This window comes from Vanacampus margaritifer, chromosome 15 (assembly GCF_051991255.1).
Source record: "Vanacampus margaritifer isolate UIUO_Vmar chromosome 15, RoL_Vmar_1.0, whole genome shotgun sequence".
NCBI lineage: Eukaryota > Metazoa > Chordata > Actinopteri > Syngnathiformes > Syngnathidae > Vanacampus > Vanacampus margaritifer.
This window is the reverse complement of record NC_135446.1, coordinates 9,500,019-10,580,646: the sequence shown is the minus strand read 5'-3', so window position 1 is coordinate 10,580,646 and position 1,080,628 is coordinate 9,500,019. Positions and strand designations below refer to the sequence as shown.

At 42.0% G+C, this 1,080,628-nt stretch overlaps 100 protein-coding genes, 6 long non-coding RNA genes and 2 other non-coding genes across 231 annotated transcripts in view; 46 read left to right on the top strand and 62 right to left on the bottom strand.

The window, feature by feature from the left end:
• Positions 1–4,549, bottom strand: part of LOC144035080 (N-lysine methyltransferase KMT5A-A-like) — an 11,405-nt gene extending 6,856 nt beyond the window's left edge. For 3 of the 5 annotated variants that reach the window (XR_013288366.1, XR_013288367.1, XM_077544469.1), the window contains exons 1-4: positions 2,058–4,549; positions 1,804–1,966; positions 1,340–1,402; positions 200–258 (exon numbers count right to left, since the gene is read on the bottom strand). Coding sequence is in view for 2 of the 5 variants with exons in the window: in XM_077544469.1 (XP_077400595.1) it covers positions 204–258; positions 1,340–1,402; positions 1,804–1,966; positions 2,058–2,175 (399 nt within the window). In the remaining 3 variants the exon portion in view is untranslated. The remainder of the gene's footprint in view (positions 1–199; positions 259–1,339; positions 1,403–1,803; positions 1,967–2,057) is intronic. The other 2 variants (XR_013288368.1, XM_077544471.1) reach the window with 2 other exon arrangements.
• chst11 (carbohydrate (chondroitin 4) sulfotransferase 11) overlaps positions 1–45,977 on the top strand; it is a 62,157-nt gene extending 16,180 nt beyond the window's left edge. For both annotated transcript variants that reach the window (XM_077544468.1, XM_077544467.1), the window contains exons 2-4: positions 30,338–30,423; positions 40,155–40,384; positions 41,624–45,977. In XM_077544468.1, the coding sequence (XP_077400594.1) occupies positions 30,338–30,423; positions 40,155–40,384; positions 41,624–42,248 (941 nt within the window). In that variant the 3' untranslated portion in view covers positions 42,249–45,977. The remainder of the gene's footprint in view (positions 1–30,337; positions 30,424–40,154; positions 40,385–41,623) is intronic.
• On the bottom strand, positions 45,909–60,890 carry slc41a2b (solute carrier family 41 member 2b). 5 transcript variants are annotated; one of them, XM_077544462.1, is made up of 12 exons: positions 60,741–60,890; positions 60,397–60,528; positions 59,122–59,748; positions 57,320–57,427; positions 56,248–56,319; positions 55,814–55,958; positions 55,219–55,365; positions 52,322–52,469; positions 51,620–51,699; positions 48,118–48,249; positions 47,907–48,055; positions 45,909–46,678 (listed from the first exon to the last, which is right to left on the bottom strand). In XM_077544462.1, exons 3-12 carry the CDS (start codon positions 59,641–59,643, stop codon positions 46,493–46,495), a joined length of 1,689 nt encoding a protein of 562 aa, XP_077400588.1. In that variant the 5' UTR covers positions 59,644–59,748; positions 60,397–60,528; positions 60,741–60,890; the 3' UTR covers positions 45,909–46,492. The 5 variants fall into 5 exon arrangements, with proteins under 5 accessions (XP_077400588.1, XP_077400591.1, XP_077400590.1 ...); XM_077544465.1 differs by having other exon boundaries at positions 60,450–60,528; XM_077544464.1 differs by lacking the exon at positions 60,741–60,890 and adding an exon at positions 60,600–60,736.
• Positions 60,891–61,281: 391 nt separating this feature from the next.
• Positions 61,282–62,979, top strand: nopchap1 (NOP protein chaperone 1). Its single transcript, XM_077544440.1, has 4 exons — positions 61,282–61,443; positions 61,624–61,692; positions 61,784–61,917; positions 61,996–62,979. Exons 1-4 carry the CDS (start codon positions 61,386–61,388, stop codon positions 62,173–62,175), a joined length of 441 nt encoding a protein of 146 aa, XP_077400566.1. The 5' UTR covers positions 61,282–61,385; the 3' UTR covers positions 62,176–62,979.
• Positions 62,521–70,088, bottom strand: rint1 (RAD50 interactor 1). Its single transcript, XM_077544437.1, has 15 exons — positions 69,429–70,088; positions 69,221–69,346; positions 68,667–68,782; positions 68,422–68,595; positions 67,975–68,115; positions 67,722–67,893; positions 67,524–67,634; positions 66,171–66,396; positions 65,972–66,109; positions 65,791–65,885; positions 64,898–65,002; positions 63,702–63,922; positions 63,436–63,616; positions 63,189–63,307; positions 62,521–62,857 (listed from the first exon to the last, which is right to left on the bottom strand). The coding sequence occupies exons 1-15, from the start codon at positions 69,804–69,806 to the stop codon at positions 62,638–62,640; spliced, it is 2,523 nt and encodes an 840-aa protein (XP_077400563.1). The 5' UTR covers positions 69,807–70,088; the 3' UTR covers positions 62,521–62,637.
• A 2,052-nt stretch (positions 70,089–72,140) lies between these two features.
• On the top strand, positions 72,141–73,605 carry prl2 (prolactin 2). Its single transcript, XM_077544439.1, has 5 exons — positions 72,141–72,185; positions 72,256–72,434; positions 72,732–72,839; positions 72,939–73,118; positions 73,202–73,605. The coding sequence occupies exons 1-5, from the start codon at positions 72,164–72,166 to the stop codon at positions 73,394–73,396; spliced, it is 684 nt and encodes a 227-aa protein (XP_077400565.1). The 5' UTR covers positions 72,141–72,163; the 3' UTR covers positions 73,397–73,605.
• Positions 73,606–73,977: 372 nt separating this feature from the next.
• hspa14 (heat shock protein 14) lies at positions 73,978–81,382 on the bottom strand. The gene is made up of 14 exons (XM_077544438.1): positions 81,258–81,382; positions 80,926–81,006; positions 80,219–80,301; positions 79,450–79,498; positions 79,257–79,362; positions 79,100–79,190; positions 78,922–79,026; positions 78,616–78,777; positions 78,365–78,520; positions 76,797–76,899; positions 76,467–76,682; positions 74,438–74,602; positions 74,235–74,302; positions 73,978–74,146 (listed from the first exon to the last, which is right to left on the bottom strand). Exons 1-14 carry the CDS (start codon positions 81,312–81,314, stop codon positions 74,068–74,070), a joined length of 1,521 nt encoding a protein of 506 aa, XP_077400564.1. The 5' UTR covers positions 81,315–81,382; the 3' UTR covers positions 73,978–74,067.
• A 589-nt stretch (positions 81,383–81,971) lies between these two features.
• cdnf (cerebral dopamine neurotrophic factor) lies at positions 81,972–83,084 on the top strand. The gene is made up of 4 exons (XM_077544899.1): positions 81,972–82,108; positions 82,248–82,375; positions 82,634–82,775; positions 82,846–83,084. The coding sequence occupies exons 1-4, from the start codon at positions 82,036–82,038 to the stop codon at positions 83,016–83,018; spliced, it is 516 nt and encodes a 171-aa protein (XP_077401025.1). The 5' UTR covers positions 81,972–82,035; the 3' UTR covers positions 83,019–83,084.
• On the bottom strand, positions 83,054–85,879 carry krr1 (KRR1 small subunit processome component homolog). Its single transcript, XM_077544898.1, has 10 exons — positions 85,761–85,879; positions 85,149–85,324; positions 84,936–85,070; positions 84,724–84,849; positions 84,549–84,632; positions 84,347–84,403; positions 83,953–84,123; positions 83,799–83,876; positions 83,616–83,709; positions 83,054–83,407 (listed from the first exon to the last, which is right to left on the bottom strand). The coding sequence occupies exons 1-10, from the start codon at positions 85,834–85,836 to the stop codon at positions 83,259–83,261; spliced, it is 1,146 nt and encodes a 381-aa protein (XP_077401024.1). The 5' UTR covers positions 85,837–85,879; the 3' UTR covers positions 83,054–83,258.
• A 1,045-nt stretch (positions 85,880–86,924) lies between these two features.
• On the bottom strand, positions 86,925–95,398 carry LOC144035305 (uncharacterized). Its single transcript, XM_077544895.1, has 19 exons — positions 95,305–95,398; positions 95,185–95,240; positions 95,026–95,083; positions 93,462–93,613; positions 93,319–93,383; positions 93,139–93,232; positions 92,628–92,897; positions 92,208–92,501; positions 91,872–92,126; positions 90,342–90,662; positions 90,157–90,266; positions 89,815–90,034; positions 89,589–89,744; positions 89,210–89,400; positions 88,853–89,004; positions 88,046–88,303; positions 87,819–87,972; positions 87,182–87,320; positions 86,925–87,061 (listed from the first exon to the last, which is right to left on the bottom strand). Coding segments are annotated over exons 1-19 (3,069 nt in total). The 5' UTR covers positions 95,307–95,398; the 3' UTR covers positions 86,925–86,939.
• Positions 95,399–95,972: 574 nt separating this feature from the next.
• LOC144035306 (cAMP-regulated D2 protein) lies at positions 95,973–106,821 on the top strand. Its single transcript, XM_077544897.1, has 8 exons — positions 95,973–97,081; positions 97,222–97,423; positions 97,664–97,797; positions 99,819–99,946; positions 100,182–100,300; positions 100,646–100,786; positions 100,899–101,071; positions 105,794–106,821. Exons 1-8 carry the CDS (start codon positions 96,581–96,583, stop codon positions 106,244–106,246), a joined length of 1,851 nt encoding a protein of 616 aa, XP_077401023.1. The 5' UTR covers positions 95,973–96,580; the 3' UTR covers positions 106,247–106,821.
• On the bottom strand, positions 99,697–102,918 carry LOC144035309 (uncharacterized). Its single transcript, XR_013288412.1, has 3 exons — positions 100,582–102,918; positions 100,114–100,278; positions 99,697–99,990 (listed from the first exon to the last, which is right to left on the bottom strand). It is a non-coding gene; the product is annotated as an uncharacterized LOC144035309 (long non-coding RNA).
• Positions 106,822–143,672: 36,851 nt separating the features above from the next.
• On the bottom strand, positions 143,673–150,833 carry LOC144035310 (uncharacterized). Its single transcript, XR_013288413.1, has 4 exons — positions 150,718–150,833; positions 149,935–150,017; positions 149,323–149,414; positions 143,673–143,694 (listed from the first exon to the last, which is right to left on the bottom strand). It is a non-coding gene; the product is annotated as an uncharacterized LOC144035310 (long non-coding RNA).
• A 5,551-nt stretch (positions 150,834–156,384) lies between these two features.
• On the bottom strand, positions 156,385–158,342 carry phlda1 (pleckstrin homology-like domain, family A, member 1). The gene is made up of 2 exons (XM_077543976.1): positions 157,636–158,342; positions 156,385–156,602 (listed from the first exon to the last, which is right to left on the bottom strand). The coding sequence occupies exon 1, from the start codon at positions 158,166–158,168 to the stop codon at positions 157,677–157,679; it is 492 nt and encodes a 163-aa protein (XP_077400102.1). The 5' UTR covers positions 158,169–158,342; the 3' UTR covers positions 156,385–156,602; positions 157,636–157,676.
• A 713-nt stretch (positions 158,343–159,055) lies between these two features.
• On the bottom strand, positions 159,056–172,446 carry nap1l1 (nucleosome assembly protein 1-like 1). Of its 3 annotated transcripts, XM_077543975.1 has the most exons (16): positions 172,298–172,446; positions 168,924–168,962; positions 168,411–168,499; positions 167,207–167,309; positions 166,003–166,144; positions 165,677–165,769; positions 165,378–165,506; positions 165,217–165,288; positions 164,997–165,136; positions 164,763–164,908; positions 164,646–164,665; positions 164,439–164,561; positions 163,945–163,977; positions 163,805–163,855; positions 161,386–161,422; positions 159,056–160,161 (listed from the first exon to the last, which is right to left on the bottom strand). In XM_077543975.1, exons 2-15 carry the CDS (start codon positions 168,938–168,940, stop codon positions 161,417–161,419), a joined length of 1,164 nt encoding a protein of 387 aa, XP_077400101.1. In that variant the 5' UTR covers positions 168,941–168,962; positions 172,298–172,446; the 3' UTR covers positions 159,056–160,161; positions 161,386–161,416. The 3 variants fall into 3 exon arrangements, with proteins under 3 accessions (XP_077400101.1, XP_077400098.1, XP_077400099.1); XM_077543972.1 differs by lacking the exon at positions 161,386–161,422; XM_077543973.1 differs by lacking the exon at positions 161,386–161,422 and having other exon boundaries at positions 165,689–165,769.
• Positions 172,447–183,993: 11,547 nt separating this feature from the next.
• Positions 183,994–236,488, bottom strand: osbpl8 (oxysterol binding protein-like 8). Of its 6 annotated transcripts, XM_077544290.1 has the most exons (26): positions 236,191–236,488; positions 231,997–232,045; positions 228,008–228,108; positions 213,783–213,819; positions 212,413–212,610; positions 206,010–206,303; positions 200,589–200,662; positions 199,030–199,110; positions 198,717–198,818; positions 198,166–198,369; positions 196,717–196,801; positions 195,932–196,097; positions 195,457–195,682; positions 195,077–195,261; positions 194,594–194,675; positions 194,407–194,505; positions 192,780–192,876; positions 192,071–192,169; positions 191,594–191,691; positions 191,261–191,350; positions 190,330–190,466; positions 190,058–190,243; positions 189,608–189,761; positions 188,798–188,900; positions 187,908–188,013; positions 183,994–187,687 (listed from the first exon to the last, which is right to left on the bottom strand). In XM_077544290.1, the coding sequence occupies exons 3-26, from the start codon at positions 228,056–228,058 to the stop codon at positions 187,558–187,560; spliced, it is 3,084 nt and encodes a 1,027-aa protein (XP_077400416.1). In that variant the 5' UTR covers positions 228,059–228,108; positions 231,997–232,045; positions 236,191–236,488; the 3' UTR covers positions 183,994–187,557. The 6 variants fall into 6 exon arrangements, with proteins under 6 accessions (XP_077400416.1, XP_077400417.1, XP_077400415.1 ...); XM_077544291.1 differs by lacking the exon at positions 213,783–213,819; XM_077544289.1 differs by lacking the exons at positions 228,008–228,108; positions 231,997–232,045; positions 236,191–236,488 and adding an exon at positions 221,668–222,243 and having other exon boundaries at positions 189,674–189,761.
• Positions 236,489–237,122: 634 nt separating this feature from the next.
• zdhhc17 (zDHHC palmitoyltransferase 17) lies at positions 237,123–252,810 on the top strand. The gene is made up of 17 exons (XM_077544494.1): positions 237,123–237,224; positions 240,329–240,432; positions 240,515–240,637; positions 240,706–240,783; positions 240,999–241,143; positions 242,188–242,252; positions 242,759–242,921; positions 243,008–243,133; positions 244,086–244,228; positions 245,193–245,295; positions 247,077–247,199; positions 248,485–248,547; positions 248,624–248,717; positions 249,553–249,636; positions 249,909–250,066; positions 250,147–250,241; positions 251,327–252,810. Exons 1-17 carry the CDS (start codon positions 237,162–237,164, stop codon positions 251,463–251,465), a joined length of 1,869 nt encoding a protein of 622 aa, XP_077400620.1. The 5' UTR covers positions 237,123–237,161; the 3' UTR covers positions 251,466–252,810.
• csrp2 (cysteine and glycine-rich protein 2) lies at positions 252,767–261,099 on the bottom strand. 2 transcript variants are annotated; one of them, XM_077544497.1, is made up of 7 exons: positions 260,984–261,066; positions 259,392–259,452; positions 258,087–258,204; positions 257,436–257,604; positions 254,945–255,074; positions 253,813–253,906; positions 252,767–252,984 (listed from the first exon to the last, which is right to left on the bottom strand). In XM_077544497.1, the coding sequence occupies exons 3-7, from the start codon at positions 258,196–258,198 to the stop codon at positions 252,908–252,910; spliced, it is 582 nt and encodes a 193-aa protein (XP_077400623.1). In that variant the 5' UTR covers positions 258,199–258,204; positions 259,392–259,452; positions 260,984–261,066; the 3' UTR covers positions 252,767–252,907. The 2 variants fall into 2 exon arrangements, with proteins under 2 accessions (XP_077400623.1, XP_077400622.1); XM_077544496.1 differs by lacking the exon at positions 259,392–259,452 and having other exon boundaries at positions 260,984–261,099.
• Positions 261,100–261,499: 400 nt separating this feature from the next.
• Positions 261,500–270,144, bottom strand: e2f7 (E2F transcription factor 7). Of its 2 annotated transcripts, none has more exons than XM_077544737.1 (13): positions 269,951–270,144; positions 269,459–269,541; positions 269,045–269,335; positions 268,813–268,972; positions 268,499–268,732; positions 266,696–266,851; positions 266,475–266,609; positions 266,253–266,405; positions 266,099–266,183; positions 264,791–265,091; positions 263,075–263,168; positions 262,686–262,993; positions 261,500–262,605 (listed from the first exon to the last, which is right to left on the bottom strand). In XM_077544737.1, the coding sequence occupies exons 2-13, from the start codon at positions 269,516–269,518 to the stop codon at positions 262,453–262,455; spliced, it is 2,130 nt and encodes a 709-aa protein (XP_077400863.1). In that variant the 5' UTR covers positions 269,519–269,541; positions 269,951–270,144; the 3' UTR covers positions 261,500–262,452. The 2 variants fall into 2 exon arrangements, with proteins under 2 accessions (XP_077400863.1, XP_077400864.1); XM_077544738.1 differs by having other exon boundaries at positions 263,081–263,168.
• A 12,157-nt stretch (positions 270,145–282,301) lies between these two features.
• On the top strand, positions 282,302–536,958 carry nav3 (neuron navigator 3). 20 transcript variants are annotated; one of them, XM_077543326.1, is made up of 42 exons: positions 282,302–282,498; positions 336,395–336,470; positions 343,507–343,915; positions 446,489–446,606; positions 448,616–448,668; positions 460,680–460,752; positions 463,408–463,579; positions 469,888–469,956; positions 471,602–471,744; positions 476,188–477,271; positions 481,267–481,382; positions 487,792–487,900; positions 495,645–496,052; positions 497,018–497,137; positions 508,729–508,852; positions 510,621–510,921; positions 511,420–512,146; positions 513,612–514,040; positions 514,930–514,971; positions 515,691–515,848; positions 516,818–517,012; positions 517,322–517,374; positions 517,780–517,803; positions 518,895–518,918; positions 519,078–519,155; positions 521,636–521,719; positions 521,813–521,924; positions 522,907–523,034; positions 524,635–524,658; positions 525,046–525,212; positions 527,351–527,504; positions 528,778–528,964; positions 529,542–529,639; positions 529,725–529,820; positions 530,706–530,874; positions 530,946–531,193; positions 531,360–531,514; positions 532,730–532,801; positions 532,970–533,166; positions 533,341–533,459; positions 534,305–534,514; positions 534,588–536,958. In XM_077543326.1, exons 3-42 carry the CDS (start codon positions 343,847–343,849, stop codon positions 534,705–534,707), a joined length of 7,029 nt encoding a protein of 2,342 aa, XP_077399452.1. In that variant the 5' UTR covers positions 282,302–282,498; positions 336,395–336,470; positions 343,507–343,846; the 3' UTR covers positions 534,708–536,958. The 20 variants fall into 20 exon arrangements, with proteins under 20 accessions (XP_077399452.1, XP_077399454.1, XP_077399456.1 ...); XM_077543328.1 differs by lacking the exon at positions 282,302–282,498 and adding an exon at positions 335,734–335,755; XM_077543330.1 differs by lacking the exons at positions 282,302–282,498; positions 336,395–336,470 and having other exon boundaries at positions 343,520–343,577; positions 343,668–343,915.
• Positions 481,071–484,685, bottom strand: LOC144034517 (uncharacterized). The gene is made up of 4 exons (XR_013288237.1): positions 483,073–484,685; positions 482,960–482,983; positions 482,525–482,637; positions 481,071–481,366 (listed from the first exon to the last, which is right to left on the bottom strand). It is a non-coding gene; the product is annotated as an uncharacterized LOC144034517 (long non-coding RNA).
• A 280-nt stretch (positions 536,959–537,238) lies between the features above and the next one.
• On the top strand, positions 537,239–542,535 carry hcfc2 (host cell factor C2). Its single transcript, XM_077545141.1, is given in 15 exon segments — positions 537,239–537,444; positions 538,192–538,340; positions 538,415–538,575; positions 538,761–538,963; positions 539,032–539,116; positions 539,249–539,352; positions 539,420–539,644; positions 539,708–539,896; positions 540,976–541,040; positions 541,113–541,206; positions 541,353–541,513; positions 541,594–541,785; positions 541,883–542,180; positions 542,250–542,316; positions 542,391–542,535. Coding segments are annotated over 15 exon segments (2,163 nt in total). The 5' UTR covers positions 537,239–537,284; the 3' UTR covers positions 542,401–542,535.
• A 1,732-nt stretch (positions 542,536–544,267) lies between these two features.
• Positions 544,268–549,541, bottom strand: LOC144035450 (mannose-P-dolichol utilization defect 1 protein-like). 3 transcript variants are annotated; one of them, XM_077545138.1, is made up of 7 exons: positions 549,415–549,541; positions 549,172–549,237; positions 547,383–547,515; positions 547,218–547,303; positions 544,904–545,022; positions 544,691–544,801; positions 544,268–544,405 (listed from the first exon to the last, which is right to left on the bottom strand). In XM_077545138.1, the coding sequence occupies exons 1-7, from the start codon at positions 549,539–549,541 to the stop codon at positions 544,268–544,270; spliced, it is 780 nt and encodes a 259-aa protein (XP_077401264.1). The 3 variants fall into 3 exon arrangements, with proteins under 3 accessions (XP_077401264.1, XP_077401265.1, XP_077401266.1); XM_077545139.1 differs by lacking the exon at positions 549,415–549,541 and having other exon boundaries at positions 548,735–549,213; XM_077545140.1 differs by lacking the exons at positions 549,172–549,237; positions 549,415–549,541 and adding an exon at positions 547,823–548,266.
• A 1,336-nt stretch (positions 549,542–550,877) lies between these two features.
• On the bottom strand, positions 550,878–553,253 carry mpdu1b (mannose-P-dolichol utilization defect 1b). Its single transcript, XM_077545092.1, has 7 exons — positions 553,090–553,253; positions 552,764–552,829; positions 552,483–552,615; positions 552,321–552,406; positions 551,772–551,890; positions 551,277–551,387; positions 550,878–551,167 (listed from the first exon to the last, which is right to left on the bottom strand). Exons 1-7 carry the CDS (start codon positions 553,214–553,216, stop codon positions 551,030–551,032), a joined length of 780 nt encoding a protein of 259 aa, XP_077401218.1. The 5' UTR covers positions 553,217–553,253; the 3' UTR covers positions 550,878–551,029.
• Positions 553,254–553,391: 138 nt separating this feature from the next.
• lto1 (LTO1 maturation factor of ABCE1) lies at positions 553,392–554,489 on the top strand. The gene has a single exon (XM_077545094.1). The coding sequence runs from the start codon at positions 553,392–553,394 to the stop codon at positions 553,971–553,973; it is 582 nt and encodes a 193-aa protein (XP_077401220.1). The 3' UTR covers positions 553,974–554,489.
• On the top strand, positions 554,443–556,909 carry mblac1 (metallo-beta-lactamase domain containing 1). The gene is made up of 2 exons (XM_077545093.1): positions 554,443–554,853; positions 555,068–556,909. Exons 1-2 carry the CDS (start codon positions 554,443–554,445, stop codon positions 555,308–555,310), a joined length of 654 nt encoding a protein of 217 aa, XP_077401219.1. The 3' UTR covers positions 555,311–556,909.
• A 427-nt stretch (positions 556,910–557,336) lies between these two features.
• Positions 557,337–560,679, top strand: tm4sf21b (transmembrane 4 L six family member 21b). The gene is made up of 5 exons (XM_077544837.1): positions 557,337–557,863; positions 558,801–558,866; positions 558,936–559,087; positions 559,219–559,405; positions 560,475–560,679. The coding sequence occupies exons 1-5, from the start codon at positions 557,516–557,518 to the stop codon at positions 560,475–560,477; spliced, it is 756 nt and encodes a 251-aa protein (XP_077400963.1). The 5' UTR covers positions 557,337–557,515; the 3' UTR covers positions 560,478–560,679.
• Positions 560,680–562,151: 1,472 nt separating this feature from the next.
• Positions 562,152–570,620, top strand: gal3st4 (galactose-3-O-sulfotransferase 4). 5 transcript variants are annotated; one of them, XM_077545233.1, is made up of 5 exons: positions 562,152–562,349; positions 565,871–566,050; positions 566,867–566,983; positions 567,164–567,464; positions 567,539–570,620. In XM_077545233.1, the coding sequence occupies exons 2-5, from the start codon at positions 566,028–566,030 to the stop codon at positions 568,613–568,615; spliced, it is 1,518 nt and encodes a 505-aa protein (XP_077401359.1). In that variant the 5' UTR covers positions 562,152–562,349; positions 565,871–566,027; the 3' UTR covers positions 568,616–570,620. The 5 variants fall into 5 exon arrangements, with proteins under 5 accessions (XP_077401359.1, XP_077401363.1, XP_077401361.1 ...); XM_077545237.1 differs by lacking the exon at positions 565,871–566,050 and having other exon boundaries at positions 567,167–567,464; XM_077545235.1 differs by lacking the exon at positions 565,871–566,050.
• Positions 570,621–571,607: 987 nt separating this feature from the next.
• On the top strand, positions 571,608–575,974 carry trappc14 (trafficking protein particle complex subunit 14). Of its 4 annotated transcripts, none has more exons than XR_013288396.1 (11): positions 571,608–572,195; positions 572,410–572,493; positions 572,652–572,781; positions 572,944–573,030; positions 573,106–573,226; positions 573,298–573,445; positions 573,552–573,613; positions 573,685–573,857; positions 573,938–574,071; positions 574,911–575,102; positions 575,215–575,974. XR_013288396.1 is itself a non-coding variant. In XM_077544811.1 (11 exons), exons 1-11 carry the CDS (start codon positions 571,815–571,817, stop codon positions 575,038–575,040), a joined length of 1,602 nt encoding a protein of 533 aa, XP_077400937.1. In that variant the 5' UTR covers positions 571,608–571,814; the 3' UTR covers positions 575,041–575,974. The 4 variants fall into 4 exon arrangements, 3 of the variants coding, with proteins under 3 accessions (XP_077400937.1, XP_077400938.1, XP_077400939.1); XM_077544811.1 differs by adding an exon at positions 574,156–574,307 and having other exon boundaries at positions 574,911–575,974; XM_077544812.1 differs by adding an exon at positions 574,156–574,307 and having other exon boundaries at positions 574,897–575,974.
• On the bottom strand, positions 575,971–616,708 carry zanl (zonadhesin, like). 4 transcript variants are annotated; one of them, XM_077544802.1, is made up of 102 exons: positions 616,563–616,708; positions 615,604–615,759; positions 612,952–612,977; positions 611,727–611,885; positions 611,387–611,652; positions 610,604–610,688; positions 610,377–610,529; positions 610,135–610,299; positions 609,885–609,982; positions 609,730–609,808; positions 609,037–609,329; positions 608,814–608,955; positions 608,421–608,695; positions 608,178–608,326; positions 607,955–608,083; positions 607,698–607,836; positions 607,472–607,613; positions 607,173–607,369; positions 606,943–607,081; positions 606,797–606,847; positions 606,522–606,715; positions 606,299–606,440; positions 605,906–606,180; positions 605,663–605,811; positions 605,440–605,568; positions 605,183–605,321; positions 604,957–605,098; positions 604,658–604,854; positions 604,428–604,566; positions 604,282–604,332; positions 604,007–604,200; positions 603,784–603,925; positions 603,391–603,665; positions 603,148–603,296; positions 602,925–603,053; positions 602,668–602,806; positions 602,442–602,583; positions 602,143–602,339; positions 601,913–602,051; positions 601,767–601,817; positions 601,492–601,685; positions 601,269–601,410; positions 600,876–601,150; positions 600,633–600,781; positions 600,410–600,538; positions 600,153–600,291; positions 599,927–600,068; positions 599,628–599,824; positions 599,398–599,536; positions 599,252–599,302; positions 598,977–599,170; positions 598,754–598,895; positions 598,361–598,635; positions 598,118–598,266; positions 597,895–598,023; positions 597,638–597,776; positions 597,412–597,553; positions 597,113–597,309; positions 596,896–597,034; positions 596,473–596,577; positions 596,189–596,382; positions 595,959–596,100; positions 595,639–595,883; positions 595,389–595,537; positions 595,176–595,304; positions 594,966–595,101; positions 594,749–594,890; positions 594,300–594,496; positions 594,084–594,222; positions 593,855–593,971; positions 593,547–593,671; positions 593,046–593,191; positions 592,724–592,867; positions 591,726–591,833; positions 591,260–591,429; positions 590,839–591,041; positions 590,087–590,228; positions 589,750–590,000; positions 589,407–589,584; positions 588,891–588,999; positions 587,924–588,018; positions 587,630–587,806; positions 586,642–586,995; positions 586,411–586,508; positions 586,191–586,337; positions 585,953–586,117; positions 584,942–585,069; positions 584,194–584,465; positions 583,804–584,012; positions 582,651–582,795; positions 582,200–582,450; positions 580,940–581,069; positions 580,658–580,862; positions 580,169–580,330; positions 579,920–580,050; positions 579,630–579,832; positions 579,264–579,399; positions 577,815–577,952; positions 577,477–577,573; positions 576,785–576,829; positions 576,596–576,639; positions 575,971–576,238 (listed from the first exon to the last, which is right to left on the bottom strand). In XM_077544802.1, the coding sequence occupies exons 5-102, from the start codon at positions 611,618–611,620 to the stop codon at positions 576,183–576,185; spliced, it is 15,306 nt and encodes a 5,101-aa protein (XP_077400928.1). In that variant the 5' UTR covers positions 611,621–611,652; positions 611,727–611,885; positions 612,952–612,977; positions 615,604–615,759; positions 616,563–616,708; the 3' UTR covers positions 575,971–576,182. The 4 variants fall into 4 exon arrangements, with proteins under 4 accessions (XP_077400928.1, XP_077400929.1, XP_077400930.1 ...); XM_077544803.1 differs by having other exon boundaries at positions 615,604–615,785; positions 616,563–616,700; XM_077544804.1 differs by lacking the exon at positions 576,785–576,829.
• Positions 616,709–618,004: 1,296 nt separating this feature from the next.
• trnas-uga (transfer RNA serine (anticodon UGA)) lies at positions 618,005–618,086 on the top strand. Its single transcript has one exon. It is a non-coding gene; the product is annotated as a tRNA-Ser (tRNA).
• A 381-nt stretch (positions 618,087–618,467) lies between these two features.
• On the top strand, positions 618,468–635,338 carry LOC144035254 (solute carrier family 2, facilitated glucose transporter member 4-like). 3 transcript variants are annotated; one of them, XM_077544816.1, is made up of 11 exons: positions 618,468–618,722; positions 629,490–629,585; positions 629,873–630,033; positions 632,365–632,489; positions 632,568–632,683; positions 632,763–632,925; positions 633,116–633,303; positions 633,373–633,477; positions 633,870–633,971; positions 634,054–634,257; positions 634,338–635,338. In XM_077544816.1, the coding sequence occupies exons 1-11, from the start codon at positions 618,720–618,722 to the stop codon at positions 634,554–634,556; spliced, it is 1,482 nt and encodes a 493-aa protein (XP_077400942.1). In that variant the 5' UTR covers positions 618,468–618,719; the 3' UTR covers positions 634,557–635,338. The 3 variants fall into 3 exon arrangements, with proteins under 3 accessions (XP_077400942.1, XP_077400940.1, XP_077400943.1); XM_077544814.1 differs by lacking the exon at positions 618,468–618,722 and adding an exon at positions 628,110–628,284; XM_077544817.1 differs by lacking the exons at positions 618,468–618,722; positions 629,490–629,585; positions 629,873–630,033 and adding an exon at positions 630,562–632,236.
• Positions 619,774–631,706, bottom strand: c15h4orf54 (chromosome 15 C4orf54 homolog). Of its 3 annotated transcripts, XM_077544809.1 has the most exons (6): positions 631,355–631,706; positions 631,143–631,211; positions 630,905–630,966; positions 626,705–626,857; positions 621,356–625,141; positions 619,774–620,371 (listed from the first exon to the last, which is right to left on the bottom strand). In XM_077544809.1, the coding sequence occupies exon 5, from the start codon at positions 625,053–625,055 to the stop codon at positions 621,363–621,365; it is 3,693 nt and encodes a 1,230-aa protein (XP_077400935.1). In that variant the 5' UTR covers positions 625,056–625,141; positions 626,705–626,857; positions 630,905–630,966; positions 631,143–631,211; positions 631,355–631,706; the 3' UTR covers positions 619,774–620,371; positions 621,356–621,362. The 3 variants fall into 3 exon arrangements, with proteins under 3 accessions (XP_077400935.1, XP_077400934.1, XP_077400936.1); XM_077544808.1 differs by having other exon boundaries at positions 631,143–631,706; XM_077544810.1 differs by lacking the exon at positions 631,143–631,211.
• A 14-nt stretch (positions 635,339–635,352) lies between the features above and the next one.
• Positions 635,353–638,183, bottom strand: LOC144035256 (Y-box-binding protein 2-A-like). Of its 4 annotated transcripts, none has more exons than XM_077544822.1 (10): positions 638,007–638,183; positions 637,344–637,407; positions 637,222–637,255; positions 637,070–637,159; positions 636,686–636,907; positions 636,456–636,538; positions 636,219–636,387; positions 636,046–636,147; positions 635,914–635,980; positions 635,353–635,837 (listed from the first exon to the last, which is right to left on the bottom strand). In XM_077544822.1, the coding sequence occupies exons 1-9, from the start codon at positions 638,083–638,085 to the stop codon at positions 635,939–635,941; spliced, it is 885 nt and encodes a 294-aa protein (XP_077400948.1). In that variant the 5' UTR covers positions 638,086–638,183; the 3' UTR covers positions 635,353–635,837; positions 635,914–635,938. The 4 variants fall into 4 exon arrangements, with proteins under 4 accessions (XP_077400948.1, XP_077400947.1, XP_077400946.1 ...); XM_077544821.1 differs by having other exon boundaries at positions 635,353–635,850; positions 638,007–638,182; XM_077544820.1 differs by having other exon boundaries at positions 635,914–635,983; positions 638,007–638,181.
• Positions 638,184–638,853: 670 nt separating this feature from the next.
• serpine1 (serpin peptidase inhibitor, clade E (nexin, plasminogen activator inhibitor type 1), member 1) lies at positions 638,854–642,760 on the bottom strand. The gene is made up of 8 exons (XM_077544818.1): positions 642,532–642,760; positions 641,227–641,471; positions 640,851–641,075; positions 640,519–640,713; positions 640,226–640,424; positions 639,892–639,992; positions 639,577–639,663; positions 638,854–639,172 (listed from the first exon to the last, which is right to left on the bottom strand). The coding sequence occupies exons 2-8, from the start codon at positions 641,468–641,470 to the stop codon at positions 639,048–639,050; spliced, it is 1,176 nt and encodes a 391-aa protein (XP_077400944.1). The 5' UTR covers position 641,471; positions 642,532–642,760; the 3' UTR covers positions 638,854–639,047.
• A 2,852-nt stretch (positions 642,761–645,612) lies between these two features.
• On the top strand, positions 645,613–648,176 carry trmt10a (tRNA methyltransferase 10A). Its single transcript, XM_077545104.1, has 7 exons — positions 645,613–646,009; positions 646,236–646,404; positions 646,464–646,535; positions 646,876–646,950; positions 647,069–647,218; positions 647,324–647,429; positions 647,524–648,176. Exons 1-7 carry the CDS (start codon positions 645,834–645,836, stop codon positions 647,703–647,705), a joined length of 930 nt encoding a protein of 309 aa, XP_077401230.1. The 5' UTR covers positions 645,613–645,833; the 3' UTR covers positions 647,706–648,176.
• Positions 648,177–649,124: 948 nt separating this feature from the next.
• Positions 649,125–659,466, bottom strand: slc1a1 (solute carrier family 1 member 1). Its single transcript, XM_077545103.1, has 12 exons — positions 659,187–659,466; positions 656,267–656,407; positions 656,104–656,196; positions 655,317–655,431; positions 655,163–655,205; positions 654,992–655,087; positions 654,513–654,697; positions 654,077–654,184; positions 653,641–653,763; positions 652,379–652,573; positions 651,132–651,266; positions 649,125–650,831 (listed from the first exon to the last, which is right to left on the bottom strand). The coding sequence occupies exons 1-12, from the start codon at positions 659,284–659,286 to the stop codon at positions 650,591–650,593; spliced, it is 1,575 nt and encodes a 524-aa protein (XP_077401229.1). The 5' UTR covers positions 659,287–659,466; the 3' UTR covers positions 649,125–650,590.
• Positions 659,467–660,242: 776 nt separating this feature from the next.
• rap1gds1 (RAP1, GTP-GDP dissociation stimulator 1) lies at positions 660,243–672,143 on the top strand. Of its 2 annotated transcripts, XM_077545100.1 has the most exons (15): positions 660,243–660,743; positions 661,771–661,878; positions 661,947–662,069; positions 662,237–662,362; positions 663,312–663,458; positions 663,786–663,914; positions 664,319–664,444; positions 664,664–664,807; positions 664,876–665,007; positions 665,104–665,238; positions 666,191–666,316; positions 666,607–666,746; positions 668,663–668,789; positions 668,863–668,991; positions 670,134–672,143. In XM_077545100.1, the coding sequence occupies exons 1-15, from the start codon at positions 660,740–660,742 to the stop codon at positions 670,259–670,261; spliced, it is 1,824 nt and encodes a 607-aa protein (XP_077401226.1). In that variant the 5' UTR covers positions 660,243–660,739; the 3' UTR covers positions 670,262–672,143. The 2 variants fall into 2 exon arrangements, with proteins under 2 accessions (XP_077401226.1, XP_077401228.1); XM_077545102.1 differs by lacking the exon at positions 663,312–663,458 and having other exon boundaries at positions 660,244–660,743.
• Positions 672,144–672,810: 667 nt separating this feature from the next.
• LOC144035430 (tetraspanin-5-like) lies at positions 672,811–679,199 on the bottom strand. Of its 3 annotated transcripts, none has more exons than XM_077545107.1 (10): positions 678,429–678,626; positions 678,295–678,345; positions 677,919–678,065; positions 677,652–677,822; positions 676,129–676,254; positions 675,998–676,045; positions 675,176–675,292; positions 675,035–675,096; positions 674,531–674,630; positions 672,811–673,930 (listed from the first exon to the last, which is right to left on the bottom strand). In XM_077545107.1, the coding sequence occupies exons 2-9, from the start codon at positions 678,334–678,336 to the stop codon at positions 674,558–674,560; spliced, it is 786 nt and encodes a 261-aa protein (XP_077401233.1). In that variant the 5' UTR covers positions 678,337–678,345; positions 678,429–678,626; the 3' UTR covers positions 672,811–673,930; positions 674,531–674,557. The 3 variants fall into 3 exon arrangements, with proteins under 3 accessions (XP_077401233.1, XP_077401231.1, XP_077401232.1); XM_077545105.1 differs by lacking the exon at positions 678,429–678,626 and adding an exon at positions 678,750–679,199 and having other exon boundaries at positions 672,812–673,930; XM_077545106.1 differs by lacking the exons at positions 674,531–674,630; positions 678,429–678,626 and adding an exon at positions 678,750–679,197 and having other exon boundaries at positions 672,815–673,930.
• Positions 679,200–679,309: 110 nt separating this feature from the next.
• On the top strand, positions 679,310–682,727 carry LOC144035431 (eukaryotic translation initiation factor 5A-1). Its single transcript, XM_077545108.1, has 6 exons — positions 679,310–679,757; positions 680,753–680,925; positions 681,005–681,109; positions 681,180–681,311; positions 682,206–682,279; positions 682,385–682,727. Exons 2-5 carry the CDS (start codon positions 680,758–680,760, stop codon positions 682,266–682,268), a joined length of 468 nt encoding a protein of 155 aa, XP_077401234.1. The 5' UTR covers positions 679,310–679,757; positions 680,753–680,757; the 3' UTR covers positions 682,269–682,279; positions 682,385–682,727.
• A 1,019-nt stretch (positions 682,728–683,746) lies between these two features.
• On the bottom strand, positions 683,747–687,205 carry gps2 (G protein pathway suppressor 2). The gene is made up of 11 exons (XM_077545060.1): positions 687,024–687,205; positions 686,176–686,293; positions 685,969–686,078; positions 685,752–685,864; positions 685,615–685,694; positions 685,435–685,514; positions 684,706–684,877; positions 684,538–684,621; positions 684,316–684,392; positions 684,143–684,238; positions 683,747–684,056 (listed from the first exon to the last, which is right to left on the bottom strand). Exons 2-11 carry the CDS (start codon positions 686,267–686,269, stop codon positions 683,964–683,966), a joined length of 999 nt encoding a protein of 332 aa, XP_077401186.1. The 5' UTR covers positions 686,270–686,293; positions 687,024–687,205; the 3' UTR covers positions 683,747–683,963.
• A 183-nt stretch (positions 687,206–687,388) lies between these two features.
• Positions 687,389–689,217, bottom strand: gabarapb (GABA(A) receptor-associated protein b). The gene is made up of 4 exons (XM_077545067.1): positions 688,985–689,217; positions 688,164–688,242; positions 687,913–688,031; positions 687,389–687,829 (listed from the first exon to the last, which is right to left on the bottom strand). The coding sequence occupies exons 1-4, from the start codon at positions 689,072–689,074 to the stop codon at positions 687,749–687,751; spliced, it is 369 nt and encodes a 122-aa protein (XP_077401193.1). The 5' UTR covers positions 689,075–689,217; the 3' UTR covers positions 687,389–687,748.
• A 728-nt stretch (positions 689,218–689,945) lies between these two features.
• Positions 689,946–698,440, bottom strand: LOC144035403 (serrate RNA effector molecule homolog). 4 transcript variants are annotated; one of them, XM_077545051.1, is made up of 18 exons: positions 698,336–698,440; positions 698,156–698,263; positions 697,342–697,464; positions 697,095–697,205; positions 696,879–697,022; positions 696,755–696,815; positions 696,374–696,671; positions 695,844–695,989; positions 695,200–695,490; positions 695,063–695,124; positions 694,906–694,984; positions 694,647–694,811; positions 693,241–693,393; positions 693,026–693,179; positions 691,386–691,498; positions 691,069–691,300; positions 690,809–691,001; positions 689,946–690,714 (listed from the first exon to the last, which is right to left on the bottom strand). In XM_077545051.1, exons 3-18 carry the CDS (start codon positions 697,458–697,460, stop codon positions 690,639–690,641), a joined length of 2,397 nt encoding a protein of 798 aa, XP_077401177.1. In that variant the 5' UTR covers positions 697,461–697,464; positions 698,156–698,263; positions 698,336–698,440; the 3' UTR covers positions 689,946–690,638. The 4 variants fall into 4 exon arrangements, with proteins under 4 accessions (XP_077401177.1, XP_077401180.1, XP_077401178.1 ...); XM_077545054.1 differs by having other exon boundaries at positions 695,200–695,487; positions 698,156–698,403; XM_077545052.1 differs by having other exon boundaries at positions 697,342–697,529; positions 698,156–698,402.
• A 12-nt stretch (positions 698,441–698,452) lies between these two features.
• Positions 698,453–700,875, top strand: ift46 (intraflagellar transport 46 homolog (Chlamydomonas)). Its single transcript, XM_077545061.1, has 6 exons — positions 698,453–698,733; positions 699,001–699,099; positions 699,166–699,470; positions 699,604–699,697; positions 699,771–699,902; positions 700,030–700,875. Exons 2-6 carry the CDS (start codon positions 699,004–699,006, stop codon positions 700,375–700,377), a joined length of 975 nt encoding a protein of 324 aa, XP_077401187.1. The 5' UTR covers positions 698,453–698,733; positions 699,001–699,003; the 3' UTR covers positions 700,378–700,875.
• On the top strand, positions 700,466–708,217 carry LOC144035404 (RPA-related protein RADX). 4 transcript variants are annotated; one of them, XM_077545056.1, is made up of 19 exons: positions 701,364–701,649; positions 702,285–702,387; positions 702,454–702,628; positions 702,769–702,863; positions 702,925–703,035; positions 703,132–703,295; positions 703,371–703,524; positions 703,599–703,710; positions 704,796–704,884; positions 704,954–705,070; positions 705,137–705,232; positions 705,296–705,457; positions 705,562–705,686; positions 705,761–705,879; positions 706,555–706,602; positions 706,685–706,728; positions 706,800–707,063; positions 707,706–707,855; positions 707,931–708,217. In XM_077545056.1, exons 1-19 carry the CDS (start codon positions 701,587–701,589, stop codon positions 708,056–708,058), a joined length of 2,319 nt encoding a protein of 772 aa, XP_077401182.1. In that variant the 5' UTR covers positions 701,364–701,586; the 3' UTR covers positions 708,059–708,217. The 4 variants fall into 4 exon arrangements, with proteins under 4 accessions (XP_077401183.1, XP_077401184.1, XP_077401181.1 ...); XM_077545057.1 differs by lacking the exon at positions 701,364–701,649 and adding an exon at positions 700,466–700,600 and having other exon boundaries at positions 704,796–705,070; XM_077545055.1 differs by having other exon boundaries at positions 701,360–701,649; positions 704,796–705,070.
• Positions 708,089–710,764, bottom strand: asgr1a (asialoglycoprotein receptor 1a). Of its 2 annotated transcripts, none has more exons than XM_077545064.1 (7): positions 710,601–710,764; positions 710,351–710,458; positions 710,162–710,251; positions 709,042–709,107; positions 708,812–708,904; positions 708,476–708,746; positions 708,089–708,393 (listed from the first exon to the last, which is right to left on the bottom strand). In XM_077545064.1, exons 1-7 carry the CDS (start codon positions 710,653–710,655, stop codon positions 708,246–708,248), a joined length of 831 nt encoding a protein of 276 aa, XP_077401190.1. In that variant the 5' UTR covers positions 710,656–710,764; the 3' UTR covers positions 708,089–708,245. The 2 variants fall into 2 exon arrangements, with proteins under 2 accessions (XP_077401190.1, XP_077401189.1); XM_077545063.1 differs by having other exon boundaries at positions 710,592–710,735.
• On the top strand, positions 710,638–719,561 carry plod3 (procollagen-lysine, 2-oxoglutarate 5-dioxygenase 3). The gene is made up of 20 exons (XM_077545059.1): positions 710,638–710,729; positions 712,813–713,008; positions 713,979–714,070; positions 714,144–714,280; positions 714,352–714,515; positions 715,332–715,444; positions 715,522–715,585; positions 715,671–715,768; positions 715,897–715,998; positions 716,090–716,221; positions 717,070–717,191; positions 717,263–717,367; positions 717,453–717,578; positions 717,664–717,805; positions 717,881–717,994; positions 718,082–718,153; positions 718,242–718,346; positions 718,446–718,592; positions 718,698–718,823; positions 718,905–719,561. Exons 2-20 carry the CDS (start codon positions 712,885–712,887, stop codon positions 719,058–719,060), a joined length of 2,241 nt encoding a protein of 746 aa, XP_077401185.1. The 5' UTR covers positions 710,638–710,729; positions 712,813–712,884; the 3' UTR covers positions 719,061–719,561.
• On the bottom strand, positions 710,827–712,823 carry cyb5d1 (cytochrome b5 domain containing 1). 2 transcript variants are annotated; one of them, XM_077545066.1, is made up of 5 exons: positions 712,353–712,823; positions 711,940–712,027; positions 711,574–711,650; positions 711,287–711,505; positions 710,827–711,208 (listed from the first exon to the last, which is right to left on the bottom strand). In XM_077545066.1, the coding sequence occupies exons 2-5, from the start codon at positions 711,953–711,955 to the stop codon at positions 710,978–710,980; spliced, it is 543 nt and encodes a 180-aa protein (XP_077401192.1). In that variant the 5' UTR covers positions 711,956–712,027; positions 712,353–712,823; the 3' UTR covers positions 710,827–710,977. The 2 variants fall into 2 exon arrangements, with proteins under 2 accessions (XP_077401192.1, XP_077401191.1); XM_077545065.1 differs by lacking the exon at positions 712,353–712,823 and having other exon boundaries at positions 711,940–712,343.
• Positions 719,562–720,241: 680 nt separating the features above from the next.
• camta2 (calmodulin binding transcription activator 2) lies at positions 720,242–729,464 on the top strand. 6 transcript variants are annotated; one of them, XM_077543437.1, is made up of 26 exons: positions 720,242–720,296; positions 720,784–720,877; positions 720,955–721,043; positions 721,421–721,488; positions 721,550–721,685; positions 721,765–721,836; positions 721,943–722,090; positions 722,162–722,290; positions 722,369–722,552; positions 723,001–723,739; positions 723,862–724,332; positions 724,517–724,643; positions 724,728–724,862; positions 724,931–725,121; positions 725,185–725,366; positions 726,567–726,645; positions 726,727–726,928; positions 727,005–727,124; positions 727,584–727,720; positions 727,794–727,966; positions 728,070–728,274; positions 728,351–728,422; positions 728,584–728,604; positions 728,862–729,052; positions 729,136–729,210; positions 729,272–729,464. In XM_077543437.1, the coding sequence occupies exons 2-26, from the start codon at positions 720,841–720,843 to the stop codon at positions 729,324–729,326; spliced, it is 4,038 nt and encodes a 1,345-aa protein (XP_077399563.1). In that variant the 5' UTR covers positions 720,242–720,296; positions 720,784–720,840; the 3' UTR covers positions 729,327–729,464. The 6 variants fall into 6 exon arrangements, with proteins under 6 accessions (XP_077399563.1, XP_077399560.1, XP_077399562.1 ...); XM_077543434.1 differs by having other exon boundaries at positions 720,271–720,382; positions 727,584–727,714; XM_077543436.1 differs by having other exon boundaries at positions 720,271–720,382; positions 729,136–729,186.
• A 76-nt stretch (positions 729,465–729,540) lies between these two features.
• Positions 729,541–730,314, bottom strand: LOC144034581 (stress-associated endoplasmic reticulum protein 1). Its single transcript, XM_077543442.1, has 3 exons — positions 730,058–730,314; positions 729,856–729,931; positions 729,541–729,785 (listed from the first exon to the last, which is right to left on the bottom strand). The coding sequence occupies exons 1-3, from the start codon at positions 730,139–730,141 to the stop codon at positions 729,745–729,747; spliced, it is 201 nt and encodes a 66-aa protein (XP_077399568.1). The 5' UTR covers positions 730,142–730,314; the 3' UTR covers positions 729,541–729,744.
• Positions 730,315–730,776: 462 nt separating this feature from the next.
• Positions 730,777–733,445, bottom strand: LOC144034580 (C-type natriuretic peptide 2-like). Its single transcript, XM_077543440.1, has 2 exons — positions 731,520–733,445; positions 730,777–731,120 (listed from the first exon to the last, which is right to left on the bottom strand). Exons 1-2 carry the CDS (start codon positions 731,619–731,621, stop codon positions 730,854–730,856), a joined length of 369 nt encoding a protein of 122 aa, XP_077399566.1. The 5' UTR covers positions 731,622–733,445; the 3' UTR covers positions 730,777–730,853.
• Positions 733,446–733,605: 160 nt separating this feature from the next.
• On the bottom strand, positions 733,606–738,787 carry eno3 (enolase 3, (beta, muscle)). Its single transcript, XM_077543439.1, has 14 exons — positions 738,625–738,787; positions 737,328–737,417; positions 737,158–737,253; positions 737,033–737,091; positions 736,241–736,310; positions 736,035–736,168; positions 735,124–735,240; positions 734,944–735,049; positions 734,517–734,714; positions 734,377–734,453; positions 734,178–734,302; positions 733,989–734,097; positions 733,819–733,877; positions 733,606–733,745 (listed from the first exon to the last, which is right to left on the bottom strand). The coding sequence occupies exons 2-14, from the start codon at positions 737,410–737,412 to the stop codon at positions 733,676–733,678; spliced, it is 1,305 nt and encodes a 434-aa protein (XP_077399565.1). The 5' UTR covers positions 737,413–737,417; positions 738,625–738,787; the 3' UTR covers positions 733,606–733,675.
• Positions 738,788–739,888: 1,101 nt separating this feature from the next.
• slc25a11 (solute carrier family 25 member 11) lies at positions 739,889–742,146 on the bottom strand. Its single transcript, XM_077545629.1, has 9 exons — positions 741,955–742,146; positions 741,350–741,502; positions 741,163–741,280; positions 740,997–741,085; positions 740,811–740,901; positions 740,637–740,727; positions 740,472–740,571; positions 740,360–740,411; positions 739,889–740,257 (listed from the first exon to the last, which is right to left on the bottom strand). Exons 1-9 carry the CDS (start codon positions 742,017–742,019, stop codon positions 740,102–740,104), a joined length of 915 nt encoding a protein of 304 aa, XP_077401755.1. The 5' UTR covers positions 742,020–742,146; the 3' UTR covers positions 739,889–740,101.
• A 697-nt stretch (positions 742,147–742,843) lies between these two features.
• LOC144035692 (voltage-gated potassium channel subunit beta-2-like) lies at positions 742,844–746,675 on the bottom strand. 5 transcript variants are annotated; one of them, XM_077545624.1, is made up of 15 exons: positions 745,857–746,675; positions 745,597–745,710; positions 745,093–745,369; positions 744,842–744,885; positions 744,734–744,771; positions 744,573–744,652; positions 744,468–744,512; positions 744,336–744,380; positions 744,230–744,273; positions 743,881–744,146; positions 743,690–743,810; positions 743,517–743,611; positions 743,326–743,446; positions 743,164–743,252; positions 742,844–743,054 (listed from the first exon to the last, which is right to left on the bottom strand). In XM_077545624.1, exons 3-15 carry the CDS (start codon positions 745,365–745,367, stop codon positions 742,962–742,964), a joined length of 1,356 nt encoding a protein of 451 aa, XP_077401750.1. In that variant the 5' UTR covers positions 745,368–745,369; positions 745,597–745,710; positions 745,857–746,675; the 3' UTR covers positions 742,844–742,961. The 5 variants fall into 5 exon arrangements, with proteins under 5 accessions (XP_077401750.1, XP_077401751.1, XP_077401754.1 ...); XM_077545625.1 differs by having other exon boundaries at positions 745,597–745,691; XM_077545628.1 differs by lacking the exon at positions 745,857–746,675 and having other exon boundaries at positions 743,690–743,786; positions 743,881–743,966; positions 744,060–744,146; positions 745,597–745,777.
• A 182-nt stretch (positions 746,676–746,857) lies between these two features.
• trappc1 (trafficking protein particle complex subunit 1) lies at positions 746,858–748,538 on the top strand. Its single transcript, XM_077545632.1, has 5 exons — positions 746,858–746,936; positions 747,306–747,404; positions 747,913–747,983; positions 748,120–748,258; positions 748,332–748,538. Exons 2-5 carry the CDS (start codon positions 747,306–747,308, stop codon positions 748,458–748,460), a joined length of 438 nt encoding a protein of 145 aa, XP_077401758.1. The 5' UTR covers positions 746,858–746,936; the 3' UTR covers positions 748,461–748,538.
• Positions 748,539–749,022: 484 nt separating this feature from the next.
• On the top strand, positions 749,023–754,026 carry LOC144035690 (7SK snRNA methylphosphate capping enzyme-like). Of its 4 annotated transcripts, XM_077545622.1 has the most exons (10): positions 749,023–749,150; positions 749,364–749,421; positions 749,737–749,771; positions 749,867–750,160; positions 750,370–750,614; positions 750,761–751,031; positions 751,598–752,147; positions 752,226–752,438; positions 752,522–752,630; positions 752,696–754,026. In XM_077545622.1, exons 4-10 carry the CDS (start codon positions 749,886–749,888, stop codon positions 752,731–752,733), a joined length of 1,701 nt encoding a protein of 566 aa, XP_077401748.1. In that variant the 5' UTR covers positions 749,023–749,150; positions 749,364–749,421; positions 749,737–749,771; positions 749,867–749,885; the 3' UTR covers positions 752,734–754,026. The 4 variants fall into 4 exon arrangements, with proteins under 4 accessions (XP_077401748.1, XP_077401747.1, XP_077401746.1 ...); XM_077545621.1 differs by lacking the exon at positions 749,737–749,771; XM_077545620.1 differs by having other exon boundaries at positions 749,041–749,421.
• A 13-nt stretch (positions 754,027–754,039) lies between these two features.
• On the top strand, positions 754,040–764,324 carry dlg4b (discs, large homolog 4b (Drosophila)). 3 transcript variants are annotated; one of them, XM_077545617.1, is made up of 20 exons: positions 754,040–754,193; positions 754,281–754,391; positions 755,615–755,685; positions 756,351–756,467; positions 758,392–758,442; positions 759,171–759,295; positions 759,361–759,530; positions 759,607–759,743; positions 759,823–759,973; positions 760,096–760,364; positions 760,434–760,536; positions 760,625–760,721; positions 760,800–760,976; positions 761,043–761,080; positions 761,145–761,183; positions 761,518–761,619; positions 762,138–762,310; positions 762,400–762,509; positions 762,588–762,679; positions 763,672–764,324. In XM_077545617.1, exons 1-20 carry the CDS (start codon positions 754,175–754,177, stop codon positions 763,776–763,778), a joined length of 2,259 nt encoding a protein of 752 aa, XP_077401743.1. In that variant the 5' UTR covers positions 754,040–754,174; the 3' UTR covers positions 763,779–764,324. The 3 variants fall into 3 exon arrangements, with proteins under 3 accessions (XP_077401743.1, XP_077401742.1, XP_077401744.1); XM_077545616.1 differs by lacking the exons at positions 754,040–754,193; positions 754,281–754,391; positions 755,615–755,685 and adding an exon at positions 755,932–756,089 and having other exon boundaries at positions 763,672–764,323; XM_077545618.1 differs by lacking the exons at positions 754,040–754,193; positions 754,281–754,391; positions 755,615–755,685; positions 756,351–756,467 and adding an exon at positions 756,550–757,061 and having other exon boundaries at positions 763,672–764,323.
• Positions 764,325–764,532: 208 nt separating this feature from the next.
• LOC144035694 (H-2 class II histocompatibility antigen, E-S beta chain-like) lies at positions 764,533–771,192 on the bottom strand. Its single transcript, XM_077545630.1, has 6 exons — positions 770,988–771,192; positions 769,650–769,922; positions 768,274–768,487; positions 767,926–767,993; positions 766,589–766,702; positions 764,533–766,510 (listed from the first exon to the last, which is right to left on the bottom strand). Exons 1-6 carry the CDS (start codon positions 771,040–771,042, stop codon positions 766,485–766,487), a joined length of 750 nt encoding a protein of 249 aa, XP_077401756.1. The 5' UTR covers positions 771,043–771,192; the 3' UTR covers positions 764,533–766,484.
• A 70-nt stretch (positions 771,193–771,262) lies between these two features.
• Positions 771,263–773,854, bottom strand: LOC144035695 (H-2 class II histocompatibility antigen, A-U alpha chain-like). Its single transcript, XM_077545631.1, has 4 exons — positions 773,706–773,854; positions 772,823–773,071; positions 772,402–772,680; positions 771,263–771,681 (listed from the first exon to the last, which is right to left on the bottom strand). Exons 1-4 carry the CDS (start codon positions 773,767–773,769, stop codon positions 771,560–771,562), a joined length of 714 nt encoding a protein of 237 aa, XP_077401757.1. The 5' UTR covers positions 773,770–773,854; the 3' UTR covers positions 771,263–771,559.
• Positions 773,855–773,943: 89 nt separating this feature from the next.
• On the bottom strand, positions 773,944–782,985 carry ctc1 (CTS telomere maintenance complex component 1). 6 transcript variants are annotated; one of them, XM_077545611.1, is made up of 24 exons: positions 782,569–782,985; positions 782,179–782,266; positions 781,820–781,910; positions 781,526–781,748; positions 781,151–781,362; positions 779,699–779,828; positions 779,355–779,627; positions 779,165–779,287; positions 778,845–779,080; positions 778,641–778,782; positions 777,601–777,809; positions 777,089–777,252; positions 776,859–776,973; positions 776,434–776,794; positions 776,261–776,350; positions 776,037–776,185; positions 775,869–775,954; positions 775,643–775,778; positions 775,513–775,581; positions 775,279–775,432; positions 774,655–774,713; positions 774,424–774,580; positions 774,241–774,337; positions 773,944–774,150 (listed from the first exon to the last, which is right to left on the bottom strand). In XM_077545611.1, the coding sequence occupies exons 1-24, from the start codon at positions 782,626–782,628 to the stop codon at positions 774,029–774,031; spliced, it is 3,546 nt and encodes a 1,181-aa protein (XP_077401737.1). In that variant the 5' UTR covers positions 782,629–782,985; the 3' UTR covers positions 773,944–774,028. The 6 variants fall into 6 exon arrangements, with proteins under 6 accessions (XP_077401737.1, XP_077401739.1, XP_077401740.1 ...); XM_077545613.1 differs by having other exon boundaries at positions 775,342–775,432; XM_077545614.1 differs by having other exon boundaries at positions 775,342–775,429.
• On the top strand, positions 778,699–782,032 carry LOC144035697 (uncharacterized). The gene is made up of 4 exons (XR_013288477.1): positions 778,699–779,841; positions 781,185–781,346; positions 781,694–781,890; positions 781,986–782,032. It is a non-coding gene; the product is annotated as an uncharacterized LOC144035697 (long non-coding RNA).
• A 569-nt stretch (positions 782,986–783,554) lies between the features above and the next one.
• On the top strand, positions 783,555–787,508 carry LOC144034757 (high mobility group protein B2-like). The gene is made up of 5 exons (XM_077543778.1): positions 783,555–783,749; positions 785,414–785,572; positions 785,655–785,806; positions 785,919–786,093; positions 786,762–787,508. Exons 2-5 carry the CDS (start codon positions 785,423–785,425, stop codon positions 786,885–786,887), a joined length of 603 nt encoding a protein of 200 aa, XP_077399904.1. The 5' UTR covers positions 783,555–783,749; positions 785,414–785,422; the 3' UTR covers positions 786,888–787,508.
• A 669-nt stretch (positions 787,509–788,177) lies between these two features.
• On the bottom strand, positions 788,178–799,791 carry LOC144034749 (phosphatidylinositol 4,5-bisphosphate 3-kinase catalytic subunit alpha isoform). Its single transcript, XM_077543765.1, has 28 exons — positions 799,540–799,791; positions 798,503–798,612; positions 798,326–798,429; positions 797,863–798,025; positions 797,581–797,790; positions 797,292–797,359; positions 796,302–796,430; positions 796,185–796,238; positions 796,000–796,109; positions 795,791–795,932; positions 795,643–795,728; positions 795,147–795,252; positions 794,902–795,054; positions 794,694–794,825; positions 793,964–794,088; positions 793,803–793,884; positions 793,206–793,370; positions 793,023–793,126; positions 792,855–792,954; positions 792,719–792,790; positions 792,540–792,646; positions 792,332–792,453; positions 792,189–792,267; positions 791,951–792,121; positions 789,952–790,069; positions 789,733–789,884; positions 789,509–789,657; positions 788,178–788,788 (listed from the first exon to the last, which is right to left on the bottom strand). Exons 2-28 carry the CDS (start codon positions 798,585–798,587, stop codon positions 788,664–788,666), a joined length of 3,213 nt encoding a protein of 1,070 aa, XP_077399891.1. The 5' UTR covers positions 798,588–798,612; positions 799,540–799,791; the 3' UTR covers positions 788,178–788,663.
• Positions 794,702–798,642, top strand: LOC144034758 (uncharacterized). The gene is made up of 3 exons (XR_013288281.1): positions 794,702–796,133; positions 796,218–796,459; positions 798,312–798,642. It is a non-coding gene; the product is annotated as an uncharacterized LOC144034758 (long non-coding RNA).
• Positions 799,792–800,226: 435 nt separating the features above from the next.
• Positions 800,227–803,719, bottom strand: tsc22d4 (TSC22 domain family member 4). Of its 2 annotated transcripts, XM_077543776.1 has the most exons (6): positions 803,431–803,719; positions 802,967–803,022; positions 802,197–802,714; positions 801,483–801,604; positions 801,369–801,405; positions 800,227–801,004 (listed from the first exon to the last, which is right to left on the bottom strand). In XM_077543776.1, the coding sequence occupies exons 3-6, from the start codon at positions 802,695–802,697 to the stop codon at positions 800,795–800,797; spliced, it is 870 nt and encodes a 289-aa protein (XP_077399902.1). In that variant the 5' UTR covers positions 802,698–802,714; positions 802,967–803,022; positions 803,431–803,719; the 3' UTR covers positions 800,227–800,794. The 2 variants fall into 2 exon arrangements, with proteins under 2 accessions (XP_077399902.1, XP_077399901.1); XM_077543775.1 differs by lacking the exon at positions 802,967–803,022 and having other exon boundaries at positions 800,233–801,004.
• Positions 803,720–804,424: 705 nt separating this feature from the next.
• mogat3a (monoacylglycerol O-acyltransferase 3a) lies at positions 804,425–808,755 on the bottom strand. Of its 3 annotated transcripts, XM_077543770.1 has the most exons (10): positions 808,608–808,755; positions 807,646–807,890; positions 807,182–807,360; positions 807,048–807,108; positions 806,831–806,974; positions 806,520–806,650; positions 805,970–806,013; positions 805,787–805,877; positions 804,702–804,810; positions 804,425–804,630 (listed from the first exon to the last, which is right to left on the bottom strand). In XM_077543770.1, exons 2-10 carry the CDS (start codon positions 807,737–807,739, stop codon positions 804,476–804,478), a joined length of 1,008 nt encoding a protein of 335 aa, XP_077399896.1. In that variant the 5' UTR covers positions 807,740–807,890; positions 808,608–808,755; the 3' UTR covers positions 804,425–804,475. The 3 variants fall into 3 exon arrangements, with proteins under 3 accessions (XP_077399896.1, XP_077399898.1, XP_077399897.1); XM_077543772.1 differs by lacking the exon at positions 806,831–806,974; XM_077543771.1 differs by lacking the exon at positions 808,608–808,755 and having other exon boundaries at positions 807,646–808,006.
• On the top strand, positions 808,038–813,711 carry LOC144034751 (uncharacterized). Of its 3 annotated transcripts, XM_077543769.1 has the most exons (7): positions 808,038–808,161; positions 808,628–809,046; positions 809,776–810,213; positions 810,287–810,680; positions 810,770–810,874; positions 812,130–812,186; positions 812,270–813,711. In XM_077543769.1, exons 2-7 carry the CDS (start codon positions 808,651–808,653, stop codon positions 813,085–813,087), a joined length of 2,208 nt encoding a protein of 735 aa, XP_077399895.1. In that variant the 5' UTR covers positions 808,038–808,161; positions 808,628–808,650; the 3' UTR covers positions 813,088–813,711. The 3 variants fall into 3 exon arrangements, with proteins under 3 accessions (XP_077399895.1, XP_077399894.1, XP_077399893.1); XM_077543768.1 differs by lacking the exon at positions 808,038–808,161 and having other exon boundaries at positions 808,191–809,046; positions 810,773–810,874; XM_077543767.1 differs by lacking the exon at positions 808,038–808,161 and having other exon boundaries at positions 808,191–809,046.
• A 104-nt stretch (positions 813,712–813,815) lies between these two features.
• atp1b2a (ATPase Na+/K+ transporting subunit beta 2a) lies at positions 813,816–818,858 on the top strand. 2 transcript variants are annotated; one of them, XM_077543773.1, is made up of 9 exons: positions 813,816–814,087; positions 815,593–815,721; positions 815,803–815,907; positions 816,067–816,146; positions 816,213–816,338; positions 816,929–816,988; positions 817,080–817,106; positions 817,333–817,428; positions 817,637–818,858. In XM_077543773.1, the coding sequence occupies exons 1-9, from the start codon at positions 813,982–813,984 to the stop codon at positions 817,799–817,801; spliced, it is 894 nt and encodes a 297-aa protein (XP_077399899.1). In that variant the 5' UTR covers positions 813,816–813,981; the 3' UTR covers positions 817,802–818,858. The 2 variants fall into 2 exon arrangements, with proteins under 2 accessions (XP_077399899.1, XP_077399900.1); XM_077543774.1 differs by lacking the exon at positions 817,080–817,106 and having other exon boundaries at positions 813,820–814,087.
• Positions 818,859–818,914: 56 nt separating this feature from the next.
• eif4e2rs1 (eukaryotic translation initiation factor 4E family member 2 related sequence 1) lies at positions 818,915–822,288 on the top strand. Its single transcript, XM_077543777.1, has 7 exons — positions 818,915–819,198; positions 819,750–819,825; positions 819,895–820,029; positions 820,096–820,200; positions 820,309–820,461; positions 821,247–821,383; positions 822,057–822,288. The coding sequence occupies exons 1-7, from the start codon at positions 819,182–819,184 to the stop codon at positions 822,094–822,096; spliced, it is 663 nt and encodes a 220-aa protein (XP_077399903.1). The 5' UTR covers positions 818,915–819,181; the 3' UTR covers positions 822,097–822,288.
• Positions 822,289–823,978: 1,690 nt separating this feature from the next.
• On the top strand, positions 823,979–836,003 carry LOC144034750 (retinal guanylyl cyclase 2-like). Its single transcript, XM_077543766.1, has 24 exons — positions 823,979–824,127; positions 824,656–824,903; positions 825,009–825,239; positions 825,323–825,478; positions 825,631–825,773; positions 825,950–826,105; positions 826,189–826,338; positions 826,403–826,619; positions 826,711–826,789; positions 828,358–828,442; positions 828,608–828,724; positions 828,968–829,051; positions 829,108–829,284; positions 829,357–829,510; positions 830,693–830,836; positions 830,901–831,049; positions 831,139–831,302; positions 831,373–831,496; positions 832,477–832,545; positions 832,634–832,808; positions 832,979–833,077; positions 833,192–833,277; positions 833,403–833,488; positions 833,607–836,003. The coding sequence occupies exons 2-24, from the start codon at positions 824,657–824,659 to the stop codon at positions 833,692–833,694; spliced, it is 3,180 nt and encodes a 1,059-aa protein (XP_077399892.1). The 5' UTR covers positions 823,979–824,127; position 824,656; the 3' UTR covers positions 833,695–836,003.
• A 46-nt stretch (positions 836,004–836,049) lies between these two features.
• LOC144034748 (uncharacterized) lies at positions 836,050–847,115 on the bottom strand. 4 transcript variants are annotated; one of them, XM_077543762.1, is made up of 33 exons: positions 846,781–847,113; positions 846,629–846,688; positions 845,920–845,985; positions 845,782–845,844; positions 845,671–845,712; positions 845,513–845,539; positions 845,384–845,422; positions 844,418–845,290; positions 844,238–844,339; positions 843,687–843,779; positions 843,539–843,601; positions 843,390–843,449; positions 843,282–843,317; positions 843,114–843,179; positions 842,970–843,014; positions 842,832–842,900; positions 842,674–842,745; positions 842,512–842,598; positions 841,592–841,654; positions 840,976–841,056; positions 840,789–840,899; positions 840,674–840,718; positions 840,551–840,604; positions 840,369–840,461; positions 839,547–839,666; positions 839,356–839,466; positions 839,244–839,285; positions 839,107–839,169; positions 838,640–838,708; positions 838,510–838,549; positions 838,122–838,173; positions 837,705–838,050; positions 836,050–836,749 (listed from the first exon to the last, which is right to left on the bottom strand). In XM_077543762.1, exons 1-33 carry the CDS (start codon positions 846,787–846,789, stop codon positions 836,348–836,350), a joined length of 3,564 nt encoding a protein of 1,187 aa, XP_077399888.1. In that variant the 5' UTR covers positions 846,790–847,113; the 3' UTR covers positions 836,050–836,347. The 4 variants fall into 4 exon arrangements, with proteins under 4 accessions (XP_077399888.1, XP_077399886.1, XP_077399887.1 ...); XM_077543760.1 differs by having other exon boundaries at positions 844,238–844,342; positions 846,781–847,112; XM_077543761.1 differs by having other exon boundaries at positions 839,356–839,463; positions 844,238–844,342; positions 846,781–847,112.
• A 254-nt stretch (positions 847,116–847,369) lies between these two features.
• On the bottom strand, positions 847,370–860,972 carry ndrg2 (NDRG family member 2). Of its 2 annotated transcripts, none has more exons than XM_077544330.1 (17): positions 860,761–860,972; positions 856,987–857,161; positions 854,100–854,185; positions 852,913–852,957; positions 852,729–852,834; positions 852,532–852,652; positions 851,138–851,200; positions 850,998–851,058; positions 850,775–850,861; positions 850,639–850,695; positions 850,464–850,567; positions 850,344–850,382; positions 850,207–850,258; positions 850,088–850,135; positions 849,981–850,016; positions 848,997–849,048; positions 847,370–848,926 (listed from the first exon to the last, which is right to left on the bottom strand). In XM_077544330.1, the coding sequence occupies exons 3-17, from the start codon at positions 854,172–854,174 to the stop codon at positions 848,763–848,765; spliced, it is 1,110 nt and encodes a 369-aa protein (XP_077400456.1). In that variant the 5' UTR covers positions 854,175–854,185; positions 856,987–857,161; positions 860,761–860,972; the 3' UTR covers positions 847,370–848,762. The 2 variants fall into 2 exon arrangements, with proteins under 2 accessions (XP_077400456.1, XP_077400457.1); XM_077544331.1 differs by having other exon boundaries at positions 852,913–852,954; positions 860,761–860,967.
• LOC144035034 (uncharacterized) lies at positions 860,486–863,881 on the top strand. 2 transcript variants are annotated; one of them, XM_077544332.1, is made up of 5 exons: positions 860,486–860,705; positions 862,066–862,131; positions 862,232–862,302; positions 862,387–862,558; positions 862,716–863,881. In XM_077544332.1, the coding sequence occupies exons 1-5, from the start codon at positions 860,703–860,705 to the stop codon at positions 862,896–862,898; spliced, it is 495 nt and encodes a 164-aa protein (XP_077400458.1). In that variant the 5' UTR covers positions 860,486–860,702; the 3' UTR covers positions 862,899–863,881. The 2 variants fall into 2 exon arrangements, with proteins under 2 accessions (XP_077400458.1, XP_077400459.1); XM_077544333.1 differs by lacking the exon at positions 860,486–860,705 and adding an exon at positions 860,725–861,212.
• Positions 863,882–864,765: 884 nt separating this feature from the next.
• On the top strand, positions 864,766–868,086 carry LOC144034828 (kelch-like protein 33). The gene is made up of 4 exons (XM_077543901.1): positions 864,766–865,984; positions 866,054–866,993; positions 867,061–867,228; positions 867,362–868,086. Exons 1-4 carry the CDS (start codon positions 864,817–864,819, stop codon positions 867,885–867,887), a joined length of 2,802 nt encoding a protein of 933 aa, XP_077400027.1. The 5' UTR covers positions 864,766–864,816; the 3' UTR covers positions 867,888–868,086.
• Positions 868,029–871,197, bottom strand: LOC144034487 (kelch-like protein 33). Its single transcript, XM_077543266.1, has 5 exons — positions 870,391–871,197; positions 869,754–870,319; positions 869,277–869,647; positions 869,038–869,208; positions 868,029–868,957 (listed from the first exon to the last, which is right to left on the bottom strand). The coding sequence occupies exons 1-5, from the start codon at positions 871,139–871,141 to the stop codon at positions 868,438–868,440; spliced, it is 2,379 nt and encodes a 792-aa protein (XP_077399392.1). The 5' UTR covers positions 871,142–871,197; the 3' UTR covers positions 868,029–868,437.
• Positions 871,198–871,345: 148 nt separating this feature from the next.
• On the bottom strand, positions 871,346–874,376 carry ltb4r (leukotriene B4 receptor). The gene is made up of 3 exons (XM_077543275.1): positions 872,951–874,376; positions 872,537–872,813; positions 871,346–872,473 (listed from the first exon to the last, which is right to left on the bottom strand). The coding sequence occupies exons 1-3, from the start codon at positions 873,418–873,420 to the stop codon at positions 872,084–872,086; spliced, it is 1,137 nt and encodes a 378-aa protein (XP_077399401.1). The 5' UTR covers positions 873,421–874,376; the 3' UTR covers positions 871,346–872,083.
• Positions 874,377–874,518: 142 nt separating this feature from the next.
• LOC144034491 (leukotriene B4 receptor 1-like) lies at positions 874,519–879,464 on the bottom strand. The gene is made up of 5 exons (XM_077543276.1): positions 879,326–879,464; positions 877,954–878,506; positions 876,307–876,507; positions 876,200–876,240; positions 874,519–875,028 (listed from the first exon to the last, which is right to left on the bottom strand). Exons 2-5 carry the CDS (start codon positions 878,494–878,496, stop codon positions 874,731–874,733), a joined length of 1,083 nt encoding a protein of 360 aa, XP_077399402.1. The 5' UTR covers positions 878,497–878,506; positions 879,326–879,464; the 3' UTR covers positions 874,519–874,730.
• Positions 879,027–880,795, top strand: LOC144034827 (uncharacterized). Its single transcript, XM_077543900.1, has 5 exons — positions 879,027–879,059; positions 879,201–879,296; positions 879,393–879,507; positions 880,023–880,592; positions 880,656–880,795. Exons 1-5 carry the CDS (start codon positions 879,027–879,029, stop codon positions 880,793–880,795), a joined length of 954 nt encoding a protein of 317 aa, XP_077400026.1.
• tec (tec protein tyrosine kinase) lies at positions 880,644–889,683 on the bottom strand. 4 transcript variants are annotated; one of them, XR_013288224.1, is made up of 18 exons: positions 889,458–889,683; positions 887,904–888,105; positions 887,732–887,836; positions 886,811–886,892; positions 886,615–886,743; positions 886,464–886,516; positions 885,092–885,261; positions 884,941–885,006; positions 884,801–884,855; positions 884,329–884,411; positions 884,125–884,258; positions 883,939–884,013; positions 883,239–883,410; positions 882,871–883,152; positions 882,679–882,797; positions 882,443–882,600; positions 882,137–882,363; positions 880,644–880,789 (listed from the first exon to the last, which is right to left on the bottom strand). XR_013288224.1 is itself a non-coding variant. In XM_077543267.1 (17 exons), the coding sequence occupies exons 2-17, from the start codon at positions 888,039–888,041 to the stop codon at positions 882,280–882,282; spliced, it is 1,905 nt and encodes a 634-aa protein (XP_077399393.1). In that variant the 5' UTR covers positions 888,042–888,105; positions 889,458–889,683; the 3' UTR covers positions 881,004–882,279. The 4 variants fall into 4 exon arrangements, 3 of the variants coding, with proteins under 3 accessions (XP_077399393.1, XP_077399394.1, XP_077399395.1); XM_077543267.1 differs by lacking the exon at positions 880,644–880,789 and having other exon boundaries at positions 881,004–882,363; XM_077543268.1 differs by lacking the exons at positions 880,644–880,789; positions 889,458–889,683 and adding an exon at positions 889,313–889,436 and having other exon boundaries at positions 881,004–882,363.
• A 116-nt stretch (positions 889,684–889,799) lies between these two features.
• mrpl48 (mitochondrial ribosomal protein L48) lies at positions 889,800–891,780 on the bottom strand. Of its 4 annotated transcripts, none has more exons than XM_077543280.1 (8): positions 891,500–891,758; positions 891,103–891,131; positions 891,007–891,038; positions 890,840–890,928; positions 890,595–890,764; positions 890,412–890,514; positions 890,030–890,119; positions 889,800–889,950 (listed from the first exon to the last, which is right to left on the bottom strand). In XM_077543280.1, the coding sequence occupies exons 1-8, from the start codon at positions 891,518–891,520 to the stop codon at positions 889,873–889,875; spliced, it is 612 nt and encodes a 203-aa protein (XP_077399406.1). In that variant the 5' UTR covers positions 891,521–891,758; the 3' UTR covers positions 889,800–889,872. The 4 variants fall into 4 exon arrangements, with proteins under 4 accessions (XP_077399406.1, XP_077399405.1, XP_077399404.1 ...); XM_077543279.1 differs by having other exon boundaries at positions 891,103–891,134; positions 891,500–891,711; XM_077543278.1 differs by having other exon boundaries at positions 891,007–891,131; positions 891,500–891,780.
• A 569-nt stretch (positions 891,781–892,349) lies between these two features.
• Positions 892,350–896,816, bottom strand: LOC144034489 (E3 ubiquitin/ISG15 ligase TRIM25). 4 transcript variants are annotated; one of them, XM_077543271.1, is made up of 8 exons: positions 896,700–896,816; positions 894,817–895,437; positions 894,626–894,734; positions 894,325–894,423; positions 894,016–894,249; positions 893,905–893,927; positions 893,340–893,488; positions 892,350–893,267 (listed from the first exon to the last, which is right to left on the bottom strand). In XM_077543271.1, the coding sequence occupies exons 2-8, from the start codon at positions 895,422–895,424 to the stop codon at positions 892,948–892,950; spliced, it is 1,542 nt and encodes a 513-aa protein (XP_077399397.1). In that variant the 5' UTR covers positions 895,425–895,437; positions 896,700–896,816; the 3' UTR covers positions 892,350–892,947. The 4 variants fall into 4 exon arrangements, with proteins under 4 accessions (XP_077399397.1, XP_077399399.1, XP_077399398.1 ...); XM_077543273.1 differs by having other exon boundaries at positions 894,817–895,462; positions 896,700–896,777; XM_077543272.1 differs by lacking the exon at positions 896,700–896,816 and adding an exon at positions 896,095–896,693 and having other exon boundaries at positions 894,817–895,462.
• An 826-nt stretch (positions 896,817–897,642) lies between these two features.
• On the bottom strand, positions 897,643–907,961 carry supt16h (SPT16 homolog, facilitates chromatin remodeling subunit). The gene is made up of 24 exons (XM_077545049.1): positions 907,618–907,961; positions 906,810–906,902; positions 906,565–906,735; positions 906,331–906,483; positions 906,113–906,259; positions 905,895–906,046; positions 905,501–905,673; positions 905,322–905,412; positions 905,188–905,261; positions 904,995–905,107; positions 904,510–904,575; positions 904,338–904,436; positions 903,929–904,044; positions 903,703–903,856; positions 903,502–903,629; positions 901,875–902,137; positions 901,685–901,803; positions 901,366–901,604; positions 901,018–901,093; positions 900,540–900,709; positions 900,343–900,472; positions 900,138–900,264; positions 899,985–900,059; positions 897,643–898,212 (listed from the first exon to the last, which is right to left on the bottom strand). Exons 1-24 carry the CDS (start codon positions 907,681–907,683, stop codon positions 898,112–898,114), a joined length of 3,096 nt encoding a protein of 1,031 aa, XP_077401175.1. The 5' UTR covers positions 907,684–907,961; the 3' UTR covers positions 897,643–898,111.
• Positions 907,962–908,953: 992 nt separating this feature from the next.
• On the bottom strand, positions 908,954–916,653 carry tox4b (TOX high mobility group box family member 4 b). Of its 2 annotated transcripts, none has more exons than XM_077543581.1 (9): positions 916,518–916,653; positions 915,286–915,354; positions 914,929–915,213; positions 914,594–914,854; positions 914,118–914,426; positions 913,957–914,037; positions 913,279–913,881; positions 911,599–911,753; positions 908,954–911,520 (listed from the first exon to the last, which is right to left on the bottom strand). In XM_077543581.1, the coding sequence occupies exons 1-9, from the start codon at positions 916,521–916,523 to the stop codon at positions 911,463–911,465; spliced, it is 1,827 nt and encodes a 608-aa protein (XP_077399707.1). In that variant the 5' UTR covers positions 916,524–916,653; the 3' UTR covers positions 908,954–911,462. The 2 variants fall into 2 exon arrangements, with proteins under 2 accessions (XP_077399707.1, XP_077399706.1); XM_077543580.1 differs by having other exon boundaries at positions 915,469–916,647.
• A 607-nt stretch (positions 916,654–917,260) lies between these two features.
• anapc10 (anaphase promoting complex subunit 10) lies at positions 917,261–918,635 on the top strand. Of its 2 annotated transcripts, none has more exons than XM_077543586.1 (5): positions 917,261–917,468; positions 917,545–917,662; positions 917,887–917,977; positions 918,044–918,164; positions 918,303–918,635. In XM_077543586.1, the coding sequence occupies exons 2-5, from the start codon at positions 917,548–917,550 to the stop codon at positions 918,534–918,536; spliced, it is 561 nt and encodes a 186-aa protein (XP_077399712.1). In that variant the 5' UTR covers positions 917,261–917,468; positions 917,545–917,547; the 3' UTR covers positions 918,537–918,635. The 2 variants fall into 2 exon arrangements, with proteins under 2 accessions (XP_077399712.1, XP_077399711.1); XM_077543585.1 differs by having other exon boundaries at positions 917,265–917,444.
• Positions 918,636–918,741: 106 nt separating this feature from the next.
• Positions 918,742–925,263, bottom strand: LOC144034655 (F-box/WD repeat-containing protein 7-like). Its single transcript, XM_077543584.1, has 13 exons — positions 925,093–925,263; positions 924,261–924,343; positions 924,014–924,149; positions 923,423–923,557; positions 923,234–923,357; positions 922,150–922,265; positions 921,977–922,090; positions 921,705–921,886; positions 921,398–921,623; positions 921,247–921,313; positions 921,036–921,179; positions 920,824–920,973; positions 918,742–919,679 (listed from the first exon to the last, which is right to left on the bottom strand). The coding sequence occupies exons 1-13, from the start codon at positions 925,129–925,131 to the stop codon at positions 919,498–919,500; spliced, it is 1,698 nt and encodes a 565-aa protein (XP_077399710.1). The 5' UTR covers positions 925,132–925,263; the 3' UTR covers positions 918,742–919,497.
• A 353-nt stretch (positions 925,264–925,616) lies between these two features.
• trmt44 (tRNA methyltransferase 44 homolog) lies at positions 925,617–929,876 on the bottom strand. Its single transcript, XM_077543583.1, has 11 exons — positions 929,361–929,876; positions 929,114–929,231; positions 928,644–928,863; positions 928,477–928,545; positions 928,298–928,405; positions 927,336–927,407; positions 927,133–927,239; positions 926,869–927,052; positions 926,504–926,792; positions 926,332–926,448; positions 925,617–926,018 (listed from the first exon to the last, which is right to left on the bottom strand). The coding sequence occupies exons 1-11, from the start codon at positions 929,671–929,673 to the stop codon at positions 925,783–925,785; spliced, it is 1,833 nt and encodes a 610-aa protein (XP_077399709.1). The 5' UTR covers positions 929,674–929,876; the 3' UTR covers positions 925,617–925,782.
• A 1,675-nt stretch (positions 929,877–931,551) lies between these two features.
• tnk1 (tyrosine kinase, non-receptor, 1) lies at positions 931,552–939,472 on the top strand. Of its 2 annotated transcripts, none has more exons than XM_077544840.1 (13): positions 931,552–931,797; positions 932,917–933,123; positions 933,225–933,295; positions 933,364–933,534; positions 934,982–935,134; positions 935,207–935,484; positions 935,559–935,685; positions 935,754–935,995; positions 936,065–936,295; positions 936,379–936,431; positions 937,666–938,084; positions 938,849–938,944; positions 939,173–939,472. In XM_077544840.1, the coding sequence occupies exons 2-13, from the start codon at positions 932,967–932,969 to the stop codon at positions 939,347–939,349; spliced, it is 2,175 nt and encodes a 724-aa protein (XP_077400966.1). In that variant the 5' UTR covers positions 931,552–931,797; positions 932,917–932,966; the 3' UTR covers positions 939,350–939,472. The 2 variants fall into 2 exon arrangements, with proteins under 2 accessions (XP_077400966.1, XP_077400965.1); XM_077544839.1 differs by having other exon boundaries at positions 936,376–936,431.
• A 257-nt stretch (positions 939,473–939,729) lies between these two features.
• LOC144035273 (phospholipid scramblase 1-like) lies at positions 939,730–942,821 on the bottom strand. The gene is made up of 8 exons (XM_077544841.1): positions 942,668–942,821; positions 942,183–942,264; positions 941,765–942,033; positions 941,464–941,506; positions 941,179–941,399; positions 940,564–940,725; positions 940,308–940,469; positions 939,730–940,233 (listed from the first exon to the last, which is right to left on the bottom strand). Exons 2-8 carry the CDS (start codon positions 942,187–942,189, stop codon positions 940,174–940,176), a joined length of 924 nt encoding a protein of 307 aa, XP_077400967.1. The 5' UTR covers positions 942,190–942,264; positions 942,668–942,821; the 3' UTR covers positions 939,730–940,173.
• Positions 942,822–944,773: 1,952 nt separating this feature from the next.
• On the top strand, positions 944,774–946,552 carry LOC144035356 (uncharacterized). The gene is made up of 5 exons (XR_013288427.1): positions 944,774–944,853; positions 945,883–945,966; positions 946,054–946,184; positions 946,369–946,438; positions 946,516–946,552. It is a non-coding gene; the product is annotated as an uncharacterized LOC144035356 (long non-coding RNA).
• A 108-nt stretch (positions 946,553–946,660) lies between these two features.
• Positions 946,661–951,148, bottom strand: phf23b (PHD finger protein 23b). Of its 2 annotated transcripts, none has more exons than XM_077544978.1 (6): positions 950,974–951,148; positions 950,676–950,829; positions 949,375–949,406; positions 949,208–949,300; positions 947,833–948,382; positions 946,661–947,723 (listed from the first exon to the last, which is right to left on the bottom strand). In XM_077544978.1, exons 2-6 carry the CDS (start codon positions 950,701–950,703, stop codon positions 947,530–947,532), a joined length of 897 nt encoding a protein of 298 aa, XP_077401104.1. In that variant the 5' UTR covers positions 950,704–950,829; positions 950,974–951,148; the 3' UTR covers positions 946,661–947,529. The 2 variants fall into 2 exon arrangements, with proteins under 2 accessions (XP_077401104.1, XP_077401103.1); XM_077544977.1 differs by having other exon boundaries at positions 950,676–950,826.
• Positions 951,149–951,167: 19 nt separating this feature from the next.
• On the top strand, positions 951,168–953,299 carry elp5 (elongator acetyltransferase complex subunit 5). The gene is made up of 8 exons (XM_077544979.1): positions 951,168–951,558; positions 951,627–951,687; positions 951,752–951,832; positions 951,917–952,128; positions 952,269–952,438; positions 952,507–952,587; positions 952,923–953,023; positions 953,097–953,299. The coding sequence occupies exons 1-8, from the start codon at positions 951,474–951,476 to the stop codon at positions 953,197–953,199; spliced, it is 894 nt and encodes a 297-aa protein (XP_077401105.1). The 5' UTR covers positions 951,168–951,473; the 3' UTR covers positions 953,200–953,299.
• Positions 953,300–954,087: 788 nt separating this feature from the next.
• LOC144035687 (CTD nuclear envelope phosphatase 1A) lies at positions 954,088–956,965 on the top strand. The gene is made up of 9 exons (XM_077545608.1): positions 954,088–954,462; positions 954,530–954,672; positions 955,104–955,170; positions 955,249–955,367; positions 955,443–955,514; positions 955,581–955,697; positions 955,821–955,932; positions 956,004–956,088; positions 956,168–956,965. Exons 2-9 carry the CDS (start codon positions 954,568–954,570, stop codon positions 956,226–956,228), a joined length of 738 nt encoding a protein of 245 aa, XP_077401734.1. The 5' UTR covers positions 954,088–954,462; positions 954,530–954,567; the 3' UTR covers positions 956,229–956,965.
• A 434-nt stretch (positions 956,966–957,399) lies between these two features.
• On the top strand, positions 957,400–969,874 carry LOC144034913 (kinesin-like protein KIF1C). Of its 2 annotated transcripts, none has more exons than XM_077544091.1 (26): positions 957,400–957,716; positions 958,871–958,986; positions 959,069–959,145; positions 959,212–959,290; positions 959,361–959,461; positions 960,147–960,212; positions 960,285–960,463; positions 960,671–960,782; positions 960,853–960,996; positions 961,078–961,153; positions 961,382–961,460; positions 961,530–961,678; positions 963,008–963,198; positions 963,300–963,379; positions 963,448–963,523; positions 963,887–963,966; positions 964,048–964,142; positions 964,722–964,805; positions 964,870–965,050; positions 965,137–965,209; positions 965,300–965,398; positions 965,474–965,635; positions 965,830–966,096; positions 966,269–966,382; positions 966,462–966,654; positions 967,146–969,874. In XM_077544091.1, exons 2-26 carry the CDS (start codon positions 958,881–958,883, stop codon positions 967,844–967,846), a joined length of 3,564 nt encoding a protein of 1,187 aa, XP_077400217.1. In that variant the 5' UTR covers positions 957,400–957,716; positions 958,871–958,880; the 3' UTR covers positions 967,847–969,874. The 2 variants fall into 2 exon arrangements, with proteins under 2 accessions (XP_077400217.1, XP_077400216.1); XM_077544090.1 differs by having other exon boundaries at positions 961,075–961,153.
• Positions 969,875–970,201: 327 nt separating this feature from the next.
• LOC144034934 (uncharacterized) lies at positions 970,202–974,932 on the top strand. Its single transcript, XM_077544131.1, has 6 exons — positions 970,202–970,360; positions 970,765–970,860; positions 970,927–971,118; positions 971,217–971,312; positions 971,381–971,560; positions 972,182–974,932. Exons 1-6 carry the CDS (start codon positions 970,202–970,204, stop codon positions 973,070–973,072), a joined length of 1,614 nt encoding a protein of 537 aa, XP_077400257.1. The 3' UTR covers positions 973,073–974,932.
• Positions 974,731–981,315, bottom strand: LOC144034937 (sodium/hydrogen exchanger 9B2). Of its 3 annotated transcripts, XM_077544135.1 has the most exons (14): positions 981,176–981,315; positions 981,038–981,089; positions 980,895–980,982; positions 979,793–979,963; positions 979,572–979,714; positions 979,389–979,516; positions 979,245–979,326; positions 979,060–979,153; positions 978,882–978,988; positions 978,661–978,810; positions 976,192–976,300; positions 975,982–976,118; positions 975,709–975,883; positions 974,731–975,465 (listed from the first exon to the last, which is right to left on the bottom strand). In XM_077544135.1, the coding sequence occupies exons 3-14, from the start codon at positions 980,980–980,982 to the stop codon at positions 975,389–975,391; spliced, it is 1,461 nt and encodes a 486-aa protein (XP_077400261.1). In that variant the 5' UTR covers positions 981,038–981,089; positions 981,176–981,315; the 3' UTR covers positions 974,731–975,388. The 3 variants fall into 3 exon arrangements, with proteins under 3 accessions (XP_077400261.1, XP_077400260.1, XP_077400263.1); XM_077544134.1 differs by having other exon boundaries at positions 981,038–981,203; XM_077544137.1 differs by lacking the exon at positions 979,793–979,963 and having other exon boundaries at positions 981,038–981,203.
• A 47-nt stretch (positions 981,316–981,362) lies between these two features.
• Positions 981,363–991,111, bottom strand: corin (corin, serine peptidase). 5 transcript variants are annotated; one of them, XM_077544122.1, is made up of 24 exons: positions 990,962–991,111; positions 989,971–990,118; positions 989,167–989,391; positions 988,939–989,050; positions 988,771–988,875; positions 988,528–988,709; positions 988,198–988,311; positions 988,009–988,116; positions 987,296–987,406; positions 987,047–987,169; positions 986,901–986,972; positions 986,584–986,815; positions 986,349–986,491; positions 986,161–986,268; positions 985,972–986,085; positions 984,579–984,689; positions 984,374–984,497; positions 984,162–984,290; positions 983,989–984,038; positions 983,721–983,907; positions 983,306–983,468; positions 983,114–983,222; positions 982,782–982,915; positions 981,363–982,268 (listed from the first exon to the last, which is right to left on the bottom strand). In XM_077544122.1, the coding sequence occupies exons 1-24, from the start codon at positions 991,004–991,006 to the stop codon at positions 982,083–982,085; spliced, it is 3,135 nt and encodes a 1,044-aa protein (XP_077400248.1). In that variant the 5' UTR covers positions 991,007–991,111; the 3' UTR covers positions 981,363–982,082. The 5 variants fall into 5 exon arrangements, with proteins under 5 accessions (XP_077400248.1, XP_077400250.1, XP_077400245.1 ...); XM_077544124.1 differs by having other exon boundaries at positions 989,971–990,115; positions 990,962–991,107; XM_077544119.1 differs by having other exon boundaries at positions 984,374–984,689.
• Positions 991,112–991,213: 102 nt separating this feature from the next.
• nfxl1 (nuclear transcription factor, X-box binding-like 1) lies at positions 991,214–997,823 on the bottom strand. Of its 2 annotated transcripts, none has more exons than XM_077544125.1 (25): positions 997,710–997,823; positions 997,231–997,433; positions 996,976–997,155; positions 996,623–996,732; positions 996,414–996,544; positions 996,292–996,336; positions 996,096–996,229; positions 995,942–996,027; positions 995,790–995,865; positions 995,616–995,713; positions 995,421–995,535; positions 995,222–995,346; positions 995,033–995,155; positions 994,873–994,963; positions 994,178–994,298; positions 993,794–993,950; positions 993,614–993,705; positions 992,690–992,711; positions 992,494–992,613; positions 992,244–992,398; positions 992,091–992,160; positions 991,881–991,985; positions 991,728–991,808; positions 991,583–991,636; positions 991,214–991,486 (listed from the first exon to the last, which is right to left on the bottom strand). In XM_077544125.1, exons 2-25 carry the CDS (start codon positions 997,391–997,393, stop codon positions 991,283–991,285), a joined length of 2,658 nt encoding a protein of 885 aa, XP_077400251.1. In that variant the 5' UTR covers positions 997,394–997,433; positions 997,710–997,823; the 3' UTR covers positions 991,214–991,282. The 2 variants fall into 2 exon arrangements, with proteins under 2 accessions (XP_077400251.1, XP_077400252.1); XM_077544126.1 differs by having other exon boundaries at positions 997,648–997,710.
• Positions 997,824–997,882: 59 nt separating this feature from the next.
• On the bottom strand, positions 997,883–1,004,298 carry cnga1b (cyclic nucleotide gated channel subunit alpha 1b). The gene is made up of 15 exons (XM_077544130.1): positions 1,003,828–1,004,298; positions 1,003,656–1,003,724; positions 1,003,268–1,003,318; positions 1,003,141–1,003,191; positions 1,002,492–1,002,569; positions 1,002,076–1,002,180; positions 1,001,910–1,002,016; positions 1,001,668–1,001,842; positions 1,001,452–1,001,588; positions 1,001,106–1,001,278; positions 1,000,921–1,001,046; positions 999,529–999,681; positions 999,145–999,376; positions 998,816–998,991; positions 997,883–998,740 (listed from the first exon to the last, which is right to left on the bottom strand). Exons 2-15 carry the CDS (start codon positions 1,003,715–1,003,717, stop codon positions 998,534–998,536), a joined length of 1,833 nt encoding a protein of 610 aa, XP_077400256.1. The 5' UTR covers positions 1,003,718–1,003,724; positions 1,003,828–1,004,298; the 3' UTR covers positions 997,883–998,533.
• Positions 1,004,299–1,004,453: 155 nt separating this feature from the next.
• trnag-ucc (transfer RNA glycine (anticodon UCC)) lies at positions 1,004,454–1,004,525 on the bottom strand. Its single transcript has one exon. It is a non-coding gene; the product is annotated as a tRNA-Gly (tRNA).
• A 567-nt stretch (positions 1,004,526–1,005,092) lies between these two features.
• LOC144034940 (uncharacterized) lies at positions 1,005,093–1,009,770 on the top strand. The gene is made up of 4 exons (XM_077544140.1): positions 1,005,093–1,005,247; positions 1,005,797–1,005,943; positions 1,006,349–1,007,326; positions 1,007,771–1,009,770. Exons 2-4 carry the CDS (start codon positions 1,005,827–1,005,829, stop codon positions 1,007,816–1,007,818), a joined length of 1,143 nt encoding a protein of 380 aa, XP_077400266.1. The 5' UTR covers positions 1,005,093–1,005,247; positions 1,005,797–1,005,826; the 3' UTR covers positions 1,007,819–1,009,770.
• Positions 1,009,671–1,014,198, bottom strand: LOC144034932 (uncharacterized). Of its 3 annotated transcripts, none has more exons than XM_077544127.1 (4): positions 1,013,980–1,014,198; positions 1,011,299–1,013,256; positions 1,011,077–1,011,175; positions 1,009,671–1,010,314 (listed from the first exon to the last, which is right to left on the bottom strand). In XM_077544127.1, the coding sequence occupies exons 2-4, from the start codon at positions 1,013,251–1,013,253 to the stop codon at positions 1,009,933–1,009,935; spliced, it is 2,436 nt and encodes an 811-aa protein (XP_077400253.1). In that variant the 5' UTR covers positions 1,013,254–1,013,256; positions 1,013,980–1,014,198; the 3' UTR covers positions 1,009,671–1,009,932. The 3 variants fall into 3 exon arrangements, with proteins under 3 accessions (XP_077400253.1, XP_077400254.1, XP_077400255.1); XM_077544128.1 differs by having other exon boundaries at positions 1,014,015–1,014,198; XM_077544129.1 differs by lacking the exon at positions 1,013,980–1,014,198 and adding an exon at positions 1,013,538–1,013,922.
• A 1,838-nt stretch (positions 1,014,199–1,016,036) lies between these two features.
• On the bottom strand, positions 1,016,037–1,017,727 carry LOC144034938 (uncharacterized). The gene is made up of 2 exons (XM_077544138.1): positions 1,017,343–1,017,727; positions 1,016,037–1,017,245 (listed from the first exon to the last, which is right to left on the bottom strand). The coding sequence occupies exons 1-2, from the start codon at positions 1,017,704–1,017,706 to the stop codon at positions 1,016,335–1,016,337; spliced, it is 1,275 nt and encodes a 424-aa protein (XP_077400264.1). The 5' UTR covers positions 1,017,707–1,017,727; the 3' UTR covers positions 1,016,037–1,016,334.
• On the top strand, positions 1,016,609–1,020,436 carry cyp17a2 (cytochrome P450, family 17, subfamily A, polypeptide 2). Of its 2 annotated transcripts, none has more exons than XM_077544133.1 (9): positions 1,016,609–1,018,396; positions 1,018,472–1,018,592; positions 1,018,662–1,018,800; positions 1,018,971–1,019,200; positions 1,019,259–1,019,345; positions 1,019,419–1,019,613; positions 1,019,678–1,019,844; positions 1,019,908–1,020,011; positions 1,020,100–1,020,436. In XM_077544133.1, the coding sequence occupies exons 1-9, from the start codon at positions 1,018,197–1,018,199 to the stop codon at positions 1,020,297–1,020,299; spliced, it is 1,443 nt and encodes a 480-aa protein (XP_077400259.1). In that variant the 5' UTR covers positions 1,016,609–1,018,196; the 3' UTR covers positions 1,020,300–1,020,436. The 2 variants fall into 2 exon arrangements, with proteins under 2 accessions (XP_077400259.1, XP_077400258.1); XM_077544132.1 differs by having other exon boundaries at positions 1,020,080–1,020,436.
• On the bottom strand, positions 1,020,427–1,026,393 carry LOC144034939 (uncharacterized). Its single transcript, XM_077544139.1, has 5 exons — positions 1,026,228–1,026,393; positions 1,025,345–1,025,785; positions 1,024,556–1,024,720; positions 1,024,286–1,024,490; positions 1,020,427–1,022,755 (listed from the first exon to the last, which is right to left on the bottom strand). The coding sequence occupies exons 2-5, from the start codon at positions 1,025,487–1,025,489 to the stop codon at positions 1,022,044–1,022,046; spliced, it is 1,227 nt and encodes a 408-aa protein (XP_077400265.1). The 5' UTR covers positions 1,025,490–1,025,785; positions 1,026,228–1,026,393; the 3' UTR covers positions 1,020,427–1,022,043.
• A 686-nt stretch (positions 1,026,394–1,027,079) lies between these two features.
• LOC144034941 (aldo-keto reductase Mvan_2161) lies at positions 1,027,080–1,029,592 on the top strand. The gene is made up of 6 exons (XM_077544141.1): positions 1,027,080–1,027,233; positions 1,027,742–1,028,014; positions 1,028,200–1,028,345; positions 1,028,418–1,028,557; positions 1,028,651–1,028,809; positions 1,029,192–1,029,592. Exons 2-6 carry the CDS (start codon positions 1,027,758–1,027,760, stop codon positions 1,029,369–1,029,371), a joined length of 882 nt encoding a protein of 293 aa, XP_077400267.1. The 5' UTR covers positions 1,027,080–1,027,233; positions 1,027,742–1,027,757; the 3' UTR covers positions 1,029,372–1,029,592.
• A 683-nt stretch (positions 1,029,593–1,030,275) lies between these two features.
• Positions 1,030,276–1,033,280, bottom strand: LOC144034942 (uncharacterized). Of its 2 annotated transcripts, none has more exons than XM_077544142.1 (4): positions 1,033,120–1,033,280; positions 1,032,658–1,032,816; positions 1,031,771–1,031,994; positions 1,030,276–1,031,163 (listed from the first exon to the last, which is right to left on the bottom strand). In XM_077544142.1, the coding sequence occupies exons 2-4, from the start codon at positions 1,032,806–1,032,808 to the stop codon at positions 1,031,026–1,031,028; spliced, it is 513 nt and encodes a 170-aa protein (XP_077400268.1). In that variant the 5' UTR covers positions 1,032,809–1,032,816; positions 1,033,120–1,033,280; the 3' UTR covers positions 1,030,276–1,031,025. The 2 variants fall into 2 exon arrangements, with proteins under 2 accessions (XP_077400268.1, XP_077400269.1); XM_077544143.1 differs by lacking the exon at positions 1,033,120–1,033,280 and adding an exon at positions 1,032,963–1,033,113.
• Positions 1,033,281–1,042,212: 8,932 nt separating this feature from the next.
• On the top strand, positions 1,042,213–1,074,619 carry LOC144035112 (sodium/calcium exchanger 1-like). 2 transcript variants are annotated; one of them, XM_077544539.1, is made up of 17 exons: positions 1,042,213–1,042,340; positions 1,058,015–1,058,217; positions 1,059,100–1,059,239; positions 1,059,321–1,059,473; positions 1,059,761–1,059,988; positions 1,060,228–1,060,620; positions 1,060,747–1,060,857; positions 1,060,935–1,061,087; positions 1,061,170–1,061,266; positions 1,061,339–1,061,530; positions 1,062,511–1,062,703; positions 1,068,316–1,068,422; positions 1,068,545–1,068,669; positions 1,070,722–1,070,757; positions 1,071,062–1,071,161; positions 1,072,099–1,072,371; positions 1,072,457–1,074,619. In XM_077544539.1, exons 2-17 carry the CDS (start codon positions 1,058,076–1,058,078, stop codon positions 1,072,834–1,072,836), a joined length of 2,823 nt encoding a protein of 940 aa, XP_077400665.1. In that variant the 5' UTR covers positions 1,042,213–1,042,340; positions 1,058,015–1,058,075; the 3' UTR covers positions 1,072,837–1,074,619. The 2 variants fall into 2 exon arrangements, with proteins under 2 accessions (XP_077400665.1, XP_077400667.1); XM_077544541.1 differs by lacking the exon at positions 1,070,722–1,070,757.
• A 1,050-nt stretch (positions 1,074,620–1,075,669) lies between these two features.
• Positions 1,075,670–1,077,555, bottom strand: leap2 (liver-expressed antimicrobial peptide 2). The gene is made up of 3 exons (XM_077545575.1): positions 1,077,320–1,077,555; positions 1,077,099–1,077,241; positions 1,075,670–1,076,042 (listed from the first exon to the last, which is right to left on the bottom strand). The coding sequence occupies exons 1-3, from the start codon at positions 1,077,398–1,077,400 to the stop codon at positions 1,075,988–1,075,990; spliced, it is 279 nt and encodes a 92-aa protein (XP_077401701.1). The 5' UTR covers positions 1,077,401–1,077,555; the 3' UTR covers positions 1,075,670–1,075,987.
• Positions 1,077,556–1,080,628: the final 3,073 nt, after the last annotated feature.

Below are 1,080,628 nucleotides of genomic sequence, written 5' to 3'. Positions count from 1 at the left end.
CGATGCGCAATTAAGGCAGTCTCTGATTGGTCAAAGTCAGACTAAAGTATACAATACAATATTCATTTGTTGCATGTCTTTGCAACAGACATATTGCATGAGCCATTCGTGCGACAAGATCTTTTTTTTATATATTGTGCAACGTCTTGCTTCTGAAAAACGTATTTCAACATCAACATTCAAAAAGAAATCTAGTCACCTGGTCAACTTGGTCTGTGACAGCTACTGTATGTCTTCAGGTTGTGCGTCAGTTGAAACCTGGTACACAAAGAGAAAAATACATATAAAATTAAATTCTTAGTAACACGACTGACTGTACCTGTGCATTTACACAGTTACAGTACATACAGAACAATGAATAGGTTAAAGTAATGTGAATGCAAACTCATTTTATTTGCCATTACAAAAATAAATAAATAAATCTGTCTGCACTACAGGTTTGTGTAAATTGGTGACGTCTATTTTTCACAATGACACAAAAATAAGAAAATACACAGTCCTCAGAGTGTCCATACCTGACCAGAGTATGAATTGTGAGGACTGTATGTGTAACTCCAAGCCCTCAAAACGTATTTTAAACTCACAGTGTATAAATACACTGTCCTCAGAGTGTCAGTTATTCACAACTACGACATTGTGAGGACTGTGTATCTTGCGAGGGCTGCACAGTATTGACAAAACATGCGACATGGGTGTTTTATACAGTGATGGAGATTATTTTGACATTAAACATGGACCGAATATATATATCTTCATAATCTAATTAAAGAAATGCACGTACATGCGGAAAAATAATCATGCTCATTTTGATCTAGTTTTATCCAAATAAGGTTTTTTTTGTTAGTAATGCTCCTCGATACAATTCTCTTGTATGGCGATGCGCAATTAAGGTTGTCTCTGATTGGTCAAAATCAGACTCAAGTAGGGCCTGGCAATAAATCAAATTAATTGAATAAATTAAATTCAAATTGAATAGTTGAAAATTTGCTAAATCGTGAAATGTATTTTGTCTTCTGGATTATTAAAAACTGTTATAATGTTCTGTTACATCCAGATGTTATTGTGAGTTGAAATTTTGCACAAGTGGTGGCAGAATGCTGGATGGTTGGTTTAAAAGACTTTTTATTTAATTTTTTGGCCATATCGCTTAGCCTCAGACTAAAGTATACAAACAATCCAATATCCATTTGTTGCACGTCTTTGCAATGCACATATTGCATGAGCCATTCGTGCGCCAAGATATTTTCCACATATTGTGCAGCCCTAGTATCTCCACCCTCCACTAATGTCTTGCTTCTGAAAACTGATTTCAACAACATTCAAAAAGAAATCTAGTCACCTGGTCAACTTTGGCGCAGTCTGTGATAGCGGTGTCTTCATCAGGTTGTGCTTCAGTGGAAACCTGGGGTAGATGAATAGAAAAATACCAATACAATTAAATTCTTACTAAGACTAGACTGCTATACTGTAATTTCATGTAATCATGAATGTGCGACCAGTAATTCTAGTATGTCACATGTATGAAACAATATCCAAATGTCATGATAAGCAATCACGATATGATAATCAACATGATATTGTGAGGTTAGCGATACTCACGATAACTGTAAAAGTAAAATAAAAAAATAAGTCACAATATTGTAAAAAAATGAAATAAAAACAAAAAAAATTATATTGAGAAAAGAATGTACTTTTGCTTTTGAGTTATAATTAATCTTTTATGTTTTGTCAAACCTTGCACGATAACCCCCCCACCCCCAAAAAAAACAAAATTAAGTGTGACAACACACCATATAAACATACCATAGTGTTTTTCCATTGTAGTGAAATTCAAACATGAAAACCTTCTGGGCATCATGATACACTCTCAGCCTGTTTTCACGTTCCTGTTTGCTTATAACTTCTCCTCGATATTCAGTAGGAAAGACTCCCTTCTGAAAGGAGCAGGAACTGAACACTCCTCGACCTTACAAAGAAAAAGGGATACAACAGAAATATTTCATTATAACAGTAATGAAAACTAGGCCCATACTAAAGAATCTTTTACCAATACTCACCTTTGAATGAATTAATATATTTTATGGTGAAGCCATCCTTGTCTTTACCTAAGGATGAAAAATATGCTACCTCTTCTTTGGGTTTAACTTTTGCCCTCTGTGGCCTCATGACTGACATATCTCACTGAAGATAATGATCTAAAGCTATAGAAAAAAATGAGTTTCAATCAGTTTGATAGGTAACTTGGTGCAGATGTTTTGAAGTTGACTTTCTGTGGACCATAATATCCTGTGCAGTGTGCAGTAAATGTGCCAACGAAAATAAAATAGTGGATAGCACAGCTCTGCTAAATATTTGCATAAATTAAATGTAATGAACACTAACAGACTTTACTGAAATATTTCTATTTAAAGAACAAATTTAAGTAAACACAAATGCAGCAATTTACCAATACTTCATTTATACTGTACTGGTAATACTAAACCATTGTATATTTTCACATCACAAACCAGCCTATCAAACCAGCCTGTTATTGCTTTCCTCTTAAAAATTTCAATTAGCATTTATCTTACTCAACAGACGGTTAGCTCTGCTATGCTAACTGAGCTAACCGTCGCTAACAAAAGCGTAGCAATTCTAAATAATTAGCTGCAACCATCATAATCAACAGATGGTTAGGTATGCTAACGTTAGCTTAGCTGCACTTACACTGGACTTGCATTATAAATCATTTTCAGCAATGTACACAAGCGACCAACATTAAAATAAACAAGTTTCTGGAGGAAAAATTCGAGCTTCAAACCTACCTCATTAGCACAGCTACACTGCCATCACGTCTCGTGAAGTAATTAGAGCCGGGGGCGGTTCTCTATCGGGGCTGCTAGATGACGTCACTTCCGTACTCCGGGCAATATAATAAATCACATTTAAATCAACAAATTGGTTCAGTGTTGGATTATGAACTTTGTTGATAAGAGTGGCTATTGTTCTATGATTTACAGTGTCAATTAAAAAAAAAAAATAGATCACATTTAAAATTAACCCGAAAGGCTCATATACTAAATTAATTACCACAGACGAAAACAAAGGATATTATTGCTAGAATTATAGATAATTTTGTAATCGTTTAATGTGATTTCAGTTTGCTTTTTTAAAAAGTTTTTTTTTTTTTTTTCATTAACGAAAATGTTTTTTTGCTTTAGTAAATAAAATAACCTTGCTGCTGTCACACAGTTGCTGTCCGAGGATGTTTTGGTACTATACTTTAGTAATGGACGCATGTGTTTTTTGGCAAAATTGTGAGCGAGCCCAGTAACTTGGCTTAGAAGCAACCCTGCAAATGAATGGTCACATGATGCTTTACTGTTGGCATGAAGCAGGACTGATGGTAGCGCTCATCTTTTCTTCTCCAGACAAGCATTTTTCCGGATGCCCCAAACAGTTGGAAAGGGGGTTAATCAGAGAAAATAACTGTAACTCTTTTTTCCTTATTTTGGTCTGTGTTTATGGAATCCCTTTTTCACTGGTCACACCAGGCCATCCTCCAAAAGTCTTACTCCCTCACCATGAGTGTAGATGGACTCATACCTGCTTACTGCCATTCCTGAGCAAGCTCTACACTGGTGGTGATGTCCTTATCCCTGCAGCTGAATCAACTTTGGGAGATAGTCCTGGCTTTTGCTGGATTTTCTTGGGTGCCCTGAAGCCTTCTTCACTTAAAGTTTGTAAGGTCACTAAAGGAAATTACTTTAATTTTCATGGCAAATAGGGACTTTGCAATTCATCTAATCACTATAACATTCTGGAGTACATGTACATGCAAATTGCCATCATAAAAAAACAATAATAAGTCAGCACTGCAGATTCTTAGAAAATCAATGTCATTCTCAAAACATTTGGCCGCTGGTGTACAGAAAGATGTTATACTGTAAAGGCAGGGTGGGATGTTAAATGATGAATTAATGTACGGCACTGACAGTTTCTCTGTCTCTGCTGTTAACCATTGTACATTTTTAAATAAACAACCACTGAAATAATTAAATACTGAAATATATAATTAAATATCGTAGGGTATTTCATTATTTAATTATTTACTTAGGAAATGGTGGCTGCAAAAAAAAAAAAAAAAGGCTCTGTGTCTACAGACAAACATTCACAATACACAGCATTTTGAGAAAAAACTGAATTATGGAGACGTGCGTAATTGTGAGGACAGGTGATGGTCAGCCAATCAAATGCTGTGAAATATACACTGGTGTGAATTATTCATGAAGTGGTGCATTACAAGGACCTTCCTACAGGGGGCGCCATCAAATACACAAAAATACACAAATTCACGTAATTATGCTTTACAAGGACATTGGCTAAAACTTTGGATTTAAGCCTTCTACAGCCCTAGAAGCACTTCTGCATTGAAATAATTATGAGGACATGGGCTGTGTCCTCATAATTCAAAATGTCCTCGCAGCACGGCATGTATTCAGGTGAAATGTCCTCATAATACACAAAGGCAAACACACACACACACACACACACACACACACACACACACACACACATTGTAATTGGGCCAAAATCACCCCTCAGCCCATCACTCAGCAAAGGCCCAATTATTGGAAGTCTTTAAAAGAGGATCCTGACATACTGCTGTTTTTCTGTATGTGTTGGTAGGTGTGCAGTAGGAGGGGAACGGTTCCGTGCATCACTAGATGCGGCAGTGGGGAGGGGTTAGGGATGAGAATGTAATCACACAGCTCTCATCAATAAATATTGATTTCCTTGTTAGGTCCTCGCCCCAAGAAGTAAGTAAAGGGGTGCGAGTGTCGCCCATTAGCCACATTAGGGCATTAATAACAACCTGGCAGGAGGGTGTGGGCTATTTTTAGCCACTGACGAATGGCGCTAAGGCTCGATCTTACAGTGTTTACCTTTGGAGAGTTTGTGTGTGTGTGTGTGTGCGCGTGTGTGTGTGTGTTATGTGCAGAATTGCTCTGCATGTCTTCAAAGGAGAAGAGTGTACAGTGAAACCTTTACACAAACGCATTGGCCCCGACCGAGGTCATACAGTTTGGAATTCCGTCAACGCTTTTGGGAAAATGACTGCCCCAGTTGAAACGTCGTCACCGGAGATGCACGCTAGCTTGAAAGGAATAATATTGCTCACACGATGAGCTTTTTTTTGTGCGTCAACAAGTACATGCTTAAAGTGATTTGATTCTAATTTACACTGTGCGAAAGAAAGTTTTCCTTTGTGTGTTTTTTTCCCCCTTCTGGGATTTGCTTTATTTTTTCTGAAAAAGTTGTTTTCTATCACAGGGATAATCTTGTACAGAAATAATAGAATAGAAAATATATATTTTTCTTAACTGAATATGTGGAAGTGGAAATATGTCCCTTTTGTCAAATGTACTGTATATAAACATAATCTTTGATGAATTAACATTTTAAATGGATTTTCTCTCATTAAAAATTGTACAGTTGAGCCAAGGTGACCTCTGCAAAATACTTAAAGCACTTACCTGGAGTCAAAAGTTTCCAATATGTCAATATTTTGGGAATTAAACTTGGGGTCGCTTTTTGAAATATAGTCGCTAGAAGTGTTGAGAAAAGTCACTAAAGGCACCAACCAAATCTCTTAACACCATTTGTGAAGTAAACTAGCTCCTTTACTGTATGTTCACAGCCATGTTGTCAGCGGGTTACAATCACCCAGCCTAATATTTTTTTTGGGGGGGGGGGGGGGGGGGTTTACTCCAGTAACAATGGTTAACTTTTTTTTTACGCATTCAATTATGAATATTAAAATGCCACTTAAAAATGGCTGCGTAGTTAATACAGGTTTTATGATGGTGAGGTCGCCCAACAATACTGCAAAGTAGGTTCGACTACTGCTTCCAAAGAGTGCCACTGCAAGTGTTGTGTGTTGACAGCGTGTGTCCTCGGCCGCCAGATGTTGACAGCATGCTGGAAGAGAAGTGAATCATAGCTTTAATTAAGACAACGAGCGCCAGGTCACATCTCATTAAACGTCTGCCAGAGGAGCATTCAAACTACGCTAGCTAGCTAGCTACTGGGAGGTGTAACAGAGCTGGAACCGACTTTCCACTCCTCCTTGTCCCCATTCCTCTCTCTCTCTCTCTTTTTCTCTGTCTCTCACGCTATCTCTCTCTCTTTTTCTCTGTCTCTCACGCTATCTCTCTTTCACGCTGTCTCTCTCTCTCACTCTCTCTCTATCTCTCTCTCGCTCACTCACTCTCTCTCTTTCACGCTATCTCTCTCTCTGGCACAATTTCTCTCTCTCTCACTCACTCACTCTCTCTCACTCTGTCTCTCTCTCACACTATCTTGCTTTCTCTCTCTCTCACACACACTATCTCTCTCTCTCTCTCTCTTTCACGCTCTCTCTCTCTCATGCTACCTCTCTCACTCTCTCTCACTCTCTCTCTCTCTCTCTTTTTCTCTGTCTCTCACGCTATCTCTCTTTTTCTCTTTCTTTCACGCTATCTCTCACTCTCTCTCTCTCTCACTCTCTCTCTATTTCTCTCTCTCTCTCTCTTTCACACTATCTCTCTCTCTCTGGCACTATTTCTCTCTCTCACTCACTCACTCTCACACTGTCTCTCTCTCTCTCTCTCATGCTATCTTGCTTTCTCTCTCTCTCTCTCACACACTATCTCTCTCTCTCTCTTTCACGCTCTCTCTCATGCTATCTCTCTCTCTCTTTCACACTCTCTCTCTCTCATGCTATCGCTCTCTCTGTCACTCACTCTCTCTCTCACACTATCTCTCTCTCTCACTCGCTCACTCTCTCTCTCACACTGTCTCTCTCTCTCTCACACTATCTCTCTTTTTCTCTCTCTCTCTCTTTCACGCTCTCTCTCTCTCATGCTATCTCTCTCTCTCTCACACACACTATCTCTCACACTATCTCTCTCTCTCTCTCTCATTCGCTCGCTCTCTCTCTCTCTCTCTCTCTCACTCTCTGTCTCTGTCTCTGTCTCTGTCTCTTAATGTGGACTTTTTGCAACTAAGACCAACAACTACTAGACCCTTAGATACTCTTTATACAGTAACTGATAAATGCCACCAGGCTTTGGTATTCAAGGCAGTGGAATGCTGAGGGTTTGTGTTTTGCAATTACCTTTTTTTTCTGTCGCAATTTCCACTTCAGTTTACCCACTACGTTTTTGCAACATTCAATGTTAAACGTCATGTGGCAACTTTCACGTATGCAAAAAGTTATGTGACGATATCCTTTTTGCCTGATGTATGCATGCATGATGTAGAAAAAGCTTTCACATGACCTTTTTAAACGACAACAAAACTTAGCAGACTTAGACAAAACTTATACATGTCTGCTATGTTAATGTCAACACACAATGTGCAACGCCACAGACAGGCTAACAAATAGCATAGCGGCATTTTAAGCAATAGATATTTCAACGCAAACAGTGTCGCAACACATGTAGACAGACAATATAACACTACTCACAGGCATCTATTCTTCTGTGTTCTGAGAATATTACTGCAGCTAATGGAGCAGTTGGGAGTGTCTCTTAAATCTGTATGTCTGAACGTACTGCCCCCTGGGGGTCAAGGAGCGCAATATGCAGCTGGAACAAATCAATGGCATTCCCAATTTCACATTCATTTCAATAGGTGAAATGTTCACGGAGTGCTAATGAGTTATGGATCTCATTGGTGGAAACTCCAGCTCACCTGCGACCCTAGTGAGGAAACGTAGTATATTGGCAAACCGTGAAGCATTTCCATCGAGTATAGCTCAACCCCACACACAGGTTTTATGTCTTAAGCCAGACCTGGATGCAAATTTCACAAGCGATGATATTTTCCGTTTTAAGTATCTCATAATGTGACAAATGAGATTTTATTGCGCAATTTAACAACGTTGGAAAATTCTTCTCATGGTTAGCACTCGTGGATTAAATGTCCTCAACCCCAAATACTTAAATAAATCTTCCCCTTTCCTCTTTCTCTATACATGTACCGTTCCTATTATGGCCATCTGTCCAGTGGTTTCTTTTTTTTCCGAGTACGTTTCCAGCGCGGTTGACTGGTTTGGGCGGTGGATCGTCGGGTGCCGCCACTATCCTCCCTGCAGATTCAGTGCCGCAGTCGGGCCCAGCTGGACACTTCAACGTCCTCCAAAAGAGGTCAGAGCGGACATGTTGGCAAGAGACGAGCAGGCAAACTTTTAGGATTGACTCAGCAAGTAGTGGGTACACACTAACACAGTGCTGTACTATAAGGCCCTAATAAAGTGGAGCCATTTACTGTACATTGAATAAATTAGTTGCTTTTAGATGGGATGACAAGATTGGAATTAGGTCCTCATAATATCATTCATAAAATAGTTTGGTGTCCAAAAATAGCCTTTTTAAATGTTCTACTTTAATATTGTATACATGATATGACACCTTGAGAGACACTGATTTTATTTTACTTTTAGCAAAAGGTCTCTGAGGTTTTTCTGTCAAAATAATAATAATAATAATAATAATAAAAGGATGAGACTTCAATTTCTAATTGTCTGGGTGAAATCACTTTTGGGTGGGCGGTTCCGCCTCATGCAAATGCCGAGTAAGACTTTTGTTACCATGACAACTATGACCGAGCTAGGCCAATTTGTCAACTTGACCAAGTCATTATATTTAGTTGGGCTGCGGCTATTGAAAGCATTTGGAATCAAGGATTGTACTGATTGAACAATCAAGTAATCAGATCCAATTGGACTGCATTTATAATGACGTGAATGTGAGGGGCAGCTATTACATTTGTTCACTTGACGTCGCCGTCCTCATGCTTTACCTTAGTATTTGATCATGCATGGCTTTAGAGCTTTAGAGTTGGCTGTCTGTCAAATGGTCAACCCGTTAGGGTGTTGCAACTTGTAACCAGTATGAATGTGCCAACACAAATACCCCCACCCTGACATCAACAGAAGCTCAGGTAAAACTTTTTAACCGATGCTAATCTGTAACAACGCTGCAGCTCTGATTACCTGTTGGTTTGCAGGTGTGTTTCATTTCTCTTTCTTTTTTTTCTTTTCTAAAAGCTCAGCATTGTTCATTGTCATCATCATTGCTCTTTTTAAATTTTAAATTTTACATTTTTTAGATTTTATTTTTTATTTTTATTGTTTATGTGGGTGAATATGTGCATGTGCGTGTGTATGTGTCTATCTGTGTGCGTGCATGTGAGTGCGTACTCATTAGTCCACCTAAAACCTATTAAAAATCCCATGCCGTTCACCTAAACCGAATACTTCAGAATCCAGCTAGAGTCGTGAGGTTGTCAGGAGACCCGAGGAAGGATCAAAGAAAAGAAAGGAAAGTGAAATCCAGCACTGACCAGACATTAATTACCTAGTGTGTTTCCATTACCCTCAGTTTCGCGCAAAAGACAAGCTGGTAATGGAAAAATATGATTTTCTAAAAAAATTGCTAAAACATTTCTACGCTCTCATGAGGTGGTCTATGAGACGTGTCGAAACGTATTCGTATACGTATTCCCTGTTGTTATGTCACCCCCCCCGGTCACGGAGGAAAGGAAGTAGGAAGTACGGGGCCACTCGCTTCCGTGTCGGACCTGTACTTCCTGAGGGGACGAGTCGTTTTAAGCACAAAACGATTTAGCTATACAGCCCAGTCCGCCGTTCCATAAATGTGAAATGGCCGTTCCCCCCGAGCAATGAACAATTGAGCGACATACTACGCACGTCGTCGTTGAAATCTGTCTGCACCATAACAAATGCTCGAACCGCCCGATCACGGCAGAGAGATGTTTTTTTTTACAGATGGGACATTACGAGATGAAACGCTCTTCAAGTCGAAATTGTACTTTATCGAAATACTGTAGTACAATATCGCCTTTATTTTTGCGAAAAACTGTCATGGAAATGCAGCTTAATGATGCTTCCATGTAGTTGCTTGAAAATACCGGAATCTTTGGCCGGTCTAGCTGGGAGAAACTCGTTTGTTATGTAAATTTGCCAAATTGTGATGGGACAATTTGCAAAATTCCGAACGCTTTGTTTACAGACATATGTCGAGAAAGAGGCAGATAACATCAGGTTGACGTTGTTGTGTAATTCCACACTTGACGGGTGGGTAGGCACTCCAAAGACACAACTATTTGTAAAGAACCATAATTAAAAAGTCCATTTTCCTTGACCAATTGATGGACCCAATTGTGAAAGAGGAATGAACAAAATCCTCATTCATCTGTCCTGTCACCTTTTTAAATGTCACAAATATAATACAGTGTATTGCAGTAGCTCTTGAATAATCTAACCGGCCGGCTGATTGCGGCTGTCAGTCTCATCGGTTTGAGACGGTTATTGCTGCCTGTCGCCTGTTACACTTTTGTGCCACGACGAGAACATTGTTTCCTATTCTGCAGTGTCTTTCCTCTTTTCACTGTAGACTGATGAATGCGACGGAAACAATTGCTAGCGGCTCGTAGTCCTCCCACCGTTTGCTGTGCAGATAAAGATTTCTCAGGCTGCTCACACTCGAGGCTGGGTGTCCAAGTGATGTCTATACCATGGGGAAAAAAAAGTGTTTCTGATGTACAAATGTCTTGAAGTGGATATTACATCTTTCCTGTAATCACTCACTTCTTAGCTTTGGCGCCTTAGCCAGGCAGCCCCCCCCCCCAAGAGGGTCTCATCCGTCATTCTCCATCTGAGAGGGCCCATCTGTCTTCTTGTATACTTGCATTTTTATAAACTACACAGGCAGGATGTTCACCTGCTTCTAGAAATATTTATTACAGCTAACGTGGGAGCAAAGGAAGAATTATGGTGTTGGGGGGTGGGGATGGGATACTCGAAGCTTCAACACGTCCCTCCTCCTCCTCGGGCTGTTATCATCTAATTTTTCCTGCTGGGTGGGGTTGCCATGGCGATGGCAGGACAGACTACAATGGGAACAGACGTCCTAGGTGTCAATCTGGTGTCGGGATTGGGAAAGGGCCAATGTTTTCCTTTGTCAATGCCAGTTTCACATTGAGCAGAATTGTGTCTAAGGAAGACATAGTCATAATAATCTATGACTTGGTCTGGACTGTGTGGAATTGTGCACTACTTTGCTGCAACCAACAGGGGCGCTGTTGATTCCGTCTAGTCAGGGCCGTATATAGAGGGAGTCAAGCCAACTGAAACCACGGACTCCATGTTGCTACCCTCGGCGTGCGAATGGATTGACTATAGTAGATGCCATTTTGTCACACATAGATTACTCTGGCGTCAACAGGTTTCCCCACGGTGCGAAAGTGTAGCTGGTGTGTATCGCTCCAATTCAAATACCGCCCTCCTCCAACGCAGCTGTGGCGCCCGCGTGCAAAGCTATCTCCTGCACCATTTTCTACGCATTAAACACATTCCGAATGCTCAAAAGGCGCGTTGCTTTTAATGTGGGAGAAATGGAGCGTCGTCTCAGCGTGAGCGACAAGCCGGCGGTATCAGTTTGAAGTCGCCGTTGACCCACTTACTTCTTTATAGGCCTTCAACTGGCGCTGATTACCTGCTCAACAGCCGCTTGGGGGGGCCTCGTTGGACACGTTTCATTTCCGCCCACTGATCAGTGTTCTGCTTGTTGTCATTATTTCCTTGCGTGTCCTAAGGTGGACACATTTATATAAAGTAGTGCTGGTGGTTCCATTCCATTTGCCGATTGTTGAGCGCAACCCAACACCAACTGCAACTGGTTGTGTTTTCAAAAGGATGGATGGAACTTCTTATTCTCTCCACCTTGCTGCAACCGACCCTCCCTTTGACACTTTTGTTGCCGTAAATAAATCCTATAAATGTGTCTGTCACCATCTAAATTGCGATGACTCGGACACATGTTCGCCGCCTCGGATCGATCACCACACGTTTTCTTGCCAAGTCCTGGTGGTCAGCCGACTGAAAGACAGGAGGCAGCCACTGGGCAGATCCAGAAGCCCCCGTGCTGCCTTTCTTAACATCTACAATCTCGCTCACAAACACTACAGCGCAGGCACTCCAGACCTATAATTTCCACCGCTGTCTATTTTAGGAGGCTGGAAAAAAACACAGACACACTATAATTTAACTGTGCATAAACGTTGAGCTGCAGCAGCCAGCGCGAACGGTATCTGAATGACACAACGACTGACTAGACGGGGAGAAAACTGTGAAATAAATGTCCTTCGTGATATGTTCTGATAAATGTACGAACTAAACCGAAAGTGAAAAGATATGGTGAAAATGACACCATTTACTAGAACAGATGAAAAGGCTCATCAATCACATGGAAGCTTTTATTTCGCCATGCAGTTGTGGTGTGGATGAGATCCCCCCCCCAAAAAACTGAGGGGTGTGTTTAAACTTGTATTCCACTTACATACAAAGCATTACCAAGAAACCGACAGTTAAGCAAATTAAACAAAATCATACTTTTTTTTTTGCGTAGTTGATCATTCATTAGTGTGACATGTATGTCTGTGTGTGTTGCGAACATAATGGGTAAAATTTTATTAAAAAAAAGAAAAGAAAAGTAAAACATAAGAAAATCATGAAACATTTAATTGGGAATGAAAAAGTCAACTCTGAGTAGCTACTTTTAATTCTGCCAAGCCAAAATCGTGTGAGTTGCAGGGTGACTTAAGGGTCAACGCAGCTCTTTTCACAAAGTCTTCCTTCTACAGTTATCGTCCTGCTGTTGCATCATACAGAACCCGAGTTCGTCTTTAGCTGCCGCATGCTACGAATGCAAACCGCTGATCGCTATGCAGAGCAGCAGCATAATTCCAAGTGTAATGAAAGGGGCAACGGGAATGTCAAGTTTAAAAAGGCAATGACTTCTTTCCATTTGCGGCATACGTAATCAGTTTCCCGAAATGTGAAACTGGGAATAATGGAGTTTACAACAGGCACTTAGCACATGAGAGGGAACACTGCCCGATAAGCAACCTATTAAAGGAATTGCCTTCCCGTGTTATAATGTTAACGAACGAACATATTCGCACTATGATGTTTAAATCCAGCAGGAAAACCAATTTACTGCGCAACCCAATTACACTTAAACCCGTGGACGTTATTTTGTTTTGATTAAATTCTTGTCATTTTGTCCAAAATCTGGATTTTCCCTTGAAGTGTGATAACTATTTTTTTTTCACTTCCAACCGCTCAAAATGGTCACTGGCATCAGACCTATCTATACGTATATAGTTTTTATTTTATTTTATTTTTTTAATGCCCCCTATAGACAACAATAGCATTATTATGCTAACAGCAAAATGAACTATGCTGTGTATATATATATATATATATATATATATATATATATATATATATATATATATATTGAATATTTCATATGACATATTTAGAGGCTTGAATAAGTCCATAAGTCATAACAATATAATTTTTTATGCATGCCCAGTTTTTACACAAATGGCAGTTTTCTGAATAGCACGAAATTCTTGTCATTTTGTCCGAAGTCAGGCTTTTCCTTTGAAGTGTGATAACTCAGTCATTTATGAATATTTTTTTTCACTTTAAAGTAAAACGTGTTGACATAGATTACTCTAGAGCCACACGCGCTTTAATGGATACATTTGTTACATCAGGTACAACTTTAACTTACTATACGTTCAATTAAAGACATTATATTTATGTCACTCACCACGCTAATTAGAGTAGTCGGTTTCCTTCTCGCTCCAGAAGTGTGGTTGTTTCCCGCGAGCGTCATATTTGTTGACAACGAGCGGCTTGAGTATTTTCGGTGGGTTACACGCCAGAAGCAAGGGAACATCCAAAGCTTGCAGGACTCCGGCCCTCGGGGATCGAGTTTGCCTACCACTGGCCTATCCCATAACGGCGCACAATGCCGTAAATGCCACATTCACGCTGCGTCCGTCTGCGAAAATACTAAAACAAAAACAACTCGTCCTATGCAGACTGCGGTTTGCGCTAGACATCCAAACCAAAATAGGTCCAATTGTGTTAGTTATCAAAATAAACAAAGTCGCAAATAAATGCGTGCACAATTATCACATCAACTTGCTGACTTGACTTTGGCTATTCATCTTCAAGTGGCTTTCATCCAGTCTAGTCTCTGAGAGGTTATTTGGGATGTAAAAGCTGATTTTTTGTGCTAAAATAAGAACTTTGATCTCGCCGGAGGAGCTCATGCATTTTGCATGAGTTCGGGTTTGTTTATGCAACATTTCCCCATTTGATTCCTACAAAATGGCCTGTGATCACACAGTCACTTACAAGCTGACGAGGCTCCCGCTATATATAGCTCAAACATTGTTATGAGCCCAATATTATAGCAACAGATACAGTGCAAATATTTGTTACGTACAGACTTTCTTTTTCTTTTTTTAGAATAAGCATTATAGGATATTAATGGATGGGAACTTTCAAGTTAATTTTAAGATCTAAGATTGTTTTTAACATTCACCAAACTGTACACTTTGTTTTTTTATGTACACAAAAAAGGGCCCTAATTATATAGCAGAGCTCAAACTAGAACTTTAAAGAGACTATCAAAAAGTTTCAGTTTTATAATAAGGGTGAACTGACCCTTTTAAAGCGGGCAAAATAAAGTTCAGTGTGGATTTGGCCCAGCCGCAGCGGAATGAACCGGCTGCTCGCTGTTGCGTAGCTGTTGCCTTTTCAATTTACCTTGGAAGTGTAGCTTGCGCTTTGGAATCGAACGATGTCTGGTTGACCCTTCGATCACATTCAAGGACTTCTTCTCCATTTGAAGAACGCTTTTTCTTTTTACGGCTGAGTGTGTGTTTCTGTAAAATCAATGGCATTCCTTCGCGTACCCACTGCATTGACATACTGGTATGTCCACAGCTATCTTCTTGGTGGAAGTATTGATACCCCCCCCCCCCCCCCACTCCAAACCCTCCCATTTAATCTACACAAATAATGAAGTATTATTATCTCATTCACTGCCATTGACGCCTATAAACGTCAAAAATTCATTTGAACTATTTCTATTAGTTTAACATTTTTTTCCACTTTTGTTAACAAGAGTATGAAAATCTTTTTTTTTTTTTAAAGAAAATATTATTAAAAATTTGGGGTGTCAGGCGATTACATTTTTTTATAAAAAACAAAACAAAAACGTTTATAGCCGTCAATGGCAGTGAATGAATAAAAAAAAAAGACAAGATTATTAAAAATTTGGGGCGACAGGCAATAATTTTTTTTTTTTATAATTAATCGCATGACTTCACTAGTTAACTCACGATTTATCACAAATTTTATATCTGTTCAAATGTACAATAAAAAAATCTAGGTTTTCATACTCTTGTTAACAAAAGTGGGAAAAAATGTTAAACTAATATAAATAGTTCAAATTAATTTTTGATGTTTATAGCCGTCAATGGCAGTGAATGAATTAAAAAAAAAAACAAGATTATTAAAAATTTGGGGCGACAGGCAATTAATTTTTTTATTGCAATTAATCGCATGACTTAACTAGTTAACTCACGATTAATCACACATTTTATATCTATTCTAAATGTACAATATTTTTTTTCCTAGGTTTTCATACTTTTGTTAACAAATGTGGGAAAAAAATGTTAAACTAATATGAATAGTTCAAATGAATTTTTGACGTCTATAGCCGTCAATGGCAGCGAATGAGTTAAAGGCGATGCTGAGGATAATGTTTCAATTGAAGGGTATTGTTTACCTTGGTTTTTTTTTCTCATGCTGATTTTTTTTTAGATGGACAAAAAGTGTGAAAAGTGGCCGTTTCCACTAATATAAAAGATTGATGGGTTAAATCAGTAGCACAGTAAGTCAAAGCCCGCTGTACTGATCCACAGGGACACATCTTAAAGCTCCCTCCATTTGACTGTGTTGGTAAAAAAAATACTCTGTCTTTATTATATTCTCTGCTGGGTCTCTGTGGACTCTGCCTTTGTGGTTAATCTAAATCAATCTTTTCTACCCTTTCACCACCATGTTTTTTTTTTTTTTGCTGCTGGATTGCAAAGCCCTTTCGCTTTTTTTCCCTCTCCACCTCTAAATGTAGTCCCTGAGGCCAGCTGCGCCTCATGAGGTTTGTCTGAACTCCTCCTCCTCCTGTCAAAGACCCTTTTATCACATGCACGGGCCACACCCCAAAGAATGGTGGGATACAAGCGATAGAAAACAAGTGTGTGTTAAAAAGCCATCTCGTAAACATTACGCAGTTATTACAATTTTTAAAAAAGTATTCTGAAATGTCAGAAAAACTCTAGAAAGATCACTTTTTTTTCCAGAGAGAGGAATAGAAGGGTCTAGATATACTGTATATGGTGCAAGTGCAGTCTAATTGTGTGCATGGGTGGGGTTTTCTTTCTGTTGGTATTTTCGTAGACGGGTGCATCTAGAAAGGGGCAATTGCGACATTGTGTGCCATAATGGGATGGAATATAGCCGAAGCCCAGCCAATTATAGTGCGCTCAATCATGTGACCTAAAATTTCTAAATTTAGTGTCGCGCCATCGCTGTCAAGAAGCACAGCAGGTTTCAATCAAATGAAAATCTGCTTGGTTCGAATTTTCACTTTTTCTTTTTGGGCTGATTTGGCATGGAACGCCACCTGTATCGTTCAACATCTCATCATAGGTGCAAATCTTGTTTGTCATATTGTTTATTAAAATAAAATAAATTCTCGTAAACATGATTAGGCACAATTGTTTCTTAGATTGTACCGTATTACATTTTTAGACTTAAACTCATTTGTTCCCAAAAATGTATAAAAACGTACTATTTTAAATGTTTTAAGTGTCCCAAAGACGTATTTATACGTTTTTGTACCTTTTTTTTTTTTTTTTGAAATTTTTTTTTATGTTAGAGCATGCAGAACTGCAAAGAACGGGTGAAGAAATTGTAGTTATTACACGAACGGCCAGCAGGTGGCAGCAGAGCAAAATATGTCAACCAGGGCCATGTTGAAAAACCCCTCAATTACTCGCAATTCTAAATAGATTTGTGAATAATGATGAAACTTAGCTGATTCCTGAAAAACGGAAACAGATAGAAATATGCTTTTTTTTTCTTATGAAAAAAGAGACTTTAATGTTTCTTTTGCTAGGTTCGATGTTTTCATAGCAATAGAACACAATATTGTCAAATGAGTTAAAAATAGTCCAATCATTTCAGTTTCCTTAAAATAAACATACTTATCTTTATATATATATATATTTTTTTTAAAGAGTGGATTGTAGGTACAGTCCTCAGGTGACATGCCAAGTGTGAGAGACTGTCTGAAATACTGCTGGTTTTGTAGCCTTGCACGGCTCTGACTCACTCGCACACACATGCGCACGTGCACACTCACACACACTCACACACACTCTTACTTTGTCAGAATGTCATCAGATATTTTACACCCTGCCTTTATTCTGCTGACTCGGGCTTTCCACTCCACTCCACTCACTGGGTCACTCACTCGCTCCTCTTGAAAGGCTCAGTGTAGCCAACGCACCGACTGACGTAGATGAAGCACAGGGACGAGGAGATGACGGCAACTGAAACGAGAGCGCGGGAACACACGTGACGCGTGTCGTTTGAACGGACAACAATGATTTGAAACGACATCCGCTCCAAAATGCTTGATGTATACATTATTTAAAAAAAAAAAATTAACTATCAGATGGAAAGGTAATAGTTTGGGGATCGGCCATTTTGTGTGCCCGTGCCTTGGAAAGGACCTTGAGTTTGGTGTGGAATTACGTCAGAGCCTCAAACTCAACTTGCCATCAAACACCGAAGGGAAAACTAGTTTGTAGTTTGAAATACTGTACTGTGTACCTTTTGCCACGGCAGTCCTCAAACATTGCTGACAAACCTCGTATGAGACATTCAGGCTTTTGCGATGCAAATTCAAACCTGCTGACTCTCCTATTGTACTGTAGTTTCTCCTGCATAGTAGACACTTTCGACTGCGTTCAGAGGCCCAAGAGCACCACGGGAGGTCTGGATGAGACCATTCACATCGCCGCAGGACGCGCTATAAAATCAGTGTTTACTCAACTCCTGCACATAAACCATTTGGTGATAGAGAGATGCTGAATGACAGAAATTTAACAAGGGTAATTTAATGAGGGTTTTTGCATATATATGGCCTCCAACATTTTGTACAGTGTCCAATCATCAGCTCTGTTTTTTTTAGAAAGCATTCCTAAAACGTATAAGTGAGAAACAAACTTTTTTTTCTTTTTTTCTTTTTTATAATGCTGTTTGGGGAGGTTGGGCATATTCTATTCACAAGAGTCGTTAAGATAATCACAAGTAAACAAAAATGTCTTGGAAAAAAAAAAATCTGGATTTCTCATGTAAGTACATCATTAAGTCTGATAGTAAGGTTGTTTATCTCTCCTGAGAAAAGAGTCTGCTTGTGTAGTCGCTAAAACTGTGTTGCTGTGTAGGAGGAATGGGGAATTTGATTGTAGTGCGGGGGGGATCGTCTCGTTAAATTATTGCAAACCATTTGGGTTATTACTGAGCTTTGTGTTGGAAAATGTAGCCGTGATTATGAGCGGGAGTCGGCACCAGTCTGGGTATTAAGCTTCATGCTTTTTTAATTATCCTCCAATCACAGTGTCTAATTAGCAAAAATAAAAACCCGATTGGGGCTCAAAGGTCAGTCCGCAGAGGCGCACATTGTGAGACACGTGAGACACATATGATGATTTTGTCAGCTAAATGAAGCTGTTGCTGCTATTTTTATAAATACAACAATACGAGTAATTATAGCGGGCAATTAACAGAGATGGTTCAGTCATGGCTAACATTAATGCAGCAACACTGCGTGACCACCACGTCTGCGGATTTTCATCATTTCATACAGCTTTGAATATAAGTGAGATCCTTTGTTCACAATATTGAACGTGTAAGTCGATGCTAATGAACTTGTGCATCTTTAAGAGGCATTTAATATTTAACTCATTCACCGCCATTGACGGCTATTGCCGTCAAACATTCATTTGAACTATTTCTATTAGTTTAAACATTTTTCCACTTTTGTTAACAAGAGTATGAAAAGCTAGATTTTTTTTTATTGTACATTTAGAACAGATATAAAATTTGTGATTAATCGAGAGTTAACTATTGAAGTCATGTGATTAATTACAATTAAAAATTAGGAGAGGCGGGCGATTAAAATCGTAATTAATTGCATGAATTTACGAGTTAACTCACGATTAATCACACATTTTCTATCTGTTCTAAATGTACAATAAAAAAAAATCTAGGTTTTCATACTCTTGTTAACAACAGTGGAAACAAAGGTTAAACTGATAGAAATAGTTCAAATGAATTTTTGACATTTATAGCCGTCAATGGCAGTGAATGAATTGAAAAAAAAGACAAGATTAATAAAAATTTGGGGCGACAGGCAATTCAATTTTTTTCATTGTAATTAATCGCATGACTTTAACTAGTTTAATCACAAATTTTATATCTGTTCTAGATGTATAATAAAAAAAAATCTAGGTTTTCATACTCTTGTTAACAAGTGGAAAAAATGTTAAACTAATAGAAATAGTTCAAATGAATTTTTGACGTTTATAGCCGTCAATGGCAGTGAATGAATAAAAAAAAAAAAGACAAGATTATTAAAAATTTGGGGTGACAGGCAATTCAATTTTTTGCATTGTAATTAAAATCCACCCCCCAAGTCGTCAAGTGTGAAGTTTCAATCAATCAATCAATCGAGTTAATGGAATGTAATCATCTTTAGAGATATTTCTCCTTTGTGTGCGGGAGGTTGTTATTCCAACAAAGCGATCAGAGGCGTAGCGTAACAAATTGGTAGGGCACCAACCACTTTGGTTGATGAGACACCAAGAAATCTAGTATTCTCTTTCAGGATTATTGGCTTTGCTGGTATCTTTTTTTAAGTCTAGCACCAGCGGCAATGTTATAAATCACTCAGGAAAAGCGATGGATTAGTTACAAAACTTCACGGCTGAACAAAACTGAAAAAGTAGGCCGGTAGTTTTTCCTGTTTTATTTTCATGGTCATGACGCATGTCGCACGTTTGCATTTGTGTGGCCACTTGTTTCTAGGCAGAATTTATAGGGCAGTCATTTGCACCGCGGAGGTCAGGGTTCACCAATCCCGGTCCTCGAGGTCCGCAGGTTTGAGATGTTTCCGCCTACCGACACACCTGATACTAAAGATCAGGATCGTTATCAGATATGCTGTTGAGCTGATTATATGAATCAGGTGTGCTAGTAGGCGGGAACATTTAAAACCTGCCTCGAGTACCCTGCCAATTAAAAAAATGGAAACCACACCCTCTCAAATGGCTAAAGAACTACTGGAGAGGGAGAACTGTCAGAAACTCTTCGGTTTTAAATCTAAAATCTGCTTCTTCCTCTGGTTGTTGAATCGGTGGAGGCTGATGTCTGTGGATCTCACCTTGCTTCATCTATCCTTCCTTCCTTTCCTCAGTCTTTCCTTTGGTCTCTTGAGGTCTCCCTAATTTGTTGGAATTTAGATGTTTCTGGGGTTGGTGAAAGATTCTGGTTGGTAATAGGCGGGTAGTAGGTGATGTCTGGTCGGTGCTGGATTTCAAACTTTCCTTTCTTTTCTTTGATCCTTCCTCGGGTCTCCTGACAGCCTCACGACTCTAGCTGGATTCTGAAGTATTCGGTTTATTTATTTTTTATTTTTTGAGAGCTCAGTATTGTTCATTCGGTTATTTTACCGATTCGACATGTCATCATCATTGCTCTCTTTTTATTTTATTTATTTATTATTTTGTATGTGCATGTGTGTGTGTACGTGTGTGTGCATGTGTGCGTGTGTGTACTCATTAATTCACCTAAAACCTATTAAAAAATCCCATACCGTTCACCTAAACCGAATACTTCCGAATCCAGCTCGAGTCGTGAGATTTTCAGGAGACCCGAGGAAGGATCAAAGAAAAGAAAGGAAAGTGAAATCCAGCACCGACCAGACATTACCTACTGCCCACGTAGTATTCGGTTTAGGTGATCGGTATAGGATATTTAATAGGTTTTAGGTGAATTAATGAGTATACACGCACGCACATGCACATACTCACGTACATACAAAAAAAGAGGAAAAAGAAGAAAAAATATATAAAATCCACATTGCCCTGAAAGCCTTCCAAATGAGAAGTCCGATTTTCATCAGTTCAATTTTAAGAATGATGCTAATGTTTTGGGCTTGTTGGGCTAATACACTTTGGATCTGCACCCCGGTAAAGAATCCTTTTAGCACAGCCAGCTCCCACATGTCCTCATCCCCACTCAATATAGAGACTCCTTCCTTAAAGGAATCTCTGGCCTTAGAACTCATGAATTACTCACAATCACTCTGCAACTGAGAGCGTTTTTATCCCGCTTTAGATGTTTTATGCATAAGGACCCCCCGAGTGCCGACGCAGAGGACCGAGGAGAACTCAGATGATTTTCCTTTGAGTTGAATTAAGTGTTACTGCACTCCTCACACCCGCTCCGCCGTCCTTCTCCTGCGACGGTTTGACTTGTCGGCTCGCAGTCAAGCCACAGGGATGAGATACCGGTTCTTAATTTTTGGCTTGCTCCCGGCTTCTTAACGTCGAAGCACTGAGACATGGAATGTGTATTTATGACTGGGAAGCGGGTTCAATGGGGCACTACCTCTGCTGTACGCATCCTTGGCTCTCTTGAACCCCTGCAGCGTCTGCATCACGCTACCGAATTATTATTTTTTTTGTTCTTCTCCGCCGTCTGCTTCCCTTCCCTGCAGCCAGCCGTCCAGCCGGCGCGTCTCATGTGACCGGGACTCTTCCACGCTTGAGCACCTTCTGACTGAATGGACTCACGCTTGACCGCCTTTCGAACCGCTCCTCTGTTAGCCACAAAGACATATTTGTGCGAGTGGAAGAGTGGCGGGACGTAAGCGTTCGGAAGGCGAACTTCCTGCAATCCATCAAAAATCAACATTCGGTCTCTAAAACCACATCTACGACAACAATTTTTCCCTTAAAAACTTTTCAAAAATAATTTTGCCATGTCCCATGAGGGGACATCTATGTCCACCTATCCATCCATAAGTGGAGCCTATCCCAGCTAACACCTAATTTGTTGGAATTTAGATGTGAAAGATTCTGGTTGGAAACCCGGCGGGTAGTAGGTGATGTCTGGTCGGTGCTCGATTTCACTTTCCTTTCTTTTCTTTGATCCTTCCTCGGGTCTCCTGACAACCTCACGACTCTAGCTGGATTGTGAAGTATTCGGTTTAGGTGAACTGTATGGGATTTTTAATAGGTTGTATGTGAATTCATGGGTACACACTCACATGCACATATTCACGCACATACAAAAAAGAGAAAAAAATAAAATAAAAAATATATATAAAATCCACATTGCCCTGAAAGCCTTCCAAATGAGAAGTCCGATTTTCATTAGTTCAATTTTAAGAATAATGCTAATGTTTTGGGCTTGTTGGGCTAATGCACTTTGGAATTGCACCCCGGTAAAGAATCCTTTTAGCACAGCCAGCTCCCACATGTCCTCATCTTTCTTTTCTTTGATCCTTCCTCGGGTCTCCTGACAACCTCACAACTCTAGTTGGATTCTGAAGTATTCGGTTTAGGTCAACGGTATGGGATTTTTAATAGGTTTTAGGTGAATTAATGAGTACACACTCACACGCACGCACACATGCCCCCCCTACCCACCCACCCCCCCATATGCACATCGCACCTACAAAAAAAAGAAAAAGAGAAGAAGAAAAAAGAGAGAATCAGTAAGATTACCAAATGAACAATACTGAACTCTCTTTAAAAAAAAACAAAAAAAAAAACACTGGTTGCCAGTCAAAAGCAGAGCACACATAGACAAACAGTCATTCATACTCACATTCACACCTACGGACACTTTAGTCTCCAATTAACCTGTCATGGCAACACAAGCAGACCATGCAACCTCCAGCGCAGATTCGAAATTCGATGTCAGGACTGTGAGACAGACGTGCGAACCACTATTCTAATGTGTTGCTGAGTGTAATATCATTCAAATGAGTTCTTACTTTTGGTTTGGAACCTGATGTGCTGGAAATCAAGAAAGACTGGAAGTGTCACAGGAAGACAGAAATCAACATTGTTGGAACTTGTCATGGACGTGTGCTTTTATTCGTTTAGCTTCATTCATCTAGCTTCCTTGACAAGTTTAAATGAAGTTCACCTGCAGAGGATAGAGTGCATTTTACGTTCAACCTAAAACACGACATCCCTAACTTTGAGTGACTTTTTTTTGTGATAGTATCACAAAACAGATTGTGTTTTTTTGTCTGTATATGTGTGTCAAGAAATTGACATACAAGAGCCGTTTCATTGTACTGCTAATATTGGTTTGCAACCGCATGGTAGCACAGTGACGTCAGTGTGATGTTAGTAAAGCCAGACTTCTCCACAAGTGTCAAAAGACGGAGGTTCTATTGTATGCTCGTCATCGCGTCTACTATGTGTACACGTTTTCCAAACATCTGCCGTCCTGCGGTGCTGACTATTGGCTGCAATTCAATGAGTCAGGCTGTGAGTGGGCAGCCATGTCTTTGGAGTCCTGGGAAAACTTGGCGCTGATGTCACGTTCGAGACGAGACGGAGATTTTGAAAAGCGTAGAAAATGAAAAGAACAGATGTTGGATGTGCTGACTCACTCCAGGTTGTACTGATGGTTTAGGCCCAGGTTCTACCTACTAGTAATGGTACGGGTGTTCCTAATTGTAGAGGTGGTCAGAAAGGAGGGAGGAGTCATATCTGTTTAAGATCCTCCGACAACGTTAAATTAAATACAAACAGATGTCTCAACACGCTAGAATGAATATTTTTCTCATGAATCTTTTTCATTACAAAATATTGTTAAACAAGATTTTCTTTATTATCTTAATGTACTCATTAACTCATTGACTGCCATTGACGGCTATAAACGTCAAAAATTCATCTGAACTATTTCTATTAGTTTAACATTTTTCCCACTTTTGTTAACAAGAGTATGAAAACCTAGATTTTTTTATTGTACATTTGTACATCTAGAACAGATATAAAATTTGTAATTAATCCTGAGTTAACTAGTTAAAGTCATGCGATTAATTACAATGAAAAAAATTGAATTGCCTGCCGCCCAAAATTGTTAATAATCTTGTCTTTTTTTTTTATTCATTCACTGCCATTGACAGCTATAAACCTCCAAAATTCATTGGAACTATTTCTATTAGTTTAACATTTTTCCCACTTTTGTTAACGAGTATGAAAACCTAGATTTTTTTATTGTACATTTGAACAGATATAAAATTTGGGATTAATCGTGAGTTAACTAGTGAAGTCATGCGATTAATTACAATTAAAAAAATTAATTGCCTGTCGCCCCAAATTTTTAATAATCTTGTATTTTTTTTTTATTCATTCACTGCCATTGACGGCTATAAACGTCAAAAATTTATTTGAACTATTTCTATTAGTTTAACATTTTTTCCCACTTTTGTTAACATGAGTATGAAAACTTAAGATTTTTTTTATTGTACATTTGAACAGATATAAAATTTGTGATTAATCGTGACTTAACTAGTGAAATCACACGATTAATTACAATTCATAATTTTAATTGCCTGCTTTTATGAATTTATGGCAGTAAATGAGTTCAACATGTTTGTTGAGACGCAAAAAATAACCAACCCCTTGTGTAATCATACCAAATAGTCCTTACAATAAGCTTCGAATAAAAACATTAACATTGTCTCACTGAACTGAGCAATTGAAAATGTGATCACGTGTCCCCTTGAAATGAATGAAAACTCAGGATGCAGCCCAGCTTCTCCGCATCTCTATCTCGGCATAGTGTACGTATTAGCACAAGTGTGCTACAGGATCAGTGCACTTTTCAATAATGGAGTCCCTTCTCATGTGAAATGAATGAAAGCCTGCGGCGGCGCTCGACAGAGGCTGTTTGACTGACTGAACTTTCCTCCCTGCTCGCACATTCCACTTGATCTCCGCTCGCCTCAGATGGCAGATGTGATGTGCTTAACTGGCCTGAAACATCCACTTAAGTCCAGTCAACTACTTGTGCCACAAGATGTACTGGTAACGTTGATGGCCTTTTCTTATGTTTACATGTTCTAGTGGACAACTTTGTCAGATTTGATCTAAAAGTGCGCAGCAGTATCTGATCACGCGGTTAAATTTTTTTCCCCCCTTCTGGCTGTGTACGCAAAGCACAGGTGAGGAGCGCTAAAGCCGAGATTGCTCATCTATTATCGCTGCGGTGGTAATCATCATTAAGGGGATTAGACTCAGCCCAGGAACAGACACATGCTGCCAAACTTCACTGGGGACTTGATTGGTTTTTACACACAAACACAAAGATGACTTCTTCAGATTCCGACGGCTGGCTTTGTTCATTGAAGTGGCGCCAACACCCCCAATCGCTACTTCTTCTTCTGGCGGCTGCCAGTGTTTCGTCCCAATCATGACATGTTCATGTGGCACAGTGCAAAGTGGCTCTCCGCCCTGTCCCACTGTGTAGGTAAGATTACTTCACAAATTAATCTCCCTCCAGAGGCCCATAATCCTCGGCTGATAAATGCCGGCAGATGTGCGTGATTACCGAGCCCTGAATGAGCATGTTTTTTTTTTTTTTTCCTTTTCCACAGAGCTAAGTACTACCCAGCATAAGAGCCGATTGCCCTGAGTCAATACACTAGTTAATGAACGTAGTTTGACTTAATGATTGACGTTTATTTATTTATTTTTGTTAACCTCATGGTAGAAATTTGGAGCGATGAAATGGTCAGTTTTTTTTCTGTACGCAGAATCCCAATCCGGGGGCCCTCACTTTGGAATTATATTGATTTCTTTGTATAATACGGGCTAATAAAATGCTAGGGGAAAGCTTGATATTTGTTTCAATGAAGCATGTAGCGCAATACTACAAGCAAAAAACATATTTGCTTAGCCTTTCATTATTTTCCTCAGCCAGCTCCGTACAAAAATGTTAATTAACCAAATGTATGAAAACAAATCTTAACTCATTCACTGCCATTGACGGCTATAGACGTCAAAAATTCATTTGAACTATTTCGATTAGTTTTACATTTTTTCCCAAACCGAGGTTGTTGTTTTTTTGTATTAGAAAAATGATATAAAATTTGTGATTAATCGTGAGTTAACTAGAAAAAAAAAATTGTAATCGCCCGACGTCCCAAATTTGTTACAATTTTTTTCCCAAAAAAAAACGTTATTAAATTTAATTTTTTATTATATTATTATTATATTATTATTATTTTAATTTAATTTATTACGTTTAAAAATTGCCCCTAATTTTTAATATTTTTTTCATTTTTTTTATTAAAAAATACAAAAAATTAAAAAGAAAAGATTATTAAAAAAATAGGGGCATCAGGTGATTAAAATTTGTAACCCCCCAAAAATCTAGGTTTTTATATTCTCAAAATTGTTAGTTAAAATGAATTTTTGATGTTTATAGCTGTCAATGGCAGTGAACGAATTAATATATCTAAGATTACAAGTGTTGTTTTAATGGCCCTTACGATGGGATGTCGCTGCTTTGTCCTTTTCCCCTTAAAGCCAAGACACACGTGCAGTAAGTTTTATGGTGACGTCTGCCCACCGCTAACCTTGGTAAGGTGCCATGCCCCTCGACGGAAGAGCAGTGTTGTGGGATGCAGCATTAAGTTTTACTAGGACACTGACTTGAGCTTGAAATTGGATGACAAAGTGGAGCTGGAAGCAACCCAGCTTTTTTTTTTTTTTTTTTAAAGCACTAATAAATTGAAAGGAGGAAATGTTTTAGAGCAACCTCAGTGGTGTGATGGCAGGAAAAGCTGTGCGATGGGGAGTCATGTGATGGGGCATCAAAGCTGGCTCTGTTGTGGATTTTTTTTTTGGGGGGGGGGTATGTCTGTGCGGCTTCCAGTCTTCATGGTGTAGCAGTGGGTTGCCAGATTCAGCATCATGCCAGACGGACAAAAGGAGGAGGAGGGTGGAGGATGAAGAGTGGCACAGTTGGAGAGATTCTTTAAAGTTGGAATGCCAAAAAGCAAGCAAAAGTTGACTGTTAACAAGGTTTATACACAGTGGTGCCTTGAGTTTGTCTATGTGTTACTAGATCCTTTTTTTCATTTTCAACTACCTCTTGCTTAACTCATTTGCTTCCAAAAAATGTATAAAAATGTTCTATTTTAAATATTGCCAGGGTCCCCAAAAAATTATAATTTTTTAATGTTGTTGTTTTTATTGTAGAGCATACAGGAGGCTTTGATGCAGCCTCTGACCTGAAGAGGTCGTTTAAAGGAATGGTACAAAAAACGGCCAGCAGGTGGCAGCAGAGTATAAGCGCTCAACCAGGGCCATGTTGCAAAAAAGCTCTTCTCCCCAGTGTTTTAAACAGGTTTGTGAATAATGATGAAACGGAAACAGATTTCGATATACTTTTTTTTTTTCCTGATTAAAAAAAGAGACTCTAATCTTTCTTTTGGTAGGTTCCATGTTTTTTTTTTATAGCAATAGAACACAATATTCTGTGGGCCTTGCAAAATCAGTCAAAACCCAGTAAAACAGCCGGGAGCGAATGGGGTGAAAATGGCTGGGGATGAATGAGTTAAAGGTGAAAAAAAAACCACCTTTTTTGTAGGGCTAATACTGTGTGACAGACACTTTTAGTTAGCCAATCTATGCATTGACTTTCAGCATTAAGGCTAAACCGGCTTTATGAAAGCAAAGCTTTAGGGTTGTTTAGAAAACGCGTAATTATTTGTGATGACCAGATGAAAGCAATTAAAAGCACGGCGGGGCAAACCATCCGGTTTCTATGGTTGCAGGTTAAGCAGCGCCACTCTTTCTTCTGCCGTTGTGTGCGGTATGTGGGCGAGCGGTCGTGTACTTGAAGGCACCATCATGTATTTATGCTAAGCCTTGTGGACATATTTAAGTTGTTTGTTTGCCAGCGTGTGCATGCATGTGCGATTTTGTGTGTAAGCGAGGTCGCTATGCATGCTTTGAGAACAAAGGGATTACCAAGATGAGCGCCCCACAACCCCCCCCCCCTCCCTCCTTCTCCCCTCCTCTCTTCTTAGTCCCCAGTGACATTCACAGGGATACAAACCCAACCAGGAATGAGTTTTGACGGACATATTGGTTAAAAATAACAACGTTGACAACATTAGATATTTTGGATCAATGCAGCCTGAGTTACTTTTTTTTGTATATCCTGATGATTCCAATATTCCATAAAAACACTTTAGACGCTTAAGCTTGTATCTTCACTGGTCATTTTGCATGCCAGTATGGACATGTGTGCATGTGTTGTGCATGCGCAAAAGCATCGCTGCATGTGCCACCCCGTGGTTTTTGTTGGGTCGCACGTTCGAGGCAATTCAGTCCACTCCCCGGGGTTTGAACCAATGGAGTCGGAGTCTCCATTCTATTCTTCCAGATTTCCGAGGCTGTATCGATTGATTCACTGCAGGATAAAAATAGCACAGCATAAAAGCAAAAATGTGGACTTTCACAGACGACGTGGGCACTGGCTGGAAGGCAAAGACGGATTTGCATGTTTGCGGTCAACAGATTTGTAAATTGACAGTTGGAGTGAGCAAATATAGATTCCGAGTGCCTTACACAGCAGATGCGCATATGAATTGAAATCATGTCCTACTTGCTTTAATTGCTTTTTGACGCGAGCCAGCATTTCAAATCGGTTACAGTTCCGAGCATGACATTATTTGTTCCCATTATTTGCGTGCCCTTGTTTACATGTCAGCCTGGTGTAACGTAGAAGCATTGCGATGGATTTTAATGACATTTGTTGCCATCGTAATAAAATGGAGTCATAAACGTCCTGATATTTAGTTCAACCCTATAATCAAGTGGACTGCGAGGACTTTGTGCGTTCCCCATGAGCGGCTTTTCCTTCATCCGCCCACAAACCAAAGGAAAAAGTTTCAAGTTGAAGCCTCCGATGCAAATGCTAAAAAAAAAAAAAGAAGAAAGTGAGGTTAACCTAACCAACAGAGATGTGCTGAATGGAAATCCATCCGCAAATGTGAATCGTTTATTATGCAGGTGTCTTGATGGGAGCAACATATGCTCATCCATGAACATGAGGCCTGTGAGAGAGAAAAAAACAAAAAATCATATTTGGATTCTCATTAGTGGATTATTTTCTTTCCTTCTGCCTGCGTCACCCAGCGGTGTTTTTCCACCGAGAGTAATAGGAGAGGGTTTGTATGAGTAGCAAGCGCTTCCATATCAGGTTGTGTCAAAGAGCTGAGATGAGATCCAGTCAAATGAACCGTGGCTTTGTGCTTGACATACAAGCTCAGTTCTCTTGCATGCTGATGCAAAAAGTCGAGCCTTGTGTTTGAGTTGTTTTTCTTTTTGTTCTTGTTGTTTAAATTGTTCGTTTTCCCTCTTCTCAAACTTTGTTCTGGAGCAGTCAGAAAACTATACGCTTGATCCAATATGTCCAAATGTGTTGCCAAGGTGCTTTTTTTTAAATAAATTTTTTAAAGATAACGGGAAATGACCCAGGTCGTTTTTAAATTGTCTGCTTTCTACCAAAATAGCAACTTGTGGTTTATTTTACACCATGCGTTTTACTTTTAACTCATTCACTGCCATTAACGGCTATAGACGTCATAAATTCATTTGAACTATTTCTATTAGTTTAACATTTTTTTCCAACTTTTGTTAACAAGAGTATGAAAACCTAGAAAAAAATGATTGTACATTTAGAACAGATAGAAAATGTGTGATTAATCGGGAGTTAAGTCATGCAATTAATTATTATTTTATTTGCCTGACGCTCCTAATTTTTAATTGTAATTAATCGCATGACTTCAATAATTAACTCATGATTAATAGTGTTCTAAATGTACAATACATTTTTTTGCTAATTTTCCCAATTTTTAATAATCTTTTTTTAATTTATTTTTTAAGAAAAGTTTATAAAAAAATTGGGGTGTCAGGCGATTACCATTTTTTAATCGTAATTAATTGGATAACTTCACTAGTTAACTCACGATTAATCACACATTTTATATCGGTTGTAATACAATAAAAAAAAATCTAGGTTTTCGTACTCTTGTTAACAAAAGTGGGGGAAATGTTAAACTAATAGAAATAGTTCAAATTAATTTTTGACGTCTATAGCCGTCAATGGCAGTGAATGAGTTAATAAGTCAAACCTGCTTTTCACAGGCTGAATTGTCAAAGAAGGAAACTCCTTAAGAGTTTTCTGAAGTTTTGACTTGAAAAGTCCTTGTTTCTTATTTGGTGTCCCCCTTATGTTTTGCAGTCATGCGCAGGAACCCTTTTGTGGCGGAAGGCTGCTGCGGGAAAGGCTCGCGCAACGCCCTTCAGGAACTCTACAACCCCTCCCAGGTAGGAACGCATCTGCTCTCACCTCGTCGTTCTCGTATTTGTCTGTCCGCCGTGACCTTCGGCTCCCGTTTTGTCCTCGCCATCTGGCAGAGGTGTGACCCAACAAGGCCCCCCCCATGCAGGTTGAGGGTTCTAGAGTAGCATTTTTAGATGGATGCAATTATCCGCTGCCAACCACAGCGGAGACAGACAACTCACACAGATGAGAAAAGCGGTCGTGGTGTCTCCAAAGGGCCAATGATGGCCTTATTCAACTTAAATTGGAGTTAAACGAACATTTTGATCAAGATAGCTATAAACTCGAACCAGCCGCAAAGAGCGAAAATCATGACACCTGTGGTCTGACTGCACTTTACCTCAACATAGTTCCTGAACACAAAGCAGTATTTTATTTATTACTTGACTTTGGCCTGAGTCCATAAACAATAAATAAGGTTGTTGTTTTTTTCCCAGTAGATAATGAAGGTTAGGTTCGCAAATAAATCAGCAAATTGACTGTATAAGGGAGTGACTCGGACGGTAGAGTTTTTGTCCCCTCTTGATGATTGTGTTCGATTCCCACTTGATAAGCAAATCCCCTGACATTGTGTCAACCTTGCCTTTTCTTTTGATTTTTTTGGTGATACCAAACTTAGTGTGCTGCTTAGTAGCAATACAAACAATTGTCTTTAGTTCCAATTAATGACTAGCATGAATATGACCAGAAAAGTTCTTCTTTTTTTTTCTTTTTTCGTTCTTGTTCCTTTTTCATGGTTTCATTCAAATTTCTTCATGTGGAAAAAGGAACCACAAGTCATCTTACTTTTCTTCTACCTCGCTTCTTTTTTTTTTTTTTTTTGTGGAACATGTGTATTTGCCACTTGTGGAAATATGCAATTCCCTCCCTCGTGGTAAAGGAGACCCAGTCGACAATGTCCTTTTCAGCTGTTATCGAATGCTGGGAAATGAGCTAAGTAGTGCTAAGAAAGCAGTAAAAGACACTCATGCAGGAGCTGCTGTCGACCACAGCTCACATGCACACAAACTCACTATTCGGCCTCACTTCTACAATATATGTGTTATTTTATGCTTGCACTTTTATGTGTTCTAATATATTTACAATGTATTAAAAAAATATATTTGAATGAGTTTAACTCATTCACTGCCATTGACGGCAATAGACGTCAAAAATTCATTTGAACTATTTCAATTAGTTTAACATTTTTTTTCACTTTTGTTAACAAGAGTATGAAAACCTAGAATTATTTTTATTGTATATTTAGAGCAGATATAAAATTTGTGATTAATTGTGAGGTAACTATTGAAGTCATGCGATTAATTACAATTTAAATTTTTAATCGCCTGACGTGACTTTATCATTTATTTATTATTAAAAATTCGGGGCATCAGGCGATGACAAATTTTAATCGTAATTAATCGCATGACTTCCCTAATTAACTCACAATTAATCACAAATTTTATATCTGTTCCAAAAATCTAGGTTTTTATACTCTTCTTAACAAAAGTAGAAAAAAATGACAAGATTATTAAAAATTTTGGGCAGCAGGCAATAATTAAAAATTTTTTTTATAATTAATCGCATGACTTCACTAGTTAACTCACGATTAATCACAAATTTTATATCTGTTCAAATATACAATAAAAAAAATCTAGGTTTTCGTGCTCTTGTTAACAAAAGTGGGGAAAATGTTAAGCTAATAGAAATAGTTCAAATGAATTTTTGACGTCTATAGCCGTCAATGGCAGTGAATGAGTCAAATGGGTGTGTGGGAGTGGTACAATTATTTGAACTATGTTTTTATTATGATCTTATGTAATAGCGATTGCGTTATTTTCACACATAATTGAAAGCATTGCTCGTAGAGTGGAAAAATGCTTCATGAAAGTGACAGTTTGAATGAATTTCTACGAGTCATTTTTGCGGCTCGGGCAAGTCATCGCTCATGTCCGACTTTGGAGCTTCCGCTGTAGATCTCTCAGTTGTTCGGTGCGGTGTCTGATGGGCAAACATCCCAAGGTGATGTTATCACACTGATGGATTGGATCCTTCTTTCTTGGCTTGTCACCGTCTGCTTCATTGTCACGTGACGCTGTCCTTTGCCAATAACGCCGCCCCCTCCACAATAGCCATCTTAGTCTGGAGTGGACTTTTTCTCTTGTCCTTTTTTTTTTTTCTTCTCCGCTGGTCATCCATCAAAATGCACCCAGTGTCTTTTTGTGACGAGGTGCGCAGGGGGGCGCTCACTTGGGATTCGTTTTTTTTTTTTAGCATGGGGTGTTTTTCCACACGTCCTTGCTCATGTGAAGTCCCATTGATATGGTTGTGTGTGTGCACAGGGGGGGGGGGGGGGGATTTGGATGCACCCAGAGCAAACTTGAGCCGGCCACTTGAGGTCGGGAAAGGGGTATATCGGTGTGTGTGTGCGTGTGCTCATACATCTTTGTGAGAATCACTTTGACTGGGAGGATGCCAGAGGGAGAACATTTCTCCTCAAGTTGAGGGGAAGATAAAGATTTGATGTACTGTAGAGGCGGACCTGGGGAAATCACGTTGTACAATTTAGGATGGTATACAAGTTTCCAGCCGTTGGGCCGGTTGGGCGTTTAAAAAAATAAAAAATAATAATATTGTTTTCTTTTTTCTTTTGAGCGAGCTCAGTATTGTTCATTCGGTAATTTTACCGATTCGTCATCATTGCTCTCGCTCTTTTTTTATTTTACATTTTTATTTTTTTAAAGATAGATAGGTCATCATCATTGCTCTCTCTTTTTTTTTATTTACTTTTTTTTTTTAAAGATAGATAGGTCGTCATCATTGCTCTCTCTCTTTTTAATTTTACATTTTTATTTTTTTTAAAGATAGATAGGTCGTCATCATTGTTCTCTCTCTTTTTTATTTTTATTTTACATTTTTATTTTTTTAAAGATAGATACGTCATCATCATTGCTCTCTCTCTTTTTTATTTTTATTTTACATTTTTTTAAAGATAGATAGGTCGTCATCATTGCTCTCTCTCTTTTATATTTTACTTTTTTTAAAGATAGGTCGTCATCATTGCTCTCTCTCTTTTTTATTTTTATTTTACATTTTTATTTTTTTTTAAAGATAGATAGGTCGTCATCATTGCGCTCTCTCTCTTTTTATTTTACATTTTTATTTTTTTAAAGATAGATAGGTCATCATCATTGCTCTCTCTCTTTTTATTTTTTATCTTACATTTTTATTTTTTTTAAAGACAGGCCACGTAATTCAAAGGTGAAATAAACCCCCCAAAAAGTTATTTTAATAATATAATAATTCATTGTTTAGTTGATTGTACTTTTTACAATTGTTTAATATCGGTCCACCGCAATTATAAATGCAGTAGGTGGTCCCGAGTTGAAAATTAGAGACCCCATTATCCTTACTATAAGAATGTCATCTCGAAGCTGATCATTTGAATGTGAAGTTATTACAACATTATATCGCGGCTATAAGGACATTATTCCGTTTTTGCGTTACAATAAGGCTAAATGATCCCCAAGGGAACGCGTTTCGTTGATCATAATTAAAATCATAATTAGTTTAGATGCTCAGAGCAAGTGGCCACAAAGGTTATCAGATATGATGTTCGGCGTCGTGTTATTTGTCCCCAAGTGAGCCCACTTCTTTTTTTCGCAATGGGAATCAGTAATCAGCGGCAGACGCCGTTATTACCGAGCCGGGCGATTGGGAGATGACAACGTAGGTCGGAGAAAATAATGTGCAAATGTATATATATATATAGTATACTGGTCTACTATATATAACAAAACAAAAGCTGTTAACACCCAATTTATACCGAGAATTTGCTTTCAGTGAGTGAGCATGCGTTTGCAATACTTAGAAATGTCCCCTTTAATTTGGCGTCGGCGATCCACATTCTGACGTCAGTTTCTACATTCAAGTTGGAATTACAAGCCTGGTTCTGTTTCATTTGACCCCCCCAAAAAAAGACAAAGATGGACCTTCTAATCCATGCAGCTAACAGCTGAGGTGACCCAAGCGAGGCCAAACCAAGACATTATGACTCGACGCCTTTATTTCCATTGATGTGACAGAAACCGGCAGTCATGAATAGCAGGAAATGAAAAGCTTTAAAGTCCTCTCAGGTCATCTTCAAGCGAGCACGTGACAAAAAGCGGCGCAGCGAATGCCAAGGAAGTCTTTAATTCCTCCCGAGAGGTAACCGAGCCTCGCTCCAAAGACAAGCAACACTTTGATACTCCTGCTGTAATTACATCCTCCATTTTCTCGTCTTATGCGGCGCATACAAACTCCCCCGCGCCCGCATCCACAGATGTCGACACAAAACTTTCATCTTTTTCCTGCGACATAAAGTTGACGTGGTCGGACCAAATGTATTTATGTCCTTGTGGTGGCATTTGAACCTGAAGCACGTTTGAAGCAAAAGGTGGAGCGGCCGCCGGGATCCCTCATCTTACCTAACTGCACTTTTGACTCACACGAGCGATCAGGAAATGAAGCTAAATTCGAAGTCCTCTCACTGCGTTAGAGGCTAAATGTCCGTTTACAAGAGTTTGAGTTGATGATCATCGTAGTTGACGTTTCTCGCATTTTGCATCGGTTTCTTTAATCCAGCTGCGAGAATGCAAACATCCCTGATGCCGCATGTCCGCGTGTGTTTGTTTAGCCGTGTTGCAGGAATGCAGCAGGGAGGCAAGCCATACAAATATGCCCATTCACTGTAGACCTCTTATGTAATATATATATATATATATATGTATATATATATTTATTTATATATTTATTTATTTATATATTTAGAGTAGCCCAAACACAAAGATTCTATAGAGTACATACTTTGGGTACATGTACCCGGTATTGTATCTCATTTGGCAAGGCACCAAGACTCGGATCAAAATTCAGAAACGTCCAATATTAACTCATTCACTGCCGTTGACGGCTATAGACGTCAAAAAAATCATTTGAACTATTTCTTTTGTTAAGAGTATGAAAACCTAGAATTTGATATATTTTTTTGGAAATACAGATATAAAATGCTGGATTAATTAAAAATTTTAATCGCCTGACGCGATAAAGATTATGAAAAATTCGGGGCGTCGGGCAATTCATTTTTTTAATCGTAATTAATCGCATGACTTCACTAGTTAACTCACAATTAACCCCAAATTTTATATCTGTACTAAATGTACAATAAAAAATATAGGTTTTCATACTCTTAACAAAAATAGAAAAAATGTTAAATTTTGACGTCTATAGCCGTCAATGGCAGTGAATGAGTTAAGAACCTGATAAGAAAATGGAAAATCTACAACAAAACATGATAAGCACACATTTAGCCATAGATGAATTTATCAGCTATTTTTGGTCTGTTTAAGTCACAACGTGCTTTATAGAAACACGAGAGAGAAAAGTCTCTGGGGGAAATAATGACGGGAGCCGCGCGCATCTGCAATTCCAGGCAAATGAAATTGGATACACTCCAAAATAAAGATGCACTTGGTTAATTGAGACAGTTTAGTGAGGAGGAAAATGTGAATATATGCTTGGCTTTACATTTCACGACTGCCGACCAAAGCAGCCATCAGGTTGAAGTGTAGCATTTTTTTTTTTTAATGTACGCTGCTGTGATTAAAAAAAATAAAAAAATTACATATTGAAATCATAAATGGGTTTCTAAATTGAATGAATTTAGTTCACCACTAGATGGTGCCAAATATTACATACTGTGGCTTTAAAGTGCGCCCTTCTTTCCTTTATTTCTCATTTCCTTGATGCAAACCCCCACACATTCAAAAGCATCTTTTGATGTTAGCTGCATGCTGCTGAAACGTGCGTCCTCCTGAAAGATCCAAATCTTCTCATGTTGGTCCTGTTCAAGCTTTTCATTTCCAGCCTTACCGCCATCTTCCGCATATTCTGCAGATGTAAGACTTTTTTTTTTACAAGTTATCGCGACGCAAGCGTTCCATGCTTATTTTACATTCATAACAGCGCTCAGGGGCAAAAAAAATGGGCTGTAGTGAGGAAATTAAAAAATGGGACATATGGAGCCGCCATCTCTTCAGTCTCAGTTTGGATTTTGGGATATACGATGCTGATAAGCGCAGAATAAATCTACGGTGAACTTTATTGCGGGGTATGCTGTCTCCTCCAGACCCATCCATAATCCATGATATAGACCTTATATATTAAACACACTCAACTTACTATAAAAAAAGGGACACTCAATAACAGAAGAAAACATTGTTGATATGAACAATACAGTTGTGCATTGACATCAGGGTTGGAGAATCCAAGTCCAGAAAGTCAAAACCAATCAAGCGAGAAAAAAAAAAAAAGAAGCACCTGTGGCTAAAGCCAAACTGTTTCAGGGTCTTTTTTTTTTTTTTTTTTTTTGCTGGACCTGGATTCCTGATTGACATCCAGGGTGAATTTGTTTTGTGACCCCACTCTTAACTCAAATCACTCCTATCTCAAATCAGCTCAAACACAATGTCAAGGTGGTCTTTTTTTTCTGGACCTGGATTCCTGATTGACATACAGGTTGAATTTGTTTTGTGACCCCACTCTTAACTCAAATCACTCCTATCTCAAATCAGCTCAAACACAAATGTCAAGGTGGTCTTTTTTTTCTTTTCTGGACCTGGATTCCTGATTGACATACAGGTTGAATTTGTTTTGTGACCCCACTCTTAACTCAAATCACTCCTATCTCAAATCAGCTCAAACACAATATCAAGGTGGTCTTTTTTTTTTCTAGACCTGGATTCCTGATTGACATACAGGTTGAATTAGTTTTGTGACCCCACTCTTAACTCAAATTACTCCTATCTCAAATCAGCTCAAACACAATGTCAAGGTGGTCTTTTTTTTTCTGGACCTGGATTCCTGATTGACATACAGGTTGAATTTGTTTTGTGACCCCACTCTTAACTCAAATCACTCCTATCTCAAATCAGCTCAAACACAATGTCAAGGTGGTCTTTTTTTTTTCTGGACCTGGATTCCTGATTGACATACAGGTTGAATTAGTTTTGTGACCCCACTCTTAACTCAAATCACTCCTATCTCAAATCAGCTCAAACACAATGACAAGGTGGTCTTTTTTTTTTTTCCTAGACCTGGATTCCTGATTGACATACAGGTTGAATTAGTTTTGTGACCCCACTCTTAACTCAAATCACTCCTATCTCAAATCAGCTCAAACACAATGTCAAGGTGGTCTTTTTTTTCTGGACCTGGATTCCTGATTGACATAAAGGTTGAATTTGTTTTGTGGCCCCACTCTTAACTCAAATCACTCCTATCTCAAATCAGCTCAAACACAATGTCAAGGTGGTCTTTTTTTTTCTGGACCTGGATTCCTGATTGACATACAGGTTGAATTTGTTTTGTGACCCCACTCTTAACTCAAATCACTCCTATCTCAAATCAGCTCAAACACAATGTCAAGGTGGTCTTTTTTTTCTTTTCTGGACCTGGATTCCTGATTGACATACAGGTTGAATTTGTTTTGTGACCCCACTCTTAACTCAAATCACTCCTATCTCAAATCAGCTCAAACACAATATCAAGGTGGTCTTTTTTTTTTTTTCTAGACCTGGATTCCTGATTGACATACAGGGTGAATTTGTTTTGTGACCCCACTCTTAACTCAAATCACTCCTATCTCAAATCAGCTCAAACACAATGTCAAGGTGGTCTTTTTTTTTTCTAGACCTGGATTCCTGATTGACATACAGGGTGAATTTGTTTTGTGACCCCACTCTTAACTCAAATCACTCCTATCTCAAATCAGCTCAAACACAATGTCAAGGTGGTCTTTTTTTTCTTCTTTCTGGACCTGGATTCTTGATTGACATACAGGGTGAATTTGTTTTGTGACCCCACTCTTAACTCAAATCACTCCTATCTCAAATCAGCTCAAACACAATGTCAAGGTGGTCTTTTTTTTCTTCTTTCTGGACCTGGATTCCTGATTGACATACAGGTTGAATTAGTTTTGTGACCCCCACTCTTAACTCAAATCACTCCTATCTCAAATCAGCCCAAACACAATGTCAAGAAATAAGCGTATTTTATTAAGTGTAATGATGTTAAGAGTCACGCGCACAATTAGTATTCATTTATTCCGGAGAGAACAAATGCCGTCACGGCATCTAAATCAATCGCGTACAAGAGTTTGATCGCCGCAGGTTTGAGGCTCCTCCGGGAGCAATAGGAGATTAAATGCTATTATGGGATGCTGCTAACTGCCTCCCATCGCTGTATTGTTTTACGACATTGGCCAGTTGTTGCTGAATTAGCGAGCTGGCGTGCAAGCAAATTGCTCCCTAATTATTTTGGCGCTCCCTCGTGAGAACGACTTGACGCGACCGAAGGTCAGCGGCCTCCATCAAGGCTTTTCTCTGCCACTCAATCGACCCGTCACACTCGCACAAGAGGAGAGATAATACTTGCACTATCCTGCCGTCAGGGAGATCACCCCCCCCCCCCTCACCCCCCGTTAATTACACTGTCTGCCCTCCTTCCGGGATTGAGGGCCCGCACCCGCTGCTCCTTTTGTGTGAATTATAGCTTCGTGTGTCTGCAAGAAGGCAGAAAAAAAAGGGAGATTTTCATCTGCACTCTTTTGATACACTGCAGCGGTGTGAAGAGGGAGAAAAACGAGATGTTGGGAATCTATCAGCCCGCACACCCGGCAAAGAGCTTTTAACGGGCTCGTTTGATGTGATATGGCAGGTGAGAAAAAAAAAATGGAGCTGTTTAAATCAGATTTTGTGGGATTTGGACAAGACGTCAGGGCCCAAGAAACATGCGGCAGAGCTTCTGAAGACTTTTTTTTTTTTTCCAAAGGGAGCAAGGACACGTGTGTACACAAGATGTACCCAATCTGTGTTTTGTATCTGACTCATTAATTAGCAAACATGATGCAAACGATTATTACAGCTTGCTAATTGAATTAACATAGGACAAGGCTCTAATGAATGCAAAAACATTCATAGGCTTTCATGCAAGCTGGGTTACAATGTCATTGCTAATTGGATTGATATTGTGCTAGCTAATATCTAACATGAAAATAGTCATTCTAGTTCATGAACATGATCACGTTTCTCATACATTGCCCAAAAAAGGTTGGATTTTCAGAGTTTGTCATTTTGCGGAACTGACCACAAGACGCTCACTCACATGCTGTCATCGGAATTTAAGATGGAAAAGCTTGGTTTGCGATAATGCTGGAAATGAATGGCTGGCTCACAAGCGCGCCATACAAGCACGCTGTTCATGTGCCGGCCGGCCGACGGTGGTCCCCGGCTTGCAGTTATTTCAGGTCTTGGGTGGAAGCAGCTGCGGGCCGGCCGCGGTGGCCGCATTGAAAGGCGGCGTTTGTTGCCAATAGGAAATATGCAGGCGCTGTTACAATCCATTGAAATTCCTCCAGGAGAACCCCGAGGGTAAATAATCACCAGGAAGAAAATTTGTTCTTCTTCTCCGTAGCCTCGCTGGAACACATGGAATGATTGTTGCATAGTCAACACTCAAAATCAGTCATTTGCTTTGGCCCCTCCCACCGGTGGCTCATTCCATTCTAGTGGGAAAGTTGCTTTCAGATACGAATGATGCGAGTTCCGATTTGTGGCTATGGAAAGAATTCGACTATTGAGTGAAGGTGCGACTGCATTTTGAAGACGTTGCCACTGATCTTTTCTCTTTGATTGACCAGCCCGAGCTGTCGGGAGCGGCCATCCTCCACCAGACCAGACGGGACCAGGTAGCGGAGGCGTGTCGGGTCTACAGCGCGTCCAGCCGCAAGCGGCGGGTCCTCACACCCGGAGACCTCAAACACCTGGTGGTGGACGAGGACCACGAGCTCATCTACTGCTACGTCCCCAAGGTGGCCTGTACCAACTGGAAGCGCGTCATGATGGTGCTGACGGGCCGAGGGAAATACAGGTGGGTGCGCAATCACGTCGGGACCAGCTTGGGATTCAAAAGCCAATATCGTTTTGACAACCAAAAAGCAAAAACACATTTTTCAATTGCTTTTTACAAAACAGCCCAATTTTTTGGGACTTATTTTTTAACATTTTGATTTCAATAAACCAAGCAGTTGGGTCTCTTTTTGACCTATTGTGTTGACCCAACTGTGTTTAGAGTGAACTCTAAAAACTACAACCCAATTTTGGGGGGAATTTGGTCACATTGACCCAAGTAATGACTTGCTCCATTTTTGACCAAACTCTGTACGTCGTTCACACAAAACCATTTGAGCCAACTTTTTGTTTGAAATGAATAACTGAAAGATATTATAACATTTTTAATACCTAATTTCATATATCAACTATTGTTACACATTATGAACATTTTAATTCTTTATATTAACCTTGTCGAAATGTTTTGTGTCCTGTGCAGAGCAGATGGTGTTGACTTCGTATAGGCTGACCTTAAGCTGGGACATACTATTTAGTCTAAAAAAGTTCTTTCCCAGCACTTTGTGCGAAAACACATTTGGTCCTTGAGAACCGAATCTGTTTTGAACACCCACACCTGACTCTGTTTTCGCCATCGCTCACGGAAAAGTACCAGAGAGTATGTTTTGTCTACAAATGAAAGAGAGGAGGTCTTTTTAACTATAAGAAACCATTGTGCACGCGGAAGAGCTACATTTGACGCTCTGAATCCCACAATGTTTAAGTGATGATAGAGGCTGTTATTTGTCCAGAGATTCTCTGTTTCTTATTAAATCATTTTTGCAAAGGTGTATTTTGCTTACATTAAATCTATCTTCATTTTTGGAACACGCAAAGAGGACAAAATTCATTATTCCTCTTCATAACCCAAAAATTTGGGTCTGTCCCTTTTTGCTTATTTTTGACCCAGCTGTTTTTAGAGAGTAAGTACCAGGTATCGTTTAGACATTTCCCGATACGGCCTTGTTTCAATGTATTGGGTACTCAGGACAGCAGCTGATACCAGTAGAACTAAATGGCATGTGTGGCTGACAGAACGTTTCTGGAAGTGAATTTTATCCATGTCACTCTCATATGTCCATTAAGGTGCCATTTTTTATAACTCTACATATGCTCTGAAGCTTCATGTTAGAATGGATTATTCGTGTGTTGCTACCAAAATGTGTTCATTGCCAAGTCAGAACTTTCCCAGCTTATGGTTCTCGATGCTTGTCTCCCGCAGCGACCCGATGGAAATCCCGTCCAATGAAGCCCACGTCCCGTCCAACCTCAAGACGCTGAACCAGTACAGCATCGCCGAGATCAACCACCGCTTGAAGAACTACCTGAAGTTCCTGTTTGTGCGCGAGCCCTTCGAGAGGCTGGTGTCCGCCTACCGCAACAAGTTCACCCTCAAGTACAACTCGTCCTTCCACAAGCGCTTCGGCACGCGCATCGTGCGGCGCTACCGCAAGAACGCCACGCAGGACGCTCTGGCCAACGGCGCCGACGTCACATTCAAGGAGTTCGCCGAGTACCTGGCCGACCCGGCCACCCGGCGCGACGGGCCGCTCAACGAGCACTGGCAGACCGTCTACCAGCTGTGCCACCCGTGCCACATCCACTACGACCTGGTGGGCAAGTACGAGACCCTGGAGGAGGACGCCAACTACGTGCTGCGGCTGGCCGGCGTGGCCGACTCCCTGCGCTTCCCCAGCTACGCCAAGTCCACCCGCACCACCGACGCCATGACGGCGCAGTTCTTCAGCAACATCAGCACTCCGCAGCAGGTCCAGCTGTACCAGCTTTACAAGCTGGACTTCCTCATGTTTAACTACTCCACGCCCGGCTACCTCCGGCTGGACTAGCGGCGAGGGACTGACTTGCGGGGGGTGAGCGCAGAGCAAATACATGTGCACTTATTTGCACGCCAGAATGTCAAATCAGCTCCATTTTGGATGGAATGTGGGTGAAGCAGGTCTTCCAGGTGGAAGGAACAAGACTTGAAGAGTCCTTGTGATGCTCCTGGCAGGTTTCAAACAAACGTTTGCTCGCTCCCTCAACCCAATTTGCATCAAATACACATCATGGCTCGCGTCCACCTCATTTCGACTCTCGCCAGCTGCCTCCAGGACAAACGGGATGTTGGCACCTCAAAGTCTCGCCGTCCATCCTTCCGACCGACCGAGTGACACCCAAGACCCTTAACGCTTTGGAGCCGCAGCGCAGCCTTGGACAGGCCGGCCCGTCAACACGAGGCAGGCAGGACGGCAGACTTTAAAGATCACTGGAACTCGTGAAGCTGCCCGCCGACTCACACTAACTTGATTTGTGCTTATTTACTATTTGATTGTCTTTGGAAGCGTTGCTGCGAGACAGCAAGGATTATTTAAACTGCTTTGTCCATTGAAATATTAGAGTATTTAAATGCCCCCCCTCCCCCCTTGGGTTAAGCTATTATGAAAGATTCAGTTGGGAATCACAGATTAGCGCTGCCGAGCGACATCAAGATGAATAACGGCACTCCCCATTGCACTGTGAAGCGCCTGACATGCTCTTAAAGTGAGCAATATTACGCTGGGCCAGCCAGCACATCTTTGGAAATTCCAAACCACTGCAGCTTCAAAGCAAAACAGATATTTGGGGGAGGAAAGTTGTTGCAGTTTTTTTTTTTAAATCACTTTCATTCCAGCAGACATAATTCTTTTCAACAGGCAATTACTGTATGTACAGAGTGCCCTCTCTTGAATTTGAATGGATATGATATGATATGATTATGTTAATTGACTTATCGGACCACCACATTGTGACACAGTAACAGGACAAGCAAAGAATTTTAAGTTTTTGTGCTTTGTAGGCAGTTGATGTCCACAGTCGTGTGTTCAACCGTGCCGAGGAGGGTTCGGGCCGCATTGAATTGTGTACGTTTTTTTTTTTTTTTTCTCAGTCATTTAATCACACTATTCTTATTTTGTTTCAATATCCGTTGTGTTTTCTTGTAATATTATTTAATTGTAATTTATTCACGTCAGGTCCTGACCCCCCCTTTTTTTATTTAGTGTTCATCAAAAACCAGAAGCTGCCATTTCAAACTGTTATGTTCAATTTTTGGAGGGAATTTTTTACAATGTTAAAACTCCCCACCCTCTTGAAAAACTACAACCAATAATACCATTTTACAAAGTAACTTTATGACTTTTTTTTTTCATGTTTAACTTGTGATACATTTCTTTGTTAAACCATTTGTAGGACCAGTCTTTTGTTTGTCTTTCTTTTGTAATTTTAGGGCATTTTCTGAGTTTTATTTTCTTTTTACAAAAAAATCTGCATTTTTATCTTTAAAATTCACATTATTCACTTAATATTATGGTTTGTTTCTTCTAATGACATTTTTCTTGAAAGGCTTTTCAGCATAACTTTTCTTTTTTCCCTTTTAAAAATGCAACTTTTCTTGTGATAGTCCAACTTTTTTCCCCTCTTTGTGTTTCTTTGCAGTGTTGCTATAAACTGCAACGTGCACCCTAGTTACACGAGGCACGCAATGCACACCCCATGTATTAGATAAAGCGCGCAGTGCGCGCCTAGTATATTATGGTGTGCACGTTGCGCACCTCGGGCACACATCCTACACCAGGTATATAGGCTGCACATTGCGTGCCTGCTGTATAGGGCCTGGGGTGCACGTTTCACAGCAAGTATATGGCAAAGATGCCACCGACTTCAGACTTCCGGGTTTCACACATCAGCGCCCGTTTCCGGCCACGTTCCAACACTCGCACCACCACCACCACCGCGCGCTCCCGCTCTCCGAAATGCTTCAGGCAACTGAGACACACTACACACTCGCACCCGTCGACGGGAACGCGCAACCGAGGGGCACAAGGGCGGAAGCGCGAGCACCGAGGACGCGGCTCACACACGTCGCAACCGGAAACAGCGCTGATGTGTGAAACCCAGAAGCTGGAAGTCCCGCCTCCTCCGTGGCATATACGCCATAGGGTGCAACTTTCTTTTATACCGTCTGATCTGATCACTTAATCTTATTGCGTCTTACTTATCTTGTCCTACAAATTGTAGGTTCTCTAGGCCCAGTCATTTCTTCCATGCTTTGATGTGTCTTGTATGCTGCTCGTTAACGGATTGATTGTAGGTGTGTGTGCAGACTGGTAAGCTGCAAATGAATTGCCCTCCCCTTGGAGGACAAATAAAATTGTCTGAATCTGAATCAAATTTCTGCCACTGTAAATAGGTGATTTAAAAAAAAAAAAAAGCTAATCATTAGCCTTGATGCGATCTTTGGGGAAGTAACTGGGTGTGTTTGAATGGGGAGAAAATCCATAAAGATTAAAAATAAATAAATAATTCTCCCTGCACTCTGGAGCTTTTGATCACCAGATTGAAGAACATTGCTTTAATAAGGCTGCACTTCTGCACCTTCAAAGACACGTCAGGGAGGCGCTTTCACATTCCAATGCCCAATTTAATTGTGATGTGAGGCACCCGTCATGTGACCAAGATCTCATGGATTTTAAAAGGTAAAACAGACGATTTTCTCAAAAAGTAGAAGTCACTTTTTAAATAATGTGAACGAGAAAGCCCATCCTACCAGCTCTCCTGCTCGTCCGGGGGAAAACGCCGTACAAATGTCAGGAGCCTGCGAGCTCATCTACCTCTAGCTTGCAACGTTCTGTTTACATTCTCTGCAGCCAGCTTGGGTTTCATAGACTGGCGTCCTCTTGCGACTGTCATCCATTTTCGGTAGCGCTTCAACGAATGGCTCAAATCGAAGCTCACCTGCTACATGCTACCAACACTCGACGTGCACATGCGCAGCTAGGAATGAGCACGCATGACATTATGTCAACTTTTCTCAGGAATGATTGACAGGATGGAGAACCAATTAACCCTGGAGAACCCACGGGGTCAAATTCGGCCCCTATAAATTCTGCTACTCAAATAACAAAGACCTTTTTTTTTCCAGCAGTGATTTTGTCCCTGTGTTCTTGTTTCCATTGGCCAAAGTGTGTTTGTACATTCAAAATCCAGTTCTAAAATGCAATAAATAAAACAAAAAAATGATATTGTTCAATGTAGCTGTGTATTTGATTGATTATTTTCTTAAATTCTAAATAGTTTACTGACAGTTTTTGTTATTCTGATTTTTTCGAAATGATACCCCTAAATCCCAAAAGGGTCAAATTTTGCCCTAATCATAAATTAGGGAATAAAGGGCTAAAGTTGAAAAAAACATATATTTTGGTGCTCAGTGAACTTATAGCAGTCATTTAATGTATAATTCATAATTTTCCAAAGAAGAAAAGGGTTCTTGGGTTCTCCAGGGTTAAGATGATCCACCCGGAAGATGCAAAAAATATATACCTTTAATTGGATGCCACCGTGTGAGTGTATCCTTTTGGCCACACGCACCAGCCAAAAGCTTTTCTAATGGATTGGACACCTGACTGTGGCAGTGGAAATTCAATTTGTAAACGCTTGCAACTTGAGCAAAAATAGGATATCAGATCATATGTTGGAAATACATTTATTTAGAAATTTATTTTAAAAAAAAGTAAAATGGCATACACACTACTGTTACAATGTCAGCCATTTTTTTTTGGGGGGGGGGGCACAACTGACATACACTTAAAACACAAAGTTAGAATAACAGAACAATACCTTGTCAACTAGTCTCAATCTCAACAGGCACATAGGGTACTGGTTTGAAAACTGGTTCCTGTCATACGTACAAGAGACATACTATATGACAGAATGAGACCGTGCTGACGTAGAATATAATATAACGTACGTTACGCATGTAAACGTCCACCAAAGCGTGCTACAAGCAGCCATCTCATACGGCATCCATTTTGAGAGGAGGATGAAAAAAAAAGAAAAAGAAAAGACGCTTAGATTGATTGCACCAACCAATTTGGATGTCGAATTGGAACTCTGCCGCTCCCCACAAGGGTCCCAAAACAAAGTCCGTCCAAGAATGATTCTTGCAAACTAGATCGCCTTTAGTAACAAGCAAGTGCTTTTTGGTGCAAAAAAGTCTCCAGAGTGAGAGCAGCGCAAATGTACGGAAGAGAACGGACCAGTACGTCACCAGGCGTCAGTCGCCCACGTCGCTGTCCTGGTCGCCGATGAGCCACAGGAAGTGGAAGCTGAGCGCCAGCAGGGCGGTGCCCAGCAGGTCGCCCAGGGCCGTCAGGTAGGGGATGGAGAAGCTGTCGGGGTCTTTGCCGCTGCGCCACATGGAGTGCACCATCCAGTCGGCGATGCACAACAGCAGCAACACCTGGCAACGGGCAAACAAGGAGGCTCTCGTGGGCATTTTTTTTCCACGCACCTTTTAGCTCGTTGAAATTATTTCGCTTTTTTGTGAGTGGAAAGAACATTTGGTGCCACTCTGTCATTATTCCTTGCTACTGATGTGAAGAGCATTGATCCGGGACTAAATTTGATCTCATCGCTTCACAGTCTATAGATGGGGAAAAAAAAAAAGACAGACAGCACTCGCCTCGGAAATCGGATCACCATTCCGACAGTTTGCTATGAAGTGCAACATCACTTGCAGGTAATCCATGATGGCATCAAAAGTGACTCACAATGGCGCGGCTGCACAAAACGCTGCCATTTTGGATATTCAGGAGGTGAGCAAAGATGCCAGTATAGCACCTTCTTTTTGCTTTTCACGTTTATTGCTTTTTGTTTGTTTGTATCGTCATTGTTTGTTCTTAATCATTGCAGGGCAGTACTCAAGGGGGAGAGAAAGTAACCACTGCACGTGAACCACTCAAGAAGAAATAGATATTTTGCAACAGAAGATTTCAAGTCGACCATTAAAAGTCGTGTCTTTTCTTGTTGTTGTTGCTCATAACTGAGTATTTACACTCAGTTATTATTAGTAGCTACATTGCGAGAGCTGTAAATAACAAATCTGCAATCACTTTTCGCTATAATAGCGATAGATTTGACAAACAGATAAAAAAAAAAAAAAAATCACTCTGCTTTTCACTTTCGAGTTTTTACAATCAATTTAATTTATGTATTTATTTTTAGATGAGCAGGGTCACACTTGCTCACCCTTGGATTTTCTAATGGGTGAAATTTGGTTTCTTTTCTTTTTTTAACCATGTACATCTAATTTTGCGGGGGGGTGTATATCTTGCTCTCATGTCTCTCAGCTCTTTTTCGTAAAATAACATCTGCATTATTCCAATCACATTCGCACACTGAGACAGTCCATGCGGCACTTACTCAGAATTCAAGGCAATCCCTCTCATGTCAAAACCTGAAATTATAAATAGTCCTTTTGGCGTCCTGCAACCGCCAACCTCTCGAATTGAGATGATGCGCACCCCCCCCGCTACCAAATTTGCCTTTACACTTACATGACCATATGCCAGCGCCAATGGAAGATGACACTTGCTATTTGAATACTTTATAAAGTCACGTGAACAAATGGACGAGCGTGTGTAGAATATAAAGTGTTTTGACGAGTTCAACGGTGAGCGTTTGCATACCTGCAGCAGAGCAGCAGCCAGGTAGACGGACATGAAGATGGGTGTCAGCGTGGTGTGTCCACTCTTCATCAGGTGAATGGTGTAAAGGAATATAAGATGGCCGGGGATGACCAAGAGGAGGAGAACCTGAGCAGATCGGTGATTGGCTCCTGCATGGGTAAAAAGGAGGAGAAGTTATTCCAGCAGGTACACTCACTGGCACGGGACTCACCTGTGCCAAAGAAGGTGCGGCAGGGGTAGTAGCAGCCCTTGGCCTCGTCGGGGACCTCCCCGGGGGCGTGGTGGAAATGCAGGAAAGTGGAAATCCGGCTGGACTGAATGGCCACCAGGTTGCCCCCGATACCTAGACGCCACGAAAGGCATCCATTGATGATTGAACAATTGTATTTTGGGAGCGACATACAAATACTAATTGTGTGAAAAGTGCATTCAATGCCACTAATGTGAGTTATACGATTATGTGAAAGTGGTCCTAAATGTGTCAGCGTTTTTCTATGATGGCAGGAAGTGCAAGCAACAGCAGAAGCTAACGCAATAGCAAGGACAAATGTGCGTGCATGTTACAATTTCTTTTTAAAGAATAATCACGGACTTCATTTTTAATGATCACATTCAAGTCTTTTCAAGGATCCCATAAAAGGAGTCACGTTCACTATTTAAGATTTTAAATTTTTTTTTTGGTCATACTATTGTACTCGTGTCAATATTAGAAGGACGCAAGACGGCTTTGATTTTATTTATAATTTTTATGCAAATTGGGGATTTCAAGGCCCATACAGAATTTGTGAAATAAAATGTTGGGCTGTCTAAACAAATAATTGCTGCTTTTGAATTTGGTGATTTAGCCAGGGGCATAAAATGAGGGGGGGGAGGTTGCTTGGAAGAGGTTTGAGGCAAATGTGTCTTATTCAGGTCACTGGCTTTGTCAGACGCCAAGATGAGGACGGTGAAGTGGTCTGTGTGGAGACACCAGCGGGGGGTCCACGTCTGTCTCAACCCGGTCCGCTCCGCCCGGAGGGATTGCATACACCAATGTGACGCGACGCGCTGACATCAAATATAATGAGCGTCGGTGGGAGTGAGCTATAAAGTCGGCGGTCGTCTTATCTCAAATCAAAGGTGCGCCGAAGCAAACGCGCTGATGATGAGGACGGATTAAAAAACGTCATGTGCATCAGTTAGGAGTCTGCAGGGACGCTCCACAATAAGAACAAAGACACGTTTCACATCACCAGTGAAATGTTGCGGAAATGAGTAATGAGAATGCAATGAATAAATAAATACATTGCAAATAAACAGCCGGTATAATCAGGGAATTTTACCGAGTAGAAATAAGACGGCCAATAATTCGTGCCTTGACATTTTTTCCACATTTTAAAGTGCTATTACATACTTAACTATCAATTAGTATGGAAAATGATGGATGATAACCTAACCCTACTGATGGGACTTCAGGATCTTACTCAAAGACACTCCGACATGGTCACAGGGGTCGGGGATCGAACCGTCAACCTCCGGATTGGCACACTCTACCACCGAGCCATGCCGCACCGTCGATTGGAAATGGAAAACATTTCAATGATCGGACTTCATATTGCAAATAAGCTGATTATAATATTCATCAAAGGCGCATCCATAAGAGCCGGAAAGCCTGTTTGACGTTTGAGTAAGCCGATTCATCTTAATTAGAACCTGACGCACGCTTCAATGTGTCTTCTTGCTAGGGATGGTGCATTTAAATTCATTCTATGGATATTATTTCATTCACCCTTTCACACGTTTGTAACGCTGCTACTTGAAAACATTTGCTGACAATCTGCATCTAGAAGAGTTTCGTGTAAACGTGAAGAGGAAACGAGTGGAATTTCAACGCAGGAGCGAATGCTAAATGAAGGCAACACGGCCATTTTCAAGCTATTTTGTTGCACCAACACAGCTTTTACGTGGCCGTCCTCTTTTGATTTGAGGCGTGAATATCTATTCCGTCGCAGGAGAAATTATAATGCAGCGGGCTATTTCATTTGACCTGTCATTTCTTATCAAGCTCAATGCAGCTTCTTCCTTATCAAATATCCACACATCATCCCTTACACTGGCCCTTGCCGACTTCATTTTTGTGCTGCATTTCAACAAGCCGAGTCGCTACGCATTCATTTTCCGCTGGCCGTTAGTGACCCGGATGACGTCTCTGCGGTAAAAGCAATTTGAGCGAGAATTGCTCACCGTCTTGTTGACTGTCTCTTTATATTAACATTGAATTCAAACCTCATGTCTCAGGTGCCGCGTCGCAATGGACAGTGCAAAGTGGCCCCAAAGAGGTGCCGGGAGAGGAGCGAAAATGACCATAATCAAATATTAAAAGGTTATATTAATTTATGGTGATGAGCCATTTTTTGCCGGGAAATGCTGATGGAGCGGCCTTCTGTTTGTCTGCTTTGACATTCATAAAAGTCGCAGCTGAGAGACAAATACGCTCTCATGGTTTGCTTCGCATAAAAATATGCTGTCTTGGCTGAACTCCGGAAGGCAGGAATTTGCATGCCCATTATAATAACTGAAGGTGAGTCTGCATAAGGTAAGGTAATGTGGGAGTCGAGCAAGTGGACCAACTTCATCTCTATATTTGCTATAGCACTTGTTTTGCTTGAGAGGCAGGGGATTAATGTATGTTGGATAAGATAAAAAAATTCTATATGGCCTCACTATGTTGCAAACTTTTGTGGGTGGGTCTGCATTGCATCCCCTGCGATAAATGGGCCTTCACTGTATTTAATCATTTCTAATCAAAATACCCCCGCATTATCTGTTACTGTGCCACGCATGCTATTTAATTTCAGTCTGGCTCAACCTGATAAGATGCATGAAGCTGAAGGGCCAATGGAAGGAAAGACCCATCACACACACCAGGCGCTGGAATTCCAAGGATTGTGCTCATTTAAGCTGCCGTGGATTTATAAAGTCGTGTTCAAAGTGTATGACACTGTGGACTTTTGGGGTGTAACGTTCATTTTAACAGCTGCCTTGATGTTTTACTGTACGTCAGTAAAACGACTGCCTGGAGGAGGAGGCCTTTGACTTCCTCCTTCTGCACTACAAAAAAGATAATCAGTAAAAGCATCTGGTCTGAATGGCCTTTGCTTTTATTAACTAGAAATGTAATTAACTACTTACATTTTAATCAATTCATTTAATTAAAATATATGGATTGAAGTTATTAACTCTTTGACTGCCAAAAACGTTAAATAACGTTTAGTAAAATCCTATGGAGGAGTGCCAAAGACGTTAAAAGACGTTTTTTTTTCCAAAACAGAGGTGAAACTAACCATTTTCTATAGTTGATTACTGAAAAACGGAATAAGGTAGAAACAAACTTTTTTTTCTGATGAAAGATGAGAGTCCAATCTTTCATTTGGTAGTATGTGTGTTTCCATAGTCCAAACACATAATTTTCTGTGGACCTTGAAAGATCAGTCAAAAATGCTTAAATCGGCTGGCACCCACGGCATCCCTTTTCTGAAAACGTCTGGCAGTCAAAGATTATTGAATGCATTACAAAAAAATAAAAACATCAGTAAATAGTAACTTTAAATGTGATTTTCATTATTAGAATAATTATTAATATAATAATTATATAATTTTACATTAATAATAAACATTTTAAATGAATTATAAATGATTATTTGGCGCCGTCATTGAGTACAAGTGTGACTCACCATTGATGACGGGGGTGTACACCACAATTCCAGCCAGATTGGGGTCAGACACCGTTTTGTCCAGGATGAGCCCTCCGATGCTGCAGTGGTGAAGATAATTGGATCATTTACAAGCGTGTTTGCACCTGGCTGCTGATGAAAAGTAATTGGCAACAACGCTGCGCCACTCCAGCTGAACGCCGCTCAAAGGACGCCGCTCGATCAGCTCGCTGGAGCGCTCACACGTCGATGGTGCCATTGGAGAAAAAGCGAGCAGCTCGCCAATGCCCAGCATTAGCACGACTTTGGTGTTTGGTCACTTGTTCCAATGTAGTATCAATTGCGGGAATATACATTTATTCTAGAATAGAGTTTACCGTTAGTGCACTTCTCTATAAGTGCAGTAAAGGTCACTGGCTTCACAATCTGCTGAAAAGAAAAGAGTTTATAGTTGTTCTCAGCTCATGTTGATACGAATCTATTTGCTCTTCCAGCTCATCTATTAAAGATGGTTCGAACGCCGCACGGGCAAAAAATAAATAAATAAGCACACCGAAGACAAGAGCTGCATTTATAAAGCTTGGGGGACTCTGAGAGCATCGGCGCTCGGGAGCTGCTGCAATTCCTTTCAGGGATGAGTCATCAGACAAACCAGACACAGAGTTACAAAACAGAATAACTGTTTGTCCAAACGTTCCCTTTTCAAGCGCCGCAGACAAATACCTGCTGATGACCATGGCCGTGATGACCGGCTCCCATCCGGAGTAGAGCAGGGTGCGGCTGGCCGGGTGCTTGGAGGAGATGACCATCCACAGAGGCGTCAGACACATGAAGAAGGCACAGACCAGGGAGGAAACGTACGGGTAGGAATCTGGAGGAGGAAGCGGAGATGTGGTCATCCGTCCCGCTTTCAAGTCGCCCGAGCGTGTTACAGAGCCGCAAAGTGTCAGCCCGGAATGAATCACAAAGACGTTTTGTGCTCAAGCACATGTTGAATGTCTCGCATGGTAATTAAGCTGCAGAAACACAAATACGTTTTGGTTCAACCAACAATACGGGTCTTTTTTTTTTCCCAAAAAAAAAAGAGAAAAGAATAATTAGGTTGAACACCTGCTTAAAGCCTGTTTTCCAGGTGGATCAGTTTCACTCCAATACTAAATAACTCCTATAGGCAATCAGGCCAAGATTTATTATCTGCATGGTGTCAACGCAAAAGAGAAGAGAAAGGCCTCTCAGTGTTCCGGCTCACTGACTTTCTCGTTTAATGAGGCACAGAGGTAACGGAACCTTCTGGAGAAAAGACTGCGAGGACACGCTTGGTGATTATTAGCCAATAATGGCTTTCACTGATTTCTCCCCACTTGCAACCCATATCTCCTTATGAGAGGAGAGGATTTCAGTGTCATTTGGCGTCACGCTACCTGCTGAGCTAAGGGTAAAAATATATATTTTTTTTTAAATACATCTGGAATGGTTAATAATAACCCTTCTTAGAAAAGTGGAAGCGGTTATCACTGCAACTCAACAATTCCTTTCTTTTAAAGAGTGATTCGCAAACTTTCACACCAGGTACTACTTCAAAAATACTCGCCAACATTTACATAGTTAAACAAACATAACATATGAACTATACTTAACTATTAATGTGAATGAGACGCCATTGCGACATGTACATTATTATTGTTTAATACAACGTATTAAAATTTGTATAAATGCTGTCCCATTCATTTAAACAAGAACATAACGGTACTTAAACATTAAAGAATGATTCATTATAATGTCTTGTACATAAGAGCAAAAAAAGTACCATGATACATTTTTTTAAACAAAAGATTAAATGCAAATGTTAACTAAAAAGGTCAACACAACTGGACTGCACTTGGGCAGTGATTCTTTCATGTACTCATGCCAGACAGAGAATTGCAGTTTGGCGATTGTCCAAAAAGTGTCATACAATCTCCACTTTAGAGCTGCGCGTCTTAATCTCTGCATCCTCACAGTGTAACACAGACAGAAAATTAACAGAACCAGATGTGACAAACCTTGACATCAATTAGATGTTAATGCTGTCTTGTTTGCATATTGTTTCACTGCACAAGATACACAAAAATAAAAAATAAATTTGAAGGAATATCCAGTTAATGATCCTCAAAATAATTGTGATATGTCAATAAAATAAAAGAGCTTACAGCATTTTACTTTGAAAATCGACAACCCATTTCAAATGCAATCCGTCCACGTCAACATCGACTTCAAATGAACTTCTTCCAAACATTCCCATCTTTTATGACCAAAACGGTTTCAATACAAAAACACTTGAGATTTGTCACAACTCCATTATATTCCTGCATTTATCCCCCCAAGCAAAGCAATGCATCATTCACGGCCATTAAAATGGCTCTATAATTAAAATTGACTGGATGCCAGCGTCTCCTCTTGACTCAGCTGATTTCCCCCAAAATGAAGGGCATTCATGTTTTCCTTTCCCTCAAGGGGAAAAAAAAAGCAAAAAAACAGCCTTTTGTTGCAACTTTTCAGAAAAGTATCAGTGTGCCGGCACTCAAGCACAACACGGACATTGTTGAGGGAAGACAGACGGGCCAGACAGCCTCATTACGCCGTTCTGCAGTGGAAATATGGAATCTGAAGCGTGTTTGCTAAATTGAGCCTCTGTTTACTCTTGGAGGGAACATCTGCGTTTCCGAGGTACAGCTGACGGGGTTAGTTTGAATGTGATGCTATATTCAGCGTTGACTGTATCCTTGTATTACAAGCGGGTTTGGGTGTGACATAAATTAAACATGTGGAATGTGCCGTGAGAAGAGAGGAGGTCTGTTCTGCAAACTGAGGTTGTGCGTTTGTGCTTCAGAGAGAGGCAGGGGGGACCTCTACTGGCTTAATTGGAGAATTACAATTCACAACCAGAGAAACTTCACAAGTATTGAAGGGGGGGGGGGGGCATAGAGTGGAAAATTGACTATTTAATTGCTTGCATGCAAATATTTGGATCTCTGGAGTGTCTGAGCAACCACAAAGGATAAAAGGATTTAACTAAGCAACTCTTTTGTTAGCTGCCTATTTCTGAAAGTCTGTGAGTGACCCTTCAAGATTGTCTCTGCACATGACTTGACATGTGCAATTTGAAAATGTAATCTGTGGTGTGTTTGCAACCAAGCCTAGGTCTACCCCGTGTTTTAACAGTAATGAAACACCAAGTCTGTGATGTTTGTGATTTAGTCTGCAGTTAAAAGCTGAATGAATCTCATCTGGCTTGATATTTATTTCCCTTTAAAAGTTAGAAGATGCTTAATCCCCTGCTCTATATGCTTTTTATAGTCAAACATTAGACAGCTGGTGGCTTGTTGAAATTTACAAGCGCCAGTGTGAAGCGATATTGCACTACCACAGTCTCTCCCAGGGGGCAATAAAGAGTCAGAGGAGCGTGACGACGGAACAGCGGGACTACAAAGCCAAACGGTGCGTACTCTATGTGAATTACAGTGCCTAAAACTAATAATCCACCTCACTCGAGGTATTTTTGTGTCTGACACTGCTTCTCCGTATTGACGTTCAAAATGGAATACGAGTTGAAATGAGTTGCTTGGTGCTCATTCACCTACCGAGGCACTTGTAGAGGCCCTGGCTGATCCAGGCCAGGATGGCCAAAGTGATGAGGTCACCGAAACTGGCAGCGATGGGCGTGGCAACATTGTCCGGGTTGATGCCCGTCTTCTTTGAGCCCACAATCACGCCCACCATGATGAAACCTGGTACAAGAGGATCAAAAAGTGAGTGGAGTTGCTCTTTGTTTGCGGATTTTCATGTCATCCTTGCAAATCCGAATTTAGTGGTCTGTGCAGTTAGCATGTGAAATAAGGTTTGGTTGAACATGTTGATGTTTAAATATACTACGTTTCTTTTGTTTTTATGTGGCAGTTTTAAAGTGCTCTTCTATTAGGAATAACAAATAAATGGCTTAAATCAAGCCGTGAACGATGCTACAAGATACTATAAAATGTGTTTTCATCAGTTTAAGTGTGTCTTAATTTTTAAAACATTTTTATATGGCCTTTATCACGGATTTGTATCCACTGGGGGTGACTGTGGAACAAAAGTGTTCAGTGTGCCGACAAAACAAAATAAACATGATGTATTTTTGTTATCTGAGTGATTTTGGTGTGGCAAGGACACGATGCAAGCCGCCGGCGCGTTTACCCTGCAGCAAGGAGGCGATGAAGGCTGTGGCGACGCTGCTGGAGCACAGCAGCACGGCGTGGCTCATCTGGAACTTCCCCTCGGGGATCCAGCCAAGAATCACGGCCGCCACGGCAGCCAAAAAGCCCACCACAGTGGCCTGAACCTAAACGAAACAAAAAAGTGTTGTTCGTGTGGACACAATTGTGAAACAGTGGGCAAACGGGGATGATACAAACATGTGCGACGACGTGTTGCGCGGGTGTATGATTAACAGAGTCTCCATCGAGCAGATGTCCCTGACATGGTCAAGTCTGAGGCAACACCAACATGGGTTCACCCTCTTCCAACATGTCTTTAGAACAAGTACTCATTACATAAGTCCTTGTGTCCTCTGTGTGTTTACAAAGGAGTAGGGAGGCAAGTGATATGCAAAAATATCGTTATATATTTACCTGCTTGAGTGCCAAGTTGCCTATTATTAGATTCCACTTCTCTATAGGTGAGTCCATCTTGCCCACGTTCACCTGTGTTGGGTGCACACAACAAAAGCAAATAAGAGTGTCTGTTACTGTGATCTTTTGCCACAGAGAATGTTGCTTGTCTATTCCCATGCTATTGTTTTTTTTATTTTTTTTGTGCTTTCACTTCTTGTCCTGTGGTGTGGAATGTTTTGTTCTGCGGCCCAAAGAAGGGCACCGTAATTACTTCCTGTTGTTTTGAATTACTTTTGCATTACAATACCCGGTTCCGTATAGGCAGCTGGGTACAAGTTGTACACAAAAAGCAACAGCACCCACAGATTGAAATCTGGCCCACTTAGACAATGTTGACACAATATGGACTGTCAAAAATCTTTTCCAGCTCACTTGAGCTAAAAGGTAAATCCACTCCACCGTGAGTGTGAGGCCTGTGTGTGGGGAACCGAGGGGGCGGTTGTCCAAAGCAAACAAAAGCCGATTTATTGCTGGCTACTTGTTAGCTCTTTAAGAAGTGAAACATGAGAATGAACTGAAATGTTAAAACTGGTTGAGCAAATCTTTTGGATTTCCATGCTGTGCAGTAATTCTTCCTGCAAAGTAAATATGTTTTCAACTAAAGGGGGCATCCAAGTTGAGGAATGAACACACATTGACAAACTGCCTCAGTATTTCACATACTGTCACTGCTCACTATGATATCTCATGCATGCATTTCACAAAAAGCAAAACTGAGACTCATAATCAAATAATCAATCAATCGGGACGTACACTTTGCTGCTTAATATTTTTTTTAGAGTCTTTTTCTTTGGGACAATTTAATGAAAGTACAGTTCAGAGAAGAACCTTATTTGTGATGAATCTTTCCTGACCAAAGCCTTAACTCCTCCCTTTTGTGCCAACTGTCCAAAAACTTTAGTACATGATGTGTAATGAGTCCATTTCAACTGTATGGCAAGCAAATGTTGGGAGTGCACTAGATGAAAGCCATTTAATGGTAATAAATTAGGCAAACGCCCCGTGTGCGTATGCGCGTGTTTCATCTAACCGCTGTTGAGAGGCGTGAGGCCAGCGTCATCTCCAAGTTGCCCTTGAGGCCGAGCAGAGCGGGAACCAGGATGAAGATTTCGGTCATGTGCTCAAACGCTTCCCAGTGCTGCGTGTGAAAGATAGAGCAAGCAAGGACATTTGATTACACTCACCTTATCCCTAAAGGGGGGACAACTTGTTGCACTTAGAAAGACATGTTGGAGGCAGAGAACAGCATGCCAAGATAGTACTGCCACAATACACATTCATTGACTGTCTTATCGTTCTTTGACAATCTTTTTTTAATTTTTTTTATCTGAACCGCATATTCTCACAAGGGTCACCGGCATGCTGGAGCCTGTCCCAGCTGTCTTCGGGCAGTAGGCGATGTACACCCTGAACTGGTTGCCAGCCATTGGCAAGGGACACAGACTAACAACCAGTCACACCGAGGAACAATTTAGAGTGTTCAATTAACCTACCATGCATGTTTTTGGAATGTGTGAGGAAACCAGAGTGCCCAGAGAAGACCCACGCAGGCACGGGGGAGAATATGCAAACTCCACACAGGAAGACCGGAGCCCGGATTTGACAATCATTCGATACGCAAAATCAAAATCTCCCAAATCATGTAGACGAGAGGAAAACGGATCATTAGCATGTGTACCTGCTGGACAACTTCAAGGAAAATAATTAAAAACAGGATTTTTCTGGCATTACATCAACAGAAGTCATTAAAGCAACAATGTGCACTGACTGCCTTTCAGTTGTCGTTTGTTGAGAAACTTTAGAATGTCCCAGACCTAAATGCAACGAAAATTTGTACAGGTAATAGGTCTTGCCGTTTTATTGCACTAAAGTTCTGAGTTTACTATGATCTAAATCTTTTTTTACGTATATTTTTTTTTTAGTAACTAGTTTCTTTTATATTCTCTTTTCTTGCAAGTTACCACTGCAGAAATTCACTTTTTTTTTTACTTGCCATCTCACTCAAAAACTCTAATTAAAACAAAGACCCTCTCATTTTTGGAGTTAGTTTTTACTCCCTCTGGAAAAAACAAACACACATTTATTTAGTTTTGAATAAAAATTTCCAACATAAATCGACATTTTGTTTTGATTTCTCACTGAATTGAGTATATGAATCTAACATGGAAATTCAAATTGAAAGTCTCTCCCAGTTTGATCATTGTTTTTGTTTTTTTACTGACACCGAAAAATATAATTATTTTTTTGAATAAACATTTTTTAAATATCCAAAAAATACAAGGTAAAAAGTAGGAAACATTTCTGCTGTGCTATTAAGTAAATAAATAACAATTTATTTATTTATTTTAATTATTGAAATCACAAAATTAAGGAGGTATGAAATATGTTTGAAAAACAAAATAAGATTCTATTTTGGCTGAAAATAAAGAATAAAAGAGAAAAAACGTAATCACAAAAATAAGACAAAATAGGGAATATTAAAAATATATATTTTTGTTTTGGCTATAAAGAAAAGAAAAACTTATGTGTTTTTTTTATTTGAGATAAATTTTGTTTTCATGTCACCACCCCCAAAGTATCACTAAGTTTTTCTTTTTCATAAAATAAAAAAAAATTGGGATAAAAGTGCCCTGCCCCAAAAAACAGTATGAAATGTGGTCATGTATAGTTTTCACTCAGGCAACAAAAGGGAAATGCGTGTCCATGGAGGTTCTGATCCAAAAAAGGATTTTGTTGCCTTACAACAGTGTGGCAATTCCAGTTTCTACAAAGATCTGCTTCTTAGAGTTAAGCAAGTACGGAAGAATGTAGTTAAATTGCAGCTCACATTACCTGCACAATGTCTAGCACCATCCCGGCTGATACGGTTCCAAAACCGGCCAACAGGAAAGGCACAAGGATCTGAAAAGCCATGGCCAGAGGCGACTCCTTGGGCAGAATGTGCACACCGGGTAGTGCCTCCTCCTCCACATCTTCATCGTCATCTGCCTCGTCCCTGGACAAACTCCTCTCAGCCAACATGGGCTCCAGTTCCGAGTAGCTTCCATCTCCGGAGTCTGACAGAGTGACAGAGGAGCGAGAGGCGCGGTCCAGCACCCGTCGGCCTTCGAGGTGAGGCGTCTCCTGTCTGTAGCCATTCTGGAGTGAGCCAGACTCTGGTTTGACACTGAGGTCAGCCAAAGACAGACGCTCCTCCTGGAGCTTGGTGTAGCCGGTGGGGACCATTGCTTGGAGGAGGGAGGTGATTCGACTGGCGGAGAGAGCACTCCCGATTCCACCTGCGCCACTCATGCGTACCGTCAGGCTAGAGCCCAGGGAATCCCCGATCGCTCCGCCGAGACTCTGGATGCTCATGATGGGGTCTCGCGCAACAGTGTCTCATCTCCAACCTCCTCGACTGAGAATGGGTTTTAAAATTACACTGGTGAGGCGTCTATTTCAGGGGGTTGGACACTCAGCCTGTAGAGAACAAAAAGGAGAACAAAAATGTATCCATCCAACTTCCATTCTTTGACGCTTATCTTATACCGAGTGGTTGAAGTTGGTGCCTATGTCAGGTGAAAGGCAAATTATTACAGGACTGACTAGATATTCACACGACACATAACCACAAACAACCTCTTCAATAAACCTAAACATGCATGTTTACCTGAGAACTGTGAGGCAAGATGCACTACCACTAAAGCACATTGAGTATGAAATGTGTTGTGTAAATAAAGTTATCTTGCCTATTGCATAGACAGACAGCCTATGGGTAATTTAAAGTATTTAACTAACTCCACACAGTAGTTGCAGTAGTTGAAACCGTCACACTATTTTTTTTTTTACATGAAATTTCGTCATTCCTTCGTGGTAGCTTGAAAATCTATCGCTTGAGAATTTACCTTTTTACTATACGTGTACAGTACATATTTTATTTAAGTGGAAAATTTGATGTCAGCAAAGCTTTAACTGGCTAATTCATTCATGGTACTTGTAATGTATTTAGCACTCACATGAATTGCACATGAACAGTTAAACAGCTGAAGCCATATCCGCATATTTAAAGCATGTGGAAATAAAGCCTTGAAATAAATGTACATGTAAAATTAATACAGGAGGACTTACATTGCCGGCGGGATGCCATTGCGGCGTGTAATAACGCAGCGCTGCGTACTCACTTTCTTACTCGCGGTTGACACTTGAGACAACGCCTCGGTGTAAAAGTTTCACGTCGAATGCGTTTGTTTTGCGAATAGCCTAAAAGGCAGACAAACGTTTAGTACATCTGTGTTAGTGTTGGTTAGCATCGTGCTACATTAGCAACGTACAAATGAGAAATGTTTGGAGGCGCCACCCTCCTTCTCCCGTTCAACGAAAAGCGTAGCAAAAACAGAAGCTAAGGTAAACATTTAGAATATAACCGAATTATGTGGTTGTAATTCACTGTGTGTCTTATTCGGGGAGTTTACCATTGCGAAGCGCAAATATTTCATCCCAAATCGAAGGAGATGCAACTGCAAGCCGATGATGACAGTCACACACACACACACAGCCCGTGTCAGTGAGCTGGCCGAAGATCATCTACGCCAAGATGATGCGCCACTTGTTTTCTGCCCGCCTCTCTTCATTACACGCGTTTGTAGTGCGACGTCGAAGTAAACGTCAGCCGTGCTTTAAATAATTGTCAAAAATGTCAATGAAATGTTCAATCTAAAATATAAATTCCTAAACGTCAGCCGTGCTTTAAATAATTGTCAAAAATGTCAATGAAATGTTCAATCTAACATATAAATTCCTAAACGTCAGCCGTGCTTTAAATAATTGTCGAAATGTCAATGAAATGTTCAACCTAACATATAAGTTACTAAATCAACGTAAATTGGAACCAGGAACTACAAACGCTCTCAAAACGTAATGCATATATGTATGTACAGCACATTTCTTATCTTTCTTTCGCTATTTTTTTTAAACCGAATTCTTCCTGAACGCTAGAGGTCAGGACACACACATTGAGCACACTGAGCAGCAGCGTCTACACTTTTAACCCGGATTTAGTTCTTCTTTCAATTCTGACCAAAACTACGCTCACGTTTAGCAGTCGTGCGGCTTCTGTAATGGATAACAACAATAAAACAAGTTCAAAGGATTTGCTCTCATGTGGTAGCAATGGAGGTAAGCAAAGAACACTTTATTTTGCTCTTAAAAGGGAGATTAAATGGAAGATGGGGTTGCTTTTGCGCGTTTCATTTCGAAAATCCACACGCTACAGAGGGTCCTTCGTTTGCGACTGATTCATTTGTACGTAGTCAAGGCAAAATATTAACTTCGTTCTGTTTCATTTTGACGCCTCAGGTCTCGTTGAGAAGTTGCTCCTTAAACCACCGGCTGGCCTGGCAACAGAAAGAGTTCCACGAAGCAGCGGTGAGATGAACTGTGATCACGGGATTATATTTACCATTGGAATGAAGAATAAATGCATATACAAATAAAATGTTTTTGTGTTATGGAACAGTGATGGAGCGGCTACAAAGTTTCCTCCCACAGATAGCAGAAGCCAATCAAAAGCTAAAGCAGCAGATTGAAGAATCTCCTGCAGGACATTTCAACATAGAGGACGTCGAAGGGGCAGAAAAAGTTATCGAGATGGTGAGCAAGAAGCATTCTCACTGTAGTTTGATGACCCGATTTGTTACAGTTGTCTCAATTCTTTCTTGTGGTTTCCAGGACGTCGCGTTGGTAGAGCTCAGCGGATCTGATAGTAGCGAGTCAGAAGAAGATTCTTCTGACTCTGAGGACGGGGAGGAATCTGAGATTATTTTATGTGAGAGGAGTCTCAGACTACCAGGACACAAAGGGAAGAAGGAGAACATCAACATCCAGGTTGTGGAACAGTCAGAGAAATAGATGTCATCCACATTGGAGATTTGACTTTCTATTGACAAGAAGAGGTTTGACAATACCGCAAAGGACACGGAAGCTCCAATACTGAAATGAAGAGCATCCCCACAGGAACAATTTGCACTTTTTCAGATCGGAGACAGTCATGTGTCTAAAGAGTCATAACAGATCCAGTGACCACGTCATGTTAGTCCAATGGGGATTCTTGTTTTGGGCTTCTTTAAAAAAAAAATATATATATATATATATATATACATAATCATGATTGATTGGTGTTACAGTCTTCATGTACAGCAAGACAGATGGATAAGAATGTATGATATTTGTAATAAAACTAGTCATGACACCAGCTAAAGTTACAGAAAAGGACTGATGGGTTTTATAATGACAACAGACACATCTACAGTATATACATTTAGTACGATACAAATGAAATATTCAGTTGTGGGTAGGTTTGAGACGCAATTGTCACTGTCCAGGCCAGGAGGCTCTGAGGTTAAAGAGAATTAATACGTCACAAGGGGCCAAGTAGTAAACTCCCAACTCATTCAAGGCGGACTGCGGCGAAGGGTCATCCCTTCCCGCCCAATCTCTCGTGTCCTCTGCCGAAGAAGACTCCTTGATAAGGTCTCTCAGCAGGATAGCCGAACCCACGTTGAGGCATAAGATGATGCAGGCTTCCTTCACACTGGGAAGACAGGAAATGTTTTTTTTTTTTTTTTTAAATAGATTGGGATTTTTGGGGGGTAGAATGTTATGTAAAAAAATATACAGTACAACATTTCAAATAAATAATGTTCATCAACACGACTACCGTGTCAGTCAAAATCGAGCAATGCCTTCACGCCGATAACCACGTTCTTCATCGATATGTGTTAGAAATGTCAAGTCTTGTACATACTTGTGCCAGTCACATACTGTATTATAATGGCTGTAAAAATCAGGAAAACTTCAGGAACTTTCTCCCTTTTAGCAGATGAATGTAAATGTGGCCTAGAATACATTTTCTTTGTACTTACTGCTTAAAAAAGTTCTCAGGTCGTTTGCAGTAATGACCAAAGAGAGGGAAAAGATTTCTGGTCATGTCAAACTGAAGCTGAGCTGCTCCTCCATCGCTAAAATGATTGGACAAGACTACCTGAAAAAGTGACAAACATATATGCAAATATAAAGTCACTTTAATTAGGACAACTGGTAATACTTTGAAATTGTGAATAATTTTTTTTTAAAAAAGTGTTATTTAATTTATCCGCTTCAAGTCCTTACTTCCTGGTAGAGAAAGCTGTCCAGTCTCTCTGCAAGGCCCTGCCAAGCCAGCTGGAACAGAGACAGACTTAAAACCTGGTGCAGGTTCAACAGACTGTCCCTGATGCAAAGCATCATGGGACATGCGGAACTGGACAAAGACATGGCGGACAAGTCGTGCTGGGACGGATGAGAAAACCACCTACACGGGGAGGACAACAGAGGCGATGAATGCAAAACTAAAACTTGTGCCTCACCACAATAATAACAATCATAATAATCCTCGCCTATCTTGGCAGTATGCTTTGGCTTTTTCTGTGATGTCCCTCATGATGCCGTCCAGCAAGCGGCCCATCATGTCTCCCCGAAGTCGATCCAGCAGGGCTAGCAGGCCTTCAAACAGCGAGCTCTCCAGAGAGGCCAGCCGACCCATCTCCATCACACCCAGGCCTCCCACCACCGCCTCGTCGCTTAGAGACACGGCCGCCTGCTGCAGCTGCAGGAAAAACTAAACGCGCGCTTTGAGTTGAACTTTGGACTCATGTCAGGAGCTTCACTAGGTTATATGAAGGAGCATGAAATTAATTCATTCACTTTTTTTCCTATTACAAAATTGGTCTCGTCTGTTTTTGTAATTAACCAATGAAAATAAAAAAAATTGTACACATGAATAAACATACAATCTAAAGGACCAAATTTATAGAGTATCAAAATTCACATTTAAAATAAATATTTGTATACATACAAATACAGACGCTCCCCTACTTACGAACATTCGAGTTACAAACAACGGTACATACGAACATTTCTGCGCGTACAGTATGTCGAAAAATGTTCGGAAAGAAATGCTGTAAGTTAGATTTTGTATTGCGCGTAGTGCTTCTTTCCGCCGCTAATACCGACGATTGGCGCTGTGAGAGCTCATTGGAGGCTGAGCAACGTGGCGAGGAGGAGGAGGAAGAAACGCCGGTCCGCATGAAGCAGGAAATAACTTTTGAAGCCGATTCCAGCGACGACGAAGAATCTCTCATGATATAAAATCCTCCTCTTCCTCCTCCTCCATCATCTCCTTAAGCATCGAGTACATCTTCCAAAAGTAAGTTAAAGTTCATTTTATTTATCTTATTACGTACATGTACATACTGTGTGTGTGTCTTTCGCTCTCTCTCTCTAACATACGTAGTACAGTACAGTACTGTACGTATTCTCTCCATTTTATTAAAAGTTTTTTTCAGTACAAACCAATGCAGGTTACTTGTACAAGCCTTAAACATACTTATATAAACCTTCAATATACTTATATAGGCTTTAAACATAAATTATAATACAAAATATAGCACTGAAGCAACTTACGAACAAATTCACCTTACGAACGATCGTCCGGAAAGTAACTCGTTCGTAAGGTGGGGAGCGTCTGTACAATAAAATGTCAAGTGTTAAGCTATTGGTCACAAATTGTCACACAGATGGAACTGGGCCTTACCACATTGTCTCCCCAGTCTGTCAGGATGGTGGAAATGTAGTTGACGGCGTTGAGTATGGCGCAGTAGCGTGGACTGAGTGGGCAGCGCGACGACTCCTTCATCACCTTGGATGAAATGGATTCAAATAAGCAGTCAGTTGAGAGCAGATTTCGGCCCAGGCAAAACAATGACAAAAGTGTCCACCTTCATCGATAGCAACCTCCTGCATACGCAAAAAAAAGTTGGTGTTAAAAGAAATTTACACAGAAACCAGAAAAAAATGTGCACAAAAATGACATAAAACATACTTAATGGATTGTGTCAAAGTTATGTGGAAACAAGTCCATCCAGTTTTTAGGATTTTGTTCCTTTATGCACCACCACAATGTTGTGAAACAACCATGATGTGATTATTGTGCAGGCTTTCTGCTTTAATTTCACATTTTAATTCTTTAACCGTCAAAACATTTGCCATTGAGAAATTACAGCACCCGAATAGTCAATTATCCAAATACTGTACTTATGAGCCCGTGGGAATGGAATAACACTGCATAAAATGGTTGTCAACCCTATTTGGTAGATTTCTTAAAAGAGACATTTCTTTTCCCAACAATTCTAAAGACTTGCAAGGTATCGTGATGAAAGGTCTCTTACATTCTCACAGCACACTGGTTCAAACCATTCAGTATTGGTCGGGCAGTTCTGTATCAATCACATCAAGGCACCACTACTCACTTTGACCACCTGTACACTGCCGAGTGTGAGTTTTGTTACCATGGTAGCCGAGTTAGCGCATTGCGACGAGGCAAGAGGTGACTAAAGCAGCCTAGATTCCGAAGAGAAAATCCAAAACTGTATTCCCACTTACGGAGGCAACCGAAACCCTATGCAAATGTATTGTTGACTTTATTACCTGAGTGAGTCGTATACGGAAGTCATCTACCAAATCTTTCTGCAGCTCCAGAAACTTCAGCTGTGCAGACGGACATGGTAATTCCCGGTAGCGGTCTAAGAAAAAAACACAAATTAGATAAAAAGGCAGATTTTAATACTGTAGTGATGCTCAGTGTTCATCCCGATGGGGTCAGGCTTACCGGTAATGACCTGCAGCAGAGTCATGAAGGTCTCAGCGCAATCCGGGGACTTCAGCTCATCCATGTCTCGTATGTCTTTGTACTGAGAGCTCCACGCTCCCTCAGCCGACAACATGGCGTCCATCTTCTCCACCGCCACTGCGCACACACAACACTGCTAGAGTTGTGCCAGCAGCCGCAGAGAAATGTGTCAACCTACTCTTCTTCTCCACCGTCAGCCATTTCTGGAGGACGGCGTCATCAAGCAGCAGGTGGAGCAGGCCGGGCAGAACCGCCGGGTACGAGTGGTTGCTACGCAGCTCCTTCTCGAACTGCAGCACTTCCTCCACCAGGTGGCAGAAGAGCGTGTCGTCATAGAGGAGGCGGGATGCGTCGCCTGCAACCTTCTCCTGGACTAGAGACAGCAGGCCTCTACACAGCTCCACCTCAAATCAAAGAAGATGGAAGAGTACACTCATTATTTTTTTTGTTTTTTTAAGTAGACCTACAAGGAAGGGAAGGAAGCTGCTCTATGTCACAATTTGCACAGAAATATCTTTACAATAGGCTGATCATTTATGACTGAAACATTTTCTAATTAGTAAATGAACACCTTAGCTGTTCACAATGGGTACTCCTGCAAGCCTCTGGAAAATAGCTTTCAGACTGGATTCGATTCAAATTGCTCGCCCTCTGTCTGCGGATGTGATGTCATGTGCGAAGGGAGCGTGCAGTTTCATTTTTCACCCACAGGTGGCAGTAGCAATTCGAAATTCAATTTTCTGCATTCAGAGGCTTTAACCGAACATTAACACCACACTTACATATAGGAAAATAAAAAGCTGATAAAACTACAAAAATGTACCTAAATAAATGTTTGAAAACAAACCCATTAAGTACTTAAGAGTTAAATACAGCTGAACTGTACTTAATAAATGTACTCTACTATAGATTGTTGCATACCACACTTTGAGACTCGTTTCAAAAACATTGTTCCAATAGTGATTTAACCCATTAACTTCTTTTCATTCATTAAAAAATACATAGAAAAGAAAATGTGATTACTTAAAATGTCGATAACAATTCAAGTTTACTGATGTTTAATGATATAATTCCAAATATAAAGTCAAAGACTAAATACAATTTGAACTCTTACTTATACAATGTGTTTATCTGAATATATTTTTATTACAGTATTTGTCTAAAAATGATTCACCATAAAAAAATATTAAAAAATAAGAAAGTGAAATGTTTTTATATCATGATCAATGAATTTCCTTTTCATTTTTCTTTCTATCAATTTAACTTACAGTATTTTTGAGGATTTTTCATTAATTAATTCAATTATAAATTTCATGAGCTCTGCACTAAAATGTTGCAGTTAGTTAACACCTTGATTTTTTTTTTTAAATAAATAAATTGTAGCAAATCTTTTCAAAATATATTTCTAAAGTATATGTGTCAATATTTTAATACTATTAATTACTAGTCTTCTAATTACTGTGACAGTGGCAATCAATACCGAGGCAGAACTACTTCTATGTCTGCAAAAGGCAAATTTCTTTATACACACCCTGGCATTGATGTTGGCATTAGCTCGGTCCAGGATAGGTTGGATCTTTTCTTCCATGAAGGGTGTGCTGTTCCCTATCCACATAAGCACCTGAGTCAAGTACCACTCTGGCTGCAAATGCACACACAGATGCAGGGTTCACAAACAGAGGGTTACTACTGTGTGCGTGCGTGTGATGAGTGAGGGAGGGAGCGCAACCTTGCTGGGAGTGTTAGTCTGTCGATTGCCGTAGAAGTGATATCGGAACCTCTTGCTGAGTGGCTGCAGCATGGTCTGGATGGGCAGGCAGAGGGGAGGAGCTTGGGGAAAAGCAACTGGCTGGACTTCGGCTTTGGAGGGAGGCGACGTCCTCTGAGAGATGAGGTCATCACTGCACACAGGAAGTTAAAGAATCTTGACGCTCACCAGAGTCACTTCATAGACTTGGCCGGCTGTTTTAAGTGAAGGATACGATGTCTGTAGGGCCAACAGCTGTGTGACCAGCAGCTCCAGCTGACTGGCCAGCTCTTGCCCATTGGCAGTGGGTGTGAGGGACTGGATCGGAGGGGATATGATTGGCCAGTGGAGCTGTGTCAACACCTTCTCCAAGTCCCTGAAAATTGCACAGGATCAAGAAGAGAAGATTTCAATTAACCAACAATATTTGTACTTATCTCAATAGGGATAAAAAAAATAATAATTTACAACATCATTAAAATAATAATAATAATAATAATAATAAATTATATTTAGAGGCGCCTTTCTTGGCCATCAAGTACAGTATTTTGAGAGGACTTCAAAAAAAAAAGTGGGGTGGGGTGGGGTTGTGGAAGTTCAGAATGACATTCAAGTTAACTTAAATAATTTAGGGTACCACTGTATGTCACATTTGCTTCTCAGTGATAAAGTGGGTGTTTACCCAGTCAGCCGATCCTTGATGATCTTGTGCCAGAATTGAAGAGTTTCTCGGAGAAAGTCCCGTAGATGAAAGCATTTGGACTGACTCAGGCCGGCATCCATCACAGCCATGCTCTCCACAGCCCTGATGGCCTCCCACACACTGCTGGTCATCAGACACTGCTGGACGACAGCGCTTTGCGCACACAGTGTGCATTAAATACAAAATTGGCTTAAAAACCACATGTCAGATGTTCGTTTTAGTACCTGAGCTCTTCAATGTGCTGAAGGCAGCGCAGATACTTCATGTGTCTCTCTACCGTCTCCACTTGGCTCAACTTCTGGCCGAAAGTATCCATCCATGGGTGGGAACTCTGGAGGTGCTAAGATAAAGATAAGATCCACTGATTGTCACACCCATCTAAGTGGGGCGAAATTTGTTCTCCGAATTTGACCCATCCCCTGAGGGAGCGGTGAGCAGCAGCAGCGCCGCACTCTGGAATCATGTGGTGATCTAACCTCCCAATTCCAACCCTTAATGCTACAAGAGGGAATAGAGAACTGCTTTATTTGGGAAGGAGTTGGGTCATAATTAATCAAACAATAATGCGTGAAATATATACTATGTTAACTTATACAGTAACAGGCTACAAAGGGGACAAAGTTCTACCCCAAGCGTTAGTATGTGACCATGAAGTTATTTTTAATAATATACTTTATATATATATATGTGTGTGTACAGTGTCTAATGATTATATATATACACACACACGCACACAACTGTAATATGGTTAATAATAATAACAACAACAGCAATTTACCTGTTGCAGTTTTGTGGAGATGACTTTCTCCCGTTTCAAAAGCTCCTCCAAAGAAGATCTGGCATCTTCAGCAGCAGACAGAGCTGCAGACACTTGGGGAGGTACAGAGCTGGACACTGTCAACACCTAAGGGACGTACACGACACATCAATTAAAACCGTTACAACGCCTTGTTGTAAATTCATTTACAAGCTCATTTATTGGTCACCTGTTCTTCGAGTATGCGGTTGTCGTCTTTTAATTTCTCCAGCAAGCTGCCGACATTCTTCAGAGATTTCACGTTGCTGCCCACCTCTGTCTCTATAAACCCCACCACATAGTCACGCAGTTCGTCGGAAAGGTCCGAAAAACACCCGTTGTCAAGAGTATCTGTTAAAACGGGATTTAAAGACTCTTTTGACAGATTTTCAGATGGTCTCTCTTCAGCTGCGTACGCCGCCATCTTGGCTCTGACAGGCAACGAACTTCCTGCCACGAACGTGATACGTGTGAATGGGAAAGCGCTTGTTTTATGGGAAAGCGCTTGTTTTAGAAATAAGCGTCCCCCGCAGGCGGCGAAATGTAGCAAATGAATGTATGTTAACATGACCTCGCACACTCGGGCGTAGAGGTTGACTGAATTTGAGAGACAGCATTGACCTTTTCCGTCATGCCCAAAAAATAAAACAATTAAAAAAAACTTTTTTCGTGGTGGTGTTTTACGAACGTTCAGAAATATAGCATATCCTGCCTACTTTCTATATTTAAAGTAATTTTCATTGTTACTGTGATATTTCATATAAATGTTGAATTTTAGGTTTCCATTGACTGCATCATATGATATAATGAAGTCATGAAATATTTAGTGTATTTAATTCAACTACTGTAATAAATTATATTTTCCATGATAATGTAATTCATTGAGACATACCAGTATTGACAACTCCAACCTTGTTATGTACCTTAAAATGGCAGTCAGCTCGGTGAAAGGAAGCTCTCCGCTCATTGACAAGCATTGTACTTTAGATTATTATTATTTGATTTGTGAGGATTTTGAATTCAAAGTGTGATGAAATGTAGTTTGACAAAACAATATGCCTGTTTTGTATACTAGTCACAGACCAAAGCAATACAATATGCTGTTCGTTTTCACCGCATGTAAAGGAAGCATTTGCATTGAGAAAATATCAGAAATGTTCAGATGTTGGGAATTGTCAATACAAGTATGTTAGAGAGCTGTGTCGGTACTAAACCCGGTTACTGACTAACGGTTGAAAACCCACTTTGACAATGTGTCATATATTTATTGTTTTTCATCATTCATCATTCCGCACTGACGGAATGTCCACCTCTGGTTAATAAACAAAATGCTACATGCCATTGAGATCGAGTTCCCAGGTACCGTTTGCGCCCTGACAAACTGTTTGAAAAAAACACACACCAAAAAACGCTTCTGGCCATGGAGCAGGTCAGTCTGAAGAGGCCACGCAGACAACGTGCCAGTGTAATCCTGTGTTTAGGTGAACGTGCGGGCAGAATCACGTGGCGCCCCCATTCATCACTGCAGCAATCATTGAGGAAACTGTGTCCATCTGCAGGAGGACCCAAAACGACCTGTTTGTTTTACCAAAAGAAACATTTTGGATTATTATATCAACTCCAATTGTGTTGCTTCTACGTTGATATTCAACTCCCAAATAGCCCAATAGAAGGAAGAATGAATCAACCAATTCACAAATGTTAATATATCCCTTCCAGAGATGTGACTCAGTGTTTTGAGAATTATCGTGGTCTTTATCATTGTTCCTAGGATGATCATGAATTTTCCATAAAAAATATACAATTAAAACTAATGGATCCATTTTGGGTCCAACCCCACAGTTTGGGAAACCCTGACCTAGTACGTATGCTGGTGAGTCAGCTGCTTACGACATGAATTCAATACACTATTGCTTGACATTCACCCATCTTCGAACCCAAAGTGACACAATGCTCTCAGTGGCATTGTCAGCTCTCGCAGAAGGTCGCTCGTCGGGTCAGTCTTCTCTTCCTGTTAGTGCCCACAGTGCTTCCAGTGACCTTTTTTGCCATCTGCTTTGCCACATGGCTGAAGAGTAAACTCCAACGTTTGAGAATGTTGGAATGACATCCCCTCCTTTTAATGATGTCATTGCTTTCGTAGAGCGCCCCGGGGTTAGTCGGGTTCGAGCTTGCACAACACATGCACCGGGCCGGGCAGATTTGACATATTTGGAAAGTATACACAGTGTTTGACTTATTCCACATTTTCATATGCTACAACCTTATTAAAAACATGGAATAGGTTGTTTCATGTTTTTATGCAGCAAAAATATTGCATATACAATATGACATATGTTATATTTAGTATGATATTTGACTAAATCAAAACATTTCAAAGCATTTAAATTCATTTTGTAAAATTGTTGGTTCGATTTCTTTAGCGCGATTAATAATTCTTCGCTCATTTCTGTAAATAGGATAAGGATTTGTCTTATATGTATTTCTCCAAAACTCAATGTCATATATAGATGGAGATATTCATTTTACTTTCATACGTCTGTGAAATTATTATAGGACTTTGGGAGTCGGGACTTTAATCTTTTTTTGGGGGGGGGGATTTAAAAACACTGTCACATTCCCATACAAAATCCATCCATCTTCTAATTTGGGTGGTGGGTGAGCTGGAGCTTATCTCAAAAATATTACAAAAAAAAATAAAAAATACTTGCTACGTCCCCATTTGAGATTGCGTGTGTGATCTCAAGCTATGATTCATGATTCACAGGAGTACTATTGTATGTCAAATGGTTGACCCCCTTTTTTTTTTTTAACCTGCCTGCTTCCCCGCCTCCTCGCTCTATGCGGTCACTATTAAAGACGAGAGTCTGAGAGAGACCCTCACACTTCCCACTCGGAGAAAAGAGCTCCTCCTCAGTTTGCAGGATGCCGCGAAACATCACATCAGGTACTTCTATCCGCTTTGTTTAACATCCAACCCCCCCCTCCCCATTTATCTCGTCAATTCCTCCTTCTAGTTTGGGTGTTATTGGCCAGCATAACGTTGGGCAGCAGACCGGCCAACGTGGCCGCCGCACCCATCTGTGCCAACGGCCAGGCCAGGTGCCGCGTCGTCTCGCTGGCCAACCTCTTCGACAGGGTCATCCAGCACTCGGCCAGGATGCACGGCATCTCCAATGACCTTCACTCGGAGTTTGTAAGTAGGCCCCCCCCACCCCCCCAATCCCCATCCTTCCTGTGTCTAGGAAGTCAAAAGTATATTGTTATATTTGCTCAAAGTGTTATTGAAATTGGTTATCTGAAAGCATTTGTCGAATAATTTCCGAGTCTCTGACTGTCTATTAAAACTCAGGATTGCAAATTCCGAAAAGCGCAAACTATCGGATTAAACCTCACATGCATAGGCAGTCGTCGCTGCTTTTACTCTGCCGCCCGTTGACATTTACATGACATCAGACCTTTGATATTTTTCTCTTGGATGCGCACCGAGCAGGAGCAGTACTTTGTGCCCAGTCGGAATCACATCGGAAGGGTTAGCCGCAACTGCCACACCTCCGCCCTCCTCACCCCCAACGGCAAGGAGAACGCTCAGAGAATAGCGGTGAATCTACCGTGCCTGCTATGACGTGTTGACTGTATTTACTGTAGGAAAACGTTTTCCTGACCAAACCCGTTCCCAATTGTCATATTGCGAGCGTAGCGCGAGGAGCTAACCGAGGTGATCCTGAAGCTGTTGCTGGCGTGGAGGGACCCCCTGTGGCACTTCCACCAGATCACGGCCCACCAGCACGACCTGGCCAACTTCAGCTCGGACAAGGCCCTCGAGATGAGCGACATGGTGCACGAGCTGCGCAAAGGCGTGGAGAAAGTGGCCCAGAAGGTACTCGATTTAATACGATACGGACGCCGTTTATGTGTTTCTTGTGTCTGGTATATTGTGTGTGTTTTGCTTCTCTACCTTAGATGCAGACACTGGGGATGATAAGCAACTCCGTCAGCGCGCTGTCATCCCCGGAGGATCTCCTGCCCTCGGAAAGTGGCGAGTGGCGCCTGATGAAAGACCACGAGCTCCTCTACTGCTTTCGCCGCGACTCGGACAAGATCCAGAACTACCTGAAGATCCTCAAGTGTCGCATCGTACCCGAGCACGGCTGCTAAATGGAATAATAAGAGGGAGAATCGTTTGCTTCGACGTCTGGGAATGCAGAGTCTTTCGTTCCAAACTGCACAGATGAAAGTGCTGGTTGTGTCGGAACCCAAAGACTTTGACAACCTTCGGTCTCCATATGATAAGCACAGACAATAATTGATTTTTGCATATTATGAAGTACTCCTGTTTCAATGCATATTATTACCTATAATAAAAATTAAAAAAAAGTTGGAACAAACCTTGTGCTCACCTATTAATAATCCTATAGATGACTGTTTATGTATGTTAAATGTGATTCAACAAAGCAATCATGATTGCATGTCTCAGCCAATGTTCGGATGACAGGCCACACCTTCCAATACGCCTGCCCCATTTTGTATTTGATGTCATTACATTATTGGCCTTCAAAACTTTTTCCATTTGCAGGGGAAATTTCGACAAGGACATACTTTAACATACTACCACGCGCACCACTAAATGACATCATAATGAAGTTGTGGCACGACTAAAAGAATACAGCGACATTATCCCGTGCAGAAGAGCACTTAGCAATTGGCAGCTAAACGGGTATAAAATAAAATAAAATAAATTGGATTTACATGTTTATTGATGGCCGAACATAATGAATGAATAAAAAAAAAAAAGAAAAAAGAAGAAGGTGTGTGGTTGCAATTTAGTTTCAGGATGCAGCTGCTATGTTGACAATCTCGGACCTGCCGCTGTTCTGCTCAACACAGGCAACATGGAGGGAACCATCCCTGGAACACACACGGACAAACAATGGGAGATGCAGACAAATGAAATTGGTAATAGTGATGATTAAAAAAAAAAAAAAGGAGTCCGCACCTTTTCATGGTGACCACAGTGTCAATGCTGTGGGGCTCCACTTGGGGCTCCAGATCCCGCAAAATAATCTGTACCAAAAAAAAAAATCTCAATAAATAACTGGGATAGGTTCCACGGCCTAAATCCGGATAAGCGGTAGATAATGGATGGATGGTTCACAGACAAAAGAGGTGAATTTGGGAATCTGCTGGATCTTACTATACCTTGGCGAGCTTCTCTGGCGGCTCAGATTCAAATCTCTGGTAAATCTCCAGGCAGAGAGAGGAGAGTTGGCCTCCTACGGTCAGGGTGTGATTTCGGCGGGCGGGCAGCGGCAGGCCAGACGGAAGGACTACGGTGAACGCCTCCGCTCCGGATTCATCCACCTCCTGCCACACATTAGAGTTTTAGAAAATATACTCAAGCATGTGATGACGATTCTATGTCCATGTAATGTTTGGTATGAGGAGATTTCCCAGAAGAAAAATATTAAGCAAAAGTTTTCAATAACGTCAATGTAATTTCCTTTTTCTATAAATGAAGGTGGTGGTTCATTTTTTAACTCTTTCACTGCCAGACGTTTTCAGAAACGGACTGATCTTTCAAGGTCCACAGAAAATGTTGTGTTTGGACTATGGAAACACACATACTACCAAATGAAAGATTGGACTCTCATCTTTCATCAGAAAAAAAAGTTTGTTTCTACCTTATTCCGTTCTTCAGTAATCAACAATAAAAAATGGCTAGTTTCACCGAAATGCTCTGTTTTGAAACAAAAAACAGAGAAAAAGAGCTTTTTGTGAAACGATGTTATTTCATGCACTCTAGTGAATTGTACACTTCTTTTTGTCCACGAATGATGCCACAAACACCTAAATAGTGCTTTACTTCTGTAATACACCACCACCAACAATGAAAAAGTGTTTTTGGGTTGCAAAATACGTTTATTTCCATTCAACAGTGTAACAATTTGACAAAACAATTTCGCAAACTATTTACAAATGTGTGCAACTGTGGTACTATTTACAATTATGTGGATGTTTCAAATACAGTTTTTCTTTTTGTAACACTGCCCTGCGTGCAAGGAGAGGGAGCAGGATTTGCACAACAGATACGTTTCACTTCGATTGTCCGTTTCGCGTGCAGACGTTACACTTTCTTGACGGCCTTTTTTTCCGGGGAATAGCAAGTAGCAGACTGTACCCACTACTCCGATGAATATGCATTGGACTCGGGGCACTCTTCGTCGTCCGATTGAACGTCCGCCTGAGCGTGCTCGGTTGTGCTCCGCGTTTTCCGGTGTTAGCATCGCTAGCCCGTGAACCTTTATGATGTCGTCATAGCCGCCGCGTCAGCGGTTCCAACTTCGGCGTCAACCTCGGAGTCACCATCATCATCATCGATGATGATCATCGTCGTCATCAATGTGCTCTTTAGCGTTGGTCGATGCCTTTCGTCTTTGAAAAAAATTCCCAAATGTGAGCTGCTTGCAACCGGTCTTCGTCGTCCGATTGAACGTCCGCCTGAGCGTCCACCTGAGCGTGCTCGGTTGTGCTCCGCGTTTTCCGGTGTTAGCATCGCTAGCCCGTGAACCTTTATGATGTCGTCATAGCCGCCGCGTCAGCGGTTCCAACTTCGGCGTCAACCTCGGAGTCACCATCATCATCATCGATGATGATCATCGTCGTCATCAATGTGCTCTTTAGCGTTGGTCGATGCTTTTCGTCTTTGAAAAAAACTGCTCTAGCGTGAGCTGCTTGCAAACCGGTCGCCATGTTCTCTTCCCTTCCCCAGCCATTGTCCCCTCGAGCTCCGCCTCACGTCTTCTACTGACGCCTACCCAATCTTGTCAAAAGAGAGTCATTGCTGCCATCTAGGGGCCAAAAATAGTCATTAGGCTAACTAGATCTGCTTGAAACTTTCACCACAGCTGGGCAAGGCTTTCCTCCACCCGTTTCAAAAAAAAATTGGATGACGTCTTTTAACGTCATTGGCGGCCCTCCGTAGGTTTTTACTTGACGTCTTTTAACGTCCATGGCAGTGAAAGAGTTAAAATCGGACTATTAGGGTGAGGGACATTTGATACCCTGCATGACTTGGACTTAAAATTGCAATGCATTGTGCAGATATCCTCAAAGTTTGAATCACAATTGGGCACATGTTCAATGACAAAAGCTTCAAGTTAATTAGATATTGAGTAATGGCCGACGAGGAAGTAGTAAGTGATATGAACTTGGTTTCAAGCGGGTGTACCTTGAGTAGGATGTCCGAGGCCGACGCATCCACTTGGACGGATTCTTCATCAGAGACAAGGTGGTCCCTGCCCACCAACAAACCAGCCTGGAGTGCCGCACCCACCGCAATGACCTCGTCGGGAGGCGCGGAGCTCAGGAGCTCCACGTCGGGGAACATGTCGCGAATCATCTGCTGCAGACGAGGGATACGGGCCGAGCCGCCACACAAAACCACCTGCCGCGAGTACAAATCTTCCCTTACAATCAAAGTCGACATACACCCAATAATCGGGTCATCCTAATTGACTGTGCCGCAGTGGGGGGCGTGTCAAAAGGGGGACGTGCGTACCTTGTTGATGTCACGGGTGGAGAGTTTGGTCTCCTCCAGCAGGCGTCTGATTGGCTGGATGCTCTTGTTGAAGAGGGAGGAGCAGAGCAGCTCAAATCGAGCTCTGAGAGGACACGGCGGAGTTGTGTTGGTTTGGTTCAAACAAAAAAAATATTATTAACTAACCATTTTCCAGTTGTTCAATTTCAGCCATTTTCTTATTATGTTTCTCCTTCCATATATGTCATGGGATTTAAACTACTCAAACTTCAAAAGATTAACACAGGGATGTGATTTGACCAAAGTGAAATTATCTGCAAATTTAGCTGGGGGTCTGGGGGCCGCTGGCACCCAGCTAGGTCCAGGGCAGTGCCCTGGTGGGGGGACAAGGGGGGCTTGGGTTTTCCGTGTTTTTAAGTACTTTCAATGCACTCACATGACAAAGAAATAGACAAAACAACAGCATAAATTTTCAATGTATATTGAACTATCCCATATAAAATGGCAGTTTTAGTCAACTCAAAATCAGTCACATTCAAAAACATTGGACTGTCTTCGCTTTTAAAAACTATCACTGAGAATATCATCATATCTAACTAATGTGATTACTAAGTTAACACATAAATAATGTAGAAGAGTTCAAATTTCATTAACAAATAATTGTATCATGACCAAATAAAGTAACTCATATTAGAGCATACCACAAATGTCTTTGTTATAGCAGAAGATGTTATCTGTCGGAGTCATGTGCATACACAATGAACTACTAAAAAAAAAAAAACGGATTTTTTTTTTTTGGGGGGGAGATAAAAAAAAGCGGAATTCCGCGAATTAGCGGAAAAATCACATCCCTGTTAACACAATCTAGGAGGAGTTACTACTTGGAAAGTAAATTGCTCAACATTTTTGGAACCACTTTCCACCCAAAATTGCACACAAAAATCCCAAATTGACCAATTCAAACCATTACAACTTCACTCATTGAGCAGATCACAATTTACATAATGATCCCCCCTTTCCATGTTTCTTAACCAATTCAAACCCTCCAAATTTCAATGCTCTGATTTCAATCACTTTCACAGCATTCATGCACAATACTACAAAAAAAAATAATTCTCTAATTTTAACCCTGGAGAACCCAAGAACCCTTTTCTTTTTTGGAAAATGTTCACTGAACACCAAAATATGTTTTTTTCAATTTTAACTTTTTTTGTGAACTAGCTCAGAGTTGCTAATTTATCAAAATATATATATAAAACATACTCCTAGGCATTCTGCAACATGATATGAAATAGATTAACCAAAAAAAAAACAAAACACAATTTTACCATCTGATGGTTTGCTGAGAAGATGGTTTTGTTTGGATTGATTTCCAGCTCAACAAAACAGCATGTTGCCAGCCATCTTGTCACCACCACTCTGGCTCATGTAAGTGCAATATTCATCCACTAGATGGCCCCATGCAGGGGTCAGAAGTGGCACTCTGGCCTTTTGAAGGCCAAATTTGACCCCGTGGGTTCTCCAGGGTTAAAATAATAGCAGCCTCTTTTACACATACACCGGGTCCCGGCTTCATTTTTCCCACGAACCTGGAGACATTGCAGTCAAAGTCGGTGCCATCGTGCAGGGAGTCCACAAAGCAATTGGCTGATCCCAGCGTAGACAGGGAGTGCTTGGCCATGTCCGCTCCATTCATCAACTTGAGCATTGCGCGCGCATTACTGGTCACATCGTGTTTAAAGGTGCTGCACCACACACACAACCAAAAAGGGCGGAGTTAAACGATGAGTTGTCCGCATAAAGAGTGGACTATACTATTGTGAGGGATTAAGTGGGGTACCGTTTGAACTCGGTGGCGAGATGCTGGGCCAAGGCCTGCGTGAAGCTTTCTCCACCGATGCTGTGATCGGTGTGAGTATTCAGGACGCGGAACATTCCTCCGTTCACCTGCAGCACCGTCACGCTCAGCGATGTGCCACCCAGTTTGTATACCACAACATGGCTGCCGACACAAGAGATACAGCAAGTCATCAACATCTAGCACTAAATGGCTGGCCTCCAAGATGATAAAATATATTATGCTTTTTATATTCTTGTGGACATGACGTAAAAAAAATAAAAAAAAATAAAAAAAATGAAGTGGCACCTCTTTGGAGCAGAACAATCCTGCCCAATGTTATATGCTAGAAGAGCAGCAGCGGGTTCGTGGATCAATCTGAGGACGTTGAACCCCGCGGCTTCAGCTGCCTCCCTGCATGACGCAATCCTGCGATTAGCACAGCAACAACACTAGATGTAATAAATGAGGCAGGGATGTGACCAACCTCAGCGCTTGCTTCTGAGGGTGTCCAAACTCAAACGGGACGGTGATGACGGCATCCGTCACATCAGAGCCGAGAGCTGACTGAGCCGTTTCTGTGAAGAAGAAGAAGAAGGGGGCGTCAGCTCATCACTTGATTTGCATGTATGAATGTGTGTTACCTTTCATCTTCTGAAATATGAGTTTGGCGACATCCTCCGGAGCAAAATACTTGGGTTGTTCTCCTGCTGTAATCTCGTAATACGGCTTCCCAGATCGGTTGACAACCTGCGTAGTGTGTACAACATGGTTGACATTTTAGGCCAACGATACCATTAATGTAAAAAAATAAATAAAAAAATAAAAAAAACTCACCTGACACTTGGTCTGTGACTTATGCGCTTGCGTCTCTGCGTCATCAAATCTGGTCATTGACAAACACCATCATACAATACAGTGTTCAGTAGACAGTAAAAAGATTACCCTAGTGCGAGTATTAGAACCTCATTGAAAAATGGTAAGTTGTGATTTTACAAAAACAAAGTTGAATCCAGACAAAATGATAATTTCAGATACCAGTAGGTCATTTGGTAATTTTTATTTTATTTTTTTTTAAATCTATATTATTGGTCAGTCCACGTGTGGGTTTTAATTTTATTTTTTACAAATTATTGACCGATTTAAAGTGCTGGCAATGGCTAGCTCTTTTTGATACTGCAATGCTAATGGTTGTTATTGGGGTCTCCTAAAAAAACAATCATTTTGGAAGTACAAGTGTCTTAATATGATGCTTTATTTGTCGTAAAATAGCTTGAAGACTGATTGTTAAAAAATATTGAACATACAACATACATATCATATTGGGGGGAAAATATAGAACATTTTTGTAACATCGGGGCCTTTAAATTTAAGAAATACTAAAAAAATTCCATTATCTAACATAAACATCATCACTAAAATATCGAGCAAGATTCTAGCATGAAAAGTAACCATGAAAATATATTTTTCTAAATAAATATATCCAACATTTCATCTAACTTTTGACAGTTTTTTTTCTTTTCATTATGACCTAAATAGTCCTTTGTAAAACCTTTGCCCTTATTTGTCTTAAGCAATCAAAACCGCTAAGAAAATGTGGCATTACCTTCTGCCCAGCACTTGCTTGACTTTGTCAACCGTGTTGGTGGCATTGCGGACCCTCCCTTGCTTTGCTGCAATCCCCACAAGCTGCAGAGGACAAACATTTTAACCTTTCATGGATCTTATTGAGACACCATAGCAAGTCTAGGATTAGAGTTTGTTTTTTTTTCAAGATGATTTACGTTCTTGGAACACTAACAACAGTGCTGCAAACATTTCCAATTTAGCAACTTCTTCGCCCCCTCGTCAGACTATCGAGTCAAAAAAGCGAGTTGCAACAACATCAGTGGAATCCTTCTCACATTCTTTTTTTGTGCAACGCGAAAGGACAAGCAGTGATTTAGTGACTTGATGCAAACTTTTAACCCGAGGTACGTGCACTCCACTGCAAAGGTTTTGCTGAGGTCACCTTGCCTCACCGGTACAACTCTACATGAGAAAAGGGTAGGAAAGAGCTGGCAAAAGGATAAGATGAACAATGCAGTTTGACAGTCCAGTTGTTTAACAATTTAATGGTAATTTATTAAGGATTGTGTTTACGTGTCTTGATAAAAGTACCCATTTTCATATAACTGTTGAGAACTTGAGACACTAATATTGCTATCATTTCTGTGGAAATAAAGACATCGCTCAGGCCTATACGAAAAGTGGAGTTGTTGCAAATAAAAAACAACAAAAATTAATGGAATATTGAACAATTTTGAGTTGTACCTGTTCATTCTCTCTGTAGGCGACCACAGCTGGAGTCACCCTGTCTCCTGCATCGTTGGCGATGACGTCAGCTCGACCGTCCTACACAGACGTAATGACATCATATTCTAAGAGGAAAAAAGCTCAAACATACGCAGTGTACAACTAAGAAATATGGCATTTTTCGTGTGCCTTTCGCTGGCAGTGATACAGCATCCAAGTTAACATGTTAGCATTTGACCAAAAAAGACGCCATTTCTGTCTCAATATAAAATTGAATAACTACTACGGCTACTGACTTAAGCGAGTAATGCAACGATAACGTGAAAATAACATTTCGGGCAAGAACTCACCTTAAAAACCGCCACACACGCGCATGTGTAACCGAAGTGTACGCCGATAGCGGCCATGCTGAAGTTGTAACCGGCATCACGTGGGCTCGACGAGGTAGGCAAACGGTATCCGGCCGGGTTAGGATTTTCAGAGTAAAAGCATAAAGATATGCCTGGTTACAAAAACTCGAGCAAACCTCCACATTCTAAAAACAAAACATGCATGTTAGGTTCATTGGAGAATGGAGACAATAGGCCTAAATTATCCGTGCGAATTTGTCTAACCTAAAGCAGATGTGCCTGTGATTGTCTGGCAAATGGTTTCCCTTTAAGACAAGATTGGCCTCATAATTCAGTTCAACAAAGTTACTACAAATATTCCACCAGACGGCGCCAAAGCATTATTTTTATATTAGACATTGCTTTGGACTGACTTAACACACACACAAACACACGCGCACACTTAAAATGTGACCTTTTTTTAACCCCTAGGCGTTATTGTGACCATTTTTTGGCTTTTTGTTGGTTCTGACCAAGCCATTTCAAAATAAAATACTGCCCATGGGTTTTAAGCAAACAATGCTGCATGGGTTTCTAATAAAATCAAATGGAAAATGTATCAAGAAAAAATAATAAAATAAAGCTAAATGTATCCTTCAGACAAATATCCTGTATTATACAATGAATGTGTAATACATTACTTGTGTGAAGATAATGACATAGGTCCATGTGTCTCCGGGCTAAAGGCAGCAACATTTGGTTTGGTCCATGCTGCTATTAATAACAGCAACACCGAGCCATGTCGCCACTTCTCCTCTGCACTCTGCTGCTTTTAAACAGTGTGTCTTGTTCCAAGGCAGGAAACTGTGAAGGTAAGAAAGCAAGTGGGCTGTGATTTAGAAATCTTTATTTTATGTATCAAACAGCCATTAGGGTGGAAGTGCATGTGAGGCTGAAGGACCAACCATGAATGATTAAGTATGTTTAATGACAATTAATACTGGTCTGCAGTGTGCGTGGGGTTTCTCCACAGACTATACGCAAGTGTGACGTCGACCCACAAAGAGCTGACCCCTGCTCTGGTGGAGAAAGAACTCTTCCAGGCTTGCTCTGCCGCTCAGGGAAAGGAGGCGAGGCTGGTGAGAGCACTCGCACAGAAGAGCTTACAATACAAAAACATATATTTAAATCCTATTAAGTGCCCTAGCACATACAGCAAACATGAGTATATGGTGTATTAGATGTATATTTAATATAGTTTTTAAAAATTATTTTTATTATTATCCAATTATTTCTAGAATGTTTCATACATATACACTGATTTTAAAAATACATTTTAGCATATGTTCTTGACTATCAACTCCATTTGTGGGATAACGGCCTGTATGTGGTGTTAGTGTTACTACCTAGGTGCAAGCAATGACGCAGCTACCCGCGTCACAGCATCCGTGAGTCAGCCTCTGGCCTCGCATGTTCCCGTGGAGAAGATATGCCAGCGCCTCAGCAGCAGGGACATGCAGATATGTGAACTCAAACATGGTAACACGCAGTATGTGCAAGTGTTCGTCCATTTGGGGTCTGTTTTCGAACGTTGATTCTCTACCAAAAGAGCCCGAGATGAGGGACCTGAGCAGCGAAGGCCTGAAAAAAATGCGAGTGCTGGAGCTGAGGAACATATTGGCCTCGTGGGGAGAGGAGTGCCGAGGGTGTTTGGAGAAACACGAGTTTGTCAGCCTCATCCTTGAGAAAGCCGCACTTCAGAATCATAACGCAGAACTGTGAATAATTCATGTTTGAAAAGCAATACAAAAAAAAAAAAAGCTTTATTCTTTATTCAATAAAAGTCACAGAAATAAATCGGTCTAAATGATAAATACTGACCAGAGAAAATCTGTACAACAGAGAATTTAAAGGGTCAGATTGAAAAGCGGTAAGTTCATCACAGAACATTTCACTTTCTCTTTTGAGTCCAACAAATACCACATCACACGGGTTAACATGACACAGTTCTTAGAGTGTTGCTCAGCTTTTGCTCTTAGTTTTCTTCTTTTTATTTGTGGTGCTGGCGACGGGAGGAGCTGGGTTGACTGGTGGAGCTCCCAACTTCTTGGTTTTGGCCTTTCTCACTTTGTCCTTAATAGCGTCGATGTCCAGCTTGCTTTCCACATGTGCTGAAACGGAAGATATGAACATATTAGAAGCGTGTTGTGAGCCAATACGCAGGATTGATCAATTTGCGGATGAGTTTAATTGTTGATGATTGTGTGGATGTGAGAAGCATGTGGCATGATTGGCATCGACATCCAATTACAAATCCATTTTAAGAGTCTTTTTTTTTTTTGCAGTAGTTGAATACATGACTGTAAGACACGAGTTTACCTTTAGTCTTCTTTATTACGGGTTTCTCCTTAGGAGGAATAAAAGCTTTGTTTCTCTGCTCCTGTTTCTTGGTCAGCGCCTGGGCTTGCTTCACCTAAAAAAAAACAGGGAATAAAAATGACCATATTTATCAAATTATGATCTCACGTGACTAAAACGTCATTCACACTGAAGTGCACTTGCCTTGATCTCTGCCATCTTTGCCCTCCTTTTCACACTTTCTCGCAGGAAGAATTCGCCTGTTGCCAATTCCTTGTCAACCTTTAAACAGAATAACAATTTTCAATGATGATTACATGTAAATGACAAAACTCTAATCATTTGCGAGCGTGCTGACCTGGCTGTCTGGCTGTGGTGGCGGGAAGGGAGTGTACTCTTTCTTCACAGTCTTCTTCTTGGGCTCTTTGCGCTTAGTCAAGTTTTTGTGTCGGAACTTGGGCAAGAAGCGCTCCCAATTCTGCACGCGGAGTTCCGGGTCTTTGGACAGTTCGCGCTTGATCATCAGCGTCTGGAGATTCCAGCAGAATCAAAATCAGCTCAATCAAACTTTGCAATGGGACACATCAGGTAGCATCATCTTTTGTGCCCTCAGCCCTGGGTTGAGCCAACCCTGGCAGTCGAACCCAGAGACAGTGATGTCTGTCAGAAGGGTCAGAACAAGGATGAAAACCATCTTCATCAGGAACGTGACAAGGGAGGGAATCAAGGGGAAACTAAATGAGCCGTCGTACCTTGATGTTGTAGATGGGGTGGATGTTTTTCATCGTGTCCATGACAACTTTGCGCACCTGAACATGATCACACGTAACATGATCTTATGAACCTACAGTAATATGATTTGATATATGATATTTCTTGCCTATACAATAATACAAATACAATCAAGAATCCTGTAGATCTGTGGTAATCAGGAAGGGAACGCAAAGTGCTTACCTCCTTTAGGCCATTGAAGGGACCCAAGGCAGACACAGTGTTGCCCTGAACCATAACATAGCAGTTGGTCAGCAGCTCTAAAGCCTGGAAAATACAGCAGCACAATTTAATTGAGAGGTGGGCAATCTAATTAATTGGTCTGAAACGTACTTTGCATATTTTGAAGCGGACTCGCCTTTAAGGTGGAACCTTTTGGGCCAATAAGACGCAGTCTTCGTTTAACAAATCGCTCTCTGTTTCTCACCAAGGTCCCTATTTTGATTATGTCACACGCCACATCGTCCTGTAATATCCGTACAGCCTGGCGGTGAAAAACAAATAAATGCATGTAAGGAAGAGAATTACAGATCCCAATTTTGTTCGCTATCTAGATGCAAGGATAATCACCTGCTCAAATGGAACGCTCCTGGCAAGCAGCTTGATGAGATCCCTGGCTCTGATGATAGCATATGGGTCAAATGTTTTCCGTGTGGTGCAGACAGTCATGCTTCCCTCAATCAGATCCAGGGATGCTTTTATATGCTGAAAAGAAACAGACCAACAATCTCAGGTTTGGGACTAATTTGCTCCTGAGAAATCACAATTTTGTGGCATACCCACCATTTCTCCCAAAGCTTTCTCCACCAGCGGCCAGCAATCTTTAAGATAGGCCTCTCGGTATTTTGGGAAGAGGGTGGCAAAGCTGCTCTCCTCTAACATTCCGCGGGGGTTGTCCTCTTTGGTGAAGGGTGCCTCTTTCCAGCCATCAGGAACGGTCAGCAGCTCAGCTTCATCGTCTACATGACAGAAATTTAATTTATTTATTATAAATGCATTATATGGTTTGATATACGAAATGCATGGGGAGCCAAATGTAGGTAGTCTGTGACCAACTTCACACTGTTGTGGATAAAGTGTCTTGGGCACGATTTAAATTGGGGTGCTTATAGAAACGACAGTAAAAGGCAAAGTATTCATTAAGGAACAAGTAAACCAAAAGGACACCTGTAGAACTCGATTAAAAGGCCAACTAGGACGAAGTACACACTCAGCAGCCAAATATGTCAAACGAGCCAGCATGTTGGTAAGTGTTAGCTTAAGTGCTATTTCTTGCACGCTTACGAGCATCAAGATTAGCACGTTTAGCAGTGATTCCAACTCTTTTTACTAGCGGTGTTACTCTGTCTACCGGAACTATATATGGCAGACTAGTAGACTACACGTGTAACTTACCTGGCTTTTTATCGTTTTTTGACTTTTTCCCAGATTGCGCTTCACTCACGCCATCCATAGAGTTTACAGACGCCATCTTTGAATGGAGGCGGAAGTGACGCGCCGCCTTCCTTCGGGGTTTTGACGTTGCATTCGACAGTGAGAAATTGGATTTTTTCATAATTTATAACAATTCTCAATCTCAGTCATATGAAATGAGGTGTATCACGGCGTAATTTGTACCAAGTAATTTGATAAAGTGGATCCAATGCTTTTAAGATATTCCTTATCTTAAGGAAACTATTAAAGGGTTTGCTTGGGAAAACTTCCGATTTCCAACCCTCATCGAATGCAGCATTACCTCAAGCGTGTTTAGGCTGGCGTGCTACACTGCTGCCACCATCAGGCAATTAATTATGCACATATGCTGAAATACCAAGTATCAATTCGATGAGACCGTTGAATATGAATACAATTCCTCGTCATCTATTATGGCCCTAATTTAAATATTCCAAAAAGAAAAGGCCCACTTGGCCATTTAAAGAGGGGAAAAGTGTTAGATATTAACATTTTAATTCTTTATTTCATATATTAACCATGTTGAAATGTTTTATAGATGTGTAAAGTAGGTGAAATAGTGTTGAACTCAGTATAATTTGACCTTAACCTAAACCATACACTTTGATTAGTCTAAAATTTCTTCTCAGTGTGCGAAAACACATTCTGTTCGTGAGAACAGAATCTGCCTCGAACACACACACACACTCTGTTTGCGCCATCGCTCACGGCCACTCTAAATCTAGTTCAACTTGTTTGTGAGATATTGTTTTGAGAAAAAGTACCCGGAGAGTATATTTTGTCTGGAGATCGGCACAGCTGCAAATCTGTTGTATAACGTGTTTTAAAAGGCGTTTCACTTTCCAAGCTCGAGACTATAAGAAGCCTCTTCCGTAAGGGAGGGGGCACAATGGGCAAAATTCCACCTCCTACGTGATGTTCAGGGTCGTCCCGATGTCCGGAGATCTCTGTTTTAATAAATCATCTTTGCAATGGTGTTTTTTCTTACAAGAAATCTGTCTTCATATTTTTGGAACACGCAAAAGAGGAATAAATTTAACCTCTTCAAAAGGCAGAGCAGGAATCCATACAGCTCTCTTAACATTTAAGAAAACACAGACAAAGGAGACAGTTTGAGCCACTTTATTTCTTTTGCCTAGTGTGAAGAGCCATAACAGTTTTGGTTGCACTCACTGACATTACTGCTAATCCCAAAATGCCCACTAACCCCACCGTAATGGAGATCATTGTCAAACTGTCATTCCCTGCAAAAGAAAAGAAAAAAAGTTCATATTCCATTAATTAATTCAATATTATACATTGTCAAAACATGAGTATAAGAATAGACAAGCTTGTCACAATCTCATAAAAATTGCGTAACTTACAGGAAGACCGTTTGACTCGCGACGCATCCCGACTAACAATGAGAGGTCCAGCAGACACCACAGCTGCTCGTTTTGAGTTTGGTTTTACGTCCATCATGCGGGTGGCCGCTCTCTTGGCGCGTCGAGGGCCTGTGCAGTTCTACGTGTTTAGAGGAATATGGGATTATTGTGAGACGTTAATTAGTGTAAAGAGCAACAACTCCTAGGCCTTAGAACAAACTCACTTAAACAATGCCATAGAATTAGGCCAAGCTGTTGTCTAAAAGGAACTAGTTCTTAAAAGTCTCGAGCAAGTAGCTTCAGAACACAATGCAAGTAAACCTAAGGCAGTGCTAAACCCCAAGATAATGTCCATGAAAATGTTCTTCGCGTTCACCTAATCGCATTTATGCTTATGATTCTAGTATTTTTTTTGTTTTTTTTAATATTAGCTAAAGACAGAAGAAACAAAGCTGAGATATTAATTCTTATAGGCCATTAGCACATCTTTATTGTTCTTTGAACTTATGACAAGACAGTTGATAAGATACATTATTTGTTTTGATCTTAAAACTAATAGCCAACTGGCAAATCTGCAAACGTCTCGCATGTTCGTGGAGGGACACCCACAACAACTACTGTGACCAAGTAGCATTACCTTTGTGCAGCTTTCTTTAAGTCCACATATGCCGGCCAAGCAGTGAAAATAAAGGGGTAGTTCTTCGGGCATGTGGAACATCTGCAAGGCGAATCTGCTTTTCTGAGCCACGCCGTTCACAGACAGCCACCGGAATGTGTAGTCGATAGGACAACTAAAGGGGAACAGATCATTGAAGTGATTGGACACGTCCCATATCCTGGGACTAAAAAGTGCAGTTTCCTCACCCGTTCTCAAGGAAAATGCCCTGAACTTCATTTTGTGGGTCACGGGTCTCTGTGGCCCAGCAGGACTCCACGTGCAGCAGGACGTTGGAGGGAAAAGAGGCGTTGGCATCCAGGGCAACCTGGAAGTACAGCGTGTCCTCTGGGTCCATGCTGGCAAATTCACGGTAACTGCTGCTAAACGACTTGTCGCTGAACAGGTCCATGGTCAGGCCGAGCTGCAGGGAGGTGTTGAACTCCACCAGGGAGTAGGTATTGAACCTACAGCACAAACAGTTAAGTGTGTGTGCTGGTCATCAAACTTCAAGATAGTGTCCTTAAATATCATTCATTTAAAATGTATTGCATAAGTTAAATAGAAATTGTAACTAAAATGATTTTAAAACAAGCGATTCATTTTACTACTAGAAAATAGTGGTCCCTTATCATACCAGGCCATTGATAATAAATAATAGGCAATGATATTTGACCAGTGCTTGCCACACCACATCGGTGACTTGTTGGTGCTTCCTCCATGAGTGAAAATACAATCAAACAAAATACAGCACAACCTGTATGAGTGCATGTGCTATTCATTTACAGTCTAGATGCAGATGGGGGACCATCTTTTTTGATTTGTTACTTATTGCTTTTTCTTCTTGTTTGTAGAGCTGTTACTTCGTAGCATGCACCGGTTGTCATGGCAACAACCCCCCCAATATCATCTTTATGTAGCCCATTTAAGTGAATTTTAAGTAGACCATTTGTAACTTAAATATTAGCCTTCAAGTGACGTGGAGACCGAGCGCTTCAATGTCAAACACGACCCACCATTTCAAATCGACGCTGACATGGGCGTTGCGGATATAATGCAGAGGGTAGACGCACTTCCAGATCACTTTCAGATCCCTCCGGCTGATGGTTTCTTCCTTGGTCAAGGAGACAGCGAGTGTGTTGTGGAACTCAATGTGGGTTTTGTTCACCTGGGAGAACACAAAAGTCACTTTACACAAGGTGTTTTGGAGACAGTCAAATTACATTTATTGCCATAAGGCAGGACTTGCACTGCATGATTCAAATGACAATTTCCCATTTCTTGCTCAGAAGTGGCACATTTGGGATCATTCAAATGTAATGTAGCCTCTTTCGGACTTTGGACCATTTTAAACCCAAAAGAAGTCCACTCACCCGCCTCTTTGTCCCGCATTGCGAGCCATGCCGAGGAGTGCGGAAGTGGAACAACATTTCGCTTTGCTCCACTTGGCACGTGGCGTTGTTCAGCACTACCTCCACCTTCCCGCCAATGTACGCTGTCAGGTAGGGTTTCGCCACGCCACCGGTCATCTCGTTCTCCAGACACTGACTGAAAATGCCTTTCTCTGTCGAGACAAGTGTGACTTTTATAGGTCAGCAGCAGACAAATTACTGGGCTTTAGACAGTTCCCGTCTTTTTTTTTTTTTTTAAAGGTCATATTTAAATTTAAAATCGGGAGGCATGTTTTACATTATTTTTCGCACTCACCAAGCAATACTTGCATTCCACATAGTTAAAAATGACCCCCATTACCGTTGCAGAGCGGGTGGGAGGGCACCGGTGGCTGAAGCACAGCGCTCACGTCATAGTAGCCCGAATTGCACGCACAATGGAATGAGCCCAGAGTGTTGATGCACTGAGAGTTCTGAGGACACAACGTGTGGGCGGACGCCGCACAAAGATCTGGACCTGAAAGAACAAACGAGTCCATCAAATGCAAGCCAATTAACTGATTTGAAGCAATTCTGCCTTCTCCTACCATCCCAGTGAAGAACTCGACCTCGGACAGAGACATTAGCATTGTCCCGGGACTTAATGTAATCCATGTGAAACATAACCGGCAGGGGCATGTCGTCGTCTTTGTGGGACGCGTCGAAAAGCATCAGCTGAACCAATGTTTTGTTCATCGCAGTTGCAGGTTCCATACTGGTGACCTCCGCACGGATTGGAGGACGGACCTTGCTCAACATCTTGAGAAGCTGCAGGACACAAAATGAACGCCCAAATTGGTATAGGACATTTTTTTCCGTTTCATTCAACAAATACTGTGTATTGCTTCAAAATGGCTCGGTGTATGTTAAATATGCAGGAAGCTGCTTACTATATTTTGGACACTCTCCACCATTACAGTTGTTGCCTCAGACATTTCATCATCCACATCATCAGGCAGAGGTCCCGGCACGACCATTCTGAGCACGTGAATTTCTTCAGCTACAGCATAAAACAGAAATGCACCCATCAGTCTAGTTACACAAATGTTACATGGGCTACATTTGGGATTCAGACCTTGGTCTTCGTCGATGTAGTCGAGTGCTACGCCCCTCACAAGGAAGCCATAGGTTGAATTGTCTACTGTGAAGCACAACACTGTAGGTTGCGACTCCCACCCGCCGTCGCACTGCTCCCACAGCTCGAGGACGTAGGTTTTCCCAGCGTCCAGTCCCCGCAGATGCAGCTTGGTCACGGTCAAATTGTCCATCTGGAGGACACTGCCATTCTCCAGGGACAGTTTGTATAAAAATGACAGGGATGAAATGGAGGTGCCAGGAATCCACAACGCTACCGAGCCATTTGTGCGGTATCGCAGTTCAAACACACCACGGGCCCCTAGAAATGCAGACAATGCAACACTGGGATGATCACTTAAAAAAAGAAAAAGAAAAAAAAAAGACATTATTTCTGTAATTACAAATGGAGGCAATGCCCTGCAATTTGCTGGCAACCAGTCCAGGGTGCACCCTGCCCTGAAAATGGATGTCAATCCTGTAATCTCCACCCCTAGGTGCATTGTGGAGTTTGCCACTTTTTTACTCGCGACTGCCACCTCTGGCCTGAAGCGCAACTGCGGCCTCTGTGTCAAGCTTGTGCCTTGGCATCACTCCACCCCTCCCCCAGGTGTTCGCCATGAACACTCCATACTGAAGAGAAGATACAAGCTGATAAAAACAAACAAGTCAGGCCTCTTTGTACTCAACTGGTCATTGGTAGAGAATGCGTGACAACATTTAAATTCGCTTACCGCCAAACGTTATCTAAGAAGAGAACCGCTACAGTGATTTCAAGCCTTTTCACCCATCTTTCAAGGCAAACAGAATATTGTGTGCTATGACTACGTAAACATAGTGGATACCATGATTCTACATTTTGCCATCTTTAGTAATCACCATTTGAAAATAGGTCATTTCAATGACACCAAGCTGTAATGGAAAAAAGAAGGATAAAACGAGCTTTTTGTGAAAATATATATTTTCTGCCCAACAGTGACTTTAACACTAATATTTTTTGTTTAATGACGCTCTGAATTAGACGCTTTTGATCATTCACGTAATCCTGGAAAACGTATTTCCTAACAACCGCCACGTTTTCATGCAATTTGATCCACGGGAGCCCATTGAAAAAGGATACAATGCTGCCATCTGCTGGCTATAGTTAGTTGGTGTTTCTTAAAAAAAAAAAAAAAAAAAAACAACTCATTCATGAAACCAGAGCTGCACAAGACATTGCGCTGCCCACTGACAAAAACAAAACAAAACATAGTTGACGTCAACTAACGTTATTGGCGGTACTCGTTGGGATTTCTGTTAACGTTAAATTAATGTTCTTGGCAGGAAAAGGGTTAACATTGTTATATCGTTTCTCATTAGATGTGACTACTGTGTAATTAAGTTCCCTGCATGTCATTGGCAGGACAAGATTTAAACTCTACATTGTACCTTAAAAAAAAAAAAAACACATCACCCTTGACAATGATCATTTTACTCCAAGGCTCACAAATGTATTGGCATTTTATGCCGCTTTCTACACAATATAAAGTACCTGTGTGTACTTGAAGTGTCTTGGTACTCATGAGCACGCCATCGCCACACATTGCATCCACTCTGGCTTGGTAAAGTTGGCACGGCAGCAGCCCTTCAACCTTGTAGTCAGTAGCATATGTAATGCCGTGCAACGTGTCACCATGGTGGATGTTGAACCTCAAGACGGGTGGTGGCACGTTGCTCACCACCCAGCTCAGCGTGTAGTTGTCGGGGCCGAATGACGTCTGACGCAAGGCCTTGATGCGAGAGTGAGCTAATTTGACACAAGTGGGTTCAAGTCAGGTGTCATTTTCTCTCGTTAGCGTTTAAACGGTGACAAAAATGTTGAACGTACCAGTATTTCCATCAATCTGGATCATTTCACTGTAGTAGAGCTCTATCCCTTTTTGGCAAACCGTCTGTAGGCCAAATCGAACCCTGCTGCAGGGTTGCAGGCCAGACAAGGTAAAAACAAAGTCGCCCCCCTCGATCCAGGTTGGCGCCTCCTCCACAACGTGGTCAGTCCCGTTGAGATAGAAGGACGTGAGGAGGAAGAAGGAGAACCCGAGGTTCTCTGGCAAGTCCCAGGTCAAAGATATGCTGCTGCCGTTCCACGAACTGACCTGAAAGTTTCGGGGATTGTCTGGCTCTGATGGGAAAGATGACAAAACATTTTGCAGTACTTTTTGGTTTTGAAGTCAAGCTTTAAGAATGAGTTTCAGTTTGATTGGTGGAAAGGCGTTCTTTTCCGACTACGCTTTGTTCCAGGGCATACCAGTTGAAGTCGAGATGCAGGTGACAAGGTAATCATCCTCGGAGTCCACGCACACCACATAGAATGTGCAGGAGTTCAGGGAAGTGATGTCATAGTGACTGTCGGTGAATGGATTCCTGCTCAGCATTTGAAATGAGTCCTGGTCATGCTGATACACGGTCACAGTGCGGTTGCTGCCAACAGGAGCTGGTTGGCCGACCCCCGTCCACGACAACCGCAATGCGGCGGGAAACCGGGCCTCCACCTTGGTAGGATGTCGCCCCGAGTGGCCTAGTTTGAAGACAGTCAAACATCAAACCAATGTTTGCTTAACTAGATTATGTTGGAAAACTCAACAAACTTAATGAAACTGGTGTCCTGTCCTGGCATTTGAAAAAAAAAAAAAAGACATGGAGATTTTTGTTGGTTTACTTAGCTAAATTTAACCGGGACATATTTAATAAAGAAAAAAAAAAGTCTACTAATGTTGAATGGTTGCATTTAAAGCCCACAAAGCCATGCTTGTTCTTACCAATAGCAAGAAAGAAGTTATCATCTTGAAAGAAGAACAGCGTGCCATTTTCACAAGGGATCACATCAGTGGAAGGCACGTTTTCCAGGACCTCCTACAAACAGGGGTGATAAGATTATGAAAACAGCTTCATTTAAAAAAAAATTTTTTTTTTCATAATTGTTTAAAATTTTCCAGCACCTGTGCAGTAACATCTTTAACATCGCTGAGTCCTTGATGGCCACTGACTTTGACTTGCTTGGTACCTTAAAAACACCGATGTTTGAGAACATGCTCCTTTTAGATAAATGGCATTAAGAAATAAAGCATCATTGTGTGCTTACCTGGGGAAACTGTTATTGTCCACGATTTAAGATCACCTGCATACTCGAGGGTCACATTGTTTTCTACAGACGGAGGTATAGTCAAGGACACCAATTTGGCTCTTGCAGGGATGTTTTTTAAAGCTGTGCCATTTAGCCATAGGTTGCCAAAGCTGAGAACAAACAATAAGTCTTGATAAGCCACTGAGCTAAGTTGGGCCTTTTTTTTTTCTTTTTTAAAGGACAGATGGGCAACAGGTACTTTAGTTTTTATGTAAATTAGTTCATTTTGATAAAATAACTAATTCCGCTGTTGTACGGGCAATTGTATTTAGAATTTGTAATTTTGCAATGATAAAAAAAAAACCCGTTAAATGCAAATCTAAAATAGTTAGTAATCATTACTTTTAATAAAATAAATTATCTTATCTAAATTATAAAATATAACTGAAAGTACAGCACATAAAATGTTAATATTCAAAGATATCCAGCAGAATTTTTTAACTTTTTAAATTTCCACTAACTGCATTAACCAAGTCAATAAAATAAATTTACCATGCATTAGTTGAATTTTTTTTTTAACCAAATATTTAACATTCCATTAAAAAATGTTAAGTTTTTCTTATTTTGTCAATTCAACATTTATCCCCAATTTTTTTTTTTTTAAACTTAGTTTATGTAAAACTGTTTCACAAATTATGTACTGTAAATGCATTACAATTAGGGATGCACAATAATACATCATGTCGCCATGATGCATCTTCTGCGAACACTAGGTCGTGTGCATTCTGACGTCACAAACATGCGGCACTACCATAGGCGAGGGGAGGGGTTGAGGAGTTGAGCACAACTTGAGTCAAAACCACAACAGATGGACCAACTTGGCAAGTCTATTATTATTGGCGGATTTATTTATCATCTTGTTTATCTGTTTGACGTTAAATTGGTCGATAATTAATCGGCCACCAATATCATCGTGCATCCCTAATTACAATTTCATGAAATAAAACACATTTTAATTCAACAATTTTAGAAGGGGAAAAAATAGCTTATTTAATGCCGCAAATGCTACAGGCCACTATTTTCCCAACATCTGAGCTAGACACAGCAATTCGGCCATTACCGTAAATGATGCAATTTTCTATAGTTTGAATATCATAGGCCAGTAATGCCCAAAGGTACGAGAAACACTAGTGCTATGCAGTCTCCCTCTACTGGTATACAATAATAATGATAATTCTTAGGTAATCCAGTTGTATTTTACTTTTTAGTGTATTTAAAATGGAAGAGCTTTTTGTAAATTTTAATTACGTAGATTTTTAAAAAGGTAAATTTTTTATACGATTTAGGCAGTTTTTATTTTCCTGTAAGGGCAGTTTAATGCTCGGGCCTAACATTACACTACAGAGCTAAGTGCTTTATTTAATACTAAGTGCAAAAAAAAATTGAGAACCACTTCAATTTTGAGTTAATCTACAGCACTGAAAGCAGACCAGGCAATTAGAAAGCAAACTATGTAAATAAATACAATTAAAGTTCTTGATAGTATGAAGTCAGGGAGCAGAAAATGAACAAAAACATTTACATTTCCTCCTTATTAAGGTCGATCCAACAAATAGAGAAAGAAACGTCACCAGTGTGTCCTGTTGAAGAGAGGAAGAAAAAAAACAAACAGAACAAAAACAAAGTTTTGCCTATATAGGACAACACATTAAAAGAAATTCGCAAGCGGCGCCAATCTCACCTAATGATATCCCTTGAGTTAACAGTGTGAAAAGGGCTGGAAACCAAAAGGAATTCCTGGAGATAAATCAATTTGAGTCAATGAGAGAAACATGTCCATTGTTGATTCATGTTTTCTTACATTTTTCTTCGTAATTCCAGCAAGGAAAAGGCGTTTTCGTTCGGTAAAAAGTAGGCTTTGCTGGACAAGGACAGGGCACTAATAAGCGACAGGTGTGTGCGAGATGACGTCATTGCACATCGTTTTAGGAGCCGGAATTTAAGCAGTCATCGTTGCGTAATGAATTGTATACAGGTATTAAACAATGTATGTAAATAAATACATAGCTGTGTAAAAGTATGTTTTATAAATGTTTTGCCGACATACAACGTGTTCTCTTGATGTTTTTGGGTGCCAATTGTAGCGTCTCGTTCAGGGCTTCAAAAGCGACTCCGGCAGTGGCCTGTAGGTGTCACTGTGCACCGAAACCGAAAAGTTAGCCTGGAGTTTGTCGGTCAACGTCTGCAGTGGAAAGCCAAGACGATCAAAATTTACATTTAAGTGTTGAGTTATACTTTAAGGAATAGTAAAAACACATTTAATAATACTACTACCTTATTTTACGAACTAATGGCCTCTGTTATTTATCAAAAGGGTATTTCATAATATTGACTATATATATATATATATATATGTATATATATATATATAATTGTGACTCTCTTGGGCTTCCATATTTTAAAAATCCAATAACAAAACATCAAAATACCCTTCTACTTGGAAAATAGGACACTAAATTGGTAGGAAAATAACAATGGTAATAATAGGTTTGGGACTCGATTCTTTGCTGCAGCCTGCAGCTGTGCTTTTCTGGGTTTTCTCCAGATACTTCAGCTCTATTCTACAAAATAATGTGTTAGGTTCACAGAAGAATTGTGTAAATTGTTCAGAATTGTGAATGTCTATATGTGTCCTGTGACCGTCTGGCAACCTGTTCAGGGTGTAAACCACCCCTAAGTCAGCCGGGAAGCGCTCCAGCTCAGCCGTGACCCTAATGAGGATAAGAAATACAGAAACTGGATGGATCGGCATTCAGCAATAAAACATATTTTTCGTCTTTTGATAACACATTGAATATGAATCTCAAAACAAAAGTGGGTTGGCCGATATAAAGCTTACTGCATACATTGTGCTAGTTTCCATCGCGTGCCAACTAATTACATCAGGCAAAGTAAAGGCGATGTGTCCTCAATCACAGTCCAACATTACAGTGCTTGTAGTCCAGTCACACACAACAACTTTTGTCAGATTCATCTTAACAAGTAATTGGAGTCACAAGCCCGTGGAGAGTTTGAGGCAGCAGTCTTGTAGAGGGATTTGTCTCATCATGATCTGAGCTGTGTGTGTTGGCAAATATATGCGTTATTTGTCAAATATGGAGAGCTGGACGTGCTCGCTGCTGTGGTGCACACTTTGTTTGGTGACGATCACTGGAGAGGCAACAAAAAATGATGAGGTTAACCTTGTCAGCTTCCTGAGAGGAATCTATGCTGGACTCTTGGTGAGGGATGATGATCCGTTTGTTCTCAATACAGATTTTGGGATAAACTCCCTAGCTTGGCAAAGGTCGGAGGTCAACTCATTCACAGGAGAAAGTGAAGACAAACCAGTCAAGAAGGAAAAGAATGGGACTCCTGGACCTGTGGTGTTGACCAAAAACGGGCCAATCAAGGGGATTACAGCGGATAAGGCCCAGATATTTTATGGCATACCATATTCGGACCCCCCAGTTGGGGCTTACCGCTGGAAGCCACCCAGACCTGTGAGTCCTTGGAAGGGGATTTATGATGCCACCTTCCCCAGGGCGCCGTGCATGCAAGGCTGTAGAGGACCAATCGCTGCGGAATGTCCAAGAAATGTAAGAATCAACACATTCAAAAATTCTGCCTCACAGAGATGAAATTCGGTCTTGAATCTTCAGTGTGTATGTTCTGCCCGTGATTTTCTGGCTTTTTTTTATTTTTTTATTTTTTACCTCAATCATATGTCCCACTTTAGGTCAGCGAGGACTGTCTCTACCTCAACATCTTCGTCCCCCGGGATGTGAACTTTAGCGCTCCACTGCGCAGTCCACTTCCTGTGATGGTGTGGATCCACGGCGGGGATTTTATCGCCGGTTCGGCCTCCAAGCCAATGTACGACGGCCGCTTCATGAGCAACTTCACCCACACTATCGTCGTAAGCCTGGAGTACAGACTAGGTGAGGAAGCCTTGTTCTTTTCTCGACATAATGAAACCATTAGAATAACGCTGAATGAGAATACATATTATGCATGCGTGTGAGAGTCATTATTTGAAAATGGCTGTTAGTAATTATACCGTCTGCCTCTGAGGCAGAACACATGAGCAGTGAAATGTGAAGGTAATTTGGCAAATGGCTGCCACGCTGGAGTCAATTAGCCCGACTGTGACGTTGATCATGTGACTGTATGACTGAAAGGTGCGTTTGGGTTCCTGGTGTCTGGCAAAGACCCCAAGACGTCAGCCGTGGGAAATTATGGGATTTTGGACCAGCAGGCAGCACTTCTTTGGGTCCAGCGGAACATTGCGATGTTTGGAGGTGACTCCAGCAAGGCGAGTATCAATCATCCATTTATTAATAGTAGCATACTGCACTGCGCTTATATATAGGGAAATTTAAACAAATACAAATTAAAGTGCTTAAGCATTGTTAACTTATATCTAAATAAATGTAAAAAAAAAAATGTAAAGATGAAATGCCAACAAATTAAAGTTAAATACAACTGAACTGTACATAGTAGTTATTAGTGAGTTCTCAATGTTTTCTAGCAAAAGTTCTCATTTACAGGCAGGACAGCCAATGATAATCCCAGCTGCTCAGGTGAAACATGATTTGACTACACTATGGACTCATCACTGGTCGATCAGAGGACACATAAAGAGAGAGACAACCAACCATTCACGCATAGACAATGAAATAAAAAAAATGAACAACTTGAATTTAGGTACTGTATAAAAAGCTGACTTTCATTTAAAAAAAATGACTTGCTCCCGTTCAAAATGGTAAACTGAAAAAATCCGCATGAAAGTATTTTATGTTCTCTTCTCGTTTGTGTAATTGGAGGTCTAATAAATTTGCTAAACCATGGGAATCTTTCAATTCTGTCTAGCCAACACCTAGCCTTAAATAAACTAAATACAACAAATAACATTTATTTGCAAGGTGTTAAAGCTGCTCTATGTAATAATTTGCCCAAAAATGCCTTTTTATTTGATAATTTATTACTAAAACATCTTCTAATTAGTAGATTAACATTTTAGCTGCTGGCTGCAAGCATCTGGTTTTCAGACTAGATTCAGGTTTGAATTTCACCCCCCCTGTCTGCGAATGTGACGTCATGTGGACATTATAGGAGTATGCATCTTAATTTTTCAGCCACAGGTGGCAGTAGCGATCCAAAATTAAATTTTCTGCCTTACGACTGTCATTTATATCATCCAGTGATGCACCAAAAGCCACTGGAAAGCAAGTGAATGGCATACAATCGGACCATGAACAGAAACCAAAGTCACAGTGAGAGGAGTAATATGTGCTGATTTGTTTTGTTTTTCCAGCCAATCCAATCAGTGCACAGGTCAAATGATTATGTTAAAATGCAGTGCAACTAATGAAAATGAGATTGTTTTAGTTACAATATTAGCAATATTTAGCAGTAATTTCTTACAAGTTAAAAATATGATAAAGAAAAAAATTCCAACACTTCGGGGTACGCTCCAACCGCCTGTTTTAGCTAAAGATATTAACAAGCTTTCTCCGACAACAACAAAAAAACTTTCAAAAATATATAAGTTACTTTCATATACTGATAAAATGTCTTTACCCATCTCGAAATGGGAGACAGACTTGTCTATAGCACCGGAACCTGACTTTTGGATTCAAGTTTGTGAAAACGCATTTAAAATGACAAAACACACAAATTTACAACTTATCCAATATAAAATTATTCACAGAACATACATTACTCAATATATGATGAAGAAAATGGGACTCTCAGACTCCGACATTTGTCTCCAATGCTTACAAAACACTACAGACACTTATGTTCATGCTTTATGGTTATGTACTCCGGTTATGTATTTCTGGACTAAAGTCTTAGAAAAACTTTCCGCTATTTTGGACTGTAGGATACCTTTATCTCCAAACTTGTGTTTGCTAGGTGACCTAACAACAACTGACTTACCACATAAACAATTTCAATCTACACTTGTAGCCCTTACTATCGCTAAAAAAACAATTCTTGTTAACTGGAAAAATAAACAAACTCTGAATATCGACCAAAAAAAAAAAAAGAAAAAACCCCAAACATTTTTATTATTTATTTATTTATTTATTTGTTTTTTAAAAAAAGGAGAGCAATGATGATGTCAAATCGAATGAACAATACTGAGCTCTCCTGGGAAAAAAAAGAAGAAAAAAAAGAAGAAGAAAAAAACCCCCAGTAATTTCTTACATTACCACGCACACAACAGCAAAAAGCAAAACATACTGATTTGAATTTGCAACACTGAGTGTCAAGTACACGATGGCAGTAATTGCAAATGTAAAAAAAATGCTGTATTGTTTTTTGTGTCAGGTGACGATATTCGGCGAGAGTGCCGGTGCTCAGTCTGTGAGTCTTCACCTGATGATCCAAAGCAGCAAGCCTCTGTTCAAACAGGCCGTTCTGCAGAGTTTGCCCTTCTCCATCCCTTTCAAGACCAGGTGAGGAAGTGGCAGCGGTGTACAGTATTCTCATCTCTCACACACTGTCATGGGAAAAAAAAAAGGACTCCATCAATTTTCCTGGCAATAAACCACAGTTACCAACACCTGTTAGAAATGTTGTAGCCACAGTCACTTTTTTAAACCCTTAGAAAAATTGAGTATACCAAAAATTCACATGCAGTTCAACTTGATGATGATCCAGTTTCCACGTTTCATTCACTTTATCTCTCAGACACGACGCCCTGAAGCTCGGAAAGGACTTTGCAAAAAAGACCAACTGCTCCGTTGGCGACATCGTCTGTCTGCTGTCGCTCGCGCCACAGGCCGTCCTGGAAGCGCAGATGAAAACAAGTAGGACGATGCGCATAAGCAGCAGCAGCAGCAGCACCGGCAGCAGCCCACACTTTGCAAACTCTGTTACATAAGCGGCACTAGCCAGTTTATGATGAAAAACACAAGTTTTATCTTGATTTATGGCATCATGTGAAGCAAAATAACTCTTGGGAGGGACCTTGAAAGGAGCAGTTCGTTTTTTTTTAGTGCGATAGTATATCTTGCTGAGGTGTGAGAGCCCTGAAACTCAAAAACAAAAACCAGAAGGTGGTTTATCAAAAGTGTTTTTCGTGTCTGACCTTTTGAAAGTTTGTTGTCAAGTCCCTCGAGGTTTTGAGATAACTGGAAATTCTGTGATCCCAGGTTCTAAGCTGGTGAACCCGTTCAGGTTCCTGGAGGTGTTCGAGACATGGGGTCCCTTTATTGATGGTGAACTGATCAAGGAGCAGGCGGTCGCTGCCTTCCAGAAAGGCCACTGGCACAAGGAGAAGCAGGTGCTGCTGGGTAAGACTCACACACACGATTCATTATTGACGCTAGACTCTGAAATTCCTCTTATCACACATCACAAACAAGTTCATACTCGAGTCTTTGTTTCGTTGTTACTGTCCTGCAGGTACGACCTCAGAGGAAGGCGTGATCTTTGTGTATGGCGTCTTTAACAAGCCCGTGTCCGCGGTGGAATCCATCATGTACGTTACGGCCATCTTCAAACAACACAGCCTACGGATCCTGCACAAGTACCTGCCTCTCTTCAGAGACTCTGATCGAAGAGTTATGCTGGCTCAGGTGAGAACGCAATATACTTTTTTTTCTTTTCTTTTTTTTTTTCGGAGAGCTCAGTATTGTTCATTCGGTAATTTTTCGGCAATATACAGGGTGTCCATAAAGTCTCTTTACCATTTAAAAAAATAATTAAAAAAGCAACTGATATTTTATTTAGATTTGTTCTATTGTATTCAATGTTTAAAAACACACACAGTGTTTATCATTACTGACCTTAAGCAAAGGATTACTGATGCCATTGGCACAATTGATGAGGCTATGCTACAGCGAACATGGCAAGAAATCGAGTATCGTCTTGATGTGCTTCGTGCAACTAATGGTGCCCATGTAGAAGTGTATTAAAAGAGGTAAAAAAAAAAACTTTAAGAAACGCTGAATACAATAGAACAAATCGAAATAAAATATCTAATCAATTGCATTTTTTATAAATTTTTTAAATGGTAAAGAGACTTTATGGACACCCTGTACTTCTGTGCAAACGCAACTACAGCTACAGTTGAAAATGTAAAAGTGGGTCATGTCATTGGAGATGAATACAGAGATATCAATTTAGCCATACGAATAATAATAACCAATTATGTAATGTGACCTAGACCAGGGATAGGGAACCCTAGTCTTCGAGAGCCACTGTCCTGCCTGTTTTCCATGTCTTCCTCTTCCAACACAGCTGACTCAAATCATCAGCTAATCAGCCAGCTCTTTAGAAGCCTGGTAACCATCTCGTTCATGAATCAGGTGTGTTCTCGAGGACCAGGGTTCCCTACTATTCACCTAGACCATTTATCCTCACGATGTGGCGCCCCCTGGAGGCCACATCACTTAGCATTTGTATATGTGACCTAAAGGGCTAGCCGGTGTAACGTAGTGTATAGGACACAACATCAATTAAGCCTTGTTTTTTCTTTTCTGGGTGTATTTCATTAAAAAAGACTGATCAATAATTATATGTAGGCAGATAGTATTGCTAAAACAATTAAACTAATGAGGCCTTAAAGTCTTTTATGATCATATAAAAGAACAAAAGGCCCGTTAAGTGTATACTGTGGCCATCATCGAGGACCCGCACTGGTCCCACGGGAACTCATAATTGTCTCTTAAAAGTAGGCAAGTAAAGCCTCAAAGGGTAGCAGGAGGAATCCTGATCCATTCAGAAGTTTAAAATATTGTATCATGACATTTTGGGAGAGGCATTTAAAAGAAGACGAGATACAGCAATTCTAAATAAAATAGGACCATTTTGCACAAAACAAAATGCAGCTCTCTAACAACCAAGGGGAATTTGGCTGGCTTGTGTTCTTCAATTTAACTTTGAACTCAAGCCTCATTTCCTGCATTTCGCATTATTGTGCAATTATTTGTAATGTAATGTCGGCCTCTGTGCACAAGCGTGGAACTATACGATCACGTGGAAGCCAAATGTGATGTGAGGGAATTACAGAGATTGAGTATAATGGAGGAAGGCATCACATGCTTTCTTTTTTTATTGGCCAAATGTGGGTTTGGGACATAAACATGGACTCTTTGTTTTTATGCTTAGAGAGACACACTGATTACATTGTAACTGTTTGTGGAGACACTTTGGTAGACTTTATTAATAATAGCATTTTTCAAACTTGCACGTTAAGAGTGAAAAGTCAGGCCAAAAGACCACAAAATTAAATACAACGCTACACTTTACCATTCAAAATCAAATAGTTACTTAATGCAGCGAAGCACTTACTGTATACTTTAGTCAAGAACGTCTCTTCCACTCCATCTGGAGTGCAAATACCATATGAAGCAAGCACTTAAACGCACCGGCTGAAAATATGGCTCTAAATACGAGCTATGCAGACATAAAACTTTGACGAGCAAAGTCACTTTAAAGCTCTGCTCCGGGGCGCATTTAATTAAGCAGAAGAGACAATAATGTATGCAAATTTCCTAGCTCATACAAATAGATAGAGAAACCAGGCCTTGCCATTCAGACTGAGGCCAATTCTGTCTAAATACGGGTTTTTATTCCATTTTAACCCTGGAGAACCCAAGAACCCTTTTCTTCTTTGGAAAATTATGAATTGTACATTAAATGACTGCTATAAGTTCACTGAACACCAAAATATATGTTTTTTTTTCAACTTTTTTTAACTAGCTCAGAGTTGCTAATTTATATATATATATATATATATATATATATATATATATAAAACATACTCCTAGGCATTCTGCAACATGATATGAAATAGATTAACAAAAAAAAAAAAGTTTACCATCTGATGGTTTGCTGAGAAGATGGTTTTGTTTGGATTGATTTCCATCTCAACAAAACAGCATGTTGCCAGCCATCTTGTCACCACCACCACTCTGGCTCGTGTAAGTGCAATATTCATCCACTAGATGGCCCCATGCAGGGGTCAGAAGTGGCACTCTGGACTTTTGAAGTTAAATTTGTAAAAAAAAAAAAAAAAGGTCTTTGTTATTTGAGTCGCAGAATTTATAGGGGTCAAATTTGACCCCGTGAGTTCTCCAAAACCAATTTTGGGCCACTAACGGCCGATTGAGTAGAAAGTGGACGAATGCCTTTGTGCACGTGCAGCCCAGGCATCAAGAAGTCGACTGAAGGGAGGTCATGCATGGATCGATTGTGAGCCTCTGAGTGTCTCTTTGGGCTTCACACATTCTAAAAACTCAAATAATGAAGAAAATAATGAAGAAAATAATGAAGAAAATAAGGAGCTGCTACAAAAAGCCGTTTGAGCGTTTTGATATCCATCTTAAGCGTTATGCACTAGTACACTCTGTCCTCACTAGTAAGGCAATTCAGAAAGACTGTCTTAATAATGTGTCCGCCACTTTTGGCCTACTTACTAGAGAATTACCGTGCTGCACAACTAACACTACACACACTAGTAGCCTCCTTATCGAGCATTTCAAATAGATACTCAAGTTTTTAGATTGCACTTTATTTACACAATATGCTGCCCAAAGCATTTTACAAAGCCTTCTATTCTCACACACATTCATACACCAGTGGTTGGCTGCTTCCGGGATGCTTCCAGGTCCACTGGGAGGAAATTAGGGTTGAGTGTCTTGCTCAAGGACACTTCGACATGGTCACCAAGGGGTGAGGATCGAACCCACAATGTTTCGGTTTGGGAGACAACCGCTCTACCACTGAGCTTATTTAACATCAGGAGAAACAAAGATATGCTGGTATTGTAGCTTTTTTTTCTTTTTCTTTTTTTTTGGGAGAGCTCAGTATTGTTCATTCGGCAATTTTACCGATTTGACATGTCATCATCATTGCTCTCTTTTTTTTTTTTTTTTTAATTAAAAAAAAATATATATATATATATACTGTATATATTTTGTATGTGGGTGAGTATGTGTATGTGCGTGTGTGCGTGCGTGTGAGTGTGTGTGTATTCATTAGTTCACCTACAGTAAATGGTATTGTATCTTTAATGGTGTCATCATTTTAGTAAAACTCTCCTGCCCGCACAGGGAGCTAAATCTCCAGCTTCTATAGCAGGCAAATTACACACCTACCCCCCTTCCCATCATTAGTATGGTGCCTGGAAGCATTGAGAGCCAGCTACCTGCATGGCAGTCACGGAGTTTGTCTGTTTGAGATGCAGCCAGACTGCCAGCACCAGGAAGTGACTTGTCTGTCATCAACACCAACAGTGGCAGGCCGTCACCCCAGAATAATTAATGAAGCACAAGGCAGACATATCTGGGTAATGCGGGGACACTGACTGTGATGTTAATTTGAGTGTACACATTTTAGTATAGACATCATCGAAGTGTGGAATTCTGGATACTTAGCGGCATGGGTTTTAGAGTTAGTCACATCCTTCCCAGTTTGCAGCGATACGTTCAGAAAAGTTTATTTTTTATTTTTTTATACAAAGTGATTTCTTCTGGACTTAACAGTTTTACGGCATGCTACAAAAGCACAGATTGTGTCGGATGTTTTTGATGGCTGCTTTTGATCATTTCAATGAATTCAAAATATTCTTGCGTATATGTAAATGACCCATCTTGAACTAAGCAAAAGCACTTTTAATGCCTCAGAGTGCCCCCAGGTATGCAATGCAAACACAAAGCGGACCGGATTCACTTGTATCAGCCCCAGGATAAACCTTCATAGGAACTGTTATAAATATTCACCGACAGTTTTGGGCCACACACACTCACAAATGTGCGCACACTTACATGTCTTCATAAAGGGCACTTCTCGAGAGGATGTGTGTGTGTGTGGGGGGGGTCGGCATAAATGTCAGCCAGTTTGCCATAGAGCTGATGTTGAGAGCTCAGCGTTTCGGCCCCCTCCTCCACCATTTCTGCCTGCAAACATGATGGAATTGGATCAGCAACATTTGGCAAATGCATGTAGGATACATATTGCAAAGCGGCGCAGAAAAACACCGTGTAAAGATATTTACAGAACCACAACCTTTGAGGGCTATGCTACATAACTTCATCCCAAGACTAAAAGTTTTAAACCAGTATCTGCCATTTGGGACAAAAGTAACAACGAATGAAGATAAGTGAATCGTGTGCGAATCTCTGCATACAGCTGTGTGGGTGCAGGTTCCAGTCTCTAAAAGATAGAAAGCATTTTCATTTTTTTGTTGCTTCTTTTTGTTATGTAGCATAAAAAATTATTCTCACTGCACTGCCTCTATTTACTGTTCATTTAAGTGCAGCTAATTTTGTTTTTTTGTCTTCTTCTCACTTAAGATCGTCACCGACTTCGTCTTTCTGTGTCCATCGCGGAGGTCGGCGCGTGCCGGCACAGAAGCAGGAAGCCAAGCATGGATGTACGTATTCGACCACGTGACGTCGGACCCCCGCGTCTGGTCCGGTCTGACCTTTTGCTACCGGCACGTCTGCCACGGCGCCGAGTTGCCATTCGTCTTCGACTCGGCCCCCGTGGCTAACTTCACCCTGACGCCGGCCGAGAAGCTGCTGTCCAATCGGATGCTGTGCTACTGGGGCGCCTTTGCACACACGGGCGACCCGTCCTCACGGGTCCGTCAGACGACCTTCTGCCGGGAGCAACGTCTGCCCGTGTGGCCTCGCTATTCTGACACCAGCGGGTGGCTGGTCATGAACCTGACGGTGCGCTCACATTCCCAAGTGGGGACCAGGAGCCATATGTGTGACTTCTGGGACCATCTGGGTATTTATTAGGGTTGTAAAATGTTGGGAATTTTCAAAGTTGGAAACTTTCAGTGGGAGTTTATAGGAATAAATTGGATAAAACAAGACTTTACAAAATTGAAGGCTAGATTAATAGGGAACATTGAATATAGCTGGAGAAAGTTTTTTTTTTTTCAAGTAAAATGTTTATATTTATGCCTCAATGCTACTATGACATTACCTTATCCTCAATTTTCAGTTAATTCCCATTAAAAGTTTCCAATTTGGAATATTTCCAAAATAATCCATTTGAAATTCCCAAAGAAATTCACTGGACACATTCCGCTATTTCATAAGAAAAAAAATCCATCCCAGCAGTTGCTCGTAGACATTTCCACCAAGCAGCACTTCAACTCAACTGGAAGGGTAAACTTTTGTTGACCAATCGAAAGACTGCAGTGTAGCTCCACACTTTACATATTATAACAGACCAATTCTGTACAACTAAAATGTACTTTCCTTGCTGTAAATGAGGCTTGAGTTAGTAGTCTCACCTATTGCTCATTTCCAAACTAGACATCTGTATTAGAATATTTAAAATAGGGGAATCGTCTCCAAGCAACATTTCTAATAATAAAGTCCTTTTCCAATCAACGCGTAACTGTTTGTTTTTTTCACTCCCAGCCATTTTCACTGAAGCAACCGCCTTCGCTCCTGGCTGTTTTACTGGATTTTGACTAATTTTGCAAATCCCACAGAATATTGTGTTCTGCTGCTATACAAAGAGTCTCTTCTTTCATCAGGAAAAACAGTATATTTCTGTTTCTGTTTTGCAGCAATTAGCATTAGAATATAGCTAAGTTTCATCATTATTTACAAATCAATTTAGTACTGTGGGTAAATGAGCTTGTTTACAACATGGCCCTGGTTGATCTCTTGTACTCTGCCGCCACACGATGGCTGTTTTTGTAATTACTACCATTGCTTCACCCGTTCTGTGCAGTTCAGAGGCTGCATCAAAGCCTTCTGTATAACTTAAAAACATTAAAAAAAAAACAACTTATAAATACGTCTTTGGGACACTTAAAACATTTAAAATAGAACGTTTTTGGGAGCAAATGAGTTAACATGATATTCCCAACAGATCGGGGATTCTCAAAGTGTGGTACAATAAAAACATTAGTGGGACTCAGGCTCTCTCTAGTGGTATGCAAAAGAATAACTGAATTAAAAACAAAATTGACAATAATTAAAAAGTGATATGCAATCAAACAGCTTGTGCCCGTTTAAAGATGATTAATACTTTTCATGTGGAGTGAATCAACATTTCAAGTACAGAAAATCTTTTAAGTGCAGGTCAATTGCATTTGAGTAAAATTTTACGTATGATACATTTGCATGTGGAAAATCAACCTCCACATAATTTAATTTGCGTTCAGGTGCTGCTTTTTTGATCAGCAACAGAATTCTGTTAGGCTCAATTAAGTACAACGGCATTATAACAGCGCGTGACAGTCAAGAAATGAAAAATGGCACAGAGTTGTGATAACATTACAAACTGTGAAACAATGAAGCTATGATTTGAAATAAATTATTTTATAACAGAGTTACCAGTTATTGGAGCGGTACAGCCGATACCATCTTGAATTTGATTCAGAACTGAAAGGAAATCATTGGTTTCCAACTTCACTACTGAATGGACAAATGGACAATCGCAGTCACAGGATGCAAAGCTTTCGAGGTGTTTCTTTGCCTGTAGCGGCAAAGATTACACATTGAAATTCTGCAGCCGCTGTGAGGACTCGCTGATTATCGCACATAAAGAGGAGACGGTCTAATAAACTAACTTTATTTCAAGGTCCATAAAAGCGCCGGCCTGCGGGGCCCGCGCGTGATGAGCAGCGCAGTAACGTTTAAGGTTGGCCAGGTGCACTTTCATCACTGCTTGGTTATCTGGATGAGGGGCCCGGGGCTCAAGAAGAGCTCAATAAATTAACCCCACTATGCCCCATGCATTGATCCCTCAGTGCATCCCCGAGTGGCTACAACTGGATTGCTCTCGCCTCTGAGCTGTGGCGGAATCAGTCACTAATGGTGCTTGTTTTTCAAACGTTATTGTCCTTGCAGAACGTCCATCAAGAAGGGAACGTGAAAGGGACAGACAGGAAATTTGAAGCAAGAATAATGCTGTCCACTACCTAGAAGGCTTTTGAAGTGTATTTGAATTAAAGAGATAGATGAACTTGATTGAGAAGTTCAAAGCCTTCTTGCACCCTATTCAAACGGTCAAATCATAAAGGCAGATGGACAGGTTGTATTCGTTTTTTTCTTTTTAATCTATTTAGCTGGATTACTTTAAGATGGAGCAAAGGGGAAAATATTATATTTTCTACATATACATGTTGTCACAGTCCAACAAAAAGCATCATCTTGAACTATTGAAATGAATGTGAATTGAAATGGATGAAAATGACTTTAAGTCATTCACTCCCAGCCATTTTCAATGAAGCAACCATCTCTATATTGCTATAAAAACATGGAATCAACCAAAATAAAGATTAGAGTATCTTCTTTCATCAGGAAAAAAAAGTACATTTCTATGTGTTTCCGTTTTGCAGCAATTAGCATTAGAATATAGCTAAATTTCATCATTATTCACAAATCTGTTTAAAACAGTGGGGGAAAAGAGCCTTTTTGCAACATGGCCCTGGTTGATCTCATATTCCGCTGCCACCTGCTACCTTTGCTCTAAGCCAGGGGTGGCCAAGTTCAGTCCTCAAAAGCCCCTATCCAGCCTGTTTTCCATGTTTCTCACCACTAAAACACCTGATTCATTATCAGGATTGTTACCAGGCTTCTGCAAAGCTTGCTGGTGAGCTGATCATTAGATTCAGCTGCGCTGAAGGAGGGAGACATTGAAAACAGGCTGGATAGGGGCTCCCGAGGACCGAACTTGGCCACCCTTGCTCTAAGCATTCGCTTCAGGTTTAGAGGCTGCATCAAAGTCTTCTGTATGCTCTAGCATAAAAAAATAAAATAAAATAATTAAAAAACGTATAAATACGTTTTTGGGACTACAGTAATATTTAAAATAGAACGTTTCTATAAGCTTTTGGGAGCAATCTGTTCGCCCCCCACCCCTCACCCGTCATCAGTAAAACTGTACTCAAAAGTGTTGTACTGAATGAGAAAATACAGTGACAACATTTGTTTTCCACAGAACACAGCACATTTTCTTTTCAGGTTTTTTTCCCTCCACCCTTTCATTTATATAGAGCTTTTCCACCTTACAAAGCCCTCTATTTGCTTTACATTTTGATTTCTCATTCACCTTCCGATGATGCAGCATCAGAGGCTTCAATATCTTGCCCAAGGATAATCCAACAGCATCCTGGGATTGAACCCACAACCTCAGAGTTAGAAGATGACCACTCTACCACAGAGCCACAACACCGCTCAGAAGCTAGATCTTTTACAGTGAGTAGGGAATGGGAATTTACACCAGTTGGGGAACAAAATGTCTGCACATGAATATCCGGCATATTTTCACACCTGACTGTAGCCAAATAAATCATTCCAAGCACACTTTGTTTTTCATTTGAAGCAAACTAAAAATAGAAAATTATAGATCTCCCTTTTGAGTTGAGTTGAGTAATATACCGTTCTGGAAAAAGTAAACAGCCTTCTTCTTCTTATTATTTTTTTTCTGAAAAAATGCTTTTAAATGACAATACCGATATTTGGAACTTGGCCGCTACAATATACTATAAGTTTGTAATTTACATTTCATTTTAAATACCAAAGTCAGAAATGGGAGCTCTTGATTTTTTTGTCCACATCAATATATCATTGACATGCGAGCTACGGGTGGGTAAACATATCTGGCCCGCCACGCCTCTTGGTTCCAAAAGTAGTGACTGTGCTGCAGTGCATGTAAGCCTTTTCTTTGGTCTTCAGCCTTGAGCATCTATCACAACATATTACATTGTCCTGCATCAGCACAGTGGCGGCTCGCCTGTGGCGGCTCTTTGAGGCCTGTGATGCCCTGAAACAAGGACCCTCTATCTAACCATTGTGTATGTGATGTCCCAAGGGTGTGTGACGTCAAAGTGCATTTCAAACTCTCCCCTAAATCCAAGACAACATGACGCATTATGGCATTATGGCATTATGGCATTATGGCTGCCGACTGAGACACTAAGTGAACGTGATGTAGCTTCTAATTCGGAGGTACAAAATATGGGCTGGATGGACGGCTCGTGAAATCCACTGGATGGATACTCTTTAGATACGCCCTCCAAATTTAAGGTTCAATAGACTTGCATTGAAAAGTAAAAAAGATAAAATAGAGATTTGATTGATACTATCGGAGCTGTATTAATTTAACCCTGGAGAACCCAAGAACCCTTTTCTTCTTTGGAAAATTATGAATTATACATTAAATGACTGCTATAAGTTCACTGAACACCAAAATGTTTTTTCAATTTTAACCCTTTTTTTTTTAAACTAGCTCAGAGTTGCTAATTTATCAAAATATATATATAAAACATACTCCTAGGCATTCTGCAACATGATATGAAATAGATTTAAAAAAACACACACACACAATTTTACCATCTGATGGTTTGCTGAGAAGATGGTTTTGTTTGCATGGATTTCCAGCTCAACAAAACAGCATGTTGCCAGCCATCTTGTCACCACCACTCTGGCTCATGTAAGTGCAATATTCATCCACTAGATGGCCCCATGCAGGGGTCAGAAGTGGCACTCTGGACTTTTGAAGTTAAATTTGTAAAAAAAAGAAAAAGAAAAAAGAAGGTCTTTCTTATTTGAATAGCAGAATTTATAGGGGCCAAATTTGACCCCGTGGGTTCGCCAGGGTTAAAGAGGGCATTTAATTTCTTGTTTACAAATCAGTTTTTCTGATTGTAGTGATAGAGGACTTCACTGCAATCACAGTCATCAAAAGTGAGCATTAGTATTGTTATTTTGTTTCTCATCAGGTGCGCTTACTATATAATCAAGTTCCCTGCACGTTTGAAGTAACCCCCCCCCCCCCCCCTTCCTCACAACCAATCATCCGTACATCCTACTCACACACCACAGCTACCTGATCTTCCTTTAAAGCGACTCTCAGCCGACTGCATTGATGATTGTAACCAAGGCTTTTTCTTCTGTCATAGAGTTACAGCTCACCCTAACACACTAATGATGTTTTACTCTCATATACCCGCCCTCAAAATGTTTTAGCAGACATGTGATACATTGTGAAGGATTGCCATTTCGGGTAAAAATCACCGGCTTTTCAAAAGCTACCCGCCGCGCCATTTTATGTTGTCATTCAATATGTTCACAGCGCATTCACACACTGCTGGGAGGCGAGACATTATACTGGTGGGAAATATAAGACGGGAACGCAACAATGTCAACCCCCCCGCCCGGTTGAATTTGTTACAGTCATGCATTTAAAAGACAGATCAATCTACTCGAGCAGAAAACCCGCCATCTGCCCGACGTAATGGATTGCAGCACAACAATGTCATGCGCAAAGTCAGGACGCACGGGGAAATATATATACGCATAAAAGTCGCACAACTGTTCCCCGCAATGACAAGTCAGTGTGTCTTATGGTGTATCTTTAGGACCAAAGTGGCAACATTATGACTAAGGAGGCAGTTCAGCGACAAGCTGGCAAAAGATGAACTTTCATAGGGTTGGTAAAGAAAAGGAAAGCAAGGTGTTTGCTATCTATTGGAAGAGAATATGTTCATGTCCCAAAATCACAGCCAGAGAAAAACTATGAAGGAACAAAGGCATAGCTCATAATCCAAAGCATACCACACCATGGACGAGAAGATCAACACTACGGAACCACTTGGGATCCAATGCATACCACATCGTATACACTCCTTGCCCCAGAATGACTGGAAGAACGCTTGATCCAAATAATACCACAACATGTACATGAAGATGAGAACAACTCTTAAACAAAACTATACTACACGGATGCAAAGTGATTTTCAAACACCAGGTTTTTGTGACGTAAAAAATTAGGTTAGAAGTTGAGTAATTAATATTTTTTTTTTTTACCGTGAATATAGCCTACAACCCGTGATGATCAGTCATGAAATCCTTTCGAGTGAGGAAATAAAGACTAAACAAATAATATAATCTGGTTGCAAATGTGTGCACACCCTCGTATGGGTGTTCAGAAATAACCAGTCACACTCAAACTCATACTAAATGGGATTCAGCCCACAGGCCAACATTTGAAGTGTCTCGGATTAACCCGAAATAAAGCTCTGCTGTTCTAGTCGGCTTTTCTGACATTTGTATTTACGTCATACAGCACAGGCCATGGTCCTCCGAGAGCTTCCAGAACATCAAGGATAAGCACAGGAGGATCATTTTTATCTATCATAAAAATCTGGCATTTGAATAGGGGTGTGTGCATTTTTTATAGCCACTGAAGCATATGAAGATGAATAGCATGGAGAAACAAAACAAAACAAACATCCAATCCAACTCTAGTTGGGAACAGAGGTAGGAATGCATTTTGTTGCTTGTGAAGTGCCAAGGCTACGATGCAGTTTGAATAATTAAAAGTGACAGTGTCGCTCATCCTGGCTGGATTCCACATTCCCGCCCAAAAAAAGAATCCACGACTAAAAAAGACGGGGAACAATTGGCAGTAGTTGAGCCACCCTGCTTCCAAGTCACTTCACACCTCATATTGCGTGAAAGCGCAAAGACAGACACACACCTGCGTCCGTCCTCCCTATCTCCACGCTGCCTGCGGATATTGGACTCGGCTCAGAAAGCTGGCGCCCACATTTGCCCCTATGGCTCCCTCTCCTGGGATTGAGTGACGTGTGGGCGTACGGGAAGAAGGGAGTGGAGAGGAGCGGGGGTATACTCCAAAACTATCTCCTATCAAACAGTTTCCATAGCAACGGCCTCGGGAAAGTTTAGCAGGTATAGGGATGGTTCGGCTCAGCCAGGGCCGGTCGAAAAAAAAAAACACTCAACGCTGGCTGACTTTAATGAGATCCGCGTGCAAGTTTTGATGGAGGGCTGTCACGAAACATTAGCGGCCCACAACCCTGGGGGGGCGCGCCAGTGTGTTGGGAGGGTGACAGCGAAAATAAAGAGTGGCCTTGAAAGGCTGTTTGGTGACCTTTTGTGGAGAGTGAGTTCCAGTTGTCATCCATTATGAAGCAATGAGGCAACAGGGACACAATGGAGACGTAATTGCCTACAAGCAAATGCAAAAACAACAGCAAGGAACCTAATAGGGACTAAGAGGGAAAACGTAACATATTGGTTATATTGTGCATTATTACTTATTGTAATTCAAAGTCTGTGGACTGTTATTGACCATTTGCACCGACGTCACGTGATCACGTGACTGCCCTATGACGGACGGCGGAACAAAATGATTGTTGAATGGAAGTGGACATGACCTGGAGCAAAGTGACTTAGCGACTGTTATTTTACAAATTAAAAATTAAAATTATTGCCCATAAAGCTATGGAGGGTCGCCTGTCAGTCGAAGTTGCACATTTAGTCGTGACTTATAGAGCGCGATATTTACTTAAGTTGGAGATCGCTAGTTTGAAAACAGCCCTTTACCTTCTGTTGCCTGCTGTTTTTACCAAGTTAATCAAATCGCCGACTTTGCCGGAATTCACAGCGCACGACCTGTTATCATTATGTAGTCAATGCCGGCTCTCCTCCTTACACCGGGGCTGATTTACATCTTAATGTGATTCGAAACACGCAATTCGACACCTCTGTTACAATCCTTGTTAGAGTGTACGTTTACTAGTAAAATGTATGAACATTTATCTACTAACGTCGCAAAAAAAATGATCGCTACAAATCCGTGAATACTTTGTGGGCTGCCAGTCCTTTCTGTTGATTGCTGCTATCAATCGACGTCATTCGACTTCATTAGTGCGATAAAAAGCAACATTTGGTTTACTCGTTATTCTGTCTGTACAACCGACCGCACCGCAAAATATGACCATTTTATAAGATAATCGATTAGATAAAGGACTTTGCGCTTTACGAGATTCAATGGTTACAATACAGGCAAGTGGCTCTTTTGCCGTCCAGCGTCCCGGAGGGGGCGTTCCCATGAGGGCTGTGACGTCACGTGCAAAAGGTCAATACAGTATCTGCATGTTATACAGTACCTCTATTTGATTTGTGGTTGGATGTTTTGGAAATCTTTACTACACGATATTTACCGTGATGTTTATTTTAATCTTGCCCACTAGAAATGACCCAAAAAATTAAAAAAAGGAAAACTAATTCTAAAAGTAATAAAAACTAAATAAAACAAAGCATTTTTGGGAAATTCTAAAAAGGAAAAAAAAAGAGAGCAATATATCTGTTTAAACAACTTTTATATTTAATTCTGTCGCTATTCGCGGGGGGACAAGGACTGGCCCTGCCCATGAATAGTGAAAACCCACATGTAATTGCCGCCAATGGAGAAAATAAATAAATAAATAAATAAATCATCCGATCAATGACATCATTGATGAATCGAGCAAATTAAGACATTACAGTCTATCACCAATTTTGCATTAAAAAAACTGCTTAAAACCCTGGAGAACCCACGGGGTCAAATTTGGCCCCTATAAATTCTGCTACTCAAATAACAAATACCTTTTTTTTTTTTTTTACAAATTTAACTTCAAAAGTCCTGCGATTGGCTGGCAACCAGTTCAGGGTGTACCCCGCCTACTGCCCGAAGCCAGCTGGGATAGGCTCCAGCACCCCCCCGCGACCCTTGTGAGGAAAAGCGGTTAAGAAAATGGATTGATGGATGGAACTTCAAAAGTCCAGAGTGCCACTTCTGACCCCTGCATGGGGCCATCTAGTAGATGAATATTGCACTTACATGTGCCAGAGTGGTAGTGACAAGATGGCTGGCAACATGCTGTTTTGTTGAGCTGGAAATCAATCCAAACAAAACCATCTTCTCAGCAAACCATCAGATGGTAAAATTGTGTTTTTTTTTGTTAATCTATTTCATATCATGTTGCAGAATGCCTAGGAGTATGTTTTATATATATATTTTGATAAATTAGCAACTCTGAGCTAGTAAAAAAAAAAGGGTTAAAATCAAAAAGACATATATTTTGGTGTTCAGTGAACTTATAGCAGTCATTTAATGTATAATTCATAATTTTCCAAAGAAGAAAAGGGTTCTTGGGTTCTCCAGGGTTAATATTGGCCGATCCCAATCCAGCTGATCAAATTGGTATGAAGTCTAATTCAAACCCTGCTTTGCTGTGGGACAGATGGATGACTTTCAAGGGGCATTCCCCAGTCAACCACAGAGCATTTATAGAGACAGAGACCAACATTAAAATGCACAACACCCTAAACAGGTCGACAGTCAATCGCAGGACACGTTCCAATCCATTTCTGCTCAAGTGAAACATTGTCGGAGTCAGTAATGAACAAGAGACAGGGTGTGCCCCCACATGAAAAATGCATATGTTCATACATAGAATACATTTCCATATATCGCTAATATCTGCCTGAATAACCATCCACAGTACATGCATCAGCACTCTCCAACACGTATGTCACAGTGATAGAGCGTGTATATATTATCGCAGGGGGGGAGTGAATGTGCACGGTGCATACATCACGGACAAAAAGACGCCCCAAACTCCTGACAGGTCCAGTAATTGCATTCGGCGGATCATAAAATTGCACGAGTTGCATCACTCTTGCCCCAGTGGCAGGAGGCGGTGGCGAGGGGACGCCGGCCCCGGGTTTAAATGCACGGTGCGTTCCGATGCGGTGTTAATTAAAAAATAAAAAAAAATAAAAAAGAAAGCGGGGCGACCACATGCATAACAATGTGTCACCTAAGCACCTAGCTCCATGAACAGTTTTGAAGAGTCATTTATTTTTTTTCACCTCATACTCCATAAGCTTTAATCGCCAAGGTGCTCGTCTGTGTAAATACACTGGACACACATGGATGTTTCTCAGTCCATTTAGTAGCAAGTCTATCCTCTGAGTAGCAAATTTGTTTGCAGTGCACGAATGTAGCCAGGAAGCAATTACACCATTTAGAAATACTTGTGTGCTTATTGAGCCTTGTCTTCGCCCTACTGATGGCCATTCCTAAAAATGCATTTCTGGCCAAAAGCCACTGTCAGGATCACAAGTGTGCCATCTACATTTTACAGCACGTCATAAAAGAAGATAGCCAACAGGGACATCTGTGGCCCAGTAAAGACTCTTGTTAAGTAGCTTAAAAGTGTGGTGTATTGTTTTTCCCACATTTTTACACAAAAATACTACTGTGTCTGACTACAATATTAGTTAGGGATTACTTTGCTATCTCTTCTTCTTGCTGTACCACTACACTGAATTTCTTCCAGGAGAACTCAGTGCTGCCTGACTTGTAGTGGCACAACGTGGTACTACACTGGCACACAACTATATAGTTGGAGTTTCTTGCTAATGTAAGAACTCAAGGGAGAAAAAAAAACACTTAAAGTCCCTGTAAAGTGAAAATAAATATATATATATATATATATATATATATATAAATATAAATATAAATAAAATAAATATTTATGGTAAATTTTAAACACCACAGAGATGGGTCAATCAAAAGAGTAGTATAAGTTCTCTGTGTTTACATGGTTTTAGCAATTCTCTTCAAACATACAGTATAAAATGTCTTAGAAACTCATTTCTGAATTCGCTTTACAAGGTGTTTAACGTCTTTTTTTTTTTTTTTTTGCACTGTAAGATACTGCTTAAAACATGCCTGCACAGTGAATAAAGATTGTTCTAACGTCTCTTTACAATTAAAAAAAAAATACTAGGGCAGTTGATGAGATAAATTAACCTCATTTGTTTTCATTTTATTCAGTGTTTGTTAAAGTTTTTATTCACGTTAGAATTTTGTGTTTCAGATACTGTGTTGATGGATTGGAAACTGATGTTGAGGCTATCCTACAGTGGACGTGGCAAGAAATTGAGTACCGTCGCGCAAATAATGGTGCCCTATTAAATGAAGTAAAAAAAACAAAACGTATACATAAAAACTCATTAAATAAAATAAAATAAAAAATCTAGTTAAAACATCTCCATAACTGCCTTTAATTAATCTAATTTATTTTAATTGTAAAGAAATTTAATGGACACCCTGTACATTATGTATAGAAGAAGCCATATAGTCCATAGTTAACAAGCCTTTTAACAACAAAATTAACTCAGACTGCATAATTGGTTGCTTTGTTTCTGCAGTCAACAGGCTTTTCAAAGCCTCCATCACAATGCAGATGACGAGACACATGCAAAGCTGTCAAACAAAGGCAAATTGTCTTTTTTACTTTGTTATATTCACTGAAGACGACAAAAAGAGTTACTGACAGGCACGGACTAACGGCTGAGCATTTAGAGTCTTCAGTCAAAGATAAAAAGAATTGCAGGAGAGAAGCCTCTGAAATAAGTGTTGGAATATTAATGTTATACAGTCTTTAAAGGTAATAAAAGACCAAGGGAAGTAGTCAAAAACCTTGTTCTCAATCGAAACAGTATGTGCATTTTCAAAAATAACCCCCCACTGAATGTTTAGGGGGTGGCTGAGGGGTTGGGGGCGGGATTAAAAAACCTGATGGAAAATTCAGGCTGGACGCCCCCACACATGTTTTGTCATTCTTTGAAGCTATTTCATAAAACAAAGATTTTCCTGGAACCTTGAGAGTGTTGCTATTTCCATGGCAACCGCATGAACGGCAGCCGTGAGCTTTCTGGAAGCGGCCCAGATTACATGGAGGGTCACAGTGGAGTGGAGCTGAGAAGGGCAAACATTAAAAATCATTAAAAAAAAAAATAAGAAGAAGAGCGGAAAAAAGAACTCTGGCTGAATTCTAAAATGCATTGCAGAAAGCAAATTGTAAAAAAAAAAAAAATACTGTTTAAGAATGTTCCTATTCACACAATAGACAATGCAGTATACAGGAAATTTTAACCATAATACAAGATAAAGAAAGTGAAAATGGGGGTAATTTATAAAATGAAATATGACAAACGAAGACTAACTAGCGCCATATGATATAAATGAATTGGCTAGGGCCAATACAAATTAGCCCAACACACACGTTTTTGGATTGTGTGAGCAACCAACACTGACTGAAATGAATGGGGAAAAAAATGTAATTATATATTATATAATATTAACGAGGATCACAAATTGCTTACAATTGACAGGCGACTCACTTAAAATTCGCTTGGATAGCCTCGAGCTGTCCAATAAGCAAAATGAAGGATGGATGGATTCCTCATTTACTGTAGATTGAACACCAATTAATAAATCCTGGATGGATTTTAAATTGCTGTAGACCTGCGATGTCCCCCATGTTACCTTTTAATGAGCCTTCAAGTGATATCTGCAGACAATACAGCTGCCTTGTATCCGAGCAATCGAAACAAAGTTTCCTCTTAATTAACTAAGTGAGAGTCAACCCAAGGCCAAGGAGACAATTTAAAAGCAGAGCAACGACAGACCTGTCGTGTATGGATAAGCTGGAGTAGTCAGATCTTCCGCGAGATGGAGAGGAAATAATTTTCTATTCTCTTTGAGGAAATAGCAGCGAATAACGTGTTTCGTGACTAATGTGAGTCTCTTTCTGAAGTCTTAGCCAAATGCTCTCTGGGAGTATAGAAGTGAAGAAGCCCCCCTTTTCCCCATGTCATTAGTTAAAGTGAATAAACAAACAGCAGCAGATATGTCATTTCACTCGCTTGAATGAACGCATAGTCATTCTGTTTGGTCTTTGGGTTGGCTGTCCAATGGGGAGCGGCATGTATCAAACGTTGACTCCTGCCAACTTGTGCTAAAAAGAGTTGGACTGAAAATCGTCGTGGCGTTCTCAAGGCACAAGCAGTAAATAATACATGTGCGCATTTGTACAAGACACTACACGATGTAAACACATTCACAGGAAGTGACCTCACTAATGTTGGCAATTAAGTGCGGGGGTTAGAGTTAGGATCATTTTGGCAAAGGAGAAGTGCTCACTAACACACATTTTGACACATTTGGGAACAATATGTGAAGGAAAGGCCACAGATCGTTGAGTTTTTGTTCAGTGTATTTAGGGGAACGGAGACATTCATACTGATTATATAAGAGATGTGTCCTATTATTTCCCTGCAGTGCATTGTTGGAAAATTGCAGCCTGCCTGAATGACAAATATCATAATATCTCAATATCTCAATATAATATAAATCACATTTTAATGGAAAAAATATCTGCCTCAAATAAAAACCAAATATCAAAATTTATAGAAACGTGGTGTACGTATATAGAATTTTTTAACCTAATTCTGGTTACTTAATTCTGTCTGTTAGCAAGAGCCACTACATCGTGATAACTTACATTGATGTTTCTGCATTTGGCAATTTATTATTATATTATATTATTAGTATGGGATTTTTTTTTTAATGGGCTTTAGGTGAACTGATGAATACACACACGCACACACGCACGCACATGCACATGTTCACCCACATACAAAAAATATATATATATATATATGTGTGTATATGTATATATATATATGTATATATATTTAAAAAAAAAAAAAGACAGAAAAAAACATTTTTATTATTTTTTTTTTTTAAAAAGGAGAGCAATGATGATGTCAAATCAAATGAACAATACTGAGCTCTCTTGAGAAAAAAAATAAAATAAAAAATGATATCTCAATATATGACATTTGTAACCATCTCTACATTGAGGATTGGTTTAGTTAGAGGTGGTGTTGCCAATTGAAGTGTGCTAAAAGGTCGTTAAATGATGCCATGGACTGATTAGCATAATTGGGATGTCCTTCTCTTTTCACCCATCAGCATAATTAGGGTATTTTTATGCGCTTGCTGCCAGACTACACCAGCCTTGTGCATACAACATCACGGATGTGTGTGTGTGTTTACATACACCTGTGCGTCCTGTGCAATATTTGTGCTAAGGGAAAAAAAAGTGAGATCAAGATAAATCATTTCAAAACTTAGCTTAGGGGAACCCTACTAGATCATATGCTGACTCCCATTTAACATGAGTTTGAATGTGATTGTAAAATCTGAGAGTTGTGAGAGTTTGTGCAGTAGCTCAGTTGTTTATTTTTATTAGTCCTTTCGAAAACTATTTCTTCCACCCAATTGTGCAGGTTAAAGGTCACTTTAATGGTGGAAAATGTTTTTAGATGCTTTATCTTGGTCACATTTTTTTTCATATCAAAAGGAACTTTTAAATGTCTGTATTAGCTAATGGAAATTCAATGTATGCCCTTTTACTTTCTAAATGCATTACATCAGCCACACACATACTCTCGGTTCTAATTTACATATTTGGTCCTCACGGATACAGATCACATTAGATTGTGAAAACGCAATTATCCCAACCTAACACTGGCTGCTCATCTCTAAATAAATTACTCAAGCGGTGACATCACAGCACTGCTGACGTGATTTTATTTTCGCCAAAGTAGTGATTGAAATATCCAAATTCTACATTCCAAACAAAGAGCAGGTATTTGCCTAAGCATTGAATAGGGAAAGTAAAAGCTTGTTACATCACTTGACAGTCTGCTAATTGCCTGCTGCTTTAGCTTCTAATTATTGCCGTGCATGTTAACATCGCCGGTCATTCCATTACATTGTCAGAATGTTTTGACAGGTGCTCGCCTCATGCTGCCGGTGCTGGCACATGAATGGAGTGGAACTATTAACATTGTGTGGGATTTGTACCTGCTTGTTATTTCCCCAGAGGACATTTATAAACAGGCCTGGGCATGCAATGCAACAGTCGTCTCGAAATGTCTTCATTTCTTCATTCTGAGGTTAAATAAACCAACAAAATTTGATTAGCATGATTAGCATGAACAGAACCTGAAGACATTTAACATTTTCTATTCATATTTTTACTGTTTATGAATTTACTTATAGTATATAGATGCCATATAACTGTGATAATGTTTGTGTGAAATATATTGGACATATTAACTGTATTGTAATGAACAACACTTTTCACTCCCTTCCAGCTGGTGAGATAGGAATGTACATGGGAGTCAAGTTCTCAAGTTCTCATGGAGATAACACTGCGGGTCTGAGGGAGTCTAGGTCGCATGGCATTACCTGTCTAATCATATATTTCCGGCTTTGGTAGGAGAACTGGAGTAAACATGTCAGTAAATCACTTGTCTGTCTATTATAATTACTAACCCTTTGTCCAGCCTCAGAGGAGGAGTATGCTTTTTTCATCTATAAAACGACTGTGTGTTTTCATATTGACACACTCGAGGCTTAACATCACCTTTGGAATGTAAGCATTTACTCAAGTGTCTTTAAGAGCTCTTAAAATAAATTCTTTATAAAGAAGGCTTCTTCATCAGATCTCATTTTTCAATTATTTTTGAACACGCAAAGATTACACTTAATATAGTAATCAAATAATCCTTCAAACCTCAAAGATGTCTCAAAGACCAATGAAAAAACACAGGAAGTCTGCCATTTTGCTTTGCAGCAGCCATTTTAGGGTCATTTTCAAAAGTCCATCAGAAACAAACTTGTCCGATTGAACAGACGTTAAATTGTGTGAATTTAATGACTTGGTGCCAATTCGCAACCAATGCGACAAAGTCAAACCAAAGAAGATGAACCCCACATAAGATCAACGTGGAGCTAAAAATCAAAAACGGAGAAAATGTCAAACCTCTCTATCATCACAGAAGTCAAATTAAAAAACAAAAAAAGGTCAAAACTATTTGTCATCTTTTAGAAATAAAATGAGAAAATAGGTCCACCACTCAAATAGGTGAAATGGAAAAAAATTGAAACTGTCCATCCTCTTCTGAATAACATGAGGGAATATACAATATTAGAGCCCACACTCTTTCAATCCCGCTGCCAACGACATTAGCGTAGAGGTCCTGAAAGCTAAGGGCTGCACAGTTAAAGTGTCTGACCTCTTTGCAATGAAGTTTAAAGCCGCCGTCACAACTTAATGTAGTTCCCCCAGCGTAATGAATGTTGTGACTGTCTTGTCTGGGATTAAATGGTGCTTTCATCTAAACTAAAACAACCACTTTATCATGTGTGTGCAGTGTTCACTTGAGAATCTGTCTACTACAGCAATCAAGAATTTTGTTCATGTACTGTCAAAAATGACCTAATGCAGAACGAGGTGGCCAAGTAGTAGCAAAATCTAAAGCTAGGCGAGCTGTTAGCTTACTTCGATTCAAGTCAAGTCAAGTTTATTTATATAGCCCTTAATCAAGGCTGGAGTCTGAAGTTTGTTATCAACGGAATAATAAAAAGCCTTTCATCCTGACTTTGGGCATTTGTACTAATTTTATGTAAAATATTATACAGGATCTTTCATCAAACAAAAGCTGAACGAGGGTGCAACTCAGCCCAAAAGATCATGAAGGTTTCTCAGCGAACGAGGACTTATATGTCATCGTTCCGGCCACTCCAATTGTAATTATACGATTTATACAAATTCATCTCTCTCCACTAATCTAATTTAATCTCCACTAAAAGGACAGAGTCAAACTCTAGGTCAACAGAACCTCATGGCACGTACAAGGAACAGTTGAGATGTGATCATTCAAAGAGTGGCCCTGCCCTTGAAAGACATTGAATTTGCTTGTGTTTGTGTATTGAGAGGGGGGAAAAAAAATACTGTAAGAAATTTCGTTGCATAAAAGAGAAGCAGCCAGGGAAGAAGCGCTGCTTGCCCAGCGATGTCTAACATTGCGAAACATTTGAAGTTTTCCCTTTCATGCAAAGAGAATATTTGATTTGAGAACACTGGCAACGGCAAATGGGGAGGAAAGAGTCTTACTGCTGACAGCAGAGAACTGCTTCTTTTTTTTTTTTTTTACTGCCTTCTCACTAAAACGCTGGTCGCTTGCAATATCACAGTTTCTCAGCAGCGAGTTTCTGTTCGGCCCTGGTGTATTAAGCAGTGAGACAGAAATAGAACGCGCTTCAGCCAACAACAGAAAAAGGATTTGATACAATCAAGCTGACAGATGGCTTTCTCGAGGTAGACTGATGTAAATTGAGCAAATAACACAAGAAGGGAGAGTCGACATATAAAAATATTAGCATTTGAAATAGTTAACAGTCACCAGTGATTGTGATGTTTCAGTTTTGACAAGCAAAGGCAAACTTGTCCATCTTTTCAAAATCTAGTTACCAGTGAAATAAAGAAGATCTAAATCAGTCACGACTGACACCTTTGTCACAAAATGAAATGTTCCATTGTGTTTTTTTGTTTGTTTTTTACTGCCACAAAGCAGAATGTTAATTACGTGCAAAAGTTGCTCTTTTCTTTTCTTTTTTTACTCTTAAAATATATATTTTTTCAAGTATCTAAAAATTGAAAATGAAGAAAAAAATACATAAACTTAGAAAAAAGCATGATGCAAGCTAAAATTTTGAACCAAATGTTGTCTGGATTTGACATAAACACGTAGTTGACACACCCTTTTTGAAATGCAAGTTTTTTTAATGTAAAAAATAAGACGTCATTTCTAAACTTTTTCCCACTATTAAAGTGACCAACATTATAACCTGTTCAAATAAAAGGGAAAACAAATTGAGAAGAATTTTAAGATGAATTATAATGTGGTTGCACAATTGTGCACACCCTCATAACTGCGATGTGGCTGTGTTCAGAATGAACCAGTCACAATCAAACACAATCATGTTTTTTTTTCTTCTTCTTTTTTTTATGGAGAGCTCAGTATTGTTCATTCGATTTGACATGTCATCATTGCTCTCCTTTTTAAAAAAAAAAATTTATTATATTTTTTATATATATATATATATATTTTTGTATGTGGGTGAGTATGTGTATGTGCGTGTGTGTGTGCGTGCGTGCGTGCGTGCGAGTGTGTGTGTATTCATTAGTTCACCTAAAACCCATTAAAAAAAAATTCCATACTAATAATATAATATAATAATAAATTGCCAAATGCAGAAACATCAATGTAAGTTATCACGATGTGGTGGCTCTCGCTAACAGGCAGAATTAAGTAACCAGAATTAGGTTAAAAAATTCTATATACGTAGACCATGTTTCTATAAATTTTGATATTTGGTTTTTATTTGAGGCAGATATTTTTTCCATTAAAATGTGATTTATGAGGAGGTTAGACCATTGGTCGATATTCAGAGTTTGTTTATTTTTCCAGTTGACAAGAATTGTTTTTTTTGCGATAGTAAGGGCTACAAGTGTAGATTGAAATTGTTTATGTGGTAAGTCAGTTGTTGTTAGGTCACCTAGCAAACACAAGTTTGGAGATAAAGGTATCCTACAGTCCAAAATAGCGGAAAGTTTTTCTAAGACTTTAGTCCAGAAATACATAACCGGAGTACATAACCATAAAGCATGAACATAAGTGTCTGTAGTGTTTTGTAAACATTGGAGACAAATGTCGGAGTCTGAGAGTCCCATTTTCTTCATCATATACGATACGATATACTTTTATTTTCCCCGTGGGGAACTTTTTCCTAGACTCCGTCCAGCTGCAGTTTACAGTAAGAGAAAACAACAGAATAGAAAGAGATGAAATTAAAATTAAATAAATAAGAAGTGCAGCATTAAGTAGAAGACTTCTCAGAAGTCTTCACAGGAGTATACATGTGTAGAGAAGTACATTGCACATACCCATATACACACACACATGGGTATGTACACAACATTGCACCATATATATATATCTTATTGCACTGAGTTAATGTCGGTTGTTAAGCATATATTGAGTAATGTATGTTCTGTGAATAATTTTATATTGGATAAGTTGTAAATTTGTGTGTTTTGTCATTTTAAATGCGTTTTCACAAACTTGAATCCAAAAGTCAGATTCCGGTGCTATAGACAAGTCTGTCTCCCATTTCGAGATGGGTAAAGACATTTTTATCAGTATATGAAAGTAACTTAAGTTTTTTTGTTGTTGTCGGAGAAAGCTTGTTAATATCTTTAGCTAAAACAGGCGGTTGGAGCGTACCCCGAAGTGTTGGAATTTTTTTCTTTATCATATTTTTAACTTGTAGATAATGTAAAAAAAATTCTGTTTTTTATTTTGTATTTTTGGAGCAAGGATGTTTATGATATAAACATATTATCTGAGAAGAGATGGTGGAGATGTGTAATTCCTTTCTGCTCCCACACACCTAAATAAAACGGTTGGTTGTTAAGTTGAAAGTCGGGGTTATGCCATAGGGGAGAAAGCCCAATCAAACTCATGTTGAATGGGAGTCTGCAACACTATTTTAAGTACCTCTGATTAACCCCAATAAAATGTCAGATGTTCTAGTATGCTTCCAATGAAATGTTTATGCTTTCTAGCAGACGCCTGAAGGTTTTGTGCGAACACCAACTGTTCAAGCCGCTCATATTTCCCTTCCGTCTTCACTAAGCTCCCAATTCCAGCTGAAGAAAAACAGCCCAAAATATGACAGTGCCACCACCACGCCTCAGTGTAGGTATGATGTTCTTTTCTGTTTTGGTGATGAGCAGCGTTGTGTTTGCGCCAAACATGGACAAAAAAACTCAATCTTGGTTTCATCAGAGCATAATACAATTTCCCACGTGTTTTTTATATCACAAAAACCTGGCCTTTTCACCGGGGTGTGTCGACTTTTTATATCAGGATGAATCTGAGAAATATCAAGATTCCAAGCACTTGGATTATTGGCCTTTTGCTGTGTAATGGTCCACTTAACAAGAGCTGGGTCACCGAATAGAAGTCACATGTAGAGGTGGGCTCATCACGAAAAGCACTCGGCATTCACGTACGGCCTGGACTCATCCACGCGCGTGTGCACACTCGACGTCGCCGGGAGATGAATTAGACAAGATCTAAGTGCAATCCATTATTCATTATGCATCTGAAAGATGTGGCACGGAGGGAAGGAAACCGTGCTGTTTTTAGGTCAGCGTGGCGATAGAAGGGGGGAAAAAACAACTTAACCAGAGAGCAAAACACTGAAATTCCATTTGTCATAAATAAGCGCCGGGCTTGACTTGTATAGACTGCTGTACTCCATGACTGGGCGTTTTTCCAGTTGAGAGATAAGCAGCGGGCATCTTATTGGTATCATAAAACACCATCAGTGTCATATTGATCCACTTTTATCAGAAGCATCTATCAGTCAGGGATGAGAGACTCAAGGGGAAAGTCCTTACCGTCTCCTTTGGCCAAACATAAAAGCACCTCAGTTTAGCTGTGGTTATTTTTCTGCACAAGAAACAAAAGTGACTTTTGGCTCAAAAGGGTCTCATTTATACAAAGTACATCTGATATTCTGTCATAGTATTCATGTTTATTTGTTAGTCCATGTTTTGGAAGTCTGCTAAAAAATATTCCAGAAAAATAGGCCTTAAATGGCACTACATTGAGAATTTTTAAGTGATGGTGTTTTTGTTTTTTTACACAGGCAAATTTGAATTTAAATTCAGTCTAACAAATATTTTTCAACAAAAACAGACTTCCAACAGACTTTTTGTGGTGTTTTCAAGATTTTGGCCCATTGACATGATAGAACTCTCAACCAACTCTTGGTGAACTTTGTTTCACATGCAGGAGCACAGAGTGAAAATGTCGAACCATGCTAACCAGCTAGCTGATAGCATATGCCAGTAAGCCGCCATATGCTGTCGCTTGTGCATCACAAGCGTAGTTAGTAAAGGATTTATGGTATTAGTCTGAATTCAAGTCCGGTGTTGGGAAATATTTTCAAAACAAACTTTCCTAATTTAAAAAATAACGTTGCCGTTTTCAGTTGTTATATTCCACAGGCAGATGATGCAGCTATTAGCACAGAAACCAGCTCGAGGAAACCTTACAAGTAATTGAGGAAATTGCTTTTATCTGCTTGGGATTCACTTCAAAGGGATATTTTTCAAGCGTTTCTGACTTGGAAGTGGGGAAAAATATCAGTTTTTCCTGAATTTATGAATTCTGTTTCTGAAATGACCTCAGGTCTCGTGTTCATTTAACTAAAGTGGCCATTCTAGGAAATAACAGTGAAGGCTCATTAAAATCAATGTAATTGCAGTTATGAAACATCCTCGAAAATGCAATTAGCACATTCATTATGTACTAAGTTTTGTCCAGAAGTGTTGCTGTCAAAAGTTTGATTTAAAAAGAAAAATGGTGGTCGTGAACTTGCATATAAAGTGCATGCCATGGCAACCTAGGGTGCTATAATTTGGAAGACATTTCAACTAATTAGCAACTGTGATGTTTATTTCTAGTCATGTTTAGTTCCTGTCACGTTTAGCTTCTGTTTTCCTTGTGTGTTCCCCTTGTCTTGTCATTTCCTGTTTTAGTTTGAAAGTTGACTCCTGATTGTTTCCACCTGTGTCCCTATTACCCTCATGTGACATCCAATCAGTGCCCTCAGCCAGGTGTGTCTTGTTAAATCATTAGTGTTGGTGTATTTAGTCAGGTGTCTCCCCCCTGTCTGTGTCGGTTCCTTTGTTGCTGTTGTTGTAAGTCTTTCTCCACGCCATGCTGTCCTTTTTTGCCTTGTCAGGAACCATGTCATGCTGTTAGATTTGCCTAAGTTGTTTAGCCATGTTTAGATTCATGTTTTGTTAGTTCAATTTATTTTGTACTTTGAAGATAGCTTTTTGATTAGAAATTAAAACCTTTTTTCTTGGACTACACCTCGGCCTCCTTGCTCTGCCTTCCCGCATCTGGGTCCTAAAGCCCCACCTTATTGACAGCAACCAGCAGAAAGAAATTTCCAGTAATAAAAAATTAGTTAAATACAATTTTTTTTAAAAGAGAGAGCAATGATGATGACATGTCAAATCGGTGAAATTACTGAATGAACAATACTGAGCTCTCCAGAATTTTTATTTTTTTCCAGTAATATAGTAACAAATGATGAAAATATCACAGTTGAGTCACGCTCTCCGTGTTTTTCCACTCACTCCCCCATTTTGCAAGTCAGCCAAGCCCAGCTTTTTAAGGCTCTCAACTGATCATATTGTACAGTATGCACCCATGCAAGCCTTCCATTGCTGACCCTGTCTGTCCCTGACCTTCCTTCTGCCACGTCAACGACGTGCAAGTTGCTCCGTCCTGCTTTGGATTATGGAACAGAGCGTGACCTGGCCCCAAACCTCTTCCTAATCTTTAAAAACACTTTATCAGGACTTTGAAGTTCATGTCCGTGCTTGATTCTCATTACATTGCACACAAATCAGGTATAATTCGATTCAAAAGGTCAACATATGATTGGGTGTAACTAAATTCAAATCACTCATTTATGCATTAACAAGCCAATTGTACAAGACTTTCATACTTAGTAATCTGTGAACATTATAATACCCGTGATTGATTGCATCTATTCCACAGTATGTCCCTTCACAAACTCTAGTAGAGTCTGTAAAAAGCACATTGTCACCACATGTTGGACGTCTGAGGCATACATAGCACAGCAGGGGTCGTGTGTGACTGAAGCTGGCAAAGATTTATGCCAGATGGTCTAACTCTTTGTGCGCCGCCACTGGGTATCCTAATTATTATTTGTGTGAAGTGAGTCTCCCTCTTTGAAAGCAGCCGCGCCGGATGACACGGCCCGAGGCGAGCCCAAGACTGACCTCTAGCACAATGCGGCAATTCTCCGCACTCACATGCATGCCTAAGGAATATTGGCCAAATGTGCACATACGTATACAAACGCATAGTCAAATAAAAATGCTTGTGTGTGTGGATAGGGACACACGCCAATGCCGTGACTGAAATAGCAGCAGTTAATTATATTATGGTGAATGGAACTATTATAGTCTGTAGGTCTTTTTAGGCTGGTTTGCTGATTTCTTTAGCACTTTTGTTCATGTACATGGCATAAATAATTCTATGATTATTTGACACTTTCAAGGCAATTTGTCTATACAGTACATTATTTGGATTCAAGTATCTTTGTTGAAGAGTGACTTTTCTATATCTATTCAAATTGACTCTTCACATTATAAAGCAACAACCTGATTTAGTACAATTGTAGTGACTTGACTTAATTTAATGGCTGTAAATATATCATATCACCAGAGCTAATTAAACGATCTGGTTTCGTTGCTCTTTTTGAACCAATTTGATACTATATAAGTTACTTGTGGCAAAGTGTGCCCATATGTTTCTTAAACTAATTCCCTAATTAATTGAATCCAAGTCATCAGTGAGCAACAAAGGTTCCTTTTGTTCCAGCGGAAGCGACTGTCATCCCTTGCCAAACAGATGGCAAAGCAAAACCGGTTTCCAAACAAAGCATTCTATTTGAAGACCAGTTTTGCTTTAAGGGTGGGTCCTCCTCTGGAATAAATGAGGGATTTTATATGAAAAAAGATATTATTATTATTATTATTATTGTTATTGTTATTGTTATTGTTATTGTTATTGTTATTGTTATTATTATTATTATTAATATTATTATTATGATGATTATTATTATTATTATTGCGATCGCTTAGGCTTTCTTGGGGTCATTTTCCGCCCAAATTCCCAAAACATGAAGGGTAGGTTCATTGAAGTGAAGACTCTTGTCCAAACTGTCCATACGCGAGAATGTGAGTGTGAACAGGATGTACCTTGTGTGTAGCTGTGATAGAGACCAGATTTCCCTACAATATTGATGCTAAATAATTCAGATCATACTCATATAAAAGCAAGAATGAAAGTCATGACAGTGAGAGAAGCACAGACAGTGAAGGGGAAAGGACGGACGTGTCATAAAAGGCGGGCATTAAAATCAGTGCATGGTTATCCATCCAATCAAATTTATAACCTAACTAAGTACATTTGGCAGGCTGGCTCGCAGAAAATTGAAAAATGGTGGAAGTGTGTCCTCTGGCACACGCCTGCTGCCCCTACACACACACGCACACGTAACACACTCTTCAATCAAAGCACAGCCAGGTGTAAGTACCAATTCATGGATGCCATTATGCAAGGGAAATGTCATTAGTGATTTGACAATTTCATGCATCGGCGCTTGCTTCCACATCTCTTGAAGAATGGCAGGGCACGGAAAAAGGTAGCTCTCAAAGACAATGTGTGTATGGAGGAAAGCTAATCCTCGGCAGCAGACTGCCTCAGTTGAGTTATTTTTAAGTTAAGTTCTTTTTAAATTTCATTACCTTGAAGTGGAAAATTTAAGAATTAAAATAATGATATCCATTCATCCTGCTATAATCCACACTTGCTCAGTCCTGAATCACAAATTTTAATGAGCACTGTATCACTTTTTCTGAAGTCACTATCTGAGTGATGAGTGTATTACTTTAATTACATCAAATTTATTTCCCACTTTGTTTGAATGGCATTTCGCAGTGGCGGTGGCAATCAAATATAGACTAGGCAATAGTGTTTATAGAGTTGGTGAAGGGGGAAAAAAAAGGCGGTGATAATAAAGCTAATGTATCATAACAACCTTCAGGCTAGTTTGTAACAAGAGCACACTGAGCCAGAGTGTTCCCATAAGTATCTCTCCCAAAGGGGTGGCGTGCAATGGGTGTGACATCACCGCTCACATGGGCTGAAGCACATTGGATCTCTCGCGGCTTGGGATACATCACCAAAAGGATGGGGCAGACGTAAATGGACGCCCACGGGTGGCAGAGTGACCTTGGTTCCCACTGAAAGGGGAGCTATCAGCGAGCTCCACGCGCTGATGAATTGCTCGCTCGGCAGCTTTTATTCAAGCTTTTGACTATGTCGTATACAGACATGACAGCATGCTATCACTATCTTTCTAAGTGTAACTTGCTAGCGTTAACCTTTTTATCTCGCAAGTGAATGGCACTGCCACTTTGTACGGGATTAGCACAAAGGCAAGCAAAGAACACACAAAATTGTATGTCTTTGGAATCATAATGGAACCACTCATTTGGTCATTATCTTCTATGAACCAAGATGTACTCATCAAACTGACAACTAACAAACCGCCGGGGATATATATTTTGCTATGTATAGCTCTGGCCATCATTAATGGCACCTGCAATCTTTGCCAAAGAGTTTCAGAGTCTTCTTACAAGGCAATACAGTAAATTACACTATTACACACAGACTCGTGTTCATTTGCAGAGGTGGCCATTTTACATATTTTTAATGGTCCGTCAATCGTCGGCGTCGAGCGCCCCATTCACAGCTATTTAAGGAACGACCTCCAAAGTTAGGCATTATGTCATTACTGTGTCAGTCGCTGTAAGTGGACAAAAATAACAACTGATACTCTCCTTCTTCAACTGCTGCCAAGTAAATTAGATGGTGGATAATATATAAATATAATAGCCTTATTTAAGTTTGCACTTATATATATTATATATAGCATAAAATATATTTTTTTAAATACCATATTTGGTCATGTGACCACCAGTCAGGCCATTCTTATTCTATTATTAAAGTGAATAAGAATGTTACCCTTAGCTAGCTGCTATTCACTTCACACAGATTAACATGATATAGACGCACAGCACAAAATTGTATGTATTTCTATGCTGAACACTTTACACACAATAAATATATGAAATATTGTGGAAAACACTTTACACACAAGAAAATACAAAATATTGCGGAAAACTTTATACGCATACGCACACTCACAGACGCGCACACACACATTTTTATCATTTAACCCCTTTTATTTATATTCCCTCTGTTTCTCCTCCTCAAGCTGCCCTTTGTAGCCGGGGTACCCCAAAAAGGCCATGTTCCCCTTGAAGGTGTCGCCGGCTGTTGAGAACATCCCCTCCACGGCAGCAGAGCAAGGAAGCAGGGTGTTATATTTTAGGAGCAGGTTAACCCACGCCTCTCTGTGAGGCCATTTTGAAGACTTCAGAAAGCAGGCAAATTGAGTCATTTAGTTTCAAACTCAAAACAATACAATGACCTGTGACTATTAAAACATAAGCCGGCAATCTCCCCTGCGTCTATAGACCAAGTTAACTAATTTAGCAACTGCGTCTGCATGTCTTCAAATACTACAAAATTAGGTGCGCTATAAAGCAAATTAGCTTTCAACACTTTTTGGGTGGTGTAAGAGGAGTTTTTTTTATAGTGCCTGCCAACAAACAGAAAAATACTTCATGAAAATCATCAAGTTGAAAACGAAGCGAGAGGGGAAAATTCCACTTTAAGTCATATAACATTTTTTAAACAGCCAGAGCGCATTTTTTTTAGAGAAGCTCAAACACACGTTGTGTAACAAAATCACACGAAATGCCGTCAACAGTAAAGGCGGAAAGGAGTCAATTGTCGCATTACACAAACCTAGAAATTATAATTCAAGTAGATTAATTTACATTTCGCAGTTCCTCAGGTAGCCCTTAAGGTCCCTGATGGCCTCGGTGACTTGCGGGTTACCAACACTCTCCTCCGTCCCTGAGTTCTGAGGCTCTTCCAGCACAAAGTTACCGGCATTATCATCAAATGTCATACTGGCGTCAGTTTGGTTTATCTGTATGGACCAAGCTCCTTCGTCTTCTTTAGTCTTCTGTTCTTCTTCTTCGTAGGCATCTTCTTCTTCTTCATTGTCTTCTTCTTCTAGTTTAATGGCTGATTTACAGCTCTTTGATGCATAGACCGCCACCAACTGTACAGGCAGCATAAAGCGCTTCCATATATATTCAACTGCAGTCAATGCAATGGAAGCAAACAAGCAAGCAACCCCGCTGCTAGCTAGCAACCGCCGTACCCGAAGGACTGTCCATCTACGACGATTACACTGACGTATGAAAACCTACTTCTGTCTTTGCTATGTCCGCCATTTTTTTCTTCCCCACGTCATTCATCATTCGCCAGAAAAACTTGGGTCTGTCAGTCATGTCACTTCCGACGGACCACCTACCTCTGGTAATTTGGGTATTTTTCTAACGCTACAGCAGTAAATGCAAAGAGTATTAGACAGACAATTATCTGGCATGTAACAGACTTAATGAGGCCATTGCTTGCCTTAGGACAAATATAGATTAACAAACTCTGCTAAGTCCACTTTTTCTAATGTAGGCCTACCAGAGCATTAGCCATTATTTTCAATCACCTACCCAAACCTTCTACGCTTGGTAATAAATTAATGTTGCTGGGGGGGTTTATAGGAAAAAATGCGTTGTCACAAACAAATACCACATTTTTATTTATTTTCATTCACACCATCCCTAATTAGTCAGCACTGAAAATAATTAAAGTCCTGCTTCTGAGTCTAATGAACCAGTCAGAGGAATTAAATAGGAAGCTGAAGCCCACACATACATTCCAACATCAATCCAATTATCTTGGTGGCCTTGTCATTCTTGTCCCAGTGAGAAGAACAGACCAAAAATAATTGCACACACAACCCTTGAATGACATTAAATAAGTATGAATTTATTCATGGTGGGATGTCCTACAGAACCCACGTGGTGCATCGGTGCTCTTGGCCGGCTTTGACGGGAGTGGGAGAAAAACAGGGAGATTTCCAGTAAGCACACAGACAGAAGCAGAATTTAAAAGCTGCATGACGACCTGCATTTAAATCATGTCCCAGCTCTCCTGTCAGTCCTCTGAGACTCTCACTCAAACATAGCGCATACAGCTAATGTATAGTACCAGTTGTATACACGCTGCTGCTGTGTGTGCATACAAGTTCATGACCAGGGAATGAATAGCATGCTGACAAATATCACACTCTGGTAAAAATATTCCAATGTGTTGATACATTTACCTGTTCGTCACGAGAGATGCTACAAACTTGCCACGTCAGTGTTGAACCAGACCCAGCATTTATTGGTCTTTGCCTATTTCACAGAACCAAGGGAAGTGCCCCAAAGTAACAATATGTTTGAACACAACGGAGCGGTAGTTTGGTTGGTTGGCAAATGCGTAGGTAGGTCAGATGGCCAAACGGTTGGTCGGTATTGAAGTGCATCTTCTGTTTCAATTTAATTATAACTGTTTTGATTTAGTTATAACTATTTAGAATTGGACATAATGGCTTTGATTTACTTAGTATAGTTCTGTGTGAGAATTCAAATGTTGTCAGGAGGTGGCTTTCTCTTTTCACATTCCTGAAATGGTGGGGTCAGAGCGAATGTGTTAATTAGATCCCTTTGTTTTTACTACCGGCTCCACGAGGTCTGTCTCTCTGAAGAACAACTCTCTTATCTGACTTTCTGTGTACCATGTGACTATCTGGGAGGGATTTGGAAGGACAAAATAATATTAGGGACGAGCAGAGGGAGGGGCGTTACAGATGGGAAACAACATGGAGCCGTATGGCTGCATCCTATCTGCCCACAAGCTTGTGATAATAAATCCTTAAGGAAAAGCCTAAATTCACCGATCTCATTATCTGTTTTGATAATCAACATCATGAACACGGGAAAAGTAAGAAATCATCTTACAACAGTATGTAGCTAGGTATGTAGTTCGGTTAACCAGTCAGTTGGTGAATTGTAGGTATGTCGTTGATCTGTAGGAAGGTAGGTAGTAAGGAAGGTCAGTCGGTAGGAAGGTTGGTTGGTTGGCTGGTACGTGGTAGGTAGGGTTTGACGTTGGTTGGTCGGTCAGTCAGGAAATCATAGGTATGTCAGATGGTCTGAAGGTAGTTAGGTCTGCCTGTACATGGGTAGGTAAGTCAGATGGTTTGTACAGGTAAGTAGGCAGGTCAGTTTGCTAACCAGTCGGTAGGCAAGTAGGTTGAGAGCTAGAGTACATCAGTTGGTTTGTTAACTGGTCGATCAATAATCGTAGATAGGGAGGTTGGTTGGTCACTGGTCAGTCATTAACTCAGTCGGTTACTAGGTATGTTAGTTAGTTAGTTAGTTAGTCGATAGGTAGTTGGTTCGATATGTGGAAGGTTGGTAGGTTGGTTGGTCAATAAGTAGATGGGTAGGTAAGATGCTAATTTCTTTACTACTAAAATTAAATGAAGTAATTTGGGCGGTTTTCCAATGGATAGGTTGGACTGTCAGTTAGTATGAAGGTCGGTTGGTCAGTCTGTAGGCAGGTAAGTTGGTTGTATGTGGTAAATAGGTTAGCAGGTGGGTCAATCGGTTGGTCGTTTGATGGACAAGTAGGTTGGTATCTTAGACGGTTGACCAATGCAAATGGTTTCTTATCACACATATTCAGTAGAGCCATAGTACAGGTGCTGCGAGTTTGAATAATTGCTCAAATGTTGACCAAAAACCTGATCCAATTCCAAGCAAACCCCTTTGTAATGCTATTTATTTTATTACAAGACAAATGGATGCATCACAATTGGTGCCTGAGAGGAGATTGATTTGACAGTTGGGCGCAAAGCTGAAACGTTGAGTCGAGGTCACCTTCTAAATCATTCATAACAAAAGATGATCGATGGGAAAGTGAGACTTCAGCAGTGGGAGAACAAAAGAGCAGACCATTGTCATGCGGCTCTAGATCAAAACCAGTAAAACAGCCGGGAGGAAGGCTACATTGTTGTACATATTTGTCAAAGATTCGTTTACATAGTATGGGTGAAAACTGGGGAGTAGGAAGGTCTGTAAAGCAGTTAATCCTACTGTGTGACAAATAGCAACTGTCATCTTGGACTGTTTGTGCATATTTGTTTCTCAGAGTACTGAATATTTATCTCCGTTTACATCCCGGTGCAGGTGTGTGGCCACATCACAACATTAGTATCATCGCAACAAGGTTACGGGGCCTGCAAATGTGTGCATCCACCCTGACAATGTGAATGGAGTATCATCATTACAGCCTCAGAGGTCCCAGCGGATCATTTTAGCCGTGAGCGTTCACCGCTGATGCCGGGGAAATGTTAATTACCTCGTTCAGCATTCTAACAACTACACACATGCGCGCACACGCGTCCGCCGTGTATGCAAGTGTCCTTCTTCCAAAGATGCGTTCGAGACACGTTATTTAGCATGAAAACGACTGTGTGTTAAATGTTAGATTTTCAATAGCTTCAAATGTCGCTTTGCAGGTCAGGAACTGTCAGCGTTGCAATTTGGGAAATGTGCGACATCAGAGGCAGAGGAAACGATTGAACTAATTCAATGAACTATGTCAGTATTCCCTGTGAAATATGCAAATTAAAAATAGTTTTCAAGCGCTACAAATTTGGTTGAGTGTTTGCTTCAATGGCTGCACAGCAAACAGATGGTGTTCATGTGTGCTTGAAAAACACGGTGAGTCAAGTATTATTTTTTGGGAAGACGCACAACAGGAACTGTTACCGTCATTAAACATTTATCAACTGTAGAGGCGGTGTTATAAGCAACATTTTTAATGTACTGTAAGTAAGTCGCACACTAACCACTGAATTGAAAGTCTCACAAGAGGATTTGATCTAAAACTTTGGAGGAATATTTCTAAAATATTGTCTGGGCCTAAAATAGGACCACTGTTGCGGTGTATTAAACCTTTAAACTCTACATTTGGAATTGGTGTCACATGCTAGGCCACGCCAACTGCTAGCTAAAAACATACAGCATGTCCCTCTAATTCTCTGCCTTTTCATTGCCTAGCTATGGCTGTTGAATTTGAATCCCTCCTGTTGTTCGTAACCCCAATGACCCACTGGTTATTCAAGACACAAGGGTAAAACGGGAAGAAAAAAAATATTGAAAACCGAGTGCAGCAGCAACAGAAGCAGCTGTTGCTGCAAGCATAAATTCTGCATCAAAGTTGTGCTGTACACACAATGAGATCTCTTGTTTCCTGCCGTCTTCCGGAGGCAAACATGGAGTAAATAACGTTGTTTTTCCTGCGTGTTTACATGAATAGAGGTCTTTCCAAACACCAATGTTAAAATACAAACAAAATTATCTTATTTTAAAAATGACATTCAGCATATCACGTCACAGAAATCCCAAAATACATCCCAATAAGCAAAACAACTCAATCACAATTACTGACAAAAGAGCAGACAAATGTCCCTTTATTAGCGGATATTGTCCGACGCACAATTCACAGTGCATTTGGCTAAGGGCTAATGTCCAGTTGACAATGCTGACACAGTTTGGCATCTTGGCATGCAAAGAGTACGCACAAAGCCGAGTTTGAGGAGAATGTCATTACAGTATCTTGACTTTGACTTCATAGAAAGGGAAGGGCAGGGAAAACTACCGCACTACACATCACTGCACAACCACAACTAAAAATATAAAATCACACATTTCACAAATATGCATACACGCACTTGCTTTGAGCCACCCAAAAAGAATGTCAAATACATTGCCATAAGTAGGGGTTGAGCGACTAAAGATTTCTTCTTTTTTTTGTTGTTGTTGAGGAAAGTCGATTCGAAGTGGATTGTTCAGTGTCATCAGCGATATTTTTTTCCAGCACGTTTCGGCAGTTCCACGGCTTTGTTGTGCCGTCAAGACATATTTCGATGGACCGTGCAGAAACAAATAAAATCAAATAATTAAAAATACAATTCACAAGCTTAAATACAGTGTGGGTGCTAGCCATGTGGACAATAACATCAAAATATTTTTGACTTGCCTGTTTGATAGTTAAAAACATAGCAGTATTTTGTCATTTGATGTGCATTTGTGAAACAACTTCTTTTGTTTTTACTTAATGTAAGGTTGTAAGCTCAAACCTTCGAAGAGTGTAAGCCAGCCCCGAGGCAGCTGTGGCTATGTACTATATGTAGTTTACCGCCACCAAAATGTGCTTTGAGTGTGCGAAAGCAAAAGAGAAAGCGGCATATATATCTGAGCATTATTATGATTATTGTAATTATTATTATAGTAAAACCTTGTTGAGTTTACATTGGCTAAAACTAGAATAAAAGTATCATATATAGAAATGACAAAAATGTGACTAAAACTAATCAGTATTTTCCTCTAAAACTAAGAAGCCAGCCAAACAACACTGAATATCTGGTACGAATCATAACCGTGATCGGGATGGACAAAGCTAGCAAAGCTAACTGTTGTTCTCATCCATCACGAGCGTTGTACGTACTGTGAACCATGCAGATATTGATTGATGTTGGCCAGACATTTCAACATGTGATTAGCGATTAGTCGACTTCAAGCTTTCAGCATTGACACGCAATATAAAGTCAATTCCTTGATGAGTTCACTAATCGGTTCAACCCCTAGTCATGGGTTTAAACTGAATCATCAGTCCGTGACTATACGATCATTCCCAATCTTGTCTATCCAAATCTACAATCCATTTTGACCCTACTTTCATGTTTTGTGTTAGTTCTACACTCTGAAGTGATTCAAGTTGCTAAGTGCAATATGACCGTAACCACAGCCTGCCCTTCACATTTGTGCACCAGCCATGTGCAACACGGATCACAGCAGACTTTCCACCACTAACACCTCTGACCCCGTCCTTCTGTTGCCTCATGAACCCTGAGCAGGAAACACGTCTCCCCCCGGACCCTCGCCTCTTGACCGACTCCCACCCGGCAGCCAGACAACTGACTGTCTGCTGCATTCAATCAGAAACGGTTAGTGTCGGCAACATGACAAATTTGCCACACGAGTAAAGCTGAAACCACATCCTCCTAAGTTATTGCCTTCCCTGTAATTCAGCTTCAGGGTGGAGAGGAGCGGGGGCTTGAGCGTGGTGGGTGGAGAACGGGGGGGGGGGATTTATTGCAGCCGTGTGTGTGATAAGAAATTAATGAGGGTGATAAAGCAACTGCGGGCCGCCATACTTCCTCTGTGATCAAACAGGGAGCGGGATGACGCCACTGAGTCAGAGGGAGCCTTCATCCAAGCTGTGGAGTCTTGCTTGTTTTGACATGTGCAGCAACGACAAGACGTTTTTATTGTTTACATGATGGATCTAGAGAGGTACATATTTAATTATTTGCTATTGAAGCAGAGTATATAAAAATACTTAATTCTCAAAGTGTTTCTACTACTATTGAGCTACTGTATACGAGGGAGCCAGATTACAAGGTAATTACTGTCTTTGAATAGCGGCCATCCCTTTAATAGACACCGTGCCCCAATTAGTCACCAGGTGCATTATCCACTTAGGTTGTAGAATAATAGCCTCCCTTTTCCTTGTAGGAAACATTTTGTAACTGTAATGATCTCAGATCATAGACACTATTGTTCACACTCAGGCGTTAACTTCTGAGCCAGTTTGAAATCTATTGCTAACCAAAACAGCAGCACTCCTCGACACTGTCGAAACTGTGTGTTATTATCTCTGTAAAGGCGGATTGTTTTCATATACCTCGTGGTGGGTGACAGCGGTCCACCTAATGAAGTGTCTGGTGACCCTTAATCAATGCTGACTGATTCCGATCACGAAACAGTTTGACAAAAGCTTCTATATCAGCCCCACACAGTCACGTTTGCCTCAGCACAGTCAGTGGTGAAATATTGATCGGGGCGAGACCTCAGCAGAACGCTCTGCAGATAACGGTAACTAAATGATGGATCGCTCAATAGGATCCCCGACGAGGCCGTTTAAAACAGATGTCCGCTGTCTGGTGCCCGCCATGGCCTCAGGGATGTTAACCCTTATCTACATGGTATCAAACTGTTTCCGTGAGTGTGAGTGGGGGGGAAAAAGTGCTTTGACGCCTCGGGGTTATTTTCTCAACTGGGATAGAAACGGGTTCCTCACATCTGCCGTCTCGCATCCACCTCACCCTCCTCTGTGCCTGTCAAACACTTTAGGCGCACTCGGCCCATGCAAATGCCTGCTTGGTGTTGATTGATAGAGACAGCTGTTGTCGAAATACAAAACGTTTGGGCCCACACACACACATGCGCACGCACACTCACACACATACACACACAGACTGTCTGTTTATAGAGGGTGCAACCAGAGCCCGGTGGCAGATTAACGACTTTACTTTCCAATTAGCCCACTCAGCAGGAGAGGAAATGGCTCTTACTGGCCTTGTGCTTCCTTTCCTCGTTATGTCTGCGTCTATTCCTATACAGGCGTGCACGTGTCGGCTTTCTCTGATCTAATTCGAACTTCTACAGCACAGCCCACGAGCCAACTGACTTCACTTCCTGTTCGTGTAAAGTGTCGCCCAGCAGGACGTTTGAGGTCTTCCCTGTGACATCCAGCTGCAGGTCGGCGCTTTTAGTTTTGCTCCTTGTTAAGGATAGTATAAAATGGCTTATGTATATAAAGCAATAGCAAAGTTGTTTATAAGAACTTTACTGGAATCGTATTTTTTCTAGCCTCACTATCAAAGATGGATGTTTATCACGCAATTAAGGTTCATGGTGTTCCACAGGGATCCCTCCTTGGTTCCATTAACATGCTGCATTGGCGTGATATTTTTCTTAAAATACAATACAGACGTTGGCTCCATGATATTCATATTTATTTATATTCTTCTTTTGCATCATATTTTGGAAAATATTATACCGATGTTGGGCTGATGACACACGTAGAATATTTCACATTCCGCTAATCATAGCATCATTGCATGGCATAATTATGAAAGACGTTGTCGTCGTCATTTAGCCAAACTTGGTGTTAGAATAAATGTACATAAGTTATCCCATATTTACTCTCAAAGTATAGCAAAGCATGACTCATGCTCTTGCAGGTGCACAACAGGAACTGTGCCCTTATCACAAAATAAGGACTGAAACATTTTGTTGCTGGAACGCCCTGTAGAAATAAAATAAAAAGAGAGGGCTCGGGAGAGTGTGCCTCAGAGCGGGTAGGAGATTGTAATTGAGCACATCTCTGTCAGTTCTCCTCGCGAGCAAAAAATAATTTAAGTCTCTTGTCTTACCTTCCTTGCCTGTTGTTTATTAAACTTTCTAGGTTGATTGAACCTGACACTTGGGAATCAAATAACTTATTTGAGAAATGTTGACATTGCAATTAGCACAGTTTTGAGTGGTGTTAAGAGGTAAAAATGAATTCCTAAACAGAGACTCACATTGCTTTCTCATGCCCACTGTTTCTCCATACACGCACATTACTTAGTCCACTGCCTTCCGCTGGCTCATAATATTGCTGCTGATTCATGGAAACGGCAACCATGCGACCATGTCATTTCAATTCCACACCCAGTCCACTGGCCTCCTGCACAATGCCGCATTCAATACAGCTGTTGCCAAAATGCCCAGTCTGCATGTTTAGAAGATGAAACATGTTGAGGTCTCCAGCTGTTTGTTCATGCGTACAAAGAATTTTGCACTTCCCTTGTATTATGAAACACCCTGGACAACTCACTGAAACAAGCTCTAACTTTATGAAAATAGGTGACCAATTCCGTTTATGGTTCTTTAAATGTAGCGATGAGCCACTGGGACCAATGTATTTGCCGATGACATGAACACGAGCAGGGGATGCTATATATAAATGTCCTTACTAAAATAAGGCGAAACCCGGATGCTGAAAAGGGACTGTGAGTTAATACTGGCAGACTGTGTCCTTCAATGCAATGCAGTGCGCAGGATCTGCATTTCCTTTTATTTATTATTATTTTTTTTTTCTGGAGAGCTCAGTATTGTTATTTTTTTTATTTATTTTTTTGTATGTGGGTGACTATGTGTATGTGCGTGTGTGCGTGCGTGCGAGTGTGTGTGTATTCATTAGTTCACCTAAAACCTATTAAAAAATCCCATACCGTTCACCTAAACCGAACACTTCCAGCCCGAGTCGTGAGGCCGTCAGGAGACCCGAGGAAGGACCAAAGAAAAAAAAGGAAAGTGAAATCCAGCACCGACCAGACACCACCCACCACCCACCGGGCCACCAACCAGAGTCCTTCACCAACCCCAGAGACATCTAAATTCCAACAAATCAGGGAGACCTCAAGAGACCAAAGGAGAGACTGAGGATCTGCATTTCCGTTTGGTGGCCTTCAGTATGTACGCGTGATTTTCTGCTGATAAGGAACACGGAGCATTACCTCACTCATACAGTACAGTCAGAGTTACGGCTGCATGGGTGATGCTATATATATGCCCTGGGGATCAACACATTGCTGGTGTGATTCTGTTTCATGTGCTGATACTAGAAACGTCTGCGCTTGTTTGTTTGCCAGCAGGGTTAGACTAAAATTTGAATAATAGGCCTTAGCAGAGGTCTGCATTTTGGTTCTTTCTAGGGATGGGCAAAAAGTAGCAATACAGCCAATGATGCCGCATACGAGTTGTTGCATTTTATGATGCAGCAGAGTCTCAATAATCTAATCCAAAGTTTCATCCTGTCTTTGCTGCGTGGTCATCTTAGACACACAGTGCGCTTGACAATATTCACTCAAGCCCCAGACTCATTACTTTGCCCCTTGGTTGCTATAGGAACCATTGGTTATGGAAAGCACTAATGAAGCATGCAGGGCCGCTATCATGTCCCCCTTTATAGCTGATAAAAACTCAAATGAAGACAAGAATTGGACTACGTGATGTTTGTTTGTTCTTGCAGGTTTAAGAAAAGGTTGGTTGACACCGCTGCGCCCATCCTTCCTCGCTCGCGATCTAAATTGTCTTAAATTACTGTTTGCGGCTCAGCGACCCCACTGAGGAACAACACTGGACAAGTTTAGGATGCTCTGAATTCCGACAAAATGCACACTGTAGCGTGGACTCTTATTGGAGGCAAACCAAGGCACACGTGCAATAATCATGCTGTTTAGTCAGCAGTGTATACACACACAAACACACACACACACACTTGTACTTATATAATTGTGAGGCCATTCGTAGACATAATGCATTTGCTAGCCCCGCCCACCTAACCCCAACCATCAAAAATGATTGCCTACCCCCATTCCTTACCCTAACCTCAACCATAACCCAATTCAAACCTAAGCTCTAAAACCAAGTCTTGACCCTCAAAAAGAGATCTTGAGTTGTGAGGACTGGCCAAAATGTCCTCAATCTGTTGGTTAAAGAGGTATTTTGGTCCTCACAATGTATTATGTACAAGTACACACACACACACACACACACACACACACACACTGCTTCAGGATTATTTTAGCATGTTTCTCACATTCTTTCGTTGTTTTATCATCTCTATAAATCTCATCTCTTTTGCTATATTAAATTACACAGACAGGCCATGTTTGAAGAGTTATGCATCATAAGAGAAAATAACATATTTATTCATAAGTATAGTGATAGCTGCATTCTCCACGGGTGATGCCAAGTCTGTCTGCTACTCACGCGTCTCAGCTATGATTTATTAAGATTAAGGCAATGTAGCTTAGACAGTGCCATCAATAACATTAGTTTTGTTTAGAGTTTTATGTTTACTGTCATTATATTTCCTGCTGATGTCCTTCTATAATAAAGTGGCAACTCCAAAATTAAACACAACCTTCTCAAATGCTGGTCGACTTGCAAGGTTTTTCTCATTTCCATCCATATTTTTTTCATTGTAAATAATATGAAGGCCGTGTTCATTATTCTTCGCTGTTAGACAAGTAGAAAGAGAAGTTAACCACTCACATTTTGAAGACATACTGGACGTACAATACTGGTCGCCAGTCCATCCTAAGGCACAGAGAGAGAAAATAAATAAATGAAAATATTCAGACATTCAACTCCAGATCCTTTGGACTGTGAGGCAGAATTAACTCAACTCAACTTTATATATATATATATATATATATATATATATATATATATATATATATACACACAGATGCTCCCCTACTTACGAACATTCGAGTTACGAACAACGGTACATACGAACATTTCTGCGCGTACAGTATGTCGAAAAATGTTCGGAAAGAAATGCTGTAAGTTCGATTTTGTATTGCGCGTAGTGCTTCTTTCCGCCGCTAATACCGACGATTGGCGCTGTGAGAGCTCATTGGAGGCTGAGCAACGTGGCGAGGAGGAGGAGGAAGAAAACGCCGGTCCGCATGAAGCAGGAAATAACTTTTGAAGCCGATTCCAGCGATGACGAAGAATCTCTCATGATATAAAATCCTCCTCTTCCTCCTCCTCCATCATCTCCTTAAGCATCGAGTACATCTTCCAAAAGTAAGTTAAACTTCATTTTATTTATCTTATTACGTACATGTACATACTGTGTGTGTGTGTCTCGCTCTCTCTCTCTAACATACGTAGTACAGTACAGTACTGTACGTATTCTCTCCATTTTATTAAGTTTTTTTCAGTACAAACCAATGCAGGTTACTTGTACAAGCCTTAAACATACTTATATAAACCTTCAATATACTTATATAGGCTTTAAACATAAATTATAATACAAAATATAGCACTGAAGCAACTTACGAACAAATTCACCTTACGAACGATCGTCCGGAACGTAACTCGTTCGTAAGGTGGGGAGCGTCTGTATATATATATATATATATATATAGCGCTTTGCCATACCACTTTGCCGGCCTTACGTTAACATCTGCTTTTTGATTTTGATTTGTGTATGCAATTGATACTGGATTGTACTATTGTACTGTTTCTCTGAATCCTCATCACACATTTCCTCTCTGCCGTCACTGGTATCCGCCTCTAAAAAAGGCCAAACACGAAACAATACACATTCAATTTATTCTGTTATATGATCACAGTCCGAGATTACTTTTCGTTTGAGTTTTTGTGGCATTTTTTTCCAGTGTTTTCTTTGTTTGGGGTTGTTTGACATTTAACGCTTCTAAATAAAATACGGACTCGCTCTCTCGATCCCATCGTTAGGAAGGTGTTTACTAAGGTCATAAATTCAAGAATATACAATATGCGTTCCTCCCTTTTATGAAACCTGATAACAAACTGACGGTGGCAGCAGCTCGCAGATTTCGGATTGGTCGAGCCACCACGTGAGTTTATTTAGGTCACGTTTGCAGGCTCATATTTATGAGCATGCGTATTAAGACTAAAACATTTATGATTGCTTTGAATAAGAATTTAAAAAACGTTAAATAAATTAAAGAATGCCTGCTATTAGGTGTATGCATCAATATTAGAGCTCCAGTGTAAGAATATTAGGCTACCACCATAAAATTAACGAACTGGGGCCTCACGTACAAAGGGTTTTACTATGTTTATACTATTGCGGTGTCCATCCAATTTGGGGATTGAACTCACGCCACCACCACATCTCCGGATTGGGAGCGCAAAGCTCTGACCTCAGGCTACTAAAGACTTTCAGCACCTTTATAGAAGGTGTTGACTCCGAAGGACAGCGTGGCAAAAATAACAGCTTTTTTTTTTGCCTACCAGCGTCTCCAGCTCAAATGTTATGATGTTGCTCTCTTCTTAATTGTGACTCAAGGCTTGATAATCGGATTATTTCATCATGCGGAGTGATTGTTCCCAACCACGCACCGGCACCGTTTATACTAATTTGCATATTTACATAGTGGCGTGGAGAGGGAGGAGTCTAGAGCTCTGACATTGACGCATTGATGAGGAGTATGAAAGGAATGTGCTTGGCTTCACGCTTGCAGAGATTCATGCATCTGGATTTTTCTTTTGTGTCTTTCTGGATTTGGTTGTGCCGTGTTTTAATATGAAAGCCACGCAAGACGTTTTGTGATACAATTTTTGGATGCCATTAGAATATGCAGATGAGCTAACAGCTCACCTGGTTGTGAGTGCCCAAGCTTGAGTTTTAACGAGTCCTCAAGTTAACCTACAGAAGGCAGCAAGGCCCTGATCAGTGGATTTTTTTTTTTTTTAATATCGTACATTGTATTCTTCTGGGGTTGCGGTGGCCCGGCCTGTCCCAAAATTAAAATGAGCTCTTCCAAGAGGACGTTCGTGGCAACCCAACCCCAAAAACAACATGATTCTTCCGCCCTACTTGTACTGGTTGCAGAAGCATGAGAATGTCTGCATGAGGCCGGAGTTAATGATTTATTCAGTGGAGTAAATTACGAGACGCCGGGCGCTCAGTGTTTTGCTGAGGAGCTGAATTCAAAAGCTTTTTTTTTTTTTTCATGTGCAGAAGGTTTTTTCAGGAGATGAGGGAGGACACGCTTCTATTTTGCCGCAGCTCTCACTCCACAAATTGATGTTGTTTGGGAAGTGTTCTCGCTGAGAATAATGGGCCTCGAAGCTCAGCTTTTAAATCTTGGCATTTATCAATGTTTTTTTTTTCTTTATCTGGAATCCTAGCTGAGAACAGATGCAACTAATGTCAAGAAAATGGCATCAATCGTATCACTTTCCTTTCTTTTCTTTGGTCCTTCCTCGGGTCTCCTGACGGCCTCACGACTGGCTGGAAGCGTTCGGTTTAGGTGAACGGTATGGGATTTTTTAATAGGTTTTAGGTGAACTAATGAATACACACACACACACGCACTTACTCACCCACATTCAAAAAAAAAGAAAAAAAAGAGAGCAATGATGATGACATGTCAAATCGGTAAAATTACCGAATGAACAATACTGAGCTCTCAAAAAAAAAAAAAAAAAAAAAGGCATCAATCGTATCTCCTAGCTTATCATGTTCACTTATATCAAAAACATAGAAACAGACATAACAAGATAAGGTGAGGAAAATACAACAACATTAGAGTTCATCAAGGTCACTTTTCCCCCACAGGTATTCATTGAAATAGAAATGATCCAGTCGGGGAAAGTGGCCATTACTTGCAGATTTTCATTTTTCACGTCAAGTTTTGGTTCCTATGCAGTACATTGATGTAACTTTATATCACTCAGCAGTTTCTTCACATTTGTGTCTAAGACTATGTGTAATTGTTGCGCATAATTGAAGTGAGGAGCTGACCTTCTCAGCCATTGTCCTCTATGTTCCACTCACCTATGAATTAATCCCTTTCCTTGGGTTTAGCCCAAAGGCTCATTGTTTTAGAGGGGATAAAAGGAAGCAAACCTCATATGAATTTGCCATGTAACCCAACCCAGGTGGTGACAGTCCCCGCGTTTAAATGAACTTCACATAGCCGTTGCGCTTTTGATTCAGGATGAGTCACTGTGCAAGGCTGCGGAACATCCATAAAGCTGACAGTATCGCCACAGAGGGGGAAAAAAAATGGCCTTATACCTGTCTGCGTGACGGGCGTTTGATTATTACGAGGTGGCTATGAAATACAGGCTGGGGCAGAATCACAGGATGACAAGAGGAGAAAGTGATGAAGTGTGTTGGATTCCAGGGTGACATTGAACGAATCCTCGAAATCCTTTTTTTTTTTTTTTTTGTCTCCACCCTCATCACTTCCCAGTTCCCACTCATCATCCGGCACTCCATCGTGTGAAGGTTTCGGACGCCGGGTGGCATCGCACAAGTGCGCGTCCGACACTCTCGCTGGTGAGAGCGTTGCTGAAGGATTTTCAGGGATGGGGGAGGAAATTACAGGAAGACAAGAGATGAGATAAGAGGATCAAGAAGAGGATAAGAGCAAGAATGAAATCAGGGGAAAGAACACAATAGGAGATAAACAGAGGAAGTAAGCAAAGACCTGCAGACCTGTGTCAGGTGAAAACGAATGAAAGCTCCAATGGATTGCCAGTTTTTATACAAATATGTCTGCTGCACAATATTACAATTGCAATAACTCACTGGGCTTGTTTTTCTTGTACTACGCACTCTGACATTTAGTTTACAGGGGCAGTAACTTGTTTGCTCGTTCCCCCGACGGGAACTAACATCGCACGGCAGTTCTGTTCTAACAACACCTTCTCAACATTTATAGCTCAAGGAGACGCTTGCGATTGAACAAATAAACAGCCTTAGACAAAAGGCAAAGGGGCAGAATAAAATGTCCACAAAAGTTTAACATGGTCATTTTTCCCACTGGATCAAATATATAGCGGTGCTTTGAACACACTACGAACTCAAATCACTTGTATATCAAATCGTCTTTCCAACTAGAAATGAATAGAAACGCCATTAATCCATCCCAAAAGACACCCTCACAATTTACATTTTTCGGTACGTGGGCGTCAGTGGGGGAAAAAAACATCCCTGGTTTAGCCTTGACAAAAACACATACGATACATGTGAGCGGGAAATGCCTCAGTTTGCTTAGTAGCATCATATGCTTGCCTAGGCTGACACGGCTTCAGAGGGATGAGGCTAAGAAGCTAACACGAGAGCCTAGACTTTATGTTGACATGTCAGCTGACTACACTTTTGCCATTTAGTTTTTCCAACACGCTCAAGAGCAACACGTGGAATTTAAAAAGTGACATACTTACAATATAAGTATTTGCAGCAGCTATAAAAAGTCTACACACCCTTGATCAAACCCCAAACTTTTTCCACCATTAATGTGATCTATAACCTGTACAATTTGATAGATTTTTTTTGAGAGAGAGAGAGAGGTTATTTTAGAATAATCTAAAATAATGTGGTTGCACAGGTGCGCACACCCTTTTACAGTATGTATAACGTGTGTATGAATGAATAGTATAAGGTGAGGTGGTTGGGTTCAGAATTAACCAATCACATTCAAAATCATGCTAAAGAGAAGTCAGCTCACACATGCCATCATTTAAAATTCCTCTGATTAACCCAAAATTATATTCAGCGGCTCTAGTAGGCTTTTCTTCAGGTGGAACTCGATCCTCAGACAAGGTGGTGAAGACATTTTTAAACACTTCTCAACTCACAAACAGGTGCAGCTGCAACAAAGTGCTTGACAGGACACATGACAAACAAAACATTCACAATAATTCTAAATTCAGTAGCGGTCAGTGTTAGCATAAAAACTTCAGGCTAAAAAAAATAAATAATAATAATAATAATAATAATAATAATAATAATAATAAAATAAAATAAAATAAAATAAAATAAAATAAAATAAAATAAAATAAAATAAAATAAAATAAAAAGTCTACTTGAACAACTGAAATTTATTCAGGGATTATCAGAGGCACTTTAAAAGGTGGCAGGTGTGCTGATGCCCATTTTACATGTCGGAATGTGATTGATTACGTCTGAACACATGCAGTCACAACCCAATTATAAGTGGGTGTGCACCATTGTGAAACCTTATTATCCAAGTTAGTGAATTTTAATTGCAAAATATTTTTTTTTTAAGTCAACATTAAAGGTGAAAAAAAAAAAGCTAATTGTTATACGGTATCCTGGTCTCATTTAGACTTTTATACCCACTGCATATTTATGTATTATTATATGTGTGACATTTCCCATTCATCGCATGCACACACTCATTAAGAGCTTACCTATGCCGCAGCTTGGATACCGACTCTGATACTGACGCTTTATTTCTTGGGTAGTGAAGCAAACATTCTGGAGACATGCAAAGGCACTCAACCTGACGGTAAAAAGCAATAAAGATCAGTTGTCATACGAGAAGACGAATTAGAAAAATGTCAAGTGCGTCGCCACTGCTTCACAATAACAAAAGGTTGCAAATGTCAGGTCAGCTACAATTGCCATTGCCGTGTCATATACCTTGAAAGGACACATGAAAGCACCTAATCCTTTATATACAGTATGTCTTACAGTATGCACATGCATTAGGACTGATTCTAATATAAAGTAGTCACTTACACTTAACAGTAAAATAGTCAAAATCAGTTTGACAGAAATGTGTAAATGCTAAATGGCAGCAACTTGAGCACAGACAAGATTAAGGTTTGTTTGTGTGATATTCTAATTGTAACTCAATAAAGCTTTTCTTCATAATAAAATGATTTACAATGATAAGTTAACAAATTATTTAAAAAATAATAATAATTAAAAAATACTAGTAAAATAATTCTCTAATTATATATATTTTTTAATTAATTTTTTTATGATAAAGATATTTATCATAAAAAAATTGGGCTTACTTGATTGGCTGGCAACCAGTTCAGGGTGTACCTCGCCTATTGCCCGAAGTCAGCTGGGATAGGCTCCAGCGCCCCCCGTGACCCTTGTGAGGAAAAGCGGTTAGGAATATGGATGGATGGATGAAAATGGGCTTACTTCATAAAATGAAACATTTAAACAATGCTATGTTACTTGAATGAATGAGTAGTGTATTACAGCTACTGCACACAGCACAGAAAAACATAAACATCCCTTCAGACAAATCAATTAACCGAAAAAGGTATAGGCAGAAGCTACTTAAATTATTAAATTTTACAATAGATATTCAAACAATTATTTAATTATCTGTACAACTAAAACAAATACAATTAAATTCAACCAATCTTACATGGATGCATCAAGATGTTGTTCGGGGGTTACATTATCAAAGAGTCTCGTAACATTTGAGACATTTATTTATGTATTTTCCACCCGGGAGAAGAAAATGCTCCAATAAAGAACTAAAAGTGTTATAGTTCGGTCATTCATAAAAGTAATGGTATCATAATAATATAAATTGTATGTAATCAGGATGCTAGCTGCTATCTTCCTGGTAAGTTTTTAGTTAATTAGCACATCAAGATAGCATGTATCTTAGTGTAGCTCCCCTTTTCTATTTCCAAAAGGGCTGAAAAATTGGTAAATACACATCTTTGTTTTGACCCGGAAGTGACTAATTCTACTTATCCCCCACTCCCGTTTAAGCTAGCTAGCTAACATACTGAGGTATTTTAGAAGGCAGAAAACCCATAATGAAAACTTACTCATTTCACAGTCCTGGCGAAGCTATTTTGTTTTTGCTGAAACTGCAAATATGTTATTGTTGTTTTTGTCCATCTATGTCGTGTTTGTACAACAGTTCTTGTGTAGGTGTGTGAATGTTTTGTCTCACTCGAGAAACCTACGTAGCCCCACCCCCTTCAAGCTGTAAGCCAATCATCGGTTTTCTGTTGCTACAATATTTATTTATTTTATTTTTGTATTTATTTTTTTAATTAATTATTATAATACAGTATGATAAAATGTTTCTGTGAGTGAATGGATTCATGGAGGACATAAAAATGTTGTACTGTACAACTATATCCACATATACACAAATTGAAATGTTTCATAAATTTTGCATTAAAAACGAGTCTGATAAAAAAGCATTTTGAGTTATATGCCTACCTAGGCAGAATTTTTATTTAAACTATTTGATTGTACAGTATTTGCATTTTAATTAATTAATTTATATGTATTGAAATTAATTCATTTCCTACTTAGATGATAAAATAAAAATAAATAAATAAATAAAAAAGCAAAAGAAACAAACGAAGAGAAGGTCTCTTAGTCACCAATCCATTTGTTTTACACACAAAGCAGCCAGAAGCCAGCCATCCCTATTTGTATTAACTGCTGTTTGGCTCCTGGGAGAAGATAATCCCGCTGTTACAACGCTGTTATCGCGCCCAAAAAGAGGAAGCGAACATTTCACACAAACAAGCGGGTGGGCTGCAACTGGCGAGGAGACAGCTGCGACCTTGAAGGAAGGAAAGGAAAGGCAGGTGGCTTGGGTACGTTTTGACTATGCCAGACTCGTTATCACCGACAGACACTGTGTCACCTGTGGGTGTGCGGGGTCAGTCTGAGTGTTTGTGTGTTTCCTTGTTTGCAGTTGAAACCACCTGCTTATCCATCTGTGTGTACAAAAACACCAGCAAAAATGTCTTTGTGTGAAACAGGAACATGGTACTGTTGTACAAGATTAAATACAGAAGTATTGAAAATAAAAGTTAAATACAACTGATCTATACTAAAATGTACGTAATATGCACAGTTTGAACTATTCATTCAGTGATTCTTTCACTTATAACTAGAGGGCGTCTGCGTACCTTTAGTGTTAAAAGTACCACACTTTGAGAATCGCTGATGTCAAATAAAAGACAACATTTACAAGCATCCAAGCAGATGGCAAAGAAGCACTTCTGCATTTTAATACACCATCCCACCCTATAGCCAGCTTGCTAATGGCTAATTACCTAAAGTATAAGAGCCGAATCGGCGTTTAGAAAGGCAGCGTGATATAAAGTATTATCCACTCCGCGGTGTCATTATCACTTGGCCCCGATTATGATGACCTACAGCTGCATAAAATAACACTACGGAGAAAATAATTTACAGTCGCTAACATGCACCTGCATCCTTATCATGTGTGAACTGTTGAGCCAGATGTCTTACAATATAGTCTCTTGACTTGTTTACATTTTGTGAGGAATCATGTGATGTGCCATAACCGCGATTATAGCAGTGGTGGTGATTTGGCTTTGTTATAATAACGAGTTCTATTCAGGAAATGCTGCCTAATTTATCATCTGTTGTGTTGTGCATCGGTAGGCTTTGCGCGCGTCTCCTGACAGCGTGAAGTAGCAGGTGGCGGCACATTATGAACGCGCTAGATCAAGGAAATTTTTATTTAAAAAAAAAAAAAAAAAGTGAAGACTGGGTGAAATCTCATTAGTCGCTTCTAATTACTTTCTGAGATTGACACGCTCAGTTTTGGAATGAGATAATGGTTCTACTGTATATTGTAGGATTTAGCATGTTTTTTGTGACCTTTTTATATACATTTTGTGGGCCACCCTCCTTTCAAGCTCATTTATTTGTTATGCCACATGTCTCCATAACAGTCCTTTTTTTTTTTTTTTGGGTTAATGTTAGTCCAAAAGTTTCAAGCTTTCCAAGACATCAGTACCAATCGTAAGGTTAATGGATTTATACGTATACACAAACATGTACTGTACTTCAATATGGATCAAAGGTCCCTTGTACTGCCATCGTTATAATGCAGAATCAGATTAAAATGGATCCTTGAGCTGTTATTGATCGAAATGGCTTTATACGCCGGCATGTTACTGGCAAGAAAATCAATGACATAATGTATGACCAAGTCGGTGCATTCTGTTAGTTTCAGTATATGAGTGCATTTCAGTATATTAAGACTGTATTGGAGTATGATTTGTGAAAGGAATTTAAACTGTGTTCGCGAATGGATATCAGATGTGTGTATGAGAGCGTTTCGGAAGCGTCTTTGCGAGGTAATCCTGAATGACATCCCTGATGGGTCCTCTTACCTCACTGGCTCAAATCACAAAGAGTTGGCCATGGCGAGGAATACGTTGGCGGTCAGCGCACATGCCAAGATTCGCAAATCTGTCGACGGCAGCTGATGCCCCGAAGAGTCGATCAAAGGCGAGACTCGGGTGCCTCGTTTTTTTTTTGTTTTTTTTTTTAAATAGGATGTCAACAGCGAAGTGTAACTTAATAATTATGTCCTACGCTCATCTTTTTTGCTTCCTCCAACAACATTTGCGGCAAATGTTAACGCCTTAAACGTCAAAAATTCAATATTAATACTATTTCTATTAGTTCCACATTTTATTCTACTTTTGTTAAGAGCATGAAAACCTAGATTTTTTTTTTATTGTACATTTAGAACAGATATAAAATTTGCGATTAATCGTGAGTTAACTAATGCGATTAATTACAATAAAAAATGTAATCGTCTGATGCTCCTAATTTTTAATAATCTTTTCTTTTTTGAATTAGGGGCATCGGGTGATAATTGTTTTTAAATTGTAATTAATCATATGACTTCACTAGTTAACTCACGATTAATCACAAATTTTATATATGTTCTAAACGTACAATACTTTTTTTTTAGGTTTTCATACTCTTAACAAAAGTGGAAAAAATGTGAAACTAAGAAATAGTTCAAATAAATTTTTGACGTCTATAGGCGTCAAATGCAGTGAATGAGTCAACTTCAATTTGTTAACAATACAGAGAGTAATTTATGAATCTGGTTGGAGATTTCTGGCACTGGTTGGAAAATTTGGCTGTGGAATGCTTTAATAAAGATTTTGCACCATATACGGATTAAAGACAACCAGTGCTAGATAGAGCAAAGCAGCCCCAGAATTTAAAGGGGGGGGGGGGGATGTTTTGCAGTACGTAGAGTATTTCTGTATCTGACCTTGCTGCGTAACCAAAACAGCACTAATAAGCACTTAAAACCCGTGGGCGTTAATTTTATTTATACTAAATTCTTGTGATTTTGTCCTAAATATGGTTTCCTGGTGGATTATGGCTTTTAAGACTCTCAACTCACTTTTTTATTTTTATTTCTACCTTTAGTTGAAGTCACACTGAAGGGATAAATTTGGTAATCATGGGAAATGATTAACACATCAGGTTTACAGTGCAAAATTTTTTTTTTTATTATAATGGGTATCTATATGCCAACATTTTTTTACATTATTACAATCATTTTGTGTGAATAACTTAGAAATTGCAGCATGGTGCAATTTTAAACCTTTACATGTTTTAACAACCCTGGTGAAATGTCAGCTTTTCTTTGATGAAACACAGAAAAACATAAAAATGCTAGAAAATGGACAAATAACACCGACGGAAAACAAATGCATAAGTAGTGATGATTCAAGTCAGGCGTCGAGTATTAGAAGCGACAAGCTCGGCCAGCCAGCAGCCACCGAAGCCTTCGCGTGTCACAAAGGTTGTCGTCACCACGCGCCGCGTTTAATCAAATTAGCTTGGATTCACAAGCCTTTTGACACGACACACTGGTGGCGCTTTATCTGAGCGGCAGCAACTGGCAGAGAAACTCGATCCGCCGTGCTTCTTTTAGACTCGGAAACGAGGTGGGCTGCAAAACATGAAAGCAGAGACCGCGCTGACCCTAATGAACCAGCTCGGAAAAATGAAACATGAGCACAGTTACCTCTTTTTATATATATTTTTTTTTAATGGAATGTATCATTTGGAGGTGTGAAAATTGATTTTGAAGTAAAAGGAAACAAACAGGAGCAAAGAGGCATGTCAGTGGGGGACAGCGAAGGCGAGATAAAGGGCAGAACTGTTACCCCGTGTGAGACGTGTTAATTCGGCTGCCGTACACTCACGAAAAGGGGCTCACACCATCAACATGAGCCACTGGAAAATCAACACATAGCCGCCTTGTGAAGTAAGACCGTTTGAAATCCTCGCCAATCATGACATGCATCCCTAAATAACTTGAATAAGGACTAATACCTTGCAAATGACACATGTGAAGGGTTTAGAAATTGTTTTGAGCTAACTGGCAGTTGAGTTGTGTAGACTGTTGTGCTGTATATTTAAAAAAAAAAAAGCTGTTTAAATCACGAATCTATGAGGACAAATTGTCCTAACTTCAGAAAACAAATCAAGATAGATTTGAAAATGATCCAATGAAAACATTCATCAATTATCATTTCTTTGCAATTTGTGAGTGGAATGGTGAAACATATCAAATAGCGAGGCCACATTTGGTTCGATTGCATTGCTTGGTAATTGTATTTAATGCATCAAGCCACCGTTAAGCCATCTTAAAAAAAGGTGGAGGCTCATAATTGGAAAAAACAAGAGCTTCAGCTCGCAAAATAGTGAGTCAGAGTGCTTCAGCATGGTTTTTAACTATACCTATAGGGTAGTCTCGAAAAGTTTTTTTTTTTTAAACTGCCTTTACATTATTTATAAAAAGTCAAGATGGAGATACTATTTTAGACGGTAAAAACAAAATGTGAATAGGGTACAATTAAAAACATCACCCGTGTTACTGGTGGGGTACATTAGTTGAAAACTTTATCAAGATCTTGACCTTATCAAACAGTGACCCAATATTGTTATTTATAAAGTTTAAAACAAAAGAATTTTTTTTTTTTAGTAATAGTTTAAAATGCCATTAACAATTTATAAACCCTTCATCAAGACACCCAAATTATAAAATCGCACCCATCGTTGTATTTGGCTCACACAAAATCTCCAAAAAGTATTTAGCAAAAACAAAACAAAACAGAAAACCTATATCATATTAGTTTCTTTTAACACATAAAACACAAATTCACCATTGTACCCATTTACGGGGCCATGTTAGCATAATGCTAATGACGGGAAAAGCGCTCGATCAAATGCTGGACATAGAAAAGTGTAGGTTAGCACCAGGCTAATGCTACAAACAAAACAAATAAGACATTGTTAACATATGGAGAGAGTTAACTCACATTTGACTCTTGTGAAGTACCGTTTTGTCAGATGGGCTAACAGGCTAACAGCTAGCATCAGAGCTCAGCCATATTGCATGTGCCGGGCTTATAAATAAAATGGCTGCACCTTCTATCAGATATGACCACTACACCCACCTCCTTTAGTTGTAATACTCACTTTATGTGCTAACATATTTAAGACTTTCATACAGGCTACCGTGGCTAATTATCCCATGTATTAAAACAAGCACAATTGCGTCTGAAAATGAATCTTTGGTTCGATGATGCTGACCTATCTGCTAATAAGACAACGATAGTACAAACAAAGGCTTATTTCCAATAATGGACGTTGAACACAGTCATAGAAAAAAATATATATACACATGTTTAATAAATAACGACACGGTCCAACACACTTTTTTGTTTTCTCACATGCTTTTTCGTTAGTCCATGAGTCTTTAGTGGAGGAAGTCCGTGTGTCAGGAGGAAAAGGGTTCCATGGAAACATGGGTGGGGGAGCTTGTCCTGGAGAATTGGTGCTGATGCGGTAGGGAGGGAAGTCGATATTCATCCTACAGTGTCCAATTAACCTGTGGACAGAATCAATTAGGCAAACTGCTACAAATTTGATTGAAAAGTCACCTATTTGCACTTCATTAACCAGTTAAACTGTATAGAGTAGGCTAAATGGTTCCCAAACTGTGGCCGGTGGGACTTTTTATTTATTTATTTATTTTTTATCGGGCTATTGGTTGTGTGTTCTTATTAGCATTAGCATTAGCACACATTACATGACGCTGCAACCAAATTCCTAGTTTGGCAGTAATTTAACATGGAATAATAATGTCTAAAAAGGGAGATTAATTACATGGCTGTACAGCAGATGATTGATGCGTTATAGCAACACAAAGGTCAATTTGATGAAAACTCCAGCAGAAAAAAAAATCACTTGAAACTAATGTGCACTTGTAAATACAATTGCAAATGACTGATTTAAAAAAAAAAGTGTCATATTAATTACATTCTGAATCTATCAATAGCGTGGTCATCGGATAGATTGATACTCAGAACAATGATATAATCAAATTGTCTAGCTATTAATCTATGCAGTGGTTCTCAAACTTTTACACCAAGTACCACCTTGTAAAAAAAAAAAAGCTTAAATCTCCGACAACCACTAACATTTAAAGTCATAGTAGGCATTAGTGTCGATCATAAACGAATTTGTGTTTTATTCCCCAAGTTGTACACTACAACTTTGAATACACTTCTCCATTCAATAGCTTGAGTATTTCAAATTTTGCATAAGCCACGTTACGACCATTCTGAACATTAACAATGCTCGTAAATATCAGAAAATATCATCTGTACTTAAATGATTCAATTAATAGTGGCAGTATCAAAAAGGAAGCTATTGATCAAGCTATAGCAATACAGTACTAGTCAAGTGTGGTCACTCATCAGATTCGCCAAAACTAATACAGTATTGTGTTTTATGTGGTCAACAGCCAGCGACTGCAACAGAGGCAAAGAAGCGGCCTCATTCACACGGGGATTCCCAGGTCGTCCCCAGAGCCCCCCCCCCCCCCCCCCCCTCCCCCCAGCGTCCGCCCCTCCTCTTACCACAAACCGCGCTCGAATGTCCGCCAGACTCGCCGGGCAGGTCACGCCACGTTCGGCGAGCTCCGCAGCGTCTTGTGGCTCTGTCCAGGCATGTGCACGACGAGCAGCTGCTGCTTCTGCCGGGTAGACTTGACCGCCAGGATGGCCTGGCGGTTCTTGTACTGGACCATCTGCAGGGTGATCTCCGCGTTCCAGCCCTCGTCCTGCGGGCACCTGAAGTCGATCTCCTTCCCCTCGGACATGACCACGGTGAAGTAGACGTACTTGCCTTTGCGCTCCACGCAGTCCACTGTCTTCATGTTGGCGAAGTGGAGCTCCTTGACTTTGCCCGCGTCTTCCCCGCGGTGGTGGTGCTGGTGGTGCTGGTTATGGTGCGGTTGCTGCTGCTGCGGGTTATCGTGCTGCTTGGGCGGCAGCAGCAGTACGCCGTCCTCGGTCAGGACGCACAGCTTCTTCTTCCACAGCTGCAGCAGGCCGTCGCTCCTTTTCTCCAGCACGCCTTCCTTGAACACCTTCCTGCCGTTTTCCAACATGCTCACTCCGAGCCTGCCACTTTCCTTTTTCCTTCCTGGGGAGAGGGCACAGACGCGGAGGTCTTACCCCGGAGAGGGCGAAGGCATAGGGGACGCGCGTCTGGCGAGCAGTGGCACGGTTGTGATGGAAGCGGAGGTTGGGTTGTGTACGCCTGGTTGCCTGAGGGGGGCGGGGGAGGGGTCTGGGAGGTGAACCGCCCACACGAGAGAGCCCCAACCTACTACAAAGTTTAACAAAAATACAACCAGAAATGCACGTGGGTGGGCCACTTGAATAGGTACACTACTGTAATTGTCTAATAGTGTCTTTAATTTATCAACATTCCCATTAAAATAGTTTCATTAATCTCATTAGCATTGAATTTCTTGCTAAAAATGTAAACACATTTATGTACATTTAAGGTAAAAAAAAAAATACTATCAATTATAAATAAAATCACAGAATTATATACAAATTACAGTACTTTAAAAATGTTTCTACCTTAACTCATTTTTGCTTTACCTACAAATGACCTGACTAAATCGATTTCCATATCCAAAACAATGAGAATGTAATACATTTCAACTAGTGTCACTAACTACATGGACTTTACTTATAAATGCATCATTTTCTATTCAAGTATGAAATTAAAAGCCAATCGGTCCCCAAAGCTTATTCTATAAAACATATTATAGAAATATCGCGTTTCTTTTTGCATTATAAACTTGATAATTGATACCATTTTCAATTCATATAGGGCATTGATGTTTTTTTTATGTTTTTCCCCTCATCTAGTCAATTAATGCAGTTTGAAACTTAAAAGGCAACAGCGCCCTCTGTTGACTACAAGAAGAACTTCTACTCCAGCTTCCTGACAAATGCAACAATCCACACTTGTCAACTTGGACATGTTTAATCGATTTATTCATGAACATACACATACAGTAATTGGGTACATTAGTATTTTTTGTAGCATAGTGATTTGCCTAGACAACAGCTGCTGTCCAGGCAAAAACAGCCATTTTAGAAACTTAAATTGTTGCCCTTCTGGTTTTTAATATTGCTCCTGTGTGGCCTTTTAGATGTACACCAAAAAATGTGGATGAAGGATGTTAACGGGTAAAGAGAAGGGTGGTGGGTCATTGGCCACATCAGAGGGGCCTTGTCACACATTCCCTCGTTTTCATTCACAGTGATAAAAATGAGTTCTGTAGCCAGTAACTAGAGATGCAGGAGGCAAGTGAGACGGTGTGCTACAGAGTATCAAACCAGGTGACCCACTAGGTACCATTGGTGGGGAGTGTTGCCGGGGGAGGGGTCATAAAATGGGAGTCTGAAGCACAAAATGGTGGACCCATGTCAGTTTCATACCCTGGTTTTTGTTCAATTCCTTGAGTGTTTCACCAATGGACCCCGATCACATTGTTTCCTGGAATGTTTTGGTGCAGGAGTAAGAACTATATGGCTGAAGTGCTATTTAAATGCCCACCAATGGATGGGAGGGGGGGGGTGCAGGGGTTCAGGGAAGGTGGTGGAATGAGTTTGATCCAGTCTTGATCACAGCTGTTGTCTAAGAGCAAATACCACAAAGACTTCACAAGAACTAGTTTAGCGGTGAAGATCATGCTTTTTTTTGTACTTGTTCCTTTTTTTTTGTCCTTTCTATAGTACAGAGAAGAAAAACAGGTCTAATAAAATACTATATAACGAGCCACATGGCTCAAAGTATTACCGTGTTTTTTTTGTTATTTTTTTTTGTAAATTAAGGTTCTTTTGGTAACGAAAACCTTGAAATCTTCAAATTGTCTACCAAGAAAAATACAAAAACATTATAAGGCGGTAAGTTACTAGTTCTTTTTTGTTTTTTTTGTAATATATATATTTATATATGTACGTTTTCCCCTGTTTGTTTTTTGTTTTTTAAATGAAGTTGTTAACAGTGCAGTTGTATCCTGGAGGCAGCAAGGCCACACTTCACTGAGACTTGCACTCAGCTGGGGAGGCCGCGTCCTTCTGCAAGACACCAAGAGAACACAACATTGAAGAAGCTGATCAAGTACCACAGACAACATCTTAATTATTCCAAACAAAGCTAATAATAAATAAATAAATAAAAAGCTGGTACTATTCTCTTGACAAAATATTGATTGCTTTGGGTTGAATGGAGATGTGAATTCCATTTATTCCAAGTAAATTGCACTTGAGTTATTGCTATTTGTGGGGGGATTAGGGATTGACCCGTTGCCCACCCAAAAATGTTTTTAATTGTCTATCGATGCCACAAGATTGGGGCTAAGCACATTCTTTTATTAGATAAGACGAACTTGAATAAAACTCCTCCCCTCAAATCCATGTGCTTTCTTAGGCACAAAAACACTGAATAGTGTTTTTTTTCACCCCGGCAATTATCATTTTTCAAGAATAACAAAATTAAAGCCCCTTACCAGAAACACCCATTTCTTTTTAGGCATCCATTTGAGGATTTGTTGGTGTGGAGGCCACTATTTGAGGAAATATGTCAATGACAGGCCCGATTTGTAGCTATTTGGTTTGAGTTCACAGGATAACTGACAGTAAATTGAATTTCAGGCTCCCGTACTTGGAGAAACACGGGAGTATGAATAGAACTCAAGGTGTGCAGTTGCAACAGGGTTGCTGAAAAGCGTGCGGCGGCATTAATTAAAGCCTCGGCATTGTGGGAATGGGGCATCCTTCCAGAGGTGATGGCAGCTGCTCAACGGATTTTCACTGGCTGTGTGCCATCCACACTAGAGATACATTGGATTCTGCTCAACTCCCACAGCTTGGCAATTTAGTGCTCGGCGACTATAGTGTTCAATAATCTGTGGCAACCGTGATTTGGTCAGGCTGCACTTCTTTCTGTGGTTTTAAGCGCTTTGCAGCAAATCGGTGAGGAATGAGGACTAAATGGATCAATAATGTTCCAAACACACGCAGCCATAAACAGAAATCAAACCATTCTAGCAACAACAAAAAAAACTGTGGAACACAAATAAAAAAAAGACTAGCTTCAACATACAAACATGAAGCAGGTACAAATGCAGCGCGCACTATGGGTTAAATAAATAACAAATTCAAACCAATGAGTTAGTGAGGAGGGCATGGCAGCAAGTCAGAAGAACATGAAGACAGCAACAAAAAATATATATATTAAAAGGAAAGTGAAGGGTTGGGGTGGTAATGGTAGTAAGCTGACAGTTGACAAGCTGTACCTACCGGGACAGGGTTATTTTTCTACTGTCACCACTTAAACCTAGTGAGGAAAAATTTAAAGAGGAGCTGACAAAATTTGCCAAAAAATGTGACCGATCGGAGATGGCGACATCAATGAGTTAAGACAAAAAAAAAAAAAACAACAACAAAAAAGAGCTAGCATCGTACAGAGTGTCAAAAGCAGCATGCTGATTCACGTGGTGGTAAGTGGAAAGCATACACAAGGCCTAAAGTGGATGTGGCAGTTTTCTGCTTTCAGCAAAAGTAGTGATTAGGACAGCTGTGTTCAGAATAGAGTAGGGGTCAAAACCCAAAAGCAGGTTTTTTGAGGACTGCAGCATGTAGGCACAAATTATAGCATGCTACCTACTGCATGTATGGATACAAGAGCTATAGATTTTTTTATTTTTGCGCCAGAGGTGGGCATTCAGTCACTACTGAGGGACTGTCCGACGGCCTGTCACTGACAGACGCCTGTTTTTGCTGACGAACTGCAAAAGATAAAAGTTTAAAAAAACAACAACTAAGCGCCGAGTCAGTCACTAAGCGGGTCAAGTACCAAAGGGCCTCTCAGTCCATTGCTGACGGAAATGTTTCGCTGACGACTGACTGAAGAAAACACGTACAGTGGCCAAAAATACCCGCAATAAGGTTGAATGAGAATCACTGCTCTACTTCATTGATTTAACTTATTTCAGTGATGTACCCCACCCCCCCCCCCCCCCGTAAAATATTTCAGCCAAGAATCCAATAACCACCCGTCAAAAATCTGTTCGCTTTACATAAAAAAAAAAAAGTAGTATGAACCTAAATTTTTACACAAAATCATGTTATGCCAACATAAATGGCACATAAAAAATGTTACACCTTCATGAATACTGAATTTCATTTTCACTAGACTATTAAACAAAAAACATGCTTTAGCAGCACAATTATTTTCATTTAAATAATTTTAATAGACCGGCAAAAATTTCTATATTGCCCACTTCTGCTGACCAATCTTCTTACAGACTGAAATGATTCATTTCACCAGGACGCAGAAAAAGTTAACTACAACTGTGGCACTTAGCTTATCAAATGCACCATGACAAAACAACATAATATTGCTGGTGTTTTTTTCTAATTAATAAAATGAATTAAATTGGTGAATACAGCAGGAGGCCCTTTCTTTCCACCCCCCACCTAACATAGGAAATGTGGCATGAACTTTCTCTCTCTTTCCTATATGAGATTAAAAAAATAATTAAAGGGGGGGGGGGGGCTACCTTTCTACGGCGACACTTTAATATTGCAGACTTCTTTTACCCCAAAACAGCAAGCCCCTCGTTTTGTTTTGTATAGGCCAAATTGACTCAAGCGGGTCTGTCCCATTTATTATTATTTTTTAAATGACAACTGGTTATTTATGCTCCCAGAGTGTGAGGGATGAAAATGTATTATTTTTTGTTTCCTTTGTATTTACAAGATATCATTTTCATCCAGTACACCAGTGCGATAACACGGTTTGGGCTTGTTTCCTGGTCTATTGCGCAAAAAATGCCCTTTGGAGTCATCAAATATTGCCATCATTTAGATGTCCCTCCTCTTCACCATCTCAGGTTTCATATTCTTCCTTCAAGGAAGAAGAAGAAGGCCTTTATCGCGGAAGTGACTGGAAGACACAGCCAACCTGGCCGTGCAGCGTACAGCAGTGTGCAATCGGTCCTTTTTGGTGCCGTGTATATGAAAACCGTGACTATCATCAAAATTGATGAGTACATGTGCACGCATGCTAATCAGTCTGAAATTTTTAGAACAAAACTCACAGTATTTTTTAAATTATATTTACTTTGTAATGTTGCCTCAAAATATGACATCACTTTATGCCCCCCCCCCCCCCCAAAAGACTGATTGTCACCTAAATTTATGATTACGTGTGAAAATTTGCTAATTATAGTCTGAAAATATTAGCATGAAACACAATATTTTAGATTATATTAACATTGGAAGCGCTGCCACATTCGTATGCACAGTATGGCAGCAAAATTTCGTAAAATGCCCACCTCTGATGTGTGCTAATTCTCTATCCATCGTGTATTTTGACACAAGTGTGTAAGATGCCTTTTAAAGACACTAGAGCTGCTTGCCTCCTGCTACTATTATGAACACAACTAAAAATGTGTAGTGGTTAAAGGGATGGCAGATGAAGAGTTGAAGGGTCTAGGAGTGCCGTTTTAGCTCAAGGGCCAAATTAGGATGACAAGAAATGAGATGCATTAGACGGTATGGATTCTGTTTGTTAAGTAGGTAACAACAGTTCTTGGCTTTCCAAGAGGCTTTCAAGGCACTTGTGATATGAAAGGACGTTCAAACTCATGACCCGGGAAAGGTTTTAAGGGTGCAGATATGGCACGAGCGACAACTGCCATGCAAGGGACCTCACCTTAGGGTCGTAATCTGGGTCGTTCTCCTCGTCGGCTTCCTCCTCGCCTTCCTAAAAGCCACAAACATAACAGCAGTTTTACGTGAGGTGTTGACTTAAACAACGGCAGCCATTTTAATACAAATCCTGTGCAGCCTTACCTCGTCATCAGCCTCCTCTCCCTCTTCATCGTACTACAAGACATACAAGCGCATTGTCAACATTACACTAACAACAAACTAAAAATCAGAGGTGGGCAATGTCAACGACTGGAATTGATGATTGATGGAAGCGCCCACCTTTTGGCGTGTGCATCAGCACTTTCAGCGAATGCTTGATAATGCGAAGCCTCACAAAAATACACAGATTGAGAAGGACCATGTCCACTCATCGCGATCGACAGAAGTAATACTGCTTCACTCGGTGCATTTTTCCAAGACTTCGCATTATCAAGTATTCACTGAAAGTGCTGAAGCACACGCCAAAAGGTGGGCACTTCCATCAATCATCAATTCCGGTCAATGAGGATACTAGAAGTAAAAGGGGTTGAATCAAGGTAGTGGAAAAATGTTATGTGAAATCTATAAAAAAAAAAAAAAAGAAGCAATAAATAAATCATCAAACTATTTAACTATTTTAAAAGAAAGCCACTTACGTCGTCATCGTCATCCTCTATGGCCTCTCCCGTGAAGTACAACACGGCCCGGGGAATGATGCGCTCGCGGATGAAGTGGCCAATCTCGAAGTCTGCCGCCAAGACTGCCTCAGAGTCCTCATCCTGGACAGAGATCAAGTGGGACTTGCGGAATATGGAAGTAAAGAACAGATGTCTTTGGTTTTGGGAAGGTCACGAAACACTTACCAATTCTCCACTTTCAGGGACTGCAGTGGGAAAAACATGAGCATATAAAACAAAAACAGTCAAAAAAAAACAAACAGGATTTGTATTAAGATAGCACTAGTTAGTTCCTAAGCATACCCTCTGGTGGGGTGAAGAAATTGAAAAAGGAGTCGTTGGGGACCGTTTTGGTGACCGTCCTGACTGTACCGCGGCCCTTGTGCTTCTGCTTCTTCTTGATGGTTTTCAACGTGACATTCTTGCCCTTTGTCCATTCAATTGTGGACCTGTGGAGCCAGAGCAACACAACTTCAGGTTTAATCCAATTAACAAAAAATATATTTTATTTTTGGTGCAACATGCTTATATACTCACCCTGTGCATGAAATGATCTCAGGTCCATCAAAAGAGAAAGGGTCGCTCTCGTCGGGCTCTGACCTCATTTTGTAGGTTTTCGTCAACACTGTGTTTGTGAAGAAGTCGTTGGGCTCAAAGTGGAACTCTAACCCGAAGCTCTGCGACGAACATCGAAAAGAACATGATTAACCATCAATATTTAACATAAAAAAACTTGTAATGTGTAGTTATTACTCACCATTGGTTGCCCTGGGTCTGAGAATTTCACTTTGATATCTTGTAAATGTTTGAGGATGGGCTCATCATGTTCCTGAGAGAGCAAAGTGAGCGAGTCATCTTTTGAAGGGGAGACTAACCGGTGTTGGCCAGCAGGGGGAGGCAAACCACAGACGAGCATACCTGCAGCATGTCGCTGAGCAGGTCCACGTTTTTGAACACTGTTAACCAAAACTCCGGGATGCCTTTAGGGTCCTCCTTTTCCTCGTCCTTCTTCTCCTCCTCTAGCTTAGCCTTCTCCTTCATCTCATCCTGCAGCAGGGGTGGACATTTTCCTCATTAGCAACACAGCTTTCCTTACATTGTCCCCACCCCTCCAGGCAGACATAAGAGAGGAATATTAGCAATGGATGTGGAGGAAACAAAACACAGGGGGAAAAAAAGGGAGGAGGAAGACATGCGAGCATAGACGTCACCTGTACCTGCTTACTTACTGTCAGCTCTTCCTCCTCATCTGCTTTCCACTCACATTCCTCATCTGTGGGCTCATACGCTGCTTTGACAATGTCACTTCTCTGCAAGAAACGACAACATTTTATTATTATTATTTAGTCATGACTCATCACTTTTGGATGGATGGCGCATAATGGTAGCATAAAATCAAACATAGCAGGTGGCTGAGAGTAGTACAATAAAACAAATAGTCGTCAACCTGAAATGAAAGCATGTGTACGCGAGTTCTGTTAAGTAACATTAAGTAATCACACACACACAAAAAAAAAAAGTACGGGTGGTGATGGTGACGTACTTTGTCGAAGAGCGGCTGGTAAAGTGCGGCGTACTTTCTCTCCAGCTCGTGGACCTCCTCGTAGAACTTTGCCTCAATGTGGGCGCACTTCACCTGCAAGTTCTTGAGGGCGTTGATGCGTCGCTTCACAACCTTTGGTAAGCTAAGCAGAAAATGGAGCAATGCTGAGGAAATTCCAAAAAGTGAATGATTGAAGTTGCCCGTGTATTATGAAAATAATTTGAGTTTGTTGCGCCAACATTTGTAAGCGTGTTCTGTAGTTCAAAGTGCATCCCCGCTGAAGTTCACTGTTCCCACGGCCAACATGGCTGATAAGTAACAAAGTGGATCTAGTTTACAAAAGCACATGAAGCAGCCAGCAACTTAACTTAATGCTAAAAAGGACATCGCGAGCGGAATCATTTTTATCCTAAGAAAGGAGCCCAGTGTTTTTTCCTTTGCAAAATGGCCAATTTATCCACATGCTGGTCTACTTTTATGGCAGCAGAAGTATGAAAAATTTCCCAAGGCAATATAATGTAACTTGGAGCATCTTACAAACATTTGAGCCAAGGTATGTGCGATCAAGCCGCAAATATTTTGCCGAAGGTTTCCTTGCCTCTACAACTTCACAGGACAATATTAAAAGCATGAGAAGGTAATATTGAAGTGTTAAACGTAACTTTTTAGGCACCAGGTTTACATATATCTTTTGACAACGGGGGCTTTTTGCCAAGTGGAAATATTTATTTTCATACTATCGGTAAAGAAAAACACTATTATTTGTTAACACTGGGGAGAAAAACTCTACTCAAGGAAATGCAAACAATAAGCAAACAAATAAAAAAAACAGCAATATAATAACGTGATTGTCATTTGCTTCATACATAAGCAAGGGGAGGAGGTGCAGGGAATCGACTAAAACCGGAAATTGGGTTTTTACAAGGTATTATTTTACGCCAAGCTGTACTGTAAATCTGATTGGATTGAGCCAAATCCAGTCAGCGCTCCTATCAAAGGACATAGTGCCACTTCTGATGGAGTTTTCGACAAATATCGTTTGCTCCTCCAATCCAAGCAGTGCCCAGGAAATCAAGGCTGTTTTTAAGCCACCCAGACTTAAGTTTCTCTGCGGTGGGGTAAAAATAATACGCCTGCACTCTCCTGGCGCAAGGAATACTTGTTCAAACAAGAGAAAACGCACACAAAAAATAAGTTACCTTACCTCTCGATGTACCCTGATGGTGAACCGTTGAGGCCGTCAAGCCCCTCCTGTAGCGCAGCCAGGATCTGTGGATTCTGCATAAGCTGCTCGGTCAGCTGACGAGCTGCGGACACATACAAATGCCATCAGTAAGCGAACAGGTAGACTAATTAGTTTCTATGGTCGTCTTTGAATAGAAATGAATAGAGTGCAAGCTTGGACTGAATTGGCGCTTGGCTCAAATTAAAATGTTTTTTTTCCCCATTTGTTTAAATCTATTTAATAGTCTGAGCTACAATGCTTTAAAGAGTGTATTTAAAGCAAGTTAAGTAAACATAATTGGGTCGGCAGTTGTGTAACAGCCGTTAAAAGCAACAATATGGAGTCATTTCAACATCATGTTGCTTTGTAACGAGGGGACTAAGTGCTTCTGTCATTGCCATGGTAACCCATGGATCGCCTTCGAAGTGGGCTCAAACAGCCCTCGTGTGTTGTTTTAGCCCCTGTGCTAATATAACTCCAGAGTTTATGTGCAATGCTTACACATGGCTGGACATATGAAAACAAAACAGAAAAAAAACACTGAGTGAGCACACTATTACTTAAACTTACTTTAAAATTACTTAATTAATTAAAGTTTCTCTGACCGTGACTCTGCAGTTGGGCACAGTAAATTTTCAACCAACGGTTTAAGTATTATAATTAATAGCATTATAATGTCATGGGCAAAAGGTAAGCAGAGCTGCGGTTTTACCAGTCCAGGGCAGGCGGGGGGGGGGGGGGGGGGGGGGAATGCTTGGCAATGTGTTCACGACACTATTCTCAAAGTGTGATTCAGTTAAATTGTTGATGAGGTAATGCATTAACGAGTTTAAAATTGATTTTTTTTTTTAACGTTTAAGGATGATAGTTTTTTTGTTTTTTTTAGGGGTGGGGGGATATATGGTTATATTGGCAAGTGGAGCTAATTAACACTAACTGAATGAATGAAATATATTTAGTTTTTTTCCACCGACGCCAAATTTCAACCTTTTTGATTCTTCTACGTTTTACAACCTCCCGCGGTCAAAACACCAGCGATTAGTGAGGCGAAACATTCATTGCGTTTAATTCACACACTTGCTGGCGGCATCACCACAACATCCTGTTTCGGTCGTTTTGTTCCAGTTTTAATTGGCCGAAAAATTTCATTGGCCGAAATTTCAGTGCATCCCTATTAGGATACCTTTGCTTTTCGAATTTTCTACCGTCTCCTCCTCATCCACTTCCTCCACGTCTTCCATATCTGCCGGGTCCATCTCAGCTTGGTCTTTGCTTTTCGGGGGAGGGAGACAGGAAGGGGAAAGGTCAGCCAAATGGGTAAACGTTGAAGTCTTGCTCTTACCTATTCAGCAAACTAACACAAAGGCCAATCAAGAGAGATTGAGGAAATGACGTTAACTGGCACATTTCACATCAGACAAAGAAGCCATGTTTGTTGTTATTGCGAGGACTGAAACATGACACCGTGATAGGGGGATGCACTGCAGGAATATCACCATCTTAAATCGTATCCATTTGCCACTTTGCATGCAAGACTATATTATCAAAAAGGTAAACAACATGGCCATTTATTTGAGGTGTTAAATAGATGACTTGGTATGGATGTGGGCGTGGCTTCAAATTGAAACTTCCTCCCACAGCAGCAAGCAGATGTTCAAACCATAATGGTCAAAGTTTGACAAACACTCATACTCACTTGTCCATGTCTGCCATCTCAGCTGAGTTTCAAGCGATGCTAAAAAAGACGGAAAGAGAAAACAATAAGTAAGTCATACTGGAATGACAAATGGGCTGGCGCCTTGAATTATTCATGACACCCCATCATTGTTGTCCCAAGTCCAATTTGACGATGCATGGTAGGCGAGCTTACCTAAATGTGTTCAACCGTGTTAACATTTACAGTGTGCACATATGAACCTTTACAATCATCATTTGGATTTAGGCCGTCTAAACGTGGCCGGGTATTTTGCAAACGGGAGATATTTCTGCGTTTTACCCCAACATCCACGGGGATTAAGGAAGGTTTCTAAAAACTCTAGCCAAAAAGTGGAGATTTGCAGATTTCTCGTGATCCGTAAGGAGGAGCAGAACTAACTGTCCAAGATTTGAGACTTGAAAACCTTTAAGAATTATAACTGAGTTTTTAGTGGATGTATTTGACAAATTTTTAAATAAAATATTACAGAAACAACTAAGGCTTTTACTATCATCATCTACAACAGTGAGCTCGCAATTTTATGTCTGGCTTCCATTATGACCCGTCTAAATATTTTCAAACTTAATTCAGAACAGAAGACGATTCATTTAACAGTGCATCTCTTGAATTACATTCCTTGCCTAAACAGTAAACGCTCAACTCAGGATGAGAAATTACTTTGCTGTTGTTGGGACTTCAACTTAAGCAGGCAGCATGTCTAAAAAAGGTGCATATAAAAAAAATTAAAATAAAAATAGAGATGCACGATAATGCTATTTTCAACCGATAAACCAATAATTTTGAAAGTGCCGATGCTGATAAGTAAGCCGATAATTGTTTGAAAAATCAACTTGAATACAAATATACTTTTGAATCCTACTATAAGTCTAACATGTACAAATACATTGAAACATTGTGTAAAGCACCATGAAGCTGAATTTTATTGATATCTCTGCTTCAAAGACAACCAGTAACCATTTTGAGTTTGCCAAAACATTCACGTTTTAAAAATACAACAAAAAACTGCGAAGTTAACATTTTAGGGAGCGTTGTGGAATTTTCAGTAGTTAGGCGAGATGAATAAAACAAGTCTTACAGAACAGTCTACCAGAAGTGATCTGTGAGAGTGTGCGCAGTAAATTATCATGGGAAGATTTTTATTCAACCTGGTTGGTTTTTGGTAGGAGAAAGGGAGTGTCAGCTAGACAGGAAAGCACACAGTCTGTTCCGAGCAGGCTTAACAATCAAGGTCAATTCGATATTGCTCCATGTACAAGAAGTGTCCACAATACAGTATAAAACTTCTGTTAATAAGTGTTAAATAGTTATTTTCCATAACGGGACAGTAAAGAAAGAGCGCACTGTCGACTGCAATGTTGCCATGATGCATCTGTGTGTCATAAATATACGACACTGCCATAGGAGAGGGGAGGGGTCGAGGAGTTGGGCACAACTTAAGCCACAAGCACAACAGATGGACCAATGTGGCAATGGCATGTCTATTATTATCGGTGGATTTCTTTATCATCTGGTTCATCTGTATGACGTCAAATTGGTCTATAATAGCCGATAATTATCGGCCACCGATATCGTGCATTCCTACAAAAAACATGTCATTTACCTGCCCGCAAGCTTAGTGCTCAAACCTCTATCAAGACTTAAATGTCCTGTGAACTGAATTTCATGCTTTTAAACAGAAAAAGGGTCATGCACATTTCTAACTTCTGGATCCATTGAAACACAATCCATTCATATGGTTCCATTGAGCAGCAACACAAAGGCTAGACAATGGCAGAAATGCTGCTCTGATAGTAGTGTAACTATACTCCGCCATCCATTGATGGTAAAATGCTTTAAAGGGCTTTTAATACCACAGTGGAGTATTTTCTAATATGGTAATATTGTGCAAAATGAGATTACTAAGGCATTTCTAAATAGGGGTCAATAAATTAGCAAAAATTGTTGCGAAGCGGGGGGACAAGTGGAAGTTTTAACAACTTTGGGGACAATTTCAAATTAAAGAATATCTTAACAATTCATTGAGCATAAACAATGCTAGATTAATTTGATAATCAATTAGTTGTTAATTGTTGCGCCTCTAATGGAAATAATTGATTCGCAGATTTTACTTATCTGCAGTCAGGCATGGTCCCTATCCATCTATCCAGCCATCTTGGCACTTTTGCCTTATAAGTTTTTGACTGGTCAATCGCCGGAGCAATATATTCTTGTACTGGCGTGAATCTACTATTTTACTAGGATTACAGTAGTTCTTTCCCGATTCACAGCAAAATAACCACTGCGTAATTGTTTTTCTAAAGAGTTAAGTGAAAGTGGATTGGGAATGACTGCAAAAATGTGTTATCGGTCTCATACTCGCCCGAGTAATTTGAAATTGGATAACTAAATTTCAACCTGCTTACTAAAAACTGTCTTTTTGCTTTGTCTGTAATGCTCAATCACCCAGGTGATGTAATTCGCACAGGTTGAAACCGGGCAACATCATTCTTGTTTGTTGCATTTTTCTTGTTTTACAAAAACATTCTAAAACCACTTGAGTAATCATTCGATTATAATACTTCAGCAGGAGTGCCCCAAGTCGACTGGTCCTAAAAGTCCTTTCGCTGATCCTGCCAGCGACCACGTGTTGCTCGCTCAATTGGCCTCGGCTGATTTAGAGAGGCCAAAAAAAAATCGGGTTAAAGTGCACATCGAGACCATCAGCCATCGATTGACACCACACCTGCAAACCGGTTTTAGGTGAACGACAACCGGGTGATGTCACACGTAGCTAAACCGCGTTCATCACCCCGAGCTACTAGGAGCTAACTTTAGCCACCGGCCTTGCCTTTCGCCTATTGTCGGGTGTACTTAGCCTGTTAGCTTCGCAGTACAGTGGGAGGCACCGCTACCAAAGCACAGTGTCGACCCTCGTCCCCCCCCACCCCATGCCACCGTGACATATTTTCAACCATTTCCGCCATTACCTACATCATTTTACATCATATGTTTTCCCGCCGTGTTATCGCGTTATTTGACTTCAGACACGATTCTGCCATCCCAAAAAATAAGGTCAACTCTAAATTCTCGTAAAGCCTAAATACGGTGACATTTCGCTATTCCGCCGTTGTTTGAAATGTTTAAACGGTGGTCGCCATTATAGAGTGTGGCAGCGTGACAGTTAATCGTCTATGAACATATGGAGGAGACGATCGGTCTCAATGGCTGCTGCTTTCTCACTTCACTAGCATTAGCCGCCTACCCGCCACCGAGTCGCCGCTTTAAATGTCCCATTGTGGTTAAATGCAGCCTTTTAAACGGTGACTTTAAAATAGGGCGCCGCTGGTAGGACCACCACGCACACAGTGGCTTACCGTAGCTCTGTGGCTGGCGGCGGGTGCTGGTGAGGCGGGCGCTGCGCAGTGAGTCTGTCGCGAGTCCGACGGTGGGAGGAGGGAGAAAAAGACTCCGCGCGGATGGCGGTAAAAGAGGAGCGAGAGCCCGCCGCCTGCGCTCATATACATCGAACGTCATCACGTACACCGGCAGTCGCCACGGCAACACTGCAGGTGGGCGGAGCGACAAAAACAGAAAAGAAACAAAAAAAACAAACAAAACAAAAAAACAAACAAAACAAAACTTGGCTTTTGGAAATTTAAGTTGTTTTAATGCCATTTATTTTCTTTTTCTTATTTTCTTTTGTCATTTAATTTCGTTCTGTTTAAATGCTGCATGGCTCTGTGTATGGAGATGTTTGACTTGGTTTGATTTATCAAATGCCTAGATTGTCTGCAATTGTAGATTTGTTTAATTTAAAAAATAATAATCAGCTTTTAGTTTCTTTTCGGCAGTTTCAACAAAATTGTTTTTGAAAGACTTCATCCACTTCAAAAGAAAAAAAGAAAATAAATACCAGCACTGTACACAGCTTAAAGGTTTTGAAACATTGGATTCTACTTTTCGTTTTATTTTTTATTTTACTTATTTTGTATTATTGAATTGCTGTTTTTTTTCCAACGTATGTAAATATTCCAAGAAGTCCAAAGGATATTTTATCAACTATCCCATTAGAAAATTCACCTTCAAATTCAATGGGTTATCCCGTTTACATATATGACTCATACTGTCGACTCATACAAGCCTGCTCACTTGTGACAACCATTATACGGATACCTACAAACAATAAATATTTTGCTGAGTCATGCCTACCACTTACAGGAATCAACGTCGCGCCAGACAACTGGAGGCGTTTGGTATACTAGGCAAAGCAAGGACAACGTATTGGCATTAAATTTGCTAAGGTATGGTGTGTATGGAAAGACAGTAAGACAGATCTGCTGTTGTGCCACGACTGTGCCAGTATTCATCCCGGCTGCCGTTACAAGAGGAAGTGTCAGTCTTGGGAGGAACAGCTGGCACAGTGACAGAGGCGCACATCCTGTCGCACTCAACCTGCAAATTGCCACGGCAGTGCCTCCGGTCCACACTGCCGAGCCTGCCTAATGGATTGTTTAATGCGGCCATCAATTGCAAATGGGGCCTTCGTTAGCCACCGTTAAGCAGTGGCGTGCAAAGGCGAATATTATTTCCCGCTTCGGAAATGTTCTGTTTTATGACAAACCACTTGGCTTCAGTGTTGTTATACCACCGAAAATATCTCCCGACACACTTGTCATAACCAAGGATTTGCAGCAGCTAATAAATGGCTTACATTCCAAAACACTAAATAAGCTGTTTATTTAGGGTGCCTTAATCATTTATTTAATGTGGGGATAGTCCTAAAATAAATTTCACAACCTGCTTTGATACTTAGCTGTGCAACCTTAAACAGCTGAAATGAAAATTGAGAATGAAATAAATGCATTGCCCAGCAGTTTGAGGGGCGGGGTGAGCAGTGGCTCCGTTGTATGAGAAAGGACCACCCTCTCAAAACAGCCTAATATGACAAGGATCAGCAAGCAATACTTGATTTTGGCAATATTACTTGTTATTGGATGTCAGGCTGCAAGTGCCACATATAGACACATCTGTAGACTGATTGGCATATGGCATTGGTGATGAAGTGCTGCCTCCACACATGAAAATAGAATTTTGTGTGCCTTACAGTTCGCACACCCTTTTTTTTTTTAATTCCCCCAGCTCCACCCATAGTCATCACGGTAACGAAATTCTTACTCTGCATTGTTCCAGCAGTAGAAAGGTGACTGGTGAGTTCTATGAGACAGGATTGCCATCTCAAAATGGGTTCATTATAACAAGGATAAAAACAAAAGGTGTCAAGTACTAATCCTTGGGGAATTTTGACCAAAACAAAAAACAAACAAATAACGAAGTGTGGCATTTGTAGGGTGTGTAGACTTTTTTTATTCACTATGGCTGTATTTATTGCTGGAATGTTTGTCTTAAAGCAACATATCGGCTTTTCTAGCCTTGAAAGTCAACAGACTTCTCGCTCTGACATAACCAGTTATCATTAAATCAACTATTTTTACAGTTTCTTTGAGAGTTTGGATAAAGTTTCATGTTCTCCAAAGGTGATGAATGAGCTAAACCTTGTCACTCACTCTCCTGCATAAAGGAGGAGTGTGACGCGTCTCTCAGGGGGAGTTGTGACGCTGCAATCGGATGAGAGCATTACAGGGACAATATGGGAGCCGGAGCGTCACTCACATGAAGAGAAAATTGTAAAATTTAAGGGATGAGTCAGGAGTGTCCTGGGATGCCCAAGTGAATGTGAGGAAAACTGATCAAGCGTCGAATCGAGACGGTAGCAGGTCAACTAGCAGATGCCGCCTAGCCACCGCTTACACAAGAGGCTTGATAAATACTTAACTAGCCCGTAACACATGGCATAAACCACTATTGCATAACAAACAGGGAATAAGATTTGGGAGGCTGATGGGGCAGTTGGAGGGGGATTGAAGGGGAGGGCTGCTTGTATCCAAGGGTTACAAGCCGAGCCGCCAGCTGTGATCCTTTCGGCATTGTTGGGATGTTGCATCACAAGGAGATGGGCCATCTTCTTACTATTCTCCTTTTCCGAGCGGTATTGAATGTACTCGGGATGGGATAGCTTGAAGGTCGGCGCTAAAGTCGTGCTAATCGATAGTGTTAATCACATGAAATTGAATCAAGTGGGAGATGTCTAGCGGATCCTTGCCACCTGCTTCAGCAACTCCGTTGGAAAAAAAAAATCAGCACATTTTAGTGATTGCATTTGATCAAGTGATTTCTTCCTAGGTATGAATGTAAGTTAATTAATATCAACCATTGCAGGCGTTTTAAAATTGTTAATTGCTATTTAACTCATTTGCTCCCAAAAAGTATAAATACATTCTATTTTAAATATTACCATGCTCCCAAAGATTTATTTATAGTTTTTTTTTTATGTTAGAGCATACAGAAGGCTTTGATGCAGCCTCAGAACTGAAGCGAATGCTTGAAGCAATGGTAGTTATTACAAAAACGGCCAGCAGGTGGCAGCAGAGTATAAGAGATCCACCAGGGCCATGTTGCTACAAGCTCTTTTCCCCAGTGTTTTCAACAAAAATGTGAATAATGATGAAACTTTAGCTATATTCTAATGCTAATTGCTGCGAAACAGAAACAGATACAAATATACTTTTTTTCCTGATCAAAGAAGAGACTCTAATCTTTCTTTTGGTAGGCTTTATGTTTTTATAGCAATAGAACACAATATTCTGTGGGCCTTGCAAAATCAGTCAAAATCCAGTAAAACAGCTGGGAGCGAAGGGGGTTGCTTCGGTGAAAATGGCTGGGAGTGAATGAGTTAAGAATCATGTGGCAATAACTATTAATATAATACATTTTAGAATAAATGGGAATTTAGGGTAATTTAATGGAAGCGTTGCACATTCAATCATAAATATACAAAAAAAATGTCAAAAGGGGTAGAACGAGTAATTATTTTTTGTAGTCAACTATAATGTGATAAAGTAGTAATAAGTATTTCCCATATTTTCTCAGACTGATATAAAACAAATAAACAAACGACTCACCATTACACTGACTTCATCCATTCATTTATCTGAGCTGCTTATCCTCATGAGGGTCGCGGGCTTACTGGAGCCTATTCCAGCTGTTTTCAGGCAGTAGCCAGTGTACACCCTAGGGACGATTCAGAATGTTAAAAAAAAAAAAACTATATGTTGGTCGGAATGTGGGAGAAAACCGGAGTACCCGTAGAAAACCCACGAAAACATGTAGACTTAACCCAGGATGGCCGGAGCGTGATTCAACCTCGCGACCTCTGCACTGGGAGGCAGACGTGCTAACCAGCCCTGCACAGCTATTAAAATATTTTTTGGGTACGTTTTTAATCATTTACAATACCATTATTCAATAAGATACATGAATATAGAAAGTCCCACATATAAAGCATTTTAAGGAGCACACAACTAGTTCAGTGTGCTTGAATAAAGCACTGTGCAGGCCGTTTTTGGTCCCCAGGCTATTGCCTACTATTCCCACCCCTGCTTTAGATGTTCACTGCTCGCTGACATTAAATCATGAAACGCATTTTGAGATTATTTCACACACTGAAATATGGTTCATATCTAAATTGTTAACATCACATGTAATTGATGATCGTCCTCAGGAGGAAATGGGACTATTGGTACATAACAGGCAGCGATTGCTCAGAACGCAGTGGATGAGGATGACAGAAATCCGAATGAGTGATGAAAAACAACAACAAAAAAAACGGACGCTTTTTTTTTTCCATGCGAGGTTAATCGGCCCGCTGTCATTGCTGCAAAAATCCCGCTGGCTCCATCATCGTTAATTAAGGAAAATAATTAAATAAATACCACGCCCCCACAAGTCTCTGCGGGTAGATTTGACAGCGCTTAAAAATAGCCCCAATGTGAAATGAGAAAGGCTCAGCTTTGTGCTGTCAAGCTGCTCTGTAATCCCGTTCACTGGTGTCACTATACACGGCGTCGCCACACAGGCCTGACCAGCCGCTCAAAATCAATGACATTAATCGTTGCTGGCAGGGATTTGGAGTATATTTTTACCCCCCCAAAAATCTATTTAGAAAGTTGCTATGAGAGTTTTGAACTTCACAGCATCTGCCTCGAAAGCAAAATGTCAGCAATGGTACGGTTTGAAGTCTTTTTTGCATTCACCTCCATTTTCTTATTCAAGGGGCGTGGCCTATTTACCGAAGCCACCACTACAACTTCAGCGAATGACGGTAATTGTCAACTAACACACACCGTGCGAAAGACCTCGCCCTTAAAACACTGCCTCAACTTTATTGCCAAACTCCTCACAACGCAGTTACAGTAAAACATGGATGCTGGACATAACAATGATGCACCAGGACCCGTGTCTGACGTTTCCATTGATGTGAGCGTGAATGTATGAGCAACCTTTGTAGGGTACGTATGTGCGGGGGGGCCTCTAAAAAGACAGGCTGACAAGTGGGTTGTAATCCTGAGTTTGAAAAGAAAGTGCCTGGGTCGGCTCGTTGGGCAGCCATTGTCAGCGGCAAAGGCAGAATTGTACTCGGCCAGGGCGCGGCTGGCCGTCAGTGAACGTTCACGCTACATGCAACAACCTATGGTATGTGCTGAGTAGTGAATAGCTGAATACTTCAAGCTGGGGGCCGGATATTGATGAGTCGGTTACAAAAACAAGGGGGAAACTACATTTACAGTATTGATCAATCAATGTACAGACTGGTGTTCTAATTTCCTTCTGATGGGAATGAATCTGTGACTCTACATTGCATTTCATTCTAAACAACTGCTTGTTTTGAAACATTTATCAGATTTTTCAGGAAACACAAAAAAATTGAACCATTTGCTTCATTTTTGCAAAAAAAAATATTTTTGCCCCCCAAAAAACAACTTTGGCAATTATTTTAAGAGGGTGACGATTTGACCTAGGCGCAAAACATTTGTAGTTTTTTCCTCACTACATTTAAGCGCGGTGCTAATGTTGAAATATATAGTATAGTATATAGTATAAATAGCTTACAATAAATATAAGTATACTTTTTAAGAATAAAACCTCATTTTTTTTTTTTCTTTTGAGAGCTCAGTATTGTTCATTCGGTAATTTTACCGATTCGACATGTCATCATCATTGCTCTTTTTTTTTTTTGTATGTGCGTGAGTATGTGCATGTGCGTGAGTGTGCATGCGTGTGAGTGTGTACTCATTAATTCACCTCAAACCTATTAAAAATCCCACACCGTTCACCTAAACCGAACACTTCAGAATCCAGCTAGAGTCGTGAGGTTGTCAGGAGACCCGAGGAAGGATCAAAGAAAAGAAAGGAAAGTGAAATCCAGCACCGACAGAGGCCGACTATGCTACTGAATTTCAATGTTGACCATGATTGTGGTACAGGAAGAGCTACATTTCTTTTTTGGTGTTACTCCATAAAATATGCTGACATCACCGATGACGGTGGTTCGTTTGACTTTTGAAGGACACTTTTCCCCCCAAATTCTTGCTTAAATCCAAATTGTTCAACACTGAAGGTTCCACGTCAGCAGTACGTACAGTAAGATGCATTCAATCCTGCCTTTGCATTCATCATTTTCTTTCCTGGAGTGCCAATCTTCAGCAATTTATGTCCCAAGCTCTTCGCTGGCAGTTCTCAAACAAAAGCAATTGAAAATAGTCTCCTTCATTCCAGATATTGCAGCATCTAGCCGACGAAGAGTGCATGGTCCTCCTTCCCTCCAACTTCATCCACACTCACTGAGTCATCTCTGAATTTGCTCTCTTGGCGACAGTTTGTACAGCTTTTCATCACACGTGTTTATCTGTAGACGCCAGACGCATTCTCCGTCCTTTTTTGCTTTGCTGATGAGAACGTGGGTGATGTTCTGTATAAGCAGACACACGTTCAAGCCTAATTTATCACGTTTTATTTATTCTGGAGCGTGACTGAGCTAATCATAACCCCGCTGTGTGACATGCAATTTAGTCCACTTGAAGCGGAGCTATAAATAGCTGTAACTGCATAATGTTCAATATTTTGGAGAAGCTTGATTTTCTCACCTGCGCAGCACTCATCTTGCCCGCCAGTCTGTATCTCTAAGTCAGGAGGCGGAGAAGATCTGATTCTTTTAACAGCAAAACAAAACATTCATACTCAAAGGAAGCTGAGCACTTAATCAGCATTCTGCCAGACGGTGAGTATTGGTTGCTTTTAGACATCCATTAGCACAATGGAAGACGTGTTCAAGTGTCCTTTTACGACTGTCCAGCCCATAAATAAATGTATTGCACATCATTTTAATAAAAAAAATGTACCTAAACATATCTATTAGACTGATATGTTTTTTTTTCAAGGTCGATACCAATTATTAGTAGTCAAGGAGATCAATAAATGATATTTCAAGCCGATGTTCATTTGTAGTAAAAGAGAAAATATTAGCATTAAAAAAAAAAACTTTTTCTTTTAATTTTAAACATAAAGAACTGACAGCTTTGTTTAAAAATTCAAACAAACATTGCAGGGACGTTCAGCGTTCAGCTAAATTAAAAACTAAGCAAGTAAATAGTTCCCTAAAGTTTTCCAAATCATTTCTTAATTTAATTTTATTTTATTTTTAAATAAAAAGTGTAGGGAGTTACCAGTGTCAGCGTATTTTTTTTTATAAAGTGGAAATTGAAATAAATCCATGTATGAAAAGTTCCCTGTATCTCACTGAGCGATAAATCCATGCGAATGTAGCCAATTTAGGCTTTTCGTCAGGGTTTAAAAGACCTTTGCAGACAGTAAAGAAATGTCTGAATATGTTGGAAATGTCTTTGCGGCAAGTAAAAATTGTCTGTGAACATTTTACAAATCCTGATGAAAACCGTCAATTTAGCTACGTTCGCAAGCATTCACCGCTCAGTGAGATACCAGCTTTATCGGCCTTCGGATTCGTGAAAACGCTGACGCCGATATTTGGCATTTTGACAAATATCGGCCCGGCCGATAATCGGTCCATCCCTAAGTTAAATATAACTCAGCTGTATTGAACGATGTTTTCCATGGATTAGTGAAACGTTTGACTGTAACATTATTACCTGTCACTTTGTTGCTCAGGAAGCTATTAAGTTTTACTTTAATTTAAAACATTGTGAGTAGTCCCTTCCGTCTCTCCGTCGTTGACGGATGCCTACCTATTTGGTGAAGTGACGTTTTTTTGGGGCTTCATGACGCAAAGAATGTCGGAAGGCCCGGTTCCATGGACAAAAAACCTGTTTTGTTGTGTTAACTAATAATGATGTCATTAATGTCAGTCTACTCAAGTATTATAATGCCAGTTATGTCTGCGAGCGTAACAAAGCGATGGCAAACATCTTATAAGGCGGCGAGGAGTCAGCAAATTTTCTGCCACACTAGACGAGGCGGGCTGGCAACCGGAGGAGACAGCGCCTCAGAAATGTCTGAGTCATCGCCTGGCGTCCTTTGATTGCTTAGCAGCCACCCAGCCAACCCGCCTCCTCCTCCTCTGTTGTTTCAGCCATCCATTGCCGGGTGAAAGCCAGCGCTAACCACTCAGACGATTTAAGGGGTCGGACTCAGGACGATTGCAGCGATTGATTAAAAGCTAGGAGATACAAAAGTTGGAAGGCCGACGAGAGACACCCTGGCACGTGGACATCAATACATCAATGCGCTCGGGTTATTTATAGCAGCATGAAGTGCTAATGCAACCTGAGCTTCAAGAGACAAAAAGGAAGATTCCCTCTTCCAACTGGTTTGATCACAGACAATGACGACAAACTAAGAGCAATTTTCAAGAGTACATGTACTTTGAGTACTTGTGGATATTAGACTGTGTTAACTACTGTCTGTCCCGGATATGTTTTAAAGCTGCTTTACGTAAAGGTGTTCCCCCAAATCATCCCTCTCACTAAAAATAGCAGCGCCCTCCTCCCAAAGACGGGAGGACGGAGCATTGCTACGCTTGCAGGGCAGACAGACGGGAGACCCTCCGCTCTCGGTGTCATTTAGGGCAAAACAGAAGAATAACGATAACGCCACACCAGTGGACTTTCCGCTAATCCAGCTGTGAATGAGAGCGGCTCACTGCAGCAATTCTTTTCATGCTCTGTTGACAACACAGAGGTGGGGTGGGTTGGGGATAAACACCATGCTGAGCCAGCGCAACCTCGTCAGCCATGCTGCGCTACCTCACTTATTATCGATTAACCCGTTCAATGCCTGCCGGCATCCTTTCAGCCACCGACGAGCTACCGAGATTATTAATAGCCTCATGAAAGAAAGTCATGCATGGCAAAAAGGACTGTTGAAAATTTAAGAAAAAAAATATAGTAAAATAAGAAAATTATTACTTCAAATAAGCAAAATGATCTGCCAACAGAACAAGAAAATTTTACTTCAATTTACGTGTAAGATTTTGAAAAATAAGAAAATAATACTAGGCCCATATCAACCACCGCGGCCTTGAAAATAGTATTTTCGGACTAAAAACAAGTAATGTCGACTTTTTTCAAGCTGTAATAAATACAACAATTTTCTTAAAATACATGAGCATTTTTTTCTAATGCTTGGATAACTTAGCCTGATTGTCAAGCAGGGAGGTAACAGGTCACAATTTCTTTGTCACCACCTAGCCAGGAATTGAACCCACAACCTTTAAGTCAGAGGGTAGGCACTCTACCACTAGACCACTGAGCTGGTACTGAAAGAAGGAAAAATTAGCTTAGTAAATATAACGAAATGAACCATTTTGCACTCATCTGTTCTCATAGTTGTATTTTTTTTCATTTACCTTATTACTAAATTATGCAAAATCTTAAAATAAGAAAACTCATGAAACCCCAGTTCAGGGCCTTCGATGTTGGTTAGTTGTCATCTTAAAATGTGGGAAATGCTTGTTTTAATCCTCACAGTACTTAAAACTGGCTGTTAACACTCAATGCCAAGACTGCTTGATCAAATAATATAAATAAGTAATAAGTATCTTAAAATAAGCACAATGATTTCATTTTAAGTAAAAAAAAAAAAAGTCAAATCAAAATAAGCAAATTTAGGTAAAATTTAAGAAATTACATCTTACTTAAGATTTTAGTTTTTGCAGTGTGTACGCCTGAGGCACACAAAGTATTTAGTAGTGAAAGATTCTGGTTGGTAACCCGGTGGGTAGTAGGCGATGTCTGGTCGGTGCTGGATCTCACTCTTCTTTCTTTTCTTTGATCCTTCCTCGGGTCTCCTGACAACTTCACTACTCTAGCAGGATTCTGAAGCATTCGGTTTAGGTGAACGGCATGGGATTTTTAATAGGTTTTAGGTGAATTAATGAGCACACCCGCACACGCACAAACACACACAAAATAGAGCAATGATGATGACATGTCGAATCGATAAGATTGCCGAATGAACAACACTGAGCTCTCCCAGGGAGGAAAAAAAAAATATTTAGTGGCCACCATTTTGTTGATATGACAGAGTCATGTAATGAGAAAGAGTGGGTGGGGCTTGTGTTATGGTTACATAACATGAGGTGCTTGCCCTCATCCTTTGCTCTCCATCTTGTCCCGTTTCAGTCTCCATGGTGACCCTAATTCTTACATTTCCCCCTTTCTTTCCAAATATCCTGAAAAACCAGCCTGTCAAACATAGGTGGGGTAATGTGAGATTGGGCATCCACTCGAGTGGGGGGTCCGCCTCTTCTGCCCGCTCCCCCAAATTTCCGTTACATATTTTAAATATAGAGAAATAGCACTATTGTATAAAAACAAAACACCTAATATCACTAATACGCTAGTTTAGTTTTTATATAGTATAATGTACATACTGTAAACTTCACGTGTTACGTGACTCTCATAATGAGGTCAGGAGTTGTGGCTCCTTGCGAGTGTACACATTTTGTATTTGTAACTAAAGAGCTGATTGGCTGGCACTGGAGGTTGTTAAGTAACTTGGGCACAAGGTCAAAGCAACAATAAGACCGTCATTTGAAACTTAGATCAGTGCCACAATAATACTGCTTTAAATAATCTAGAGAACAAGCTTGACATATTATCTGAGTCCTTGTAACATCCACATTTATCATCATTTTAAGCCTGCTATTTTCATGTCTTACCTTCATCAATCGACTCGCTCACAAACACTTGATTTGTGTCTGCCGACATCTAGTGGCCAAAATTGTACAGCAAATCGTCAACACGGTTTATCACAGTAAATATCAAAGTACACATTAGAATCGGGTTCTCCCGTTTAAAGGGCACATTTTGCCCTCGTAGCAAGTGGTGTACCTACAACATAAAATATATCAATCCATTTATATTGTTCTCTACATTTTGTCGTCAACATGTGTATTTCAACACCCTACACTACAAATGTAACGGTCATACTCGCAACATTTAATTTATTTTTTAATTAAATAGTTAAATTATCTTTGAATACAAATTTTGGTGTAACGCTTAAAAGGTTTACTCCTACTCAATTTTCTTTCGACATGCTAGGTGTGTTAGCTCCCATGATTACTGGTCAACAACAAGCTTAGCTAAATAATAAAAGAAAACTAGCATTTTAATGTATTTTTCTTCGGAGTAATAAGGTTGAGTGACACACTCAATTAAGGCTGAAACCATTTTTAAAAATTCAGAAAACAAAAAAAAAACAAAAACAAAGGACTTACCTTAAAAGTTTGCTTATGGTTGGCATTGGCAGTTAGCTTGACATGTCATTTATGCAGTCCTCGAGATGGCTTAAAAAAGTTCGATTTATAAGGTCGAGTGTGAGACTTCATTTACACATAACTGCTCATTTAAATTTGTCATGACAATTGTAATGGCAATTAAATAACAAAGTCCTACCACAAAAACTGATATAACCGTTTTTGCTCTAATATTTGATATGTACAGTATGTTGATTACCAAGAGGGCACCCCCCCCCCAAAAAAAAAGAAAAGAAAAGGCATTTTAACAAAATACAAATGTTTTTATTTTATTTTACCTTTACCACTATTATGATCTTGTCTTTCTTTGTGTGGACAACAATAAGAAATTCACATGTTACATCACCATGCCATTTTATATTTTTCACAAGAAAACACACAGGATGTCATTATTTTTTTATTATTATTATTTTGTGGTATATTACAAGTGACGTGACATGTAGAAGTGCAGGATGTTATCAGTGCCTTGAGGATAAAGTCAGTACACACATTAAGGTACACAGTATGCAGGACAGGAGTGGGTTTAGGTGACAAAGCTACACAAATACAGTGACTAGGTCATGGAAAACAATGGTTTAAAAAAAAAACAGTTCTAAGAAGCAAAACATATCAAAAGAATAAATAAAATACTACGAGAGAGGATGGATGACAAGGAGTGGCGTCACTCAGGGATCAGTATCTGGACTCCTGTGAGTGCGTTACTATGGCAACGCCTTCCAGTTTAGGAAATGCATTATGCAGGGGCAGGCTCGTTACTAAGGCTTTTTATGGCACGCCCGCTCTGCAACACAACAACAACAAATCCCACGCACGGCCTCCTCTATTCTATTCCAACAACACCGCTCTTCCATCTTTATCCCTTTAAAAAAAGGCACTAGTATTCTCCACATTCGAACATCTGGATAACTTTAAGATGAGCGAGTCAATGAAGATCCATGGTAAGACAATGCACGGGTACACACACGGGCAAGCCGGGTTAACTCGCCTCCCTGACAATGCTACCAAAGTCTTCTTTCTCCCCATCTTCGCTAACAGTCTTAACGGGAGGCAACGAGATATGTAAACGTCGACAAAACTACGCACGCGGTCTTCCTGTGGTACCTTCCAGATTACAGATTGAAACCAGGATGAACTAAAACTGGATTTACACTGACAGGTCCAAGAGTGCTCTATTCCAATTGAATGCATATACATTGAACTGTTAGTGACTCAGTGAGCTGCAGTAATATTAGTCGTTTTTTGCAAATGATAAAGAATACATGCTGGTGAGCATTCTCTGTTTGTCTGTTTGTTAGCATTTAGCTCAGCTAGCGCGGCAAAGATATGTGGTTTGTTTTTTGTTTAGTTTGACGGTTAACTTGAGTGGGAGTGGCAATAACAGCTTGAAACCTTTTTTTTTTGAAGACTTCCCTATTTATCAAACTGCTGCTTATTGTGAAGATAGTTGAGTTCATTGCCAGCATACCATGGTTATGATTGAAGTCAAAGCAAAAACTCGGTCCAACATCAGCTTGTATCATTGAAAGCTCGCAAATTGGGTCACTCGGATCGCAAGGCACCACTGTATATGCTTTTTTGACACTTTTGTTTTGATGCATTTTTTTCTTTTTACATTGCAATGACGAATGCCGTAAATCCAGTCTTGTACCTGTCGGTATACTAAATTTTGACACCATTTGGACACATTGTGATGCATACAAAAAGTGGTCTTGTTGCGAGGAATTCCTGTTAGGTTATATACACAAGTGAACAAGACACCAAGCTAATCATCTACACACTGAAACTGGCTGCTACTTACGGATGTTCAGAACGATTTTCTCCATTTGCTAAGGTGATTGTAGTAACTGGTAAAAAGGTTTACTGCCCTCTCACTAATTATTGAAGCGTCTATTCTAGAATTCACTGTGGCACAAAAGCACTGGAAGCGATTAAGAGAGTAAAGAAAAAACTTGCCCTACGTCAGAGGTTTATACTTTTACAAGGAAAATTGACATTTAAAATCAGGAAATTAAGGTTTGTTTCTGTGCAATAATTCACAATGTCAATAAAAAGTCAGATACTAATTATTTTAACGACTAGCTGGTCTCCATGACTGACTCATCGTTTAAATTGAACAGAAAAAGGACAATTTCACCACCCCAAATTTGACTTAATTTACCTAACTAAAAGAAGCTAAGATAAAAGAAGCAATGCTAAGCTAAAATAATTTGAAGTTGCATCAGTACGGCTCATGCTGACGTTACAGATGTAAGAATAGTAACAGTGGGTACATTTTGCAGAAAAAGGAACATGTTTTTGCTAAGCTATGCTAATATGAGCTAAAATGTGAAGTTAAACTAAACTAAACTGAGCTTAAGCTCATACTGACGTTGCAGATTTTGGAATGGTATCGTGTAAATTTTGCAGAAAAAAAATAATATTTCACTCCAGAAAATTACATTTTACTCTTCAAAGTTGAGCCAAATGAAACTAAGCTAAATTGAAACAAGTAAAGGTAAGCTAAATGGAGACAAAAGAAAAGATGACACATCTTATACCGACATAAGAATGCTTTTACTTTAAATTTACCCTAAAATGGAAGTTTAACAAGCTCAGCTAAAGTAAACAAGATAAGTGAAATAAGGGAGGGGTGCGTTTGGAAATTCACGCTGAGGCCCTAACACCATTTTGAGAGTGGGCGTGTTCCTAAAGGCAGAGTGGGCTTTCCTGAATACCCGAGGTCGTTTAAACTCCCCGACAGGCAACAACCCTCGCAACTAGCATGTAGAGTTCCCTCTTTGTCCTGCCTGATGCTCTGGCTGTTCCATATCCCCAGTTTGAGCGGCATCCCAGCACTCTGAGTTTCCGAATAGTCGCAGTGGAGCAGAGTGGTCTTGGACTATATTTCCGAATGCACCCAAGCTAACAGCTGACTGTAAAATATATATATTATATTCTACTAAACAAAAAACAGAGTTTTTACTTGTTTTTAACCCTAGGAAAAAAGTACAAAAAGTACACTAGCTTGTCTCATCTTCCCTGGTATTTTATGTAAACTAAGATGAGCTAAGCTAGGTTAAGGGAGGCAACGCTAAGCTAAAATAAGCAACAGCTCGCTCATATTGTGGAAGGATATTGAATGTAAAATGTAGACAATTAAGGAATGTTTCAAAAGTCTTCAGATTTTAATTCGCTGTTAAATCTGAGAAGGCAGTTTTTTTTTAGATAGAGTCCCAGAATTTTTAGCCTCGCATAATTCACGTCATTTTGCCAGCTTCTCGCTATTAAGAACACTTAAAACTTACATGGTAGATTCAGTCAAAACAAAACAAAACAAAGGGTTAGGCAGTGGTCACTGTAGTTTAAGAACTAATGAACATCAAGTTCTCATCAGTTGATGTTGAAAAATATTGGACGTTTCCAGTGCGCTTGTGCAGAAGACAAAATACTGTACAAAGTTGCAACATGTGCGTACCACACTTTTAAGCAGTACATGTCACATTGTTTTTTTTTAAAGTGTGTATGAACTTTTTTGAGTCAATATCCAGTCGTAAACAACAACAAAAAAAGCAGACAGATTGGACCACTTTGGATGCAACATATTAATAATAAAAAATATATATATTAGCATGAAAGGTCCTTTCATTAGGAGAGTAGTCATGGCTCTGGAGTTGAATATGTCCCGTCTTTTGGAGGATGACATAAATGGAGTAGTTCCAATCCCGTCAAGAGATAAAACGGCTGTGCTCCTTTTCTACAAGAGTCTCTTTGAAATTTGTGAATCTTTACAATATTTCGGAATGGCCTACGAAATAAATAAATACAAGTCTCCCAGTTTGGGGATAATTATCTTCTATTTTAGAAGCTAGAAAAGACAATTGAGGACGATGGCAGAGAGGACAAAAAAAATGAAACCGGTTACCGACACTGGAGCGTGTTTGTGATCAGTCTCTCTGCTATGGCTGACTGCTACTTGAAAATGTAGTTGATGACCACCTGCAGGACGATGAGGGCCATGATGACGACGTAGTCACGCTGCTGCAGAAAGGACGTGCCCTCCGCCCGGCCTACCGTTCGACTCCTCAACATGCTTATGCTCCTAAGAACGCACAAAATATCCGTTTATTTCCACTCTAAAAAATATAGAGAGAGCGGATGGGAAAAGGTCGTTCTTTATCCTTTGTGGATTTTGTATGTCACTAATGTTTTACAAGCTAACTGCATGGTATCAAATTGTGAAAATGAAATGCAGAATATGTCTCCCTTAGTATGATATTCAAGCGTGTGATGTGTGTAAGCTTCTCAGTTCCAACTCTCACCTGTTGATGTCCTGCTGTGTCTGCTTTATGGATTCAATGGCACTTTGAAGTTCACTGAGGTCTGCACCCTTCTTGCGCAGACGGCTGTTGTGTTTGCTCTTGTGTCCTGTAACCGCACAAGTATGTATATTTTGGAAATTACATCTTAACTCATTCACTGCCATCGACGGCTATAGACGTCAAAAATTCATTTTGAACTATTTCTATTAGTTTAACATTTTTTCCCCACTTTTGTTAACAGGAGTATGAAAACCTAGAAAAAAAATAATTGTACATTCAGAACAGATATGAAATTTGTGATTAATCGTGAGTTAACTATTGAAGTCATGCGATTAATTACAATAAAAAAATTTAATCGCCTGACGCCCCTAATTTTTAATAATCTTGTCTTTTTTCTTAAAAAAATAAATAAATAAAAGAAAAGATTATTTAAAAAAATAATAAAATTCCTTTTTTTTTTTTTAAGAAGAAAGAAAAGATTATTAAAAATTAGGGGCGGCAGGCGATTAATTTTTTTTCAGAATTAATCACATGACTTCACTAGTTAACTCACGATTAATCCCAAATGTTCTAAATGTACAATATTTTTTTTTATAGGTTTTCATACAAAATGTTAAACTAATAGAAAAAGTTAACATATATTTTTGACGTCTATAGCCGTCAATGGCAGTGAATGAGTTAAATGTCTCTACAAATCTAGGTTTTCATACTCTTGTTAACAGAAGTGGGAAAAAAGTTAAACTAATAGAAATAGTTCAAATGAATTTTTGACCTTTATAGGCGTCAATGGCAGTAAATGAGTTAAAAGCTGCAATAAGCACTTCATTAGAAACAAAGCAAATGGGTTATACAATTTGGACGGAAAATAAAATCGGTAACAGGAGTCTCACGTTCGCTTCCGGATGAGTCCTGTCGGTCAAGTTCGGGTGAAGAGCAGCCACTTTCTGGGCTTTTGGGCTTGTCGCTCTTGTGTTTCCTCTTTGGCACCGTTACCTACACACACGCACGCACACCATGGACACAATACACGCACGGCGGGCTGAGCAAGTATGTAACATTGGCTAAAAGAGAATAAGTTTGACGTTACAAATGCTGCACACAGATTTAACAACATGACAAGAAAAAAAAGTGACACATGCAAGTCACACAAACATGATGGCTGGTGCAGAGATGTAAGAAGTAAAATGAGCGCGGGGGGGGGGGGAGAGCATCCGGATGGACCAAATGTGCAGAATCTCTATCTGTACCGTTTTTTACATTAAAAAAAAATTAAAAAATGAGCTAAATGACAGTGATCGTAACATGAGAACACATTAGGGACCATCTGCACTGTCATTTGGACTACAATGCAAGAGCAATGCACCTCGTACGTAGATAAAATCAATTAAAAATAAAAATGTTCCTAATGTCGTAGCCAGTGACTGTATGGGAGTACACACACACACACTTTTAGTACCTCAGATTCCAACACACTCAACTACACTATCACTGCTGTTACGGCACATGTTCATGCTCCATCCAGTCAGAGAAAGCAGATGAAGTGACATACTTTCACTTTCCAACAGACACAGGCAGAACAAGGCAAGAAAAAGGGCAAAAACAGTATCATGGAGGCGATGGAAAAAAAAAAGTGTTGAAGACAAAAAAAAAGCTGCTGAGATGGTGGCTGCGGCGGCGAGATGTTTTGGAAAAAAACCTACCTGGCACTTGCAATTGTCCCTCCGCGACCCCTGGTTACTCAGACTAATAAGACTGCCAGAACGTACCATGGGGGTGCGGTGTCGGACCTTGGTCTGGATACAACCGTCTTTTTCGAACTGGATCAGGTCGTTGAGGGGGTCCCACGGCCTTGTGCTGCAGAAGAGGAGGAGAAGAGGGACTGCAATGATGACCGCCAAGATGCAGCCTTTTGAAGATCAAATATAAACTTCACGGTTGTTTTTGTTAATCTGCTGGCTTGCAACGGTTACTTATGCACAATGTGGTGCTTTCTCAAAACAATTTATGTGCAACGTAAATACAAAATGACAGTTACATTTCAGGATTAGGGACACATTGTGGAAAATTGAATAATGAATGAGAGATGAATAATCCATCCCTCCACCCAGCACAGGCGCAGAAATGATGCTAATATCTTGGTTTGGACTCACTCCGCATATTTATAATGCCACTCTCCAGTGACGGGGTCCTGTTCGAACAGAGTGGGGTTCCATTCCTCGCACTTGGCTTTCCTCTCCCGCGCACATTTCCTCTGACTTTCCTCCAGGATGAACTTCTCGTTGGTGGCCTCCGTCTGGTCCTTGTTATTGATGGCCCTCGTTACGTGCTGCCACAGTCTAGAAACCACAGTGGGAGAGAACGACGTCATGGATGCACATTTGTACCACCCAAAAAAACATTTTCTATAGATGCGAAAGGCCACCTTTCTGATTCAAACTCCCCCTGTTCCTCGGGCGGGACGGTGCAGCGTGTAAGTCGGCTCTGCCTCAGGTCTGGTGTCGGGTTCCAGAAAGTGTCCACCGTTCCCGTCTTCTTGTCGTTGATGAAGATCTCGCTGTCCTAATGGAGGACACCATCACAATGACTGTAACTACAAATTACAAAGCTTCTAATAGCAGCCTATGTAATCAGCATACAGTTACAGTTCACTGCCATAAATGTATTTTTTAAAAAGATTATTAAAAATGAGGGGCAAGAGGCGGTTATCTTTCTTTATTGTAATGAATCGCATGACTTCACTAGTTAACTCACGATTAATCACAAATTTTATATCTGTTCTAAATGTACAATAAAAAATTCTAGGTTTTTATACTCTTGTTAACAAAAGTGGAAACAAAATGTTAAACTAATAGAAATAGCTAAAATTAATTTTTGACATTTATAGCCGTCAACGGCAGTGAATGAATTTGAAAAAAAAATGGAAAGAAAAAATTATAAAAAAAATTGGGGCGTCAGGCAATTAAATTTTAATCGTAATTAATCTCATGACTTCACTAGTTATCTCGCGATTAATCACAAATTTCATATCTGTTCTAAATGTACAATACAAAAAATTCTAGGTCTTCATATTCTTAACAAAATTGGATTTAAAAAAAATAGAAATAGTTCAAATTAATTTTTGACGTTTATAGCTGTCATTGGCAGTAAACAAGTTAATAGTCACTTCATATGTTATCTATGAGCAAATGCTAAAATCATTACAATTCATTAGCAATTATTTCACAGCAAGCTCCTGTGTAAAATACTGCTTCCAGCCTCTAGGGGGCCCACTTTTGCACAGTGCCAGGCAATTAATTCCTTGTGTCTGTTTTTTTCCCCCTCCATGCTCCTTCACAGAGTCTAGCGGATCTTACCCAGTGTCCCTCGAGAGTTGCTAGCACCTCCTTCCCGAGCTTAATCTTTCCAGAGATATGGTTGACACTGTCGCTGCTTCCCAGGAATGGCTGCAAGGCCGTGAGTGAGTGGCGGGAGAAGATAATTGACCAAAAAGGGGGATAAAGAAAAATAGTTAAATTAAACAGGGATTGCTCGATGTCCTTTTTGCATATATGTCTGGCAGGTTGGGTGTTTCAGTCCAAATTTAAATGTAAAGAACTGCTGCCTTTTCAAGTGAAATGATTTTACTTTACTTATTTCGAAAAGGAGATAGATACCACTGCAGTGCACCGGCTACTCTGGAGTCTTACCTTAAGTTTGAATTCCAGCTGAGAACTGTAGCCTGTCTTCTCACACGCAATGGTGATCTGACCACCCAGCTCCAGAGTCATGGTGCCGTACAGGATGCCTAGCAGGGCACGAAAAAGACAAAGGTCAATAAGACATGTAAAAAGAACAGACTATGGGAAAATTGACTTTGTAATGGCTTATATACAAATCCATAATTTACATATTCTTTTGCGCATGCACTAGCCAGCAAGATGTCAACAGGCAGCCCGCATTGTCGCAAAGCTCAGGTTCTGCCAGCAGTTGTCATGGTAACAACACTTGACTGCAATTCTTGATCGTTTTATTTTTATTTTTTAATACGTAAGAATGTCACAAAAAGCTGGGAACGGTTTTATATTGTGAAAAAAATGCACATTGCGATTCCATCTGAAATGTATTGGAAGGATGTGCGCAATCAATAATGACGGTATAAATATTTAATATGGGCACACACAGACCTTTACAATGAGCGTAGGGCATGTTCATCACATAGTCCTCTCCCCGGTTGAGGAAAGTGAGTCGAGCCTCACCGTCTAATATAGCCGACAAGGAATTTCCTAAAAAAAAACAAATAAGTATTTGTAGAGACATTTAACTCATTCACTGCCATTGACGGCTATAGACGTCAAAAATTAATTTGAACTTTTTCTATTAGTTTAACATTTTGTATGAAAACCTATAAAAAAAATATTGTACATTTAGAACAGATATAAAATTTGTGATTAATCGTGAGTTAACTAGTGAAGTCATGTGATTAATTACGAAAAAAAATTAATCGCCTGCCGCCCCTAATTTTTATTAATCTTTTTTTCCTCAAAAAAAAAAAGTAATTTTATTATTTTTTTTAAATAATCTTTTCTTTTCTTTTTAAAAAAAGAAACCATTATTTAAAATTAGGGATATCTGGCGATTAATTTTTCCAAATCATAATTAATCGCATGACTTCACTGGTTAACTCACGATTAATCACAAATTTGATATCTGTTCTAAATGTACAATATTTTTCCCCCTAGGTTTTCATACTCTTGTTAACAAAAGTGGGAAAAAATGTTAAACTAATAGAAATAGTTCAAATGAATTTTTGACGTATATAGCCGTCAATGGCAGTGAATGAGTTAATAGGCAACTAGCATACGCTTTAATCGTAAGATTTCTCTATGCGTGTACCATAGAATTTGGATTTGGCAAGGATGCTTCCGCTGAGGCAGAATCCATCCTTCCTGTTGCTGACGTAAAAGGCTGACACAGGGGGATGATGCGATACCTGAATAGAAATTATGTAATGAAAGATTAGACATGAATGAAAAGCTGAGAATTAGTCAGGGCTATGTAAATGAATATGAAAAAAGGCAGATGTTTTAGATCATTACTAGTCTAAATCAATGTTAAGTTCCAATTTTGACATATAGATCTATTATGGCACTTTTTTTTTTAACTTGGGTGCCAGTGCATCTGCATGTTAATACAACTAAATGCTACTCATCATATTTCATGAAATATTGATGCATTTGATGGATGATTAGATTTAGACCACAATCGCACTTACCATTTAATGGCAGTCACAAATGCGAATGAGCTCAAACTAGTTTTCAGTGGCTCAAATATAACACATTTCTTCTACTTTTATAGTGAAAGGTTTAACACAATCTGTTTACCGTCTTTTATTAATGTATTGTTTTTAAAGCAACACCAAGAAGATTTCAGTTTTTGTTGATTATGGCGGCACCATATGGACAAAAGCGGTAGTGTTTTCCCTGTAGGAAGACCACATTTCTCACGAAGAACAGCGCATCTTTTTTTTTTTCATCTTTGACCTCATGGCAACGATTGAAAGCCTGGCCAATGTAGATCCTTGACTATCCTTTTATCCCGGTGGCCTGCCTTTTTCTTTTCTTTTTTTGTCTCCTCAGACAAAACCTTTCGGTGGTTTTGCAGCTTCTTTTTAAAATTGTATTGTGTATTGTGCAAAACTAGTGCAGTGAGTTAAGAGTGGCGACCAGCGGGGCATTTCCCAACCGGGCGGGGGTAGGAGGCGTACCCGCCCACCAAACAGCCACCCACCCCACCACCGGGACACCGGCGGGCATATGGGACCAGCCCGGCGGGGCAATAGGGCTCGCCCCCCAGATACTGGGGCCCGCCCGAGGTGCCAGGAGGCTCACCGGAGCGAGGCAGGCACAAGACATGGATGGAGACCCCGGCCCAGGGGAGGGCGAGGAAGGCGGACAGGGGAGGGGGACGGGACGGGGGGAGAAGACGACTAGAAGGGCAAGGGGCGGTGGCAGGGCAGCAGAGAGAGGGGGGAGGAGGAGGAAGAGTGACGAGAGAGAAGGGACAGGGAGGCGGAGGACGGGCGGGGTGAGGCGAGGAGGCAGATGTGGCAAGGGGGAGGAAAGGGGAGGGGAGAGGGGTTTTGCAGCTTCTGCCATGACAGCCGCAATCGCGCGTACAAGTTCAGATCGGCTTCTGTCTTTGTAATGAAGTGCTGTAAAGCAGTTCACATTGTATTGTTGTTGTTTTTAGTGTGTCCTCAAAATTGCTTAGTGCCAGTAAAAGCGATACAGATCCCCCTCAGACCATGACGAAGATACCACTCGATGAGCTGCAAAATGATGTTTCATTGGAGGAGTTTTAAAAATAATTTTTGAAGGTTGAAAAGTTCCAAAATATTGTTTAACTGTACAACACTTCTGTGCAGCGGTGGCCGTTTTAAAGTGCTATATAAGTTGAGATGAGTTATTGTAAAGTCACTCCAAAATGCAGGGAACTTTGTTGTGTTTTTTGGCGTTGTTACCTGTTCTGCAATGTAGAAGGTCTTGCTGGTGGTTTTTTGGTGGAGCCACATGCAGCGGTAGGTCTCGCCAATAATGGGGTTGTAAGGCTTCTTCAAGCCCTGCCAGTTCAGAAGCACGTTAGCACAAAAACTGTACTGGATTGTAATTATAATCTTATCAGCATGTGAGTGTGCTCACAGTCCACACCTTGGGCTTTTTATAGAATCCAGATATGTACCACTTGACCACTTTCTTCATCCGGTTGTAGGCGTTCTCCTCCACCGCAGCCCTGATTGAGGAAGTAAACACAAAACAGATGAAATACAGTAAAAGGTCTGTTCAGCTCGTATGGATATAAAGCATAAATGGAACTTCATTCGATCTATTAAAACCACTGAGAACTACAGTGGGCTCGTTTGATTTGTCATTTTTAAATGAGCAAAAAATGAGAGAAGAAAATTTATATCATTCAGATGAATCCTGGTCTAAATCAAGTTTTAGGAAGCAGTGGACTATTTTATAATTTTTTCTTAATCCCAGTTTCTTGTCTTTCAAGCAACCTCGATGATACTGGCGAGTTGCGGATTAAAGTGTTCTACTAAGGTAGTGTCAAAGATCAATTTGTACAAGGGGAAATACTTTGAATCAGTTCTGAAATGGCAGCCAGTGCAATGGATTGGAAACTCTTACTCGGACAGGAAGTCAGCATGGTAGTAATAGTCGGAGAGTTTATCCAGGAAGGATCTCGGCTCCAGGATAAACGTGGGCAGGACCACCTTGGACAGATCCATTCCTGGCCGAACTTGCTTCAGGAGAGTCCAGATCAGGGACTTGTTCTCCTCAGACACCGTCTCCGTCTGGGCAGCCTCGCCTGCCTGCAAGACAGTCGAAGGGAATGTGCACCTAATACGAGATTACTTCATTAAAGCATGGAACACTAGAATGCTTTAATTAGCTGAGTGGGTGTTTATAATTAGTGAGCTGTCAAGGTCATAATGCTCCAGAATGACCCAGAGAACATTTATTCCCACAAAAACAATACAATAAAAGTAATCAAACAAACTGGATACCTCGCCCAGTTCTTCGTGAGATTGCTCCAGGTAGGATGTTTCCCGCACGTGCTCATTGGGGTCCATGTCGACGTACGAGTCGTCCTGGCGCTCCGACGTGTCACTGTCGCTCTCCTCGCTCTTCTCCAGGCCTTCCGGGTCCGACTCCTCGTGGTCCGGCTCGCACTCCCGGTCCGACTTGTCGGAGTACAGGTCCGGGTCTTTCAAATGGTCGCTGTCGTTGAACCTGGATAGGAAAATAAAGCACAGACAAAGTAAAGAGCGGCCTTAGATTTTTTTTTTTTAACACATTATAACCTAAGACAAACATGATACATATCAAACATCCGATTCATCTCTCTGTTGTAAAGTTAAATACTAAAGGACAAAGTAATGAATTCATATCTTTATTGGGGCTCTTTTCTTGTCATATGGACAACTTGACTTCAATCGATGAATCCCCCAGCACTAGATTGAGATATAAAATCAGATTTACTGGAATCCGTGCATGTTGTGGGCTCGTAGGAGGCTGTAGAAGTTAAGGGAATGTTCTCCTCCAGATGCCACCGTGCTCATGTCTTCCTTGCCCTCGCGGATCATGGTTCTTTTCAGCAGGCTGGAGCACTTCAGGGCCAGTTCCAGGGCGTCCATCCAACAACGACCTAAAAAAAAAATAAATACAATGGAAAATAAAAAGACAATTCCAACACAACATCATGAACCTTCTTAGAATAAAAGATGAGCATTAATAATTTTACGTTTCGCTATTCGGCATTCACCTTTTAACTTAATTAACTTGAACACAGCCACATCTCCAGATCTAAGAGGGTGTGCACACATGTGCAACCAACATTACTTCGCTTGTGTATTTGTACTTGCCCTCACAAAAAGATTTTGTTTTCCAATTGAGTTTCACAGATTAACACCCGATGCATTGATTTAACAGGGAACCTGGTGTGAAAGCAACCGTTTTCACATGTTTTGGTGCCATGGACAGAGACACTGCAAAGTTGTTGCTTGCATCAGCACCAAGGACAGTTACATAATGTGTGAACTCCCTTTTAGCATCTTGGACAAACATACCGCACGCATCGTTTGGACCAGGAGTCACCAAACTTTTTTGAAAGTGAGATAAATATCACTATAGAACATTTTATTTATATTTAATTTTACAGCGAACATCAAGGGGAAACGCCAATTAATAGCTTCAAGCAAGCACATTTGGTCTCTGACGAGGAGAGAAATGGACATCAAGTGCATGACTGACAGCTTGTGTCTTACCATCAGACTCGGAAGCCGCACGGAAGATGAGGTGGCTGCTGGGTAATGGCTGGGTGATGGACCCCACCGCTTCCCCTTTGGGACCCTGGAAGGACCTTGAATTATTTACACGCACTAATTGGAAAGCCGGTGATGCACATGCTTTGATGGCAGAGAAACTGTCCCACAAATTGAATGGCTCAAGTGTTTGTTTTGGAGGTAGACGGCTGTAATCAATAATCAAGAGGAAGCGCTACAAACACAATCATGGTTGGAGAGGACTGGGTGCTTAATTTTGCACTTGACATTCACATCCTGTTTAATTCATCTATGGGAAACAAAGGATTGTGTTTTTGGCAAAAAAAAACATTTTGCATTTAAACCGCTCACCTTATTCTTATCCTGCCATTATGACCAAGTAATAATCCGGGATGGGTTTATGGCCTCATCCTTTGTCATGTGCCGCATTGTTAAAAGGATCATTTAGGATTTTAGCTGAAAGGTTTAGTCGCAAGGCTTCTACAAAACAACTCAGAGTTCAAATTCCAATTAATGAGTCCACTTTAAAAATAGAAACAGCTACAGTAAAGTTATAATTTATATATATATATATATATATATATATATATATATATATATATATATATATATATTAGGGATGTGAATTGCCTAGTACCTGGCGATTCGATTCGTATCACGATTCTTAGGTCACGATTCGATTCGATACTGATTAATCCCGATACGAATCTTAAAAATGGATTGTTGCGATTTATTTATTTTTTACTCAAATTTAGAAAATACTAATCAGTAAACTTGTACATGTACACTGTAAGATTTGTATGAACAGCACTGACATAAAATATTAAGGCTTAATGTTCCATTAATATAACATTCTTCCATGCTTAATTTGTGAATCCTAACCCTAAGTAAGACGTTTTGTTGAATATTTCCATTAAAAAAAATGTATGTTCAAAAATCGATTCGGCTGCATATCGAATCGATTCGAGAATTGCGCGCTGTAAGATCGCCAAATAGATTTTTTTTAGCACCCCTAATATATATATATATATATATATATATATATATATATATTTTTTTTTAAATATATATATATATATATTTATAAAGCAAATATATTTTTTTAGCTTGGCCTTCAGTTTAAGCAATATAACTGGATACTGCGTAAAGTGTATAAATTATTAAAAATTAAATTAACACAATACAAAATATTACAAAAAATAAGATTAGGAATTTCATCTGTTCGTTTTAAGATATATATCATTACTTGATTAATTAACTTTTTATATTATGTAAAAATGTGAAAATCATACAAAATAATTTTTCTGGTTCTTTAAACATTGATGTATGCAACTGTCATGCGATCCTTCTGTGCGCCAATGGCCGTGTTAGTCTTGATGAGGCCGAATAAAGCTTTCAGGGATTTCTCGCGTTGCATTCGAATATTCTGACCTTGACGGCCCAGATGGACTGCTCGAGGGGGTGAAAGAGCTTGAAGCAGAAGCCGTCCTTCTTGGAGGGACGCTCGATGAGCTCGCAGGCGTTGAGCAGCACCGTGCCCACCCATTGGCCGTTCTTGTGGGTCTTGTAAATAAGCAGGACACCCGGTTTCAGCACACACCACAGCTTGGTCCAGCTCTTCAGGGTTCCGCGGATCTGCAGGCGACCATTACAGGTTTATTTCCCACAATAAAATTATAGTGAAAAAAAATATAACTGAATGTTACTGTATCAAGTCAAAGACAAAATGCTGATTTAACGTAATTACATTTATTCTTTCTTTTCTTTTATTTTTTATCTTTAATTTTGGCGTTGAACCAAGGTTTCATTTACTGTACTTTTATTTCGATTTTTTAAACTTAAAAAAAAACAAACCTAAATGAAGCTTTTCCTGACTTTCTTCCTGTTTTTTTCTTTCTGAAAGCTCTAACAGCTTTAACAATAACACTCACTGCTACTTCAAACTGTTAATAGTAAGAATCCTTAAAATTCGTCTTGTTTACCTTCAGCCAGTCGGCCATAACAATGACAGAAGGATCCGTGATGGTACTGAGCAGCTCTTTTGTCGCCCTTTTCTTCTCTTCCCTGTAGTTCTTCTTTTGGACCTAAAGACAACATCGTCACACTTTCCACAAGCTAAGCAATGTAATTAAATAAAGAGTCATTTCCTCTTATAAATGGGAAACAATTTGTGTTAATGTGTTTCTCCAATGACAGCTTATGACGTAATTTGTTATCAGGGTATACATAACACACTGGCGTCTTAAGTGTGTCCGGATAAACAATGTGTAAGCTGATTTAAAGAGTGGCTTTTACCTTGAGGGACTCCTTCTTGGTGAGCTTGCCTCCAGACGCCGAAACGTCCTTGTCGGAGCCATTGTACAGCTTGGTTTCCGACTGCAAATGCGTCAAATGAAAAGTAAGGAGCTATTTAAAACAAATAAGATGACCCAACATCAAGGATGTGTATTAGTATTACTTTCTTTAATATTCAACTTGATTTAAGTGTCACTGTGTATTTAAATTTGAATGTCCTCGGGATTAACATGTTAATGGGGATAAGTAAAGGGGGTGGGGAGAGAAAATACTTGATGACATAATAATAAAAAAGTAAAATACAGAGTAAAAGAGAGTTAAAAAACTTAAAAAAAAAAAAAGTCAACAAAAAAGTAGGATAATTAAAAAAAATAATAAAAAAATCAAATACAATTACATAGTTAAAACAAGCAATTATATACTGCTAAAATGTTAATTAAAAGTAAAAGTACAAATCAACTTTCATCTGCTAAGCTTTACTCGGAAACACTGGCTTTCACGGCAGCCCAAATTTAGCACACGATGAGCTGAATCAGACCTATAAAAGGCCGGCTGGAGGTGTGGGAATGCGTCCACCGGTTAACTACGCAAGCCAAGCGAAAGTCATTTCGAGCCCAGAGACAGACGCGGATGAGAAGGGATCGTTAAGTCGGGTTAAATAAGGCCCGAAATAAATGCCAGCACAGGAAGGAATGCAGAAAGTTCCAGAATAACAAGAGCAAAACAAAATAATTTTCATATGGCACAATTAAAATGGTAAATGGACTGCTTTTTATATAGCGCATTAGCTACACCATATGGTGCCCACACACACACACACACACACACACACACACACACACACACACACACACACACACACACACAGAGTTAAGAATTCAAGTTGTTTTGTTTGCAATGCTTACTCATGTCTAATTTGGAAACGTATGCTTTCAATTTGAAAGGCCGCGCCGTATTTCCGTTTCCTGTTTTCAGTCCTTCGTTCGTCATTCAGCTCATAGCGTACAGTAGTAAATGACGTAGTGTCCATTCTGATTCGTTCCAATTCAAATTCATGCCGATTCGTTTTTATCTGTGCTTAGTCAAACACAATGAGTGTCAATGTCTCTTATATGCTTGTTTTTTGGCTGATGTTTGCACTTTTGTTTTTAGTAGTTGATAGCTAACTGTTAGTGTGTGGCTGTTAGTAACTTGCAATGTAATCTAATGTAGACTAACGATATAGTTTTCATCCAAAACAGCCTGTAAACATTTATATATTTGAGTTTATTTGCATTAGGGGTGTAATTTGCTTTTGAATGATAGCACTCAGATAGTTCCTTTAAATGTAATTTGTTTTGTTTCTTTTATTTCTCCAGATACTGTAAATCTGCACATGCAAATAAGTCCGCATTTGAGTTGATTAAAAAGTTGAGTTGAGGTCCACTGGGAGCAAATTGGGGTTGTGTCTTGCTGAGGATCCAACCTACGACCACTCTACCACTGAGCCATGCCGCTACATATAGTCTACTGAGATTGACGCCGTTTGCATTGCTGTTATGAGTGTGTTTCAAGTGCACCTTGCTCTTGGATATGGAAAGCGAGTCTTCTTTCAAAGGCAACGATAAAAGGTCCTCCTTCCCTCTTTCGAAACCTACAACGAAATGGCAAAGAAGGAAAAAAATCCATCAATACTGCAGCATTTTTTTCAAACAAGTGCATGCTCGTCTATTACGCCGCTATTTTGACACGGACATCCACAACAACAACAAAAAAGAAAAATGCAGAAATGCACATTAATGCATATTATGCAAAACGGTTTTGTGTCTCCTTATAGAGTCTGTTTTCACACAAGTTAAGTACACGTGTGGTCTTGCCAGACCATCTGCACCCACTTGACGCACATCCCCATGCCAACCTCTTGCGGTAAACACGTCAGTTACAAGTTTTGCACTTTAATACCGCGGCAAACAGCCAGCGAGTCCAACGTATCAATTTGCAATCAAAGTCACGCGCTTCTCGGCCTCAGATGCCTGACTGGCTTTTCTTTTGTTTACTCATATTTGTCCTTTTCAAGGAGACAATGGCGACACCACGGAGGGTTTAGATAAGGTCAGATTCTTGTTATAGATTCCATTGTTGTAAAAAAGGGAGTCAGATGACTGATTTTCAGGTTCAAGACTGTGTTGATCATTGACATTACAGGTTTTTTTTTATGCACCCTTCGCAACAGTAATTTCTAGACATTAAGCCGCTACTTTTTTCACTTGCATTCAACCCTGCGGCTAATACAAAGGATGCGGCTAATCCATCAGATCACATGGGGGCGAACTATAAATAAAGTGCAAGTGTCAGGCAGAGCAAAATACATCAAGTGAGCCCAAATACAGTCGAGTGCGGCTAATATGTGTAACAAACTTGAGTATTCTCCAAATTTAGCTAGCACGGCTTATAGTCAGGTGCGCCTTATAGTCCAGAAATTACTGTACTTATACAGTGCATGCATCATATATAGTCAATGGAGATAGAATGTGCTGAATGTGCGGCTAATACAAAGGATGCGGCTTATCCATCAGATCACAAGGGGGCGCACTATAAATAAAGTGCAAGTGTCAGGCAGAGCAAAATACATCAAGTGAGCCCAAATACAGTCGGGTGCGGCTAATATGTGTAACGAACTTGAGTATTCTCCAAATTTAGCTAGTGCGGCTTATAGTCAGGTGCGCCTTATAGTCCAGAAATTACTGTACTTATACAGTACATGCATCATATATAGTCAATGGCGATAGAATTTGCTGATGTATTCAGCTTCTCAAATATCTGTGATGTCACATGATGGTATCAATAACACCGTGGCATTGGACTACACCAGCTTTCAGTAATGTGGTTCATGCCACAGCAGTCCTCAATTAAATGTAATTTAAATGATAATTTAGAGCTAAAAGTATGATTGCTGAATTTTAAAAGTGACTCTTGTAGAAAAGACAAAAGCCAGGGTTGAAAAATTCAAATTCTGTTTGAAATGTGTTTCTTCTGTTCAAAATGGTAAAAATTAGTGAAATTGAAAGTGTTTGCATTAAAGCACTATGAGCTGGAAGGTCTTTCCATGGTAGGTGGTCTAATACATCATCTTAACACTGTAACGTGGAAAAGACAAACTATAAACTCAAAATGGTAAAACGCAGAGAGCTCACTGAAATTGAAAGAGTCTGAATTAAAGCGCTATGGGCTTGATGGGCTCTTGTATGAGTATGTAAATTTGCAAAACCTTGCACATAGAATACAAACCACCAAATGTTTTATATGGGCTTGTTTAAAACAGAAGAACGAGAGGTCACTGAAATTGAAAGAGTTAGCATTAAAGCGCTTCAAGTTGTAAAGTATCTTTATGACAGGTGGTCTACCACATTTGCCAATGACTATCGATGTAACAGAAAAACAACTACAAAAAAACAAACAAATATGAGAGACAACAGGTGTAAAAACACACAGACACAAAAATAAGCAAAATGCGGGGAAAGACATCATTAAAGGATGATCATTAAAGCATGAGAGCAGGACAATGCACTGAAGACAACAACACATTTTTAGGGAACAGATTGACAGCAATTTGGCTTGTGAGGGATTTTTGCCAACTGCCTCATTATTATTTTGGCAGATGTCTTTGGGGGAGGATGAGTACGCCAGCTCCACTAAAGGGAAAATAAGAACAAACCCACTCTGTGTGTGGGATCCAATGTTAAGTAATCCCAAAAGACAGCTTGGACAGCTTTTTGACTTGCTTTCATTTTTACTGCATTAAAATAGCAATTAAGTACATATTAAGAGATTGTTTTTGTCTGTGATAATACAATACAAAAATGGTGTGCCTGATTCAAATATTTCATTCCATTTTGCATTGTTAGAAAGAATTTTTACAAATTGACTGTTTAAATCTTTGGGATGGGCAGAGTAATTGATAGATGTTTAGAAAACTGCATTGCGCAGATTGTTTATTAATCGATTAATCGTGTCTTGAAAGACAAAACAAAGTGCAGTGCTCTAGTAGTTTGCTGTCTGAAGAAGTCAACGAGACGTCAGCTAAGCAAGCAGCTATCAAGTTTAAAATGAATAAATAAATGAATATATGATAATTGAATATTGTGTCATGGGCAGCACGGTGGATGACTGGTTAGCATGTCTGCCTCCCAGTGCAAAGGACGTGAGGTCGAGCCCGGGCTTCGGCTTTCCTGGGTGGAGTTTGCATGTTCTCCCCGTACCTGGGATAGGCTCCAGCACCCCTGCAACCCTTGTGAGGAATAAGCGGTTAAGAAAATGGATGGATGGAATATTGTGTTATGTGTATTGCCTCATAATGTGACATAGTTCAGCTCAGGCGGAAACAAACTTCAAGAAAGGTTGTATCATATTATCAACCGCAAAGATACATGGAGTCCCCTCATTTTACATGATCAAAAATTGCTTTTTGAGCCTCCAACTCTTGCCAGTTTGAGTGTTGACATAGAATTGGCATATTGGTTTAGGTCAGTGGTGTCCAAACTCGGTCCTCGGGGGCCGGTAGTCCTGCAGGTTTTGGAGGTTTCCCTGCTCCAACGCACCTGTTTCAATCAACAGGATTGTTATCAGGCTTAGTAGAGCTTGCTGATGAGCTTCAGCTGTGTTGGAGGAGAGAAATATCCAAAACCTGCGGGACTACCGGCCCCCGAGGACCGAGTTTGGACACCACTGGTTTAGGTGAACGGTATGGGATTTTTCAACAGGTTTTAGGTGAACTAATGAATACACACTCACACACACGCACATGCACATACACATACTCACCCACATAAAAAATGTAAAATTAAAAAAAAAAAAATTAATTATTATTTTTTTTAATTTAAATTAAAAAAAGAAAAGAAATGATGATGATGACAAATCGGTAAAATTACCGAATGAACAATACTGAGCTCTCCAGAAAAAAAGAAAAAGAAAAAAAAAAGAATTGGCATATTGGCATATTGTATATTAAATTGTAAAATGAAGAAATAAAACCTCAGCCAGCATGAAATAACCGAGGCAATGAATGCGGGCCATTTGACATTATGATGATATTTTATATGTTGTGCATCAAAAGGTTAAACATCCTTCCTAAGTAACAATCAATAGTAAGAGACTATTGATTTTGAGTTGAGCCAGTGCCAGGACAACAAACGCTGTCTGCGTACAAACAACCGTGACTCAGGAACCTCAAACCCTCGGCTGGCTTCTATTCCCCAAAACTGTAATTGCTGCGATGGCGGCGTACAAAAACAATACGGCAAAGCAATAAGAGTGATTCCACTGCACCAGCTGTCGTCTGCCGTTTGTCTTGCAAAAAGAAATGGCGCCTGTTAGCAATCCAAAATCAGAGGATGGAGCTCTGGCTAGGGGATAAACAATGACTCAGACATCTACTGGCTCAAAGTATGTCTGTGGCCGGAGGATATACTAGTTAAAGAGAAGCCGGCCAGCAACCAAAGGGTCACAAGCAACAAATAGAATAATGGTGGCATGTATCAAACTACTCAAATGAGTAAGCCTGATATTAAAATTCCATTTCCTCTCTTTCAGAGCAATACGTATTTTCCCCTCTATACATTGTGCTTTGTCATGCCACTATGCAGATGCTAAACATCTTATCAACAGCTGCCAGCTGATAAAGGAAGGAGTCAGACAAGCGAATCCAAATTTGGACTGCAGGGGACAGGAGTCGTTTTTATCATCCAGCGGGACCAGCTGCGGTGTTAGACATCAACTTTCATCCAACCCAAACGAGACATTGAGAACTTTTTTATTATGGCCCCCCCAGGAAGAGGAAAATAATTTGCACCCCCCACACACAAAAATCTCCACCGTGACTATAAATAGTACCATTTGTTTACAAAAGTGTTTTAAGTACATCTTTGCAGAGGAGCTAATACCCCTGGTGCACTGGTAATGAATGTGCCACTGCCACCTACTGGAGAGGGTGTGCAATTACATTTTATTGTAGTACAGCAAAAAAAAAAAAAAAAAAAAATCCATTGGGTCATATTTTATTAATATTTTTTACTTCATCTAAATTGGCAGTTAATTATATACAATTATGTTTGGTTTAAGTAACAATGTGTAAAAAAAAAAATAGCACACTTAAGTGGTTTGTTGTTTTTTATGTAGAGAAATGCATATACTGTATGTATTCACTTAACTCTTTGACTGCCAGACGTTTTCAGAAAAGGGATGCCGTGGGTGCCAGCCGATGTAAGCATTTTTGACTGATCTTTCAAGGTCCACAGAAAATTATGTGTTTGGACTATGGAAACACACATACTACCAACTGAAAGATTGGACTCTCATCTTTCATCAGAAAAAAAAGTTTGTTTCTACCTTATTCCGTTTTTCAGTAATCAACAATAGAAAATGGTTAGTTTCACCTCTGTTTTGAAAAAAAACGTCTTTTAACGTCTTTGGCACTCCTCCATAGGATTTTACTAAACGTTATTTAACGTTTTTGGCAGTCTTAATAAGGAAATATTTGAACTACAGCGACTGTGTTTTCAGAAATATCTGTTTCTTTTATCAAATTTACAGCCACTTTGGTAAATGTGACACATTAGGACAGTTAGTAAACAATACATGGTCAAACTATTGAGCAATATAGATCATATTAACAAGCAGCAAAGTTAGCAACCATGGCATCAAAGGTGTCCTGGCTGGTCTACCAGCGTTAAGGTAATCCTGGGTTGCTATGGCAATAAACAGACGGTCCTGTTTACTGTCAACATGATCATAAAGTAGTTACTTTACCTCGAGTTGTCCATACCGTTGCTTCAATAGTTTTTATTGACTACAACCAACCAACGAAAGCCACAAATTAAGGACACAAGCCACACCTTCTCTAATGACTCGGCATCACTAACAAACTAATAATACAAACACGAGTCAATCACAAAGCACAACTAAAAAAATGGACTGACTAACCCTACATCCTTTCTGACACCCACCTGACAGCGAAATGGGTGACAGCTCGTTATAGCCCCCGAAGGAGGCATTGCGGATGAGTTTGCGTCCGTCCGGGTGTGGGGGTCGCAGCGAGGCCGTGCCACCGCACGTGGAGAACCGGCGACGCCCCAGCAAGCCCTCCTCCTTCATCATGGGGGCCGGCGGGCGATCCCTCGGCGAGCGGGGGGAGGGAGGGACGGACGGGCGGGTGAGGCGTGACGGTAAGGGGGAGTGCTGCTGGTGGTGGCGGCTGAGGAACCCCCAGGGTAGAGGGTGAAAGGGGGGGTCTCGTGCTCCTACGGCGAGCCAAGTAAGAGAACCAAAGCAAGGGAAGACAGAGCATAAGAGCTCAGAGTGGAGTGCGGTATTTCCTCGATGCTTCTTCCCTCAGCTGACTGCTCCTCCCTCCCTCCCTCTCTCTCTCACTCACTCACTCACTCGATTGTGAGCGACGAGGCGCACAGCACTCTGGAAGTACCTCACAGCCCCTCCTACTCAGCCCCCCCCCCCCCCCCGCCCCGGATGGGGAGGAGAGCTGCATCTAAGTTTGACTGATGTGATGGTACGTCGTGTGATTTCTTTATTATTGCACGCTAAAAACATTTGGGTCAAAAATAATCCAACTATGGGTCAAAAATGAACCGATCCTCTACTTGGGTCGATTTGACCCAACTTTGAGTTAAGAAATGGGTCTTTCAGCGTAAAACAACTCATAAATATTGGTCAGATCCTTTACTTGGGTCATTTTGTATAAAACATCCCAGAAAGTTGGGTCAAATTGACCCATAAAGTGGATCGGTCCATATTTGATCCATAATTGGGTTACTTTTGACTTAACTCTTTTTAGAGTATGTAACACCTTCATACTGTCCAGCAAAAAAAGAAAGTGGTCGGCCAAACATGTGTAGTATGAGTTCACAGGTATAATGGAACGTATGGTGTTCCACAGGGTTCAAATCCGGGGCCTCTGCAGTTTTCATTATATCTGCTGCCCCTGGGTTTCATCTTTGGCTTTTAAAGTGCTCTATAAATACAGAGTTGAGTGATTAAAGTCAAAGTCCTCACTGCATGATTTGTAATGGCAAGTTGAACAATTGTAGTCCAGCACAAATAGCTATCTAGTAAAACATAAATACTACAGAGATGGGGAGTACGACACTTTCTGAATTCTATGTGAAGAGAGCCAGATTCGATGAAAAGGCTACTCTCCCTGTTCATTTTGTTCACCAGTAAACCTTATACCTATGTGCTGAATTAGAAAAAAATATATAATTTTATGTTTCAATAAAGAAGGGTTTGGTGAATGCACATAGAAAACTGGTGAATACCTCCAACAAGGTTAAGAACCACTGTCTTAGGCCTACTAGTTACTGTATTTTATTTGGTCACTACACTCTAAAAACAGTCGGGTGAAAAGTAACTCAAAAATGGACCGATCCACTTTATGGGTCAATTTGACCCAACATTATGGCTTGTTTTATACAAAATGACCCAATTTTTTGACCCAAGTAAAGGATCTGACTAATATTTATAAGTTGTTTTACACTAAAAGACCAATTTATTTTTTTTATTTTTTATTTTTACCCATTTTTGACCTATAGTTGAGTTATTTTTTTACCCAACTGTTTATTTTAGAGCGCATAGTGGTACTTGGAGAGCAGTACAAGTATTTTCTGAGGTGGTGTAAAAAAAAATGAAGACCCGCTGATCTACTGGAAAACAAAGCAGCTTTAAAGGCTCAAAAGTGACCTGGCTTTGACACTGCCACCAAATGGATTACAAGTCAATAACACCATGTGGCTTTAGCAATACAAAGACATAGCAAAACAAGTTGTCACATGCAGGTAACCACGTCCACTTAGATGGAAAAAGCTGCAAAAGCAGACCCTGTAAGCCTCAGGCTTAGCTTTGGAACAAAGAAGCTTTTTGAAAGCCCCCCTTCCCCAGCTACAGTCCAATTGCACTCGAGGAACAGGAAGCGTGACATTGGATGATTAATTATATAGAGTGTACTTCCTCCTACTCAACATTCTCAACCATGAGAGGACACCGACATGACGTCAAGGATAAATCTAAACAACAGATGCCTCTTTATATCACTCCTCGTTTTATATCCATATTGCAAGGTTGGAATCATTTCCAAATTGGCTTACTTTAGATCCACACGGCGTCAGCCCAGAAAAGCCTCTAGCCATCCAAGCATAGCCAAGACCCTGCCGCCGGTGTATTCTCCCATCATAGCGTCAAACTGACTTCCACTAGCTTCTCTGTCACCCCCCGAATCCCTCTTAAGAGCGCTCATTGGATGAGATCGTAGGTAAAAGAAGCAACGCCGCGAAGAGATTGGCCGAGGGCGAGGATAAGGCCGGCCGTCCGATCGAACTACCGCGCTGTTAACAGGCCGTAATCCCAGAAGAAGCTGAACTTAAATCCGCACTGACCCCAGCTGCTCTTCTGATGCCTTTGTCGTCTCGCTGTTTACATCGGCCCTTTCATCAGCTACCCAATCACATTCACAAGCCACGTCAAACAGCCTTTTCAGGTTTTTTTTTTTTGGCTATGGTGAGTCATAATGCAAGTCCGACCAAGGACGCTTTGGTGGTTAGTGATGATAATGCAGCCACTACACTAACCAAACTCTCCTAACCTGGGGGTGGGGGAAAAACATGTTCAGAACAAATGAGTATGAAAAGTAAAGTATGTAGACACAATATAAGATACTCACAGGCTCTTTATCCTCTACAAAGACCAACTACGTGTATTATTATTAGGGCCAGACCAATTAACTCATTCACTGCCATTGACGGCTATAGACGTCAAAAATTCATTTGAACTATTTCTATTAGTTTAAAAAAATTTCCACTTTTAGGAAAAAAATATTGTACATTTAGAACAGATATAAAATGTGTAATTAATCGTGAGTTAACTAGTGAAGTCATGCGATTAATTACTCCAAAAAATTCTACAAAGACCAACCACGTGTATTATTATTTGGGCCAGACCAATTAACTCATTCGCTGCCATTGACGGTTATAGACGTCAAAAATTCATTTGAACTATTTCTATTAGTTTAAATTTTTTTTTCCACTTTTAAGAAAAAAATATTGTACATTTAGAACAGATATAAAATGTGTAATTAATTGTGAGTTAACTAGTGAAGTCATGCGATTAATTACCCCAAAAAATTCTACAAAGACCAACCACGTGTATTATTATTAGGGCCAGACCAATTAACTCATTCGCTGCCATTGACGGCTATAGACGTCAAAAATTCATTTGAACTATTTCTATTAGTTTAAAAAAATTTCCACTTTTAGGAAAAAAATATTGTACATTTAGAACAGATATAAAATGTGTAATTAATCGTGAGTTAACTAGTGAAGTCATGCGATTAATTACCCCAAAAAATTCTACAAAGACCAACCACGTGTATTATTATTAGGGCCAGACCAATTAACTCATTCGCTGCCATTGACGGCTATAGACGTCAAAAATTCATTTGAACTATTTCTATTAGTTTAAATTTTTTTTTCCACTTTTAAGAAAAAAATATTGTACATTTAGAACAGATATAAAATGTGTAATTAATTGTGAGTTAACTAGTGAAGTCATGCGATTAATTACCCCAAAAAATTCTACAAAGACCAACCACGTGTATTATTATTAGGGCCAGACCAATTAACTCATTCGCTGCCATTGACGGCTATAGATGTCAAAAATTCATTTGAACTATTTCTATTAGTTTAAAATTTTTTCCACTTTTGTTAACAAGAGTATGGGAACTTAGAAAAAAAATATTGTACATTTAGAACAGATATAAAATTTGTAATTAATCGGGAGTTAACTAGTGAAGTCATGCGATTAATTACGAAAAAATTTAATCGCCTGAGGCTCCTAATTCTTAATCTTTTAAAAATTTTTTGATAATCATTTTTTTGTTGAAGAAAATATTATTAAAAATAATTGCATAATCATAATTAATTGCATGACTTCACTAGTTAACTCACAATTAATCACAAATTTTATATCTGTTCTAAATGTACAATACATTTTTTTTTAGGTTTTCATATTCTTATTAACAAAAGTGGGGAAAAAATTTAAACTAATAGAAACAGTTAAATTTTTGACGTCTATAGCCGTCAATGGCAGTGAATGAGTTAAAAAGATGGCTGATTATGTCGACTGATAATATGCCTTTTCAAATTTTCAATTGAATAAATAATTGGCCAGAATTTAGCAGATTAAACACTGTTTATAATCCTACTTTCTTATGGAATAGTAAATGGTCTTCAATAGGTGTGGGCAGTAAAGGACATGCGTGCGAAAGGCAAATATTCAAGGCAAAGTGTACTCACACTATTAGAGCACATTCAAATACTAACACACCAAAGCAATAGATAGAAGAGTCAGTAAATGGATTTTCAAGGCCGGAATAATGATTTCAGGGCATCTGGACTTTCTGGCACCAGCATATCAATGCAAGTTATGTGCACACAATTTCGCACACCCACTCGCCACATTCTGTCTCAGGCGCTTGGAAGACATCGTCAGAGGAGCTCATGTACTCACGACAATTCCACTGTCCAATGATAGAATTGTGCAGTCATTTAGATTCCATTATTAATCCAATATATCACTTAACGTGTACTAGAAAGCATTTCACTGTATTTCCTTCAAGTTGGCATTCTCTAAAGAGAAATAACTAGATTGCTTATGTTTGAAATTATTCACACGTAGCATGATTTATTTAGAGACAATCATTTTCACCCTGTGACTAAAAAACATTTTAAATGCAACATTAAATAAAAAAATAAAAAAAAACATTTTAAAAGTATATTTGGAATAATTTACAATAAAAAATTGATTGTAAAATAATAGTACGTGCTTCGGTATATTTTGTTTTTATTAATTTTAAAAATGCACATTTGTGATTAAGTATATCAGCTCTCACTTAATTGTAGATAATTGTATCACATTGATTTATTACAATGATGAAGTTTTAAAATTAAAATAGTTTACATTAATAATTATGAGTTTAATTGTACTTAATATTATATATAAATCTAATATATATGCGTTGTGGGAAAATTTGCAGTTGTCAAAACAAATTACAAATCTCAACCTCCAGACAGCCACTAACAAATGCAATCCACAAGAGGGCGTACTTACACAACAATTGGGCACAGTGGGAAAAGTTGAATTACATTTTTTTTCTTTTTTCAAAATAAAAGTGTCATAAATCATGTTAGGTTTTAAATGGCACCTTATAAGGTAAGGGGGAGCACAATGTAATGAGCAGATGTAATGCTTCAAACCACTTAAGAGGAATGATTCATTGTTTATGGCAAGGTGTAGACAGGGTTAAAAAAAAAAAAAAGAATAGAAAAAAAAAAAGACAACAGCACAGCATAACAGCTGGGCGCCAAAATGAGGTCTGTTTAAGGTTAAGTGCTTCATAAATAAAGCGCAGGCAATGTTGAGATGTCTTTTTGTGGCTTATGCACTGCGGAAGGTGACACGAGAGTCTCTCATGAAAGCGTGCCATATATTGACTTACAAATATACATATGTAGTTTGTATATTAGTACTATTTTGGAAAATAATAGCTAAAAATATACTTTATAAATGTACAATGCATATCCACCAAGGAGGTTGTATTTTATATATTTTTTAATTTAACTGAAGGTTCTCATTTAGTTTTAGTGATTTGGAGGTGATTGATTTCATAAATAGACAATATTAACTACCGGAATAGCTAACTAATAAAAAAAAATTCTTATAGGGTTTCACACACCTACAGATGACAAATATTACCTCATTCACTGCCATATATTCATAAAAAAAAAAGATGATTAAAAATTAGGTTCTATATGTACAATAAAAAATTCTAGGTTTTCATACTCTTGTTAACAAAAGTGAGATTTTTTTTTTAAACTAATAGAAATAGTTAAAATGAATTTTTGACATTTATAGCCGTCAATGGCAGTGAATGAGTTAACGGCATGTAACTACGGTTCAAGTCAAATTCAGGAAGAATTCACAGATTCAAGTCCTAAAAAAAAACTAAATTCCATTCAAAAAAACACCAGTTTTAAAAACTATATCTAAAATCTAAATTCAAATAAAAATCACATAAGTCATGGATTAATTTCATTGCAAAACATTTTTATATTATATTTTATTTTAAAATGGGGGTAATTATTATTGATACAAAGAATATTTTGGGCAAAATTGCAATTTGAGTGACAATTACGGATTAAAAAAAAAATATCTAAAAAATATTTTATAATGAAGAGAAATGTGTAACTAAAATCAATGTTGAGTAAAGCAAAAGAAGAAATAATAGATGATTCATGAGGATTCACACACGTTATTTATAAAGGAAGAGGAAAGTCCCAAGCATACCGTGGCTGTAGCTGACACCCGGGCTGAGTGAAGACGGAGAGGTGATATGTTCGCGGTTGGGTGTTTGGAGGACTGCCTCCTTGTCCTTGTCCTTGTCTTTGTCCTTCTCTTTGTCCTTGTCCCGTTCCTTCACCTGGCGCTGGCTCATCCTGCCTGGCGTCAGAAAGACGGCGTCATCACCGGACACTATGGCTGCTGCTGCAAAGACAGAAATGCACAATCCATTACATTCACTGACGTTCATTGACGGCTATAGACGTCAAAAATTCATTTGAACTATTTCTATTAGTTTAACATTTTTCCCACTTTTGTTAACAAGAGTATGGCAATCTAGACAAAAAATGTTTATTGTACATTTAGAACAGATGTAAAATTTGGGATTGTGAGTTAAGTCATGCGATTGATTACGATTACAAAATGTAATCGACTGACGCCCCTAATTTTTTAATCATCTTTAATTAAAAAAAAAAAAGCGTCAGATGATTAAATTTTTTTTATGATTTCAATAGACTCACGATTAATCACAAATGTAATATCTGTTCTAAATGTACAATAAAAAAATATAGGTTTTCATACTCTTGTAAATAAAAGTGGAAAATATGTTAACCTAATAGTTCAAATAAATTTTTGACGCCTATAGCCATCAAAATGGAACTTCGACGTCCATAACAAGAGTATGAAAACCTAGGATTTTTTTTTTTTTTGTACATTTACAACAGATATAAAATTTGGGATTAATCTTAAATTAACTAGTAAGGTCATGTGATTAATTACAATAAAAAATAAATCACCTAATGCCACTAATTAAAAAAAAAAAATGTTTTTTAATTAGGGGCGTCAGACGATAATATTTTAAAAATTGTAATAATCGCATGACTTCAATAGTTAACTCATGATTAATCACAAATTTTATATCTGTTCTAAATGTACAATAAAAAATTCTAGGTTTTTATACTCTTGTTAACAAAAGTGGAAACAAAATGTTAAACTAATAGAAATAGTTAAAATTAATTTTTGACATTTATAGCCGTCAACGGCAGTGAATGAGTTAAGGTCTTTTCACCCGATGTCCATTAGAGGTCTGGCGTGTATTGACGCAAGCGATTAATTGAGACAGCGTGTCAATTAGGGGTTGACTTTATTTGTACCATTGATTTTTTTTCATAGTGACGACAATTGACACCGCGTTTTTGTCTTATTTTTCTCCAAGCAATTATTTGTGGCGTGGCATCTATTAAAATGATTTGTACTATAATACAAATAAAGTTAAATTAATTGCATGTATAGCATTGCTGTATCTGGTAGATTTTATATTTGAACCTGGCCCCATTAGTCTCATTGCAATATAAAAAAAAAGGTGAGTGGCTTACCAGAGGTGGCATGGAGCTCTCTCAACTCTGCAGGGTGCTAGCAGGTGAAGGAAAAAAAAAAAAAAAAAAAAAGCAAAAGCAGGACGGAAGGAGGCGGAGAAACAGAAGAAGGGGAAATTGGAGCGCGTGAAAGAGAAAGAGATGGATCAAGTGTGGAGGAAAGTAAGACGAAAACAGTGAGGGGAATCCTCAATGCGTTGTCGGCCGGATGACGGCGGCGGCATTTTGCGTGCAGCGGCCATCAACGGCGGGGAGGAGAAACCGCAGCCAACGATTGCAACCAAAAGACACACACAACAAAAAGAAAACAAATGGAAAAACTGACATTAGTTCAACAAAATTATAAACAGAGGACATATAATTTGACATGGCGATGGGACCGTGAAATGAGGAAATGGGGACTAAATAAATAAAATTAGTGGATCTCATACAGCGGACATTAACACATTCACTGCCATTGACGGCTATGGACGTCAAAGTTCTATTTTGACGGGTATAGGCGTCAAAAATTCATTTGAACTATTAGGTTAACATATTTTCCACTTTTATTTACAAGAGTATGAAAACCTAGAATTTTTATATTGTACATTTAGAACAGATTGAGTCTATTGAAGTCATGCGATTAATTACCATAACAAATTTTAATCACCTGACGCAATTATTATTATTTTTTTTAAATTAAAGCTTATTAAAAATTAGGGGCGTCAGGCGATTACATTTTGTAATCGTAATCAATCGCATGACTCACAATCCCAAATTTTATATCTGTTCTAAATGTACAATAACCATTTTTTTCCCTAGGTTTTCATACTCTTGTTAACAAAAGTGGGAAAAAATGTCAAACTGATAGAAATAGTTCAAATTAATTTTTGACGTCTATAGCCGTCAATGGCAGTGAATGAGTTAAGCAGCAGAGTTGATGCATCTCCATCTTCTCTTGAAAAATTTGACTTATTATGTTATATTCTGTGTTAATTAATCATACCCATAAATACACATTTATTTTCTCCCATCTTCAGCGGCGAGCACACCAAATTTTGCTAATTGTTCAAAGTTCAATCGCTAAATGGACTGTTTTCCAACAATCAATGAATGATTACTCTTAAATAACTGCATGAAACTGCACTTTTGACAATTAAGGATCTGCAAAACGGGGACGTCACAATCAGGATTCCAAAACGCTCGATCAGACAGAACAGAAGCACGGCAGCTCTGAATGCCAACGATTCCACTCCGATTCCTCCGTTAATCAGGAAGCAGCCCCCGAGTTGCTACGATATGATTGGACCAAAGTCTTTCGAGCCACTCGCTGAGAGGATCAAGCCACCCTGAGGGGTCTTTAGAGAAGTGTTGTTCCGATGCCGTTATCGGGAGAGGCCCAGCAAGTACTAACAAGTGACATGCCGATACCATTATTTCTGACGGCAATACAGGAATTTGGATGCAGCATCTTGTGTCTTGCTTGCCGAGCCAAGATATCCTATTGGCCCTCGAATGCTCTGAACCAATGACAGGGCAGCTTTTTCATGTTTAAAAAACAACAACAACCTAGGTATCGGTACGGTATCGGGATCGGCCGATACTGCAAAATTGGGTATCGGAATCGGTATCGGGGGCCACAAAACAGTTTCGGAACAACACTAGCTTAGAGAACAATAAATTGAAAGGATTACGATAGAGCTGTCAAAATAAATCGATTGTCAAATTAATCGACAATTATTTTAATAATCGAGTAATAGTTTGGAGCCATTTTTTTTTATTTAAAATGGTCCAAATCCTCTGATTTCAGCATATCAACAGTAACAGTACACTTATTTCAGTAGTCCTTCAGTAAAAGAAGACTGATTATCTTCTGTGTTTAATCAAAATAAGACATTTTCAAACATCTGTTTTTACTTTGGAAAACAATGACCGAATCGGTAACATAAAAAAATATATATATATCACTATATGAATAATACAAAGTACAAAATAAACACCAATTACTGGTTAATAAACAGTAATCAGGGGTAAAATGCTTTTGCAATACACTTTCATGCAAAATTAAAATTAATCCGATTAGTCGATTAATCGATTGAATAATCAATAGATTAATCGATTCTAAAACTATTTGATAGTGACAGCACTAGATTACGGAAACTGTCAGTGACCATCGGAAGATTTGTAGGATGGTAGTCGTTTTTTTCAAAATGGATCATAGCGCAAAATTAGTTTTTTCAATCTCTTTGCCAAATTTGTAGTAGAGGGAGCTTTATTAACTTCAGCGGCATAAGCCCTTCAATTCTTCTTTAGCACATTCTTTTTGCTGTTGATCTTTCAGGCACCGCCTTCTGTATTGACATCAATTGAAGTAAACAAAGAAGTGACAAAAAAAAGTGACAGATTTCGGCACAGCTTCTAATTCAAAAGCAAAGCTTCCTTGTCTACCGCACTCGCTCGAAGATGACGAGTGCTTGCTTGCTATGTATAAAATATCCCGCGTTACGTAATGCGTAAAACATCACCCACAGCTTACAGTCTCTCTGACCTATTTTTTTTCAGTGACAAGGGAACAGGAAGATAGAAACAACCCTTTTAATTTAATTTCTCCTTAAGGACAACTTTTAACATTATAAAAACCTTGCACACAATATCAATGCCTATTCCAGTAAGTGTGCACTATAATAATAAAGTAAGAATAAAAAAAATAATAATAATTTGGTGCAAAGATGTCAGAAAGAACTGGAGACATGTTTGTGGCGATTGAAAATGATGAGTCATCACTGTCATGTTATTTGTTCAGAAAACATTGAAAGAATACATTGATGGCATGTTTCTTGCTTAATAATTAACTCATTCACTGCCATTGACGGCTATAGACGTCAAAAATTCATTTGAGCTATTTCTATTAGTTTAACATTTTTTCTTTTGTTAACAAGAGTATAAGAAACTAGAAAAAAAATATTGTACATTTAGAACAGATATGAAATTTGTGATTAATCGGGAGTTAACTATTGAAGTCATGCAATTAATTACAATAAAAAAATGTAATCGCCTGACGCGATTTAAAAAAAAGATTATCAAAAAATTAGGGGCGTCCGGCAATTACATTTTTTTTATCGTAATTAATCGCATGACTTCACTAGTTAACTCACGATTAATCAAAAATGTTATCTCTGTTCTAAATGTACAATAAAAAAAAAATCTAGGTTTTCATACTCTTGTTAACAAAAGTGGGGAAAAAAATGTTAAACTAATAGAAATAGCCGTTTTTTTTAACAATTTGTGGTGTTGCTGTTCTTTGGTCTACATATTACCCCATTATAGCGTTAAACTCATTCACTGCCATTGACGGCTATAGACGTCAAAAATTCATTTGAACTATTTCTATTAGTTTAACATTTTTTTCCACTTTTGTTAACAAGTGTGAAAACCTAGATTTTTTTTATTGAACATTTAGAACAGATTTAAAATTTGTGATTAATTGTGAGTTAACTAGTGAAGTCATGCGATTAATCCCATTTAAAATTTTAATCCCCTGACGCCCCTAATTTTTAATAATCTTTTCTTTTTTTTTTGAAATTGCGTCATGCGATTATTTTTTTTAAAATTGTAATTAATCACATGACCAATAATTAACTCACAATTAATCAAAAAATCATTTTAACTAGAATTTTTTTACTGTACATTTAGAAGATATAAAACGTAGTGAAGTCATGTTATTAATTACAATTAAAAATTTTAATCACCCGATGCCCCTAATAAAAAATAAAAGATTATTAAAAAATTAGGGGTGTCAGACGATTAAAAATTTTAATTGTAATTAATCACATGACTTCACTAGTTAACTCACGATTAATCACAAATTATATCTCTGTTCTAAATGTACAATTAAAAAAATTCTAGGTTTGCATACTCTAGTTAACAAAAGTGGGGGAAAAAGTGAAACTAATAGAAATAGTTCAAATGAATTTTTGACGTCTATATCCGTCAATGGCAGTAAATGAGTTCCATCCATCCATCCATCCATTTTCTTGGCCGCTTTTCCTCACTAGGGTCGCGGGGGTGCTGGAGCCTATCCCAGCTGGCTTCGGGCAGTAGGCGGGGTACACCCTGAACTGGTTGCCAGCCAATCGCAGGGCACACAGAGACGAACAACCACACTCACATTCACACCTAGGGACAATTTGGAGTGTTCAATTAACCTGCCATGCATGTCTTTGGAATGTGGGAGGAAACCGGAGTACCCGGTGAAACCCACGCAAGCACGGGGAGAACATGCAAACTCCACCCAGGAAGGCCGAAGCCCGGACTCGATCTCACGTCCTCTGCACTGGGAGGCGGACGTGCTAACCAGTCAGCCACCGTGCTGCCTCAGTAAATGAGTTAATAATAAAAATATTAAAAGCAGTATTTATTCAGTTGTGTATCACTGCACTACCACAGGACAGGAGTTATTGTTATTTACAGTTACTAAGTCCACAAACACACTACTGTATTCCTATTTATATATTCAAAAGACTTCCAAAGTCGACTTCCTGCTTGTTCACATCCTCGCCGCTTCCCACTCACTGGGTGTGAAAATAACAGCAGGCGCTGGCTTGATCCATCAAGAGCGAGCACATCTGTCCGCTCTAGTGGGGAGTTCAGCCTCAGTCTGGCAAATTTCGACCTTTCAAGCGTATTCTACCGAACTGTTGTGGACACTACTCAACGGATAACATGATGGAGTTCCTTCCATATCGTGACTGACTGACAGAAAATCCATAAGGAGATACTAAAACATCCTCTCTCAGCATTACTAAGACAAATGACTGGAGGTGTTGCAAAGGACAATTTGACCCACGTAGGCTTCATTTTGCTAGACGATAGCATTTCAGCATGTCCGTCTTCAGTACGGGACAAGCGTGGGGGAGTTCAATTGAAACGGGCGGCCCCACACGCTGCGCGACTTGGTTTCACCCCTGCAAGGGGAGGGAAACTCAGGGACGCTGCCACATGGAGGTGACCTGAAGGGTATTTAGTTGCGACATCGGAGATGTGAAATGGTTTCCACGTAGAAAACACATTGGAGAGGCGACTCAAGGCAATTTTTTTAGGTAGTAATTAGGAGTGGGAATCTTTGAATGTCTCAAGATTCGATTCGATTACGAATTTTGGGTCTGTGATTCGATTCGGAATCGATTTTCGGTTAGGAACAATTTTTGATTCAAAATGATTTGATTGACAATGATTTTTGCTTCAATCTATAGATGTGCAAGGAACTGTAATGGACTACTCCAGTCTGACTCGCTAATGCTAATTAGCGCTATTCGCGGCACTTTTATCACTCAAAAGAACGGCTCCACGCTGAAAAAAAAGCAAAACTTTCATTGGAATAACTTGATCGTGACTTTTTCCTTCTACTCTCTAATGTGGCTACAACTTAACAGTGTATTAGAGCGCGTGGAACCACACTGCCCCTCAGTGGCCAAACCGGGTACAACATGAACAGCGCTCCAAATAAAGGCACACACAGACAAAAGCAAGACAGTATGAAATTATTTAAATAAAATCAATTTTGGGACATTTAAAATCGATTCTGAATCGTACTAAAGGAGAATCGCGATTCTTATCAGAATCGATTTTTTGGCACACCCCTAGTAGTAATAATGCAAACAACACTCGCGGACTTTTTCCTTTGCAGGCTCCTCTAAAAGACGAAAACATTTTAAATATGTAAAACAGCACTGGTCTGTATATTATTTTATAACAACACACATTCATAAACTAACATGAATGTATTATTCAAATTAAATATAACAAAAACAACTATCATTGTGTGGCTCCTCCTGGTGTGTGCGTCTTTGCCACCATAAGGCAGTAAAAAATATACAGTATACGCTACATGAAGATGGGCACAACTACTCTGTACGCTGCAGTAAAATGAATCGTTTAATAGCGTATAAAGAACACATGCCTGTGAGCAACCTTTTATAGAGACCTGGGGAGCTGTTGGAAATTGTGAAAGAAAATACAAAATGTGTCTCCTTTGATTTAATAGCTGCAGTTTAGCTATAAGTGAGCAGATAATGGCAAATCAGATCAAGTACATGACATCATAACAGCCTTGAAAGGCTAACATGCTACTTAGCCTATTCACGAAAAGGCTTTTTTTTTTCCTAACTTGACACAATACAAGAGTGTTTTTGTTTCAGTGAACCCGAAAGCCTCATGAGACTTGAAGAGAGTGCATTAAGGGGGCATGTCACGATTTTATTAGGTCCTCCTGAAAATAAGAAAAGCTTCTAAACCACGGTCTCAAACATCCAACGCGATAAACAAATATTTCACAAAAGTAAAAAAAAAACTGCCTAAATATAGTAACAGGTCTGGGTCCTTTTCAGAGATGCCTTGGTCTGCCTCTTTAACTCATTCACTGCCATTGACGGCTGTAGACTATTTCTATTAGTTTAACATTTTTTCCCACTTATGTCAACAAAAGTATGCAAACCTAGAGTTTGTTGTTGTTGTATTAGAACAGATATAAAATTAGTTATTAATCGTGAGTTAACTAGTGAAGTCATGCGATTAATTACGTTTAAAAATTGTAATTACCGACGCCTCTAATTTTAAATAATTTTTTCTTAAAAAAATGTAAAATATATATTTTTTATTATTTACATTTTTTTAAATCGAGAGTTAACTTGTGAAGTCATGTGATTAATTATGTTTAAAAATTGTAATCGCTCGACGCCCGTAATCAAAAAAAAAAAAATCTTATTAAAAAAATATCAAACATTTTAAAATTATTTTTTTTTCTTTTTTAAAGAAAACATTATTAAAAATGAGGGGCATCATTCGCTAACAATTTTTAATCGTAATTAATCGTATGACTTCACTAGTTAACTCGCGATTAATCACAAATTTTATATCTGTTCCAATACAATTAAAAAAAATTTGGTTTTCATAACTCTTGTTACAAAAGTGGGAAAAAATGTTAAACTAATAGAAATAGATCAAATAATTTTTGGACGTCTATAGCCGTCAATGGCAGTGAATGAGTTAATCTTACAATAAACTTGCTGAGTAGTTTACTTTTTTTAGTTGTATTTAGAGTTCGATTCTTCTCTTCATCTTATGTATGAGTAACCTGTTATGTTTGAAGCAATCTCAAGGGGGAAGTTTGGTTTGAGATTAAACTATTTGGAAGTCAACCGACAATCATATCCCAAGAAATCTTGTCAGAATGTTCTAAACTCCTGTCTGCTTTCTATTGCCCATTTTTCCATGCGTCAGCCAACAATGCCGAACTGGGGCGGAGGCAACAAAAATTGTAAATAAAAAAAAATATATTTATTTATTTATTTATTTATTTATTTATTTATTTATTTTTTCAGGAGAATAATAATAATAATTTTAATTTTTTATTTTTTTTTAATTAGGGGCGTATCTGTTCTAAATGTACAAAATAAATCTAGGTTTTCATACAAAAAAATGTTAAACTATAATAATAAAAATAGTTCAAATGAATTTTTTACGTCTATAGCCGTCAATGGCAGTGAATGAGTTAATATCCGTAACTGGAAAGGGACGGTTCCTTAGCTGTCAAGCGACCTAAGTAACATCCCGTCTGCCAACAACCTTGATGGGGTCAATTTATTGGTCAGGACCTTGCAGCAGCAGGATTACTACACTTATATGCACAGCTGTGTTCACTGCATTACAAAGCTACCAGCAACAAACCAAACATTCGAAGTGAGAGGTCTAAGAACAGCTATAAGGTCTCACAGCAGACTACAATTCTACACGGCACAGCCTTGCATCACTCAAGTGCGCCTAACAGTCTCACACACCCGTCACTCCGTTTCCTGTTTGCTACTTTGTCCAAGGCCCCCTCGCGGAGGCGGATAAGAGAAATGCATACCGTATGGAGGGAGGTGGGCTTGCCGCTGCTGCTGCTGCTGCGTCGGCGGCGGCGTGTTACGACCAAGCTCGGAGCCGTCCTCAACTGAAGGGAGGAGACAAGGCAGGCAGCCTCACTCATTTATTCCCCCTCTCCTTCACTAAACGTCCTTCTGTGTTTGTTTGTTGCCTCACCCCACCTTCGTCTTGCGCTTTTAACACAACCGCCACTGGGCGCTCTGTTGCTGTACTTCTATTAATTGGATTCTTTATGACATCACAAACCAGCCTCTGACTCTCCTTTTTTCGCAAAGGTGGGGGGGGAAACATCATACCGTACAAATCATCAGAGCGCCGCTCGCTCGGCCACAGGAACAAGGAAGTGGGCGTTTTTATACAAGTGGAAGCCACAATCGGGACGCTGTCTTGTGTATAGAGGCGGTTATTGGAGCGCTTATGAGTCTTGAGGGGCAGCCTTCTCGCGCTCGTGTTGACTGAAGCCCTTCTGCGCCAATAAAGCTAAGCGAGCGCATCAGCCCACGTGCACGGCCACCCAGCGGCGGTTATCGTGGAAGCAATAAACGCAAGCTTAAATGCACTCTGCTAGTGTTCGCCGGTCCAAACGTTTTAACGGCATAAAAAAATGTAGCTAAACATTAAATTGTCACAAAATGTTAACTCTTTGTCTGCCAGACGTTTTCAGAAACGGGATGTCGCCAGTGCCAGCCGATTTAAGCATTTTGACTGATCTTTCAAGGTCCACAGAAAATGTTGTGTTTGGACTATGGAAACACACACACTACCAAATGAAAGATTGGACTCTCATCTTTCATCAGAAAAAAAAGTTTGTTTCTACCTTATTCCGTTCTTCAGTAATCAACAATAGAAAATGGTTAGTTTCACCGAAATGCTGTTTTGAAACAAAAAGCGGAGAAAAAGAGCTTTTTGTGAAACGTGAAAAATTTGGATGACGTCTTTTGACGTCATTGGCAGCTCTCCGTAGGTTTTTACTTGACGTCTTTAAACGTCAGTGGCAGTGAAAGAGTTAATGGTGGGTGGGAAAATGTAGTAGCTTTGACACAAAGTATTAGTAAACAGAAGAATGCTGCCTCTGATAAAAAGTTGGAAACATACAGTAGTTGGGGTCAGGCTAGCTTGGCTGTAATATTTTCAGCAGGGTTGTGGGTGTTGATAAACATTTGCTTGCTGTGCTATTTACACAACAGATCGGGTTGCGGCGGTGACACGACATGCGACTTGACGTGAGCCAGCCCAATGATTGCACACGCAGCGGCAAAAAAAAAAAACTGCCGTGGGGTGGAGGACCCAAATGCAGGGAGGAAGGAGAACCACGGCAGAAATGCACAGAATACTGAAAACAATTTATTAACAAAAACACTAACGAATACTCGGTGAAACTCTAAATACAAAAAAAACAAAGTTCTGAAAACACCAAAACTCAAAAGTAACAACAAAACACAAAAGTGGTGACAGCGACAATGATCCAACCAAGACTTAACAAAACCAGGAAACTAAGGCCCCCGTCCAGACGGAAGCAAAGCTGGCTTCGTTCCTCAAACAAATCTCATACACACGGAAGCATTTCAAGACTTGCGTGTGTCCAAAAGAAGACGCTGAGGACGTTTAACGGCTGTAATGTATACGCCAAGTCTGGAGTGGCGCTGTAGCGCAGTCACAGGGAGTTAAAGCGTAGAAGAAGAATCAGAACACTTTTTTTCACTTTCCTTTCTTTTTCTTTGGTCCTTCCTCGGGTCTCCTGACGGCCTCACGGCTCTGGCTGGGTTCTGAAGTGTTCGGTTTAGGTGAACGGTATGGCATTTTTTAAATAGGTTTTAGGTGAACTAATGAATACACACTCACGCACGCACACACCCACATACAAAATAAAATAATAATAAAAAAAATATATTAAAAATTTTTAAAAAAGAGAGCAATGATGATGATGTCAAATCGGTAAAATTACCGAATGAACAATACTGAGCTCTCCAGAAAAAAAATATATATAATAAAATAAATAAATAAAGAACATTTTTTTCTAACTTAATTGCAATTTACAGAACAAACATGTCTTTTCATGTATCAAAACAACATGAAGAAGACGAACGCAAGAGAAGTGACAATGGCGGGTGATTGAAGTACAACGCCGCTTGTTGAACGTGGGAATGAAGAAGCAAAATATTTTGCTGCAAAAGCATAAGCAAGCTAAGGAGACTGCGCAAAACGACTACAACACGGCTATCCGCCATTGTTGTTGAAAGACAGGCGATTTTTGGAGAATTGGAACATACGTCATCAAACTGCGACAATGCGTCGTCATCGAGCTGCGCGACCATTACGTAATCACTGGAGGAGTATTCTGCATATGGTGTTCAGACGGACGCGTACGGGGCAAAATCTTTCTAGCCCGGTTTCAAAAGTGATCGCTTTCAAGCTCCAAAACCGCGCCATTGTGTGGACGAACAGGCTAAACGGTAAGAAACTTGTGAGGATACATTGAAACTGCCTTTTTTGTGTGGAACGGGGCCTAAATTCAAGCCAACTGACGAGACAACAAGAGACACCTGGGCAAGACACAAGTGGCTGGGGGAGATGATTGGATGACGAGTACAGGTGCAAACAAAACCTAACGAGCAAGACAGGCCACAAAGCCAAAACAACAAACCTAAGCATGATATACACAAATCATAACGTGTGCAATCTAATTTCAAAAAAACAAAATGCTATTCATTAGCCTGTCTAGCACATTTATGCATAGTGTTAGCATTGAGCTAGTGGACATTAAACATGATGTAGTTGTTTGTTCTTCCCCTCCTCTTTGGCGTCTGTATGGGTTCAATGTACACATGCACAGTCACTATGTGACAAACATTTTTAAATCTCTAAAATGTGACACGTCCCTGGTAAATGGCAACCTTTATAATGGCTGAAGCCAATTTAAGTGATCAATAATATACAATGCTTACGCAATCAAGGCTCCCACCATGTTTACTTTGTGAATTACCTAAGTCGGCCCCCTGTCTGCTACACAGCGGTAAAGACGGGGGCTTAATGTATTTTTAATTATCCTGACAGCTTCAAATAGGTCTTTCGGTAAAAGTGACGTTTTAATGGCTGCCTTTTTAGTCGGAGCACACATGCATGCCTTTTGCACCAATGACAGAATCTTTGCGCCAATCCTTCTCATGGCGGCGTCAATAAATCCGTGGTGTAATGATTGCTGGTCTCAAGCTCAGCCAGAAACTCAGCACTAAAAGTCTAACACTGTCAGGGAAGGACTGCCAAGGTAGTTAAATTCAAACCCAACCCCACCCGTACTTCAATTCATTTACTTTATTTGAATCAATATTTCCCAACAACCATGGCTGTTATGTTGGCCCTGCAAGCAGCAAAAAGCTGAAGAAACTTTTTTTTTTCTTACTCTCGCCTGGAGCTTATTTTCACCTTTGCCGTTTTTTTTCTTTTTTTTTTCTTCCTTCCAAGGTTAGCTCATTCCTGACAGGCAAGCTGACATTTTTGCTCCTGAGAAGAAAGAGTGTCTGAGCCTCGATCTGGCATTTAGAACTCATTTGTAGTAGTTGAGCTAAAATTAGCGGGAGGGTTTCATTTCAAAGGTGTCTTAGGTGTGTTTACATTATTCACAGTAGAGGCAAGATGGCAAATAATATCAGGGTTCAATGCTCATGCCAATGCTAACCCTAAGACTAATAATGGAAACTAAACTATAGCAAAAATAAAACATCAAGTCTTGATTATTTGCTCATTCCAGTGTTTTCACACACATGACACACAACCCAAATGCTAGCGAGGCTATTGGCACACAAAAGATACTGGGGGTGTGAATTGCCTAGTACCTGGCAATTTGACCTGTATCACGATTTGATACGAGACCGATTTATCTCGATACGAATCTCTACGTTGATTATTGCAAAAATTATGTTTTAAGTGTCCCAAAGACGTATTTATATGTTTTTTGATGCTAGCGCATACATTAGGCTTTGATGCAGCCTCTCAACTGCAAAGAACGGTTGAAGAAATGGTAGTTATGGCACAAACGGCCAGCGGGTGGCAGCAGAGCAAATGAGATCAACCAGGGCCGTGTTGGAAAAAAAGCTAATTTACTCACACTTCTTAATAGATTTATAGCAACAGAACACAATATTCTGTGGCCCTCGCAAAATCAGTCAAAATCCGGTAAAACAGCCGGGAGTGAAGGGGATTTCTTCAGTGACGATGGCTGGGAGTAAATGAGGTAACAAACAGGTTGCAATCTGTTTCATATTTGAACAGCATTGAAATAAAATATTAAGGCTTAATGCTCCACTTAAATAACATTCTTCCATGCTTAAAGTGTGAACCCTAACCCCAAGCAAAACATTTTGTTGAATATTTCCCTAAAAAATGTACGTTTAAACATTGATTCGGCTGCATATTGAATCGATACAAGAATTGCGCGCTGTAATATCGCGATATATTGCTGAATCGATTTTTTTTAACCCCCCCTAAAAGGACACATATCAGTACCTTAACAAAAAAAAAACAATACATTGTACCATATTTCCCCATTTAGTGGCCGTAGAGGCCTTAAATAACTCAACTGCATTCGCATCTAATAGTAATGGTAAGGCATTTATTTATTATGTGGAATTTGTACAAGATGTCTACCACAAAACAGGATGGGCTCTCATCTCTTTTACATACGGCTTCCCTGGGCAATCTGATAAAAAAATTCTCTAAAAGGTTAGCAGTCAAAAGGAACAGTTCATTGCCGATAAGACTTTCACAAGCCTTTAGTCATTAGCGGCTTAATTGTGTGCATACTGAAAGAGGGTCTTTCTTCATGCCACGCTGAGAAACTCAAGGCAAGGGCGAAGGACTTTTGAGACTGCACCCTAATAATCCCACTGTGTATCTTTTTGTGTGATGGTTTGAGAGAGAGAGAGAGAGAGAGAGAGAGAGATGCAGTGATGTTATCTGCAATTATAATTGCACTCCCACTTACTCGCTCACAAAAAAAAGCTACAGGGGATTACGCGGTGGAGGTGAAATGAAAGGACGGAACGGCAAACCTGGGAGCCGAAAGAAAGGAAGTGGCACTTTAATGCGTCGGTGCTGACTGGAGCTCCCATCAGTACATTAAGAGACTTTACGGAAGCGCTTGGAATAGATTGTGAGTTATGTATGCGTGTTCATAAATAACGGTCTGGGAGAAACACGTGATCGAGACGACGGCCGACCCAGTAGTGGCTCAGAATTACCGCAATGTTTGCACAAAAATTGAGATATTTGAACATAAAAGGAAGCATTATTGCGAAAGTGTACACTATTTACATGTTTGTTTGAACCAAGACAAAGGAAATGGATGTGAACACCAAAGACTATGTTTTGAAGGAGCAACCGGAAAAAATAATAATTAAGAAGCACAGTCCTCCGCAGAACTGCGTTTCTTGTAGGGGTGAGAATCTTTGAATGTCTCACGATTCGATTCCGATTTTTGGGTCTGCGGTTCGATTCGGAGTCAATTTTCGATTAAGAAAGATTTTTGTATTGACAATGATTTTTGCTTCAATCTATAGATGTGAAAGGAATCGTAATGATCTACTCCAGTCTGACTCGCTAATGCTAATTAGCGCGCTACTCGCGGCACTTTTATCACTCAAAAGAATGGCTCCACGCTGGAAAAAAAAAAAACTTTTATCGGCATAACTTGATCGTGACTTTTTCCTTCTACTCTCTAATGTGGCTACAACTTAACGGCGTATCAGACCGCGTGGAACCACACTGCCCCTCAGTGGCCAAACCGGGTACAACATGAACAGCGCTCCAAATAAAGGCACACACAGACAAAGGCAAGACAGTATAAAATAATTTCAATAAAATCAATTCTGAATCGTACTGAATGAGAATCGCGATTCTTATGAGAATCGATTTTTTGCCACACCCCTAATTTCTTGCTTTCTCAATATGCTGTGCATGCGGCCATTTTACTGTCTACCAGGCTGACATGGCTGCAAGCACTTTCAAGTAATCATTATGGCTAATCAAATGTACTTCTGGAAACAATGTCTCATCAGTGAAGAACGACAGCAGATACACAACATTTGATTAAAAAAAAAATGGTTGTTGGGGGAAATCTTCACTGTCAACAGGCAGTTCAACAGGCATGTCTACTGTATGAATTAGGTTGGCCATTAAACTTGTGCATTATTATTTCCATCCCCAACTCATCATGCCTACCCTGAATACTTAATGTTCCCGTTCCTATCGCCTCAATCAAATCTTTAAAAGTGTTCTCATTTGTCAAATGCACCGTACATGATAACATGGAACGCGTATCAACTCACCAAAGTGGTCTCGGTCTCCTGTTGGGACTCAGAAGAAGACTTCATGGTCATGTTTAAGCGGAGCTGGGGGGCCTGTCAGCGCGGCTCAGATAAGTGCATATCTGTCAGGAGAGTGAGGCAATACAAAAGGGTTACCGCTGCAGGAAATGATTACAACAGCCACTGTCGACGTGTAGATTTCCCTCACTCAGTCCACCTATAAACAACATTTCTAAGAACTGCCAATCTGTCAGCTGTTAAATTCTGAATTTGCTTTCCATTTGCCTTCAGCTCTTTCCCCTATAGAAGCATTGAGGCATGTCATTGTTTTGAACCCGTGTCTATTATCCGGGGGATGGTTACCTCTGGACGCCACTAAACCCATTCAGTGGACCTGGCGAAGATTTACGCAAGGCAATTTGTGTCAAACGGGCTCACGTTGCGCCTAAAGTTCGACAGACAAAGTTGCGCTCTAATGCATACTTGACTTCTGTACAAGACGTGTGCAGGTCTTGGTCACATGCAGCAATGTGATCCTTTCAAGTTATTCATGATAACCGCCATCTTGCGCAATAGAAATAAACAGAACTGATAATTCCCCGAGTTATTTTCAGAAAACAAAAGGGGGAGGGGGAGACACATTTAGTCCAGTTGCCTCGATTCAACCCTTGTGCATTACCAGGACTTGGATGACTGAGTGAGAATCTACACAGATAATAATATATATATATTTTTTTTTTAAACAACACAATTGGTATTTTGTATTGATATTATGACTAGGGGTGTTAGAAAAAATCGATTCGACAATATATCGCGATATTACAGCGCGCAACTCTCGAATCGATTTTGATATGCGGCCGAATCGATTTTTAAACATCATTTTTTTATGGGAATATTCAACAAAACGTCTTACTTAGGGTTAGGATTCACACATTAAGCATGGAAGAATGTTATATTAATGGAACATTAAGTCTTAGTATTTAATTTCAGTGCTGTTCAAACATGAAACATATTGCAACCTGTTTGCTAAATGCAGTGGCTCAGTCATAAGCCTGAATTTTCAGATAAATAAATACATTTTCATACAAATCTTACAGTGTACATGTACAAGTTTACTGATTAGTATTTTCTAAATTTGAGTAAAAAAAAAAAAAAATAGTAATAATTTATAGTTTCGCATCGGGATTAATCAGTATCGAATCGAATTGTGACCTATGAATCGTGATACGAATCGAATCGCCAGGTACCAGGCAATTCACACCCCTAATTATAACAGTACATTAAAAATGACAAATGAACTACTCTGCTTTTAATGTACACCTTTTGGGGCCGCAGGGATGTGAAAGTGAAATTGGTGTAGACTGTAGAATGAACTGATACTATTTTTGAACACCAGGCTTTTATTATAAAACAAACTCAGATTCAACTGAGTTCTTTTGTCACATTATTCGACATGATTCCACTATTCCAGGGAAATCTTAATTAATGTGGTCAAGCTAATACACAGTGCAATGAAAGCACTGAGAAAATTGTATAAACAAGCACTTGAAATGATAGATAGATACATGTTTGATACATATTCTTTCTCCAAAATATTTATTATGTTGAAAAAACAAGAGAAGCCGGTAACAGGCAATTTACATTGGTTGGTCCAATTAAATCAAGTAAATGCAACAGTCCATGTAGGTCAGGGAAGTTAGAATCCAAAGAGAGAGTCAAAAATTCATTTGAACTATTTCTATTAGTTTAACATTTTTTTCCCCCACTTTTGTTAACAAGAGTATGAAAACCTAGAATTTTTTTTATAATACATTTAGAACAGGTATACAATTTGTGCTTAATTGTGAGTTATGAGTCATTTAATTAATTACGATTAAAAATTGTAATCGCTTGACGCCCCGAATTTTTAATAATCTTTTCTTCTTTCTTTTTTTTTTTTAAATAATCTTTTCTTTTTCTTTTTAAAGAAAAGTTTATTTAAACTTTTTTTTTATTAAAATTTATAAAAAATTATTAAAAATTAGGGGCATCTGGCACCCCTAATTTTTAATAATCTTTTCTCATTTTATTTTTTTTAATCACGTCAGGCGATTACAATTTTTAATTGTAATTAATCGCATGACTTCACAAGTTAACTCAAGATTAATCACAAATTTTATATCTGTTCTAAATGTACAAAAACATTTTTTATAGGTTTTCACACTTTTTCACACAAAAGTGGGAAAAAATGTTATACTAATAGAAATAGTTCAAATTATTTATTTTTTTACGTCTATAGCCGTCAATGGCAGTGAATGAGTTTAATGGCTCCGTGGTAAGGACTTTTGAATGGACAGTACCCTAAAATGTCCGTCATACATGCTGTACAGTAGTTGGGTTTCCATCAACCCATTTTTATTCGAATTTTCGCTAGAAATTCTGGCTAGATTTGTAGTAGTCCCAAATCATTTCGGACGATAAAGTAAGGTATGTTTGGGGGGGACGAAACAGAAATCTTTTTGGAATTAATTAAAGAAGTGAATATTAATGCTATTTTAGATGAAAAACAGCAAAGAAACGCGACGGTTTATCAATAATTACAAAAGTAAACTCATACGACATCGTCGCAGTCACTTCCTGTTCTTCTTCTTCTTCTTTTAAATTATTGGTGGATCACATATCTATGGTGTATACTGCCACCTACAGCGGCGGAGTCCCCTCTCAATAGTCACAAAAAAAGAACAGATGGAAACTGGCATATGTCGCATGTCCGTTTTGCACATTTTCAGTAAATTCGCTTAAAAAATTCGAAACAATTGGATGGAAACCCGACTAGTGACTACGTTACATTAGAAGTGTTCCAATCAGGGTTTTTTATGCTGCCAATTCCGATCATCCGTTAGTGAGATCGGCCGATACAGATTCTAATCACATCGATTAGCTGCGCCTTTTTTTTTTTTTTTTTCAATTTAGAGCTGCTCAGTAACAATTATTTGAATAATCAACTATTCTGGCAATCATTTTTCCGATGAATTACAAATAAATAAATGAGTCCATCCCAATTTCCCGTGCAGCATTAAAGACTGTGTGAGGGGAAGCCACACTGCACACAGGCAAATCTCTAGCACACACTTCAATGTATATATTGTGAGTGATTGTTTTTGTGATCTGCAAAAAAAAAAAAAAGGCATACAGCATGCTGATCACGTACTTTCACACAAAAAAAAATTGCCCAATCATGAAATAACCATAAATCAAATTGTTGGGCAAGTACTACAACAATTGGCCTCACTGTAATATCAATAAACGCAATGTGACAGTTTTTCCCAAATGACTGTGACTCCATTATAACTACGCATCGATAGTTTATGCTCGTCAAAAGAGCGTCACCTTGTGATATCCCAAATCACACAATGCTTAAGAGAGCAACTCTCCAACCATCCGATCCGCCGGCATGACGTGTGGATGGGAATGCTGATGAGCCAAATGACAAGGACCGAAGGAGAGAACCCCGCGAGGTGTCAAGGAGACTGTGATGACCTCAAACGCGTGTTCAAATCCTCTTAGCGGCAAAACAATGCAGCAGCTTTTTTAGCCGTGACTGTGGACATTTAGAGGACAGCAACACAAGCTACTACAAAGACGTGCTGTGAAAATGTGTTGACGCACGCTGCCTGATTTGAATGCTTCAGTGTGTGTGCGCGCGCGCGAGAGGGAGCGATACCTCTTACGTAACGCGAGAAGCGATCGCGAGAGAGAGGAACACAGGTGCCGACAGATGTTGGCACGTGCCACCTTAAGATGTACCCCCTTTATCTTTGAATTGTTAAAAAGGTGAAAAGTGTAAAGGTTTCAGGTGATGTGAGTGTTGGACTCAACAAACTCATTAGCATCTGTTAGCATTAGTGCTAAACAAACTGTGGAGTAACTTCCTTAGAGGGGTTTCTACACAAAACAACTGACAAATTCCATCACATGCCAGAGTACAGTGAACGCAGCCTGCACGTGTGCAAGAGAGTGAGGAAACCTACCTCATGCAGCTTGGGCAGCAGAAGCATCATAGTATTCACAACACAGACCCTGGAAGGCGGAAAAGGAGACAGAAAGAGAGAGAGAGAGATTGAGATGACATCACCATATTTTCGCCCGCCTCCTATAAAATGTAGGCTGGTGCTGCAGGGCTGCCAGCGTCTGCAGGAGACAAGCAGAGAGCGCCCCCCCCCCCAGTATGTGAGTTTGTCTGTGCGTGTGCATGTTCTTGCGTTTACATCTACTGTATTCATGGTTTTATGAATCAATATCAGGCTCGAAAAGGAAAAACGATCCAATATAGATTTTTCAATCCTTTAAACCCAGCCCTAGTAGTAAGTAGTCAAAAAGTGAGAGCAAATAATATGTATCTTGATGAGGATCTTTCCATTACCAACAACAAACCACTGTTAATTAGGGCCCGACCGATTAATCGGCCGCCGATTATAATCGAACGATTATTGCCCTTCAAACATCTGCCAAAACAATTGGCGAATTCGGCCGAATGGCCGATTATTTTCCCCTTAAAACGTTATAATCAAAGAAAACTGGAATTTCCAACGCTTTGAAAGTACCCTGAATGCGCCATTTTGCTTGCGTAGAATTAGCAACTAGTAAGTGTGGTAGTTGTTATTCTGTTTATTCTGCTGTCCCAAAGCGTTCTTTAAGCTGTTTAATGACATCCCAGTTAGTTAACTGTAAAACTAAACACACGACAATAAGAATTACATCCACTGTACATTTAAATACAACACATGCTTCGTTTTTAAAACATCGCTAGCCAAGCGCTAATGGTAAAAGTGAAGGGAGGGTCCCATTCAAATGCTAACGAAAAGTTAGCATCGACTTCAAGAGTGTTTTTCCTTCAAATAACGAATATTCACACACAAATGCTGTGGGAACGCATACCCACAGGTAAGATAACACTACGCAAAGGCACAAATTCTTCCCAATGTATGAAAAACGAGTTATTTTAATAGGAGTCAATTGTAACTTTCTTCTGTACTCAATATATATATTTTTCAAAAATAATCATCAGATTAATTGGTAATCTGTATTTTTTCGGCCAAAAGTCGGTATCAGCTTCGGACTCTAAAAATGCATACAAAACTTCAATTTTCAATGTCAATCACTTGCAGGTGGACTCCAGATCTTGCTCTAAAATGGAGGAGAGATTGCACAGTCACAGGTTGTCAATACTAAAAATACTTAATCCGTAGAGAACTGCAGGTATGCTGTAGTCGGAGGTTGAGTTGTGGGGCGGTTGTTTTAGGGTTAGGGTTAGGAAAATATTTTGGCCATTTTTCATTTCATATAATGCATTCTAGTAAATTTTCAGACTAAAAATGTTGATAACACATTACTCAGTGATACCATATTTTTTGCACTTATTTTGTATTATGTAAATAAGGCTGTCATATCTAACGTATGGTATATCCGGTCGTGCCCCTATTTTTATTTTTATTTTTTTACATATATATATATATATATATATATTTTTATTTTTATTTTTTTTTACATATATATATATATATAGATAGATTTTGTTTTACATATATATTTTTGTTACATTTTCTTGCAAACTTCTTAGGTGGCGGCCAGTTTACTTGGGTGGCCCGCCCAAGTATTAAGATGGTGTGGGAAACACTGAAGCATATAAGTCTCGACCCCCAAACCCCCACCCCACACTCCTTGGTGATGATCTTCCAATCAGGAACATATGCCTATCGTAATGCTTTTGCAGTCACTTTAATTAAAAATATCCAACTATGAGCAAACTCCAATTGTCTGCAGTGCGTGACGCATACTTTCCACAAAGCTAGGTGCGGTCAACTGCTAAACCTGCCGCCACAGCTCCATGCAAAGCCATACTATGCCATGGGAATGAGTTCAACCCCTGACACTTTCTCAGGATTAAGACTGATTTGATGCATGGCCATGCGTCTGGGCAGAGTAAGACTGCTACGTCTCCAATCGGGGCGTGATCGGGTTGAACACTTAAATTAAAGGCCTGGGACAATCGTAAAAAGCCTTTGACGCGGCCACACAAAAAAATCTATTTTAAAAGCAAACCTTAAAAAAAAATACTCCACTGTTATATTATAATATAAACCGTTCAAAATTGTCATGGATCAATATAAGCTTGGCAAATATTGGTCGGTTCTGGTGAACTTTGCCAGCCGATGATCTATTCAACCCGTTTGGATATATAAATACAATTCCCTGATGTTAACTTCCTCAAGTAGAAATACACTGACACGTCAAGACAACGTGACAGTCATCACCTCTGATGACTTAGTGCAGGTTTTGCAATACAGTGAACCTCTGCCTCGAATAGCAAAAATTTGACAACAAAAAAAAAACAGTGAATGATTGACACCCCTCCACCCCCCAAAAAGGGGGTTGCAATTGCGTGTAAATGACAAAGACTGCCCCAAGGCTCATAAAAAACAACATCATGCTTCTTGCATGTACGTCACAATCATGAAATCATGTCTCACAAACGACTTGAACCGCAAATATTCTGTGCCACAGCCACACACAATGGATAGCGTGGCATTATTAACCACAGAAAAAATACATTTTAAAACGATTAGACTGACAGAAAGGAATTACTATCTGCTTGCAGCCTTTTTGTTATTACCAGGCCAAAAGTGCCATTCGAGAAGGGAAGAGAATGGAAGCTCCATTTGCCTAGCAAATGTGTAAGTTGGCTCTCAAGGCTAATTTGGCATGGAAAGTCCGAAATAACCAATCATTAACAATGCAAATGTGGGGGTGAACTGGAAAGAGAGCATGGCGTGTACACAGCCTGGCGCCAAAAGGGTCCTTCCATTGATTTACATAAAGAATAAGGGTATTATTGTAAAACACAGCCACACGGATATGTGCCACTTGAAATTGACATGGAACACGTTCTTGTACCAGCAGTGTTAATCCAGCATTGGAGTTTGCAATTTATGATGCAATATTGGACATTTGGAATGTGGATGAACGCTCTAGTATAATATACTGTACACTGCCACATCTTTTTTTTTTTTTTTTAGGGCTGGCCGATTAATCGATACAATTTATTCATTCCAGTTTTGAGTCATTCTATGAAAACTAGGCATCTATCAGGGATGTACCAGTGGTATATACTGTATGCAGGATTTTGTTAACATTTCAAGGGACATGTGTTAATTGTGAATGGAAGCATTACTCATGTTGGATTAAGTATGCGTATTAATCCCAAAGGGAATCATTTTGTTAGCAATTAAGAATTTTGTTAGTTAGTGATTATTGTCCCACTAGGGTTGTAGCAGCGATACGGGAATGTAGGGAGGGTTGTATGTTTTGCAAAATGTCATTTGCTTTTGCTTTTTATTGAAGGGTGAAAAATCTATTTTAATCGTAAATCGGGTTTTTGTGTGTTAGAGATTCTCACAATATCATATGCGGACTCCCTCTCAGGGGTGCATCAAGAATCATTCAATTAAATGGTCAAACTGTATGAAATTCTCTTAAACCTGAATACAATCTATAGTACATATGCTAATTACAGTTCAGTTGTATTTAACTTTTATAAAGTTGCAGTTAATATTTGTTGTTTTCAAACGTGTATTTAGGTAAATGTGCAATACATTTGAATTGAATATTGTTTATACTGTGCGTAATATTATAGTTGCATGTTTCATGCTTTTTAGGAATGGAACACTTAGTACTAGGCTATTGCATTTGAATGCTGATAATAACGGTAGTACTCACTCAGAGGGCTACGCATTTTTGAGAACCACTGATCTATAATATATCTGGCATTTTCCACTGATTGGTAGGCTTTTATGGTGCACCAGCTGACTTCAATTTCTCGTTTCGACTGAGAGTCATTATGCATCGTTGCATTTGCAGGCTGCCCCAGACAAGTGAAAGTGGTAACATAGCACCAGGGTGCAGTAGGACTAGTGTATTGTGCGTGGGAGGTCAAGTGAATGATGGGAAATGATCTCACAACGAAACGACAAACAAAATATCAACCTTGCAGACAGATTGTTGCAGGGTTTATTTTCCCTAGATTATTACATAATAGTACAGTCTGCTCGTCTTCTGCAGAGGTGACTCCAGCGTAAACATTAGCACAGCTAGCTGCCCTTTTGCGTGACATGACAGCTGCTTGAAAGCCCTGCAACCGTGCATTATTTGACACCTTTGGCACTCACCTGTGGCGAGAATTGGCTCATAGGAAGAAAATGGTTCTTATATCCGCGTCTTCTTCAGATAGGGATTGTCTAACTAGTGCTAACTCTTTAGCCGATGTTTAATATTCACAAGCGAGCGCAGACATGATCACTTACTGTCCATCGCGATCCGATCTGTCCCCATGTTAATAAATATATGGTTAAAAAAATACACACATACAATTGTTTAAGCAACGAATAAGATACATTTAGACAACTTGTAAGCTGCTGTTCTAACGGCTGGGATGTGTTTGATTCCCGAGAGGTGGGCAGTGGCAGTGCCTGCAATAACGGTCAAGGTTATGAGTTCCGATTATTTATCTTCAATATTAAAGCTTCATGACAAAACGAATCTTGAGTTTGGCTTCAACACGCAACTCATTGCACAGAATTTCATAAAGTTAAACATTTTGTTACAAAAGCGGTCATTTTTACAGTTTTCTTACTTAATATTCGGGTTTCCTTAAATTACTTTGTAATTTTACTTTGAAGTTTGACCGCCTTGTATCCGGTATTTGCTTCCGATCACAGAACTTGATCCTCGCTGATGGTTTAAATTACCTGGATATTACCAACACAATGTGTTCATTTTTTAATAAAAAGTACTTAAGGAACACAAAATTCAAATAATATTTGATGTTAATTGTAAATAATGCAACGATTACAGTCGTCAACATGTAATAGTAATCTAGTGAGGAGCCGGCGACATCTAGTGGCATTATCTGTTCATTACATGGCCTGAACTTCCCACAATGTTGACAATATCAGAGAGGTGTTATTTATACAGTAGATGGAAACTATTTTTGCTGTTAAATAGCACCTAATTTTAGATTTAAATGACACGAATGAAACCATTTGTTTATATTTTTGACAGCTCCGCCCTCCTTGAATCCCCATCTGCCCCCTTTGCAGCCTCCCTTTTCCCACAATGCACTGCGGGCATCACCACCAAGATGGCCGATGTCATGGAGGAGTATGAGAAAGAAGCTGGCTGCGTCCCTATTCTCCATCCAGAGGTACGTTTGTACACCCGTCTCTCGGGCTTGTATGCATAAATTCACCATGGACCAAATCTTGGCCATCGGCGTGGATGTTCTTTGTATTTCGTCGTGTTTTTCCCCCCAAGAGTAAATGCCCCCTGCATTACCACTAGCGGGGGGGATGTCAGGCTGCTAACGATGCTAAATGCGCTAACGCCCCCCTCCCCAACACACCCCTCCTGCTGCATTGCTAGTGCTCACAGACACATAGTTGATGTCTTGTGTTATTTTCACGCGAAAATGTTTACCTCGATTTTTGCCAAATGCACGACCGTTATCGTGTTTTCTAAGATGTGCTTTTCCAAGTGTCTTTTTGCGCAAAAAATAAAATAAAAAATAGTCAATCCTCAGTCGAGCGTCATGTAGCTCGGGAGCTACGTTAGCTGGTATAAAATGTGTGTCAATTTTGTCAAACATCAAAAAGGCTACAAAATATGTTAATAACAATGAATTATTAATACTATTGATTACAAGCATGTTGCCGAATAATATACTTGCACATCATTCCCACGGCTATTAGTGTTCATCAATGTCCAATTTGGAATTTGCTACTTGCTGCTCATTTCGATTTAAAAATCATATTTTTCGAGAAGGCTCAGTCATTGTGTGCGTAATTGTTGCTTACTGGTGTGTAGGGAGCTTGTTATTACGTGGCTTTAGTTTGTGCTCAACATGTTAGCGGCCTTTTTGGCTCATCAATTGATCAAACCCCTTTCTTTCTTTTTTAAAAAAAAACAGATAATAAAACAATTAAGACTGGTCTCTTTTTCACTGGTGATCTGGCCAAGAAAGTGGAGCACCATTCACATCATAGCAATATCAATGTATACACAAAATAATGCACTTTGCATAAAAATGTACATAAGAGCACGTGAGATTACAGTACAGATTCAGAAAACGAGGCCACTTTCAATGATGACATGCATTAATGTTATTTGGCCTGCTTACCCATACATAATAAATGAACTGCTGTTTTTTTTTCAGGGATGATATTGATTATTAGTACAGTAGTCAAGAGACCAAAAACTGATATTTGAAGCCGATATTTACTTTCACTAAAAAGGGAAAATATTGGCGTTAAGTTCGTCAACATAAAAAACTAATTCTAACTCTTAACTATGTCAGAATGTTTTAAGCATTTGTTTATGTTACTGAACAACTCAGATTAGCATTTTTTAAATGTTAGACAATTAGGCTATTTTTAAATATTTTTTTTTTATTTTGAACCAAGTTCAGGGAGCTATCATGGTCATCAGCATGTCTTAAAAAGTCAATTGAAAACTTAAACAAGTAAATAGCTCACTTAACCTCCCATATTGTTTTCTACAGTAAATAAAATACTGTATCTAAAATGTAAAAATTTCACTTATCTTAGTTTTAGTTTCAAACAAAAAAGAAGGTGCAGAGAGTTCTCAGGGTCAGCAGCATTAATTATAAAGTTAATTGAAAATTCAAATAAGCAGTTCCCTGAAGTTAACACAGTTTTAAATTGCTCTATTTTCCTCTGTCATCATTTTTTGAAAGGCCGATATTCGTCAAAATGCCGAATGCTGCGATAATCTGCCTGTCTGATGATGATCAATCTATCTCTAGTTTTTAATACAATTCTTTCAGGGATGTTAACAGTTTGACCATATGATGTGCGGCGAAGAGGGTGATTTTGTTGCTATTTCCTCTAATCTTTTTTGTAATGGCACAATAACTTCCTCTTTTCGGGAGGTAGGCCCAGACAAATACAATAGTTTCATTGTTTTACACTTTAATCTAGATTGTGTCTTGTTGGGCCCCAATGCGCTTAGATAGCAAGAGGGACAAGAGCCAGTGCTAAAATGGAGTCAAGGGACAGGAGAATTGAACCGATGCTTCTGTCTGTGTGTTGTTACTCACCAACAGATGAAACAAGTGGCCGTCAGAAAACTGAAGTTGTCTTGTTTACATTCAAACTGAGTTTGTAGCAAACATGCATGATGTAATAGTAAAGAACATTTGATTGTGATCAGGTGAAGAATGAAAAGGCTTATTGCATTTATCACCGCAGTGACAAAAGTTCTGCCCCATTACCGTGGAGACTAATTGAATATGAGAAATAGTGCAGATGCTGCGTCGCACATGTGACACATGATTAGATCTTCCAGCGCGAGGCTGGATTAGCTGTTGTTGTCCTGTTCTACCGCTGCATACGCTGTTAAACAGTTTTTCACTATTTCAGTTTTCCTCATTTGTTTGCAGCTTGACCAAAATGGTGACACGCGACGCACTTTGGAGTCAGCCCTTTCACCACAATATAAGAACATGAGCACCTTTTCGCAACATATGCAGTTAGCTAGCTAGCTGTGCTACACCCTGAAATTGCATCTTCCCTTCGCATAGTCCACTGGCGTGGCTGCTTTAGACGATCCCGCTGGGATATATTACGGCCACTGCAGGCTTTAAGCAGATATATTTTCGTGACTCAAACACGTTATGTTTGTTATGCTAAGTGTAGGCATAAGAACGATGCTTAGATGAAGTAGCATCCATTTTGCCAGTTGACAGTTAAGCGGGGCGTGGTTTCAGTGCATCCAGCGTTACATGCTCACAGCATCTCACAGTTCAACTTGATTTTCATGACTTTGAAGACGCTGGTTTTTTTTTAAATTCAAATTTGCTTGTTAGCACTTTTTTTCTGTTGTGTGTCCCATTTACCAGCTCAGTGGCCTAGTGGTACAGTGTCCGCCCTGAGACTGGGAGGTTGTGGGTTCAATTCCCGGCTGGGTCATGCCAAAGACTGTTAAAATGGGACCCATTGCCGCTCTGCTTGACATTCAGCAATAAGGGTTGGAATTGGGAGGTTAGATCACCATATGATTCCCGAGCGCGGCTGCTACTGCTGCTGCTCACCGCTCCCTCAGGGGATGGGTCAAATGCGCAGAACGAATTTCGCCCCACTTAGGTGGGTGTGACAATCAGTGGATCTTATCTTATCTTATTTAGAAGACATTCATTTTCAATGTACAGAGATTTAAGTGTTTAATTTCCCATTTCCCTCTTGTCTGGAAGGCCCTGGAGAAAACCTGACCTCGGTTTCTCTTTCTCTTTAGGAAATCAAGCCTCAGAGCCACTTCAACCATGGCTACAACGAGAACGTCAGCCGCAAGAACCACGTGGATGACTACAGCACATGGGACATCGTTAAAGCCACACAGTGCGTGCAAATAAAGCTCTTTTTTGGTCTGATTTGAAACTGATTTGCAATTCACCCTAACATGACTTCATCTTCTCCGCAGGTACGGCATCTTCGAGCGATGCAGGGAGCTGGTGGAGGCCGGATTCGACGTTCGGCAGCCAGACAAAGAAAATGTGACACTCCTCCACTGGGCTGCTATTAACAACAGGGTAGATTTGGTCAAGTGAGTCTCCCTCCTCTTTCGGTGTTATTTCTATTAATGTCATAGGTGCTAATAATACTTCACCGCAGGTACTATATATCAAAGGGGGCCATAGTGGACCAGCTCGGAGGAGACCTGAACTCCACACCACTGCACTGGGCCACCAGGTACGTTCTGTAATTGTTTTGTGAAGTGTCTCTTGCTCCTGCATTATTGATAGCCTGCCTCCCACCTTACATTGACCTTTTAAACCCCCCATTGTCATCTTCCTTGTCTCTTATGACTGCAGCAAGTGAAAAATAATCCATCCATCCGAATCGAATCTATTCAAATGTAACGTTTCTGTGACTCCCAACAAAATCTGTTTTATGACTTACTCCAGACAAGGCCACCTATCCATGGTGGTGCAGCTCATGAAATACGGCGCCGACCCCTCCTTGATCGATGGTGAGGGTTGCAGCTGCGTCCACTTGGCTGCCCAGTTTGGCCACACTTCGATTGTTGCCTACCTTATCGCCAAGGGACAGGTCAGATATTGGATAACACTTACTATCCTCCCACATTCCATAAACATGCCTTAGATTCATAACCTCGCCAGCCAGATTGATAATTGGGATTCACTCGAGGGAATTCTTCACATTATCAATCTGGTACTTCACTCGGCAGACCCGTTCGGGAAAGGCGGGGCTTGCCGTACAATACTTCGAGCTGATTGGACGATGCGGCATCTTTGCGCATTTTGTTTTGACCAATCAAGGCAACCAATGAAAATCTTTTCTTCCGTCTCACCCTTACTAGTTAAAAATGCACGAAACTCCTCACGGTGTTCAAATTCAACAAGGAAACGGCGGGTAAATCTGCGAGAACATAATTAATTGCAGCATCCATTCATCTGTTAGGTTTGTTTGTTTCCCCCCCGCCATCGGCGCTTATTGGTTTCATCCTGCTTAAACAACGCCCGATTGGCCCGATCGAAAAAAGATCGGCTGCAAACATCTCAGGTAGAGCGGTACAAGATGTATTCTCCGGAGTTTGTGAACTCACAAATACCGCGAGAATTCATCTGGCTGGCAAGGTTATTAGATTCATTGACAGCCCTAAATCAGTGATTCCCCAAATGTGAGGCTTCCTTTAGTGACACTTTTAAGAATCACTGCCTAAGTACAGTTCAGTTGTATTTAACTTAAATTCAGTACATTTGCATTTGATCTGTTTTTAGAGATTTATTTTGGTGCAATTTATCTTTTATTTGCAATACTTCCAATTTTTCTATAGGTTTGAATGTGAGTGCGAATGATTAACTGTCTATTTAGTATTTATGTGACGCAACTGCCTGGTGACCAGTCCGGGCTGTCTCACCCAATGCCATCTGAGAGGGATAGGCTCCAGCTTCTCACTATTACCCTAATGAGGACAAGTGCTATAGAAAATGCATGTACATTATGGGTGACATTTCAGTTTGGGTTGTGCCTCTGTTCTCCACCTGAGGGAGACATTACATTCATTTTTGCCTTTGTGTCCTCTCATCTAATTTGCTTATTCAGCATTTTCTCGTTTTGCATGCACGATAGGATGTGGACATGATGGACCAGAATGGCATGACTCCACTCATGTGGGCGGCGTACAGGACGCACAGGTGGGGAAACACACGCGATGAGTTATCGGTTTTCTGCTCTGCTGATAATGACGATGCTGCTGAATGTTGCAGACCAGAAACACAGGGGAAATAATCCACCACACAGAAAGCCATGACATGTTATTATGTGGTGAGCTGTTTGCCACAATGTAAAATAAATAACCAGTAACCCAATTTTGTACTGTACCATATACTGTAGTCTCTTATTAACCTACACATATAGCACAACCATAATTACATTTGTAGGTCATTAATGTAAAACAATCAAATTAGAAACAGTAAGTACGGCAGTGACTGAATGCATCTCAAATATGACGGTAGCTTTGTGTGCCGTGTGGCGACGTTTTCTTACAGCGCTGCCCAAATTACTTTTATTGCGTACCCTATCGTAAGCTTGAAAGCGCGTCTTGTCAGGATTGTCGTAAGAACCTTGGATCTTTTTGAAAAAAAGTGTAGTTCAGTTTTAGCACCATAGCACGGCTTTCATTTTTATATCCTTGCTACAGTGTGGACCCGACCCGACTGCTGCTCACCTTCAACGTGTCTGTGAACCTGGGCGACAAGTACCACAAGAACACGGCGCTGCACTGGGCCGTGCTGGCCGGCAACACCACCGTCATCAGCCTGCTGCTGGACGCCAACGCCAACGTCGACGCGCAGAACATCAAGGTACTAAAATCAGCCGGCGCAAGCTCGCTTTCTGCGTCACACTCGCTTTACATTGCGTATGTTTTTTTCTTCTTCTCGCGTTTAAGGGCGAGACGCCACTTGATCTCGCCAAGCAAAGGAAGAACGTGTGGATGATCAATCACTTGCAGGAAGCGCGGCAAGCGAAAGGTTACGACAGCCCATCCTATTTGAAGAGACTCAAGATGGATAAGGTGGGCACAGACATAGACGATTACTGCATGTCGATTACAATTCTCCATATAATCATCCATTAATCATCAGTTACATTTCATGATGTCAGTCTGACAGGAAGTGGCTGTGAAATAATTTTCCAAGCCGATGGTCACAATATGGGAAGACAACAGGAAGCTTAGTCATGTTATTTTATACTTTAAGTGTAATACAACTTCATGGATTCACCAATTAAAGTTCAACTTACCCTGAAAAAAATGGTGTGTTAAATGTACTCAATTTTATTTAATCAAGTGGTTGCACACAATAACATCATCTGGATCCAGAAACATACTTTATGTAGATGTATAGTTTACTTAAAAAAATGTATGTCGATTCAGATGACGATTTCATGCAACTTCTTGACCAAATATGAGTTCCATCTTTGTCAGTGTACTTACTATCAAATCAATTTTCAATATGTTCTGCCAAAAAAAAAAGTGGCAGTGTTGTATAAAAACATAAGGAGAATGTAAAGAAAAATGCATACATTTTAAAGATCATACATAGAGTATTAATGACATTTGTGGCGGTTGTAAGAGTGATCTATACTTGACTTAGTGTGAGCCTTGTCGGTAATAAAATGATTTCAGATAAGTTTTCGACGCATATGCCATAAGAACTAAACAACGTTGAGGGCTTTTTTTGTTTGGTTTACAGCAGCAAACAATAATAATGATATATTCACTACACTGGGCAAAGCAGAATGAGAACAGCTGTGTATGAAGCAATTGTGCATGAATAATTTATACAATGCATGTGGCTGCGAATGGGAAACTATGAATGAACAAAGAATGGTCAGCAGCATGACACATGGAAGTAGTTGAGCATGAAATGAAATACCTGCAATATTATCAGCAGTGGCAGGATAACTACATGAACAAATATGTATAACATAAAACCCTGTTGTCTTGTTTTGTCCTCTGCCTGCAGGAGGTCAGACAAAAGGTGATGCTGGGAACGCCCTTCCTAGTCATCTGGCTGGTGGGTTTCATCGCCGACCTCGACATCGACTCTTGGATTATCAAGGGCCTCATGTACGTTGGCGTTTGGGTGACCGTGCAGTTCCTCTCCAAGTAAGTCTGCGCGGGAGCATGTTTTATGTTTAATGTTGCGAGACTTTATGGTATCTTAAAAGGTCATCTGGGACTGAATGTCTGCAATCTGAAAAAACATTGAAGTAAATCTTTGGCATTGAATGAGTTCAGCATGTCGTTATCGTACTAACAAAGGGAACTTCAATAGTTAAACCCCTTAAAAGCATTATGTCGTCACACATGGTCAAATTAGAAATTGTTATATATGGTTATATATTTCATTATTTAGTGTACCTTTAATTTATTTCAAATAAATAATAAAAATGAAATAGATTGATTATTGAACCTGTCAAATGTACATTAACAAAAAATATTTACAGTATTTATTTATAAATATTTAATTTAATGAATTTATTTATTTACTACATCTAGTATAACTGGTTAAGTGATATTTATTAATTTTTTTTTTTATAAAAACATCACAAATTTGTGATTTATTTATTGATTGACTATAAAATAAATTTTAAGTACAATAATAGAATTTATTATTAAAATTAACTATTTTACCCCTTAAAAGCATTATGTCGTCACACATGGTCAAATTAGAAATTGTTATATATGGTTATATATTTCATTATTTAGTGTACCTTTAATTTATTTCAAATAAATAATAAAAATGAAATAGATTGATTATTGAACCTGTCAAATGTACATTAACAAAAAATATTTACAGTATTTATTTATAAATATTTAATTTAATGAATTTATTTATTTACTACATCTAGTATAACTGGTTAAGTGATATTTATTAATTTTTGTTTTTAAAAAAACATCACAAATTTGTAATTTATTTATTGATTGACTATAAAATAAATTTTAAGTACAATAATAGAATTTATTATTAAAATTAACTATTTTACCCCTTAAAAGCATTATGTCGTCACACATGGTCAAATTAGAACTTGTGTTTTGGAATAACATTAACCCACCTATTTCTTTCCAGGGCTTTCTTTGACCACTCCATGCACAGTGCTCTCCCTCTGGGCATCTACCTGGCCACCAAGTTTTGGATGTACACAACTTGGTTCTATTGGTTCTGGAATGATATCCTTTTGGGATTTGTGCACAGAATACTTTTTACCCTTTGTGTAGAAAACAGGCCCACTCCCCTGTATTATTTTTTGTGGAGTCATATATGTCAAGCACAAACCTGTCAATAGTGACAGATGGCTTCTAATGTCCACCAGACGGCATTTCACTTGCGTGTCGAGCACTGTCTAATTATAGGGGAGGAATTAGGGGGAATGTGGAATTAAAGCTTCTTCGTCCGTTCAGTAAATCGGACATAAACAAGCAGGTTGTAAATGAGACCGATTTTCCCTGCTTTTCCCTCACATTTGTTTTATTTAGACAGAACACAAACAATTCTGAGCTGGCATAGCTGAGGGCTGAGTTTTCAATCTATTTGGCTTAAAAGAGCCAAAACCCGAAACATTAATAGGGATGGATTGCAAAGCGCAGTGTCCAATCATTGCATGTGCAAATGAGCTTGTTAGCCACTTTCCTGTGTTTTTAGATTTATGGACAGAGAGTTGGAGTGGAACAGCTGCTGGGCGGAATCCAGCAGAGACAGAATCTGGCTGCTCATGCATATTTTTTTCTTCTGTTCAATGAAGAATTGCCTTTCTGTGTGCGCGCTGCTAATTGAAGGAGGGGAGGGCACTGAATCATATGCCTCATTGCTGCACTAATAGGGAGGGCGAGTACAGTGCTGAGCTTGATGAAAAGAGGCACATTGGGTGTCTTCATTTCAACACTGTCCACTATGGTTCTGATTTTTGGATTACAGCAGGGTCGGGCAAACTTTTGCATTAAAGCACAGATGGGCCAGGTCTTTTGTAAATTGGAAGGGGGAAAAAAATAATATTGTAACATTAGAATAATTAATGTTATATTTGTGCTATTTATAATTAAACTGGTTATATATATTTCATTATTTAGTGTACCTTTAATTTATTTCAAATAAATAATAAAAATGAAAGGTTAATTATTGAACCTGTCAAATGTACATTTACAAAAAAATATTTGATTGTATTAAATACATTTATTTATTTACTGTATCTAGTACAACTGGTTAATTGATTTTTATACATTTTTGTTTTTAACAAATTTCTTGTAAATAAAGTAAAATTTTAAAAAATTACTTAGAGATTTGTGATTTATTTATTGATTGACTATCAAATTAATTTTAAGTACAATAATATAATTTACGATGAGAATTGTTAATTTATTATTAAAATTAACCATTTTACATAGAGAATTTAGCATTTTCACCCATACTGTTTTACATAAATGTTTGATTATGATGATTTTCTAGGTTTTGACTGCTGGCATGATTTCTCTCGTTTTTGTTTTCCCGCATTGTCATTATTTGTCAGGCAGTAGTTTTTCCTCCCCTAAAAATGAGAGGACATGCTGCTTCACGTGACTGACCTGCAGGTGGAGTAGTTGTTGTTCCTAGCAGCTGCACGTATATAGATGCTGATGTTCTGTGCCGAAAACTGCGGGATTAGAAATTTCTCTGCATAAAATGTGACATCATACATTAATAGTGGGACCTTTGAGACATATTGACTGAAAATGCTCTTGTAAAACGTCACATTTTATCTACTACTTCTACTGGTTCCCGACTTGTAGAGATGCCAACCATTGCTTTGCTTCCATTTTGCTTGTTTATTCTGCTACAAATCAGAAACATTATTTTTGCTGACAGATCCGTAAGTCTTTATTATTCAACAAGTCATAATAACTCTATAAGTCATAATAATGTAGACTTTGAGTATGATACTTGAGTGTTGGCTGTTTTCCTTAACCTCGCCTCGCACATCTCCCCTTCGCCACGGTCCACGTGCCGTTCCTCATCAACACGCTGGCTCTGTTCTACAACTTTGGCAAATCGTGGAAATCAGACCCAGGGATCATCAAAGCCTCAGAGGAGCAGAAGAAAAAGGTCAAATCATCGCGTTTTCAAGCTGTCGCATTCCATTTGGGATCGTTTTGAATACAAAAGAAATGCAACATGGCAGCCTCCTCTCATAGCGGAAGCTCCTGTGTCTTCTCCCTCATTATTGGACTATAAAGCACATTGAAAGGGGCCCGGATCCCCCATCCTGTGATTGATGAACGAGCTAAATATATCCTGCATTGTTGAGGGCTTCAAAGCTTAAGAGGAACCCTTTCCTCCTCTTGATTTCCCCTAAAACAAACCCAGAAGTAAAAGGGTTTTTAATCTTTGTTTAGGATTTTTGTTTTTTGCCTTTTTTTGTACCAGAGTCCAATTTACTTGAGTTTGAGTATCTGCCGATATCAAGTCCCGATACCTTGGCGAGGCATTAAGAAGAAGAAAAAAACATTCCAAATCTTCGTAACTCAATTAAAGATGTCCCAATGTGATACCTTTGTATATGGTTTTAAGTTAAGTTCAGCAGTACTGGTAGTTCAAACCCAGTAAACAAATAGAATCATTTTATTATATATATATATATATATATATATATATATATATATTAGAGCTGCCAAACGATAAAACAATTTTATCAGATAAATCACATCTTGGAATTTTGATTAATCCCGATTAATCACTTAATAAAAAAAAATGTTTCCCGCCAAATTTGAAGAGCACCGGTTATGTGTTAATTCTTTCTACATTTAATGTTATGAGGTCGTCTTCAACATTTTTTTTTCATCCTCCTATTTTTCTAATTACTTGCATAATTTAAAATGGGGGAAAAATGACCCCAATATTTTGACATGAACAAATATTCTAAATGTCATACGCAAATATTCATCAAATACTTTACTTTAAAGCCTGTAATTATGTTTATTGCTCAAACAACCTGTGCTACCTTAAATGTAGCCATCCGCTGTCAACGCTAAAGGATAATCTATGGTCAAAATTAACAGTGCGATTAATCTGCGTTAATTCATGATTAATGCAATATTTTTTTGTGATTAATTAATGCTTTAACTTTGACAGCACTAATATATATATATATATATATATATATATATCACAAAATAATGATTTGAACAAATACACGTAATATCCTGTACTAGATATGAAAAAAAATTCAACAGTGCAGTAACAAAATTAAATTTTAAAAATCTTTTTTTTTTTAAATCCCCCCCAAAATTTAAATGGTCACTGAATTAAATTTGGCCTGATTACGATATTTGTGTAGCTTAAATTGGTTAAGCTAATTATTCATTCAGATCTCCTTTATTCCCTCCTCCAGACTATTGTGGAGCTGGCAGAGACGGGCAGCTTGGACCTCAGCATCTTCTGCAGCACTTGCTTGGTAAAGCCGGTATCACCTTTTTAAGGACCAATATAACTATTGAAGAAACCTATTGCATGACTTTCTCCCTGTGCAGATACGGAAGCCTATCAGATCCAAACACTGCGCCGTGTGCAACCGCTGCATCGCCAAGTTCGACCACCACTGCCCCTGGGTGGGCAACTGCGTGGGTACGTCGCGGAGGCTATTATATTACACCTGAGCTTGATAAATGAGGAGTCATCACGATGATTGGTGACCCTGAGAGAAGAGAAGACAGCGGAGCCTTAACTTAGGAGAAAAATGAGGGGGAAGGGAGGAGTACCAAGGGGCTCGTAGAAGCAGATGGTCCGGATGAAGCTTTTTTGAGCGAGGAAACAGATCACACTCCTGCTGAAGTGTTTCAAAGTTTGTTCAGTCATTAACATTAAATCATCTAGGAGAGCAAGCTGTTGTCAACATTTTAGATTAGTTCATTATTTGTAAAAAAAAAAAATAATAATAATAATAACACCAACACGTGAACTGACTAATAATATCGATTTTTGAAAACATGAAATTGACCAAATTTTGACTTTTGAGGTTTCGGCCCGACGACAGCGATTTAATATTTAACATGCCACATCAGCTGTGTAGATAAAGTGACATCATACCAGACAGGAGAAAAAAATCATTATTGCGCAATGACTTCTGTTGACACCCCCCACCACCCCCACAATGTCTACCGGGGCTCGTGGTTTAGACTGAGGAGTCAACAAAACAAGCTAATTCCTATCATTCTGTGAGTGTGTTGAAGGAGGGGAAGGCACTGAATAATATGCCTCATTGCTGCACTAATAGGGAGGGCGAGTACAGTACTGCGCTTGATGAAAAGAGGCACACTGGGTGTCTTCATTTCAACACTGCCCACTATGGTGTTGTTTTTAAAGCTTTAAGTGTTGCCTCTTGAGATATTTTGGCAAAAGCCAAAAACAGTTCCTTTTCCAAATCAAAGCGGCAAGTGACGTCTGTTGTTTCTGTCCACAGGAAGCGGGAACCACCGCTACTTCATGGGTTACCTGTTCTTCCTGCTGTGCATGATTTGTTGGATGTTGTACGGCTGCATCTCCTGTGAGTGCTTTCACCCGCTTGTTCTGAATGCCTTGGAAAGTTTAGAGAAGGTTGACCTGAAATCTCACCCCAAAATACCAAATTGCTCTTTGTGAGTACAGTGAAGCCCAATTATTTGCGACCAAAATCAATGAGTAATTGGCACTCCTCCTAAAAGGGTTTCACCCATAGAAGCCACAAAATGGCGGCAAAAAAACGGATTGGATTGATGGATTCACTGTGCAGCATGTTTGAGCACGTACGTCACTTCCTCCTTGTTCTGTCCGCCACAGACTGGAAGATCCACTGCGCCACGACTTACGCCAAGGACGGCTTCTGGCTCTACTTGACCCAGATCGCCGCCTGCTCGCCGTGGATGTTCTGGATGTTCCTCAACAGCGTCTTCCACTTTATGTGGGTGGCCGTGCTCATCATGTGTCAGCTCTACCAGGTCGGGACACCTCGCTATATTCCGCTTCGTCTTAACATAAATCCAAACTGGCTGACATTGCGATTTTTCTGGCCCGCCAGATCGCCGCTTTGGGAATCACCACCAATGAGAGGATGAATGCTCGGAGATACAAGCACTTTAAAGTCACGGCCACGTCCATTGAAAGTCCCTTCAAGTAAGTATTGAAGGATCACCATACATTTAGTCTCTCACAGCTGCAACCCTGGGGTTTGTCACTCCTTGTAATTTTAGAAGTATTTCATTTATAACCTGGCCAAGCACTAGAGACAAGGATTGATGTGCGGCGCTGTGATTTTACTATGTCGCTTCGTTGTGGTTGCCCTAAGTGCATGTTCACCCACTTGTAAAGTAAACCACTCAAAATGTCAACGTGTGCAAGCCCAAAATTGCATCAAAGTTTGCCTGTGGGGAAAACCCAATACATTTGGCATTAAATACTGCCACACTGCTGGGGAAAAAAAATAAGATAAACTGCCATTCAAAAAAAGTTGTATTATAATAAAATAAATTTGTAATAGAAACAGTCAAAATGTGATGCCAAATATCATCAGCTTAGCGTTGAGGCCTTAGTAGTCATTTACAAATAAAAGCCATGCAGTGATGTACATCTGCATCATATTGAGAGCTTTTTAATATTTTAGATCCCCTTCATCTGTTTAAATCATTTAGTCCCAGTCATTTTCAGACCCTCCTTTACCCACATGAAACCTGGGATTGAATGCCTGAAATCTTAACTCATTTGCTCCCAAAAATGTATATGTTCTATATTAAATATCACCTTGCTCCCAAAGACGTATTTATATGTTTTTTAATGTTTTATTTATTCTAAAGCATACAGAAGGCTTTAATGCAGCCTCTGAACTAAAGAGGAAGCCTAAAGCAATGGTAATTACTACAAAAAACGGCCAGCAGGTGGCAGCAGAGTGTAAGAGATCAACCAGGGCCATGTTGCAAAAAAAGGTTCTTCTTTTTTTTCCAGTGTTTTAAACAGATTTGTGAATAATGATGTAATTTAGCTATATTCTAATGCTAATTTCTGCAAAATGGAAACTCTTTAAAACAAGCTCCTAATGAAAGAAGAGACTCAGTCAAAATCATTTAAAACAGCCGGGAGCGAAGAGGGTTGCTTAGGGAAAATGGCTGGGAGTGAATGGGTTAAAAGACATAAAATACATCTTTAGGATTAGGATTGAATCAATTGAGTGTTGATTCCTGTCTTGGTCCATCCATGTTTTGCAGCCACGGTTGTGTCCGAAACCTCATCGACTTCTTCGAGGTCCGCTGCTGCGGACTGATGCGGCCCGTGGCGGTAGACTGGACCACGCAGTACACAATAGACTACGACCAGACGTCAGGTTCTGGCTACCAGCTCGTGTAAAAAGAGTGTGAAGACAGAAGGGGCAAGGGGGAGTCTCTGTTTGTTGTGAGAGTTGACACTCCTTTGGACCATCACGCAAAACATCGGACGGGACTAGCATGCTGTTAAGGGGTACACCCCTCACCCCCCCTTTTTTTTTTAAACCACTATTAGAGGGAGATGGACAACAAAACGTCACAAAATCAAAGCACCTCTGGTACTAGTAGAGATGCAGTTGCAGTATCCCCTCCTCGCTTTATTTATGTTCTTTTATTTACAGATAAGGGAATGTGTTTATCAGCACTCTGGACTGGAAAATATCCTAACAAAAAAATCCAATGTGTCACAGGTATATTTATTTAAAACGTATTTATCAATGAGACGCTCCATCATTTCTTTTTCTTTTTTAGCAGAGTAGGCTTTTTTATAATAAGAGTATTACCTGTAGCTGTTGGATGGTGTATTTATTATGACTTGTAGGACAGGAAGGTTCATTCCATGTTATCAAAAAGCTGTAAAGTCTTATGTATGTTTTTTTTTTTGTTGGTCTGCCTACAAACTTGCACTGATTTTTGTTTGTTTTTTGTTGCTGTTACTGAACAAAAGGGCCCAGCAGCACCTTTTCCCCATTGTTGACTTTTCCCGTATGTGAAGTGGCGAGTGTAGAGAATGTGTACATAAATAATTTGGATTTTTTTTTTTTTTTGTCAGCGTAATTTTAAATTTCAATTTGAGGGGGACTATGACAAAGGACATGAAGAAGTTACTGTAGCTTTTAGCGATGTCCTACACTGGTGTCCCACACTTGCATGTCTGATGCCCCCCCCGCCCAGGCCACTGTATATACTCAGTGTTACGTATTGGCAAGTGCATTCTGTTCCATTTGTTTGATCAACTCTCAAATCCAACATCTAGTGAACTCCTCGACTGTGTATTATATTTCATGCTTGTGGACTGTACGCATCCATTTTTTTTAATTATTATTTTTATATGTCATGGGTTTGTTATACCACTGGATGTACAAATTGTAAAGCAAACACTAGACGGTTGTTTTCTTCTTTTCCCCTCCTTTTCTAAAAGCAGAAAAATGTGATCATGCAAGATGGGCCTTGTGTTTTTTTTTTGTTTTGTTTTTTGCCCATCAACACACAAAAAGCAGCCCCGGTTTCACAAGTTCTTCCAATGAAAAAATCAGTTGTATTCCGGATATATACAGTATATATAAATACATACACAGGAAAATAAGACCGTATCATTTCCAGTGCCTCTCTGTGCCCACATCACTTTAAATTCCGCTTCAGATGTAAAACATACGGGCATGGTTCAGTTTTAATGGCTTTAATAATAAAAGACAGTCAAATGTGAACTTTTTTGTGTGTGTGTGGGGGGGGGGGGGGTAGGTTTTATATTTAAGAAGGTATTAAAAGCAACAACAAAAAAAGCGTGTAATGATGATGATGATGTCACTCGGCGTGGACGAGGGCGCCCGCTCCTTGGCCGAAGCCAAATCCTTTCGGGCCGAAGTTCTTGGCATAGCAAGCTGTAGAGACCAATCAGAAGACATTAATCCAAGATGTAAATATGAAGCAAACGCCACACTTTCTGAAACGTTACACAAAATCCAAAAGGTTAGCATGAGCTATCTTAGCTGCTTAGCATGCTTTGAAATTGTTTATGCCTTATGTGGTCATGTGTAAATTTTAAAGAAACAATTCTCAGGGGAAATTTGTTTTAAATCCGCTTGAATCTTTTCTCTCCCCTCCAGAAGACAGCAATTGTTTGAAGCCAATAAGTGACATTCCCACATGTCAGGATTTGAGCAAACAACTTTGTGTGCCTTTCCGGTGTATGTGTGTGTGTCACTTTTTGGGCCTGGTTTCTTGATCTCACTTTGGTGTCAGAAGTTCAAACTGCTTTTTAGGGTGTGAGAAGCACCCAAACAGTTGTAAATAGTTTGCTGTAGCCTACTGAGTCAAAAATTGGTCACTTTATTGGGTTGGCATGGAGATCATCAGAAAATGGGAAAAAAAAATTTGGATTGATTTAAAGACATTCTGCACAAATTACATTTCAAGGTCCGGTGATGTTGGACACATGGTTGTTATATTTATCTACCATGTGTCATGTTAGTGGTGGTCTTTTTTCTTTTCTTTTTTAAATTAGGCCCTAAGTTGCTTTCAGTACTGAACAGTTTAACAACTTTGAAACACATTTATCACAAAAGTCAAAATATGCTTCTACAATTTTAACAGAAGATTGTTAAATTGTTGTAGGCTAATAATAGCAGCACACGAGAGTCAGCTGAACCAATGCGGCTCGTGATGCCTTTCATGATGTCAATAGCCAAGAAAGAAGAGTTTGAGGGCACCTTTGCAGTAGATTTCTCCTTCGTTGTCCGTCTGGGTGGTGGACTCCAGGCTCTTGCCGCACTTGGCACATCGGAAGCAGTTCTTGTGCCACGGCTGTGTGCACAAATTAGCGCCAAAAATTATTTTCAGAGCAGTTAGTTTGAATATGACAACCACAAAAATTCACTTTTTTCATACACAGATACATCATTTTGTACATGATGTGTGTGTCGGGGGTGGGGGGTCAGTGAAGTCTAGTTTAGGCTTTGGCGTCGTCCTATGGTGTGAATGCTGAAATCTGATTGGTTTCCATCAAGGAAGTAAGTACAAAAGAAAAGGGTCTTGAACTTATTCACTGCCATTGACGGCTATAGATGTCAAAAGTTCATTTGAACTATTTTTATTAGTTTAACAATTTTTTCCACTTTTGTTAAGAGTATGAAAACCTACAAAAAAATTAGGGGTGTCAGACGATTACAATTTCTAATCGTAGTTAATCGCATGACTTCACTAGTTAACTCATGATTAATCACAAATGTTATATCTGTTCTAAATGTACAATAAATAAATTCTAGGTTTTCATACTCTTGTTAACAAGTGGGAAAAAAATGTTAAACTAATTTAAAAAATCTATATTAAAAATAAGGGGCATTTAATCGTAATTAATCGCATGATAATTTTATATCTGTTATAAATGTACAATAAAAAAAATACACGTTTTCATAAAAATGAAATGAAATGAAAAAATGTTAAACTTATAGAAATAGTTCAAATAATTTTTTGACGTCTATAGCCGTCAGTGGCAGTGAATGAGTTGAATGATAGCTGGGGTAAAAGACACCACAATCAAGATAAAGGCAAACAAAAAAAAAGCATTACAAACAATATTCCAATTTTTAAAAAGCTGTATTTCTGTTAAATTTTTTTTTTTAATGGAAAAAAGTCTTCTTAGAAATTTCACTTTTGGCGGGAAAATAATTTTCACGACATAAATGTGAAATATTTTGAGAAAAAGTAGCTAAATCAAAGCCCCCACCCCAAATGATTAGTTCAAGAAAAACAAAATACTTTTTTTCACTTGGATTTATCACATAAGAATCTGAACGTGTGTTGCTCAGATTTTTCCTGCTTTCCTGACGCGAGGACATTCACCTTTCCCGCGCCCATAATCTTCTCGGCGGCATACACGGAGTCACCGCAGCGAGCGCATTTTTCAGATCCTGCAAATTTCTGGGCGAATTTGGATGGGTTGGGGTTGGTGGTGGGCTTGTGACACTGCGACCTGTCGGGAGAGAAGCGGGCACAACACAAAAGGCAGATAATGAACGTGACGTGGTCCACCGGGAGGCCCCGGAGCCGCACTCGGTGGAGGGTGACTGCGAGTCGTCCTGAATGAAGCTCTTTGTGGCGCATTGTGAGTCCAGTGTAGGCTCGTTACATAAGAAAACTATTTCATAATAATAAGCGGTAGATGTCTAGGGGTTGGATAAACATGTTGGCTAAGGTGTGTGTTTTTGCTCATTTTCATAATAACATTCTTTGCAGTATTATTGTGCCAACACTTGACTCCTTGAAACCAAAGCATTAGGGGGCTAAAAAACTTTTATTGGTGTGGGAAATATTTGAATGAGGCCTCAAGAACAAAAGTAATTTGATGGATTATTTCTTCAAATAAAAGTGTATTTGGCTTTGGTGTCTACCTACAAAATAAAGGCATAAAAAAAACAAATTTTGTTTTTAAAAAAAGTTCTTAATTTTATGAAGACATTATTTTTCTGGATTTTTTCAAAAGTACAGTTAGAGTTGTAGTATTTTATGAAAAGAGTGTTGTATATTTTAAGAAAATGTATTTATTTACACATTTTATGAAAATCTGATTTTTTAACTCATTCACTGCCATTGACGGCTATAAACGTCAAAAATTCATTTGAACTATTTCTATTAGTTAACATTTTTTTTCCACCTTTGTTAACAAGAGTATGAAAACCTAGAAAAAATAATAATTGTACATTTAGAACAGATATGAAATTTGTGATTAATGTTTATTTGGCTTTGTTGTGTACCTACAAAATAAAGGCATACAAAAAGCTAATTTTGTTTTTAAAAAGTTCTTAATTTTATGAAGACATTATTTTTCTGGATTTTTTCAAAAGTATAGTTAAAGTTGTAGTATTTTATGAAAAGAGTGTTGTATATTTTAAGAAAATGTATTTATTTACACATTTTATGAAAATCAGATTTTTAACTCATTCACTGCCATTGACGGCTATAAACGTCAAAAATTCATTTGAACTATTTCTATTAGTTAACATTTTTTTCCAACTTTGTTAACAAGAGTATGAAAACCTAGAAAAAATAATAATTGTACATTTAGAACAGATATGAAATTTGTGATTAATGTTTATTTGGCTTTGTTGTCTACCTACAAAATAAAGGCATAAAAAAAAACGAATTTTGTTTTTAAAAAGTTCTTATTTTTCTGGATTTTTTCAAAAGTATAGTTAGAGTTGTAGTATTTTATGAAAAGAGTGTTGTATATTTTAAGAAAATGTATTTATTTACAAATTTTATGAAAATCTGATTTTTAACTCATTCACTGCCATTGACGGCTATAAACGTCAAAAATTCATTTGAACTATTTCTATTAGTTTAACATTTTTTCCACTTTTGTTAACAAGAGTATAAAAACCTTTTTATTGTACATTTAGAACAGATATAACGTTTGTGATATAATCATGAGTTAACTAGTGAAGTAATGCGATTAATTACGATAAAAAAATTAATCGCCTGATGCCCTGAATTTTTAATAATAATAATAATAATAATAAAAACTTTTTTTATGGATTTATGGCAGTGAATTATCCATCCATCCATTTTCTTGGCCGCTTTTCCTCACTAGGGTCGCGGGGGTGCTGGAGCCTATCCCAGCTGGCTTCGGGCAGTAGGCGGGGTACACCCTGAACTGGTTGCCAGCCAATCGCAGGGCACACAGAGACGAACAACCACACTCACATTCACACCTAGGGACAATTTGGAGTGTTCAATTAACCTGCCATGCATGTTTTTGGAATGTGGGAGGAAACCGGAGTACCCGGTGAAAACCCACGCAAGCACGAGGAGAACATGCAAACTCCACCCAGGAAGGCCGAAGCCCGGACTCGATCTCACGTCCTCTGCACTGGGAGGCGGACGTGCTAACCAGTCAGCCACCGTGCTGCCCGGCAGTGAATTAGTTAGTTGAAAATGTACACAAGGAAAACTTTTAAATATTAATAATATATTTTAAGGAAATAAATATAATTAATTAGCTTTTTTGTGAACAAAATACAAGAGGGGAAAAAAGTTTTTTTTAAAGAATTTTATGGAAAACTTTCTATTATTTGACCCAAAAAAGTACTGTAAAAATTTGTCGTTTGATAGAGTACATTTTTTATTTATCTTCAAGAAAAATGTCATAATCTTGAGATTGGAGTCAATATTTTAATAAAGGAAAATATTTTTGCAAAAAGTCCTATTTTGTTCAGAAAAAAACCCAAACCGTCTTTCCGTTGATCCCAAATACTGTTTAGCAGGAGCCTGAAAGTGATTCATGTCGAACAAAATATTATTATTGTTCTTATTAACAAGGGAGAGTGTCGCTTACTGCTCGGGTTTGATCCCCAGCCGCTCCCCTCGGTCCATATTGAGCGTGCCGGCGCCCTGTCCGTAGCCGTAGCCTTTTGGACCGTACTTCTTGCCGTAGCACGACTTGCAGTAGATCTCCTGGTCGTGAATTGACACCGTGGTACTGTCCAGACCTTTCCTGCACACCACTGACAAACGCACCCACACAGGCACAAGTTAGTTTATTCAGTGGATATAGAAGGAGGTGCGTGAGTTCAGTTGTTTTTACTTTCTTTGTCTTATTTAGGCTTTTATGAGTAGCTTTGATTTTAATCTTATTAAACTCATTCAATGCCAGTCCAGTTAAAATTGATTGGGGGATTTGTGGCCAGCCATTCTTGATACCAGAAAAAAAGCATAGAGCCAAAGACACAAAGTCCCCTGCACCAATGTGACAAGCCTGTCTTTGTGAGACTTTCTAAGGCAACGTCTCGAACCCTGACCGCCTCCCGGTCGGCCGGTGCCGGCCTGTGCGTGGGGTCTGCGTGTGAGATGGTCGGCACAGAGTCCACACTTTCCCCCCAGCGTGATCTCACTGGAACAAAACAAGCGCCCCCTACACAAAAGAGGCTCGGCCCAGCGCGCCTTTTGTCCGCGGCTGTGCGGCCCGCTTATCTCATCAGGTACTCACTGCAGAGAAAGCAGCCCTTGTGGAAGCTCTTGCCGTCGCACTGCACCTCCTCGGCGTGGTACACTGTGCCGTGGCACGCCGTGCACTTGTTGCCTCCGCCCCAGTTCGGCATTGTTGGCTGACGCATGGAAAAATGGGCAATAGAAAGCAGACAGGAGTTTAGAACATTCTGACAGGATTTCTTGGGATATGATTGTCGGTTGACTTCCAAATAGTTCAATCTCAAACCAAACTTCCCCCTTGAGATTGCTTCAAACATAACAGGTTACTCATACATAAGATGAAGAGAAGAATCGAACTCTAAATACAACTAAAAAAGTAAACTACTCGGCAAGATTAACTCATTCACTGCCATTGACGGCTATAGACGTCAAAAAATGATTTGATCTATTTCTATTAGTTTAACATTTTTTCCCACTTTTGTAACAAGAGTTATGAAAACCCAAATTTTTTTAATTGTATTATTGTAAAATTTGTGATTAATCGCGAGTTAACTAGTGAAGTCATGCGATTAATTACGATTACAAATTTTAATTGCCTGATGCCCCTAATTATTAATCTTTTCTTTAAAAAAAAAAAATATATATATTAAATATATATATATATATATATATATATATATATATAATTAAAATTATTTTATTTTTATTTTAAAAAAAGATTATAAAAATAAATAATTAAAATTATTTTTATTTTTATTTTTTTAAAGAAAAGATTATAAAAAAATGATGGGCCTCAGGCTATTACAATTTGTAATCGCAATTAATCGCATGACTTCACTAGTTAACTCACGATTAATCACAAATTTTATATCTGTTCCAAATGTAAAAAAAAAAAAATTTGGTTTTCATACTCTTGTTAACAAAAGTGGGGGGAAAAATGTTTAACTAATAGAAATTGTTCAAATGAATTTATGACGTCTATAACCGTCAATGGCAGCGAATGAGTTAATTGATATTTGATAATCATGTTGCTTCATTTTGAACTGACACGTTTAGATTTCCTATAGAAATGAGAGCACAGTGTAGTTAGTGACTTTCTTTCTGGGTGGAAAAAGTAATCTCCAATCCTCACAACCTGGGGCTAAAGGACAAAATAAATTCAACTTAATACCCTGAGGAATGCCTATGGGCGATGGGGTGTTGCGGAGAGCTCCACCACAGACCCTCCGTCAGAAACATTACATCACAATAGCTCACTTGATGCCTCCGCGCTTGCGTCTGGCTGTAATTACAGACCCTGGCCTGCCCCGAAATGTGTCCATTTGGGGCCATTTGAAGACATAAATGCAATGACATGACTTACTATGCGATTATCTGGCCAGATGCTGTTGTCTTCCTCACATCTGGATCAACACAATGCCAGGCTGACTCAACGGCATAATAGACAACAGAAAGAGTCAAGAGTTTACCCTGAAACAACTTTGTAAAGTTCACATTAGTGACTTTAGAAAATCCGTCGAAACACATTGTCCTTTTTTATGACTGAAACAATGAAGGATGCGTTTAATGAAGTCAAACCAGTTCGGTTCAATCAGATTGTCAAAATTCCTACAGTGAACATGTCACACAAATAGAGTGGTGGTCAATGGTCATATCTCAAATCATCTTCCTCCATTAAAATGAAAAGAAATGGTATTAATCTGTTCCAGCCCGCCAATAAACACCAATAAAACTTTTGTATAATATCGCAACACTGATTCTCATTGGCCATCTATGGTGTTTTCCACTGAGTGTTAGTATCAAGCTAGTTTTGTTTAGTTCACTGGCGTCCAAAAGTGGGTAGGGTGAAGGGGTTAGCCCCGAACATGTACTTAAGGGTGGCATCAACACCATCCACGAGCAATAGACTGATACCATTTTTTCGACACCGATGCCGTAACTGGTTGTTATTTGGAGCCGAAAGGGAAAATATTGGCGTCAAAATGGAGGGGGGGAAAAAAAACTCCAACTATTATCAATTATTATTGTTGAAATGTCTCGCATATGTTTGTTGAACAACATTTCAGATTTTTTATTATTATTAGACGGTAAACAACTTTGTTTTAAAATTAACAAAAGGTCCTAGGGTTATCTGTTAAAAGTAAATAGCTACCTATTGTTTTCTACAGTGAATATTTTTCAAAATTAAAAAATGTCTGAAATGTTAAACTTTCTCAGGTGGAGAGAGTTGCCAAGGCCAACAACAACACCTCTTGAAAAATTGGCAGAAATTTTAAATAAATAGTTCACTGAAGTTAACAGTAGTAAATTGTTATTATCGGCTGTCAGGTAAAAAAAAACAAAAACAACAACAACAACAAAAAGGCCAATGCTGATATTTGTCAAAATGCTGAATATTGGTAACGATAATACGTCGACAAAATTTTTTAAATGGGCATTAAAATATGTACTGACAGTGAATGGAAAAATCTGACTGCCACTAGATATTGCCATATTTTTTTCGAAATTGTCTGTTTGCACCCCCATCTCCATTTAAATGTAATTAAGGTTTAATACATTTTAATTAAATAATTTGAATATTAATTTATTTTAATTTAATGCTGTTTGAAACTGCAAATTGGTGCACTTGTAGAGTATTTTTGGAGTGGTACCTTGTAAAAAGTTAGAGAACCACTGTGTTATAGCATTTTCTTATTGTTAAAAACAACAATGCTAGCATTTTAATGTATTTCGGCATGTATCACAGGCTATCAAACTTAGGGAACCGGTCCGTTACTTTCACACTGATTACGTCAAATTCTACCAATTGTACCTTTAGTGATAGAGTAAACAATCTTTTTTTTTTTTTTTTAAAGGGGAAAAAAGTAATCCCCGCGTACCTGTGAACGTTCAATAAAATAAAACAACTACATGTTTACTTCGAAGCTGTGTCCAATATACATGTTGTTCAAATACCTTTTGGTAGATGTTACGAAGCAGGCAGTTCCAAATGTTAATTAAGATGGCAAAATTCCAAAGGACGACGCCGTGTCGTGTGCTTCGCAGTAATGTCAGGATGACGTAGCACAGTGCTCGTTTTTACCGACGGCGAGATGGGCGGGGCGTAGGCGCTGAAAACGTAGCCATGCTGCGTTCAGGGGCTGTCCGATTTTTTTCGTGTGCGTAAATATGAGCAAAATTGTGGGCTTTACCGCCGAATTACACAGCTATTGCTAAAAACGCGTCAACATATAAACAATGGTAATACCGACAAATAATGTCTTGTTTAACTAAACAGGTAATAAAAAAATAGCAAAGTGTAATATAAATAAAGATGAGCTGAGTTGGTAAGTATATCACTTTTATTACAGTCATTAGCGGAAAATCAATGGCCCACAGCTACAGTCAGATGGTACTAGACCAATTTAGAAGAGCTCATACTTAAAACTAACAGTGCAATATAACAGTAAAACAAGCATGTCGCAACACAAAAGCGTTTGTATATTTTATACAATGTAAACAACAATAACAACTGTACACGAATGAACACAAATGAGTGTGGGTTGTCTGTGCACGCTTTGGTGTGGCCTCCTGAATGTTTCACAGTGGATTGGTCAGTCAATACATATAGCACCGTTATTTTGGCAGAGAGAGGCCAAGGGGTTACCATGGTAACTTCCATAAACAATCTGAAGAAAAATGTGCCGGGGAAACTGAAAATATAAAACAACAACCCTTAAAAGGCACTTATCTCGCAAATGTATCAGCTCATGTGTTTTTTGTTTTGTTTCGCATTACCGAAAACTCTTCTCTTTACAGTACTCTTACAGTTCTGCAAAATACCTCTATGGTAAAAGTCACAAGAATTCAAGTACTTGAATGCATCAGCAAGTCATGCTGAACTCTGAAACATAACAGTTGCCAATTCACAGAACACACACAGCCACACAAGTATTGGATGAAAACTGGCTTTTTTTCATGACTCTACCTTCACAGTAATGTCTGAAATAAATTGAGCCAATAACACATTCCTGTCCAAAAACATACTTAGTGCTTCAAGTATTCTGTTACAGTCCATGTAGTAAATATATATTAACTAAAAACATAAATAGGAATTATTAAGCATGTGTGATTAGGGGTGAAAGTCATTTGATTTCAAATTTGAGAAAGGAAAAAGAAAAGACTTTAAAACTTGTAGTGGCAAATACCTACCACAGGGTGGCCCTGCTTCACTCAGAACATGGCATATTGTTTGTTTTAACGCCTAATAAATTATTGATCAGTCTATGGAAGATGTATAGAGAAGTAAAAAAGGTTTGACGTGGATTTGTCCTGAGTACAAAACAACTAATGACCAAATTTGCAAATCACTGTAATTTCATTCCCTAACTTTAAATATCACCTGTAAGGCTTTATATTTATAGCTCATTGGTAGTGTCAGATGTCTAACAAGGGGAAGGCTGGCTGATGTCCAGCCTCCTCTGTGCCGATCCCCGCTTTCGGCCTGCGGGTGCTGCGCTGACACCTTCCGCGGTGCCCGGAGTCTGGAAGAAAGCCTTGGAGGCGGGTGCTGGGATCTCCTTTGGAGTGTGCGGAGTCTGTAAAACCACAATCAGATTAGCTAATCCTTTTCGATTTGCGAGCCCGATTTGAATTTTTGTGGGTGGGTGGCCTTTACCAGTGGTCGCGGTTTGGGTGTAGGATGCGCCACCCCTGTGGTACACTGGTTGCCCTGTTCCGGAGTGGAAGGTGATAGAACAGGCGACACCTGGCCAAGCTCTGGCGCCAGGCTGTAAGGCGCCGCCGCCACCATGAAGTGCGCAGGCAGGTTGAAACCCACCTGGCTGTCTGAGCCCTGAAGGGGGTAGTGGGAAATGGCGGTAGACGGCACCAGCACGTAGGGCAGCGCCAGCGGGGGGATGGTACCGGTGGGGAGGTGGGCTGAGGGCTGGCCGGAGGGGAGCAGGAAGTTGAGGCTTTTCAGACCTGCAAAAAAATGCAAAATTCATCTTAGTAATCTGTTTTGTATATTAAAGACATTGTGTGGTCATAATGAGGAGGCTTTACCTTTACCTGTATTGTTTGGCACATAGAGGTAGTGTGACGCCTGCGTGCCATTGGCGTTCTCATCCGACGCTTCTGACATGCTGCTTTGAGTTTGCTGAGAGATAAACAGTGATGGACTCAATTATTCAATGGATGTCAGTCCCTACTAATTGTATGCATAATTGAGCCGCAGAAGGAAAGTAATAGTTCTGATCAATGTATTAGTCAAAATCTTTTTCAATACTATTAATATTGTGTAGTAGGGGCGTGAATTGCCTAGTATCTGGCGATTCGATACCGATTAATCCCTTTTTTTTTAAATTAATTAATCCCGATACGAATCTATAAATTAATTACGATTTTATTTTTCTCTCAAAATTAGAAAATACTACTCAGTAAACTTGTACATGTACACTGTAAGATTTGTATGAAAATGTATTTATTTATCTGAAAATTCAGGCTTATAAGTGAGCCACTGCATTTAACAAACAGGTTGCAGTCTGTTTCATGTTTGAACAGCACTGAAATAAAAATATTAAGGCTTAATATTCTATTAATATAATATTCTTTCATGCTTTATGTGTGAATACTAACCCTAAGTAAGACGTTTTGTTGAATATTCCTATAAAAAATTGATGTTTAACTCTTTGACTGCCAAAAACGTTAAATAACGTTTAGTAAAATCCTACGGAGGAGTGCCAAAGACGTTAAAAGATGTTTGTTTCAAAACAGAGGTGAAACTAACCATTTTCTATTGTTGATAACTGAAAAACGGAATAAGGTAGAAACAAACTTTTTTTTCTGATGAAAGATGAGAGTCCAATCTTTCATTTGATAGTATGTGTGTTTCCAAACAACCTTTTCTGTGGACCTTGAAAGATCAGTCAAAATGCTTAAATCGGCTGGCACTGGCGACAACCCGTTTCTGAAAACGTCTGGCAGTGAAAGAGTTAAAAATCGATTCGGCCGCGTATCGAAATCGATTCGAGAATTGCGCGCTGTAATATCGCGATATATTGCCAAATCGATTTTTTCTAACGCCCCTATTCTGTAGTGTAGCAATGAGAATTATATTAAAAGGTACAATCAGATTGTTGTGGCTGGCCTCAACTGTAGAGAGTATAAAGCATTAAAGAGAGATGAATTATAGAGAAATAAAAAAATTACATATATTTTTTTGTTATTTTAATTATATCCGAACAGTATAGTGTGATAATGTACAAATGTTTATTAGCGGTAAGGCATACATTTCAGAGACCATAAAAAAGATTTAACTAATATATCAAGTTAATTAATTGTTATTATACAGTATAGTTATAATTTCCTTGTATTGCAAAAAGACTTTGTTAACATTGTGTTTGTACAAATGCTTAAGGCATATATTTCAGGTGTCTGTTTAATAAAAAATTTAAAAAAAAAAATGATCCACTATGCTAATGTAGCGTATTAAATTGCATTTGTACTTCTTCTTTTATTTAGATTTATATGGCCTTTTTTCCCCCATTAACCGTTCAACTAAAATGTTTAGTCGGATATGTATTTTATTAAAAAAAAAAAAAATGGTGATGCAAAAATGTGTCAGAATGAATAGATTCACATTTCACAACACTAATAGTCATACTAAAGGTAATTGCAGCCACCTATTGGCAAGCAGGCCATTTCAATATGCTTTATTGGGCTCACACCTGCTGAAAATGAAATAAAATCGGTTTTAGTTTATGCAAGTTTATGGCTCACCTCCTGTCCTCGCTCAAAACCAGATAGACTTTTCTTGACCGCCACAACCTCCTCTTCCTCCACGGATTCTCTCCATCTCTTCTTCCCCTCTGTGGGTTCCTCCCTTGGCGACCCGGGGCCCTCGGCGGCGCCGTTGGCCTTGCTGATCACGTAGGGCTGCTTGTACAACATGACCACGGAGGCCTGGGACAGGCCGGGTTGGTAGGCCAGGCAGGGGGCTGATGAGGACAGAGTAAAGAGCTGCTCCGGGTGCAAGGCCGGGACCAGCAGGGTGGGCTGCGTGGAAGACGAAGCCGGGTTTCTGCGGAGTAACGGGAAGCGTCAAACCAGCAACATGACATTAAGTATTGTGGATTTTATTTGGACACTTTTTATTTCTGCCTTCAGAAACTATGACTAGATAAAATAAAAATAAAAAATCAATTAACCATATTATTGGAATACGACTGTTTATAAATTCCATTTGTATTTATATTTTCATTATATAAATAATTAAAAATTAATAGCCAGGGGGAAAAAACAGAACTTTTGGGGGTATTTTTAACATTTGCATTTGGAATACATATATAAATTATATTATATTATATTATATATAAATATTTGTGTTTGTGAGTCGTGTTGGCAATAAGGTTATAGAATACAACAAAATTGTCCTTTTACTCAAACATACAGAAAATAGCTAATTTATTTATTGCAGTCCCCCCCCCCCAGAACTGTCACCAAATAAATGCCATTATCACACAAATTAAAACTACATTTTTATATAATAATATTTCTTTAAAAATGAATGAAAAACCACCATAAAATCAAATCTTAAAATGCACTGATATAAAAACAAAACATTAAACTCACAGTCTGCTGCTGTTCTCATCATTTGCTGATTAACTCATTCACTGCCATTGACGACTATAGACGTCAAAAATTCATGTGAACTATTTCTATTAGTTTAATTTTTTTTATGAAAACCTATAATTTTTTGTTCATTCATAACAGATATAAAATTATCATTATCATTACGATTAAACGCCCCTTTTTTTTCATATATATTTTTTTAATTAGGCCCGTCAGGCGATTACATTTTTTAATTGTAATTAATCACATGACTTCACTAGTTAACTAACGATTAATCACAAATTTTATATCTGTTTGAAATTTACAATTTTTTTTTTTCTAGGTTTTCATACTCTTGTTAGCAAAAGTGGGGAAAAAAAGTTCAACTAATAGAAATAGTTTAAATGAATTTTTGACGTCTATAGCCGTCAACGGCAGTGAATGAGTTCATGTGTAATTTATAGCTGTAGAACTCACCCATTGTGATTTCCAAACTCCAGTCGACAGACTGCTTCGCCGGCTCCCATCTTGATGGAATAATCCAGCGGCTGAGGCGCAAACCCTGCGTGAGAAAAATTGCGATGAGCTCACCCTCGTTTACAAGACGCGACGCCAAAGAAGCATCGCTCACCGTTCACGTCCGTGCACGGGCTGCTCGGCGCCGAGCAGATCCGCCGCTGGATGGCCACAGACGTGGGGATGAGGTTAAAAGAGGCGTGGCGTGCCATCTTGGCTTTCCTGAGGTCCTGACCTTCAGGCAGGGTGACGCCCACAACAGAACCAGCTGTAGCAGATAAAGAGATAATGTGTTACACAGTAGAAGCTTGACGATCGCTAAGTCCGAGATACGCACCGGAATTGTTAAAATCCACCGGTCCCAACCATCGAAAAGCCGGCTTCCTGCCTCGCTCGTCTCGCACATGCACTTTCTTTATGAGGCCCAGGCTGGTCAGCACATTAGCGATATCGTAGAGACGCCGCACCATGGCTGAAAGACACACGCGTGTTTCATTTATTTATTTATTTTTTTACAAAATAAAGAAACCAAATCAACACAGCAGCGCCGGTGCTCACTTTTGTACTTGCTGTGACTGGACGAGTCCTGACTCTCCTCAATGAGAACTTTCGCCGCTGCTTCCAGAGTGACAGTCTGCGACTTGGACACCAGGAAGAGCATGACGAACTTTTGGCTCATGATGCGCAGGGATTTGTCTTTCCTGTTTCCAGACGCTGCGGACGACATGCGGATAAAATTGTCAAATAGGGAGGAAGGTAGTAGGTACAGTAGTAAGAAGAATTAAGAGTCTTAGATTTTTGAGGCATGTTTGCCATGGAAACCACGCAGCTATGGTGGGTTTTAAGCTTAGAGGAGCTTATTTTAACTTTCTATTAGTTGAACATTTTTTTAGTTGAACATTTTTTTTCCCACTTTTCTTAACAAGAGTATGAAAACTTAGTCAAATCATGCGATTAATTACGATTAAAAATTGTAATCGCCTGATGCCCCTAATTTTTAATAATCTTTTCCTTAAAAAAAAAAAAGATTATTAAAAATAAAAAAATATATTAATAAAAATAAAAAGAAAAGATTATTGAAAATTAGGGGCATCAGGCAATTAAAATTTGTAAAATGGATATCGTTGCTGACATGTGCACCCATTTCGCTGTAAAGCACATAAACAAATATAAAACCTTATTACGGCTTGTAAGTGGCACACTGTTTTATTCATTTATGTAAAGCCGGGTCCTGGCCTTCAGTGCTTATCGTGCGCAGATGCTGCAGCGGCTCTGTTATAAAACACAGAAGGTCATCAGTGTATTATATTTCATATGGCTAAATAGGACTATTACCGGCTTTGCCCATTTGCACACACTACATTTGGGATGAAGATTTTGTTTAACTCGTTCACTGCCATTGACGGCTATAGACGTCAAAAATTCATTTGAACTTTCTATTAGTTTAACATTTTTTTCCCACTTTTCCTAACAACAGTAGGAAAACCTACATTTTTTTATTGTATTAAAACAACAATACTCATACAAGGATGAAGAGAAGAATCTAACTCTAAATACAACTAAAAAAGCAAACTACTCAGCAAGTTTATTATAAGATTAACTCATTCACTGCCATTGACGGCTATAGACGTCAACAATTTATTTGATCTAATTCTATTAGTTTAACATTTTTTTCCCACTTTTGTTAACAAGAGTTATGAAAACCTAGAATTTTTTTATTGTATTAGAACAGATATAAAATCTGTAATTAATCGTGAGTTAACTAGTAAAATCATGCGATTAATTACGATTAAAAAATGTAATCGCCTTATGAAAAAAAAGCTTATTAAAAATAAAACTATGTATTTAAAAAAAAAGAAAAAGAAAAGATATTAAAAATTAGGGGCATCAGGCAATTAAAATTTGTAATCGTAATTAATCGCATGACTTCACTAGTTAACTCACGATTAATCACAAATTTATATCAAATTTTTTCATACTCTTGTTAACAAAAATGGTTAATTTGTTGGAACTTATTACACCTCACTCACCAACATAAGCGTAATAAAGGCAGAGAGGGAGGGTTAATAAGTTCCTCTTGCAAAATCTTTTATCCAGGACACATTCATTCTTTTTTTTTTTTCTGGAGAGCTCAGTATTGTTCATTCGGTAATTTTACCGATTTGACATGTCATTATCATTGCTCTCTTTTTTTTTTGCATGTGGGTGAGTATGTGTATGTGCGTGTGTGTGTGCGAATTCATTAGCTCACCTAAAACCTATTAAAAAATCCCGAACCGTTCACCTAAATCGAACACTTCCAGCCAGAGTCGTGAGGCCGTCAGGAGACCCGAGGAAGGACCAAAGAAAAGAAATTCTTACCGTGGCCGTTGTCGTCCTCCCCGCCGTCGCCCTCCTGGCTCCGCCCGGCCTCCCTGGCGGCGAGCTCCATCTGCCGGTGGTAGCCCTGCTGGCGGCCTCGACGCTGCAGCTCCTGCAGCGTGGTCTCCAGGCGCAGGCGGCCGTGCCACGTGTAGCTGTTCTTAGCCTTGCGGCCGACGATCATGAGGGACTCCAGCACGTTGACGATGTCATAGATGCGCCGCCGCTCCACCCCTGACAGGCATGGCCAGAGCACATTTTGAATTTGAAAAATGTTATAATACACACGCACAAAAACGGGAGGTGGTTCTTACCCAGGCTGTTTGCCACCTCATCCAGGGAGATCGAAATTAGATGGTCGTGTGCCGGATAATCCGGGTAGAGAGCCAGGAACTTTTGGCACAGCAAACCCAAGCTCTTCTGCTTCCTGCTCGGCTTCTTCTCGGCGTCGTCGTCCTCTTCCACTGTTTCAAACTGGAAGAAAATTTTATGTCAGGCTTCAGCTTTAGGTCACGGTTTTGATGACGTTCTACATCAATCTTTCACCTGGTCCTCAGCCACCTCGCCATCGTCTTTGGCTATAGCCGCACTTTCCGATTCGTTTTCTATGGGCCTAAAAAGCACTTTTCTCATCTCGCGGTTTCGGATGTCAGGACTGGCGGCGTTGATCAGCATCTTCAGGTTGGCTGTGGGCGACCAGGGCTCGGCCTCAGTGGCATGTTTGATCGGGGTGACGTGGACCGAGTCCGGGGTGCCGCCTTTCCGCTTCGTCACGGGTACGCATGGCTCGGTAGACTGCGTCGGGGTGGATTTCCTCCAAACTGTGAATATATTTTCCTGTAACAGAGACCATTTTCAAATGTTACTGTTTAAGTGCTGTTAGTGTAGTGTTTTCTCAATTTCCTTATATGGAAGCACTTTTCTAACTTGCCCACTTTAACTTTTATCTGGCAGTCTTACCTTCTGTTCACTTTTCCTTGAACTTGTGAGATCCTTCAGTGCAAGACATTCAACTTCCATTTTCTTCTTTTTGGAGGGGGAATCTGCATTACAGTACAAACAAGACTATCAATAGGTGGTAAAAAAAAAAAAAAACTCCTAAGAGGGCAGCTTAATTTGGCGCTAAGATAACTAGTTACTTGTAGTGGCTTTCTTATCCAAACTTAAACGATCACCATTGTAAATAAGTACTTGGAATTACTCCTTCACAGCATATAAATTGATCTGGCGTGTTTATCAGCACTTTGATCTCACACATTTAAATGTAACATCTACGATCTAGTTGCCATAATGACTCATAAAAACGCCATTTCTACTGCAGCTTCGCATTTAATACATACAAGAAAGTAAGGTAGATAATATCTTTCAATAGTCGATATTGTTGGATAGGTATATAACATTGGCGCCTAGTCCAAACTCAAATCAGGCGTTCAAAGCTGAAAATATGCCCACCTTGCCGCTATTTTAGCTATAAAAGCTAAACGATCCACTTCGACTCGGTCCCGGAAAGTCGGCGTCGTGGATTCCTCTCGTCAAGCCGCCATCGCAGCTAATTTTCCCTCTTTAAAATAAGTGGCCATCCACCCCACTACTTATTCCGGTGGAGGAATTTCTGCACTGTCCTGTGGAGACATCACCCGCTCAAGCTTGCTTTCTGGCGCTCTTCGACATCTGGCGCCGGCCGGCCAATCAGAGTATCGCCTGGGGTGACGTCGCATAAATGTCAGCCAATGAGAGAGGCCGTACTTGCCAGCTCTTCAAGGTTTCTACCAATGGATGCGAACTATCGACCACGCCTCTTGAGAGTTGTGTTGGCGGGGCAACAGGCGCGCTGCCTCAAAGCTTGAGAAGGGAGAAGAGGTCTCATAAGATTGCGTAACATATGGACAACATCCGGACATTTCTGATATTTCCGCAATGCAAATGCTTCCTTTACACGGTGAATACAAACGTATTGCAGATTGTAGTCAAACATTATTTCATCACATTTTCAACTCAAAATAATCCTCACGAATCAAATTACAAGGATCAAAAGAACAATGCTTTTCAATGAGCAAAGAGCATCATTGCACTTTTTCATCATCATTATTATTATTATTATTATTGTCACCTGTTATAGCAAGAGGGAATAAGCTATGGGAATGTCTGCTGGTTTTAGTGTGCATAGTTCGATAGCGCTGACCTGAGGAAGGGAGCCTGAAAAGAGAGGTGGTGACCCAAGTGGAGGGTCCGAGAGAATTTTGCCTGCCTTTGTCGTGATTCTTGCGACGTGCAAGCCCCCAAGAGTGTGGTGAGGGGGTCCCAATGATTTTGTTTTCAGCATTTCCAACTAATATTAGTACTTGCTTCGTTTTTGTGTGTGTGCTTATTCATTATATACTGTGTAGTTCATGGGTGGGCAAACTCGGTCCTCGAGGGCCGGAGTCCTACAGGTTTTGGATGTGTCCCTTCTGATATATGATCAGCTCATCAGCAAGCTCTGATTTAAAAAAAAACAACAACTAAAAATCAGAATCAGCTTGTGTTGGAAGAGGGAAACCTCCAAAACTTGCAGGACTTGAAGACTGAGTTTGCCTACCACTGGTGTAGTATGTGTGTTTTATTTATTTATTTATTATTTTGCTGCTAGAGAAATTTTAAACTCCTTCCCATAAAACCCACTTGCATGTTGTTATTTACGTATTTATATCACTACCATAATGGGCACTCAATGTCTTCAAATATCAATATTGGCTTAATAAGGAAGCAAACGCATCTAGCAAGGTTACATCAAACTTCAGTTCAATATTCCGATATTGCGCAATACTTTGGGAAATGTTTTTACCAGCCGAGCAAACCGTCTGAAGAAGAAACGATCTTTGTTTGACCGTCAACTTCAAATGTAAAGTGGGCTCGTTCTCTCCCGAAGTCATCTCGTCGTCACGCAACAAAAGTGTTATTAGCGTCTTTTAGATTTTAAGCACTGTGGACTTTTGTTTATACCATTGAATCATCGTTTCGACTGCAACAGACAGATGGAAAGGGGAGGAGATGGGCTGCTAGGGGCGTTCTGTGGCGCTAAATGTGGATGGCTCGCAGCGCCAAAATGGATGGTGGGGGGGGGGGGGGGGGGTCCACCCTGTTTGCAAATAAGACTTCCACAGCAACCTCCAATCCACAAATGCGCCGCCAAAAGCGCTTTAACAGGTTCGATGCAGAGGGAGGACGTGATTGCATTGCAATTGCATTGCACTCCCCCACCTTAATCAGGAGCGAAGTTTGAGGTCGCCTGAATAGGTCAAAAGGAAACTTAAGCAACTAGTGAACGCATGAATGAAATGAGACGTATCACTTAAACTTAACTTCATCATGAAAACAATTTGCATGTCAAAACCTCTCAGAGAGTGACCGGTAAAGATGGTCCTTCAGCATCAGCAGTGTGTTAATACCGGTAACAAACTTTAGTCCCTCGTCAATGGCCAAATTGGAATTTTGTCTTACTATAGAATATAAGAATGTGTCATTGCTTTGCTATACTGTATACACAAAGAGCAGGATTTATTCCTATGCAAATCTAAAAGTACATAAAATATGCAGACTCGTGAAAATGTACAAATGTAAATATAGACTATATGTTGGAGCTGAAGGCGGCCATATATCACTTAGGTGGCGTAACAGGTCTGGGTTTTGAAGTGTCTGTTTTGGGGTGTGGTGTTGATTGTCCCGTGGAGTGGCCGCTTGTGTGTCTTTTTGTGTTCATAGCAGCCAGCTGGGCAGGTTGCAACATGTCAGGATTGTCAGGGAAGTCAACTGACGCCGCTTGGGTGTCAAACAGCCACACATGACACTTCTTCCCACCTTCCTATATGAACACTTTTATTTGAATTAATCTCTCAGCATCACTTGTGCAAATGTTGTTCAAGTCACCTAAAAGTGCTTTTGATCTCATTTCATTTTGAAAACGATGCCCTTGCTTCTTTATTGTCTTTAACTCCTTAACCCTTACATAGTTGATATTAAAAAAAAAGTCTACACACCCCTGTTCAAATGCTAGGTTATTGTACAATAAAGAATAAACCCAAGGTAAATAATTTCAAAACGTTTTCCACTATTAACTCATTCACTGCCATTGACGGCTGTAGACGTCAAAAATTCATTTTAACTTTCTATTAGTTTAACATTTTTTTCCCACTTTTCTTAACAAGAGTATGAAAACCTAGATGTTTTTATTGTATTAAAACAGATATAAAATCTGTGATTAATCAAGAGTTAACTAGTGAAATCATGCGATTAATTACGATTAAAAATTGTAATCGCCTGACGCCCCTAATTTTTAACAATCTTTTCACTTTTTCAGACTTCAAAAAATCATTTGAACTATTTTTATTAGTTTAGTATTTTCCATTTTTGTTAACAAGAGTTATGAAAACCTATAATTTTTTTTGTACATTTAGAACAAATATAAAATTTGTGATTAATCGTGAGTTAACTAGTGAAGCCATGCGAATAATTACGATTACAAATTTTAATCGCCTAATTTTTTAATAATCTTTTCTTTTTTTTCCTTCTTTTTAATAATCTTTTTTTAAGAAAAAAATATTAAAAATTAGGGCGTCAGGCAATTAAAATTTGTAATCGAAATTAATCGCATGACTTCACTAGTTAACTCACGATTAATCACAAATTTTATATCTGTTCTAAATGTACAAAAAAATCTAGGTTTTCATACTCTTGTTAACAAAAATGGAAAAAATATGTTATTATATTCTATTAGTTAAAAAAAATCCCACTTTTGCTAACAAGAGTATGAAAACCTAGATTTTTTCATTGTATTAAAACAGATATAAAATCTGTGATTAATCGTGAGTTAACTAGTGAAATCATGCGATCAATTACGATTAAAATTTGTAATCGCCTTATAAAAAAAGATTATTAAAAATAAAAAATATATATTTAAAAAAAAGAAAAAGAAAAGATTATTAAAATGATGGGCATCAGGCAATAAAAATGTGTAATTGTAATTAATCGCATGATTTTACTAGTTAACTCACGATTAATCACACATTTTTATATCGGTTCTTAATGTACCAAAAAAATCTAGGTTTTCATACTCTTGCTAACAAAAATAGAAAAAATATGTTATTATATTCTATTAGTTAAAAAAAATCCCACTTTTGTTAACAAGAGTATGAAAACCTAGTGTTTTTTTATATTGTATTAGAACAGATGTAAATTCGAGATTAATCGTGAGTTAACTAGTGAAGTCATGCGATTAATTACGATTAAAAATAGTACTCACCTGACGCTCCTAATTTTTAACAATCTTTTCTTTTAAAAAAGATTATTAAAAAGAAGAAAAAAAGAAAAGATTATTAAAAAATTAGGCGATTAAAATTTGTCATCGTAATTATTCGCATGACTTCACTAGTTAACTCACGATTAATCACACATTTTATATTTGTTCTAAATGAACAAAAAAAATCGAGGTTTTCATAACTCTTGTTAACAAAAATGGAAAAAACTAAACTAATAGAAATAGTTCAAATGATTTTTTTGACGTCTATAGCTGTCAATGGCAGTGAATGAGTTAATGCGACGCTACAATTTATTTTAGGAAAGCAGGTGACGCACTCGTCAGGACAACATGATGAATCCAGTTGCCGTTCAAGTGAGTGTCAACAACTAGATTTTGTTTAATTTTTCCGCATTCTTCAGCACATTTCGGGTTTAAACTGAGCTTTTTTTTTTTGGATTGCAGGAAAAATGGAATAGATGCTGTTTGGGGCTGAGTGACCACTAGGGAGCTCTCTTTACCCTCTACTGCTGCTTTACTTCAAACTCCACGGAGGCAACAGGTCTTGGTTCAGAATTCTAGTCTGTTTTTACATGCATCCATGCATACACATAAATGCATACATACACGTGATTCTACTGCTTTTGTATGGCTCCTTATAAAAAATAAATAAAAAATAAAGCGTTGCAGCAGCAGCAAGCTGATAGCAGGGGACCACACACAAGGAGTGAGAATTGGAGACTGCATGTGGAAAATATCTGCAGTTGGCACAGATAGGCTTCTGTTGCCGTGATCGATGGCCTCTGACACGAGAGGTTGCGCGAAGTCGTTCGTCTCGTCGCCCGTCGATGAACAATCTGAAGGATATACAGCCAAATCCGCTGCTCTGCTGAGCCTCCAGCCATGTAGGCCCCTCCATCAGAGTGGGGAGTGTGGACCCCCCCCCCCCCCCACACACACACACACCCTCCCATATACAGGAGCGCCTTCATGTGGGGGCTTAGAAGTGGCTCACCTGCGACCCAAGATTGATGAGAAAGGTCGCAGGCGTGTGATTGAAATGCTTGGCAACAGAGTTTCACCTGTTATAAATGATTGCCAAATCTTCTAATCAGATCACACACTAAATCAGCGGAATATTTTACAAACGCATCGACGCCGGTTCAAGTCCTACGTTTGAAACTGGCAATCTATTTTGTCTACATGTATTCTGATGTAGAAGCGTACTGCATCATCCTGAGAGGTGTAATATTGAAATACCTTTTGGTGTGATGCAATATTGACTTACAGTACAGCAAAAAAGAAAAGAAAAGGTGCAGTTGTGGTTCGTACGTGTGCCCCTCAAGTGAGAGGTTCTGGGTTCAAGTCTGTTTTTGGAATGTGGGAGAAAGCCGGAGTAAAATAATATTGTAAACCACTGTAACAATATGCAGTTTGAACTCGCACTCAAATATAGAAAAATTTAATTTTTACTTATATGCACTTAATGATTCAATTAAAATGTACTGCTGATAAAAGTTTGATGTGACCAAAATACATTTTTAAAGATGAAATGCAAATGTATTGAATTTCAAAGTTAAATACAACTGAATTGTACTTTACTTCACATACCACTAGAGGGCGGACATGCATACTAGTGGATCTATTATTCTAGGCCGGCTGAGGTGGGCAAAACCGTCAATACAACGGTCCGTCATTGACGGTACTTCACAGATGGTACTTCTAATCTACAGTATTGTATTGATGGTTTTGCCCACCTTTGATATCAGGTAAGCCTAATAATGCTGACATTGGCCCGAAACCTTGTGCCGTCACTTTTCAAGAGACCCCCAATATAGCATGTTCGTTCAACCATTAAAAACGCATCATCAAAGACAGCAAGCCAGTTGTACAATAGTTGTAATTTCTGTGCTTGGTGGATATACAATATAGCACTAACTAGCATGAACTATTTCTATTAGTTTAACATATTTTTCCATTTTTGTTAACACGATTGTGAAAACCTAGATTTTTTTTCTGTACATTTAGAACAGATATAAAATTTGTGATTAATCGTGAGTTAACTAGTGAAGTCATGCGATTAATTACAATTACAAATTTTAATTGCCTGATGCCCCTAATTTTTAATATCTTTTCTTTTTCTTTTTTTTAAATACATAGTTTTATTTTTAATAATCTTTTTTTTCATAAGGCGATTACATTTTTTAATCGTAATTAATCGCATGATTTTACTAGTTAACTCACGATTAATTACAGATTTTATATCTGTTCTAATACAATAAAAAAATTCTAGGTTTTCATAACTCTTGTTAACAAAAGTGGGAAAAAAATGTTAAACTAATAGAATTAGATCAAATAAATTTTTGACGTCTATAGCCGTCAATGGCAGTGAATGAGTTAATCTTATAATAAACTTGCTGAGTAGTTTACTTTTTTAGTTGTATTTAGAGTTAGATTCTTCTCTTCATCCTTGTATGAGTATTGTTGTTTTAATACAATAAAAAAATGTAGGTTTTCCTACTCTTGTTAGGAAAAGTGGGAAAAAAATGTTAAACTAATAGAAAGTTCAAATGAATTTTTGACGTCTATAGCCGTCAATGGCAGTGAACGAGTTAAACAAAATCTTCATCCCAAATGTAGTGTGTGCAAATGGGCAAAGCCGGTAATAGTCCTATTTAGCCATATGAAATATAATACACTGATGACCTTCTGTGTTTTATAACAGAGCCGCTGCAGCATCTGCGCACGATAAGCACTGAAGGCCAGGACCCGGCTTTACATAAATGAATAAAACAGTGTGCCACTTACAAGCTGTAATAAGGTTTTATATTTGTTTATGTGCTTTACAGCGAAATGGGTGCACATGTCAGCAACGATATCCATTTTGATTGATGGAAAGTAAGTGGAAGCAAACTTGCGTTACTTTTATTTACCTCTTAGCTCATGTTTAAAGAGCTGAGGCTTTTAAATTCACACTGCCTCATCCTTTCACATCCTCCCACTCTGCCTCTCTTGGCACTAGTGCAACACATGGCGCATCAAGAAGACTTCAAGACGTAAATAGTGACACATGCACCCATCTCAGAGTTATTTTAATAATCGTGAACATGCCCTCAAGCTAAAGGCTCTTCGAAAAAAATCTGCTTTTTTCTCGGTTAACAGCTCATCTCTTTCTAACATCTTTCTACACAAGGCATCTTTTTTTTTATAGTAATTCAACAGATTTGCTTTTATAGTGACGATACCATGAATCCCCAAAATATTGTCTCTTGCATTTTTATACTGTAAATCGTATTTTAACTGAGAAAAGTTCATACCTCTAAAGCTGCACAAAATTTTTTCATGAGCATTTTTGGGGACGGTGAAGTGTGAATGAGATTAGAAGAATTTATACCAGAATTATTTATGCAGAATGTTGACTTCTTTTTTAGGGCAGCACGGCGAGTAGTGGTGATAGAAATGGTAGGTATCTAGGATTGAACCTTGGGGGACACCTTGAGAGGAAAGCATGGAAAGATCCATGGTTTCTTTTGGGGAAATTAGGTTTCTTTTAGACAATAATTAACAACTGGCTTGCCGCAGTTTATTGTATTTACCAAGTTTACACTTACAAATTGTCAAAAAGTGAACCGCACAACTGGAACGTTACAATTTTGCCATTCAAGTTGAGACAAAAGGTGAGTGACTGTCATGTTTATTTTCAGTCTTGTTTACTCCCTGTCATGTTTAGCTTCTGTTTTCCCCTTGTCTTGTCATTTCCTGTTTTATTGTGAAAAGTCTGACTCCTCTCGTTTCAGGTCACTTGCCCTTCCTTGTTTGGTGTCTTTGTCAACCCTGATCCCTGATTGTTTCCACCTGTGTCCCCATTATCCCTCATGTGTCATCCAATCAGTGCCCTCAGCCAGGTGTGTCTTGTTATGTCATTAGTGTTGGTGTATTTAGTCAGGTGTCTCCCCCCTGTCTGTGTCGGTTCATTGTTGCAGTTGTTGTTTGTCTTTTCCTCCACATCATGCTGCCCGGTTTTGCCCCTCGTCATTTACCTTGTCATGCTGTTAGTTTTTCCTAAGTTGTTTCGCCATGTTTTGCTTCATGTTTTGTTAGATCAGTTTTATTTTGTACTTTTGAAGATCCTTTTTTTGAATAGAAATTAAATCCTTCTTGTGGACTACACCTCTGCCTCCTCGCTCTGCCTTCCCGCATCTGGGTCCTAAAGCCCCCATCTTACTGACAGTGACTCACCCAATCAAAACTAACCGTACTTCTTTTCACTTTTCAAACTGATTCCATTCTTTAAAAGATTAATATTGTTAACTGAGGGGGAAAAGTGTTCTAAAATTCAGGATATTATAATTTCCCATGACACTTAGATGTTTGGGAATCACTGGCTTAAAGGAGCATTTATTCCAGTCGGCCTCCAAGTCCTTTATCCTTGAACTCTCCACCTTGAGAGACCAGTAGTAGTAGAAGGTCGCGAGCCCTTTGGACACTCTAAAGTCCCCCTCAGGGAGCGAGGACGACAAAGGTGCATAATGCAATGTGAAGCGCCGCGTAGCCCGGGGCACGTGCTCTATAGTCCGTCACCCTCCATCTATGACCGATGATTGTATTCTCACTGTGATGTTCGAGGCCATCCATCACACTGTGGAGCTTTTCAGCTTTCGTACGTATTTAAGCATGTGTAAGGTCGATTCTCTGTTTGGCTCTGACCTTGTTCAAGACTGTGGATTACACATGGGGTCAAAACAGGTTAAGGTCTCACTCTGCTTCGTCTGTCCTTCCTTCCTTTCCTCAGTCTCTCCTTTGGTCTCTTGAGGTCTCCCTGATTTGTTGGAATTTGGATGTTTCTGGGGTTGGTGGCCCGGTGGGTGGTGTCTGGTCGGTGCTGGATTTCACTTTCCTTTCTTTTCTTTGGTCCTTCCTCGGGTCTCCTGACAGCCTCACGGCTCTGGCTGGGTTCTGAAGTGTTCGGTTTAGGTGAACGGTATGGGATTTTTTAATAGGTTTTAGGTGAACTAATGAATACACACTCACACGCACGCACACACACACATGCACATTCACGTACTCACCCATATACAAAATAAAAATTAATTTAAAAAATATATATATATAAAAAAAAAAGAGAGAGCAATGATGATGGCATGTCAAATTGGTAAAATTACCGAATGAACAATACTGAGCTCTCCAGAAGAAGAAGAAAAAAAAAATACGGTTAAGGCATAATGCACTTTGTTTTGTCTTGAAAGGTGACATCTTGCGTTGGAGTGGCCTAAATATGGCAAGAGCGTTGCTTCTGAGTACTAACTGGAACCGCAGCTCCAAATGAAACCACTGCCTAAATATTATTATTATTATTATTTTAATTATTTTTATTATTTTTTTAATTATTATTTTTTAAAATTATTTTTAATTTTATTTATTTATTTTTTAAATTTTAATTTTTTTTTTTTTTTTTCTGGAGAACTCAGTATTGTTCATTCGGTAATTTTTATTTTATTTGACATGCCATCATCATTGCGCTCTCTTTTTTTATTTTTTTTTAAAATATATATTATATATATTTTATATATATTTTTTATACATTTTATCTTGTATGTGGGTGAGTATGTGTATGTGCGTGTGTATTCATTAGTTCACCTAAAACCTATTAAAAAAAACAGCCTTAATATGTCATCAACTCATTTATAGAATGTTTCATATATCTTAAACTTTACAACAGGTCCCAAGTCTCTCTAGATGTTTTGGTGAATTTTGATTGCTAATCTAGACAACATAGAGGCAATGTTATTGTACATAAAGGGCAGAGTAGAGCTTTGAAAACACCAGATGTCACTGCTTCCATTCCATTTTATATTTAATACAAACCAGAATTGATGATGCTGATTTTAATTGGCATACTCCTGGCGTAGAATAGTGGACACATCCCATAATAAGGGGTCTTATTCCGGCACAAACCGCCATGTTGTTGTGTTCTTTCCAGCTCACGATGCAGAGTAATAAAAAAAACAACAAAAAAAAACAGCCAAAGTAAGGCCAACAGCCAGTGGCAGCAAACAGCGCTCGTAGCTCGTATTTGTGATTCAATATTGAGCAAATGGAGCCGTGGGCTGATGATCCGTTTCACTGCCGTGGTGGCGGGCTGAATCCGCCGAGCCGAGCCTCCTGCAGGCTTCCGGCTCTCCTCCATTACAGATTCATCACACGCAAAAAAAAAAAAAAAAAGCCCGCAAGTAGCTGGCTGCCTGGCCGTTCTCCAAATTGCGTCAAATTGTTTTCTTCTGATATTGGTTCATATTATTCTTATTTTTCTGCCCATTTGATGAAATCACATCACATCAGGCAGCTGACGAGAGGACCGAGCATATCCAAACATCTTTATTATACAGCTCCACTATTTACCTGATGAGTCATATTCCCCACATCATCTATTTGTATTCCCGTCTCTGACCAAACTGTCGACTATTGTTCAGGGGAAATTGACTGACAGCTACGGGTGCAGGTCATTAGGAGCTGCGTCAACAATATCCACTTGTCCCATTTCTTCCGTGCTCGAACCAACTGTCAATCAGTGGGTGACTTAGCTGATTTAAACAATGGCTCCACCCTCAAGATGTCCGACAAGGTTCAATTCTGCAAGATGTGACTTATCTGCTCCTTTCTTGCTCTACAGCAAAAAAAGAAAGAAAAAAGAGTCGGCTACTTATCAGAACAAAGGTCAATTAGCAAAGTTTCCTGTAACAAAAGGTAATTAAATCAATGGTTGATGAGACGGGCTAATTACCCATATGCACTGAAAATAACAATTCCCACCACTGAATCACACCCAGTTGTCAAGTGTGTACGAGGGAAAAAAAACCCTGATAGGTGTGTGTGTGTGTTTAAGTGTAGATTGGGGGGGAATCCAATCTTGTCGAAAGCCCCATTCTCAACACTTTGTGTCGATCAAGGCGGTTGCCAAGGAGACCACATCCACTAAAAGACAACCATTGAACGCACCATTTTCTGTCCTAAATGGATATGAAAACAACACTTCTATTAGTGCCAACATGGATCCCAAATGTCACCGCCGTGATGGTTCACTTGTGAGGGCAAAATCCTTTGTTCTGTTTTGTTCTTACCATCTGCCTGTCCAAACTATCATTTGAAACACCAAATAGGCTATATTGTATCGGTAATAAATACAAAACGTTTTACATGCACTCAGACAGAAAATTAGATACAAAAATAATACATATGTTTTGTGATCATTTCGCCTACCTGTTCAATGCATATGTTAGTATTTAAATGATAAAGTAGCCTGTAGTAATATTGAGTATGATAACATGGAATAATAGGTCTACTTTAAAAAAAATAATAAAAATTTTACAAGATTTTACAAGTTTTTCAGTTTTCCAACCATGCTTCTTGCTCTTGTATAAATAAATAAATAAATAAATAAATAAATAAATAAAACTACTGTTCCCACAAGCATATACCTTTCAAAAATTGTAAATACTTTTTATTTGCCAATATAATGAAGAAAATGTCTACTTTTATTTTCTGGAATTCTCAATTTTGACCAATTAATGCGGGATTGCTGCTGTTAGGAACGATAACATGGAATAATAGGCCTACTTTTTTTTAATTAATTTTTTTTTAAACAAGATTTTCAGTTTTCCAACCATGCCTCTTGCTCTTGTATAAATAAATAAATAAACAAAACTACTGTTCCCACAAGCATATACCTTTCAAAATTGTAAATACTTTTTTTTGTGCCAATATAATGAAGACAATGTCTACTTTTATTTTCTGGAATTCTCCATTTTGACCAATTAATGCGGGATTGCTGCTGTTAGGAATGATAACATGGAATAATAATAGGTCTACTTTTTTTTTAAACAAAATTTTCAGTTTTCCAACCATGCCTCTTGCTCTTCTATACATAAATAAATAAATAAATAAAACTACTGTTCCCACAAGCATATACCTTTCAAAAAATGGAAATACTTTTTTTTTTTTGCCAATATAATGAAGAAAATGTCTACTTTTACTCTCTGGAATTCTCCATTTTGACCAATTAATGCGGGATTGCTGCGGTTAGGAATGATAACATGGAATAATAGGTCTACTTTTTATTTAAAAAAAAAAAATAAACAAGATTTTCAGTTTTCCAACCATGCCTCTTGCTCTTGTATAAAATAAATAAATAAATAAAACTACTGCTCCCACAAGCATATATCTTTCAAAAATTGTAAATACTTTTTTTTTTGCCAATATAATGAAGAAAATGTCTACTTTTACTCTCTGGAATTCTCCATTTTGACCAATTAATGCGGGATTGCTGCTGTTAGGAACACGTAAGCATCTATAATATAAATATACTCAACTGTATATAAAAAAAACCCTCTTCCAATGATCTCATTTTTTTTTCAGCTCTCCAGAGCAATTTGATGTTCAACACTCCCACCGTGTGGCCCAAAAGCGCAACTGCCCCATGATGCTGCGAGCGCTCAGACCTCAGACCAGGCTTATCTTGCAGCGAGGACGGCTGCTTCCTGCTATCCCGGAGCTTCGTTTTCCGCGACACCTACCTCACAATCCAACCCCTCAGGCTTTCCGGGAACACATTTTAGACGACTTTCAACTCATTCTCCTGACACAAAATCTGCTGAAGTGTGCTTGGATTAAAAAAAAAAAAAACCCTCAAAGCTGCAAGGGGGGAAAAAAAGACATAGCTGCAGGACAGCAGGTAAGACCATTTTACTATGCAAATGTGGTGTTTTTAGTGGAATTTGCCAGTTTGTGAGATGAAAATTGTGAATGGTCATCCCAGCATAATGCTTTGACTGTGCTTGCGTAAGGTGCGTCCTGGTGACTCAGGAAAGTGATGCTCCACACCAAACTGTTCTTCCGATCCCCCACTAATGAGTCACTTTCCCGCTAAAAGAGACCCTAGTCATAAGTCATCAACTGGGTGATGCTGCACTTTATGAACGCAGTACTCTTCCTCTTAGAACACAAGGATGTTTTCATTGCAGGTTCCATTTTTGTGTTTTGGTATCACTCTCAGCCTCCTTGCACCATTTTCAATAATATATGCCTGATGAGATTCACTATATTTATTCTGCCTGAATGAGGCTATAGAGAGCGATATGGGAAACAAATTTGGGACATGTTTTATGACCATAACAATGGATAGACAGTCGGTATTGATATTTGAGAGAATTTAAAAATAACCTGCTTGCACTCTAATAAGATGCAACAGGTAAGTGTCGGCAACATGTTGAGCTGCTGTTTTGTATTTCTGCATCAAGAATCACAGTTTTAGGGTTAGGCTGAATGCAATCCGATGAAATCCTGATCAAATGCATTTACGTTTGTGGTTGTAACAGGACAAAATGTGGAAAAGTTCAAGGGGTGTGAACACATTCGCAAATCACTGTATATAAACAATTGGAGGATGCCCAGAGGGCTCGATTGTGTTCCACAAAAGCTTCATCGCTCTTAATTGCATGACAAGGCCCGCCGATTATTTCCTTGATTGTGGAACAAGTGAGCTGCTACAGCGTCTGGCGTCCTCTTCCCACAGGAGCAGTGGGAGCCTGCGCAAACGCCCCCCCTCCTCCAAGCCCCCCCCCCCCCCCCCCCAGCCCAGCTTCATTTGTTCAACCAAACGTTCGGACGTGAATACTAATAAACTGCTCCAGTTAGCTTGTTGATTAGCTTCAAAGAAGACATGAGCTCCACTTCTTTGGAAGATCCACCAGGCTAAAATCAGGTTTAGGTTTGATATCTCATAGTGGATGTCATGTTGTCTATCTCCTGTTAGTTGTCAAGACTCCTTTTTGCCGCAATCGCTCTAAGACTTGATCAGTTCCGTACAATAGAGGAAATCCATAATGAACAATCAATGTAATAAATGAATACATACTGTATTACATACTTGATTGAAAACGTACTTGTTGCCACAAGAAACAAGCAAAAAACTTTCCCTGTTAAGCTCCTCCTCACTCCAAAGAAATATTTTTATGTTAGACATTAGGGGTGGGAATCTTTGAATGTGTCACGATTCGATTCAGATTTTTAAGTGTGCGATTCGATTCAGAACGATTTTTTTTTAATCAAAATGATTTGATTGACAATGATTTTTGCCTCAATTTATAGATGTGCAAGGAATCGAAATGATCTACTCTAGTCTGACTCGCTAATGCTAATTAGCGCGCTACTCGCGGCACTTTTCCCACTCAAAAGAACGTCTCCACGCTGAAAAAACCCCAAAAACTTTTATTGGAATAACTTGATCGTGATTTTTCCCTTCTACTCTCTAATGTGGCTACAACTTAACAGTGTATCAGACCGCGTGGAACCACACTGCCCCTCAGTGGCCAAATCGGGTACAACATGAACAGCAACAACACAAAGGGAAGACAGTATAAAATAATTTAAATAAATATATTTTGGGACATTTAAAATAAATTCTGAATCGTACTAAATGAGAATCGCGATTCTTATTAGAATCGATTTTTTTTGGCACACCCCTATTAGACATGGCTTTGGCTAAGACACAAAAACAGAGAATGTGACTTTTTCAGTAGCCGATAGGGGATAGGTTCTTCTAAAAATCGGCAAATAGGGTAATTTATATGTTAATGTTTGTAAGAATTAAAATAAAATAAAAAGTTGAATTTGTGAATGCAAATATCAGTGGTTCAATGGAACACAAACAACACATAGCACTTGACCCTTTTACACCACCACCAAAAAAAACTCGAACAGCGCTCTACAGTGTGCCTTTCTCACTTTCACGTACAGTTTATCCGCAATAACAATAAAATGATCATACACCGAGTTAGCATTGCATTCTCGTCTAGTTGCTACAATATGCAAACAAGCAGAAGAAACCGAATCGAAGGAGTCAGCGACGCTATGGCAAGCGTTTTGCCTTCATAATTCGATTCCTGTCTAAGGGACCCAGAGAGACATGCTCCTTTGCCTCCATCATCACTTTGGCCCCCGCCGGTCCTCCTGATCCATTCTCATCCGTCCCTTTTGAATGGTTTTCATGTCACCATCTTCCCTTCGCAGAACCGCTTCTCGTGCCCCTTCTGCTTCTGCTTACGTTTGACTGCGATCAATGGCGGTTGATGACAGTTCATCCATCCGAGCGTCCGATTAAATTAGCGCCGCAGACGAGGCTTTAAACTGTCTTGGGGGAGGGCAACCATGTGATGGATTGACAACGGAGCAATTTTTAAAAGCGAGTTAACATCGCTGACTCAAAGTGCCGCCTAAAGGAATTTCATCTCCAAATGAATATCTGAACATCGCTTTGTTGTTTGCATGCATTATTCTGACTTGAATACTGGCTAACCCAGAAATCTACTTGTGGGTGCCATTCAAAGGAATTGAAAGTCACCCAACTGTTAGAACGCAGCCAGCCAACCAACAGGGAGAATCTGCAATAATGAGCTGGGAATTATTCGTTCCTACGGCTGCTTGACACTGACGCCGTGTGAAGTTGCTTTTAGAGGAAGCTGAATGAACTTGTCATGACGGGTAGTTTTCCGGCTCCTTTAGCAGCCTGACAGTGTGAGTGAGTGAGTGGCAGCGGGCAAAAATGATGACTTTAAAGCAACACTAAGGAACTTTCAGTTCACTTGGATTATGCCGCCGCCATATGGACAAAGTTGACGTATGCCATAAAGCAGTCAGCACATTTGTAGTTTTTTTGTGTGGGAGTGTTCCTACCATCCTCCTCAAAGTTGCTTAGTGCCAGTAAAAATGATACAGACCCCCTCAAGCCATGGCAAAGGTACCATTCAACTAGTTTAGTTTAGTAGTCGATGTTTCATCAGAAGAGTTATGAAAATATTTTATTCACTCATTCACTGCCATTGACGGCTATAAACGTCAAAAATTCATTTGAACTATTTCTATTAGTTTAGCTCCCCCCCCCACTTTTGTTAACAAGAGTATGAAAACCTAGATTTTTTTATTGTACATTTAGAACAGATATGAAACTTGTGATTAATCGTGAGTTAATTAGTGAAGTAATGCGATTAATTATGATGAAAATTTTTAATCACCTGACACCCCGAATTTTTAATAATCTTTTATTTATTTATTTATTATTATTCATTCACTGCCATTGACGGCTATAAATGTCAAAAATTCATTTGAACTATTTCTATTAGTTCAACATTTTTTTCCACTTTTGTTAATAAGAGTATGAAAACCTAGAATTTTTTTATTGTACATTTAGAACAGACATACAATTTGTGATTAATCGTGAGATAACTAGTGAAGTCATGCGATTAATTACTATTAAAAAAATGTAATCGCCTGACGCCCCGAATTTTTAATAATCTTTTTTTTTAATTATTATTATTCATTCACTGCCATTGACGGCTATACACGTCAAAAATTCCTTTGAACTATTTCTATTAGTTTAGCTTTTTCCCCTACTTTTGTTAACAAGAGAATGAAAACCTAGATTTTTTTTACTATACACTTAGAACAGATATGAAATTTGTGATTCATCGTGAGTTCATTAGTGAAGTCATGAGATTAATTACGATGAAAAACTGTAATCACCTGACGCCCCGAATTTTTAATAATCTTTTTTTTAAATTATTATTATTCATTCACTGCCATTGACGGCTATACACGTCAAAAATTCCTTTGAACTATTTCTATTAGTTTAGCTTTTTCCCCTACTTTTGTTAACAAGAGTATGAAAACCTAGATTTTTTTTACTATACACTTAGAACAGATATGAAATTTGTGATTCATCGTGAGTTAATTAGTGAAGTCATGAGATTAATTACGATGAAAAACTGTAATCACCTGACGCCCCGAATTTTTAATAATCTTTTTTTTTTTAAATTATTATTATTCATTCACTGCCATTGACGGCTATACACGTCAAAAATTCATTTGAACTATTTCTATTAGTTCAACGTTTTTTTCCACTTTTAACAAGAGTATAAAAACCTATAATTTTTTTATTGTACATTTAGAACAGACATAAAATTAGTGATTAATTGTGAGTTAATTTGTGAAGTCATGCGATTAATTACGATCAAAAATTTTAATCGCCTGTTACCCCTAATTTTTAATTATCTTTTTTAAAATTAATGTATGGCAGTGAATAAGTTAAGGTCTAAAAGTTCCTTAGTGCTACTTTAATGTTCAGAATTTTCTGAGATTGTCTTTTATTCTCTGATTTCAATTTCATTTTCATTTATAAAGAGCCTGTTTGTTGTGCTTGGTCAGCTCCTCAAAGAATCTCCATTCTCTCCTAAGGCTTTCGGTCCTGTGACTCCGGTTTTAACTAAAATCAGCAAGGTTTTGATGAACAATCTGCCGACATCAGCCCGTCATGCTGAACAACGCCACTGTTGTGACTGGAGGCTGAAAAGCACCACTGTAATCCTTTCAATTGATGCAAAACGCCTGCCCCGATGGGACTCGCAGACTGAAAGCTTGAAGGACGAGGGGGGGGGGGGGGATACAACGCACACATGAAGTATAATTGCGCATCTTTATGTAATGCGCCACAAGACTGAAAGGCCATCAGTTTGAGCGTGGCAGGATGGCGCGTAAGAAAAAGCGCAATATCCTCAGGCTCCATCCATCGCCTCTCTCATCTTTGACACCCGAGTGTTTTAAAGCGAGTTCCTGCTCCCCTTTAAGAAGCCAGTCAAAGCGAATAAATGCACATGAGGAGTTTCCATATAGACTTCAAAGGCATGATTTGCAAATTCAATAAAGACGGAATGGGATCCCCCTTCTTACCCTTCCTTGCATGCAAAACAACCCTCCCATTGTGACTTTCTCTTTTTTAATTAAGAACCAGCATCACCATTTGGCGTTTTTGCCGAGACTCAGCCCCCCGGGCTTGGTGGAGCAAATTACGCCGCGCCACATCACAAGCCGTCACATGATAGGCGAGAACACCAAGTTCTGTTTTAGTCTCCCTTTGCCGGACAGTTGTGCTCTCAAAGGCTGTGGAAAGTTCACTGGTCTTTTGAAAGCCTTCAGATTCGCTGCAAATCCCAAATTTCTATACAATCCTAGAAAACGAATACATGTAAACAACATAGTATCCAGGGTTGGGAGGGTTACTTTTAAAATGTAATCCATTACAGTTACAAGTTACCTGCTAAAAAATGTAGTTCGTAACATAATCCAAGTACCACAATATCAAAGTAATGTAACTGGATTACTTTTGGATTACTCCAATATTGAGTATGCTCATGAAGAGAAAATAAAAATAAATATCACAACAATATATATTCTATACAATGTTGCCCCTGCTATTTGCGGGTGATAGGGACCCGGGCAGCCTACAAATAGCAAAAATCCTTGTGTAATTAAAAAGCATGTAAGCGATTGATTGATTGAAGGTCATGTGCTGTTTTCGAACTGTCACTGAACGCAACCTCACCTTACAGTTCGATAGATAGATAGATAGATAGATAGATAGATAGATAGATAGATAGATAGATAGATAGATAGATAGATAGACAGATAGATAGAGCTAGCTAGCTAGCTAGTTAAAAGCTACAGCGTAGCATGGAGCTGGACTCTCAGCTCAAACTTTCGCTCCGAGTAAGTTCCAGTAAATACCGGTCGCCATTTCCTACTCCCGTCCGTGAAGCTTTTTCAAACTGCCCGCGTGTGGAGGACACGACTAGTGAGTTCGTTCGTTTGTTCCCACCTCCCCGACATGTAGCAACGGTCCCACTCGCGCAGGCGCACGCACTCTCTCTCGCTCTATCCTTCTCTCTCTCTCTGTCTCTCTCTCTCTCGCCCTCTTTCGCACTCTCTCTCATCGTAGAAATTGTAATACCTCAAAGTAATCCCCATTTTTAATAAATGCACCTGTAATCTGATTACATGTTTTTTCCTGTAACTGTAATGGAATAAAGTTACTTTTTTTTTTGCAATCTGATTACGTAACGGCAGCACATGCATTCCGTTACTCCCCAAGCCTGGTAGTATCATGTAATCAATGACTGGAAATAATGAATCCTCTCGCCACTTGATAATGAAACGTTACCTTGCACAATAGAAATAAACAGAAGGACTGAAAATCATACACAAAGTTACAATAATGCGAACCTCTACCAAGTCGGGCTCAAATCAAATGGCCGATTTTGAATGTGACGGAAAGGAAGAATAGTCTTATTATGGCGCAGGTGCACGTGGAAGATTTCGGGGGCCTCAAACCAGAAAAGTTGCTGACGCCAAGCGAAGACAAAGCTCTTTTCCCTCTTGCAACAACATACGGCAGCAATCGCGCTATCAAAGCGGCGCCGGGTTATTGCGAAGGGGCTTTTCTGCAGGCGAAATGGAACGGGGCTCGCATAAATCGCAAGGTTCGAAAGGTTACGTGAGTTCATTTCACTTCGGGGAGGCCACATGCAGATTTCAATGTGTTGAGTAGAAGATTGCGATGCTTTCCGTTCGCTTGATCAAAGTCACATTACGCTTACAAGCCTTTTTAGTTTGGTTCTCTGTTACAGATTTGTTCCAGAATTTAATGACGTCATTTCTCCCCTCAAAATTCTATAGAGAACACATGACATCAAGCCCCCCTGCCCCTCAAAAAAATCTTAAATCAAGGCACCACTTAACTCATTCACTGCCATTGACGGCTAGAAACGTCAAAAATTCATTTGAATTATTTCTATTAGTTTAACATTTTTTTCCACTTTTAAAACAGATATGAAATTTGTGATTAATCGTGAGTTAACCAGTGAAGTCATGCGATTAATTACGATTAAAAACTTTAATTGCCTGACGCCCCAAATTTTTAATCTTTTCTTTTTTTAAAAAAAATTCTTTCACTGACATTGACGGCTAGAAACGTCAAAAATTCATTTGAATTATTTCTATTAGTTTAACATTTTTTTCCACTTTTAAAACAGATATGAAATTTGTGATTAATCGTGAGTTAACCAGTGAAGTCATGCGATTAATTACGATTAAAAACTTTAATTGCCTGACGCCCCAAATTTTTAATCTTTTCTTTTTTAAAAAAAAATTCTTTCACTAACATTGACGGCTAGAAACGTCAAAAATTTATTTGAACTATTTCTTTTAGTTTAACATTTTTCCCACTTTTGTTAACAAGAGTATGAAAATCTAGAATTTTGTTATTGTACATTTAAACCGATATAAAATTTGTGATTAATCGTGAGTTAAGTCATGAAGTCATGCATACAATAAAAAAATTAATCGGCCTATTGCCCCTAATTTTTAATAATCTTTTTTTTTTTTAATGAATTTATGGCAATGAATGAGTTAATGTGCTTTTTAAAAATGTCCCCCCTTTTATGGTTATATAAAGGTTAATCCGTGTCATATTTCGATGAAAAGGGCTTTACAAAAACTATTGGCTGACAATCAAGACATCTCTTCAGTGGCCGCGTCAGTCGCCTCGAGAGAGCGCTGACTAACTGCTTGAGTCAGCGCCGCGACCGTCAATACTTATGAGCCGGCAAAACAAACATTCGCTCTGGAGCCATTAATCCTTTCTGCACGCTTTAATAGCACCAAAGCTTCAAAAATACATAAAAGTATCTGGATCCCTACATGACACAAAATGGGGGAGGAGGAGAATTAACTCTAAGAAGCCAGTTATAAAGGATTATTTATTTATAATATTAGCACATGTAGCGATGAGGATTGCTCATTTAAACAAATGATTTAGGGAAAAATGTGCCGCAGTGTCCACTTTTAGATATTTGGGACGACTTGTTTGATTTTTTTTTTGCTTGTTGTGCCATTTGTCCAACAGCGCCTTTGTCTTGTACGCCATCAATCAAAAGGCCTCCAGCATTTTGTCCTCCCAAGGTGAAATAAAACATGGAGTCTATGAGTGAGAGGCATATCGGGCACCCGAGCTAGGCTGGTATATAGTTATTGATTATTACGGTAAGCTGTGCTATTATTAATTAAGCCTCAGTGTGACGTTACCTGGCAGGCAGGAGTAAAAACCTGAAAGGCAATTTTTGTCCTTTTTGACCCCGACTTTTGAGTTTTTGGATTTGAGTAGGTTTGCATACACACGGTAATATAAACAATTGCTGGTTGCCAGATATTTTTGATGATTATGTTGAGGAAAAAAACGTTATGGCGCAATTGATGGATGCCTGATTGGATACGCCACAATTGTCTTTTATATGCTAATTTGACATCATATTTTCATATTGGTGCCAGATCGTTTTGTTGAGCAACTTTTATTCTATATTGACAGCATCATAAACAATTTGAGATGTCAAACACTGTGACCATGCATATGACATAGTTATTGGAATCTGATTAATTTGTGAAACAATTTAGATGGAATACACTACAATTGTTTACCCACATGCATTTTATACTGTCTAATTAGTTGATGATGCCAGGATTGTTTTGTTGAATGACTTGTATGGAACTTATAAACTATTGGGAAATGCCTAGTGGGTAAATACAATTATGCATGTTTATAGCTAGCTGGGATTACCTGGTTCAATTTAAAAATCCCCAAATCCAAGATTGGCAGGAAATGTATCACGTGACCCATCAAAACGGTCTCTGCTTCCACCTTCCACCTTCCTGGATTTCCTCACCATGCGCCTTTGTACACCACGTGGTACTGCTTTTACCCCATGCAGGTGGGACGCTTTATTCATTGGTATTGATGTCTATGTTCCCATCGGGGGTCTTTGAAAAAGGTAGGAAGGAATGAACAGCGGGTCAAGCCGCTGAGCCGAAACATGCCGTTTTTTGATCGCCGTCCCCAAAAGGCCTTGTCAAGGACATGGCTCGTTCTCGGAGCTTTTTATTGAAGGCAGTCGAGCAACAACAGGGTGTTTGTGCTCCTTTGATGCATAATGTATTAAAGGTTAGTTGCAGTCTCCTTGTCCACCTTTCATGTACGGTTCAATTTTTCATTGATGGCATTTAACCAGGGGAGATGAGGTAGGCCGGAGGGCTTAATGAGGACATCCCATCATTTGTGACCTTTACATGTAACATATATCCATACGCTTAAATTACACTGCACTTTGTAAGTCTCTGCTCTCATTTTGATGCAAGAGTCATGTTTCCAATTGCTATATTGACGGTTACTACTATAATTCTATACTACTATACAAGTATATACCATACTATTATTAGCAATTGACAGTCACTTTAAAAGACCTTGGCCTGCACCATAAGAAGAAGTTAGTGTAAAAAAAAAAAAAAGTCATAATAACATTCTTTGCAGTATTATTGTGCCAACACTTGACTCCTTGAAACCAAAGCATTAGGGGGCTAAAAAACTTTTATTGGTGTGGGAAATATTTGAATGAGTCCTCAAGAACAGAACAAATTTGATGGATTATTTCTTAAACTAAAAGTGTGTTAGCATTAAGAAGATAAATAATGATACAATTTTTATCTGGCTTTGGTGTCTACCTACAAAATAAAGGCATACAAAAAACAAATTTTGTTTTTAAAAAAAGTTCTTAATTTTATGAAGACATTATTTTTCTGGATTTTTTTCAAAAGTATAGTTAGAGTTGTATTATTTTATGAAAAGCGTGTTGTATATTTTAAGAAAATGTATTTATTTACAAATTTGATGAAAATCTGATTTTTAACTCATTCACTGCCATTGACGGCTATAAACGTCAAAAATTCATTTGAACTGTTTCTATTTTTGTCAACAAGAGTATGAAAACCTAGACATTTAAAAAAAAAAAATCTTTAAAAAAAAGATTATCAAAAATTAGGGGCGTCAGGCGATTACATTTTTAAATTGTAATTAATCGCATGACTTCAATAGTTAACTCACGATTAATCACAAATTTTATATCTGTTCTAAATATACAATCATTTTTTTCTAGGTTTTTATACTCTTGTTAACAAAAGTGGATTTTTTTTAGTAGAAATAGTTCAAATGATTTTCGGACGTCTATAGCCGTGAATGGCAGTGAATGAGTTAAAAATGGATTTGTACAAATACATAAATGTCCTCCCCCTAAAAGATGCCTGGTGCTCTCTGCAGTTGGCCACCATATGATTGAATAATGTTACATCCACATTAGAACGAATTAATTTGAACGACAGACGTCCCACCCACCCAGCCGTTTCGTGTGGCGCATGTTGAAGTCATGGAGAGTGTCAACAAAACTTTCTCTGTTTTTTATCAACTGCTTGCTCTGTTATTGGTTTATTTCCATTTTTTAGGGGTTTTAGATCAACTTTGTTGTAAGCAAACACAACATGCGCCTCTCGCGCGTCTGCTCCCATCATGTCCCTGCTGCGACGCAAGCTTCAAGACTTTGGTGTTCGGTGTTTGCCACATTGCTTTTGCCACTTAAAAGCGAGCCCCTTGAGTATTGACCGGTTCAATGTGTGTTTGCACTTTCGCCCCCCCGTTAAGCGCCTCGGTGCTTTAGGAAATGCTTGTAAAGCTTCCTGAGCTAATGTGTAGCGATTTTCCAATGAAAAAGAAAACGAGTAATGGTGACATCATTACCAGTCAAGGCCAAATGATGGCATGGCTTTCACGGCTCTGTGAGTATCGATTTTTATTTATTTATTTATTTTTTTATGTGAAATTTGGTGGGCACGTCTGTCTTGAATAGACCCACAAAAAAAGCCTGTCTAATGCATGTTTTCCACATTTGCAGGGTTAGCACTCGGGAGAATTCAGATAAACAGGTATATAAGACTCTGATGTTTTGAAACACTCGGCAGACGGTGCGAGCGCCGGCGCAAAGGGTGACATGACAGCCACAGAGCTCGTTAGGCCGTCATGCCGCGAAACATCTCGCGGGATTTCGAAGCAAAGCGAATCATTTAGCAGCGGTGTTGCGTGCCAGCAGAATCCCGCAGCCGGTGTTAATTCCCTGTAATTGCATTGAGGAGCTCTGACGAAAAAGCAGGATTGATTGTTTGTATTGTGTATTTTGCATGATCCGTTGAGGATGTTCTTAATTTGACTGGATAAAGCCCTACAGTTATGATTTACCCCCCATAAAAAGTGTCTTCTAACAATGGAGCAATTTAGCATATTCAAGCATAGGAGCTACGTTGTAAGCTGGTTTGCCTTCTGCAGTTCCATTCACCCTCATTCCGCTCTCTCGCAAGGACATTTCCTTGTCCTTTGTGGCTCTCCACTTAACATATGACTAATGTCTTACGCAGCAGAGGAAGGAGTGTTTGATGCATGGATCGGTCGACGTGCCCGCGCCGAGATTGGAGGCTTTTTGTGTCATCCGCAGACTGCGCCGCAAGGAGCCGAGACACGGAAAATCTAATCCACGGACTCGCCTCACATGTATCTGATTCCAGTGTACATTTTTAGAATCCCGACATCTCTCTTAGATATATCAAATCCCTCTAGTAACATAGATGCTCAGATTTCCACCTAAAAGTGCCGTAGTAACTGAATCAGCCTTTTAGTCGAGTAAAAGTGAGAAGGCAGTGGCACCATAAGTAAACAATACATAATGATATGACCTTAAAATAACAGCTTCAAAATCATTTAATAGCACACTGGCTTGTAAAATGGAGAAAGGCAACCGCTATTAGCTTACTTATAGACGGCTTTAATAAAGAGCTCTTGAAAAAAATTAGAGACCTACTGTTAGAAAGGTTCCAAATATTAACCCTGGAGAACCCAAGAACCCTTTTCTTCTTTGGAAAATTATGAATTATACATTAAATGACTGCTATAAGTTCACTGAACACCAAAATATATGTTTTTTCAATTTTAACCCTTGTTTTTTTTGAACTAGCTCAGAGTTGCTAATTTATCAAAATATATATATAAAACATACTCCTAGGCATTCTGCAACATGATATGAAATAGATGAACAAAAAAAACACAATTTTACCATTTGATGGTTTGCTGAGAAGATGGTTTTGTTTGGATTGATTTCCAGCTCAACAAAACAGCATGTTGTCAGCCCTCTTGTCGCCACCACTCTGGCTCATGTAAGTGCAATATTCATCCACTAGATGGCCCCATGCAGGGGTCAGAAGTGGCACTCTGGACTTTTGAAGTTAAATTTGTAAAAAAAAAGAAAAAAGAAAAGGGTCTTTGTTATTTGAGTAGCATAATTTATAGGGGCCAAATTTGACCCCGTGGGTTCTCCAGGGTTTTAATAGTCATCATTATTATATTTGTCTCTTTTCCATATTCTATGTTAAGAATAGAGTGACATCATCATATTTACCTCTGTGATGCGCGCATTGTATTCTGGGTATATTACTTGTTGCGCAGCGGTTATTGCGCAGTAGGACGCCGCCATGACAGAATGTGATGATCGTGTGCGTCTTTGACCAAAAGTGAGTACACTAAGTAGTGTTTTAGTTGACTTTGTATCGTGTTTATTTGTCGCACTACCGTGTGTCTCGTGTGCCTTATTAAGCTCCGACGCCGATTTGATTGACAGCTCGTTAAGTACCTCGTTGAAGTTCGCTTCGTAACTAATTAAGTGTCTTAAACGCAATTTAACTACATAAATGTGTTCCCTTCTGTGTTAGACATTAATAGAGAAGTGCACTAAAGTTTTGTGTGCTCATTTGCATGTTTTGTCCCACTTTGCATGTAATGTCTGCCGTCAGTTTGGGATCATTATGCTCCCAATGCGCGGCGCCATTACGCGACGTTCACGGCCGTAGTCGGCCACGATAATGTTTAGGGATGTCATTTCGTTACGTGCGTCATACTTTTGAGTAATTAGCTCGTGTTTATAATGTAGTAAAAAAATGCATCCTGACTGTCCAACCACCTTTTTTTCCTTTCTATATCCTCTTTAGAATTCATTGCTAACCACTCGTATGCCTTGCTGACCGAGGGAGCAAAATGTCGGACAGTTTACAAATTGGGTCAATTTGATTTTGAAGTTTTTTTTCTTCAATGAAACCGTTATTGTCCTTTGCTGATGCCAGAGTCACAAGTGTGGGTCACAAGTTCTAACTGCCACTTCCTGCCACTGGCGGCATTGCGCCTCCACATGCTGTCGGAATGCCAAGAGGCCTGAAGGCTGCCCGCTGCTCAAAAACGCCAGCCTGCCACGTGCCCATTTGTGAGCCCATTTGGCCCATCTGTGAGAGCGAATCTTGACGTGATGAAAAAAAACAAAGACTGGTGCATATATGGCATGTGACAGCACGAACAGGTGTACCATGCCTGGGCACGTGCAGGTAGGAAAGGGCAACTCTCCGACGTGTGTTCAAATGCCCACGGCTGTGCCTTTGCACAAGGGCACATCACCTGCCACAGAAGGAGAATCATTCATGTAGCACATGCTGGGCACAGACCGAAAAAAAACAAAAAAAAAAAACAGATGCAGGGATGAACAAGCGCTGACGAGGAAAAAGGCTTGCAGTCATTGTCATTCTGTTTCTGGGAATGAATCTCCAGAGGGGATGTCCTTAAAATGACACACATTTATCCATTTGCATGCGTTATTAGCACTGCCACCAGTTCACTCTGAGACCACGGCCAATTATTTTTTTTTGTGCCAGTCTAGCCCTGTCTGCAACACAGAAATAATCCAGATAAACAGCGAAATATTACAAATTGTGTTCATAATGTGAATGTTGATATGAAGAGGGGGAAAAAAGTGGCTCTGCAAAAATAATTTTGTTGATTTGAGATAATAATCAATGTGTAGAATTTGAATCTTTTATGTGGTGAATGCATTCGACAGACCACGAGAAACATCTTGAATTAGAGCTGTCAAAATGAATCGGCAAGTAATCAATTGTCAAACGAATCGACAAATATTTCAATAATCGAGTAATCTTTTGGAGACATTTTTAATTAAAATAGTCTAAATCCTCTGATTTCAGCATATCAACAGTAATTGTTCACTGATTTCCATAGATCTTCATGAGAGAAGACTGATTATCTTCTGTTTTTAATCAAAATAAGACATTTGCAAACATCTGTTTTCACTTTGGAAAAGAATGACCGAACCCGTAACATAGTACGACATCAGTCCCAGTGTTAATTTTGACAAGAAATTTTAATTTAGTTTTAGTAATAGTCTGACTAAAATTATTTATTTATTTAGATTTAGTCATCTTATTGCATTTTAGTTTTAGTCGACGAAATAGTGATTTTAGTCAACTAAATTGATGATTTAGTCGATGTTTTCAACTTTTAGACGATTCTAAAAATATTCAATAGTGACAGCACTAATCTTGATGTCCAATATTGGAGAATACATGATCTGGATGCTCCTTGTGATGATGATGATTTTTAATTTATTTTTTATGTTGCGAGGTGGTTAAAACACATCATTACTTTGGTTTTGCCCTTATCATTCACACACCCAATCAGAAAAGCTTTAGTTTGCTGTAATAAATGTCAGGGCAGAAAATTAGACTTTGGACTCTAGGCTGTCTGATAGGGAAAAGGTCAAAGCCAGCTTGGCAGGTATAGACAATCCGAATTTCTGCTGAATAATGAGACAAAGTTGAGTAAGTCCTTGAAAGGCAACATGAAAAGTTAGCAAGCGGACCAAGTCTTTGTTTCTCTCCTCCTCCAACGTCAACTGTCGCTCAGTGGCTGTGACACGCGGAGCTCATCGAGCGTTCCCGATGATTTACGCCATGCCGGCATTCCTTTGACGGATAGCCACATTACTGCCAGACGTGTCACACGAGACAAACGACGACGCTGAATGGATGGGCCTTTGGATGTTGTCAAGTGTGCAAATGCGGGAGATTGTCTCCCGGGGATGCAATTCCATGCTTGGGAGTTGCATTTAAGCAAAGGTGTCACAACTGCTAGTGGGAAAAAAAGAAGACGATGGGCTAAATTGCATTTCCTCCACACTGTACACTTTTTAACTCATTCGCTGCCATTGACGGCTACAGACGTCAAAAATTCATTTGAACTATTTCTATTAGTTTCACATTTTTTCCCACTTTTGTTAACAAGAGTATGAAAACCTAGAATTTTTTTATTGTACACTTAGAACAGATATGACATTTGTGATTAATCGTGAGTTAACTATTGGTAAAAAAGATTATAAAAAATTAGGAATGTCAGACGATAAGAATTTGTAATTGTAATTAATCGCATGACTTCAATAGTTAACTCACGATTAATCACACATTTTATATCTATTCTAAATGTACAATAAAAACAATTCTAGGTTTTTATACTCTTGTTACCAAAAGTGGAAAAAATGTGAAACTAATAGAAACAGTTCAAATGAATTTTTGACGTCTATAGCCGTCAATGGCAGTGAATGAGTTAATACCAGAAATTAGATTTCAACATAGTGGGTGTGAAATTGTGTTTGCGTGCAGGCACAATTTGTTGATGATGCAGTCAGTGGAGCGTCGCAACCTGCTTAGATGGTCGCTTTAACCCTCTCCTTGTCATCAAGCGTTTACATCATCAGGACGTCCTCTGCCAAGGACATTTGTAGGACGATGATGTGTGTGCACTCATCAAGAGAATCTGATCACTTCATTTGTAGAGTTTGAAGCTCAAATTGCAGCACAGTAAAAAAAAAAAAAAAAAAAAGTACACATTTTTAAGGTACAGGGTTTGAATCTGAGCTCCAGCTGGGTAACTATAAAGCCGTTGACGATCCAAGCTCATTACTCATGTTCAAGCTACTCAGGGTTTCTTGCTAGATCCGCCGGGCAACACATCCAGGGAGTGTTGAACTCCAACCCCCTAAGAACACCCGCACACGATGCGGGTTGTTCATCTCCAACACGCCCACGAAGTCACCGCTCGCCAGGTCGCAGGTCATTAATCAGCGGGCGCGATGGTCAGCGGGGGACCTCCTGCTGGGAGCAATGCTGGTTTTCCAATTGATCATGCGCTCTCGCATGAGGTCGTGGAGCGTCCGAGTGGAGCGAAGTCGGTTGGCCGATGGAGGAGGCATTTCCAGCATAAACGGACACATTGGCAGAAAAACACAAAGCAAGTGGACACTGTGTCAGCACTGTTTAGTCTCTTCGGCTTTTTGTGCGTGTAAATGCTAAGTGAAGGGTTGTTTGTGACATTGTAACAAATGACCCCGGTTACGTGGTGTCACGTAAAGGTCAAGGATAATGGCGGATCCATACGGTTTGCAGATTAAAGTTACAGATCATCAACCAGTCTTGTCGATGAATGTTAGCCATTGTTTGGAAAATCCAATCCATTGCACAATCCATTCACAAACTGTAAAAACACCAATTACTACTTTCCTATTAGCCATTTCATTATATTTTGACTCGGCACTACCTTGCCTATTCCTGGTTTGGTATTCATGAATTTACCATTTTTTTTCTTTTTTAACTCTTTGACTGCCAAAAACGTTAAATAACGTTTAGTAAAATCCTACGGAGGAGTGCCAAAGATGTTAAAAGACGTTTGTTTCAAAACAGAGGTGAAACTAACCATTTTCTATTGTTGATTACTGAAAAACGGAATAAGGTAGAAACAAACTTTTTTTCTGACGAAAGATGAGAGTCCAATCTTTCATTTGGTAGTATGTGTGTTTCCATAGTCCAAACATAATTTTCTGTGGCCCTTGAAAGATCAGTCAAAATGCTTAAATCGGCTGGCACCCACGGCATCCCTTTTCTGAAAACGTCTGGCAGTCAAAGAGTTAATTCACTTTTTTTTTTTTGTGGACTTTGTCCTCAAGGTCTTAGCTTTGTCGCTTGTACACTTGCACTTCTGGTGCATTTCTTTAATTAATTCTGTTAGCTGTTTATTAGGGGTGTGAATTGCCTAGTACCTGGCGACTCAATTCGTATCACGATTCATAGGTCACGATTCGATTTGATACCGATTAATCCCGATATGGATCTATAAATTGATTATTGCGATTTTTTTAAAAACTCAAATTTAGAAAATACTAATCAGTAAACTTGTACATGTACACTGTATGATTTGTATGATAATTTATTTATTTATCTGAAACTTCAGGCTTCTAACTGAGCCACTGCATGTAACAAACAGGTTGCAGTCTGTTTCATATTTGAACAGCTGTGGTGAAAGTTTCAAGCAGATCTAGTTAGCCTAATTACTATTTTTGGCCCCTAGATGGCAGCAATGATTCTCTTGACAAGATTGGGTAGGCGTCAGTAGAAGACGTGAGGCGGAGCTCAAGAGACAATGGCTGGGGAAGGGAAGAGAACATGGCGACCGGTTGCAAGCAGCTCACGCTGGAGCAGTTTTTTTCAAAGACGAAAAGCATCGACCAACGCTAAAGAGCACATTGATGACGACGATGATCATCATCAATGATGACGATGGTGACTCCGAGGTTGGAAGCATTGACGCGGCAGTAGAAGACGTGAGGCGGAGCTAGATGGCTGAGGGAGCGAACAATGGCGACCGGTTGCAAGCAGCTCACACTTGGGAATTTTTTTCAAAGACGAAAGGCATCGACCAACGCTAAAGAGCACATTGATGATGACGATGATCATCATCAATGATGATGATGGTGACTCCGAGGTTGGAAGCATTGACGCGGCAGTAGAAGACGTGAGGCGGAGCTAGATGGCTGAGGGAGCGAACAATGGCGACCGGTTGCAAGCAGCTCACACTTGGGAATTTTTTTCAAAGACGAAAGGCATCGACCAACGCTAAAGAGCACATTGATGACGACGATGATCATCATCGATGATGATGATGGTGACTCCGAGGTTGACGCTGAAGTTGCAAGCGTTGACGCGGCGGCTATGACGACGTCATAAAGGTTCACCGGCTAGCGATGCTATCACCGGAAAACGCGGAGCACAACCAAGCACGCTCAGACAGACGTTCAATCGGACGACGAAGAGTGCCCCGAGTCCAATGCATATTCATCGGAGGAGTGGGTACTGGGTACTGTGGGTCTGCTACTTGTTATTCCCCGGAAAAAAAGGCCGTCAAGAAAGTGTAACGTCTGCACGCGAAAGGAATCATCGCAAGTGAAACTAATCTGCAAATCCTGCTGCGTCTCCTTGCACGCATGGGAGCGTTACAAAAAGAAAAACTGTATTTGAAACATCCACATAATTGTAAATAGTACCACAGTTGCACACATTTGTAAATAGTTTGCGAAATTGTTTTGTCAAATTGTTACACTGTTGAATGGAAATAAACGTATTTTGCAACCCAAAAACACTTTTTCATTGTTGGTGATAGCGTTTTACAGAAGTAAAACACTATTTAGGTGTTTGTGGCATCATTCATGGACAAAAAGAAGTGTAGAATTCACTAGAGTGCATGAAATAACATAGTTTCACAAAAAGCTCTTTTTCTCCGCTTTTTGTTTCAAAACAGAGCATTTCGGTGAAACTAACCATTTTCTATTGTTGATTACTGAAGAACGGAATAAGGTAGAAACAAACTTTTTTTTCTGATGAAAGATGAGAGTCCAATCTTTCATTTGGTAGTGTGTGTGTTTCCATAGTCCAAACACAACATTTTCTGTGGACCTTGAAAGATCAGTCAAAATGCTTAAATCGGCTGGCACTGGCGACAACCCGTTTCTGAAAACATCTGGTAGTCAAAGAGTTAATGTGTGAATCCTAAACCTAAGTAAGACGTTTTGTTGAATATTCTCATAAAAAATTGATGTTTAAAAATTGATTCTGCCACATATCAAATCGATTCGAGTAATATCGCGATATATTGCCGAATCAATTTTTTCTAACACGCCTACTATTTATTCTTAAAGGTATAATGTAGAGAAATGCTTCGTTGCAATACCCTAGCTCCACCCCCAGTTGCCAGTTGCATTCAAAGCGCAAGAGAAAACCAGCCCTTCCAGAATGAGTGATTTGAACCACATTGTGACAACTGCATATTTAAGATTTCTATAATATTTGTGTATTTTGTCTAAAGAATGGCAGTGACTTTTTACTAAGACATCTTTTAAAATGGTCTTATATCTGTAGTTTGCATAATTAGTGACTAAAACTTAAACTTCATTCTGAATATGAAAAAGTTGTCGTTGCCGCAAAAAATCCTTTGTGTGTGTTTGTACAGTGTGAATCGCAGCCTGTGAGATAAAGCAGTCAAAGCCTTTGTTGGTGGACCGGCTCGTCTCTCGTGTGTGGCGACAGTGCTGGGATGTTGCCAAGCAGCATCAATACCACGCTGGTGTGGTCATAGATCGGTCTCATTGCGCTGGAACTGTCTGGAAAACATCGGGGCAGTGGCTTTGACCCGACACCACCCTCCATTTGTCGATTTTTGTCAGTAGAGAATTGTACTTTTAACCAATGTTTTCAGAATCATGTCTTGGAATGGGGGCTCCCTCTAGAGGTATGTGAGAGAATTGTCAAAAAAATTTAATCGTCTGATGCCCCTAATTTTTAATAATCTTTTCTTCTTTTTTTTATTTAAAAAAAAAAGTCATTTTAATTTCTCTTTAAAAAAAAAAATTAACTTGTCTTTTTTCTCTTAAAAAAAAGATTATTAAAAATTAGGGGCATCAGGCGATTACATTTTTTTGTAATTAATCGCATGACTTCTAAATGTACAGTATTTTTTTTTTTTAGGTTTTCATACTCTTGTTAACAAAAGTGGAAAAAATGTGAAACTAATAGAAATCGTTCAAATGAATTTTTGATGTCTATAGCCGTCAATGGCAGTGAATGAGTTAAAATACCCACAAAAAAGTCAATATAGTGTTCAGCTCATTCCAGGTCATTGTATCATCCCACGTCATTCAATATCATTCCACATGCAATTTCTACAAAAATTACCTTCAATAGTTAATTTTAAAAAAATGCTTGAACCACTGTAACACTATGCACAGTTTGAACATTTAAATCGACAATTCTTTTTAAATTTTTTTAAGTCATTTTAATTTCTCTTTTTTTTTAATAAACTTGTCTTTTTTCTCTTAAAAAAAAGATGATTGAAAATTAGGGGCATCAGGCGATTAATTTTTAATCATAATTAATCGCATGACTTCACTAGTTAACTCACGATTAATCACCAATTTTATATCTGTTCTAAATGAACAATAATTTTTTCCCCCCTAGGTTTTCATACTCTTGTTAACAAAAGTGGGGGAAAATGTTAAACTAATAGAAATAGTTATAATGAATTTTTGACATATATAGCCGTCAATGGCAGTGAATGAGTTAATGGTGAAGATTTGGAATTTGTGAAAAATTGTTCCCAAAGTGAAAGAATGAGCTCACTGTTTTGAATTTCAAATGTTAACAATGTAAAAATGTTTAATGGTGAATTGTTAATGAGAAATATAGTGATTTTTTGAGTATGCTGAAATTTGCGTGAATGCGTGAATTTGTGAAATTTTGGGTGAACATGCAACATTTTTGGTCTGAGATTTTTGGGGGAATGTTGAAAATCCTTCCCAAGGCGAATTAAATAAGCCAAATGTTCTGAATTTCAAACTGGATTGATTGAAATGTGTTCTGTTGAATGTGCTATTGGGAATGAATGGTGATTTTTTTTTTTTTTTGGTAGAAAAATGTTAAAATCTGGGAAAATATTAGATTTTTTTGGACTGAGAAGGCCTCAACCTTCACACAATTACACTTCAGTATTATTTTAACCTTTAAGGACAACGCATTTGTATTTGGTGTTTTAGCTCTGTCTGTTTTAATTTAGAATTTTGTGTTTAGTTTTTCAATTTCTAAAAAAGAGCAGCTTTTGAAAACAAGCTGAATTTCTTGACTAGGTGAGCACTTTTACAATCGATGCTGCACTGACAGGTTTGTTGCCAATGTGGTGCTGAAGGACAGTTGTCGTTTTTGTGAACAAGCACCACAAGCTTTTCTTACTTTGGGTTGTCTTTTGGCACATTTCGTCTCCTTTAACTTTCTATAATCTAAATGTCAAGCTTCTCTTCTTGTACCTTTCTCTGTTAGCTTTGCAGCGCTGCAAACTGTCAAAAACGGGGTGCTAATTGGATTGTCATATTGATCACACAGGGGGACGACACTAGTACGTGTGAGCAAGAAAAGACGCCGCTTCTTTTCAATCCTCTTTCTTAGCCCAGCAAGATTTTACCCGCTGTGCAAACTGGAGCTTAAATTCTTACCTAGCAGATATCTTCGACTTTGTTGTCGTTCTTCCTCATCTTCGCCCCAACATCCGACCACTTTAAGCGATGGCGCCGCCGCCGCCGCCCTTGCATTCGGGGCCGTATGTCATCTTTTACTGCCGCCTGGAGGGCGATGCAATCCCTGCCTCCACCCCTTTTCTGTCTCTCTCTGTCAGTCGGGTCAGCAGAGGGCAAAAAACACAAAGTGGGTGGTTGCTACCAACATTAAATCCCCCCCGGGGACACAGCTGTAAAATGCTCTATTAAAAGGCAGGGGAAGAGTTTGAGCTTGAAAAAGGGGATCAATTGTCAAATTGAAGCCAGAGAATTTAAGTCTCATGGAAAATGCAACTTTAAAAATCTAATGAGCATTATTATCTTTGACTGATTTTGTACATATGGCATCTCATTACATTGGCAGACCATTTGGTCGAATGAGTGGATTGTGGGGCACCCCAACATAGAACATTACGGGGAAAAGATGCTCAGGATGGATCTCATCAGTCGCCATAAAGCAGCCAGGTTCACGCTTGGGGGTGGATGGGGAAGGCTTCTTGGGAAATGAGCGATTACAAGGTGTGGCATGTGGGGGTGACAGTGTGTAATATCTGCTTTCCCACAGGGGGTGTTATCAGATTCTCTTCATATCCTGAGAGATGAAGTTTAGAACGCATGGGCGAGAAAAACGCAGCTTGAGGCGAAACTAATCTCACGAGCTGCAAAGTGTCGATATCAAACCCCCAACATTAATAACAACGCTCTTATGAATGGGATGTTGATTTCTTTTTAAGGGTCGTAATGCATGATATCATCTAGCCTTTATTACCTCAATGGCCCTTTTTTTTTTGTTTGCTGACACATCCTCCTACAACAATTGATCAAAGAACATGGTAAAATGTTCACGTTTTGTAATGATTTATTACCGATACGCTGAACATTTCCTGTCTAAAAAATTTTTTTTCTTCTTTGGCTTTTTAACCCGCCACAGTCTTTTAAAGCAGTTGTATTATTGCCTTTGTTTTTGTTTTTTAATCACCTGCTTTATGTTTTTGCGTGTCCCTGATTGTGCCACCATTTTAACTCATTCACTGCCATTGACGCCTATAGACGTCAAAAATTGATTTTAACCTTCTATTAGCTTAACATTTTTTCCCACTTTTCTTAACAAGAGTATGAAAACCTTGATTTTTTATTAATCTGTGATTAATCGTGAGTTAACTAGTAAAGTCATGCGATTAATTGAGATTAAAAATTGTAATCGCCTGACGCCCTTAATTTTTTAATAATCTTTTCCTTATAATTAAAAAAATAATAATAATAAAAAAATAAAAATTATATATATATATATATATATATATATATATATATATATATATATATATATATGTTTATTTATTTATTTAAAATAAAAGCAAAAGAAAAGATTATTAAAAATTAGAGGCATCAGGCAATTAAAATTTGTAATCGTAATTAATCGCATGACTTCACTAGTTAACTCATGATTAATCACAAATTTGATATCTGTTCTAAATGTACAAAAAAAATCTAGGTTTTCATACTCTTGTTAACAAAAATGGAAAAATATGTTAAACTAATAGAAACAGTTCAAATGAATTTTTGACGTCTATAACCGTCGATGGCAGTGAATGAGTTAAATGGTGCGTTAGCGAAGCTCTCAACTACATTGCATCCTTTCCTGTCCTTTCTAAGATTGATCTTCAAACTCATATGGCACATTTTCTATCCTCAAGGACAAAAACAAAAATGTCAACCATAAAAGATCAAAGTTGCAATGATGCGGTCGCTCCCATAGCCGAACCGCGAGCACAATAGGAGAGACTTCGGGACATGCCAAGATGTTGGAAACGCCAACCATTCCGGGATGTTGGAAGGGAAAAATGACCAATTAGAAGACACGGTTCCTGAGCCAGATAGTAAATCATCCCGAGGACATGGGAGGAAGGAGAGACTTTGATGGGCAGGCGATGATAGCTTGTTTGATATTAGTGAGCCAAGTCCAAAGTTGAGGGAAGATGGACGATTATGCTGTACAATTATTGGATGGAATGCCAATATCTTGTGGTTCGAGGGATGCAAATGGTAATTGAGTGTGGTCCCTTTACAAATCAGTGTAAATGAATCAGTGATGTTTTCATGAAAATTAGCAACTGTCTTATTGACAAATTACCGTATAAGAACTTATTTCTGATTCCGTTTTTGTAATATAATTTACGCCAAGACGTGCATGTATTCTGTAAATTCAACTGACTCGCTTTCATTTTTTACAGGCAACATATTCAATAATAAGAATAATAGTTCCAATAAGAATATGACTATTATCATGTTAAAGCATTCATTCATTATCAGCTACTCAGGCTGGAGGTGGCGAGCAAATAAGGTGCAGGTGGCCGCCTCTGAATTTTGTACACAGGAAAAACCCTGGACAATTGCTCTTTAATTGGAAGCCTGCAAGCCACATACAGACCACAAAAGCTCTTGCCGGCCAAACATCACCCTAATATTCTAAATTATTCACTATAACTAGAGAAGCTCTGTTTCTTTATACTGTATATAAATATTGGAATTGGCGTTGGATTTATTAATTTTTTTAATTAAATAATAATAATAAAAAAATAAATAAAAAAAAAGAGAAAACAATGATGATGACATGTCAACACTACTGAGCTCTCTGGAAAAAAGAAAGAAAGAAAAAAAAAGGAATTGGCGTTGGATAATCCATTTTGGTTTGGCCCAAATGAAAGTAAAACCATGACACACGTAATATTATCAGATGAGAACCATCTTTTGTGTGCAATTATTCCTTTTTCAAAAGGCTTTCACTTGACTTTCAAACCCCATTTCCCTCGATTCATGTCAAGTTTTATACCATGAGCAAACTAGACACACTGCAGTGATCCAACTCATTTAATCTCTCTTTTAGTATGTACAACTTCACCTTGGCTAAGTTGTTTTTTTTTTACCACTGGTAGTGTTTGAAGAGCTGGAGCAGTTGAATTATCCATTAAAATGTTTCCTCATTAAGGAGGAACATAAGAAATAAGGCCAGTCCATCAATTACAGAGAAACCTGGCCTACTTCGCCCATCTTAAAATACACATCACATTTAGTTTTTAACTCTTCTCAGCAGAGAAACAACAATATATATATATTTTTTTTTTTTACCTGCCAGACACTTGTTTTAAAGAGAATACATGCAAACAAGGCGCATGATGAATGACTTTGTCGCACATGTAAGAGTTTCCGCAGCCAAGCTTCTCCATATGGAAATAAAGGGGCAGTAATACACACAGGAGGTGATTAATGGATAACCGTGAACAGGATCTCTCGGCAAATCCTGCAGGTGGGGAGGAAGCTTTAAATATCTCGTCTGGGAACAAACTGCACGCCGAATACCGGCGCTCCCGCTGCGTGAGGATGAATTGCCGGGAAACAACAAATTTTGCATATCTTTGCTGCATTCTGACAATGAGGCGCTGAAAAATACATCAAATATAGATTCATCCCATTTTACTTGGAGTCTCTATTAGTAATGGAAGGCAGATGTAAGATAAATGCAAGGAAGTTCACCGGAGTCGGCAGCATTTTACAATTCACTGTTGCTTTTGGAAGCCGGCGGGAGACGTTACTTAATTTCACTCGACAGGCGTGGAATTGTATACATGAATTTGGGGAGCTTCTATTTTGCAGCCATGCTAACCACGCAGCTCTGGAGATTTTGGGATTGGAACAGCGGTCGAAATTTTCTGTAATAACTCCAAGGTTGGTGATTCCATGACCTTGCGCCGGCGTGAAATTCAGATCCACAAAAAAACTCATGGCCACATGCTCACTAGGCCACACCCCTTAAAAGCGCACATCCAATACACCAATACTACAGTTTATACCAAAAATACACTTTATTTACACTCTGTTTTATGCTTTTAGACTATTTTATGTTTATTGGTGTGTTTTTTTGGAGGGCTAGCATTTTCAATTTGTTTAAATGGAGAAAACATTGACAAGAATATTTCTAAATATTTTACAATAATGGAAGTGCAGTCAACTTTTGGATGTACATGTACTGTCTCTTGGTATCTTCTCTCCATCTTTTTGGCCACCCTTGGCACGATAGTAGATGACCATGGGTCATCATTCGATTTGGGACTACTCCGCTGTAGCAACACCTTGCTCTGTCGGGGGTTCACTAGCCCGTCCTGATGGGTCATTTGTTGTCCAAAGAAAACGTGGCGCCCCCTCCTATGCCGTCTGAAAAATGCATGAGCTATCAGCACCGCGTCGAAGGAGGTGAACGCATGCATTTTGAATACAAATGCTGAAAGAGGAGCACTTAGCAGACCACCCAAGGCTATTAGAGGTGTTCTATACTATAGGACGTGCTGATCATGCTAAGTAGTGCTGGCTGTGATTATGTGTACAAGTACTGATTCAACTCCTTAAGTAAAAGTAAAAAAAAAAAAAAAGTCTCCTAGTATCTATTCCCCCACTCTTGACATTGCTTTTGTTTTACAGACAGAATTTGAGTGTGCCACTGTTTTGTTGACATTGTTTGCCGTTGTTCCCAACAGATGAGAGCACGATTGTCAACTCCTCCAAACAAATTTGCCGACTTGTACGAAATCCCATTAGACTGCCGACACATGAACTAAACTGTTTGCGCCGCTCCTCCCCAGCAATCATGACCATCTCCGCTATACAAATAGCAACGTGCCACCTTGCAAATTTGTTTTTGGGAGCCAAATATTTTGTTATACTGTGATCCACAAATCCAAGAGTGCATGCATGAGTAAAAATGTTAACTCATTCACTGCCATTGACGGCTATAAACGTCAAAAATTCATATTTCTATTAGTTTAACATATTTTTCCATTTTTGTTAACAAGAGTATGAAAACCTAGGTTTTTTTTGTACATTTATAACAGATATCAAATTTGTGATTAATCATGAGTGAACTAGTGAAGTCATGCGATTAATTACGATTACAAATTTTAATTGCCCGATGCCCCTAATTTTTAATAATCTTTTCTTTTGTTTTTATTTTAAATATATATATATATTTTTTTTTATTAAAAAAAAATATATAAGGAAAAGATTATTAAAAATTAGGGGCGTCAGGCGATTACAAATTTTAATGACTTCAATAGTTAACTCACGATTAAGCACACATTTGATATCTGTTCTAAATGTACAATAACTTTTGTTAACAAGAGTACGAAAACCTAGTAAAAAATATTGTACATTTAGAACAGATATAAAATTGGTGATTAATCGTGAGTTAACTAGTGAAGTCATGCGATTAATTACAATTAAAAAAAGTGAATGGCCTGACGCGATGATTATTAAAAATTTGGGGCGTCAGGTGATTAAAATTTTTTACGACTTCAATAGTTAACTCACGATTAAGGACAAATTTGATATCTGTTCTAAATGTACATTAAAAAAAATATAGGTTTTCATACTCTTGTTTAACAAAAGTAAAAAAAAAGTTAAACTAATAGAAATAGTCAAAATGATTTTTTGACGTTTATAACCGTCAATGGCAGTGAATGAGTTAATACATCATCTGTCATCGATCCAATAAGGCCCCCAGTTCTGTGAATGCATCGCCTGCCTGCACCGCTCGCCACGAGGACCTTCCCGGTGCAGAAAAATGACTTTTTGCCACGACGCAGACGCCGTTGTCTGCCCGTGTGTCCTGCAGCATGCGGGCAATTATCTGGCTCTGTAATTACGGCATTGGCAAACATGAGACATGGAAAACCGTGGATTACGCAGAGACAAAAGGCGAGATACAGCCGCCGTGCAGACGCAGACAAAGTTGGATGGGGTTACATAATTAGCTAATTGCCTCCTGCATAGCTAATGTGTGCGCGTCTGCACTATTCCAGGGATTTGTTTTTTCGGAAGATATTTATAGGCGGTGTGCTGATTTGGCGCTAAATCAGTGTTGAGTGTGTTTCCACTGACTAGAAAATTTGTGTGGTATGAAGTGTCAAAAAGGCTAAATTGCTGGTAGCATGAAAGGTAAGCAAAATAGAGGTTCACTTACAAATACTGGAGATAACGTGGCAAAAAAATGTGCATGATATTGATGGACAGACATGGCATATTGAAGAGGAAAAAAATACATTAAATATTTTGTCACTTTGTTACTTTTGCTGCTATTTTGTGGCGAGTTCTCCAAAAAAAAAACTAAGTTAGATGACTGACATTTCAGAAAAATACACGATTTAATTATAAATAAATCTCAACTAGCAACTCAGACTTCCAGATTCATAATATGAATATTAAAAAAAAATAAAACAAAATTAAACCAGTTAAATTTTAATTGTACTCTATACTTTAATTATGTAATTAAATCTCATTATTAGGTATCATATTGTGTAAATTACCTTGCCTTGTGTTATCCTGGTGTCTGAGAACCATGTTGAAATTTGCTGTGGAGCTTCGTTTACAGTAGACAGCAGTACTTCCATCCTGTGGCATCTTAACGCCAAGGAACTACGTTAAAGTAGGTTGAGGAGCTTCTTTTTGACAAAAGTAGTGCTTTTTTGCCATCTTGTGGCATCTTTGTGCCTAGAAACTACTGTATGTTGATGTGAGTTGAGCTTCAATTAGACAAAAGTAGTGCTTTGCCATTATCCTGTGGCAATCTACAGGCAATTATAAATTATATATTTTGTGAGGGTTTATTGTGCTGTACATTTAAATAATGGGCTGTATAGTATTATTTGTTATTTATTCATTGTTGTGATGTCATTTTACTTGGACCAAGCCATGCAAAACAACCTTGAGTAATGAACCACATGCTGCTTCATTACAGCTATATACAAATTCATCTTTGCCTCTCCACAATAGCAACCTGTTCTAGTGAATTTCCATTTCACTCATGCATATTTACTACATCCATTTCTAGTCAACTTGTTTACACTGATGCATTATGTGATGGAGCGAGAGACCTTTTTTTCTGTCTATATTGCCGCAGTTCATTGTTGGCAACTTGCTTACCGCTCCGCTCTATGATCTAATTGGACACGAGGCCTCAAGGGTACCTGTACAGCGAGTGGCACCCAGACAGAAACATGACCCAGAACCTTACAGGGGGGACAGATCACAGACGGACTTTCCTATAGAAAGGTTGCAGTGTCTAGACTTGTTTCTATTTCTAAGGGACTGCACCACCGCTTTATTATTATTTAATACTTGGGGGAGGAGTCTCGGCTGACCCTCACCTTCTCAACAGAACAAGCAGGTGCCCCCCCCCCCCCCACCCCAGGCAGATGTAGGGGTCAAAACAGGAGGCGAATTAGGCTCTCTGATCCTGAGGAAGTATGGAAGTGATATTGTAGCGCAATACAAGTGAGATGAGACAATGTTGCTTCAGGGGAAATTGTAGGTGTCAGCATCACAATCATAGCAGAAAGAAATGCAATTAAGAAGCCTGTTTTATTGGGAAGATTTTTTTATAGTTAACTTCCACTAAATGGCTATATATCGTGTTTAACCCATGATTTCCTCCCTACACTTAGAACCATATATTTAATGGTGGGGGGAATTCAGGTTGAACTGGACAAACTGATATCCATCAAGTCGGCAAACTGGATCCCTCTGTTGAGGTTAGTCGGCGTGTCTGATCTGCGAGTTTACGACAGTGTAGCCAATTCTCTGTCTGCTGCCTCAAGCCTCATGGGGGTCGAACTGCTGTCGGAGCAGCCCGAGCAGCTTGTTATCCTCACAAGTGTATGCACTGTTACTTTAGAACCACGTCAGCATCAGATAAACATCCCCTCGTGAGTCGTTGCCTTGACAACACCGAAAAGTTGATTGGTAAATGTCTTTTTTTTTTTTATACAACAATATGAGCATTTATTGTCAAATTGAGCATTGTTATGCACCGGATTTTGTTTGCGGGGGTATAGTGAAGTATCTCTACTGAGGATGAAGGGGTAATGTAGTTGTTTTTATGGGTGTCTTGTGTAGGAAATGCAAAGCAATAGTGATGAGGTCATCCAGCTTCTCTACTCATGCATGAAAGCTTTTTTTGCCTGCAACTGCAGTGCAACAATTCACCCCACCGCTTCCTCTGCAGTGATCCCAAAGAGCCCAGCACATGCTTTTCTTACTATTACAGTTGGGTAGTTAAAATAAATAAATAAATAAATAAATAAATAAATATTTTTTTTATTTTTTATTATTTTATTTTTTTTAAATTACCAAAAATCACCAACAACAAAAATAAAATAAAAAATACTATATATAATACAATAAAAAATGTATACATTTTATTTAAAAAAAATTAATAATAATAATAATTCCACAGTATTGTACTTTATAACAAAAACAGATGGAATAGTTTGTGCTTCGTGATTAAAAACTAATGAAAAATCCAAAACAATTGTAACCTTGGTGCCTCGTCTGTTTCCCCAGATGTTGGCTGGACATTTGTGACCAATTGAACACTCTCTTTTTCGTGTCCCATCATCTTCCCGTCAGTCTGGATGGAGGAACCGAGCGCTGTCTCATTATCGCCCCCAGCTTCTTTCTGGAGTTCTTCCAAACGAGAGGAGGAAGTCTGTCCTCTGTCACCTCGCTGTTGCGCTGTGTTCAAATTTTTAATTAAATGAATTGCAGATTTCTGCATATTCCCTCATGGAGGATGATTAACTGTTTTAACTAGAAGAGTATGCCATCGTTTAATAATTGACAGTAACTTTCTGCATCATAACTTTATCACTGCACTCTTTCCAACTCTGAAAGTTGGCAGCCATCTTCACAGTCTCACTTTTCATCAGCTCATCCAAAACTTTCCCCCTTCAGTCTCTCACAGTTTTCTATTCTGGTACCGAAAGTCACACTGATAGTTCGGCACACTAAGACCAAAGCACCTCACACCAAGCAGCCAATCTGCCGAGAAGCAAGGAATACAGTAGAAGAGAATTTCTCTCGCATGGTCCAAGCCCCTTTTTTTTTTTGCCGCCTGTGAAGAATAACGATGAGTAAGGTCAGGCACGTCCAAGGATGCCTCTGGACTGAAAATACAATTTTATTTCTAAGAAATCCAGGTCAGGGCCATGAACTAGAATTGTGGTGGTAAACATTCCTAACATGAATTGTGAACATTTGATCACAGTGGAGCCGATTTCCACCGTCTCCCGTACATCCCTGAGTAAAAGGGCTATTTAATCTCACACATCCCGGCTCCATTCAATGCCGAATGTGACCGAAACACCTCTAATTAGAAGAGTGACTCGACTCTTTCGCTTTCTTCGAGGTATTTGAACACCTCATCTCATGCCACCGCCAATTATCGCGACAAACCTGTACAGCGGCCGCATTACTGATAATGCGGCCTAACTCCAGCTTGTGTTCACAGCCTTCCTGGCATTGTCTTTTCCACAAAGATTTTAATTGGACACCTAATTCTGCACTCTGAAAGTAATGTGTTCAAATGTGTTGCGTTTTTGGTGCGATAGTCCCTTAGAACTCTAGTTGTAGCAATTTGCGAACGTCTTGTTTTTGTTGTTGTCGGTTATGCAGATTCAGTGTCACGGTGACCTTTGGTAGTTTTGATAAAAAGTGAGTCTCCTCTTCTCCATTGCTACACACTTCCGGAATCAAGTCTGCACAATTGTACAACAAAAGTGGAATAGTGTATTGCATGAGAAGGTAGAGGAGTACTCGAAACAATCATGGTGGATTAAGCATTTTGATGTGTTTTGAAGCACTTTAATTTAAACTACCCAATAATACAGGGAGTCCTCAAATTACGGCGGAGTTACATTCCTACTCTGGCGATGTAACCCGAATTTCGACTTATGTCGGATTTCCCCGTTAAAGTCGATATTTACATCAAAATACTTTGTACGGTAATTTTAAAAAACATATTTGCACGACCCGGAAGAGCCAGAAGCAATATTTCGTTTTCGTGGCGGACGGCAGAGCGGAGCTATAAACACGGAAATGTGACGCGCCTGTTGGCGAGCCGACCTGCTGACGGACATCCGTTGCTGGAGGTAAAAACGACACAACTTTAAATAACTTTAAAATGGCCTGATTACTTATTAATTAAACAAAAAAAAAAAAGGTGCTACAGACGAGGCATGGGCGCCGTAAAGTGGAAACGACGTAGGTCTCGTACGACGTAACTTGAGGACTTCCTGTACTTGTTTTAAATCAAAGACCACTTAACTAATCCATTTGGGGCCTGTGGAAATCTTGGCCTGATAAAAAAAAAAAAAAAGTCTACCTCTGTTGAAAACATGATCTGTACCATATCCAAATGAAAGATCAAGAACAGGCATTTCCATTATAGCTAATGGTGGCAAAGCTTTGGAATGGATCTCTGTATTTTTTTCACTGTCAAAATCTGTGAATGCTGCCAAAATAGAATCTGCCTTTGTGGTGTTACCAAATTGGACCAATTCAAAGCTTGTCTTTCACGCACAAAAATTCTGGTAATCATCGTTTGTCTACGAAAGACTCTTGCGAATGTTCCTTAAAAGATCAACAAGGAGGAAACATCCCACAGTTTTTTGGTTGGGGCGTTTGAGGTGACTAGACCAGTTGCAATTCCAGCGGGGACAGATTGACAAGTTGACAGACGAGCAGCGGCGGCAGGCGTGTCATCGATTGGCAAGCTCCAACAATAGGCCACAATAAAGTTTTACGTCAAATACCATAGCGGCCCTCTTTGTTTTTTACCCTAACGTCAGACATTTAATTGCATTGCATTTGAGCAGAATGTTAATATGTATCCGCCACATTGTTTCGAGCACTTTGCAGGTGACATAAAACACACCAAGAACAACCCCCTCGGGAGAACTTGTAGTGCTTTTCCTTTGCCTGCTGCTTTGTGATTTGCCGTGTACTTTGTTCCTCCGATAGAAGCTGCAATATTTATCATCCAGTTTCTTAAAATTGTAAAGCGCAATAAAGCATGCCATTGATCGCAGCAGTGCAGTGTTGTGCATGTGTCTGCCGGCCTTACGCTGTCATGAACTGATGAGGACATCATCTGCGTGCGGATCAGTAGCGGGGCCTCAGAGCGGCAATTGATTGTCAATGGACCGCCGCGTGTCGGCTACCGGATGATGATTGTTTGCGGTACAGGATTGCTATAATTAGCAATTATGGAGGGAAAAAAATGACACGCAAATGGCGGTTGCAACTGGCTCATGTTGAATGACGTGAAGAGATTTCTTCTTATTATTTCTATTAGTTCATATGGGATAAATGCTTCTCATTTGGAGGTATTCTGAGGAGTGCTGTTTGTATTCAATATAGACCGAATCTGTCACGGTGTGGTCACGGAGCGGCGTGGTGTCTGTCGGCGTGCGGAGTAGAGGACCCAAAGTGCAGGGAGGCAGGAGAACCACGGCAGGAGTGCGGGTTAGACTGACATACTTTATTGTACAGAAAACCACTAACCAGGGTACTGGTTAGTATTAAATAAACAAGGAACTGAAAAGATACAAAATCAAAGTGACAGACAAGACTCCGGGGGTGACCGTGACAAGCGGCAATGATCCCACACGGACTGATCACCACCCGGGAACTAAATACACCCACACTAATTGGGTAACTAGCCACACCTTGCGCCAGGCACAAGTGGCTGAGGGCCCGGATTGGTCAACCCGCGGAAGGGCGGGAACCCACTCAGGGCCCTCAACCAAAGCCAGATCTTCCCAGACATGACAGAATCTTGATTGGCAGACATAACATTCCATTGTATTTCCAAAATTCCTTTTTCCAATCACTTTCTATCATCACCTTCCTTCTCCACATGGATTTTCACGTAACGTTCTGATGTATCATGAGCGCTGGGTTATGTTGCTCGGAAAGATCTGTATTCATGTCACACGACTGCAATGACCTTGAATGCTGCACAATTCCATTAACATCTCCAAATTACCTGCATGGCAACAAGGCCAGAGTGAATCTTGAACGGAGATGCATAATTGATTTGATCACAGGCTCTTTGACTACAGTCGGCTTAAAATAAAAGTGAATCACTGGCTGCTTTTTTGCTACGTCGGTGTCACATCTTCCTCAAGCTGGCAAGGCACAATAAGAGTCCCATTCATGATTCCTGATCATCAATCTGTTCTGACTCGGAAGATCGGTATGTACCGAGTGGTCACTTACGTCGCTCCCATGTCAAGGTGAACTAAGCGCAAACAAAGCAAACCACTCATTTCTCATTCGGATGCTGTTATTGATCTGTGTACAGATTCAATCAAAATGGATTAGTTAAGAAAATGCAGTGGGAAGGTCGGTCAAAGTTCTTTTGAGAGATTCAAAGACTATTGGAAACCAAAGACTGGAGCTCATTGAACTTCACATAGAAATGTGTCTTTGTGTGGCTTATTTCAAAGGCAGGAACGCTGGCCTGGAATGACCAACTTTTTAGAAGGGTTATTGTGTGTTGGGAGAATGGATGCTATTGAGGTGTGGGGACTAAAAAGTGAAAATCCCTGGACCTTTGTGGTGGAAATACAAACTTTAGGTGTTTGAGCAGCAAAGAACTATTGTCTACAAAAGAAAAACCTGCTCTGGGGTAGCACTTTTGAAAGGTTTCAGCCTTCGGGGACCTTTGGTTTGGGGTCTGAAGAGCTGGTTGGAAGCTTTCATCTCCAGCAACTGCCAAATACCAAAACATGGAACCTACGTGTCTTTAGAGGTATTGTCCAAATTTAATTATGTTGTAATTTATCCGGACCAAAACAAGATTTTATTCCAACAAGAATTACGAGTACTAAGAGTTTTATCATCAAATCCGAGTAAGAATCAGAATAGCTTTGTCATTGTACCGCAAGGTGCACTGAGATGGAATAGACACAACCCATTCAAGAAACAGAGAAAAACAATGACCAACGCAGGGAATACAGAATGGGAGCCCGCTTGTGCCCTATTTTTGGAGATGATGGGGAAAAAAACATGAGGAAGGGGTTTATTAACTCATTCACTGCCGTTGACGACTCTAGACGTCAAAAATTCATGTGAACTATTTCTATTAGTTTATCTTTTTTCATTTCATTTCATTTTTTATGAAAATTTAGAATTTTTTTTATTGTACATTTATAACAGATATGAAATTATCATGCAATTAATTACGATTAAATGCCCCTTATTTTTAATATATCTTTTTTAATTAGGCCCATCAGGCGATTACAATTTTTAATTGTAATTATCACATGACAAATTTTATATCTGTTCTAAATTTACAATATTTTTTTTTCTAGGTTTTCATACTCTTGTTAGCAAAAGTGAAAAAAAAAAAAAAGTTAAACTAATAGAAATAGTTTAAATGAATTTTTGACGTCTATAGCCATCAATGGCAGTGAATGAGTTGAAACAAAACAACAACAACAACAAAACAGTCCCAGTCGTGCAAGGGGAGCGCAGTATGGAGATGGAAAAAAAATATGCATTAACATTGACTACATTTGCCTACTCATAACCTTGGTCAATGAAACTCTCGGATTTATTTCCCGATTATTTCTGCCGCTGTATTTGGTGCACAAAGACCTTGCTAGTATGTAAACGCCACAAAAAAAATCACTAGTTTTGATTGTCCTTTTATGTTCTACATGTTAGATGAATGACACTGGAATAGAGGCAATATTGTCCAACTGTTACCTGCCAACATACTGAAAATGACTGTTAAATGATGGATTGATCAATTATGCCACTTCTATAGGAAGGCGAGCTGTTTTTCAATGCTGTCAAATAGAGAGATGGACATCAAATATGGAGCTTATGGAAGCTGTGGATCAAAAGAAGAACCAATAATTGATAAAAGCCTAAAATTAGTTAACGGAATAATTTAATCGAATTTATAAAGAATTAAAGGAAGCACTTCTTCCATATTGTGCATATAAGCCATTACAATTGTGCAGCGCTGCTATTGACGCTCACATCCATTTAATTGTGTCTTTATCAGCCAATTACAGCCAACGGCATTTATCAGAGTACGCAGGCGCGCACCACTCACTGATTTGTGCCTGTTGGAGTAATTAAAGCCACCCGATTGACTCAGTTCACCTCTTTTTCTGGGGAAGGTCCACTGCATTCTGATGTGGACAGGCATACAAACGGCAACTCCTTGCGTGATCGACACATGAAAAGATTCGGCGGAATGTCACGATTGCAGTTGATGTGTCGTTTTTGTGCACGACTACTCTCCCTTTTTTTTTCCCGTCCTACAAACCGCCTGTGACATCCAATCGACTTGCCTTTTCCTCCTTTTTTGGTGGAATTGGAAGCAGCGCTAAGGCAGTCACGAGGGAGCCAATTACTATTCCCAACGACTGCCTGGTTTTCATCTATTTTTTATACGAGGTACGGCATGAAGGGGCTCTCTCCCACCAAAACGACTGCTTCTCCTTCCGCCGTCCATTCGGAGGCAAGCATCAAGAGCAGTACTTGAATATCTGCGGCGGGTTTCTGGAGGATGACCTCATCATCACCAAAGTGTTGTGCTTTCGAGTGTTAAAACGATGAAAGATGTTCAATTTTTGCGAAGCCTGGTTTGCATGGATGTGCAACTTAAGAGCAATGGCCGACTCGATGCCGGAAGAGGCTCTTGTCAGCAAAATGCTAATGGTCCCCCTTAGTGTAACAACCGCACCATTGGAAAGTGAACATGAACTCGGCAACAAGGCCCATAAGCAGGTTTGAGGTGCCTTGTTACGGGAATGATGTGTTGCCATAGGTCTTCTTTCATTATTTAATGCATTTCCCCCCTCTCTGCTGTAATGGAAGTTTTTTTGATGTGGGTGTAAGGAAAGGCTGCTCCCCCAATATATTGTGTTTTACACTGTACTATTATTCCCGAGAAAGCAGCATGCTATGAAGCTGTCAAACCCAATAGCAAATCACAGCAGACTACTAAAATTGACGCACTGTGCAGACAAGGCTGTTTTGCCATAAAATGATATTATGGTGATAATTAACAGTCAAGTTGAAGATCATGTAAAGATGATATCAACTGCCAATTGACAGGCATGAAATCCAACAAAAGTCAGAACAGGCTCCGTATGATCGGAATAAAGTTAGCGTACAGACGCTCCCCAACTTACGAACAAGTTACGTTCCGAGCGATCGTTCGTAAAGTGAATTTGTTCGTAAGTTGCTTCAGTGCTATATTTTGTATTATAATTTATGTTTAAAGAGAATACGTACAGTACTGTACTACGTATGTTAGAGAGAGAGAGCGAGAGACACACACAGTATGTACATGTACGTAATAAGATAAATAAAATGAAGTTTAACTTACTTTTGGAAGATGTACTCGATGCTTAAGGATTTGATGGAGGAGGAGGAAGAGGAGGATTTTATATCATGAGAGGTTCTTCGTCGTCGCTGGAATGGGCTTCAAAAGTTACTTCCTCCTCCGTAACTTCAATGTAGGAAGAAGTTGAGGGTCGCGGAGAAGAAGATGAGGGTTGATGAGTATCTTCCTTGGAGGATTTACTAGAAACTGGCCGAAAGAAGCGATCTAACTACGATTGCACAGTTTTCTTCTTTTTTCATCATAAATGATGCGGTAGCACTGTATGGCATCATTCAATTGATTTGCAACCTTTGTGCAACGTTCAATATTTGGGTCTTGCTGCTCGAAGAGTGCGATGGCTTTATCTATGAGCGACAGGCGTTTCTTCTTCTTCCTCCTCCTCGACACGTTGCTGAGCCTCCAATGCTGGGTGAGCTCTCACAGCGCCAAGCGTCGGTATTAGCGGCGGAAAGAAGCACTACAGTACTCGGAAAAAGGTGCGCAATACAAAATCGAACTTACAGCATCTCTTTCCGAACATTTTTTGACATGCGCGCATGCGCGCAGACATGTTCGTATGTACCGTTGTTCGTAACACGAATGTTGATAAGTAGGGGAGCGTCTGTATTTGTTTTTGCATTCCATGATTGTTTATGCAAAGCATAATTCATATGTAATGCTGTTAGTGCAAAGTGATTTGGAATGAGTAAGCTGGGGGGTCACAGCTCAAATGTGGTTCATGTTCCTTTTCACCCTTCTGACCAGTCAATATATGTCATGGATCCCCTTCAAGCCTTATTGTTGTCGGCAAGTGTGCAAACACTATTGATTTTTGGAGGATATTTGAGCCATGCTGCAAGTGGTATCTGTGGCTAAATCCCCCAACCCACCCCATCCCCAACTGGTATGTCCCGGGATGTTTTCTAGACATTTCCTCATCTCTGATCTCGACTGCTGGTAGCTTTAGCGAGCGATGGGAAGTGGTCAAGGAGGTCGCGGTTCCCACTTTGACGAGTTAGCAAGCGTAATGTCTCCAAAAAAAAGGTTACAGCCTTATCGGCCCGCACTTAACGCATGTGACGGCGAGTAATTTCAATGTTAATGGGTAGGATAATGATCTGTTATGAGTTGGCTCCCGCCGCCTATCTGCTCAGAGACACCAAAAAGCAAACGCGTTGCTACACGCAGTTAAGAGGATCCCAAGCATATCGTTATGGTGAGAATCCTGGAGAGTTATTACTGTTTGTAGTATACAGCTGACAAAGCTGTGAGGCCTTGGATTTACATTTTCTGGCCAGCGCCGCTCCCGCTGGCAATGTTCTCAATTCCACGCCAAGTTGCGCCTGGATATCCGGGAAAGCGGCGAGAAATGAAGGCTTTCATTCCAAATTGAATGCCTCCATTTTGGGGAAGACAATCAGTTGTTCTGTCACTGAAGGCAAATGTGTTATGCTTGCCTTATTTAACTGCTTTAACTATCGACCAAGCCCAGCCGCGAATTACTGACTCCCTCAAAAGGGGTTTGTAATTACGTATAGATGTCACAAGATGGCGGCAAAGCACTTAAAGCACGGAGGAGCATAAAGCAGCACCATGCTTCTAGCACAGAGGTGGGCATCGAGGGCCGGAGTCCTGCAGGTTTTGCATGTTGCCCTTCTTCAACACAGCTGATATATGATCAGCTCATCAGCAAGCTCTGCATAAGCCTGATAACGATCCTGCTGATTGGAATCAGCTTGTGTTGGAAGTGAGAAACCTCTAAAACCTGCAGGACTCCGGCCCTCGAGGACCGAGATTGCCCACCTCTGTTCTAGCATGTACACAGTCATGAACCCACGTTACATAAACAAGTGGAATCATTAACTCTTTCACTGCCAGACGTTTTCAGAAACGGGTTGTCCCCACTGCCAGCCGATTTAAGCATTTTGAGTGATCTTTCAAGGTCCACAGAAAATGTTGTGTTTGGACTATGGAAACACACATACTACCAAATGAAAGATTGGACTCTCAGCTTTCATCAGAAAAAAAAAGTTTGTTTCTACCTTATTCCGTTCTTCAGTAATCAACAATAGAAAATGGTTACTTTCACCGAAATTCTCTCTTTTGAAACAAAAAACGGAGAAAAAGAGCTTTTTGTGAAACGATGTTATTTCATGCACTCTAGTGAATTGTACACTTCTTTTTGTCCATGAATGATGCCACAAACACCTAAATAGTGCTTTACTTCTGTAAAACGCTTTCACCAACCATGAAAAAGTGTTTTTTGATTGCAAAATACGTTTATTTCCATTCAACAGTGTAACAATTTGACAAAACAATTTCGCAAACTATTTACAAATGTGTGCAACTGTGGTACTATTTACAATTATGTGGATGTTTCAAATACAGTTTTTCCTTTTGAAACGCTCTCCTGCGTGCAAGGAGACGCCAGGACTCGCACAACAGTTTACTTTCACTTTCACATTGGTCCGTTTTGCGTGCAAACGTTACACTTTCTTGACGGCCTTTTTTTCCGGGGAATAAAAAGCAAGTAGCAGACTGTACACACTCCTCCGATGAATATACATTGGACTCGGGGCACTCTCCGTCGTCCGATCGAACGTCCGCCTGTGCGTGCTCGGTTGCGCTCCGCGTTACGACACCGTAATAGCCGCCGCGTCAGCGGTTCCAATTTCGCCGCCAAGCTCGGATTCACCTTCATCATCATCGAGGATAATCACCGTCGTCATCAATGCACTATTTTAGCGTTGGTCGATGCCTTTCGTCTTGTAAGTGTAGAGCTGCTTGCAAACGCTCGCCATTGCCCGTTCCCTCCTCCATCTAGCTCCATCTAACGTCTTCTACTGCCGCGTCAATGCTTTCCAACCACGGAGTCACCCTCATCTTCATCATCTATGATGATCATCGTCAACAATGTGCTTTTTCAGCGATGCTTTTGGTCTTTGAAAAAAACGTCTCGGGTGTGAGCTCCTCGCGACCGGCCGCCATTTTTCCTTTGTCTTCCATTCTTATCTCCTGCTCGACGCTCTAGCTCCGCCTCTACTGACGCCCACCCGATCTTGTCAAAAGAGAGTCATCGCTGCCCTCTAGGGGCCAAAAATAGTCATTAGGCACAACAGACAGACTTGAAACTTTCATCAGACATGCGGAAGGGTTTCCTCTACCCGTTTCAAAAAAAAAAAAAAAATCATTGGATGACGTCTTTTGACGTCATTGGCAGTGAAGCGTAGGTTTTTACTTGACGTCTTTAAACGTCAGTGGCAGTGAAAGAGTTAAATTAGTCAACATGAAAAAAAAAAACACCTTCACTTGAGACTCATCAACGGTATTAGCTAACACACTAGCACAAACTGGTATGACAGCACACATAAGTAGCTGGTAGTTAAATTTTGGAAAGTGACACAATGAAGTGACCAGTCATGGTGTTGCTTCACTGGTCACATTTTGATATGAAGAGGGTCTTCTGCCCAGATTTAGTCATAACTGTTTTAATTTATTTATTTCCTCAGTAGAACTTTTATCTGTGGATGTGTCTTTGTGAGTGATATCGCAATTTCTGCCAAATGTCTGTAATCAATGATGTGTTTAAAATCTTATCGTCATGACTGGGATCTCATGACTGGAATCTCATCAATTCCACAACAATGGGCCATTGTCTGTGGTTGAAGTGTAATCAATGATGTGTTTAAAGTCTGAACTCCAGGTGGGCTGTTTGGAACCGCCCTTCAAAATAGTATAAAAAGGTTGTAAGTGTCTGTAATCGACACACAAGCGAGAGGAACTGCAGCCATTTGTCTGTAAACTTGCTGTGCCCAGAATATTCTGTAAAATAAATCCTTCGAAGGACCTGTTCACCGATTTCCAGTCTGTATACAGAAAATCAACAATCTCTCTACCCGAACGACGAACACGCAGAAGACAAAGAATGTCATTCCAACAGATACCCAATCGTATCAAAGCAGCCACTCTGAATCTGTCATGTTTATTTCTAGTCATGTTTAGTTCCTGTCATGTTTAGCTTCTGTTTTCCTTGTGTGTTCCCCTTGTCTTGTCATTTCCTGTTTTAGTTTGAAAATTGACTCCTCTCGTTTCTGGTCACTTGCCCTTCCTCATGTGGTGTGTGTGTCAACCCTGATCCCTGATTGTTTCCTCATTACCCTCATGTGTCATCCAATCAGTGCCCTCAGCCACTTGTGTCTGGTCCAGGTGTGTCTTGTTGTGTCATTAGTGTTGGTGTATTTAGTCTGCTGTCTCCTCACTGTCTATGTCGGTTCATTGTGGTATGTACGTCTTTACTCATGTCATGCTGCCTGTTATTTGTTCCCTCCATAGTTATAGTTATAGTTATAGTTATAGTTATAGTTATAGTTATAGTTATAGTTATAGTTATAGTTCATGTTTTGTTGTTGTAAGTCTTTCTCCACGTCACGCTGACCTTTTTTGCCTTGTCAGGAACCTTGTCATGCTGTTAGTTTTGCCTAAGTTGTTTAGCCATGTTTAGATTCATGTTTTGTTAGTTCAATTTATTTTGTACTTTGAAGATAGCTTTTTTTGATTAGAAATTAAAACCTTTTTCTTGGACTACACCTCGGCCTCCTTGCTCTGCCTTCCCGCATCTGGGTCCTAAAGCCCCTCAGCTTGACAGAATCAATGATGTTGTTGTGTTAAATGATGCTAAATGTCACAAATGTTAGCAACTTTTAAAGGAAACACATCACTTTTGTGATTTAAAAAAACAAACAAACTTCTTTTTATTGTGGACGGCTTATTTTCACATGCTTTTGCAAAGTCTTTTTTTTTCTGAATGAAATATTCTTTGATACTGTCGAAACATGGCACATTTTTCCTCGAGACCACCGAAGTAACAAAAACAAGGCAGACAAGGAGGAACATTGGCAGCCGCGCATTCTGACTGATCTCATTCTTCTCCGCTCGTACTGGGAACACTGGTACCTCCTTCATCCACAAGATGAGAGAGAACATGCCGCACTGCTCAATTCACAATCCCCCCCCATGTACGCCCCCTCCTCAACCCCCTTTCCTCTTGAGACCACCTCTGCATGACGGCATGCCACTATTTTTACACATGCCGTCATCTAGATCAGGCTCGTGCACGCCAACCCCCCAACACAAACACACACGCGTCACTGGTGTGCACCCCAGCGGCCCCACCCTACATTCTGCAAAACAAGCGCCTTCATAAATATATTTTTAAAAGAAAAAGTGGGGGTTGCCAAGTTGGACGAAAGATAGCTGGAGCAGGTGTGTGATAACAAGCGCTCCACCTGAACGTTGCTCGCCTAAACTGCAAAATCTATAACGTGACCTCGTTGCTATTCCGAGGTGACAGGCAATGAGCTGCTACGACTACAAGCACTCACATGTGTGAAGGGGGGGAGCATGTAGAATACTATGACAACTTGTCATTATTGTCAACAGCCCACTTTAATATTCAAATTAGGCTGCAAGAGGAGATTATTCACTTGTTTAATGCATACATGTCGCACCAGCTTTGTTTATTTTCAAATAATGTTATACGTAAAGAGGGTTTGAATTTACAATTCCAATGCATCTATTCTTTTGTTCTATTTTACTCCTTTTAATTTAAGGGAAAGCTATGTCTTATCACACAATACCTGGTATGTGATAATATTAAAAAATAAAATAAATAATAAAATAATAATGATGATGATAAAGTAATAATCACAATAAAAATTTTGTAACATTCTTCTAATTTCTTCATCTTACCTTTTATTTAATTTTTACTAGAATTTTATTTTATTGATTTGACTAAGCGAAAATGAGTCAATCACACATATATTTGATCAGCTTTCTTATCATTACCTAATTTTACTATATTCTACTTCAAATGTAAAAAAAATGTAGCACTACTCCACTTACTAACAAACCTCACATCTATTATTCTTCTGAAGATTTTATCTTTTAGGAAATATGAAAGAGAAAGTGAAACGTGAGTGAGATCTATGCTACTGCTGGAAACAGGAGGATCCGTAGTTGAGTGAAACGTGAAATATATAATATTAAAACAAAGTGATATATTATGAGAGATTTGCAAATGAAGCAAATGATGCAGCTTTATTGAGCTAGAAAAAAATGCGCAATAAGCAATACTTAAAATGGTGAAAATAAAGTTATTTTTCTATTGGCAGGTAGGAATCTCAATAGATTATTATTCTGTTTTCAGTTTTTTTCCTTTTGTTTCCTTTTATCATGAGTCAGATACCAAAGACTCCCCGGTGGCAGTGACATTCAATTGGAACCTTCATCTTTCCTCTGCCTGAGCCTAATAGTTTCTCCGCCCCTTCTTTGTGACAACAAAAACGTGTGCACTAGTGGCCTTTTCAAACCAATTCATTTGAACCAAACACGTTTAAAAAAACTACTTTTCTTCCTGGCGTTGAAGGCAATTTGATTGCTAGTTTTGTCTTGCTTTTGTGTTGCATCTTCCACAGAATGAATCAGAAAAATAATTAAATATTTGAATGTAAGAAAAAGCTGTCAAGGGAAAAAAAAAAAATCTAACCCTGCATGTGTGTTTGCTCATCTAATTTGTGTCCTCAAACCCGCAGCCACGCGTTTGAAGTCTGCCTGCTCTGGTTGTTTTTATATGGATTAACATAGGGGCAGTAAATTAAGTGGCATGGCCATGCATGGCAATTTAATTAGGCCGCTTTAAAATCAAACGTAAATTCGCCCCTGCGCCAGAATTTAATTTACACCAAACAAGCCCTTCAGCTGTTGATTTTGCATGACAGGCACGCTGACACGCATTAGAAGCGGTTCTGTGTCATGTTGTAGCAGACGTGCACGTGCTGAGTATTATTTGCTGCCACAAATTTGTCATATTTGGTGACGGGCTGAATCGTGGCTGATTTTGTTGTCACTGTCAACAAAGGAATGTTACAAGCTGCTGGGATGTTTGTGAACTCATATAAGTGGCTTCATTTATGCATTTTCCGAGATATTAGCCTTACTTCACAACATGCAACAATTTCTTTTGTTGTTTATTAAAATGGTAACGCACAACGCAAAGTAACAAAGACGGGCTAATGAAAGTAGCATTGTTGTCGTGGTGACCGTTTAAGCATTTGAACACAAACAAGGAAGGGATTCATTTCAATCAAGTCCACACTGTAGATGCTAAAACAGAGTTAATGAAAACATTTTTTTTGCCATATGCAACACATCTGCCTTGTGTCACCATTGTATCCACCCGGGTATTGTTAATGTCACTCACATACTGTTGGGACACTCAAACATGGCAGCTTAAATTAACCCCCCACCCCCAAGTTTCCGAAGCCTGTCTCATTTCCCCACGACCACCCTGTTTGCCGTGACAGGTATCATGCCGCCGGCGTGTAGTGAAGCTGCACATTGTCCACAAGACAAGACAAGTGTCATTGTGTTGATGACAGACGAAATCAAAGGGCATCGGGGTCCTTTCATGTGAGTCAATTTGGGAAGAAATCTTTGCTATGTTGGCGAAATATTCTCCCGGGAAAATAAAGAATACACTCACTGGCCAGAACATTAGGTACCCCGTCTATTCGAAACCCATGCTACATTGCCAAAAAGGATTATCCTTAAAAAAAAGCTAATAATGAAAAAAGTTTGCAAGTGTCTTAACTCTTTGACTGCCAGACGTTTTCAGAAAAGGGATGCCGTCAGTGCCAGCCGATTTAAGCATTTTGACTGATCTTTCAAGGTCCACAGAAAATGTTGTGTTTGGACTATGGAAACCCACATACTACCAAATGAAAGATTGAACGCTCATCTTTCATCAGAAAAAAAAGTTTGTTTCTACCTTATTCCGTTTTTCAATAATCAACAATAGAAAAATGATTAGTTTCACCCAAAATGCTCTGTTTTGAAACAAAAAACGGAGAAATCAAGCTTTTTGTGAAACGATATTTCATGCACTCTAGTGAATTTGACACCTTTTTTTTTTCATGAATGATGCCACAAACACCTAAATAGTGCTTTACTTCTGTAAAACACTACCACCAACATTGAAAAAGTGTTTTTTGATAGCAAAATACGTTTATTTACATTCAACAGTGTAACAATTTGACAAAACAATTTGGCAAACTATTTACAAATGTGTGCAACCGTGGTACTATTTACAATTATGTGGATGTTTCAAATACAGTTTTTCTTTTTGTAACACTCCCCTGCGTGTAAGTGGATGCAGCAGGATTTGCACAACAGATTAGTTTCACTGCGATGCTCCTTCGCGTGCAGACGCTACACTTTCTTGCTGGCTTTTTTTTCCGGGGAATAGCAAGTATATACTGCAGTGTGTGTTTGGCCATGTTGCCATCAAGTCTACTCTCAGGATCATGATACGGTGACGTTACGGTGGTGTAACGTCTGGCTTCCTCATTGTCCTTCAGTTCCTATACCGGGTGGTAAGAGATGTTCTGATCCATCTTATCCGCTCCATTCATGGTGGCATCGTAGTCCATAACCAGTGTCTTCTCCGTGATCAGACTGTACCCACTCCTCCGATGAATATGCATTGGACTCGGGGCACTCGTCGTCGTCCGATTGAACGCCCGCCTGTGCAGAAGTGCTCGGTTGTGCTCCGCGTTTTCCGGCGTTAGCATCGCTAGCCGGTGAGGCTTTATGACGTGATCATAGCCGCCGCGTCAACGCTTCCAACTTCGGCGTCAACCTCGGAGTCACCATCATCATCATCGTCGTCATCAATGTGCTCTTTAGCATTGGTCGATGCTTTTCGTCTTTGAAAAAAATGCTCAAGCGTGAGCTGCTTGCAACTGGTCGCCATTATGGCTTCCTCAGCCATTGTCCCCTCAACACTCTAGCTCCGCCTCACGTCTTCTCCTGACGCCTACCCAATCTTGTCCAAAGAGAGTCATCGCTGCCATCTAGGGGCCAAAAATAGGCATTATACTAACTCGATCTGCTTGATACTTTCAGCACAGCTGGCCAAGGCTTTCCTCCACTCGTTTCCAAAAAAAACTTGGTGAACGTCTTTTAACGTCTTTGGCGCTCCTCTGCAGGATTTTACTAAACGTTATTTAACGTTTTTGGCAGTCAAAGAGTTAATGTCTTTCAAATGCTTTTCGTCACAATTCCAAAGAAAAGAAAAGCACTCACGAAATATCCTCTTGTTGTAGCCTCAATTTAATTAGACCGATTTGAGGGGCGGTCCTATGTGTGCAAAAGCTTTGGTTACCATAGCAACCAAGGTCATAGGGTACTGTTAAAGCAAGTGTAAGCTTTTTGTGTTTTCACTTGTGGATGCAGCACTTCATTGCCAAGCTGCCACATTACATTTGTCAACCAATGGGAGGACCACTTTGTATCTCTGCTTACACCACTGCAATTTGTATTCACAGCAATAAACATAGTTTTACAATAATTATCGTTATTCTTGCATACGCATCCTGCATACTCATAATCATTATCCAAACCATCAACAAAAAGGACTGTTTTCTGCCATCTGTGGCTTTCTACATTGACTGAAATAAAGCAGGCAACCAAGCCAGGGGGGCAATAATAACCCCGCCTTCCTCCATGAGGTATTTAAGTGGCGTCATAAATTATTCATCACGTGGCTAATTTTTTCTATGCAGCTTTTATTGGTTTGTATTTGTTGTTGTTTCCCTTGTGACCCCCACTACAATTAGAAAAAATGTATTGTATTGTTTCTATCCAGCAATTAATTTTTCCAAAATGTTCTGCTTCTTGCTCGTAGGTTTTTTAGACACATGATTTCATTTGGTTAAACAGGCTCGTTAAAAATTTTTTTTTTTAAACTGCCATTACAGTGAGTAACTTTTGCCCATCACTGAGGCCAGTTCTCATTACTGCAAAAAAAACCCCGACGTCTTTAACGCCAAAGACGCTTTCTCATTTCCTCTTCATTAACTAAAGAGAGGGCATAATCCGACTCATAATTGAATGTCTTTACTAATGTTCGACACTGGTATGCAACACAAATACCCGAATTTGCATTACCGTGTTTCTTGCGTTCCACCAAGGGAGCCAATTTAGCTCATGCCTATGCATTTATTCATATGGATTCTTGCCAGTTTCTCCCCCATGCGCATAATGGTGGCACCGTGATCTTTGGAGAGGGAGGGGGGGGGGGGGTGTGAGATGGCGGCCTCTCCGGGAATAGGTCCTCTTGTTGCCTACAGTATGAGCCAATCAAGCTTTTATTATATTCTAGTGGCCCTAACAGCTTCTAAACACCGGCCCATCCCCCGTGAATCTCATAACCTCACATCCGCTTTCATGCAATTGTTGGAATAGAATGCAATAAATCATTCCTTTGCCCCACTGTACAGCGCCACTTGATCATTTCTTTGCTTTCTTCTGCATTACTCATGAATCTTAGTCCAAGGTGGAGGCACACGGTGGGTGTGATGGCTGTCAACTGAGGCTGTTGCACTAGTGCAGGTTTGTTGTTATTTGTACCGTATACTGTATATATTTATGAATCGATTCTGATATTCTTATATTCCATGTCTTTTGCCTGGGTTTTGCCAAATGCTTAAAGGACACAAACATCACTTCTATTTTTGGGCAGTGATTTTCCAACGAGCCTGCCTTTGCTTTTATTATGAATGTTGATTGAATGTAAAAGCTTCAAATCCAAAATGACAGCCTGCAAATTTTCATCTGGAGTCCATTTTGTCAGGCCGTACTCGTTCCCATCAAGAGAGCACGTTGCATACATCCCGATCACATAACCCAACAGTGGACAAGCTGTCTACTTTAATTGCGACCGACGTACTGTGAGGGAACATCTGTAAGGCCACCGCCAGCGTAGGAATGCAGATGGTGAACTTAATTAATCGGCGGTAACCGTAGACACTCGCCATGTAGTCCAGCCTTTGTCTTTCATGAAGTTATTGCCCTGTGCCCGACCTTAAAAGCAAACTTCCAGAAACGCGCTTTCGTTTCTCAATCTGTTGACTGGAAAGAAACCATCTGGAAAATAAATTGTTTGCAAAAGGCCCATCACTTGCACCATGTTAATCAATGCTCATGATTATGAGCAAAAAATTACCAATTTGTCATTCATTCCTAATAAATGGCATCTCTTTCAGTTACAATGATTTTGCAGTTTTGTTTTCAGAAAACCTAAACAAAACTCAACCTTTCAGAGTGGCCTTTTATTGTGGGCAGTCTAAGGCACACCTGTGCACTAATCATGGCGTCTAATCAGCATCTTGATATAGAACACCTGTGAGGTGGGATGGATTATCTCGGAAAAGAGGAAGTGCTCACTATCAAAGATTTAGAGAAAAATGGTGATATTGTGTATGTGGAAGAATTTTTTACATCTTTGAGTTCATCTCATAAAAAATGGGACAGAAGCTTAAACCACGCCCACACTGCTTCCTCAAATACACACGACTCCTCCATTGAAAGGTTAACGTTGCTGCTTCTTGACTAGCAGGGTACTAAGTGAATTAGTAACCTGCTAACCCCCCCTTACTCAGAACCAATGATGCAGAGAGCAATACAGTAATCCATCGTACTCAAGACGCTAATTCCATCAAACGCCCGTGAACCCTGACCCCAGCGTATGCTCACCCGTGTCACCGAGATGGATTGGCAGCAAATGAGATGTAACCACGCGACGGGGCGCCGGTGGGCGATGATGTGAAGTCATTAATCTCGCCCCCCCCCCACCTTCCCTAGCTTGTCGCTCGTGACTCCTATTATCGGGGTGGTTGGCCTTCATCACGTGAGCCGCCTCTACATGATTTGGTTATTAATGCGCTTGGTCATCGCGTCGTTCTTTGTGTCCGTCCACATTGTCCTCTGGCGGCCATCTGCAATTTGGAGATGTTCAAATGATGAAACGAAAAGCACATGCAGTTCAGGCAGTCTGCGTCTTAAGAGTGTGAAGAGCTCCTCCCTGGATGTTGAACAGCTGGGACCCGGGTGAAGCATGTTAATGGTGTTTAATTAACACCAGAGGTTAGTCGTGCTTCCGTTCCAGAAACGATGAATGGATAACTGCTGCGGGTGATGACTTCCTCTGCGGCCCGTGCTCTAATAGCGACAACTCCCAAGAGACCGTTCTGTACTGCCATTATAGTGATGACAAAGACCTTTGTGTTGACTTGTTGCTGGGTGTCGGATGCCGGGGATGGAAATGCACTTGTTTATCGGAGATTGATGAGGTGGCTCTTGATTTGAGGTGGCTTGACTTGCAGTGATTCCAGGAATGAGGACTCATGTTCAAATGTCTGTGGGGATTCATCACAATGGGGATGTGGGAAGATCTTTTTCCGCCCACTCATAAAGTTAAACAAACAAAAACATTTCTTATCTGGTCATTTTTGAAAATGTGTGTGTGAAAACAGTGAAACAGGCCAAAATCCAGATAAGGTTGTGAAAAAAGTCATGCCCATTTAAATTTGGGGTAAAACGGAGAAAATAGTTTGAATTTTGTTGAAGCATGCCTCAAGTACGTACCGCATTCTTAACCCTGGAGAACCCACGGGGTCAAATTTGGCCCCTATAAATTCTGCTACTCAAATAACAAAGACCTTTTTTTTTTTTTTTTTTTTACAAATTTAACTTCAAAAGTCCAGAGTGCCACTTCTGACCCCTGCATGGGGCCATCTAGTGGATGAATATTGCACTTACATGAGCCAGAGTGGTGGTGACAAGATGGCTAAAATGCAACAAATAAAACAAAAAAATTATATTGTTCAATGTAGCTGTGTATTTGATTGATTATTTTTCTTGAATTCTAAATAGTTTACTGACAGTTTTTGTTATTCTGATTTTTCAAAATGATACCCCTAAATCCCAAAGGGTCAAATTTCGCCCTAATCCTAAATTAGGGAATAAATTTAAAAAAAAAACATTGAAATATATATATATTTTGGTGTTCAGTGAGTTTATAGCAGTCATTTAATGTATAATTCATAATTTTCCAAAGAAGAAAAGGGTTCTTGGGTTCTCCAGGGTTAATATTAGATTTGACATGGACATCCTTGTTTTCATATAGCCCTTCTTGTGTCGCAGCCCCTTTATTGGGGAATCTGACATTTCTGCAGTTTTGAATATTTGATCACAAATCTATTCCATGCATGGCATTGTTAATATTCTCCATATAAAAAAATCTGAATACAATTTGATGTGGCAGGCCGTATAAATGAACTCTCCGGGGACCCGGATGCTCTTAAAAGTTGATGGCTCCGAGGCTCCCTGGAGCTTTGTAATATAATGTGTTGAAAAAAGCTAATATTGACGCGTAGGTGGTAGATGATGTCTATGTGTGAGCAGGAAAGAACCCCAGAAGATGTCAATATGTGGTGACAGGACAAGTTCACCCAACGAGAGCGCCAACATTTGGCATGGAACATACTGCGATGAGACCGTGTTTACATGATTTGCTTTTTAAGCATTTCATTCATAATCATGTGCATACATTGTTGATTCATTACATTAAAATATAAATTTCCTCTAATTAGCCTCCCCTTTCATATTACACTCTCTTATATTATCCTGTTTGAACACCAGGACAATAAGTCAGCTTGAATTAAATAGAACATTTCAAACTCATTGTGCGTCACTCAGTTACAAAACAACATTTAAAGGCAAAATAAAGCATTTAAAGGAAAAACAACAAAGTAGAGACCAACGGTGGTTTACTGAGATGACTAGAAGAACATACAGCGCGATGACATAATTTTTTTTGTGAAAAAAAAATCATGATTAAACTGCTTTGAAAGACCTTAATCATAGGTAGGGAGGAAAATAAATAACACTGGATTTAAAATGATTTGCATTTGTGGGTGACTTCTGTTCTGTTGGCATCTTATCCAATTTGCGTGCAGCTTAATGGCGAAATGCTAAAGTTAAATAAGCAATTGTGCATTTAAAACTGTGCTTTAATCGTGTAGTATTTAACCCTGGAGAACCCAAGAACCCTTTTCTTCTTTGGAAAATTATGAATTATACATTAAATGACTGCTATAAGTTCACTGAACACCAAAATATATGTTTTTCCAATTTTAACCCTTTTTTTTTAACTAGGTCAGAGTTGCTAATTTATCAAAATATATATATAAAACATACTCCTAGGCATTCTGCAACATGATATGAAATAGATTAACAAAAAAAACACAATTTTACCATCTGATGGTTTGCTGAGAAGATGGTTTTGTTTGGATTGATTTCCAGCTCAACAAAACAGCATGTTGCCAGCCATCTTGTCACCACCACTCTGGCTCATTTAAGTGCAATATTCATCCACTAGATGGCCCCATGCAGGGGTCAGAAGTGGCACTCTGGACTTTTGAAGTTAAATTTGTAAAAAAAAAAAAAAAAAAAAAGGTCTTTGTTATTTGAGTAGCAGAATTTATAGGGGCCAAATTTGACCCCGTGGGTTCTCCAGGGTTAAAAACAAAACAAAAAAAAAACAGAAAAGTAATCTCATCAGGCTACTGGGGGATTATGTAATGATAAATTTAACGCCAGTATTGTCAGCAGCTCTTATATTAATTTGCTTATAACATTTGTGCTTGTGTAAAATTAAACAGAACCTTGGCACGCTGCAAATATATTCAATTGTGCTGCAGGATAATGAACATTTCTCCTGGCTATGAAACTCGTGCTTCTAACACGCACCTCGGTTATAACCAGATGGCATCTCTCAATGTTCTCATTCATGGCCACAATACCGAAAAGCAGGGAAGGGTAAGCAACCGGTAGCAATAATGGAAGAAAAGGTCACTCGCAGCTTGTTAATTGAGTTTGGCTCCTTCCTACCTCAGCAAACATTGTCCATCAGGGATGTTATCGGTGATGAAAGCTGGCTGGTTGCGTTCCCCTTTATTGTCCTTCTGCATTGGGGAAACCTTTTCCGTACTTTGGCACTGGGCATTTTACAGGTCAGTGAGCTGAAGGAGGTAGCGTGCAGTCATGTTGATAATGTAAGGATGGACAGCATATATTTCTGAAAATGCAGCTGTGCTGTGATGAGTTTGAAAATGAGCTGAATATGCACAGAATATGGTGCAAAGGTTTGTTTACTTACTTAAAAAAAATCAAATGTCATAAATCTCAACATTCCTCTCGCTATATACCGTTAAGTTTGTAAGTATAAAATTGTTTTTTTTAAACGGTGTCAAATGCCATTTTTAGTAGCTATATGCCGTGGACCACTAAAAAATGGATGGCGGGCCGCAATGACACCCGGGGCTATAGTTTGGACACCACTGATATGTTTACAGTTCTTGAAACAAAACACAAGTGATCAGGCAAAGCACATTTGGTATGTTCAATTAGATTCAGATGAAGCTTTAAGGCATTTTGGAATACTGTTAAGCAGTCATCTAACTAAATATAGCAATAAAGAATTTTAGTCATCAGTCGTATTTTCCACAAAAAAAAGGTAGACGTTTCCAAAACCCTGCCAGAGTATGTAAACTTATAATGAGCACTGCTGTATTTATGTTTTAGTACTTTTATTTTAGTTTATTTATAAATGTTCATAGTTGTATATGTATGTATATATATATATATATATATATATATACTGTGTATATACAGTATATATATAAAAATGACTTAGGTAATTACTTTATGGCGTCAATATATATATATATATATATATATATATATATTTATATTAATTACTTTATGGCGTCAATATATATATATATATATATATATATATATATATATATATATATTTATATTAATTACTTTATGGCGTCAATATATATATATATATATATATATATATATATATATATATATATATATATTTATATTAATTACTTTATGGCGTCAATATATATATATATATATATATATATATATATATATATATATATATATATATATATATATATTGACGCCTTAAAATAAAATAATAATAAAATAATTAAGTCATTTTTTTCAGATTTTTCAGGAAACACACAATTTTTTACCAATCATGAGCAGATGATTTAGGCATTAAAAAATGCACACACAAAAAAGACTTAGGCAATAATTTTTTTGAGGGTGACGATGTATAATTGTCATTATACTATTTTTTAACATATTAATTATCATTTTCTTAGTGTTGGTTAATTTATATATATATATTTGAGTTTATTTAATGTATTTAGAGTTGCCATAAATATTTAATGTTACTTCATAAGTTGTATCAGCTTCTGATGGTAGAAAAATGTGCAGCACCTCGCATAATAAAAACATATTTTTGTTGTCAATCGGAAATAACGTGATGGGAATTACATTGTCATCATCGTTGTTGTCGGCCATGCCCAACATATTAAGGCAATTTCTGTGTTTTAAGCAATTCCTCCTGTTAATTTGGATTCCCTTTAGCATGTATCTCAATTTGAGTGTTTCTACTTTGCTGCACTTCCACACTGCAGAGAAGTGAAGCAACTCCGCCGCTGCGCTCCCCATCACGCTGCTTGTACTGGTGCCTTGCCTGCTCTTTGTTCCACTTGACTGGGGTGTGTGCTCAACGTGCGCTGGCGAGGATGCGCCAGGAGAGCGTTTTGAGAACGGGTCGAACATCTACGTTTGCCACGCGTGTCTGTCAGCCGCCGTGTTTGATGTCATTGATTGGATGCCGCACCTGTGTTTCAAATGAAGAAACGAGGCGTGCGTTAGTGAGGCTTGTGACAAGCGTGTGGGCGTACGCTTTGGTGAGTGTGTGTGTGTGTGTGTGTGTGTGGGGGGGGGGGGGGGGGGGACACACACACTCACACACTCTGATGTTGTTCATATAGGTGTGTGCTTGAACAACCCCCTCCCTCCCTTTACGCGCAACTCCGGGGACTAGCATGTTCATTATTCTTCCTAAAAGAACCATTAAAATTTCATCAGTGCAATGCAATCTGTAGCGGGGTGGGGGTGGGGGTGTGTGTGAGAGATAGAGAGAGAGGGAGAGAGAGAGAGAGAGAGAGAGACCCTCAGTGTTGTGAGGGAGGGAGGATGCTGCATCCTCCTCTCAATCACCTCCGCCCGCCTTGCTCGCTCCTCCTTTTTTCCTCAACATCCATTTCTTTGGCTGCCTCAAATCCCGCGCTGAGAACATGCCGATGCGCACATTATGACTTGTCTCATGATACGAGGCGCCGGCATCCCCCCTACTCTGACTCCCCTCCCTCCACATCTCTCTCCCGCCGACCCACCTCTTTCTACTACTACTACTTCTACAACAGCATCACCACTACTCTCTCTCCCTCACCCAGGCAGGGGCGCACGTCTCCTTAGGCAACAGGATGCAAGTGTTTAGCATCTGGAGCAGAGAGGCTAACAAGGTGTGCTTCCACTCCCTCCAGGGTTCGGATATGTGATGTCCGGAGGGGCTGGACGGGTCTGGGAATTTGGACTTTTAAGCAGACCGAAAATGTAATGGTAAGTCTTTTTCTTCTTCTTATTATTATTATTATGCTTATGACTAACTTGTTGATTGCCATGGAAAAATGCTTGTCTCTCTCTTTTGCTGTGATACTGACTGGCAACTCTCTCATTAGTGCCGCACTTTTCCCCACATTGATCGGGGAGGCTGCCATTGATGAATTTCCCGCCTAACTGCTATCATAAGCAGCTTTTTATGGCCACCACGGTCTCCCAGGTAGCGATAATAGCGCTAATTGTCTCCTAATTGGGCTTTGCCTCAGCCACGGAGGCTCATTTTGGTTGCTGAGCCGCTCAAAGCCGCAGATGAAAGAATTAGCGGGATGACGGCTCAGTGTTGAAAGTAGGGTGGAGTGTGTTTGTGTGGAATGAAAGAGAGTAGGGGAGTGTTTGAATGTGTGCGCATGTTATCCACGGGGCCATCTGCGGAGGTCCTGCGTGATGGATGGCGACCAAGGCGGGGTGTGTGATGGAGGAAGAAGAGGATGAGGAGGAGAAGCAGTCGGGTGGAGGGAGGATGGTTTTATGAGGGGAAAGGGAGAAACTATCTTCTCTTGTGTGTGTGTGTGTGCGGAGCTGTACATCACAGAGTGGCTAATGGAATACGGACGACTTGAAGGGTCCTCGCCACCCTCCTACTTCTCGACAACTCACTGCGCCCTTTAAAAAGCATTCTGGGTTGAGTGTGAGTGCGTTCGTATTCATTCAACTGGATGAGGAGCAGGCTAGTCGTGAAGTCGTACTGTGGAATACACATTTCAACCTTTCGTAGTGCTGGGGAAACTTCAAGGAGGATGTTGGAAATATTCAGTCATGCACGCCACTGTATGGCGTAATTAGCGTGGTATGCTCAAAGTGACACTAGTGGGAAGAATCACTGTCTTAAGGGCAGTTTAGTTAACATTCTAGTTGTGAAAATATATATACCGGTATTTAGTCATTTAAAATGTATGAATATTGCTATATTTTCACACTGTATAATTTTTTTTCTTTTTTCTTAGTCTGACTTGAATGCTGTAAATGTATCCAAATGTTGTATCTATTCGTATATCCACTTCCTTTTCAGTCCACACAAAACATTCCCACGCCTGTCCTCAGTTTACCTTTTGATTGCGCAAACTGGACCAATGAGTGTTGGATACAGTGCCACCTGTTTCATGTGGAAAAATGTCTGAACATTTTCCAGTATATATCTCATTAGATGTCCCTTCAAAATACATGTTAATACAATGAATGCTACCATCTGTTATATTTATTATTATTTTAAAATTGTTAATTCACAAAGAAATTATGGTATTTTTATTTTTTTTACTGTATATGTATGTATATATATATATATATATATATATATATATATATATATATATATATATATATATATATATTTCATTTGTCAACTTATTTTAACAATCAATATGTGGAGCTATTTCTAATGGAGTTTTTTTTGTAAAAGAACAGAAATATTATGTGTTTTTACATTTACAGTGTTTTCATGTTATTTTACATTAGACATTTAAGATCAGAGTTTCTTTTTGTAAATTAAATTATATTTTTAAAATACCCCCCCAAAAAACTGTAAACTAAAAAGTGAAATTCTGTTATGTTAGTTTTTTTTACAGTGTGGTTGTACACTAATTAGGATGTAATTAGTAGTTCATAATTATAATTTAGCATTAATCTTTGATAGCATTTAATAATTACAGTGTCAAAAGAAAGTATAAATGTCTCATTTTTTTGCCACATCTAATCCGTAAACAACTACAGTGTAGTTCAGCCTCTATACCTGGTATCGGTACTCGCACATGACTGTGAGTGGTTAATTCTGAACATGGCCACATCCTCAATTATAAGGCATTGAATTGATTTTGTTTTCAATTTGGCTGTACAGGTGAAAGGTCAAATTAATGTTTGAAAATGTTTTGAAATTATTTTTGTCATCACACAAACTTGGCTTTTGTACGGGGGTGTGTAGACTTTTATCTATCCAGTTAAAGGAATCTTCTTTGGCCACCTAATAACGATTTTGTCTGTATCCTTTAATGTTCTTCAGTTTCTCTGTGGCGATAATAATAATAATCATGGCAAACGGTCTCCTAGAGCGATATAGTTCAACTTGATATGATTGATATTTTTTTATATATATTTTTTTACAGTCTTTCTATTCAGCAGGCATATAAAGCCTGCATATGTTACCGTCACACTTGAATGGTTCCAGTACCTCCGCGTGTGTTCAAAGAGATCCAATCTGTCTCACCGTTGTGTGTAATCACCGCTTGCGTTTGGCGTAATCAAGCCGCCACACCGTTTTCACTTGGGTGAAGTGCGCACGCCGGGACCGCCTGTTGAGACGTTCGGCCCACCCGCCCCTCCGTCGCCCACCCGCCCCTGGTGTGACTAGCAAGAGATGATGCATCCCGCAATCAATGCTTGTTGCTGCTGCTCTGTTATCCCTCATTCCTATTGGGGCTCGGCCGTGATTTAGTGAAGGCCCCAGTGGCCTTATAACTTGCATGGTGCACCTCTGGGGGAAGTGTATTTGTGTACGTGTGTGTTAGTAGTGTATACGTGTGCTTCCAGCCTGTTGGGAGCAAGGAGTGTATGCAAGTGATTTAAGAGTGTTTCTACATAAGAGCACCATTTCAATCCCCCATCCAGCCCTTTAGGAATTGGGGTGCATGCCTCACAATGTTATTTAGCCTGACAATCTGTTTTACTTAACGGGGCGAGGCGGCGTTCCCCTCAACATCCCTGTAAATTGGGCTTTTTGCCCGGGCCGGCTTTTTATCACTTTGCCAATTACCTGTCTTTGTGGATCTATTGGTCATAAAAGAGGCTTATAAAGTGTGAGCGTGTCGGACTCAGGTGGCATTTTTCAACGAGGCGTGGCGGGTGGCCTTTGACCCATGTTTGGTACATGCGTCATGTTCAACACAAACAAAATGGACACCGCATTCCAGGATGTTGTAAATCAGCCTCCCAAATGCTTTTATGCCTAATTGAGATTTCACACTCCTGATTTTATCTCTCATCTGTGTATTTCCCTAACTAAAAACTGAAAAGCTCACACGCGTCCCCCCCCCTCCCACACACTTTTCCCATGATCTTCCCCATCCTCCTATCTCCCACGGTTCACCACATAATGAGATTTGACGTTAATCCCGACACAATATCACAAGATTACGCGCTTCTGTAATGCCCCGTGCGAGCGCCGCCGACGGCTTTGGCGCATGGTAGCGGGCTTGGCGGGGTGAAAGCACATTCATGTAATCTACGTGTAATTGGGTGGTATGTAGATGACTGCACGGGCGGGAAGGGCATCCTGTCCCATTCCTCTTTCCACTTCCCAATGCAATCCAATGTAAGGAGCATTTGGCAAGCACCTGATTCATCAGTCCTGATCCATTCCTCTGTCAGCAGCAAGCATCATGTCATGGAAACAATAAACAAGGAGGTGCCAAACTAGAAATTCGTCTGGAAGCTGCAATTCGCCTCGCTCAAGCTAATGAGCTGCCGCCTTCCGTGTCAGACGTCACCTTCACAAAAGTGATTAGCCAAGTATTTGGATTGGCACACGCGTTCCCATCGCCTCCTTCGCTTCTCGGTTGCCGTGACAACAGGAGAAGCCTGGCTTGCGTTGCTCAGCAGCAATTAATGCAGCTCGCCTGATTGATTTGTATGAAGGGAGATAAATGAGCATGGGAACTGCAAGGATATTAACGTCTTAATATGAAAATCAGTTTACGAAAGGAATTTAATGATTCGTTTGCGGTGCTGTTGTCTCCTTTTATGCTTCAGTAGTTAAACGCTTCCGCATTTTTCCACCTCCATCTCGCCTCTCACCTTCCTCTCAAGTCGCTTTTCCCTCCTCGCCTTCAAGGACGTTTTTTTTTCCCTCCTACTTGCCTTTTGTGCAGAAGCAAGATTCAACAAACCTGTTGTAGGTCTCCATATAAAAATGTGTGCCCTCACGTGATACCGGCCGTTTGATTTATGAACCATTCAGAGGCTACAGGACGGGAGGTATTAAACTCTTGTAATATAATCTTTTTTTTATACTCTTACATTCAGTAGTCACCCTTCTTTCACCTTCCTTCATAAAAGTTCTTTTTGAAGTAACATTCACATAGCTGAGTATTCATCTCACTCAGGAAAAAACCTCCCGGGTTTAATGTCTCCTTAGCAATCTTCTAGCTTGATGCTGGAATATCTATTGAATAGCCAGCGTTTATTTCCAAATATAAAGTTGCTCACAGCCTCACTTTGCGTTGCAGCCATTTGAAGCATTTTAACACCTTGCGGCAATTACCATTTGAAGGTCCATAACAATTTGCTTAGTTTACCATATGTTTTGTGTGATATGAAGATGACTATGAATGAAATGCATCTAGAGTCAAACACTTCTCCAAGCATGAACCTTTTGGCATTTGAAAAAAAAATCCAACTTCCAGGATCTGGCTAGAATGTTCTGCAGCATAAAGCTGGTGAATCCACCTAAATTGAATAGTCAGTACATTCTGTTCATCACCGTCAGTCATATTCTGATTGGCTGCAATTGTCACTTAAGCTAAGGGTTTACATTGAAAGAAGCCATTAGGGCCTGATAGTATTTTAATGCCACAGCAAGACGTTTGCCGCGTTTCACCTCTGACCTATCGAGGGAGTAATTTGCGCCGCACCCCGTCCCACCACTTTCCTTCCCTCCCTGTGGAAATCAGGCCGGATCTATGACCGCCATTTACATCTGGGCAAATTAAAGCGGCGGTGTATAGTTATTGCCTCGGGCCTCATGAATCAAACTTTATTGACCAGTTGGAGAGTTGCAGACACCCGTTGAATATCAAGTGCCAGGGAAAGGCCACTGTTTTTTTTGGGTGTGTGGACCATCTGTGGAAGATTCTAGGTGAGATAGATGGGCAACGCTGAGCACCAAAGCAGGGATGAAATTGAAGTCTCTGCTTCTCATAAATATGCTGATCTCCTTTCGGATCGGAGCATTACGGCACATGTTAATGCCATCTTAAACAATAACCGCAGACGTGTATTTGTCAAAGATATCGTGGACATCTTGTCCGATTTTATCGACCATCGTCTCAGGAGAAATGTTGCATTTTACAGTTGTCTAGTCATCACGGGCATCCAATTTAATTTTGTGTTACTTCACATATCCAATCTTGTCATGTGTCGGGCTGTAATGTAATCATGGAAAACACTATATTTAACATGTACTATACTATAGTAGCAATGTTCTATTGTAGCTGGAGTGTTTCGGTTTGATACTTTGTTGCATTGTTTCTCAACATTTATTGAACCAAGTCACCTATTTTACATAAAAATAGTTGTCACTAAACATCACTGGAATAGATAGTTGAAAGATTATACATTATTCACTACATTCTTACCACAATTTTTTTTCCTATGACCGGCAACATTAATTTAGAAAGAAGTTTTTCCATTGCTTCTACGACAGTGTATTGATATTTTGTGGTAGTTGGTCATGGCTATGATTTTCTCTCCCTTTCTTGTTGGTGTGTCCTTGCTTCTTTGATAAGGTCGCGCCGTACCTGCTGTTGCTTGTCAGCAAAGGCAGATGGAGAATGGCCCCTGCACCCCGTGGCCTAAATTTGAAACCATGCTGTCGTTCCGTGGCAGGTAGCCCTTCTTTGTTGCGCACCAAATTAGCAATTCGGTTATGCTGCGACGGCCCCGTTTTTTTAATTTTATTTCGAATGGTTAAAAAAAATGCACTGTTCTCATTCAGTTTAATAAATCCCTATACAATTTCACCGCTAACGTGAGTCTTGGAGCAATACAGCTGTACTTTCAGCCAAGTTAGCACTTCTTGGTGGCAGCCTGCGCCACAAGCAGATTTTTTGCTTAATTTTCATAACTGCAGCAAATATTCCCCCATGCATTATCGCTTTCTATTGGAGACCACATTACTATATACACTGTAAAAAACGGTATCTACTACTTGAAAGGAGAGCCGTGTGCACCCCATTGCCAAGAGCTAACACTCCAAGGCGGAAATCTTAATGGGCCTCCAGCACATGAAGCACACAAGTTTCCTATGAATTAATTCCGTGTTGGTGGCACTTCCTTGATTGCCCTTAGCCGAACATGTTGCAGTTACACGGCGCCCGAGCTGTTGCTAAGAAAGCTGTTAAGATCTGACTGGTGTTGAGAGCGTTGGACGTGTCCTCTAACGGCCTGGTGGTGGTCACCAAGGGAGGCCGCTCCTCTATATCGACTCACCTTGCCGCACGTTGTGCTACTTTGAGGGATTATTGGAGTGTTTGATTGGCTACTGCGACTGGCCTGCTGTAACCAAAATTGATTTCTGACAGAGTAATCATGTGTGTGGAAAGAATAGGACCGTGTATCACATATGCAATTGTTTTTTTCCCCTCTTGCTTTTTGCCATGGGTTTCTAGATTTTCCCACTCCAGCAAATCATCAAACATTCAAATTCGATGCGTAAAATATTTCTAGTATAGGAAACTAAACCAAAATTCTGCTAGCAATTATTGCTCTCAATGGCAAAGACTGGGAGTTGTCAGTGAAATATTACATTCATATTTACCACATGTTCTTCATGCTGGGTAAAGTCAAGCTGGTTTGGCCTTCACTTCGCACAAGTCATTTTGAGTGGCAGTCGCTGTAATCTGCCAGATGCAAGTAACCCAAACACACAAATTTAATCCTCATGGAGTCCAAACAGAGGCCAGCCACCAATCCCGCAGTTCTCTTTCAACTCTTGGAACCTCCGTACACGTTTGCCCAACCTCAAAATGACTCCTCCGAGAACTGTTGGTGGAAAATAAGTTTGGAGACAACAATCGAAATCAATCAGTCACTTTACAACACAAGTTGCAGTAGCTTCTCCCCGTCTCTATCTAAGCACCATGGCAACACTGGTTTTGATATGCAGATACCCTCACATTTGTACAGTGATGCTCCGAAGGGAATATTGACTTTCCCGAGAGCATTTGCATTAATTGTATCAAAGCCGATCATCTCTTTCCTCTTTCCCTAGACTTGGAGGGACTCCTTGTTGGAGCCAGGGATGCGGACTGCACTGTGAGGAAGCTGCTCTGGGATTTGAATGTGAGACTGCACAAGCGGCATCCAGAAAGAACTTGACACAATGACATGTTCTTTGTAAGCACCCCACCCACGACCTCTCGTTCTCCAACGTCCCCGGTGAAACGTTCGATTCAGCTCTATCAACATCCAACTGCCATGGATCGCCTGTGTCCGGTGGAAGGCGCGAGCCGGACGCGGGCCCTCGTCGGCAGACTGTAGCCCCTCCTGATTGTGTTCTGCTCACACCCTGTGATCTTCATCTTGGAATTATTGCCTACTTGTACCCCGGGATGGATGTACCAGAAGCCAGCAAGCATGGCAAGAAGTCAACAGGTCAAAAGCTGGAGGACCAGAAAAAGGTCAGGCAAACATTTTCTTCCTCACGAGCCTGTTTCTTGTATTGCTGTGGAATGAGAGGACTGTTTCTTAGAAGTAGAACCCTTGTTCCTTTTCTCCCAATATGTATTCATAAAGATGAGGGAAGGGAAAGGGGTATGGTGTTATTTCTGTTCACCCTCAGTGCTACGAGTCTTTCATGTGCGCAGGTGAGCAAGGCCTGCTAGGAATATACATTTACTCTTGTTGAAGCCCTTGGGGGGGTTTGGGAAATAACAGTACAAATAGTAGACAAATGGTTTATCTATTTAGGAATCTCATGCGGTGTTTGTGGCCTTAAAGAGATAATGGCGAGCTAGTAGGCTAATGGGGAGCTGGTTTTGTCTCTCAATTCACTCTGACCTCCAAGCAGGTCATCTCGATCCACGGTGAAACTGGCAGCATCGATCCGCACGGATCCCAGCCAAAGTTCACTCATTGTCTTCACAATGTGGGAATTGATGGTAGTGCTTGCGATCTCTGTGGCTTTTATGGCCAATTAAGTCAAACAAAAAGGTTCAGGTCCAGCTGTCAAATACACATGGCCCACATTTATATAAGTGTATAGCAGAGGTGGGCACCGAGGGCCGGAGTCCTGCAGGTTTTGCATGTTGTTTTGTTGTTGATCAGCTCATCAGCAAGCACTGCATAAGCCTGATTATGATCCTGTTGATTGGAATCAGCTTGTTTTTTTTTGTTTTTGTTTTTAGAGCTCAGTATTGTTCATTCGATTTGACATCATCATTACTCTCCTTTAAAAAAAATAATAATAATTTTTTTTTTAAAAAAGAAGTTTTTTTTCTCTTTTTCTTTAAAATATATATATATACATATATATACACATACACATATATATATATATATATATTTTTTTTTGTATGTGGGTGAGCATGTGCATGTGCATGTGCATGTGCGTGCGTGCGTGCGCGTGCGTGCATGCACGTGCGTGCGTGCGTGTATGTATTCATCAGTTCACCTAAAGCCCATTAAAAAAAAAATCCCATACTAATAATATAATATAATAATAAATTGCCAAATGCAGAAACATCAATGTAAGTTATCACGATGTAGTGGCTCTCGCTAACAGACAGAATTAAGTAACCAGAATTAGGTTAAAAAATTCTATATACGTAGACCATGTTTCTATAAATCAGCTTGTGTTGGAAGTGAGAAACCTCCCAAAAAACCTGCAGGACTCCGGCCCTCGAGGACCGAGATTGCCCACCCCCGCAGTAAGTGAAGCACGCAGACATCATTGACCTGATTGCTATAATGAAGTGCTTTTGGTAAGACTGGTGAAGCAAGAGGAAAACGTGCAGTAACGCTTCAGCACTAGCATTTGTAGTACTACCAGGACCTCATACAAACTCCAAATACAAAGAAGGAGTGCATTTTTTTTTTCAACCAAAGGCCACAGGGATACATGTTGCTGCTTTTGTTCCCAGCCAGTAATATTACAGCTCTTTTTTTCGAGGCGGCACATGCAGAACACTGTGTTCCTGGGCTCTCATTTCCGAATCATTCTGACACTCAAGAGCCCAAATGCTCTATAATGCCACACTTAGGAACCTCTTCCGAAAGAAAATTGAGCACCAAATTCACAAACAATTTAACCCCTTTGAGGATAACAATATACACTAGCACATTTGTGCTTTTTAAGATGAGATGATAAGTGAGTGAACAGTGACATCTGCTATGGGTCACTTGGCTCAGTGCAGCTACAATTTTGGTTTTAGTACGCGGTCGGTGCCAACTTGAAAGCTCTCCCTAGTTTCACTGTTGCCTTCGGCTAGGAAGCGAATGCCTCTGCGCAAAAGCAGATTTATTTTATTAATAATACATCTGGCGTTGTTTTGGTGGTGGAACTAGGATGTGGTAACTGCTCAACTTGACAGGTCGAGCCTCTCTAAAATCCAAACCTGAATCCATTCGGCATTTTCCCACACAAGTTAAGCTGTTCTGTTTTAACAGTATTGGGTGCAGCTGAAATGGTGTTGTTGATTCCACTCCTTGAATCTCAAGGGGGTGCTCCACTCGATTGAGTTGCAACTTGTCACGCCGGAGATGGATGATGCCACCACTGAGTACATCATTTTTGCTGTCACAGAAATTATGTCAGATATGCACAGTTTATAATTATCCCTGCAGGGTATAAGACTCTTTGGCGCGTCCGCGTGCCAAATTTCCAAAACTTCGGAATCCCTAAATTGTAAACTAACAGCGCTGACATGACTGTACCCTGCAACCATCTTATTCTGTGCCCGAGAATCTAGTTAATTGCATGTTCCACTCACTGGATAGATCATACTACTCATCTTTAAGCTCTAGGCGGTGCTCACCTGACGCCCCCAGGGAACGCGTTGCACAGCGATTGGCTGCGAATGGACTGACGGGGGGATGTTGCTGTGTTGCTAAGGCGTCTCTAGAAAGTTTTCATTTATCAGTAAGCCATGAGCAGCATGGGCTCCCTGGACTACCTTTTGTATCTTGGCTACTTCTGCCGCTGCTAACCGGCATCTCGCATGCATTCAGGCGGTCTCACCAGGAGTGGCCTATCAGTGAACAAGTGAATGAACAGACTCGCCCCCCATTGATTTGAACATAAAATGCTCTGTCTGAAGCTCCTGGCGGGCAAAGGATGAATGAATAATTGAATGCCGGACCCGGTCGCATTCTCAGGATTGAATGCATACCATCATATTGCTGAGCACATGTTGGAACAAAGGAGGACATCCCTGTTGGTGAGAACACTCGGCATATGTCGTATAAATAATTAACCTGGCACGTTCAAAGGCAGAGTTGCACCTATAGATCCTCCAACGCACAGGCGATTAACATTTAATTGCTAAATAAATCGGACCCATCCTTTTTGTTTCATCAAAGCATGCAATGCTGCTTGAACAAGATAAAATCCTCCTTTTTGTTCTCTTGGTAACAAGAAAAAAAAAACCCTCACAACATAAAACACTCTCTCGGGTACTACTTGTAATGAGTTGTATTAACATTCCTGGGTTGTTTACATCATTTGCTATGAGTGGCCAGGATTTCTCTGACGTGAGGCCATTAACATTTGACAGCTTCTGCTTTTGCAAATTTTGTAAGCATCGCCCATGGCTTGATAATTGACATTGGAACAGTCTTGCAAATTTGCTATTTGACATGATTTTTTTTTCTGTCCCCAACTGCACTTCAGCACCAGATTTAGAAGCTTATTGGCTGTCACACTGTTCCAATGCATTTAATATCAGGTTGTTGATTGACAGAATTTTCAGGTAATCTTTATCACACTCCGAAGCATTCTCTTCAACTCTGGTTGGTGGCCTGGTGGGTGGTGTCTGGCCGGTGCTGGATTTCACTTTCCTTTCTTTTCTTTGGTCCTTCCTCGGGTCTCCTGACGGCCTCACGGCTCTGGCTGGCTTCTGAAGTGTTCGATTTAGGTGAACGTTATGGGATTTTTTAAATAGGTTTTAGGTGAACTAATGAATACACACACACTCACACACACATACACATACTCACCCACATACCAAAAAATAAATAAATAAAAAGAGCAATGATGATGTCAAATCGGTAAAATTACCGAATGAACAATTCTGAGCTCTCCAGAAAAAAAAAGAAAAAAGAAAAAAAGAAGCATTCTACGAATCGAGCTTGAGTTGATCAGTGCGGCCCTCCAACAGACATTCCCTGGCCTTGCACAAATGCCTGCTCTAAGAGTTTGTCGTTTTCATCAGTGGTTGTCAGTAGGCGGTAATGGATAGCTTTTCAAAAAACTTTCCATGGTAAGCGTGATTTGTACTACTTGGAGCAGTGTGACAAGAAAATGAATATGAAAATAAATAAATGTCAAAATGCTTTAGGCCTGTCTGAAAGATACCTGAATCACAAATAGGAAGTGTATAGTGACTTTTGGGACATCCTGTATTGAGGCATAATTACGACCTGACGCTACAGTAATGCTATGCTAAGTGGTTTCATGTGACCACCCGTCCAAACTACTCAGTGGTTGGGCAAAAATAATAGTCGTTTTTTGCTCGATTGAAAAGTCAGCCAACACGTCAGATTTTAAGTCCACGGCCGAGACCCCTTCGCATGAGTACGCAGTCACACTTGGCTCGGGCCGACATGTCAGCAGCTCATTCCGCATCAAATTAGCGGGTTAAGACCGCCAAATGAAGTTGGAGGGAAAACATGTCGTAACGAGACAACTGTGGCATTCGTGGAAACATGCCTGTGTGGCATGTGATGAGAGGGCTACGCATGGGTCAAGTTAAAGCAACGCGGGCTACAAACGGTGGGAGGCAAAGGGAGTGAGAAAAAAATGAATGAGGAAAAATGAATTGGGGAAGAGAAATGAACTGTGTGACACAAGTGTGGAGAAAGCCCATTTGTGCCTGCAAATACTCTTCTACGCTTCCACAGCTTGTTTGCTTCTGTGTCAAACACTCCCACTTGTGTAGAGAAGTCACACAACCTCCTCTGCCTCACTTGATCCTTGGTATTGTATTCCAGAAATCTTGCGATGATTTGTGCCGTGCATCCAAAGTTACAGCTACACTTGAACAAATATTTCGACAGTAGAAAAATGTGCACCGTTTTTTTTTTTATACGGCACTACAAATTGTTAAGCTATGTTTGAGTTGTGTTGACCATAAATTTCCACGCTGGCTTTAGGTTTATTGGACATATCGCATCAACATTTTCTTTATTTTCATCATTTTTACACACACATGTTGAAAAACATAAACTCCCCAACACAGCTGTGTCTAATTCACATTCGGACATTTCGTAGATGTCCCAAAACGAAATACCTCTGCGCGATTTAGATATTAACTGCCAGAATAACGTGCATCATTTTCCAGTGGAAAAGACTAACGCGTGAGTTATGTTGTCACTCTAGTATGTATTAAGGCTTCTTTCTGCTACATTAATGGTTGGGATTCCACGGAAGAAGAATTATTGTGCAGTGCGTACAGTAAATCTGCCACGGAATTGAAGCGTTCGGATTTGAACTTAATATACACAATAAATACTGTTCTGATTATAGTTAAAGGCCACCCAAAAACAAATGCTCTTGTACGGCTATAATACAAGCTTCTTAAATAACATCCAGGGAATTTGCATGTCATTTAAATGCACTCTTAAAATACACATGAAAATGGAACGAGTTAATTTCACTACACAGTACACCACTCTTACCAAGGGCGAAATTCACACTCTTGTTGAAACAAGATCGACCCAATACATTCCTTGCCCTAATTTAGCAGCGCTCTATCTATTAGGACCCGGCCCTAAATCATGCCATTTCCCAGGGTGGCTACAATCAAACGGGCAAATTAGATGGAATAACCTCACCCACGCAGCATGTTCCAGTGTCGTAAAACTACCGCTGAAATCTTTTCTACGCGATGTGAGGTCACTGGCAGACCAATATCCTGAAATATCACGGTGTCATAAAAGGCGGCGAGGTCACAAACAGAGTGAAAGTGGTTTAACGGGAATCTCATTATCCCGAGTACCATCAACCTGTGAATAAGGCACCTGCAGTTCTTTGTAACTGATAGTGTAAACTATAAAAATGGTATTGCTGACTTTAGACATGTGCTGTGGACAAATTATATGCTGGGCTGTTCGTGAAAGTAATAGATTATTAAATGCAATGTGTCAAATAAATACAGTAAATAAATCAAGTTTGCCACATAGTCTTGATTAAGATTGTGCATGATGACTTAAAAATAACCGTTTTATTATTTAATAAAAATGTAAAAAATAAAATATACATAAATATAAAAAACTACTCCTGACAAATAAATAAGAATTAAACATTAACCCCATTCACTGCCATCGACGGCTATGGACGTCAAAAATTTATTTGAACTATTTCTATTAGTTTAACATTTTTCCCACTTTTGTTAACAAGAGTATGAATACCTAGATTTTTTTTTAATTGTATTAGAACAGATATAAAATTTGTGATTAATCGTGAGTTAACTAGTGCAGTCATGTGATTAATTACGATTAAAAATTGTAATAAAAAAAAAGATTATTAAAAAAAAAAAGATTTTAAAGAAAGGATTATTAAAAATTAGGGGCGTCAGGCGATTAAAATTTTTAATCCTAATTAATCGCATGACTGCACTAGTTAACTCACGATTAATCACAAATTTTATATCTGTTCTAAATGTACCCCAAAAAAATTCTAGGCTTTCATACTCTTGTTGAGTTAAGAATTGATCTTGACATATGTTTATAGTTTATTGTTCGGGCTCAATTTTGGGCCGATACTTATGGCCGACTTTTGCATATGCGTGTTGATGCTTGATGTTTTTTATGCATTATGCATGCTCAATTTTAAGCGTGCTGACATGGAGCAGTGTATGCCGGGAGTGTGGAGTTGTATCTCGTGAAGCGGCAAAGCTGCCAGCCATAACAACAGCGGTCCTGAGCGCGAGCGTGTCTGGATTGTATCCAAATGGATTTGCTTAGATGTCATGCGCACACCTGCGAGGGTTAACCTCACGTGCATTATCTGGGCGCGCCAACATTCAACCTGCGTGACACCCCCCCCCCCCCCCCCGCACTTTTAATGGGAGATAACAGGATTATCCCCAACAGCTGGGTTCTTAAGAGGGGCCACAGCCTTCGGGGCTTGAGAGACTCAATAATGTCTGACTTGGAGCAGCTACATGACCAAATGCCAGATAGGTCTCATCTTTATTATTTATTAATTTTGATCCCTTGGGTGCCACTTATAAGTGTGGCCAGCCATGAATCAGAAAGTGACTTAGCGCCTCTGCAGCGGTTTAATCTGCATACAGAGTACTTGGTATTCAGTACCGCATCCATTTTTTTTGTCTCCTTCGTAACTCTTATTAAACACTGTTTGTCTGCATTACATCTAATTCAGTATTTCCTTCCATCTCAGCGGAAATTAACTGAGCTGATGGCACAAACGTGATCTCGCTGACAGATTTCCAATAAGGCGAGAATGACGCATGCTCCCGTGGTCGGAGCGGGGACAGCTTATCTCCGCTGTGTAACTTCCGCATCTGCTCAGCCGAATGGGACTTCATTTCATTTCATCTCATCTCGTCTCACATTCATCTTCACAAGCAGCCAATGTCTTTTTCACTGACAGGGCTGACGGTCGGCCATCATCACTCACTTTTTGGTCGTGCCTTGTTGGTGCCTTGCACACCAACTGTACATATATTATTGTTGTTGGATTATTCATAGTCCCTTCAAACTTAAGTTTCTGACCCACCAAGAGCGGTTGAACAGACTAGTCGACATGTGCAATCACGATTATAGCTTGAAGTGACTTAAAATCAACAGGTCGGTGCATTTCAGTGCAGCAAAATTAGCAGCGCTGTCTCAAGAATGTGGAAATATTTGACTACTATTTTATTACAATCGTGAAGACACTGTGTTGTTCTTTGACCTCAACTCAACTCAAATGTATTTATGAAAACGCTTTAAGACAACCACGGCTGCATACAAAGTGCTGTGCATGGTGTAAAAATGACTTTCCAAATGACAAGTGACGATGTTGAAAACAAAAGAGTCATCCCAAACAAAATCAGTCTTTTACCTCTCTGATAATCACTGATGACTACCTACAGTAGAAATGAAGCTTTTTGTGGGAAGAGCGGCTCCATTTGTCCATTTGCTGTTGTTGGCTGGCAAAATACTTATTTCAGATAGTCAAGAAGAGGCTGGATTAAGACCCAATTGTGTAAAATCCAACCTCACTGTGGTCCCTGTTGGTCACTACCACTTATTTCAGTGGAGAACCGTCAAGGTCAAAACAAATATGCAAGGTCCTGCGTGGCCGCATCACAAGTATTTCCATCGTTCGGCCTTGATGGAAATTCTCTTTGAGATCCATTTCAGAAAAACATGCTTTGTAGTGCCAGGGCACATTGTTGTCTTGTTCATTTAGTTTGACAAAGTGATTGATTGTGCAGGACAAAACAAATGTTGTAATTATCCTTTCATGAAAAAGGTAATAAATCAATATAGAAGAATAATTTCCAAGCTCCACTATTCCTTATGAAGCTACTCTATTCTGTAGATTTGATTGTGCCAAACGGAAACCTTTAGAAATACTGTCACTAGAAAACCAAAAGTTTAGTGTTATTTGTGTGCTTTAGGAAATCTTTTTTTTTTTTAATGCAGCAAAATAGAAACCTGTTGATTAAGGCTGCATTTGCACATTTGTATTCACGATAGTAAAGCGATTTTACATTACACCCCCCCAAAAAAAAATCCTAATAACCTTCTTTTCTGTCATTACTAATACTATGTGAGACCTTAATCTAAGACGCATGCAATGCAAATTTTTAAATTTGACAGAGGGAGACGGGTTTTACAGAGGTCTTGTTTCTGTCATTGTTATTATTATTACATTTATTGCCAGAAGAGAAGGCAAAAAATTCCCGATAACCTTTGAAGAATATGCCCTTGCAGAAGCGAATATCCCATATTGTCATTTTGATCCCACTGCCCCGATTCACAGGAAAGCCACAGCCTCTGTCGTAAGTGTTAATTGGATGTGATTTCCCAATTTAGCCGTTGCCCCGTGATACCGACGTGCCCCGATGCCGTTATTATTTTCCCCGTGTGTGTATGAACTGTGAACTGGCCCCCGTGGCCCAAACCTCAGAAGCACTTAGTGAGGTGGGCGTTTGCCACTTCCGCTATTCTACACATGAATAAATATGAATCACGCCAGTGTTAATTGGTTTGTCCCTGTATTTGCATCTCATCCCTTTTTTTTCATTAGCGGAGAGCAGACACGCGACGTTGTAAAAATAAATAGCATCAGATGCAATTATGAACGGTGAAATGTAGACTTTGAAATGAATCTCAAAAGGAGACTACCAATGTGGATGTTATGTCATTACCAGCTAGCAATTAGAGCATACGTTTCACATAGCCTTGTTCTCACAACTACCCAATAACAAGGGAAAGAAGACATGAGATTATTTATCACAGGGAATCCACTGAGGGACGATTGTCAGTTAATTTACGTTTGAGACAAATATCATGACCAGGAAGGCCTACAAGGAAAGGAAATGACCCGGGTCACTGCGGTCAGGGCCAATAACTGCTTGTTTACTCACCAGTCCACCATCCTCAGCTTTGGTCCATGGCAACAGATGTGTTTGCAGTAATTGCTTTTTGTATTGGAAAACCCTGCAGAATCCTGCTGTTGTGTATTTTTGTTGTCGTTGTTGTTTTGTCCCAAAGTGAGTCACCTCTCTTCATCAGTTCAAGCAAGAATGGCTCCGAATACACTTTTAGCATCCCGGCATATTTAGAACGGCTTCTCCGAGTGATGCGGCATATCCCCATCGAGCTGTCGCGTGGAAAATAGCTGAGCTTGATTTACTTTCTATCCCACCCAGGTCAACAAGGCAGCAAAACCGCAAAGCACGAGAGATCCAATAAAAGAGTATCGCATGAGATTCTAGATGATACTGGCAACTACTGGCTATTGACTTTGTGGAAAACGTTTCCATTTTTAATGCCTCGTTTGAGGGAATTTACAGGCTCGGTTTTCCAGCTTCTCTTGGATTTATGAGCACACGTTGAGCACGAAATGAATTAAACGCGTGTGTTCAATTCTATAGATATCAACACGGATGAACCAAAGAGATGAAAATGAATTTTCAAACCTGTAATATTTCACTTCAGAATACTGTACTGATGATGGAGGAGAATCTCTACTTGTATTTTGTGCCTCTGACCGATTTCTTAAAATAAAAAGTAAAATAGCTGAATGAAAGCAATTCCGCATTGTTCAACTGAGATTGAACATGCTTGTGGCGAATTATTGTCTTTTTCCCACTATTCCATTTGTATGTAAACTAACTGTACAAAAGCATACTTTTTCTATAACAAATGGCACAAATTTCAGTGCTGTAATCAAGCGTGGTGTAGTTATGTCATCATAATGGCGGTGTCGAAGAACAGGAACTGACAGTCTGAATTGGATGAATTTGCTGCACCATTACTGCTGTTTGTTGTTGTTTGGCGGTTTAGTTGCAAGTGGCAACAAAAGTGAGGCAATAACCCATGAAAAGCCCCCCGCGAGACATGATATAACATCACCTCATTGCTTTTATACTAAAAGAAGAAAGGATAAAGCGAGGATGCAGTGCCACCGATGACCTTCTCTTTGCATGATGCTGTGGAAGAAAAGCGAAGCAAGCATTACATCACTACCTGAGCAAGCGCTGCTCCAAAAGCGTAACCTGCTGTTTGTTGATGGCCATCGATTTCTCAGGTAAAAGCGCAGCACCGCTTTGGACCGGGCCCAACTCTTACGCTGATGTTGTTGGAGAGTCATCATCCCTTTTGGACCCCTGTACTTACTACTGGATTGAAGTTGCACACGCTTCTGATGGTTCTGAATATTGATCACCTGGCCCACATTGAATGGGAAAACCTGTACAACTGGAACTTTTCCCGACACAACTTGTTTATTTAGCAGGGTTGTCAGGCGATTACATTTTTTAATTGTAATAAATCACATGACTTCAATAGTTAACTCATGATTGATCGCACATTTTATATCTGTTCTAAATGTACAATAAATTGTTTTTAGTTTCATACTTTTGTTAACATAAAAGTGGGGGAAAACTTTTAAACTAATAGAACTATGGCTGCATCTTTTAGTCATTGATACAGTCATTTCATAATAATTCATTTAATTGAGTTAAAATAAAAATATGAACTGTACTGTAAAAAACAAAAAATGTGATATTGATTTGTGTTGAAGTCATTTTTCTGCCACCAGATGGCATAAGTGCATTTGTAAGACATTTTTCTTTTCATATTATGGCTAATTAATGACACACGGAGAGTGAGAAAGTCCTTTCAATATCTATACTTATTAACATTATTTATTAACTAACCTCAACTTGCACTGCACTGTTTAATGTCTTTGTCTGTTTGGTAGGGGATTGGGGTACACATTGTATTGTAATGCCGCAACAATTTCCCCATGTGTTTACACAAATAGCCTAATTAAGCCATCTTGAATCTTAAAGAGCTATCTAATTAATCTTTAACATGAAGTAACTTGTGAAATTTTGCACATTTTTAAAATTGTAAAATACAACTTGACCCCAGTCTCCATAAATATATGCATTATTATGACATTTATTAGTGCTAAATTTTGACGCGGACGTGTCTGCTGCGTTGCGACTGGAATTCCCCGAGTACAGGCTTTCCAAGTAAGGGGTGGCCATTAATCGTGCGTTAAAAAGATTAGTGGCGTTAAAGGAACTTTAAATTAACTCAAAATTAAGGCACTCATTTTGACACCCCTAATATCCAGCTTTATGCACATAGGTGACTTGAATCCTTGTCTTTTTTTTTTTTTTTGTCTGCTTCGTTCCAGCAGCAAGTCCTGATTAGTTGGCAGAGATTTGGGCAGGCAGGCTTTTTTGCTGTCTCACTGGAATTATTGCAAAGAGGCACAGAGAGCCACTTGACCCGACCACAGGGAAGGTAATCAAGTTAGCAGAAATGATAGAGAAGATCGCAACCTTGAGGAGAAGCTGCATCTATAAATACTGTTTGCTAAGCATGTTGGCTTTTATTCAGTTATCAAAGTTGCACTTCTTCTTGCAAGTCTGCAGAGATGCAATTTCCAACATCACACACACACCACGACCAGTTTTCAGTCCCTTTGAATACTTACTGACATGTTTCCTGCCCTTACCCTTCATTCCTGTTCACCTTCCACATTCAACATTTTTTTTACGACAACCTAATGAATATATTTCATCTTAATTACATTTTAAGAAGGCCACAGAGTCCTTGTGATAAGTCCGGTCACTTTCACGTTCATCCCTGCTGACTTTCCTGTCATCAGCGCCAGTGTGGTTGATGAATGTATTTCGAGTCAAGTCCCTGTTAATGGAATCAGTCCTAGCAAACAGTGAGTGAATTTCTCCCAAGTCAAACAACGATTATCAAAGTGGATTTTTCCGACCGTGGAGAATTGACCCGTTATTTGTTTTGGGATATTTTGTTGCAATCGCATACATTTAAGCACTGTTGTTTGACAGCCCTTCCATCTGTCAGTCAACGTGATCGCCACATCGAGGGAGACGCGGGGGTGGAAACATTTGTTGGGATTTTGCATGTCAAGCTGCTCTTCAACAATGGTTAGTGTGAGGACGAGTGAGGCGCAGCGCTGGCAGCTCGTCAACAGGTTGAAATTTAGACGGAGCGCGGCCTTGACAGCAGGCGTGATCATCGTCCATGCAGGAATCTCTGCCCTGCTCATTTAAAAAAATAAATAAATATGCTGATCCCTCTCCTAAAGAGGAGCTGAAGTTGCTCTCACCCAAGCGTTGGGAGTGGGATCAGGTGTCTTAGTTGAGAGCGAGCGGGATTAAAATGCTAAGAGTGATTTCAAGATGAATACGTGCACTGTCCTTGACCTCGCCAATTGGTTTTGTCTTTCCTGGGTGATAAGGTTTGCATTTCTTTGTGTGTGCTGCAGTTTGTTCTGGCTAGGGAACAGCGGTTTGTTTCCAGAACTTTAGCTGATGTTTTTAAAACCATAGCACAGTCTTTTAAAATGCTATTTTTTTTTAATCCAGCAGAAGTATAACGAGTTGATCAATTTGTACTACTTTTGTTTTCATCCTATGATGTTCTACTTTGCTTGGAGGTCGCAAACAACATTTGGCATATGCGTAGGTAGAATGAGTTTATTTGAATCCAATCACCACTATTAAATTCTCCCTGTTTGTCATCAACCAAACAAAACAATTAGCATTGAGTGACTTTTTTTGGTCTCGCTTGTCGTCTGTGTCTAATTTTGACTGTTGAACAAATGAGCATTTCCTGTGTGGCTCCCGGGCCTCAGATAAGTGCTGTAATGATGTCATTTCAATTTGCCTTAATTCCCTCCCCGTTTGCAATCAATTTTCCACTGTGTCTAAGAGCGGTCTCCGCTTGCCACCCACTCTGCTCTCTCAGTTGATGAATCTGAAAAGAAGTCAAGAGAAGAGGGACTTTTTCTCCACTTTTGCAGCCAAAGACGTGAGAGGAGGCAAATGTTGTGCCCGCCACACACCCAGCCAGCAAATCCGACTATTCACCCTAACCCCCCGTAGGCGATTGCACTCGTAGACTCAACTTGTCACTTTTGTTGCACATTCAAATTATGTCAGTGGACCAGCAGGGTTGGCTTCCATTGTCTCTTCAGTGCTAACCCAAGTTTGGCACAGTAGTCGTCATATTTGGCCATGAGTGACCCTGGTCTACATTGAAGCTGCACTAAGAATGACTCCTTAACAAGAAGACCAAAAAAAAACTTTTCCACACAGCCTGTTTTTCCCACCAGGCTCTAACCAAAGTGAAAAACTCATCAACAGTGCTTCATTTTCACTTATGAACAGCAGTAGTCACATATCCCTAACCTTCTGTAATTAGTACGAGTTCTGCCCTTGTTTTCTTCTCAACAAACTGGTCCCGTCTTGGGGTAATCATCTTTTCCTTCTAAAAATTCCAAATCCTTGTCATTTAATATCAGCTGCTTGGGCTCCAATGCGTCAAAGCAGTTTTGATGGCTTCATTGCCTCATTTGCGAGCCTGTCACAACAAATTACGTAGAGCGGGTTTGTCTGCTGCGTGCGAGTCAAATAGCACTAAACCTGTACCTTGAGTAGGACTGCTGATTATTGCCTCTTAAATACAGCTTTCTCTTTTTAACCCATTCACTCCCAGCCATTTTCACTGAAGCAACCCCCTTTGCTCCCGGCTGTTTTACTGGATTTCAACTGATTTTGCAAGGCCCACAGAATATTGTGTTCAATTGCTATACAAACATGGAACTTACCAAAAGAAAGATTAGAGTATCTTCTTTCATCAGGATAAAAAGTATATTTCTATCTGTTTCCGTTTTGCAGCAATTAGCATTAGAATATAGCTACGTTTCATCATTATTCACAAATCTGTTTAAAACAGTTTTTCAACATGGCCCTGGTTGATCTCTTACACTTTGCTGCCACCTGCTGGCCGTTTTTGTAATGACTACCATTGCTTCTCTTCGGTTCAGAGGCTGCATCAAAGCCTTCTGTATGCTCTGGCAAAAAAAAAAACATAAAAAAACATATAAATATGTCTTTGGAAGCATGGTAAAATTTTAAAAAAAGAACATATTTATTTAGTTTTTGGGAGCAAATGAGTTAAGAACCACTGGATTCCTCTCATCCTAAGGTGCTTATATCAATATTTGTCATTTTAGAATTGCAATGCAGAAGAGGGAAGTGTCAATGATATACAGTGGAACCTCGGAGTTTAAACGTCTCGGAACTCGTACAATTTGGACTTCAACCCAAAAATCGGAGTAAAAAATGCCTCGGAATTTGAACTCATTTTCGGAGTTCCAACGACCAAGCAAAGCAAGCTAAGCCGAACATACCTTGAAAACAAGTAGCCGAGTGAAGCCGAGCAAAGCCGGGCAATGCCGAGCAATGCTCACGTTGCGACGATGAACTGCTAATTTCCAGTCGGATTGTGAATACTCCCGGAGGTGCTCCATACTCGCGAGTGCATTTTGATTTTTCCACGACAACTTTCTTCGCCATGGGCCGAAAGAAAGACAACAGTGCCAGTGGCAGCAAAGAAAAACATACAGTGCTACCAACCACAGTGGAATTTATCGCGCAGTTGTAACTACCGTGACTTCTTCTGTAAATACTGGCACGAGGACCCCCCTTAGCTGTTCAACAACGTGCCTGACATTAAACAACGCACACAAGGACCGCTTAGTAGTCTAACAATATGCCCAATGCAAAATACACAAACTCAGCACTGAACTAAAGCAAGCATTAACATAGCATTTATTATCCATTGATGCCATCACACCACAACAGGTAAGGTAAGGTTTTTTTTTTTTGTTTTTTTTATTGTTTTAATACTGTACTGTACTGTAAATGTAAAAAACATAAATAAATGTTAAAATAGGAATTTTCTGTTTTTGGAGCTTGGAAACGGATTATTTGCATTTACATTATTTCCTATGGGACAAAATGTTTCGGAGGTTGAACAACTCGAACTTTGAACACTTCGCAGGAACAAATTATGTTCAAACTTTGAGGTACCATTGTAGTCATAATATAAGTTCAATAATTTTTTGCATTGGACCTGTCTACTGACCTGTGGATGGTTCCCCCAAATGAATACCGACCGTCTTCTCACTCCTGTAATGAGCTTCACTGTCCTTCATGCAGTTTGTTCACTGAAGCCCATTGTGAGCTCTTCTCCAAATATCGGCACTAATTAAACTCAAGCCGGCTCGGCAGGTGTCTTGAAAGCCCTGCACTCTTGTGATTTGCTCGCATGCGCAATCAGTGCAGATGAGCAATGAAAAGAGCCCATCGAGGAGTTCAGGTGAGAGTAGATGTGGATAAGAAGGCAGTGGCAGACAGTAATTAGACTGAACAAGTGCCAAGAACAGTGGGGGGGGTTCTATAGCAATGACAAACTGACTGATGACCCATTCGCAGGAGGTCCTAGCCTGTCACATAGAGTCACTGCAGAGCTTTTGACTTTCACTCAACGGAGTTAAAAAGTTCCTGAAACTAACAATTAGTTCTGTTACATTAGAGTCAAAAACCTACATTGGATGAAGAGAACTCTACTTCCTTCCTATAGTCATTTCAGTTCTCAATAAGAAAATGTGTTAAACATAAAGCATCTAATCATAGTCATGATAGGCTCCAGCGCCCCCCGCCACCCTTGTGAGGAAAAGCGGTTAAGAAAATGGATGAATGGATGGATAATAGTCATATTGAAATCTGGTCTCCAAATTATAGTATTTGCCTCCTGGTTATACATTTATACACATTTCATTCTGGAGGACAAAGAAGTGTTGGAATGAAGGATTCTTACCATTTGCGTGTTCATGCCGTTGATTAATAAAACATACAATGAGATCAGTGAATTCAGGCTTTTTCTTTACATTTATTCACAAAATCGTGGACAGGAGAGGATGAGCCTCCTCGCGCCATCTTGTCTCTCTCACTGTGAAGTTTTCCGCTCCGCCTGTGGGTAATATTCTCTTTGTTCTACAACGTTACCTCCCAGAGTCACATGACTACGCCCCCATTTGTCACAATGATGACTCAATACAGTTGGTCAACCATGCCCCTCCCATCTGTCCTGTAGGAGAATCAACACCCTTTAAGCATTTGAATTGTCACACAAAACTATACTGAGTAAATCAAAGCAATTTTGTCCAATTCTAAATAGTTATAACTAAATCAAAACAGTTATAATTAAATTGAAACAGAATATTTCCTTCAGGTCTCGGGTCTCCTGACGGCCCCACGACTCTGGCTGGATTCTGAAGTGTTCGGTTTAGGTGAACGGTATGGGATTTTTTACACGCACGCACGCACACACACGCACAAACACACACCCACATACAAAAAAGAAAAGAAAAAGGAGAGCAATGATGATGACATGTCAAATGAACAATACTGAGCTCTCCAGAAGAAAAAAATAAAAATAAAAATAAGAATATTTCCTTCAGAAGCAAGTGTTAACGGTAAAGTGTATTAGATGCCAGGTGTGAACGCAAAGGCTGGATCTCATTGCTGCTTATTAGCTGGATGCAGAAGGCATTTTAGTGCCGATGGAAAACGAGGCTGCTTCAGCAAGTTTTCACAGGTTTCGGATTTTCGTCATTTTGATTTATGAATGTAAAACCAAATAAGAGGCAGCAAGTAATATTAATAGTACAAATTAATTAGTTAATAATAATACAAATTAGTCAAATTATCAACTTTTGGCAATGGAAAAAGTCACAGGCTATTTGATACCGGGACCCCCCCCCCCCCCCAAAAAAAAAATCATTAAATTAAATATCATTTTTCAATAAAGAGGTGTTTGGTGACTACGCACAGGAAACTGGTGAGCTTCATTACCTCCAACAAGGTTCAGAACCACTGATTTAAATATCATTGTTCTTTTTTTCACGACACGTTCATGCAAGAGTAGTTTGAGCATCAGCGGGGTTTAAAACGTTCGTGTGTCAACCAGCTCTTTATCTTGTTCACTTTGGATAAAGTTAAAACGACATACCCGTCTGCGCCGCTTTGTTTGGCCTTTGAAAGGGCATCTGGTGATTAGATCTTGTTGCGGTGTTTGCCCGCATGTGCTCCGTCACTTCATATAGCTTGGCACTGACCTTTCAGAGGTACTTTACAGAGTTTTCGTCTCGGGGCTTGTCGTAGTCACCGCCGGTGTCTGGTCCGCCGCGGCTTGTCATCGCAACCGTGTCTCAACTGTGCTTCCAAAAAAATAATTAAAACTGTTTCAGCTCAGACACCCGTTCAAATGTTATGAATAAATCCCAGTCAGGTTAAGAGGATTACATGGAATTTATGCATCCATTATACCCTATATTAGTAACTTGTTTGACTTCATATTAAATTAAAGCCAAAGCTTAAATATTTTCAAATGATGGGCTTATTTATTTTGACATATTTCTGTTTTAACCGAAATATATTGTTGCTCTCGATTTACCAAAGATTTGGCTCAAACAATAACAATGTTATTTATGCCATGCCAGTTTGATACTATGACGGGGTCAATTCCACATCTGACTGTCGCTGGTCTTTTGCAAAAGTAAAATATAAATATTATTATTGTTGGTACAACCTGCAGGGATCACTGGAACGATTTAACATTAAAACACTCCTTCATGGCCCAATAGGCTCATCTTCATTTTTATGACAGGTGTTCTAATTTGTTCAACACTGTATATTGAATCCAAACTAATAATTTAAGAGTATAATAAACACAATTACGCAGTATGTTATGCATACTGTAGTCATTTAATGGTTCTTTACAAGGTTATATTTGCCCACTAAGTAGCGGCCACTTCGGGACACGGCGCACATTTTGGAAGGCTTCTGTTTCAATCTCCTGTGCCGCTAATAGTGGCTCACAGTTCTTATGAACTCTAACAACCCCCCCGAGACAGTACGTGAGATCATATCTCCCACTCACACAGCTTCCCCCACTTACCTGCATCCCTGTTACATGTAGGACAATCCCGGTGTTGTTTGATGATAGATTGTTTAATAATGCATGACGGTGCCTACTAAGCCGGTTTTAGGCAGCTGCAATGGATGGCGCAGATGTTATGGATGCTGTGTCTAACTTTAGCCTTTACCCAGCTTTGCCCTTGCACTCTTGTTGCACATTTTTTAGCTTACTTACTGCTCACCAATTGTTAGGGCAAACCTGCTTTTGTCACATAAATGTCTAATTCACGTATTTGATGGATCTGGGGTGCGTTCATGAACGTCACTCATGACTGACTGCTACCGTGGTGAGATTACGCTATGTGTTAATCAGATGCTGCTTGGTTGTATGTTTGATTTTAATTGTTGCATAAGAGTCGCCTATCAAATACAACACTCAGTGTCGTTATCTGCTCTCATATGGGCTCATCATCCCCATTCGGAATTTATTTCCAGACAGGTTTTGAAGAAGCACTTAGTTTTATTATCGAGCGTGAGAGATCTGTCTGGGATTTGATTGTTAAAACACAGAAGGGGTGGGGGGTCACTTTAGCTCTCATCCTCAACAAATACTGTGTGGATTTTGACACACTTTTCATTGTTTTCTTGATTTTGCTTCCTCGCGTGTGGGAATTTTACGAGAGGATTATTGATTTTAAGCCTCTGAACCCCCTGCTGCTTTTTGCGATTTCAGAATAGGAAAGGATTCCATTGCCTGGTATTATTCATAAAAATAAAAAAAAAATCCCTTCAGATAAGCTCATTTGAAGAATTGAATGAATCCATGGAGTCATTTTGGATTACACATTTAAATCTGAGGATGTTAGCACGCCACAGGTGATGCAATCGAGCACTGTGAAGTATGTAGAGCATGGCGCACGTCTCCAGGCGTGTCGCTGCTGACCTTCTGCAGGCTGCTGCGTTTCACTTAAGCTTTTAATCTCCAGGTGGGCGCCGGGGGGGACATGTCTAGGGCCCCTCATGCTTGTTCAGTCGCAACCAAGCCTCCTTCGGGGAGCCAGCCTCTGCCACCCCCAAGTTAACCACCCGCAGGATAGATCACAGGCCATGCATGAGAAGATGTGGCAGCAGCTTGCCGTACAGAAAGGTTAACATCACGCCTGTACGGAGGTGTTTTAAATTCATGACGCGAGACGGAAAGGGTAAAATAAAATAAAAAACGCAGGTGGCGTCTGCGCTCCAGGAATGGCTGTGGGGGTGCATGTTGCGCTCAGTTACTGAAATGTTCTAGTGTTTCATTCAAGTCATGCAGAAGGAAGTTGGTGGTTGTAAGTGGGTGATGACGCTTGGGAGGTGCGAGGGTCATGCTAAGCACAGCGCGGAGCCGCGGGCGGGAAAATCAGCCATGTGAGTAATCACGCTGTTCTGTGGAGCTCACCTGGAAAATGGCTCTACTTTGGCAATGGCGAACGATATGACATGCCTCTGGCAGAGCAGTCAAACCCGAGCCAAGTGTAATGACTATTTGATCTTGCATGTAGCACCAATGAAGAAGGCACACCGTAATGCTGTGCATTACATTGAGAGATTGTAATACTCACTTGGCTGAAATCCAAGGCAACGACCAATCACAGCTCATCTCTTTTCTGAAGCTGAGCTGTGATTGGTTGTTACTTGAGACCTGAGCAACTGTGATGACATTTTCACTTGACAGGAAGTGCATGGCAAAAATGGCCGCCTCATGATATTGATCAAAACTGCCGGATTTTGCTGTTTAATTCATATACCACTAACAAAGTAAGAACCAGAATACCGTATTTAGTAGGGGCGTGCCAAAAAATCGATTCTCATAAGAATCGTGATTCTCATTTAGTACGATTCAGAATCGATTTTAAATGTCCCAAAATCGATTTTATTTTAATTATTTTATACCGTCTTGCCTTTGTCTGTGTGTGCCTTTATTTGGAGCGCTGTTCATGTTGTACAAGATTTGGCCACTTAGGGGCAGTGTGGTTCCACACGGTCTAATACACTGTTAAGATCTAGAAGGAAAAAGTCACAATCAAGTTATTCCATCCATCCATCCATCCATTTTCTTGACCGCTTTTCCTCACTAGGGTCGCGGGGGTGCTGGAGCCTATCCCAGCTGGCTTCGGGCAGTAGGCGGGGTACACCCTGAACTGGTTGCCAGCCAATCGCAGGGCACACAGAGACGAACAACCACACTCACAATCACACCTATGGAGAATTTGGAGTGTTCAATTAACCTGCCATGCATGTCTTTGGAATGTGGGAGGAAACCGGAGTACCCGGAGGAAACCCGCGCAAGCACGGGGAGAACATGCAAACTCCACCCAGGAAGGCCGAAGCCCGGACTCGATCTCACGTCCTCTGCACTGGGAGGCGGACGTGCTAACCAGTCATCCACCGTGCTGCCCCAAGTTATTCCAATAAAAGTTTTTTTTTTTTGCAGTGTGGAGCCGTTCTTTTGAGTGATAAAAGTGCCGCCAGTAGCACGCTAATTGGCATTAGCGAGTCAGACTGGAGTAGATCATTACAATTCCTTGCACATCTATAGATTGAAGCAAAAATCATTCTGAAAAGTATTTTAAAAATGTAATTGTCACTCTCTTGAATGGATGACCCTTGGGACTGGTTGCTTCTGTCAGAAGGAATTTATGATGACTTTCCTCGCTTGTCATTTTGACAAAATGCCATTGCCTGGATCCCCCGTGGGTAGCATGAAGGTGAGCCGGCTTGGCATTTCATCGTGGAAAATATAGGGCACGTGCGTTAGGGTGACACAAGCAGGAGAAGTACAAAAAGGACGAAAGTGAAGAAAGTCACTTCCAACAGGTTTCTTTTCTAAATGACACTAGTATAATTGGTTTCATATTTGGGCTGACAAAATGGCTTCATTCATTGTGGCATTTAAAAAGTGTTTGTGTTAAATATGCTTTACTTTTCTTCCGTCCCTTTCACCTTCCTATGATCACTCGGGTCTCAAATTTTGACTTCTATCTTTGAGTCTTTTGTCGGCTTTATTGGCTGTATCACGGTCAGTCTTCCATCGTAACGTGACACAACATCGTCAAGGAAGCACACACACTCTTATACTATTACATTCTCTTGTACCTTCGGTGGGGGTCACCCTGTCTGGCAGCTCCATATTTCATCTAATCTAGCATCAATGGAGCTTTTCACCTCAGTCGTGGGGGGGGGGGGGGGGGGGGCTGTGCAAAGTGCTTCTGCAGGTATGCTTGACAAGCCATAAATAAGACCGCATAGTGTCGGAACAATATCAAATGAAAATATTGTCTTGCCCTTAATAGTGCCTCAGAAGGGAGGGCGGGATAAATCAGAGGGGAGGACGGGACCGAGGTTCAACTCCCACTCACTTAGTTTCGCCCGTTCCTGGCGGAAATGTAGTGTGAAACCATCAGTCACTTCTAATTCTCTGTATCCCTGTCAGTTTTCCTTTTTAGCAAACCTGACTTTAAGATATGAGGGCTTCCACCTGTAGGAGCCAGAATCGAACTACTGATTATCCAGCCGTGCACGGGACATGAAAGGAAATGTTAAAAAGTGAAACGCAAAGAGTGCAGAAATCAAAGCGGCGTTCTCATCAAGGAATACCTGAAACTTCATTTCCAGATCTCCCCGCGGAGGATACTGACGTGTGCTGCGGTTAATTGAATCTAAAGCTAACCAGATTTCGCCTTCTATTTTGTTGCAGCATCACTTCCCCCGAGCGCACCCGCCTGGTGGCTGTGTTGGTGGTGAATACTTTCCAGTAGGGAAAAAAATGAGCTCAATGTGGCTCATACTGGATTTAAATTTGCTTTTGATGCATTATTCACTATTTCTTGAAGACATAAACACAGAATGTAAAGTGGCGTTTAAGAATCTAAATACATTTTGTTCATCATTCATTTTCTTTCAGCATTGAGTATTTTGCTCAGGATATTTTCATAGTGTTTTTGTGCAGGCCACCAACAACTACAGAGTCAACAAAGGCAACCGGCAATCTCCACAATCTTCAGGGGGTGATTCGTCTTATTTAGACTCCCTGCCGCATCGGCTATATATGGACTTGGGAACCTACTGTATTGGAGGAAGCATCCCAAAAATAAGGTTGTAAACGACATCCATCATGCGCTTGACATCTTCTTCTTTTTTTTCCTGGAGAGCTCAGTATTGTTCATTCGGTAATTTTACCGATTTGACATGTCATTATCATTGCTCTCTTTTTTTTCTTTTTCTTTTTTGTACGTGGGTGAGTGTGTGTGCGTGCGTGCGTGCGAGTGTGTGTGTATTCATTAGTTCATCTAAAACCTATTAAAAAAAAATCCCGTACCGTTCACCTAAACCGAACACTTCACACTCGCCGTCAGGAGACCCGAGGAAGCTTGACATCTTCTGATGCACCAACCTGGGACATCACACACAGTGGACATTGCTGTGAATAAAACATTTCTGTGCAGTCCTAATTGACAATTTGTGAATGAAGTCTGGGGAGATCCCACCCCCAAACTTCCGCGAGGTCAACACGAGTCAATGAATCTGAATAAGACAACTGAATGGCGTCCCATCTGTGACTCCTATTGTGGTGGCTATAACCCCCCCCCCCCCCCCTTTCCTTAAGGTGGGTCCCCCGACAGGGCCCAGATTGGCAGCGGCAGCCGGCAAATGATTGCGCCAAGAATCACGTGAGGCTGCAGTCTGCCACTTCTCCCCCTCTGGCAGCATTTGTCAAGGAAAATGGAAGCGTGTCGTTTTTGAGCTTGAGCAGAAGGACTGAAAAAAAAAAAACAATTATTACGATCGCTTTCACTGTAAGTTAATTTCACGAGTATGACTGAAGACAGGAAGGGCGAGGATATGATACTGAAAACAACACCTTGTTGTTTGGATGTATCATGATTAGTTGACCTCAAGCTTTAAACATCAGTAAACCCGGCTTGTCGACTAACCTGCAATGCTATTTTTTTTATTTTCTCTGGAGAGCTCAGTATTGTTCATTCGGTAATTTTATCATCCTTTTTGTCATCATCATTGCTCTCCTTTTTTTTTTTTTTTTTTTCATGTGGGTGAGTATGTGTATGTGCGTGCGTGCGAGTGTGTGTGTATTCATTAGTTCACCTAAAACCTATTAAAAAAATCCCATACCGTTCACCTAAACCGAACACTTCCAGCCAGAGTCGTGAGGCCGTCAGGAGACCCGAGGAAGGACCAAAGAAAAGAAAGGAAAGCTAATGCTAATGCTAATGCTAATGAAGACAAGCAGAATAGAACATTGATGGCTGCAACTCCAAATGGTGATCACCCAGGCTATGGAGGCAAACTGTATGTTGCAAAGTCACCATCATATGCGCAATGTTTAACTTCTGCACAACATTAACGCTGAAAAACAAGCGCTCAGCGAGCACCCACGCACTCCCACGTCCTCCCACATCTGTGTGGCGTCAGTGGCTGTCAATCACCCGCCGTCAGAGACCCTGAGAAGCCCCCCGGGATCACTAATTAACGGTAACTTGTGTTTGGACAGGGGAGAATGCGCGTCTTTCTCGCCGCCGCCGCCGCCGCCGCCGCCGCGCACATACTCGTTCGAAGATACACAAGCAAACTCGGAGCCCCCACACACCCAGTAACACAAACACACCGACGTCTCGGAATAAGCAACCCGAGATGGCGGCGGTCGCCAGGTCCAAAGGAGAGCATCTCCAGGCCTCAGACCTCCCTGCACCACCTCCATCCCAAATAATCACGGGGCCTCCGAAAACCAGAGAAAATAACTTAATTGGTATGCTATTTGAGGTTTTTCCCAATGTCATGGAGCGGCTATAAATTATACACTCTGTGTTTCTTTGAGCAGGCAGCTCTGCAATCTTAATCAAACTGCATTTTTCACTATTTTCAGTCATTTTTTTGGAAGAGAGCTGTTAAAGCTTCATAGTAGTGACAAGTTAAGTATGCGTTTTGTTAGTTCCGCTGAAATAACAACGGCAAAGAAAACTGCCCTGGAGCACGGCTAAAGATTAGGGCCAAAATACGAGCCCGTCAAATTAGAGGCGACTCAAAAAGTCGCTTGTTGGGAAGGCGGGTCACGAACTCGGGATCTGGGACGGAGACCACGGTGTAAATTGTAACCCTGCAAACCAGCACGTTTCCTCTCTCGTCTCCGCCGCCGTCCCAAAGCGCAGGGACGTCCGCAAAACCATTAGAATCGCAACACAGCAGTGTTTGTCCAAACTGTCAGCGGTCATTCGTCTCTCTCTTGCGTCCTTCATATAATCCCGACCGCAGCAGCCAGCGGTGGACCAGTCACAGGTTCACCTCTCTGCTACTCTAACCCTTGTGTCCTTTCCCACTCATGTCTTTTCTTCCTCCTTTTGGAAAAATGTGAATGAGTCATCGTTACGTGCGGAAATTGAGACATGAGTGGGAAGACGTGAGGTCAACTCGAAGACGGGAGTGCAACTGCAGATAGATAGAATGTAAATCTTTGGGATTCTGATCAACCAATCCGAGGACGGAAAAAAAATTGTATGACTTCATTGGTTAAAGAAACAGTCCGATTGCAATTTAATGATATCAGCCAACCCGACTGATTCTTAAGGCAATGGGCAGGTCGGATTAAAATGTCTTGGCATTGACGTTTGAAATCTGATTGGGCCAAAAAATATATATAGAAACTCCACTTGTACTGCCAACAGAAATGCAAAAAATCAAAAGAATAGACAGTTGGTAATAAATTTATATATTTTCATGGAATATGAGAATTTAGGGTGTAAATGTATCCGGATTAGGATTTGCTCTTCCCCAGTGAAATTTTACTATCATCTGCATTTTATATCCCAAGACGCACACACCTGAGACGCGTGCATACACACTTGTAAATCCCAGCCTCGCTATCATAAAATGAAGAAATTAAATAAAAGATGAGCTTTGATCGTGAAATTGTTTTCCAATTGAATGTCAGCAACAAATAAATCCCAACTTTGTCGTCATTTTGACTGAGGAGGTTATTCTGTATGAATTTGCAGATAGAAAGTGTCTTTTAGGCTTTTTCTCACTTTTATATGAAATACAGTGTTAAATTAGGGGGACATTTTTTTTTTTGTGTAAGACATATTGTACTTTTTGTAGCAAGGTTTGTGGTTTTGGCACTGGAAACTGACCATCGAGGAGACCCTATTATACGCATGTTTTATGCTGAGTGGGAATTGTTCTGTGGTTACTGTTGCTTAAGCCAGAATATTTACTAGCATCTTTTCAGTGTGGAGTGAGTGGGTGGGAGGCACTGTTGTTCTCAGTGCAACGGAATGAAATCTGGTCAGGAATTGATTCAAATAGTTTGAACTGGAAGGGTAAATATGCAGAAATACCGCTTCTTGTTTGCTCTCTGCAAGTGGTGTTATTTTAGTCAAGCAAGCTTAGCAAAAGATTTGGATCCTTCAGAAAATACCCTTGAATCGTCACTTTTTTAATATTCTCAGTGCCATTCAGCCGCCTGTGCAAGATAGCTTAATAAGTGGTGGCATCTGCAAATATTTTCTTATTTCCTACTCCCTTTGGATCACAACATCAGTGCACTAGTGTAGTGCTGAGTTCTCCACTTTCCCGAGCCGTCGCCTTCTTCCGTAAGAGCGTCTCTGCCCCCACAGGAGCCCCCGTTTATACAGCCAGAGATGAAATGCTCGACATGCCAGTAAATATATACCGGGGTGGATTTATCCAGGCCACCGTTTCCTCACAGTTGATCGAAGAGAAGTGCTGAGGAGGCAGCTGACCTTTTCCCCGGCATCCGCAATCTGTGGCGCCCTCCTCCACCTCCTCCTCCGTCTGTGTCCTGCTCCTCCTTTTCTCATAGGTCTCTTGTCTCCCCTGCAGCCTCTTTTCATATGTTTTTTTTTTTTTAAAAGCACCAGCTGATTCCTTAACACTTGTCTCACGGGCTAAGAGACACTAAATGGTGGTAATATGGAGAGAAGAGGTTGAGGCCGCAGCCCCGCCCGGTCTGTTGTTCGTCTCCCAAGGTTAGATCCATCAGTGCAGTCGGGATGTTCTCTTTCCCTATGCAGCATCTCAGACTGAACACTGCCATCTGTTGACGGGTGGGCCAATTGCACATCTGGGGTTTTCCCCTCTGCTTTTTCTAGCTCAGGTAAGTAATTAGAAGGAGCAAGAAAAGACTGTGTTCTCACTGGACACTTCATTGGGAAAATCTACAGCTGTGCGGCTAACGTATCACTTTATCATTCCTTTCCATTTACTAATTATGCTTTTATGCACTGACCTCAGGTTAAACTTCTTATTTGATTTGATGCCGGGAAAAAATTCCAATCCTCACTGGGGCGTTCAGTATGATTTTTGGTTGAAATGTACTTTGAGTCAAACCACCAGAATGGTGCTTTTAACATTCACTTTGTTACTGCGCAGCTCATCCATTAATCAAAGAGCGGCGAGTCAGTTGATTTTGTTGCCGGCTGTTGATGCTGGCCCGCGAAAATTCCCTGGAAACGCTACTTTGCTGAAATCGCTCTTCCACAGGCTAATTGGCTGGGAAAGCGTAAACAACGAGTGATCACGGACGTTTTCACACCGAAAGGCTCGTACGAGTGTGTTAAGCATGGGAATAACACAAGGAGTATGTTTTGACACAAAAGTTATAGCTCTTCAGTGACTCGTGTATTTGGTGATACAGTTCAGTACAATTGAAGGAAGTGAGGAAGGGATGTAGCTTTTAGTCATATTTAGAAACTTTTCTCCCTCCCTCACTCCACCTACAAGCAACAATTTCTCTTCTTTTTTTTCTATTTGGGATTTCTTGTCCCCTTTTCCTCGTCTTCCAGGTTCGGAGTTTTTCATGATGAAAACGCGTGTCAGTGTTAAGCCTTTTCATGTAAAACAATAACACTTTTTGGCAGGAGATTAGTGTTTAAATTCCTGTTTGATAAAGTGCTGAGAGCAACTTTTAGTGGTGTCTGTTTCGGTTTGTTGATCCCTGATGATTCATGCTGGTTGCTCCTTGGGTCAGGTAGAGTTTGGGAAGCGTGGCCGGAACAAAGCTCATCAACCTTGTTGAACGCCTGCCTTCTGAACCCCCACACGTGTATATCTATAGAGGTTTGCAATGTGTTGGTGCATCCCCGATCACGAGTGAAAACTTGACCTTCTTGGCAGATGTGAGCATATATAATATCTGTTGGAGCACATAAACAATAATTTCTATATCGTGTTGGCACATGATGATTTCATAATCAGTCCCATCAAATTGCCATCCATGTGCTGATTATCATTCTTACTTTTAAATGAGGCAAGGGACTGTTGTGCTTTGCTGAATAGCGATGGCAATCTGATTTGCTCGGCTTGAACCGCATGAAAAACGATGTCTCATCAAGCCCTATGTTTGTGTTTTCTGATTAAAATCAAATTAGCCACCCAGCACTATTATTCCGTACTTTTGCCTTGGACGTATGCTTCGTTAATTGGATCACACGCTGGACAAAAAGAGGGCTTGTAGAAGTGATAAAAAAAAAAGAGCAAAGATAGGTTGGAAATTAAATTGGAAATTGGGCTTCATTATCTCCGGTGGGAGGGAATGTGCTTTGAATCGCCAGCTAATGCAGTCAGGTGTGCCGGAATGAATTTGCAGAGAGATAAAACTCTGTTTTCACACACGGCACATGAGGCATGGGTGTGTGTTTATGTTTGTGGTGGTTTGGCACAGGTCTCAACCCTAACCGTAATCAGATTCCCCCTCTCTCTCTCTCACCACATGCATATCACTCAATGAGCAGCCATCCGTGCCTCCAATGCATCAATGCACTCAGCGTGATGGATTATCTCCTCACACAGCCTTCATATGCACACCAATATTGTGAAATGGAAATTTGGACACATACAAGACATCACAATGAGGAAATATGTATGTACTACGCGAACCACAGCTAATGAGCTTTTCTTTTTTTCTTTTTTTTTTGGTCATATGCAAAGTGAAATCTTTTGGCCAGCAGCTTTGAATCTTTTGAGCTTTTGAACCCTGTTTGGACACTTCCCTCTTCACCTGCTTGCAGGTAATTTCCTCAACCATTTCCCTTCAGTGAGCAAACACCATCCCTGAGGAATTACCGCAGCTACTTTTTCGATGCTTGTAATGTGGCAGCCAAAGGGGAAGCAACCCAAAAGCTATTTTCTCTCAAAAGCTTAACACTTTTGAATGAATGTTGTGTTGTGTACAATTTTGTCCGGCAATGTTTTTTTATTTGTGTATTTGTGTATTTTTTATTTATTTTTTTAAATTTTTATTTTTTTAAATTTTTATTTTTTTATTTTATTTAAAAAAATATATATATATTTTTTTTTATTAATTTTTTTATTTATTTATTTATTTTAATTTTTTTATTTTATTTTTCTTTACCTGTAAACTCAACAGAGAAGGATTACATGGAATATGACAAATGACTTAGTGGAGCACACGTGTGGGGTTTAAACGTCGCCAGTGACAATGCAATCAGTTAGCTTCAGGACCATTTTACAGTGTTGAACTTCACGTGGTTCTCTGCATATTTAGGTACAGTAATTGTAAACATGGGACGAAGCTAATCCTTCTAATCTGTTTAGCAAATCATCACATGATGCAACAAAAAAATAAGTCAGTCCATCAATGGAATAATTAGGCCAAGACACTAAATGAGTTGCAGGCCTCCCTCCTCCATGCGGCGAGCATGTGACAAAAGTCACAGCTGCATTGTGGAGTAAATATTTAGGTTAGTCGCTGACAAGCAATGGAGATGAACGCGAGCCTTGCTATTAATATTGACTATTAACTTCTTGTGAATGTCTGTAATTAATTTGGATGCAGCATCCCTGTAAATCTTCATACTTTGCTACAAATATGACTTGTAACACGCATGTAGTTACATTTAAAGTTCACATCACGTACGTAAGATAAAACTTTATAATTTGTGTGAATGAGCGCAAATAATACTATTGTATCATTTGCTTGCTTTGTAGTTTTTCAGTTGTTGGTCAGCAGAACAGAAGCTGGCTGGTGCAGTATCTAGGTCAGTGTGTGTGTTTTTTTCCCCCATTCATTCGCCCAAAGAACAATGTGAGTATGCACACACAAAGGAACCCTAACTTAAAAATACTCTCGTCTTGCGTAAGTTGAATTCTGAAACATCATGTTCTCTTCCTACCACTTAGAGTGACCGTGTCAGGATTTGATGTGGTTAGAAAGAACCAGAGCCAGGACGAGTTGCCAAACATTGTACTCCAGTAAGAGTACCGTTACTTTAGAAAAAGGACTCAGGTAAAACATAGTCATTGGGTGGAAAAGGTACTGGGTAACTGTTGAGTAACCCCGGATTTATTTTTTGAATAGTGCAGGGTCTTAAATGAACTTTCTTTAACGCGTTAATTAGGTCTCTCTGCCAAAACTAAATAGATTGCACAACCCCCCCAAAAATGATCTAGAGTTAAAAATCCAACTAAAGCAAGCAGAATCTAGCACAATATAATTTGCAAGTTGCATTTCTTCTAAATCAACAAGTAAAAGTAGTATTAAAAAGACATTTTTATAACAATTTATACCCCCAAAAAAGTAACTTAAGTAATTTGAGTCAACATAGCTTGTTGCTACCCTCTTCTGATTTGAACACACTTTATATTTGCATCTATTGTACTGGATGTGATTTGCATTCTCTAGGAAGGAAAAACAAGCTGAGGCATTGTGTGGTTTGGACATTTTTTTCCCCGTTTTGATGTGGCACTTCATGCACCGCTCTACATTCACTGGTTTCAATACATTTATATGCAATGTGCTGGACTGCATTTGCAAAGTCTTTTATTAGAAAAAAATAAATATTCAGAGTTTACTATCAACTTCAGTTTTCTGCAGCTGGAGAGTCCCACAAGTTCAATTTCATAACCCACTGAACACCGGGAGTGGGTCACAACTCACAGCAGCCATTTTGTTCATCCTTGATTGCAATTGGAATTATTATTTTTTTCCTGAATAAAGCCAATGCCAGTCATTCATTGGCGTCATCCTCTCAAAGGCTTGCAGGTCTGCTTGGAGAGACCACAACAATGTCGCAGACCTCAGACCAGTCAGGCTCATTCTTATTGAAGCCCTCTTGATTGACAGCTCAACTGGAAACAATTGGATCCACAACATATTAGTACATCTGGTGCCAATAACTTAAATACTTTTCTTTACTGTTAAGCATAAGTGTTGTGGATCTCCACATCACTGTTACTGTTTCTCATGTAGTTTAATTCTGACTGTATGAGTAAAAACGATTGAGAAGAATGTTTCAGTCTAGGGCTGTCTGGAAGCATGAAAAGCTTTGACCTTGAGTCTTTGCCATTTTATGTTGGATATCACTCAAAATGAAGCGTGTTCTTCCTTTGATATAGTACAATAATCCCCCAATAGATCGGTTTGAGAACGACGTAGGCAACTGACAAAATCCTCGATGGATGCACAGTCGACACCAAATCCCATCTAGTCCTTTCACTTGGTGGGACTCAAGTACGCTCTCTAAAGCGCTGATGTCACTCGTCTCGATCCACTCATAACATCAAGGCCTCCCATCAAGCAGCACCGGTGAGCATCGTCGTGTCAGGTGGCTAATAACGCCATCAGACGGACCGCTCAAGTGGATTCTTTTTAACGTGCCAGGAGTGACATTTCTTCAAATACATTTGCTTTAACTAAGCGAGAGAATCGCGTGTTGACCAGCCTTGTAGATTTTTAATTCATCAAAGTGCAACCAAATACGCTGAGATCAAATATTCTGGAGTGGTAAGCTCTCGGCGGACGAATGCAAATTCGAGTCCCATCTGTCAGTATGCCCTGTAACAAAACTGTCTCTGAGAAATACTCAGCAGACATTGTTCAACATACATTTCTAATTAACATGCTAATCCAGCCCCACAAAAATCTTGTAAATTAAATTAAAGGGATGGCAGTTGTAAATCCTCATTTAAAAAAAACGAAATCTCACAGTATTTATTATACAGTACATCTCTTGCCAATTTAGACGTATGGAAGCGTTTTAAATAACAAGGGAGCAGAAGAACAAAACGTGATATTTTGACCAGATGTATTGCCAGACGTGTTCGTCCATCTTGACTCTCATTGCAAATCCCAATGTAATACATTTTTGGGCCACTGTCAAGCTGAACGTGGTGTTTCTATCTGTGCGGAGAATATGGAAAAAATGAAATGAGTGGAGCAACGTAATTTGTTTTTTGTATTTATTTTTACATTGTCAGTTTTTCTAATAACGCTTTAAGTACGCAAGTTAACAGCAAGGTGGAGCTAGTTCAAATGTTATGCTACATGTTCCCCAGAGGAAGATTAGACAAAAAGAGGACAAATACACACATGTACACTATAGAAAAGTAACGCAGCCTAATTTGCACAGCAGTTAAACTAAAGCATTTTGTAAACTGGTTTAAAAAAAAAAAAAAACTCTACTGCAGAGAATCATTTTTCCCTTCATCAGCCGTTGTTGCCTGCAGGAAGAACTCTGGCCGGCGCTTTGTTGACATTTTCACGGCCCTTCACTCAGCCGTCCCCGCACAGCGGTTCAGCGAAGGACAGCCGCAAAATGAACGAGTAACAAACCGCAGATAACAACTGCAAGGCCTCTCTTCTCACAATGCCAAGAGCGAGCGCGCCAAAAAAAAACCTTCCCTGACGGTCGACGGTTCCCGAACTTGTGTTGAAAGAAAACTGTAAACATTTAGTCATCCTTTTTCATCTTTGTTTGTGTGGTGCTGAGTATGTTTGCGGAAATCATTTAATGTGTACACTTACCGTTTTTTTTATACCCGGCAGCCTACCTTCCTTCCCCCAATTTACGAAGTGAATGATATAAACAAGACATGATTAAATAAACTGGTATTGACTCACAGGCCACCGCACTTCCCTGAATGCTTTTGGACTCGAACCATTTGACTTCTCTGAATTGAGACGGCATACTTCCTGTTCTTGATGCAATTGAAAGGAATCACATTTGACGGCCGATCAGGTAATTATTCTCAAGACATGCAATGCAATGACAGCTTACTATGACAAAGTGTTCACGACGTCTGACGGAGATTCCTCGTTCCATCAACCTAATTGATCCGTGGTTGCCAACTAATCTGTGGAGAGTGCATTGTGTGCCGCGCTCCCGTCCGATCGGATGACGGCTGCAAAATGCTGTTTGGCAAAACAGTGCTCATAGTTTTGACAGTAAATCTAAGGATGAATTCATGCAAGGTATTGAATGACGTGGGAATCGTGGGAATCGATCGAGGGAGCATTATGTGACCTCATTGTGGCTTAATAGCAGCATTTTCGATGGTGGAATGAGAAAGCACATTGTAGTGACTTAGTGACAGTTATTTAACAATAGTGACCTTATTAAGGGCTTTTATGTACAATCTCCGTTGTACTTGTCCGTTACTCATTAGTTTTCTAAGGACAATGGCAGCTCATCCTTTTGCAGAATTTGCACGATTTCAATTGGAAAAGTACAGGTGGACAGTATGGGATTTTTAATAGATTTTAGGTGAATTAATGAGCACACATTCACGCACATTTAAAAAAAAAAAGATTAAAAGAAAAAAAAGAGAGAGAGCAATGAATATGACATGTTGAATCGGTAAGATTACCGAATGAACAATATTGAGCTCTCTCAGAAAAAAAAAGAGGAAAAGTACAGCTATAGCCAATATATTCAATTATGTCTTGGTTTTCAGGCAGCCGCTGGTTTTTTTTTGTCTCAAATTAATGTGCTATTAATTTTCTGGTATCGTTAACATGTTCATCCGAAACATTTCCTAAGTTGTGTGTTAATTAAGAGTTCAACATAAGTCAGTCATTGTGTATTCCACAATGCAAGCTTTACTGCGCTGCGACATCAACGCATTACAGCCTGGTAAAAGTTGCACCTTCAAAATAAAAGCATGCAGTATAATCCAGTTTTGACTGAGTTTCTTAAGCCACATGGTAGACACTCTCAAAATAGAAACAATCATTTGTGTGACTGATAAATAAGTCACCATGTGTTAAAAAAAAAAAAAGGCTGTTGAAACTTATCATACTTGAGTGCTCTTATTTTGAAGGCCTGACTTTTGACAGGATTTATGTCTATGTAGCCCCAACTTGCCCAAGGGTTGCGCAGCACACTGGGAAACTTGTTAATGCCTTGAGTTGTTAACAAAACAAAAACACCAAAAACTTGTATTGTGGAATTTGCCTTGCCGTTTGTTGAACCCTTGTTACCACAGAAGTTCCAAGAAGGTGAGAAACAATATTGAATTAAAAAAAGAACCCAGAAAATGCATCCCGACTCTCAACCTCCTTCCTGCCATCAATAGTCTTCAATCAAGTTAGAACTTAGAAGTGATGTTAAATTTACTTTTTTTTAGTCATACACATATTTCTATGTGAATTGATCATTCTTTTCTTTAAAATGTATTTTTGTGTTCATATTTGTGGATGCCTGGAACAGACTTATCGGATTTACATTATTTCCTAATGGAGAATATCGCTTTGGTTTTCATAAGGTTTTAGTCTTAATTGCTTTTGTGGAAAAGTGTCTAAATTTGTTGTCAATCATTGATATTTGTCTGATGCAGAGCCCCGCCCACCCTGTTGAGAGCCGGTCCAATTGGTTCTCTGTCAGCTAAAATGCAGAATATAAAAGGCAAACGCACATTGTGGGAACAAAGTGGAAAAAGGAACCACGATTCCTGAGAAACGTCTCCATTGGGATCTGGCACACGGTGCTCGCATGCTTTCCAGACATTGACCTTGCAAATGGCGCTTTAATGACGTTCCAGTCACAAGCCCTAAACTACAGTGCGGGGCCGACAGCTCCAGCCCGCAGCTGGGAAACTTCTGCAACTGCTTCCACCAACGACACCAAAATGCCCCGTTGGACCTCCGCATTCAGCATCTCAAATTTAATACCACCTCAAAGCAAACAAGACGAAAAAGCCAGCCATGTTGCAAAACAACAGATGTTTTTCCAACAGTAGTTACCACACTTGGACAGGTTTCAGTGAGTGGTTTGTCCTTGTTTAGTCTGTGACCTCATGACAGCGGTCTGTCAGACCAGCATCAGCATCCATCTTGGCTCGTAGCGTCTCGGCGCGTTGCTTTTGTTGGGCCGCACTACAGCTGCTCTTGAGTCTCGGCTCTCTAATTAACTGGACTGTTGAAAGAGGCTTTTGTGATCTCTCGATTCTGCGAATACAGTAATAGTACTGACAAGAAAGTTCATGTCATGATTTTTTTTTTTAGTGATCAGTTGAGTGATACGTACTGTATAACACGTTGGAGTTTTAACTCCGGGCTGTTTGTTTATGGCAGCTATATAATGATGGTGTCTGTTTTGAACAGTTGGAAGGATTATGAGCCCTTTATGTTCCTTTTTTTTTTTCTTCTGGAGAGCTCAGTATTGTTCATTCGGTAATTTTACCAATTTGGCATGTCATCATCATTGCTCTCTCTTTTTTTTTAATTAATTTAATTTAATTTTTTTATTTTATTTTAACGTGCGCACGTGCGTGCGAGCGCGTATTCACCAATTTACCCAACACCCTGTATGTTCCTGATGAGCCTTTGTTTGCCTGGGCGCACCACTGACATCACATCTGATTGTTTGCGACCAGCCAGTGGATTAGGATCATTTTTATGATGTTTTTAATCCCCTTTCATTTTTCGATCCCAGCACCAAATGCAGCCTTTTGTTTCATGGTTTCAATAAAAGAGTCCGAGTTAGCTTTGAGGGCCGATTGGCGCGCCCTCACCAAAAGCCACAACAGATGTTGCATTTTTTGTTCTTGATTGATTGATTGGCAATTGCCTGCCATATAAATACCCCAATGGCCTAAAAAGACCCGGGAATCCCTGCCTCCTTGATTAAGTGATCAAAATAGAAAAGAGGATGATTCACCTACAGTAAATTCCTGCCGTGGTTTTTGCTCTGACTGAGGTTTTGGGTGCCCACAAAAATCACTTAAAAATCTATTAACTTTTGGACACACAACCACATGTTTAAAACTATATTGGTGCAAATTTTTCAGTCCGCCAGGCCATTTTGGTTGCCAGAATGAGACTGCTACCAGTAAAACACTCGCAGAGGTTCAAAAGGTTTTTGGGAAACGGTACAAGTTTAGTACAAGTTAAAACTGCAACAACATCATCTTGTCTGTTGCTTCCGGAATGTGGCAAAAAGAATGACTATGATTCATTTGGCTCTGTGTTTAGGAACTGTATGTAATATTTGCAGGCTTGTAATGTCACAGTATTGCAAACTGACTTGTTTCAACTCAACCACTGCAGATGACGCGCAGGAGCATAATAATATGAAAGGGGAAAAAATACACCAGAGTGAATTGACAATTTGCAAGGTTAAAAATGCTTTGAGTGTTCACAACAAAAATTGTAGTGTTTCAAAAGGCATACTCTCGCTCGGGCAATCCGTTACTTCCTTGACAACAGTGTTTCAATGTGAGGCACCGACTGCATTTTTTTGGGGCTCGTCCCGTTGAGTCGCTCGGGTGTGCGATGGGCCTTAAACAGTTGAACTGAACAAGTGAGCATTGTTCAACATTTGAGTGTTTAAGGCCCATCGCACATTCTTCACAACACATTCTTTCAACGCAACAAAAAGCAAACCTGCCAGACGACGTGATTGGTCCTTTACCTTGGCGTGTCAGGAAGCAAGTTGGCAGAGAAACAATGCAGCAGTGTTGTTGTCCTCTGTTGTGACACTTCGCCCCGTTACCGCTGACAACTGTGAGCTCAAATGCTTTTATAGGTTGATATACGCGCCTCCTGCTGAGTGTCTTTGGCAATTGTAATAGAGCCGGCTCGTGTCCTCCACTGGGTTGTTTGTCTTTTAAAAGTCCTGCCAACACACACCAAGTGTCAGTCAACTCTGCCTCGTACTTCCGTGTCGTAAACATCTGGTTGCCTGGATGCCAGCCTGTGTTAGCGCACTTATATGAAAGTCCGTGTTTACTAGAGAATTCTTCTATTTTGATTTGAGGGAAAATTGTGGATGAATTATTCAGGCAGCATGGGGGAGTCATTACTCAAATCTATTCTGGGAGAGTGTTGTGCTCAGCAACCACTTGAGGAGATGAAAGGAACCCCTGTCTTTTTTTGGGTATCGCCTGTAGTTTTGTAACTTTTGTGTATTTAGAGATTGTTGACCGTACATCTTTCATTTGGGTGAGCGCAGTTGACCTTGGGTCAAAAGTAACCCAATTATGGATCAAAAATGAACCAATCCACTTTATGGGTTAATTTGTCCCAACTTTCTGGGTTCTTTTATACAAAATGACACATTTTTTCTTCTGTTTTTTTTTTTCTATAATCCACCAGACAATTGTTATCACTGCTGGGGATGTAACGATAACGCCAATATCATGATATTGCAATATTAAAACTGCCACAATATATCGTCGTCGTCATGTCATGATATTAAAAGCAGCACATCTGTTAAAAAAGTTGGGTTGATTTCCGTTTGTGCAGTTCTAGCACCCTCTGGTGGCAAGTTTTTTTTTTTAGTGCAGTTTAATTTTCACAAGGCATGTTTTGGCCCTTTGTTTAAAATCCATGCTAATGGTTAAATGAGGGGGCACATAATATGCTTGTGAACAGAGTCAATGTGTAGGAACACAATGTGTGCTTGCATTAGCAAGTAAGCGTGTCAATATATATATTATGTTAATATATTTTTGCTACAAAATATTTATAATGTTTTGCATTGCAAAAGCACAATATTTTGTACTCTAAAACCAGTTGGGTCAAAAGTAACCCAATTATGGATAATAAAAAAAAAAAGGACCGATCCACTTTATGGGTCAATTTGACTCAACTTTCTGTGTTCTTTTTTTATACAAAACGATCCAATTTTTTGACCCAGGTAAAGGATCTGACAAATATTTATGAGTTGTTTTATGCTGACAGACCCATTTCTTGACTCAAAGTTGGGTCAAATCAACCCAAGTAGAGGATTGGTCCATTTTTTATCCAACTGTTTTTAGAGAGAGTGTGTGTGTGTTTTTAGTATGAACTCATTTTTTTACAATATTGTGACCAATTTTTGTAACGCCAACCACCCCACAATAACATGATAATTATCGTATCGTATTGTGATGTTTGGATATCATTACTATCCCTAATCACGGCCATCTTGCTGTCGTCCACGTCTTCAAAATGGGTCTTCTTGAGACATCCTTGAGCTTGGGAAAGAGGGGGAAAAAAAATCACACATGTGAGGCGAATAAGAAGGTTGCTCCAGCACGGCAATGTTCTTCTTGGCCAGGAACTGTCCGATGCTTGAGGCCTTGTGAGCTGGTTCGGTGTTGTCACGGTGGAACAGTAGTTTTTTACTTTGGGTTTGAAATGCATATTTTTGACACAATTCTACAAATTGCTTCCTATATGCTTAATTCTGGATACTGCACTAATACCATTTCTTGACTCAAAGTTGGGTCAAATCAACCCAAGTAGAGGATTGGTCCATTTTTCACCCATAGTTGGGTTATTTTTGACCCAACTGTTTTTTAGAGTGTTGGCTAGTTCACTTAGGCTACGTTCATATTGCAGGGCGTGATGCCCAATTCGTATTTTTTGTTGAATCCGATCTTACGAAAACAAATGCGACATCTAATGTGAACGCGACTCGCATGCGCAAAGAGCACGTCGAGTGGCGTACACTCAAAACAAGGACGTCACGTTGCCGACTCACAACGTTTTACCGCCAGCTGAGCCACTGAGGCAAGCGACTGTTATCAGTGTCATATGCAAATTTAGCCGTGCCAACGCACGCTACAGATCGGTGGACTGGTGGACTCGTTTCGCAGACGTGTCCATGTCATGTGTCTTGTCTGCATGCGGCTAATTCTGACCATCTTCACTGCGGTCGTCTTAACGCACGCACGCACATGGCGCAGCGATGCACGAGACGCTCCTTTGTGTGCGTGTCAATTAATGCCAAAAACTCTGGAGAGAATTCAGAAGGGGAGCTCGTTCCCCTCTCCGGATTGCTCTCAGCGATCACCAGCATTTTGCTCCGTAATTGTTTACATGTGTCTCATTCCAACAGAAATATATTACAAAAACATCTCAAGGTCCCGTTGGCCCTTTGGATCTTTTGGCAGCGGATGAGAGGGGCCATCCAAAACTGCGGCCAAGCTTTGCTCCACTGCACCAGCAGTTCTCTCCTCTTCCTCATCAAGGTCACGTTAGATTGGAATGTTCTATCCGAGCGGCCCATTTGCCTGGTCAATATTGTCACGTTTTAAGTGATTTACATTGCAGACGCAAAACATTCAGGGACTGACGCGCAGGGTGTTGCGTTTGTCACGAGGCGATAAAGCAAATTTATTGCGCCATCATTTATTGCCTGTTTCCTCTTAAATGATTGCAACAACGTTTATCAACAAAGATGGACAGATGATGGGAACTTGTTCTGTGGGAAAATAAAATGACTCATCTTTGCTTTGTTTTGGTCAAACACAGAACATCCCATATTTCAAATGATCTTCAAAATGTGAATTGTACCGGAATAGCCAATGAATGTGAGAGAACCAAAAACTAGTGGGAGGCAAAATATGCTGCAAGAATGCCTTTTAACTGGTGTGGTGCACAGAGTGTAGATAGCAGACCTCCTCCAAGGCAAGATGAGACTAATTTGGGTGAAAAATGTTATGTGTTGGATGGGAAGGTCACCACAGTGTCATGGACTGGCCACAGTGCAGGAAGGCCGCAACGGTAAATTGTTCAAATGAAGGGTTTTGCGAAATCAATTTAATAACAGTTCATTTATTTTGAACATTTAAAATGTCAATAAAACAAAAAAGCATAATGTCACAATTGTGTCAAAAACAAATAACAAACAGAGACATTTAAGTTATTCCACAAAACATCAACATCATAATTTTACCTTGGATCATTTGAGCGACAATCGTCTAATAACATATAATCAGACTACAGAATATTTTGGAACACCCTGTGCATTCCTCAAGCGGCACCTTTTATCCGAGATGCGCCAAACTGTTTCTTCCTTGGCCAAATGTACCCAACTCTCAATGTTTGTGTTTAATCTTGCTAACAGTCACAAGACTTTTCAATCAAAACAAGCCCCATGTGCTTTCCGAGCTGATTTGGACGCGAGCGTCTCAGCACTCCAACATGTGTAAGAGCTTTTGAGTGTTTTGTAGTCGTTCTGAATTGCATTGTGGCGTCCCACAGCAGAGCTCCGGTATCAGGCCCCACTTTGGAAAAGCCCCTTTTTCTGTCTTCTGGGAGTTTGCTTTAATGCCTCTCTCTCTCCCACCAAGATGTTTTGGCTAAAATCCTCTTCCAATTTCTGGAGGGTCGCTCCCAGGAGCTGGATAAAAGCGATGAGCGACGCATCTGGGCATCAAAAAGTGAGCAGCAGCAACATGTGAGGGATGTGAGAGCAGGAAAGAATGTGGAGGAGTTCTAAAATGTGCGGCTCCAAACAATCATAAATCCGTTTTTTTTTTTCTTCCTCACTCATTTACTTTTAATCACTGTTGTTTTTATTAGCTAGACATCAGAGGCCATTAACTCATTCATTGCCATTGACGGCTATAGATGTCAAAAATTAATTTGCACTATTTCTATTAGTTTAACATTTTTTCCCACTTCTGTAAACAAGAGTATGAAAATCTAGATTTTTTTTTATTGTATTAGAACAGATATAAAATTTGTGATTAATCGTGAGTTAACTAGTGAAGTCATGCAATTAATTACGATTACAAATTTTAATCACCTGACGCCCCTCATTTTTAATAATCTTTTCCTTATATAATAAAAAGATTATTAAAAAAATATATTTTAAAGAAAAGATTATTAAAAATGAGGGGCGTCAGGTGATTAAAATTTGTAATCGTAATTAATTGCATGACTTCACTAGTTAACTCACGATTAATCACAAATTTTATATCTGTTCTAAATGTACAAAAAAAATTAGAGGTTTTCATACTCTTGTTAAAAAAAGGGAAAAATATGTCAAACTAATAAGAAATAGTTAAAATGAATTTTTGAAGTCTATAGCTGTCAATGGCAGTGAACGAGTTAATAGCAGAATACTAATTATTTTTCACACCATGTGTTGCTTCTGTCTACGCCTGTGTATTTTTTTTTTTTTTTACTACAATCCTGTGTGAAGATCATTCCAATTGGTTCTTCGTACCACCCAAAAATATGTCCCCCACTGTGATTGGGAATATGTCAAACATCTTCGCCCTGAGGCTAGCCAGCGGGCAAAACTGCTACCATTTGATTCACTTGTTGATTATATTTTAATGCCAGTCCGTCGCTAGGAGTAAAGGACACACTGTTCAAACATAAAACCGAGTTTCACCCTGATCTGATCCACATATTGGTTTCGATTTTGAAAGTAACATTCAAGATCCAGTTCCATTTTTTTTTTAACTGATCTGCACTCGAACTGCTTTTGTCTGACAACTTTTGCTTCCTCACCGTTTGACTCACCGCTTTACATCCGTATGGCACACTGAGACCAGAGATTAAGAGATTAATGGCGGCCCCTGTCCCCACCAGTATCACACAGGCACCAGCGGGGGCGAACGCCTGTCCGTCGCATATGCCCATGTCCCCTCACAGTCACAAGGCCGAGCGGAGATGCATTTCCCACTCGGAAAAAGGCGGCTTCCAAGCGGCCATAATTCCAGTCGACCTCTCGCCGAGCCCTTCTGGGAATTATCCGCTTTCAAAGTGGTACAACACTGTGACATTCGGTTTAACAGGGCACTGCCGTCTGCGGGATTGTCATTTCAAGAACTTAAAGCTCTGTGTTGTGGGCCGGGAGCGTGCTTTGCTCATATGGGCTTAAATATAAGTGTATGTTTGACTCTAAGTTTCATGCAATTTGCTGCCACTGCTACTTTTTCTTGTTTCTGTTATACATGTAATTTGGCATGGGAGCTGTTTTGTACGTAGGGATCAGAGGGAACTTGATTGAAACCCAACGTTGCATTCTGTAGAGCATATTAGGTTGTATGAGGGCCCGAAAAGCAGCAGTAAATAAATTGGTGACTTTTTGCCATATTTAGAGACTTTAACAGTTCTTTACACTCCTATTTTGTTTTGGTGTGTATATAGAATTTCATTGGCATGACTTACAGCCAAGCATCTGCCTTTGAACTGGTTATTCAGTGAAATAAAACCACTTTTTGCATCAATAATAATAATAATACTAATGCCAACAGCACTTGGTGCTGCTGCTGATTTTTGGGAATTTTGATGTTTCTGGGGTTGGTGAAGGACTCTGGTTGGTGGCCTGGTGGGTGGTGTCTGGTCGGTGCTGGATTTCACTTTCCTTTCTTTTCTTTGGTCCTTCCTCGGGTCTCCTGACGGCCTCACGACTCTGGCTGGAAGTGTTCGGTTTAGGTCAACGGTATGGGATTTTTTAATAGGTTTTAGGTGAACTAATGAATACACACACACTCACACGCACGCACGCACGCACATACACATTCTCACCCACATACAAAATAAAAAAATAAATAAAATAAAATTTGAAAAAAAGAGAGCAATGATGATGACATGTCAAATCGGTAAAATTACCGAATGAACAATACTGAGCTCTCCAGAAAAAAAAAAAAGAAAAATAAAAAATAAAAAGCACTTGGTGCTGCTCAATATGTTTGGTCACTAGAGGACGGTGTCTTCTTCCCGCTACCTCAATCAAACATGCACACGCTACAATCAAGTGTAACGATGATGCAATCCATCCTTGTGTGACCGTCCATCATCCGTCCCATCAGTGAGTGATGTGCACGACATCCCGGGTACGAAGCACTAACTTTGGATTAATGCCCATCAATCCCTCGGCCTTGTCTGATAGCCACGTGACGCGGCAGGAGCCGTGCGTGTCTGTGGAACGCTCGTATGTACGTCTCAGATAAAGCGATGCGGCGCCATAGCAGTGAAAGTGACAGGGGAAAGTGACAGATGGCAGCAGAGTGATGGAGGGGGAGGAAGGATTGTGTGTCACTAGGCTACAGTGGCAAGTGGGGTGGCGGTATGTGTAGACTTTTCAGATTAGTGTGTATTGTTGCTTGTTGGATCTGTGTCAGCATGTAAGCAGTGCGATGCGGAACGGCGGCGACATGCTCCAGGCGTAGAAACCGCTCGGGAATTTGTCATTTGTTTTGTTTTTGGTCATGAAGTGGCTGTCATCAGTGCGCGCTGCGTTGTTGGGGGGCAGTCGCAGTGCACCTGCCACACCGGTTGGCAGCCCCAACATGCACTCTAAAGAAGACCTGAACACCAAACAGGTAAGATGCAGCGGCAGAACGGGGAAACCTGCGCCCACCACAGCTTCATCTTGGACCACTTTGTGTGCAGTGACATCATTCCCCAGCTCTCTTTCCACTTTGATAGGTACTGCTCACAACTTTATTCAAGCCTGACTTTTTTCACTTTTGATGGCTTACAAAGCTCAACCCAAGTCACGCTTAGGACCGCCCCCCTCATTTGAATAACATCTCGACCTGACAGAGCGTTTGCAGCATGAAATAAATAAATAAATGTGAGCGCAGAGTGTTAATAATTTAATTTAATTCTAATTATATTTGTTTTTGTATTTATTTCCGCATTTATTTTTTATATATATAATTTTTTGGAATCTCGTTTTTATTTTAGCATTTATTTTTACTTGTATTTATTCATTGAGAAAAAATATCTATCTATATATATATATATATATATGTGTGTGTGTGTGTGTATGTTTATAGTTGTTTTTATTTACATTTATTTTTGTATTTAATTTTTGAATTATATCCGTTTTTAATTTCCGCGTTTTTATTCATTTATTTATTTTGTCATTTATTTATTTTTTATTTGGGCAGTTTTTGTCCTCCATAGACATGGAGTAGCGAGGTTGACTAGTCTACAACAAATAATATAATTCCTAATTACTTTTCCTCTCTTGCCATTGTCTCAGTTGCTTTGCTATCGTTCTGTTATATCCAGTTGCAGTTGATTCTAAGAAAAAAACAATCGTAGCGCTTTCCAAACCATTCCAAAAACAAAATGCTCATTTCATGCATCCCTGCTATTTGAATTTGTTGGACTATCCTTCCATTTGAAAAGGAACACAATAAAATTAAATGAAAATTCAACGTATTCATGCCAATCTGTGCAAAATCCCAAGCTCACGTTTGTTTGACTTGGCCCTGCACTATTGTGTGGAACTTGAGCACTATATCCGCACACAATAAAGAAACACACACTTTCATGCAATCCGTGTGTTCTCAAGGTCAACTCATTGGACAGGAAGTACGGCGCAACTTCAGAGGCTTGTGTATGCAGTAGTATTAAGCTATCAACCTGAACTCATGCTGCACTGATCCCACGACTCAGCTCAGCCTACTACTACTAGCCTCTAGGGACTGCTACACACAGACTGCCTTTAGCGATAAAGCCAGCTAATATTCATGGCTAAACACGGCTCCATTCTGAAAGACATGGTGTCGTGTTGTACTCCACAACCCGATGTGTGACCCCCATGCGGGAAAAAAAATAAATACCAGAACTATGTCTAAACGGCTTCTAGATCTCAGCATCCACAAAAATCTCGACTCAGTGGATGCTTCAGAGAGTGATAAAGTTTTACGCGCACGACTTCAGGTCGTTGAGCATCATAATCTTTCAATCAAGTTTTTGTCGATGCTGATGGACTTTCACTGGCTTTTTGCAAATGCCAATTTAGGAGCTCTGCCTTTGATGAGTGGTGAAAGTAGCAGCTTTTCTGCCGCATGGTTTGTCAAAGACAGATCCTGTTTTGAGAAACGTGTCATGGCTAGCTTTTTAACTCTTTGACTGCCAGACGACTGCTCCGATGAATATGCATTGGACTCGGAGGTACTCTTCACCGATTGAACGTCCGCCTGAGCGTGCTCGGTTGTGCTCCGCATTTTCCGGTGTTAGAATGGCTAGCCGGTGAACCTTTATGACGTCGTCATAGCCGCTGCGTCAACGCTTCCAACTTCGGTGTCAACCTCGGAGTCACCATCATCATCATCGATGATGATCATCGTCGTCATCAATGTGCTCTTTAGCGTTGGTCGATGCCTTTCGTCTTTGAAAAAAATTCCCAAGTGTGAGCTGCTTGCAACCGGTCGCCATTGTTCGCTTCCTCAGCCATCTAGCTCCGCCTCACGTCTTCTACTGCCACGTCAATGCTTCCAACCTCGGAGTCACCATCATCATCATCGATGATGATCATCGTCGTCATCAATGTGCTCTTTAGCGTTGGTCGATGCTTTTCGTCTTTGAAAACAACTGCTCGAGCGTGAGCTGCTTGCAACCGGTCACCATGTTCTCTTCCCTTCCCCAGCCATTGTCCCCTCTAGCTCTGCCTCACGTCTTCTCCTGACGCCTACCCAATCTTGTCAAAAGAGATTCATTGCTGCCATCTAGGGGCCAAAAATAGTCATTAGGCTAACTAGATCTGCTTGAAACTTTCACCACAGCTGGCCAAGGCTTTCCTCCACCTGTTTCAAAAAAAAAAAAATTGGATGACGTCTTTTAACGTCATTGGCGGCCCTCCGTAGGTTTTTACTTGACGTCTTTTAACGTCCATGACAGTGAAAGAGTTAAACTGGACTCAACTGCAGTTGGGATCGAAAGTGATATTATAAAAGCTGTGTAGCCAAAGATGTCAAATGCTAATCGTCTCAAGTCTGTCGGAATTATTCCTGAAACGAAATAGAGGAAAAACAAGAGAATAGTGACTGCTGGATCACCCTGTATTTGGAGAAATATGATGCCAAGATAAGCGCAACCCACTAATATATATATTTTTAAAAGCTACTCTACAATGTATATTTAGAAATAGGCAGACGTGTAATTCATTCCTATAATGGCATTACTTCAATGTGTTATACTGCAAATATATCTCGTTACCACTTCTGATAAATGTCTTTAACAAGCTACCCGCTTTGGACTTGGAAAACTGCGCTTCTAATAAAGAACAGAGGCAATACGGCAGTGTAAACTGACACTTTTTAATGAGAATGAAGAATTCACCCATGTGTAATGGCTGTGGGGCTTTCGGGTGGTAGAAAGACATAATGGCAGCTACACAGCACAAGCGGATTTAATGCCCGCAAATGTATTCAAACAATGGAGTGCGGTGATTACATCCTCATCTAGAATCCAGTGTGCGTGTATCCTCCCAGTCTAATAGCAGATAATGGATTCTGGGTAAAATGGAGTCACATCATATTTTCGGCAGGAACGTCTCTCTCCGACTTGATGATTGATGAATGGGTTGTGACCCACTGTTCTGTCTTCTCTCACAAACTGGAGTTCCCAGACCTGTTTCTGAAGGCTCTCCGTCTCTAATATCATTCAACTGCATCAAACAAGATGGAAACTAATTGAAAGCATTCCGATGAAAGTTCTATTCTCGTGCAAAGAAAAATTCAACACTGCGAATGGGAAGAAGGATCAACTTGGCTTTAGGTGAAGCACTCCAGAGAGGGGAAGTGAGGAAACAACAGTTCAACCTTGAGTCGCTCCTTTGATTTTTGTTATCAGGCCACTTGCAGATAAGAAGGAAAGTTCTCCCGACAGCTGTGTGCTGCATAAAAGGGTGGGGTGGGGAGGGGGTTTGGAACTTTTGTGTTTTATCAGAAGAGGAAAATGTGCCACGAATCGCTCGGCGCTGTCAGCTTTTTTCAGTCTCAGGCATCATCCCATCAATGTATAATCGCTCGACTTTATGGGCATAATAATGACATGGCCGGAGGTGTTCATTTAACAATGTTTCTGGTTACATTATGCTGCCAAGTGGTTAAGATTTTTTGTGAAAGAATAACTTTGAGCGGTGTGGAATACAACATGAATTCCTTGTGCATTTTCAGTGTTGATTCTGTTGAAATCAACCCAATATTTTGTCGCTGTGATTCCAGTCCCCTCATAACAAAAGTGTTTCTACTCACCATATTGACTAGAACTTTAAGGGTTTCTATGCCCTGTAGACTGTACATGATCTCGTTTCATCAAGAATGAATCGGACCAATTGCCTCGACTGGTGTGCTTTCTCGCTCTATTGCCACAATGCCCTTTTTATTCTCGCTTCTTTTCATTAGCGCTGGCAGGACTTTGCGTGCGCATGCCAAGTTTAGGAACACTCCTCGCAGCTGCTGATTGCTCGCTCAGCCTCCTCTCAGTGCCTATCAGTGCGGCTTCCTCTGTTGGTCTACTATTGGTGCTTTTCCATTCGCAGAAGCATGTTGTATTTAAGTACTGGGCCAGGTGGGCTTCTAAATGTGTAAACCATTGCTTTTTGCCAGATCCAGCTAAACAGGACTGGTGTCATCAAAGTCATGTTTCAAACTGCAGCGTTTACCCTTCGGTGTAGTCCCCCTGGAGTCTACCACACTTTCCCAAGACTTTGTGCTCTTCTGGGGGGATTTTTCTATAATCACACACCACCGCACAATTGTTATCACTGCTAGGAATGTAACGATAACGCCAATATCATGATATTGCAATATTAAAACTGCCACAATATATCGTCGTCGTCATGTCACGATATTAAAAGCAGCACATCTGTTAAAAAAGTTGGGTTGATTTCCGTTTGTGCAGTTCTAGCACCCTCTGGTGGCTAGTTTTTTGAGTGCAGTTTAATTTTCATAAGGCATGTTTTGGCCCTTCTATGTTTAAAATCCATGCTAATGGTTAGATGAAGGAGCACATAATATGCTTGTGAACAAACGAGTCAATGTGTAGGAACACAATGTGTGCTTGCATTAGCAAGTAAGTGTCAATATATATATATTATATTTATATATTTTTCCTACAAAATATCTATAATGTTTTGCATTGCAAAAGCACTATATTGTGTACTCTAAAACCAGTTGGGTCAAAAGTAACCCAATTATGGATTTAAAAAAAAGGACCGATCCACTTTATGGGTCAATTTGACTCAACTTTCTGTGTTGTTTTATACAAAACGATCCAATTTTTTGACCCAAGTAAAGGATCTGACAAATATTTATGAGTTGTTTTATGCTGACAGACCCATTTCTTGACTCAAAGTTGCGACAAATCAACCCAAGTAGAGGATTGGTCCATTTTTTATCCAACAGAGTGTTGTGTGTTTTTAGTATGAACTCATACAATATTGTGACCTATCTTTGTAACGCCAACCACCCCACAATAACGTGATAATTATCGTATCGTATTGTGATGTTTGGATATCATTACATCCCTAATCACGGCCATCTTGCTGTCGTCCACGTCTTCAAAATGGGTCTTCTTGAGACATCCTTGAGCTTAGGAAAGATGGGGGAAAAAATCACACATGTGGGACGAATAAGAAGGTTGCTCCAGCACGGCAATGTTCTTCTTGGCCAGGAACTGTCAGATGCTTGAGGCCTTGTGAGCTGGTGCGGTGTTGTCACGGTGGAACAGTAGTTTTTTACTTTGGGTTTGAAATACATATTTTTGACACAATTCTACAAATTGTCTGACATGCTTACTATATACTTAATTCTGGATACTGCACTAGTACACTCCACAGTCTCCACTTTGCTGCAGTGGGTCCTTTTTGTGCTGTCTCCTCAGATAAAATATATCTCTTTACTGTAGTCAACAGTGACATGCTAAGAACGTAATAATTGTTTTAGTGCTTTTCACAATTATAATTATTTGTCATATTATAATTATAATTACAATTATTTAATTAAGTGAAAAACCAATCAGCCCAATTAAAAGCCAATACGTTTTGTCTTGCAAAAGTTGCTGCTGTTAACCCTATTTGTAGTTTTTTTGTAAATAAATTCTATTGGAGATGGCGACCAATCAAATTATTTTCCAAGACCCAAAATATATCAAGCTTTTACAGCTACAGCAAACTGTAAAATTTCTGGTTTCGTTCAACGCTCAGATAAGTCTGTGGTCTAACGTTTTCTATTTCTGCCTATCTTCATCAGAGCAAACACTCTGGCCTCAATATGTTCTTCCCAGCTTAGCCAAAAGCAAAAGAAGCAAAATGTGGAAAACAGCGCATCCCATTTTGTGTACTCCTTCAAAAAAAGAAAGAGTGACACGTATTGTGTTGTTTTTGGAAGTGCCGGGGCATAAAAAAATCATCTCAGTGGTGTGTTAATATCACTCTGTGTTCCTGTGAAATGGTGTGTGTGAGAGCTCCTGCACTCGTACTTGACCAGCATTAGCGAGGCTGCGCAAATGAGAGAACTTTATGCAGTTCCACACTTTTGCCGTCTTAATGCTGAATCATATCTCGCTCCTCCACATTCCCTTCTTGTGCTTGCTTTAATGTGCTCCTTGCCTTGAGAAACTTTTCCCCCCTTTTTAAACTTTTTTTTTTTTTAACCTAAGAGTATTTTAGTGGCATGTGAAAGATGGAAAATGTTTTTTACTTTAAATGAATAAATTTAAATTAAAGTGATTAAGTATTTCTTTACATTTGCTTATTTAGACTGGAGTTCTTTATTTCTGCCATTACTTAACTCATTCACTGCCATTGACGGTTATAGACGTCCAGAAATCATTTGAACTATTTCTATTAGTTTAACATTTTTTTTCCACTTTTGTTAACAAGAGTATAAACACCTAGAAAAAAATATTTTACATTTAGAACAGATATAAAATTTGTGATTAACCGTGAGTTAATTATTGAAGTCATGCGATTAATTACAATATGCCCCTATTTTTGATAATCTTTTCTTTTTTTTCAAAAAAAAAAAAGATAATTTAATTTTTTTTTAACAAAAGTGGAAAAAAATGTTAAACTAATAGAAACAGTTCAAATTATTTTTGGACGTTTATAGGCGTCAATGGCAGTGAATGAGTTTTAAGTGTTTCACTGTATATACGCGGGATACATCTGCTAAAATATATCCCCATATGTTAGTATGGTGTAGTAACGTGTAATTATCGCTGTCGGCTGAAAAATGAAATACAAAAATGTACATCAGAAGAAGAGACGGACTGGAGGGAAAAAATATGGAGGAAAAAAAAGAAAAAGGGAGGGGAGGAGTGCATCAGTCATATCTGGGCTTGGAATGCTCAACTTTCTCATGCTGCGTTACTTAACTAGCTCACCGTTATTTAAACTGGGCACGTTCGAGGCTGGCCAGGATAAACAGCAAAACACAGAGCAGCGCCCCAGCGCCATAATCGGTATCATATACAAGTCCGCCAACTGCTTATTATAAGATACTTAGAATGGAGTGTGCTGCCTGAAGCCAAAGAACAAGAAAAATCACTTTGAAAGGCTTGACTTGTGCTCTGACAGATTTGCTGCAGAGCAAAAGTCAACTGTCTGTGACTTAAAAGCACTCTTGACCAGTCCGGAGGCGAAACGGAAGGAAAAAATTATGGCCGATATGATCACCATTATGGGTATACTGTAATCATGATAGGATATCTATACTGTACTCTGAAGCAATCCTGAGTTGTTTTTTTTGTCCATTTACCCATCAACATTCTGTTGTGCTTTTGTTCCATGCGATAGGAAAAACCCCAATAGGTTTTGAATGATGTCCAAGCTGCTATTGATCCCTAAGGGAAGTTGGCCACAGATTGATCAGTTTGAGTTTGACGGTTTTAGTGGTTCTGAACTGATGCTATCAAGTTTTGCTGAGTTCTTCCCACCAAAGTGTGAATTCCAAGTCAGGAATTTGGGGTCAGGGACCTTGCGGGCGCCACAACGCGCACTCCCGCAAAACACTCGGATGCTCCCCTTGCACTCATAATGAGCTTTCTGGTTGCGTGAGAGTTATGTATTTCAAATGAGATAACAGAAAAGCGCGTCATCTTCCCGACGGACAGAAGGAGACGGCATCAGTCTGCCGAAAAGGTCACTTGCCTCATTCCCGCTCAGTCAGCGGTAATTATGTTGCTATGAGTCGGAGAACAAACAACGGCATATTTGTGTTTGCATGTGCTAAAAATGCAAATGAAGGGGAAAATGCGGCAAGGCATTAGAACGACTCCCTAATTTGTTTTGGGCTCATTAGCTCGCATCTTCCCCAACACAGCTGTCCTCACGACTAGATTAGAAAGAAATTGTTTAGCCCTTTAGCCACAATGAATGAAGAGTATAATCACATCTTGACATGCCAGGGGATAAATGACATGTATGATGACTGCTTTTTCATCAGCACAATGCTTTCATATTAATAACTCCAAAAGCCATCCGGTTGCGACTGCAGGATCATCACCAAACTGCCCCCATCTGGAATTAACAGGAAATCACCAACATTCATATTCAATGTAATCCACATTTTTTTATCCACTTGTAATGTCAAATTTAAAATATTATTAATTGATATGCCGTTGTTATACAGGTATTGACGTCTTTTAAGAACATATTTGTTGTTTTATAAAGAGACTTCTGAACATACAATTGCAAGAAAAAATATGCAAACCGCACTAAAATCTTATTAACCAAGGCATTCACAAACGTTGACATAGCACGGCCAATGAAACCTAGCTAAAAAGGAAATTCGAATTGCTTGTGTGGTATTCGTTAAGTCTGTGTCCATTGTTGTGATTATAATTATCATCAATTCATGCAGAAATGCAGTCATTTGATTTGAATCTGATAACGACCCCTTTTCATTGGAATCAGGTGTGTTGGAGCAGGGAAACCTATAATGGTTCGGAAATCTGAGTTGTTTTTTTCCCAGTTCCGACCTGAAAGCGTTGAAGGCGAAAGTAAACAACCAAAATGGTGGACAGTGATACATTGTTTTTTTGTTTAGTCCAAACTCGCCTTCTCACAATTTTGCTACATTTATTTTAATTTTATTTATTTAAAAAAAAAATCTGGAGACATTTATTGTTTTTATCTTATTTCATAAGCGTTCCATACAGTTCAGTAGTTCACCTTATAATTTCATGCAGGGAGATGGCGGCATACTGTCACATACGTTGTGTTACGTGGAGTTATGTCGAATATTTACGAATGAAGAAACCTATCTATTTTTATACTCAAGTCCTATTGTGTTTTACCATTCACGCTCTGTGTTCCGTCAGTAAAGTCAGGGTAGGCCTACTTTTTTTTTTTACCGACTTTGCAAGTGGGATTTTCGAGTTCAAGGTGGCGTTCCCGTACACACGGGAAAAGTATGACTTCCGACCATCCTCGAATGCAGCATTAAACCTGCAGGACTCCGGGAGCCCTCGAAGACCGACTTTGCCTACCCCTGTTGCCACTTTTCTAGTCATTGTTGCACTTTTTGATGACAAAATGCAACATCATAAAATATGCTGTATATCTGTTACCCGCAAATGCTGAAGTGAGAGAACGACTAACGCAGACCGGTGAGCCTTTTCAAACCTCAAAACACAAAACACAGTGTTGGTCACGAATGAAAGCCTCTTTTTCTCTAAATTAAAAAAAAAAACTTTTTGGAGGCTTTTAGTCCCGCTGCTTCGGCGGGTCTGCACTGAAAAAGGTCTTTGGAATGCATTTGATTCGTCTCCACATCCAACAAACTGTGCTACATTAAAAGTCAGACGGGGTGCGCTCAGCCCCCATTAGATGTGGTGCGCTGCCGGTATGGAGTTACTTGACCACAGGGATAGTCAAATTGAGGACTCGGTGTATCGTGTGACTGTTAAATGTTATCATAACGTGAGCCGTCGTACAGAAGTTAAAATGATGTCCTCTGACTCGGTGGTGTTGACAGCAAAAGAATTTCCTTGGACTCATTTAAACAAAAACCTGTAATGCCCTGCGAGAAGGTGGCTTACGGTAGTCCAAGTGGTCGGCGCCTGGCGTTTGAACCCCCCCAAGAGCGGCAGCTCTCACATTTCCGTGACACCCGGGTAGAGAGCGCAGAGACCGGCTAACACGGACCCGTGAGATGTAGACCTTTTCATGTGGGCCCGCAGCTCCGGGAGCGACTGACAGTTATTTCAAGTGTGCTGACATCGGCGACTTTTGAGCGGGCGCCAAAGCGGTCTCCATTTCCTGCACGTGTTAAAAGTTCTGCAGGTTGAGCAACAATTTTGCGATGAAGCGTTACGTGGGAAAAAATGATCAGTTGTTGAAATGTTTTTCTGCTGTAGTCGATGAGTTGATGCTGGCACTGATTTATGGCGTAATAACCACTGAGCTAGCAATTGGACTTCCTTTAGAAATTGCACATAAACAGGGCTGGACTGGCACAAATAATCGTCTCTGACAGTTTGACTTGCCCAACCTGATTCCTGACCACCCATGGCTACCACGGATGTTTATTGGTTCAGTTGGCTCTTGATACTGTACATGGATTAATGGGCTGCTCCTTCTCAATTGTGGGCTGGTCTATTGGGGTAAAATGGAAGAAAATAGTAATTGCATAACACACCACATTGGTCCACCGGGCATCTGCCCTGTATGCCAGAAGGCTAGCCCAGCTAGCACGTAAGCTAGGATAAGAGGCAGTGTAGTGGCTAGTGGTTAGCGCGTTTAAGTGTCAACCCACTGTTTATTGTTTAAACCCTGGAGAACCCACGGGGTCAAATTTGGCCCCTATAAATTCGGCTACACAAATAACAAAGACCTTATTTTTTTTTTTTACAAATTTAACTCTTTGACTGCCAAAAACGTTAAATGACGTTTAGTACAGGCCGCCAAGGACGTTAAAAGACGTTCTCCAATTTATTTTATTTTTATTTTTTTGGAAACGGGTGGAGGAAAGCCTTGCCCAGCTGTGGTGAAAGTTTCAAGCAGATCTAGTTAGCCTAATGACTATTTTTGGCCCCTAGATGGCAGCAATGACTCTCTTTTGACAAGATTGGGTAGGCGTCAGTAGAAGACGTGAGGCGGAGCTAGAGGGGACAATGGCTGGGGAAGGGAAGAGAACATGGCGACCTGTTGCAAGCAGCTCACACTTGGGAATTTTTTTCAAAGACGAAAGGCATCGACCAACGCTAAAGAGCACATTGATGACGACGATGATCATCATCGATGATGATGATGGTGACTCCGAGGTTGACGCCGAAGTTGGAAGCGCTGACGCGGCGGCTATGACGACGTCATAAAGGTTCACGGGCTAGCGATGCTAACACCGGAAAACGCGGAGCACAACCGAGCACGCTCAGGCGGACGTTCAATCGGACGACGAAGAGTGCCCCGAGTCCAATGCATATTCATCGGAGTAGTGGGTACAGTCTGCTACTTGCTATTCCCCGGGAAAAAAGGCCGTCAAGAAAGTGTAACGTCTGCACGCGAAACGGACAATCGAAGTGAAACGTATCTGTTGTGCAAATCCTGCTCCCTCTCCTTGCACGCAACTTCAACTGTATTTGAAACATCCACATAATTGTAAATAGTACCACAGTTGCACACATTTGTAAATAGTTTGCAAAATAGTTTTGTCAAATTGTTACACTGTTGAATGGAAATAAACGTATTTAACAATCCAAAAACACTTTTTCATTGTTGGTGGTGGTGTATTACAGAAGTAAAGCACTATTTAGGTGTTTGTGGCATCATTCATGGACAAAAAGAAGTGTACAAAAAGCTCTTTTTCTCCGCTTTTTGTTTCAAAACAGAGCATTTCGGTGAAACTAACCATTTTCTATTGTTGATTACTGAAGAACGGAATAAGGTAGAAACAAACTTTTTTTTCTGATGAAAGATGAGAGTTCAATCTTTCATTTCGTAGTATGTTTGTTTCCATAGTCCAAACACAACATTTTCTGTGGACCTTGAAAGATCAGCCAAAATGCTTAAATCGGCTGGCACTGGCGACATCCCGTTTCTGAAAACGTCTGGCAGTCAAAGAGTTAACTTCAAAAGTCCAGAGTGCCACTTCTGACCCCTGCATGGGGCCATCTAGTGGATGAATATTGCACTTACACGAGCCACAGTGGTGGTGACAAGATGGCTGCCAACATGCTGTTTTGTTGAGCTGGAAATCAATCCAAACAAAACCATCTTCTCAGCAAACCATCAGATGGTAAAATTGTGTTTTTTTTGTTCATCTATTTCATATCAAGTTGCAGAATGCCTAGGAGTATGTTTTATATATATATTTTGATAAATTAGCAACTCTGAGCTAGTTAAAAAAACAAGGGTTAAAATTGAAAAAACATATATTTTGGTGTTCAGTGAACTTATAGCAGTCATTTAATGTATAATTCATAATTTTCCAAAGAAGAAAAGGGCTCTTGGGTTCTCCATGGTTAAAACTGCATCAAATACTTTGTAGTTATTATATTTAGCAGCAAGGATAGCATTTAACACTTTGGTCCATTTCTTGCTTCATGTTCAATATTTCTCCTGGAAATGATTTGTTTCAGTTGAGAACACCTCAAATGGGAAATGTGTGTGAATGGTTATTTGTTGACAGCAGCTGTTGTGGCCATTATTCTCTATGTGCGGCGGGATAATACTGTTAATGTTTCCGAAAATCATGGCAATGCGCAGATACCATGCAAATGTGCTTTCTCCGGGCTATGAGCAGTCGCCGGATAACGTGATCAGACACCGATTGAGCGAGGCCATGCCACGATATCATTGCCACATTATTGCCTTTCTGCCTGCTGCTGATGTACTCAGTGACCGTCTCCCCGCCCGCCCTGCTGCCATTTCCCCGCAGTAATGTGTCCCTACGTCAGCTTCTAATACTTTGCGGTTACCATAATGAGTAGGTGGGTTAAGGTCCGGGTCCATTGAGGCACACATTTGGTTGCCTAAGACGATCGCTTTAGGCCAGTTTCACTCATTTCTTCCAGCCTCATCAGCATTATTGGTTGGGAATAACAGCAGCCTAACAGTAACCTGGCATCTTTTTTTCTTAACGTAATCCCAAATGGGTTTAAAAATGTCATATATCGCATGTTGATTTGTGATAAATGACAGCCCCTGACTACTACTTTTCAACACATTTCCTAATTGCTCCCATTTTCGTCCTTAAGTGTGTTGTTTTGCAGTAGCTGTGTTGAACTAACGCCTCATTTGCCCCCCCCCCCCCCTGCAGAATCTGGAGGGGAGTTTGTTTATGAAATTAACATTCCTGGCCCACGGTATAGAGGCACACAAGTTTTATTTTTTCTTTCGCTATCATCGTTTGTGGCAATTTCACAGTCCAGCAGTCAAGTGCGGCTCTCGCCAGCTGGTTTGACCGGATATTTATGGCCTTTGCTTCTACTTTTTAAAGTGGGGATGTCATTTTTGATGGGGTTTTGGCCTTTTCTTCCAAGTGGCAAATTCTGCTCTTCTGCTCAGCTTCTGTGACTTAAAACTCTGCTTTTTAAGGAGTCAGAACATTCAATTCAACAATGGTCTGGCTTTTGTTTATGTCTCCCTTAAAAATTGTAATCCGACTGTTTTTCCTTCCTGATTTATGGGAAGAGCTGACTATTTCTCCTTTGTTGATGCTTCACAATTCCTGGTTTCTTTCCATGACAGTGCACGTTGTCATTAGACAGCCATTAAAGGTTATGATCTGGTAAGAAACTTTGTTCATGGTAGCAAGTACGAACAAAACAGTCAGTCAGACTGTAAAAAAAGAGTATGCATATCGATAAGGTGCGGATGTCAAGAATGTCTCTGTAGGCATGAACACACGTGTGAATATTTGTCTTTCGTGTTATTAATTGCGGTCACTAAAGCTACCCGATTTTCATTTGCTGGCAACTAGCGTCCCTTCTGGGAAAGTCTTTGCTTCTCGTCAATCTTCAAGTTCCTGTGATGAATATGAAAAGAAAGTCCAACCGCCAAAAATGTTCATATGGCTCGCTTTTGTGCTGGAGTTCCGTTGCTGGACAGTTTTGGCAGTTCTCCTGCATTTTTTTATTTATTTAATGGAGGAACTTGTATGAACCAAAATGGCAGACATCTTGAATATGCGTGGAGACAAGCATCTATCCAAGGATTGTTATTTACTGTAATGTATCTTTGTTCATATATCTATGCCAGCATGACTGAGAGTGACAGGATGAACAATGAAATGTTCAACGGTACAATTAAACATAGTGCCCACCTGTTCATACAATAGAATAATAGCTTTACAGTATGATTGCATTCATTAAAAAAAAAAAAAAATATATATATATATTATTTTTTTTTTATCTTTTTTTTTCCTGAAGAGCTCAGTATTGTTCATTCGGTAATTTTACCGATTTGACATGTCATCATCATTACTCTCTCTCTTTTTTTTTTTTTATTCTTTTTTTTTATTTTGTATGTGGGTGAGTAAGAGTATGTGCGTGCGTGTGAGTGTGTGTGTATTCATTAGTTCACCTAAAACCTATTAAAAAATCCCATATCGTTCACCTAAACCGAACACTTCCAGCCAGAGTCGTGAGGCCATCAGGAGACCCGAGGAAGGACCAAAGAAAAGAAAGGAAAGTGAAATCCAGCACCGACCAGACACCACCCACCGGGCCACCAACCAGAGTCCTTCACCAACCCCATTCATAAATTCACTCCATTTACATCTAGCTCTCCTTGTCTGTCAGGCATCATGAACATTTTATTAGTTCTCGTATTAGTCCTGCATGTTTTAGATGTTTCCATCTTCCAAAACGTGCAAGATAGAGGCCCTAGAGCACTGGAGTTGGAGATCCACTACTATAAAGTTTAAATTGGGTCCACTGAGGACTACTGTACATCAGGGAGTACGTGACAAGACTATGCTACCAAGCGTGCTCTCTTACTTGCACCACTAAGACATTAAAAGTCGGGAGGTTTCATATTTGTCACAAGAATGTTGTAGCGCTTGCATTCTGGCGGCATTCTGGCCCATGAGCCGTAGCGCAGCAATTTTAGTTATGTGTCATTTACAACGAAGTTATTGTGAGCCGTGCTGCGCAGTGCAATGCCGCTCACATGCCTGCAGTCAGGGGAAAGTGTGTCCACCGCGGTCACACACACTCCTCAGAATGGCAGTTGGTCCAAACACAGTCGTGTGAGGGGTGACGAGGGGCGAGTCGGGGGGGGCTATAACTGATTTCTCCAGGCCTTTTATAGCCCTGTGCCCACGCGCCAGTGCCCACCCACTGTCAATGAAGTGTCAGCAGGCAGCATCCCAAACAATGGCCCCGTCAGGCCCTTGAAAGCCAGATTAACTCCCCTGACCCGACTGTTTGGGACTTGGCAGGCTTGTGGCAGTCTGCCTGGGCACGGCACACGAGCAGAAGACCTTAATTGGACAACGCGCGCGCAGTTCTGCCGGGGGAGAGGCGATGGGGGGGGGTTGGCGGCGGCGGCGGCCGCTCTCAGCCCTGTTTAGTTTTCATCAGAGTGACGTGAGCAGGAGTTACAAGCTTCATGCTCTAAACTCTCTGTTCTTTATAAAAACACAGTGCCGCCAGTAAAGCCCAAACTAATGTTCAATGTTTTTTTTTACTGTTTCTTATTATTTACGTAATTTAAGGTGCTTCCTTCGTAAGATTGGATTTAATCCGGGCAATTTTTTTTCCCCCTTTCAACCTCACATGGTCATTTGTCCATAGACAGCCAGCCAAATAGGAAGTAAAAAGGGATTAGACAATTTTTTGGCAGCTTCGGAATTCGCCCTTTCCTCCTCATTTTGATTCACTTCCTTCAGCTCAAGACCAAAAATAAAGCCTCTGTCACTCAGGGGTATGGCTTTCAAAATGATTGTAACCCTTTAATCACATTGCGGTACCGGTTACAATCATGCAAATACAAGTGGCTGTTGGGTCTGCGTGAGGAAAACTGTCTATACGCTCTTGCTTGTACTTATCCAGATTATTGGGGCATTGGGATGTGAGGTTTTGGACATAAATCAAGTGCTCCGCCGAGTCCACCAAGTTCAGAGCACAATGTCACAACGTTCTTTTGTCTAATTACAGATCCTGCGTTGTCACTAAGAAAGGCCTTCAAGTGGCCGGCTGATTTATGTCTAAAATACCGACAGCCCGTGAGGCCTTTTCTTTGTCTGTCAAAGATGTATAGCCATCGTTTACACCGGACTTCTACTAGTTGGATAGGTGTCTTCACATGCTTGTCTGTGCCAAGTTACTGGCATTTTTCTTGGTGGCATAAATGCAGGAATACTTTGAAAAACAATGTTGTGGTCTTTATAAAGGGGAAATCAACACATATGGAAGAACATCCTGTAAATTTTGGGTTTGTAATATTGTGTTTGTAGCCCCTGTATAAACCATTGTGCATGCAACAGCTGTATTTTACTTTTTTGGGCTTTTTTTTTTTTGCCAAAGGGCAACAATTAATGTCAAAGAGGGAGGTCATAACCTTTGACCTTGAAATGGAAAATACTGTCAGGATGCTCAGTACAATATGAGCTTTGCATGGGTGTAGATGTCGGTGGGGACATGGGGGAGAAATGTCCCACTCTTATTTCTGAAGACGACAATCCATCCCGTCCACTTTGACCACGTAAGGTGACAAAAATGTCAATGGGCTGTATTGCGTATGACGCACTTCATCCCACAGGCTAAAAACATGGTAGATTCATGACCTGGTTAGCATTCGTCCTGGTCGGTTCTGGTATGTGGAGTTGTTTCAAGTCAGGGAATAAGCAGAAGAAAATGTATTGGTAATGTCTCTATTTACTTTTAAAAATATTACTTAAAAAAATATTACGTAAAGCAGTGCCTGAATAGTTAATAATGTTTGACATTAATTCGTATGCATTACAGGGAGTCCTTGAGTTACGTCATACGCGACCTACGTCGTTTTGAATTTTCGGCGCCCGTGCCTCGTCCGTAACACCTTCTTTTTCGTTAATTCCCCACAGCAATCACGCCATTTTAAAGTTATTTAAGGTTGTGTTGTTGTTACCTCCAGCAACGGGCGCCCATCGAGCAGGTCGGCCCGCCATCAGGCGCATCACATTTCCGTGTTTGTTTCCATTAGCTCCGCTTTGCCGTCCGTCAGCAAAGAATGTCCATGCAGAAGCACGAAATATTAGTTTCAGCTTCAGGTTTCCGGCTTCAGCAAATATATATTTTTTAAATTACTGTACAAAGTATTTTGATGTAAATATCGACTTTAACGGTGAAATCCGACTTAAGTCACTGAAGTCGTCCGTAGCTCAAGGATTCTCTGTGTTTATCGTCTTGGCAGCTCTACAACCTTGAATAGATTTTCCATAATAGCTATAATCAGTTTCATAAAGGCACATTACACATTAAAATGTTGCAAACTAACCATATCCTGTGAGCATATTAAATTTACAATTATGTAGTCAAGAGAAACCTGATGAAGACACAGAAGACTACCAAACACACATATTTACTGATGGCCGAAGGGCAGCAGAATGAGCCAAGAAAGAGATTAAACATCACCCTCTGAAAAGAGCTTGACATCTGTGATGCATCTTTTTTATACGAATTGTTGCCTCATCTGCTGCGAGTTTGCTTTGACATGTCAACAGGTGCAGCAGTCTGAAGGAAGGGGGGGGGGGGGGCTTATAGGTCGGGTGCCGCCAGTCAACAGGATGCACAGCCGCCACAGTTTGCGAGAGGACAGGAACTCCCACCGTCCGGCACTGTCTTGTCACGCACACACAATCACAGTCTTTCCTCCACATCCTTGGACCTTTTCAAAAAAGTCCCTGAATAGTTGCTCAATGGGTCACTATGTACAATTAGATGACTGTCAACCCCCCCATCCCCAAAAGCGTGCCTTTCTGCTCCTCCTCCATGTCACATAAATCAAAACATGGCACAGATCCCCTCCAGCTGTGTTGTTTTATTTGCGCCGTAGGACGGTCTATAGCGTTCCGCTTCATGTTTACGGGCAAGCTTAACGAGCAAGCAAACGTTAAAGATAATGAGATGTTGCACAGTGGATGCAGGCAGCTGTATACGTTTGAATGCGTGTCCGCAAAGTGGTGTGCCATCGCCCTCGCATCTGGGCCTGTTGACGCTCTGCCAGCTTCCAGGGCTGAAGGCGCTTTTTTTTTTTTTTTTTTTTTTCTCAGCACGTCCCCTTTAATCAGACGGCGGTGTTAAAAAGCTGACATTGGAAGCGAGGCTCGGCGCTAATGAGGGCGAGTCCGAGGAACCCCAGATGATCGCAATATGTGTTTATCAGATGAACAAACAAACAAGCTGTCCCTATTTTACAGCCCACGAGTTGGAGGTTAAAAGCCATGTGTGCCTTACCACACATTGGAAATTAATGAGGCTTAAGCTACGTAGTTACTCGAGGGACGTGCGACGCTTGTTTGGGAGCCGCTTATGAGGTTCAAACAGGCTCTTGTTGACATTTTACAGGTGTTTACTGTACTCATTGTATAATCATTTTTTTTCCAATGACCTCTAAAGTGCCTTATACATTTTTTTTTTTTTACGTTTTTTTGAGTTTGTGTGTGTGTTTATTTCTCGGGTGGTTTACCGTGGAGAAGCCACAGGTTGAGTGAGGTGCAGGAATTTGTGTGTATGCGTGTCAGTGTGTGTGAATCTTAAACAAGAGGCACGAGTCGATGAAAGTGAAGGGGCCCCGCGTTTTGTGGTGTTTATTTTCGTTTCCATGTTGTCCGACGTGTGGTTAACTGATAGCATTCAGTGTTGACAGGCCCAGGTGGATGTATATCTATCTGCTCTCCCATAGGGGCTGTGTTTAAGCGCGGTGTGTGATTGTGCTTGCTTTTTGTGTGTGCCTATGCATGCTGGGAGGGCAGAAGGTGTTTGACCCCCCCCCCCCCTCCCTCTTATCTCCGGCACCCCGGAGTGTTTGTTTTCACAGTCACGGTGCTGAAGTCACGTGAGCCCGAGCGGTATCTTTCGTTTGGACACCCCCTTCTCTTCTGCACACATTGACTTGTGCAGTATCGCACCCTCGCATGTGGAACAAATAATAAACCTGATATTATTGATTCCAGGAGGTGCTCTTGTTGAATGGAAAACTCCAAATAGGCACGTTTTGTTTTGCTGAACACTAAAAATAACACCAAATACTATTTTGTGAACCACTGCACTTGATTTATTACTACTTAGCTATGATAACAAAATGTGCTCTTCCGCTCATTTTGGCATTTCAACTACGGCACAGCTGACTGTGACATTTTGTCGAAAATGTAGTCGGTCACGACTCTGGCTGGAAGTGTTCGGTTTAGGTGAACGGTACGGGATTTTTTAATAGGTTTTAGGTGAACTAATGAATACACGCACACACGCACATACAGTACACATACAGACGCTCCCCAACTTACGAACGAGTTACGTTCCGAGCGATCGTTCGTAAAGTGAATTTGTTCGTAAGTTGCTTCAGTGCTATATTTTGTATTATAATTTATGTTTAAAGAGAATACGTACAGTACTGTACTACGTATGTTAGAGAGAGAGAGCGAGAGACACACACAGTATGTACATGTACGTAATAAGATAAATAAAATGAAGTTTAACTTACTTTTGGAAGATGTACTCGATGCTTAAGGATTTGATGGAGGAGGAGGAAGAGGAGGATTTTATATCATGAGAGGTTCTTCGTCGTCGCTGGAATGGGCTTCAAAAGTTACTTCCTCCTCCGTAACTTCAATGTAGGAAGAAGTTGAGGGTCGCGGAGAAGAAGATGAGGGTTGATGAGTATCTTCCTTGGAGGATTTACTAGAAACTGGCCGAAAGAAGCGATCTAACTACGATTGCACAGTTTTCTTCTTTTTTCATCATAAATGATGCGGTAGCACTGTATGGCATCATTCAATTGATTTGCAACCTTTGTGCAACGTTCAATATTTGGGTCTTGCTGCTCGAAGAGTGCGATGGCTTTATCTATGAGCGACAGGCGTTTCTTCTTCTTCCTCCTCCTCGACACGTTGCTGAGCCTCCAATGCTGGGTGAGCTCTCACAGCGCCAAGCGTCGGTATTAGCGGCGGAAAGAAGCACTACAGTACTCGGAAAAAGGTGCGCAATAAAAAATCTAACTTACAGCATCTCTTTCCGAACATTTTTTGACATGCGCGCATGCGCGCAGACATGTTCGTATGTACCGTTGTTCGTAACTCGAATGTTCGTAAGTAGGGGAGCGTCTGTACTCACCCACATACAAAAAATTAATAAAAATAAATTAAAAAAGGAGAGCAATGATGATGACATGTCAAATCGGTAAAATTACCGAATGAACAATACTGAGCTCTCCAGAAAAATAATAAAAATAATAATAATAATAATAATAAAGAAAGAAAATGTAGTCGGCCGCAAGCACAAAGGTGCTGACTCGCCCTTCATGGTTTGTGTAGATAGAAGAAAACCTGAGATCTGCTTTGCTAGTGTTTACTTTGGATCTCTTCTGTGTTACTAAATAAGGACAATCGATGTTACCGGGCCCACTTCTTGATCGTGCGAGTCTCTGGCCCCTTCTCAGCAACTGACATCTATTTTGCAGCGTCGGCCATGCATGCGGGTCGTTTTCGGCAGAAACCCGTCTTAGCGACCCACTGAGATGGGAGCTCGTCAAAGGCAGCTTTCCAGACAGTCGCGAGAGGTTGGACGCCGGCCAAGTCGGCCCCGATCCCTGCAGCACTGCAGGCAGCGGCGCACAGAGAGCCAGAGTTGGACGCCTGCCACTCATTTACGTGCCGTCTTGTTGTTTTAGGCCTGTCACGATCGCCCCCGGTGCATGATTGGAAACACGTTGGAGCCGGTGCTACTCTGGGTCCATATTAGGGCCACTGACTTCTCAAAGGTTTCTTGATGGCAATATGAATAGGATGCAGCAGGGCGTAAAGTCGTTATTTCACACTGCGTTGATTCCGAAGTAATGTGAAAGTTGCCTCACAATGTTGTGAGTCCATATGCAGTAAGGTCACGCAATTAATGATGTGTTGGCATTTTCTCATATTTCCTCGTCTTTTACTGTAACTGCAGCACGGTGTTGAAAGGTTTACTTTGCTGTGTCAGCAGGCTTGGGCATCTCCCGCTTCATGTGTGCTCATTGTCAGGTTACGATGACAGCTTGTGATGACAGTAGGGAGTCTGCAAGTTTAAAGAGGGTGACACCACCAAACCAAACCTGTTCCAGTTATTATTGTGCACTTTGATTTGGTTGGTTTTCATGGGAAACATCTTTATGTAACCTGTTCTCATTTTTAATTCAGTAGGATTTCTTTTCAATTAGTAGAAATTTTTAAGGACTCACCCTGTGAGCTAATTGCTTAGAAATATTGGTGTTGTCTTTTTCATGCTTTAGTCCAACCTGCTTTGAACTTTTTATATTATTTCCCACTAATTTGTTGTGAATTTGAAATGAGTATTTGCGATAACGCTTGTCAGAGATGGCGACTTGCAACTTGATACAGACTCGTGAGAGACTTGCTACTTTCCAGACTTGCAACTCGACTTGGACTCATCCACTAGACTGGAGACTTGCTTCAGATTCGGAGTTTGCGACGAGCAATATCCAGTGCTCATGACGTAGAGTAGACAAATGTGACAATAACACACACACAATTAGCAGCATGGCAAACCCGGCACAACAGGCTGCTGCAACGCTTCCATTTGTTATAGACTTTGCTTTTAAATCCAGCAAGTTGGACTCGTGGGTGAGAAACTTGAGACTTGACTTGGATTTTAAAGACGTGGACTTGACTTGGACTTGTGGGTCAAAGACTTGAGACTTGATTTGGACTTGGCTCTGATAGTGGTTTTGATTTTGGTTGATTTTGGGTGAGCCAATTCTAGTGCACAGATGGACAAACAACCGTTCACAGGATGTTTTTTGAGGATGTCGAAATAGAACAACTCCATGCAGGAAGGCCGGAGCTGAGATTCAAACCCTGAACCTTAGAACTGTGAGGTAGACATAAGCAACCACTAGTACATATATCGCCAAGTGTTCCATTTTTTTTCTTGTTTTAATTCTTAATTTAGGCCTCCCTGCAAAGCAAGAGGGACTGCTCCAGATATAGCCGAGTCGAAACTTTGGCTACTTCCAGTATGAGTGAGACAGAATGATGTCCGGTCATGTTCAGGAACAAACACACACACACACGGACAAACCCACTCTGTGAGGTCTCCTTAATCACTGTTTTGTGCTGCTTCTCCCTACGAGGAGTTCGTGTCCCCTTGAACTGCTCTGGCCGACTTTGTGGTGCGCTGCTGACAGTGCGAGTGAGCGAGTGTGTGAGTGAGGGAGAAAGGGACAGAAGAAGGGGAGGGTGGAGAGAGTTGCTTGTGGGAGGAGAAGGAGGAGGGAGTGAATTGGAGGAAGAAGGAGTAGCCTTCTCAGTTTCTGTATGTCCTGCTTGCTCTGGGCTACAGAGTGAGCGCAGTTGCTTTCCTCTCACTCTGAGAGGCAACTGCTCTTTTTTTTTCTTTCTTTTCTTTTTTTTTTCTTTTTACCCATTGTGGTTTCTTGTCTCTCGTGGCACGGGACCCGCATGTCCCACTCTTTTATTATTGTTTTGGAAACGGAGGCAAATATACCATGCCGGTAGTTGGCGTCGCCTCCAAGCTCAGGCAACCCTCCACGGTGAAGCCGGTGCACACCGCGCTCCCCATCCCCAGCGCCGTCCGGGCCGCCGCCGCCTCGCACGGCTACATGGCCCGGCAGCAGGAGCTCAAGGTGAGCGAGGGCGTCCCGGCGCTCTCCTGCCAGCTGTCAGTCAAGTCAGAGTACCAATCTGTGAGGACATCTGATGGAAAGTCCAAGGCTGAAAGTGAGGAGAGCAGGATCTGCAAGGTTGGTTTACATTGAGTATCTCTTTAGTGCTTAGAGTAAATTTCTCCATAGTGAAGATGATTTGAGTTTTCTATGTTGGGTTGAGCAGGTGCATGTGTAGTCTCTGGCATCGGGATGACTCACTGCAGTGCTACTGTTTGCCTTGGTGAGGACGTCATCCTGATGCCCTGTCGGTATCTGTGTTATTTGCAGAAAATAGGTGATGCGTTTAGTAAAGATCATGAGGATCACAGCCAAAGAAGTGAGCGGTAGACTACTGTTTACTTATCTTGATATCCTTCCTACTAACGGGCATGGCCAAAGCTTACTCTTAAGTTACCTTAAAGTGGTACAATAGACCCACAGATAGTTTTCCCTGCTGCACGGATCCTTGCATTGCTTTCTCAGGCTCCGGCAGAAGAGGCGTGGCCACTTTTCAAAAATCCCCGCCAAGTAGTTTCAGCAGCACCTCGTCACAAGCTGTCAGAGCGCAAACCGAAACGTTGCCAAATCCGGCCAGTTTGTCCGTCCTTGGCTTCCTTTTAACGTTTCAAGACGTCCGGTAGCAAACAAAGCCGCAGAAATTCCTCGTGACTGGGAGGAAACGAGGGCCGGAGACATCAAAGCTTGGGTCAGCGCTCCCCGGCCTGCTTCTAAATCCTCACAGCATGGCTGTGACTGACTCTGAGCCTTTCGGGGCCAGGGTAAAGTCTAAAGGGGAGGGCAGTGTTTTATCATTTATCTGCTGTTGAGAGAAAAATCGACTTGCAGCTTGTTCATATGCTCCCTTTAGCTCTTGTTTTTGGTCTCGGAGCATCAGCATGTATTACAGATTGGTTGTAGGTTTGCTGTTTTGGACTGGAGACTGGCTTTAGCTATTATACTGCCGGAACTCCAACAAGATGGGTTCAGTAAATTAGTCCATTCAAGCTTGGAAACTGACAAAAAATATTCCTGCATGCCTGGCCTGTCACTGTGGTTGAGGTATGGAAGGGTAATTAGTCTGCCTAATTGTGTTCTGTCGTACTTTAATAACTTTTAATTCTATTGACATAATTAGTTAACATTTTTCCAACGCACCAGCATTCAACATAATGATAAGCACAGCTGATGAGGAAGGATTTGTTTTTTCATTGGTGTGATGAGGTTTGCAGAGGTCTGTGGCAGGTCTTACGCCGCCTTTCAAAAATCCAAGGAAATGATTTTTAAGATGCGTCTGTGTTGGAATCAAACCCTATCTCCGACTTGTGTTCCAAAATCTGGATTCATGTATTTTACAGATACCGTAAGAAGTTGTAGCAATCTTGTGCCTCAATGTTGGCGTCCGGAGGAAGTGCACCTGAACCATTTGCAGGGAGCCTCTCAACTCGTCTAAGAGGGATGCAATTAAACTGTCAAATGAGATCCATTTTTGGCAGCGTTCAAACGTGAGCTAATGTCAGTGGCATTGCGCATTCCTTGTGTGTTGAGTGACAGCTAAACTTTTACAATTCTATGAGTCTTCAGGAGGGTGTTTATTAAAGGTTGGTGATAGAATAGTAAAAGAGCATATGTGTTTATTTCCTGTTTTGACGTAGGCAGAAAACCAGATGGCCTTGAATTACATAGTAGAAGTGTTTTACTTTTTTTGGGGGGAGTGTTTGTTGCTTTTTTACACTACCCGCATTCTTTGGACGCATCCCTGTTAAATCCTCACATGCCTGTCAAAGGCGCCTGTGTGAAGGAGATGAAAACATGGGCTGACGTAGGCTCCTCCTGGTGGATTCTCTCCTCTGACAGCTCAAATTAGCCTCTTGCCTCCGGCACTGCGCGATGACGAGCTGGAATGAAGAGTGTATTTGAGTTGACTGGGCTTTAATATAGTGTCAGTGCCACCACCCATGATAGCGGATGAACTTGTGGATCAAGGGTTTTTTAAGCTGTCAGAATTCATGTGTAATCAATGTGTGCGACAAGCAAGGTCTTTTCAATTGTATATAAACTTTACCGCTGAGTGCATCTTTAACTGCGAGTGCCAGCTCGTTGCATACGCGAGCCAAAGGTCGCTATTTCCGTTTGGCATTGAATGTTATCCTGGAACGCTGCTTGTAAGCGTTAAGTACAAAAAGTATGTTCAGAAGTGCAAGTGCCAGATGCACTCGCCCACTCACTTCAAAGCTTCCTGTTGCTTATCTCTTGTGCTCCCAAGGGCGAAAAACATATGCAAAGTCTGCTTTATCACTTTTAATACAGTCGATGTGAAATGATTGTGTTGAGTGACTCTGGATTTGCGGTAAGAAGGCAGGCAATATTGTAAACTTGACTGAGTGGGCAACATATAAAAATCCCTGGAGGCCTTTATTTTCTTTCTTCAGTACCCTCCGAAAGTCTAGAGCTTTTTGCACACTGTATAACACTCGTAAAATATGACTTACATGTATGGTAAGCTATAAACCAGACCCACAACGGTATGTATTCTGCAGAGAGCCAATGATTTTGTCACATTTACTCTCAGCAGACAGGCAATTAGATGTTCATATAGACCAAATCATAAATCACAAACTCCAAACCCGATCGCCAAATCAAGTATTTGTTCAAGCAACATCCTTAAAATGAATTCCACCCGTCCGATGTCTATTTATTAGCCCCATCGGAACGCTTTAAGTATATGCATATGCCATTGAGTGTATTCGAGAAGCATTCAATTTATGCACCTTGGTAGTGTGAAGAAATTTTGAACAATAGTTGAAGCGACAGATGGCGTATTAATGTTTAAAGAAAACAACCAGTGATAGATTTATTGAGTCCATCATGCCAACATTCAAAGCATACCCGTACCGTCTCCTCTGGCTCAGCTGGGTCTAGCACTCCTCCCTTCTGTTTTAGTGGTTCTGACACTGCTGAAATAACAGAGGCAGCCAGAGGGGGACCAGCTCGCTCCAGCAGAAGGAGGGGTGGGCAGGATGGGAACTTAATATGTCATGGGTGGTCTGTGTTAGAAGCTGTATCTGGAACACAAATCACAGAGAATGAGCGAGCGACGCTACGGTTGTTCTTCAAGCCGGCGAGATTAGAAAAAGCTCTCAAATGACACACTTTAACACTTCTGTGTTGCGTTGGGCCAATCAAAAGGCGTGTCAACAGAGGAGTCCATCCAGGCACACATGAGTAATTTCTCCTGACCCGTAGGTTAAAAAGTGGAAAGGATTGGACAAAATATTATCCTTTCCCATGCTTTTACTACCAGCTTGAAGAAGGTATTTGATTTCCCTGCCGCATGTGGAGACCTCAGTGTTTAAATCTTGGAGCGAGAACACACAGACTTGTTTACAGTAGAACCACACCGGTTAAAAATACCCTCCCCGCAGACAAATTAAGAGAAAAAGAGACATAAAGCTCGCTGCTTAACACTTTTGTGCCAAACATTTCCAGGGGAAAAAAAAATCCTTGACGGTGCACTTTTGTTTATCGGGGCGATTGATGTGGTTAAAAGCGCCTTCATTAAAGACAATGAGGCAAAAGTTGGATTGCACCACCTTGTCATGTGTTTTCCGTGGCCCGAGGCTCCATAATACAATAAATAACGGAGATTAAAGTGAAGGGGGAGCTCCCGCTGGCCTGTTATTGTCTCGTCATATTGTGAGGTTTTCACTCTGATGTTTGTGGCCTGGGAAAAACTGACACTGATTGGACAGTGGTTGCTGGTTGCTACCGCTGATACACACACAAAGCTTCTGCTAGTTTGAAGGTAGGCTTGTTTAAACAGTCACTATGAGGGTTGTTGTTTTTTTTAATGAATGAATCGATTATTGGTTTCTTATTTTTATCCTATACTGTAAATCTTGAATTAAACAATTCGCATTGGAAGGATTCTGGGTTCCAATTTTGTACGGCACACTGTTTTGAAATCACTGATGGAGGCCTAAATGAATTCCACCTGCAGGCATAAGGTGGAAAACGAAACAAGTACATGAAGAGATTGGAGATTTCCTCATGTCCATCAACATCTTTGTATTGCCTGTTTTCTTAGCATTATTTTCATTCCTTTCTCAATCTCTCCTTTTCACTCTGTCCCACCACCTTTTTTTTTTCCACCCGGTCTCCTGTCACAGATTGCCAGCATTCCTTCCCGTGTTTTTCTTTTTGTCCTCGGCAAACAGCAGCCTCACTTTATCCGACTCCCTCATATTTTCCTTTTGACCTTTACCTGTATGCATTTGTCATCTATTTCATCACTCCTTCCTTCTACCCCCGTCTTTTCCGAGTGCCCTTCTGCTGACAAACTTGTTTCCTTTGTGATCCAGTTCCGATGCGAGTGGCACAGAAGGGGTTAAACACACACCTGGCCCAGTTCTGTCAGTCCAGCTGTCAACTGTTTTCTGCTGAATGAACCAGTCGCCTTTTTCTCTGTCATTGCCCTCTCCGGTTTATCCTGTTTCTAATCTATCGGTGCATTGTGTGGAGTCGTGAAGCGTGCCATAACACATGCTTACATAGTCAGTGTGCGTGTGTGTGTGTGTGTGGTTTTTAGGTATGCATGGAGAATGCCCGCTGATGTTTTGAATTAGGCCAGGGCCGTGGCTGCGGTATTGACTCACTTGCTTTACGCACCGCAGCGGTGGTAGGTCATTCGCCATCGACACAATTACTGCATTCCTTTCACACTTGGGACCGAGTTTCCTGCTCTGACAAAACATTCATTTAGGGGCAACCAACCAGTTTCTCTCGTGAAAGCACTAAATAAGCTTCTGCTCATAAAAAGTGAAGGGAAAATGAAACGGCAGAATAATGTTCACCGCAATGCAGTTAAGAAAAACAACAGCAAAAGTTACTAAGTGGTTGTTTTAGAAGAATTTCCTTCCCATATGAATTAAATGTTGAATCTTAGCCACCACTCTGATCCGGATATCTCACTTTTCACTGTTTCCCCACCAGGCAGTGCTCACGATTGCATGGATTGTAAACATTTGCAATTTGCATAAGAAAAGAGCCTAAAAGCTCCAGGAAGGATTTCATTCGTACACTTGAGCAGATCCTCATCTCTGTCTGTCAGTAAAATATTTACAATTGCAGCTCCCAGGTGTTTGCAGCATTTTCATTTTGCAACTCAGTGTTGCTGTTGCCGATCCTCTGGTTTCTGACCAATAAAAAGAAGGCAAAGCCGCTCTTGCATGCAGATGCTTGGATGTAAAGCTCGCTGTGGTGGCCTAGCGGGTGGCGGTTTGTTTCTGCACCCTCCCTTGGCAGAGGTTTTTATACTGAGCTGAGCCCCCCCCCCCCTTTTTTTTTTCTCCAAATGTGACATTTAGACACATCATTGCCTACAACCAACCAATATGATCTTATTATTTTCCTTTTTTCAATCCAGGGATGACATCTTTTTACATAGTTTTTTTATGCATGTGTTCCTTCTGTCTGGGTTATGTAATTTCCCTCCATTAAATGGCAAGTGAAAGACATTACTCATTTATGTTCTTTGAGAGAGGAGAGGAATATCAATATCGCTGTGTGTTATAAGCATTAGATATCAATAGTGTCAGTATTGGGCACATTGTATACATTTTGTTATTTCTCCCAATATAAAAATTTATGCGATTCTATCCGTGATTGAGCTCACATCACAGCAAGAATGAAGAAATGGCGAGGCGAGGCCCTGTTGCCTGGAATAGCTCAAGTTTGATCAATTCCCATATTGTGTATTGATATTTTGACATACAGTATAGCACAGAGTCACTTGTGTCTTTTAGCCGTATCCTTGTGAGAAGTTGCTGTATATGTGTGTAGATATACACACAACCTTGATTATTTTGCATTTATGGTTTGCCATAGGTTGACCCCTTATCCACTGACCAATTCTGCTCTTTTTTTCTTTTTCTTTATGGCAACCATGGTTTCAGTATGAATCTTAATTTGGAGTCTTTCTATCGAAAATGGATAGTTCCAGTTCAAGTTTGTCTTACTGTCTGAGATCAGAAGAAGTCACGTCAATCTTGGCCCCGTCTCTTCCTGGGTGGTTTAAATCGTGTCCCAGTGTGTGGTTAAGAGTTGTAAGTTTGTGAGTGGAACATTGTGAGTTTAGTCTCTTGAACTGTGGGGACAAGCATTAATCTGGATGGGGGAAGTGGAACCACATGACAGTTTCCAAGCATGAATATAGTGTTTAACTTGCTCCATATTGTATATTTTATCCTAAAAGTCATGTCCAAATGTGTTCACATCTTTCACTGGGGGAAAAAAAAGAGCTTTACATTGAAGAGAGAGAAAAAAAAATGCAATATGGTTATATTGTTTCCTCTGCTCTTCCAGTGCATTAACCCTGCCCATAAAGTGTGTTAACATTAAAAGATGAACTGCCAGCCCTTGACAGTCTCTCTGGAGCTTGGACGGATAAACCTCCTCTCGTTGCCTCCTCACATGGCCAACAAAGTTCTGCTGTTTTGGCCCGAGCGCGCTTTCTCACAGGATCCGTCTCCTGACACACAAACACAAACACACACGTGGAATTTGGCTTTATTAACTGGCTGATGTCGTTGCGCTATTGCCACATAAAAGCACACATTTTCTTTTAGCAGCCGTGTATTTTGTCGACGCGTCCTGTGAGGTATTCTGGAGCCCCTTTTCATTTTCTCTTTTAACCTGTTGGCCTTGTCATTGAAGGCTTTGTACTGTTCCATACGTCCACCCACGTTCATGCCTCGCAGAAGTCTGCAAATCATTTATACCATTTGGGCTATAAATCTCCTCGCCGTCCTGTAAAATATTTCTGGCATATTTAATAAGAGTATCAGTGCTGACGGAGAGATGAATTGACTCTCTTTTGGAGGGTCAGCGCCTTTGTGATGGATTCATCATTTATATTTGTGGTGGTCCAGAAACTTTGGGTAGGTTAGCAAACTTTTCCCCTTTCTGATAAGTTATCGGGAACAGACAAATGTGAAAACACTTGGTACTTGACGACAAGCTCTCCCAGGTTTCAGATGTTGACTGGCCCCTCACCAATAGCTTGTCCAACTCAAGTCAGCTGCCCACAGATGGAAACCAAAGAGGCCTTTGTATCACTTGGTGCAACTTCCCATTGCGGACATTTTCAAAGAAGTACACTGAAATATGAAGCCCTTCGATTTGCCAGAGTATGTTGAACATCTGTTTCTGGTTTTGTTTGATAGTGAGTTAACATACTGTATTTGAAATTTGATTTCAAGACATTTCAACACGATCGAGAGCCTGAACATCTTTTTCTAATCCATCCATCAAGCCATTTACGACTTATCCTGTTCCAGGTCAGCTGGTCTCGCCATGGGTCAATCACATGGTATGTGACCCACTACACCACCAATGGTTCTTCTAATCGAGTCTTCTATTTTTTTTTCTGGAGAGCTCAGTATTGTTCATTTGGTAATTTTACCGATTTGACATCTAATCGAGTCTTCTGTTGTCATGCACGTGGTTGACGAGGCGAAGGAAGATGCGGGCGACTTCCTCAAATGGCGCCTTCCTCTCATGGCCTCGTGTTTGTTCTGCTGTCCTCAACGTAGACAGCGGGCTGTTCCACTCCCGGGGGAAAAGCCTGGGGCACCCTCAAAAGAAGCAAATGGAGTGAAAGTAGTAGCAAGAAAGCTGTTTCTTTAATCATTTAGTCCTTGTGCATTGGTAGGAGTTAACTTGCCGCCGGATTGAAAGCAGATGCAGGCACCTCGTTCAGGTTTAAAGCCGTAATCGCCCTCAGCATCTGGCTGCCTCCTTTTTCGCCTCGTGGTGGGAAACGCTCAATGTAAGCTTGGGGCCGAGGTTAACGGCGGAAGGAAATCAGAAGGGCTGGGAAGGAGAAGTGTGAGTCTCGTGGGAGTGGAGAAATCATAATAGTGGTGTATGCGGCATTCGGTACCGAAATATTTCTCTGCAGGTTACTATTGTAGTCAAAGTGTTAAGTGCATGAGAGCAGAAAGAAAGGAAGTGAACTGAGGGTGGAGTTCTAAAATCATGCCAAGATAGTCCTGTGGAGTTGTGAGCTGGATGCAGTCTGGACCAGGTGATTAATTGGGGAATTCCCAACAACTTTGTGTCATTGACGTATGGAAAGAGCTAACAAATGACTTGCAACACTGCAAAAACTGAAATCTTAAGTAAGATATAATTTCTTAAATTTAACTTAAATTTGCTTGTTTTGATTTGACAAGTTATGTTTTACTTAAAATGAAATCATTTTGCCTATTTTAAGATACTTATTACTTATTTATCTTATTTGATCAAGCAGTCTTGGCATTGAGTATTAACAGACAGTTTTAAGTAGTGATGGGAAAATGAAGCCTCATGAAGCACTTGTGATATTTTTTGACTCCTCTAGATGGCACTATTGGTTTAAAAAGGCAGTGGAAATGTAATACATTTTCATCGCACTAGCCTTTATATTTGAACCAAGAGCACCATCTAGGGGAGTAAAAAAAAAAATAGTAAAAGTGCTTCATGAAGCTTCATGAGGCTTCATTTTCCCATCTCTAGTTTTAAGTACTGTGAGGATTAAAACAAGCATTTCCCACATTTTAAGATGACAACTAACCAACATCAAAGGCCCTGAACTGGGGTTTCAAAGTTTTCTTATTTTAAGATTTTGCATAATTTAGTAATAGAATAAATGGAAAAAAATACAAGTATGAAAACAATCAATGCAATATGGTTCTTTTGGTTATATTTACTGAGCTAATTTTTCCTTGTTTCAGTACCAGCTCAGTGGTCTAGTGGTAGAGTGCCTACCCCAGAGGTGGGAAATCTCGGTCCTCGAGGGCCGGAGTCCTGCAGGTTTTAGAGGTTTCTCACTTCCAACACAAGCTGATTCCAATCAGCAGGATCGTTATCAGGCTTATGCAGAGCTTGCTGATGAGCTGATCATATATTAGCTGTGTTGAAGAAGGGCAACATGCAAAACCTGCAGGACTCTGGCCCTCGATGCCCACCTCTGGCCTACCCTCTGACTTGAAGGTTGTGGGTTCAATTCCTAGCTAGGTCATGGCAAAGCAAATGTGACCTGTTACCTCCCTGCTTGACACTCAAGTTATCCAAGCCTAAAAAAAGTATACTCGTGTATTTTAAGAAAATAGTTCTATTTATTACAGCTTGAAAAAAGTGGACTTTACTTGTTTTTAGTCTGAAAATGCTATTTTCAAGACTGCCGTGGTTGATATGGGCCTAGTATTATTTTCTTATTTTTCAAAATCTTACAGGTAAATTTAAGTAAAATTTTCTGGTTCTACATTTTTTTTAGTTTGTATGTGCGTGAGTATGTGCATATGCGTGTGTATATGTGTCTGTGTGTGTGTGTGTGTGTGTGTATGTGTACTCATTAGTTCACCTAAAACCTATTAAAAATTCCATACCGTTCACCTAAACCGAATACTTCCGAATCCAGCTAGAGTCGTGAGGTTGTCAGGAGACCCGAGGAAGGATCAAAGAAAAGAAAGGAAAGTGAAATCCAGCACCGACCAGACATTACCTACTACCCAAAATTTTCTGGTTCTTTTGGCAGATAATTTTGCTTATTTAAAGTAATAATTTTCTTTATTTTACTATATTTTTTTTCCGGTCATTTTCTAAAGTTCTTTTTGCAGTGAAAGCATTGCAACAAACTTTTCTTGTTGTCTAATAATTAATGTTGAATTTTCTACCTTCCTCTGTACTGCGAGGGCAGCTTGCTCTTCAATAAAATGTCTCTTAATGACTTCCACATCTAAGCTGCAAAGGTAACACGGCAGAGCCCTGGCAATCAAACCTCCCTCCTCACGATATAAACTTGCTCAAGTGCTCCGCTCACCCAGCACATTGTTTCTCTTTTTGGTCAACTTTTTTGAATAAAATGCTTCCATCCCATTGATTCCACCATGTATTTTCATCACTGGACATGTGCGGGTAAATTTACAGAAATACAAAAGCTACGCACCAAACGTTGCCTATTCTTCCCCACACTTGTCCGGAGTTGGAGGCTGACTGATATTCATTTCCGCGAGCTTGACAGAGTCCATTAGTCTTTGGTGGGAGGCTTTGAGTTACAGTGTCTAGGGGGTAAGAATCCTTTGGCACAAGCAGCAATATAGTGCTAGTGTTATACAATCGGCCAGACCACGACGAGGAGGAGCAGGAAGGAGGGAGTTACCATTGGGCTGTGAGTATTAGAAGTGTGGGAAAGATGAAATGCCTCACTTGGACAGTCCGCTTGAATACTGACAGATGCCAAAAGGAAGACACTGACCTGTTTCCAATCATTCCAACCCCATACAGTTATTTATGCATTGCACCTACGTCTGTACAAGCACATTCAGGGTAGGGTGACTCTAAATCGACTGTGGCTGCTGGGTCACACCTACGCCCTGTCCTTCATCAGGCGGTTGGATTTTACCTGGCAACCACTCGCGCTGCTGCTCATGGGACTCGCAAAGTGTCTCCTGGTCAATCTCATAAATCATTTTCAAGGTACACTCTTGAGAGAGGAAGAAAAGGTCGAAAGGTCCATTCCCACAGCCCACAAACCTCCACACGTTGACGGATATCTGGAGAACGCTGGTGGCGGCCACACACCTACCTTGAAAGCTTTCTTTTAGCCTTTCAAAAAGTAGGTTGCTGGAATATCAACTATTGTTAAATGAGTGATTTTGGTTCTGTTAAACAATTGGATTCCAGGCAAATGGTTGCATGAGCAATGACTAAAAATCCTGGTCATGGTCCATGTCTCAGTGCACATGGACGGAAGTACCTCCTTCCTGATTTACCTTATAATCTGACTTTAACCCTGGAGAACCCAAGAACCCTTTTCTTCTTTGGAAAATTATGAATTATACATTAAATGACTGCTATAAGTTCACTGAACACCAAAATATGTTTTTTCAATGTTTTTTTCAATTTATTCCCTAATTTAGGATTAGGGCGAAATTTGACCCTTTGGGATTTAGGGGTATCATTTCGAAAAATCAGAATAACAAAAACTGTCAGTAAACTATTTAGAATTTAAGAAAATAATCAATCAAATACACAGCTGCATTGAACAATATAATTTTTTTGTTTTATTTGTTGCATTTTAGCCATCTTGTCACCACCACTCTGGCTCATGTAAGGGCAATATTCATCCACTAGATGGCCCCATGCAGGGGTCAGAAGTGGCACTCTGGACTTTTGAAGTTAAATTTGTAAAAAAGAAAAAAGGTCTTTGTTATTTGAGTAGCAGAATTTATAGGGGCCAAATTTGACCCCGTGGGTTCTCCAGGGTTAAAAATTAAAATTAAAAACAGCACAATATTTCAATGCTACACAACGCTGTGTACTATGCCGGAGCAAGTCAGCATTTAGTCACAGACATGAAAGAGATGCATGTTGATAAACACTTGTGTGGGTGTGTAAACCTCAGTTTCTCAGGTCTCTTGACTTGGGAAGTACTTTCCATGGAAGCCTTGGCTGCAACATGAGTTGTTGACCTACTGTTTTATGCCAAGCCATGAAACAAAAACGCTTATGCCATTTTCTTTAATAAATCTTTTTAAGTGTTGCTTCCCCCGATTTAACTTTGTTATTCCATCGATGTTTCATGGCTTTAATGGGTAGTTTTACCCGTTATTTAGTGTTAAGCATTGTATAATAGGTCAATGCTAAAAGGAAAAAGGAACATTTTAGCCTCAGTGAGTCACTTGTGTATAAAAGGTGACAGAATAGTGGATATATTTTCCATCACTGTCCTCAATTCTTCCCAGCTGAAGCAGCAGTTATGGCTCATTTACTGCACTCCGTCTGTCCTCAGCACTGGACACTTTGGCCCAATGCTCTGGCCGGGATCATTAGCCACTCATTGTTTTCCTTGGAAGTGGCAACAGGTCCAGCGAGCACTGGCATCCGCGTCAAGTGGTGTGCTAACTTTGTAAAAGTTGGACAGACGAGGTGCCGCAAGACACGTGCGGTTGTTTCAAGTGCCGGGCATGGAGGCCGCATCCCATCTAGAGGCCAGGAGGGCTGTAATTATGGAGAAATCTGTTTAAATATTTGCCTATATTTATTGACGTGGAGTAACGTGCCGAATTACGGCCCTCTTTCGTCAGCGTTGGTGAATTAAATTTAGCCTCCATCTGTCCCTTTTGGGCTAGCAAAGGCAGCTGCGAGCATTCCTGTATTAATCTTCCATGTAAAATGTTTGCTCGCTACTCTTCTTATTGTTTACATCAGTCAGCTGCTTGGAAACTTGGTTCAGCCATGCAAATCCTCCACACGTTGTCTGTCAATGATCGGGACTGTGTTTAGTTTACTAGAAACGCCTCTGCTTTGTGTCTCTGGCTGTGCAGATTCAGGCTGAAGCGCAATGATTTTCAACATCATATTTGATGAATATACAGTTAAACAACGTATCTTCCAAGTGTGCAGTAAAGTTATTATTTAGAGTATAAACACTCAGCTAAATCTGCCCCATAGGTGTTGAATTGGGACCTCATAAACTTACAGGCCAGGATTTTAATTTCCCCCACATGGACTCTACTTTTAGTGGGTCGTTCCGTTGTAGTTTTCATGGTGGGAAGTCCGAACGTCCTACGGTACATTCTGGTCTTAATGATGCATAGAAAAACAAAGCTGCTTGGATGAGATGCAGAGGTTTTTTGGGGGGGGGTGCGTGAAATATTAGGAGCAGTCAATGAAATGTATACAGCGAGGGCAGGCCACAATGTACCACATTGCTGAAAGAATGAGCGACAGAGCATGACCAAATGCAACATTGGAGATCTGGCTTCACTCAGACTCTGTACACTGCATAACGTTCCCAATGTATGTTCTGCAGATGTTGCTAAATCCTCTCTTGTATATATTTGAACACATGCCACGCCAACAAGTGTGTATCGTAAAAAAAATAAAGTCAAAATCTAGTATATGCAGACCAAAGAAATGAATTATTTGAAGAATGCTGCCTATTATCGACATGGAGTCTGTGTTTTAACATTCGAACATACACTGCAGTTATCTGTGTTCTGTTTACACCCAATGCATAGTTCAGTTGTGGATGCAGCAATACTAAAACCAGAGTGGACATGATTACCACGACTGTTTAGTAGGTGTCCCTATTATCAATAAGTAGCCTATACTGCGAAATGTAAGATCCCAGAGCCTAGAGCACATTTTACGCCTACTTTTGTTTCAATGCAGAATAATGAAGAACAGTGCCGTTTCTAGCCAGTTTTTTAGTTGCTTTGTTACATTGTCATGGCAACCCTGCATCAGGACCAGCCTTGACAGAAACAGTCCACCGATTGACAAATTAATATTTGATGCTTTAAATGCAGCGTTGCCCCACTTGTGTTGGAAAAAGTAATCTGATTACTGATTACTCCTTTAAAACGCAACTAAGTTATATTACAAAATTACATTAGGGATACGTTATCTTGAGCACAGCTTAAAGGTGGACACAATAACAAAATATGTGCCCTACTTATTGACGTATAGCGTAGCACTCACTAAGCTAACTTACCACACAACAGAGAGGGACGACATGGATTTAATAATTGGACACACAAAATGGTTAATTTTGGTAATTCGTGAAATAGTGCAAGGTATCTTAAATAACTGCTCTCTCTGAGGACACTCAAAAATAGCATCCACAACGTTTGCCCAAAAAAAAAAAGAACAAACTTGAGTCTTTTGTTGGACGACTCATCCTCACCACAGTAGTAACACACAGTGACTAGGATAAGAAACTTCAATGCACTGAAATTATTGGTTTGGATTGGTTTAAATTACCCGTTACTCAACTGACCTGCGCATTATTTTTGCAAAACACTTAATAATGGCACTCACACATGATCAGCTTCCAACTCCACCAAGTCATTAATCAGTAAAGTCAATGCAGCAGTCCATGTTTATTGATGGGATGTGTTTTTTGGGTGGGTGCAGCGGGTTCAATTTAGCTGCGACCGTCATCATCTCAGTGGTCAGCAGTTAAACTGCCGAGAAGGGCTTATGTTGACTTTACATTGAGAAGAATCATCTTGTTTAACTTGGCTGTCCCGCCAGAACGGATTCACGTCACAGTTCAATTCTGTGGGTTTGCAGATAAGCTTTATTGTAGCTGTAAGTAATGAGCAAAATAACAACGTCTCCAACAACTCTACTTTTCCATCTCATCCTCTACTCATTGGTCAAAATCAAAACCACTCTAGATTAATATCTGGATAAAGTCAATGCTTCTATTGCCGTTTGTCTAAAATAGAAATTGAGGGTGTCGATTCCTGATATGTAAACACCAAACAGGAAGGAAAAACTGGCAAGTGTAGCATAGTTTCCTTTGTGAAACTGAGCAGGAGAAGCTATTATTCGATTCAGTCCAACTTTGCAGTGAGATGTTTTCTTTTGCTCCCGTTTGAAAAGGCCTCGACACCACGGAACAATTAAGATATACTGCGTTGGCAAAATCCAACCTGCGTCTTGATTCTATCTCGCGTCTGGAAGCATGCTGGACACTTTTAGTGGCTTTGGCTCTGCTTCGAGGTCACGAGGGCTCATCTGGACATCTCGACACACAACTAAAACCAGTCTGTTCATTTGTGCTAGGTTGTAAATGCAGATTAGACTAAAAGATAGCGTGCGCTGCAAATTCTGAGCGCACCGAGATAGCTGCCATTGCTTTACTGCTGACGGGCTGCTAACGCTTGCAAAAAAAGGGCCTAGTTGAATTAATAATAATTTTATGTTATTTGATTTTTCCCCATAGTCACATATTAACGCTACTTTTTGCATTAGTCAGTAATGGAAAGAAGTGTGGCTGTGGCTAGAAAAGAGAACAATTTAAGAGGCTGCTGTGTGATTTGTAGTTGTCATCTGTGTGTGTGTGTGTGTGTGGTGTCATGGTGTGTCTGCTGGAACTGTCTGCTTAAAAAAAAAAAAGGCAACTTGAGTTTATGGGCTTCGATTCTCCATCCAGAAGTCTCCGAAGACATTCAGAGTGTTTCCGAGAAGAAGTCTGGAGGTGTATTTCAAAGACATCTGCGGAATGTGTGAGACTCGCATACACCTCCAGGACATCAAGGTGCGCGAAAAGAGATATGCCACCAAGGCAAAAAGCAGAGCTGTTATGATAGATATGAAATATGATCTCCCACAGTGTCACTTAGATACGTCGTGCAGTGTGTGCAGACAAAATAAGATACACCTCAAAGCCGAGCCTGGCGCTTGGAGTCGTTTTTGGCGAGGACGCCATAGAACTGCGTGCAGCCTCAAAGGCAAGCGTACCATTTGTGGTTATCCCGTATGTGCTGAGAAACTGACAATGATGACATTCTCCTCTCAGCCTTCTCCTCTGAAGTTCTCTCAAGTGGACGGCTTGGGTTGCTCGCCGTCCCACCTGCGCTGTCATTACAAAGCCCCCTGTCATAGTATCCAACCCATCAGTAGCTGTCAGGCGGCCTCTTTCGCTTTGATACGCGCGTTGTTGACCGCATCATCATGTGGGCCTTGACGTCACTCGTAAACGTTCCTTCCACTCCACACGGCAACCTAAATAAACAAACAAAAAAAATAGACTGCCTTTGTCAGGGTTGAAGCAATTAAAGAACAATTTCCCCATCTCGGGTCCAGGATGTGGCTTCGGTTCGCCGCATCCGTGGAGGGTTCATTTGAGACCTTCAGGAATCCTGATGATCTGGAATGACATTTGAGCAAAAGTAGAGGTCTTGGTTATATCCAAGATAGCTTCCCTACATGAATTAATACTGTGGTTTCATTTGATCGACTAAACATGCTTATATAGCGCTATAATAAGACAACAGTTTGGCAATTAAGATTGCATTTCACTCTACGCTGCTGCTCTAGTTCCTCGCCAGCTATCCCGAGGTACCGTTGTTATGAATCTTTGAAGACTAGTGGCAGTCAGAAAAGTCGAAGCTAGTGTGGCTAACCACTATTCTCTTTCACCACCAGCTTCGTTTTTACAGTACGCAGAAGTCGAAGCTAGTGTGGCTAACCGCTATTCTCATTCACCACCAGCTTCGTTTTTACAGTACGCAGAAGTCGAAGCTAGTGTGGCTAATCGCTATTCTCATTCACCACCAGCTTCGTTTTTACAGTACGCAGAAGTCGAAGCTAGTGTGGCTAACCGCTATTCTCATTCACCACCAGCTTCGTTTTTACATTACGCAGAAGTCGAAGCTAGTGTGGCTAACCGCTATTCTCATTCACCACCAGCTTCGTTTTTACAGTACGCAGAAGTCGAAGCTAGTGTGGCTAACCGCTATTCTCATTCACCACCAGCTTCGTTTTTACAGTACGCAGAAGTCGAAGCTAGTGTGGCTAACCGCTATTCTCATTCACCACCAGCTTCGTTTTTACAGTACGCAGAAGTCGAAGCTAGTGTGGCTAACCGCTATTCTCATTCACCACCAGCTTCGTTTTTACAGTACGCAGAAGTCGAAGCTAGTGTGGCTAACCGCTATTCTCATTCACCACCAGCTTCGTTTTTACAGTATGCAGAAGTCGAAGCTAGTGTGGCTAACCGCTATTCTCATCCACCACCAGCTTCGTTTTTACAGTACGCAGAAGTCGAAGCTAGTGTGGCTAACCGCTATTCTCATTCACCACCAGCTTCGTTTTTACAGTACGCAGAAGTCGAAGCTAGTGTGGCTAACCGCTATTCTCATTCACCACCAGCTTCGTTTTTACAGTATGCAGAAGTCGAAGCTAGTGTGGCTAACCGCTATTCTCATCCACCACCAGCTTCGTTTTTACAGTACGCAGATGTATGAAGACTTGTCACCTTGTTGGCCAGAAATGCTGTTCCATAGGAGTGTTGAAGTCCGGGGATGGCAACGGATTTGCAAGTTGAAAGTCCTCTTTAAAACATGTAATTAGTGGTTAGTCGACTTCAAACATTAAACGATGATGCGGGGTAATGATTAGTAGTCAACTAAATGGTTCAATCCCTACTTTCTGTTTAGCAGTCAACTATGTGAACCACTACCACAGCAAGGGCCTTGAATAACCATTTAACCATTATCTAAATAATACAAAGTTTGGGATAGATTAAGTGGAATTGTTGTTTTTTAATCCACAAATATCTATTTTGCACATAAACCCTGCTGATTTTGAATTGTATCCCAGCAAGGCAGGGTTATTTGAGGTCAAATGTGTTTTTGTTCAATGCCAGGACTACTGCTGTCCCAGTGTCCCTGCCTTATTCCTCAGAGTGAGGCATTTTGTTGAAAGGTAGCGTGTCTGGAAAGCCGCTCGGGATCTCGATGCTTTCTCGCCAAAATATCCGCAATCCATTAGCAGCCTGCGCAGCGATCGAACGTAAACACAATGCCTATCTCCCCCGGTACGCACACACAGATGCGCGTGCAGTGAGCGCTGCCATTTATCTCTGCGGCTCTGTCCCGTCTCTCGTAGCTAAAAAGCAGGAAGCAAATCATGATTGCCAGACTGGTTTAAAGGAGATAAGATAAAAATCCATAAAACACGCACTAAACAGAGGCAAACATCCTCTCGCTTGGAGTTGCCTGTTGGTTTGGACCAACTGCTCATCAAAATGGATCGCTTCCATTTTTGATTGGCTCTACATCTTAATGCTCAGAACTTGTTTCGACTGAGCATGTGGTAAAATATAGAAAAAAATTTAACTCATGATGTTAGAATTAGGCATCTAACTTGTAAGCTTTTGATATGTGTTAGGCCTACATATCACCTTGAAGAATTCTTTATCTTTTTTTTATCTCGCCTCCAACTACATTCTCAAGATGTGCTTCTTCCAGTCTCTGGCCTGTTGCAATTGTTCTCCTAAACATGAAAAAAAAAGAAAGAAAAGGGAGGAAGAAGAGGAGGAAGATGGCGCTCCAGGGAGAAGAAGCAGTTGACATGCGTTGGAGTTCATGAGAACGGAAAAGCCAGTCGGGGAGAGGATGGGCAGGGATCAGGCAATTAAGCATCCACTGAGTCCTTTTGCGAGTTGCCGCTGCGCCTGACCGTATTAAACCACATATGAAAAATGTGTTCATTTTTCATCATCATATGGTTTGAAATCGCCACCGCAGTAAAAATAATGGTCTTGGATTCGCCATCACATAATCAAATGACAAAGGATGGGAGATACAGAGAGCTTTTTGTGGTTCTCTTCATTTTTCTCTAATTAAAAGTTTCCTGATTTTTGGTCGGATAAAGAGGTCGACAATGGCCCGGTCGTCGTCTTGCACATCTGCTCTCATTTCCTGCTCGACGCGGCCCGAAAGACATGACTGGTCGCTCGGCCTCAGGAAGGAAGCAGGCGCCATCGGGCGGATATTGAGAGAGACAGATGCTGTGCAGAGTTGTTGGGAAGCAACTTCAGACCTCCTCCTCCTCCTCTTCGGGGTTACCTTGGTGACAAACCATGCTAATCCACTGACACGCTCGCTACTAGATTGCTATCGGACTCTGAATTCAATTAGCCGGGTCTGGTTGAGAGGAGATAAATGGCCTTTCGTATGACTCTGATATCCTAATGAGAGGGGGTATGTTTGATTCTGTTTCCGAGTCGTGATACAAGATAAAAGATAGCGTGAGCTTATCAGTGACATTGCCGGGAAGGAGATTAGCCTCCGAACACTGGGGCAAATGTAACATGATACAGCGCTTAATGAAGCGCAACAAATGTGCTTACCCTCGCTACTGCTTTGTTAGATATGCAAAGAAAGGAGAAGAAAATGGGAATCAATACGGTTAAACCTCGTTTTGCCTGAGAGCAGCAGTCGCGGGGTGCCAGCCTGTCAAACACTTGCAGCTCGTTCCTCGCTTTTTAATTCCCTTTGACAATTACACGCCGACATCCCATTCATCTTTTATACACTCATTGTGTTTACAGGCAGCCGTAATCTTGTTTTGGAGCTGCCGCAATTCGCGCGCTGACTCATTTCACAATGTCAAGGCTCCGTTTTGACTGCTGTCATCAAAAACAATACTGCGCGCTATTGGGGTTATTCCCGGTTCATTTAGTATTCACCTGCTCATTCATATTTTGACAATATTTCTTGTTGGTTAACAGGATGTTGAGAGTAACAGAAACGAAGAACTGACTTTGTAAAATGAATGTGACTCGTTTCTCCCTTTTTAATTTAAATTATGGTTGGTGTTAGTTAAGAGACTGTAGTTTTAGTATACTCACCTGTTCATTTTATTATAATACCATTTCACTGTCATTTTACCGTTATGTAACAATTTTTTTGGACTTGTCTGTTTTTGTAGAGTTGTCTGGTTAGTTTCATTCTTTCCAAATACATAAGCCTATAAATAAAAAATAATACAATAAAAAAAACTGAATTGCTTAATTTCTATGAATGCAGACTACTTTCTTTTCTTTTCTTTTTTTTTTTTCCTGGAGAGCTCAGTATTATTCATTCGGTAATTTTACCGATTTGACATGTCATCATCATTGCTCGCTCTTTTTTTTTTTTTTTTTTGTACGTGGGTGAGTATGTGTGTGTGCGTGCGTGCGAGTGTGTGTGTGTAGACTCCTTTCAATGCAAATTGTTAGTTTTAACCTGGAAACTAGTTTAAAAAAAATAATAATTTTATGCAATTGAACTCAAATAAATAATCTGCTCCTAAAATTAATAAATTTGCAAGCACATTATAAAAAATTATATTGGAAACAACAGGGCCCAACTATTGATTGCATAATCAATTGATTAAGAGGTTTCTCCATTCTTAAAAGGATTCTGTGGTGATCTCCTCTCTCCTTTGCTTCTTAATGCCTTAATCGGTACTATTGATTAACTCTCCGCAGGTAGTTATTATGTGTCAGAACCACGTGAAAACACCACAAGAGAAACTATTGGCCAAAGGCAGTAAAATATTGATCAATTTATCGCCGCATATCTTTTTTACACTCTGTTCTTCGTTTGCATTCAACACAGCGATTATCGATCGGCTTTTTGCCATTATCCTCTAAAAGTCTTCCTTCGCAGCATTGTACCGCCCCCGCATTCGGCCCGGGGTCTTTGCAGACCTAATGGTCCGTGTCGTCTTTTGAAGTGTTTTGCTGTTGAGCAACTTTTTCCAACATTCAAACTGTCACATTCCTGCAAGGGGGGAGGGTTGTGGGTGGGGGGAGGGTTGTGAGTAAGGTGAGGCACCTTTTACGTTCTCCCAAATGCATCACTGCTACTTTGTTTAAGAAAAGGGTCGAGGGCAGAAGGTCGAGCCTTGGTGGGTGGACACTTGCACTGACAAGTGAGTTAAGCTGAAGGCCTCGACCTACATTGAAGACGCAGCTCATTTCCGAGTAGTTCGATTTAACTTTTAGGTAACAAATTTTGTATGAGGGTTAGCTCAACTGTAATCAGCTCTAATTAGAAAGTATTGATCAACCCCGCTGCCGAAAGGTTCAATTTAAGGTGTGTTGGTTCCGAGCAAGATCACCTCCAGGGCCTGTGCAGATAATGGCCCAGCCTGTGTTTACTGAAGGTCAGCGAGTGTATTTACCTGACTGGCCGTCAGGTCGCTGTGTCCGTGGGAAACCACGTCCGACGCTAGTTAGACATTGCGGCATGTGGAAGTGACACACATTCCTCACCAAGTCTCAAAAGCAGTAAAAAAAATGTCATTTGCTATGCTGCGATGTGTGTAAGATGATTTAAACATGCTAAATTGTACAGACTAGAAGTGTAAGGGTAATTCGGGATGCACTTTTGAATATAAATCCATGGTTTCGGTTCACATTGGAGTACAGTAAAGACTGTATGATGACCGTAGGGCACTAAAAAGGATGATAGTAGCATACAAAATATATATATATATATATGGAAAAAAAATAGTACTCCTACTACATAAAATATTTGGCCTGTTGAGTTTCTGGATTGTGACTTTTATAGAAAGTTAATTCAAAAATGTCCTCCATCCAAGTGAAACTGCATTTTTCATCAGTTATCTGCACCAAGGCAAGTTTTGGTACCAGAAATACCTGTCTGTTCACATTTGAAATGCCATCTTGTTGCATTAGGGAAGCTGCTGAACTCTGTCTGCGCTCTCTACAACTAGTTGGCCTGGATCGCAGTAATTTATTTCGCTTTGGTTTAGAACCGTTTCTCTGATTTTATGCTTGATTGAAAAGAAAAATTGGCAGAATGTATTTTTGATGTACTCTGCAGTGCAGTGAGCACCTTCGGGTGAAGCACATTCTTTTCACACAGTCAACATTCTACAGCAGCGCTGATCAAGTTCCACTTCAGTCGGAGTCCGTGACCCAGCTGAACAAAAAAAAAAAGTGAAATTAGAACACTCCATAGCGTTGTGTGGCGGTGTGTGTGTTCTTACGAATAAATCCCTACTCGTGCTGCCGGCGCTGAGGTTTTTGACTTCATTTGATTCAAATTTCGCTCGCACTGTCTGTTATCCTGGAAAATCCCCAGTGAAATTAGTCTTGTGGTGAGGAGGGCACTTCTGCTATCATTTATCCCTGTCGGGGGGCGGAATTACCGATACACACCGCAAAAACAAAAGGGCACAGGCTCTAAGGTTTCAAAGATCCCGCATGCCGAAAAGCATCACGTTGAGAGACGGCCCTCAGTGGTATCGTGAGGGTTTCTACTGGTGAAAATGACTCATAGTGTTTGGGTTATTTCGTCTCATTTACAGGAGAAAGTCATCCGAAAGCCATGTGGAGAACTCTGGGATTTAGAAATAATTAGGGGGTTGCCCTAAAACAGAAAAAAAAATTGTATTTTCCCAAAGTGCAGTCATATATTTTATCCCGACGAAGGATGCCACCTCTATTTCTGTTAGGCTGTCAGATGGATGATGGATAGAATGGAAAAGTCCAAGAAAGAAGCAGATGTACAAGGAAAAACCTGCATGTGAAAAGAGCTACCACTAATGGAATTTAGCTGTCGCTCCTCAGATAGTTATTACAGGATTTTTGCTCCCGAGCTAGTCGTGAAATGGGATTATGTTCCAAATCCGAGCCAATATATGTCATTCTTTTAGGTGCGTTAACTATTTGTTAACTATTAATGAAGACTTCCATTAAGCTTGCGGCTATTATTGTACAAGTGCATTCACAAAATATTGTTGCATCATCCAATTGAAGCTCAGAAAGTAGCAAACACTGAAGAATGTATTCTTTTTTTCCTCAAAACTCTTGTGACGCGGACTCTTTTGCTCTTGATCAGTGAGAAAAGGGCTTTTCATTTGGAGAAATCCAAGCCGCCTACTGATTTACTAGGTAAAGGTGGTTTTGAGTACCTCGGCGAACCCCACCCACCATACTGAAAAGCACTTAGGACTTGGAAGGAGCGGCATATGTTTCACTGTATAGTTATACGTTGATTCTGCAGCTGCTGTGCGAGAGAGCTCGGGGGGGTCCCAATCCTGAATCCATCCATGAAATGTACGACTTGCTATCTCTTCCAAAAGCCTTGGCGGGGGCTGTGTTATATTGGCATGGTAAATCCAAAACACACCCCGGCATCTGCCTAGGTGTTAAGTTCTTATTTGCTAGGTCGGGCAGAAGGGATTGGAAACAAATGGTAGATGATAAGATTTCAATGCACAACCCAACAATAAAACCTGATGTCATTGAGACAAAGCACCTGAAACTCTCATCAACTGCCCCCATCTCATGGGCCAGACAGGACTTCTCTTTTTCCTTTCTCTATCCCACCAGGGTTCTTGTCTGGGCGGGAAGGGGGGAGATGAGCAATGAGAGGAAAAGGAGCGATAAAAAGAGTACAATATAACCGTAAGAGGAAGATGAATGGGTGAGGAGATATGATGAGGATTAGAGGAGGAACGGGTGTAAAGAATGAGTGGGATGGGTCGAGCATTAACAGCCCACAGTGGATGTGAAGTGGTCGTGCGGGAGAGCCGGCCGGGGCAGCTCTGGCACGCAATCAAAGCGAAGGGATTTGCAGCTTTTTGCAACTGCCTGCGAAGCTACAAGAGATTTGACCAAAAACACTGCTCATCATCTGGCTTCACGCAGCATGATACCAAGCTATGGAGATCCTTGTAGTAACTAACATACTGAGCGCTTGTTTTTCTTTTCCCACATCTTGGGAAAACATTGATTTTCTGCTGCGATTCATCTATGAGTCTTTACATAAGCTGCGGATTGAATATAGCAAGGCGTGTAGCCCCAGGGGTTAGCATCAAATCTTGCTCTCTTGCTAAACTAATCGACTGAGGCAACCGTGGATGTAGTCACTCTAATCCACCTCAGCTTCAGGTTCGAGGAACTGATGTGGCTGATTAGTACCAAAATGCTCACTTTTGAAACACTTGGCATATTGACCAGCGTCTGTCTGTCTATCTATCTATCTATCTATCTATCTATCTATCTATCTATCTATCTATCTATCTATCTATCTATCTATCTATCTATCTATCCCTCCCCATGCTAAGAGATAGTGAATGGAAACATGCTGTTTCAGGACTCTTTCATAAACCTATTATGTAATTGTCTATTTTTTTTATTTTTGGCCAATTAACCAACACATCCTCTGGGCATTCCTTTCCAGTAAATTTGAACATTTCAAACAAGACCAACGGCAGGGTCATCTTTCACAAGCCACTTGGCAATGCGCTTCTGGTGCGCCACTAATCGAATCATGCTCTCCATGCATGTCCAATGGCTCCTGACCTGCAGTGTTTAACTGACAGCACAGTGTGCCATTCACCCCGGTATCATTAAAGCAAAGCATCAACTTGTATCACATGGCTAACTTTGCTTTGGTGAATAATAAACTTAAGATAATCCGTTTTTTTCTGTTCTCTAATAGCTCTAGCCACAAAACCACAGGCAATGTTATGAGCTAGGTTATTACCAAAGAACAGGAACATTCCCTCTCCCTGCAATAAGCTGCATATGTAAAGGCTGTTTGGTATTCCCGGCAGTTCGCTGCACTTGACTAGATACTTAACACCATCTTGCTATGACCATCGCTGCTGTCCTCTGGGCTAGGAGGAGGAGTGTTTGTTAGAGGACGCATTTCTAGTTCAGGGGTCTGCAACCTGCAGCTCTGGAGACACATGGGGCTCCCTCTGGATATATATATATATTCTTTTAGATAAAATATTCTTTAAAAAAGCATAATATTCAAAAAGAGTCCAAATTTGTAAGCTGAAAGGAAAAAAAAAGGAGACGGAAGGTAGATGGCGAAGTTATTTAAACCTATTGAAAAAGTGACAATGAAATGTAAGAAAGAAAAAAAAAACTTGCAATATACACAAAAATGTTCAATAAGTAACCATAAAACGTCCCAAAGAATAAAGGTAAAAGAAGAAAGGCAGAAAATTACCCTAAAATAGCTAAATAATTGCTAAAAAAATAAATAAATAAATAAAAGGTCAGAAAATTGATAGCAAAAATAGGCGGAAAAAAAATCAAAATATAGCCATGAAATCTCCAAAAAGGAAGGAGGCAGAAAATTACCATCATTTATTCATGAAATTGCCGAAAAATGTCAAAAATTTGACAGAAAAGTCTAAAAATGTATGAAAAACTAAATCTTAAAAATTGCACTAAAAAAAAAATCCAAAAACAGAAGACGAAAGGTAGAAGAAAATGAAGCTCAAAGTTTTGGATGCTGCACATATTCTTATTATAGTGAAGCTCTAATTAGCTCTTGGGCCCTCAGTACACACACTAACACATTGTTTTGTTCATCATAATGATCAAAGGTTTAGCGGCTCCTGACAGATTTTTTATTTGACCTAAAATGGCTCTTTTGACCCTAAAAGTTGCTGACCCCTTGTCTCGTTCATACTTGTTGTTTATAGTTTCTACCTGTATGCAAGTTTTTGCACTTTTAGTACTTTTATCCATTTGTATTGGTTCACTTTTATGTGTTCCTCTTTGGAAAATGTGCATAAATGGCTCAGTTTTGCAAGCTTTTTGCCATAATAGAATCCGATTTTATGTACAACAGCCTGTTTTGTTGGGCTATTCAGTTGATTGACATGTTTTTGCAAACATCTCATGCGTCTATACATCACTTAAAACAAATTTCCACTGACAGCGCAGTCTACAAAAGAAAGCTTTTACATTTGATTAAATTTTTACTCCTGACCTTTTCTCCTGTATCCATCTGACATTCATATTTGCAAACTTTTAGCTCACCTGCAGTGCTTGCTATTGTAGAAGGCATCACTAATGCTTCAACTATTCACTGCGCTAAACATGCTCTCTGTGGATGCTATTCATATGTTGTCCAAGGTCTTGATTCTCCCTCTGAGATCTTGTGTTTATCGAAGCATTGAAGTATAGTGATGTTAAAACGCTCTTTTGACAGATACGAGTCCATAAGTGTGCGTCTGGGTGGAAATGTATCAGATGCAAATTGCGAATGGAACGTTCGGCTGATGTGCGCTGAAAGGTGTAAATGTCATGATTGCGTCTTGTCTGCTGTCCTCTCCAACTCTATATTGGGATCAAAAACGGTGTCATATTGACACAGATGGATTTACATTGAGGTCAGTCTCTCATCTACAGACGTCCCTTGTGGGCTCCTAATTGCTGATTTTGGAGCATTATTATTGGCTAAGAACGCAGCGGTGGTCAACATATTCCAAGTCCACTTCCAAATTTCCAATTTGAAGGCCTAATTTAGCAGAATAGTTACGAGTCACTGGAAGGTACTTTGGGGGGGAGGGGTGACTTTTTCCCCTTACCGCTCAAGTTTAGCATCCTCAACTTCTCCACAGGGCAACCTTTCATCAATATTTTTGGACACGCCTAGTCTACGCACGTCCACATCCAGCCTTTTTATTGGGCTTGTCCCGTTTGTCTCCAGTTCCAGACACAGGGCAAATAGAGTGAGGGGGAAAAAAATGCTTGCTGTCCAGTCCCCGACACGTCTCTCTCAATCACTCTCGCTCCTCAGAGGGAACAAAAAGTTTCCTTCCGCTGTTTTCCTTGACCTGTCGTCCTTCACAGGGGCCCGCGTAGAGGGGGTCACTTCCAAAGCTTTTCACTTACCTTCCTAGCCATGAGCTCTGCCTTTGATTCCTGTAGTGTTGTGAACCTGCTGTCACTCTCAATCCATTAGGAACGGGTCATTAATAATGCTGTCAGCCCGTGGGTTCTTGTAACCTGATATGACTTATTGCTCACCCTGTGCTCCCAAGTGTAGAAACTACACTTGTGTAATTAGGCACGCTAATGGACCCTTCGAACAGGGTGGACGCAGAAGGAAAGAATGCTGTTAACACTTCATTTGAAGGAGACGTATTAGCCATTTTTCACCGTTTAAAATGAGGTACTTAACTCATTCAGTGCCAGGCAATTTCCGACCCTCACATGTGAAAAAACTAAACGACATAAAATACATACCTGAGAAGGAACAAGTGTGTGACATGTTTTTGTAAAAAAAATCAAATAAAATACTCAACCGACACGAATTGGGCACTCCTGCATGCTATTGGACCATTGGGTTGTCCGGATTTCGTTATGTTGTTATGACGACCGAGGGCGGAGTCTGATCTTCTCAACTCATCTCGCTGGCAAGTGTACGCCTAAGTGTATGCAGGTTGGATCTCACCGGCACCTGTGCACATTTTTGACTTATCTCTTCTGAGTCCCTTAGCTGGCTGGCTCTCACTGGCAAGTGTATACATAACAAGCAGGCTCTATCTCACCAGCAAGTGTGCGCATAACTGTGGGCTGCCAGCCAGTGTTTTTATCATCTCCTTTTCCACATTGCTTGGCGAGTTGTTGCTTATCTCCCCAGCAAGTGTACGCATAACAGCGGGTTGGATCTCAACAGCAAGTGTGCGCAGCGGCTGGCTGCTTGCTACACTACTTAACTCTTTGACTGCCAAAAACGTTAAATAACGTTTAGTAAAATCCTATGGAGGAGTGCCAAAGACGTTAAAAGACGTTTGTTTCAAAACAGAGGTGAAACTAATCATTTTCTATTGTTGATTACTGAAAAACGGAATAAGGTAGAAACAAACTTTTTTTTCTGATGAAAGATGAGAGTCCAGTCTTTCATTTGGTATTATGTGTGTTTCCATAGTCCAAACACATAATTTTCTATGGACCTTGAAAGATCAGTCAAAATGCTTAAATCGGCTTGCACCCACGGCATCCCTTTTCTGAAAACGTCTGAAAAATCATTATATATAGTTTTACTTTATTTTTTTCCACACTTAATATCTGTACAGGCCATCCTGGGACCAAACTATTTGTATACAAGCAAATAAAAAGTAAATTTTCCATAACATACCACCTTTAGCAGGAGAAGCCTCAAAGTCCTTAAGTCAAGCATCTCAGGTTACTGAAACGCAGAGCTGTCAGGCACAGCAAGGGTAAATAATGATGCCCCCTCCAAAGATCTTGACAAGCCTCTCTTCAGAAGAGGCGCTTTCTTCCCCTCCCGACATTGAGTTCTCTTCCTGCCCTTGTTTAGTCATTAAAGCCCAACTGGACCTCAGAGAGTTTGGCGCACCCAAGTGCCCCGAAGCTGTACAGCGTTGCTAAACAATAGAAGTCAAGGAGATAAAGAGCAAAAATTCAAAAGGCACTGGAAAATCCGGACAATTTGTCAGAAGGTCAAAAATAGCTGGCCTTGTTTTCTCTTTTGCTCTGGCAGGTTCAATCATTAAAAAAAAATCCAATCTGCCTTCATCTGTTTCCATTTGGTTCTCCCTCATTAACGCTCTTTTAGTCCCACCAATGTTTTAAAAAGCCTGATTAATTGCACACAGCACCTCAGAGAGACATACCAGTGCTATTCCAACGTATATCAATGCATTAATTGCAAGGCAAACGCAATAAAAATACAAGATGGATATCACAAAGGAGTTTTTTATGGTATTTTGACTGTGCATTGGGCCTGCAGTGAACTGCCATCCAGTGCTTGCACTTTTTACTTGCTGCTCTCTGGTTACCTCTTGCCTCATTTTCAGCCCTTGAACACACACACACACTCCTTTTTCCGTTGGATTTGTTTTTGTAGCTGCTGCACTGGGAGCGAAGGGGCTCACGTGGAGCGAGACCCCCCCCCCCCCCCCAACCTCCGTGACTCATTGTGTCACCGTCTATAGCGACCTGGATGTGACAGTGTTGTGTGTTTCCTCTTTCCAGTCCGCATACATCTGTCAAGGCGAAAACATTTGCCACTCAGCCGAGGAAGTCGCTCATTTCTTACAGAAAGGCGGCTAGAGGAAATCCTGACAGAAGGTGCGCTTTAACTTGCGCTGTTGACAGCTGGATATTATGGCCACGGTTCCGCAAAATCCACGATAACAGTCTTCATCGTAATTCATTTTAGTAGCACGTGTGGAGGTAAAGATCCATCAAAAGCACCACTGACACGCGCGGCAAATATGTGTGACTCACAGTCTGCTGGCGAGCGAAAGTGGGGGAAGACATCCAAGCGCGGCTGCGAGGGGAAACCACATTCCCTGGACTCTCCGTGACTCAGCAGTAGTCACACGTGACTCAGCGGCGAGTCAGATGTTTAGCACATCCACACGGACCCCTTTACAGTAAATACCACGGCTGGGAAGGTGGCAGGCGGCCCGCTAAGACCGCAGTGTTATTGAACCTGTTGCTGGGAGTCATTAATGATTGCATAAGATGGATTCTTACTGGAAGTCTTGGGGCATCGTGTGTTTGGGAGGTTGCAAAGCACGGCAGGTATTGTTTTTTTTACCTTGTTAATCTGTGCGTGAGCGCATCATCAAATCAGAATGCGGCGTTGGACACAACTTGGGAAGAAAGGAAAAATGAGGGGAAAAAGCCCTAATCTGTTAGCATTTTAGCATTTATTGTTACAACTTCAGTTTCCTGCTTCTATATTGATTAGCAGATTTAATCAGGTCTACTTTGACTGAATAAGTAAACACACAAGGTGTTTCTTATAGAATACAGTGATGACACAGACACGGCATTTTGGAGATGTGAGCTGTTCAGCAGCAGTTTGGCATATAGTAAACAATTCTTCTTCAAAAAAGAAGGAGGGCAAGTGCTTGCTTGGAGCTGTTTGTTACCACTTCCTGTTGAAGTTTACCTAGAAACTAAACATAAAACAAAGACTATTACAAGTTTATTTAACCAATCCTCATTTTCCCTTCAGAGTTGCCTTCAGCAAGCGAAATGCATGCTCAATTGCCTTCAGGTCAGACGATTGACTTGTCTTAAAAAAAACAACTGTTTTGTTGCTTTCACAATATGCTTTGGGTCATTGTCCATCTGCACTGTGAAGCACTGATTATCAACAGAGGAACACTTTAGAATTCCTCCTGCTGCTCATGTCAGTGGTCAACAATAAATACAAAGAAATGAGTTCCTTTAGTAGCCATACAGGCCCACGCCATGGCACTGCTACCAATATATGGCACAAAATAGAGAGACAGACAACCAATTACATTCACTTTTACACCGTCACTGAACTCAACCTGCACAGATGTCAGATGAGGGAACCACTCCCAAGCACATGTTGTTAAATAAACGCATCTCTGACTTTATCAATCAAATCTGTACAAAAGCGCCACAGATCACGAAAGGTCTGCTGACGCCCTCGAATTGGACGACAGCGCTATTAGTCCTCGCACCACCGAGGGTCACGGCCCCAATTTCCCCTGATTTGCTCACACTCAGCAACATGCACCACCTGCCTAATAAATTAAAGGCTGCGTAGGAGTGGGAGGTTGTGTGTAAGGGTAACACTTTGTCTCTATGAAGCAGTTTCCAGTGATGATGATGATGTAATTAGTATCATCTCTCATGTGACCATAGAGCAGTGAGACAATACCAGATTATTTTGTAATTGACAAGATAAAAAAAAAAAAAAAAAAGTGGCACAAGGTTAGAATTTAAATATATTTTTAGGCTGGATATGTGGCTCATAATGACAAAAGAATAAAGTCTACGTGTGATTTAATAGGCAGCTCAATGGTCCTTGAATAAACTATTGGCTTGTAAATGTTTGAAGGGATTTCAGTTGAATGGCAGCTGGTTCCGTAGTAGGATCAGTGCATTAGAGCCCCCTGGTGGTGCCTCTGCATAATACACAGAGAAATGCAGTGCAAGTGCAAGATCTCTTCATTATTTGAAACCTGAACTAGATTCAAGAGGGTATCCAACCTGTTTGTCTTGAAATGACTTTTGATCAGTTAGATTTTTTTTTATATAACAGTAGAACACTTTTACACACATCATTTCTTACAATGCATTTAAATTTAACTTTGCCCAGGAAAGACTTGAGTACAAAGGTGCATGGTTATTAAATGTATTTGATTAAGACAAAGTAGATCAAGCATTGATTTCGACTATTATCAGCTTTCAGAAGTTTATGAAGATACTTGTTTAATTTGTGGAGGAATTAGATAATTTATTAAGATTGACTTACTTTCCATGTTGTACAGCTTGCATCAAAAGTAAAGCTTCCCACTTGGCTTTTGCTTTTATCGCTATATTTTTTTTTCCTTTGATGCAGTTAGCCAAACTCATGCACTTTTTTTCATTTTTTTTCTTCTTTTTTTTTTAATCCAAGGGCATTTTGACAGCAAAATCAAAATCTTAATCACCATTCAATTTTGCTCCCCAACAAGCTGATGGCAGGCCTAATAGACAAGGAACTAGTTTGTTGAATGCAATGCTTCGATGTGCTCAGTAAGATCTGCCTGACAACAACCCTCACTCCAACAAGTTGCCATGGCTTAGACATTGTTGTCAAGCAGCTACAACTGAATAGTCATGTTGATGTTGCTGACCAGCGAGCCGCTCAATGTAAGCGTGACAAATGCAGCCATGACTCACACAGATCACGTCCTCACAATTTGCATGTTATTCAGCTCGCCGATGTGACACGCACACGCCACTCCGGTTGTTTTTGATGATAATGTTTCACGCGCACATCTGTTGGCTGTGTATTTACGCTGGAGTTTTCTTGCTGCAGCAGGGTTCTAATGACATGGTAGCTGCCTGATTTATTTGTGTTTTTGTTAGTGGGAGGGGCGGGGGCGTCTGGAGGAAGGTTGGTTGCAAAGAGTTGCGAGACATCCGAGAATAGACAAAGCCTTGGGACATTTGTGCAACACTCATGAGTATCTTGAGGCTAAAAAACAAGAAAACGTAGCATATTTATTAGGCCTATACAAACCCCTCAATTTTCATAGGGAATGCAATCATTAAAAAAGAAAGAAGAAATTCACCCCTCCCACATGCTTCCAATACATTTGAACTTATTATACATTGTTTTTTTTGGATTCCTTAACATCTGTTTTGACTCTCGCTGAACAGTTCTTCAAATAAGAGAACATTGCATATTTATTTTTATTTTTTTAATTTTTTAAAAAAAAATTTTTTTTTTTTGGGAGAGCTCAGTATTGATCATTTGACATGTCATCATCATTGTTCTCCCTTTTTTTTTTTAAATTTATTTATTTTTTTGTATGTGGATGTGTGTTTGTGCGTGTGCGTGCGTGCGTGCGTGCGTGCGTGTAAAAAAAAAATCCCATACATTTAGCTGTCCCAACATTGCATATTTAAACTCCAAGTTCAACCGGACTAACAAAAGTCCACTAAATGGTACTATATGATGGGGAAAACCATAGAACAGAAATTAAGATTGATGTTACAATAAATCTAAACTTTCCAACAGCTGATACTTTAAAACTCACATAGCGTACAACAATATGCATCAGCATACTGTATATTCACTATTCAAATTTGCTTGTAGATTGTAAATACCTATTAATAAAAAAAAAGATTGCTTAAAAATCTACAATATTGCGGGGTCTCAAACGATGAGCTGGAATATAGTGGGGTGACACTGTATGACCCTAATTTAAAAAAAAAAAACTAATGCTGATGTTCAAAAATTGCATCTCTGCATCACGGATGCCTCCTTGGCAACCAAAACACAACCAACGAAATACATTTGGACTGATTCCTCATTGCTGAACTTTACATCACCATCACTCCGTGTCTGATATTTAATCCTGCCAGCAAACAACTGTTGGCCTCGTGAGTAAAGCGGCTCTGTGAAGTAACAGCCATCCATCATCATAGGAAGCTCTTAAAGACTAACCTCATAATTCCACGTCTGCTTTCAATTCATGTATATCGAGCCCTGAAATTCAAAAGTTTCTCTTTTTCAGCAGAGTGACATAATATGTAGGATAATGGCTGTTGATTCCTTGCCTATTTATATCAATTTACAAAAAAAAACTGTGCCAATCGATGATGCTTTGGAACCAGTCATCAGATTGTGGATTATGCACATGCATGTCCTTACCTCATGGATTAGCTCCTTTTTCTGTTTTTATTGCCACTTGGAATCACTGTCAGTCCATCAAATTGAACTACAAATGCGCTTACATTCTCCGTTTTCCAGTGGCGGACTTTGTGTTTACATACAATGCAAAAATGCAATATAGCAACATGCAACAATGATTATTGATTTTTATAACAATGACAAAACATTAAAATCATACATCCTACTAAACAGAAATGCTGATTATTAAATTAATGTTTTAATGTGTGTTTATGGTCCAAATTTCCTGGAACTGACCAACCAATCAGAGGACAAAAAAATGCTGACATCATCGAGGGCCAACCCTCTAGCCATGTGATTGCTAATATATACAATTACATATAGCACGACAGATTCTGAAGGCCTTGTGAGAGATTGACATTGCAACATGGACATGGAGGCTGAAATCTGACTAGACAAAAAATATTGAACATCCACATTCTGGAAGAGAAATGCTGTGGATTAAGAGAATAGATGTCATGGAGCAAATATAACAATTTAGGTTGTAATAGGTCAGAGCTTCTGATGGTGTTTCGGCCAGCATAGCCCCCCCCCCCCCACCCCACGCTCCCCCCCCCCCCCTCAGATGCATGTGTTTTATTTCACCGCATCCTGTCTCCCCGCTTCTTTCTGGCCCGCCGCACTTACAAGCGCTCAACATTGACGCTGAGTACATCCAACGTGCATTCTGTCTCCAAAAACATCTCGCAGCCGCATGCAATTATGTCATTTTCGACTCAGCACTCCTGCAAAAGCGACAATGTGGCTTGGCACATGACAAAATGATGACTGAACGTCTTGGCGCCGTCATTTTATTCTATTCTCTGCTCTTTGTAGTGATGTCACACTGGGGGATTAGCATGAAAGCGACGATATGCACGAATTGGCTTAAATAATAACTTGGGCTAGCATACTGCATTGTAAGCATAACAGTACAGAGAGGATTGCCTACTTTTGTGGTCTGGGATTTTTATGGGCCAGCCATGACACTTCATTCAATTTACATTAGCACTTCACTACAATATTTTTAAAGCAGATCCCATCACCTGTATGAGTATGATTCGTAACATCGTGTTTTTAAACTCACTTAATCGGCTCTTAGGTGATTGGTGAGTTTTGGGCTGCGGGTCGAAGACTTTTTCTTGGAGGAAGCAAAAAAAAAAAGCTGCAATTGACGTTTCCTCCATTTCTGCTCCCTCATGCATCAGCAAGATCAGCGATATTTACTCTGTCCACTGATGCATTTAATTGGTGTTTTATCGCTGTGTGCATAACTGATTTATCGGCTTTGTAAATACAGCTGGACAGTCCCCTACTGAATACACTGCCGATTTTTGCCATGATTGACAGCTGGCACGGCATCAAAGACCCCGTTCTCCAGATTGGTGTCCTCCTGCGTCACCGTTGTTTCCTCACATCAAGAAGAAATGTTAAGAATTGCCACTCGGGTGTTTGCTGCGCTGGAAGGCCGCCCGTTGCTATTACGTGCGGCGCGCTTCCCGTAGCAAGGGGTCCTCTGGGAACAAGGTAATGACAGTTTTGGAGGGAATCAAGATGCATCAGACTTGCGGCTCAAAGAGGTCCTTGCGGTCAAAATGGCTTCCAGGTGCGCCGCATCGGAACACAGACAAAAGCCATGTGCGCCGCGAGATTCTGTGGGAAATGTGTTTTCAGCAGCGTGCCGGATGCTTACCGTAAGCCATCACGGCGATCTGGCGGTTCATCTCTTTAAATGACCCTAGAAAATGGCTTCATGCTCGCATTTCCTCCGGAAGACCATGCTTGACTTTCACAAGAGACACTTCCATCCTCAGTCTTTAATATTGCGGTATTTTAAAGTTGACATATTACAGAAAATTGACTTTTGAATAGCCTTTATGCAAATTGTTACGTCTCTGGGGTGTCTGCTAACCCATAAAGTGTGAAATTAACAACCGAGTAAAGATTTTCTTATCTGCTATTTCTGAAAATGTGCCTTTGGGGCAAATTTACTTCATAACTACACCAATATGGAATTCCTCCACCCATGACCTAATCATCTAGGCTGGGTGAAGATCCAAAGCCACTTTCACCTGAGATTACGCAGTCTGAAACACTATCAGGCATAAGCGCCTACAGCCCCCTCAGGTGCAACACCACTCATATGCCAAAGCCAAAGGGTAAGCAGAGCTGCAGTGAGTTTAGTTTGATGCACTGACTAACTTTGACTTCTGATAAGTGGCAAAACTTATTTTCAACGTGGTGGCAGTTGTTTCTTAGTTGGGGATTTATCCACAATATGGTGTATGAAAATCTGAGTGAAAATTATTTTATTGTTTTTAGGGCCACTCGTCATGGAAATAATTTCCATACCTATCCCTGGCCCAGCATTATAAGGTGCAGAGTATACCTAAAAATGGGCTAATTTCAGTGGCACAAGAAATTTGGGGTAAAGTGTGCTGTAGTCCTGGCACAAGCTTTTGTTTGAAATTGTAACTCCTTGTATGCATGGACAGTGAACACCCGCATATTTATTTTTCAGCATTCGCAGATTTTTAAAGGGGAACGTATACGTCGTATTTCACTGAAAACTAACCTATTCGCTGCTGTGCTCATGACAAAGCCATGTCTAATATGGAAATATCAAGGAGCTATGTTGAAATGAGGGAAGGAACTTTATTAATTCATATTTAATATCTAATAGAAGCAAGTTCTTTGCTGCCACCTTGTGGCATCTGTGAGTAGTTAAAACTTTCTGGGTGGGTGTCAATTACTTGAAGAGTAGCATTGTGTCATTTATCACGCCTGTTTATGGTAAAGAACTGAATAATGAACGAACCAGAATAGCTTTTGCCCATTCATAAAGAAGATCAATGTTTTTTCTTGCTACACTATAACTATTTACAGCAATGCATCCATCCTGTCACGTACATCGTTATCCATTCTGCTGTAGGGGCTCATCACTTGTTCTGTGAATGCAGCTTTATGTCGCATTTAATCACCTTGAAGACTCACATGAGAGCAGAACCCGTGCCAAGTTTTCAAGCCGCTGCAGCCATAGTAGGACACTTAGCCCGTTTCGGACAGCCTTACAGCGCTAAACGCCTTCCGAGCGAGCGTACATACGTGCTCGATCCCCCCTCGACTGCCGTTAAGCTTAATTTATTCGGCGGGGTTGGACCGCTGCCATGATTAAAGAGCCCATTCATTCACTGATGCTGCATTGATGCATATGTGAACAGTGATGGGATGCGGTCCTCTCCTCCGGTCTGGCTTCTCACAGGTGACCCCTGCAGGTTGCAGGGTGACATTGCAGCATCTATCAATAACACCTGCGCCGATGTAGTCACTGCATTGTGATTAGGACTGCTGAAGGCGAGGAAAGAACAGCTCTGGATGTCTCACACCGGAGAGTGACTCAACAGCGAAGGTAAACAAGAGGCAGAAAGAGGAGAAATGTGCTTGACTCGTGTGTGTTGAATGCTCGCGTGCGCATTATTTGCTCCGTGATGTCAGCATCTCGGGAGGAGGCATTTGTTGGGTTCAGAAAGAAGGAGCGGGAGAGAGGACCAGGCTGGCTGAACTCTTCTACAGTGTCACTTGAGGAGTCATGAATTGAGTGCGGCGGCGAGGCGGGCTGCGTCTGAGTAGGAAGGATCGCAAAGTCGCATCATTTCCATACTTCAAACGATAAATGAAATCAATCAATAACACTTTGCCCAGCGTCCCACCGGGCTGACAAAAGGGTCTTTAGATACTAGATTTAGATCTGATAAATTTAGATTTGACTTATGTAATGCATTTCTATCTTGATCCAATACAGTAAGATGTTGTATTGATCACTTTTGATTGCCACTTATCCATTTTCCACGGTGCTTGTCCTCATTAGTGTCGCGTTTGCACTGTATTGGTTCTATGCCAGCTGCCGGTCTGTCTGTCTGTGCAAGACGTGGTGGACAATCTGGACTGTTTTTCATCACAGGGCACATGTAAAGAACTAATTATTTGCACCTATAAGCAATTTTTGCCTTCAGTGAAGATAAAATGTATGCGGCAGAAACCCCCTTCACACAGAATGAGCCAGGGATCAAACGCTGTGAGCCAGACATACTAACCACTAGTACGCTGTGCTGCCTCATTGTATTCAATACAAGAAAAAAAAATGCCTTCCAGCAAGGGTAAATAAAAGTGAAAAACTCATAAACTCAACAAAAAAAAAACTCATCAAAGTGACAATAATAATAATGCACACACTTTCACTACAGCTTTAAAAACCCATTGGGAACAAATGATAAAACGCATTTAACACAAAGTTTTATTATTAGTCAACTTATTCACTGTCAAATGCCGCCACTAAGCAGCATAAAGCAAACAAACCCATCCAGGTTGTATCCACGCAGTATGTAACCCTTCAGATGTGTCTTTATTTGTAACTATGTTGTGGCAGTTGGTTATTTTTCCCACCCTGCAAATCGCCCCAGCAGCCGTTGCAGCCTCGACAAGATCGAGATATGGCAAATATTTTAAATAAGACTGTAAACGCGTCTACAACTTGTGGAGGTGTCACTTGTAATGTGTACAGATGTGGAGTCACTTTATAACGCATTTGCTGTCCAGTACTTTCTCACTCACTGTTGGGATGTGGCAATTGCGATGTGTTTTTTTAATGCATCTGTAATTAAGTGTTGACCCTAAAACCGGTACAGTCACACAGCTTGGAAATGCTCATAACATTGTCACATAGTTGCTTTGCAGCATCTCTTTCAATGACTCCACCATATGAAAATGGGGATAGAAAACGGTGAAATGCTTCTTTTTTTTTTTAACAAGTAAAGATGTTGAATTTTCGGGGTGAAATCGGTGTCAAGGAAGCTCAACATCATCCAGTTCAGGTGCTGGTCGCAGTGGAAAGTGTGACGATGGCTTCTATCTTGGAGGTTTGCGGGCCACTCTTTTGCAGCGGACTGGCGGCAGCTGTTGGCTTCGGTCTGTTGTTGGGCCTACAAAGTGTCTCTTATCAGCTACTTTATGGACTCCAGTGAAAGACTGCTAAGAGGCCTGGATGATGATACAACGGATCATACAATGTAGAGCTCCTTTTATAAGCAATATTTTTAATGAATTAGTCTTATAAAGCGAGCGATTTATACAGCCTTGGCATGGGCGTTGATACCAATGTGTTATTTGCATAAAAGCTGACGGAATCACTTTGATTGGATTTCTCTTGTGTTTGCACAACGTGATGCTGTAAAAGCAAGTCTGTGTTTTAACTGTCTTGCCGTCAATAAATGGAAAGGATGTCTTATTCGTTTAAATACAGCACATCGAAACGTTCCTATTTGGACCGGAACGTGAAACAGGAAAGTGTGCTATTAACAAAACATTAATAGCAAATGACTAAATGGTCACAGTTCTTTATCGGGCAGTAATTGAGATGAAAGGAGCAACAGTTGAGTCATTGTGGCGCGCTGGTAACGACTCACTCTGGGGCTGTAAAATATGCAAAAACAGCTTCGCTGCATCGAATACGCGCACCATTCTATTTAATGTATTATGTCACTCCCACTGTGTTTGTTGTTTTGTGTTTTAGTGTGGGTGCACAGTTAGTTTTGATAAAGCGACGAACTGAAATGTTGCACAAACCGTTTTTTTAACGCTCTTGTAATCTTGTGTGTTTACAGATTTACACAGATTGGGCCAATCACTACCTGGCCAAGTCGGGCTGTCCGCGGCTCATCAAGGACCTCAGCCAAGATGTCACTGATGGAGTCCTGCTGGCGCAGATCATCCAGATAATAGGTATACACACACATACACACACACACCATTCATCAACCATATGTATGCTTCTACTTTACCGTTAGAATGCGATTTAATACAGATTCCAGGTAGTGCTTGTAGTCGCCAGCCACACATTGTAAGCGTGCCCAAAGTGCCTCACCAATAAAATCAATATCAACATTTTCATCCAGGCCTAAAGAGCCAGCAAAAACAAAAAGACGATCTTGTGTCGAGTATGTCTCTTCTGATCACAGGGAATTTTGTGCCAAGTGACATTTGTTAAGTTGTGCGATGCAAGATGAAGTCTGACAGTTGATCAGCTGGCTTTAAATTGGCACGGACGACAGCATTTTGGACCGTCTGCTGCCAGCTTTCATTATCACTGCTGCTTAGAATCTTTAGAATCGCCAAATGATGCCACAGTAAATGGAAATGAGATCCCCATTGATTCATTCCTATGCTGTAACTTTTGTCGGATACAGCCCGATGCTTTCTTTAGTCCCGCCCACTGAGCACTTAAATTACATCAAGAGTGGTGTAATGTGTGCAGTAATTTATTACATTAATTTAGCTGTTTTTGCCTTAAAATGTTTTAATCGCAGTGTTTTATTCACTTATCTATTTAATTAATTTGTAGCTAATAAAAAATGGCTAATGCACATATTCTACTAAATGCATACATAAAAAAATGTATTAATTCGAAATATTATTCATTATTATATAATCATTGTACATAAAAGACCACCATGACTACCTTGAATGTCTGCACTTCATTGAAGCAATTAACTATTTTACAAGAAACACATTTTAACTTTTATCAGGGATGTGATTTTTCCACTAATTCGCGGAATTCCGCTTTTTTTATCTCCCCCAAAAAAAAAATTCTGTTTTTTTTTTTTTTTAGTAGTTCATTGTGTATGCACATGACTCCGACAGATAACATCTTCTGCTATAACAAAGACATTTGTGGTATGCTCTAATATAAGTTACTTTTCATTTGGTCATGATACAATTATTTGTTCATGAAATTTGAACTCTTCAACATTATTTATGTGTTAACTTAGTAATCACATTAGTTAGATATGATGATATTCTCAGTGATAGTTTTTAAAAGCAAAGGCAGTCCAATGTTTTTGAATGTGACTGATTTTGAGTTGACTAAAACTGCCATTTTATATGGGATAGTTCAATATACATTGAAAATTTATGCTGTTGTTTTGTCTATTTCTTTGTCATGTGAGTGCATTGAAAGTACTTAAAAACACGGAAAACCCATGAGCTCCGGGGTGCTTCGCCCCCCTTGACCCCCCACCAGGGCACTGCCCTGGACCTAGCTGGGTGCCAGCGGCCCCCAGACCCCCGGCTAAATTTTCAGATAATTTCACTTTGGTCAAATCACATCCCTGTTTTATATAAATGATCTGACATCTATATATACATATAATATGTACTGTTTATTTTCAAGACCAAATGTGGCCTATGAGCACAAAAGTTTTTGCTTTATTTACTCGTCTACCACTTTTTTTTTTGTAATCGTCATGAGTAACAAATGTGTGGGGGGAAAAAAAACTTTCATAACTTTTCTTTGTCTCTCCATTGCTGCTTCTCCTTATTGTCTCCTTGTGCAGACAATTTCTTCTCCATTACCACTCATTGATGCTGTCCATCCTCCTAAAACTGTCATCATACTTCCTTGAACTGACTCACGCACACACATGCTCTCTCTTTTTCTCTCCCTCTCCGTTGAATTGAAACTTTACCCTCCCCGCTTGCCCCGAAACAGACAATGAGGCCACGCTCTGGCCTGTCAGTAATTCTCTGGCAGCAGCTGACGAATTAGGCAGCTTTGCTTCCCAGACGCCTCGTGCGCACACACACGAACGCACGCACACACACCCCTCCTGCGCTCCAACACTTGCACACATGCACTTCACCCAGAGGTTCTGTATCCGCTTGCACCTGAGCTCACCGGAGTGGACTTAGTGGAAGGATAGTAAACAAATCTTTGTGTCCTCTCTGTCCTGCAGCCAATGAGAAGGTGGAGGATATCAATGGCAGCCCTCGGAGTCAGAGCCAAATGGTGAGTCTTGTTTTTTATTCTGACCACTCGCATTACGTTCACATTCTAAGGTCCAGAATGCAAAATGATAAAAAAAAAAAGATGTCTTAGTAGCATAATGTAGCGCTCATCATTGCTAATTACACCTTGGAGCAATGTTTTCCATCCCGTCAAATATATCATTTGAATGCAATACTGTAGTCCTTAATATGCAAAGTACTTTACACTGTTTTAACCTGACAAGCATCCTTAAAGTTTTTTTTTTTTTTTTAAATAACTCCCCCCTGGAGAATTTGAGCCTGTTTATTGTGACCATTGTGCACTTTTGGCTGCCATTCAACACAACGTCGGCCTAATGAGACTTCAGGCTGGCATCACCGCTTACGGTATTTTCATCACAGTGAGATCATTACACCCGCTTTCACTGGTGTTTATGTGATATCGCTTCAGCCGTGGCCAACCGCCGAAAGTGAAAAAGTAAATCCGCTGCTCTTTTAATGAGGCGGCGTGTGTGAGCTTTGACGTCCAGCCTGACAAAATGCAGCATCTTTGCTCTGCTATAGCCATCGTCCCAGTATGTGTTCATATGTTTCCACAGTGCTATTATGTAGGTCGTCCAGACAGGACAAATTGATGGATTTTGATTTAAAGTCTCGGAACATCTGAGGAGAAAATCTGGGATTTGCTCCAAAAGAAGTGCGCCCGTGCAATTGGTTTCACACATTTTGTGGCGATTTTCAGCTGTTTTGACTCGCTCCTCCGCGACGAGTCCAGCTGTGGTGGAAGTCGGCCGGCGCTGAGTTAGGAAATGGCACTAAAGAAACCAGGAAGGAAGAGGGAAGGTGAAACCTGAGAGTTAGAGGTGTCAGATCGAGTTTCCTGGAGATAAACTCCAAAAGTGATTGTGGGCTTAACTCTTGTCTCAGCAAGCAAATGTCCTTTTTGTTTTGTCCTGCCTTGTTTACTGCAGTTTGGGATTCTAAAATGTATTGTACTTTAGCAGCAAATGTTCGCAGTGATTCTTCAAGTTTTGTACAAGTTCACTTGTATTCAACTTTTTATTTCAACACAATCTTTAAAAGCTGCTTGTGCAATTTTTAGTCAAAAGTGTGCGTTATACATTGAGCAAAGATGACAAGTTCAAGGAGTGAATGGTTGATTGCATGTAAGCAACAGTCTAGCCATTTGGCGTCACAATTATATTTGCATACAGTCTTGTTTTCTTTTTCTTTTTTTTTCTTTTTCTTTTTTTTCCCCAGAGCTCAGTATTGTTCATTCGATTTGACATCATCATTGCTCTCCTTTTTAAAAAAAAAAAAATTAATTAATTTAAAAAAATTAATAAATGTTTTTTTTTAAATATATATACATATATATATACATATACACACATATATATATATACATTTTTTTATATGTGGGTGAGTATGTGTATGTGCGTGTGTGTGCGTGTGTGCGTGCGTGCGTGCGTGCGAGCGTGTGTGTATTCATCAGTTCACCTAAAGCCCATTAAAAAAAAAACCATACTAATAATATAATATAATAATAAATTGCCAAATGCAGAAACATCAATGTAAGTTATCACGATGTAGTGGCTCTCGCTAACAGACAGAATTAAGTAACCAGAATTAGGTTAAAAAATTCTATATACGTAGACCATGTTTCTATAAATTTTGATATTTGGTTTTTATTTGAGGCAGATATTTTTTCCATTAAAATGTGATTTATGAGGAGGTTAGACCATTGGTCGATATTCAGAGTTTGTTTATTTTTCCAGTTAACAAGAATTGTTTTTTTAGCGATAGTAAGGGCTACAAGTGTAGATTGAAATTGTTTATGTGGTAAGTCAGTACAGTCTTGTTTTCTTCGCCTCTTGGTCCAACGCATCTTCTACTGCTGATTATTAAAGAACGGAAGCTCGAAACAAACATTTATTTATTTATTTATTTATTATTTATTTTGGTGAGAAAAAAGAAGAAAAAAAAAACATTAAATTTTCTTGCAAAAGAAAAGATTCTGCACTTTATTTTGGTGGTCCTTTTGTTGTTAAGGAGTACAATATTTTGTGGATATTGAAAGATCAGTCAAAATGCTCTAAAATGGCTGGCAATATGGGGAACGTTGAATAATTTAACACTAATATCAAGTATTTGGATGGTAGTATTTTTTTTAGGAGGTGCTTAGTGTCTAAAGTTTGAGAAGTATTTTATAGGTGTTATGGCATTAAATATGTGGTTTAGGTTATCAAATTGTTATGGACTGTATCAGTCGTATCTCCTCGCGTGGTGCTTGTGTGTGTGTGTGCGTGTGTATGCGGCATTACTCTTTTTTTTTTTTGTCTCCAGCCACTTACTAAGCCCACTGATCCCCCCCACCTGCTCCGGGGGAAACAGAGGGTCCAGCCAGCCTGGGAATCTTAACTTTAAGGAAGCATGCTTGCTTCCACAGTGGGCACAAAAGGAAGGAAACAACTGACAAGCACTTGAATACACACAATCTACAATCAACAGAGTAACACTGTTATGTCATATATATGGACATCAAGATTGTGTCCGTTCATCCTGAAGAGCATCCGCAAAACTGTTTGATGGGGTTGAGGTGGAGTCTCTCAAATTTCATCCACACCAAATTCATCCAACTGTGCCCTACATGGTCTTGCTTTATGCACTGGGGCCAACAGAAAATTGCCTTTAACAAACTTTTCCCACTCATTTAGAAGCATTAATTTACTTGTCTTACTGACTTCATGAATAAATTGGATCCTCCCAATGCTTGAGAATATGTCACAGACAGCAAGTTAGCAACTAATTGTTGGGAGTAAATGAGAAATGGCAGTCCCCAAGTCCTGAGCCTTCTTTTCCAAGTGGGAGGTCTCTGCAGGTGTGTCGAGTGGACCGCGGCCAACCGAGCAGCTGCATGGGCAAAGTCTTGCACGGCAGTTTCAATGCAGACATGTCAACTAATCTAGGCTACGTTGGTAGAGCAAATGGTTATTGAAAAGTAACTACGTACAGTATTCCTGTGTAGATGGATGCAAGTTGTACTAAATGAAAACTTATATATTTGATTTCTTATAGCAGCCTATTAGGCCAGCTCAAAATTTGTCATTAGTATTGAAAATGGTCAAACAGAGCCAACTGAAACAGTCCGCATTAAAGCACTGAAGAATCCTTCACGACAGGTGGTTCAATATAATTGCAAAGTGTCTTAAATTCTGAGCTTTCCACTGGATTGCTTGCGTTTTGATAGTAAACCGATAACCGCATCTCACATGCACCTTATTTTAGTTGGAAAGAAAACTTGACATCACGACTATGAACGTTCCAGCTCGTAGCAGCGGATGGCAAAAGAGCCTTATTCAGCATTGGACAGAAAATATGAAAAGTCTCGCAACACTAATCCTCCTCATTATAGACAGACATCGTTAGCAAAGCACGCAGCGCTTGCCCTGGAATACAGATGAGTGTGCACTTTCGTTTTCTCGGGTTTGTGCGCCTTTTGTTTCAAGCCGCCTCAGCAAAGAGTCTCGTGCAAAAAAAAAAACAACACGTCACCTCGTAAATGATGAATACGGTTCTGTGAATGAAGTGACGCGGCATCTGCCTGCAGAAGCGTTTTAAAAGAGATTAGATGTAACAACTCACCACTTTATATTCAAGTCCGGCAGATTTATAGTGTGTCGCGGATCATATTAAAAGAAACCGTCCTGGCCAACCCTTCATACACTTGGCTCATGGGCTCTAAACTTTTTAATAACGCTTAGCGCATGAAACATTTCTGCACTCGTGATTTAATGACTTGGCGGGGGGTGGGGGATGACGGGGGATTTCTTACGTGAATAAACTGATGAAGCCTACTGGGATGAGGGGCGATGAGGGACGTCTTGATTCACTGACCTGAGAATATAATGTCACAGGAACCTTTAGTTGTCTGTACTCATCGTCCCTGGAACTAGTAAGTTCCCATCAGATGCATTTTGCAGACTGCCACCCAAGCAAAGCGTTCTTTTGAATACCAAAATAAATGTAAACATTGTTTACAGTCTAAACTCACATTCTGTCAGTCAATCGATCAAACTTCATTTATATAGCACCTTTCGTACATTAAAATGCAACTGAAGGCGCTAAACAATCAAAACATCTATAATACAATAAAAAGAAAAAAAACATGAGAAACCATGTGAGGAAAGGCACCCAAGAAACACTGGAGCTAAAAACTAAAAGACAATAAAATAAAACAGTTAAAAGCTAAAAGAAAACTGAAAAAACAAAGCTGAAAGAAAAATATGATAAATCAATGTCACGCAAAAGTTCCTGTGGCAGAGCACTAACAATAACCTCAAATTCTGCATTTACAACAAACCTGTGGACGCACCAAACCCAACTTGAACGCAATTTTGGCCAAACAATTTTGAAATTGAACCCATTGCCGTCAGCAAGGCAAGCCCACTATTTAGCCTCAGCAGCAGGTTTGCAGGGCTGCCTTTGTGGTCTAATTGAATTCTAGTGTTTCTTTGAGGCCGCAAAAGCCCACCGGTCTCATCTGGACCCCATCTGTGTGCCGCCTGCACTCCACCACCGACACGAGGACGAATGGCACCGACGTATTCTTCGTCGGCCAGATGCTTCACCATCACCGCTGCTCATTAATAGCCTCCACAACCAATTGATCATGTTCCTAATTTGAAGCCCACGCCAGGCTGGAGTTTTAGCGACCAACTGGCACCGGGTCCTGGAGTTGTTTACAACAGCGTGGCTTGTACCGGAAAGAAAAATGGCAACAAATGGATGATGGCAACTCTGGGCTCAGAGAGCTTCCCCAATGGCGTTTTGAACGCCAGGTGATTGGCAGCCAGCATCCCCGACGAGGCGCAAGGCAGATGGCCAGTTCTCGACTGCTGAAACTAAAGCTGTTCAGGGAGTTCAACCTCTTCGCTTGTAAACCAGAAATCCATAAGTCAATATCGACTTGTCTAGGGGGTAAAAACGTACGAAGCATGTTCATCTCTGCCAGATGTTGAGGTAGCAAATAAAAATAAAACCTTCTGATCCGCTGGTTTAATTTGCTTTCACCACTCATCTAGTTTGTTTCCATATACAACAGCTGGTTCAGCAAGAAGCCCTGAAAACGACATTCTACACCGCAGCACAGGCAAAGTAACCAAGAGCTGCATGTATTCTTATGCCTCAAGGAAGCAACCTGGAAAGATGCAAAAGTTGCAAACAAGTTGTAATATTTCAAGAGTTTGTTTACACTGCCTGTAAGTAGCCCAGAAATAACTCAAGCCTTTTCAAACTTTTACACTCCATATACAGTAATCCTGTAATGTGTATCAATCACCAGCTTGAGGCTTTAAAAAAAAAAAAAAAGCTGCTGCAACTCTCCGGAAGTTGGCAGCTAGTAGCTCCCATGCCACCTCTGCACGCAGCGTGTGTGCTGGCTCTAACTATATATAAACTGGTAGCTGTACAAAATATAAGTGCAGTCAGGAGGGCTAATAACCTACGATATTATGTGTGTTATCGTTTAATTGCTTTCATAGCTCTCAATTCGTCATCGTGCACCACTTGAGGATGCGCCTACAATCATGATTTTCCACTTTAAGAAGGACAATTCTGTCCATTTTGCTGACTGATTAATGTCCCGGGTAAAAAAAAAAAATAATTAAGACTTTGACTATTTGTCAATCCCAAATAGAGCAACCAAAAGACTTGTTATGGGCTCACTAATTGCAAGCTTTTAATCACTCGTTAGAACCGAGTAGCACCGGCAGATGTTCTGCTCTGATCATTTAAGCAATGAAAGATTGGCCCAACCTTTCGATCGGATACAGTTTGACCGCATCGCAACAGCTGCAACCTTCCTCTCATGCATACAGTATAAAGTCAGGAGTAATCCTATAGCGGTCACGGCACTTCCTTGGCCGCTAATGGTCCTGACACTGAATCCGAAACGAAGCCATCGGATTCAATTTAGAAGGCGGGCACGCTTGGCATGTTTTAAGAGGAGGACGAGTCATTCATCCGCCATGTTGAAAATAGTCAAACGAACCCAACTGCTCAGAGCTGAGGAACATTTCGATGTGTTGTCATCTTGTATTGTCACCCTTGCCTTGTGCTTTTGTCCGTTTGAATCCACCATCTATCCTCACCAATGAAAGCGTCCTTGCTCACAGCCAGGCCACCCTGATGTTTGCTTTGCACCCTTTAGTCGACTCTACCTGGCTGCCGCCCCCAAATCCACGTTGGTCTCACTCACCTTCATTACTCACCGCTTTCAACAAAAAGTCGCTTGTCATCCGCAAACGTGCGCTGTGTATTCTGCGAGTCAAAGTTCACAAGTGTGGCCAGCTTAGCTTTTCACACTCCCTCCCAAAAATGCTGTTGAGGCCGCTGGGTGAATTGACGCACGTCGGCCCATCGCTCAATGACCACACAATACTCTTCTTTCTTTCTTTTTTTTTTTACTACAGCCAATTTGATTTTCAAACCAAGACAAAATTGAAAGAGCTTTGTCTGCTTATACTGTAAATTAAGCTTTAATTTTAATTTTAATTTTAATTTTAATTTTAATTTTAATTTTAATTTTAATTTTAATTTTAATTTTAATTTTAATTTTTATTTTTATTTTTATTTATTTATAATATTTATTTATTATTTTTATTTTATTAGTTATTTTCAGTTGTCATCAAATGTGCACATTCAGTTTCTTTAACTTCCTACATTTGTATGCAAGAGATGTACCTGTAAACTTGCACGCGCCACTTCCAGCTTGTAGCGTTGCTTGAATATGTCCTGCAACTGCCACGATTGTCAGTTGCTCCAGTACATCACAAGGTGACATTCAGTGCTCGGCGTTGGTATTTCCACACTTGCATCATTTCTCGGTCAGCGGGTTGCGCAAACGGTTGTCTTAAAATCAGCGGCGAGGCCCTTTTGGGAGTGCGGGGGCCCCCAGACGGCACTGACAGCTCAAATCTGTCGGCCGTCAACAGTAATGCCGTCCGTCATGTTTACCTATGCAGAACAACCCCGAGTGTGCATGAGAAAGTAGGCAGTTGTTCCCTCTGGTGGACCCGTGTGAGCGTTAAGAAGCCATCAAGACACTCTTAATGTCATTCCCACCTCTTTTTATTTTCATCTTCTGCCAAATGTTTTATTGCATACTTACCTATACGAAGGCAATCACTGACATGAAAGACAAGATAAGATTTTATTGTTATGCTCAGTAATATAAAACTAAAACCCTTTTTTCATATCATGGGTCTCTGACGGGCTCCGTTTGGTTTCACTTGATTCCCTCATCATGACTAAAAGTTTGTTTGCTTTGTTGCAAAGGCAATCAAACACACTCCAAAACACCCTTGTGGCACCAGACGCAGACATTTCAAGGATCATAACTCATCAAATAGCAACAGGTGCCATTCTTCTTTAACTCCCATCACAGCACAGGACATAAACGGCGACTTCCGCGTGTTCCCAACGAAGCCTTGAGAGGTAGAATCGATGACAACGCAGGAGCAACTAGGATGTGCAGCTTTGCTTTGAAATATTGAATTAGGCATGGCAGTCCATTAGGTTAAGTCTGAGAATGTTACTTATGGGCTCTCTGAAGGCTTTTGTGTATTTTTCATGGTAAACGTGTAGAACCTGATGAGTGTGGACGTAGAATGAATGCATCAGGTTGAACAATAATAACCTTCTACCGTACCTTGACGAGAATGCCATTTTCTTTAGTTTTTGTCTTGTGGTTATTGCCATTTTGGCTTGTTCCATCGGGAATTGCCAAAGTGATGCACTGGCATGATTTGTTTGGCACCATTTTTTTTTTACATTGAATGCCCTTCCTGTTGTTTTTGTTGTTGTTTTTAACCTCTGCCAAAGAGGTAATGCTGGGCTAAGGACGACGCCGCTAAATTCAGGCGTATTCAGGTGCTGGGAATCCACTGTTTGAAGCTATGTAGTTTGGTCCTGATCCATTTCAGAAGTGTTCAGCTTGGAGTGACAACTGAGTGCTGCTTAGTATTTGGAGGTTAGAATCAATCAACTGGATGCTGATCTGGAATGTTTAGTCTTGGCGGAGTTCGACGCTTATCCATTCCCTTTCCTGTGTCCTACATGCAGTAATGTTATTGGTGTTGCTGTGAAAGAGAGGCAAAATCACAAACACTATCACATGGTGTCAAACTGTTTCAGACCACATCAGTCCCAAGATTTAAAAAAAAAAAAAAAAAAAAGAAGATAAATGGACGTTTGACTGCCTTACACATGTGGACAAAAAGCATGCCTGCGAGGCAGATGCTTACAAAGCCACACGGACAACCTCCAAGTTTTATGGTATAGCAAAACAAGCCAATCTATATAATCAAGACATCCAGTTGCTATGCACATGCTCCGATAATACATCATGCGTCCTTTAAAAGCTGACAGAACTCGAGCATTTCTTTACACAAGCAGGCACGCCACTTGTTAACAACTCACATGACATTACTGCTTGATATATTAGCACAGGATGACACAAAGTTCCTCTGGTGAAAAAAGCATTAGCTATATTTTAATGGGGGTAAAAAAATAAAACTGTTAGCGCCAAGAAAAGCAGTGACTTGCAAACATTGTCTAATTCAAATAAGCTCAGCTCAACAGTGTTGATGAATTAAGTATACTTTGGCTATGAAAAGCAGCACGGTAATGCGTCACTTCAGTGAGAATGACGGGTCGCCTAATTGGCTTGCAAGTGTCAAGAGGAATTATTAGGAACAAGAGGCACTCAGGCATCAGACTAACTTTTGTACAGTGATGCAAGAATGGTTTATTCATCCATCTGATGTGTTTGGCAATGGACTTGATATTTATGCACTGACTAAGGACTTTTAAGGATTTTCCAGTTGATATACGGCATTTTGGTGAAATAAAACCTGTCATTTATTAAACTGTGCCCTCGCGTTGTAAAAATGCTTATGCTCGGTTTTCCTAAAGGAGCTTGTTTTCTGGCAATTGATACGTTTGGCTCACTTTACTTGACAATTTCATCTCAAGCAGAACGCTTTCCAATTCGAGTCAGTGCCAGCCACTTGATGCCCAATGCGACTTTTACAAGTGAGTATGTTAATCGGAGGAATCAGAATATAATCTGAAATTGATTGATTTGTTTCGGGGGGGGGGGGGGGGAGGTTTGTGGGGGGAGGAGGGGGATTCACAACAGCTGTTGGGCATAAGCATTTTTGCTTATACCAGGAGGTCATGTCAAAAGATAATACTCAAACTCCAGTGACTCTCAAAATGGATGGATGGATTGTTTTCCGTTTTTGTTTTTAACTTTCAAGGCAATGCTATTTCTACATCTTGGCGGAATGACTCCCTTTCTACTATATTCAGTTGTACAGATTATTATTTTATTTTTTGTAGTGCTGTTCAAATGTGTTGCAAAGTTATTTCCCTCACTATTCATCTTGAAAAGTAGTGAACAGCCAATTGTCCCTAGAAAAAACAACATTAAATTGTATCCATTTATGCCTTGTGCCAATAAAGAAAAATGGTTTTCTATTTTTCATTTGACTGATGCGTAAAATAAACCGTCCCTGATATAAAAATCCTTGTATACTAATTAGTGGGTGGGGAATTATTCTGATCAAATCCTGCGATTTGGTCTTTCAATGGAGAAGGTCTTGGCTCCATCCTTAATAAAAGTGAAGCTCTTCCCAGAATTGATGCTGACCAAGATCCATCTTATAAAATCACATTAGTGTGTCAGGCAGAAAATGGAGACTCTTGCACCTGTGTCTCTGCCCCATTTCGACACTTAACTTCTCTGTCACTTAGTTAATGGTTAAAGACACAACAACAGGTAGCGTTCGAAAATGCAAAAGTGGGCGAAAGATGTCCTTCTACTTTTTTCTTATTACCTGCATTGACTTCTCAGATCTGTTCCTCCTACCAGGGCCACCAGACAGCAAGTTTCGCGTGACTCTTTTTCCTTTTGGAATTCATTACTGAGAGCCTCATCAAAATGTCCTTTTCCAACTTGCTGATAAAGGCTGTTTGGTGGATGCCACAAAAGCCAAAAGTGCTCACCAAACTAGCAGTTAGACCTTGCCAGAGCGCTGTGGAAAATGAATGCCCGAGCTGTCATCGACACCTTCATCATTATTAAGCTTTTCTGCGTCATTTTAGTGTTTGGGGAGACTGTAAACCAAACATCGGAAAGCCTCAGGATTTCTCTTTGGAGAGAGTCAGTGGCTTTCCCAAAGGAAGGCTGTTTCGTCGTTGTGCCACCTTGTGTTTATGAGTTTCACCCCTTTCTTGTGTTAATGAACTATTAAAACACACACACACGGCCTGTCAAACAGATGCAATGCAGCCTCTGAGCTTTTTTTTTTTTATCATGAAAAACTTTTAAACTTGAAGCAATTTCACCGAAAAATGATCATTAATTTTTTTTCCCCCCATCTGAGTGAATATGGCGTGTTAAAACAAGTGAGCGCACAAAGGACACATATGTTTGCGTGTGTGTGTGCAACATGTGCGGGAAGAATATGGAAGGCCACATGTGAGGGTGTTTTAAGTCGCGTGTTGTGTCGTGCAGATGGAGGAATTGTTTGTCTGACTTGCGGTTGTGCGACAAAACAGAAAGCACTTGAGATGTTATCACCCAAAACCCCAAATATTTGCAATACCATATGGCAGGGATTCCCCCCCAAATGTCACTTTTACTTCAAAAAGAAAAATAATTCAAATGCAAAAAAAAATGTTGCTATGAAAGCTTAGCTTGCGTTAGCTCATTTTGCTAATTATTTTGTCACGTTTTGGTAAAGGTGAGGGTGGTCATGAAGGAAAGGCTGTTCACCGGGATTCTTAAAGGGATAGTTTGACTCATTGAGCCATTTTCAGCAGTAGAAGGTTCATATTTTGTCCAGAATTAATTTGATAACTTCATTATTTTTCATGTACAATTAATACCTTCAAAAACGATTTTTTCCACCTGCTGTTGACTGAAGATGACCTCAACTGTGCTGAGGAAGTAGGTAAGGACCAATCATGGCTCAGCTGTTTTCTGGGTTTGATCAGCAAACTGAGACATGATTGGTCGTGACCTACTTCCTCAGCACAGGGAATGTCGGCTTCAGTTGAAGGCTTTTATTTAAAGATATTAATTGTACGTAAAAAAATAAAGTTACCAAATTAATTCTGGACAAAATATGAACTTTTTACTGCTAAAAATGGCTTTTCAAGTATCCCTTTAAAGTGTGGTTTGTGTGTCACTAATAGAATGTGGGCTCCCTCTAGTGGCACGCGGAAGAATCACTGCCTAAGTACAGTTCAGTTGTATTTAACTTTTAGTTCAATATATTTGCATTAAATCTTTTAGAATAATATGTCACAGCTGCATGATGATTAAGTATTAAATATTAATTACCAATACTTTCTACTATTTACAAATGACACACTTCCCTGATACTGCTTATTAACAAAATGCGTGCAGGCGGAATGGGGGTGGTTTGGCGGTGGGCTTCCAGCTCATGAATCATCATCACTGCACACTGGATGTCTGGCCGAGTGGTCCCGGCCCGCCCCTTGCGTGGCCTCGGCGCACCGCGCTGAAATGCTGGATATTTGAACTTTGAACTCGTCATAAAGGAGGGATGCTGGCAGTTGAGCGTCATGCTAGTGAAGTGAAAAATTCCCCGCATTAAATGCTAAAGTGATAAAAGGGACATTTCTCGGTGAGTGGCGTCTATTAGTGGGTGTTTGCATTTCAGCTGCTGCCTCCATATTTATGCACAAAAAGTTGTCTGTCACTGTATTATGACTTCATGCCGGCCAGCGTAGGTGGCGACACATTGCGGTCAGTATGTCACGCAGTCCGGCCAGAGGGTCATGCGGGCATGGGCCTCATAAGAACACAATGATGTGCTTTATGGCTAATAACACTGATCATCCCCACCCCACCCCCACAAGACATTTCAGCTCATTGAACGTTAAGTATCGTAACTTGCTACGTCTGATTTGTTATACCCTCATTTGTTTTGCCTCCAGATTGAGAATGTGGACGCCTGCCTCAGTTTTCTGGATGCCAGAGGAGTGAATGTCCAAGGACTCTCAGCAGAAGGTAAGATCTGGACTTCTCAAACTGGTTGTGTTACAATGCTCATGCAATGATCCATTTCACTCGCATTTGGTTGCATTGCTGTGTGCTCAGGGGATCTGAGCAATATGATCCCCTATACTCGGCAGCTCCCTTTAGTGCTTTTGTTTTTCTCAAATGATTAGCAAAGCAAATCATCATGATCATGATTAGGGCTGCTCGATTATGAAGAAAATATTCATCACAATTAATTTGGTAATAATTGAAATCACGATAAGGACAATCATTAGTTTTTTTAAAACAAAACAAGAAAATGTTTAGACATATAAAAAATGTTAAGATAAATTAATTAATTTGAAACACTATAATTATACAAGGCCATTTTGGACCAAACAAGGTTTATTCAACTAGTCATTTTAAAAATAAAAAAGGTGCAAATATATAAATTTTAAAAACTAAAAATTTGTGTTAATAATCTTTTATTTTCGTTTACGAAACACTGCGAGAGTTTGACACACTGACCGACATTTCTAAATGCAGTTCAGCCCACCACTAGCAGTCACGTCCTAAAAACAGCTATGTGACTCACTGCATGCCTGGAATTTTCAAAGTCTGTAAATAAATGGGCTATTGGGTTACCTAACAGCAATGGCTTGTTTTTTTCCTATGGCTATTCTGCTTCCAATATTATTTTACAACATAGGTTAAAAATAACATGGCATACTGTATGTTGGTATGATGCTACATACTGTATTGTCTAAACTGGGAGTTCATAAAGGGTGCATAAAGCCCAGTGATATTCATGATGCTTAAATCCATCTAATAGTTGTATCACAATTTCTTTCAATTTTCCTCCTATTTTAATAAACAATTTCACATCATTAACACGTACAAGGTAGTTTTGATGTTGTCTGTTTTCGAATTCCATCAATGATCTTGTTATTTATCAATAACTTACAATAAACGGCTAGTTCAAAACATCTTTGACACATTATACTGCATTGGTGGCTCTTTTCATTTAAGCGTCCCTGCAGCAGAGATCTAAGACAAACGGCCCCCTATAACCTGCCCACCCTGAAAATCTACCTCTTAAGTGGGCACATGTTTTTTTAATAGACACTTTTCTTTGACCAGGATAACACAATATACCAAAGCTCGTTTCGACTGCAGTCCCACAAATGTGGAGCATTGTCTGCCTCGTAAAGTAGCACGAACAAGGTGACAAAAGCAAAGGACAGGAGACGCCGACCTGGCATGTATTGTGCGTGGCTTGAAGCCATCCAGTTGATGAAGTGGGTAAAGGTAGAATTGATGGCGCCCAGGAACTATTTGTCTCCCACATTGAATTACCCGACTGTACTTGAATCTCACGCTCGCCCCCCTCTTTTCCAAGTCTTTTGTAACCCACGGAACAACCTCGCCAAATCACACGAACGACTGAATGGAAGCACGTCAAACCACTTAAAAGACCCTCAGAACCAAAGGCACATTTTCATTGAACGCGGGCCAAGCAGAAACACTTTATTTTCTTCGTCGCGACAGCTAAACAGCCCTCGACTCGCGCTTAATGAAAACACCGTGTGTTACTGACGACCTCTTGTCAATGCCGCATAACAGAAATTTAGTCTTTCTTACATCAACAAGTCACCCCAAACCTGCCTAAAATTCAGTGAAGTTAAACTGTCTTATCTCTGGTGTGTGTGTGTGTGTGTTGCGCTCCTAAAACAGAATGGTGGGCAGATAACACACACTGCAGGAAGTACATTGGACAAGCACTCAGTGATGTCACTGATCGGCTCTTATCTTGTCGTTTCGAAAGCTTACACGACAGAAATCTGAATATTTACTGTTAAGAGGCTGAAATTAGAGGATTAGTTCAAATGTAGCTCAAAACAATGAATCAAATGTCAATGTTTTTTTTAGGAATTTATAATTGATTGGTGCTACATTGTAAGTGACTATATCGTACACAATCCAGTCAGTGGCATGACAAAAACAAACCTAATTGATTACAGTGATTTCATATTGGGATCAAAGGTCACTAGGTCAAAACAGCTGCGTCATTGTATCTGCCAAAAGTAATGAAGCACCTCCACCAGAGTAAATTGACGCCCCTGGGTGTTAGGAAATGGAAAACCCAAGAGATTAATCTTCACTACCCCCCCCCCCCCCCCCCCCCCAAAAAAAAAAAAAACTAGATGGCTGTACGATCTTGAAAATAACTTTAAAAAATATCCTGTATCAGCCTCTGCTCTGCCTGTGCCGACTCTCGCGGAAGGTTTGATATGAGAGCTCCATTTCACAAATGGCTGCGTTAGTCACAGTGATGAAGTCTTCCTTTGCCGGGGCTCATCCAAATTCTATTCCAGCCTGCTGTGGGAGATACATTACTTTGATTTTTCTCAGCGATTAACTCTGAAACTTTATTCGGAGGGTGGACTTTTCCAAGAGGCTTGACAGACTAAATGCAAATATTTTACATTTTGGTTTCGTTATGCATCCTAAGGTTTTTTTTTCATTTGGTTTGTGTGTTATCTGTCATTTATTGTTTCCCCAGTTTTACAGCAATTCCTTTCAGCAGACATGTAACTAACTTTGTTAATGCTTAGTGATCTGCTTACACACACACAAAAAAAAAACGCTTTATTTATTTATTTATTTATTTTGGGGGTTCTGCAGAGATCAGGAATGGCAACTTGAAAAGCATCCTGGGCCTCTTCTTCATCCTGTCCCGCTACAAACAGCAGCAGCAGCAACAGCAGCAGTACTACCAGTCGCTGGTGGAGCTCAGCCAGCAGACCGGCAGCAGCACTGCAACATCTGCCAGCAAGTCGCAAGAGATGCAGTCCAGGTACACTTCCAACAGCATGCGGCAGTACTGTAAACTCATTGCACCCTGTTTCCATCCCTCTACTTTTAAGTGTTTAGTGGTGCGTCACCATGGAAATAATAGCGGTTTGGTGCGATTTAACAAATCGGCTTGATTGGTTCGGAGGATTTTGGCAATTCGTTAAAATATATTTGCAAAAGAGGTCAGACAGTTGGACATTGATGCATTTGCATGTCAAACATCTGGAGAGAGGGTCTCAAAGCTGGATTTTTAGATCTTCAATACAAACGGATTGGTGTAATGTAAAGTCAAGACACCTCAAAATGTCCGCGTCAGGCAGCTAAGCATTATCAAAGCAACCAAAGCAAAGCTAGCTGTGACCCGGTATGTAAATAGACGGCTTTTAGAGACGCATCCAAAAGGCCTGTCATGCCATACATGAGCTACATTCCCTTGCATTAGATCCCGTTACCGCATCGCTGCTCTGCTTGGCCATGAAATGAACGAAGGAGACGGGCCTTCGAAACACGAGAGCTTTTAGCAGTAGTGGATGAGTGTTTTGGTTTGTGTATGCGTGTCATGGTGGAGGTTAGTAGGGGCGCAGCTGCCGGACATTCCCAACCTCCTGCTCTCCCACCCTTGCAACAGGTGGAGAATGCTCTTTGCAAGAATTAACACTTAGATTGAATTAGCTTCGGTTAAAGGAAAGCTAAAAAAAATAATAATAATTAAAACCTAAAGTGTATAGGAGAAGTCATGGTCATTTTGCACCTCATATTAGATATCATGTCATTTATGATCATATCTTTACGTTTTTGATGTTGACAATTGACTGACTGACAACCCGTCTGGTGAATTACAATACGATACGATACGATATACTTTTATTTTCCCCGTGGGGAACTTTTTCCTGGACTCCGTCCAGCTGCAGTTTACAGTAAGAGAAAACAACAGAATAGAAAGAGATGAAATTAAAATTAAATAAATAAGAAGTGCAGCAATAAGTAGAAGACTTCCCAGAAGTCTTCACAGGAGTATACATGTGTAGAGAAGTATATTGCACACACCCGTATACACACACACATATACACACTTCTATATATATATATATATATATATATATATATATATATATACACACACATGGGTATGTACACAACATTGCACCATATATATATATATCTTATTGCACTGAGTTAATGTCGGTTGTTAAGCAGTTTGATGGATGTCGGCAGGAATGAGTTCTTGTAGCGGTTCAGCCTGGTTCTGGGGGCCCTGAATCTCCTGCCGGAAGGCAGTAGCTGGAACTCGTGATGCAGAATGTGAGTCGGGTCATTAACAATTTTCTGTCCCAGTCCGGTGACGGACCGCTCATAAAGCATCTGTAGGGAAGGATGATTCCTGACCCCCATGATCTTCATGGCAGTCCGCACCAGACCGGCAATCTGTGACCTTGACTGCACAGTCAGGTTGCCGTACCAGGCCGCAATGCCGTATCTGATGATACTTTCCAATGCAGCCCGGTAGAACAACAGCATGATCCTCTGCTCCACTCCATAGACCCTAAGTCTGCGTAGGAAGTAAAGACGCTGTTGGAGTTTGGAGCAGAGACTTCCAACATGTACCCTCCAGCTGAGTGTGTTGTCGATGTGGACCCCCAGATACCTGTATGAACCCACCTGGCTGATGTGGTTGCTTTTAATGACGACTGGCCTGTGGTCACCAACAGTTTTTGGATCAAATATCACCTCCTCTGTCTTCCCCACATTGAGCACAAGATGATTCTGGTCACACCACTGGACAAATTTCTCTATTTCTGAGAAATAGTCCAGTGGGCTACCGCCGGCCTGCAGCAAGCTGACGATAGCTGTGTCATCAGAGAACTTAATGATAAAGTTCTCTGGGTGTGATGTCACACAATCATTTGTGTACAACGTGAAGCTGACGCAGCCCTGTGGGGCGCCTGTGCTGATCAATCTGGGTTCCGAGAGGGAGCTGTTGACCCTGACTTGCTGTGTGCGCTGTGTCAGGAAGGAGTGATACCACCTCGAGATGTACGGGTTCACATTCATCTCCTTCAGTTTACCCAAAAGCAGGTGCGGCTGCATTGTGTTGAACGCTGAATTAGATCAAATGCAGATGAGTTGATAGCATAAGTTAGTTAAATGTCTTCAGGTATTTTGGTTGGTTTGCCGTGCCACCCGTTGATTTGACATATATTATTAAAAACATTAAATAGACTTCCATTTGCCTTAACCCTATAAAGCCAAACGTATCATATTAAATATAAGACATTTTGAGCCCCTCTATTTCATGAGTATAATTTTTTTTTTTAATCCATTAAAACCCTGACGTATATGATCTGACACATGCATTGCACGGATAATCCATTAGAGGGCAGTATCACCCAGCTAATGGCTTTTCCAGCGACCTTGCAAGATCGCCCCAATTAAGAAAGGAGAGACACCTATGCTTATTAATAGTGGGAAATGTTCTTTCTGATTTTGGGAAATATTAATATGTTTGATATGTCCGTTTATTATGATATTTTTCACAGTTATAAATGTACATATTCAAAGCTTTGTGACTGGATGTATCAAATATGACACATACGTAAGTCATACGTGGAAGTTGATTTAAAAAAAAAAAAGTTTTGTTTGTTCTAAAGGATCAATAAATACTCTATTTACAAATAATCAGAATTTTCTCTCATATATTTCATGGCTCAGGCTTTTTAATACTTTTTTTTTAATGATGACTACACTATTTGAAGCAACATGCCTACAGTACATCATAAAATATAGTTTCTGCCTGGCGTGATAATGTCGATTACCTCTTTTTGTTTGAGTTTTAATGCCAAAGGCTCCTTTTCACATCCATTTCTAAACGGTGAAATGTAATTACATCTAATCACTGGATATCCCTCTAATTAATTTCCTTAAATGACGATGAATCCCTCCGAGCGTCAGTCGGCCGAGAACATTCAGCATAAGCTAAAGATATAATATGAGGGACATGAGAAATGTGAAAAGATTTTCAACGATCAAATTATGTCTCGCTCATTTAGAGACGCATACACGCTTGCTCTCAGGCGTTCGGTATGCCGCACATCTACAGTTGGGCTGTGGCGCTGCTTTCTATAGACAGCACCTGCTGGTCCTCACTGGTGTCTCTAGGGCGAGGGATGTGATCCGTGGGCTTACACGCGTCCAAACAGGGAAGTCCCCATTCAGACCGAGCACGACAGTCCGGAGCCACGAGGTTTTTCTGCGCTGTAGTTAGGAACAGAAAAAATAAGAATCTAGCCTTTCAACCCAACATGTCCCGGGGAGGACAAATTGACGCCATGATCTTGCGGTCCTCTCGTCTGCCCACCGCTGTGTCTCGTGACAGGAAGAGCCGCTCGCCCTATGGGAAAGCCAACAGCCAGGCCAAGCCCAACTCTTCTCCTCGGTACACTTCGAGTTGTTTGGTTGTTTGAGTACGAGTAGGTAAAAGCTTGACGATTTCTATTGATCCAACGGCGCAGTGGAGTCATGTACTGGTAAAAGATCTTTATCCACTTCTAAGGTTTGTTGGGTGGTAGATTTCCATGGATGGATTACTTTAAGACTATTGGGGCGTTTTTATTTTTGAAGAGATTTGATACTTTGTTTGTTATAAATATGTCCTGTCTGTATTGCATTTTGTATTACCGTATATTTTCCCTGGATGGTTGGACTAATTTTGAACTGTTCATACTTCCTTCCACCTTGCCTAAGTCTTAAAAGAAAAAGAGCCCCAAAGCACGTTGCTGCCTTTGCCGTGCCTCAATGTAGTTATTGGGTTGTTTTGATGATGAGCAGTGTTGTGTTTGGAATTATGGCCAAAAGATTCAACCTCGGTTTTGTCACAGTTTTAGAAGATTTTTTCTTTAACTGCTGAACACTGAACTGAAAAGCCACAACATTTATACATAATTTAAAAAGAGAAATAAACACCTTGGAAACACACGTCACTGTTATTGGGATGTAAGTTTAGCTGTTTTGAATCAGCATTATAGGTGCTGATGTGGTATACAAAATGGTGTCAGCCGGGTTCTGGAAGTACTACTAGGTCCTGCTCAAGCTTATAATGTCTGGCATATGGAGTCAATCTTCCGTGTGTGTCAATTTGACCTCGTGTTCCCAGATGTCTCATCATTTTTGAAAGATCTTAAATGTTGGTCGATGTGGTCATCGTGCAGACCGCCGTTTGATCCGTTTGCTACAACTGCTGCCTCCGCAGAAAGTGCTCCTTGTTGTGAGTGTTCTTTGAGACATCACTTCCACAAATCATCAGTCTTTTAAGCATAAACCAGGAGATCAGTTTTGCTCTGGCTTTGCTTTCGCTGATTGAGGTTGTGCTAAAATCCCTTTCCCATGCTCCGAATCTAATGCCGGTTAATGTTGGTGTAGCCGCGTGTCATCTTCTGCATTATGTAGAGCGGCTAATGGGAATCCACCCTGATCATCACGACAACTTCCGCAGTCCGCTCTGAAGCCCATTTGCACACACACACACACACAAAAACACACCGCATCCTCAAAAGCTGCAAGGTCAATTAGAAAAGGTGTAGACTGGTCATGCACTTTGCAACAAGGTCACGGAGAATGGAGGTTAATTGTCCAACCTCAAGTGTGCGTGAATATACTCGTACATGATAATGAGAAAAGGGGCATTAGTTATGGATTGAATTGAAATTTTGCACAGCATTCTCAAAAGATCCTTCACATCGGACGTGACTAATTGTGTCACACGAGGACAATGTGATCATTTTCAATGGTCCAAAGCGAAAAAGATCATTTGCCTATCGTAGGCATTTCAGGCCTCATTTCCACGCAAAGTCCCTATACTAGACGAAGCAGGGTGACGTGAGGACTGCAGTTTGTCATTCAAGCGTCCAGTACATTTAATTCACTTAAATCTGTCCGTGCCAAACCAACAGCCCACAAAACACAAAACAGAGAACAACTTGTTCCTGGTTGCCAGGGCAGGAGGACATCTTAATGTACTGATGGCGAGGCTACTTCTTTTTTTCCTCCAGCTCTGGACATTGTACAGTATTGGACATTTTCACTCTTGGATTTAAGTAACAGAATAAATCAAAGAGTTAATATGTCCAATAAACTACTGCTCTCAGTACAATATGAAAAAAAAAAACATTGCGTCCATCTGCCAACCTGTTTCTTACTACAAACATTTGGTCTATTATTTCCATTCAGTTCAGAACACTTTATTGTTCCAAACAGAAACTTGCCTTGCAGACAGGATCAGAAGACAGTTATGATAGCCAAGAAAGAGCTTATTGAATATAAAACAGTCAAGACCGTTTAATAGACGGTTGACAGATAAAAACAAAAAACACGCTGGCAAATGCAATTTTATCAACTTTGTGGCAGACTTACTGGTCCTATTTGTCCTAGGGGGATATTTTATTCAAAATTCAGAAACAATTTAGTTTTAAAGGCATAAAAGAACCAGATCGTGTTTAAAACAGAAGTTCTGCTTTGTTGTCTGCGCGCAGAAAACAAAGATGTTTTGTCAGCATTGTTTTGTAACTTGTCACTTATCAAAACCAGTCTCCATGATCCACCATTTTGTGTGAAAGTTATCTTACAGATCTTCATTTTACCCATTTGCCACTGAAGTGCTCTCAACTATTTCATGTGTAAAAAAAAATAAATAAATAAAAAAAGCCCCAAACTGTCTCCGAAAGAATGAAAAAAAGCAACTAAATGGTTTGCGAGTCATCCAGTAAACACGCGACATCACACACATTGTTTGCCTTTTACTCACTGGAATAAACAAGAGCCTCACCACCTGGCTGTCACATTGTACGTAGGACGATGAAAGCAGTGTTTCTCTTCATAAAGCGCCCCGCGTTAACTTTAATGTTTCCTGTCAAACGTGAATGGCGACCCGCGCTGGTTCCCATCGATGCGAATGACTCACCGTCAGCGTCGAGGTCGTAAACTGACGTGACTGCAGCCGCGGGTATTTCCGCCGCCGCCTCTGCTTTTTTTTTTGTGATTTGAGCTTTTTTTTACTTGTTCAAAAGCAAAATGGTTTGTAAACATTCCTGAGATGATCGCGGTCAATGAACACGATTGAATCGGTCACATGCATGTGGCACATGCTACATGATCTGCTTCCTCTTCCTTCACCCGTGTTATCTGTTTTCATTTTTTCTTCAGCCTGAATGCTGCCTCTATGTTGCATTATTGCATTAAGACTTGGATTAAGACCCTGCGCACATTCCTCGTAAAACTCAAGTTAACACTCCCGACTCTGCTTTTTTTCTTCTTCAGTCTCACAGCACGTTATGCAAGTCCTCCGGGCCATACTGGAATAGGGTCGCCACAGAAGAAAAACACAAGGTAAATATGATAACGATTTCGTTCATTTATTTGTTTTTAGGTGGGATGCATACACAGATTTTTAACATATATAGTCAACATATATATATATATATATACATATATAGATTTGCAATCATGAATATTGTTTAATGTTTACAATTGTCAACCCAGCTCAGCTGGGAGGAAAAAACACTCTTAACTCACTCCACGCCACAGCGTAATCACTCAGGATAATCATTTTGAAAAATCCGATAATTAGGCCTTTGCTGACTGTAGTCGGAAGAGAGGAAAGATTAGCTCAATTAGCGATGTGTGTTCCTCGCTGAAGATTTTTTTCAACTGTAAGATGCCAATTGGTGTCTGCTTCCAGTAACTTTTTCAACAAATGTGGATACTTTCAGGCTTTGCAAAATCTAATTTTCAGCATTCAAGTCACACTTTAGTTTTTCCTGGCCTCCTTCATGTCATTTCACGAGTTTGTTGTTTTGTTAAAGTCTGCAATTTACGCTCGTGATTTTCACAAATTGTGTCACACTGCCACCCGTTCCAACAGTCCGCAAATAGGTTTTCATGTGGACTAAAGTATTTGTAAAGTCTTGTAGCCAACACTGGTTTTGTTAAAGGTATCAAGATTATAAAATAAAGTTCAGATGTTCAATTATCGCTTGCTAACTAATGAACAGATAAACAACGCTTTTGATAACAGTGGACATTCTACACGGTTCTCAGCTCACAATACACAGCACAGTACATGTGAACCCTGGTGGCCACCATTACAACAACAGTGGAGCCACAGCAGCACCAGCCTGATGGGCGGTAATCTCTCCCAGCATGGACGAACCCGCCACGGCCCGACTGTCTGGCAGAGATAGCACTTTGTTTGCTGCTAACAGACTAACGCCCTGTGGTAGTCCGTCTCCGTTTATGAGTGCGATTACCACATTAAATGTTTCCTCGGGTTAGAGTGGAAGCTGCGATAGCTGGAAAGGGGAAACTGACCAGGTGCGCTGGCCAGTCCCAACACTTTTTTTTTTAATTTCACACCCTGCCCCCCAAAAAAAATTCATGTTTTGAATGTCGCATGCTTCTATTAGGTTGCCTTAAAACAAAGCCGCCGTTGAGAATTTGCGCCATGTTTCTCTCCCAAGCCGCATCTAGCTGATGCAGTTATCAAACATGAATTTTGGAAGATGAAAGAAGCGGATGATGAAAGGAACTAGCTCTGATTTCCATCTAAATTGTCACTGTTTATCTCTCATTTTCTCTCGTCTGGGTTTTTATTCATCTACCCTTACTTTTGTTTTCCCCCGTCTATTCCATTATCTTCTTTCTTTTTGTTGATTGAGAACTACACACTACTGTTATTACCGTTGAAGTGTTAGCTTTGGGGTTGTTGTTTTTTCTCTCCCTGCAACGACTTGCCTGTCTGGATCAGATTTGTTTGGATTGCTACTGCAGGGAAGAGGAATCTGTCTGGAGCACCCGCAGTTTCAGCCCACTATGATCCTTAAGACAGACCCCGAGACACGTCTGAACATTTCAAAAGATACGAATTGAATACAGCGCAGCATTTTATATTCATGCTCAATGATTCTTAAAAGAAAAAGCGTAACACTAGAAAACATTGTTTTGTCTGACACTTTTTTTTTCTTTTTTTCTCCAGGTTACCAGGACCCTCCAGGGTACCTGCTGCAGGCAGCGGGGCCTCCAGGAGTCCGGGCTCATCCAATCTGAACCGCCGCAGTCAGAGCTTCAACAGCATTGACAAGAGCAAGCCGCTCCAGTACGCCAGCGGCAACGACAGAGGTGAGGATGTGATGTTGTTTGAGTGGAAATGAACATGGTCCATCGCAGGCAGCCACTGGATGGCACCACTGACTCAGATGAGCTTTTTGCAGAAGCCCAGTCACACCCCACTTTAACCGCTCCCTGCTGAATCATCCCCAGGTCGTTATTCTGCGTTACACATAACAAATTCCATTTAGTGTCAGAGTTGACACCTTTTCACAGGCAAAATCGAAGAAGCTCCATGATGAAGATTAACAGCCCTTACAGTGGATCTTCACACTGGCTGAAAAGTCATTTACTTTTCAACAGATAAATAGTGGCTCAGGCTACTGTGAGCATAATTAAAAACACTCCTGACAACATTCCGCTGTTTAAATTCTCACTTATTAATGATGTCGGTGTTGTCAAAGTCAAACCATTTAAAAAACATACCCTTTTCTGCAGCTATGCAAAGACAAAGCACCTCATGTTCGCAACAGGGGAGATAAAACGACGGGTTGCCCCGACGAAAAGAAAAATCAGTTAGTTTGAAATGTCAGCACTGCATCCATCAGCCAAAATAAAATAGCAAAAAAAGAGACTTAAAACACATCACCAGCTGTTGTCATTCAATGTGACATTTACATTTACTTTGGAATTGTCCATCCATTTAGTCCTTTTCTATCGAAGCTGTCCTTATTAGGTCGCGGGTGAATGGACGCCTATCCCAGCGGATTTTTGGAAGATACACATGGACAAATATGGACAATTTACAATCAGAATTAAAAAGCCAGAGTACCTGCTATATACGGTAATAATACCCTAAAATATATATATAAATGTATATTATGTATAATATTTTCAGATACCAACATTTGTGCAAAAATATTCCATGAACCCATATCACGAATGCGCAAAACAGCCGTGATGGCGTGCATATATGGTCGTCCCCTCTGCACAGCTGGCCGGCAACAGCGTGAATCGGGCGTGAATGTCAAATTGTCGCTTTGATAAAGTTACAGGAATTTGGTTAAACACATGCAACCTCCGCTGGCACGGATTTCGGGAGAGATGGGGTGGATGAGAAGCCATCCCGCCATCTGTTCCATGCGGGGAGCGCCTCGACTCCTCAGCCAAGAATAGGGGCCAGTCTTTAAATGAAAGTCATGCTTGGAATTGTGCTCTAAGCTTGAAGAGCACAACAAGCGATGCGCTATTCGTATTCCCGTGCAAATGCCTGATTAACTTATAGGCATCAAAGGACATGTGTTTCTGTGAAGTGTGTAGATGAATTAATGTAAAGCTGGTGATTGCTCTGCTTTACATTAAGACCATTCAGACACAGAGGATGCTGACTCAGTCTAACTGTCCATGTATTTTCTGGAGCACAACATTGTCGGATTAAAAGAACGAAATAAGTCTAAATAAGTTGGCGGTGGGCAAATGAAAATAAGAATTGACAATGAAAAACTCTAACCCAAGCAACATGGATGTTTTCATCTTCGACCAGATCAAGTGGCATTTCATTCCTTGGCCAGGCTGTAAAAAAGAAAAGAAAAAAGAAAAAGCGAAGTCTGTTGCCATGGTAACAGCAAAGTCACTGCACGGCGGTGAAAAGTGGCGGCGCTGTGAAAGAGCCCCGGGGGGGGGGGGGGGGGGGTGACGACAGAAGGGGAGGAGGGGGCTCTCTAAAGACGGGGTTAATTGAGCCAATACTTGAACAACATGCATTAGTTACAAGCACCGTCTTTCACATCCACTCGTCACCTCAAGGAATATCTGACAGGCTTTTGCCACAGTGCCTTCTACATACATGTATGTGAATTTTGATGATGACTGTATCATGTCAGTATCATATCATGTACTGTATTTGAGTCAACTCAACTAGACGACAAGCAGCAGTTAGGCGGATAATGAGCGATTCGTCAAAAACAGAGACTCACTCTGCAACTAAACAAAACAAAGAGTTGCAGCCTCACAGTTTAATGCAAAATGCCATTGACGGGCTAAACATTGGACATTTTTTGGAGCGCAAGAGTAGCCACAACAGGTGTGATAACGTATATTTGAATACAAACCGTGGAGCAACACATCTAGATAACAATACTCACCGGCGTATGTTCTTTATCTTCTGCGAAGAACAGCTGCGGCTTACTGAGGACTTGGTCCATGTATGCCCTCAGGTGGCCAAGGCACACACACACACACACTTGAAGGAGCAACACAATGTCCATTGAATGGATCCTACAGCCACAGGCAGGCGTGTTTGACGTTGAGGAGCTTGTCACGTTTAAGCCTGTTAACGTGCCTCAGTACGAACCAAGCCAAGTCGAACCTTCTCCCCTCTGCCTGGAGGAGCCTTATAATGCGAGGAGGGGAGGCTGACTCATTGCATTGCATCTAACCCTGTTCGCTCTGCTAACTGACAGGCAGACAGACATTCGGTTAAATGGCGCGTAACTTGATGCTGTCAACTGTGTCGCGTTACCCTCAGACAGTTCAACCGATCTGCAACTGTGATTTGTTGAGCATTTTTGACGTTACACTTACTTATGGAGCAATTTGAGAATGCCGACTGTCTTCAATAATAGCTTTAGTCCCAATTAAGGCCTGCAATGATACAAATAACTGTCAAATTTAATTAAATTCTAACTGTGCATGACCTTGTAAATGCAGATAACAATCATAACACAATCTTTGGATCAGAGGCTTCTTCATGTGCTTCAAGTAATTGCTTGCCAAAAGTCAGTTCATTTTTGCAGCCGATCCCGTCACTGATCGTGATAGCCTGAATGAGTTGTAAGAATCTTTTTTTTTTTTTTTTTTACATATTAACACAAGCAGGGGAATCTTTTTTAGTTGTCATGGATACTTAGGAGCCATGTTATCCCCTGCGAACATGCTATGGCAGGCTTCTATGGCAAGCGAGAGAACATTTGATCCTTTAAGGCATCAGTGCATTGTAAAGGAGTCTCTATCCAAAGTTTCGAAAGTATTCTGCTAGCTGGGACCCGACACTTTTTTTCATAACGAACATTTCTAAAGTTGCATCGATGTGTGCGAAACCCCACAGGAGAAGTGCTTCGTGTAACACTGACTTGTGAAAATGAGCAATCTGACTGTAAAAGTTTGCAAAGAACTTAATACTTCAAACTTCTGCTTCTCCTATGTGGATTGTTATGTTTTTGAATACAAAATAAAATCCTCAATGGATTATATGATCCATGATCCCGCCATTTTAAGCCAAATAAATAAAAAATGTGTCTGCAGCAAAACATTTGACTAGCATGATTAGGAAACAGTGTGTTAGTGTTGGTCTAATTAAAGCAGTACCACAAACGACACAAAAAATATAAATTTTTAGACTTTACTGCCTTTCTGTTAAATTTCTGACATTTTTGGCAATTTTATGAACATATTATAGTCATTTTCTGCCTCTCTTCTTCCTTTTTTGAGACATTTTATAGTTTTGTTTTGTTTTGTTTTTTTACATTTTTGCCAGCAAATTTATGACATTTTGGGCAATTTTGTGGACATTTTATTGTAATTTTGGGGATTTCTTATTTTGTTTTTGAATATTTTATACAGTAATTTCTGGACTACAAGGCACACCTGACTATAATAAGCTAGCTAAATTTGGGGAATACTCGAGTTTGTTACACATATAAGCCGCACCCGACTGTAAGCCGCAGGTATTTAAAAGTTACCGCACAGAGTTCCCGCTACTTTCTTTTTCATAATGAGGGCACAAATTGTCTCGCTCTCATTCTGTCTCTCCTACTGTATTTGGGCTCACTTGATGTATTTTGCTCTGCCTGACACTTGCACTTCCTTTATAGTGCGCCCCCTTGTGATCTGATGGATAAGCCGCACCTTTTTATTAGCCGCAGGGTCAAATGCATGTGAAAAAAGTAGCATCTTGTAGTCCAGAAATTACTGTAGTTACTTTTTAAATATTTTCTTTTTTGCTTTTTAAAAAAATACATTTTCTGTCTTTTTTGGTGGGGGGGGGGGGGGGGGGGCAATTTTGTGTTCATTTTATGGTAATTTTCAGGATGTCTTCTTGGACATTTCATAGTTACTTTTCCAATGTATTTTTTATTCAATTCTCTGACATTTTGGGCAATTTCATGGACATTTTATGGTGAACTTCTGCTTTTTCTCTTACTTGGACATTCTAAGGTCATTTTTAAAGAACGTTTTCATCATTTACTCTCAACGTAAAAAAATTACATTTTGCGGGAATATTTAATTATTCTTTTTTGTATCTGAATCGTTAATTCATTTGAAAAATATTTTACCAAACAAAAATACAAATAAATACGTAATAATAATAATAAAAATAATAATAATTGATTTCTAAAAAAAAGAGGATTACAGATCCACCACAGGGTGCCGCAGGAGAGGGACTAAAGAGCCACATGTTGCAGATTCCTGTTTTAGACCCTTAACAGTTGCTTCTTTGTTTGTCTCTTCTTCCAGAGGCAATGAGGAGCATCCCACTAACCGGCGGCCTGAACGGAAGCGGTATAGGTGGGACTGTCCCCACCAGCCTCACTGGGCAGCAGCTGGCCTCTGCCATTCCCTCCTCTGCCACAAGCAAGTCTTGGCGGAGCAAGTCCATGAACCTCAAGCACAGCGCCACTTCCTCCATGTTGGCCAGCCCCACCAACTCACCGTCGCCAACCCCATCACCACACGCCCAGGAAGGCATCCATCCGCATGGCAATGACGGCTCCAAAGTGAGCGCTGCGCCCCATCGCTCTATGCTGGAGAAGTTCCGTATGATTAACCCTCGATCGGCGTCGCGGGTGTCACCGTCCATGGCTGAGATGGCTCTGCAGGAAGAGGATGACATGTCGGAGTATGGCGAGGACGCGCTCACGCCCACGGGCTCAGTATGCAGCAGCAGCAGTAGCAGCGCTACGGCGAAACAGATCCCCTCCAAGACCACCGCATCCTCCTTGAGTGCCACAAACAAGACCCCGTCTTCCTCATCGTATTCCAAGGCTTCTACAAACACCAGTAGGTCCACGTCCAAAGAAAAGGAGGACAAAAGCAAGTCGGCGAGCAAGCAAGTCTACGTTCCACCCAAAGAGGAGCGAGACTCCTTTGCGGACTCAACGAAAAAGACGTCCAAAATCGCCAGCCTGGTGCCCAAGGGAGCAAAGCAAGCAAAGAAAGACACTGCTGGCTCCTCAGGTTCCAGTGGAATCCCCAAGCCAGGACTTAAAACCCCCTCCGCAAGTGTGGCAAAGCCCCAGGCTCAGTCCCAAAGCCAGACGGGCCTGAACAGCAGTGCTAACCTGCGGGGAGGAGAGGGAGAGAGAACCAAGCTGGTCAAAGGTGGACAAGGCGGGAGTTTCTACACGCAGAGATCCATCGGGGGTCCGGAGGGCAAACGAACCAGCATGACCTCCTCCACCAGCACGTCGGCCCTGTCTGCATCCAGCGGGGTCCTGGCAGGGGGAGGGGGAGCACTCGGAGGGAATGGAGTCGTTCAGCTCCCACAGCAGCAACAGCACAACCACCCAAACACTGCAACTGTGGCTCCCTTCATGTACAGGTAAGATGAGTCAGCACAAGTACTCACACTATTGCATCCTTTTTCTTCCGCTCCACAAAGAATTTGTATTTGGTTACTTCCAGCATTGTGATGCATGTTGAGACGCATGGTTAAGCCCCCTCAGACATGCAGAAAGTGTGTAAATCTGCCCACCCCGGCCGATTTTCTGCGACGACAGGAGGATGGGGAAAGAAACCAGAGGAGCTGCCAACGTCTTGGATGCCTTTTGTTCTGAGAGAGAAAGAGAGTTTGCAATCCCATTAAACACGGCTTAATCCCTCACCCCTTTTCCCACTTCGGTCTACCTCCTCCATTGCGTGCAGTCAGCTCTGACTCCTTCCAGCACAACTTCAACCCTAATCTTTTGGGAAGTTCCAACCGCCGCAGCGATCACTCCTGAGATTATAGCCAATAATTGCTGGATGTTCTTTTGAATGGAGTCTCAAAGACATCCAGTTATTATCAAATAGTAGATTCACATCCTGTTTGGTAATAGTCAATTCTATGCTAAAAAGTTAAATTCCTCAATGGGAATGGCTTGGAAACCGTGCTTCCCAAACCTGAAGTGCAGAGATGCTTAGTATAATAAAGTTACATTTATATAACATTTTGGATAGATTGTACTTGTCAAAATAATTTTAATGCAGCATACTTTTTACTTGAGCATTTTTATTCAAAAGAAATGCTACTTTTGCTCCATTACAGCTGATATTGCTCTTGCGCAATTTGGTTTATTTTCTCAGAGAAACTCGTAACCTCACACTGAAACTCAGCAGAGTGATGCGTTTATGAACGCTATCTTGTCATCTCTGCCAGCTAAGGCTATTGTGCTCTTTCATTAGTAACAAACAAACAAATGTCATTTTAGACCATTACACGTGTGTAAATTGGTCTGAATTGATGAACCGCATTATTGTTTTCATTTTGTAATATTGTTGCACGTTCCTCTTTTACATTTTTGTCTCTTTGACATTCATCTGAAGTTACTTACCAGTTACTTACCAGTTACTCAGTACTTGACTAAATACTTCCTCTTAAGTATTTTTGGAGGACTACTTTTGACTTTTACTTCAGCCATAATATTAAGTAACAGTTCTCTTACACAGTTTTTAGCTACTCTGCCCACCTCTGCAGAAATGACTTGCCATCCAATTACGCAATAGATTATGCAATGAAGGACTTGTGACTGGGTGTCCATGTGACTTGACATTCAGCTTTTGAGAACATTACCTTGAAAATATTCCCCTAGTCCGTCCTCCGTTTGCATGCAGCGATATCTGTGCTCCGCCGTGCACTTCTACTCTTGCATAATATTTCTCTCACAGATTAGCAGACTTCTACCTTGAAGCCTTGTCGGCGTTCCGTGCAGGCAACAAATATATATATATATATATATATATATTTTTTTTTTTATTTATTTTTTTTTTATTTTTTATTTTTTTTTTTTCAAGGGCTTTGAAGCAAAAAGACATTTACCGCAGATACCGTATAAATTTAATGCATGAAGGTGAATACTGTTTGTTGTGTGTCACAGACGAATTATGTCTCTGGCTTTTATAAGACCTGCGGGTTGCTGTTTTAAAAGAACAAAAAAAAATGACATTTGACATTTTGAGGTAAAAGAAGCAAGAAGTTGTGCGAGAGTTGAACTCGCAGGGAAGAATTTGCAGGGATTATCCTTTTCAGGCACAGAAATGGAGCGATGGCACATTTCAACTAATCCTCACCTGTGCTGACTTGGGTGAGCTTAATACTGTTGTTGCATCAATCCACTTTCTTCATGCTCATCCGGGCATCGTGCACAGACACCATCAGCCATTTGATGCAATTGTCTCTATTTTCAGTCGAAATTGGAGCAATTTTGTCCCTTTTTACGGTTTTATCCTCTCATCCCCTTTGAAAACCTTAACAGTTGTTGGCCTGTGTGTACGCATGATTAATGTCCCGCCCGCACAGAACTGCAGGCTGGTTGAAATTGACCTCATTCATACAAACAAAATTCTTTTGGCCCGTTTATTTCATGATTTCTATGTTAACTAATTCATCATTCAAAATGGAATCACTCTTAATTTTAAGTAAAAAGTTATCCACCTTTCATTTGACAACAGTTTGTAAAGCATCCCCTCAATTCTCATGAATATGAATGACATACTACTGCTGTGGCTATCTGCATTTGCTAAGCTATTCATTTGGCCTCTAAAGTGTTGTGCATATCAGTGATGGGTAATATCTCTGAATGCACTGGGGTAGGCAAAACCTGATTTCACACGTGAGAAACGCTGCTTGGTTTGGGTGACAGGTTTTATCTGCACCTCCGCAGGTGCTACTTTTCCTCACTTTGTGCTTGTGTGCGTCCATTTTGTCACGTCTGTTTGTGTGTTCATGCGACGCTGTTATCAACAAGCGCACTGGACCCCATCCTTGTTACTGCCGTTGAACCCTGATTGTACACAAACACACACACACTGCACGCGCTGGCACACACACTGCACGCGTTTCACCCGAGACGTCCCCTCTTCCCTTTTGAGGCGTCCATCTGTTGCGACTGGAGACACTCTTTTATCGGTTGCCATCACGCGCACATATCTTGGGGAAGATGCAGTTTCCTTCAAGTCAATTGCGGAGCCCTTCTTCCCACCGTTTTAATGAACCTTATTGTCAATAAATTCCTCTTGATGTTCATCATGAGGATTGTGGTTTGGGGACTACAGACATGATCAATGTATAAGTGTTAGGCGTTGAACGGCAAAGTATTTTTTTTGTAGTTGAATGTAACGATTAATCAATGACGACAGTGGCCCTAACTATTTTCATGTCAATGAATGGTTTCACGTAAAAGCATATTTTGGCAGACCAGACCAGATCATTTCCTCACTTTGTGTTGTTTGCATCACCACCAGTCCCAAGGTACCGCTGGTATGGATATTTTAACCCTGGAGAACCCAAGAGCCCTTTTCTTCTTTGGAAAATTATGAAAAATACATTAAATGACTGCTATAAGTTCACTGAACACCAAAATATATGTTTTTTAAATTTTAACCCTTTTTTTTTAACTAGCTCAGAGTTGCTAATTTATCAAAATATATATATAAAACATACTCCTAGGCATTCTGCAACATGATATGAAATAGATTAACAAAAAAAAACACAATTTTACCATCTGATGGTTTGCTGAGAAGATGGTTTTGTTTGGATTGATTTCCAGCTCAACAAAACACTCTGGCTCATGTAAGTGCAATATTCATCCACTAGATGGCCCCATGCAGGGGTCAGAAGTGGCACTCTGGACTTTTGAAGTTAAATTTGTAAAAAAAATAAAAAATAAAATAAAAAAAGGTCTTTGTTATTTGAGTAGCAGAATTTATAGGGGCCAAATTTGACCCTGTGGGTTCTCCAGGGTTAAGAGTAGCAAATAGTTGACATCAAGAAGTAGTAAAGTCAACTTGTCAACAAATCATTTTGACCTCTAATGGGGTCTGGATAAATGTCTTAATGTATACACCAGGTTTGCGGATATTCCTATTTCTGATTCCCCAAAATTGTGCACTAATGCTGAGATGGTGTTATTGACCATCTCAGATGGTATGCCAGCATTCCTGCTGGTGAATGAGCAAAAGGTTAATGAAAAGAGCAAAGATGAAGATGGTTAAAACGAGCTTATTTTATATTGTGTGTATAAGACTTGAGTAAGACCAGCTACTGGCCAACAAGCTAATCCCAAAGAACATGATAAGAACAGGCACAGTAATGTTAGTGTTACATTCACACAATTACTGCACATTAAAATGTCAGTGTGGCATTCTCCTCCATTTGTAGTCAACATAAGCGTCTCACTCTATTTTCTCATTTGGCTTGTATAGGAGCCATTTTGAAATTCAAATCCAATGCTCTACCAATCAATTTCCCAGTAGTGAAACAAAACAATTTCCAAGACTTCTTGACTCACTTGATTTTCTCCTATTGAGCTTGGGATGATTTATTTTGTGCTCCTGCAGGACGTTCTCGGAGAATGATTGCACCATGGTGGCCCCGGCTGACCCTTGCCTCAGCCCCACCAAGGGGGAGTTGGTCTACAGCAAGACAGCCAAACAGTGCCTGGAGGAGATATCAGGTATGGACACCAACACACACACACACACACACACACACACACACACACACTTTTTGGTCGTATCTCCATGTGTGCAGTGACAATATGCCGCCATGCATTTACACCATTTACACTTGTGCTGTTCAGTGATCTATTATAATAACGCCTAATGCTGTTGTATGGGATTTGCTGTCCTGTACCAGAATTTGTTTGCCTTTGTTGCTCCGCTACTTTTCTATTCAGGTGTTTAGCTTAGATGAAACCAGTTAAATTGCAATATCGATTAGCTGTCCTTTTGAGTAAGCAGGACTAAAGGCTGTGTCGCAGCATTAAATTTAAGGGTCCTCTCAGGAGGGACACTGATGTGACTCCTACAAGGTGCTAATCTTGTCCATACAATATGTGTTTGGAAGGTGACGGGTGTCTTTTATGTCTATTTGGGGACGCCACCCCCCGCCCCCCACGTCCTCCCTCCTGTGCTCGTGTTGTGTCGCGAAGGGAAAAGGTCAGAGCTGACAGTCGGACACAGGGAGCATCTGTGGCTCTTTGTTTACGCCCCCGCGGCTGCCGTCATCTGCGACAATCCCAACGCGGGCGTCATACAAAAGCCATCGTATGACACATGCAGAGCAAACACATCTTCATTTGCCGTCTAATGATAACATCAAACGTTCACTCTTGTTTTTATTTCCTTGAAGATGTCACTTTCGATCTTTTCTTGTCATCAACCATGCTAAATGTCGCAATCACTTGCGTGAGTTTTTATAATCGGACACTGACAATGTCATATTTTTTTGTTAACATTTTTTGATACAAAGACACCTGTCCACCATGTTTAATGAATTAATATGAAACAACACTAACTGTGAGGCATGAGAGCTCTGCGTTAAGCTAGGCTTTTTTTTCCCAGACCTTCCTCTTCGGCCGCGGTTTTTCCCAGCCTTTTCATTTTGAGAGTAAAATTAGACTGCAGCGCCGGCCGTTAACTTTTGTTTGGAGCCTTTTCAGAAACACTTGTTTGTTGTTGTCACATGTCCCGCTGTCTGTTTGCATCGTTTCATTTTCTTTGATTTCTTTGATTGATTGATGTGGCATTGCAGTGTTTTCCAGCCTTTGTTGAACTGAGACATACACACATAGTTTGCATTAGAAAACAATCTCACGTGAAGGACTCTGGTTAGTGGCCTGCTGGGTGGTGTCTGGTCGGTGCTGGATTTCACTCTCCTTTCTTTTCTTTGGTCCTTCCTCGGGTCTCCTGACGGCCTCCCGACTCTGGCTGGAAGTGTTCGGTTTAGGTGAACGGTATGGGATTTTTTAATAGGTTTTAGGTGAACTAATGAATACACACACACTCGCACGAACACACGCACATACACATACTCACCCACATACAAAAAAATAAAAAATAAGAGAGCAATGATGATGACATGTCAAATCGGTAAAATTACCGAATGAACAATACTGAGCTCTCCAGAAAAAGAAAAAAAAGAAAACAACCTCACGGTACGCCACTAACCAGAAAAGGTCACGAGAAATGTACATACTGAAATCATGATAGTCGGTTTTGATTGTGACATGGATGGTAGGGTTAAACGTACCTTTTTGTCTCTAGACCAGGGTATCTAAGAATAACACATATATTAAGTGTAGATTTTAACTTAAGGCAAGGAAATGACTCTCACAAAAAGCTTGGACATATAGAAATACTTACCTTTAGCCCTGTGGGATGAGCTTTTCCTCGAAGGACACGATATCCTGATTTTGACATTTTATGGGTCCCACTGTGCTTTCAGCTATTACAAATTAGACTTGTTCAACATGTGCATGGCAGCTGGGGGGCTAATAAAGCTTCTACTGATTGATGAGTAATATGTGGGTTCCGTGGTCTCATTGTTGATCCGCGATAAGCCGACAGGCTCGCCGTTAAGCGCCTCCAGATAGCATTTAATTAAGTTTGGCAGTCGGCAAGGGACGGCGAGCTTACAGGTGCACTATCTAAACAAGTCGCTGTTGAGATGGAGGGACTGCGAGGGTGGAAGGACAGTTGAGGAAGGAAAGATAAGAGGTTGGAGGAGAAAGTGGGAGAATGCAGGAGGGAAGGCTTATGAGGAAGAGAGGATGCTAAACAGTGAGCTGGGAGAGGGAGCGAGAGAGAGCCGTGCGAGTCCTCTGCTGGCTGTGGCTTTACCAGCCGCTCACTCTCCAACTGCGAGGAGAGACGCACCATCACAGCGCCGGAGCGGGAGGCAGAAGATGCGGAGCGACGAGGTGGTAATTAAGGGCAGAGGAGGAGGAGGGGGCCAAGATACGAGTAAATGAAAAGACTGTCGTTTAATAAGGGAGGAAGATAAAGAGCGTGCGAGGAGGAGGATGTGAGAAAGACGAAGGGAGATGTAGCGACCGGCTCATTCACGCCCCTGACTGTGGTGGTTGAGGACTGGAGGCGTTAAAGCATGAGGACCGGAGAGCAAGCGCCTAAGGAGTTAAATTGTAACGTTTGATGGAGAGCATGGGCTGGCTCCGGGATGGATCTGGACTCTCCCTGTCTACCTGAAGAGGAGTGCTTTCTCTTTCACACTCGGACCACAGTTCGGGAGGCATGGGACCCATGTCTCTCCCTCCTGCATGCTTTGATTCAGTCCTATTTGCAGCAACAGTCAAGCCAGGATGAACTTACTTTTACCCACTGAGTCAAAGAAAGCAACGAGGTAAGCTGGCAAAACAAGGAGGGCTTCTGTGAGAAGACATGAAGAGAGGTGCCGAGTTTTCGGTGTATCAGGGAGGCAGCCCGGCTCGACGGCCTCCCCAGCCCCTTCCTGACAACCTCAACCTGCGGCTCAAGCAGCGTTCCCTTACCAACCTGACGCTGCACGGTGATGGCGAGCACCGGGTTTACGCCTCGGAGCTGGACAAACCTCCGCCTCGCATCCCGCAACGTCAGAGCTCATTGGTGTACCCGTCGTCGTCTTCATCACAGCGGGCAGGGGGCAGCCTTCAAGGCAGCCCCAGGAAGGAGGCGGCCACAAGAAGCTGCAGCCCTCGAGCTCGATCCCTGTCTCTCTCCCTCACCAAGATGCTCTCGCAGTCAGAGCATTCCCTCATCCCCGTGCCTTGGCGGTGCACCGCCGCGGGCGGGAGGCCACAGCGAGCATCCTACGGCGGCCACTCACGGGCCGAGCCTCCTCACAAGCCCAAACAGCAGGCGGACCAAGAAGGGAGCGGCGGGCGTTCGGAAGAGGACCAGGCAGCAGGCACGGGCTGTGGGAAACGAGGAGGCAAGGAGAAGGAGGGCGGCTATTGGGCGGAGGAGGAGGTTTCCGGGGGAGGGCCTCGCGAGGGGACGGCGCAACTGGATAAGGATGTGATCCTCACCATGCTGGGCGACCTGGAGCAGGCGCTGCACACGCAACCTCGCCCTCGTAAGTCGGCACAGTTGCTACATGGATTCCTCAACCACAATTACCATGACAACACTCTCATTTTCTTTTAGGAATTGCAATACATGCTTCATTCAAAGATAAATTCACACCTTTACGCTATCATAGATGAGAGCTACGTCTACAATCTGTTAAATTGGTTGGAAATTTGTAATCCAAGAGTCAAACCCTGACACCTTGTGATACCTATGAAGGTAACACACAAGGTTCGTGAGTCCCAAAAACTGTACCGTGGAAAATTATACAAATACTCCTAAGTGGTCCCAAAAAAATATTTGTACATAATGATAAATAATGAGTCTTTGTCATCGATTTATGACATCAACGTATAAGTGACAAGCAGAACAATGAAATGTCCTTTGGCTAGATGGCAGAAGGTGCAAATGACATATGTATCCACCTGCTACCATACAACAGAATAATAGTTTTGGGTTCAACTAAATAGTCCCAGATTTTACATCAAGTAAATTGAGATGAGATAATGAAGGTATATATAGCACTTTTTTTTGTTTAGTGGCAGTTTTTGTTCAATAAAAATTGGGAAACTCTTGACTAGATGTTGCCTATCAGGTGCTTTGCTCGTTTTTGTGCAGATGTATGATTGTTAATACATTTGTGAGAAGGATCAATCCAGATGGTGTTTGCCTCTCAAAATGGAGAGATGGGCAGATGGACAGCAGACAAGTAGATGACAGCTGGACAGATGTTTGCAACAACGAAAAGCTGCAAAATTTTACATCAACTGTGCAATCAGCGTAGTTTACAAGGCTAATTCTGCACAAATATTGGCCGGCAGCCAGTGTTTAATACAATTAGACGGTACTTTGTTAGTATTCAACAGGAGTGAGTCCCAGCTCGCAGTCTTTCTTGACATGGAGACTGACCTTTTTCTTTTCTTTTTTCTTTTTTCTTGGAGTGTACTTTTGAGCAAGCAAGGCTCAGAGCAGTAAAATCATGAGCTGGTGTCCATATATAGAAATACAGACAGTAGATCGGGGGTGGGGGGCTAATGTGAGTCTTGCATTCAAATTAGGCTGTAGTAAAGATTTATGCAGTGTTTGCCTTATTATTTGACACAAGGTGCAAACATTATTTCTAAATGAATGAGGGTACATTGTAGGTGCTCTCATCTTCTGTCCCCTAAGCAGCCATATATTTGAACATTATTGTATTGGCTTCCGGGGATTAAACTACATGCACGTCTTCTTTGGCTGAGCCAAGAAAACGCTTGGAGGGGCTTGTGTTGAGCAAGGAATGGTCCTTTTAATAGACTTGCAAAATGTGTGCAATGATTGCCCGTGGGGTCGAGCTTGGCTCTTTTTTACCGTGCGCAAGGTGCACATCACACACCAGTCTATAAATGCAATGAATGTCGAATGAGGGCTATGGGCTGTGTCTCAATGTTGTGTCAAGAGTCCATTCCGGATGGAGCCCTCAGAGATGGATCCCCTTGTATCTTGTTTCTTTACTGGTAAAGTAAATGGTGTCTTTTAGTGCAAAAAAAGGCACATTTTCAAATGGGAGCTTCACTAGCATAGCTGATGCAAATCTTTGTGGAACTCCAACAGTCACGTTTTTCCTTTATGGTTGCGGTTGAGCTGATATGAGGTCAGTGGTTTGGCCGGTAAGGCAGCACGTCTGTTTGCTCTGGCCAGTCCAAACATGACCTCAATTATACCCGGCTAGCCCATGGCTTCTCCGAGGTCATCGACAAGGACGGTACAGCGAAATTGAGGGCGAGTGTCAACATATAGAAGATCATCTTTAGGTGCAGGCGTGGAAGTGTTTGCCTTTGGTAATTATGCCTGATTCCCTGACGTCCCTGCATTAATTTTTCGTCTCGTCTTGGTTGTTTCCTTGGCTCGCTGCAATATCGTGTTGCGCCTCATCGATTCAGGACGTTAGGCTTTCCACAATCTGATAAGTGCTGTGTCAGTGCCATCGAGGCCACCACTCATTCATCATACTTGGTCAAGTGTGCAACATCATGCATCTCGCGCCAAAACAAAGAGATTGCTGTCAGCGCATGAGGTTATTTTCAGTGTGTTCGAGTCATTTGTTTCTGCAACGTGCGGGAAAACACCAGAAGAAGAATTCACAGCATTTTCCCTGCAAACTGTGGATTCCTATTCGGGATGTGATCAATCACAAAGTGCCTTTGCAATTGTTTCCAAGTGCCCTAAGTCGACTCTGGAATACAATTTTTATGAATCTATACTTAGGCTGGTGTTTCTTCTCAATGCGGCACATAAACACCTCAATTGTTTTCCCCGCTTCTGGCACTCACTGCAAGTTGCGAGGAAAGCTTGTGAAACTTGAAATCTTTTTCTTTGCTCTGCCTCGCTCTACCCGGGCCCTCTGGATTGGGTTTGATGTCAGGATGTCGGCTCAGCGACTGAACACAGCTTCTTCCCAGTTTGACATCAGCTGGCCCATTCGGAGCTAGTTTATCTTCTGTTCCACTTGCTAATTATTTCAGTTCCTGTGTGTGGTCCCAGCTTGCAGATAGCTTGATGAGGAGGATTAATCAGAGCAGACAAGTAGATACTTTTATATGCCTGCAGCTTTAAGCTCTGAAGCGCCCTTTGCTTATAAGCAACACTCCGACTTGAGTTTGATGCCTGAATGGGGGTAAAAAGGCATTAAAACACACAAATATTTTGTAGCAGGAGCTTTAAATTCTGGCGGCTGGCGTTTTCCACCGGGGGAGTAGAGGATGTCTGACAGTGGGCTTTCTTAGGCACGGATTGATGTCACGACACGTCGTGCTACGTCAGCCCGTGGACCTTTCATCGTGACCATCTGAAATAATGTGTCTAGGCTTCATACAAAAAAATGCTACAGCCGTTATGACTTCCAATGACCATTTATCACTTTGCTCCCCCCAATGGGGCACACTGTGACAAGTGATGAAAAACGGTGTGTCAGAATGTCTTTTCTCTTGAGGGAAGAGAGCCGTGTATGTGTGTCGACTAAATCGAATGTGTCTGCAGGAGAGGACCCGGAGACGAGACGAATGAGGACGGTAAAGAATATTGCTGACCTGCGGCAGAACCTGGAAGAGACCATGTCCAGTCTACGGGGAACGCAGATCAGTCACAGGTAGGCAGAAAGATGCTCGCACCTGTAAATAACCGCATTTGTGTTATTTTGCCATGTGGCCATTGAGAATCCACAGTCATGAGTTGCAAATTATATAAAAGGACCCGTTTTGCGAAATAGTTTCTCCAACTTGGAGCCTTTCTGCTCTTTTGGCCACCTGCTCCCGAGGTTGTTTGTTGATCTATTTCTACTTTTTCTGGCATGCTGTTCGCTGCCTAACTATTATTGCAGTGTTGCCAAGTTTGCAAGCATCCAAGCCTGTGGACCCCCACCTGGCCTGTGCAGCCAAAACCCAACCGGGCACTGGTGCAAAAATAAACCTATTGCTGACAAAGCTGCCAGTGGTTATTTTGAGAAAGCCTTCTGCCACTAATAGTTTGAAATGAAGCCTTGATTGGCGACAACAGCGCAATCTAATGAGATCTAATATCACATTTTATTGTGGTTGTACATTTTAAGTGTTTAGGAATGTAAGATTCAGCTCATTAGAGTACACATCTCGTACCAATCCTTTCAATCCATAAGCAAACAAATCCGTCCTTTAAGTCAATTTACAAAGATTTGAATTATTTTAAATGTCAGGCTGCAGTTTGGAAAGTACAGCTCTTAGCTTTTGTAAATTCCCACTGAAGTGATGTGTGATGTTTGGCTTCTGTTGAATGATCTGAAGCCGGTTCTCATTTTGATGGCGGTCGACAAACAGTGTATCGTGATATCACCTCTAAAAAAGGAGATTAATGTCCACTGTGAACACAGCTTTGTACAATAAATCGTTTTGTTTCCATCTATCCACCCGTATGTCCATTTTCTATGGTACAGCAGAACGTGGGCAAAAGGAAGGACACACCTTGGATGTCGCACTGTGCAGCTGTACATATTGCACGTGACGTACCAGAAATCGCCACCGCCACTTATAGACAAACAAAACAACCATTCAAACTCGCATGCAGATTTATGACCTGGCCAATATTGAGTCTTCAATGGACCTGACACGCATGTTTTGGGTGTGTGAGAGGCCAAGAAGCAACCCAGGTACAGTGGAACCTCGGAGTTTGAGCGTCTCGGAACTCGTACAAATCGGACTTCAACCCCAAAAATCTGAGTAAAAAATTCCTCGTAGTTTGAACTCATTTTCGGAGTTCGAACATCCAAGCAAAGCAAGCTAAGCCGAACGTAACTTGAAAACAAGTAGCCGAGTGAAGCCGAGCGAAGCCGAGCAATGCCGAATGCTCACGTTGCGGTCGTTGAGACGATGAATTGCTAATTTCCAGTCAGATCGTGAATACTCCCGGAGGTGCTCCATACTCGCGAGTGCATTTTGATTTTTCCACGACAATTTTCTTCGCCATGGGCCCAAAGAAAGACAACAAGGCCAGTGGCGGCAAAGAAAAACATACAGTGCTACCAACCACAGTGGAATTAGGAAGGAGATTATCGCGCAGTTGTTACTACTTCTGTAAATACTGGCTCGAGGACCCCCCTTAGCTGTTCAACAACGTGCCTGAGGTTAAACAATGCACGCAAGGACCGCTTAGTAGTCTAACAATATGCCCGATGTAAAATACACAAACTCAGCACTGAACTAAAGCAAGCATTAACATAGCATTTATCATCCACTGATGCCATCACACCACAACAAAAAATGTAAGGTATTTTTTATTGTTTAAAATACTGTACACAGTGTACATGTTTTTTTACTTAAATATAAATTAAAATGGCATTTTTCTGTTTTTGGAGCTTGGGAACAGATTAAGTGCATTTACATTATTTCCTATGGGAAAAAAATGTTTGAACGATTCAGACTTTGAACACTTCGCAGGAACGAATTATGTTCAAACTCCGAGGAACCACTGTATTGCTGTTTTCCCTGAGTCTTTACTGTTTCACAGAACCCCGACCAAAACCCCATCAAACACATGAACTATAAGTTCGCTTCTCAGCTCCGTTGACTCAATACTTTTGCCTGTTCTGATGTTGATGTCCTTGACTCAGTTCAATATCTTCCATATCTCCCTCACACTGATCCCACAGGAAGATATGCCTCAAATTATTAATGATGCTCCCTCTATTACTATCCCCGTCTTCTCCTGCATTTAATTAGGTGGCTGCCTTCACCTGCAAAACATACCTTCATTTGCACGCCACATTGACCCTCTAAGGCTAAGCAGACTCGCGGCGGCAGCTCAGACATCATGGCGATAGCTATCGTCTATATACTTCTCTCTCAGTCTATTATTTTGGCTGTTTTGGCCCATTTAGCAAGGAAGATGGTGCCGACAGCCATGACAGATGGCTTTCTGTGAATGTGTGTGTGCAAGGGTGCGTTTGTTTTCTACTTCTTATTTCTCCCCTTGGAGGCTTCCCAGCCAGCCGGGATCAATACATTGTTTTTACCACAGACACAGGTTTTGGGTGGTCTCTCATTGGCATGCGTGGGACTCGGTGTGGAACTGCGGATCCGGTGCAAGAGGTTACATTTACATGGACAGCAATATCCTGACCGTAGACCTTCTTGCTGCCTAAAACGACAGCCGCTCCAGTCAAATAACAGGAAGCAAAATATGCCAATTTAACAGAGGAACATGTAATGTATGTTTTAATAGTAGGAATGTGATAAGTGCTTCAGGCTGTGCCTGCCAATTGAGTCCATGACAAAAGCCTGGCCAGACCAACCTAATCTCCCTCCTGGATAAGAAATGGCCATAATCACCGCAAAGCAATTAATCAGTGTCACGCTTGCACGGACATGACAGTCATGCTCATCACTCTCTGTCACCACTTTGGGAGCCTTCCTCTCTTTCTGGCTTTTAAATGGTGTGCTGGACGCTTCATTTCTTGTGGATTTGAATACCAACATAACCACAAATAAGGCTGTTATTATTATTATATAAATATCAAATCTGTATTAGATCTCATTACATTGTGCACTTACAATGCGGCGGCCACTTTCTTAATGCATAATTCAAACATTTGCCATGCTTCATTTCCATTCACAATGAGTTTTAAGACACACCTCAGTTGAAATGCTTGTTATTTTGTGTACCAGCTGCACTCAACATCAACAATATCCAGAGGTGTTTTGCTCTCCTCAGACACCTCGCCATCGATCCAAACACACAATTAATTTCCGCTACCCTGGAGTAAGATACGTTCATATTGATTGACATAAGGCGAGAAAGAAGTCGCTGTTTGAAGAAATGTCGTGATCTTCAAGGGCGACTGTCTCCGTGTATTCTCATCTCTTCTTCATCTGAGGATCCCGCCACAATCAGATGACAATCCAAATATAATAGCTACTGCTACTGGTTAGTTTGTGTTGCTTACACTTGGAGCAAACAGACAACAAGAACGTCTAAATTCTTCACAGCTGTCAAAAGCCTACACGATCTTTAAGTTGACGCTTCACAGACAGACTGAATATGAACATGAATGGACCTTTAATTTCTACGTTGTCACAACTTGGAGAGCACATTATTTGTCTTGAATAGGATTTAACAATTTTTTTCATTACCCCTGCGATTGACTGGTGACCATTTTAGTCTACATATATATATATATATATATATATATATATATATATATATATATATATATATATATATATATATATATATATATATATATATATATATATACTGTATATGCTGGTATGGGTTCTAGTTCACTTATGACCCTAATGAAAAAACAGGCCTTTTAGAAAATGGATGAATGGAAATTTTTCCGGTCCATGTCTTGAATTGACAAGCCCATGAAACATAAAAAAAAAAAAAAAGATCATTATGAATTGATTTGTCTACTTTTATTAATACAAAATGACCAATTTCAGCACACCATGATACAAAAAAATATAGTCTTGCCTCTTAAAATGTAGTTTAAAATGATCCTCGGGAAATGTAATGATTTTTCCCCAAAAATGTAAAAATGGTCTTTAACATTCATTAGTATTAAACATTCAAATCAGTTTAATTCTATATCGCTCTAAGGTAAACGTATATTACCCTTTGCAGCATTGCATTTTCCCATCATATCAATTTTCTCTTTGTCAATACCGCCATTAAGCAATTAAGCATAACAGAGCATATTGTTCTTCTGAGCTCTTAGCCAAACACAAAGTGGACTTCTAATCATATCATTCTTTGGTACCAGCCATTAAAAATAAAAAAAATCGAGACATAAGAACAATAACAGCATAAGCGGCTCCTTCACATTTGCACCAAGCACCCGATGCTGAAAGTAGAAGACTTTGAAATTCAGCATACGTCGACTAGACCTGAGAAGCACCAGTCTTTTAAGTAGCTATAAATATGCACCAAGGGGAACCTATAGCTGATTTCCATTTAAAATCCAGTATTTATATGGATTGTTTCTCTATGTTCTAACGAGCTTGCATGTGGTAGGTTTGATGTTTGAACCACCTCAGCATCTTTCCTCTACTTTCCAGCTGTATCCTCAGCATCTTACACGCACATCGTCTCCCTCCATTTGTCAGACCTTCTATTTCTTTTCCCTCTCTCTCTCTCTTTCTGCTTCCTCGAGATAATGATAAGCTGATTTTGCAAGCTGCGTTGTATACAAATGTTCAAAAGATTTCCATTCCTTAGCGCGGCAAATTGCATTTTCATTGTGATACGGTGTCACTTTTGTGTGTGTGTGGGGGGGGGCACTTTTGCAGGGCATTGCCTGTGCGTGCGTTGGTGTGTCTTGACATCATCAGTAGCTGTTGATAGAGATATGATGTGAATATGGCGAGCATCACTGCCCTCAGGTTGCCACTCTGCATCATAGCGGCTTCACTCATTAAATGCATGCAAACATGCACAGCCAATTATTAGTCTTTAATTAGATCTGATCAGATTGTCAGGTGGTCGATCAAATATTTTGGAGTAGCTACTGAATTTCAAATTCACTTGTACAGTACATAGTACAGTCATACATAGTATTGTATGAAATAAAACACTATTGTACATAATATTAGTTGGAGCTAGTGACACAACTCGTATGTTATTTGGTTGTGACATTTCAGGAACTTATTTATGTGAGCATAATTCAGCATTGTTGGCAGGATTTGGATGAAAAAAAGACAATCAATTTACAACATGGATCTTAACAGCAAAATTCACAACAGGTGTTAGAGCAGATGTGAGAAGTACTGAAAAGATTAACGTTCCAAAAAACATGCATGTTAGTTAGCCTCATTAAGACTCTAAAGTGTCCAATGTGCCGCAAGACAGCTAGGACAGTCTCCAGTCCAGTTGTGGTCTTAATGAGGACGAATGCTATAGAAAATGGACATGGAAACATCTGGTTTACTTCCTTTCTCAAAATCCCCCACCAGAGTTAGAATGCAGTGCACTTTTTTCCCAGCAGAGAGCTCCAGTGTGGTTTGGCCGCATGCTTTAGTGTCCTTGTCTAGGGTTCACACATCACTGTCTCCAACTAATTACATTTGGTTCATTTTGTTTGCAAAGCTGTAACCGTGATTTTTTTGTGTCCCTTCTGCCTGCGAGCATCATGGAAGATCATTACGGTATTGAGTCTGTAACAATTTAGATTCATCATGGTGGAAGCTTTGTGTAATTATCATTGGAGGATAGTCCAATTTTACGGTAATTATTGTTTTATGTCGCATCCATTCATTCATTTATTTTTTTTGCACCTGTGCTTATTAAGGCTTGTGGGTGAGCTGAAGCCTATCCCACTAGCCTCGAGGCAGGGTATACAGTATAGACTCACAGGCATTCTCACTCATATTCAGACCTACCTAACATTCACGTTTTTAGAATGTTGGAGAAAGCCAGACTTTACCTGAAGATAGTAGAAGATAGTACAAGTATGACCTTAACCCATGAGAGGCCTTTGACAAGATTTGAAGCTCAGAACTATGTTGCAGATGTGCTAACTAGGGCCCGACTGATATGCATTTTTTTTAGACCGATGCAGATACCGATTTTTGGCAGTAAAAAATGCAGATTACCGATTTATCGGCCGATTATTTTAAAAAATAATAATATAATGCATACAATTATCCCCCATTCCTTTCAATGGATGTCACTTACGCACTAACAAGATTTACTCTGCTTTCAATGACAAGTCCATAGTATGACCTTATCAACAAATTTCATGAAGTATACAAGATTATTGTATAGATTTATGTGTCAATAATAAAACCATTCTTACTTGTTTACAACTGCTGTACTGTATATGGTTAGAGTACATAATTAAGCTAGAAAAATAGCAATCATGATTATTTGATTGAGATTTAAATCATGATTAAAACAATTTGTGATTTCAAAACTTAGTATTTACTCAACTACTAAAGCTGCTCAACTACTTAAAAGTGTCACTGTAGCGTCATGTTCATTCGTCCCTGCATTTTGTTTTTGTCAAGTAGAAATTATGTTGTAAATATTATGTGAAATTCAAGCCTATTGTATGTTTATTGCTATTTTTTTTTATTCTAAGCATGAACTTTTTCTTTTATATATGTTTAGCTTGTGTTATTGTCTTGGGGCTTACCAGGCTAACCTGGGACCTTGAATTTTGAGAAAATGAATTTTTTGAATCCTTGAAATATTAACTTTAATACATAACTTGAAAGGACAATGACAAAATTAAAATAAGAAAGTGAAATAAAATATACTGTACTCAAATAAATACAAATAGCAACTGAAAAAACAATAGGAACAAATACTGACTGTTCCTGTGCGTTTTGACCTCTTGGTGGCAGTGTGGTGCCGTGCATCCATAGTGTACACACTTAAAGTGAGTACAGATGAAAGTTACGATTAAATTCCATTAAAATAACTCGTTTTTGACACATTGGGAAGAATTTGTGCTGTAACGTAGTGTTATCTTGCCTGTGAGTATGTATTCCCACAGCATTTGTATGTGAATGTTCGTTATTTGAGGAAAAAACACTCAAAGTCGAGGCTATCTTCTGGTTAGCATTTGAATGGGCTCCTCCCTTCGCTTTTAGCATTAGCCCTAGGCTAGCGATGTTTTTAAAACGAAGCATGTTTTGCATTGAAGTATATAGTAGATGTAATGCTTAACGTTGTGTGTTTAGTTTTACATTTAACTCCAACTGGGATGTCATTAAACAGCTTAAAGGAAGCTTGAGGGGCTACAGAATAACATACGCTACACACTTGCTAGTTGCTAATGCTCCGTGAGCAAAATGGTGCATACAGGGTACTTACAGAGCGTCGAAAACTTCGTTTACGTTTTTTCGTTTTTACATAAGCATTTGGTCCAATTGGCCGATTGTTTTGGCCGATGTTTGAAGGGCAATAATCGGCTAACCTTTTTTCTAATGTTAATGTAATTTATTTGCTTGAAAAGCATCACATTTAGATTTGATTCCATGTGTCAAATGCAAATTTGCCAAAATTTTCATCTCATGGAAGACTTCTCGTCCTCCATTTTTGGCGTTATCACGCTGGAAGAAGCAGCACTCTCAGAAGGTCACACAGGCACACACAGGCGAATTCCGTTTAAAAAGGGGAGGGGGTTTGAGCGGAGGCTCTGACGCTTGCTGACATGTTTTCACCTGTGAGTTGTGACCTTCACACAGGAGTACACAGCTTGACAGCTTCTTCATCTTGAAAGCGTGATTTCAGGCCATGTGAGGGTCCACAAGAGCTGAAACTAAAATCTTTTTTCACAATTTTGATTTGACTTGATTTTATTTTATTTGTTCACCATTTTAGACACAGTTGCAGTTGTTCCCTTTCTGTATTTGCAGCACACTGGAGACCACCTTTGACACAACAGTGACCACAGAAGTCAACGGGCGGAGTCTCCCCGCCCTCGCCACCCGCTCCTCCCCCATGGCCTGGCGCCTTGGCCAAACGCAAACGCCGCGTCTCCAGGCAGGCGAAGCCCCCTCCATGCCCGGCGGCTACCCCGCGCCCAGGGCAGGTGCGGCGGGCAGCGCCGCTACGGCGGCGGGGCGCTACGGCGGCCACTCTGACCCCTCCAGGTTTGTGTACAGCGCCCCCCTGAGACGATCAGCAGGGGCGCGGGGGGCGGAGCAGGGTGAGAGGGGAGGAGGAGGAGGGCTGGAAGGAGGGAAGCAGATGGATGTGGCGGGGTACATGAGTGATGGGGACGTCCTGGGAAAGAACGGACGGATGGATGAGATCACCAGCGGGTAGGATGAATAGTGCTAATCAAATTAGCACATGCTAACTTTCACTTTGTATGTATGGTAAAATGTTGCTAGTCATAGTTGAACATATCTAAACCTTGCGATGGATGGATGATATGTAAAATGTGCATGTAAAATAATTCACTTTATTAGTAACATTGTATCATTATTAATTCAATAATTATTTAGAGAAATAAATAAATAATATTAGACATGTATGGTTGCTGTCGGGCAGAAAGCTTTGCCCAAACTTGGTTATTTAATTTTTGTCACATATTGATAATTCTGGTCAAGCCCCATGTGGGTCTGTTATTTTTGCAAATAATAAACCAATTTAATTATTTAAAATAGCTTAAGACCTTTAACAATACAATACTTTTCCCACTCCTCATGTGTCAATTGAGAAATAAAGTTTATTTAAATGCATGTCCAACCATTTTATCTAGTTTGTGGCGCAAACAATTTGGTTTGCAAATGGTGGTAGAAATCAACTCCTAGTTTAGAAATGTGCTTTCTGTCCTTGGACCAATTAGCTATGCTATACCACGAAGCCTCGTTTTCGAAGACGCATTAGTGTGTTCAGAAAAGTTCGGTGGGCGTGGAATTGGCATGAAATGAAGGATGATTGATGTCATTTGATTGATGGAATTAAACATCCGTGGAATTTGAGACAAATTGTTTGAGCCCGTCACGACAGAAAAGTGATTTGCCGTTTAATTAGCTCAATTAGCCCATCGGCTAATCATTCCCATGTCCTATCAGGCGCGTCTGATTGCTACCTGCGCTCAAATCTCAACCACATATGCTAATTGCAAACATACTTAGACATTCAATATAAAAAAACATAGAAAAAAATCTGTAGAACTTTAAAGACTGATGAGAGCATCCATTCAGGCTCTGTTCACTCTTTCTTTCTCGCTTGCACTGCAAAAAAAAAAAAAAGTAAGTTCTGACTTCTCTTCTTGCAGATATCTAACAGATGGAGGTCTACATTTGTATGCGCGGAACACAGGCCGAGCAGCTGACACGGCTTCTTCTCGAGAAATCTCGCACAGAGGAAGCAAAGAGATCCAAGGGGACGTGGACAGGTAAGGATGAGATCTGTCAATCGCAGCGGGTTGCTTGTTTTCTATCAACTACCTCCGATGCTGAGCTTTATTGTAGGTATTTGTTGGTAACTGGCAGCTATTTATTTTATTTATTTCTGAATATAGAGAAGGCAGCATAGTGGTCTGTGTTCTGAGGTTCACCTTTCGAATTTCGACTCCAACCTTCCTTGTGTGGAGTGTTGTCTTCCGAATTAGGATAAATAAGCATGATAGAAAATAGATGAATGGAATTATAAGTACAGCGAATAATGAAAACCTGCAAGTAATTGTTGCCTCTAGATGCCACAATATGGTGATTAACCACTTTTTTAAAAATATTATTATTATTTATAATATTATTTATTTATTTATATTGTTATACAGTACATCAAATAGGTGAATTTTAAGCAAATAATGCAGGATCGATTCGCCCCCCCCCCCCAAAAAAATCCACAATTAAGCAAATTTGCAAATGCCAAAACGAATGCCTTGTTGGATATCAGCTGCATTGAGTTGAAAGATTCTATGTCTGAAATAGGCTATTACGTAATCCAAATGTAAGCAGTGTGAAATATACAGCTTGCAGGCTAGCCACGGCTTCGGTGTTTGCTGGCTAATCCAATAGTTTCACAGCTCAGCCGCTGCTGCTGGGCTACACGCTTGCCCTCGCACCATCCCACTAACACAACAGCAAGTCACATCAGTCAGCCAGTCCATCCGTCCGTCAGTCAGTCAGTCAGTCAGTCAGCCAGCCGGGTGATACCTGCGAGCGGCCATGCGTCGAAACACGCGAGACCTGGCGGCAGGTTGAGAATAGCTGATTAACCCGCCCCCGTCAGTTCCAGACTCATCGGCCTGTCACACTTGACACTCAAGCAAGGAGACAGATGGGCCGAGAATAAATATGAACCCTGCCAAGCGTCTCTGTAACCGCGCCTTATCTCCGGAGTTTTGCCTCCTCTCCCTAGCGAGACGTACACGCGGGAAATAGCACTTTTCCCCACAAGGCCCTTGAACATGATGAAGAAATATTGACGTCTGCTTTGCCTTCAGACGCATTCGAGTGATAAAAAAGCCAGATGGGAATTTCATTCCCCTGTCTTCTTTCCTCCCTTTGGCCCATACACACGGGTGAAAATGACTGAAAAGCGTGCGGTTCCTTCAACACACACGGCTTTAAGCAGCCTCAGTGACACGTGTGATTGTCAGAAGCTTGAGCTGACACTTCCCACTGGCGGATGACAACGCTCAGCGGGGAATTCATTTCCCAAGCAATCATTCGCCGGGTTTCACACCGAGGACAGGATGCACCGTCCTTGATTGGGTTTAGAGACTTTGAGGGAACTTTTTTCTCAAAAGTCACACATTCAGTGGCATTCTGAACATATGAGAAGTTAAAGTGGAAGTCAACCTTAAACATTTCTTGACAATAAAATGTTATATGTGACCTCACTAGTCTAAAAATAACATTCTGATTAATATTACATTTGTGGAATATGAGTTATGAAGCAAAATCCAGCTGTTTTCATCCATCTCAAGGGGCGGCCATTTTGCCACTTGCTGTCGACTGAAGATGACATCAATGTTGCTCGGGGCTCAGGTAACAACCAATCAGAGCTCACCTGTTTTCTGAAGCTGTGCTGTGATTGGTTGTTACCTGAAACATTGATGTCATCTTCAATCGACAGCAAGTGGCTTGAGATGGAAAAAAACAGCTGGATTTTGCTGCTTAAGCCACTACCGCAATATTAATCGGTATACCATATTTAGACTAGTGGGGCTGCGTAGCACATATTATTGTAAAAAAAAAAATGGGGGGTTGACTTCCCCTTTAAAGGCGGAATGTAGGTGTGTCTGCATTCTGGGTCATTTGTTCTTGAGGAAAAGTTCATTTCTGCAGACCATTCAAGACACAGCATGGCATCTAGCCGGACTGTTTGGTGCAATAGATGGTACCATTGATCATTTTAGTACCTTTTCTAAGCACTTAGACTCAAAGCATAGCATTTACTGAACAAACACTAAATAAAACATGGGAATTTACTTTTTCTGGAGCACAAATATTTGCTCTGTTTTGATTCTAAAAGGGAACCCTGACTTACTTAGCAGGGGAGTGGAAACAGCACTTAAAGTTCAGACTAAAGTGCAATTGTTTTTCCACTAATACTCATTTGTTCAAAATATTGCTAAATTTCATGAAAATAGGCTAGCAAACTTTTTAAAAAATCAATTCATTTTAGTACCCTTGTTCTCACTTCAAGCCATAGCAATCTGAATCCCACTTTTAAAATGCTAAAAATACTAGGATGGGTGAGTACTGATACCAGGTAGCCGTAACAGCAAGTACCGGGCCGATACCAGCCATTTTATCAAGGTATCGTACTCACAACGGCAGCCGTTTAACAATCAGGAACTATAGAAATGAGAAAAATAGAAAATTTACATTAATTTCATGCAATTTGAAGGAAAACTGCTATATTTGGGATGTATACGTAGGTCTTTCTTTAAAATTACCTGTCATTTTTTTTGTATGTATCAAAAGTACTAGTGGTATCAGTACTTGGTATTGGAGACCACTCAAGAGTTGAGTACTCGTACTGGTATCAGTCTGGGAAAAAAAGTGCTATTTAACATCCCTATTGTAAATGGTTGTTATATATGTTGTCACATATGCGGAAAAAAACATTATTCCATGCAACTGCTAGTAAGTCGTTTTATCACAAGTTTGAGTTGAAAATATCAATTTCAACAGCATTTGTCTCTGATTTAACCCAATTCACATTAAGCCGTTTAAGTATGCTTTTCCTGAATAAATAATAGATAAATCCACATTTGAACAGAAACTTTACCAGAAGAAAGAGCTTTATACCAAATGGTTTGAAATTCACTTAAGAATTTGCTCTTCTACAGCACAAATATGTGCTCTGTTCTGATTACGAGAGAACGCCACATTACTTTGCTGGGCGGGGGGAAAAAACTGTGACTTACGGCAATGCTTTTAAAGTTCAAGCTGCGTTTGAGTGATAGCTTGATATTAAATGCTGCGTAGCGCTAAATATTTGTTTATCCGGCACAATGCTGTAATTCCTGTTTAATCACTAAAAGAAAAAGAATTGCTGAGCATTGAAGTGTTTTCAAAGCTGCTTCCCCACTGTTGTTGTTCCTTGTTTTGTTTTTTTTCTCCATTATGATCAAGAATCATGCAAACACACACACACACACAAATATAAACTCACTCACACGCTGGCAGCAATAGAGTGTGGATAAACTTCGCTCCCTTGAGGCTCATTATGCTTCACACAGTTTTTTTTTTTTATCCTTAAATAACGACTGGTGGCCACGCAGGTGACTAAGACCATCTGTGGCTAAAACATTGCTTGCTGCCTTGCTTCTGTTGTTCATTAGGCTGAAGTGAATCAAATCAGTTTTTTATTTTTATTTTATAACCTTAGCATGAGTCAAATCAGATGTTTTGCCCAGTGTAGTGTGAATGCACAAGTGAACATCCAACAAGATTAAGTTTGGGTCAAATGAATCCTCTAATGCACCTTTTTTTTTAATAAATACTTTTAATAATGTAAATAAAGCCTTGTCTTGTCTTTGAGGTGAACTAAAACAGAGATTGCGATTCACAAACTTGACTTACGTCCCGCATATGCACTTGCAGTTGTTATTACTGGTGTCCTTAAACTGTACAATGCACTCACAAGCATTTTTGCCGCTGACTCCTTGTACTCAGCAGAGATAAATGGAGCATATTTGTGGATTTTTTTTTTTTTAAGCATGGCTGTGTGCACGTGTTACTAAGAAGGATCACGACTGTCACTGTGCAGACCGCTGACAGTCGAGGTGAGACGTAAGCAGGCGAGGAGATTTGGGTGACGAGCCTCTTTCCCTCAACATCGGCGGCTGCGTTTAAGTTCACATGTAGTGCAAGTTCTCTCATGTCGCACCTAAAACAGCAGTTTTTGTTTTTTCTCAAGTTCTGAGTTTCTTTGTTTCTCTTTCTAAACATATTCCACATTTTGCAAATGGTGATGATAATTGGAGGAAGTTGCATCCTCGATTGGAGTCGCCAGCTGTGCCTTGTGTTGATGCAAAGGGGCTCCTGACTGGAGCAGGTGCGTGTACTCTATGACGCAACACTGTCCCATATCAACACTTACTCATTAAGCATCTATTTATTCAGAAAGGCTTGAGATTTCCCCCACTTGTGATTTGTTGGCACTCCACTCCGGAATCGTTTTCATCATTTGCGATAGGGGAAGATGGATGTCTGCACATGCCGCATTAACAGCTGAATGGGCAGTGAACGCAATGTAGAAGTCTATTTGGTATTAAGCCAAAAGCCAATTCTGACTTATGACATACTATATCTCATGGTAGCAGTACCTACTGTAGTATTAAAAATTCAGCAGTCTCTGGTCTGACTCAGTGTGATTTATGGGAAATGTGGTGATGAGTCAAGTTAAAGTGACATAAGATGGTATTAAAACATCCTTAGTCCCCTGAAGTCAATCAGGCATGTGCTTAAGACATGTCTTTATAATGCAGTGGTCATGTCCAGTAGATGTAAGACTTGACGATGGTTGCCATGGTGAAGATGAACCGCAAACTTCTTCCGATTTCCAAGACAGCTGTTAGGATAAATGGATGAAAGTGCTCCCTGCTGCAGCTCCTTCAATTCATTCGATTAGAGATTTGACTCCATTCATCACCCCAAGGACCTTAATAATCACTCTCGGAACATGAGCATCCTGTCCTCACAAATTCACTTTACTGTTCAAGCTAATCTTGTTGAATGATGACGTTTGTGTAATGGTCGCATTTCTGTAGCTGTTTATTGTTTCCTCAATTAAATCAACATTGAGCCGTAGAGTTCTATTTTTATAATCTGTAATCCATAGAGTAAAAGCCTGTAAAAATGTGTGTAGTATAGTAATGAACTGAGTTTACGATACAGATACACGACTTCATGAGACACTAGCATGTCGTTTTCTCCCTTCCAAATAATAATCATGAAAAATTCATACTAAAATACGACGACGATTCTCTTTCCAGGTTTAATATGAGTTCTCATTGCACTTGCGATGCATTCCTGTTCAGATCAGGTAATCATGCGTTATCTCTAACTGTGCATAGACCCCACTTGAAAGGGTCACAACAATGTATTTTAATCCCACTTTCATACGTCCCACTTTTGTGAAGTACTTTGCCTCCAGAGACGGTCCGCTCTAGGCGGCTGCTCATTGGTGATTCAAAGCACACGCCAAGCAAGCTCCCCGGTGGTCAGACTTAAACCTGGCCACCAATGCGGTGCTGCCATTCAGCTAGTCGTAGAGCTCTAATCCCAGAAAGATAAAGGAGTTTGTTTTGTAGGGGAAGGTGCCAAGTGGTCTGCCACAATGAGGGTGGACAGAAGGTTGCCTGACCCTCAAACCCCTGCTACGCCCCGAGCCGTCCCTTCATCTGCACTGCCAAAGTGAGCAGTATTGTGTGGTAGAGACATTTTCGTCATGACATCACACTTTCTTCCAAGTGGCCGATGGCACCTCTAATGAACGTCATTATTTTCATTCGTCATTTGGCCAAAACAGAGAGATTGAGGAGAGGCTGGATGACTTGAATGGTTTTACCTTTCTTCTCTCCCAGTCGCTAGATTTATCAAAAACTGGATTGATTCAGATTTGGGGCATGTAGTTTCTGTCATTGTTTTCAGTTCAGGTCGGCAATAGTCACTCGCGTTCTGCCACCTGGAAGTACCCAGAAAAGTCATATGAAAAGGTCTATTACAGTGGTTCTTAACCTTGTTGGAGGTACTAAACCCTGTCAGTTTCCAATGTGCAATAACAAAGCTTCTTTATTGAAAAATGTATTTATTTATTTTTTTCCAAATTCAAAACATACATATAGGGTTTACTGGTGAAATTTTTTTTAATTTGGCTGTCTTTTCCTTCAATTCAGAAATCGTTGTGTCCTTGTATTCCCAATCTCCATGCATCTTAAGGAAGTGTTCCTTTAGTTTTTCTAGATTGCTAGTTGTGCTGAACTGGAATTGCTTAACTTGGCATTGCAAATCATGCAGTTAGAACGCTGAGTCCCATCACTCAACTAATCTCAACTCTATATTTATAGAGCACTTTAAAACAACCACCACCGTTTTCTTAAGATGGAACCCAGGGGCAGCAGATCCAATGAAAACAGCAGAGGCCCCAGAATTGAACCCTGTGGAACACCATACGTTCTATTATGTGTGATTTGCTCATATTCATCCAAGCACTTTTTTTTTGCTTATCATAGTTACAATTTTTTTTTAAAAGTCACACGATGTACCATCACAGTCACAAGTCAACTACTGAGCCCACCAGATTCCCGGCAGCACAGATAGGCCAAGCAATATATCGTGATCTGCTGCTGCCAAAGATGGCCAAGCGGGGCGTATCATCACGAATGATTTGAGTCGGGTGTGTGTCTTGACCTCCACTGAACCCCTGGGACTGACTCACCTAAGTGGGGTTCAATCGAACCCAGGTTAAGAACCCCTGGTCTATTATGTTGAAGCTGGGTGTTTATGGTATTGTATTTTTGGGTAGAAAGTTGTCATGTCAGTGTTTTTGCATGCTCGCTTGCCATTGGACAGCTCAATATTTTGTTGACGTCTCGGTCTGCATTGCAGCAGAAAGCTTTTAGCCGCCCTGAAAGACAAGGTCACCCTGCTCCTTTATTTGATTGACTCGTTGCTCAGGAGAATTTAATTAGACTGATTATTGATGTCATTTTGGACAGCATATGAAGATATTTGCATGTCCAGATATTGTCATTAACGATCGTTGTTTAGAAAAGAAGCTGCACTGGCACCATTAACCCTCTCAGCGCACCAAAGAGGGGCTCATGAATAATGTCCCAAGATGAATCAGTCGATCCTCACTCATTATGCATCAGATCACTTCCAGTCAGAGGCGTTTGGCAAAGACGACGCACAGTCTTCCTTTGGCTCAATTCCACATCATCACCCTCACTTAATTAACCCGCGCCAACGCGCCGCTGCCAAGCACGTCTGATTGCGCCTCCAAGGGGCTGGCGGGCCCGTCCCGGGTTGGGGAAGGAAGACTGGCGGCGGCGAAGGAGGGAGGGGAGGGGAGGAGTTGCAGGGGGTGAAAGTGGAAGAGTGAGGTAGTCCTTTCTTCTTCTTGTTCCCATTCCCTCCCCGGACTCGCGCTCGATTCACAGCTTGGAGCCTTCTCTGGCGTGACGAGATCAGGACGGGTTCGTCATTAGAGGTGAGTTGACAGCACAGGTAGACCCCACCCCCCTTTCGGGAATCTGTAGACAGCACATTGATGCTCCTTAATGTGTTTGTGTTTTGCCCTTTATCACTTTTGTCAGGGAGCAAGTGGAGTCTAGCTTTGCCGCTTTGGCAGCTGTTAAAAAGGAAGTGTGAAGTCCTTTTGCATCCTTCTTTGGCTTCTCTGAAGAATAATTGCACAGGCTCAGCGGCATTAAATCGGATTACGGTGCGGGCAAATGAGGATGTGAGCTTTCCGTTTATATTAAAGAGTACTGTTTATGTGTGTACATGTGAGTGCATGTGTGTGCGTGTCCAGACTTGAGCTCCAAGTGGCTATAATTAGTGTCTCATTTGTCCTCCGTATTTGAACCAAGCATCCACATGTAATGTTTGTACGCACACCCCAAAAAAATTTGCGGGAAACAAAATTTAAAAAGTCAGTTTTTGCAAGTCTTAGTTCTGCCACATTTTGGCCTAACCAGATCAAAAGTGCTCTCTCTGTTAACCGCAGCCAGCCCACTGTAGCTGATTACCTGAAGCTCTCTGCCAATTTATTCTCCTTTCATTCTTTTCTTTTTTCTTCTTGACGCTTTTATCCGCCTGCCAAGTTGCACCCCAGCTCTATGGGACGTGATTCCTGTCATGTCTGTTGTCAATGTCGCTCCCTTCTGTATCCTGTTGGGAATCCTTGCTGTCCATCTCCCTGTCTGCAATTCTCATGGTAGGACAGGAAGGCCGACAGTGTCAAATTGTTCCTAAAATATTCCTTTGCTGATTTTGGTGTATTACTACACCTTGGAGAGATAATTGAATTCCACCTGTGATTGCAGAAGGAACTGTGGAGTTTTACTGCTATAGACAGCGGTCCACTTCGCTCACATCAAGCCCCAAAAACCTAATCATCCACTTAACATGCGATGCATTTAAATAATTGAAGTGAGCGTGCGCAGACAGCAGGCATGGGCTTATTTAATGTGCTTATACTTTTCCATGAAGTGAAGAAAAGATTGGATTAAAACTAGATTTAACTTTGTCATACCGTACCACCTGTCACAGGTACAAGGCAGAGAAATGCAGATTGCATCTCAACTAAAGAAGTGCATGAGCTGTAAGACAATAAATAAATTGATGTCAAGATGAGTGTATATTTCAAGAGATAATGTCAAGCCTATGAACAGGCTTTGACTTTGAATATGGTTACTGTGATGCTTTTTCATTTGTATTGATAGACAATAGAATCGAATAGAAATTTTCCATTAAAATTGCCATATAAATGCAACATTGGGATATACTGTATGAAAATTGTATGTATGAAAGTTTCTAGTGGTATCGGTACTTAGTATTGGTATTGGGGACTACTCAAGAATTGAGGAGTCATACTCGTATTCCTCTGGGAAAAAAAGTGGTATCTATTCCTTTTAAATACCAACAAGGAGTCTCCGATTGTTTTCTCACTTTTATGTTAATTTGTAGTCTGTTTATTGTAATGTTGCCCCTGAAGATTTTCAGAGCTGAGCAGAAAACGACTTTTGAGGCAGAAGATCAAATAAAACAGTTTTTTGATTCTCCTTTGTTCTTACATGTTCCAAACTGCGTACAATATGGTCATATTTTGTTCTCTCTTCCATTTCAAATATTTATTGAGCTCCTCCTAAAAAACAGAAAACCTCAATTATCTTCATGATCGGGTGTAATCATCACTGTTGGCCTTTGTTTGTGCTGTTAATAGCGTTTTTCTTCATCCCGGGCAAGAATGCCTGCTGTAAGGACCGAACTCAACTGGCTGAATATTGCATGAGATAACATTTGCATGGTTGAGTGGCATCACGGCGAGGCGATGCATTGGCGGGGTGCAGAGAGGTTTATATGCATGCGCCGTGTGGAAATCAAGGCTTTGGAATTGAATCGGCAAATGGACATGCGGGGACTTCATTTATTTTAGTCTTTACCGTGCTGACATGCTCCTAATTGAAGCCTTCACCTTGTTGCACACTGAATAAAAGAAAATTGCACTACGAGGGCCTTGTTTTTCTTCTGATGAAAGTCTTCACATGTGGAATGAACGCACTCTTTGCACACCTGAAGCTAATATCCTCTGCAGCCTTTCCTCTGGATATTGCTAGCTCATAGTTAATTTAAGAGGCAATGACACAGAAGTCTCGCCCTCGCCGGCAGGTTATCGAGTTTGCTTGTGGTGACGTCGCTTCCGAAAAGCGTGCGGGTCTGAAGGGGGAAGGCGCTTGATGAAGCGATGCCATTCTGTCACAACCACCTTAGCTGATCCCGGGAGTTGGACTATGAAATATTCAGCCCGTTTGCTCCACCGGGTGGGCTCTCGGGAGGGTGCCTGACATTGTTTCGTGTGTTTTGTCGGACAGAGAGCAAGGATGTTGTTATTCCTCAGCAGTGTCAGGCTTCTTTTAACACAAATACGTTACAAAAAGAGTCATCTGTATCGCGATCAGTATTTTGATTACAGTCAAATATTGTTCACAAATGTGGTTGTGCAATCGGTTACATAACTGTCTCAAAGAACGAACCCCAATACAAACATTATGCATATATCTGAAAGTTCCAAATATTTATTTGTTTGTTTGTCCCCGCGGTAACAGCAGTTGGCTAATTAACATAAATTAGCTTGCACAATGTGAATTCCAAGAATGTGGAGTGAAAGCCTTTAACTTTGCCTAAATTATGACTGTGAGGGCCATTCACCGTGACTCGTTATGTTAATCAAGCAGCATTTAGCCATGATGTGCTTTTTAATCACATCACCAACTGTGAAAACTACGCTGAAGAAAAAAAATATTTTTGGCTTTCTATGAGCGAGACCACCCATGGAGAGAGAGTCAAACTATTGTTATGTTGGGGGTAAAACGTATATTAACCACTCTGTTCCACTCAACCCTGTCGTCATCATCTCATGGCTTTTATCTTTCCTCGAGGTACTTTTGCGCTTGGCAAAAAGAGCTTGGCAAAAACGATGCTGCATGTTTTGTTGTCTTCTCTTGGCAAACCAAGTCACGTTGGACTGATCCATGTCGAATCGGGGCAGTACATTTGGCCCCATCTGGTCTTTCGTGTCAATCACACTTTGAAGTCACTTCTGAGAGGAGGACGAGTCAGAGTGCACTTCAATATGGCCGTCGCCTCTGTTCTGAGTAAAGGCGTCTTTGCAACTCAAGTGTTGATGAAGGGATGTCTTTAAAAGAGACATAGGCCAGGCAGTGATGAAAGACCCAAAAGCCACTGGTCCCCGCCATTGTCTGTACCAAATTCTCACACACACAAATACAAACACTTTTTTGCTGTGGAACAAATGTTTTATTTTTTATTTTTATTTTTTATCAAATTCCCATCCATCTTACCGACACTTTTTGCCAACAATGGTTTTGAATTAAGGGGAAATGAAACCTCATAATGACAAAATGATAATAAAAAAAAATGGCACTGACATTACAACACTTATAGAAAAATGGATGGCTATTACCATGACCTTCATTTGGGGATTGGCTATGTTTCTACTGCATGTCCATTTTGACTTTTGTTGCCAAATATGGTTCCTTAGCCTATAATTGGCTCCATCATAGACGGTTACGATTCATAAGCCTATGAACTATTTACTGATGTCAACTTGCTATATGCTACATTTGCCATTATTACTTATTTTCAGGTTCTGAATTCACAGATTTATTAAAAGTATGTAGACAATGAATGCTTGACTGTCCAACAATCTTCCTCATTCTCATTCCGCACCCACATTCTCTCCCCTTTAAAAAAAAAGAAGCAATTATTGTCTTATTCTCAGTCTTCCACTTCCATCGTCAGTCTCTGATTAGTTGTAGATGGAAAGCCTGAATTGACTTGTCTGCACTGTGTAATTACTTTTCTGGAAGTTGTTTTCCTTTCTTTGAACTCATTTTTTAATGTCAGGGGGCGTGTTTGACGACAGCCACGCTGAAAATCCCCTAATTTATTGGGAGTTATTTGGAGATCCTTGTAGTAAAGTAAATGTAAGTCTTTGTTAATATCTTTTGGTCATTTTTTGCTTGTATTGTCATTTTTTAGTTTAGTTTGTGTACAACAAGAAATGCTCTGCGCCTGATTATATTTTGGCAATATTTTGGATAGCAAATCCTAGCAGTGCTCTTACAACATTCATAAAGGTTCTGATGTCGTTGCCATGGTAACCATTTGCTTGCGAGAGAGAGAGAGAGAAAAAAAAAGGAAGCTCTCTGGAAGATGTCATCTTATTTAACAATCAGTAAATATTCTCATTCTCTCCTCCTCCTCCCCCCGGCAGCTGGGACGACAGCAGCTCGGTGAGCAGCGGCCTGAGCGACACCTTGGACAACATCAGCACTGACGATCTGAACACGCCCGCCTACTCGGCCGTCGGCTCGTCACGCAAAAGCAAGGGCGCCCAGGTGAGAGCTGACATTTGCGCAACATGCTACCAATATGCACTGCATCCCATTTATAATAATTACCACACGAGATGATGCTAAATGTCATCGCCATGACAAGATGACATGGTGTTATCTGTATATTTATATTTGTGACACATGCATCCAAACTTTTGCTTATCAATCATCCACCCGCAATGATGAAAACCCAACTGACAATAACTAACAAATACAAAAAGTGTTTGTGTGCAGCTGAGGGAATAAGATGCCGCCTTCCTGCTCTCCTCAGAGGATTTTTGTTGTTGTCTTTTTGTTGCTCTATTCTGCCAAGTCTTTCTTACCCCTCATTGAAGAGACTCCGGTGTTGCTAGGGAGACCGCATGGCCATCTGTCAAGGAAAGGCTACTGGTGATCTCACTTGTGTGTTTGTTGGTGTAGGTGTGTTTGTGCACGAGCATCCCAAAGGAGGAGATCTGGTCGGTCCAAAGATAGCTTTGACTTTACACCCCGCTTCTCCTTTGTTTGCTTTGCGTTGCCGACCTACCTGCCTTATGTTTTCGGCATGGTGGATGAATAATTCACAGGAAGAAGTTTGTACTTCATCTAAGAATATGTTGCTTTTACTCACTCGGTATTTGAGTCACACTTCTAATTCCTTTTAGCTATTGAGCCTTAATGTATTACTGTAACAGATGATAATTGAATTATGGTTTGAGTCTTACTACATATACCAAATTGACCATAACCCATGTGTGTGTGTGTATTTATATATATATATATATATATATATATATATATATATATATATATGTATATATATGTATATATATATATATATATATATGTATATATATGTATATATATATATATATATGTATATATATATATATATATATATATATATATATATATATATATATATATAGATTAGGGGTGTGCCAAAAAATTGATTCTCATTTAGTACGATTCAGAATCGATTTTAAATGTCCCAAAATCGATTTTATTTAAATTATTTTATACTGTCTTGCCTTTGTCTGTGTGTGCCTTTATTGGGAGCGCTGTCATGTTGTGTGATTCCACGCAGTCTGATACACTGTTAAGTTGTAGCCACATTAGAGAGTAGAAGGGAAAAGTCCCGATCAAGTTATTCCAATTTAAAAAAAAAAGGGGGGGTTTTCAGCGTGGAGCCGTTCTTTTGAGTGATAAAAGTTCCGCGAGTAGAGCACTAATTAGCATTAGCGAGTCAGACTGGAGTAGATCATTACGATTCCTTGAACATCTATAAATTGAAAGAAAAATCATTGTCAATCAAATCATTTTGAATCAAAAATCTTAATTGAAAATTGATTCTGAATCGAATCACACACCCGAAAATCGGAATTGAATCGAATCGTGAGACATTCAAAGTTTCCAAAGTTATATATATATATATATATATATATATATATATATATATATATATATATATATATATATATATATATATATATATATATATATATATAAAAATATATATATAAATAGATTAATTCATTTAAAATACGTTTTAATAATAATAATAAACTAGCGGAGAAATGGGCAAATGAATGCAGAAAATATCACATGATTGATTGATTGAATCACAAAACCCACACAAATGAGAAGAACTACCAAGCAAATGCCATCACTGGTGCTTTCAAGGACACTTAATAATGTATGTGCACTAGGACATTTTCCACCTCAGCATTTCATGACTTTATTATTTTTTCTGTCAGAGCTTTGTGTTCATTTTTGCACTTCCCTGCTACAGTCCCAGAGATCCAGTAAGTCCAAGGATGCCGATCAGGAGGTGAGCAGCAGCTGGGTCGGAGCTGAGGACCTGAAGAAGGTGGAGGAGGAACTCAACGCCAGCATGGACCCCAACGGCGGCTCCTCCCGCTGGAAGCAGTCCTCGTCGTCCTCGTCTCAAGCCCAGGGCCAGTACGAGGACGCGGGTCAGAAGGCGTTGGCACAGATATCCCAGACTGGCTCACTGAGAAGGGGCATGACGGCCCAGGTTGGCATCACGTCGCCCAGGACGAAAAGTACCACGGCGTCACACAAAACAGCAGGTAAATGACACATTATCATGTGGGATATACTACTTTTCTTTCTATGTAGTTTTATTTGAGAGACAGGAAGCATACTAGAACAGCTGAACTTTATTTGGGGTTAATCAGAGGCACTTTAAATGGAAACAAGTGTTGCCTTACTCGTTTAACATGAGTTTGAGTGTGATTGGTTGACTCTCAATCCACAGCCACATCCCATTATCTCAGTTGAAATTAATATATTTTGCAAAGGTTGAAAAAAGTCCTAAGTGAATCACAATTTATTGGTCTTATTTGTTTCTCAAAAAAATTGAACAGGGGTGTGTAGACTTTTCATATCTGTATATTTGTGTTCAACCTTGGCCCCAGTAGAGTTTTCCATTGCGTGTAAGTTTTGAGTCAATTCAGCAAGTTTTGTATTTTGGCTATTGGCCACAAGTTGACAGAAACAAGTGCCGGCTAAAAATTTGCTGAGGTGTTTTTGGATTTGTGCTAAATACGCTTTATGCAAATTGACAGCCAAGATCGATGATGCCAAGGCTTCGGAGAAAGGCAAGGTGCCCTCCAAGGGTTCTTCCGGCGTCCAGCGCTCTCCCTCTGATGCTGGTAAGAGCAGCGGAGATGAAGGCAAGAAACCCCCGTCTGGTATTGGACGCCCACCGACCACGGGTTCTTTTGGATTCAAGAAGATTCCTGGTCCTAGTGGGACCCTAATCACCTCCAGTGGTGCCACGCTTTCTAGTGGTTCTGCCACTCTGGGCAAGGTACCCAAATCATCGGCCGCCCTCGGCAAAGGCACGGGCATCAGTGGTGTGCGTAAAACCAGCCTGGATGGCTCCCAGCCTCAGGACGACGCCATCTTGCTCAGTTGCGGGGGTTCAAAAATGTCTCTCCAGTACCGCTCACTACCCAGACCGGCCAAATCGTCCAGCGGGGTGGCGGCGGCACGCGGCGGCCACCGCTCCAGCTCCAGCAGCATCGACTCCAACGTCAGCGGCAAGTCCGCCGGCGGAGGGGCGGCCAACCAGGCCGGAGCCAAGCGCAGGGACGCCGGGAAGGTGAGCTCGGACCGCTCCAGTCCCGTCAACATGAACCAGACGGACAAGGAGAAAGTGACGGTGACGGAGCAAGATCCAGGATTGTCCACTTCGCCCAAGTCCAGTCCAACATCCACTTCAACGGGCCAGACAGGTCTCAGGCAGCCGGGCTCCAAATACCCTGATATTGCTTCCCCAACCTTCCGCAGGTCAGCCACTCAAAAACATCCTCACCGCTCTCATTCTGTCTTTATCCATGTTTCCATCAAGCAGTGCAGTTATAAGTTTGCATGTAAGTATACTTACATGTAGACATGGGCTTATTACTGGTTTTAAAAAAATCAAGGTTTCAATAACCGCCAATACTGGCTGTCACTAATAATGAGCTCTTTTCTGTTTTGACGGGACGTCTAACCAGGGCAATATGATTGGCTGCTTACTGCGTTGCCTCTGAAGTTAATTGCCTCCAATTCACATTGTTCTCCTTTTCGGTGAGCAGTGAGGAGAGTGGTGAGCAGTTACGCAGGGGAGAGTTGGAGGGAGGGAGCAAGATGAAAGAGACACTGCAAACATGGATGCTTTTTTGATGATTGACGTGCAATGTCCTAAAAAAAAATTTGAAAATAAATGTGCCAGCGGGTATAAGTTAGCCCCGAGGACAACATGAGTATCCCAAACACTGGGCTGTTCTCAAAATAGCCCACCAGTGATGGGAAGAATTAGGGAAAAAAACAGTTTTTATTTACCCAAATATTTTAAAACAAAAGGATTAAAAAGGATGTAATTTAATACAATGATACCAGGATATTTTTGCCCACATTTATACTGTCAGTATTTAATACGAGCACATGCCTACTTACGTCTTAGGATGCGGTAGTTTCTGGAAGCCCTCCACCAGGACTTGGTGGAAACAAACCTTTCAGAACACAGTTACTTTCCAGTCAATTGAGTGATCAATTCACAGATAAAAGTATCTGCGTTACTGCAGCATGCCTCCAGGTTTGATAAGATTATTTGAGGTGTACAATCTAATATCATTTCAGAACGGCTGGATATAATATTTGAGTCATAAAGACATATCATAAGGCAATCCTATTTGAGTAACTTTACAGGAGGATTTTCTGGCAGAGCGGCCATAAAGGACCGTTAAATCGACCTCTTCTTTACATGCGATCAAATATATTGTTACCTCGAAGATTTTATTCAAGGCAGACGTATCCGGCGAAGCTTCCTTGATGCGAGCAGACAGCAGACAGGACTTTCTCACAACGCCGATCTTCTGCTCATTTCAAACAGGCGCTCGACATGCATGCCTGAACATGTCCGCCCCATCTGATGTGTCAAGCCGGCTTCTTTTTCATCTGCATGTCATTATAAGATGGTCTCAAGGTGGCGTCACCTGTTTATTTGCTGTGATTGCTTTGGCGCATGCTGAGTAGCAGGCTGCGTGAGCATATGAAGACACAGACAGGCCAGATTGGCTTCTTTTAAAGCAAGAACAGACGTGTCATTGTGTGTTAGTTATGTTGAGGAGGTACGACTGTGGGAGTGGGGGGAAGTGTACTTACTAATTCATATGCGCTTGGCATTATAGTAAGATGCCCGCATATGCATTCACATCGCTGACCGTTCATGAGCCTTTCTAAATGACTGCACCCACCTATCTACCCCCAGATTGTTTGGCACCAAAGCCAGCAGCAAGGCCAGCTCCCCGAGCACGCCCGACTCTAGCAAATGCCCCTCAATCCTGGGCAGCCCGCACAGTACTCTGGCCAGGCAGGCCAGTCTGGACTCGCCCTCCTCCGGCACAGGGAGTCTGGGCAGCGCCGGCGGCCTGAGCGGCGGCAGCAGCCCGCTGTACGGCAAAGGCCCTGACCTCCTGTGCGGCGACTCGCCGGCCTCCAGCCCGGCCTCTGGCCTCTCGCTGCCGTCCAACGCTCGCCCCTGGCCTGCCTGTGGCTCGTCCGCTGGCAGCAAGGACACGTTGAGCTGCCAAAGCATGAGCAGTCTGCACACCAGTTCAGAGTCCATTGATCTGCCTTTGGGCCACCACGGGCCCAAGGTTACCAGAACCGGCAGTGTCAAGTCCACCCTGTCCGAGGGGTAAGATTGGGCTGAATCATATGCATTGTTGCACGTGACAACCGCCATCAACAATATGGAAGATATATGCAAATTAACATTGACAAAACCAAAACATATAGGCATGGTTTACACACTTTTAATTAATAATTGACTTCTTTAAGGTGTGTGCATTATTGTTTAGGCTAGTATAGTGATTCCCAACCAGTGCTAGAAATCATCAAGTGTGCCACAGGGAATTTTCCAATTTCATTTAATTGGTCTAAAAATAGGGATAGACCGATTATCGGCGCCGATATTCAGCATTTTGACGAATATTGGCATCGGCCGTATGATTCTTCAAAATGGGGAATGATAATCGGTAGATCCATTTTAAAAAGTGTTTAGGGGAAAAAACATATGCTTAAAAAAAATACGAATTGGAGTTTGTTTTTTGTTTTTATGTCAATATTTTCCCTTTCAGTTAAAATGAATATCGGCTCCATATATCGGTTATCGGCGTCCTTGACTACTAATAATCTGAATTGGTATCGACCCTAAAAGAAAACATCAGTCTATCTAAAAATCTATCTATGCCAACAATTTTGTGACAGTTAGAACAATTTAATGCTCTTTCACTAGATGACAGAATGTACAACTTTGCTGTCGGGCGGAAACCTTGCATGTCCAAATATGAATATTTCAGATTTTTTTTCACAAATCTTCCATCCATTTCTAATGTTAATTGGCTCAGTAAAGGTTGGGAAACACTGCTTCTAAAATGTAGCCCTACAGTCAATATCCATGGTCAACTATAGTGCCTTGATAATTCTTTTTAATGCTTTTCTCATTGATTATTTATGTCTCACGTGGCGTGCGTAACATGTTTTTTTTCTTCCATCTAACGCACTCATCCTCTATGTCTTAACAGCATGCCTCTTGACAGAAACACGCTTCCCAAAAAGAGACTGAGGTATATAAAGTTTGCGGCCAGATATTTACGGAATAATATTGCACGCAGCTGCATGGAAGTACTAATACGCTGTGCTCATGCATGTGACTATGCATAATTCTTTTTAGTTCCTTTTATGCATGCCATTCACGCATGTTTGGCATCTTCTTTTCACGTCAAGATGATTTGATGGTTACATGCAAGCTGCATGTCGTCTGTGTGTCTACATCATTTGCCAATGAAAAAAAAAAGTGTCATAATAATGGTTAGTAATAAGTAGAACATTGTGGAATTCACGTTATGGCAAACCACAGTTGCACACATGCACTGAAGCTTCCAGTGTGACCCTTCAGTTCACAAGGTTCTATTAGAACAGCGGGACATACAGCGAGTGTAGTGGAGCGAGGTCACATGTGACAAGCGTACTAATGAGGACTTTGCAAGGAGAACGCTGCTGAAAAGTGGACGAGCGCAAACTCAATTATTATCCCCCGGGGATTAAATAATGTGGATGTGTGATAAGGTGGCCGTCTGCTGCTCGGCCTCTCGGAGCCTGGAGGGAAGGAACGGCAATGTTTCTGGAAGTGTATGCTGATGCATGCATCTTTATGCCTGGACTGTATGCTCGGTTTTTGCCGTGAATGCCTTTGCACTCATCCCATCACTGATCACATCCTTACCTCGCAAGCATCTCTTTAAAAAGTGACAGCTGCCTGAAGTACTTCCTTTGTGGATTCCAGGTACCCGCCGTCGTCTAGGCAGACATCGCACGAAGAGGGGATGGAGTGGCTGAGGTCACACTCAACTGGGGGGCTTCAGGACTCAGGCAGCCAGTCCCCAATGTCTCCACCTGGGGCCTCCTGCACTACCACTGGAAAATACCACTACTCTAACCTCTGTGAGTCTGTGATGATTCTAATCATTTAATCATTAATCTCTTCTTTTTTTGTTGCATTAATTTTGTTGTGATCTTGAAGCTCTGTGATGTATTAATGCATCAAGTAGCCGCAAAAGAGAAATCCAATTTGTCCAATACAAACTTCAATAAAATTGGACAATTCAACTAAATATTTTAAGTTTTGCTGTTAGCTTACCCAAATTTTACAACAAATAAATTAGTTCACATAAATAAATGTCTCTTGTATTTCCCCCAATTTAAATATAATAAAAGAAAAAAGAAAGTAATTAAAAAAAAATACAATAAAAAGAATAAAATAAGATAATAATAATAAAATTACAAAATAAAGCAAAAATAAAACTCGATATCAACAAATCGTTGCTTGCTTGCTATTTTCAAATTGTTCCAACTTAAATGACTGTTTTGGCCTTTAAAAAAAAATACAAGTTATGTTTTTTTACAGTGTGGAATAACATCCTCCTTTTAAAGGTCAACACAAACATTTTCTATCCAATATATTCTATGTAACACCACTAGTTTAAACACAGCATTATTATTATTATTATTATTATCATCATTATTTATTTATTATTTATTTTATTTAGCCATCTCATGAGGGAAGGGGGGGGGGCATTTTGTCACTTGCTGTCAACTGAAAATGATATCACAGTTGCTCAGAGTTCAGGTAACAACCAATCATGGCTCACCTGTGTTCTGAAGCTGAGTAGTGATTGGATCTTACCTGAGCAATGACAAATCAAGTTTATTTACATAGCCCTTAATCACACAAGAGTCTCAAAGGGCTTCACATGCCCTCAGTTGACAAATATCAACGACATCCCCTATTAACTAGAATAGTGCAAAAGTCCTTTGAAGAAGTTGAAGCCCAGCAAGAAGACGATGCAGGGAAGAGGATTCTCATCCATATATAAAATGTAAATATTCTAAAACTTTTTTCTTTCTTTCTAGTGAGCCCGACTCACATCAGCCAGTACAACCTGCCGGCAGGCAGCAGCGGCATGAGTCGCTCCAACAGCATCCCCGCCCAGGACTCCTTCGACCTGTATGGCGAGGGGCACCCGCTGGGCGGCAGCGCCACGTCCCTGGAGGACCGGCCTCGCGCCATCAGCCGCTCGGGTTCCTTCAGGGACAGCACGGATGAAGGTGGGTCCGAAGTGCAGTCCCTCTACTCATTGACCTCGGCCATTAGAATGAATGTGAAGGTTCTGTCGTTAAGTGCTTTAATAGTGCATTTAATGACCTTTGTGCAAGAAGTGGCTCGTGGGTCGCAATGCTCTCTTTTGCAGCCTGTCATTACAATCCTTATGGAGGGCAGCGTTTTAACAAGCCCGATGGGTTTCCCCCGCTCCACTGCAGCTATTATTCATGATACAATAGAATGAATAACAAAAGGAGAGTCAACGTCAAAATGAGTTTTGTAAATTTCAATGCTGACTTTTTCTGTTCTCGCAGTCCACGGCTCGTCGCTGTCTCTGGTGTCCAGCACGTCTTCACTATACTCCGCAGTAAGTAGCTTTAATTGTACCATCGCTACGGAAACCAGGTTGAATTGAATTGAAGATTTAAATAGTGCCAATGTAAGAGGAGAATACAGCGATTTTCATTATTTGCCGGGCATTCTTCCGAAATGCTTGTGCCGATTAGTTTGATGGGGAAGTATTGATCACGCTCTCAGGCTGTGGCAGAGTGACGTTGATGATGGATGTGTTGCAAAGTTTTCTTCCAGGTGCAAACTCGTTGGGTGGGTGGGTTTTTGTTTTATTTTTTTTTTTCACCCAATCGAGTTTTGAGGCCTGATTTGATCCACAGTCGGGATTTGCTGGCATTTCCTTCACTTGAATGTCACTGTAATTAAAATGTGAGTTTTTCATGCCTAAAATGTCGATTCTTTGTGTTTGCCTTTTGAACAGACAGAGGAGAAGGCACACTCGGAGGTAAGCTAGTTTGCGTTTCTGTCTTTGGATGGTATGCATGTGCTGAAGTTGTGTCGTGAAGGTGCAAAATTGTCTTTTCGTATAATTTCTATAGTTTTTTGTTATTGTTTTTTCTTTCTCATAATATCTTTGAGTAAAAGCATGCCTTTTGATGGCTGATCTATTTATGTGTCTGCGTTCTATGGTCTCTGTGTCTTTTTTTCCATCTATTTGTCCTACCAAGCAAAACAATGATAGTTGCTATACACATACACAAAACAAATGTGATGTTAGATTGCACCATTCACATACACATGATTCCCCTGTTTGACATTCTTCAGGTTGAAAATGTGTTTTTATGTGGACATGTTTTTTTAGATTTTTTTTCCCCCACACAATAATACCGTACATGTCCACATAACCTGACTTTGAAGGAGTTGGTCTGTTGTCAGCGAGCCCTTCCAACTATGCAGTGACGTCGTTGCTGATGATGGATCACTGCAATAGTTTTACAGTTTCATTATCAACAATAACCGTTTTGCGCTCCGTAAATCACACACATCCTTATCTCGCTCCGTCGAATGACAATCATTAATAACTGTAATCCCGCCACTATCATGCACTCTATTTCCATCATTATCTTTCTGTTATTTTCCCATTTCTTGTGTGTCTTCTTATCTGTTCCTGTTGTATTTTTTGCTTCCATTAACATTGGATCAAACAGTAATAGCAAATGCAGCTAAGCCTTTTCACTAAATTGACTGTCTCGGAGGCAAACTGGAAATCAGGGTAAGTTGTGTGACCTTATTCACCCAAACCCAAAAAGCTGCACAGTATGCTATCAAAGCATGCAAATAATGGAGAGAAACATTCCCTGCAGTGATTAGCATTGACCGTGCTGCCGAAGAAGATGAGAATCTTCTGTAAGATGAAATAAATTAGCAATTTGCAAATACTATTTGACCCATTCTTCGGAAGATGTGTTGCTGGCTAACTCGTAACCATGATAAGCGGCACCATGACCTGTAATAACCTCTGTCTCTCTAGCCTCATCCTGTGTGATGAAGGCATGCGACAAAGTGTTAATTTTGACTTTTCTCTTTTCAATCAAGGGCCAAACAGTCCAAAATTCCACGGTAATCCCCCCCACACTTTACGTTTACTTTTTTTTTTTTTTTTCACACAGTGTCAGCATGTAGCTGTATGGTTTTTGCATCCAAGCTATCAAAATAGAGCTGCAGTATTTTCCTCCCCATACTTTCTATTAATAATTCCTCTTTCTGTCTCCAAACCAGCAAATCAGGAAGCTGCGTCGGGAGCTGGACGCTTCTCAAGAGAAGGTCGCGACCCTGACGTCCCAGCTGGATGCCAATGTGAGTTTGTTTACCTCCCGTCACACCAAGGATTTGCATGAGAGCGCGGAAGAGCTTTGCCTGTATATGCTCCACAAGCAACATAAATCTGCCAGACATCCGCGAAAGCCTTTTGAAAATTCCACGCATGCATTGAGCCTTTTTTCCTTGTTTGGTTTCGGTGCCGTTTTTGTGTTTGGAGATTAGATGTTTTCCTCTGCGTACGGAGCGGATTTGTTTAAGGCGACAACTCTGGAAAAGTCAAGCGAGTGGAAAGAATCAGACAGTCGAGAAGAGTGCGAGATGAGGACAAATGAAGTGTGTCACTCATGAAAAATTTGAAACGTGCAACCTGTTGTCGTGTTTAGATTGGAATAGATCAACAATATGACTGGTGAAAGCTCAACGCCAAGCCACTTCTCACTTTGTCTGACTCAGATCACTTAAAAAATGTGCAGAACGACTACATTTATGGAAGAATTGTGTGCAATTTCCTCACCTCCTACTGCAAAATCCAATTACCCTAATTATTTTTGCCAAAATAAAAATAATTAACACTCATGATGATGAATTCCTGCACTGCTGCAAATTACACTCACAATAAATGTATTAAAATGTATTAAACCATTTGAAAAATTTATTATTTTTGTACTAGATCTCATTATAAAGTTGTCCCTTCATTCCTAATAGCAGCTATTCATATGCGCCCCACCAAATATTTTTGTTTCGGAGCACTTATTTGCAAATGTGTGTAAACATTTTTGACTCCTAATTATAAATGTTGTGCTTTGTTTAGTTTTCAAACCATTCATTGGTGTAGCGCATGCCAGGAAGAATCAATTGGACAGGACAAACCCTTAATAAAAACGCTTCACACTTATTTGTAACTTAACTTAACATTAAGTTTTACCATAACTATCTAAGGTGTGTAAATACTCCTGTTGCCACGGTAACCGTTTTTTGGGGGGGGAGTTGTATTAGTGCATTTGGTTAAACATTAAACCCAAGTAATGTTTTAAATAAAAGTATACCTAAATAAATATTTGAACAAACAGTGCTTAGTGATTAAATGTATTGAGCTTTTAAAAGTTAAATACAACTGAACTGTAGGCAGTGATTCTTTTGCAAACCACTGGGCGGAGCCTAACATCTTTCCTCTTTCTGGTATTTTTGAACTTATGGACACTATTAATTCCAGTTTTATTGGGTTTCTATGCTCTTCAGGGTCTTTTTCCTTTCTTGCTGTGGTGTTGGACGCAGCCAATTTATACTGCAGCTGGCTGAGTAGTGCGTCTCAGTCTGATAGATTCCCGTGATATTTCCCCCCACGCCTCTTGCGATGGTGTCTTGGCAGCACTAACGCTGATAACTTCACCTCATTCACTCCACCGCTTCAGCCCTTTATCAACTTCAGCCAACGGCGACACCGGGGGACGGGGTCAAGAAACAAGACAGATGGTTCAGCCATGGGGCAACGCCTCCTCAGGGTAGACACGAGGGGCGGGGGGTTGTTAGGTTGCGAATCACCAGCGAATATATAATGTATGGGGCGAAGGAAAAATAATCTCTTTTTCCTTGCTGTTGCCTTTTATAAGGAGAAAAGCCTTCCTTGAGATTCACTGAGATGAGATGACGTGTCCAGGTTCACCCTGTTGGGAGGGGTAACACTACTTTGGGTAAATGGGGGAAAAATAAAAAGTTTTATTTATGTAGGATGTTTTCAGTTTGGCGCCCATCAGTATTCTTCTCAGTCACCAAGTACAAAGTTGAGATTATTTTTGACTTGACTTCACGTTGCCGCAAGCTGCTGTCATTGCTTGACGTTCGGCAGAGTCACAGAAGCTCTGACGTGTGTCTCCGGGTCGCTATCTAATCACAATCACGCAGTCCCATACCTGAGCAGATTTGGTAGGAAAAATCATCTTTGCACACATCAAACCAGGAAAATCTTTTAGAGGCATCAGACAATCGGTCCTTTGCTGACTTTGAGCAGATGAAGAGTAAAAGAGCAAAAAGCTGAGTTTCCAAGTCCGCAAATTTACGTATATGAGGCGGTTCGCTGTATCAGCAGCTTTCACGAGACGAGCACAAACAACATGCGAGGCACACGCGGGTCGAGGGGAGAAAATGGCGCAATGTCACCTAACTTTCCACCAGCCGTCAGCCTGTCGCCCCGTGAAGTCGGCCTTTCTCTGATCGCTGGACCTCCGAGCCCCCGCCTGTCTCTCAGCTGTCTGAACATCCAACTTCTGAACGTGTTATTGAGCTGTCGAGGTCGAAGTCTTCTAGTGATGTTTCAGGAATTGCAGTCCTGCTCTTAAACATGGCGGTAAAATAAAAAGACAGTTCAGTTCCTCCTTGACTCAAGGGAAGCATTTTAAGAAGCCTCAATAATGTGGGTGAAGGCACTCTTCAAAGCTTCCGTAGCTCATATCCAAAACGAATCGAGTCATCCTTTAAATTGTGCAAAAGCTAACTTGTGTGTCTTTCCGGGTCTGCAGTCTCACCTGGTGGCCGCCTTTGAGAAGAGCCTGAGTAACATGACGTGTCGCCTGCAGTCTCTCACCATGACAGCCGAGCAGAAAGTGCGTGGACGTGACTTCACACTACTCACTTTGAGTTCCAATGAAGAAAAACTGCAGACAGAGGTGCTCATCGTGCTTCGTGCTTCCCCTCAGGAGACTGAGTTGGTCGAGCTGAGGGAGACGATAGAGTCGCTGAAGACCCAGAACACAGACGCCCAGACGGCCATACAGGTGGCGCTAAATGGCCCTGATCACTTCCATAAAGGTCAGAAATGTTTTGTTTTGTTTTGTTTTTATTCTAATTAGTCATATTTAAAGTATTATTTGTATGCATTTTTTTAAATATTATTGTTACATTTTTTTTAAACCTAAAATAATGTAACAGGTGACACTTTTGTAGTTGTTGGATAGCATGCTGGTTTATTTTTGTCTCTTTTAGCATCCCATCAAGTCAATCAACCCCACCCCACTTTTGTTGTGTAATTTAAAATAATAAAATGAAGATAGGCCAGATATTTAAATGTATTTATTTATTTATTAGAGCCTGACCAATCTGAGATTTTTGGGATGAATGCCAATATTTGGGATACTAAAAAAAATAAAAAGCTTATATCCAATGTATTGGCCAATATTTGATATACCATATATGACGTAAGGACACTGATGTACACAGGATATATGTACTGTGCATCAAAACAACTTCTGATTGTACCCAATGTATGATTTAAGACAATGAAGCACAACACTATTAAATTAAAATAAGAAGTTTACTCACTGTTAGCATACTGTAAGTTGTACAAAAGTCTCATATTACAGAATGGTGGACATGGGAGTTCACAGTTGCATAAATGTTTGTCACAGATAAAGCAAAGATAATTTACACACACTTAAAATGACGTATTGGTTATGGTGGATATGGCATATAATAGTGGAATATATTTGTGTTTATTTCACAAAAAAATAAACACAAATAAATTAACTAAATAAAAATATATTAACTTACATGGCAATAAAATTCTGTACTAACTACACATATGTGATTAATGGGGCAGGCTCTAATATAAAATAATATAACCCCCCAGGGGGGAAATTCAACAATGAATTATCTGTACCATTAACAGAATTAGGGGGCCCCAAACTCAAATTTAGATGCATTAGGCCGACTCTGTAGCAACATGTTTGTTAAAAATAAATAAATAAATTACAAAAAAACAACATACCACTAATAATTTATACGCTTTTTCCAGACCTGCGCATCAGACGTCAGCACTCATCCGAAAGCATGTCAAGCATCAACAGTGCGGCCAGCCACTCCAGCATGGGCAGCATGGGAAAGGATGCAGAGGACAAGAACAAGAAGAAGAAGAAGAACTGGGTTGGTGGACCTCACACACATGCACGCTTATTCATGCCTCACACACTTGGTGGTCATATCACAGTTGCTAGGTGACAGTCATCATCAACATGAGGTCAGCCGCTCTGCAATTACTGTTTGGGGACCAGACGGGATTTCATATTAACACCAGCATGAGACTGAGACTGCAAAATGGCCAAAGCCTAATATCAGGGCTATGGATGCTCACTTTTTTCCTTTTCTTTTCTTTTTTTAAACATCCCAACTGAGTGTTAAGTGCTTGTTGACTCTCTGGGGCTAGTTGAGAAGTGCCAAACGCTTTTTGTGACTGAAAGTGCTTTTAGAAGGCTCTTAATTGCATTCATGTACCCAAAGGAAGGCCGAAAGCCCCCAGATACGCACTTATTCTTTTAAAGCATGACTCCAATGTGGACGTTTACTTCTCTGTCACCTCCTTGGTGGCTGTTTTTCCTGCACAGCCAACGTCTCCTTGCAGACTCTGCAGTTGCTAAATTGAGCTCATTAGCACTAAATGCATATTAGCACCTAATTAAATCTGCAATGAATGATTAATTTGTACAAATACTGCCTGGGTGCACGTTGGAAGCTGCAAAAAGGAATGAGGAGAAAATGAGTCGACGGCCTTGCCTGACCTATGAGAGACAAATTGTTTACGATTATAATTCCAATAACACCAAGGCAAGTGATTCTCAACCACGTGTCACGAGAGATGACCAGGTAAAATTATTAGGGGTGTCAAAATGAGTGTGTTAATATGGAGTTAATTTAAAGTATCTTTAACGTCACTAATGTTTTTAACGTGAGATTAATTATTTGGAAAGCAACGCAGCAGACACGTGCAGATCCAAATTTAGCAGTAATAAATTTCATAATAACACATATATTTGTGTAAACTGGGGTCAAGTTGTAGTTTATAATTTTGCAGAATATTACAAGTTACTTCATGTTACTTTAGATTAGATAGCTGTTGAGTCTTAATATGAAAAGAAAAATGCATTGAGGCGTCACCAATGTCTTACAAATGCAATTATGCCATCTAGTGGCAGAAAAATGACCTCAACACAAATCAAGTTCACACTTTTTACAGTACAGTACATCTTTTTCATTTTGACTAAATTTTAGGAATTATTATGAAACTACTGTATAATGACTAAAAGGTGCAGCGATATTTTTTCCACTTTTATGTTAGCAAGAGTATGAAAAATATTTATTTGTACATTTTAGAAAAATTTGCGATAAATTGCCTGACATGCCCAAAAATTCTACAATTTCACTTCATTGGCCTGAAAATCATTATTGACCCTAAATCATGCTGAACAATGAAATGTTCTTTTTCCACTAATCCACTATTTTCAGCATACATACTTTTTGTGACATTTTTGTTTGGTGATATTTTTCTCCAGCCTTAGCTCAATAAGTTGAGAAGGTGCACTGCGATCTACAGACTGCAAACTTTTGCCAAGCATCTCATCCTGGTCGCACCTTCACAAAGCCGCCTCGTGTTTTATGTCTGACTCGTCTTGATAACTCGTTCAGTCATTCCTAATGTGTGTGTGCGTGTTTGTGTGTGGTTAACTCTGCGTGTGTTCTGCATCTTCAGGTGGCTGATTCCATCCCAGCTCAGGTCAGTTGTGTCCTTTGAATGTGTGCAGTGGTCGTTCCCCTCGCCACTCCCTTCCCTGGCCATTCGCTCTCTTCCTCAGTTCTTTTTTGACCCTCTAAAAGCAACCTCTCTTCTATCTTTTCTGGAAACATCAGCATGGATACGGCCGCCCCATCCTTGCCTGTTCATTTTTAGAAAGAAAAAAAAATGCTGAATCACCTCTCCCGCCCCCATTTCATTCTCTACTTACAGCCTTGATATTTGCCTTCCTTTTACCTCCACCAGCAGTGAGCATTGCTTGGAAAACCGGCACGGCGTACCCTCCTGACCTCCGACTGAAATTCTTGACGAGGAGGTTGTCGCGTGGGCGATCCTGACCCCTGCCCTGTTTCTATTTGTGTTGTGCAGCTCCGCAGCTCGTTCAAGCACGCCTTCAGCAAGAAGAAGACCAAGTCGCAGTCGGCCCACGACGAGATGGAGGAGATGAGCGACTCGCTGCCGTCCTCGCCCAAGCTGCAGCACGACAACCGGCAGGGCAGCGTCGCCACGCTGCGCTCATCGCCCTCCACCACCGAGTGAGCTTGCGCGCGCATCCTCGCATGTTTGCTGCACCTCCACAATCCAATGACATTCATGACAAGAGTATCAAAAACAAGGATGAAGATGGATAGGGGGGGGCTGGATTGGCTTGGCCCCAATGCAAGTTGACTGTAGTGAAAAGAGAACAAAGATACAACATTAATAAATTATACAGGAGGTCTCTCTTTAAATTATTATTAGTCAAACTAGAACTGTTGATCTATTACAGGGCTACTTGAGTCATTTAATCATTTTCAACAGTAAGAAGATAATATTTTGTCTATAATGAATGTGATAACTTCATTATTTTTCATGTACAATTAATACCTTTAAAAACTTGATGACATCAAGGAGGCTGAGGAAGTGGGTAACAACCAATCACGGCTCAGATTGTTGTCCAAACACAGAAAACGGGCGAGCCATGATTGGTCGTTAGCTACTTCCTCAGCACAGGGGATATGGTGATATGTCAAATTCATCCCCCCAATTTTATTTTTTGAAATCACAAAAAAAAATCATCTAATTCATTCTGGACAAAATATTAACTTTTTACTGCTGAAAATGGCTCAGTGAGTCAAGTATCACTTTAAATACATTTTTATTGCAGCCTCTTGCACAGACTGTATTTTAGAATTCAATTTTGTTTGGATTTCGAGTAATAATAATAATCAACATAATCTTTTTCTAATGTTGGCGATTCTTAGAAGAATATTTATAGCCATCACAAAAGCACTCACAGTCAATACAAAGCTGCTTACAAACGCAGTATACATCACGATTGCCTTGGCGAAGGTAATTCCAATAATTGTTGATGAAAACCAAGCATTATAATTTCGTAAAGGTAAAATTGTTGATACAGCTCATGTATGGATATCATTCGATTGTGAACCCTCACATAATGGCGGTCCAGCGGTTGAATTTTTTTTCAACCCATCATTCCTAATTATTATTATCATTATTATTTTAATTATTATTATCATTATTATTTTATTTGCTAAGAATCAAGTCCGTTCAGTTTTTGTATTCAGGCCAAAGTAGCAAATGTTTTACTTTGGCGCCATCTGGTGGTTTACTGTTAAGTTTAATTCATTCCTTCCTGTTTTTTTTTCATCCATGTGTGAGATGTCCTGTTTTGTTGGTGGTCAATTTATCATTGTTACTATTAATATTCAGATTAATAAGCTAGTTAATATGCTAACAAGCTATCATGTGAAGGTATTTTTTGTGTTGAATATTTCAACTGTGGAATACAGTAATTTATTGCTGTAACATGGGCTCATAATTGTGTACATGCTAGATGTTGAATTTTGGTGCTTTATTGTCCTTGAAGGTTTAAATGCTTTCCTGACATATATATGCAGTTACAAACCCATTGTGGCGAGGGTGTCACTTAAGTCGCGGATTTACATTATTTGTGGCAATGCTCGGTCCTTAACCTCTGTGAATACGGGGGTTCACTGTATGTCTGCTTTATTTATTTTTCTTCTTCTTCACTTGTCCGTATTTGTTTTTTGTCCAAATGCTCACTTACTATTCTTTCACTTCTCTTCCACCTTCACTTTTCCACATCCTTTTCTCAAACGTTTTTGACACCCCTCTTCCCTTCCTCGCCGTACGTAGCAAGTGCCTATGTGATCGCGAGTCCACCTCCATTTGGACGGCAAAGAAAAAGCTAAACGGTCACGTGGTCTACAAGCACCGATCTCGGTAACCCACCGGGAAAGCTGCGTGCGTGCGTGTGTAGTGATTGTTTAACTCTGCTTTGCCTGAAAGCCTTACAGGAAGTAGAAACAGGCTTGCGGTCACTGCAAACGAAAATCGGTTTACGCATGCAAGTGTGTTCAGAGCACCTCGGTTGCATTTTTCTACGACCGTGCAGTGTGTTTGAGACCAATAACGAAAAGGACGTGACAAGATATAATTATCTAATCAGCTGTAGTATGCATGTCGTTGTGCTCACACACTTTGTAGCAAATGATGACACCCGCCATTGCAAGTTTTTACCAGTAACTCCACACACCTTGATTCCTCTAAAGCCTCCATTGTGTATTTGTGTTGTATTTGCTGTGTCGCCCCCGCCCCGGAAATGACGCCCTCCTCCTTCCTCCACCCCCTTGCGCACCCCCCGTGCTAGGCTGTGCGAGTGCACGGAAGCCGAGGCCGAGATCGTCCTACAACTCAAGAACGAGCTGAGGGAGAAGGAGCTCAAACTGACCGACATCCGGCTGGAGGCGCTGAGTTCAGCCCACCACCTGGACCAGATCCGGGAAGCCATGAATCGCATGCAGGTGAGCTTTCGTGAAATGTGTTGTAGAACCACTTCATAAAATGCTACGGTAGATTTCTAACTATTGCACATAATCGATCAAATAATATCGAAAGAAATGATTCAAAACAAACAGTTCTTCAAGACTAAATGCAAATGTGTTGAACGTCAACGTTAAATACAACTGAACTCTACTTAGTCAGTGATTCTTTCAACTACCACTAGAGGGAGCCTGTGTGCCACTCTTTGCTACTAGCGATGAAGATGCGTTAGGCTTCACTTAAGTGACTGCAATAGAATCCGATAGTCTCACTTGTGATGTGGGGATCATGTAAGGCTTCTTATCGCCAACTTAACCTCCACCACAAAGGGAGCCTTGATGTTCAAAAAGGCGCTTAGGGCCCGTAATTCCGATACAGCGATTTAAAGCTCACAACAGCAGGCAGCTTGGATGCCGCAAAGTAGTCACTTTTATTTGCTCTTTGAAGAGCAGAACTGAGCGGCTTTGAATATCGTTTGTATCAGATTTGATCGATTGCTGCATGGTGCGACTGCAGATTTAGCTAGAGTGTCTTTGTAGTAGTTCTTCTATGCCACTTTAATATTGCTCCAGATGGGGTTACGTCAACTTTACTAGTTGGCCTTAACTTAATGAGATTACAGTATGATTTTTGAGGGCTGACTGCTGATGCAGAAGCAAGAATTCTACTTTGACTTTTTCAGTCTTTTTTTTTTTTTTTTTTTTTGTGTAAACAATTAGTTTCCCAGTTTTCTCACAGTTCTGTCTGTTTGTATTGAAACTTGATCTACATTTTACAGTTGTATACTCTACTTTCATAGTGCATCATTCTGATTCACTTTCGGTTAATTATATGAATGTTCTTTACCGGCATATTCGTGTGTGTGTATATATATATACTGTATATGCAAATAATAATTATTTTTCACAAATTAAAGCAGTTCTTAGGTGTCTTGGAAAAAAGTTTTCCAACATTATTTTGTCAAATTGCACAAAGGCAAAAGAATTACAGCTTACTTAATATCCCCTTGTCACTCAAATCACTCTGCTTTGGGGGGAGATTCTGTCTAATGCGAATGAATGCTGATGAAGCTTTTGTTACCATGACAACCAGGGTGACATTTTTGTATTCAAGAGAATAAATGACCAACAAAGGTGCCACTTTTCTTTTTTTTTTGTGCGACTTCTGGAGACTTCCCGCCGCGTCCAGACTGCAAATGAATGTTGCTGTGCATTTTCCATAATATGCCCCACCCCTGCCTTCCTCAATGTGCAGAACGAGATCGAGACGTTAAAAGCGGAGAACGACCGCCTCAAGTCCAGCGGCAGCGCCACTCCGACCGCCACTCCCGCCAAGACGGCCCGGCCGCCCTCGGAGACCTCCAGCACGTCCTCGTCCTCCTCGCGCCAGTCCCTGGGCCTGTCTCTCAACAACCTCAACATCACCGACACCATCATGTCAGGTCAGCTGAGCGTCAGCGTCGATCGGAAGCGTCAGGCGTGATCAACTTTGGCAGCCTGACATTTGTTCGGAGGTGTGAAAACACGGAAAAAGTCACTTAGGTCGCTGACCTTTCGTCCAAAGAAACCAGGCAGTCTTCAAATGCCAATTAGAATGGATTTTGTGGATTAAATTTGCCATATGCTTTATCTCCTTTTTGAAAAGTCATTGAGTTCTTCCCTCTGGCTTGCGCGCGGTAATTAAAAAAGCCAAGCTCTCCTGCGACGAGCGGCCTTTCTCGTTATTTGATGGTGGGATGAGCGAGAGCAGTGAGGCGTTTGAGGACCAGTGGGCCTGCGGGCCCTTATCGCCTCAGCGCACAGCCCTCGGGTGTAGAGATGCCAAATGAATACTAAGTATGCAGTCCAAAACGATGAACAAAGATTATACAAGAGAATTATTTCAATCTTGCAATGAGAAGTGTGCTGCATTTGTAATGTAAGCATTGTATAATCATGTACAATCAGTTTTGATTGATTACAAACATCATTTGCAGTAAGTACATGGAGGTGATTAACGTCCCTATGTTTGGCCGTCAGATATTCTGCTTGACGACAGCTACGAAGGTAACCTGCGCAAAGAAGGCCGCAGCGTGCGGATTGTGGTCAGCATCAGCAGCGGGCCCAGCACGACCAAGGTCAGCCGTGACAGCCGTGCCTTTAACTCCTATTGGAGAGTTTTATATTTCGGATGCCTTAACGGCTGGATTGTTCTATCAACAGGGAACGCACATGCAGGAGTACCTTATTGGCTCCATTGGTGTGAGTGGGAAAACCAAGTGGGACGTCCTGGATGGGGTGATCAGACGCCTCTTCAAGGTAAACTGCAAGCAGATGCGATACCAAGTAAAAGTATGAAACCAACATGAGGTTATTTGTGTGTGTATATACACTTAAAACTATGAGGAAAGTCCAGCATGCATCATTTATCCAACAATATGAAGTCAAGCCAACATCCATCTGATTTTAGGTGGGCAAAGTATGGCCTGCAGGCCACATGCAGTCCGCTCCGTTCTATAATTTGTGTAGTCATTTAGATGTTTTTTTCTTACGGAATTGGTTAATTAAACAAAATGTATTATTTATGTATTAAATTCGATAATTGGTTGATCTATTGTAATTTATCATACTGTAAATGATAGAACAAGTACAATCAAAATTAGAATGAATTATTTTATTTTAAATGCATACTATTTCAGTGTTTTCCTAAATTTGATTTGATTAAACTTGTCTGACTGGTTGGTTCAATTCTAATTAAATACATAAATAAATAGTGAAATAGCTCAAATAGGTGATGAATAAATGCAAAACAAATAAGATACATATTGAGTAAATCAAATGAATTAAAATGTTCTCATCAATTGGGTAATTTATATAATAAAAAATATAAAATGGTAATACACTGAAAAATGTTAGTAAAATAAAAAATAATAATAATTAGTTAACTAATTAATTATGATAGAATTAAATATAAAATTTGAACTAGTATTTTTTTCTTGAAGTAGTTTTATTTATTTATTTTTAGTGGGTTCTGCCTTTTCTGAAGCTCAAAAACAATTTTATTTTTTATTTTTTTAAATGATGAACTACTTTGTAAGACAAACAAATACAAAAAATAATAATAGAATAAAGCACTTTTAATTCTTTATGATTACAAGTAAAAAGATTGTTTTCTGATTGCAATCCGTCCCTGCCGCGTTGCAGGAGTACGTATTTCGGGTGGACCCGGTGAGCAGTCTGGGCCTGAGCTCGGACAGCATCGTCTGCTACAGGATGGGCGAGGTGGTCCGCGCCCACTCCTCCGAAGTGCCTGAGCTGCTGCCCTGCGGCTACCTGGTGGGCGAAAGCAACATCATCAAGGTCAACCTCAAAGGTACCCACAACGCACTTCCTGTTTGAGGCAGCCAGACGCTGGCACGTGACACTCACTCCCCCTCCTGGCAGGCGTGAGGGACAGCAGCATAGACAGCCTGGTGTTCGACACGCTCATCCCCAAGCCCATCATCCAGCGGTACCTCAACCTATTGATGGAGCATCGGCGCATCATCCTGTCGGGGCCCAGCGGCACCGGCAAGTCCTTCCTGGCCGCCAAGTTGGCCGAGTTCATCATTTCCCAGATGGGCCAGGAGGTGACCGAGCACAACGTGGCCAGCTTCAACGTGGACCAGAACTCTAGCAAGGTGCGCACACCGGTAAACACAGCAAGCATCTTCATGTATGATCTTTAAGTAAAGCGATATTTTCTAATTAATAGACACATTGGAAAAAAATCTGGAAAGGATTAAAAGCATTTTCATTCAGTCCTATGGGGAAAGTTCATTTGAGATACTTCCACATTCTCCCTCTCTCCTCTTGTAGGACCTGCGTCAGTACCTGTCCAACCTGGCGGAGCGCTGTAATTCCGAGGGCACGGACACGAAGCTCCCCACTGTGGTCATCCTGGACAACCTCCACCACATTAGTTCCCTCAGCGACATATTCAACGGCTTCCTCAACTGCAAGTACCACAAATGGTAGGTTGCTGTGTGCTTATTAAAGGGGAATCCAGGTCAAAAATATTCCTTACAATATGTTCTACATGCCCCGCTAGTCCAAACACGGCATTCTGATTAATACTGTATTTGTGGATTTAAGCAAAAAAAAATCCTCAATTTTGCCACATGCTGTCGACTAAAAATGACATCACAGGTGCTCAGCAAGACCAATCGTCTGATCTGTTTTCAGGGTTTGGTCATGTGATAAGATGAGCTGTTGTAAGGTTAAACCACTGATCTGAATATATGACTGGATAGACGCCCGTGCTAGCCGTGGAAGTCACAGGGCGGCCATCTTGCTCCTCCCATCTCGCGAGCAGACTACTGCACGTTATACGTACAGATTGGGCATATACAGCTCGTAGGCAGTTAGTATAGGGTCAGGGGGCGCGGCGCAGTGGGGGGTTTGGGGGGAGGTGGTCACTATTTTTAAACAAGTAAAAAAAAATGTTTTTAAAAAATTAAGAAGTGGTTGGAATGTGCTGCTTTGAAGACCCCCTTTTTCTTTTATTACCAACATTAGATTTTGAAGAGAAAGAGCTTTTGTTGAATTACAGTTATAATCCTTTAATTTAAAAAAAATATTTTATATATGTTTCCTCCTGTAAACATCATTAAGCATATAATTTATTCATGTATTTAAGGCAAGTAAAATGTCTGAAGTCCTCTTGTTTATGTTTATCATGCTGTTTCTACTAAGTACTTTCTCAAACGTTTTCCAATTTGGATACTGTAAATGTGTTGGATCGTATGCTGAGAAACGTTTCTTGGGAGGAGCAATATGGCGACCTCGCGATTTTAAAAGTCTTGGCCTATTTGCTATCCAGTCATATACTCAGATCAGCGGGTTAAAAAAAAAAGCCAAAACAGACACATTTTCTGCCTGAAATGTATATATTTATTGTTGTAAGCATTACAGGACCACAAAACAATTTTGCAATTTTATTATTAATAATTTTAATTTTTTTGCAGATTTTTTTCTGCTGAATATCAGAATTGGCATCAGCCTAAAAAAAAATACATATCGCTCAGGCCCTAGTAAGTACATTTATGAGTAAACTGGGACGAGATCATCACTATTTGCGCGTATATACAGTGTTGTGTGAAATTTTTCAAATGTAAAATTTGGTTGATTAAACACTAGACTAGAGGAAAAAAATTGCATGGCCCTATTGACCTTGTTGTCTGCTTTAGCCCTTATGTGATTGGGACCATGAATCAGGGCGTCTCCTCCTCCCCCAACCTGGAGCTGCATCACAACTTCAGGTTTGTCACCCCAGTTGAGCAACATCTATCTGCCATCACACATATTTGGCCATGACGTATGTCATTTGGCTTTTGTAGATGAAAATAGACAATATGATGCTTCCTTGTTATAGCCATCAGTAAGCATGAGTGCCTTCTAACGAGCGGGTCTCCTCCTCCCGCTCACAGGTGGGTGTTGTGCACCAACCACACGGAGCCCGTCAAGGGCTTCCTGGGCCGCTTCCTGCGACGGAAGCTGATCGAGACGGAGATCCATAAAAACGTGCGCAGCAACGACCTCATTAAGATCATCGACTGGATTCCCAAGACGTGGCAGCATCTCAACGGCTTCCTGGAGGCCCACAGCTCCTCCGATGTCACCATAGGTCCGACACACACAAGCACATACAGTATACACTGTTTATATCACCGCCATCCTTGAGAAAAATGACCCAAATGATTTCCCATAATAATCCACGGTGCCTAATTATGAGGCATAGTATCACAACAATTGAGTGAATTGAAATCAAGTTGACTTGACTTGGTGTGGTCCCCCACAGGTCCTCGTCTCTTCCTGTCCTGTCCCATGGATGTGGAGGGGGCGCGAGTGTGGTTCACCGACCTGTGGAACTACTCGCTGGTGCCCTACCTGCTGGAAGCAGTTCGAGAAGGACTTCAAGTAAGCAGGACGTGATCAGTCGCATCAGTCCACATTTCAAGTACAAAGCAGATTTAAAGGGGAAGTCAACCCCCCAAAAAAGTTTTTTTGTCAATAATCTGTTCTAAGCAGCCCCACTAGTCTAAATATGGTTGCCTTTGTGGAATATGTGTTAAACCGCAAAAGCCAGCTGTTTTTATCCATCTCAAGAGGCGGCCATTTTGCCACTTGCTCTCGAGTGAAGATGGCATCAATGTTGCTCAGGTCTCAGATAACAACCAATCACAGCGCAGCTTCAGAAAACAGGTGAGCTGTGATTGGTCGTTGCCCGAGTGTTGATGGCTGGATTTTGCTTCATAACTCATATTCCACAAATGTAATATTCATCAGAATGTCATGTTTAGACTAGCGAGGTACATATAACATACTATTTTCAGAAATGTTTAAGGTTGACTTCCACTTTAATGTTATTGTAAGCCACTGTTATATTATGCAGAGTGTGAACATTAACACTCTGCTTAATAGGGAGGGAAAAAGTGTTAGTATAGAAATCAAATTAATAATTGATGAAGTATTTGGCATCAATTTAAAAAGAAGTATGTTTTAATTTCTGTCTCTTTATTCAAAAACAGGCCATCATTACAAATTAACAGTGCAGAAAATGCACAAACGTAGATTAATTATCATTCAGTTACTGGTTTGGTAAAGTAAGATATTTTATTTTGAAAGACACAAAGATAATTACTCAGTCTGCTTCCAAGGATTTGGACAACATTAAATTAGACATTAAAGACCATGCAAAAAAAACATGCTTCCTGAAGTGCTACACAAGAGTGTCAAAACAGCACATTTTAATCGCTTGGCAGCTTTACGGCAAGAGGGCAGCGTGGGAAGACCCGTCCAAGTGGGTGAGCGACACGTACCCGTGGCACACCGCCGCCCCTGTGCAGCAGCAGGACGGCCAAACCTTGCTGCAGCTCAGGCCCGAGGACGTGGGCTACGAGGGCTACAGCTCGTCCAAGGAGGGGGCCTCGTCCAAGCAGGTGTCCCAGAGCGACACCGAGGGAGACCCCCTGGTAAGAGACGCGGGACATTTGTCTCAGTGTTGTCCTACCCAACTCCAACGTAATTGTATTTGCACGTTCGCAGATGAACATGCTGCTGAGGCTGCAAGAGGCGGCCAACTACTCCAGCGCGCAGAGCTGCGACAGCGACAGCGCCAGTCACCATGACGACCAGCTGGACTCATCACTGGAGTCTGCGCTTTGAGAGCCGGGCTGACCCCACCCGCTTGTCGTGCAAATACATGACCAGTTGTATGGTTTCATTCAAATTGTCCTGCTTCCTCTGTGATATCAAATGAAATTCTAGAAGGTAACTAATTACTCTTAAATGTCAAAATACTCCCTAAAAGGTAACTAATTACTCTTAAAATCTATGAAATTCTCCCTGAAACTTACCTAAATACACTTAAATTTATAAAACACTCCCTAAAAGTTGCCACAAACCGCACACTTTGAGAATTACTAGTCGGTAAATATCGCAGAAACTATAATCCCAGATATTATGGCCAAATTTATCTGACATTACACTTAAAAATAAATAGCTTTTTTTTATGTGACAAAGTCTATTCCACTAACATTCTAGGCTCTCTATTTAGCACAGTCCAGACATGCAAATTCCTAATCAGGCCTTTGGCGCCCTCTTGTGGCACATGAGGGTTTTAATTCCAATGTCCATCCCAATTTGGCATCCTATGTTAGTTTCCTGCATTTTTACAATACAACTTGTCATGTAAGTGCACAAAGGGTTTTTCGAGTTGCTATCCAAGAAGAAACGGAATGTCAGGCTCGGCCACCATCTTGTTCTTTGTCTTTGGAACTGGAATATTGTTTTTTTTTCTGTGTTCCGCCCCACTTGCATACAGAAGTTTACAACACGAGTAGGGAGATGGGCAGGTACTATTGTTGATGTATTTCTTTGTTTACAGAGGTGCTTCTCACAGTCATTTGGTCTAAGTAGCCTTCCAAAGGGTTGGTCACTCTTCCACCGCAGTGGCCATTTACAGTAGTCCAAATTGGACTGCTCTGTGAGATGTTCTGATGCTCTTTGGTGGCCATAATAGAGGTGGACTAACCCTAACCAGGCACCTCGCTGACCTTGCATGTCAACAACCAATCCGCCACATTAGGCTACTGTGAAGAAAATGGATTAATGTGCCAATGTCTCCCCTCTTTTGTGTTCCTGCGAAATAACGATTTGCTCACTGAGTACGCAGCCGGCGTCCATGACATAACATGCAGTCAGACAAAATACTTTAACAAGGGAACAATGTTATTGGTGCTTACTCGTTGCCTTAAGTGTGCAAGAAGTTTTTTTTTGGGGGGGGGGGGGACTCTCCTGCTTCCATTGACTCAGTGGTTTATATGGATGCTTAACTATGGATGATTTTCTTCCCGTTTCCCTTTTTAACAGGTTTAAAGTGCAAAATAAAAGAGTTCATGTTGTATGTGAATTCTAAACTGACCAATATTGTGAAAAAAAATTATATATATATATATATGTATATATATATATATATGTATATATATATGTATGTGTGTGTGTCATTGGGGAGGAGGTTGTTTTTCCACCCAGTTGAGCTGGGCTCACTTTAACTGACAGGAGCACAACCAAATGTTTTTTTTTTTCTTAGCATGCATTTGAGCTTTTTGACTAATTGACTAATTGAGAAGAGATATTTACCTTTATGTACACATACGCGTATTGGACGGAAGCCATTTTCAATTGTATTTTATTTTGAATGCGTGGGTTGGTTTTGCACACTCGGGCGGGTTGTAAATACTTCAGTCTTCTTGCACAGAAAATCAAAGATGCATTCGCCCGGTTGATGTTACACTAACTTGTAAATTATTGGTAAAAAAAAAAAAAAAGATGCACAAAGTCAAACAGATGTGCGTCTTTGTGATGTGTGTGGACGGAGGAGGCACACGGTGTGTAGATAGAAAAGTGTTCTCACTACAAATCACAAAGCTGCTCTTTTACAATAGGCTCCCACCTTTGCCATGACATCCGTTTGATTGTGTCATTCGAATCTCGCTGGGCTGCAGAGGCGCTGGCGCAAACTCAACACCGTACTGTATAGAAAACATCACAGGTGCTACCGGTCAGCCAACTCCCATCCGAGATAACACAACCTCAGGACAATCCCACCGTCTACAATCCTACCTGTCAGCTTCATGCGCCTCTGCAGCTGGGCCTCTGGATTTGCTGGTCAACGGAACTGCAGTTCTCTTTCAATCCAAACCCATATAGCATTTACTCTGGTTTTGAGATGAGAACACTCTTTTCTTTCTTCTTTTCGGGTGAAACATTTGTCCTAATGTTTTATATTTTGTACATTTGTATGTAACATATCATGTAAATAGACAGAGACAGTGATTTAACTCATCTGGAGGATTTTGTAGTCTTTGTAAAAGCTCTAAAAAAAATAAATGGTATTTGGTGTCACAAGCAAAAACTGGTTGTCTTGATTTTTGATTCACAAAACAAGTCACGAGTTGCGACCAAAATTTCTCAACCATAACACTTTTTAAAGTTACTGAACTAATAGTCTTATTTGCAAAACTGTTTTAAAATACAAATCCATTATTTTGTTTGCAAATATTTTATTATTTATTTAAGAAAATTTCCGGAGTTTGGGAACTCACAAATGCCGCGATAATTCAAGGTTACCGAGGAATGGGCTTTTACTTTGAATTTCAAACTCTTACAGTCACACTTCCGGTTGACCCCTTCGCTTTGAATGATCCACAGCGCCAAACTTGAGCCTCTCCGAGGAGGAAAATGACAACGGAAGAACCACAATGGCGAAAAGTGCATTCGTTTACAGGTGTAATTCCTCGTTCCAGACACGGACACCGGGCGGTAGCCATCCAGGAGCTGATTGTAGTGTTTGGAGGTGGAAACGAAGGGATTGCAGAGGACCTCCATGTTTACAACACTGGTATGCTAACACTAGCGTAGCGGCTATTGTTTTTAGCGTTAGCCCTTGCGGAAAATGTCACAAACGTCGAACTATTGACACGCCCGCGTTATTTAAACTTTATGTTTACTTTATATTTATGGATATTTATGTGGAAATGGTAAGTTTGCTGAAGTATTATGTTTGGATCCAGTCGGTAAGTAAACTTCATACAGTAGTGGTATAAATTACTTATTTACTGTATTTTTAAATACAGTAGATGATTCATTTATCTTTACTTTTTTGTAAGTATTTGTTTTTCTGACACTTTTCACCTAGCTCATGTGAAATTTGGCATAAATAATATTAGGCAGTGGATATTTTGCCGTGCTAGTGCTATTTTACCGTGAACCGCTCTGATTGGTCAATCGCCGGATTGCGTGGCTCCTGCTTGTTTCACCACCTTCTGTGTCTTCATACTGTTTTTATTTTGGTTTGCCACTCAAGACTACATTAGGCATTACCAGCCTAACAATAACATTCAGAGCATATGCTGTTGTCCAAAAATTGTAGTTATAAAAAAAAAAAGAAGAAGAAAAAAACATACTGAGTGGGATTCAAATGCATGGCACGTTCATGGCAAAATAATCATAGGTGGCAAGTTGGCGGTCGCCGGTCACGGCAATATATCTACTTTGATAATATCAACTGTAGCATCATTCATGAGTGCTTACATTATATTTCAGGTTACATCCTTCCTTGGTTATTATATGCTGAAATTTCTTCTAGTCTCAAAGCAGTGGTTTCTGCCTGCGGTGAGAGGAGACATCCCCCCTGGCTGTGCTGCCCATGGCTTAGTCTGTGAGGGCACTCGCGTACTAGTCTTTGGTGGCATGGTGGAATATGGCAAATACTCTAATAATCTCTACGAACTTCAGGTAACGTTTTTCTATTTAGTAATACACCAGTAGTATTTTGTAATACACTGGCCAACATATATTTGATGATCCAGGCTAGTCGGTGGCTTTGGAAGAAGCTGAAGCCCAGAGCGCCCAGAAATGGCCTACCTCCGTGCCCGCGTATCGGTCACAGCTTCACCCTCGTGGGTAGCAGGTGTTATGTGTTTGGGGGGCTGGCCAATGTCAGCGAGGACCCCAACGGCAACGTCCCGCGGTATGTTGAAGGACGGACAGTGATGTGTTACAATGAGGTAGCCCTGGATTATTAAGGCCTTGAAATAAAATTCCTGATTTTAATAATAGAAAAAGGAAAAGACAATGACGTAATGTTTGATCAAGAAAAGAAAAAATCATCTTGACAGTCAGACATTCAAAGTGAACGGCGCTTTGCTATGGCAGATACTTGGATGACCTGTACGAGTTGGAGCTGCAGTCTGTATCGGGGGCGAGAGGCTGGAGCATCCCGGAGACAAAAGGGGGCGGTCCTTCAGCACGGGAGTCGCACACGGCCGTCGCCTACAACGGGCTTGGCTCTCCAAAGCTTTTCGTCTTCGGAGGAATGCAGGGCTGCAGATTAGATGACCTCTGGCAGATTGACCTCAGTAGGACTACTAACGCGTATGCTGGTGTTCCATAGGAAACCAAATCGCAATCTTTGTCTCTCCTTCAGACACAATGGCGTGGTCACAGCTTGAAACGAGGGGTTCCGTGCCCCTACCCAGGAGCCTTCACTCTGCCAGTGTGATTGGAAACAAGTGAGAGATTTTGCTTCAGCTCTGATGAATCGCCAATATAATGAGATTCAGATGTGTATTTATTAAACTATGTATACTTATAGTGAAGGTGCTCTGTCAATAGATGGATTCACGTGTTGCTTTTGCCTGCAGGATGTTCGTTTTCGGCGGGTGGATTCCTGTTCCAGAGTCCCAGAAGCACAATGCCGCAGGGATCAAATGGATTTGCACCAACTCCTTAAGTGTGCTTAACTTCGGTCAGTACTTCTCGGTACATTTTAGTACGAACTGGTGCCGATGATAACATCAAATCTTCTCTCGCAGACACGATGAGCTGGCAGAACTTCGGCCCGGAGTACGACGACATCAGCGGGCAGCTGCAGGGCCGCAACACCCGGAGCGACGATCACGACACCAGCGGGCCCACGGCCAGGGCGGGCCACTGCGCGGCCGCCGTCGGATCCAGGCTCTACATTTGGAGCGGCCGAGATGGTTACCATAAGAACTTCTACCAAGTTTGCTGCAAGGACCTTTGGTACCTGGAGACAAGTGAGAAGCGCACCATTTCAAGTCATACAATTGACGACGTTGAATTTGCGACGTGGATTTCAGATCGACCGGCCTCGGCAGACGCGGTGATGCTCATCAAATCCACCGTCGGCATGCTTCACGTGGCGTGGCAACCCCTGTCGGGAGCAGACTGCTACATCCTCCAGATTCAGCCCACGTGCCCAGCAGGGAGCCACCCTCAAGCCGAACCGGTTGACTCCGCTTCCACAGGCGCAGACAGGAAAGATAAAGGTGCACAGAAATTAGGGATAGACCGATAATTGGCCTGGCTGATTAGCGGTATCGGTTTCCATTTAACGTTTTAAGACGTACTGATAATTTTGGGAGTTCGGAGCTCCCTGAACATTTTGTTAGAAATTTAAAAAGACGTACGTATTGTCTATTGTCTAAGATTTTTTAAAAAAAAAACGACATTTTGAAAAGTCTGAAAAAGTGTTCAATAAACATGCTTTAAGACATTGCAACAATGTGAAGATTGGTATTTATATATATATTTTTAATTCAATGCCAAAAATCCCCCCCCTTTTTTTTAACTCATTCACTGCCATAAATTATTTTCTTTTTTTTTGATTACACATTTGGGTCAAGAGGCGATTAAATTTTTTTAATTGTAATTAATCGCATGACTTTACTAGTTAACTCACAATTAATCAAAAAATTTATATCGGTTCTAAATGTTCAATAAATTCTAGGTTTTCATACTCTTGTTAACAAAAGTGGGGGGAAAATGTTAAACTAATAGAACTAGTTAAAATGATTTTTTTTACGTCAATGGCAGTGAATGAATTAAAAACAAAAAAGAGAGAAAAGATTTAAAATTTGGGGCGTCAGGCGATTAAAGTTTTTAATCGTAATTAATTGCATGACTTCACTAGTTAACTCGCGATTAATCACAAATTTCATATCTGTTCTAATAGTACAATAAAAAAAATTAGGTTTTCATACTCTTGTTAACAAAAGTGAGGGAAAACAATGTTAAACTAGTAGAAATAGTTCAAATGAATTTTTGACGTTTATAGCCATCAATGGCAGTGAATTGGTTAAATTCTGAAAAGGAATATCAGCTCCAAATATTGGTTATCGACTATTAATCAGATCAGCAGCGTCTATCTCTAACAGAAACAAATGTTTCACTTCCTAAGTGTTTGCAACATGTTACTGGTGAAAATGTCGGGATATTCTGCTTTAAAGCTGATGTGTAAAAGTGCTACTGTATTTAAGGGTCATGCTGTAATTTCACCCAAAATCCATTCAGCCCAAACTTTTTGTGAGTAGATCTATATATTTTTCCTTCCTGTAATTTGCCTTAGATTCCCAGTCCTCGCGCTGTGCAAGTGAATGCAACACCGAAGAACGAGGGAACGCATCAGCACAGGTATGCGATAGCCCTCTAGCAAAAGAACCACTTGAGCTATATTTCTGTGCAAGTTGCATATTCTGATTGTAGGATAGTTCAAAGCAGCGCGACAATCAGACAAACCCATCGAGCGGCTCCCAAGAAGGGGGACGGGATTCGTCAGCATTTGCTCACCATCCACGAGGTAAATTTGATGTGAAGTCCTCTAAAAAATGGATTAAAAGCACAATTGATTCCGATTCTCTCTCTTTGCTTCCATTTGCCTCGAAATATAGCTGAGAATCAGGTAAGACATCTTCCTGACCCGTCACCTGTCACTATGTGTGTGAGTCTGAACTACAAGTGTTCATCTCCTGCAGAATGCAGAGGAAGCCATGTGGTTTGATGTTGGTGTGTTCCGAACCCGCTTTTCTGAGGTCCGGCACTATTATCTGCCAGCTGACGACAACCAGCTGTCTATAAACTTCAGCAGGCCTTCTACTACTAAAGAGGTCAATAAGCAGTGATTTGGGGTTCACTAAAAAAAAATTTTTTAAAAAACAGGCCGCTGATGGATTTTCCGTCCTTCCAGTGTCAGTGGACGTTGCCGGGTCCTTACGACTACCAGGACAGAGAGAAGAAGGAGCTGGATCCGGGTCGGAGTTACCGCTTCAGAGTGGCGGGCATCAACTGCTTCGGCCAAGGAGACTTCAGCCAGGTCAGCGAGTTCAAGACGTGCCAGCCCGGCTTCCCCGGAGCGCCGTCGGCGGTCAAGATAACCAAGGTCAAGCATTTATGACACCAAACAGGAAACGATACGAGCTTAGGAAATATTGACAGTATGTCCGTTATCTTGTCTCTTCTTTCATCTTTGAACAAAGGCAAACGATTTAGTCCACATTACATGGGAAGCTCCTCCCTCCCCATCAGGCCGGATCCTGGAATATTCCATGTACATGGCGGTGAAGAAAAGCCGCTCGTCCAGCTCGGAGGGTCCGGGCCAGCTGGCGTTCATCCGAATCTACCGCGGCGTCAAGACGTTCTGCACGGTCAGCTCCAACCACCTGGTCAACGCGCACCTGGACTGCTCCGCCTCCAACCGGCCCGCGCTGGTCTTCCGCATCGCGGCCAAGAACGAGCAAGGCTACGGCCCGGCCACGCAGATCCGCTGGATTCAAGGTCGGCAGTGAAAACGGCCACAGAGGAGCGTATCAACTCGAGCCCAACTCCTGCTTGTCTTCTTTTTAGATGCTTTTAAATTGCGAGGCGGATCCAAGGCAGACGGCGGCGGCGATGACCTTGACGCTGCCGACAGGTGAACGGAAAAAAAACACACGCACGCACTGACTTGTGTTCCATTTTTGTTTATGTTGATTCTCTCTTTTACAGCTCCAGCTGAAACTCAACAACTAATGACTGCACTCTCAATCGCAACCAAGCAATACACACTAGTGCATTTTGTGCATATTTAAAATTCCAGTTTTGATAATGTATTTAAATAATGTTGATATATTTTCTAAAAAGAGACAATTGTATTTGTAAAATACACTAATAGACTACCGTTTCAATATTATCATTATTAATATTATTAGTATTATTAGTCAGCTGTGTAATTGTGTACTACGTTTTTTGCTACCATCCAAGTGTACGATGTCGAAGTGTCCTGGGACAAGACACTGAACCTTCATTTGCTCCCACTGGACCTCCCATTGGTGGATGAACGTGTGCAGGCTTGGGGAGTAACGGAATACATGTGCCGCCGTTGCGTAATCAGATTGCAAAAAAAATGTAACCGTATTGCATTACAGTTACATGAAAAAGTAATCCGATTACAGGTACATTTATTAAAAATGGGGATTACTTCGAGGGAGGGAGAGAGAGAGAGAGGGGCCGTTGCTACATGTGGGGAAGGTGGGAACGAACGAAATGACAGTTTGAAAAAGCTTCACGGACGGAGTAGGAAATGGCGACTGGTATTCACTGGAACTTACTCGGAGCGAAAGTTTGAGCTGAGAGTCCAGCGGCATGCTACGCAGTGTAGCTTCTTGCTAGCTAGCCCGCTAGCCTACAACCATAATGTGAGTTACACCTTCCAAACAAATCTTCCTTCCACCAATTCACTATTTTAAATATCATGCACAACATATACACGGCTAAACTTGTGACTGGGATAAAAGTTAATTTTGCAGTTGATGTCACACATCGTCATCCTCATTGGATGACTATCTATGAGGTGTGGTTGCTTTCAGTGACAGTTCGAAAACAGCATATGACCTTCAATCAATCAATCAATCAATCGCTTACATGCTTTTTAATTACACAAGGATTTTTGCTATTTGTAGGCTGCCCGGGTCTCTATCACCCGCAAGTAGCAGGGGCAACTTTGTATAGAATATATATTGTGGTGATATTATTATTTTGTCTTCATGAGCATACTCAACATTGGAGTAATCCAAAAGTAATCCAGTTACATGACTTTAATATTATGGTACTTGGTTACTAACTACATTTTTTAGCAGGTAAATTGTATGTTAATTACATTTTAAAATTACCCTCCCAACCCTGAACATCTGGGTGGGGCACTATATGGTCACTGTAGACTTTTTTTTTTTTTTTTTTTCAGCTTAATGATTATAAATTTGTTTTTATGTGTGTGCATAGATCAATGTAATGTTTATGATTCCTTGTGCTATCTGGAGACTTGCACTGTATAATTTGCTGTTGTGCACATTGTGTTTCAGCAGTCATTGAAAAAAAAAAAATGCAAACCAGACTGCGGGAAGGTTTAAAAAAAAAAAAAAAAAAGTAGTCCATATGTACACTTAATGGCTCGTCCACGCTGTGAGCCAATGGGAAGAAACGTAGCCACAGGGTGGCCATCTTGGCACAGGGCTGCGCGATAACAAACCATTAGACCTGCCATAAATGGATGTTGTCTAACACACAACGAGACTCGCACGGGACAATCTGTGACTACATTTACATGCATGCAATGATCTTCTGGAGCTCCTCCCTGATAGCGTTAACATCCACCACTCTCTTATTGAGCACACTGCCCACTTATTTTATACAACACACCACTTCCTTCTTGAAGGCTCTCTTCGGGTTCCGGGAGTCCTTTAAGTACCTGTTCATGCCGCCTTGAAGTCCTTGGACCAGGTGTAAGCGCTGTGCGCCGGACCGCAGAAAAGTATGGCCACACAGTTTGCGCAGGTCGTGATTGACAAAGCGAAGGATCCAAGACACCAGATGAGAAATGATGCATATCAAATTGCCTCATCACATGTTGATCGTTGAAGGAACTTTTTGGTGGGTTTCCAGTAATAGAGCACCTGCGCGACGATGAGGCCATTGCAGGCCACTGACACCACGTAGGTGACCACCAGCAGGATGTCGCCCGTTTCCTGAGGACACAAACAAAAGTAACAAATCCTTACAGGGCACAAATAATAGTTTACAGGCTAAGACTGGCACCATAAACCCAAACCACGGAAAAGTCAAAACAACTATAATTGATGTAAAATTATTCAATTTTAATTTGGCTACTTCCCATAGCAAAATGAAACACGTATCTCTGCACATATTAATTGGAAATGAGAAAAAAAAATAGAATGGATTTTTTTAAATGCAAATAGGTATCAAAAGTGAATTGAATTCAATGATCATAAAACCATTTTCGTTTCATGTACCTGTACTGAGGTGAAGATACGAGCGAGTGAGCCGGCAAACAATATGATGACAGTTAGAGCGGACAACTGGCCCGTGTGTCCGTTGCGAAAGTTGGTGGCCGCTTGAATCACCTGCACACGATTAAATGGCCGTCAATTAAAGGAAATAATAATAATAATAAATTAAAAACTACAACGAATGACGTTGACTAATCATCTCAAGGTTTGCCCAACCCTGCTGACGATGATGGCGGGCATGTTGGATGCCTGCATAGCGGTGAGCACGGATGCGGGTGCCAGTGGAGACAGCAGGACCGACAACACGCCAATGTAGAGCAGCACGAACAGCACACCTGCACACAAGATGATGCGTAAATGAGTGGCGGGCTACCCGGCACCATGCCAAGGTGTTAACCTCAATTGGATGATTCCATATTTTGTAGTGCAAAAAATATATAGTTAGCAACAACACATTTGAATCTAAATGAGAAAAGTCATTAAAATTACATCGTATATACGAATATGAACTCATTGGCGGGTATAGACGTCAAAAGTTCATTTGAACTATTTCTATTAGTTTAACATTTTTTTTCACTTTCGTTAACAAGAGTATGAAAACCTATATTTTTTTTATTGTACATTTAGAGCAAATATAAAATTTGTGCTTAATCATGAGTGAGTGAAGTCATGCGATTAATACAATTAAAAATTGTAATCGCCTCACGCCCCTAATTTTTAATATTAATTTATTTATTTTAAATGGCATCGGGCGATTTTTTTTTTTAATTGTAATTAATTATTGCATGACTTCAATAGTTAACTCACAATTAATCACAAATGTTATATCTGTTCTAAATGTACAATAAAAAAAAATCTAGGTTTTCATACTCTTGATAACAAAAGTGTGTGTGTGTGTGTGGGGGGGGGGGTGTTAAGCTAATAAAAATAAACTATAGCCGTCAATGGCAGTGAATAAGTTAACATGACATCACTATCACTGTTGGGGAAAAACATGACAACAAACTGAATTTATTTAATTTTTGGGCAAAAATATTTTTTCATAGATTATAGATTCACAATACAGTAATATCAAAAGGAAAACGAGGGCCACAAGACCCAAAAACAGAGCTAACAGCAAGCATCAAGAAAGCCTGGGCTTCTAAAAATAAACAAATAAAATATTTGAAATCACTTAAATTGTGGTCCCTGAATCTATGAAAGTTTGACTTTTGGAATAGAATTACGAAAATTATTCAACTTTTCAAAGGACGTTCTAATTTTTTGACGAGCACCTGTATATAGATATATTTTTACTGCGTGTTCTTTTTAACAAGCTAGAAACTTATAGCTATAATATATCAACCATACAGTGCACCCCCATTTGATTGAAAATGGTTTGATCCACCTCGACCCCTCCCACCTGTGCTTTTGCTTACAAGCGCAGACGTGACGTCGTCCTCCTGGAGGGTGTCTGTCTGTCTGTCTAGTCGAGTGAAAGTGTTCCTTCCTTTTACCAGGATATGTAAAAAGTTTCTTGCCCTCTACCACTCAACACCGATACATTATTTTCATTACTAGTCTGCTTTTTTTTTTTGCTCCTCAATCATGTTGCTACTTGCTAATGAGGGACTGTTAATATTAATGTCTCTATTGGCTAGCTTACCAACGTGTGTACGTCTGCACAGAAAAAAAGTATCCTCGTGGACATAATGTTGTTTTTCAGCAAATAAAAGCTAAATTTTGAAGTATTTTGCATTAAAGACAATATGTAAAAACTAGGCATACACAAACAGTGCTAAAGTCAATTTGTTTTGTTTATATGTTTTATATGATGGGTTTGCACACTCATACAGACTTGTATTATTATTATTTTAGATTCAAGCGCATTTCTTTTTTATGTGAATGTTTTTTTTCCTTCTTTTTTTTCTTTCTTTTTTTTCTTTCTTATGGAGAGCTCAGTATTGTTCATTCGATTTGACATGTCATCATTGCTCTCCTTTTTTATTTTTTATTTAAAAATAAATAAATATATTTTTTTTTTTGTTTTTTTTTTTTTGTATGTGATTTTGATGTAATTATGTGAATGTTAATACACTGTCCAAGTTCCATTTTTGTTAATTCTCACTGTAAACTGTTGAGAGCTGGTTTTACTAAAGGAACATGCATACTTTCAATGCATATGTTGAGGAGCTGTTGTATTTTAAAAAAAAAATCCCCAAAAAATAAACTTTTCTCCTTTGCATAACTTGTATTAGATTTGGTTTATTCACTGACTGCCCGTGGAATTTTTGGAGCAGGAAAATTCGCGCCTCCCCCCACAAAGCCACCCTGTGCAGCCGCACATAATGCCCATGCCAAAAACCATCATTCGGCAAAGGCAAAAAGTTCTGGGGACGTTGCATTTAAAACCACTCTCAGAAGCAATTTATCTAAGAAAATACTTAAGAAAATGGCATACCACTGTATTGTGATAAAAAGCCAAAGATAATAAACTCACAAGTGGCTCATTCATTTCCAGTGCTGGTCAGGAGAAGCAGCCAAGTCTCACCTCTGCGGGTTCTCCCTCCGTAGTGTTGGATGAGGAAGCCGACGGTGACCGTCTGCAGCATGACGAAGAGCGCCTCACCCCAAGCGCTGCCGTAACACACGCGACCACGAGTGAGCCAATCTGCACCGGGCGCCGTCCCGGGTGCTACGTCAACATTGGACTGACCTGAAGGGGAAGCTGCGGGCCACGCTGTAGGCCAGAGATCCCGTGATGGCGAGCAGCTCACCGAGCAGCGACAGGAAGCTCACGCCCTCGGCGTTCTTGGCGCCCAACAATTTCATGATCTGAGGCAACTTTACTGGGAACGACAATCAATTCAAATCCACAATTTTATGCTTTGAGGTAAATTTTTTAATATCATTCATTAAGGGCACGAGCAGCGATCGCTGCAAGGTCCTTATTGTTTCTGTAGGAATTCTTATTCTCCGCAAAAAAACAAAACAAAAATCTCATTTTTGAGACCCTAAACAATAAACGAAGACTCAAACTTTACACACCGCTTTAAACCTGGACTGGATAAAAATCTTAAAGCATTCCAGGTTCTACGTTTCACCTAAATCTCTGAAAAATGTAAGGCATATGTAAAAGCACAAGACCAAAAATACCTTTTGGAGCCATATGCTAAACATAACAGGAAGTCCGCCATTTTGCATAGAGTTTTCTGTAATTAATTCAAATGAGTTTGATGACGTATGAGTTTGATGAGCCCAGCCCATGTAAAACCAACATTGAACCGAAATTGACCATCCAATCAACCTTGGTCAGTGCATATGGAGGATCAAAATTGCCAAAATTCAAAATAAATGAATGACTAAATAAATAAACAAATTACTAAAAGTGAAAATAAAAACGGATATAAAAAATATAATTCAAAAATGTTATTCAAATGAGGGGGGTGGTCTTAAGTGTGTCTTGGGTGGTAGTCGTCCATCGCTGGAGCTCTCCATGTAAGCCAGCAGACTTCCTTGTTCACCGAAGCCGCTCACTAGACCAATAAAAGGTAGTTTGCGCTTAGGACCGCCCCCTATGGCAGAGCGTCTGCAGCATGAAATAAATAAATGTGAGAGCAGAGCGTTTTTATCTATTCATTGATATTTAATTCTATTTATATATTTATTTTTGTATTTATTTTTTTATCTCGTTTTTTTTACTTTTATTTAGTTATGCATATGTGTATTTTTTTGTTATTTTTATTTCCATTTATATTTATTATTTTATTTAATTTTTGAATTATATTTTTTATATCCGTTTTTATTTTCACTTTTAGTCATTTATTTATTTATTTAGTCTTTTATTTTCAATGTTGGCAGTTTTGTTCCCCCATAAGTGCAGCCCGCCCCCTCAAAGTTCCAGCCTGGCTCAGCAAGACCCTGCTGCTGAGATAGTACTCGGATGTCCCCTAGGGAATTTAATTACCCCGGAAATTGTTGTTGGTTGAGAAACGCGCAAACTGAATTTTACCAAGGTAAATTGAAAAGTTCTCCAAAATGTTCAGCGGTGGAAAAAAAGCCCCTTACGTCTCTCGGCTGTCCCGGGAACACCTCGGGATCCTGCTGGAGGAGCTGGTTGAAGTGACTCGGGAGAGGGAAATCTGGGCTTCCCTTCTAAAGCTGCTGCCCCCCGCGACCCGCCCCGAGCGGGAGTAAATGGATGCATCATGGATGGATGAAAGCCTTTTATGATGTTGCCATGGCGATGCACGGTTTGCGGAGAAAAAATATGCTGTTTTTGAGGGTCTATAAACCTGGGTGAAACATTTAATAAAGTTTTTTTTTTGTCATGTTCCAGCACCTCAATGTGGCCAGCGTTGTGTTGTGAGAGTCCCTTTTAGCTAGTTCCATTATTATAATCAGTCCATTGACTTACAAACAGAAAATGTCAATAGCATGAATTGACATACATAATTTTGCCCGCCACACCCGCTTTAACGGGCAAAAAAATTAAAACCGCATACCCAACATTGATCCCAGGATGATGATGGTGCCCAGGCATTTGCTGAGCAGTATCTTCAGACATGGCCCTGGAAGAGAAAGCCCCACTTATTTTTGCGCTTGAATTTAGGGGTTGGTCTGGGTCGGACAGTGCGGCACGTCAATCATTACACAAACACGTTAGCCTTGCTGATGTTTTGTTTACCGTCTTATGAATGCACCCGAGTGACGTACGAAAGGTTCAGTCAGTAGGAGCACATACTCACCGTACATAAAGTTGAAGCGCAGGAAAAAGGCGTCGGAACATGATTGCGGCAACAAATATTCCAACAAAAGGCCCTCAAAAGGATCCATCAAAGACGTCCCTTTATGCAAAAGGTTTACCTCCGCCATTTCTTTTCTGTTTCAATGATTAAACATTCAAAGTTCAGTTGACTTTATCACTCACGTGCTCATTGGACCTTAAGTCATATTGTAAATAGTCAAAATGCTACTTAAACTGATGGTACTCATTAAAATAAGAAAATTAGCATTGAAATTCTCAATGTGAAAATCAAACTACTTTTTTAAATTATACAATATCTTAGTGATGGGAAAATGAAGCCTCATGAAGCACTTGCGATATTTTTTGACTCCTCTAGATGGCACTGTTGGTTTAAAAAGGCAGTGGAAATGTAATACATTTTCATTGCACTAGCTTTTATATTTGAACCAAGAGCATCATCTAGAGGAGTAAAAAAAATAGTAAAAGTGCTTCATGAAGCTTCATGAGGCTTCATTTTCCTATCTTACTAAAAAATAGAAATAGCCTTGGGATAACAGTTTTGTATATCATTAAAATAACAGTACTATTTATATAAAAACTACAATAATTATATTTGATAACTCATTTGCTCCCAGAAACATAAATACATTCTATTTTAAATATTACCATGCTCCCAAAGACGTCTTTATATGTTTGTATACCTTTTTTTATGCTAGAGCATACACAAGGCTTTTCTGAACAGAAAATAATGGATGAAGCAATGGTAGTTATTACATAAACGGCCAGGAGGTGGCAGCAAAGTATAAGAGCTCAACTAGGGCCATGTTGCAACAAGCTCTTTTCCCTACTGTTTTAAACAGATTTGTGAATAATGATTAAATGTAGCCATATTCTAATGCTAATTGCTGCAAAACAGAAACAGATAGAAATATAATTTTTTTCCTGATGAAAGAAGAGACTCTAATCTTTCTTTTGGTAAGTTCCATGTTTTATAGCAGTAGAACACAATACTTTGTGTGCCTTGCAAAATTTGTTGAAATCCAGTAAAACAGTCGGGAGCAACGGCGGTTGATTCAGCGAAAATGGCTGGGAGTGAATGAGATGGATGGATAATTGTCAGAGGGTAAAAAGATGTTGTTTTTATTTACACAATACACACTGTGAAATCAGGTTATATTATGCTGGATTTCCTTTGCGCTTATGAATTAAAAATTGTGTCCTAATTTTTTTTTTTTATATAATTTCACAGCCTCAAATGATGTCAGTATTTTATGTATTATTTTTATCAAGACGTGTGCTTAAAGTGTGAACTCCACCCTTTCATACACACACACACAAAGATAAGCGATAGGCTAAGCAGGGCCAATGTGCAAGGTACACTAAACACATACGCAGCCGAGGGACACGTGCCACTTCCCAAAATGTTGGAACTCGGTCATAAAAGACAGCAAATCAAAGTCAAGCTTAAGTTTGTACAGGTTTAATCATGAACACAATCAGAATTCTTTTCAAACTGAGGAATGATTTCATCGCTTTTTTTTTTCTGGGCGTGCTGCATTTCTTGTCAAGATTCCCAGATACCTTGCGGTCCAAGAGTTGGAGCAGGCATCCTTCCTCTACTCTCTCTTCTTCCTCTTTTTCTTCTTCTTGCGCTCTGCCGAGCTGTTCCAGTAGTAGAGGACCTGCATGGCCATGATGCCGTTGCAGGCCGAGGAGATGACGTATGTGAGGGCCATCAGCGCGTCGCCAGTTTCCTACCGACACGTGCAACAAGTTCATCAATCGGAAGACAAAAAAAAACAACTAAGAATACTGTTTTGAAGTATGTTAGAATAGTTCTATTCCAAACAAAATGGCTGCTACCTGCAGCGAGGTGAAGATACGCGCCAGCGATCCAGCAAACAACAGGAAGACGGAAATGGCTGACAACTGGCCCGTGTGTCCGTTTCGGAAGTTAGTGGCTACCTGAATCAGCTGGAAAACAAAACAACAACAAAAAGCATAAGCAGAACTTTTACTTCAAATACAGTAATTGTATTTATTCTTATACCATCTTTTTGACATCTTTTAATAGTCCTTGAAAAAGGCTCATGTATTCTCAGAACATAGATTTTAATTTAAGTTTTTGCAAGGGTTATATATCAATTCTCATAACATTGACTTTCTTTTTTCCCCACAAAGCTACAACTTTACCCTCATTGTATCGGCTAACTGCTGACAGCTAACGCTTGCAGATACTCCCGCAACAAAAAAAAAATGCATATGCTACTTTGAGTCTTACCTTAAACTATGAAGAAATGTAAAATACCCCCCCGTATAATATAATTTTCTAGTTGGCTTAGATTTGAGCATGCCTACCCTGCCAATGATGACGGCAGGCATGTTGGAGGCCTGCAAGGTGGTTACCACCGACATGGGGGTGACTGGAGACAGCGCGGCGACCAGCAGACCAAAGTACACAATCAGAAAAAGGAAACCTGCCAAAAACAAGTTGTTATTATAGCTTATTTTTGACACACACACACAAAGTGTTTTCTCTCTGAATATTTTTGAATTTTTCGTGATATACAACTTTTTCTTGGAATTGTAACATTTAAATGTCCAAACATTTTCCTAAAAAAAAATAAAAAGTCAGTACTCATTTAGGATTAAAACTGACTTTTTACTATCTATTTCTTCATGATTTATTTTAATTTCAAAATTATTTGTATTACATTATCAGTTTTTCTTGAAATCCAACAACCCCCCTTTCCCTAAAAAAGTGACTGTGCCACTTTCTACAGAACACACGTCATTTATCTTGTAATAGTTTGACTTGTCACCCCATGTCTTTCTACAGTGTTCAAATATTTTAATACCTCAGTACTTTCATTCATAAAATCTTGATTTGCTCATGTCTAATCTCACCTCTCCCGCTTCTCCCCCCGTAGTGCTGAATGAGGAAGCCGATTGTGACCGTCTGCAGCATGAGAAAGAGCGCCTCACCCCAAGCGCTGCCATGACAGACACAACAACATTTACTTAAACCAGCCATGGCTCTGTGAAGGTGTGGTCTGAACAGGATCCCACCTGAAAGGGAACTTGTTGGTGATGCTGTAGGCCATGGTTCCGGTGAGGGCGAGCAGTTCGAGGAGCACCGACTGGAAGCTCAGACCCTCGCCACTCTTTGCGCCCATCATCTTCAAGATCTGAGGCAGCTTCACTGCAAGTTGATCAAATGGACAGACAACATAGAGTGGACCTCCGCATATTCAAAACTCTTGAGTCACTGCACATTATAATATTGAGCCGTTGTAGTTATTTAAAACTAGTGTTATAATGTGTGTGGAGGTGTATAAAATGTGCTTTACCCATCACTGATCCCAGGATGATGCCGATCCCCAGACCCTTGCTGAGTAAAATCTTTAAACATGGTACTGAAACACAAAATATGGACAAAACATGATACAGTCTTCAGCAAGAAAGGCAGGTGGTGCTACTACTGCTGGGATATCTATAAAAAATGCCAGCAAAATGAATAACAGAATAGAGCATGCAATCCAAAAGACAACATCCCCAAAATGGTGCGCGTGTTTTTTGTTTTTGTTTTAAATCTCCATTATCTCTCTACAGGTCCGATGAAACTAAACTAGCGGCTGTTTAAGAGACGAGAAAAACATTCACACTTGCCACCTACTGTCTAGAAAATTGAAGTTGAGAAAAAGCTCGTCGTAGCACGATTCTGGTATCAAATACGTCAATAAGACGCCTTTAAAAGGGTCCATGAACGAGGAAGCTTTCTCTACAATGACTTTTTCCGCCATTGTTCTGCGGAGACGTCACGTGACAACGCGTGTCACGCCTTAAAACAGTCCGTCAAAAAATAGCAACGGCGCATAAAATTTCCGTGTGGAAATAAATATAAAATTTTGGTATTTATGGAGAATTCTAATACGCATTAACATACGGCTTTGTAGAAAAAATGCTCTGAAACTATGAATGGCTGGCACGACAACTGTGTATGAAACAGTGAGAAACAAATTTCCGTTTTCACATGTTCGCGGAACGACACCGTCGCCTACTGATTACGTCATCCATGAGCCTGACTCCTTTACGAGCAATTTGAAGACGAAAACGACACAATCTGATGTGAAAATGGCCTTCGATGCTGACAACAGCGATATGTTTGATTGTATTCTCATGGCGGAGGAAAAATTCCGTGGGGAGGGCTACCAAGAAGGTTTCCAGAAAGGGACCTACCAAGGTTTGCAGACTGGCCGCAGACACGGAGCCTCTCACGGGGCTAAACTGTCGACGGAGATTTCCTTCTATCACGGATTTGCCGTTACGTGGAAATGTCTTCTTCAGGACGGATCAGACCCCAAACTCAGAAAACGTGTCAAAGCCATTGAGTCGTTTCTGAGTTTGATCCAAAATTCCAGCTGTGATGACCCAAAATCTGCAAAACTGCAGGAGGACATGGAGAAACTTCGATGCAAATTCAAACAGGTCTGCTCCATGCTCAGCATCCATACTGACTTCAAGGATTACACCAGAACGTCTCAAGGAGCTTCTTTTTAATCTTGACAAGACTTGAGTGGCCAACACAAACACGACGGTTGGGTTACACGGAAACACCAGGATGGAGACGCGAAGCTTTTCTTACGTGTATGTTAGTTTTTTATATATAAATGTTTCCGTTTTGTTGTTGTATTCAAAACTATGTACTCTTAAATTTGTAAACTTAGAAAATACTGTATAAATGAGGAAGAGCGACAAATAATTTTGAGTGGCACCTGCATCCAAAATCTCTCCGCTAGATGGTGCCATAGGCAGACAAATTGATGAGTTGTGGTTCAAAACGATCATATGAAGTACAGCAACATACCACAACTCTGATTGACAGAGTGGTTTGTTTGTATTCATTTTGTATCATACACTCTTCTCAAACCAATATTATTTGTTCAATATGTATTCCATAAATTCGCAACTGTACGTTTTAATTATGCGACCGTCATGACGTCATTACCGGCGCGCCCGAGTAAGTTGGATGGCTTCTGTTGCTGACATTAAAAAAATCGCTCTGCGTGAAACACAGCTGGACTTTCCCGGAAAGCCGTACTCTGTTTCTGTCCTGAAGGTGGGCTACTACCACCCGCAGCCGGACGGAACGTTTCGGGCAGATGGAACCGTCACGCTCGTCACGGGGCCCGGCAACAACATCCTCGTGGACACCGGCGGGCCTTGGACCAGAGACTTTCTCGTGGAGAGCCTCCGAAAAAAGGGGCTGGAGCCCGGTGACATCCAATTGGTCGTGGGGACTCACGGACATTCTGACCACGTGGGGAATCTCAATCTTTTCCCGTCCGCTGTCGTCATTGTAGGACATGACGTCAGCCATGGGGACGTGTATCGGCCCAATAAGATGGCACAGGGGCACGCGCACATCGTGGACGAGCACGTAAGCGACGTCCAATGTGTTTTATTAAATTAAAAGGAAATATAGGATGGCAAATGACATATGTCTGCGTGAGTGTCTTGGTGTCAGCTGCGGGCAACAGCAGGTCCTGCGTGATGCTATTCTCACACTGTTTCTATTTGCCACAATTATAACTTCAATTGTATTTAGATTTTCAATACACACCATACACCTCACGTGTGGGTGTGTGTTCCAGGTGTGTGTGATTCCCAGCCCGGGCCACAGCGGACAGGACGTGAGCGTCAAGGTGAAGGGAACATCAGCAGGTACGGTTCTCGTGGCGGGGGACCTCTTCGACTGCTGCGACGACGACGACACTTGGCGGGACTTGAGTTTGAACCCCGCCGTGCAGGAGACGAGCCGCCAAAAGGCGCTCCGCACGGCTGACGTCATCATACCGGGTCACGGCCTCCCGTTTCGGATCCTTCGAAATTCCTGAAACCAGGAAGCAGTTGCTTGCATTGATTGGCATTACACATTGTTATATACAGTAAACATATTCCAATTCACAATAGAAGACCTTTGTTCATACTACTTACTTGTGTGTTTGTCCCACATGGAATTAATCAATAAATTATATTCATAATAAAATATTTTGGTGCCCTCATTACGATGTTCTTAAAAAAATAATAATAATAAATTTTATGAGGATTAAACTGGAATTTTGACAAATCGAAAGGAAATAATTTACAGGACTGATTTATGCGAACACATTTATGAGAAATAAACCATCATTTCCTGGAATTATAATATGCAAACCAGTTTGTAATTTTACAAGATAAAATGATTTGTGAAAATGAAATGGAACTATTGCAGGAATCAATTTGTACATTTACCAGAATTAACTTGTGAGAATTAAATGAAATGTTCACAATGCTACTATAGATTAAATATGTATTTCACAATAAAACATGTTAGATAAAAACTTGTACTTGGTAAGGATTAAGTCATACTTCAAATGGAAGTATTACAGGAATTAATTAGTAATTTTACAAGTAAGACATAATTTGCTGGAATGTAATGAGCATTTCAAACCAAACAGTTTATTTTATCAGAGAAAAAGTTGTAAAACTTACATTTTACCTCTTAAAATGATAAAATACGTAAATGAACAAGAATCAAGTTCTGATTTGCGAGAATGAAATGCAAATGTTACACAAATTGGTTTCAATCTTTCTAAGAAAAAAAGTTGTGAAACTTTAATGCCTTGTGATACTAATCTTACGACTTGTCCTCTTAAAATGAAAAATACAAGTATAATTTTAGCTTGAAACAGTTACGACTTTTTGTAGCTAAGCTACAGCCGTGCTATCGAGTGAAACTTCTTCTCAGGCAACCTGAACAGTCCAGATGCAAATCAATAGATAAAATATAAACATATTATGAGATTTTTTTTTCTTCTAGAACATGACGTCGTCATTCCTGTGATATTTTCCGCTTGACTTCCAACTTATTTTATCTGTCTGTCATTTTGCAAACTGGTTCTTATGACATTATCATATTATTACCCCACCCATCCAACTCTTTCAGCAGAGTGGTGGTGCCAGGCGCTGAGTATTGTTTACATAACCGGGACTAATAACCTCAGCGTGTGAGTGTGTTTCAACTGTCAGGTGTGGTCACCTAGATAGATAGCGCCATAATTCACTGATAAGATCATCAAATTACAACATGCGCGCACACATGTACCCCCACCAATTGATCGAGGCAGTTTCATATTGCGCAATGCCATTAAACGACTCGTTCCAAACCTTTTTGGGAGACGTAGGATTTGTATTTTGATGTGGTAAAAATGGTGGTCTAAAAATGTTTGATTGTATACTTTTTTTTTTTTTTTATGGCATTCAAATTTTATTCTCGTAATAGACTTAAATATTTAAACATAAAATTGCCTTTTCTTTTTATAATTTTGACTTTTATTTATTTATTTATTTATTTTTTAATCTTTTGATATTGCAATTTCATTTATTTGAAAAGTCTGTCTTAATTTTCAAGAATGTTTAAAAAACAAAAAAACTTCTAATAGCCTATTTTTAACTCATTCACTGCCAATGACGGCTATAGACGTCAAAAATTCATTTGAACTATTTCTATTATTTTTTTCCACTTTTGTTAACAAGAGTATGAAAACCTAAAAAAAAATATTGTACAATTAGAACAGATATAAAATTTGTGATTAATCGTGAGTTAACTAGTGAAGTCATGCGATTAATTACGAAAAATTTTAATCGCCTGACGCCACTAACTTTTAATAATCTTTTGTTCTTTTTTTTAAAGTAATTTTATTTTTGTTTTTAGAAAAAAAAGAAAAGATTTGTAAAAATTAGAGGCGTCAGGCGATTAAACTCACAATTAATATTTTTTTTTAAATCTGTTCTAAATGTACAATAAATAAAAAATTCTAGGTTTTCATACCCTTGTTAACAAAAATGGGAAAAAATGTTAAACTAATAGAAATAGTTCAAATGAATTTTTGACGCCCATAGCCGTCAATGGCAGTGAATGAGTTTCTATTCAAATATTTTTCTTCATAATATGTGTTATTGGAAAGGAAAAAGGCGCAAAGCAAACAAAGGAGACTCTTGTGACTGTCATGGTAATACTGGGGATACACACTCCCACAACATAAAGTCCAGGCCATAAAATGTCTAATCATTCTGTGTGTGCGCTTATCACCGATAGTTCCACCTTTTTCCACAACACACCCACCCACCCACACACTGGAGGACAAATCCTATATATAGTAATATACCTGACACAGGAATCCCCTCTGTGTTATTTTGTGCTTTCACCTGCAAACATGTGTACGGGAGCGTGCGCCAAGGTCATTGCTGTGCCCCTCTACGTCCTGGCATTGGTGTCCATCATCTGCAACATCGTGCTCTTCTTCCCTGACCTCAAGACCGAGTATGCAGCCGCAGATCGGGATGGACATCCCAGGATCACTGAGGAGGTTAAATACATGGGAGGAGTGATCGGAGGGGGAATCATGGTGAGCGGCTGGATGCGTGAGAACCAAAATGGCAGACTTCTTTTGTGGTTTCCATAATGGGCGCTTGTGACTTTTTTGGTGGCTCTGCTCATGACTGTGGCTATTAAATTCAATGTTGCCAGGTAAAAGTATAGCTTTGGGAGCTGAATTTGCAAGTGTTTCTTTTTTTTTTCTGCAAAAAAAAAATCTCAAGTGTTTCATTGAATCATTAAGCTCCGCCCACACGCAATGAAAAAAAAAGAAAAATAAAGGTAGAGTTTATAAATTTAAAAATCTTTTTTTGTCTTGAATTGACATGATAAATATTACCTGTGAAAAAAAACCTGTGCCTTCATATGTAAGAAACCACCCCAACTGAGAAAAAACAACAAATCAGAGACAGAAGGCAGGACTTATAATGTCAATAGTGTTGCACATCTGCGGGAACACCGACGCAGCCTTGCAAAGATAAACTTCAAACCGATAACATTTAGTGTTTCGAAAAGCGATTTTACGGGGTCACAATGTAAAAGGTCGGCGTGAAAAACGTCAAATCAAATCAAAAAACATCCCCTTTTTTATTGCCCATCCGTGAAGAATATCTGCATCAAATTTGGTAGGAATCTGACAAAATTCAACTAGTTCACATTTGAGGCACCCCAAGAAAGGGTGAAAACGGCTACTTTCTTACAAAATGGCCGACTCCCTTTGTGTTTTTCTGTGAGGGTTCTAGACTTTTTTGAGAGTATGCTCATGATAGAAACTGGCTCTGACCTAAAGGATGTCCTTGAGGCACCCATGGAAACGGTCAAAATAACTCTAAATGGGCACATGGAATCAAAACAGCAATTTTTCTTTGTGCTTTCCGGTCTCGAGACTGACTCGAAAATTCACAAATGTCATTTTTTTCTTTTTCTTTAAATACCATTTGCCTTCTGTTGCTACTTCTATCTGATAGGTCCTCATTCCCGCCATCCACATTCACCTGACCAGTTCTGGCAAATGCTGTGCCAACCGCTGCGGGGTGAGTGCAAACAAAGCAGCAGTTTTTAACGCAACGAAAAAACTTTTGACACGAGGTCACTCCGTGCAGATGTTCCTGTCCATCGGTTTTGCAGCCGTCGGCGTGGCGGGGGCCGTGTACAGCCTGAGCGCGGCCGCTCTTGGCCTTTCCAATGGGCCGCTGTGCTACTGGAGCAATTCGCAAAATCCCTTTCCAAGATGGGGGATTCCCTTTGCAAACAGGTATCCGTCGGTTCGATGCTTTACATGGAAGGATTTTATAATAGTTGAAAAAAGTTGGACAAAAGATGACATCACACCCGCGTTGAGCGCCAAATGACTGCCAACCATCCCTCTATTGTTTGTCTTTGCAGCAGTGGGAGCTACCTGACAGAAAAGCACATGTGGAATTGGTGCATCATCCCCGAGGGTGTAGTTGAATTCAACGTGGGGCTGTTCTCCACCCTATTGGTGGCGGCCAGCATTGAACTCATCCTCTGCTCCATTCAAATGATCAACGGGCTATTCGGATGCATCTGTGGCACCTGTTCCGGAAAAGAGGTAGGGGCCAGGGCTCCCTTTTGGGCACCCTTTCATACTAAGCATATCACATTTGTGGAGTTTGTTAAATGGTGGCGATAAGGCACATGATTGTACTAATTAGTGGACTAATTGGGGTATTGAAACTCCCGCTAATACTGTATCGCATTAGTTTACCGATGGCATCACGATATAGTGCTTTCATTATTATTAACTCATTTACTGCCATTGACGGCTATAGACGTCAAAAATTCATTTGAACTATTTCTATTAGTTTAACATTTTTTCCCACTTTTGTTAACAAGAGTATGAAAACCTAGGAAAAAAATGTATTGTACATTTAGAACAGATTTAAATTTGTGATTAATTGTGAGTTAACTAGTGAAGTCATGCGATTAACTATGATTCAAAAATTTAATCGCCGGACGCCCCTAATTTTTAATAATCTTTTCTTTAAAAAAAAAAAGAAGAAAAGATTATTTAAAAAAAAAAAAGAAGAAGAAGAAAAGATTATTAAAAATTAGGGGCATCAGGCGATTAAAATTTTCGTAATTAATGACATGACTTCACTAGTTAACTCACGATTAATCATACATTTTATATCTGTTCTAAATGTACAATATTTTTTTTCTTGGTTTTCATACTCAACAAAAAAAACTTAACAAAAGTAGAAAAAATGTTAAACTAATAGAAATAGTTCTAATGAATTTTTGACGTCTACAGCCGTCAATGGCAGTGAATGAGTTAATGTACTGGAAGAAAAACTATGATATATCTATTTGAGGTAAGAATTAACTAGATTACTTCGATTGTGATATCATGGCATTTGGCCAAAGCTGATATGATGACAGAGTAACTTGTAAAATTATATTGTGATATTTTGACAATGATATCTACAATATATCAGTGTCTTAATGATATCACCATATCTAATCAACGGGAACACGATACAGTTATGCAATGTGTGGATATACTTGAAGACAAAAATCAATACATGATGGCATTGTAATACATCGAGAAATGGCGCCGACTGCAATATACAGTATGACGATAATAATCATGAATGATGTCTGCATGTGTCTTTCAACAGTAAACCAGGCGAGACAAAGTCGAAGATGAGATGACCTAAATCGATGCCAGCGAACGTATTGACTTCAAATCTATTTTGCAATTAAAAATAGACAGTTTGGAAAATCGTTATTACACCATGTAGGCCCTATTACTCGATCATGTGATTCCTTTTACGTCTTTCCATGACTGACCTTCTCATAGCTATCATAGCTATGCTACATTACTGTCTGTGTGTGTACCTGTTTGAACATATTTTGTAATAAAGCTCATAATGAACACGACCGCTTCATGTTTGATGCTGAAAATCGTTCAAGAACGTTACTTCAAGGAGCGGGGCGAAATAGGGAGACACTTTTTAACTCATTCATTGCCATTGACGGCTATAGACATCAAAAATTCATTTGAACTATTTCTATTAGTTTAACATTTTTTTTCCACTTTTGTTAACAAGAGTGTGAAAACCTAAATAAAATACCTAAAAACCTAAAAAAATATTTATTTTTTCATTTAGAACAGATATGTGATTAATTGTGAGTTAACTTGTGAAGTCATGCGATTAATGTCATTTAAAATTGTAATCGCCTGACGCCCCTAATTTTTAATAATCTTTTCTTTTTTTTAAATTGCATCAGGTGATTATTTTTTTTAAATTGTAATTAAGCACATAACTTCAATAATTAACTCACAATTAATAAATAATTTTATATCTGTTCTAAATGTAAAATATATATATATTTTTAGGTTTTCATACTCTTATTAACAAAAGTGGAAAAAGTGTTAAACTAATAGAAATAGTTAAAATAAAATTTTGACGTCTATAGCCATCAATGGCAGTGAATGATTTAAATGTCTTATTTAAGGAAGGAAGGAAATGTTCTTATGTTTTTTTATGCTTAAGCACACAGAACGCTTTGATGCAGCCTCTCAACTGCACAGAACAGTTGAAAAAAAATGGTAGCTATTACAAAAACGGCCAGCAGGTGGCAGCAGAGCAAAATCAGGGCCGTGTTGGGGGAAAAAAGCTAATTTACTCACAATTCTAAATAGATTTGTGAATAATGATGAAACTTAGCTATATTCTAACGTTGATTGCTGCAAAACGGAAACAGATAGAAATATACTTTTTTTTTTCCTAATGAAAAAAGAGACTTTCTTTTGGGTTGGTTCCATGTTTTTATAGTAATAGAACACAATATTCTGTGGGCCTTGCAAAAATCAGTTTGCTCAAATTGCTTCAGTGAAAATGGCTGGGAGTAAATGAGTTAAAAAAATTAAGATTAAAAAGTGTGAGCATAAATTTAAAATCTGTCTTATTTTTTCTGATGGATATAATAGAACTGTGAATCCCCCCATCTTTGGTTTGTCATATTTCTTTTTGGGAGAGAATTGTGTGAGAAATTTTCAGTCAAAGTACAAAAGTGCGGTGTTGACGCGGGAAACATCTTGTGTTTATAATAGACACTTCGCAGTCACTAATGCATTACAGTATATCAGAGTGTACATTGCTACACACATCCAATCTTTATAAAGAGTTGTTTGAAAAAATTCTGAATCATTATGAGCATTTGTGATGTGTATTTCCTAACAATTCCTCTAAGGTTTTATTTAGTCCGCCACGGGCTGGATTAAGCAGATGGGAGGGGGTATGTTGTTGGAGTGATGGTGGCGGCGGCGGAGGTGGTTGGGAGTGGGGGAAGCCCGCAGTCAGGTTTCAAGTCTTGCATAGAGACTCCATGGGAAATGAACGTCTATTTAGCCAGTAACAGGACACTGTACAGCCAAATATTTGTTTTGTGCGTTCTGGAGATGAACTTCAACTGGCTGCCATGTGCAGATGAAGAGCAACAGATTTATCTTCACCGCAGTGCACGTCAGCAAAATATTCCAAGAGCAGGTGAGTAACTGCTAAGTGGGGCACGTTTGTGTGTGAAATTTCAAGCAGACTTTTGGTGGGAGGGGTTTTGCCCATTGAAGCTGCAGTGCTAGTGGTCAGGTGAAACTCATGTTGGGTAATGGATGTGACACAACGAGGCTGTTTTTGGACTCAGACGCAGAGGAAGAGGTGGAGGGTAAAGCAGCTTTTAATTAACAAAACAAAAGCTCTTCGATGAGAGGGACAAAATAAAGACTTTACAAACATTAACTGAAAGCGCTCCAAAAGGGAGGAAGTTCAAAACTACATTCAAAAACAAAAAATCACTCTATGACTAAACAAAACTAAGATATACAAAATTACAAACAAAGGTTCTCTCACGAGACAAGGCAATAAAGGCAATAAAGGCAATAAAGGCAACAAGGCAACAAGGCAACAAGGCAACAAGGCAACAAGGCAACAAGGCAACAAGGCAACAAGGCAACAAGGCAACAAGGCAACAGGGTATCAAGGCTGTGGTCTATGGCAGGCTTCAGTGGCTCAAACGAAAACACTTCGGCACAAGACAGGGAAAACTCAGACTATTTAACACATGAGGGTAATGGGGAACAGGTGGAAACAATCAGGGATCAGGGTTGACAGACACCACACGAGGAAGGGCAAGTGACCTGCATACCTGTCAACTTGTACGTTTTATACGTATTTTATACGTTTTTTTACCATTTCAAATCATGTACGCCGTACACCGACTTTTGTACGGGGGAAAAAAAATGCGCTGACATGCGCATGGATGGACAACCAATTCGTCCAGAGACATTTTGGCCTCATGTGTTCAAAATGAAAACTGGTTTGGGGCTGGATCGCTTTCCACTGATGAGAAAGATGTATCTAATTTTACTCAGCCTTCCTCACAGTAATGCTGATAGCGAGCGGGTTTTCAGCCATGTGAGGAAAATTCATACAGAGTACAGAAAGACAATGGGAACAGACACTCTTACTTCTTTATTACAGATGAAATTGAACTGTGACAACTGTTGCTCACAAGTGAGACCCTCATTAGAGCAGATAAAGTCTGCTAAATCATGCACATTGGCTTACAATAGGAAGCACTGAAGGCACAGTTTATTGCATTGTAAACTTTTTAAATTGAATAAAAGACTCTGTATGCAAATTACCTTTGTTATTTCTATTACACTGTCTGGTTACCGCGAGTAAACATGCGTCGTACGGTGTTTGTAAGGTTTTTTTGGGGTTTGTAAGGGGAATCATAATCATTTATAAGGGCAGTTATCGGCAGAGGTTGACAGGTATGGACCTGAAACGAGAGGAGTCAGACTTTTCACAATAAAACAGGAAATGACAAGACACCCTCACCGCGGTGTGACAGGAGGGGACGCTAAAATAGAAATGTGTGAGAAATTTGAAGTCACACTTTTTTTTGGGGGGGGGGGGGGGATCCAATGAGCGATCTTTCTGTCCTAACATTAGTACTTAATAGTTTAAAAAAATAATAATAATTGGGGGGGGGGGGGGGGAGAAATGTCAAGTTTATAGAGCGCAGAGAAAAAAATATGGGAGAAGTTTCTAACAAAGTGACTATAATTTTCAGGATTAATAACAGAGTGAAATTTCATTTTATTTTATTTTTTGTAGGGACATTTATTGGAGAAAGACCATAACATTGTAAATTTGGGCTTAATTAACATATCACCCATCAGTGGAAACTATGTAAGAAATCGCAAGCATTAACTTTTAATAAACTTCGGCTTTTAAGTACTTTGTGTTACACACTTTTTTGGCCGAGTATAGACATGTTGAAATGTGGGGAAAGCCTGAGGCTCCGTGAAGGAAGCGTTGGTCTAGTTCCTTCTTGTCCATACATGTCCAGTTCTAATTCCCCACTTATCAGCTTATGGTTCAGGCATTTGGAGCAACAGTTGGGAGTAATCTTGTTTGGCTGATCCTGTATGAGGAACATAGTCTGAACGGGCGCAGGTTAACACTGCTTTGGTATAGTATACGCTTGCATGTCACCTTAGGTGCACCTTGAATAATAGTTAATCGATTACAAATAAATGAAATGAAAAATAGTATAAGATTATATTGTATTATTATTGCATTTTTAAAAAACATTCACATTAAACCAAATCATTTGAATGTGTGATGTAATAAAGTAAACAATTTTTCATACAGTACAGGCCCAAACGTTTGGACACACACATCTCATTCAATGTGTTTGCATTATTCTCATGACTATTTACATTGTAGATTCACACTGAAGGCATCAAAACTAATAACAAACACATGTGGAGTTGTGTACTTAAGAAAAAAAGGTGAAATAACTGAAAACATGTTTTAGATTCTAGTTTTGTCAAAATAGGCAGCCTTTGCTCTGATTAGTGCTTTGCACACTCTTGTCATTCTCACCTCTGGGAACTCCTTCAATACTGTTGGAAAACCATTTCAAGTGAGTACTACTCTTGAAGCTCATCGAGGGAATGCCAAAAGTGTGCAAAAAAAAAAAATCATCAGAGCAAAGAGTGACTATTGTGAAGAAACTAGAATATAAAACATGTTTTCAGTTATTTCACTTTTTTTAAGTACATAACGTCACCTGTGTTCATTCATAGTTTTGATGCTTTCAGTGAGAATCTACAATGTAAATAGTCATGAAAATAAAGAAAATGCATTGTATGAGAAGGTGTGTCCAAACCTTTGGCCTTTTCTGTATGTTTTCTTTTTTTTTTCTTATCCCACACATTTTTTTATTTTATTATGTAGCTATTTGTTTATGCCGTTTATTCTCCCTTTTAAAAAACGTTATGATGAGGAGATTAGATAATTACACACTGCTAAAAAAATAAAAATAAAATAAAAAACAAGGTTCCCGTAGCCCCTTCAGACCCGCATTTTTTCTGCTGAGAATGTTGTTTTTTGTTGTTGTTGCTGATTTTGTCTCTTTTTCCACATAAGAACATGGATTTATTTTATTTTTTAAATTTTTATTTTATAATTATTTTTATTTTATTTTTATGTCATATTTTTTGTTGTTATAGTAGACGCCAGGATACTTACCAAGCTTATATGCAACATTTTTAACATGAACATCATGCAAATCAACTTGCGATTTTGATTGGTTAGTTAAGATCCAATCATGAACCAGAAGTGTTGACATCATCCAAATTATGCGTTTTATTGATTTAGACACGCGAATATGTCACGTCCACTGCAACCATCTATGGGTCTGAACTCTGAAGGGGTTAATTGTTTAGATTTTTTTTTAGCAGTACATGATATATTCATAGCATATGCACTGCTCAAAACAATTAAGGGAACACTTTGTTCCTTTTTTTTGCAGTATAAATTTATTTAGAGGGGGGGAAATGGAAATGGCTGCTCACTTGGTTGTTTTATTTTGGAAGTGACCGGATATGCTTCCCACCTTGGCCACACTTTTATTTTGCAAGTGAACGGAAGTCATCGGCATCTTTTGTCTCGCTCGCGCGCCGCCAGCTCATCAATCTCTTGTTTGCACAATAAAGCAGCTCGAGGAGATAAAAAGCACAACTACTGCGACGTCATTCGGCCCCGCTCCCTATCCGACTACACCTCATCCCCGCAGCGAGATGTTCCGAGCTCCCGGCGGCTGCACACGAACAACACCGCCGTCGCCGCCGATACCGGTCCGGGGACACAGCGATGCTTTTCAAACGGAAAGCCAGGTAGCTTTCGCATTCTGCAGGAGGGAAGAAAATCGGTGCAGATTGAGAAAAACCGGCGAAATTGTGATGTGGGGATTGTGTAGGGAAATAAACGCAGACGTTGAGGGGGTGGGGTGTGGGGGCGCCCTCCCCCTCCTTCTCACGCAAAGGCCTTTCTTTCTCCGTTTTTCTCCCTTTCTTTTTTTCGCTTTAAAACAGAGGTGGGCAAAGAACGGCCAGCTGTTTTTAAATCCGGCCCAACCGAGCATAAATTTTCAAGATGTGTTGCATCTGTTAAAAAAAAAAAGGGGGGTGGGGGGGGGGGTTGTCTAAGTTGCAAGAAAAAAAGTCGTAATGCTATGAATTGGTTAGGATTTTTTTTTGATATTATTTGGAAAAAGTCTCGATGTTTCAAGAACAAGGTTGCAGTACTGTGTGTGTGTGTGTGTGTGTGTGTGCGTGTGTGTGTGTGTGTGTGTGGGGGGGGGGGGGTTATCAGAAATGAAATGTAGAAAACGTCATTGTAGCAAAAAGCCTAAATGTTGTGAGAATGAGAATGACATTGAAGGGGGGGAGGGGGGGTTCACAATGTTTCAATATTTTTGATGTTTCAATATTGTTTCATAATGCGGGGAAGAAATCATAATGTAATTTGAGAAGTCACAATGCTACAACAATATTGTATTATTGCAGGAAAAAAGTTACAAGCCCAGTGTTAACAAGAAAAAAGTTGTTCATCAATTGAGGTGGAAATTGAGCATAATGAAGACACGATTTTTGCGGTTCTGGCCACAAATGTCACATACACTCATGTGGTTGATTCCGTGTGCCTGGCAGGATGTTGCGAGGGCTGGTGTGTGGCCGATTGGGGCCGCTGTGGGTGTGGAAAGCTCTGCTGCTCTTCGTGGCCATCGCTTTCGCCGGACAACTGCTGGGGATTATCTTCAGCAAGAGGTAAATGGAGTTGTTGGTTTTTTACCTAGCCGTGGTAATATCACAGGGACAGTCATAATATTGAGTTAAAAGTTGAGTCAGATCTGTCGCAGGAACAATTTCTTGAAAACAGCATGTAAAGAAAGTCACATTGCTGCAAGAAATAAACCTTGCAACAACCAAAGTGTTTTCTTTTTCCAGCAGCGTCCAGCCAGCCGCTCGCTCCATCTTCTCATCCCCTGACGCCCAGGGCCCGTCGCTGGGCCCCTGTCGGCCCCACACCCACATCATGTTCCTCAAGACCCACAAGACGGCGAGCAGCACCGTGCTCAACATGCTGTACCGTTTCGGGGAAGAACGCTCCCTGCGCTTCGCGCTGCCGCTGGGCTACCAGCTGGGCTACCCGCTGCCCTTCAGCGCCCACAGGGTCAAGGGCTACCGGGGCCCTCGAGTCGTCGAGTTCCACATCATGGGCAATCACATGAGATTTCAGAAAGCTGAGGTGAGTGCGTGAAAGGATGGGGGAAACTAAATACAGACGTCATTAAAAAAAAAGTCCCTTTTGTGGTCTCCCAGGTGGAGAAGGTGATGCCTGCAGACACCTTCTACTTCTCCATCATCAGGGACCCCGTGGCGCTGGCGGAGTCGTCCTTCGCTTATTACAAAGAAGTGGCGCCCGCCTTCCGGAAAGCCAAAGGCTTGGGCGACTTTGCGGACGATCCCGGCAAGTACTACGACCCCCGTGCCCGCAACAACCACTACGCCCGCAACTTGCTGTGGTTCGACTTCGGCATGGACCACAACGCCAACTTCTCTGCGGTTCTGGCGCGGCACGGCGAGGCCGTGGTGCGCCAGACCTTCAAGCTGGTCTTGGTGTCAGAGTTCTTTGACCAGTCCATGATCCTCCTGCGGCACGCCCTGTGCTGGCCTCTGGACGCCGTGGTGTCGTTCAGCCTCAACGCGCGGCAGCAGAAGCCGGACGGCGGAGGCGGCGGCGCTTTGGCCGACGGCTGGGTGGGCAAAGTCCGAGGCGGGCGCTCGCCAGCCAAAGCGCCGCCCAATCTGGTCCTCACGGAGGAGCAGCGGGAGAAGCTGCGCCAGTGGAACGCTTTGGACTGGCACTTGTATCAAGCCTTCAACCGGACCTTCTGGCGGGACGTGGACGCCTTCGGCGCGGCCCGGATGGAGCGGGAAATGGCTCTCCTGAGGAGCCGGCGCGAAGCCCTCGCAGGGGCTTGCCTGCGAGACGGCGGCAAGCCGGTGGAGGCCCACCGCATCCGGGACAAAACCATCAGGCCCTTTCAGAGCGGCTTGGTGAAGATTCTGGGCTACGAGCTGCAGCCGGGGCTGGACAACAGCACCAGGACGGCCTGCTTGAGGATGATCCGTCCCGAGATCCAGTATAAAGACGCGCTGGACGCCAAACAGTTCCCACGGGCGCAGTCGCTGCAAGCCCCACCGGGGCAGCAGAGCCCCATGTTAGCCTCGGACAGGTCTTTTTTCAAACAAGACCCACCCAGGACAGGGGAGAAGGGACGGGACCCAGCAGGGAGGACAGGGGAAGAAGGGCCACGGGACTGGGACGGAAGTCGCTTACTGAGCCGCAACCGCAACGAGTCCGGAGCGAGGACAAGGAAGCGGCCGGTGGTTTGAACATTGGCGTGCGCTTGAACTAAAAGTTTCCATTTTACTTCCACTTTCCAGCCTTTTGATTGTGGATGCTTCCAGCTGGAAGACTGTTTGTCTTTGTTATCTTCAATGAAAGGACCTACGGACGAGTGCATTAGAGTCACGTGCAAAACGAAATGTTCAATCATGAGCAAAAAGTTACAGCGTTGCAAGAAAAATGATGTCATTTTTACGAGAGGGAAAAAGAAAAGCTACCAGATAAAGTTATGAATTTACCCGAATAAAGTCGCAGTATTACAACAAAAGAGCCGTAAAGTTACTAGAAAAAAGTTTTACAGGAATAACGTCAAGGAAGAAAACAGTAATGTACAAGAAAAAAAGGTCCGGAAGGGAGATACAATTTTTAAAGGCATATAGTTCCAAACTACATTTTGTAATGGTTACAGGAAAAAAGTTGCAATGTCACTTGGAATATGTCGGAATTTTGCAGGGAATAAGGCGTAATGTTACATACAGGAGTAAATGTTTGTGAGAAAAAAGTTTGGAATGTCACAGAAATAAAGTTGGGATATTACGATGATATTGTAATGTTCCCAGAATAAAGCTCTACTGTAGTATTGCGAGAAATGATCTGCAATAATACAAGACAAAATCTGTGAAACGCAAATATTTTTATTTAGTAATCCACACAGTTTCTCTCAAACAATTCCAACTTTTTCTAGTAAATCTGGGGCTGTTTTTCAGTTCAGTGTAAGATAGGGGTGGGAATCTTTGAATGTCTCACGATTCGATTCGATTCCGATTTTTGGGTCTGCTATTCGATTCAGAATCGATTTTCCATTAAGAGCGATTTTTGATTCAAAATGATTTGATTGACAATGATTTTTTCTTTTATCTAAACATGTGCAAGGAATTGTAATGATCTACTCCAGTCTGACTTGCTAATGCTAATTAGCGCTCTACTCGCGGCACTTTTCTCACTCAAAAGAACGGCTCCACACTGCAAAAAAACAACTTTTATTGGAATAATTTGATCGTGACTGTTTCCTTGTACTCTTTAATGTGGCTCAAATTTAACAGTGTATTAGACCGTGTGGAACCACACTGCCCCTAAGTGGCCAAATTGGGTACAACATGAACAGCGCTGCAACTAAAGGCACACACAGTCAAAGGCAAGACGGTATAAAATAATTCAAATAAAATCGATTTTGGGACATTTAAAATTGATTCTGAATCGTACTAAATGAGAATTGCGATTCTTATGAGAATCGATTTTTTGGCACACCCCTCGTGTAAACCAGTACTACTTTTGTTGGACTTAAGAGGTTCCGCTGTGCACCCGTTACTGTCCGCTTGGTGTACTTATACATGCTTGAAACGGTACTATACTTGGAGTATTATTTTGAAAGGTACTTTTTCTGGCTGGAATGAAGTATTTCATGTGTTGCACAACAAGAATGTAGTAGCAGTAAAGCAAGGTGAACAACTGGAACGTTAACATATTATGTGTGATATTTGAAGAACTGTCATGCTTTTATTCACCAAGTTATGATGTTCAATTTCCTACAAAATTCTTGTGAGACGTTTTTAGGAATCTTGTCAAGATGCATACCAAATTTCCTCAAATAGTGGCCCCCTGTTTTTTTTTAAACACTGTGCCTCAATTAATGCCACAAACAAATAAGCAGCGTTTTGATTATTTATTAAAGTAGATATATATTATTTTATTGATGAGTATTTATTTGTACAGTCTGATATTCTAAAAATGCTTTGGTACGAATGAAGGCCTTTTCTCTAATAAACACCCAGTACCCTGCACTGAACATCCTTGGCCACTATTTGAGGAATACAAGCCAGATCATGTGACACTTGTCTTTTTTTTTTCTTTTTCTTTTTTTCACCGCATGGCTTTCCGGACCCAAACAATACGTCCATTGATAATTTGTCACTGGACTCTGGATGTTCCGAGTCGACAATAACTTTAGTGTTCAAGTCCATGAAATAAAAAGTCACACAAACAGACAACCGAGTACCGAGTTAAGTTTTTCGGCTTTACATCGATATGTACACTACGTAAAGTAACAATAAAGAGGCAACAGATGGGAATTTTAGTTCTGATTATGTGAAATTGAAAGATTTGACAGTACGTTAATGAGTACGTAATTATCAATGAATTGTTATTCCAGAAAGTAAGACTTAAGTTACAATAATTATTTGCTGTTTTTCCAAGTCAAAAAAAGTCATAACATTACAAAGAAATTACAATGTTGCAAGAATATACAGTATAGGATAAATTTGTGGAGAGCTCGAGTCGGCAATGCACTTTTAGCCATTTATTGACGTGTCCAACAGTCAATACAAAATGAGAACACTCACAAAAAGCCGCTGTAGGCCACAATCGATGCCTAGACACTCACGCCACACACCAACCCAACTCTAGCTCCTGACATCACACACTAGACCACGCCCCTAAAAGGCAAACATCATTAATGTTACAGGACATACAGTACACTTTGTAATACCAGTTTATTTACATACATCCTCTTTTATTACAATTTAATTTGTATACAGTTAAAGTACAGTGTTATTTTTATTTAAAATGTTTGTACACGTTTCATGAAAAATAAGACTAATATTAAAATAATTTGTTGTTTTTCCAAGATAATAGTAGTAATATGACAATAAAAAATAGTAGCAATGTTATGAGAGAAAAATATGATTAAAAATGTTTCATTAAGACACTTGAGTTGCCAAAATAATTTGTTTAAAAAAAAAAAGTAGTAAAGTCTAAATAACACAATTATTTTTTCTTTTTCAAAAAATATATAAATAATCTTAATATTAAGAGAAAAATGTCAAATGTTATGGGAATAAAGCCAATTGCTAATACTTCAACAATATCTGAAATTTTAGCTAGTAGTTTTGCCCAATTGTTATTCTCCAATAAGAATTCTCTCTCTCTCTCGCTCTCATCGATCGATTACTTTGGTCTGATTAAAAAAAAAATAGAGCCTATCCAAAGCCGCATCGATTAACCACTCTTGTGTTTTATCAGCGAATAACCATCAGATGTGAACTAACTGCGGACTTTTTTGTTTGTTTCTACCCCCTACGATATTTTCGGTACGCGTGCCGTCGTCACTTTTCCGTCTTTGAGTACGTCCGCCTTCCCGTTAGTTTACATGGCAACATATGGTTAGTTAGCGCAACTTTGTTGACAGCCATGGAGTCGCTGTTTGAACACGCTGTGTATTTTCCCGCCGCGGGTGAGGCGGCAGACCCGGCGGACTGCGACTCTCTTCAGCAGAGAACGCACTTTTACCTCGGTGAGACCGTCTATTTTCTTCTGGTGCTGCGTAAAGGTAGTTTGTTAATGACAAAGCAAATGGGCGATTTGTACGCTGTGGCGACCGTTGGTGCCCAACTGGACGACGTTCGGCTCGACTCGAATAACAGCGTAGAAGAAGGAGAAGGGGAGGAGGACCAGGGTGACATTTTTGTTGAGCACCACAGAAGAAGAAGCGACAACTCAACCCTGAAGTTTGTAGAGTGCTGCTTGCTTCTCAACCATAACAATGTTCGTCCTGGGATGGAACCGGTCAAGGTTAGGACTATTTTCTTCCAGTCTTTGGTCACCTGTAGAACTTACAACATGTTAACTATAAGTACTGTAGTCTTTGTGTATGTATATTTAAGGGGCGTGGCCTACGCTTCTGTCCAAATCGATAAACGCTGCCAGTGGCTCCCCTTGCCCACATACGAGGGCATGACAGTAACTTGCTTCTCGGGTGGCATTTTATGCTTTGCTTGTTTTGCAGTCAACGGCATTGTCTGAAGAACAGGTTTACTTCCGTCTCATGGTTACTCTGGACAAGCTTCCAGTCAACACACTCCAAGCCAAGGTTAATTTATTATTTTCATAAAAGGAAAGACATAATTAAAACAAATTGATTAAAAAAAAGTCACAATAACACAAGAAAAACGTTTTAATTTTTGATAATAATAATATGAGAGTGACGTAATATTGCTCCACAGTCACTTTTTGCTGTGATTGAACCAGATTGTGGTGACCGTGTGGGAGTGGGATGAAGACCAGGTGGAGGTGAGAGAACACGGCTACCTCAGTCTCCTGCAGCTCTGCTCACCAGCTCGCACTTTCCGAGAGGACCTCAAAAAATTGAAGGCACAGGGTGCAGTTTGATTTATGTACTGTTAATCAACATAATGCATCTAGCATGTACACAATCATAAACCCATGTTACATTAACAACCGTTTGCAGTAGCAGTTATTCCGACACAAAGTACATTCACGCCACTCATAATTTCTGACCTGTGGCCTCGTCTTCCCCCAGTCAGCACCACTTTGAATGTTCTGCCGCCTCCCAGTGTCGGATGTCAGCAGCTGACAATCTCTGGAAAACACCTGACGTTCCTGAAAGGTCTGGCGCGTCGCCCACCCGCGCGTCGCATGGCAAGGCTTCCGCTTTGACGGCCCCGCCCCCTCTCGCCCTCAGTGTTGAATAACGGCTCTCGGGAGGAGCTTTGCATCACAGACGTGAGGATCCTTCCCAACTACAACTTGTCCTACCTTCCCATGATGCCGGACGGTTCCGTTTTGATCGTAGACGACGTGTGGTAAGCGATTACGCTGGAAAACAGCCGTTTTGTGGTGGGAACACTGAGGTCTCATTCTGGCGTTTCTGAAGCCATCAATCAGCTGAGGTGACTACGGCATCGTTTTGCCGCGTGGACAGCGAGTGGTCGCGTCTGCCGAGCACGCTGTGCACCCTAGAAGAGCACAACTTTCTGTTCAGGCTGCAGCTCCAGGACATAGACGACGACCATTCCAGTGAAGTAAGGTTGAAGCGCCAGCGGCACTCCTTTTGAATTGTGTCATATATAGCGGGCACTCGCTAAAAGGCAAAAATCGGCAGCTTTTTCTCAGTTATTTTGTGTGTAGGGTTTGGAAGTCCCACTGGTTGCTGTGTTAAAATGGCGCCCGTCAACACTCCCGCACACGAGGTGAGCGCTCCATTATCGTGTGCCACCCGTCGCCTGGCTGCATGGCTGACTTTCCTTCATTTTCTCCCCAGACACATTGCCACTTTTTACTCACTGCCCAGCATCCGCTTAAATCGTCCTCGGCTGGTGATGACCGCTTCCTGCCCGAGCGCCGTCAGACCTCGCGAGAGCTTCCGGGTCAAGTACACCCTGATCAACAACCTGCACGACTTCCTGTCTGTCCGACTACGTTGGAATTTTCAGGGTGAGTTCTCCTGGCACGTCGCTTCCCCTCGCCCCGGGGGCCGGCGTCCATTCTGTCCTCCGATCATCCGGCTCACGCAGGAGGAGGCCGCCGGGACCCCGAGGTGGCGGCGGTGGTGTGTCAGTCTCCCTTAAGCAACCTGGGACGCTGCAGGAAGGGCTCCAGCATCTCTTTTACCATCACCTTCCAGATCCTTGGAACGGGACTCTTTGAGGTACAGTGCCAGCAAACCATTCAAAAACTTTTTTCAGTTTTTTTTTTTATTTTTTTTATTTTGCTGCATACCTCACACCTCCAGTTAAGCCAACACATGAAAATGAAGCTGCAATTCACGGCACCGCCCGATGAGGCTCAGACGCCCCAGAGGTGCGCGACACCCTCGGCCGGCAACGTGGGGCGATCCCTGAGTTTTTCCCACCAACCGCTGCCTTTTAGACCACAACACGTCAGGTATGGAGGGACTCGCAAGATGCTGACAGTACTTAGCGGCTAACAAGTGGCCAAGCATTCAGCAGCTACTGCTAACTTTATGACTTTTCTTCATGTGAACATGTGATCAGTTAGCGGCTAGATGGTTGATTGCAACTTAGCTTAGCTTAACTGTCCAACAAGTCAAAAATGAAGTGATACCGACCTTATTTCAATGTATCGGGTATTCATGAAGGTCGCCAATATCAGCCTCCGAAACGTTTGGAGAAAAAAAAACTATTGATATCGACTAAGTCCTCTTTGCCAGTAGTAGCTGCTACATGGTAGCGGTTTGACACATTGGTAATTCATCATCCGAAAGGAAGAACTAGTCGACTGCTAGGTAGTTAGCGGCTATTGCCTATTTTAATTAGTGGCTAACGCTAGTGGCTAACGCTAGTGGCTAACGCTAGTGGCTAACGCTAGTGGCTAATGTGAACATGTTTAAGTGATTCAGTAACAGTACCTTCTGAAAACAAGTGATGATTTGTTTAGCAGCTACCATTTTCTTTTTCTTGAGATGAAGACTAATGCATTTTTCTTAATGGCGGCTGGCTAATTAACGGAACAGATGCTGTTTTTCAGGACAGGCAGCATGATGGAGCGTTCATTCGGCAGTCCCCCCTACGCCCCCCTAGAGCAAAGCCTGGTTTCACCAGACAAGGTTGCTAAAAGACAATGTAAAGTGTTTGTGCTGGAGCACATCAGGATGTAGAGAGAAGAGACTTTGCGAACGTCTCTAATTAAAATGCTTCGACTGCACTGGTGGCCATTTTGGTAAAATATCCATCCATTTTCTCTTGTGTTTGATAAACAACCTGATACATGCAACCTTCCCCTCCGATACATGGTCTAACCCTTGGGCGATTATTGCTTGATTGTTCGCCAGCCAATCTCAGGGCACCCGCTGTGTAGACGAGCAACCATTCAAGATCACATTGACAACGGTGGACCATTTAAAGATGTTTTGTATTATAGAATGGGAGACGTCAACCCAACTGAAGTCTTTACACTGGTTTTATTTGAATTATTTATTTGAATTATCTTTTTTTTTTATATTTATTTTAGTTTGTTCTGCTCATTTCAATGCTTAGTTGATACACTGGATTTTATTATCTTAATATGTTTACATATTTCTCTGTAATTTATGACTTATCTTGAATTCTTAATAATGATAATAATATTTGAAATTATTTTTTATTCCATATTTCCATGTGGAATTTCAGGGGGGTTCACATAATATTCCACCTTATTTTCATATTTACAATATTGTCATCTTCTCTTGAGAATAATCTTAAAAACGATTGGCTTTACACAAAAAAAAAATGATGTCAGTAACTGTCATTAAATGACAGGATTTTGGTCGCAGTTTAACAGTTTATCATTGATGTATGTTTCTAAGTACTTTTCAACAAGTATTTTAGTTGTACACATTTCATTGCTTGGTACAATGTTTTGAAATGTATGCAAAATATTGGAGATTTTTGTTGTATACGATAAATCAACATGTGATCCCACCACCCTCCTTCTGAAACGCATCTCAGCAAATTGTATAATAAAATACATAAGAAACCCAATCATTTTTACTTGATGTTAAATCCCAGCTATGTCTTTCATCTAAATAGTTCAATAAAGAGCTTAAAAATCAACTTTGAGTTGGTATTTAATTCACAAAAAAGTACAGAAAAGCACTTGTCATTGTTTCCGGTTAAAATGTTTTGACTACATAAGTTAACAAAGCAGAAAAAGAGGAGTACATAGAACATTGACCAAAACTTCTTTCCATTTCATTTGTACTGAGGAGTAAACTGTAAATCACACCGTTGCAATAACAGAAAAAGATGATTATCATTAATATCACATATTTGTCATGTTGTTCGTTGTCGTTTCATCCATGTTGTCATAGGGGACACCTACAAAGAGAATTACACCAAAAAATATATCAGCTAATATCTATGTATGTGTTTATTTTATTGAATTTAAAAAAAAAACTGAAAATGGTAGTTAGACCCTAATAAATCATCACGTTTGAATACCTAACTAATTAGATTTTACTTAGATTGGAAATTAATTGAATAATTAGAATCATTATTTTCATACAAATAATGATTACATAATTTAATTGATTTTATTAGATTTAAAAAAACAACTTGAAATTAGGTTAAATGCTAAGAGAAAGTGTTTTCAATCATGTGGTTTTATTAATTTAAAACGTGGTTTATTAATTTAAAACTAATGCAAGCCCTTTAGAGTGAAATAGTGTTACATACTGGTTGATGTCATTCGCAGCTCGTTGTCTTTCCTCCTGTTTTCCCTGTGAACACAATGACAGAGATGACTTGCATTCAACGTGACATTTTACCCATTTGCGTATTAGAATAATCTCCAAGACAAATCAATAAGTTGAGAAAGAGGGGGAGACACTAAACAGTGCTTTCTCCCCATCGCGGTACTCTCACCGGTTGTGAGACGACGGCAGCTTCTGAATTACATAAATGTCTGACCTGGAAATAAGAAAATTCATTACTATTAATATTACAAATTTTGGGGGTTGCCACGGCGAGTCACTTGCACAATTTGGCGCCGCATACTCTTCCTCACATAACCTACCTATTTTATTAAGCCATTTTTCTTTATTTAATTTCAACTGAATTTCATTTTATTTCTTAGTTCTAAAATGCACTTAACCATTTTAACAATTATCAATTAAAAAATTATTAATTTAAATGATATTTACATATGATTACATTATGTAATTTAACAACTAACAATTTAAACAAGATTTTTCAAAAATATTTAAATGAATGATGTATTAATTATTAATTCTCAATTATGAAAGTGATTTGATACTAATCAGTGTAACAAATTCCTTTTAATTAGCAAAAGATTACATTGGGTTTAATTGTATAAAATAATTATAGCAAAAACAATACATTCCGTGTAAGATTATAAATTGTAAACTAATATTACAGTTTTAATTTACATATAACAAAAATAGTGCAGTACATTTTGAGAATTATTTAAAAACTATAAAATACATAACATCCTTTTTATTTTAAGTGACATAAATGGATTCAACTCTTTTTTTCATTGCTAGGGGACAAAAGGAAACACACAAACACACACAAACGACACATGAAACGTGACTCACTTGTTGACGCTTTGGCAAACGCACACAACGGTGATCACGATGACAATGACGACAGCTACTGACACCAGCACCGCAATCAGGATGATCCATTTAGTTTCTGTCAAGACACGTTTCATATTTTTTCAACTCCAAAATTGCCACATACCAAAAAACAACTAGTGTTACCTCTTGTTGGCTTGTAATTTGTTTTCATACAAATAAAATATTCCTCATAATTCTCGTTATATTCCAACATTATCATGACTATCGCATACGTAAATAAATGTGATTAAAATCCAGAATTTTTTGTTGCAATAAGCCGCCAATTCCAATTTCTAAATTATTGAGTTAGTTCTTACCAAATCCTTCGGTGCCCGTAATCTCATCCTGGCAGTTGAAGCCCTCATAGCCTGGGGCACAGGCGCACGAGTAAGTGGCGTTGTTGATGTCGTTACACGTTCCTCCATTCAGACAGGGATTGCTGAGGCACGGACTCGCTGAAATACAACACAACAAGTACAGGACCAGCCGTTATAGTTAAACACAAAAAAAGTTTAGCAATATTTTACATTTTTTAAATTAACTCATTCACTGCCATTGACGGCTATAAACGTCAAAAATGCATTAGAACTATTTCTATTAGTTTCTACTTTTGTTAACAAGAGTATGAAAACCTAGAATTTTTTTTATTGTACATTTAGAACAGAGGTAAAATTTGTGATTAATCGTGAGTTAACTATTGAAGTCATGCAATTAATTACAATAAAAAAATAATAATCGCCTGACGCCCCTAATTTTTAATAATCTTGTCTTTTTTTTTTATCGCGTCAGGCGGTTACATTTTTTAATTGTAATTAATTGCATGCCTTCAATAGGTCAAATCATAAATTTCATATCTGTTATAAATGTACAATTTTTTTTTTTTAGGGTTTTCATACTCTTGTTAACAAAAGTGGAAAAAAATGTTAAACTAATAGAAATAGTTCAAATTAATTTTTGACGTCTATAGCCGTAAATGGCAGTGAATGAGTTAATTTGACCTAAAATTTAAATCTTTCTGTAACATTGTTGAAATTGTTGTAACGTTCCATTTTATTCTCATAATTGTGGAACTTTATCCTCAAATTGTTTTTTTTTCGTCCCACACTTACAATTCTATATTGTAAAAGTGAGAATTTTTGTTCATATGAAATGACAACCCTTTATCCAAATGTGATTTTATCATCATGTTTAAGATCAATTGTTTAAAAGATAAAAATGTTCAACTAAATTTACAAATGTATAATTACAGTAATATGCCCACACTCTTGAAAAACAAACTTTTTTTTCCCTCAAACGTTTACAACCTATCATAGCTATTATTTACATATTTACACACTATTAAATATTCCTACATTATTCTTATTATATCACACTGATATTTTTTGTAAAAACATTCCAACATAAAAGGCTTTATTAGTTTTTTTCTCCAAATACTACAATTTTATTAATAAAAAAAAAATATATATATATATATATATATATATATATATATTCGCATTGTTATGTCAGCTAAAATTATTACATTAATAGTGATATAGCAACTTTAGTATTTAAATTACAATTTTATTTTATTTGATAATTCTGATCAAATTCCAATACTTTTTCTCTAAATATTTTGGTTTCATTCCCCAAAATTTACAACCTAAATCTTGAAAATCACAGGCATTATTCCTATCAAATTCCAACAAAATATTCCAACATTTTCTTAATATTGTGCTTTTTTTCCCTTTATTTTCTTTTTTAAAAATACATTTACACGCACGCACCTCTGTGACAGTCCCGTTTGTAGTCGTAAATGGCGCAGACGTAGCCCTCTTGACAGCTTTTGGCTTGGCACACGGCGCCGGTGGTGGTGCATTCGCAGGCCTGGGCGCAGTCTTCGGTTACAAAGGTCTCCTTCAGCTGCGCGGCAGCCATAGAAAAAAAAGAAAAGACAATGCATATTTGTCACATTCCTGCATCTTACTTCACCTCGTGTCATCATCGGTTAAAAAACATAACAAGCCTATTTTCACGCAATTATGATTGAATTGAAGCAATAATCTCAATCTCATGGCACCACTCGTTTTACATTGAGAGTAAAATGTTCGAAAAGTGAATCCAGAAAAAATGTAAACAGTGTAAGTACCCACCGGGTAATATCTGTTGAGGAAGCTGCAGCCGCACTGCGCGTACGGCACGCAGCCGCCCTCGCTCATGACGAAGCCGGGCGCGCACTGGCATCCCTCCACGCAGGAGGCGGCGGCGCACTCGGACGGCGCCGCCAGATCAGCGCATGAGGCCGGGCACGGAGACATGCACGCCGTGTACGTGCTGTTGCCTTGGCATGACAGAACTGACACACACAAATGAAAACGAAGATTAGAACATTAGTAATATTATATTTGTCATTTTACAACCAAAACAGGTTATTTTATCTTACCACAGCCAAGCTGTTGTCTCCAGGGACCAAGCGTGACTTTGGCCTCCTGGCAGGCGGCGGCGTAAGCGTCGTAGCTGGCACAGCGGAGCTCTTCGCTGCCCCGCTCGGCGCACATGTCGAATATGCAGTCACTGTGTAAAAAAAAAAGAAGAAGAAAAAAGACTTATGGTTTTCAAAAACTCAAGAATGAAGTTGGAATCATACTGAGAATCATGCTATAAACATGTTGGATTGTGGTCGTGAACTCACTCGTGGTAAGTGGCGGGCGGCAGGACGGCGTGGCAGGAGGTGAAAAGCCCGGCGGCATCCGTTAGAGCGCCGCACACGGCGGAACTGTTGTAGTCGGCCAGTTGGGCATCGGAGCAGTCGGACGTCTCGAACCCTGAATCTGGATCCATTTCCACTTTGAGCCTGAACGTCAAACACACAGTCAAATACAACTTTTGTTTTAATAACTGACACTTGATTTCCATAAAACTGTAATATTACCGCTATAACAAAAACTTTTGTGAATTTGCCACTTTTCATCTGGTAATTAATTCCAATTTAGTACTAATTATTATTATGTTTTTCTGTAATATTGCAACTTTCCTTTTAAAATTGCAACTATCATAATTTTTTCATTACAATCCGTCAAGTAAATTCATTACTTTTTCCCTCATAATGTAACAAATAAATTTTGGAAAATGATCAGTTTTTTTTACATCTCTTGTCAAATGTACCAGCCAACGATTGTACCTGTAAAGGTGGCCAGCGCTGGGTGCTATTTGGACGCTCTGGGGAGCATCCGCCAGTCGGTCGCTGACCCTCCAGCTTTCTCCGAAGGCGTTCAAGTCCCTGATGACCTCCCCATCCGGCTTTATGTACTCGTTGCTGCGGATGCCGTCGTAGTTTCCACACAACCCTCTGACTACGTTCTTGTACGTGCTCGGCAGGATGATCTCTGGAGGCGTAAAATGTGGGAATGTGATTAAAAAAACAAAAACAAACAAAAATCGAGCGATGACAGCTCATCTTTACCTCCTCGACTTCTGCCGTCGAAGCGTACTGTGAGTCCGAAGTCGGTGGCTAGCTGAACCTGCCTGGAGTTCATGGTGATGAGTAAACCATCAACTGGATTAAGAGGGGGTGAAACGCTTTCCCCGTTCACCTACGGAACAAAAACACTCAATTTACAAATGTCTTGGAATTCTACCATTTTTTTAAATAAATGTAACTATTAAGTAAATCTGCCAGTTTTTTTTATATTATAAAATTCTATAAAATTCTAACACTACCACAACCCCCCCCATCTAACTTTGCCCGGTGATTCCTCATAATATTCCAAAAAAAATTTGCAAAGCTATCACTTTTTTCAACCGATATGACTTTAATTAGTAAATGCAGAACAGTTGTTGTTTTTTTACATAAAATTAGAACATTATCTAGTAAACCAGTTTTTAAACGGTGAAATTACAATTTATGTAGGAAATTAAAAATTGTATCTTGTAACTGCTTTTTTCTCTTTATGTGTCTTTATCAATGTCATTTACTCGAAACATTGTGACTATTCCCATAAAAATTATGACGTTATCTTGACACTTTATTTGTGACTTTAGTCTTGTAAAAACTTTAACTTGAAGATTTGTCTTTTGTTTTCCATATTATAATTTTATTCTTAGAAGAATTGCAGCTGCTCTGGTAACCTTTTTTTTTTTTGATTTTACTGAATTTATTCTCATAAAACTCAGAATAGTAACTTTACAACCTTTTTCTCCCTGGTATATAGCGACTTTGCTTTTATAAAATTGAAACTTTATCTGATCATTTTACAATGTTTTTTTTCTATTAATATTGTTAGTTTATTGTCGAGAAACATTGTTATAACTTTATAACTTTACTTATTTTTCTCTTTTTAATACTGTGACTTCGGTCTCGTAAAATGTCATTTCTGTTAACTTCATAACCTTCTTTCCCATAAAATTGTGACTTAATTTTTTATTTTTATAAAATTTAAACTTTATCTAGTAATTTTGACGCCCTTTATCCTCTTAGTTTGTGACTTTACTTTTGTAAAATTCTGACAATCCAGTAACTTTGCGACAGTTTTTTTCTGTAATATTGTAACTTATTTATCATAAAAATACAAAATTGCAACATTACCTGTTAAGTTTACAAGTATGACAAATGAATCTGCTAACATTGGCTTTTTTGTCCTCATTGTTTTTTGACTCGCGAAAGCATGACACGAATTAGGAAAAGAAGGAAATACCAAATCTCAATGATACAAAAGCAGCGTACCAGGACTTTCTTCTCCTGCATGAAGCGTACGTTGACGCCATAGACGTCGACTAAGAGCTGGTCTAGTAAGGACACCCTCTTGTTTCCGCCTCGTCGGATGTTCTTCCCCCTGACCCTCAGGGACGGCAGCGAGCTCTGCGGCTGCTGGTAGTCCGCCGTCAGGACGTACGTGTAAGGACCTTGGAAGTGGTGTGCGAAACCGTCGAAAGTTCGGTAGTGAGGATCTCCTGACACGCTGCACGTGTCGAACTCTACAAAAGGGGAAGAAAGTAATTTCATAATTCCGACTGATAACTTGAGTTTTTCTTGTATAATTATAAGTTTCCTCGTGGGCTCGTACTATTGCAATAGTTCAACTAAATTAAGGAGAAGCTCTGTGAAACGAGGCCTTACTGGGAAAATGTTCATTTCAATCATTTGTGGGTTTGGAGGCATGCAAACGTGGACTCACTAGCGGGCTTGCAGTAGACATCTCCGTTTTTATCCAGGTCGCACACGGAGTTGGAATCACAGCTGTGCTCCGCGCATGTGACTTGGCCACCGAGGTTACAGGTACACCGGGAAACGCATTTCGCCGTCAGCCAGGAGTCTCCCACCTACAAAAACATACACAGAAATAGCTTAAATTAAAATGTTTTTCTGTTGTGAATGTGCAATTTCATCATTCAACAGCATGCAGAGGCCATAGAGACATCGGATGGCACCTTACAGCCCGCAGAGGACATGTGGCATCTGTAAAGCTGAACTTATTATATAGGCGATTTTAAAAACTTTATTCTAATAGAATTACAGTATAGCTTTTCTTATAAAATGAAAGTTTCATCTGGTAACTTTATAGTGCATCCACAAAGTATTGGCAGCACTTGACTTCTTTGCCATTTTATGTAATGTTAAAGCATCATTACAAAATAGAATGTGATTTCTTATTGTTTAAAAAAAAAACAACTTGAATACATGTGCAAAACAATCTAAAAAACTTTCTTCACATTGTCATTATTATGAGGTGTTGTGTGTAGAATTTCGAGGAAATTCGAGAAAATCATTTTGGAATGATCCTCTATAAAAAAATGTGAAAAAAGTAAAGCACCAATAATTATTATTATATTATTATTGCTATTTTTTCTCCCTCTCTGAAAACTTTATAACATTGTTCTCATGATATTGCAAATTTTCACTTATAGGTACAAATTTATTTTGTAATTTTATTACATAACATTAATCTCATAGTATTATACTATTTTCTGACTTGTACACATTTTTACCTGATAAAATTCAGATTTAAGCAACCTGTAAAATTACAATTTTCAGATACATTTACTACTTTATTATTAGATAATTTAAAAACACAAAATAAATATTTTTAAAATATTTTAACACTTCAACTTTCTTTATTTTGTAAAATGAATTTCACAATATTGTATCTTTCCCTCGTACAACAATTCCACCATTTTTCCCTGACAAAATTTTGATTTAATCTGGTAGTTGTAAAAAAAATTGTTACATTTTTTCCCATGTACAATATTCCTCATAAAATTTAAATTTTAGCTGCATTAGCATTTTCTAGCAATGTGAATATTGGGTGTCTTAGGCATTTTCAGACTTACATCGTGGTACTCGCCGTCAGAATCCAGACAGCCGCATTTGTCCAGAGACACACACTTGCCGTCGCTGAGGACAAAGCCAGCATCACACTGGCAGCCCTCCACGCAACTGGTGGGCGGCAGGTGACACGAGATGGGGAACAGGTCGGAGCAAGTGGGGGGGCACGGGGCCGTGCAGTCCGAATAGTGGCTGTTCGGGGGGCATGGCAACGCTGTGAAAAAAAAAAAATAAAAATCTTAACTCAGGTCTTAGTATTTATGTATCTGTACTTTTTTTTATCCCGTTATGATGCAATTTTTCCTGTAATATTTGTCCAACAACTTTTTTTCCCCACAATTTCATTTCTGGCAAATGACAACTATTTCCGGCGCGATTTGCGAAAGTGGTCTTACGGCAGAAGGTTTGGTTCCTCCAGCTGATGGTGACCCCGGCGCTGCTGCAGGCCTGAGCGTAGGCCTCCACGTTGTCGCAAAGCGTGGCCTGCATGCCGTCGTACTCGCACATGTCGTACACACAGTTCCCAGTGAAGGCTTCGGGGGGCACCAGAGCGTGACAGGCTCGGAAGTTGTCCGACAGAAGCACACCAGCGCACTGGGACTCGAACGCAGCCTCTTCCTCTGCAGTGCAGTTGGGGTGCACGTCGGGCCGCTTGTCTGGCTGACACCTAGGACCAAAACCAGAGTTTATTTGAACCAAAAATGATTCTGTCATTTATAATTATGTATTCTGTTATTGTGTCTAACTTAATCCAAGCATTTAAGTCTATGTAAAATGTAAAATGTTTTATCATGCAATAAACCAAGTAAAAAAGTTTTTTAAATTGTATAAAATTGCCCATTTTCATAAAAATACTTCCCTTTTTTTTGTTTTGTTTTTTAAATCTCATCATTTCTAATCAGCCAATTATTAGGGGGGGAAAAATCTTAAAATAAGTTAAATTTAATGATACAATAATTCATTCTCTTTTTTAAATTAATCATACGTAATTAACCAATCATTCAAATAAAGTCAGTTAAAAATGTTATTGTGTGCAAAACCAGTTGGTCATTTTATTCCTAATATTTTTTCACTGTAATGCATAAGCAATAATTAGAAATACGTTAAAAGAAAAAAATGTTTTATTTATTTTTATTTGCTGACCCAGGATCGCTGTCTCCCTCGGACTTCCAGCTGTTGCCCAGTTGGATGACGTCCTTGGCGGGTTGCTTGTCGGGCTTTAGGTTGTCGTCAGTCATGTTGTGGTTGTAGTTGCCGCACATGCCACACAGCTGCCAAACAAAGCACAGACAAGCATCTTTCGTGACAACTCTGCTAGATGGTGCTTCATTGTTCATGCCCTCGTTGTGTAAACTTTAAAAAGGATGTTTGAATGTGTTTAAAGTTGAAACCTTTCTTTACAACAATATGTTTCATGCGCACACACTAGTCTAAACACGGCATTCTGATTAATATTGTGCTTGTGAAATTAGATAGTAAAACACATCTGTTTTTATCAGTCTCAGCGGGCGGCCATTTTGCCTTGTACTGCCATTTGCTGTCAACTGAAAATGACATCACAGTGTCAAAGGACTCAGCTTGCCAGCAATCACGTGACCAAACCCATGAAACAGGTGAACCGTGACAGTTGTAACCTAAGCTCTTACTATGACAACATTTGAATTTTTCAGTTGACAGCAAGTGGCAAAATGGCCACCCACTAAAATGGATAAAAAGGGTGGATTTTGCTGCTTAATTCATGTTCCACAGATGCAATATTTTTAAAATGACATGTTTAGACTAATGGGAGCGCAAAGAACATATTGTAAAGACATTTTTGACGTCCCTTTTAAAGCGTATGCAAAGTGGGTAAAACTTTTTCCACGCAACAATTGCTGCTCTTGTAGAAATTAGATTTTTTTTGTCTCAAGATTACAACATAACCTAGAAGCTTTCTGACTCTTTTTTTTTTTTTACTCGCGATATTGCAACTATTCTCATAAAAACTGCAACTCTATTCATGTAAATCAGAATATTTTCTTGTAGACCTAATCTTAGCGGCTTTATTCTTGTCAAATTAACATTTTAGGATTTTTCTTGTAATATACTACAACATTATCGGTAAGCGTATGCCCGAACATGCCCTACATTTTCCAAAGGGCGGTTGATACACACCTTATTAAAGTATTGGCCAGGTACGGTGATCTCCAGATGATGAACACCATCGAATTTAACTTGCAGACCAAAGTTGGTGTCCAGGAGATTGTATGCGCCACTGCTGATCACCTTCGCTCCCACCGCACTCACGGAAATTGGCGTTCGTACCCGCCGACCATTCAGCTGCGAGAAGGAAGTTGCTTGATACTTGGAAGATTGAATACTTGTAACTTGTGACGTGTATGTACAGCCTTACCAAAACTCTGCGGCCCTTCTGCAGCTCAATCTGGGTGTCCTGAGGCAAGTAAACCTTGACGGAGCGGACATAGGAAGCCTCCGGTTGGCCGCGCTCCTCATTTTTTGCCACGATCCGGAACGGCGTCACCATGGAGGTGTTACAAACCTGACAGACGGGAAATGTCACGGTGACTACGTGCGCAGCGTCCATTTTGAGCGGCGCAAAACGGGAGTCGTACCTCAACAAGAGTGTAAGTGCACGTGCCCATGAAGGTGTGCATCACCCCGTCAAAAGTGTAGTAGTGAGGGTCTCCGGCCACATGGCACACTCCTTTACCTGATCAAATCAGCACAGACAAATTGTGATTTTGTCAGAATGTCTTTTCTCATTTTTTGAAAATAAGATCCAGGCCAAATTACGACCTAAGCCACGTAAAATGGCAACTCAAGGTATGAGTGTGAAGGCTTACCCGTTGAGTGGCAGTCCAGCACTCCCTCCAGCACTTTGCACTCCTGCGCGGGGCTGCAGCGCCACGGCTCGCAGGTGACGTTACGGTTGCTGTTACACCTGCAACGCTCCGAGCAGTCAGCTTCCGTGAACCAAGTTCCGCCGACAGGCTTGTACTTTCCGGTCTCGTCGGTGCAGCCGCACTGGCTGAGCGGCACACATTTGTCCCCGCTCAAAATGAGGCCGGCGTCACACACGCATCCCTCCACGCACGGCTGGTCGCAGGTGCCACCCGGGCCCGCTGGATCCTGACAGTTGGGCTGAGGGCAGGCGGACCCGCACGGGGTGTAATGACTTCCAGCGGGACATTTGAGGGCTACGTTGGGAGAAGGGATAGAATGTTACTCGCAAAAAGACGCAAAAAAACAGTTTTTCTTAAAATGTAAAATGACAACATAGCAAGCTAGCTTTGACTTTTTTTCCACACAATATTTTGATTTTATTCTTGTAAGGTTACAATTATCTGGTAACTTTATTCTCACAATCTGACTTCTCACAATTTTGTTGCTATTCTTGCAAAGATACAACTACCTGGTAAATTGACAACTTTGTTTCCCCCTAATATTGTTCATTTATACTTGTAAAATACTATTATCTGGTAACTTTGACTTATTTTTCATAATGGTATGACTATTCTTGTAAAATTGACTTGATTGCCTTTTGTTAATTTATTTCATAAAAAATTACATCCATCTGGGAATTGTATAACTTTATTTCTCATAAAATTCTGATTATTTCTTTAAAATATAGAAATGTTTATGTAAAACTGAAATTCTCCGACTAGATATCTTGTAATTTAATTCTTGTAAACTTACGACTATGAGGTAACTATAATTTTTTCTGGAAACATCATGACTCTTAAAACGTGACTGCTCTCGTAATCTAAAGGTATGCTGTTCATTTTGATAAGTGAATGATTTGTGAATCCAAGGTGATGAACGCCTACTCACGGCAGAAGGTGTTGTTCCTCCACACGATGGCGACCCCCGCCAAGGCGCACATGTCGGCGTAGCTCTCAACCGCCTGGCAGAGGGCGACGGTCTGGCCGCCCGTGGCGCACATGTCGTACACGCAGTTTTCCAAATAAGGCTCGGGGGGGACGACTGAGTGACACAGCTTGAAGATACCTGAGGCGAGAATATGTTTGACGCTACTTCCCACAACTTATTTTTGTAAAAATGCACTAGGGCTAAAAAATAAAAAATAAAAAAAAGGGGAAAAAGAATAAACACTAGCTTTGTTACCATTAGGATCGGCAATCATGCCACAGCTCGTCGGCTTTTGGGCTTCCTCCTCCACTTTGGGGTCGCAGTCCTCCTGGCCACCATCGTTGGTACAACTGAACAACAAGTGGGAATGACATTTAATGTTTTTAATATCACAGTAAAGCCCCGTCAATTCATGATTGGCAAATTTTTCTGCAGAACATAAAATTATTAGTACAGTTTTGAACTTTTTCTGTAACAATGGGTGGTACGTGGGCTCCTAATGGGATGCGAAAGGATCCCTGCCCATGTTCTGTTCAGTTATATTTATCTTTTAAGTTAATTACTTTTGCATTTAATCTTTAAGGTTTGTTTGGTTTTAAACATTTATCAATGCATTATATTCTATTTTTATGTGCAATATTTGCTCCTTCTCCTTTAACTCATTTATTCCCAGCCATTTTCACTGAAGCAACCTGCTTCGCTCCCGGCTGTTTTACTGGGTTTTGACTTGATTTTCTAAGGCCCACAGAATATTGTGTTCTATTGTTATAAAAACATGGAACCTACCAAAAGAAAGATTAGAGTCTCTTCTTTCATCGGGAAAAAAAAGAGTATATTTGTATCTGTTTCCGTTTTGCAGCAACTAGCATTAGAATATAGCCAAGTTTCATCATTAGTCACAAACCTGTTCAAAACACTGGGGAGAAGAGCTTGTAGCAACATGGCCCAGGACTCTTATGCTCAACTGCCACCTGCTGGTCGTTTTTTGTAATAATTACCATTGCCTTAAGCAACCTTCAGGTAAGAGGCTGCATCAAAGCCTTCTCTATGCTCTAGCATAAAAAAAACAACATCAAAAAACGTATAAATGTGTTTTTGGGACGGTGGCAATATTTAAAATAGAATGTTTTTATAAGTTTTTGGGAGCAAATGTGTTAATTACAATAATATCAAATAATAGGCTCCACCACGAATATCAAGTATTCACTTTGTATAAACTTACTCGGGCCTTGGGTCAGGAACCTGCCAGCTGTCTCCCAGTTCATTGGTGGTAGCAGCGGGTGTCTTGTCTGGTTTTAGGGTGTCGTCTTTTGGATTTCCATTGAAATTTCCTGTTGCACAATACAAGCTTGCGTTTTATGTCAATAAAGTACTTTGATTTGGGATAGTCTTACTTTCTTGTAATATTAGCAACTTATTTAATGCACAATTACAACTGTATCTGGTAATGTTACGATTTTTTTTTTCTCACGATACTGCAACTTTCTTGCTAAATTGCCACCTGATCTTAACTTCATCACTTTTCTCAGAATTTTACAACTACACGAGTTTTTTTCTTGAAACAGCTGCAAATTTATTCTTGTAAAATTTAGACCGTTTCCACATAAAATTAGAATGTTTTGTGGTAATTATAGCAATTAGCATTCACAGTTTTTTTGCTGCAATAAACGTTTTAGAAAGAGACCAAGTGCTTGCGTCCAGGTTGTACCACCAATAATGTGTATGCAAATGTTCTTACCACACATTCCACAAAGCTGCCCGTTGTACGAAGTGGGCACGGTGACGTCTGTGTGGTGGCTACCGTCAAATCTCACCCTCAGGTGGAAAGACGTCTCCAGGACGACAAACTTGCCACTCAAGTAGATGTTAAGGCCGCCAATCCACGCAACCGGCGGGACCACCGCCGTCCCGTTAACCTGCAGGCCACACAAACGCTATTACAGACTTGGACAAAAATAGCAAATCTGCTTCAGTCAGGAGCCTTTAGAGCCACACAAAACTGTCATTTTATGTTAATTGAGTTGCGATATTCAATGCAAGAAGAAAGTCTGTTTTTGATTTTGATTTTTTTTAAATTGCACCTGGACAGTTCGGCCCTTGCCGAGGATGACCGTCACACCGTTCACTTGGACCACAACGGCCCTGACGTAGGAAACCTTCTTGTTGCTGCCCCTGCGCTCGTTCTGGGTGTCTACACTGAAATACGGCAAGCCGGAGGACGAGGCATTGCAGGGCTTGGTCAGGGTATACGAGCAGGCTCCCATGTAATGGTGGGTGCGCTTGTCAAAGGTGGTGTAGTGCGGGTCACCGGATACCGAACATATACCATTTCCTGTTCCGTGAAAAATGATATTCAGATTTCTACAATATATTTTTCCTCCCGAAAAAGATGACTTTGTAGCATTGCGAATAACCTACCCAAGGGACGACAGTTGTATTCTCCGTCATGCAGCAGGCAAGTCTCGGTGGCTTTGCAGCTGCTGTTGGAACAGCGGATCACGCCTCCGTCTTGGCACGAGCACATTTGCTTGCAACCCTCCAAGTACCAGCCATCGCCCACCTCGTACACAAAAACATATCCATCATGTACACTACCCAAGTCATACTCAAACATGTATTCATGTGACAGGGTTCAGAAGCTTGTGTGTGTATGTGAAAGTGTTTCAGTAGTATGTAAGAGACCATTTCAGTTGCATGTGAGCGTGAATATTTTCACCAGTGCATGCAAAAGCATTCCAGTTGTGTATGAGTAAAATGTATTCAAGGTGAGTTTTGTGGCTCTCTGACCCTCGTGACTAAAGATACATGGGGATGCAATTGCAGGCATTTTTCTGCCTGCCTGGGATTGCGTTCCATTCTGAGTACAGTAGCATACAGTATGTGAAAGTGTTTCAGTAGTGCATTTCAGGAAAATGTGAGTGTGAGAGAACAAACGCTGCCAGCAGTGAGTCTGATGTGTGAGTGAAACAGAGAATATTTAATTTGTATTTATGTGAGCAAACAAATTCTATTAGGTAAGTGTGAGCGTGTTTGTGTGTCCAACAGCGTTTCAGTCACATGTGCAAGTGCCAAAACATTGCCGGCATTGATTGTGGAAGTGTTTCATTAGTGTATGTGTGTGCATGTGAGAAAGTGTGTGTGTGTGTGAGCGCTAAGCAGACCTGACTTACCGGATGGTACGACCCGGCGGTGTCAACACAGCCGCAGTCTTTGAGCGAGACGCACTTATCGTCACTGAGGATGAAGCCCGGGTTACAGGCGCAACCCTCCACGCACACATCGCCGCACCCGGGCGCTCCTGCTGCCCCGAGGCACGTCTCCGGACACGAGCTCATGCACAAAGAGTACGAGCTGTTGGCAGGGCAGTCCAGGGCTGTGTGGTACAAGTACAAATACTGTTATTATGATGCACAATGGCAGCAATCAGTGGCAGTCCTGGCTGGCTGTCAACATTTGTTTTAAGAAGCTTAAATGTTTCAAAGCGTGTTTTACAGCTGGAATGTAACCTGTGCTTATCTCTTTTTTCATTTGTATACATTTCGAGCACTTGTGGGTTAAATGTTAGCTGTCACAGGCTTGATGACGACTTACGACAGAAGTGGGGACTCCTCCACTGGTGGACTTTGGCTCCGGCACTGTGACAGGCCTCCGTGTAGGCCTGTAGCTGATCACAGAGTACCTGCTGCTGCCCGTTGAACCGGCACATGTCATATACACAGCTCTGGAAGAAGGGGGTGGGGTTCACTACGCCGATGCAGTCCCTGAACGATGCGGGAAAAGTGCAGATAAGGGCCAAACTCCATGACACAATGCAACGGGTGTGTCTGTTTTACTGTAGTCCAGAGTCCGGCATGTAGGACAATAATAATAATGCTAATCTGGTCTGAGAGATATGCTGATGACGTGTTCTAATCTTTATGATGATAACCAAGGTGGCGCTTTCATCTACAGAACCCACCCAAAAAAAAGGCATCTTGACAAAATGATCAATGTAGAAAATCAATGACTACTACGATTAACAAATAGAATGATGACAACAACGCTTCTCGCAACTCACCGGAAGGGTCCAGCAATATCGGTGATTTTTCCACATTGCTCTGGTTTGACCACCTCAGCCTCAAGTTGGGGGTCACACTCTGGGTCAGGCTTGGTGCCTGGGGAACACCTGAGTAACCAAATAAGTACAGTGCTAAATGCATCAGCACGCCATACTGTTTTGAGATTAAAAAAAATTATGTCACAGTGTCATGTGAAGAATTTGTAGGAAAATGAAATCCTACACACACAAAAAAGTAACATGTTTGGTGTGAAGTTATGTAGGAATTACATCATATAATACATGAAAAAAAATGTAAAGGATGAACTACTAGGAAAAAAAAATACCTGAAAATAGACAATAAATGTCCAGAACAAGTTAGAAATTTAATGAGAATAAAGTCCTTATAACCGCTGAGGAAATGTCAGAAAATATTGAAAGACGAGTCGTACAAGAATAAAGTTGTAATGCTACAAGAAGAACTTAATTATGCAAAACAACTTTTTATTGTTATAGTAATTAAGCCGTCTTTTGTGATAATGTGACGAGAATCAGTTAATAACAAAAATAATAATATTAAGGCATAATACCTGAAAAAAGTAGTAATATGTTAAGAATAAAGACGCTTGAGAATAAATGGTACGGGGGGGGGAGTGATGCACGTGTTGGTTTAACTCTTCTACCTTTAAAGCCGGGAGAGCTGTGATTTTGTTTTGTTTTGACCAATTCTTGGTCTCTTAGCTCAGAATATACACAAAGGGGTGACGTGGGCCTTTATGCATTTGTGGGTGACGCAGATTCGTGGGAGTTATGAAATAAATTACGCGATTGACGACGGCGCAGGAAAACCTCATGTTTTCAGGGGTGACTCAAAAGTCACCCATAGGTTTTAGAGGCATGATTTGCCAGCCACTTTCGGCCGTAATGGGTTAATTGGTTATTGGATTTTTTTCTCCATTATTCACATTAATTTGGAAATACTATTATTAACCATCATATTTCCAAACACTAAAACTCACGAGTCGTCCTCGTCTTCTTCCGTCTGCCAACTGTTGCAAAAGTCGTTGACGTTGGCGACAAGGACACCATCTGGCTTGGTGAAGTCATTGTTCGGGTTCCCATCCAAGTCGCCGCATAGACCGCACATCTGGTCGTGGTAGGAGCTGGTGAAAAAAAGCAGGATTAAGCGATGGAAAATTCATCTCGAGGCTAAATCTTGTACAGATGGCCAAGAGTAAATAAGTGCGGAAATGATTTTGAATGATAATCAACCTTATATAAGAGGATGGTAATCGCAAAACCCATTCAAGTTATTCTCTCGTAAAAATCCCACTGACCAACCTGGGTACTGAGATCTGGGCAAAATGGTTCCCGTCCCAGCGCACTTGGAGGCCAAAGGACGTCTGTACCGTGACGTACTGACCGGCACGACTGACCGTCACCACGCGAGACGGGGAGTGAGGTAGTGCCACACGTAGCCCGTTCACCTGTGAGGGTGCGGTGAGGAACATAGCACAATGTCACAATATCACACTTGGCTATATTGCTGAAAGTATACACTTGACTGTCGCGCTTTATAGAGACTTTTAGTATGCATTAGTGTTAAAGTTTGAAGGGTCAAGAAGATGAGGGATTAGTGGGATTATGGCAGGAAATCTGAGGAAGATAATGCACAAATAAATAAGACAAAAGGAAAGAAGCCTTGACTGAGATGCAAGAACACTAAACCAGGATTAGCAATGCAGCTGCCATGAAGAATACAGTTGGAACATTATAAGAGAAAAGCAACGTATAGGCTTTGGTTTGGTATTTGTGTACAGGGCTACAGGTTGTCATACTGACCAAGGTCCTCTTGGCTTTCATCAAAGTCACGGTGATTCCGTCCACAGTGATGTAGAGTTTTCGCAGGTAGGACACTCCTGGCAGCCCTCTTTCCTCATTCTTCCCCTCTACTGAAAACCAAGGCCCTGCGGCAGAGGAACCACAATATCAATAACAAAGTAGTCACGTGTTTTCTTTATAAGTACGGTCCTCAGAGGACTAGAACTGGAAACGGCCCCAGACAGGTGAAAAAGGTCCCATCCCTCCCGTATCGTATTATTTTGTGAAGATTCTACTTGACAGCGACAAAATGTAAATACTGTCCGAACCTGTGTTGTTCCTACAAGTTCTGGCCAGCGTGTAGGTACAGGTGCCCATGAAACTGTAGAACCTTTTGTCAAAAGTATTGTAATGTGGATCTCCAGAGATGATGCAGTCCTGGGAGCCTGAACATTGAAGTGCAAGAACAAGATGGGGGCGGGGGGTACTTGTTACACTGCAAAAGGCAACATCCTGTTTGTTCTTCCCTGCTAGTTGTAGTGTTGAGGGTTAACTCACCTGTGGGATAGCAGCCCAGCTCTCCCTCCAGGAGTTTACATTCATGCATTGGGGGGCATTCAGACGGCTTACAGGTAACGAAGGGTGCATCACACCTACACTTCAGATTACAGTTCTCAGTGTAGAACTCCTCTCCAGGCTGACATAAACACACAGTTAGGTTTCAGGGTGTATTTCAGTGTGCGAGTTAACTGTTGCTTGTCTTTCTCGCAGTACCTGATAATATTGGCCATTGGTGTGTTTGCAGCCACACGAAGAGTTGGAGACACATTTCCCAGCACTCAGGATGTAGCCTGGATCACACACACAGGACTCGGTGCATGGTCCGCTGCAGGAGGGTGGTCTGCCAGAACATGTCTCCTGGCAGGGGTCCGCACAGGGCTCGTAATGGCTGTTGGGAGGGCAGCTCAACGCTGAAAAGACAATCAACAACAGCCGAATAAATGGGAAAGGATTTCCAAGCATTAGTATATCTCAGAATCAAAATGCAAGATTTACCACTAGGCAAACTAAACTGATGTCTTTGCTCTCTGCTCTTTGGTTGACGGACAATCGCACGCCATCGTTCAGTATTTCCCTAACTTTTACTGAGCCAAGGCACATTTTACCACCAAACTAAAATGTTTTAAAAAAAATACATACAGTTCAGTTGTACGTGCACTTACGACAGAAGGTTTCGTTCCTCCAGGGTCCAATGTCGACACCGCGGTCCTGGCACTCATTGACGTAGGATTCAATAGCTTCGCACAGGACAGGCTTGGCACCATCCAGTGCGCAAAGGTCGAAGACACAATCCTGGAAGTAATTCTGAACACACACACGCGTTTGAAACTTCCCACCATAATCCACCACTGTTTAAAGATCTCTGTTGGTGTGACTTACATTGGGGTTGACCTTGGGATGGCACACAGCAAAAGGGCCATTCTTGTCCAGCAGCAAGCCACAATAAGCAGAGCTCTCATAGAGCGTCTCCTCTTCATTGTCACATCCCGGATCAGTGGTGTTTAGTTTCTTACACCTTTTGGAAAAAAAGGCAATGTTTGAGTTTGGCGGGGTGACTACGGTGAACTGTGAACTATTTTCAGCACTCACTCTGGATCAGTGTTCCAACTGTGTCCAAACTCATTGATATCATTGGTCAACAAGCCATTTGGTTGGCGGAAGTCGTCTTTGGGATCTTCGTTGTAATTCCCACACAGTCCACACAGTACATTCTTATAACTGCAGGTGATACGTTACAAGATCCTTCATGCCTCAACTTCGAAAGGTACTATTCAGAATCCACCGTGTCCAGTTTATACTTACTCTCTAATCACTTTGATGTCCATAAAGTGGTTTCCGTCATAGCGCACAACCACACCGAAATCCAAGGACACGGTGTAGTGCTTTCCAGATTTGAACACGGAAACTCCTGGAGCCGGAGTCACAGGCAGGTTTACTTTGGTCCCATTCACCTGAATGCAGAAAAGCAGATGAGAGCAAAAAGTGAGCTAGCAGAGAGAATGTATTTGTTTGAAAACTCAACAAATCAAGAGTGCGACCATTGTTGACTTACAAGCACAGAGTCACCTTTGAGGATTGAGACCTTGACCATGCGTGCGTACACATGTACAGCTTTCACATAGGAGATGGAGGGATTGTTGTAGCGGTTCTCATTATCGGCGTAGACCACAAAGTTTTGTGAAGGTGTCGCACTGCAGACAGCGGACATCAAGTAGCTACAGTTGCCCATGAAGCTGTACTTGCGTTTGTCGAAGGTTGTGTAGTGTGGATCACTCGTGGCAATGCACGTGGATGCGCCTAAGCGGAATTACCAACATTTTAAGACCACCATAGCGAGATAGACATTCTTTTGCGATTTTCTGGATGTGTTACCTTTAGGGTAGCATCCTGGGATGCCGTTAACCTCGCGACATTCCTCAGTGGGATCACAAGAGCTAGCCACACATTCAAAAGTGTAATTTCCTAGACAGCGACATAGCTTGGTGCAGCCGTCCGTATACATGATATGTCCAGGCTAAAGTGACAAAACAGCAATTCACTTTATAAAAGATGCCAGGATATTCTAATAATTTCTTTCTGAACATATTTGTAGGTATACTGACCTCATAATAGTTATTATTGTGATCCAGGCAACCACATTTTTCCAGTGGCACACAGTGTTTGCCCTTGAAGACGAACCCTGATTTGCAAAAGCAGCCGTTGATACAGGGGCCGCTACAGTTGGTAGAGGGTTCCATGCAGGTGGGGAAACAAGCTGGACCACATTCTATGTATTCTGCATTAGGAGGGCACTGAGCTGTATAGGAAAAGAAACAGCAATGGATTGGTAATAAGAAAAAAAGCAATCATAGTTATCATAATGGGCTGTAAAAAAGATGTGCTCTACTTGGTGTTGTCACTCCTGGAGTTGTTGGTTTAGGTGTCGTCCATCCTGGAGTTGTTGCGTTAGGTGTAGGCACTCCTGGAGTTGTTGGTTCAGGTGTACTGGGTCCTGGTTGAAAATGATTCTATTTAAAACCGATAACGAGTAATTTAATGGTGTCTTAGATGTGTGCCTTTAAGCAACAGTAGGTCCTTTTGAGCGGTCTCATTTTGTTTTTGTGATGGCCCGTAACTCCCCAAAAATTTGAAGACTTTGTAAGTGAAAGTATATCATATTTTGATAAAGTGGTCACCACTTCTCTTCAATAATTTTATGGACACAATTTCATGGCACAGAAAAAGGGTGGAGTTACATCACATGACGCTCAGTCACTCGAAAGAGCAGACAAAGAGTAGTATTAGACACAACATATTAGGATGTGTTTACCTATGGGATAGCAGCCCAGCTCTCCTCCCTGGACTTGACACTCGTGCATTGGGGGGCATTGAGATGCATGACATATAACGGACGGTGCGTCACACCTACACGTTAGATTACAGTTCTCAGTGTAGAACTCCTCTCCTGGCTGACAGGAGCACACACGACAGATAGATCCGTTAGGTTTATAGGTGTTTATAAGTGTGGCTTATCCATCTCGCAGTACCTGATAATATTGGCCGTTGGTGTGTTTGCAGCCACATGAAGAGTTGGAGACACATTTCCCAGAACTCAGGATGTAGCCTGGATTGCACACACAGGACTCTGTGCACGGTCCGCTGCAGGTGGGGGGTCTGCCTGAACATGTGTCCGGACAGGGGTCCGCACAGGGCTCATAATGACTGTTGACGGGGCAGTCAAATGCTGTGCGGAAGATGAGATGAATTTGGAATTCAATTAAAAAGAGACATTTAGAGAGAAAGCTACAGGAGAGTCCTATGTCAACAATCTGCACTTTCTACTTACGACAGAAGGTTTCGTTCCTCCAGGGTCCGATGTTGACCCCACGGTCCTGGCACTCATTGACGTAGGCTTCGATGGCTTCACACAGAATGGAATGAGCTCCATCAAGCGCACAAAGGTCAAAGACACAGTCCTTGAAGTAATCCTGGACACAAAACCAGTATGCTACAACCCATCTTCCCAAAGGCAACTCCAAATTGCAGTTTTTGGCCAAATGCTTGCGACTTACATTGGGGTTGACTTTGGCATGACACACGGCAAAGGGACCATTTTTGTCCAGTAGGATGCCACAATATCCAGAGCTTTCATAGAGTTTCTGCTCCTCTGCCTCACATTCGGGATGAGTGGTGTTGGGTTTGTTGTTACACCTTGCGCAAAAGGGAATGTTAGAGTCAACACGAGACTATGTTCAGAATCGGAATCGATCCAACAGAATGAATTAAGACTTGGCAATAATGACATTTAAAAAAAAGAGTTCACACTCACTGTGGATCCATGTTCCAGCTGTTTCCAAACTCCTTAGGATTGCTGGTCAATGACCAATCTGGTTTACGGAAGTCATCCTTAGGATCTCCATTGTAATCCCCGCACAATCCACACAGTGTATTTTTATAGCTGCGGGGGACACGTTACAAGATCCTTAATTCCTGAACTTCTCATGAACTTCTATTCAGATCTAGTTAAGAACATGTGCACAGGTTATGCTCACTCTTTAATCACTTTGACGTCCATAAAGTGGTTTCCATCATAGCGCACAGTCACGCCAAAATCTAAGGACACGGTGTAGTGCTTTCCTGATTTGAACACAGAGATGCCTGGAAACGGATTCACTGGCAGGTTTACTTTAATTCCATTCACCTGGATGTGGAAAAAAGGTGAAAAATGATAAGTGAACAGGCAGGGACGTCCTCATTCTTTGTTCTTTAAGATATGGTAAGGTTTTCCTTCTTACATGCACGGTGCCTCCTTTGAAGATGGAGACCTTATGCATTGCGCTCTCATTGAAGTGTGCCGCTCTATGCAATACATACACGTGAACCGCTTTCACATAGGAGATGGTGGGTGTGTTGTAACGGTTTTCATTGTCAGCGTGGACCTCAAAAAGTGGTAAATCTGATACATTACAGACTCCAGCCATCAAGTAACTGCAGTTGCCCATGAAGTTGTACTTGCGCTTATCAAAGGTCGTGTAGTGTGGATCCCCGGATGCGATGCATGAGGATGAACCTTCAGGGAAAACAATAAGTTATTGCTGTGACACAGGATTAAAGATGACTATTTTCAATACCTGCTGATCAAACTGAGGAGGTGAAAGTAACCAGTAAAATAATTCTTGACATGTTACCTTTCGGATAGCATCCGGCGACTCCGTTAACCTCCCGACACTCCTCAGTGGGATCACAGGTGTTATCCACACATTCCAAAGTGTAGTTTCCTGCACAGCGACACAGCTTGGAGCAGCCGTCTCCAAATATGATCTCACCAGGCTAAAACACAAATGTCAGCAACTTGGTTAGGGCCACTGCCTTTCTTCTGAACTCAAGTGTCGGTATGGTGGCTATTCTAACCTCATAATAGTTGTTATTGTGATCCAGGCAACCACATTTTTCCAGTGGTACACAGTGTTTGCCCTTGAAGACGAACCCTGGTTTACAAAAGCAGCCGGTGATACAGGAGCCGCTACAGTTGGTGGAGGGTTCCATGCAGGTGGGGATACAAGCTGGGCCGCATTCGATGTATTCTGCATTCGGAGGGCACTTAACTGTATGGGAAAAGAAACAGCAGCATTGCATTAACAGCTAGTAAGTAGATACTGTATTAGGCTTTTAAAAAGACACCGTACTTGGCTTTGGTGTTGTCGGTCTTGGAGTTGTTGGTCTGGGTGTTGTTGTTCCTAAGATGTCATTAAAATTCATTTTAAATGAGTATTAGAAAGATTTTTTTCCTATGGTCAAATAAAAGACAAGGGTTGAAATCGTGTCATCTTACCTGTGGGATAGCAGCCCAGCTCTCCTCCCTGGACTTGACACACGTGCATTGGGGGGCATTGAGATGCCTGACAGGTAACGTAGGGTGCATCACACCTACACTTCAGAGTGCAGTTCTCAGTGAAGAACTCCTCTCCAGGCTGACATAAACACACACAACAGATTAATCCGTTAGATTCCTAGGTGTATTTCGTAGTCCGACTGTACTGTTGCTTGTCCATCTCGCAGTACCTGATAATATTGGCCATTGGTGTGTTTGCAGCCACATGAAGAGTTGGAGACACATTTCCCAGAACTCAGGATGTAGCCTGGATTGCACACACAGGACTCTGTGCACGGTCCGCTGCAGGTGGGGGGTCTGCCTGAACATGTGTCCGGACAGGGGTCCGCACAGGGCTCATAATGACTGTTGGCGGGGCAGTCAAACGCTGTGCGGAAGATGAGATGAATTTGGAATTCAATTAAAAAGAGACATTTAGAGAGAAAGCTACAGGAGAGTCCCATGTCAACAATCTGCACTTTCTACTTACGACAGAAGGTTTCGTTCCTCCAGGGTCCGATGTTGACCCCACGGTCCTGGCACTCATTGACGTAGGCTTCGATGGCTTCACACAGAATGGAATGAGCTCCATCAAGCGCACAAAGGTCAAAGACACAGTCCTTGAAGTAATCCTGGACACAAAACCAGTATGCTACAACCCATCTTCCCAAAGGCAACTCCAAATTGCAGTTTTTGGCCAAATGCTTGCGACTTACATTGGGGTTGACTTTGGCATGACACACGGCAAAGGGACCATTTTTGTCCAGTAGGATGCCACAATATCTAGAGCTTTCATAGAGTTTCTGCTCCTCTGCCTCACATTCGGGATGAGTGGTGTTGGGTTTGTTGTTACACCTTGCGCAAAAGGGAATGTTAGAGTCAACACGAGACTATGTTCAGAATCGGAAATGATCCAACAGAATGAATTAAGACTTGGCAATAATGACATTTAAAAAAAAGAGTTCACACTCACTGTGGATCCATGTTCCAGCTGTTTCCAAACTCCTTAGGATTGCTGGTCAATGACCAATCTGGTTTACGGAAGTCATCCTTAGGATCTCCATTGTAATCCCCGCACAATCCACACAGTGTATTTTTATAGCTGCGGGGGACACGTTACAAGATCCTTAATTCCTGAACTTCTCATGAACTTCTATTCAGATCTAGTTAAGAACATGTGCACAGGTTATGCTCACTCTTTAATCACTTTGACATCCATAAAGTGGTTTCCATCATAGCGCACAGTCACGCCAAAGTCTAAGGACACGGTGTAGTGCTTTCCTGATTTGAACACAGAGATGCCTGGAAACGGATTCACTGGCAGGTTTACTTTAATTCCATTCACCTGGATGTGGAAAAAAGGTGAAAAATGATAAGTGAACAGGCAGGGACGTCCTCATTCTTTATTCTTTAAGATATGGTAAGGTTTTCCTTCTTACATGCACGGTGCCTCCTTTGAAGATGGAGACCTTATGCACTGCGCTCTCATTGAAGTGTGCCGCTCTATGCAATACATACACGTGAACCGCTTTCACATAGGAGATGCTGGGTGTGTTGTAACGGTTTTCATTGTCAGCGTGGACCTCAAAAAGTGGTAAATCTGACACATTACAGACTCCAGCCATCAAGTAACTGCAGTTGCCCATGAAGTTGTACTTGCGCTTATCAAAGGTCGTGTAGTGTGGATCCCCGGATGCGATGCATGAGGATGAACCTTCAGGGAAAACAATAAGTTATTGCTGTGACACAGGATTAAAGATGACTATTTTCAATACCTGCTGATCAAACTGAGGAGGTGAAAGTAACCAGTAAAATAATTCTTGACATGTTACCTTTCGGATAGCATCCGGCGACTCCGTTAACCTCCCGACACTCCTCAGTGGGATCACAGGTGTTATCCACACATTCCAAAGTGTAGTTTCCTGCACAGCGACACAGCTTGGAGCAGCCGTCTCCAAATATGATCTCACCAGGCTAAAACACAAATGTCAGCAACTTGGTTAGGGCCACTGCCTTTCTTCTGAACTCAAGTGTCGGTATGGTGGCTATTCTAACCTCATAATAGTTGTTATTGTGATCCAGGCAACCACATTTTTCCAGTGGTACACAGTGTTTGCCCTTGAAGACGAACCCTGGTTTACAAAAGCAGCCGGTGATACAGGAGCCGCTACAGTTGGTGGAGGGTTCCATGCAGGTGGGGATACAAGCTGGGCCGCATTCGATGTATTCTGCATTCGGAGGGCACTTAACTGTATGGGAAAAGAAACAGCAGCATTGCATTAACAGCTAGTAAGTAGATACTGTATTAGGCTTTTAAAAAGACACCGTACTTGGCTTTGGTGTTGTCGGTCTTGGAGTTGTTGGTCTGGGTGTTGTTGTTCCTAAGATGTCATTAAAATTCATTTTAAATGAGTATTAGAAAGATTTTTTTCCTATGGTCAAATAAAAGACAAGGGTTGAAATCGTGTCATCTTACCTGTGGGATAGCAGCCCAGCTCTCCTCCCTGGACTTGACACACGTGCATTGGGGGGCATTGAGATGCCTGACAGGTAACGTAGGGTGCATCACACCTACACTTCAGAGTGCAGTTCTCAGTGAAGAACTCCTCTCCAGGCTGACATAAACACACACAACAGATTAATCCGTTAGATTCCTAGGTGTATTTCGTAGTCCGACTGTACTGTTGCTTGTCCATCTCGCAGTACCTGATAATATTGGCCATTGGTGTGTTTGCAGCCACATGAAGAGTTGGAGACACATTTCCCAGAACTCAGGATGTAGCCTGGATTGCACACACAGGACTCTGTGCACGGTCCGCTGCAGGTGGGGGGTCTGCCTGAACATGTGTCCGGACAGGGGTCCGCACAGGGCTCATAATGACTGTTGGCGGGGCAGTCAAACGCTGTGCGGAAGATGAGATGAATTTGGAATTCAATTAAAAAGAGACATTTAGAGAGAAAGCTACAGGAGAGTCCCATGTCAACAATCTGCACTTTCTACTTACGACAGAAGGTTTCGTTCCTCCAGGGTCCGATGTTGACCCCACGGTCCTGGCACTCATTGACGTAGGCTTCGATGGCTTCACACAGAATGGAATGAGCTCCATCAAGCGCACAAAGGTCAAAGACACAGTCCTTGAAGTAATCCTGGACACAAAACCAGTATGCTACAACCCATCTTCCCAAAGGCAACTCCAAATTGCAGTTTTTGGCCAAATGCTTGCGACTTACATTGGGGTTGACTTTGGCATGACACACGGCAAAGGGACCATTTTTGTCCAGTAGGATGCCACAATATCTAGAGCTTTCATAGAGTTTCTGCTCCTCTGCCTCACATTCGGGATGAGTGGTGTTGGGTTTGTTGTTACACCTTGCGCAAAAGGGAATGTTAGAGTCAACACGAGACTATGTTCAGAATCGGAAATGATCCAACAGAATGAATTAAGACTTGGCAATAATGACATTTAAAAAAAAGAGTTCACACTCACTGTGGATCCATGTTCCAGCTGTTTCCAAACTCCTTAGGATTGCTGGTCAATGACCAATCTGGTTTACGGAAGTCATCCTTAGGATCTCCATTGTAATCCCCGCACAATCCACACAGTGTATTTTTATAGCTGCGGGGGACACGTTACAAGATCCTTAATTCCTGAACTTCTCATGAACTTCTATTCAGATCTAGTTAAGAACATGTGCACAGGTTATGCTCACTCTTTAATCACTTTGACATCCATAAAGTGGTTTCCATCATAGCGCACAGTCACGCCAAAGTCTAAGGACACGGTGTAGTGCTTTCCTGATTTGAACACAGAGATGCCTGGAAACGGATTCACTGGCAGGTTTACTTTAATTCCATTCACCTGGATGTGGAAAAAAGGTGAAAAATGATAAGTGAACAGGCAGGGACGTCCTCATTCTTTATTCTTTAAGATATGGTAAGGTTTTCCTTCTTACATGCACGGTGCCTCCTTTGAAGATGGAGACCTTATGCATTGCGCTCTCATTGAAGTGTGCCGCTCTATGCAATACATACACGTGAACCGCTTTCACATAGGAGATGCTGGGTGTGTTGTAACGGTTTTCATTGTCAGCGTGGACCTCAAAAAGTGGTAAATCTGACACATTACAGACTCCAGCCATCAAGTAACTGCAGTTGCCCATGAAGTTGTACTTGCGCTTATCAAAGGTCGTGTAGTGTGGATCCCCGGATGCGATGCATGAGGATGAACCTTCAGGGAAAACAATAAGTTATTGCTGTGACACAGGATTAAAGATGACTATTTTCAATACCTGCTGATCAAACTGAGGAGGTGAAAGTAACCAGTAAAATAATTCTTGACATGTTACCTTTCGGATAGCATCCGGCGACTCCGTTAACCTCCCGACACTCCTCAGTGGGATCACAGGTGTTATCCACACATTCCAAAGTGTAGTTTCCTGCACAGCGACACAGCTTGGAGCAGCCGTCTCCAAATATGATCTCACCAGGCTAAAACACAAATGTCAGCAACTTGGTTAGGGCCACTGCCTTTCTTCTGAACTCAAGTGTCGGTATGGTGGCTATTCTAACCTCATAATAGTTGTTATTGTGATCCAGGCAACCACATTTTTCCAGTGGTACACAGTGTTTGCCCTTGAAGACGAACCCTGGTTTACAAAAGCAGCCGGTGATACAGGAGCCGCTACAGTTGGTGGAGGGTTCCATGCAGGTGGGGATACAAGCTGGGCCGCATTCGATGTATTCTGCATTCGGAGGGCACTTAACTGTATGGGAAAAGAAACAGCAGCATTGCATTAACAGCTAGTAAGTAGATACTGTATTAGGCTTTTAAAAAGACACCGTACTTGGCTTTGGTGTTGTCGGTCTTGGAGTTGTTGGTCTGGGTGTTGTTGTTCCTAAGATGTCATTAAAATTCATTTTAAATGAGTATTAGAAAGATTTTTTTCCTATGGTCAAATAAAAGACAAGGGTTGAAATCGTGTCATCTTACCTGTGGGATAGCAGCCCAGCTCTCCTCCCTGGACTTGACACACGTGCATTGGGGGGCATTGAGATGCCTGACAGGTAACGTAGGGTGCATCACACCTACACTTCAGAGTGCAGTTCTCAGTGAAGAACTCCTCTCCAGGCTGACATAAACACACACAACAGATTAATCCGTTAGATTCCTAGGTGTATTTCGTAGTCCGACTGTACTGTTGCTTGTCCATCTCGCAGTACCTGATAATATTGGCCATTGGTGTGTTTGCAGCCACATGAAGAGTTGGAGACACATTTCCCAGAACTCAGGATGTAGCCTGGATTGCACACACAGGACTCTGTGCACGGTCCGCTGCAGGTGGGGGGTCTGCCTGAACATGTGTCCGGACAGGGGTCCGCACAGGGCTCATAATGACTGTTGGCGGGGCAGTCAAACGCTGTGCGGAAGATGAGATGAATTTGGAATTCAATTAAAAAGAGACATTTAGAGAGAAAGCTACAGGAGAGTCCCATGTCAACAATCTGCACTTTCTACTTACGACAGAAGGTTTCGTTCCTCCAGGGTCCGATGTTGACCCCACGGTCCTGGCACTCATTGACGTAGGCTTCGATGGCTTCACACAGAATGGAATGAGCTCCATCAAGCGCACAAAGGTCAAAGACACAGTCCTTGAAGTAATCCTGGACACAAAACCAGTATGCTACAACCCATCTTCCCAAAGGCAACTCCAAATTGCAGTTTTTGGCCAAATGCTTGCGACTTACATTGGGGTTGACTTTGGCATGACACACGGCAAAGGGACCATTTTTGTCCAGTAGGATGCCACAATATCTAGAGCTTTCATAGAGTTTCTGCTCCTCTGCCTCACATTCGGGATGAGTGGTGTTGGGTTTGTTGTTACACCTTGCGCAAAAGGGAATGTTAGAGTCAACACGAGACTATGTTCAGAATCGGAAATGATCCAACAGAATGAATTAAGACTTGGCAATAATGACATTTAAAAAAAAGAGTTCACACTCACTGTGGATCCATGTTCCAGCTGTTTCCAAACTCCTTAGGATTGCTGGTCAATGACCAATCTGGTTTACGGAAGTCATCCTTAGGATCTCCATTGTAATCCCCGCACAATCCACACAGTGTATTTTTATAGCTGCGGGGGACACGTTACAAGATCCTTAATTCCTGAACTTCTCATGAACTTCTATTCAGATCTAGTTAAGAACATGTGCACAGGTTATGCTCACTCTTTAATCACTTTGACATCCATAAAGTGGTTTCCATCATAGCGCACAGTCACGCCAAAGTCTAAGGACACGGTGTAGTGCTTTCCTGATTTGAACACAGAGATGCCTGGAAACGGATTCACTGGCAGGTTTACTTTAATTCCATTCACCTGGATGTGGAAAAAAGGTGAAAAATGATAAGTGAACAGGCAGGGACGTCCTCATTCTTTATTCTTTAAGATATGGTAAGGTTTTCCTTCTTACATGCACGGTGCCTCCTTTGAAGATGGAGACCTTATGCATTGCGCTCTCATTGAAGTGTGCCGCTCTATGCAATACATACACGTGAACCGCTTTCACATAGGAGATGCTGGGTGTGTTGTAACGGTTTTCATTGTCAGCGTGGACCTCAAAAAGTGGTAAATCTGACACATTACAGACTCCAGCCATCAAGTAACTGCAGTTGCCCATGAAGTTGTACTTGCGCTTATCAAAGGTCGTGTAGTGTGGATCCCCGGATGCGATGCATGAGGATGAACCTTCAGGGAAAACAATAAGTTATTGCTGTGACACAGGATTAAAGATGACTATTTTCAATACCTGCTGATCAAACTGAGGAGGTGAAAGTAACCAGTAAAATAATTCTTGACATGTTACCTTTCGGATAGCATCCGGCGACTCCGTTAACCTCCCGACACTCCTCAGTGGGATCACAGGTGTTATCCACACATTCCAAAGTGTAGTTTCCTGCACAGCGACACAGCTTGGAGCAGCCGTCTCCAAATATGATCTCACCAGGCTAAAACACAAATGTCAGCAACTTGGTTAGGGCCACTGCCTTTCTTCTGAACTCAAGTGTCGGTATGGTGGCTATTCTAACCTCATAATAGTTGTTATTGTGATCCAGGCAACCACATTTTTCCAGTGGTACACAGTGTTTGCCCTTGAAGACGAACCCTGGTTTACAAAAGCAGCCGGTGATACAGGAGCCGCTACAGTTGGTGGAGGGTTCCATGCAGGTGGGGATACAAGCTGGGCCGCATTCGATGTATTCTGCATTCGGAGGGCACTTAACTGTATGGGAAAAGAAACAGCAGCATTGCATTAACAGCTAGTAAGTAGATACTGTATTAGGCTTTTAAAAAGACACCGTACTTGGCTTTGGTGTTGTCGGTCTTGGAGTTGTTGGTCTGGGTGTTGTTGTTCCTAAGATGTCATTAAAATTCATTTTAAATGAGTATTAGAAAGATTTTTTTCCTATGGTCAAATAAAAGACAAGGGTTGAAATCGTGTCATCTTACCTGTGGGATAGCAGCCCAGCTCTCCTCCCTGGACTTGACACACGTGCATTGGGGGGCATTGAGATGCCTGACAGGTAACGTAGGGTGCATCACACCTACACTTCAGAGTGCAGTTCTCAGTGAAGAACTCCTCTCCAGGCTGACATAAACACACACAACAGATTAATCCGTTAGATTCCTAGGTGTATTTCGTAGTCCGACTGTACTGTTGCTTGTCCATCTCGCAGTACCTGATAATATTGGCCATTGGTGTGTTTGCAGCCACATGAAGAGTTGGAGACACATTTCCCAGAACTCAGGATGTAGCCTGGATTGCACACACAGGACTCTGTGCACGGTCCGCTGCAGGTGGGGGGTCTGCCTGAACATGTGTCCGGACAGGGGTCCGCACAGGGCTCATAATGACTGTTGGCGGGGCAGTCAAACGCTGTGCGGAAGATGAGATGAATTTGGAATTCAATTAAAAAGAGACATTTAGAGAGAAAGCTACAGGAGAGTCCCATGTCAACAATCTGCACTTTCTACTTACGACAGAAGGTTTCGTTCCTCCAGGGTCCGATGTTGACCCCACGGTCCTGGCACTCATTGACGTAGGCTTCGATGGCTTCACACAGAATGGAATGAGCTCCATCAAGCGCACAAAGGTCAAAGACACAGTCCTTGAAGTAATCCTGGACACAAAACCAGTATGCTACAACCCATCTTCCCAAAGGCAACTCCAAATTGCAGTTTTTGGCCAAATGCTTGCGACTTACATTGGGGTTGACTTTGGCATGACACACGGCAAAGGGACCATTTTTGTCCAGTAGGATGCCACAATATCTAGAGCTTTCATAGAGTTTCTGCTCCTCTGCCTCACATTCGGGATGAGTGGTGTTGGGTTTGTTGTTACACCTTGCGCAAAAGGGAATGTTAGAGTCAACACGAGACTATGTTCAGAATCGGAAATGATCCAACAGAATGAATTAAGACTTGGCAATAATGACATTTAAAAAAAAGAGTTCACACTCACTGTGGATCCATGTTCCAGCTGTTTCCAAACTCCTTAGGATTGCTGGTCAATGACCAATCTGGTTTACGGAAGTCATCCTTAGGATCTCCATTGTAATCCCCGCACAATCCACACAGTGTATTTTTATAGCTGCGGGGGACACGTTACAAGATCCTTAATTCCTGAACTTCTCATGAACTTCTATTCAGATCTAGTTAAGAACATGTGCACAGGTTATGCTCACTCTTTAATCACTTTGACATCCATAAAGTGGTTTCCATCATAGCGCACAGTCACGCCAAAGTCTAAGGACACGGTGTAGTGCTTTCCTGATTTGAACACAGAGATGCCTGGAAACGGATTCACTGGCAGGTTTACTTTAATTCCATTCACCTGGATGTGGAAAAAAGGTGAAAAATGATAAGTGAACAGGCAGGGACGTCCTCATTCTTTATTCTTTAAGATATGGTAAGGTTTTCCTTCTTACATGCACGGTGCCTCCTTTGAAGATGGAGACCTTATGCATTGCGCTCTCATTGAAGTGTGCCGCTCTATGCAATACATACACGTGAACCGCTTTCACATAGGAGATGCTGGGTGTGTTGTAACGGTTTTCATTGTCAGCGTGGACCTCAAAAAGTGGTAAATCTGACACATTACAGACTCCAGCCATCAAGTAACTGCAGTTGCCCATGAAGTTGTACTTGCGCTTATCAAAGGTCGTGTAGTGTGGATCCCCGGATGCGATGCATGAGGATGAACCTTCAGGGAAAACAATAAGTTATTGCTGTGACACAGGATTAAAGATGACTATTTTCAATACCTGCTGATCAAACTGAGGAGGTGAAAGTAACCAGTAAAATAATTCTTGACATGTTACCTTTCGGATAGCATCCGGCGACTCCGTTAACCTCCCGACACTCCTCAGTGGGATCACAGGTGTTATCCACACATTCCAAAGTGTAGTTTCCTGCACAGCGACACAGCTTGGAGCAGCCGTCTCCAAATATGATCTCACCAGGCTAAAACACAAATGTCAGCAACTTGGTTAGGGCCACTGCCTTTCTTCTGAACTCAAGTGTCGGTATGGTGGCTATTCTAACCTCATAATAGTTGTTATTGTGATCCAGGCAACCACATTTCTCCAGTGGCACACAGTGTTTGCCCTTAAAGACAAATCCTGGTTTGCAAAAGCAGCCGGTGATACAGGGGCCGGTACAGTTGGTGGAGGGTTCCATGCAGGTGGGGATACAAGCTGGACCACATTCAATGTATTCTGCATTTGGAGGGCATTGAACTGTGGGCGTAGTTGGTCTTGGAGTTGTGGGTTTCGGTGTAGCTGTTCCATTAGTGGGTGTTGGAGTCGACACTGGCGGCTGTGTCGTGGTTAGTTGACCTTTCAGTGAAAGAGTTTCAAAAGTACTGTAGTGAGGATAGACTCCTTGACATGGAGATTCAAAACGAATAATTTCCAGAATAGGCAGCAAACAAGCAAAGACAATTAATCGTCAACAACAAAAAAATCTCCCTTTTAGCTGTCATGATTATTGTCAAAAACTTTACTCTTCTTTCTATTTCATGAAATCTTAGAAGCATGTGCAAAGGCAGTGACGGTAACACTGCTTAATTCTGCCGGCCACCCCGATTTTCTTTTCTCAATCAGGTTCTCAATCATGAGATCAGGGGATGGTGACCTTTTCCACCTTTTATACCAAAGTAATATTTTTCCTTCTTCAGTCCCTTAGTTAACCCTAACCCACTGCAAATATACAAAACATAACTGGCCATTTCCTTACTTTGACAGGCCATCACACACACAGCATCAACAGCAATGTCGGTCTGAGGAGTCTCTCCGTACGTTCCCACAATAACAAACTGAAATTCAATATGAACAAAAAAAATTAGGCTCCATGTATCAGCGCACATACAGTGACAGTAGTTTAGTGTGTACCTGGATGTCAGTGTTGTTGAGGTAACGGACTTCGGCAGGCTTCCAGGCTTGACCCTGGTTTCCCTTGACAGTGAAGAGAGAGGGTCCAAGCAATCCTCCTGAAGTACAGAATGCAAATTCAACCCACAGGAAGTCTAGATTAGTCTTGCTGAGTGGAGTTCAGATTGGATGGAGCTCATCTAAGAATAGGCAAAATCTACTATCTAAATGACACATTTAAACCAAAATGGTGAACTGCTTAACTTCCTACCTGTCAAGGTGTGGACACTGAGCTGCATGGTCTCGCTAGTGCCATACAGATAGTAATAGAACGTAAGCTCTAGGCATCCAGAAGAAGGGTTTAACACAGGACTTATGATTTGCCCCTCTTGTCCAGGTTGAGCATAGGAAGAATCCATCAGCATGAACTGTCCCACTAAGAGAACGTTAAAGAGTAATGAGATGCTTGGCTGGAAACCCTCAGGACAAATTCGGCCCGCTCAAGCTACTTACATCCCGGCTTGGAGAAATCATCATCAGGCCCGGTGCCTTCAGTGTCTGTTGGGCCAGTCCATTGCTCAAAGCCAAATATGTTCTCGTCAGGTGCGTAAAGAGTCCACCCACAGAAGTCATCCATCGTGTCAAAGTCGCAGCCAGAGACGCAAGCTGTGGACCAAACATTAGCCTTTATGTATATTGTCGTTGGCAAACTATTAAGAAAACATTGGGAGTTTACATACTGGGACACGCTCCTTCGAAAATGAGGATGTTGTCTAATGCCGAGTCGCAGTAAGCATTTGAGCCTCGTTGAGCCTCGAAGACAATCTAGAAAACCACAAGTGACATGTTGGTCAAGAATCAGCAAAAGTGTAGTAATTCAAAGTAATAAACCTAACCCCCCCCCCAGTAAAAATCTATCTATTTGTACGTTCTTAGTTCAAAACACTGCAAACCATGCACGTGAGAGCGTTAAATAGTGTTATCAGGTATGTCCTGGGGTGTGGCACAACCTCAGTCTTTCCTATGCACCCATAATTGCTAACACTTACTGCTGTGATTGCTTTATAGGGCTATAAAAGCAATACAAAGGCAAATAATTTAACTGAGACTGAATGAAGTGATAAAGAACTTTTATCTGCACGTGTTGCTCCACTGATTATATCAGTGCATACTTTTTCATTGCCCATAGCAACGCAAACAATAGGCACCCAATTCCACCCGCCGTTCCAACATTTTGGGCCCTTGGAACTATTCCAACAAATGTTTGAATTTAAGTTTAAATGTAGAATTTTTGTTGGAATTTAGACTTGGAACCTGTCACTTGGAACTTTCTATGGCCGGGACCCAAGTCCTATTCATTGTGTATGACAACCCCCTTGCCCTAACCCCATTTTCAACTCTTAAACCTACCCCTAATCCTAGTCACCATGGAAACAACATTTTCGCCTGATTTCAAACCCTCTACATGCTGTAGAAGCAACAATGCACCACTATACGCTCTTTGCTTGAAAGCAAACACTCACAGTGAGGTCCTGATTGCTTGGATTGGCCACGGTGATGGCACCCTTCAGCCAAGATGGACTCTGGAGACCAGTTTTCTTCCACAGCTCTTCCTCACTAATCAGCCTCTTTGCTAGTAGCCTCAGCACATTGGAACTGTCCGAGCCGTACATGTAATATCGGAACTGGACGCAGATCTGTGCAGGTGCCTCTAAGTACGTGGGACTCAGCAGACGAATCTTACGCCCATCTGCCATGTTGTCGCATTCCTGGTAGATATAGAATCCGTCTGGGGAAGAAAATGGATTGGATGTTTTTCACAAGTAATTTTAGTGTTGACCGCCGATGAGATGCAACACTGACTTCCATCGGGGTAATCGCCTGGAGGACCCGTGTTAGACGTCGGGGTTGGACCTTTGTGCCGGGTCCAGTCGGCATCGTCCGCCGAGTCCTGGTAGAAGCTGCAGAATGGCTCGCTATTGTTGTTAAAGTTGCAGTACGTCAACACAAGAGCTGGGGAGACTGAACATGGGAATTAACACACAAAAAAAAAGGCTATAGACCAGGGTTGGGCAAAGAAGGGTACATGGAGACAAACAACCTTGCATGCAGCCATTTTTTACAGCACTGGTCCATTTTTGGGTTAAGTTTCACCTCAAACAACAAACAACCTCCATTGTTTCCCTGCATTGACAACCGGCCTAATCCACACGGGTCAATTTTTCTCAGATTGATACTTTTTGCTTTACTATTTTTGGCCATACATTCATTAACTCATTTGCTCCCAAACACGTACAAAATACGTTCTTTTTTTTAAATGTTTTTAAAGTATCCCAAAGACGTATTCATAAGTTTTTTTAAAAAAAAAATTTTTAATGTTAGAGCATACAGAAGGCTTTGATGCAGGCTCTAAATTGCAAAGAACGGTTGAAAAAATGGAAATTATTACACAAACGGCCAGCAGGTGGCAGCAGAGCAAAAGAGTTTAACCAGGGGTCATGTTCAAAAAAAGCTCCGAAACTTATCTATATTCTAATGCAAATTTCTGCAAAATGGAAACAGATAGAATCATGCTTTTTTTCCTTATGAAATAAGAGACTCGTTTTGGAAGGTTCCAATTTTTTTATAGCAATAAAACACAATATTCTGTGGGCCTTGCAAAATCTGTCAAAATCCATTAAAACCGCCGGGAGTGAAGGAGATTGCTTCAGTGAAAATGGCTGGGAGTGAATGAGTTAATAGTCTTTCAGGTGAGCTCACGTGTATACTTTCTTCCACTATAACACGGTCATTCACACCCTTGCTGAAATACAATTTTTATTGTAGAACTGTCTGTTGAAGAAATCTACAGAACAATGCAAAAATCTGAGGTTCATAACGATCTTTTTTTATGGGTGTTTAAAAGTGTATTTCAATCAATTTAAATGTTGGAGGTGGTAAGCATATTGCAGATTTTACTCTGGAACATCTAAAAATAGTAGTTTTAATGAAATATGTCTGTGTTACTCTGTCGTCATAGGATAGCAACCGTTCGTCACGTGCAAAATTAGCGTGCCGGTGCTAACAAAACTCAAGTTGTTTATCTTACCGTTGTTGGCCGGCACACTCTGGGGGCTAAAAGAGAAGGACATAGATCAATCATTAGTCGTGTCACACCTAAATATGACTCATTTACTCTTTCGCACACCCATATTTAATGAACAAACTTATAAGAAAGAAAGAAAGAAAGAAGGAAAGAAAGAAAGAAAGAAAGAAAGAAAAGATGGTATAAACAAAAACAACAATTGCATGTGGAATGGTAATTTAATATAAAACCAGAATGTGATACTATGTGTATATGATTATTAAAGTGTAATGTACTTTTACAAACATTTTAAAGATGGTCAGACCAATACAAGTTAAGTTTCATACTATTACTGTAACCACAATTCTAACAAAATATACAAGATTAGGTGAGTGAAATTTGATATTCATTTTTAATATTTTTCCCCCCCCCCCAATAAATGCTCATGCCTTGAAAATGTTTCAAAACCTAATATTGATTGCAAGATCACAAAACAGCACGTCCGGGTAGTAACTTTTACAAATACATATGTTTAAAAATATATATATTTTTGGCTATAAAAAAATAATAGTTATGCATTACTGGTTTATCATTACTAAACACTGTAATGTGATCATTTTTAAAACAGATGTGATAACTCTGTAATCATAAATATATATAAATTTAGGGTAATGAAATTAGAATTTCTGACGGATAAGTAATAAATAATGTTACAAGTTTTAAAAACTCTATGTAAAAAAAAAAAATTGCAGTTAATACCGTGTTTGAAAATCTCTTATCTCTTAGGATGATTTTATTTTATTTTCAAAAAGTTATTTCGCCCCGATCCTTCACCATTCAGTTTGGGACTCACCTCTGCTGCTTTGTCAGTGTGCACATCCATAAGAGCAAAATAAGGAATCGCATTGCATCCATGGCTAACTAAATAGTTAGCATAGGGATGAAGGAAGGACACAATGGGGGACTTTATATATATCCATACACAGTACTGTACTGTGAACGGCTATTGGGTGGATACTGTACTGTATACTGTGATTGTTGCAAAATGTGTAAATAAGTAACAGTGCTTGATATGGACAGGGTGTGTTCTGTGTTTGTAGGTGTGTGTCTGCTTTTTTTTGTGGCACTTCACACCATGGGTGTGGATGCTCGACTGAAATCATCTTAAAAAATAATTTCTTCTTCTTCTTCCGTGAGCATAAAGCTAACCTGATTAGTGGACCCATCCCAATTGTCATTTAATAATGAAAGTAAATGCGTAAAAATGTGCCTTGTATTGTGTTGTAAAACAGCTCTAATGATGCACAATCACGAATTAAACCAGTTTTTCAGAAATACGTCTCAAGATTTGTTATATAACGGCCCTGGTGTTGTATGTATAATTCATCATTCAAATCAAAATGTGCCAGAAAAACATGCCTTGTTACTTGTGTTTAAAACAAAGAAAAAGCTGAATACTGGATTATTGTGACTTTGGAGGCAAAACATTTTCACAAAAAACAGCTTTTTTTGGTGTGTGTTTTTTTTTTTTGGGGGGGGGGCAAAAAACACACATTACTCATGTTATTTCATAACTTTTGGGGGATTTTTGATCTAATTAACTCTGAAACACTCACTGAACTGAATTTTTTGTGCTAGTTTAAGGGCAGGGGAAAAAATTCTGAAATCGTATCAGGGAGGTTTCCAATCAAAGTTAGACTAGTCTAGTCATTAATCGAAACTGGGGTCAAAGTTTACTTGAATGTATTCTGAATGTGTGCGTGTGCGTGTGTGTGTTTTATAAGCATTTTTTTAATCTTACACATTGGACAGGAATGTTCTTTTCTTTTGCTTATGATCTTTAGACCTCTCCTTAAAGTTGTCAGTCAGTAAGGCCCACTACCACCACACTCAACCCTTCAAGGGCCTTAATCAATTCTTAAACATCCCAATGTAATGCAAATTCAACAATAAACACAATAACATTGTGTGTCTCCAAGGGAGTGACTGAAAAGTTAATTCCACCCGTTTTCATTCCCGTTTTGCAATGAAAGCGCCTTTATCAACAATGTATGGACTTTCAGCAACAAGTGATAACATCATTGTAAATATGAGTCACACCAAACTCCATCGTAACTAATGCAATAGTGCCACACGTTTATGGCAATGTGGATAATAAGAGTATGAACTCGCTAAAAAAATAAAATGTATGCAGAAATTGTAGGTGGATCATCAAGAGCTCATACAGAATTTAAATACCGGTATGTAGAATTTTAAGAAATTGATAATATGTAATTTAAGTAATATTTAGGAATCCTGTAAAGTGGTAATACTATATATATTTAGTCAGTTGTTTCATAGACGACTAAATGAGCTGGACGTTTTAAATGTGAACTAGCTTGAACCTATGGAGGTAAATATGGTGCAAAACTAACTTGTAAAAAAAAATTGTACCCGTAGAAAAAAGTCTAAATTTGTATCTGTAAAAGTCGTGATTTGTACCTGTAAAAAAAATGTGTACCTGTAAAAAAAAATCGTATCTGTAAAAAAAAAAAACTGTACCTATAAAAAAAATTGTATGTGTAAAAAAAATTTGTATCTGTAAAAAAAAAAAAAAAAAATTGTACCTGTAAAATTCATGATTTGCACCTTTACAAAAAAGTGTACATTTGTATCTGTAAAAGTTGTGATTTGTACCTGTAGAAATGACAACATTCACATCAGCAGAAGATCTGCGAAATAAACGTTTTTTCCTTAATCCGGCTTGATGGAATACCCCCAGATGTCATCTCCTGTCTCTTGGCTGCTTGCTGATGGAGTGGGTCATCCTTTTCACTGATGCTTCAGCAGTGTCTGCAGAGGTTGTCTCCGTCTTTTGACTTGAATTTATGAGATTCTCATTTAATTAAAAATAAATAAACTAACATTTGACCTAGTTACTTTTGTTAAAGTAGCTAGGTGACAGTGGCACTGCTCACATCTTAGTGATACAGATAGACTAGCATTTCAAAAGCAGAATAGCCAATATTTAAATAAGAGTAATGTTATATTGGAAAATTTAACTCAAGTAGAAATTAAAAGTGCAGAAAAAATACTTGCACAAATATTTGAGTACTGTGAGTGATGAGCAAACTAAGAGTGTAAGAGCCTTTTTTTTTAACTGTTTGCAAAGCATACATTGCAAAAATACTGACATTGATCAAGAAATTGTAATATTTAAAATAAAATGATTAAATACAGAGGATAAAGGGTTGAGGTTAAAATACCTGTAGCGGCTTAAAGATCCACTCGCAGTAAAAACGCTTTGTTTTCATTTTATTATGATAGTAAGAGTACAGATACTTGAATATAATGTTAGTCAAATACAAGTAGCTGAGTACTGTCCACTTTTGGTTATAGGTTTAGGTTATCTTGTAAAACATTCAATAGGGTTCTGTAGCTCTATAGTAATTTTCACATCAAAGCACTAAGCAGCAGTTTATTTGTTTTTTGTTTTTTTACAGGTACAAGCTATTGCTCGTATGTTTACACTGGTAGGCTTCAAATCTTGAAATAAAAATCGTGACTTCAATGTGTTCAGTTTTCGTGACAATTAGCAACATGAGATGAGCTAGCTAGCACCGGATTACGAGCTTTGATTGTACAATAAATCTTACCTTCATACTAAAACTTATTTATTTCTGCCCACTTTGACTGCTCTGCATGTCAACCAACGTTTAAGATGTTCCACACGGTGTTTGTATATTGAACCATGTTGAAATTTTTACGCCTGGGACGTCCTCTTCTTCCAAAATAAACTGGTGTGGCTACTCTGTTTGTTTGGAATTTTGGATTTGTGCATATTAATAATAAAAACGTGGCGTCATTTGAGTTCAACCCACTGTCGTTCGCTCAACCAATGAGGTTGAGCTTTAGCCCGCCCAAATCCTCCAGAGCCCGCAGAGTATTTTGTCATTTCTACAGGTACAAATCACAACTTTTACAGATACAAATTTACACTTTTTTTGTACAGGTACAAATCATGACTTTTACAGGTACAATTTTTTTTTTTTACAGATACAAAAAAAAATTACACATAAAAAATTTTTTTTTACAGGTACAGGTTTTTTTTTTACAGATACAACGTTTTTTTTTAACAGATACAAAACATTTTTTTTTACAGGTACACATTTTTTTTACACGTACAAATCACGACTTTTACAGATACAAATTTAGACTTTTTTTCTACGGGTACACATTTTTTTTACAAGTTAGTTTTGCACCACATTTACCTCCATATTGAACCTGTTCAAAAATATTTACTTACTTCTGCATGTTTTGTCCTGAATGCTTGCCGTAGCGTAAAATCTAGTTCTAACATGGGCAATGTACGCATGCGCCCCATTCACAACAACACGATGAACGGTCGTCATATACTATATCTTACCATGTTCCTTTGCCTGAGGACTAGACGTCCTAGCATTGAACTCTACACTGTCCACATTGTGAAGTAGCATTCCGACGTGTTCTTCATCTCCTCTTCAATATAATTCACCAGTTAACACAGAAAGAGGAGAAGTAAAAAGTTTTTCGAAGCTACAGATGCGTCCAAATGCAGCTTGGTTTTATCATATTGTAACCCACTGCACACGTAAAACGTAACTAAATAAACACTTTAAGACTGTAGTAATTGTTCGTTGTTTGTACGTTGCGTGAGCATACTAGTTGAAAGACAGGTGTTGTGCAATTGTACAACACCGGCACCTAAAGGGGCAACACAATGGGTTCTCATTCAGTGACGAACAGTCTACCTACTGTATTTAATGCAATTGATGTTTAATTATGGCATGGTAGTGTTTCTCATGCAAATACTTTCTAAAAATTCTAATTATCCATCTACCAATATGTCTTCACTTTTCGCGTTGTGTGCTGCCAGCTGGTGGACAAAAGGCGACCGTGGATTGATTTATCGTGCTGCTACCTACGAAAAGGCAAAATATGCAATTTACCTTCTTCTACTATACTGTATGTAATCTACTTTTCTTTATAATCTATCGTATTTCCTGTATATAGTCTACTTGCCTTTATAATGTATCAACTATCATGTCGGATTGGAGTAGCTGCGATGGCCGAGTGGTTAAGGCGTTGGACTTGAAATCCAATGGGATCTTCCCGCGCAGGTTCGAACCCTGCTCGCAGCGTTTTTTTACCTTTTTTCTTTTCCTACTTGTGGTAAAATGTAAAGGACAATTGTTGACGCTCTCCAACTTACGAACGAGTTACGTTCCGAGCGATCGTTCGTAAGTTGCTTCAGCTCTATATTTTGCTTCAGCGCTATATTTTGTATTATAATTTATGTTTAAAGCCTATATAAGTATATAGAAGGTTTATATAAGTATGTTTAAGGCTTGTACAAGTAAACTGCATTGGTTTGTACTGAAAAAAACTTTTAATAAAATGGAGAGAATACGTATTGTATACTGTATACTTATACTGTATGTTAGAGAGAGAGAGAGAGAGACTTAATGGAATAACACTTAGGAAGAAGTTGAGGGTCGAGGAGAAGAAGATGAGGGTTGATGAGTATCTTCCTTGGAGGATTCACTAGAAACTGGCCGAAAGAAGTGATCCAACGACGATTGCAATTTCCTTCTTTTTCTCATCATAAATGATGCGGAAGCACTGTATGGCATCATTTAATTGATTCGCCTCGAATTTCTTCACGGGGGCAGGCGTTTCATCTAGCCTTGACTTCCTCAAAGATAGATTTGGCCTTCTCCTGAATGAGCATGAGGCTCAGAAGAATACGCCGCTGCTGCTGATCCTCGAGCCAAATGGTGAGAAGTTTCTCCATCTCTTCTATGATTTTCCCTCTTTTTTTGCTAATGATCGTCGATTGCATCGGCACTGCACCTTTCACGTGTTCCATTATACGATCTTTCTGTTTATAAATGGTACCGACGGTCGAACGATTCAAGTTGTATGCCCGTGCAACGCTCACCATTTTCTCACCCGCATCAAGCTTCATTATTGCCACTTTCGTTTCAAATGAAATGGCTTGCCTCTTCTTTGCACTACCACTCTCACTAGAAGCCTTTCGCTTTTCACCAACCATGTTGAATAATGGATGCACGAGATATTTAATGATAAAAATTAGAGGAAGAGGAAGAGGAAGGTGGATGCTGGGTGAGCTCTCACAGCGCCAAGCGTCGGTATTAGCGGCGGAAAGAAGCACTACACTCGGAAAAAGGCGCGCAATACAAAATCTAATTTACAGCATCTCTTTCCGGACATTTTCCGACACACGCGCAGACATGTTCGTATGTACCGTTGTTCGTATGTTCGAATGTTCGTAAGTAGGGGAGCGTCTGTATTTCAATGTTCATTCATTTTACTCTCTGGGGCACCGCAGTGCGAGTGCTTCAAAATGCCTACATGTTTGTAACTCAGGCCGTTGCATTCTATTAGCTCTCCACTAGATGGCAAACAATTATAGACATTGTCGTTTAAAAATATACAACTTAATAAAAAAAAAAAAATCGACCTCTCCGAGCAAATAAACTAATAAATAATTAAATATTTGATGAAAAATATTAAATAGTAAAATATATTAATACTGATATTTGAATTTAGCATTTTTTGGGGTCATGGGAATTTAATAAACAGTGTAGAAATATTACCAAACTACAACTTTTTGAAAAAAATAAATGCCATATCACCAATAAACAGGACTTCCTGATTACTTATATAATGTTGATATTTTATTTGTTTATCAGTGATGGTACATAAACACATTGTATTTGTTAAGCTGAGCAAAAAAAATGCTGAATTAAAAAAAAAAATTGATAAAAATGAATGCTATAGCCCAAATAAAGATTATTAGCCAAGTACATCCCAAGAGATTTTTATTTAAACATTGTTTAGATATGACGAATAACCCTAATAAAATTACAGTAAGCATAAATGGACGTCATCCAGCAGTTTATTGAGGAAATACATCATGATGTGTTGCAGTAGAAGTAAATCTACATAAATTATACACTGAACCAAGAGAAAAGAGACAAGTGTGCAAAGAACAAAAAAATTATTGAAACACTTCCGCATATGAAAGTAAATCATTTGCTGATGTTCAAATATGAAACGAGAAAACAAAAATATATTTTTTTCCTTCGCATTTTTCCCTTCCACTGCATCTTTACTGCTCTCAAGCAACCCTGCTCACCTTTCCAGCAAAATCACGTGCAGCTCATCTCCCTCTTTCCACTTACATTTCCCTTCCCACCAATTACATATAGAATACATATTATGATGCAGCATATGTACTGTATGTTTGTGGAGTCGCCCTGGAAATAACAATACAACAATACCAGTAATATAAAACATCTATACATCAAACTATACATTCATTTCTATACAGAGAGGAGACATTCAAACTAAAGCAGCTCAGTCCAGATGAGTTACATGGTGGCCACGCACATCTTCCAACCTGTTTGGAAAACACAAGAGAAAACAAGTCTAGCGCTGTAAGAAATATCATTTGCACAAACAAATTGCACCAACCTACCTAATCAACTTACCTACTAAACAACCATCTATACCAAGTAAATACTTGCATAATACTGACCAATTTACATAATTTACCAAGCAATAATTACATATCTATCAAGTACATAATTGCCTGCCTGCCTAATTACCCACCACCAAATTAATGCATATGACCGACTTAAAACCTACTGTATTGCCTACCTACCAACTAACTACTAAGTGTACCTACAAACTAAACACCTGCTTACATACCAACCTACTAATATGTGCCTACTTAGATAGAGTACTTAACCTTTCAACCTTCCTGGCCTTACCAACTTATACATTTTCTAACATACTAAATAAATAATTGCCTACTTCTACACTGTACCGATATAACTACCTAATAGATGTCTCAATATATGTTTGGCCTAAGGAAAAATAACATTTGTACAGTCTGGCCCCTCGGTATGTGGGTCTGACGAGAAAGGGCAGCTACCATGGCGCATGCTGTGTTTATATAATTGGTGTTGATCGGAAGCCGGGAGAATTTGACTTGTCACTTTGGCCATCTCCTATAAAAAGCATGCTGAACCTGCCGCCACCCTCCTAAGCGGCTTCTTGACATTCAGCAGCAGCTGAAGGAGTCTCAGCAAGTCTGAAGCTGCCCTTGGGTCCTCTCGGCTGTCGCAGTCTACCTAGTTATCGAGCTGCCTAACAACATGTTTACCCTCCTACCAACCCAATCTGCTACCACTGTGCCTTTCTGCTTTATTACTAAATAAAATTAAGGATAATAATTTTGGGTTTTCCACTTCTAATCATGACAAGGCTTTACAAAATAGAAAACGGAATACCGGGTTAATAGGAAGTGTACTGTAAATATAACCAACGGGATGTGTTCTTTTTGTGGTCTCTGCTGTATGTAAATAGTGAGATGACTCACCTCTTTTTCACCTGTGCTCAACCACAAAGCTCATGGTTGTCCCGTCAAACAAAGGTGGCGCAATAATCCGCGGCCCCTGCGGCGATGTGATGCTGATGACTGGCTGCTTGCCCCCGGGGACGCCTTGCTGCGGTCTGGCGATGCTGACCACATTCGGGCTCCCCGACGCTGCCTTTCCAGAGGCCATATAGAAGGGGGTCTCCATGTACATGCCCTCGGACTGGTTGGGCAGCGCCTTCTCCCCACTCTCCATCAGCATTTGCGGCTGCACCAGCGTCCGGGTCGAAATCATGGGGGGCGACGTCATGAAACCGGGGTAGATCATGTAGGTGTGTCCATATGAAGCAGAACCCAGGGCCAAAGGGGAAATTGGCATGGGAACGGGGGTCATGGGAGGTTGGGGAATGGGTACCTCGACATAGTGTCCTGTTTCGGGGTCGTAGAGGCGCCGTGTGGAGGGTTGAACTGGTGTGTCTACCAGGTAGTAGCTTCCACTGGTGGGATCCAGGAGCATTTTCCTCTGTGTGGCTTGGAATGGGTCTAGAACAGGTGCAGGGGTGATTGCAGGGGAGAAACAGTACACCTGTGGCTGATTTGCGGACACACCCAACGGCATGGAGTGATAAATGGTCGTGGGGGGGACATCTGATGAATTGGTTGCCATAGAAGTGTTGGAGCTTCTCTGGGACTGCTCCTCTTGAACCTTACTGCCTGATGTAGCAATGGGCAAGGGAAGAGTGGTTGAGTGGGACTGGCTGGTAAACACAAAAGAGCCCTCTTTACTGCCACTGGCATGAGACTTGACCGGAATGGTTAGGTAGCTCTCATTATCAGAGTTTTGCTCCCTGGACTGCATTTCTTTTGACTCGCCACCTGTCTTTGTTGGGTAGACTTTTAAGGACATGGGTAACTTCGGCGACTTGGGGGCAAATGTTTTGGTGTTGTAAGACACAGGTGTGGGATTGTTCAGCTGTGGAGTCTTTGCGGTGATGCCCATGGTGATACCCGTGGATGCCTTGTGGCTGGAATTGACAGGAGCGGCCGACAAACTAGCTTTAAGGCGGTCGTCTGGGTCGCCAGCAGTCCTTAGCCAGTCCTCTGCTGCCACTACTGGTGGTGTTATGTTCAAGCAGGGGTATGAATCCCTTCTTGCCATTTTCTCCACGACAGAGCCTCTCAGTGTTTCTTCCTCACTGTTCTCCTCACTTGCAATCAGTGAGAGTACATGGCTATCCATCAGGGCCTGTGGTTTATTTTTCCTTTTCCATTCATTTTTGTCAAAGACATAAAGCTGTTCCATTGTTTTCACTGCTGCCTGAAGCTTTTCCAAAGCAACCTGATTTGACATTTGTTGCTTATCAGTAACTTCGGGAATTTTTTCTTTATTTGAAGCCAATTTGCTTTCAATTCTCAAACCCACCTCTTCTGGAGGATTATCTATGATCCCCGGGGCCACGTTCTGTGCCACTTTTTGCATTGCTGAACTTCTGGTGCCCTCTGGAGACGGTCTATCTTGAGATAAGTCACATTTGCTGTTGTTTGTATTCACCGACTGGCATTTGATCACAATGGGGGAAACAGATGTAGGATGTCGACAATCTTGGTGGCTGTCAGCGGTGGCAAGATTGGCTTTATGATCCACTGAAACAAAGTGATAGGAGCTTTTAACCAGCTTGCGTACATCTCTAACTTGGTGTATGGGCGTCTGCAGCTTTCCTTTACCCTCTCGAATGTCACGAACCATAAAATGTGGCACTTTATCCCAGGACTCACCCTTCAAAGCTGCAGCCAGGACCCCCTGGCCTTTGGAGTCATCAGTTCTGATCAAACTGGTCGCATTACAGTTCTGGAGATTAATTTTAATTTCCGGGGATCTGGATGTGGCGGCACTCCTGGAGTCTGCTATGTTTAAAATGTGGTCAGATCCAAGCTGGAGGTCCCTCTCCAGCTCCCCACCACTGGCCACACGTTGGATGTTTGGCACAAACAAATGTGACATTTTAGTTAGTTTGCCGCCGCTCGTCGAGTACTGATCCCCCATTCCCTCTTGAGGTGGCGTCTCTTCAGGGATTTTATGGTTTTTATGATCCTGTGGAAACTCTAGCTCCTCATTCCTCCAGCATCTGAAGGCGCTATTTTGGCTGCGAAGCAAAGTCCCTTTGGACGCTTCTATTGCACCCCTTTTAGCATCCATCGCTTTACCCGGCGCCTCCAACTGAGTGTCTTGCACCAGAGAGTCCCTTCTCGAGCCGCAATCCATAATGTCGGCAAAGTCATCCGCGCTGTCGGAGTTACTCTCAGAGAGTTTGGAGTTCTGTCTTTGTAGCCCCTTGCCCCTATGGCAATCACCCTGGTGGTTGGGCTCCCTCACCTCCCCCCTTTCCATCCGGCGCTCCTGCTCGAACTGCATCTTTTTGGAAAGCACATTTTGAATCACACTGGACGCAAAGATGGCTTTTTTGTGGGTGCCCTCCATGGTGTTCGACTTTGCAGTGGCGCCTCTGCCCCTGCCGCCCTGCAAACTGTTAACAGTAATTTCATCCGTGGAACGTGATCCTGCTCCCGTGGGGTTTGGAGCGACGCTAGCGAGCCTTTCTCCAGCAGACATTCCCGATTTTACGTTGCAACGAAAATTCAGGGTCTCTGTGAGCCGTATTACTCCGCTGTGCCCCTGACCAAACTTCCTCATTAGTTCAATTTTCTTAGTAGACGACGCACTGTGAGGCGCTCCATCTCCATTCAGCTGCTCAGCAAAATCACTGCTATTTTCCCCCCTTTCCAGCTCAGCTGTTGGCTTGGAAACAAGACTCTGGCTCACATTGGAGTACTTCAGGTCAACAAACGTGGACCATCTGTTGATACCGCGTTCGGATGTTGAAGACTCACTAGAGGTGCTGAAGTTGATGGCATCCAAGTAAGGATAAGACAGGCTATTGAAGGCTCTGGCCGTTAGGTTGCGCACCTCCTTGTCAGCGTCGTCCAGCTCGCTGGAAGCACAACTGGAATACTCGGCGTTTTCTTTTGTATGCAATTTGCCGCCCGGTGCGGGAATGACACCCTTCGCCCTATCACGCAGCCCCTCAATGTTCCCATCCACTCCCCCCACCGCCGAAGGGCACGTATCTCTGGCGTCTTTGGCATGATAAACAATATTTTCTTGGATAGGGTCATTTATAGCGCGGGAAGTAGCTTTGATTGACAGGTGGACCTGTCCGCCACCCTCGCCACTAGCGCCAAACTGCAAGGACGGATCGCTTTCGTGCAGACTGCTGATTGCCGCGTCCCCCCCCCTCTTCATCATCAGCACTCCATTACAGTCGAACGAGGCGTAATCCACAAAGGAGAACACCTGTTGGCCATCCTCCACGTCCCACGTGGACGAGGAGGAGGAGCCGGCACCCGTGTCCGAGTCTGCGTCGTGGCCATCGGACAGCTCGGAGAGCCGGATGGCGTGCGTGGTGATGTAATGAGACTCATCCTCGGTCAGCACGGTCACATCATCCTCGTCCTCGTACTCATCTGAGTCTGTTTCAATCCCCAAATCAGACATTTGCTGACCCACATCTTCAAGATCCTGCTTCAAATGGTCAAATTCACTCGACTTCCCGTCAGAATCTACAATTTGGAGGAGATCCGTTACCTCCCGGAGAGTCGGAGGCTGTAGTGGAGGAGTCACTGTGTGGCTTTGTTCAGTCTTCATAGCTTCAGAGCAGGGAGTGGGAGCACCCCAGGGTACTGCTGCTGCAGACCGTGTGGCGCGCTATACACCACCCTACCCCATTCCAGCTGACATGGAAGAGTATAAAAAAGGGGCGAGACATTATTAACTCCTGTCTAGGCCACATGATACTCTAAGATGTGAACCAATGAGAGGCCTTCCTCAAATTAACTCATCCGTCCATGTTGTTCTCAAGCACTGCAGGCAAAATGGCACCAAATTAAATCGTATGTGAAGATTGATGTCATAAATGCCTGAGTGCCTCTGCCTTTTCCTGGGATATGTCCGTCATATTCAATGTGACATCTGTCACTTAAACAAGTCTTTACCCTCTGTGAAAAACGACCAATATGCTGCTGCTTACTGAGGCACTAAGTTGTGAAACTCATCTTTGTCTGTATGATTGTATTATACTGCCCCCTGATGGCCAATGCACTGCATTTTTTGGGGGGGCTCTTTCTGTTACAACCGAAGATCCCAAAACATAGCGCCGAAGTCCGAGCTGATGACAGAGTAGAAAATAATGTCATAAAGCGTGTTCAAGTGACACATCATTTTAAGGTCTTTGCATGTTAGGGAGGAGCCTAGCTGGGCTGTTAGTGGACGTTCTGGAGAGTCTTCGTAGGCGTCAATTACTCTTTTTTTTTTTTGCTGTTCACGAAAAGTCCCTATTCCCCACAGCCGTGGTGTACTAAATGTTGAAATCAGACGGACGAGACTATCATTTACATTCTCTGAGGAGGGATGAACGTTTGTATCGTGAATTAAATGTGGAAAAATAAGTGTTCATGTTAGCGAGTCTGATACTTTCAGGATAATGGTAAAAGACAAAAACCTTACATAGGAAAAAATATTTCCACTGTGACATAAAAAGTAATAAAAAAAAAGTTTATTCGTCCGTATTATTGTTTGACGCAAGACGTGATATTAGACGGATGGGACACTACCATATGCATTCTAGGGCGGGGGTCTCTGTTTACACACACGGGCAGTATATTTAGCACACTAATCAAGTGCAACTACAGGACTTGAGAGGATACTGTTACTTCTGGAGACCACATTATGAAACTGTAGCCAAAAATAGATATTAATAAGTAAAACATTATTCATATGTAGTATTTAAATGTTTAAAATTTATTTTTATATATAGCTTTGGCATAAATATTTAGTTTTAAATTGATATTTTAAGGAACAAAAATTATGTTAACATTCTGTATAGTATTCATATACTTCAAGTCTTTACTCATTAAAATGATGCCAGGAAAAAACAAATGTTTACAAGGCCTTCAAATGGCCACACGAGAGGAAGTGAGCTTGCCAGTTCTTGGAATAAATCATCTTGATTTGTTTTACATCTGTCACTTAACATTAGCGCTCGCATCCAATCGTATGAGTGTGTATGTTTGAGGTGGGTGAAGGGGTGATTATCTTCAACGTTGGGACACTATTCCTGACCTTTTTGTGATTTTTGTATAAAGTCACAATGAAAACTGTACCTTTGAGCTCAAATGACCAACTTTGTGCTGTTGCCAAGCCAAAACACTATTAAAGTCCTGAGAAATGGCAAAAATAAGCCTAAAAAGGCCCCTTCAAAATAATCACGTTTTATTGTGAGAGAGCAATGTTCTTACCTTTCTTTTGCCAGCAGTTCCAGTCTATCATTGGTTTTCTTGGGTCTTTCATAAGGAGTACAATGTTCAAATAAATAAAACACAAAGTGCTGTCCACGCTGGAGGCTGGCTTAAGCTTCCTGACAGTGACGAGGGCCAATGCTGGGCTGTTATCTGTAGGTACAACAAATGATTATTATTTATTATATACAATCCTGTAAACATTGGCCCAAATATTTAGATGATAAGAACTATGATACAATTTCAAAAATGACAATGAAGTACATAGAATTAGTTATTTATTCATTTACCAGTCATTACTTTAACCGCAGCTATGAATGTCCTGGCCCATCTGTGTGTTTAATAATCAAGTTTGGCCCTTGAGCACAAAAGTTTACACCTGAACAACAGACCAAATATTGTATTATTCCATTTCATATACTCAACGTACAGGCCTGCGAGCCCCACACAAACTAACTTCTTTGGACGTCGACGCGCAGCACCTGCCGGTGATCCACTCGACTCCATTTAACTGGAGCATGATTTTCAACCAGCTGACCCTCACACACACACCCACGTGCGGGAGGTGTGTCAAGCAAGGGGCCGGATTTGAATGACCAGTATCACACAATCCACAGCGGATATTTTCGGTAAAATGTCTACCCAACGTACACAGATGACCATCATGTGTGACTTACGAACATTACCTGGCCACTGCTGTCAAAAAGAATATTAATATCACCATTTATCAATATCAATACGGTATCAATACAGTGTTTCCCGCACCATGTTAATACTTGGGTGGGCCCCCCAAGTAGATTTCAAGAAAAATTTAATTTAAAAAAAATGTATCGCGGCCAGATATACCCGCATGTAACATTAGTTAAGTTTGCTGAACATCATGAACAACATGAATCTGGGTTTATTGATTATTGCCATTTATCACTTTTGTTCACCATAGGATATTGATACAGCGTGTTGAGATCATGATGCGTACCTTATCAATTAACCAATAGGTCTCAATACCTAAATAAAAGCGCATGCCCAAATTTAGGTTACACCTGTTCTCCTGCGGCTTTGTTGTGTGACTACAACATTAGGGGGCTTGGAGGGGGGGTTCAACCTTTTGGCTTGTACCCCAAAATAGAAATCCATTTATGGGTAGTGGGAAGTACAGACAATGGCAATGGGGTCAGAGATGAGCCCATGTTTCACAGAAGCGCGCTTTTATCGAAATAGCCTGAAAGTCTACTGGACTTTTTGACCTTCTACTTCAAGCTTCAACCAGCATACAACCCTCCAAACACACCCGACCCCCCCCTGCCACTCCCAGCACCAACAACCAAACACTCCCTCACCCCTCTCTTCGGATAGAGGCGTGCACGTGGTTGCGCTTGGTGTCACTTTACAGTCCAGCCGTGGACAGTGGACAGTCTTGCTGAAACGCAGGGCAGGGCCACGTTTGTCTTTTGGATCGGATCGCGTTTTGTCTCCACGCTTGAAGTTCAAGAGGGGAGCTGCCGGGCACGCTCTCTCTCGGGTGGAGCTTGACGGAGCTGCCAAAAGTCATGCCGGCCGGCTTTCAGCAACTAGGAGGAGAGGTCAGTGGCCTTTGGAGGTGTGCCTGAGAGGGTTTTGGCCAAGCAGCCGATCGCCTTCAGGAAGAAAAGTTTGTGGGGTGTTTTGGGTGAAAAAGTCCGGCCTCCAGAAGTAAAACACTTCTGGTTTGGTTTTGTGCTTTGACCTTGAGGCCACCTCCTTTGTCGACTATCTATGCCTCCGCTAGCAAATATTAGTCATGTTTCATTTTTATTTGAAATGATTTATTATAAATATTTATACTTGTTTATATTTATACGATTTTGGTAGAATTATTCTTTTCTTGTAATATTAAAATATTTTAATAAAAAATATATATTTCCCCCATAGAAAACAATAGTAATATATATTTTTAAACATGTAATGACACCTCTGTGGTGAACTGTGTTCTTTTTTTTGCTAATTAATAACAATATAAATGCAATCTGACTAAAAGCTTTTAAATATACATTAATATTCATTCTATTTAGTTACATGTATTTTTTTTTTTTAAAGGTCAAATTATTTTTTATTTTCATAATAAAATGTTACTTTTTTTTATCATTTATTTTGATATTTTTAGATTAAACGATTTTCAATATTTCTATATTTAATATTGATAAAACTATAACTAGTCATTTAAAAAGTATTCTACTGTAAATATATGTATAATTAATGGTACACTTTAAAAACTGTTGGGTCAAAAATAACCCAACTATGGGTCAAAAATGGACCGATCCTCTTCTTGGGTCGATTTGACCCAACTTTGAGTCTGTGGGTCTTTCAGCATAAAACAACTCATTAAATTGGTCAGATCCTTTACTTGGGTCAAAAAATTGGGTCATTTTGTATGAAACAATCCAGAAAGTTGGGTCGAATTGACCCATTAAGTGGATTGGTCTATTTTTTGATCCATAATTGAGTTACATTTGACCCAACTGTTTCCCCCATAGCAATTACTATACTATAAAACATATTTGAAGATTTATTTTTTTTTATGTGCAATGGCAACCAACCAACTGTACGAATATATAAATTACTGTACTTTTAACGCTATTGTTAATATTATATGTTTGACTTTTTGGGAAGTCCCATTTAACTAAAACGTGACATCAGAGACCGGAGGGAAAGTGTTGTGTCTGTCACTGAGGAAACAGGTGCCTGTATTGTAGCCTGATGGGAAAATGGGTTATATTTATATATGTAAATATTAGTGTGCATATTGCAGACGGTGACTGGAACCCTTGCCCTTTCCGTGTTCACTGCTGTGCTGGGTTCACTGGAATTTGGATACAACATCGGCGTCATCAATGCACCTCAGAAGGTAAGAGCAAGAGTGCCAAATTTGGTTTCATTTCATTCCACTCAAATCAATTAAGTTATACAGTACATATAATTACTGTAAAACCCAAATGTCCAGAAATTACATTTAGCCATTCATAAATTGAAGTTAAACCAAGTGGCTGTTACTGGCAAGTCATGTGACCCGTTTCACCTTGAGTGTCACGCAAACACCAGCTGACAACCAAAACCAAAATAGGGGCCGAGATATTTATGTTGAACACAGGCCTTGGCGCACGGTGAGCTTGTGACTTGTTGTTGTGCGCTCAGATCATTGAAAACGACTACAATGCCACATGGGTCCACCGCTACGGACAAGCCATCCCCGCGGGGACCCTCACATCCCTGTGGTCCCTGTCAGTGGCCATCTTCTCCATCGGAGGCATGTTGTCCTCGTTCTGCGTCGGCTTTGTTTCAGAGTGGCTGGGCAGGTAAGGGAGCGCTACTTCAAACTTGACTTGCCGCGACCGTAGTAAATCCTGCGTGGCACAAAATGGCGGACACGGGGGTGGGGGGTTCTTTTAACTGGCCCCCATGAAATGTGATTGGACCCCCTAGGCACTAAATGATTGGCATATCACGGCAATACATCTTGCCAATGCAACCTACCAGCATTGTTATGCCCCTAAACAGTAATGTTATGACCACAAAATGTTGTAATCTACCTCACTAGGAGAAGAATAATCACCTGTTAATAGGAGAAGAATCTCCCATCAAGAGGATTCAGTTTACATGTTTTTGACATTCGATACCAAAAGTCATGTTGGTTTCCCACGTGAGACTTGAGTCAGTTTAAAATCACTCTTATGTTTAGGTACATTGTTTTGGACGGACATCGACTAGCTTCCGTTGATGTGCACAAGCTAAAAATGCATGCTTTGTTATACATACAGTATAATAGCACCCTCCAATGGTCGAAAGTTCAAAAAAGACACTACTTACATCTACAGTGATCTCTATGCCCTAATAATATTAATAACATTATTAAAATTAATAACATTATGTGTGTGTAAATAGCAGTCACTCTAAGGAGAAATAATGTAAGAACATCAGAAGATTGTTTTATTTGTACGTGTTCTTAGTTAGTGTTAATTTGTGCTAAACGGCGTTAGCAATATTAGCTCAGGCCGACGACAACAAGTTCAGCTACAAAATGTCACCTAGCGACTACAACGTGAAACAAAAATTACGGAAGATATCTTCTATGGATTTACCGACATAACGCGACTCATCTACTCTAACATTGAGTTTTATTACTTTAATCATGAAGACTATTAGCGGAGAGCGGAATAAGTGTCTTACCTTGACACATCCACAGCAAGAGTGGCCGAGGGATGGCTCATTGGACCCAGCACGCAGCATGGCTTCACACACACCACCCACATAAGATAAAAGAATATTTAAATTAAAGACAAAAAACGTCAGATAAAAGAAAAAATTGTAATTCTTATAACATAAATTCTTTGGGTGACATTAATATTCTACACTACTGTAACATAACCTGTTACATATCTTTAGATACTGCTTTTGCGGCACTAACCTGCAAAGGTTGTCGGAGACCGGTGTACCATGGAAATAAGTTGCTTGTCAATAGCACTGACCGATGGGTCTGTGCGCATGTTAATTAGTCACCGTGAACTCTTATCCTTATTTATTCAATATTTGACAAATGTGTATGTGTAACAGTTAAAACCCATTTGAATCTGAATTTAAGTCAATTTTATTCCATTCCATTAGTATGCCTCAACCCACCTTAATGCATTGGCCTCGCCTTGACCAACTTGCAGCTTATGCATGCAGTGATCTTTCCGCCTCGCTAAATCTTTGCCCCTCGACCGTACACCGATCTATCAAATTGACCAACACACGCAGCAAGACTTGCGATATGAAATTACAAAGGTTCGCCTTCTACAAAGACAGATTCCGAAGAGTTCAAACGCAAACGCGGACATCTCCATTACAGTATTTGTGAATTGTATCAAATTCGTTTTTGTAAGGTTAACTTCTGATCTGAATATATAACTGAATAGCCCATAGTCCATACACGCCCGTGCAAGCCGTTAAAGTCACAGGGCGGCCATCTTGCTCTTCCCATCTCGCGAGTAGACTACTGTATAAAATATACGCTATACGTACAGATAAGACATAAACAGCTCGTAGGCAGTTAGTAAGGGGGCAGGGTGGTCACTATTTTTTAACATGTAAAAAATTTAAATAAAATTAACAAGTGGATGGTATGTGCTGCTTTGAAGACCCTCTTTTTCTTTTATCACTCGGCTGCTTGGACCACAATATTAGATTTGGTAGAGGCATATTTTGTTGAATTACAGTTAAAAAAATAAAATAATGACAAGTTTCCTTCTGTAAACATCATTGAACATATAATTTATACATGTATTTAAGGCAAGTTGTAAAATGTCTGAAGTCCTCTTGTTTATGTTAAACAAATTAAAACATAAATCCTGCTGTTTCTACTAAGTACTGTCTCAAATGTTCTCCAATTTTGATACTTCTTGGGAGGAGCAATATGGCGGCCTCGCGGCTTCAAAAGTCTTGGTCAATGGTTAACTTACATTTGATTTCATCGTCATCTCATTGCAAAACCAGATTGCATTGAGAACGTCTAGAGAACAGGTGAGTTGTGACTTCACAATGCGAGCCTGAAGAAAGAAAAGGTTTTTGGCTTTTTTGCCTTTAGTGACTATACGATTTTGTAAAAAGAAGTTAACCACTGTTAATACATCTGAAGTGCCTGGTTGCAGGAGAAAAGCCATGCTCATCAACAACCTGTTCGCTTTCGTGGGCGGCAGCCTGATGGGCCTCTCCAAGCTTTGTCACTCTTTCGAAATGATGATCCTTGGACGCTTTGTCATTGGCGCTTACTGTGGTGAGCACCTCACTCCGACATCGCACGACTCTGCCGCCGCCCTGGCGTTTGACGACGCTTCTTCTGGTCCACCCCCAGGGCTGGCGTCAGGCTTGACCCCCATGTACGTGGGTGAGATAGCACCCACCGCTCTGCGCGGGGCGCTGGGCACGCTGCACCAGCTCGCCATCGTCGTGGGGATTCTCCTGGCGCAGGTAAGACGGCTGGTGACCACGTGGTGATTTGAAGGACAGTCATGGAACAGTCACTGATAGTAAGGTGCCTCGATTGTAGATTCTGGGGCTGGAGCAGCTGCTGGGAAGTGAGGAGCTGTGGCCCGTTCTGATGGGGCTGACGGTGCTGCCTACCGTTCTCCAGATGGCGCTGCTGCCTTTCTGCCCCGAGAGCCCGCGCTTTCTCTATATCGTCCGATGTCAGGAGCACCACGCCAAGAGGGGTGAGCCACATCCAAAGACGCACTCCATGTTCTTCTTCCTTCTCCAGTTACACCTTTCTGTTTCTCGTCTTCCTGTTCTTTCACTTCTTCTTCCTCCTTGACCTCCTTTCTTTTCCCAATCTGAGTAAAAAACGAACAAACGTGGTTGACCAGCAGGACTTTAAGCGGCGTTCCCGGGTTTGCACTGCAGGCCTAAGGAGGTTGACGGGCCGCCAGGAGGTGGGCGACCTGCTGGCGGAGATGAAAGAGGAGAAAAGGAGGATGGACATGGAGCGGAAGGTGTCCATCCTGGAGCTGTTCCGCTCGCCGCTGCACCGTCAGCCGATGGTCATTTCCATCCTGCTGCAGCTCTCCCAGCAGCTCTCCGGGATCAACGCGGTAAGCCATCTACAGCACGAGATCAAAATCCTTCAAGTGATGTGTTTTTTTCCCGCCGCCTCCATGCAGATTTTCTACTACTCCACGAATATCTTCACCAAGGCTGGAGTCCAAAGTCCAGTTTACGCCACAATTGGAGCCGGAATAGTGAACTGTGCTTTCACCGTTGTTTCGGTCTGTCTGAAAAATTAATTCACTATTTTGTCATTTTTATGTTACAGCATTATTCCTTTCTTCCATATCTTTCCCCATCAATTTTTGTATACAACACCCAGGAATGAAAATGTGAAGAAAATGTTCGCAAAAAGAGAAAAACATAAATCACATGTAAATTCACCGTTTTTGCTCAATATTTTGGGGTACTTGTGGTAGCATTTAGTCATTTTTTCTAATATGAAGACACTTGGGCTCATCAAGTTAACATTATTTTACATTGTCATTATGGGTGGTTTGTAGAAACGTTCAATCCATTTTGGAGTAAGGCCGTAAGGTACGATATGGAAAAAGTGGAGCAGTGCTGTGAGTACTTTCCAGTTTTGCCAGGAATTAAAAGTGCTTCTTGACAGCTCTTCTTAGTTGAGAGGATGGGCCGAAGAACACTGCACATGCTGGGACTGGGCGGGATGTGCGTCTGCGCTGTGGTCATGACCGTAACTCTCAGTTTATTGGTCAGTATTCAACCCCAGCGTTCCAGTCCGTCTGGATCGGTCTGGGCTATTTCCTGATGCTTGTCCTTCTCGCTCCTCACAGGACAGCGTCCCCGCCATGACCTACGTCAGCATGTTGTCCGTCTTTGGCTTTGTGGCCTTCTTCGAGGTGGGTCCGGGTCCAATCCCTTGGTTTATTGTCGCCGAGCTGTTCTCACAGGGTCCCAGGCCGGCTGCCATGGCGGTGGCGGGATGCTCAAACTGGACCGCTAACTTCGTCATTGGCATGGGCTTCCCCTATGTTGCTGTGAGTACGCCAATGCAGAAAACGGATCATTATCCAAAGCATACCACATCACAATCAACCCATTTATGCCCCACCCCCAGGAGCTGTGCGGCCCATACGTTTTCCTGATCTTCGCCACCCTGCTGCTCTTCTTCCTCATCTTCACCTTCTTCCGTGTGCCTGAGACGCGAGGAAAGACCTTCGATCAGATTTCCGCCAACTTCCACCATGCCTCAGCAGACGTCATGATGGACATGGACTTGGAGCTCAACAAGACCAGCACAGAACTGGACTACTTGGGGGACGAAAGCATTAACTGAGAACTGGACTTTTCCATTACATCCGAGGAGTTTTGTTGTATTTATAATCGGAGTGTGGTGTTTTCACAAAATTATTTTAACACTTTCCAGTGAATACATAATGCACATATTTACTTCCGATTCCACAAACTGGAACTTTTGCACTTTAATGATAGTGGCAATTAAAAAAAATATATAACTAACAGAAACTCAGTTTTCCTAATTAAGCCAACTCGACAGACGCAAAAAATGTGATTATTTTCGTCATAGCGTGTGGGCAAAGTTTGACAACACAAAGCCTGAAAAGGCACAACTGAACTCTTAATTTTTGTCCAATCACTTACGCAATCTTAACATGTGAAGTAGCCTTTTTGCAATAGCGTACAATTTACCTCCAAATCATTTGGCGCAATGGCTGCTCAAATTAACCAGTCAGATGAGTAATGCTACATTATAAAAATGTTGCATATTTTGTCACAGCGCGGTCTCAATTTGAAATCAAACTCCCTCAGCCAGTCAAATATGAACTCACCTTTGACATTTCCTCCGATCTGTTCCAAATTTTAAGCACCAACGAGAGATAGCAAACGCTGAATTGCTAAAATTGAGTTAGCCATAGCTTTCTTATCTTCATTGTCAACATTTCATAGCCAGATGGGCTTTGGTGTCTTTACCTACCAACACAAAATCTATTCCATTAATACCTCTTGTGTAGATATGAATTAGAAATGTTAAAGTGTGATGTTTGTGTACATGTCTGCCCCCATGATGTAAATAAACAGCAATTAAAACAATGAACGGGACTGACGCCTCAGAATTGCAAACATTGTTTTATTCACACATTGCACATAATCCCCTCCATGGAAAAAAAAGAAAAAAAGTAAAACAAAGTCTACCATTAATAACCCACCCTCAAATGAGGATAACAAAGGGAACCTTTAAGAATTGTCAGGTAGTAACTTATACCAGCCCCGTAATGCACCTGCTTTGTTCTCCCCTCTTCAACTAAATTAAAAAGTCAAATAAAAATCAAGGCTTGTTCCTGTAGTAGCTACTTGATGCGATTTAAAGAAAATAGTTTTCTTTTCTTTTAAACAGGGAATTGGAACAAGCATCTTTTGATCCACATCCCTTTTTATGCCCCTTCTAAAGATGAAAATACACACCTGTGTCCTTCCTGCCTATAGAGTAAGGTGGGGGGGTGGCGGGGCAGAGGTGTTCTGAGGGGGGACGCAGGTTTGGGGCAGTGCAAGGAGGGGAGACGTGCGTTCTCAACTAGGGCCAGTCCTTCAACCCATGAACCTATCAAGAAAAACTGTCACGAAAATGTGTTAGATATAATTTGTACAGGCACACACACGGAACGTTTAAGTCCCACCTCCCAAGATTCCCGCTCGGGAGAGTCACTCAGTCTGTGCCGGGTCCGAGACACTTGTGTCGGCAGCCTTCTGAAAGTCAAGCTCAAAAAGTTAACGCCGCCACCCTCAATAACTGGCAATTTGAGTCTTACCTCTGGTGATTTGGATGAGGCCTTGGGAGATTTGGGTTTCACGTCTACATTGGAGGTCTGTGGAGGGGTACCGGATTCCGAGGCAGGCTTCTCGGTACCGTCCTGCGGCAGAGCGACAGCTCAATTCCCATAAAACCCTAACCAAAGACGCAGTTTACTAGCTGCTAGCTCACTTTGGAGACAGAGTTCCTCTGCCAGCGACGTCTGGACTGGCGCGGCTGCTGCTTCTGGCCCTCAGCAGCGTCTGTGTTTTCAGCCGATGCCTCCTCGGGGGCGCTAGCCTGCTGCTGGTTCTGATCTTCATCCTTGGGCTGGGTCGAAGCAGGCCGCGGACTGAACGGTCTGGAACCAGTGAGAGATATATGGAATAAAAATAAAATAAAATCGGCAAAAACAAAATGCAATGTTACCGTCGATATGGCCGCCAGAACCGACGGCGTGGTGGTCTTTGTGATTCATCTCCTTCTGTGGCTTTTGGCTCTCTAATGTCACCCTGAAAAAACAAAACAAATTGTCAGGTACCATTTAAAAAAAAATAAACCCAAATGAAATGCTAACATGGTACTAGCTGATATGATAACATGTAGCACAATAGAAACTGGAAAGAAAGCACTAAGGCAGAAGTTTGCCTGCATGTTACATTTTGTGGTTGTGGGCGCAGTCGGCGAGGCCTTTGGTGTTGCTGCTGGGGTCTGCCGTCCTCAGCATTCCCCTCCTCTTCACCGCTGGGGGGCTGGCCGTCTGCCCGCTTATCGCTGGGCCGCAGGAAAAACCGCCGGCGGAAACGCCGCTTGTTGGGCGCATAGCGGCTGCCCTTGACTGGCACCCCGCCAGGGCCCGTCACATTGGCTGCTTCTGAACCCTGAGGGAGGTACAAGTCATCCTTTTAGTTCACATGAGGTCTCGTTCTCACCCCGCCCCCAGTCAACAGGTAATACATGAAGTCCTGAGTTTAAGTCCTAAAAATACAATTAATATTCTTAAAAAGGCCTAAAAACATCATATTACAAGTCAAAAAGTTTACCTTGACGGCTTCGATCACGTCAAACTCAACCACCTCACCGTCGCCAACACTCCGAAGGAACTTCCTCGGGTTGTTTTTCTTGATTGCGGTCTGATAAAAGACAATAAGCGTCACTGAAAGACATCGTCCGACGCCAAACGGCCTCGCTTTACCTGATGAACAAACACATCCTCCTTGGTATCATTCCTGAGGAAAGCAAAACAAAAATCACTGTGACTTCTGTTTAAGACGATCATATGTACCGAAAGAAATGAAGCGGGTGGGGGGTCAATACCTGTTTATGAAGCCATATCCGTTGCGTACGTTGAACCACTTCACCGTTCCTTGTACCAAGGAGGCTGAAGCAATGTTAGCATTTGATTAAAAGCATAGTCAACAAAATATACATATACAACACTTATAATGGTAATTAGCACAGTAGTAAGGATTTTACTGGGGAACGTCAGTCATTCAAATGTGTGTGTATGAGACAATCATTAACAGTAAGACTTTAAAATTAAGTGCACACTAGGTCACAGGGAAGGGCCACAATGTCATAAAAATGAAAATGTGTTAAGACAGTCGTCTTCATCATGCTGTTCACCGTTTGACAGCTTGAGACCTGACCAGATGACACCTAACAGTCCATCAACAGTACAAGGTTTAAAACAGAAGTGGTCACAGAGCAACAAGTTGCTACAGAGATACTGGCAGGGTCACAGATAGGGATACAAGAGAACATTACACTCCAATTTTAATTTAATTTTAAAAAATCATGTTCGGATGATTGCACCTGAGCATGTATGACTGACTTCCAGTGGACCAAATTAATAACTCAAGATTGCACAGAAAACATTTTCCGTCGAACGCACATGGCAATTAGACTACTAAAATGGCTGCGCAGCTGAGCTCGTTTACGCCGTGATTATCAATCAACACATAAACACAAATGATTCACCTATGACTTTCCTCTCCGCTTGTGGCTTATCTTCCACTGGGGCCGAAGGTGGAGCGCTCTGTGCCTCGGCGTCGGTCATGCTCGCGGTCTGTTTGCTTGCTGCGGCTCCTCAGTCGAACACCGTGGTTCGAGCCCCAACCGAATGTACTGCGGCCTGGCGTCCACTTGCTCAGGTTTTTATCCAGGAGAGGCCCGGGGCCACTGAGCAGAAATCGCTTCCTGATTGGCGGAACGAGCGCAGGGCGGGATTTTGAGCTGAAGGTCATCTGAAGTACAGGTCAGCCCCTCAGTTTTCGTTTTTTTTATTATTATTTTTTTAAATACATTTTAATCTCTTTAAACAACACCCATGTGTCAAAATAAGTCATATACTTTTAAAATTAAAAACTAATAAGATAAATAACTTTAGAAATTCAGTAGCTGTGGTGAATGGGGTAGTCCCATCTTAATCCAAGTAAACTGTTAGCATCGTTATATTTTCTCATTTTCTCGCAAAAAATAAATACATAAATAAAAATAAAATTAATAAAATTATGTCTTTAAAACGCAAATTCAATTTGTTGTGACTTTCATAGCATAAAATTACATTATTCTCATATAACATTTTCGTTTTTTGGTGACATTTCTCTGGTTACTTTTCCACTTTTATGAACGCAAAATAAGAATTTTCTTCTTGTAATGTTAAGACTAATGTAAAAATAATTTATTCTTGTTATGTTACCACTTTTTTTCACAATAGGTGTTAATTTCATCTCATACAATTAGGTTTTTTTGGTGGGGAGGGTGAAAAATTCGCCTTGAAGGCAAAACTTGGACCGAGGATTTTTTTCTCAACATTTTCAAGAAGTTAAGACAGAATATATATATATTTTAATAAATACAAAATAAATACAGTTGTAGCATGGCAACGAGACAATGAATGAAAACGAGTAGAAAGAGGAAGTGCATCAGTGTCATTCATGTCAGCAAAAGTCCTGGTTTTGAAAAGTTGTTTTCTGTTGTCCAGCAGTAGTCGGGCACAGTGAAACTTGTCTTAGCTTCTTAAGCAGGATGATTGAACTGGCCCATGAACAAAATGGCCCCCGTGTATTTGTGTTGGATCAAGAAAAGAAAGGGTCGATCCAAAGTGAGCTCCTCCACTGCCATTCGGGAAAACATCACAGCAGCTAAAAAGGCAAACAAATGCGTTATTGTACAAATGTACAACTTTTTCACTTGAAATTCCATTGTATTTTCATCATGCTCCCATTTTCATAAGTTACAACTTTATTCTCACCATTTACAACTTTTTAGTGTACTTCAATTCTTGTAATGTGACCACGTTTTCCATGTGACATTTCAACTTTATTCTAGTGACGTTAGCATTTTTGTCACGTTATTCCCAGAGTATTATGACTGACATAAAATTACAACATTATTCTGACGTGATTTTTGTCACGTAAAATTAACGACTCAAACTACAGTGTTCAAGTAATATGTGGTTGCCCAGCAATGTTGTGTGCATGTGCATCGGTTTTGAAATGTTTTCAAACAAAGACCTTTCGCATCTGCAGTTGAGGAAATGCCTTACCTGTTGCCGCTGCTCCCTTTGTTCCTTGCTCGTTGACCTCAAGCTTCACTGTCTGTAGGAACTTGGACAGGCAAAGCCTCTCGTCAGCTAAAGGGAGGAATCAGAAATTAAATACATGGTAGTTCCACAAATAGAACGTTCTGCTCAGATAAATGCCATGTCCCATTTAAACTCCTTCACTGCCCAGTTCCAATTGAATCTTTCAATTGTGAGACAAAGGCAGCAAAAACATAGAACGAATAAATATCTATAATAACATGTAAATGTTTTGTTTCTTCAATTTTCTTGTCAAATGTGTTTTGTTGTTTAACTCACTTGTAATGCGGGTGAAATCGGCAGTGGCCAGGTTGAACATGTTCCCCAGGCCCATGCTGGTGAGTGCAGCCTTCAAGTTCACATCCGAGTTCAGAGTAAACCTGGAAACAGCAACAAATGCACCTTAAAGCTATTCTAGGCTAAGAGGCCGAAATAAGAGAGAGCAAATTTATGTGTGTTATATTACGCTGGTAACATTATTAATTCTTCACATAACTGTACAACTTAATTCTTGCAATATTCTGGGATTTTGTCTCCTGACATGAAAAATGGAAACATTCTGATTTCCTTTCTGTAAAATTTATAAAATATTTTATGCAGCGTGATTCCTTACCTGGGAATGGTTAACTGTCTCCGAACGCTCCTTAGCTCGGCTCTCCACTGCCGGATCCGCTGGCTGCTCAGGTCATCACTGAGCACGCTCAGCGGCACGTCGGCTTCGAAGGGCGACACCAGCAGCATGCTCAGTGAGTCGCTCTCATACGGGACCTCCACCACGTCATAGTCCACGCCGTTGGCAGTCACAAACTCTCCTATGGACACAGCAGAAGAATAAATCAATCAATCAAGAAATATTAATACTTGGTTATTGTGCTTGAGTAGATTTTTCAACTATTTTGACGCTACCATAGTTGAAGCGATTGATGAGTGTCATCATGTGAATGGGTACAGTGCTGCCGTTGGCGCAGTGGAACATCCTCTCGTGCGTCAGCTTGGGGTCGAACGGAACCTTCCAAAGTCCCTGGAAATGGAGGGCGTTGAGGAGCACCAGGCGGGTCTCGTCGCTCAGAGATCCTCGGGCCAAGAACTCGGGAATGGCGCCTGCAAAAATCGGTGGCGGTGGTCAAAACAAATTAAGATACTTGACTCTATTATGGACACACTGAAAATGACTGCTACTAATTACTAATATTCCACCTTTTACTGTTTGGTACAGTAAAATTGTGACTTTTCAGTACCTGCGGTGTGGTCCGACACCCAGGCGTTGATGACATCAACCGCCTGGTTGGGCCTGGTGAAGTCCACTTGGTGTGGGTGGCTCCTGAAGGCTTTTGACAGGGCCTGGCGGTATCCCTTCTCCAGGCTCATCTTCCTCTCTACCATGACTCCGCTGGCCATCTCCAAGCCTTCCTCGGCGTGGAGGTCGCGCTGCAGGAGGCGCTGCTGTCGAGACATTCCTCGCTCTGCGGGAGAGATTGTCATCATTTCACACGTCAACCATTTGGAACTGTTACCGTATCTGTACATGTTTTGATCCACTCAAAGCAAAGGAGGAGGTGAGTAGCTGATCACAACTTATACGAGCAAACAAAGATGAATGGTTATGTGCATCACCTTGCAGAGAAAAGCCCATTGCGGCGGCCATGGCTTTGCGAGTGATCCCCGCCGCGCCGAGCTGTGCCATCGCCAGGACGGAGGACACGCCATATGGGGAGAAAAGCACGTTCTGGTCTGCTGAGGTTCTGGTCAAGTGGGCGTACACCTTCAAGCCTAAGTCGCTCTGTTTGTCCTGCAGAGAGCCATAAGCACCTCCGCTCACGGCCACGAACAGCACAACGCTAAAGTATCTGCAAAACATCCTGTGTAGGAAAACATGGACACTTGATTATTGGAATGAACAGCTCTATATACTACCATCTTATATATATATATATCCCTTCCTGTATTCTCAAAGCAATTTCCCAGAATATGATTATATCGTTAAATTTAAATGCTGACGCCGTAGCGGTAAAGTTTCCACAATATGACGTGTTCACACACGTTTGCCATACCAGGCAGCAGACAAGTGCGCTTTTTGGTTGGTGACCTTTCACTCGGGTTGTGTTTGTGTGACGACTCACTGTTAGCGTTGCGCAAACATTGCTGTCAAAATTGCAAAAGTTGACATTTGACCATAATTATTTATTCAAATAAAATGACTTCTTTCCTCTTGTAATATTTGGACTTTTTCCTCGTTTTCTCCCTGTAAAAAGTTAGAACATGTCTTATCTTGTAATGTTAAGATTTTTTTCCCACATCATCATACTTTTTTTTCTTGTAATTTTACAACGTTTTCATATAACATTATGCTTTAGTTTTCAGAACATTAAGGTTTTTTTTCTTATTACTTTTTCTCATAACATAACGACTTTTCTGTCTTGATTTGGTCACGTTGTCACAATATTAAGATTTTTTTCTAATATCATTAAGACCTCATATTTTTTCACAACAATACGACTTTTCTCCTAATATGAATTTTTTCCTGTAATGTTGCAATTTTTCTTGCAACAGTAAAATATTACATGGTAATCATCACAAAAACCAAACTTTTTCAAATATATATTTTTTCAGAACATACCAACTTTTCTACAAAGCTCTTTATTTTAACAGTCACATTTTTCTTGTAACATCACAGCCTTTCCTCACAACAATGTGACAACTTTCCATAGCAAACAATACAATTTTTGTCTTAACACTACAACTTTTTTCCATGCAAATCGACAACTTTTAATTTTCAAATTCTAAATTTCAACTTCATCCTCTTGTTCTCAAATAGACGAGAAAAGCTTCTTTTTGATTGCCCTACTGGACAAGTATTGCAAAAATAATAGACACGCATTGTTAAATGTGGTTTCCAAATAATTAAGAACTAGTTCTTACCTTGTCGCTGGCTTCTACTAGGCTGTGTGGTTTACTGTGGCTACTGCTTGAATGTAAATGACCCGGGGAGTTCCTTTGCTTTTATAGCGTTTGCACACACATACGCAGTAAGTCCCGGCCGGGTCTGAAGCGTTCCTCCCCCCCTCGCCGGCTTGCGCACACAGAGGTTATTTGTGATGATGATGTCATTTGGCACTGTCTGGAAAAACTTCCTTTTCGTACACTGACACATCCGCCCACGTCCGACTCGCTCCTCTGTTTGGTGAGTGGAAAAAGTCACTTCAGTGTTTTCTCTTCGCCACTAACAACATACACACACATCCCTCTGGTATGCGGGAAACTCACTGTTCCAGAGGGGAAAGTGCACCATTCGCTGTGATCAATGTCGTAACAATGAACAAAAATACCTTAAAAAATAGTTCTATGCTTACTAGTACCCGAATTATGGGAATAGGAAAAATATTTATAACAATCATCATTTCAGTCTATCATATTTTGCTAAGAGCCAAATTCATTATTTATGTTGAATGAATTCTAAAAAAAAAAACTTTTAAAAACCCCGATGATTGACACATGAAGCGCCCAATGACTGCATCAGCACTAAAAAGCTGACTAATGATGCTTCAGTCAAACCATACAGAAAGGCGGAATGATACATGCTAAAGCCGACTGTCAGAAAACAAAAACAATTCCACACCGTGTGTTTAATGCAACTTTGCCTTGAGACTGGCTTGTTAGCTTTATGTTAACATGTAATGGAAAATGCCATTGATATGCTAACAGCATCAAAAGTCACAGTTTCAGAACCCTTTAAATCATGATGCCCAAACTGTTTAATACTCATTATTATTATTATTATTATTATTATTATTATTATTATTGGTAACAGAACAAATGAAAACTCGCATCTTAAGGTACTACAATTACCGTGCACAAGTCCGCGTGTATTCTTCTACTTTGCTGGGTGGTTCTTGACTGGACCGTCAATGGCCAGCTTTTTGTAACAACCTACTAACATTAGAGTCAGCATGCATTTTTTTAACCTTCTTCCACGCATATAACTTTTTTTTCCCTGTGATACAATTCCAACGTAATTCTCGTCATATGCTATTTTTTGCATGATGAGGGACAACTATTTATAACCCCCTCAAAGAAATGTGCTATTTATTTTATCTTCAATACAGTTATTCATTTAAACTATCTCTGGAGGGTGACACATGGAAAGAACATATTTTCAAGGGAATACCAGCATTCTTTATCACCCTACTCACTGAGCATCTGGTACAAACGGGAAGTAACACAATTTTTCCATTCTGTGCGGGGGGTCAGACATTTGGCAACCCCCAAAAAGTCCCAATGGGCTCATTTCTTATCTAACTGGAAGGCTTTTAGGCACCCACAACCATAAAAGGAAAGGGAAAATTTGAGACAGACTTGAACAATGGTGTCTAAATAGAAAAAGATGCATCGACATATCTGTTTGCCATTAGCCACTCAACCCTGGGCTTTTTCTCCTTCTTTTTTTTTGAAGCCATAAAGTATGTAGAAAGTTACTCATGGCAAAAGCATCCAAAAGTAAAATTGAGGGTTTTTCTATGCTTACTAAAATGTCCTCAAAAGCAATAGCAATATTGCAAAAAAATGTGTAATATGATGAGATTTGTTTTTGGAACTTGAGCATAAATCTCAACTTTCTGTTTCTGCTAAGGGCGTCTATAACCATGGCAACCATCCAGTACATACATACAAGCCATGACAGGCCGATTGTAAAAGACAAGTGTGACTGCGTTGTGTTCAAGTTGGCCCCCGCCTCACTGACTCAGCAACACTTCATCCTTTCCATTCCTTCTACCGCTCGATGACTTGCCATGTGCTCATTTAGTGACTTTCTAAACACTAACATGGAAATATTAAAATAAAGAAATACTATATTAAATGTTTGCAAACCAGTTGTCCCCAGTTAGATAAAATAACTTTAGATGACTGGGGTTAAAAATAAGTTAAAAAAATATCCTACTTCAATGGCAAATGGACTGCATTCATATACCGCTTTTAACTACACCATATGGTGCCCAAAGCGCTTTACAATTAAGCTTCACATTCACCCATACATACACTCATACACCAGTGGCCGACTGCTCCCATGCAAGGCGCTGCCAGGTCCACTGGGAGCAAATCGGGGCTCAGTGTCTTGCTCAAGGACACTTTGACAAGGTCACCAGGGTTGAGGATTAAACCCACAACCTTACGGATCGGAGACGACCACTCAAACACTGAGCCATGCCGTCTCATAATGAATCAATAATCAATAATGAAAATACTAAAAGGATAGTATAAAAAGAAGGATGCAAGGGAGGATTCAGGATGGATGGAAAGAAGAAATGTGGGAAGGAAGGAAGGATAATGCAAGGGAGGTAGGAAGGAGACATGTATGCAGATTTGAGATGGTGTGAAAGGCTGGAAGTGGGAGGAAAAAGGAAGTATGGATGCAAGAAAGGAAACAAGGATGTAGGAAAGGAAGGAAGGAAACGGTAGTGAGTAGAGAGAAATGATGCAAGTTAGAAAAGGTGGCTAAAAGAAAGGATTGTAGGAAAGAATGGTATATAAAAAGAAAGTAAGCAACTGGAAGCTGGAGGAAGAGTGAAAGTAAGGAAAGAAGAAATAAAGGAAGAAATGATAGACTGCAGGAAGCAAAATAGTAAGGGAAGGAAGGATGAAGGAAAAACGGAATGATGCCACACCTGGACTTTAAACCCTAATACTTACCTTGAATTCCTAATTTGAAACCACCAATGTTTAAATGCCTAACCCTGGTAGCTAACCCCAAACCCTAAGGTCCCAGATCCACGACATCCCCCTTCACGACGCTAAGCCTAAATTGAAATCAATTCAAAACTACATTTTTAGTTAATATCATTTGAATTTTAAAAGTGTAAATGTAACCAAAAGACAAATGTTCAAAGGATATACCTACGTTTGGCCCACTGTATATTAGGAACCGGCGATTAAATGACGCTTATAATGACTGAAATATCGCCGACTCTGTGGTAAACGAAGGCATTTGAACGCACCCGCCGCGCTTAAATGACGTCACAAATACGCGCCGCCATGTGTAAACTCAGCTGGTCTTTGACATGCTTGTTTACGCTGTATTTACACGTAATTTTTAATTCTAATCTCACTTTAGGCTCCCGTTTGTATATAAACACGTCCTTTTCTTTTTGGGGGTGTTAAAATAAGTAATGGTAACGTACTGAGTCTTGTAGTTTGCGCCTTTTGCGGTAGGACGTGAATATTAACAAATGGATGATGACGACAGCGTTAGGACCGATGACAAAAAACTCTTAAATAATAATAATAATACAGTAGATGGTGAAAAAGAAGACGGAGAAGCCACCAAGAAGCAAGTTTTATCTAAAAGGCAAAGGAAGAAGCTTCTAAAGCAGCAGAAATGGGAGGAGGAGAGGGAGCTAAGAAAGTAAGATGACAATTTAATTTATTCTGATATAATACAAATTATATACATTATTATCGTGTGACATATAATGTAATTACCTCCCCCCCAACCCAAATAAATAAATAATCCAGTACTGTACTTAGATTAAGTAGGAAGTGGAAAAATACACAATTTTACAAGAAATTATATTTTTCTTGCATAGAGATCATGGGACTGTCTGATTAACTTGAAATGTGCCATGTTACAGGCAGAAGCGAAAGGACAGGAAGCATCAGCGGCGGCTGCAGAGGCAAAGCAATCATCAGGAGGATGAAGGTGAAGACCGCAGGGCAAGGAAGCGCCCGAGGCGAGAGGCGACACCCACCTCTCTCAGGCTGGTGGTGGACTGCAGTTTTGATAACCTCATGTTAACCAAGGTAAAACAGATCCATTCCAACATCTGCTTCTCAATTATCAGTCGTTCTCCTCTTCTCAGGATGTACACAAGCTTCACAAGCAGATCCAGAGGTGCTACGCTGAAAACAGGCGAGCCTCACATCCAGTCCAGGTTTGTCACTTTGGCACATTTTATTCATGAGGAATAGTGAACAAAAAGGCCAACATGTTTGGCATTACTGTATTTGTTTTTTACTTCACATCAGTACAACTGCAAACGACAAAAAACATGCGTCACTGAGTACATCTGTGGGAAGAATGTACTAATTTTATTCAAGAGGAGAATACGGGCAGAAAAAAAAAATCTAGTGTTGTGGAGGTTAATATGGTCCAGGTGGAAAAGACAACAAAAAACATGTTTTGTTTAACACAGTCGACAGTCGGAAGGACACATTTTATTCAAGGTTAGACTATGGGCAGGAAAAGTCATAAATTGTCTCCCTTTTGTCCAGTTTTATCTGACAAGCCTCGGAGGACAACTCAAACAGAGTATGGATGAAAAAGACCAAGGATGGATCAATTGGAAGGCGAGTACACAATTTCAATAATACGAGAGAAAAAATTGTAAAACAAAAAGTTGTAATTTTGAGAAAAATTAATAATGTAGTTTTGCAAAAAAAAAAATTATTCCATTTATTTTTGCAGGACATTAACATTAAATTAGAGCACTACAGCGAAGTAATGGCCAAGGAGGATGTAGTCTACCTGACATCGGACTCCCCCAACGTACTGACGGAACTGGACCCCAAAAAGGCGTACGTGATTGGCGGGTTGGTGGACCACAATCACCACAAGGTCTGGGCCGCAAATGGCGAAAGCTCCCTCAGAAAATAGCTGCAGTGTTCCTCAAGGCGCGCCTTCCTGCCCACCTTCATTTCTTTGTTTGTGCTGGTTTTTCAGGGGATCACGTTGGAGCGGGCCCAGAAACTGGGAATCTGTCATGCCCAGCTTCCCCTTAACAGCTTCGTCCAGATGAACAGTCGCAAAGTTCTAGCGGTGAACCACGGTACCAAGACGCTTCTCACATTCTCACTTTATTGTTGTCAGGATTACTTTCCTTGGCCTTTTGTTGAGAGTGTGCGGTATTTATTCCCCATCAGTGTTTGAGATCATGCTGGCGTACGTGGAGAAAGGCAGCTGGCAGGAGGCCTTCTTCTCCGTGCTGCCTCCGAGGAAGGGTGCCAAGGCCGTGGTTGCGGATCCAGGAGACGGCGATGGAGATGAAAAGGAGCAACCAGAGGAGCACTCGGACACTGACGCACCCCAACCAACAGACAAGTGAGCCTCTAGCTTGTGTTACAGAATTATTTTGATTATTTATTGAGTGCTTTGACCTTCTTATGGGCTCGTTCCTTAGTTAGATTGTCAACAAAACTTTGCTTTTTATTTTTGTATCGATGAATTTTGCTTTCTGATTGTGCCAAATCATGGATGTGTATGTTGAAATGCTACACACATACTGTATATTAGAAACACACAAATTAAGTCTGCATTTTACGGGTATGATGTTGAAATATTGAGGGGGATTTTTTTTTTAATTCTCATTTCACCATTTATTAAGATCTATGTAATTTTCTCATATTACGACTTCATTCTTTAAAAAATGCTTGGGATGCTACAACTTTATTTTTGAAATATGATTTAGTTTAGTTTTATATCTCATGAAATTTCAACATTACAACTTTAATCTTGTAAAATTGTTTTTTCGTAATAGTACAACTTCATTCTTGTAAATAAACAAAAAATGCTCATATTACGACTTTATTCTTGAAAAATTACAAATTTGTTGTGAAATTACAATTTTTATTTTTCTCTTAATTACATGATTCAATTTCAAATGAATGTCATTTTCCAATTACAACTTTATTACCATGACATCAAGATTTTTTTGGGGGGGGGGTCAAATTATGATTATACACAAATTTTATATATTTTTTCCACATGATTTTGTTAAATGATGATTATATGATTTAATTCTCTTAAAATGTATGATTTTTTTTTGGGGGGGGGGTGCTCATCTTCCGACTTTATAAATTAGGACATTTTTGTTTGTTTTTCCCCCAATAATTTTGCGGCTTCACATTGGGACTAGAGTACATTGGAGTCGATAAGCTCTTGGGGCAGGAACAGGTACAAGCAGTGTGGAGGTGCTTTGATTTTTTTGCGCGGTGCCTGGATAACTGCACACACTGGCATTAAATCAGGGCGAGGCCATTAGTGGCCAACGGCGTAGCGAGCGTCCGGGGCTGTAGATCAGTTGCTACAAGAGGAACATTGGGATCTATTGCACAAGATGTGCTGAAGCGGGCTTCTATTTTCGTCGGCTTTTTTTTTTTCCTCCCCAAACCACCTCGTAAATTTTGGACCGGCTGAATTACCTGCTTGGCAACAATCAATAGTCATTTATGCTTTGGAAGCGACTTGTTTTTATTCATATACTGGACAGCGAATACATGAATCGACAAAATCATCAAGCACTCGAGCCACCTTGTCGATTGCTCCGAAGAACCTTGTCCGCTTTCGATGGCAAAATGTGTTAGAGGGTATTTAGTCGTGTCTTGGAGTACACTTGGAAAGCTGACTGGAGGTAACAAGAGCATAACAGTACAGTACGTTGGTCTCCTCGGTGTGTGTGTGTGTGTGTGTGTGTGTGTGTGTGTGTGTGTGTGTGTGTGTGTGTGTGTGTGTGTGTGTGTGTGTGTGTGTGTGTGTGTGTGTGTGTGTGTGTGTGTGTGTGTGTGTGTGTGTGTGTGTGTGTGTGTGTGTGTGTGTGTGTGTGTGCGTGTTTACAAATTGGGCTGCTTACAACAACAACAAAAACAAAAAAAGTGGTTCTCGTCTAGTTTGTAACAGCCTAAACACAAGACACTACTTAAGAAGCCTGTTCTTGGGAGAATTTAATACTACATTTGACATTAATGCACATTTTGCACATATGTATCATTAGTGTATAGGACAATACGAGCAAAATATTAAATTTTCACAAATATAAATCACCTTGAAATTGTATTTTTGTCTAATAACATTCTCACTTCCTCTTTACATTACATATGAACATTTTAATATTATTATTAAATAGTGCAGTGTAGGACAATATATATTTCTTTAATAAATAAAGTATTTTCTTAAATGCAAATGTTCTAAATATCACCTTGGAAAATTCAGATTCCTATTTGTTTTTTTCTCATGTTACCAATTTTCACATTATGACTTCTTCCACACACTACCAATTTTTCTTGTAATTTTCTGACCTTTATTTTTGATGCCGCATTTTTTTTTCTTTTAACATCACCACTTCACAACATTTTGACTTTTCCCCACAAAATGCTCTCACTTCTTTTCGTAATATTCCTTTCTTAATCTCAAAACATGGCAATATTTTCTCATAACATTGCGATCATTACAATATTAGGATCTTTTTTTGCAACATTAACTTTTTCTGCAATTACAACTTTTACAGCATCACCACTTGTACTTGTAATACTCTGACCTTAATCTCGTAACGTTGCATTTTCTCTCATTACCACTTTTTTGCAACTTTACGACTTTTTATCTTTCCGCAACATTCTGGCTTTTTTGTGTGCAAAATTCCAACTTTTGCGCAACATGTCTTCTCGTCACGACTTCTCATCATATTATACTACCTCATATGACTCCTTCAACAGCATTCATTTTACATATGATATTCCCACCTTAATCTTGTATTATTATTTTTTTCCTCATAATATCGCAATTTCCTGCGGCGTTTTCCGGACTAAATTCTCCCGAGAACAGGGCGCTACATTTATTATGCGGCCAAAGTTCACAGTGTTTCACGACTCGAGCCTTCAAGTCAACTCACCTCTTCACAGGCTTGGCACAGTTGTAACATTCTGTACAAATAGTTAATAGGAGCCGTGCGTTTCTACTCAGAAGCAAATAAAGCTGCATTGTGGAATGTCGCTGCTCGATAAACACGCCTCACATCCATCCATTCATCCACTAAGGACTTTTCCAGGAGTATAAATGTATCATTTTAGTGTAAAAAGGAAGCACTTGAAATCAGTGGTAAATGTCAGTGATGATGAATGGAAGCTGCTATTGCTGATGATAGGTGCTGATAGAAGGTATTATCCCTCAGGGTATATGGCACTTTCTTCAGGCAGGGGCGAGGGCGGCGGCAAGGGGCTAGAACTGCGACGTTTCGGTAAACGAGATGGCGTCCGTCTTGTCGACGGCGAAGCCCCCGTTGACGTAGGATTTCTTGTCACACTCGTCGCCGTCCGGCGTGACCTCCAGGGCGAAGGGGTTGGCCACGTCCACGTCTGAGATTAGGTCCATCCTCTCCAGTTCGCTCTTGGAGAGCTTCTGGACGATGCCGGCGCCGTACGCGTCGCCCAGGACGTTGATCATGGTGCGGAAACGGTCTCTGCGGCAGAACCACATGTATGGCCCGCTTATGGACTGGAATATTAACAGGACTTTCCTTATAATGTTAAACAAATGTGAAGGATAAGCGGGATGGCATTTACAAATTTTCTACGAATATTCTGACGACTTTTATATTAAAACATTCACCTTTAAAAAAAAAAAAAAAAGTTTTCTCTGTCTCTCTAAATTGGCAAAGAGGAATGGTGCAATAAAAGGAACATGTTGCTTTAAAGTGAAAGTGTCTGAAGTGGCGCACAAGATGAAGATGAACAGCTCACACAGGAAACGTATCACTTACAGCAACCAATCCACAGCGACGATGAGCGTGACATCACTGGCAGGTAGTCCAACGGCTGTCAAGACGATCACCATGGTGACCAGGCCGGCGTTCGGTACCCCTGCAGCTCCGATACTTGCCACTGTTGCGGTAATACTACAACAAAGAAGCGATGTGTCAAATGTGGGGCAAGTGATTCAGTGATAAGTGTCGTACAACTACATCTAGTGGTAAGCAAAGGAATCACTATTAACTCATTCACTACCATTGACGGCTATAGACATAAAAAATTCATTTGAACTATTTCTATTAGTTTAACATTTTTTCCTACTTTTGTTAACAAGAGTATGGAAACCTAGATTTTCTTTTAATGTATTAGAACAGATATAACATTTGTGATTAATTGTGAGTTAACTAGTGAAGTCATGCGATTAATTATGATTAAAAAAAATATTGCCGGACGCCCCTAATTTTTAATAATCTTTTCTTTAAAAGAAAAAAAAGTATTAAAATAAAAAAGATTTTTTTATTATTTTTTTAAACATAAGATTATTAAAAATTAGGGGCATAAGGCGATTCAAATTTTGTAATCGTAATTAATCCCATGACTTCACCAGTTAACTCACGATTAATCACAAATTCTATATCTGTTCTAAAAGTACAAAAAAATTCTAGGTTTTCATACTCTTTTAAAATGTTAAAAATTGGGGAAAAAAAGTTAAACTAATAGAAATAGTTCAAATGCATTTTTGACGTCTATAGCTGTCAATGGCATTAAATTAGTTAAATATGTAAAAACATGGTAACCCAAAAATATTGTTTACAGTAATATGTTGTATGTGCCCTCACTCATTGAATTTTGATTAAGATTGCCTTTGAGTGCAAAATCCTCCTGTTTTTCTCCATCTCAGGGGACGGCCATTTTGCCACTTGCCGTCGACTGAAAGTGATGCAACAGTTGCTCAGGTATCAACCAATCACGGCTCAGCTTAGTGTGTGGCAAAAGTGAATATTTTGAGGGAAAGTAAGTGTTATTTTATGAGAAAGTTCTGAATCTTATGAGGTCATAATATTAAGGAAATAAAATGGTAATATTAGGAAGACAAAGTTGCAATGTTATTTCAAAAAAAAAGAGTTATTGCTATGAGAGAAACGGTTATAAAATCTAACAAGGGTAGAATTTTAAACGAAACATTTCAGTCGTCAAAATATTGCATTTTGCACACACACCCCCCCCCCCTCCTCCCATAGGTGAGCGAGCATCATACCTGATGGTCACAATCTGCCCTACGTCCAGGGCGTAGTCATTGAGCTGCGCGATGAATATGGCGGCGACGGCCTCGTAGAGCGCCGTGCCGTCCATGTTAATGGTGGCCCCCACGGGGAGGACGAAGCGGGTGATGCGCTTGTCCACGCAGTTGTTTTCCTCAGCGCAGCGGAAGGTGACGGGCAGGGTGGCAGAGCTGCAACACACCCATCTCATCACAGGAGGTAGGCCAAGGCCAGTCTGCCATTTATAACACGGTTCACCCACTGCAGCACATAACTTTGACAATAAAGTCCACTAGCTTAATGCTAACACATAATGAGAAAAATCATTGTCAGGCTAACACTTAGCATAAGCCAGGGGTGTCAAACTCATATTAGCTCAAGGGCCACATTGAGGAAAATATACCACGCGGGCCAGATAGGTAAAATCATGGTATACTGTATAACTTAAATACAATTGGCGTCAATTATATGCAAATTTTCGCTATTTGTGGGCTAGCTCTACATCACGGGGCTCAACTGTAATTATATTGTTCCAAAAAATAACACAAATGCAAATGGAACACAGCTACACTTTGCCTGTATGAGTTCCGGACGTGTTGTAGCTACCGGTTTTGCATATGTATTGTTCCAAGAATGCATTGTGTGGCACAGTTAATGAAGTTATAAAGACGTTATTCCTTCTCATATGTGTTTATGTTGCCAATAGTTTAATTTGCGTTGTATTTAGCACGTTTATGTCGGTCTATGATTTTGTTTTATTTTATTTTTTTAACGAACCGTAACTTTATGTGGTGTGTAAAATAATGACATCCAGGGCAATTCCATGTACAAGCTCATCTGAGGATTGCTTGTGAAATTATGAATTTTTGTTTTGATTGTGGCCAGCTGATTAATTGGTCCGACTACTAATTATTATTCGTTTTTTACTTTACAAAATCATCTCGCGGGCCGGGTTAAACCCCTTTGTGGGCCTGATCTGGATGTTTGACAGCCCTGGCATAGATAGTCGCGGTGTTGTAACCCTTTAAGCAATAGACTACGCATGCAGACAAACATAATAGGCACAGGCACATATTCTTTATCATCAGTAAAGAGTGACTAATATCACTGCAGTTTACAGGTAAGGAGAGAGCTAAACTTTTTGGGGAATGCTGTTTTGTTTTTCTACAAACAATCAGTTAAAACCAGAAATAGGATTTTTGGATTAAATTAAACCCGGCTGCCCGAGAAGGTGCAGGGCGAATGACGTGAATGGTACCTGGAGGAGATCATGAGCGCTGTCACCAGGGCCTGTGCCATCCCCAGAGTGAACGTGTACGGATTCTTCCTCACAATGATGAAGAAGATGAGCGGCAGGCAGACGATGGCGTGGATGGCGAGTCTGTATGAGAACAAACACGCCATTGGCCATTCAAAGCATGCAGCAAAATGTCACGCATGTTACAGTGAGTGTGTGTTGCCGCCGATGTTGGATAATGGCCTTGGTGTGTATTTGTATCCTTCTTGAGACCTTACCGCAGCGAATGTACTGACCCGTGCTTAGATTTACAGGTGTGAGCTTATAGCTGTTATTACGCTATGTGCAGGTTGAGCAGTTTCGAAATGTCCTTGCCTTATCTGTGACCACTGGACGAGAGAATTGGCCAAAATGTCAAGCATAAATCCCCCCACGCCCCCCTCCCTCCCCGGCTTACCCGCTCAGCACCGTCACCATATAAAGACCCATTTTGCGGAAGATCTCCCAGTCTTCAACTTCGATAATCTTGGCAGCAATTAGGAACAGGATCCCGATTGGCATGTAGCTAAAAAAAACAACAACAGAAAATTAAAGGCATTTAGCGACAACAATTGTCAGCTTTCCACAACCTGATGGGGAAAAAAAATTCACATCAAGCTGTGCAAAATGTATGACATGTTAAACAGACCGAAATGACGACCTGTAAAATTAGTGTATTTTAGGTTCGTGTGTGTGATATTTTGCTGCATGCTTTGAATGGTGTAAATAAGCGCATGTGACTGGGAACGTAAGTAACAGGTGACAAAAAGTAAACTAAAGCCAAATTCTGCCTACATTTATCCATTACAGCCAAAATGGTTTTAAAATGAAAAACTCAATGGCGCATGACCTACCACATAATAATATGCACCAGTTTCATGGTGGCGTCGTTGAGGGCATCGAAAAACTCCAGAAGGATGCGCCCCTTATCACCCATCTTCCCGATGACCAATCCGAACGCCACGCAGAATACGATGAGGCCCAAAACGTTGATTCCGTCGGAGTATGAGCCGCTGATTTTGTAGTCTTTGGTGATATTCTGATGACAGCGAGCACAAGCAGGCCATTCTTTCACATTTCCGTATCTCTTCTAATGAAATGAATAAACAAATAGCAGCTCAAAGAAATTTTGTAGTCATCCACATTTTTTTTTTTTAAACCAACATATTGGCCAGCCCTTATTTAGCACAATTAGGGGTGGGGGAATGAATTACAGGATTTTTGCTAATGTAAATATAAAGTGTCGTATTGTGGCAGACCTGGTATTTGTAAAACTGACATTTGTAATTACATGTCACAAATTCACGATCAACTCTATAACAGAGTAGCCTACCTCCACGGCAGCCATGACAGTTGTCGCAAGAAGAGTAATGTTTGTGACCGCCGGATCCCTCTGAGGGGGCTCCAACTCCTTGCGCTTGGTTTTGTACTAAAGTGAGACACTTGTTGGCGTTAGCTGCACGTGACGTGAGGACCACCCGCTCGCTGGTGTACGTTTGCTTACCTGTTGGAAACAAGCCTGCACCAAGTTTTCCGGAAACATGTTTCTGTTCATCAGAATTGAATAGGATTAGGGAAATGCCGTAACACAAACACAGAGCCGTCATGTTTTTTTTTTATTGTTTTTTTATGTAAAATAAAATACTTAAATGACACACCTGAGGAGGTCCAGCAGCGTGTCAATGGTGGTGACGTTGGGCGTGGTTCCGGCTCTGTCGATATGCTGCGCCGTTTGAGAGACTCCAGGCTTGATGGTCATCACCAAAATAATGCCTGCCGAAAATCCACATGAACGCCTTCAGGTACCTACTTTTATTTGACCAGGAGTCCCCTGGCTAGGGGTGTTAGAAAAAATCGATTCGGCAATATATCGCGATATTACAGCACGCAATTCTCTTTTTTTTTTTTTTCAGGAGAGCTCAGTATTGTTCATTCGATTTGACATCATCATTGCTCTCCTTTTTTTTTAAAAAACAAATAAATTTAAAAAAAAAACAGCACGCAATTCTCAAATCGATTCAATATGCGGCCGAATCGATTTTTAAACATCAAATTGTTATGGAAATATTCAACAAAACGTCTTACTAAGGGTTAGGATTCACACATTAAGCATGTAAGAATGTTATATTAATGGAACATTAAGTCTTAGTAATTTATTTCAGTGCTGTTCAAACATGAAACATATTGCAACCTGTTTGTTTAATGCAGTGGCTCAGTCATAAGCCTGAATTTTCAGGTAAATACATTTTCATACAAATCTTACAGTGTACATGTACAAGTTTACTGATTTGTATTTTTTAAATTTGAGTAAAAAAAATTAAATCGCAATAATCGATTTATAGATTCGTATCGGGATTAATCGAATCGAATCGTACTAGACAATTCACACCCCTACTCCTGACTCTTATATATATATATATTGTTTAATGTGCAAGTTGAACTCACCAAGAATAACAGCAATAATAGTTGTGGAGAAATAGTAGACGACAGCTCGCAGGCCGATCTTGCCTGACACCTCCGAGTCCAGGGCTGCAACACCTTTCCACATGATGCACGTAACATTCAGCACAGGCGTAATAATTCCCACTGGTATGATTTGTGTTTTTACCTGTTATCATGCTGGAAATGATCAGCGGGAGGATAACCAGCTTTAGCATTCGCATGAGAATCTCTCCCGGGAAGCCAAAATACTGCTTGTGGAGATGGGACAAGGAGGCGTACTCCCTTACTGCAACACCCAGACTGATCCCTGCGATATCAACAGAATTGCTTGCTTAATGCAACAACAAGACGCTCTAATGGTATCCACATAGAGTACAAGAGTTGTGTTCCCATTAAAAAAAAAGGCTCAACTCAGCTTTTAGCAATTGATTGTAACAACTGCATATGGCTCTTATAGTGCCAGTTTGATTGAATGCAACCATTACTAATGACAAAAGCACATGAGACTTTAACAAATCTCACGAGACTTTAAAAGACTTTATCCGTAATGTGACAAGAATGAAGTATTATTACAATACAGTAAAACAATAATGCAGGATAAAGTAGTTTTATGAGAGAGAAAAAGGCACGTTAAATGAGTAAAGACAAAGTCATCTTGTGAGAAAATTGTTGTACTCTTATAAGAATAAAATGTAATGTTGCGGAAATACAAAAACAGTCACATTGTTGCGAGAATGAAAAAAAGACTTAATTTTGTGGGGAATAAAGTCGTAATCTTGTATGAATAAAAACTAAATAATATAAAAAGTCCATTTTACGAGAATCAAGTCATAATTTTGTGAGAATAGTCATAATGTTATGAGACTAAGGTCATAATCAGAGATGGGAAAACCAGGTCAAGAAAGTAGAAACCGTGCCAGAGTTGGGCTCCAGCTGCGGGTGTTTCTCGTAATGACCTCATTTACCTAGCGGTTGAATACGAGCACCTGTAGCTAAAACCAAACTGTGACAGGGTTTTCTTTCTGGACCTGGATTTGCCATCTTTGGTCATAATAATACGAGAATAAATTTTACGAAAATAAAGCCGTAGCCTACTCTTGTTAAAATAAAATTGGAATGTTGCAAGAATAAAGATGTAACCTTGTGAGAATAAAATTGTAATTTTACCCAAATAGAGTCTTAATGGTGAGAGAATGAAGTCGCAATTTAAAAAAAAAAAATACCCATAGTGTTACACGATTCGATATGTAATTGTGTCAGAATAAAGTCCTAATGTTATGATAATAAAATTGGGGCATTACAAGAATAACGCATTACTAGAACAAAAAGTTGGAGGTCAGGAGTTGCGTTATGGTGTGAACAAATATATATATATATTAAATCATATTAGAAACAACAATTGAAATGTTAAAAGAATAACAACTGTAATGTTACGAGAATAACATATTGCAACAAAAGTCGTAATGTTTCAACGATAACTTATTGATACAACAATGTAGGCCTACTGGGGACAAAATTCGGCCGGGGAATTTTTGTGGTGGCGGGGGGTGCAAAATGCAGCGATTCCTGTCCGTCGTATGTTGACTGAGGGCAGCAGTGCCTACGACAGCCGACATGCGCAGATTAAGATTTTTTTTTAATTTAACGACGGGCTACCACACCCCTTATTATTACAACAAATATTTGCACTGTTACAATGGTAAAGTCATATTACAACAAAGAGTGAGAATGACGTCATTACTGTAGGCTACAATTGTTTTTTTTATCTTACGAGAATAACACCTCCACCAAAAAGTCAAAACGCCGAGAAAAGAATAGCATATTTTACAGCAAAGGTCATAGTAGGCCTATTACATGAATATTAAGTCCCTATTGTTTAAAGATAGTAATTCTGACTTTATTATTGTGGTCGTATTATTTGCAATCCCAATTGTGAACACACTTTTGATTGTTTGCAAATGCAATTGGTGGCATGCAGTAAAACCTGCACTGTAAAAACAAAACAAAACTGTAATATAACAGAATTTTCTTTTTATTTAATGGAATAAAATGTAAAATTCAACTTTAAAACTCCAAAAAAAAAAAGAATATGTATATATATAGAAAGAGAGAGAGAGAGAGAAATTAACAGTTAAAATTTTTTTTTTACCATAACTTATTTGTGAATTTACTTTTTTTTGTGTGTGTGAAAATAACTACAATTTCTGTAATGTCCTATAGATGGTAGCATTCATTGTATTAACATTTATTTTTGACAGGACAGCTAACAAATATACACTGTAACAAAAAAATAGTTTAAAAAAAATGGTAATTTTAGAGCAGCTGGAGCGCCCTTAAAAATACTGTGAAAAAAAAAACAACCTATCAGCACTACAAGGTCTACATTTCATGAGATGTAAAATACATAAAAACACCAGTGGTAGCGTGGATCAGTGGTAGACTGGCCGTCTGGTATCCCTGAGGTTGTGGGTTCGATTGTTTGAAGTATCCTTGAGCAAAATACTGAACTCCCAATGCTGTGTCAGCAGAAGGTGAGTGACTACTGGTAGTCAAAATGTAAAGTGGTTTGAGTGCTTCGTAAGGGGTAAAAATGCTATACTGTATACATGAATTACCCTAACAGTCAACTGTTGCAATTTTAAATCCAATATCTAGTTGTTATTTTTGAACCGTTATTGGCCATGTTTTGAAAAATGTATCACATTATTTTTGTCATATACTGTTATATTACATACAAGCTTGTTAAAATTACAATTAAAAACTACTTTAATTATGAAAAAAATATTTTTTTACGAGGACTTAATTTCCACAGTATTTTCTGACGCCCCAGCTGCGGAAATTTACCGTTTTTTTTTTTGTTTTTTTTTACAGTGTGAGAGGAACTACACCTTATTAAAACAGTGCACCCAAGTGCTACTCGGACGGTGGCATCCTGATTTTTTTTTTTTCCTCACACATTTTGCATGCTCCCCCAGATGACTCGGTAGAGAAAAGCTCCCCCACCCTTCATAAAGCATCACGTATGCGCTCGGCGTGTACCGCAAAAGAGGCTGAAGGATAAAATGGAGATGGATGCGCATGCATACCGAGCAGCACTGATACCACCGTGGCTATCAGCAACCAGTTCTTCTTCAGCAAGCCTTTGCAACTGACGCGTCGTCGCCCTTTGTCGCCCATCATGTCCATGGTGGTCCACGAAGAAGGTCTTCCCCCCTTCCTCGCTCGGACACAAAGCCGGAATGTCACGAGCAGATGATGCTCTGCTGCGTCGCGTCAGACGCTCCTGATGGCCAGCGACGGAGTGAGCGAAGGAGGAAAAGGAAAGGGGAGGGGAGGGGGGTTGAAACAGGAAAGATGCGGAGAGCCCCCGCGCCCCCACAAGGTGTCCGAGACATTTTCTCCTCGACGACTGGGTGTTAGAATCCAGCACAGTGCTGGAAAATTCGGGGTGGGAACTGGGAACATGCACATGATGAGACGAGGAAAATATATATTTAGTTGACAAGAATATTCTGAGGACGTAAGGTCAGATAAGGTTCAGTATTACAATTTTACAAGATTGTCAGGTGGTGTACAAACGCAGATGGCGGATTCAGGAGAAAACAACCAAGAAGACAGCATTTATTTAAACAAAACGAACACGCAAGCCTGAGAGATATGTAAAGCAGAAGAAAAGCCACATGACAAAAAGTTACTAATGCAGGAGACTCCGCCCACCAACGCTCTCCATGCAGATTGCAACAGCAAGAAAAAAAAGCAGAGCGTCAACCAAGCAGGCATACGACATTAATGTTGTAATTAAATTTTACGAGAAAAAAAGGTCAAACTTACACGAATACATTTGCGGTTTTATACAACATTAAAGTAATATTATGACAAAATGTTCACAATGTAGCTGTCAGTGTGAAATAGTTTTGCAATATGTAAAGTAGTTTGGATTTAAGTTAATTTAGACAAAAAATAATAAGCAATCAGTTTGTATCTATACTCTCAGTTGGTGAAAAGACAAATAAATGTTACAATGTTGTGGCTTTCTCATTAATTTGAAAGCGTCTTTGACTATTTATTTTGAAGGTTCAGCCGGAAGTGTTTACTGACCGACTTGTCGCCGCCTTCACATTGAAGGGCGTGTCTGCGCTTTTTTTCTTCTCTTTTTTTTGAAAGCTCAACCAGACAACTTGTCTTTCCTTGCCGACCTCACTCTCACCAGACTGGTTCTGTACTTTAAAGACCCTCTTACAAAAAACACAGACACACACACACATATATATATATATATATATATACACACATATACACACACACATATTTATTTATACATACTTGTGTGAGGTGGGCAATGACTGGAAGTTATATAGTCGTATAACAACGAGTCGAAGCTCGTCTTTACCTTTTTTGGGAGTTGCTGACTGGCTGAGTGTTAGCTGGTTAGCTCACTCGCCACATCAGCGAAGACGTGTGGATAAGATAAGGGTGGCAAGAAGAAGAAGAAGAAGAAGAAGCAGCAGCAGCAGCAGCAGTAGCAGTGCGTATGTGTGTATCGGGGGGAGCTGGCCTTCATTAGACCCCGCGACGACGAGCTGGAGAGCTTCCACACCCCCCCACGTTCGTCTCTTTCCCGGTGCAGCATCCCATCGAGATGGGTGAGTCGCTAAGCTAACAAGCTAGCCTGTCAATTCAAACCACCATGGCCTGTATATATGTATTTTTAACATATACAGTATATACATAATGACGCTATCACAGTTGCTATGTTATTAACGATGTGTGGGGGGAGCCTTTGCGGGCGGGGTATCTTGTGTGTGGGATTAGGATGCTGCATTGCAACGGCAGTAAATAGTGTCCTGCTTCTCGGGAGGCTTGGGTGTGGGCTCCATCCTCCGAAATGGCACCGCCGGCTGCGCTGTTGATGGTGCAGATGGCACTCCTCCATCTTTTACAGCTGTTACGCAACGCAGTCCGGTTGCATATTACTCCGCTGGAACATTTCCTTCTTCATTTAGGTCAGGGCTCGGCAAAGTAGGGCCACGTATGACCCGCTAGTCAGGACCAGCACAGAACTGCCTGCAGAAACACTTTCACAAGCACTGACCTACGTTTTGAATGTAAATTGTAATATTTGATCCATGCATTAATCACATCTTCCCAATTCCTCATTTCAGAGGGTTTCTCTTGGCTGAACTGCTTCCCGTATGTGGACGTTCGATTTATTTGTCTAATCAGCCTCTATGTCCTGCCGCACACTAAGCAATTTGACTGAACTGGACAAGCAAATTACAGTTGGCGACTCACCCTTGCACATGTATTGTTGGAAAGTGCAATATAAATATGGTATGACTTGGCGGCAGCCGGATGGATCCCTCTTGGTACCCTTGCTTTGGAGTGCTTTTCTGATTAATTTCCAGTCATTTCAACGATAAAAGATGAGTGTGTTGAATTAGATAGGGAACAAAAATCTCGGATCTCAAAACACTACTTTACGTAGTGTATACATTTCAATATCATATGTATTAGGATAAAACTGCCTATACTACAGTATTTTTCATCTAAATTTTCTACATATAATAACATTTTCACATGAGCTTTACAGATGCCCTTTCTGCACTGCAGGCAGTGCGCTATGTGGTAAGAATCGCAGCCAACTCTCAACGGAATATTTTTTGCTTCCAGACAACCTGAGTGACTCCTTGGCGAAGCTAAAACTAGCGTCCACAGACAGCGCCTCGGACAGCGTGGAGAGCTGCCTGGACTGCCTGCTAAAAGCGCTAGTCAACAACAGTATGTACGCTTCTAAATGCGTTCGCCCGAGATCTGGTGATCCTGTTAACTGTGTGTGTTTGGTCCAGACACAGAGGCCAGTGTGAAGATCCAGGAGATGGCCATTCTTCCCCTGCTCTCCACCCTGCTAAGCCCCCAGTCATCCTGCACTCCTAAAGTCGCCAATATCATAGCAGAGGTGGCCAAAAATGGTGAGGGTCCATCTCCAAGGTAAAGGGGCATAGGTAGTCAACCATTTTGTTTTGAAGCAGCCATTTTATAGTTCTTTTGAACCACGTCTAGTCGACAGATTGGGTGACACTCAGTTTAAACCACCCTGGTGTATGACTGCATTCATTGATAGTGCTTTCCTCCCTAGAGTTCATGCGGAGTCCCTGTGTGGAAGCCGGCCTCATCCCTCCGCTCATTCAGCTGTTGAACTCCACCGATCAGGAGCTTCTCCTGCAGACGGGCCGGGCTCTTGGCAACATCTGTTACGACAGCCGTAAGTAGCTCTGCTGTATGAACGCGGACTCATAAAGGGCCTGCCTGATGCTGGTTTTGGATTTCAGGGCCCAACAGGTTGGCAACATTGCGCGCTTTGGAATGTGACATTTGCTGGGGAAAACAGCAGAGCCCTTTAGTAACGCAGTCTTTATGAGTCAATCTGCATCAAAACATTCAAACGTAGTATGTTTCCTGGAAATACAAATGGCGTGCATCGGACAGCATCCTCGATGGTAGCGGATTTTTTTTTTTTTAATTGCCACAGCACAGCCTGTTGTCAAGTTTTAAATACCAGTTGTCGTTTCTGGCGTTTTCCGTGCTGAAAGGCTTGCTCATCTATGGAAATTCAGTGGGAAGTGACGGTTTTTTTTTGGGTGCGGGGGGCTTGATTATGCTGTCAATGGTGGGCGTGTAAAGGAGCATGGCCCTCATTCTTTTGCTGTGTAATGGTGGTGGAGAAAGACAAAATTGCTGAGCCTTAATTCGTTTCTTATATAAGCATTCACATGTCCTATATATTTCTAACATTAGCATTTAAAATCAACAATGGTGCACAATGCACATTTAATCTCAAAAATTTATAACCTGCAGACGTTAGGTCTTTGTTTGTACAAGCCGGGCAAAATGAGCACATCATCTAAGGTGTCCATCCTAAAAATCTTATCAACATTTAAATTGATAAGGATCCGATACGTCCATCCATTTTCTGCGCTGCTTATCGTCACTAGTGATTTAAAAAAAATATATATATATATAAAAAAAAAACGTATTGCCAGGACTTTAAATTAACAAAAGAATGTATTCTTCGACACATTTCTTTAGATTTGTTGTCTACATTTTTGGTTGACTGTATTACGCTGCAGGGATAATGTATAGAACAGTGCTTCTTTTCCTTCTTTTTCTTTTCTTTGTGGTTGATTTGTGTCCCGGCCTCTTTTGTTTTGCAGATGAGGGCAGGAGTGCAGTTGACCTGGCAGGAGGGGCTCAGATAGTAGCTGAACACATTAAAACCCTCTCCCAAAATACAGAGCCGGAAAATGAGAAGCTCTTGACAGTCTTTTGTGGCATGCTGATGAACTATAGCAATGATAATGGTAATGACCGTCAGATCAACTGTCATCTAATACGCCGGTGTTCTCCTGTACGCAAAAAAAAAAAAAAAAAAACTAAAACACGAGGGATTTTTCATTCTTCTCCTTTCTGCCATGCTCTGCTATTTTTCCAGCTTTATCTCTGAAAATTAGAGCGACTTATAAGCTACAGAAACTAACGATAACATACCGCATACTACTCGCGAGCCAATAAAAATGGACCTGCGACAAATTTGGGGCCCTTTGGTGGACACAGTCTCGAATGGCGTGCTTCACCAATGTCTGTCTGATTCTACGTTCCCAACTACACCCGCCCCTCCCCCTCTTTAGATTCTCTACAAGGCCAGCTGATCAGCATGGGTGTGATCCCCACTCTGGTGAAGCTGCTCGGCATCCATTCCCACAACGCTGCCCTGACAGAAATGTGCCTCATCGCCTTTGGGAATTTAGCCGAGCTCGGTGAGTTTAGCTTCTCAGCCCACATGCAATAAAGAAAACCCAAATCCTTTGCAATTTTGTGGCAATCCATCTGTACCGGATATGTAGTTCAAACTTGATTGTATTCAGATAAAACCTCAAGATTGCTTTTGAAGTAACTGGAAGTGGTGAAATTATTATAACCCTAAAATGGCCGCTTTATGGCAAAATGACTGACAGCAGCACCTACTTATAATAACCAAATAAATTAAATTAAATATTAAATATTAAATTAAATAAATTAAATAATAATATAACCTAATAAACAATCTCTCAGACAAATTAAGATGCCAAGCCTTACTGCCTGTTCTAAACTAAGCTGATGTCATGCTACGAGGAGACGACGTCCTTTGCGATTTGTGATGTGATTCCCGTTGTCTCGTCAGAGTCTAGCAAAGAGCAGTTTGCCTCCACCAACATTGCCGAGGAGTTGGTGCGCCTTTTCCAGAAGCAAGTGGAGCATGAAAAGAAAGAAATGATATTTGAGGTTCTGGCTCCCCTTGCAGAGAATGGTAATGTGCCATTTGTGTGTGTTAATTATTTTTTTTATAAATCATACACAATGAAAAAAAGCTTTCCAATTTTACTTGATTGGTCCGAAAATGTTCACTTATTTACTGCATCTATCAATGCCAGTGATGGGGTATCGGCCCAATACTGATACCCGTATCGGTACATGTTGCACATCTCGATACGATTCCTGACTCATCGTTGCCTTCGCTGTCGTCCAGATGTGATAAAGTTGCAGATGGTCGAGGCGGGCTTGGTGGAATGTCTCCTGGAGGTGGTGGGCCAAACCGTGGACGGCAAGCGTGAGGAGGACGTGGCCCAGCTGAAGACGGCCTCCGACCTCATGGTGCTCCTGCTGCTCGGAGGTAAATCGCCACTTTTGCAACCGCATTCCAGCTCCACCCCTGTTAGTAATTCTTGACTGTCCGTGCAGACGAGTCCATGCAGAAGCTGTTTGAGGGAGGGAAGGGCAGTGTCTTCCAGAGGGTCCTTTCCTGGATCCCATCGCACAACCACCAGTTGCAACTGGCTGGTGCGCTTGCCATTGCGAATTTTGCCCGCAATGGTACGACTCAATAAGATGGCGGTTTGTTCAATCATGTTGATAATTCAACCCCCAAATCCATTTTGGATTAAAAAAAAAAATTTTTTTTTTGGACAGATGGCAACTGCATCCACATGGTAGACACTGGTATCGTACAGAAGCTTTTGGAACTGTTGGATCGGCACATTGACGAAGGCAATGTCACAGTTCAACACGCAGCTCTCAGTGCTCTTCGGAACCTGGCCATACCTGGTGGGTGGAGTCTTGATATACAGTATACAGACGCTCCCCAACTTACGAACGAGTTACGTTCCGAGCGATCGTTCGTAAAGTGAATTTGTTCGTAAGTTGCTTCAGTGCTATATTTTGTATTATAATTTATGTTTAAAGAGAATACGTACAGTACTGTACTACGTATGTTAGAGAGAGAGAGCGAGAGACACACACAGTATGTACATGTACGTAATAAGATAAATAAAATGAAGTTTAACTTACTTTTGGAAGATGTACTCGATGCTTAAGGATTTGATGGAGGAGGAGGAAGAGGAGGATTTTATATCATGAGAGGTTCTTCGTCGTCGCTGGAATGGGCTTCAAAAGTTACTTCCTCCTCCGTAACTTCAATGTAGGAAGAAGTTGAGGGTCGAGGAGAAGAAGATGAGGGTTGATGAGTATCTTCCTTGGAGGATTTACTAGAAACTGGCCGAAAGAAGCGATCTAACTACGATTGCACAGTTTTCTTCTTTTTTCATCATAAATGATGCGGTAGCACTGTATGGCATCATTCAATTGATTTGCAACCTTTGTGCAACGTTCAATATTTGGGTCTTGCTGCTCGAAGAGTGCGATGGCTTTATCTATGAGCGACAGGCGTTTCTTCTTCTTCCTCCTCCTCGACACGTTGCTGAGCCTCCAATGCTGGGTGAGCTCTCACAGCGCCAAGCGGCGGTATTAGCGGCGGAAAGAAGCACTACAGTACTCGGAAAAAGGTGCGCAATAAAAAATCGAACTTACAGCATCTCTTTCCGAACATTTTTTGACATGCGCGCATGCGCGCAGACATGTTCGTATGTACCGTTGTTCGTAACTCGAATGTTCGTAAGTAGGGGAGCGTCTGTACTACCAATCAAAAGTTTGGACACACTCTCTGGTGCACTTGAGGGCCAAGATTCCACCGTGATCACATTGTGTCATGTCCTACCAGTTGTGAACAAATCCAAGATGCTGTCAGCTGGAGTGGCAGATGTGGTGTTGAAGTTCTTGCAGTCCGAGATGCCGCCGGTCCAGTTTAAGCTCCTGGGGACTTTACGCATGCTCATCGACACGCAAGGTGAAAGTCTCATGCAATACAGTAAGACCTTGATTATCACCGGGTGATATGTTGCAAACCCTCCCGCAGTTGGTGAAAATCCACCATAAAGACAGACCATGTTTGCTGGTCATTATAATATAAAAAGCTGGGAAAGAATGTAAAAAAAAGAAAGAAGATTGCTGTAAACTGCAGATTTTCAGTAACACGTATAAGATAACGGGTGATATATTGGGGAAACCGTGTTTGGTGTCAAAACAGAATACACGGACGGTCATGCAAACGCACTGAATGTGGCTCATTGGTTTCAGTGGAAGCAGCGGACCAGCTTGGGACCAACGGGAAACTGGTGGAGCGGCTGGTGGAGTGGTGTGAAGCCAAAGATCACGCCGGGGTGATGGGCGAGTCCAACAGGCTGCTTTCTGCTCTCATTCGACACAGCAAGTCCAAGGTCTGACAGCCATTTTGGTGACTCGCTTTGACCGGTCGTTACCAGGGGTGTCAAAATTAGTGTGTTCATTTTGAGTTCATTTAAAGTTCCTTTAACGCCACAATTTTTTTTAACCCCTTACTTGGAAAGCCTGTACTTGCAGCCGACACGTTCACGTCAAAATTTAGCAGTGAAGGAACCCATGTTTAAAAATTATCTCTAGGTTTCACGTGTGTTCATTTTTGTGAAAGAACTACTATTACAACAAATTAATAGCAAGTCAATTTATTTCCAGACAGAGTCGTCGTCTATACATTACAGAGCTCTGGGTCAATATCTACGCCTATTTAGTCTCTAGCAAAGATGACAAAGGGTATCTACTCCTGGACCCTTCTCATACACTTTTTCAAATCAGAAGTGAGGCGTTGTCTTTGTCTGATCGGCCCAGAGCTCCTTCTCGTTGCTGTTCAGATGCAGAAGGTGGGCGAATTCCAGTTGATGATGTCAGACGCTTCCTCTGTTCGCTTGCCAGCCATTTATACACAAACGTTTCATTTTTAACAAATAGGCTTTTAACTTTTTGCACATGAAGTTCAGAACGGCCCGACCTTAGCCTTGATGCTTGCCTCCCTGCCCTTCTCAATCTTCTCACAAGTTACACAAGAATTTTACCATAATAATTATACGCACTCATCTTTATTACAATAAAACATGATTAAATGAGTGCAAGCCAAGCCACTAGCTTGATTATATCTTCTTTTTTTTCTTTCTTTTTTTTAGCTATCTATGATTAAGCAGCATATCCATATCCCCTTGGCAGGAATACGTTTAATAATAATGCATATATTTGTGGAGACTGGGGTCAAGTTGTATTTTACAATTTTAAAAATGTGCAGAATTTAACAAGTTACTTCATGGTATAGATTAGATAGCACTTAGATATGAAAAGAAAAGTGCACTGAGCTGTCACTCTTACAAACGCAATTATACCATCTAGTGGCAGAGAAATGACCAACACAAATCAAGATCACACTTTTTACAGTACAGACGCTCCCCACCTTACGAACGAGTTACGTTCCGGACGATCGTTCGTAAGGTGAATTTGTTCGTAAGTTGCTTCAGTGCTATATTTTGTATTATAATTTATGTTTAAAGCCTATATAAGTATATTGAAGGTTTATATAAGTATGTTTAAGGCTTGTACAAGTAACCTGCATTGGTTTGTACTGAAAAAAACTTAATAAAATGGAGAGAATACGTACAGTACTGTACTGTACTACGTATGTTAGAGAGAGAGAGCGAGACACACACACAGTATGTACATGTACGTAATAAGATAAATAAAATGAAGTTTAACTTACTTTTGGAAGATGTACTCGATGCTTAAGGAGATGATGGAGGAGGAGGAAGAGGAGGATTTTATATCATGAGAGATTCTTCGTCGTCGCTGGAATCGGCTTCAAAAGTTATTTCCTGCTTCATGGGGACCGGCGTTTTCTTCCTCCTCCTCCTCGCCACGTTGCTCAGCCTCCAATGAGCTCTCACAGCGCCAAGCGTCGGTATTAGCGGCGGAAAGAAGCACTACGCGCAATACAAAATCTAACTTACAGCATTTCTTTCCGAACATTTTTCGACATACTGTACGCGCAGAAATGTTCGTATGTACCGTTGTTCGTAACTCGAATGTTCGTAAGTAGGGGAGCGTCTGTACATCTTTTTTTTTTTTTTACTCAATTTTATGAATTATTGTGAAGATGCAGCCATATTTCTATTAGTTTAAAAATGTCCCCCCACTTTTATGTTAACAAGAGTTTGAAAACATTTTATTGTACATTTAGAACAGATATAAATAAATAAAAATAAATAAAAGTCATGCGATTAATTGTGATTAAAAAATGTAAATAAAATATATATATTTTATAAATGTGCTTTTTCAGGAAGTCATCAGGACAGTCATCCAGGGAGGAGGAGTCAAGCACTTGGTCACCATGGCAACCAGTGAGCACATGATCATGCAGAATGAAGCGCTGGTGGCGCTGGGTCTCATTGCGGCGCTAGATTTGGGTGAGAACAATGACCTGCGTGCAATTAGAATCAGTGCCCAAAATGATGAACTGTTCTTATCATCAATTCACAGTTGCAGCAGAGAAGGACTTTGTGGGAGCGAACCTCGTTGCTGTGCTTCACAAGCTCCTGTCGGATGAGAGGAGTGCGCCGGAGATTAAATACAATTCCATGATACTCATCTGTGCCGTCATGGGTTCTGGTGAGACCACACACACACGCATAAGATAGTGGTTTCGTTTTGTTATTTTTGCAGGCCTATATGACGATCAGTATTGCACTTTATTTAAAGAGCAAATGTAGTGCTGATGGTTATTTACACTTGAGAGATGGAAATGAAGTAATGGAATCGGAAGTGTTAGTGGAACAGATCACAGGGAAACGGAAGAATTTGATCGCTCCAATTATTTGGGTGAAGCCAGTAACAGCGCAAAAGCCATATTTTGATGTTTGCGTTTGATTTTTACTGGGCCTACATTGCCATCCTGCATATTTGAAGATGCAAAATCAGACGGCGCAATTCATCACAGGTTTGATAAATCACCTAGCGTGGGCTAAATTTATCTATTAGTCGCTATGGGATGGGATCCTTTTATAATCTCCAAAATCACTACTTTTCAGGAAATGGGAAACGCTACCTTGCTTGTGTTACCAAACATGGCATTTTTCAAGTTGGTATGATACTGTATATAATAATAATAACAATAATATTTGCCATCATATACTGTTAGACACCAACATAAAAACAAAAATACCAACCCAAAATCATGTTAAATCACTTGTTATTGTCAAACAAACATCTTGAGGTGACATAATGCCACACGGCTTCCACAGAATGAAAAAAACCTGAGTTTTACGACACTTCTCAGATATGGATATGTGGGCTTTGTGGAGGCATTATTGACATTAACTCATTCACTCACAGCCATTTTCACAGAAGCAACCCCCTTCACTCCCGGCTGTTTTACTGGATTTTGACTGATTTTGCCAGGCTTACAGAATATTGTGTTCTATTGCTATAAAAACATGGAACCTACCAAAAGAAAGATTAGAGTCTCTTCTTTCATTAGGAAAAATATATGTATTTGTGTCTGTTTCCGTTTTGCAGCAATTAGCATTAGAATATAGCTAAATTTCATCATTATTCACAAACCTGTTTAAAACACTAGGGAAAGAGCTTTTTGCAACATGGCCCTGATTGACCTCTCATACTCTGCTGCCACCTGCTGGCCGTTTTTTGTAATACCTACCATTGCTTTTGGGAGCAAATGAGTTCATACGGATTCATGTCAGTCTTGTGGATTGATTGTGTTTTGAAAAAGAAACTGGTCTCTTCTCTCTCAGAGCCCCTCCACAAAGAAGTCCAGAGCCGGGCGTTCATCGACGTGGTGTCCAAGCTTCGCTCGCACGAAAATAAGACGGTGTCCCACCAGGCGTCGCTCACGGAGCAGCGGCTAACCGCCCAGAGCTAAGCGGCCGGGTTCGCCGTCAACACCCCACCCCCTCCCGGCCTCCACACCCGAATGCCCTGCACCCGATCACCCGATGAATGCGCTGCCCCTTGTACTGTAAGCCCATCGTCATGTGCCAAGGTACCATGTTGCATTAACTGCCAGACAGACATCCCCTTGACTCATACGCTAAGGACAGACTGAATATGGCGTTGACATTTGAGATCACAAAAACGACAACTTTCGATTTTATTGAGATGAGCTAGCAGATTTCAACGCACCAGTCGTTCTTCAGTCCTTTCACTTGTACATGTTAATGTCACGGTACCAAAATTTTGACTTCGATACTGCACCTGCATAAAGTACCTTCATATGGATACTGAAACGACACCACCACTCAAAAATCTAAAATATCAGTAAAAGCAATGGAGTCTTAGATAGCAAAACACATTAATTAAAATTAGTATTTTTTAACAATTCAAAAATATTGGGCACTGTAAGATTATAAGTAATTATTAATATATATGGTGATGTTTCATTTTAACGGTGAGGTATCACTGTACTTTTGTAGTACTTTTATAGTACTGGTATACCGTGCAGCACCCTTACAACCAGCTGCCATGTTAAACACATTTGGCCTGTTTACCCCTGACACAAGTGTGGGGAGCCAGTTTCAGTTTTTTTAATGAATAAAAAAAAAAAATCACACACCCTATATACTATTCATTAAGAGTTAAGGATAATTTGATGTGTGCATTCAAAAGTTTACAGGTCAAATTAAGTACACCAGTTTATCCAGAATTTTCACCTAATATCCCCAATTTTTTGTGAGTAGTATATTCGACCCACGCACAGTAGGTAGATTCCCCAGCCCTGTACTAAATATAGGCTGTTTCTTTAATATGTTGAGGTTTGAGTATTATTTGTATTTTTGTTTTTTTGCCGCATTACCTCATAGATCGGCTATTTATCTACTTAATTGCAATTGAGTATCAGGCGTCTGTGGCGGGGATCCTTTTGCACAGAACCCAGCCAAAAGGCAGGATATTGAAAGTTTTTAGGCATGTCTATCATGAGTTGAACCACCAAACGTTTTAAGAAAGCGCCTGTCTGACAATACACAGGAAGTCAGCCATTTTGGCTTGAAGCAGCCAATTTTAAGGTCTTTTTTGGCCATTTCCAGGATGAACTTGTCCATGAGCTTTTGTCTTGATTGTTAACGCTTAACAGATTAAATTGCGAAACATTTGCATTTTCATCATTACGTGTGGGCGCAGTCAGCTAAAGAAATGAACACTGCAAATTATTTCACACCCTTGTCTGTGTCAGTGCAGTTTCTACTGTAGATGAAATAAATTGTTGACACGATTAACCAGAAACTATGGTGTATGTTCAGGACATAGTAAATACAGATCATGGTTATGTCCCCCCCCGCGCCTGTGTCACTGCTGCATTGTCGAATACCTGTTGAGATATTATGACATCATTCATTGAGAGCACAAAAGCAACAAAAAAAAAAAAACACCTTTTTTAGAAACACTTTTAGCAGTGAATAAAAGCGCAGCTAGCGTCAATAATCAAATGCACATTAGTGAAGAAATGCATGAGCCGCTGCCCCAATGGATCTCTGAAGATTGCTTTATCATGTCACATTGCATATACTGTAAATCTTGGCATGTCCCGACCTATAACAAATGTTACCATATCGTTGTTGGATTTTTTTTTTTGTAAAAAAAAAAAAAAAAAGTATGAATGGTTATTTATCAGATTTGTGCTCTTAATGAGTTGTATCCATAGCAACAGCGTAAAAGTACTATAAACGTAAATGTTTGTTGTAAATGTCGAAAAGATGTACATTTGGAGGATTGTAACAGAAAATAATTAAATGATGATAGCTAGTGGGGGTCAGTGTCTTTGTTTCTTTATTACCAGAACTAAAAAAAATATTATTTTACGATGAAGGATCATGTAGTGATGCAATACAAACCACAAACGGAACATGTTGGTTATAATTTTTTATTTATTAAGTCCCTTAACACAATCTTGGTCAACATTTCAGTCATTTATTTTAAACGCAGCCCCATTTTCAAGGTGATAAGTGAGAACATATCATAAATAATGCTTTTGTGAGAAACACTGATCTAAAACAACCCAAGTTAGAAAGTGATAATTTTTTGAGTAATTCAACATGTTTAGAAAAAAACATGTACAAGATGCTTGTGTCAGGTTTGATTCAAGTGCAGATGCATACCGTATGTCACGGATGGGCGGCAAATATAACATTAAATGAACTAAAACATGCCAGAACCAAAACTACATTTTTAAAACAGTGCATTAAATGACCGGTAATTGAACCCAAAACCCTTCACAACATTGAAGACCTTAAATGTCAGTTGTCAAAATAAATAATACAAAAAAAAAAAAGCCCGTAAAATACTGAACCCTGAAACTAGTGATGGCAAAATGAAGTTTCATGAAGCACTTGTGATTTCTTTTAAGTCCCCTAGATGGTGCTCTTGGTTGGAAGATGCAGTGGAAATTTAATACATTTCCATTGCACTAGCCTTTATATTTAAGCCAAGAGCACCATCTAGGGGACTTAAAAATAATCACAAGTGCTTCATGAAGCTTCATTTTGCCATCACTACCTGAAACAACTAGTGTTACGTGAAACATAGTCAATTAAGAGTGTTTTTGTTTTGATTGTTTTTTCTTGAGGGGGGGGGGGGGTAAATTGCACACCCTCAAATGGTTAATGGTTTGGATCAATCTCAAAACATTGAACAGTGAATAGATTTTTTTTTTCTACAGCTGAAGTTATACTAAAGCTAAATTCTAATGTGGTGGTTCTCAACTGTCACTCCAGACTTTCATGTAAGGTAAGATCCAACTTTTTTTCCTTTTCTTTAATAATAGCCTTTGAAATGGCGCCTGCGAGTCAAAGGCTGAGCTGCACTATGTTTGTTCACAGCATAAACTAGCGACTTAAGCAGAAGTGAGTAACGTTTCCTGTCATTTAGCTAATATGTTCCATGTGGGAACCTGGTACGCCTCCATATTGTAATGAAAAAAAAATACGAATGCGAATGCATTTTTACTAGCTTTCCGTGACCCACCAGTTGAGAACCACTGGGCTCATGGATCATGCGTCACACAAACAAATAATCTAACTACAGTATAGCAGGGCTTTGTTATGAACTTCACGCATTATGGAAAATCCTGAAAGCATTCATCGAAAAGCTCTATTTATCAAAATCAGTTATTTGAATCCCTCAAAAATCAACAGGCACACCTTTTAACTGCTCCCAGGTAAGTTATGTATTAGCCATGTTAGCTCAAAATGCTAACGTTGTGCTACTAACGTGGGACCGAGTTACTACCCGCACTAGCATGCTTAGCCTGGTAAGCTAACAAGGTTAGCTCCTGTTTGTTTTATGTAATCTTATTGCTCTTTTTAATGATTGTAATGGTAAATAGAGAACTAGCCAACTTTATGGTAACAGTGTCTCAACTACAACGGTAATTAAAGACAGGCAGTGCTTTTCTTTTTACAGGTGTACTGTACACATTTTCTTTCATTCAGTAGTAGTGCCTTAAAAAGGTGCTGGCTTGGTGAGTAGTGCAGGCGACTGTCCTTCATTGACGTCCTCATGGAGGCCTCAAATCCTGCAGCTGACTCGTCAAAATCCGCTAGAACAAAATCAGATGGAAAAAAAATCTACTCAGGTTGTTTTGTGAGTGGCAAATACTCAAAACTCCTTTTTTGGGGGGTTGGTTGTCATTGGCAATAATCTGACAAATGGCCATTGCAATGTCGAGTAGAAAGCAAGCTGTCACAACATATTTAAAAGGAGATGGCAACCCAAAAATGTAGCCCAGCAAAATCCAGAAAACAGGTGAGCCATGATTGGTTGTTAGCTTTTAACCATCTCATTTTTTAGTCTACATTAATTGACAAAATGGGACACCAAATCCCAAATTAGAATTCTGCTTTAGACTAGTGGGGTAGCATAGAACATATTCTAAAGAAAAGTTTTGGGTTGACTTTCCCTTTTAAGCCATGTCACAATGAAGACACAAAGCACTGACGCTAGCGCTAACGCATGAAATGTCCTGGTTGTGCTACCAATTGGGTCACCATGACAACAATGAATGTGATTCTTCTTATTACAAGCTAGTGCATAATGACGACATTTGATCTTTTATGAAATTGAGATATGTTTTTGTACAAAACGACTGGTGGTGCTAATTAACGTATAACTATTTCACATCAAACCAACCAACACCCACCGGTTACAAACACACATAGCATGTGCCTCACGAGTAGTACGCCAAAGCGTTCTTGCCCGAATGTGGCGGGGGTCGACGTATGGACAGTTGGGGGGGCACCCTGATGAAGCATGAGGAAGGGGTGGGGTTGGAGGGGAGAAAGAGGGGTGAAGTGATTTCCTGTATTGCCTGCTTGTGGAACCTCTAAAGTCGAATTGGTTCTCAAGCCAACCATAGAACAGGAAAAAAGCAGGTGGAAAATGTTGACATTGAGCCAGATGATCACGACTTTTCATTAAAAAAAAAAAAAAACGGATACCATAACGAGGAAAATATGAAGATGAACAGAAGAAGGAAACTTATCACAAAGATGGAAAGTTCAAACGATGGTATATTCGACTTAAGAGGTTCTACCACATCCTGGTCAGGTAGCAAAACAGAAGCTACAATGTGCCGAGATGACGACGGACGGATTGAAAAAACAAACAAAAAACAGCATCAATGGCGTTCCGATCGATTCCTTACCAGCTTGCGCGCACAGCCTCGATGTCACTCACTAAATTCTGCGCCAAACAAATTCCAAAGATCTGTGGAAGGCGAATTAGCAATTTTTAAAATAAATGGAGGTTAAATTAGAGAACAGTGAAATAAGTTGGCGAGACTGACTTGGAGCAACGCAACACCGATGAATATCCCCGCCACTAAGGTAAGGTTGTCCTGTAGCCACTTCTCAAACTGCGGCACGCAGCCTTTCACATTGATGTAATCCTTCTGCTCAGAGTCCTGTGGAATGCAAACAAATGGTTTATTTGCAGTATCACACTGTTTGTTTGATTAATATGTGATTAATAATGTCAATTAACTCATTCCCTGCCATAAGTTAATTTAAAAAAAAAAATGGATTATTAAAAATTACGGGCGACAGGTGATATATTTTTTTTTATTGTAATTAATCATAAGACTTTACTAGTTATTATTTTTTAAAGAAAAGATTATGAAAAAATTAAGGGCTACAGGCGATTAAAATTTTTAATTGTAATTAATCGCATGACTTTACTAGTTAACTCACGATTAATCACAATTTTTTATATCTGTTCTAAGTGTACAATAAAAAAAAATTCTAGGTTTGCATACACTTGTTAACAAAAGTGAAAAAAAAAGGTTAAACTAATAGAAATAGTTCAAATTAATTTTTGACGTTTATAGCCGTCAATGGCAGTGAATGAGTTAAAAAAAGAAAAGATTATTAAAAATTCGGGGCATCAGGCGATTCAAATTTGTAATCTTAATTAATCGCATGACTTCACGAGTTAACTCATTAATCAGAAATGTTTTTATCTCTTCTAAATGTACAATAAAACAAATTCTAGGTTTTCATACTCTTGTTGACAAAAGTGGAATAAAAGGTTAAACTAAAAGAAATAGTTCAAATTAATTTTTGACGTTTAGAGCCGTCAATGGCAGTGAATGAGTTAATGACACACGTACCGGTTTTGCTCGAACGTCATATCCACACTGAGTGTTTATTACATCCTCCTAAAGAAAAAGAAAAAAAGCACCCATCTTTTTTCAGTATCAATGAAATAGTAATGTGTTGGACTAGGAGACTATTCACATACTGCGGGATCTTTGGTGCAGCAGGAGAAGGGAACGCCGCACTTTTCCCGACTGGGGTTTCCATCAGTGCAATTAAAGTAGATGTTGAGGTTCCAGTCGTCTGCTCCAAAAGCGCCGCAGCACTCCCACTGAAATGTAGTGATGGTAACAAAAAATAAAAAAAGAATACATTATTTACAGTGCCTATTTTAGGCGCACTACAAGCAGATGGATGCGGAAATATTCGGTCAAATGGAGCATTAAAAATAGCACTCTATCACAGGTGTCAAATTCAAGGCCCGGGGGCCAGATCCGACCCGCCACATCATTTTACGTGGCGCACGAAAGCAAACCACGTGTCACCTTCCATGATCCTTGCTTATGTAACATTTTAAATAGTAGTAAATAATATGTTTTTTGTTACCCTTTTTACAGTTACTTGAACAATTCAATAATTTATACAATAACTACAATATAATATTTCTCACTATTTCAGATTTTCAAAACAAGTGAGCCATTCATTTGTGTAATAATACGAGACAATCAAATATTTGATTTCACCTTCACAACAGGCCCAATGAGGTAAGCCGTAACTACAAAGTGGCCCACAACGACAAGGAGTTTGACACAGCTTTTGTATGTCATAAAAACAAACTAATGACATCATTAAACAGGCCGTAAAGAATTTATTGGGGGCAGTGTAACGCAGACAATTGGAGATGGTCACAACTCCTCAGTATGCTGCAGTAATATTAATAATTTTTCATTGGATAAAATTGTGAGTCAGTTAATGTATTGTTTGCTAGCATTAAGCTAAGCAGACTTTCCAAAGGCAATGGATGTGGTTATTAACTAATTTACTGCCATAAATTCTTCTTTTTTTTTAAGATTATTACAAATTAAAGGCAAGAGGCGATTTTTTTTTATTGTAATTAATCGCATGACTCCACTAGTTAACTCACGATTAATCACACATTTTACATCTGTTCTAAATGTACAATAAAAACAATTATAGGTTTTCATACTCTTGTTAACAAAAGTGGAAAAAATTGTAATTAATCGCATGACTTCACTAGTTAACTCACGATTAATCACACATTTTACATCTGTTCTAAATGTACAATAAAAAAAATTATAGGTTTTCATACTCTTGTTAACAAAAGTGGGAAAAAAAATGTTAAACCAATAGAAATGAATTATTGGCGTCTATACGTCAATGGCAGTGAACGAATAAAAAAAATAAAAGATTATTAAAAATTCAGGGCGTCAGGTGATTAAAGTTTTTAATCACATGACTTTGCTAGTTAACTCGCGATTAATCACAAATTTCATATCTGTTCTAAATTTACAATTTAAAAAAATCTAGGTTTCATACAAATGTTAACAAAAGTGGACATTTTTTTAAACTAATAGAAATAGTTCAAATGAATTTTTGACGTTCTTAGCCGTCAATGGCAGTGAATGAGTTGAATACAAAACATGCAAAAACATAAAGATGTTCTTAATTATTTTTTAAATAAAGACTGACTATATGATTTGAGCTTACATATTCTTGAGTGAAATCGATGAGGTTCTGCAGGTCGATGTCGTCCCGGTAAGCTCGGATGTTGTTGTTGATGAACAAGTTCAACTGGTCCTTGATCCAATCCTTGAAGACGAAAGCCAGGATTCCGGTGGTCAGCTCCAGAAAAAAAATGATTCCCAGGAACACTGAGAACTGCGGGAGGAAAAGATTTCAGCCATTCCCGGTCAGTCGACGGTTATCCTTTATGATTGATTCAAGGCGAGCACTCGCTAATTGCGCGCAACATACAAATTTGAGCAGGAAGGTGTTTTCCCGCAGCGCTCCGATGCATCCGGCGAATCCCAGAATAAACATGACGCCACCAACAACCATGAAGAGCCACACCGGGTCCAGACCTCCCAGGTCTGTGATGGATGAAATGTTGGACAGAACCCCCTGGATGAGACACAAAGCAAAGCATTACCTGTCACACAGCAGGAAACTGCAAAAACCCAAACGGCCAACAAGTTGGACTGAGGGGAGAAAAGGGGCTGCTGTAGCAAAAGTGGAGATTGCGCTACACCAGGTGAGAATGAGGTAAGCTAATATTTAAAATCACGATATTGTTTGGTAAGTCATGTGTGTATAAAAATAATCGGCAGTCGCAGCCCTCATTTGTACTCACCTTCTCACTCCATGCCCACAAGCCAATTCCAACTAAGGCCATGCCCAACAGCTGCAAACAAAGCAACAAATTAAATTAGCAAAGGAAAAAAAAGGACTCGATAAAGACTACGTTTTCCATGGGTGGTGAAATACATTTTAGCAGCAGTTGTATGTCCATGAAAAGATGGAGAAGCTGTAAATGTAAGCAAAACATGTAGGGAAATATATAAAATATCAATAATATTGTCGAAAGTGACTTGCAGCAGCTTCCCACAAAACTTGTGCTTGATGTCTTTGCAAGGCTGACAGTGAAGGGCACCAAAAAGCCGATTAGCAGCTGTCACCCATCTTTCGGTACTGCACCAGCAGGGCTCCAATCCGTTATTTTCGGAGCAAAACGCGTCTTTTAACGCTATTTGGATTAATCCCGATTTGAATAGGAACAGGTGTGACGACGAAGGCCTCCTCGCTTACCCAGAAGAGGATGTTGAATCCAAAAATGAAGTATTTGATGCAGCAGCTGACTTCGTGGTCTTTGTAGTGATTCCCTGACATGTTTGCTCATCATCGGCTGGTAGAGCGACAGAAAAAGAAAACAAAGAAATCAAATGTAGCACAATTGAAAACAAAAAAACGGGCGGGCGGGCCTGCTTCACGGTCTTTGTGGAGCGGGTTCAAGAGGCACTCCACGGATACGTCTCATCACCATATCCGCTAGTCGAAATGTCCTCAAAAAGCGTTCCTTGGCCAATTTAATGTCATCATAATGCGGTCTCTTTGTACGTAAGCACAACGCAATCCGAATGGCACGCACGCCTCGTTTCAATTGTCGCTATTTAATCAAATACGTGTTCCTTTGCTTTGGGATAGTGCGCCCGACGGAAGGCGGAATCGCCGAGGCAGGTGCTGTGCTCTGATTGTACGAGGACAACATTGAAGGATGCCACTGCGAGCCAATCAGAACGCAGGATGAAATTACATTTCCGGTGTATCATACATAACTTCCTGTTAAAAACAAATACATTATGATGATGATTGTAATGAATAACTCGAATTAAATCGCCCCACCAAGACACTACGAGGTAGAATAAGTCATTTCTTACTGATAAAACGGCAAGGACGGACTGCTCGAACGTGGCTTTTATTATGGAGGTCCGAACCGGACGTTGAGAATCTTGCTCCTTCACAAGACGGCTGGATGGGGGGCGGACCGGGGCCTCTGACGCCACAACCAAATAACGGGACCGTAGGGCGGGCGTGTTCTCTGTGGTCCGGCGTCGGACTTTTGTCGGTTGAGCCGAGGGGCGTAAAAGACGCAGCAGCGTGTTGAACAAAGACAACAACAACGCCAATCAGGACTGAAATGAAAGACTAATAACGACGAGCTTGCCAGACAAGGGAGAGCAAGTGGACGACGAGGCCACTCCATAGGGCGACTTAAAGTGAAGCCACATAGGAGATTCTTTGTCCAAAAAGGGTGAGGTACGTATCAAAGCATATCATATAGAACATAAGTAATGGTATAGAAAGAACATAAATATTTCATATTAGCACAAGAAATTCATATGAGTCGGCTTTATCCTCCACCGCTGAAGTTCACACACCTGACATTAAGCTAATTAAACATCGAAATCAACAAACCCTTTCCATAATGTGTCATTAATGGCACGTTTTAAATAAACACCAGTGCGTTGACTTGCAAATTTTGAAGAGTCAGCTGGGTGACTTCAAAAACAGAGCGAGATGAAACTAAGTGTAGCATCAAGTAATGGCTTAGTCATGACAGCTGTAGCTTAGCTCGTGCCAGCTCCGTTAGCGGGCCAATAGTCACCTGGAGAATGAAGGAAGGCTTGTGCAAATGGCACATTTGCGTGCGCTCACGTTACGTGTTTGCAGCGTGGACTTTTTTTTTGGGCGGTGACGGGATGATGCTTGGACGGCTGTCACTGACGCGGCGCCGCCGTGGCACGCGCGGACTAGGCCTCATGCATTAATAGTTGCAGTTTTTGTTTTGTTTTTACTTGATTTTGTGGCTCCACATTTAATAGAGAAAAAAAAAGTAAATTGTGTAATTTGTCCTAATTCTGTTAGTTTACTTTATTGACTTAACTACAGAGTAAGGCTTTTATTTTTGCTCTAATGCTTGTGTATGACAGACTTTTTACATTGAGAAAAAGGGTGTTTATTTGAGCTAAGGCATTTCGTCAAGTGGACTCACTTATTATTTGGGGCACGGCATCTAATATTGCAGCATAGGCTACCATTTCAGGGCATGCAGTTCATTGTTATTTGAAGCAACTGCTGCAAAAATGAGTCAAACCACGTGATACAAGATATGTTAAGTCTGACTAAACTACCGAGAGTATTATTTGAAGTAATGCATTTATTTTGGAGGAGACTTGTGTGTGACAGCGACTGATATAACATCAACCCCCCCCCATGTTGTGTTAAAAGCGTTTGTCCTTGTGCCTCTACAGCGGACATGGCAGATGCAGAACTGGACTTCCAGACAGGCGATGCCGGTGCGTCGGCCACTTACCCCATGCAGTGCTCGGCCCTGCGCAAGAACGGCCACGTTGTGCTTAAAGGCCGCCCCTGCAAGATTATGGAGATGTCCACCTCCAAAACGGGCAAGCACGGCCACGCCAAGGTGGGTAACCGCACCCTGCGCCAGGTCTAGCATTCGGCGTTCAAACTTAGCCAAATAGGAGTTTTGCTCGTTTCCGCAGGTCCACCTGGTTGGCATCGACATCTTCTCCGGGAAGAAATACGAAGATATCTGCCCTTCCACCCATAACATGGACGTCCCCAACATCAAGAGGGTGGACTACCAAGTGAGACTTCACAGACACAGCTTGTCGCCGGACCTCAAATTTGCACAAACCTCCCTTTCTTCTCTCCTAGCTGATCGGTATCCAAGATGGGTACCTGTCCCTGCTTCAGGACAGCGGGGAGGTGCGAGAGGACCTGAAGATCCCGGAGGGCGACCTGGGAAAAGAGATAGAGAGCAAAAATGAAGCCGGGGAAGAGATCCTGGTCCGTATTTACCCACTGCAGAAATGATAAACATTTATTATTTGAAGAAAAATAGTAGTCATATGATAGATGTAATCACTGCATCATTGCCTACATTTAAGGAAAGGCTTTTATTTTTGAAGGAGGCCTTTAATTGTGCTTGTATCACTGCCCCTGTTCCCAAGGGGAAAAAAAGCTTACATTTATTTGAAACGAGGCATCTATTTTAACTCATTCACTGCCATTGACGGCTATAGACGTCAAAAATTAATTTGAACTATTTCTATTAGTTTTCCACTTTTTCCACTTTTGTTAATAAGAGTATGAAAAGTTGTACATTTAGAACTGATATAAAATTTTTGATTAATCGTGAGTTAATTATTTAAGTCATGTGATTTGATTACAATTAAAAAATGTAATCACCTGGCGTCATTTAAAAAGAAAAGATTATTAATAATTAGGGGCATCAGGCGATTAAAATTATTAATTGTAATTAATCGCATGACTTCAATAGTTAACTCACGATTAATCACAAATTTTATATGTTCTAAATGTACAATAAAAAAATGCTAGGTTTTCACACTCTTGTTAACAAAGTGGGAAAAAATGTTAAACTAATAGAAATAGTTCAAATGAATTTTTTTTTACGTCTATAGCCATCAATGGCAGTGAATGAGTTAATAAAAGGTATGTAATTGCATTTATTAACTAACCTACAAGAGACTACATCATGTTTAATTGAAGTAGGGCTTTTATTTGAGAGGATCATGAGTTGGTGTTTTTGGGAGGGAAGAACAAGGTATAGGTTTCCCCATTTCGGGCATCGAAAAAAAAAGTAGTGGATGACACCACCTGCTGTTTTGTTTCTCGTGGAGACGTCTAATTTGAGGTGAGGCGTTGACTTTCGTCTTTCAGGTGACCGTTCTCAATGCAATGGATGAAGAGGCTGCCATCGGCATCAAAGCGTTGGGGAAATAAGCGGCAGCAAGGTACATACGTATTAGCAGCGTTTTACATTTTAGTCCTGTTTTTATTCAGGGCGCGGCATCACAAAAACTCTCTTTGCTCTCTTTTCGTCTTGTAATGTGTTACAGGGGCTGCCGGATCTTGGGGGGGGGGGGAAATAGGAGGAAAGGTTGCTATCCTCCGTTCGTTCGTTCTTTTTCATAGCTCACCCTCTCTCTATACTTTAGAGCACGGGTTTCTAATGTTTATTATTATTATTGTATATTATGAGCATGAACATACTCTATTTTTATTTTTACTGTATTTTTTACTTGTTCCCGTTTTGTTGAAGGGCTCCATTGCAAAATTAATGGAGGCTTGTTGTACATTAGGGTTTCCTCATTTTAAGTGTGGCTATATTCAGTTCTTGCTCATATTTATTTTCCAAAGCTTATCACAGGAAGTTCAATTAAAACCGAGGTTACCAACAAATCCAGTTGTTGTAATTGAGTGTTGTTTCAACTCATTTACAAATTTACCAGCTTTTCTCTGCGCTCAATGATCAGATTTTCTGGGTATAGTTAATGTTGTGTATTATCAATAACAATTGAGTTATTGTGGTAGTAAAAAAAAAAAAAAAAGATAAATTGAGAGGCATTTTAGGCAAAGAAAATTAAGCAATCATTGTGTAAAAAAAAAAGGTTAATAGATTTGTTTATCCTAAAAAAACATTAAAATTAATTCAGAAATATTACTCTTATTGTTATTAAGAAACCTAGTGTGAAAATACCACCAATCTTGTGGCCATCATATATATGATCAGGAAATAGAAATTAAAAGAACAGAAAATTTATATTAATTTCAATATTGGGATATATATATATATATTAGAGCTGTCAAACGATTACATTTTTTAATCAGATTAATCACATTTTAGAATTCTGATTAATCACGATTTATCGCCTAAGAAAAAATACTTTTTTATCAACATTTTTCCCCCGCCAAATTTGAAGAGCACGCATTATGTGTTAATTCTTTTGACATTTAATGTTATGAGGACGTCTTCAACATTTTTTTTGATCCACTGCACACGCTCATCCTCCTCTTTTTCTAATCAGTTTACTTGCATAATTTAAAATGGGGAAAAAAATGACCCCGATAGTTTGACATGAACAAATATTCTAAATGTGATACGCAAACATTAAATGCTTTGCTTTAATGCATGAAATTATGTTTATTGCTCAAACACAACCTGTGCTACCTTAAACGTAGCCATCCGCTGTCACACTAAAGGCTAATCGATGGTAAAAATTAATAGTGCAATTAATCTGCGTTAATTCATGATTATTGCAATATTTTTTTGTGATTAATTAATCAATTAACACTACAATACACTCTAAGTACTATAGTGGTATTGGTGGCTACTCAAGAGTTTGAATACATGTACTGCTATAAGACTGAAAAAAATCCCTAGACAAAATGATTAACAGTGAATCAAGGAACTACAAACCTATGGACATGCTCAACATTTTATTTAGCAACATACAGTAAAAGCTCTAAATGGAATTCGCCATAACATAAACTGTACATAAACTTACAATAAAGAAAACATGCGGGGGGGATACAACCCTCCTCCAACTGGCGAAATCACGCGTGAACATGTTCAAAAAACGAGAACAGAAACTAAATGTCAGGATGAGGTGTGGAAAATCCGCGACCTGGAATGAGTCACTTGGCGTGGTGGTAAAACCTCTGTCCGCTCTGGGCGTGGGGCAGGAAGCTGTGGCGCGGTGCAGCCTGCGGCGAGCTCTGGAACGCGGCCTGGGCGACAACAGAAACGGGATGGCTGGATGGAGCGTGTCGTGTCACCAGTAAGTCAAACGGACGACTCGTTCCGGTGGGGTCACCTTAGCCGCGGGAATCTGAACGGCCATGGACGGCGTGGGCAGCAAGCCCTGAGCTGACGGATGCATGGCGGACGGGTGCATGGGCCTCAGGGCGCCCTGCGGGGACAAGCGCAAATGGCGGGTTATTCGGGCCGCCGTTTCTGTGTGTGTGTGGGGGGAGAGCGGGCACGTACCGCGTCTGTAAAGCCCGACTGCTGATTGGCGTGTTCCAGCTGCTTCTGGAGGGGGATTCCGGCACCCGGGATGTAGCCTGACATGCAACAGTAAGTCACATCAACTACTCAGCATATCATACAACTTAATATTTTTTTTGGCGGGGGCAAAAAAGAATGGATGCTTTTGTGTGTTTGACAGTCAAAAATATTTATCGCAAAGCGACATGAGCGGGAACTAACCGGGCTGGGAGGTGAAGTGACTGTGGACAGGGTAGCCAGGCTGCTGGTGGGGCAGATACTGCATGGCCTGAAAGGCGGACGCTCCTGAAGGAGTAAGAAAGGAAATCCACGTTTCCAAATACTGTCACCACATTGCATTTGACACGCGAGCCATCCCCACGGCGCTACCTCTGATCTGCGAGCCGCCGGCAAAGCTGACCGGTACGGACGGTCCGGGAGCATAGGTGGCGGGATGCTGTGCCTGCGCCACCCCGTAGGACTCGTGGACCCCCTGGGCCCCGCTGAACTGGCCGTGCTCCGCCGAACCGGAACTGAACGCAGGCGTCTGATAGTGACGCGTCTATTCAAAGAAAAGGACAAAAGATTCAAAACCCTTTACTACTCACTGTAGTCAATTGGCCATTTTGTAGTACAATTATGGGTTAGCCCTATATAAGGCATCTTAAAATGACCCTCTTAGTTTTGGAAGATGTTTAAAGAAGAAAACATGACTCAGGCATTCATCCGACGCATTTTGTATGTTGTCCTTCAAAATAAAAGAGCATAATAGTTTTGCCACACTTAATAAACAAGCCCGTAATAGTTTGAGTAGACAAACTACTGGCATGCTCTTATTTTGAAGGCCTGACGCTGAAGTTGGCAAGCGGATGGGGAGGCTTCTTATTGTCTTGATTTGTTGTGTAATACGTTGCCATCTGTTGAAACCTTTTACACAACACAACAGAAGGTTCTAGTGGCAGCCATTTGATAAACAAATACAAAAATGACTTTGTAGTGACTAGGGAATGGTGAATGATTTATTCCCTCCTCCCTGATCATGCAAGTGGAGGAGCCAAGTCCTGAATGGTTGCATGTTGGCTGTATGGAATTTTGTAAAAGACACTGGCAGCTACGTACAGGAAGAACAGCGCTCTGGAAAAGCTGCTTGCTCCGATCTCCGAGCAGCGCCCCGGGTCGACTGTGGCTGACGGGACTGCCTGATGGACAAGATGGGCAATTGTAGTAATTTTATACGAGCATTAATATTCACATTTGTTTGTCGTAACGTGTTCCAAAGGTATCCCGAGTGCGACTCACCCTGAATATTGAGGAGGTGCTGGCCCGCGTGCATGGGAAGACTAGCCTGGTAGCTGGCCGACGTCAACGTGGTGATGTCGCTGAAAGGACAGGAAGTGAGCAAACGGCGCGTCAGGTGTCGGGTACGCGGCACTCACCTCTGCTCCTTGCGCCGTCTTTTCTCCTCTTCGTGAAGGACTTTCTTGAGTTGTAAGAAGAGCTGATGTTTCTCCTCTTGGAGCCCCTGAAGCTTCTCACCCATCTTCATCACCTGAACGAGGGTTCCAAAGTCATCCATTATCAAATTCATTGACAAGGAATTCTAATTTTGTACTTTTTCTAATTTGGGTTTGTATAGATTTTCTTGAGCCAAACCTGTTCCTTGGTTTCCTCCAAGGACATCCTTTCCTCGATCTCCTTGGTCCTTTTCCTCTCCTCCTCCTCTTTTAACTTCTGCTCCATCATCTTATCCACTTCCTCCTCCTCTGGAAAGATAACAGTCAGAACGTCACGTCAGGGGTGTGTCTCCCGGAGAAAAGCGGGGAGGGGGCAGCGTGTGGACCGGGGCTGGCGAGGTCTCACCTTGTCGCTTGCGCTCTCGCTCCCTCATGATGTGCTTGTGGAGGGCTCGGGCCATCGCGTTGGAAAGCTTGGGTCTCTCCAGCAGGGCGGGCATGGTGACGGGCAGTGGAGGGGCCAGCTAAGAAGCAACAGCACAATTTCATAGATTTTTTTCTTCTTTTTTAAATTGTATTACAATAAAAATGTAATCAAGAAATGTATACAGAATGCGGGATATTATCATTGTTTCCTAATTTGATAATAAAATGTAAATATAGCAGCAGCTATTTTTTTTTTTGCGCAGTTTGTAGTACTGTGATTTTAGAACAAGGACATTTCAACAAGTAAAAAATAAAGTAAAAAGTTGAAGATTACCTGTCTACACTTACAATGATTTAACAAAGCAAAACAGTTAATTGTATGTGGTTTGGTTACTTTAATCATGTATTGGTTGTAACTGCATTTTATCCTTAGTTTGGTTCTTTTATTCCTGTAAAATAACCTCGAGTAGCATGAAAGGCGCCCAAAATAAAATGTATAATTTATTATTGCTGATAAAAGCTGTAAAACTAGCTAGATTAGCTAAGTTTAGGTAAAGGCCTGCACGTCAGACCATCTAGCTGCTAAGTTAGCCTTGCATTAGTAAGGTAAACTACGGTTGCAAATGCATTTTTATAAAAACGTATTAATGCGCAATAGCGACTGAAATTATGCATTTAAAGCAAGAAAGTGCAGACAGCATTTAAGGTTGCGCCACCTTCCCAAATGCAGCAAAAGGTAAGCAATTAGCTTGACGTAGCTAACAGCTAGCGGTGTATTTTGGCTGGCGCGGAGTCGGAAAAAAAAAGAAAAAAGTCCAAAACGCTTACTTTTGACGTCGTGCCTGTCCTTGAACGTTAAATTAGTTCGAGTTGTTAACTATATGCCACTCTTTCTTTGGATTTTCTACAAAAGACTGCACTAATTTCGCCACTTGACAGCAGCTTAGTGACGAGCAAGACGCAGTTCTGCTGTCAGATGCATCCTGGGAAATGTAGTTTTCTTCAGGAAACGATTTCTCTCGCGATATTGGCTTAATTTATCGTAATGCCTTTTTTTAAATTAATGATTAAATGTCCCCCATGCCTGAAACAGCCACACTTAAAAGGGCTATTTTCAATAACTTTACGATTTAAAATTGTAAGCATTCATAGCAATGGCAATCATTGACAGGTTAGGAATAAAGAGACACAAGTAACTTTTTCATAACATTTTATGCTCACAAGTGGAGAGAAAGCGCCAGTAATGCAGCTCTATTGAGTTCTTTAAAAAAAAAAAATACACTCAGCTTCACAATACAGTAAATAAAGCCATCTAAAATTAACAATAACCGCAATGTCAACATAATAGTTCCGCAGCAGTCGGGAAATAAGAAATGAAGGGGTGATAGATACAACGTGAGGCTGACTAATGGAGGAGATGAAGGGGAGAAGGGCGGTGAAAGTGCATCTGACGCCTTTTGCTCTGTGAACTCCAATGCTGAGCTAGATTAAATATTTCCAATGGATGGATGTACGCGTCACGGGAAGGCGGCGGATAAGCGACGGAGCAGGGATCACATTTCCCTTTGGCTGCTCCCGTACACACTCTCGTCACTGTAGGCGATGTAGAGGAAAAAATCCTCTTCGTGGTGCTCCTAAAGTGACAAAAATTGAAAGCAGGATGTAAATAAACCACAGTGTCGTCTCAAATCGGAAACAGAATGAGTGGTGAGCTCACCTGGTACAACAATCCCATGGTGGCCGATGTGGGTGGAATGACGTTGTTTACAAAGAAGAAGAGCGCATCCTCAGCTCGCAAGTGGATTCGTTTTCGGATGAGGAAATAAAACTGGCCCACTGGTTTTAGAAAAAACAAACAAACATTGTAGTATTTTTAAAAACATTTATTAATTTTCCCTTTTAATATTTTTCATGTAAAATACTGTTTAATTATGTTAATATTGGGTAGAAGCATAAATGTTTAGTCACCTGTTAGGTCGGAGGGGACGAGATACTTCTTCTTGTCCAGATCACCTATTCTGGCTTTGGGAGCTTTCTCCACAATAACCTGGTGAGGAAAAAATGAGGGAAATGGTTCTTTGCACAAAAAAAATATATTTTAAATAAATACTTTTATTTATAACTGAATTAATACTTAAACAAATATTTGCTAAAATCTAAAATTGTCAAAAATATTAAAATGTCTGTTTTAATCATAAAATAACTACAGAAACTAATGTATAATTAATTGACCAAATACCAATTGTTAAAATGTTTACAAAATGTTTATTTAAAAATGAATCTTTTTTTTGTGTACTCAATTTCACTAAGCAAGTATTTCATTAGGTACGAAGCAAAATGTGTTTTTTTTTCAATTATGTAAAATTGTTTACTTTAAATTGTTACATAATTCGTATTTAAAAATATAAATGTTATCCTGTTTAAACCATTGTTTATTTTTTTAATAGTTTCCTTTTTTTCCTTTCACTTTTACAACAAATCAATTATGTAATGACAAGGTAAGTTACCTAAATAAACAAATTTTAATGAAGCCAATTCCTTAAGTAGTGTCACTGCCCAATGCGGAAGCTTATTACTACGACGTTTAAGTGACAGCTAGAGGCCTGTTGCTGCCCACTGAGGCGGCGTTCTCGTCAACACCCCCGCAAATGAGACTAGACAACATTTTCAGCCCATTTTTCTGGAAAGCGCTCATTTAAATCCACACATTCAGCCAACACAGATTCGTGTTCAAATAGCTCAAGGTAAACAGGCTCCTAGTTAGCCGCTAACGTTAGCCGACTACTTACGGGAACCCTGTCGGGGTACTTCTTCCGAATCTTCTCGCCTTCAGACCGCCTTTTCTCAAAGGGGTGCTCTTCTTTGTACTGGAACTTCATCGTTACGAGAGATGACTGACGGCGAGTCGGTCGGTCGCTCGTTCGGGGTTCGGGTTCTGGGGGAAGAAAATCGCTGACAAACGTACACGACAACAACAAACGAAGCTAAAGTGACTAGCTGTGGCGCGCGGATGGATATACAATAACAACGTGACGTAAGGGGGGCGACGTCCACGTACAAGTCACATTGACGTATGATGGTAATTCGGTCGTTATATTACAACAACATGCCCTTTGCTAAATGGCGACATAGCTCAAAGTCGAGTGTGTATGTGTGTGTAATATTTCTGGGGAAAGGTCGGTGGGGGACTACTTTATTTTGATCATATGCTGCGCCTAACCACATGGGAACAGAGTGGTGATTCGACCGCTGCCCTTGTCATATGACACTGCGGTTCGGCCGACTTCCGCTTTAAACTTGATGCGTTACGGCAAAGCGGCGCTTTCAAAATAATAATAAAACAAAATCGGCAGAAATCAGTATGATTTTATGCCATTAATGATTACCCTTCTACAATTCACTAGACACAATAAAGGCCCTTTAAAATCCGTTCGATGTGACTGCTAATTCAGCATTTAAAAAAAGAATCACTGCTTTGATGATAAAGTAAAATCGTATGCAACATTTCAGAAGACCCACCCTTAAAAATCTGTGCATCTGAATCATTAACTGCACATTTAGGGTCATTCAATGTAATTCCCATCACCACTAAGCCATTATTCTTATGCAGTAAATTACACTAGTGTCCCAGGAAGTTGAATGTAAATCTGTGGTATAATTACAGAAGGATGGTCTTTTAGTAATCTAGAAATGTGCCTGTTATCAATTGCAAATTTTGTGACATTTTAAGTAATCCCCATTATTCATTAGTCACATTTACAGATTGAGTTTATTTAATAAAAAAAAAAATCAATCACAGTTAAAGTGAAAACTTACACAGTGATTGACAAAATTGTGAAAATAAATGCATATTTAAAGAGTTTTTCTAAAAATGAAAAGAAAATTGGGGCTGATAGTCATTGATGGTCAGCATTCCTTGGTTATGTAGAAGTTGGTAGGCTTCTGCTGCATTTCATCCCTAGATTCTGGATTTCTCTTGAATCAGTGGGAAAGCATTCTTCCTGATTACCGGCATCGTTGCCATCAATCATTCTCAGTGACAAATAAAAAGCAAAGACACAATAACAATGCATATGAAAAAAGTCAACCATTTGTATAAACACACATTACAGGCTGCCGCCGATGTACGTGACATTGCATCAGTAAGATCAAACTAACCTGTGTCACGACTGACTAAAACCAGTTCACATTCCCTATTAGTGGGTGAACAAGCCGACGCTTGCTTTACAAACATTGTAAAGGCTATTTGTTTTCCAATTTAAAATAAATCAAAGTAGTTCACACTTAAATTTGATGGTGTGGTTATTGTTTTCTTTATTATGACATCATGACTTGCAAAAGTAACCTTGGTCCAGCTGGAAGGAAGGAAGGAACGCACGCACGCACTCAACATACACGCGCGGCAGCACAGAGGAGATCCTTGGAAAAAAGTTTGCCGGTTGTTTAAAAGAAGTCCAGGTCATCCGGAGCGTCCAGGTCTCTGTACTCAATGATAGAGCGCGGGTCTCCTCGCACACCCCTACACACACACACACACACACACACACACACACAGGAAATCACACAAAGTGTACACCCACATGGGTGCCCACAGCTCATCATGTTTCCTTTACCTGTTGTTTGGATGTTTCCCCGGGAATCCTAAGTTGCCCCTAAAGTTGTCATAGTGACCGCGTCCGGCGCCAAACTGGTTGGCGGGGTAAGGAGGAGCGGCGGGGAAGCCGGGCAGCAAAGGTCTGATGCCGGGCGGGTATCCCAGAAGGCTTTGCTGCTGAGGTGACTGAGCGGGGAAGCTGGCGGGGGGAGCTAGAAGCGGGAACGCAAAAGCGGGGGTCAAGCAATTTTCTTTTAAGACTCCTCTTTTCGAGCTTACCTTGAGTTGGCGGCGGCGGGGGTTTGTTCTCAGGCAGCGCCGGTCTCTTGGCGTCTATTAGGTAGTTGTTAAAGTAGTCCACTTCCTGTCTGACGGCATCCACCTTGTCACCGTGTTTGTTGAGTATGTGTTTACGCACAAACTCGGGAGCCTTAAACTTCTTGCCGCTCAGAGGACATAACCACTTGTCTTTGCTGAGCTCCTGAGTGTTGGCCACCAGGAACTTCTCCACCTGCGTGCACCAAAATAAACGCCGTCGATACTCGTACACACACGAGAGCATGCAATAGTGGCGGAATGGCAGCTCAAAGTCTCACCTCCTGTTCCGGGTCTTTCTTTCCCAGGCGCGCGGCATCATCTGCACTCACCACTTCGGGCGGACTCAGTAGAGGAGCCAGACGCTCCTCGCACATCTTCAAGTGTTCACTCACTGGCCGAACACAACAAAGTACATCACAAGCAGGTTCGACTACACAGCTATGTGTATGCAGACACATCGAATATTTTCTCAGTACTTGTAACTTCACAGGTGGACTAGAACGGTCCCTCTAGACTAAAACCTTCCCTCTGGAATACAACCTTCTAGGGGTGTAACAAAAAAAGGATTTGAACCGGAGGGGGCAGGGAATCGCCATATGCAATTTGCATACAGAAATCCCGCAATCCTCGATGCGGCCAGTGACTCACGTGATTGGTTACAGTTCATTCACAACATCGCTCCAAGTCAATGACGCATTGCTTGTATCTGCCGGCGCGGCATGCTACTGCTAGCGAGTATTAGCAAACAAAACGTTCTGTTGCGATCTAAGGAGAGATGAAAACTGGAATATCGTGTCGGTTTCGGCTCCAAAACGTAACTATATCGGGCCCACGTCGCATAAAACTTTGAATTACCCCCTGGGCTTGCTCGAAAGTTGCGGGGGGGGACGAAAGATGACAGGACGTCCAGGACGTCCAGGACGCGAACCCTTGTCAGATCGTAATGGCTTGGCAGCGTCCCCTGGCTTTGACACGACAAGGAATACACAAACTCAGCACTGATTTACGTAACATAATTGTCATTGATTGTCGTATTAATGGTATTACAGTTGCAATCATGGCAAAATGTTATTGTTATTATATGTATTATAATAAAATTGCATGAGAAAAATAAAGGGGTAACTGCCTGTATACAGACACAAAAATAAATAAATAAAATAAAAATGTCGCTGTACCATCATTTGGGCCAGCATCATAATACAATAACATAGTGTTCTTAAAAATGAGGGGGAGGATTTATTCCTAAAATAAACTAGTATTTATTATTGCAGGCCACTGCAACAAACATTAACACGGTGCTTGAATGTAGATAAATAAAAGTGTTATGTGTGATGATTACATTTGAATGTATTGAAAAATATTGTATAAAAATCACACTCAACTAAATGTTCAAAAAAACAACGTTGCCTAAACTTTAAAAAACCTTAAAATAAGGCTGGTATTGGCACCGATACCTGGTTCTCGCCCATCTATACTTACAAGTGTTGCATTTTATTAGCCAGATGCATAGCATTTGAAAAGACTGATACTTTCTCATTTGGTCTGTAACACGTCGGAGCATTACAGATGCAAAAATGTTGATCGCTGTTTTCCAAAATAAAAGCAGATGTTTGCAAATGTGCAAATGATGAGATTTAGATCATTTTAAATTTAACAAGATATTCAAACGATTAACGGAGTATCAAAAACAATTATAAATTAATTTGGCATCTGACTCGTCCAGTAATCAAATAATTGTTGAACCGAATCGTTCCATTTGAAAATCGAACCGTCCTTGTATCGGATCGCACCCCATGTATCGAGATGCGCATCAAATCGTCTTGATTGGAGAGATTTACACCCCTACAACCTTCTTTTGCGACTAAACTCTTGAGATGAGTAAATTCTCTCGAAACTAGTGTGCGTGTGAGGGGTATACCTTCAGTCGCAGTGATCTTGGCTACAGGCAAGGGTCCTCGCACATGAATGAGCCCGCAGCGATGAGGCATGTGGTCCTCGGCGGGATACTGGCAGAAGTTGTAGTAGTCCAGCGAGTGGACCACACGCAAGTAGAGCAGCAGAGTGTCTAGCACCTGCGCACACACAAACATACTTGTGACACCGCGCAAAAAAAAAGAAAGAAGCTGGTCTCACCTTTAACAAGGTCTTATCCATCTCCACCGCAACTTCAGAGGATGTGACGTCTTTGGCGTCGCCCGCCTCGCCGCCTGTCAGCTCCTCCTCTTCGGCGCTCACCTCCTCAATGAGGTAATCGGTGATGTTCTTCAGGACGGGGTTGGTGTCCGTCTGTGGTGGTGCATTCATAACGTGGGTTTAGAGCAGGGGTTAAAGTTCAGGGGTTAAATTTCCGTCATTTTGAAAATGAGACGAGGGTGCGCACCCCATAAACAAGTTCCCATGGGTACTGCACGTTTGTTGTTTATGATCCCATCACTAAACTGACATTGCATTCACACATTGAATTGATTAATTTGGAAATACCACCTTAAAAAATTATTGAAAAAGTATTGAATTTTAATAACTGGGTGAGGTCTTAAATTTTATGCTGTGTGTACCCGCGAGTCCTCCACACACTGCGCGGCCAATTTGAATGTAGGAGGGGAAAGAGGAAGTTTTCATCGCTATCCACCGTTTGGAACTTACTCACTGAAGAAACGGAAAAAGTCTGAACTGTCAGCGTGCTGCGACGTCCTGCAATGGAGGAGCAAGTTGCTAACCCGCTACATGCTAACGTGAGTCAGAGTTCCACCTTCCTTATTTATCACGTACTGATGTACTATTTAAAGACCATATTAACAATAAAAATGTAAAAACTAGTGAAAAAAAAGTTTGTGTAGCGGTTGATACGCATCGTCGTCATTGTCGCAGCGTAATTAGGTCATAATTAAGGCTTGCGTCTTTGTGAGAGATGAAGGCAAGGTTATTTGGGTGTAAATCTGTAAATGTTACCTTCATCTATCCATGCATTTAAATGGGTGTCAATTACACATGGATTTTCGTTATTTGTGGTCCGGCCCGGCCTCTACGCCTGCAAATAGTTGGGGTCCACTGTTACTGTCCAAGTTACATTATTTTAATAGTATGGTGATTGGATTACGTTAATAACTACATTGTTTTAACAGGTAACTAGAAACTGTATCAGAAGAATACCATTTAAAAGCAAGCCTCCCAACCCTCCATATAAAGCATAAGATGACCATGTATAGATGGATATTTTATTATACATTGCTACTGTCTTTTTTTTATCACTCAAAATGCATCAAATTGATGTTTTTAATTATGAAATATATATAAAAAAAAAAATTGCATTCCCAATTACCCTCCTAGAGCGGTCGTATACATTTTTTATCCCCGATTAATGTCTAAATATTATTATTTTAAAAGAATCAGTGTGCGCCCTAGTGCAAAATTTGTGTTAATTCGCTGCAGTCAATTTAAACACACAAAAAAAAAATCTGTCAAAATATATATTTTTTGTTTTAACCCTTGGTTTAGAACCAAACAGGAAGTGACGGGTGGGGAGCACCAGGAAGTCGCACCTGTTCCTGCCACAACTCCGCCCTTTGGTCCAGCGTGTGCACCAGCCTGGCGGCCAGGCGGACGTCGTTCCTGGCCACGGGTTTGTGCTGGGTCAGCCCGTTGACGCTGCGGACGCGCCGGCACAAGTCGCGGTTGACCACCGGGGACAGTTCGCAGTCTCGGAGCTGGCAGGGGGGAAGGGGGGGGGGGGCGCAGAAGATGGGACGAGATGAGACCAGATGGGAGGAGACGGAGTCAAGAGCGCGTGACGACAGTTACCCGAATATTCTGCAGGCTCCAGCAGGTCTCCTTGATGTTGACGCCGCGGTCGAATGTCAGCCAGCACCGTCGGAAGAACCTGACGCACATTTATACTGTGATGCGGTGTCGCTGGTTCGCCACTGCCACATTTTACAATCACATGCTTTCTACTCACCCCCTCTCTGGCTGAGGGTCTGATAGCGCCACCCGCAGGAAGCCCGGGTACCTGCGACACAGCTGCAAACCCCAAAGTGGTCAGTCTACGTTCAAGGGCAAAAGATGCCCGTGGGGGGGACCAAATGCGGCACTCACTGCAGCGATCTCTTCTTTGGAGGCGTCGGGTGGGACGCTCCTGATGAAGAGTGAGTTGGTGAGGTGCAGCGGCCGAGGGACGGCCGGCGACGCGGGTTCTTTCTCGCCGTCAGAGTGCGAGGAATCAGAAGCTGAGCCTTCGCCGCTGTCAGCCGACATGCTGCGCTTCCTCTTTCGGCCTTTCTTGGCCTCCTCTTCTTCCTTCTGCTCTTTGTCCTCATCCTCTTCCTCCTCATCCTCCTCCTCCTCCTCATCCTCGTCTTCCCCATTCTGCTTGCTATCCTCATCCTTCTGAGGAGTAAAATCATCAGCACCATTTATTGGTACAGCAAACATATAATAATAACAATGCTTTGGATTTATATAGTGCTTTTCTAGACACTCAAAGACGCAGGCTGACGGAAGCTTGGCTGCCAGTGTGCGCCTACGGCCCCTCCAACCACCACCAAACATTCGCACCTTCCATACACCAGTGTGAGTAACACTGGAGGCAATGTGTGTGAAGTGCCTTGCCCAAGGACACAATGACACATGACTTGGGGAGAGCGGGGATCAAACAGCCCACCTTCTGGTTACTGAACGATCGTCTCCACACCCTGAGTCACAGCCGCAACGTAAAAAAAATAAAAATAAAAGTATCTCACCTCACTTTGAGTCCCCCCCACCTCGCCGTCAGCCGGCTCCTTGCTGGGACTCGGCACCGAATCGCCTCCAACACCGCTCACGTGCTCACCGCCCGGCTCGAGCACCTTCAGGTCCAAGTCTGTGCCACCCTCCATCTTGATGACGGCTGCAGACGAGAACGCGGGGTATGAGCACTCACCTGCGTGCAACTTCCTGGATCACAGCTGGCCTCCATCAAGGTTATTTTAATGAACAACTAACAAAACAGCTAAAGCTAAAATTGAGAAAGCATTTTTGTTAACAAAATAAAATAAAAACAAAAATCCTATTAAAAAAACAAACAAATTTTACATTTACAAAACTAACAAATTATATCATTATAACATTCTTTGTCTTCATCTTTGGGTTTGACTTGAAATGTACAAACCAAACTAAACTAAAACTAATAAAAAACTAACAACCCATTTAAGTAAAACTAACTCAATTAAAAAAAAAACTCAAATGATAAAATTAACTATTATGAAAATTCCCAAACTATTTTAGCCCTGACCTGCATCCAGCACTTTGATGATGGCAGTGGTGTGCTCCATGTCCAGCGAAATATCCTCCAGCCATTTGTTGTCCCACAGAAAGAGAAACACGCCCAGACGGCGTTTGAGGGCGGCCAGGGACTCCGCCTTCCGGGCCGTGATGTCATCCGGGTGATACTTTGAGCGGAACCACTCCTGATCTTTGTGCTGAACGAAGAAGTCCTGCAGCTGCTGCCGCCGGAAGTCTACTTTGTACTGATTGTATCGCTTGACTGCCTCCGTCTCGTCCACGCTGTCCTCCGTGTTGAGTAGGAAGTCCTGTGCAACACACCCTAGAGCTTAGGCCAAATATTTGTTTCAAGCCTTTTCTTTTTTTATGCCCTCACGGAAGCTTTGCCTACCTTGAAGCTCCTCATGGTTGGGGGTCCAGGGGGCGGCAGGTCAGGATCCACCATGGCCAATCTGAGAAAAGGTAAAGGTGCATCTGTCATCCCGCCGAGCGTGCGAGCGCGCCCGTGTACGCACCTGCTCTGAAGCGGGTGAGCTCCGTGATGCATGGGAAGTTGGGGAATGTCAGGGGGCCAGCCCTGAGGCCCCACTCTTGGGAACAGAGCTGCACCGCCTCCAAAGGGCTGCTCAAAACGGTACGGGTCACCTCGGTGGTCATCCCTAACAAAACCGCGACACTCTGAGCTGTGATGCGTGGAGATCTAGGCGAGGTATACACAGGCGCCCACTCACCAGTCTCTCCTCATGCGCTTATGCTGAGGGCTCATATGTCTTGGCGGCGAAAATCTCTCCCTGCGACCGCGATCATAGTCTCGTCTTCTCTCTCTGCCTCGTTCCCAGTCCCTGAGTGTGCACACTCATCACATGAGCAATCCAGACATTTTACATCCATGCTAGCCACTACTCCACTGTGCTGCCATCACAACGTGACCTCTTAATTAAAATTAAAAAAAGACATAAAAAAAATTATTAGTTCCACCTGTCAGGCCAATCGTCACGTCGCCTCTCTTCTCGCTCTCGGGATCGCTCCATGTCACTCCGTTCTCTTCGGAACTTGTCCCGGCGCCTCCTGTCGAATTCATCGTCGCTGTCCCCCATTGGTCTGCACACAGATACATATATACACTCTTTGGTCTCTTGGGACTCAATAGCCTCCACTCTGCTGCACTGTTAAAAATATGAGAGAGAAAAAGTCCCAGAGCGTTGTATTTTTCAGTCAGCAGCTGGCTACTTCCCGATTCATGGAAGATGTTCCACTAGATAACAGAAAGTAAAGATAACGCCTGTTGCCAATCATGCAATGGAAAGATAGCTTTGTGTTCAACTAAACAGCCTCAGTGTTCACACTGAAACAAAAATACGTTCACACAGTACTGTAAATACACTAAATGAAGTATACATGCATTTAAAATACAGTAGTTCTAATTGTACCGGCTAGTCGAGACAAATGCATACAGATATACTAGCCGCCAGATTAGCAAATAGCAATAACTTGTTTATCGGCGTGGGCGCTTAGTGCTCATTATTTCCAAGCTAAAATATACAACATAATTTTTGAAATGGGCTGTTTCGTGTAACAAAGTACATTGCAGGAATACAGTACTAACTTTCTATTAGTGGCTAACAGCTAGGGCTCGCGCGACGTTAGCCTTCCCATAGCTTAAGCGTGGCTAGTTAGCCCCATTCTCGCTTACTCCGCTTGTTACTAGGACTTTAGAGCGTATCTAACAAAACTCTGTTGACGAGTTTGTACCGTATATATTTTTTGATTTTGTTGCCGTTGCACAATTTACCTGAAAACGTTGCGAACAAAAACAAGAAGAGCAGCTCACACACGACGGTCCCGCCGCCACACCGACCAATCACAACAGCCTACCGGGCCCAAGTTGCCCTCTAGTGCCCTGGAGGTACAAAGAAACCATCTTGAGATGTACCTTTTGTATTCAACAAATTGATAAGGTGCAACTTTTTACTTTTGTGGCTTTTGATGCGTTTTTGGTTCATTTTCTTGTTGAGAGAAAGCTTATTTAACGCGTGTACGCACCAGTCCACCCAGTGGCGGTAGAGCACACTTACGACGAGCTGCTTTCTTTAACGGTAGGAGAGGAAGAACAAACCACGGAGAAGAAGAAAACAACATGACGTCACTGGTTACTAAGTTACAGAAGCGTTCGCTGTTGTGGTTTTGTGGCGTATTTTAACGAGTTTAGACTGGGAATTATACTTCACTACATATTTTTTTCCTAATACACTGTTTTCTACATTTATTTGACAGGAGACGCCGCTAAAGGACAGCAGTGACTGGAAAACAATCTCACTTTAGCCACAAGAAGCCCATTTTTTGCTGATGCTAGGTGGCAAACGTTAGCATGTAAGATATGCTATGCTGACACGTTAAATAGAAATAAGAACAGAAATTCAAATATATGTTATAAATCTAAGTTACTACGGAATCCATGCTATGCTAGCACATGTTAAAATTGAATTCCAATTTAGCACGTCATATATAATATGGTTATTATATGTGAATCGTGTGTTCAGCCTAAAACATTAGTCGTACTTTGGCAAAACTGCGTGTTACCATGTAAGCTGTGATGAAAAACATTCTTGTACCTTATTGAATCATATGTTTGTGTAGTTCATGGAGCGAGCCGACCGTCGACTTGTGAAGAACCAACCTTACGACGAGAGCGTGGAACTGAGTGACTCAGCGGAGGAGGCGAGCATCCGTGGCCAGGTAACAAGGGTCAGCCCGCCCGCATTCTCAGTACCTGGGTGGCGGTCATCATTTGTGCTATTCCAGGTGGAGCGTGGGAGGAACAGGAGGGGGCGCGGCCTGATGTCCGGCAACAGCAGCAGTGACGAGATGGACGAAGATCGCGAGCCTCTGAGGGCCAAAGGGCAGATCAGCAGGCAGCCCGGGGTCAGTCCCAACGAGGAAGACGAGGAGGAAGAGTCTGAAGAATCAGATGATGATGATGATGATGATGACGATGATGATGAAGACGAGGAGACTGGCGAGGCTCCCGAGGGCGCGTACAACGCGGCTGACTATGCCAACTTGCCTGTCAGCTCTGAGATCAAGGAGTTATTCCAGTACATCACACAGTGAGTTTGGAGCACTGTCTGTGTGGCAGGGATGCCACCGCCTGACGCTGACCTACTATACTGATATTTACTCACTTATACTGATGCTAACTGTTGAACTAATGAAAGATTTTGTGTGTGTGATCTCCGCAAGGTACTCTGCTAAGTCCATCATGCTGGAACACAGCCTGAGACCCTTCATCCCGGACTTCATTCCGGCCGTGGGTGACATTGATGCCTTCCTTAAGGTAGGTTCCTAATTGTTGCTGTGTTTGAACCCCAAGTCGATGATCACCAGTCTGTTCCATCTGCGGCTCACAGGTGCCGAGGCCGGACGGCAAACCGGACGGGCTGGGCCTTCTGGTTCTGGACGAGCCCAGCGTCAAGCAGTCGGACCCCACAGTCTTGTCGTTGTGGTTGTCTGAGGAGACCAAGCAGCATGCCACTAGCGAGGTACGAAACCCCAGTCAGCCTACTTCACCTACCAAAATGCGAGTTTAGCTGCTTAGTCAGCATCTCTAGTGAGTATGATGTGTTTTTTTTTTATGAGATAAATATTGATTTCACATGTGTCTCCTAGCTGAAAGTCACCAGTGTGTCCAGTCCTCAGTCCAACCCACGTGCCGTGGACAGCTGGGTGGAGAGCATCGGCGCCCTGCACCGCTCCAAGGCGGCGGCCAGCGTACAGTATGCGCGCGCCATGCCTGACATCGATGCCCTCATGCAGGAGTGGCCGCCGGAGGTGGAGGAAACCCTGGGGCGTGTGAGTCTGCCCCCTGCCCGCCTCTCCTGCAGCCTGCCACAGTACTGCGATATTGTGTGCGCCCTGCTGGACGTCCCCGTGTACTGCAGCCGCATACAAGCGCTGCACCTGCTCTTCAGCCTCTTCCTGGAGTTCAGAGACTCGCAGCACTTTGCGCGCACTTGACGCGCCTTCTACATGCATAATGATATTTTTAATGCCGCCTTTTTGAAAACCACGTTCAAGTGTGCTTCCCTTACCAACTCGGGCTAAACTTGCCGTTGCCCTGAAATATACAGTCTCTGTCAGTCAGAGGTCACAAACATGGACCCAGCAGTCCCCAGAGGACCCCTAAGGACCACATGAGTCCCCTGGAGACATGTTCTGGAAATAGCTCACCAGTGATGGGGTATTGTGATTTCCAATACATTCCAAAACACTTGCTGATATTTATAGAATGTTGCATATTGATTCTTATGTTTCCTACTTTGTTAAATCATAGGGGATAGTTACTGTAAAAATAAATAAATAAATAACACCATCAGTGTCTTAATAAAGATGGAGATTATTAATTATTAATAGTAACTTATTTAGTTAGTGCTTTGGCACCATCTTGTGGCAAATTTAAGATGGGATTCATTGTATTGTTTTTTGCATATGCGAATACATTTATTTATGATTTGATTTTGTGTTTGTTTAAAAGGAGCAGTAAATGCTCCAGTTTAGGAAGATATTAGTTTCTGGCAATTATGTCATAGTTTAAGGCAGGTTCCAAGCAGGGTTACTATAGTTTTGGAATTTTCATTTTAGTTAGTTTTTATTTCGTTTTGAGTTTTGTTATTTCAATTTAGTTAATTTTTAATTAGTTTTCAGGGTGGTTCTGTTTTTATTAGGTTTAGTTTTTTTATGCTTAGGTTTAGTTTCGTTTTAGTCAGTTTTAGTATTAGTTTTCGTTTATGTATTTATTTTTAATGTGTATTACTTGTGCATAGTATTGACACAATGGTAAAATGAAAACATCACTTCAGAGTGACACACTTTCAAATTTATTTATTTCAGTTAAGATTTAAATAAATATACTTAAAAATCACATTTGAAATCATCCCCAAAGGCTCATGTGTTAAATTAATTACCAAAGACTAAACGAATGATATTTTTCCTATAATTTAATGCAGTTTCAGTTAGTGTTCGTTTTTGGCCAAAAGACCTGCATACCACTCCAAAAAGCATTATTGTTTTTATTTTATTTCTTCAACGGAATTGTTTTTTAAATTTTAGTTTTGGTTCCAAGAAATTTGCGTAGTGTGTCGTCGTCTCCTAACGCATTTCGTCTACACTCATTGACGCATGCGCACTCGCAAGGTTGCTTGACAACAATCCCATGGATTTAGCGGCATGGCGGCGCCCGACTGCATTTTACGACGAACACTGGCGCGGTCCAGGGTCGCTACAAACCAGGTTCTTACTTTTGGTGTCGCCTGTGAACTAAATAAAGAGGAAAAAAATAATGCGGAAATGGATGGTGACACTGACACGTTACTAGCGGCTATATGTTGTTGTTTTTCTGTGACCTTTTGTTCCTTTGGCAGTTATTGTTGATTTGTATGAAAAATTGATTGCTGATTGTTGCCACGTTTGTGTGTCTTACTGCTTAATAAAAAAAAACAACGTAAAACGTAAAAAAAAACACACACAAAAAACGTTACTAGTGGCAATCGGTGCTTGAACCATTTTGTTACTGTCGTACACAAAACATGACATTTGTTTTAAGCAACTGCTGTAAAAAGGAGTTGCATATTGCCAGGTACGCGGTCTAGTTTCATGACTAAAACTAGGTTGCAATTTAACGTAAAGTTTTTATGTTTAGGGGGAGACGTTTATTTTTCACTATAATGTTTGATTATGACACCTACATGTATGTTAGAGGAAAGGGGGCATCTTTTCGAGGTGAGGCATTTCTTTAAAATGGCAGATTATTTGAGGAATGGTGTATATTGGAGTGGATAGGCCAGGCTAAAGCACAAGCGTTTTTAAAGAAAATAATCAACCAACTATTAATCAAGTGCCACTTTATCACTAAATTGTGTCTTCAGCGCTCTCAAGTGGTCTGCAGGGAGACACTTTACCTGTTGGATGTGTTGCGATACACCAGAGACCTGGGCTTCGCCGTCTACTTCCCGCACACCATTTTCACTGGTGAGTACGCCGCCCTGTTTGGGGCCCTCTTATTCACCTCTGACCCCGGGTCACTTCCGTTTCCAGGCGACAACCTGTACGACATCACGCTTAGCGACGGTGACTGCCGCCTGCGTGTCACTCTGCATCCCAAACTCAACGGGCTGGTGGAGAAGAACGTGCTGCGGCAGGGGACGGCTGTGCGGAACGTCACCCTGGCCCCCGCCATGACGGGCTTGGCGGACCGTGCAGAGGACGAAAGGTAGCCACTTGGCTTGCGCAGGGGTGGAAGGTTTAGGAAGTTTATATAATCATAAAGCTCTCTGAGAAAGAGAGGGAGTGGAGTGGAGAAGAGGCAATAAAACAGGCCAAAGAGTCACATTTCAACCGTTATCTGTGCAGCTTCATCGTGGACAGCATGGAGGTGAGCGCATTTGAGGGTAGCCAGGATTCGAACCAGGACTCGCTGCCTTGGATCGGCTCGTCCGACGTGTCAGGTTAATGAGCTAAACGGCGCCTTATGCTGGCGTGCTATTGGTTGACGTGCATGTGCTTCAGGTCCACTGCTGGCATATCGTAAAGTCTTTTTGCCGCTGTGGAACAGCAGAGACTATTACGGGCACACCTGGAACAAGACAGCTCCACCCCAGGAGGATCAGGAGGAGATGGGTGGGTGGACTGTGCACACATTCCACAGTACACACCGGATTTAGCTTTCTCCTTTTCTCTCTCATTCTCCTCCCATCTCTCACGTTATGGCCACAGCTCTCCGTCCCACCACGACCATCAAAGGCCTCCGCCAGGCATTCTTGAGCCACGACGTTTGGGTCATGGGCACCATCCTGCGGCGGCTGATCGTGCGCGTCACGGCTAAGTCGCACCTGACGTATTACGGGAGGGCAGACAGGAACTGCGCGTGCCCCTATCAGGTGGGTGAAGGTGAGGGCGTCAAGGGAAGAGAACGCAGCAGCGGTAGCAGCGTTTCATGTACGCCGTGTGCGCAGGCGCTCTTGGAGGCGCACGACCCCTCGGGAAGCGTGTCGCTGGTGTTGTGGAATAGCGTGTGCGTGGATTGGTACCGTGTTCTCAAGCCCGGCGACATCATTAGCTTGAGCCGCTTCCGCGTCAAGCAGCGGTACAACACAGAAGACGACATTGGTACTACCCTCCATCATTATTTCCTTTTGTTCCATTCCTTCCTTTCATCATTTCCTTGCGCCATGTGCCTTCAGAGCTCAGCATAAATAGCCAGAAACCAGCCGCTCATATCGCTCTGCTTCCGGAGGCGTCCGTGGCGCCCGATTGCCTGCCGCAGCCCGCGACCACCTTCAGCTTCTGTAACAGGTATTTCCACGCCCACCGCGGACACAGTGACCTTTTCTCAACTTCACAATGGTTGCTCAAAGAAGACCAAAAAAAAAAAAAAACATTTCCACATAAAGTAGCACTAAGAAACTTTTCAACCTTAATAAAATATTTTAATGTCTCTTCTGATGAAACATCGATTTAAAACTAGTTGAATGGTACCTTTGCCATTTGTCTGTATCATTTTTACTGGCATTAAGCAACTTTCAGGAGGATGGTAGGAACACTGCCGCACAAAAAAACTACAAATGTGATGCTGCTTTATGGCATACGTTATTTCCACCTTTCCCCATTCGCTACAAAGATGGAAGTAATTTTGAATGTTGATGCACGATTACTGTTTTCCTGGCAAAAGCTGCAAAACAACTAAAAAGTTTTGTCTGAGGAGACAAAAAAGAAAAAAGGAAAAGGGAAGCTACCCGATAAAAGGGCAGTCAAGGATCAACATTGGCCAGGCTGGTGTGAGTTAAAAAAACGACGCCATGCGCTTGTCCTCATAGGAAATGTGGTCTTCCTTCAGACAACAATACCGCTTTTGTCCATAAGATGCCGCCATAATCAACATAAACTGAAAGTCCCTTAGTGTTGCATTAATAAACAGGTTTAAATTTTTAGATAATCAACATTTTTGTTTGCTTAAATTTAAACTGTCCTTACTTAGTACCACACTATTTTCCTCTCGAGAAACATTAGTGAAATTTTAGACAAATCTCTCCCTAAAAATTTTGTACAATTTGTCGCCTAAAACAGCATATTTGAATAATTCTGGTTTGTTAAAGTGATCAGGCTGTCCACATTAGTGTATGCAGAATCATTTACGTCTGTTAAACCACATCTGAAAAGTAATCCGACTCTCGCCAGCCAAACGCTGCTATCTGCTAACGTCGCTAGCTGCTAACACTGGAACCGTGACTAAACAGGCACTGTACAATACAATGTCCGCATAATTAAATAGGAAGTCAAACCCCCCCAACTATTATTTTGAACAACTTCAAAATAAAAGCGTACCAAAACATTGACGTACATATTTAGAATTTGGCCTTCTTGTGCTTTTCTTGCCATAGTGAGGAACTTGTGTCTCGCTCTCATGGCGCCCTGTGCGACATCATCGGCTTGCTGACTTTCATGGGGCGCACCGAGCGGACGAGAAAGGGTGAGGGGCATCGCCGTTGCGACGGGATGCTGACTTGTACTCACTCAATATTCAATCGTGTGCGCCCAGAGTCAGAATTGTTGGAGTATCGCTGGCTGCGGTTGCAGGACGGACGCAGCTCTCGGCCAATCTGGATCCAACTTTTCTCCACCTCGCAGCCAAAGATGCACCGCAGGCTCCACCCATGTGAGAAGAAGTAAAGAAAGAATTCAGGAAAGGAAGGTCGGCTAACAAGCATGTGTGTGTGCGCAGTGTCGGTGTTGATGTGTTCGCGTCTGAGGGTGGTCCAGACGGCAGCAGGACTCTTCTACCTGACGAACACGTCGTACACGCAGCTGCACCGCTCAGGTATCAGCTCTATTTGTGACATCGTCTTCGTGGCGTCGTGTTAACGGCGGGCTTGATTGACAGGTCAACGCAACCGTTACGGCCAACTGCCGGAAGTCCAGCGGTTCCTCGACTGGTTCCGGCAACAGGACGAGGATCGCCTCTTGCGCTCGGCTCTGATTGGCGGATACTTCGTATACCCGTCCCCTCCTGTCTCCTTGGAAGCATACATGAAACAAAGGCAAGGTCAGCTGGCCGACATCTCTGTGCTTGCAAAAGAAATTGAGCAGGTCCTCAATGTTTCTGTGTCTGTCTGTCCTTCCTTCCTTCCCTCCTCCTTTTTTTTCAAGGGGAGCCCGGTTTCCTCTCGGGGGCAGAACTTCTGAGGGAGCTAGATCAACTTATTTACAGGGAGCGACGCGCCTTCTGTATCCAGGCGACCGTTACCATGGTTACATATTGCCGCAGAGGAGAGGTACACACACAAACACACACCAATAACTAAATTGATCGATTGTTTCTATGTAATAACAATTAGATGCAAATTAGGAGGAGCGTTGCATCTTTTGGCGAGATGCATCATCTCTGTCTTCGCTCTCCTCGGCTGACTCGTCACCACAGATTTTGCCATTGTCACCTGTCAATCAATCAACGCCCTACAGTGGCAGGTAACAGCATTTCCCCCTTCGGCTTTCGACTAAAAATCACATCACATTTTCTCAGGGTTCATTTAACGACCAATCACGGCTCAACTGTTGTTTGAGTTTGGTCATGTCCTTTTAAAATCATTATCCTATCGATTATTCCATCGAATAATCGCCATTTATCCACTCAGGTTAAACGGTTAGCAATCATGATTAGCATTAACGTGCAAGCAATTACCATTTAAGGTAAACAAACACAAACTACCATTTAATTCACACATGCATTTTTAATGTCAACTTATCCGACTTGGTCGACTTTGTTTCCCAGCCCCACATGTGAGGTTCGCAAGTTGAGCTGTGATTGGTCGTTATTGAGCCCTGAGCAACAGTGATGTCATTTTGAGTTGACAGCAAGTGGCAAAATGGCCACCCCCTAAGATGGATAAAAGCAGCTGTATTTTGCCCCTTAAAGGTATTAGAGAGGATTTTACTACAAATTAAGTTGCCAGATTCACTTTAAAATCGCTTTATCAACCTGTAACAAACTTGTACTTATGGTTAACAAAAACAAATATTCATAAACTGTGGATGTGGCGGTGCTTCGTTGTTGATTGGCTCTGCGTATGTGCCCCGAGTACGTAGCTACTTCCCTTTTCCCGCATGTTCATTCAAGCGTCCTTTCGGGTTTGTGCTCCGCAGGCTGTCTAAAAGGAAGCTGCTGATGCACTCGGACACTCCACAAAAGCGGTGAGACTGAGCCTCGCCACACTAAAAAATGAAGCGTTTTCGATTGGCCTCGAGTGATGATGTTGTCCCTGTGACTCCGCAGTCGTCCTCGTGCGACCGTCCAGCCTGAAGTCAGCAGCATGACAAGTGCGTGTGTGTGTGTGTGCACAACAACATGATGCTAATGTGAGTATGTATTAAGATGTCATCTTGTCCAGCCATTCTTTTCGGGGCCTCCAAGGAGTTTCTCCAAGATACAGACGACGATGACGACGGAGACGAGGAAGAGGAGGACCAGGCCAACTCGTCGTACGCCACCTGCCCCAGCTCGCCGGATTTCCCACATGTCGCCGTGGAGACGCTGGTAATGCGCTATGACCCCGCCCATCAGAAAGAACAGGTGGTTTCCGTGACGATGGGAGGAAGCTTGACCCATGACGCCGTCTTCACCTGCGACCACTACTACACGCTCAGGCTCAAAGGTGTGTGATGTCTGACAGCGGTCCATCTTCCTTCCATTATTCCTTCTTTATTTCTTTCTGTCCTTCCATTCTTCTTTTTTCCATTCTTTCTTCCTTTACTGTTTCCTTCTTTGATTACTTTCCCTTTCTTTCTTCTATCCATCCATTTTCTTTCTTCTTACTTTCCTCCCAGTTGTCCTTCTTTCATTCCTCCTACCCTTTTTCTTCCATCCTTTACTCCTTCCTTCCACTCCTCTTTTTATCCTTTACTTTATTCCTTCCCCCTTTTCTTCTTTCTTTTCTGCCTTTACTACTTTCCTACTTTTATCTTCTTTTATTCATTTCTTCCTTCTTTGCTACTTTCCTTCTTTCCTTCTTTGACTTCTTTCCCTTTCCTTCTTCTTTCCTTTCTTGTTTTATCTATCCTGCCCCATCTTTTCATTAATTCTTTCTTTATTCCGTCTTCAGTTGTTTCTGAAACGTTTTATCCTTCCTTTTTTCCCCTTTAGTTCCATCCATTTCTCTCTTTCTCCCCTTCCTGGCTTTTTTTCTGCCTGTCTTCCTTTTTCTCATTCCATCTTTCCTTCCTTCCTTTCATTCCCTCCTCCCTTCCTTTCTGGAAAACGCACACCGGTACATAACATGTGACATTGACCTCCACAGCTTTGTCGGACGGTGTGTGCATCCCCGCCATCTTTCTCCCTCAGTCGTCCTCTTCCTCCCTCTTGCCACCCTCCCGTTCCCATGACAACACCTGGGCCTCCATTTTGTCCCATGGAGCCTTCTCATCTCACGCGCCCCCGCCTTCGCCAGGTGCGTACGCTCACACGCATTCATCACCCAAACTGACTGTCAAAGGTGACGACTGTTCCTGTCTCATTCCGCCAGGTGACCTCATCGCTACGGCAACACTCCTGGCCAATCAAAGGCTGGTGTGCTTGCTGAATGTGTGTAACCTGGGCGGAGAGTTGGAGTCAGAGGTGGTGCTAAGCCGGGCCTTTTGTTCAAGTTTTTGAAGTTGACAGTTGACAAGTTTCATTGTCCGATTGTTTGCAAAATTGTTTTTATTGACTTTTTGCACTCTTCAGTATGTTTACAGAAAAACTGTAGCACTTTTTTCCTGTGTGATTTTGTTGCACTTTATTGTGTTTTCATTAAAAAGTGTTAGCACAGTCGTTTTTTGGACTTATGTTCCTGTCATGGTCAGGCGTGGCTCTGGCAGAGGAATCTCAGCCTGGTGGAGCAGTGCAGGTCATTGAGGCGTCCGTCTGTGTGTATGTGAGCGCAGTCCTCATCTCCGGGCCCCATGCCGTGGTGTGTCCAGCTGTCGGGCTGCCCTGGCCGCCAGTGCCTGAAACAAACAGCCCCCCGCTATTATAAGCGCTTTACTTCAATCAGCGGATTAGACAAGCGTGTGGACGGATGCGCCGCACCTTCGGTTCATGACATAAGGCGTCTGGTTGACCCACTCCCACGACCCCGTCCTCTCATCGCTCAGGCCCACCCAGAAGAAGTTACCCTGCGCGTGCCGTTGCACTAATTTCCACTCCTCGTCCGTCAGGATGATAGCCAAGTGCGACTCGTGTCCGTTGCACCAATCGCGAGCGTCGTGCCAGGGCAGCAGCGACCGACTTAACAGGTAACAGCTGGAGCCCACCCTTTCCCAGTCCAGAGGACAGCAGCCGCTGCTTTCTGGCGTCGAACCTTCCAACCACAAGCCTTCAACTGCCCGCTCAGTGTGTGTGTTTGTGTGTGTGTGTGTAGTGTACCGTTGTTGACGATGTGTTGGATGGAGCATTGGAGAGTGGCTACCGTCCTGCTGATGGTGTCCAACATGGCGAGCTGCTTCAAGGCCTCAGAGGCTGAAAAGAAAAAAACGTCAAATGGTCATCATGTGATTGTGGTATGATGACACAATATGGCATGATTTGCAACACATGTTGTGGTATGGCAAAATAACAGTGGTTTACACAATAACGCAACTTTTGTCAAGACTCACTTGACCGCAGCTCGTCTTGGTTGCTCGCCACCGCAAACTTGAGTCGCTCCAAATCTTTGGCGGCGTCTGCGACATCAACACACGTGCTCAGGTTAGGGTTAGGGTTAACGACACAACAAAGCATGGTATGGTGCAATATTACATTTTACCAGGGTTATAATAGTTCTGGATTTTTCATTATAGCTAGTTTTATTTTCACTTTTGTTTACCCTTTGTTTAAGTAGTTTTAATTAGTTTTTAGAGCAGGTTTGTTTTTAGTTTTTTAAATGAGTGACGATTCAGGCTTTGTTTTAGTTTAGTTTTTATTCGTTTTAGCATAAGTTTAGTTTAAGTTTAGAGAGAGAGAGAAAAATTATGGAGTCTGTCAAGTGCAAGATTAAAAATGTTGGACCTGCCTTTTGTATGGACGTACAGCAGTACCAAAATAAATATATTTATATGCACCCCAAAAGCTTTTATATGAAATTATGTTTATACTTTTTTTAACTAAAATGTTTTTAATTATTATTTTTTTTGTTTTATTCATATTAAACATAAATACAGAACATTCTTTGACAACACAATAGAATATGTAAGAAAATTAAAAACACTTTGGGACATAGAAAGTTGAAGTAAGCTGATGAGTGAAAAGTAAATATTAAAAGTATCACACCAAACTGTGGGGATCCAGCCAGTTAAAGAGGTGTCACACGATAGGCATCCATCTTCTTTGAAATTCATCAGAACTCATTTGTAACTGCAGTTAAGGCTAACCTCCACCTCCCTAAACTTCTGCTTCCATTGCGCCACCATATGAGGCTGTGGAGTCGTCCATTTCATTCTCACCGTTTTCCTAGCAATCGTCAAGAATATATGTAGCAGGTGTTTTTGATCTCTGGTGTACATATCTTCAAATGGAAGATCAAAAAGGAAGTGTTTTGAAGTGAATAACCAATCAATTCACAGAGATTGTGAGTAGTTACCAACCATTCCACTCTCTCCCTAGCTATATGTTATAGTTGGGTTAAGTACAAATTTGGATACCACAAAGGGGTCCTAAAGAGTTTTTATTTTGTTAATTTTAGTTAACTATGATAAACTGGCGTTGTACAGTCGAACGTATGGCAAAATGGGTGGTTACCTGCAGCGAGCTGCTGAATGCCGCTCAGTGATTGGCTCATGTTGGAAACGCTTTGCTCTGCTGACCACAAGCGATTCGTCATCCTTGAGTCTGTCACACACACACACACACACACACACACATTTATTTTCTGTGCGTGTAACAGAATTGTCGATAGTTGTGTTCTCTGTGTGTATTTTGTGTGCTCACAGCTGGCTCCCAGTGCAATTGTCAGAATCAAGATGGCTGCGACGGTAAGAATGGGAAACAAGCGGCGGGTGAGTCTGGACGCACCTGAGCGAGGGCTGAGAGGAAGATCTGGTACATGGAACAAATGTGAGCTAATACACACATCACATGCGCACGTAGTATATACCTGTAAACGCAAAGCATGAACACACACACCAGACATACTATACGCTGCCATACACAGACACACACACACACACACAATTTATACTTTTGTTCCAAAAGGAGCTGCTGTCGTCGACATCATCGTGATATTCTGTCGTCATGGCAATCAGCTTCTTTGCGTCGTTTTCGTGATGAAGAGGAGCGCACCGACGGATAAAGTCGACATCAGCTGGAGGTGACTGACCGCCGAGCGAACTTTGAACTTGAGCGTTGGCCGTGTGTGTTTGTGTGCATGTGTGTGTGCGCGACCTGGTGGCAAAACATACCACAAATTTCAAATGTACACAGATATGCTTTATTCGCACAACAACAGCATGGCGGGATTTGATACATGGCACAACATGGCTTGGTCTGACGTAGAATTTGAATGACACGGCATGATACAAAATGACAAAAAATGGCACACAAGACACAACACGGCATTCATCCCTCAGTGAGGTCGTCGTTAAAGTGGAGGAGGATGGCGGGCGTGAAAAGATCGCAGTCGAGACGCAGCTTCTGGAGCTTGACGTCGTCGTCTGGGACTTTGTTCTGACTTAGGGTCTTGCTCATGTCCAGGCTGGCGCCATTGTGCTTCCACGTGTAGCTGCACGCGTGCGAGTTGTACGGCAGGTAGCGCTCCAGGATCTCCGCCAGCGTCTCCTCAGAACACACCTGTAGCAGAAAGGGGTGGGAGAGGAACTGTCAGACTAGCTTAGCACGAATGGTGGGAGGCTAGGCTAGGCGGTTGACCTCAAGCCGCTGCTCCTGCGACGTCAGCGTGTTGATGACGCGTATCCACCTGGTCTTGGCGGACAGCCGTCCCACCTCATACCGCCGGTCCTTCCACCAGGCCGGCGCGATGTCGCTGGCCCAGTCGGACCGCGGCCCGGCCGGCGGGATGTGCACAAAGCGACCCCGCGGCGTGTAGTAGCTCACGCAGTCGGTCAGTGGGTGGACGAACGTCAAGACCTGCACACAGGTGCGGGTGAGTGCTAAAAGGAGTTGTGCAATTGGTCGTTGTATATGCGCACACTCACGTCTTCGGTCTCGGGGTCAAACCAGCTGCTGATGTCCTTGCCTGCAAACTCCATGATCGGCAGCAGCAAAACATCACCTGGGTTAAATTATTAACAATATTATAGCGTGAATACTGAAGAGCATTTTCCTGTAATTTACATGACATTTTCAAATAAATTGAGACATTTTCCAATTTACATAATCATTCCACATTTCTCAATCGACTCAAACCATTTCAATGTCAAACGGTTCAGCTCATTTAGGGCATCAATATTACTATTTTTTACATTCAAATTAACATTTCATTATCATTCTAACACTAAAATACCCAAAGCATTCTCTAGTTATAATTATTTTTATAATACTCCGATGGTCATGCTGCTTACCCTCATGCTGCTTCATCAGGGGGGTCAGGTCACACACTTTGCCCAGGAAGGAAACCCACAGGTTGGCCGCTGTGTTGTGAGCTGACACCTGAGCAGGCGTGAAGAAGCGTGGCCTTTTTGGCATCAACTCCACCGAAATTAAGCAATTAAAAAGCGACAAAAAGCTACCTCTATCTTGTTGCTAGGTTACCATGACAACAAGGGACGGGGCTCACAACCTTTTTTTTGGGTGGCAAAAGACAGCTAAGAAGCCAGCCCTCATCCCCGCAGAATAATACAAAGGATATTTATTTTTTAATTAAATCATGAGGTGCCACAGCACCCTGTTGGTTGACAATAAAAACTAATAATGAAAGTGTGTGACGTGGCAAACAAGAACCTTCGGTAGCCCCAGGACACAGAAAAAAAAATACCTTTTATCTTTCTGTGATTGGCTCGTTCGTCGACCCGCCCGATTGGCAAGGAGCTCCCGTCAGTTAAAGCTGTCAAGCTTCTTATTGGCCGCTGCGTCTAAGAGATGGGCGGCCAATCATTCCCCGGTGACGTGGTTACGTAGTGCTGGATTTGTTGTCCGACCAGCAAATACGCATTTTCATAGCGTCATAAGGTGTTTTAAAGTAGTCCCAGCAGTCCTTAATTGGACAATGAGAACGTAAATCGCCAACCCCTGAGACGTGGCAAAGTTTAGGTCCACATTTGGGAAGTTTCTGAAGGCCGAGGACTGGAACGAAATCACATCTGTTTTCTTGTGATTGGCAAGCAGCCCCGTCGATCAAAGCTATCGGTGCTTTTCATTGGCCGCTGTGTCGAGATGGGCGGCTAATCACTTTCCGTTGACGTTTACGTGCCAACTGGGATTGTTGTTCTCGCGAGATTTCACCAGGCTTTCGTCGGAGCTGCGAAAGGGAGAGAGGAGAGGAGTGCAGAGAAGCGGAGTAATTTGAGATGGAACGAAGTCGTTTACATCGACAAATGGCCGCTGCCATGTCTTCTTGGCTTCTCGGCTTGCTAACACTCGGCGTGATACTCCACGCTTCCTCCGGGGTTCAACCGCGGAGCTTCTCGCCAGGTAAGGCCGCTCTGGAGGGTCTCCAGGCGGACCGCCGTGCTCCACTGAAGTCTTTCCACACTTTTCCTGCTTCTTGCCCTCTCCCACTAAACGCTTTCCGCGCATCTTACGTCGCTGTAACTTTACTTCATACTGTCGTTTTCCACTTGCTTCAACTCTTATGAAGTCACTCTTGACTCTCCACCAGGTGGCGCTACAGTGAACCCTTAGCTTGCACATTTGTATAAATCAGGGGTGGCCAAGTTCGGTCCTCGAGAGCCCCCTATCCAGCCTGTTTTCCATGTTTCTCTCCACTAACACATCTGATTCATGATCAAGATCGTTATCAGGCTTCTGCAAAGCTTGCTGATTAGCTGATTAGATTCAGCTGCGCTGAAGGTGGGAGACATGGAAACAGGCTGGATAGGACCGAACTTCGCCACCACTGCAAGATAATTTATCATCTATTATTCGTGAAAAAACATTACAATTCACTGTTTTCATGTTTATACCTAAGCCATGTAGAATATAAATATATATATATATTAATATATATATATATTAATATAATATAATATAATATAAAAATACAGTACTGCCTTTGCACCATCTTGCACCACCACCCAGGAAAAAGTTCCCCACGGGGAAAATAAAAGTATATCGTATCGTATCGTATCGTATCTGGTGGCATATTGTTGCTGAGCAACCACATTGAACTGAGGCGATAAAGGGCCCCACATTGAACTGAGGCGATAAAGGGCCAGCTTCTTTGCCTCTAGAATGCATTATGCAATATATAATTCTCAGGCCCAGGTCTCAAGGGAGTGAGGGAGGCTAGGCTAGCAAAAGACTGTTGTCGTGGGAACGACTGCAACTTGCATTGTTGCATTGTTTTAAACGGCCCTGAGTACTCGTCCTTCCACACTTTTTCCCACCTCAGTGTGGAATTCCTTCTTCTGGAAATTTACAACATGCATGTGTGTGTATGCAGAGAATCTCCTGGTCATCACAGCTGCAACGGAGGAGACAGACGGCTTTGTGCGCTTCATGAAGACGGCCAAAGAGTTCAACTACACTGTGAAGGTAACCCAGTGACGACCACGATGACGATGATCATCCTCATTTGATGGTTAATGATGGTGATGCTGGGGGTCAGGTTCTAGGCCTGGGGGAGGAGTGGAAAGGGGGCGACATTGCCCGTACGGTGGGCGGCGGGCAAAAGGTGCGCTGGCTGAAAAAGGAACTTCTCAAACACTTGCAGCAGGAGGACCTGGTGGTCTTGTTTGTGGACAGGTAACGCTCACCTTGCTGTATCAAGGCACTGGCCCGGTTTTCAAGTGAAACCCCTTTGACTCGTCTTTCAGCTACGATGTAGTATTTGCTTCGGGTCCTGAGGAACTCCTGTACAAGTTCTCGCGGCTGGGACACCGCGTGGTGTTCTCTGCCGAGGGCTTCTGCTGGCCGGACCAGAGGCTGGCTCCCAAGTACCCCGCCGTGCATTCTGGGAAACGCTACCTCAACTCAGGAGGTAGGAGAGCACCACTTGGTCATTGTTGAGAAGCTTTAGGGTCATTTCAGGATTTTTCCTGGCTCTTGTTTTGCTTCTCAGGCTGGAATGGTTTTGTTCTAACCGATCAGAGGACGAAAAAATGCTGACGTTATTCTGAGTCGAATTTTAAATCTGATTGGTTCAAGAAGTAGCCCCAGCGCTTATATAGTCCAAGCTAGGTGTTCTTAACCTTTTGACATTAGAGTCCAACTTTTTCCATTTAACTTATTATTGTCATTAGGAGTGTTAGAAAAAATTAATTTGGCGATATTACAGCGCGCAATTCTCAAATCGATTTCATATGTGCCCGAATAGATTTTTAAACATCAACATTTTTTATGGGAAAATATAACAAAATGTCTTACTTAGTGTTAGGATTCACACATTAAGCATGGAAGAATGTTATATTAATGGAACATTAAGCCTTAATATTAGATTTCAGTGCTGTTCAAACATGAAACAGACTGCAACCTGTTATAAGCCTGATTTTTCAGATAAATAAATACATTTTTATACAAATCTTACAGTGTACATGTATAAGTTTACTGATTAGTATTTTCTAAATTTGAGCAATAATCAATTTATAGATTTGTATCGAATCGTGACCTGTGAATCGTGATACGAATTGAATCGCCAGGTACGAGGCAATTCACACCTCTAATTGTCATATTATGTTGGTTTATGTACCACATGCATTCTAGAATTGTAAATGTGATGTTTTTGATTTTGTGAAGCACATTGTGAACCCTCTCTGCCAGAAGTAACCAAAAATTAACTTCATTGCAAATCCGTCAGGGTTCATCGGCTTCGCACCGGATGTCAGCGCCATAGTCCAGCAGTGGAAGTTAAAAGACAACGACGATGACCAGCTCTTCTACACAAAAATCTACTTGGACCAGAAGCAGCGGGTAAAATAGCGTCCGGTCTTCCACAGTGATGTCATTAGCTCGTTCTATTTTGCCACTGTTGCTTTCCCCACCCTCAGACCAAATTCAACATGTCGCTGGACCACCGCTCCAGAATCTTCCAGAACCTCAACGGCGCCGTTGGTGAGACCTCGCTAACTGTCAGTTGTGTTATAAAGCGAGCTGTTACTCATTACGCTCACTGGATTCTCGATGTCGGTTTTGTCAGATGAAGTCGTCCTCAAGTTTGAGAGGGCCAGGGTCCGCGTGAGGAACGTTGCCTACGACACACTTCCTGTTGTCATTCACGGCAACGGACCCACCAAGGTAGGTTGCTCAACACTTTCACCACCAAAGAAAAATTTCACTGGCATAGATAAATGAACTAAGATGCATCTTGTAAAATCATAATAATTTTGAGACCAATAAACCGTAATGTCACTTGTGCTCTGCAGCTGCAACTCAACTATCTGGCCAACTACGTCCCAACAGCATGGACATACGAGGAGGGTTGTGGCAACTGTGACGACAACCTACTTTTCTTTGATGAAACTGACGTGTGTAAGCCGCCGCTACTGCTGCTTTATCTGTGAAAGGACCATAATCAAGATTTTTTTTGTTTGTTTGTGTGTGTGTGTGTGATTTCAGGACCAGGACATGCCGCTGGTGCACGTGGCTGTGTTCATCCATCACGCCACGCCCTTCATGGAGGACTTCCTAGAGCGGCTGACCACACTCAACTACCCTCTATCACGCCTCCACCTCTTCATCCATAACAATGTGAGTTATATATAGAGAATGTGGTTTTTGTTAAAAAGTGGTTGGCAGTGCTGAAGAGCTAGCTGACATGCTAACGTATAGCAAAAAGGATAAGATGAGCATGGAAAGCAAATGTCCTCAGTGAGCTGAAGCTGCAAGGGTTGAAATTGGTCTAGAAATGCGGAAGAGTAAGGTAAATGTGTAAAATGTCTTGTAATTTGGGAACTTTGATGTGAAAATTTGAAATGTGAAAAATCGAATAAAAGATGTCCTGAAGAGCGGAAAATGTTTTAAGGGATACTTGACTCGTTCAGCCATTTTCAGCAGTAAAAAGTTAATATTTTGTCAAGAATTAATTTGATAACTTTGTTATTTTTCATGTACAATTAATACCTTTAAAAACTAATTGATCTACTTGCTGTCAATTGAAGATGACATCACCTGTGCTGAGGAAATTGCTAATGACCAATCATTGCTCACCTGTTTTCTGGGTTTGCAAACTAAGCCATGATTTGTTGTTACCTACTTCCTCAGCACAGGTGATGTCGTCTTCAGTCGACTGCAAGTGGAAAAATTGTTTTTAAAACTATAATTGTACATGAAAAATAATGAAGTTAACAAATTAATTCTGGACAAAATGTTAACTTTTGTGTTGAAACTGGCTCAATGAGTCAAGTATCCCTTTAAAGTTGTGATGGTTTGAATCTGTGATGTTAATTTTATCGTAAATAAATAAATACAATTGAATGTCCTTGAATAAGTATTCAAATATGGAAGGATGTGTTAAGTTTGAAAAGCGTCTGCATTCACTTCAATAGTATTTATATTTTTCTTGCGCAATTAGCAAAATGTGTTTTCCCCGTTGGCAGGTGGTGCACCACGAGCGCCACATTCACGAGTTCTGGCAGCGTCACCGTTCTCTCTTTCCTGACGCCGTGCTGGTCGGACCCGAGGAGAACCTGAGGGAGGACCAGGCTCGCAAGATGGCTGTGTGAGTGCACGAGCAGTCACGGCGAGCTTGGCTGCTTCCGAAGCTGAGCTTGCCACTGTGCATGTCCGTAGGGAGGCGTGTCGGAAGGATTCCCGTTGCGAATACTACTTCAGCGTCGACTCAGATGTTGTTTTGACCAACCCTGACATCCTGAGGATTCTCATGGAAGAGAACAAGTAAGCGTGAAATGTGCTTGGTTTACTCAGGATATTATTATTATTATTATTATTCCAGTTGAACGAATGCCGGAATGTTTTCCAGGTCTGTCATCGCACCCATGCTATCCAAACCCGGGAAGCTGTGGAGCAACTTCTGGGGCGCGCTGAGCGCTGAAGGCTTCTACTCCAGATCGGAAGACTACATCGAGATCGTTCAAGGGAAGAGGATGTGAGTCTCTGTGACCATCTCGCCCAGTCTCAGCCACCCGACCCACTCGGTCACTTACCCTGCTCGCGCGTGTGTGTGTTGGCAGCGGCCTGTGGAACGTTCCGTACATGTCCCAGGCCTATCTGATCAAAGGCAGCGTGCTGCGATCCAAACTGTCCAAACTCAATCTGTACGAGGACCCCAACTTGGACCCGGACATGGCGTTCTGTCGGAGGGTTCGAGAGCAGGTAGCTGTCATTGCTTGCTGGAAAAAATAAATACAACTGGAAACATAACCCTCCATGTATCCTACCCACCGACAGGGAGTGTTCATGTTCGTGTCCAATCGTGACGACTTTGGCCGTCTGGTGTCATCCAACAACTTCAACACGTCCAGGCTGCACCCGGACATGTGGCAGATCTTTGACAACCCTCTGGTGCCCTTAACAGACACAAACACTTCAACATGCGCCTCAATATTCGCTCGTTTGTATAATTGTCACTAATCGTTTGTCTTATGGCAGGACTGGAGGGCCAAGTACGTCAATGAGAACTACTCCAAGATCTTTGAGGACCCTAAGAGCTTTGTGGAGCAGGTTAATGGCCATTATTTTTTAAATGTATTTATTATTATTATTATTATTATTATTAACTATTCTGTGGACCATTTTTGTGCTGGTACAGCCGTGTCCGGACGTGTACTGGTTCCCGGCCTTTTCGGAAAAAATGTGCGACCACCTAGTGGAGACCATGGAAGACTGCGGCGAATGGTCCGGCGGCAAACACAAGGTAACCCCCACGGCCTCGTCACGAATCCACGCGCCAGACTTGACAAGATGGTCGAAGGTGATATATGGCGCTGGCTCTTTGTGTGCATGTGTCACGCAGGACGAGCGTCTGGCCGGCGGCTACGAGAATGTTCCCACTGTGGACATCCACATGAATCAAATTGGATTTGAGAAAGAATGGCTCAAGTTTCTTAAAGAGTACATAGCGCCCATCACGGAAAAACTCTATCCCGGATACTCGCCTAAGGTACGAGTGACATTGACTCTTTAGAGTCTTAACAAACCTGTTCTGACTCTCATACAAATTATTTAACACTATAAAGATGTCCTTGATTTCTTGTGCCACATGCAGGCTCAAGCTATAATGAATTTCGTGGTGCGCTACCGTCCCGACGAGCAGCCGTCTTTGCGGCCACATCACGACTCGTCCACGTTCACCATCAACATCGCCCTCAACAACAAGAACGTTGACTACCAGGTACTTGTGCTGACCATGTTGGCATCAGCTTAGCTTTGCTCACCTCCAGGCTTGACCAACTGTTTTGTTTGCGTGTGCCAGGGCGGAGGTTGCCGGTTCCTGCGTTACGACTGCAATGTGGAGTCACCCAGGAAGGGCTGGTCCTTCATGCACCCCGGCCGCCTGACGCATTACCACGAGGGTCTGCCCACAACCAGCGGAACCAGGTACATCATGGTGTCCTTTGTGGACCCCTAGACCTGTGAAAGGAGAAACTTAAGGAGCTCGGGGATTTCACTTCTCTAGCATTTTGGAGGGAATTTTCTATTTTTTTATGGGATCATTTTGTCACAGTTGTGCCTTTTTCTTGAAACTCCAACACACTGTGTGTGTGCATGTGACTTTTAAGGCATTTTAGAAAGAGTGAACAAGATTTTAGTGTTGAATTTCCTTTTAACCGTGGTCATGTAAGTGGGGCTCTTCCGTGGACTATTTATATTTGACAAAAAAAGGATCCACCTCCATGCTTGGCTTTGTATAAACTGCTTTAAATTATTTAAAAGTGAATGAATTAACTTTTAAGAATTTTTAGACAAAATGAAAATACTCCAAGCTCTTGTGATTTTATCCCAATTGTATTGGATCAAGAGCACCACTGACCAGTGAGAATGTGAGCCGTGCTGTTGTAACGGTGTAAAGAAAAGTGCTATACAAATAAAGTATAGACTTATAATGTCAACAAATGTATTTGCTGTTTCTTTTTTAGCGAAGCAAACAAACACAATAAAAACCCATACAGGCACATTTTAATGCTCATATTATATGATGTATTTTAACCCTCATCCTCATGCCTTCCTCTGACATTTGTGTCAAATTTGAAGAGCACCGGTTATGTGTTAATTCTTTTGACATTTAATGTTATGAGGACGTTTTCAACATTTGTTGATCCACTGCACATGCTCATCCTCCTCTTTTTCTAATCAATTAATTACTTGCATAATTTAAAATGGCGCCATCCGCTTTCACGCTAAAGGATAATCTATGGTCAAAATTAATAGTACGATTACTCTGCGTTAAGTCATTATTAACGCGACTTTTTTAAAACATATTTATTCACAAAAACTAATTCGGATTTGCTCTAAAACTGACATTAAATATTTTACAAATATTGTAAGTTATGCGGCTGTATTATACTGCCGCCTGGTGGCCAAATTGCGCACACCAGAATTAACTCATCAGGATGTACAAATTGTTCAATTCTTTACATCTTATTTATTCATGGTTTTTTTTTAAAGTGTTATATAACAAAGTGCCATTTCTTTTATTAAATCAAACCAAGCCTCAAGCTTCAAGCCTTCCAGGACCTCTACCGTTGACAAATTTGCCCGCGCATGTTCAGCCGTTATTACGGTAAAACCATTCGCACTGGGCATTACGGTCTCGGCGCAAAGACGTCAGAGGAAAGGAAGATGGCGGCCGGGCTGAAGGCGGAAGGTAAAGTAGTTTGTGGAGGTGTTTGTGTCGAACCGCAGTTTGTGACGATCGTCCCCAGATTAGCGTCAGCACCGCCACAATCGGAGGTAAAGTTCCCCGGAGCTTTTTCCGATGGCGTCAAATCAGTGCTGTTAGCATGGCTAGCACAGCTGGGCTATATGAGCAGCTAAAGATAAATATTATTCCCATTTGGCCACTTTGACACGAAACAACGCCTGTTGGTTTAGTTGAGCTATATTACGTTATATTATGTGACAGATAACACTTACTTAAATAAATAGCAAAATAGTAGTTTGCCTCGGGGAGTGGCACAGCTTGTAGCCGGTAGAGATCCACAGGCAGTCGCGAAAGCAGCAAGGCGAGTGCCCGGTCTAACTTGGGCCTTCACGAGCAGAGGCTCCCTTTTACGGTGGTTGCTAGGCAACAAGGAACTGTGTTTTCCCATAGTTGGCCACTGTGAGTTCAACCTGCATGTGTGTGCGTGTAGTTGGTCAGTGTAGGTGGCTGTGCGTCGTGTGAGACCACCCTGCATGGACTCGTCGCGATGAGCAACAAGGAGATGGTTTCCACATGTCACACTGGTCGGTGTCAGCTCTGTTGCTATGGTAACCCTGTACATGGGAATATCAAGGTTTGATGGATTGGGTGTGTGTGTCAGAGAGTAAAGGACAGAGGAACAAGCTGCTGGAGTGCCTCCCTCGCTCGTCCTGTCTTCCAAACGAGCGCCTGAGATGGAACACTAATGAGGTCAGTGTGTGCTTATTAGAACTAACTAGCACAGTTATTACGCTACTAACAAACATTTGACTTGCAAAAATTTGGATTTACAACCTGACTGTTGTATAAGCCAGTTTCGGGGTGACTATTTGGGGACTTAATCCACCTCTTAATGCCATCATAATTACATCACAATTGTATAAAAATATTGTAAATATTATAAGAGTTTAACTTTGCTTGTTTTGATCAACCAATCACAGGAGGGGAAAATATTGATGTTATAGACTTCTAAAATGCATTTTATTTGTAACTAGGGTCCCTACTGTATTTTTCATGTCGAAGCCTGTGTGTGTGTGTGTGTGTGTGTGTGTGTGTGTGTGTGTGTGTGTGTGTATGTGTGTATGCAGGAGATCGCGTCTTATCTGGTAAGCTTTGATAAGCATGACGAGTGGCTCTCCTGCACCCTGAAAACCAGGTACACACACACACACACACACACAAAGATGGTGCACTCTGCTAACCATGCACCGTTTCAGGCCAAAGAATGGCAGCATCATCCTCTACAACAGAAAGAAGGTTAAGTACAGGAAGGATGGCTACTGTTGGAAGAAACGCAAGGATGGGAAGGACACCCGAGAGGACCACATGAAGTTGAAGGTGCAGGGCATGGAGGTGAGCAGCAGCACTCCCTGTGAAGCTCACTCACGAGTATGGCAATGTCAGTGGAGCATGTCGCTAACTCTGCTTGCAGTGTCTCTACGGTAACTACGTCCATTCCGCCATTGTGCCAACATTCCACCGGCGGTGTTACTGGCTGCTGCAGGTAAACACACAAACGCAAATGTAAACAATGTTTTCCAACATTTATTGAGTCATCGTCTCATTAAGACACACGTAAATATACAGTTGTTCTCTTTGCATTTTAAAAGAACCCAGACATTGTGCTGGTCCATTACCTGAACGTGCCCTCCCTGGAGGATTCTGGCAAATGCAGTCCGCTGTTGTGCGCTGTGACCAGTCGCCACGACAGCGTGAAATGGAGCCGCGACGACTTGCTGAGTCAGCTCAAGCCCATGTGTAAGTGTACACACACACACATTAGAGTAGTACACGACATTAGTGCGTAACTGCGCATGTGTGTGCTTCAGTTCACAGCATGAAATGTTCTGGTGGGAGCGGCGATTTCAGCATCGAGGATTTGGTGCACCTCATCCTGGAGCGCCAGAGAACCAAACCGCAGCCACGCACGCATGCCTGTCTCTGCAACGGCAGCCAGGGTAACACGCTAGACAAGACAAGGAAGTGGAAAATGTGTAAACACAGTCACTCTAACATTGTGTGTGTGTGTGTGTCAGGAGGGAACATTCCCCACAGCTGCAACAGCACCAAGCACCGGATCATCTCTCCCAAGCTGCCCCCGTCATCGTCCTCGCCGCTGTCCTCAGAGACGGGGGAGTTGGGGGGCGGCGGGGGTGACGCCAAACTTCCCCAGCTCCAAGCTCAGGGCAGCCCCGCCTCCTCTCCTGGCCCCGCCTCCACGTAAGTGGGGTTTAATTGAAATATTACACTGAAAGTTGAATTCATTGCGCCCGGTTGAAATGATGTGAAATGCAATATTCCTAACAAAAAAAAATCCTTAATTACAAACTCAACACTATTATAGTGTTGTCATTCCTTGTTCTTCTTTTGTGGTGTTCATTGTCAATTGGCAAACCTCATTTATGGCTCAATACTGCCACCTACTGATATTGTCTTTCTATTAATTTTTTGTCTGTCGGTTTTTATAATTTTTTTTAAATGGCAACTTTTGTTGAGGTTTAATTTTTGTGACCTTTTTTAATCTCGCACCTGACAAATACCCAACACAAAAACAAAAATAAATAAAACTAAATCAACAAAAACTAGAACATCTGCTCTGAAAACAAACAGAAAATGAACAGAATTTGAAAAATAAGCAGTGCTGAATCCCAAACTTGTGCTTCCGCAGCTCGGCCGCGTCCCCCCCACTGACCACCGTGGCGCTGCCGCACAACGCCGTCATCGTCATGGCGACCACCGCCCCCATCTCCAGCGGCGGCGGGGAGGATACCCCCAAAGAGAGCATGGTGCTCACCCGTTCCAGCCAATTACTTCTCTCGCCCCCAATCCCTCCCCATGGGAAGCCCCCCTCACCATGCCCGCCCTCCCCGACAACGCCCTCCCTGCCCGCTCCTGTGCGCCACACCCTCTCCCTCACCCTCCTTCCCTCTCCCGTCATAGGAGGCCTACTCCTTACTCCCTCCTCCTCAGCCTCCCCTCCCTTGTCTTTCTCCTCACCCTCTCTCCCCCCACCTTTCCTCCCACCCGCTTTTGACCCCGACTCATTCCTGAACTCCCCCAAGCAGGGCCAGACATACGGCGGGCCGCTTCCTCCCATCATCTGCTCCTCCTCCTCGCCGCTCTCCCCCTCCTCTCTGGCACTCTCCCCCACGTCCACTCCGCCGTCATCCATCTCCCCTCCCTCGTCGCTCTCGTCGTCCTCCTGCGAGACGGACAGGAAGGACACAACCTCGCTTCCGCCCTCCTTCCTCCTGTCGCCCACTTCCTCGGTGGCGCCGTCCCTCCTGCCACTCTGTCTGGAGCTGGGAGCTGTTGAGGTGCCGGCAGAGACGGTGGGAGATGATCGCGAGGAGAATGAACAGGGACATGACACTCGAATCTTAACGCCTCCCGCAAAGCTGCTGCAGGTGAGGACCAGTTAGTGCTGGGCAACCAATTGGAGTTTAAAAAAAAACTATCACCAGCCTTAAGAGTACAAATTTGAGTCAATTTTGCGTAATCACCATGACAACGTGTCTGTGTGGTGCAGCCCAGCCAGTCGTTAACACCAGGAAGTGGCACCACATCACAGGAGCAGCCCTACGGTCACCTGCCTGCCCCCACGGACACGCCCAACCCCCATGATGTCACCATGGAAACCTCCATCCAGGCGCCGCCCACCCTGCAGGTGAAGCAGGTCAACGGACCGGACCACGATGCCGACCCCCCTCCTATGGACACGCAGCAGGAACCGGAGGAGCTGGAAATCTCTTTCGACAGCCAGTTCCCGGACCTTATCTCGGACCTCATCACGGTGGAGGTCAACCCTGAGTCGGCGCCGCCTCCCTCCGCTCCCGTCGACCCGGCCCCCGGCCCGGCCGTCTTCTCGGCCGGGATTCGCTACATGGTGCCCCCGCAGCCCTCCCCCTCCACATCCTTCCTGCCCTTTCCTCACCCGCTGCCATCTTCGTCGCCACTCGCCTCCATCACGGACTTCTCGCCGGAGTGGTCGTATCCCGAGGTAACACGCAACTACAACCCGCTTTTGTAGAAGCCCAGATACTTTTGTAAAAGTAGAAGTACTAATTTAACTTTCCTCAAGCTTCCAAGGTGTTCAATGTAGAAAGTGTAAGATGTTTGGTAAAAAGAAAAACAAGGAAAATGAATATTCTAGTGAAGTACAAATTTCTGTGTGTATTGTGTAGGGTGGAGTGAAAGTATTGATCACAGGACCGTGGAGTGAGCAGTCTGGTCGATATTCATGCGTGTTTGATCAGAGCGCTGTCCCGGCTTCACTGATCCAGCCTGGTGTGCTGCGCTGCTACTGTCCTGGTACACACACACACACACACACACACACACACTTGAATGTACGCACACAAATCCTTACTGGAACATTTGGTTTTCTCGTCACAGCCCACGAGGCCGGTCTGGTGTGTCTTCAGGTCGTAGAGTCCGGGGGTTCCATGTCGTCGTCGGTTCTATTTGAGTACCGCGCCAGGAATGCCAGCTCGCTGCCCAGCTCTCAGCTCGACTGGCTCTCATTGGACGGTCTGTGTTCCATTATTCTATCTATTTTAATCTAATGGAGTGACCGCTAAACTGTTTTTGTTCTCCAGACAATCAATTCAGGGTGTCCATCCTGGAACGCCTGGAGCAGATGGAGCGCAGGATGGCGGCCATGGCGGCCCGAGACCTAGCGCAACGACAACATCATCATCAGCAACATCAACAACAACGGCAGCAACATGCCAGCCAAATGACCACCACCGCGCCCTCTACTCCGCACACGGCAGAGGACCGCGAGCAGGTGAGAAGGCCCGAGCCGCGGCCGTGACAACTTTGCCGCCGTCTAACTGTGTGCGCGTGCCAGTCATCCCAGTGGTTCGAGAGGAGGATCGTGCGTGTGTGCGAGAGGATGATGAGAGGAGTGCGGTGGAGCGGGGGCGACGACGAGCGGCTTCAGCACTCGCCACGTCACCGCGGGATGACGCTGCTCCATCTGGCCGCCGCACAGGGTTACACGCACCTGATACACACGCTGATCACCTGGAGGTACGTTTACATACTAACGTTCACGCAGGAGTGGGCGAACGTTTGTGCTCAAAGGTCACATTTGATTTTGAAACCGGACCGATGGGCCAGAACAATTGTTGATGAGGTTAAAAGAACAAAGAAAAATGATGTTCATGAAATAATTTGTTTTTATTTTCAAATTTAGAAGCAAAAAATATTCTAATCATTTATTCCATTAAAAATTTTTTTAGTGATTGTAAGACATTTTACCTTCTCGATTTATGTGATAAGTAAGCCTTTTTTATTTTACCTTTTTTATCTTTTCTGTTCTTTTGCATCTTGGTAGGTTTTGTATTTTAAAAAATGAAGGGAATGATACTGTAAATAAACATTGAGAATGATTGAATTGCTTTTGTATATTTTCCCTAATAAAAACAAAATTACACACAAAAAAGTTTAAAAAATTTTTTTTTTATGTATTTAAAATTCAATTATTTTACAAGATAAATTATTTTTAAAAATTTAATGTCTAAGTTTATTTTATTAATAAAATAATGCACCCAGTTTTTAACCTTTTATTACCTATTATTTAACTAAATAAAAACATTATTTTATTTATTTGTAATCAACTAATTATTCAACGTTTAAGATAAAAGGCTAATAGTGAACAAGCATTAATAAATACATTTTAAATAAACCCATTTCAAAAATGTAAAATGCATATTATTTACAATTAATAAATTAACCGATGAAATAAAATAAAAACAAAATACAAAAATTATAAATTGATTAAATATGTACAAGTCAAATTTACTTTCATTATTCATTGTCATTAAAATGGAATTAGTTACCACTTATTAACCAAATATTTCTCCAAATAAATAGCACATTGGTAAAAACATTTTTTTATACAAATATTAAAACGATCAATCAATTTAACAAGATAAATGAATAAAAATAAATAAATGCGTGTATAAATGAAATCATTGGCGTTTTTTATTGTCTTCATGAATAAAGTAAACCAATTACTTATTAAAACAACCAAAGCATTTGTTGATTTTTTGGTTAATAATGATCAACCATTTATTTTATGATTAAATAATAAATACAATTAAGCAAATGCAGTTTTAATTAGGCAATTTTTGGAAAAAAGTGCAGAATTAATGCAATACATTTTCATAGGACTTGTGACAAGCCGCATTAAAAACCCCTACGTGATACCACTGTGGTGTTTTGTAGGCGTATACACAGCGACAGTTTGGACCTGGAACAGGAAGTTGACCCTCTCAATGTGGACCACTTCTCATGCACGCCGCTGGTATTACTTGCTCCGATCATCAGCCAGTTGGTTCAGACTCCTGGTTAAAACGCTGTGTTGCCATGGTTACCTGTGTTTCAGATGTGGGCGTGCGCTCTGGGCCACCGGAGGGCGGCAGAGCTCCTGTACGGCTGGAGCGGTGTCGCTATCGGCATCCCGGACTCGCTGGGCCGCCTCCCGCTGGCCGTGGCGCGTTCGCGAGGACATACCTGTCTGGCCGCCGCTCTGGAGGAACTACACACGCACGCCGCCGCCTCGCCCGTCTCAACGAGCCCGGACACAGGTGACGCGCACGCCTGTCACCGTAGTAACCACCCTTTGGATCTTAACGTGACCTTAACTTGCGCCTCACCCCGCAGGCCTCAGCTCCTCCAGCAGCCTCCCATCGTCCCCCTCCCAATGTTCGGCCGCCCCCATGGACACCTCCCCCTCGCCCCCATCTTCGTCGTCATCCTTGCCTGTGGAGGAGTCGCACGCAGGTAATATTTGATGGACAATACAGCAAAGATGCGGTAAATAATGAGACAAGTCTTTCCATTATAACCCTAATATTTATATACATGCACATTTCCGGTGCCGTTTTCCTTTTTTTAAATCCTCTGTAAGACATTTATTTGTAAGGTTTTTGAATCATAGCTTGAAGTATAAACACAAATGGATCTTACCTAAAAAATAATAAATAAATAAATAGATGTGTTACAGACTTTGGTTTCCAAAAATATGCACCAGAATTCTGTCGCCATTTCGCACCCTATTAACATACTAATTACTACTTTCCTAACCATCATATTTTGTTTTTGACTCAGTGATGCACAGATACATTCATTTTTCAAATAATGCAAATGACTCTTTAGAAAAAATTTCGCAAGTGAAGTGGCGATGGTCTGGTGTAGATGACGTCTTGACTGGCCTGTCGTTCTCACTCGCGCTTCTTGCAGCTTTAACCCTCTCGGAGTGTACGAGCGAAGGCCCTGCGTCGCCCCGCCTCCCCCCCACGCTGGCACAGCAGCTTCTGAGCTACAGCGACAACGTGGAGAATGAGGAAGAGGATGAGGATGAGGAAGAGGAGGTGCTGGTACTGCCACATGCCGCACAAGAGTCTGTTGCCATGGCGACACGTGTTTACTCTCTGGCCTCCCGTTCGATAGGTTGACATGGCGACGCTGGCGGAGCAAATCGTCGAGGCGACGCCGGAGCGAATCAAACACGAGGACTTTGCCAGGGGGGCTGAGTCGTTGCTCCGTGAGAGGCAGGACGTCCAGGACACCTGGCTGACAACTTACCTGGACACGGTGGACGCCCACACGCAGTCCCTGCCCAGGTAGCCCGCTACACTCCGCCACATTCCTGTGATTTCTCTGCAAAATTGGGCTTTAAGTTGGCTGCGTACACCTTGTCCATAAGCGCGATCTCCATCTACGCAGGCGGGTTTGCCCCCCCTCGCCCCTCAGCGCGTTGGCCCTCCAGAGGCTGCGGCCGCCCTCCTCCGCGGCGTGGGCCGAGTTTCTGAACGCGTCGGCCAACGGTCGGATGGAGCGCGACTTCGCCCTGTTGACCTTGACGGATGGTGAGCAGAGGGAGCTGTACGAGGCCGCCAGGATCATCCAGAATGCTTTCCGGAGATACAAAGTGAGCTTTTTACGTTGGCCTGTATTGACCTCTACTGAGCCTCATGCTCATTGCCTGTTTGTTTGCATATGTGCAGGGTCGCAGGTTGAAGGAGCAGCAGGACATGGCTGCGGCCGTCATTCAGCGATGCTATCGCAAATATAAACAGGTATGTGTAATTATGTGCTTTTTTATGGGTTTTCCATCTTTTTAACGCCATAAAATTACTGTTTCTACTTCTGACATATTAAGTCTTGCAAGGACTTCACCCAGCCCTAGTTTGTGCTTCACTAACACTTAACTGCTGTTTCTCTACCTCTTTCTGGCTAGCTAACATGGATAGCTCTCAAGGTAATAAGGTGAACAGTAGATGTGTGTGTGTGTGTGTGTGTGTGTGCGTGTCAGTGTGTGTGCAATTGAGAGAAGCCCATCGTACACTGGACGATGCAACTGAACTATAAAGAACCGGACAATTGAGAATAAACAACCCATTTATGCAGAAAATTGTTTAATCACATAATGCTACTGTGTGCCTGCCTGTTTGTATTTAGGCAGGAAAAAGGTAATACCCTTAACACGTCTCTTCCTCCTTGGCCCCGCCTCCACAGTACGCCCTCTACAAGAAGATGACCCAGGCGGCCATCTTGATCCAGTCCAAGTTTCGCTCATATTACGAGCAGAAGCGCTTCCAGCAGAGTCGGCGCGCGGCTGTGCTCATCCAGCAGTACTACCGCAGCTACAAGGAATACGAGAGGCTCAAACAAGGCCCGGGTGGCGCAGGCCACAACCCCAAACTCAAGTAAATGCTAGTCGCGGGCGCCATTAATCATGTGTGCGAGTCAGCCTACCCTGTGTTGATTGTGAGCTCACTCTGTCTGCCAGGGGGACCTTCCTGACCAAGAAACAGGACCAGGCTGCACGCAAGATCATGAGGTTCCTCAGACGCTGCAGGCACCGGTAACACACTCTCACGTACGCTAATTGACGAGCCAGTGATTTCACACTTGTGTTGGTGCAGGATCAAGGAGCTGAAGCAGAACCGGGAACTTGAGAGAAGAGGCCTGACCACGTAAATCCACCACTCGGCATCCCGACGAATGTAGTTCCCGGGCAGGGAGCACATGGAGGCATATGTCCATCTCTGTTAATATTGACATGTTGATACGCATGTATCTATACATATAATACACGGGACTTTTAAAATACTGTTATTTATGACTGCAAGTGAGTCTTAATGAACTGAACTGTGATCGCCTGTTTTGCATGACGCCATCGACAAAGTAGGCATGTAGAGAAAATATCGGCTTTAATTCAGACACACTTTCAACATCAACAAAGCAAAGCATTGTGGGATGTGTAGTTCACGTGCTTTGTATGTATGTGTAAAAAAACAAAAACAATCATCAATATCTGATCGACAATGAAAACAAACTAAACAATGACTAAACGAGTACAGTGTGTATGTGTCAACAAGGTCCGGGGAACCGCTCATTACATGCCCTGCCTGATACTCTGGATGATTTGGAAGATGGCTGCAAAACACATAAACACACGTTATAGCTGAAAACCGAGTGATGATGTCTGTATGAAGTTTGAACTCACCTGATCCACAAACCACGAAGACGAAGAGCGCCAGAAGCCACGGACCCACCGGAGACTTCTCCTCGTTGACCGGCCTCTGCAAGGCAAAAGTCCCGCAGTCATTTTGTAACGTAAGCAACTCCTCGCCGTAAATGATATTTTCAGCACGGAGATAAAATACAGTAAGCCCAATTAGCTGTGTATCTTAGCTGTCGGTACCAACCGAGGTTTTCTGAACGTGGCCCCGCTGCGTGATAGTCTTGCTGTGTCGCTCGTTCGCCACTTTCATTCGCTGCACCGCCGACATGGTTGTGTGTGAGACCGGGAGGGGAGAGCGACGACGACGCGGATTGCTGCGGAAAATAGAGGCGCTTTTCCTCGCGTTCGATGCTAACGCTTAGCCGTAGCCAGACGGAGCCCAGCTCGTCACGTGACACGCTGGGGTTTCTTCGCGGCACGAACGCCGTTCAAGAGCTTACACCGCCACCTGCTGGACGGCGTTTCAATAACTTGGCAAAGGTGAAAGAATTTACATGATGGATGTTTTCCTTTTTGTTTGATGAAACAGCAGTGCAACCAAATACATTAATCCGACTGTCAAGTGCCTCAAGGTGGAATTTTACTCTTGAGGACAAGCATTAATTGAGGCATGGGTTAGACCATGTGTCAATGTTAGATATAATGGAAATTGGTTTTCAACACTGGTATGCGCCAGTTGGTTTGAGGTGAAAATGTATCCTAATGAGGACAAGGGTTGAAACAAATAAATGGCATCATCAGAATCAACCAATGGGGTCAATTACGACAAAAGTGGAGCTATTAGAAATTGATGAATTGAATGAACAAAGGAGATTTCTTTAATTCAGGTTCACACACAAATACACTTGCATCCAGTTATGGAATGTTGTCATCGTACAACTTGCCAACACACAATTGCACATATTTAACACATGCTTGTCAAGTAACACATACAGTCTTCCAGCAGCCTTTGCCAGGGGTCAGAGGTAGCATGTCAGAGTTCAGCATCCAAGTCGGCTGACGGCCCCGATACGATCCATCTTCAAGCCGAAGCACCCTCGTCCTCCAAGTGACGTCCACTTTCCCCCGCGCCGCCTCATCTTGGCGTGCCGCCGCAGGACATCCACGAGGAACCGTGAGCCCCCCGCCGCCACTGTCGCCTCTTCTTGTCTAGGGGGGACCACCGGGCCTTCTGCTGAACCCTCAGACTGGGGCGGAGGGGCCATGAGGAGAGAGGAGAGCCGCGATCCAAACAGAGCAGTCATGGCCTGAAGACACAAGCAAGCGTACAATTGATAAATTTGCTTACTTGGAATGAATTAGTAATTTTTATTTCATTATTTGTAGCAGTATGGTCTACTGGTAGATCTGACATTGTTAGGCTTGCTCATAGTGATAGAGAAGAGTTCTCAAACTTTGGATTCAGAGACATTTTCCAATGACCTCTAATGTAATGGGAATTCAGTATTTTTCAAGATAGAGATGATCATTTGCTGTATAGGAACCAGCCAATCTGCAGGGAATTGAAATAATTTTATTTATGCAGTTTTGATTGTTTCACTACCATAAAAATAGAGACTTCATTTCCTTGCAAGTGATCATGTCATGACAGGACACTAACAATCTGTATTGGCAGATGATGGAAGACCATTTGGACCTGGACTGACCTTGACATCGCGGCTCTGAGGCGGCGGCCTGGCCTCGGCGGCAAGTGTGAGGATGAAGATGAGGACCAGGAGGGAGCAGAAGGAGGCGGCCGAGACATCCATTTTCAGGTCAGTAACGCTGCGCTGTGATTGGCCGGAATCTACCACTCCGTTGTCGTTTCTTCGCCTGTTCCAAGATCCCGACAGAGATCGTGTCGGTCGTCGTTAGCTAATCGATAGAAAGTCTTCCCCGAGCCCAAAAAAAGTTCCTCCCAGTCGGGACGCGTCTGAGGACCAAGGTCCCGGCCGGCCTTTTATAGCAATTCGGTGGCGTGATGTCACGCATGCTTGGAGCTTGGGTCGCCGTGGTGACTGAGTCTCTCTCTCACGCACACTCACAAACTGAAGGTTTGGAAGTGGTGATTGGGAGTGTTGAAGCGGGATTGATGCTTTGATGGGAAGTCACCTGGACATGATTCCATACATGTTACATCCATCCATCTTCTTCTCCAAGATGGGCCAAATATAAACAAACATCCATTTGTGTTTAATTAGACAATTTAAAGTCTTCAATGAACCTTACATGCATTCCAAAATCATCATTGAAGGACTGCTGGCTAACCATTCGCAAAGTGAGCCGTCCGTCACATCCAGACAAATGATTCTCCTGATTCACACCTGTGGACAATTTCTGTTCACCGTGCCGCCTCCAACCAAGTTCATGTGGGAAAATTCATTGGTTACTACCATCCTTCAACATCATCATCGTCACTTTTTTTCCCCCTACGGTGACCCCCGGACTTCGCATCCCGCCTCCTCATAAAGTGTCGCCGCGGCGACCAGCTCGTCCCGGTGAAATATTTCCTGCGGGTGGGGAGCCTGGAGGCGGCGCTACGGAGGTTCACATGGTGCCGACCCAAAGGTGCGGCTAATGACCTGCCCGCCCCTCTTTTGTCTCGGCCCACAGATTGACGTCATCGCACACACACGCAGTCATGGGCCTTTTTGCATTGTAATTGATGTGCTATTGTGTGTGTTAGGAATATATATAGAGTAGACGCCCACACACACACACACACTCACATATATATACAGTGCATCCGGAAAGTATTCACAGTGGCTCACTTTTTCCTCATTTTGATGTGCAGCCTTATTAAAAAAATCACACATCTTATAATAGCAAACAAAGAAAAAACGGCTGAAATGATTGGGCATGATGAGGAAAGGCACACATCTATCTATATATGTTGACAATGCATGCATTACGTAATATGTATAACATAAACATTCATATTCATGTTAACTCATTCACTGCCATTGGCGGCTATAGATGTCAAAAATTCATTTTAGTTATTTCTATTAGTTTACCATTTTTTGTATGAAAACCTAGAATTTTTTATTGTACATTTAGAACAGATGTAAAAAATAAAAAACATGAAAAATAAATTTACTTAAAAAAAAAAGAAAAGATTATTAAAAATTAGGGGCCTCAGGCGATTAAACTTTTTTGTAATTAATCGCATGACTTCACTAGTTAACTCACTATTAATCACAAATTTTATCTGTTCTAAATGTACAATAATTATTTTCCTAGGTTTTCATACTCTTGTTAACAAAAGTGGAAAAACATTGTTAAACTAATAGAAATAGTTTAAATGAATTATTTACGTCTATAGCCGTCAATGGCAGTGAATGAGTTAATATATTAAAATAAAAACATATATTAATGCATATTTTAAAATACAATATATATAAATTTCCTTTTAATAAAAAAAAAAAAAAGTATTTCATTATGGGTCATTTGTGTAGAATTTTGCGCGAAAAAAAATCTATTTTGGAATAATGCTGGACCATAACAAAATTGATCCTTTCTCCCTTCTCTCTTTTTCCATCTTCCATTCTTTCTTTTCCCCCCTTTTTCTTTCTCCCTCTCCCTCTTTCCACACACACTTCAACACGGACATTGATGGCAATGGTTTTGTCTTTGATGATGTCTTGTTACATGGCCGCCGCCCATCGCCAGGCAACCGGCAGCCTTCGCCCAAACGTCCAAAATGACGTCACGGAGGCGTGTGTGTGTGAGTGTTATTGACTCGGTGCCGTTGGATTGTTGTTTTTCATTGTTTTTATTGTTGTTATTGTTATTTTGTCTTCTGTAGGAAACAGCGACCGGGGCCTCAGTGGATCTTGGGGTGGCGGAAGTCCTTCCCGGCAAACTTGGCCTTGTCGCCCAACTCCTCCTCGATCCTGGGGGGCACACGGCAGAGGAGAAAGGTTGGCGGAAAGAAGTAAACCAGAATGTAAACCAGGAAGTGCTTACCTCATCAGCTGATTGTATTTGGCCAAACGCTCGGACCTGCAGGGGGCGCCGGTCTTGATCTGCAGCACATACACATACAGTAGGTTGCGATGTTACTATATTAGCAAAGTGCAAGATGTGAAGCTCTTATCAATCCTTCTTAGCGCTTTTTGTTTTGTATTGTGTGTGACCTGTCCAGTGCAGAGTCCGACCACCAAGTCAGAGATGAACGTGTCCTCGGTCTCGCCGGAACGATGGCTGACCATCACGCCCCAGCCGCTGCTCTGAGCCAGCTTGCACCTGCCACCCACACACAGGTGAGGTCAGACAGACAGACAGACGGAAAGGCAAACGGCCAGACAGCCAGACAGGTGTCTTACGCGCGAATAGACTCGGTGACGGAGCCGATTTGGTTGACTTTAAGCAGCAGGCAGTTGCAGGCCTTCTTGTCCACCGCCTGTTGGATCCTCTTCGGGTTGGTCACTGTCAGGTCATCTCCGACGATCTGATGGGTCGCACTTTTAGCTCAAGCAGACTGACAGCATATGTTTGCGTGTGATGCGAGACGGCGGCGCTAACCTGGATGTCCGTGGAGGATGTGAATTTGGCCCACTGCTCCCAGTCGTCCTGGTCAAATGGGTCCTCGATGGACTGGACTGGACAGAGAAGGCAGAGGTTAGCCGCCTAGCTGTTAGCCACCTTGCGTTTTTTTAGCCTACCGGGGTAGTTTTTGATGAAGCTGCGGTACAAGTCCCCGAGCTTCTCGCCACTGATATGTCTGGAAGGGTCGTCGGGCGACTTGAAGTCCAGGTCGTACTTCCCGGCGCGGAAGAACTCGGACGCCGCTACATCCATACCGATGATGATCTTGTCCGGATAGCCGGCCTTCTCGATGGCCGTCTTCAACAGCTCCAGAGCTGCGACGCACGATGATGTCATCAACATGTCACGATAACAGGCATCAACTATGTAACGGAATGTACGTACACCATGCCGCCATATTGGATGTGTCAAAGTGAAGTGATGGTTGTTTGGAATTACTTAGTTTCAAGGGCAGATCTGACACATTCAATATGGCCGACGTGCTGACGCATCCCAGCAAGGGCTTGCATGTATTTGACACTGACGTTTGCGCTGGCGTCTCACCTTCGTTGTTCTCCAGAATGTTGGGCGCAAAGCCTCCCTCGTCACCCACATTGGTGGCGTCCTTGCCGTATTTGGCCTTGATGACGTTCTTCAAGTTGTGGTAGACCTGCGAGACAGACGACGGACCGTTAAAGGGCTAGCGCCGTGCCAACCGCTGCCACACGCGGGCGTGAGCCTCACCTCGGCGCCGATCCTCATGGCCTCGTGGAAGTTGGCGGCGCCCACCGGCAGAATCATGAACTCCTGCATGGCCAGTTTGTTCCCGGCGTGACTGCCCCCGTTGATCACGTTGAACGCCTGCGGACGACACGCACACCTCCTGAGACGCTAGGCTAACAGCGCCCTTCTAGCATTTAGTCCCGATCCTACTAGTGCGCTGAATTGTCCCCAACTGTCTTACGAGTGACGGTTTTCCAAAACAGATTTCCACTAATGGTTGACATTTCTGCACGTTAGTAGAGCAACGACGACGCACTACTTGTGAAATATTTGTCAACTAGTAAAACAACCGGGGCACACTAGTAGAACGACTCTCTTACTAGTCACATTTTTACTGAGGCTGTCTGTGTGCTTTAAGTACTACTAGTGACATAAAATTCTACTCGTCAGTATTTGGCGCTAGGGTGTCTTAGTATCTTCTGTACTACTGTGTAGTGGTTCTAATGTAGTGGTTTTTTTACACGGTGTGACATTTCTGCACATTAGCAGAATGGCTAGTAATAGTATACATTACTAGTGTTTCACTAGTGACATTTATTTCCACTTCTGTATGACCTTTCTGTGCACTAGTAGAGCAACTACCTGTTGCACTTGATATCTGCGCACTAGTATTACATGACAGTGACATTATAAAATTCTTCCCGTAGTGCTTCACTAGTAGTACTAGTAACAGCAGTTGCCAGCTAGTGCACAGTTAAGCCTCACTAGTAGAATGTAGTTGTCCTACTACTGTGTCCTAGTCGTTCTACTAGTGTGTTACGTTGTCTTATTAGTGAGGAAAAAAAACATACTACTACTGTATATGGACGGACAATGGTAGCGCACTAGTAGGATATGGACTAAAAGCTCTAAGGCTTGTTCTCAACACTGACGGGAACGGGAAGGATGACGTCCTTGTGTCCGGCCAGGTCGGCGATGTGGCGGTAGAGGGGGACGCCCTTCTCCGCGGCCCCCGCCTTGCAGACGGCCAGTGACACACCCAAGATGGCGTTGGCGCCAAACTTAGCTGCAGAGATAGACAGGCGGGTTAGACGCCGACAGACAAGCCCGAGACAGACAGACGAACGGATGGACTCACATTTGTTGTCTGTGCCGTCCAACTCCAGCATGAAGTTGTCGATCTTCTCCTGCTCGACCACGCTGAAATTCTGGAAAGGGACAGATATATCCGTTTAATGCCTGAGCACCAAACGTGCCAGCAAAAAGACATGTACTACTTTCCTGTTAGACGTGAATAGTAAGATGTGAGTGGGATTACTGTGCAGTGGTGCCTTGAAATATGAGTGTGATTTGTTCCCATAACTCAGAACACTATCTCAAATCATCTTTCCCCACTGAAATGAAGGGAAATGCCATTAATCAGTTCCAAAAAGTTAGTTTTTTTAATAAGGAAAAATATTTATTTTTATATTTTTTATTTATATTTTATAATATATATAATATAATAATATATTTATATTTTATATTTATTTATCTATTATTGTTCTGTATACAAATATATGGATGTACACAATTAAACAGTTTATGCATCAGGATTTAATGCTGCAATTTAATTTAATTCATTGTGCTGCACTTTCTGGTGTGCCCGCCTTGGCCACCAGAAGGCAGTATAATACAGTCATGCAGACTCAAACGAAGAAGAATTGTACTTCTACGTAACACTAAATTAGTGGGCCATCCTAAAGGCAATGTTTTTTTGTTTTTTAAATTCACGTCTTTGGTTAATATTTAGTTTCCGAGTCAATTTCAAGTGGGAGTTGAAGTTTCTTTTTTGATGATAAGCAATCATCCAAATGACAACTCTAATCCCGAAAGACTCATAAGTGGGGTCCGTCATATCTCAAGGCACTACTGCTGTATTACTATTGACCTTGGCAATGAGGCTGGGGGCGATGTCCTTGTTGATGTGCTCCACCGCCTTCAAGGTCCCTAAAAGAAAGCAACAAACAATTGATTGTCTGACTGTCGTGGAAGGGTGGCGACGGAGGGGCGTACCTTTGCCCAGGTAGCGGCTCTTGTCGCCATCTCTCAGCTCTAGGGCCTCGTGGACGCCGGTGGAGGCGCCGCTGGGGACCGCCGCTCTGAAGTGACCTGAAGAGAATGGAGGACACCTGAGTCTTTGTGAACGCTATGCTAGGCTATTCCACGCTAAACCGAATGTTCACCCTTGGCGGTCCACAGGTCCACTTCCACTGTGGGGTTCCCTCTGGAGTCGAGAATCTCCCGAGCATGGATCTTTGTGATGGACATCTTGTCTGAGGACAAGAAAGTAGAGCATGTGAGAATCACTCTAACCCACCCCCCACCCACCCACACCCAGCTAATCTGAATCAGCGTGGGGGTGGCAACACTGTACAGAAATATTTGCGCTATTAATACCTTGACCTTCTCTAATAATTTCAATGAACTAAAGCATTGGCGTCGTGCTAACTTCCCAGCATTTGTACAGGAAATAGCTAAGCTAACTCATGAAGGCTAATGAAAAGTCCTGTAGTATTTTTATTAATTCATTGAGCAGTTCTTCTCCTGAATGTATGTACTGTATTTTTTTATTTACTACATTTATCACATAAATTAACAATTTAATTGACTTAAATGTTTGTAATAAAAAGTAAATAGTTGGTAGATACCTTGTAATACTGAATAGTTAAATTATAATTAGCAATAAAATACAGAAAAACTAAAATTGAATAATTTAACTTTTTTTTAATTGAAACGATAAATTACAAATAAATTATGTATTTTTTCATGTATACTTTAAATTAGCATAAATTATAAAATTATTTTTTTGCATAATACAAAACTGTTAAATTTTTTTAAACTACACAATAAATTTATAGTAAATGAACATATTTTGCCATGTTTTTTTTACCATTGCAAATGTTTAATTATGTTGCATTATTTAGCAACAATGCCATTTTTTACATTATACAAAACTGTTGTTTTTTAAACTACACAATAAATTTATAGTAAATGAACATATTTAGCCATGTTTTTTTTTTACCTTTGCAAATGTTTAATTATGTTGCATTACTTAGCAACAATGCCATTTTTTACATTATACAAAACTTGTTTTTAAAACTACACAATAAATTTATAGTAAATGAACATATTTTGCCATGTTTTTTTTTTCAACCTTAGCAAATATTTAATTATGTTGCATTATTTAGCAACAATGCAATTTAAAATAAGCATGAATTGCTTTTATTATGAAAATAAACAGTTCTATATTCACATTCAAACAGTTTTTTATTTATTTTTTTAATCTAATTTAAGAGTAACCTCTGTTTTCTAAGTTAAATGTGGCTCTTGAACTCAAAGTTTGTCTACCCTTCCGGACTTTGTCCTCACTTTCTGTTTGTCTCAACTTTGACCTTGTTGTGAAGGTCGCTCACAAATGACAAGAAAATAGCACAAGTGGAAGGGCTGGAGGGACGTGCATGGACGGACGTGGGGGCCTACCTCAGCTGTCTTCAGTGGGGGGCTGCTGATGCGGGTGGTTTGTCCGAGCGGAGAGGAATTGTCCCACGGCCACGAGGAAGTGTACCGCAAGGGGGGCTGCAGGCGGATCTTTATGGACCTCAGCTGGTTGGGGGCGGGCCCAGCAGGAGGCCAAGGGAGCGTGTGGAAATTTTTGGCGGCTGTCATCTTCAAGCCTCTGTGTGTTCATGTGTCTGAATGCAACATGTGTCACACTGGAACATCACGTGTGTGTGTGTGTGTGTGTGTGTGTGTGTGTGTGTGTGTGTGTGTGTGTGTGTGAGAGAGACTATGAGGTGTCTTTGTGTGTGTCTGAGACTAAGGATGAAACTTGAAACCAATCAAACTTTTGAATTCAGGTTGTGGTTGGGGCGAGGATGTTAAGTCACTAATTCTCTAAATCCACATTTGTTGCATTCTTTTTACACAAAAATAAAGTGATTTTACAGTGTGTGCGTGTAACAGTCAGACAGTCCCTGGCGTGCACTAGGAGAAGGTCAGAGTTCATCCAAAGGAGAAATGTGACACGCTCAGCCTTCAAGCAAAGGTCAGTCACACAGACACGCACACGCTTTAACCTTTACGTTCACCTTACGCAGTGGGGAGCAGAAATAGAAAAGTCATCTTAAGGACTGGCTGGTGCGAAAGTGGTCGGCACGTCTGCCTCGCACTTGAGAGGCCCAGGGTTCGAATCCAGGCTCCGACCTTGCTGCGTGAACTCTTATCTTGAAGTGCGCTGTGATTGGCTGGCGGCTAGTCCACAGGGTGTAGCATTGCAGATTAGTGTAGTAGGAAAGGGATGATATTCACGACTATGTACAACTACAGTACATCAGCGTGATGATTGTGTAACACTTACAGTCGTAGCCCTTTGAGTGACTTCATCATGTGTTCAGTGGCACATGACTTTAAGCCTCCGTGTGTGCATGTAATACAACATACAAACGGAGACAGCCACACAAGGAGTTGTGTGGCTGTCTCCGTTTGTATGTTTGTCTGTGTCATTCTTAGCAGTTGTGGCTTTATTTTTGTGTGTCTGTGTCCATTAGTGTATCTCTGTAAGTTAGTGTGTCTGCATCTGTTTTGTGTTTGTATATGTGTCTGCATCATTATGTCTTGTGTTTTTGTATCACCATGTGTCTGTGTCCCAGGGTGTGTCATCTCCATGTTTGTGTATCCGTATTACTGTTTGTGTGTTCTTGTTAGTCACAAATGCAACAACATGGCATTGACATGAAGTCCGAGCAACTGTCCCAAAGTTTTTAATAGACCCTCATCGTATTTTGCATCTGTAACCATGGTGACGCTGGTTGTTGTAGTTGGGGTGGTAAACGACTGAAAACTCTAAACCATAACCTAAATCCATATTTGTTCCATTCTTTTTACAAAAAGATTTGAATTATAACACATGTACGTGCGTGTGTGTGTGTGTTTGTGCGTCCGTCTCTGTCCATGTGCGTTAGCGGTCGAGCACGTAGGTCTTGTACAGGCGGTTCATCTGTTCCAGGAAGATGAAGGTGAGCACCGTGTGCGGTCCGAGGCGAGCGTAGTACGGCGTGAAGCCTTTCCACAGTGAGAAGAAGCCCTCCTTGCCTACTACGCGCACCAGCACCTCCTACAGGTCAGAGCACATATGACACCGGCATGTTCACACCAACATTTTGGAAAACTGTTTTGAGTGTTTAGTCATTGTTGATTTCATCCCGCGCAGACTCACCAGGCCGTTCTTGTACTCCGGTTTGCCGTCTATCATCCTCATGCTCTGAATCCTGGAAAAAGACAAGGCGTGAGAGGCGCACACCCCGGTCTGGGGACCGATGGGGTCTCACCTGGTCTTGACGATGTCGACGGGCATGGATGCTGCCGTGGTGACCAGGCCACTGATCATGCTGGCGCAGAAATGACACAGGATGTCGTCACCGAAGTAGCCTAAAGGGCACAAGATGCACGTTAGTCGACACGAGCTGGATGAGTGTGTGTTTGTGTGTGTTTACCGGAGTCTAGCAGTGCCTGTTTGGACTGTGAGTAAGACGCCAGCTGGGCAGCATTGACCACCACCGCCCGCGCCATGGTGGGAATACACCCCTTTAAAAAAACAAAACAAAAAACAGATCAGTGAGCCAAAGCAGGCCAACAAATGTGCGTGTGGCAGACAGGTATGCGCTCACCCTCCACAGCGTAGTGATGCCCTCCTCACGCATGATCCGAGCCAGGGCGTTAAACACGTTGCTGTAACCTCGTCTCTGGTCAACAGGAAGTCTGCATGTATGATGTCATTTAAGAGCATGCCACAATTGCGCGGTGATGCATAGAAGCTGTAGTAGTGGCGTAGGGTATGATGAAGTGACCCTCACCGTCCGTCCGCCGTCATTCGGATGAGTGCCACCTCAGCGGGCGTTCCCACGAACGCCCCCGTTGCACCGGCCGTCATCCCAATCAGCGCCTGCGGGGGGAGCACAGTACAGCGTCAGAGTGGAGCGCCATTTAGTGATGGATGAGGTCGTAGATCATATCAAGCACCTTGAGGAAGAAGTTGGGCGGGCGTCCGTCGTCTGACGTCATCTTCTCGAACAAGATGGTGTAGATGCCGAGACGGGTGGTGGTGTAGGTGGCCTGGCGCAGCAGACCTGCAGATAGACTGAGATAGACACATGCAGCAGACATTCACCACTAGTAGCCAGGAAGGTGAAAGGTCACGGTGACCTACCCAGTGTAGATGCCGCTGATGCCCTCGTTCTTCAAGATGGAGGCAAGCGCGTGGAAGCTGGTTTTGTACTCGCGAGCCTTGGTGCCCTGACCGCTCAGCTGCATGCGGTTCTTTACCAGGTCCAGGGGCTGCACGAACACGGTGGCGCCCATCCTATATGACCCCCGACCCCCACCCACCCAACCACACACACACACACACACACACACACACACACACACACACACACACACACACACACACACACACACACACACACACACACACACACACACACACACACACAGTTAATTATGGTTTGTGCTGTTTTTAAAAAAAAAAAAAAGTTGGCTTTGTCCCAGCATCTATTTTAAAACCGGCTTTAGCATTTGCCAACTGAGATAGACTTGTTTGGATTATTTCAACACTAATATGAGTTCATGTAGATAAGGAAAATAATGAACAGGATGCTCTTTATTGGCCACAAAGACAGAAAAAAAACAACTTGTCAGACACGAAGAGCTCAAAGGTGATCGATAAACTCGGGAATGGCGGCAGCTAGGGGCTAACGAGCTCGGTTGCTATCTGATAGCAAGCTAGTCTAGGCATCTAGCGGTGCCGCTTACCCGGCCAAGCCTCCGAAGAGGAACTTGATGGCCTTCGGAGACGTCTTGCTCTTCTGAGACGTCATGGTTGAGCCGCTCCGAATCCGATCTCGGCTCCCTTCCTGTCTTTGTGCCTGCCTGTGGGCCGGACAGTCCACCTGCAGCAGCCGGGCCAAGGTGACACTGTGAAGAGGCACGGCGGGTCACATGAGGCGACGGGCCTATCAGCAAACGGGGCCGAAGGTTTCCGAACAGTTGTTGGGCAGAGGACCAATCAGCAGCAGCGACCGAATTTTTCCGGACACTCGGTTGCCTTTACTGTAGCTCGGAAATGCGAAAATCAGTCGCTGATAACAACAGGAAATTATACACGAACGCACAGCTAACGTTTAGAACCCACGCTTTATGATTTTAGCAGTAAGAAAGAAACACAAAGCTGGTTCAAATGGTTTGTTTTGAGCTGTTGTGAACATTTTGGCATCTTTTTTCCTTTGACGTAAACGCGAGTCATTTGCAATTTTGCATTCGCAGTCAAGGCTCATTGGTACCAAAGGAGGCGTGGCTAGGTAATGTTTGAGGAAAAATAACAAACCTTTTTTGTGTGTAACAAGCCTAACCCTAAATCGTTAATTGGAAACCGGTTAGTGAAGCCAAACACGATTAATGACAATTTTGAAATAATTTAAGAGCTATTGTTATTCTAAGAGCACACAGTAAAAGAGTGGCACAGTGCGTCAAAGAAAAATTAAAAGGAATAGTGCGGTGACGGTCTGTGCTAAATACAAAATGCCATGCAATGCTACCCTCTGGCGGATAATTATAGTAAATACATCAAAGTGGGAAATTGTATTTATCTCATCATTTACAGCAAGTGACGTTTCTGTGTTGTACATATATTAACTCAACAAAATACAATAACGAAAACGTATCTTTTTATTCGTCAAATTTGTATATTTGTTTTTGTAAGCGTGGTTCATGAACATCTGGGCCACTTTTATCTCTGCCCCCTTAATTTGCATATAGCTGCCTCAGCTTTTTTCCTCCTTCTTGTGCTTCCGGGGCTTGTTGCCTAGCAACGTGTCAATTTCAGCGATGAGGGCCGGAGTGAGCTGTGACAGGACCTGGAAGACAGCAGGAAGCGCTCTGTGTTTACTGCTGTGTGGACTGCTTGGTGCTCAATGAATCAGCTAACATCTGACTGGTTGGTTGGTTGTTTTCGCCGTGGGTTACCTGGATGGAGCTGAGGTTCTCCATTAGCTGCTCTGTGTTGGAGACGCCGAGTAGAACCGAACTGATGCCTTCGCTGCGCAGACACCACGCTGACACACACCAAGTTATACCTTTACTACATTGTACTTGTCTGTTTGTGTATGTCACCATACGTGCGTGTACCAATGGCAAGCTGAGCGGGGGTGCATTCGAGCCTGTCCGCGAGCAGGTGGAGCTCTTTGACTTTACTCAGCTGCTGCTTGCCCTCGTCGCTATAAAGACGCTCCCTCAGCCAACCGTGACCCTGCACATGCAGATGCACGATTGGTCACCATGGCAACAGATGCTGATGATGGTTGTTTTTGCATGTGCACCTTCATGGCCGCTCTGGAGTTTTGCGGGACGCCGCTGTTGTATTTTCCCGTGAGCATTCCACAGGCTAAAGGTGACCACGTCATGGACCCGATACCTGAAATACGTCATATTGACTGGGTGCGTGCGTGTTTCAGTGGGTGGGTGTCGCATTGTGTGATACTGTGTGTGCTACCAATCTTGTGGTAGAGTTCTGGCAAGTGTAGTTCCACTTTGTCTCGCTGAAAGTAGTGATACTCGGCCTGCTCACACACTGGAGGAACCAGATTAAACTGTCGAGCGATGGAGTATGCTTCCTGTCACTCACACACACAAGACACAGTTGTTGTTGTAGCACACTAAAGTTTCAGGCCAGATGGAGTTTACCATGATCTCCACCGCATTCCAGCGTGACGTGCCCCAGTACATGGCCATGCCCTGGTTGATCACAAATGTCATTGCTCGCACCACCTCTGCACACAAACACACGCGCGCAGAGCTGTGTGTTAGCATGCTAATGTTAGCATCGTAGCTTTGGATGTCAACTGTCAAGTGCGTTCCCCAACCCTCCATGGGCGAGTTGACGTCGCTCCTGTTGGCAAAGACGATGTCGACGTAGTCCAGCTTCAGCCTGGCCAGTGAACCGCGAAGCCCTTATACACACACAAACACATTTTTAGTGTCGATTTAAATTCTTCCAAGCTTTAGCATGTTTTTTATGTTTGTCTCTTTGTACCTTCAATGATGTGTTTCCGCGACAGCCCTCGCTCTGTCTCGGCCCTTCAAATCGCAACGCAAAGTCAACATCTGAATTTCATCTTGTGACTGTCAATCATACTCACTGTCCACCCCAGTAGATTTTTGTGGTCACCACATAGCTGGAACGCCTGGTCAACAACAACATCAATCAAAACAACCACAACAATAACAAGCAGGACACATGAGTCCCTTTCTCATTATCATTGTCACTTTACCTCCAGCCTTTCTTCTCTAGGATGTTTCCCAAAATTGTCTCAGCCCTGAAATGCACACATGGTTGCATGATTCCAGCACACACACACACTTGGTGTGTAGTGTACCTGCCAGAGGCGTAGACTTCAGCCGTGTCAAACAAGTTGACGCCGTTGTCGTACGCCAACGTCATCACACTGTCTGCCATCTACGCATACACACACACACACACACACACCGCGTCAAGGACATGTTGTTTGTGAGGTGATTACAAAAAACGCGCACACACCTCATCAGAGATTTGAGAGCCAAACGTCACCCACGTTCCTGTCAAGAGAAAATAAAGCATAGAATTCCGTGTGTTTGTGTGTGGTGTGTGTGTGTGTGTGCTGTTCACCTAGTCCCAAACAGGACACTCTGAGTCCGGTTTTTCCGAGATATCTGAAAAAGACCAAATGATGTCGGTATTGTATCTTTTGGCATCGAGGAAAATAACACAATTCTCAGAAAGGAACAAAAAAGTAAAATGTGCGTAATTGTCATTTGCGTTTTGTTCTTGACGGTGGCCGTTGGGTGGCACAATAGCCAACGGACAGGAAGTGGCGGGCCCATAAAAGGAGGTGCTGTGGGCATATGTGGCTCACTCACCTGTAGGGCATGCAGCTGTCCTCCATGGTGACATCACACTCCCTCATGTAGATTTCCAGCCTCCGCCTCTCCATCACCCTCTTGGCCGCCTCCAGGATGTGAGACGCCAGTACCGATTCTTCTTTCTCCTTTGCATCCTTCCTGCCATCCGCTTTATCCGCTTTCCCGCAATGCCCTCTCATGACCTTTGGCTTCTTGGAGAAACCATACAGCTCTTCCACGGAAAACTTGGCGCCTTTTCCCGTCGGTGGCGCTGGCGCTCGGCTCGCAAACATGGCTGAAAAAGATGCACCACTATTAGTGTCCAATATTAGCTTCAACATTAGTTTTCAAACTTAGCTTAATATGTGTTAGATTCCAAAGTTGGATTTTAACATTTCCTCGAACGTTATCAACCATTGAATCACACTACTATATATAAATGCTAAACTGTTTTTATTTTAGCAATGATGTGAGCTGACAATCTACTAACAATGCTAATGACAAAGTGGTGCGTTTGACTACCTGGTGGTCTGTGGTCTGTCGCCCGTCCGTCCGTTCACCTTTATCCGCCCGTGCGTTCGCATGCTTTTTAAACGAAGCACTTGCAGTAATCCGACCTATCACGGATCGCATATCCTGATTAAAAGTAAGAAACACCAAAATACTAGGGTCTTTATACAGATGTCACGCATGGACGCTTGCCCACTTTTTGATTTGATCGCACCATAATCCACCCCCACTCCCACCCCCCCAACCCCGCTGTCCCCATCATATGTGCTTACAGCTGTGACGTCTGACCCCGGCGAGGCTGGACTTTAGCTCACAATCCATGATGACCTTGAATGGAGGACAGAGGATTTGGTTTCTCCTGGATTGAGAGTCTTTCAGGTGCATTAATAACCTCTGTTGACACATGATCTTCTAACCCATTGGAAAATTGTGCTCAGGCCATCAATCCGTTTGTCCTCAATAGAGTAAATACATTTCCAGCTCAAATGATTAAAAAAAAAAACGGATGCAGATTAGTGTAGAAAAAATAGCCTCTATTATCCCAACTCATGGTTGAATCCACAAATCAGTTTTGCTTGGGACATCTATCCATTTTCTATTGCTTGTCTACATTAGGGCCACGTGAACCTGGAGCCAACTCACTTGACTTCGTGTAAGGGGTTCACCCAGGACTGGTCGTCAGTAAAATTGCAGGCAACCATTTCCACAAACGGGAAATTTTGAGTCTTTAATAATTTCAATCAAAAAGAGGGATTCGAACTCAGAACCTCTCGACTGCCTGCCCTATCCACTCGTTTAGCTTGTCAGGCTGTTTGTCATCTTCGTATTCGGTGGCATGTCCATGACGTCATCATGCTGTCCGTGCGCGCTTGCGTTCCCAAGCAACACGGTCAACGTAATAATCTGCCTCCACCTGGTGGATATTAGTAGAGCAACAGCTCCGACGTACCAATATGAATCTTTATTAGATCTAAGTCTCATAAGTTCACGATGCATGTTTAGTAGCAAATCCTATCGCAGTGACGGCCAAACCCCCCAATGACTTCTTGATGGCCGTGTCTTTAGAGGTTTTTCGCCGCGCCAAGGGTAGCATCATTTTGACACTAACAGGACCCCGGGACTGCTGCCCGTTGCTCCCGCCGTCGTGGAAAAAATTTATGTGTCAAAGTTTTAAAAGTGCACTCATCCACATGATTCATTGGATAATTCAAATAATTATTATTGGATTGTTGTTCAATTTTCTTTATTTTTTTGCGCGCAATTTCGCATATGATTATACGGCGCACATATTGTAATCAGGCATAAGAGCGGGCGTCTTTGTATTGGGGGTCCTACGGGAATGGGAAAACAAGGTAAATGTGGATTTCACTAAAAAAAATCCTCTGTATTTGTTTTTACTTCCGAAGACTTTTGTTATAATACTGCGACGAGTGTGGATCTTATAAGGGACGTGACTGTTTAAATTCCCCGAATTCAAATGTAAAATCTGGGAAGCGGCAGTATTGTGTTTTAGTGGTTTTCACGTCTGCCTCACAGTTAGGTGGTTCGAATCTCACGTTGCATGTTGTCCCAGTGCTTGCGTGGGGGTTCTCCCGCATAGAAACAACACGTCTGAGTCAAATGGGATTGGCTGCAGTTTCTCTACAACCCTTATAAAAATGAAACAGGACATTTTGAAACGTCAAAATGGCATTCCTGATCATCTGTTGTGTGTGTTTCAGATGACAGTTCATAACTTGTACATATTCGACCGAAATGGGAAGTGCCTGTATTACAACGAGTGGAATCGAAAGAAGCAAGCTGGCATCTCAAAGGAGGAAGTACGGTAGAAAGTTGGCCAACTTCACTGGCATTGATGCCGCAGTAGTTGTAAACCTTCGAAAAACTGATATTTGAACAAAAGCGATGCAGAATTTACGTGCAGACAGAGCACATAGTAATCACAGGCATATGTTCTTTATTTGCTGCGCAAAGTAACTTACAGTAGTTTACTTGTACATTATTATGTATTATACTGCCCCCTGTTGGGCCAGGCGTGCACATCAGGAACAGCACAATGTCCATTTAATTTTGCAATTAATCACGATGTAAACTTGTTTAATTATTTACATTTCATTTAATAATGTTATTACTGTATGTTTTTATAGTACTTAAATATGTTCAGAATTTTGGGGGTGGAACAGATCTGTGGCATTTCCATTCATTTCAATGGGGAAAGTTGATTTCAAAACTAATGATTTGAGTTGAACTAATCAATCCTCTTTTCAAGTAGGATAATAAATAAATAAATAAGTGACTATTTTTTTGGGGGGGGGGGTTTGCCTTTAGGAGTACAAGCTGATGTATGGCATGTTGTTCTCCATCCGCTCCTTCGTCAGTAAAATGTCTCCTTTGGACTTGTATCCTTTGTACAACAAGGTTTGTCTGTCAGTCTGTTTGTCCTCGTCAAGCTTAATATCCACCTGAAAAAATGAACAACCTGGACATGAATGTCCGTTTGTCCACACCGCACTTGTGTTCCTTAGCCGTTTTCAGGAAGGAGGGCTTCCAGTCCTTTCAGACCAGTCGCTATCGTCTTCACTACTTCGAGACCCCCAGTGGACTCAAGTTTGTCATGAACACAGATCTATCCGTGAGCAACGCAAGGGACGCACTGCAGCACATCTACAGCAATGTCAGTGAGGCGCCACGTAAATCAACATCATCATCCCCACATGAATGACGTGTGCGGCACGCTTGTGTTTCAGCTGTACGTGGAGAACATCGTCAAGAACCCGACGTGCGTCCTGGGTAACACGTTGGAAAGCGATCTCTTCAGCACACGACTGGACGCTTTTGTCAGAGCTCTGCCGTATTACAGCCCACGCACCACTTGACACGTTTCTCAATTTTAGGGCTCTGATGGAGGTAGCTGTATGTTTGAGTCAAGCATTAAAGTGGTGCGACACTCATGATGTTTGGGTCTTTTATTTCAAAATGTAAAAATGCCAGTTTAAGGCTTTACCTGCTTCCGCAAACTTACTTCCTTTATTTTTCCCTTGACCATTTCATCCATTCTGATTTTCTAATTTGGTATTATGTTTTATTAATGAATCCTTAGTACCACAATTCCTTATTTTCATTATCCTTTCAATTATTTTTCATATCATCCATGTCAGTCCTTCCCCTACCATCTATCTTTCCTCCGTGTCACACATCCTTTTTTCTGGCTTCCTTCCACCCCACCCTTGTTTGCTCCCACCCTTACTTTCATACATGTTTGTTCTTTCCTTATTTCCTAGCTTCCTTAAGTTCATTTTAAAAGTTTGTAGCTACTTTTTGCTCACCCGTGTACAGTATCAACCTCTCGCTTGTTTTTAGTCAGGCGCCGCTAGGGACGTCCCTTATATCTGATTGGTGCTTTTGCGGGAGGCGGACATTTTGTGATTGGTCATTCGTGTCGTCAACCACCCGGGCTGGCGTGTCTTCCTGTCCTGACTGGTGTAAATTAATACAGGCCGTCTCTCCACGACGAGAGACGAAGCCAAACAGCTCGCGGCTAACGCTAGCTATGTCGCCTTGTCGAGGTATGTTTGACACGCGCGTGCACTCTAGACCCTGCAACATTTGTTCTCGTTGGGCTTCGCGGAGGAGTCGAATTAGCACTGTGCTAGCCACTTCCTACAAACTGCTAATGAGAAGCTAACTGTCCGCTGAGCTTGATCTGCGATTGGCGCATTTAGCTTCCGGTAGGCGGGACTAAAAAAGGGCACTTTCTATTTTTGCTGTCACATTTGGAGTGGACGCGAGGGTCGTTTGACAACAACACGCTGGAGAAGACACAAGTCCTTAGAGCAAGTAAGTCCTCCTTAAACCACACAAAAAGTAGACTTTTGTTCTTGTGTATGGTCGCACCCCGGAGCTCAACTAGCTGATATTTTGAGTCTTTGACAGCATGCTGCATACAGAAGGCAAATGTGTAAACGGTGTGTTGAGGCTTCACAACATTTTTTAGTACAGTGGTTTCCACTATTCTCGCTTAGGAGCCGCATTTTTCCAGTTTTACATAAGTTAGGAACAAATAAAAAACAAATTTTAATTTAAAAAAAAGGCTTTAAGTGTACACTGCCCATTAGAATTTAAGACTATTAAAAACTATACATGAAATTTCAGGATGGACCTAAAAAGGACTACAACCATTATTACAGGTGGACTTAATTGAGCTTTTGTAAACTTTCAAATGCACATGGTGAACTGTTCTACATTTCGTTACTTTGTGTACATCTGGCTGTTGTCTTGCAAGGACCTGAAACTGCCGAAAGATGATGTCACTGGACAAGTCAGAAAAAATCACCATCGTCCGTCAGCCTCGACCCCTGCCAAACAACAGCTGCCAGAGCAACCCGGCGGCACCTGCTCAGCACATCCCGAGGAAGCGCTACTCTGTGGGCGTCGCCTTCAAGGGGCCGGCCAAGCGTCGTCGCCGTGTCCGTAGTGAAAGTCAAGTGGAGTCCCTGTTGCCCACAAACTTCCTGTTGGGCGGGAACATCTTCGACCCGCTCAATCTGAACTCTTTGTTGGATGAAGATGTCAACAGGTGAGGAAGATGGCAAGAGCTACACCTCTTAAAGGCACATACATGTACACTAATAAAAGCAGTATATTTCTTTACATTTTGTTATGTTTATTCAAGTACAGTAATGAAGTATTTGTACTTGGTTACTTTCCACCACTGGCTATATCATTCTGTTCTTTGCCTTCCCTGAGTATCTGAGCCGCCGCCATTTTTCTGTTTCTCCTCCTCAGGGCGTCTAATCAGACAACTCCCAAGTCTTCACCCCTGCCGTCCCGCAGCAGGGAACCTGTGGATATCCTGGTTCCCCGAGACATCACGGACCCTTTGAACCTGAAGGGAGAGGGAAGACGAGGCAGTGAGGCGGAAGGTGTTCTGCTGTCCCCACTCAAGTCCAGGAGGAGACACAGGAATCATCATGGCAGCGACAAGGAGGGAGTGACTCGTCCCATCTTTCCCTCCACGGATGGACTGACTGGTGAGACACCCGCTGGCATGCATTCAGTACAATTAACCTTGCTATTTGCGTGGGTTGGGGACCATGACTACAAAAAAAAAATCTTCAAAAAAAATTGATAATAAACCCCCATCAACACCAGTACGTGATATGTTTTGTTGTGACAGTTCCCGTATTGTCCAGAGAGGGCAGTGCTGCAGTGTCTCCTCTTCCTTGTGAACTCAACACGGCCATCACCTGTCGAGAGGACATTGCCCCGCCCCCGATCCTTCCTAGGAGGCACTCGCACCCTCCTCCGGCCACCGCACGCAAATCCGGTGAGCGGCGCCAGAGAGGTCGACGGCGCACCACCTCGGCGAGGTTGACGCACGACATCGCCGACACGGTGGAGACGACCCAATTCCACACACCGTTGGCGGGAGGGCTCGGGCCCGACAGGTGAGCGCTCTGGCTGAATTGCAAACATTGGAATGTGATTGGAGGTAATGCAATGGTCAATTTCTGGGTTAAATTTTCTGGTTAATTTGGGAAGACAAACTGAGCAATTCTGGAATAGGATCATATTCAAGCATAAATATAAAATAAAGATATTCGATACCCCTTTTTACAAGTACCTATAGCACTCGTACTTTTCAAACATAATTCCCCCCCCCCCCAAACAAAAAAACAATGGCAGATAAATTTAAAGAACGTCCTATACAGTGTATCCTAATATAGCATTTTCCTTAAAATTGCAGGAAATGTCAATTTTCTGTTTTTCTAATTTCTATTTCTTGATCGTAAAATGGCTACAAAAAAAACGGCCTCCATCGCATTACAGGTCAATACCTTGCAATAAGACCAGGTATTAGTATTCGCCCATCCTGAATATAAACAGTCAGTTTAGTCAAAATCAGAATTAAATAAAATGTTTTAAAAAACATGACATTTTAGCAGATGCATAAGTAAAGTTTTTGATTTTTTTTTTTTATTGGCTGTCGGTCCACGTGACTGTTGCTCTGAAGGTGCACACGTAAGCCCCCAGAGAAGAAGGACAAACACCGCTACCAATATGGCAACTGTTGCCACTTCTACGGCTACCACGGTTTCTACGGCAACGGGTGGGAGGGGCGTGTGGGGCCAGCGGAGGACACACGCATCTGCTTGCTGCAAGCCGATTGGTTCCGAGACAAGAAGGTGCTGGACGTGGGCTGCGGCGCCGGTCACCTGACGCTCACCGTGGCCCGCACCTTCAACCCCGCGCACATCCTGGGGGTGGAGCTGGATGGACGACTGGTGCATGCTGCCCGGCAAAATATCAGGCACTTCCTGTCACATGACCTGGTGGAGGAGGAGAGGAGGAGGATGTGCTCCCTCATGTCCTGCTCCTCCCCAAGTAGCGAGGGTGCCGAAAAGGAGGAGAAGCAAAAGGAGCTGAAGAAGGGCGATGCCGTGCGTCTCATGGCCTTCCCGCTGTCGATGAGGGTGAGTCGCGGTCCTCTGGCCGCGCCCCCTCTCCTTCTTGCCACTCCCTCGCCCTTGCGCAGATTTCCCAACAACATCTCCTTCATCCAGGTGAGTGTCATGCACTATTTCCTGTTTGTGGCCATCATGACTTGACAAATTTTCATCGTTTTGTGACACCTGTCACAGGGGGACTACGTGTCCAAGCAGGAGGCGTGGCCTGGGAAGGGTCAATATGACATCATTATGTGTCTGTGCGTGACCAAGTGGGTGCAGCTGCAAGCCGGCGATGACGCCGTGGCCCGACTCTTCCGACGAGCCTATCAGAGCTTGTTGCCGGGCGGATTGTTCATCCTTGAACCACAGCCGTGGCGACGCTACAGCCACAGCAAGAAAGCCTCGGTAGTGTACACGCGCATGCGCACACACACACTAATCAAGGTCCACTGTATGACTTGGTTGATGGAACTGGTGTCGTTTCCTAGGCAACCACATACCATCACTACAGGAGTTTACAAATGAGACCAGAGCACTTCACTTCCTACTTGATGGACAATGTCGGCTTCAGCTCCTATAGACTACTCACACACACTGGTATACACACACACTGGTATACACACATGACCACAGACACACACTGATCTGAAGTTTGTTTCCAGGTGAGAAACAGCCCATCTACTTGTTCCACAAGAAGTGAGCCCCATGGTGATGTGAGTTTGTGATTGGATTACACAAACAGGAAGTTTTCCCATCATGCATCTGGTGGGGTTTTGGGATCGTTACACAGAAGTCTGTTTGGCGATGTTCTCGCTTGCCTGTTGCAACACGTGATGGGTTTGGGCAAGTACAGTCATGGACGGTGCTACTGGATAGCCAAGTAGGGAGCAAAAACGGGCTGAATGTCCACATGTACTCACTTTATTGAAAAAAAAAAGTCACGAAAAAGCATACAGTTCTATACATGACCGCTCAGGTCCATTTTCTTCACCGCTTATTCCTAACAAGGGTTGCACTGAAAGGTAAAAGGAAAAAGTGACCCATCAGCATGAGAAAACAAAGAGGCGCCACCATGTGGCGCAGTGCAATGCTATGGATTGTTACACTGTCATGTTTCAGCTGTTGGATTTTGAAAGTCACGCCACCGTTCATCGGTTTTCTGCAACATTTGCCCTGATTATGTTCGAGGGTGAGATGGAGACCGTCCCGGGCTTTGGGCTTGAGATGGGAGAAACACAATCAGAGCTCACCTATGGAGTCTTCTCTGGAGTAAGGCAACTGAACTTAAGGTGACAGGACTTGATGTTTTCAAGGTCAAATTAAATTATAAATTAAGACCTCTGTATTTTATTTTTCGATTTTTACACCGTGGGGTTATAAGTAGGGGTGTGCAAAAAAATCGATTCTCATAAGAATCGTGATTCTCATTTAGTACGATTCAGAATCGATTTTAAATGTCCCAAAATCAGTTTTATTTAAATTATTTTATACTGTCTTGCCTTTGTATGTGCCTTTTATTTGGAGCGCTGTTCATGTTGTACCCTATTTGGCCACTTAGGGGCAGTGTGGTTCCACGCGGTCTAATACATTGTTAAATTGTAGCCACATTAGAGATTACAATTCCTTGCACATCTTTTGATTGAAGCAAAAATCATTGTCAATCAAATAATTTTGAATCGAAAATCGATTCTGAATCGAATCACAGACCCAAAAATCGAAATCGAATTTTGAGACATTCAAAGATTCCCACCCCTAGTTATAACGGCACTAAACAGCATTTACTGTTTCATGAAGAATATATATATAATATATATATTGGCGCCCCCAGATGATATCTGAAGAACTGTGGATTTGAAAAAGTTAGCAAAAAAAATATCCAATGTTGAGGAAGTCTTGCTCCCAAAATGTATGTGGCATAGGGTCCGAAAAAACACAACTCTACCGTGCAGCCTGCACTGCCTGATCATTCAAATAAATCAATACATTTGCTTTACGTTTCATCAATGATGTCAGTGTTTCCTTCATGTATGATTGATTCCTTCATTGGAGCTTGAGTGGAGTCAATCAGCAGACTTCACTACCCAGCATGCAATGCGCCTGTCAAATCCCTAAAGAGGATTTCCGTGGGATCACAGGACAACATGCCGCTGAAGCGAGACGGTGAGATATGACCTTTTTGTCATTTTCAACAAGTGCTTTTTACTGTACTTGTAGTGTCTCGGCTCACCTGCTCCGTGTGTTTTCCAGACACTCAGCGAGCGCTGCAGCTGATGGAGGCCTGCTCTGATGGGGTCAAAGGGAGAGAAGCCGAGAAGCTGCTCAACATCTTCCAGAGTGACCTGTTTCAGGCATTGCTGGGTACTGCAATTTCACTTCACAGGCATTGACATTGTGTATATTATATATGTGCATAAAGTAGATTTAAAAAAAAAAAGAAAAAAAGTCTGCACACCCCTGCTTAAATGCCTGGTTCGTGTGACGAAAATAACACATTTTCACATTCAAATTTGTGCTAAATGGGTGTCAGCTTCCACCTACCACCATTTAAAATGCCCAAGATTCAGATGTTCTTGAAAGCTTTTCCAAACGTTTTACATTGAGCATTGTAAATATATTCTGTTAAACCCTCACCTGGCTGGCATATTTCCTACCACCATGTTTCTCAAATTGGGTATGTGTACCCCTGGGCGTACGTGTAGGCACTCCAAAGGATACGTGAGATTTTAAAATATACTTAAAATCATTAATCATTTAAAATGATTAAATTATGTATTTCAGGAAAATAAGTCTCCCCCATACCAAAAAGGTTTGACCCAACCTGTCATATGCCGCCTTGAACCACCTTCAAATTTCATTTAAAATATTGTTAATAATTTCCTTTTTACGATGCCAAAGCAGGATACTTTTTGCTGGTAATTTTTATGTGCATTAATCTTTATTTACAATTAATTCTGTCTTTGTTTTTTATTTCCAAATAGTGTGAGATACCACTATACAAATAGAGCCCCCAAGTTAAATACTTAGTAGTTAAGTTAGAGTTAATAGATCAGACAATGATGGCATAGCATCCCCCCCCCCGTCCGTCCGTCTCTCACTCTCTCTCAGAACCTCAAAACCAAAAATGCTGGTTGAGCGATACTTGGCTGAGAGAATTTTTCACATGGGGTATATCATTGAAAAAAACGTTTTGATAACCACTGTCCTACCGGGTCATCCCACACCTTGACAACGAGGCGCTCTAAAACTGCCGCCATGCCAGTGCAAAATCCTGGTTCACAATACTGGCTGTCAAGTAAAAAAAAACAAAAACAATTTTACCCACCTTGACTGCATAATGTACACATACTCACGGCTGAAACCAAGGCGCTCTAAAGCTGGCAGGAGGGAAGACGTATTTTTGTGGAGTTTTAACACTTTATCTCCATAATTGTTCTCAGTCTTTTACCCTTTTCAGCAATTATCTTCCAACTTGTATAATATATTTAGAAGCAAATCTCTGAATTCACTTGACAAGAGTTTTAAATGCAGTCATGATGAAATATTTGTACTTCCAAGCACCTAATACGTTAACATGTGCGCAGACATCCAGGAGTTCTACGAGCTGACGGTGTGTGAAAGCCAAGCGGCAAGCCGTCCGCAGACACCTGTCCAGGTACGCTTCCCATCCAACAGCCGGCCGCCGTTCCTTAGCAACAGCTGCATCACACCATGGCAACGAGAGCAGAGCCCCCTCCTCTCTTCTTTCTCCCGCTCTGTCGTCAAGGAGGTGACCCCCCCCCCCCCACCCCTCAGCAGAAAATAACACACTCGTTGCATCGAACCCCCCCTACCCCCGCCCCCGCCCCCACCCCCACGCTCTCCTCCTCCACCTCGTTGGCTCATTGTCGACAGACGGTGGGAAGCGGAGGAGGAGAACGGCGGAGAGGGGGGGGGGGGGCGCAAAGCGCGATCAAATTGTGTGCGTGCGTGTGTGTGTGTGTGTGTGTGTGTGAGAGAAAATGTGTGTGTGACTGTGTGTGTGTGGATATGGACTGCCTCTGCATTGTCACCACCAAGGTAAGAGCAGAACGACACACATCAGCGTGCTCATGTGTGTTTTAACGTAACCTGTCCGTGTTTACACCTGTGTGCGTGCGCGTGCGTGTGTGTTGACTAGAACATACCACTCGTGTGTCTTCCACTTCCTGCTCCTCACTCGGGTCACACAAATGTCGGAAGACGGCGCCGCCGGCTGTTTCCGGGTCACGCTAGTCGCCGAATGCTAAAGCTCGCTTTGTGACTGTGTATGTGTGCCCCCCGTCCCCCCCCCCATCGCAGAAGTATCGTTACCATGACGACGACGACCAGCCAAGCCCTGGAAACGTGACTGACGGACACACCCCCGAGTTCGAGCGTGCACACCTGGACACCCTCATACAGCCTGCTGCGCTCACTGTACGTATCAACACGCACGCACGCACACACACACATGTACACGCCAGCCTGCTTGTCGCCATAGCAATGGGCAAGAAATGGGGGATGGGGGGTAGGGGGGTCTCCATGGCAGCAGTAATTTTCGTGTATATGTGTGTGTGTGACATCACGCAGGGGAGGTGATTCCTGGCATGGGTGGGGGAGGGGTCAGAGAGAGAGAGAGAGAGAGAAGAAACGCAGCAGCTGAGTTGAGCACAGCAAGCGGGGGAGGATGAGGATGAGGATGAGGATGACGAGCGCCGAAGAGCGTCGTCTTCTCATCGCCGGATTTTCTTGTTAGTCTGTTTCTTTTTTTTTTTCTTTTTTTTTTTTCTTCCTGGGATGAGTCGAGTCAATGATCACGGCAAGACCTAACAAGGCCGCTCGATCGTTCATCCGTCACTCCTCCATCTTGATGTAACCCCCCGTCACCCGCCACCCCCCCCTTACTGCGAAGGGGGCAAGACACCACGGAGACAGGAAGTGATGTTCGTTTCGGTGTGGTACGCCAAGAAGATGGGACGACGCTTCATTAACAACGTACGCAGAGCCAAGAGACACAGACAGAGGATGATGGTAACGTTTCAAGTTCACCTTTTGCCCGGCTCAACCAATAAGGGGGTGCGAGGGGGGCGGGGATAACCACCCGGCTTGTCGTGGCGTCCTTGTGTCAGTTGGCATCACGGCGTAGGGGTGCTGCGCGCGCCTGCCTCACAGTTTTGAGATCGGGGTTCGATTCCCTTCCTGTGTGGGGGTTTGCATGTTTGCCGGCATCCTCCCACATTGTGAAAAGCTTCGAGAGCCTCCTCCTCCTCCTCCTCCTCCTCCTCCTCCTCATTGTGAGATAAACGCTCGTTTTTTTACCTCCGCATGCACGCACGCACACGGTGTCATGGGAAACTGAGTGTGAAGTGTAACTAACATCGCTGTTACATAATCACCGACTCCACAACCTCCTCCTCCTCCTCCTCCTTCTCCTGGACATAAAAACGTGTCATCTCTTCATCATTCCACCTGCCCATTCTGCTTCTCCGCTCAAGTCTAAATTTGTTACCTCCGCCAAGCATCAAGCTTCATTGAATCCCTGGGAGTAGCGAAATTCCGCCAGTATTTGACGCTCCTCCTGAAAATGATCAAAATTGCCAGTGTTAATAGTTCAAACTGTAAATATAGCACAAACTGTAATCCCCAAACGCTTACATATTAAGATCATCCATTAAAGCATAAATGTGAGGTGATTGAGGAAAATTGCAATTCAACTTGCATCACAGTGAGCGGCAGTTTGGCAAATAGTCAACAATTCTTAAAGAGAAAAAAAAGACACTTCAAGCTGTTTAGTGACACTCCCAAGCTAGCTTAATGCTAACACTCAATGGAGAGCACCATAGACAGGCTAACGGATAGCATTGATAGTGAGGTGATTAATCCCTTGAGCACAAACACTTTAGCAACACAATATTACAGACGCTGTACTGATTCACAGCACTTTAATTGTGAAACTATTCTTCATCTGTGTCTGCATGGCTGTGTTATACCACGGCAGGTACACCAGAAAGAGCAGCACAATTAAATTGAAGCACGCACAAGCTATATAATTCTTTTACATTCTGTTTCTTTTGGAAAGTACGATACATACGTTTACTATGCTAGCTTCCTGTTGTTTTGCTGCCCCCCCCCCACCACTATTAGTATACACTTGTTGTGCCGTCTCCTGCCTCGTTGCACAACCTGCACGCAGGACGGGCGGAAGTGATGTCATAGCAACAGCCGAGACTTGAGAGCGAGACGCTCGCCACGGCCGCCTGCGCCCTGAAGGCGACTGTTGCCGTGGCAACCGGTCGTCAGAAGTGGGGGGGGGGGGGGGGGGGTGCTTTGAATGCGATTTAACCCTTTGTGTTTTTCACAGATGAACGGATCCGAAGGAGAGCTGGAATATGAGGAGATCACGCTGGAGAGGGTGAGACTGCGCGCACACAACACACACACACACACTTCTCATGTTCGTTACTACCCACAGGGAATGCTTGTATAATTTTTCTGAAAGAAAACTGAGTAAGTTAATCTTAAAATAATAAACACCATAATGGCATATATATATATATATATATATATATATATATATATATATATATATATATATATATATATATATATATATATATATATATATATATATATATATAGGTTTAATTAATTACTCATTTTAAGACATCGGTGTGGATCTTTGATGCTAGATGTGTTTATTTGTTTTAAGAATAGTCAAAACTTCCTGTTTTATTAGCATATAATTTTGCTAAAATTAAATACTACATGTGCCTTAAAGATACGAGTGACACCACTTGGGCATCTTGCGAGTTACAAGCCGCTATTCAGCCTTTTTTTTTTTGTTTACCTTAAAATACGAGCGCACATAATTTGTTTTAAACTGGTTAGCTTAATGCTATCACATAATGGGAAATGCCCTAGATGACCTAACTCATAGACTCTATGTGGCACAAATGATCAATATATGTAACCACTCAGTCATTATTCTTTATCCAGTCCATAAAATGAGCATATTGCAGCAGCTTACTGGGTCACTTACAGTAGTTGTGAAACACTCATTTATTTTAGGAGACAAGAATGCATTAATGACATTTAGGATTCATTTTTGTCGTGCTGCTATATGTAACTGTGCGTGTGCAGGGAAACTCTGGGTTGGGCTTCAGCATCGCGGGAGGAACCGACAACCCTCACATTGGAGATGACCCGTCCATCTTCATCACAAAGATCATCCCCGGAGGAGCCGCCGCACAGGACGGCCGTCTAAGGTACGCACGCGAGCGCGCGCGCACGCAGGCGCACAAACCGACCTTGGGTGTGCGTCCGTCCCCAGGGTGAACGACAGCATCGTGTTCGTCAACGACGTGGATGTGCGTGAGGTCACTCACTCGGTTGCCGTGGAGGCCCTGAAAGAGGCGGGGCCCGTGGTGCGGCTCTACGTTCTGAGGCGACGCCCGCTCAACGAGCACGTCTCCAAAATTAAGCTGATGAAGGGACCCAAAGGTAGGAGCGGAGACGGCCGAGTTTCGCACAACTCCCCCACCCGGAAAGGAGGGACTTTGATGTATTTTGGGGTCAGGTCTGGGCTTCAGCATCGCCGGCGGGATCGGCAACCAGCACGTCCCCGGAGACAACAGCATCTACGTCACCAAGATCATCGAGGGCGGCGCGGCGCAGCGGGACGGGCGACTGCAGATCGGCGACAAGATCTTGGCTGTACGTACGCCGTGTTTCTCCGTCTGTGTGTACTTGTGTCTGTATGTGTGTATTTTTATTCATTTGTTGACCCCTGCAGGTCAACCATTTGTCTCTAGAGGACGTCCTGCACGAAGACGCCGTGTCAGCTCTGAAGAACACGGGAGAGGTGGTCTACTTGAAGGTGGCCACGCCCACCTCGCACTACATCCACCCGGCTGAACGTTTCAGCCCCCCGGACCTCACCAGCTGTATGTCAAAATAACCGTGTTGAAATGAGCTGTGGGGCAAAAGTAGTGCCTTGACGCCAAATAGCATCCTTTGTGTACCTATTTTTCCTTACTATGGACATGTTTCCGTCTCTCCCATGCAGCCTATATGGAGCCGGACTACATGTGCGATTACCCACAAGCCCTCCCGCCGCCGTCCCCGCGTCGCTACTCGCCGCTCCACCGCGGCATGATGGGAGAGGACGACTACGGCCGAGAGCCCCGTCGCGTGTGCGTGCAGCGCGGCGCCAGCGGGCTAGGCTTCAACATCGTGGGCGGCGAGGACGGCGAAGGGATCTTCATCTCCTTCATCCTCGCCGGGGGACCGGCGGACCTCAGCGGAGAACTTCAGAAGGGCGACCAGATTCTCAGCGTGCGTGTCACGCGTACGCGCCATCACCGTCACGTGACTTCTTCAGCAACTGTGTGTTTGTGCGTACAGGTGAATGGTGTGGATCTCAGGTTTGCGACCCACGAGCAGGCCGCAGCAGCGCTCAAGAACGCCGGTCAAACTGTTACTATAGTAACACAGTACAGACCTGAGGGTGAGCGCGCGCACATTCGCGTCATTGTCAGCATGACATCAGTGCGCTTACAAAATCACTGTCTGTGTGTCTTCGTCCGTGTATGTAGAGTATAGTCGCTTTGAAGCCAAGATCCATGACCTGCGTGAGCAGATGATGAACAGTTCGCCAGGAAGTCTGCGAGCCAACCGCAGCTTCTACGTCAGGTAACACACACACACACACACACACAGGAAGTTTGCCACAAGTGTCTTACCGTCAACCCCATCCTGTGTGTGTCGCAGAGCCTTGTTCGACTACGACAAGACGTGGGACTGCGGCGTCCTGTCCCAAGCTCTGGACTTTAACTTCGGGGAGGTGCTTCACGTGATTGACAGCTCCGACGACGAATGGTGGCAGGCCAGACGGGTCAACCAACAGGGGGAGCTGGAAGAGCTGGGATACATCCCGTCCAAACACCGGTGAGGTTCTGCAGCCACACTCGCGTCCACCTTTGCTTCGCGACTGACGCTTTGTGTGTGTTTCAGGGTCGAGAGGAAGGAGTGGTCTCGGATGAAGACTCAAGGTGAGTTGGGTGATGATGAGGCGGCGAAGAGCCAACGTGTGACTGTTGTGGTTTCTTGCTGCAGGGCTAGTCCAGAGCTACGAGGCGGTTGCGCAGACTGAAGGTGAGTTTGAGGGGGGGCAGGGGTGGGGGGCGAAAGGGGTTTGAACTAGGTACAGTTAATCCCCTTGGCGTAATCAAAGATCTTCAGAGACAAAGTATCACTCAACATACATCCTTGACAACAATTACTACGTTCCTATTAGCCAGGGCTTTGACGCTCTCTTCTGATATCACAGAAAGAGCACAAAAACAAATTACATTACTGTAGAGATTACAGCTAAGTATTGAGTGCAATTACATAAACAGTCAAGGAGTGCTAAAACGTTTGCCAGCTATTTTTTCTCGTCAATTGTTCGCAAGCGATCATGGTGAGCCGTTAACTGCTGTCTCCGCAGTGGACTACGCCCGACCAGTCATCGTCCTGGGACCCACCAAAGACCGTGTCAACGATGACCTGCTCACCGACTTCCCGGACAAGTTTGGCTCCTGCGTGCCACGTGAGTGTGAGGGACGCGGGACTCGTTCGGTGAATGCTTCACCTTGCTCGACTTACAACTTTAAGATACAAGCTCGTTCTGCTGCTGTTTGGCAAACAGTGAACAATTCTTGACAAAAAAGGCTACAAATGACAATCCTAATTGAAGTTTGCTGTCAAGCTAAACCTAAAACTTTGAGAATTACACATTGTGCTATTAAAACAAGAAAATATCTTAGACATTAGTCCTCTAGCCCAATGCTAATGCTATAATGGGAAATGTGTAGCAACACATTCAGACATTCAATGTAAGAATATGAGATCAAAATGGAAAATTTTCTTTTTTCCTCCGTGAGGAGCTAAACTATATCTATTTGTCTGTCTTATACTGCCCCCAAGTGGCCAAGTCGGGCAGCCATTCGATTGAAGCAAAATGTGACAAAAGTTATTACATTGAGTGTATTTTCTCATGTCATTACTAAGTTTTTATAAAGTGCAATATTATAGAGTGCTTGCACATGTATGAACTCCTCCCACCAGATACGACTCGTCCGCGCAGGGACTACGAGGTGGACGGGCGGGACTACCACTTTGTGGGATCCCGCGAGCAGATGGAGCGCGACATCCAGTCGCATCACTTCATTGAGGCGGGCCAGTACAACAACCACCTGTACGGCACGTCGGTGCAGAGCGTCCGGCAGGTGGCCCGGCAGGTGAGATGTTGTTGCTCACGTTTAGGTTGCCATGGCGATGCTTGCACGCTTGCTTTTATCAACTCTGCTGTGGGTTGGTGCATGTCTAGGGCAAGCACTGCATCTTGGACGTGTCGGCCAACGCCGTCAGAAGGCTCCAGGCCGCTCAGCTCCACCCCATCGCAATCTTCATTCGACCCCGATCTTTGGAGAATATCCTGTGAGTTCGTCGTGCCACGTGCAGACCGCTTAGGAAATATTCTCATTCTTGTGTGCTTCTGCTTGTGTGTGTGTGTAGCGACTTGAACAAGCGTCTGTCTGAGGATCAGGCAAGGAAAGTTCTGGATCGAGCCATCAAAATGGAACAGGACTTCCTCGAGTGTTTCACTGGTAAATATATACGCTGGATACGTTACACGTTTTGTATCTTAGTAGTTTATTCCTTTTTATATCTAAATTACTGTTATGAAATGAAGGCTAATGCATGATGTTTGCTGTAGACGGAAATGACAAAAATCAATAGCATTTGTAGATATTGTGACATTGAAAACATTAATTTTAATGCAGAATTTTTTTTAAATAATAATGAAATGTCAGAGAACATTAAAATAAAAATTGCAATTATTCTACAAGGCACCTCAACCAATTCCAACAAACGCAAGTCAGAACAACACTAAAATTGCTTTGTGTTTCATTTGAAAGAGCTAAATTGTGTGAATAAAATTACACTGGAACTTAAAGCTACTGAATGCAGAAAAATACATTTCGAATCGCTACTGCCACCTGTGGCTGAAAAATTAAACTGCATTTTCCCTTCTTCACATACACAATGCGCACATGACATCATGTCTGCAGACAGTAAGTGAGAAATTCTGTCTAAAATCTATTGGCCAGAGGCTTGCAGGAGTTCCCATTATGAACACCTAAGGTGTTAATCTACTAATTAAAAAAAATGTTTTAGTCATAAATAGTCAAATAAAAAGGCCATTGTAAAGATATTTTTAATTGTTGCCAAGTGCAGCTTTCAGAATATTAAATCACATCCACTTTTCAAATGTGAAATTGTAAAGACATCTGTCCTAATCCTCATTTATTTTTAAAACTGAAATGATTCCATATATCCATGTAGTTGAATCATCAAAATTCACATCATCCTCATTATTATGAAATATTCAGTTGTTTACTCACTTGTAAAGAAATAACATTTCTTACATATTTTTGGTTGTTTTTTTTTACCGTAGGAGGACTTCATTTCACTAACGTTTATTTTAACGTATATGTCTGTTTTTTAAATTATTATTTTTACATTTGTGGAGGCACTGTCCATTGCTGCTGTGTTTGTGCGTGACTGTCAAGCTCTTCAAATGCATGCGTGTGTGCAGCCATCGTGCACGGGGACACCTTTGAAGAGGTGTACCACCAGGTCAAAGTGGTCATCGAGGAGCAGAGCGGCCCCTACATCTGGGTGGTGACCCGCGACCGGCTCTGATTGGTCAGCAGAGGGCTCTCCCCTCCACCCCCCCAGCCCCTGTGCACATGTTGTATATCCATGGCAACGCCGGAGCAAGCGATGTATGATCGATGTAGAGTGTAGGTAATGTGTTTATATTCTGCTATTTATTTATGGATTGATTGATTGATGGATGTGCTATACACACACCGTGTGCGTGTGTAAATACAATATTGGGGCTCAAACACACAGTCGCGCGCAGATACATCCTCACACAGCGAAATCAGGGCTTTGAGATCACATGATGATTTGCTTTGAGCACAATGGGTCATGTCTGAATCTCGCCCCCCCCCCCAATCCACATGGACTACATTTCCCACAATCCCTTTGTGCAACACTGTGGCCACACCATGGCTCCGCCACCTCAACTGTACAGCACAAAGACTCAGTAAGCTAACGCTAACAGCTAACGACTGTCAATCGGCACTCCCCAATGATTTCCCCCGCTGCTGCGTCAGCGGGACGAAGAGCGCCGAACGAATTCGTGGAAATCTTGGAATAAATTGTTAAGAAAAAAAAAAAAGCCAAGTCTCATGAGTCGTGACTCGGTGCAAACGGAACGCAATTCAGCAACCTGCAAATTGACCTAAGAGGACTCTACTTTATGGCTGTGAACATTTACAGTAATGGAATACCGACCAGCGCATCAGAATAAATCCTCAAACGGCTTTCCTACTGCTTGGCTGCTGGTCAAGAAGTCCAAAACCATCTCACCAACGCACACAAAAAAAGATATGTTACAATCAGTGATGTTTATTCATCAAATGCAAAGCACAGCAGTCTACTCTAATCTACTCCAGACTGTTTCAATCTAATCTCATATGGTCTGATCTCAATTGAATGGTGTAAAATGATAAATGGACTGAATTTATGTACAGTAGCACTTTCTATACCGTTGTGGTGCTTAAAGCGCTTTAGTCAAGGTTTATCTGAGCTGAGCTGATCTGATCCAATATAGTCTGTGCTGGTCGGGTCTGTTTTGGTCCAGTTTGGTCTTTTGTAATCTAGGCTAATATGATTGCCTTCTGGTCTGGACTCACCATTTCTAGTCTGGACAAATGCTGTCCTATTCTGCTGTGAACTCTTCTAGTTTGGTTGACTACAGTCTGTGCTGAGTGGTTGTATTCTAATCTAATGTGGTGCATCTAGATCAGGGTTCACCAATTCCGGTCCTCGAGGTCCGGAGTCCTGCAGGTTTTAGATGCTTCCACCTACCAACCAAGGGTATTTTAGTTAACTAAAACTAACGAAAAAACTAAAAATAAAATTCAAAAAAACAATTTTGTTATTGAAATAAAATAAAAACAAAAATGCTTTTAAAAAAACGTAAACTAACTGAAATTACATTTTATGTTTACAAAACTAACTATAATTATAGCAAAAATGTCCTTCGTTTTAGTGTTTGGTAATCAATTTAATGCATGAGCTTTTGAGGATGATTTATTTGGATATTAACTGGAATAAGGACATTTGAAAGTGTGTCACACAAAAGTGACGTCATTTAGCAGCAGCCAATAGAAAAGCACCTTCAGATGACGTTGCTCCCATGGTGTTTTTTTAAATATTGCGCACAAGTAATACCCACTTAAAAAAAACGAATACTGAAACTAACTAAAACTAAGCATTTATGAAATAACTAAAACTAATGCAAACTAACAGAACCACCATGAAAATTAATTAAAACTAACTAAATTTAAAAAACAAAACTAAAAACTAATCAAAAAAATAACTAAAATGAAAAATTCCCAAACTATAATAACCCTGCTACCAACACACCTGATACTAAAGATCAGGCTCGTTATCAGGCATGCTGATGAGCTGATTATATGAAACAAGTGTGCTAGTCCGCCCTGAGACTGGGAGGTCGTGGGTTCAATTCCCGGCCGGGTCATACCAAAGACTATAAAAATGGGACCGATTGCCACTCTGCTTGACACTCAGCATTAAGGGTTGGAATTGGGAGGTTAGATCACCACATGATTCCCGAGCGCGGCGCTGCTGCTGCTCACCGCTCCCTCAGGGGATGGGTCAAATGCGGAGAACAAATTTCACCCACTTAGATGGGTGTGACAATCAGTGGATCTTATCTTATCTTATCTTAGTGGGTGGAAACGTCTAAAACCTGACCGGAATTGGTGAACCCGGGTCTCGATCGTAGGTGTCAAACTCTGGTCCTTGAGGGCCGCAGTCTTGCATGTCTTAAGACGTTTCCTTTGTCCAACACACCTGATTCAGAGGATCTGCTCATCAGCAAGCTCTACAGAAACCTGATAACGATCCTGATCATTTGATTCAGGTGTGTTGGAGGAGGGAAAACTCTCAAATCTACAGGACTGCAGTCCTCGAAGACCTGACTTTGAGAGCTATGGTCTACTCGATATTGTTTTAGTCTGGTTTGGTTCTGTTGTCGTATGGTATGTACTGTTGTGTTCTAGTCTAGTATGTTAGAATAGAATAGTCCATCTCGACTGTTCTAGTTTAGTCAATTGGGCTACTTTGTTTTAGTTTATCCTGCTGGAGCCTAGTCTGGGTGTACTTACTGATTCCTAGTTTAGCCTAATCTGATTTCTTGCAGTTTGCTCCAATCACTTAGTTATTCTGATGATCACGCGGTGCGAGCAGAAACATCATGATCAAATGAAATGTCAAATGTCAAGGCCCAAGTAGGCTGATCCCGGGGCAGTTTCAGTCTGTTGGAACCAGAATGCGACCTAGTTGAGGAGAAGATGACGACGAGTCAAGAAGAGGCAGAAGGAATCACGTCAGGTGATGTGCTGAGCAAGTCTTACCGTGACACTTCTTGCGATAGTACACGAAGCCCCCCAGGGACAGGACCACACCCAGAGTCAGTCCAGACGCACCAATGGCCAGCTTGTTCTTCTCCGACTCGGGGAGGGACGGATCTGCCCGGAGCGGAGAGAGACACACATATGAACAGGTGAGTGAGAGTGAGACAGGTGAGCGAGAGAAACAGATGAGAGTGACAGAGAAAGAGACAGTTGATTGAGAATGAGACGAGGGACTAACAGCGTGAGGTTCTTTTCTTAAGTAAAGAAAAAAATAAGTATTTTTAAAAGCAAAAGGTTAAAATTATACATTAATAGAGTCATATTACAACAACAACAATATATAAGAATAAAGTGCAACAGTAAAGCTGATGTATCACGAGAGAGAAAAAACTCATCCAGACTAAAATCAGAATTTGACAAGAAATATAGTATTGACAGCAAAGTGTCATGTACGGGAATAATGTCAAAATATTTAAACAAAAACTCGAGACTTTTGCAGAAATAGTTGTCCAGCAAAACGTTATGTGAAAAACCTCAACATTGCGTCAATTCTTTTATGAAAATAAAGTATTCATCTGAGAAAATGATGTAGCTTTACAAGAATAGGGTCAAAATATTACTTTTTTTTTTAATACAAATATTACAAGAAAAAAATACACACAAATAAAAGTTGTAACATTAGGACAAAAAATGTTATTTAGATTAAGTAAAACCCCTGCAACATTATGCGGTTTGAAAATTAGCACTGCGCTCAATATAGCATTTTTTGTGCAATGGTCTAACCTCCTCATAAATCACATTTCAATGGAAAAAATATCTGCCTCAAATAAACACCAAATATCAAAATTTATAGAAACATGGTCTACGTATATAGAATTTTTTAACCTAATTCTGGTTACTTAATTCTGTCTGTCAGCGAGAGCCACTACATCGTGATAACTTACATTGATGTTTCTGCATTTGGCAATTTATTATTACATTATATTATTAGTATGGGATTTTTTTTTTAATAGGCTTTAGGTGAACTGATGAATACACGCACGCACGCACACACACACGCACATACACATACTCACCCACATACAAAATATATATATATATATATATATATATATATATATATATATATATATATATATAAAATTTATTTTATTTTTTTAATTAAAAAAAAAGGAGAGCAATGATGATGTCAAATCGAATGAACAATACTGAGCTCTCCTTAGAAAAAAAAATATATATATATATATAGCATTTTTTGTAACTACTTCAATAGTCGATGAAAAATGTTTTACACAGGAACATGAATAAAAATGAACACAAAAAGTTCAATGCATTACCCCAGTCCACACGCAGAGGTACATCAAGGCTGACGTGTTCCACCACACAGGTGATCTTCTCACCAGACCTTTAGAAACAAACCCCAACCGTCAGTTGATTTTCATCGCCCCCAACTAGTGATGGCAAAATGAAGCTTCATGAAGCACTTGTGATTTTTTTAAGTCCCCTAGATGGTGCTCTTGGTTGGAAGATGCAGTGGAAATTTAATACATTTCCATTGCACTAGCCTTTGCAGTATATTTAAACCAAGAGCACCATCTAGGGGACTTAAAAAAAATCACAAGTGCTTCATGAAGCTTCATTTTGCCATCACTACCCCCAACGTCACGACGCGACGGCGGACTCACTTGGGCGTGTAGACCAGGTGAGAGTGAATCTGGTAGTACCAGTCGCCGTCGCGAAGCTCATCTGTGGAGGTCACGTCCGAGGTGACTTCCTGTCCGTCCCTCAGCCAGGTGACCCGGATGTGCTTGGGGTAGAAGTCGTAGGCGATGCACACCAGTGCGGCGGTGTGGCCGTTGTCGGGAAACCGTTCCGAGTGAATTCTGACGTAGGGCTTGACTGCAACGGATCACGCAAGTAAACGCGCCGGTCTTTCAGATGAATAGCGTTTCACTTTTTTTTTGTTCCAGAGTTTTTTTTGTGACAGCCTTATTCCAAAATGGATTCAGTTCATTTATGCTCCCAATAGATTTAATCGGTCAATATTTGCTCTTTTAATTGTTTTTTTTTCTCCAAAAAATACATATGGCATACCACCACCACCACCACAATCTGCTATTGCTCCCTCTAGTGGTTTGCTAAATTTCTGTTCAGTTCGATTTAAAGTTGAACAATCATTTGCATTTAATCTTCAAGAAAATGTTATTTTTGAATTATGACTACTTCTTTCTTTTTTTTTTTATGGAGAGCTCAGTATTGTTCATTCGATTTGACATGTCATCATTGCTCTCCTTTTTTATTTTTTTATAAATTTTTTTATATATATATATATATTTTTTTTTTTTGTATGTGGCTGAGTAAGTGTATGTGCGTGTGTGTGTGCGTGCGAGCGTGTGTGTATTCATCAGTTCACCTAAAACCTATTAAAAAAAAAATCCCATACTAATAATATAATATAATAATAAATTGCCAAATGCAGAAACATTAATGTAAGTTATCACGATGTGGTGGCTCTCACTAACAGACAGAATTAAGTAACCAGAATTAGGTTAAAAAATTCTATATACGTAGACCATGTTTCTATAAATTTTGATATTTGGTTTTTATTTGAGGCAGATATTTTTTCCATTAAAATGTGATTTTTTTTTTTTTGAATTATGACTTATCTAAATGCCATTTCTATTTAACTTGTATGTGCAATACATTTGACATGCGTATTATTTATTCAGTGTAATGTTCTAACTGCATCATGTTTAAGTGGCTTACGATAATAGTGATGCATGCAACTACTGTTCTAATGTTTGACATGATGGTGGTACTTGGAGAACTAAGTTTTTTTTTTTTTTTAGGTTGTAAGATGTTTGACAACTAGTGTCTCATCTAATGTGGTCTGGTCTTGTATAGTCGTTAGAGTGTCTGATTGCAGACGTTAATTTAATCCATTTTGGGAATCGGCTGTAATATTAGCTGCACATACTCAGACGCCGTGGATGGATTACACACACGCACACGCATGCGTTGTATGTTTTTGCTTTGGTGGCTGATTAACGTGTTTTTGTACCTGACTTGGTGAGCGCAGCTTCATAGTAGATCTTAATGTTGGGTGAACATGTTACTTCCTTCGCGTGTCTCGCTCTGGCAATGATGTCGGGGTCGGCATTAAAGGCTGCGGCCTGCTTGACGCCAAAGTTAGTGTAGCCGATGTACTTATCCAAAGTGCTGCTGAAGCGAAACTGTTCCAGTTTGTTGTAGAAGTACGACTGGATGAACTCGATGTCATTCAGGTCAGTCGAGTTGAACACGCAGAGATAGTCCACGTGCCATAGGTAGCCATCTGCCCAAACAAATAACTTTAAGATTCATACGGTTCACACATGTTGACCCTGAGCCGTGTGTGTGTGTGCGCGCGTGCGTGCCTATTCATGCATTTGTTAAAAGTATATAGGCTATGTAGTAGTTAACTTTATGTATACTGTATGTTATATAATAGCACACATGCTGTTGTATTCAATATTTACTGTATGTAGTCATAATTCTGCAATTATTATACACAATGTGTAGCATATACACAGTGGAACCCCCGTAATATTCATGGTTCGGCATTAGCAAATTCATCAAATGGCGGATTTTTTGTTGTTGTTGTTGAAACTATCCCTCATTATTTGCGGCAACCCATGCTCACTTGCGTGGGATTTTGTTTGCTTTTTACACAATCCCCCAATCATTTGTGTGTGTGTGTGTGTGTGTTTTTTCCCATCAATTCACAAATTGCTGGTATTCACTGCAGAGCCTGGTCGCTATTCCTTGCAAATAGCAGAGGTCCACTGTCAGTATACAGAAATAAATGTTAGGAAAAGCCCAGTAGAACATTTGAACTTTACTTAAATCAGGAGCACTCAAAATGGTGGCAAGTGTGTGCCGCATGCATTTGAATGTGATTGGCTCGTTCTGAACAGCACAGCCACTGAATTATAATAGGGTACTTACTTGTGCAAGGACTTTTTATTTTATTTTATATATTCTAAAATATACTGTATCAATTCAGGTTATAGGTCGCAATAATGGTGGAAAACGTTTTGGAAGGATTTATCTTCTTTGGTGTCTATTTTTATATCACAAAAGCTGAACAATGGTGTGTAGGCTTTTAATATCTAGTCATTGCCTGTTTTTTTACATACTTAGTTGTATGCAGAATATATTTCATTATATACACTACATATTTTGTTTCATACAGTAAACGTGCAGTCGACTGTTTTTATGTAATTGTATGAGGATATTATACCTTAAAGTGTAATACAATTGTACAAAACATATTTAGTAGCATATAGTACATTATGCAGTTGTATACATAGAATTAAATATAAAATATAGCATATAAATAATATATAAATACACGTACCTGCCACACATAAGGTGAGGGAGAGGAGACAGACGACTCGAGCTAATGAATCCATGTCCTCAAGTCCCGAAAAAAGTGAACTTGCATGAGGAAGTGACTCTTTAAAAAAGAAGCAGCTGGTCACATGACCTGCATCACTTGTTGCCAGGCAGACGAGTCAGCCAACCTGAGCACAAACTAGTCAAGTCCTAGGACCCCAGTCTGAATCCAGTAAGAATATTTAGAAGATCGATTGAATTACATGCGACATTTTTAAGAAATGAGCGGTACAAAAATGAGAGGACCATCCTTTTATTTATTGCCATCTTCAAGGAGCTAAAAACTTTGCAAACAAGCAGACGGAATCATTGGAGAAGAGAATGTACAGTGAACCTGCGATAAATAGATTCTTAAGCTATCAATATTTTATGTATTTTCACAGTTAATTAAGTTAGTAGATTTGTGTTATTCCAATGTTTGGCTGTGCATTATGTTTTAAAAATCTATCCATCTTCAACGATAAACAGGAGTTCGCTGTACGTTTATTTGATTAGGCATTAAAGAAAAACAATGATGTCATCAGAACCAGCCAATCAGTTGCAATTGTTTCCTTTGATGAGGAAGAAGGTTCCGATGGCCACGCCCATGAGTCCCACCGTCAGCCCCAGTGCACAGAAGATTGTGGGGCCGATACCCGGCTGGGCCACCTTCACCACTAGAAACAGGAAATTGCGGTTAGCACTAGCATTAGCGCTTATAAAGGTCTGCTACCTTTCCGAGGGAAGTTCAGATGTCAGATTTTAGAAAGGCAGATAAGAGTTCCATTTGTTCCGTGACTGCACTCGTATCTCAAAACACTCATATAATCTTTCCACACTAGAATGAATGGAAATGGAATTAATTTGTTCCAACCACTTGGGGGGAAAAAAACTAAATTTTCAAATTTATTTATTTTTATGTAAACCTCACTTCAGTATTTTACTGTTTGCTCTTCACATAACCTGCAAACAAGGAAAATGCAAGCCCAAAGCACAACTAAAGTACCTTTGAGCCTGCTAGCTGAATGCTAACACTAATTAGCAATAATGTTGTGGTGCTACAAGTCAAGTCTAGTCATCTTCCCTTTAACAAACAGATTGAATACAAATAATGCCACAACACATATCAGATATTATAAGAGTGCCCAGAGTCATATATTCTTTATCATCTATGTAGAATGAATTAATATTAGTGCCGCACTGATAATCTTAGAGAGGAGTTGAGCCGCCACAGTCTTCTACTATCCCCAGGAGGCCAAGGTGGAAAACCAGAAGGTGAAGAACAGTCAAAATGATGTCGTTACAGTTTGTTTTTATAAAGTACAATTTATGTATTACTCGACATTGCTGCTTTCTCATCATCTCCAAGTTGGGCACTTTTGCAACCACTCACTTACCCCAGATGACTGGGAGCGGCTGCTGCAGGGCCGGGTGTTCCACCACGCACGAGTAGATGTCGTCCTGAGCGGGTATGAAGTCCAGTCGGAACGTCTGGTGGAACGAGCCGTTTTTATCGGGGTAGGCGCTGCTGGCTCCGCCCCCTGCCACCCGCTTGCCGTTCTTGGTCCAGTGGACTTTAACGGGCGCCGGAAAGAAGCCGCTCACGTGGCAGACGAGTGTGTTCTTCTCTCCCAGCGCCACCTCGTCTCTCGGGTAGACAATGTGAGAGGGAGGATCTGATAAGACAAACGCGTGTGTTGGCATTGTTTGTGTTTTTGTGTGTGTTTGTGTATCCATGTTTGTTCGCGCCGTCTGTGTCAGCGTGTGTGTGTATGTGTGTGTGTCAGCGTTTGGGCTCCATGGTTTCCATCACTGTACCATATTCTAGTGGCTGATCCTTCATTGCTTGCCGGGCAATGATGAGGTTTCTTTTGCATGCAATTACATTGGCCACCGCTACGGAAAAAGCTTCTTTGCTGTAGCTCATGTGATCCACAAAGTTGGGCTGAGGTTCCACGCCCCTGTTGGCGGTGAAGTTGGCAACCCACATGTCCTCGCCGTCCAGTCCGTAGAAATCTTCTCCCTCCGTGTCAGAGCAGCCGGTTACGCTTATGTCTGTGTGGAAATCTGAGAAGAAGCATCCCATGTAAGATGTTGTCTCCAACTTGCTGAGACTGCAATTCACTCCGTTCAACTTTACACAAATCCATCGCGAGCCCCACCACCAGCCAAAAACGTTAGTTGCCGTTTAGTGGCGAGTGAGATACGACTTGCAGCATTTAAATATATATATTTTTTAAATATAGATACGAGCTGTCTTTTGGCCAATTATTTGCTCTCAATGAAGATACGAGCGGCGTATGGCGACAATGAAACAAATGGAAGATTTCTGCCTTTTCTGTGGTAGTGTTACCGCTAATTTTGTAGATTATGTAAATGAGACACAAGTAATCAGGAAGTTTAATTTTATTTTTCATGAGGGTGCTGGTAGTTCTCTTCTCGGCCGTTTTTTGGCCATGTAACTTCACTTGCTCTTGAGCCAACACACTAAAGGAAAAAAACATGCTTAATGTTTTGAATACTTTTACTTTCAATACTTGTGTATATTTTATATCTGAAAATATATAGCAAATGTCAGACACTTAAAAAAGACTTTTAGTCAAGTTAAACTCTAAAAGTTGACTTTACCGTCTATCAAAGGGATTCACTGTTAAGATACTTGTACTTCTACTCAAGTATTGCTTTCAGGTACAGTACTTACATTTACCACTTGCTGCACCGTCACCGCCATGGAGGAAGAGCACAAGAAAGACGAACACCTTCATCTTGTCGACTTGAAGCTGTTCTGCCTCACTGTGACCTGGACAGGCAGCAAGCTTAGCTCAAGAGGAGTGACTGACCTCTGGCCAATCACAATTCAGAGAATTGCCTGTGTCATCAGTTACCGGGTAAGCCAGTCTCAACATTTCCAAGTTCGCGAGTGAAAAGAAATCAGTGACTTGGTGCTTGTTTCACTTCACTTTATTTCACATTTACAAACATCGTGTGATTTCCTGTTACGTTGGCTGTTGCCATGACAACCGATCATACAAATTGGTATTGTCTGCTCAGTGAATTTGCAGACAGGTGAGCTTGAGGGGAGGCGCCATCCTCGTCAGGAAGTCTCTGTTGCCTCGTCTCAAGCGTTTGACCTCTGAAACAAACCGCTGTGATGATCAATCGAAGAACACATTCAGCCATTTTGTGTGTATCTCTCTGTGTGTCCGGGTGTCCATGTGTCTCTGTGTGTGTCTCACCTTCTTTGGCCTGGCTTTCTATGCTGCAGGTCAGAAACAACGCGTTGACGCCATTCGCGCACAACAACAAAAAGTCAAGTAATCCGTCGTCGCACGCCTGCAAGAAAGAAGCGGGAAGCGTCTTATTGATGAGCCGGCAATCACCTTCATTGACGGAGCGGGCTGGGGGGTTTTCGACGAGACCTGGCTCCGCCCGCGGGGGTACACTTGGATCTGTCCTCTGGCCTTCAGGGCTCTTTGAAGCCCCTCCCACTGGGGACAGTTCAGTCCTAGCAGCTGGCGGACGAGCGCCCCGGCGAAGTGCACGTGAGCTTGGCCTGTGCCGTCCTCCATGACCAACCTGGCGGGCATCATCATCATCATCATCATCATCATCATCAAGGTAAGTAGCCACCAATCACATGGCACACTTACTTAGCGGTGCAGTCAAAGACAGCTGTGGGCGAGAGACACTGATGACCATGGCAAGCTGACTGAGAGGAGGAGGAGGAGGAGGAGGAGGGGGGGAGCAAGAGAGGGAGAAAGCGTGAGTTTGCCAGTAATTAACATTTGGCACCAAAGCAATACTTTTATTTTAGACAAGGCTTTGGCCTGAACACAAATTAGTGAATAGGGGAGGTTTTCCATGAATAACGGACATTTAGACCCCTCTCCCCAAAAAGGGGAGAAAAAATAGAAAGTGGATAAGTGACTGACTCCACTTTAGGGGTGTGTGTGGTTTTATCTTTGCTACATTGTGGGGCCCATACACGCATGTTTTTCCAGGTTTAACTACCATTGTGGGTACCGACTTGAAATTGTGGGTACATTTTGGTGGTCCACACAAGTTCAGACCTCTTTTTGAAGGTCAAGACTTGGTTTTAGAGTTTAGGTTTGAATTGAGTTATGGTTGAGGTAAAGGAATGGTAAGGGGCTAGGAAATGCATTATGTCAATGAGATGTCCCCACGATGATACAAAGACAAGTGTGTGTGTGTGTGTGTGTGTGTGTGTGTGTGTGTGTGTGTGTGTGTGTGTGTGTGTGTCTGCGTGCGTGCACCTGTGCGTACACACTACCACACTCGAAGCAGTTCCACTGCAGCTGCATGAAGAGAAAACACACCACATGTCCCTTGACCCGGCCCACGGTGCGGCTGCGCTTTGTCCACAGGGCCAGGTGCATGATGGGAGCGGGTGGGCGGTCCTCTGACCTGCTAGACAACAAGTCCAGGTGATGTGTGTGTGTGTGTGTGTGTGTGCGAGACAACTCAGAAAATTGGATGCTTGCCGATACCTCTGCTCTCGAACCTGCAACACCGCCACCCAGCTTACTGCTATATTACTGCAATACACACGGCCTGACCTGGAAAACACACACACAAGTAGCAACAGACATCCTGTAAGTGTGTATTTGTGTGTGTTACCTGGATAGCCTCCTCCGAAAAGCAGAGAATAGCAGTGTGTTGCCCGGCAACAGTCCAGGCGGGTATGCGTTAGGGTTGAAGTTCAGGAAGACATGAAGGCTCCTGCCACTTAGGTCACACACTGCAAGACGCACACCTACACACATACACACACTCGGTGAATTGCTTTCTTTTGTCAAATGTGTGTGCGTGTGTGTGTGTGTATGTGTGTGAGAGCAAGACACACCAATGTTGGTGTGTTCAGTGTCACTCATCCTGTCATTCAGATTGATCCGGTCTGAGACGAGACCCTGAAAAGACACTACATCTGCGCTGTACGTACGCACACACACAGAAAGACAAACTTGATTGACACGCCCTGTGACGATGACATCACATAACGAGCGTTGACCACCTGCCATCCAGGACTTGTGACACGGTGGACGGCGTGGGCCGGACGCTCCGTTGGCGAGCGCGTGCAAAGAGTGGCCGCGTCAACGTGTGGAACTTCCAATCGGACCGGACCGGCAGCGAGTCGCCGTCGCCCGCCAGAACGCCGGCATCCTGACGGGACGGCCGACAAATGAGCCGACTGACGCCGCGGTGGTGGTGATGATGTGGTGGGGGTGGCGTACATACGTGCGTGCCGCTAGCCACCAGTCTGTAGAAACGTCCCGGCTGCAGGAGAGGAAACCAGCGAGCCGACGCGCCTGAACACAACACGGTCACCTGCGCACACAACCAACATCATCTTTATGTGTGTGTCTGTATATGTGATTGGCGGAAACCTGAACCATTTATTGACCTCTCACCTTTTTCTCATTGCCTGTCTCAAAGTCTTTCATTCGCGCGTTCTTGGGGTCCCGACCCCAGGTCGCCACCGGCCCAATCACAGCCGCCGTGACAGAGAATGAGACCTCCTCATCCTCCCGCCACATCACGCCGCTCTTCTGCTCCACCTGGAGGACCACTGAGACGCAGGTTGTCACGGTAACGGACGAAGGTGAAGGCCGCGAGGGCTCCGGGTCCTCATCCTTTCGTCTTGACTTCCTCGCCACAGCTTCCGTCTCCTCTTCTTCACCTGACTCCTCCCCTTTGTCACGCTGCTGCATTTCCATGGCAACGGACGGACTCAAAATATGGATGCACTCTTTGGAGAACTGAAGGTAAAGGCTGTTGCACACACAGGATCAGAAACCACACAGGTAGCTGTGTGTGTGTGTGTATGTGTGCACACCTGCAGTGTTTGCGTGTGATGAACTTGTGCTGATCCAGGTGTTGGTAGGAGGGGAAATTTGATTGGAGGAATCTCTCCGTTACCATGGTGAACTGCTGGACACACACGAGACAACCTGCGTACACACACACAGGCGTAAATACAGGTTGTACATGCGGTCAATCAGTGTATCATGTGTGTGTGTGTGTGTGTGTGTGTGTGTGTGTGTGTGTGTCTGTGTGTGTGTGTACCTATCCACGCCGTATTGAAGGTCGCGCCGTGGCCTTCAACCTCTTCCTGGGTGGTTTCCGTGACGATGCAGGCGACGGCCCCCGTGCGATCTCTTAACTGCAGCGAATGGGGAGACGCGCTTGACGGCAGCTCCAGCACGCCCACAAGCAGCAGGGGGCGCTGCCTACGGTGAGAGGCCCACCGGCACACATTTTACGTGACGAAATAACTTTTTTTTTTTTTAAATCCATATTTTATTTTGCAAGTCCCAGCCCCAGATTTGCTACTTTTTCCATATTTTGTAAATGTTTTTTTTATGTATTTAAAATGTTCCAATTCTTGCATATTTTAGCAAATATTTTTATCACATTTATTTAAAAAAATTTATTTTATGCATCATGTGTAATATTTTCCACATTAGCAAATTAATTTCACTTTTTTTGCACCTTTTGTTTTAATTTTGCTTAAAAAAAAAAGTGCATTTTTGTCCCCACAATTGTTATGATACTTTCCCGCAGAGCTGGAGGTGTACCTGAGCGTCTCTCCGAGCTGCAGCCTGGGGTCCGACGTCAATGTTCTGCTCGACCAGGCCAGGGCGCCGTTCATCTGGGCTCGGGTCAGACCAACTCCAGCGGGTGGCAGCAGTGAGCTAAGACGCAAGGAAGCCCAGCAGTCCTCCTGGAGGGACTCTCGGAGCTCTGACAGGCTGACATACTGATGCTGCATCGAGTCACCGTCATACTGGAGGTTCAGAATACAACACAATGGGTGAAAATCTGCAGCATACAAAGTGCATATAAAAACTCATTTTAATAATTTCACCCCTCCCATAAACTTTTTTTTATTTTTATAAAACTTACCATATGTATTTGTGTACAAAAAAAATGCAAGGATAAATACATTGAAAACACTGTACAGTATTTTATTTACATATTGGCCTTTTACTGCATTATGCTACAGTGACAAACTTAAAAATATATATATATATATATATATATATATATATATATATATATCTAGTACAGTACATGTGTTCAATACAGTTTAGATGGATATGATTTTTAAGTACAATTTATTTTCATTTAACGATAGAACTGATAGTTTTCAATCATTTAGGTAAAATTTTTATTTACAGTACTAAATTCTAATTCTAGTACTTTTTTTTTATTCCGATATTTAAGCACAGTGTTGATATTTGACTGTGTTTTAAAGTTGATCATGATGGTGGCACTTGGAGAGATAAGTATGTTTAAGGTGACATTAGAAAAAAAATTACAGCACAGCACAGGTGTCAAACTCAAGGCCCGGGGACTATATTTGGCCCACCAGATCATTTTATGTGGCCCGCAAAGGCAAATCACATCTGCCAACTTAATGTTTCTTCCTAAAATAATAACAGTGAGACATTACAAGCATTTTTGTAACAATCTCCCTTTCAAAGTCAACTGAAAAAAAGTTGGAACAAACTGGCCCTCCGAGGGAAACCATAATTATGATGTGGCCTGTGACAAAAATTCAATAACATTACGGTGTGGGTTGTGTTGTTGCTGTGGCGTGACACGGAGGGTCTACCTGCGTCAATGGACAGGTGTGCGGCTCATCCAACATCTCAGCGTAGATGTCTCTTCTGTGTCGTTGTCCTTGTCCAAACGCGATCTCCATCAGTTTCCACGACAACACGCACGTACACTGTGTTGACGCACTGGGGAGAAGGCTGAGACGGGCACACGAGTTAGCGCACGTAGGCTAACCGAGCCCAAACCTCCCGCCTTTTACCTGTGTCGAAGCTGGGAGCACAGGTGGCACGTCCACAGGAACCGGGACACTTCCGGGTTCCTCTCCACCAGTAATCGCTGCAACACGCCGTCGTCGGGGCAGTTGCGGTCAGGCTCCGAGGCAGAGCTTAGAACGGCGCTAAACTTTGTCACCCTCACAGTTGACCGCAGGCAAGTGCAAAGCATGCTGGGAGGGAAGTCGGTACACGGCCGGAACAGGAAGTGAACGTGATGGAGCTGAATTGTGAGGGCAACATGGATCATTTTGGTTAAAAATTGTGCTAAATTAACAATTAGCCCGCTTAGCTAACAAGATCTCACCACCAGCGCGTCGCCAACTCGCAGTTTCCTCTTCAGCTTGGGCTGATAGGCCAAGCACAGGCCCAACTTCCTGTCCATCACGTACAGACCCGCCCCCGCACTCACAACTTCCGTGACCGTTCCCTAAAACATGAAAGGAACAGCGTCAGGAGAGGCATCCTCGAAGTCACCGCAGCGCTTCTGTTCTCACCTGGTAACTGATGACTCGGGACTGTTTGGTCCTGCCGTCCGATTGGACCTCGCACCTCCCGGGCTGTGACGTTGACGGTGAGGGGGGCGTAGCCGTCAGCGCATCCTTGATCGGCGTGCCCCGCTGATCGTGCGTCTTGTGCATTTCGGAGTGATCGGTCACGCACAGGATGTTCTTACCTCCCCACGGTGGCAGGACACACACACGCAACGCTGTCAAGCGCACACACTCGCCGACAGACACACACTGTGCCCACCACAGTTTGCTGCAGTTCTACACACACACACACACGTCACAAAGTTCAAAACACAATGACGACCTTTCATGTGTGAGTTTGTGGGTACCTTGACCAGGACGGGTAGTGTGTGTGTTTCATCTGACAGCATGAAGAAGAAGAAGGAAGTTCCTAAGATGACCAGCAGGGGGCAGACAGAAACCACCTGACCGAAGATGGACAGCCGCAGTCCTTTTACCCTGACAACAACAGGTCAGATGGAACACTATTCTCTGCAAAACGCATCTATTAGCACATTTTGGTGCTTTTTCTGGAATTTGACAGCTAACAGCAGCTTGATGAAGATCCCAGTAAAGGTCAGGCAGGCAGGCAAGCCTCCTTGTGGGCTACATATAAAGTTGGAATCTATCTTCAGAAGCTAATGTTGATGCCAACAATGAAGCTAACGTCAGCTACGATAAAGTAGATAGTCGTTTGTAATACGTATATCTACTGCTAATAGGAAAGTAGTCATTTGTACTTTAACATGTTGCTACATTTGGAAGCCCGAAAGTGTCAAAATTCAATTAAAAAAAACGTCATCATCAATTACAGGCAATTATGTAATGCGGCTATTAAATTGTAAAATGTGTTAGTATTATTATAAAAAAGTGTTCATGCTATTCTTTAATATGTAACGAATATTTTATTTTGATTAAATATTTCATAATGATTATTTTAACATCATACTTTTTAATAAAAATTACATTTAATTTATTTTCCAAGGTTTTATAAGATAAGAAAAGTTTTTTTTACAAAGTCAGTTTTTATTTCATAATGTCCTTTTCCACAATGGCCTTTCTATTACATATCGGCGTTTTACAGCCGAATGACTTGGTGTTGTCAATCAAAGTCAGCGGGTTGGGCCTCCTGTTTGATCCTCTCCGATCAATTAGTTTTCCTAGACACGGGTCATGACCGTTGTTAGTCGGCAGGCGGCAGCAGAAGGAACGATGGCGGACTTCAGCGGTATTTCTGCAGCTCTGCTGATCAAATGGATCATGATAACTTATCACAAGATGATATTTTATACTCGTTCGAATACTATTTTTGAAATGCTCGGAATGGTAGTTGCTGTTCAGGAAGCTGACATCGATGACAACATTTTTGAAAGTTTGAGAGCAACTGAGCACCAGGTGTATATAGAATATGCACATGTATCGCCAACTTCCAAACTGTGACACAGCCTCATGCTGCAACCCTCTCTCCGGTGAAGGCCTTAAGACGTTATGACCCGATTCCAAATGATTTGCTACTTCTCGGAGTACTTCTGAAAGTGACTTATCTCCCGCAGCCATTCTTTCACAAACCCGAGATTGACGCGGCACATTTTACAATTTAATGGCCACATTACATAATTGCCTGTAATTTATCTAAAGAATATTTATTTCAAAATGACGTTTTTATATATTGTATTTTGACACTTTTGGGCTTCCATAGCTACATACTGTACACAATCATATATAAACTGTACATGTTAACAACAATGTTGAGTTTGGAATGATAGGGAAGTGTGACACACCTGTTGTGCACTAAGGCCGCAGCCTCTTTGACAGAGACAGAACCGGCAGCCAATCCCTGCGCAGGACCAGAACACAGCAGAACAGGAGAGCCAACCAACTCCACGTAGCCACGGGCTTCCGTCTGCGCTTGCCCCAGGGCATCGTGGGGGATGTAGTGCCAGTGTGGGAGGAAGACGAGACGACCCATCCACAGAGGTGAGGGGGAGACAACCTAGAAAGGTAGATGAAATTAACAATACTGAGCTCTCGCTAAGAGAAAAAAAAGACAGATGTCATTTATTGAGCACTATACTCCAAAACATGGATGGATGCACTTCCTCAATTAAATGACACAGAATCATTTTGAATAGCGACTCACTCACTAGCTAACTCACTTCACACCCAACGCTACCATCAGCATCCATCAGTGTCCACTCTCCGTCACTGCCGTGCGTCAAGCGGCCGATCAGCAGGAGGTGCGCCCTGGGTAGAGCCCGCCGCCCCGGCAGCGGCGCCGCCACTTCTTCAGCCAACGCCCGCTCCTGATTGGTGCTCCACGACAGGTTACTGACGCACGCCATTCGCTGGTGAGAGAGAAGCTCAGAGACGCACACCAGCCTGGTGAGCAGACATCCAAAGTCAGGAACGAGTCTCAATGACAGTGGAGGGACGGGGACGATACGTCTTACCTGTAACTGACGGGCAGCGTGTGTGTGCTGGACATCTTCCCACGTATCCTCTTGAGCACACTCGCACTCAGGTGAGACACACTCTCATCAGCTGCAAATCATAGACTGTGGTCAAACATGTATGGCGCATTCATATATATCATTTTGGAGTTCTGTTCTATTGCAGGAGGAGAAACGCCATGCAAACTCCACACAGGGTGGCCAGAGCCCAAATTCAGTATCTAAATGTATATACATACTGTACATGTACATTGAGATATTTTCCACTGTATCACTCCTATTTTCTAACTTCATAGTGTCATGCAACACAGTCTCTTCAAAATAAATTGAAGTGAAAAATAGTAGTCAGAGAGACTCACCTGTCTGGCCGCAGGGGGCGGCATCAGGCATCAGAGGCCACACGTGCTCTCTGACGAAATGAAACAGTCCTTCTAACCATTTGGCCTCCTGCAGACAACATTAGAGAAGGTTTTGCCGCTTTGCAGTTGCAACCCTACCTATGTGAATGGTCTCTTTTACTCAATAGCAAAACAACTATTTCATAGCACACACAGGGCTTTGAGTCGATCGCATGTGGGCTGTTGTGCATCTTAACCACTGTTGTTTTTGCATCCCAAACAAATGATATGGGACGTGCCTCTACAACCGGAACGGTGTCGTTTTGATCGAGTCAATGCTCTGAGAATGAAATAATGTGAATATTCAAAGCGCAAAAAAACACTTTTAATGCTGCGTGCAGTGATACTGACGGCTTCACTCTGCGGATTAAACTGCTCCCGGAACAGCTGCACGGCGTCCATGTCACCCATAAACTGTACATTTGTATTTTTCAAAAAAAAAAGAAAAAAAGTGCGCCGTGAGTCGTCCGTAAACACTGCGCTTCCTGGATGACTACAGCGGCCGTTGAGGTTCAAACATAACGCGTTCGCTGCCTTTGTTTCAACCGAGCGACATTTAGCCGTTTTCCCCTCATTGGATTCTTTGTATCTTTGTAAAAGATAAAACAAATAGTGTCGTTGTAATTGTAATACCTAAAAAATATATATACTCAGCGTTGCATCACCACCATGACCAACAATAATATACATTAACGTAAATGTTAATAAAAAACGATGCAGTTATGCCAAAAACGTAAAATTATCGGTGCATGATGATTGCTTAGCGTTCCCCGCGATTGGCTGGCGTGGCGACCAGTTTAGGGTTTATCCCGCCTCTTGCCCAAAGTGATCTGACGTAAAACCCTGCTCACCCGCGATCCAAGTGGGAATAAACAGCTGAGAAAATGCTATTGATGGATTTATTGCATTTTGTTTACCACGTATGTGCTCTAAGTGTGTAAACCTGGATTCATTTTGATAACTACATTAATGTATGTGTGTTGTTTTGCTTGTTGTTTTACTTTAGCGCATATGCATTTTCTCATTTCCTCCAGTTACTGTTCAGTGAATATAATTGGGTGTTTGCTTACAAATGCAGTGATAATTCCCCAAAAGCAAATATTTCTATCGGCGCCATTTTACCAAACAAAACAACCTAATGTGTCGCCGACGTCATACTTTGATTGACATCGGTTGTAACCAATCGAGCTGCAGTACCAACTCGCCCCGCCTAACAAAAACGAGAATTTCCGCCCCACGTCAACAACACAGCCAATTAAATATGAGTATTGACGCAAGTCTCATCCAGGGCGCCGCCCTCACTCCGCCTTTCTGAGTGAGAAGAAACGACGTGGGGGGCGTGTTCTGGGGGCGGGAGCGGTCCTCAGTTCGACCCAGTTTGAAAGTGAACGGACGATCCAGTCTACGCTTCAGCCACCAGACGTCAACAATAGACCAACTTATCAAAAAAAAAAAGAAAGAAAGAAAAGAAAAACAAAAGCCCCGGTCCCACTCCCGAGTGTGCTTCAGCCTGTCGCCGGCCCTCCTAACGAGTGAGTACAGCCGGCCATCTTGTATGGGACGCGGGTTTGCAAAAACTGGGGTACAGCGCTCCATTCAGCTCGGCCATATAAAGGGCATAAAGTGAACCGCAGCGGGGCTCAAAGCGTGCCTCTGTTACTGCCGGTTTACGTGCGTGGTCTCCGGTGACTATTCAAGCCGCGTTGCGGTGACCAAGAAACGCCCATTTTGAGGCACTATGATCGCCAGGAAATAGTCTACGCCGCCCCGTGCCCCGCACACTCCCCGGAGCATAGCCGTAGCCCCCGAGGTTGAAAATGCGCAGCTGGGTGGCACTAGGGAGCCTATTTCCATTGCAAACACTTAAGTGTCGCTCGGATAAGAATCGGAAAATCGGAGATTGTTTTTCTTTTCCATGCGCCTTTGTGCTCCAAAACGGCCCCGTTGTGACGTCTAGTAGGGGGATGGGAGGCTTGCTCCGCAGAGGGCGGGAAGCAAATGGTGGCTCATTGTTCTGATAGCCAGGCTAAGCTAACCGTTTCTAACTGCGTGCCCCCTCCATACATCCACTCAGCCACCGACGCTTATTCTTTCCACGCGGCTTGTGAGCCGCGGCACCCCATCCCCTCTTTCCCTCGACACAACCCCGGGCCCGTCACGTTGCGCCCCCGAGAACCACGACTGAGAAAAATGGATCCCCATCAGTTCTTTGTTAGTGGCAGGATGATGGGGCCATTTTTGGCCCCAAGTGGAGCGTTAACGTGACGCTTGAAAGTAAAGAGCAAGTCAATCACTATATACATTAAGTAATTTTTTACTATTTGTAGTAATAATAATGATTGTTATTATTATTAGTAATAATAGTAAATTATTATTTTGTATTATGAAAAAATGTCACGTTTGAATTTCTTTTCTAATCAATGTGACCTATGATTGGTCGGCGACCAGTCCAGGGTTCACTCGTCCTTTGGACTTAAGGCCATCAGTGGCATGGGGCTTGGATATGTCAAAAGGTTAGTAAAGAAGAAAAAAATATATATATATAAAAAAAAAATATATATATATATACACATATATATACACATATATATATACATATATATATATATATATATACACATATATATATATATATATACACATATATATATATATATATATATATAAAATATATATATATAGTAACCATAATATAACTGGCAAAATGACATTGAGGAAAATCTCTTGCTTGGAAAACACAAAATGTCAATTGTTAGTACTTTTTTTGTGATGATCACTCTTTGCTTTGTGTAAAGATTTAGCAACAAAATTGAAAGTATCCATAACATAGCTAGCAAAAATAGAATACTTTCTTGAAGTGAAAATAGTTGGAAAACACAAATAAAAATATCAGTTGTCATTAGTCGCCTACCTGACTTTCGTCCAAAGTCAGCTAGGATAGGCCCCAGCTCACCCACACAACCCTAATGATAAGCAGCACCATGCAAAATTAATGTATGGATATTTTTATTGCACATTAATTATCCAGTACTAAACAAAGATTTGTGTGTGAGTGGGTATCAAGTCCACAATTATTATTATTTTTTAAGAATTTCTCGCCATACCATTGGTATTTGCGTGACAGACTTCACATTTATAAAAAAAAAAAAAAAAAAGGATGGTAAAATAGATGTTCAACCCCTGTGTCATGTCTCAGGCCGCCACCATGATGCGAAAGGACGTTAACAAGCCCAAAGGGAAGACGTCTGCGTACGCCTTCTTCGTGCAGACGTGTCGAGAGGAGCATCGCAAGAAGAACCCGGAGCAGTCAGTCAACTTCGCCGAGTTTTCCAAGAAGTGCTCAGAGCGATGGAAGGTGAGATGGGCAATAATTGGGGGAGGCAGAGGTTGGGAGGGGGGGTTCTGTTATTGGAGGTGAACATTTGTCTCTTTGACAGGGTTTGTCTCCAAGTGATAAGAAGTGTTTTGAGGACATGGCCAAGACCGACAAATTGCGCTACAACCGGGAGATGAGAGATTACGTCCCACCCAAAGGCTTCGGAAAGAGAAGCCGCAAGAGGAAAGATCCCAACGCACCCAAGCGGCCCCCGTAAGTCCCAATTCCTCCGAGTGGGGCCTGTTGGTGGAAATTGCCGCCTACCCTCGACCAGAGGGTTGCCACCTTCTTGAGCTGACCAGCGTGCATCTCTCATGTCTCGTAGGTCGGCGTTCTTCGTGTTCTGCAGCGAGTACCGTCCAAGTGTGAAGCAGCAGTACCCCGGCCTCTCCATAGGCGACTGTGCCAAAAAGCTGGGCGAGATGTGGAGCAAGTTGTCGCAGTCCGACAAGCTGCCATACGAGGAGAAGGCGCAGAAACTCCGGGAGAAATATGACCGGGTGAGTAAATGCTCGTCACACATCACATCAACACTTTTTTTGTGAAGCGTATTTACCTGTCTGTCATTTTCAACTTTGTACACTAATATAAATACAGTTCGGGATTAAAATGTATAAATATTGATAATGCAGTAAAAAGTCACCATGTAGTTAAACGGTCTTTTTCTCTTGGGCACTGATTGGTTGCTGGTAACGTCACACGTTGTCGACTAGAGCAGTTTTAGTTTGGTCTTAAGCCCCACAATGGCCCCTGAAGGGTTTTGCTAGTGAGCCTAAGCGCCAGAAGAAGATCCTAACCATTCAGGAGAAGATAAAACTCCTGAATATGCTTCAGGTAGGGCGGAAGGATGCGGCTGTTGTATTGAGAAGGCTTTATTTCCGTTCAATCTCGGGTAGGGAACTCCGTAATTTACTCACTACTGCCATCTAGGGGCGTTCACAGCACATAACACTTTAAAAGACTGAACAATTATCACTATATTTTCTATACATTTTATAGTAGCATTTTTTTGTGTTAAATATGTTTACTGTATGTTTTAATGTGTTTAAAGAATGTGGCATGGGTAAGACTTTACAAATATGTTTATGGAATTTCACCTGTCGCGAGTGGGTCTGTAAGGTTTTCCTGTGCAACAAGCAGTGATTCACTGTACTTTCTGTCTTCCCAGGATATGGTAGCGTATCGGGGTGGCGTCTCATACGCCAGGAACCCCGGTTCATCCGCTCAGGGCGTTGAGGAAGAGGAGGATGACGAAGGCGAGGATGACGATGAAGAGGAGGATGATGATGAGTAGGGACCTGCGGTTGTGTGTGAGTGCGTGCGTTTGAAAGAGAGAGAGCGTGTGTGTGTGTGTGAGGGGGAGAGAAAGAAAGAGAGAGAGAAGGGGTAAAGTCAAACATTCAAATATTTTGCCCTTTTTTTTTTCTTTTTTTTTTTTAAGACAACACGTCTCCGAGCTGCTGATTGGCTTATAAAGTGGCAGGGGCGAAGCTTCACAAGAGGCTCGGTTACAGCCAATCAGAGGCACTTGTGTCGTCGCAGTGACAGACACTACCCCCAATGGGCTGATGCCTTTTTTTTTTGTAATTTCTTGAGTTCTCAAAGCACCTTGCTTCCTGTGTGTTGGGTCCCAGATGTGACATAAACACACTCTCTGGATGACCGTGCGCATGCGTGTGTGTGTGTGTATGTGTGCGCGTGTGTGTAAGGTGAAGTCCGAGGACGTTGATAATAGAGCCCCCCCCCCCCACCACTGTTGCCATGGTTATGCCAACACCAGCCCCCTCCCCTCAGCCATGCTTACCTGTATGTTGCCATGGAGACCCTGGACTCTTCATTGTCATGTATTTTTTGTTTTTTTGTTCACAGTTAACGTAGAAGCAACTTTTATAATAAAAGAAGAGAGGAAAACGCACACAGGTGTGGGTTTTTTTTCTCCCCCCCCCCTCCTTGTTTGACAAATTCTCCGTCATTGTTGCATGTGTCACGTGCTGGGAGACGGAGCGGTGGGTACTCTTGGTGAAAAGTTCCGGTGGTGGTTTTATGCAGTGTTTCCCAACTATATTGAGCCAAAATGTCTTATTCTGATATATGAATGGTAACGGGTTAATCATACCTATTAATTGTCCTGCCCATCACTATACATCACTGGCATGGATGAACTAAAGATACATTATTTGTAGTAAATAAACCATTTTCGGACCAATCAAGTGGCATTGGATAATTTCCTACGGCACACTAAAGTGTTGTGGCATTTGGTTGGGAATCACTAGTTTGATATTGCCTAATTTCTCTTTTATCCTGCGAATGCAAGTTGCACATGTCTGTGTCCTTCATTTTCTAAAAAGAAGAAGACAAACTGCTGTTGCTGCATTTTCTTAAAGTGAAGACAAAAACTATAGGACTTTCTTAAGGCAAGCTTTTGAATTTGTACTTAAAGAAAGGGAGACCAACTATTGGTCAGAACAAATAGCATTCTGTAAGCGGAATAGCAAAAAATAATAATGAAATAAAAGTGGTGCATGGTTTACAGAATGCAGGTTCCTATAGGACAACAATTGAGAATCACTGCTTGAAATATTTTTTTTTCCATTTATTTATTTAGCGAAAGTCACACTTTGTTCTAGCGAAGTACTGTCACACAGTGCAAACATCACTATACACGTAGTGGACCAAATCAATACACAACGATTACATCATAATCATTCCTTGAAGCATATATTCTTTATCATTCACCAATTGTGCTGCTGTAGATGAGCGAATTCAAAAGTTTGACTCCAAATTTCAAAGAGGTATCCCTGCTAGAGGAAGTTTACTAACCACTGTTCATACTTTGCCCCCCCCCCCCCTCCCTCCCCGATTGGCTAAGGCTGATTGTCTTAAAGTTTTATTGCTTTTTTTTTTATGTCACAGCAGCTGGTCATTAAAGTTTGTTTCAAATGTATGCTACAACAAGCAGCTCACTGGCTTAACATTAGCACCAAAGTAGGGGAAGACGCCTTTGGCATTCTTGGACCCGCAACCCTGAGATTGTCGTTGCTGTGACAACGCTGTAGTGCGTGTGCGTTAGTTAGTGCTCATTGGGCATATGTCGGATAGTGTGGAAGATCCAGTCCATCTTGGTACTCCAGCCTCCATGATGAGCGTCATTCATCTGTTTGCTGAAGTACTCCAGCGCTTCCTGCTGGCTTTTCTCTGTGCCCAAAAAATAACTCTTAGATTCCTTTGTAGCAAGCAGTTTGAACTTTGGATATTTTTCATATCCATCTTAACTCATTCACTGCCATTGACGGCTATAGACGTCAAAAATTCATTTGAACTATTTCTATTAGTTTAACATTTTTTCCCCCCACTTTTGCTAACAAGAGTATGAAAACCTAGAAAAAATATTATTGTAAATTTAGAACAGATATGAAATGTGTGCTTAATCGTTAGTTAACTAGTGAAGTCATGTGATTAATTACAATTTAAAAAAAAAATCGCCTGATGGGCCTAATTAAAAAAATAAAAATAAAATAAGGGCCGTTTAATCGTAATTAATCACACGATAATTTTATATGTCTTATAAATGTACAATAAAAAAAATCCTAGGTTTTCATAAAAAAATTAATTAAATAAATAAAAAAAGTTAAACTAATAGAAATAGTTCAAATGAATTTTTGACGTTTATAGCCGTTAATGGCAGTGAATGAGTTAAGGTCAATGTACTGGTATACCCTCTAACGACTTGCCATTTGAGCATTTATTCAATAGCCTACTCGTGTGCCAAATTGTCTTAATACTGAGGAGAAAGAATGTGCTGTTAAACTAGTACATGGTCTTCAAGCTGAAAATCAAGCATATTGAATAAATGCTCAAACCATTTGCTGATGCTTTCGGCTGTTTTTCTTTGTGTGTGCGCGTGCGTGTGTTTACCCAGCGCCAGGGTTTTCCTCAGGTAGGCGATGTCATCGAAGCTCTGCAGTTCAGGCATCCCGCACCCGAGCAGCAGCGAGAACAAGTTGATAAAAAGGCTGGCGTGCTGGCGAATGGCAAGGTAGGCCTTGTAGCACATTTCCTGAAATCTGGCGGTGGGTGAGACGTGGGTGAGAAACGTGCTTGGACACAGACACGCAGGCGACAAAAAACTTTGAGACCACCTGTCAAACTCCTTTGTCTTGGTCGACTCCTGGATTCCTTTGCTGATGACGATCAGGAAGTCCTGCGTGAGGACGAAGGGGACGCGCTCTCGCTTGTAGCCGAATTTCTTTTTCTTGTGGTCTAGGAAGTGACCGAAGTCGATGTGGAAGAGCTGTGGGAAAGCTGGAGGTCAGAGACAGGCTGGGCATAGAAACCTCTAGGGGGGCAGGAGGGCTCACCTGTCCGTTCTCCTTCACCATGATGTTGGAATTATGGCGGTCGCCGATACCCAGAATGAACGTGGCCACGCAGTAACCGGCACACGACCTGGTGAACAAGTCGATGGCACGGTCATACCTGAAAGAGCGAGGTTACACTTAACTCATTCACTGCCATAAATTCATTAAAAAAAAAAAAAGATTATTGCAAATTAGGGGCAAGAGGAGATTACATTTTTTAAATTGTAATTAATCACATGACTTCACTCGTTAACTCACAATCAATCACAAAATCTATATGTTTAAATGTGCAATAAAAAAAATCGAGGTTTTTAGGAATTTAAACTAATGGAAATGGTTCAAATGATTTTTTTATATTTATAGCCGTCAATGGCAGTGAATGAATTAAAAAAAGAAGAAAGAAAATATTATAAAAAAATTGGCACGTCATGCGATTAAAGTTTTTAATGGTAATTAATGGCATGACTTCCACTAGTTAACTCGCAATTATTTTACAAATTTCATGTACAAAACTAAAGGTACAATGAAAAAATTCTAGGTTTTTATACTCTTGTTAACAAAAGTGGAAAAAAATTTAAACTAATGGAAATGGTTCAAATGATTTTTTGACGTTTATAGCCGTCAACGGCAGTGAATGAATTTTAAAAAAAAAAAAAGAAGAAGAAAGAAAATATTATAATAAATTCGGCGCGTCAGGTGATTAAAGTTTTTAATGGCATGACTTCCACTAGTTAACTCGCGATTATTTTGCAAATTTCATGTACAAAACTAAAGGTACAATGAAAAAATTCTAGGTTTTCAACAAAAGTGGAAAAAAATTATAAACTAATAGAAATTGTTAAAATGAATTCTTGATGTTTATAGCCGTCAACGGCAGTGAATGAATTTAAAAAATAAAAAAAAGAAGAAAGAAAATATTATAAAAAATTCGGCGCATCAGGAGATTAAAGTTTTTAATGGTAATTAATCGCATGACTTCCGCTAGTTAACTCGCAATTATTTTAGAAATTTCATGTACAAAACTAAAGGTACAATAAAAAAATTCTAGGTTTTTATACTCTTGTTAACAAAAGTGCAAAAAAATTTAAACTAATGGAAATGGTTCAAATGAATTTTTGACGTTTATAGCCGTCAACGGCAGTGAATGAATTAAAAAAAAAAAAAATAAAAATATTATAAAAAATTTGGCGCGTCAAGCGATTAAAGTTTTTAATGGTAATTAATCGCATGACTTCCACTAGTTAACTCGCGATTATTTTACAAATTTCATGTACAAAACTAAATGTACAACAAAAAAATTCTAGGTTTTTATACTCTTGTTAACAAAAGTGGAAAAAAATTTAAACTAATGGAAATAGTTCAAATTAATTTTTGACGTTTATAGCCGTCAACGGCAGTGAATGAATTAAAAAAAAAAAGAAGAAGAAAATATTATAAAAAATTGGGCGCGTCAGGCGATTAAAGTTTTTAATGGCATGACTTCCACTAGTTAACTAGCGATTATTTTACAAATTTCATGTACAAAACTAAAGGTACAATGAAAAAATTCTAGGTTTTTATACTCTCAAAAGTGCAAAAAAATTTAAACTAATGGAAATGGTTCAAATGAATTTTTGACGTTTGTAGCCGTCAACGGCAGTGAATGAATTAAAAAAAAAATATATATATATATATATATATATATATATATATATATATATTATAAAAAATTCGGCGCGTCAGGCGATTAAAGTTTTTAATGGCATTACTTCCACTAGTTAACTCGCGATTATTTTACAAATTTCGTGTACAAAACTAAAGGTACAATGAAAAAATTCTAGGTTTTCAACAAAAATGGAAAAAAATGATAAACTAATAGAAATTGTTAAAATGAATTTTTGACGTTTGTAGCCGTCAATAACAGTGAATGAGTTAATAACAGCTTGGATCTATCCGCTGCTGGTGCAGAAAGTAATTTACCCCAACAGACAGACACATAGACAGACAGACAGATACTGACGCCTCTCCACGGTTCTTGTCCTTTATCCAGTGGTGCAAAGTGTTGGAGTTGAACTGTAGCGCCCCCTTCAGGCCTCCTTTGCACTGAATCTGCATGATGGTAAAACTGCTCTTCACGACCTCGATGAGACCAACGCAGTCACCGATGGACAGGCATCCATAGGGGAGCATGCTGAAACCAAAATACACCCAAGAGTGAATCGGGTGTCAAGGGTGTCTGTCGTTTTCGCTAGTCTCACCGCAGATCCAGGCCTTGGTTCTGCCAGATGTTTTCCATAATCTTGATGATCTGTAGCGTAAGCATGTCCTGCCGTAGATCTGCAAAACACACGGTGGTTACCCGCAAGCCACGTCACCCGCAATCCTGATTAAAACGTTCTACCGTCTCCATTCTTGAAGATGATCTCATTATTGGTGAAGAGCAGCTCCGACATGATGTCCGGGTTCTCCCAGTTCAACCACAGGGGACGCTTCGCTGAGGACATTATCCTGCACTCCTCCAGCCTGGCCGCACAAAGTCAAGTTTCATAGACTCGCTCACCAGTAGGCGCAAAGTGTCGTTTTTCATAAAGTGGTGGTGGAAGTATCACCTGAGGTGTCCTAGCTGGTGCACAGGGTTCAAAGGAGAGACAAATCCTTGCAGAGCTTCCATGTAATCTGGACGGGACATGTGCTCAACCAGGAACTTCATCTGAGTCTAACAACCAATCACAGCATGGGATTACACGCGGAGTCAGACTGAGGTGCAACGCGTGCTTCCGTCCCTTACTTTCTGCGTCTCGTCCTTCTTTTCCTGTTTCAGCGTATCTGTGAGGTTCACCAGTTTATCCATGGCCTCCACCTGCATGCACAAAAACCCAACGGATCAACCAATCAAGGACAAGATAACAAAAGGGCCTCCTCACCTGTCGATTCAGGTGTTTGAGGTACATGCCGCACGCTCTGCAAAAAGCCTCCAGCAGCAGGCCAAATCGACGCGACACTGTCTTGTTGTGCATCTCTGACCTGCCGACAACAAAATGCCAATATTGGTTTCATGCGTCGGCCTCACAAGTCACCCCCTCCTTGCTCACTTGAGATGCCAGAAGAAGAAGTGTCCAATCCTCTGATTGGTCAGAGCTTTCTTGATAAGGAAACGGGCCAGCGGGTTGTCCAGGTACATCTCGTATTTCAACACCTGGAAGCGCATGACGAAGATACTTCTGCATGTGTTTCACGGATGGTGGCCTAACTTTCCCCGAGGGCGAATAGCGAACCTGCACGAGCTGCAGCAGGTACTGAGACAGCTTGTCGTCCGTCAGACTCTGGACCAGGCAGCGCAGTGCAAATTCTCTCACCATCGGGTCAGGAAAGTTGCAGTCCAGCAACTCCAGGGCTGACTCGGACTCCATCAGAGGCCACTCCTTCAAAAGGCAGTACATCTGGTAGTAAGGGTTGGGGGGGGGAGAGGAAAGCAATGAGTTCAAGTGGACACTCAATTTAATTATCTTTGTTTTTTGTACATTAAATAGTGGATTGCAACAAGGGTTTATTAGAATACACAAGATGTGAATCCAGTCAGTCTGCGCAGGACAATAGCGAAAAGTGGAGGTGTGAAGGCAAACGTGTGCATTTCAACAAGAGGAAGGAACCCTCCTTCCCTTTCAGACCAGTTTGACCACATGCTGCTTCTTTCAACTTCGACTTGCTACTTATGAGACTTGGACTTGAACTTCTGATGTGACTGAGCAAGATTCTATGAAATTTGGAAGTTTAAAACAATTTACTCATCACCCCCCACCCCCCACCCCCCCAACCAAACCCCCCAACCCCCCCCCCCCCCACCTCTGGAAGTCGGTTGTGCATCTTCCTACCTGAGATACTTCATCTCTGGAATTCCATTTGACAGAAAGAAGCAGTTTGGGAAGAGACTCTGGGATATTGACACAGTAATGTCTGCAAAAAGAGAGATGCGCACACACCCAAAAATAGAAACGAGACGCTTGGTTGAACGTGTAGGAAGTTCGGGCCTCACCTGTGTCTCCACAGGAAGTCCTTCTCTTGTTCCGAAAGTTCGTAGAGAGGATCTTTAGAGCAAAGGCATCGGAGTTGCTCAGCGTCTGCTGCTGAAACACTGCTGTCGCATGCCAGGCGACTGTTCTACACAGTGAGACAGGCTCAAACTGTCTGTTGGGTCACTTGTGTATATGTATTAGGGGTGAGAATCTTTGAATGTCTCACGATTCGATTCCGATTTTTAGGCCTGTGATTCGATTCAGAATCGATTTTCGATTAGGAACGATTTTTGATTCAAAATGATTTGATTGACAATGATTTTTGCTTCAATCTATAGATGTGCAAGGAATTGTAATGATCTACTCCCGTCCGACTCGCTAATGCTAATTAGCGCGCTACTCGCGGCACTTTTATCACTCAAAAGATCGGCTCCACACTGCAAAAAAGAACAACTTTTATTGAAATAACTTCATCGTGACTTTTTCCTTCTACTTTCTAATGTGGCTACAACTTAACAGTGTATTAGACCGCGTGGAACCACACTGCCCCTAAGTGGCCAAATCGGGTACAACATGAACAGCGCTCCAAATAAAGGCACATGCAGACAAAGGCAAGACAGTATAAAATAATTTAAATAAAATCGATTTTGGGACATTTAAAATCGATTCTGAATCGTACTAAATGAGAATCGCGATTCTTATGAGAATCCATTTTTTGGCACACCCCTAATATGTATGTGTGTGTGTTACCAGGCCATGTGTGTAGTTGAAGCCCAGCTCCCTGCTGATGGTCCAGTTGGCATGTTCTTCAATTTGCTGCTCGTCTGGAAAAACAACCGGCTGGTTGAACCAGGAAAACTCGAGTTCGACGCAAGGAGATTCCTAGAGATCAGGAACAAACAATTAGGGGAGTTGATTCGGGACGTGAGACCAGGCACAAAATCCCCAGGTGGCCTACCTTGTTAGGATTGGAACCAGCCACCCCGATAGGGTTCAGCAAGTCCTCGAGGCCATGAGGGACGGGCCATAAACTTAGCGCCACTTTCCCGGAAACCAGAATGTCCTTATAGTCGAAAAGGTTCACGTTTCCCCAGGCTAGTGGACAGTGTTCCTGCCAAACAAGTGGACAGAGGGACATCCATTTGGTGGGTTAGCGTCCTCGCTTCTCCAATTTCCTGTTTCCTTTCTTCTCTCCTTTCTTACCTCCTTAGCTCCTTTCCTTCCCTTCACAGAGCAGATAGACAGGCAGAGTCGGGCTGAGCGGGGCAGGTCGGCCAGGTAGATGTCATAGGTCAGCCATTCGTTCCATCTATGTGTCATTCAGGGTGGTAATAGTACTCAAACAGTGTACTTAACTCTTTGACTGCCAAAAACGTTAAATAACGTTTAGTAAAATCCTATGGAGGAGTGCCAAAGACGTTAAAAGACGTTTGTTTCAAAACAGAGGTGAAACTAACCATTTTCTATTGTTGATTACTGAAAAACGGAATAAGGTAGAAACAAACTTTTTTTTCTGATGAAAGATGATTGTCCAATCTTTCATTTGGTAGTATGTGTGTTTCCATAGTCCAAACACATAATTTTCTATGGACCTTGAAAGATCAGTCAAAATGCTTAAAATCGGCTGGCACTGGCGACATCCCTTTTCTGAAAACGTCTGGCAGTCAAAGAGTTAATAAGTTTTATCTCCCATTCTCACCTCGGGTTGGAGCATGGGACTCTTTGCGTGTTGACATTGTCGCACAGTGGCTCTCCTCCATGATAAATCCCCGTTCTCACATAGATCTACACGCATCATCAGACAGAGTCAGACAAAGATCACGAGAGACATCGACCCGCAGACCGACCTTGTCGATGTCTCGGATGTTGACGTTGACATAGGTGGCGCAGAGCAGTCGGACCCTGAGCCGGGTGTTGAAGGCCCACAGCGAGCGCGGCGGAGAGCCGTCAGACCCTCCGGGACAAGGAGATGGCTGCGGCGTCCGGCGGCTGAAACACAAAGCCAAGTTCTCTACCCGGCTCCTGATTGGTTCTCCGTTTGAGCTGCAGAACTTACCTGTAGGAAGGCGTGACGAAGCTGGAGGCGGGAAGCTGACAGTAAAGACTGTCCTTGGAGACCAGCATTAGGTGAGGAAGACGACCTACGATGATGCAGGAGCGGATGTACTGCGGGCAGACAAAAAGTCGCAGGCAGGTTACGATGACCTCAAATGAATTCTCAAACCGGGAAAAAGCTGTTACCTTGTACTGACTGAGTGGATACTTTTCCAACAGGTACTCATCACAGCCACACACCTGAGGAGGTAAAGTATGCGCGTGAGTCACATGGCCAGGGTGAGGGTCGACTTCCGTGCATACCTTCAGGATGTACTGGCCCTGGTACTCCTGTACGCAGAGGCGGAGCTGCTGAGGGGAAAGGTGCATGGATCGGCTCTTCTTCCTGATGGATTCTGCTATCAGCTGTTCAGGAAGACTGTCATGGCTCACCTGCGTACGCCGAGGGAAATATCTTTGAGGTGAGTTATTGAAGTAAAAAAAAAAATGCAAGTTCATCTACCGTGGCACCACCGTATCGCGGAAATCTGCGGTTCATAGTGATTTTTTTTACTACATACTTTTTAGTATTGGAAACATTGTAATAAAATGTCATTTTGTATATAAAGAAATAAACATGAGTTAAAAAGAACAGTTAAGCAGTCTGTAAGCAATTACATGAGTTGTGATCAAATGTATATTTTGGTTTTAAAAAGTTTTAAAAGTTTGCGTTTGATATATATAAAAGTGATTAAAACCCTGGAGAGCCCACGGGGTCAAATTTGGCCCCTATAAATTCTGCTACTCAAATAACAAAGACCTTTTTTTTTTTTTACAAATTTAACTTCAAAAGTCCAGAGTGCCACTTCTGACCCCTGCATGGGGCCATCTAGTGGATGAATATTGCACTTACACGAGCCAGAGTGGTGGTGACAAGATGGCTGCCAACATCTGTTTTGTTGAGCTGGAAATCAATCCAAACAAAACCATCTTCTCAGCAAACCATCAGATGGTAAAATTTAGTTTTTTTTGTTAATCTATTTCATATCATGTTGCAGAATGCCTAGGAGTATGTTATATATATATATATATTTTGATAAATTAGCAACTCTGAGCTAGTTCAAAAAAAAGGTTAAAATTGAAAAGACATATATTTTGGTGTTCAGTGAACTTATAGCAGTCATTTAATGTATAATTCATAATTTTCCAAAGAAGAAAAGGGTTCTTGGGTTCTCCAGGGTTAAAAATGTTTTTGATTTTTTCAAATATGGCCTCTCTTTTATATGCTGTTTTGCTGTATCCATGGTTAGTTACCTTTAACGTATATTTCTGTTTGGAGTTTGTTGGCGACACGATCACCCAGATTGTTACAATCAGTCTGCCTGTAAAGAGATACAAGGAAGGAAGCAAGTCGGTTCTTGACATTTCTTTTATGGGAAGGGTCCGGTACATGGCTGGACAACGTTTGCTTCGTGATGTACCAACAAGTCCCTTCAAGTCATGTCTCTTAAAGTCCCTAAAACTCCTTACAAGTCTCATAATGTCCCTTCATGTCGCGCGCCTGTAAATGAAGTTAGGTCTCATTCAGACATCCAAGTTCTACCTTTGTCCAGCTTGCTGTAGATGTGCTGTGGGAGTTGGGGGCTGGACTCTAGATTTGGGGGGTAAACATAGAGTGCTTGGCTGTGGGCGCCGCCCCCCTCCCGCTCCTCCATGGCTTCCCTGCATACGCCCAGTATGGCTCGACGAAAGTCCTGAACCTCCGGGTCCTTCATCATCTCAAACTCGCAGACCGGCATCCCAATAGCGAATCCTGTACACAGTAAAATCACCAGTGTTAGATTAACACTGAGAGTGTCAAATCTTAACACTAGAAAAACCTTACCGATCTCTCGGTTCAGAATCTTCTCCTCGCGATTTCCCAGAGGCTCAATCACTTTCAGGATGGGGTGGAACAAGCGGAGGTCGCACAGTCGCCTCGTCTCATCGTAAAATTCTTCCCTCTCTGCTTCCTGGGTCACACCCACAAAGATGTAGCTGGACTCCTCCTGTAGTTGGCCAGAGAGCGGAGGGTCCTACATTTCACTTCATGTTCCTACAAGTCACCTCATTTCCCTACAAATCTCAACAAGTCTTTTCATGTCCCTGCAAGGTTCCGCATGTCCTTTTAATGTCCCCAAAAAGTTTCCACAAGTGAGACACACGTTTCTTCATGTCCTTAACTCCTGACTCTCTAAATGCGGACAAATCTCTTCTTGTCCCTACAAGTCTCTTTGTATCTTTTCAAGTCTTTTTGTGCCCCCCCACAAGTCTCTTCGTGTAATGTCCCTACAGTGACGTTACTGTACCTGCAGAAGGTGGTAGAGCGGATACTTCCTGGCCTCTGTGAAGAGCTGCTGCTTGATGCTGATGAGAGGAGTTTCTCGAAGACACTCCAGACTCACCATCATCCCTGCGCACGACACAACACGGACTTTGGAAACCTGTTTCGGATTGGAACGCGAAACGGGGGAGCAAAGCCATACCGTTGGGAAGGCAGCAGTCCACCAGGATGCGCGGCGGCATCAGGTGGAGACCCCATAGTTCCCCTGATGACGGTCGGGGCGCCATGGCAACTGCCTCACCTCCGGAGTGCCTGGTGACAGACAGGCAAGTAAATCTTACTTTCTGCTTCAAGTCTCCTCGTGTCACTTTAAGTACAAGTCTCTTCAATTCCCTCCAAGACATGTCTACAAATCTCATCATGTCCCCAGAAGTCCCGAAAAGACTTATCGTGTTCCCAAAAATCCTTTCAAATTTCACGTCCCTCTCATAATGTAAAATGTACATGGAAAAGTCCCTACAATTCTATTTATGTTCCTTCAAGTCTCATTATGTCCTTCAAAATCCCGAAAAGTCTTTTGCTATCCCTACATAGTCTCATCGTATCATGGCAACCACATTGTGGCCTTTGATCCTTTGATTTTAATCTTCCGGTTTCGTCATGTCCCTAAAGATCCCTACATGTCTCTTCATTTTCCAACAAGTACCTATAAATCTCTATGTCCCTTCAAACCACGTCCTTTCAAGTCTTTGCATGTTTCTGAAAGTCCCTACAAGTCTCTGAGCTCCCCTGACGACGTTCAGGGTGCCATGGCAACCGCCTCACCTCCCGCGCACAGACAGACAGACAGACAGACAGGTGGATGTATTAATGCCTGCTGGCCTTTGGGGAACCTTTTTGATGCAGTCGGCTGTCTTATTTTCTCGGAAATCTCCATTCGTGTCTTCACATCTTTGTGTGTTTTCTATGGGGTCGTCAAACAAAGGCCAAAAAGTAGGACACGTGCGCGCACACGCACATACACATATTTCCTGTTGCTCTGCGCGGAAGAGGATTTGTCACTAAAATGATTTATATCTGCAAGGAAGACCTTGTCTTGGCTTCATCAAAATGAACTAACAACCTCCTCTTCTCTCCTCCTCATGACTTCAGACTATTATATGGTTGCCATGACAACAGGAAAGGTAGCATCAGCCGGTGATTACCCCTTTGTTCAGTGTGTGTGTGTGTGTGTGTCACCTGAGCTTGTTCCCAGTCCGGCGGCGTGTCTTCACTCAGAGCATCCTTGGATCCACCCGGCGTGTCTTTGTGCCCGGTTTGAGTGTCAAGCTCCTAATTGTGCGTCATCAGCGGCGACCAGGCATTCCACCCCACCCTCCAGCGTGGGGCGAGCGTCCACATCCAGCCCAGGCGTCCGTCAGTCTGTCCGTGTGTGTTTGCCGCGGAGGGCGGCGTGCGGAGGAAGCCGCTTCTCGCCGGCAGTGGCAGAACAATGTGCTGGAGGAAGGGGATGGGGGGTGGGGGGGTTCAAGGGGGGGGCTTATCTTGCCCGCTTCCTCTCTTAAAGGGCCAGCATCCTCCGCCAAAGACTCTTAATGGGGAAACAAAGTGCTCTCACTCCGTTATGAAAACAGGAGGCTGAGTTGTCTCAGGATTAATGCAATTGGTTAGCTTCCAACTAGTTTTTGACCCTTTTGGGTAGAAGACACTGAATAACATTTATAAATGTTGACAAAAAAAAACAATGATGGAACACTATTGGGCTCTGCTTGCGTCTCAGAGTGATGCATCTGTCTGTATGTAACATCTCTCAACAAGCAGAGGATCAGTGATGTCACATCAGCTGTTAATGTTACACTCTCTCTCATACACACACACAGTTGTTGTCAACAAAGACAATCTAGGCAAAGATTAGGGGGGCGGGGGATTAACAGAATGTGTTAAGAAAATCATGATGCATATTTTTGGGTGTTTTCTTGATGTCGGTGGTTATAAAAAGCACACGTCCTAAATTAGAACCTTTGAGAAGCAGTCGTTTGTTCACTCTGTGTTGTTTAAAAAACAACTATGTTCTTTTGCATAGGCAATTTATTTTAAGATCACTACATCCGGCACTGATCCCCTACTGTATCAATCACACGGAGACACGCAAAGCGATCAACCATCACGTCAACTCCCTATGATTGTTTGATGGGTGGCACAGTGAAGTAGCGGTTAGCACGTCTCTGCCGCACAGTTCTGAAATTTGGTCTTAAAATCTCGGCTGCAATTGGCTTGCAACCAGTCCAAGGTGTGCCATTGCCACGATATAAAATGGATAGGTGGTTAGATGGCCTACAAAAAATTTATTCATGTATTAGTCCATGTGTCAAGAGGTGGATAATGGAGGTTGTTTTTTCAATGCTGGTAGTCACTGTTTTGCAATTTGAAGTGGAAATTTACAAGCACTATAGAAAATGGACTGAAGTTTATTTGACAAAAACGTCAAAGGTGCTCAGACTCCGCCTTGCGTCAGACTGTTGTCCCGTTGGCTTGTTGGTGCGGCAGCAGGCGAGGGAGGCCTTGGGTCCGAGTGTGCGTGCGCACGCAGGATGCGGTTCTCGGCCTCCAGCTGCTGGTTCCTCTCTTGCAGCTCCTTGATTTGCTCCCTCAGAAGCTCCACTTCTTCCCGTACGGCCAGCATCAGGTGACTCTTCGCCAGGTCCTGAGTGTGGATAGAGGGTAAACTTCAGTTGGGACATCACGAGTACTCGGATCAATCTACTCCACGGTCCCTAAAAGAGTTTTCATGTCCCTTAAAGTCCCTAGGCTCGACAAGTTCTGACAAGTGTCTTCATGTCCCTACAAGTTCAGACAAGCCTCTACAATCAATAAAAGTGTCATGTCTCTTAAAGTCATGTCCCAACAAGTTCTGACACGCGTTCTCAGTCCCTAAGTGTCTTCAAGTCCAGAAAAGGCTCTTCGTGTCCGTCAAAGTCTTCCAATATTGCAGGGAGGTGAACCACAATATCGTGGGGTGAACACCCCATAAAAGTTGTAAAAGTGCATGATGTAAGACGTCAACTCACCATGGCCTGTTCGATCTTGTTGTCAATGGCAACCACACTGCCGACAAACAAAAACACATTTGGTCACAAAGAGTCCCCTCCTGTTGTGTTGTCTCCAAACCCACACAAAACTACCTGATGTCTGACGGCAGCCTGAAGGCAGCGCTATGGTCCAGGTCGAATGCCGCCCGGGTGGGAATGAGGGTCAGAGAGGGAGGGGGAGAGTTTGGCTGAGAGCGAGACAGCCTGAGGATGGACTGACAGAGAAAAAATGGAAATATTTTGTTATGATGATCATGTCGTCTGGAAGTTTACTATTCTGTTTCTAAATCATCAACCCCACTATATTCCTCTTACATGTCCCTTTATGTCTCTAAAAGTCCCTAGAAGTCTTTTCATGTCCCGAAAAATGTTTTCAACTTTCATGTCCCCTCAAGTTCCAACAAACCCCTGCATGTCCCTTCAGATCTCATGTCTCTGCAAGTCCAGAAAAGTCTCTTTTAGCTTTACAACCCCTAGCAAATATTTGATCTTGATGTCCGTGTGTAAGTCGTACACGTTAAACGTCTTTGTGTTTCTACAAATCTCTTCACGTCTCTAAATGTCTTGTCCCTAGAAGTCGCTATGTGTCTTAAAGTCTCATGTCCTTACAAATCTCTTCATGCCCTACAAGTCATGTCCTTCTAAGTCACCCCAGACCCCTACAAGCCATGTCCTTACAAGTCTCTTAAGATTCCTTCAAGTCTTGTCCTTACAAGTGTCTTCAAATGTTGTCCCACTTTGTCTCTTCATGTCCCTACAAGTCCTGCTAAGTTGCTTCATGTCTCTATTGGTGATTCGTGGTCATACCTGTCCCCCGGTATTAGAGACCAAGCGTAACGGAGGGGGTGGAGAAGGCACTAGTCGTCCCACTGTTTCCCCATCTCTGATTGGGCGCTGTAAATGGACTGCTCCTCTAATTGACTCCAGAGACTCCAGTGATTGGGCGTGTCTCATGCTGTCCATTACCCGCTTCAGCCCCGGCCCTTCTGTAAACTCCGTGCACATCCAGCGGCCACGCCCATACGTGTCGCCATGTCCTCGCCCGCCCGTGCTGCCTCCGGCCAAGCGAACCAGTCGGAACCTGGAGGAGGCACCTGCACTCTGTCCTATGGCATCATGGGATATGTGTTTCCTTTTCAGGGAGGGTGTCGTGGGCTGGGAGGAGCTGCCCCGGGGACTATGAGAGGCAGCCGACGATTGGACGACTGTCAGGATCACGCCGGGAGCTGATTGGCCGGCCCAGGTTTGACTGAAGTCTGACGTCACGCTGGTGATCTGGAAGCCACTGCGCTTTTTTTCACAAGTCATCACCAAGCATACACTCCCTGAAAACACACACACACACACACAAATAGGCCTTGAAAATGAACGAATGGATGACCTAAGCAAAATTGACGAATGTGGTTAGACTATGTTCAAGAGAAATTTCTTGTTTTCCAACAATGAAATACACCAGTTTTTTTTTTTAATTGCGGTGGAAATGTTCCCAAATAAGGACAGGAATTATAACATATTAATGGATGGCTGTTTGTATGTGCCCTGTGATTGGTCGGCGACCAGCCCAGGTTGTAGCTTACCTCTCGCTCAGACAGACACCTAGAAATCTGGGATAGGCTTCAGCTCACCTGTATCCCTAATGAGGTCAAGCACAAGAGAACATTTCTGGATGGCTGTTTGTCCATTTTGGCCCTGTGATTGGCTGCGACCAATCCAATGTGCCGCGCCTCTTTCTCTTAAATTAGCTGTGATAGGTCCCTGGTGTAAACCAAATGAGGACATGCAAAGACTGCGGAACTGCTAGTTTTACCAGATCCTTCCAACTTCCAACTACAACTCAAATAACATGTCAAAATATTTACACAGAGGGAGGAGCATTTTCCACTTCATAGTGCACTAATACTGGGAATTGTATGAGGATGAAGTAAATCCTTATTTTTTAATCTAAGCACAGTCTATTTTAGAGCAGACTCTTCCTGCACAATGGTAATGTTGTGTAATGTCTGCCAGCACTTAATATTTTCTCTAATAAGTATTGCCTCACCTGCTTTTTTGCGTCTTTGGAACTTGTCAAACTTCCTGTTTCTCTCCTCCACTTCTCTTCTTCGCTCGTCCTATCAGCTACCGCCTACGTTACTGCGCGTGCGTCAAGAGGATTCTCTTGCGAAGGGCGAAAAAAAGCAAGAATAAAATAATTCCGAGCTCTTGCACGACGAGTTACAATTGATTTGTCCTCGTTCACTTTCGCAACAATGCAGTTAAGTGGCATTTTTCGGTACGCGTGACGTCACGGGACTCGAGTAGAACAGTCGGTGTAAACAGCTCCTCCTCCGTCTTGCGATGACATCACAATGGAGCTATTCTTTCTTTCTTTTTTTCTTCTTCTTCCCATCAGTCGGAAGGACATACCAGCTCAATGCACATGCGTGTTTTACGACACTGGAGAAATCAGGTTTATTATTATGTTAGGGTTGTGAACATTTAGCGGAAGTTATATACTTTTATTTGTTCATATTCAATGTTAATGTATTTGTTTGATTCGGATGGTTGTACAAACTTTTGTGCTCAAGTCACATTTTTTTCCCCTCGATGTGCCAGGTAATTTGTAGCGTAACATGTTCAAATGTTTAAAAAAAAAAGTTTATTTTGCTAACTATTAATGTAATAATTGAACAATTACTCAATGAATTCAAAGTGCAAAAAATACATATTAAAATCATTTTGCACATTTTCCCTCTTATTCTTAAAATGATTTAGAATAACTATTTAAGAAAATAAATCATTTTTAAATTGCATTATTTTATTTGATCATATTATTTATTCATAAGTAAATAATTACTAATATATACTTTATTTACAATAAATAAACAACTATTTAATGACAAAAATATACTTTTTAGGAGGAAAAACGGCTAGATTAATGTGACAAAAGCAGTGCTGTATTACAGGACATTTGGTCATGTAAATGCTTGGTGGGCCAGATTAAAGAATATTGTGCCTGCCAATTTTTTTTTGATTCATATTATGTCAATCATGCATTTGTTCCTATGATTTTTATTGGACAGAGAGAGAGAACAAGTGCAATAAGGTCAGGTGAAGGTCAGATGTTGGTGCTCCTGCAGACCACATTCGTGTTTGTGCCGCTCGAACAGCTCGCTCAGATGCTCCAGGTAAACTTTATGAAGAGTGTCGATATCCTCGCTGCTCGGACTCGCAATGGTTGCGACCTGGATTGGCTTCCCGACTGCAAATAGACACACTGCTGAGTGGCGTGGAGAAACAGACACAGAGTTGGCATGTCTGGATGGATCGTACCAACTGTGAGTATGGCTTTTCTGTGCGGCATCAGCCCAAAGCTGTACTGGAAGACTCCTCTGCCATTGATCAAAGGCAGTGATATTCCCATAATACTTTGCAGCCGGTCCTGTCACAGAACAAGAGACTTCATATCCCTACCTGTCGGTTCTTTTCATGTCTTGTCATGTCCTTACAACTAGTCAAGATCATACAGGTCTACAAATGTCTTAATGTCCCTACATGTCAATTTTACACTTGGAAGAGAGTAAAATAAAGAATTGAAAACATTTTATAAATAAAAGTTACTCAAAGGTTGAGGAACAAACTCACGACCTTCAGCTTGGGAGACTGCTGATCTACTCCCTGAGCCACGCATCTCCTGCTGAGTGTTAGTATATTAGCTGGAATCTTCGTAACCTCCAAGAAACCAAAAACACTGTTTTTGGTCTCCTCTTGGAGATAATTAAACAGTAGGATGGGCATTAGCCTAGAAATCCAGACTCACTCACGGCTTTGCCGGAGAGTGAGTCTGGCCAACCGCCCTATCAGTCGCATTTCTGAGGCGGGGCAAACCTGAGCTAACAGACAGTGGAATGAACCAATGAGCGAAGAGAGGACGTGACGTCAGAAAAGCGACTCGTTAAAGTCTTCTTTTTTTTTTTACGGAGATGGAGTCGAATTGCTGTCTATGGATGCCTGTCCAGAACCACTTTTTTTCAAGAAAGTGGGTGTGGCTTGCCAGGCTAGATGGGCATAGCTCAGTTGGTACTAGTGGCAGTCTCCCAAGCTGAAGGTTGTGAGTTTGTTCCTCCACTCTTGAGTGACTTACATTAATTAACTTTTTCAATTTTTTATTTTACTCTCTTCCAAGTTTAAAATTGTAAATATTAGCCTACTCTAAAACTGAGTCTATTTAGTCAAAGAGTGAAATGTACTCTAGTCAAATTTACTCTACAGAATTTACTGTGCAGACTCGTGTTCTTACAAGTTCCTACAAACTCTTCATGTCTATACAAGTCATATCCTAAAGTTGTATTCACCTCTTTCAGTGCAATAGCACTCACGCATTCAACTCGTGTTATTACTATGTCAACTAAACTGACCTGCACTGTCCTAAGACGAGAGCCGGTTGGGTTCTGAATCTGCTCAAACAGCTCATTTTCTCCGAATGAGAAGACGGGTACCAGTTGAGCACTGCGCACACACATATGGGCACAAGACGCAAGCATGTTGATGTGCTTTGCTAGCCTCCACCTCCTCCCGACCATCATGTTTAAGTCACACACCCGTGTCTAAGTGCCAGTTTGATGAAGCCCTTCCTTTGTCGTAACTGTAAGAAGAATACACATTATTAACACAGACAAACACACATTTTAGTTCAATGTCCCCACGTCTTCGATTTCCTAAAAGTCTCTACAAGTCTTAATGTCCCTACAAGTCTAATCCCTCGGAGTTTCTTGTCATGTCCTTACAAGTTCCTACAAGTCTCTTAATTTTCCTCCAAGTCACATCCCTACAAGTTCCCACAAGTCTCTTTAAAAGACGTGTCACTACAAGTTTCTACAGGTCTCTTCATGTGTCTCATGTCATGTCTCTACACCTTCCAAACATCCCAACAAGTCTCTCCATGAACCTACAAGTTCCTACAAGTTATTTCAAGCCCTACATTGCCTACAAGTTCCCACAAGTCTCTAAATTCCCTAAAAGACGTGTCACTACAAGATTCTACCGGTTTCTTCATGAGCCATGTCATGTCTACGCATTCCGACAAGTCTCTCCATGAACCTACAAATTTTCAATGACACAAATGACAAATTTTAAATGACATGTTCTAACCTGTAGTGTCAAAGCTCCTGGGCGAGCATCCAGCGCCTCTCGAGCTGCGCCCACTGCAATGACGGCGACGTTTCCTCCTTGAGGACGGCTCATCAGATAGGAAAGGCTGGACTTGGAGCTTGATACCAGACCTGAGAGACACGCGGGTGCCACATTGTGCTCATTGTTAGTTTCTTAACATCCCAACAAGTCCCTTGATGTCACTAAATGTCCCCACGAGACTTGTGTCCCTACAATTTGGATCCGTACAACATACAATTCTCTAAACATCTTCGGGTCTCAGCATCTCTTTGAGGCAAACAGGTGTTTACCGACACACATGATGTAATCTCTGAAAAATGGCACTCGGAACCAGAAGGGCAGCATCAGTAGATGAGACTTGAGACCAGGAAAGAGACTGGAGAAACCCGTGGACTCAGTGCAGAAGTTACAGAACGCCCCGGTGACCAGCACGCCTGGTGAACGACACGGGGCGATTGAGACGGGCGAGACAGACAGACAGGTGGACAAAACAGGCGTGCGTCTGACCATGTGGATGGAAGCCAAATATGTAGTTTTTGTCAGGGTCCAGGTCGACCGTTTTCACCAGCTGAAGATAGACGAGACTCGTCAAGTGCACGTCGTGTGACATACTCGTGGCTTCGTCATGCAACTGAAAACACCTTTATAGGAAAGTAGTCGCGGAAATGTTCCCACACGCTCCAGCGCCGGATCCACTGGCACCTGCGACCTCCACAAATGGGTGTGTCCCAGTCCAGCCATAACCAGCCGGCATAGAGCAGCGCCACAATCCACCAGGAGGAGAGAGACAGGAGGATGAAGGCGGCCAGACAGCACTGGGCTGAGGGACAGATGTGTAGGATGGTAGGAAGACATGTCCAGACCAGTATCATCATTATTGATCATTGTTTTCTTGCTCAGCTACAATAAAAATGAATTCAAAACATCATGTTACTATGGGAATATAAAGACATTTGCATAGTCAGTGTTCTTTCATATACTAGTGTATGTTTAATGCGTTTTAAGCCTTCCTTTATTCACTCATATTGATATTCTTCCAATACATATTGATTAGCGCATCGTTGAAGAAATCTCGCGAGAATACATTATAGTAAGTTCCCTTTACCTAAACCCAGGAAGGAGAAGATCCACTGCAGCACGGCGGCTGTCTGCAATCTTCGCCTCAGCGGGACGTTGAGTGGGGCAAAGCGGACCATCATGGGGATGACCTCTGGGGGAGTCTCGCAGCCTCAAACTCGTCGAAAGTCCGGCGGATATTCTTGCAGAAACTTTTCACACAGCCAAACTTTGTAAACACGCCTTCTCGCTCCCGAGGGCGCGCATGTGCAGTGTTCGTGGGCGGTACCGGCTCTGGCCAATCACAGACATTTTTAGACTAACGCTGTATTTATCTGTTGTTGTTGTTCATTCAGCCTTCTTCTTTTTCCCCCCGTTTATTATCCACCGGTTGAATATATGTCGTGTACTGTAATTAAATGGTATAATAAAAATTTGAAATATAAGTTGGTAAACAAAAGTGACGTTTCACTCGTAGTTCATATCCTGAACACCAGGTGGCGAGCGAGGTAGTATGACGGCGAGGAAGAAGGAAGGCAAGGGCGGAACGAGTTTGCTGTTACTGGTTCGTGTTTGCTTTTTTTTTTTTTTTTTTTTTTAAACCAACATTCATTCAGTGTCTTTAAATCACATAGCTTTTTAATGTTCCAAAGCTACTTTATAGTCTTCTCACGTAAACAACATTAAGCTCGGATTTTGTTTCACCAGCTATCGATGTTGTAGTTTTTGCCTCCATTGTTGAACGATTGCTGTCTCATGTAACAATGGGCATTGCTTTGGGAAATTTAATATTAATCATTGCTTTTTGTTTCCTTCTTTCTCTTATTTTGTTTTCCACTGAGTGTGGCGCGTGGATACAAGAGTAATGTCATCATTTGGCAACACAATTACGCAAAAAAAGAAACTTGACAACGGAACCAGAGAGAAAGCATCCCAACTTTCGACTTGATCTCATTTTGAACTTTTTACTGTACTGTATATTTGAAGTGGCTACCCTCTGATTAGAATTACCTTTGTTTCCATGGCGACAGCTGAGCACAACGCCAAGATTGCCATGGCTGACTGCAACGTCTGTCCCAGTAAAGAAATCCCAAAGCCAGATGGTCCTGATCCCCGTCAACGAGCTGCTTCTGCGGGTAGGCGAGGCCAGAAAATGAAGCGCTGCAGTCTGAAGGAAAAGAGACGACTTCAGAAGGGCAAGAGACTGGTCCAAGAGGTGAAGCCGGGTGTGACGGTGAAGAACACAAGTGGCGGAAAGCGGCAGTGGGATAAGAAACATTACTGCGTGTTCTGTTGTCTGCCGCAAGTGAAGATTGGTCGCCACCTGCTTAGGAAACATAGTGATGAAGAGGAAGTTTTGGCAGCCAGCGTACTTCCTGCAGGCTCCAAGGAGCGTCACCTGCTGCTGGAACAGTTGCGCTGCAGAGGCAACTACCAGCACAATATCGAGGTTTGTTGAAGCAGCAGCACAATGTTTATAATGATTAATATCTTTAACACCAAAAAATACGTGTGCATTGCTGTTGATGAACTTGATGCCATTTGATAAATGTCTTCCAATAATAAAAAGTTATCACACAAAAAATGTGTGTGCAGTAGAGCTGCACGATATTGGAAAACCATGTGATATAGTTGCTGAATATAGCGATATCAATATTGCAATGTTTAACATGTACTTAATGAAATGACATTTTTATTATCTATCAAATAATTAAATGTTTTCATGCAGCAAAATAAGCAAACTCAATGTATTCAGATAAAATCATAAAATTCCATTTGAAACTTAGTGCATGTATTTGCGATATGCATATTACATGGGCCAATATTGCGATATTGATATTTTTTCGATATATTGTGCAGCCCTAGTGTGCAGGTACCACAGTACTACTCACAAAAATAGTGTGCTTTTGGGTTAAATATCAGGATGAGGCTAAAATTATAAATTTAAGGAATGTGAATCTAATTTCACCTTCTCAAAGATTTTGATGTTGACTTAAATAAAATTACACAGATGGCGATTGAAAATAAAAAAAACTCTACGGATTGCATTTGTTTCTTGCAGTGAATTCAGAATAATCTGTAAGGTGTGTAAGTAGCAAACTGCAATTTGCGAATTTTCAGTTCTGTCTCACTTTTGCATGTATACTTCTCGCAGCGTGTTGATAGTTCTATCTATCAGGTGATCACACAGGGCAGCGGCGAGATTGTCCCTTGCCGACGGCCTTCTCAGGAAGTAGATGCCATGAATTACCTTCCGTGCCCACGCTGCCTTGGCTTCTTCGTGCGTGCTGACCTCTGGAAGCACCAGGCCTCTTGTCGTAGGAAAATGGCCTGCGACCCCTCCACAGATTCAAGTCACCCTACAGCTGACCCATCAAATGCTTCTTCCTCTGACCCAATGAGCAACTGCAGCGATGATTCGCCAGAAGACGCAACTCACCATCTTTCAGATGAGACGTCAAGATCTGACCAGCTCGGGGCTTGTGAGCCGCAACCTCCCAAGAAGCGTTTCAGGGTCCAGGTCGCTGCGTCCCGCCTACTGCCCATTTCCAGTGGAGCCTCTGAGAGCTGCAGCAAAATTCTACACCGCATGAACCAGGACCACATTTCACACCAGGTCAGCTCACATCTCTTTACCCATCAGCCCCCTGTTGTGCTCTCTGTGTCAACCAGTCTCCTCTTCCCTCCAGGTGAAATCGGATTGGTTGATCTGTAAGTATGGGAACACACTGATGGGGAACCAAGACAAAAGCCAAAAGAAGTATGACTACGTAAGTCAGAAGCTGAGGAAACTTGGCAAGTTCCTCCTGGCTGCTAAATCTATGGACCCCAGCATTCAGAACCTCCAGGACCTCTTGGCTCCAGGATGCCTCAGCCTGTCACTGGCTGCTGCCAGGAAAGCATCCGATCATCGGTCGAGCAGTCTCCCACTGTCCGTGAAGAACATGCTGAAGGCTGTGTGTGAGATTGCCATAGAGGAGAGCCTTGAAAATGGCGATGGGGAGACTGCAGCCAGGACCAACGACTTTTATCACCTCCTGGGGAGGGACTGGGACAACCTGAGGCTGCCGACCACAAAGCCAGGTAGCGCCTTGAAATGTTGTGGTTGCTGACCAAATCCAGATCTTCTTGCTCGCCAGCAAATTACAGTTTTTAAAATTGTGATGTGTCAGCAGCAGAGGAGGAAAACCTCGGGGAGCAATCGGCCCAATCAATAGGTGGAAAAAAGTCCCAAGATGAAGGCCTTGGTGATGAGAACTCTGACCATCGACAACTGAGTAAGTCCTGTCCATGAACACAAATTTGTTTGATCCTGATGCCAACACTGACAGCCAAAAATTGGCAAAAGCACTGTACTTAAATACTGTAGAAGCACAGACACATCACTTGCATAAAAAATTACTCTGGTAGAAATACTGATTCTTATGGAATTGTATTACATTCACTTGCAGAAAGAAAAAAAAACTACTAACGACAATTTTTTTTAGCTTTGTTTTTTTTTTGAGTATTTTATTTTAATGTTCTGTTTTTCTGAATATTCTTTTCTGTTTTACTGATTTTTTTCAGTCAAAAAATATTCCGAAAAACAGGCTGAAAAATGTTATTTGAAAAAAAATATTCAAAAAAACAGGAGGGAAAATTATTCCGAAAAACAGAGCTGGTGTAAGCGTATTGCATTTACATGGGGGAGAAAAAGTCCTGTTTTTCTGACTAATTTTTGGAGGGAGCTTTGTTTTTTTGAGTTTTTTTTTTTCAGTTTTATTGAATATTTTTTCCCAGTTTTTTTTTTTGTAGTTTTTTTTTTCAGTTTTATTGAATATTTTTTCCCAGTTTTTTTTTTTTTTGTAGTTTTTTTTTTCAGTTTTTAAATTATTATTTTTTCTGTTTTTCTGAATAATGTTTTTTCTGTTTGGGAGTAATTTTTCCCTGTTTTTTTAAAAAAAAATTAAATTATTTTTCAGTTTTTCTGAATATTTTTTTAAAGGAGTTTTCCCTCAGTTTTCCCACAATACAGTATGCACATTCATTCCTTTATTGAGAGCCAGTAAGTAAACATGACCATCTTATTGCATATGGAGGTATGCAGGAAAGTGTCCGTTTCCGCTATAAGCGAGTCTGCAACAAGTCACTTGGAGTTCAGAGGTAAAAAAAATAATAATAATACTCAGAAAAACAGAACACAGCTCTGTTTTTCGGAATCATTTTTTTCTGTTTTTTGAATTGTTTTTTTTTTCTGTTTTTTTAAATATTTTCCCCCCTGTTTTTAAAATATTTTTTTCAGCCCGTTTTAAAAATATTTAGTTAAAATAGTCAAAAATTTTCAGAAAAATACTCAAAAAAACAAAGCTCCACAAAAAAAAACAAGAGGTTTTTTTTCCCCAAGTGAATGCAATACGCTTTCGTAGGTTCTACTCCTTTGCCTCAAAGAAAAGTACAGACTATGAAAATAGCAAGCACAGATATGTTTTCAAATGTGGAGAGTAAAAGTGAAAAGTTGTCAGGAAGGGTAATGTATGTAATGCATGTTTGTAGTCCTGTCGAAGAGCTCAAGCACAACGATGGCGTCTACACTGCAACTTCCTCTGACAGGTAGGTGCTTTAAATTGCCGTTAGCCTAATGTCTTCTCATAGGTCTGTTTTTATCTTTGTCTCATCAACATTCTCTCTGTTAGTCCGCTCCGCGCCAAAGAAGGTCCATCGTCGTCCATGGTCGTCTGCAGAAAAAGAGGCCATCTGTAGACAACTGAGAATCTATGTTGTGGGGCAGACTGTGCCAGGCAAGGAGGTCTGTGAGAAATGTCTGGCCCTGGAGCCTGTCCTCAAGGGACGGCACTGGAAAGACATCAAAAACCAGGTTCATAACCAGATCCAGAGCCAAAAGAAGCAGCAGTTCCATAATCAGATGGAGCTTCTGGAGAACCAGGGTCAACAAGATCTGGTCCAAAACCCAAAGAAGCAACAGCAGAGTCATGTGAACCGACAGCCCAAAGACCTCACCCAAAGCACAAAGAAACAACAGCGCCCTTCACAACTGGATTCGGTGGAACAAACTCTTAATCCTGTCAAACACAAATGCCAGGGCCAAGTGGACAGACAAGACCAGGACCACATTAAAAATAAACCTCAGTTCCAGGGTCAAATGGACAACCCAGACCACATTCAGTTTCACAAAAAGCACCTTTACCACATAGACCAGCAGAACCAAGGACTGCAGACGAGCCTGAACAGGGACACTTACACACTCGGTGACACCCACTTCAGAATTGGGACAGCTCTTGCCCCAGGACAGTTGGTGGACAGGGACTCTACCATCAGTCCTTTTGAGCTTGGAAGAACATCTGGGCCTCACATGGACATGTTGTCGGGAACCACATGGACAGAGGATTGTCTGAGCCAGAACTACCACATCAACAGGCCACTGGCCAGAAACCTCCTACAGGAGGCAGATTCCGGAACAACTAATCCACATTCTGGACATATCGGCTATTGACTCTATTCCTGGCTTGTTGAGCTTGGGTTCCACTTCTAAAGACCCTTAACCCAACATTGTCCTGGTTACATGGTCATGAAGACTACTCCTGTCATTTTTTCTGCTACTGGAACCAACAACTGACATGAATAGTGAAAATTTGGGAGTACACACACTTAAACATAATTTCAAACTAATTTTACTGAAGAATAAATGTTATTTGTACTGGGGTTTATGTTGCCATGTATACCAATTATTCCTTCCCTATTAGCCATAAGCGACCTTGCCAGCGAACGAGCCTCGAAAGTGCTGGCTATATAAGAAGAATCGAGGAGTGGAATCTTCAGGTAAGCAAAAAAAATAAATCCTAAGAATTGAATTACAGTGAACTGTTTCTCAAAAGCAATCTGTTTTTGATTTCCATCGCTACCTTTCACTATTCACATGCTCAACATTTGAATTATCATCCTACCTTTACATTTCAAAGCTTTCTTCAGTCTACCTTAAGCCACGTTTTCTACCCGTCAGCCCTTTTTCTTTTTGGATGTTGTAAATGATGTTTGTGAGGTCTGTTGTAATAACATGTCCGAAAGGAAAAATAAAGAGAAACAAACAAACACAAAAAAATATATATACATACATATATATATTGTGTCATTGAAGTGCGTTTTCTGACACCCCCCTCCTCCCGCGTTAAACACGTGCGTGACGTAGCATTGGGCGCACGCGCAGAGAGCGTCGTGTGTGACGTCAGGCGGGGAGGTGCGCTGCAAGTGACGTCATCTCGTCCCTTCCACTGTCGTTCTCGGTCCGTCTCCTTCCTCGCCATCGCCATCTTCATCGTCGTTCGACTCTCGTCTGTCCTTTCGCCAGGCCTTCATCCTCCATCTCCTCCTCTTCATCACCGTCCTCATCATGTCCGCTGCCAAGCCGGAGGACCGCAAGGGTTCGGGCGAGTGGCGGGAGCTCTTCTGGAACCCGCGCACGCACGAGCTGCTGGGTCGAACCGCGGCCAGCTGGGGTGAGTACGCGCACGCGCAAACTAGATGCGTGCCAACAAACAAAAAGTGATGCTTGACTAGTAAATTGCATTTTATGCATATATTTTTGACGTGTTTGGCGAAAGTTTGTCTTTTTTTTTTCGTTTTTTTTTCATCTGTTACCTGAACCTGAATCTGTGGTTCTGGATGCTCTATGTAGATTATTTGTGTGCGCGTGTGTTTGTGTGTGTGTGTGCGTGTATGTCCGACGATGTGGAAGGTGCCCCCTGGTGGCTCACGTGTTACCTTGTCTTTTGCAACATACAAAAACACACACACACGCGCGCGCACACAAACATAAGGACATCCACTCTTTGCATAACCCCCGTGATGATGTCATACATCCCAGCATGCACCAATGCAGTGGCGTTTTGGCCTTGATGGAAGCTGAAGGACACACACACACACACACACACACACACACACACAGATGAACAAATGCATCTAACGGAGGAGGAAAATCTGTGTGTGTGCTTTAATCAGGATTATTTGCCTGGACGCAGTTGAGTGGATTGTAATCTGTTGAAACATTTTCCATACCGCCGAGGACCAGCTCTCTTGAAGTGGTTCTGTCACATAACAGCTATGCGTACTCTTAAATAGATGCTCATGGCTTTTTTAATAGAAAGGAACTTAAATTCAATTGATTGTAATTGTAATTTAATATTTACCTATCATAAAGCTCACAATCAGACACTCAAGTGCCATCCCACCAGGTCCCGCCTCTTAAAGGCACGTAGTGTACAACACCTAACACAGACACAAAAATATTTACAGTGTTTAATTTCTATACATTTCATGGTTGTCATTTTGCAAGTTCAAATCTGTTTACAAAGTGTTTCCCTTGAATATATATGTGTTAAAAATGTTGCATATGGATACGTTTTTGATGTCTATACCGTGAATTTTCACCTATTACCGGTGGGTCTTGGTTTACTGAATTCTATTATTAGAATGCAGGTAATGAAAGTGGAAATAAAAGCCTTTTACTTGTCGGACCTGGACCCGGTCCAGTTTTGTCATGTGAGATCAGCGCAAGGATCGCGACAATCCTGTTAGTCCAAACACGTTAATCTTCCGCAGACAGCAACACTTTTAACGACTTTAAGTCTGCACGAGACCTGCGAGTCTGGAGCCACGTGGGCGCCCACGGGGCTCCTTTTGAAGACCCTTTCCCGATTACTTCGGTGGTCCTGGAGTGAAAGGCTAGAGAAGGTGCAGGGGCGGGAAAGTACAGGAGGTCATTCGACGTTGGATTTCTGTGATAAGAGGATTTTAGGACTCGGTCTGTTGCTGGCTCAAAAGTGTCAATAAGTGGGAAAAAAAACACTGGTGGAACCCTCCCCCTCCATTCATTCTGAATTGGGTCATCGGCGGGAGGCGGGGCTTAACAACACAAGAGGATTATGGATATTGAGAGCATGACGGGGGAGGGGAGACAGCACCCCTGGACCCAAATAATGAGTGTCGCCCACCCCATCCCTAGGTCTGATCCTGCTTTTCTACCTGGTCTTCTACCTGTTCTTGGCCGGGATGTTTACTCTCACCATGTACATCATGCTGCTGACGCTGGACGACTACAAACCCACTTGGCAGGACCGCCTCACCACCCCAGGTAGCGGAGGGGAGGGAATTGTGATTGGTTCATAAAAGTCAGCCTGTGATTGGCTGAATTTATGTCATCGCCGTCCTACAGGGATGATGATTCGTCCCAGGGGCAATCAGCTGGAGCTCACCTACTCCTTGTCTGAGACAAATAGCTGGGAAGGCTTCGTGCAGAATCTCGACTCGTTTTTGACCCGTAAGAAGCCTCTTAATTCATAATGCCTAATGATCCTATTGTATATGACTCAAGTCAGTTAAGTGGCCAGGCACTAGCAATGACACCTTATACGGCTCCACGTGATGCACATGCCAAAAATCGCCACTGCATGCGAATACTTTTTCCGTCTGTCCGCAGCGTACGACGACACCCAACAGGTTCAGATGAACGACGACTGCCCTGCAGATCAGTACTTCATCCAGGAGGACAGTGGAGAGGTAAGTCCGTCTGTCTCTCACCCAGCTGCCTGTAGCCGTCTCACCTGTCTGTCTGTCTGTCTACAGGTTAGGAATAATCCCAAACGCTCCTGTCAGTTCAATCGATCAATGTTGGAAGAATGCTCAGGGTTTCCCGATCGTTTCTATGGTTACAGCCGAGGGCAGCCCTGTGTGCTGATCAAACTCAACCGGGTATGGTGAAACCTAGTTGTCTGTTGTTTGCCTGTCATTTCTTTATCTGCAAAACACAAGCAAGCCACCAGGGGGCACTCTAGGGCTTCCTCTGTTAGTGTACACATACAGTATTGTGGTTGATAGGTAGAAGAATCCTTACATCTCTGAAACCCGTATTTTTGGAAATTGAAATAAAAGCATATTTTGTAAATTCTTTAACCTTGTAGCATTAAAAACAGAAAACTATTTTCTACTCTTTGGTTTGGTTAATAATTTGTTTTAAAAAAATAAAATAAAAAAAGATAGACCCACGTAGGAGTGGACCTACATAAAAGCATTTAATTTTTCTTAAAAATATATTTATTTATAATAACTTGCTTTTGAAATTGTATAACTCGTTATGAGTGGGTTAGTCAAATTTCTCTGTTCTACAGGCAGATAGTTTAATTTAAATTGAGTAGTATTCCTTATTTAATTGACTTATTTTTGTTGAAGCTCAGTTTTTGCAGTGTCTTATGCAAATGAGAGACAGCCTAGCTCGCCCTTTTGTCGGCGGGGTGGTTTATTTTGGTGCTGAAAATGACAAGGTCCTGTCTGTCTGCCTGCAGGTGATCGGAATGTTTCCAGGAAAGGATGGCCAGTCTCCTTTTGTCACCTGTGCAGCCAAAGTAGGCCTGTCTGTCTGCCCATCTGTCTGTCTGCCCATCTGTCTGTCGGTCTCTTTGTGTACACGGCGTGTCTCCCTCCTCTCTTCCTCAGTTGCACAAAGTGGGAGAAGATGAGTTGGTAAGACGAGTAGAACCTCGCCGTGCTCACTCGAACGCGTCATGTAGCCTTTCGTTAGAAATCTGTTCTTGAATGGAACGCTCGCTCATAGAGAAGAAGCAGCTTTTAGGCACGACAACACTCTCAGAAACACCTAAAATGTTTAACGGAGGATTTACAAATTGTTATTTTTCCATTTAACCAATCAAATGGCATTCATCATGTGTGCATGTGTGTGTATGTGCAGAGGGAGGACAGCGATAAGATGGGACCTCTGGCTTATTATCCTCCAAATGGAACCTTCAACCTCATGTATTACCCTTATTACGGCAAGAAAGCTCAGGTGACACAAATCTACACGTCATTCCACCATTACGTTCTTGTCATATTAAATAAATGTTCATTTTTGAACTGCTTTTGCATACTGTTATGTTGCGATTTTATATAGCGTTGATGGTTAGTATAATTGTGTTGTCATTAAGAGGTGGATCAAGTCAGCTACGTCCCCAATGTTAGAAGTCGATGTTCATGCTGTGCTTTGTGTGTGTCAGGTGAACTACACTCAGCCACTGGTGGCCGTCAAGTTCCTGAACGCCTCTCTCAACACCGACATCGACGTCGAGTGCAAAATCACTTCCAACACGCTCGCCGCCGGCAGTGAGCGGGACAAATTCGCCGGCCGCGTGTCCTTCAAGCTACGGATCGACAACAAGTAGACGCACAGCACAGGCGCGCAAGGTCGCGAACGTCAACGCACTGCAATCATGACTATGACCACTCCCAGTTTTGCCCCACTTCACACGCTAACTCGCTGACCAATCACAGGCCCCGCGCAGTTTGACGTCAGTCAGTCCACCAGAATCTCAGTCTACCTTACCTAACCTCATTCAAGCCCTTTATTTATTTATATATTTATTTATGTATTTATTTATTTTGCACACTCACTGTCACCATATCTTGGCTGGAACTTTGGCTTGAATTTCTGTCATTTATTTCGGTGGTTTTCAAACTGGGGTTCTCACGCTCAGTGCACAAGCCGTAACTTGAAAGTTCGCAGAAGGATTTGCAATAAAATATTTCATATCATTTTTAATGTAAGTGCATACCTACATATGAGGAAAGATGCGCCAATAAAACAAACAAGCCAATTATGCCTTGCTACCTTAGCTTTGGGCCAAGTAAGAGCTCTGATCAGATTATTTATCAAGTAAATTTGACGTGAAAGAATAAAATCCCAGTTATTTATATTTATTAATTTATTTATTTATTGAGTAGAATAAGCTTGTCTTCTACAGTAAAAGGTTTAATACTAAGTAGGTAAAGTTGCACCGGACCTCCTTCAAATTTTGATTTACATAACATGTCTTGAAAAAATAGGAATTTATAAAAAAAAAAAATTATTATGAATAAAGAATACAACATTTACTGAACAAATGCGACTTAATTCTCATAAGATTGTGGGTTTTTTTCTTTTAAAAATGAACAGGTTGTAACAAAAGCACAAACTGCAGGTCTAATATTGGACTAGTTGGCAGCCAATCACTCCGGTGCCACAGTGGTATTTTTCCTATTCAATTAAGTACTGTAATTAGTTTCTTACTTCACAAATAGATTAACGGTTTGTTTTATGGATTTCTTGTGTATTTTCCTCACGCGTCTTTTCTCTTCCAATCACTTTAGTTCGTGTGCAGCCAATCAAGATGTTGTATGATGTCATGTGACTTGGGTTGTCTCGTTCAACGTAACCACGTGATTAAAAACACTACGATTTTGTCCCTTCTTTTGTCTTATTTGAACGCCTTTTCACCCTTATTCTGTCCCACCTCAACTATTTATTGAACTGCTTACGTGTTATAGTCGTCTTGTTTATCGATATTGTGGATTAATCTGTGGGTTTCTTCATTGCGATGAAATCTCGCGTAGTTTTTACGAGCCTCGTCGTGTTCCGCTGTCATTGCGCATGCGCATTCTTCGACCAGTACAGGTAGCGATCTGTGAAGGAGGGATGAATCACGAGTGAAAATTAAAGTTTTAAAAGCGACAGAAAAGGACGTAGCTAAACTCCGAGGCGTTGCAGAGGAGCCGTCAGAAAAGCAATGGAGCCGCTGGAGTGGTGAGACAAACGAAATTGAGAAATAGACGAAGAAAAGCACCTGAAAAGTTGGCTGCTGTTAGCATACTGAAAACTGACAGTTGAATAGTTTTAGACTACACGGACCTTGACAGGACATGTAAAAGCAAAAACAACATTAACCTTATAGGTTTTATAGTAGTACTCTTAAAGGAAAGACTTAATATAAAAAACACGTTTTATTCTTGTAGACCCGAAATAAAATTGTGCTGTTGAACCCTACACAAACGAAACAAAGATTGTAATAACAATAGTAATGTTTCATAATTGATGCAATATCTCCGTAAATATCCGTGCATTAAAAAAAAACTTCCTTATACAAAATAATACAAAAAATACTGTCAATCCAATGTTCTAAAACGTTCTTTTCCCCTATTCTTGCTATTATTGGTTTTTAAACGTGAATTGTCATTTTATAGACAAATTATTGAAATTCTATTAATGCAAACCTTTAGGTTGTGAAAGGGTTAGAGAGAACTGAGGCAAATGACGTCCATATAACAGTGAGTTACATTCTGCATTTGCATTTGCAGCCAAAGTGCAGATGTGGAAGAGACCAGATGTCGTCATGAGAACAGCAAAGTCGCCAACAACAACAGTTGCACCAAGGTGATGTCACTGCTGCGTCATACCTGTCGTCCGTCTATCTGTGTCTGTTTGTCACGTGTCTGTGTACAGATGGTGAGTCCAGCCGCGGGAGAACATCCTCTCCAGTACAACTACACATTCTGGTACAGCCGAAGAACGCAGAGTCGTCCTGCGAGCACGCAGAATTACGAACAAAACATCCGACGAATTGGCACTGTGGCATCGGTGCGCACACACGCAAACATACTCACTTCTCTGGATTGCGAGTGTTCAAACATTTTGTATGTCCAGGTGGAGCAGTTCTGGAAGTTCTACAGTCATCTAGTGCGTCCAGGAGATCTTAGTGGACCCAGCGACTTCCACCTGTTTAAGGAGGGCATCAAACCTATGTGGGAGGTAAGGAGACCATGACGTCACACATACTTTCCGGATGGTAAAAATTCGGATAGTCAGCTCGCAGGCTGTCGGTCATGAAGCACAGTGTCGTCTTTGTCCTCCTTTCAGGACGATTGCAACCGCAGCGGGGGCAAGTGGATCATCCGGCTTCGTAAAGGGCTAGCAAGCCGATTCTGGGAGAACATCATTCTCGCCATGGTGGGGGAACAATTCATGGTGGGGGAGGAAATTTGCGGCGCCGTCGTATCGATACGCTTCCAGGTATGAGAATACGATTGTGATTCTGCCAACAACAGTAGTTTACGCAGATGCAATAAGAGTTGCAAATTCCTGCAATTTGGAAACATAAACAAACAAAAGTTGGAAACATTCCTTTGGAATTAACGGAACAGAATGTTCAAAATGAATGGGAATCTTGAATGTTATTGCAACAACTAATTGATTATCAAATGAATCCACAATTACTTTACAGTTAATCGGTTAGTAACCTCGTTTAAACTATTAAGTTTTATCTTCACAACATTAACATTTCTTAGATTTATGTAGTCCCCTGTGAAAGAAAACGGTTTATCTTTGTGTTTAATCAAACATAAGGCATTTGAAAACATCTGCTTCTACAGCGATCAACAATTTTTGCCTTTGGTCAATGTGACGCAAGCAACAAGTGAAAACAAGTGGAGTTCATGTTTTATAGAATCAGTGGTACTTTGACTTACTTAGCTAAAGTTAGCCACAATTTCACACACAGTAAATCTGTGACTCAAATGAGACTATTATATATTGTGACATTTTTCTTTTGGTGGTGTGCCATGATATGTTTTTCAACATCAGTATTGGTTGGCCACCACTGCCATTTTAGATAAAATCTGTTATTATTGACAGTCGATAAAATTACCGGCATTTTGACCCCAGATTAAACAAAGTAGACTGGAAGAATACCTGTTCCAGATCAGGACCTGATCTCTGGTCTCTGGTTAATACACAGCCTACAGAAGTGCCCGTCTAAGTAACTGTCATACGTGAAATGAAACTTTTGTGTGTGTCAGGAGGACTTCCTTTCAATATGGAACAGGACGTCCAGCGATCAAACCACAACATCCAGAATCAGAGACACTTTGAGACGGGTTCTCAACCTTCCTGCCAGCACCATCATGGAGTACAAGACCCACAATGACAGCCTCAGGTATGAATGCCTTAATATTGAACCATATTTACAATTTCATATGGACCACCTTGGATGAAATATTGAGATCTTGATTTCACGACCGGCTCGCGACGCTATTTCCGAATGGGGAGCTCAGCCTCATTCATTTAACTGCGACTCGAGCTCTCATTCAAGTGAATGGGAACACACGACCAGGCGGGCGGTGTGCGCTGGTGATTTTTTTTTAAACCACAATCATTACAAATCCATCCACAAGTACCTTTTAAATTGTAAATATAGGTCAGCGTTTTTGTAAAACATTATATTTATTGTATATATTGTATTTTTATGACTTTGGCGAAGACCGGCGGGCGCCTCTTGCCTCGCTTGCGCAAAATAAGAAAACGGGCATGTGCCACGGTGTTGCTTGCTGCGTCGATGTCAGCCAATCAGATGACAGTGACGACTGGCGCTGCAGAACCACCTCTGAGATGGTTCTAAAAAAGTGAAAATTTCACACGGAAACACTAACTTCCATTTTTTTGTGTCAGGTTTTTTTTTTTTTGTAGAGCAGCATATTTGAAGTTATTTTTGGTTATTAACCCGCAACCTATAGTGTGCTTTAAGTTTTTCCCCATGTATGATTTGAGTTTGACGCTAGAGTCGTTTATATCGTACTCTTAAATGAATTTCACAATCTGTTCTGTTTTAGAGACAACTCAAGCTTCAGAAACATGAAGATTTCCTACTGACAGTTGTCCTTGCTGGCTGTCCTGTCCATCCGTGGAACGGAATGTCCCTCCCTCATCATGCCCTTGTCTTGCGTTGTTAGAGGTTACGTTACAGCAGATTGTGTGTGTGTGTGTGTGTGTGTGCGCGTGTGTGTGTGTGTGTGTGTGTGTGTTCGCACAGTGAACCGATTAAACCCAGTGGAAGTCATTTAACTTCTCGTTTTCTTTTCTTTCTTTTTTTGCCTTTCATGTTTGACTCTGAAAATGAGAACAGTACTTATCTTGCTCTTCCAGACCTCACCCGGCTGGGCTAATCCCATCTCTATTCCTGGCTGCAGACCAGCTGGGACAGTAGAACTAATCCAGATCTGGATTATTAGATTGGCCCTCAATGGCGAAGCATTGCAGCCAGTGAAAGTCGAGTGCCGATCTGAACTAAGCTGGAGTTGTCTTCACATACACTGTATCAGAGATCCCAACCCCTGTGCATCAACCATCAGGTGTGACTTGGGAAATTGTACAGTTTCACTTAATTGCTCTTTTTAGTTAATACAAGCGATTTATCTTTGGTCATTGATCTATGTCTGTGATGTAAAGTGACAAGCAAGGTTATTTTAGATAACTAAAACTAACGAAAAAACGAAAACAAAAATTTAAAAAACGAAAATGCTTTTTAAAAAACGAAAACTAACTGAAACTACATTTTATGTTTACAAAACTAACTATAATTATAGCAAAAATGTCCTTAGTTTTAGTCTTTGGTAATAAATTTAATATGAGCCTTTGGGGATGATTTATTTTGATATTAACCAGAAGGACATTTGAAAGTGTGTCACACAAAAGTGACGTCATCTAGCAGCAGCCAATAGAAAAACACCTTCAGATGACCTTGCTCCCATGGTGTTTTTTAAATATTGCGCACAAATAATACACTTTTTTTTAAAACTAATACTGAAACTAACTTAAATTAAGCATTTATGAAATAACTAATACTAATAACCACCTTGAAAAGAAATTAAAACTAACTACATTTAAATACCAAAACGAAATAAAAACTAAATAAAATGAAAAAATCCAAAACTCTAATAAGTGGAACAATTGAATACTATTTCACTAGATGGCAGAAAATACCGGTACATAACTCAAAACAAAAGTATACAATCTGGTTCAATTTGAGTGAAAAGTCAAGAAGTAAAAACTGAAATGTACTTAAGTATAAAACTAAAACTTCCCTGCACACAAAATGGTTTCCGTCTTAATAAATTGCATGTCGATCATATTAAGAAGAAGAAAATCATGTTACATTTTGCATGTTAAGAGCTAGCTTGCGTTCCCATAGCTTTGCTAACATTGTCAAATAAGTAACAAAAAAATGCTAAGTTAGCTAATACTAACAACTTTTTTTTATTTTTTAAACACACCTTATTTGTATAGTTAGTATCTTCTGGTTTTACCGAAAAATATTCTTGTGGCCGACATCATCTAACTTTTTGCTTCAATAATGTTAATGCTTCATAGTTTATGTCACTGAAGCGGGTGTCCCTGGTTTTCCCAACTTGAAAGTCCCCATGATGTCCACTGTGGTTGACCTTAGGCCGCTCCATTTGTCTTTTTCAATGTCCTGCTGTCATATGTGCAAGTTGAAGAAGTAAGGCGTGAAGGTATGTTGTTGTTTTTGTTTAGTTTTTTTTTCAAATGTAAGGATTTAAAAGGAAAACATTGCCAGAAACAGATACTTGAAAAAAATCGACTTTGTGCACAGTAACTTTGTAAATAAAGTAACAAATGATCTGTACTTTGTTGCCTACTCTCCATGACTGCTAAGATGATGCGTTGAATGTCTTCATGGCTGATTGGAAAGTGTGGGCTCTGTTTCGCCAGCTCGCCTTGCACTCGTGCACACACGCAGCCATCAAGCCTCTCATTAGATGTCACCTGAAGTTAAACAAGATTAAAGTCAAAGCCTCTTTCTGGCGCTCGCAAGGCTTCTTCTGCCTGACTCAGCGTCAGTTTGCTGGCTTTCCTGTGGACAAATGAAGCTCCAAGACAAAGGTAAATAAATGCTTGCTACCAGGTCTTCATTTACTTATTCCTTTAATGGGCCTTTTTTTTTTTATCAAAAATTTTCTCATAAAATGTCAAGTGCATTTGTTCGATGGAGGACATTTCTTTTGGAGGAGGTTAAAGTAGGGAAATCTGATGTTGAATATTAAGGCCTTGGTAAAGTATGTATTTTGTATTCACTGGAATCCAACAGGTAACAGACTGGACTGTGATAAGAACTAGTTGAGTTGTCTAAAATGTTGCTGTTTATCAATTTTTGGGGCTTTTAATAAGGAGTTAGTCGAGTCATATTGTGGTAGTTCAGGAATTTGTATGGATCTACTTTTTGCAACAACAGATTGACGGTCACAAGCGTTGAGTGTGACATTTGCTGCTTGCTTGCTTGACTCCTCTGGTGAGGTGTTTAATCCTGTAAAGCTGTAAAAATATCCCTGGCACCTGGATTACACGCACACACACCGTTTTTTTTTCTTCCCCCAATTGGATGTTTTGCATTGTTTCTCTTTTGCCTCCCAGAATGACGATGCCGCTGCCCAGGTGGTTGCTGGGGGTGATTTTGTGGTGGCTGAGTGTTGCAGAGGTTTGGAGTGCTACCTTCAAGTTGGCTCTCATTGGTCCCTGGTCATGCGATCCGATGTTCTCCAGGGCAATGCCAACGGCGGCGGCCAACTTGGCACTCTCAAGGTTACGGGTTGACGGCAGCCTGAGCCGAGGCTATTGGTATGATGTCAAACTGCTGGATGAGGAATGTTCCACTTCCAAAGGTGTGTATCTGTACTGTATTTAATTGAATGTAATACCCTCCGATATGGGAAAGGGGAGCAACAGTCACCAGTGCACCAGCTGAACTGCTCGCTGTGATTTTGAAGCGTTAACAGAACTTGCTGACATGGAGGGTTACGGCCACGCTTACGTGGGACCCTTTAATCCCGCCCTCTGCCACGCTGCTTCTTTATTGGCTCAACACTGGGAGGCGGGGCTGGCGTCGCCCGGCTGCCTGGATGCCGATTGGCCGAACCTGTCGCCCATCCCTCGCCCCAGCAAAGTCCTGTTCGCCGTTCTCCGGTTCTTTCACTGGGCGCACGTTGGCGTCATCTCCGGTCAGGAACGTGACGAGCTCAAATTTAGTCGAGAGGGTTGAAAGCCCGCTTACCGACTTGAGTTGTCTTCCGTCCCAACTCAGCTCCGGTTGATATTTGGAGGAGCACCGGAGAGGAAGTGGCTTCCGCCCTCAGGGCCCTCGGTTTGCCGGTCGGTCCCGTCGTTACCATGGAAACAAGGACCAAGGACGGCCCTCGGGCTGCACTTCAAGCTATCAGAGATGTGGACAAGGTCAAAGGTAAGCACTGTTTTCACAACTTTGGCAGTGCTCACTTTTTTCCTCACATCAACCTCAACTTTATTGACTTTGTTGGCGGACATCTGAAACTACTGTGTGTGTTTTTTTTGTTTGTTTTTTTACAGTGTTTTTTTGTTTTGTTTTTTTTACAGTGGTGATCTTGTGCATGACTTCTGTCCTCATTGGTGGGGAGGATCAGCGAAAGCTCCTATTGGCCGCTCTGGACATGGGCATGGTGTCTGCGGGCTACGTCTTTATTCCATATGACGCCCTGCTGTACGCGCTGCCCTACCAGGTAACTGATGAGTGAAATTGAGTTTTGTTATTATGATTACCCAAAACATGGAGCTCATCCAAAGCTTTACATAATGATGATCTTGTTTTATATTAGTCCACAACTGTTTGTGTAGTATTTACATTTAGCAAACAATGAGCAACGACTAAAACCGTTTTTCCCCGTCCTTGTGGAAGAACACAGTGTTTCCCCAGCTGACCAACAGCACCCAACTTCGTCACGCCTACGGCTCTGTTCTGACTGTCACCATGGCGTCGGATCAGAATTTCTACGAAGCTTTCCGTCAGGCCCAAATGAAGCGGGAGATCCGATCGGCCGTGGCAGCAACAGAGGTACGAAACTGAACGGCACAATCACGGCGATATCGCTCGAAAAATGTTATGACAAAGTGTCCTGGTGAATATCTTTCCAACAGGTGTCTCCGCTTTTTGGGACCATCTTCAACATGATTTATTTCGTCGCTAAGGCCGTGGAGGAGCGTCGTCAGGCGGGCGGCGGGCGATGGGTGACCGGTGGTCAATTGGTCCAGTCGGACGGAGGCTTTGACTACCAGGGATTCAACCAGGTTGGTTCTTGTTCCAAATCCGTGTCATGCTCGGTTAATAACCCGCCGCTGTGGCTGCCACCAGGTGTTGTACGGCGGCAGAGATGGCCACGGGATGCAGGCCGGCTATGTGGTGCTGGACTGCGACGGTGACAAACTTGTGCCCACGCACACTCTCGCTCCAACGCACACCATCGGGCCGGTTGGAAGTTTGAAGCCTCTCAGGCACTCCTTCAACTTCCCGGGAGGGAAACCTCCGAGCGCCAGCTTCTGTTGGTTCAATGCCGACGAGGCTTGCAAAGGTGCTGTATGATCGGTTTAAAGTCAAATGTGGGCACGATATGATGAAAGTGCAACATCGATAGGTCATGCCATTTTATTTTTGCCTTGTAGACACAGACGCTGTGACGGGCTTCTTCTTCTTCTTCATGTTGATCTGCATTCTGCTCGGAGCCATTTTCTTTTGGGTCAGGTAAGGAGTCATAATCATACGTAAATATTTGTATGGAAAACACTTCTAGGTAATGAAAGTAAAACAATCAAATGAAAAAAAAACAGTTAATATGGCACTTGCTGAGTGTCTTGTAGCAGATAGTGACGTATTCTTACATTGAATGTGCGCCCTTCATACCCTTCAAATGTCGGGTCTGTCGTAAACAGAGGCGCCCCTATGTATGCTAATTAGGGATATAACGATATACAAACATTGCAATACCATATCACAATATTGTGGGGAGGATGATGATATTAAAAAAGGTCACAATATTGTAAAAAAAAAAAAAAGAGCTCATACTTAAAAAAAAGCACATTGTTCTCTTGTACCTAACAGCAATGCACATGAACAGCATACAATCTCTAATAACACTTAATATTGAGGCACTTACTTGCTAATGCACGCACACATTGACTTCCTCCACTTATTGACTCAATTCACAAGCATATTACATTTCCCTTCATCTGACCATTAGCGCGGATTTTAAACATAGAAGGGCCAAAACATACCGTATGAAAATTGTATTGCACTAAAATACTAGCCACCAGAGGGTGCTAGAATTGCACAAATGGAAATCAACATGACTTTTTTTTTTTTTAACTCATTCACTGCCATTGACGGCTATAGACGTCAAAAATTAATTCGAACTATTTCTAATAGTTTCACATTTTTTCCCACTTTTGTTAACAAGAGCATGAAAACCTAGGATTTTTTTTGTACATTTATAACAGATAAAAAAAATTGTTATTAATCGTGAGTTAACTATTGAAGTCATGCGATTAATTACAATTTAAAAAAATAATCGTCTGACGCCCCCATTTTTTAAATAATATTTTCTTTCTTTTTTTTAAATTAGGGGCAACAGGCGATTAAAATGTTTAATTGTAATTAATCACATGACTTCACTAGCTAACTCTAGAGTAATCAAGAATTTTATATCTGTTCTAAATGTACAATACATTTTTTTCTAGGTTTTCATACATTTGTTAACAAAAGTGGAAAAAAATGTGAAACTAATAAAAATAGTTCAAATGAATTTTTGAGGTCTATAGACGTCAATGGCAGTGAATGAGTTAATAGATTTGCTGCTTTTAATATCACGATATTGCCGTTATCGTTACATCCCTACTAATGTTAGCACTGCAATTAATTGAAATTAAATTACAATTTCAGTTATTACACTCCACAGTTACAAAATTGGCATAATTGTGAACAAAAGTAAAAGATTATTAATACAAATTTTGATTTCTTTAAATGTATATATTTGTACCTTTTTATTTTAGAATAACTAATTTAATAAATCTTGCTTGGTCCAAAAGAATGTTGCATAATTATAGTGTTTCAAAGAAATTTATTTGTCTTCATGTTCTGTACGTTTAAAAAAAAGAAAAAGTTTTGTACCCAAAAAACAAATGATTGTCCAAATCGTGATTTCACTTATTACCAAATTAACCGTGATCAATATTTCCTTTCCTAATCGAGCGGCCCTAACTAATGTCTTCAATCCTTTCTTATCCAAATCATTGGATCACAATACGTTTGCGCAGGAAGCACAGGGGAGCAGAAAACACCTCGAAAATCATTCTGACGCTAGATGACATCGTCTTCATCGACACTCAAGTCAGCCGGAAGGTTTGAATTTAAAGACACGTTTTCAGTTCAGTTCAGTTCAGTTGGGTATTGGAGCCGCTTTCATACCTTGGTGGGGCAGCCAGTCTGCGCCAGAACATTGTTCGTCCTCCGTTTGAACTCATATCGATATCATATGTACTGTGTTGTTGCGAATGGACTCCGTAGAAGCTGAACGACGAGTCGATCATGAGGAGCCTTCTCGAAATCAAAACGCCGCTCCGCTCCATCGCCAGAAGCTACATCCTGACCACACCCGAGAGCTCCAACATCGGAATACTGGAGGTACTTTTTTATTATTATTATTATTATTATTTTATTTATTTTTTTCTGGAGCGCTCAGTATTGTTCATTCGGTAATTTTACCGATTTGACATGTCATCATCATTGCTCTCTTTTTTATTTTATTTTTTATTTAATTTAATTTAAAAAAATAAAAAAATTAAAAAAGGAATACTGGAGGTATGCGTGCCCTTTGACTGGAAGCGAATGCTCCTTTTTACTTTTCTAGTTCTGCTCTTTTATCAGGGTGACTGGGTTTGGCTCAAGAAGTTCCCGGTGACTGGGAATATGACAGCTGTCAATCAAAACACACAGAAGATCTTCAGCCAGGTATGAAAGAGATGCGTCGCAGGACTTTACCAAATCTCAGAATTTCTGCTTTCCAGTTGAGGGATATGCGACACGAAAACCTCAACCTCTACTTGGGCCTCTTCGTGGACTCTGGAATCTTCGCCATGGTGGTGGAGCACTGCCCTCGCGGCAGCCTGGCCGACTTGTTGGCCGACGGCGACATGAGGTTGGATTGGATGTTCAAGTCGTCCCTCCTGACGGACCTCATCAAGGTGACGGCACGATCCCCGCAGTCAAGTCCAAAAGGAACTGCAAGCTGAAAAGAATCCACGGGTGTGTTTCAGGGGATGAAGCATCTCCATCTACGGGGTTTAAGTCACGGCCGCCTCAAGTCCACCAACTGTCTGGTTGACGGGCGCTTTGTGCTGAAGATCACCGATTACGGACTTCCCATGCTCCTTCAGTCGGAGAGCTTTAACATTTCTGAGGACCCACAAGGTGAGGAACGAGTGTGGTCCACATAGAGAAAGATTAGTGCTCGCTCGCAAAGTTTTCGCAAAGTGCTTCACTTTTTCTACCTTTTATAGTTTTGAAATGCCCACTCATTCATTGCCATTGACGCCTATAAACGTCAAAAATTCAATTTAACTATTTCTATTGGTTTAACATTTTTCCCCCACTCACTAATGAGAGTATGAAAACCTAGACATTTTGTTTTTAACAATTATTTATTTTATTTTTTTAAAGAAAAGATTATTAAAAATTAGTGGCGTCAGGCGATTACATTTTTTTATTGTAATTAATCGCATGACTTCAATAGTTAACTCACGATTAATCACAAATTTTATATCTGTTCTAAATGTCCAAGATTTTTTTTTCTAGGTTTTCATACTCTTGTTAACAAAAGTGGGGAAAAAAATGTTAAACTAATAGAAATAGTTAAAATGAATTTTTGACGTCTATAGCCGTCAATGGCGGTGAATGAGTTAATGTTGTCAATTTCCTGCAATGTCTATGAAAGATGACTACACATTTACATACCACGAATGTCCACTTTGTGCTGTTTTAAGCGATTAACTCATTCACTGCCATTGACGCTATAGACGTCAAAAATGTATTTGAACTATTTCTATTGGTTTCAAATTTTTTCCCACTTTTCTTAACAAGAGTATGAAAACCTAGAATTGTTTTAATTGTATTAGAAGAGATATAAAATTTGTGATTAATCGTGAGTTAACGAGTCAAGTCATGCGATTAATTATGACTAAAGATTGTAATATAATCTTTTCTTATAAATATATATCTATATTTTTATTTTTAAGAAAAGATTATTAAAAATCAGGGGCGTCCCCAAAAATGTTTTTTTAATTGCATGACTTCACTAGTTAACTCATAATTAATCACAAAATTTATATCTGTTCTAAATGTACAAAAAAACAAATTTCTCCTGTTAACAGAAGTGGAAAAAAATGTCAAACTAAATAGTTCAAATGAATTTTTGACGTCTATAGCCGTCAATGGCAGTGAATGAGTTAAAATCGAATTCATTCATTCATTGTTTTACACTTGGCTGAGAAAAGGATTGAATTTAATCCATTTTTAAATCAGGTTATACCATAAAATGAGGAAAGGTGAATATTTTCTATATGCACTGTACTTTATGCGCATGTGTTGTGCCAGAGCTGCTTTGGACCGCACCCGAGCTTCTGAGGAAACCCGTCAGAAGTGGCACCGTGTCCGGGGACGTGTTCAGCTTCTCCATCATCATACAAGAAGTCATATCACGAACTCCCCCCTACGCCATGATGGACATGCCCGCCCTAGGTTAGGACGTTCTCGTGTTGCGCGTCCGTCACAGTCGACTCAGAGCGCTCGTCTTGTCCCTCAGAGATCGTGGAGCGATTGAAGGAGCCGCCCCCTCTCTGCCGGCCCCTCGTTCCGGTGGACGAAGCGCCGGCCGAATGCCTGGCGCTGATGAGCGAATGTTGGAACGAAGACCCCGCCAAGAGGCCGAGTTTCGATGATATCTTCAAGCAGGTGAAGCCACCGCGGGATGCTCTTTTGTAGGACCGGACAATCCGATGTTGAAGATCCTAGTCTAGTTCTTCGTTTTCATCTTGCCGCAGTTTCGAGGCATCAACAGAGGGAAGAAAGCGAACATCATTGACTCCATGCTGCGGATGTTGGAGCAGTACAGTTCCAATCTGGAAGATTTGATCCGAGAAAGGACAGACGAACTCGAGGTGGAGAGAAACAAGACGGACAAGCTGGTGGGACAACTGCTTCCCAAGTGAGACACGTTGGAAACACGTTATTAGAAATGGACGAGAATTTATTCTAATAACTGTATACCGTTTCAGGTCAGTGGCTCAGGCTCTGAAGAAAGGGAAGCCGGTTCGCCCGGAGCATTACTCGGACTGCACGCTCTACTTCAGCGACATCGTCGGATTCACGACCATCTCGGCTCTCAGCGAGCCCATCGAGGTACAAACCGTTGAAGTCGCACCGCCGTCGTCATGTGCGGCTGTGTACGTCTTATCGTTTAAAAACAAAAGGCCTTACTGTACTGTAGATGCAGATTTTATTTTTATTTTTTTTACTCAAACTATAAATATAAATGACAATTTTTGGGGCATATTATTCAAAGTTTTTTTTTATTTTTTATAAATGAACATTGAAAAATAAAAACATGACATAACATTTTTGTATCATGTCATTCATACTTGTTTTTTAAATGTGTCAAAAATAAGGCTTACTATGCATGAAGTCATTATAGTTTTTTTTTTTTTTAAAGGCCTTACTATTTCTGGTCCTTTTGAAAATGATCTTATATACATTATGCTCTTTTTTCTATTATGTCATATTTCAAAATGTCTTCCAATACTTCATGGCATTTCAAAATGCCTTACTATCAGGGTTATTATAGTTTTGGAATTTTTCATTTTAGTTAGTTTTTTTATTTCGTTTTGAGTTTTGTTTTTTCAATTGAGTTGTTTTCAAGGTGGTTCTGTTAGTTTTTATTAGTTTTCGTTATTTCATAAATGCTTAGTTTTAGTTAGTTTCAGTATTATTTTTAGTTTTTTATGTGTATTGTGCGCAATATTAAAAAAAAAAAACACCATGGGTGACGTCATCTGAAGGTGCTTTTCTATTGCTGCTGCTAGATGAAGTCACTTTCAAACGTCCTTATTCCGGTTAATATCAAAATAAATCTACTTAAAATCATATTTAAAATCATCCCCAAAGGCTCATGCATTAAATTAATTACCAAAGACTAAAACAAAGGACATATTTGCTATAATTATTGTTAGTTTTAGTGAGTTTTCGTTTTTATTTTATTTCATTAACAAAATAGTTTTTGGAATTTTATTTTTTTCGTTAATTTTAGTGTACTTTAGTACACTGCTAAAACCACCACTGTGTCATAAAATGACCCCTTTCTCTCCAACATCTGGTTTGTGTAGGTTGTTGACCTGCTCAACGACCTCTATACCATGTTTGATGCCATCATTGCGTCTCATGACGTTTACAAGGTAGGACTCGACCCCGGGGAAGATTTGAAGCAGGTACGAGCGTCTCTGTTTTAAGTCAAGCTAATTGTATTTTGTGTTTTGTGTTCAGGTGGAAACGATTGGCGACGCCTACATGGTGGCGTCCGGCGTTCCCAACCGCAACGGCCATCGACACGCAGCCGAGGTGTCCAACATGTCGCTGGATATCCTGCACTCCATCGGAGCGTTTAAGATCAAGCACATGCCGGAGATTAAAGTCAAGATAAGAATTGGACTCCACTCTGGTAAAACATTTCAAAAATGAATGCCTTACTATACATGTCCATTTAAGTATTACAATACATCTGTCATTAAAAAACGCATATGTCAGCCAACTGTACTTTTTATGTTTTTAGCAACATTCAGTTGAACACAAGGAATAAAAAGAAACGGGAGTGTGTGATTTTGTGTCCAGGCCCAGTTGTGGCGGGCGTGGTGGGTCACACGATGCCCAGGTACTGTTTGTTCGGCGATACTGTGACCACCGCTTCGCTCATGGAAGCCTCCGGACTATGTACGTGCGAACATACAATCGTTTGTGAATGTTGGATAATATAAAAATAAAAAAAACACACAAAAAAAAAGACCACCTTATCTTTTTTGGTTATGTATCATGTTTGTTTTGTAGCATACAGAATCCACATCAGTCTCAGTACAGTGAAGGTCCTCTCCAGCCTCAAATTGGGTTACCACATGGAGACCAGAAAAGCTCAGGTAGGCAACACTTTGTGATCTCATATGTGCTGTGCTATATTGTTCATCACTGCTTATGTAATGTGAATACATAACACATGTACATGTACTGTACAGTGTGAAACAATTGGAACATGTTCTTTTAGGTGAAAGGTTCAGAGGACACATTTTGGCTGATGGGACGAGATGGCTTCAATAAACCTCTGCCTGTTCCTCCTGACCTCATGGGAGGGTAAGGGTTGATATTCACACTAAACATCTGATATGCTTTAGTATTTATTGATAGTGTTTTGGTGAGGAGGAGGAGGGGTGGGGGGGTCGTATGTCACTGAAGGTTATTTGTGTCTCAGGGCCAGTAATCATGGAATCAGCCTTGATGAAATCCCCGTCGAGAGAAGACAGAAGTTTCTGGACCGACAGAAGAAAATAAAGAAATAGACATTGCCAATTTACGTGCACACACATACACACACACTACCTCTAAGTCTGGGCTAGGACAATTTAGTGTAAATAAAAAAACGTTTTTTAAGGGGGGAAATAAACAGCAAAATAGGTGTGGACATTGTACTCTCTGTAGTAAACCAGAGGAATGAATTTTAGTAAATCAGACTGCAGGAAGGAAAAAAAAAAAACTTGCATGGATTCCTTCCAAACACGTAAAGTATGTAAAACAAAACATGTTCATATTGAGTCAAAATAAAAAGTCTTTTTTTTTATAAAGAAAATAAAAGCTAAAACAGAAAGGCATTAAAAAAAATGGAACAATTTTCCAGGTAAACCAAAGCAGTCATCACGAGGTCAGAGGGTGGCGCTATAAATCTGTGATTTAAAAATTCTGCCTGAATCATAGCCACGTTAATAAGGGTTGTAATAAAACAATCAGTTAGAAATTCAGTGAGTATTTAAGTGGGTAAACAATCCACTTAACCACCGACCACAGCACAGCGAGTTAGTGCCACAGAGCAGTCCTCTGTCCTGTCGCTTTGCCGACTCCGCCTTGAGCCATCTAGTGGTATAAGTGAAGCCACCGGAAGTGCCTTGGCGGCCATCTTACGTTGCCGCTTTTTCTGTGCTCATAGCTTGAATATACTGATAGTTTGATATGTTTCTTTTCGGTTTTCTCACAGCGCGGACGAACCAGCTAGTGTTCGTATCGATTTTTATGACATATCTCATACATTTGGACTAAATTGGGGAAACTAAATTATATTTTAACTGAAGATGTGCCGCCCTCAGCCGTGGGCTGGAGCTTCATAATTGTTGTTTTGCAGTAACTTGCAATGAGCTTAATGGGGTAGATGCCACGGACTTCCGGGTTTTCCACATCAGCGCTGTTTACGGCCACTGTTGGCTGCGTTCCAACACTCGCACCCCCACCCCTGCACCCCCCAACCGCGCGTTCCCGCTCATCGACGGGAGGGCGTCCCAGCTATCTGAAATGCTTCGGACACTGACACAGACACTACACACTCACAGCCTTGCACCCGTCGACGGGAACAGCAACCAAAGGGCACAAAGACGGATGTGCAACTAGGACGACGCAAACCGGAAACGGAAACAAAGTTGATGGGTGAAAACCCAGAAGTTGGAAGTCCCGCCTCCTCCGTGGCATATAGTCCATATTCTCCATTTAATTCAGAATCAGTTTTGTGTTTTTGGCTGTACGAGATTGGGGGACTTCATAAGACTCCCCCCAAAACAGTACATTAGACAAAACATTCCATTCACAAAAACAAAGCAAACCTCAGATTTGTGGCGGGAATACAATTGAAAAACAAAAGCAGGCCAGCAAATTGTGCAAGAAGCAAAACGTCCTTGTGAGAAACTGCAACGTCACGATAAACATTTGCTGATGTGCTCTCTGCTTACTTAGCTGCTATTTTGCCGCAACAGTGTACTGCACGCGATGAAACTTCTCATCGTGCACAACAGGTCACCTAATGAGCTGCAGGCTTACTTGCCTTCTTCTTCTGCACTTGTTGCACACTAGCGCCACCCGCTGACCTGTCATTATGACTGCTGGAAATTGTTGCCTTTCAAGGGGGAAAATCACACGAACAAATGTTGCTAGCACGGCATCATTTCTCGATTAAATTCTAATAAATTTGAATTATATTGTATTTATTACTTTCCTCCTTTCTTTCATTATCAGAGCGGTAGCAACAATTTTCTCAACCTGCTATTTAGCAGCTGTGGAATTTTGCTCCAGAAGACTAGATTCAGATTGTTTCAGGAACCACGCTGTCGCCATCTCCTGGCCAGTATAAGAAATGCTGTCAGTGTGCTGTAAATGAACACCGGCCAACACGCCAAATGCGGGTTAAAATTCATTTTGGGCAGGTGGTCATAATTTACTAGCCAATTTGGTGAATGCGTCATACATGACCGGCCAAATTGGTTAGTAAATTTGGCTGGTAAAGTAATGCGTTTGCTGTATCCTACAGTGATCACCATAAATGCCTTAACTATGGTATTTATTACTTACTAGTTGATATTTAGGCATATCTCCGGCAAAATTTTCATGGTCGTCTTTATTTAAACGAATATAAAAGATGCCCAACTATTCAGGGTCTTTTTAAAAAAAGGGGAGGGGGATACTTTCCTATACATGGTCATTTTTCTTTCTTTCAGTCTTTACTACAGTCCTTCCTTGAAAAATGCTGTACCATCCTTGCCTTCCCCCTCTGTTTTTATAGAAGCCTTATCTTGTTTTTGTGGTACATATTAGAAATAAAATTGCTAACTGACCAACTACCCATACACAACCTTTCTTTTAAAACAACAACAAACAAGTTTGAACATTACAAACCATCTTTATTTGCTTATACAATAGTGCACATTTCTCATTAAAATACAAAATGTAGTCTTAGTCTATACATAAACTAGAATACATGTATACATAAACCAAGACACCTACGAAATACAAGTGGTGCCGATGTGGGAGTCCTGAAACTGTGGCATTATTGCCTTCCTGTGCAATCAAAGGAGTTAAAGCAATAAGAAGGATGACTTCAATTTACAAAATAGGCGACATTGTAGTCCTTGCTCCTGTGCTTCAAACTGGTCCATATTCATCCTTGAACAAATGTGTTCAAAAGTTTCCAATGGCCTTCTGGAGCTCCTCCCTGATGGCGTTAAGCTCCACCACTCCATCATTGAGCATATTGGCCGCCTCTTTTATACGACCCACCACTTCCTTCTTGAAGGCTCTTTTCGGGGTCCGCGAGTCCTTGAAGTACTTGTCCATGCCGCTCTGAAGTCCTCGGACCAGGTATAAATTGGCGTCGGTCACCTCCATGGCTCGCATGACGGGCGAGTCCACCAAACTGATCATCTGGACCGCCTTGCGCACCTCCCAGTCCTCAGAATAGTGCTGCGTGCCGGACCGCAGGAAAGGATGCCCGCGCAGTTTGTACAGGCCGTGATTGACAAAGTGAAGGATGTCGGCCAAGCCCTGAAAGTCAAACTCGTACTCCTGCAGCACCGCCTCCACCTGCAAATCGGCGTACATGCCAAGACACCGGATGAGAGACTCCCACAGACCTTCGCATTAGGGTTGGAATGGTTCGCACCTTGGTTTTGCGGTGACGGTTTTCGATTCGGTACACTTTGACTGTTAGGAAAATTATTTTTTATTGAATAGTTAGGTTAAAAGTTTTCCCCAAAAAAAGTATTTTTACAGAATTATTATTGTAAATTTTAAATATATCTATGCCAGCTGCATATAGTGACAGGCAGAAAAATTAAATGCTCTTCTATTGGATGGCAAAAAAAAAAAAAAACCTGTGTACCCACAAGAAGTGGGAGTAAATTATGTGCAAGTCAAGTCTTGGTTACCACAAAATTTCAGTTATGTCATTACTTTATTCAAGCAAGTCCAAAATCAAGTCATAGAATCCTACTCAGCACAACAATAAATGTTTTCACTGATAAATATACCCCCAAAAAAGTATATTTATGTCTTTAAAAATGTAATAAAGAACATTTACATCACATTTCTTAATTTTTAGAGTATGAAATAAATGTATGCATTTCAAAGAATGCTTTTTTTGTTTGTTTGCCTACGTTTTTCTGTTTTAATATTGACTGTTTATTCATTCATTATTCTCCTAAATAAGTTGAGTCTTTGAACTAACAAGGCGATTTCCGTCGAGCTGTGTTGTCTCCAATGCAAGGAAGCATAAGAAGTGCGTTTTACGCACATATGCTTTTGGTTTCAGTTTCGCTGACGTCACGTCTGTTATAAGAGCAAGGCACTTGAAACAGGTATCTGGTGCTGAAAAAAAAAAAAGCTCCGTATGTGCCAATGGACTGAACACATATGACCCCAACCGAACCAGTCAAACCAAACTGTTTGAACGTTTTTCAAAAATCCTTCCACCCTCCCCTTACTTCGTTTTGCTCTCCACAATATGGAATAAATACTTGAATGTTTCAGTCTGGCTTACCTTCTTGCGCTCTTGAATGTTGTTGACGTTATCCGAGATGGTCGCAGAAGCCGAAGTGATCCCCCCGGCGGTGGCCACGCCGACGCCGACGGCCGTGACGATGAGCGAGGCGCCGAAGGTGAACGGCGCCAGGGCCAGGCCGGCGATGGCCGTCACGCCACCGACGGCCGCCGTGGTGCTGCCCGTGATGCCGGCCGCTTTGGCCTTCTGGTGGAAGGTGCTAAGGTGGTCGGCGAGGGCGTGGAGCTTCATCACGTGCTGCCAGAAGATCTCGGCGCGCTCCGTGAAAACCTTGTTAAACACCTGCAGGCCTCGGTTGACCTTGTCGGCCAAAACGGTGAAGGAACTGCCGGAGGTCAAAAGTTTGTGAGTTGACAAGTTCCGAAGAGGTGGAGGTCAGAGGTCAGAAGCACCTACTCTGATTCGTCGAGCTGTTTGGCCTCTTCGTCCGATGCCACCTCATCCCACCCTAGAAGACAACCCAGTGATGGACGCTCAACGCACAAAAGTATTAACTGGTAAAGGTAAACAAAAAAACATTTTTTTATCTTTAAAAAGAGACGCAGATCTTTCACTTTGAACTCGCCTCGCACCGAGAATGAGTCGGCACTTTTGAACGATGCAAATCAACACCTGCAGGTTGCTTGTAGTATGGTTTCCTTGCTCAAGCCGTCTTTTTAGTCTAGGTTTACCTTTTTTAAATCAACTTGAAATAATAATAATAATGATTGCATTGTAAGAGCCTGTGTCTGAAATAGAGGCCGAAAGTCTGAGTTGAAAGATTTGTTTCACTACAGTGACTCACTTTCTACTGTGTTCCACCATTCCATCAAGCTGTCTGTGTCCTGTGACAAAAACAAAACAAATGAAAAAAAGACAATGAGACAACAACACACTGCACGCGTTGCTATGAGTCATATCGGCAACACACTCACCCCGTCGCCCTCACTGTCCTCCAGACCCGCCGCCACACGTTCATCCTTCTGAGCCGCCAGCCACTCGGCCTGAAACAGAAGAATGATAAGAAAGCAGAGGTGACAAATCCAGGTGCAGAAAGTAAAAACCCCTCCACGGTTTAGCTTTAGCCCCAGGTGCTAGCTAGCTAGCTCCCACGGTGGTTGTTTACCTGCTAGGGAGCGCGCTAGCTAGCTAGCACAAAAGCCAAACTATGGCAGGGTTTTTACTTTTTGGACCTGGATTTGCCACCTCTGTAAGAAAGCCACCAGGTATCTTAGAAATCAATTTTTTTTTTTTTTTTTTTTTTTTTTTTTAAATCACTGAGAGTTGCTCTGTGACTGAGTATGAGCGCTATGTCGCTAGGCCAGTTGAAAGCTGGGAAGAAAAACAACAACACAGACTTCTGGTGGGTTTACATTCCACACGCTCATCTCTCACAACTGACCTGTGCCGCCTCTGACAGCTGGTTGACTGCCACGTCCTCGACGCTGCCGTCCCATGTTTTCTTCTGCGAAAGAGACACAATCAGAAACAAGTCGTTCAAGAGCCCAAATAAGCGCTCATGCCTCTCGTGACTCTCACCTTTGCTTTGTGCTTTCGGAAGACTTTGCGCTTCCCCTTTTTCTGCCAAGAGCAAGAGTGTGTTGAGTCTCCCAAGCCAGCATCCACCCAAAACATGATGCAATGATGTTACCTGTTTGGAAAGGCCCAACTCGTCCTGTTTGTAGTTGTAGTCCACTAGGGGATCTCCATGTTGTTTTCCACTCAAGACGACATCGTCCTCATCTGGCCAGTCGTCCGCCTGCTGACATAAAAAAAAAGTCATAATAATTTGAAGCCAAAGCTTCTGCAACACAATCAACAAACATTAAATGCAAAACATACACAGGATGGCTGTGCGCAAGCAGCATGGCCAAAAGTCCCCGACTCCCCCGGTCCAGGTGAACTGAGCGTCGGCTTTGCTTTGCGCGGCAAAGGGACCGGGGGCTTGAACTTGTTCTTTTTCTAAAAAGGAGGCGACATATTCACATGTAAACTTTTTCTCAAGAGAAACAAAGACTGAGGATGACACGTTCCATTGCGTACATGTAATTTTTTTTTTTTACAATGTATGAACAAGGACGAACGATGACAAGAAATTAATGAAATAGGGGTGTCAAAATTAGTGCGTCTATTTAAAGTTCCTTTAACACCACAATTTTTTTCCCTTTTTTTTTATTTTTTAAACGCACCCCTTACTGTACTTGCCTGTACTCTGGAAATTCCAGTCGCAGCGCAGCAGTCACGTCTAGTCAAAATTTAGTAAGTTACTTCATGTTAAAGATTACATAGCTCTTAATATGAAAATATGCAATTATGCCATCTAGTGGAAGAAAATTAAAACAAATCAATATCACACTCTTTTAGTTTTTTACAGCACACTACATCTATTTTATTTTAACTATTTTATGGATTATTATGAAATTACTGTATCAATGACTAAAATATGCAGCCATATTTATTTTTATTTTTTTACACTTTTATGTTAAAGTATGAAAACTTCAAAAAATATTTAATTTTATTAGAAAATATATAAAAAATATATTAAAAATATATTAAAAAATTGCGGTTAATTGTGAGTTAACTATTGAAGTCATGTGATGAATTATGATATTTAAAACAATTATTGCCTGACACCCCTAAATTGAAACAAGCAAGCAAACAAACCCCTGTGTAGTCATCTGCTGCATTCAGCGCTTCATAATCCAGTCGCTCTGCTGAGAGGCTTTTTTGTCGGGTATGAAACACAGACACATCCTCCTTGTACACACAAAAAAACACATCACAGTTCATTTCACTCCTAAACGGCACTCCGTCGTCTTCATATATGAGAAATTTTAATGATATACCTGGCTGATGGAGTGAAGCCTTTTTATCTCAGCCGTATCCCTAAAGTTGGGCTCCTAGGTGAACATCCACTTCATTAAACAAAGAATCAAAAAGTAAAAGTGCAAGCGAGTGTGTGACGGTACCTGCTGCCAAATGTCGGCACCACCCAAAACCTGCTTTTGTCTGTCCTGGAGGAAATTAAATCACACTACTTTGTAGAGCATATTGTAACACACCCACACTTATTTCAATTGGTACCTTTGAGTCCTTGTTCGGGGTGTATCCATACGCGCCCTGGGGCTCCTCTGCCCGAGAACTGTTAAACCCTTTTTGAGGAGTAAACTTCATCTTCAGCTTCTTTTTGCCTTTCTGGAGGGAAAACGAGCAGTCGTGTTGGCTAAGCATGCTAACTGCTCGGAGAGGGTGACGGGTGAAAAAGACTTACGCTGGTGTAGGCGTCGGGTTCGCCCATCTGCGCTCGTGCCGCCGCCTCTTCCTCACCTATGCTGTCATCAAACATGGTCTCCTAGAGGAGAGCGGCATTATTGGGGCGGGTGAAAAGCCATTTTTTATGTCTTTACTTTTGTTTTTAAATGTTGGATTTTGAATTACAGCATGTGAAGCATATAGAGTTACGTGGTGTATGAAATGCACTATAAATAAGTTTTTTTTCTGCAAGCAGTGTAAACAATGTGAAAAAGGTGCATTTCCCATGAAGCCACTTGTATAATACCCTCCCTTGATTTGGGATCCTACTAGCTGTCTAAACCACGGAACATGAAATAGTTTGACTTGTGAATGTGAGTTAAATCTGCGAAAAAGATTAAGAGTATTTTAATTTTGAAAAGACCTTACACTTTTTTTTTTTTTTTTATAAATCAGCCATTAAATAAATCTAATCATAGTAATACAATCAGACAACTGTGCTTATAACTGAATGCATGTTTGGAGGTCCATCAAAATACAGTAACAACCATATTCCTTTATCGTACATTTTCCATGTCAAACAGAATAAATGAAATAAATGGTTTGGAGTAAAAGTTTGTTTGTGTGTGTGTTACCTGGGAGTGCCATCTGCCTGTAGATTCTTTCATGGCCATCCTTTTATTCTGTAAGTTATCGTCCTGTCGTATGACGAGAAGAGCAAAACAGTGAGCAGAGCGGACGTGTTGGCATGCGTTCACCTCAGCGTTTTGTTTTTTTTAACCTTGCTCTCGTGTTAATTCCGTCAACAAAAACTAAACAAAAATCATTTTGTCAACACACATTCTTCACCTGACTAAAACCCTCATGTATAACCAATAACTGGGACTAAATCAGTATGCATTTTCGTCGACTAATGAAGACGAGACGAAAATGTAGTTCACTTAATAAAAACTGGACTCAAATCTATAGTTTATGAACAAAAACGAGACGAAAATCAGATGATTTTGTAAAATCTTGTCTCTACTAATCTGTAACTGTGACACTGTCATGTGACCCCCCCCCTTTTTTTTTCCTAATCTGCAGCTAGCACAAACATGGATTCATGGGGGAAATTTATAAATTAATAAAAAGAAAGAAATTATAGTTACTATGTAATATTAATTCACCATCTACAACATTATACCAATAATGTTAATCCAACTGCTAACTAAAGTTGGCTAATTTACTAGCTCATAGCATGAAACCATAGTAGCCACTTGTTGATATACTGTCTCAAAAAGATGAGGAAATTGATTTTAGATCTGAAATGTTCAACATAATCTGCAGGGGGGTGATATAGCGGTAAAATGATTGTTCTGACTAAAACATTGACAGTTTTTGCTAAAACTAGATGACTAAAATGATGTTTTGTTGGAATGAAATAAATGCTATATTTATAGTTGACTAAAAATGGACTAAATGAAAACAGGATGAGGTTGACTAACTATGGTTAAAAACTAACGAGCGTGATTGAAACTGGACTAAAATTAAAAATGGCGGATGAAATTAACACTACCTTGCTCCCTGCAGTTGGATGTCGTTGGATGAGGCTGGTGGACGCGCGCCTCAGCAGTTGGTTGACTTTTTTCTTCAGAGGTTTTTTCTTCACAACAAAAAGAGGTCACGGGAGTCAGACTTGGAAGGCAAAAATGATTGAAGGGTACAAGAAAAGTCGTACTTTGCCTTCAGACCAGCTTTGTTCTCCATCTTCCCTCCTGGCTGATGGGAAGTTCATCTCGTAGAAACCGTCCTGCGCACAACAAGATCAAAAATGAAGACACACAAAGCTCCTTCTCCTCCCATCACTTAGCTTGCTGGCTGATTCCCATCAGGTACCTTTGGAGTGTTCCCCGGAGGAGGCAAAGTCCAGCTGTGGCCATCCTTCATGTCATCAGATAGTTTGTCCTGGCGAGCGAACATCTTTGTAAGCACAAATACACTGTTGACGTACTCACCTTTAGCTGATTGTTGTACCTTTGAGGCTCCTTTGGACAACAATAAAAACTTCTTGTCTTTCTTCTGTGAAAGATGTAAACACAGTGAGCTAAATCTACAATCAGGCGTTGGCGTTGGGACTAATACAGTATTCTGAATGTGAACGTGCACAAATGGCATCACCTTGACATGTACTCCAGCATCATCTTGATCTTCTCCTGTTGCTCCTCCCACAGAGTACGCCCTAGCCTGAAAAGAGAAGCTCAGCTTTGTTGCCATCATTTTGGCTCTTCGCTGGCGCATCAAAAAAATAAAATAATAAAATAAAATAAAGATCAAGTCATCACTCACCTTCAGAGACTCGCGGCGGAGTCGAAGTTTTCCAGACTGGGAAGACAAAAACACAAACATGGGCAGAAATGTTTTAAAGCGGTGAAAGTGTGACAGCTGTTGTCTTACTGGTTTGAAGTCAGGGTGGTACTGCGGACTGTCTTCCGGCCAGTCTTCCACGCACTTTTCCTGTCAAGACATTCCATTTGCAGCATTGATAAAACAACTCATTGGACCTGCGATCGACACTCCCTTTTCCGCCATCAATCGCAGCCCACCTGCCCAATCAGCAGGATTTCCTCAAGGACGTCAGAGTTCTCCGGGTAGAGCACTTTCCCCTCCTAAATAACACACAATCAACAGGGATCAATATATTGATCCAGCACCTGTTCCCTTACTGCTGCTATCCAGAAGTAAGGAGCACACCTGATGCTTGGATATGGCACCAAGGTCTGCATTGGGGAACACTTTGGACGGTTTCGGAGGAGGTTTTGGTGGTCCACTCAGCTCAGGTTCGACCTTTAAAACAGAAAAAGGGGAAGTCAACCCCCCCCATAAAAATCTTGACAATATGTTCTTTTAAGCCCTACAAGTCTTAATATGGTATTCTGGTTAATATTGGGTTAGTGAAATACGAGTTGAGCGGCAGTTTTTATCAGTATCAGAAGGCGGCCATTTTGCCACTCGCTGTCGAGTGGGAAATGACATCACAGTTGGTCAGGTAACAACCAATCACATCTCAGCATATCGAAAACAGGTGATCTGTGATTGGTCGTTCCCTGAGCAACTGCGATGTCATCTTCAAATCAGCAGCAAGTGGCAAAATGGCCGCCCCTTGAGATGATTAAAAACAGCTGGATTTTGCTGCATAACTCATATTCCACAAATGTAATATTAAAACTGAATGTCATGTTTAGACTAGTGAGGCGTTTAAGGTCAACTTCCTCTTTAAAAGGAAGGAGGCGATGGCGGCTTACCGTGTAAAATGGCTTGAGCGACTTGTCCGGCACAGGGGGCTTCCCCGGCCTGGGAGGTCTGGAACGCGGAAACGGCTTCGGCGTGCGCCTGGTGAGCATCACCTGCTGCAGTGTGATGTCCAAGAAGATAATTAGAGGAGGCAATGGAACTTTCAATTGTAAACAGCGAACGCTACACACGTGATTCAACTCTGTCGGAGAAGAGTCTGGCGACACCCTCAGGTTCCCGGCCTGACTGAAGGGGGTTGGCTGCAGGATTCCGTGTTTGCTTCCTTGAGGAGTGGTCAGCACAATGTCACGCGGTGCGTCCGAATACATCGATTGGGCAGTCCACTCCGGGATGTCCGAGGTTGATCTGGCCAACTCGCCCCCAGCAAGCGTTCCGAAAACATCCTTACTGTTGGGAGTCTTTTCATTGAACTTGTCACTTGTGCTGCCACCATCTCTGAATAGCTCCTTTGCAATCGGGCTGGAGGCATTCAAAGAAGGGGAGAATACATCCACATCAGATCCTGATAATCCGGAAGAAGTAAATTTGTCGTCATATGAGAATTTTGTTCCATTTGTCTGAAACAAATGTGACGCATTGGTTGAGGCGGAATAAAACAGATTCCCTGCTGGATCCTTTGGAGAGCCACGCAGATCTCCTTCCCCGTCGGAAGAAGGCCACAAAGGATCCGCCAGAACGCTGAAAGGCTTATTCAAGACTTTCCCTGAATCCTCTGGAGAAACTTCTACAAGGTCTTGCATGCTGGAGCCCTTTGAATGCAGGCTCTTAAAGAAGTTCTCAGAAGTGTTCTCTGGTGAGCTCAGGCTTACATTGCGAAATTGCCCGCTTGCGGACCCACTTTGGGATGTCAAAAAGCTGTCCAGCTCGTTGTTTAAGCTGGAGGTGTGGAGCAAGTCCTTCTGAGCGTCAAACACTGTGACTCCGTTTTCTTGCCGATCTAAAGGAGAAGGCTTGAATTCAGGGAGAGGAACGAAGTTGCCATCCGCTTGCTGCCACGGTTTTTGTCCAACATCCTCGCCACCGTTGTACTTGTACCCGGATTCCTATAATGCAACCATTGCAAAAAAAACAAAAAAAAACATAAGCCATCGTCGAGAAACTGATAAACAAGGAATGCTGCTGGTGCACATACATACCAAATGATAGGAATAAAAAGGGTTCATGCTGGCCACAGGCTGCAAGCAATAAAAAAAAGAAAAGCATGTTAAATTGGATACGGTTCATCCCACAGGTCAAGATGGGGGTGGGGAGGGCATAAACATCACCTGAGGGCTCGACCGGTAGGCTCCATTCTGCGGCAGCAAAATTTACATGTTAATAGAGGAGACACGCAAACTGGTTGTGCACGTCAGAAAGTGTGAGTAAAGGTGCAAACCAGAAAGGGTGTGTATGTCATCGGACTCAAAAACAAATTTGACTTCACCTGTGTCAGCTCGGCGTCAGCGGTCACGTTTGCCACGCCGTCCTGTAACAAAAATAATAAATAAATAACATATTAATTCCCAGTGTGTATACTTTAAAAAGAGTCTCTCACTGGGTTGCTTCTCGAACCGTCCGTCGGCAACCCGTTGGACTCTGAGGGCGACGGAGCGACGGCCTGAGGAGGCGAGATGACGAGATGATTGAGGTCTTGTTGTCATAGAAAACGGCACGTTGGCAAAATGATAAATACCTGCTGCTGACTGAGAAAGGGGCTTTGAGGGATTTTCTTCAGCATGTTTTGCAGCACCACAATACTCTGCAATGACAAAGACTGGCTTTACTCGTAATGCAATCATAGACAATAAGTGGCAAAGAAAATCAGGTCATCATGCTCTTCTTTCAGATGTAAGAACGTACAATTAACCTTTGTGTTCACCTGTTGCTATTCATACAACGCAAAGTCAAAGCCAGTAGATATTCATATTTTAAAAAAATAAAAATAATTATCATGTAAAATAGGTGCTTTAATTGTTAGGAAACACTTTACAAAACTAAATTCCCAGACTGGCTAGTGATAGTATTCCCCATACTGGACGCCAGAGCCGATCTGCTCTTCTTTATACTGTGTTCAATACGTAGCAGAAATCGCAAAGAAAACGGTCACTATAGATCTGGTATATTGTGATAAATACAGTACATATGACAAATTATTTAATACCTATATCTTATCAGTGCGATATAGTATGCATATTCAGAATGACTGGAAATACACTACTAAATAAAAGAGCAAAGTTAATTGAAATGAGAACATAAATAAGGTGACATGCGGAGGAGCGCGTTTAAAAAAAAATTGTCACATAGCAGCATGACAGTGCAAAACACCCACTTTCAGTGGCATGCTTTGTTATGGTTTCAATAACATGGATGACAATAATCCTGAAAATAAAAATAAAAATTACGGGTCGTCTGTTGACGGTGGCGCTCTCCCGCCGCTCGTCCCTCGACCACTCCGGAGCCTCCTAATTTCAACAACATTGAAATTCAAACCAGTTCAAATTATAACATGATAAAAGTAATCAGGGCAGTATGTGTCATGTTGTGCTCATCTTACCGCACTCATTTTGGCTCTCGTGTTGCTTTTTTGCTCGCCTTTTGCTTGTTTCTTCGAGTGTTTGTGCTCATTAACGTCCAGCTGTTGAACGCACCTGTATCAAGTATTTGTCTGAAGGCTTCAACATCCGGTAGGTGACTTTCAGGGTAAAAGTTCAATCCAGGAGAAGAGACGGTTGCTACAGTGCTTCTTTCATTCAGAATAAGAACGTGATAGTATAAAAATAAGGCTGTTATGTTTGCGGCCCACGAGATGTTCTATTCTAGTGTTATGCGTGCCGCACATTAAAATTTAGTGACGCTTATACGGCTTGTGTCCAATTCAGATGACTTGACATAAATGCCTGCATGTGACCGACCAAGCAAAAAAAAAAAGTCTGGAAGATCACAATGCAAACCGACCGGTTGTGCTTGCCCTGCTGTTCTTTTGTAATGACTCACCTCTTTAACGGATTGAATTCGATTGAATGTAACATAAACACAAACTAAGGTTAAGAGTCAAATCACTGCACATGCTGCTTGTGATTAAGCTTGCTGGCAAGCCACTGTGCCGGTACCGAAAAAAGTATCAGTGTCAAAGACGCAAGATGTTCTTTGTAAGTTTTTATTCATGTCTCATTATGTTACACACTTATTTTTGTCACACAAGTAAATGGGATTGCATTTTCTTTTCAAAGTTTATTACATGGCTTTGCCTAATGCAAAAAAAAAAAGTTACAAGTGAAATATCACACGGTGGACTAAGTGAGCATTTGGGTAAAGATTCACACAAAGATGAGACACACAACTAGGAAAGAAAATGGACAAAACGTCACACATCCATTTTTGAATCCTCACGTGAGAGCGGCTCATTTTCCTTTTAATTCTTTACTTCCTCCGCCTTCACTTTGGCTGACATGTTCAACATTGTATTTCTTCTCAAAGCATCTCTTCATTACCAACACAAATAGTGTGTCAGGTTCAGTCCACGTACATTTTGTCATAATCACGGTTAATGGACCTCCTGGCAGTGCTTTAGCTTTCGTTTACTCCAGCGAGCGTCTTCCCGGCTAAATTTTTGGAAGATTCACAACACTGCAGATATTTTGACTCCAGTTGCGTGTGAGAACATATTCAAATGCAGAACCAGTCTAGAATACAAACGGATTATCGTTCACATTTTAAAAGTGTCTCATCGTATTGCCGGCAGTGACATTTTAGCGGTACAGCACTTTCTTAACAACATGGCGGTTGTGTGGAGTTGCTTTGAGCGCACATAAACTCGAGTATGGCGACTGGGCTTAGTTAAGAGGTATCTGAGGTTTTGAGAGTTTAAAACCCAGAAGATAACACAGTGATCCCTTCTGAACGTGCTACCATGCTACGTAGCAACGCCACTGTGCATCCCGGACACAGTGCGGAGACTGGAAGCACTCGCCGAGTGACTGGCGTCCTGACGCATGCACTCGCTTTACAAGTAGTGATCGGACAACCGAGCGGCCTTTAAAAACACAAAAAACAAAACGCTCCTTGGATGGTAAAACCAAACGGCAAAAAAAGGCTGGAAGACATTACAACACAAAAATGCTAACATAGAATGATTTCAGGGGTTAAAAAAAGCTCAGAAGGTTGTCAAGACATGATCACTGCTATCATCTATTTTTTTTTTTGTGTACAACACATCAGTTGTCAGCTTCTTTTTAGGACTATTACTATGAGTTAGGGCCTCTAGTGACCACATGTGCTAATTTAAAGGGCTAACAACAGAGCTGGGGGCGCCATGTTGTGCCCACCTCCCTCTATTCAAAAAGAATCTTTTCTTTCCTTTCAGACAGCGGGGATGCAAGGATTTGGACGAAAGATGTTTCCCCACTTTCCCTTTGTGCCTTTTTTCCTGCCTAGCTGGGGAATTGACGGGAGTTGTAGCGACAATGATGGGAATCCATTGGTCTCGACCTTTTTCCATCTCTTGGCTTTCTTCCCCCGTCCGCGCCCGCCTTCTCTTCAGCAGGACACCTCCATGGTCTGCGAGGGGCTTGGCGGCATCTGCCCCCCCTGCGAGCCCTGGGACAGCGTGCGCGAGCGCGAGCGAGACCCTTCCATGGAGTACGAGGAGGACAGCGAGGTGGTGCGCGAGCGGGACAGGCGGGTCATGCATGATGAAGCCACTGTGGGCACAGGCCAGGTTAGAGTGCGCACGTGGCACACGTAGACAGAAAACATGCGGCGCTCACTTACTGTAGCCCATTCCTTGGATGAAGTACTTGAACGCCTCGGTCAGTTTAGCAGGCTGCAAATGCAAAGATTCTCCTATCAAATGTGCACTTTTGTCGGAAAAGGAAGTATTTAAACGGTAAGTCAACCCAAAAATGTCCTTTACAAATATGTGGGTGGCCATTTTACATCACTCAGTTGCTCAGGGTTCAGATAACGAGCATTCATGGCTCAGCTTGCGAACATCACATAAGCAAACTCAGAAAACAGGTGACAGTCGACAGCAAGTGGCAAAATGTCCGCCCGCTGTGATGGATAAAAGCAGGTAGATTTCGTCGCTTAATTTATATTCCATAAATTTAAGATTAATCACAAATCAGAATATAGTGTTTAGACGAGTAGGGCAGCATAGAACATTATTGAAAAGAACATTTTTGGGTTGTCCAACCCTCACAACAATCACAACTTTGCCTGCTAAGTCAAAACTCCATTGACATGCTAACTGTTAGCATGAATAGTCGTAGTTTTAGAGGCAATTTGAACTAAAAACAGTGACGCCACACATCGAAACAAATTATATACTCAATTTCTTTATACTCAATTAAAATGGACTAATATTACAGCAACTTAGTAGTAGTAGTAGTAGTAGTAGTAGTAAAAAATAAAAAAAATAGTAGTAGTAGTAGAAGACGTCCTTCATATCTGCGTGGCTTTATATACTGCCTCCCAGTGGCCAAAATGGGAACAACAATTGGATCGCAGCAATTAAAATTAAAATGCACACAGTTTACTTTTTACATTCTATTTAATGATGTTAATCATCTCTTTTTATTACTATCTAGTACAATAGTGCTATTCTTATTTTTAAAAAATAAATAAAAATTGTGTTTTTTTTGTTTGTTTTTTAGCTGGAACAGATTCCAGCATTTACATAAATTTTAACAGTGTTTTGAGCGCGTAAACGTATCTCCACCACTGTGTTTACATTTTGAATGAGCTTTCCTTTACCTGAGTGAGCTGGGGGAGTCCGCCGGCGTCTGCCATCTGAGGAAAGAAGGGAAGTTGCGAAAAATTGTCTTGATGACAGCGGGAGGGAAGGAAAGCAAGAAAGTCACCTTAAGGAAGGAGGTGGTGGTGGGGTCCAGTTTGCTGTTGCATTCCACCTGTCGAGTGACAAACAACCGTGAGAAGCGCAAACGGGCCGAAGAGGCAGCTCGCGGCTCGCTACACTTACGGCGGCGTCCTCGTACGGCGCTTGGTCCCCCACCACCAACATGACTGGACACCTGCGAGGCCACAGAGAGAGAAAACGTTCATCATCGTCCAGCCAAATCAGATGGCTTGGATTATAACAACAAATAAAGCGGGTACTTGAAGGTGCTACTGCGGTCCAGGTTCAAATCTCTGCGGCTGTCGAGGGTAAAGAAGATGCGATTGCTGTGGGTGCCATTCGGCTTGGATTTTTTCTTATGTGTGTGTGTGATTGATTACCTGTTGTAGGTTTTCCAGAAGAGCTCGATGTTGATCAGGTGAGGCGCTTTATTGATACGCTCTCTGTGAGACTGCACCACATCTGTGTTGGATGACAGCTCCTCCTGAGGGATCACATTTGAGACTGAGGTCCAATATGAGTGTGTGTGTGTGTGCATTTTTGAACGGGACTTACCTGGCTGAAAAGGTGCAACATGATCTGTTCGGTGAGCGAAGACGTCACGGAGCTGAGCTGCAGACACGGATTGAATATTTCACGTCTGCCATCACTGAGCTAAACAACACCACATCCATCATGAGCGTCCGGTTACCTTTTGAGCAGCCCAGTCCATCCACCCTCGGGCGTTTGTGTCGATGTTGACCAGAACCAAACCCTCCACAGAGTCTGGGTTGGCGAGCTGTGCAGAGATGGAAAGAATGACACAAGGTCCCTTTAAAGGGGACCGGCAGAAGTAGCAAATCCAGGTCCGTCAATTTTTATTTTTTGGATCTGGATTTGCCACGTGTGGTCCCGTACCGTCCGTCGACACTCACCGTGAATTTGGACAGGATGTATGCTCCGGCGCCCACGCCCACTCCGATCACAGTACGGAAGCTGCGGGATACAAGGCCCACATTACGCGCCGACACTCAGCGAGCTAGCCGCGGCGCACTCAGCTAGTTTTCGGACTTACTTGAAGAACTGAAGGACGGCAGGAATCATCTCTGCGATCGTCTCCATGGTTGGGTACTGGTAGCTGTTTGGAAAGTTGTGAAAGTCATTTGACAGCATTCGGTGAAAAAGACAAGGTTAACTCTTTGACTGCCAGACGTTTTCAGAAACGGGTTGTCGCCAGTGCCAGCCGATTTAAGCATTTTGACTGATCTTTCAAGGTCCACAGAAAATGTTGTGTTTGGACTATGGAAACACACATACTACCAAATGAAAGATTGAAAGTTTGTTTCTACCTCATTCCATTCTTCAGTAATCAACAATAGAAAATGGTTAGTTTCACCGAAATGCTGTTTTGAAACAAAAAGCGGAGAAAAATAGCTTTTTGTGAAACGATGTTATTTCATGCACTCTAGTGAATTCTACACTTCTTTTTGTCCATGAATGATGCCACAAACACCTAAATAGTGCTTTACTTCTGTAAAACACCACCACCAACAATAAAAAAGTGTTTTTAGATTGCAAAATACGTTTATTTCCATTCAACAGTGTAACAATTTGACAAAACAATTTCGCAAACTATTTACAAATGTGTGCAACTGTGGTACTATTTACAATTATGTGGATGTTTCAAATACAGTTTTTCTTTTTGTAACACTGCCCTGCGTGCAAGGAGACGGAGCAGGATTTGCACAACAGATACGTTTCACTTCGATTGTCCGTTTCGCGTGCAGACGTTACACTTTCTTGACGGCCTTTTTTTCCGGGGAATAGCAAGTAGCAGACTGTACCCACTCCTCCGATGAATATGCATTGGACTCGGGGTACTCTTCGTCGTCCGATTGAACGTCCGCCTGAGCGTGCTCGGTTGTGCTCCGCGTTTTCCGGTGTTAGCATCGCTAGCCCGTGAACCTTTATGACGTCGTCATAGCCGCCGCGTCAGCGCTTCCAACTTTGGCGTCAACCTCGGAGTCACCATCATCATCATCGATGATGATCATCGTCGTCATCAATGTGCTCTTTAGTGTTGGTCGATGCTTTTCGTCTTTGAAAAAAACTGCTCGAGCGTGAGCTGCTTGCAACCGGTCGCCATGTTCTCTTCCCTTCCCCAGCCATTGTCCCCTCGAGCTCCGCCTCACGTCTACTGACGCCTACCCAATCTTGTCAAAAGAGAGTCATTGCTGCCATCTAGGGGCCAAAAATAGTCATTAGGCTAACTAGATCTGCTTGAAACTTTCACCACAGCTGGCCAAGGCTTTCCTCCACCCGTTTCAAAAAAAAAAAATGTTTTAAATTGGATGACGTCTTTTAACGTCATTGGCGGCCCTCCGTAGGTTTTTACTTGACGTCTTTTAACGTCCATGGCAGTCAAAGAGTTAAAGGTTACAGGTGGACAAAAAGGGAACGTGAGCTCACCCTGCCGGGTAAACAGCCGCCCCGTCCTCTTGGCCCGGAGCGTCGATGTGGATCAGCGTAAAATTCTTGACGATCTCTTGCATCTCCTCAAACTTGAATAACGGCAGGAAGCAGCTTTTGCCTGCCAACGGCAGAAAGAGACGTGAGCGCCACGCGCGGCCAAGATAGCAATAATAACAACAAGGGTAGCCACATACTGTCCAGGCCGACGTCGTGGAAGGTGAGGATGGCGGGCCGGCGGCTGTTACGCGTGCCGTGCAGCGTCACATGCAGGACGCCGTGAGGGGTCTCCACGCTGTGCTCCTGCAAACAGACGAAAAGATTTGATGTTGAGCTTGTCACCCTGTCGCACATTATGATCATCGCGTGCCGTATTCCCACCTGGCCCTGGTCCAGGAGGATCCTGGCTGCCAGCTCAGCATCCTGCTAGAAACCACAGAAAAACAACTGGCTAGTTTTTCCAGTAACAAGCTGACTCCGAGCCAAAAGTTGTGTATTTCAACCAATCGCAGAAGTTTGCCTTGTAAAAAAAAAAAAGGTAGCTTAATACTAACAGAAACATTTTACAGACAGGCTAACAAAACAAGCATCAATGCAGTGGTGTTACTGACTAATATTACCGCAATATTAGTTTATAGTTTATATAATATTTGTGAAACTCTTCTTCGTGTATGATGTATACTAGAGCTGGGGGAAAATGTCAATATCTATATATATGATGTATGGGTGAAATAAATGGTGGTTAGTGTTTGTTTACCTTGAATGGTAATCGCTAGCACGCTAATACTAATCGGGATTGCTAACCGTTTAGCATAGGCTAATTTTGTTGTTGTGTACTAATGCATATGTACAGAAGATAAGAAATAATGAGAAGTTACATTCACTCAATTCAACTCACGTTCAACCTTAGTGATTTAACAAAAAATAAATAAAATATGGGTGGGAGGGTGATGATTACTTGATTATTCGATGGACAACCCTTGTATTATACTGCACAATGAATTAATTGCTATGCTTACTTTAATATTTATTATCCGTCATTGTATTTTTGGGGGGAAATTTTATGCATCAAAAGTACTATTGGTATTGAGCATTCCTAGATTGCAGTATATTTCCATAAAGAACAATACTGTAGAATGCTATTGTTCTTCAATAAAAACACTATGAAATATGTATTTGTGTTTTATTGGGAGGCTGGACCAGATTAATGCCATTTCCATTCATTTCAATGGGGACAGACGGTTTGACATACGAGTGGTTTGAGACACACGTGTGGTCTCGGAGTAAACGAAACTTGTACTTCATGTGAGCTCGTATTTCCGCCATTTTCCAGCTGGGGTCAGTAGCGAGATGTGGCAAAGCAACATCAGCCCCCGGGGCTTTGACGTCAAACCGGCTGCATCACAGTCAGCCAGTGCCGCAACACATTTGTGTGCGTCAACAAACACACACACACACAGCAACACACATACTGTGTGCTTTAGGAGGAAAAGCGCACAAAAGAGTGGCAGCTTATTGAAATGCCACGCAGCGTGTCGTGTACAGTGTGCGCGCGTGTCCTCTCTGACCTTGCTGGAGTCGGCCTGGCCAGTGAGCAGCGGCTTGTCCTCCGTGATGGTGATCTCTTGCATCTCCGTTGTCATGGCGATTCGTCCTGGCCCAGCAGAAGACACCAAAATGTCAAAATGTGCCACTAAACACACACGCATGCATATGTTGCAGAGTTCCTGCGGGGGCTCATGAAAGTCAATTAGTGATTTGACGCAGCAGAGATGAGAAAAAATGAATTTTTGGAATGAACAGGAAGCTCATTTCAAAGACTTATCACACGACAGCACATGATTTCGTTTGTCAGCATTTTGAGCGGCTTTAGCTAAATGTCCGTTAAATCAGACGTATCATGAATTGCGCTCACAGACGTGCAAGGTACGAAAATGAGACACATAAGAAGGTTGTCACATGACCATACTGATAACGCCGCTCTTCCGTCTAATCTGCTCCCCCTCACATCCTATCACGTTTTAATCGGCCTAACGCTGCCATCACGACGGGGCCAGTGAGCGTTTCTACTGCGGGGACCCCTCATCCCCCCCCATCTCCACAGTTCGGTACGAGCACACTTGGGCCACTTTGTATCTCCAGAACACACTGGCAGAGAATAAAAGCATGAACACGGGTCCACCCTGGGGGCGTTCTACAAAAAAAAACAAACAGCGCTGGCCTTTTTTTCTTCGGCATGGAAAACCAATACAGGGCCTGTAATGTTTGGCATCATGGGTCCGACCCCTGTTGCTAGGTGATGTGCGACACCATGGCAAGGAATCGATAATGGCTCTATGGATTGGATTTGCCAGCAGGATGCCAACGGGTTTATTTTCGGACACTTCTAATGTAAGAGTGGCTGATTCACAATCGGGGCATTCCCGAGAAGGTGCAGGAAATCGAACTATTAATAGGCAGTTAGGCCTGAGAACAGAACAGAGCAGCTTTGTGGCCCACCAGCATCTGGACGCCAGCCAGTGGGAGAAGCGCTGAGTACCCCGAGCCAATTCCCCTCAAGGCCCATGGCTCTCAAATACACAAACAAGACGTTCTTGCAAACTAGGAGTGTGGGGTGTATATATAGTGTAGGGCGGCGGTAGACAGTATAAATTTAGCCTTCCGTAGCCATTTGGACTCTACCAACCACGATAACTTTTGTTGATAACGCAATCATATCTGCCTAAAAAATGAGATGCCATAAAAAACACGCACAATTTAAAGTACTGTCTATGTTGAATAGTCTATCCTCCCTACTTTCTCGGCCGCTCACGAATGCTAGGCACAAAGCTAACTTACAAAACAACAAGCATACGTCAACATGTGCTAGTTAGTTGGTGAGGCTAAATGCTCTGCTTCCGTGGTGCGGGTCCTCTCCTCTCAACAACAAATCTTCGCCTCCGCGATAAGATAAATTTTTGACAAGCGTTGTTATCACTAAAGTAGTACGAGGAGTAACTAAGCATGACACACACCGAACAAGGAGGAAAAACACGGGAGAAGCTGGAGAATCCATGCTAACTGCTAAGCTAATGTGAAATGTTGATTGTTCGCAGAGAAGAATAAATGCTATACTGTCTGCCGGGTTTAACAGGAAATATTTACGTTTTACATTTAACTAAACCATTTAGAAATACTTCTATTATCATTTTTGCAGTTACGTTTATATCATGATTGATTCGTGTTTATACTGTGATATGAATTTTAGGCCATATCGCCCCCACACTGCTGATTTGCCAACGCCAAAGATAGTCTGAGCCAAGACACCAGCAAGACGGCTTTCCTCATCTGGGCTTCCGCAAATTGGACACCCCCAGAAGCAATGCTGAAAAACAACTCAAGTTACAGGAGCCCCCAAAACAGACAGGAAGTAAACAGATTCAATGTCAAGAATGAAAGTGTTAAAGGACCACAAGCCAGTGATGCTTTCCTTCACAATCGCCGTTAATGGCTGAGCAAACATCGCAGGAGGAAATGTTAATATTGGTTTAGGCCATAGGTCAGGATTTGCACCAACCCATGCGCACCTCTTCTTTGCCGATATCCTTACAACAATTAAAAGCACTCCGGTGAACAGAACCTCACTGGTTTCATTGCTGTTGATTTTGGACCTGGAGAAAACAGTCCTTCTCACTCACATCATAGGTCATCTGAAGGTCAAACAGTACAGATCAAAAGTAGGCCACGCTTTGTGCCCCCCCTTTTTTTTTTCATCTACCACTTTAGCAGGCCTGGAAGGAAAACAACAGCAACCCCCCCTGCACTTGGTAAGAGAGTGTGAATCGCGGTGTATGTGTGTGCGTGAGAGCCTCCAAATGCAGCATGACTCACGGAATGTGCGTGCACGCGCTTGCTGAAAAACAGTCTGTCGGCGTGCGTGCACGTGCATGTGACCCTTCATTCAAATCAAGTGCAGCGTTTCTTTTCTTTTCCCCCCTCCACTAGCACTGAAAAGGTGGACAACTGAGACACACCCCCATTTGACATTGAGGACCATTGTGGGTACTGCCCCCACCCCTTCACCCTGCTTCTTCCAAATTACCACCCATCACCTCTCGAAAACGCGCAAAAGCAAATTCCTGCACCATGAAAGGAGTTGTGGAAGCTGAGGTCAATTTTGTGATGCTGCAAACGCGTGCACGATGTTTATTTCAATTGTTCAAGTTCATGCAAGAGGAGAATGTCAATAGTGACCTATTTGCAACTGTCAACATGGGGGTGGAGAATGGGGTGGGGGAGGGGGGTAAGCCACGTGTGCGCGTCAATAAACGCACACACGGGAGCTGGACAAAGATGGTATCGTGGGGGAGGGGGCACACTGATATGCATTGATATTTACAAATATCTCACGCACGCGCGTCGTTTTCATTCAAGCGCAGCATCAGCCTCACAGCAAGTACATCCGGGTCATCTTACCTGTTTGTGCGGCGCAATCGTGGGGAAACGACGCACAAGAAGTCCAAACCTTCGATTCTGGTGCCAAATCGACTGGATCCCAGCTCGTCCGCGTCCGCGCTGGTTTCCGCTCCGGTCCGCTCGTGTTTTGCCTCTCCAGCGGGAGCGGACTTCTGCACAAGGGGGGCGGGGCTGCCTGGACCCGTCAATCAAAAGGAGAGATGGAAATGACTCTGCGGGGGGGTTGAAAGTTCTATGTCCTCACATGCACCACAAAGCGCTCATAGTGGGTTTATTGTATAGGGAAGCGCGTGCATGCACACTCCCTGACGAGCCCACGCGCGTGCGAGTATCAAGAGGTTTCAGGCGTTCTGAGGGGCCCCCCTACCACCCCTTATTTTCAACACCACGGTGGTACGGTCCAGCCTTTTTTAGCACGCAGATAAACTATCGTTATATAATGTATGATATTATACCACATAAACAAATAAGATCATTAATTATAGGCCTACTCACATAACAAATGTTAAATATGGTTTACATACTTTGAATTTTAAATTACTTTTATTTGTATTTATTTTATACAGTAGACATAATAACACAAAATTAAATGAAATTGACAAGAATCCTTATGTTGTATGTATAAGTGCCAGAATGGAGATATTCATACAAAAAAGTTTTGTAATGTTGCCTTGAGGAACAGGGGGCTTTTGAAATCTGAAAATACAATAATAATAGAGCTAGAACGATTCAAATATAAAGTATGCATACACACTGACTTATACACGTAGATGCACATATACAATAGTTTGTCCTGAAACAAAATCTATGCACACTTTAAAAAATGATAATGTAGGTAAAAAACAAAATCATGTATTTTTTTTATACACATGTATAGATGGAAAACAAAGGAAAAGATATTTACACACATCGCGTACAGTATATACTGTTTACATTCATCGTGCTTTGAGATAAGTGTGTAGGTGTGTGTGTGTGTTCTTGTACATACTACATTGTGAGGACCAAAATACGTCTTTAACCAACAGATTGAGGACATTTTTGTGAAATGAGGACATTTTGGCCAGTCCTCACAACTCAAGACCTCTTTTTGAGGGTCAAGACATGGTTTTACAGTTTAGGTTTGAATTGGGTTATGGTTCAAGTTAGGGTAAGGAATGGAGGTATAGGCAATAATTTTTGATGGTTGGGGTTAGGTGAAGGGGCTAGGAAATGCATTATGTCTATGGATGTCCCCACAATTATATAAGTACGTGTGTGTGTGTGGGGGGGGGGGGGGGGGTCATATCACATCATGGGGACCATTTTCTGGGTTTTTACTATCATTGTGGAGACCACGTGTCCTTGTGGGGACATTTTGGTGGTCCCCATGAGTCTAAACCTCTTTTTGAGGTTCAAAACTTAGTTTTAGAGTTTAGGTTTGAATTGGGTTATGGTTGAGGTTAGGGTAAGGAATGAGGGTAGGCAATCATTTTTTTATGGTTGGGGTTAGGGGTTAGGAAATGCATGTGTGTGCATGCGTGTGTGTCTGTGTGTGTTACATAGTGGGGCCAACATTCTGGGATTTCACAGAGTTGTGGGGACCACGTGTCCATGTGGGTCCATTTTGCTGGGTCCCACAAGTTTAGACCTCTTTTTGAGGGTCAAGACTTGGTTTTAGAGTGGTTTGAATTGGGTTATGGTTGAGGTTAGGGTAATGAATAGGGGTAGGCAATCATTTTTGATGGTTGGGGTTAGGGGAGGCATTATGTCAATGAGATGGCCCCACAAAGATAGTAAAACAAACTTGTGTGTGTGTGTGTGTGTGTGTGTATGTAACTAAATACATAAATAACATAAGCATGCAGAACAACTGCTGCACACATGTCAACCGTGTTGGACATTGCTGGACGTAGGCTGCCAGCTGTCCTGCTCGGACAGATTAACGGGACTTCGGGTGACGTAACGCACCCACAACACGGCACACTCTACGTGTGTCGTGTTGTGCTGTGTTGCACAACATTCATGTGTGCGCCTGATAGTGGGCTTCGTATAAACACTCAGAGGACAAGCTTATTGAATCAGTTGTGAAAACTATCTGTATTATACTGCCCCCAGGTGGCCATGATGCACACACCAAAAGGAGCAGCACAATTTCTACTGAAGTGAAGAAAAAAAAAGGGTCAAAAACGATTTAATTCTTTATATTCTGAATGTTTAATAAACTATAAGGATAATTTGGACTTTTGCAAGGTGAAATAAAATTCAATGTCGTTGCCATGATAATGTGCCAAGTGCCGTTACAATCAGTCAAGGGCCCAAATTAATTGATGCTAGCATGTGTTGACAGGCGACACTCACATGAGCGCTTTTGCCTGATGGGTCAATAAGCTGTAAGGGTGTATTTGTTTCACCTCACTTCACATGCAGCGTTGGCATTACGCTAATAAACCTCTGGTTTGTCTTTTTTTTTTTTTACACCCACACACCAACACCACATAATGGCCTAGTGGGATTTTTTGATGCTGGAACTTGAAATAAAATTTAAAAAAAATAGCTTCAACAGAGTGTGGATCACAGACGTTCTCTTTAGCACCTCATAACTGCTTTGTAGAAAGAGGGAAAGGGGGTCTTGGGGAAATAGAGTGAGGTGGTGGGGGGGGGGGTCTATAGACGAGGGACGTGCAAGTTTGCCTCAAAGATGATGAAGTCTTCTGTAGCTGTCCATGTGACTGTTTTAAGCACAAGCTCATTGTGTTTGACTGAGACAGCTTCATAGAAAAAGGGGGATGTGGTGGTGGTGGGCGCTCTCTTTTTTTTCCAAGAGTAGAAAAAACAGGAGGGGGCTGCTAGTTATTGGCTAACGGCTGACTCTAGTGTGACATCACAACTTGATAGCTGACCTACTTTAAGCGCCTGTGACGTCGCGTTTATCTCCTCCATTCTGTAAGACCCAAAAGCCGCCAAAAGACCCCCGCCCGCCGTCCCGTTGAGCACCATGAATCATTTACACTTGCCAATAACCTCCTTTCCAAAGATGAAAGCTCTGCTTATGAATATTCATGCCGTGACACAACAAAACGCTCAGACGAGCTGCGGACGTATAGAACGAAGAACCATTGGAGATTTTGTGCTGCAAAAACACTGCATTAAAAAAAAATACAGCTTGTTCTGTGCTCCTTAATTGTGTCAATACAGTAACATACACATAACACAATCTATTACTATCTCATCCAGATGCTTCGCACTTAATAATTTTTATGCTTCATTTACTTAAACCAAACAAAAATGTCAATAGCAGCATATTTTTGTTCTGTTTTTACATAAACAAATCTAATACTGAATTGTGTGACATATAACCGTGTCAAATTTTGCTTCACAACACACACACAGAAACAAACAAACAAAAATCTGTCAATCGACAGCTCTTATCTGAAAAAGATTCATTTAGCCACTTCATGTGCATTTGATTGACAGCTGCTGGTGCCCAATACGTTGCTGTTCATTGTGCTTCCATGAGATGGCGCTCGAGTGCAATGTCAGGCTGAAGTGGAGGTAGCGCAGTGGCGCCTTGACTTAAATTTAATTCGACAGTTGACAGATAGACCCGTAAATTTTGTCACCCGCCTGCCTTCTCGCAGCGTGCACTAACCGATGGCAAACGCTGTCGCTAGAACATCCCTGCAGATCCGACTGGCAACCAGCTGCTCCATGGCCTGCTTCAGCTAGAAGACATCTTGATGGTCTGACAATCATTAAGCGTTCATGAAGACAAAAGTGCGATGTGGTGTCACTCACCTGCGTGGGGAAGGATCATGGAGACCTGCTTGTGATGTTGTTACTCCTCTTCATCACCAATTCTTGAGTTTGATGCTTGTTTCTGGGTTGAAAGAGAATGTGGCTGAAGTTACTTTATCGGCAACATCTCCTAGTACATTCCGATGTTTGGTATTATGTCGGCTTTTTCTTATTAATGTCAGACTCGTGCACGTTAATAAAATACATTTATTTCATGAGCACGCCGTGATGCGGCCACATTACGTTTTATTTTGAAATCTAATAATTCTCTACGCACTTCCGTCCTGTATCACTCTGATATCACCGTAGCCACAGCTGTCAATCATCTCTACGGGTGACGTCACGTGGGATTTGCCACAATGTCAAACATCGTCGCGTGCGTCTGTTTAGCGTCCAAGCACAAGACTCCATTTAGCCTTTAGGTCTGATTGCGTGTTCCACATGTGTTGGAGGTAAGATTCGTTACCATATCTTTATTTAAAATGTGACGGCGTCAAATGATTGCCTTTTGGGATTTTTGGTTCACGTTAAAGTCAAGAAAAGCTTTTTATGCTGTTTATGCGCCAGGTGGGAGTTTGTAACGTTCGCGGCATCATTTTGCGGCTGGTCCTGATGTGAAAAGTTGCCTGTTACGTAACGCGAGTGCGGCACATTATCGACATCAGCACACATGTTATGGACAAGATCGAGGACACATGTCGTTAACCTAATTCGCATTTGAACGTTTTCGAGAAACATGAGAAAAAAAGAAAGAAAGAAAGCATAACAAGCGTAACAAGTCTTGTTGTCTCGATTCAACCGCGTAATTTTTCACTCTTAATCGGTTCTAACCTGGATGGCAGGTTTCTTAGCAAGCACATTGGTATTTTCCCCCCATGTAAATCATGACAGTACGTTTAATGAGCCAGTGGTTCTCAAATTTTTACACGTCTACCACCTTTATCTTCAAGTACCACCATATGACCACAGAGGTATTATTACACGGTTCAAGACAAGCAATTAACTACTTAATCGTTCAATTAAAATGTACTGAACATAAAGGTGAAATCAAAATGGCGACTTATTCAATATTTGAAGAAAAACAGGTCTTCAAGAATAAATGAAAATTATTAATTTAAGAGTTGAATACAACTGAACTGTACTTGGGCAGCGATTCTTATGCGTACCACATGTGGGAGCTCATGGATCACAATGAGAATTATGTTATTGACAGAAGGCAGACGACCACATGTAATAGAAACTGTAAGATTATATTGACTATTGTAACTGACATCTTTGCACATGTTTTTTTTTTTTTTTTGGCAGGAGCAGGTGAACTCTGCTCAGTCACCACTCACCATGACCCGTTATTCTGAGGGATACGGAACAGAGGTACCGTACAAACTCTTGCTTTAACATTATTGTCTATCTGATCTCTTAGTTTTCTAAAAGTAGCACCAAAGTTAAAAATGAATTTCCCCCACATACGCAGGAGGAGTGCGTGCTGTCCGACCCTCAGGGAGAAAGCGATGCAGACGCCGACATCGAGGACGCCGACTGCAGGTGGCACCGCTCACACCTGCCGGCTTCACCAGAGATTGCCGCCTTTTACCTGACCGCTTGCGCTCACTAATATCTTACCTCTAGACTCCAAGAGCCCGGCTCGCTCCAGCGAATCAGCTCACGGCGCCGCAAACGACAACGCCTGGCACGGCAGGACACCACTGAGAGCGAAGACGACGGCGGCCTCACTCACGGGTCGCATCGGTGGAACCTGCGGCTCAGTCCTGACCGGACGCACAGCCGCACCATCCTGGAAGTAAGTCTTTCATGTATTATGATGATGATGAAATGAGTCTCATATCTAGCAGTGATATTGACACACCACCCTACATGATATTTTTGCCTAAATGAAAAGTCTGAAAACTCACTTCTACATAGTTCCTTGTCAATTCTCACTTCTGACGTCCGCGCAGGAGAGCATCTCGCAGGTGAGGCCGCTCATCATCTCCAGGCCCGGTGCGGACAAGGGGGCGGAAGCAGAGCCGGAACCTCACTCGTGCGGGTGGGCGCCGGCCCTTGCACCCCCGCTGCTTGTCCTCTTGCTCGCCCTCGCCGCCGCCATCGCATCCTTCCTGCTCCCGTGGGTCAGAACCTGACAAGCCGAGCGGAAAGTCCAATGGGATCAAGCACAAACATTTAACACGTTCATTTTATTTGTGTCCGCGGTAAACGTGAGAACTTTCACGTGTCTTGGGTGACGATTTTGGTCCGAGGTGGCTCATCTCATCTTTAAAATAGAATTCCCAACAATGACAACTATGCAACTCCTCGGTTTCTGCTGTGCTAGTTGGTGCAGCGATGAAGAACGCCACTCAATGTCCTTGTCACCATCTCAGCTCCACCTGCCACCCTCTTCAGGAAGTGCAACCAGACCCATTTTTGAAAAGCAATAGCAGATGTGCGCCATTTTACAACTTTCTGTACCATCATACACCCGTAGCTTTTACCATTTAATAATGCCCGCTGGAAAATCCGTTTTTGAATGCTTAACCGTGGTTTTAACAACCCTGGAGAACCCAAGAACCCTTTTTTTCTTTGGAAAATTATGAATTATACATTAAATGGCTGCTATAAGTTCACTGAACACCAAAATATATGTTTTTTCAATTTTAACCCTTGTTTTTTGAACTAGTTCAGAGTTGCTAATTGATCAAAATATATATATAAAACATACTCCTAGGCATTCTGCAACATGATATGAAATAGATTAACAAAAAACGCACAATTTTACCATCTGATGGTTTGCTGAGAAGATGGTTTTGTTTGGATTGATTTCCAGCTCAACAAAACAGCATGTTGGCAGCCATCTTGTCACCACCACTCTGGCTCATGTAAGTGCAATATTCATCCACTAGATGGCCCCATGCAGGGGTCAGAAGTGGCACTCTGGACTTTTGAAGTTAAATTTGTAAAAATAAAAAATAAAAGGTCTTTGTTATTTGAGTAGCAGAATTTATAGGGGCCAAATTTGACCCCGTGGGTTCTCCAGGGTTAACCTGTGCTACTTTTAGAAACACATCATTTTAAGTGTTTCAAGGCTCTACAGTGTTTCAATTAAAAAACGTTTTAAAAAATTTGACTTCATTTGGTAATGACTTGGGATTATCTATCACAAATATAAACAATTATCCTAGTGATAGATCAAATTAGATTGTGTCAACGTTCCCAGTGAAGAGGCCAGTGAGTCTATTTACAGAGCATCACAGAGATGGATGGATCAGTACCCAGCCAGTCAAGTTGACAAGCATGTGGCCTTGAGAACTGCGAGCATGTTGACAACCTTGCCCGGTGTGAACTCCTTGAAACTCTGTCAAAGTGACTTTGTGACGGCCGCATCAAACCCAGTGAAAACACTGTTTGCAGGGCTTATTGTATGTCCTCAAATCAATGGCAAGCAATGGCCCATGTGACCACAGAATGAATTTATGAGCTACTGGTGAGCTTCTAGTGTCCGTTCTTCAATGCTTGAGCTCGTCAGCTGTTTGCTTCCTATCACAGCATACACAACAACAGGTGAAAATGTGTTGTCTTACCCCCCGGGCCTCCACACGCCTCTTGATCCTTGACCCAGATTCCTCAGTGATTGGATGCACAAGAGCAATATGAACCCACCTTGGCCCCCTCCGGGCAATTAATAAAGATCCTGTAGTCATATGGCTCAAGATCAACGTGCCCGACAAGGAGGAGAGAATTTTGGCTGGGAACCAGCAGCCTCCAAGTCTGTATAGATCGCTTTAAGTGGGTCAAATGGGTTTGGATTTAAAAGCTGCAGTGCAATAAGCTTCAATGTGAGATGATATGTGTAACATTAGCACCTCAGACAATCTGGCATTCTAATTTGCTGCCGTTATACAGTTGTATCCTCAATATAGCAACAAGTTCGCTCACTCCGAAGATGACATGCACTTGAGAGGAGAGCGAGGCAGCGGACAATCAAAAGACACCAGGATGGGACGGGGCAGAAATTTTGAGAAGACTTCGGTACGGGCTGATGTTTGAGGCTGACTGAGCTCCATGGAGGTGGCAATTCCGCAGCTGCAGCTTGACTGGGAGCAATGGAGGAAGGAGATGGAGCAGAGGGTAAGGCGCTGGGTTCCAGTGGATATGAGCGAGGAGACTGAGGAGGACGAGGAACACGCTGAAGTGTGCGTAAAGGAACAAGAGGGGAATGAGGATTGGGTGAATAAAGAGAAACTGGTGTGGAAAGATGAAGAGTTGGGGGCCGAAAACAAGAAGGTGGAGGACATAGAGGAGAAGAAGGTGGTGATGGGAGTTGTCAGGGAGCTTGCTGTCAGCGAGGAAGAAAAGGAGGAAGGGGGAGAGACTGTGGATGAGGGAAAAGACGAAGAACAGAACCCAGTCCACCAGATGCCGGGAAACTGGGAGCTGGAACAGAGAAGCTCAGAATGTCCAGGAGAAGATTCTGTGGAAGATTTGAGATGGATTGGGTGTGAAGATGAGAATGATCACGTATGTAATGATGAGCAAGATGGTGGAAAGTGGAGAAATGGAACCTTGGGTGCTTTAAAGGAGGAAACAGAACTTTGGGAAGATGAGAGGTTGGCTACCATGTCACGGAAAAGCCATGAAGAAGTGGAACATGAGGAGGAGGATTCAAGCGATGATGAGGTCACATGGTGCTCACAGGAGGACGATGAAGCAGACAACATAAAGATGTACTGCAAAGATGACCACCATGTGGAGCTGTTCCACACCTTGAAGGAATTCCGGGACTCATCTCTACTCACCGACCTCACTCTCAGAACAAATGATGGCAGGAGGCTCCGCCTACATTCCATCGTCATGGCAGCTGTCAGCTCCCTGGTCGAGAACAATTTGAAGTACAGTGTGGTCGAGGAAGAGCACAGGTACTCCATTTTCTTGGGTCCAGATGTGGACTTCCGGGGGTTGGATGCGATCGTGGACTTTGCCTACACTGGACTCATATCCTGTCTGGAGGAGGACACGTTGGCACATGTAGAAGCTGCAGCTCAGCATCTGGGCGCCCACAGAGTTTTGGATTTTCTCCGCAAGCAGCAGAAGTCCTCTACCACCACTCAAGAGGAGAACAACATCTCCGCAAAAGAACAAATGGCCATCAATCTCCATTCGATTCGAAATTTGTGGATGGACCAAGTAGGCTGCAACGTTGTTCTTGAAGCAATCGGAGCATCGCTTCCTGGTGAGTACCGAAACAATATTCAAAACCGTATTGGACAGGACGTGTCAAGTCTAATTATCTTGCTTCCAGCTCACAGAGTCATCCTGGCAGCCAGCAGTGACTTCTTCCGTGGAATGTTCAGCTCGGGAATGAAAGAGTCCGCTCAGTCCCACATCAGTCTTCCGTTCCTGTTGGCTTCAGACTTGGAGGCTCTCATTGAAACTTCCTACAGTGGCACCATCTCCCTCAGCTGGAGTCGCGTATTTGAGATCAGCAGCACCGCCCTGCAGCTCCAGTACCAGCCGGCACTCTCCTTGAGCCTCGACTTCCTGCAGCGAGAACTCAATCCGGACTTCTGCCTAGATGTGGTATCATTTGCCGAAGCTTACCAGATGACGCAGCTTCTTGAAGTCTCCGATGATTTTGTGTTGCGGCAATTCCAAAAGGTGGCCTGCACCTTTAAGTTTAAGGACCTGCCGGCTAAACAGCTCCTGAGATACCTGAACAGTCGCTCACTTTGTGTTCCATCCGAGCTGGTGTTATTTAAGGCAGTCGCAGGCTGGATCCAAGCCAAGCCAAAGACCAGACTTAAACTTGCCAGGGAGCTCATGAAAACCATCCACTTCCCCCTCATGACGTTTGAGGAATTCAAAGAGGTTCAGTCGGTGAACCTGTGGTCTGAACACAAAATGGCGGACCTCTATGAAGCAGTTTGGGAGCGTTTCTGCTCCAACGAGGTGGCACCGCAGAGCCAGTACCGCATCTACCTGCCAAAACAGATACTAGTCTTGACCGGCGGTGACCAGATCTCCGAGGATCTGGGCAGCCGGTGTTTGAGCAGAGAAGTCTGGTTCGGAAATTCCCTGATGAACCACACGGGAATAAGAAAGGCGATGGAGTGGCGACAGCTGGGCGAGATGCCAGAACCAGCAAGGTTCTGTCATGAGGCTGTGGTACTCAAAGGCCAACTGTACGTGTTTGGTGGGAAAAAATACTACGGCACAGAAGACACCCTGAAGTCCGTTTACAGGTGAAGCTTGTTATAAGGGACTCAAGTTTACTTTTTGACATTGGATTATTAATCATTCTTTCACCAGGTATGACCCACTCCAAAATAGCTGGGAGAAAATGGCTGACATGACCAGCAAGAGGTGCTACTTCTCTGTGGCAATGACAGGCGGCAACATATATGCCATTGGGGGGCGCTGTCACCCTGATTACATAGACAGCGTGGAATGCTTCTCACCTGCTTCAAACTCTTGGAGGTAAGAACAGAACAGGGCATTGGCTGGCTGCAACCAACTGAGAATGCTAATAAATGTAGCTTTATTAGCTTAAGTAGCATGACCGTGACTGACCGCAGAAAATTAAAATCTTCTCGCATATTGTCCATTTCAGCTTTGCTCATCCCCTGGATATGACCCTGGGTGGACATGTGGCCAAAGTTTTGCAACGGCAGATCTTCATCTCAGGAGGACTGAACAGCGACAATCGGTGTCTGGCATCCCTGTTTGTCTACCACCCGGAGAAAGGCAGCACCTACCTGGCAAACATGTCTCAAGCACGCGCTCACCACTGCATGGAAACCCTTGACAACCGCCTATACGTAGCAGGCGGGATCACATCGGATGCCAACCACACGGCGATGGATCAGCTGGCCTGCGAGGTATACGAACCCACCACAGACTCGTGGACGGCTTTCTCGGCTCTGCCGGTGCCTCACGTGGGGGCAGGAAGTGCCGTTCTGGAGGGGAAGTTGTACGTGCTGGGCGGCTACAGTCAGGAGGACTACAGCGATACTAATATGGTCCACCGCTACGACCCCGCCCTCCACGGGAGATGGGAGAACATGGGAAAGATGCCGGGGCCTAACAACGACTTGCGAGCGTCTGTGCTTCTTTTGCCACCACATCTACGCATTTAGAAGGACATTTTGAACATCAGTTGCTCTGAGAGTGCTTTAAATGTAACATGGATTTTGAATGTGCTTCTGAAAGTTTTAGTCCTGTTGAGTGCTGACTGAAACGACACATTTAGTATTTTTGTTTGTATGAATGTTTGTTATTGCATAGAAAACTATGAAATCTCTTAAGTTTTGCAACTGGTGGAAGGAAGAAAAACAAAGCCAGTTATAAATATACGGTACTACGTATACAGGTCCTACCACCAGTCATTATCAACAGGCTAATTTCCTTTTTGTCACTGTCCTTTATGTGTGTCTTTGTTTAAAACAAAATGATGAACACAATGTACAGGAATAAATATAATATTCTTGCACCTGCTACCTGAGTGGGTCCATTTTGTTCAGCAGTTCCTCCCATATGACTCTGCGCTTTTCGTCCATTTTCTTCATGTTAGATTCACTGAACCCGCTTTACAAGATTAAATAGATTTTATTATTATTTTTGTTTTAATATTACATGTGGGTTTATCAGCACATTGGTGAAAAAGACAATCCAGATGTGAGCTTCAAGCTAGCATCTCAAGTGTTGGGGTAGTCGTAGCACACAGGCTCGAATGTCCGTTACAGCAGCTGGTACTTTACCCATCTGTTCCCAGCGTTGTGTGACACGGTTAAACCTGTGGACGAGTCCAGACTCACTGTAGTCCTCCTGACAGTAGCCTCCCAGGATGTAGACATTCTCCTCCAAGATGGCCGAGGCTGCACCCACATGAGGTACGGGCAGCGGCGCAAGAAATGTCCAACAATCAGCAGCCGGATCGTAAACCTCACAGGTGAGCTGGTCTGTGTAATACTTCCGCAGGTTGCACACGCCGCCGGCCACATAAAGGCGACTTCGCACTGCCTCCATGCAGTGCTGGGCCCGGTCTTGACTCATATCTGCCATGTGGACGCTTCCCGCCTCAGGGTCATACACCAACAGAGAAGCAACACAAACATACTCCGGGTCAAAACCTCCAGAGACGAACACCCTTCCATCGAGGACTGAGGCGGCTTGACCGCTTAGCGGATGGTTCAGCGGATGGACAAAGCTGAGAGAATCAACGAACAGCGTGAGACAGGAAAACAAATCAAGCTAAGCTAATGTGATACAAGCTACTGACAAGCTCACCTCCAGGTATCAGCCTTAGTGTCGTACATCTCCACACTGTTTAAATTCGTGTTGAGCTGCTTATCGCCGCCAATGGCACAAAGCTGACCTCGGTGCACCACCATTGAGAAGTTACTTCGACATTCCTGCATGTCAGTGCACCTTTTCCAGAGATCTTTCTTGGGGTCATAGCTAGCATGATAAAAAGTGACAGACGTGAGTGAAAACGCTAAAAGATTGTGCACATCAACTGCATTCACCTGTAGGTGGATTTCATCACATTGTCCTTGGCATAGAAGTAACATCCTCCAACCACAAACAACCGCCCACCGAGGCTTGCGACGGCATGTCTGAACTTTGGCCTATCTGGAATGTGGGCCAGCTGCTTCCACTCGATGTCCTTCACCAGGCCTATGCCGGAGCGCAGGGAGTTTACAAACCACATTTCGGCACTTGGTATGCGTTGACCCACATCTGGGTCCAGTCGGTCCCCACCAACCAAAACCAAGGAGTCTTTGGGGCGCCTCACCCGACAGTGATCGCACACCGACAGGTTGGATCCAAACTCCTTAAAAGCAGCACCATGGAGTTGCATGTCTTTGGTTTCCATGCGCAGGTTAATGGCCCTGACCTAGACCAAAGATCACAAAGGGGAAGGAGTAGTGAGTCATGTGAGTGCAACTCAATTTCATCAATCCCTTCAGATGCCTTTGATTGCAGTCTTGAAGATCACTCACCTCCCGAAACTCTCGGAAGGTCATGAGGGGGAAGCGAACTCCTCTCATCAGTTTGCCGGCATGCTCCAGTCGCTGCTCAGGATCCGCCTCCAGCCAGGAGACTAATGCTCGAAACACAACCAGCTCAGATGGCACACTGAGACCATCGCTACAGAGAAAATCTAGAAGCTTTTCATCTTGAAGGTCCAAAAACTTTTCAGTAGCAGACACCTCCAAGAAGTTTCGCAGCACGAAGTCGTTGGCTTCCTCAAGGAGCTCTGACATCCCGTAAGCTTCGGCAAAAGAAGCCACGTCCAGGCATGAACCCGTTCCCATTTCCTGTTTCATGAAGAGGAGGCAAAGCAAGACAGCTGACCGGAACTGGAACTGGAGTGCTGTGCAGGCGAGCTCGAAGACACAGTCCCAGTTAACAGGGAGGGTCCCGCAGTAGCAGAAGCAAATCAAAGCAGTCATCTCTGGAATTATTTGCAAAGGAAGGGCAACACGGGCTTGACGGGACTCCCTCATCCCGCTGGTGAACATGCCTCGGAAGTAATCACTACATGCTGCCAGGATCACCCTGTGGACTGACAGAAGAGGTAGTTCAGTCCGAGCCAATGTAACAACAAAAATAACTTTAGTAATTGATAGTACGAACCATGAAACAAAGTTCCGCTCACATCCAAAATGACATCGCAGCCCACACCCTCCGCCCACAGCTTCGCCACGGAACGAAGGGTATGTCTCATCTCCTCTTCGGCAGAGATCGCTTGTTCCTTTTTGGAGCCTGACTTCGCTCCCGCAGTTTGGTCACAGAGGTCCAACAATCTCGGAACTCTGAGTGCACGAGCTGCTGCCTCAATTTGGGGTAGGGAGTCACCCATACTAAACTCCCCACAGTAGGCAAACTGTATAACTGCCTGTAGCCCACAATGATCCACATCTGGACCTAGAACTAGACACCACTGGTGGGCAGCAACCTCACCTTCATCGCGCGTTTGAGTTTCTTCCCTCACCCTCGCCTCAATGAAAGAGCTGACAGCAGCAAGGATGGAAGAGTGAACTTTGAAGCTGCTCCCGTCCTCTATGGTCAAGATCATGTCTGTGAGGAGACACGATTCAAGCAACTCCCTCAGGACCTTGAACATCTCACGAGGAAAGCTTTCGCTCAGATACAGTCGGACATTATCTCCACGCCCTTCGTCCTCAATGAGCTCGGATCCGCCGGGTTCCGCCTTCTCGCTTGTCAGGCCCAATCTGGAGTCATTGAAAGCCACGATCCTTCTTAGCTCACGCTTGTCTTGCTCAACACCTTCCCTTCCTTCTCCTAGTACTTGTTTCCGTCTTTCCTTCTCCCTCCGCCACTGCTCTTCCCATTCTGCTGGCAGCCCACTTCCGCTCGCCTCCATGTGGTTTCAACCAAGCACCGTAAAAAAACAGCAACAAAATAAAGCGTGCCTCGTCCACTCGCGTCTCTCTCTGTCTGCTCGTGCTCCCGCTGGCCGGCAACAAGATGCTATTCTAAGCGTGGCCGTCACTCAGATTCACTTTCACACCAAGTTGGCACAATCATGGCTTTGTGCGTCCAATTTCCCGCATTCACATTCAAGAGGTGAATCCAACAAATACTTTATTTGGTACTTTTCTCACTCTACAAACATCAGTTTGCTCATGCAAAGATTCTGCTGAAGATGACAAAAACAACACCAGATTTGGCTATAAACGATATATCATATGTGGTTTTGTAAATGGCGCGTGTTGAACCAGACAGGAAGTGTCGCCACACATCTGGATCAGGCAATTTTTTAGGCCCAGCTATCTGTTATACCATACATTAGTACACCGCTACAACTACAACCAAATATGATAATAACAAACATATTGTCAAATGAATACCTTTGACATTGTCAAGCACAATTAAGCTAAAGCTAATATTTCCTTGTGAAGGCGCTATTTGTGCTCTGAAAGGGGAAGTCAACCCAAACTTCTTCTTTACAATACGTTCTGTGCGCCCCAGCTAGTCTAAACGCAGTCTTCTGATTAATCTTGTGTTTGTAGAATATGAGTTAAGTAGCAAAATCCATCTGTTTTTCTCCCTCTCAGTGGGCGGCCATTTTGTCACTTTCTGTCAACTGAAAAAGACATCACGGTTGCTTAGGGCTTAGGTAATGACCAATTACGGCTCACCTGTTTTCTGAAGCTGAGCCATGACTGGTTGTTGGGGGCCCATACAAAATATTATTGTAAGGAAATTTTTTAGGTTGACTTCCATTTTAAGTTCTTGTAACGGATGGAAGTGGATAGAATTTTTGTAGACAACAACAAAAGGAAAATGAAGAGTAAAGTTAATCTCAGGGGTATTCTAATGGCTCAACACTTGCCAGGGTCTTGAGTTCCGGCTCGTCCATCTCTCTTGTCGCCACATTGCTGCTTTCTCCCCTCCTGTCTCTGAACGGCTTCCCCAGTTTGACAGACAGCGTCTGCAGCATGGAGGCTTCTTCCCGCGACGAGCTGCTGCGTCCGCTGCGAGTAAAGGTGGATGTGCTCCTGCTCTCGGAGTAGGTGGCCTCAAAGAGCTTGCCCATGAAGTTGAGACCGGCCTGGCGGATGTGAGAGCTGCCGGCAAAGACGTACAGAATGGGGTTGACGGCGCTACTGAAGTAGGCGAAGGCGGTGACGTTGGGACGTGCCACGAGAGCGGCATTCTCCGTCGTCTTGCTGCCCTGCAAGAGGCCGATCACCTGGCGGAGGGGAGCACAGGGTTAAATACATCCTTGACATTTAGAGGGGGTTGACAGAATCACCTCGATGATGTTGACGATGTGATACGGCAGCCAGAAAATGGCAAAGGCGCAGATGATCATCAGGATCAGCCGGCTGCCTTTGCCTCGCCGCTGGAACATGGCGCTCTGCAGGCGGCAGATGACGGACGAGTAGCAGGTATTGATGAGGGAGAAGGGCACCAGGCAGCCCATGACGGTCTCAAAGGTGTACTGAAAGATCCGATGACCTACACTTCGCCAGTGGTACGGGATGCAAAATCTCAATGTGGCATTGTTCGGGAACACTTTAGTCAGATTGCTGCAAACACACGAGAACACAAGACTGCAATCAACAGAGTTGGGCATTTGCTGTCGCTGACACATTTTCGGCGAGTACTTTAGGATGGACGGAGAGGGAGCGTCTGTACGGAACCGGACCAACGTCACGGGACTTACCTGCGGTAGAAAGGCATCGGAAGGGCCAGCAAGAACGCCACGGTCCAGACAACCAGGAGGAGAATCAGCAGGGAGCGCTTAGTCCGCATCCTCTGAGACAGGAAAGGCCTGGTGACGGCCAGCCAGCGATCCATGCTCATCAGGCAGATGAGGTAGATAGACACGTACATGTTGACGCAGGACAGGTAGTGCACCAGCTTGCAGGCCGCCGAGCCAAACTCCCACCCATGCCCCCCAGCAAGGTAACGCAGGAAGATGGGTGCCGTGAGCAGCACCAAAGCGTCGGCCACAGCCAGGTTGAGTACCAGCAAGCACGTCACCGAGCGCTTTTGGACGCGACAAACCACCGACCACACCACAAAGAGGTTCCCGGGGAAGCCCATCGCGAAGGCCAAGGTCAAGATGGCGATGCCGACCTTGGCCGAGGTGCTAATGGGCAGCGAGAAGGCAGCGGTGCTATTGGACTCCATCGAGTAATCCACTCAACACTTTGACTTCTACTGTAGACTGCAACCTTTTATAGAAGCAACCGGAAACAGGATATGTTGAATTAAGTCATGTTACAACATCAGCGTTTCACAATAGTGCCCTGGGAGGACACGGTGAACAAGGAATATGGGCTTTCCAAATGACGTTCAAGTAGTAATAAAATTAAATCAAGTTACTTGAGTAGATAAAGGAGGACGCTCTAGTGGCTGCTGTGAGGACACAATTTGCGCAGATACAACCTGTGCGCAAACACTTGGCAAGAATACAAGACGCTTTGTCAACAGTCAGTGGACAATTTGTGAGTACAAAGTACAGTGGCATACTGTAAGAAAGCGACAGTATTAAAAAAAATATTTACAATATGTTCTATGTAGCCCCGCTATCTAAACAGTTTTCCGATTAATGTTGCATATGCGGAATATGAGATCAGCAGCAAAATCCACCCACTTATATCCATCTCATGGGGCAGCCATTTTGCCACTTACTGTCGACTGACGATGACATCATAGTTGCTCTCGGGCTCAGGTAACTACCAATGACGGCTCTGCTTTCAAACTTCACATGACCAAACACAAAAAAAACAAACAGCTAAGCACCGATCAACTGTGATGTCATTTTCAGTCGACAGCAATTAGCAAAATGGCCGCCCCTTGAGATGGCTAAAAACGGCTGCATTTTGCTGCTTAACTCTTATTCCATGATTTTAATCGGAATGCGTGTTTAGACTAGTGGGCAACCATACAACACATTATTGTTTAGAAAAAAAAAAAAAAACGTTTAGGTTGAATAACAATATTTATAATATTACTACTATTAGGGGGTTGAAATATTGTTCTCACTTCTCACTATGATGCAGTGCATTTCTATTGTTAAATAACAATTGCAAAGTACTAGATGTCATTGGCTTGCGCAGGTTTACCCAACGAGAGGGCGTCCGGTTGTGCAAACGGGACATGAACGAACAACACAAGAAAGACATCCGGAAGTTTCTAAATGACAAATCAGAGACATGTTGTCACCAATGACTCGTTATTTTGACTTTTTTTTTTCTTTTTTTTTTACATTTGTTGCAGCGCAGCTGAAACAAAACTTTCCATTTTCTTTATTTGGACCTTTTCTGCCACACAAACATATTTGCATAAGACAGTCCAGCACAACAACATGGCATGAAAAATGGATGTCAAAAGTTGCCAGAGATCTTTTTGAGCTCCAACACGGCAACAGTTTGGCATTGACATTAAAAAAAAAAAAAACGCCAGCCAGCCACGGCGTGACGTCTGAGGCTCCAACGTCACGTCTCAGGCTTCAGCGCTTTGACAGTGAAGCTGGAGTTGGACTCCTGAACTTTGTCCTTCAGCATGACGCCATCCGCCTCTTTGTCCTTGTCGCGGCTGTTCTGGCTGTTCTGACGACTCTTCCTGCTGACCGAATCCAGACCGGCCGCCTCAAACAGGCGGGCCATGAAGGCCAGACCCTCGCGCCGGATGTATGACTTGCCGGCGAAGAAGTAGAGCACCGGGTTGGCGCAGCTGCTGATGAAGGCCACGGAGGACGTGACTGCGCGGCTCCGGTGCCAGATTCTCGCCAGCCTTTTGGATGACAAGCTCTCATGAATAGCAGTTAGAGATGAAACGGACATCTTGAAAAGCCAGAATCAAAACACTTAAGGAGTTCCTGGTTGAGGCCAAGAAGATTGGCTATGGAGTAAGATCACTGTCAAAAAGCGTATCTGTAAAAACAAAAAACAAAGGCGTATCCGTGATAAACCATTCATGTTTTCGTGTGTTCGCATGTCAAAAATGTGTGTGAATTTTTTTCTTGCGAGTACGAATCAAAATTGTGCATGTGTGGATTTTTTTCCTGCGGATGCGACTAGTTGAGCTGCGATTTCTTCTTTTTTTTGCTTGAAGATAGATCGCAAAAATGCGCATTTAAAATAATAATAATTATAAAATTTATAAAATAATTGAATACCGACGTTAACGCTACCTGCTACAATGAAACTTTTTATTTTATTTAATGTTTGTTTTATTTTATTATTTTAAAAATAATACAATAAAATAAAAAAAACATTTATATTAAATAAATTGGATACTGACGTTGTTAATATTACCTGCTGAGATGACGCTTGACCTGAGCTGTGAGAAGCCCCGTCCAAACCGCGCGCGTCCGCCATTTTTGCGATCTTCTATCTTCTTGGCGCATGCAAAAAAAACAAAAAACTTTTTGTCACAGGCAGAGGTGGAGGAATCGCAGCTCGAATAGTTTCCCCTGTGACCTGCCTGTGACGTCATCCACATTTGCATGTTCTGGATTCGTATCCACAGCAGTGGAGGCGTATTCACAACCGAGGAGTCGTATCCGCAAGAAAAAAATCCACACGCACAATTTTGATTCGTACTCACAAGAAAAAAAATCATACACACACACACACACACACAATTTTGACACGCGAACATACCAAACATTACTATTACGGATATGAATCGTTTATCATGGATACGAAACTATCACAGATACGCCTTCGTTTTTTTACGTAAAAGAAACGTTTATCACGGATACGCCTTTTGACGGTGATCTTACTCCATAATTGACAAGCAGGGCTAAGGAAAAGAAACTGAGAGGCAAAACTTCAGATCCCCAATCCAAAAGGAAGAGTGAAGATGCTGGCAAAGCCGAAAAACAACAACCAAGCAGGAAGCCTCACTTCCGATCATAATCAAAACAACAAAGGCTCAAATATTTGAAATGACGGCTTACGTTGTTTTGACCGAACCATCGGGACAGAGCGCCCACGTGACCTAAGGACACAAACGGCACGTAAATGCTTGTATGGACTCCACATGTGCCGGTTTTGCACGACGTACTTGTACTATGTTGACGATGTGGTAGGGCAGCCAGAAGACGCAGAAGGTCACCACGATGGCCAGGATGAGTTTCTCGCTACGGATGCGCCGGCGGAATTTGGTCTGTCGGATGCGGCGCAGGATGCAGATGTAGCTGACCACCACGATGCTGTACGGGATCAGGATGCCCAAAACCAGCTCCAACATGTACTGGATGACCGTCTGCACAAGAGACAACCTCCTGTGAATGTTGTGCAGAGAGTGCTCACCCTATTACAACTAGGAAATAAAGAATCTAATTAAGTTCAGCTGTTCTAGTGGACTTTTTCTGACCACCTTAAAAGGCGCTTTACATTCGACTTCCCATTGACCTACTGATGACGCAGCATCAGGAGCAGCTGGGGGTTCAGTATGTTGCTCAAGGATACTTCGACATGGTCACAATGGCTTGGGATCGAACACACAACCTCTGGATTGGGAGGCGACCACCATACCACTGATCCACGTCGTGGTATATTTTAAATTTATTTGGGGTTAATCAAAGGCCCTTTAAATGACTTCCAAACATGACAAAAAAATAAATTAATAAATATGGATATACAAATATAATGAAAAAATAATACAAAAAATAAATAATTGGAAATAAAAACAACAACAAAATATGTATGTACAGAAATAAATAAAAAGTAGAAAAAATAAAATAAAAGATGAGACTTAAAAAATAAAATATGAAAATAAATATGGACATAAATACAAAATATATGTATATAAATATCAATCAATAAAAAGTATCTGCCCTAATATTAATTTATTTCATGCTGCAGACGCTGTCAGCTTGAAATGAGTCATGAAATGTTATTCAAATGAGGGGGTGGTCCTAAATCCGTCTTGGGTTGAACTCTTTGCTTATTGGTTGATCAATATGTCAGCGCCTGGAGCATGAAATAAATAAATATGAAAGCAGAGCGTACTTATTTATTGATTGACATTTAATTCTATTTATATATTTATTTATTTATTTTTGTATTTATTTTAAATTTTTTGAATCGCGTTTTTTATTTTTACTTTTATGGATAAATATTGTTGTTGTTTTATTTCCATTGATATTTATTTTTTTGTATTTCATTTTTTAATTATATATATTTTTTATATCAGTAGTTAATATACACTTTTGTGTATTTTTTATTTTTCAGTTTTTGGCCCTCCCTAAGTTTCAGGTCACATTATACAGTTGCGCTCATAAGTTTACATACCCAAAGAGTATGTACACTTTTGATTACAACTGTAGACGGACAAAGTTTTGAAATAATTTATTATTATTATTATTATTATTATTATTTATTATTTAATAATTTAAAGTTTTGAAATAATTTATCTTGGTCATTGTCATTTATCTTTCTTTATTGTATACACATTGTCTGCACATCAATCTCACCTCCTTGTCCACTCTCTTCTTGAGTGAAATTCTACAACTTCAATTTTTTCCCAATCAAATACATTTCAACAGGGGGGTGTCGACTTTATATCCACTGCATCTTACAAAAGTAGTCATTTATAGACACTCTGATCCACTTGAATGGTGGAAGCAACCATTTCCTTCATTTCCATTTCCTTTGGTCTGTCTTTTCTTTTTATAGAAAGGAGGAAAAAAAATCTGAGAGAACTCACGTGACTGTCGTCTTCATGGTAGGAGTTGCAGATGGCGCGGCCGGCGTTCGTCCTCACGTCGCGGAAGAGGACGGCGGGCACAGAGGCGCCCGCCACCAGCGCCCACATGAGCGCCAGCGTCCACGTGACCGTCCTGTGGCCCACCATGGCGCTTACGCGGTGCGGCCGCAGCACGGCCAGCAGTCGATAGAGGCTCATGAGGGTGATGATGTAGATGGAGGCATACATGTTGGCCAGGCACAGGTAGAAGAGCGCCTTACACATCACCGTCCCGAACACCCACCTCTTCATCACCAGGTAGGCGATGAAGAACGGCGTCAGCGCCATCAGCGAACCGTCGGCGATGGCCAGGTTGAGGAGGAGGACGGTGGTGACGGTTTGCTTTCGGGCCCGGGCCAGGATGCTCCAGATGACGAAGAGGTTGCCGGGGAAGCCCACGAGGAAGACCAGGCTGAGGATGAGCGCGCCCACGGTGGTGGAGGCCGTGCTGTCCACGATGCTCTCGTTCTTCAGCAGGTGCGTGGAGCTGTTGGCTGGCGCCATCGGGGCGCAGCTGCGGAGTCCAAAAAAAAAAGGGAGAAATAGTCACAACATGGCTGAGCATGAGCAGGTTTTGTCAAGTGTGTTTGTGCAGAGGGAGGTGTGAGCTTAACGGGTTTTAACAGAGACTCCTAATTCCAGAGTCCGGACCAGACATGCTTGGGGTTGAGCAACATTTGATTGTCGTCTTCAAATTGGGTCAGCCTGATCTTGGGAAGGAGAAACAAAATCCCACACTAAAAACAGTTGGGTCAAAAATAACCCAACTACGAGTCAAAAATGGACCGATCCTCTGCTTGGGTCGATTTGACCCAACTTTGAGTCAAGAAATGGATCTTTCAGCGTAAAACAACTCATGAATATTGGTCAGATCCTTTACTTGGGTCATTTTATATAAAACAACCCAGAAAGTTGGTTCAAATTGACGCATTTTGATCCATAATTGGGTGTTTTTAGAGTGCAGGAAGTTTGCTGCAGCACGGTGACGCCAGGAAGTGTCAGATGCTCAGAGCATTGCGAGCAGGCGTGTTGCCATGGTGAAGCAACCCACCTTTGTCGACGTGCAGGTGGGTTTGAAAGTTATCTTTTGGGTCACCAGTCCTGGCGCTTTTCTAAAACATCCCGCATTTCACTCATTCTCCACCAGGTTGCTACAGAAACTAAAACATTGCGCAATCACCTTTGTCTCATGTGTGGGTGCGTTTCAGTATCTTGTGACTCACAACCTGCAAAGGAATCATAGCAGCAACACACCCTGCTCAAATCGGAAGCCACGGAAAATGGATACGCAAACGCTCCCGCAGGTAAACAGAAAAAGGCGGCCGAGACTCACCTGTTGAATCCCAAAAGGAAAACTGGACGGCGCCCTGTAAAGAATTCTGAGGACGTCGACGATGCAGTGCCTCTTTTTAACCTTTGCTCCCTCCCACTGGCCCGTCAAGGAGTCACGCCTGCTGCAGCACGCAGACTGGGAGAGGGAGGGGCCTCCTCTCCACAGCAACGCCTACTTTGATGGCGAGTGCCCTAAACACAGACGGAGAGGATTGTGAGACAATATCCAGATGTACATTCAATGTTATTCCTTTGAAATGGAAAGACTGGTTCTGTTCCTGCAGACGAGGCACATGATAGCTAACGACTCCAAGTGTTGCTTATTCCGCAAATGCACCATCCTTGCAAGCCATACCTCAATAAAGGCTTTCCGATTGTATTCGACCGAGATAGCAATTCAAACTTTTTAGGGGGTTTACTTCAACATTCTATGCACTTCAAACGCATTGTAAACATTCACATGAGGCGATGTCGCAATGACGTGTGAGCACATAGCTCCGGGCCTGAGAGAAGCTTAACTTTTGAAATGTACACACACAAAAAAAGTGGGGTGGGGGTTAGGAATGGCCCGTCTGATGGGAACACACCCATTTTCCAGGTGTCACTAGAGCTGTCAAAATTCACTTGATCTCCAGACATCTCCAACATTCAACTTCAGGTGACTTCTGGTTTTGCTGTCTTGTGATGACTCACCACAGACGATCTGCACTGGTGGGCATTCCGTCAGCCCGTCCTTTTTGAGGACAGATCAAATATTGAGCACCAAGCTTTTGGCAGTGTTCCAACGCCCGACGTGCTTGTGGCCGCCCCAAGGAAGATGACGACGATCTTCCGGATCACTCTTCTCATCAGCCTGACGTCCAGCTGCGTTTGTGAGACGTCTTCCTCCGACAGGTCCATTCCTGAGCGATCACGCGACCTCACGCCCGTCGTTGACGTGAATGGGACTCGGGACTCCTACCGGGCGCGAGAAAATGACAACATCACTCTGGGTTGGAAGTTCAGCAGCTACCCCAACACGTCCCTCACCTCGCTTCGGATCCACTGCGAACTCTTGAGGGAGGGCGAGGTCACCGTCCTCTTTCAATTACGGGACGGCGTGGCGGTCCATTTGGTAGGCCGCGTGCAGTGCAACAGGGACGCTCTGAGACGGGGACAAATAAGCCTGCAATTGTCCAGATTGCGAATGGAAGACTCGGGCGTGTACCAGTGTCAAGTCAACACCAGCACCGGCGTGAAATCGGGAAAATATCGAGTAATCGTCACAGGTAGGCCTAAAAATGTCTTCATGAAACAGAAATAGCACCTGAGCTTGTGTGTTGTCTTTGCAGCCAGCGCGGTCGACGGGACGCCGGCGAGTCCCCGGGCGGATAATGCACACATCCTCAAGGGACTCCTCCTAGTTGCGGCGGCAGCAGTCGCAGCGGCAGCAATTGCTGCCGGCTACTTGCTCTCACTGACGCTGCTATGACATTTCACACCAAAAGGAGCAGAAGTGGCCACAAAAAAAATGTGCTTCTATTACTGTTTGCATCAAATTGTGCTTGCATGAGTGAAATTAAAAAGGACATTTTGAGGGGATTGGTTGGGATGGAATAAGAAACAATGCCGCATATTTCTTATTACAGCATTTTTAATAGCCCGAATGTGATCTTGACTCTCGTTTTGAGAATTCAATATAGAGGCGCCACATGATAAAGTTTAATTGGCTCCTTGACATTCATTAGTCAAAACACTGAAACCGAAATCATCATTCTTCATTAAAATACATGATAGTATCAATAATCCATTCTTACCTCACCCCCAAAAATATTTTTTGTATGTATGTGTTTTTTAAAAGAAATACAATACTGTACTTTGTAAAAAAAAATAAAAATAAATATATATATAAGAATTCTAAGTTATTTTTTTCTGGTGTGCCCGCCTTTGCCATTTGGAGGCAGTATGATTAAGTCATGCAGACAGACAGACGAGTCAACATGACTTTCAGTGACTCACTAAGTTGCAATATTAGATATATAATATATGCATGTAAGTGTTGTGATATCATCCGTCTACATGTGTCCAAATATCACTTGTTTAACTCATTCGCTCCCAGCCATTTTCACAGAAGCAATCCCCTTCACTCCCGGCTGTTTTACTGGATTTTGACTGATTTTGCAAGGCCCACGGAATATTGTGTTCTATTGCTACAAAAACATGGAACCTACCAAAAGAAAGATGAATCTCTTCTTTCATCAGGAAAAAAAAGTATGTTTCTATCTGTTTACGTTTTGCAGCAATTAGCATTATATATAGTTTCATCATTATTCACAAATCTATTTATAAAAAAAAAATACCCAACACGGCCCCTGGTTGATCTCTTGCTCTGTTGCCACCTGCTGGCCGTTTGTGTAATAACTGCTATTTCTTCAATCGTTCTTTGCAATTGAGAGGCCGCATCAAAGCCTTCTGAATGCCTAAGCATAAAAAACATAACGTATAAATACGTCTTTGGGATACTTGCAACATTTCAAATAGAACGTATTATACGGTTTTTGAGTTTTCCCCTTATGTGTTCACGTTTAGCTTGCAAGGACAATTTTAGGGCAACATTATTTGGACGTTTGAAATACACAACATATAATTGTCTTTATTTTCTGAACTGGGAGAGGGATCATCTTGAAGTCTCTTTTCTCCTCTTCCAAGCGGTTGCTTATTGTGAAGTAAATTGACTTGACTGTCTCCATGCAGTGCTCGTATCTCAAATTTCTGCTCACAAATCAAAGCATACAAAAACGCACACCCCCAAAAAATGGACGAGAGTTTGTACCTGGAAAAACTCCTAATTCAGGTCACTTGTATCTCAAGCTTGTTTTCAAAAACAATGTATTGTTGACTGGAGGAGTCCAAAAAGGAGTGACTTCTGTTGAGCCGTTTACCGCCGCTGCACGTGGCGTGGATGATGACAGCCTGTCAGTTGGCGAGCGCGACGTCACCCTCCAGAACATCAGAGATCATGAGGCAAAGCTGCGAGAAAGATGGACGGTCCTCGGGTCTCTGCGGACAAAGCAAAAGGAGTCATTCATGTGTACTTAAAAAAAAATAAAAAGACATAATGCATGTGGGGTGGGCTGACCTCCTGCCAGCACAGCTGCATGATGTCATAGATTGTCGCCGAGGCAAGTTTGGGCCAAGGGAGGCGGTGACCCTTTGTTACCAAGGCAACGACCTCATGGTTGTCACTCTGCTCAAATGGCATGCGGCCTTCAGTGAACACCTCCCACATCAGCACACCTGAGAACAGAGTCCACCACATTTGCTGAGCGTACAAGAAGATTCCCGCGAGGCTTATGGTCTGTTGTGGCGTCTGACCGTAGGACCAGACGTCAGACTTGCTGCTGTATCTGCAGAAGTCAAAGACTTCTGGAGGCGACCACTTCACGGGGAACTTGGAGCCCAACGACGAGGTGTACTGGTCGTCCAAAACGTACCTGCGCGACGCAGAGGGACACATGTCAACGCTGCTTCATGCGCTTGGCGGGCGGCGAGGGAGGCCGGGCTCACCTGGCCATGCCGAAGTCAGACACCTTGACCGCCAGGGCGTCATTCACCAGGCAGTTCCTGGCCCCCAGATCTCGGTGAATGAAGCTGCTGCTCTCCAAGTGCTGCATGCCCTCGCACACGTCCAGGCAGACGCTCAGCAGCGAGGCGGCGCCGAAGCCGCCTCGCCGACTGCGCAGGAAGTCCAGCAGGCAGCCGTGCTCCATGAACTCGGTCACGATGTAGATGGGCCGCTGCTGGCTGCACACGCCGTACAGCTGCACCAGCTTGGGATGAGACAACTTCCTGCGGGGACGACAGAGACGTCGGGAAGAATACAATTGTCTAAAAATGCCCTCGGTCAAATACTCCTGGTCACCTTTCCAACGTACATCATGACCTTGGCCTCCTCGATGAAGTCCTCTTCAAACATGGCGCCCCGCTTGATGGCCTTGATGGCAACTTTGTGCTGAGCCCTCCACATGCCCAGCCGCACCACCCCGGCCTGACCGCTGCCAAGCTCTTTCATGAAGGTCAGGTCGCTCGGGTTGATCTCCCACTTATCTGGAAGGGGTTCGAGCCAGATGTCACAATAGCTTCACCGGAACAGCATCATATATATATTTAAAGGGGAAGGCAACCTTCACTGAAAAATTCTTGATACGTTCTATGCAGCGCCCACTTGTCTAAATACAGTATTTTGGTTAATATTGCGTTAATGGTATATGAGTGAAGCAGTAAAATCCAGCAATTCTTATCAATATCAGAGGGCGGCCATTTTGCCACTTACCGTCGAGTGAAAATGACATCACAGTTGCTCAGGACTTAAGTAACAACCAATCACAGCTCAGCTTCAGAAAACAGGTGAGCTGTGATTGGTTGTTACCTGACCCATGAGCAACTGTGATGTCATCTTCAGTCGACAGCAATATATCCGATATGGATAAATACGGCTGGATTTTGCTGCATAGTCCACAAAGGTAATATTAATCAGAATGTCACTTTTAGACTAGTGAGGTCACATATAACATATTATTGTCAAGAAATGTTTAAGGTTGACTTTCCCTTTAAAAAAAGAAAAAAAAGTCCCACCGTAACTGAAGCCGGCTGTGGATGGAGCAGACCTGTCCTGTTTCCCGACAGGATATCGTAATCTGGTAACAAGCCCTGACGTGATGAGAGTTGTTTGATTATTTTTACAATGCAAATCATGTAGTGTATGTGACAAAAGGTTTGTAATTGAGTCTTTCATAATGGCCGTGTGTGTGTGTGACGCACCTGCCGCGTTGTGTTGATGGTACGTGATGAGCTCTGCGATGGATGGAAACATGTGCTTGCCCGCCAGGTAAAACTGTTTGGGCGAGCCTTTGGTCTCCCTGATGCGGTAATGTTTAATGGCGCCGCCTCCCTTCCTGCGGAACAACATGAAAAATGTGTCGCTGTCATCCGTCAGGGCAACAGGCGCGAGTGTGTGGCACTTACCCTGCCAAGAACCTGGTGTGGAGTGACACCGTGTAAGTTCCCCGAGTGCTGGACTCTCTGACGATGAAGGCACCTTCTTTGTCCTGTAGGGGGCGACACAGACGGAAATAAGACAGGGGAAACCCCCATTATTGCAAGGATGTTTCAGTCCCACCTGTAATAAAAATAATATATATAAACTTATGAAAACACATTTCAAATTTATTTGACCATAAAAAAACAGAAAATACTATCTGCTATGCATGCATGCATGCAGTTAAAGGGCAACAGCAAGTGGCAAAATGGCCGCCCCCTGATTTTGCTGCTTAATTTATATTCCACAAAGCAAAATTAATCGGAATATCGTGTTTAGACTAGTGGGGCCACATAGAACATATTGTAGACATTCTTTTTGGTTACATTCCCTTTTAAACAGGAGATGTAAGAACAATCATGGAAAATATCTCAAAAAAGGATACCCAGAAGTCCTCACCTCTTTCCGCAGGAGCTCCTCAGCCTTATTCCTGTTGACTTGTTTGCTGTACCAGCTTGCACCCGTGACAGAGACACACACATATATATATATATCTGGAAGCTTTTACACCCGTCAGCTGTCTAATAATTAAAACTCACGCAAACTGCGCCAGGTTCCCGGATTTCTTCTCAGTGACGTAGTTACTCGGGATGTAGCCTTCCTCCCTGGAGGAAGAGGAACGGGAGTGTGTGCGGAGAGATGATGATGATGACGGTGTCACTTAGACGTGACAAGGTGTTCCCAACGTACCCGTCCTGGTTGCGTGCTTTGTACCAGTTGACGTCACAACGCTCCACGATGACGTATTCGTCGCCTTTGACAAGCCTGAGGTCGTGCTGCTCGCTGCCAGCGAAGTCGTAAAGCGCCACCACCGTGTCCTCACCGCAGTCGCACGCCTCGGGAGAGGGCGGCCGTGGGTTCTGGAGGAGGGAGGGTATAGAGGACTTGTTATACATTATTAACATTTTTAAATTCTTTATTTCATATATTAACCATGTTGAAATGTTTTATAGATGTAAAGTTGGTAAAATAGTGTTGAACTCAGTATAATTTGACCTTAACATAAGCTGGTACGTTGTTTGGTCTAAAATTCCTTCTCAGTGCTTTGCGCACACACATTCTGTTCGTGAGGGAGAACGCACACATACCCTGGGAGCACCATCACTCACGGCCACTCAATTTGTTTGTGAGATATTGTTTTGGGGAAAAAGTACGAAAAGAACCCTGAAAGTATATTTTGTCTAAAAAGATGAACGCAGCTGCGGCTGTATGCTGAGAATACTGTTTTTCTTGTTCTCTATTTTTCTTCTGTTGTGTGACATGTTGTGGGAGAACCAATCTGTTTTGCTTATTCATTATGGGAGGAAAAAAGGCGTTTTACTTTCGAAACTCGATTCTATAAAGTGCCCTCTTTACCAAGGGAGGGGGCACATGTGCACTCTGAAATTCCACCATCTAGGTGATGTTCAGTGTTGCCGTTGACCGGAGACTCTCTGAAATAAATCATCCTTGCAAGGAGTTTTTCTTACAAGAAATCTGTCTTCAATTCTTTTGGAACACGCAAAAGAGGACAAATAATTAGCCTCTTTCACACCACAAAAAAATGCCCCCCCCCCCCAAAAAAAAGTAATAAAAATGGATATAAAAAATATAATTTTAAAACGCAAAAAATATATGAATGAAAAAACACACACACACACACATAAATAAAAGTAAAAATAAAAAATGAGACCCAAAAAATGAAAATAAATATACAAATAGATTTAAATAATAAATTAATAAGAAGGCTCCGCTCTCATATTTATTTCATGCTGCAGACGCTGTCATGAAAGTTATTCAAATGAGGGGGCGGTCCTAAGCGTGCCTTTTTATTTATTGGTTGACATTAGTTCTATTTATATATATATATATTTGTGTTTATTTCCACATTTATTTTTGTTTTGAATCTCATTTTTGATTTTGACTTTTATTTATATATACTGTTTGTTTTAAATTGTTTATATTTGTATTTAATTTTTTAATTATATTTTTTTCCCATCTTTATTTATTTATTTAAGCATTTTTGGTCCTCCATAGGAGGGGAGAGCAGTGAAAGTGAGCGTGTGAGCGGGGCGTTGGTTACCCTGCCGTATGTTCCGTCCTCAGAGGGAATCGGGGGTAGCGGTTTCCTGGAAGCTACGAAAGAGGAACAGAAAGCGGAAGATGAGCAACTGACTGAATGATATTGTACGGTTTGTGCAACCCTTTGGATTGATAGAAAGGTGTCCGCTCACCATCTCCAAACAGGTTGTACTCCTCGCAGCCGGGGGCCTGCTTCTCCGCCTGACGGCAGCACAGCCACTCGCCTTCCCACCAGAACTGCGGGTGGAACTTGGTCAGGATCTCCTGGTTGTCTCGGATCTCTGCACGCACGCGCATGAACGTCATCACAGTTTGCGTTGAATGCTGAGAAAAGCAAACGGGACTAACCCTCTTTGATTCGCTGTACCCAAGCATTCCTGCGGTCGTGGCTTGGCGTGAACACGTACAGTGTGTTAGTGTTGTGCACCACCTGCAGAATTGTTTTCAAACATTAGCACCGGAGGTGGGTAGTAACATTTGCACCCTTACAATTTACTTGAGTAACTTTTGACAAGCATTGTACTTAGAGTAGTTTAAATGTAACACACTTTTTTTTACTTTACTTATATAGCCACGTAACAAAATTTGCCTCAGCACTCTTAAGCACAATTTTTTCACTACTCTACCCACCCATGATTAGTACTAATGGCATTCTGGGGGGGCTTGTGAGTACAAGTGAAGTAGTTGTCTAATAATATAATTACTTGTGGTGGCTGGAAATCAAAAAGGAATTTATCTCATTTAAAAAAAAAAAGATAGCCATAATGACCTTGTACAACATGAAATAAACATGTGTAGGCACATTTTTTATGCTGCAATTATATTATTTTGATGATCCATCTCAGAGGGCGGCCATTTTGCCACTTGCAGTCGACTGAAAATGACATGACAGTTGCTCATGGCTCAACTTGCAAATGTCACACGACCAAACCTAGAAAACAGGTGAGCCATGATTGGTCGTTACGTGAACCCTTAAGCAATGTGATGTTATTTACAGTCGACAGCAAATGGTAAAATGGCCGCCCCCTGATATTGATATAAATGGGGGGGCTTTGCTTCTTAATTCAAATTCCAAAAACACACTATTAATTGGGTTGACTATATAGTTACGTGAGTTGAATACTTTCTAGATGCAATGTAACTAACGGCGGACTATAAACTGACTCTTGTTTAAAAAATATATATATGTGAGAGGTTGGCTCATATTTCAGTGTTGTTGGTAACGTTTCAAAAGATCTGCATTGTCATCAATGAGCTCGCACAGCATACCTGGAAAGGGTATTTGTTCTGGCAGGGGTTGAGCCCGCACTCATCCTTGACCACTTCCACACATCGGATGCGACTCAGCTCGATGGAACCTCTCTGACACTTTTTCTGTGGACATAAGAACACAAGTTCTTCCTGTGCGCATGCGTATGATGACAAAAAAAAGGAGCGTTACCTCCGCCCTTCCGTCATAGTAGCTGAGGCTGCTTTTGGTCAGGACAAACAGCCTCTCCTTGTAGTTGAGCGGAGACATCCTCCTCTTTTGCTGCGATCGCTTGATCAGCTTCTCCTCCAACAGCGGCTCGCCACTCATCTTGAACTCGACTCACGTCACCTCATGGCCGGTCGCTGACGCAGGACATTCGACTCTACCTTGGCTACAGGGACAACCGTGAGCTTGTCAAACAACGGTTACTCCAGCACATGTCGGCACTCAGAAATTAAGAACGGCCCGTGGGCCACATTCCGCTCATCCGCAGTCTCTGACCGGCTCTGGCTAAGTTTTTCGCGTTCAGTGTTGAACATCAATCGATCGTCTGTGACCTTCCGCCCCCTTGGAAAGTAATTACTCACCACTGGTCTGACAGACAAATAACTTACAGCTAGCACAAACTGATGTGACATTACAACCCGATCACTTTCTACAAATGACCAAGTCATTAAACTCAAATTTGACCATACATACACAGAATAGTAAACTTTATGGAACTCGGAAAAAATAATAACAAAGTCTCACATTTGTTGTTGGGTAGATGAGAGAAGTTGAAACATACTTTTACTTTTAAATGTGACTTGAAGGACCACCCACCACTAAATAGGCCATCTCAAACAGACGGGGGAAAAAACCTTAACATAAATGAAGTAAATTTAACAACGCGTAGATTCCACCAGATGGCGCCAAAGTAACACTTTTATTGGTTTGACCTGAGCACAAAAACCGCAATAGATGAGTTTTCAGCAATTAGATCCATCTAAGTGCTATGTTTGAATTTTTTTTAAACAAGTACATCTTGAAATATATTTGCTACAGAAGTTCCGCTGGGTGACATTGATCCAGTAGGCTATGTTGCAATTATGCGACTGCAATGATATAATGAACGTGCGCTGAAATGTTTCGAAACTATTTTCCCGTACAACAAATGAGTTAACAATAAATTCCACAAAATAAAGGTTGCTAATTAGCGTTTACGGAGGAAGTAAGCAATTCCAGACACATGCCATAAGCGGTAATCAACCAACACCTAGCAAGGCACATAAAGGCTAATTAGCATGGTTAGCATCTAGCTGATATGTCAGCATCTCCCTTCTGAACAACAAAAAAAAATACCATTTTATATTGTAAACGATCCTTTTAATTACCCCAAAAAACAATTTGATGACTGATTTAATCTCTTGGCTTTCAGCATTATAAAACAAAAGCAATTATGTCATAGTGTCTTGAACCACATCCCTGAGAGCTACTGCTTTTGTTCAGCTGCTTATATGCAAAATACGGACACTTCATTGAAAGAATATTTGACACTGAAAAATATGTGCATAAAAATAGGCTTGCCTTCAGTATACAGAAGATAAACTTTTGCTCACCCTTCATTGTGCCCCGCAGCGAAGAGAGAAAATGCGGGACAAAGGAAATGAAAGATGGAGATGGACTGACAAATTCAGTCACAACATAGACTAAATTTTGTTCTTGAATATGCCCATCAATCCAAATACATGATAAATGACTTACACATTGGGCACCAAAGGTGTGGGTGTCACAGCTGTCTTGTACTGGATTTTCTCCTTTTTCCATGCTGTTTCTCAAACCAAGAGTAGCTTTAAAGCTGATGAAACTGCCCCCCCAAAAATGACGTGATGTCACATGTCATTTGCAACTTTCACTTCTCCTTTAGAAGCATGTGTTCGACACACACATGCATCGGTCCAGGCCAACTTCCTGCCGAAGACAGACTCTGAACACAAAGTGGGTGAGTAAATGTTCAACTCAAATCAATTATTAATTCACAGACTCATACATGATAATCACTACTTTTGCCCCCATGGGTAACACAAGAAAAACACTAACAGAAAATAGCAGACATGATTTTATTTTTAAATGACAACAACAAAAAATACACATAAAGCAACAATTCTTTGCACAGAGCCTATTGGCTCATCTGAGCCACGAGACTCTCCACCTCGGGTCGCGCCTTGAAGCGGGCCAGGAAGTCAGCCTCCGTGTGCTGGGGGCAAAAAACGACAAATTGAAACACAATATATCTGACATGCGGGCGAGGAGGCCGTCCATGAAAGCCAACTCACCTCCTTCACTGACAGGTCGACCCCCTCCGGCTGGTTCTTCACTAGGACGTCCATGAAGACAGGACACAACGTGGCCTTCAGGCTGCTCAACTGTGTGTGTTGCATTTACTGAGTCAAGAGTAGTGGTGTGTGTTTTCTTTTAAATTTATGTAAGCATGATTATATTTTACAGTGCTGCCCCCTGTGGTCAAGGTTAGCACAACTGAAGGAGAAATGAGCTAAAACGCAGAAACAAAACCATGTCACATTTTTCAGCACTCTGATTGGCTGAAATGCTGAGCATGATGCATTGTCATGTGGACAGAGATGAATTTGTTGTGTGTTTTTTAAACTGCAGTGCTATGAAAATGTACCACTGGGAAAATACCTGTGGGGGTATTACCTGAATGACACGTCTATGCGTCTTCAGGAGAGAGTCGACATACATCTTGGTGCCGCTCTCCTGCATCAGCATCACCTCTGTGCTTTGGGTAGGCAGCGCATAGCTGAGCGGGAACAACACAACGTACACCAGATTTCACGTCGACAGCTTTTAAACATCAAAATTATATTTTTCCTGCGTCACCTCTCTGCTACGCTGATGCTGAGCCGGTTGCACAGGTTGTGGATATACTGAGCGTAATGCTCCACCGTTGTCATGTCGTAGCTTGACACGTGAACGTTGAGGGTCCCGTATTCCGTATTTGTGGCAGGTGTGATGCTCTGCATCTGATGCTGGTCTTTCTTTTTCTTTGTCTGATTGAACATGAAGATGAATTGTGTTTAGGATGTGATGCTGGAATCTCGTTCATGTTTCTGGCTGCCATTCACCTCTTCTCTGGGTAAGAGATGCCGCCACCTCCCGATGCCCTCGGTCGGGGAGCCTCTGTATTGCCTTTCTTGAGTTTGAGTCATGCCTCCTGCTCGCATGACATCAACATCTCATGTAACCAATGCACCAGGGTCGTACAGTACCACAAATTTTCTCGTGTGCTTACCCCAAGCCGGAAGTCGGGAGCATGCTGGAGTTCTAAGACAAAAAGGAGGAGTCAACACAAATGTAGAGTTGACTGAGAGTAACGTGGGGTACTTGCCTGCAGAGGAACAGCGCTTGACTTTGCACCTGCTAATTTAAACAAAACATCAGCAGTCATGATTTACAGTTAACTAGTCTTTTAAATGACTGTAGTTTCAAAAAGTGTGGGTTTGCAAAGCTTTGTGCCAGTACTATATGGATTAAAAGGGAGGTCACCGGTGAACACCGAAACTAATGGGACAAACACATAGTCGCACCAAGCAAATACTCTACTGTATGCCACCTGTTCCATCTTATTACAACGCAAGAACGTGAGAGGAATCTGTCAAAAAAATTGACTTAGTAGGGGCATTATTTAACCATATAAAACTCAATTCAGATCACCGTTCCGAAGGAAGCGTACGTTGATGACCATTCAAAACAATAAAGTCAAGGATTGTATATACAGTACATACCTTTCGCAAAACATGATTCATAATTGTACTGTTCAGCAACACAACGATGGCTCCCACTATAGTGCTAACCAGTAGAGCTCATGGAGGAGAGGTAAAGCTAACCAGACGCTGGTACGTCGTCTTTGTGTGTCCGTGTATTGTAGAGGACAAAATGTGTGCTGCTTTACTGTCCTCCCCCCTTATTGAACTTTCTCAGCAAAACAAATCAAGTAAACCAGCCAAAAAGCTTTCAAATAAAAATCTTATAAGCACGATAAGACAAGTTATATTTAAAATTCTCGAAAATCTAGATACCTGTAGCAAGTGCTAACCGGAAGCCGGTACGTCGCTTTTGTTTTTCCGTAGATACAACATGATTTATGTTTTAAATTAGCTAAATAAGAGGACTTCAGACATTTTACAACTTGCCTTAAATACATGTATAAATAACATGCTTAATGTTTACAGGAGGAAACTTTTTTAATTAACCTCTGGGTGTTATTTGACCATTTTTTGGCTTTTTGTTGGTTCTGACCAAGCCATTTCAAAATAAAATAACACCCAGGGGAATACCTTTATTTCAACAAAAGATGCCTCTGCTGAATCTAATATTGGGGTCTAAGGAACTGAGCGATAACAGAAAAAGAGGGTCTTCAAACCAGCATATACCGTCCACTTGTTAATAGTGACTACCCCGCCAACCTCAGCCCTGCCCTACATTAATAGCCTACGAGCTGTATATGTCTAATCTGTATACATACACAGTAGTCTGCTCGCGAGATGGCAGAGATAAGACAGTTGCTTTAACTGCTTGCATAGGCGTTCTATGGGCTATCCAGTAATATATACAATATCAGTGGACTACACAAACTTACATTTCCAAAAATACTTTTAATAACAGTTTGGCTAGTCACAAGAATCTCATATCAAAAAAATTTTCATCCAACATTACGCCCAACATAACGTAGCACCTCATTAAATTATTAAAGTGCAAACTCTCTGGCTTAAGTGAACATTCTAAAATTGGAAGAAAGAAAAACAATGCAATCATTCAATCGCTGATAATTATAAGCGCAATATAAGCTTTTTATTATTATTACTCTTAGTCTTTGGCTCACAGGCATGAAGGTATTAATGCATCGCAACAAAGATTACGCTGACCTGAGCTGGCTTTAGGTGAAAAGCGGGGTACGCCCTAGATTGAATCACAGGTTATGTTAAAGAAACAAGCATTCGCGGACAATTTAGAGTCTCCAATTAATCTTACATACGTTTTTGAATTGTGGGAGGGGAAAAGCTGCACAAGAACTGTGAGAACGTGAAAAAAAAAAACATACAGGAAGGTTTGAGCCGAGATTCTAACGAATGATCTTGGCATGTAAGATTTATGAGGAAAATACCCTGTAACATGGTAGAAAAATCAGACCGTATTGGAGTTACAGCCTTAGATTCTACAATCAGCTATTTCTCTAATCCTCCTCCTCTGCATCCTCAATATCGTCATAGCCCTCTTCCTGATCTTCATCTTCCCCCTCTTCTGCATCTTCCTCCTCTTCCTCCTCAGTGATGTAAGATTCATCCTCAGTGTCGCTCAGTTCAACGTCTTCATTCTCCTGCCCTTCCTCCTCATCTTCCTCTTCCTCTCCACTCATCTCTTCGCTACCCTCATCAAGGTCATTGCCATCATCAAGGTCATTGTCATCAGCTTCGCCCGCTTCTTCCACCTCCACCTCCTCGCCGACCATGTTCTCATTTTCGTCGCTCTCCTCCCCGATGTCTTCGTGTTGACCTGATGGGAGGGAACATTTTAGCCACAATTGTTGCCGCTCGGGTCGAGATGGGAGTAGATTGACTGGCTTACATATTAAGTTGATGGTTGCAAAGATGTAAAAGGTAAGATCCCTGTTGAGGAACTTTTGCATTTCCTCCTCCATTATTATGCCCAGAAGCCTTCGATCCAAGTCCACGTATTCCGGGTAAAACATATTCTTCTTCAGCAATTTACGACATCTGGAGTGCGGAAATCAAAGCTTATCAAAGAACCACCTCGAAAAAAATACTGAGAGCTCTCCATCGTCACCAACGTTAAATAAAACGCCATGGCGTACTACGTGTTAATCAAAAATCTTAGTTTGAGATTTTAGTCCTAAAAAGTATTACTTACTATTAATGTAAAACACTGTAACAGTGTGAACATTAACACTTCATTTAAATATTGTGTTTTTTTTTAAAGGATTAAATAGTGATCAAAATGTATTGCACAAAATATTGAAAAATTATACTTCAGTAAATTTAGGTATAAACTTTCTTGAAAATCGAACGCAAATGTGCTAAAAAGGTAAACAACTGAATTGGACTAGGCAGTGATTCTTTCGCATACCACTAGAGGGAGTCCATACCTCACTGCAATAGAATTGGAAGCTTACTGTTTTCCTTTGGTCTTGTAGGACTGTTGGGGGGGACACAACATGATACAAGAGATGTCATGAAAACAAGAGACGGGTGCGTGCAAACACGTCTGCCAAGAAGCGACTTACCTCAATGAAGAGGAAGGGGTCGCTTTCTCCAATGAGGCTCTCAACGCTGCAACGCACCTCGCTGAGACAAGACAGCTCCTGGCAGATGCGAGTGATGTTCTTCTGGATGGTGGGCCCGCTGGATTCGCAGTGGGTGCGTGCGCACACCATTAGTCGGCTAATAAAGTCCGACACTTTCTCCAGCAGATCCTGACGCAGCCTGGCCAAGCAGCCCTCAGAGTCCTCGATGAACTTCTGCGGAAGAGACGGACGGGGGGGTGGTCACGACGAAGGACAGATCACGTGACATGCCGGCGCCTCCCTCCTCACCTTGTTCTTTTGCTCCATCTCTGTCTGCTTGTTGAGCATACTCTTGGCCATGGTGTACTTCTTCTGGACCTTGTTGAGCTGCTTGTCTAAAACCTTTTGCTGGCGGGCACCAAAATGGCTTTGTCAAACATGCGGTCGCTGTCGGGCGTGGTGACATTTACACGTTTTCACCAAATGATACTATTGCTCAATTCCCGTGTCGCGCAGATTCATTTCCACCACACAAAGCCTCCAACACGCACGCCGTAACGTTCTTACCATACCAGCGCATACTACAAAAGAAGAACGCGCCGTGTCACACCTTGATATCCATCATGCTGTTCCTCAAGGTCTTAATTTTGTGTCCCGCATGTCGCCCTTCGATGCTGCAAGCGTTGCACACGCACACTTGGTGTTCGAGGCAGTAGTACCTGCGCAATAACCGAAATTTTAAGACTTTCCGAGGAAACACTGTCAAGTCTGGGCGGAGTGTGCGTCTACTCCAACACATACCTGAAGATCTCATCATGGTCAGGGCACTTTCTCTTCCAGAAGTCCCTGATGGGTTCTATGAGTGGATGCTCTCGGAAGGCCCACAGCTCCAGATGCGGCTTGATGTGCTCCGGGCACATGGACACCTCGCACTTGAGGCACATCTTGACTGCCATGTTGGGGGCGGAGGCCCCTTCCTGGACGTCTCGTCTGTCTTGCGAATCGCCAGCTTCCGTGGACATGCCGGCCCCTGACAGCTCTGCGGTAGGAGGACGGCAGTAGTCACATGGAACACAATCTTGTTTGTCAGTCGAGATGGATGCGACACAATCTTTGGCAGCCTGAGCTGACGTGCTGGCTGCGGCCGCTCTGTGGCGACGCCGGAAGTCGAAAGCGATGTTGGCCAGTTTGAAGTTCTTCTGGAAGCTCTTGTTGCAGCGGTGGGTGTTGCGGCATTCCGGGCAATGGAAGCGGCTCTGATCCGTTAATTGCCGCAGCCGATCCAGGCACATCTTACAAAAGTTGTGGCCACAAGGAAGCAGGTGCGGGTCGCTAAAGACGTCTAAGCACACGGGGCAGGTGAGCTCCTCCTGCAGGACGATGGACTGGTCCGACAGGCCCGTTGCCATGTTGGCGATGGCGCTGAGGAGAGACACAAGTGATGAGCCTGATGGGAGAGGGACAGCAAATTTGACGAGATAATTTGTCATAAAACACTGCAGTTACAGCCGCTTTGGCTCAATAAGAGACAGCATCATATAAAGGACGCTAGGCAAAATGGCCTAGCTCAGGTTACCCATCAAATTGTGTGTCCTAAAGAGGCCACATATAAGACTGTGGTATTCTCAAGAAGCAATTTTGTATTTCTTTTTACTCCATTTTGTATTGAGCACAGAGGCATCAAGGCACTTTGCATATTATGTATCTACCAGGCTTTTTCTTCCTCTCTATTTTACTTAATCGTTTTTCAATCATGCCGCCTGGTGTTCACACTGAGTGTGACATCATGTGAAATGTAGTGAGCTTTCAGGCTTGTATGCTCAATTTCAGTTAAATGCCTTGTGTTAATTTACAAGCAACACGTAACGTGGGAAAGCAGTTAAATAGTATAATGTCACGTATGACAAGTTTTCACTCGTCTTAAAATAATAAAGTTACGCCAAGGGACAGTTGTGTATAAGTCCAAAGTACACAATACCAAAGTAAAAAAAAAAGCTAGCTTAATTGGTACGTAGCGAAAGGGCTCAGGAGTAAATCCTTTTAGCGATTTTCTGATTTTGGTAGCTGCCGTGTACTCACCTTAATAACGGCTCTCGGGCCAAAAGCGAGGCTGTCTTTCCCCGAGAGCTCTCTGGCAGAGGCGAACAATCCCGAAGCCGCGGTGCACCTGCCTGACTAGCGCCCACGTGACGCGTCCATGGACACAATCCGCCTTTATAACCCCCTGCTTGTTCTACTATTGTTCCACACAGTGTTTCTTCCTAGAAATTTCCGTAGGTTACACGACAGTGCGGGACTGACGGACGGAGCTTGGACACGAAAACCAAAGGCGCTTACTAACAGGTCTCGAGTTGATTAGAGGAGACGCATTCAGGCCGCCTCAGACATTCGGCTACCTGCTGTATGCTACTTGCCTCAATCACAGCAACGCAGTCACATTTGAACAAATTCGTTTTTAAATTAAGTGACATGGCGGTCTGATTAATATTTTTTAAATGCCATTTAATGTGTCGTTTAATTTTAAACACATAAAAGCAACATTTGGATCGTGCGATGAGGACGACAAACGAAACTTAGACGTTCAAGACACGCTTAGAAAGACAGACCTGTGGTCAAAATGATCAGTCTCCTTATTTTCAACTACCTGCTGAATTTATGTGACTTTACAGTAACAGGACGCTCACCTCTGGTCGTTGGTGCCCGCGCTTGAGTGTACTGTGATGTTTCAAGGCACCTGGGTGCTCGTGACGTCGCAACACGAGTCCAAGAAGTTTCTTTACGTTACGTCACTGTGACGTTGGTGACATTCGCTTGCCGACAATCAAGCAAAAATAAATAAAAGGTACTAAAATGTGAGTTTGTCTTGTTTAGTGTTTGCTGCTTAATTGCCGTCTTAATGTGAACGTACACTTGAAATGACACATTTTTGTCAAAAAACGAAACCAAAAGAATTCATTTGAAATACTTGTTCTACAATAAGGCTTCAAACCGGAAGCGGCTACTGAGTTTACATGTCATTTGCTGGTTGACAGTGGTTGTGACGGGAAGCCATACAAAAACCTGTTGTGAAATTTGACGATAAGCTACTTAAGAGAACATCAACTTGTGCAAAAAAAGTACAGAAACGCTGAATAAGTACATGTATAAAAAAAAAAGTACACAAACGCTGAACAAGTACAATCAAAGATTTTCCAAGTGCAGTTCAGAAAGATTATAGTGCATATCACTGGCATCGGACCGAAACCTCAGAAGTCACACTTTGGTAAATTCCCCCCCAAACCTATACTGTCTGTCGGTCAGTCAGTCTGCACATTTGGATGTTCATACAAATTGTCAACCAATCTTAAGTGTTGAAAAGGGCTTGCTCTCGTTGATGATGTAATGTAATGGTTGAACAAACATAAATTTTTTGTGGTCTCCTGAAAGTAATGATTTTGGAGGTACAAGGTTTCAGCCCGATGCCAGCGATATGTTAATCTTGAACACACATGGTCGGAGTCCATTCCAATTAGCTTTAGATCTTGCTATCGCCAAAGTGGCAAGAGGCAGCATGTATGTACATAAAGAATCCACTTTCTCTGCTTTCATCGGGCTTACATTTTAAGGAAAGAAGAAGTCAATGCAAACTAAAGTCATCTTTTTATTTTATTACAAAAACAAAAAATGGATTTTTAGAATTAAGTACAACAAACATCTACTCTGAAAAGACGAAGGAGGCAGACTGCGTGTGTGTGTGTTGTTTACAAACCCCATAAAAAAAAAAAACACCCCCCCCAATAAAAGTTGTTGAACGTCCTCAATTACACAGTGAACGCAACACGAGGGAGGGGCTCATTATAAAAACACTTGTCAGGAGGTATCTCAAGTGTTTTTATTCGGAGCCAAAAGAAACATCTGCAGTAAAAATGCATTTTACACACACACGTGTACACACACACACGATGTAGACGGTTGAGGAATGAAAAGAAAATGAACTTTGCTGGTACGTCACATGACGTGACGTGACATGGCGGGCGGCCTCTCCGTCTACACTGATCGTGTGAGCCAGTCTGGGTGCAGGAGGGCGGTGCGAGGTGGAGCGGTGGGCGGCAGACTTTTAGGACCGCCTCTTCTTCTTGACTGGCGGCAGCGTTGATGAGGGGTTCTTCCTCTTCTTATTGGACGTATCTTCGTCCTCGTAGTGACTCTCTTTGTCGGCTGCGTACAACAACAACAACAACAGCGGGTTTCACCTTCAGGCCTTGGTCACTTACTACCTGCTCAGCTGGTCGTTTTCGGTCAGGTGTACAGTTGGTAATTTTTTTAATAAAAAGATTTTGCAAGTCCTCCTTAATTCCACGTGTCGTCTTCCTTTGAGGAAGCAGAGTTTGGGGACTCTGAGGTGGGCTCTCTGGGGTCCAAGTCACTGAGGTGGTTGGAAAGCTCCTCGGTGGCAGGGCCCGGGGGTGGATGAGATCCGCCCGGAGTTCCTAAAGGCTCTGGATGTTGTGGGGCTGTCGTGGTTGACACGCCTCTACAACATCGCATGGACATCGGGGGCAGTGTCTCTGGATTGGCAGAGCGGGGTGGTGGTCCCCGTTTTTTAAAACCGGAGGGTTTGCTCCAACTATAGAGGGATCACACTCCTCAGCCTTCCTGGTAAGGTCTATTCAGGGGTGCTGGAGGAGGGTCCGTCGGGAAGTCGAATCTCAAGATTCAGGAGGAGCAGTGTGGTTTTCGTCCCGGCCGTGGAACAGTGGACCAGCTCTACACCCTCGGCAGGGTCCTTGAGGGTGCATGGGAGTTCGCCCAACCAGTCTACATATGTTTTGTAGAAGGCATTCGACCGTGTCCCTCGGGGAGCCCTGTGGGAGGGGGGGTGCTTTTGGAGTACGGGGTACCGAGTCCCTTGATACGGGCTGTTCGGTCCCTGTACGGCCAGTATCAGAGTTTGGTCTACATTGCCGGCAGTTAGTCCCAGTGAGGGTTGGACTCCCCCAAGGCTGCCCTTTGTTACCAATTCTGTTCATAACTTATGGACAGAATTTCTAGGCGCAGCAGTGGTGTTGAGAGAGTCAGGTTTGGTGGCCTCAGCATTGCATCTCTGCTTTTTGCAGATGATGTGGTGCTGTTGGCTTCATCAAGCTGTGATCTCCAACTCTCACTGGAGCGGTTCGCAGCAGAGTGTGAAGCGGTTGGGATCAAGATCAGCACCTCCAAATCCGAGACCATGGTCCTCAGTCGGAAAAGGGTGGCGTGCCCTCTCCGGGTCGGGGATGAGATCCTGCCCCAAGTGGAGGAGTTCATGTATCTTGGGGTCTTGTTCACGGATGAGGGCATGATGGAGCGGTACAGTGTCTGCAGTGATGCGGACTCTGTCTCGGTCCGTTGGGGTGAAAAAGGAGCTGAGTCGAAAGGCAAAGCTCTCAATTTATCCAGCCGTGGGTCGTGACCGAAAAAACAAGATCCCGGATACAAGCGGCCGAAATGAGTTTCCTCCGCAGGGTGTCCGGGCTCTCGCTTAGAGATAGGGTGAGAAGTTCGGTCATCCGGCAGGGACTAGGAGTAGAGTCGCTGCTCCTCCGCGTTGAGAGGAACCAGTTGAGGTGGCTCGGGCATCTGGTTCGGATGCCTTCTGGATGCCTGCCTGGAGAGGTATTCCAGGCATGTCCCACCGGCAGGAGGCCCCGGGGACGACCCAGGACACACGCTGGAGAGACTGTCTCTCGGCTGGCCTGGGAACGCCTTGGGATCCCGCTGGAGGAGCTGGTTGAAGTGGCTGGGAAGAGGGAAGTCTGGGCTTCTCTGCTAAAGCTGCTGCCCCCACGACCCGACCTCAGATAAGCGGCAGAAGATGGATGGATGGATGGATTTTGCAACAAACTTAAATTCAAAATCATATTGTTCAAATAATCAATAAGTGATAATGGTGACTGTCCTTGTTGAATTTAAGTCTGCTCAAAATAAGGAGATGATAAGATGGTACGCACCTTTCCTGGCCTCTTCCTCCAGCTCGTCCCAGTCCTTGCCACTCTCCTCCTCGCTGCCCAGTGATGCACTGTAGTCTGCACGTGACATCGCACAGCTTTATTGCTAACCACTCAAGTCTCGGAGTGCGTTCGAGAGAGACGTTGCAAACATACCGGAATTCTCCGTCTCTGAGCTGTAGTCTTCATCGCTGTCTTCCTCCTCTACTTCCGTCTCGTCCGCAGAGGGGTTAAACGTCTCGTCTTCCATCTCAGACTCAGAATCTTCTTCACCACCGCTCCCCTGGTGGACAAACGACACAAATTGAACCCAAGGCAGCATGTGAAAACCCACGCTGTGCGGACGAGTGCCGAAAAGGACCTCGCTCTCCGGGTCCAGGAAGGACCAGCCTCCTTGCTCAAAGAAACCCTCGGGGTCATCCACGATGGTCTTCATGATTTTGGTCCAGTTGAGGGACTGGACGCCCTCTGTGTACTTGATGTCACACGAGCTGCACAAGAGAAGAACGTCAATTATAACGGGCGCGCCAGATGCCTTTTTGTCAACGGCCAGCTTACTTGAGCCACTCCTTGATGGGGTCCAGGGAGTTGACAGGCACAGCGTTGATCATGGTGACCTTTTTGTTGTAGTCCTTGTAGACGATGACCACGTCAAAGTTCTTCAGGTGGAACTGCACACGCTCAAAGTGGACCAGCTCCACCTCGTCAAGAGTCACCACAAATGGCGGCTGCACACATTTATGATTCATGATTATGTACATCTGTGCAATTAATCAAAATTCAATTACAATTATGACACTGTGCAATTAAAACATCTACATAATCGTACAAAAAAAGATTAATACTAATTGAATTTAAATGTATACATTTACACCTTTTATTGTAAACCAAATTTAATAAATGTTTCATCCAAAAAATAACTTAACTTAAGCATAATTATAGTGTTTGAAATAATTTAATTTCTCTTCATAGCTTTTAATGTTTGCCTTCTGTATTCCGCATGCAATGCTGAAAACAGACGCGCGTGTTCCCTCACCCATTCCGTAACGTTGACAAGGGAACTGGAAGTGGGCTGCAGCAGACAGGTACTCCTGTAGGGGGCGCCCTGGAAACTGCAAACACATTCGAGGGCAGCTTAATATGGCTCAAAGATTCAAAACAAACAAATATTTTATTGGAATCAGTTGGTTTAAACCAGTAATTTAGTAAATTGAAGGTCAACTCAATTGTATTATTGGCTATCTTTACCTTTAAATTCTTCTCAATTTCCAATTTGGAATATTTCCAAAATTCTCCCAGCTTAACTTCCCATGGAAATAAACTGCACACTTTTCAGTCCTTTGTAAGAGTCGTGGTCACCCCCGAGCCTGCCAGCGAGACTCACCCAAGGTCCCTGAAGGGAACCTCGAACTCCAGCTCTTCTCGGGTGAGCGTCTCCACCTTCTCGCTGAAGTTCTTGAAGGCAGACTTGAGCTTGTGCCGCATCTCGCGCTCCATCTGCTCGGCGTAGAGGTCGTCGCGGTCGTGCATGTGCTGGTGCTTGCCCAGGTCCGTGGTGATCTCGCCCACTTCTGTGTAGAACTGCACGTCCGTGTGGCGGCGCTTGCCGAACATGATGGCGTTCTACGAAGGAGCAAAGCAGACACTCCTCAGCCTGACTCGGGAAGAACATGGCCGCATTCTCCTTGAGAACCTGGCGGGACCTTGAGGTGGAAGTGCAGGACGATGATCATCTCGCCGTCGCACGGCTGGAAGATGGCGTGCTTGATGTTGTTGTAAAGGATGTCCACTTTATCGCCGCGGACGGACGTGAAACGGAAACCTGCCCCCAGGAGACGAGTGGGATTGAAACGCGGAAGCGGACGCGAGCCAATGCGTGGCCTCCGACCTTACCGTTGGTATGTGCCTCCAGCGAGCCCTGCATCCTCTTCTGGGCGATGTTGGGCCGGATGTAGAGATCTTTGAGTTTGGGGTTGCTACGATTGAGGTTGATGACCAGCGAGTCCTGCTTGACGATGCCTTCCTTTTCCTTCTCCTCGGCCTCCCGTGTCTTGTAGCGCTTCTGAACCTCCTTGATGATGCGGAAGGCGTTCTGCAGGTTGGTGGATGGCACCGAGGTGTCGCCGGGCACTTTCAGGTTGGACGCGCGGTACGTGCTGCGACCGCAAGAAAGAAGCGTCAGTTGACAGCTTAACAACTTAAGGTGCTTTTAGGTAAGTATATTCATTTTAATTATGAGAATGAAAGCACATTATTCCTGCCCATTGTTTTAAAATGCGTCTTCAACATAATTTATTTCAACATATTCAAAACAAGTCATACCTTTCAGGCTATTAGTTAGCTCAATTAAAAAAAAAAAAAAAGTTTTCCCAAAATCCTGTATTTTCAACCAAAAATTCTGCATTCATTCTTAAAGGGAAAATTGACTTATTGAGTCATTTTCAACAGTAAGAAGATAATGTTTTGTCTATAATGAATGTGATAACTTCATTATTTTTCATGAACAATTAATACCTTTAAATATGAATTATGCCACTTGCTCTCGAATTAAGATGACATCCCCTGTGCTGAGGAAATAGGTAACGGCCAATCATGGCTAAGTTTGCTGACCAAACCCAAAAAAACAGGTGAGCCGTGATTGGTCATTTCCTATTTCCTGGCACAGGTGATGTCATCTTCAGTCAGCAAGTGGAAAATGTGTTTTTAAGGTTGTTAATTGTACATGAAAAATAATGATGTTATCAAATTATTATTTTTATTATTCTTTTATATTATTCTTATCCTACTTTTTACAGCTGAACATGGCTCAATGAGTCAGGTATCCCTTTAATGGGACATTCAACATAGATTCACATAATTCCCCATTTGAAATTCAAAACATTCAGCTCATTCAATTCATCTTGGGAACAGTCTTCAACTTGCCAAAAATTGTCACCACTAAAGTATTTCCCTAGTCATTCCCACTGACACAATCAACCAAACAGATTCACATCATCGCTCCCATTTGAAATTCAAAACATTTCACCACATCTAATTCATCAATAGGTGAAGATTTCCAACATACCAAAAATGTCTACATCCCTTAAAAATTACCCATTCCACATGAATACTATTCCATATCATTCCACATGCATCCATATTTTATCCATTCAATTTCCCCAGAAAGTGCAAATGTCTAATTTCTTCATATTTTTAAGCCTCAATTATAATAAAATATGCACATGGCGTAGTTTTATTTTTTTTTTAAGTCAACCATTCTCACATTCTACACTGTCTTATCTGTGACATTGAGTTCATGTGGTTTTAAAAGTCGGGGCCTTGTCAGGTGAGTTACGTGGAAGGCGGCCAATGAGAGTGTAGTTAACTCTTGTTGGCCAGTATGCGCGTCGAGTACGTGGACGTCACTTATGGCAGCTAGCGTATGAATGTGCTAGGGTATATTTAATTAGCGAGCAAAGATAAATTAACCAATTAAATTTGCTCCTTTAAATGTGGAAAGAGACATCTGTCCGATACGTACATTTCCTTAACAAAAGTGGCATCGGGATTGGGGAAGATGTTCCCTTCCTGTCGGCCCAAAGAGCTCCCGGGAACGTAGAAGTTGATCCTCAAGTACGTGTAATCACCTTCCACAGACATGCTGATGTTCTAAACAAATGACACGGAGGTCAGCAGCAGTCAAACTCAGAAGTGGCGGGAAAGGATCCCAAGATGGGGGTACCTTGATGGTGGCGATGTGAAACGGCGTTGCGATGCCAAAGATGGGCATGACGACCGTCTCGTATTTCTTGTCGATGAAGATCTTCATTTCTCTGATGTCCTTCTCTCTGGGCATCTGAGACACGTTCTTGTAAGACACGTTGGATTTTCTGGCCCTAAAGAGAAAGTTGGGAAGTTGAGCCTGCTTCTAAAGCTGCAGCTGTTTTTTACCTGCCGCCAACACTTACTTCTGGATCTGCTGCTCGCCTTTCTGCTCCGTCAGTCGCCGCTTGGCCTCCTCGTTCAAACTGTCGGCGAGCTCTTTCTGGTGAGCGCGCCGCTTCTCTTCCGCCGTCATCTCGTTCTGAGTACACATACACACCCGTGCGTCACAGGTGGACCAACACACTCAACACCGACACACATAACACACATGCGGTGATAAAATGCTGCGCAACATGGGAACATACAAAAAGGCAGACACACACAGAAAAAGAAAAATACAAAAAGGACACTTGCTCTCATCAGCGAATGATTTGAAATGAAACGCTGACTCCTTACCTTCCCAAGTAGCTAGTAGAGACCAAAAACACGCACACTCTTAGTCAGCAGCTCTCACGCGCGCATCAGGCTATCGCGCCCGCTGCGTCAACTCACCCGGGTTCTGTCGGCCAGGAGCGCCGCGCCGCGGGCGCCCTTGCCCAGCAGCTCCTCGGCATCGTCGCCATCCTCCTCCTCCTCTTGCTCGTCATCGTTCTGAGAGAGGTCACGCGTTCAGAAGATGGTAACCGACACGACACGACTTCAAAAGTAGAGGAGCTACGTTTACCTTGAGAAAGATCCCCACGTTTTTGATCTTCTTCTTGACTGGTGTGAGTACTGTGGCCGCCTCCTCCTATCAATGCCACACACGTGATTGGAGGTGCAATGGTCAACGACAACGATAATAAATAAATTATTTAATCGATCAAACAGTAATCAGGAAAAAAAAAAGGGATTTTTCAATCAACTTTAATGTGAAATCAATTTTTATTGAATAAAAAAAATTAGGGGTGTCAAAATTATTGCATTCATTTTGAATTAATTCAAAGTTCCTTTAACACAACCAATTTCTTTAACGCGCTATTAATGACCGCCCAATATTTGTAGAGACTGGGGACAAGTTGTATTTTACAATTTCAAAAATGTGCAGAATTTACTTCATGTTAAGATTAGATAGCAAAATGCGCTGAGCTTTTTTTTTTAAAGATTTGACAGCTGCAGTCCTAGAGAGGATTACACGCAGCGGACTGTATGCGCGTCAGGTGAACTCACCTCGTTGATCTGCACCGTGTCCCCGACAAAGAGGGCATACTTCTTCTGCTCTTCTTTTTTGCCATCTTTGTTCGTAAGGTCGGCGAAGCCTAAACTGACACTCAGCACCATGCCTGCCAGGCACATGCACACGTGTCAATAATCAATTTAAAAAATAAAAAATAAAAATTATAATTTAACATGACATTGCCACCTTTCTTCAGTTTGTACTGATTCTTGGAGTTGAGCACCAAAGAGCCTTCTCTGAACTCGATCCCCATGGCAAACCTGCGAATTATCCACGTGAGTTGAGCGTGTTACTGCGCGCAATTCTTCACAGGAGCCTACCCGAGGTTTTTGGTCAGCTTGGCAACGAGATCCCCTTTCTCTTTCTTCACGTACTCTATAACAGTGTTGTAGGCATCGCAGATTTTCACACCTGGCACACAAAGCACGTGGGTCATATCCACTCTAGGGGGGGAAAAAAAAAGTCCCACACACCCCCATCGCCGAGCTCCTGAACGCACCGTGCTTGAGCTCCTTCAGCAGCTCCTCCTCCACCTGAAGCAGGAAATTGTAGTTGTCCTGCATCTCCTGCGGGGGGTCCACCATGAGTGTCCGCACCAGGTTGGAGCAGTACGACTTGTAGCGGATCCCCATGGCGCACGTGATGGCGCCAAAGTGCATGTGGTTCTTGTCACTGGCAGGAAGAGGACATGTTCAGTTGGATAATTGCATTTAGCAGTCTTCTACGTCTTTGCCTTAAATCAGATTTGGGGGATTATAAGAATTTGAGTTTATGTCTATTTATCCTGTATATGTTACTGTTCTTACTCCAAATGCCGGCTATTTTTAGCCTCCAATTTCTTAACAGTATAAACTATTTAGAAGCAGACAAACTTGGCAGACGCAATGACCTACCTAACAACGCTGAACTTGAGGCTGTAGTTTCCACCGCTCTGGATAATGGGAGGGTAACACATCTCCACAGTGGAAGGGTGAACGCCACAGAGGTATTGCTTCTCCTCGATGGCTTTTTCCACGGACTCGGCCAGTTTGCTGTGGCGCACTTTCTGTTGGCAAGAAAACACACGAGAGTGGGCCGGATGCCGCGTTTGCTGGGATTCAGGCGTCCTCACCTCATCGGCGTCAACGATCTCCATGACTCGCTCCTTAAAAAACTTGGAATACACCTCGCTGGTGATGCCCGCCGCTTTCTTCATCAGGCTGAGCTCGCCATCCTCCTTCACTGCCATGGTGTACGCCACCACAGCACTGATGTCCACCTGTGGGCAAAGAGGAAGTGGCATCATACTCGCTTGGGTAAATGCTGGTCAACAAAGAACAAGCTTCTTGCCTTCTCTAGCCCCTTGGACGTGAGCGTGTCGTTCCAGCTCTTCATGTACTCGCCGGGAAATTTGTCCTTGCTGAACACACCCACGGTCTTGCCTTCACGGCTGCCGCGAATTGCTTCGATCATCTTGTCGAAGTTGGGCTTGTTGCTCTCGTTCTAAAAGACACGCCGCATCCGCTGCCGTCAAATTTTTCCACCCCGCGAGAAGTCAGATTGGCACACGTCGGCCGTTGTCACCTTTTCCCTTGTAAGAAGCGTAATGGGCGGGACACCGTAGGCGTTTTCGTTGCCCTTGGTTATGGCCACCTGCTTGAGGAAATCCACCTTCTTCTTGCTGGCGAGGAAGAGGATCTTGGTATCGCAAAAGACCATGATGGTATCTGTCACCTCGTAGCCAAACAGCCAAGTCTGAAGACAAAATAATAGTCTTAATAACGAGGCCTTGTTATGTACTTGCTTATTACTTAACTACGTGCGCGCACCTGTATGGCCGTTGATTTGGCGTAGACAATTTCCTCGTCCACTCCAACAGACACCACAATGGCATCAACTTTACCAAACTCATCCTCTCCTTTCTGAAAAAAAAAAGCATGATTAAAAAAAAAATAGGATGAAAGCGTTGAGGAGGCATGTTGAGAAATCAAGTTAGACTGTTTTGTTTTTATTAGAAGGCTATTTTTTTTTAACAACAGATGTTTTACACTGCCAAAAGTCAATGTCTCTCTTCCTCTCTCAAACTGCATTTTGGCAGACTCGTTTTTTGGCAACTCTTGTCAGGTTGCTGTGACTTCAGCAAGAATGCTGTATTTTCGCCACTTTTCGTCATAAATTAATTAATGTTTTTCTCAGCAAAGTGGTAGATCTATCACTGGAATCGTCCCACAGTGCCCTGCCTGATAACGCTGTTCTCGTGTCAATCAATGAATCTTTGTCATTTTAAATATCTACACAATGATGTGGTGCATGTGAGGCGCAAGAGAACAAAAGTTGAGCTGCTCTTGTCCTTTTGCACGTTGTCTCCTCTCAACCACGAACTTGCCTGCTAGCACTAGCGGAATTGTTGCTCGTGGCGGATAAAATGTTAACGCAGTTGACAGTTCGGAATTTCTTTGTTGTAGCGCGTTGCCAGGGTGCAATTCTGGCCCCGACGACGCTCTACTTTGCTGAATATCAAGTGCGTTGGCGCGATGTTGAGTTAGCTAGCAAGCTAGTTAGCGGGCTAGTTAGCTAATGCTGATTCTGATTCTGATTTAGCCGGACTGGCAGCTCCAGTGTCGCTACAATTTTTACCTTCCAGTTGCTGTACAGTCTCTTAATCCGCCGGTAGTACGCTTCCTTGTCCAGGTTCGCCGCCATGGTGAGTCTGTGCCGCACACTCCCGCCGCCGTAGCCGCCTGCCTCGCGTTCAGCTCAGCAGGCCGGATGGTGAAGATGATGAAGATGATGATGATGATGATGAAGATGAGATGATGATGCGTGTCACACCACACAATGTGCCGTAGTTCTATTCTCCTTCCGCGCACAAAAGATGCTGCTGCTGCTACTACAACTCCGTTAAAGCTGTGGATACGCAAGGGAAACGAACGGTTTTGTGTTTTTCTTCCTTTCCGAGCACGCGCACCAATAATTGAGACCACCTCCTCAACCCCCTCTCTTTTTTCGAGTGTCTAAAACCCCCCAAATTATGTAACTTCTAGCCTCAAAAGCCTATTATCTGTATGCACCTGCTTTTGTTTGCTTCTTTTTCAAATTAATTTATGGACGTGTTGTGTTTATTTTCCTGTCCTATTTTGAGTCTCCCGACAGCGCCCCCTGTTGTGTGTTGACTACGCTGCCACTTTCCCGCCACGCTCAGTTTTTCCCGCTCGTGTCATCGAACGTCGTGATCGGCCTCAAATCTCGCGACAAAAAGCAAAGAGAGAACACGGAAGTAAAATCAACGTTGTCGCGGTCATGCCAAACAAACATTTATCTTTTTAAATTCAAGAAAAACAGTTGTGTTAACTGTTCGTTTTGTGAAATTTCCCCTGAAACATTGGTACACCTATTCTGCTAATGTCCCAAAACTAATCAATTCTTTGGTGCCCTTAATGATAGCACTAACTCCTCTTGTGAAAAAAATATATATCCACAAATCCCAAATGTAGTCATTCAAACTTTTTTTTAATGATGAAACCTGAAAATACACGATTATCATATTTAACTGCTTAAAAAAAGCTGTTAACTGCTGTTTTATTTTTCTTCGTTCATTAAAAGGAAGCTCTGCCCACATTCAAAACACGCAGTTGTTTGGAGTTGAACTTTAACTCTTATTGGTTGGGTGTTTATGTTTGAATTGCCCTCTCCTCTTCAGGGTAGGATATAAAAACTCAGTTTGCTGAGCACACATTTTTCCCCACACCACCTGCAGCCATTGAGACAAAGATGCACGTCAAGCTCTACTGGCAGAAGAGTCAGGAGAGGCGTTTCTCTCTGAATGCTCTTCGGAGACCCCCAGAAGATGCCTTGGATGAGGACTTGCAACAAACATTGCAGCTCAGAAGTGGCCCGACCACCGGCCCAACACAATATGTAATGCAACTGCCAGAGTAAAATTGATTCAGACGCAAAATATTGCAACACCAACTATATTAAAACATAAAATATTTTATTAGCAATCACCATTCCTGCGAACATCTTTGCCACACAAACACTCAATTATATTTCATTTTCTTTTCTTTTTTTAAATTACTCTTAATTTCATTTTCAGTAGCATCAATAGGACTGATGTAGTTTTCACTCTTGACACGTTCACCTCAGATGTTGCACACAACACAAAATATGCATCACAGTTAACAACAATAATCCGAGCGAAAAAACTGTTCTTTTGTTTGTTTCTTGAATCTTAGCACCAGTTCTCTTTGAGCGTTGCTTTGTTCTGAAAGACCGCTTGTAAACCTTGCTAAAAACCTTGTGCACTCAAACTAAAACTTAAGTTCATACCAAAAGTTAATTTTTTCCCACTCAAGTCAGAAACTGCCTTTTTGGTGGTCACCTCGCGAACACAAATGACAAACTTGATCCATCAATCCAAATGGCAGACAAAAAACACTCTCACGTACGAAAGAGGATGAGGGCCAGTGAAGAGAGAAAATAAAAAGGTTGGCAGAATTCTGACATTATTCTCAGAATTCTGACTTTAAAGTCAGAACTCGAGACTTTTTTAGTGCTGCTATTATTCTGACTTTAAAGTAGTGATGTGTCGGTCGCGAACGAACCGGCTCAGAGCCGGATCTTTGACGTGAACGACGGGAGCCGCTTTTTTTTTTCTCTCTCTCTCTTTTTTTTTCTCTCTAAAGCCGCATTTGATTGGTGAGTATGTGTGTGTGACGTCTCTGTGTCTGCGCTCAGCGCTGAGCAGCAAAAGGGGGGAGGGGCACACACAGCACGCTGCAAGCAGTCACACACACTCGAACGCGAACAAGGGAGGAGACGAGAGAGAGGAGGAGAGCGCTTGTATAAACGGAAAGGTAAAAAAAACAACATTTCAAAAATGAGTGACAAGAGAAAACGCAGCAATATATGGACACATTTCAATACAACAACTGACAAAACTAAGCCAGAGTGTAAAGTCTGCAAGACTAAAACTTCATATTGGGGAGGCTCTAGTGTGCATTGTTGCCACTTCAGTCCCATCTGAAAGAATCTTCTCAAAAGCAGGACAGATATTAACGGAGAGAAGAAATAGGATCAGCCCCTCAAAGTTGAGGCACTTGGCATTTCTGAATGTAAATCTAGACTGAAGAACACTGTTTTCTGGATGCAGATTTTTTCTTTTATTTTACACATTTTAATTCATATTTTGCTGTGCGATTCTGTTTGTCTGTTGTTTCACTTGAAAATTGTTATTGTTAAACCTTATTTAAGTTCATTTGTAAATAGTTAAATGTTTGTTTGCACTTTCTATTTGAGTTTATAGTCGAATTTATAAATAAAAGTGTATTTTATACAACAAACATTTGATATAGTGCAATTTTTCACATTAGTAATTCATATTGCGCATAGTTTAAAATTGTTGTTGGTAGTATATTTATTTAAGCGACAAAAAATCTAAAGAGCCGGCTCTTTTTAATGAACCGAACCAAAGAAACGGTTCCCTAAAAAGAGCCGGAATTCCCATCACTACTTTAAAGTGAGAATTTAACGTCAGAATTCTGATTTTAAATCTACTGAACGTAAATATTCCATTTCGAATCGCTACTGCCACCTGCTGACGAAAAATTAAGCTGCACATACCGTTCTTCACATACACACCACGCACATTACGTCACATCCGCAGACAGGGCGCGGGAGATTCTAACCCGAGGCTAGCAGGCGTACCCATTGTTTACAGCTAAGGTGTTAATCTACTAATTAGAAGGCATTTCAGTCATAAATGGTCAAATAAAAAGCTTACTGTAAAGTTATTTTTGGGGAAAAAGTTTCATATTGTAGCTTTAAAGTGAGAATTCAGACTTTTTTCTCAAAATTCTGACGTTAAAGTGAGAAATCTGACTTTAAAGTGAAACTTTAGAGTCAGAATTATGACTTTTTTAGTGCTGCTATTATTCTCACTTTAAAGTCAGGATTCTGAGAATTAATTCAGAATTATGACTTAAACGTAAGAATTCTGACTTTAAAGTCTGAATTCTGAGAATAAAGTGAAAATCCTGCCAACCTTCTTCTCTCTCTCTTCACTGGCCCTAATCCTCTTCCGTACGCACACCTCAATCAATGTAACACAAACACAGTTGAATCTTCGCAAAGAGCTAAAAAAGAAACACTTGGCAGCAGCGTCTTGACTCCTAACAGGATCAAAGATGTGTTCCAATACCTGAGCCTCATCTGGCCTTCACTCACTCACTCACTCACTCGCTCACTCACTCACTAGTCATCCTTGGTCAAGCGTGGGGTCACTGATAGTGTAGCTGATTTAGTGACTGTAGGTGTAAATGGTTGTTCATCTCCATGTGCCCTGTGCTGAACTGGCAACCAATCCAGGGCGTAGTCCACCTTTATATCGACTCCAGCTTCTTCCCCTTGACCCTGAACAGGAAAAGCGCTAAAAAAAAATATAAGAAAAATGGATGGATGGACCGCTCACAAGGATGCCTCTGCTAGGTAACCGTGGTGGAGTTCTGTCCTCGGATGGCGCACCAGGCTGTGAACACGTCCCTGTAGAGGAGCAGAAATGCTGACGTTGAGATCAAAGCTACTGTTAAAAAAATGCCAACAAATCGAAGGGACAGCCACCTGCAGTGTGTGGCGACACACTCGTTGCTGCAGTACTCTTTGTCCCAGTCTTTGCTGTCCACTGCTGGGTTGGTGCAACCGGTGCGCACGCAAATGTTTGGACTGGCAGAGGGTGCGATGTCATGCCCGGGGGCCACTTTGACCTCTACTTCCATCTGACACACAAGTGACATTGTCAACATCAGGGCCAACCAGGTAACTTTTTGTATTCAAATTACAAAACAACAAAAAAACAAATTTCATGTTGTTTTTCACACTGCACTTAGTATGTCCACCAACCTATTTATTGTGTATGTGCTGCTGCATACTGATGTCCCTGCTCCGTCACTACATGTTATTTTTACTTGATAAAAACTTGGGTCAGAGACTTGTGTACGGGCGTAGTTTGCCCAAGCCTGGTTAACATTTTTAACAGCACCTTCTTGGGGTCAAACTATAAAATCAAATCTCCTTACCAGTGTTAATTTGGACAAGAAGTTTTAATTTAGTCTTTTTAGTTATAGTCTTTTGACTCAAATTAAAGATTTAGTCTTCTGATTGCATTTTAGTTTTAATTAGAGCTGTCAAAATCAATCGACAACTATTTTAATAGTTGAGTAATCGTTTGGAGTTGTTTTTTAATTTAAAATAGTCCAAATCCTCTGATTTCGGCATACCAACAGTAATTGTGCACTGATTTCTGTAGTCCTTCGTGAAAGAAGACAGATTATCTTCTATGTTTAATCAAAATAAGACATTTGCAAACATCTGTTTTTACTTTGAAAAACAATGACCGAACTGGTAACATAGTACAACATCAATCCCCCTTTTTTAATCACTATACGAATACCAAGTACGAAATAAACACCAGTCACTGGTTAATAAACAGTAATCAGGGAAGGGGGGGAATGCTTTTGTAATAAGAATGCAAAATTAAAATGAATCAGATTAGTCAATTAATCAATTGAATAATCAATAGATTAATCAATTATAAAAAATATTCGATAGTGACAGAACTGTCAAATGATTACATTTTTTAATCCGATTCATTACATTTTAGATTAATTAATTTTGAGTAATCATGATTAATCACTTTATTAAAAAATGCTTTTTATGGACATTTTTTGCCCATTAAATTTGAAGATCACCTGTTATGTGTTTCTACATTTAATGTTATGAGGACTGATCACTGCACACTCTGATCGTCCTCTTTTTCCAATCAGTTAAATATTGCATAATTAAAAATGAAATAAAAAAGACCCCAATAGTTTGACATGAACAAATATTCAGAATGTCTTATGCAAACATTTACTAAATGCTTGACTTTAACGCATGTAGTTATGTTTATTGCTCAAATACAACCTGTGTACCTTTAACGTAAATGCGCTGTCAAGATAAAGGATAATCTGTGGTCAAAATTAATAGTGAGATTAATCTGCGTTAATACATGATTAATGAGTTGTTTTTTTGTGACTAATCAATTAGTTTACTTTAACTTTGATAGCACTAGTTTTAATCAAAATTTAGTCGATGAAAATAAGGAGCGATTTTAGTCGATGTTTTCTTTCTTTCTATTTCAACTTTTATACAGAAAATTATAACACACCTATTTGTATCTGTAGTTTAACACGCAAGACACATTTAACACAACAGTGTCTTTATTATCTTTGTTTCAATGAAATATGTGTCGCTGCTCCTTACCCCTTCCTCCGCCTCCATCATTTCCTCTCCTGTCACTGCAGCGGCCTTGGCCAAATCCGCCGTTTCACAAGCTGATGCCATAATGACCGGCGCACCGGGATCTGCCTGCCGTACCGACGGGACCACCTTGATCTGTAGCGGCGGCGGCGCCGCGGTGGCCACGGCACCGCCTCCCCGAGGCTTGGCCTGCAGCGGTGGCGGAGCTTGGGCGTGCACCATCTGCTGCAACCTTGGCGGCGGCGGCGTGCTTTGCATTTGCTGAAGCGGCGGCGGCTGTCGCGGCGACGAGGCGGGCATGGCCGTGACCGACACGCCGCCTGAGGGCAGCTGCATCTGCTTGATGATGATCTTGGCCACGGTGGGCGGGTTGGATTCGGGCGGAGGTTGTGGTCTGATGGCGCCCGTGCGGGAGCGTGTGGTGACCTGAGGCAGGTCCAAGATGATGTTGGAAGCGCAGATGTTGGTGATGGTGTTCTCCTCGGGGTTGTACTGCTGGGCCCTGCTGGGGCGAGACGGGGCGGGCGACACACTGGCGGCCGGGGCCGTAGGAGCTGCTGGGGGCGGCGACGGCGACGGCGCTGAATCCAACACTTCGATGGGGACCTGAAGAAAAGGTGATTGGAGAGAGAGCAAAACGTGTCGAGCGCTCTCATGAGCAAAATGACATCATCGTCACACCTGACAATTGAGGTTGGTCCTGTACTCCGCAAGTGCTCTCAAGTAATCCTTCTTGGCTAATTCGTTTTTCCTCTTGTACACCTGTAAAATAGAGTACCATTTGTCACCTGTGAAGTCCTTCTAAAGTCAAGGCAGCACTGCAGACATATTGGTCACATGACCTGCTTTTGCTCCTTCCCGAGGCTGTCCCACATGGTTGCCACGATCTTTGACACTTCTCCTATGGTAGCTTTGGGGTTTTGTCCTTTGATGGCTGCCTGAGTATCCCTGAAGAAGAGAGCGTACGCTGGCACGGGCTTCTGCGGCTCGTTGGGGTCTTCCTTCTTCTTCTTCCCGCCCCTGCCTCCCCCTCCCTTTCGACCCGTGAGCGCCAAGGCGGAGCCGGATGGCGGCGCCTCGGCCACAGTGGGGTCCAGGGAGATGACCCCCGGGCAGTAGGTTTGAGAGACGGGAGATTCCACCAGGATGCTCTGATGAGTGGGGAGAGAAGCAGCGCGGGAAGTCCCCCTTTAGGTTTTTATGATATTTTTACGATATTACAATAATCCCCCCATTATTATGGGGGTTGCGTTACGTATGATTCCTTTCCATTCATCTTTCGATCCAATTTCCAAAGAAAGACGAGCGGGCATCTCACCCTTCGGAAGTCGTCCATGTCATCATCCTGCAGCGAGCTGGTAGGCGACGCCGTGGCCGACAGCCGGTGCTCCGGCGACTGCGGCCGCTGCAAAATATTCCCAGCCCCCAAACCGAGGCCTAGCTGAGCGCTGAGCTCTGACTGGTCGATGGTGGTCAGCTGGTTGGAGCCCAGCAGGCCTTGGCTTATTTCTCCTAGCGGAACATCAATGGTGACCGGAGATGAGCCGCTAAACTGTGAGCCGATGGGATGGCCCAAATCCTGCACACACGGGAAGGAGAGGAGCGCGTTTGTATGCGTTTGAACGACTCCAGCTCAGATGGGAATGTCCTCACCATTCCCAAGGACGAGCCTAGCAAGGTGCCTCCGGACTGGTGCATGACTCCCAAAGTCAGGTGCTCCAGACCCTGGGAAGAAGGGTGGACAAAAGTGGAGGCGAAAGAGGGGTCGTCACCTTCCACCACGGCGTTCCCGGGAACCACCACGCCATCAGAGGGACTGGCGTCCGGCAGCTCCCCAAAATGTGACACTACGTCGGAAACTGTGAGGGACGAGTCCGGGTCCAGTGAGATGGGAGGGATCTCGAACTCTTCATCGCCCAGACTGGGAGTGTGGAAGGTCTGGAAGGTGGGAAAAGACGCACCAATAGTTATCAGCCAGATGATCTGGAACATACTGTAAGGTTTACTTACCTCTGAGGGAGCAAGGAAGGGGTGGCCCGACCCGGAAATTGCCAGGTAGTTGTCACTGCCACCTGGGAACTGAATCATTAAAAGGGTAAAAAGATAAAAACGCACAGTTGATATGAATGAAATCAGCTTGACATGGATGACAAATGACTTCAGTCCCCCCACTCAACACTCAAAGGAGGTCACCTTGTTATCAGCGTCAAATCCGTTGAACGACTGCGGATCCAGGAACTCTGGATCGCCGTCATGCTGCCCGCTTCCGCCGGTAAGATGGGAGTAAAAATTCAGGTCCATCACCCCCCCCCCCACCCCCCAAAAAAACAAAAACAAACGAAAGCGGCGAGTCGTTGCTCAATAATGACAATAATGTTCTCGCTATCGTTTGCTTCTGACAGAATGGACAGAAAGTCAACAGAAACTGCGGCGGCGATCCAACATGTGGACGCCCAAAATAACCCCTCCTAACGTGGTTCTCCCCACGTTGGCCGTTTAGCTTTTAGCCGGATTTTACGCAAGGCTGCGCCGCTGCGGTACTGCTGGTCACTCGGCGGCAGCTCGTCTGGTTATCTGCTTGTCTGTCACCCACCCAAAACGAATGCCCCCCTCTCTCCCCAGTCAGCAGGCACTTGCCGGCCAGGTTGCCGGCATGCCACCGCCGGCTCAAACGACTTCAAGCGTGACCGTCCTGTCAGACACAATCCGCCGACGTCTAACACGGCCCAGGCTGCTCAATGGAACCCGAGCCACGGATGGGGGAGGAGGAGTCAAGGTACGCAAAAACAACGGATATGCAGTCATGTTTGTTTCAAAATAAAGGTTTAATTCCCCTTCGGACAGTCAGTCAGTATTGTTTGACAAAGCCGCGTTAATTGCATTTATCAAAAATCATTACTACGTGTGTAAACAACGTTAACTGTCAAGCTCCAAACCAAGTTCCATTGGAGTGTGCGTTTACGCTGACAGGCGTAAAACATCCGGCAAGCGTTACATCGCGCTCAACAAATACTGTACAAATGTTGTACAAAGTTAATCTTTCTTCATTTCGAGATGTACTTACGGTATAAACAACACAAGCAAACGCATGTATTCAAATTAAATCACGATTCGCGCCATCACTGTTGAGTTTATGACAAACCAATATTTTTTGTTTGTTTGTTGTTATCGCCGCCAAATCATCACGTATGACGACAAATTAGATGATTATTTTACGTCAACAGCGTCATACTCCCTCTTACCTCCATGATCGTTGTCAAATTGTGCTTTTAGTTGAGTTTTGGATCCACTTTGCTTAGTGAACTTCGGTCACAATCGATTTCCTCAACGATCAGAACATGGCACCGGCGGCGCCTACCGCACGGGATTGGACAACGCACGATTGGAAGTGACGTCAGCACGTCAAGTGGGGCGTTTACGGACCTAAACTCAAGGTAGTACATTTAACAATTCATCAGCACTTGCAACACAAGGAAAAACAGAGCTGTCAAATTAGCTCATATTATAATACGTGAAACAACACATGTGGAAGTCTTTTGGCCTCCTACCAGTGGGACATGCCCAGAACACCTTAAGCAGGCAGGTGTCCAGGAGGCACATTCCTAACCAGATGCCCCGAGCCACCTCATCTGGCTCTCAATGTGGAGGAGTAATGGTTCATATTAAATGTAGCAAATGTGATCTATAATATCGCAGATTATTGAAGAGGCCGCAAAAAGTTAACCGCCATTATGTTACGTGCATGCACTTAGAAACGCCAGAGACAAATAAGCATTCACACGCTCTTGTTGTTGTACGACTTCGTACCGTTCTTTCTGATTCTGAATTTGCGCTATTTTGACGTGACTTGTAGTGTTTACTATTGAATGTGCAATTTGTGCAATAAAATATTTGGAAAAAGTAAAGATAAAGAAGGGTTCGTACCGTTCAACTGCCCTCCCCTCCAAATTCGAAAGATGGCGGTAATGCATCGGGGCTCATTGAATACCAGTCGTAAATTAATTCGAAGAAGAAAGAAACCAATATCAGATGAGTCTCCCATACTCCTTGTTATTTTGCTTCTCAATAGAATTTCGCAACTTTTTACACGCCAAATGTTATTTATTAGCAGCAGGGGTTCCGTGTAAAGCACAAACCTCAAACGCGGATTACAGAGAGCCTTGACAAAGGTGAAAACTAGCAACGCAAAAGTGGTGTGTGAGGTTCTGTTCGCCACTTCCACAGCTGTCAATCCAGTGTCCTCTCACACTCCTTTTTTTTTTCCACCAGACGATGGCCACGCCGAGCAAGACGCCGCCCGGGGCCGACCCGAAGCAGCTTGAGCGGACCGGTACCGTTCGGGAGATCGGCTCACAGGCGGTGTGGTCGCTGTCCTCCTGCAAACCGGGTCAGCATCGAGTTCCAAAAGTTTCTAGAACCCCCAGGGGTCCCAGGCAACAAGGACCACGGATGTGCCACCACAAAAACAAAAAAAAACAGGATAATGGAACAGCAAAGATGTATTTTATTAAATTGACGTAGCAAAAGAATAATTACCCACTGAAAGCTCAATGTGTAAATAAAAGTAAGTCAAGCAAAAGCATGCACCTAACCGCTATTCCTCTTTCTCAGGGTTCGGCGTGGACCAGTTGAGGGACGACAACCTGGAGACCTACTGGCAGTCCGATGGAACTCAACCACATCTGGTCAACATCCAGTTTAGGTACAGTACATGCTGGTGTGCTCGCTCCCCTTTGTACGCCACTGTTTGTTGTCTTTTCGCATCCAGGAGGAGAACCACGGTGAAGATGTTGTGCATCTACGCCGACTACAAGTCGGACGAGAGCTACACGCCCAGCAAGATCTCTGTCAGAGTGGGGAACAACTTCCACGACCTGCATGAAGTCAGGGTGAGAAGTTCCATATCTGCAGTTTTACCAAGTCCGCTATATCAAAAGTAGTTTGGGAAAACCACTGCTGTGGTATATTATGTTGGATGAATAAATAAATTATAATATATGATCTTCTCTTCTTGTTGCTGCATGTAGCAATTGGAGATGGTGGAGCCCAGCGGCTGGATTCACGTTTCGCTTCTGAACCAGCAGAGCAACGAGCCCATCCGGACTTTCATGATCCAGATCGCCGTGCTGGCCAACCACCAGAATGGCCGAGACACGCACATGCGGCAGATCAAAGTATACACGCCGGTGCAGGAGAGCTCGGTGGGCAAGTTCCCGCCGTGCACCACCGTCGACTTCATGATGTATCGAACCATCAGGTGATGTGCGGCAGGCGGTTGTTGTTGTTTCTGCTTTGTACTTTGGTTTGCCAGGGCTACTGTTGTGCCTCTTGTCTACGTCTTAATAAACCTCTTCCTCCTCTTTTGTGCCACTACTTATGACCAACATGTTGCCACGGTAACTAAACTGGCTTAGGTTTAAGTCAAATGATCGTGTTGTGGAACAAGCAGCTGACGTGCACTCAACATCTTTTGAAAAGTCGTCTTTATTGACATCTCACATGAGCTCCCACACGCACACGACAGAATAATTGTAAACTTTTCAGATAAATCCATGAATCGTTTAGTGACATTTGACTTCAAATTGTTGTAATTTGACTTTCACTGGTAAATTTTCTTTGACTTCTGTCATCATCCGTGAAGCAGACTGATATTTTTGTCAATTTTAAATGTCCCCGTTTTTTTATTAAGGGATGGACATTTCGAAATCTTAAAAAAAAAAAAAACTGACAGATTAATAAATTTTTTTAATTGTTACTTGCAGCTCTAACACACACACACACACTTGCGTCCATCTAATGGATGCAAGTGTTTAGCTTCGTTTCTGGCAGGCGGCAAGGGGTGAGGTTCGTATTCATTATTACAGTATAGAACAATCCAATGAATCTTACGCATTCCAGTTAAACACTTTGATTTGGGAATCTCAATCTTCACAGCCAAGGAAGTCCCCAAACTACACACTCATTCACGATAATACAACTTTTTGGCCTTGGTAAAGTTAACAAGAGCATTGATTGATGGGAGCCAAAGAGGGAAACGATCCCAGCAAAGCGTGCAGTGGGGAAGCCAACAATTCGGACCACGACAACATTGTTGTCGGTCTGACCGTGGAGTTCCCCGTTAGTTAGCAGCAGTAGTAAGTCAGCATTTTCTGGTGCTGGAAATGTTTTGCTTCCTCAAAACTCTGGTCATCTTGTGGATGGGTCCGGCGACAAATCGGATTTTTAGTTAACGGAATCCTCAGTGACGGAGTCTTCGTCCGACTCAGTCCATCCCTTCTGATCCGACTGCCGCTCGTCCACGTCAAAGTCCAGCACTAGCAGTTTGGTCTCCTCGGTGCCCATCCTGCTGCCGGCCGCGCAAACCAGCCTGGTGTCAGAGGCCTTGATGCGCCACACCACGCCACCTGGCCAGCGTGCAGATGAATTTGCATTGTTTATCATACTACTATACATATTTGAGTCATGATAATATTCGGTTCCTTTTATATGGTTCCAACTTCAAGGTTCACTATATATAGAGACAAGTAACTGCCCAGTACTCCACATTACAAATTCACTGGTCCATATACTCAGTGTCAAGTTGTTATGTCCACACATACTCAGGTGTCTGATTGTTATGCCTTCCCTCAAAATCGAATCACCAGTTAAAAATAAATTATTGTGAGTATCCCTAAATACCATCGTATCAAAGTATGGAACTGTCAACGCGGAGTAAACATTTTTGACTGGCAAATACATTCAAACGTTTTTACAGATACATCAAATCTACTTGTAGACTAAATGCTAATAATGTAGCATTCTTTCCCATAATGCCACAGGCCAGGGTATTGACTTGCACATAGTATTAAATTTATCAGAATTTAAAAAAAAAATGTCTCAGTTATAGTCCTGTCATGCTTGTTATTTGTTATCATCATAAATCGTCAACCTCATCCTATTTGTATTTGATCAACTTTTAGTCGACTATGAATCTAGCATTTTAGTCCAAGAAAACAATTTTATACGTCTAAAAAAAAAACTCAACGTTTTAGTCATGACAATCATTTTATCCCTGTATTTTTTTGTCAGCAGATTAAGTTGAACATTTCGGATCTGAAACTATTTCACGTTATTTTTTTTTTACCTTTTTGATGAAAAACAGCTTCACACACAATTACAGTGACTACTATGGCTCCATGCTACGAGCTAGTAAGTTAGCCAGCATTAGTTAGCGGTCAAATTAACATTATTGTTGAAACGCTATAGCCATTGAGTTAATGTTACGTTATAATTTACTTCTTCTTTTTTTAAACCTTTCACCGCAAATCCACCTCCTGTCTGTCCCATGTGTTTGTGCATGTTGCATTCGCGAGCTGCAGATTTGAAAGAGGGTGTGTCACTGTGTGTGTCACAGTGACAGATTAGCAGAGACAGGATTTTACAAAATTATATCATTTTCATCTAGTCTAGTTTTTGTCTGGTAAAAAAAACGTGTTGATGAAAATATTTTTGTTCACTTTTCGTTAACAAATTTAACTCTACTTGCACGTATTTGGAAACGGCGCTCACCAGATCCGCAGCTCTGCAGCGTCACCACGTCACGCAACCAGGCGCCCGTGCGGAGGTCCCACAGTTTGACCGTACCGTCGTCCGAGCTGGACAGAACCAGACCCCGGCAGAACTGCAGGCACGTCACCGCCGACCGGTGCTTGTTGGGTCCTGCCGGCGACGACGGCGCACAGTCAGCGACGGGCTCTCGTTACATGGCGCCGACGCCTCACCTTGCAGGGTGTGCAGACAGCGTCCGGTCCGGACGTCCCACACTCGAACGGTAGAGTCGGCGTTCCCGGACACCAGGATGCGGTCCCGCAGCTCCATCCCGCTGGTCAGCGACTGGTGGCCCGTCAGCGTGTGGATGCAGCCGCCTGCGGGGGAGACACGGCCGGTAGAATTCACAGCCCCTCCTCACATGCCTGCCATCAAACGTCCCACCTGTTTCTGCATCCCACACTCGGATGGACGTGTCAAGTGAGCCGCTCACCACAAAAACGCCATCAAACTGCACAAAGCACAATGAAGTGGATTAGAGCTTTTATTTATTTATTTATTTATTTTTAATTTTGGCAGTTTTGGTCCTCCATACCTGTAGTGAATACACTCGGTTGGTGTGTCCCTGCAGAGTGTGTAGACACACTTCCGTTTGGGGGTCCCACACCTTCACCATGTAGTCGTAGCCCCCCGACACCACGCGGCGGCCGTCGTACTGGACGCAGCGAACGGCCGCCACGTGGCCCGTCAGCACATGCTCGCAGCGACCGCTCGACACGTCCCACATGCGCACGGTCGTGTCCCGGGAGCCCGACACCACCCTGAAAGGCACACGAGCACACACACGAAAAAATAACTTGGCCGCCCTGATCAAAATTCGCCGCTGGCTGTATCCGTTTTACCGGTTGCCGTGAAGATGCATGCAGCGCACGGTGGACGTGTGTCCGTGCAGCACGTGGACGCACTCGCCGCTGTCGGCGTCCCACACACGCAGTGTCCGGTCGGTGGAGCCGCTGATCACAGTGGCGGCCGCCATCTGACTGCACCACACGCCGCCCGTGTGGCCCGTCAACGTACGCAAACACTGACCACGACAGCAAAAAACGCACAGATCAAAAAATATGAGGTTGCACAAGTGTGCACACCTATGACAAATAGAAACGCAGCCTCCCACCTGGCCAGTCACGGCCGACCAAACTTTGAGCGTGTTGTCGTCAGAGCCGCTGACGATGAGGTCGCCGCTGAACTGGAGACATGTGATCACATGGTCGTCGTGACCTTTCAGCACCTGCAGGCACACGTACTCAGTCCATGTTGGCGTGCGCGTGTGCGCATGCGCGTGCGTACCTTGGCCTGGCGCGCGTCCCCCTTCCTCCAGTTGTTGTCGATGTGGTGTTGTCGGATGTACGTTGATTTCCACGTGACGCACTTCCCACGGCGTGGTGACGAATACTCGGACACCCCTACACACCCATAGACAGACAATTCAATTTTGAATCGCTTCTGCCACTTGTTGACGAAAAATGTGCACACACACAATGTGCACATGTCTCATCTGCAGACCGAAGGCGGGAAATTCGAACCGGAATCCTCCAGTCTGAAAACTATTGGCCAAGAGACTTGCAGGAGTACCCATATAGAACAGCTACTAATTAGAAGATGTTTCAGTCATAAATGGTGAAATACTAAGATATTTTTGGGCAAATTGTTACATACAGCAGATTTAAAATGTACATGCATAGTTTAGAAGTGCGGAACTACCAATGTGGGGTAAACATTTTTGACTGGCAACATATTTGCAAGTATGTCGAACGTACTTCCGAATACGGTTAAATTTACTTGCAAATGCATTTAAACGTATTTGGAAGTACGTTCGAACATACTTGTAGGCTAAATGCTAAAAAAAAAGTACAATTTTCCCCATAATGACTGAGTATTGACTTGCGCAAGTAAAAAAAAAAAAAAACTTTTTTTTTTTTAGCAATTGGCCTACATTATACCAACACGTTTAAGTAAAATTAAGTAAACATTGTTTATTCGTAATATTTATGATTTATTATTGTGTCTGCTGTGCATGATTGCCATTTAGCATTTAGCTCGTTTTTAGCATTTAGCCGTTCCAAGTACGTTTGAACGTACTTGCAAATAAGTTGTTAAACGTATTTAAATACATAAATATATTTAATAAAACACAGGATGTCACTTTTAATCTGCTGATTCTAAAAGTTATCTCCTAATATGTTTAAGATATTCATTAGGTAAGCACCAAACACATATGAATCTTTTTGTTACCATGAGTGTTTACAGCTATCAACATATGCTATCGGATCGTGATAAAAACAGCTGACGAAGGAGAACTAGCGTCTGCATCTCATTGTTTTTCTCTCGAGTGATTTGTAGCAACCTAATGAGGATGAGGCGGCCGTCTCACCTTCCTCGCGGCACTTCTCCCTCCACAGCAGGTTGTCCTCGGCCAGGATCCGCCAGTACCTGCAGGTCTGGGCGGCCCGCAGCAGGTCTTTGGGAGTCAGGAAATTCAGCACGTACAGAGCCAGCTGAGGACACACACGCACACATTTATTATTAGATGGACGCAAAAGGGGAGAGTTGTCGGTCGTACCTCTTTGGGCAGCAGGGAAATGAAGTCCCTTTGGAAGTGCGGCTGGATGAGCTGCATCACGTGCTTGAGCTGGCCTGTTTCACACGTGTCAATCAGGTGGTCCAGCACCAGCAGCCTCTCGGGACCGCTCCACGCCTGCACACCAATTGTCCACTTGACACATTCCCCAATGGGACAAAACTTCAAGCGGGACAGATGGCCGATTCAATTTCACTTCATTGGCCCTAAATTAATTTTTATTTCCAATATGGATCTTTGTTCAACTACAGTATATGCTATTGTCAACTAATATAACACGGCAGAACAATTAAATAACCCTCCACTAGATGGCAGAAGGTTCAATTTATTCATTTGTACAGCAAAAATCAGATTTTTTACATTTTTAATTGGTCGGCCGATTACTTGCCTGTGCCCTAACCTTTGGCGCCTTTTATTAGCTGGCGTGTTCTGAGATTTCTCACATTTTTAAAAACATTGCTGTTCAAGCTATAAACAAAATGTTGACATTGGTATAAGCACACATGAATATTTACGGAACAGCCCCTAATGTGTGACTTCGTACACGCCAACAACAAAGAAGGAGGTTAGTGCCTGAAAGGTGTGAAGCCAGTCTTGCAGTCCGCGAGGGGGCGGGCCCGAGGTGACGCGTCGCCGCTGAGCCGAATGCCCGTTGGCCAGCCGGAGCTCCCCGAATGTGGTGGGAGCACTCTGAACCGTGCCGGGGGTACTGCAGGCCGCGAGGAAGCAAGGAAAGAAGGAAACAAGCAAGAAAAAAAGGAAAGCCGTGTTAGCTAACACTGACAGCTAGCGTCCAGAGCGCTGCGGTGTCCCAGCATACCTGAAGTAAGCGTCGCCTCTGCAATGCTTCTTTCCTGAGGAAAACGGCCGACCGTCAGGACCGTGATCTAGCTTCCTCTTCACCTGAAGGGAGGACAGCAACACAAGCATCATTCAGCCTTTCCTACTCTTATTACATAGGGATTTTTTACATCATAGACTATAACGGGGGTCACCAAAATAGTGACTGCAGGCACCAGGTAGCCCCCAAGGACCACGAGTAGAACCGTGGGACTCTTTTAAAAATAGGTCACCAGTGGTGGCTTATTGTGATTTTCTAGGAAAGTGATAATTTGAAAATGTAAACATTGGTGCAGATTTATAGACATTAAGTATAGCATATTGATATTTACTTGTTTCCTAATGATTGTGCGAAATCCTTAAGATATTCAGGCAGCAGCATCCAATCATGTTTAAGATCACTTGATTGGCTGGCTGCTCCACCGGTTACTTTCGCCTGGCTTCACCGAGTGATCCGGAAGTGACATTTTGCACCTAAATGTTAAAATTTTGCAGCTCAAAAGTGTACATTGAATATTTGATAACAAATCAAGTCAATGTCAGCAGAATGTGATGTCCCATTCCAGAGCGGGATGCATCGCAAGCAAGCATTTCAGACGTGAGCAATCAAGCTGCGATTTACAGCCACGAAATTAACACAAGATGTTAATAGGGTTATTATTGTCATCGTCGTTCTTGTGGTTCTCATCACTAACGCACTCTCCCTCCGAGCCGCAGTACACCACGCGCACGCGCATCACAAAGCGCCTCGTCATCGCCAAAGCCCGTCTCGGCTCATTTGGGTGGAATATGTTTGCCGCTCGCCGGCTCACCTTGGAGAAGATGAGCTTCAAGGTCCCGTAGAAGCCCATGGCTGCGCTCCCGAAAGCCGCCAAGGACGTCGGAAGAAGCCCCCACTGCACGAGAGGGTCGTCTCCGTCTCGCGTGCGCGTTCACGACGACGCTGAAGTTGACTGCACCGTCGCGCCCCCGTCTATTTCATTCTGCGTTTAAAGAGTGCAATTGCGCTGTCTATCCTGTAGATGGCAATGTTTGCCTTCTTTTGTCATTGTTTACAACCGTAAATAAATCAGCTTTCAAATGAGACCCTTTATGAAAAATCCGACTGTAAAAAAATATATATTTCAGTCCAACATTTAGCAACAGATTCATCTAAGCTGCAAAATTGACTTTTTTTCTTTTTCAGTTTTACCATTTTGAAATAGTAAGCGATGTTACGTAATTAAACTTCAATAAAGCCATCATTTTTAAGAATAAACAAACTTAAGCAAATTGAAAAGTTTTCTTGTCAAGTCAAAATGGCAAGTCTTCATTTCCCACGAAAAAAATCTAATAATAAAATTTTATTCACATACCCAAAAAGCATTTATTAGCTTTTTTTTTTTACAAGGGTTCATTTGTAGTTTCTTGAGAAATGGGTGAAAACTTTTTGAGAAGCAAAGAGTTGAAAATTGAAGGAAGCACACTTTGTAGTAAAATTGTGAAAAAAGTCTAACCAAAGCTCAAAGGTGCTCATTTGTCTTGTTCCTCACAGCTCTGGTGGACGCTCGCAACTCCTCGAAACCGTGAGCAAAAGTGCACTTTTCGGCCTGTAGCGGGCAGCCCTGAGGGTGGTGGCGGTCAAACCAGCACGGGCGGGTTTTAAGGGCGCCGGGGGACACCTCCGCCCTCCTCTTGCCGCGCGTCCTCAGGGGTTTCCCGTCTCGCCAGTCTCGGATGCGCACCCTTCCTCCTTCCACTGAAAGACAAATTGGGATTTATGCAGAATAAAAAAAAAATCAAAGTCCAAGTTGCATCTCCTCCTTTCATTATTAATGGCATCTTCACCATATTTTGTTTTATATAATCATACAAGAAAACAAATCACAATTTAAAAAACAGGAATTCAACGAAAACGTAATGTATTGCCTATTTTACTATTATGAAAAATGACAAAAAGTTTCTGTTACGATAAAAAATCAAATTTTTATGACATTTACATAAAAAACAAGAATAAAATCAGATACTATGAGACAAAATTGGAATATTGTCGTGACATGAGCTGGGAGTACCTTGAAAAACTTGGTGGTTGTTCTTGAGGAGCGTCTGCAGGCCGCCGCATTCATTCTTGAGCTGCTTGAGCGTGTCCTGATGCAGCAGCGCAGCTACCTCGCCAATACACAAGCTACCTGAAAGCAAAAGTCAGCATTTGGCAACAAACGCAAAATCCTACTGTACGTTTACCTCCTCGCTTCCAGTCACCGGATGACTGGCGGCGCTCGTCGGACACTCCCAGGAGGGCCTCGGCCACGCGGAGCACCACGCCATCCACCAGGTCCCGAGAGAGCGCCATGCAGTTGCGCACCACTTCCACTCGCTCTCGAGGACGGAAGCCCGTTCCCCAGCCGCCTCCGGGACCCTCGTCATCGTCTTCGGATGACATGCGGCGACTCCGGATGTAACCGGCTCGCTCGTCCTCCGCCCGAGCTTCCTCGCTCGCCTCGTACATCCGCCGTTTTCCCAGCAGACACACCTACAAAAATGTAACCTTTTAATTTTTTGACTTGATTCTCCCCAAAAAAACTATATAAAAAAGTTTTGCAATGTACCCGTTTGGTGGAAGGAATCCTGAGGCAGTCCTCGAGCGTGTGGAAGCCGCTGACTCGGCTCACCTCGCCAATGAAGTTGATGTATTCCCTGTACTGAGACTTTTGGCTTTCCCGCCGCCGGTACTTTCCGAAAAAGTCGTAGAAGCAACAAGGGAGGACGAAGTAGCGGCACGAGTAGGACGACCTGCAAAGCACACCAACGCGGCAAAACCGTCATCCAGAAATGGCTCACTTTTAGCCCAAGCCAAAAGCTTAACGACTCACCTGGCCGCGATGACAGGAATCCATGGCGTCAGCTCGTCCGAGTGGTTACCGATCAGCCAGTCCGTCTCCGGGAACAAGAAGTTCTCACCAGGAGTGATGGCTTCCTCCTGGAAATGCAGGAAATGTCAGGCTACTTTTATTACTGATATGATAATTATCCATGCAATCAATTACAAATGCAAATTAGCCTTCTTCTTTCGCACCTGCAGCACAGTGTCTGGGCCGTACATGTCCCAGATTTTCCGCTTACGAACATCAATTCCCTTTCCAGGGTGCTGTAAAAAATAAAATAAAAAATGCACTAATTATAAAACTATGAAGTCAGGATTACAAAATTTGACCATGATAATAACCAAAAATGCCTCATAAATTAAATCCTAATTTTACTGGACACAAGTCAGATAAATCACAGAAAAAAAGTCTAAATGTTATGAGAAAGATTTGGAACACTGTAAAGAAAAAAAGTCAACATTTCACGAGAATATATATGACAAACAATATATCGTACCTTAAGACCAAATTTACAAGAGAAATTCACAACGTAAAAAAAAGTCTCTGTCACGAGGATTAAGTCGTAATTTAGGTACAGTAAAATTTGACATTAATGTGTATCATTACAAGAAAAAAAGTAAATCAATTTAAACAAATTTGGTTATATTACACAGTACAAAAAGTAATTAAGTCATGAAGATATTTTTTTTACATTATAAAACAAAAGTAATTTTACAGGAATATAATCCAAGATATTACACAAGAAAAATAGTGTTAACTTTAAGAGAATTAACTAATAATAAAATTAAAAATAAAACATTAAAAAACAAAGAAACAAAGTAATTAGTTTGTAGGGTGAAAAAAGGTTGTAAATTTAATGAAAGAAGAGAAATCCATATTTTAGGTGAAATATTACAGGAAAATGAAGTGATTTATGTGTTTTTTAGGAGAACAAAATCATGGATTGAATTGAATAAATAAATAGTATAATTAGAGGGAAAAAAATTACATTTCTAAGCAAAAAATGGGAATAAGGAACATGAGAGTAAACCATATGCATAAAATGCAGAATAAAAAAATGAATATAAGAATATGCTTTAGGAGACCAAAATTGTAATTTCAGAGAATAAAATCGTGTGGCCAAAAAACTGAAGGTGTGAAATGGTTGGCTCACCCCTTCGTTGGCGAGGATGTGCACCAGGAGTCCATTTCCGCAGCCCAGATCCACAAAGGACTGGCGGGCGTCCACGTCGCGTTCCGCTCGCTCCTCAGACCAAAGCACCTGCGGCGGTGACTCGCGTTAGTAAAACTAACACTCAAGTCTGATCCGTGAAAGTGAAAAGACGCACCCACCAGGAGATATGTGGCGATGGCGACGTCTTCGTAAACAAATTTCTCTGGATCCGTCACCTCGGGCCACACCTTAAGATGCCAAACCACGGCAAAGATTTGTAAAAAAAAAAAAAAAAAAAAAAAAGAAAGACCATGAAAAACGTTTTTGTTGTTGTCCTTGTGCTTACCTTGACCATGGCCTTGTACTTGTCCTTGAGCCGCCGGTACACCAGGCTGTACTTCTCAATGGGCAGCAGCGACAATGTATTAGGGAAATAGCTGGTCTTGCTTGCGACGGCCCAACGCAGCAGTTTGGGCAGCAGGTCGCTCGCTAGCCAGGCCAGCTTGGGGTAAGCCACGCCATCCCAGTACCACGTCTCCGCCGTACGCACGTGCAGCTCCAACGCCCTAACATTCATCACAACATTCAGCTACTACTGTGGAGAACGCCTCAAATTTTCTTTTAAAAGTCATCATTTGTGGACAAAGAATTAAGGATTAAATTATCTATCATATGACAAAACTGTCAGCATTTTGCTAAGAAGACATAAAACGTAGATTAAATCAACAAAAATAAAGTCTTAAAATAAGGGGCCCTCCTACCTACGAGATGCCCGTACCCTCTGCAGTTGAGTCCGGTGAAAACATGGGTACTCACCATTGACCAGAGTCCACCAGGCAGAGCTTGATGCTGTAAATGTTGTCCTTCCTCACAGACGCCTGACCTGCTTCGGCCTCCTCAAAGGGAACAAATGTCACCTGCAGTCCGTCCAAGTCTGTGACAAAGATGAGATGATGACAGGAAGTCAACAAGTTATCAGACAACAACAAAAAGTCAATAAGATAACAGGAAGATAAAACAACACAAGAATATAAGAACACAAAAAGAAGAAAAGTGGTCGCACCTTTGACAACGAGCTCTTTCTGTTTGCATGTCCCATATATGTTGTCTTTGGGGATAAATGTCCTGACGTGAGAGGACAGACATGTTCGGTGAGTGCCATGGCTGCCGCTGCCGTTGAGCCAAACCACAAAATCCTGGGGCAGCAACCGCAGCGCTTTTTCCTCATCGCCGTCCACACTCTCGGCCTCCTGAACGCCGCACAAGCGCTTGTTGACGACGTGAGGTTTCTTGATCCACACGTCCATAGCTGACCAGAAACCATCGGGGAGGCTTTCGCATTCAGCTGGAAAACTGATTTCAAATTGTTTGGGCATCGTTGATCTTCTGCGACGCTACATCTATACGCGTTTATGAGCAGCGAGCTAACTTAGAAACGTAAACACCTTTATCGGTGTATTGATTTAATCACTAAATCTTTGTGAACTTTGTGCTAAAACTAAATTAATAAAACTGAAAACAATCTCTCAATGTAAAAAAAAAGTGATGTGCTGCAGAATCATTGTCGCTATGTGATGACGTTTCCTTGTTTGACGACAGAAGGGGCGGGGTTTATTCGACAATGACATGCGCGGGAATACGCCATTGAGTTACCACAAGAGGGCGCTGTTTATTCGCGTTCCAAACTTGTACGAGCAACGTCTTTTTAAAAAAAACTTGTAACGTCCTTTTTGCAATATCAGTAAATTATGTTTCAAATGTTGTTTTATGTACTGTTGTGTTTTACGAAAATAAGGTCGGAAATCGATTAAATTAATCATTGTCGCTGGTTGATGACGTATTACGAGACCAAAAAGTTTTGGAAGAGGGGAAACCGATAGCAATTGGTCTGTAATTGTTTCGCGTCTTTCATGAATTTTGTATGAACTGAAATGGTCCCGTGATCAGACAGAAGTTCACCACCCAGTTCTCTGGCAGTAATAACTGAGAATTATGTAATGGCTATCATATTTCTCAGACAACACAATTTAAATTCCCCCGCAAGTCAGTCATCCACTCATGAAACGAGGGGGAGAAAGATCCCCACGCACTGGAAGTGACGGCTGAAACTAAACTTCCCGTGACCCCCCAGAAACTTCTGATACTCCTGGAAATAAGAACGGTTGTGCAATACAGGCCGTGGGGTGCCCTGCATCATCTAAAAGTCTAGCTCTTTAGAATGATTCATGCCGACGGGCTGCAAAGTCCCGCCCCTATTGTAAATGTTTATTATTGTTTTTTCCCCCCACTGTAAAACGCAACAAAAACGTCATCCGGTCAGGCAGGGAGGACACACTGTTGCAGGAAGTGCAAAGTTCAGGCAAGACTGGCTTGCTACATACTCACACGTCAGAGGCTGCAAAAAAAAATCCTGTTAAACCTGCTCGGCAGCAGCCGCTACGGAGTGGGAGAAACTCTTGAAAAACACATACTTCACCAGGAGAACACCTTTCAAATGCCAAGGGATGTTCCACAACACATAGGCTATTTATATTTTAGCTAAAACATTAATCCATCAAACAAACAAACAAAATAAATAAATGAAGGAATGAATAAATAAATAAATACATATTTTACTTCTTATTTGAAATCATGTAATGATGTGGTCAGTTAATTAAAAACCGTTTAGGCTATAAACTTTAAATAAATAGTATTGGTCATCGTACATGGTGGCCAAAAAAGGCTAGGTGCATGCAATTTATTAAATTGTTTATTGTTATATTAGAATTTCCGTATTTTTATTTGAATCAAACTTGTCCTAACAGTCCTTGTGTTTGTTTGTTTATTTGCCCGCCAAAAATGGTCATCACTCTCACTGTATATGTTTTGTTTAAATACAGTATTAAAAAAAAAAAATCGTTTTTACTTTTTATACGAAATACGAGAACAGTTATTTGTGTAAGATAGTGCTATTAAAACAATAAACATATCAATTATTTAATACAAAGAAAGAGGCCATCCTAATTTTTTTTACATTTGGTCTTCATTTATTGTTATTTTTTACACTTTCAAATATGTATTGCATTAACATGTTGTTTTAATCCAAATATTTCATGACTTTATTTGTTTTTATTTAAAAATAATAATATATATAAATAACAATACTAAATAAATAATTTATCTTGTCCTATTTGCGCGTCGACTCAGGTGAGGAATGACTCGGAAAAGGCGTCCGCTGTCCCGGAAATGAAAAAAAAAAAAAAACAGCTTCCCAGACAGGTACGTTCCTCGAGACTCACTCACTTGTTGTTTAGCTCCGAAGTGAGACCGAACGAGCTCCGAGTGACGTTTAGCTTTTTTTTCTTCTTCTTCTTTGTGAAAGAAAAGACGGAATTTGTTGGAGTGTGACACCTTTCGAGGACTTTTCACAGATTTGTGGGGAGGGTGGGGGACATGCAGTCTGGCGTCAAGGTGTGTGTTGGGGGGTGACAACGAGCTGTCAACAGCATTCGTCTTTTACAGTAAGTTTCATACAAAAAGCAAACAAAACACAGTGGAAATACAGTATATGATAAGTATATGTTGCATTTTGTTATTTTTTGAATGAATTGTGGCACTTACTAACACCCAATTACATTGCTATGCACAGTCCTGTATCTGCTCCGAGATAATGACGTTTTATTCCATTTATAATAGTTAATCATCTTGGAAATAATAGAATAGATGTGTAATAAAAATAAATAAATAAAATCACTCACTACTTGAATAAAAACATCGGTTTATCAAATTTAAATGAAAACAAGAGATGAACTAAGAAATGTAAATATTTTATTGTAGACATTTGAACTTGTTTTATTTCAACTTGGATCAACCTGGCTATGTCTGCCCCTAAAAACAATTTTTGTCAAAAAAAAAAAGTTTGTCATTACGGTATGTGTATGTGCCCTGTGATTGGCTGGTGACCAGCGCACAGTGTACCCTGCCCAAATTCACAACAAGTGCCATTTGAAAATGAAAGGATGGATTGCTAATTGATCATTGTGTTGACGTTTCGGTCTGTGCTCCTGAGGCATGGAGAGTGGTTTTCAGTAGCCAAGCCAGTTAAAGATTCATCACTGTGCACATAAACGTTAGCATCACAGGCATTGGCTTTGCTAGCTCCGGTTCATTCCCCCCGCCCCCCACATGTTGTCAACTCGAGACTGTTGGAGGTCAGGAGCAGCTTCAAAGTGATTTAGCAGGGCCAAATCACGGAGTTTGTCAGGCGACTTCCTCATTCTTGTCAGAGCAGAGGCCAACAAATACAGCCATCGTTTTCAGCTAAATATTGGGGTAACCATTTCTCAAAAGCAGAAGGTCCGTCACATGTCAGTGTCAATGATGACTCCAGCAATTTCTGATTATTACCTGATATGAAAGTAATGTCAATAGTTTCAAAGTTCTGATCTGGAGTCTTTAACCTCTGCTCCTGCAAACTAACACATCCAAATGCTCCGACCTCTGACCTTTACGACCCATTACGATCTTTCCCCCACAATGGAATGTTCATGCGCGTGGAACTAAATACACAACATGGACAACAAAACAAACCTACATGAGTTATCAGGCACCTGCTAAAATCTGATTAACTGTTGTGGAAGCCCTTCAATATTGTCCGCCGGCTTCCTGGTTTCGGTCTGAGCATCCGCCGATGGAGCAGGAGACCCAATGGCTGTATCATCTCCTGGCCGACGTGCAGCTGGAGAAGTTCTACCTGCGCGTGCGCGACGGCCTCAACATCACGCGCATCGAGCACTTCGCCTACGTCAAGGAGGCCGACCTGGAGCACATCGGTATCAGCAAACCTGGTGAGCCACATATTGTCATATCTGCCATTTAATTTGCCGCCATTTGATATTTGATGCTACTAAATTGATTTCATCGCAATTTTGTTTGTTTTTTACTAAAGCACAAAGACGATTGTGGGATGCAATAAAACGCCACAAGACGTCACGAAGCTGGCGCCCGGGGGTGCCCAAGGTATGACCACGTGAGAAAAAAAATAAAACGTAAGCACACCTGATCCGCTGTGACATCTGCATACACAGGGGTCGGGTGGTCGCGGTCTTGACGGCGGCGGGGAGCCCAGCGTGGAAGGCGGTTGCCGGGCACTGCCCAGCCTCATCCAGGACAGCGAGCTGGTTCTCGGGGATAGGCTGGGCTCTGGCTCCTTCGGGGTGGTCAAGAAAGGAGAGTGGCACACGCCCACTGGAAGAGTTGTAAGACAAATATGAAGATTACGTCATGTAAACACTCAAGTGACTTTATACTTAGAAGGATTCATTGGGGGTTCAGTGATACAAGAAAAATAATACATTACAAAACAAAGAAAAAATACTAATGTTATATTATAACAAAATAACTATAAAACAAATAATATAATAATAATAATAAATGTTATGTAAAAGTTTTCTTTACAATATGTTCAGTTTAAACACAGTATTCTGATTCATATTACATTTGTGCAATACGAATCAATCAACAAAATCCATCTCAGGGGGCGGCCATTTTGCCACTTGCTGTCAACTGAAAATAACAACACAGTGCCTTGAGACGTTTACTGCATTCGAGGAAAGTGGGAAATCCCAGTTCCGACCCCAAAGCGTTCAAGGCGAATGTGAACAACAAAGATGGCTGATCCCGATAATTTTTGTTGTTGTTGTGGTTAACACAGGCAGTCCAAATCACGTCGGGTTACTTAAAGTTCCATCCATCCATCCATCCATTTTCTTGACCGCTTTTCCTCACAAGGGTCGCGGGGGTGCTGGAGCCTATCCCAGCTGGCTTCGGGCAGTAGGCAGGGTACACCCTGAACTGGTTGCCAGCCAATCACAGGGCACACAGAGACAAACAACCATACTCACAATCACACCTATGGACAATTTGGAGTGTTCAATTAACCTACCATGCATGTCTTTGAAATGTGGGAGGAAACCGGAGTACCCGGTGAAAACCCACGCAAGCACGGGGAGAACATGCAAACTCCACCCAGGAAGGCCGAAGCCCGGACTCGATCTCACGTCCTCAGCACTGGGAGGCGGACGTGCTAACCAGTCAGCCACCGTGCTGCCCTTACTTAAAGTTACTTATTTCAAATAAATAGATAAATATGTTTATAATCTTGTAAATTATATTTTGTCATTCACGGTCTTTGTATTTATGGGAGTCGCCATTGTTGATTGACCTCAGATTTAAGTTCCTTTTTTGCCCTCGACAGCACGGACCTGCAAGTTAAAAGGGGCATTCCCCGCACACTTGAAGTCAGAAAAGTCAGATTTTCCCACCTTCCTTGAATGCAGCAGTTGATGTCATTTCCAGTTGACAACAAGTTTGCAAAATGGCCGCCCCATGATTGCAAAATAAAAGTAGTTAACAAAATGAAAACATGAAATAAATACAGTGAAAAAATATTAAACAGGTGAATGAATAATATACATTGTAAGATTAAAAAAAATACATAAAATATTACATTAAAAACTGTAAAATCAAAGAAGCATGCATCACAGTACAAAGTAAAATAGTACAATCGAAAAAAATAAATAAAGAATGGCACATTTTATGCTTACACCAAAAAAACACTAGAATGTTCCAATAAAATGACAAAAGAATGCTTTTTTTTCCCCATTAGAATTAAGTTTTTTTGTTTTTGTACCTGTTGCGTTGCAGCTGCCCGTGGCAGTGAAATCCCTGCGGAGCAGCCTGTCCCGCCAGGCGGAAACCTTGACGGACTTTTTACAAGAAGTGACCAGCATGCAGTCGCTAGACCACCCGCACATCATCCGACTCTACGGCGTGGTGCTCACGCAGCCCCTCAAAATGGTGAGCGGACCCCCCCCACCCACATCCTATCTCGCCATCTCTGTGCTAACGAGCCGGCCGCGCCCCCGGCAGGTGACCGAGCTGGCCCCGCTGGGCTCGCTGTACGACACGCTGCGTTTGCGGCAGTTCGAGTACCCGCTGGTGCGCCTGTGGCTCTTCGCCTGCCAGATTGCGTCGGGCATGGACTACCTGGAGACGCGCCGTTTCATCCACAGGGACTTGGCAGCCCGCAACGTACTGCTGGCGTCCAAGGAGATGGTGAAGATTGGCGATTTCGGCCTGATGAGGGGCCTGAGCCACGACGTCGACCACTACGTCATGTCGGCGCATAGGCGCATCCCCTTTGCGTGGTCAGCCTTTTTTCATTCGATTGATCACTATTTTCAAATTTGGCACCCCCAGTTTGCATTTTTGCGGCCCCCAGGTGTGCTCCGGAGAGTCTCCGCGTGGGCTCCTTTTCGCACGCGTCCGACGTGTGGATGTTCGGCGTCACCCTGTGGGAGATGTTCACGTACTGTGAAGAGCCGTGGTTTGGTCTGTCGGGACGACAGGTAAGCTGTTGGCCGGAGGGCCGGGCAGGAGATTTACGGCACCGTCTGAGTGTGCATGCGGATTGTAGATCCTGTGGCGCGTGGAGCGGGAGGGCGAGCGGCTGGAGAAGCCGGCCGACTCGCCCCAGGAGATGTACGCCATCATGAGGAAGTGCTGGGCGTGCGAATCGGCCGAGCGGCCCGACTTTGCGCGGCTCATCGCCATGGTGACCGAGGCCAAACCAATGGAGGTCCAGGCGGGCCGGGAGTTCGCCGAAGCCAGGAAGCTGGCGTTATCACCCGGGGACCTCGTGACCGTCGTCGAGCATGGGTAAAAGTCCATCTGTAAAGCGGCGCGGCGAGCAAATTTGACCAAGCGGATCCGATGTCCACCGTGCAGCCTGGAGCTCGGCGAGTGGCGCGGCCAGAACCAGAGGACGCTCAGCGTGGGCTGGTTCCCTCCGAGCGTCATCATGCCGCCTGCTCCCGCGCCGGCGCCAGGCGCCGCCAACTCCGCACCCAACCCTGTCACCAATTTCATCTCGGCCCCGATGAAGGGCAGTCTGCACCACGCGGCGCACGGGGACGTCCATGTGGATCGCAGCTGGGGATCACCTGACACCCTGGACGAGTCAGTCACCGCAATACTTTAAGGATCAACTTTATTCGAAGGAGTTCTTATTTATTGACTTACTCTTGTGGTGTGTGCAGAAGCAGTGGCAGCTGGAAGCAAGCCAGGGAGGGATCCAATTTGCTCAAAATGTCAGGTGCCGCATTTCCTCAAATACCGTTTGCCAATCCTATAGATGCCCCAAGTTCTGGACACTCAATTAACTTGACGATTAATTGTGTGTAAAAATGTTTACGTATAGTTCAGGGGTCAGCAAGCTTTACTCTCAAAAGAGTCATTTTAAGCCAATTAAATAGCAAAAAATCGGTTTGGAGTCACAAATTATTTGAATATTGTGATGAAGGAAACAGTGTGTTAGTGTTACTCTAAAGTAGCCAAGAGCTAAATGCTAATTGCTAAAAGCAGAACACAAAAATATGCAGCATAAAATACTTGGAGATGCATTGTCTTCTACCTTTCGTCTTTCTGTTCAATTATTTTTTGGGTCATTTTTTATACTTCATTTTTTCCATACATTTTTAGACTTTTTACATTTCTGTCAAACTTATGACATTTTTGCAATTTTATGGGTTTTTTTCTGCCTCTCTTCCTCTTTGGACATCATGACTTTTTTTAAAAAAACTTTTGTTTTGCATTTTTGTGGACATTTTATGGTAATTTTCAGAATGTTTTCTTTTGTTTTTGGACATTTTATAGTTTCGTTTTTTTCTGCTTATTTAAAAATACATTTTCTGACTTTTTTTTCTTTACAATTTATGGTAATTTACATGATTTCTTTTGTTTTTGGACAGTTACTTTTTGAACGGTTTCCTTTCTGACCTAAAATATTTCATGGAAATCTGCCTTTTTTAAATTAAATTCCCTAATTTCCCTGACAATTTTGGCAATTTCATGGACATTTTATAGTAATTTAAAAAATAAAATAAAATAAAAATATTCATTTATCATTCGTCTTTTTCTTTAAAAAAAATAAAATAAAATAATAATAATATAAATTTGGAATGACATTTTTTTTGAATATTTGAATATTTGAATATCACATTTATTACTTCAAATTAAACATATCTAAAAATTAAATATTTATATTTAAAAAATATATTATTTTATCCTAATTTTTCTTAGAGATCCACAGGAGCCACATGAGAGGGATTAAAGAGCCACATGTGGCTCCAGAGCTGAAGGTTGCGGACCCCTGGTAGCTGCCCAATGGGGCCAAGTGACCTTAACTCTCTGATTCACCTTCGTTCATAACAACCAACGCAACTCCCCCCCCCCCCCCAATTAAATACACATGCAAGACAAAGTTGACTCAACGTTAGGTGACAGGCTGGTAGCGGCATCCATTTGGTCCTGACCGGTCCCGTCCGCAGGTATTTCTCGAAGCCTGGAGTCGGTGTTGAGCGGTCAGCAGTCGCGGGCACCTCCGTCAGCCTCCCCGGGAAGGGCGGTGGTTCCGACGATGGCGGCCCGCAGCGTGGTGATGCAGCAGGACCCGCGGCGCTTCAGCGAGGCCAGCGTCCTGCCGCCTCCCCGCCCGCCGCTGCCCAAACGCGCCAACTGGAAGCCTCAGAGGAGGCCCACCGTGCACCCGATGTCCAGCTCCCCCTGGCTTCCTCCGCCGCCGCCGCCTCCTCCTCCTCCGCCAGCGGGAGGCGCCAACCTGGTTAAAATGTCCCAGCTGGCACGTTCCACCACTCAGCTTGACGAGCACGGAGATGGAAGAGAGAGGCCTCGCGAAAGGGAGAAGCCGACTCCCGCGCAATACGGCAGAGACTCACTCATCTCGCAGGTAACTTTTTCCTCCAATAAGAGTTCTCGTGAGATTGCAACATGTCCTCATAACATTAACTCATTTACTGCCATTGACAGCTATAGACGTCAAAAATTCATTTAAACAATTTCTATTAGTTTAACATTTTTTTCAATTTTTAACATTTGAACAAGAGTATGAAAACCTAGAATTTTTTTGGTACATTTAGAACAGATATAAAATTTGTGATTAATCGTGAGTTAACTAGTGAAGTCATGCGATTAATTACGATTGCAAATTTTAATCGCCTGATGCCCCTAATTTTTAATAATCTTTCCTTTTTTTTTTTAAGAAAAAATATTTGTTTTATTTTTAATAATCTTTTTTTTTCTTTTAAAGAAAAGATTATTAAAAAATTAGTGGCGTCCGGCGTTCACAATTTTTCATCATAATTAATTGCATGACTTCACTAGTTAACTCACAATTAATCACAAATTTTATATCTGTTCGAAAACAATAAAAAAAAATTCTAGGTTTTCATACTCTTGTTAACAAAAGTAGGAAAAAATGTTAAAACTAATAGAAATAGTTCAAATGAATTTTTGACGTCGATAGCCGTCAATGGCAGTGAATGAGTTAATATGTGAATTTCTATCATCACAACTTTTCTTCCAAAATAGGTATTTCGTCAATTGAAAGATGATTTTTCATTTTCTCTTGATAAATTCAAATTTCTCGTGAGATTACGACAAATGGTGTCTAAGGTGACTGAGCGTGTCGTCAAATCTTCCGGTTGTGTTCAGGTGATGGAGGCCGTGCACGGGGTGACCACAGAGGAGGCTCACGGCGCACTGCAGCGCAACGAATGGAACCCGCTACGAGCTGAGCAACAACTAAAGGCGAGAAATCTAAATTTACTCCACTCCAAAAAATAAATGACAACTTTCTCCCTTGAACGATCCAATTTTCTCCCATGAAAAATTCTGACTTTTTTCATCCTAAAATAACAATTATTTTCCTGAAAAGCTAAATTCCAAAAATGTTTCCCTCATCAAATTGTTACGCTAATAACATTTTTGCTGCGGTTCACAGTAACAATAACCAGTATGTTGAACCCTGCTCCCCAGTTTGAGCAGCTCTACTCGCTGAGCCTGTGCTCGCGAGAGGACTGCCTGCGCATCCTGACCAGGTACCAGTGGAACCTGCAGCTGGCCAGCCGCTACCTGATCCGCTGGTCGCGCGACGACCGATCTGCTTCGGGCGAGAGGGAGCGAGCGGCGCCCAGCGCCGATAGACGTGTTTAAAATTGCATTGTCACTTTTTAAAAGACGCTCAGTTTCTTGCGCTTTTTTTTTTTAACCGTTTACTGGACATTTGTTAATATTTCTTGTGTATATTATTCTGTTGAATAAATAGATTTTTAATGATTTGCAGTATCATTAGCATTTATGATTAAGATTCTACACACATGATTCTTGTGAGGTTATATTTTTTCACTAAAAAAGTACTTGTTCAATTAAAAAGCAATTTTTGCGCAATTACATACAATTATGATTTCATTCTTGCACCTTTTAGCGATATTTAAAATGACAACTTTTTTCTCATAAAAACTAAAACTTCTGGTAAGATTTTGGCATATATCTCAATATTCCTGAGAGAATACATCAAAACATGAAGCATGTGACACTGTGGCAGCAAAAGCTTTAATATATTTATATACTGTACACGTCATTGGTCTTATAGCACGCAGTGTTCGAATTGTTTTTTTTTAAAATATTCATATGGATTAAAACACTTTCAAACAGAATACGTAGAAAAGTGACGTGGTGGAGTGGTAAACAATCAGGCACTTGAGTCGGAGGCTGACAAATTAGCCAAAGAGGTGTGGGCTTGGGTTTTGCTGGATAACTGGCACCAGTTCAGTGCACAAGTGCACTATTTACAGTTTGCACATATTGGGACTGAGCCTCTTTGTACATTGTAAGAGAGTAGGATTGTTGTTGTTGTTTTTATCTGACAGCTCTTATGTGTTTGTTTACATGCGGTCCATGATTTGCGAAACCTTGCTTGTGGACTCGTGGGCGCATGGAAAGCCCAAAAGAATCGCAATGCTTGCATTTTCACTTGCTCAGGAGAAGACACTGCTACGCTGATTGGCCTCGCCCACCTTCTCAAAAAACATGAAATCCTGCCCAGAAAAAAAAGGGAAGCACTCAGCGATGCGTTTCCAACCAAAGTGAGAAGAATAGAAAGCAAACGTACGATGAGGAAGCAAGCGCCCAGGAGGACGGCTTTCATCTTCACGTCCAGATCCAGAGGGAACTGGATGCCGAAGTTGTCCGTGTCGGTGAAGATTTCCTTCAGGAGGCCGCTCCACTGCTTGCTGATGCGGCCGATGGCCTGACCGCCATCTTTGCCCGTCAGCTGAACACCCCCAAAAATACAATCAGTCAAGAAGGTGAATTAAAAAAAAATTTTTTTTAAAAATAAAAAAAGGGGGAGGGTTGAGTTGTGTGACCTCAAAATTGACATCCCCACAGCAGTTGCAGGCAAAGCAGGGCCCCTCTAGCTTCATCAGGGTCTCCTTGTTGGGCCCCTGGATGGAGAAGCGCGGGAGGAACGGGTGCCAGTCCTGCTTGACGAAGCCCACGGTGGTACCCGGCGGCGCCTGCACCTCCATCTGGACACACACACATTACTCAATTACTACTTTCCTAGTCCTTGTGGTTCAGTCAAGTCATCATATGAGAGGCTATGCGGAGCGAGGTGGTTTCGATTATCAGGTGAGTCACCGGCGGTGAATTGTGGCGGCTCGACGGCTCCGTTGGGACGACATTATAGAGGTCGCATGATTCCAGTTAGGAGCAAAAACAAAAAAGGCAGTCAGAGGAGAGGACAAATGATCGTCTGTCCAGTCAAACCAGTCAAGCAGCTTTTCATTCCGAAAACCACACCGGGTTTGGAAAATCCCAATGGGATAAAGATGTGATTTCATTTGGAATGAAATTAAACAGTTTCAGATACAAAGGGTTCAACAAATCAAGAATGTGGGCGGGCAGATTAGGATTGACATGGCGACACAAGAGAATAAAATATGATTGGAGCAAAAAAAAAAAAGTGAGTGAAAGCCGACCTCCTGCAGGCAGCACGGACACCAGCAGGAAACGCAGCGGAAGGGCCTGATGAGACGGATGACCTCGCGGTCGTTGTTGTCTTTGATTTTCATGTCGAAGCTGCGCAACGAGCCGCAGCAGTTGCGCGTGCAGCAGTCGTTCTTCTCCTTGGCTTTGTAGATCTTCTGGCCCAGGCTGTTCTTGATCTCGTACTGGTTGTTGGTCTCGAAGCCGATGAACGCTGGCAAACGGCAAACGGTTAGCGCGCGGCGTCTTTTAGCCGAAACGTCGTCGGAGCAACCTACCTTCCAGCAGCTCCACTTTCTGGTGGATCAGAATTTGGTCGATCTAACAAGGAAACAAACAAAGAAACAATTTTCCATTTTGCTTCGCACAGCAATATGAGTCACCCATAAAAAGTTCACTTTTACGCAATACTGCACAACAGGTTGTTCAAAGGTCAGAGAGCAGCAGTAACATACTAGATAGGATCCAAAGATACAACATAAACATACATACATAATAATATTTACTGTCAAATAAGAAAAAATGCTGATGATAATAATAGCAGAAACCCAAAAACATTCAAAACAATTGATGAGTTACCTGAGTGAGGTATTCAAGTCCTGGCGGGACCCCAACGTTAACCATGGCAGCAGGGGCCGGCGCAGGGCTGATGGCGGGGGATCCGCCATAGGACGGGGGCGCTCCCATAGGTCCCGGTTGAAACATGACAGGTGGACTCTCGTTGTAGTTCATGTTGAAACCCGGAGCGGGGGCTTGAACGGGGTCCCCGTAGCCACCTTGAAATGCGGGATAGGGGGCCACCGATTGGCCTTGATGAGTCAATGGGTAGGACGTCTGCTGGGTGTAACCTGGTAAAAACAGCCACAGGAAATTTGGTGAGCGCTGACGGAATTTTACCACTGCTATTATAGTGACGCTAAAACTGGTGAAACAGGATCAAGTGAATTTAAACTGCTTAAAGGGAAAGAAACACAAAAGATGTAGTTGAGGAACTGACCGGACATGATGCTTGGTTGTGACGTCCAGGCACAGGGGCTGCACTTCCGGCTACCTCTTCCTCTACTTCCTGTTACTCCTTCCTAGAATACCAACGTTAATGGGACAGGAGCAAAAAAAATAATAATTATAACAATAGTTATAAAAATAAATTGTATTTTTTTATATATACATACATACAAAACAAATCTTCAAACAACAAAAACAAAATCGCCAATCCAACCGTCTATGTTCGTATTTATGTTATAAATAGCGCTTTGAAAAGATCCCCTTGGAAGTTGGGGTCGCTTTGTGTGATTTGTTGAATGGTTGAAAAATCTCCTTTGAGAACTGAAATGAGGTTCATTTGAGCGGAAACGAAAGCGTGTATGCTTTTTCGTCCGTCCTTCACGACTCGCCCTCGAAAGCTAAACAAACGCGTCGTTGTTTAATTACTTGTTTGTTTTGTTTGTTTAAAGCTGAAGCGACATCCAACACAAAACTCACCTGTTGATAAGTAGCAGTTGTTTTCTGCTCCTCAACCAAGCTAGATAAAATCCACACTCGAGTCGTTTGGTTCAAATGTGTTTTGGTGGCGTCCTCGCAACCGTCTTCCCGACTCCTCCACGCCCCATTTACCCCCCTCCCCCCCCCCCGTCTCTTTTTGGGGGATTTATCACGCGCCGCTAATGAAGTGACCGGAAACGCCCAATCCTTAAATGGTCCAGACGAGGCCCCATTAGAAAGTTATGGGATGTGTGCATGGTGACGCTTTTGGTTTTGATTTGCGTTGTTCGATTTCTCTGCGAAATTAGCGTTTATCGAAACTGACGTCATCGGCCTTTCTGTTTTAGTGCCGTTGTCGTCTGCAAGAGGGCGACATTACTCCGCTCACGCGTATCCATCCCCACGTTTTCATTAAAATAAATACATTTGGAATATAATATGAATATTTCTTAGCAATTCACTTATTCAAAAATATCATTAATTAAACAAATTACTTAATAAGTAAAACAAAAAAAATCTAATATATTATAGTAAATATATTGCATAGAATATCTTAACTTTTCTTCATTTTTTTTCTTCTTTGGATTGGATTTAATTTTGAAAAAATTCTCATTGATGATGCTGTTTGTATCAATTAATCAACGCAGTAACAACAAATTCAAGCACAGAAAAAAAACTGGTTTGAACCCCTCAACACACAAGCATCCACACACAACAATCACCATGCCGTTCACACAAACATCATTCTCATAAGCATCATCCCAATAACCATGATGACAATAGAACACCAAAAAAATAAAAGCTTGACATAACTACATTGTCAAAGAATAATTAATCATGGAATAGCGTTGAATAATTTAATAATTTGAATAGATTGTCTATAAATGTATTAGGCGATTTGTATATATATGTTTTTTTTATTTTATTGATGCATTTGACATAAAGACATAAAATGAAATCTTAAACTTTAAAATATAAGAATGAAATATATGAATGACTCAATGCATTGAATAAACGCATGTACTGTATATTATAGTTTGTATTGTCTAAATTAACTAAAATGGGTTGGACTGTGTCGTGTCTGTCCACGCTGGGTGGTCCTCTTCCACATGTGGCCTTTGATGAGTCGTCGATAAGGACGCTAATCAGTCAGTGCGTCACAATACAGGAGTTTCCTTGCTTTATTTATGTCTGTGCTTGCTCGCTTGACGCTGGAAAAATCAATTTGCAGGAAAAGAGCAGACGTGTTCAACGCACTTACCTACAGGAATTCAGGACAAAAGATTCATGATTCATTTTGGGGGGAAACATAATTTACAAGGTTTAAGTTAAATTTTCACAAGATAGTCATCTTTTTTATGAATTAAACGTCATAAATATATAATTTGACGTGAATAACATGGCACAGAAAAAAAATACATTTTAACCACAGTATAGTTGTAAAACTCCTCTTTGTGTATCTGTATACTGCCATCTGGTGGCCATTGCGTGTACATCAGAAGGCGCTGCACAACGAATACTGTACATGAAATTGTGATTCACCACTGCTTTACTCGCATTCTATCGAATTATGGTAATATTGTATATTTTCAAATATTGTAATACAATACTGTCTCATGCGTTTTTTCATATTAAAAAAAGTATTTTTTGGTGGTGTTTTTCAGTGGGCAGGAACGAATGAATGGCGTTGCCATTCATTTCAATGAGCAAAGCTGATGCGAGTTACGGTGCGTGCGCGTTCACAGAACTAATCAAACTTTTAAAACAAAGCACAACTGTACAATAGAAATTGTCTAAAATAATTTGGTAACAAGATTGTTTTTTCTCTCTCTAATTTTAAAGACTAGACGGGGAAATAGCACATGACGACATGAGTGGTAAAAGCCCTGTTTGGAGACGTGAGGAGATTACTAAGATATATTCTTATCATGGCATGTGAACGTGTGCCATACTTAAGGCGTGCCACGCACATTTTTCTTGTTGTTGATAAGGTGGAGAATGATGGAGATGGAGCGTAATTGTCCCACATTTAGCCTAAACGCCCCCCCCCCCCCCTTCATATAAACCCGCCCTGGACGCGCGGCTACAAAAAGCCTGCATGCCGCATTTACCGACACCACATCGCCGTGCCTGACAACACAACACAACGCTGTCACGCTGCGCCGCATACTGAAAAGCTGAAAGCGGTAAGTGCTTTACATGACATCGAAACCATATTTTCCATATCATGCTATAAAAATGCTAAATTGACCAAGTCAGAATTGTATGAGGTAGGCCTACAAGGTTGCAGTATTTAAAAAAAAATAAGTCATAAATTCTTCTAGGAAGTCATACATTTCACAAGGAGACTGATTATTTTATAAAGGATTCTAATTCTAAGAATTTGACATGGGAAAACAGCTAAATGAAAAAGTTATACATTTTCAAAAGACACAATTCACAAGGAAAAGGGTCTAAAATTTCAAAAGGAAAAAAAAGACAAATTTTATAAGAAAAAAAGTAAGGAAATGGGCTTAAAATTTTTAAAGAAAAAAAAAGTCAAATTTTATAAGAAAAAAAGTCATATTTTTTTACAAGGATAGTTAACCACAAAGGAGAAGTAAGCAAATTTATAAGAAAAATGTTAAGAATTTTACATAGGGAAAACAGCTCAACAAAAAAAGTTATACATTTTCAAAAGACAAAATTCATAAGGAAAGGGGCCTAAATTTTCAAAAGAAAAAAAAGTCTTTTTTTTTTTTTACAAGGATAGTTAACCACAAAGGAGAAGTAAGCAAATTTATAAGAAAGGTGTTAAGAATTTAACATAGGGAAAACAGTTAAATAAGACCAACAAAGTCCGAACATTCCAAGGAAAAATGGAAAACTCTCCAAGGAAAAAGTCCTTCTATGAGGTCAGTTGCAGCATGACGAGCAAATTATTTGACTCAAAATTGTTTCAAAATGATGGAACAAAATAAAAATATTTCTGAAAACAAAGTTGCAACATTGTGAGAATAAACATTTTATGATAAACTAAAAACACTTAATGGGATTACGTATGTTAGGAGTAAATTTTCCATTACGAGAACTAAACAGATGACGCAGTTTTTAGTTAGTTAAATGTTATTTTTTACTTTTATTTCAACAAAATGTTTTCAATCATAGTTTGGATTTGGTTGCTTCTAGTGAATTCTTTTTAAAAACACATTTTCTACCTCATGTGTGCATTTTAGATGCATTGTTCCAGATGTGTTCTGTCCTTGTTGGCTTTGTACCTGTTCCTGGAAGTTGCGGTTGGAAGACACAGGATCAGAAAGGTAGCTCATCACCGATTGTGGACTGCCATGATGGCCCTCCAATATCTTGGTATTGTCTGGTGATGTGTTTCTCTCTCGTCACCTCAGGAAGTCAGCGCGGTGGAACAGGAACAGGAGCAGGAACAGAGGGCAGGCTGGGATGTCTCCGTTGTGCACAATCCGCGTCCGACGGCAGTCTTCCATGTTCACCACAATCAACACACGATCAACCAAAGGAGGTACACGAAAAAATATATAAAAAATTCTTTCCCCAAAGTCCCATTATCCATTTGCTAATGTTAGCAAACAAATCATCGTGCAGATTAATTAAAAAATAAATTTGCAAGACGACGAAAATTAAAACCTACGTGAGGAAAAAAAGTGGACACTTGCGAGCATCAAGTGTTGCTTTTGTTTTTGCAGGAGGAAAGCGAAGGTGGCTCGTGTGGATTCCATTGGCAGCTCGCTGATGTTGGCTTTCAGGAAAGCAAAGGTGTTCGTTACAAAACCAACTCAGAATTAACAAGCGGTCGATTGCTTTTGAATAACGAGAACCTTTTGTTGTTGTAGGATTAACCTGATGACTGACAAGAGGACGCTGGCCACATTATTCATGTAGGTGGTTACTGACTGGCTCCCTAGTGGCTAATGAGAGCATTGCAAGTGTTCACCCCCCCCCCTCCTTTTTTGAAATACTGTCCACGACGCTTCAGTGTTATGTTTCCAAAGATTTTTATTTTCTTAAACTACGATTAAAGAAAACAATATTGAACTGCAGAAAATATAGATTTTTGCATTGGCTTTCACATATGTACATTTGTCAAAGAGAATATGTACAGCCCCCCATTCGCGAACATAAGCAAAAATTGCCTAAAACATCCAACACATTCCCCAACAGGAGGAAAACGAGGCTCAAACAAACCTAACAATAAACATGAGCAACATGAGCAAAGTCATACAACCATTTATGAGATGAGGAGCCTGCGGGTTCTTTTGCAATTGAAAATGGAAAAACAAAAAGGCCATTCCTAAGCGCTTTGTCGTGAATGTATTTCCCCGACCCCCATTCCAAAAAGTGCAAGTCTTCAATTGTCTTGGGTGCTAATCACAAAAAGGATTTTTGCCACGATTTATTCTGGTGGTGGAAAAAAAAGAAGCCAATTGTGGAAAAACAAATATTACTTATAATGTGGGGGTTACGAAAAAGGGGACTTTTATCTGGTGTTAAAACTAAAATATATATATTTTTAGCTAATTATTAGGCAGATTCTCTGTTGTGTACTTTAAAGTGACATATGGCATCAGTGTCCTTCACACTGACCACTACCACCCCCTCCAAAAAACAAAATGTTGCTTGAAGTCATTCAATCAAAACAAAGAAACAAAAAAAAAAATCAAATTTCACAATTTTTAGGAGGGTGGTAAGAAAAACGAAAACGAATTCTTAAAATTCAATTGTGCCTCAAACACAAAACGAGAGGGATTAAATAACGCTGATTGTCAAAAGAAATAATCCGACTGTGGTTAAATGGTCGGCTGTCGGCATTTGTTTGGGGGGCAACGAAAACTTCCTTTTACGCTCTTTTAAGTGTCTTTTTTGTGCCCCGAGCGCCTGGAGTGCATGCACTTGTGGCAGTAGAAGATGTCGGGGACGTTGGACTTCTTGATCTTGACGCAGGACAAGTGCACCCAGATGGCGCACTGGTTGCACTCGATCATCGGCCGCCCGGCGAACGGCTTGCCGCAGTAGCACGTGATCAGGTCCCACGAATCGTCACCTTAAACGCACGTGAGAGGGGGGTCACATTCAAACCGTGACTTTTACTAGCACAGGAGAAAGAGAAAAAAACATTCTGGGGTAGAAGCACAGCCCCACTTTCGACCCACCTGACTCCACCATGATGTCTTCGTCGGCGATCCAGGTCTCGCCCTCGCTGGAACTCATCTCGGCGTCCCCGGCGGCCTCGTTGGGCGGCGTTTTGTCATGGGTGGCGTGCGGCGCGGGACCCTCGCGCAGGGGCCGCCACTCCTCGGAGTCGCTGTGCGGCTGCGGGGGCAGTGGCGGCGGCGAGCTCTTGAGCTTCTTGGCTTTAGGCTGCTTGGAGTTCTTGCTGCGCTTGATGCGCGGCCGTTTCTCGCCCTCGCTGCTGCCGCTGTCGGCCGCCGCCAGCGACAGCCTCTTGAGCTTTTTGTCCTTTTTGCGCTCGGCCTTGGCGCCGGCCGCCTGGCTCTCGTACAGCGAGTCCTTCAGGCGCATCTTGTCCAGCAAAGCGCTATCCGGGTGCATGCTTTTGCCCTGGTTGGCGCGCGCTTTTTGGACAAACGTGTGGATGGTGTGGATGTCCGGGCTGCCGTCCGCCCACGTGCTGCTCGCGCCGCCGCCATCCGCCGACGAACTGTGGGCGGAGCTGGACGACGTCGGGGACCACGAGCTTTCCTACAAAGGAGGAATGATGCATTTTGTTGGTAAACGATCAACTGAAGATGCACCCGAAATGTGTTTACTGGGCTACCTCAAATGTTTTGTAATTTGACTTACTTGATTTTAAAGCTTGAATATTGGCATCAATAATAATAATAATAATAATAATAATAATAATAAATCAGATTTATATAGCACTTTTCTATCTAATCAGATACTCAAAAACGCTTTACAATAGAACAAATACATTATTCATGCGCTTACACATCCACACTGTGGTGGCGGTAAGCTTCTTAAGTAGCCACAGCTACCCTGGGGCGAAGTTGCCAGTGTGCGTCTACGGCCCCTCCGACCACCACCACCACCAAACATTCGCACCTTCCATACACCAGTGAGATTAGCACTGGAGGCAATGTGTGTGAAGTGCCTTGCCCAAGGACACGACAACACATGACTTGGGGAGAGCGGGGATCGAACAGCCGACCTTCTGGTTACTGAACGACTGTCACGGTATCACTTATCTTAACTCAAATAATAAAATAACCTTTATGATCTACATCAGCAACATATAGTGACAGGCAGAACAACTCCATGCATTAAGCTATGTGTGTGTGTGTGTAAGGTTGGGAAACACTTGACAGCTGGTACTTGGATAGCAACGAATACCAGTAGCATAAACACTTTCAAACTATAAAAAAAAGACCAAAGCTATCTTGGAACATTTTGCAGCCATCTTTCTCAAGGAGCTTCTTCGCCTGCCAGCAATCATTGAGATGCGCCACTGAAAAGTGAGCTGCTATTATTCATGAATATTGAAGGTATGTGAAAATCGAAGCGGACCTCTTTGGGACTGGGGATGTAACCAGCATAAGCCAGGACAAAGCTGCAGAACTTGTTGAAGTCCTCCACAGTCCGTCTCTTCCTCTCTGGGGGCTACACACAATAAACAATTAGTCCAAAGTTGTTTTTGACAACAAATGTGTTTTCAGTCCAGTTGGGGTACTTACCAAAGGTTCAGTTTTGCACGTCAAACGTGAATCTGTAGACAGAGAAAGACATGAAGTAGTAACATGACAAGACTTCGCATGACAGTCAAACAAAATGCTGAGTCCAGTTAATGGAATGAGGACTTCAACCTGAGCGCAACAAGCATTTTGGAAATCTGATGATTGGTTCTGTGGAAATTTGGCTTTTGTGGTTGGGAAACTTTTCGTTGTGTTCCTGAGTTTATTTGTTTTGGAGTTGTTGTTTTTTTCTTAAGACGCTTTTGGAGTGTTCATTCCATATATTTTGAAAATTCCACAAAGCTGGCGGCCACTTTTACTGTTTGTTATTATAAATAATGAGCCCAATTCCTGAGGTTGCATTTATTTGTCGAAATGCATCCCCTCCCCAGGGCCGCAGATTTAGAACGTGAGCCAAGCTAACTAACGCTAGCATTAGCCGCTAAACGGCTCAATAGCTTAATGGGGGATTAATAAGTGATACATGCACCCCAACAAAAAATAACGAATGAGTCGTTAACAACTTGCTTCCCAATCAACATAACGGCGGCGACGAACAAATGCGTTGATTGCGCGGTAGTGAACCACAACGTGAACATCTGAAGTGTACGTATAATGCAGAAACGGACCCTGGTTGGTTGGCCGGGCAACTTGCACCGTTTGAATTGTCTTATAATTAAGCGGTGGACATTAACCCACATTCCCGCCACTGCGAGTGGACACATATATCGTTCCCATTCCATGTTCATTCGATCCCGATTAAAGTCATTAAAACGGCCGGTGGCAAAACGTCAAAGGATGGTAAAGTTGACTTAGCCGTTAGCAGCTAACGTGCTAATCACGCCGGAGCTCGTGAAAGGCGTCTCAATGTCGCTCGTCAACTTGATTTTAGGAGTTATTATTAGACTTAGATTTGCTTTGTTTTAGGAGGGAAACAGTGTCAACTCGGACACACATGACGCACAATTTTAATCCCATATGCGCGTTGAGCATCGTAGGCTAGCTCGGCGGGGTTCCCAAGACAAACCCAACGCCGCGTTAAAATACAAAAAGCAACCACCACCATAAAAAATGATAGGATCGATATCTAATATGAGGGCACTTAATTGTATTATTTGCTCGCAAACTTTGCGTTAGTTGTCGCGAAAATGGAGAATTGTGACATACGCAAGAGAACGTAACGGCGACGCAAACCGCCGGGCTTTCAAAAGCTTAATTTCCCCTCAGCAAACGTGCGAAAGCCCACGCAAAGCAAAGCAAAGCTGCTTGCTTTGTCGAACCCTCATCAATGCCACAAAACATACCTTGGTGATCGGACATTATGTCAAGCATTGTCCCCTCGACGAGCAGGCCTTATGGTCCGAGAAACGGATCCAGCAGCGAGCGAGCTAGCCGGAGCGGGGCGGCCGTCGCGCTCACTTCTCCCGGCGTGACTTCGCCCAAACTGTCAGAAAACTGCTGGAACACCGATGCAAGAAAAAATACAAAATTCTTCAACAACTAAAAGTTGAAAATGATCATTCTTCACTGTGCACTGCTTGGTCCAGGTGTCGCCACGCTATCGACACGAGCGAGAAAAAGCACTTTTTCTGTCACTCGTACCATTTCGCTGCATTTAAAATCCGTGCCGCCACCGTATAGCTCGGCTGTAAAACATCGTTCAGTTCAAGCCGGTGGCAGTTAACCCGCTCTGGGAACTTGTCCGATATAGAAAAATTGTGTGTATATTTGATCTTTCGTAGTTGGGCAACACGACAGCCAGGGAGGATTGCCCACAGGTCTACGCGCGGTAGAAGCTTGTAGAGTCCATCGACTGAATGGTTCGCCCCCAGAGGATTATGGGTAATGATGTTCGACTGGGTGGCGAACCGACCAAAAATCCACGTAGTTAAACTACATTTCCCGTGGGACACTGAGAGGGAGAGTTCCCATCGCTGATGCGAACTCACCAGGCTACGTCACGACATATTTTTGAACAAACACGGCTATGTATATACATTGGTGAGCTGATATACTGAAGGGCCGCACACAAATATTGTTGCGTAGGTCATGCTGCCACTTTGAGCTCTTTGGTGTCGAGAATATACCACTGTCGTAGGCGTATGCTAATTAGCTTTAGCATTTGTAGCACCATGTTGCATGATTTGCTACAAGGAATGGATCCAGGAGGCTTTCTCATCATACAAGGTACCTGGGACTTAACTTCCCTTAGAGTGACATTTAATAAAACTAACGAAACCTGTACTTAATCAAAGATTCCTGTAGTTGTTCGGGTCGACGTCTTCTATGGAGCTTCATCAAGGCTGCATTGAACAGGTTGTCAACACGCTGTAGACATCTTACTGACTGCTGAGGCATGAATTAATGCTGTGAATTTTAGGACTGAAACAGTCCATGTCCTCAGCTTTGAAGTCAGTGAGGATGAGCTAAAGGATGGCCTGAAAGGATCACCCATTGAAAGGTATTTATTTAAACAACCCAAAGGTTCAGTTGGAATCATCATATCATCAAGGTTCAAAGTGGATTTTTATGACTGTTGTTTCAGGCTCCATTTTCACAACGCTTACAATGACCCCCTGGGCTGGACCGGCCGCGCCGCCTTCACGGTGGACCAGTTCTGCGTGGAGAGAGTCACGCTGCTCCTCAAGCAGTTCTCCCAAGTCAAGCCGGCCATTTTAGCCATCGACTCGCTCTCGTGGATCCTGAGACACGTCAGCCCAACTTCAGTTTGCAGGACTCTCCAACTGCTTAAAAATGGTGATCTGTAATTGGTTTGTTTCCCGAATAAATCACAAATTGTTTTTGCGAGATGCTCTGACGTCTCAGTTCAAATTTGTGTGACTTCAGCGCAAGAGGTGGAAAATGGCTGTAATAACTGTGAACTTTTTATACATCAGGGGGATCTGTGGGAAACGTCATCGGTCTCCTCCATTCCGACATGCACCCGCGAGGTTCGGTGGGCAGCCTTTGCCACTTGGCCACGTCGCTCGTCACCGTGGCGGAGGGACTGAGAGGAGAACAAGCAAAGATAACCAAGCGCTTAAAGTCAGGCAAAGTTTTGCAAGATGTAAGTATTAAATATGTGGTTAAGACTGAAAAAAAGAAGGAAAGAACAAAGTATTTGTTGATGCGCAGGATGAAGCGTTCTCCATCAAAGATGACCTGACGGTGGTTGGACAGAGCAAGCCGAGCCGGGCTGAGCCGCAAGAACAGAGGGTATCGTTGAACTTATTACAAATTGTTCATAATTCATATCCAACGTTGTACTTTTTGGTAAATGCACAAAAAAAAGTCTTCATATTGCACCTTCCCCCCCCCCCATTAAACATTAAACATTAAAATAAACTGTTGAAATATATTTACAATGTGTTCAAAAAATATATGTTTCAAAGTGGTTGCAGTGAGTATTTAGGGTATTTTAAGGTTCAAACTATAAAATGTCATTCCTCAAAGTTTTACTTTTGCAATTAGCCATGTTTTTAGCATAACATGGAAAAATGAATTTAAATGATTTAGAAATACTAATGAAATCTTAATTGGGGTTCTTGCAGGCAGACCCAACAGCAAATTTGACATTCAACCTCCACTTGTCTGACAGCCAGCGTGAGGCCAAGGAGAAGCTAGCGCTGCCCTTTGTCTTCAGTAAAGAGAAGTAAAAGACACTCTCGAGTCTTTTGTCATATTTGCGTTTGCTCTGCGTTGACGCTTTTGTTTTTGTGTCATAGGAAAGCAGCACTTCTCCACACCGGTTCAGGGAGAATCGTGTACGAACCCGACGCGAACGACGACTATGACCAGGAGGATCCTGACGACGATCTTGATGTGTGATCATCTTGTTTCCTTTAATAGCGCAAACTATTTGTTTTCAATGTCTTTATTCATTGTTCAATATGTAACAATAAATAAACAAGAAACTGAAAATAAAGAAGTGTCTAGTGGTGGTCTCTCTACCTGTATCTTGAATTCAACAAAGGCTAGGATCTATGTTCCGTATATGTACATGGTGGGCTGAATGTATTTTGACACATTCACAGATTTTATCCTGGCATCTTTTACTCCCTGACCTTCCTCACTCTAACCTTTTTACCTTTGCAGTGTTTCTTTGCTTCCTGCCTTCCTTCAGTACTTGTGCAAAACCGTTTAGAAGAAACTTATTTTTTCTACACTCTAATGATTTGCCATTACCTGTAAATATTAAGTTTTATAAAGTGTAAACCTATTTTTTGGCCCACTCTGATGAAGTAAGTAGGTCAGTGATGCTCTTCCACTAAATGACAGGAGGTCCAATGAATCTGTTGCCATTAATACAAAAGAGTTACAGCTTTTGTGTCAGAGATTACAGTACTTTTTTGAGTAAATTAAGTATTTATGTAGAGATAATTTATCTTGAATCTATTATGACAAGGTTTGAAGGTAGGAAAATCATATATTACTACAGTACAATAAATCTGGTCTTCACTACAGCAGCCAGGCCTCTGACGAGAAACTAAACAGGGCCAAATTGAAGTTGGTGAGTAAACTGATGTACTATTTCAATACATTATTTCGTTTTTGTGGGGCTTTCCCAATGTGAAATAACTTGGCTGAGTTAAATATTGACTGAAACGATGGAACGATTGAATGAAGTGGACGCATCGCTGTCCACGTCTGTTTATTTTTCTTCCACGTGGACGTGCTGCGCGCGACCCAGAGAGAGAGAAAGAGAGAGAGAGAGAGTCCCTTCCGGAAGTGACGTCACGTCGCCAATGGCGGCTCGCAGTTTCATTCCGGATTTCCAGTGGACTACAAACTGATTTTACCCCCACAAGTTGAACTCTGTGGGAGTTTTTTTTCATAAAGAACAATTTCGGACGCCGCGCACAGCGAAGCCAAACCGAGCTAGCTTTGGAATACGAGGCACCCGGCGACCGATCGGCTTATTTTGGAGCCGGGTTCAAGGTGGTCACCCTGTCGAGCGAGCTAGCGGGAGCTAACGCCGCTTAGCTCAACGAGGTCCAAAACAGCAGCAGCCCTTCTGAGTTCGATCGCGTTCACCTACTATGCCAATCTCTTCCATTTAATGCTCATCGTGCCACAAGCGTGCAGATCGAGGTACCCACTCCTTTGCCGGCAAATCGCTCGATCGGCGGCTAATGCCGACTGTGACTGTCTCCCGCAGTTCTTCCGCCGACTGCTGACTTGTCGTGGCCCGTCAACATGCTGAAGACCCGCCAGTGTTTACTCGGCATCCGCACTTTCCTCGGTGTCACGTCCAGAATATGGGGCTTCTTTATGTACATCCTCAGGAAGCACCTGCGAACGGTAAACCTTGCACGCTGGTGAGGCTCACCTGAACGACACGACAGAGACATGCCTGTCATTACTGTCATTTAATTCCAACTGGACTCTTTGAGTTGTTTTCAAGACGTTTGGCCTCTTCAGTATCTTATGCATGCAGGCTGTCTCCTAGCCTGAGTGTACTGTATATACTAACAATTTTGCTAATACTCGGACGTTGAGATGACGGCTACGGCCGATTTCTCGCCTATGACGTTATTTGCCTGAAGCTGTTATGTAAAAAGTCCTAGACCGCACTCTCCCAAAATAAGCACTTATTTTGCATGTGATTATAACTTAACTCTATTGCATGTTTGAATAGCAACAAACGGCTTCACAGTTTTAGAAGAGCCACGTCTTTTCTGTGATTTCCATATTGTGCCGACGATGGTGACTGTTTATTTTTTGCTTTGCAGATCATCCAATATCAGACTGTGCGATACGACACGTTGCCTCTGTCGCCAATCTCCAGAAACAGACTGAGTGAGTACACGCTCCGCTAACAGGCCAGCTAGCACGCGTCCGAAAGCGTAACGGCGGCTTCTTGTTTCCCCCCTCCAGATGGAGTCAAGAGGAAGATTCTGGTGCTGGACCTAGATGAGACCCTGATCCACTCTCACCACGACGGGGTCCTGGGACCCACGGTGAGGCCGGGAACGCCACCCGACTTCATCCTCAAAGTAAGAGCGTCGCATTACGATCGGGCATGTTTTTGCCTCGGCGCGTCTGACTTTGGTTTTGGCCTTTCCACGCAGGTCGTTATCGACAAGCACCCGGTGCGATTCTTCGTACATAAAAGGCCGCATGTGGACTTCTTTTTAGAAGTGGTACGTGTCGTAGCTCGAGTTGTGCATGTGTGTCGCTGTGGACATAATGTAACGTGTTGCGTGCAGGTGAGCCAGTGGTACGAGCTGGTGGTGTTCACAGCCAGCATGGAGATCTACGGCTCGGCAGTGGCCGACAAGTTGGACAACAATAGGAACATCCTCAGACGCAGATACTACCGACAGGTAGGACGCAAAGGCCAATAAAACAGGCTCGTGTGAACGCAAGGTTGGGTTAGTCAAAATCAGTCATTTCACATTGTGCTGAATAAAAACAAAGCATGTGATTTCTCTCGTCTTTTCTGTCAGCATTGTACATTGGATCTAGGTAGTTATATCAAAGACCTGTCGGTAGTACACGACGACCTATCCAGTATTGTCATCCTCGACAATTCGCCTGGTGCTTATCGAAGCCATCCAGGTAACGAAACCATCCCGGTCGTCCGGTGTGAAATCGAAGTGTAAAAGTAAGCCAATCGCTCTGTTCTCCAGACAATGCAATACCCATCAAGTCCTGGTTCAGTGACCCCAGTGACACAGCACTTCTTAACTTGCTGCCTATGCTGGATGCGTTAAGGTTTGTGTGTGTGTTTTTTAAATGACTAAAAAGTCATATCCTCAAGTTATCATCATACCAACAATGTTGTTTGTTTTAGGTTTACCGCCGATGTCCGCTCCGTCCTCAGTCGAAACCTCCACCAGCATCGGCTCTGGTGATTGGCCGAATGGAGAGATTCGGTCAAAAGATGACCCGCCGGCGCCCCCTCGTCAAAGGGGAGGGTTAGGATGAACACTTTGGGTGCCAGGTTTTTAGCCCCACCACAATTTTAGTTCTATATTTGAGCCCCTGCTCCGACCCCAGCAAAACAAGGAAATGGATCATCACCGACACCTTTCTAAACTTTTTTTTTTTCTTCCCTTGCTGATGATGAAATGAAGTCAACAATTTTATGTCACATTTTCATAATTCGCCAATCAAATACGCTTTTGGACGCGGCTTTTTTAAAAGGATACAACTTTTTTTTGTTTTTTTTTTGCTTGCAAGACACATCTCACCCTTGGATAAATTTTTTCAGGGTTTTTAAATAAACAAGACTGAGAATCACAAGATTAAAACATATGGCTTGTATCCATTCTATGGACTGCTGTGCCCTATTTTCTGTCTGTCACCATGAAATAACGTTTCACTCAGCTCATGGAAATGAAGTTGCACTTGATTTGTGCCCTCTTTTCTGTCTGTCACCATGAAATAACGTTTCACTCAGCTCATGGAAATGAAGTTGCACTTGATTTGTGCCCTCCCCCTTGTTTTTCTTGTATTAGATTGACAGCCCTCCCTGTACTGTATGGATCTGAGAGCCTTTCAAAATGCCTTCTGAACATGTCCAGGCTCCGAAGCCGCTTCTTTATTGGCTCTGTCTTACTAATAAAAAACAAAACACTTGTCAGTATCAGTTGGAAGCACTGGTAGTTTTTGTCCTCATTGAGCATCAACTATCCTCTTGGAAATGAAACGGTTCCCATCCGAAAGCCTTCATTTTCTTTACTAATGGTGACGTTCTCGGTGTAACATGTCATACCAGTGTAACAAGAAGTGAGAAATAACTTCATATTTTCCCATCTTTATTAAGCCAAGTCCAAAGGTGCTAAAAGTTTCCAAACAAAATACTAAACAACTTAAAAACAGATACATTTGTTGAAGGGCCTTTTTTGTGGGAGTGAATTTGCAGGGGTAGTTTGAAAAGTTGCTCAATTTACCAAGGAAAGTGCGAAGCTGCCTCTCGCAGGATGGTACCCATTAAAGTCTATGCAAAAGTGATGCAGCGTTTCAGAATAAAAGCCAACCATTCCGGTTCTGGCAGTAACTCGACTCCTCCTGGAGATGGGGCGGGCCTACGCGGGTCTCGAGGCAGTGCGTCGTGAACGCGCCCGCCAGCTCAGGCACGCACCCGCCGCGCGGCCACGCCACCGGCCAGGCTCCCCCCCTCCCCCGTCTCCTTCCTGTTGTTCCAACTCCATTTTCCCCTCTCCAAAGTCCACCTTGGCCGCTGTTTACCGCGGCGACGACGCGCGGAACAGCGGCGGAGCGCCGAGGGTCGCCGGCGCCCAGAGTCGTCGCCGCCGCCGGGTCTCCAGCCCTCCGAGTCTAGCGCTCGGCCGGCCAGCAACTTTTCCAGCGGACGGTGACGTCAGCCCCGTCACGCCGTAAGTCCTCCGTATCACTTTTTCTTTCGGCCCGCGTGTCCGAGCGTGACGGGAGCGCCCGTCGCCAACTTTATGACGTTGTGTCCCGGTACCGACAGGCCGGGAGCGGAAGCAGCGCGCGGCGGCTTCCGGACATGGTGGTCGCGTGAGGCGATCGCGAGATTCGCGACATTTCCCCTCACACGCACAGTCGCACACACACGCACACAACGAGTCAGGTAGAATTGAGAGTTGATGACGTCACAGACGGTGAGTCTGTTATATAAGCGTGTTATTAACACGATAGCTTGTATTTCAGAGGTTGTGAGTTCGAACCTCCATTTGGGCTGTCGTGCGTGGAGTTACCAGCTTTCTCTTACATTCCCAAAACATGAGAAGTCCTGAAATTGTCCATCAGCGAGTGTCAACGCTTGTTTGTTTATATGTGCCCTGCGACCGACCAGTCCAGAGTTTACGCCGCCTCTCACCCAAAGTCAGCATCTCCCAGCTGGGGGCAGGGTGGGAATATTTCTAAAATGCGAACACATTGTGTTCCTCTGTAGTTTCTAATCAATCAGCATGGCGGTTCTAAGGTTCCAGGTTGGAATTTGGCCTTTTGGCCTTCCTGTGTGGACTGATGGGTATCTTGATGAACCCGAGATGTGGTATGAGCCCATCAATGGAGAAGATCAATGATTTTAACCCACAGCTTGTGTACTCGGATTGCGTTGCCGTGGCAACCGCTGGACGCTGTGACAGGACAAAAGCGTAGCAAATATTCTTCCCACAACACTGAAGCCGATTCATCCCGGCGGGTGGCCAATGCTCTCGAGTTGTTGCTAAAGTTAGCGTGTGTGGCTAAAGTGGCGCTCCGTTGGCATCCCAGCAATGTGTGTGTGCACATGTGTGCGTGCGTGAGTATATTTTTAGCTGCATGTTGTTGTGACCGGGCTGATCTTCATGACTTGTACCTCACTGATCAATACACATACAAACGCACGTGCAAGATTGTCACCAAGTGACTGCGGGAGCCTGAGGCCAGGGCGTGGGAAGCGCCACGTCGACCAGGTAGCAATCAGCGAGGCGGCGATGGGGAGAGAGGAAGAAGCTGCGCTCAAAGAATTCCATTTCCTGGACGATTTTTAACCTTTGGCTCTTTGATTGACTGTCCAAAGGTTGGCTGAGATGGCGGGTGCTTCGGTCAAGGTGGTGGTGCGCGTCCGCCCGTTCAACGCCAGGGAGACGGGACGCAATGCCAAGTGTGTCATCCAGATGCAGGGCAACACCACTTGTAAGACACACACACACACACAAACACACAAACATACAAACACACACCCACACACACACTCACTTTTGTGCTGCCATCTCAGGCATCGTCAACCCTAAACAGCCCAAAGATGCGGCCAAGAACTTCACTTTTGACCACTCCTACTGGTCGCACACCACGGTAATGTCACACACATGCAGACACACACACGCACACACCATATCAACTGTGCGCATGTTTGCTCAGGCTGACGAGCCGACCTTTGCGAGCCAACGTCAGGTGTACCAGGACATCGGCGAGGAGATGCTGCTGCACGCCTTTGAAGGTGACCCGTTGGCCATGACGACGCCGACGTCACAGCAAAAAGCGAGAACTCATCATTTTGTTTGGCACAGGTTACAACGTTTGCATTTTTGCGTACGGCCAGACCGGGGCAGGGAAGAGCTACACCATGATGGGCAAGCAGGAGACGGGGCAGGAAGGCATCATTCCGCAGGTAGGTCAACACGTGACCTCCCCATACAGACAATTTCTGCCAAATTATCTAAATGGGTATCGTATATAATTTGAGAGTAAAACTAGATTTTTACTGTTAACTTTTGTACCAAAGTGTGGAACTGCCAAGTGGAGTAAACATTTTTGACTGGAAAACACATTCGAACCTATTTGCAAATACGTTTAATTTAAATGTATTTGCAAGTATGTCCAAAATGTACAGTACTTGTGGTCTAAATGCTAAAACGTAGCATTTTTTCCCATAATGCCATAATGTATTGACTTGCTCATGCACAAGTAAGAAAAATGTTTTGTTTTTTTATCATATTAAAATTAAGTGAATAAACACTTTTTATTGGTAGTTTTTATGATTTAGTATGCCTGCGGTGCATGATTTTTATTCTTTTTTTTTCTCCATAATGACTCAGTCTGACTGGTATGCGCACACGAAAGTCAATACCCTGTGGCATTATGGGGGAAAAATTATAAGATTGTAGCATTTTAGCCTGCAAATACGCTCAAGCATACTTGCAAATACGTTCGAATGTATGTGTGTCAAAAATATATAAATGGTTAAATAAAAAAGCTATTGTAAATATATTCTTGGGCAACGTGTTACAAAGTGCAGCATGAGTGTAAGTAAGTCCTTTTGCCAGAATTGTTGATGTGTGTGCATGTGTTTTCAGCTGTGTGAGGACTTATTCCAGCGGACCGGGGCCAACGCGGATCCCGATCTGACCTACTCGGTGGAGGTAACCCCCTTCCCATCTTCCTGTACGTTTCTGTCGGAAGCACACGATTGGCTGACAGTAATCCCGCCGCAGGTGTCCTACATGGAGATCTACTGCGAGCGTGTCCGGGACCTGTTGAACCCAAAGTCTCAGGGGACCTTGCGGGTGAGGGAGCACCCCATCCTGGGACCGTACGTGGAGGATTTGTCCAAACTGGCTGTGACGGGATTCCCTGACATTCGGGACCTGATGGATGCCGGGAACAAAGCCCGGTTAGTCGTGCGTTGGTGGATCCCGCATTGGAATCGTACTCAAATGTCACCACCATATTGAGTGTGTTAATGTTAAGTTCAGTCCATTGGCAGCTGTGACAATTTCAATATGGCGAACAGTGGGCCAACTTGGTCAAGCCGGGATTTGTGTACGTACACTCTTTGCGGACCTTGTGATTGAGTGTTTGTATCCGACGGGACCGACAGGACAGTGGCGGCCACCAATATGAACGAGACGTCGTCGCGCTCGCACGCCGTCTTCACCATCGTCTTCAGCCAGCGGCGCCGAGATCTCATGACCCAGCTGGACACAGAAAAGGTGAGGACGCGTCGTACGACTTGATGCGCCGCCACGCGCACACTTGACATGAGCGCGTGCGTCTTCTCAGGTCAGCAAGATCAGTCTAGTGGACTTGGCGGGGAGTGAACGCGCCGACTCCTCAGGGGCCAAGGGCACCCGACTCAAGGAAGGAGCCAACATCAATAAGTCTCTCACCACATTGGGAAAAGTCATCTCTGCTCTGGCCGACATGGTACGAATGCTCAACTTGTTTTAGTTCATCCCCTTCATTTTCATCATGTTCATCTTGCCGTCACTGGTGGTGGTGCAGCAGAGCAGCAAGAAGAAGAAGAGCGATTTTATTCCCTACAGAGACTCGGTGCTGACGTGGCTCCTCAAGGAGAATCTGGGTGAGCAACCCCAGCACAAGTGGGAAAAGCGTTGATTATTTTTGTCATTTGTTTTTCAATCCAAACATCAACATGTCCTATTTTTGACATTACAATTTTAGGCTCAGATCATATTTATTTATAGTCAAATAATCATCAAATCATCAAAACACATTTGGGCAATATTTCTTTTTTTAACGGAGTCTAAAATTTAATAATAAAAAGTCATGTATTTTCTTATGCTTTCAGGTGGAAACTCTCGCACGGCCATGATCGCCGCTCTAAGCCCTGCCGACATCAATTACGAAGAAACGCTCAGCACTTTGAGGTGAGAGCCCCTCGCGCTTCCTTCCTTGGATTTCATCCGCTTTGACCTGACCGCCCACCGCCGCTGCAGGTACGCCGACCGGGCCAAGCAGATCCGCTGTAACGCCATCATCAACGAAGACCCCAACGCCAAACTGATCCGAGAGCTGAAAGGGGAAGTGGAGCGACTCCGGAGCCTCCTCTTCGCGCAGGGCCTGCACGAGCTCATCCTCAACCAGGGTATGCCGCATTCCATCATCTGTGCTCGCCGCATTCCATCGTCCGTAATCATCGCATTCCACACGGCTCAGCTACACTGCTTCAATGTCTCCACATCACGCTCTGTGCGCGTGTCATATTGTTCAATGTTGACGGCGTCAAAATCTTACTTCCTTGTGTGCCACATCGTAGTTAGTTTCCCATATAGGGTCGTTATGACTGTATAATCACCTCGTCATGTTATGACATGTACACAATTGCCCGGGGATTCTATTGTTATTATTCTGTATATGCTGTACGGTGGTACCGTGACAGGTGTTCAATTGGGGGATGTCCAAAGTAGGGCCACAGACAGGAAAAAATGGAAGTGGAAATGTTTAGGAAATTGCTAATAAGCAAGCCAATATTGGAGGTTAACGTATGTTCAACAAATGTCTTGAATGGAGGAGGGGGGGATTTTTTTATTATTATTAGTGGCAAGGCATAATAAAGTTATGAGTTTTACTGGTATCGTTAACATTCAAAATGTATTATATATTTTAGATTTTTTATTTTTAAAAGTAAACAGTCAATATTTTGTCACAGTCTACATTTTAAAAATACTAAATAGAATGTATGGTATGTTATAGCATTATTTCTGCGACAATTAAAAAAAGTGCAACAATTACATTTTATTATAATAATAATGATAAAAAAAAATAGCAATCTATGTGCCGTCTTGTAATTTTTTAAAATTTTTATTAATTTATTTTCAACAAACTTTTTTTTTTTCTTGTAACTTTCTGAGATTTGTGGTGGTTCAAATGAGAATATGCAGTAGGCCACAAATGGCTGGACTTTGAACACCCTTGATTCATTCTGTCTTCAATTTACTCCTGGTGTATATCATATCCATTTTCAAATAAAACAAGAAACAAAGTAAAAAATTAAGGTGGGGCACTCGTATGAGAAGGTACAATTTGAGTATTCAAAAACAACAGATAAGAGTCATGGAAAACGGTGACAACCAAATATTTTAAGTATACAGCTATTTTTTTCAATTCATGTGACAGAATTTTATGGCAAAGTGCTTGAAATAGCTGCAAAAGTGAGGAATTGCAATTTTGGTACATTTTCTGCCAGTTTGCAAAAAACCTAGAAACACTATTTGCTTTCGTAGGCCACAAAAAAAATGTTGTGGCAAACCGGATCTGGCCCCAGGCTGCAAGTTTCAACCATGTTCTGTATGTGTGTGTGTGCGTGCGTGCGTGTGCGCTCTATGTTTACAGACCGGTATTTACAGATGTGTGCATGCCCGTCAGCCTTGACATTCCAAAAAAGTAATGTGAACTCCCTCCCCCAACTCTCTAGCCAACAACAGTGGCTCCTCCTCTGGGGGCGTGTCCTCACCACTGACTATCACAACCAATGGGACGGCCGATCCTAAAGACTCCGCCCCTTCAGGTGTTTTTGAGTCAGCGGATGTCAATCATGATCCTGCTGGGGAGGTCGAGGTTGCCACGGAGACCATCAGTAAAGAGGAAGCAGCTGAGAGACTGCTGGTATGATGAAGATGATGATGCTGTCACAGCAGAAACATACAAACATTCTCTCATCTACCTGTGTGTGTGTGTGTGTGTGCGTGTGTGTGTGCGTGTTTCAGGAGACCGAGAAGATCATGGCAGAGCTTAACGAGACTTGGGAGGAAAAGTTAAGGAAGACGGAATCCATTCGTTTGGAGAGGTGAGTCGAGCTCGTTGGAACGACTCCCAACTTTTTCTTCACTTCGTAATCGTGTGCGTGCATCGCAGGGAGTCGCTCTTGGCCGAGATGGGCGTGTCCATTAAAGAAGATGGAGGGACTCTTGGCGTCTTCTCTCCTAAAGGAGTGAGTGACTATCCCGCACATGTACACTGACTACACTAGATTCACAACCATGTGGGTGCGCAGTGAGAGATCATCAAGTTCATTATAGGAAATGATCTGATTTTACTTCAATGGGGATTTTGCTGTTTTTAGTCTTACGTCGACAATTTACACCTTGTCTGTCACGTCATTTGTCTCTGATAAAAAAAAAAAAATAATAATACTTCAAAATCTCTCTTCAATTGGTCCAAATATTGATATTAAAAAAAGGTTGGGGAAACAACCTTGATCTTTTTCGCCTTTTTAATCCTTTACCCATCATTAGACGGCACATAACCCGGGCTTTCATTTTGAAAGGTTCACAGTGTGCGTGTCTGTGTTTAGACTCCTCACCTGGTCAACCTGAACGAGGACCCTCTCATGTCCGAGTGCCTCCTGTACTACATCAAGGAAGGTTTCACCAGGTTGGAACTTCTTCTCCTCGTGGTCGTGTGCACCTAAAAGAAGAGGAGACATTTTAAAGTGTATTTATGTGTGCATGTCAGAGTGGGACAGCAAGACGTGGACATCAAGCTGTCTGGCCACTTCATCAAGGAGATCCACTGTGTGTTTGTGAGTGAGACCAACCAGCAAGGAGAAGGTAAGCCTAAGCAAAACAGTGTGTGTGGGTGTTTGCGTGTTTGTGTGACTTTCTCTCTCTTGTGTGTCTATTTGTGTCTAAAAGCTGCCAGGACGTGTGTCAGGTATTGTATCTAGTTGACTTTGTGGCGTGTAGTTGTGTCTAGGAGTTCCAAAGGGGTGCCAAATTTCCAGTCATCTACAGAAAGTTTCTGGTTAATGAATAAGTTGGAGAATTTTGGAAGTACAGTGAACCTGTAAGCAAATTTGCTTATTTGTTGATTGTTTTTGGAACCTACCCTTTGTTATTTGTTAAAAAACTGACCGAGTTTATTATATGTGCTCAAGCCAAAACCATGTCAAATATAAAAATGATGCTTTGGCGCCATCTTGTGGCAGTGACCTTCGGGCAGGGCTCGATCCGTATGTCCGGCAAACGGCGGGTGTTTACTGTATTCCAAAATGGCAATTTTCCATTTCTTTTCCATTTCATTTCCCTATTAAGGGCCAATCTTAAATGTTGTCAATTTATTCCCATGAAAAGTTTCCAAGTTTGAAAATTGCTGGAATGTTGCAAGCCTCGCGGTGTCTCTTTTTGCAGTGGTGGTCACTCTGGAGCCACTTGTGGGGGCAGAGACTTACGTCAACGGGAAGGAGATCTCAGAGGCTGTTGTCCTCAAGCAAGGTAAGATCGCCACACATCGGAACGATGAGAACGGCGCGGCCCGCTGACGTCTTTTCTCGCCCAGGGAACCGCATCGTGATGGGCAAGAACCACGTGTTCCGTTTCAACCACCCAGAGCAGGCGCGGCTGGAGCGGGAGCGCAGCGTCACGGCTGAGCAGCAGGGGGAGCCGGAGGACTGGACGTACGCTCAGAGGGAGCTCCTGGAGAAACAAGGCATTGACATCAAACTGGACATGGAGAAGAGGTACGCCTGCCTTTGACCTTCTGACCCCATGCTGCGATCGTGGCTTTGATTGACAGCTGACGGAGGTAATTATTGACACGTTGCAGGCTTCAGGACATGGAGACGCAGTACCGCAAAGAAAAGGAGGAGGCTGACCTGCTACTGGAGCAACAGCGGCTGGTGCGCGCCACTTTTTCTTTATTGTCATCATCATCACCACCACACCACACACTTGACCTCTGACCCTCTGTGCCTGTGTGTGTGTATAAGTATGCGGATAGCGACAGTGGAGATGATTCCGACAAACGCTCCTGCGAGGAAAGCTGGAGACTTATCTCCTCCCTCAGAGAGAAACTACCTGCCAACAAGGTACAGTACCAGACATTTGTGTCACCTGTCTATCTGTCACCTCTTTTGCTGACTGTGTGCGTGTGTGTGTGTCAGGTGCAGTCCATCGTGAAGCGTTGCGGTCTTCCGAGCAGTGGCAAGAGGAGGGAGCCACAAAGAGTCTATCAGATTCCTCAGAGGAGGAGGATCAGCAAAGACCCAAAGCGCGTCACAATGGAGGATCTTCGCTTGCAGGCTGTCAAAGAGATCTGCTACGAGGTTGTTCTCACTCACTCGCGCTAGCGCACATATTCAAGCACTCAGACACAAACACATATTGCTAATAGGAAAGTAGAATTGGTGTCAGAGAAGTATGTCCATCTTGACTGCAAGACAAGCTTTGTATGTTGGGGAGGCGCGAAGTTGAGCCTGGTTGTTAGTGAAAGTTACAGAGCGCCGTGGCTTCTCCTCAGGTGGCGCTGGGAGACTTCCGCCACTCCCGCCAGGAGATTGAGGCGCTGGCCATTGTCAAGATGAAGGAGCTGTGCCGCATGTACGCCAAGAAGGACGCCAACGAGAAGGACAACTGGAAGGCGGTGGCGCAGGACGTGTGTGACACGGTGGGCATCGGGGAGGAGAGGAGCCCCCCTTCGGAGGAGGGAGGGGGAGGAGAGGCCGGCGAAGGGGGAGCGGCCTACAACCTGAAGGCTCACATCGACAAGCTGACGGATATCTTGGAGGTGAGATGAGAAGCTGGTATATGTCAGCATGTCCGCCACATTGGATGTGGCAGATTTGCCCCGTACAACTGCCTGAACTTGATACAGTGACAAACTAAAAACTCATATAGTTATATTGGATGTTTTTGGTCATATAAACTCACGGCATGATGTCACATGATGGCGCTTACAGGAAGTGAAGCTGCAGAACAACATGAAGGACGAGGAGATCAAATCGCTGCGTGATCGAATGATTAAGATGGAGAGCGTCATCCCTGTCAAGGTGGAGGGCGCCGCTCATGACCAGGTAACACGCCGGCGGCAACGCCGTCTTACGATGGTGCTAACCGTCTCCACTCAACGCTGAACATCTTCGCCTCTGGCAGAGCGAGCAGGTGAACACCGAAGAAGTGGGCCAGGCTCCAGAGAGGGAAGGCAGAGTGCAGCGTCTCATGGAGGAGGACCCGGCATTCAGGAGAGGGCGCCTCCGCTGGTTAAAGCAGGAACAGCAGAGGATCGTCAACCTGCAGCAGCAGAACATCAGCAAGAAGCTGCGAGGTCTCAACCAAGGCGAACCCGGTGAGAACTCGTTGATGTGCTGCTTACGTTACAAAAAATGTTGTCGGGGTATCCCTATACTCAGTTGCTTTGCTAACATTTGTCCATTTGTAGGTTCTCCTATAATAAAGCAGAGAGTGGGTAACAGAAGGTTTAAGCTTTTAGAGGGGAATCTTTTCTGCTATTCTCTCTTCACTGATTGCTCGTCATTAAATCGATGTCAATCATTGACTACCGAAACGACTGATCAGAATTGGTCCAACGTAATTGGTGCTCCTTATCCACAAAGTTCACACGTGACATATACATTTATGATAGACACAGATGAAATATTGGAAATTTAATTGGTCAACCTGCACTATTATGAGGTAGATCTGCCACATCCAATATGGCGTCCATGCTGCTGAATCGCATGCGCGTGACATGATAATCATATTGTGGGCACCAATTGCTTGCAAACAATTGGAAAACCTTTTTTGTTTGTGGCCTAACTCATTAATTGCCCCTCGCAGGTCAAACCGTGCACCTCCCTGGGACGGGCCGCTTCATCCCACCTCAAGATTGCAAGCTCAAGTTCCCTTTCAAGAGCAACCCGGCGCACCGCTACTCCTGGGGACCGGCCAGCGCCGCCCTGCAGGCGCTGGGTCTAGGGGAGGGGGAACTCCCTGGCGAGGAGAGGGGAGGAGCTGAAGGAGGAGGGGAAGAGGGGACCCCGGGCCCCACTTTCCAGGCCCCGCCTCCGCGCATTCGCAGCCCCAGCCCGCAACGTGCCTGGCAACAGTGGAACCACGACAACCAGCGGCAGCAGCGCTACCGCCGAAACTCATTCGACGGCTCAGCCCCCGGTAATGGTAACTACAGCGGCAATGATCACCACCAAAGGGGCGGGGCTCACCAAGGAAGACCAAGACAGAGGAGGGGGCCGTCGCCCGGGCCAGGCGGACAGCGGGGGGGAGGTGACGCGGGCTTCCATTACAACCACCATCCTGCCCCTCCTCCTCCTCATCTTCATCATCATCAGCATCTTCATCATCCGTACTACAATGCCCACAATGCACCATTCCCAAACTACCACGGCGCCCCGCCCCCTCCCGCTCAAATCCTCCTGGGTCCGCCCCTGACCGGGTGGGGATTCACTACCCCTCCGCCGCGCATGAGGCGACAATTCAGCGAGCCGGACCTCAACAACCAGCAAGCCCCCTCTGACCTCTGAACTTTGACCCTGGATTTGCTACTCCTACATGCTGTATACAGTAAACCTTCGCAATTCACAGGCTGTGGGGACCAGCGGCCCTGTTACGAATCATGTAAAACTGCAAGCCATTGACACGCCCCCCTGAAAAAGTTTAGAACGGACTAGTTTCATAGTTTAAACCGCAAACTAGGATCCAAAAACACGTTGTGCTATAAAAATAAATACATACATACAGATTAATTGATTTCAGAAGAGCAAAAATGCACACACACAAAATTAAAAACAACATTGGATTAACATACATTTAATATTTTAGCTTTGACTTGTGTAAATAATTGATTTAGTGCAACGTAATCTTTTCATTCGAGTAAACTAATTTAGAGTAATAAGCAAAGCAATTGTTTCAAGTGGTGACTAGTTAGGACAGCTACCTCGCAGTTCAGAGAACGAGGGTTTGCCTGGATTTTCTCCTGGTGCTGCGGTTTTCGTCCCACTTTCCAAAAACGTGCATTAGGTTCAATGAAGACTTGGAATTTCTTCGGTGTGAATATGAGTTTGTTCCAACATTTACAAATTGTTTACATGAAGTAAAAACTGGTTCAACTTAAAGGATTATTTGCAATAAATAATAAAGCCAACGTCATTATTTTTATTTTGGACCACTTGAAATGACCGGTTTGCTTCACCTTAGGAAATGAGTTGACATTAAGTTAAACATTTCAGGTTGCACTAAATTATTTACATTAGTCACAGCTAAACTATTGGGTGCGACAGATTACTTGTATTTTCTTTAAAACGTTTAAGTCCCCGGAGTTGCCGCAAACAACCTGTGCTAAAGTTTTGTTACTTCTCGACACATGAAAATCTTGACAGTTTCGATGTCACTTCATCATAATTTCTACTTAATGCGTTATCAAGCAACACACTTCCTGTGTAAGCAGCTGTCAATTATTATTATCCAGGGCTTTGGTGCCATATTAGTGTTCCAGAAAGAACACAAAAGTCTGAAAGCTGCAAATAGGAGATTGTTACCACAAATATTGGAAGAGATCGATGTTCCTAAAAAAAAAAAAAAGTGAAAAGGTGAGCCGCGAGAATACGGGGGATTACTGGTGTGTGTGAGTGTACACTGTTGCCATGGATACAGATCATGTGCGTGTAAGCTGTTTTATTGACTTGATGGTGGTTATGTTATCACATTAGCTCCTGCGGCTTACTGCTGTTAGCTTGTTTTTTTGTTTTTTTTAGCCCAAGACGCTAGTAGTCTTATCATGCTAAGGCTACAGGGATGGGGCTTAACGTAGCATCGGGAAAGCGCTTGAACAAACCGACAACATTATGTACAATTAGGAAGACAAACGATATTATGTACAGAATGGCTTCCAAAGTTAGCAGGTTAGCCGCCTGCTAACCAGTCAAACCAAAGATGCTGATGCTGTTTTTGTGTACGTTGAGATGGACTGCTGCGGGACATTGAGAAAGTCAGGACGATAACTGGATTGCGAAAGTGAATGTTGTTGATTTTTAGAAGAAGAGGCTGCAAAGCTCATGGAATCATGGTTTGGAAGGTTTTTTTTATTTGGGAGCTAAAAGTGCCGAAGGTGCAGTCGTAGGTTTTTTTTTTTCTTCTTTATTCAGTTTTTTTCTTTTGAGGTGTTCTGCTTTTTCACCCCATTGTCATGTTAGTCAGTGGCGGGATCTACAAGTGCCGTGTCCCTGCTGAGCATGATGGGAAATGATGACCACACCTTTAGTGTAACTTTTTTTCCCCCCTCTGTGTGCTTTCTAACCTCATCCTCACTCACATTATTATTCATTTGATTATTATTATAATTATTATCATTGCGTCTTTTCAAATGGGAGATTCTCTTGGGTGCTGCTTATCAATGTGTATGTGAGTGTGTGCGCGCGCGTGTCTAGAGTCACAAAGTGAAGATTGTTTGGCTCCTATACAAGCTTTTGTTTTGCCGTCTCTGAAATTTTATTTTGCAGTCTTCTACCCCCGCACCTCAAAAGACTGGACCCCAATAAACACTACAACTTCAATGTGTGTGTTTTTGTGTCACGGGATTTCAATACTATTATTGCTATATTCTGCAACTTTATTTATAATCGTGATATAGTCACCTACCTTATTGCTAATTAAATGAAGTAATTTTATTTATTGAGTTGATGAGCTGGTTTGAAGCACTTGTTTTCAGCGCTTGAGCATTCGCATGCAATTTCCACAACAGGATAAGACATTATCAGGCAACACACTTCCTGTGTGAGCAGCTGTCAATCAAAGCACATACACACACACGCATTCTCACAAATGTGCAAGCATACTTTCCAAGTGTTCTTCACTGGCATTGTTTGAGCGTCACCTTCAGCATGAAGCTCTTCTTGGCTGTCCTCCTGTGCGCCATCGTCACCGCAGTTAAAGCCATGGGCGGTTGCCATAGTGACCGGGATGCGGACCACAGAGAGCGGCTCAACTGCACTGCGGCCGGTCTCGGCGGCATCCCTGCGGGTCTCCAAGCCACGATCGAGGTAACCGTGCCACGACTTCTGGTAAAATGAGGCAAAAGTTAGATTTTATGTGCATCAGGTATCTTTGTTAGAATATCTATGCCAGTGACATTGGATTATTTTGCACAGTAGTCTCACGGCACCAACAGTATCTCACAAAAGCTAAACCCGAAGTGAAAATGTCCAAATTGAGGAGAGTTTTTCCTCTCCCTAGTGTCATGTGACTCGTTAGTGTCCTTAAATTTCAGGTGTGACTAGACCATTTCAGATTATGTCAAAATCTTAATTGTGTTTTGGTTCTTGTCCGTTACTGTCTCATGAATGTCACGAAATACTGTATCTCTTCTTCTGCGCGACCACTAGATGCTGATTATTGCACACACTTCCTACTTCCTGTTTGACAGTTTAATCTCTTCCCTTGTGAGGTTCTCTTGTTTCCCAGGAACCAGTTCTCCAGCCTGTCCTGGGAATCTTTCCAGATGTTCAGCAAGCTGTACGAGCTGGACCTGACAGCCAACGAGGTAACCGACCCGTGGGTCACGTGACCAGGTTGCGTCGCACTAATATCCACTTCGCTGTCCCCTCAGGTGGGTCAGGTGACTTCGAGCGCCGTGCCACTTTTGCCAGGTCTCAGCGTGCTCCGACTCGGACACAACCGCCTCACATCTCTGGTCGACAGGGCCTTCTCCGCCTGCCCCGCCCTGACAAATCTCTACCTGGACAATAACGCCATTGAGTCTCTGAACGATGGCACATTCGCCGGGCTCAGCAAGTTGGAGGTTAGTGTGTTAGCGTGGTGGAGATCTTTTCAAGTCATACAAAAAACAACATGAATTATTATTTTTTTTGCCTGTTCCTTACACATCCTTCCTGTCAGGTCCTAGACCTGACGTCCAATCGCATCAGGGTTCTGCCACCCCACTTGCTCCGCCCTCTGGTTGCCATAGAAACACTCTACTTGGAAACGAACCAGGTAGGAGAAGAGAGACGAGATTGTGCGAGACGTCTGAGTGACCTCCATTTCCTGCGTTTCCTCCTCAGATCAGCGAGCTGCCGGACGATTGGTTCAACCCAAGGGAGGACGTGCCCTACCTGTACCTCTCGGACAACCCGTGGGCGTGTGAATGCAGCCTGACGTACCTACACACGTACCTGGAAGACTTCTACTTCAACTTCTACGTGCGGGACGGCAAGATCATCTCGAGAGACCCCAAGAGTTTGGTTCGTCTCCCCACGTGCCAAACAAATCAATGGAGACATATATTACATACGTTCCTCCTCTTTGTAAATGTCTTAAACCGGGGATGTTCTAATAATTTTTTGCACCCAAGTCTGAGTCCAAGTCACTTGATTTTGAGTATCTGCTAATACCAAGTCCCGATTTAATACCGAAAAAAAGAGTGCATTCAACTGTTACACTAATGTAACAGTTGGATTGATCATTGTTCATTAGTTATGCCTGGAATGTGACGCACAAAGATGACGTCATAGAAAAGTGTCGGCTGTTGTAGCGCTACAGTACTTAAGCAACAGAGCAAACCAAATACCCTGCACATGAAAATAACTATCATACTGTATTCTCCAACTTCTCATGAAATTATATTGTATTTAGTAATTTACCCCGTCCTTGCACAGCTTCCGATCCGGTCAATTCAAACCAGTCCGACTTCAAGACACCAATCCAATTAATTGCACAGCATTTCTGTTAGTGTCCCTTTTTCTCCACTCGCATACAATTTCTACAGAAATGGTATTCTCTACTTGCGATTTGTAATTGCAGCTTGTGCCATACGTGAGGCATGTGTGTTCCATTAAAAGTCAAAACTGGCTCTGGCCTTGCAGGTGTGCCACTCGCCTCAGCGATCCAAAGGTCGAGCCGTCATGGTTGTGGACCAGGATGACTTGTGTCCGCCTTCTACGACGCCACAGACCGCTACCACCCCCCTACCGCCCAGCGTCACCAGCAGTGTCACCGAGGGTCCGGAGTGGAAAAGTGAGGGTGCCAGGGGCGATGGGCCTGTTGCTAGGCAGCCTGCAGTGACCACTTCCAGCACTTCACTTCCTGAACACTCTCGCACCACAACCACCGTGTCGCGCCCTACGACTCCAACTTCATCACTTCCTACCACCGAGTCACTTCTTACAACTTTAACTGCAACTCTTCCCACCACTCTCCCAGCTGTAACGCCCGCCAGCTCTGAGGTCCCACGGACGTGGCGGTGGGAGAGGAACGAGGGTGGCGCCACTCCCCTCCGCCACATGCCCGGTGCCGGTGTGTTTTGTGTGTGGTTGTTTGCCGGTAATGTGTGTCTGTGTGTATTGGGGGCAGCGAGTTCCCTCATGACTCTAGTGAGACTAGTGGTCCTGTACAGGGGGGCGTACAAGCCACTGAGCACTGCGCTGGCGACAGGTGGCGGCGCCCAGCAGGTGAGGGTCTACGGGGGCATGACCGCAGTTTATCGTTCTGTCCTCTTTGTGAGCCGCAAAGAGGGAGAGATGGTCCAAGGGGGCCCGGTGTACAGGACGACCTTGCACCGAGCTCCCGGGACACAGGTGGCGCTGCAGCAATGGAGTGATGTACTGGGCGAGCATCAGGACGGCGCGGGGTGGAGGCAACGCTTCAGTGTGCTTCTGCGCCAGGAGAGGGAGGGGCCGGACGGTGGGAGAGAGGAGCGAGATTGGGTGGTGGGTGCGTGGCTGGCACAACAGATACCCAGCCTGACCCCGGAGTGATGGCCCACTTACTAATGTCCTCCCTTTAGTTTCTGTTTGCAAAATTGCTAATGCTAATTAAATTCATTGGTTCATACACGATGTGCATTTAAAATGAAGACAGCTAAATTAAATCTAGTTATACAGTACAGTGCGAAATATCTTGTCAAAAACTATATGACAACTTCTTATTAATCAGGATGTAAAAGAAAATGACATTTTAAAAAAAACACCTACACTACGGACTATTCCTAAAAGATTTCAGTTGGCCTAAACAACATGAAAGATTCACATTTCACCGAAAGATAACACAAATGTAACCACAAAAATCCCGATCAATTAGCTCTGCTAGTGAAAAAGTATTCAAAGATAATTATTGTATGTTATTTTTTAATTCACTGTAGGTTCTATTTTTGCCTTTTTTATGGATACAACACGATGAAATTTGGCATAGCCAAGTTGACTCTACCCAAAGCCCCATGCGTGTACTATTAATTATTAAAATAATTTGTTTGTTTTTAAAAAATGAAATAATTTCAAGGGTGGTGAAGGTATTATTTGATTACTGTATTAAGTGTAATCTTTGCGTGTTCAAAAATAATTGAAAAATGAGATCTGATGAAGAAGCCTTCTTTATAAAGAATTTATTTTAAGAGCTCTTAAAGACACTTGAGTAAATGCTTACATTCCAAAGGTGATGTTAAGCCTCGAGTGTGTCAATATGAAAACACACAGTCGTTTTATAGATGAAAAAAGCATACTCCTCCTCTGAGGCTGGACAAAGGGTTAGTAATTATAATAGACAGACAAGTGATTTACTGACATGTTTACTCCATTTCCCCGTCCAAAGCCGGAAATATATGATTAGACAGGTACTGCCATGCGACCTAGACTCCCTCAGACCCACAGTGATCTCCATGAGAACTTGAGAACTTGACTCCCTTTCAGACACACACATTTCTTATCTCACCAGCTGGAAGGGAGTGAAAAGTGTTATTCATTACAATACAGTTAATATGCCCAATATATTTCACACACACATTATCACAGTTATATGGCATCTATATACTATAAGTAAATTCATAAACAGTAAAAATATAAATTGAAAATGTTAAATGTCTTCAGTGGTCGGAATGATAACAGCTTAATTAAAACACCACCTACCGCATAGCCCCATTTCATTTGAGTTTGTATGTATGAAATTGCGCCACCATGTGTGTCGACGATTGATTGCCAACAGGTGGCTCGTTGTTTTGACTTTTGAAGTTTGAAGATATATTTTTGCTTGAGTCCACGCAACTCTTTAGCTTAACTTGTGGCTTTTTAGGCTTTTTTTTTTTACTTTATTCTATTCACCTAAGCAGCAAATGAAGCTTAAAATAGTCTCTTGTTTTTATCTTGCGTCCAGATGGCGGTTGTTGACAACATGGCGACAGTCGAGGCAAACTTCCGGTTTGTGGAATACCTATGACGTCACTAATCAATTAATTAAACTTAACTTCCGCCTCTTCTTGTGAATTATTTTATCTTATTATATCGTCTCTTTTTTTCCCCGTATTTAAAAAGACAATTTTCGAGAGAGAAAAAATATAGGTATACGAAGTTGTATTTTTCAAAACCTAAATAAATAAAATTAGGAAATATTCTGAAAACAAGGAGAAAAAAGTAATTTCAACAAGTGATTTTTAAAAATACAACTTTATTCACATAATATCATGAATGTTATTATTAACCGTACCTTACCACATGGAACTGTATTCTAGAAAAGTATATTGTTTTTATTCTGGAAGAAAATGCATTACTGTAATATATGAATTTTGTTAAAAACAAACAAACAAACTCTTGGTGTCAGATTTATGTGATGATAAATCACAATCAAATCTGAAATTTTAATGAACCCATATCTTAAGAACCCCTGATTTATATGATTACAAAAAGTTCATTAAGGGAGACATACATTTTATACTTGAAATGAGATCTGAGGTGTCTGTTAGTTTGCTTTAGTCAAAAGCCTCCTAAGAATAAAAAATGTAGACATATATTATAGACACAGCATATGATTACATCCGCTTGTTTATGGGATGAACAGACATAGTGAATCTGTTGCATTATCACTGGTGGGTGCAATTCTTTACCAAGACACCAAATTATGCTTGGGGTAATTATGTTCATTATCTCCACCATTTGGTAACAAATCGGCAGACTTGGTTGTTTTATGTCATACTTGCCCGGGGAGCAGACATTCCAGACACAATTATTTAGATACAAACACAACAAGAAAAATCAATTGTGCAGAAGACGTCCTCTGTCATCAGTATTTGTTTGGGTTAAAGGTCATCATAGCCTGCTCTCAAAAATGCAAGGGTCTTCACCTTGCCCAACCGGAGATGATGTTCCGCCCACTGCCTCAGGCACTAACATAGAAAAAAGAAGTGTAAAAAAAAAAAGGCAAAATATCACTTGGCATGTCAAGACATCAAGTGAGATGTCTTGAATGAGTTGAATTGGTTAGAATTCAATGAAAAATATGGAAGGGTCAAGCACATTTGTAAAATATCTGCAAGAATTGGGACATTTTGTTATGGAAAATGTGCAATACTGAAAAATATTTTCCCCTATGTCACTAGCATTCCTACAATAAAAGATTCTACGCTGACCTTTGACCTGCCGGCTCAGGAGGCGTGGCCCCGCCAGGCCGATGCCCAGTGCCCCAATGGGCGCGGTGATCAAGATGGCTAACACGGCTAACGTTAGCACGTCTAAACCGAACTTCTCCAATGTGTCATCACCCACGTCCCGCGCCGTGTCCAACGCCGTAGAACCGATGGCTGCCTGTTACACATGTAGGTTTACGTTTTGGGCCACTGCCGTTACCAAGTTTCACTGGACCCGTGCTGAACTTTGACCTCTAGCTAGATTGGGCGATATACCTGCACCGTAGCTTTTGGCAGCCAGGCGATGGCGATGAAGAGTTTCTCCTTAAGCACAAAGCCTGCGCCGTGTACCAGCACGAAGGTGGCGGTCAGTCGCACCACCAGACCGATTGCGATCACAGCCACACCCAAACCTGCACAGAACCGCAGCTGAGTCAACAGGACGCGATAGGTTGCTGCCTCTATTGTGCCAGATGTGCTTCTCACCCACAGTGCTGACGCTCAACGTTGTTATGATAATCTCTGTTCCAATCAGGCCGAAGAGCAGGGGCTGGAACACGTCCCAGCACCTCCCCAATATGGCTGCCACCCCCGCCTGCAGAGAGACGCCATATCATTGGCTGTCCAATAGAGATACAGCATCTATTTGAGTGAAGGCCGGGCTATATTATTCCTCTGTAGGTTAGAGGATGGATGAAACTGTAACTGCCAAACTTTACCACTATAAAAAGTCAGTGTGCTGATGTTTTATCCAGAAGCTGGTCCATGTCATGCATCAGCAGTCATTTTATTGCGGTATGGTGTTTAGAGAGGAGGTCACAGTATGAGATTTTGTATTCCTCAACAGGTTAGAGGTTGGGTGAAACTGTAATTGCCAGATTTCACCACTAGGTAGAGTATGTGTGCTGAAGTTGCAGGATACCTCAGTGGTTGTCTAATTGAGTTACGGCATCAAATTTTTCTAACATGTGATTAAGTATCTAACTATCTATCTATTAGAGTGGAGACCACAACATGACATTTGTTATTCCTCCAAAGGTTTGAAGATGGATGGAATTGTGACTGCTAAATGTCACCACTATGTGGCTGAAGCTGTTGGATACATCAGTGGTGTTTAATAGAGTGGAGGCCATGGAATGAGATTTTTTATTTTTCAAAAGGGTTGAGAATGGATGAAACTGTAACAGCCAAAATTGATCACCAGGGAGAGTACGGACACAAACCATTCATCCAGAAGCTATCCCATGGGATACATCAGTGGTCATCTAATTATGGGACTGCTGAAAGCAGCACATATTACTCTCCACCCTAGAAAATCCCCAGATTTTTTTGCAAAAATGCGGCCCGTACCGTAGATCGCACCGGGACAAATGAGGTATCAAACGATGCGGCTCGATCTGACTCGGTGCGGCATTACTTTTCTAGGAATTCCGAGATACCATGGCGACGCAATTCCCAAAAAAGTCCCATAGGAAATGAATGGAGAAAGGGGGAACAAATTACAGACTAGAAAAATTCCCGCGGAAATTTTGAATGGGACTGCTGACTCTTGTAAATGAGCTGAACAGTTTAAAATTTAAACCACTGGAATCGCTCAAGAAATGTGGAAGTTAACCATAATCAACATCAACTAAAAGTATCTCACTGTCCCTGAAAATGTATTCTAAAAAATGTAAATGAGCTGAACAGTTTAAAATTTAAACGACTGGAATCGGTCAAGAAATGTGGAAGTTAACCATAATCAACATCAACTAAAGTATCTCACTGTCCCTTTAAGAACGCTTCGCTGTTGCTTGCTCCGCTCAGCAGTCCCATAATAAACCCATTTCCTGGGTAGAATAACAATATGTGCCTGCTTGCTCCGCTCAGCAGTCCCATAATAAAGCACCTTTTTCCAAGACACGCGCGCGCATACGTTAACCGACCCATATGAATTTTAGCTCATTTTGTAGCAATTTTTCCCATCTTTAGCTCAGTGTCGAAATTTATTTTAAGGAATGAAAGCTCTCCCCCCTGTGCGGGTTCAAAGACAGTGAGTGAAATAGCCTTCTATTACACTCTGTGGAGCAATTAGGCTTTGAGTGGCGGGAACCAAAAAAATCTATTTCCAAAAGTTTCACTTCAACTCGTCACCATGGCCACTATCTTTGCTCACTAGACATCAAATTCTCACATTTTGTAGTGACAAGTGTCTTCTTTCAGACAAACTAACTTTTATTTGACTAAGGTGTCATTTAGTACCTTTATTTTCACTTTAAGCGAGGAGAAGTCGGACTAACTCGCCTATCTTTTCCATGTTAAATTCGCCTCCTTTTTCCTCTTCATTTTGGATAAATCATAAGTTTTCAACCTGCTGAGTCAACATGCTCGCGTTCCCCAAACCCTTGCCGTTCTAACGAGCCATTTCTTGAATCTGCATCTTGAACCGTTAAGTCGTGAGAGGCTTTTGTTTGAGGTGTGCGTCTCTCATACAATATCAATGGAATGTGGGTGCGTGACGTCTCCAAGTCAAATATGTGTGCGTGAAAGTGCATTTTTCTTAAAGGGACAGTAAGATACTTTTAGTTGATGTTGATTATGGTTAACTTCCACATTTCTTGACCGATTCCAGTCGTTTAAATTTTAAACTGTTCAGCTCATTTACATTTTTTAAAATACATTTTCAGGGACAGTGAGATACTTTTAGTTGATGTTGATTATGGTTAACTTCCACATTTCTTGACCGATTCCAGTCGTTTAAATTTTAAACTGTTCAGCTCATTTACAAGAGTCAGCAGTCCCATTCAAAATTTCCGCGGGAATTTTTCTAGTTGAGGTATGGTGTCTATTACAGTGGAGGCCAGGTCAAAGTATGTGATTTTATTAATCCAAGAAGACGTTAGAAATTAGTTGAAACCATTAATTCCAGATTTCACTACTAGTTGGTAGAGTAGGTGTGCAGAATCTATCTATTACCTTGTCAGCGCGCCAACCCAGCGCGGCCAGGAAGGCCAGAACCAAGGTGCACAGGCCGCCGGCCCCGGAGGCACCCAACACTTGAGTGAAGAACACGGCAAAGATGGAGAAGCCCAGCAGGAGGAAGCTTCTGGTCACCACCACATCCTCCTGCACCAGTGCCACCTTCAGCCGGATATCAAGGACATGGACCACATGCTCAAACTGTTTTCCATACGCACCTGATCCACGCTGGGGAAGAAACACAAGAAGATGCCCACAAGGACGCCTCCCACCACACCACCCACCACCTCCAAGAGACCCTTCAGGACGCTCATCCACGTGGAACCTGCGCACATCGGCATGCACGTGTGCATGGAGAGCAAAACTCAACCCTGCCCAAGTAAACAGAATCCGAACCTGTGGAGAAGGCCACGCCCAGACACGTGGAGAAGCCCGTGATGGCCAAAATGTCGTCAAAGCTGCCGGCAGCCATCAGGAGCGTCGGGATGCCCTGCGGAAGGCCGGAAGAACTTCACTAGAAGCCCAGATGAACTTTTGGAGTAGCCCGGTAGAACTTTAGTCCGGGAAAACCATCTGCTTACCTTCTCGCTTCCGTAACCTTCCTTCTGGAGCAGCAACATGGATGGAACCACCACAGCTGGTGACACCGCCGCCAGGACGAACCTGCGCACACATGCACACGGGTTACGTGTTTGTCCGCAACTAGGCCTACACGCAACACGTACCCCAGCAGGAAACCCCACACCCAGGGTAGAGCCAACAGGAAGTGCGAAACCACGGCAACGACGCACGCCTCCACGACGCACGGCCCGATCGCCACGCGCAGGCACACGGCCTTCAGACGACGCAGCGCCTGAAAGAAGACCCCCGTTATCACGTGTGTGTGCATACGCGTGTGTGTGCAGTACCGAGGGGTCAAGGCCCAGTCCTGCTCGGGCCAGGATGATCGCCAGTGCTACGCTCCTCAAAGCCGCGGACCAGGTGGCGTCCACGTAGACGGCGTCCGTCACGTATGGAACGTTCCTCAGGAGCAAACCAGCCAACAGCATGCCTGCGTAAACACACACACATGCCAAACATCAAGTGTATGTGTGTGTGCGTGTATGTGTGTGTGGCAGACTGGTCATACCAAGCAGTGGCGGGATGGGGGGCAGGCCAGGAAACTGGACCATCCCGAGTAGTCGCCCCCCCAGCACGGCACTAATGAAGATGATGACAATGCCGAATACTCTCCCTCCCGGTAAACACTCACTTCCTGTTACTGACCACGCTGCACCGAAGAGCAACGCCAACACACATGCTGTGCACGCGCGCACACACACACACAGGTTTGTTTTACTATCTTTGTGGGGACATCTCATTAACATAATGCATTTCCTAGCCCCTTCCCCTAACCATAAAAAAATATTTTACCCCTATTCCTTACCCTAACCTCAACCATAACCCAATTCAAACTTAAACTCTAAAACCAAGTCTTGACCCTCAAAAAGAGGTCTAAACTTGTGGGGTGCAACAAAATGGCCCCACATTGACGGGTGGGCCCCACAACTAGGGGTGTCAGGCCATTACATTTTTTTTTTGCGTAATTAATTGCATGACTTCAGCTAGCTCATGATTAATCGCAAATTTTATATTCATTCTAAATGTACCATAAAATATTTTTCTAAGTTTCATACTCTTAACATAAAAGTTGAAAAAAATGTAAACTAATAGAAATATGGCTGCATTTTTCATACAGTAGTTTCATAATAATTAATAAAATTGAGTTACAATTAAGATGATAAAAAAAGAGTGTGGTATTGATTTGTGTTGGTCATTTTTCTGCCACTAGATGGCAATAATTGCATTTGTAAGACGTTGGTGACAGCTCAGTCCATTTTTCTTTTCAAATTAAGAGCTATCTAATCTTTAACATGAAATAACTTGTGAAATTCTGCACATTTTTAAAATTGTAAAATACAACTTGACTACAGTCTCCACAAATATATGCATTATTATTAAATGTATTACTAATTTTGATGTGGATGTGTCTGCTGCGTTGCGACTGGAATTTCCCCCAGTACAGGCTTTCCAAATAAGGGGCGGTCATTCATCGCACATTTAAAAAAATGGTGGCGTTAAAGGAACTTTAACTCAAAACTAACACACTAATTTTCACACCCCTAATATAAACATGTAGGCTACATACAGATACACACACACACACACACACAATATTGGCTGGTTGGCACCTTTGGTGATGATCAGGTTGAAGAGTCCATGTGGTCGAGGACATCTGTTCTTCAAGCGGCTGAAGGACGAGGCGCAGCACGAACACATCTACACACACACATAATTACTGTGTGTCTGTGTGTGTGTGCACGGCGGACCTCACCGTGTCATCCAGCTAGTCCGTTGTCGTTGCCACCACAGCAATCTCTCTGGACCTTTACTACCACAATGCACTGTAACCAGTATGTGACTCTGACACACACACAGACACACACAATAAAGTCTTGCACTTTGACCCCACTTGTATGTGCTTGTGTGCTTTGTGGATTCCTTCCTTGTTGTTCTTCCATCCATCTCTCTCCTTGTCTAAGTCTGTAAACACTCGTTGAAACACACACCCAAACATACACAAAAACACAAATGTCTACAGACAAAAACAACAGCTACGCGCAAACACATACACACAAAAACACACACAGACACACAAAGAGCGAGAGCAGTTGTGTAGCTTTACTGTTTAACACAAAAAACATTCCACTTCCTTTACATGGCTACTCATAATACAAAAGCAGGAAGTGACATCATAAGAGGACCCACATCCAACACACGTGATGTACAAAAAAGTGTAGAAAAATACTCTTGAAAAAAGCAAATCTTACAAATGACGGCTAACGACTAACGACGAGGAATGTGGACGTGAAGGAATGAGCTAATATCAACAAGTCACAGAATTTCCGTCACACGCAATCGTCTCATCGTCTGTGGCAATTAGCCTCCTCTTTTAGCCGGCACTAGGCTAGTTGAGCTAGCAGCAACACTTGATGGAACATGGGAATAATCAACATCACAAGCTGTGTAACTTCTACTTTTCGTAAAGCTGTTTGAGCATTTATTCCATATTCTTGATATCCACTTGACACATGTAGTCCCATGGATCTTGAGATGGATATAAAAGATATCGAATAGATGGTGCTAGTAGGCCAAAGCTAGCACTAGCAGTAAAAAAAAAAAACAAAACACTGGTAAGACAGTCATTCTACTACTGCGCCATAACTAGTACGCCAACCTCAACCTGGATGATCAAATAAGTGTTCAAAGAGGCTAACGTGTTAGCATCTGTCATGCCAATGTTACAGCAGCTAGCATCAGAAGGCTAACTGTGTCGATTGAGTCACTTCTTCTCTGCAACAAGTGCAAAACGGCGCGTGTCAGTCGGTCAGGTACGTGCGCATGAAGATCTGCTGACGTATCCACGGCGTGAAGTGACTGACGTTGCTGTACACGCCGGGTCCCAGCACTTTGCTGAAGCACACGCTGCCCCATGACGTCAGGCCGAACAGCGTCCAGCGGCCCCCCGACGACTCCTCGCACACCAGCGGACCGCCGCTGTCGCCCTGGAAGCAACACACCGCGATCAACACAGGCTGAAAAAGGACAGGGGTCATATAGAATAGAGCCTCGAAGCTAAGTTTTGGAAACTACAACTCGGGAGCTACAGCCCAGAAACTACAACTTGGTATGACTTAGAAGTCGGAATATGGAAGCCAGAGCTTTAAAGCTTGTCTTGGAAGCTAGAACATAAAATCTAGCACCTGGATCTCGAAGCTAGACTATAGAGGCTAGACTTACAAGCTATAAACTAGAGCCTAGAAGCTAGGACTTGGAAGTAAGACCTTGGAAGCTAACCTAAATGCTAGAGTCAAGAAGCTAGATTCATAAGCTAGAACTTGGAAGTGACAGCTAAAGGTTAGAGCCTAAAAAGTAGCACTTAGAGCTAGAGTCTATAAGATAGAACTTAGAAGATAGAACTTCGAACTGACAAGCCTAGAAGCACCATTCAGGCGACACAAGTCCGCCAGTACTTCTAAGAGAAGCTAAAACCTAACTTGTAGGCATGCGGTGGTTACCATGCAGGAGTCGATGGTCCCGGCCTCGTAACCGGCACAAAGCATCCTGGCAGTTATGGTTTTCATGTCGAAGTAGGTCTGGCACTGGGACATGGAGATGATCCGTACTTGGCCTTCCTGCAACTTGAACGGCACTGTGGAGGATGGCCCACAAAATACAGCCTAGTAGCTAAAATGTAGCAGCTCAAACTTGGAAGTTAGAACTTCGAGGCCAGGACTTGAGTAAGGACTTAAGTACCTACGGTAGAGCCTAAACAATTGAAATTATCAGCTAGACTTGATAGCTAGAAATTCTAGAAGCTAGGACTCGGAAAATGGGTGTTCGAACTTACTCCTGTTGCCCATGTGACCCCATCCTGTGATGTAGCAGTAGGAGTCAGGAGTGGGAATCTGATTGGGTCCTGGTAGACACACGGGTCGCACCCATTCCGTCTCCTCCACCTGGGGGGCGGGGACAGATATGATCCCACAATGCCTCAGCAGTTCCACCAATATTCTCCTCAATCCCCACAGGGACGGCTCACCTCCGAGTCCAACTCCACCACGCTGATGTCGTAGTCCACCACGGCGCGGTTGTAGCGTGGGTGTACTGTGATGGCCCGCACGGCGCGCCTCTGACTGTGCACGCCCGGATGGTCCAAGTTGCTGAGACCCAGGAGGACCTTCCACAGGTGGGCCTTCTCCCTCCTACGTACGCACGTACATGCGCATGAGTCGAGGACACACTGTCACCACTAGAGGCCACTAGAGAGACTGAAAACTTATTGCAAGCAAACTTGAACTTGAAAGCTAGACTTATAAATTAGATCTTGGAAGGTCCAATTTAGAAGCTCGAACCTAGAAGCAAAAAACTAAAAACTAGTTCCTCGAAACCGGCGCTTTAAGGCTAGAGCCTAGAAGCTAGACTGAAGCCTATAATTTAGACATGGATGGTCTCACCCCTCGAAGCAGTGCGCCACCGTTAAGGCCCACTTGGCGCCGATGAGGACGCAGCCGCACACGTGACCACTCTGACCGCTCTGCAGCGAGCACTGCCAAGGCCACGCCCCCTGCCGGGCCACGCGACCTCCCAGAATCCTCTTCCGCCTGGAGGGTTGCGCAACCATCGCCGGACGCAGGCCGCACTCTGGCCGAGAGACGGGAAACAGGAAGTAGACTCAGCCCACGCCGCCCGAATAGACCGATCGGAGGGATTGATGAAACTTACCGTCTCTTGTGCAGACTACAGCCACGCGCTTGCCGGAATGACATGAGTGACTGACATGTACGTACACACACAGACAGAGATGCATACATACAAAGTTACTAATGTTAGCATTAGCATGTTTACTCACTTCCTGACGCGCCCCCAAAATGGCTTCTTCTCTTACAAACACACACCTCCTCTTCTCGAGGCGTGCCTGTAGAGCCAACCCTTTACGCTCCTCCCACTCGGGATGAACGTGCAGCCAGCGACGGCGGCCCGGAGGACCTCCCTGTTCGGGCACCATAGAAACGGAGGCAGGGACCCTGCGGGACAAGCTGCCTGTGATGGGCCGGCCGCATCACGTGTGATTCTGTGTGAGTCTATGTGTGCGTGCTACTGACCTTACCCTAGTCCCAGCTGGTCACAAGTCAGTTCGCTGAGCTGCTGGTTCCACTCGTCTGCACAGACGTGATAGTTGTCGGCTGTCCTTAATACGGTCAAAACGGAACCTGACGATTGGCTCAGAGACACTCCACACAACAACATATCACTCAAGTCATCTCCTTGTGTGTGTCTATGTGTTTGTGTGTGTCTGTGCGCGCAGATGTTACCACAGTCCCACTCGTCGGAGGCGTCGGTGCAGTGTTTCTTTCCATCACACCACAACGTCCGGTGCACGCATTTATGATTGTTGCACGCCAACTCGTTATCTCCACACGCCGCTAACACAACAATAACACACACTGGGTTAAGTCAAGGCACTCGGACTTGGAAGCTAGCGCCTATAGCGGTACTACTTAAAATCCAGATCATGCTACTGACTAGAGTCTAGAAACAAAGAGTGAAGCTAAGAATTTAAAGATAGGGATTAGAAACTAGTACATAGGAGAAATTAGAAGTCAGTACGTAGGAGCTCAACTTAAAAGCTAGAGCCTAGAAACTAGGCTTAGAAACTACAAATACAAGCTACAAGGCTATTACTTACTACAGCTAGTCTTTAGGAACGAGGATTTGGAAGCTAGAACTTAAAAGCTAGATTATAGAAACTAGTACATTGAAGCAAGAGCCTAGTGCTAGAAATTGGAAGCCAGAATATAGAAGCTAGATCTTATAAATTTGAATATTGTATAAAAGCTAACAAAGCTTCTGCGTCGCATCGCACACCGACAAACAACAGTCAGTTAGCCTAGCCTAGCCTAGCAAAAGAAGCCAAAAATTGAAAAGCTAGAGCCTAGAAAGAAGCTAGCAGTTCGTAGCTACAACTTAAAAGCTAAAGTCAGAAGCTCGATGTGAAAAACCCTAACTTGGAAGTTAGGCTGCTATACTAGGGTGATCGGATTTTCTCATTTTAAAAAAACGGGACACAACAATTTCACTGAAAATAAATCAATGCTAAATCTATCTTGGTTGTCAGTTCAACAACTGTAAACAAGACAGTGCGGTTAGCATTATCCAACCTTTTTTGCTCGGTCCTGGCAGCTGTGCCATTTACTTCACGCCAGTCCAACATTGTAACATTTTATTGCAAATATGCTGCCAGAAAAGCTCATTTTACGTTGGGTCTGACCAGCGACCGCCGCATTAGGCTAGTAGGACTACATTTCCCATGATTCTTAGACACGGAAGCAGCAAGTTGTTCGAGTTCCAGTATGATGAAAACACACCTGCTAGCGATTTAACTGTTAAATTCCTTTTTAATTGGTTTATCGTATGAATCGCTATGACAACAGTTTTTTTTTACATGGACACGACAAATGGCTAGCTGACTTCACAGATTAAAATCAGAACACTGGGATGGAACCTGTGTAGTAGTGAGACAAAACAAGGGAGCTGGCGAAGTCGGGACACAAGGTTCAAAACAAGACTGTCCCGGTTAAACGGGACATCTGGTCACCCTAAGCTAGATTTAGAAGCTAGAACCAGGGCCAAGACAGTACAACTGAGAAGCTAGAATGCTAACACTGGAGGCCATGTGACATCATGCTACACTCGGCAACGACTCACAGCAGTTGACCTCATCGGCCAGAAGGGGGCAGTCTGGGAAGCCATCGCAGATCATGCTGGTCTTGATGCAGACGCCGCTGCCTGGACATTCCCAAAGAGCGCGCTCGGTGCAGCCTGCCACGTACACGCAGATACATCAGCACCAGTGTCTCCACTTTTGTGTCACAAACGTTACGACGGCGGTCTCACCGCAATGGTCTTCGTCGCTGCGGTCGTCACAATCGGCAAGGCCGTCGCAGCGCTTGCTGGCGAGGACGCATCGTCCCGAACGACACTTGAAGTGGCTGGGGGAGCACTCTGTTGCCACGGCGACATAACAAACATGGACAGGAAGTGAGCGAACGGCGAATCGAGTGGAAAAGTGTACGCATACTCACCATCCACGCCGGCCTCGGGCAGAAGGCACGGCAAGTCGCCGCCCTCTTCGGGAAACTGAGCGCAGTCTGAGTCATCGGGCCATTGTAATCCCACGATGCCAAGCACAGACTCGCACTTCTCCTTTGCCGTGCGACACAGAGACCTGTGAGGGGAGACACGCCGAGTAATCACACTACAAAAATAATCACTACCACTAGCAAAAACAGGCAGCTCCAGCATACTGCACCAGCGCACCTGCAGGGCGGCACAGTGCTCAGGCTGAGTGGGTCGCACTTGGGTACGAGCAGCGTGCAGGCGTAGAACATAAGGTACTGGTAACAGCCCGTCTGCACCAGCGCCGGGAACAGCGACGACTCCCATGACACGGAGCTCTCCCGCTGCGACACGTGACCCAGGAAGTTGGGGAAGCGCGTGTGGTTGTAGGGAAGGTTCATGCACAGCTCCAAGCTGATTGGCTCACAGCCGGCTGACACGCCCACAAGGGGAGGAGTGAGTCAAAAGAATTGAAAACATATTTTGTGAACTGGAATGAAAATTTGTCAAACACTTACTGCAGTTCTGATGTCGCGCGTCGCAGGAAATGGACGTGCAGCCGGGTTGAGTGGGGAGGCACGCGGTGTGAGCTGTAACACACATGCACAGTCAAACAGTGACACACACACACACACACAAAGGTGTTTCCAGACGGATGTCTCACGCTGTTCACGCATGCAAAGGTCTTCATCGCTGCCGTCTTTGCAGTCGTCCTCGCCGTCACAGCGGAACGCCGAAGGAATACACTGGCCGTTACGGCATTCCCAGAGACCCTGGCTGCGACATGCTGCACACACACACACACACACACACACACACACACACACACACACACACACACACACACACACACACACAGGTGAGCGATTCCTGTGATGTGAGCGGCGGGGCCATCATCACCATGGGAACTCACAGCAATTGAGCTCGTCGCTTTTGTCGACACAATCGTGGTCGCCGTCACAAAGCCAATCCCTGGACACGCAACGGCCATCGCCGCAGCGATGCTCCCGCGTCGCGTCGCACACTAACAAACAGTCAGTTAGCCTAGCCTAGCCTAGCAAAGGTTCTCAAACTTTTTGGGTCCTATATAGGCAAAATGTTTCAAAGCAAATATTTTTTTTAATAGGAAATCAAGTACAAAAAAAAATCTCTTTAAAACAATATGTTCTATTTATTTCTATATTGGATTTGTGGAGACTGAATAAAGCAGCAAATTTTCACCTGTTTTACCCATCTCAAGTGGCGGCCATTTTGCGACTTGCTGTCGACTGAAGATGACATCACAGTTGCTCAGGGCTCAGGTAATGACCAATCACAGTGCAGCTTGCGAATGTCAAATGACCAAACCTGAAAACAGGTGAGCCGTGATGGTCGATACCTGAACCTTGAGGCACTGTGATGTAATTTTCAGCTGACAAGTACTAGGCAAAATGGCCGCCCTCTGGATTTTTTGGCTTACTTCATTTTCCACAAACACAACATTAACCACAATACATTTAAAGTGCAGGCGTGTAGAAGTCAGAAGACATTGTCAAGAAAATCTTTGACTTGTCTTCTTCTTGAATATAGCAAACTATCTCTGGCTGGTCGCGTTCGAGAATCTCGATTTCGCGTGTGCGCCCTCACCACAGTCGAGCTCGTCGCTGAGGTCTCCGCAGTCGTCGTAGCCGTCACACAGCAGAATTGGCGGCAGACAGCGGCCCGTCGAGCAGCGGAACTGCGCGTCTGAACACACTGAATGATGATGTCATCATTGTGATGATGGCGAGGCATCGCCATGATGAACACCTGTCAAGCATGTGCGTGCGTGCTCACCGCAGTGCGCCTCGTCGCTCCAGTCGTCGCAGTCGTTGTGGCCGTTGCACACCAGCTTCTGAGGGATACAACTGCCTGTGGCGCACAGGAAGTCTTCCTTGCTGCCACATGCCGCTGTGGGCCAATCAGAGGAGAGTAGTACATGAAAACAGGAATAATGTCCTGTCCCATGTTGCCCTCTTTACTTCTTATACGATTGACCAATCAGAGAGCACCATGTGACCTAACCAAAATGAGACAGAAGAACGTCCTGTCCTGTACCGTCCTGACCTATTTGCAGGCCGTGACATCACCAAACATGTTGGACCAATCAAAAAGAATACCACTCACAGGCTTTACCCACAGCCTGTCGAGGTGTGTAACAGGCAGGGGGCGCTGCAGAGGACGAGGTGGCATGGCTGAACTGCGAGCAACGCAGGAAGTCGGGCCAGGACGCGTTGAACATCTGCAGGACGGGCTCACAACCTTCCTTGGCCGCCTCGCAGAAGGACGCGCACGGCAGCACCACCCACCTGCGGGCGAGCGGGTGAGCGAATCTTCTCGGATGGGATGAGCGGCGCATCCCGTGGCTACCTGTGCTGAGCGTCGTCGTCATGGAAACACTGCGGCAGGGCCAGAGAGCAGCCGAACAACATGATGTGCTTGTAGCAGGACAGTCTACTCAGGTAGCTGAAGAACCTGCGACAAATGCCGAGTCATTACACCGATGCACATCTCTCCTCGTGCCCCGCCCACTGTTACCTTAACAACATGTCCACTTCTGAGCTCTTCACCACGGCGGCGGAGGAGGACAGCCATGTTTGGTTGTATGGCAACATGTAACACTGAGGCTCCGACAGAGGCTGACAACCACCTGCACACATTTTGAATTTTAAAAAACAATTATAGAACATCATATATTAGTAATATTGTCTGTCTATATGTGTTGCTTGCTGTACCATTGGTGGTTCAATATCAACACAGGATTACCTGCGTCAGGCGCAGATGTGGCGCCGGTCAGCCAGGTGGAGCTCAGCGAGGTGATAGACGTCAGCAAATAGGTGGCCGTCGTGATTGGCAGAGTGGGCGTGGCCTGAGAGGCATCCGCAGGTGGGGAGGAGCTTTGACTGTTCCCACGGTAACCGGGCTCCATGTCAGCCATTGGCTCGGGAGAAGGGAGGGGGCTGGAGTCTGCGAGATGGCCGCCAATCACACCTGTGCAAAAAAAAAACACACAAAAAAAGATGTTTCACAAGTTCAGCGCGCGTGCATTTGTGTGTGCGCGCAAGGAGCCTTTCGATTGGTTCATTTTAAATACACAAGCGTGGACGTCTATGAATAGTGTCAGAGGGATCTGGTTACCATGGCGACCCCGGTTGCACGTCTTGCTCACTCACTCACACTCTCACATGTCGGCTAATAATAACAATCATTGGGGAAGGGCCCCCTCCGCCACAAGTGCCAGCTGGGGTTAGTTTCCGACACTACGGCGGCAATGTTTGTGTGCTTTTCACGCCTTTCAAAGTCGTTTCAAGGTCAGCGGTGAAAGAAACACACACGTACGCCCTCGTTTATAGCTTGAAAGAAGACAAGGGCTAGATGAAGATACTGAAAAGGTGACAAGATGTTTTGCGACACTTGTAAATATTTGACATTCCTCCACATTTAATTCCGCTCCTGATTGGCCGACACCTCCTGGTTGTCATGACAACCGCTTACAAATGTACTCTTTGTGTTGAACCAACATGTCAGAAGGACCTACAGAGGTGTGTGTGTGCGTGTGTGAGTGAATACCGGTGAGGGTGAGCACGAGGATCACGCCGCCCAGCAGGCCGGCGATAGGAAGTAGGACGTAAATGAGTTGGAGGCAGCTGGATGTCTGTGGTTTGTGAGGACATGCCTCCTCGCCCATCCCGCTTTCTGTTACTCCACTGGTCGCCTGCTGGAGCACAGAACATCAGCAGAGATTATTTTGGACAAAAACTTGTATTTTGAAGACATCAACACAACATTACAAAAAGCATTTCAAACAATAACAAATATAACCCCTTTATTTACTTAACACATTATGTAATTAAATTTAAAAAATCAAATTTTAATTGTATTTTTTTTATAAATAAACACAAGAAATAAAAACATAGAGTAATTGTATTTGATAAATTGACTATTTGACATTTTTTTATTTGCAGTACAACAATGAATCAATAATTAAATTAAATAATACAGTATGGAGAAATGTTTTCTTAGCTTGCAATAATATTTTTCTTTTTTCCCTTCCTTACAATCGTTTCACATTTAAAACATCAATCACTTAATCACTGAAATAGCAAATTAGAGATAACTATTAACTACAACAAAACAAAAAAAATAATACATTTCAATACCCAAATTTTACTTTCCTCACCATTGCCCTAGAGCCAGGGGTGGCCAAGTCCGGTCCTCAAGAGCCCCTATCCAGCCTGTTTTCCATGTCTCCCTCCTTCAGTGCAGCTGAATCTAATGATCAGCTCATCAGCAAGCTTTGCAGAAGCCTGATAACGATCCTGATCATGAATCAGGTGTGTTAGTGGTGAGAAACATGGAAAACAGGCTGGATAGGCGAGGACCGAACTTGACCACCCCTGCCCTAGACGATGACGGAGACAAAAGGGGCGGAGGTAGACGAGTCTTAAAAGTCACGTGAGGCAATTAGCACTAGTCAAAAGTCGATACTGCTGGGATATTTTCTGCTTCCGGTTTGTTCCTCGCGTAGCTGAAAGCCACGTGGGCGCGCGCGTGCACTCACCGTGTCCGTTTCCGCGCTAAAGGTGACACGCGGCCACGAGCACATGACCTTCTTCTGCCGCCTCCACTGAACGAACGCGCCGACTGAAGTCACTAAGCCAGGCCACCGCTGTGGACTTAGCCGTTGCTCGGCCCGCCCCCTTCTCTCACTCCTCTCGTCACGTGACCGTGCCTGGACGTGACGCGCGTGCAAAGAATGCCACTTTTGTCTCACACAGGCACACAGACTTAAATGACAATCATCAACAGGGAGTGGTAACCAGACTTTTTATTTGTCAAACTTTTGTTTTTTAATTAAATCATGACATCAGGTCGTATGTTCCTACGAAGTGCCATCTTGAGCCACGCTCAGAAGGAAGTAGGCAGCGAGCGACAGCGCAGCACCACCCAGCGGGATGAGGATGAGGGCGGCGCACCTCCGCCAGCGCCTCATCCAGCCCCCATCCTCTTCGTCGTCCTCATCCCGCCGCCCTCGCTTCTTGGCCCGGCGCCCTCCGCGCCGCTTATTGAATGCCTCCAGCTCCTCCTGGACACACACACACACACGCACACACACACACACACACACTAGCAATTAGCTTAGCGTGGTGACCAGGACGTAACCTTCTTTCTTCACCCTCACCTGACGTCGCCGTTGCTCCTCTTCCTCAGCCGCCTTCTGCTCCGCCTCCTTCAGCTGAATGCATCATACGCATTTGCAGCTCATTGACAACTTTCTCGGACATCAACGCATCGCATTGCACGCTTGTGTGTGTGTGTGTTTTCACCTCGATAACTTTCCTCTGTTGTTCAATGCAGTTGTCGTCGCACTTGACAACACACGTGGATGACAGCGCACACGCCAACTCCTACGCAGATGCACAAGGAAGCCATGATGAGGTAACAAGAGGTTGGTGGAAGATGTCGCGGCCATTTTGTACCTTCTTGATCCTCTTGCACGGACATCGCAGCTTGACCTTCTGGTGACATTCGACCGTGCACGTCCCTGGGTGACACACCTGCTTGCAGCGATGACCACAGCTCAGCTACACAAACACAAACAAACACTCTTGAAGTGCATCCAGAGGGCGGCTATGTTGCTTCTCATCCCCCCGCGCCAACAAGCTGGCGGCTCAAAGAGACGCGAATACCTCTTTGGGACACTGGTTCTTGCAAGAACCCAAAGTTATCTTAGTGTCCTCATCGGCCATGGTCATCTTCCTGTCACACAATGATGACATCATCATGACATCGCGATAGTGGGAAAATTCTAACTGATCATAGTGCATGCCATGTGTGCTCACATGCACTCCACATAGATTGCGCTCATCTTGCAGTGGCAGCGCTGGCGAATCATCTGGTGGCACGGTGGGCAGTCGCCGAGGTGACAGGGCAGCGGGCAGGGGTGGGGGCAAAGGTGCGGCCGGGGTTTGGAGCAGCCCTCTTCGCAGTCATCGCACTAGTGACGCACACTTCACTGTGAATCTTTCAATTGACTCACACTAGCTTACAAGACAGATCTGACACATGCAATATGGCGGACGCCCGCTTTACCTTGTCACCGTCCAGTAGGTGACACTCTCTGCCGCATGTGTGGTTACCACAGCGTAGCGGTCGCCCACACGGCCTCTTGCAGGAAAAGCGGTCCTGGCTGCTACACGGCAACGCGCTCACCTGAAGCAAACCATGACATTGTCATTATGACATCATCAAGCCACATCGACCAAGCGTGTGGGAGAAACGTTCGTACCTCATGTTTTCCAAAACAAGAGCTGAAAGTGAGAGAGAGCGAGAAAGAGAGAAAGTCAAAAGCTGTGTTGTTAAATAGTGTTGCCAAAGTTAGCTTGAAAAAAAGTAATTTACCTTACTGATTACTTGATTTTAAAAATAACTAAGTTGGATTACAAGTTACTTTAGTAGTTATATTCAGCAGATGCCGACAACATTGCTTAACATTAAAAATACTGGTTAAGCCAAAGCTTTAATTAAAGTGCATTCTTAATAGTAATTTTTAAGGATAAAGTTTTTATATATATATATATATATAAAAAAAAGACAGCTCTTTTGACTTAAATTGTTTAACATAAATGGTCTACTTGATGTTATATTTTTTTTAATAAACGTTAAAATGTAAAGTTTTTTTTTTAACTCGACTAACTTTCATTAAAAAAATAATTAATTACTTTAATTTTTAACTTAATACTGTATTGGTAAAATTTATAATGTACAATGATTATAAATACAAGTAAAAAATTCAGGAAACTGCTGCATAAGTTGCAGCTCTGCTTCACGCAGGGTTGGGACTTTAGAGATAGATAGATAACACTTTGTCGACAGTATGGAGAGTACAACCAACCTCAATATTCTTATCTTTAGCTGACACAAACTCAACACAGGCACTGTATTTCCAACTTGCAGACGTCTCTACTACTTTTATTGGCAAGTGAAACGTCAACATGCTGGAAATAGGACTTGGCGCATACGTGACATCACGTCCCCCCAGACGATAGGACGTAGATGGCCTCATCCCATAATGCTTCACGGTTTAACAGTGTTTCCTCTAGGGTTTGTAACGCATTGGATTACTAGTTACTCAAAATGTTAGTCATTTTTTAGAATAACTTGTTACCGGCATCACTGGCTGTGTAAATGCATGTGTCGGTGTGTGTCATACACTGGTATGGGCACTTGACAAGCGGGACAGGGGAGGGCCTTGGTCACAAACGCCGGTTCCGACGGCTGTTCCCACGGCCCGGACAACTGCACCTGAGGCACACCGCCGGGTGGGAGACAAAGACTGTTCTGGATGAGACGCACACTACTGGAAGATCATTCCAGAGGACGTGTGCGCTACCTGCTGGGACTTGAGCAGAACACGATCGTGGCACGGTCGCGGGCAGGTATGCGGGCATCCCACCAGAGGCTGCAGGCAGGGCTGCGTGCAGGGAGGGCAGGGCCCGGGGTGGCAGTGGTGGCGCTCTCGGGTCGCGTGGTGGCAAGAAGATGGAGACCTGCAGTGGGCATACAACAAATTCAAATTAGTTGAAATAAAAATACAGATAATTTGAAAGAAAGATACCAAAATAGCATTTTTCCTTTTAATTGCACTCCTGTACAAAAAAATTTCACCTTTTTTTTTTGTTTTTTAATCACAGGAGTCAATGCTTGACTGATTTGTTTTGAGACATGTAAGTCAGGGAAAGCTAAAAGATGGCCGCTGTACATTAAGTGCACATACCTGCAGAGCTGTTTGCAGCGAGGAGGCTTGGTGCTCCGCTCACGTCCGCACGGCACCGTCAGCGAGGCGGTGCCGCACGAGCAACGGACATCCACCATCTCTGGACACGGATAACAACTTCCTGCCAGTGCGGGAAGACTAATCAGACGCAAGCACGTATAAACTGGACTGTGAATGCCGCTTACTTGCCATCGAGAGAAGTGGAACCCTTGGCAGCCATCTTGCGTTGCCACTCACCAAGACCGCCTAACTTGAATACATTGATTTGGCCGCAGCGTTTTCATGTTATTTTTTTCTATGGCGAAAATACCACCGTGTATGGACATGCAGTTCAGTTGTACCAAAAAGTCTGGGAAAAGCGTTACAGTGCTAAGAAAAAGACTCATTTTCTCATAAGGTATATATCCAGGTGCTACTCAACTATTCGTCCGCAACATGCTACCAGAGCCATCAACAATCAAGTTTGCTGCGAAATGTAAACCTAACCTATGTGAGTCACAATTCATGATATTGAGATATTATAACCTGAATGGTCAATTCAAACAGTCAAGTTCGCTCTTTGCGAGACACTGATAAATATCTTCAGTGAAACACAAGTTGTCAGGAAAAGTGGCAACATAAGATGGCTGCCATCTGGCTTCAGCCGCGAGGGTCCCATTGACAGTCCAGCGTATCTCAAATTAACGTTACGTTACCTTGGTGACACACAGACGGACATTTGTGGTTGCGGCATCCCAGAGTCCGAGAGCAGCTCTGATCACACGGCGGGCAGTTGCCGGGGCAACACTGAAACACAAATCGGGAGGGGGAAGGGTTTAGCGGAGGCTGCGGACGGGCACTGGCATGGAGACTCACCTTCCTCCGACATGGATGTTTCTGGCAGCTTCTACTCTTTGAACATTTGGACTCGCACAAGTACTCTTTATGACACGCCATCACCTTCCTGTATTTACCGCATCGGCACTCCTTCTCCACTTCCTGTCACACACACAAACACAGCAGGTCAACGGCAGCACAACACGCACGCACGCACGGTTGCGTTACCTGTCGGCAAGTGTCACAATTGCCACGGTGACACCTCATGGAGCAGGTGTGTTTCCCGCAAGACAGGGGGCGCTCACACGTGTCGCCACACGTCGACACTTCCTCCGTACATGGCAGGCTGGACTCTGCGATAGAGGAAATTTTCCACCTGTTTGCAACCGAGCCAGGAATCAAGAGTCCGCGTCTGTGTGCGTCTCACTGGTCTTGCCGCAGGGACACGATCTGGTGAGCGAGCGGGGACACGGTGGGCAACGTCCATCGTGGCACACAAGCTCGCAGGTGTGATTCCCACAAGAGAGGGTGGCGCCACAGACCTGAAGAACAGGACATGGGTGCAGTCAGCCATTTTGTGGCAGCCAGCTGTCCCTAATAAAGTGGCCGGTCTGCTGCGTACACGTTCGCACTTCCACTTGGGGTCGGCGCAAGGTCGCTCAGATTTTTGCCGGCCGCACACACACTTCTGAACGCTGACTCTGGGACAGGGGGAACACGCTGACACACAAAAACACACACAGTGAGTGGACAGGAAGTAGAAAAATACACCGGCGGTTGCTTAACGTGTGCTTACCAGAGTGGCACGGCTGGGAACACGCGTGTTGCTGGCATGCTAACAACTTCCCACACGGCTGCTGGCATGACCAGGCCTTAAAAGAAAAAAAAAATTGGTGGGGCTGCGCAATTGTGATGAGTGTTTTTGAAAAAGTGTGTGTGTGTGCGCACCTGATTGCTACAGCGTCGGGGGAGGGGCTTAGCTTTGCCACACAAGCAGGAAACAGAGACCATCTTGGGACACGGCGGGCACGGACCTGCGTACGCGTCGACAGACATGAACTTCACCCGAGGACACAGAAAGTACGTGTGTGTGCGCGCTTACCAGGATGACACAACAGCAGACATGCGTGTCCACAGGAAGGTTTGAGCTCCTTGTGACACACGGCGCCGCACGAGTGAGGCGCCAACCAGGGATCGGCGGGAGGATCCTGAAGCTTCCCACAGTAACACATGTACCTAAACGCAACACACATACAATCACGTCCACGATCACGTCGCTCGTCTTGGTGGCTGCTTACCTGGAGGGCGTGGCGGCGTGGGAGTACTCAGCCCGACACTTGGGACTGCGGAGGGGAAAATGACCACATACAGGAAGAAAAATAACATGGACATGATTTCTTTCTGGGAAGTTTTGATTCACCAGGGCCACGGATGCTGCTTGCGACCGAAGTCTTCGTCGGTGGCCGAGCAGAGCAGGAACACCGAGTCCCTGGCCCACTTCTGGATGCACGGAATATGGAAGAGGGAGAAGCAGCTGGAGCAGCTCCACACCTGAAGGAGAGTGCGGGTCGATGTTAGTGAGGCGGCGCCGTCAACCTGGCCTAACCGGAGCCCCTTCCCCTTCCTCACCGCTTGAGTCCGCTTCACCGAGGCGATGCAGATGAGGCATGTGAGCGCGCCGGACTGGAAGAGTTCGCTGACATACTGGCCCGTTCTTTGCAGGCCTGTGACGTCGCCGCCTGATGAAGTTGTGTCGTAAAAACACGCAAGTTAGGGTAACGGATACGCCGCTTCTGTTTCACAGCCAAGCACACCGGCCAGGCTAAGTGTCTAAGTGTGTGCTATTATATACGCCATCTAGTGGTGAAAAGCATGTAATTGTTATGCATGTCACTATATGTAAATTATATAGTTAGAAAGATAAAATTAACAAAATGTCAAAGTATAAATGTGTCAAAAATGGGATGGATGATGTGGCTCACCTGTATGACAGGCGTAGGTGGTGAAGGTGGACTCCAGCACTCGTGCATCCTTGTGCTCTTCATCATCATCATCGTCGTCTTCATCCTCAGAGGAGCAGCCGGTGTGGAGCTCCATTAGTCGCTGCGCCGCAGCCTGGTTGGACTTTCGGATTACCTCGAACTTGGCCGGCCCGGAAGCATCTGTACGCCGGCACACAGGAAGTTGAACAGTACACCACTAAAGCAAACACTATGTGATTTTAGTGTGGTCTTCACCATGCCTAACGCCGGGCAGGACCGTCGTTTTGGCGATGCCTCCTCTTCCTGCACCACTTCCTCCTCTTCCTGCACCACTTCCTGGCCTCTCTCGTATCCTTTCTCCTGGAGCATCCTGCTTCCGCCCACGACCCCTTCCTTGAGGTCTCCAGGATGGCTCCATGGCAGGCGATGGAGCAAAGTCCCACGTTCAAGATGATTTCCTACACAAAATGGATGACCTATTCAAACGTCACCTTGACCGAATGTTGAAGAATAACAGTATTAAGAGAAACAGCTGTTTAGCACGGTCTTATGAGGAACCATGGTGTTCCAAAAGTTAGCACAAGCTAACAAGCCGGCTACCTAGGTGTCACGAAGACGAGCGAAAGAAGCTACCAGAAAGCAACGTTTAAGTGTAAATAAGCGTCTACTCACTTAGAATCGAGCGCATTACATGAAAACACAAAGAAAAAGACACTTAAAACAAGTGTACAGACCTCAGTTCTCTCTCGCAGTTGCTACAGTGGGATTGTATTCAACGCGCAGCTGCCACGCGCACAGCTTCCCGCTGCATGCTGGGACTTGTAGTCCATCTGCAGCCGCGTGTGTCAAGGACAGAACTACAAATCCCATCACTCGTCAAAATACAGCCGCTGGGAGACGTGGCAACTGATTGTTCGTTAATATTGTTTATTATCATTCATTATGATGTCCACATCATTTCAAGAAACAATATGTAATCAATGTGTTTCTGCTACAAATAATACTTTTACTATTTAACTTAGGTGCTTTAGCTAAGTGTTTCTCAAATCGGGCCGTGAGCCATTTACTTTGGGTTCCACAAAATCATTTGCAGCAAATGATGTTGTAGACTCATACTTGAGCCCACCTAATTGTATGTTCTTAACAGGAATAAAGTTGGTCATGTTTTGGGAAGAAAAAGTCACTTGGTTAAAGTAGCAACCAAATTGCTAAAATGAGAAATGCTGAAACTTGTAAACTGTTCGCAGCCATGTTGTTAGTGTAAGTGGTGGACTTGAACTTGGGACAATGGCTAATTACTGAATTTAATCAATGAGGGGGCCTTTGGAAGAAACTCTCCTTCTGGACATTAACAGTAACTACTAATATTTAAATTAAAACTCTTTTAATAAAGGTAGCTATGTTTAATGTGCATTTGTAGTATGAGGATGTACATGGAACTAAATCTCCCAAAAAGCCCCAAAAGAAACCCTGCTTTATTGGTCTATAGCAGTTAATATTATGTCTGTGTTCTTGATTTAAAATATGACGAGAACACACATTTTCATAGCACTGCTTGTCATTTGGAGGCTGGCGGTGGCGGGGCTTCGCCTGCCTGGGAGGGGAGCGTTTTCTCCAGTCTGCTGACTCGATGTTTGAGCTTGCTGTGCGTGGCCTCGTGCTCGGCCAGCAGTCGCGCATAGCGCGTCTGCAGGCTCTCCAGTGTGCTCGCCATCCTATCCACTTTCTCCTCCATCTCCTTGGGGTCCGGGCCCTGCGCCGCTACCTACGGCACAAGAGAAGACATGACAACTGAGCGGCAGATGGTTCCCGGAGATCCGGTGTTGGTGCTGGGGTGTACCTCTAAGTCCAGCAGGCCGTCCTTCATCAGGATCTGTCTCCCCTTTTCCTCTAACAAGGCCTTGGCGTCGGGATACTCAGTTAGCGCCTCCATCAGGTCATCCTTGGAAAGGCAGAAGAGGTCGGAGTAACCGATGCTGCGGATGTTTGCCGTTCGTCTGTTTCCGGCTTTGCTGCCTGTTTGCGAGGAACACAGGAAAGGGTGTGAAGACAATTATTATTTGTTTTGAACATTTCTGTAAAACATCTACAACTCCTGGCTTAACGCCGCCAAAGCAGATTTATTTGAGTTACAGCTGTGATGTGTGAGAATTAATTTCTAGTACTCACCTTTGATGGCCAGGATGCTGATCTCGCCAAAATAGCTGCCGTCGCTGAGGACCACAAATTGCTTGATGCCGTCGTCGGCCACCACAGCGAGCTTGCCCTCCTTGATGATGTACATTTCGCGCCCGATGTCGCCCTTCTTGCAGATGTAGTCTCCAGGACTGTAGACCTGCGGCTGCAGCTTCAGCACCAGCTCCACCAGCAGGCCCGCCTCGCAGTCGGCAAAGATACGCACCTGCATGCCAACACAGAAACAATACCTGAAATCAAACTTTGAGGACAAAAAAACCTGCGCTGGTCATCGTTTTTGCAAAGTGGTCTGACCAGCAACATAGTGACGGACAGTATGTCAGGATCTGGCCCGGGGGAGGTCACCCTGTTTCTAACCTTCTTGAGTGTATCCAGGTGCACATTGATGGCAATCTCGGCCCTCAGTTTGTCTGGAAGGTACTTGAGGACTTCTCGTTCGTCCACCGCCTTCTTGTTGGTCCACAGGAAGTCGAACCACTTTATGACGCGCTTCTCCAAGTCTTTGGTTACCTGTTGGGCAGCAATGGTGTCAGGTTTTATATACAAAAATAAGAAGTAACAACAGAGAGCAGGGCTGGATTCAGATGAGAAACCTTGACTGAGAAACCTCGATTGAGAGAGCAGGGAAAAACAGCTTGCGTTGAGAAACCACAACATGCTGAGAGAAAACTTCGGCTAATGAAACTCAACGTCCTGACAAAAGTGTCATTCAGTTACTCTCGCTTGGGCAGGGGTCTGCAACCTATATAAAAAAAAAATATATATATATATATTAATTAGATAAAGTATTATTTGAATAAATTAAGGATTTACATAAATAAACTGAATAATTAATTACATATTTAAAAAATATCAGAGTCCAAATTTGTAAGACAAAAGGTAGATGAAAAAGCTTTTTTAAGTACCTAAAAATACCCCAAAAATAACGATAAAATGTCCAAAAGCAAAAGAGGAAAGACAGAAAATTACTATAAAATGCCTTTGGAAAATAGAAGTCAGAAAAATTCTTTATTAAAAAAAGGCAAAAATAATAATTGAAAAAGTAACTATAAAATGCCAAAAAACAAACAAAAGAAGAAATCAAAAAATTATTATATAATGTACACAAAATTGCCCCCCAAAAAGTATTATTTTTTTATTTTTTATAAGTCATAAAAGAAAATGTTTAAAAAGTAACTCTAAAATATCCAAAAACAAAAGAAGAAATCCACACAAAATTTGCCAAAATTTTCAGAAAACAAAAACAAAAAAGACCCCCAAAAATTTAAAAATAGATAGCCATACAATGTCCAAAAATGGAACAAGAGAGGCAAAAAATTACCATATGTCTATAATGTATTGTTCATCACAATATTTAAAGGTTTTGCGGCTCCAGACAGATTTTTTGTCATTTATTTGGCCTAAAAAGGCTCTTTTGACAGTAAAGGTTGCTGACCCCTGCGCTAGGCAATACACAATTCTATATGACAGAATAAAGGCCTATATGATCAAATAAGAGTGACTAGACAAACTAAGACAGAGTGATAGCATAGTAACTGACAACATTATCATCACATGGGACATTTGCCTAAAACTAGACAAACTAAGTGGCTAAGACATCAGGGACATAGCAACTGTATAGCAACTACAAAATAAAAATGACTCATCATCATAAGGGACAACATAATACAAGACGATAACAAGAAAAACATTTTTTTTAATGTAGTACCCTCAAAACTTTACGTGCCTTCCCGTGGTGGCCACACTGACCTTGCGGAAGCTCATGTATTGCTTGATAGCATCGATACGAGCCTGAAAGCTGGCGCGGGCGGCGTTCATGTTGGTAATCATGGAGCCGACGTTACCCACGATGGTGGCAAAAATCAGCACGCCCACCTGCGGCGGACAGGAAGTGAGCGCCGAGGCCTGTGAGCGCCGCACGTGATGATACCCACCAGAAAATCGGTGACCACAAAGAAGTACTCGGAGTTCTCCACGGGGGGCGGAGTCTCTCCGATGGTGGTAAGCGTCAGCGTGGACCAATACATACTGTAGGCGTACTTCCTCACCAGGCGGCCAAATTCCGGGTTTGCCGGGTCAGGATACACGAACCTGTCTGAGCCAAAACCTGAAGAGGGCAAAGGAATAACGAATATTAGTATTTTCTTTGTTATTGTTTAGCTCGTCAACAAACATCACATCCAAAATGAGTTATTTACTACAAACAACGGATTAAAAACAGAAGCTAAAGTTTGACACTGTGTTGGCAATATGGAGAATCAGGAATATGTGAAGGCCCACCAATGGCCTTGGAGAAAGAGTAGTAGAGGCATGCGTTCCAGTGGATGATGATGACGATGTACATGACCAAGTTGGAGATCCGCAGCGCATTGGGGTAGTTGGTTCTGGTCTCAGTTCTCTGGAAGAACTCCAGCATCCTGAAAAGAGGAGATCAATTTCAAACTGGCCCCTGGCCGCAGACTCCGATATCACCGACACGCTGCCGCCAATTTCCACCTGTTGAACCTCAGAAGTTTGTTGAGGCGGATCTCGGGGTAGTTGAGGCCCAGTGTGGCATACAGAAAGTCGGTGGGGACTAAGGAGACCACATCCAATCGGAACTGGAAGCTCTTCATGTAACGCTCGCGTAGCTTCTGCTCGTCCTTCACCAGAAGACCCTGCTCCAGGTAGCCTGCGGGTACATCGTGACCATGGCCACAACCATGACAATGTCCGAGACCACAACCGCGTGCACAAACCTGTCCTGGTTCTGAAGACCATGTCGGCCACGTACAGCAAGTCGCAGAGAAAGTCCACGAAGAACCAGTAGCGCAGGTAGTCCAGCTGAAGCTCCTCGAAGCACGCCCTGATGCGGTACCACCACATGAGCCTCAGAAGTTGGGGGTGGAGCACTGTGAACATTACCTGGCGATGATGAAGGTCCAGTTGTACATGATGGGAAGTGTGATGATGAAGAGCCAGTGGTAATATGTGTTCCCCGCCGGGTCCACCACCGTGATCTCCCGTGGTCTAAGGACAATCCACACACAATCCAGTTCATCCCCCAAAGGTCAGGAGAGTTTCAGGAGTGGTTTCACAAAAGACATATTTCAACCCCAAAACACAAGCTACAAGTTCTCCCCTTCACTGAGCCAGACAATCAACCAGCAAACCTACAAAAAGAATCACGCAAGTCAACTCATTTACAAAGTCAGAGGCAAATCAAGTCTTGTAGAGTTTTGGCCAAACTGTTGCCAAGTTCCAAAATGGCTGTCTTTAGTTAGTTAAGTCACGTGTTTTGGATCCATACATCTTGATCAACTTCATCGCAAAGAACCTACATTGCCTCCTTCTCCTTCTCCTCCTTGACTTTCTTCTGTTCCTCCTCTTCTTCCGCCTTAGCTTTCCTCTCTTCCTTTCTGTTGACAGAAGTAGGAGGCGAACATCAGCATTCATCCAGCCATCGATACCAACTTGAATCCTGAATTCATTCGCCACATTCAGAACCGAAACAAGACTTGGGGGAAGTCAAGCCAAAAACTTTTTCTTTTCTTTTTTTTTTTTTAACCAAAATGTGTTCTATATGCCCATTCATTAAAATCCACCCATTTTTATCCATATCAGGGGGCGGCCATTTTGCCTTGCTGTCTGAAACATGACATTGCAGTTGCTCAGGACTCAGGTAACAACCAATCAGGGCTCACCTTACAAATATCACATGACCAAACTCAGAAAACAGGTCATCCGTGATTGGTCATTACCTGAGCAACTGTGATGTCATTCTGCGGCTTAATTCGTATTCTGATGGGAGCACATACAAGATATTATTGTAAAGAAAAATGTGAGGTTGACTTCTACTTTAATTAAAAAAACTATTTTACATCTGAAACAGAATTATCCTTCTTTACCAGGGCGTTATAAAGAGAATTGTTGTTACTATTTTAATTGTTAACAGGGGGGCAACAGAAGCAAAGGAGTCAAAGAGATTACGTTTTCTTGTCTTTCTTCTCCTTCTTCTTCTTTTTCTTCTTTTTCTCATCCCTACAAGACAGCAAGAATTGTGTGCAGTGGTGTGCACTGGGAGTTACGTGTGTGTGTGTGTGTGTGTGTGTGTTACTTGTCTTTGTTGTTGTTGCTGTTGTTGATGTTGAAGAGAAGTCCCGCACCCCTGAAACACATGCCGGTCACATATACATACGAACACAGCAGAGGTAGAAGAAGCAAAAGTATTCACACCCTATAAGGAGAAGTAAGAACAATTGTGAAAAAAATGGTAAAACTAGAAGTAAACATTCAAGTCCGGAGTACAGACACAGAAGTGAGCTCAAGTACTTAAGTAAAAAAATATATTTTTTACTGTCAAGGATTAAGTGGTTCAGGTTTTCAAATAGAGAGTAAAAAGTTGTAAGGGAAAAAAATATGCACAGATAAAACTGAAGAATCTATTCATGTACAGTTAAGAAGTATTTGTATTTGAATGTCTCACCACTGCCCTTGTGACTCACCTGTGGTCTTCCATGTCGTCCATGAGTGGGGCAGCCGCGTCAACCGGTGAAACCTGGGCCATGGCGGTTCTGGCACGCACGCACGCACACACACACACCACACACACACACAGTGTGAAGAAGGTCGCTTTGCCAGGCACTAGGCAGGAGTTGGAAACATTGCATCACTCACCTGTCAAAGTGAGATTCAGTTGGCCCCGGGGTCACATCCACGCCATTGCCATGGAAACACAGCTGCTACCCCTACAAACAACCTTGAAATCCACCAGAAGAAACAAAAAGTTTCTCCCAATCCAATAGAAGCGTTCAGTCGCAGATAAAGAGATTAGCGGACAGGTGATCGGGCGCGACTCACATGCACGCGCACGCACAGCTAACTTCGTTATGAACAATTTTTTTTTAAACTACAACTTTTGTCTTTAACTGGGCAAACTTTGCACTCCTGATGACTCTAGTGGACAAGAAGGAGTAATAAGAAAAGACGAGTTGAATAAGTGAAGGAGAAGAATGGCCACGCTCATTTAGATGAGTCAGCACACACACACAGGCAGCTTTGATAGGCTTAAGTGTGTATGTGTGTGAGGAAGACAGTTGCTAAAGTATATAATGCGACCAGCAGGTAGCGCTGAAATTGAATTTCCCTGCTTTGGAACGCGTCTTGCGACTTGTGATAGTGACGTCACATGCAGCCATTGTAGCAGGAACGCTTTATTTCCGATAAGGAAGAAATATAGAAATAAAAACATGATTAAATATTGAATATAACGAAGAAGAAAAAATAGAGAAAACGAAAATGTTTGCGTTGGCCGGGAATCGAACCCGGGTCAACTGCTTGGAAGGCAGCTATGCTCACCACTATACCACCAACGCCTGGCAACTGTAGGTGGGATCAAATGAGTCTTAAAACATTCATTATTAGTTTCTCCTAGAAAATTCTCTTCTAAACTACGTGATTTTCCGTTTTCTTTGTCGTCTGTTCAACGTGAAGATGGAGTCATTTGTGTCTTTTAATGTTGCACCTTCCGCTGTGATCCACTAGAGGGCGGAGAACCGTGCACCCATTGTTCCAACGTCACGTTTTGGGAAGGGTCAAAGGTCATGAGAAGCCCCCCATTTCAACAGGCCAGCGCTGCCCTGCGACCTCTTCCGAACGAAAGGCGCAACAGAAGCCTCTCGCTGGTGTGTGTGTGTGTGCGCGCGTGTCAAAAATGTGTATGTGTGTGTGACATGGCTTCCTCGGCGAGCCGCCAATCATCTTCACACTTTGCCGCCTCTTCCTCCCCGGGCGCCAATCAGACGCCACGCGGCGCGCGGCCACGGGTGGCGCCAGACGCAGCGGAGGGCACGAGCCGACACGCGCTTCCCCTCCCCCTTCCTGTCAGCGAGCATCAGCCTGCCAACGAGCCCCCCCACCACATCACCCCCCACCCCCACCCCTCCGCCGCGTCGTGAGGACGACGCACGTATTCGTTCATAACCTCCGCCATTATTCATCGCCCCCTCCCCCCCTGCAGGGTCTCTCGCTGTCTCCACGCCACCTGCTAATTGAACTCCTTCCTGCTGCCTCGCGAGCTCGCTTGTGCCAAGCCCAGGTGATTATACGCCCCCAACCCCCCCTCCTCCCATTATCCATCAACCCCCCTTCGTTCCCCCTCCCCGCCACTGACAGACCGACAAATCCCTCCCGGTGCTCCTCTCCAACCCCCCACCCACCCCCCTCCTCCTCTCTCCATCTCCTTCCCCGCCAGCCATGATCCGTGGCGGGCTAATTCCCAGACGGTCCTCCTCTTCCTCTTGTCGTCCTCGCGGGCCTGGTGAGTAGCCTCATCTCCTCCTCTTCTCCTCTAATGCCTGTGTGTGCGCGCGTGTTGGACCGCCGCATGCCGCCTTCACGCTTTTTAGCCTTTTACGAGCCGCCTTCAAGCCCCCCTCCCCCCTCCTGCTGCGCCTGTGGGATGAGGGGGAGGCGGGGGAAGGAGGAGGTGTGGAGGGGGGGCGTTAATGTGAGAGTGGTTTCCTCCACCGTGACCTTCTGTCACGCTGACCGGATAATTAGTCCCGCCTCCAGGGTGCGCTCTTTCCCGCCTGCCACGGGTCAGAGGTCACAGGAAGTCAGCATGTTGGTGTTTTGTCCCCGGCAGGAAAGTAAACAAAAGGCGTGGGCGGCGGCCATGTCGGGCATGACGAGCGGCGTGTGCGTGGAGAGCGACCTGTCGTCCGTGTTGCAGCGAAGCTCGGCCTCCTCGCACCACCATCCCAATCACCACGGTTACGGAGGCCAGGGTCAGGTGAGTCCAGACCTCTTGAGCACTTGCAGCGGCGAAAATTAGGCAAGTTTGCGCGACGTTTCAAGGAAGTCACAGCAATTTCGGTTAAGTAAATCATATGAGTCACAATTAAGTTTCAAACAAGTCCCAAGTTACTGTGGTGGCATCAATTATAAGTTCAACAATGGCTCTAAACAATTACTCAATTATTAAAATAGTTGTCGATTAATTTGATAATCAATTACTTGTCGATTAATCGATTAATTATGACACCTCTAAACCAAGTCCCAAGTTACTGTGGTATCAATTTTAAGGTCAACAATGACTAAATGATTACTCGAGTATTAAAATAGTTGTCGATTAATTTAATCATCGATTACTAATCGATTAATCTCAGATGTGTCGCCCTTACCCCTGTGGTCGCAGGTGTCGACGTTGGCACCCATGCTGGACTACAGCAGCGAGATGGACCGCTACCGCTCGTCCATCGCCAGCTTCTACAAGACCAACGTGGACGTGGGCAATTTCCCGCAGTCGGCCAAGCTGGCGGCGCGTTTGGCGGCCGCCGCTCCAATCTTCCCTCCCGCCGCCACCAGATTGGGCGCCATGGCCACGGCGCCCTGGGGCTGCCACGACAACGTCAACCATCCGGCGGCCGTCTTCTGGGGCCGACCCAAACCCGGCGGCGCGCACCACCGCCACCACCCGGCGGCGCCCGCCGGTCACATGACCCCCTCGCACCCCCATGGGAGCGGCATGCACCAGGGCGGGGGGGCGGACGAGGGGGCGCGGACTGAAAAGCATTCTGCCGCCTCGCTTCCCGTCACCCAAACGGGACACCACCACCCCATGGCGCCCAGCAACGCCAACTTCCTTCCCGGGTACGGCGGAGGGAGCGACTGCGGCGCAGGCAAGCAAGGACACGCCCACCCGGACATGATGGGCCTATCAGAGGGGGGCAGCTGCAACGGGGGCGGGGTTCTGGGAAGCAGCTTCCTGGGGGGGCTGGGCTTACCCCCGGGGGTCATCGTCATGGCGATGGGCTCCACGGCGGGCGGGATCTCGGACGCCGGCAGCGCCTTCCAGATGACGGGCGGCCAGCGGGTGCCCACGGACTGCCAGCAGCACGCCGGCTCCTCGCCCTGCCCTTCCTCATCCTCGCCGTCATCATCAGGTGTGGCGGCGGGGGGTGTGGTCCTGTCGCCGCCTTCCTCATCCTCGTCTTCATCCTCATCTAAGAGGAAGCGCAAGCGCTGCGGCGTGTGCGGGCCGTGCCGGCGGCTCATCAACTGCGGCGTGTGCTCGTCCTGCCGCAACAGGAAGACGGGCCACCAGATCTGCAAGTTCAGGAAGTGCGAGGAGCTCAAGAAGAAGCCGGGGGGAGGAGGGGGAGGGGCGCTCGAGGTGAGGGGGCGATGATGTCATAAAACGCAAATGAGTTATTTCAAGTCAATCCGATGTGGATTCTTTAGGTTAAGATTCGATTAAAAAATTATTCAAATGCATGCAGCCATTTTGTCCGTTTTTGGTCCAACATGGCCTCCGTCCATGTAACGCAAAGCATTTTGATTTGGTTTATCAAATATTACTGAATTTTTAAACAATTTATTATTATATATTATTATTATTTTATTACTTATTTATGTTTTAAATATTAATAAACATTCATCCTTACTTCTTCCCATGAGAGTCTTTACAAACCGTAGCTAATTAGTCCACACACTCCGACAGGGTGCGCACGTGCTCGGGCATTAGGCTAATCTTTGTCAATTACACGCTAATTGGAGCCGCGCCGTGTGTGTGTGTGGTCAAAAAGTATTTCACACGTTTTTTTCCCCTCCTCCGTAGAGGCCGCCATCTGTCCCGACCGGCGAGGCCTTCCGGTGGTTCTTCTAGTCGCTGCCTGAGGCCCGAACAGGAAGCGGCGCTCGAATGCTGACACTGGACTGAGGACAGTCGCAAGCTGCTCGCCGTGGAGAATCCGTGCGTTGGCTACTTCTTTCTCAAAAATAAGACAAAGAGACTAATTATTTGGGGATTTCTTTTTCTAGGTTAGATTTTTCATATTTCAATTTCAGGCTCAGGAAAATATGCTGTAGTGGTGGTGGCTAATGTACTAATGTAGTTTTGCTAATGTTCATTCCCAAACTTCAGTCATGAAAAATCAATTAAATACAGTGGAACCTCGGAGTTTGAACGTCTCGGAACTCGAACAATTCGGACTTCAACCCAAAAATTTGAGTAAAAATGCCTCGGAGGTTTGAACTCATTTTCGGAGTTCAACACCCAAGCAAAGCAAGCTAAGACGAACATACCTTGAAAACGATGCCGAATGCTCACGTTGCGGTCGTTGAGACGATGCGCTGCTCATTTCCAGTCAGATCGTGAATACTCCCGGAGGTGCTCCATACTCGCGAGTGCATTTTGACTTTTCCACGACAACTTTCTTCGCCATGGGCCCAAAGGAAGACAACAGTGCCAGTGGCAGCAAAGAAAAACATACAGTGCTACCAACCACAGTGGAATTTATCGCGCAGTTGTAACTACCGTGACTTCTTCTGTAAATAATGGCACAACAACGCACACAAGGACCGCTTAGTAGTCTAACAATATGCCCAATGTAAAATACACAAGCACAGTACTGAACTAAAGCTAGCATTAACATAACATTTATCATCCACTGATGCCATCACAGTATTTTTTACTGTACTGTAAATGTAAAAAAACATGAATAGAAATGAAAATAGGAATTTTCTGTTTCTGGAGCTTGATAACGGATTAATTGCATTTACATGGGCTATGGGAAAAAATGTTTCGGAGGTTGAACAATTCGGACTTTGAACACTTTGCAGGAACAAATTATGTTCAAACGCCGAGGTACCACTTTAGTCAAATTCCGTTCTGAGAAAAAAAAAAAAAAAGTTAATCGGCAACTATTTTTAATGATTATTTTAATAATCAATTAATCTGCCGATTATTTTGTCAATTAGGGTTCGGGTTAAAAATCAGTTACATTTCCATCCCTTTATTGCAAAATAGGACATTTTTTTTAGTTAGACAATTGTTGGTTTCTAAATTATTTATCAAAAATAAATATTGATTAATTTGTTAATCAATTAGTTTAATCATTGCACTTTTGAGTAAAAGATGAAAATTCAAAATTTTTTGGGGGGGCTTAGATTCACGGATAAATAAATAAAATAACAAGTTCTAAGTTTCATTTTAAATGTGAAGAACCAGGCATTTTCTAATTGTGTGGTGTAGGATTAAAAAAGAAATAACTGAATAATCAGCCACTTTGTCATTTTTTTGATTCGTTGCCAATTGGAACGAACGAAAGTCACACGGACTTTGTCGGCCAGGAGATAAGCCGGCATCCAAAATATTTTCTGAGCACCCGCACCGGACCACACTTGTTCTGTTTCTTCAATGGTCCAGCAAGACTTGGTGCGAAAGGACTACAAATTTCCTCAGGAGGACTACAAGGACCACAAGCGTTGGTGGACAAGACAAAACGACAACAAGGAACGAGGAAGCGTCAGCAATGCCCGTCACGTGTGTGTGCACGTGTGATTGCATCATACGGCGTGTGCTCGTCATCTCCCATACTGGCGAGGCAGAATGCTGGTCGCCCTTGACAACAGAGCCCCTTGTTGCTAGGCAACTGCTAACAATGGCCCGGCACTCGTGCGCTGTGATGTGGGCGTGGTGGGGAAATGCTTCCACACAATGACGGACACGTTTGAAATCCCCTGAAAGTGTTTATTGTCATCAAGTGTGTGTTTGCGTGCGTGCGTGCGTCATCAACACACTCACTGCTACTCATTTTCACATTAAAAGCACTTATAAAAAAAAGGTTTGCAGTTATTTTTGAAGCCTTGGTGCGCCATCCAGTGGCCACAAATGGGCACGACGGCATCTGATGGAGTCAAGGGCACGTTGCCATGGCAACAGGGTGGAAATCAAAGAGTAGTTTGTATCATGTGATTGGAAGAAAGAGTGTTGCGACATCAGAGGGGGCATGACATGATGGAAGGGGAGGGCGGGGCGCTGAGTTCACCTCCCGCTGCCGACTCGACTTGGAAAAGGTCAGACAGGAAGTCAAGGGAAGAGGAGGGCGGGGAAAACTTGACCTCTTCCTCCTCGGTGCCTTCATCCTGAAGTTTGAGAGGCGGCGCCCGAATCAGGGGGGGAGGGGCGCTTCTTACCTGGAAAAAGTCCGCTCGCGCCGGATTTGGAAAGCTGTCGTCGTTAGCATCCACGCATGCCACGTCCGATATGTCCGAGAAGTTGGCGCGGTCCGAGAGCAGCGACGGGATATCGGGAAGGAGTGACACGTTGCCGGCGTCCTCGTCGCTGCTGTTGCTGTCCAGCGTGATGATGAGCGGCGCCCTGAAAGACAAACGCCGTCAATTCAAAGAAAACTCACCAGCAATCAAATTTTGCCATTCAACACGTCGGTCGAAACTGTGCAACTTGTAAAAAAATTTGGGAACGCGTTGCAGCCCTAAAATTCAAAGTTAATGATTATTTGCTAAAAGTTTGTCAGTTTGAACATTAATTGTCTTGTCTCGTAGTGTATTCAATTAATTACTGTAAACATAGGTTGAACATGATTGGCAAAATCTGTTTTTATTTACGTTAAACACAATGTCACAACTTCATTTGGAATTGGGTTTGTATTTTCTACTCTCCTACTACTTTTTAACTACTTTATTACTTTTTAGTAATTACTACTCTCCCACTACTTATCTACTTTATTAACTGCTTTTTAGTATCACCCTCTTGTGGCTATTTTATAATCAGTAACTAGAAATCAGAATAAAAAGTTTCCATTATTTTCATGCCATTTTTAAAGAAAAATGTTACATTGGAATATTTACGTCTTTGTTTAAATTTATCTGGCGTTTTTGTGGGGTAAAGTTTTTATTTATCAAAAGTACAAATGGGATCGGTACATGGTATTGGTTTCTACTCAAGAGTTTATTACTTGTCTGGAATTTTTTTTATAGACTGTTATAGTTTCTACTTTTTAGGGTTATTATTTTTTGTATTATGACAATTCTTCTTGTTTGACTCCGATTGTGAGGAAAATGTGTCTGTCACTGATTGGTTGTCATGGTAACCGTTGAAGGCTTTTTTTGTTTTGTTTACCTGCCGTGTTGCTGCGTCCTGCGATGGCGCTTAGGTGGGACGGTGCCCTCGTACACGATCTCTACGCTGGGACTGCGCTCGCGTTGAATCTCTTGCTTACTGTGGGACAGGAAGTGGGGGGGTTGTGAGGGGAAAAGGGTCAGTCCAGTGTATGCAAACACTGGACCCCTCCCTACATTTTGATGTACACAGTTGCAAAGAAAAAGGGCGGGAAGATCTCACCTGTCGCCGCCGGCGGCCATCTTGCATGTGTCGCTCTTTCTCTTGCTGCAGCCCCGCCCTCGCCGCCTGTTGCCGGGGTGGTTGAGCTCGTCCAGGTGTCGGCTCTTGTACTTCCTCTTCCCGCCGGGCTTCTCTCCGCCGGAGCGAGACGGCGAGCGAGGGGACGGCGGAGTTGGCGAGGAGGAGCAGACAGGGGAGCAGGAGGAGGAGGAGGAGGAGGAGAATGAGGAGGAGGAGGATGTGGAGGAAATCTCCCAGCCGCAGTCCGGCGGGCTGAGGGCGAGCGGCGAGCTGGACTCCAGGCTGGAGTGCGAAAAGGAGCGCATCATGGCGGGATAAATGGAACGGTTGGGATTAGCCAAAGTGCCGCGCTTCCTCTTACGCTCCCGTTTGCTCCTCTTCTTTTTCGTTTTTTTTTTGTCGGCAGGCGGCGGAGTGGGCGTGCAGATCGAGCTCAGCGAGCCCACCGCGGGGTCCTTCTCTTGGCAGGCGGCCGAGGTGGAGGGCGGGACGGCAGGGGAGGAGCGTTCAGAGTCGGACGACAGGTGCACGAGCTCTGGCGTGCGCTCGGCCATGGGCTTTTTGTATCCCACGATCATACACTCGCCCTCGTCCTCCTGCGGGACGGGGCTCGAGGGCGGAGACGTCAATGTGGCCGAATGGGAGGGGCCTGGTTTCTGGTCGCTGCGCCGCTCCTCCTCCTCCTCTTCATCCTCGGAGATGGCGATGACGGAGCTGGAAGCGGAGCCGCTGCTGTCGGCGGGCGGTGGATGGTAGGCAGCGTGCAGGTCGTACTCGTCCAGGCTGAGAGGCGAGCGGGCGAAGCAGAGCAACTCGTGGAGGAAGTGCTCCGTCTGCGCCAACAGGAAGGGCTGCAGCTCTTCCTCCATAGTTGCCGCGTCCTCCAGGCCGTGGTGAGCCATCCGCGCCGCGATGATGCGCTGCACGACGTCCACCAGTGAGCCGTTCGCGCCGTCCAGCACCGTCAGCTCGCGCCTCAGCCAAGGCCGCAGTCTGTTCAGCTGGCCGGGGTCCTGGCGGAAGCCGTCCACCGAGATGTCGCGCTGCGGGTCGGTGGCGCTGACGCCTGCCACTCCGCGCACGCGTATTCCGCCGCGATAGAGGGCGCGGCGAAAGGCCACCATCTCGCCCTCCCTCAGGCGCCGCACTGTCATGCCTTCTCGCTGCAGACGCAGCCTGGCGGTCAATCGGGCAACGAGCCGCGGCGACGCTCGAGCCGCAACGTTGGCGCCGAGATGCGACAGGCCTTCGAATATGACACCGCGCTCTGACAGGTCGGCTCCTCCCTGTTCGCCGTCCTCGTGGGAATGACGCGGGGCCAGAGGAAGTGGCGGGACGTCCAAATACCATTCCCACACCCCCTGCTCCTCCTCACTCCTCCCTGAGCCTCCTCGTTCCCTTCTCCGGCTCCTGGTGGTGGGTTCATTGGCATCAGCTACCCGGTGCCTCCTCAGCATGAGCCTCAACTGGTGGTCGCTTCTCGCCGCCGACGCCATGGCAGCCACCATGGCCATCGTGGCCGCCACGCTGCCGCTGGTAGGGGCGGGGCGCAGCGTGTACTCCTTAAAGTCGTCCTCGGCACGCACTGAGTGCAAGATGGAGGCAAAGGGCTGCTTGCAGAGCGGACACTCGGCCTTGTTGTGCGACCACTCCTGGATGCACCGGAAACAGAAGCGGTGCAGGCAGCGGTTTAAATAGGCCATGTTGTTGAAGCGGTCCAGGCAGATGGGACACTTTGAGTCGGGGGATGCCTCCTCTGACGTCAGAGCCCCTCGGGTCGACGGCGCGGGAGGTGATGGAGCAGCGGCCTGCGTGTTGGCGCTCGTCTTCTTCTTCCTGCGACTTCCTCGGCTACTGACCGCTTCCTCGGTCGGTCGGTCGCCGCCGTTGTTGTCACGGCGGCGAACTCGCAGCTTCATAGCCGTGGGGGCCATCACCTGCCAACACAAAAGATGCGACACAATGTCATTGTTTATGGGAAATGCAGAAAAACACAACGTGAATAAAAATGACATTTTATTCAAATGATTTTATTGGGGACAATAAATAAAAAAAGTATGAGCCAATGGGAACCGCTTATTCCTCACTAGGGTCGCTGGAGCCTATCCAAGCTGGCTATGGGCAGTAGGCAGGGTACAGCCAATCACAGGGCACACAAAGACGAACAACTATTCACACTCACAATCACACCTAGCGACAATTTAGAGGTTCAATTAACCTGACATGCATGTCTTTGGAATGTGAGAGGAAACCGAAGTACCCGGAGAAAACCCACACAGGCACGGCGAGAACATGCAAACTCCACCAAGGAAGGCCCGGACTCGATCTTGCGTCCTCTGCATTGGCAGGCGAACGTGCTAACCAGTCACCCACAGTGCCGCCAAAGTAAAACAAATAAATAAATGTGAAAATACCTCCCCAAAAAGAAAAAATAAATTAAAATATTAACGGAAACAAAAATATACATATATATGAAATAAAAATAAAATAAATACACACATAAAAATACGAGATTACTCTCTACTCTGCTTATTAGCCTGCTATTGTGACAGCACAATAGCAGCGTCTCGACCGTAATAAAAGAAAACTGTTTGATGTTCTTACTACATTTGATCGTGTTTGATGTTATGCTAGCATACTGAAGCAATTAGCTTCCGTACCAGGGCACGATCACTCTCGCGGCTAGAACCGGCACCTTTTCATGAGGCTCTCACTCCTTAGTCGACAGCCGAACTTGCGGTGTAACGCTCCTCGATTTCGCGTGATTTAAGGAAGATAAGGACGCCTGCACTCAGTCACCAAATTGTTGAATTTTTGTGGATTGTTGGCCGCTAAAGGAAAAGATGAACTACTGCTTCTTCTTGTGGACTCGTGCAACGTCATCAGTGGTGGACGGAAGTGGAAAACTCCGAGTGCCCGGATGTGGTCATGATGCAGCGCGTAGACATGACGACTTGAGCGGGTTGGCCAGTTGCTGTGATACGGCAACACGTCTGACATATTAGATGTGGTAGATCTGCTTATATAACGCAAGCAAATGCACCAGACATGTTAAATCTCCTGTGCACAAAGTTAATGTCTCAATCACATTATGTTTCTAGTGACGATTTATAATTATTTTGCAGTGTAAATTTGCTAAGGTAACCCATTTTCTGTATCTTTATGAAAGAGCTGGAACTGTATTTAATGTCAATTTCTGTTGCTAAAATACTGCCATATATATATATATATATATATATATATATATATATATATATATATATATATATATATATATATATATATATATATATATATATATGGCGGTGTGTGTGTGTGTGTGTGTGTGTGTGTGTGCGGTCAAAGTTAAAGCGTTAACTAATTAATTAATCACAAAAAATCATCACATTGATCATATATTAATGCAGATTAATCACACTTTTCATTTTAACCACAGATGATCCTTTACCTACAGCAGATCGCTTTGTTAAAGGTAGCACAGGTTGTGTTTGAGCAATAAACATAACTACGTGCATTCAAATAAAGCATTTAATAAATGTTTACGTATGACATTTAAAATATTTGTTCATGTCAAACTATTTGTAGTAATTAACTGCTTAGAAAAAAGGAGGATAAGTGTGTGCAGTGGATCAAGTAATGTTGAAGACGTCCTCATAACGTTAAATGTCAAAATAATTAACACATAACAGGTGCTCTTTATGTAACTCGACACTTAATCAACTTTTTTTGCTGATAAATTGTATAAACTAGTGTCTACAAATGCTGTCTACATGTCCTGGTCATTAAAAAGCGTGTTTGGTGCCATCTTCAGGTAACACACTGGGATAAACTCAATTTGGCTGTTTGTCCTCTCATTACACGAGACAATACATACTACGTCACTTGTTCCGTATGACGTAGTCTCCCCGCCACTCACAAGCTTATTCTCGTATACGCCTCCTGAAACGGCTTCTTTATTGTTGTTGTCAATCACAGCCTCGACCACGCCCAACCCTCTCCCCATTCGCAACCCAACAATCCTCCAGGCAACACCCGCTTTGAGCGCCGATTTCGAATCTTAGTGAGGGGTGGAGCAAGAGTCTGACTTCTTGTTGAGTTATCCTTTAAATTTGGCGGGCAAAACATGTTGATAAAAAGCCTTTTAAATAAAGTGATTAATCGTGATTAAACAAAATTCTAAGATGTGATTAATCTTTTTTTTTTTTTTTTATCATTTGAGAGAATGATATTCTCAGTTTTTCGTGCCAACTTATTCCCAAATATGCACAGTCCAGAAATACTGTATGCATTTTTGTAATGTTTCTATGAGTCTTTACAGCTACCAAAGCAACATTGTTGGTGTGATGACAAATATTGAAATATTAATACTAAATATATACAATAATAAATATTAAAAAATTGCATAATGTTGTTGTTGCATTAATTGACTGACTCCAAACCCTCTTGTGAGCAAAGACATGTTGGCATGTTGCCGCCTGTTGGACTTTCAGGGTCACATGACCATCACAAACTCACATCTGCCGACCTTGATGTTACACGTCGTCGCCATAGTGATGCCTCACGATGCCACAGCGACCTTGTGTTTGAAACTCTGTCGAGATGACTCACACAACTTTAGTTGCTATGGCGACCCAATCTTCCCAGTTCCCACACACACAGACATTTGATGATGATAAGGAAGCACATTGTTTCTGTTTCTTGCTTATTTTATTGATACATCCTCAAGCAGGGACATTAAACACATATCCCACAATGCATCAGTGCAAATAATTGAAAAGTCACATGACAAGTCATAGAAACATCTAGAAAAATAGAGTTATTGTACAAACATGGAGGTCACGTCACTTTTCACCCTCATGCAGGAACGTCGATTGGTCTCGTCCAAGCCTCTTTTCCGACCTCCCAGCATGCACCTGCTGGGCGCACGTGCGTCTCGCCAGGAGGCCAAAAGTGGACCTTCTTCAGGTCTCGAAGGTTTTGCCAATACCACCGCAGTGGCACACTCCTGTGGATGCTCACACTGCGCTCACAGCCAGTGAATAGGCGGCCATCATCTGCGCTCGCAGCTGCTGCTTGACGTGCACGCGCCCGTGTCGCTTCCTCTCGTCGCTGCGTGCGAAGCGCTTGCCGCACACGTCGCAAGAGAAGGGCTTCTCGCCTGTGTGCGTGCGCGTGTGCGTGGTCAGGTGGTCGCTGCGGCTGAAGCTCCTCGCGCACACGCCGCACTGGAAGGGCTTTTGACCTGTGTGGACACGCACGTGCCTATTGAGTTCGTCCGAGCGTGAGAAGCGGCGCTCGCAGCCCTCCACGGAGCACGGGAATGCCTTGGCCTTCACGCCGCTCTTGGCAAGAGCCCTGCGGCCTTTCCGCGACACTTTGGCGCCCGCTGGCACGCCACTAAGGTGCATGGTCGGGAAGGCGCCGTTCAGGAGGGATGACAAGAGGTCAGAGTCCAGAGTGGAGGGGGCAGCACAGTGGAGGTCCACCTCCATTTTGACGTGGTCTCCTTCAGTACTGACCCTCCAGTTCTTCAGCCAGTCCTCCGGCGCCACCACTTCCTGCTTGACCTCCACTGCTTTCGTCTCACCCTGGCCGCCGTCTTGGCTCAGCAGAGCTTCGACAAAGTCCGGAGCAGCAGGCGTTGCGAGGTAGTTGCCCTCGCAGCTGGAGCCGGACGACTCGCTCTTGACCGTGGCCAAGGGAGGGTAGGCGGTATCCCCCTGCTGCTCCATTTCGGTGCAGATTCCCACGATCTCCGTGATCATGTTGAGGATGGCGTCCGCTGTGCTGCTCAGGCCCACAGCCGCCGTTGCAGTCGGTTCAGGCAGGAAGCTGCCACTGAAGTCCAGGGAGGGCGAGAGCGAGTCTGAGTCGCTGAAGTCAGAGAAGAAATCTGAGTCGGAGGCGTCAGTTCCCGGCGAGACAACTGAAGGGGGACAGAAGAAGGTGGGGGCATTTGTTATTGTTGCATAACAGCATGATGACATCAGCAGCGAGAAGATGACGACGCTTCGACAACTCACCTGTTAGGTCGGCATCACTGACGTCGCAGCCGTTGGACTCCACGCTGTTCACCCAGGCGCTGCAAGCGTCCTCGAAGTCGGACAGGAAGCTGCAGTGGCGCTCGGCAAGCATGGCGGTCAAAAGAGAGGCGGGAATTCCCTCTGAGCGGTTTCCAGGCGTAATGGTGTGTCCGGGGTTTGCGTTGCTGTGCTCACTCGGTGCCGAGGATGCTGAGATCCTGTGCTCGCCGGTCCTTTTATACCCTCCGTCTCCGTGGCAACGATGGTGCCGCCTCATTGGTGGAGAGCGGCGCGAGGGATTCCCCCCACCGTGCGCGTCGAGAATGCCCAAACATGGCCGACTTCCTGCAGTGACGGCGGGCATCCCCGCGCCATAAAAGGAGCGGCGGGCTTTCCTCACTGCGGCAGTGCATCTGACACCCGCTGCAGATACATCCACTGAGTGTGTGTGCGGAGTTGCTTCCATGGCGACGCATGAAAATCTGCATGACGAGTGTAAACAACAACACTGCCTTTGCCAACTAACACAAACACACAACGTTCTGGTTTGCTGCAGAGGATGGCATGTGGTTTCCATGGCGACAGGAGCATATTCAGTGTTAAGATGAAAAATCAAACTCCAATGTGCTCAGTGTCACCTCCTAGTGGCAGGTATTTACATAGCAACCATCCGAGCTGGGGTGTTTTTTTCATGGGATCCATCCAGATCGGGCCTGCTTTAGACTGGTACGCTCCACCATATCAGCAAGGTCGCCTGACGCAGACAAACACGTGCATGCAACCTCCAACTCGCTCAAGGTCTCTCCACTATTTTAAAAGGCGAGCCACTCCGCTTTCGTCTTCATTTCCTCGCCATGGTGGTCTTTGTCTTCCCCATGATAGACTCGTCGCTTATTCCGGTGATCCTGTTCGTCGGCGCGCTTGCCATCCTGGTGGCGTTTGCACATCACTCCAGCGGGATGCCCGGCTTGCCCCGCCTGCCCGTGCTGGGCAGTCTGCCTTGGATGACGGGGACCAAACCACCATACCTGCTCTTCATGCAGTTGGGCCGAAAGTGAGACCAAGAACCTGTGGAGCAGCACAGCCTCCAGCGCTCACTCATAGTTGCGTGTGTGTGTGTGTGTGGCAGGTACGGGCCGTTGTTCGAGCTCTACCTGGGGCCGCATCGCACCGTGGTGGTCAACTCGCACGATCACGCCAGAGAAGTTCTGCTGCAGCGAGGGCGAGACTTCGCCGGACGCCCCAGCATGGTGGCGCCCCGTGAAGCCGTTGAGCACTTTGTTTTTGCGCCACATGTGAGCTGACGTTAATTTCGGCAGGTGACCACTGATCTGCTGACTCGAGGCGGGAAAGACATCGCCTTCTCCGACTACTCGCTGCTGTGGAAGCTGCACCGCCGCCTGGTGCACACTTCCTTTGCACTGTTTGGAGAAGGAAGCAGCCGCCTGCAGGAGATCGGTAGGTGGATGGAACCGAGGGTTCACAAACAAACAAGTGTCTGGGGCTGGAACGGATTAAGTCTATTTCCATTCATTTTAATGGGGAAAACACGTTTTGGAAGGAATAAAGTTCGTAATCTGAGGTTCCACGGGCCTCCCAGACAGCTTCCGGTGATGACATTTTGTCAGTTTTGTCCGAGGTGGACGGTCTGTGCGCGGAGCTGCTGTCCAGCGAGCGGCGCGGCTTCGACCCGTCACTGGCGGTGACCACGGCCGTCACCAACGTGGTGTGCACGTTGGTATTCGGCACCACCTACAGACGTGGAGACGGAGAGCTGCGAGAGGTGATGCGCTACAATGACGGCATTGTGCGGACCATCACCAGGGGAGGACTGGTTGACATCTTCTCATGGATGAAGGTACGAGCCTACCCATTGGTGTAGCGCTGTTACCTCACAAGATTTTGGTGCTTCTCAGGTGTTTCCCAACGCATCGCTGAGAGAGCTCAGGGCGTGCATCGCTGTGCGAGATCGTCTACTCACAAAAAAACTACACGAACACAAGGTGAAAGATGTCAGAAGAAGGCAGTAGGTTTCTATACGTGGCAAACTGGCATTGAGCAAAGTCTCGCCTGCAGGAGACGCTGAGCGAAGGTGACCCTCGAAATCTCCTGGATGCTTTACTGAAGGGTCAAGGTTCACCCGGGCCCGATGGGGCGGCCATCACAGACGACCACGTGCTAATGACGGCGGCGGAGGCCTTCGGTGCCGGCGTGGAGACTACGTCCACTACTTTGCTCTGGATCCTGGCCTACCTACTGCATCACCCTGAGGTACACAGCACGCTCACGCGCATTTTCACATTTGACGCCTGCAGCTCCGCGGCGCCTCCTGCAGGTCCAGGAGCGTGCGCAAAAGGAACTGGACGAGCAAGTGGGTGAACGAGCTGTGCGAGCAGCAGACCGCGTGAGGCTGCCGTATGTGGACAGCATCATCAACGAGGGGATGCGGATCCGGCCGGTGAGCCCGGTGCTGATCCCGCACACCGCCATGACCGACAGCAGGTACACCAAAACGAGAGCAGGCGCAGTGTGCATGTGCCAGCTAATGCGGCTTTCTCACTACAGCATTGGAGGTCACGCCATCCGCCGCGGGACTCGCGTGTTGGTCAACATGTGGGCCATCCATCACCACCCTGACCACTGGGACCAACCTGACCTGTTTAAGCCAGGTAAACCATCCCAACTTGCCAAAAATGTGATATTAAGGTGGACCTAAAAGTTGACACCGAAATTCTAGATCGCTTCCTTGATGACCAGGGTCGACGGATCACCCCCCCCTGCTTCCTGCCATTTGGGGCGGGGCCTCGCATATGTGTGGGAGAATCCCTGGCCAGAATGGAGCTCTTCCTATTCTTGTCCTCCATGCTCCAGCGAATGAGTTTTATGCTGCCGGATGGGGCTTCACCTCCCAACCTGCAGGGGCGTCTAGGTGTGGTTTTGCAGCCACTGCCTTATAAAGTCGCCGTCAGGCCAAGGGTAGGGTGGGAAGTTGGCACTCATGTTAACTGACCAGTTGCTATGAAAATGTCATATTTGATTAAAATGAGCAAGATCTCAAATGACATTATGCGCTTCAATAAACAATAGCGTTGTACACGTGATCCGTTTATTTAGCACAGCTCACACACAAAAACACATTTTCAAGATCATCAGAATAAAAATTGGCCTCGTTAGCGCCTCGTCACGACACAAACAGGAAGTAACGACGAGCAGAGAAAAACTGAACCTGTTGACACGTTAAAGTTGTAAACCAGATGCAAGTGATGTGACTTAGAAGCCATTAAAAAAACTCCCAAACACATCAGTTTTAATGGCTTTACAAGCTATTAGGTGCACCTTTTTAAACTCTCCCTATCATTATCTTTTTAAGGTGACAAACTTTATGCGCTACTTGTCATCAGCGCTGGGCTCCTAGGGAGTTAGCATCTGGCTAGCACTGTGTTGGCATACTTACAATCAAGTAGGGTGTTCTGACTAGAGTAAAAAGCGACAAAAGGAGAAAGAAGAGCGCTACAAACTTGGCTAGCTGTAGTAACAGTAATCCACCACAGAGGGCGTTCTGCAGCTGCAGTCCCTCAGCTAAAGAAGAAGAAAAGCACCACATCAAGCACACGAAGGAGGGGTGGAGCCTTATTTTCCACTCACCTGTCTGTCAAGTAATTGGTACAGGAAGTACCCATGTCCAAACAGTAAGAGTTCATGTTATATCAGGAAGTGTCCATGTCCAATAAGGAAGTGTACATGTCCAATCAGGAAGTGTACATTTCCAATTAGGAAGTGTACACATCCAATCAAGGCACGCACATGTCCAATGTACAATCTAGACGTATCTATGTCCAAACAGGAAGTGTACATTTCCAAACAGGAAGTGTACACATCCAATCAAGGCACGCACATGTCCAATGTACAATCTAGACGTATCTATGTCCAAACAGGAAGTGTACATTTCCAAACAGGAAGTGTACACGTCCAATCAGGGCACGCACATGTCCAATGTACAATTTAGACGTATCCATGTCCAAACAGGAAGTGTCCATGTCCACTCAGGGAGTGTATGTGTCCAATCAGGAGGTGTGCATGTCAAACAGTATGTGCTGACATTCCAACAGGAAGTGTCCGTGTCCAGTTAGGAAGTGTCCATGTCCAATCAGGAAGTGTCCATGACCAATCAGGAAGTGCACATGTCCAATCTAGAAAGTGTACATGTCAAACAGGATGTGTCTACATTCAAACAGGAAGTGCCCATGTGCAATCAGGAATTGTACATGTCCAGCTGGAAGTGTACATGTCCAACCACCCAAAATCGTATGTCCAATTAGGACACGTCCATGTCACAAAGGAAGTGTCCAATGGCAAAAAACATGTCGAATCAGGATGTATCCAAGTCCAATCAGGATATGTACAAGTCCAACTGGAAATACATATCCAATCACAATACATCTGTGTCAAATACGATGCCCCTATATCCAGTCAGTAAGTTGCCTTATCAATCAGGTGATGTTCACATCCAATCAGGAGGTGTCCATGTCAAACAGGATGTGTCTACTTCCAAAAAAGGGAGTGTCTACATCCGATCAGGAAGCAGATGAGAGGCCTGGCAGTGAGCCTATGAGAAATGAAGATGGATGGCTCGAGAGTTCCATCTTTTGGGATCTCAGGAAAGGCCTGTCTATCATCTGCCGTGAAAATCGGCTCTGTCCATCATGCCGTCTCCACGACAACCACGACTTCGCCCGCCTTCTCGGGGGCGTGGCATGGCGTGGCGGTGCATTTAGAGGGACAGTCCACGCTGTCGTGGAGATCAGAGTTCTTTCCCCCAGCACTGCTCTCTGGCTCGGCGTCTTCCTCTCGCGCCTCCTGGCCCTGTACACGGCAGCGGCACACTTCGATGCCCGAGTCGCCGGTCAATCTCCGGTGGCGGTACTGGCTCTCATCTGCGTCCACGTCATCTTCGTTCTCCTCGTCCTTTGGCTCTGCTTGAAAGACATCCACACAAGGCGAGAAGAGCGTCTGCTTGGGCGGGGCCTGACTGGGCCGAGATGGTAGGGGTGTGTCCAGGAGGAAAGAGGTGGAGGGAGGTGCGAGGGCGGAGGGGGCCGTGCACCCGCTGGACCCGGGCGATCCTGGCTTCTTGGGGGTGGACTCAGGGTGTACGAGTGGAGGTGGGGTGGGGTTCGCGGGTGGACTGCTGGATCTTGGCGAGCTGTTTTTTGTGGCGGCGAGGGCGGGCGTGGTTTCGGAACTAGGAGAGAGGGAAGTCTGCGGGGGCGTCTCCGTAGTAACATCAAAGGGGAGGGCTGCCAGCTCGCTAGGTGTGGAGGCGTGGCTTGTGTCTGTCTCATAGGTCAGGGGAGCAGAGGGGGAGGAGCTACATGGAGAGGAGGGGCAGCAGGAGTCACAGGAGCAGCTGGAGCTACAAGAAAGAAATATTGCAGGTTTGTTTTTTAACTTTAACTGTTTTTTGTCTTGTTCAGTTGCTTGGTCATGCAGTATGGTTGACCTGGATACCTATTTATGCCGGGACTATTGTGGGATATCTGTGGTTATCTGTCTTGTGATGTAAATGCAAACAAAAAAGAACAAAAAGGCAAAGGCAAAAGAAAAAGCAACAAGAACAACAACATGTGACAGCTGAAACATTACACAAGTATTGGACTTTATCATTAAATGGACAGGGAAGCCAGTGCTTTAACCTTTGAGGAAGAGTAGCAAATAGGCAGATGCAATAGTTGAGGCTGTACTGCGGCAGTTTGACACGTCGGCAAATCATTGCATGTGTCAGGAAGAAAGATCTTTGCTCCACAAGACAGAAAAGAAAACACAAACCTCCCTTCTAACAAATCAATTAAGCGAAAAATGTATAGGATGAAACTTATGCAGTCCCATGAGTCACATAATACTACAATAAAACAAAAATAACTACTACACTCACATTATAATTCCCAAATGTTTTACATTTGATCAATGTCACTATAAGAATGAATTATTTTTACTTTTTTAAATTTAATGACAAATTTTTACAAACTATTTTTAAACACGATTTTCTACAGTTTTTATTAGTTGCTCCTTGTTTTGCCCTGAGAAAATCAGCAAAAATACAAATGTTAATATATTTGTAACAGTGTGAATATGATTTAAATAAATTGTAAATAACTTCGGCCCCAATACCGAGTTTACTCTTCTCAGTTGTGATTCAGTATTATTTTTACACATTGAAACCTATTATTCAAGTAACTATTTAAAAAGGGTGCACCGATCGATTGGCCATCCCATTTATCGGCCCCGATTTCCCAAATTTGGGGGGGATCAGTGATCGGCCGATCCTTTACAAATAAACCGATCTTTCCCACCGATCTCAAGTCTAAATCTGAAAAAGTCAGCCACTGTCCTCTTCTGCTGAGATGATTAATAGGCTTTGATTTTTATTTGAGAAAAGTACTTCATCTGCAGTTAAAATAACTCGTTTGTATTTTTTCACAGATATAGTTGAATGTTTTCCAGTAAAACACGATTGGAACACTAAAGGTGTATGCTGCTTTTATTGAAAAAAATCGCGATCTGCAAAATTCAGGATCGGCAGGTCAGACTTTTTAGAAGATCGGGGATCAGTGGTCGGCCGGAAAATTGTGGTCGGTGCACTGCTAATTATTAACCATTTAAATGCAACACCTCTCATGCCATAATGTTCACATTGCTGCAGAAGTAATGAGTGATCATCATAAGTCAATAAATACACCCACAGCGTGTTGCTTTTTATCTATTGCTGTAGCTACAGTATATTTTCTGCAAATTCCATCACTGCCAATGCTGTTGATCGCTTGTTTCTGAAGCCATGCTGGTGGTCATTTAATAAACTTTGTTTCTATGTGACGGCACAGACAACATGTGTGCGGCCATGTGACGTTTGATCGGTCGAATGGAGTCCAACGTCACGGATACGCACCTGTTGTCCGAGCTTAGCGAGGAGGGGCCGTCGCTGAGCGGGCGGTGCAGCAGCGGGTCGTGCTGCATGAGCAGGTGGGGGTCGGCGGTGCGGGGGGGCTGCAGGTATCGCGGCGCTGTGAAAACGGAGCTGTAGGGAGGTGGAGGCGTGGAGGGCTGCGCCGCCACCTCCTCATACGACGGCAGTTTGAGCGACGCCAGGAAACCTGCACACACATGACACATGTCAACATCCGACGTGGACAAGACACACGAGATGTGGTCGACTTACTCAGGTCCAGCATGGAGGACGGGTAGGAGGCGGTGCCCTGGTAGGCCAGCAGGCTGATCTCTCGTTGGCGTCGCTGCTGCTGCTGTGCTCGCACTTTGGCGCGCCGGTGGCGGTACGCGCAACAGCAGCTGAACATGATGAGGGCCGTCCACAGCAGCCAGAACCCTGCGTCCATTTGGCATCATCATAAAAAGACTGGTGACTACCACGGCCGCATTGGGAATCATTCACTTTTATTTCCAACTCTGAAATAACTATGAAGAGATTTTTGTAGAACAGACCTAGAAAGTTTCTAAAATGTCCACTGAAAATCCCTTTCTAGTGATAGATACTATATGTCATGCAGTGCATCATGGGATGGATATATTGATTTTCTAATGACTGGCATTGTTCACTACTTTTCAAGCTTAATTGTGAGCTAAAAGTGAAAGTCTGCCCCCCCAAAAGTTTTTCTTTACAATATGTTCTATGTACCCCACTAGTCTAAACACAGAATTATGAATAATATTGCATTTAAAGAATGCAAATTAAGAAGCAAAATGCACCCATTTGTATCCATCTGAGCGGCCATTTTTCCACTTGCTGTTGAGTGATAATGACATTAAAGTTAATCAGGGCTCAGGTTGCAAATGTCAAGCTAGAACATACATAAAACATATTGTAAATAATATTTTTGGGTTGACCTTCCCTCTAAGGGCACTATAATACTATTTCGAACACATTCGAGCAAAACAAACTTACTCTATAGGCTACTAAATATATGCAAGGAAGTGATTCCTAACAACTCACACCACAGTTCGTAGTAGTACGTGCAGCAGCCCGTTTCGCTGCAGCAGTGCCCCGTCTCACACAGGTAGCCGCCATTAGCGTTGGCGCCGGGGCAGTAGCGCGGTCTCCCCAGCAGGGGCAGGCTGCCACCGGAGTGGTACTCCATCGCACCCCTGCTCCACCCACTTCCCTAGTCCCACGCCACCGTTAACTACTCGTGCTAACCACCTGCTAGCCACTGAACATGTAGAATGAGCCTTGTGGTGTCATTATTATTACTACAAGTAAATTCTACTCCTTTGATCTCAGCGCTTAGCTAGCATTTAGCCGCTAACTGCCTTGAATTGTCAGCGTTTTAACACAGAGGTCAAAAGCTACCCTAACAGGCAAAATTCTTCAAGGACCATGCACGGGGACACGACGACTGGAGGAGACAAGATGGCGGCTGAGTGGCAAACCCACCTGCAGAGAAACAAGACATAAGTATTTGCTTCCTAGTTTAGTTATCATACTTTGTTTTTACAGTAGTGTTTGTGACATTGTTTGTGGTGTGACACATTATTTTCTAAAGTAACATATGTGCATTGGCTCAATAAAATGAAGAAATATTGAGAGTAAAGTTGTGTATTTTTCTCCCTCAAGCTCTTTTGTAGCTATTTTAGTAACATACAGTTAATTTTGCCTCTGGCAGTCACGTGTGCGTTGGCTGCAGTTGCCATGACAACTGAAGGCGCACTGACTCGCCAGCGCCCCCTGACTTTCCAAGATGTCATGACAAGAGGCAGCTAGCATGTTTATCGCGTTCACACTCGACTTAGCCAAGATATGATGGCGTGTGGTCCATAAACGCCACATCCACACAAACACACGTTCTGTCCACACACAAGAAAAACACGACGCATACCGCTCCATCCGTCCTCGCTGTGGGCTTCTGGTTCGGCGTGTCTATACCGCCGGGGCCTCCTCACTCTGCCTGGAGCCTTCCCCGCCTCCTCGGTGAGACCCTCCGCCAGCCCAGCCGCCATCAGCACCCGTCGCGCGTCGAGCTCGCCGCACTGCGCCGACTACGTCCGGTGCACTTTCGAAACAAAAGCTTCCTCCTCGGAACGTGTGAACGCGATGGGACGAGGGGCACAAAGACTTGACTCTCTTGTCATATTTGACTTTTAGGGTTTCATGTGGCGAAGAAGAGAGAGCAAACAAGACATCACTCAACGGTGTTACAACGTGAAAATTAGTTCCAGGGTTGCACTTATTTTGAAAAGCAGCAAACTCGGCATCATTACTTCGACTTGATATTGTTCAACATGTTTACCTTAAGCAGCGGCGAAAAAATAAGCCAGTGGAGTCATAATAACTAGCATTCAATTAAAAGTGTTTACTATTTTGAACAAGTTCTTGATTTTCGATTTAACTGTTGATTTCACCTGCCGGTTGGAATCGCTGGTCTCTGATTGGCTGATGGGACAGGATCCTGGCCAATTACAGCGGTCGTGCGCGGCAGGCCTCTTCCCCTAGCAACAAGGCAAAGAAAGCTGTGTTAGGAATCGTTTTCTCATTTCCTACGACCTAGGGCTGAAGGGTTTCGAAAAATGATCTAATTGCGATTCCCCCAAGTACTTTCATATGCTTTCAATACTTTCCATAACACTAGGTGTGTTACATACGTTGGTATCTAAATAAATACCCGTAAAAAATACATTATAAACTCTTTTTTGCCACATAAAGTATGGCGGCAGCGTTGACGTACGGTTTCAGGCAGTATCTAGGTAAAATACGACTGTCTACGGCTGAGCCAACCGCTACTGCGTTTACAACCTCCAAGCTTTTTTTCCCTCTTGGTCTTGGTAGTCGTTACTTCCTCGTTGCAACCTTTTGTAACGAAGAAAGCAGCAGAAAATCCCAGATAGGTGAGATAACGTTTCATTCACACATAAATGGAACTTGCCGGACTTTGAGCTCGTGTCATAGTCAGTGGTGGAGACTGGAGAATGAGATAGTAACCAAGTAAATTTACTTGAGTACTTTACTGCACCAGGCACTCACCTCTTTATTAATATTCTCACTAGAACTCAAGTAAACAGATCTTAATTAAGTTTATTCGTGTGTTTGAGTGAAAAAATACAGTGGGGAAAAAATACGTCAACAATACTGACGGGCTTGTTTTCTCCAAAATCATTTATCTTGTTTCTTAAAGTTCTATAATTTGTGGTAGTCGTCAATTCAGCAGGGATCTGACTCTTTTGTGATTTGTACTGATTGTTCGAAGGCAATTTCACGTGGCGATACTACACTGCACCACTTGTTACAGTTAATGTCATAAGACCAGTGGGCTATTGCCTCACTTACAGCCAGTCAGTGCACAGAGAGAGGGTGGCATAGATTCCTTGCATAACTCTCCTACTTAATTCCTTGCAGAACATTAGCTCCACAGATGAAGATGTCCTCCTCTGCCTCCACCGGACCATCCGTCCCCCTCAACACTGGGGCTCGAATGCCCCTTTTAGGGTTGGGGATGTACAAACTGTGCGGTGGCGAGGCAGTGCTTCAAGCTGTGGATGCGTCCCTGGCTGCAGGCTACCGGGCTTTCGACAGCGCCGCCGTGTATGGGAATGAAGCCGAGCTGGGTCGCGCCCTCAAAGAGCTCCTGCCGAAATACGGCTTGACCAGAGAAGATGTGTTCATCACCAGGTGTGTGTGTTATTAACTGGGACATTGTGGTACTGGTTACACAAGTATTCACTCTGTCCAGAGTTCAGATGTTCTGGTAGGGTTTTCTTGACATTTTTGTGGTCACATCTGACAGCACAAACCTTGGTCCTGTTGTGGGTAAATCCCGGTAAATGTTGACGATGCGTTCCTTCTGCTCATTTCAGTAAACTGGGCCCCAAAGATCAGGGCGAAGGGGCCATAGAAGGAGCCCTCCACAGCCTGTCCAGCCTCGGGATGGAGTATATCGACCTCTATTTGATCCACTGGCCAGGGACTCGGGGCCTTGATGTGACTGACCACCGCAACCCAGGTGCGTAGATGGATTTGTCTTAAGACCTTCTTTTCAGTTCTTCTCAATAGCTAACTAAGGTGGTGCCAGCAGGCAACAGAGCTCAGAGTTGGGCCGCACTAGAGGAGCTGCACACTCAAGGGAAGCTCAAGGCCATTGGTGTGTCCAACTACACACCGGCACACATGAAGGCGCTCATGGGCAGCTGTAAGACCCGGCCCGCGGTGCTGCAAGTACGTAGATGGACCATATGCGTGAATTATTTATATATATATCCCACAAAAATACCATTTGTGTCTCGACATTGACGCCGGCCCCTCCTTCAGGTGGAATTCCACCCACTTGAATGCCAGACCACGTTGAGGAGCGTGTGCGAAGAGTTTGGCGTGTGCTTCCAGGCCTACACTTCCCTAGGGAGGGGCGAGCTCCTCACAGATCCGCAGGTGCTCCAAGTGGCTCAGACCTACCAGCGCACTCCCGCTCAGGTGAACATCTCAATTGAAAACAGGGTTTTTCCTTAAAAAAAAAATAAGGACCATTCCAAGTGAACGCAAACATGTAAATTTCAACCAAATAGGGAGGGTATTTTTTTTCAGGATTTACCAAAAAATTGCACTATAACCTAGCTTTCTAGTGGACATCTTAATCCTAAAATGCACATTAATTGTGCTTAACTTAAGTACAACTGAAGTGTACTTAAAATGTGCTGAACATGAAAAGTTAAAATAATATATAAAATAAAAATAAGCTGTTGTATAGCAACAAGTGTGTTGGTAGCTTAGAAGTATGTATGAAACTGGTACCCCTTCTCCTGATTTCCAATGTGTGGCGTAGGTCAGTAGTTGATGTGTTTACTGTTCCTTTCAGGTGCTGCTGCGCTGGGCGGTGCAGCAGGACGTCCCAGTGCTCCCCAAGTCGTCCACCCCCGAGCGGATCCGGGAGAACGCCAATATTTTTGACTTCACGCTGAGCGATGGCGACATGGGAAAATTGTCGGCTTTGGATCGAGGACACAAGTTTTGCTGGGATCCCTCCCAAGTGGTTTGATGGGACACCTACCAGTGACCGGATGTCAGTGGGGACTTAATTCACCCTTTTTAATAGCACCAATATCATGTCGCAATTACAACTAGAAACCATCAATACTATACAAAAAGCTATATTAACCTGTGCCTTGTACATTATATGGAGCAGTTCACAATTAATAGTTATCATAACATGATACATAACAGACAAACTTTGACTAAATAAAACACATATTCACCTGAGTTGCTGAATAGCAAATGGATTTGTGTGTCCATATCGTCACACTGCGACAAATTTTGCTCAGACTAACCAATCAAATGTTCAACGTCAAACTATGAAAGGAAAAATGTCACTTTTTCTCCTAAACATTATTTATTCAGCATAGAAGATAAGAAGTTTCACAGCTGTAGAGAAAATGCATGTACAAATCTCCTTAAAAAAACCAAAACAATAAAAATATTCTCCACACAGATTCAAGTAATAACGTTGCAAAACTGCACATGCCCAAGTTTCTTTCTTTTTTTTCTTTAAGTGTGGCTTGAGCATCGTCATGTGTTGAACTTTAAGGCGGTACCGTGCAGTGTCGCGTTCACAACAAGTTGAAGGCATTTGACAATATTTAGTTGATAGTGTCGGCACCGTGTACACACGCTTAACGCAGCCCGTCAGTGTTGTCCCTCAACACTTCATACATAATAGTCGCATCACATCTTGAAAAAAATAAATCAACATTTAAAAACCAGAACTCTTAAAAAGGTCTTGCGGGGTTAAATATCATTTTCAGTCTATTCATAATCACACAATGGGACGATAATATTGAAATACATGTGTTTGAATGTAAAAGAAAAAGAAAAGTGGGCCAACTAGATTGTCTTGATTTCTTTCCATTTGGAGAATCTACAATAAAAGCATTCCAAGATAACAATCACACTGATTATCATTATTTTAATCGTCACGAGTCAAGGCAAATTTTTCATGTGGCCATAAAAACAAAATCATATTTTGATCCAGTGTTAAGTCATGTGAAGAGCACTTGACGATATGAGATCAAATGGGCGCGTGCCCCAGCACCTGAAGGGCAAGTGTAAATCTCTCCTGGTCACACAAAATGCAACGTCATGGAAGGCAGACACAATTGTGAAACACCACATGACGACACCACAAGACGCTCTGATCGTCGCCACTCCACAAGAATATTTACACCGCTAAAAGTCTGTTATAAATCTTTCAAAACATCTTATATTGATTTGTGCTTTTAAATCACTCCCCCTCTCTGTAACCCTGACATTTGACCAAAGGTTCGATTGAGATTGTCTGTATACAAGATTGTTCTTTCCTTGTAGGATGTTTAAGATTGTTGAGTCAAGTCAGATCATCGGTACGAGTTGGACTTCGGGTCCACTGGAACGCTTGTGGGTGAAAAACAAACATCTACGCACCTCCCCAGTTCGTCTACTGTATGTTGCATAGTGTTGGTGCGAGTCGACCCAGCCCCCGTGGTAAGACGACGTCTGTTAAATACACATCGGCTTTGTCAGGTTCACAAAATCGGATGAAAAGTAGTCGAAGAAAAGACCTGAGTCCGCATCAATGTGTCTCTTCACTCATTGCAGGCCAAAAGTCCGGCGGAGGAGGACCCCCGCCACCCCCCCAAGTCCCCCATCTCAGTCGGTGGCTACTCGGTACGATAAGTGTGGTTGTCGTGGTGGTTGTTCTCGCCCTCCGTCTCCTGGTGGCTGAAGAGGTAGCTCCACCAGGTTTTGGAGTGGTGGATTGACCTGGTTGAGCTGCTGGCGTTCTTAAACTTCAACTCCTGCACCCAAAAATATGGGACAATGTAAGAGTGGGTCACATATTTTCCAGAAATGTTGCAACGTTACGATAACAATAGGGTCAAAAAAAATTCTTTATATGCTTTATGCGGCCCCACTAGTCTAAACACAGATTTCTGATTAATATTGCATTTGTGGAATATGTTCTCCATCTCAGGGGGCAGCCATTTTGTCACTTGCTGTCGCCTGAAAATGACATCACAGTGCCTAAGGGTTCAGGTAACAACCAATCACGGCTCAGCTTGTGACTGTCACATGACCAAACTCAAAAAACTGGTGAGCCGTAAACTGGTCGTTACCTGAGCAACTGTGATGTCATTTTCAGTTGACGGCAAGTTACAAAATGGCTGCCATTGTGGGATGGATAAAAACAGGTCGATTTTTTTCGTCTTAATTCATATTCCACAAACACAACATTAATCAGATTACTGTAAAGATTTTTTGTCATTTGACTTTTTAAATTGTCTCTAAAAAATGCACTATATTCCTTAAAAAAACAAACAAACTTATTTTGTTCTAAACAAAATAGGACCCCCAAGTTAGAGTTGGCAGACTTCTTGATATGGATCGATGCAAGCCGCTTCTCACCCCTTTGTCCAACAGGCTGTCGAACTCGTCACTCATGCGCCGCAGCTGCCGGCCGTACTTCTTGGCGGCCCAAAGCGCCGGGGGGGCCGATTTGGAGCGTCCCCGGAACGGCGCTCCATCGCCGGGTGTGCCGGCCTCCTCGTCCGCTTTGGCCTGGAGCTCCTCGTCTCGAGACAACGCCGAAGCGTGGGACTCCGAGTTGAGCCGGATTCGGCCAGACGTCCCTAGATGGAGTGGGCTGTGTCATTAATGCTATCTGGGACTGCCTAGGGACGCTTTGGTGGTATCTCGTTGGATCAGAGCCGGCCTCAGGCAAGGAATTAACAATCAACAAGGCCTAGAATAGTAGTTGAAGTTATTTGTTTATTTTTGTTACTTTTAGTTACAGTATGCTACATCCTTGCGAAGCAACAAATTAACTTTATTTACAATTATTGATATTCACTAAAGTGAAGATCATGTTTGTAATTTCTCACAATAATTATCACCAAAGGAACAGATAACTATCATTATGCAACATTTTTATACATCTCTGAAAGTGTATGTTTTTCCCAAAAATTTTTTTAGACCATCTCTTTCTTCTACAACATTCCTGAGAAATCACAATGTCCCATCACTACTGAGCTATTTTTAGTTGGTGACACAATTGCATGTGTGAATGTCGCATAAATCAACCCCAAGTCTGTTTTGTAATGAAACATTGCTGCAAAAAGTGTATAGTAGATATGAATGATTAAAAAACACTGACATTTTGCTCTGAATGGGATTCTAACTCAGAAAGGTTTCCACTTTCCAGAAAGAATGCAATGAATGAAGACAAGGACAAGCCGGGCTGAGCTAGTAAAATAATATTGAGGCTGCTCAAGTGTTGTGGCGTGTTGACCAACCTGCCATTCTGAATTCCGGCAAGGTGAGGCGTAGGCCTTGGCGGAGGCACTGCTCCTTTTCCTTTTCAGCGGCTCCTTGGCCGTCGTCCCCTTCTTCTACCTTCTCAGAGGGCTCGGACTCGCTGTCGGATATGCTGAAGTTTGCGGCCATTGTGACATCTGGGGAACAAGGAAAACAAAAGGAGAAAGAGAGATTGGATGGTGGCAATAAAGCAATTGTAAAGTGGCAACAACAACAGTTATGCGCCCAACAGTCGACGCTCTCGATTAGCCGGTCCAAAGATTGTTCTGACAACGAAGAGCACCTCGAAATGTGTTGTTACAAGTTCATTCGACAGCAAACGCGTCCTTAAACGCCGACTCGTTCTCCGGGAGTGAACAAAAGAAAGTTGCGACTGGGCGGAAGCTGCCGCGGGCCGACTTGCAAGAAGCCAAACAAGCCAGCGCGGCGCTTTTCCTCACCGGTTTCCTTGTTGGCGATGAGGTGAGTGGGCCCAAAGTAAAAGTGTGGCTTCGAAGGAACAGCTGTCGTCGTCTTGGTCGTAGTCGTCGTGGTCGTTGTTGTTGTTGCTGCGATCTCTCTCTTTTTTTCGTTCCCCAGTCCAATTCTGGAAGCCGCGCGCTCAGCCAATGGTCGCCCGATGACGTCACTGTTGCGAGCGAGGACTGGACTGGGCTGTGGTTTTTGTTTGTTTTTCGCCGATTGGTACAGTCAAATTTTTAACATCTAAATCGACTTCTAAAAAATGTGTCAAACCCCACGTAAGATGAGGAAATAAATAGCAGTGTGTTAGTTTACTGCGTTTCGAGTGTGTGCTGCGCAGCGCACCACATGCACAACGATTTCTGCCGTAGTACCAACACTGACCTGTGAGGGGCAGCACGGTTCTACAAGTCATATTACATAGGAATTAAATGCTAATAAGGAAAATAAGAATTCTAATGTAGTTATAGAGTAGGGGTAGTTGGCATAAGACAGAGGTGTTTGGCAAGTTGTTTTGATCATTTATTTGCATTTATTTTATATACTTGATATCCATCTTAAGGTCCATGAACTAAGTACACTGTCCTCACTAGAGGGGGGCAGATGTAGTAGTGCACAGCTTTATATGATGTTGGAAAACGCGTGTTAATATTTAAATTTGAGCGCGGCACTCGATGAATGCTTGTCCAAAGTCATGAATGTGAAAACAGGAAAACATTCGCAAATGTGCTTTTGTCGTGCTGAGTAGTCTGTCCAGCAGGTGGCATTATAGGGCTATGTTTTTTTTTCTGGGGTGAAAGCTGCCACCTTTAACAAATATATATATAACCTCCCGTCACTCTTTCGCCGTGCCAAGTAAAAGTGGTCGTGGGGGGGTTTGGGGGGGGGGGGGGGTTCTAGCATGTAATTATGTGAATTCATAGTTAGATCCTCTGTTGTGCTTCATCCACTTCCGTCATCTTCGCAGTTGTGCGTCAACTTCTGATTCCCCGTTTTCCTCTTTGGAGTCGTTTGAATTTCTAAGCTCAGACAAATGTGTAAAGTCCATACAGCAGTGCACAAGGCTCTATTTTGGGAGGGATTAAAAGGAATAATGCATGGAAGATTTCGTTTTGGTCGGATTTGGGTGTCAAATGAGAGGAATAGAATTATCATCCATTTAAATGCGCAATAACACACGTGTTATTTTGGAACACTCGAAGCAGTGAGAGTAATGAGCAGGAGTATTTTCACGTGCGCACAGGAAGTGTGTGCGTGTGCGTGTGTTTTTGTTAAGTCCTCTGCTTTTTAATCTGACTGAGCCATACAATTACTATCCATTTATATCCCCCTGTGCCAACCTCGCCCTGCCCCTCATCTGGTGTGTTATATTTGGAAGCGCACACACAAGCAGGCGTGTGTGCGTCAAACCGCCACCCGAGCCGCATGTTCTTGCATACACAAAACCGTTTGAGCATTTATTCACCATCCATGTACTAGAACGCTCTTTATCTTAACTAGAACTATCTAAATTTTACTAGTGAGTCAAAACTGCATGCTAGTAGCGCTGCTAGTGAAGAGCCAGATGTTACTGTGTAGAATTTTATCTTGCCACTAGAGGTGCTAGTAGCACACAGAGGTCAACTCGTTCAGTTTTTCCTCACATGGAGCATTCTACTTAGGCACAGAAATGTGATTAATTTTTTACAAAAATGTTACTAATTGCACATAGTCGTTCTACTAGTGCTCCCTAGTCTTTCTACTAGTGTGCTGAATTGCTGAACAGCGTACTAGTAGGCTACTTGGACCTTAAGCTGGATGCTCGCGCAGTTATTTCATGTGGTTATGGGAAAAACATACTAGTATGACCTAGTCCTTCTACTAGTGAGCAAAGAAAACATATTAGTACATGAACAATTGAATGCACTAGTAGGATTAAATGCTCAAATGACACTAGTAAAGCAATGTTACTAGAGAGGCAAAACAATGTAACTTTTGACATATGCACGGTATGAGTAGTACTACAAGTGGCATTAGAAAATTCTACTTGTATTTGATATTGGTACTAGTGGTACATAGTTGTCATGCCACTAGTAACGTGTAGAAATGTCACACCTTTAGTGATGGGTGAGTAACGGGCCGATACCCAGCCTTAATTCAAGGTATGGGTACTCTCGACAGCAGCCAATACCACTATCGACTGCCCCCTTGTGGCCATTTTATGATCAGAAATGAGAATTTAGAAAAATAGAAAATTGACATAAATTTAAAGACATTTTAGGGATATTTTAAGATATATAGGACTTTCTTTAAAATGATCCGTCATTGTTTTTTTGGGGGAAACTTATGTACCACTGAACTAGTGGTATCGGTGTCAATGACTATTCAAGAGTTGAGTAGCTGCATTGGTGTTGTCTGGGGGGAAAAAAGTGACATCGAACATATTTACACACCATAATAGAAAGCAGAATAGGAAAAGCTATTACTAGGATAGACTAGTGTGTGAATTGTCTTACTACTAGTGAGGACAAGGAACGAACTAGTTCCCAGACCTTCAACTTGGTATCGAGTAAATGCTGAAAGGGCTTTGCACACACCAGTGGTGTTTGTTCCTTCTTCAAGAATGCTCTTTGAATTGAAGAAGACACTTTGAAATGATTTGACGGCAGCGGCAGAGAACAAGCGCAAGTTGGCGTGAAAAGAAAGCACGCCCCCCCCCCCCCCCCCGGACCCCCCTGAAGGTGCCCAGCGTTTCAGGAAGTGAACCAACGGCAGACAGATGAAAAAGTTAAGCGAGTGAGAGGGAGAGAGAGGAGTAAAAACAGACGGGCTGGAAGCCTTTCATCGCTACATGCTCATTACGGGCGGCCGCTCCCTTGCCGTACGACTGCGTGATCACAAGGTTGACATATGGCAGCCTTCTAATTCAGTCTGCCCCACCCGCAACGCCGCAAAAGCTTTGCCTTCACAGATGATGTTTCTGGATGTTTTATACATACAAATGTGGGACTTTTTGGGGGAACGGACACACTCTGGCCAACTGAGTTGCATCCATAAGTGATGAGTTTGCAGGCATTTTCAGCTGCACTGAGATGAACAAAGACTCGGAATGATTCGTTATTCGGATTTTTAAGGAAGGAATGGCTACACAAAATATATGCTTGGTATGAACAAGCATATTTTGCCTGTATTTGTTTAAGAGATTGAATCTTGGTCACGTTTTCGTTTTTTGCAGCGTAAACCCCACCCCCTTCACCCAAAGACGTTGATGCATTCTGACTTTTTTTGCAAGCTAACCAAAGGAAGGAAATGAACTTTGTAAGACCCTCACGACCAGTGCAACCCTCTTTCAGCCTTCGAATGTTACCATCATCACGGCACTTGATGCTTGTTCTTGTGTGTGTGCATGTGAACGTTTTAAAGAAAGACCTAGCTACCCCAATATAGAATTTTTCCTTAAAAATGCTTGAAATTAATGTCAATTTTCTATTCTTCTAATTACTAATTTTTAGTTCCTGATTGTAAAGGTTGATTTCCATTTGTGCAGTTCCAGCACCCTCTGGTTGTTACTTTATTAGGGCAGGTTAATTTTAATTGGACATGTTTTGGTCATCTACATTTAAGATCCATGCTAATTGCCAGATAACGAGGAAGTAACACTCCTATTTCTTTGTCAATGTTGTGTACAAAAACGCAATATTGTGCTTTTTTTTTAATACTTTTTTTTTTACAAAAAAAAAATATTGGCAACCTACCCAAAATATCCAGATAATTATTGTATCATCAGGTTCATATCGATATAATATCGTATTGTGACGTTTGTATATTTTTACATCACTATTTGTAACATAAATTTCATACAAATGTTATTGTAAGGACTTTACGTACAAAATACTAAATTATAGTAAAGTGTAATAAAAAAATCTTTTTAACTCTTTGACTGCCGGACGTTTTCAGAAACGGGATGTCGCTAGTGCCAGCCGATTTAAGCATTTTGACTGATCTTTCAAGGTCCACAGAAAATGTTGTGTTTGGACTATGGAAACACACATACTACCAAATGAAAGATTGAACTCTCATCTTTCATCAGAAAAAAAAGTTTGTTTCTACCTTATTCCGTTCTTCAGTAATCAACAATAGAAAATGGTTAGTTTCACCGAAATGCTCTGTTTTGAAACAAAAAGCGGAGAAAAAGAGCTTTTTGTGAAACTATGTTATTTCATGCACTCTAGTGAATTGTACACTTCTTTTTGTCCATGAATGATGCCACAAACACCTAAATAGTGCTTTACTTCTGTAAAACGCTATCACCAACAATGAAAAAGTGTTTTTGGGTTGCAAAATACGTTTATTTCCATTCAACAGTGTAACAATTTGACAAAACAATTTCGCAAACTATTTACAAATGTGTGCAACTGTGGTACTATTTACAATTATGTGGATGTTTCAAATACAGTTTTTCTTTTTGTAACGCTCCCATGCGTGCAAGGAGACGCAGCAGGATTTGCACAACAGATTAGTTTCACTTGCGATGGCTCCTTTCGCGTGCAGACGTTACACTTTCTTGACGGCCTTTTTTTCCGGGGAATAGCAAGTAGCAGACTGTACCCACTCCTCCGATGAATATGCTTTGGACTCGGGGCACTCTTCGTCGTCCGATTGAACGTCCGCCTGAGCGTGCTCGGTTGTGCTCCGCGTTCTCCGGTGTTAGCATCGCTAGCCGGTGAACCTTTATGACGTCGTCATAGCCGCCGCGTCAACGCTTGCAACTTCAGCGTCAACCTCGGAGTCACCATCATCATCATCGATGATGATCATCGTCGTCATCAATGTGCTCTTTAGCGTTGGTCGATGCCTTTCGTCTTTGAAAAAAATTCCTAAGTGTGAGCTGCTTGCGGTCGCCATTGTTCGCTTCCTCAGCCATCTAGCTCCGCCTCACGTCTTCTATTGCCACGTCAATGCTTCCAACCTCGGAGTCACCATCATCATCATCGATGATGATAATCGTCGTCATCAATGTGCTCTTTAGCGTTGGTCGATGCTTTTCGTCTTTGAAAAAAACTGCTCGAGCGTGAGCCGCTTGCAACCGGTCGCCATGTTCTCTTCCCTTCCCCAGCCATTGTCCCCTCTAGCTCCGCCTCACGTCTTCTACTGACGCCTACCCAATCTTGTCAAAAGAGAGTCATTGCTGCCATCTATGGGCCAAAAATAGTCATTAGGCTAACTAGATCTGCTTGAAACTTTCACAGCACCTGGCCAAGGCTTTCCTCCACCCGTTTCAAAAAAAAAAATTGGATGACGTCTTTTAACGTCATTGGCGGCCCTCCGTAGGTTTTTACTTGACGTCTTTTAACGTCCATGGCAGTCAAATAGTTAATAACATTAAAAAAATCTACTCAGATCATTAAAATTGTACAAACTTTGAAATAGTTTGGTACACTCTCACTCTCTGGGTCAAAAATGGGTAAAAAATTGACCGATACTCTACTTGGGTCGATTTGACCCAACTTTGTGTCAAGAAATGTGTCTTTTAGTGTAAAACAATGCATAAATATTGGTCATATCCTTTACTTGGGTCAAAGAATTGGGTAATTTTGTATAAAACAACCCAGAAAGTTGGGTCAAATTGACCCATAAAGTGGATTGGTCCATTTTGTATCCACAATTGGGTTACTTTTGACCCAACTGTTTCTAGAGTGTATGATAGTAGAACAGCACTTCATTTCCCAGAATACCTTGCTTTATCCAAGTCTTTAAAATGGCCAAACCAAACATTTTTGGACATTTTTTTTGGAGCGCATACAGTCTCGTTGTCACTGATATGTGATTCAAATGAGTTTCTCCGTATTACATTGAATCCAATTTTACTTGCTCTAATTCAATTTGACATCTTGTGGGGTGGAGTCAATTCCAATTCCTCCATTGAATTGAATTGAAATCTGAAATTCTGAATTTGAAAACATTTCTCAGTTTTGAGAGGTTTGACCCAAATAATTCAGTCCGACTTTGACAGCAGCTGGGTGAGCGAATGTTGCGTGTGTACATTTGGCTGTCTCTGCCAAGCGGAGCGTGCACGTCCTCCATACTGCTTCAAGATTTTATTTGTTGCTTTTTTGACAGTGACGGGGGGGTCGAAGTCCGACGTTAGCGCCGTCCAAAAAAGCAAAGCGGATGAGAAGCCATGCGATGTGCATTAAGTTGATTTGCTCTCCTCATTTCTTTGCTTCCATCTCCGAGCGTCCTCGTTACTCTCGCATCACTCTTCTTCCATCTCATATTCATCATCATCCTCTTTTTCTCGTCTCCCCCACCCCCCCCCCCCCCCACGGTGTATCTGAGATGCTGACTGAACTAGTTCAGGCAGAATGTGACGCCGTCACGGCTCGTGTTTAATTGATGTTGTTTGATAGGAACAAGCTGCTTCAGTCGCATGGAAGCACAGCGGAGCTTAACCGCAAGCGAGAGCCGGCCAATACAAGTCAACGATTCTGTTCTCCCACTAAAAGTCTGCAAACGTGCGAAAGGTTTCCTTCCGTTGTAGCAAGCCACGTTCCAGACACTACCTCTTGCATAAGCGTTTTTGTTATGTTTCTTTAAATGTATAAATTATGCCAGCGTTTGTTATGCTCCTTTAAGTCTATTGCATTATACAGCTGAATTGAGGTCAGCCCGTTTTTTTTCTCATCGTCCCAACGCGCCTTTTTGTCATGTTGGCACAGTCGGGGCGTCAAATTGGCATGTTGCGACACTACACAAGACGTGGGGTAATGTTTACAGGTGTGTGCGCGTGCATGCGTGTGTGTGTAAGAGAGAGAAATATGAATCATAGTGAAAGGTCAGAACTGCGCTAGGTGAGAAGAAACTGAGTAGATGCAAGTGATGAGTTGCACTTTGGCACATTTTCCTTAGAACTTCTTCCTTGGCCTCACCAATGGTCCAATTTTATTTGGCTCATCTTGGCTTATGAGTTTAATTCTTGAGAGGACTTTTGTTTTGCAAAATGAAATGCTTTGGTTGAACTTTTTGGTGTTTAAATATGCAGTGTTTGATTGTCTTTTATTTTCTGTGTCAAGTTTTAAGAAAACCTCAACTGGGAGTTAAAAAACGGATTCAAGCAAGCGTGCTTTGTCTCCTTTTTGGAGATCTGTGCAAGCAAGTGAATCTTTCCGTTTTCTCAAAGAAGATAAAACTGACGCAGTGACGGAAGGTTGGATGTAAACAAACAATTGTAGTTTTTTTAATAACCCCAGGTTCACTGTATACATTAGATTCCATAGAGTAAATTTTACTCAAAAAAAAAACTGTATTTGGTCCCAGTCTAAACTAGAGTAAACTTCACACTTGGAAGAGAGTAAATCATTTTTTTTTAAAAATCACTCAAGGGTTGAGGAACGATCACAGAACCTCCAGGTTGGGAAACAGCCAATCAACCCACTGAGCTATGCTGGTCTTATTGTGTGTGAATATAATGCTAATGTTAGGTGGAATCCTCTTACCTCCGACCATTTTTGGTCTCCTTTTGGACACACCAACAATGTTATCCAACAGTGGGCGTGGCATAGCTCAAGTGATAGAGTGACCATCTTCCATGCTGACGGTTGTGGGGATTGTTCCTGAACACTTGAGTGATTAATTATTTTTTTTTAATTATGTATAATATTTTACTCTCTTCCGAGTGTAAAGTTTACTCTGTTTAGACTGGGACCGATTAGAGTCGATTAGAAAATTTACTCTACGAAATTTACTGTGATACGTGAAACATTCCTAATTGGGTGGGTCCTCAATGGTTTCTTCCTTTTGTTATACTGACAGCAATTATCATTGAGTTGACAGGATGGATGATGGCTGGATGGAGGGGGGTCCACATAATGGTCGTTCCTTGACGTGAATGTGCCAATTTGTGTCAGTGTGTTGCGCATATACGTACACTGTATGTGCACAACTAACAATCCGCTCTGATGGCAAGACGGGGTGCTAATGAACACATCGCCAGATGCTTTGATTCAATTGTGTGGCTGTTAGCGCCATAATGTCCTCAAGTGGATGGGGAACAATCATCCCGGGAGTGAGGGAAGATTCCGGCAGTGTTTGTGGAGGAGATGTGAGGCAAAGCCTATCCTCGACGTGGCTTACAAGTTGGTGGCGCGCAACTAACGAGGCTGGTGAATAACCAGGAGCCGACAAACGAGGCGCCGGGGGCTAATTTGTGAATGGTTGGTTGTAAGCTTTAAAAAAAAAAAAAGGAAGCTAGTTTGTGTTTGTGTGTGTGTGTTTTGTATTTTAGAGTTAACCTTGGAGTGGAATGTACATACAGTATGTTAATATTGCATGAATTTGTAAATATGGAAGCCCCAGAGTTACACCAGCGCACATCTTTATAGTTCTGCAGTGGAGAGACCCCACGGGAGTGTTGTTTTGTTTGGCGATTTTGTGGAGGAGGCCGAAGGGGAGGGGTGGCTCTTCAGGTTGTGGGAGAAAACCTCCCCAAAGAAGATGGTGGGTGGTACAGTATCATTATCCCCGCCAAATATTCGCTCACCTTTTACTGCGATAAAGAGAGCAAAATCCAGTTATTATGTTTTGTTATTGCACTCATTAAAAACCTTAGTTGGTGGATGATGATGATGATGATGAGCTTCGAAAAAACTAGCACATCCTTTCCCTCCTAAATAAGAAAAAAGGCAAAAGGGTGTGCTAGTCATTTGCATTTTAATGTTACAAGCGCCACCTTCCAAAAGGGTGTAAATTTGTGTGCGATGTTGTCAAACAAGTGCTACTCTCTTTTCTCCCCTTTTTAGATGTGTGTTTGACCTTTGGCTATTTCTGCATAATGAGCTATAGTTAATATGCAATATGTTGATGATTGCTGTTGTATTCGGTGCTGGTGTAGTAATGCACGTAGAGGTCAAAATATCCTTTTGTGGCTTATACGCTATCCAACATAAACAACAAGCGTACAATAGCCTTCATGTTCGAATTAAGGTAATTCATGTGACTTTTTTTTCAGTGAGGGTTGAGCGGTAAAGCACTAGAGAGGGGGAGTGAGAGAGAGAGAGAGAGAGAGAAGCGCGCATGCTCAGTCGCTGCCGCCGGCGGAGGTAGAGAAGGAAGAGAGGAAGAGCGCAGCGGCGTATTGAGCCGCTGAACGGGTCGCTGAAGGGTGGGATGATCACACGCGGGGAGGATGAGCCACTGACCAAGTCGGACGCCGTCTAACACGGTGAGCTACTGCTGCTACTGCTGCCCGCACTGTTTCCATCGGATAGGAGACTGTGCGCGGGCGTCTTTCGGAGACAAGGAAAACAATGCGAGAGTCCAAATCGGTTACGCACGCATGCGGCGCGCGTTAATGCAGCTTGAGGGTGGCACGCTGGTTGTCCACGGGGGACACGTCAAACGTGGTGTGACGGAGGCGCATTGACGTGCGTAAAAATCCCCCCGAACGGCAATAGAGGGTGTGCTCCAGGGGCCAAAGGCTGAGTGGTGGCGACTGAGGCAGTGGCGAGAGGTGGGGACCGCGAACGCACCTAAAGAGCTGCCACGGAACTGATTTATACGATTACGATCATTTTTATAATCCATCTGGTTGGAGTGTTGGTGAATATTTTGTTATTAAGATGATGTTTTGTTTTTTGTTCTTTTGTATTGGCCATCATATTACTGGTGGTGCAGCAGCAATTGAAGCTGCTATTGCAAAGATGCCACCGGTGTCAAATGGTATAGCTGACCAAAAATTTTAATCATTTGAAATAACAGGATTTTATTTTCTTCCAACATGGGGGGAAAAAAGTACTGATTGGATATAATATAAATAAGCACATTCGTGTGATGGTGTGCCTTTAGGGGGTGTGGCTTAGTGAGTGAGGTCTGGAATGTGAGCACCTCCATGTTACTTGTGAGTGTTTTCATGATTTGGATCGAAGATAGATGGCTGATGACAATAATGACGTCTTAAAGGCACCCTGGGGAGTTTTGCTGATGACTGTGGACCTTTGGGTGATGGTGATAATCAGTGCAGTGCATGTTACATGCTTGTCATGACGAAGATGACGACCAAGAATTAATGGCAGCATTCAGCTTCGATGACGTTTTCAAGAGGGCTAAATAATTCAAGCCAAGACATGTCACCCACTGAATTATTAAGGGAGCACAAGCTGTCGAAAGAAGGCTGCAACCTCATTTACATAATTTTAAGCTTACTTCAGCAACATCAGTTTTTGGTGGACTTGTTGAAAATGATTGAAACCCGCATGATTCTGATCCAACATCAGGAACATTGAGGATGAGCAGGGAGTGTTTTCTGCCAGCATCCCAATTGCGTGACATGGAAAGCACTTTTGGAGACAACGCGAAAGAACATTGATTATTCAGAGTGGAGATATTTGAAGTTGCTGTTCATCCACGTGATGATTTGCGCTCCCAAATGTATTGAATGGAACAAAAACATTTGCCCGGGGTTTGCACGTAATTATTTCTCCTAAGTGCCACCAGGAGTTACTTGGTAAACAAACGTCTGAATGTAATCCCAGGAACGTCAATGTTGATTTTTGCCTCACGGGCGTTAGGCACGCATTGAAGACGTCCGCGTGTGAGCTTTTGCTGCCGAACGGACCGAGGGCATCCGCAACTAATCCATTAACGGCTCCAACCACAAGCGGGAAGGCGGTCAGTCTCATCTGGGCCTCTATTCTAGTGCGCGCTAATCTGGTTATGTGTATCACCGCTTCCTTGACGCTCTTGTCAACTTAGTCCATCTGGTCCAATGGCTGAGGGGGACGGCCCCTTGGTCATAATCCTCCTTTCCTCCACACTCAAAGTGGGAGGGGGAAACTCATGTATTGTGTTTATGGAGTGTTTTTCTTTGGATTTAGTTTCGAAACACATTGAAATCGATCCCAATTAAATGCAAAACGTGTTTGCATCAAGCTGTTTGTATCTCCCGACTAGTTGAAGTGAAAACAGAGTTCACAATTGGATATATAACAACAAATTGTTGTTTCGTCTTATCCGACAAATGACCCCTGGGCTAACGGAAATGATCATCGGTGTTGAATCTACTGTACAAAGCCACAAAAAGATGGCTTAAAAATCTGCATCACTGATGAAAAATAGACATGAAAAGCCAATAAAAAGCCCCACAAATACATAATTTTCCCTTGCACTGGTCGCATCCGGTCCGATGCGGAAGCGGGAGCGCGGCTTCAGTGATGAACGACTGAGTCATTACCAGCCTGCGGTGCTGAATGCAGCCCGCACTCCTAGTGCCGACCTGCGAGCTACCAAACATCCAAAGTGAGCCTTTTTGGCTTAGGGAGTCATACGGCTCTTGTCATAAATCTCCTTTGACTGACCTCATCAAAAAATAAATACAGACGCATGCATTCAATCTGAACGGCAAAATTCAGGCCAATCATTTTGTGACAGTTCACAATTTGTCGGCCTGGTTGACATTTGCGTCGTTCAACTGCTACTTGACAGTTGAGGGATGGCCGAGTTTGTGGTGGGTCCTTGTGATTGCGAACTGGAAGAGGTGGCGTAGAGCAGATGGAGCACTTGTTGCCGGAGTGCCTGCTGACTTGCAAGTGGCCTCTTTCCTCTCCTCCTCCTTTGACCTTGACACCCTGTCATTTGTCCTCTCCACCCAGCTTGTGCGGCTTGTACTCTGGCGCTGGGGCATCTGCCACGAGAGCAGCTCCACTTTGGGTGGAACATGGAAAAGAGAAAAAAAAAATAGACGAGAATGGCTACAAATAGAAGCTTGAACATTTGTTTGCCGTTAAATGAAAGAGCCACTGCCGAGGCTCAAATGAGGTCAAGTTCCATGCTGGTGTGGAATTTTTTTGTGCTTGGTTGGATTTCAAAGCTGCTGATCTTGTATATACTTTGGAAGGAAACATTTTCTGGTTGGAAAAGCCTGATCAAATTCCAAATGCATGTAGTGTTTGAAAAAAGTAGTGATTTGCTGCCATCTTCTGGCAATTTAGTGTCAAGGAACTATGTTAAAGCTAATTGAGGAGATTCATTCATAACCAAATGATGCTTCACCGCCATCTTGTGGCATCTTGGTGGAAGGAACTATGTTGAAGTGAACTGAGGAGAATCAACTAGACTGAAATAGTGCTTTGCTGCCATCTTGTGGCATTGTAGTAATTTTTTGTCTTTGTAATTATCATACAGTGCAAATACTAACAATGCTTTATAGCAGGGATGGGCTTACATGTATTTTCTGCATTTTTTGGACAAAAATCTTTAAATGTTATTGAGGTACTATGTTTGTCTTCCATATCATTGCAAATCCGCAAATAATTATTAGGCCTACTCACATTGTAGTATCGTGCTGTATAAATCAGTGTAAGTGTGACTAAGCCATGTCTGCCACCTAGTGGTAAATGGTGATATTACAAATTAAAACTACAGTTGACCCTTGCATATTCTCAAATTTGTTTTCCTTTTTGTTCATTTTTTTTTTAAATATTTCTTTCTTTCCAGTTTTTCCATGATTTTCTTCCCCCTTTTCCACCTTAAAAAAAAAAAAGAAAACGTGCATTGAATATTCATCAGTTTTCTGAAGAATTTTTGTAGTTTTGTATCACGTATACACGTAATATTCACATTTTCATCCACATAAACCAATAGTGACTGAATAGGAGCATCACAACATTTCCATTTTGTTGTATGACTCAATTGCCCGCAAACAAACTTCCTCTTGTTCCTCCTGCATTTTTTTTCTTCCCGAACCTCCAGCTCGTCCATCCCGCTCGCATTCCCGTATTTCGCCCTGTCTGTAACCATGGCGTCCTCGCCTTCCTCCTTCTTCCTTCTGCCGTCAACTCCTCATCCTCAGTCTGCCTCCTCGCTTGCTTTGGTCTCGTCCCGGCTGCTTTGCGCTCGCCTTCATTATTCATTTGGCTGTAATCTGTCACTGCAGCGCAAACCCGCCTTACATAATCTGATAATCATGCACACACACGTGTGTGATTGTTTGGGCCTGATTATGAGGATCATAAGCGATTGACCGATCGGCAGGAGAACAATCGTGGAGGAAGTGAGGCGGCGGCAGATGATGAATACCCATAATCCCTCTCAGCTTCTTGATTTTCTCCCTTGTTGAAACACCACCGCCATTGCGGCCTTTTCATCATTAGGGTTAAGTATTTATTTCTCTCATGAGTCCTCTTGTCAGATCGCCAAGACCTCCGTGTTTCGGTGTCGGGGCGACAAAACAAAAGGCTACTCAATCTTCCTCTCGCAATGTAATGGCCTTCCTGTAAAAGGCGCTTCCTGCGAGTCTCCGAGAGATACGCACGCTGTGCCCAGTTATTTGTTTGCCGCAGAAAGCTGGGAGCAAATTAAAGTCTCCATTTAGGAAAATACCAAAAATGGACTTTCATTACATAGTGCTACAGTGAACCTCCGCTATATTACAGCAAGAAGTATGTAACATGTTATGGAATCCAAGAGAAGGTTAAACACAACACTATATTATGTTGAGCACAGTTATGTCTCGTGAATAAAAACAATCTCCAATATGTTTACAGACACGCACACACATACACCCACACACACAGCAGAGGTTTATTGAAGGCGTCTTTGCTAACTTGAAGGGAGCGAGTGTGAACTTTCGGTGACGGTTGCCAGACATTGACCCAGAAGCACTTGAAAGTGCCGCTGAAGCTGGAAGGAGGATAAATCATTCGGGGACATGGATGAGGGGAAACATGGCCAAAGGAGGAGATAGTGGGAAGGAGGAGGGTCTTCAAATAAGTTACAGTGGAACTCAATTTACTAAAACCATTTTCCCCTTTGAAATGAAGTGAAATTCCAAAGCAGCAAAATCCACGTTTTTCTCCAGTTGGCGGCCATTTTGTCACTTGCTGTCCAGTGAAAATGACATCACAGTTGCTTAGGGCTCAGATAGCGACCAATCACGACCTTGATGTGAACGTCTCATGACCAAACACAGAAATTAAGTAAGCCTTGATTGGCTGATACCTGAACCATTAGGCATTTTGATGTCAACAGCAAGTGACAAAATGGCCGCCCCCTGAGTTTGCTAAAAAACAAAACAAAACAAAAAACGGGTGGTTTTGCTGCTTGTCTCATATTCCACAAACGCAATATTAATCAGAATGCCGTGTAGTCAAGGCACTTGCTGGACCACTGCACTCCCAAAAATGTGAAAGAACCGCGATTGCTCGAATGGATTTCAGTTCGGGGAACGAAGCCACTTTGCAGCCTTCGACGTCTTGTTGCGTCCACTACGCTTGTGTCACATTGTTTCAGCGCGACGGGCGTTGTTTGTTCTCCATGCGCAATGTTGCCGCTCGGCTAAATAAATTCTTCAACTCTCTGAAGTGAGCGTTGGCCTGAAATCTTTTGCTTTTTCCGCTTTATGGCTCACTTGTGTCAACCAAACAGTGTGTGTCCTTTTATTCCATTGGTCTGTTTTGTCCTGTTGCGTTTTTCAGCGAGCAGGGATGCGTTAGCGTCAAGAGCCAAAGGATGTCCATATGAGACAGGGAACACTGCGCGCGCGTGTGTGTTGTTCGATTGTTTCCCAGTGTTTTTGTGTGCCTCCTTCGGGGTCTCTGTTGTGTGAGCACCGCGCTGCCATTACCTCTCAGCATCACATACAGTACATACATGCACAACTCACAAGAGTGCATACATAAACAGAAACACGCACAAGCTAATATGCATACATAGCCATGCAAACGGCCTGACAGCCAATCAGAGTGCGGCCGGCAGCTATTGTTCCGTGAACATCTGCAATCTGCCGAGTGCGGCGGACAAAGCGTATCGGTGCCTTGCCCATCTGCGCCATTCGTTCAGGGTGGAGATTATGCCGATTGTGCGTTGCGTAACGCCATACGTGTTGTATGCATTATGGGATTGCATACATTACGTGGCAGGCGGGGGGGATTAGGGTTAAATCGCCGGGGCCAGTTAGAGGGATGAGCGGCACATCTGCACGGAGGCCCAACACCTGGACTCCCCTGCACGCAAACGCACACTTTACATTTTCAAAAGCGACACATGGGCCAGTTCAAATATTCAATTCGTACAATTAAATACACATTTCCCTCGTTTTTAAATGTAACTATTTGCCATGAATTGAATTATCGTTAGTGATAAATGATGTCCCCGAACAGGTAGCGAGTCTCATACAAACTTTTTCCTGGGCACATTCTTGAGGTACCTAATGAAGTGGCCAGTGAGCGTGTTCCTTCTCTTGCTCCGATTGGCTCACCAATCACAGGGATTGTTCCTTTCGTTGCTTACGCACACACACACGTAGACAGTGTACTTATTACTGTCCTGCCCCAGGCCGGTCGTCTTCATCATCACTCTCTAACGCAACGGGGTCATGTGGATCGCCAATGAAACAATAAAACATTTACACACGCACACATGCACACTCGCACACATATATATTAACACACACGTTCATCTGTCTCCTCGGATCACAGTCAAGTTGGCTGGCTTGCTCACCCCGAAGGGCCTTTGCACACTTTTGTCATTTCCCGCATCCCTCGGTCTTTTCCTCTTAGCTCTTTCATTTTTTCCCCGTCCTCCTCAGCCCATGTCACCCCCCCCAAAAAAAACCACCCCACCACCACGGAATGTGGCACATGTCTCCTTGCACTCTTTGCCGATCTGTTGCTCGCTTCAGTCGTGCTTTTATGCGGATCAAAGTGGACATTAGCGCACACGAGCAGCGCAGTGAGGCTGCTGCTAAAGTTTCGGCTTCAAAATATGGATAAATGCGCTCATGCTCTCCCTTTGAATATTAATTCACATGTGGAACACACACACACACACACACACACACACTTAGCATGCAGGCGCATTAAAAATGTATAAGCATAGAAGCGTTAACAGAAAAAGGCGTGTGCCAGGGACTGCGAGTGTGCGCTCGAATGTGCGATGGGCCGTGCGGTCGTTTGTCGTTTTCGCTGCTTTCAGTACAGTACTTGTATGTGGACGTTAAGTTTTTTCATCCAATCACATTTCAGTCTCTCTGTGTTGCCATGTCAATCTAATCTGTCCAGGGCCATGCTGGCATATCATGGAACGCCAGATAGATTAACAGTGGTACTGTTTTTTTTTTTCCCAACCAATCAGATTTAAAATTTGCCTCACAGGGCTAGAGGACTGGCCCTCGATGACATCAGCATTTTAACATCCTTTTGATTGCTTGGTCCGAGCTAGCCAAATTGGATTAGGAGAACACATCTGTCGAAATATGCTGATGCTTGAGTAATCAATTAATCAACAACTAATCAAATTGAGAGATTTTAGGGATTTTGTACTAGTACTCTTAACTCATTCACTGCCATTTATTTTGTGGGATTTTGCACTTCACCATCTCTGCTGTATGGATGCTCCAAACAAAGTTTTGTTGTTCCTTTGTGACAATGACAATACATATTCTGAATATCTGAATATCTGAATATCTTGATGGCTATAGACGTAAAAAAAAATTTTTTAAACTATTTTTATTAGTTTAACATTTTACGTAACAGACAAAACGTATATATTTTTTATTGTACATTTAAAACAGATATACAATTTGTGATTAATCGTGAGGTTAACTAGTGAAGTCATGCGATTAATTACAATTAAACATTTTCGCTTGACGCCCCTAATTTTTAATAATCTTTTATTTATTCATTTATTTTTAAAACAAAAGAATATTTATATTTCTTTCTTTCTTTTTTTTTTTAAAGAAAAGATTATTAAAAATTACGGGCATCAGGCGAATACATTTTTTAAAAATCCTGATTAATTGCATGACTTCACTAGTTAACTCACGATTAATTACAAATTTTATATCTGTTTTAAATGTAAATAAAAAAAATTCTAGGTTTTCATAATCTTAACAAAAGTGGAAAAAAAAAAAAGTTAAACTAATAGAAATACAGTGGAACCTCGGAATTTGAACGTCTCGGAACTCGTACAAATTAAACCAAAAAATCGGAGTAAAAAATGCCTCGGAGTTTGAACTCATTTCCAGAGTTCGAACACCCAAGCAAAGCAAGCTAAACCGAACTTACCTTGAGAACGGGTAGCCGAGTGAAGCCGAGTGAAGCCGAGCAATGCCGAATGCTCACATTGCGGTAATTGAGACGATGCACTGCTCATTTCCAGTCAGATCGTGAATACTCCCGGAGGTGCTCCATACTCGCGAGTGCATTTAGATTTTCCCACGACAATTTTCTTCTCCATGGGCCCAAAGAAAGACAACAAGGCCAGTGGCAGCAAGAAAAACATGACAAAACCACGAACCACAGTGGAATTAGGAAGGAAATTATCGCGCTGTTGTAACTACCGTGACTACTTCTGTGAATACTGGCATGAGGACCCCCCTTAGCTGTTCAACAACGTGCCTGACGTTAAACAACGCACGCAAGGACCGCTTCGTAGTCTAACAATATGCCCAATGTAAAATACACAAACTCAGCACTGAACTAAAGATAGCATTAACATAGCATTTATCATCCACTGATGCCATCACACCACAGCAAAAAAGGTAAGGTATTTTTTATTGTTTAAATACTTTACAGGGTGTAAATGTAAAAAAACCTAAATAGAAATTAAAATAGGAATTTTCTGTTTTTGGAGCTTGGGAACGGATTAATTGCATTTACATTATTTCCTATGGGAAAAAATGATTCGGAGGTTGAACAATTCAGACTTTGAACATTTCGCAGGAACGAATTATGTTTAAACTCCGAGGTATCAATGTAGTTAAAATTAATTTTTGACATCTGTAGCCGTTACTAAGCCCTAAAAAATACATATATATCCCTATTTTCCTTAAAATTGCACAAAATGAATGGCAATGTTATATTATCCATCCATCCATTAATTTTTAGACCTCCTTACCCTCACTAGGGTCATGGGTGTGTTGGAGCCTATCCTATGGTAAGAAGGTACACTCTTTAATCTTTTTTCCATTATTATTATTATTTTTTTTTTGTAGAGAACACACAATAAAATAAATAAAATTAAACTAATAATCCAGTGTCCTGAAAAGGTCTCAATCAAAATATATGTTTGTCTTAATGGGCATCTGTCAGACATTTCTAGCTTTAGTTCCTGATCGTAAAACGGCCACAATATTGGCTGCCATCACGAGTACCAATACCTTGTAATACCAGGCATCAGCCCGATGCTGATGCCTGGTATCGGTACTTGCCTATCCCTAATCAAGTTAATTGTTTAGAGACCTAGTTTGTCTTTAAATTCTCCAAATTCCCAGATTTCATCCTATGAACAGGATATATTTTTTGATTTCTGTCATCAAGTATGAAAGTGGATGGATCTCTGTGTTTCTTTTTTCTCCCCAAAATACAACATCTGCTTTTACTTTGGAAAAAACTCAACATTTTTGCTTATTTTCTGACGGATGTCATCGACCAAATCAGTGATTGAATCAATTTATGGGGGAAAACAAATCAGTTATCTGTTATTAAAATAATTGTCCTATTATGAATAACAATCATGTAGTTGAACCTGAAATAGCCTCAGAAGTGACGACAACAAAACCAAAACAGCCAAAAATGGAAGCGCACACTCCTGATTGCACTCTCCATCTTTTCAAAGCCTCGTACGCCTGCAGCTCTCCTTCCAAGGAGGCACTTTTAATTCATATTTTACGAGAAGCCCCGAGGGAGATCGACTCGCTGATTTTTGAATTTGAATCGGTAAGCCCTCCTCTCCCCATCGAAGGCGAGGAAACGCGTAATCGATCCCAAGATAGAAGAGAAGACGCTTCTCTCGTGCGCGTCATGATGCTGCTCAAGGCTCTCATATCTTATTAATTGCCATGGCAACGGCATGGCAGCTACTTTTTGCACCCCCTTCACACTCTCGCACACATAAGAGTGACAGATTACGGTTCCATTCACATTCACGCCGCAGCCACGGACTATTATTGGATGCGACGGAGCGCTGACACGCAGTCATTGTTGCTCAGATTTTGTCTTTGCGAGTGTTGGCGTTGGAAAGGGAGCACGGAAGTAAGTCAAACAAACTCGAGTGAGTGATTTGCAGACGATGAGGCAGGCGTGAATCCGATTTGTAGCTGTGAAACAGGTGAAAAGAGCTCAAGGTGTCTCTTCAAGCCACAGCAGATGGGAATTCAAATGTTATTGGAGCGTATGCTTCATGACTCATTCATGGTGCGTATATGCATGCGTGTGTGCGTGCGTGTGTCCTCCTCCTGCTAGCCGTGTAGGTACTTGCACTTGTCACCCCGAGGGGCTTATATAAACACAATTACACACCCGCCAAGTCACAGAACAGCAAAGACAAAGAGACATGCGCACACACACATACTAGTTTTCACTAGTCTGCTACAAACTCAAGTTGTGACTTTCCTTTGAGTTGATGTCACATGGCCCTGCACCTGAAAGTGATCCTTGACTCTAAAAACAATCAATTTGCAAAAAGTGAGATTGACAATAGTAAAACTCAACTGGTCACGGGACACTTATGTAATGCTAAAGCTAACACGTAACTTTTTAAGCAAGTTATATTTGAACATAAACAGTGCTGGGAGCCTGGGACACATATAGTCGTTCATAAATTCTAGGGATGATCAGTACCGATACCAGGTATCGTGTCGGTGCTGATACCATCCTTATTTTAAGGTATTTGTACTCGCGAGGGTGACAGATATCGCCTTTTTGTGTCCGTTTTACAATCAATAGCTAGGTATTAGAAATCAGAAGAATAGAAAATTGCCATTCATTGCATGCAATTTTAAAGAAAAACGCTATGTTGTTATGTATAGAACTTTCATTAAAATTATCTGTCTTTGTTTTGGGGAGGAATTTTATGTACTTGTGGTATCAATATTCGGTATCAGAAGCGTTGAATACTCTATAGTTTATTTTTAGAGAATATTTTTTAAATAATTTTTTAAACATTTATAATTGTTTTTATTTTATCATAATTTTTTATTTATTATTTTTATATAATTTTTATTTTTTATTTTAATATCATTTAATTTAATATTCCACTTTCAATTATTAAAAAAAAACATTTTTATTCATTATTCAACATTCTATTCATTTTTAACATATGAATTTTGTATTCACACACATTTATTTATTTATCCAATATTATTATTATTTTCTTTTATTATATTTTCTTTTTATTATTTGTTTAATTATGCATAACTTTTTTTTTCTTTTCATTTTTGTGGGGAGGAGGCAGGAACAGATGAATGGCTTCGCCATTCATTTCAATAGGAAAAACAATATGTTTGTAGAGATGGGCGAGTAATGATACCAGGTATCGGTATCAGGTCGACACCTGACCTCATTTTAATGCATCAGTTACTAGTGGTATCGGTACTTAGTATTCATATCAGTGACTACTAAAGAGTTGAATACTCGTACGAGTATCAGTCTGAAAAATTGTGGCATCCAACATCCCTAACTATATGTTTATAATACAAAAGGAAAAGTTTTAGCAGGAAACCATGTGTTTTTTGAAAGGATTTGTGTGTGCAAACCTCCAAATGTGCACAGCAGCGTGACTCACCTGCTCCGCTCAGCGCACACTTGCGTGTGCAAGCGTACAATGCAGCAACCCTTTTGTGCGCTGCTTTTCGGCTGCGCTTTACCTTGTTTTGTTTTTTTAATGTATTTCTTCGCCCCCGTGAATCCGTCAGTGTAAATAGGGTAAATGACTCGTGTGGGCCAACAGAACGACATGCACGCGCGCACGCACACACACAGATTGTGAGGTAGGCTTGTGCTCGTGTTGTTGTCGTTTGCGACCTTTGAATGCTATGCTGCATGCCAGTATGGATCCACGCTTGCTCATCCGTGTGCTTCTATTTGTGTGTGTGTGAGTGTGTTTTTTGTTTTTATGCATATGAGTAAGGGCTGTCACTATCAAATCTTATAAAATCGATTATCCTATCGAATATTGCATTGAATAATCAAGTAATTGCCCCCAAACCCATAAAAAATGTTATTTTATTATTATTATTATTAGTTATATATTTTTTGCTTTGTTAATCCACTAAGGTTGAATGTGAGTTGAACTGAGTGAATATAACTACTGTCCATATGAAATATCAACAAAATTAGCCTATGCTAAATGTTTAGCAATCACGATTAGCATTAGCGCGCTAGCGATTACCTTTGAGGTAAACAAACACTAACTACCATTTAGTTCACACATACATCAACATAGCTTCATGAGTCGAATATAGTGGACATCACTATTAATTATTTATTATGCTCTGTGCATGAGCATTATTAAACACCAGCAAAATTAGCCCATGCTAAACTGCGGTGCAAACATTTTTAGTCGACCTATAGTTAAAGTTGACTTATCTGATTTGGTTAACTTTTTTCCCAGTCCTAGTGTGAGTAAGACTGTGACTATGGGTGTGGTTTTTTTTGTTTGTGTGTGCTGTTGGTGGCCTTGTAGCCTGCAGGTCAACTGCAGTTGACTGATTGTGCTGTATATGTAATCTATTAGCTGATGTTGCTTGGTGCAAATGGATCCCAATCAATATTGGAATTCCAGCATCGGATCAATTGTGATTACGCGGCTCGTTAATTGGAAGGACTTCCCCAAATGAAAGTAGGACCGGCTCACAATGAATCAAGCCCTTGAAGTCGTTGAGCCGTCGCCCCCGGCAACGAGCGTTTCCCGATTCCTTCCTTGAATTTACACTCCTTGTCGGAAATCCACAGTTGACGAATGGACGTGGCGCATCCGATCGATGACGGTGCGGACGAACAGTCGGGTCTCGGAAATCTCTTTGACCGGCAAATGTTTTTTGCCTGCAGTGTGAACACGCAGACGAAAACGTGATTACAGCAATTTACTGAGTAGTAAGCAGATGAACAAGTCCGTTCTGCTTGCATGCTGGATTTAAAAAAAGGGACAGGGTGAGCGTGTGATCCAAAGGCCGAGATTAATAGCAGTGGGCTCCTTGGTCATCCTCTGGTGCCCAGTGACACCCGCACAAAGAGAACGAATGCTGACAAGGTTGTTATCTCCAGCTGCCTCGCTTCGGGTGATGCGCGAGGCTTCGGTCCCAACAAAAGAGGTCGCCGGACTTTAAAAGGTGGGAGGCGATTGGAGGCCAAATTAGTCTTATTTATGGCCCCAGTGGTTACATACAAATGACTTCAAAGCTGAATAGCAAGTGGGAGATTTTTCCATCACTGTATACGCTCACATCCAGGGAAGATGGATTTATTTGGGGATTTGCATTTTCTGCACATGTACAAGACCTAAAATAAATTTGGCGGCACAAAAAGCATCAGATCAGCAGATTAAATTAGAGAACAATTCTTCCGAAAAGAGGCTTCAAGCTCTTTATTAAACTAAATCTATATACTAAAAAACAGTTTGCATTAAAACAACTACATAGCCTCTGCTAGCTTAATGCCGTCTTGATCTGACCTTGCTTGCGTCATATGACGTTTGCATCAACATGCCACGCTTCGTTTGCATTGGTGTGTGTGTGTTGCGTGTGACCTGTGGCTGTGTCTACATGACACACACGAACACACCAACACACGCAGCAAATCTGCTGATACATCAATTGCAATGAAGTGAAAGCCGTTGCATCTATTAATCTGTTGCAGCAAAACAAAAACACCAGATTTTTTTTTTGCCGCACGTTTTTCATAGAAAAAAATGGCAACACAGTGTCAAATATTTGGGATAAAATCATAATATAGGGGAATGAAAAGTGTTTTTATGAAATGTAACCAAGTCGGCCCCGGCTGCTTTTCCTTCCAATGAGCTGCCTTTGAACGGCCAAGTGGACTCTGCGGCCTCCACTAACCGGCTAGGACAGCTCCGGATATCGGCGGCCCGCTCGGGAACTGTCGCGGCGGCCCTCTAATCTGGCTAATTATGCGTCACATCATCTTGATAAAAACTGAGCCACACTTGACTCGTTTTTAATCTGTGAGCTCCCTTACGGGCTTTTATTAGCTTTCTCACTTCTGTTTGTTCCTTATTGATGGAAACCAGGAAGTGCACTAGTAATGTTATACCCTACTAGTTAAAATGGTTCCACTACTACTAGTTAAAGAGGAACTCAAGTAAAAAATGTTCTGTATAATAATATGGTCTGTGCACCCCCAAACCAAGATGGCAATGTTTATTTCATTTATGGTGAATTGATATAGAAAGAGAAAAGTTTGTGCGCTGAATGAAAATCTTAGCTACAGAAGATAAAGCTAACCGCAATAATCATGGACAATGATCATAATCAACGATAAAAGAAGATTTAAATCTCAACGTCATGGATGAAAACGAGTTTACTGAGGTACCAATTACTTACCCCAAGTAAGTCAAGTCCTTTTAAAAAAGGCAAACGTGATGTCAAAGGCAGTGATATGGAAATAAACTCCAGTGACGCTCTGGGTTTAGTCGCCACACATGCCCAGCTGATAAACACCCAGCTGATAAACATGAGGTCTGATTAGCTAGAGTCACACAAAAACATAGATCACCACTGAATTTTGATCTGATTATTGAAAAAACTAAAACAAGATTTAACCTGTGGCTTCTTAGAGATGGGAAGAACTCTAATATCTAAAGCAGAATGTATTTCCTGACTAATTTTGGACTCTTGTACCTTCTGTCTTCTGATCTTTTATTCAGACTAAGTTGAGCAAATCCAGTCTGTCTTTCTCATTTCAGGTAGTAGAAAAGTGCAGAATGAAAACAGCAGCCAGGCAAATGTTGGTTTCCTTGTGGTCTTATATGCCTTTTCAAGAGGAAACAAGCAAAGTCAAGATGCAGCCAATCAAGATTCATTTAACCCTCAGACAGCATTTGCCCTTGGCGGTGTGCATATGTGCGTCTTTGTATGTGTGTGCGCGTGTATGTGTGGACTCGTGGTGTCAAACGAGGCAGAAGAGCAAAGTGCAGCTGATGTGAAATGACTCAGCAAGCAATGTCAATGAAAGGGGTGTGATGACATATCTCTTATGTTTTTTAAGGGCGACGATTCAAACTTTTATTTGACTTGCTGTCTGCTCAATCCAATTCTAAACTCCAACCTATAATAAAATATATTAATGCAAATTTCTTGGACACCGTTATCTTTTTCAGTCCGGATTTGTATTGGACGATTACAAAAGCTACTCACAGCTAAGCAGACATTTGTATTGTTTCTTGTTCTTGTTTTAACGGCACATATTGCGGCCACAGATTGGCATGCAGATTTTGACAGCCTACGAGGCGCAATAAGGTCGAGTGGACGTGTGAAAAAAAGAGCGAGCGAGTGCGAGGGGGTGGGAGGAGGATGTGGAGAGGGAGTTATTATGTAGAGGCGGCGGAAATGTGAAGTGAGCGTGACTGTGCGTCGGCGGGGCCGCAGGACCGGAGTTAGCCGGAGTCGACTGTGCCGGGGGGTTGAGGGGGGCGTAATACAAACTCTATTGCTTTGTCCTTCGTGGGACACTGTGGACAGAAGTATGGGGCCGCACATCTTAATGAAGTCATAAATCAAGAGGAGAAGGACAGAGTCCCTCGACCGTTTGTCATTCTGTTCAAAAAACGCCGGGACAATTTTGTCATATGATGGGGCGGTTAGTAGACTTCCCATATGGATTGTCTGAGGTAGGAGACTAGAAGTCTCTTTTTTTGTTGTCTGTAAACAAACACAGTGTAGCTCATCTTCTCACTAGCGGACGTCATGGCGGTACAAACGTGACTGCGGTGGCGTTGAAACAGCCACTTTCTATTAGATAAAGATAAAGCAATAACAAATGCCATTATTAGTCTTTTTGCAGCATTTTTTTAAATACAGTATTTTGCATGCAGAACCACAAGTCCTGGTACATGGTCGCTCGCCTTCAACCTTGTCTGCTGTTTTTGTTTTTTTGTTTCCAGGTTTTGAGCGCCTCTCTTGGGATCGTGCAAGTCCAGCTGGAAGTCGTGCGGAACCGTCAGAATGCCCCCGCCTGCTTCCTTCTCCTCCTCCTTCCCTCTTCTATTGGGTGCCGTCTCTCTTGTGCTGCTGTCCAGTGCTGGATGCATCCATGCGCATTCACCTGAGACAAACTGCTCCGCCAGTGGGGACCCGTGTCAGGATGGTATGGCATGGCTTTTTTTCCCCAAATCACATGATGCACTCTTAAAGTGGTTGGGTCAAAGATAACCCAAATTGGGTTAAAAAAAAATTGGACCGACCCAACTTTTTGAGTTATTAAACAAATTAATGAACCACAAAGCAACCAAATTGTTTTGGGTTGTTTTGTGGGTTATTCGGTTGACCCAACTTTTTGGGTTTGTTGACTAGCCCAACAAAATTTGGTCAAAAATGAAGCGACCCAACTTTTTGATTTATGTAATCCACAACGGTTGGTCAAATTAAATAATAATGCTTTGTGGGTTATTCATTTGACCAACTTTTGGCTAAATTGAATAACACAATTGAATTGGGTAAAAAATGAGCCGACCCAACTTTTTAAGTTATTTAACCCAAAACAATTAGGTAAAATTAAATTAATAACCCACAAAGCAACCCAATTTTTGTGTTGTTTTGTGGGTTATTCAATTGAGCCAACTTTGTGGGTTAAATGAATAACCCCAAAATGAAAGGGTTTTTTTCTTCCCTTTTTTACCTAATTTTGGTTAACTGTTTTTAAAGTGTGTGTAGTAAGGCAGGACTGATTTATATGGCTGCTTTTGCTTTAGGTTGAAAACGTCTTTAATCCGTTTTATTATTGTTATTGCCTTGCGGTCCAAAAAATACAATGTTCGGCATGTGACTTTAGTAGCAACCAGACCCCCACCCTTGGTTTGATCCATGTGTGATCATATAGAATTGATCAGAATCCTTAATATACTGCTGCTGAGCTGGTTCTAGTTCTAGATTATTATTTACAAGATTAGTGCAGGAGGTATTAGGCAATAGGTTACAATCCTCCATTATCCTATCTACTTCCTACTTGTAATGTTTTTCTTGATTTTAGGTGTGCTGCTGCCTATGTGGAACCCTCAAAACCCGTCGGTGGGGGACAAAGTGGCTCGGGCTATCGTATACTTCGTAGCTCTCGTCTATATGTTCCTGGGCATGAGCATCATCGCCGACCGATTCATGTCCTCCATAGAGGTCGGCACCTCTCAGCTAAAAGCGTGCAAAATGTCAATGCATAATAGTTGGATTCATGAAACGTATCCCCTCCCACTGCAGGTCATAACATCCCAGGAAAAAGAGATAACCATCAAGAGGCCCAACGGCGAGACTACCACTGCCACAGTCAGGATTTGGAATGAGACAGTTTCCAATCTGACCCTCATGGCCTTAGGCTCCAGCGCCCCTGAGATCCTGCTGTCTGTCATTGAGGTTGGTCTGGAAGAAAAATACCAACAATAGCTGGACTTGCGCTTTACCCATGACCGCAGGCAGTCTGCTGGGAAATTGGACAAAAGCATGCTTGATGTTGACTGACTGTAGAGATTTCCGTGCTGCACATGCAACGGGTCTTTCCATAAATCAAAAATGCCAGAAGTATCCTGCAGTAAAGTTAGCAGGTCGAATGCATGATGCATGATCAATGTACAAGCGGTGTACCTCAGGAGTCATGCGCAAGTACTTTGTACTTATTATATTTATGGCTCCCGAAACCACAGGTGTGCGGCCACAACTTCTCTGCGGGCGCTCTTGGCCCGAGCACCATCGTGGGCAGCGCCGCCTTCAACATGTTCGTCATCATCGCGCTGTGCGTCTACGTGGTGCCTGACGGCGAGACGCGCAAGATCAAACATCTGAGGGTATTTTTCGTTACGGCCGCCTGGAGCATCTTCGCCTACATTTGGTTATATCTCATCCTCAGCGTATTCTCACCTGGCGAGGTGGAGGTGAGGCCACCGAATCCGTTTATCCAAAATGCAAAAAATGATAAAGCCCAGTTAAAATTTATCTTTGAGGTCTATGGCCGTCATTAGCACTGAATAAGTTAATTATCTTATTTGTCTTTTTAACTTATACCAAAAAAAGGAAAAATTGCCGTATTTGTAATAATTTTATTTTGTAATATTTTAATTTCAGGGTGAACTCAGAAATGCTTTAATAGTTTGTTGTTGTTGTTTTTTTCTAGATATGGGAGGCAGTGCTGACCTTCCTCTTCTTCCCATTCTGCGTGGTCCAGGCCTGGGTGGCCGACCGCCGCCTCCTCGTCTACAAGTACACCCGTAAGCGGTACCGTGCCGACAAGCACCGAGGCGTCATCATTGAGACAGAAGGGGGGCCAGACCTGGGCGGGGGCGGGGCTCTGGGCCAGGGCGGCTTCACCAAAATGGACATGCTTGAGCTGGACGGCCAGATGGCGCTCAACTGCCACAGCGCCTTGGACGGCGGACTAACGGAAGAGGGCGCGGCCAAGGACGAGGAGGACGAGGCCCGGCGGGACATGGCCAGAACGCTGAAGGAGCTCAAGCAGCGGCACCCTGATAAAGACATGGAGCAACTCATTGAGATGGCCAACTATCAGGTCATTCAAAAAATAATGAGCTTCACATTAGGATTATGAGAGTTCTTGGTAAAAGTTTTACTCTAAGGTCCCTGGACCAAAAACTTCTCGAACCCCTGTTCTAAACTTGTGGTCTTTGTCAATCAGGTTCTGATGCAGCAGCAGAAAAGCCGAGCCTTTTACCGTATCCAAGCCACCAGGATGATGATCGGAGCCGGAAACATCCTCAAGAAGCACGCTGCTGACCAGGCTCGCAAGGTCGGCAGTGTATCACCTGACGGCGCCCCTCCTCCCCCCTACAAAAATGACGTACTCATTGAGTTTCTTCCCCAAAGGTTGTGAGCAGCCAGGAGACCCAAGCCCAAGAAGACGACCCGTACACTGTCAGGCTGGAGTTTCAGCCCGCTTTATACCAGTGCTTTGAGAACTGCGGCTCCCTTAAGCTGACTGTCTCCAGACATGGGGGGGACGCTGGAGTCACCGTCAAGGTGAGCCCATGATGACAGACGTCCAAACGCCGTGGTGCGTTCCTCGCCTCCTGCCTCACCCCCGTCTTCCTCCCGTCTCCAGGTGGACTACCGTACCGAGGACGGCACGGCCAACGCTGGCTCCGACTACGAGTTTGCCGAGGGAACGCTTCTGTTCAAACCGGGCGAAACCCTCAAAGGTGGAAAACGGAATAATAGACCCCCCACCGCCCCTCAGGCTGTATTCTAACATTTGTAAATTCCGTTGGCAGAGATCACGGTGGGGGTGATCGATGATGACATCTTCGAGGAGGACGAGTACTTCTACGTGCACCTGAGCAACCCCCGATTGGTGGGCTACCCCGAGATCAGCACCTCCCCCCTTGATGCCGGCTCCGCCCCCAAAGCCGTGCTGGGCGACAACCACACGGCCACGGTGACCATTTACGATGACGACCACGCTGGTAAGATGCCGCTTAGACCGATTAGCCAATCACAGGGCACGTATACCCAAAGAAGAATTTGAGCTCATGTCAGCTTCACGTCTTTAGTCGAGCATGTTTTTGGAATGTGGGAGGTAGTGAGGGAAAATGGAGCTTCATGAAACAATTGCAATGTTTTTTTACTCCTCGAGTTGGTGCTGCTCTTGGTTTAACGTTACAGTAGAAATGTACTCAATTTCCCTTGCACTAGACTTTATCTTTAAACCAAGAGCACCATTAAGAGGAGTAAAAAAAATATCACAAGTGCTTCATGAAGCTAGGAGCAGCTAGGAACATAAAAAAAAAAGTGTCCACCGTACCGCTAATTACTCATTTGAAAATATTTTTTTTCATCATGTTTTATTCTAGTGCTGTAATCCAAAGTATGACCTGGTTCATGGGTTTCCAAGCAATATTATTCATATAAACTAATATTACATCATTATAGCCAAAGAGAGAAAAAAGTCAAATTTTCCCAAGTGGATTTAATTCATTCAACATTCAACTTTATTCTCATAATATTCTGCCTTAATAGTCACCTTAATTAAAAAAAAAAAGAGGTGGTTTTTGCTGCTTAGTTCATATTTGCACAAACAAACAAAATATTTTAATTAGCCAAATGCTAAGTTAGGGAGCAGTCATTGATTTATTATTTTCATTTAATTAAACAAGAGATAAAATAGTCTTTTTTTTTTGAGTAAGTAACATCATGTAGTTCTAACTAATTTGAAGTCAGATTATGTGAAAAGAAGATGATTAGATTTTTTTTTTTAATTGGTGATTCACCTGTGGAAAAACAAGTGTTTGATCATCATCGCGGCTGTTCAGCTGGGATGTCATCAAAGCTTACAGAAATTTCAGAACACGGGGGAGCCATCCTTGTGATGTGGAGGCGTTCGCTATCCCGCTTTGATCACCTTTTATCAAGAGGTTTTATTCCTCCTCCTCGTCTTTCTCTTCAGGTATCTTCACCTTCGAGGGCACCAGTCAGCGGGTGAGTGAGAGCGTGGGCGTGATGGAGGTGAAGGTGCTGCGGACGTCGGGGGCTCGGGGGCTGGTGGCCGTCCCCTACCGGACGCTGGACGGCACGGCCAGGGCGGGCGAGGACTACGAGCCGGCGGCGGGCAAACTGGAGTTCCAAAACGATGAGACCATGTGAGAGGCAAAACTGATTGACTTAAGTGTGGTACTAGTGCAATGTTAGATGTTAACTAGTAGAATTTTATAAATGGATGGATGTTGAGCAAACGGCCACTTGATTAGGTACACCGGAGTTTCAAAAGGAGCAGGGGGGATATCATTTCCCTCTGCTCCATCTCACCTGCTCCACTGGGTGTGGTCACATCCACGGTGTAGGGGTAGAGTTTGCTGGTCGGCGAGCTGGCGAACTCAGTAACAGGGTTAGCTTTCACTAGGTACGCTGGCGTGACGACCGGGACCTTTCCCCGCTGGGCCTGGGTTCAGGGGTGCCGCCCGTCTCCCAGTGTTCCCATCTTCCCTTCCGCCCCCAGTGTTCCACCCCACCACGCGGCTGGAGGTGGAGTGGGTGTGGGTGCCTGGGTTTGGGTGCCTGGGGGCGGCGGGGCTGGGTTGTGGTGGGGGGCGGGTGTGGTCAGCGGAGGGTGTGGGGGGAGCGTGGGGCTGTGGGCCAGTGCGGTGCCTGGTGGGCCTGCCGTGCCTCGTTCTGCTGTGTTGGGCTTGTGGCGCGGGCCGTGATGGGGTGGGGGGCGCTCCTGGCTCCTGGGTTTGCTCTCCGGCCAGTGGCCCCTGCAGGGCCCGGGGGTTGTGCTTGCTCTGTCCTGGCCGGGGGTCGACGGCTCCCCTCTTTGGTGGAGGTTTTCATGCATGCCAGATCCACCACACCAGCATCTACCGAAATTCAAGCACAATCTGCTTCTTCCTCTGGTCGTTGAATCGGCGGAGGCTGATGTCTGTGGATCTCACCCTGCTTCATCTATCCTTCCTTCCTTTCCTCAGTCTTTCCTTTGGTCTCTTGAGGTCTCCCTAATTTGTTGGAATTTAGATGTTTCTGGGGTTGCTGAAAGATTCTGGTTGATAACCCGGCGGGTAGTAGGTGATGTCTGGTTGGTGCTGGATTTCACTTTTCTTTCTTTTCTTTGATCCTTCCTCGGGTCTCCTGAAAACTTCACGACTCTAGCTGAATTCTGAAGTATTCGGTTTAGGTGAACGGTATGGTATTTTTAATAGGTTTTAGGTGAATTAATGAGCACACACTCACACACACCCGCATATGCACATTCTCACGCACATACAAGAAAAAAAAAAGAGAGAGCAATGATGATGACATGTCGAATCGGTAAAATTACAGAATGAACAATACTGAGCTCTCTCAGGAAAAAAATAATCTAAAGGAGCGTGTTTCTAGCAGGACGTTAAATGGCACTTCAAGTTTTATCAGTGCCCTCATTCTCGGACTACTTTCGTGGCTCAAATTCATGTTTTTGTCTCATTTATTTGGATATATCTCTTTGTTTGTGTGCCGTTTCATACGTGCGATCAAGTGTGCATTTGGGCTTTAAGGAAGCTTGAAATATTCCCTCATTAGCGATATCCCGTGAGCTCTTGCTCTTTTTATCCTTCCCCAGCGTTGACTTGTCATCATCTCTGGAGCACGCTCTTCCGTAACGCGCTTCTCGCTCCTTGAGGAGACGAAATTGAGAATCGCTTTGGATTCGGCTGACAGTGCTGCCACCGTGATGTTGCCAGGATTGGGTTTTATTTTAAATTAGCTGCAAGCAAATAAAAGTAAAGTAAGGCATGACTGTAGGCAGCGTCTGGTGTGAGAAGGCTTTAATCCTCCCTCCTGTTTAGTCCTCTCTTCTTCTACTGAACATCCTTGCGCGGTGTCGTCAATCTTTTTTTCACATTAGCTCGCTGCTGATTCTTTTGCTCTTGCTCTCCTTGTTTATTTGGTTTCCCCCTTCTTGCACCTCACTCTCTCAACTTGTCCCTCTCCGTCCGACCAGCCTTTTTTCCCCCGCCTTAATTCAATTTCACTGGCTTCAGAACCCCTGTCTTAAGTCATTGTCCCAAACCCTCCTCCTGCTCCTCGTCCCCCCTGGCCCTCCAGAATGCTTGTGTTTACTTGTCACATCTCTTATTTGTTCTCTCCGTTTGACTGAGCTCCCTTTCCAAGTCTGGCACAAGATTCCAGTGATAAAAGTCAGGGGAGAAGAACAAGTAGAGCACAAGGAAGGAAGGAAGAGAAGAGTTGTCCATCAATATTGACGTCTTATTGTGAAAATCTACCCTGTGAATATCATATAATAAGCTTATTTATAGTTTTGCCCTTCTTACAAACTTTTACCACAATTCAGCGTGTCATAACATTTTTTGAAGGTGTAAAACTGACACATAACAAAAGAAAATACATTGAATATTTAAACAACAAAATCTTCAATCAATCCATATCATTTGGTCTAAAACCATTAGCTTAATGCTAACATCTAATCTGAAACACTTTAAACAATGCTTTAGGAAAGTAGCTTTACTTTCAAACAACTGCCACTTTAGCTGAAACAAACTGAACAGACAATAATAATCACAAACATATATTCTCTCTTCGACGTAGGAGCAATGACAATTAGTTGGGGACCTTCCCTGCCTCTTCTTCTTGTTAATTAGGCTGCATGTTGGGCAACTCTAAATTACAACATCTGTATGATGTAAAAACCCGTAGACAGGAATACTCTCCATTGAATTAATTAGTCATGGAAACGATGAAACTCGTAAATCAGGTTGTGTGATTTGTGAGTGTGGTTTGCGGTGGGCCTCGTTGCCATGGCAATTCCTGTTCTGACAGTGCTCTCCGGTGAAATCTTCCTACCTCAAAAGACGGCAAAGTTCAAGTTTGACTTTCCGCTAATTAAAAACGAGCCGGCTTTTTAATTAGACAGGAAGTAGGGCGTGAAGCACCACCAAAGTTGCTTGATTTGGCCGTTAGTGGTCGGCTGCGGCCGCCGGGAAAATGTTGTTTTTCCGCGCTCATTAATACTGATAAGTTGTGTGGAGAAATACAAGTGGACGCAAGATGTTTCCCTTCATGTCTTGTTTAGCCTGTGTGCATGCGTGTGTGACACAAAGATGTCGCCGTCCATTCGTTTATCCGTTTGTCCGTCTCGGGAGACACTCTTCATCCCCCCCGTGTCACAACGGTCAGCCTTAAGGAGCTTAAAGTCATCGTTTTCAAAGTCTCACACTCTGTGTGTATGTGTGTGTGTGTGTGTATGTGCACATGTCTCCGTTTTGTGTGTGTTTGTCTCCGTGTATGTCTAGATTCATATCAGTAACAACATTCCTCGTTTGAAATATTTTTTGCATACTGCCTGGCATCTTTCTTGTTCTTGGGGAGCGGCCACCCTTTAACCTCAGACCCTGGGCCGGAGCAAAGTGCCGGTCCTCTGTCGGCAGACGGTCATCATCCGCCTGAATTGACTGTCGCTCAGCCCGGGTTCCGATTCAATGTCACCCGATGGCCCAGCAAGAGAAATTTGCGGGAAGTGTTTCTCCGTCTCCCATCTGCTGACTCGGAGGAGTTTACTTTGGAGGAGCCTCGGAGCAATCTTAGAAAAAGTCACTGGCAAATAGAAGCAAGGATTTGAGATTTCTTTTTTGGGACATCATTAAACGCAGGGGTGTCAAACATACGGCCCACGGGCCGGATCAGGCCCACGAATGGGGTTTAATCTGGCCTGCGAGACGATTTCGTTAAGTAAATTTTTTTTTTTTTTAATGCCGGACCAATGAATCAGCGTGTCACAATCAAAACATATAAATTCATAATTTTACAAGCAGTCCTCAGATGAGCAATGCAATTTGCACACGGAATCCTGGATGTCATTATTTTACACACTATTGTTTAAAAAACATTTTTTATAGACGTGTTAAAAACGACACAAATTCAATAACTGGTAACACAAATACATATGGCAAGTATTAACGTCCTTATAACTTCATTAACTGTGCCACACAATGCATTCTGGGAACAATATACTGTGTATGCAATGCGATTTAACACGTCCGGAACTCATACAGGCAAAGCGTTGCCTCATTCCGTTTGCATTCGTGTTATTTTTTGGAACAATATGATTACAGTTGAGCTCCGTAATTTAGGGCTGGCCCACAAATAGCGAAAATCTACATATAATTGACGGCAATTGTTTTTAAGTTAGATGATACTGATCCGGCCCACTTGGTAATATATTTTCCTCCGTGCGGCCCTTGAGCTAATATGACTTTGACACCCCTGATTAAAAGGGAAGTCAACTTAGTCAGACTTTTTCTTCTCAATAATATGTTCTAGGCACTGTATTAATCCCAGGGGGCGGCCATTTTGCTCCTTGTTGTCGACTGAAAATGACACAGTTGTTCAGGGCTCAAGTAACGACCAATCATGGCTCAACTTGCCAACGTCACATGATGATTCACCGACAACACAAGGAGGGGAGAGGGGGGGGGGCTGCGATGAGATGAAGATTAGAGGAGAAAGAAAGCGCATGTTTGCGTGCATAAATTGCGCTGCAGCACCGGGGACATGCAAACGTATTTGTGTCACGTCCAGTCCGATCCTCTCTTATTTTTACGCAGTAGGAGATGCTTCTGTATGTGTGTGCGTGTGTGTGTGTGTGTGAGAGAGAGTTGTCCATTAAGCTCGCTGTGATCAGTCAGGTGTATTTATTTGTGCAGACACGTTTTGCTCTGAGTGCGTAAAAATGCTGATGTTGTCATTGGTTAAAGAAGCAGTCACATTGTGCTACTTATTGTGAAAGCCTTGTGCAGAATACATTGACATAGCAATGCAGAAGCTGAAATCTGATTGGACCAAAACAATTATAATTCAAAAAATGCTACCAAATGAAGACAATATTAATACAATCTCATGGAACAAATATGGAAATATGGAAATGCAGCTGCTGTTCAAAATATATTACCTCTTCAATCAGTTTAAAGTTGAAAAAAAGGTGTGTGTTTGTGTGTGTGCGTGTGTGTGTGTGTATTCTTGTTTTTTTTACATAGTGGGGCCAACATTTTAGGATTTCACAGAGTTGTGGGCCCCACCCGTCCATGTGCGGCCATTTTGCTGGACCCCACAAGTTTAGACCTCTTTTTGAGTGTCAAGACTTGGTTTTAGTGTTTAGGTTTGAATTGGGTTATGGTTGAGGTTAGGATAAGGAATAGGAGTAGGCAATCATTTTTGATGGTTGGGGTTAGGGGAAGGGGTTAGGAAATGCATTATGTCACTGAGATGGCCCCACAAAGATAGTAAAACAAACCTGTGTGTGTGTGTGTGTGTGTGTGTGTGTGTGTGCGTGTGTGTGTGTGTGTGTGTGTGTGTGTGTGCGTGTCTACCACCAGAAACGGAAAGCAGAAAACAAGAGTGTGTCTATAAATCATCCCAACTAAAGAAAACACTTTCCCAACTGCAGCGTACACACATGCATCCAGTGGTGCTAAATCAAAATGGCAGCCAGGAAGTGAATGCAGAGCAACGGAAACATCAAAACAAATCATCTTCATCCATATGTATCATTTTCAAACTCACCCTTTACTCATTCGAATATTTACATTTTCAGGCAATCAGAAGAAAGTCATTTGTGACTATCTCAATCAATCTGAACGTGGATTGATTGTGAATTGATGACATCATAAGACCGGCAGATGGCTCATGAAGTTATCAGCGAGTGTCTAAAAGTCTTTCCCACGTCCAAAGAGCCACAAACCTTAATGAAGCGTCTCGTCTTGCGCAGGAAGATCATCGAGGTGAGGATTATTGACGACGAGGAGTATGAGAAGAACAAGACCTTCATCATCGAGCTGGGCGAGCCGCTTCTCTTGGACATTGGACAGAAGCACGGTGCGTGTGTCTAAAGTGTAATTTAGGAGAAATTAGGAGGGTTTTTTTTTTCTTCAAAAGGTCTGAAACCCGTATGTCATGCCGTTAAATGAGAGTTTGGATGGTTGTTGTTGTGTATTTAGGAGACTCCAATGAGAACAAACCGTTGGTGGGAGCAGAAGAGGACGAGGTGGCCAAGATGGGCTGCCCCAGCCTGGGCGAGCACACGCAAGTCCACATCATCATCGAGGAGTCTTACGAGTTTAAGGTACGACGCCAACGCCCGCCCGTCGCGTCAATATGTGCATCACCCGTCTGTTTGGTTATCCGTCCATCCACCTGTCCATCCACCCATCCATTTTCTGGAGTGCTACTGGCGGGCCATGTACTGTACTTCTTAACCAGATGTATGACCAAAATTTCATTTTAAACAACAAAATACCAATAGCCACATATCGTGATTTTTTATTTATTTTTTTACAGTACATTCAAGGACAGCAACAACAACAAAAACGGCTGAACAGCAAACTGACTCAGTTTGTGTATTTTTTTCCCAACAAAATCAGCTTACTCAAAATGTAATATTAATGAGATATTATGTTTGTCCACTTAATCATTCCAAATCCATAAAAAAAATATTACAACTCAAAACTACAATTGACCCCTGATATTCGAGTTTCGGCACCTGTTGATTTGCATGTTTGCAGATTTTTTTCCCTAGTATTTTTTTTATTTTATTTTATATATTTATATATAATCTGTTTTTATTATATATATTTTATAATAGGGAGGCCGGGGCTAGTTGTATCACTTTTTATACTTTTATATATTTCTTGGAATCAATATACCATAAATAAACAAAATGTAGACCAGATGAAAGACCAAAGTCTTAGATATATTTTTTGTATTCATGTAATTTTTATATTTTCTGTCAGTGCAGTTATAAGCAATCAAATACAGGGAGTGAACATGTGACATGTTGCCCCACCAATGGGTAAGTTGTCACACTATATGGGGGGTAAGATGTCACACTGGATTATGCAACTAATAAAACGAGGAAAATTGATCTTTGTTCTCCTGTTTTTTGTTTGGTTTTACAGCCAGAGAAATTGTTTATCGTTGATTTTGAAAATTTACCATAATGATTGAGCAAACTTTATCATAAAATATTATGAAACAGATTAAAGTCCTTTGGAACTGCTGGCATGCAGATCATTGCTCTCAGCCTCAAATGCCAGTTTTGTTTCCCTTAAACTGGAAATTCGAGATTAAATTGAATTTCAAAAAATAAACCATTTTGGGTAATCGATTGATGGATGGTACATGAAATTCAAGTCAGTCCTTACATGTTGGCATACTGTAGTTCCAATTCAACAACTGGAAAATCGGAAGATTCATTTTTAAACAATGAAACAAAATCTAGCAAACTAATTTCCTCACTCTTCAGTCTCATCATCTGAAGAACAATTCTGGCATATCTAAACCAAGTTGCCAGAGGTGCATTTTTAATTGGCCCATTCTTTGCATATGTGACAACAAACCCCCAAATGACTGAGACAAGTTGCCCCAAACTACCATGTTGGCTAATACTTGCTCTTGTTTAAAGTTAGCTTAAAACAGAGCAGTGATTGAGGCATGCCAAGATGCCTGAATCGCTCCTCTAATGAGTCCACCTGATTTGCTTCTAGAATTTGTCTATGTACGACGCCTGTTTCAAAATATATGATGTTGAAAATGTTTTACTTTGCGTTGTGCAGAACAGATAACTGGCATCTTCACCATGTGCTATTCTCTCTTCTCAGACAGTACTCAACCCCTGACCATTTATACAAAGAAAACTAGCTTTCCACTTTTTGTTGCGCCCTCTGGTGGAGAGGAAAATTGCATTGTGACAACTTACCCGTGATACAACTAGCCTTGGTCTCCCTACATATATATTTTTTTTATATTTTGGGTATTTACTAGGACTCCCCCCCCCCCAATTCTTTCTATTTTTCATGAAAATGCATAATACATTTTTATCAGTGTTTTCTGAAGTGTTTTTGGGCTTTGTAAAAAAAAAAATACAAAATCAATTTTTATTTTATTTTATTTTAATTAATCAAGGAGCCATCTCAAAATGTGTTCGAAATCCGCATGCCAATTGTGACCACGTGAGGTCATCTATAAAATATTGACGTGGAGTTCAACCATCCTTGGGCAAAATGGCAGGCTGCTTAAAATGTGTCATTCTCTGCTCATTTTTCATTTATTTGTGTGTGTGTGTTTGTGTGTTTGTGCGTGTGTGCGTGTGTGTGTGCGTGCGTGCGTGCGTGTGCAGAGAGCAGTGGATGTGCTTTTGGAGCAGCGTGGCAAGGTTGTCCATCTCTCTCTTTCCCTCTCTCTCTTGGCCTTTGTCTTCATTATGTACTCCCATGCTTTTTTTTTTTGTGGTCCTTCTGCATGTGTATACAAACGCGTACACTCGCCACTTCCTTTCTACTGATATATTGTATTTTACAGCTCTTTGAAAGGCTTGAAATCAGCCCCCTACTCCCCCTACTCCCCCCTGTCTGGGAGTGATTTAACAACTGGAGATTTCTCTTGCTTTGCTCTTTTCCACTGTGCCTGTGTGCTCGCCTATATGTCTTGTGTGTGTGCGTGTGCACGTATGCGCGTAGAATACAGTAGACAAGCTGATCAAGAAGACAAATCTGGCCTTGGTGGTGGGGAGCAGCAGCTGGAGGGAGCAGTTTGTTAATGCGGTGACTGTCAGTGCAGGTACACACACATACACACACACACACACATACTTGTCTTTGTAACATTGTGGAGACGTCTCATTGACATGATGCTATTCCTAGCCCCTTCCCCTAACCCCAACCATAAAAAATGATTGCCTACCCCCATTCCTTATCCTAACCTCAACAATAACTCAATTCAAACTTAAACTCTAAAACCAAGTCTTGACCCTCAAAAAGAGGTCTGAACTTGTGTGGACCCACAATTTCAAGTTGGTCCTCACAATGATAGTTAAACCTGGAAAAACACGCGTGCATGGACCCCACAATGCAGCAAAGGCAAAGGCACCCACACACATACCGTATTATATACTACAGTATATATAAGTTTATAATAATTAGGGGTGTCAAAATAAGTGCATTCATTTTGATTTAATTTTAAGTTCCTTTAACGCTACAAATTTTTTGAACGTGCAATTAATGACCACCCCTTACTTTAGCAGTAACACATTTTATAATAATGCACATATTTGTGGAGACTGGGGTCAAGTTGTGTTTTACAATTTTAAAAAAACTGCAGAATTTCACAAGTTACTTCATGTTAAAGATTGGATAGCTCCTTAATATGAAAAGGAGCTGCCACCAAGGAGTTGCAAATGCAATTATGCCATCTAGTGGCAGAAAAATGACCTCAACACAACGGTACATCTTTTTAATTTTAACTCAATTTTATGAATTATTATGAAATTACTGTATCAATGACTAAAAGATGCAGCCATATTTCTATTAGTTTTTTTCCACTTTTATGTTAACAAGCATATGAAAATTTAGGATTCAATATTTGATTGTACATTTAGAACAGATATGAAATTTTTGATTGATCGTGAGTTAACTATCGAAGTCATGCGATTAATTACTTTAAAAAATTTGTAATTTGATGACACCCCTAGTAATAATGTATATTTTTGTTGGGACAGGAGACGACGACGACGACGAGAGCGGCGAGGAGCGCCTGCCGTCGTGCTTCGACTACATCATGCACTTCCTCACCGTCTTCTGGAAGGTTCTGTTCGCCTTCGTGCCGCCCACCGAGTACTGGAACGGCTGGGCCTGCTTCATCGTGTCCATCTCGCTGGTCGGCGTGCTGACGGCCGTCACCGGCGACCTGGCGTCGCACTTCGGCTGCACCGTGGGCCTGAAGGACTCGGTGACGGCCGTGGTCTTCGTGGCGCTGGGCACGTCGGTGCCAGGTGAGGCGGCAAAGATCGTACGAGTACACAGGCAGTCAAGCGCACTACAGTAGTAGGATAACGTAATATGTCATGTGCCACCCAGACACGTTCGCCAGCAAGGTGGCGGCCATCCAGGACCAGTACGCCGACGCATCCATCGGCAACGTGACGGGCTCCAACGCCGTCAACGTCTTCCTGGGCATCGGCGTGGCGTGGACCATCGCCGCCGTGGCCTGGCACGTCCGCGGTCAGACCTTCCGGGTGGACCCGGGCAACCTGGCCTTCTCCGTCACCCTCTACACCATCCTGGCATCGCTGTGCGTTATCACGCTGCTCTACCGGCGGCGGCCCTCCGCGGCCGGCGGCGAGCTTGGCGGCCCGAGGACTTGCAAGGTGCTGACGTCGCTTTTCTTCGTGTCGCTCTGGCTCGTCTACATCCTGCTGGCCTCCCTGGAGGCCTACTGCCACCTGCCCGCCTTGTAGACGCACGCGCCAGGGGGTCGAAATAATCCAGCTGCGCCATTTTGCTGTGGCACAGTGCCAATATGGAGGAAGGAGAAGTTGCACGCAGCAAACTCAAGAAAAAAGGGGAAATGAAGTTCATGAAGACATGGAAAGCGGAATTATTCATTTCCCACTCCTTAATCACTGTGTAGAGGTTTTTAAATAATGCCTCCATTTAAAATCTCTTCGTAGTCATTAAGCGAGTAGTAGGGAAGAAAGCGTATGGCTGCCACACCACAAAATAAAAAGTTCAATATCACATAACACAATCCGTTATCTATCTACAACATCACCCCAACCTAGTTTTGAAGGACCTCTTCTTCTTTTTTTTTTTTTTTAAAGCTTTTCATCGTCTTGTTTGTGTGCAACTATAAAGGAAACAAGGACCAGAAACGGTTGATGAAGGTGATAATTGCTGCTGGAAGTTGCGTTTGCATTTTGAAATCAGCCACGACATCTCCGAGCCAGCAGCTGACTTGTACTGTTTTTGTTTACGGGCTCGTTGTGTGGCCAGAGTACGAATACATCATATGATTGACCCCGCATTTGATTCTGATCGTTTTCATGATCTTGCAAGAACGCAAAATGAGAAGAAAACTCCTCTTTGTTTACACTGGGACTAAGGAGGAGGGAAAAGCCAAGTTGAGCCAATCACAGGTTTGCTTTCTTTTTGTTTGTCCTCCACAAGTGAAAAATCCCACAAGTGTCTGTCTCTTTAGCTAGATGGAAACGTAGTCAAAGCTCCTTCTGTTTTTGTCACTTTACCCAACCACATTTTACATGCCTTCGTTTATTATATAAGCTTTTTTTTTAAGGGTTTGCGTCCCTAAATGCAGTCTTGCCATTGTGCATCCCACTGGCGTGGGCCTGTGTCACCACCTACTGGCGGAAATGTTGTTTTCCAATTGTCAGGGAACAAGCATGACGTGTTGTACGTACACGCACACCATGTTGGAAAATATGAGAGTCCACACATAAAGATTTGCGAACGTGAACATTGCACAGATTTAACATGTACGACTGTCACTGTTTTCCAAGCACATCGAGGAGAAACATTTAGTTCATATATAGTATTGAAGGAAGGGATTTAATGCAAATGGTCAAATGAAAACATTCAGAGCTTGTTGTACATGTGTCACTTTATTGATTCGCCCTTAAACATTTATTTGGTCCAATAATATTCACAAAGTGCTTCTGTTCCAAACATAACAAATCTAGTTGTTTTTATTATCGTTATTTGATTTGTCAATGAATCCCCAAGAAAGCAAAGCATTGAGAGAAAAAAATTACTGTGTGCGTGCGTGTGCGTTTGTTTGTGTGCGCATTTCTTTCACGAGTGTGTCGATGCATGAATTGAACACATTCAGAATAGACTGTTGATGTTTCCAAAGTAGTAAATAGTATTTTTAAAATCTCCGAATGAACCTTGTCATAAATGTTTACGATGACCTACCTGTGTTTTTGTTTGTTTGTTTGTTTGTTTGTTTGGGGGGTTCAAAGATTAAATAAAACTTGCGTGCGAAATAATCGCAGAGGTGTGTATCAATACTAAAGAGATGTATGTGTGCCATTAAAGAAAATAAGCAGAACTGTCAAAGATACAGGGTTTCGTCTTATGAATATCCTGCATATGTATATAGTGTCTGTGTGTATTGGTCTTGGAGTTGAGATATATTTACACTAACAAGTGTATTAATTCTCTTTTGTGCAGATATGATATGATGCACCTTTTCCTAAATTAAAGTTGTCCCTGGTGTCTTAATTAATGTCTGTGGAATGCTTTTTTAAAATACTCAAAAGATGAAGAATTTTCGACTTTAAAAAAATGAGCTCCACGGTTCAGGTGTGTTTATTAAAGAGCGGAAATGCTCACAGACATGTTTTCAGAAATAATAAACGTGAGATGTAGTTACTATTTGGTTGTTTAATTTCACACTTGATGAGTGGATACGCATTCTATTCATAAAACTACTTGAATAGAAATAATATAAAGCCAATTTCCCCAAAATATTACGTGTTTATTGTAGTTTTTGTGAATTCCGATTGTTCCTGAAAGCACCATTTGCGTAATGTGTGATTAGTGGAGAATAAGAGGGCAGGTTACACGGCGGCGTGAAGTTACTGTTCTAGAACTTCGTGTACTTTTTTGGCGTCGATTACAGCAGACAATAACCAAGCAGCAGCGTCTCCGTGTGTTTTCTTGACACAAGAGAGTTTACATGTGACGTCAGGCTAGAACAAACCCGAAAGTCGTGGAGTCGCGTCAATTCCAATTCTACTGCGCATGCGCGTTCCGCAATCTCGAATACATTTTTGTAGTCCTAGTTGACATTTTACATTAAAGGTACATTGGATTATTTTTTTAACATGTGTATGTTATTTAGAGGACATTTTACATTTAGCGGTCTTCAATCGTTCGTCGTCAATCGTTCAAAGCGTCGCTCTAGTGACATCGAGTGGCGAAAGAGGACAAAGCAAAAATGTCTGAATAATGGTGGACATTTTTATTTATATAGATTTTTTGGGGGTTCCTGTTCTGCATATACAGTAAGAAGCACTGTAAATATAATATAATGTGTTGTTGTTTGCAGGGCAGCGTCCATGAGCGATGTCTTGAAGGCCATGTACATCCAAAAGCATCACCAGTCACCAGGTTATGCTTTTTGCTTTTCTGTTTCATGTACAGTATGTGTACACAGTTGTATTAATCATGATTAATTCCTGCTAGATTTGCAATCTTTTTTTCTATTAACAACCCCAACAATCAACCTTTTCTCATGGAAATGGAATTGAGACAAAAGCAAAAATCACATTCACTTTAGTGAGTTTGTATTTTATTGCAGCTGCAACACAGAGTTGACAGCCAACAGTACAAAGATAGTTTGGCTTTTTTAAAAGTGCTTAATTTCCTCAACAAAGTGCACCACATCCACGTGCAAGTCTTTCCTCGAATAATCATGCTAATAAAGCATTGCAGAATCGTGCAGCTTGATGTGTGATGAACAAATGCGGTGGAATAAATAAAATATGGAGGAATCACAAGTGGATTAAGCATGAATTGTGACCACAACAAAGGCGTCAAGTCTCATTGTGAGTTTAACATCCAATCTTCAGTCAGCCTCAGCCGTGTCTAGTCGTCGAGGGGCTCCGAATTTGGCCGCTGGTGGGTGGAGCAGCGTCCCACCCTAGGAAAACAACAAAGACTTATTCAATCAATATCTCGCTTGAGGCCATGAGTGTTATTGCCTTTGGCAAAGATTCAATGCAATTTCATCACTCTTGTCAGCATTCATGCATGTGCTGAAAAGGGCCTTGGGGGAGGTCTTTTTTTCTTCTTCTACATACGTGATTTAGAATGGTTCAGTACAGAGCCAGTCACATGACATAACTCCATTTCTTAAAAAGGCAATCGTTTTAACATAACTTTCAAACTTAGGTTAAATGTGTCAGCAGCACACACCTGCCAGCATTTAAAGTGCCTTTGATGAACCCAAAAATGCAGGTCAGATGTTCTAGTAGGCTTTCCTTGACATTTTTTGCTTCCTGGCATAAGCTTAAAGGTTTTGTGCTAACACTGACAGCTCTTGGAACCGGTCCCTGTTCACCATGGGAGATTATTGTCACATGTACTAAAAAGCCCATCCTTGCCAGAAATTTCTGAAATCTGGCCTTTTTGCCATCCTTCCTGACCAGGTTATCTTCTCGTCGTTTCATCCATTTGGGATGGACGTCCAATTCTTGGTAATGTCATTAAAAGCTAGATCATGTGCTGGGCCGGCTAACTTTATTTGGGGTTAGTGGGAAGCAGGTGCGTGCTGACTACCATTTAACAAGAGCTTGAAAGATTATTGGTTATAAAAGCTATAAAAGGGTGTGCACACTTGTGCACCCACCTTGTTCCAGATATTTATTTTTATTTCCCCACTTGAAAATATTTTTTTTGTTGATTTGTAGAAGTTAAAATCCACGTTAAGGGCAGAAAAGTTTGGAAATGATTTATATTTATCTCATTTTTTTTGTATATATCACAGAACCCTGTTATTTGAGCAGGGGTGTGTAGACTTTTTGTATCCACTGTGCATGTTATAGCTAATAAAAAAAATCTGCATAAATGTCTGCACAAAATGCAAATAAATCATATGATTCATGTTGCAATATCGGGTAAACAAATGGAGCACATTTTTTCCCCTTGAAATTGCAGTTTTGAACAAAGATACCTAGATGTCCGAGGTTCAAGGTACCTGCAGAGTCCGGTGGAGCATTCGTAGTTGTTCTGGCAAAAAGCACCAAAAGGTTTGCTGTTCATGATCCTCCACAACGGGCTCATGCGAGCTACTCTCTTGTGCGGACTCTGCACCGGGGCGGCCAACGGACCCGAGCACACCTGCCACAGGCACACACACAGATGGAATTGATCAGCCCTGATGACTTTTCCCTTCAGACCCGTTCAGGTGGTACTCACCTGCTGGGGTAGAAGCAGTAACAAAAGCATCAGTAGGCAAAGAGAGAGTCTCCTCAGAGAGACGCCGCCGTCCTCCTGCATCTTGATTCACACTAAATTAAATTAAAAATTAAAAATTAAAAAACAGCTGATGTGAGCCTGCTGTGGTCCTCGCTTGGAAGTCGCAGCTGGCAAAGTTTTTCGTCTTGATGGTCTGACGTTGGGGAGGGAGTGGCGGCTGCCGCTTGGACTGCCTGCACCGCCTTATAAAGGCTCGCGGCGTGTGCGCGCGTGTGCTTGTGTCACATTTGTGCTGGGTCATCACCCGCTCACTCTCTTTTGGGGGTGGAATATGGGAGGGGGGGTGGGGGGGGGTATCACCTCTGCTGCCTAAACGGGACTTTAGTGTTTGCAAACACACACACTTTACCCTCGTTCTATGTATGCACAACGATAACACATGCACACGTGAGGCCGCTTTTAAATTGTGCGTGCGTTCAACGTGGCTGAAGTACTCAAACTTTGTACCTACGTAGAAGTAAAGGTACTTAAAAGTAGTGTAACCCTAAAATGTTGTCGGCAGGACAGGATTCATGTTTGTCTTTATTCAAACTTATTTTTTCGCCACATTAATAATACACAAAGGAAATATTACTTAATTGTATGTAAATAAATTGAAATACAAATTGGCAACTAAATCATGTGTTACAGTAGAAGTACTACAAAACAAAAGAGTAAGGCCTCAATGGGTCTGACCAGATGCAGCCAACATTTACCTCGATGTGTGTGTTTGCCCAAAGTTGCGGCGCCAGATCTCCACCTGATGGTGGCGCTGTCATTTGGCAAGAACTCAGTGTTTACTCAGACTGGCCTTCAGCGCAAACACTTGGCAAAACATTTTAGGGCAGTACTAAGGTCTGTGAGTCCCGTTATGTAGACATAAAGAAACGGCCAGTCGATGCCTGTCTGCTTGTGGCAAAACTTCCTCACAGTTTAGAGGGTCGAAGGTCAAATCTGGGCTCTGGAACCAAAATTTGGTCGCCGCCATCTTTGTAGACCTGCTTGTTCCTTGACCATCACATCACACTATGCTTTTATGGTTTAATAAGTGTCGCGTTGTGTCCATTCCAGTCGGCTTCAGCTGCTATTTTTGAATAATTTTAACATCTGTAGCGACTGGGGCTAGTTGTATCATTTTTTATACTTTTATATATTTCTTGGAATCAATACATTATATATAAACAAAATGCATACCAGATGAAAGACCAAAGTCTTAGGTATATTTTTTTGTATTCATGTCATTTTCATACTTTGTGTCAATCAAAAACAATAGGATTTACTGCCATTTGGGTCAATTCCATTATTATTTTAGATAATCTTTTAGCTAAAAAACTACATTTTTGCATTGTTTTGACCCAATTAGTTGTATTACTTTAACCATAAAACTTGGGTCAAAATGGAATAACCCAACTGTTGCATTGATTTTACCCAATATGTTGTATTCATTTAACCCTAAAAATTGGGTCAAAACTGAATAACCCAATTTTTGGGCTCAAATTGTCCCAAGAAGTAGTCGGTCCTTTTTTTAAAAAGGGGAATTTTGGGTCAAATCGGGTTAAATTTAACCCAAATGCTTTTAGTGTGTAGAGGGAGACCGGGGCTAGTTGTATCACTTTTTATACTTTTATATATTTCTTGGAATCAATACATCATATATAAACAAAATGCATACCAGATGAAAGACCAAAGTCTTAGGTATATTTTTTGTATTCATGTCATCTTCATACTTTGTGTCAGTGCAAAGTTGAAAGCCATCAAATAGAGGGAGGGAACATGTGACGTGTTGCCCCACCAATGGGTAAGTTGTCACACTTTATGGGGTAAGATGTCACACTGGATTTTGAAACTAACAAAACAAGGACACAATTATCCTTGTTCTCCTGTTTTTTTTTGTTTGTTTTTTTACAGCCAGAGAAATTGTTTATCATTGATAGTCATTGAGCAAACGTTCACAGAAAATATTATGAAATAAAGTCCTTAGAAACTGCTGGCTTGTAGGTTTTACTTCCCTTAAACTGAAAATTTGCGATTAAATTTAATTTGAAAAAAATACGGCTTTTCAGTTAATGGATGGTTGATCATGAAACTTATACCAGTCCTGACATGTGGGCATACTGTAGTTCCAACATATGGAAAATCCATTGTTAAACAATGAAACACAACCTGGCAAACTAATTTCCTCACTCTTCAGACTCATCATCTGAAGAACAATTCTGGCATACGTAAACAGAGTTGCCAGTTACATTTTTCATTGGCCCATTCTTTTCATATGTGGCAACAAACTTCCAAATGACTGAGACAAGTTGCCCAAAACTACCATGTTGGCTAATACGTGCTCTAGTTTAAAGTTAGCTTAAAACAGAGCCGTGACTGGGGCTTGACAAATCTCTCCTGGAGTCCAAATAATTTGCTGCTAGAATTTGTCCTGTACAATGACTGGCACTCATCTCAGCTCACAATGTGCTATTTTCTTCTCAGACAGTACACAATCCCTGACCATTTATACGATGAAAACTAGTATTCCACTTTTTCGTTGCGCCCTCTGGTGTGGAAAGTTGCAATATGACAACTCGTCCAGGTCTCCTCATTTTTGATGGCCCGTCTATGGCAATTCACATGATCTATTCGTGTCGAAATAACATATTTAAAATGAAACGATTAAAGATTAAACGCAGAAATAACTGGTATTATTGAGTGTGTGGGAGACTCGAGCTCCCAGATAGTCGCCGCGTGGCGCCGCTCAACTTTGCTATCCCATCAAACAAATGCAGACATGACCTCATCTGACCAGCTGGTAGGTTCGCAGAACTCTCGTACACGGAAGCCTTGGGAGATTATGCCACTGTGTACTTTGCTGTGTGTGCGCATGGGCATACATGGAGAGGCGTGTTGAGACGCGTGCCAACATCTCAATGACCCACTGATCTGATAAATAATGCTCTCTGCATGGGAAGACAGGTGAGCGGAAATGGGTTGAAACTTTGAAAGCAGTTAGCTGAACGGCAAAATTTCCATAGACGTCCGCTTTTTTTTTTTTTTATCATTTCTGTGACTTTACCGGTCTTGGTCTGGTGACGGCATTAAATTAGTGATTGGCAACCACTGTGTGCAGCGACGTTTAGTGATAAGAACAATTAAATGCTCTTCCACTAGATGGCAAAAGGTAGCCGTTATTATCAGAACAATATGTTTTTTATCCACCTGTTGCCCTTCACACGAGCGAATAAAAGCTTTCCATTCAACTAAACAAGCCCAGCTTTCACATCGAGT

Excerpts from the sequence above, each read along its gene's own strand:
- slc41a2b (XM_077544462.1), bottom strand. The coding sequence starts at position 59,643 with ATGAGCATCCAGAGTCTCGGCGGAGCGATCGGGGATTCCCTGGGCTCT. Across the intron at positions 55,959-56,247 it reads GCAACTTGGCACTCAAGCAG|GTTCAGGCCACTGTGGTGGG; the intron begins GTAAATATATAA and ends TGTTTCGTTTAG. Across the intron at positions 48,056-48,117 it reads CCGCACCTTCTTTGGCACAG|GAGCCAATCACCGATCTGCT; the intron begins GTGAGTCCCGTG and ends TTACCCATGCAG.
- nopchap1 (XM_077544440.1), top strand. The coding sequence starts at position 61,386 with ATGGATAACAACAATAAAACAAGTTCAAAGGATTTGCTCTCATGTGGT. Across the intron at positions 61,444-61,623 it reads CTCATGTGGTAGCAATGGAG|GTCTCGTTGAGAAGTTGCTC; the intron begins GTAAGCAAAGAA and ends TTGACGCCTCAG. Across the intron at positions 61,918-61,995 it reads CAGAAAAAGTTATCGAGATG|GACGTCGCGTTGGTAGAGCT; the intron begins GTGAGCAAGAAG and ends TGTGGTTTCCAG.
- rint1 (XM_077544437.1), bottom strand. The coding sequence starts at position 69,806 with ATGTTAACATACATTCATTTGCTACATTTCGCCGCCTGCGGGGGACGC. Across the intron at positions 68,596-68,666 it reads CAGCACATTGAAGAGCTCAG|CGCTGTCGTCCAGCAGTGTC; the intron begins GTACTAAAACGA and ends GTGTGCGCAAAG. Across the intron at positions 65,003-65,790 it reads TCCGTATACGACTCACTCAG|GTGATGAAGGAGTCGTCGCG; the intron begins GTAATAAAGTCA and ends ATTTCATCCAAG.
- prl2 (XM_077544439.1), top strand. The coding sequence starts at position 72,164 with ATGCCGCGAAACATCACATCAG. Across the intron at positions 72,186-72,255 it reads GCCGCGAAACATCACATCAG|TTTGGGTGTTATTGGCCAGC; the intron begins GTACTTCTATCC and ends TCCTCCTTCTAG. Across the intron at positions 72,435-72,731 it reads ATGACCTTCACTCGGAGTTT|GAGCAGTACTTTGTGCCCAG; the intron begins GTAAGTAGGCCC and ends CGCACCGAGCAG.
- hspa14 (XM_077544438.1), bottom strand. The coding sequence starts at position 81,314 with ATGGCCGCTATCGGCGTACACTTCGGTTACACATGCGCGTGTGTGGCG. Across the intron at positions 79,499-80,218 it reads AAGCAAGTGCTGGGCAGAAG|ATTTGATGACGCAGAGACGC; the intron begins GTAATGCCACAT and ends GTCAATGACCAG. Across the intron at positions 79,191-79,256 it reads CATATTTCAGAAGATGAAAG|AAACGGCTCAGTCAGCTCTC; the intron begins GTAACACACATT and ends TCTTCTTCACAG.
- cdnf (XM_077544899.1), top strand. The coding sequence starts at position 82,036 with ATGTCGCCACTTCTCCTCTGCACTCTGCTGCTTTTAAACAGTGTGTCT. Across the intron at positions 82,109-82,247 it reads CAAGGCAGGAAACTGTGAAG|TGTGCGTGGGGTTTCTCCAC; the intron begins GTAAGAAAGCAA and ends ACTGGTCTGCAG. Across the intron at positions 82,376-82,633 it reads AGGGAAAGGAGGCGAGGCTG|TGTTACTACCTAGGTGCAAG; the intron begins GTGAGAGCACTC and ends ATGTGGTGTTAG.
- krr1 (XM_077544898.1), bottom strand. The coding sequence starts at position 85,836 with ATGGCGTCTGTAAACTCTATGGATGGCGTGAGTGAAGCGCAATCTGGG. Across the intron at positions 84,404-84,548 it reads CCTTCAATGGCCTAAAGGAG|GTGCGCAAAGTTGTCATGGA; the intron begins GTAAGCACTTTG and ends GATCATGTTCAG. Across the intron at positions 84,124-84,346 it reads ACCCCATCTACAACATCAAG|ACGCTGATGATCAAGCGCGA; the intron begins GTACGACGGCTC and ends TGGAATCTCCAG.
- LOC144035305 (XM_077544895.1), bottom strand. Across the intron at positions 90,267-90,341 it reads CTACATCGACGAAGACCAAG|CTGAAGAAATTCACGTGCTC; the intron begins GTCTGAATCCCA and ends TTTATGCTGTAG. Across the intron at positions 90,035-90,156 it reads TGGAGAGTGTCCAAAATATA|CTTCTCAAGATGTTGAGCAA; the intron begins GTAAGCAGCTTC and ends TGTGTCCTGCAG.
- LOC144035306 (XM_077544897.1), top strand. The coding sequence starts at position 96,581 with ATGCGTTATTTGTCAAATATGGAGAGCTGGACGTGCTCGCTGCTGTGG. Across the intron at positions 97,424-97,663 it reads AAGCCTGGAGTACAGACTAG|GTGCGTTTGGGTTCCTGGTG; the intron begins GTGAGGAAGCCT and ends TATGACTGAAAG. Across the intron at positions 100,787-100,898 it reads GGAGAAGCAGGTGCTGCTGG|GTACGACCTCAGAGGAAGGC; the intron begins GTAAGACTCACA and ends ACTGTCCTGCAG.
- phlda1 (XM_077543976.1), bottom strand. The coding sequence starts at position 158,168 with ATGTTGGAAAACGGCAGGAAGGTGTTCAAGGAAGGCGTGCTGGAGAAA.
- nap1l1 (XM_077543972.1), bottom strand. Across the intron at positions 164,909-164,996 it reads GAGATCATTTCATGCACAGG|GTCCACAATTGAATGGACAA; the intron begins GTGAGTATATAA and ends CTGGCTCCACAG. Across the intron at positions 163,978-164,438 it reads TAGAGGATGACGATGACGAC|TACGATGAAGAGGGAGAGGA; the intron begins GTAAGTGGCTTT and ends TATGTCTTGTAG.
- osbpl8 (XM_077544288.1), bottom strand. The coding sequence starts at position 221,787 with ATGAGTGAGGCTGCCTGCCTTGTCTCCTCCCTTCAGTTGAGGACGGCT. Across the intron at positions 212,611-213,782 it reads AGAGCTCCATGCCACCTCTG|CAGCAGCCATAGTGTCCGGT; the intron begins GTAAGCCACTCA and ends CTGTCTTTGCAG. Across the intron at positions 200,663-206,009 it reads GTCACCCATTTCGCTGTCAG|GTTTCGAAAGAGGGAAGGAG; the intron begins GTGGGTGTCAGA and ends ATTTCGTTGTAG.
- zdhhc17 (XM_077544494.1), top strand. The coding sequence starts at position 237,162 with ATGGCCGATGTCATGGAGGAGTATGAGAAAGAAGCTGGCTGCGTCCCT. Across the intron at positions 240,638-240,705 it reads AACAGGGTAGATTTGGTCAA|GTACTATATATCAAAGGGGG; the intron begins GTGAGTCTCCCT and ends ACTTCACCGCAG. Across the intron at positions 244,229-245,192 it reads ACCGTGCAGTTCCTCTCCAA|GGCTTTCTTTGACCACTCCA; the intron begins GTAAGTCTGCGC and ends ATTTCTTTCCAG.
- csrp2 (XM_077544496.1), bottom strand. The coding sequence starts at position 258,198 with ATGCCGAACTGGGGCGGAGGCAACAAGTGCACGGCGTGCCACGGCACA. Across the intron at positions 257,605-258,086 it reads CAAGGGCTGCTTTCTCTGCA|TGGTGTGCAGGAAAGGTCTG; the intron begins GTGAGTACCTGA and ends TGCGTTTGTCAG. Across the intron at positions 253,907-254,944 it reads AGATTATGGGCGCGGGAAAG|CCGTGGCACAAGAACTGCTT; the intron begins GTGAATGTCCTC and ends TTGTGCACACAG.
- e2f7 (XM_077544737.1), bottom strand. The coding sequence starts at position 269,518 with ATGGAAGTTGAATGTCTTGCACTGAAGGATCTCACAAGTTCAAGGAAA. Across the intron at positions 268,973-269,044 it reads GCGAGGTGGCTGAGGACCAG|TTTGAAACAGTGGAAGAGGA; the intron begins GTGAAAGATTGA and ends ATTTTCTTCCAG. Across the intron at positions 266,610-266,695 it reads CAGTCACAGCAAGTACAAAA|CCATGGTGCGGCGTCTCTAC; the intron begins GTGAGCACCGGC and ends TGTGTCTTTCAG.
- nav3 (XM_077543332.1), top strand. The coding sequence starts at position 408,382 with ATGCCGGTAGTTGGCGTCGCCTCCAAGCTCAGGCAACCCTCCACGGTG. Across the intron at positions 510,922-511,419 it reads GGCGTCACACAAAACAGCAG|CCAAGATCGATGATGCCAAG; the intron begins GTAAATGACACA and ends GCAAATTGACAG. Across the intron at positions 528,965-529,541 it reads CACCGACACCATCATGTCAG|ATATTCTGCTTGACGACAGC; the intron begins GTCAGCTGAGCG and ends TTTGGCCGTCAG.
- LOC144035450 (XM_077545138.1), bottom strand. The coding sequence starts at position 549,541 with ATGGCGGAGGTAAACCTTTTGCATAAAGGGACGTCTTTGATGGATCCT. Across the intron at positions 547,516-549,171 it reads CATCCTGGGATCAATGTTGG|TAAAGTTGCCTCAGATCATG; the intron begins GTATGCGGTTTT and ends TGTCGTTCCCAG. Across the intron at positions 544,802-544,903 it reads CCGCCATCATCGTCAGCAGG|GTGATTCAAGCGGCCACCAA; the intron begins GTTGGGCAAACC and ends AATCGTGTGCAG.
- mpdu1b (XM_077545092.1), bottom strand. The coding sequence starts at position 553,216 with ATGGCGGAAAAAGTCATTGTAGAGAAAGCTTCCTCGTTCATGGACCCT. Across the intron at positions 552,407-552,482 it reads ACCAACAAGTTCCCTTTCAG|CGCTTGGGGTGAGGCGCTCT; the intron begins GTGGGATCCTGT and ends CTGTCATGGCAG. Across the intron at positions 551,168-551,276 it reads GTATCTTCACCTCGCTGCAG|GAAACTGGCGACGCGCTGAT; the intron begins GTAGCAGCCATT and ends ACGTGTCGGTAG.
- lto1 (XM_077545094.1), top strand. The coding sequence starts at position 553,392 with ATGGCTGGCACGACAACTGTGTATGAAACAGTGAGAAACAAATTTCCG.
- mblac1 (XM_077545093.1), top strand. The coding sequence starts at position 554,443 with ATGGCTTCTGTTGCTGACATTAAAAAAATCGCTCTGCGTGAAACACAG. Across the intron at positions 554,854-555,067 it reads CGCACATCGTGGACGAGCAC|GTGTGTGTGATTCCCAGCCC; the intron begins GTAAGCGACGTC and ends TGTGTGTTCCAG.
- tm4sf21b (XM_077544837.1), top strand. The coding sequence starts at position 557,516 with ATGTCTAATCATTCTGTGTGTGCGCTTATCACCGATAGTTCCACCTTT. Across the intron at positions 557,864-558,800 it reads TGATCGGAGGGGGAATCATG|GTCCTCATTCCCGCCATCCA; the intron begins GTGAGCGGCTGG and ends TCTATCTGATAG. Across the intron at positions 558,867-558,935 it reads GCTGTGCCAACCGCTGCGGG|ATGTTCCTGTCCATCGGTTT; the intron begins GTGAGTGCAAAC and ends CACTCCGTGCAG.
- gal3st4 (XM_077545233.1), top strand. The coding sequence starts at position 566,028 with ATGCTTTTCAAACGGAAAGCCAG. Across the intron at positions 566,051-566,866 it reads CTTTTCAAACGGAAAGCCAG|GATGTTGCGAGGGCTGGTGT; the intron begins GTAGCTTTCGCA and ends TGTGCCTGGCAG. Across the intron at positions 567,465-567,538 it reads TGAGATTTCAGAAAGCTGAG|GTGGAGAAGGTGATGCCTGC; the intron begins GTGAGTGCGTGA and ends GTGGTCTCCCAG.
- trappc14 (XM_077544811.1), top strand. The coding sequence starts at position 571,815 with ATGGAGTCGCTGTTTGAACACGCTGTGTATTTTCCCGCCGCGGGTGAG. Across the intron at positions 572,782-572,943 it reads CAAAAAATTGAAGGCACAGG|TCAGCACCACTTTGAATGTT; the intron begins GTGCAGTTTGAT and ends GTCTTCCCCCAG. Across the intron at positions 573,227-573,297 it reads TTGATCGTAGACGACGTGTG|CCATCAATCAGCTGAGGTGA; the intron begins GTAAGCGATTAC and ends GCGTTTCTGAAG.
- zanl (XM_077544802.1), bottom strand. The coding sequence starts at position 611,620 with ATGGCAGATGGGCGTAAGATTCGTCTGCTGAGTCCCACGTACTTAGAG. Across the intron at positions 599,303-599,397 it reads GCTGGGCTGCTATCCCACAG|GAACAACAACACCCAGACCA; the intron begins GTAAGATGACAC and ends ATGACATCTTAG. Across the intron at positions 579,400-579,629 it reads TCCTCAACAGATATTACCCG|CTGAAGGAGACCTTTGTAAC; the intron begins GTGGGTACTTAC and ends GCTGCCGCGCAG.
- c15h4orf54 (XM_077544808.1), bottom strand. The coding sequence starts at position 625,055 with ATGAAGACTGAACAAAGCCACACAGTGACTCCTCCACTACAGCCTCCG.
- LOC144035254 (XM_077544814.1), top strand. The coding sequence starts at position 628,252 with ATGCCGGCCGGCTTTCAGCAACTAGGAGGAGAG. Across the intron at positions 632,684-632,762 it reads TGGGGATTCTCCTGGCGCAG|ATTCTGGGGCTGGAGCAGCT; the intron begins GTAAGACGGCTG and ends CCTCGATTGTAG. Across the intron at positions 633,478-633,869 it reads GTGCTTTCACCGTTGTTTCG|CTCTTCTTAGTTGAGAGGAT; the intron begins GTCTGTCTGAAA and ends GCTTCTTGACAG.
- LOC144035256 (XM_077544820.1), bottom strand. The coding sequence starts at position 638,085 with ATGACCGACGCCGAGGCACAGAGCGCTCCACCTTCGGCCCCAGTGGAA. Across the intron at positions 636,148-636,218 it reads AGAGGAACTCTGTCTCCAAA|GACGGTACCGAGAAGCCTGC; the intron begins GTGAGCTAGCAG and ends GCTCTGCCGCAG. Across the intron at positions 635,984-636,045 it reads CCTCATCCAAATCACCAGAG|AAGGCTGCCGACACAAGTGT; the intron begins GTAAGACTCAAA and ends CTTGACTTTCAG.
- serpine1 (XM_077544818.1), bottom strand. The coding sequence starts at position 641,470 with ATGTTTTGCAGATACTTTAGCGTTGTGCTGTTCGTGGCCGTGAGCGGA. Across the intron at positions 641,076-641,226 it reads AATGGGCTTTTCTCTGCAAG|AGCGAGGAATGTCTCGACAG; the intron begins GTGATGCACATA and ends TCTCTCCCGCAG. Across the intron at positions 639,993-640,225 it reads AGACAGTTAACCATTCCCAG|GTTTACTCTGAACTCGGATG; the intron begins GTAAGGAATCAC and ends TGCTGTTTCCAG.
- trmt10a (XM_077545104.1), top strand. The coding sequence starts at position 645,834 with ATGGATGATGACGACAGCGTTAGGACCGATGACAAAAAACTCTTAAAT. Across the intron at positions 646,536-646,875 it reads GAGCCTCACATCCAGTCCAG|TTTTATCTGACAAGCCTCGG; the intron begins GTTTGTCACTTT and ends CCTTTTGTCCAG. Across the intron at positions 647,219-647,323 it reads TGGACCACAATCACCACAAG|GGGATCACGTTGGAGCGGGC; the intron begins GTCTGGGCCGCA and ends CTGGTTTTTCAG.
- slc1a1 (XM_077545103.1), bottom strand. The coding sequence starts at position 659,286 with ATGGACATGATGGGCGACAAAGGGCGACGACGCGTCAGTTGCAAAGGC. Across the intron at positions 655,432-656,103 it reads TATTATTGCTGTTATTCTTG|GCATTATTTTGGTGATGACC; the intron begins GTGAGTTCAACT and ends GATTTTCGGCAG. Across the intron at positions 655,206-655,316 it reads ACGCTGCTGGACCTCCTCAG|AAACATGTTTCCGGAAAACT; the intron begins GTGTGTCATTTA and ends TCTGATGAACAG.
- rap1gds1 (XM_077545100.1), top strand. Across the intron at positions 664,445-664,663 it reads GGCTCCCCTTGCAGAGAATG|ATGTGATAAAGTTGCAGATG; the intron begins GTAATGTGCCAT and ends GCTGTCGTCCAG. Across the intron at positions 665,239-666,190 it reads TCGGAACCTGGCCATACCTG|TTGTGAACAAATCCAAGATG; the intron begins GTGGGTGGAGTC and ends ATGTCCTACCAG.
- LOC144035430 (XM_077545105.1), bottom strand. The coding sequence starts at position 678,830 with ATGTCAGGGAATCACTACAAAGACCACGAAGTCAGCTGCTGCATCAAA. Across the intron at positions 677,823-677,918 it reads ACACCTTCCTGCTCAAATTT|TTCTCAGTGTTCCTGGGAAT; the intron begins GTATGTTGCGCG and ends TTCCTCCCGCAG. Across the intron at positions 676,255-677,651 it reads TCGATTTCACTCAAGAATAT|TGGGAGTGCTGCGGCGCTTT; the intron begins GTAAGCTCAAAT and ends ACTACATTTCAG.
- LOC144035431 (XM_077545108.1), top strand. The coding sequence starts at position 680,758 with ATGGCAGATGCAGAACTGGACTTCCAGACAGGCGATGCCGGTGCGTCG. Across the intron at positions 680,926-681,004 it reads GCAAGCACGGCCACGCCAAG|GTCCACCTGGTTGGCATCGA; the intron begins GTGGGTAACCGC and ends TCGTTTCCGCAG. Across the intron at positions 681,312-682,205 it reads AAGCCGGGGAAGAGATCCTG|GTGACCGTTCTCAATGCAAT; the intron begins GTCCGTATTTAC and ends TTCGTCTTTCAG.
- gps2 (XM_077545060.1), bottom strand. The coding sequence starts at position 686,269 with ATGCCCGCCCTGCTGGAGAGACCCAAGCTTTCCAACGCGATGGCCCGA. Across the intron at positions 685,865-685,968 it reads TGGAGGAAACCAAGGAACAG|GTGATGAAGATGGGTGAGAA; the intron begins GTTTGGCTCAAG and ends ACCCTCGTTCAG. Across the intron at positions 685,515-685,614 it reads GCACCTCCTCAATATTCAGG|GCAGTCCCGTCAGCCACAGT; the intron begins GTGAGTCGCACT and ends CTTGTCCATCAG.
- gabarapb (XM_077545067.1), bottom strand. The coding sequence starts at position 689,074 with ATGAAGTTCCAGTACAAAGAAGAGCACCCCTTTGAGAAAAGGCGGTCT. Across the intron at positions 688,243-688,984 it reads AGTACCCCGACAGGGTTCCC|GTTATTGTGGAGAAAGCTCC; the intron begins GTAAGTAGTCGG and ends TTTCCTCACCAG. Across the intron at positions 688,032-688,163 it reads CGTCCCCTCCGACCTAACAG|TGGGCCAGTTTTATTTCCTC; the intron begins GTGACTAAACAT and ends TTCTAAAACCAG.
- LOC144035403 (XM_077545051.1), bottom strand. The coding sequence starts at position 697,460 with ATGGGGGACAGCGACGATGAATTCGACAGGAGGCGCCGGGACAAGTTC. Across the intron at positions 694,985-695,062 it reads GACCCTCAGCCAGAGAGGGG|GTTCTTCCGACGGTGCTGGC; the intron begins GTGAGTAGAAAG and ends AATGTGCGTCAG. Across the intron at positions 691,499-693,025 it reads CAAGATCACTGCGACTGAAG|TGAGTGAACACTTGAAGATG; the intron begins GTATACCCCTCA and ends GTGTTCGGCCAG.
- ift46 (XM_077545061.1), top strand. The coding sequence starts at position 699,004 with ATGGAGCGAGCCGACCGTCGACTTGTGAAGAACCAACCTTACGACGAG. Across the intron at positions 699,100-699,165 it reads AGGCGAGCATCCGTGGCCAG|GTGGAGCGTGGGAGGAACAG; the intron begins GTAACAAGGGTC and ends GTGCTATTCCAG. Across the intron at positions 699,903-700,029 it reads AGCAGCATGCCACTAGCGAG|CTGAAAGTCACCAGTGTGTC; the intron begins GTACGAAACCCC and ends TGTGTCTCCTAG.
- LOC144035404 (XM_077545055.1), top strand. The coding sequence starts at position 701,587 with ATGGCGGCGCCCGACTGCATTTTACGACGAACACTGGCGCGGTCCAGG. Across the intron at positions 701,650-702,284 it reads CCAGGGTCGCTACAAACCAG|CGCTCTCAAGTGGTCTGCAG; the intron begins GTTCTTACTTTT and ends TTGTGTCTTCAG. Across the intron at positions 703,711-704,795 it reads ACCTTCAGCTTCTGTAACAG|TGAGGAACTTGTGTCTCGCT; the intron begins GTATTTCCACGC and ends TTCTTGCCATAG.
- asgr1a (XM_077545063.1), bottom strand. The coding sequence starts at position 710,655 with ATGACGACAGAATATCACGATGATGTCGACGACAGCAGCTCCTTTTGG. Across the intron at positions 709,108-710,161 it reads CATTCAGCAGCTCGCTGCAG|ACGCCGCCAAAGATTTGGAG; the intron begins GTAACCACCCAT and ends TTGATGTCGCAG. Across the intron at positions 708,905-709,041 it reads CCAAGACGAGCTGCGGTCAA|CCTCTGAGGCCTTGAAGCAG; the intron begins GTGAGTCTTGAC and ends TTTTCTTTTCAG.
- cyb5d1 (XM_077545065.1), bottom strand. The coding sequence starts at position 712,063 with ATGCCAAAAAGGCCACGCTTCTTCACGCCTGCTCAGGTGTCAGCTCAC. Across the intron at positions 711,651-711,939 it reads CCTGATGAAGCAGCATGAGG|GTGATGTTTTGCTGCTGCCG; the intron begins GTAAGCAGCATG and ends AATTTAACCCAG. Across the intron at positions 711,209-711,286 it reads CGCAGGAGCAGCGGCTTGAG|GTGTGTTCTGAGGAGACGCT; the intron begins GTCAACCGCCTA and ends TTTCTGCTACAG.
- plod3 (XM_077545059.1), top strand. The coding sequence starts at position 712,885 with ATGGAACGAAGTCGTTTACATCGACAAATGGCCGCTGCCATGTCTTCT. Across the intron at positions 715,999-716,089 it reads TTTTCTTTGATGAAACTGAC|GACCAGGACATGCCGCTGGT; the intron begins GTGTGTAAGCCG and ends GTGTGATTTCAG. Across the intron at positions 718,593-718,697 it reads ATCCCGGATACTCGCCTAAG|GCTCAAGCTATAATGAATTT; the intron begins GTACGAGTGACA and ends TGCCACATGCAG.
- camta2 (XM_077543433.1), top strand. The coding sequence starts at position 720,272 with ATGGCGGCCGGGCTGAAGGCGGAAGGTAAAGTAGTTTGTGGAGGTGTT. Across the intron at positions 727,721-727,793 it reads ATGAGGAAGAGGAGGTGCTG|GTTGACATGGCGACGCTGGC; the intron begins GTACTGCCACAT and ends CCCGTTCGATAG. Across the intron at positions 727,967-728,069 it reads CACACGCAGTCCCTGCCCAG|GCGGGTTTGCCCCCCCTCGC; the intron begins GTAGCCCGCTAC and ends CCATCTACGCAG.
- LOC144034581 (XM_077543442.1), bottom strand. The coding sequence starts at position 730,141 with ATGTCGGCGGTGCAGCGAATGAAAGTGGCGAACGAGCGACACAGCAAG. Across the intron at positions 729,932-730,057 it reads GCCACGTTCAGAAAACCTCG|AGGCCGGTCAACGAGGAGAA; the intron begins GTTGGTACCGAC and ends TTTGCCTTGCAG. Across the intron at positions 729,786-729,855 it reads CTTCGTGGTTTGTGGATCAG|CCATCTTCCAAATCATCCAG; the intron begins GTGAGTTCAAAC and ends TGTGTTTTGCAG.
- LOC144034580 (XM_077543440.1), bottom strand. The coding sequence starts at position 731,621 with ATGGATGTCTCGGCCGCCTCCTTCTGCTCCCTCCTGGTCCTCATCTTC. Across the intron at positions 731,121-731,519 it reads CTCAGAGCCGCGATGTCAAG|GCCATGACTGCTCTGTTTGG; the intron begins GTCAGTCCAGGT and ends TTGTGTCTTCAG.
- eno3 (XM_077543439.1), bottom strand. The coding sequence starts at position 737,412 with ATGTCCATCACAAAGATCCATGCTCGGGAGATTCTCGACTCCAGAGGG. Across the intron at positions 735,241-736,034 it reads ACGTCATCCTTCCCGTTCCC|GCGTTCAACGTGATCAACGG; the intron begins GTCAGTGTTGAG and ends TGTCGTCCGCAG. Across the intron at positions 734,098-734,177 it reads GTCACCGAGTCTATTCGCGC|GTGCAAGCTGGCTCAGAGCA; the intron begins GTAAGACACCTG and ends TGTGGGTGGCAG.
- slc25a11 (XM_077545629.1), bottom strand. The coding sequence starts at position 742,019 with ATGACGTCTCAGAAGAGCAAGACGTCTCCGAAGGCCATCAAGTTCCTC. Across the intron at positions 740,902-740,996 it reads CGAATGACGGCGGACGGACG|ACTTCCTGTTGACCAGAGAC; the intron begins GTGAGGGTCACT and ends TCATACATGCAG. Across the intron at positions 740,572-740,636 it reads ACAGGCACTGCTAGACTCCG|GCTACTTCGGTGACGACATC; the intron begins GTAAACACACAC and ends TGTGCCCTTTAG.
- LOC144035692 (XM_077545624.1), bottom strand. The coding sequence starts at position 745,367 with ATGTTTGCGAGCCGAGCGCCAGCGCCACCGACGGGAAAAGGCGCCAAG. Across the intron at positions 744,886-745,092 it reads GACAGCTGCATGCCCTACAG|ATATCTCGGAAAAACCGGAC; the intron begins GTGAGTGAGCCA and ends GGTCTTTTTCAG. Across the intron at positions 743,055-743,163 it reads AGAACCTCAGCTCCATCCAG|GTCCTGTCACAGCTCACTCC; the intron begins GTAACCCACGGC and ends GCTGTCTTCCAG.
- trappc1 (XM_077545632.1), top strand. The coding sequence starts at position 747,306 with ATGACAGTTCATAACTTGTACATATTCGACCGAAATGGGAAGTGCCTG. Across the intron at positions 747,405-747,912 it reads CTGGCATCTCAAAGGAGGAA|GAGTACAAGCTGATGTATGG; the intron begins GTACGGTAGAAA and ends GTTTGCCTTTAG. Across the intron at positions 747,984-748,119 it reads AAAATGTCTCCTTTGGACTT|GAAGGAGGGCTTCCAGTCCT; the intron begins GTATCCTTTGTA and ends AGCCGTTTTCAG.
- LOC144035690 (XM_077545621.1), top strand. The coding sequence starts at position 749,886 with ATGATGTCACTGGACAAGTCAGAAAAAATCACCATCGTCCGTCAGCCT. Across the intron at positions 750,161-750,369 it reads TTGGATGAAGATGTCAACAG|GGCGTCTAATCAGACAACTC; the intron begins GTGAGGAAGATG and ends TCTCCTCCTCAG. Across the intron at positions 752,439-752,521 it reads GCCACAGCAAGAAAGCCTCG|GCAACCACATACCATCACTA; the intron begins GTAGTGTACACG and ends GTCGTTTCCTAG.
- dlg4b (XM_077545617.1), top strand. Across the intron at positions 760,365-760,433 it reads AGGGCGACCAGATTCTCAGC|GTGAATGGTGTGGATCTCAG; the intron begins GTGCGTGTCACG and ends TTGTGCGTACAG. Across the intron at positions 762,680-763,671 it reads CTTCCTCGAGTGTTTCACTG|CCATCGTGCACGGGGACACC; the intron begins GTAAATATATAC and ends GCGTGTGTGCAG.
- LOC144035694 (XM_077545630.1), bottom strand. The coding sequence starts at position 771,042 with ATGGATTCATTAGCTCGAGTCGTCTGTCTCCTCTCCCTCACCTTATGT. Across the intron at positions 769,923-770,987 it reads CCTCACCTTATGTGTGGCAG|ATGGCTACCTATGGCACGTG; the intron begins GTACGTGTATTT and ends TTGTTTGGGCAG. Across the intron at positions 767,994-768,273 it reads CACCTGGTCTACACGCCCAA|GTCTGGTGAGAAGATCACCT; the intron begins GTGAGTCCGCCG and ends TTGTTTCTAAAG.
- LOC144035695 (XM_077545631.1), bottom strand. The coding sequence starts at position 773,769 with ATGAAGGTGTTCGTCTTTCTTGTGCTCTTCCTCCATGGCGGTGACGGT. Across the intron at positions 773,072-773,705 it reads CGGTGCAGCAAGTGGTAAAT|ATTTCCACACAGACATAAGC; the intron begins GTAAGTACTGTA and ends GCTTCTTCTCAG. Across the intron at positions 771,682-772,401 it reads GCCGCTCCCAGTCATCTGGG|TGGTGAAGGTGGCCCAGCCG; the intron begins GTAAGTGAGTGG and ends TCCTGTTTCTAG.
- ctc1 (XM_077545609.1), bottom strand. The coding sequence starts at position 782,628 with ATGGGTGACATGGACGCCGTGCAGCTGTTCCGGGAGCAGTTTAATCCG. Across the intron at positions 781,911-782,178 it reads CGCCCCCTGCGGCCAGACAG|CTGATGAGAGTGTGTCTCAC; the intron begins GTGAGTCTCTCT and ends TATGATTTGCAG. Across the intron at positions 776,795-776,858 it reads ATCACACGCAAACACTGCAG|CCTTTACCTTCAGTTCTCCA; the intron begins GTGTGCACACAT and ends TGTGTGCAACAG.
- LOC144034757 (XM_077543778.1), top strand. The coding sequence starts at position 785,423 with ATGATGCGAAAGGACGTTAACAAGCCCAAAGGGAAGACGTCTGCGTAC. Across the intron at positions 785,807-785,918 it reads AACGCACCCAAGCGGCCCCC|GTCGGCGTTCTTCGTGTTCT; the intron begins GTAAGTCCCAAT and ends CATGTCTCGTAG. Across the intron at positions 786,094-786,761 it reads TCCGGGAGAAATATGACCGG|GATATGGTAGCGTATCGGGG; the intron begins GTGAGTAAATGC and ends CTGTCTTCCCAG.
- LOC144034749 (XM_077543765.1), bottom strand. The coding sequence starts at position 798,587 with ATGGCGCCCCGACCGTCATCAGGGGAACTATGGGGTCTCCACCTGATG. Across the intron at positions 796,110-796,184 it reads ATCCACTCAGTCAGTACAAG|TACATCCGCTCCTGCATCAT; the intron begins GTAACAGCTTTT and ends GTCTGCCCGCAG. Across the intron at positions 792,268-792,331 it reads CATCTTCAAGAATGGAGACG|ATCTACGGCAGGACATGCTT; the intron begins GTAGAACGTTTT and ends TGTGTTTTGCAG.
- tsc22d4 (XM_077543776.1), bottom strand. The coding sequence starts at position 802,697 with ATGACTTGTGAAAAAAAGCGCAGTGGCTTCCAGATCACCAGCGTGACG. Across the intron at positions 801,406-801,482 it reads AGGCTGCCGTCAGACATCAG|TGTGGTTGCCATTGACAACA; the intron begins GTAGTTTTGTGT and ends GTTTGTCGGCAG. Across the intron at positions 801,005-801,368 it reads ACAAGATCGAACAGGCCATG|GACCTGGCGAAGAGTCACCT; the intron begins GTGAGTTGACGT and ends ATCCACACTCAG.
- mogat3a (XM_077543770.1), bottom strand. The coding sequence starts at position 807,739 with ATGATGGTCCGCTTTGCCCCACTCAACGTCCCGCTGAGGCGAAGATTG. Across the intron at positions 806,014-806,519 it reads CAGGAGCTTTGACACTACAG|TTACGACAAAGGAAGGGCTT; the intron begins GTTAGAACATGT and ends TTCTTCTTACAG. Across the intron at positions 805,878-805,969 it reads AAACTGGCACTTAGACACGG|TGCTCAACTGGTACCCGTCT; the intron begins GTGTGTGACTTA and ends GTGTGTGCGCAG.
- LOC144034751 (XM_077543767.1), top strand. The coding sequence starts at position 808,618 with ATGGCGACAGCTGAGCACAACGCCAAGATTGCCATGGCTGACTGCAAC. Across the intron at positions 810,875-812,129 it reads CTCTGACCATCGACAACTGA|TCCTGTCGAAGAGCTCAAGC; the intron begins GTAAGTCCTGTC and ends GCATGTTTGTAG. Across the intron at positions 812,187-812,269 it reads ACTGCAACTTCCTCTGACAG|TCCGCTCCGCGCCAAAGAAG; the intron begins GTAGGTGCTTTA and ends TCTCTCTGTTAG.
- atp1b2a (XM_077543773.1), top strand. The coding sequence starts at position 813,982 with ATGTCCGCTGCCAAGCCGGAGGACCGCAAGGGTTCGGGCGAGTGGCGG. Across the intron at positions 814,088-815,592 it reads TCGAACCGCGGCCAGCTGGG|GTCTGATCCTGCTTTTCTAC; the intron begins GTGAGTACGCGC and ends CCCCATCCCTAG. Across the intron at positions 815,722-815,802 it reads GGACCGCCTCACCACCCCAG|GGATGATGATTCGTCCCAGG; the intron begins GTAGCGGAGGGG and ends GCCGTCCTACAG.
- eif4e2rs1 (XM_077543777.1), top strand. Across the intron at positions 819,826-819,894 it reads ACAACAACAGTTGCACCAAG|ATGGTGAGTCCAGCCGCGGG; the intron begins GTGATGTCACTG and ends GTCTGTGTACAG. Across the intron at positions 820,201-820,308 it reads GCATCAAACCTATGTGGGAG|GACGATTGCAACCGCAGCGG; the intron begins GTAAGGAGACCA and ends TCCTCCTTTCAG.
- LOC144034750 (XM_077543766.1), top strand. The coding sequence starts at position 824,657 with ATGACGATGCCGCTGCCCAGGTGGTTGCTGGGGGTGATTTTGTGGTGG. Across the intron at positions 825,240-825,322 it reads GCACGTTGGCGTCATCTCCG|CTCCGGTTGATATTTGGAGG; the intron begins GTCAGGAACGTG and ends GTCCCAACTCAG. Across the intron at positions 829,052-829,107 it reads CACAGAAGATCTTCAGCCAG|TTGAGGGATATGCGACACGA; the intron begins GTATGAAAGAGA and ends TCTGCTTTCCAG.
- LOC144034748 (XM_077543760.1), bottom strand. Across the intron at positions 843,180-843,281 it reads TCCGCCGCGAGTCTCTGAAG|GCTAGGGCGTACTCTGTGGG; the intron begins GTGAGTGATGAC and ends TTCTCTTTTCAG. Across the intron at positions 838,709-839,106 it reads AGCTGTCAGAGGCGGCACAG|GCCGAGTGGCTGGCGGCTCA; the intron begins GTCAGTTGTGAG and ends CTTCTGTTTCAG.
- ndrg2 (XM_077544330.1), bottom strand. The coding sequence starts at position 854,174 with ATGACAACGGAGATGCAAGAGATCACCATCACGGAGGACAAGCCGCTG. Across the intron at positions 851,201-852,531 it reads GCGGCTGTTTACCCGGCAGG|CTACCAGTACCCAACCATGG; the intron begins GTGAGCTCACGT and ends CTTTCCAAACAG. Across the intron at positions 850,568-850,638 it reads TGTTGCACCTTTTCAGCCAG|GAGGAGCTGTCATCCAACAC; the intron begins GTAAGTCCCGTT and ends GTGATCCCTCAG.
- LOC144035034 (XM_077544332.1), top strand. Across the intron at positions 862,303-862,386 it reads ATCGAGGACGCCGACTGCAG|ACTCCAAGAGCCCGGCTCGC; the intron begins GTGGCACCGCTC and ends TCTTACCTCTAG. Across the intron at positions 862,559-862,715 it reads ACAGCCGCACCATCCTGGAA|GAGAGCATCTCGCAGGTGAG; the intron begins GTAAGTCTTTCA and ends ACGTCCGCGCAG.
- LOC144034828 (XM_077543901.1), top strand. The coding sequence starts at position 864,817 with ATGGAGGTGGCAATTCCGCAGCTGCAGCTTGACTGGGAGCAATGGAGG. Across the intron at positions 865,985-866,053 it reads AATCGGAGCATCGCTTCCTG|CTCACAGAGTCATCCTGGCA; the intron begins GTGAGTACCGAA and ends TCTTGCTTCCAG. Across the intron at positions 867,229-867,361 it reads CCTGCTTCAAACTCTTGGAG|CTTTGCTCATCCCCTGGATA; the intron begins GTAAGAACAGAA and ends TGTCCATTTCAG.
- LOC144034487 (XM_077543266.1), bottom strand. The coding sequence starts at position 871,141 with ATGGAGGCGAGCGGAAGTGGGCTGCCAGCAGAATGGGAAGAGCAGTGG. Across the intron at positions 870,320-870,390 it reads GAGCGGAACTTTGTTTCATG|TCCACAGGGTGATCCTGGCA; the intron begins GTTCGTACTATC and ends CTCTTCTGTCAG. Across the intron at positions 869,209-869,276 it reads GTGATGAAATCCACCTACAG|CTATGACCCCAAGAAAGATC; the intron begins GTGAATGCAGTT and ends TTATCATGCTAG.
- ltb4r (XM_077543275.1), bottom strand. The coding sequence starts at position 873,420 with ATGGAGTCCAATAGCACCGCTGCCTTCTCGCTGCCCATTAGCACCTCG. Across the intron at positions 872,814-872,950 it reads CCGATGCCTTTCTACCGCAG|CAATCTGACTAAAGTGTTCC; the intron begins GTAAGTCCCGTG and ends GTGTGTTTGCAG. Across the intron at positions 872,474-872,536 it reads ACATCGTCAACATCATCGAG|GTGATCGGCCTCTTGCAGGG; the intron begins GTGATTCTGTCA and ends CCCCTCCGCCAG.
- LOC144034491 (XM_077543276.1), bottom strand. The coding sequence starts at position 878,496 with ATGGCGCCAGCCAACAGCTCCACGCACCTGCTGAAGAACGAGAGCATC. Across the intron at positions 876,508-877,953 it reads ACCATGAAGACGACAGTCAC|ACGGTCATCCAGTACATGTT; the intron begins GTGAGTTCTCTC and ends TCTCTTGTGCAG. Across the intron at positions 876,241-876,306 it reads ACATCGTCAACATAGTACAA|GTCACGTGGGCGCTCTGTCC; the intron begins GTACGTCGTGCA and ends TTGTGTCCTTAG.
- LOC144034827 (XM_077543900.1), top strand. The coding sequence starts at position 879,027 with ATGGTGAAGCAACCCACCTTTGTCGACGTGCAG. Across the intron at positions 879,508-880,022 it reads CAGCAACGCCTACTTTGATG|ACGATCTGCACTGGTGGGCA; the intron begins GCGAGTGCCCTA and ends GACTCACCACAG. Across the intron at positions 880,593-880,655 it reads ATATCGAGTAATCGTCACAG|CCAGCGCGGTCGACGGGACG; the intron begins GTAGGCCTAAAA and ends TTGTCTTTGCAG.
- tec (XM_077543267.1), bottom strand. The coding sequence starts at position 888,041 with ATGAGTGGCGAGCCGCTGTTGGAGGAGAAGCTGATCAAGCGATCGCAG. Across the intron at positions 884,856-884,940 it reads GGGAACCTGGCGCAGTTTGC|CTGGTACAGCAAACAAGTCA; the intron begins GTGAGTTTTAAT and ends CACGGGTGCAAG. Across the intron at positions 884,014-884,124 it reads CCATCAACACAACGCGGCAG|GGCTTGTTACCAGATTACGA; the intron begins GTGCGTCACACA and ends TCATCACGTCAG.
- mrpl48 (XM_077543277.1), bottom strand. Across the intron at positions 890,120-890,411 it reads CGCATAGACGTGTCATTCAG|TTGAGCAGCCTGAAGGCCAC; the intron begins GTAATACCCCCA and ends CAACACACACAG. Across the intron at positions 889,951-890,029 it reads TCGACCTGTCAGTGAAGGAG|CACACGGAGGCTGACTTCCT; the intron begins GTGAGTTGGCTT and ends TTTTGCCCCCAG.
- LOC144034489 (XM_077543271.1), bottom strand. The coding sequence starts at position 895,424 with ATGGCAACGGGCCTGTCGGACCAGTCCATCGTCCTGCAGGAGGAGCTC. Across the intron at positions 893,928-894,015 it reads ACCCCTTCCTCTTCATTGAG|TCCTACAAGACCAAAGGAAA; the intron begins GTAAGTCGCTTC and ends CCCCCCCAACAG. Across the intron at positions 893,489-893,904 it reads TACAAGACCAAAGGAAAACA|ATGTCGTAAATTGCTGAAGA; the intron begins GTAAGCTTCCAA and ends TCCGCACTCCAG.
- supt16h (XM_077545049.1), bottom strand. The coding sequence starts at position 907,683 with ATGGCGGCGAACCTGGACAAGGAAGCGTACTACCGGCGGATTAAGAGA. Across the intron at positions 903,857-903,928 it reads GGCGAGCAGCAGATCCAGAA|GGCCAGAAAATCCAACGTGT; the intron begins GTAAGTGTTGGC and ends CTTTCTCTTTAG. Across the intron at positions 903,630-903,702 it reads TTCACATCGCCACCATCAAG|AACATCAGCATGTCTGTGGA; the intron begins GTACCCCCATCT and ends TCATTTGTTTAG.
- tox4b (XM_077543580.1), bottom strand. The coding sequence starts at position 915,576 with ATGGACCTGAATTTTTACTCCCATCTTACCGGCGGAAGCGGGCAGCAT. Across the intron at positions 914,855-914,928 it reads TAGGCTCGTCCTTGGGAATG|GATTTGGGCCATCCCATCGG; the intron begins GTGAGGACATTC and ends CCGTGTGTGCAG. Across the intron at positions 914,038-914,117 it reads TCGGGAAGGAGCAAAAGCAG|GTGTACAAGAGGAAAAACGA; the intron begins GTCATGTGACCA and ends TCTATTTTACAG.
- anapc10 (XM_077543586.1), top strand. The coding sequence starts at position 917,548 with ATGGCCACGCCGAGCAAGACGCCGCCCGGGGCCGACCCGAAGCAGCTT. Across the intron at positions 917,663-917,886 it reads GCTGTCCTCCTGCAAACCGG|GGTTCGGCGTGGACCAGTTG; the intron begins GTCAGCATCGAG and ends CCTCTTTCTCAG. Across the intron at positions 917,978-918,043 it reads CTGGTCAACATCCAGTTTAG|GAGGAGAACCACGGTGAAGA; the intron begins GTACAGTACATG and ends TTTCGCATCCAG.
- LOC144034655 (XM_077543584.1), bottom strand. The coding sequence starts at position 925,131 with ATGGGCTTCTACGGGACCTTGAAGCTCATCTTCTCCAAG. Across the intron at positions 924,150-924,260 it reads AGAGGCGACGCTTACTTCAG|TACCCCCGGCACGGTTCAGA; the intron begins GTATGCTGGGAC and ends CGCGGCCTGCAG. Across the intron at positions 921,624-921,704 it reads ATGCATCTTCACGGCAACCG|GGTGGTGTCGGGCTCCCGGG; the intron begins GTAAAACGGATA and ends TGTGCCTTTCAG.
- trmt44 (XM_077543583.1), bottom strand. The coding sequence starts at position 929,673 with ATGCCCAAACAATTTGAAATCAGTTTTCCAGCTGAATGCGAAAGCCTC. Across the intron at positions 928,406-928,476 it reads CCATCGCCACATATCTCCTG|GTGCTTTGGTCTGAGGAGCG; the intron begins GTGGGTGCGTCT and ends TCACCGCCGCAG. Across the intron at positions 927,053-927,132 it reads ATTCCTGTCATCGCGGCCAG|GTCGTCCTACTCGTGCCGCT; the intron begins GTGAGTCGTTAA and ends TGTGCTTTGCAG.
- tnk1 (XM_077544839.1), top strand. The coding sequence starts at position 932,967 with ATGGAGCAGGAGACCCAATGGCTGTATCATCTCCTGGCCGACGTGCAG. Across the intron at positions 933,296-933,363 it reads GGCGCCCGGGGGTGCCCAAG|GGGTCGGGTGGTCGCGGTCT; the intron begins GTATGACCACGT and ends CTGCATACACAG. Across the intron at positions 935,135-935,206 it reads TCACGCAGCCCCTCAAAATG|GTGACCGAGCTGGCCCCGCT; the intron begins GTGAGCGGACCC and ends CGCCCCCGGCAG.
- LOC144035273 (XM_077544841.1), bottom strand. Across the intron at positions 941,507-941,764 it reads GACTTGAATACCTCACTCAG|ATCGACCAAATTCTGATCCA; the intron begins GTAACTCATCAA and ends TTTCCTTGTTAG. Across the intron at positions 940,726-941,178 it reads GTCCGTGCTGCCTGCAGGAG|ATGGAGGTGCAGGCGCCGCC; the intron begins GTCGGCTTTCAC and ends GTGTGTGTCCAG.
- phf23b (XM_077544978.1), bottom strand. The coding sequence starts at position 950,703 with ATGCTTGACATAATGTCCGATCACCAAG. Across the intron at positions 949,407-950,675 it reads CATAATGTCCGATCACCAAG|ATTCACGTTTGACGTGCAAA; the intron begins GTATGTTTTGTG and ends CTCTGTCTACAG. Across the intron at positions 948,383-949,207 it reads ACATCCCCAGTCCCAAAGAG|GAAAGCTCGTGGTCCCCGAC; the intron begins GTCCGCTTCGAT and ends CCTCCTTTGTAG.
- elp5 (XM_077544979.1), top strand. The coding sequence starts at position 951,474 with ATGCTAATTAGCTTTAGCATTTGTAGCACCATGTTGCATGATTTGCTA. Across the intron at positions 951,833-951,916 it reads AAAGGATCACCCATTGAAAG|GCTCCATTTTCACAACGCTT; the intron begins GTATTTATTTAA and ends CTGTTGTTTCAG. Across the intron at positions 953,024-953,096 it reads TTTGTCTTCAGTAAAGAGAA|GAAAGCAGCACTTCTCCACA; the intron begins GTAAAAGACACT and ends TTTGTGTCATAG.
- LOC144035687 (XM_077545608.1), top strand. The coding sequence starts at position 954,568 with ATGCTGAAGACCCGCCAGTGTTTACTCGGCATCCGCACTTTCCTCGGT. Across the intron at positions 955,698-955,820 it reads GACGCAGATACTACCGACAG|CATTGTACATTGGATCTAGG; the intron begins GTAGGACGCAAA and ends CTTTTCTGTCAG. Across the intron at positions 955,933-956,003 it reads TGCTTATCGAAGCCATCCAG|ACAATGCAATACCCATCAAG; the intron begins GTAACGAAACCA and ends TCTGTTCTCCAG.
- LOC144034913 (XM_077544090.1), top strand. The coding sequence starts at position 958,881 with ATGGCGGGTGCTTCGGTCAAGGTGGTGGTGCGCGTCCGCCCGTTCAAC. Across the intron at positions 960,464-960,670 it reads GATGCCGGGAACAAAGCCCG|GACAGTGGCGGCCACCAATA; the intron begins GTTAGTCGTGCG and ends CGGGACCGACAG. Across the intron at positions 964,143-964,721 it reads GACCAACCAGCAAGGAGAAG|TGGTGGTCACTCTGGAGCCA; the intron begins GTAAGCCTAAGC and ends CTCTTTTTGCAG.
- LOC144034934 (XM_077544131.1), top strand. The coding sequence starts at position 970,202 with ATGAAGCTCTTCTTGGCTGTCCTCCTGTGCGCCATCGTCACCGCAGTT. Across the intron at positions 970,361-970,764 it reads GTCTCCAAGCCACGATCGAG|GTTCTCTTGTTTCCCAGGAA; the intron begins GTAACCGTGCCA and ends TTCCCTTGTGAG. Across the intron at positions 970,861-970,926 it reads TGGACCTGACAGCCAACGAG|GTGGGTCAGGTGACTTCGAG; the intron begins GTAACCGACCCG and ends CTGTCCCCTCAG.
- LOC144034937 (XM_077544135.1), bottom strand. The coding sequence starts at position 980,982 with ATGTGTTCGTGCTGCGCCTCGTCCTTCAGCCGCTTGAAGAACAGATGT. Across the intron at positions 978,811-978,881 it reads TCTTCCCCAGCGTGGATCAG|GAGGATGTGGTGGTGACCAG; the intron begins GTGCGTATGGAA and ends GCACTGGTGCAG. Across the intron at positions 976,119-976,191 it reads GTTGAGCGTCAGCACTGTGG|GTTTGGGTGTGGCTGTGATC; the intron begins GTGAGAAGCACA and ends GGTTCTGTGCAG.
- corin (XM_077544119.1), bottom strand. The coding sequence starts at position 991,006 with ATGTGCTCGTGGCCGCGTGTCACCTTTAGCGCGGAAACGGACACG. Across the intron at positions 989,051-989,166 it reads CACATCTGCGCCTGACGCAG|GTGGTTGTCAGCCTCTGTCG; the intron begins GTAATCCTGTGT and ends AAATGTGTGCAG. Across the intron at positions 987,407-988,008 it reads CAGCGACGAGCTCGACTGTG|TGTGCGACGCGACGCGGGAG; the intron begins GTGAGGGCGCAC and ends ACTGTTTGTTAG.
- nfxl1 (XM_077544125.1), bottom strand. The coding sequence starts at position 997,393 with ATGGAGCCATCCTGGAGACCTCAAGGAAGGGGTCGTGGGCGGAAGCAG. Across the intron at positions 996,230-996,291 it reads CACGCCGCCACGCCCTCCAG|GTACATGTGTTACTGTGGGA; the intron begins GTAAGCAGCCAC and ends TGTTGCGTTTAG. Across the intron at positions 995,866-995,941 it reads CCCGACGCTGTAGCAATCAG|GCCTGGTCATGCCAGCAGCC; the intron begins GTGCGCACACAC and ends TTTTCTTTTAAG.
- cnga1b (XM_077544130.1), bottom strand. The coding sequence starts at position 1,003,717 with ATGGCCCAGGTTTCACCGGTTGACGCGGCTGCCCCACTCATGGACGAC. Across the intron at positions 1,001,589-1,001,667 it reads AAACTTCTGAGGTTCAACAG|GATGCTGGAGTTCTTCCAGA; the intron begins GTGGAAATTGGC and ends TCCTCTTTTCAG. Across the intron at positions 998,741-998,815 it reads ACGGCCTGCTGGACTTAGAG|GTAGCGGCGCAGGGCCCGGA; the intron begins GTACACCCCAGC and ends CTTGTGCCGTAG.
- LOC144034940 (XM_077544140.1), top strand. The coding sequence starts at position 1,005,827 with ATGTCGGGCATGACGAGCGGCGTGTGCGTGGAGAGCGACCTGTCGTCC. Across the intron at positions 1,005,944-1,006,348 it reads GTTACGGAGGCCAGGGTCAG|GTGTCGACGTTGGCACCCAT; the intron begins GTGAGTCCAGAC and ends CTGTGGTCGCAG. Across the intron at positions 1,007,327-1,007,770 it reads GAGGGGGAGGGGCGCTCGAG|AGGCCGCCATCTGTCCCGAC; the intron begins GTGAGGGGGCGA and ends CCTCCTCCGTAG.
- LOC144034932 (XM_077544127.1), bottom strand. The coding sequence starts at position 1,013,253 with ATGGCCCCCACGGCTATGAAGCTGCGAGTTCGCCGCCGTGACAACAAC. Across the intron at positions 1,011,176-1,011,298 it reads ATGGCCGCCGGCGGCGACAG|TAAGCAAGAGATTCAACGCG; the intron begins GTGAGATCTTCC and ends CCTGTCCCACAG. Across the intron at positions 1,010,315-1,011,076 it reads AGGACGCAGCAACACGGCAG|GGCGCCGCTCATCATCACGC; the intron begins GTAAACAAAACA and ends TTTGTCTTTCAG.
- LOC144034938 (XM_077544138.1), bottom strand. The coding sequence starts at position 1,017,706 with ATGCCCGCCGTCACTGCAGGAAGTCGGCCATGTTTGGGCATTCTCGAC. Across the intron at positions 1,017,246-1,017,342 it reads CAGTGATGCCGACCTAACAG|TTGTCTCGCCGGGAACTGAC; the intron begins GTGAGTTGTCGA and ends GTCCCCCTTCAG.
- cyp17a2 (XM_077544132.1), top strand. The coding sequence starts at position 1,018,197 with ATGGTGGTCTTTGTCTTCCCCATGATAGACTCGTCGCTTATTCCGGTG. Across the intron at positions 1,018,593-1,018,661 it reads TCGCCGGACGCCCCAGCATG|GTGACCACTGATCTGCTGAC; the intron begins GTGGCGCCCCGT and ends TAATTTCGGCAG. Across the intron at positions 1,018,801-1,018,970 it reads CAGCCGCCTGCAGGAGATCG|TTTTGTCCGAGGTGGACGGT; the intron begins GTAGGTGGATGG and ends ACATTTTGTCAG.
- LOC144034939 (XM_077544139.1), bottom strand. The coding sequence starts at position 1,025,489 with ATGGAGTACCACTCCGGTGGCAGCCTGCCCCTGCTGGGGAGACCGCGC. Across the intron at positions 1,024,491-1,024,555 it reads GTCCTCCATGCTGGACCTGA|GTTTCCTGGCGTCGCTCAAA; the intron begins GTAAGTCGACCA and ends ATGTGTGTGCAG. Across the intron at positions 1,022,756-1,024,285 it reads TCGCTAAGCTCGGACAACAG|CTCCAGCTGCTCCTGTGACT; the intron begins GTGCGTATCCGT and ends TCTTTCTTGTAG.
- LOC144034941 (XM_077544141.1), top strand. The coding sequence starts at position 1,027,758 with ATGAAGATGTCCTCCTCTGCCTCCACCGGACCATCCGTCCCCCTCAAC. Across the intron at positions 1,028,346-1,028,417 it reads GACTGACCACCGCAACCCAG|GCAACAGAGCTCAGAGTTGG; the intron begins GTGCGTAGATGG and ends TGGTGCCAGCAG. Across the intron at positions 1,028,558-1,028,650 it reads CCCGGCCCGCGGTGCTGCAA|GTGGAATTCCACCCACTTGA; the intron begins GTACGTAGATGG and ends CCCCTCCTTCAG.
- LOC144034942 (XM_077544142.1), bottom strand. The coding sequence starts at position 1,032,808 with ATGGCCGCAAACTTCAGCATATCCGACAGCGAGTCCGAGCCCTCTGAG. Across the intron at positions 1,031,995-1,032,657 it reads GCCGGAATTCAGAATGGCAG|GGACGTCTGGCCGAATCCGG; the intron begins GTTGGTCAACAC and ends CACTCCATCTAG. Across the intron at positions 1,031,164-1,031,770 it reads ACAGCCTGTTGGACAAAGGG|GAGTTGAAGTTTAAGAACGC; the intron begins GTGAGAAGCGGC and ends TTTTGGGTGCAG.
- LOC144035112 (XM_077544539.1), top strand. The coding sequence starts at position 1,058,076 with ATGCCCCCGCCTGCTTCCTTCTCCTCCTCCTTCCCTCTTCTATTGGGT. Across the intron at positions 1,059,240-1,059,320 it reads GATTCATGTCCTCCATAGAG|GTCATAACATCCCAGGAAAA; the intron begins GTCGGCACCTCT and ends CTCCCACTGCAG. Across the intron at positions 1,060,621-1,060,746 it reads TTGAGATGGCCAACTATCAG|GTTCTGATGCAGCAGCAGAA; the intron begins GTCATTCAAAAA and ends TTTGTCAATCAG.
- leap2 (XM_077545575.1), bottom strand. The coding sequence starts at position 1,077,400 with ATGCAGGAGGACGGCGGCGTCTCTCTGAGGAGACTCTCTCTTTGCCTA. Across the intron at positions 1,077,242-1,077,319 it reads TACTGCTTCTACCCCAGCAG|GTGTGCTCGGGTCCGTTGGC; the intron begins GTGAGTACCACC and ends TGCCTGTGGCAG. Across the intron at positions 1,076,043-1,077,098 it reads TGCTCCACCGGACTCTGCAG|GGTGGGACGCTGCTCCACCC; the intron begins GTACCTTGAACC and ends TTGTTTTCCTAG.